This window comes from Aulonocara sp. 'chitande type north' Nkhata Bay, linkage group LG14 (genome assembly GCF_057382095.1).
Source record: "Aulonocara sp. 'chitande type north' Nkhata Bay isolate Kocher_YH1m ecotype deep benthic linkage group LG14, A_spYH_male_GT1.1, whole genome shotgun sequence".
Taxonomy (NCBI): domain Eukaryota; kingdom Metazoa; phylum Chordata; class Actinopteri; order Cichliformes; family Cichlidae; genus Aulonocara; species Aulonocara sp. 'chitande type north' Nkhata Bay.
In genome coordinates, this window is record NC_141357.1 from 36,327,927 (window position 1) to 37,347,278 (window position 1,019,352).

The 1,019,352-nt window shown below is 41.6% G+C and overlaps 29 protein-coding genes, 5 long non-coding RNA genes, 22 other non-coding genes and 5 pseudogenes across 101 annotated transcripts in view; 26 read left to right on the plus strand and 35 right to left on the minus strand.

The window, feature by feature from the left end:
• Nucleotides 1-16,965: 16,965 nt before the first annotated feature.
• LOC147315147 (glycerophosphodiester phosphodiesterase 2-like) lies at nt 16,966-62,980 on the plus strand. Of its 2 annotated transcripts, XM_086262402.1 has the most exons (18): nt 16,966-17,226; nt 40,531-40,697; nt 42,917-43,022; nt 43,436-43,539; nt 44,649-44,742; nt 45,476-45,535; nt 45,640-45,738; nt 45,915-46,008; nt 49,841-49,986; nt 51,649-51,731; nt 53,281-53,431; nt 53,700-53,918; nt 54,097-54,254; nt 55,739-55,886; nt 57,927-58,009; nt 59,090-59,169; nt 59,903-60,040; nt 61,652-62,980. In XM_086262402.1, the coding sequence occupies exons 2-17, from the start codon at nt 40,636-40,638 to the stop codon at nt 59,995-59,997; spliced, it is 1,782 nt and encodes a 593-aa protein (XP_086118528.1). In that variant the 5' UTR covers nt 16,966-17,226; nt 40,531-40,635; the 3' UTR covers nt 59,998-60,040; nt 61,652-62,980. The 2 variants fall into 2 exon arrangements, with proteins under 2 accessions (XP_086118528.1, XP_086118527.1); XM_086262401.1 differs by lacking the exon at nt 59,903-60,040 and having other exon boundaries at nt 16,969-17,226; nt 61,652-62,979.
• Nucleotides 24,246-26,829, plus strand: LOC147315148 (uncharacterized). Its single transcript, XM_086260332.1, has 7 exons — nt 24,246-24,535; nt 24,779-24,915; nt 25,037-25,130; nt 25,395-25,727; nt 25,916-26,090; nt 26,180-26,304; nt 26,503-26,829. The coding sequence occupies exons 1-7, from the start codon at nt 24,278-24,280 to the stop codon at nt 26,827-26,829; spliced, it is 1,449 nt and encodes a 482-aa protein (XP_086116458.1). The 5' UTR covers nt 24,246-24,277.
• Nucleotides 62,981-71,062: 8,082 nt separating the features above from the next.
• LOC147315149 (unconventional myosin-VIIa-like) lies at nt 71,063-129,406 on the minus strand. Of its 6 annotated transcripts, XM_086262407.1 has the most exons (53): nt 129,148-129,406; nt 128,971-129,056; nt 123,565-123,632; nt 111,076-111,189; nt 110,729-110,881; nt 109,765-109,782; nt 108,729-108,913; nt 108,298-108,419; nt 107,150-107,292; nt 106,804-106,917; nt 106,513-106,581; nt 106,289-106,373; nt 105,990-106,066; nt 105,372-105,491; nt 104,829-104,971; nt 104,124-104,334; nt 102,709-102,844; nt 101,720-101,826; nt 100,819-100,866; nt 99,738-99,875; nt 98,163-98,321; nt 96,000-96,092; nt 94,669-94,763; nt 94,244-94,328; nt 93,937-94,155; nt 93,464-93,571; nt 93,105-93,314; nt 92,392-92,598; nt 91,901-92,077; nt 91,526-91,615; nt 91,132-91,259; nt 90,177-90,303; nt 89,982-90,101; nt 89,711-89,884; nt 89,289-89,516; nt 88,866-89,033; nt 88,519-88,636; nt 86,067-86,193; nt 85,725-85,894; nt 85,446-85,636; nt 84,904-85,028; nt 84,623-84,780; nt 83,899-84,052; nt 82,063-82,218; nt 81,860-81,965; nt 81,658-81,771; nt 81,022-81,109; nt 79,968-80,074; nt 79,030-79,215; nt 78,691-78,807; nt 77,571-77,654; nt 77,342-77,461; nt 71,063-75,313 (listed from the first exon to the last, which is right to left on the minus strand). In XM_086262407.1, the coding sequence occupies exons 3-53, from the start codon at nt 123,580-123,582 to the stop codon at nt 75,221-75,223; spliced, it is 6,603 nt and encodes a 2,200-aa protein (XP_086118533.1). In that variant the 5' UTR covers nt 123,583-123,632; nt 128,971-129,056; nt 129,148-129,406; the 3' UTR covers nt 71,063-75,220. The 6 variants fall into 6 exon arrangements, with proteins under 6 accessions (XP_086118533.1, XP_086118529.1, XP_086118534.1 ...); XM_086262403.1 differs by lacking the exons at nt 123,565-123,632; nt 128,971-129,056; nt 129,148-129,406 and adding an exon at nt 122,307-122,801; XM_086262408.1 differs by lacking the exons at nt 123,565-123,632; nt 128,971-129,056; nt 129,148-129,406 and adding an exon at nt 113,498-113,923.
• Nucleotides 129,407-131,232: 1,826 nt separating this feature from the next.
• Nucleotides 131,233-144,994, plus strand: LOC147315150 (flotillin-2). Of its 2 annotated transcripts, none has more exons than XM_086262409.1 (11): nt 131,233-131,463; nt 133,120-133,201; nt 136,579-136,669; nt 137,610-137,733; nt 138,853-138,971; nt 139,741-139,854; nt 139,939-140,058; nt 140,386-140,600; nt 141,172-141,355; nt 142,964-143,113; nt 143,279-144,994. In XM_086262409.1, the coding sequence occupies exons 1-11, from the start codon at nt 131,415-131,417 to the stop codon at nt 143,312-143,314; spliced, it is 1,284 nt and encodes a 427-aa protein (XP_086118535.1). In that variant the 5' UTR covers nt 131,233-131,414; the 3' UTR covers nt 143,315-144,994. The 2 variants fall into 2 exon arrangements, with proteins under 2 accessions (XP_086118535.1, XP_086118536.1); XM_086262410.1 differs by lacking the exon at nt 131,233-131,463 and adding an exon at nt 131,620-131,747.
• A 1,065-nt stretch (nt 144,995-146,059) lies between these two features.
• Nucleotides 146,060-155,983, plus strand: LOC147315151 (protein FAM222B-like). 3 transcript variants are annotated; one of them, XM_086262412.1, is made up of 4 exons: nt 146,060-146,309; nt 146,881-146,937; nt 148,981-149,108; nt 151,142-155,983. In XM_086262412.1, the coding sequence occupies exons 3-4, from the start codon at nt 149,027-149,029 to the stop codon at nt 153,094-153,096; spliced, it is 2,037 nt and encodes a 678-aa protein (XP_086118538.1). In that variant the 5' UTR covers nt 146,060-146,309; nt 146,881-146,937; nt 148,981-149,026; the 3' UTR covers nt 153,097-155,983. The 3 variants fall into 3 exon arrangements, with proteins under 3 accessions (XP_086118538.1, XP_086118539.1, XP_086118537.1); XM_086262413.1 differs by having other exon boundaries at nt 146,884-146,937; XM_086262411.1 differs by lacking the exon at nt 146,881-146,937.
• A 7,590-nt stretch (nt 155,984-163,573) lies between these two features.
• On the minus strand, nt 163,574-224,105 carry LOC147315152 (transient receptor potential cation channel subfamily V member 1-like; annotated as a pseudogene).
• On the plus strand, nt 170,948-174,404 carry LOC147315153 (uncharacterized). The gene is made up of 3 exons (XR_015124541.1): nt 170,948-171,237; nt 171,366-171,531; nt 173,970-174,404. It is a non-coding gene; the product is annotated as an uncharacterized LOC147315153 (long non-coding RNA).
• LOC147315154 (U1 spliceosomal RNA) lies at nt 179,177-179,336 on the plus strand. Its single transcript, XR_015124883.1, has one exon. It is a non-coding gene; the product is annotated as a U1 spliceosomal RNA (small nuclear RNA).
• Nucleotides 179,440-179,623, minus strand: LOC147315155 (U2 spliceosomal RNA). Its single transcript, XR_015124916.1, has one exon. It is a non-coding gene; the product is annotated as a U2 spliceosomal RNA (small nuclear RNA).
• On the minus strand, nt 183,101-183,267 carry LOC147315156 (U2 spliceosomal RNA; annotated as a pseudogene).
• LOC147315157 (U2 spliceosomal RNA) lies at nt 210,525-210,639 on the minus strand (annotated as a pseudogene).
• Nucleotides 210,819-215,855, plus strand: LOC147315158 (uncharacterized). The gene is made up of 6 exons (XM_086262420.1): nt 210,819-210,949; nt 211,655-212,564; nt 212,833-212,929; nt 213,302-213,412; nt 213,859-214,025; nt 214,358-215,855. Exons 2-6 carry the CDS (start codon nt 211,657-211,659, stop codon nt 214,818-214,820), a joined length of 1,746 nt encoding a protein of 581 aa, XP_086118546.1. The 5' UTR covers nt 210,819-210,949; nt 211,655-211,656; the 3' UTR covers nt 214,821-215,855.
• On the minus strand, nt 216,808-221,644 carry LOC147315159 (uncharacterized). 6 transcript variants are annotated; one of them, XM_086262425.1, is made up of 12 exons: nt 221,335-221,624; nt 220,496-220,521; nt 220,101-220,186; nt 219,916-219,948; nt 219,730-219,819; nt 219,247-219,318; nt 218,930-219,032; nt 218,798-218,850; nt 218,613-218,691; nt 217,895-218,391; nt 217,502-217,695; nt 216,808-217,393 (listed from the first exon to the last, which is right to left on the minus strand). In XM_086262425.1, exons 2-12 carry the CDS (start codon nt 220,500-220,502, stop codon nt 217,249-217,251), a joined length of 1,359 nt encoding a protein of 452 aa, XP_086118551.1. In that variant the 5' UTR covers nt 220,503-220,521; nt 221,335-221,624; the 3' UTR covers nt 216,808-217,248. The 6 variants fall into 6 exon arrangements, with proteins under 6 accessions (XP_086118551.1, XP_086118547.1, XP_086118553.1 ...); XM_086262421.1 differs by having other exon boundaries at nt 220,101-220,521; nt 221,335-221,644; XM_086262427.1 differs by lacking the exon at nt 220,101-220,186 and having other exon boundaries at nt 221,335-221,570.
• On the plus strand, nt 220,797-222,579 carry LOC147315160 (uncharacterized). 2 transcript variants are annotated; one of them, XR_015124761.1, is made up of 2 exons: nt 220,797-222,135; nt 222,413-222,579. It is a non-coding gene; the product is annotated as an uncharacterized LOC147315160 (long non-coding RNA). The 2 variants fall into 2 exon arrangements; XR_015124762.1 differs by having other exon boundaries at nt 222,416-222,579.
• Nucleotides 224,106-224,194: 89 nt separating the features above from the next.
• On the plus strand, nt 224,195-225,635 carry LOC147315161 (uncharacterized). The gene is made up of 2 exons (XR_015124760.1): nt 224,195-225,199; nt 225,354-225,635. It is a non-coding gene; the product is annotated as an uncharacterized LOC147315161 (long non-coding RNA).
• A 600-nt stretch (nt 225,636-226,235) lies between these two features.
• Nucleotides 226,236-236,701, minus strand: LOC147315162 (delta(3,5)-Delta(2,4)-dienoyl-CoA isomerase, mitochondrial-like). The gene is made up of 10 exons (XM_086262428.1): nt 236,543-236,701; nt 229,958-230,126; nt 229,248-229,336; nt 229,036-229,160; nt 228,373-228,421; nt 227,620-227,684; nt 227,316-227,386; nt 227,128-227,199; nt 226,891-227,041; nt 226,236-226,630 (listed from the first exon to the last, which is right to left on the minus strand). The coding sequence occupies exons 1-10, from the start codon at nt 236,679-236,681 to the stop codon at nt 226,526-226,528; spliced, it is 1,035 nt and encodes a 344-aa protein (XP_086118554.1). The 5' UTR covers nt 236,682-236,701; the 3' UTR covers nt 226,236-226,525.
• A 39-nt stretch (nt 236,702-236,740) lies between these two features.
• ech1 (enoyl CoA hydratase 1, peroxisomal) lies at nt 236,741-243,659 on the plus strand. Of its 2 annotated transcripts, XM_086262430.1 has the most exons (11): nt 236,741-236,881; nt 236,971-237,047; nt 239,775-239,943; nt 240,565-240,653; nt 240,741-240,865; nt 241,480-241,528; nt 242,217-242,281; nt 242,515-242,585; nt 242,702-242,773; nt 242,860-243,010; nt 243,271-243,659. In XM_086262430.1, the coding sequence occupies exons 2-11, from the start codon at nt 237,011-237,013 to the stop codon at nt 243,373-243,375; spliced, it is 933 nt and encodes a 310-aa protein (XP_086118556.1). In that variant the 5' UTR covers nt 236,741-236,881; nt 236,971-237,010; the 3' UTR covers nt 243,376-243,659. The 2 variants fall into 2 exon arrangements, with proteins under 2 accessions (XP_086118556.1, XP_086118555.1); XM_086262429.1 differs by having other exon boundaries at nt 236,754-237,047.
• Nucleotides 243,660-243,742: 83 nt separating this feature from the next.
• On the minus strand, nt 243,743-264,588 carry cep295 (centrosomal protein 295). Of its 5 annotated transcripts, XM_086262414.1 has the most exons (29): nt 264,040-264,587; nt 263,215-263,415; nt 261,992-262,116; nt 261,805-261,898; nt 261,577-261,693; nt 261,360-261,500; nt 260,952-261,135; nt 260,629-260,808; nt 260,194-260,430; nt 259,952-260,052; nt 259,125-259,341; nt 258,213-258,285; nt 257,164-258,109; nt 256,798-256,981; nt 253,491-253,679; nt 253,169-253,408; nt 252,980-253,077; nt 251,847-251,958; nt 250,751-250,972; nt 250,453-250,601; nt 248,750-249,212; nt 247,781-247,960; nt 246,904-247,427; nt 246,618-246,782; nt 246,479-246,539; nt 245,659-245,991; nt 244,136-244,232; nt 243,955-244,054; nt 243,743-243,862 (listed from the first exon to the last, which is right to left on the minus strand). In XM_086262414.1, the coding sequence occupies exons 1-29, from the start codon at nt 264,136-264,138 to the stop codon at nt 243,821-243,823; spliced, it is 5,874 nt and encodes a 1,957-aa protein (XP_086118540.1). In that variant the 5' UTR covers nt 264,139-264,587; the 3' UTR covers nt 243,743-243,820. The 5 variants fall into 5 exon arrangements, with proteins under 5 accessions (XP_086118540.1, XP_086118543.1, XP_086118542.1 ...); XM_086262417.1 differs by lacking the exons at nt 243,743-243,862; nt 243,955-244,054; nt 244,136-244,232 and adding exons at nt 244,544-244,689; nt 244,854-244,894; XM_086262416.1 differs by lacking the exons at nt 243,743-243,862; nt 243,955-244,054; nt 244,136-244,232 and adding exons at nt 244,545-244,752; nt 244,854-244,894 and having other exon boundaries at nt 264,040-264,588.
• On the plus strand, nt 264,071-273,583 carry med17 (mediator complex subunit 17). Its single transcript, XM_086262419.1, has 13 exons — nt 264,071-264,740; nt 265,083-265,328; nt 266,001-266,164; nt 266,304-266,523; nt 266,630-266,766; nt 266,892-266,973; nt 267,205-267,357; nt 268,704-268,834; nt 269,423-269,607; nt 269,940-270,077; nt 272,178-272,295; nt 272,416-272,575; nt 273,115-273,583. The coding sequence occupies exons 2-13, from the start codon at nt 265,097-265,099 to the stop codon at nt 273,321-273,323; spliced, it is 1,929 nt and encodes a 642-aa protein (XP_086118545.1). The 5' UTR covers nt 264,071-264,740; nt 265,083-265,096; the 3' UTR covers nt 273,324-273,583.
• Nucleotides 273,584-274,384: 801 nt separating this feature from the next.
• vstm5 (V-set and transmembrane domain containing 5) lies at nt 274,385-280,157 on the minus strand. 2 transcript variants are annotated; one of them, XM_086262432.1, is made up of 4 exons: nt 279,627-280,154; nt 276,888-277,214; nt 276,154-276,297; nt 274,385-274,687 (listed from the first exon to the last, which is right to left on the minus strand). In XM_086262432.1, the coding sequence occupies exons 1-4, from the start codon at nt 279,700-279,702 to the stop codon at nt 274,650-274,652; spliced, it is 585 nt and encodes a 194-aa protein (XP_086118558.1). In that variant the 5' UTR covers nt 279,703-280,154; the 3' UTR covers nt 274,385-274,649. The 2 variants fall into 2 exon arrangements, with proteins under 2 accessions (XP_086118558.1, XP_086118557.1); XM_086262431.1 differs by lacking the exon at nt 274,385-274,687 and adding an exon at nt 274,700-276,080 and having other exon boundaries at nt 279,627-280,157.
• Nucleotides 280,158-281,608: 1,451 nt separating this feature from the next.
• Nucleotides 281,609-294,405, plus strand: LOC147315167 (uncharacterized). Its single transcript, XR_015124764.1, has 3 exons — nt 281,609-281,821; nt 293,271-293,530; nt 293,867-294,405. It is a non-coding gene; the product is annotated as an uncharacterized LOC147315167 (long non-coding RNA).
• Nucleotides 282,952-283,142, plus strand: LOC147315168 (U2 spliceosomal RNA). Its single transcript, XR_015124898.1, has one exon. It is a non-coding gene; the product is annotated as a U2 spliceosomal RNA (small nuclear RNA).
• Nucleotides 286,260-286,423, plus strand: LOC147315169 (U1 spliceosomal RNA). Its single transcript, XR_015124863.1, has one exon. It is a non-coding gene; the product is annotated as a U1 spliceosomal RNA (small nuclear RNA).
• LOC147315170 (U1 spliceosomal RNA) lies at nt 287,686-287,849 on the plus strand. The gene has a single exon (XR_015124888.1). It is a non-coding gene; the product is annotated as a U1 spliceosomal RNA (small nuclear RNA).
• LOC147315171 (U1 spliceosomal RNA) lies at nt 289,962-290,125 on the plus strand. Its single transcript, XR_015124899.1, has one exon. It is a non-coding gene; the product is annotated as a U1 spliceosomal RNA (small nuclear RNA).
• Nucleotides 294,406-294,587: 182 nt separating the features above from the next.
• Nucleotides 294,588-308,490, minus strand: LOC147315172 (heterogeneous nuclear ribonucleoprotein L-like). Of its 3 annotated transcripts, XM_086262433.1 has the most exons (14): nt 308,313-308,487; nt 306,942-307,057; nt 306,336-306,573; nt 304,668-304,753; nt 304,313-304,409; nt 303,995-304,067; nt 299,493-299,525; nt 298,734-298,805; nt 298,079-298,326; nt 296,574-296,695; nt 295,925-296,126; nt 295,768-295,825; nt 295,501-295,611; nt 294,588-295,280 (listed from the first exon to the last, which is right to left on the minus strand). In XM_086262433.1, exons 1-14 carry the CDS (start codon nt 308,388-308,390, stop codon nt 295,222-295,224), a joined length of 1,593 nt encoding a protein of 530 aa, XP_086118559.1. In that variant the 5' UTR covers nt 308,391-308,487; the 3' UTR covers nt 294,588-295,221. The 3 variants fall into 3 exon arrangements, with proteins under 3 accessions (XP_086118559.1, XP_086118561.1, XP_086118562.1); XM_086262435.1 differs by lacking the exon at nt 299,493-299,525 and having other exon boundaries at nt 308,313-308,485; XM_086262436.1 differs by lacking the exons at nt 298,734-298,805; nt 299,493-299,525 and having other exon boundaries at nt 308,313-308,490.
• A 698-nt stretch (nt 308,491-309,188) lies between these two features.
• On the minus strand, nt 309,189-318,846 carry srsf7a (serine and arginine rich splicing factor 7a). Of its 3 annotated transcripts, XR_015124763.1 has the most exons (9): nt 318,616-318,846; nt 315,101-315,335; nt 314,804-314,977; nt 314,591-314,677; nt 314,346-314,387; nt 313,050-313,094; nt 312,009-312,107; nt 310,656-311,189; nt 309,189-310,054 (listed from the first exon to the last, which is right to left on the minus strand). XR_015124763.1 is itself a non-coding variant. In XM_086262438.1 (8 exons), the coding sequence occupies exons 2-8, from the start codon at nt 315,322-315,324 to the stop codon at nt 310,003-310,005; spliced, it is 723 nt and encodes a 240-aa protein (XP_086118564.1). In that variant the 5' UTR covers nt 315,325-315,335; nt 318,616-318,846; the 3' UTR covers nt 309,189-310,002. The 3 variants fall into 3 exon arrangements, 2 of the variants coding, with proteins under 2 accessions (XP_086118564.1, XP_086118563.1); XM_086262438.1 differs by lacking the exon at nt 310,656-311,189; XM_086262437.1 differs by having other exon boundaries at nt 309,189-311,189.
• A 5,876-nt stretch (nt 318,847-324,722) lies between these two features.
• Nucleotides 324,723-324,863, minus strand: LOC147315174 (U1 spliceosomal RNA; annotated as a pseudogene).
• A 5,533-nt stretch (nt 324,864-330,396) lies between these two features.
• On the minus strand, nt 330,397-330,560 carry LOC147315175 (U1 spliceosomal RNA). The gene has a single exon (XR_015124869.1). It is a non-coding gene; the product is annotated as a U1 spliceosomal RNA (small nuclear RNA).
• Nucleotides 330,561-331,822: 1,262 nt separating this feature from the next.
• Nucleotides 331,823-331,986, minus strand: LOC147315176 (U1 spliceosomal RNA). Its single transcript, XR_015124872.1, has one exon. It is a non-coding gene; the product is annotated as a U1 spliceosomal RNA (small nuclear RNA).
• A 3,112-nt stretch (nt 331,987-335,098) lies between these two features.
• LOC147315177 (U2 spliceosomal RNA) lies at nt 335,099-335,289 on the minus strand. The gene has a single exon (XR_015124900.1). It is a non-coding gene; the product is annotated as a U2 spliceosomal RNA (small nuclear RNA).
• A 3,543-nt stretch (nt 335,290-338,832) lies between these two features.
• slc8a2b (solute carrier family 8 member 2b) lies at nt 338,833-551,101 on the minus strand. 3 transcript variants are annotated; one of them, XM_086262441.1, is made up of 19 exons: nt 550,619-551,101; nt 504,025-504,115; nt 489,120-489,159; nt 439,843-439,868; nt 402,568-403,078; nt 385,515-385,652; nt 385,193-385,420; nt 384,286-384,681; nt 380,454-380,579; nt 380,063-380,258; nt 377,908-378,038; nt 366,602-366,975; nt 361,326-361,429; nt 359,347-359,364; nt 357,368-357,448; nt 351,766-351,890; nt 348,128-348,227; nt 344,262-344,540; nt 338,833-343,310 (listed from the first exon to the last, which is right to left on the minus strand). In XM_086262441.1, the coding sequence occupies exons 5-19, from the start codon at nt 402,952-402,954 to the stop codon at nt 342,934-342,936; spliced, it is 3,060 nt and encodes a 1,019-aa protein (XP_086118567.1). In that variant the 5' UTR covers nt 402,955-403,078; nt 439,843-439,868; nt 489,120-489,159; nt 504,025-504,115; nt 550,619-551,101; the 3' UTR covers nt 338,833-342,933. The 3 variants fall into 3 exon arrangements, with proteins under 3 accessions (XP_086118567.1, XP_086118565.1, XP_086118568.1); XM_086262439.1 differs by lacking the exon at nt 504,025-504,115; XM_086262442.1 differs by lacking the exons at nt 357,368-357,448; nt 504,025-504,115 and having other exon boundaries at nt 550,619-551,095.
• Nucleotides 551,102-563,848: 12,747 nt separating this feature from the next.
• LOC147315179 (syncytin-A-like) lies at nt 563,849-565,661 on the plus strand. The gene has a single exon (XM_086260333.1). The coding sequence runs from the start codon at nt 563,902-563,904 to the stop codon at nt 565,354-565,356; it is 1,455 nt and encodes a 484-aa protein (XP_086116459.1). The 5' UTR covers nt 563,849-563,901; the 3' UTR covers nt 565,357-565,661.
• A 16,510-nt stretch (nt 565,662-582,171) lies between these two features.
• On the minus strand, nt 582,172-613,639 carry LOC147315180 (SPARC-related modular calcium-binding protein 1-like). Of its 3 annotated transcripts, XR_015124765.1 has the most exons (12): nt 613,280-613,639; nt 594,458-594,632; nt 593,773-593,997; nt 593,031-593,084; nt 592,073-592,120; nt 589,372-589,452; nt 588,969-589,161; nt 587,933-587,991; nt 587,604-587,697; nt 586,075-586,421; nt 582,977-583,316; nt 582,172-582,872 (listed from the first exon to the last, which is right to left on the minus strand). XR_015124765.1 is itself a non-coding variant. In XM_086262443.1 (11 exons), exons 1-10 carry the CDS (start codon nt 613,358-613,360, stop codon nt 586,091-586,093), a joined length of 1,341 nt encoding a protein of 446 aa, XP_086118569.1. In that variant the 5' UTR covers nt 613,361-613,635; the 3' UTR covers nt 582,172-582,872; nt 586,075-586,090. The 3 variants fall into 3 exon arrangements, 2 of the variants coding, with proteins under 2 accessions (XP_086118569.1, XP_086118570.1); XM_086262443.1 differs by lacking the exon at nt 582,977-583,316 and having other exon boundaries at nt 613,280-613,635; XM_086262444.1 differs by lacking the exons at nt 582,977-583,316; nt 613,280-613,639 and adding an exon at nt 594,776-599,869.
• A 3,506-nt stretch (nt 613,640-617,145) lies between these two features.
• LOC147315181 (alpha-actinin-4-like) lies at nt 617,146-671,786 on the minus strand. 8 transcript variants are annotated; one of them, XM_086262454.1, is made up of 23 exons: nt 671,386-671,786; nt 637,533-637,647; nt 636,950-637,069; nt 634,501-634,587; nt 632,932-633,019; nt 632,068-632,146; nt 631,832-631,913; nt 628,362-628,447; nt 626,949-627,041; nt 626,718-626,843; nt 625,787-625,891; nt 625,301-625,448; nt 625,064-625,214; nt 624,108-624,216; nt 623,820-623,960; nt 623,457-623,639; nt 623,019-623,153; nt 622,408-622,587; nt 622,032-622,178; nt 620,344-620,424; nt 619,474-619,539; nt 618,401-618,559; nt 617,146-617,663 (listed from the first exon to the last, which is right to left on the minus strand). In XM_086262454.1, the coding sequence occupies exons 1-23, from the start codon at nt 671,509-671,511 to the stop codon at nt 617,505-617,507; spliced, it is 2,766 nt and encodes a 921-aa protein (XP_086118580.1). In that variant the 5' UTR covers nt 671,512-671,786; the 3' UTR covers nt 617,146-617,504. The 8 variants fall into 8 exon arrangements, with proteins under 8 accessions (XP_086118580.1, XP_086118572.1, XP_086118579.1 ...); XM_086262446.1 differs by lacking the exon at nt 619,474-619,539 and adding an exon at nt 621,622-621,654; XM_086262453.1 differs by lacking the exon at nt 628,362-628,447 and adding an exon at nt 631,019-631,104.
• A 6,773-nt stretch (nt 671,787-678,559) lies between these two features.
• On the minus strand, nt 678,560-712,179 carry LOC147315182 (calpain-9). Of its 2 annotated transcripts, none has more exons than XM_086262456.1 (20): nt 711,892-712,179; nt 704,985-705,054; nt 703,631-703,749; nt 703,402-703,535; nt 700,872-701,043; nt 700,661-700,732; nt 700,389-700,480; nt 699,803-699,877; nt 699,351-699,505; nt 697,212-697,369; nt 696,106-696,314; nt 695,707-695,752; nt 693,632-693,706; nt 693,457-693,514; nt 692,257-692,321; nt 691,158-691,226; nt 682,388-682,466; nt 681,762-681,878; nt 681,074-681,132; nt 678,560-680,124 (listed from the first exon to the last, which is right to left on the minus strand). In XM_086262456.1, the coding sequence occupies exons 1-20, from the start codon at nt 712,141-712,143 to the stop codon at nt 680,098-680,100; spliced, it is 2,103 nt and encodes a 700-aa protein (XP_086118582.1). In that variant the 5' UTR covers nt 712,144-712,179; the 3' UTR covers nt 678,560-680,097. The 2 variants fall into 2 exon arrangements, with proteins under 2 accessions (XP_086118582.1, XP_086118581.1); XM_086262455.1 differs by having other exon boundaries at nt 678,564-680,124; nt 693,457-693,517.
• trnak-uuu (transfer RNA lysine (anticodon UUU)) lies at nt 691,698-691,770 on the plus strand. Its single transcript has one exon. It is a non-coding gene; the product is annotated as a tRNA-Lys (tRNA).
• On the plus strand, nt 693,864-693,936 carry trnak-uuu (transfer RNA lysine (anticodon UUU)). Its single transcript has one exon. It is a non-coding gene; the product is annotated as a tRNA-Lys (tRNA).
• On the plus strand, nt 695,141-695,213 carry trnak-uuu (transfer RNA lysine (anticodon UUU)). Its single transcript has one exon. It is a non-coding gene; the product is annotated as a tRNA-Lys (tRNA).
• trnak-uuu (transfer RNA lysine (anticodon UUU)) lies at nt 696,718-696,790 on the minus strand. The gene has a single exon. It is a non-coding gene; the product is annotated as a tRNA-Lys (tRNA).
• On the plus strand, nt 699,020-699,092 carry trnak-uuu (transfer RNA lysine (anticodon UUU)). The gene has a single exon. It is a non-coding gene; the product is annotated as a tRNA-Lys (tRNA).
• On the minus strand, nt 707,839-707,911 carry trnak-uuu (transfer RNA lysine (anticodon UUU)). The gene has a single exon. It is a non-coding gene; the product is annotated as a tRNA-Lys (tRNA).
• Nucleotides 712,180-713,296: 1,117 nt separating the features above from the next.
• Nucleotides 713,297-718,583, minus strand: eif3k (eukaryotic translation initiation factor 3, subunit K). 2 transcript variants are annotated; one of them, XM_086262458.1, is made up of 8 exons: nt 718,390-718,583; nt 716,712-716,810; nt 716,177-716,297; nt 715,288-715,362; nt 714,475-714,541; nt 714,216-714,293; nt 713,843-713,968; nt 713,297-713,448 (listed from the first exon to the last, which is right to left on the minus strand). In XM_086262458.1, the coding sequence occupies exons 1-8, from the start codon at nt 718,449-718,451 to the stop codon at nt 713,417-713,419; spliced, it is 660 nt and encodes a 219-aa protein (XP_086118584.1). In that variant the 5' UTR covers nt 718,452-718,583; the 3' UTR covers nt 713,297-713,416. The 2 variants fall into 2 exon arrangements, with proteins under 2 accessions (XP_086118584.1, XP_086118583.1); XM_086262457.1 differs by having other exon boundaries at nt 715,288-715,365; nt 718,390-718,582.
• Nucleotides 718,584-721,442: 2,859 nt separating this feature from the next.
• aamdc (adipogenesis associated, Mth938 domain containing) lies at nt 721,443-741,922 on the plus strand. 5 transcript variants are annotated; one of them, XM_086262464.1, is made up of 4 exons: nt 738,151-738,264; nt 740,242-740,392; nt 740,480-740,575; nt 740,954-741,922. In XM_086262464.1, exons 2-4 carry the CDS (start codon nt 740,261-740,263, stop codon nt 741,092-741,094), a joined length of 369 nt encoding a protein of 122 aa, XP_086118590.1. In that variant the 5' UTR covers nt 738,151-738,264; nt 740,242-740,260; the 3' UTR covers nt 741,095-741,922. The 5 variants fall into 5 exon arrangements, with proteins under 5 accessions (XP_086118588.1, XP_086118586.1, XP_086118590.1 ...); XM_086262462.1 differs by lacking the exon at nt 738,151-738,264 and adding an exon at nt 721,443-721,524 and having other exon boundaries at nt 740,242-740,575; XM_086262460.1 differs by having other exon boundaries at nt 738,146-738,264; nt 740,242-740,575.
• On the plus strand, nt 724,271-724,461 carry LOC147315191 (U2 spliceosomal RNA). The gene has a single exon (XR_015124901.1). It is a non-coding gene; the product is annotated as a U2 spliceosomal RNA (small nuclear RNA).
• Nucleotides 728,006-728,169, plus strand: LOC147315192 (U1 spliceosomal RNA). The gene has a single exon (XR_015124911.1). It is a non-coding gene; the product is annotated as a U1 spliceosomal RNA (small nuclear RNA).
• On the plus strand, nt 729,432-729,595 carry LOC147315193 (U1 spliceosomal RNA). The gene has a single exon (XR_015124917.1). It is a non-coding gene; the product is annotated as a U1 spliceosomal RNA (small nuclear RNA).
• LOC147315194 (E3 SUMO-protein ligase ZBED1-like) lies at nt 729,655-732,101 on the minus strand. The gene is made up of 4 exons (XM_086260439.1): nt 732,062-732,101; nt 731,274-731,591; nt 730,657-731,006; nt 729,655-730,471 (listed from the first exon to the last, which is right to left on the minus strand). The coding sequence occupies exons 1-4, from the start codon at nt 732,099-732,101 to the stop codon at nt 730,061-730,063; spliced, it is 1,119 nt and encodes a 372-aa protein (XP_086116565.1). The 3' UTR covers nt 729,655-730,060.
• On the plus strand, nt 738,599-738,789 carry LOC147315195 (U2 spliceosomal RNA). The gene has a single exon (XR_015124902.1). It is a non-coding gene; the product is annotated as a U2 spliceosomal RNA (small nuclear RNA).
• ints4 (integrator complex subunit 4) lies at nt 740,571-753,061 on the minus strand. Its single transcript, XM_086262459.1, has 24 exons — nt 752,935-753,061; nt 751,493-751,687; nt 751,259-751,376; nt 751,069-751,175; nt 750,842-750,956; nt 750,558-750,643; nt 750,355-750,405; nt 750,172-750,260; nt 749,516-749,636; nt 749,117-749,188; nt 748,850-749,024; nt 748,192-748,397; nt 747,970-748,112; nt 747,758-747,873; nt 747,445-747,578; nt 747,056-747,222; nt 746,749-746,842; nt 746,583-746,663; nt 746,363-746,493; nt 746,216-746,275; nt 745,891-746,050; nt 743,332-743,475; nt 742,393-742,513; nt 740,571-742,277 (listed from the first exon to the last, which is right to left on the minus strand). Exons 1-24 carry the CDS (start codon nt 752,986-752,988, stop codon nt 742,087-742,089), a joined length of 2,931 nt encoding a protein of 976 aa, XP_086118585.1. The 5' UTR covers nt 752,989-753,061; the 3' UTR covers nt 740,571-742,086.
• A 981-nt stretch (nt 753,062-754,042) lies between these two features.
• On the minus strand, nt 754,043-757,262 carry LOC147315197 (uncharacterized). Its single transcript, XM_086260336.1, has 3 exons — nt 757,164-757,262; nt 755,617-756,088; nt 754,043-755,093 (listed from the first exon to the last, which is right to left on the minus strand). Exons 1-3 carry the CDS (start codon nt 757,201-757,203, stop codon nt 754,754-754,756), a joined length of 852 nt encoding a protein of 283 aa, XP_086116462.1. The 5' UTR covers nt 757,204-757,262; the 3' UTR covers nt 754,043-754,753.
• A 3,575-nt stretch (nt 757,263-760,837) lies between these two features.
• kctd14 (potassium channel tetramerization domain containing 14) lies at nt 760,838-764,880 on the minus strand. The gene is made up of 4 exons (XM_086260337.1): nt 764,683-764,880; nt 762,529-762,753; nt 761,994-762,128; nt 760,838-761,877 (listed from the first exon to the last, which is right to left on the minus strand). Exons 1-4 carry the CDS (start codon nt 764,734-764,736, stop codon nt 761,566-761,568), a joined length of 726 nt encoding a protein of 241 aa, XP_086116463.1. The 5' UTR covers nt 764,737-764,880; the 3' UTR covers nt 760,838-761,565.
• Nucleotides 764,881-765,814: 934 nt separating this feature from the next.
• Nucleotides 765,815-772,947, minus strand: rps3 (ribosomal protein S3). Its single transcript, XM_086262465.1, has 7 exons — nt 772,788-772,947; nt 771,630-771,760; nt 770,437-770,530; nt 767,973-768,067; nt 766,829-767,016; nt 766,539-766,742; nt 765,815-765,901 (listed from the first exon to the last, which is right to left on the minus strand). Exons 1-6 carry the CDS (start codon nt 772,911-772,913, stop codon nt 766,543-766,545), a joined length of 834 nt encoding a protein of 277 aa, XP_086118591.1. The 5' UTR covers nt 772,914-772,947; the 3' UTR covers nt 765,815-765,901; nt 766,539-766,542.
• Nucleotides 766,057-766,206, minus strand: LOC147315200 (small nucleolar RNA SNORD15). Its single transcript, XR_015124873.1, has one exon. It is a non-coding gene; the product is annotated as a small nucleolar RNA SNORD15 (small nucleolar RNA).
• On the minus strand, nt 767,261-767,410 carry LOC147315201 (small nucleolar RNA SNORD15). Its single transcript, XR_015124874.1, has one exon. It is a non-coding gene; the product is annotated as a small nucleolar RNA SNORD15 (small nucleolar RNA).
• On the minus strand, nt 768,187-768,336 carry LOC147315202 (small nucleolar RNA SNORD15). The gene has a single exon (XR_015124875.1). It is a non-coding gene; the product is annotated as a small nucleolar RNA SNORD15 (small nucleolar RNA).
• Nucleotides 772,948-773,034: 87 nt separating the features above from the next.
• Nucleotides 773,035-775,574, minus strand: LOC147315203 (small ribosomal subunit protein uS3-like). Its single transcript, XM_086262466.1, has 3 exons — nt 775,537-775,574; nt 773,670-773,800; nt 773,035-773,203 (listed from the first exon to the last, which is right to left on the minus strand). Exons 1-3 carry the CDS (start codon nt 775,564-775,566, stop codon nt 773,035-773,037), a joined length of 330 nt encoding a protein of 109 aa, XP_086118592.1. The 5' UTR covers nt 775,567-775,574.
• Nucleotides 775,575-782,923: 7,349 nt separating this feature from the next.
• On the minus strand, nt 782,924-785,545 carry LOC147315204 (uncharacterized). The gene is made up of 4 exons (XR_015124542.1): nt 785,442-785,545; nt 784,899-784,978; nt 784,425-784,520; nt 782,924-783,658 (listed from the first exon to the last, which is right to left on the minus strand). It is a non-coding gene; the product is annotated as an uncharacterized LOC147315204 (long non-coding RNA).
• Nucleotides 785,546-795,830: 10,285 nt separating this feature from the next.
• On the minus strand, nt 795,831-932,934 carry LOC147315205 (uncharacterized). Of its 4 annotated transcripts, XM_086262467.1 has the most exons (12): nt 932,799-932,934; nt 930,458-930,600; nt 927,915-928,018; nt 926,202-926,293; nt 899,427-899,649; nt 898,772-898,887; nt 804,338-804,560; nt 803,690-803,805; nt 803,363-803,474; nt 800,955-801,156; nt 799,022-799,348; nt 795,831-798,387 (listed from the first exon to the last, which is right to left on the minus strand). In XM_086262467.1, exons 2-12 carry the CDS (start codon nt 930,538-930,540, stop codon nt 798,249-798,251), a joined length of 1,737 nt encoding a protein of 578 aa, XP_086118593.1. In that variant the 5' UTR covers nt 930,541-930,600; nt 932,799-932,934; the 3' UTR covers nt 795,831-798,248. The 4 variants fall into 4 exon arrangements, with proteins under 4 accessions (XP_086118593.1, XP_086118596.1, XP_086118594.1 ...); XM_086262470.1 differs by lacking the exons at nt 898,772-898,887; nt 899,427-899,649; nt 926,202-926,293; ... (1 more) ...; nt 930,458-930,600; nt 932,799-932,934 and adding exons at nt 831,057-831,148; nt 832,771-832,874; nt 835,314-835,456; nt 837,643-837,760 and having other exon boundaries at nt 804,344-804,560; XM_086262468.1 differs by lacking the exons at nt 898,772-898,887; nt 899,427-899,649; nt 926,202-926,293; ... (1 more) ...; nt 930,458-930,600; nt 932,799-932,934 and adding exons at nt 831,057-831,148; nt 832,771-832,874; nt 835,314-835,456; nt 837,643-837,760.
• LOC147315206 (uncharacterized) lies at nt 850,488-853,675 on the minus strand (annotated as a pseudogene).
• A 47,591-nt stretch (nt 932,935-980,525) lies between the features above and the next one.
• LOC147315207 (uncharacterized) overlaps nt 980,526-1,019,352 on the minus strand; it is a 61,101-nt gene continuing 22,274 nt past the window's right edge. The window contains exons 4-11 of the mRNA XM_086262471.1: nt 1,011,468-1,011,574; nt 1,007,786-1,007,898; nt 992,708-992,924; nt 992,047-992,162; nt 991,720-991,831; nt 989,311-989,512; nt 984,807-985,133; nt 980,526-984,172 (exon numbers count right to left, since the gene is read on the minus strand). Of these exons, the coding sequence (XP_086118597.1) occupies nt 984,034-984,172; nt 984,807-985,133; nt 989,311-989,512; nt 991,720-991,831; nt 992,047-992,162; nt 992,708-992,924; nt 1,007,786-1,007,898; nt 1,011,468-1,011,574 (1,333 nt within the window). The 3' untranslated portion in view covers nt 980,526-984,033. The remainder of the gene's footprint in view (nt 984,173-984,806; nt 985,134-989,310; nt 989,513-991,719; nt 991,832-992,046; nt 992,163-992,707; nt 992,925-1,007,785; nt 1,007,899-1,011,467; nt 1,011,575-1,019,352) is intronic.

Consider the following 1,019,352-nt stretch of genomic DNA (forward strand, 5'->3'; position numbering starts at 1 on the left):
GATTATCAGGAAAACAGATTCCATGCTAAAACAAAACTCAGCCCTCGTCGGAGATGTGATGCTGGTGACCTGGTGGATGTAGAGAGGTTAAACCAGTATTTCCCAACCACCGTGCCGTGGTACATAGGTGTGTCATGAGAAATGGTCAGGTGTTCCTTGGGAGATTATCTGGTTCCACCTGATTGGTACTCTGAGCGATTGGCAGAGTAACGGGCAGAACAATTATATCCTTTTACAACTACCTGCTCTAATTAAAGGGGTTGCCAACTGCCAGTAAAACAGAAGAAGACGAAGAAGAAATTACATTAATTAATGGTTAATTAATAGTCATGGTGTGAGACAACGCATTGCATAATAGCAATAGATAAATATTTGAAAAGAAAGTAGTCAATCCGACCTGGGGCCTGGAGAAAGTTCCGACCCAGATGAAGGCCCTGGCATGAGTAGTGGTCTGTCACGACTGGGGCAAAAGAGGACTCAAAGGCAGCACTTACTAAGATGTGGTTTATTGTAAATGCAGAACACAAAGTGGGGATAGAAAAACAGAACTAAGGATAAACTAAAGTGGGAAAACTAAACTATAGAACGACAAACCTGAACACGGGGGGAGGACGACAGGGAGAGCACACAGTAGATTCACAAAGAGTTTCCAGGAGATCACAGAGGATGAATACAGACGACACGACGAGGAACAGTGGCAGACACACACTAATATACACAGTGGGACACTGGGAAATCACACACAGGTGGGAGACACAGCTGGACCTGATTAACCTGATGAGACAGGGGAACACTAACACCAGGGACCAACAGAGGGAGCAGAAACCCAGCATCCAAAACCCCAAAACACAAACCATCCCAAAACAGCCCACAAATAATAATAATAACAACAACAACAATAAATACACCAAACACAAAATCACTGAGTCACGGACTCAGGACCATGACATGGTCAGAAGAAAGCAAATAAGGTATACAGGGGACAAACTGAGCCATTTCTGCTATACCTGGTGTACAGGGAAAACTTATCAATATGATTTTTGTGACATTTTTGTTGGTGTGCCGTGTGATTTTTCTAATGTGAAATGTGTGCCGTGGCTCCAAAAGGTTGGGAAACACAGGGTTAAACTATACTTCTGATATCCAGTGAGTCTGTCCTAAATGTTTCACTGGCAGATTGGTGGTGCTTTAACTGGAAAAACTGGCTTTACTGTAAGGAAAAACCACAGCACGAGTGTTTGATTTCACATCACCAGTGCTGTATAGAAAACTCAAATGTGGGAATTATTTGTAAAAGGTAATTTTAACATTTAATGCTGACCTCGTATTATGTCCTGTAGATGATGATGTTCACAGATACATTCTGAAACTGGTCCACAATTTTTAAATCCAGTTTTATGCAGATTGGTGAAGCTGTACTCATCTAGAGAGCGCAGGCGGGGTGGAGTGGGTGGAGATGAGCATCAGGGGTGTTTTGGGATAAAGGACAGGAGCAAGCGTGAAAGAGAAGGCTTGCATGATAGTAGTGAGACCTGCTGTGGTTCAGGTGGTGGCACTGTCAAAAACAGAGGAAGTGAAGCAGATTAGAAATGAGTCCATCAGAGGGACAGCTCAGCAGTTTGGAGACCAAGTTAGAGGCGAGGCTGAGAGAGTTTGAACATGTGCAGAGGAGGGATAGAGCATATACTGGGCAAAGGATGTTGAATATGGAGCTGCCAGGCAGGAGGAGAAGATTTAGTGATGTAGGGACAGAGTAATAACCTCTGCCTGCCTATACTTCTGAAAAACTGCCTCTCTAAGATGCTCTTGGGTTTTGGAGATCAGCAAATCCTTCCTTTTATTTTCATTTTCTATAGTTTCTGTCTGTCCGCCCCGAGAGTCGACATTTTTCATCTCTGACTAAACTTTAATTAAATCTATTTTAATTGCATCAACTTTTCTTTATTATTAAAACAATTTAGTGGCAGTTATAACTGGTGCACTGCAGGCAGGAGCTGCTGATCGCTCTGCACACTTTCATGAGTGCCAGTTTGCACCACCTTGCTGAAGCCATATCATGTAACATCATAATTCCTGTTTACAAGACCATGCAGCAGCGCACAGTGTGAGGCTTGAGTCTCACTGTTAAATAATAAGGATTTTTTATTTATAACATTATTTCCTAATACCTCCAATACCTCTAAAGCCGCTCCGTGTCTCAATTATGCAAAATGCGGTTCTTTGGCGGAGCCTGGAGCAGAAATGAGCTTAAATCTGTCTCGCTGTGACGGCCGCCTGCAGCTTTCCTCCCCCGCTGTTCCCGATTGTGAAATTAGATCCCACCTATTTTTCTTTCTCCTTTAATTAAAAGTGGTAATTAGTGTTTGCCAGCTTCCCAAGCCCCCCTTTCATCTTCATGTTAATAGAGGAGAGTTTTCAGTGCGAAACAGCCCGTGTAGCTGCGTGAGAATCAGTTTGAAGCTCCCAGTGGCCCCACTTTGGATTCAGTCCTGGCTGTTGCATAATTGTAAACTTTCATTAATGTTTCAGCTGAGTGAACTCGGGCCTGCTGGCTGTGCTCAGATGTAAAGACTGGCAAACATGCAGAAAACCAACAAACAGCATCTGAACAGACACGCTCCGTGAGCTGACACGTGCAGGCCGATCTGCTGTTGGTCTTAAAACGATCACAAAAGAGAATTAGATTTGTTTGGGATCATGAAGTGTCACGTGTTTTTCATGTTAGCATGATTTTGTAAGTAATATATTTTAATAAGACAGTTCACAGGACTCTGCATTCATATTTAAAGTGAAGAACACCCCATGATTCATCTGTTTCTGTGCGACTTTATCAGTCTCTCGTGTGATTGTGGCCCGCTCTTCTTGACAGCGTTGCTTCAGTTCATTGACATTTGCAGGCATTTGTTTATGCACAGCTGATTTCAGCTCCCACCTCAGCATTTCAATCAGGCTGAGATCTGGACTTTGACTGGACAACCTTGCTGCTGTCTTGGAGCGCTGTCATGTTACGTGGCCCAGTGCTGGCTAAGCTTCAGGTGTTGGACAGATGGCCTCACGTTTGATTCTGGAATACTTTGATATACAGAGGAGTTCAGGGTCAACTCAACGACCAGAAGCTTTCCAGGTCGTGTAGCTTCAAAACACGTCTAAATCCTCACGCCTCCACCGCCGTGCTGACAGCTGGTATGAGGTGTTTGTGTTTGGTTTTCTCCAAACGTGGTGCTGTGCATCATGGCCAAACATCTCCACTTTGGTCTCATTGCTTCAGAAGGCTTGTGATTTGTTCAGATGCAGCTTTGCAAACCTGACCCATGTTGCTGTTTTTCTTTTTAAGGGTGAAGAGGCTTTCTCCTGTCAGCCTTTATAAAACAAGCTACACATGTTCAGTCTTTTTCTAATTGAACTGTCATTAACTTTAACATTTAACATGCCGACTGAGGCCTGTAGAGTCTGGGATGGAGCTCTTGGGTTTTTGCAGATTCTCTGAGCATTGCACGGTCTAACCCTAGGGTGAATTTGCTGGGGCGTCCGCTCCTGGGAAGCTTGTAGCCCCGCGTAAACACACCTGAATCCTCCAGACCAACAAACTGCTCACACTTCCTGATGATCTGTTAATCAAGTGCACTGGATTTGCAGCATTTGGCTGGTATTTAGTGAGGCTGTACTTTTTTACAGCACTGCATAAAGTCCTGTAAAAACTCGCTTTTTCACATCATGTGGGTCCTCAGGGATTGAGTGAGATGGAGGCAGATGATCCACTTTGGTGAGTCATACAGGGAGAAACCTAAACAAGTTCTTTTTCAATGCTTAAACCTACCCAAGCTATTTTTTGCCTATCCCTAAGCAAGTTTTAAAAAAATAAAGGTAAGAGTGATTTTTAAACCCTAAACCTAAAGCACTGAATACATAATAAATACATAATAAAATAGCCAATATACGTTTAATGGTATGTAATTTTTGTAATATGTAACCAGCTCTAAATACCTTTTTCCCTACAGTAAAAAACCCCAAAACACTTCTCTTTCACACTCCAGTCATATATCCTCCTGTGCTGGTGCAGCGTGGAGAGTAATGAGGCTCAGTTCTGCTGAGGTGGTGGAAAAAGGACGACTGACAGAGTGTGACGCATCGACGACAAGGACACAGAGGAGGAGACGGAAAAACTGAAATGACAACAAGACGGAGAAGAGAAAGGAGTGTGAAAGTGAAACAAAATGATATCGGATTGGAGCAACACAGGAGAATTTAGAAAAGGCTGTAAGTGATGAATGATGCGTTTTAAAAAGTTGTTAAGTGACATGTGCAGGATAACAAAGGAAAAACTGAAAAATATAAATGTAACTTTAGTGAATTATCAAATGAAAACACCTAAAAGCATTGCAGGAGAAACTAGACAAGACCATAAAACCTAAACTCAACAAACAAAAAGACACAAAGTGTTTGGAAAACAAGTGGAACAATTTGAGCAGAACAAAAGTTAAAAAGGTCGTACACAAGTGAAAGAATCTTAAAAACACCGACTTAAACGATGGATGTCATCCAACATTTTATTTTTGAGAGCCATAAGTGACCAAATTTGGACAAGAGGGTTATCAATTAATAATCTAAGATAGTAATTAGGCAATTGTCACGTAACAAGTTATTAAAGAATCAATCAGCAGTCCAACTGCTTTAAATACTCAGTACTGTCACTTTCAACGTTTCATTATCATTACTTCAGCTTCAGTTCACATGAGATTTTCATTACAGTTTTTTACAGACGCTAGGGCACATTTCTCAATACTTAGGTCACTTTTGCAAAACTCTTCACACAATCCTCCTAACTGACCGTCAGCTTGGCAAAGCAGTTCATTTCACATTCAAAATGCACTACAACTACCAAAACACTTCATTCAGGTCTCAAATAACCTCATTCTTCCAGAACACTAGCAAAGGTTGACAGCCGACAAACACACTTTGTCACCCACAAAACAATGACCTAAAAACACTAACAACATGTAGCATGACACAGTGTTTTCTTGTGTAAAACAAGGACACATCTCTGTTTATAATTTCAATATATGTTACTGGAATGAATCAGACATCATGCAGAATTCGTTAATATTTGTTTATGTATTTTTATTTTTTTGCACTAAGTAATCCCAAAATACAAGAATTTGTGTACACGCCATCCACTGATACACATACAATAGTAATGCTAATCTACTCGGTCTTCTCCATTTGGCCACAGGTTCTCATCCACATCACATCTTATGTCATCTTGGGCAACACACCTAGGAAAGAATCTTCTGGCTGCCAGAATTGAAGGAGTTGAAAAATTGAAGGAGTAACACCTGTGTAGATGTTCATCTACAATGAGAATCAGCTGTGGCTGGTTAAACTGCATTTTTAGATTTAAAATATGTTTCAATAAAATATTGCTGTTGGATTTTGCTGTCTTTTCAAGTTTTGCATTGTGTTATTGTTTTGACCATAAGTTTAACAGTTTTGAAAACAGTATGTAAGCACATGCAAAATGTCCTGTACGTACAAAGGTTTTTGGCAGTTGTTGTGTCTGAGTGAGAAGATAATTCATGAAATTTGAGAGATGTAGTCATTGAATGCATTTTGTGCCAAAACAATGATAACTGGTCCTCAGTTTAGCCCACATAGACTTCTGTTGTGCTCACTGTGTGAGGAGTTTTGCAAACGTGACCTAAGTATTGAGAAATGTGTCCTAGCGTCTGTAAAAAACTGTAAAATCAAAACAGACATCTACCAGTAATTTCAGTGAGTAGACTTTAATTTTATCATGTCCAATTTGGCACACTTTGGAAATAGATTCAACAGGTAGTGCCTTACCTTTGTATAAGCCGGCTTATGCCCACTCACGTCAGACCACTGGCTTGTGCCTGTCCGTTCGACAACCTCGGACCGTCCAAACCTCCAACTTCCACCCCAATACCACAGGACGAGCCCCCAAACTCATAAAAACTAAAGCTAATAGAAGCTAATAAAATGTTTAAATAAACTTTTTAAAGCTGTGAAGTTTTGTGATGATGTCATTATTGATACTGTGACGGCCCAGGTGCAAGAAACCAGGAAAAACTGTTGCCAGAAAATCGGAATAGTACTGTTGTTCAACTAATGGCTCCAAAGCTGGAGGTCAAGATACTGCAGATCTCTGCCTTTGCTTACCACCCAGCCTACACAGCAAATTACCCCAATGCTTCTCTGTAGAGTCACAGAGCAGCAGATCAACACAGCTCCAGGATCACAGGGATTGTCAAGGTAAGGAACTGGAAAATGTTACTGGAATAGCCTCCTTGGCCTGCTATCACTATATGTGGAAGAAAATTGATGGATGAGTAGATGGATATTGTCCAGAAATTATGTAGCGCTCTGTACTGTTGCCCTATGATTTAACACTGAAGAAAGAAACATTGTCTTACAGTCGAATAATTAAACTCCACATGACGTTTTCTGTCACTGTGTGAAACACAAACTGGATCCTGGCTTCACAGAGGAAAGTGACAGACAGCAGAGGTTAACCACAACACTAGGTGGTGATTGATTACTGTGTTCTCCACACTCTGTGTGTGTGCATGTATATGTTTACATGTCTTTGTGAGGACAAAAAAACATTTGGTATGCTACTATACTTGTGGGGACCAACAGTCACTTATGGGGACAAAGTTCCCGTCCCCGCAAGTTTGAAGGTATCCTTGAGACTCAAAATGTGGTTTTGTCAGGGTTACAGTTAGGTTGTGGTCAGGTTCAGGCTGAGGGTTAGGATTAGGCATTCATTTTTGATGGTAGGGGTTGGGGTAAGTTGCTAGGGAGAGCAATGAGATGTCCTCACTAAGATATGAAAACGTGTGTGTGTGGATGGGGTTGAGTGGGTGTGTGTGCATGACGTAAAGAAGCACCGAGGCGTTCAGAAAGATGCCTGACTGAGCGAGTGTGTATGTGATGATGGGTTTAATCTGTGTGTGTGTGTGTGTGCGTGTGTGTGTGCGTGTGTGTGTGCGTGTGTGTGTGCGTGTGTGTGTGTGTGTGTGTGTGTGTGTGTGTGTGTGTGTGTGTGTGTGTGTGTGTGTGTGCTCACTGAGTTCCTCGGTATTGCAGTGGAGACCTCCCTCCCTCCCTTTTCTTTGTTACATAACAGCCTCCACTGCAGAGGAAGATCACTGCAGAGGAGTGCTGGTTCACACACACACACACACACACACACACACACACACACACACACACACACACTCACGCATGCTTCCATCCCTCCAGAGGATTTTCTGTTTTGCACGCAGTTTCTGAAGACTTACTTGAGTTCAACTCATTATGTTATTCTGACGTCTCCTGAACCCGTCACCCGATGCGTCTCAAAGTTGCTGTTTCTGAGGACAGCTGTACGTGTGTGTGTGTGTGTGTGTGTGTGTGTGTGTGTGTGTGTGTGTGTGTGTGTGTGTGTGTGTGTGTGTGTGTGTGTGACTTATCCTGTGGTTTGGAGCTTTCTTGAAAATCTCCCATTCAAACTCACTGAGTGTGAATTTGTAAAGACAAAAAAGTATGCAAACTTGTGCGTATGTCAGACCTTACCTGTGTCACCGTCGTTCTTCTACATCTACATAAATGTTCTGAGGTCACTCAGTTTAAAATATGCAGTTTTGTAACTGTACAATCATCTTTATGTGTGAATTAGTTTCTGATCTTCTCCATCTTCTTTGTTTTCCTGGATGATTCCTTCTCATGGCAAAATAATTCGAACTGAAGCTTAAATAATCTCACAGCCTGTTACATGATTTAATTTTCTGAGGACAGCAGAGCGCAGAGTGCTGTTGGGCCAGAATATATACGTCTCTGTTTAATGCTCCACATGTGGCCTGCAGGGATCCTAATGGGCTTCTCAAGCACTCTGCATGATACTGAGGGAGGAAAAGGAAACTTACCAGAAAAGAAGACATGGAGTGTGCAGGGAATAATAAACACTGAGATAAAAAGAGATTTTATTTTTCATTTTCACCTGAGGATTAAAGAAGACAGAGCAGTGAGGAGGTGTGAGAGCTGAATAGTTTTCAGCCCACCTCGTCTTTCTTCTTCTGTGTGCACAGTGAAGTTTAGTTTTATCTGAATGGCAGGTCGAGAGGGAGTGGATTATGATTTGAATCGCACTGTAATCCACTATGAACAGGAGCATCAGCTGAATGTCTAACGTGAGTCTGGCAGCATCTGCAGGTGGAGTCCATTGTTTTATAAAATGATCTCAAAGGAATCTTTTGTTGTTTTAAAAACAAAATTTCTCTAGCAATGCTACAGAAACCCATTTATAACACCTTAAAAATACTTTTAATGTATGCCCTACCAAAATTTGGCTTGAGCATCAGTAGAAACCAAGCACATATACACTATATCACCAAAAATGTTCACTCACGTGTCCACATCATTGGATTCAGGTGTTCGGGTCACTTCCGTGGCCACAGGTGTATCAAATCAAGCACCTAGTCATGCAGGAGCTCAGTGAATTCCAGCATGGTACCGTGACAGGAAGTCACCTGTGCATCAGGTCCGTTAGTGAAATTTCCTCGCTACAAACATTGCACAGTCAGCTGTTAGTGGTTTTATGACAAAATGAAAGCAATTGACAGCAACTCAGCCACGAAGTGTAGGCCACACAAAATCACTCAGTGGATGCTGAGGATAGTGCAGAGGTCACCAGCTTTCAATCACTAAGGAAATCCAAACCTTCAAAATCTTTATGTGGTGGGTTTTCATGGCTGAGCAGCTGCATCCAAGCCTGCCAAGCGTCGGCTGCAGTGGTCTATGGCACACTGCCACTGGACTCTAAACCAGTGGAGACGTGTTCTCTGGATGATGAATTGCACTTCTCTGTCTGGGAATCTGATGGACGAGCCTGGGCTTGGCGTTGTCAGGAGAACAGTAATTGTCTGACTGCACTATGCCAAGTGGGGGAGAGACATTTTGGACAACTACAGTCTCCAAACTTTATGGGATCAGTTTGTGGATGGACCCTGTTCCAACATGACTGTGCACCAGTGAACAAATCAAGGTTCATAAAGACATGGATGAGCAAGACTTGACTGGCCTGCACAGAATCCTCACTTCAACCTGATAAAACCCCTTTGGGATGAATTAGAGTGGACACTATGAGCAAGGCTTTCTCATCCCACATCAGAGTCTGACCTCACAAATATGCTTCTGGAAAAACAGTCAAAAATTCCCATAAACACTTCTTAACCCAGAAGAGTTGATGCTTTTAAGAGTCCTATTAAACCCTATGGACTAACAATGGGTTGTCACTTAAGTTCATATGAGTGTGAAGGCAGATAAGCAAATATTTTTGGCAACATAGTGTAGGAGACCTCAGCAGCCTTGTGTTTTTGAGACAGAAGTGACCGTATCTGGACAAAAGGGTAGAGTGTTGCATTGAAAGTGGAGCTAGCAAGCTTAGTTAACAAACTGCATTTATAAACTGTCCAGGAGCATCACACAGATACAGATACCTGCTAGGTGCTGCAGAGTAATAAAATACATGAACTTCAGTCATCAAAAATTAAGGACAAACTCCTTGGAGAGGCTACCACACAGAAAAACATATTACTGGTCAGATTAAATACAAAATCCTACAAAAGGCACCAACAGCGTTGTTCACTGACTCAGATTAGCTGAGATGAAGTCTAGCAGGGAGCTAATGGCAACACACCAGTCAATCATTGCAGGTGCAGCCTGAACTTTAAGCCTCAATAAATTCAAATAGGTGAGGTAAAAAAAAGGAGACCCCCTGTAGAGTTGTTATAAATGTATAAATTATCCACAATTATGTAATTTCAGTCAGTCAAATAGTCAGTAACATTAAAAGTGGAATAGGATCTTGCATAAGTATAATTAAACACCTGTCATGTGCTGACTGCTGTGCTTAGAAAAAAGTTGCTCCAGTTGCACAACCTTGAAGAATGTGCAGACAATAAAATGCTTTTATTTGACATCAGTGTGGTGAGATGAAAGAAGTGAAATGTGTGCTTGTAACCAAAACAACTGATTAAAAGTGAAGCTGACAGGTATTCAGGGCATTGTAGTAGCACTTTAATTACTTTGAAACTAAAAAACTTGGAAAAGAAAAACAAGTATGCATACAAAAGGTGGCACACGATGATGGCAGGAAAAACATCTGAAAAGGGCAAATAAGAGAAATCAAGAAGCACAAAGAGCCACGAGAAAACATCGAGCATGCAACGTGACAGAGACTCAGGGAAGGACAATAAAGAGCAGGTGTACTTAATCAGACACAAGGATAAGAAAACATCCACCCACTTATCCAAGCTAGGGTTACACAGGTGGTGGAGCTTACTCCAGACTGTGATATGGTTTTGGGGCAGTTTTTCATTGTTGGATTTAACAAAAAGATTATCTAAAACATTGTGATTGAACAGCTAACCTTTCTTTGTGGAAACTTCTTAATGATATCTGACAATAGTCTGCTCGGGGTTGTTGAGTCCTCGATCTCTTGAGCAGCGACTGAACTCTTTGAACGTCACAGGCTGGGATGCAGCAATGCGGAAGGTCACTGGTGGATGCGAACTTTTACTTTTAAGCTTTTTACTCAGCATTATCACACATGCTCTCTAATGAAACTGTTTCCCCTGTGTGTGTGTGTTTGTGTGTGTGTGTGTGAGAGTGTGTGTGTGTGTTTGTGTGTGTGTGTGGGCGGGCGGGCGGTTGGTGTCTCCTTTGTGCATGCCAGTTTTGTAATGACTCTGTTACCGTGGCGACCCATGCCTTGTTGACCAGATTCAATGCATTATGATTAAAGGTACATCAAGTCGCCATGGCAACACTCTGCATAGGTGTTACATAATCAGAGCGAAGGGACCCCAGTGGCTCTTTGTGCTGATACCTGTTTGTGTGTGTGTGTGTGTGTGTGTGTGTGTGTGTGTGTGTGTGTGTGTGTGTGTGTGTGTGTGTGTGTGTGAGAGAGAGAGAGAGAGAGAGTTCCTCCTTTACATTCATACATCCACTACTCACATTCACACCTGGGAGCTGCCCAGTTTACCACAGCCTGCTGCTGTCGGGCTTTCAGCTCCTCACTTGCAGCACAAAGGAGTAAACACACTCAGGAATAAAATTATAAAACAGGTACAGCCTGCAAAGATTTACCCCATAGAGCTAAATGTTGGACCTCTAGCAGAGTTTTTCCCATAGACAATATAAAATAGGTGAGAGCTAAATCATTTTCCCAGAAGGCAACGTGAGAAACTGATAGGTTTGAACAGGTGCATTAAAGTCAGGTTCAGTGTCTGAGGTAGAAGAACTGAATGTTGCTGTTGATGTGAAGAACTGTCACATCGACAGCAAATTCAAGATCAGCTTTTTGTTCTGCATCTGTGAGGTTTGGAATGTTTTTGCCTTTCTTCTGACAAAACTCTCAAATCTCTGCTCTCAGGTCCCAAAGACTTTTTAGCACTTTGCCCAGGCTGAAGTATCTGATGGCTGTGTGGTAGCCTATGTCACCATGTTCAGTCTCCTGCTCCTGCAAAAATGCAACAAACTGTCAGTGACTGTCAGTGAGAAAAAGCCAAAAATGTTGACTTCATTTTTCAACTTAAGTTCCAGATTTCCTTTCCAGACATCCTTGATGCTTGACTCTCGGGGCATATTTGTGATGCAGAGTTCACCAAACACTCTTTGATATACTCTTCATCAAAGACTGGCCCACAGTTTTTGTTTTTTCGAGATTTTGTGGGACATCACAAAGCTGTCATCACTCCTCGATCCCTGAATGTGTAAAACTTGGTAAAAAAAAAAAAGTTCTTGTTGCTTTCGCAGCTTTGCTAGCAAAGGTTCAGGTGTCTGTTTCCAGTCTGCATCAGTCAAGTTCTTGTATTCCCCTGTGTGTTTAGTCCTGCAAGGTGATTCTATCCAATCTGCTCTCCACAGATTAGGCTGTGTTCACAATTCTACATTCTGCATCAAGCTTTCTTTTTTAAACGAGAGCTGATATCTTTTGGGGCTAGTAAACCCCTATCCCTTATAACTGTCTTTTCCAACATATTTACAGTGATGTTTATTTAGCTTCCACACAAGTAAATAAAGAAATTTTTAAAACTGGCAATCGCTTTCAAAATAAAGGTTTGTGATGATTGACATCTGAAACAAACATGTGAATGTTTGCTAGCAAATCTGCAAAAGCAGCAAGGACCTTTTACCGGGCTTTACACATCAAGCGATTCCCCACAAAAGTGCACAAAACATTGTGTGATGGGAAGTTTATCAAAGACTGTTTGGTGGCTGAAATGATGTATACTTCCTTACGTTTACGCCAGGGACAACCAAAAGGCCGGACGTGGCCCACAAACTCTACAGTGCCTATTTGATATAAAAAATGGACTTAGCTTCTGGGTCTCAAGCATCTCTTAAACCTGCATTATTTTAATGACCACCATGGCACAACTTCTCTGACTGCCAAAAAGCATTCCAGTTATATAGGTCTGTGGGAAGATAGCCATTGAATCACTTGTTTTGTTACCTCAGTAAACACATTATGATTTGAAGGGCTAGTCATTTTAAAATACAGTGGAACCCCGACTTATGAATACCCCATTCAACGAAAAATTCAAGTTACGAAGGCACTTAATGGCAATATTTCTGCCCGTATTACGGCAAAATGCCCGGTATATTGTAGGCCTTCTGGGCTCAGCCAATCAGATACTGGCTGAGCCCAGAAGGCCTACAATGCCCACAATGCCTTCCGAATCATATGACAACCCCCTTGGCTTTCGTACTTGCGCTTCGCTGTTCCACTTGAACGACGTATTGTTGTTGCAGTTAGCAATTAGCCTGTCGTTCACTCAAAAGGCGCGATGGGTGCTTCGACTTCTGAAAATTTTCGACTTACGAAAGACCCTCAGGAACGAATTAATTTCGTACGTCAGGGTTCCACTGTATGTCAGTTTTGTAAATTATGGTCAGTATTAGTTTCAGGCAGAATCAGCCAGAAGTCAGTGTGAAGAACAGCCAGTTGTGCAGCAAAAACACAGAATAACTCCAGCTTTGTGTCTTTTTTTCATTCTAGCTGAAGTATGGAAGGTTCCCTTTCCCCTCAATACGGATGTATTATAATTGGTCCAGCCTAGAGTTGATCATGACCAATTGGCTAATCCACCACCTTTCATTGTTTATACCGTTACAAAAACAAACAAACAAACATAAAAATGAAAAATCACCATCAGCCCCCCGGGCAAATGCCCGGTATGCCTGATGGCCAGTCCAGCTATGCGGTCAGCTGGTGGGTAACAGGCATCTCCGAAAACATTAGAGCACTTTTGCAAATATATAATAAATCGAGCAGGTATTTGAAGTTTACACAGCACCATTCTCGCATGAAATCGTATCGTAGGGTAAAAGTTTATTTTGTGACCCAGAAAGAGTAATATTTCAAACTCCGCCACTCTGTGTTCCTCCGCCACTACCTTGTTTGAGTTTAGGACAAAATGGATTCTGGGATATTGCATTTCGTCATTTCGAGCTGACTGGAGACCAAAACAGCCAATCAGATTTTTTTGCATCCAAGTCTGTGATTGGCTGGTTTTGTGGCACAAATATAACGGTGTAGAGAAAGAGTTGAACGTGCACGGGAAGAAATGTTGAGAGCGCAAGCAACACATTGCGAGCGAACGCAAATGCAAAAACTGAGCGAGAGGGGCTGCTATTGTGCGTGTGTGTGTGTGTGTGTGTGTGTGTGTGTGTGTGTGTGGATAATAGCAAACACTGAAATACAGTTTTTGCATGCAGCAATTAATTTTGTTCACTCAAATTTAGCTTTTCTTCGCTCAAAACTTTTTTTTTTTTTTTTTTTTTTTTTTTTTTTACATGCGCTCAGAATAGTGGCACAAAAATAACGCCATAGTCCATGACCCTCCTGTGGACACTCTAATAGGACTGAAAAATCTGGGACTCTCCACCAATTGACCTTAGAACTGAAGAAGCTTCACGGATGAGAGGTGAAACATCTTCAAGAAACTTAAAGATTTCCAGACGCTTTTCTTTCCAAGCTCCTTAGACTACAATGACCTGGATGACTGAGAACCTTCACAAACAATGCAGTTTTAAGATATTCTGCACCAACTTCACTGTTCAGACCTGGCAGTCTGTGTTATTAAAAAAACCCAAAATATGTTTCAAACAATATCCTGCATTAAACTGAAAATTGTCTCAAGGGGTCCAACTTCCCTTTTCCCAAAGATATTCTGTTTTATGTGCAGGCTTCTAAAGATCATTAAGGATGAAAAGACTCAATACTCAGGTTTCTTCTTTAACGGACTTTTAAACTAGCTCTCAACTGGAAAATCTGTGCTCTGTTTGAATGTTTTCCTCCCTCAAATTAAACTTTGGAAACTGGAATTCGGATCAGGCCAGGCTGTGGTTATGTAATAACAACTGTAGTCTGACATTTCCTCGTGTTTGGCAATGTCTTCTGCCAAACGTCTTCTTTACCACCACAGCATCTCCTCTAATGTAAAACAGAGACACACAAAATCACCACAGACATTCAAGTCTTGTTGCTACACACAACTGTCATTAAACTGTGTCTAAGGTGTTTACCATTACACAAGAGAACTGAAGTGGTTGAGGCAGGCACAAAAAAACAGCAAATAGACATTTTTATACTTTTACATAGTAGCTTCAGCGTTTGACCTACTTCATTCCTTCAAATTGTGATGCACTGCAGTGTGAGGAAATATTTCTACAAGCAACAGACGTGCAAATCAGCATGAGCTTACAGTTAGGCCCATATGTATTTGGACACTGACAAAAGTTTTGTTCTTTTACGTTTATGTTTACGTAAACAAATTCCAATTATAGTTATATATTGGACATGGACATAATGTGTAGACTCTCAGCTTTCTTTTGAGGGTATCCACATTCGAATTTATGGTGGCCTCTAGAGACAAAGTACGTACCAACTGCAAAACACGTACAAAACTCAAAAACACTTACAAACTCAAAAACACTTACAAACTCTGAAGCGCATACAAACTGCAAAGCACGACGTACAAATTCCAAAGCACGTACAAGCTCCGAAGCACGCGCAAACTCCAAAACACAACGGAAGTGCTCCAGGACGCAGAATCATTTTCATGGTGATGAGAATCCCTTTCACAACAGTCAACCAAGTGAACAGCACTCTTCAGGAGGTGAAGAAAGAGACTGCATGAAAGTAAATACAGAGATTTCACTGCAAGGTGCAAACCACTGATAAGCCTCAAGAATAGAAAGGCTAAAAAACATCTAAAAAAAAGCCAGCACAGTTCTGGAAAAACATATTTTGGACAGATGAAACCAAGATCAACCTCTACTAGAATGATGGCAAGAAAAGTGCATGGAGAAGGTGTGGAACAGCTTATGATGCAAAGCATACAACAGGCAGTGTGATGGTTTGGGCGTGCATGGCTGCCAGTGGCACTGGGACACTAGTATTTATTGATGATGTGACACAGGACAGAAACAGCCGGATGAACTCAGAGACTTACTGTCTGCTCAAATCTGGCTAAATCCAGTCAAATTGATTGGGCGGAGTTTCATAATACAGATGGACAATGACCCAAACCATACAGCCAAAGAGTTTATTAAAGCAAAGAAGTGAGATATACTTGAATGGTCAAATCAGTCCCTGATCTTAACCCAACTTCAAACAGAAAGGCCCACAAACAAACAGCAACTGAAAGCCGCTGCAGTAAAGGCCTGCAGAGCATCAAAAAGGAGGAAACCCAGCATGTGGTGATGTTCATGAGTTCAAGACTTCAGGCTGTCATTGCCAGCAAAGGGTTTTCAACCAAGTATTAGAAATGAACATTTTATTTTCAGTTATGTAATTTGTCCAATTACTTTGAGCCCCTGAAATGAAGGAATAGTGTTAAATTTTTTTAGTTCATCACATTTTTATGCAATCTTTTTGTTAAACCAACTGAATTAAAACTGAAAGTCTGCACTTCAAATGCATCTGATTTGTTTCATTTAAAATTTATTGTAGTAATGTACAGAACCATAATAAGAAAGAAAGAGTTGTCTCTGTCCAAATATTTATGGACCTACATGTACATCGGTTTAAGAAACATATCCATCACAGTGTTAGTCTAAAGATGTTTTCATACGGAATGTATATTCATTTTGTAGTATTTGAGTTCATTTTCAACCTTTTGACACTAATGCAGCCTCTGACTTAACAGTAATAGAGACAAGAACATTTTGTCCACTTATTTTAGAATATACTACCAGACTTTTTAGCAGAGGAGCATGGTACTCAGGGAATCCTGAATTTAAATGTAGTGGAGAACTGTAACTTCCACTGGGTTTTAAGAAGCATTTAAAATCACAGTTTGGGGCAAAATCAGCAAACTTTTTAAGGTCCTTTTTTTCTTATTAGATTGGAATGACGATTGTTACGTCAGAAGATTAGGGCCAATGGAAAAAGAAAAAAAAGTGGGGACATCTTTTTTTCAGAGTTTTGTCTTTAATCCCAGAATTCTGAGGAAAAAGTTGGGAAATCCATCTTACAGCAACCAAAACAGTAACATCAACCCATAAGATCATATTTTATTGCAGAGTAGTTAAATGAAATGCAATATCACAAAATAAAAGCTCAACAATGTAAATATTACACAAAACTCACGTGCTCAATTGAATTTAATAAACAGGTAAATAAAGCAGCCCAATAAGTGAACATCTAAATAAATTAGAATAAACAATTAAGTAAAACCCTGATATAATACAATAAAGCGGCTGTATAAAGACAAAAGCTCTATGTCCAAACAGGCCGATATTTATACTTGAACGAGCCTTAAAAATGCATTTATCAGGTATTTAAATGGTTGCGATTGATTTTCACTCAGGCGATTAGCTCCAAAGTGAGCAAAAAGCTCAGCACCTGTGTGGCGTTTACTGGAACAATGTGAACGTATCCATGGAGAGCGCTGTCGTGACGTAAGCAACAGGTTGAACGGAGCCCCTCGCGGACGCCCAGTGCCCGCACTTCTGTTGTTTCCCTGTCCGGAGCTCGCGCGGCATCATCATCATCAGCGGCACACGCGGAGCCGACTGCGTGCATGTGTGTGAGGCTGCGCTGCTGCACGAGACCACTGCAGCATTCGGCTGGTGCCTCAGAACCCATTTTAAAAACTAAAGGCTCAAAACGAGACGGAGAAAACGGACAGCGGCGGGAAAACTGACGTCCTTCAGGTAGGAAAACCTTAATTTATTTGGGTTTGTTTTTTTTACACCGTCATTGGGATTTTACTGCGTTCTGTCATGTCATGTCAGTACTGGTCACACACAGTGAATAACGGTTTTTATGTCACGAGCCGCGTCCGTGTAACAGCGACTTTATGTTCTGGCCAGCTGAACGATGTCGCGGTGATTGAGCACCGCACTAAATAGGCTGCGTGGTTCTTCTGTCTGCATAATCCTTACATTGAAAGAGCGAAGAAGACCAGTCATAATATTTATAATTTAAGGTATCTATGACTGTGTACATCTAAGCTATGTTTTAATGGGTTTTAATTTCCCACCATGGACTGGGTGTTTCTTGTTGGGTAAGTTCTAGTTTTATTAATTAGAGTAAAACTGGGAACAATGTGGGCAAGAGTAGACCTTCATTTGACTTTAAGTTGTACAGATTATGCAGCACACTTTGTATTTCACGAGTTACAGTCACAAAAATGCATTTCTTTAGTGTGTTTTAGTCAATTTATTCACACATGTCCAGCAGAGACTGCAGGCGAGTCTGAACAGTGCTGTCACATGTTAGTGGTTACCGTCAGTGTTGATCTTCAGCTGCTTTTCTTCAGTTTGATGGTTGATTTAGTGGCACATGTCGTGATTGATGGCTGTCAGGCTCTCTCATTGCTATCCCATAGTTCAATACAACTCAGTGCAGTGGCAGGTTCCATTTTTTCTTTGAGGACTAATATTTAAAGTTGAAATTAAAGCCTAACAGGTAGAAAAGAAGCTGACTGGTCAAAATAAGTTGTAAAAATCTTTTTTTTAGGACATGATTTATGCATCGATGATTTGCTATTAGAACACTCTCTGGTTAAAGATTTTCACTTATGACTGCAAATCTTTTAACTGTGACTGCAGATGTGTCATGAGGACATTTTGAAATGTCACAGGATTATTGAAGATTTGTTTCGTCCTGTACCAGCAGCCTGCACTACAAAGCACCTTCAGCATACCCAGGATGTGTTTCAGATATCTCACTCTGACATCAGCAGTCAGGCTAAACAGTCACACGAAGGTAGGTATCAACTCAGGGTTTATCAATCTAGCTGCGAGCGTGTTCACATCAAAGCGGCGGCGTTGGCAGCATCTGACCAATTACAAACATCAGTGAGTACACAGGAAGCGATGCGGCTGATTCATAAAGGTAAACTGGAATATTAGACACATATGAAGAGGTTAAACTCACAATACAGATGAAAGCAACACAGCTGCTGCAGAATAAGCAACAGTGTGAGAGAGGAAATGTTTATTATCAGAGCTGCATGAATGTGTGTGCTTTCAGGGCTTTGGCCAGTATGACTGGAAAGGACTTACCATATTAATAAAGTCTAGCCAATTTGAAGCCGGTAAGGAAATGCAGCAGAACTGCTGATTGTGTAAATTGATACTCATCAGCGTTACGGCTCTGTCATTAACACACAAACAAAACTGAGAGATTACATTAAAATGATGTTTAGATGCGTGTAGGGCAGCTTTATTGTTTCAGCTGCTGCACCAGTGGTGTTAATGGTCTGAGAGCGGGCATATAAATGTTAAATAAAGTGGTTTCTAATAATCAGTTTCTTGTTGATGCTTTTCTCATTGAAGACTTTAGATGATATTGAAAAACTGATGTTGAAAGACTTCAGACCCGCATCCAGCTTCTTCTGGGAATATTGGTGCTATTTTCCAGCGGATTGATCGGTCTGTAGGAGGCGGTTTCGTACCTTCTGGTCTCTTACCCAGAGCGTTATCTGTGGCAGAGTGGGTTAGGTCTGCAGCATAAGTTGCCGTGTTTAACTAGGATCTTAAACCTGAAAAGCCAGGGTTAAACCTGTACTTGCTTCAATAAGCACCTTATCGTACTCCGTGGTCAGGCCTCAGGTGTGTGCACTCTGTGGTTGTTTGTGTATTATATAAAGATTTGTTCTATCATCTCTTATTGCTTTGTGAAAATATAAGAAGCAAAGGGTCGCGTCCTCTTAACACTACTGAAGAGAGAAGTATTAGCCTCTGTTTCTCTCTCAGGCGTCTGCAGGTTGATGTGAGGATCCTGCCTGAAGCCATCTCATACTCGGAGTGTCTGGGGAGTAAAATTGGCCTCCATCAATGCTCATCCCACTCTGACCTTTCAGCTTCATATTTCTGTACGGGTTTGTGCTGTTTTATCGCAGATTTTTCTTTTAAGCAGCATACCAAGCTTTAATACTGAAATTTTAAGCAGTTTTCCAGTTATACAGTTGGAATTAGAAGTTCCCCCTGTGCATTGTGTTTTATGAGGTAATGTGGTGCTTGCTGCAGTGTTATTACTGTAATTTTCAGTACACTTTAATCAGATGGGTTTTATTACAGCTGATGAATATTCCCACAGCATAGCAGTAAAAACAATTAAAACATTGTGATATCTTTTTCTCACTGAAGGTGTTCAGTGGACGTGGTGATCATTCTCTCAGCAAAATGTGTAACAGATACGATGGTCCGTGTTTTTTAATATGACACTAACACTGCTGGAGCTGTGGACCAGCACAGCTCTTAACCTTTTTAAAATAAATCTACTTTTTTTCCATCTTATATTTGTGTTTTATCAAAGTTCAACACACATTTACCGTTGCCCATCCAAACATTCATCAGGAATTGTTGAATTTCTGTCTTTGACAGATGCACCAATGAGTGCTCTACATGCGCTTTCATACACGCATTAAACAAACTGGGCTTCCTGTACAGATCGGTGAGTGGATTGGATCTTTCTATAACAGGAAGATGTAAATGTGAGGTGGAAGATGGAGGGTGCTGTAGTAGGGCTGGGCCATATCATACCGTTCACAGTAATACCGCTATAATGTTGGGCAACGATAAGAAAATTAAATATCGTGATAGAATATGGGTAAAACACGCATGCGCAGTGCCTTTGTTTTCATACGCACATGGCGGCAAAAGCATGGCGGCGATGGAGAATGAGAAGGGAGAAAGCGGATCGTTGAATGAAACGGATGAACCAGAACTGGTTTGTAAAAATGCTGCAGCTTCAATGGTGTGGTCCGTCAGATACACAACAAAGCACTATTTTTGGTAGCGCATGCTAGCGGGCCGTCGTTATTACCGTGTTTTTTTTGGAAAATACGGCACACTTAAAATCAATCCTTTGATTTTTCTGAAAATCGACAGAGCCCCTTATAATCCCGTGTGCCTTATGTATGAATTCTGGTTGTGTTTACTGACCTCAAAACGATTTTATGTGGTACAAATCTGTCAAATGTTTCAGTACGACTTTGCAAAGCTACGAAGCCGCACCGCTCAATGAATTGTCGGAGCATTACGGCTATCGTAGGCAGGAGCCTCGCGGAGTGATACGTACTGTGCTTCAACATAATGTTACCGTATTGTGTGTGTATAACCTCTCTTTAAGTTTTGTGGATATTATACATGGTTATGCTGAGGATATGTCGGCCAGTTTCCGCTGGAAATGCCTTTTGGTTAAACTGTCAGCGAGGAATTTGCATTTTCACTGTTAAATGTTTATATAACTTTAATGCACATAAAAAACAGCTGCTTGTTAAGTGGAAATACATTGATGTTTTGGGGTTTTTTTGCACTAATAAAGTTGTGGAGTTGTAAAGTGTTTTGTCTAGTGTCAATTATATCATCAGTTATATTGTTATCGCAAATTTTCAAATGTATATCGTGATAAATATTTTTGGTCATATCGCCCTGCTCTATCCTGCAGTATTTTGATGTAGAAGATGATAATCTGCAGGCACTCAACCCAGAGTGTGTGTTTAACCACACTCTGGCAAGCATGCAGGTACTAACATCCAAAAAAGAAAGCTTAATGATGACATTAATGTTATTCAAAATATTTGCTCTAGAATAATTTCTGCAATTTTAACCACAAATTTTTGACTGTTAAGCTTTGACAGCAGAAGCCTGATGGTTGTAGCTGTTGCTGTTGAGCTGTGCTGTGATGGTGTTTGGACAATGAGTGAACAGCTGATTGTGCTGGATACAGAGGGCTGCTTTGTCTTAGCTGTACAGTCTCTCCTGCTCACTCATCTGCTGAGCTACAGTGTCTTCTTTTTCTGTGTGGCACACACAGAGGCTTTAAAGATTGATATACTGTATTTGTGCAGCTTTACTGTTGACATTTTGGTTTTTTGGTGCTTATTTTAGTATGTTTAGTATGTTTTTGTTTGAATTTGCTATGTACTAGTTAAAAACAAAACTGGCAAAAGTATACAAAAGAAATGGAAACATTTATATGAAATCTGGCAGATTAACAAGAAAAACACATTTATGAAAATGGAAAATTACACAAAAAAACCTGACATTTACAAGCCAACTTGCAAATTTACAAGGAAATTTACAGAGTTGAGAAAACATGACGAATATATGAGAGGGAAAAAAAATGTTGTCTTGTAAAATTGCCAGTTTTTCTCCTAAATTTCCATCTGAGGGCTTTACTCTTTTTTTTTTTTTTTTTTTTTTTTTTCTCCATTTTTAGCCCCTTGAATTCTTTTCCTTAAATTTCCCTAATATAACATTGTAAAATTTTTAACTTTACATAAAATAAATATTACATTAAAAAATCACCTGAGTTATAGGGGTGAGCCTCAAAACCATGTCATGGTATTTCAAAAGAGTTTATGATAATGATATTTCTGATGGTATATAAAAAAAATTTAATGATGTTTTATGGATGCTCGCGGGCAGTAGCATGTGTAAGTGTACGAAAAGCATTTTCCTTCTTTTCCGATGAGCTACACAGCAAAATCCGAAGTGTTGATGTGAGTTAAAATTACTGGTGTTAAAAATTTCGAGTTGAAAAGTGTTGGTTTGAGAGTTACAGTAACACTAACGGTGCTGAAAAAGCTCTGTAGCCGGAGTTATTTCAAAGAGTCAATACTATAACACTCATTTGGAGTTGATTTCCACATCCGGGTTTTTCGCGCTCATGGGCATGAGGAGTCCGCCAGAAGTTTGCTGTCAAGATCGAGGAGGTAAGAACTATACAACAAGACCTATGTTATTTTATCATTATTAAATATTGTAACTAACTAGCCTATAACATTATTTATCAGAAGCATGCAATATTTTCCTAATGTGGAGTGTATTCATCTGCGGTAAGAGATGGGATTCGTTAGCTTAGGTAGCTAAACTATCCTCTATAACAAGTTAATATTGCAGCGAAAATAAATGCGTGCTTAATATAATTCTCAATTCTAGTTAGTTCTAATGTCATAAGAGAAATGCTTTCCAGTGTTCAATGCTTATTAAATGAAACGAGGGAGGAGTTAGCTATCCTCTGGATATGTTAAATGTAATGTTAAAATTTGAATTTGTGGTAGCCTAGCTGGCAGCTAAGACAAATGCGTTTAGCCCACTGCTTTTAAGGGAAGCGAACATTCACCTCAGAAATATCCTATTTAAAAGTGAACTAAACAATCACATGGAGACGTTCAAGTCAAGTTTTGGAAAGCGTCAAGATAGGCTAATTACACGTGCTACCAGCGAGTTTAGCAGTAGCCTAGCCTACAAATCTTTGAAGTGGCAGGGGGTTATGGAATTCTGTTAGATGTTAGTGACCAAGCAAGGCGCGCTGCGTTTGTGCATGGATTGCTTGCTAACGGTTAGGATATATCATACATGTTGTAGTAGGCCTAATCTAAGGGAACATTTTCCCCTTTTCTACAGTTTTAGTGAAATAGGCTACCATCCAGTGTTTAAGACAAAGCGGTATAACGACTGAGGGTCGTTGACGTCGCCTCCACTGATAATCCTAGCATGTCGTGTCACAAAACAACCACCACAACGTAGCAACTAGCCAGACGGCTGTGCATGTGTCAGAAACTCCCGATATAAATGTAAGACTTGCACTCATTAATTTACAGTATAAGGGATATTTGTTGTCATAAGTGAAAGCGTGATGAAGGCAGGTGTGCGTTCAACAGGAAATTTTATGTGGATTATCATCCTGACATGGTTTAAACAGAGATGCTTTTCCCCAAGTAGGCTACAGCGATTTACTCGCAACATAGCAGAACTAAGTATCTAGCCTGCGTGCAGACGAGAAGATCGCCGTTGTCGTCTTATAAACATGTGGATGGGTGGATAATTCATTGGATGCTATTTCTGTGTACCCAAGTTCAGCTATTTTAGTGCGCAGGGGGAAGCCAAATTATGTTCCTGAGGTTGAAGTGGTCTGTCACCCCTTCACAGATCATCACACAATGTATAGCCTAATATTTTCTTAAAGTTGTCCGGATTTGTTGCCACTTAAGCTATGGTTTAAATATATGGTAAAAAATATTCTGTGCCCCCTTCTCTCCACCAGGTGCTGTTGTAAGACATGTTGCTGAAAGTGAAATACCTCAATGTAAAGAAGTACATTAAATTGCACGCAGGATTCACTTATCTAGAATTCATCAGTGAAGGTAAGATAACCTGGCAGAACAAAATTTGTTGCACATGTATCAGTTCATCATGTTTGCATCTCATCTATTTAAAAAACAAATTAAATGTTAACACATTTTATTTTAATGTGTGACATTAAAAACAGTACAGAGCAGTAGGCCTAGGCCTATATTGTTGCTGCAGACTTGTCTAATTTAACCATTTTAAAGACAGGTAAAACAGCTGTTAATAAATATTAGCTAAATAAAAAAGTCAAAATTAGTTTTTAAAAAAGTTTTTCAGGCGTTTTAGGTGACATTATGCTTATCTTTTTGTAAAGCCAAAACCAAGTTTGGACTTCCGGATGCTGCTGACCTTGATATTTTCGATGAAACTGACACAGCTGTCGAAGAAGACATTTTTCTGGAGTTACTGGAGGCCCAACCAGACCTATGCCTGACAATACGTGAAAAGATTTCAGATGAAGGTAAATGTTATCATAACTTAAATTTTCAGAGTATAGCCCACTCAATGTAGAGCCAAGTTCTTTTGCTCTTGATGCAGATGACATTGACCTGTCTTCATGCAATATACATGACAGTGGACAGGGCTGGGTCATATTTGTATAGAATGTTGTCTGAACATGAACATTGAAATTGTGTTATTAATGGCATTGTGGAGTAGCCTAAAGAAAGTTAACCAAATCATCTCTCCCAAAGATTTTTGTCCTTTAGCTCATTCCACACCATCCTCCTCGGATACATTATCTTCCCTCACGGACACTATATCACTTTCATCAAGTGACAGTGACCTCAGGGAAAAGGGCATTCCTGCAGGCCGCAGTAGATCCAGCAAAGACAGTTCTGCACCAAATGTTTCTGTGTCAGAGGCTGCAAAAGAGGTAATTGAGAACAGAAAATGTCTTTTGTATTTTTGAGTTGACACCATTTATACTGTAGATTGTTATACAAATTGAAATTCAAAACATGGTGGTTCCCAACTTGCCCTGTATGAAAAAATGTTAGTAGAAGTTAGTGCTTCTTGCTAGATATGTCTTTCACAGGTTTGTTGACATTCCTCTAAACTTTCACCTTTACTGACAAACAAGTTTTTATTGTTATTATTTTCCCTTTTATATGAGCAGATGGTTAAAAATGCCTTGACTAGGAAACCTGGTGGAGAGGAAATTCTTGAAGAATACAATGCCGAAAATTCACTGAGCCACCGCACCCGGCGGCAGCTTGTTAACATATTGGCAAGTGATATGACTGAGAGACATGGGTAAGAGTAATAGTACCTAATAAAAAAGTAAAGATGGGCCATATGGAATATTCTTGTAATGTATACTGCAGTAAAGACACATACTTCTGATTTAACATTGTCAATTGTATTTCCTCTATAGCAGAATTCCCTCCCGTAAGCAAAAGGAGAAATATGCCCTTGGAATAATTACACTCTTTCCCTCATTGAAGGATCCATTTTCTCCAAACGGCTATGTAAGTCATGCAGTGATTGTAAAACAGCACATTATTTAGTTTTCATCATGGAATAATTACATCAGCTAAATGATTTAAAAGAAAAATCTTAATTCCTCTTTCGTAATAACTATTGTCATAAAACTGTATTGAAATTGTGGATGTTGTTTAACATGTATTGCACCTGTTACATGATAATAGTCCTTGGGTTTCTTTTTGCTGAATCTGCAAAGTCTGTAAGATCGCATTTGATGTTTATTTTTCATCTATGTTTAAATGTGACAGGAGCATTTCTACGACGGAGTGAAAGGCACTGGATATATAGCGTGGCGCCTCAAAACCATGTCCAGGTCTACAACCAAACGGCCAGTGAAGGAAGTCCCAGTGCATCAAGAACAAGGGCCTAAGCGCAGAAGATTAGCAACCACATTGCCTCAGCAACTTGATGGAGATGCCTGCAAGGAGGCCATCTCATTTCTTGTTCACTCTCCTGATGAAGCAAGTGTATTTCAGAAGATGAAAATGACGTTCCAACATCGCCAGGATCTGGTGCATGATCCACAAAGAACTGCAGATGTCTTCAAAACATTTCCACGCTTTTTGGATGTCAAAGGACTAGTAAGTCAAATCACTTGATATTTTCAACTGTTAATCCTTTTTTTTTTGTTTTGCTGATGTGGATGGCAACAGTAAAAGATGTGATCATTGGTCATCCCAGTCAGGCTATATCCCATATTGGTCAAAATCACATTGCAATGTAAACAATGTTGAGCACTGTCTTTATGTCCTGTGTGTATGATGAACAGGTCAATCAAGACTCCCTGCTGCTGTTTGGTGCTGAAACAGCCACCAAGTTGCTTGAGAAGTGGGACATGTCATTCAAGCCAAAGGTTATTAAAGAAGCCAAACAGCTGACTCAGTCAACTGACCTGTGTCGTTTGATAAAAGCTGCTGAGAAACCAACAGAGAGTGATGTAAATGGTAGGCGTCGCACCATGCTTGTTTGATTTTAATAATATTTATTTTTACCTGTCATTTTGAAATTGTTTTATAAATTCAACCATACACAGACTGGGACAGTGACATGGCCTCTCTGCTGCTACTCCTTCAACTTTTGCCACCCACAGCTGGACGAAAGAGGAGAACCAAAATAAGTCCAACTGATGCAGCACACAAAATGGTGCACTTTCACAAGGTAAATATGTTGTCTCACTTTTTAAAATCCTACAAAACACTTTTTCAGTTTTTGCACTTTTTAGTTTTCCTCTCCATGAAGTATGTGTCTTAGTATTTTGTAATAAGTTAGCAAGGCACATAATGTCAAACTGAATGAATGGTTCATACTCAGCAAGTATAAGCTAGGCCTATATGTCAATATCTCATTTGTTTTTAGTCATGCTGCAGCATTGATGAACACTTGCAAGCAAGAGATGGTAAACAACCATACATCCTCGCTGTTGGTCGAACCCAGAACAGCATTGACACCTTCTACATCGCAGTGGACAAACAGCTCATCCCCTGCCAAGCCACCAGCTCACTCAGTGCTTTTGATGAACTTTTCAAATCCCACTACGTGTTCAACTTATCTTACGACGAGTCACTGGTTCATCTCTACAGTTTTGTGCAGACCACCATATTCAACATTGATGCCACCTCAACAGATGAGTCACCACGTGTTCGTGAGTTGCGTGCCAAAATGTTGAATGAGAACCATGTTTAAATGTTTTATCTGTCAAACTCTGTATAGCACCAGTCAGGCTTTGATAAGTCATTTGCGACTAGGTCACAGTTTTTATCCAAGCACCAAATTTAAGTTGGCTTGTTCACAAGATGGTTGCAGCCGTCAGTTCACTACATATTCTGGTTTAAAAAAACATTTAAATAGTGTTCATGATGAAGATTGTTGTCAAAGTGGTGATGCAGAACCCTCAGAGTCATTTCAAGCTGATTTTGACAGATTACAAGATACAGACATAGCAGTTGCAGGAACAAGTGTTACTCAGAGCCTAGAGGTTGGGTGTTCTGAAAACAATGGGTCAGGTCAAAGAATTAAAAAAAATTCTGAAGCAATTTGCACTAAAATTATTGGTAAACTCAATGGTAGTGGTTTGGCAAATAGTTTTGTGTCATCACTTGTTTGTGATTTGGAAGATTTTGCTGATGGACTGCACTGTGAGTTTAAACATAAAGTACTGAACGTTGTGCCAACAGAAAATCCTGTTAGATCTCCAGTGGAAAAATGTCTTGAGACTTTTGACAATCCAGTTGAGAAGTTCGACACTGAAGCTAAAAGAAAGTCATATTTCCGTGAAAAATGGGGAATTGTGGATCCAGTGGAAAAGACTTTAGGAATACGCTATGATACAAGGTTAAATAAAAAATCAGGCACTTATGACCAGGTACCAGTAAAAGACACTTTTGTGTACATTCCAATTTTGGAAACAATCAAATTTATATGTCGCAATTCTTATATTTGCGAGCTGCTTGCTAAACCATGTGTATCAAAAGAAGACAGATATGAAGACTTTTGTGATGGGAGTTACTATAAGTCTCATCCATTGTTTTCAAAACCACAGACTTCTTTGCAAATTCAGCTTTATTATGATGACTTTGAGACTGCTAATCCACTTGGTTCCAAACGTGGTGTTCACAAAGTTGGTGCAATCTATTTTGTCCTCAGAAATCTGCCTCCAAAGTTAAATTCTGCATTGATGAACATTCATTTGGTTGCATTGTTTCATGCAGAAGATGTGAAAAAATACGGCTTTGATCCTATTTTACAGCCTCTGATTGATGACATAAAGTTTTTGGAGAGCCATGGCATTGATTTACCCTTCTCATCTGAAAAGGTCCATGGCACTATATGTCAGATAACTGGGGACAACTTGGGGATGCACTCAATTTTGGGTTTTGTTGAGTCTTTCAGTGGACGTTACTTTTGTCGTTTGTGTTTAATTGCAAAACAGGATGCACAGAGTGTGTATACTGAGGATGATCCAAAGATCATCTTACGAGGGAAAGAACTTTTTGAAATGCACTGCAGTGAGTTGCAATCTGATCCTCAAAAGCTACATGTGTTTGGCTTAAGAAAGAATTCTACACTGAACACTCTTCAATTCTTTCATGTTTGCCAGAACTTTTCCTTGGACATTATGCATGATATTCTCGAAGGGGTAGCACAATATGAGATAAAGTTACTGTTGGAATATCTGTCAGACAATTTTCTGCCGAAACCTGCTCTTTTGTCACGGATCTATGCTTTTGACTATGGCTACTTGGAGAGCAAAAATCGTCCAACAAGGGTGAACTTAGACAGTAGTGGTAATAGTATAGGTCTTAACTCCATTCAGACTCTTTGTCTGATAAGAAACATTCCTTTAATTTTTGGTGATATTGTGCCAGAAGGAAATCAGAACTGGACTATGCTATTGCTATTGTTGCAAATAATTAACATCATATTCTCTCCATCTGTTACACATGGCATGACTGTGCTTCTAAAACATTTAACAATGGAACATCATGACTTGTTCAAATTGTTGTATCCAGGTAGGAACATGATTCCCAAACACCACTTTATGTTGCACTACCCAACTTGCATCAGAAAAATTGGGCCATTATTGCATGTATGGAGCATGAGAGGTGAGGCTAAACATAGGGTGTTCAAAGACACCCTTAAGAACTTTAAGAACATCACAGTGTCACTTGCCAAAAAACATCAAACATCCATAGCATACAAGTGGGAGACATGTCCTTTAAGCCATGTTGAGTATGGGCCCTTGAAATCATTTGATGTTGATAGTGAGGAAAATAGTGAAATGATCTCCCTAGGCTTGCCTGCTGTTGCAGAAGAGGCTTTCTCTGCTAATTGGGTTAACATTAATGGGACTGAGTACAGAACAGGATTGGTCATTTGTTGTGGTTCTGAACATGAGATGCCGGTGTTTTGCAGAATAAAAACAATAGTTTTGGTCAATAGTCACACCTACTTCATAGTTCAGAAGCTTGTGGTTGAAAATTTCAGTGAACATTGCCATGCTTATAAAGTGTTTGAAACGGATGAAAAAGATGTTGTTAAAGCAGACTGTATTGAAATATACAAGCCCTTTGATTTGCAAAGTGCTTATGGTGATGATGATGGTCTGTACATTGTGCCATTATTTTTGTTGTGAACGTATGCTGTATGGTGCTTGGAATTTAATATTTATTAAAATTCTTATGTGACCAATTTTATGTTTTCTCCTTTTATCCTGTAAAGGGACTTAACAAGGACTTTCACTGAATGTAACACAGTAGTCATACAGTAATTGCACTTTAATGCATTTTTGTATTCAGACAATTAATACAGACTAGTATTTAAAAGCTCATATATGTCACTTTAAAGTGCCAAAATAACACTGTAAAAGTTACAGAATAACACTCTAAGTGAAAACAGTCAACACAATCCAGTGTGAAAATAAACACTTAAAAGTGTCATAAATAACACCATAGTTGTTGTGTAGTAACACCCTCAGTGAAAAGAGTTAACCCAAGCCAGTGTAAAAGTGAACACTTATCAGTGTCCTAAAACAACACTATAAATGTTAGGTAGTTACACTCTGAGTGAAGACACTTCACACCATACAGAGTGAAATTTTAACACTATGGGTGTTATATTTTTAACACTACAATGGAGTTAAAATAATAACACTTTGCAAAGTGTTACTTTAACTCTAAACCAGTGAGAATTATATAAACACTGGAAAAGTGTTAACTTTAACACTATAGGAGTTGAATTAACACTGGAGATTTTGCTGTGTACTGTCACTGATGACACACTTCCTAATTTGAGGTGTGAATCGAGGTGCCAGCAGCAGCGCTGTAGTGCAGTAGTATTGACACAGCATTATATCCAGTAACACAGCATAAGTCAAATGTAAGCACAAAAGCAGCCTAGTTGGTGTTTTCCCAGGAACATTTCTGTATAAAAGAACTCCTTTAAACGCTTCAGTTCAACAATAACAAAACTATGTTCACTTTGTAACACTTCAGGAGTTGCACAACACTGTCACATAATAAAATCTGGGATGTTGTGTCTTGGGTTGAGCTTTTTAATCAGCTGCTTAGAGCCCTGCTTTTCCACCACGTGACCACATTGGTAATTTGCACAGTTTGGTCCTCCTGTTATATGAAGTGCACTTAGCAAAGCTCAGTGGACTTATGTGTTACCCTTCGGGTCACACATCGCCAGCTGCTTGTATCTCCTCCATCGTCGTCTGGCTTTAGTCTGTGTTGTGCTTTTTCATCCCCAAGTGGTGAAACAGCAGAAACTGTTTTCTTACATTTTTTTTTTTTTTTTTTTTTTTTATATAATCAATTTGTAGGTGCTGAATTGTCATTAGAGGCTTATGCGGCCCTTGCTGTCAGACATACTTGGGCTTGTCTTGTTGTGCGCACTTTGGAACATGAATACATGCCATTGCTATAGCAACAATATTTTATTAAGTCAGTGTTATCGCAGAAGATATCATGGAAGGGCACAGCCCTACTAAAGCACCAACTGCTGTACAGAGACATAAAACAGCCTTTTTCTTTCACATATTTGAAGTGTCAGTCACAGGCTGCGTGAGAGAAATCAGGAAGGAAGGAAATGAAAATCTAGAAAGAACAAGATGTGCAGATGTCTCTATCAGGAACATGTTGACATTCGCCTCCACACTGTCTGCACATTTAGTCGCAATGTTTTTCCTCCACCTTTTCCTCCTCCTCCTCCAGTCTTGTGTGTTTTGCTGCATCATGTTTTACAGATGAAGTCACTCTGTACAGGCAGCCTTCAGCTCTGTGATTGCATTTTTCATCCCCAGCAGGCCTCTCTTCGACTTTACCCCCAGTCTTGGACCACTTGCAGTCAGCTCTACTGCTGGGTGTCTCCAGCAAAAAGAGCTGTGCATTGGGACTGCTGTAACGCATTTGTTTTCTCTTAGCCTGTGTCATTAAACAGGAACAACAAAAAGAAGACACGATTTCCTTGTTTGTCTTTTGTGAAACACTTTTTTTTAAATCTATTAAATATTCTTTTATTGCCAATATTTGAACTAATGGCAGTAGTTTAAACATTTAGTCTCTTGGGTGTCTCTAGCAGCTGTCAACTGATTTATATGTCAGAAACTTAAATTGTATTTCCTTATGCCTGCATGTGAATGCTTTAGCTCAGTGAGTAAAGTTGTTAGCGTAGAAATGAAGTCTACAAATCACTACGTTAACAAATGACTAGCCCCCAGCACAGCTGTTTGGACAGCCAGATGCTACATATGGTACCAAGATATTTGTCAGTGTTTGTGGGTAATCTGACATTAGCCAGGAGAAAGCGAGGTTTGTCTAATGAAACCTGCCTGAGAAAACAGGAGTTTGACCTGGCTAATAATTAGTTTCATGTTACATTACTCACACGAATACAGCTGCACTGAAAACCCACAAATATGTGCCCCTATCTGCAAACAAGACGAGGACGACAAACAGAAATGTTACAATAACATTTTCAGAAGCTATTATGACGTTTTGCAATTTTTCCCACTGCCTTTGAAGAGAATCACTAAGCTTGTCTTCCATTTCCGATGGTCAGCAGCATCACAAAAATCCCAGCTTTTGTAACTAAAGTAACAAATAAAAAATCCAAATATAGTCTGACAAAACTTCAACTCGTGCAAAAACACATTTCGTGTTGTCACTTCGGTATCTGAGTTTGCATGACCGGAATGGAAACGCAGGTCATCCAGCCATCCATTCGCTTCCGCTTGTCCTTTTCAGGGTCGCGGGGGGCGCTGGAGCCTATCCCAGCTGTCATAGGGCGAGAGGCGGGGTACACCCTGGACAGGTCGCCAGTCTGTCGCAGGGCCAACACACAGGGACAGACAACCATTCACGCTCACATTCATTCGCACCTAGTGACAATTTGGATTATCCAATTAACCTATCCCCACAAGCTGCATGTCTTTGGACGGTGGGAGGAAGCCGGAGTACCCGGAGAGAACCCACGCAAGCACGGGGAGAACATGCAAACTCCACACAGAAAGACCCCGGCCTGATGTTGGAATTGAACTCAGGACCTTCTTGCTGTGCGGCAACAGTGCTAACCACCGTGCCACCGTGCTGCCCGGAAACGCAGGTTCCAAAAGTAAATACACAGCCTTTACTTGCAAGAATACAAAAGTTCATAGAAGAAGGCAGCTAAATACATTTCAGGCAGAGAGCACACAAGAAGACAAACAAACTTTGACAAAGACTAAAGGGAAGAACATGGCTGTAAATACACAAACACAAGGTAATCAAAAGGTCGCACACAGGAGAACACAGCTCAAACTAATAATACATTAACTTCTGGGAACTAAAATTAATAGAAAAGCACAAGAGACCAAATAAAACAGGAACTAAAGTAACAGGGGTGCAGGAAATTGTCACGGTCCTGGGCCGGTGACCCAGTGTTTTGAGTTTCTTGTGTCTGAGTTTTTGTATTATGCTCTTAGTTCTTTGTTGCCCCAGTTTATTCTATAGTCTAGCGTCTTGGTTTGGCTTTCTTGTATTCTGTTTAGTTTTCTGAGTATTTAGTAGCTGCCCTCTGTGTCTCTTTGTTGTTGTTCTGTTTCTTAGTTGCTCTGTCTCCCCTAGTCAAGTCTGCGTCTGTGCTACTTCCTGTTTTACTTTGAAGGTCTGTGTCTCATGTGAGTGTATCCTACTTTGCTTCCTTGTCTCGTCAGTTCTGATTTCCCCCAGCTGTGCTCTCCTTCTGTGTCTCATTCCCCTTGTTATTTCCCAGTGTATTTAAGCCCTGTGTTTCTGTGTCAGTGTCATGATCTCCCTCATGCTGTGTGTTTCTCCCTGTGGCGCCCTGTTTTGTTAAGGATACTCAACCAAATACAAAGAAAATTCAGAGAATCAAATATAAATAAAATCCATAAACACTAACCAAAAACTAGAATTCTAGAAAAATAAAACATCAGAATACAGAAATAATAATGTAAAATGGTAAATGGCCTGTATTTGTATAGCTTTACTTGGTCCCTAAGGACCCCAAAGCGCTTTACATATCCAGTCATCCACCCATTCACACACTGGTGATGGCAGCTACATTGTAGCCACAGCCACCCTGGGGCGCACTGACAGAGGCGAGGCTGCCGGACACTGGTGCCACCGGGCCCTCTGACCACCACCAGTAGGCAACGGGTGAAGTGTCTTGCCCGAGGACACAACGACCGAGACTGTGGGAGCCGGTGCTCGAACCGGCAACCTTCCGATTACAAGACGAACTCTCAACTCTTGAGCCCCGATCGCCCATTTACATTCATTTAATGTAAATGAAAAGAAATCCAAATCAATCTAACACTCTTCAGTAAACAGTAAATAAAACCAAAGTCTCTAAAAACATAAAAATACATAAAACTCATTAGAACATATGATTCTCAACAATAATACCAAAATACACAAAAGCTCTGAATGACATAACGTAAGGCATCAAAACAACAAAGTCACAGAGCGTGACAGCCACCTCGTTGCATAGACTTTGTATGCAATCGCCTCTTCCTGAAAACTAAACTTCAAATCAACCTACAGGAGGTTCATGCACTCCAAAGCACGATTGGTTGGTTTGCATTTAGTTAACACAATGATCCCGGGCAATCACACTTAACAGAGGTGTTTATATCTTCCTGGTATTTCTGGCTATATAGTAAACAAAACTGGGTTTACAGAAAATGAACCACATTGGTGATTTTCACGTCAAAATATTTTCTATGCAGGAAAAATCCCAACAATATTGACTTCAGTAAAGCAGCTGTTTTATTAATAAAAGTGGTTCTGTGGTTTTCTGATAATCTCAGCTGACCTGCTTTACATTTCCACTTCTAATATTCCCTAAAGGGACCACTGAAGTTTAGCCTGATGCATATTAACGCCCTGAAATCACAGTTGTTTGTTTACAGGAGCAACAAGCATTAACTGGTTTAGAGGACACTTCAGATTAAACAGAAGATCCATGTTGTGTTTTTATCTAATAACTCTTTGTTCTCAGTAATGCAATGCATGCTTTTTAAATAATATATCAGGTTAGTTTATAATCGTTTCATTTTTGATTCAGCTCACACAATATATTCCTCAGTGTTTTGGTGCCCCAGGCAGGTTATGATTTGTCCTCATTAACCATTTGCCCCACCTGTGGCAGCCAAAAATCTGGTCAGATGTATTGACGGCAAGCAGCAAAGTGAAATACAACAGATTACTAACCTCTTCTTTTTCCAGCAACCTCAGTTCCCCACATGATCTTGAGATTAACCGATATATGCACTCCACTCTAGCAAACCTGCTTTGGTGTCAAAGATGCTACTTAAATGCTAAATTATTCTTGGGTACCCAAATTTTTCTCACATAGCTGTTATAGAGATGCTCAGGGAACCGTCTGAGCAGGAGAGTTGCTTTAACATTAAAATGTATCTTTAAATTTTGAAGAAACTAAAAAGAGACACAAGGACGCAAACCTGCCAGGACTAAGGTTTGCAGGATTGCTGAGAAAATTATACAGACCCACATGTATTAGCACTGGAGCACATTTGACACAATTGATATGTGGAAAAAAGTTGGCACTTAATGACTGTTTGCAAGTTATGATGCCTACATTTGCATGTGGCAAAAATGGTCAGAAACATGTGGCAAGCTTGATATTCATAGATATTCATGTTATCATCATTTTATGGGGTAAACTCCTACAATCACTGATTATTTTTCTATGGTCAGTATCAGTTTTTTTGGAACACCTCAGAGGTAAATACTCTGCACTCAGCAGCTGGAAACAACAAAACAATCAGTACGACACAATGACTGTGTGTCAGCATAATGCCAATACTAATGAAGCTGTAAGTAAAGAGATCTCTAATGGAAAACAAAGCTGTGACTCTCATAAATGTCCTGGTGTCATAGTAAATCTACACACAGCTGCAAAACATTTAAATACGCATGTTAAATTATTTTAGCAGCATACTATCCACAGAGTAAATTTCTTATTGATCACACTTTAGGTAAATTTAGACTCTTGTGTACAACATGAGAGCAATTGTTAGAAGTCTAAGTACAAGTAAGAAGGTCCTTGAGTGATAACTTTGTCCTTTGTGTTTGCCCTAAATATCAGGCCTTTTGTCTCAGCAGAGGAGAAGGCCGACCTTGTTTGCTAAACTCTTTCAATGATTTGTCCTTTTGGGAAACTGGAGCAAAGTTTTTTATTTTTATGTTTTGAAAACTGGAACACTCGTGTAAATCATAAGAATGCTTCCTGATGTTTTTCTGGGTCAGTAGGATCTGCTGTAACTGCAAGGTTTATATATAATTAATAAGTCCTTATTTAATGATGTGCAATGTTGACGATGACGTATAGTTTCTACTGGTGGTGCTTTGCAAAGGTTCTCTGTAGTAACAAAATGTGTCGATTGAATGTGATTTGTATACGTTATGGTCACTTTAAAAATGCTTTTTATTATGCGTTTAAAATATCACGAGGAAATCATGGTTAGATATGCTAAGATGATGTGTTCTAGGTTTTCCAGCTAATTGGAAAACCATTAGGTGTAAAAATTTAGGCTATAGTGAAAAATGCGCACCAGAATTTCTTCTCCATTCACTGGTTTTCTGCAGTTCATTGCTGCTGATTTGGTCTAAGGCCTGCTGTTAAACACCTGCTGCTTAAACTGTATTATTATAACATCCACATCAGATCCTAAGCCATCTTCATCCTTAACGTTAAAGCATTTCTCCATCATTAACCTGGGCACACACTATGCATTTTTTGGGGGGGGGCGGGTTCAGTCGCGTTATTCAGCTCCAGCTCAAACTGTACGACTGAATGGCAGGGGTTAGAAGTTTGTAGGTCACGATGCATGTTCTCACACTATACGGCCCGATGCTCTGATGTGACTTGAGTGCTCACATTGTGCATTTATACACAACTGCACACACGCTGAAATGGCGTGCTGCTCCGTCTTTTTCACTTCCATTTCTGTGTTTGCGTATGCGCAGTGTGAAAGGTTGCGTTAAATCGGCCCGTGGCACTGCTTCCACAGTGCGATACCTTCACGAGGGGCGACCAGGATTTCAAACAGGTTTGATTTTCTTGTCACCATACGATTGCTGATTGGGAGCTGGTCGTGAGGTGTTAATCGCTTCTCATTACCCCATGTATACTACACGATGCACAACACACGATTAAGGCGAAACTCGGGCCGATCCCCAAAATGGTCACATGACTGGAAAATCGTCTCAAAATGGGCCCAAACTCTCACAGTGTATGCCCAGCTTTATTTATTTCCGGGTCTGAATGCGGTTTCATTTTCTAAAGCCAAGCAAACATGAGGCACCGCTGAGAGGTAAAAATGGTCCATGCTTTTTCAGCTCCAATAAAATGTAGTGTAGCTGTTCTAACAGGTGTTACAGTAAAATTTAACGTCCAGGCATCCATAAAGATTAATACCCACACTGAAATTTCAATCAGCCTGAGAGGGATTGAATTCTTAGGCTTACGAATATTTGATATCTGGGATCCAGTGAGCCTTCTGGCTGTAGTGTACACCTCGTGTTTTAAAAACTTACAGATCTGCGACTGAGAATGGCCACTAACTCGTTTTGGTAGGAGCTCATGACAAGATAAAAAAACAAGAGCCTCATCCAACCTGAAGCAGGATTAATACATCATCACTTAATATGTATTAAGTGTGTGTAGGGTAGAGTATTAACCCCTTTGTTCACGCTTTAATGCCTGAACATTAGATCTAAAATGAAGCCTGACAAGGCATTCGAAAGGCATCACAACATCAACCATATCAACAAAATAGAAACCACATTTCTTTGCTGTACAGAACTGTGCTGACGGGTTTTAGGTGTGTAACTTGTGTCGGAGCGTCTTAGTTAAAAACTGTTGTTTAGAGACGCTCAGTCCCCTTCAGACAGCAGCACATATGGTGAGGTTCCCACCTTTCCTGCTGTCACTGGGATCAGAGCAGTGCTGCATGTCTGAAGCTGTGTCAAACACAGACTCTTTACCTGCGTTGTGTTGTTCCTGTGGCGCTGCAGCAGTTCAGTGATTACAGCTGTTTCAGGGTTCGACGTGACCGTGACCAGGTTCATTAGGCTGACATTTAAAATGAAAATGGCAGACAGAAACACCCTCCTTCTGTTTTCTCTCATTTTGACCAAAAAAGGCAGTGTTGGTTGTCTGCAAGGATGATAAATGTGAAACTATAGAAGGTTATAGTCAAATGTTATGGAAACTATGCTAAACTTCTAAATCTTCCATGTTAAATAAGATTTAAAATAAGTTAACAAGGAAATAATTCAGACATACCATAGTGTGACAGAGTGATCTGGGATGTTTAAGGAGCGAGAAAAGTAAAGAGCTGCAGGACTAAATAACGAAACGAGAGCGTCGTTGTGAAACAAAACGCACAGCTCTAAGAACTTTATCTGACTTACCTGTCTTTACACATCAAACTACAGCCTTACTGACAAACACAGTTTTTTACAACACCTGAAAGTAAAAAGTTGGTGCTGTAGTGTCGTTGTTGATATAGTGTGCATAAATATAAATAGAAAAGTGTGTGGGCAGGTGAGGTGACCTCAGCTGAAGTTTTTTTTGCCTGTGGCCAAATAAAGTGCTGTCCATGCGTGCAGTTGGATGTCCTGCAGCTAAGGCACTGGCCACAATCCAAAATCTGCACTGAGACAAAGAGGAACTGACAGATGGATAGGTGATGGGGGAGAATGTGGAAGGAAAACTGTGTCAAGACAAAGAAAGAGAGCCAAGGAAGGAGAGGTTGACATAAAGATTGAAAAACCTCAGCAGCACATTTTCCCGTGATCCACTTTTGTGCGTCCTCACTCGTTGGGCAGCGAATTTATCCTCCTAAATTTAACAAGTGCACCCTACTTTTTACCTCAGGAGCTCAGGTAGTGCTCTCTTCACGTCACAACCTGCCTCACATCTGACGCACTTTAGGTCCTAAACCCAGCAACAGACAGAAGAAAAAAACACTTTTATCGGGTGTTAAAACTTTCTGACAGGCTGTGGGTTGAGAGTAACTTTAGACAACAATGGTTTAGTTATGTAAGCCTATAGAAACAGAGCTGTCTGCAGAGTGAAGGGAGACAGTCTGTGGACTAAAATACCAATTAATCCTTCTGCAATTTAACTGTTAGCAGTAAGCCGGTCCAGATAAACAGCTGCTGGTGTGAATCCATTGCGGTGCCTGTAGACGATTAGTTGTTTATTTATTTATACTTTTTATTATTACTCCCATTGGCTGTGACACAAAGCTCACAAGTCATTGGTTACTCAGAAGGTTGGAGGTCTGATCCCTGGCTGCTTCAGTCTGCATGTCAAATATTCTTGAGCAAGTTACAAACCCCAAGTTGTCCTCCGATACGTCCGTCAGAGTATGAATGTGTGTCAATGTTAGATAGAAAGCACTTAAGTAAAAAAAGCAAAGAAAAAAAGTGCTTGTATGAATGGGTGTGAAATGATATAAAGCACTGTGAGTGCTCAAGTAGAGTAGGAAAGCGCTATATAAGAACCAGCCCATTTACCACACTTTAAAACAACTAAACTAAAAATAATAAAAGATGGTACAAAAAGGGTCATTTGAAAGTGATGTCTAAATTTCTGCAGTTCCACACATACATGTTTGATCCATGTACACGTGTTGCATGGATTTCCTGTGTTGGCACAAACCTCCCAGTTAAGGCAACCACACTTATAAATGAATGAGTCATAAAACATGTGCTCCCCGGACAGTTGATGAATAATGGCCAAAACCATTTAGTTGTTCTAGGCCAGGGGTGGGCAATTCCAGCACAACACATTCAGTATCTCAGGTTTTGCTTGAATGACAGCATGTGGGTGCTGACTCCCTCGCCAGATATTTACATTTCCTGTTTTTATATTCCGCGTCTCTCTGAATGTACTATGTGCTCACTGTGAACTGCACAATTCACTGAGTGTGGGACAGAGGACTCTGTGTGCTTTTATGTTCTGTACATAACAGCTTTGATGACGCCTAATCGTGGTTTCCCTCTCACACTTTCACCCTGTCATTTCCTCACTCTTCCCTTTATCACTCCATCTGGTCCTTTCTTGTTTGCCCCACCTTCCATCATCCTCTTCACTGCAGTAATAATATCTGATGTCACAGTTGCCATGGGAGCTGTGCGATAAGTCTGCTGGTCGTCTAGTAACAGACTTCAGTCACAAAAATTTAAATGGAAATGACAAACAACACACTGAACTGTGCACATTTTAAGATGGGGATGTATGTAGTATAAAATATATTGCTTATGTTAGCACGTTTTAATAAAGTACTGTCATCTTATTTCACCTATTTCCATTTTGCAAGCAAAATGTAAAGAAATGAAGGGTGCTCAGTGCTTACTGCACATTACTGTGTGGTATAGAGCAGAATAGTTTTGGCTGAAATGAATTGCACATCAGGAATTTCAAACCTGGTTGTAAATTTCTTGAGCTACTGTTTTCATTCTTGTGGAAGAAGCTGTCTTATCAGATCCAGGAACACATCTAATTTTTAAATAAATCCATCAATTATGTCCACATTAGGGCTGCAGTATCACCAGGTGAAATGGGATTTTCTAGATGTCCTTCACCACAAAACATTTTCTTCTGGGAAATCCCAGCTGCACTTCAATGCCATATTTAATCTATTGAACGAGGTTTACATCGGGTTTCCTGCAACTTTTTGGGTGCCCAGAAAACCTCCAAAGGCAGGTGTCAAGAATCACCCTTATAAGACATATGAACCACCTCACCTGGCTCTATTTGAGATGAAGGAGCAATGTCTCATCTCCAAACTCCTCAGCTATCTGTGGAGGGCTGTCCACACAGAAGTGATGCAGGAAGCGACTTCCAGAAACTTGAAGTAATGTCATGTGAAATAACAGCTTGCAGTGTGAAGTGAGTCCATTCTTGTGTTTATATGTTAAGGCTGAGGAAACTCTGTCACTTCATTCTTTTCAGTTGCTACTCACAGCTCGTGACTGTGAACGAGGTGCAGCTTTACAGCGATGCTACTCCAACCCCCCTGAAAAATTGCTGCCATTACTCTGTCTTTAGGGGTAGATGGAGCGAGAGAGACTTGTTCTTCTTCTGTGGGTGTAGTTCAGTCGTTCTGCTCCAGATGTGGCGTGATAGATTAGCTGAGCATGTAGGACATTTGATTATCATAAATCACATGTTTGAGCTGTAGATCAAATACAGGTCAGTGTGTATTTCTGTGAGCTGATCTGCATCTTCTGGGTTACTTTAAGCAGGCCACAGTAATGAAACCAGGACACTCACATGCTGTCTTGCTGAGTCTACTCTTCCTGTGAATACATTTTAAATTGAGATTTCTTTTCTCCCCCTTAGGTAAAGAGTTTGGTGGCCAAAAATCCAGCTTTTCCCCTCTCGCTGTCCTACATGTCTTCTCTCCTTTTCTGTCTCTCCCTGTGATGCTGGGCTGGGGCTGACTGTATGCCCGTGACCAGACTGAAGCTGGGGAAGCTAAAGGTGGTGCGGCGGCAGCTGCTGCAAAGGTACAAAACACCATCACCATTACACTCACTGTGGTACATACAGACTGTAGTTGAATAGTCCAAAAAATGGCCTCTAACCTCTTTTTTTTCTTAGTCATCTTTCCTTGATCTTGAAGGAAACATTGTAAGTTAATATAGCTTCTAATCATTATTTACCAAGGTCCGGTGGATTTAGAGAAAGCATATAAAGGAAGCCAAGAGGTGAACTGTGGTACTTCATGAGGAAGTCATGGAAAAAGTTAGGGCAGAGAAGTGTGTGATGGTGATGCAGGACATGTATGAGGACAGTGGTGACAGGACAGGCTGACTGATGAGGTCAGGTCTCTGAAATATGATGTTTGCAGAGATCAGGTGGAAGAGAGCCTGGAGAGGTGGAGGTGTGCACAGGAGAGACGCTGGGCAGAAGATGTTTAAATGAGAAGGAGACAGATGGAAAAGTGAAGATGCGAGGAGCAGAGATGGTGAAGGAAGATGAGTTTAAATAGCTTGGGTCAACCATGCAGAGCAACTGACAGTAAACAAGTAAGGCGAACAGGCAGGGTGGAGACATGGTGGGGACACATGTTAGAGGCAATTTTTGACACAGGAATATCAGCAAGTGTGAATGGGAAGGTTTACAAGATGGTAGTGAGACTTGCTATGATGTTTGGGACTGACAAAAAGACAGGAAGTGGAGAGCAGGGCTCGCAAAATCACCAGCCCGACGTCCCGGGGCTAGCGATTTTGCAAGCCCTGGAGAGGCTGAATATGTTAAGATTTTCATTGGGAGTGACCAGGATAACATTAGAGTACATCAGAGAGACAGCTAAAGCTGAGCAGTTTAGAGATGAAGAAAGAGAGGCAAGGCAACCTCAGCAGCAGATTTTGTTACAGCTGCACTTTTTATGAGGGTTTAACAGAGCCTGCAAAGTTAAAAATAAAACACATCCAGAAAATGTAAACAGCAGACAGGGTTAGCCTAAAGTAGCTTGAATGGAGTGTCCTGAATTATTTTTACACACTGGTACAAAGAGGCATTCACTAAAACAAAATACACCCTGATTTCAAATCTAGAATTTAGACCATTTTAATTGTCATTGGTTCCTCGGGGCTGAACTTAATTTGTTTTAAAGTATCAGAAAATAACTTTTCAAACATCCTGTCTGTACACGATGAGCTTTACACTGTTTTCATGGAGGACTGTTCGATCTAAAGTATGACCATCTGTACAGGATGAGTCACACAGCTTATTTATGTACCAAGATAACCTGAATGCATCATCTAAACTGTGCTATTTTCCTGTGTGTTTACTGTAGGAAATGTTTGTTGCTGGCAGTTCGTTGATTTCAGTAAAATCTCGAGCAACCAGCACATTGTCATGCAAAGATTTATTAATTTTAGATGTTAGTGAATCTGGGTTTTCACTCAACATTATTTTGATTAGATTATTTCACACCCTGCACTATTCTTTGCTCATTTCCAGCTCAGTATTTTCATGTTGGAGTACCTTTGTATGAATCCTAGATTAAAATAATGCTTTTTCATCATATCAGTTGGACACAGTATAACACAGTGGTCACAGGATCATTAAACATGCTGTCACGATTTGAAATACTGTGTACATCCTCACGTTTATGTGCTTTTCTTTTCTGGTTTTTCTTTTTTGAGTCGATGCTCTTGTGTTTTTAGTTTTCTTTTACTCTTTATGCTGTAAGGGCCATCGACTTGTCAGGGGCTGCAGATGTAAAGCTAAATCTGGCACATTTATACATTGACCCTTACTGTGCATGATCCCTTTTTTTTTTTTTTAAACATTTGAAAACAAACCTTCTGGGCCTCGATGCTTCAAAGACTAGCCCTTTTAGCTCCTGTCTTGTCCTTCCTGACTCTCTTCTGTCCCTTCTGGCAAACACAGGTTTGAACAGTAGGTGGGTGGAAGGCCAAGATTTGGGGTGGGGGGCCAAAGAGACCAGTCTGAAGCCTGTTCCTTTGGATAGCAGAGGTTACCTGCCCATAGGCTTTGTCCATGTTCTATATGAAGATTCACCCCTGTAATAGTACATGACAGAAAAAACATAAATGTCCAGTTTAACACTTCTCAGAAATGACAGTAAAGTGTGTTGCTCAAAGCCTATTTGTAATAAAATTGTAGGACTACAGTTCATTCATAACATGTATTTAATATGTTGAATGCTGTATTTAGGAAAGTGTCATCCTGAGTGTTTTTGTATCTGTATCAGGTATGAACACCAGCCATTTGTCTCCTGCCTGGCTGGCCTCTATGGCTGCCAATGGAGACGATACCAAAGAGCCCGGGCACAGCCGGGAGAGTGCTGCTGCAGCAAGGTGCACACACACACACACACACACACACACACACCGTCTGCAACAAGCAGATTGTTGGTTAGTTTGCTGATTGTGCAAAGAGTATTGATTACCCAGCCGGTTCTCCTCAGTCTGGCCTGCTGACTCTGACTGCTTTTTCTATGAAAGAATATCAGTATGTGCATACGCTCTGTCAGCTGGTTTTAATATTTAGTGGTTCTATTTGCACCTGGTAATAAAATACGTCCTCAGCATCAGGGAGTTTGTGCTCCAAATATGAATGTAAACCTTTTTTACCCCGAGAAAACGAGTTCGCCTTTAAACTGTTTAACATCTTCACCAGGAGCTAGCGGAGTATGATACAAATATATTTGATTTTTTTCTTTTGTGGAGTAGAAATGGGATGTTTGATTGAACTTCTGTGTGTTTTACAGGTGGAGTGTGGCAGCTTTGGCCTCCTGATCCTCACCTTTTTCCTGAGTTTTGTGTTCCTCTATTTCTGGAGTGAAGCCCAGAACGACTACAATGACTTTGACTGGTTCGTACTGAGCACACTGACAAACACTGACAAGTGCTCACACATTAATGTTTTGCCTCAGGCACATATGTCTGGAGAGGAAACCTTTACTCTCTATTTTCCAACTGATTGGCAAATGGTTGCTGAAGGTTGCTGGCTGTTGCTGGGTGAAATCAGTCCCAAACAAGGTTCTGGACCAAAAACCTTTGCAATGGCTTTGGTCGCTAGAAGATTGTCACTTTTGCCCATAGTTTGCATTAAAAACACAGATGACATGTCTGCAAACACTCAAGCAGTAGAGAAAATGCAAACTAGTAACTGAGAATGTTTGCCTTCAAAGTAAAAGTTGTCCCTTATTGCTGAAAGAAAAATGTCACAAAAGATGCAACTTTTACTTTGAAGACGTCTCCATTTCTGGGTTGCATTGTACGCTTCAGTTTCACAACCGCTCATTAAGTGTTTGTTGTAATTTTTAGTGCATCCATTGTTTTATGTGATGGAGTTGGGATGTAGCCATAAGAGTAGAGCTGTTTGGAGGAAATAAAGTTGAAAATCAATCGTCAGTGAAACGTTTTTCAGAGTCAGAAAAAGACAACTTGAGCAGCTGTAACTGTCATAAAGCATTTGAATCTCCCACAACATTTGTTCATAAGTCTAAGTACACTCATATGCACTGATTCATGAGCAAGACACACATCTTGGGAGTTCATTCAATCGTCACTGATTTTCACACTTTGAACTTGTATTGAAAAATGCAACACAATACTACATTAACTGGTTATTTTTTTTGTAACAAAACCTAGCTGGTTAGGACTCAAAGAAAACATTGTTTAAGTAAAAAATACAACTGTTGCTGCTTTTAAAGAGCTTTTCTGTTCCAGCTTTATCTGGTTAAACATGTGCTCCACACACAAAATATGCATAAAACACATCACTTACAGATTCATGACAACTGTCTCCAGGAAATGTTGCAGTTTTTGTCCACAGGTATAAATGTCCACAGTTGATGACTGTTTGATGTTTTGTTCAGAGTTGGTGTGGATTAAACTGACCAAACACACCATGAAGCACACTTTAAACAGACATGAAGCTGCTGCTACAGTTTTGTTTCTGTCCTTTTGTATCTTCAGGTTTAACTTTGGGAATCTTGGGTTCTGGTTCCCCTGGTCTCTGGTCCTGCTGATTGTTGCTGCGGCTCTCTTCACATACATCGCTCTGCTATTGGTATGAACACCGATTTCAGATTTCAACCCGTCTGGAACCTGGAAATGTAATAGAAAACCAATTAAAAAAAGAAAGAAAGAAAATAGTGGTTGCCACTTTAATTCCCTGGAGCTGCCAAGAAAGCCTTTGTATTACAGCTACAACAATGTTCTTATTAAAGTTCAGCAAGTTTTCAGCAACACCTTATTGGGACCTACTTGACTGTTTGTTTGCTCTCCTGTTACCAACCTGTGCCCTCCTGCAGTTATGCAATAACAGCAAAGCATTGAAGCATCACAGATTACTTGTTTGTTTTTTTTTCACTTTAACTGGAGTTCTTCAAAGCGTTTTATTAGACACAAGTGTGCACTGTGCCTCGGGCTCCATCAGCAGGTCGTTTGACATTTAGGAGCTTGTCTTCTTCTCTAGAGTGACAAACTTATGTAAGACTTTTATATAAAACATGTGAAAGAAAAATCTGTATTAACAGTTGACTTTCTGCTTTGAAGATTGGCTTTGATCAAATTCGTAGAGATTTGACTGTTTTTATTGGACACATGAAAGAAATGTAATAATAAGAAAAAAATCAGGACAAAATAAATTTTTATTTTTATTTTTTTTTAAAGTTCTTGAAGTTAAAGGTTTAACAGATGGTTGCTTTAATCAGCTTTATAAAACGCTAATATTAATAGATATTGGATATTAAGAATATTAATGTCTGACACTCTAAGCCTGTTCTGCACCTGTTGTTTAGGTGCTGGCGGTGTGTTTGCTTTCTGAGGGCCAGAGGTTGTACCTTCACTGGAGCCACAAGGTATAAATACAGAAATGTAAAAGAGCATGAAGTGTTGGTTTTTCAGGTCTCCGTTGGTGTGCACTCACATACGTTGTATTTTCTCGTCTTCCTCTCTTTGTCAGTCTGGTATTGTGGTGACGCTGGCGTTCTCCGTCACAGCCACCGCCATCCTCTCTGACCTCTGGAGCAAAGAATGGAAGACTCTCCTCCTCTCTCTGCAGGTGAGCCACACCAGCCAATCACAGCAAGGAGTGATTCGTTGTTTGGTTTTGTTTTTTTCAAATAATTAACCACAGTTTATTAAACATTGTACAGTTATTATTGTAGTCATAAATATTAGCAGAGAGATTTGTACAGTTATGTTTATTACGTGCTGTCGCTTTCTTTTTATATTTAGGTCACAGCACCTTACCTACATGTGGCTGCAGTGTCATTGATGGCGATTCTTTCCTGGCCAATAGCATTACATTTCTTTCGCATGAACAAGAAAGGTAAGGCATGTTTTGCACTTTAAAAATAACACTGAAAGTTGGGTGGGGCATAGACGGTGTAAAACATGGGTTCAACCGTCTTAGGGTGAAGACAAAATGGAAATGTCTCAAATCTGCCATCTTTTTAATGGCCAGCAGGGGGCGACTCCTCTGGTTGTGAAAAGACTTCGGGTGTTCGTTACTTTACAAAGTTTCAGGTCAAACTGAATAAAGCATGAAGTTAATTTAGTAATTTATTCATTCATCACTTGAGTTACTGACTAATGACTCATTCCTGGAGCTTGCAGTGTCTTCAGTTTCTCAGTCTGATCTGCTGAAGTTTATCATATTTGATTTTTTTTTGTTATTATTTTATTTCACATTTTCAAAATATAAACCAACACAAATCCCAAAACAAACAAAAACAGACCGTCTCAGATGTGTTCCAGAAAAAACAATTAATTCAAGCAAACATGCACTTCACAGAACACCACAGGATAGAGCACCAAAAGCTGGAGTTGATGAGAGTTTACAAATCTGGGTCCAGTTTAGTCCAATCTGGCCCTCGCAAAGTGTTCCAAGAAGGGTTTCCAGACACTCAGAAGAGAATCTTTTGAGTCTTTGCTGAACTTTTCCATTTGTATTATGGACAGCATGTCTGTTACCCACAACTGAAAGACACAACATTCCCTCGTCATATCTGATTTTTAAACACCAACATGAGGACAGTGCAAACACTCAGGTCGATGCTTTAAAACAGAACCTGGGTGATGTCTTTGTCCACGTCTTTCATACTGTGGGTGATTGTGCATTTGCAACACTGAACCTTTCTTAAGCATCTGATTCAGCTTTTATATGCTTGATTTTATAGGTTTTTAATCATATCTTGTATGTAGATCTACATGGAAGAACTCGTGAATGAAAATCACATGAAAAGTAGTTAAATATTTGATAATGCTACACCAGAACTACACCCTTTAAAAAAAACTATGTTTTTATGTTTTATTATAATAAAGGGAACAAAAAGCACGTTTTTGTCTCAGTTTAGAACCTGTTCTCTTTTAAAAGCCAGAGTATCAGATAGTTGGGAAAGAGAGAAGAATAGAAATAGGTATATGCAGCCTGTCAGTACAGTAACTGAAAGAGAAAATAGGCTGAAGGATCTTAGGGAATTTCTTTATTGGCTTTTTGGCTGCAAAAGTTGTACTCCTGAGCAAATCCTTCCTTTTCTGTCAAAGCTTATCAACCTGTAGATCTCCCTCCAGCCACCGTTAGGCACAAAAGGGTTTTCATTTGAGTAATTTTCCTGCAAACTGAGTCTGTTTTTATTGGTCTCGAGGTCATTCTGATCTCATGCCCTGCCAGCTCTGCCCCTTTAGCTGCCATCTGTTTCTTTTAACCTGTCTTCAGGTTGCTTTCTGTCTTGTGTCATGTCCTTTCCTCTCTGCTGAATGGCTTTGACCTCCGTGTCTCTTCTCTCTCTCTTCTCTCTGTTGGTACTTTCTCTTGTTGCTATGGTGATTTAGCGGGCAGAAGGATGCAGACTCGTGTCAGGGGTCTGTGCTAGCAGAAGCAGATTGTGTAATATGGCTTAGTCCTCTTTAATGTTTTGAGATAAACATCTGGACAAAGTTAAACTGGATACTGGGAGAACTATTAAAGCTATTAAAACCTGTAAAATGAGCCATGTGCCATACGTAATAATTTCCAACTAGCGATTAAGCCCAACAACTTATCAGGAAACTGGATGTCCCATAGTCATTGCCTCCTGTTGGTCATTAGAAAATAATCCAGACTTTGAAGCTATGTGCGTTTATTATACTCGGTTAAATCTATGACTTTATTTAATTTAGGATTGGTTTAAACATTGGTAAGGATTCCTGTGAAAGAAAAGCAAAATGTCTGTCCTCTATTTTGATGATGTTTGTAACAGTAGCTGATGGTTTCTGATGGTTTTGGGCAGGTTGTTCAAAGAGGAGACAGACGGGGCAGCAGTAGGAGTGTCTGTGCTTAGTCATGCTGAGACTCTTTAGTGGGAGGCTGACAAAGGAGCACCTGTTGACATTTCCCAAAAGGGCAGAATTTCTCTCTCTATTAATGCCACAATGACCACAAAAAGTCCCACTTAAATCTGGCTTTTATCTGTAGCAGGGAAGTGTAAAATTGGCCTTCCTTCCTTGGTCAAATGACTCAGCAGTAGTCATAGCTCTCGTGCATAGATATATATACACATAGAGGCCACAGCAGGGCTTGCCAACGCTGTCTTGCTCGGGGCATTAATCCTGTTCCTGTGCAAAATGCCAAACCTTTGTTCTGCTTTTTGATGCTCTAATGAAAGACATGGAGTAGCAGCACTGGTGTGAGGATTTTGTGCAACATTTTAATTATATATTTTACTAATTTGATGCAATACTTACACTGTGACCCAGTGTGGTATCAACACATAACTGACAACTTAGAAAGATCACATTTTAAATTGAATTTTTAGGCACTTTCTTATTAGCGGTGGGTCACAAAAAACACAACATGTTCCCTTTTTTTTAGTTTAATGTACAAAAAACATGCACACGGCAACACGGTGTGGCAAAGAGGCATTAGCTGAAAATGTAGCATAGCTCGGTATGGTTGAGGACACTTGACAAATGGAGGGCAAAAGAGGTGGTAGGTCTTTAAAGCTTAAAAACTATCAACAGCAGATGAAGAAATGGGGAAAAAAACCCATCAGAGACTTGACACAGAGAGATGCATTTGTTCTTCAGTTGAGCCAAGTCTCCTGAAGTCTCTGAAAACTACTTAAACAAACTAGAAGAAAGCTACCAGAGTGGGCTCGGGCTTTATAAAGGCAGCCATACCAAATATTGAAGCTTCTTAGAATCGTGCAAACTCTGCTGTGTACATGTATGGCTGCACTCATTTCCATCTTCCTAGCAAATTATAAAGAAATGTGGGGTCACTCAAGATTTGTGCACAGTAATGTATAACCAAAGATTTTTTTTAAATATTTTCTTTCCCTTGTTAACCTGACTCAATAATAAGTGATATTCTTGATACTAATAAATTGATATATTAAATACAGGCAGTCCTCACACAGTTACAGATTTATTGTTTTTGCTGCAACCGTCTAAATAGTCCTTATTCTGGTCTCACCTTTTAATTTGACCTGCACAGAATAAACCGGTGCTGCCTGCAGAGTTTCTCTAAATGAAACAAACTCAGAGCCTCGTTTATTAGTGAAGACGTGATTTGTTTCAGCCTAGTTGGAGGCAACTTACCCCTCATTAAAATCTTAGTCCTGCTGACCTCTGGTGCTTTATTTGTCAGCTTTCTGTGTCGAACAGACGAATTCTGGGGTAACATGGTGTTCGGGGTGGATTCAGAGGGTGGGGTGATGAGTGGGGTAAGATATCTTTTATTCATCAGGGAAGACAATTAAAAAAGGCTATTCTGCCTGTTGTAAAGTTTAAACTATACACAGTCTTGCATGAAGTTACTATAAAAACTCATAGAATAGTCTTATTATTATTATCTGTATTTAAGAGGCTACAATTCAGGTCTTTGTATTTGCTCTCTGTCCAGACTTCCCTGTGTTGCCCATATGGCTGCTGTTGTTAAGCACTATGTTGATCCTATCAAGAAAGATTTACTCCATATTATCCTGATTAAGTTCCAGTTTCTACTGCATAGCACTCCTGTAACTGTGAAGTTTTATGCTTGTTAGTATTAGGATTTGTTTACATGTGAATTGCACAAATTACAGCAGAATGCGTGTATTTTATGTGCAGAATATTTGGACAGTAGTATGCAGTAGTACGCTCCTGTTTCATGACCGTTTATTTATTTTTGTGGCATTTAGTCCGTCAGGTGGCCGTCCTGGGACTCTTTCTGTCCGTGCTGTTCTCGCTCTACTTGGTTCCTCTGGGAATGTACTCGCCCTGCATCAAAGAGGCGGGAACTCTGGGACCTGCCCCTACTCTCATTGGGCACAGAGGAGCTCCAATGGTGAGGCTGAATTAAACCATTATCATCTGATCTGATTTTGTTTATTCCTAAAGTAAGTTTGCAAAATATTTTAACTTGTGTGATTGTGGATTAGCCTCCCTTTGGGTAATGTACGCATCATAACGCTGACATCATCACATCAAGAATCGCAGTGCAGTTATGTAAAAATAGAAAACAATGATCCACGCTGCAGTTTCACACCTTGCATTTCCATCCACTGGGACAAATTGGACCCTTTGCCATCCTACTTATGGGGCATTTAAAAAATAAACTGCCAAACAGTTTTTTGACTTTGCCCTAAAATAAAGTCATTAAAAAAATTTCCACTTGGAGTTAAAGTGGACATTAAACACCACGTGTACAAAGATTCATTTGCACCATGAAGCCCTGCTCTCACAAACTTGCATAGATGTAACATAGTGGCTCATAGACTTACATTATATTAGAAAACCAGTGAACCTCAGTGGAAAACAAGATTAAAACTAACAAGTCTAAGAGGGTCACTTTGGTGCTCCCCCTGGCTACAGCAAAGAGTTTCATGTTAAGAAAACAAAGATGTACTGTCCACTTTCACTCTGTGTCTCCTAAACAGTCAGTGTTTCCTCGTTGTTTGGCTAGCTGTGAAACGGGAAAATCCACCTGTTGGCTGTAATGTTCATGCAGGTGGCAGCAGGGAAAGTGGATATTTGTTATTCAACATGCGTCTGAGCTTATTAACATCATAGGAGGTCAATTCTGTCGTGGAAGTAGGTTTCCATCTAAGTTAATGTCAGCTGTGACAGTTCTAACAGTTGTGCTGCTTGTTGTAGATCAGAAATAAATATAAACAGCTTATATTAAGTTGTGCCCAGTAGCTCAGCAGATACTCTAAAGCTCACGATGTAATGAGGAAAAGAAAACAGGCTGATATCCAGATTGACGTTTTGGAAACTGATTTTGCTTCTGCAGCATCCTGTGTGCAATCCTGTTAGAATATGTCTGATCAGGGCGATGGTTGGATCCTGTTAAATACCCCAATTCTTTGATCTTTGGGCTGAAAGAAGAACAACACTTGGTGTTTAATGCTCAATCAACAATCTCTTTATACCATACAACCCTTTAGGCATAAACGTCCGGATGGGAGATTTGCACAGGAGGGTGTCCGGCAAAATCTCGAAGTGTCTGACTGTTTCTCACATTCTTATAGCTTCGGCCCCCTTCCAGACTAAGCCTAAGTTATGACCTTGGCTTCCTGTGCAGTATGTTTTGTTCTTTCTAATCAGACAAATAAGGCCATGATTCTCTGCAAACAGTATTTCTTATAAATCAGTAGTATCATGCATCATAAAACAGTGCAATATCCCCTTTGAGTTTTTCATCTCGGAATAAACAATCAGTTACAATCAAACAATCAATCTGCTGGTCCCTCTCTAGTCTAAACAAGTGTTTCAGTAACTTTCCACTAGAAGATGGTCCCCTCTTATCTACTTTCTCCCAGGCAAGCGTGAGCAAGAGTCTACAGCTTTCTACCCCCAAGGACACGTAGTCTAATGCCTTTATTTTCAGGGCCGTGTCGACTTAATACGGCACTTTATGGTTATATGGCATTTTAGTTAATATAAAGCATAGCATGGAATTCCATTCCAACAATCCCTTCTGAAATTGTTGCTTGTTTTTCTGTAGCTCGCTCCGGAGAACACTGTGATGTCTTTTGAGAAGGCAGTGGAAGCTGGAGGAGAAGGACTGGAGACTGATGTCACCATCAGGTGTGTCATCCTGCTGATTTTTTTTATCTCACTCTTTTATTTATGGAGCATGTGAATTGCACACAGTAATGTCACTGCTGTAAAAACAGATAGATCTTGAATTTAATCTACAAAATTCATTATAAACTTGACTTCCTGGTTACAAGGACCAGTCTCAGAGTTACTTAAAGTAAAATGTCCCAGCAGGTCTGATGGTGCTCAGGATAACTGCTGGTTCAAGCTAGTTCAGATGCACCACTTGAGCTGCGTCGTATTGTATGCCCATAACAAGCGTAGCAGTCTTTCTTTCTTAACCCTCCTGTTATGTTGGTTTCCAGGAACACCGATTATGCTCCTGGGTTAATTTGACCCGGGGCAAATTTACTCATCCAAAAGTGTCAGAAACACTGGCATTGATTATTTTACAATTTTCTTTTATAATTTTGATTTTTTTCGTTTTCTGTAATGATGCAGATGACATGTGACATCTCTTCTGTTCTGGGTCAATCTGACCCGCAACATAACAGGAGGGTTAAGCTGAAAATTTCCCATCTTTCACTCTAATATGTCAGTACTACTGCTACCTCAGCATCCACCTATAACCTCTGACAGGATGTGTTCTCACCAGTCATATATGCTGGCATATGCTTTATTTATCTCAGAGGCTTATTTGGTGGGTTATTTGTTTGCTGACAATAGGAAGAATCAGTGAATAAGTGTGTCTCACACCAAAAGTGTGAAAGTTTGGAACCTGGCATGTAACTTAAAATCCAGACTGCAGATGGCACGAAAAGATTGCTCATCTAAAGCCAGCCTCACATTACAGGATTACAAAAACTCATGACTGCAATCGGTGCATCCTTTGACACTGACTGTTACCTCTGGGCGTTTCTTTAATGGTAAAATGATCAGATCAATCAGATCAGGTGATCAGTGAACTACAGCCGAGTCTCTTGAATTACACAGATCAGATGCTAGCACGCTTCTCTCATTGCTGAGGTGATTACTGCCATGCTAATCCAATTAGCGGTGAGCACTCCCGTGAGCCTACAACCAAACGTTTAGCGCCATTTTACAACCTGAAAACAGGAGGATCAGCTGCATGGCTCAACATCAGCGGGTTAGCTTAATCCAGTGCTGTTGAGTCTGGTGGTGCTTTCATAAGAATGAGTTGTATTTCTATGTTGTGCATGATACTGGGCTCCTGTTGTGTAACTACACTATATAATGTCTTTCATAAGGTGAGCTTTCTGGTAGGAGTGCAGCGATTTCTTTTTTTTTTTTTTTTTATTCCTTCAGCCACATCAACAGATTTGTGAAAGAGGATTGAAGCTCAATAAGTGCAACTTACTGAGAGTCTGCAGGGCAGATTCTGGGGTTCAGTTTGTATCATAAATCTACATATTGTTGTTATGAAGTCATATTATCAGTGCTGACCAGTGAATCTGGTCATCCTTACTGCCTCTTCACTTCCTCTTCCCTTGTATCACTTACCCTTCATCTTGGAGTCCTACTTTTCCTTCTTGAATCCTCGTGTTGTGACTCACTGAATATTTCTTTCTGTCTGTAGTTTTGATGGTGTTCCCTTCCTGATGCACGACTCCACCCTGAAGAGGACCACTAACATCGCGGAGGTTTTCCCAAACAGGACACACCTCGACGCCTCCATGTTCACTTGGACCGAGCTGCAGCAGTTGAACGCTGGTGATTGGTTCTTATCGGTATGACCAGCACGCACGCAGCTCAACACAGAGCAACAGCAGCATGTTGTTGGCTTAGAAATGCATCATCTGTACAGAAACTACTGAAGAAACACATTCCTACAGATATTTAGAATTCACAAATGTTGTTTGAGTTCCTGCTGGCAGTGACCGACAGATAAACAACTAAGCCAAAGAAAAAGACAGAAAATGTCCCTCTAAGTTAAGAGCAGGTGAAATTCAACCTGATTTTTTTTCCTCTCACCATCACTCTGCTTCTCACTTGCAGAGGGATCCGTTTGGCACCGTGTCATCCCTCTCTGCGGCAGACCGCTCCCAGGCCCAGAACCAGTCTATTCCCTCACTGGTCCAGTTCCTGGAGGTAGCAGCCCGAAGTGGTAGACTCGTACTGTTCGACCTGCGCAGGCCACCGCTTGGACACCCATACAGTCTGTCATACATCAACACCACTCTACAGGTGGTACAGGCCCACATCAACTCCTCGCAGGTAACTGATCAGGATTAATGTATCTGCACTTTGATTTAAAGATAACGTTAAATTGGTTTAATGGGGATATTTTTGGTTTCAGTCTAGTGTTGTTCTGCAAACACAATCAGTGCATTTATTTTTCCTATTGTTAATTTTTCCTGGTGTTGTTTGCTCACTGTGTTATGTGTGGCTGTAGGTCCTGTGGCTGCCATCTGAAGACAGGGACCAGGTCCAGGCTGTGGACCCACACCTGCAGCAGACCTCTGGAGAAAAGGCTTCTATCCAGGAGTTGACAGACGGACACATCACCAGACTGAACCTGCACTACAGCACCATGTCTCAGCAACAGATCCGGTACAGAGCTGATAAACGGCATACATTAAACGTCTGTCTTAGGCAGTTTTAATTAAAGATTGTTAATCACTGCAGCGGTAATTATTTCAGAGTTTCTTCAGATTTAGGTTGTATTCGTGTCAGGAGAGGCCACATGCTCACACTCATGAATTATTAACCAATACCAGGGCTGTTAATGATTTGAATTGTCATTTTAACTTGCATAAATTACTCAAACAACACATTAAAGATAAAACAAATATTAACCAACACAATTTTAATTGTGAGTTTAATTATAATCAAGCAGATATAAATAATAGCATTCATTTGAATGTATTGGCTGTCATCTTTGTGACAAACAAACAGCAACACAATCAGCTGCTTCTTCAGGTTTTGCCTGACCCGATGTCCTGGTGATGGAAGTTCTGCTCTGTGTTTCTTCTTTTTATGCACTGCAGAAAAACTATTCATGCAAAATCGGATTTCTAAAATACAAATTAAACATAGTTATTTGTACAAGTCTGTAAGTTCAGACTAGAAAAACAACAACAGATATAATGGCCTGCACATAGTTCAAACATTCAATTATGCAATCACATCCATCTAGTGGCAAAACAACCCTATTTATACCAACTGAGAGAAACTTGACATTTTGAATTGGTCTCTTGTGTTTGTGCATGTGTGCAGTTATGTAACCCAGATACAGATGGACGCAGCTTCCTCAGTGACTCCATCTCGGTGCTTGTAGAACAACCTCAGGGAAGTGAGAGGGAGATAAAGGGCAGGTGTGAGAGATGCTCATCGCCGAAGTGAGGAGAGGAAAGTGTGGATAAAGAGGAATTTGTTCAGTAGAGGCGTGAAGGAAGCAGTGGAGGAGGTACAGACGGGTCCAGCTGAGAGGAGAATAAGAGAGGGAGGTAGTTGTACATTAACAGTAGCTGTGGGAGAACAATCTGGAAAGAAAGATGGTGGAGTGACTCACATACAGTTTTCAACACAACTTACACAGGCGACTGAAATAATCTTCCACTGTTACAACTGATTCATCTTCATGAAAACGTTTCAACTGTTATTTGTCACCAACGGTGACGGGTGGAATGAGTCATACTGTTATTGCCTGATAGGTTTTAATCAGAGCATAAAGCATGCGGTCAAACTTTTACAAGTCTTTTACAGGCCACTGACTCACTGGAAAAACTGCAGTAGAATGTATGAATACCAGAGTTAAACTTAACAGCTTTCTTTTTCATCAGTAACAGTCTTTCATTAAATTTAAGGCTGCAAATGTGTGGAAAAGTTAATCCCTCAGAAGCCCACGTCTTTGTTGGTATGAGCGTGCATTAGTGCAGATGGAATTGGCAGCTTGCACATTTGGAAAAGCCCGATCAATGCTAACAGGTTTCAGAGCAGCATGCGCTCCCATCCAGGTGATGTCTCTTTGTCAGAGAAGGCTTGGCATGCTAAACTGCATCTCTCTCTCTCTCTCTCTCTCTCCCCCCCCCCAGAAAGTACCAGTCAGTGAACATCAGCACTAACCTGTATGTGATCAGCCAGCCTTGGCTCTACACACTGGCCTGGTGTGCCGGAGCGCAGTCCGTGACCACCAACTCCATCCACATCCTGTCCAACATCAACAAGCCGCTGTTCCTGATGGTGAGCAGATTCAAACCTCCAATTCTTTTATGAGACAGTCATATTAGACTTTATTAACCTCCTAGGACCTGGCGTCCACATATGTGGACATCAAATGTTGGTTGTCTAGGCCAAAATACTACATTTTGCTCTACAAGGGCCTGATATCTAGGGATGGGTATCGTTTAGGTTTTATCTGATACCGGTGCCAAACCGGTAGTTTTGAAACGGTGCCGGTGCTTAAAGAATGGAGAACACAAACTTTGTCCAAAAACCTCTCATGTTCAGCTGTTTGTTTTTTTTTTTTGTTTTTTTTTTTTTGTAAAAAGATAGCAATGTTAGCCTTTTCTGCAGCTATGGGGCATATATAGTATCACTCTTGGCTGGAAGCAGTGCTTAAACAATGGAAAAAACACAAAACTTGTCCTAAACCTCTCATGTTCAGCTGTTTTCCACTTTTTCTTTGGTCATTTTAGTCTTTTTGGCCAGGGTGAAGGGAGTATCTGCCATCAAACAAGAAGACGGCCGCATGTAACTACGACGGTGTTTGCTAGTTCACCTTACATGCATTAATTTAATAAATAAAATAAATTACACACGAACAACATTAAGCTACTCACCCAGAGAAGAACGGCTGCTGCTGCATCATCATCCGTCATCATTTCTGCTACACTGGCAGGGCTAGGGGCCAGGACTCTCCTCTTCAGGTTCTTGGGGGATGTTGCTAACTCTGGGTCCGATAACAGGCAACCCACCCGCAGTAGATGTGCTCGCTGTGAGGTCTGGCAGCAAGCTATCAAATACGGGTGCATTTCTCGGCTTTTAAAAAAACGCTATGCGTCGCCAGGTATTTCATCGGATTTGAGGTGTTGCCTCCTTTGACAGTATCACAGTATCAGCTTAAAGCACTTGTTGCAGGCTGCTGAGTTTGCATCTTTTGCTGTGAAGTACAGCCAGACTTTTGACCGCTTGGCCTTGGGCATTTTTAATCTGTAGCTCTGCCCTAAAAGAACGTATGTACCTAGGCCCGCCTACTATCCTTGGAAAGGTAAAAATGATTGGCTAGAATCCAAAGTGTATGACATCTCAAGAAAAAAAGCACCGAAATGTGCGCTGCTTTTTGGTCTGGTTACTACCGTTCATGTCAGAACCAGTGCCATCATGGCACCGGATACGGTACCCATCCCTACTGATATCCACTTACGAGGACATTATACTACCACTGTTCTATCAAAATTTAAAATGAATGTACTCATATGTGGATGTCAGACCCTTGTAGAGCAAAATAAGGTAAAAAGATAATTCTTTGTTTTTCCATTCATCGGGTCCCAATCAGCCCAAATAGAAAAGATAAATTAAAAATGCATGCCGTGAAAGAGTTCGGGTCTTAGGAGGTTAAAGAAACCAGAAGGCTCTTAGAACTTAGAAACTGTTAAAAGTAATAGGATTGGTTACAAGCATTTACATGTAATATATTTCATGCTTCATTAAAGAGTTATTCACAAGCTGGCACCACATACTCTGTTAGATATGAAAGCATTTGTAGAAGATAATGGCAGATTGTGTAAGGATGAACTGAGGCTGCGGTTTGGTGAAGGCCTGTGAGGGGACTGGCAGCAGCTCCCGAGGAGACAGATCCCCATGTGCTAATGACAGAGAAGCAGAAGGGAAGTGTCTGAGCTGTGGTCCCTCTCCTTAGTTTCAGATAATTACCTTCCATTATGCCTGATGAAAACAGTTTTTAGGCTTGTGTCAGCAAGCTTCAGGTAAGGCTCTGAGTAATTCACTGAAAAACGTCTAAAATTTGTTGTTATCCACTGAAGCTTGTGCAGCAGGTGTCGTGTGTGTTTGGAGATTGTACCTGTGAGCATTTGATTACATAAACCTTCTCTCCTGCTCCAGCTCCAGTGTAATTATTATTTTAATAAGAGTGTTCAGTCCGTTTACCATCACTGTGTTGAATAATCGTATTAATGCTCAGTCTCCTCCATCTGTGACCCAACAAATCTCAGAACTCTTTGTTTAATAAATGTAATGAATCCTTTTATTGTGTCTCTCTAGACCCCAGAGGAATATAGTCTGATGTGGATTCTTACTGATGTGGTGTCAGCCTTCCTCATCACTGCAATTTTCATATTCCACTGGTAGGAACACACACACACACACACACACACACACACACACACACACACACACACACACACACACACACACACACACACGAGCCCGTTCAGCTATCTTAGTGAGGACCTTCATTGACATATTAATGGTTTCCCTAACCCTAACCATTAAAAATGAATGCCTAACCCTAACCCTAAACCTAACCATAACCTGTGCATAAGCTGTGCTGGGCTGAGTCGGTGTGGCTCACTTTTGTGGAAGCAAACATTTTGTTTCTTCACACAAAAATAATATCGGAATATTTTTTCGTTCAGCTTCAAGAGATCCTAAAATTATGTTTTAATATTCTGCGTCTAATTATTTACTTTAATCTCTTCTTCAAATAATAATTATCTTCAAGTATAATATTTTTAAAATATTATAAAAATGACAATAAAGCCACATTGATTATATTTATTGATATTTGCACACATTTCACAGTATGTGACGCTCGGCGGGTTTTCTCTTGATGTAAGATGTCAGTTTCATTTAAAGATTTATTAACTTTGATTATCTGTCTAGTCATACATTACGAAGTAATGAGCTACTAAGAACAGCATTAATAATGATAAATGCTCCTTTTTATCTAAAGAAGCTGCCTTTTTTGTGCTTTCAAATATTCAGCCACGATTTGTTTTATCAACTCAAACTGAATTTGTCATGAGATTGTGTTCACAGCGAGATCACGAGGGGTTAATTTAGATCTGAACTCAAGCACAGCTTTTTCAGGTTAGCTATTTGTGACTATAACTAGCAGCCCTTAGACTGAGGATATGAAGAGAGTTGGAGTCTTTCCTGTCACACAGACGATGCTCTTCACCACAAAGAAAATCCTCTGTGGTTTTATTTGTACTTTTTTTTTCTGCGTTGCCCCTTTCATCATCTGCTCCTTCCTTCACTCTTTGTATAGGCGGGCTTCAGTTGAGGCTCGCCCAGACCTCCTCTCACATGTGTACACATCAAAGCTGCTACACGCAGCAGCCTCAAAGCACAGTGGTAAACACAGCAGCACACCAGGTTACGCTCTGCTGCTCTGATCTCTGTTTGCGGTGTGTGTGTGACAGGTGGAGAGAGCGAGGCCTGCCCTTCTGGTCCGGCAGCCGGCAGACTCACGAGAATGGACCATACAGCAAGTTCAGGACAGGTATAACAACGTTTTTCTTGTACACAGTGCTGGATAAATGTGAAACATCAACTTTCAGCAGATTACACACGTGTTCCAGTAACTTTGTCATGCTTTGTCCCCGTCATGGCTGATATTACCTGTTTTCTGTGATACGTTGAAGTGTCCTTGGGCAAATACTGAACGCTTTATTTCCCCTGATGCTTCCATTATTGTGTGACTCTGTGAGTGAACGTTAAGGTTCAAAGGTCAAAGTTCTGCATGATTGGTGAATCTGCAACTAGACAAGACAAACTGATGAAAACAGATGTAAACATCTGTGTCACTTTCATCCCGGCTGAGGTTTAGCTTAGACTTTAAAGGTGCTGCTAGTCTGCATTCATTGAAGACTGTGTTACATATTCAGGGGTTTTTACTACATGGAAATTAAATGTTTGGTGATGTTGTCATAAAATTAGGTTGTCCTTTTTAAAAAAAATTAAATTTGGTATTTCATTGATTTACACGTCATACTCATATTTGGTTGGTGAACGGTCAGAAATGTGAGGAAAACACTCAGATTTCTGCCAGTAGTGATAGTCTCACAGCCTTCACTTTGTTCAGTGATCGTGCTTAACGGCTGAAATAGTCACCCACACAGTGCTGTTGTAGCTTCTTATGTAGCAGGCTAGCCACCAAGACTGTAGCTATTTCATGAAAACATCTGTGCATGCAGTGATCTCCTGCTGTGTGTCGTATGTGTCATGTGTGTCAGACTCCGCCGAGATCATCTGTGTTCGCTGGAGCGCTCTTCACTCTGACCCTCCTCCTGGAGCCCTTGTCTCCCTCCCCCTGGTCTTCAACCCATGACCCCCCGCATGTCAGCCCTGCATGTCGTCCCTCCAAGAACCTTGTATGAGTCATGAACCCTGTTTTTAATGTGCATCTTTCTGTGTTTCCTGCTGAAAAACTGCTTTCCATCATCCATGGAAATCATATGAAACTCTGTGAAACTACAAAGATCATTAGCTGTTATGAAAGTTTTTAAAAAGTTCAAGAACATAGCCCCTTAAAATTAAAAAGACAGTTCAAGATCATCTTGTCGTGGCGATCGTGGCTCAAGAGTTGGGAGTTCGCCTTGTAATCGGAAGGTTGCCGGTTCGAGCCCCGGCTTGGACAGTCTCGGTCGTTGTATCCTTGGGCAAGACACTTCACCCGTTGCCTACTGGTGGTGGTCAGAGGGCCCGGTGGCGCTAGTGTCCGGCAGCCTCGCCTCTGTCAGTGCGCCCCAGGGTGGCTGTGGCTACAATGTAGCTGCCATCACCAGTGTGTGAATGTGTGTGTGAATGGGTGGATGACTGGATATGTAAAGCGCTTTGGGGTCCTTAGGGACTAGTAAAGCGCTATATAAATACAGGCCATTTACATTTACCTCCGAACTGTTTCAGTGCAGCTGCTGTTTTTAGATCACTCTGCAGATTCAGTCCTTCTCTGTGAGCGCTGCCACGTTAAAACAGCACTCCTTCAATTTTGGTTTTTATTCTAAGGAAGTGCCTGAAGTTTCACTGAGGCAGAGCTGGTGAAAAGGGTGGAAGAGGAGGAATAAACATCGCCTCTGTTCTGTTCTCCCTCAAACACCTCAGGATGTTAGACTACAGTCTTTTTTGGAGGGGCGGTGCCTCTGATCTCTGTTTACACCTGATCTAGTGCCTTTACGTTTGCACACTGTGGACTTGTCAGTTTAAAAAAATGTTGACAATGGCTCGGTCATATCTGGACACCCAGCTCTTATGATAACGATCTTTCACTGGCAGTGTCAGTCTGAAACAGAAGTTGTCTGCTCTCTCCGTCCTCGCTGACATTGCAGACTGCCGAGGTGGTCACAATAAGGATAATTTGAAGCATTAGCGTTTTTTAGGTGGTAGTTATATCTGAAAAAGATCCTCACTACCATTTGTCACATCAGCAGTTCTTTTGACTTCACTGTCAGATGAAGACTCTTCATGATGTGACACAAAATTTCTTTTCTTCGCAAAAAGTTCCACGAGCACATCTCCTCCATCCCCTCATCACACTCTGGAGTTTTTAATGTGTGACACTGAAACGGCCCAAACAGGATGTGGTTCCCTTTGAAAGAATTTTGTTTTGTGACTTTGTTCTGCAGTAAATGACTTCCTACTGAAAGGACTGGAAATAAGAAAAAAGTAATTTATTACTCATTGTGCAGCTGCATATGGCAGTAATATGTGATTTGCCAGAGTTTGTGTCACAGCACGCTGTTTGAGACCCGCTGCTGTACAATAATTACAAATTGGAAAATAATGATCTGCAGGATTTGTGCTTGTGTATCATGCACTTACCTCAATAGTGTACCCCGTCATTTATGCTGTCCTTCCTTCTTTCCTTAAGTCCTCTGACCTCCAGTTTCACCTTTGTATTAATTCCCACCATGCTGACACCATGTGACAGTATAAACTGTTGTCGTGAACTCACTGAACACTGTTTGGGTTTTTCTGTTTTGCAGAGCTCAGCGATGTTTGGTCCATCTCCAGCGTCACTGTCCGGCCTGATTTACGGAGCATGCCTACTTCACCCAGCACCCCTCACCTGCCCACCATCACAGAGGAGTGAGAGGGAGGGAGATTAAAAAAGGAAGGTGCAAGTCAGGAAAGGACAGATAAGAGATGGAAAAAGTCCTTGTTGAGAGTGTGATGAAGGCCTGTCAAACTCTCTGATCTTAAGCTTTTGTTATTTAATTATTGTTGCTTAGAATAGTCAGTCTATTACTTAGCATCAGTTTAACACCCACAAAATCGATGTGGATTGATGGGACTTGACAGTGTGAGCAGCCAACACAGCATTTGTCTTCACATTTTGATGGAAAACTCCGAGCAGTGCACAGAAATTTGTGACACCACCTTTTAACAAACAAATGAAAACTAAAAATGTTTGGAAGTCATGACAGAGAGAGCAGAAAGTAGACGGCACACTCTATTCTCCATCTGTCATCCTCTCGGTCTGTGGGTGGGCCGCCTGTGGAAGACGAACAGCTGGAAATAAAAAGCCTTCATTCATTTCCCATCAGAGATGAAGCAAATGGACTGTGGACACGCGCCCTGGGGTGTCCGTTTCCATACTGTAATCTCATGATGCCATTAAATTCCTCAAAGTGAGGACAGTTAAAGACGAGACCAGAGGATGAGGACGTTTTCATTTCTGGTCATTCGGCACGGTGAACGAACAAAATAATGAACGTCTGCAGCTGCAGTGATCCATCAGTCACCTTTGTGCGTCTGCTCGCTGATGAAGGACCGAATGTTGATCAGAGACGCTCTGTGATAAACTGTAAACACAGAAGAAATGAAATGGACTCTTACATATGAGCTGTGCTTTTTCATTTTCAGCTGTACAGACATCAGGTGCATCAGACAAAAACCTTAAACCATGTCTTAAATGATCATTTGTGTGTCTGAATTGCTAGATTCAGTGTGTGAACTCGACACTGTTGGACTGACAGAAAGAATGTAAACCAAAGGCTCGGGAAGGGTACAGTTCATCTGTGTACTAAAGTGAATGTAATATTAAGTTTCCAAAAAGTATGCAGATTTTTGGCTGTATGTCCAACATGACATTTTTCCCAGGGTCAGATCTGTTTTACCACCGTGGGGAAAAAGTCATTTAAATTAGTTTATATATACATATATCTCTATATATTGCTGGTTAGCTTAATCTATAAGTACTATAGCATAATTAATCAGTAGGTTTATTTTTTTATAGTAATAGTCTAAACCTGCAATTAATAACTAGAGCTTTAAGATAAATGTAGTGGTTTAACCCCTGGGTAAACCTGGGACCATTTCGTGGCCTTTGCGTTTTACGTTTCCACGCCATTTCCACTGTGTTTAATGGAGTATAGCCAGAACTTTCTAACATGAATTTTTTTCCCATTTTATTTTGAAATTCAGTCGGAGTTTTTAAAATGAGCTTAAATGGCTGAATAAAAGGCATACATCCACTATCGAACCTCGTGGCCGATTTCTGTCCCATTGAAACCCTTTATAAACGCTATTTTTCACTGCAGAATTATGACCGTTAATATCTGGGTTACGGCCTAAGGTTTCGCTTTTGCTTTGGACAAGAGGCCTTGGAATTGTAATTTTTTCATTTGTCCACTGGATGGCGCCATTCACCCACAATTAACGCTTGCAGGAAAATCTCACATTTACAGCAGTGTCCTCCTCTTCAAATGATAAGCGTGGGTTACTGTTTCTTTTAAAAAAAAAAAAGATGTGTGTGTCTAACCTCAGAAAAGAGTGTGAGTCTAACTTCAAAAGATTTTTTTCTCCACTGTAATGTAAACAAATCAAATATAAAACCAAGGATCAAAACCAAGTTTCACTTTGTTTTGTCTGCAAGCTGGGTTGTTTACGCAGCTGCACTAAAGCCGTGGTTATAAGTACATGTAGCGCGGAACTCGATCATTTTCCACAATGGCACGGCACTACACCACTAACGAGGTTTTGGAAATGTTACTTGACCCTGATCGCGATGATGGCTCCGCGGCTTCATCGGGGGATGGCTCCGCGGCTTCATCGAGGATGGCTTCGGGGCTTCATCGGAGGATGGCTCCGCGGCTTCATCGGGGGATGGCTCCGCGGCTTCATCGGAGGATGGCTCCGCGGCTTCATCGGAGGATGGCTCCGCGGCTTCATCGGAGGATTCTGGAGATGAAGCAGAAAATGTATCGGAGGTGGAAACGGAGGAGCTGGATTCCAGTTCATCTGGGAGGAGTTTTCATCCGAAAATGAGAGTGGAGAGAGAGACGAAGAGCCAGCAGAGTGGACGTCTAAAAACGGAAGTATTGTGTGGGCTCCCACAAATTCCCAGACGTTCCGTTATGTCCCAGCAGCCACGGGACTAATCCCAGGGCCCACACATTACGCTGCTATGCGAATTACCGACCCAAAGTCCACCTTTGCGCTGTTTCTCACAGACGAAATGGTGATGATCATAGCGTCGATGACAAATCTTCAAGGACGACGCACGATCGAAGATTGGAGAGACTTGGACGCAGATGAAGTAAGAGCGTATGTGGGATTGCTGATTTTGTCCGGTGTGTATCGTTCACGACATGAGTCATTGCACAGCCTCTTCAGTGAGAAAACCGGACGGCCGATTTCTTTTCGGGCCACCATGTCTGTAAAGAGATTTCAGCACATCACCAGGGCGTTCCGCTTTGATGACAACTTTCCCGACCTCGACGCCGGGGTGACAAACTCGCTCCAATTCGCAGAGTTTGGGACATATGGGTGCACCGGCTCCAGATGCTATTCTGCCCGGATACAGAAGTGTGTGTGGACGAGCAGCTTGTGCCATTCAAAGGCAGATGTGGATTTAGGCAGTACATGCCAAAGAAGCCTGCAAAGTACGGCCTGAAAGTTTGGGCACTATGCGATGTAAAGACGTCATACGCCTGGAAAGTGCAAGTATACACAGGCAAAGAAGCTGGCGAACAGGCGGAGCGCAGCCAGGGAATGAGAGTAGTGCTGGAGTTAACAGATGGGCTCAAGGGACACACCGTCACTTGCGACAATTTCTTCACCTCATTTCCTCTGGCAGATGCGCTACTAAAGAGAAAGATGGCCCTGGTTGGCACAATTAGAAAAAATAAGCCAGAGCTTCCGCCAGTTTTGCTCCAGACAAAAGGGAGAGAGGTGCACTCCTCAATCTTCGCCTTCAAGAAGAACCACACCCTGGTATCCTACGTCCCCCGATGCGAAAAAACGTCCTCCTCCTGAGCACAAAGCACCGCTCACCATCCATAACCGATGACAAGAGAAAGCCAAAAATAATAACGGACTACAAATAAATGTAAAGGAGGTGTCGACAACCTTGATGAGGTAGTGTCATTACCCATCAGTTACACACACATTTATTCATTCTTGCGCATATATTCTTGTGTAAAATATACATAGGTTTAATGTATTTGGGGTTTTTTGTTTATGTTTTTTTGTTAGGCTGCTGGCTCCTACACATGCAGGAGGCGCACGGCACGGTGGCCAGTAGCCCTATTCCACCACCTGCTTGATGTTTCCCTCTATAATGCTACATCTTGTGGAAGGAAACCGACCCATCATGGCATCGGGCCAAATCCTACAGGAGGAGGCTATACATCGAGGAGGTGGGCGAGATGTTAGTCCAGCCATGGATCGTGAAGAGAGGGTACCTTCCCCGCTCATCGCTCGCAGCAGATGTGGTGAGAAGTGCGCAGGCTGCTGCTGCAGGCCCCTCTTCAGGCACTCAAATGAAAAGCAGGAGACAATGCCAGTTTGCTCAGACAAAAGAAGGCGAGTTGTGACCACCTGCTGCCACTGTGGAAAAGTCGCATGCAGAGACCACAGTCTTTCCATTTGCAAAATCTGCTCCACCTGTGCAGGACTGTCACACCCCGAGCTCCGCCCCCTGTCCGCCCCTTCCCTGCGCCTCCCCCTCCCTCTCTCTCTCACTCTTTTTTACTCATTCTCTTTCTCTCATACCTTTCCCCATTCCCAGCAGTATATATGTTAATGTTCATCGTTCCAAAATAAATGTTTTTCTGTTTCAAAGTGAACTTGTATTTTTATTTTCATACACAACAAGGTAATAAGCATAGCAATAAGTAAGTAATTTACTGTGCTCCTGCAAAAAATAGTAATTGATCAAAACAAATGTTGGTGCCAATCTTTGTCTCATCTAAAGGCCTAATTGTAATAACAATCAAATATTACTTTAAATGTATTTTATGGAAAATATTTAAGTTTTTATGTTTTTTCTGTTAAAAAACAGGGCGCTCATGTACCCAAACTGGTATTTAAAAGGTTAAAACAATGAAAATATAATTAAAACTTGATATGGATATTTTAAGCAGAAGTAGTTTTAAAAGATTGACTAATTTAAAGTGGAAAAAAATATTGATATATAACCTTTTAGAGCACTTTTTGGGGCGGGACCATTTTTGGTCCCGAGGACAACGAAAGGATGGATTTTATAAAATGTGCTCCTGCACAAAAAATAGTAATTGATCAAAACAAATGTTGGTGCCAATCTTTGTCTCATCTAAAGGCCTAATTGTAATAACAATCAAATATTACTTTAAATGTATTTTATGGAAATATTTAAGTTTTTATGTTTTTTCTGTTAAAAACAGGGCGCTCATGTACCCAAACTGGTATTTAAAAGGTTAAAACAATGAAAATATAATTAAAACTTGATATGGATATTTTAAGCAGAAGTAGTTTAAAAGATTGACTAATTTAAAGTGGAAAAAAATATTGATATATAACCTTTTAGAGCACTTTTTGGGGCGGGACCATTTTTGGTCCCGAGGACAACGAAAGGATGGATTTTATAAAATGTGCTCCTGCACAAAAAATAGTAATTGATCAAAACAAATGTTGGTGCCAATCTTTGTCTCATCTAAAGGCCTAATTGTAATAACAATCAAATATTACTTTAAATGTATTTTATGGAAAATATTTAAGTTTTTATGTTTTTTCTGTTAAAAAACAGGGCGCTCATGTACCCAAACTGGTATTTAAAAGGTTAAAACAATGAAAATATAATTAAAACTTGATATGGATATTTTAAGCAGAAGTAGTTTTAAAAGATTGACTAATTTAAAGTGGAAAAAAATATTGATATATAACCTTTTAGAGCACTTTTTGGGGCGGGACCATTTTTGGTCCCGAGGACAACGAAAGGATGGATTTTATAAAATGTGCTCCTGCACAAAAAATAGTAATTGATCAAAACAAATGTTGGTGCCAATCTTTGTCTCATCTAAAGGCCTAATTATTATAACAATCAAATATTACTTTAAATGTATTTTATGGAAAATATTTAAGTTTTTATGTTTTTTTCTGTTAAAAAAACAGGGCGCTCATGTACCCAAACTGGTATTTAAAGGGTTAAAACAATGAAAATATAATTAAACACTTGACATGGATATTTTAAGCAGAAGTAGTTTTAAAAGACTGACTAATTTAAAGTAGAAAAAAAGATTGATATATAACATTTTTAGAGCACTTTTGGGGCGGGACCATTTTTGGTCCCGAGGTTCACGAAAGGGTGGGATTTTGAGGTTGCCCCAGGGGTTAAATGTCCTACTGTAGGCTCCCCCTGCATGCTGCAGGCATCACTGCTCGAGAGAGACGGCGGCTGCTGTCAGCCTGCAGAGGTTTACAAGGAATCTGCAAAATGTAATGATGGTGACAAACTAAACATTCAGTTTGTCTGCATCCAATCAGCTTTTGTTTTATCTTATTTCAGTCGCTCTGTCACCGTGTCAAACACACCTGGCGGTGGATGGTACCAGGTGTGAAGTTAGTTTTGTAGATCAAGGACTCTCATTGGCTTTTTACCTGTACTGGTTTTGAATGTGATTGGGTCAACGTGCCACTCACAGCCCTTCATCTTTGCTGTGTGTGTGTGTGTGTGTGTGTGTGTGTGTGTGTGTGTGTGTTTGTTTTAAGTCTTTTACAGTTTATGGATCCATCAGTTTGCTGGGGTCCACTTTGGTCCAGGTGATGTAAATTTTCTTATCTGATATAAAGCAGGAGTCTCCGTGTGGAGGCCTGCGGGGGCGGTTGGGCAGACTTTGAGCAGACTTCAGAGACATTATGAATGAACACCGCTCTGTGATGTCTGCAGCTGACTGTGTATATTCCCCACCACTGCTCTTCACTCAGATTCAAACCCAAGTCTGCTTCAGTTTGTCAAAACAATCACTCTCACAAGCTTTTGAAAACCCCTCTTGCAATGCAGAGAGGTTTATAAGTTTAGTGGCTTGACTGAAGCAATTCAAATGAACAGAGTCGCACCTCTTCCAGGTTAGGTGATCACATGGTTAAACAGACCTGATGTTGGGGGTTATTGTGGAGCAGGCGCTGCAGAGCCACCAAGAACAAACTTGTTTATGGTGTTGTGTTGAGTAAAGTGGGGGCTGAATCTAAATCTAAGCTCCTAAATCCTTTTAACCGTCCGCATGGCTCTATTTTAGTCACACTGCCTCCCTCATTGCCTCTCCTTTCAGCAGCCTTGTGGACTTTCTTTGATGTGAGAATACTGACTGCAAGAAAAGTCTGTTTGTTAGTAAAACGTGCCAGCGGCACAAACTGCCCGACACGCGGGGTTTTTTTTTTTTTAAACTTGCTGCTGGTAATTTTATTTTGGTGTCTCATCAGTGCCAAGTGTGGTATCAGTGTCAGAGAAACCAGACTACTTTAATGAGGTGATAAGTGCAGTATCAGCGTTGTCTTCAAATATATACCCAGTATTTCCTGGCTACACACTGAATCTGTACTGTGTTGTCTTAACTTAAACTGATTTCAGCGATGAAATGCAGAGCGTCTTGTCAGCTTTGCAGGTGTGAAATCCGTAGGGTGATGCGGCCTTGGCTTTTCTGCTGTAAGCGGATTTGTTTTTCATCACTTTGATCGCACATCATACGTAAATGTGCCGGATTCTTATTTAGAAAATACAAAATAGTTTCTAAAAATTCTCCAATGGTGACTCATTATGCTAAAAGTGCAGTCTTTGCTACAAGCACATGTTTAATGGACCAATTTCTGTGTGGAAATGTGAGTAAAAACAAAACACTGGAAACCTGTCGACTTGGCGTAAAAAGTAATTTGCTGCTGTTTTTTTTCTTTTTTTGTACCTCCAGTGCTTTTATCCATCCTTTATTTGCCAACTCCCGTCTGCAGTGCTTTATGTCAGTGTCTGCAGGCTCAGCTCTAAACATTCAGGGTGAAGAGCAACAGGACAGAGACAGTTTTGTTAGCTTTGACCAATCTTGTATGTTACTCCCCTCCTGTCCCCTAATCAGGGTCGTAACACTGATAATGAGAAGTAAATTAAGTGTCTCGTGTCTTAATTAAGGCACAAAATAAGACTTTGTACCCCTCAGCAGTAAAAGCCTGATGGGACGTTATCGTCACCCTGCCGGGCAGGCCGGTGGCATGGACACAGTTTGTGAATGGAGGAGAACGAAGCAACATTGTTACCACGGGTGCATCTTCTGAGAGGTTGAGGGTAACGCTGGCAGCTGTCATTATTTTCCTATAGTGTTAAAATCTGCACAGTTTTCAGTAAATTCCCAGCTGCAGACTTCAGTAAATGATAATTCATTTAAGTACTCTCCTCCAAAAATCTTCAAAAAAGTCAGAATTAAACAGGACAGCTGAAATCTACCACTTATATATGCAACGAGGCAGTTGAAGTCTGACACCAGGTGTCCTTAGCAAATTCAAACGGTAGTTTTCAAAAGAGGGTTTTGTGCCAAATTTCTCCAATTTTAATCAATTCATAGATTTGAATAAATGATTTTGTTGGAAACTTGGAGCTGCTCTCGAGCAGACTTGCAGCTTTCCCTGTTCTGCACCACACTGGACTCCCATGTTGGGCCCACAGAGGGCTGGGTTTGGTCCAGCAGAGGGCAGGGAGACACAAGACCTCCGAATGATTAGAGCTCAAACAGTCACGATGCACTGTAATCTGAATGTGTAGTTGGTGTTTGACAGTGGCTGATCTGCTGTGTAAGCTTGATGTTTTAACTAGTTTCTGTAAACAGCCGTTTTTAGTTGAGAGTAATACTCGAGCATCCAGAGGAACTGCTGGAATTTCACAGGACAGGCAGCAAACAAACAGCATCAAAGAAATCTGTGTAATACGTTTATCAACATGCTAATTGCAAATAAAATCTACTCAATCATAAAAACGTAGTTGATATTTTGTGACTTTTGACCAAAGAAAGCTACGAGAGTAGCTTTGTGCGATTGATGCCTGAAAATCCAGTCCATCCTATTCGTCTTACGGTGCTTTGCTGGTTATAGCATTTATGACGAGACCCGGATTCTTCATACAGAAATAATTATCCACTAATCATTAATGGGTTTTTTAAAAAATCGATTGTTACCACCAATAATGGGCGGACAGACGTGTTTAAGTCGGCATGTGTTTGAGAAACCCCCTTTTATGCCAGTTTTTCAGTTAAGAAAAAAGTCAACAAGCAGCTGGGCACACAGCGCCATCAGCAGGCAGTCGGGTCGTCGCACTTTGGCCCAGCAGTGGGCCCGTTTTACAAGCAACTCTTACAGTTTATGCTAGAGACAAAATCCAAATGGTTCCTGAAAGATGAGAACTGTCCAGCCAAAACTACAAAATGAATTCAGGCATCCTGTTTGATACTTTAGGTGATAAAGTTTAAGACTCACTGAGACTTCAGGCCTCTCCGGGTTGAGGGGTTAAACCGTCCAAAACAGGCCACCTTTAATAAAGACTGATGATCTGGATTATCTGGTGCTTGGAAAGATTTCGTTTCGTAGTCAGTGCAGCGTCTCTGCTTTGCTGTCTTCATTCCTGCAGGAGTGCAAACATTAAGCGGGTACAACTCAGGCTGTCTGTTAGTAGTTTGGTTCGTCGATCCTGGAGGGGTCCTGTCTGCACACCGAGGTTCTGTTCATTGGCTGCTCTTTAAATGTGACTCATCTTTTAATGTTACGGATGTAAGAGACATTTACAGGCAAAGTGGGACCTCTGAGGTGTTAAATGATAAGTCACTGAAAAGAGCGAGAGCATCAAATCTTATGTATCGCTTAGTGTTGTTTTTGAATAATGAGCTTCACACTTGGTGCTGAGAAGTGATCTGTGATATAATGTAATATTATAAAACTAGTATCATAGTTCAGATGCTAATCTTTCAAAATGTTAAATATGTTCTGGTTTTTTTACATTGTGCTGTTCTGACCTGCAATATTTTATTTTAAAGGAAATTATTTTGCTTTACTGTAACTTATCTGATGAAATGCTGCCGTCACCTGGTATTAAACATTACAAACAGAAGGTTTGATTCTTGAATTTTACAGACACGCAGTACAAAGTAGCAGTAGACCAGAAATCCAACTTTAGTAAGACATTTTAATCTTTTAGTATTTCAGACGTTTGACTGATCATACTTGTTTTGAATATTACAGTAGTGAAATTAATTAAGTTGAATCCAAATTTACTGAGTGCTTTGTACAAAAGTGAGAGCACACGTTACAGAAACACTACAGGAAGTCAGGATGATGAGTTACACAATCAGAGTCAAAACACAGACTAATACTCTGAAAACAGAAACACAAAAGGCAAAAACTTCAAACGCGAATGTATCAAATGGGCTGATTGGCACAGTTACAAGCACCAGTTTATTATACAGACAAAAGCCCAGAGCTGGTTACCAGAAGAATGAAGGGTTCAACAGGTCGACGTAATGAGGTTAAAAAAAGAACCAGGCTGGAATTTCAAACACAACAAAAACACAATTATCATGTAAACCTTAATAAATTGTAAATTCAGAGCAAATAACTATAAAAAGGTTAATTAACTATCAACAGTGTTTACTGATTGTGGATAGGTTTGTTGCAACTTTATGATAAACATGCAGATCATTTTTATTACCTTTACCTTCTGTTCAGTTAGATTTAGTGGATCATAGTTTAGGTTAAAATATCAAACTTAGCGACTCACACCGAGCCCCTGCACCACCAGACCGACGCCACCGGACACTCAAGTCTGAGACACCAGCAGCTTCGACATAAATTTATTACACAAACGAAAGTCAAAAACTGAACCATGAGACCTTTATTGTAGTATTTTTAATTGATATCTGACTTAGCATCTGTACCTGCAAGAACAGTGAAACTGAGTCGCTGTACATTTCCAGGAGCTCAGCCTTGATATGGAGCTACGCGTTTGCTTCTGTTAAATTCATTAGTTGTTCTCATTAATAGGACTTTCATGAGCTAATCTATAGTTACTCAGTAATGATTTGCTAATACTTAGGTATTCAAGTACAATTTAACCAGAGTACAGGTCTAAATGGATTTTGCATCTAAAACCTTTAATATGTATTAAAAGGGAACTCGAACTTAATATCCATAGTTTGCAACTTCCAAATGTACTCTTATTTTACTTTAACTGGGAGTTCCAACAGAAATCAGCAAGTGTGGTTTTTCTTTGTACCTCGTAAACATCAAAAATGATGATGATTGCCGTGGCGTATAACCAGAGTAATGGCGACCTTTACAGGTCAAAGTGTGTATTTAAGATTTATGTAACAGTGAAAATATCAGCGTTTTTAACAGCATGTTTTAGCAGGAGAGGACATTTACTTTGTGTCTTCCTTCTATATTTTTATATCCCCCTTGCTATAAGGGCTGTGTAACATCCAAATTTCTCATTCGCTGGATAATAAAGATTTAAAGACTTACACAAGTAGGTAGGCAAAGTTTACTTTAAACCAGGGGCGGGGGAACTCTAGGTCTCAAGGGCCAGTGGCCTGCAGGTTTTAGATGTGTCCTTGATTCAATACACCCGATTTAAATAGTTAAATTACCTTCTCGACATACCTTGCAGTTCTCCAGAGGCCTGGTAATGAATTAATCATTTGATTCAGGTGTGTAGACCCAGAGTGAGATCTAAAACCTGCAGGACACCCGCCCTCGAGGACTGGAGTTGACCAAGCCTGTTTTAAAGGCAGGAAAAAGTGACGTGACTGATGGTAGTTTGTTTTAACTCAGGGTCCACATTACTCATCAGGACAGTATTGGCTTTGATCCTGATTAGGTCAATTCCAGTTCAAAAGATAGAACTCATCCATATTAGGAAAACTGAGATTCAGCTGGAAACCCCATAACCAGCTAACAAGTGACCTTTGAGAACATTTTTACAAACTAGAATGTAAAAGCCTCATACAGGAAGAAGCAGCAGCTCTCACAGAAATGACGCAATACAGGCAAAAATGTAAAACTGAACAGTTGTAAAGAAATAAAAAGTGTAAACATAAACCATGAGTATTAAAATAATCCCCTGTATTAAACTGTGACACACTGAAGTCATTAACCTAAAGATTAAAAACATGTTACAGGTCAATTTAGTGTCACAAAAACAACAGAAAAGTTTTAAATAAGCTCAGAGGTGTGCTACGAAGGACGTTCACCACAGCCAGGTTTTCTTTGTGTCAACTGGACAAAGAAAAACCTGAAACCAAAGTCACGTCATGTGACTTTATCCACAGAAAATGATCCCCGTGAGTGACACCTACTTTAAAGTCACAGATGATAAAAATAGTGGTACAAATTTGAATATTTTAATTCAAGCCAAGCGCACTCTGCGCTGCTGATTATTTCTAACCTGACGGCTGCACATCAGAGCTCTGAAACCTTAAACTGGACACATTTAAACAGTGAAATACTTGAATAATCTTAGTGTGTGTTCTGGGTTCTAGATGCTGCAATTGCAGCAGTGTAAAGCAGACTAAACTGTAAATGAGGAGCACTTATAAAAACATTTCCTGTATTACCAGCTGAGTACATGCAGATTCACATGTCAATGCCATGCAGAGTTTATGCTGCTGTAAGTTTGTCATGGTAGTAAAGTGCAGCTTAACAAGTTGCATATCAAACGTATTCCCACAGCAGAGGATTCATATTGCACTTAAAGCATGATGTAAATATGAGTCAGTGACTTAACTCTGAGCACAAAACCTGCTCCTGACCAGGTTATTGTGCCAGTTAAACAGAGCCACTTTCATGACAGAGGAAACTCTGACTTTAAGCTCGACATGGCCCACTAAGCCATCGTAGTACACCCCTCTGGCCTCCTCTCAGTTTGGACCTAAGGTCAGGGAAAGAACTACTAAAAACAAATGATGAACTGGAACCCAATAAGAGCAGACGATACACATGAACATAAAATCTCAAATGTGTCTGACCTTGACTTCCAGGAAGTGTTGTATCAAAGAAAAGCCATAAACTTTTTGACTTTGAGTATTTCAAGATGCTCAAAAAACAAATCGCTAAATCTGCTGTAAGGCTCTAATTTACACACATGAAACTAACGAATGACAAATGTGTGTTTCAGGGTATTTACAGAGTTACCAGCTAAATTTAAGACCTTTTTAGCCCTTTTATTAAAAATTAATATACAGTCTAATATCAGTTTGAAAATCATTGATGTTAAATTTACTGAAATGTAAGTTCCTGTTAATGCTGCATATGAAACTACAGCTATTTAATCATCTGGATAAGATGGACGGATCGAGTAATTCAAAGAACAAACATTTACTCAGTGAGAGATGAGAAAATATACGTCTTTAAAAGACTACGCTGTTTTTACGCTCTCAGGCTGGATGGTTTTTGTGATCTCAGATAATCTTTTTCTACACTCTGAGCTACTTTTTAAAATCAGCCTCAGTTTGATGAGTTCTGACTCTTCAGCCTCATGTCTCAGCTGAATGTTTCTGTGCATTTTAACTCCTTCTGGGGTAATTTAGATGTCTGCAGAGTTCATCAAATTATTTGTGAAAGTGCTGAAGAAACAAAAGGAACCAGCAAGAAATGGCCTAAAATAATTTATTATCTGTGTATGTATTAAAACATGTAAAGGAGTAGTCAGTCCATTAGTTTGACCTAAACATGTACAAGTGAACTTTAATGGATGGATTTGATGAGCTTATGAGGCAGGGGGTCCCCACAGGTGTGACATCTGAAACACGTGATATCGTAAACATTGGGCAAAAGTAAGAGGCTTTAATGCTCTCTAAAATCTGCACAAACCCTGTTAACAGTCAAATATCCCCTTACAGCAGTCTGGTGCATTAGCGTGTTGCTATGCTAATATGTAAAAATGCTCAATTAGAAGTCAGGTTAGCATAAAGTGCTAATACAGGGTCATGTTCAGGGTCACTGCAGTGTGTACTTAAGGCTCAGACCTGACGATGACAGCGTCTTCTTAAGGTGACGCAGTCAGAAAGGACAGTTCAGAGGTAGTCATCCTCACTGGACGGCTCGTCTTCATCATAGCTGTAGTGGTAATTGTTGCTGGGGCCTTCGCCGGGGTCGCTGCTGCCGCTAGCATTCGAACTCTCCCAGGTGAACTTTGACCCTTCTGTGCTAGCAGAAGGACTGCGGCTCATCCTCCAAAGGTGGCTGGTAAAGGTCCGCCCCCAGCTGCAGTGCTGGCCAATAGGACGTAAGAGGCGGATGAGCTCAGTGGCCTCCTGCCAGTAAGAAGTTCACTTGCTGTGGCCCCGCCCTGACCGGTGCTTGTTCATGGTGGTCAACATTTGGCTGATGTAGGAGGTCAGCAGGTCATCCATCTTGTAGCCCTGAAGGTTTAATCACACAGTCAGCTGACCTCTCCACTCCAATCACATTTTTTATTATAGTTTTACATAATTCCCTTTTTTTGGTTTCATTTAAGTGGAAAGAATAAATAAACTGATACAATCAAGTTTAACTATACTATAAAACAAAGCTACAATGTCTGTGAAGGTTCTCAGTCATCCAGGTCATCGTAGTCAAAGGAGCTTGCAAAGAAAAGCGTCTGGACTTCTTTAAGTTGCTTGAAGACGTTTCACCTCTCATCCGAGAAGCTTCTTCAGTTCTAAGGTCAAATGGTGGAGAGTCCCACATTTAAACCCAGTGGGAGTTTCCCCCCACAGAGGGACAAAAGGACCCCCTGATGATCCTCTAATCGCCTGAGCCAAGGTGTGAAACTGGGTGTGGGTCCCAATCAGCCAGAGTTTTGGGTGAGCTCATTGTGAAACCTGGCCCCACCTTATCATGCGAATTCCTGAGGTCAGATGGCCCAGGATGTGAGTGGGCGTTAAGGCGTCTGGGGAGGGATCTCAAAACTGGATTATAGATGGCAGAGAGTTGGTGTCGTAAACCACCGCCTCTGTTCAAAGACGGTCGCTCACAGTGGACATAGATGGCTTCTTTCACTTCTCTTTCAGCAGCTGTACAGTGCAGCGAGGAATGCTCAGACCTCTACATTGGAGAGACCAAACAGCCACTTCACAAGCGCATGGCACAACACAGAAGAGCCACCTCCACAGGACAAGACTCAGCAGTCCATCTGCATCTTAAGGATAAAGGACACTCTTTCGAGGATGCCAATGTTCACATTTTGGACAGAGAGGACAGATGGTTTGAAAGAGGAGTGAAAGAAGCCATCTATGTCCACTGTGAGCGACCATCTTTGAACAGAGGCGGTGGTTTACGACACCAACTCTCTGCCATCTATAATCCAGTTTTGAGATCCCTTCCCAGACGCCTTAACGCCCACTCACATCCTGGGCCAGCTGACCTCAGGAATTCGCATAATAAGGTGGGGCCAGGTTTCACAATGAGTTCACCTGAAACTCTGGCTGATTGGGACCCACACCCAGTTTCACACCTTGGCTCAGGCGATTAGAGGATCATCAGGGGGTCCTTTTGTCCCTCTGTGGGGGGGAAACTCCCACTAGGTTTATATCTGGGACTCTCCACCATTTGACCTTAGAACTGAAGGAGCTTCTCGGATGAGAGGTGAAACGTCTTCAAGTAACTTAAAGAAGTCCAGACGCTTTTCTTTACAAGCTCCTTTGACCATAAAGCTACAATAAACAAACACACACTTTCTACTGGAAACAAATATCAAACAATAAAAAAAATAAGATAAACTAATGTTTCAATAATCATGATAGACTTAGAAATAAGCGATAAACACAAACCTAAGTCTTTTTTTAGAATTCGTGAGACTTTCCTAATTTAAAAATTTTTTTTAAGTTTATTCAAAAAGAAAAGATTTTGGGACTGTAAAATGCTCCACTCACCACCGACACTTTTAGAGCTGCGACAACAATCGAATCCTGCTTAAGCCTTTCATGCAGCGGTCCCCAATCCCCGGGCCTCGGGCCGGTACCGGTCCGTGAGTCGTTTTAGTACTGGGCCGCGAGAGTTTAGGCTCAGGTGTGAAAATGTATGGCACACACACTGGTCATTTAATGTTACTACAGATGTGTGACGCGTTTCATTGTAATTGTTATTTAACCCTGTCATGCATGAATGATGGCAACCTCAATCAGGACTTTTTTCTTAAGTAGTTTTATTTATCTTTTTATGCCTAAAGATGAATAAAAATAACTAAGAAAAAAATCCTGATTGAGGTTGCCATCATTCATGCATGACAGGGTTAAAAAGTGTTGTATGAATAAAATACCCACAGGACTTTCACTGTGAATACTCGTAACGCAGCAATGCTCCACCTTCTAAACCTCTGACTCCCAGCTCAAGCACCTGAACTCTTAGTAAATCAAACATAGAACAAAAGTAAGTGTGTGTGTGTTTAAGTGTTCATTGCTGGCACCCACCAGTGAGGTCTCACACAGCAGTTTGCTTCCTCTGACCAGGTTGCCGATGGTGATGTGGAAATAGGTGTTCCCGCTGCTCCAGTTGGAGATCTTGGTGAAGGGGTGAGTGGTCAGGATGTCCTGCAGACACAGAGGTCATCAAAGCTACTGCACCGGCTTAACAGGTTAACGAGCGCAGCGGCTAAAACATAACCGATACGTATGCCGGGAGTTATGATTATTAACGAACCTTTGACTTGGGGTCAATGAGACTGACTCCATGCTTGTTGATGGCGATCAGCAGGATCTCCGGGTAGTTGGGCTCTGTGGTTTGCTAAAAGACAGAAGCCACATGTTAGGATGGGTAAATATTCACTAATCATCTCTAACCTTACATGTAAAACTGTCGCGTTTCTCTGTAGTTTGTAGCATAAATGTGGACTCTGTTTGTGTAATCAGGTGTTTCAGATGGCGGGCGCAGACTACACAGCACTGATTCTTCCATCCATCATCATCCCGCTTTTGCTCCTTCATGTTCACAGCTGTAAACAGCTGGCAGAGTGCTCGGCGCTCACACTGGACGTGTTGGTTTTCTGTCTGTTATGGCGCCCTGCACAATCAAACTGACCTCTCATTAACGTGAAAGTTATTATTGATAACTAAAATAAACACACACCTCAGTTTGTAGCCAGCATTAGGAGGCGTTGGAACATTTGTCTGCATAACTACAGCCTGTGTCATACCTGCTCTGAACTTTGCCCTTAACAAACAGTACCCATTACTTTAACTGAGAGAAAACTAAGACTGAAAACTAATAAAAACTAACTGAAACAAGTAAATCTAACTGAGCCACTAACACAATCTGTAGTCAATTTGATGTAGATCATCCACAACTACTGAAGCAGCCTGAAGGAAAATGGCAGAATGATTATTTATTGCCTTATTTTTCTGTGAATCAGCCTACAGTAAAGTCTGCATGCTTCACCTGTCTGCGTTTATTCCAATTTCGTTATTTTTTACTTTGAGGTGGGAGTTCGAGAAGTCCAGAGACGTTTGACAAAGACTTTGTCGGTGTTTTCCTCTGATCATTTTTTTAGACTGTGGCTGTGAAAAATACTGGAGATCTTGCAGGATAAAGTCGGTTTCTATTGAAATGAGAACATTCGGAGATTTCAGCCACAGTTGCCCCGGAAACAGCACGAGGTCGCTGATTGCTTGAACAAACTTTGTTTTTTTACACATTTGCATCAAAACAAAAACACATTTAATTTAATGTGAACACTTTTTGGTGATGTTAGACATTCGTCCTTCCTGGCATCAGCCAAACACTCAGGTTACACTGTGGAGGTGACAAGCTCAGGCGCGTTTACCTTAACCTCAAAGAAGGCGGAGCCAAAGGTCGGCCATTTGTAGATGACCTTCAGAAACATCAGTTTGGCCTCTTCCCTTGATTTCCCGGCCTGCTTGTTGAAGTATGCAACAACAGACTGCGTGCGTGTACACACACACACACACACACACTCTTACTAAACAGCAGCAGCACAGACTTCAGCACAGAAACAACAGCTGTTCTTTTCTCAAAGCAGCTGATTTGTCAAACTTTAGATGATCTCAGCAGAAACACTGATCAGTCTGTACAAACATCTGACTTCAGTAACTTTAAGTAATTTTTAAAAAGCTTGTTTTTTGTTTTGTTGGGGGAGTTTTACCCTCTTCCAGTCATCTGGTGACATCTGGCGGATGAGGTCCTGGGGAACCAGCTCCCGAAGCATCTTGGGAATTGTGGGAAAATGGGATTTGTCATCTTCGAACTTGACGCGATAGATAAGCGCTGCGAGCTGGAAAACCTCCTCTCGTGAACATTTGTGGTAGCCACGCAAGTATTTAGGCAGCTCCTAAATCAGTGCAGAGATGGTGAGAGAACAAAGAGACGCTTCGTTAAACTGTTGGTGACAAAATGAAACCGCACACAAAGACCATCTTTAAAATGAACGTTTCCAACACTGGACGAGACGCTGTCATTTTGAACAATCATGGAGGTGTACAGATGTGCCCATGCTTTTTCAAAATAAATTGACTAATATATACTGATATGTACTGTGTGGCACATGTAACAGGAATAATCAGCTTCCTCTCCAGTGAGTTCTTCTGTGAACAGGGGGCTGCTCATTTATGGCAAATATAATCTTTGTGGGTAATTATTTAACACGACTCCTCAGTCTTGCTGTGCTGTTAGTACTTTTAGCTCCTCTAACCAGCATTGGTGAGCTCTGCATAGCAGCTCTAGTTCTCCACCTGCTGCAGGTTCTGGGGTTCTGCAGCTAAGAGACACGAGCCCGACCTGACGGCCTGCAGCTGAACTTTCAGAATAAGATCCAAGGGATTGTCCAGTAGTAAGTAGACGCTGTTGTCTCAGACAGATAGGAAATAATGTGATTACATGATATGTGCCCCACTAAAACAGAATCTTAACGTGGAAAGCACGTGCATAGCTATCGTCTTACACAGGAAACTGTGTTTAACTGATCTGCGTTTCCAGTCGGACTGACAGTAATGACTGGCACGTGGATCAGGAAGTCTGGGGTCAGATATAAGTCCTGAAACATGCAGGCCGAGTCGTTCTCAGTGCGTCTCTGGTAAAACTGACCTGGTAGTAGTGGAAGATGGAGTCAGCGAAGGAGTCCTTCCCTGGAACCGTGTTAGTCCACAGCTTCTTCATGAAGAACACCTGATAGGTCAGAGAGGGAACGATTCCTGTACGACGAGATGGAAGGTCGAAGGTCAGCATGAACTGTGATTCCATGTAACTTTGCAGTTAAGCAAACCCCAACAAACTAACGGTGTATTCAGCACAAACACACAGGAGTTCAGCTGGAGTGTTTTTACTGTTTCTCAGCCAACAAATATTCACCGAACAGCCAATGACGAAGAAACATTTTCAGAACTCACCCGAGTCCAAGAAATTAAGTTTAAACTTCTCTATCTTGTCATTTTTTCTTCCATCTCTGTTTAAGTTTTGAAAACACTGCACGACGTGAACTTGTCCACCATTCTGGGCGTGTGGTGATCAGGATGATAATGATGCTCGATAAGAAGGCCCCCGGTCAGCTTGGCCACCGGCAGCCGCTGGTCGTTAACACAAGCCAGAAACAGACTGTTGGCCTTCAAAGTAAAAGCTGCACCTTTTGAAACGTGTTGGCTGATCTTACTCGCTGCTGTATTCTTAATGAATACCACGTGATGTTCAGTTTATAAATCACTCCCATTAGAGTGGAGAGGATAACAAACCAGTACCTTCAAAGAGCCATGATGGCAACAAACGCTCAGCTTCACTGACCAACAACTGACCCCACGGTGGCTACATGCATACATCTGTATATTACACAGCAGGAATGCCTACTCCTCTCCATCTGTTTTTGCTTTGAATGTAATCAACTTGTCTTATTTCCTCTGAACACAAGTCTGTAACACACACACACACACACACACAGCCGGTGTATGTGGTGAAAAACACTGTTTATCATGTGCGCTCTAATCAGAGATCTGTCATGAAGGTTACACCGAGAAGTTTTGTGAAACTGTTTGATCAGCATGAAATCTGCAGTTTGTTTTATTAAATATTAACTTCTCATTAATATTTCACAGTTTTGCTTTTAAAAGTCCTGAACTCAACCCAAAGATATTTTAAACACGGTACCGACCGTCTTTAGCCGGCCGAGATTTCTTGATCCAGTCCGTTAAATGTCTGACGAAGTCAAAGAAGAAATCTCCCTCAGGTACACTGATCACCTGCAGAGGGCACACACAGAAACATCAGCGTGAAGTTAATCAAGAAATTAAACTTTGTGAATGAAAGATTTGTGTTGTTATAGAGAGCAGCTGTAATCATTGAAGTGTTAAATGCAAGACTCAAAAGCAATAATTCATCAATTTTAAGAGGCAATGTTTAAACTGTTAACAATCAAAAGAATTAAAAAAAATTAATTCAATTGCAATATAAAAGTGACATCTACTCGACCATATAGCGGTAATTTTAGAAACTTACAGAAATGGTTTGTAAGCTGCACACAGAATCATAACTGTGTCCTTAAGACATTTAAATGTATTTGTATTTAAAAACTTTACATTTTCGTGTAAAAACTGCAAGTTCCTTCTGTTGAGGACGTGTTTTGTGGTTAAGGTGGAACAAACTGTAAAGGAACAATAGTGATGACTAGTACAGACATCTAATAATCCCAGTATTTCTTTAGAGTTGTGTACTGGTTTGAGGAAAACCTCCTGAAACCAGTAAAGCTGTAATACTCTGAGGTTCTGAGAAACCATCGTTGACCTCTGACCTTGTCCGAGATCTTGACGAAGAGGCTGAAGCCTTCGGGAGATTTGAGCAGCAGTCTGGTGGAAATGTTCTGACAGAAATCCTTCGCCTTGGTGCTCGACTCCACCTCGAAGGCCTGCAGGTGTGAGACCAACACGAAGACTCATTTTTCAAACACGTTTATTTACAGAGAAAGTTTACACCTGCAGGCTTGTGTGTCCGACCTCGTCTGTGTCGTCGGGGAAGTAGACTTTATGGAAGATTTGGGTCGTTTTATGTTGGATGGCCTCCACTTCCACCAAATGAGGAGGGTACTTCCTGGATCCATTTCTGTTAATGATGACAAAAAGCAGCAAAACTGGTTGGAAAAAAAATATGTCAACACCAAATACGATGATTGTTTCAGGCTGAAAGTCTGAGGTGTTACCGTAGCGCTTTGTGCACCCTCTGCATGCAGTCTCCAGACAGCGGGTGGTGCTTCTTGGACTGGAGGTAGCGCTGGATGTGCGGCAACAGCACGTTACTGGGAGGAAACAACCCAGTGCACAACCACAGCAGCTCCCAGCCTTTCTCCTCACTGTACCTGCAGCAACACAACACTCACCTTCAGCTTCTGCACAGAAAAATTTAATCTGCCTGCAGCCACAGACTGAATGATGACTGTCCACTGAATGCAACAAGTAATGTGAACATTTAGTTTTAACTTCTTCTACTCAATTTGTTTTGCATAAAAGCACTTTTGCTTCATTTCATGGACAAAGCAGCATCTCTGGGGTTTTTATAGGGGTGGGTTTTGATTATCGATTTAGCGATTAAAATCGATTCTAGCTTGGATAACGTGATATCGATTCATTCAAATCCTGAATCAATTTTTAAATATAAATTAATTTTGCCCTCAGGTTAAACCTCAAAATTTCAACAACCACCGAACAGCTAAAACAGTAAACGAGAGCAGGAACACGGATTCTGCACAAAGACGTAAACACAAAGCGCGGACCCGCCGACGGATCAGAATCAGTGAGCTGTCGGCTTTCTCACCCGACGGCACGGACACGGTCGGGGCTAAAAGCTGACAGCTCACTGATTCTGATCCATTGGTGGGTCCGCGCTTTGTGTTTACGTCCTTTTTGCACTCGATTCTGAAGCTGCAGGTTTTATGGTAAATGGCCTGTATTTGTATAGCGCTTTACTAGTCCCTAAAGACCCCAAAGCGCTTTACACATCCAGTCATCCACACATTCACACACTGGTGATGGCAGCTACATTGTAGCCACAGCCACCCTGGGGCGCACTGACTTTATCTCTCTCCAAACAATATTGACCGAACCAGCAGCAAAAGAAGATCCAAACTTCGCTTCACATAAACATCGTCATGAATTCACTCTGACTTTTGCTGTTTTGCTTCCACCACGATAAAAATCACACTTCATGCAGAGCTCTCTCTCCCTCTCTGTACTTCAAGAACAGTTTCCCGTCTAAAAATCTGTTTTCTGCATTATTCGCTTGCTTATTACGCACACGTCTACCGTTGTTTACAGCGCTGTCGGCCGCTGCATTTTTCCCTTTTACTTCCGAAAAGAAAGCCTCATTTCTGCCGTTCAATTCTGAACAAATTTAAACTTTTTAAAATTATGCAAAATTGCAAAACGCTCAGCTGTGTCTCTAATCAAACCTCTGTAACTTTGCTCTGCTTCACTTCAGCAGCATCAGCCAATGTTCATGTGTTGATTAATGGTTTTCTTTCGTTTTTGATCTACTGCAGAATATTTTTATAAATCCCAGGCCAGGAAAATCACCTTCATGTTTTTCTATGTTTTATCCTCAGCTATTTTGACACAAAGGCATCTGCTGTGATGCTCACACCTTTGATAAAGTCTCGCAAGTTTCAGCTTTCTTTTTAATAGACAAAAAAAATATGGACATGTACTGATGCGTGATCAGAATTATAATATTTCTGACTGTCTGAGGATAAATTTCTCTGAATCGAATAGAATCGAATGGTGGAACGCATTGATTCTAGAAATCAGTGATGATACCCAGCCCTAGTTTTTTTAATTAAATCAGTGGGGGGAAATACAGTTTCTCTAATGGCCACTAGAGGCCGACTCCACCACAGGTTGACAGGCCGGCACAAAACAGCATCATTGTCTATTTCACATCCCCCCAAAAAACCAACAAAAATCTGAGTTTCATCCACGTGCACCTCATCGTTTTATCCTTAAAAATCTGTAAATGAAAGTGTGACTGAGGTGAATTTACACACTTGACGTGATTGTCTGTGAGCTGTTTGATGATCTGACAGTAGATCTCATCCTTCAGTGGTTCGGCCTTCAGCGCCCCTTCAAAGATCTGGTCCGTCAGCTCGTTCACCGAGCGAGTTCGTTTGGACGGGTAGTCGCCCATGTACTTCATGATAGGTAGGCTCTAGGTCAAGGAATAACCCTGACACATGTACAATATAAAAGCAGATTATAAAAGCAGAGAGATTACAAGAGCTGAGACTGTGGCAGACGTTTAACTACCAGGGAGCAAAAAAGGCTTTTTAAGTTTTTACCATTTACCAGATTTGACTGGTGATTCTTTACATGCAGTTTTTATGGACAGGTGGCCGCTGAAATGAAAGTTATTTTTGATCAAACTTCAAAGTAAACCCCCAGGTAAATGTGTAAAGGTATCAGAAGTGGCAGTAGGTTCTAGCAGAGTACCCTGACCTGCTTCTAAGAGGTGTTTCTAACCTGCATCTGATAGTCTTTCCCTTACAGTGTAAAATACAAACGATGTAATAACAGAGACAAAACTCAAACCATGATAGAAACGCAGAAGATCATCTAATTAGAATGGCCCTAAACTCTGAGAGAGATGAACGCCGTTACTGTTAACGATGAATGCTTGTGAATGTTGTGAAAACATGTCTGTGGGCTTAGTCTGAACACAACATAAGCTCAGAGTCTGCTTGGTGATCCACCAGTCGGCAGTTTAAAGGATATCTATAAAAGACATGCAGGCGTCCTGAGCCAGCTCCTCGTGGCTGACGACCTTCTTCAGCAGCGGCTGTTTCAGCGGCTCTCGGGTGCAGCTCCACAGCTTGTCTTTCCCGCGATTCTTCGTGACCATCACCCGGCTCAGGGTGTGTTTGGGAGGAGGCCTGACAGGAGCAGGTTACACAGAGATCGCAGGACTCAGGAATGAAGGCAGAGGATCATCAGAACAATAGATATTTGTTTTTGAAGCAAGAATATCTATCTATCATGTTTTTTGGTCTGTGTACCTGAAGTAGTCGTAGGAGAACTCCTCCAGCGTGTAGGGTTTCGTTCTGTCATCAGTTTCCACCATGACGACCTGCGAAACACGAACCGACTCCTGACGCTGCTCGGGCGTCATGGTGACCAGCGCCTGATAGTTCGGATCACATCAGACTGCATCATGTTTTGTGTAAGCACAAAAGACAACCTAACACAGCAGCATCTGTGACATCACAGTGGGCCATCTTTCATATACAGTGTATGATCTCTAAACTGTTAAACAGGAAATGGGAACATTTTGTAATCTTAAGATGTAATAAAAACATAATTTTGTGGTTATTGTGCTTTTTGCTGTTGTGCGTACAATCTCAGCAGTCCTCTTTTTGTTTTTTGCTTATCCTGATGTTTGGCTATAGTCTCCTTTAAATGCTGAAAGCCCATTTTTGAGGCAGTTTGATGCTCATTAGGTGGTTGGAGGAGTCACTAAGGTGGCTCTGAAATGACTGAAAGTGCCCAGTAATCACATTTTTTGTATTCTCAGACGTTTTAGGTATGTTTTCCTCCTCACCACTATGTCCTGCTGAGGTCGGGTCATGGTGGGCAGGACGTAGACGCAGTCCACCGGGAAGTCTCCCTTCTGATTGGTTCGTTCGTTAACACCGTGTGCCCAGCCAGAGTTGAGGACCTGCTCGCCGGTCTCCTGGTCCAACAGGATCAGGTCTCCTTTCCGGAAGCTCAAGAACGTCGACTCCTCTCCAGCTGAGGAAGAAAACGGCACTTTGTAAATCTTTTCCACACTGGATTTATTTCATTCCAAGCTGAGCGTGCCTCTCTGCTCAGGACTCACTGGGGTTGGGGTTGTCCTGCAGAGCGACCACAAACTTTGACCTCTTCCTCAGACCCTCCAGGAAGGTCACCACCAGGTCCCGTATGTCCTCTGCGTTGTTGGAGGTGAAGGTGTACTCGTCTCCTTTGATGGTCGCTAAAGTGAAACTCTGACCCTGCAGCTTTCCTCCCCTGAAAGAACAAAATATGCACTGACCAGCTTCGCTGTCCAGGATGACGATGAAATTTACATTTAAGTTTAGGCTCCACTTTATACGCTGAAACTCTTAACCCCTCATTCCTCACTCACGGCCCTCCGATCAGAGAATCATGTCATTGGTCAGGTGACTACAGGTAGACTCACCTGCTGCTGGAAACTGCAGTGATTTCTGGGAAGGAGAGCTCTAAGAGGACCTGTTCCTGCTCATCTACAAAATAAACTCCCGTCCAGTTGACGGCGACGATGAGGTCGTTTTTAGGCAGACTGGGACCTGAGAAGTAAAGATCAAAATAAATTTAAAAAAGAAAAGAACTTACAGAACCAAGAGGTTAAAATATAAATAACAATTCTGAATAATTTTGCTTTAAACAATATCCGTCTTTATTTTCGTGTCACATTGTATCAAAGTTAGTGGAATGAAAATCACTGATGGCAGACTGGAGGTGCTACAGCAATGCCGCTGGTACTTTGCATAACATTAAAGGGTCATATCATGATATCAGTGCTACAGCAACCCTATGCAGGCACGTTTCCTAGTGCCCAAAAACAACACAAGCCCAGGAATGTCAGCTTATCTAAAAAGGGAGCTACTTCAACGACAAGAAGCACAGTACTGAAGGTGGAAAAACTGATGTGTTGCAGCACTCGAGGCAAGAAATGCACTCCTCATTTGCATTTTTTGAGATGCAAATGAGGAGACTTCACTCAGGCAAGTCTGCTGGACCAGACGGAGTGAGTCCCCGCGTCCTCGTGTCTGTGTCCCCCAGCTGTGTGGAGTCTTTCATAAACTGTTTATGCTGAGTCTGAGTCTGCAGAGGGTCCCAGTGCTGTGGAAGACATCATGCCTCATCCCTATTCCAAAGACGCCACGTCCCAGTGGCCCCCAGGATTACAGGCCCGTGGCACTGACCTCCCACATCACGAAGAGCCTGGAAAGGCTCATCCTGGACCAGCTGCGACCCATAGTAAGACCACATCTGGATCCCCTTCAGTTCGCTTATCAGCCTCGTCTCGGAACAGAGGACGCCATCATCTACCTGCTCAATCGTGTACACCCATCTGGACCAGCCGGCGAGCACTGTGAGGGTCATGTTTTTTGACTTTTCCAGTGCTTTCAATACCATCAGGCCGACCCTCCTGGGTGATAAGTTAGCAGCGATGCAGGTGGATGCTTCTCTGGTGTCCTGGATTGTTGATTACCTGACAGGAAGACCACAATATGTACGTCTCCCACAGTGTGTGTCTGACAAGGTGATCAGCAACACAGGGGCACCACAGGGGACTGTCCTCTCCCCCTTCCTCTTCACCCTCTACACCACAGACTTCAGCCACTGCACAGAGACCTGCCATCTTCAGAAGTTTTCTGATGACTCTGCGGTGGTTGGATGCATCAGCAGGGATGATGAGACAGAGTACCGGGCTGTGGTCGACTCCTTTGTCACGTGGTGTGAGCAGAATCATCTGCAGCTCAACGTGGCAAAGACCAAGGAACTGATCGTGGACTTCAGGAAGACCAGGAAACACTTGACCCCTGTTTCAATCCAGGGGGTCAGTGTTGACATTGTGGAGGACTATAAATACCTTGGAGTACACATTGACAATAAACTGGACTGGGCTAAAAACACCACAGCACTTTACAGGAAGGGCCAGAGTCGTCTCTATTTTTTGAGGCGACTGAGGTCCTTCAACATCTGCCAGAAAATGCTGAGGATTTTCTACGAGACTGTTGTGGCCAGTGCGATCCTCTATGCTGTTGCATGCTGGGGGAGCAGGCTGAGGGTCGCAGATGCCAACAGACTCGATAAACTGATCCGTAAGGCCAGCAATGTTGTGGGGATGGAGCTGGACTCCCTTAAGGTGGTGTTGGAGAGGTGGATGTTGTCCCACCCACTCCATGACATGCTGGTCAGTCACAGGAGCGCGCTCAGTGAGAGACTGAGATTACCGAAAAGCACCACTGAACGACACAGGAAATCATTCCTGCCTGTGGCTCCCTGTACAACTCATCCACTTAACACACTGTTTACTGCAACAGCTACACCCTTCTTGCACATGTTCTTTTTCATTTATTTATTAATAAGTGACTTTTATGTATATATATGCCTGCATATATTGTGCTATTCTTAGTTAGTGTATTGTCTGTCTCCGTTAATGTTTGTTTATAATGGAGCACTGTAACGAAAAATAAGGATTCTGATTCTGATAAAAACAAACTGCTGAGCATCACTGTAGCGCTCGCCAGCTGCACTGCTTTATGACAGGAGGAGCAAGCAGTGGATGGAAATGACTGATGATGGAAAAGCAGCTCCTTAAGAGTTTACAAAGGAGTTTTTCCTTCCCACTGTCTCCAAGTGCTTGCTCATAGGGGGGCGTCTGACTGTTGGGGTTCTCTCTGTATTATTGTAGCATCTCTACCTACAATATAAAGCACCTTGGTGCTATATAAATACAATTTTATTGAACTGAGTAACTTCAGTCATAGTTGAAATAAACCTTAATCAATCATTTTACCAATAATCAATAAAACTGTTCAGTATTTTCACACTTTAACTAAGTGTCACCAAAGTTGTTCAAAGTAATTTAAAAAAAGTTTCACCTGAAAACTTGAAGGCTTCGTAGAAACGAGAGAACAGCAGAGGCCACTTGTGGCGAGCAAAGTCGACCACTTCCTCCTTCACCTTCTGAGGGTCAAATCTCTTCTGGGTGTAGATGCTCTGAGCACAGAGATGTTCATTACATTTACATGTGAAAATAAAAAAGTATATAAAATAAATGTATTTATCATACTGCTACAGATAATGTCCAAGCTGAACATCTTAGCTTGGATATGAAATTTCAGCGTTTCAACAATTTAAGCTGCGGTTGGCCCTAAAAGACAAACAGAATCACGTTCATCTACAAGCCGGGCTAAAAAGACCTCTCCTTCTTACTGGTGATAATCACCTTTTTATGAGCAGCCATGATGAAGTGAGCCCACTTCTCCACCGATCTGGAGGTGGTGATCTCTCTGTCCGGGATGTAAGACGGGATGAGGCTCAGCAGGCGCTCCAGGAGGATCTCTGAACCGTAGTCAATGTAATACTGCTGAGAGGCCAGCTCTGCGAGGTCATCCTGGAGACACAGAGACAGAATAAATAAAAAAAAGTTTGTCCTGCCTCCTGTTCAGCCAGCCTGACAGTAATCAGTGCTCCTAACACGTGAGCGTTACCGACTTCTTACCCTTATTAATAATGCAGAATATTTGCAGTTCCTCTAAGGCCCACAGAAGGCTGACTACAAAATGTTATAATGTCCACTGTTGGAGCAGAAATGTTTCCCATGCACTTGCTAAACACTATTCTTTGAAAATAAAGGACGTGTAGTCACCCTGTCACAGCGGTATTCTCCAAACTTGACGCCCCTGACGGTTTGCTGGTAGATCAGGTTGGTGGCGACCTGGTCTTCTGTTGGCTCGTGCCACGGCGTAAAGATTTCTTTCCTGAAGAACAGCCGCCAGGGGGCGTTCCTCTCCTGAGCTCCCTGCTCTTTGGCGTACTGCTCGCACTGCGACACGGCATCCATCACATGGTCGCTCCCGCTGCCTAAAGAGGAGACCTGCAGGACGAGATCAGAGGTGCAAACTGGTGACTGTTTTTTCTCCAACAAACAGAGAGGTTCACATCCCTGCAGTGGCCACAAGATCTGAGAAAGATCCAGATGATCCAAACTGTTCCAGAGCGTGAGGCCTAACAGGTGCTAGAAAGGAGTGCCATGCCTTGGAGCTCATATGATGCCGTGTGCGTGCCCACCTTGTCAAACAACGCGATGTACAGCGAGAAGCCAAAGCGGTCTCGCAGGTTGATCTTGTCGGACAGGGCGCTGCAGAGCTCCTTTGCTGTGGTGGCCGAGTCTGTCAGCAGCGTTTTGGTCGTGCCATCCATGAACGTCACCGGCAACATGATGGGCTTCTTTGATTTGGTGGCCTGGACGTTGATTTCACAAAAAGAAACAGTTCCAGTAAACGGTGGGTGAAGTCACAATGGCCACGTCTGTCTTTTATATACAGTCTATGGTTTATACCTGCAGCTCCAGCCAGGACGGAGGCTGCGCTCGCGTCCCATTCACAAAAGTTCGTCTTAGACGTTCTTCACAGTATGGAGCGTAGCCTGGAGGCCCGCAGCTGATGAAGTTCCTCAGATACTGCAATCAAAACAAACACAGATGTAACGTCATGGCTAATGTGTAAATGCCAACACAAACGTTGGACGTACTGACCTTCACAAATTTGTCTGATGGAGCGAAGCAGCCGACACACAAAGAGATGAGGATCCAGCCGCGAGCGTGAGAACTCTTAGACGGGTTCTGACTCAGCTGCTTACAGATCTGACAGTAGATCTCATCCCTAACACACACACACACACACACACCTACACCTCAGAAATATCAAAGACATTAACAGAGACCCAGCAGAACTTTATGAGACACATTTTATGCAGATTAACTGAAACTGGATGTCGAGACTTTGTCCTGATGGTGAACGCTGCTTCATATTCACAGCCAGACACACACGTGTTCACCAGCCTCTGCACTATTATTTACTCTTTAAAAGAAATCATGCCGTTTCATTAAATTACCATTTAAAATGTATTTTTATCTGCATGGCTTTATTAACTCATTCAACGGCATCTTCATGTATAAATTCAATTCACATCAGGTTCATTTGTGAAGCACCAAATCACAACCACGTCACTTTATACATTGACATGAATATTAATGCACAACAATGATAATAAACATACGGCAAATATGACAGAATGATGACTAAAAGAAAAATCAACGGGATGACAGCTTAGATGTCCAAAGAGATTCATCTTGAATTTAAGAGCAGCTTTGAGTCCGTAGACCGTCGTATTGTGTTAATCTCCCATATGTGACGTAAACGTTTTTATGAGGCAACAGCTCGATAAAGGAAAATTTGAAAGTATCTGCTTTTTAAAAAACAAACAAACTTCAAATTAAAGTTTCACTGAAAACTGGAAAATTTTAAACTTTCACTTTTAAATTTCAAAGTGGGCCACAGCGCTGTGACATCTGGGAAGGTCTATTTTATCAAATACACAAAGGGCGGCTTAGATACAAGTTTTTTCCTCCACATGTCCAGTTTTTATATCCAAGGTAATTTTGTGTAAGTTTGGGAAACTACATGATGACCCTTTGTTTGTTTGTTTACCTGAGTCCTGGCCTCAGGATCCCGTTGCCGATGATAAAGTGAAGTTTCTCCAGGTTGGATGTGGGACGATCTTCCAGCATGCTGTTGCCATGAAGACCGTACTCACCATCGTTAAGGCGCTTGGTGACCTGAAAAGCATCAGATTACATGATTATCTTAATTTGTCTGTCTGTCAGCAGAATTATTCACAAATATATGGATTTGACCCAAAATGGACTTGAAATTGATAAAATATCTTCATCTGCGCTTGAGATAAAATCTGACTTCATGTTTTTAACATGAAGTTCAAACCCAGATTTCCTTCTGCACCAGAAGCACAATTTTCAGTCTCAGACTGCTCATGTTTAATTAACAGAAACAAGACCAGCATCATATCACCCTCCCTCTCTCTTACCTCCTCGGTGATCTTGGATTTCTTCTTCAGGGTGAGGGACACAAGTTTGTGTCGGACGCTGTTCTTCTTGTGGCTGTCAGAGTGAGGCGTCTGGAGGTGAGAGAAGGAAATCAGCTCACAGAGATCCCTTACACAGTCACTGTGACCTGCACCCTGTTATTCCTGATCTTTGGAAACTATATGAAGTAACAAATGTTAAAAACAGATAAGTTACATGAACACACTGAATAATAGCTCATACTTTATAGTCAGTATCACAGAACCACCAGTTAATCTAAGCTAGATTTTGAAACTTCTTTAAAGGAAATGTCACTTTTAGCTCATGTTAGCGTTTACTCGCTCAAACCTTTAAACTCCGTCACTCTTCCTCCTCACCTCTCCCTCCCCTTGCAGCGCCTGCAGCTCTCGCTTGTACGTCTTTTTCCCCAGCGTCTCGTAGATTTTGGTCATGACTGGGATCTTCTCGCTGCCGTCGCTGATGGCCGTGTGGTACTTTGGCTCCGGGAGATCGCCCATGAACCTCAGCACCGTGATCCACACCGCCAGAGCAGCCTGAGCAGACACGCAGGGCACAAGGAAACAAAAGGTTCATCAGGTGAAATAATTGTTCCTTTGTTGGTTCGTTCTTGGCTGGTGACAGGTCTTAGTAGTCGCACCAGTCATCAGCATCATGGAGCACAGACTGTAACAGCTGCACACAGTCAGAACCTTTCTGCACTCATTACGTCTAAATTAAGTTAAGGCTTAAACCTGAGAGACGAGCAAAGCTCGCTGTAGAGCGACAGCCTCGTGTGGCCTTTTTCAAAACTTCTTCAGTCGCTTGCAAAATACATTTTTACTTTTGCGGGGTCAGAGGTCAGACCTACCAGCTGGTCCCCCTCATCGTCGTGGAAGAGCAGCGGCTGTTTGAGAGGTCGTCGGGCGTAGGTGTGCGTGGTGGTGCCCTGGAAGTAGGTGGCAGCAAACTTGGCGAACTTGTACTCTGATAAATCCTCTTCATCATCGTCCTCAGGCAGAGGAAGAGCCTCATCCAGGTCCTCCTCCTCCAGCTCGTGATGGGTCCGCTCCAGATCCTGTAAAGAAGACAGTAAATTCTTGTCTGCTGAAGTTTCCAGAAGTTTTTCAAATTCTCCAAATTTTCCAACTTCAAAAATCCCTCAAATCTATCACTGCGTCTCAGAAACATGCTCTCCTGCAGCACTGTTACTGGAAACAGGTCATTCTTTTTAGAGAAAAAATTTACCTCACACATTCTTATTTATCTAAAGCTGCGATTTCACTGGACTTGGTTATCTCTAATAATTTGAAATAACTGCCAACATGATATCTGATTTTAATGCCCTGTAAATCTGCCATGCTGCGTATTTGAGTAAGCAGTCTTCATGTGTCCTGTGAACATGCCACACACACAGACGATGGCATTATTAACGATCGAGGCTTAAGGAGTCATTTTCCGTCCTCCTGATCAGACACCTTTGCCAACAGGACACAGTTTTACTGATTACACACGTTGGGTAACTATCTTTGGCCTTTATGAGAAAACGGTTCATTAATAAGAGGAAAACTTTGGTCGTGTCACCTCAAAGCCAGCTGGGGCTTGCCCTTCCTGACCCGGGAAAGAACTGGTGGTCCCCAGGAAGCCGAACATCTTGTCCACCATGTCGGAGTCATTGACAGGCTCCGTGCGGGCCTTCTCCATCTGCTCGACCATCTCCTTCTTCCTCCGAGCCTCCTCCTTCTCCTTCTTCTCCCGCTCAGCGTCCTCTTTGGCCAGCTGAGCCAGACGCTCCTGAAGAAAGAAACATTGCACTAGATCTCAAAAATACAGAACAATCCAGTATGTTTCTCAGCACAAGTGTGATGATGAATTATTATTATCCACTTCCCTGCTCTGCTTCACTGATGTTTTAAATGTTGTCACATGTTACATTTGTTCACCTGGTGTTTGCGTTCAGCCTCAGCTTTCGCTCTCTTTGCAGACATCTGGTTCCTCAGTTTGGCTTCTTCAGCCAGACGCATCTTCTCGGCCTCCAGCCTCCTCCGGTACTGAGAGGAGAAATGAAGGAGTCCACCATTAACGACTAAATCAAAACTGCAGCAGCCAGCTGCCAAAACATCCTCGGCACAGCAGCAGAGGGCAGTGCAACTTCTGAATGACTCTTTTTTACACAACAGTGAACAATGTAATGACACTTTGAGGCCGAGCATTAATTTAACAAAGAAATCAAGAGAAGCACAGAAATCACAATGTATGAAAAGATATCAAATCTATCAAGCTCTAGATTTTGTAAACTGATGACATGAACGTGATCTCATCATCTCTAAAACTGAAAACTTGTGTGTAAAATGAGTTTTATGTATATGTGCAATGTTCTGTGTGTGTGTGTGTGTGTGTGTGTGTGTGTGTGTACCTCTGCCTTCAGCCTCTTGTACAGTCGTCGAGCGATCATTCCTCTCGTGTAAGCCTGGATGGTGATGACGGCCCACAGCCGGTGCCTGAATGCTCGACGCACCAAGAAGCCGCGACAGCGACCCTGGAAGGCTGTGATTCGCTGACGGGCCACGTGATACGATGCGCACAACTTCCTGGAACGAACCAGAGCTTGGAGGCGAGAAAAGCCAGCTCGCATCTGAAAGTAAAGAGGAGGAAAGTTCAGCGAGTCTTTGCTTTGATTTTATTTTGTTTCCACTTTGTTCAAACTGCTGCTCGATGCTCACAGCTCCATAGTTCTTCCTGCACTGATATCCTCTCCACGTCTTCTGGATCAGCACTGCCGACTTCTTCAACTTTAGGAAGTTGGATCTGAAATTGAAAATAATCAGAAACGATTATTTATATGACCTCTTGTTTTACTGTTCATACAAAGAGAAAAAACCTCTGAGAAATAGTTATAAAGAGTCACAGAGAGACTTGTTCGTCTTATTTTCTGCTTTCAAAGAAAACAGAACAGTAAGCGATGCAGCTAGCGATGACAGTCATACTCAGGAGATATGTGCAAGTGTCAGTTTTAAGCAGGTGCAGAACAACACCGCAAGCTACGGTCCGAGAGCGTGATGTTTGAATTCTACTCCGGGATAAGAATCACTGGCAGCTGCATAAAATAAAATAAAATCTCAGTCTGTGAGAAACGCTGACGACCCACCTGTCCTTGAAACCCCGAACCACCTTCTGGATGAGGATGACCTTGTCTGTGATGGCCTTGTCTCTCTCGATCTCCAGCAGCATGTCGTGATGATCCTGGACAGAATAATAAACACACTCCGTACGCTTCTGTTTCTCTGCTCTGACTCAGTTTGAGAACGTTTTAGTGATGATTTGAGACATTTTACTCAAAACCACAAAAGTCACCTACTGGTCCTGGAGGAAAAGCCAGGAGGAAGTCAGTAACTTAAATGAAACAGAGCAGCTGTCACTTCCAGCTAACGTGGCAAAATATAAATATCTGCTTTCTAAAAATATAAAATGTAAGACACAGGCAGGATACACAAGCTTTAACCTGACAGTTTTCAACTAACATGACACACAACTAAATGTAAACACCTAAAGCTCCTTCCCGTCATCTGTCCACCCGCATGCAGGCTGATCTGACCACGTCCTGTTGGGGAAGTGTGGGCACTGCTCTGCTTTCACCCACTGAACTTTCTCCTTCCTGCTGTACTTCCTGTCTGGCCGAGCATCGAGGCCTGAGGGAGATGAGCCTCGACTCCACCACAGTCAACACATCTCAGTGCTCCACCCCCCAACTTATCAATCTAAAACACTTTAAAGGTGAAAGTGTCACATTATATCCACTATGATTTAAGGGCTGAAGGTCCACCCCCTTCACCGAAATTACATTTTATTCCCAGGAGCGATCTTTGATGAGCGCTTTGAATGCAGGAAGTAAAGAAAATAAAAGGCAGAAACATAAAAATGAAGATAACGGCTGTGCTGCAGAGCGACGATAAACAACAACAACAAAAATGCTTTGACAGGCTGTGCTCGCCACGTCAAACTACACTGTGGAGCCAGATGATATGTTCTTTTAACCTCTGTGTGGGGACGGCCAGCTAACAGACGTGACCTCTGACCTGATCTGCAATACATGTTTGTATAAAGTAGGCAGATAGACAGCTGGAAACTAAAACACGCAGTGTTTCCCATCAGCAGACGTGTGGACTGGAAACAACCAGAGCAGATTCACGGCTGGGATGAACCACAGCCGAGCGAGTCAGAGACGAGAATGTAAAGAAGTTCTGGATAATGTGGAAACATTTCAGTGGAAAGATAAGAGAACAGTAGTTCACGCGATGTGCTGTGCCAGCCGCTTAGCCCGGGCATCAGTGTTTTTTGGAAATACAGCGAGCCCTGTGAAAAGTTTCACACTGGTGCTGTTAGCAGCTGTGTGAAGTGGCACCTAAAAATCTGAGACTTTGAACAACACCCTGCAGGCTTTTCTGCCCTGTGTGGACACACGCCTGCATGCAGGAGTACCTTGAGGAAGATCTTGGTTTTTCCCATCTGCCAGTCGTCGTCTCTGCCGAGCACGGCCTCAGCGATCCTCTCACAGGTTCCTCTCAGGTCCTCCTGATGGAAACAGAGACGGTATCAACCAATATATTTTATTCCTGGACTCTACCAGAGTAGCTTTGCATGATTCACAGTTTCCAAAATAATCCTCATTTATCTCATTCTGAGCCTCAGTGTGAAACAAGCTCTTTAAACCCTTCAAACAAACTTTCTCCAGACAGGCTGGTCCTCAGAAAAAGACGAGGGCGGGGCTTCTGTGCTCACAGAGCTGTGTGTCCAAGATGATCATATAACGCATATCCTCTCTCGCTGACATCACATGGAGCAAAGAATAGAAAAAACTGTCTGAAACTGAGTGTTCAAAGAATTCTATAGCCTGTTTCTAAATCACAGGGATTACATTTGCAGGTAATCCCTGTGATCCCAAATGTGTCCAAAGCTTGAGAAATAAAATTTCTTTTTCTAACAAAACCCAAAATTACTTTCACTGAATTTGCCAAGTTTGAGCAAAATAATCATCAACTTAATCACAACGAACGCAGGTCAAACCACTGCGTTAACTGCAATAACAAGTCAGGTATTAAAAATACAAATGTTTTCAAAGTGACACACACACACACACACAAAATATGACCTGTGAAGCGTCACAGGGCGGGGTGGAGGAAACAGAACACGCATGTTCCAAGAAAAACAGGCAGCTGGTGGGAGTGTGGGAAAAACTGCACAGTGAAAACATGTGTGGCACCAGAAAATACCCTCATGACAAACTCTCGCACACACAAACCCACAACAAAGAGAGACACTCGCTCACTTCCCATAACAACGCCGCTGGGCCCGTGTCACACAGAGGCTACACAGCAGGCCACCTTCCCTAAGAAGAAGCTACAGCTGCTACAAAATTACTTATCCAAGCTCGGATAAGTCCAACACTTTATTCCAATTCAACAAATTGTTATTATTATTTTTTTAACTGAAGTAAATGCTGAGGTGATCCGCAGCTTTCTCAGACCACAGTTTTACACCGATGAATACTGTGATAAGATTATTCTCTGCACAAAGATTTTCACTGAATCTCAAAAATGCTTTTGGTCCAATTGGAGAGATTTTAACAGTTAGACAACAACTGTTTATTTAAACCACAAAAAGTTCAGAGTTGAGTTAAAAGGGGCTGAATGCAGCCACGTGATCCCCGGTTACATAAATGCTTCTAGCATAAAACTGTTGATCTCCTCCTACAGCCTTTTTGTGTTTTTTGAAACTGCCTGATTGGTGTGGCCACAAAAATGGAAAGATGCGCATTATTCTTTTTAACTTTTACTTTCTTTCTTTTTTTAAACTTCCTTTAACTTTCAGGCAGTTACTCCATCGTCAGGTTTTTATTGTGACAACTGCAATTTTCAGATAGTGAGTATTTAAATCGTTTTAGTGTTTCTGCGCCTACAAACCAGATTAGGTTCATGTTTAAACTGAAGCATAGAAAGAATAAAAGACTTTAAAAACTGATTTAAAAACTGCCCGACTATGATGACGTGATTCTATTTTTTAGCTGATTAAAGTATTGAGTTACTAGTTCTTTATTATTTTGAGTTTAAGTGATTTTATTTATTTCAGTGAATATGTAACCGACTCGACTGTAAATTAGTTAAGTCATTAAGTCACATCATTAAGACAAAGAAAGAAGCGACAGGTGAGGACCGCCTAAAAACAGCTCTGGTATAAAATCGAATGCACTCATGATTCCAATCTTCTTTTGAACTTCCATGACACCATCTGTAAAAACCATCCTGATCACGAGACGTTCCTGATCCGTCCCGTGTCCAACAACAACAACATGAGCTGCGCTGTGTGAAAAGAGGACAGTTTCCAGGCATCAAATGCAAGAATCACACAGTGAAACTTTTCTTTTTCTTGAAACTGGACGTCAACGGTGATGAGAAACTTTGCTTCATTTATATTTGATGAATATTTTTTGATCTTTACTTTTTTGCCACGTTTTCCAATAAAAAAAAAGAGAAGCTGGAGTACCTGGAGTTGGGAATACATAAATTATTCTGGGTGTGTTGATTTAAAACACCCAATAATACGGTGCGTCTACCAGACCCATCAACACACCTGTAGTCACTCTACCTGTTTGTACGCCGGTTTGACTCCAGGCATGAGCACCCGGTAGCGGTCGACGAACTCCACGAAGGTGTAGCGGATGGGATATCCAGCACGGCGGATTCGGATGGTCTCCATCATACCCGAGTACCTCAGCTGACGCACACACAGCTCCCTGTCAAACAGCTGCAGACAAACATGAACAGTTTTTTGACAAAGTCCCAGCTTTGGCTGAAGAAGCTGAGAAAGGTTAAAGGTCATAGCTGCAAAGATTTGGTACTTTGAGGCAGTTGAGAGAAGACATGACGGGCGAACTGGGATATTTTATTTAATCTATCAACATGAAACTCCTTTAGATCACTACGTACTTTTATTTTTCTACAGTTAAGTAACCCATTAATCATTTCCCCATTTTTACTCCTCATTGTGCAGCTTAACAGCCACTCCACTTTCTCTCAAACAGTCCTGTTTGTCAGATGAGGTTGTGGCTTTTTCTTCATCACTCATTTTCAGCTTCTTAATTACAGTTTGAACTCTGCTGACCGGCATTCTCATTTCCCTGATTATATTTTCATATCCGTTTCCTGTTTTATAAAGTTCAACTATGTTCTCCAGCAGATCCTTTGAGAAGTCCAACATCAGTGCAGCACTGGAAACGTGCAGGAGCCCAGAAACTCACCGACCTCATTACAAGCAAACAGATCACAGGTGAGAACGATCATCTTTAGTAGTCATTTAAACCTGTGTGTGTCAGCATATGTGGATGGTATCATGCCAACACTTAAAAATAATAAATGATTTTACTGAAACCACCAACCATGAATGAAAAACATTTTTGTAGCATCATTCATATTTTCTGAAAAAATTCTGCCAGGATACATAAACATATGAACTGAACTCAGGATACAGGTCAGGTCCAAACGTTTGTGCTGCACTGTAACATAAACTCCCCTCAAACTTTCAGCTACAGCACAGCCTGAATTTAAAGACATAATCTTTATTTGTCACAGCGGCTGTGGTAACGGTCAGACATGGAGAGAGTGGAGAGCCATGGGAAAATACGGAGGGAAATTAAGTTATGGGAATGAGATTTACAGAGAGAAAAACAAGCAGAAGCAGATTTGATCCATTTCTATCGATTAAGTTTTTAATCTAATTGATTAAAAACTTTTTCATGCAATTTTGCTCGTGAGGATGACTCCAATATGTTTTAATGACAGGAAGGAAAACAAAGAAAACCTTGCACACTATGAAAGGTACAAAGCATAAAAACAGGTTTGTAGTTTATCAGGTATCTGCAGGGTTGGACCGAAAAAATTTTTAAATAAGTTTTCTAATGCAAAACGAAGTAAAAATACTATTTACTATTTCACTATATCATGTTAACCTCTACAACTTCTTCATAACTAAAGTGTGCCTCCTCTGCAGCAGAGTTTCTAATGTCCATTAACTTCTGAATCAACCTTTTTTACCTTTTACCTTCGTAATTCATCTCAACACTGAACTAAGCAAAGCCATGTTTTGCCTCCCTGTGACTGCAGTCTTCCAGTAACTGCATGTTTTAACCTCGACTTCTATCTGCGGACAGCGTGTCAGACTCACCATCGGCTTCTTGTATTCATTGGGTTTGATGCAGCGGACGAAGAACGGCTGACAGACGCTCAGAGTTCTCATCAGCAGCTCCAGAGATCTTTTAAACTGGCTGCTCAGGGTGGGCGAACGCTTCCTGGTTTCTGCTCCCTAAAAACACACACACACACACACACACACACACAGCAACAACCCTGTTAGAAACAATGAGGACTCCTCCTGCTCTTCCTGAGCTCGGACACCAACCTCTTTCCTCTCTGAACAGCAAAGTTTGACGCTTCAGCTTCACTCAGTCAAACCTGCTGACTGAGCAGCGACTGCTTCACAAGGAAGGAGCTGCAATCAATTAACTGAAGCATCAATCAGCTCAGCCAGAGAAAACTGTTTTAGGCCTGTTTTTAAAATTATTATAAAACTTATTTAAATTAATCACATCATTTAAATTAAAGTAAAATGGCATCACACAACAATTTGATTTTAAAAACAACAATAACATTCTGGTTATTTGTATATTTAAAGAAATTTCTTGAGTTTTGAGACCTAATTTTAAAAAAAAATTGCGATATTTTCCTCCAGACTATGAATAAGCTGATGAAAATAAAATAAATAAAGATTTTAAAATAATTTTAATATTATTCAGCAACATTATATTATTTAAAATTAAAAGTCTAAAAAATAATCACGTTACTGTCCATTAATAGTTACAGCTTATTGCAGCCATAGTTTGACTATTTCAACACACACGACAACTTGTAAGGCTACCGGAGAATCAATAATAATAATAATAATAATAATAATAATAATAATAAATGATGATGATGATGATGATGATAAAGAGCGAAATTTGAGAAACAAAAGTTCTTACCAGAGTTTCGTGAGCACAGAGCAAACTGAGCTTTGTATAAAGAGAAAAACTTTCTAATATTTCTCCACTGCCTTTTGGTTGAATCTCATTCAGCTATGACAAACGTATGTGAGCTATGGGATGTTCAGACCATGTTTGAAGTCAGAGAGGAATCAATGAAATGGAAGAAGATGGTAAAATGAAGAGGATGAAAATGCAGCGCTGGGATGTTTGATTTCTCATTTTTACCTTGGAGGGAGCTGTGGCTGAACTAACAGGAGCGTAACCACACAGAAACTGGCAGAAGCAGCACACAGACATGCAAATGCAAACAAAGAGACACACAGGGAGGGAAGACAAAGAAGTCATACATGTTATTTTGGGCTGGACTTCAAAGAGAAACATGCAAGTAAACAACAGCATGCAGGAGAAGAACAACTCAGAAAAACTTTCTGCAGTTCTCAAATTAACGTGTCACTCAGTCAGGAGGTTCCTAGATGGGGTACCACTGCATTCAGGGACCCAGAGAGCACACTCGCTGTTATCAGAGTTGCCAGGTTTGTGGTTTTCCCACAGCATCTAAATACTGTCTACATCTGATCTGAAAAGTAAATGTAAATTTAGTAACACAAATCCTAAAGTGGACGTCTTCGGTTTATTTCCATCCTTGGGTTCTCATAGCTCAAACAAATCCTTATTTTTGATATAGTGGGTCTTGATTATGGCTGCCTTCTTCTCATTGGTTGACCCTTACAAAAAGCAGGTGGGTGGGGCCCATGTGCCTAGTATAAGACACCAGGGCCTGTTTATTTGAAACTCTAGTCATGTTTTATGCTTTTCACCAGAGTAACAGTATGACAGAAATAAGGGAAAGCAGGATCTGCTTTGAACAAGTTAGTAAGTTATTAATTCTGCAAATTGTTACACTAACAAACACAGAGAAACACAACCTGCTGTAATGCTTCCTCACTCAGCATCCACCAATCAAGTGTTTAGTTTAAGTTCCAGTTCAGGGCCTGGTTGGTGATAGTTCTGGTGTGGTCACACAGGCCTGACAATGGTCTTCTAGTTAATTTCCTTAATACATGTTTGTGTGTGTGTGTGTGTGTGTGTGTGTGTGTGTGTGTGTGTGTGTGTGTGTGTGTGTTACCATAGCTACGTCAGCCTGGAAGATTTGTTTGATGAACTTGTTTTTGGAGGAGTGAACCAGCTGAATGATGTCGCCATACAAAGTGTCCCTGTTCTTCTCCAGGAAACCTGCAGGACACACAAGTCAACATCTTGGAAACATCAAAGGTTTAAACATTGCTAATTTGACTTTACGACATTTATTTGTCAGTGGTGATTACGATGTATTTGTAGAAGTTTAAAGGAGTTTAAAAAAAATTATAATAATTGTACAAGATCTGACATAAAAACATTCATGAAAAAGACATAAAAGATTAAATTTATGATTTCCTGAGAACTGACATGTGGATCTATAGAAATGTGTAATTTGGGCCCAAATCCAGTGAAGAAACTTCCAGTTATAAGTTTCAGTAATAGGTTTGAAGAAATGTTTTCAGCTCTGACTTAGTAAAACATTTTTAAGTGGAAGTGGTGCTTCCATGCTGTTATTTCTATTTCAGCATGTTTTAAATACACACTCCGGCTAATGGGATAAAGATCAAGACACACGGCTACAGGCAGCAAACATACAAAGCCCACCACTGCACACGATTTCGAGCAAACATCCATCCCGCATCAGTTTCAGGTTTAAACCAGTGACTCTTGTGACTCTGCATGAATTTGACCTTTGAATATGAACCACTAAAGTCATAAACAGAAGGGTTAAAGTGCAGGTTGGTGGAGCTTTGATGCCCACAGCCAGAGCTGTGCGCTCTCACTTTGACATAGACTAGAAAAACATGGTCAGGTGCGATACTTGTACATACAATGAGCTCATTAGGTGAAACTTTGGTCAAAGAATTTAAATGCAGGATTTTAGGCTGTATGTCGTTTTGGTAGTTTTATTTAGCCAGAGATCAGAAAACCATCCTGACTGGCTTCATAAAATCTCTTTTACTGTACATTCAAACAACGGGAAACTTGTAGTAACTGCATCTTTTAGTGATGTGGTGTGTGTGAAGTGACTCTGACCTCTTGTTTCATAGTAAACCACTCCAGCAAAGTGTTGGATGCCAAACTGAGTCTCATAGTTGTTCTTTGGAGGGATGTAGTTTGTGTTGAGTTTATGCTGAAAGTTCAGCTTGTTGAGCATGGTGGTGTCTGTGCCCTGCAGGAGACAGGCAGGAAAATGTGAGAGTTTAGTTTAAAAAACAAGGCTTCGAGTCTTTAGGCCACATGGCGGCAGCAGAAACAAGCTGTGAACAAGCTGCTGACACCTTATTGACTAAAATCTCCCGCACACTGTTTGTTGGAGTTGTAGTGAAAACAGTGTCCAGCATGCTGTGATTCAGTGCTGCTTAGGCTGCTATGCCTCAGGACGCTTTACATTTAAAAACAAGTTTAAAACCTGGTAAAAAACAAAAGGTTTTTAGTTTCTATGGATAGTTTCCCCGTTTATATGAGCTGTAAAGTGGATGATTCTTGTTAAAAAAACATACAGATCTATTGTTATTTTAACTGCCAAGTGTGCAGTTTGCTGTGTTTAATGGAAATATCTGACAGATAACCATTCAACAGACTCAATTTTCATTATTCTGTTACATCAAGAAGGCAAAATACAGTGTTGCTCCATCTGTGAATGTAAAGCCAGTGTTTTGTGCGCCATTTTTTCACTGATCTCCTCCAAGTCTTAGCCAAGTTAAACAAATGTGTCCTAATATGTGGTGGTAAAGTTCCCCAGCATCCATGTCGTCATCATTTTCATACAATATAAATAACTCATTTGGGCCAACATTAAAATCTATTCCTCTATTAATCTATATTAATTTTACTGACAGTAGTTGTAGGCTCCATGTCACCACTATGTTACAGATCCAGGAAGTCAAACAGGAAACGGGAGATTTCCAAATCTTTTGATATTAGGTGGATTTTGAAATTTGACAAGTTGATGGAAATTAGGTCTATTGGAAGGTCGGTCTGGTTGACAACAATTAGGACATCATGAACTTTTGTGTTTGTGTTTTATGTGTGGGAACTCTTCTATAGAAAATGTCACCTGTGTGAGTGAACTGAGAACCGCATACATGGTTGGTTCCTGTGGGAGGAGCTTAAGGTGTCCAGTCCGCTTCATGCCACACTTGATTGCCAGGTTTCCTTACATTCTTCAAAACGCAGACTCCATGAACCAATAGAAGCTGTCACAGTAGCCATGTTTCTGCTCAGTTTGTAAGGAGCACAGTGTTTCTGCTTCTCTTGTCCCGAGAGCTGTACAACAGTTGTGTAGCAACTCTTTTTTTAAATGCTTCTGGTGTCCTTCAGCTCCTGCAGAGAATTTCTGGTTCTTTGGTTGCTAAATGCTCCACTGCTGGTGCACGTATACCGTCATCATTACAGAGCTGAACTTTGGGGAATCAAAGACCAGGTGAGACAAATATGGGAGCGCATACCTTCGGAAATTTGCTCTCCTCGTCGATGAGTGAGATGATGTTCATGGGTTTGATGGCGATCATGTCCAGAGCGTCCTGGTTGTCTGTGAACTCAATGTGCTGCCAGTTGATGTTCTCCAGGTTGTACTCCTCCTGCTCTAGCTTGAACACATGACGCACGAAGAACTGCTGCAGGTTCTCGTTGGCAAAGTTTATGCACAGCTGCTCGAAGCTGCAGGAACGAGGACGAGAAGTGACGGAAAAGCTGACAATGCTGACAGAATAGTTCAGTTAAACTCAATATGTAGTGATGCCAGTGGGTTTCACAAAATAAATACATAAACAATGCCACAGGCATAAGAACAAACTTTTTAAATTAGGTATTTAATAAAAACCACACAGGGTATAAAATATGTGCCAGTTTCAACAGAAAGTACTTGTTAGCATCTCTCATTAGCTATAACACAATACATGTGTTGTGTTATTTTTCATGCATTCATGGTGATCATTTAGAGGCAGGTCACATGGGTGTGGGCGGTGATATTTAAAGCTATTAGTGAGCACCTCACCTGAAGACCAGGAGGGCAAAGGGTACATATGAATGCCTCTGTGGACGTTACACTTCACTCACAAGGGATTTGTAGCTGGCTTTGGAAACCCCTCAGAACAAAGATTTAGTGGGTAGGGTGGACAGCATCACTATGTGAGAGTTAGTGTGTAATGTACCTGTTTACTGTGAAGTTTTCAAAGCCAAAGATGTCCAGGAGTCCGATGGAGCGTCTGAGCGCTTTGGGCTGAGATGACGGAGGCTTATAAATGGCTGCATTGATCTTTTCCACGATCCACACAAACAAGCGACCGTAAATACCCTGCGCGCACACACAGACAAAGTCACAGTCCAACACATTAAAGGTCCCCAATGAGGGATTGGATCTCTAGTAGAGATATTATGTGCGTGTTGATCACTGTCTCAGTCTCATTCCACTTCTTGGTGGAAATGCAAAAATGTGTTGGAAGAGGCAGTGAAGAAAACCATTATTCTGCAAACCTGCAGGTCGAAATGAAACATGGCAGGATGTAAGATACTTAAAGTATTTGAATGGCTCTGAAAATGTGTTAAAGGAAAGGAAATACAATGAAAAGGTTCACACCAGAGTCTGTGTTGGACAATCTCAACTTATTCTCTTTTATCATCTCTGCTACGTGGGGCTTTTAACCCCTTTAGTTCATTAACTTAAATGAATAAAGTGTGATAATTATGAGCTGTACCTTAACAAAAGCGTCCCGTACATCCAGAGCTTGTTCCATGCTGAGAGGGGTGGAGACCGTCTCTCCTCTGGTGATGAGTGTTCGGCTGGTCAGACAGTTCATCAGATCCTTAACGTCCACCTTAACACACAGAGACACATAAACACAGGAGCTCCTCAATGAATCTCCAAAACATCCAATCAAATTTACGGTTTTGAAGTACTGTGAAATAATAGCGTAAAACTGCTTTTATTAACACCTGAATGGAGGTTTGATTTGAGTGTCACTGAACAGTGACACTGCTAGATTAGACTAAAAGAAAGAAGGGTGGGTGGATAATGTGTCTGAGCACAATGGGATCTTTAAATTAGGGTGAAACTGCTGGCCAGTTCTACTATTATTTATTTTCTATCATATATATACTGTCACAGTGGTGGATGATCATATTAAACTTCACCAGAGTTTTTAAATAATGAAGGCAGTGGACGTAGGTACAAAACTATGGGTGTGAATATAGAAGTCCCGCCCACTTGTTGCCCATCCATCTGTGTATGAGGGGCATCTAATCAAAAGAAGGAGGGGCAAGAAAAGCAAAACAGGATGAAAGAGGATGAAAAGGTGTGTGTGTGTGTGTGTCACCTCTAGTAGTGTGGCAGAAGTAGTGAGATGAGGGCTCCGCACCACCTCACAGGCATCAAGGTTGTCATAGGTGCGTGCTGAAAGGTCAAAGATCAACAGAGTGTCTAAAGAAGTTTTCTTTATAAATAAAATTAAAATCACAGATATTTTTTACGAGGTGTTAATTATGTCTGTACTTGTGTGGACTGCAAGGACTGGACACTAAGAACAATACTCATAAGGAAACATGGCTACAGGAAGCTAAACACAGCGGACGAGTAAACAGTAAATTCCTTTTCTGGTAATATTTTTCACGTTACCCTCGTATCTCAGGTTTCCCATGTGCAGTATAGCAGCCAGCAGCTTAGAAATCTCCCAGTTCTCCTTGTCAGTGAACATCAGCACCTGAGCAAACAGACCCAAGCAACAATCATTACCTTTCAGTGTCTTTCAAATATAAGATGATAAAAACAGTATGTTGGTGATATTTAAATAGTTGAATACACAATATTAACTTTAGGTAAAGCAGCACACACGTTAGTACCTTCATTGCAGAGCGGATGTTGGAGTACTCCTTCATATCGTTTCGGCCATCACAAACGGTACAGTTACCCTGCAAAGAGACGGAGGGATGGATGGGGATCAGAACAAAGTCTTTGTCTTTTCATATTTTATTTACTTTTTTTTAATCCTATTTTTATTTGATATAATCTCTGTTTTCCTGATTGGCACGATCCCCTAATAAGAGACTATTCAACAGCTGTAAAGATCAAAGCTCCTCTTGACCGATAAGGCGACTGATCAGCCAATTACGCAGCGTGAGACAGTAACTCACGATGGTCAGGTAGGTGTAGTCTGTGGCTTTGCTCAGCCCCAGTTTCTTCTTCTCATCGACAGTCATTCCCTTCAGCATACAGTAGAAGATGTGGTAGTTTCTCTCATCGTAGGCCTGTAGAGAGAGGAGAAAAGTCAAATCAGTGTTACACCACTACATATTATAAAAGATAAGGTAAGGCTTCGCAGACTGCAGGGATTAATTCATCATAAGATAGAACTGACTTTTGGGTATTTTGTTTTACTTTAAGTCAAGATGATAAACAGAATGACGTTTTTTATGTCACAGTTAGTTACTGAGAAAATGCTCAGGAGTTTAACTTTGAGCTGATCAGCTTCGGACTTACCTGTCGACAGACTCGGGATTTCTCCAGCAGGTACTGCTCTATCTTGGCTCCTTCTATGGCTCCTCGCTTGTTGAAATGGATGTCAATGTATTTCCCAAAACGAGATGAGTTGTCATTGCGGATCGTTTTTGCGTTTCCAAAGGCTGGAAGAAAAACAGAAAACACCAACAATGCAAAAGACATTTCTGTCAAGGTCTGATTGCCCACTGGGAATCTTAATGGAGACTCTTTAGGAATTATCTTCTTTCTTGGCTGTAAATGTTTTCACTGTGTGTTTTCAGTAGATTCACTGAAATATGAGAGGAGACTCAGACATGTGAGCATGTAGCGTGGTGTGTTGTTTCACGATCGTCTTTCTCTCAGGTGAGACATTCACGCAATGCTGGATTGAAGTGTAAATGACGCCTGCTTTGCACTCACAGTGCACTGCACATACGTAATAGGTTGCCTGCTTTTATCATGACGGCTATAAAGTAGATTGGCTTATGCACAAAGAATCACGGGGTCACATTTTATCATTTTGCCCAACATTTAAGCCAAATAGAGTTGATTTTTGATCACAATGAATGGCTAACTGGCAAAGAATTGACCAAAGATGTTGAACGACGTATTAATCTTGCTAATTTGGTTTCATCTTATAAGTAATTCCTGCTGATTTAATTAACAATTAAATGGAGGTAGATGTTTCATGTGACCTGTCCTGTCACTGCACTACTGCAGACCTCTATCTTACAGTGTTTTGCTCTTCTGATCATTTTGAATTTTGTTATAATACATCCAGTAAATCTTATCTGAAGCTTTAACTTTCAGGTAAAGCTTAAAATTGTATTAATGAAGAATATTTTTTAATGAAGTAATGTACATGTTTAAAAATAACTTTGGTAGTCAGCACAGTCTCAGTCTGTGCTGCCGGGTGTTGATGTTGTAAAACCTTCAGCTGCAAGATTACTGAACTAACATGTCTCTGTTACAACTGTGAGAGATTAAACGTAAATGCTAAAGTGAATCCACAACATCATCTGTGAGTTTGTCTACTTCATAGAGATTTTCTTCCAGATAATGAGTTAAAGATCACTTTTCTCTCTCTCTCTCTCTCTGTGTGTGTGTGTGTGTGTGTGTGTGTGTGTGTGTGTGTGTGTGTGTGTTACCTTCTAGTATAGGGTTTGCCTCCAGGACCTGCTGCTCTATCCAGGAGTGTTGACCACTGATGGCCGCCAGAAACTGAAGGATCAGTTTGGTGCTTTCTGTTTTTCCTGCTCCAGATTCACCACTATCAAACCAAAACAACAGCGAGAAAATGTGATCATGTTTAAGAAAGACCAAGAGGTTGTTTATCATTTTAAAGTTTCTGATGATTCTACGAGATCTTCAGCACCTACATTTTTATCAGTTTCTTATTTTTCTTGTTTTTTCTTCTTTTAATCACAAATTTTAATAATTTGATAGAAAATAAAAAAGATTAGATATTAGATATCTGACTGACTGACAAACCTTTTGGTCTGCATGGTTAAAACTCACATCCTTGCTGTATGATTGCTGGTTTGTATTTGAGCCACCTGCAGTCTGAACTTTTCCTAACCTGATGATACAGCACTGGTCGCGGTTGTTCCTCTGCATGTTGAAGTAACAGTTGTCAGCAATGGCAAATATATGAGGTGGCATTTCACCGATCTTCTTGTTGGTGTAGAGGCGGATCTGGTCAGCCGTGTAGATGGGCAGCGGCTGGTAAGGATTGACAGCCACAAGGATGGAGCCTGTGTACGTCTGTACAGAAAAAACGAGGATGAACCAAATTATGTTTTTTTTAGGTCACCCAGGTGTTGATGTTTTGGACTCACACTGCTGGTAGCTGATGTGTAAAAGAAGATAAGTACTGAGTAACTACAAATCCTACAGACATCATCTTCTCCTCAACATGCTATACTTGGAAAATTCCTCCAAGGACTGTCAAAAGACAGTTCCTGGGTCCAAACCAGAGCAAGGCAAAGTGTAATAAGAAGCTAACAAATAGTTCAAAAACACATCTTAAAACTGAACAGCCATGAACAGGTCAGCATTTTATGTTTCATGTTTAAGGATTAAAGCACCTGTCAATATCAGATTAAAGTCTTTCAGTTAAATTTGAGAAATTATCAAAGAAGCCAGCCGAAGATCCTTTAGTAAAATGTCCACAATACAACGTCAGAAATATTACAAAAAAATGTCATGCGGCTGTCTGTTGCCGAAAGGATCGAGCAACAAGCCGGTGCCGGTTAGTGGGTACATGAGCTGACACAGGTCGAGTAGCTCAGATGTTGAAGGATGACAATGAGAACGTATCATTGTTCGCCATAAGAGAACAGAAAGCCATGTTGGAAACATGGTGCAGCTCTCAGTTTGGTTACTGTTAAGCCAAAGTGAGTTACTATAGTCCCTGCGCCAACATGACACATCCATCCATAGTGCATATAAGAAAAGAAGTCCCATCAAATACATGATGTCTACTGAAACGTGCAGCAAACACGCTGTATACTGTGATCGAGGCCATGCAGCGTGCATTAAATCCATGCAGTGGGTGCATATCCTTGTATATTTTTTAGCCTTTGTCTATGCTTGGGTTTCAGGGGCTGACTTACCCTGCCACCACAGTTTGTCTTCAGTAGAAACAGGAACAAATAAAGGAGGGTAACAAACAGAGGTAATGAGAAAATAAAGCAAGGAAGGTATTATGATGACAGGAGAGGAGTGAGAAAAAAGTGACAGAGAGTTAAAAGAGTAAGGTGACGAATAAAGTGTTAAAAAGCTGCTTAAACAGACAGAACATATAGCAGTAGGGTCAAAATAAATGAGATATAGCAAATTCTATATAAAAATGAGGTTTGTATTAAACTTTAAAGCCTTTTAAAGCCTTAAACTTTAAATCACAACGACAGTTGCCTTAAGACACTTTATGTTGTAAAGTCAAAACGCTGCAATAATACAGAGTAACCCCAGTCAGATAAACCTCTATGAGCGAGCGCTTGACGACAGTGGGAAGAAAAAACTCTCTTTTAACAGGAAATAACTTCCAGCAGAACCAGGCTCAGCGAGGGGCATCTGCTGCAACCCATTGGGGATGAGGGGATAAATAATCAAATAAAAAATTAAGAAAAGACTTTATATAAAATTTTGTTTTAGTGCAGAAGAGCAAATATTTGTTACTCTGTGTAGAAAAATCTTTTTAAACAGTACTAAAGGGATTAAATAATGAAGGTATTTCTATTGTTGGAGTTCCATCCATCCAGCAGGATGAGGGTTACAAGTGTGAATGATTTAGTTTGTACTCTACATAGTTGTTGGTAGAGTTTCTTTAATGAGCAGAATTAGGCTTTTCATATTTAAGCATTGCTTCTGCCTGAGCCTGTTCAGTCACTCCTTGGTTCCAAGTACTGATGACAATTTCTAATATATCAAACACTACTTCCTGCCACAGTTTGAGTCAAGTTGTAAGTGTAGTGTAATTGTGAAGAGTAGCCATAATGGTGAGGAACTGGGAGCCTGTCCAGGGTAAACTAGATTCAGTAGGCTCAGCCCTGCAGTAATCGCTGCAGTAATACTCACATATATGAGTTTTTCTCTGTATCTGATGAGCAGGTTACGGAGGATACCAGCTTCATTGAGGTCTCCCAAGCGAATCATGTCTTCCACCCCGTGGATGGAGGTGGGATGCATTGGCTTGATGTTGGTGGCATTTTGGGGGGAGATCCAGTGCTCCTGAAGGAGGATGGGAAGTTAAGTTGAGAAAGCACATTGGAAATTCAGGACATTTTTGATCCTAAACAAAAAAAACAAAAACGTTTTTAATGATCTCAACGGTCACATGGTGTCTGTGATTAGTGTTAGACACTGACATGCTTCCCAAGACATGTTCTTTAAAAAACAAGTTTTATTTGTATGTAAGTGCTTACATTTCCTTCATCGTCCACCACTTGGATCTGTCCGGAGTCACAGAGTTTGACCACTGCGCCGATCGGCACCTCAAACTCCCGACCAGTCTTCAGGTCCAACCAGACATAGTCGCCCTGAAAGGAAGTCAGACAGTCAAACCGAAATCAGGATGTTAGGATTTTGGGAGTTAAATCATTCAGCGTCAGAGTAACAGAGTAAGTATCAAGGTCAGAGTAACAGCAATGTCAGATCACATGAGAAATCAGCCAGAAGCAGAAAGAAACCGTGAAGCAGCATTGACAGAAAAGTGCGTTAATATGTGAACTCATCATGAAAAACAATATTTTTCATCAAAACTTAGAACCAGCTCGTGGTCTGAAGAAATCAGACTGTAGGTTAAATAATTCCTCAAAGCCTTTCGAAACAAATCTTGCCACACAGCAGCAATCCTTAAATGTCTTTGAAACTTTTATTTTAAAGGCTATGAAGACAGAAAACCTGCATTTATAAAATGAAAAGTAAAATCGAATAATACAGTTTAAAAAAATCTGCTGACTTCGGCCCAAAATAAAGCCATAAAAAGCTTTTCCCCCTAGAAGTTAGAACTTCTACCTTCATCTCTGTGTTACAGGCTTCTGTACGTGAAATTAAATTATGGTTTCTTTGAGAACTGTTTCTCTTTAATAATGTGTCTTATATACCTTTACTCTACACTCGACTGGCTTTTAATACAGTACCTGCAGCAGACTGACAATCCTTGCTTTGCTTTGAGGGTTTCTGTCTGACCTTTAATCAGTTCCAGACGTTTCTAGTAGGTTACCACTAGACCCAGTTTTTAGGTTTAATCCAATTTACATAAAGATTTTATGTTAAGCCAGTAATCTAAAATTTCACAAAAATTCATTGCAGCCATTTAAAATGGTACTCAGTAGTTTGTACGGCCTACAGAAGCTTGCATGCCTGATAACATCGGGGCCTGTTCCTAATGAGACAATAGATGGTGTCCTGGGATCTCCTCCCAGATCTTGACCTCAGATCAGGGCATCGCTGAGCTGCTGGACAGTCTGAGGTGCAACCTGGCAGAGTTGGATGGACCAAAACATAACGTCTCACTCAGCTGGATATAAGTCAGCTGAGCGTGGCTCCTCCTCAGTGGTATCAGATCCTCCATCCTCCATGTGCTGCCGGCATACTCTCACCACATGAGGCGTATCGTGCACCAGGAGGAACCTGGGACCCACTACAGCAGCGTAGGGTCTGACAGTAAGTCCAGGGACTTCATCCTGATACCTGATGGCAGTCACGGTGATATTGCCTAGCGTGTAGTGTCTGTGTGTCCGTCCATGGATATGCCTCCCCAGACCATCACTGACCCAATACCAAACCAGTCGTGCTGAATGATTTTACAGCTATCTTAATGTTTTCCACAGCTTCTCCAGACCCTTTCATGTCTGTCACACGTGCTCAGGATGACCCTGCTGTCATCTGTGAAAAGCACAGGACTCCAGTGGTTGACCTACCAATACTGGTATTCTATGGAAAATGCCAGGCGGGCTTCACGGTGTTGAGCAGTGAGCACAGAGCCCACTACAGGACGATGGGCCCTCAGGTCTCATGACTTTTGTTTCTGATTGCGTGGTCAGAGACATTCACACAAATGGCCTGTAGCTCTGCCAGTGCTCATCCTTTTCTTCCTGTCACAAAGGACCTTATACTGGTCCCGCTGATGGCTTGAGGACCTTCTGCGGTCCCTGTCTCCTGGAATCTCCTCCATGCACTTGAGACTGTGCTGAGTGACGCAGCTAACCTACTGGGAGCGGCAATAATGATGTGCCATCCAGGAGGAGCTGGAATACCTGTGCTACCTCTGTAGGGTTCGGGGGGGTGTCCACCTGTAAAGTTGTTCCTGTTTTGGGGGGTGTGTCATTGTTGTCTTTCAGCATTAACAGTCCCCTTAACTGACCAGCTCAATGCTCACGAAGTTTAACTGAAGCGTACTCTGACTGACAATTATTCCCTTAGTGTGTTGAGCAGTGTACAACACTATGAGGTCTTTAAGATACTATTGATGGGGGCTTAAAATGCAGCTCTTTGTACATGAGCAGGGGATTCTAAATTAAATTCTGGATTGAACAGGGAGAGAATGAAGAGAAGCTAAAATGGGAAGCATGAGTAAAAGAAGTATACACACATAAACAGCCATGTTAAAAACGTAAACACACATGATCTCTTCAGATGACCCATGAGTCAAAAGTGACCCAGAACAGAAAACCATGCATAATTATTTTAACACACAGTTCTGCAGTATTACATCAGCATTCTTCTCGTGTATAAGAAAAAAGGCACACGTAAATAACAAAGCAGGGAGCAACACAAATGCTACAGATAAAAGCCATGTAATTATGACTCATGAGACTTAAGACACAAGCAGTGTCAGCATACCGGCAGCAGAGTGCTGTGTTTCATCGCAGTGTTGACGTTGCGTATCAGCGCCCATTTGGCCTGATCCTTCTCATAAAGCTCCACATAATCCCGACGCTTGAACATCTTCACGTGCACAGTGAAAACTTACTTACAAGCACGCTCACAGTTATATCCAGAGGTAACGGTCTAGAGGCGATACCCACACGTATGAGAGGAAATGTTTCGAAATTGTTCAGATGTTCATTGAATTTTAGTTTCTTGCAAAATTCTCCAAAATCTTCAATGTTTAACAAACGAAATTCCTCCCAGATCACAGGCACACATCACCTCTGTTTGTCTTCACCGGGTTTATCTAAAAAAAAAAAAAGTTGGGGTCGTGGGGAAAAATAATTCCAAGAAAAACAGGTCGAGTATCAGTCCTCTTACAGTCAAACAGCTCTGCCCAGACCAGGGTCCTGTTTTCTGACCTTGCTGGATGTAAAAACTTCAATAAAGAAATCAATTTGAAAATGTGCAGTAAGTTTCCACTGTAATATTTTGGGACCAACAATCCTCCTGCTCTCTCGCTCTCTCCCAGACTCTCTACATCACATTTTGTTAACCCATCCCCTGCTGCCCATGGCAACCAGGTGTCACTTCCTCCTCAGGTGTGTCCTATGGTGTTGGATTTCTGCCTAGATAAGCCCACTGCAGGCTCCTACTGTCATAAATACGCTGTAGTCACCACAGGATGCATCACATAAGTAAAATAATGGCCTTTCACTTTCAGCTTAAATTTGAGAGGAGGGTAGAATTTGGTCATTTCAGATGCTGTCATGGTCCTGAGTCGGTGACCCAGTGTTTTTGAATTATTAATAGTCTTTGCTTTCATTATTATTTAGAATTTCTAGTCTCTTGGTTTCTGTGCCTCCTGTGTTTCATGTTTAGTTACTCTTGTTTCCGTGTTTGTTCCGTCTGTTCTCCTAACCAGTCATACTCCATGTCTGTGTGTCTAGCCTTGGCTGTGTCCCAATTCAGGGGCTGCATCCTTCGGAGGACCCAGCCTTCGGCGTCTATGTGGGGCTTGTCCTTCGAAGACCGAGAAGGCTGGAAGTGTGAGGCTGAGATTTGTATCACCAGCTGTCTCGGTGGAGTTAAACTCAGCTGTCTGCTCCTTGCTCACTAAAATATATCAGGACGTGAGTAAATTCTCGACCATCTCACACTTCTGTTTAATCAGTTTTCTGTTTGACGTTTATTCAGATGTGTGAAAACTATAACTTTAATCTCAGCCAAACCGATTTACTCAGGAACAAATGAAACACTGAAAAAAGCCAAACTAGCATTTTTAAGTTATCTAAGTGATTTATATATCATGTTTAACCTGAGTAGCGAAGGACTGCGCAGGTCTGAAAACAATGTGCTGGGAGTCCAGTGTTCTCGCCGGCTCGAGTGAGCCTTGACCACCCAGTCAGCTATCGAGCTGGTGGGTAACATGTAATATGTGATGTCTTGATAAATCAAGCAGATATTTGAAGTTTACAAACCTACTTTCTTGAAAATATCTTAAAAGTTTATTTTGTGACCCAGAAAGAGTAATATTTCAAACTCTTTAGTCGTGCTCCTCCGCCATTGCTGCATTTTAAAAGTATTTTTATATTATTATAAAAATATTATAAATAATGATTTAAATAAAAAAGTATTGAAAATAGTAATAAGAGTAATATTAAAACTAAGTATTTGCCGCCATTGTTGGAAACTGGAATTTGCTGGACCACGCTATGAATTCTGGGATAGGTTGGGCCACGGAGGATACACCCAACCCCCCCTGAAATTCGGCGAAATGAAGAATGGGTCGGCCGCATTTGGAGCAGCCTCCTAATTGGGACAGCCTTTGTCGCCCGGCTGTGACATAATAGGCCAAACCAAAACGGATTAAAAGTTTGCACATAAATAAATGACGAGTGAAACTTGCCCAACCACAAAGAAACTCGTTGAAAAGAGATCTGATGAGATCTCTTTGAGATTTGTCTATAATGTTAAAGGTAAAAAGTAGCTTTTGAGTTGTAGGAAAAAATGTCTCTTTGCATCTAAATTTGGTGAAAATGAAATGACTTACTGTTCCAGACTTACTCCAGAGAACAACGTCTTTGCAAATAAATAAATGTCAGATTAGAGCCAGACCTTTCTCAATGTGAGGCAACGCTGCTGACTGCTTCATCACTGCACTGCATCAGTATGTGGGATCAAAATGTTTTTACTGTCCAGAGGCTTGTACAAATAAAATATCTGAACGGACTGGCATAAACTTTGATATGAATAATAATCTGTCTTAAATGACCCACTGACCCAGACTTTTTTAGTTTTGAGTGGATGGGTGGAAAATTTAATTAGCTTCAACTCTAAAACATCCTGTCGGCCATTATTATTGTTTTTGACGGTTTTCATATTGGTTTGTTTATCTTCTTCCTCTCCAACTACAGAAGAATGCCAGCCGTGTTCAGCATGAGACGTGAGCTCTGACTCAGGGGTGAGTGTGTCACCATGAATAGCTGTTTGAGTGTGCGTTACATATAAGTCACTTTAATTAAGTAACTACTCCATCTAGCCAACTGAGCCACCTGAACATTACACCACCAAGCATCTGTCACACACACACACACACACACACACACACACACACACACACACACACACACACACACACACAGAGAGACCACATGCTGAATTATTTAACACAGAGGATCTGTTTGGTGTCTGTCTGTCTCTTAGTTTATATTTCTTGTTGTGTGCCGCTCTCTTTCTCTTTCTCTCTCTTTCCCTTCATTTTCTTTTCCATGTTTCCTTTACTGCTGTTATTTCTGACAAACAGCTGTATGTTACAGTGCTGAACACTTGCTGTAGGTTTGGATGGTAACTGATGAGCTTATGGAAACAGCACTGAGATCAGAGAGATGAGTTTGTTACTTGAACAGAAATCTAATTACACGACTACAAACAAAGTTTAGTAAATATTATTTCTCATATGCATAGACTAACATAAACATTTTTTCTTTAAGCAAATTTTTTTTTTTTGAAAATTCCTAAATAGAGCGATTTTAAAGACATTTTGCAGCCAATTTCAGCATTTGCATTGCATTTCTATTTCTCCATGAATCTGAATATTTCCTGCATCTCTGTAACACAGTATAATGAAGTTATCTGATGCATCTATTCCAATGTCTCATCATGGTGATTCTGAAAGTGTTGGGAGACTCATTTTCTTTGTGACTGTTAAATGACTGTTAATGTTAATGTTAATGTGAAGCTATGAAAATGTTTTTAAAGAACTATAAGATGAGACAGATTTCTTCCTTGAGTTTGTCCTTTTAGCTCCGCTTCTTCAGTTCACCTAACAAGCATTTATTTGGGCTAATGGAAGAAACTGGAGTACCCACAGGAAACCTATGCAGGCACATGGACATGTACAGAACTCCACAGAGAAAGACCCCACCCAGGCAGTGACTCCTTACTGCAGTGGGTTATACATCTGCCTAACAAGTGAAACACAAATAACTTGGCAGCTGCTCAAAAAACTCCCAAAATCAAATATGTGGATCTACCTGCTGATAATCTGAGCTTCCCATTTAAATACCAAAACCAACAATTCCTCAAACCAGGCTCACACTGGCCTGTTGCCCAGTGTGAGCTGGGACAGGCTCAAATAGGCCCTGTAACCATGTTTCAGGGCAGTATTCCCCCCACGGCAACCCCCAGTCTCACATTAACAGCTTTATATAGAAGTCATTCAGAGATCAATGAAGCCCCCAGGTCAACTAACCAGACAGCAAATGGGGACATGACCCACTGAACAGCACCGGGAAGCTCGTGTGACCAACCAGGATATAAAACTCTTTGAGCCACACACTTCATTCTGCACAGTGTTAATACTATAGTAATCTCAGACATACAGTTTTCAAGTTTTCACACTGACACCCCACTCAAAGCTTCTGTTTACAAGAAGCAACCAGTCAGAACAAAACTGTCTTAAAGGGAGAAGGAGGGAAGCTTGTTTCAGACAGAATAAACTGAGAGCCTTAAAAATGCATAGAAATTATTATTTTGAACTGTGAATCATGCAAAGCTACTTTAGAAGAGTCAAAAAATAAAAACTCAGAGCAGAAAATTAGCAAAATAACTTGATTTAAGGTGCTTTAAGGAGGTCTGCAGGTTTAGAAGAAACCATTATATTTATAGAGAGCATCTTTTCTGTGCTTTTTCAGTTGAGGGGAAGTTAGAATCAGGCAGTCTCATATGGAAAAGTTATATATAAATCTTATAAAGTTTGTATCTGTCTTGTGTGAAACTTGTATGAAAGCATACAAGAGTGAAAACAGATATAACATTCTTTGAAAAATTATTGAAATGAAACTTGTATGTTTTGAATACTTACTAAAGAAATATATGAAAGTGGCCACTTTCATGAGTAAATCATATAAGCCTTATATGATTCACTATATGAAGTAGGCCACATCTGATGCAAGTCTTTATAAGTTTTTTCTATTTCTTTTCCATATGTGGTTGTCTGGCCATCATAAGAAATAACATTAATTCAAGCAAAACATGTAAATTATTAGTACTTGTCTTCAAAGATGATTTAAAGACTCAAACTGTTGTCAAACTTGAGCTTCTACACAAATATGAAAAATATCTTTTGCCAAATGGGCCTCGTCTGCAGACACAGCAGCGCATTATGTCCTGCCAGTTCTGTACTTTTTCCAGTTTACATGAGACTGTAGAGTAAACTACAACTTCACTGATACAGAACACAGACTCATGAAAAGCACATACGCCCTGCCGTCTCATTCTTTGGACAAACGTGACTGAGACGAGCCACACTGATGTAATGTCCATGCTGCCTGCAGTGGATGGGTGTGTGTCATCACCTCTTTCATCCGGTAAATAATTCAGGCCTGACATGAGCCAGGTACTCACTTGCAGCTGCTATGGTGTCTCCTGTGTGGAAAGGTAACAAAATGCAGATAGAGGCCTCTGGATGTCAACTATGAACCACGGTGTCCCCACGTACTACCCGTATGAAAACAGTTATTCCTGTTCCAAATGATAAACTATGAATGTACGTCATTCTGCTCCCCGTTCTTTTAATGGGGTTTAAATTTTGTAAGTGACTTTGTAACAATGCTTTTGGTAAGTAACCCACATTTAGTCTTTTCCTTGAATAAAAATGCAAACAATAAAGAAAACCCTGCCCGAGGATGCTGACTCCTGTCACACTTTATCCTCTAAACCACAAGATGTCATTTTATCCCGTCATTTATTGACTGACATGATGCATAACATGGGGTTCCTCTCACAATAGAATTTTCCTTGACTTTTAGGGCAGCAAGCATTAAGTAGCTTTGATATCTGTTATTTGAAAATGTGTCTGATCAACAAATTAATGTCACAAAATCTCTTGTCAATGAGATTCTTAGTCTAAAGGCTCCGGCCAAGTCACAGCTGTAACTTTTATGCGTCTTGTTACTTTCGAAGGTTCACTTCAAGTTACACAAACTGTTTCCAGAGTGTGTGAGTATCATCTCACCACTGCAGACTGCACAGCGTCCGTCTGAACCTCTTCTTCAGGTGAGTCTGCCCTCTGCTGGAGTTTTTGAACATTTTAGTACCAGTTAGTCTGAAACTGTAGCTGCAGGTTACGTTACTCAAATTGTCAACGCTGTCACCAGATCTCAGTCCAGTAGAGCACCTTTTGGGATGTGGTGGAATGGGAGACTCACATCGTGGACGTGCAGCTGACAAACATACAGCAACTGTGCGATGCTGTCATGTCAAAATAAACCAAAATCTCTGAAGAAGGTTTCCAGCTACTGGTCTATGTCATTAAAACAGTTCTAAAGGTAGGATGGAGTCAAATCAATGCTGGCAAAATGTAACTAAAGCAGCCACTGACTGTGTTTCTTTAAAACCTTATTTAACCATTAGGGGAACTTTTAGGAATTAGAATATATTTTGTGAGAATTTCCTGGTCGATATTTGCAGCATTAACCTGGCATGATGTCAACAGAAGGAGAAACCAGAGCTCCTATAAACGATAACCTACATAGTGACATGCAAACTCAAGACTGAAGGGCCCCAAACCTAGGACACTCTTAAGAGAACTTACACACGAAAACCACACACTGCCGATACAGCTAAACAAGCCTCCTCACATTTTGATTATATGGGAATAAACCAACCTAAAGAGACATTCGGATCATTGCAGAAATCCTGAATAATCCAATAATTTAAGACAAAGGCGGACGAGACAGTTATTAAGTGAATATACGAGCAACAAATGCATTTACAGCTAATTTGCATTTAGATTGGAGTGACAAATCAAAGGTCACAGGATGAGATATGATGATATGCTAATTGTGCCATAAAATCATAAACAGGCTCTTCTTTTTGCATCAATGAACAAATAAAAGCCCTCTGCAGCGAGCACACAGAGAAAATAATCTTTGAACAATAAATTCACAAGAAACATTCATGTTGAAAGAGCAATAACACAGCAAGTTTTTACACAGTGCAACTACAAAGACTGAAACTGTGTGGCAAAAGCTTATAGACTCATATTCTCCCACAGACTGTGGATTCTCCAGGTGCCACAGACAATCAGAAATGGAGGACAAGCTTGTTGTTGCCACCTGTGGGCAGCTGAATGATTAAACTTTGATTTCCTGCAGAGACAGGACAAAAAAGGGGAGCTTAGATTCTGAATTCCAGGTTTTTTATTTGTACTTGTGAAGGAAGTGCTTAATATTAATATGTGATTGGAAACTTAACAAAAAATAATTTTACAAAATTTAAATTGTTTAATGTCTTGCACCTTTGCACCTCCTACTGGCCTTGCAGTGACAGTGTAAGAGACTGTGAGTTGCCTGGGATCAACTGTTCATTGTCTACAGCTGAGAAGCTGTGGATATGGTACGTCTCAGGTTGTTTTCAGAGGGACACCACTTCTTTTGAAGAGTGCCATAAAAGCTAATATTTCTTTGGCAAATTTAAGTAATTTATCATTCGTCTTTTAACTCCATTTTTGATCTTGTCTAGATGGTTAATGCATCGTGCTCATCAGGTGGGCTCTGGCTATGCCTCTAAGCTGAACTGTTTAATGTTTCACGTACCACATATTAGCATTTTATCACATCAAGTGAGTGTTTTTACACAGCCACTCTGATCAAACTGGCGTTCTTAAGACCCAGTCTTAGAGGCCTGCTTGGAGATATACCTGCAGCTTTAGGTGTCTTGTTACCCTTTCTGTGAAAATGGTTCCCTAGAAGTTATGCAAGCTCTCTCCAGAGTCTGTAAGTATCATTTCACCACAACAGTGTCTGTCTGCAGGTTGTGGTCTGCCCTCTGCTGCTCTGCATGAAAGTTTTACTACACCTCTGTCTCACAACTCAAGCAGGCGTGTTTGGTAAAGAGCAGATATCTCTGAATTATAGTCTATCATAACTACTGGCGTCTGTTTGATGCTCCCATAAACATTTAGGAGGTTGATGGATGTTACTACTTTCACCAGAAACAGAGAACTATAACATAATTACATAACATTATTAAAACACAACATAATTATAATATAGTCTCGTATCTAATAGTTTATAATCTTTTTGGATGGATAGTATTATATGGACATAAATGGGTTTTAAAAAAATAATTCTTCAGCCCATGGCCACGCCCACTGTGTGCAGCCAACCACACACAAATAATGGATATGTGCCTGCTGATCTGACATCACAAGACAGCCATCTTCACAGACCCCAGAGTTTCCCACAGTCTATGAACTGAAGAGCATCGTTGAGAGCAATTCAAAGAGGCTCTTTGTGGCTTCACAAATCAATAGCCTGGTCTTAGGCCCCGGAGGAAGTAGTTTTCGTCTGAGGATTGATTCGTTTAAACATCTGAGAACTGAGCACCTCACTCCCCAACACCTCCCTTAAACTGTGAAGCTTCAGGATGGAGGACGTGCAGTGAGGTATGGGGAAACAAGGGGACAAAGGAGGTCATAGACAAAGAAGGTGGGATGGTGATTCCTCAGCAGGTGATGACTGATTGAACACAGAACACAGATTCTCCTTGGTGTTAATGTGATGGTGCTTCAAAGTGAAAATTTATCCTGAAATCAGCAAACATATGCTAGATAAATGGATCGTTTCACATAAGACTCTTAAGAGATACCTGAAGGTCTTGAAACACTGTCATCGAAGGTTTGGGCGTGGACGGAACAATTTATTAAGGAAATAAAAATGATTAATCGCAGATCACCATAACAGTTCAGTGGACAAATAATGTTAAATGTATTTATTTAATGAAATCACGCTTCAGTTGGTGTAACATGTGCTCCAGCTGATATTTAGAAGTAGACCATTAATTAATTAGAGCTATTTAACGTAAATAAACACAGGTTGGGGTGAAAGAAGCCAAACAAAAAAGCCAAAATCCTACAAGAGCATTTTGTACTATGTAGAAAGGATAAAATAAACTATGAGAAATGTCAGAGAGATTTATTTGATATGTACATAAAGTGTAGTAGGAGTGATCTTCTATGTGTATGTTTTTAAGCAATGATGCCGTTGTCTCAGGTCATGTGCACCGACTCTCACTTGGACTACTGACCCAACTCAGGGCTTTATAGGTCACCATGTGACCTGATCACAACGTTCCCTCTTAAACTTTTAAAGAAAAGACTCAAAACCTCTTATTTTTCTAGCAGCAGGTGATAACTCAGCATAAACTAAAACACACAGCAATTTGTGTTTATAAATGACAATCATTCAAACATCCCCTAATTGGACCTGAAGTTTACCTTGATGAGGGTGGTGCATTTGTAGCTGAGGCGGCGTATGTTTGGATCCCAGCCCTCCAGCGCCCAATCAGATCCCTTCCTGTTTATTTTCATTGCCATGGTTACCACATTAACACCTGCATACTGCTCATCTACAGAAAATCCTTCATGTTTAAAAAAAAAAAAAAATCTTTTTCAAGCCAGATTTGACAAACGACTGCTGATCGGGACTTTTCCAAAGTAGAGTAATAAAAAAAATATGTACATAAAAATTCCTTTTTCCATGTCGTCTTCCAGATTCAACAGTTGCTTTATTCCACGGTCGAAGTAAAAATGTCCTGCTCCTGAATTATTTCCCCCAACTGTCTGTTTTTCCTCCTCACATAAGAACCTAAAAAATGTATTCCACTGACTGAGTAAATCATGCCTCCTCTCCTGTTTAGTTTGGTTACACCTTTGCAGACTGGATAAAAGTCAGAGTGTGTCTGACGAGACAAACATTCACAGAAGAGATGGGTGGCGTATTATTCAATGTATTTGCTTGTTCTGTTGGCTCGCCCCATTTGTGCCTCTGCAGCAGGGGAACGCTGTCAGGGCTCATTAGCTGATCAGAAAAGAAGACAAGTTCAGTAGCGCATTAACTAAGTATCAAAGAGGTTGATACAAAAGTAGTACACACACACACACACACACACACACACACACACACACACACACACACATACAGCATCTTGTTTGATTTGACTGGTCTCCCTGTTTACAGTGTGTGCATGCTTTTTAAAGAAAGAGTAAATAAAGTGGGAACACTGTAGCTTCAGATGTTCTTTCTTCTTTCATTATTTTGTGTCATACAGTATATGTTGTTACAGTGGTGAATGTTTGTGTTAAACATGACAAAAGCTTCACATGAGGTCAGCTTGCATGCCAGTCCCTCTGTGCCAAAAGCTCCAGCTTAAGAGTACTCCAAATGCTCTGTTTCATATGTTTTACTCTCATTTCTGTCTGATGTCACTGATTGCACGTATCCATAGTATGTTCATCGAAAGTGCACAGTTTAGCCCTACTAACCCAACCGGCTGTTCAAATCATGCAAACCTTTTGTAGTAGAGTGTAACAGTGAACGATTTGGAGCTGGAAAGGAGTATGTATGTGTGTGTGTGTGTGCGCGCGTGTGTGTGTGTGTGTGTGCGCGCGTGTGTGTGTGTGTGTGTGTGCGTGTGTGCATGCGTGCGTGCGTGTGTGTGTGTGTGAGAGTGTCTGTGTGTGTGTGTGTTTTCACCTGCTGTAAAATGACCATGGCCCTGGTTTTTATCCTTATGGTTGGACATCAGCAGTCACCTGTAGACTCTAATGAAGAGAGTGAGAAATAGATTCGTTTATTCAGAGTTTGCTATAAATACATGAAAAATGATAATGATTCAGATCATCTCACAGTGAACTCATCATTATGTATATCATTATGAATTATAAGGTTTTGGGTCTGATGTATAATTAGAAACAAACAGAATAGACAAACTGTATTGAAATAAATAGAGACTAATACAACCTCAACTAATTTGTCAACATGGCGGCAGGTTGTAAAGTAGTGCCCGAACATCTGAGAAACTACAATGTTATAAGCTGCCATACTGATTAATTATAGAAAGTGCAGAGGCCTTGAAAATTACTTGTTCCCATTTTCAAATACTCACTCAACAAAGTGATTAATAAAACACTTTTATTAATCATGTATCAGTAAAACAGACGTTCACTGATAGAAACCTTTATAAAGGGCTCCAAGGGGAAAATAACTACTTACAAATGGCACAAAAATGCCACATGAAACTTTGCCAAAGTTCATTAAGAGAGCCTAATGAAAACTGGCAGTGCATTCTACGGTCAGATGAACCCAGAATAAATGAATCTGGGTCAAATGAGGTCCAGAATGTCTGGCACAGATGAGCTTGGGACCATCACTGTGCAAAAACATGGGAGAGTGAGTGCTGGTATGAGTGCAAAAAAACAACAACACACAGCAGAGGCACCTGAACAGTATTCTGTTACAGTAAACAGGATAACTGGGTTTGTTCTTTTCAGGTCACTCGCATGCAAACAGTGTTTATGCATGTGTATCTGTGTGCATGGGAATTAGTGTTAATAAATTATTCAGGCTCCTCTTGATGAAGCTTCAGGCTGATCCTTTGACTTTTTGACGTATGACAGCTGCAACACCTCAACCTCATTAGACGCTTTGTTTGGGTTTCTCTTTGAACCGCAGCACAGCTTGAGTTACACCAGAGCTCTGAACAGAGCCTGGTTCAACCTTTAAGACCGCCATTATATCAAATCTAAATGTTCTCCGGTGAGTCAGGTGTGCAGTGCACTTCAGACAGGATGTTGTTTGATTTGCCTTCTTTTCATTCACTTCAAAAGTTTCCTTAATTTACATCACAAACATTTAACATCTTTTACCAAACTACCTCTAATTGTCTAATTTTAACTTTGTAGTAATCAGTGGTTTTTCTATTATGGTGTTATTATGGTATAGAAAATGTCTTCAGTTTTATTCTTTATTTTGTTTATTTTTATAGAGCTGGGAGGAGGTTTTTGGATTGGTACGTCTACATAAGTGACTAAAATATTGTCACCTTAAACTGAAGCAACAAATTCCTGTCTGAAAACTGAACTTAAACAAACAAATTAAAAACTAATGAAAGGTACAAAACTTTAATACCTATGACCTCAAGAAAATTAAACAAATAAATAATATTGTAATATTTTCAAAAATAAGCAGGTAAAGCCATGAAATCTTTAGCACTTTTGAAAGAAAACATTACTGTAATAATTGTCCAAGTATAAAATAAATGCTTTTTGAATAAAAACTGTTATCAGATAAGTCTAGAGGAATAAACAGAAAGCAGGAATAATACAGCCAGTGTCAGCCAGACTACAGGGTGTAAATTGAAAAAGAATTTAATTCCAGCTCGATGTCTATTGTTGCATTTAACTTCTTTTGTCCTTTGTTTCTCGAGTCTCTCTCCCTCACTGACCTTTGCTAATTCTTCCGGGACTTTAAAGGTCACAAAAATGGTCTAATAATAACAACAGAGAGAATTACCATCACATACATGTCATACAAACACATGAAATGTCTCTCTCTCACACACACACACACACACACACACACACACACACACACACACACACACACACACACACACACACACACTATCAATATTTCAGCATCTAATTACCCCAGCAGGGGGCTGGGACAAAGGTTGTGTGCAGTCATGCCGTGTATGTCTGCACGTATCAGATTTTATACCTGTACATTAATACACAGTAGCCAAAAAAACCTCACAGTGTAAGTGAAACATCCTCCAACGGTGAGGCAATGTTTAGACGGACAGAAACAAAATGATAAGGGAAGAAAGAAAAGCAGTGATAGGAGTGACTGTAAAAAAGAAGAAAAGGATGTAAATGGAGAAAAAACTTGGAGTAAATAAAGGGAAATGTGAAAGAAGAACGAAGGATGAAAAGCAGGAAAAAGAGTCAAACAGAGAGAGAGCAAATATTCACAGATAATTAAAAATAGGAGGACAGGTTAGGCTGTAGGAGAGGGTGAATAAAGAAACACCTCTCTCTAAACTAGCTGCAAAAGTATGCAAGCTACACAAGAGAGGCTACCTCCATGTTTAAATGATTTATCACAGCTTGTGTCCTTCTAGCAGGGCCTTCGAGAGAGGACATTTGAAACAACTACAAACGTGTTTTGAGCTGCAAACACGATGTGAGCATATCAGTATTTTATATCATATCAGTTCTGAAAGTAAATTCTGGTTTACAGCCTTTTTAGCAATACTTCCTGCCAGTGCAGGGGTTAGTTTCCACCTCACTTCCAGTAGTTACTTTATCTAGTGAATGTTTAGTGTCTGTTTTTGCTGTTAAAGAATGAGGAATGTTACAGGATAAAGCACATGCCCGCCCCTCCCTGACCCTGATTCTGCTGAAGGTTTCTTCCTGTTAAAAGGGAGTTTTTCCTTCCCACTGTCACCGAGTGCTTGCTTGCACCGAGTGACTGTTTTTCTCTCTGTTACTGTAGGTTCTTTACCTGACAATATAAAATGCTTTGAGGTGACTGCTGTTGTGTTTTGGTGCTATATAAATAACTCTGAATTGAACTGAATTTGACTTCATGCAGCTTTAATTCTTTTAAATACCAAAGAATTGCACTAAGAACTGAAACCACTAAACCCTGACTCGTCTCTCTCCTCATGACAGTGTGGAAGCTGGATTTTTGGTTTTAGAAGACTTTGACACGGCTGTGCTTTAGAGAGCGGTGCTATTGTCACCTAAACCTTATCAGCCTGAATAACCAGAGCGTGCTAACAGTCTGTGGACCTAAATCTAATTCCTGCTTGCCCTTCATGACCTACTGATAGGCCTGAGGGAGGTACTGCATACCCCCCACTGAGTCAGGCACACTGGCTAAATTAAAACCCTTTAATTGGACAGCTGTGAACTAATATGGTCCAAAAGGCAATCGGTTTTGGGTAGCTTTCCAGGACAGACCCACTTGAGAGAGACTGGACATTTTAGTTACTGTGACAAAAAACAAACAAACAAACAAACAAAAAGCTTCCATTTACATAATTTAAATGAAAGATAATAATTTAAATGAAAAACTGTAGACCACATGATCAATGTGAAGTCTCCATCCTGCATAGTTTCTGTGTTTATTAAATTAGATATATGAAAATTTAAGCATTTGTAATGCATCCCACGCAAACATGCCTTTTGCATCACATTTGGTTTAACACATTTAGCTGCTGTGTATGCATAAAAAAACAACAAAATTCATGTGACTCATGTAATTTAGGACAACCTCGATGGGTGTTTGCCGGAGCTCTGCAGGCCTCATTTCTCCTCAAGAATAGCGTTTACAAAAGTGGGTACCAGCATGACGCAGCCAGAACCACAGAAACTCTCAAGATGCATTTTGTGTAATGCAGAAAAAAACTAATCAAGTCGAGAGCATTTATAGAGCACCTTTTAAAGCAACAAATGCTGAGCGATGCCGACGGTCTAAACACATAAATGCATCTATAACACATAATAAATCAACCACTGCCAGCTAATCAAGATCAAATTTAAAACAAAGTCAAACTTGCATTTTTAAAGTATTAAAAGTAGTGGCCTGTTCCTAAGCTTAAGGGTGGCAACTGAAAAACCAAAATCCTCCTTTATTTTAAATCTGGATGCAGGAACCAGGAGCATCTGGTCAGATCTAAGCAAACTGGTTGGGACACGAAAGTAAACAAGTCCCACCAAGTTATGAAGGAGCCAATTATTAAGAATATATTCCCTATATTTTTGACAGTGTCCTGCCATTTAGTAAACCAGAGGAGCGAGCTTCAGCTCAACTTTATGTACTCATTAAGCAACTTTCTTTATTCCCCCTGATGAGATAGTGTCACCAAAGAGCCCATTTTACTAAGACAACCCCCCCCCCCCCCCCCCCCCCACTAATTTATTTATGGATTAATAAAGTATTCTGATTCTGATGATTCTGATGAAACCAGAATAAATACCAAATATACACTGAACTCTACTTTAAATATTTCAATTGTTTCTGCATGCCTGCAGACTGTACTATATGAAAAACACATCTCTTACAGTGACAGTATCACATGTCATGTCTTCAGCTTGATTCTTTGCCTCCAGAAAGACAAAAAGAAGTCAAATAATTCAGCTGATGCTGTTGTTGCTCATATTAGCTGGTTGTGCTGAAACATTAGTGTCAACATGACCTTTAGGCAATGCCCAGTTCAGGAAATATGCATTGTAATGTGCAAATTAAAGATAAAAGTATAAAAGCTTGTGAGTACCCAGGGAGGGAGCAGGAGTAGCAAACCTGCAGCACTTTATGCTCAACATTTAAAGATACTGCAGGTTTGATACATGCAAACAGTGTGATCAGTAAGAATTGAAGGAGGAGTGTTAAAAAGGAACCAGAGATTAATCATGTGCAGCTGAACAAAGTATCAAACAAAAAAACAAGGGCCAAAAGAGAGAGACCTTTTTACTGACACCGATCCCACAAAATAACGTGTTTACATTTGAAATACGATGTCCCGAAACAAGTCACACTTCAGCCAAATATCATTCATATGCTGAATTTTCCAGTGTTTAAATTTGAGGGAAAATTGTTCTGAGAGGCAGATGTTCAAACATGTTCTATTTTTTTGGTCTATTTTCTGTATAATAAAAGTGGTTTCTGTCATGCATTTAATATTATTATTATTAAACAGCCTGATATGATACCAGTGCAAAAAGCAAATAGCATTAAAGACGCAGACTAACATCCCTGCTTATGTTTACATGATTTCTGAACAACTGCTGTTTGATGAATACTGCAATGCTGAATTTGCACGGGTATTTTGTCTGTGTGATTACTGCATCGATATAATTCAACATGTTGTAAACTTGTTAAATAGTTCTCTTAATATTTTAAGAAATAAATAAAGACATGCCACCTGGAACACCATGTGGGAACACATGGTGATCCCTTAAATCACACACACACACACACACACACACACACACACACACACACACACACACACACACACACACACACACACACACACACACACACAGATTTAGGAGATTATGAATAAAGCCAGTATGCCTCTGTAAGCCTCACCAGTTTGCGTGATCTGAACACTTCTTGCCTCTTCTGTTTCACTCTCCGTCTCCTGTTGATCCACTGCTGGTCTCGTTTCAGACGTCCTGTGTGGTGGATGGAAGGATGAAGAAAAGGAAAAAAGACTGAAACTGTTGTTAATTCCACAGTGTGACACTTTTTTTGTCCTTTCCACACCTTTTCTCGTATATATGCTTATTTCCAGTCTCTAACTTTCTCAGTTTCTTTCTCTCTTTCTTCTTCTGTTTGCTTCCAGTGTTAAACTCTCATACATGACTAATTCTCTTCTTCCTACATCTGTTTTTGCACATTCTCTCACTCTTCCTCTGTGAAGTCATACAGAGGTATAAGAATGGCTCCCTTCTCCTCCCTTCCTCCCTCCCTTTCTTGCCGGTATTAAGAGTGACACGGCAAGCTGCTCATTCACTGCCACTGATCCCTGTTTCCCTGTGTGAGAGAGACAGAGTTAGTGGGGGGTGATGTGGTTCAACATAGAGGAGGTTGTAATTAGACACAACATACACACACACACACACACACACACACGTCGGGCAGAGAGAGAGAAAATGTTGCAACAGTTGCATCAATGCAGACAAAAGAAAATCGTTGCATGCACTACTTTCATAAATAGGCTGCAGTAAAAGTCTATTTCTGTCCTTACGGGCACAGTCTATACTGATGTGATCTCCTAAGGGCTGATTATTGGACCCCAACATTATGCCCATTTAAAGGACCAAAAAGCAGTAAGAGTACACATTTTTACCACTCGTAGATTTTATTGTGCAGTATCAGGAGAAAGTCTATGTTCTCCTAACATAAACTGGGCTTTCTCCAGATGCACTTGTTTCCTCGTACAGTCCAGAGACATGCATGTTCGGTTAATTAGCAGTTTTCTTTGGGCTGTAGTTCCACATGTGATATTTGAGTGGCCAGCAAGACAAGAAAAGTTCTATCCATTTCCAATTTTCTGCAACAATAACAATACTTAACAGAATTAATGAGACTCATGTAACGAACTCTAAAATATCCACTTTCAGTACTACTCTCCAAAAGGCACAAAGCACAAGGGTCCAACTAAGTGCCTCACACACAGGATTCACTTTGAGCACCTTAACGATCCAGTGATAAGCTGTTAAAAGTACAATAAGAGAGAGCAGCAAAATGGTTTGATCAGTCAGAAGATCAGCCAAAAACATGTACTGAGTTTATATCAAGCTAATCTTTAAGTTTAAAAGTTTCAGGAGCAGTACAGATTACTTCTGAATAAAACGTGAGAAAGCAACTAAGATGCATGCATCTCCCCATATTTTTAGGAAATGTCATCTTGTTAATCGGTATGATGATTAAGTACATGATTAAATCTCTTCAAGCACATTTCATTTGATATTACTAGTGAAGAGAATCCTTCTTCAGGGAAAGGAAATATGTGATCTTCTCTCTTTGAGTTACAAGTTGAACAGCTGTGAGTGAGCACCTGAGAATAAGAGCACTATTAGTTACATTTAATTAAACACATACTGCTATAGCTCAACATTTTATTTGCCAGTATGTACCATTGTTTTCCAGCTCTGTTATATATTAGAATATTAGAGCTTATGAATATTTATGATTCACAACAATTTGAAAATGTAATCCAAAAATCTAATCTAATTATTATGTGTGATCTGAGTTTATTTTTGCATTGTTAGTGTGTTAGTGGTGTTATTTTCTTTGTCTAAGTGCATAGACTGCAGTATACTTATATGCAGTATTTAAAAAATAACTATACTACACTTCTTTAAACATACCATTTAGATGATCAACTTTGTGACAAAAACTATACTTTCACTATTTTAAACAATTTGCTTGACTATTTATATGAAATTAATATTTTTTTGAAAAACTGACCTGGACAGGCTTTCCACATTGCTGTTTACGGTCCTCTAGTGGCCACAGTTAGAAACTGCAACATACTAAATAAAGATATGATAGCAAATTAAAGCATCGGAGAAGGTCTTTCACACTCATTGTGCATATAATAGGGAGAAAAACAATTTTTTAAATAATTTTTAATATTTTTTTTACTAGGACTGAGGGTCATGCCACTGATGTAGTCAAACTCAAATATACGCAACAGGCATATTCCTACATCCTGTAAGATGTTTTTGGAAATTGTGCAAGATTTAAATTTTTGAAGGACAAAGCAAGAGGTGGGTACTAAAAGATGTTTTGGTAAAAATTTTGAGTTATTCTTGACACGAGCCGTCGAGAGCATGACGTCAGTACGTCGTCGCTGGGCGGGGCGGGGTCGTGTTGTTGTTGCTGTTGTGCTGAACGTGAAGCCTCTTTAAACACACGATTCGCGCTTATTTAAAACCTCAGATAATACCATCATCATCTTCATCTCCGTAACGGGCTCCTGAGTCTAACTGTTTTTTCCCCTCGCCTTTTTATCCTGAGTCAGGATGGGAAGCTGTTTAACTGTGGGGCCGAACGAAGCGTTGGTGGTCTCCGGTAGGTGTTTCCCGTCGTGTTGATGGAGCGAGCTAGCGGGGATGGGGAGAAAGTAGCTAATAGTATTAGCTGGCAAACTAAACCAGGTTTGGCATTCGGTTTTTAAAATAAGTGCAGAGCGAGCCAGTGCTTTTAGAGCACACAGTTACTGTGTAAAGTGAATAAATTAGCGGTCGTGTGGTTTCAGAGCTTAAAAGCTGCGACGCTGATCAGGCGGTGCGTTAGCAGTGATTTGGATCATGTGATTGAAAGGCATCGGCGTCTCAACGCAGATATGTGAATAGGTCAGGTTTTTATGTTTTATTGATAACAAGTGTGATTTATTAATAAGCGGATTTGAAAATCAACAAAGTGCATTCACTCAAGTATTGTACTTGAGCAGAAATTTTCCCTACTTGAGTATTTCCATTTGGTGCTTCTTATTTCACAGCTAATGGAGAACGGTATGTCTACATTTATGTCACAATAACGGGTTAATTTTAATATTTTACAAGCTCTAAACACATCGTTAAAGATGAAATCATTGGCTTCCAACCAATCTAATGAAGTAGCCGAGAACTTTTACTTTTACTGCATTTTAAGGCTATTTTTATGTACTTCTTCTCAAGTAGATTTTTCCATGGAGGATTTTTACTTAAGTAAATGATGTGAATACATCTTCTACCACCGTTAATGAGCATGGTGTAGCTAAAAGTAACAGGTTTAGTCATCCTGAACCAATTCTAGCCCTTTTAATGACTATAATTAATTGGTAGAGATATCAGAAAAAAAGACCCCCCCATGTACATCAGAGTATACCAGTGTAAAATAACTCAACGGTATAATCTGAAGAACATACAACCTTTCTAAATTCACACAATTAGATTAGAGTACTAAAAAGTCATATTGATAGAAATCTTCTCTTAGAGGAAAAGACACATTGAAGGGCATTAGATAAATATTCATTTTCTTAACTGCACATCTGGTTGGAGTCATGGCTGAGTGGAGCCGACATTGGGTGAGAGGTGGGGTAGGCAATTTACCAGGCCATCACAGGGCTTAACGCACAGAGACAGAAATCATTCACCCTTAGATCTACACCTACAGCCAGTTTGGTGTCGCAATTTACACCCACTTACATTAATTAATAAATATATGAAATAAACATTATATAAGAGGCTGGGTGGGGTGGACCCTGTCCCAGCAGCTCATAGGGCGAGAGGCGGGGTACACGCTGGATAGGTCGCAAATCTGTCGCAGGCAGATTGGAAAGCCACGGTTGCCAAAATTGGTTCCTGGGAAATAGAAAATAAATAAATAATTCGGTAACTCTCTGAAATCTCAACTTTAATTATTCAAGAACCCGATGTATTTATTATGGCCTTTGTTTGAGAACAACAGCTGGATAACGTTTCCCCATAGTGTTTCTCCCCTTTGGCTTTTACACATGCTGTGTTTATTATCAAAACCTGTTTTTACTGGCAGGTTTTGAACAAGCCCTCTACTTAAAGTAATGTGAACAATAATGATTATAGTGGTAAAACACTTTTCTAAAACAATGCTAAAAAGGCTTAACAGGGACCTAATAAGCTCAGCGCATATCTTTGGACTGCATCATTTAATGTTATAGTCAAAGAATTTCTGAAGAGTCCTGATGGCGCTGTCCTCTTTCCGCAGGTGGTTGCTGCGGCTCTGATATCAAAACCTACGTCGTAGGAGGATGGTCCTGGGCTTGGTGGCTCATCTCAGACGCCCAAAGGTGACAGTGTGCTAGAAGCAATGATGTAAATGTTATCTTGAAATATAATATGGACCAAGCTTTCTAATTAGACCACAGCGAAAAAGATTAACCACAAGAAAGTCAATTGCATTATCTGAAGGCCATCAAAAGGCAAAGTGAGGAATGGAAGCTGTTCTCCCACACTTTGTCTCATATTACACACAGTGTGTTTCCAGTCACATTATATACAAACATTTCCTCTTACATGACTGGGGTAGTGTTACTGAGAACTAAATGTATTCTGCTCTCTTAATGTGCAGTGTGCTAAGTGCATATCTCACATAAATGTTTTGTGAGTTGTCATAGATAAAATGTTTTATTGCAGGATTTATATTTTACACAGAACTGAATGGTCAGCAAACCCTTTGTGAAATGCTTAATCCCATCATTTTAACTTTAGCTTTGGCTAAAGTTGTTATACTCATAATTCAAGTCATAATTGAATAACTGAATCCTAATAGTTCACTTTTGTTAACAAACAAAAGTGATCTGTGAGTAGGGAATTGCCTTAAAGTGCAAAGAAGCTGGTTTTTGTTCTCTGGTAAGAGACATCGGTTTCTAGTCACAAGTAGATGCAGTGCTTCAGCTCTGTGTTGAGCAGTGTCTGAATAAACTATGAATGGAAGTTAACAAAACACAGCTGCATGTGGACAGTGTAAACAAACTCTTTGGCAAACAAGTGCTTCACACAACCATCGGACAGGTGTGTTGAAATGTGAAACTAAGCAGGGTGGATCCATCCCCAACGTACTGATTCTTCAATACAATTCAATTCAGTTTTATTTACAGCCACGTGAAAAAGAAAGTAGAGCCTTAATGCCTACATAGGAATTAACAGGGTAAGTAGCAGCCAGGTGCTGCAAATTCAGTGCGCTTGATTAATTGATCATCAGCAAGTGTGAGCACATCTGTAAAAGCGGGAGTTTTGGCATTGTAGTGGTCAGGATCATTCAGGTGTGTGTATCGACAAATCATTAACACAGTGTTAATACAATCTCCCCAGGAGTGGGTATCCCACCTGATTCACCGCACCTTGCAATGCTCTGAAAGACTGCAACACCCCCCCACCCCACACCAAGTGTTGTTCTCTCTAAAAAGAGCATGGCAGCACAGCCTAGGTTTGTAAAGCTGCATCTAAACAAACTAAAAGACTTCTGGAGCATTATCCTCTGAACAGATGAGACCAAATAGAGATGTTTTGCCATAATGCACGGCACCACGCTTGAAGAAAACCAAACGGAATATCAATACAATGCTTTACCCCAGCTGTTAAGCATGGTGGTGGGGGTGTGGCAGTTTAGCCACCGTGCAGTCATTGAGTCAACCATTAACTCCTCTGTTTACCAAAGTGTATGTGAGTCAAATATGAGGCCATCTGTCTGACAGCTAAAGCTTTGAGTCGTGGTACAAGACAATGATTGATATGCATGTCAGCAAATCTACAACAGAATGGCTGAAAAAGAAAACAAAGTGTTGCAGTGACCCAAAGTTCAGACCTCCACCTGACTCAAGTGCTGTGGTAAGGACTTATGTATTTAAACACATATCTGCAAATGTCAATGAAGTGAGGCAAACTTGTATAGACGAGTAGACTAAAATTCGTCCTCTATGATGAAAGAGACGGATAATCATACAGAAAGTGATTACTTCAAGTTATTGCTGCTAACGGTGGTTATACGAAATACTGACCTGGGGTGTACTTACCGCAATCAGAATCAGAATACTTTAATGATACCTAAAGAAATTATATGGTTACAGTTGCTCCAAGACAAAAACAGTAACACACTGAACTAAATTATAATACAATATATTCCAAAGTTTACAAAATATAAGAAATGGCTCTAATATATACACAAAGCTCAATTATAAATATCCAGAATATCACAGAGGTGACATTTTGTTGTTATTTGTTATTTTCACTGTAGAGGATGTGCAATTATCAAGGGTGTAACTATTGCGCTGTGTACTGTGCATTAGATGGATGAGTTGTACAGCCAGAGGCAGGAATGATTTCCTGTGTTGTTCAGTGGTGCATTATGGGTAATCTCAGTCTCTCATTGAGCGTGCTCCTGTGACTGGCCAGCATGTTATGGAGTGGGTGGGAGGTATTGTCCAGCTTTGTCCTTATCTTGGACAACATCCGCCTCTCAGACACCGCCTTAAGGGAGTCCAGCTCCATCCCCACAACATTACTGGCCTTGCAGATCAGTTTATTGAATCTGTTGGCATCTCAACCTGATACCCCAGCATGCAATAGCAGGGAGGATGGCGCTGGCCACAACAGACACAAAAAAAACCCTGAGCATTATTCAACAGATGTTAAAAACCTCAGCCGCCTCAGAAAATAGAGACGACTTTGGCCTTTCCTGTAGAGTGCAGTTTATTATCTATGTGTACTCCAAGGTATTTGTAGCCCTTACAATGTGCACATCGACCCCCAGGACTGAAACAGGGGTCACAGGTTTCCTGTTGAATGAACTGGAAAAGTCGAAAAACATGACGCTCACAGTGCTTGCCGGTTGGTCTAGTTTGGTGTAGACATGATTAAGCAGGGAGATGATGGCGTCCTCAGCTCTGAGGCGGGGCTGGTAAGCGAACTGAAGGGGATCCTGATGTGGTCTGACTGCAACAGGCTGCACACAGAAACTTGCACTGCACTGCAGAGAATCATGTAAAAAGTGTCTTTTCATAAGACTTTGACGAAAGGTCTCCTCAATGCCAGATAGAGACACTCAGCAGTCAGATGATCCCCTATAAATAAAGACTTGAAGATGGCGTAGAGGAAGAGCTCCGAACCGGAAGAGACTTTCACAACCATCTGCTGTGACTGGCTGGGTCAAAAAAATTTTGCTATAGTTTTGTTTTTGTTTTTTAAATAAATTTTCATGTACCACGATTATACTGTCCAGGACATTTTAAATCTCTTTTGCAAGAGTGTCTTACACAAATTGTTATATGCACAGTAGACACACACATAACTATAAAGAATGAGGTATAGACTCAGGGTTTTCCTTCTGCATTTTGGGATCTTTCAAGGAAAAGATGCAGGAATTTATCAGTTTTCAGTAGTTTTGCTAATTTTGGTTTCTTTTACTCCACTAAGGGATTTTGTGTTTGTCAAATGTTCAGTAATAACAGGTAAATCTATGGATTTCTGTTAAATAACACAACACATACTGCCTTTTACTGAGTGAGGAATGATTGTGCTCAAGCCCAAACTTACTGCCCAGAGGCCCATTTGAAGGCAGGAATACTCTTAGTGTTAAATATTTAAAGGTTCCACCTGTTGCTCTATTGTTTCAGAGTCTTGAGGCGGGACTGGGCTGCCTAATAACTGCCTGTGTTTGTTGCTGTAGGCTAAGCCTGGAGATAATGACTCTGCAGCCAAGATGTGAGGATGTGGAGACAGCAGAAGGAGTAGCTATCACTGTCACAGGGGTGGCTCAGGTAAGACCAGATCCCAGCGTCTTCTCTGTGAACGCTGACACAAACACTTACACTTACACTTACTCACTCAAGCCGAGCCTATTTGTCAAACATCATCTGTTATCAAAAGTGTCGTGTTCTGCTGCAGTGCTTTCTGATGTTTTCTGAAATGTGGCCCTATAATCTAATGGTGTAATTCCAAAGAAAAATCAATCAGTGCTTCCCAACAGACTGCCTCATAATCAGCAGTCTTATTTATTTATTTAGTAAAATGACTTTAACATACTTGATGAACCCCTTTAGCCACAAAAACGATTGTTTTGTTCAGGAATGCAAGGGAATAACTGTAATTTGGCATCTCCATTAAAAAATAAAGTGTGCCTTATTATTTTTGTCCAGCGTTTTTGGAAATAATTCAATTATAATTTAGCATGAAAAATATAATGATCAAAGAGCTTGCATATATTGGTTAGTTAGCCATTAGAGAAAAAAATATTTTGGTAATTATCAATACTGTTAATTTAGGACTGCTGTGGCATGAACCTTGGACTGGGTGATGGTCTAGCAAATGTGTTAAGTACTGTACATAAAGGTGGGCACACTCAGAGCATCACAGTCTGTCTATAACAAAACTGCACTTCTGATCATTCACAGAAGAAAACATCAAAAAAGGCATTTTGGATCAAATTTACAGTCGTATCATAGGTTCCTGGTCAAAACAGCATATAAAAGCATGAAAAGGCGTTGTTGTATTTTTATCTACATTTTCTTAACAGGCTCATCTTCTAGCCAAACAACGTTGGTGTTAGCACATTCATTTTCAAAATTCTTGACTTAAATTAAATGAACTTTGCTTGATTGTTTAAAATTGCACTGATGGCACTCTGAGCCCATGTGCCATGATTGCTTCTCAGTGTAGAAAGCTTGCTGTGTAAACACACTGTAAGTGTGTCTCCTTCAGGTGAAAGTCATGACGGAGCAGGACCTGCTGGCAGTGGCTTGTGAGCAGTTTCTGGGTAAATCAGTAATGGAAATCAAAGGTGTGCTGCTGCAGACTCTGGAGGGACATCTGCGCTCCATTCTAGGTGTGAACAGTTAACACTAATCACAACAGTAACACTACACATATATAGATTTTATTTCAAACAATATCATAGTTATTTTATTAATTTATAGTTTTAGCGTTCTTGGTTTACAAGTCCAGAATAGCTCCTCGTGCATGTATACAACAGAGGAAAAGAAGCAAAGTATTAAATTGATTATTGATTAGTTCCTGACTTTACTATACAAGTTAGCCTTAGTTTGCCTTTTATGTGTTATACATATTGTGTTAGCTTTTCTGTTTGAGGTCTGAATTAGAGAAGAAAAGTAATATATAAGTTCTGTATAAGTACTCGAGATGCACCAGCTTATTCAATGTGAAATATTATTTCCACAAGGAAAGACATTATTAAACTTTACAGTTTCCCTCAGTCTGCAGAAAGTTAAAGAATCTTCTGCTACTGGAAACCTTTACCACCTTTACCTGACATACCAAACAAAGCAGGTGGTGCAGATTTATGTACTTTACATTTTCCAGTTTATAACTTCTCTGGAGACTTGAACTCTTTTCTATTTTCCTCATAATGGATTTGATCCTTTGGCTGCACATACTGAGGCTGCTAGCTTGTGGCTGTTTCTGAGCTCTGGATAGCTTTAGCTTTAGCACTTTTCCTTCTTTCAAATGTTAAGCTGGGCGAGAGTGATTTTAAATGTGTGATTGGAGTTGTTGTTTACCAGGGTTTCTGGGGTGGGCCTCCAGACTTTTTTTTGTCTTGACTCACAAATGAGTAGCTTCCACACTAATAACATTAAAATTACTGTGTGAATTTGATTGTGATTTTGAGCATTTGCCTCCGTTCGTTTCAGCATGTGCACAGACTTGGATTCAGACATATGTGAGGCTGACTGAGAACACTGGCAGTCGTCAGACTGTGGTCTACTGACCGGTCGATCTCTGATTAGTACCAGCAGCTCTGTGCTGACCATTTATGCTACTTGAGTTCAAGGGGTGATGCATTTCTCTGACAAATTTCTGATGCGGTGACGTGAAATAAAAAAATTAATTTGGATCAAAAATAAAGCTGCCCCGCATCGAGCTGCTGGTAGTTTGTTAAAAGTGAATTGCAGGCTAAATGATGTTGAACGATGTGTCTCTTTTGCAGGTACTCTGACAGTGGAGCAGATCTATCAGGACAGGGATCAGTTTGCTAAACTGGTGAGGGACGTAGCAGCTCCTGACGTCGGCAGGATGGGCATCGAGATTCTGAGCTTTACCATTAAGGTGAGTTAAAGGAAAATGAAACGAGTAATATAACAGAAGAAGTCAAATAAAAACAAGAATATTAAGTATTCATGTAAGTATATAACTACTTAAACCATGTAAGCGCCGTTGGTGCTCTCCATTTTGCCTCAGTGTGGATGTGCAAGAGAGATGATGCAGAGTATCAAAACTTTAGCTTTAAGCCACATTTCTTCAGTCAGAAGAAATGCGACACTGAGACGGCGACACGTGGGACAGACAGTCGTTCAAACATTAATCAGCAGCCTTCCCATCTTTCTTTTTAGACTGTAGTTTTGTAATATTACTGAAACTGAAAAAGGTCTTTCTCTGAGCTGTTGATGCTGCTGGTTATTAGAGTAGTCAATCCTAATGAGTTTAACTGGTTTTTATAATTGACTGGACTCACCCTGTGGAGTTCACTGTTGCTCATTAGAACTAATTGAAGTGTGTGGTGTGGACAGAGCGGCTGAGGTTAGTGCTCTGCTGAAACCCAAAGTCCATTTCTGTAACATCTTTTAGTCCATGTCAGGATTTCTGTAACACGTCAGATTCTGGACTTTAAAATATGATTGAATGTTACATGTAGAAATGAGGCTGTTTGAGTGCCACCCTATCATCTGCTTTCTTTGCACCCACAAAGGCCCAGCATTTTTTAATCTGTATGTTCTGTTTTATTTTGGCTTCGTAACCTTGTTAATCACATGAAAGATGTTGATATACGCCACACCCAGTTTAATGTTACGTGTCCTGTGGTTCTGTGTTTTCAAAGGATGTGTATGATAAACTGGACTACCTGAGCTCCCTTGGAAAGACCCAGATTGCAGCTGTCCAGAGGGATGCAGACATCGGTGTGGCCGAGGCAGAGAGGGATGCTGGGATACGGGTAAGAAAATCTAGCAAGCTTGAAATTGATTCTTCCGTGCACAGAGACCAGCTGTTCACAGCTGTTTCTTTATTATCACCTTAGGAAGCCGAATGCAAGAAGGAGATGATGGATGTTAAATTCAAGGCTGACACCAAGATGGCTGACTCCAAACGAGAACTGGAGCTGCAGAAAGCTTCATTCAACCAAGAAGTCAATGCTAGGGTCGGTACTGAATGTTTCGTTTGCACTTACAGGTTGTCTGTGTACAGTTCAAATAAAAATACTTGTTATTATACTGTATTATACACTGCTTTAACCAAACTTATGGCTGTTCCCAAAAAGTGCCAGTCTGTATTAAATCACATGGTGTGTAAACAATTTACCTGAAATCTGCAGTTAGAGTGATTAAAATCAGAAAAACAACATGTGCTCTTTTGATCTGAAGTAATGTATTAAATTAAAACTTCAAAATGTGCACGTGTCAACACAAACAGAAACTGTTGCCTCAGATGTAAATGCCTTAGACCACCTCTGTGTTGATGTTTTCAGAAAGCAGAGGCCCAGCTGGCATACGAGCTGCAGGCTGCCAAAGAGCAGCAAAAGATCCGGCTGGAGGAGATTGAGATCCAAGTGGTGCAGCGGAAGAAGGAGATTACAATTGAGGAGAAGGAGATTGACCGGACAGACAAGGAGCTCATTGCCACTGTAAAGAGGCCTGCTGAGGCCGAGGCCTATAAAATGCAGCAGCTGGCTGAGGGCGAGAAGTGAGTGAAAAGACATTCAGTCAGATTTAGGAATGCGTAGAAATGGCAAGATCCCCAAGAATGTACCACAGCTCTCGTCAGACATGATTAGCAGCACATTACCTCCCTGATGTAAAATATATATTTATTTTGTTGGTTTAATCCCTGCAGAATCCTACAAAACAAACACCTGGAAAGTTTGGACTAAGGAAGCATGACTGTGTTTTTAACGATATATTTCCATATATGTTTTTCCTTATTGAAGTGAAATGTATCGTGTAATTTCCAGGTGCTCTGTATGAAAAGGTCTGTGCATGTCTAATTGTACTGATTTGCAAAAAGCTGATATTCCTGTGCATCCACCCGTAGAAGCAGAGCAAAAGAGATTTGAAATTTATCGTGTGCTGCTGTGGGCTTTATTTGAGAAAGGAAAGCTGTAAAAACTATCCCACCATCCAAAACTTGTGCATGAAGACAGATTAACATATGACACATCACTAAGAAGCAAATTGTCTCAAAAAAGTTGCATCCTACCCACTCAGGAAGTGATTTTGATAACAGCAAATATAACTTTAATGTTTCCCTGCTTCAGGCTGAAGAAAGTGCTGATTGCCCAGGCTGAGGCCGAGAAGATCAAAAAGGTCGGTGAGGCGGAGGCTAGCTCGATTGAAGCGGTGGGAAAGGCCGAGGCTGAGAAGATGAGACTGAAGGCTGAGGCCTACGAGCAGTACGGAGATGCAGCTAAGACAGCTCTGGTCCTCGAGGCCCTGCCTAAGGTAACACACAGATATGTGCTCATACAGCTCAGGCAAAGGAAGAGAAGAACTTGGATGTCATTTTACAAGCATCACCCGGCCCGAGGTTGATGAATTGGAAGCATTTTTCTTTTTATGTCCACGTGAATTTAAGCACAAGTTTTTCATCACTTCAGTTTCATCACGTTTTGGTTGCTTTTAACGATTTGGCACAAATGTTATTACTAAGAATTCAACAATGGGTGATCGCAAAGAACCATAACCCCAGTCTATTAAAAAAATCCATCTGTACTGCTTCCAGCACTGCTGTCAACCTCAGCCATCTGCAGAAAGCAAACATCGACTTCTGTTGGATTTCCCCTCCTGCGCCAAACTCACTTAACTTTCATTTGGAGGATCGTTTTGTGCTAGCATGCTAGCTGATATTTCTGTTTGCTTTTGTAAATTCACAGAGTTATGCATTTTGAATCGATCCCCCAGAGTGAGACTGTCGGTGCTCAGATCTGCTGTAAGGTCTTGAAGCGTCTGAGGGGAAGACATTCAGGAGAAACAACCTGAACTGTGGCAGGTGCCATGCAGTGCTTTGGCCACACAAACACACTTTAAGCTCACCTCCCATCAGATTTCTCTCCCTTTGACTTTGAGTACTCATTTCCCCCAAAATTCAATTCAATTCAATTTTATTTATATAGCGCCAAATCACAACATAAGTCGCCTCAAGGCGCTTCATAGATACAGAGAAAAACCCAACAATCATATGACCTCCTATGAGCAAGCACTTTGGCAACAGTGGGAAGGAAAAACTCCCTTTTAACAGGAAGAAACCTCCGGCAGAACCAGGCTCAGGGAGGGGCGGGGCCATCTGCTGCGACCGGTTGGGGTGAGAGAAGGAAGACAGGATAAAAGACATGCTGTGGAAGAGAGACAGAGGTTAATAACAGATATGATTCAATGCAGAGAGGTCTGTTAATACATAGTGAGTGACAAAGGTGACTGGAAAGGAAAAACTCAATGCATCATGGGAATCCCCGGCAGCCTACGTCTATTGCAGCATAACTAAGGGAGGATCCAGGGTCACCTGGTCCAGCCCTAACTATATGCTTTAGCAAAAAGGAAAGTTTGAAGCCTAATCTTGAAAGTAGAGATAGTGTCTGTCTCCTGAATCCAAACTGGAAGCTGGTTCCACAGAAGAGGGGCCTGAAAACTGAAGGCTCTCCCTCCCATTCTACTTTTAAATACTCTAGGAACAACAAGTATGAAATGCAAGCCATTTTTGGCACACTTGGAGAGATTTGTCAGAGGCAGAAGTGCAGATTCCCCAAATCTTATGATCTCACATTCTCTGGCAACAAGCCTGCTGTCCCATGGCAGTTAGCAAAAAGTCCAGAAATGGTGGACCAAATTCAAAACAATCGGCCTTCCAGCTGATTTAAGTTTAATGGACCTGGAAAAGTGTTGATATTTGATTAGGTATGGGTTATTTAATGTATAATGAAGCTTTGGCCATGTCGAAACCTTCAACAGAACAAAAAGTTGGTATTTTTCTTTAGGCTAGTCTAACATGTCACATAAAACACCAGAGCTGGATTATTTCCATCTTACTGTAAATGCTTAACAATGTCTTTGCAGATTGCTTCCAAAGTGGCGGCGCCCTTAGCCAGGACGAATGAAATTGTCATTCTGAGTGGCGAGGGCAGCCGCGTGACAGGCGAGTTGAACCGCCTTTTGGCCGAACTTCCTGTGTCGGTCAACGCTCTCACTGGAGTGGATTTGTCGAAGGTAACATCTTTATATCATTTTATATATGATGCGTTCCTGTTAACCTTTGTGATTCAGCGTGTTGGATTTAAGTTTTTGTTTCCAGTGTGAACCTAAAGGACGCTGAAACCAGCGAGGTTGTACTTCAGTTAAGCCTTACAAATAATCTGTTCGATTTTTTTGCAGATCCCTCTGCTGCAGAAGGTGACCGGCTCAGCTTAAGCCTGAAAACCGAAGACTCCACATGACTCCAGTCTCTGTTGTATGCACTCTCATAGACTGCCTTTAATACACTTGAAGATTTTTGTTGTTTTATACGTATACTCTGTATACCAAGTGAATTTTGGAAACCTCTGGTGCCTTACTTTATACAGGACCAGAAAATCTGCATGCACTGCTGCTCATTCAAAGATTTTGATTTTAGTTTAAAACTTGAATATTTTGTGATGGATTTTTATTTGTTGTGTTTGAATTGTATTTATTGGCCGGCTTGTATAAAACACAATTGAACAAGAGAGCTGATATTAGACTGAAAGATGAGGCAGATTATATTTGTTATTTATTATATCATAACACCTACTCTTTGGTAATTATACACTGAGGCCAGTTTGTACATTCTTTATGTTTCAGCCCTTTTGTTAATTTATATACCTCTGTTATGCGACACATCTGTATTCCACAGATAATTTCAATCTTTTGTTTCTCCAGTGTGTTTCATGTTGTCATTTTTACCAGTGAAACACTGTTTATGTCTCAGAAGTTGAGACAAAGGTGCTCTCAGTCTCAAAAGAAGCCCTGTTGATTTTTTTCAAATCTCCACCTTCAGTCCTTTGCAGACTTTTTGTCTGCTCCCCTCTGAATGAAGTTTTTCTCTCCGCGTCTGTTGATATCAAGCATGACACATTTTAACATAATTTATATGCTGACAGGGAAACGGGTAGCAAATTCTTGTGTTAATGTGGTTAGTGTGTAATGTGTATGACTTTTTTTGATTTTTAATATATATATATATATACATACATACATATATATACACTTATAAATATATATACAGTGGGTTTTTATGTAAAATGTAGCTGCTGGCTTGGCCTTGATGAAAAGTAGAAAAATGTGGCTGGTGAAATTACAGAGAAATTGTGAAAGTAACCGGTTTAGAGAACCCAACATGTTTATATTGCGTAAAATGTGAGGCAATCGAATAGATTTAGAACATGAAAGGCCAAACAGTGATGCCAAATAGAACAGACTGACTTGATTTTTAGTGTATCAGAAGGAGGGATTGTGCATCTGAGGACCAATGTTTAATTTGACACTACAGTTACCTATAGATGCTAAGCCATGTTTAACAGAGTGTCAACAAACCAAACGTTCACATTTCAGAGAGACACTCTTCTCTGTTCAGCGTTTCTACATATCTGCAATTTCTGAACTGTGGCATCAGATATGAAGTGATATTCTAGCGGGGTACACTGGATAATCAAACTTATCATAAACAATGTTATATCTGTTAAAATTTGTAATTGTCACAGAGCTTTCTAGTTTGGAAGTGTAATCCACTGCCGCTGCTCACAGAATCCGTCCATTTAGCAAAACGTGCAAATGGTTTCTGCATTTCTATCCACTCTCGTGTTTCCAGACGACCTGACTGCAACCTGGCAGGGATGTTTAGTTTGTGTAGTTATTAGGGAAGAAGCGGTCAGTCTGGGAGAATTTATAGAAGACTGTTATTCTTGTTGTTGATGCTTTTATGTGTGTGTGAGTCTCTCATCTTCACTTTCTTCATGCCCTGTTTGTCTCAAATGTTCATATGTTCGTGTATGCTCCTGCTGCATGTCATCCATCTGTATACAATAGAATCTGCTCACTCTCAAACTGTCATTCTAATAAATCAAACTGCCATGATTTATTTCTTTATTTTCTCTCCTTTAAATTAAAGCAGAAGTGTTAAAAGGCAGGAATGTACAAGTTGAGTATACAATATACTCTTTTGTTACAGCAGTGAACATAATTTTAGTAGTAGTTAATAGTAAATATAAAGGAAAACATTTAAAAGTCAACTAAACAAACAATTGTAAAAAAACAAACAAACAACAACAACAACCAAAAAACAGATGTTTCCCTGGCAAGATGGTGCAGTGGTTAGCACCATCACCTCACAACAAGAAGGTCCATGGATCAAATAGCCTTCTCTCTTCCTGTAGTCCAACGATGAGGTTAGGCTAATTTCTGATTCTAAACTGGCCACCAATTTAGAATCATAAAGTAACTTAAAATAACCTTATCTGAGTTTGTTTGAAGCTTTAAACTCAAATCTTTCTCAGTTGTTTCCTGTTTTACTTCTCACCAGAGTAATTGTGCAGTAGTATTCTGTTTTTCATCAGTTTTATTTTCTATGTGATTTTTAATTGTATATTAGTAAATTCAGTTAAGTTTCTGTTATTTCCCCGGAGGGATCAGTTGGTTTGAGTTTTGATTAGTTTTAGTGTGAATTTAATTTTTTTTCTTCAAAATATTAGTGGTGCCAGATACTATTATTTTAATAATGTGCTTATCTAAACCTCCTAAATCTTACAAATTCTTGTCACACAGTCATCCCAGTCAGGTTAACCGTCTGCATTAATGTCTCTTCGGTCTGCTTGTGCTGGAAAATTTGACAAACCACAAAACCATTTTTTTATCTGTTTTTCATTTATTTATTTATTTTTTCGTTTGATTGAATTTTTAGTTCCGTTGGCCAAAATGTTTTTTACACTAAGTGTTACTTTTTAGTTTAATTCACTATATTAAAAAAACTTGCTTTTTGTGGAAGTTTTTTTTCATGCCACCACTTCAGAAAATCCAAATCATGCCAGGTGATAAGTACGTGACCAACTGTTAACATTTGTCCCAAACTGCTGCTGCGTCCGCCTAAATATAAGGCTGACAGGAACACCCAAGCAGAATAACCAGATCTCTTAAAGTTTATATAATCTGTGATAAATTTATGATAAAATGACGCTTTTGGGCTTTAATAGCGTCTCATCTGTGGTGGATTAATGGACAGGCGTTCACCGTCGATGCCTTAAATGCAGAAAAGGGGTCCTGTCTGTTTGCGCATGTCCGACAGATGATGCTGCTTTAGCAGACAGCAGCACGAAGAGCTGACACGCTGATTACAATCCTTATCAACGTTATGTCGCCACAAAATGAAGTTTCCTTACTCAAAGATTCCTGAGGAGTAAGTATCGCTCTTTTTAACACAGGTCACGTCGGTGCTTTCCGTCAACGAGAAGCTAAAGTTTGCTAACCAGCTGGCCTGTTCACAATAAGCACAAAGAGGCTCCTTATTTACTGTGGTGCTTGACTTGTGGTAACCTTTTGAACGATTTAACATCAGTTTTCTGAAGGTGTCCGGTTCTGCTTGGGGTTCACATGGTGTTTGGCCACTGGAATCGTCCGGGGTGATTTATTGAAGGCTACAGGCGTTAGCTAGCTGTTTAAAACTGCAGCAGGTTGAGACTGGATTGTTAGACAGATGGCTAACGTTACCTAGCTGCAGACTGGCTGTCAGAAAGTTCACCTCTCCCGCTGTAAGACCACTCCAAGAAAGCGGTTCAGCCTTAGGAAGACAGCTTTAGCTGGTGTATGTTTGAAAGGTTGGGTACAGAGGGTAAAATAAGTGTGTGTGTGTTTTATATATATATATATACAGCTAGGACTGAAGCGTCGATGTGTAGCCCAATGCATTTTAATTAAGATTAAGTAGAAAAGCCTGGTGTCTGGCATCTGACACAAACACCATTTCTCAGCAGGAGACTTCATCTGAAACCTCGGGGAAATTGTGCCAAAATAAACGCACCTTTGTGGTAAGGAAGGATGAGTGCTGATAATGTTTTATTGATTCCTGATTGTTTAAAAATTAGGGTTACACTGGCTTAGTAACTAACTGCTTTATATTTTGGGTCTGAACACTGTAGACAGACTTGTTTGTGTGTATAATCATAAATATGTCACTGAATAAAGTCAGTGAGCACACTAAAAGGCCTACAGTTTCTATGGATTGTATAGTTTATAACTGGTTTGTCTTTCCTATCCTGAATAACAAGTCAATCTTAACTTCCACTGTTCAGACGGTTAACTCGTGATGAATCATAAACTGCAAAATGGAGGATGATTCGGCATTTGTGCTTCTTAACAGATCCCTTCCTCTTCCCTCTCAGTGGAGGAGCTGAGAAAGGAATTCTGCTGCAGTTCTCAAAATCTTTATATTCTCAATTAATCTTAATTCCATTAAGATTCCATTAATCTATTTTCTTAATTGTTGTCTTATTTCAAATCTTAAAAAAACTCCTTTAAAATATATTTATTTGAGTTAACATGAAGTCAGAGGTTTCAGTGACACTTTAAACCACAGCATATATAACTATGCAATATTACAGAAAAGTCTGAAGACTGCCTTCCAATTCCTTTTTATGGAGTGAGGAAAATGGAACTAGGTGCAGCAATTAATATCCAGAAATAAAAAGAAATGCAATATGTAAGGCAAAATCACAGTTTGTATTTTATAACAAGCTTTAAAGTAAATATTTGGTTATGACCACCAGCCTGACTTCTTAGGTAGCTGTCTTGTAACTTGCCAGTCTTCAAGAATGGTTCTCCAGGCTTCTTGAAGAACATTCAAAGCCCTTCTTTGGATGTTTGCTGTCTGCTGTTTGGTTTTGAGATGATTCCACGCTGCTTCAGTGTTGATGTCCAGACTCTGACGAGGCCAGTCCATGACTGATGGTGTTCCACTGTCTGTGGTTTTGTTTTTTTTAAATCAGGGTATGCGTTTACTACACAAAGCTGTGGACAGTCAGATGTTTGTGCCGCATGGTGTATCAAAATCTGATGGTACATTTCTATATTCATGAATCTATCAATTTTGAAAAGATCTCCACCAGCGTGACTGAATGCAGCTCCAAACCATGACAGAACCTCAATTATGATTTGTTGCCACTGATTTTCAGTGTGGTTTCTATGTAATTTGGCATCCCTCAGCCTTTTCTCCCCCTCTAAACATAAAAAACATTCTTATGAAAATGGTAAGGTACAAGAACTGAACAGAAAATGAGTGAAAAAGCCACCAATGTCCAAATAGAACCTTGAAAGACATTAAGAAAACTTGGAAAATTATTGCTCTGTGCCACACAAAAAACAAAGCCTAGATCTGTTGAAGAAAATTGTAAAGAAATGAGAGTTACTTCAAGGCTTTTGCACAGTTCTGAATATGAGGTGTGTCTGTGTGGACTCACAGCTTCCAGTTCTGAAAAGTGAAGCTAGCGTATTGCTGATATAATTGACAGTCAAGAAGGGGATATAACAGTGAGATGTTAAAGAATGGCTTGTATGAAATATGTTTGTATTACTGGAGAAGATGAAAGTAAGTAATTCTAAAAGGACAAAAGGAAGAAAAAATGGCATTGTGTTTGTTTTCCTTATTTAAAACAATTCTTTATGTCACTGGTTCTGTACCTCTGCATTATGATGAAATATTTAAAATAAAAGTTTTAGATTGTGTTGTAAGCATGGCTCTTTGCTTTTCCCCAATTTTTTTTTTTTTTTTAAATTTTCTGATTTGCTGCTAAAACATTTTGGCACATTCTTAGCTTGACACAGAAAGCTGGCTGGCTTACAGTCTGCCATCACTCTACAACTGTGCTGCTTTGTTCATCTCCATCTCAGCTCCTTGCTGCCTGCAGTGTGTACACAGTGAGCTTATACAGAGCCATGGTTTCTCTTTATTACAAGATGCCATTTGCAAAAGGTCAAACTGAACTGTGAAAATCAGTGATGCCAAAGTATTTTCACACCAATCTAAGTATGTGTGTGTCAACGGCTGACTTTGACCTGCTCTGTTTGTCCCCCAGTATGGTGAGGAAAAGGTGTCCCGTGCTGCATTAGTTGAAGAGTGACATGCTGGCCCGCCTGCCAGCATCAGTTAAGCCTACCATCAGACTACTTTCCCGCACGCAGATGAACACTGGACCTCCAAAATGTAAGTGCCGTCTTTTATCATGTTGTGGTGTTTCTTTTGACTTGTCATACTAGTCAAGCTGTTTTGTAAACACGACATCCACAATTTCCAAAGATTTAAATGACACTAAAGTTTAGTTGTATAAAATATCTAATCACTGAGGATCTGAAACTCGTAGTGGGATGACCTTCTAGAGCAATGCAGAAAATATGTAAAGGATAAAAATTACCAGTAAGTTTTAGACAACTGATTTTAAAAAGCAGTTGACTTGTGTCCATGCTTCCGGCTTTTAAAATGCAGTTAAATATTCAACATCTGTTCAGAACATTACCGTAAGTGAAGTGGATTTTGTTTGAGGCTAGTTTGGGTGCACAAATGATGGCAAATTATTGAAAACCTCTGAATTTATGTGGCATTTCCCACAGAATAAGATGGTGTTTGTGGCTATATTGCAGCAGGATGAGTATGGACAAAAACCAAAAACCTACTTTACTAAATAACCCAGTGAATGTTAGCATATTTACTTTGTGGCAGTTAATCTTAGTTAGTCTTTGTTTGTCACCTGGCTCTCTGGTTTACAAAAGATTCCAGAGCAGAACGTGCATAATCATAGCCAGCTACAGTCTGCTACTGTGTGCAAGGTGAAGTACTGTCTGATCAGTTTCGCAGCATTTGGCTTCATCTGAGCAAAGGGACCTGCCCTGTCTGACAAATGGTGAATAACTGACCGGACAGAACCTCAGAGCAAATGGATAATAAATGCAGAAAAACCAGAACAAGAAGCAACTGAAAGGTGGCTGCAACAACTTGAATGGGGATGTCCATGGGTTCTGGGGTCTGACTATTTTGGGTTTCTGATAATGGGGAGACTTGTATAGGGTGGTTGTTTTGTTTTTTGTTTTTTTGTTGTTTTTTTTAAGCCCAGTATTATTGAAATCTGGTCCACTTGGCAGCTTTAGAAAATATGAGTGCATAGATAACTGTGTAACTTCTGTGTATTTTTGTAAATGTTACAGTTTTGGCTATTAACAAAGACCCCCACCAAACACATTTTCAAAACTCTATACTATAGACCAGGGGTGGGTGAACTCCAGGCCTCAAGAGCTGGTGTCCTGCAGGTTTTAGATCTCACCCTGGGTCAACACACCTCAATCAAGTGATTAGCTCATTACCAGCCTCTGGAGAACTTCAAGACATGTTGAGGAGGTCATTTAGGCTACGTTCACACTGCAGGCGAAAGCGCATCAAATCTGATTTTTGTTTTTTGTTTTTTTTTTGACCCTATGCGACCCATATCCGATCATGGTATGACAGTGTGAACGGCACAAATCCGATCTGGGTCACTTTCGTATGTGGTACTGAATCCGATACATATCCGATGTTTTAGAAAGCAACTGCTGTTTGAACGGTCATGTCGCATTAAATCCGTCTTTTATGTCACCGACACAAGACAGACGGCAATTATCAGCTCCAGAGAAGCGCCCGAGAAGACATCGCGAACGAGCGCTTCCTGGCCATCCAGTGTAGATGTCAGTGAAACTGTTGGGAAGACATTGTTGGAGAAACGTGAACATATTATTTGTACTGTATAATCTGCAGATTCTGACAAATCTGCAACTATCCTTTGAAGCACCGCTCCTCTCTTAAACAGCAATAAGGATCATTATTAGGCTATTTACATTATTATGTAAATAACAAAATAACTTAAAGCAAAAATTGGGAAACGTAAAGTCCGAAGTCTTTATATTAACGGCCATCTGTCAAACAATACTGTTTGGTCTAGGTCTAAACAGAGCACATCTAAAACCTGCAGGACACCAGCCCTTGAGGCCTGGAGTTCTCCACCCCTGCTGTAGACAGAAGATGTTTTAAAGTTTCCCCTAAGAGCCGGTCACCTTGTTTTTTACCGCCAGTTTGCATTGAAGAACTTGTATAACTGCAGGCTGACAGCATGTTTCTCTATAAAGTTTTGTGCTATGTGAAATCCCAGTTGGTGTTATTTTCTAAGAATGTGCTTTTTTTTTTTTTTTTTTCTGATTTTGCACATCTTGCAGGGGAAACTACACAGAAAATGAGATCTGCCAGCTATCCAACCCCAGCAGAGTTGGATGCCTATGCTAAGAAAGTTGCCAACAACCCTTTGACCATCCAGATCTTCCCGAGCAGCGTCAAAGTACCTCAAAAGAAGCACATTCGTCGCACAGTCAACGGGCTTGACACATCCTTGTCCAACCAACGCCAGAGTCCCTACTCCTCTCAGGTCGGCACCAGTGGGGGCCTGCTGGCTGTCCTCTGTGCACCTGTCAAAAACTCAGACACTAGCCACACCCGACAACTACATAATTCAGTCATGAACCCTCACAGTGGGCCCTACACCACTGAAAGCACTTTAAACCATCCTCAGCCTGCTCCTCACCTACAGGGTCCGTCTCAGTCTGCACTCCAGAAGCAAAACTTGGTTCACCCTCAAGCACTACAGCAACAGCACCGTTTGACTCATCCAATGGCTTTGCAGCAGCCTCACCCACAAGCTTTACAGCAAAGGAATATGGCTCGTTCACAAGCTCTCCAGCAGCAACAGAGCTTGTCCCAGATTCAGGCGCCACAGCAGCAGAGATTGGCTCACCCACAGGGTATGCAGAGACAGCAGAGCCTCCCTCACACACAGACTGTGCAGCAGCAGCCACAGCAGGGCCAGTCATGTTCGTCAGTTGTACCACAGCAGCATCTTTCTCATCTGCAGTCACTAAAGCATCAGGTGGCTCCTCCACAAGCTTTACATTCACAGCAAGGAGTGACTCAGGATCTGCGCCACATATCTGATGGATCTCAGCTCCCGAGCATGCAGCACACCCAGGGGCTAGTTGGGTCGCAGGCCCTTCCCCAGGCTGTTGCTGCAGGCCCTCCTACCATGCCTAATTGCCCCCAGCAAGCCCGACTGGGACCTTATGGGCCGCAGAAGCTCCCTGACCCAGATGCCCCACCAAATATAACTGTATCTACCTCCACCATCCCACTGTCCATGGCAGCCAGCCTGCATCAGAACAGACCCGGTGACCTGAGCATCATTGTGCACCAAATCAACCAACTGTGTCAGGCTCGGGCCGGTATGGGCACCACCTCAGTCTGTGAGGGACAGATTGCAAACCCCAGCCCCATTAGCCGCAACCTGCTCATCAATGCCAGCTCAAGGGTGTCCTCTCACCACCCAGCTCTGGGCAATGTACCCAGCAGCCTCATGGTGGGACCACCAGACAAAGCTGCAGCCCAAGCTCCCAGCGTTTCTCTCAATTCACAGCAGAGTATAGCTGCTGCTAATAGTGTACCTGCTTTTCACACCAACCCTGAGAAGGTGGCGCAGCAGCAGCTTCAGCACCATTTACATCAGCAGAAACAACAGCAGCAGCAGCAACATTTTCAGCAGCTTCAGCAGCTGCAGCAGCAGCGCTCCTGGGCTCAGCATCAGTTAGCCCACATGCAGCAGCCTCCTGAGGGGGCCAATCCTTGCAAGAATCCAAGGATGGAACCTCCAGCTGAGTGTGCTTTCCCCTCCAGAAACCTCTCCTACAGCCACAAGCTACCAAACAGTGCACAGAGCTTTCCCCTAAATCATCCTGCAGAAAAACCGCAACCCTCATCCCCTGTTAAATGCCCAGCAAGTTCTATGCCTTACATTAATGGCCACTACATGAAGCCACCGTGGAGCAGCGTTCAAGCAACAGCAGGAAACAATGGCCCTCAAGACCTCTCAGTGGCTTTCCAGGGAGGGCAGGCTGCTGCTTCCAGAGACAGAATCCCAGGGGCAAAGTATAGGCCAGGGAAGGAGGGTCCTAATGACCAGTCAGAGCTGATGCAGAATGTGGATTTCTTAGGTGGGGATTTTCAGATGCCCAGCTTTCAGGAGCAGAATGTGGATGCAATGGGGAATATACACAGGTCCGCCAGGAGCCAAGTTCAGGAACCTGGCAGCAGCGGAGCAGTCCATGCTCATCGCCCAGGCTACTGTTAAATGTGCGTTGATGCCCATGTGGCGTGTACTGAATTTTGTTTTTGTTCTGGTCTACAGCTGCTTTCAGCTTCTGTATTTTACTCTTTAAAACCTTCAAAGTGAGCAGTTAAATTGCATTGCTTCAGAGCTTGATTTGGAGACCCACCAGGTGTGATGTTTCAAAGTATTCCTCAGGTCTTAAGCCATGTCGTACTTGTTGCAGATGAAGGGTTTTTGAGATCGTTGTCGACTGTTTTATCTCTGGCACAGATGTGCTGCTGTTTGTTCATATATCTATGGTGTTCAGAAATGTTAATTTGCAGCTGAGACTATGCTTGCCTTATGATTGTCACAGTGCTTTTCATAGGTTGACATGGAACAACTCAACTTTTATTAGCATGTGTGGCCTTAGAACTGCCCAGAGGCAAGATAGAATAGGATGTCTTTTGTGTAATGTTTTTATTTGCAATTATTTATCTTCCTAACAGCTTTGATCCATTTGAATGGGGGTTACTTGTATATGCAATTATTAGGACTGTTGACAGTGCTCAATCCCATAGCTGCAGTGTACATTTGTAAAGGGGTCTGGGTGTTAGCCAGAGCTTCCCTATCAGGAATACTAACATGGCTTCTGAACGATATTGTTGGTGGTCCAGGTGATTTTTGATATTGCTCTTGGTGGGATGTTTTTTTTTGTTTGTTTGTTTTTAAGGAAGAAAAAAAAAAACCCTGCCAGAACTAGCAAAATCGGTAACCTTCTCCATTTCTGAGATTCTTGTTGTGTGGGAGTTCTTTTTAAATGTTTCTTTTTTGTTGTTGTTTTTGCATTTCTGTACATTGTCTTACTTGAATCATAGAATTTGCTTTTAAATGTCATGCTTAACATTTGGAACAGGGGCAGAAAGTCTCATTAGCTCCCCACATGTTAATCTTTAGGCAATGTGAAACAGAATGGGTCCCATTACTTTAAACTGAGCGTGTCTGTATGTGAAAGGTAAACTGATCATGTGCATGCATGCAAGTACGTCAGCTCATGCTACCGGGGAAAATGTCATTTCCCTTGAGCACAGGTTGTCACCATTTTACTACTGTAATGCAAGTGAATTGATGTGGCGTGGATGTTTCCTTTTCTGTGGGGCTTGTGGTCAGTTGTTCATCTACTTGTCACCGGCCTTACCACGTGTCGTATTTCTGTGACCTACAGAGAAAGAACTAAGAACATGTAATGCAGGTCATGTTGTACTAGATGTACCATAGTTGATGTTGTCTGGGCTTGTGTTGCTGTATTAACCTCAAGCCTTCTGGAAAAAGCCTTAAATGACACACTAGTTATAGTCTACTTTAACAGTTTCTTTGCCAGGATCACAACTTGTATGGCTGTGAGGAAGGTTGTTTGTTTGTTTTTTTTTTCCTTGTTGTTGTTGTTGTTGTTGTTTTTTGCCCCTGAACTTTGGTTTCCCTGTTTAAAGCTAATGTTGGATTATTTGGGAGGTGTTAACATGGACAGGCAGTAGGAATGGATGATATTGCCTTAAGGTAATAATGCTACTCATCCCAGATTATAAAGCCCTCATCCTTCTGTCTGAAATGTTGCCTATCTAAGGATTTAGGATAGTGGAGAAAAAAATGACTTGATAGCAGATTTAATAGGTATTTAGCCCAGGGATGTAGCAGTTATTTTAAGGTATTTGAACTGTTTTTAGTTGTTACATGTAATATCCTCATAGTTTAATTTATTTTTTGGACCACTGCATCCTGAAGCCATAGGTATTTTCACATTAGGTGCCATAGGTGACATATTGATGCAGGCAATAGGTTTGCATCATTGCTTTAATGTCTTTCACAACAGCAGTTCTTTTTTTCCTAACTGGATTGTTCTCAGAACATCGTACAGATTAAAAGGGAGAAAGAATTGCAAGATAAATCTTCAAAGAGACAATTCTCTTACAAGCTGTAGCTTTTCTGGAGTTCAGTCTTTGTACTTAATGGCAGTTTTTTTTTTTTTTTTTTTTTTTTAAATTACTTTTTAGTTTAGGTTTTTAGTTTTTTTTTTTTTGTTTTGTTTTTTTCTGGCTCTCAGTTTTGATGTGCCTGCCCCCTGAAGCTGCTATTAAATTAAATCTTGACACACACGTATGATCTGTGTGTGTGTGTGTGTGTGTGTGTGTCTGTGTGTGTGTCTGTGTGTCTGTGGTGATGATATGGGCTGTATCAGTGAAACAAGTTCCTATTTATTTGATGGGTGAAAGTTGTCACCAGTCAAATGCAGGTATGTTTGGCTGTTTGTATGTCTTACGAGCCAAATTTTAAAGAAGATTATGTATTAATGAATTAAAACTGACCAGTATTCAAGGTGGCAGAGTGAAGTCTGACCCACTGTGGCCTAAAGACCTTCCAAGCCTGTTTGAGTTTCTTTAACATTAAGTTGACTGGGTGAAAACACTAAAGGATTAGACAGACCCGCCCTGTTAATGTTGAACTGCCTCGTTACAGCCCACCACAGTCAGGTTCTGCAGTTTCATATGAAGTGCCTCCACTGGGTGTAGTATGGAGAAGTGTGTGTGTGTGTGTGTGAGTGAGACTGAGTGCTTGCGTGTATGTTAAGCTTGGGTACTTGCACACAGGTGTGCATGCTGACAGAGGTGCACAAAGTTGATCTCTGATGGGGGGGACCAAGCTGCTTAGTATAACTACTGATACTGTGTCATGGACTGAAGTCCTGGAGTGTGCCACGATTCCCAAACACTGTCAGGATGTGTGAACTGTTTGCTGCTGACTCACTGACCAAAGTGACCAGAAGTCCCTCTCTAACCACTCTGGCTGAAAGCCTGTAAAAGCTTGTTAATGAGCAGCAACCTGGTGACCTAACAAAAAGCTGCTGGGGTTCAATAAAGTCGTGTGAAGTAAACGTACCGATGTGAAATGCGCATTTATTTAAAAAAAGGAAAAAGACAGAGGAAAAAACAAACAAAACAAAAACTAAATGACTTTAAAAAAAAGAAAAGAAAAAAATCTAGAGTGAGTCGTTCCTTTCTGCAGAGTGCACCTCAAATGTTCTGGTTTTACCCAGAAATCTGGAAATGCATTAAAATACAGAAATATTGTACAAGAACCGCATCAAGAATCACATCTACTTAAGGATGTTGTAGCTCAGCTTTTAAGTTGATTCAGATGGCAATATTTACTGGGGCGCAGACATAACAACTCTCTCTAGATTTTGACTGATTTATATAATTGTCTTTGGTTATCAAAGACATGTTGTGAACAGTGGTGGAGGGGGGGCTTACTTTCTCTACTTTGAAAATGTGATATTCCACTTTTGCCTAACCTTCAGGAAAAAATGTCTTGCACAAACATTCCCCTAACCAAAATAAAGTTTTCAAACACAGCTATTGACTGACTTTTTTTTGTGAGCAACATGTTTCAAGGGTTTAAAGCTAATAAAACTGCATATATGGAATTTCACTTGAATCTGAATTCAGTTTAAGTAGAAAGATATTTGTATGAATATTGAATGGACAACATTCTCCTTTAGGTTTTTCAGGTAGAGCAGAATTTATGGTTCCATCTATTACAGCAAGTCGTCCAGCTTCCAAAGCAGCCAGACCATCACACTACCACCAGGTCTGATTGTTTGTTTCACCTTGGAACTTTCCCATAGGCGCTGTTTTTACTTGGTTTCTTTATTGTTGTTGAATCATGAACACTGATCTTAACTGACAAGTGAAGCCAGCAGTTCTTTAGATCATTGGTGGGGAACTCCAGGTCTCAAGGGCCGGTGTCCTAGAGGTTTTAGATGCATCCTTGATCCAACACAGCTGATTTAAAAGGTTAAATGACCTCCTCAACATGTCTTCCGAGGCCTGGTAATGAACGAGTCATTTGATTCAGTTGTGTTGACCCAGGGTGATATCTAAAACCTGCAGGACAGACATAACTGTCTCTAGTAGTGATGTGCGATACCACTGATTTCCTTTCCGATCCGATACCAAGTAAAATTCAGGGTGGTATCGACGATACTGATCCGATACCAACACTTTGTACAAAAACATATTTTATTTATTGTATCTCAAATTATAGCATAATGATTACAGGTCATCAGATTACTTGTTCTTATCACCTAATAATGCAGAATTCATCATATAGAAATAAAAAACCTGAAGTTGTGTGCTACTTGAACACCTTGCCTGCCTGCAGCACTAAAGGACTCCGTGAGAGATGTCTGTCTCGCCCTAGCAGCACCTGTCCCTGTCCACTCCTCCTCTTCCAACCCCTCTTCAGTTCGCCTCAACATACGCTCGTCGTATTCTGTGATGGTTTACTCTGAGGTGTTTGACAAATTTGTGGTGTTGCCACAACACCTCACTTTCTTGCCACATGTATCACAAACCACGTTTGTGGATGTAAAATACGTCCACACATGACTCCAGCCATTATTGTGAGTGCGCACACCAAGGGGCCGTGACACATTTATACAGCCGTATTTCGCTCATGACTATGAAAGGCGGAAGAGGAAGTAGTTCCTTCCAGTCTAGACAATCCGAATGAAATAGGTTCTTCCCACTGTGTTCCTGTTAATGATAAACTACAAATTTACCCTAAATTACTAAACTATCGATATTTTAATGTGAGAATCGATTCTAGAACATAAATGATTGGTATCGAAGGAATCGATATATCCACACATCACTACTCTCTAGATTTTGACTGATTTATATAATTGTCTTTGGTTATCAAAGACATGTTGTGAACAGTGGTGGAGGGGGGCTTACTTTCTCTACTTTGAAAATGTGATATTCCACTTTTGCCTACTTGAGGCCTGAATTCCCCCACCCCTACTTTAGATGTTCTTCAGTCGGGGGTAAAAATAAAAAAGAGAAGTTAGGAAAAGGCACATTCTTTCTCTCGGCACTGTAAAAGATGTCATCAGTTTTACCAATTTGACTGTTGCTAAACTGGCAACATACTTAGATAAGAGGGCTAAGTTATAAGCTAATGCTAGCCAGTTTGTTTAGATAACTGCATGCATAAACTATCGATGCAACGCACAGATACCCGCTGACTAGTGCTGAGTAACATAATAAAATTCCCGAATTTCATTCACCAAACCTGAAGCACAGACTTCTTGGACAATCAGTTTCATGCCAGATAATTATTTTGAAATATTCTATAAGACACAGACCAACAAAAAAAACAAACAAAGAATACGAGTTCAATAACTCCAGTCAGCAAAGTTATTGCCTAGCCTGCAGCTTTGGACTAAAGCTAACTGTGTCAGCACACTCGTCAATCAAAGCAGCCGCACCATAACTTGAGCATCCGGATTGATGGGTTATTAGAAAAAAAACTTCCTCTGCCTGTTGTTAAGTAGGAAACAGTGCATAAAGACGAACACTTTCTGTGCCATCTTTAAACCTGCTTTTCATTGCTGTTAAGTTGAACATTTTAACCTCAGTTTGTGGGTGGATTGCCCAACTTGTGGAAATAGCTTTGAGTTGACATTGGAGGAATTGCAGTTTTAGGCACTTCATGATGACTTCTTCCTTCAGTTAGAACAGTTGGAAGAAAATAGTTCAATTTAGTTTTATTTTATTTATATCACGCTGAATTGCAAAAGCATTCACCTGAAGATGTTTTACATTGTATGAAGGAGACACTGCAATAATACAGAGAAAACCACCAATCAAACAAGGAAGCACTTGGCAACAGTGGGAAAGAAAAACTCCCCTTTAACAGGTAGAAAACTCCAACAGAACCAGGCCTGGAAGGGGCAGCCATCTGCTATCTGAACTACAGAAACGGGCACAAATTGAAACTTCAGTCCAGGAATCTCCTGTCCTCAGCTTAACCATAATATAAACTTGAAGACCAAGATACACGACCAACAAAGGATCACACAGCGGTCTTTTCCTGTTTCACATGTTAGGCTATGCAATCTTTTGGTAATTCCACGTCAGTGGAAACCCAAAAAAAAAAACACGTACTAAGAGGCTCTAATGGCTGTGTCTCAATGTCACGGCCCATGTCACCTCTACTTGCGGCCACATAACGACATGAAGAAATATTATTTTTAAATTATTGTTCAAAAAATTATTTAATATAAAGGCAATAGGCAGAGTGTTCCAGGCATAGCCCGAAAGAATGCAGCCTCGTGGGCAGTGTAGCCCAGTTGTAAGTAAGCTATTAAGACTCGACTGTACACTGTGTTCGTGTTTTCCTCCAAAGACAATAAGTTCCGTTGGAGCAGCCTTTCAACGCCTCTCTCTGTCTCTCGCTAGCAAAGTTGACCCACACAACAAAGTAAAGCTAGTTTTCGGCTACAAGCCCGACATGGAACCAACATATTAACCCAGGGGTGGCCAACTCCAGGCCTCGAGAGCCGGTGTCCTTTAGGTTTTAGATGTGTCCTTGATCCAACACAGCTGATTCAAATGGCTAAATGATCCCCTCAGCATGTCTTGAAGTTCTCCAGAAGCCTGGTAATGAACTAATCATTTGATTCAGGTGTGTTGACCCAGGGTGAGATCAAAAACCTGCAGGATGCCGGCTCTCGAGGCCTGGAGTTGGCCACCCCTGTATTAGTCCCTTTACTACGGTTTGGAGCCTCAGACTTGTTTTATATACGCGCAGAATCGTTTTAATACGAGATCGCTGCTAAAAGTGCAGCCTTACCTAATGTTCACTTACTCATTTATATTAAGATTTAAAAATCTAGTTGGTATTGGTATGGCGAGTAACCTTCAGTAATACGAATAAATCACACAACAATTGCACATTCAAGTAGTTGTAAAAAGCTTGATAATATATTAAGTAATCCAAAGTAGTCAGAATACGTTACTCTCATTGAGTAATGTAACGGAATATGTTACAAAATACATTTTGGGGCATGTATTCTGTAATCTGTAGTGAAATACATTTTAAAAGTAACCTTCCCAACACTGCATGTGGATCATCCAATGGGCTTAACGTTGTTTTTTTTAGATAAGATTTTTAGCAAAATACATCACTTTCTTCTGTACTTTGATTTTCTAGTTTTTAGTGGACCTCAGCGTTTTTGACTTTGGGAATTGCTGAGTTAGTGTAACTATTCTCACTTTCTCGAATTTCTGCTGTATCTGTCCCAGTGATAGATTGAAATTGAAAATAGCCATTGTTTCGAAAACAGCATCAGTGTATTTACAGGTAATCTCCCCCTTATTAAGAGTTACACCTGCATTTGTTGTTTCTATTTAAGTATTGCTGTGTTAGGAATTCATTGCTGTTGAGTCAATGATTGTTGCATCTGTCCACCAAAGGCTGGGTCTGGACTATGTTTTAATAGGGGTAACACCCACATATACAATAGAGAGGCTGTGGAAAATCACAGGCTGAAATGCACCTGTTTCTTTCTGCAACCATATAAAACTATTTTACATATAACTGTGAGTGCAATCCTATTTTATAGCGCATATTAGCAGTGAAAATGTGCTTTCTAAACACAGTGCAATGCACAAAGACAGTGGGGCGAGCTGTTTTTAGTCTCATCTTGCCCTTGGATATAATAAGCAGGGTTTACTGAAAATACAAATATATAAATGTAATATTTTGTATATTAACACTGGTGATGTTTTGCTTTTTGTTACTAAAGCTGTCACTTTAGTCTGAGAAAAATTGCACCTACTAATTTAAGCTAACCATTCTTCCCTCTCCGTGTCAGTGGGCAAGAGTATTATCATACTCCTTTCTCTCATTTTATACACTGTTTTGTTTGTTTGTTTGTTTGTTTGTTAATTAGTTTGTTTGCTTGTTTTAATCAATTTTAAATCATGCTTTTTATTTGTTTTTGTTTCTAATGTCTCTGTAAAGCACTTTGAATCACCTTGTTGTTGAATTGTGCTATACAAATAAACTTGCCTTGCCTTGCCTTGCCTCTGAGTGACTGGTGCATCTCCATGCTTTCCACAGAAGAAGGACACAATACAGGAAAGCACACCGTTTAGGAAAGATATTTTTAATGAATTAATTGTAGTAACTTAGTGTGTAACATTTAAATATTTGTTTTCATTCAATCTGTCCAGTCTGATGTACTAATTTACCCTAAATAAACAGACATTTTCTCCACGAGTAAACCAAAGAGAACTTTATTCCATTTTCACATGTTTGAAAGTGTGACTTATGTGATAATAAGTACAGGAGCTATAATATAATTATATGAAGATAAAAAAAATAACAAAGATATTTTTAATTCTACCCATTTAAATGGAAACAGAATCAGTTGGCTAGTTGCCCTCCTCAATACATCATTTAAGTAATATAATATCCAGCAGAATTTCTTGTGCACACTAAAGATGCAAGATAAAACATTTTCTGAAAAGTCGACTCCTCCCTCATATGCATCACATTCGTTTGAGGTGATCTTGAAACAAATGATGCGTGAGATATTGTTCTTTGTTTCTACTCAGAAGAATGAAACTTATTTACACTTGTGACCAGACTGCATTTTGTTACTACTTTTCAATCTTGTTCCTCGGTGGAAACTGAAACACCCATGTCTTAATATATCAATACTAGGATGTGAACACTCAGCTATCATAAGACTGTGAACACGTAATAAAGAATGCAAAACAACTGACAACAGCAAACTCCTCTTCGGCATATACTTCAGTTGTGTGTAGGTAGGTAACACTTTTTATCCTAAGGCTCAAAAGTTTGACTTTAAATAGAGTCATGCAGATTCACACACATGCATCTGTGCTATCTAAATATTTAATTTAATACAAAAATTGCAGCTCTTTCATTGCAATCACAAATTTAAATTTGCCTGCTCAAGAATGTGACAATCAAAAATTCTGAACCCAAGCTGAAGCTCTGTTTATAGAAGACAGGTAATGGGAAACCAGTCAGGACATAGTGGGCTTTCAGGGAGAAAGCTTGAAAGGGACATGAGATAGAACTGCTTGTTTCAGACTGGAGCTGCTTAAAGTGCAATAAAACATCATTATTAGCAGTGACTAATATAAAGCTACTTCAGTCTAATCTGGTTATGGCTCTAGCAAAAATAATTGGGGGATTTTTATATTCTGCTTAATCTAGGGAATGTGGGACTGCTGCTGATGTTGACCACGGTTGTGTATCCTCTTCAAGAGCAGATTTACAGGCCCTCGAATCCCTGAAGATTTAAATGGTGCCTCTTTAGTAGCATTTTTGCAGAAAGAAATCGTAAAAATGTGCGTGTGGTCTTTTGTCCTACCAGTAAGGCTGCTGTGAAGCTTGCTTCCAGTTTGGATTTGGGAGACAGACACTTTTAAGATTAGGCTTAAAACTTTCCTTTTTGCTAAAGCATATAGTTAGGGCTGGACCAGGTGACCCTGAATCCTCCCTTAGTTATGCTGCAGTAGGCACATGCTGCTGGGGGACTCCCATGATGCACTGAGTTTTTCCTTTTCAATTCAATTCAATTCAATTTTATTTATATAGCGTCAAATTACAACAACAGTTGCCTCAAGGCGCTTTATATTACACAGTAGAATAACAGGTATGATTCAATGCAGAGAGGTCTATTAGTCAGTCACCTTTTTCACTCACTATGTATTAACAGACCTCTCTGCATTGAATCGTACCTGTTATTAATCTCTGTCTCTCTTCCACAGCATGTCTTTATCCTGTCTTCCTTCTCTCACCCCAACCGGTCGCAGCAGATGGCCCCGCCCCTTCCTGAGCCTGGTTCTGCTGGAGGTTTCTTCCTGTTAAAAGGGAGTTTTTTTTCCCACTGTCACCAAAGTACTTGCTCATTGGGGGTCATTTTCTCTGTATGTATTATTGTAGGGTCTACAATATAAAGCGCCTTGAGGCTACTGTTGTTATGATTTGGCGCTATATAAATAAAACTGAATTCAAATTGAATTGAATTAAAGATTAGAGTCAACTGAATTTTGTTTTTTTACCCATGCCAATTCAAGTGCATAACTCTAGCTCCTAGCAAGTGGCTGGGTAGAGAACAAAGACTCTATAGTACTCATCTGTAGTCAGTGTAGGCTGTCAGTCCACTGTTTACCTAAGTGTCAGTGTGTGTCTGTTTACTCTGTAGGAGGTCATAAAATTTGGAGTCTGATGAGTCAGTGAAGCTCACTTCTGTCCAATGACAGTGATACTGTGGCAGATACTGGGGCGATCGTGGCCTTGGTCGTTGTGTCCTTGGGCAAGACACTTCACCCGTTGTCTACTGGTGGTGGTTAGAGGGCTCGGTGGCACCAGTGTCCGGCAGCCTCGCCTCTGTCAGTGCGCTCCAGGGCAGCTGTGGCTACAGTGTAGTTTGCCATCACCAGTGTGTGAATGTGTGTGTGGATGACTGAATGTAGTGTAAAGCACTTTGGGGTCCATAGGGACTAAGTAAAGCGCTATACAAATACAGGCCATTTACCATTTACTGAGGTGACTTGTAAATAAAATATAATATCCAGTATCTTAACTAATATAATGAAGAATTGCCTGGAATTTTTTGAGGTCATGGTTGCAGACTTTAACAGCATCCCACCTGCAGGTTCCAGATGTTTTTGCTTTGGTTTGAGAGTCTTTCAACTGTGTTGCTCATCAGGGCTATCAGCATGTTCAGCAGGAGGATGTATGTGAGAACTATGTAAGAGATGAGCAGGATGTGGTAAACTTCTTTGTACTGAACGTCGTCCGTGAACTGCAGATCTCCCATTCCAATAGTGAACTTGAACATTTCCAGTATAGTAAAACGAACGTCTCTATAACCTAGCTTATTTACAGAAGCAGTCAAGCTCCTTCCTTGTAGCTGTATGTCAGCTGTCAGGTTTTGGGCAGCTGACACTACTGTAGGCGGGTCACGTATAAGAGCAACAAAAGCTATAAAAAAAAAAAAGAGAGAAAATCCAAGTCAAAACTGCAAATCTTGGTAAGCATCTATTTTGCACATTCGTATGTTCTTAGATTTGGAGTCTATTAAAATCTTACCAGCAGAAAATCCAAAAAGCAAGACACAGTAAACGGATAAAAAGTGCAACAGGTCACGTAAGATCATGTAAAGAGAGACACATATTTTAAACTGAGCCACTCATATCTGCCCAGGCAGCCTATTTTCATAGTTTTGGTAACAAAACCCTTACCCTTTGCATCATGACACCATACATCCCTAATTGCTTGGAACCTCTTAGGTAGTAAAGAAAGTTCACCCAGGCAAGAAGCAAGGAGAGCACAAGAAGTCCAACGTATTCCTCCTGCCCACAGCCATACATAATCACACAGATCAGGAGTGCTGCCTGCAGGAAACTGCAAAGACAAGAGATTTCTAAGACAGCAGTAATAGTAAGGTCAGGGTATATATAAATATTTCATGGTGATACTTACAACACAATATCATTGAATCCATCAATAGATAGGACCCTGAAATTCGGAGGGTTCCTACAGAAATGATTTATCTAGGGATTTCAAGGTTATTACATTAGTAAGTTTAACTCTTTCTGTGTGAATGATGTGACCAGGTTCCACTTTCTTAGCGTCTTATAGAGAAAGATTAGTGCTCCAAAGACACTGAGGATCTCACCAACACAACGGAGATAGTCAAGTGGAAAATTTTCAATGGGAAATGGCGGCTGAGGGTTTAAGAGTCTTTGCTTAGGCAAAGGTGAATGTCTTAAAACATAAACATTTGTCATTTAAGTTAGAGGATGTTTAACCCTTTTTACCTTTCCATCCTTTCTGTGCAAGGCCACAGCAGTGAAGATGGTCAGGTAAACCACATAAAGCAAGAAATTCATCAAGAATAATTTGGAAGCGAACCTTTCCCACTTATTCTGAAGAAGACTGCGAAGTGGTTCAATCTGAAGCATCTCGGGACGATTCTGAAATTTACAAGATAGGTTTTATATTAACCTCCTTTATATTAACCCAAACTCTTTCATGGCATGCATTTTTAATTTCTCTTTGCTATTTGGGCTGATTGGGACCAGATGAATGTAAAAACAAAGAATTACCTGATTTTTTTCCTGATTTTTGTTTCTGAGAAAAATGAGATGCACATAAGAGGACATTTGTTTTAAATTTCGATAGAACAGTATATATCATATATTTAATATTTGCTAAATTTATCCCATGCAATACTATCTAAGCACAGTGAGGCAAGAGGATTTTGCTACTGTTAATTTCTCTCTACACTGCCTATGCATAGAGTACTTCTAGTTTCATCTGAGCACATTCAACACTGTTTCCATCATTGTTTAAAAGGCTCTACTGCCTCTACAAACATACCCCACAGCATACCCCATTTCCTACTTTATCTAAAACATTGGAGGGAATAAAGCATAGAAATATAATAAAATAAATTAAAATGAGGTCAAAATTGGAATTTCTCACCGGAATCTCACTCCCAAAAATTATTATCTCTAACACAGAGTTTTCTTCATTGGTGTCAATGGAGGTCATGTCATAAAGTGAAGAATGAACAGGTCCGTAGACCCATTCTGTAAACCTCCTGGATAGTGGCCTTGTCTCCTCATCCATGAATTCTCGATGCAGCATGTGCCTAAACAGCTGGCAAATGAGAGAGCAGAAAGGAAAAGATCTATCTCAGAGACATTATCATTTTTATTTTCAGTGCTTGCTGTAAGTAGGTCAGGTCATAATAAACCTTTGTTAAATGCCCATTAATGCCACCTGGGACGCCAACTTCTGTGGAGGCAGAGGTCTATATTATATACATGTGACCTCTAACCACGTGACCTTAACTTGTCTGCTGTTTTGCTTGTGTGACAATCATGGTGACTGTATAGAATCAAGTGGATAAGGCCCCATTCACACAGGCCTCCATGACTATCTGGTAACCACCAGCCATGAGGAGAATGTGAGTATTATTATTTATTATAATAAATAAATAAATAAATCTTTGTTATTCTACAAAATGTGCAGCCATTTAATTTTTTTTATTTTTTATTTTAGGTGATGGTCTGTGGGATCTGTGAGAAGCCATGTGGTGGAGAGGCAGCCAAGGAATGCTACCATAGATACCACAGTGGACGTACAGAGGTACATGGCAGATCCTTTGATTCCCCGGACAGAGGATCCACTCTACTTCTGGGCAACCAGGAAGACTGTATACCCCCATCTTTACAAACTTGCGTTGCAGTTTCTGTGCACTCCAGCATCATCTGTTCCATGTGAGAGGATTTTCTCTAAGGCAGGAGAAATTACATCCAAGAAACAGACTCAGTCCTCACACAGTGGAAAAAATTCTTTTCTTAAATAAAAACCAAACAGGATAACCTTAAATGCATCGTGTTTACTTTAAAAGTTTATAGAAGTTTATAGTTTTAAGCATTTTCCCCTCCCAGTTCACAATCAATTCTTTCCCCAGGTCCAAATATGTAAGAGATTTGCCCAATATAATAATATGATTTATAAACATACCTGTCCAGCTCTCTAGTGGTTAATTGCTAAGTACATGATGTATCGGAGGGGCTGGCCCAGCACTTCCTGTTTATATAAATTCATGATGTCATTGATAGCATCACTGGGTGCAACCAAATGAAGGGTTTTTCCTTTTTGCATAGTATTGTTTATTTTCTTTAAAGCAACCTTTTGAGTTTTACTGTATAAAGTGTTTTACTTTTCAAACCATTTAGTTGTGTAAATGGGTGTGTAAATTAAATGAATATTCTTATTCTTGTTTCTTTTTTTAGATTGTGTTGTTTGATCTAACCTATTTCTTAATGGTAGTGACTAATGAGGTTCAGGTGTGTGTAAAAAAAAAAAAAAAAGTATACAAAATGAGATGCCAGAAAATAAAATACACTAAGAAGAAATTTGACCAGTCTGCTGATAACATCACCTTTATTAGTCCCACACATGGGAAATTTGTTTTGTTACAGCAGAAAGTGAACAGTGCACAGTTATATAGCAAAAATTAGAGAACACTGGAATACAATAAGAATAAGATACTGTACACAACTGTACAGAATAGAAAAGAATAAAATAAAATACTATATACAATAGAATAAAATTAAATATACAATAGGATAAAAATAGAATACAAATGCTATATACAACTGAGTTAAAATACAATTTTGTCAGAAAAAGAATATTGCACTTAGTCTTATTGCACATGTGTGGGTTTGTGTGTTCGATTAGCTGCAAAGTCTTTGTTGTGGAGTCTGACAGCAGTGGGGAGGAAAGACCTGTGAAATCGATGCTGAAGTTGAGAAGTAGATGCCATCTACTAGTGATGGCCCGCTTGAAGCTGACGCTCCGGAGCGTGTGTCGAAAAAAACAACACACTGGTTCAGAAGCACTGTGTCGAGGCTTGCTTCGTTTGGCAAAAGTCACGTGACCAGTGACGTCCGAAGCTTCATTACGCACGTAACTGCTTCGGTACCTGATTCAAACGGATATAAGGAAGTGAATCATCCACGGGATTCGTGGAGTGTGTTGATGGTGACAGAGAGCGAAGAGGTGATCATTCCACTGACAGATATGGAGCCAGCGAGGAAGAGAGGACGTTCTGGCGTGTGGGAATATTTTGAGTTGATTTTGCTCAATTCATTTTATCTGCCGAAGTGAAAAACTTGAAATGTCCAAAATCATGTTTTCATAATGGAAATATCATTACAGCATATGACTTTAGGAACACTTCCATGTGAATTAAAGCTGATGAAGACTACAAAAATGTATTTGACACTATACGTACATTACATTGCTACAGTTTAGAAAATCATTTTGTTTATTGTTTTTAGGTGATAGTCTGCAGGACCCAGGAATACCTGCATATCTACCAGCTTGCAGTGTAGTTCCTGCACTCCACAGCCTCTTCTGTTCCATGCAAGTGGATTTTCTCCAGGGCAGGAGAAACTATTTCTAAGAAAAGAAACAGACTCAGCCAGCGCACAGTAACACTAATCCTCTTTTTAAATGTAAATAACAAAAGGGCTACCTGACATAGATCATGTTTTTACTTTGCAAGTTCTTGATTAGGGGTGGGTTTTGATTATCGCTTTTCTGATTACAATCCATGCTAAATTGAATAAAGTGATATTGATTCATTACAATCCCGTGTCGATTTGTAAATTAACGTTATTATGCCTGAAACGCCAGCATCTCAGGTTAAACCTCACAACATGTCGTCAAACACCATGCAGCTAAAACAGTAACTGGGAGCAGGTTTACGGATTCTGCATACAAACGTGAACACAGAGCGCGGACCCGACGCGTCAGAGTCAGATTTTGGTGCGTCGTCGGGTCCGCGCTGTGTTTGCCTCTTTTTTCTCCGCTGGCTTCTGCAGCTGCAGGTTTCATAACTCTCTGTTTACATCTCTAATTAAGTCTCACATGTGTCAGCTTTCTTTTAATAGATACGAAATTATGGATATATACTGTTAAATGATCAGAATTGTAATATTTCTGACTGAGGCAAAACTTTCCAGATTCCAATCAAATTGAATCGGATCCTGTATCGAATCACAATGATTCTACAAATCAGTGACGATGCAGCCGTACTCAGCTTCCTAAGCATTTTCCCTTTCCAGTTCACAATCAATCCCACCCCTAGGTCAAAAATATGTATAGGACAATTGGCCTCATCTAATATTTTGTATGAACCTGTCCAGCTGTCCAGTGATTAAACGACAAGTAGATGGAGGCAGGACTCCACAGCAGGGGCATACTCCATAATGTGCTGTGCATTATCATATGTATATTATATATATTGCTCACTTATTGTATTTACCAACATCAAGGAGTTATGAGCAGAGAAAGGCCACACCATAGTGCATGTTTAAATAGGGAAAGTTTATTGATCAAAATGTATTACGCAAATACGCATTACATTTTTTCAGCCCCCCAATCGAGAAAACAAAACCAATTACATGTTCAAAGCAACGGAACGGTGGCCCAATATCGGAGAGAACGCCACTCTTGAGTGAGCAGTGATGATTGAGCAGTCCGTTTTATTTTGCAGATTCAAGCTGCTCTTCAAAATATTCGCCACCAGATGTCACCGGAGAGGACTGTGTTGAAAAGCTTCGAGTAATGAACCATTTTTCAATACAAGCTTCAGTGCTTTGGAAAGCTTCATTTGGCCATCACTAGATGCATGCATGGGTGGAAGAATGGCGTACGCAATATTGCTTAGTAGAGAACCAAACCAAAGGCAAAGGTGTCTCAAAGTAAAGCAGCACCCAGCAACTGACTGCTTATGGCTGTTAGAGAGCACAGGGCCCAGGTGTTGCCATTGTCACTGATTGGGAATGAGCCCTTCCACCCCTCCAATGCCTGCAAATTAGACACACAAACAGCCTAAAAAATTTTTTTAAAAAGGCAATATGGAGTGGGTCGTCACACCACTGGTCTCTCTCTGACTCCTTGTCCTCGCATACACTCAACCTTGCCTCCTCTTTACATACATATTGCGTGGCCACTCTGACTACATGCCACTACTTTTCCACAACCATCTTTTTTCTTTTCCTAATTGCTAATTGACACACTCATTTTCCCCACCTGTGCCACTTTCAAGAGATGTTTTTCAGTTTCACTTGTTTCACTGCCATCTGCCAAAATCCCTTCCCTCAAAAAAAGTTGCATAAAGTCAGGGTTCCAGGCAGTTCTTGGCCAAATGAGATTCAGCATAAAGTACATTTCCTTAACTCTTTAGAGCATAACACAAAGCCTGTAGAGAGTGTTGCAGTTTTGGCAACAAACCTGTGTGTAATTATCAACTTAGTGTCTGCACTGCAATGTACCCACCCCACATGCCATTTGGACTCTCCCTTGACCCATTCCTTGATAAACATGAGTTTGTCAAAATTACAAGTTGTTAAGTAAGTAAAGACTGCTCCTCCTCTTAACAGGTCATAATTTTAAAATCCATCATGTTATTATGAATGTAGTTTAGAAAATGCTTCTTACAAAAATATCAAAAGACAATAAAAAAAACTAAAAAGGATGCCAATGTTCATCTTGCTCCTTCATCAATTAGTAAGCTTGGGGGGTTGCTAAGGCATTCCAGTGAGAAAAAAGTGAGAAATACTGACTGCAGCATCATTGGTGTCTTTTATTTCTTTGTTTCTTGGCTGCTGGCGAAAGTATTGTCCCTAAGAACAACTGCATAGGATTGAGGTTTGGGACAGTTTTTAGCCAAGTGAGATTCTGCATTACATAAATGATATTTCCTTAATTCATTGTAGTCTCTTACGTTGTGTCCCAGTGCATTACAACTTCAGCAACACACCTGGCTACATGCATCTTCTGTATGTCCATATGTACTGCATTTCTAAAAAATTATTAATTGACATAATGAATCCCCCAATCTGCACGAATAGTGAAACATGCAGGTGGGTGACAATGTCTTTCATAACCAGTTGGGTCTTCCTTTAATTTAATTCTAAATTGTCTTTTCCCTGTCCATATTCCCAATGCAACTTTGATCTCCTTGACTCTGGGTAGCACAGTTACAAATGTCCCTAAAAAATATTGTATTGTCTTTTCGGACATCCACGGATTGTCCGTGTGGACTGTCACAGTCTGGTAGTCATTATGGTACAAGGGAGTTACAAGAAAGTCTTGAAGAACGATGTTAGCAAGCTCAAGTACTAACCTGGTTGGTTAGTATTTTCTAATCCATACTAAGCAAACTAATGGGTCTAAAATTAGACGGGTCTGTTGTGTCTCCATTTTTCTTCCTTTTTGTCCCTCTCCAACCAATTTCAGGACCTGGTACAGATGTTAAAGCTGGTGAGGCGTGATTGCAGATGCCATGCAGGTGTGTCCATCTCCCCTGCAGCAGCACCGCAGACCACGCCCCGCCACAAGACCATGTGCTATTCTTTCATACGTTAAATCACATTTATGACCATCTCATCCTCTCCACACTTTCCTGTGGGGCATTGAAAACTTCTTGTGGACTCCCTCCTTTTTAGGAATGTTCTTGTGGGTAAACATTCCAGAACAATTTGCCATGCCAAATCTTTTTAACATTATTCCAAGTCAACTTGCAAGACTTTTTATTCTGTTTAAAGGGAGTAAAATTGATTTCCGGCTAATGGCAGTTTGGTGTGAGTAGTAGTAGTGAGCTACTGCAGAGTTGGCTGTTTTTTCAATTAAAGGAGGCCTTTGACCTCGCCGAGGAGCCGCTGCTAGATCCTGTTCACTGTACTCTGCCTCCCAAGCCTAAGACAGGTGAGCAGCCCCATGCCATAGTAGTGAAACCACATTACTATACTGACTGTGTTAAAATCCTGTCGAGGGCAAGGGAGCTTCAGTGGATTAAGGTGAACAATTTGACCGACTCTGTTTTCCCCAATTAGGCCGCCAAGACGGCGCAAGCATGTGCAGCCTTCACAGACTGCTGCCGCCAGCTCAAGGGGTCCGGTTCCCACTGCTTCACCCAGCCTGGCTGCGGATTACTCGTGATGGGGTCACACTGGATTTTACCTCTACAGAGGAGGCCAAAACTTACAAGATGATAACCAAGTAAGAAAAATATACCTAGGGGAACTGTCGAGGTTTCCGGTTTATACTTTTGAGGAGTTTATTTTTCTTTCTCTTGGGTAAGCTATTCTTTGATGTTCAAAAAAATGTATGGGTCAGTTTTTAAATGTTTGTTCCTTATGGGTTTAACTTAAACAGTACTTTCACGGCAGGCATTCTTGGTTCTTGAGAATACTGCCTATCGTATATTTTCCTTTTATACTACTTGTCTAGTTCTGCAGAATTCACCCAGCACTTAGAAGTGTTTTTTTTTTTTTTTTCCTATTGCGCTATTTAACTGTAAGCACAAGTTTGTCATTGACTCTGTACCGTTCCTTCATTTGGGGAAGGACAGAGTGCAAGTATTAAGGTTCAAAATATTGGGGATGGAGACAAGAGAAAAAACCACAATAACAACACTGGTCCGGCCGGGTTGAGTCAAACGATGATTTAATGATCACACACGTGGGAGATGGACACTGATGCAGACAGCCTCAAAATCTCAAAATGGTGGAGCATTGCTCAAACTTTTATAACCTCTGGTGCCTCCACCTTATCATAAAAAGCCTAAACATTCACATGCTCTCTCTCACACAGCGCCTAAGCTACGACCTTGGCTCCCTGTTTATCTGCTCCTGCTGAAATGGGGCAGAAAACTCCAGCACACTCTGTTCTCTTCTACTCAGACAAATTAGACAATAACCTTCTGCGAACAGTATTTCTTATAACTCAGCAATATAATGCATCATAAAACAATATCATTCATTCACAACAAGTCAGCAGTTTAATGTAATGCAAATCAGTTTAACTAATGCAATAGTTATCAGCTTCTTCTAATTCAGGAGAATAATGCAAACTAAAACTACATAATAATTCACAATCTTTAATTAGGGGTATAACATGGCATAAAATAATATCATAATTTTACACAAGCAAGGGGAGGGATGGATGGGTGGTCTGAAGCGTGAAAAATGTGAAAAACCCAGATATAATATTTTTACAAGAAACACACCTGCAGGATACACATCATTTCAAGCTTTAGTATTCGTGGGTTGGGGAGATCTTTCATTCAGCCTTTAACTCTAAAGCCAGAGAAGTAGCCATTTTAATTAGTAAGAAGCTTCATTTTACAGTTTCCAAAACAATAAAGGATTAAAAAAAAAGGAAGATTCCTTATAATCACTAGTACTCTATTTCACACTCCTGTTTTAGTAGTTAAACTTTTTGTTCCAAATTTTGATAACCCAGATTTTACAAATAACCTAATTAGCACTCTTCTACCAATTGTCTAATTCTCGCTGGGGAGTTAAATTGTGTAATGAGCCCGACATTAGCCGGCTCCTCACTTCGTGTCTTTCCTTAGTCCTCTATGTCAAAATCAGTCTTGGACTTCATGTCTCAGAATGGGTTTGTAGATCCTTGGAGGACACATAATCCACAAACAAAGTATTTTTATTCCTCTGAGGTACACCAGTTCTATTCCCATATAGATAATTTTTTTTGTTGATAGTTCTCTAATGCATTAAGTCAAGTCTTCTGAATACTACCCAATCGATATTTCAGAACATGCTCTGCTAAGCCTTGATAAAAACTTCATTGGTAGACCTCGCTCTTGCCCCCCTTGGAGATTTAATACTCTTTTACTATCTGACGATTTATTTAACCTTTTCATTCTATTAGCAATCAATGACTTTCTGGTCAACTATATCAAACTAATACATATAGCTGCCAAGTGCCTATCTTCTATATCTTCTACCCCAGCACTTTCCTGTCCTTCGTTTTTAACATCATATAGTTCTTCAAAAGTTATCTCTTCCTCTAAAGCAGACCTTCCCAAAGTGTGGGGCCCAGAGCCATAGCGGGGGGGGGACAAAACTCTTGGACACTGCTAGCAGCCAGAGCAGGCAACATTGAGTGAAATTTAAAACTGCTGGCTAAGGGTAAACATAAATTTAGTAAAATTATAATTCACGACAGCAGTAATGACACCCGGTTATGTCAGTCGGAGGTCACTAAAATCAATTTTGGTGTTTAACTTTGCCAAAACAATGTCGGACTCGGTAGTTTTCTCTGGTCCCCTCCTCAATCGGACCAGGAGTGACATGTTTAGCCACATGTTCTCCTTCAATTGCTGGCTGTGTGAGTGGTCTCCGACATGTAGGCTTTATAGATAATTGGGAAACTTTCTTGAGGAAACCTGGTCTTCTTAGGAGAGATGGCATCCATCCTACTTTGGACGGAGTAGCTCTCATTTCTGAAAATCTGGCCAAATTTATTAAAGCCCCCAAAATGTGACTATCCTGAGTTGCAGCTTCTCTCCTCTCAGCATATGTTGGCATACATCTTATTCTATTCATGCTTGATTGTCTGGCTGTTATGAACCTACCCATAATTTGAATCCCAGTGGCTGGATTTTGTTCTGTGTGTTCTGTATTTTTAAGAACCTGCAGGTCCTTGCTGATTGGAGAGCTGGCAGCTGCTGATTGATTTCCTGATCAAGTGGCTGATTTGAAAAACCCTCTACAGCAGCAGCAGACCTGTCCTTGGCCTCCGAAGCCCTTGATGACTTTTTGTGTGTGTGTTCCCTGAGGATCGCTGAGCTGTGTAAATAGATTGTAGTTACTTTTCACGTGTAAAAAGGTACTGAAGCAGAAGGGGTGAACTGCCTTATTATTATCTATACTGTTTTTTCAGTTAGGGAGTTAGGGTTAGCACTTGTCTTTTGTTTGGTTTTTGTTTCACCCAGGGTTTAGATAGTGTTTTGCTTTGACAGTCTGCATCCTATGTTAATGTTTTCAGTTTTGCGTCTGCTTTGTCTCGTCATGTTTGATTACTCCCAGCTGTGCTCTCCTTCTGTGTCTCCTTCCCTCGTTATCCCTCTTGTTTGTTTTTTTTTTTTGTGTCCCGTTTGGATCTATAGCCATCAGAATTGTTGTCTTAAGGCCAAGAAAGATGCCAAGCGGATTTATTTTACCAAGTGGATCATCATGGCCTTGCCATATTGGTCCATTCGATTGACCTTTATTATAATTATGAATTTATTTTATTTTCAGTTGCTACAAACGGGACAGACATGACTGGGGGATAGGACAGGGAGAAAGAATGAAAGAAAGAGAGGGAGAGAAAGAAAACCAAAGGGGAGAAGAGACGGTGAGAAGGGGGGAAGAAAGAACAAACAAAACACCTGGGTCACCTGTATGGAGAAAAAAAACAGAAGAGAAAGCAAACAACAAAGAGCAACATAATAAAAAACATAATAAAAAAAACGGCACCATCACAATAAACTAGCTAGCAGTAGATATCAGTAGATACTAAATAATAAACGATATTGTGCAGCACGCAAGATAGACAGCGCACAATGTGCTTTGAGGCAGCAGCCAAGAAAGCTGTAGTCCGCGTCTGTGAATACCCATGTGTACACCTGTGTGCACACCTGTGTGGATCAGCATGCTTGCATTCCAAAGGTTTCTCCATGTAACGATCTGCTAGGGAGTGTGGGGGGGCCACAGCCCCGTCCTCCAGGGCACGAAGCAGGTATGGAGGAGATCAAAACTCCAGACATCCAGAGGCCCCCAGAACACAAGAGACCATGGAAGACCAACAGAGGGGCAGCCGCGCCACTGTCTCAGTTAGAGCTGAGGAGAGTCCCAGATGAGGGTTCACTCAGCAGCCGCGGAGCAGAAGCCAGGGGGAGTTGCAGTGACGCGCCCGTGAGCTCCACCGGCAGCCAGCTGTGCCTGAGTGACCGAGCCCCAGGCCGAGAGGCCGGGGGCACCCCACCTCCGAAGTGGCCCGAGCGAGCCCCAGGCTCCAGGCCCCGATAAGCGGCCGCCAAGGAGTGAGCCGGTGTGTACCTGGACGCCCACCCCCAGACACAAAGAACCACCAACGCACCGACACCTGAGGGAGTCCGCCACTGGCAGGGGAAGTGGTGGTGGGTGGAGATAGGCCTCCAAACCTTGGAGGGCCTGAGATGTCCCCAGAGAGGTGGCGTCTGATACCCAACCTGACATATAGACACAGACATACAGGCACACACAGACACAAACATCCATTCCCCCCCTCATTCTCTCATATGCACTTACTCCACACTCAACCAACGTGGAGACAGACATAAAGAGACGCTGTACACACGATCACACTCCCCAAGCGTACTCTACGAACCGGGTCTAGGTACCCTTGCCCCTGGAGGAGGGGAACTGCACCCAGACTCAGGTGGTGTTACCCTTTTCCCTGCAGTGGGGAGAGGCAGACCGCCCCGTTGTTTCTTTTCTAACTGCTTCATGCATGGGGAATATGTAAGCCAGGTATAGCAGGGTAAGAAGTATATCTATTTTCATCACCAGTACTTTGCCAGTAAATGAAAGGTTGCAGGCTTTCCATATTATAATAATAATAATAATAATAATAATAATAATAATAATAATAATAATAATAATAATTTATTTGCCATAGCTAATCTTTTGGACCAGTTGTGTAGGGCCCGCTAACCACCACTGTAGCGCTTACTGCACTGTGGTCCGAAAAGATTACCAGCGTCAACTTTTCATGGCCTCACATATATATTAGGGGTGCAATGATACACAAAATTCACGGTTCGGTTCAATACTTTGGTGTCACGGTTCGATATTTTTTTGATACAAAACAGTGTTCATGCCATAATTTTTTAATTTGTCACTTATTAAAATTATAAATATATATTTTAACTCAAAAGTACAGTTAAGGAGTTACCGCGGATCGTCCCATGCGTGGGGCTGGACGGCGTCAACACGTTAACGAGCTAACTGCGCTAACGCACTAGTTCCCACCAGTGTAATTGAGCATTGCGTGGCACATACTGTTTTACTTTTGTCCATGATGCGCTTACCATCAGGGTCATAATTCACATGACAACCAAAATAGTTCCAAACGCCAGATCTGAATGAGAGTGGGGGAGGTTCTATTTTGGGTAGTGTTGAGGCAGTTGCCATGTTGCAACGAGCTTAACTTCTGTCTCGCTAGCTTGCTCTGCGCTCAGTGGATCTGCGCTCGACAGTGGAGCCTAGGCAGAGTAGTGGAACGCAGATCCACTGAGCTCTCAACACAGACAGCATCGTCAGAAGAAAAGTTGATAAAATAAATTAAAAATTTTGTATTGTTCAATATATACAGTGGGGCAAAAAAGTATTTAGTCAGCCACCGATTGTGCAAGTTCCCCCACTTAAAATGATGACAGAGGTCAGTAATTTGCACCAGAGGTACACTTCAACTGTGAGAGACAGAATGTGAAAAAAAAATCCATGAATCCACATGGTAGGATTTGTAAAGAATTTATTCATAAATCAGGGTGGAAAATAAGTATTTGGTCACCTCAAACAAGGAAAATCTCTGGCTCTCACAGACCTGTAACGTCTTCTGTAAGAAGCTTTTCTGTCCCCCACTCGTTACCTGTATGAACGGCACCTGTTTGAACTAGAGATGGACCGATCGTATCGGTATCGGTCCGATACTGACCTAAATTACTGGATCGGATATCGGAGAAAAATAAAAAATGTAATCCGATCCATTAAATATCACGAAAGCACCTCACAAAACTTGCCACACGCCGTAACTCAACTCAGAACGTTAGCACGTCGGAGCAGTATGCATCACGTGATAGAGCGGCTGTGGCATGCCGGACGGTGGTCTGGATAGCATTTGGAGCTTCGCTAGCAACCCGGCATTTCATCTCCGACAAAGTTATCCCGAGAGAAGTAAAGCAAGTGTGTAAGTCCATCTCTGAATGTTTGTAAAGCATTCCTGCGTTAAGCTTAACAAGCGATATATGGAGCGACTGCCTCTTCTGGCTGCTACTTCAATCATGAAACTGCTTAATGATCAGCTGATCGGCTTTTCTGTCGGGAGTCCGTGTCTCTAGTTTGCTTTTGGCCCACTTTGCACCAGAAAGAGGAAACCAGCGGCTGAACAACAGCAGCACGTTTAAGCTTAATCAGCTGTTGTTAGAATTTATTTAATATTACTTTCTACTCGAGGATCTTTTTCTACGTAGCTGACGGCTGTAACTGTGCAGGGGCGGATCTAGCAAAGTTTAGCCAGGGGGGCCGATAGGGCATTAACAGGGAAAAGGGGGCACAAAGACATACTTTTCTTTCTTATTCTCATTTAAAATGTCTAGCTTTTAATAAATAATTATCTGACACCCAAAGTTTTAATTTGATGCAAAATGAATAGAAGTCCATTACTGTATATAGTAACTATTAAGTATAATATATATACCCTAGTAAGCTATAGTACTTTTTCCTTTGGGAAGGTACCATCTGTGCAGTCTGCAATTTTTTTTAAACCTTTTATTTTCATTTTTTAAATTGAAAATGAACAACAAACAAACAGAAACAAACAATAAAAGACATTTACAGTTATGGGACAAAGTATCATCAACTAGCCAAAGCTTGACTGGTCATTATGACCAAAAAAAAAAAAAAAAAAAATTCTCAGGAACACACTCTAGTATCTTTATCTTTCTAACATTGCCTCAACCATCTGAGGACCGAACACAGAAAATACGGGCGTATTAATAATAATAATAATAATAATAAATAAATAATAATAATAAATAATAAATAATAATTATAATAGTATTTAATATTTCTTGAAAAATAATTTATTTCTGTGCATTTTTTTTCACACTGCATCAAATTAAGGTTGATTACGTCGATTAAGCATCATGAGGTGGAGTGTGAGGGGTGGTTCCCTATTTTTTATTTATTTATTTTTGTTGCTGGGAGTTGGAACCCTATTAGTTAGGTTGCTTAATATATATGCTAAGTACTCTTTAAAATACCAGAATAGGGAGGATGGTGTAGGTTTAAGTTTATTAGATTGATCAGTATTGCTGAACTATGAAATATTTTTTTTTGCATACAGGTATAACAGAATAGCTTTAGTGTAGTTGTTGTTTTAAACTTGAGTATGAACTTATACAAAATGCAGCAAGATATTTAAAAAACAGTTTTGTTGATTAAAAAACACTATATCGGATTCATATCGGTATCGGCAGATATCCAAATTTATGATATCGGTATCGGACATAAAAAAGTGGTATCGTGCCATCTCTAGTTTGAACTCATCATCTGTATAAAAGACACCTGTCCACAGCCTCAAACAGTCAGACTCCAAACTCCGCCATGGCCAAGACCAAAGAGCTTTCGAAGGACACCAGGAAAAGTATTGTAGACCTGCACCAGACTGGGAAGAGTGAATCTACAATAGGCAAGCAGCTTGGTGTGAAAAAATCAACTGTGGGAGCAATCATCAGAAACTGGAAGACATACAAGACCACTGATAATCTCCCTCGATCTGGGGCTCCACGCAAGATCTCATCCCGTGGGGTCAAAATGATCATGAGAACGGTGAGCAAAGATCCCAGAACCACACGGGGGGACCTGGTGAATGACCTGCAGAGAGCTGGGACCAAAGTAACAAAGGTCACCATCAGTAACACACTACAACGGCAGGGAATCAAATCCCGCAGTGCCAGACGTGTTCCGCTGCTGAAGCCAGTGCATGTCCAGGCCCGTCTGAAGTTTGCCAGAGAGCACATGGATGATACAGCAGAGGATTGGGAGAATGTCATGTGGTCAGATGAAACCAAAGTAGAACTTTTTGGTATAAACTATAGATATAACATACCATGATCACGAAGGTGGTTCACCCAGGGCGAGGCTCAACCATTGCACTCCGGTTGTGCTGACCCTTGTGAATTCCCCAAATGTGGGAATCTCAACTGCATAATTTGTGGTAGTGGGGGACTGCGTTCGCGCTCTCCCCTCACTCTTGTGTCCAAAGCAAAGATCCATGTGTCTGCTCTTCTCTCGGTGTGCCCTTTGAACTGGGACAAAATGCGATGGCTTGCTCACGTCAATGGTTTCAGGCATTGGAATCTCTTATCGAGATGGTAAGAGCGGCGAACGTCTTGATAAGAGCGTGGAGCGAACGGAGCGAGCCCCTAATTCGGCTCCCTGTTCTAAAAATGTGTTTAATACGTTGCCCCCAAATCGGGGGCGTATCAGATATTAAACTGATAAGAACAGATTTTTTTTTTTTACCGCGTATCTTTTTAGGTCTTCGATTACTGCTGTGTTGGCTTTCCATCTCGCGTCCTCCGCTCTCTCTGTGGTAGTTAGCGTCACATCGTAATATTTCTTAGCTGTGCTCTGTTGTAGGCAATAGATCTCTTCTGGCTGTATGTTGAGAGCGTCAAAGAGGATTCTTCTCCCAAAAGTTATCCGGTCTTGGAAAGCAGAGTCTTTGTCGATCAAATCAAAACGTAAAGTATTCTTCATTCCACTCCTTCTGTCCATCTCTTCCCCATAACTGGCCGACGCAGTTGCCATATTGCTTCTCGATAAGAACAGATTTTTTTTTCCTTTTTTTATTTTCAAAAAACAAAACATCACATACATGTAGATTATTAAACATCACAAAGGGTAAGCCTATTCTATACAAAGCGAGACATTTTCTCTCTCCATTGATCGAAAGGTTCAAAGGTCCTTTCTACAAGTACTGTGGCATCTAAATAGCAAAATAATAAGTCGTAAAGAGGAGAAACACACGTTCAATTGTACAGTCATACCAAAGTTACATCACATCTTCTAAATTGGCATAAAAATCCCCGTTACGTTATTTTCCAATCCTTTTATCAACTCAATACTGATCTTACCATGTGTTGCTCTCAAAGAAACGAACAAAACAACCAAAAAACTTTTCTTCTTAGCAGATTAAGTGACATATGTAATTTATTGAACAGGTCCAATGTACATAAATTACATATTAAGTGACTTCTAAGGAATGTCTTTCCATCCATCTTTGATTGTATCCCACCCCCATTTCAATTTCTCCAGCAGCCGCACTTTTTCTATTTCCTTCTCTACCAATCTACATATACTCTTGGCTGTCCATTTGTATGACCCCAAAATATACCCTTGCCGGGCCTTCTACAAATATAGTTTTACCAAGGACACTAATAACAAAGACTTTCCTTTTCGGTTACTTCCCTTCTCCCATCCCGTAAGGAACATTACTTCATCGTACGAAATCCCTTTTAAACAAACATACTGCTTCTGCATTTCACCCCACACTTCCCTCGCAAAGGGGCATCCCCACATTACATGTTCTATTGTTTCTTCTCTTTGACATGTGCTTCTTGGACAGTTCTTATTATCACATAATCTATGTGCATGCATTATTGATCTTACCGGTATTTTTTTATGCAGCAGCAGCCAGTTAAAATCCCTGCAGCCGTTGCTCAGTCCCTTCTCCTGAGCTCGTATCCATACCTCCTCCTGCACCCATGAATTTTGGGTGTGCATTTTCTGCACCATGGCTCTATACAATTTTTTTGTGATTCAACATGAGGTCTTTGTCCTTATATTCCTGATGCTTCTCCCGCCATTTAATCATCCTTGAAAAATAGTCTGGTCTGCTTTCCGCCCTTGGCACCCTATTATCCCACTCGATCAATTGTCTCATGGGGCCAGATAACCAAAAGCGGATCAAGACTTGGCATTTATGTACATTGGACCTGTTCAATAAATTACATATGTTACTGTAATACATCACATCCATTTTCAAAGGGATGTATGGGACATCCCTCCCTCCCAGAAGCCAGAGTGTGTGTTTCTTTGGCCTCGCAGGAAGCCACAGTGACTCCTCGTCCCGGCTTCCGGCGTCACGGTAGGCCCTGTTTGCTTGGCTGAAGGGGCAGATCTCAGGCCCCGCCTGCTCTGCTCCAGAGTTCCACTTTGACAGGAAAGGGGTGGCTGGAGAGGAGCACATATGTTACTGTAATACATCACATCCAATTTCAAAGGGATGTATGGGACATCCCTCCCACCTTTTGATATTGTCTGATACATAATTGTTCTTTTACATATTCATACCCCCCCCCCCCCCCCCCCATATTAATTTAAAAATTCCCCGTGTTAGCACCTTCCTATGAGTCTGTAGCATTGGAAAGACATATGCCAAATGGAGTAGGGCAGGTAAGATGTCAGCTTTTACGGCCAAAACTTTGCCAGTTATAGTGACCTTTCTTTTTGACCACATCCCCAATTTCTTTAAGATCTTCGCTATCTTCAAATCCCAGTTGTAATTTGCATCCCCCCCTGGATTTCCAAAATCTATGCCCAGGACCCGCATGGGCCCTTCACACAAAGAAAGCCCGCAAAGCGTCTCTCTCCTACCTGCCCATCATCCCAAAAATTTATATTTTGATTTCTCCTTATTGACCTTTGACCCCGCAGCGCTCTCAAAGGTCTGTATTGTTCTCATCGTCTCCCTCACACTTCCATCATCTTCAAAGTAAAGAACTGTGTCGTCAGCGTACTGGGAGATCTTCAACACCTCCCCCCCTGGCAAGGGCACTCCTCTAATTTTCTCGTTTCCTCTTATTGCACATGCTAAAGGTTCTACATATATAACATAGAGTAGGGCGGACAGGGGGCAACCCTGCTGTAGCCCTCTCGTTTGTTGTACTTCCTCTGTTAAGTGTCCATTTATCTTTATCTTGCAAATTATGTCAGTATACATCATACTTATCCAATTCAAAAATTTTCCTCCTATATCAAAATTTCTCATCACCCTCCATAAGAAATCATAATTGACCCTATCAAAAGCTTTTTCCTGATCAAGTGTTACGCATATTGTTGTCAAGTTCCTCTCTCCGATGTATGTAAGCACATCTCTATGTAGTTGTAAGTTCCAACCAATCTGCCTGCCCTTTACCCCGCATGTCTGGTCTGCATTAATAATAGCAGGCAAGACTCGGGCCAGGCGTCTTGCTAGAGTTCGACTCAAAATTTTGTAGTCCACGCAGACCATTGAAAGAGGCCTATAATTTGAAAGCACAGCAGGTGAGCCTTTCTTATGTAGTAAACTTATCACACCCGTCCTCATACTCTTTGGCATTCTACCCGTTTCACACATTTCTTCAAATACCTCCAACAAGTGGTCTCCGATGAGATCCCAAAAGGTGATGTAAAACTCCTTTGTGAGTCCATCTATCCCAGGTACCTTGTTATTCTTCATTGTCTTTATCGCCTCGTATAGTTCGTGGTTTGTTATGCTCCTTTCCAAAAGCTTCCTTGCGTCCTCTGGTAACCTCTCTTTCAGAAAACCTAAAACCATTTCTTGAGCCCCTCTATCTACTTCTTCCACACCAAACAATGAACTGTAGTACTCCTCTACCATCTTCAAAATATTATCCCGTCCAGTAACCGATTTCCCTTCCCTTTCCAGTTCCATAATTGCCCCTTTTTCCTCTTTCTTTTTCATTTGAGCAAAAAAATAGGCCGAGCACTTCTCCTGTTGCATATACTCCTCCTGCATAAATTTAAACATTCTTGTTTTCGCCCTCTCCTGAAACAAAACCTCCTGTTCCTTTAATAATATATTCAGTTCCTCGCTCTCTTCCCAGTTTTTTTCCTTATTTCTCTGAGCTTCTATCCCTGCACGTTCGCCGCTTCCGGCTGCTTTCTGGCTCTTGGCTTGGCAGACCTTACTTTGTTTGGCTTTCTTGCTTTTGCACAAAGTCAGCAAAGGGGGCACCGTTCCCGGAGGCGATGCGTGGAGCGAACGGAGCGAACGGAGCCCCTTATTCGGCTCCCTGTTCTGAAAATACGTTTAATACATTGCCCCCGAATCGGGGGCATATCAGATATTAAACTGATAAGAACAGATTTTTTTTTTCTTTCGAAAAATTTTATTGACACTCAAACATAGAAACCAAACACAGTCATCTCATAAGATTCAAATTCCCACCCAATTTAAAAGATTACTTTTTATTTCTTCCCACCCTTTCCTTAAAAGAAAATGCACAGGAGCGATAAAAAACAGTTTATAAAAGCCGTCCCGTCCTTTCACAAGCTCCTGGTGTTCAGGGGGGATCCTCACCACCTTGCTCCTTCCCACCTGCCTCTCCCGGAGAGCCAGGCCGTTGCTGCTTTGACCTCCCTGTGTGTGGCACCGGCTCCTCCGTCCGAATGGGCACAGAGGCGATTCTTCTTTGTGGCTGCTCCCACGGCTTGCTGCTTGCAGCACAGATCTCTTTTATTGTTGCTGCCGCCATTCGGAGAGCAGTCACGGGGGGGATCTGCATGTGCTTGCTTACCAGCAAGTTTCTGGAGGTCCAAATGGCGTCTTTGATGGCAGCGAGAGTAAGCCACTGCTTTTCAAAGTCTTTCCTTTGTGCCTTTACACCCTGGCTCACCCCATAGAGCACTAACTGTGCTGTTAGGACCTCCCTTGCTGGTAAGTACGGGAATTGCGAGGAGCCGGCCATTGCCCACAGGTCTACGGCAGCGCTGCACTCCCAGAGCAGGTGCCTCACCGACTCTGGCGTGCCACAACCAGGCCGGGGACACATGGCTGTTGCAGACATGCCCCAAGAGTGCATAACGGACCTGACTGGGAGGATCCCATGAGCCACCATCCAGGACACATCCCGGAGCTTATGCGAAAGAATGGGACGGCTCACCAAACGCCACACATCTGTGGCTTCACCAATCGAGAGGCCACGCACTGGAGTCACAGCTTCTCGCTCCTGCACAACAGAGATGAGAGACCGGTGTTTAGTTAAAATGTTTAAGTCTTCATTTTCCAAGTTAAAGGAGACTAAAAAGGACTTTAGCTCAGCATAGGCTGGGGGGAGACTAAAAGAGACAGGCACTTTTAGATCCACCGGTATCAATTTTCTCTGTCTTAAGTAGCTCCCCGCCCAAAATCTAACCCACGCCTGCGTTTTGAGGTTACTCGATCGGGCCGTGGCCTGCCTCAGGTGGCTGCTCGTATAGAGACTTCCTACAAACAGATACAGGTCTGGAACCCCCTTTCCTCCATTCTCCTTCATTTTCTTCATTGTCTCCCTTCTAAGTGTCTCCCATTTAGAACCCCATAAGAAGTAGAAAATGGCTCGTTCCAGTTCTAAGAGCACTTTTCGGGGAGGGATAAAGACTGAGCTGACTAAGAGAAGTCGGGGTAAAATCACTGCCTTGATGATTAACACCTTGCCCTCCAAAGTCAGCGTTCTCAGTCCCCAGTAACCCAGCTGTTGCTTCACTTTCCCTATAATTACAGGCCAATTTGTCTTGCCTCCTCCTTCCTTGTCAAACCTGATCCCTAAAATCCTCTGGTCGTTTTGTGTCAGATTCACCTCAAGCCCAGTCAACTCTGTAGCCTCCCATGGTCCATAAAATTGTACCTGAGTCGATCGCAAAGGTAGTATTGGTAGATCGCATGGCATTAAAAAAATAGATGCCAGCCTATCATCCATCCCGTCACTTGATTGATACAGGGAAGCCAGTCAGATGACAGCAGATTTTTTCTGACGCTTAGGTCGCTGCGCATGCGCAAACAGCGGCGCGAAGTGTAGTAAAACTGACAAGCTAGTCAGCGAGTTAACTCCAATTTTTAGCTCTCGGTTTTTTCTCTTAAACCTGGCCGTCAGCAGCTACTGTCCGGACTATGCATCCCTGGCTGATTCAATTCAGTGCAAGTCATCAGAGTAAACTCAGGTAATGACAAAAAATTTACATAGTTAATTGTGTTGTGAAATATTGGATATTGCGGTTATGCATGTATATACATTGTAGATATAAAGAATCCTCAATATATTTATAAATAAGTATATGTTTTGGATTTTTGTAGTGGGTAGATCATTTTGACTTGGTCATTTTATAAGTAGCTCACATGCGGAAAAAGTGTGAGCACCCCTGCTCTAGGAGATCATATCTCTCGTGTTTATCATTAGACCCATAAACGTTCAAGAGGTTAAAATCCTTTTCCATATATTTCAAATTGACTAAAAGCGCTCTTCCTTCTCTCACCACAGTGCTCCCCTTTACCAGCACGAGGGTTTTTTTAACCAAGACGGCCACTCCATCATTTTTATTCCCGTTTGATCCACTCCATATTGACGATTGCGGCCACATATCCTGCCACTGATTGTATGCTTTTAAGAAAGGTATTGCACATTCCTGAATTAAAATCACATCTGACGTTACACTATTCAGAAAGGATAACACACTTTGGGCTCTCACTTTGGTCCTAACACTTCTAACATTTATAGATGAGAAGGTCAGAGCCATAAGGAGTAAAACAAGAGGCAAGCTAGTCATTATAAAACTAAAGGGAGTTTGTTCTCCTCAAAAGGCTCAACCCAAGCTTCGGGAGTCGTAACATCAATTTATTTCCCGTGAGCAGAGCTCTTCCTTCACCTCACATGGTTCACGAGGGAGGACTGTCGCTCTATTCCCTTTACAGACTCTAGGTGACGGCCTTTGTCGCAAAGCTGCATTCGCCATACGATCCTTGGGAGTTGACTGTAAAACTATATTAAGGAAGGAAACCTCGTTTGGCGAGTCAGAGGGGAAGACCCTGGAGTCCTCGCCAGAGGAACTCTCTGACGGTGTTTCAAGCCTACCCCTCTTCCCTGAAACAATTGTCCCGGAAGACAATTCTGCTGCAGTCCTCTTTGCCAACTGGGTGTCGGGGGAGGGGTGATCTTGGGCATTGTCACTTGCACCGCTTTCCCCTTCTTGAGCTCCATTCTCCACCTGCCCGCCCATCCCCTCCTCTGAGGTTTCTGGTTGGGCCGGCCTTCCATGCTCCTCCCCATTTCCCGCCTCTCCCTGTTCCTCACCTCCATTCACGGGTTCTGGCGGCAAGTTCAAATTATCGGGCCCAGCTGCATCAATCAAGACAACCTCATTGCCTATTGCACTCAGGTTTTGCTCGTTAATCAGGTTTTTCCCCTTAAGTTTATTTGCAAATGACCTCGGGCAGTCCCTGAAGAGATGACCTTCTCCTCCACACAGATTGCACTTATGGTCATTTTTGCATTCAGCATACGTATGCCCTCTTTCCTTACATTTCCCACAAATGATTTCCTCGCACGCCTCTACCAGATGCCCATGCTCCCCACACCTCCGGCAGAGCTTTGGTTGCCCCTGGTAATGAATGTAGCCTCTATTGTCCCCCAAGACTATCATGGATGGGAGGTGTTTCAGGCCCCGGAACCCATGGGAGTCTTCCCATTGCTGTATGGGGACCTTCCATGCACAGTTCCATATTCCATCCACATCCCTCACCTTCCTCGCCTGGCCCTTCACCGTGCAGTATCTCCCCAGCCACACACAAATATCTTGAGCATTAACCGTTTCATTAAACATTCTGACAATCACCGTTTTCAAGGTATTGTCCGTCAGTTTCTCAACATTGAAAATTTCAAATTGTGGTCTCACATTCTCGTACCTCATCCAAAACTCCTCCAACAATGCACTTGAGCAAAAACTTACGTCAAAACCCCTGTTGAAAGGGAGAGTCAGGATACAGTTCAGGTCATTTGGTGAAAACCCCAACACCTGTTGAATCATCTTCCTGGAAAAATCCAATCTGGACATCTTTGGCAATTCTCCAACATTTTCAGTTAAGCTAAAACGCACACTGTGGTGCCTCCGCAAGCTGGCATAAGCCGCCATGACGGAGGCACCACAAAACCAACCAATGCCCCTGGTACAATCAAGCACAAAAAGCCAACAATGGAATGCTTCCGAACAAAGCAATTAATATTAGCACCTACCTTCAAAATGGAGGGAATACCCAGGTTTTCGCTGACCAGACACCCAATGGAGAGGATCGCAGTCCTAGCCTAAGACCGAGAATCAAGTGTGAACTGATAAGAACAGATTTTTTTTCTTTCGAAAAATTTTATTGGCACTCAGACATAAATCAAAACATCGTCATCTCATTTGGTTCACAATCCCACCCCCATTTAAAAGGATTACTTCTTTTTATTGCCTCCCTTCACCCCCTTAAAATACAGACTAATAAAATTCAAAAGGTTAAAATAAACCATCCCATCCTTTTACAAACTCCTGGTGCTCAGAGGGGATCCTCCCCACCTTGCTCCTTCCCACCAACCTCTCCCGGAGAGTCAGGCCGCTGCTGCTTTGACCTTTCTATGTGCGGTACCGACTCCTCCATCCGAATGGGCACAGAGGCGATTCTTCTTTGTGGCTGCTCTCTCAGCTTGATGTTTGTAGCACATATCTCTTTTATTGTTGCTGTTGCCATTCGGAGAGCAGCCACGGGGGGGATCTGCATGTGCTTGCTTACCAGCAAGTTTCTGGAGGTCCAGATGGCGTCTTTGATGGCAGCGAGGGCAAGCCACTGCTTTTCAAGGCCTTTTCTTTGTGCCTTCCCTTCTTGGCTCACCCCATAGAGAACTAGATTGGCTGACAGGACCTCCCTTGCTGGTAAGTACGGGAATTGTGAGGAGCCGGCCAAGTCCCACAGGTCTACAGCAGCACTGCACTCCCAGAGTAAGTGCCTCACCGTCTCAGGTGCGCCACAACCCGGTCGGGGACACATTTCCGTTGCAGACATTCCTCTGGAGTGCATGACGGCCCTGACTGGGAGAATCTCATGAGCCACCATCCAGGATATATCCTGGAGCCTGTTTGAAAGGATGGGATGATTCACCAGATGCCACATTTCTGTGGCCTCTCCGATAGAGAGGCCTCTGACTGGTATCACATCTCCCCGCTCCTGCACAACAGAAATGAGAGAGCGATGTTTCGTTAAAATGTCCAGGCCCTGGTTTTCCAATTTAAAAGAGGCTAAAAAGGATTTCAGCTCCCCATAGGCCACAGGGGTATAAAAGGAGACGGGGACTCTAAGATCTACTGGTATGAGTTTCTTTTGTCTTAGGTAGCTACCTAACCAAAATCTGACCCATCCCCCTGTGTTTGGGGGATTACTATTAGACCCGGTAGCCTGTCTCATGTGGCTACTTGTATAGAGGCTACCCATGAATAAATACAGATCTGGGACTCCCTTGCCTCCATCCTCCTTTAACTTCTTCATTACCTTTCTTTTAAGCCTCTCCCATTTGGAGCCCCATAAAAAATAAAAGATGGCTCGTTCTAGTTCTAGCAATACATTTTTAGGTGGTAAAAAGACTGCGCTAACTAAAAGAAGCAAGGGTAAAATCACTGCCTTAATGACCAAAACCTTCCCCCCAAGAGTCAGCGTTCTCAGTCCCCAAAAAACCAGTCGTTGCTTCACTTTTCCTGTAATTCCCGGCCAATTAGCCTCTCCTCCACCATTCTTATCAAATCTAACCCCTAAAATTTTTTGGTCAGTCTGTATCACGTCTATCTCAAGTCCAGTCAGTTCTGTAGTCCCCCATGGCCCGTAAAATTGTGCCTGAGTCTTGCCCCTATTAAGTTGGGAGGCAGAAGCCCTTCCAAACCAGTCCGAGACTTCAAAGGTCCTCCTCACCGAAGGTAGGTCTGTACATAGGATGTTAATATCGTCCATGTACAGGACGCATTTTGCCGCCTGCCCCCCACTCCCAGGTATTTCCATCCCTTTTATATTCTTATCCTTCCTCAAAATCTGTGCCAAGGGTTCTATACAAATAACATATAAGAGAGCAGACAAAGGGCATCCCTGCCGTACACCACAGTTTACCATAACTGCACTCGTCAGGGACCCATTCATAACAAATCTACTCTCTATTTCTTTGTATAATAGCTTAACCCAGGAGATAAGGCGTTCTGGAAAGCCCATCTTCTGTAACACCTTAAAAAGGTACCGATGTGATATTCTATCAAATGCTTTTTCGAAGTCCAGATTCAAAACAATCAATCGCTTGTTTCTGTCTCTCTCAAAGCAAATCTTATCTCTAATCAACAAAAGGCTATCCGCGATCTTCCTGCCCTTTACAGCACATGCTTGGTCCTGGTGGATTATCTGACTAAGAACCGGTCTTATCCTTACTGCTAAAAGCTTACTAAATAACTTACAATCACAATTTAAAAGCGTGATCGGTCTCCAGTTTTCCAAAACAGTCTCATCTTTTCCTTTATGAATGAGTGTGACTAGACCCATTCTAAAACTCTCAGGCATCTTATCTAATTCACTAAATTCTGTAAAAACTGAGAGTAGATCCGCGGCTAAAATGTCCCAAAATGTCAAATAGAACTCAATCGGCAGTCCATCCAACCCGGGGGACTTTCCAGTCTTAAAACTCTTAAGACACTGCCTTAAATCAGCTGCAGTAAAAGCTTGTCCTAGCGTATCACTGGACTCGACAGTCTTATCAATATACTCCAGGATTTGTGCAATGACTCGTTCATCCACACTTTTCTCCCCATACAGGTCTTCGTAGTATTCTTCAATCACTTTAATTATTCCTTCGGTATTCCCCACTTTTCCTCCAGCTCTGTTTCTTAACTGAGAGACAGAGCCAGGTTTGCTCATAATTTTTTTTAAAAAGTATCTCGTACATTTTTCTCCATCCTCTCTCACTTTCTCTCTACTTCTTAATATAACTCCCTTACTTTTGTCGTTTGCTATTCCCTGCATTTCTTTTTTTACCTCTCTGATTTCTTCATAAAAGTCCAACCCCCACCGATTTAAGAGATGATACCTCTGTAGTCGTTTCTGTAATCCTCTCATACACCTGTCTTTCGCAGCCTTCTTCTTTTCCCCTGCTTGTTTGAAAAAGGACTGAGTCCTGTCCTTCACCATTTCCCACCACGAGGCACGTGTTACATACAAGTCCTGGAGAGTCTGTCATTCAGTATACCTCTCCTTATACTGTCTAACCAGGTCCTGGTCCTCCAGCAGGGAGCAGTTAAGTCTCCACACTCCTCTCCCCATTGTTATACCTAGTCCAAGGGAAATTTTAACGGTTAGCATCAGGTGGTCAGAGAAAAAGACGGGCATCAAAGTGGCCTCAGTTGGTAAAGCATCTCTAACAAAAAAATAATCGATCCTGGAGGCCCTATCGCCAGCTCCACTAAACCAGGTAAAACCCTCTTCCTTGGGATGAACCGCTGAAAAACAATCTGCTAACCAAACCCTGTAGTAGGAGTGACGTCTTGTCAATCTTAAAATCTCGTCTAGCTTTTCTCCTATCTTTCCTGTTTAAAACACAATTAAAATCCCCCCCACACACTAAAGGCGCCCTCCCCAGCAAGTGGGGCTGCAATGCCTCTAATAAATCATATCTCTCATGTTTATCATTTGGGCCATAAATATTCAAGAGATTTAATTCCTTTTCCATATAAGTAAGATTGACTAGGAGTGCTCTTCCTTCACTCACTACGGTACTTCCTTTCACCAAGACAAGTGGGTTTTTTATCAGTATGGCTACACCATCGTTTTTATTCCCGTTTGATCCACTCCATATTGACATTTGCGGCCACATGTCCTGCCACTGATTGTATACATTTAAGAAGGGTATGGCACATTCCTGAAGTAAGATAACGTCTGTCGTTACACTATTCAGAAAGGACAAGATACTTTGGGCTCTTACTTTGGACCTAACACTCCTAACATTTATAGATGAGAAGTAAAAACAGTAGCGAACCAGTCATTTTAAAGCTAAAAGAAGTTTATTCTCTCCACGGCTCAACCCAAGAAGTCGAGGGGTCATACCATCAATTAATTTAATTAATTGATTTAATTCAATTAAACTGATAAGAACAGTTTTTTTTCCTTTTTTTATTTGCTTTCCAAAACATTTCCATACTTTACATTCACATTTCACATTTCTCATACATCTTAACATACTACTTTCCAAATCCTTGTCATACCTTCATTTCTTTACACCTAAATAAACATTCTACAGAAAGAAAAGAGAAGTTGATCAACAAGAAAATCCCACAAAATGAAAGACCAGAAACCGAAGAAACAATCGCGTTTCTATTATCTCGCTCCTTATCACTTACCACCTTTTTCTTGGTGGTTTTAAAAAGGTGATTTTCCATCTATCCTTAATTGTATCACTTCCCCACTTTTCTAATTCGTGCCAGTATATACTTTCAAATTCTTTCTCTATTGCCTTAACTGTTCCTATCTCTCCCCATTTATACACTCCAGTTATATGTCCCTGCCTTGCTTTCCATAATTTAAGTTTTACAATTGATATCAGCATACAAATTATTTTGTTTTGTTCTTTCCCCACTCCTTTAACCCCAAACGAAGTGATTTCATCATATGTCACATTCTCCAAGCACTTATAACTCTTTTTCACCCCATCCCACACCTTTTTTGCATATTCACATCCCCATAATACATGTTCAATTGTTTCATCTTCCGTACAGTTTTTCCTTGGACAAACTTTTTGCTTCCCCAAATTATGGGCATACATCGTGACCCTGACTGGTAGCCTTCTATGCAAGTGCAACCAATTAAAATCTTTAAGCCCGTTCTTAAAACTCTTGTCCTGGGCCCGTACCCACACTTCAGAGCTCACCATTACTGGATTGACATTGAGTTTCTGTACCAGTTTCCTATATAGTAACTTGTGATTTATCACTGTATCCTCATCTTTACATTCCGTATGTCTCCTCCCCCACTTTACCATTCGCTGGAAGTACTCCGGCCTAGTCTCCGCTTTAGGGCCTTTATTATCCCACCCTATTAGAAACCGGTATGGTATGGACAGCCAAAACCATATCAGGATTTGGCATTTGTGTATATATGTCTTTTTCAGGAGTATACATACATTGCTATAGAATATTGCATCCAGCTTCAGAGGAACGTTTGGCACATCCCTCCCTCCATCTGCTATTTCCTGATGCATTAGCGCCCTTTTCACATATTCATAGCCCCCCCATATGAAATTAAATATTCCCCCCATTAGTTGAGCTCTATACTTCTGTGGCATCGGAAAGACGTAGGCCAAATGTAGCAGCTTTGGCAATACATCGGCCTTTACAACCAACACTTTCCCTGAAACGGAGAGTTTTCTTGTCTTCCATAATCCCAGATTTTTTTTCGACTGCAGTCATCTTCTTTTTCCAATTACACAATGCATCCCCCTCCCCGTTCCCAAAAGAAATCCCTAATACATCCATAGGGCCTTCACACAACATAAAATCACAGATCTTGTCCTTCCTCCCCTCCCACTTCCCAAGGTATTTGTACCTAGTCTTCTCCTTGTTTATTCTCGATCCAGTTGCTTTTTCATAATCATATAGGATGTCTATCACTCCCCTTAAGCTTTCATCATCTGCCAAGTATAATATTGTATCATCCGCGTATTGTGATATTTTTAAGCTCTCGCCCCGGGGCAGCGTTATCCCTTTAACAACGTGGCTCCCCTCCTCCTCCTAGACCCAGCCCCTCCATAACCTTCCACAAAAAAGCGTGGTCTACTCTATCGAAAGCTTTCTGCTGATCCAGGCTAACACATATTGCAGCAATGTTTCTCTCCTTTACATATGTGAGTACATCCCTGTGTAGATGTAAGTTCCATGTGATTTGCCTCCCCTGTACCCCACAAGTTTGGTCCATTTCCACTATGTGTGACATGACTCCTGCTAGCCTATTCGCCAGAACCTTACTCAGTACTTTAAAGTCCACGCACAGCATAGTTAGTGGCCTGTAATTATCTAGTTGGTTCGGGTTTCCTTTCTTAAACAGAATAGTCACCACTCCCGTTTTCATGCTTTCCGGCATCTCTCCTCCCTCCATGATTTCCTTAAAAACCTCCAAAAGTTGGATCGCCACCATATCCCAGAACGCCACGTAAAATTCTTTTGTTAGGCCGTCTGTTACGTTTCGGTGTTGTCAGTGTGTTGTTTTTGGCGTGACTGTTATGTGTTTCCTGTTTTACTTTGAAAGTCTGTGTTATCTTAGTGTTTTCAGTTTACGTTTCCCTGTCTCGTCAGTTCTGAGTTGCCCCAGCTGTGTTTCCCTCTTGTTGTCCATTTTCCTGATTGCTCCCTCTAGGTATTTTAACCCTGTGTTTCAGTGTGTCATGGTCGCGATCTCCCCCGTGTTGTAAATAGTTTGGTGTTTTGTTGTAAATAAATAGTTTGTTGTAAATAGCTGTAAATAGATTTGTCGATACTTTCGTTTTGGGATTTTGGTGGTGAGCTTTAGTGGGGGGTTTTTTGTGTGTTTTTCTTTCTTTATTTTTACTTTTTTCGTGTTGCACTCTGGTTGCCTAGGCCGGGGTGTAACACCGTCTATACCGGGCACCTTATTGGCCTTCATTGCCGTTACCACATTATACACCTCCCCTACTGTCAATTCCCCCCCCAGCTTGCCATTTTCTTCTTCAGGTAGCCTTCTCCTTAGCGATCTTATAAAAACCTCCCCCTTCCCCTCATCCAAGCTCTCCTTTGTAAACAATTTTCCATAATATTCTTCCACCGTTTTTAACAAATCATCTTTCCCCCTTATCACCTTTCCATCCCTCTCCAGTTCCGTTATAACCCCCCTCTTATCCCTAGTCTTCATTTTGCTAAAAAAATATGAGGAGCATTTCTCATTCTCCTCATACTCTTCCTGTTTTAATTTATATATTACGGCCCTCGCTTTCCTCTCAAGTAATTCCTCCTGTCTCATTTTTAAATTTTCCAAGTACCCTTCCTTTTTAATTTCCCTTCCCCTATTTTCCATAACATAGATTATTTCTATTTCTTTTTGTATTGTGTCGAACTCTTTCTTTCGGACTTTTGCCCTCTCTGTACAATATTCGACCGTAAACTTTTTGATTTTTTTCTTCATGTCCTCCCACCAAACCACGTTGTTACTGTATAAGCTTTTCATCTCGGCCCATATCGGGAAGATTTTCATGAAGCCTTCCCTATAGGCTTTCTCTGCGAGGACGTCGTTGTTAAACTTCCAATACCCTTTTCCAAAGTCTGGCCCTACTATCTCTAGCTCCACATCAACTGCTTGATGATCTGTGAAGAGGGCCGGCATTGTTTTTCCCTCTATTATTTTGCACTTTTTTCCTACTAAAATGTAATCTAACCTACTCTTCACCCCCCTTGTGTTCTTCCAAGTATACCCCACTTGCTTTCCCAGTAACTTCCCCATTACGTCAATTAATCCATATTTCTTAATGAAGGTCCTAAAGGGGAGGGAAAACTTTTCCCTTTCCAAAGAGCAATTAAAATCCCCTCCCACAATAATATCTTTCCTAGTCAAAAAACAAGTATCCATTTTTTGGAAAAGGTCCTTACGTAGCCCATGCTCCACCTGTGCATATACATTTATTATCCGGCATTGAGTCCCATTTTTATCGATATCCACCACCATTACCCTTCCTTGTATTACAGTAAAGCTCTCAATTATCCGAATATCCTTATCCCCACATAACACCCCAACTCCAGTCCCATGTACCCCCCCAATGCTCCAAGAAGCTTCCCCTCCCCTCCATTCCTCAGTAAACAAAGCAACATCCCTCTCATCTCTCAGATGAGCTTCCTGGACCAAACAAACATCGAAATTGTAGCTCAATAAAAATTCATAAACAATTTTTCTCTTTTGGGCACTTTTTAGCCCCCTAACATTCAGGGTAATTATCCGTATTTCCCCCATACCATAAACAAAAGGCAAGTGGAGCACTAAGGGCAAATAAATAAATAAAGAGAAAAAAAATTACAATGAGTCTCTTGGTATATTTTACCTCCTCTCTTGGATTCTCTAACTATCCATATTGACGTGTAACAAAAGGTCTTTTATGAAAGAGTCCTCTGACTTTTCTTCGCTCTCGCCTTCCTCTTCCATATCTCCATCGCTTGTCACATCACTTAGAGGGGTATGCATGCACTCAGTCTGTGTTCCCCTCAACACATACCCCTCCACATTCCCACCTTCCTCCAAAACCTCCTCCCTAACATCCTGATCTCTTAGCTTACCATCTTCAGAGGAAGCGGCTGGACTCACCTTTCTCCTCCTTTTAGCAGACTTTCTCCGTGGTTTTCCGACCACTTCCCAACATTTTTGGGGATCCTCCCCCTGCTGTACTTTCTCGCCATCTTGCTCAAGACTCCTCTCTCCCTTCTCCTCACGTCGCACCATCCCCTCCTCCACACTTTCCACTTTGTCCTCGTTAGCCTGATTTCCAGCAGCTGGTAGCGGCTCCTGTGGCCTTGCTCCTACACCAGAGTCTATTTCCTCTTCGCTACGTTCTTCCCCAATAAGTCCAGTCTTTACCACGGCTGAATAAGGCCGTGGCTTAGTACAATCTCTCGCCATGTGTGCATCCGAGTCACATAAGTGACATCTTCTGGGCTCCTTGCAGTCCCTCGTAAAAATGTCCAAGCTTGCCGCAACTCCTACACCTCACCTGGTCGCATTGTTCCGCATTATGTCCAACACTCCCGCATTTCCTACATGCTTGAGGCTGCCCTGCGTAAACAAGGAAGCCTCTGTCCACTCCAATAGAAAAGACTGCAGGTGGGTGGCAATATCAATCTTCACTGTTCATATCCGCACTCAATTTGATGCGAAATTGTCTCTTTCCGGTCCATATGCCCAGACCGTCCTTTATCTTTCGTACTCCTGGGAGAACAGTAACGTATCTCCCTAAAAAGTACCTGATAGTCTCCTCCGTGACCCATGGGTTATACATATGTATCGTTAAAATTCTGTAATCATTGCGATACAAAGGGGTCACCATATATCTCCGCAGTTCTTTATCTTCTTCCACAATGCTCTTCCTTCTCACTTCTTCCGCGTATTCTCCTGTACAGAATGTCACATCATAGTGCTTACTTGCAGTGCTCTGTTGTAGGCAGAATATCTTCTCCGGCTGTATCTTCAAGGCTTCAAAGAGGATTCTCCTTCCAAAAGTTATTCTGTCGTGAAGTTGTGTGTCTTTCTCCATGAGTTCAAATCTCAGCAAATTTCTTGTTCCAAAAGTCCACGCGTCCCTCTCAGAAAAACTGGCCGACGACGTCGCCATCTTTTTTTGCTTCCCACCTCCTCTGATAAGAACAGATTTTTTTTTTCCTTTTTTTTATTTTCAAAAAACAAAACATCGCATACGTGTACATTATTAAACATCACAAAGGGTAAGCCTATTCTATACAAAGCGAGACATTTTCTCTCTCCATTGATCGAAAGGTTCAAAAGTCCTTTCTACAAGTACTGTGGCATCTAAATAGCAAAATAATAAGTCGTAAAGAGGAGAAACACACGTTCAATTGTACAGTCATACCAAAGTTACATCACATCTTCTAAATTGGCATAAAAATCCCCGTTACCTTATTTTCCAATCCTTTTATCAACTCAATACTGATCTTACCATGTGTTGCTCTTAAAGAAACGAACAGAACAACCAAAAAACTTTTCTTCTTAGGCCTCTATATTAAGTGACTTCTAAGGAATGTCTTTCCATCTATCTTTAATTGTATCCCACCCCCATTTCAATTTCTCCAGCAGCCGCACTTTTTCTATTTCCTTCTCTACCAATCTACATATGCTCTTGGCTGTCCATTTGTATGACCCCAAAATATACCCTTGCCGGGCCTTCCACAAATATAGTTTTACCAAGGACACTAATAACAAAGACTTTCCTTTACGGTTACTTCCCTTCTCCCATCCCGTAAGGAACATTACTTCATCGTACAAAATCCCTTTTAAACAAACATACTGCTTCTGCATTTCACCCCACACTTCCCTCGCAAAGGGGCATCCCCACATTACATGTTCTATTGTTTCTTCTGTTTGACATGTGCTTCTCGGACAGTTCTTATTATCACATAATCTATGTTTATGATTCAAGCAGAGGTCTTTATCCTTAAATTCCTCATGCTTCTCCCGCCATTTAATAATCCTTGAAAAATAATCTGGTCTGCTCTCCGCCCTTGGCACCCTATTATCCCACTCGATCAGTTGTCTCATGGGACCGGATAACCAAAAGCGGATCAAGACTTGGCATTTATGTACATTGGACCCATTCAATAAGTTGCATATGTTGCTGTAATATATCACATCCAACTTCAAAGGGATGTGTGGAACATCCCTCCCACCTTTTGGTATTGTCTGATACATAATTGTTCTTTTTACATATTCATACCCCCCCCCCCCCCCCCCCCCCAAAAAAAAATTAATTTAAAAATTCCCCGTGTTAATTTCTTCCTATAGGTCTGTGGCATTGGAAAAACATATGCCAAATGCAATAGGGCAGGTAAAATGTCAGCTTTTACGGCCAGTACTTTGCCAGTTATAGTAAGCTTTCTTTTGGCCCACATCCCCTAATTCCTTAAGATCTTTGCTATCTTCAAATCCCAGTTGTAATTTGCATCCCCCCCTGGATTTCCAAAATCAATGCCCAGGACCCGCATGGGCCCTTCACACAAAGCGTCTCTCTCCTACCTGCCCATCGTCCCAAAAATTTATATTGTGATTTCTCCTTATTGACCTTTGACCCTGCCGCACTCTCAAAGGTCTGTATTGTTCTCATCGTCTCCCTCACACTTTCATCATCTTCCAAGTAAAGGACTGTGTCGTCAGCGTACTGGGAGATCTTCAACACCTCCCCCCCTGGCAAGGGCACTCCTTTAATTTTCTCGTTTCCTCTTATTGCACATGCTAAGGGTTCTACGTATATAACATAGAGTAGGGCGGACAGGGGGCAACCCTGCTGTAGCCCTCTCGTTTGTTGTATTTCCTCTGTTAAGTGTCCATTTATCTTTATCTTGCAGATTATGTCAGTATACATCATACTTATCCAATTCAAAAATTTTCCTCCTATATCAAAATTTCTCATCACCCTCCATAAGAAATCATGATTAACCCTGTCAAAAGCTTTTTCCTGATCAAGTGTTACGCATATTGTTGTCAAGTTCCTCTCTTCGATGTATGTAAGCACATCTCTATGTAGTTGTAAGTTCCAACTAATCTGCCTGCCCTTTACCCCGCATGTCTGGTCTGCATTAATAATAGCAGGCAAGACTCGGGCCAGGCGTCTTGCTAGAGTTTGACTGAAAATTTTATAGTCCACTGAAGTTGTGTGTCTTTCTCCATGAGTTCAAATCTCAGCGTATTTCTTGTTCCAAAAGTCCATGTGTCCCTCTCAGAAAAACTGGCCGACGACGTCGCCATCTTTTTTTGCTTCCCACCTCCTCTGATAAGAACAGATTTTTTTTCCTTTTTTTATTTTCTTTTCAAAGTATCTCCACACTTTACATTCATATTCCAAATAGCTCAAACATCTTATCTTTTTTTTTTTTTTTTTTTTTTCACAACATTTACCTTTCTTCATTTCTTTCCATCCCAAAGAGCATTCTCCCGAGCTAAATCCGATTTCCAACACACGAAGCAAAGAACATTTTGATAAACAATAACAACCAACACATACCTACTATCTCGCTCCCTGTCACTTACCACCTTCTTTTGGGTGGGTTTAAGAAAAAAGCTTTCCACCTATCCGTAATTGTGTCACTTCCCCACTTTTCTAGTTCGTGCCAATATATACCTTCAAATTCTTTCTCTATTGCCTTAACTGTTCCAATTTCTCCCCATTTATACGCCCCCGTTATGAAACCCTGTCTTGCTTTCCATAATTTAAGCTTTACAATTGATAACAGCATACAAAGTACTTTATATTGCTCTTTTCCCACTCCCTTAACCCCGAACGAAGTGATTTCATCATATGTCACGTTTTCCAAGCACTTATAACTCCCTTTTACTCCGTCCCACACCTTTTTTGCATATTCACATCCCCATAATACATGTTCAATCGTTTCATCTTCCTTACAATTTTCCCTTGGACAAACTTTTTGTTTCCCCAAATCGTGGGCATACATTGTGACTCTTACTGGTAATCTTCTATGCAGGTGCAACCAATTAAAATCCTTTAATCCGTTCTTAAAACTCTTATCCTGAGCCCGTTCCCACACTTCTGAGCTCACCATTACTAAGTTGACATTAGATTTCTGTACCAATTTTTTGTATAGTAGCTTGTGATTTACAATTGTGTCCACCTCATTACATTCCGTATGTCTCCTCCCCCACTTTACCATTCACTGGAAATACTCCGGCCTAGTCTCCGCTTTAGGGCCTTTGTTGTCCCACCCTATTAAGAACCGATATGGTATCGACAACCAGAACCATAACAGGATTTGACATTTGTGCATATATGTCTTTTTCAATAGTGTACAAACACTTGCATAGAATATTGCATCCAACTTCAATGGGACGTTTGTCACCCCCTTCCCACCATCTGCTATTTCTTGGTACATTTGCACCCTTTTTACGTATTCATAACCCCCCCATATGAATTTAAATATCCCCCTCATTAATTGAGCTCTATACTTCTGCGGCATCGGGAAAACATAGGCCAAGTGTAGCAACTTTGGCAACACCTCAGCCTTTATGACCAACGCTTTCCCTGAAATTGAGAGTTTTCTTGTTTTCCATAATCCCAAATTTCTATCTACTGCAGTCATCTTCTTTTTCCAGTTGCATAAGGCGTCCCCCTCCTTGTTCCCAAAAGAAATTCCTAATATGTCCATAGCACCTTCACACAACATAAAATCACAAATGTTATCCTTTCTCCCTTCCCACTTCCCAAGATATTTATACATCGTCTTCTCTTTGTTTATTTTCGATCCTGTTGCTTTTTCGTAATCATTTAAGATTTCTATCACTCCCCTTAAACTTTCGTCGTCTGCCAGGTATAATATCGTATCGTCCACGTATTGAGATATTTTTAAGCTCTCGCCCCGTGGCAGCGTTATCCCCTTTACGACTAGACTCTCCCTTATTGCACAAGCCAGGGGTTCAGCGTAAAGCACGAAGAGCACCACCGATAGTGGACACCCTTGCCTCAATCCTCTTGTTTGTTGTACTTTGTCCGTGAGGTAACCATTAATTTTTATTTTTGAATTTATGCCCTTATATAGGACTTTTACCCATTTTGTAAAAACCCCTCCTAGGCCCAATCCGTCCATTACCTTCCACAAAAAAGCGTGGTCTACTCTATCAAACGCTTTTTGCTGGTCCAAACTAACACATATTGCCGCTATGTTTCTCTCCTTTACATATGTGAGTATATCCCTATGTAGATGTAAGTTCCATGTGATCTGCCTCCCCTGTACCCCGCAAGTTTGATCCATCTCTACTATGTGCGACATGACTCCTGCTAGCCTGTTTGCCAAAATCTTACTCAAGATTTTATAGTCCACGCACAACATAGTTAATGGTCTATAATTGTCTAGATGGTTTGGATTTCCTTTCTTAAACAGTATGGACACCACTCCCGTTTTCATACTATCTGACATCTCTTCTCCCTCCACGATTTCCTTAAAAACCCCTATAAGGTGTATCCCCACCATATCCCAGAAAGCCACATAAAATTCTTTTGTTAGGCCGTCTATACCAGGCACCTTATTAGCCTTCATTGCCTTTATCACATTGTGTGCCTCTTCTACTGTCAATTCCCCCCCCAACTTGCCTCTTTCATCTTCCAGTAACCTTCTCTTTAGGGATCTTATAAAAAACTCCCCCTTTCCCTCATCCAAGTTCTCCTTCTTGAACAATTCTCCATAATATTCTTTCACCATTTTTAACATGTTTTCCTTCCCCCTAATCACATTTCCATCCTTCTCCAATTTCCTTATAACCCCCCTCTTATCTCTTATCTTCATCTTTCTGAAAAAATATGAGGAGCATTTCTCATTTTCCTCATACTCTTCCTGCTTTAGTTTATATATTACAGCCCTTGCTTTCCTCTCGAGCAATTCTTCCTGTCTTATTTTTAAATTTTCCAAATACCCTTCCTTTATTTTTTCCTTTCCCTTATTTTGCGTAACATAAATATGTTCTATCTCTTTTTGTAGTATGTCAAACTCCTTCTTTCTAAACTTTGCTCTCTCTGAGCAATAATCGACCGTGAACTTTTTTATTTTTTTCTTTATGTCCTCCCACCAAAACACAACATTGCTGTATAAGCTTTTCATCTCTACCCATAAAGGGAAGATTTTTATAAAACCTTCCCTGTAGGATTTTTCAGCAAGCACATCGTTGTTAAACTTCCAGTACCCTTTTCCAAAGTCAGGCCCTTCTATCTCAAGCTCCACATCCACAGCTTGGTGGTCTGTAAAAAGAGCCGGTATAGTTTTTCCGTTTATTATTTTACACTTTTTTCCTACAAGAATATAATCTAGCCTACTTTTCGCCCCCCTTGAGTTCTTCCATGTGTACCCCACCTGCTTTCCCTGTAGTTTCCCCATTACATCTATTAATTCATATTTTTTAATAAAGGTCTTAAAGGGGAGGGAGCACTTTTCCTTTTCCAGAGAGCAGTTAAAGTCCCCTCCCACAATAATGTCCTTTTTAGTCAAGAAACAGGTGTCCAATTTTTGGAAGAGGTCCCTACGTAGCCCGTGCTCCACCTGTGCGTACACATTTATTATCCGGCATTGGGTCCCATTTTTTTCAACATCCACCACCATTACCCTTCCTTGTATTACCGTATAGCTCTCCATTATCCGGATACCTTTATTCCCACATAACACCCCGACTCCAGTCCCATGTACCCCCCCGATGCTCCAAGAGGCTTCCCCTCCCCTCCATTCCTCAGTAAACACAACAACATCCCCCTCATCCTTTAGATGGGCTTCTTGTACCAAACAAATATCAAAATTATAACATAGTAAAAATTCGTAGACCATTTTCCTCTTTCGGGCGTTTTTTAGCCCCCTAACATTCAAAGTAATTATTCGTATTTTCCCCATACCATAAACAGAAGGGCAAGTAGAGCACTAAGGGCAGGATTAAACAAAAAAAGAGTGAGAAAAAAAAGAAAAAAACAAAGAAAAAGGGTTGCGATAAGACACTTGATAAATTTTTGCTCTTCTCCCATAGTCTTTATCTATCCATGTTAACATGTAACAATAAGTTTTTTATAAAGGAGTCCTCTGACTTTTCTTCACTCTCACCTTCCTCTTCCATGTCCCCGTCACTTGTCACGTCACTTAACGGGGTATGCATACACTCAGTCTGTGTTCCTCTCCATACATACCCCTCCACGTTCCCACCTTCCTCCAAAACCTCCTCCCTAACTTCCTGGTCTCTTATCTTAACCTCTTCCGAGGAGGCGGCCGGGCTCACCTTTCTCCTCCTCTTTGCAGATTTTCTCCGTGGCTTTGCGGCCACTTCCCACAAATGGGGATCCTCCCCCGCTTCTCTTTCTCACCGTCTTGCTCGGGACTCCTCTCTCCCTTCTCCTCTCGCCGCTCCGTCCCCTCCTCCGCGCTCCCTGCTTTATCCTCGTTAGCCTGATTTCCAGCAGCTGGTGGCGGCTCCTGTGGCCTTTCTCCGGCGTCAGAGTCTATTTCCACTTCGCTGCGATCTTCCTCAACGAGTCCAGTCTTCACCACGGCCGAATATGGCCGGGGCTTAGTGCAGTCTCTCGCCATATGTGCATCTGAGTCACATAGGTGGCATCTTCTGGGCTCCTTACAGTCCTTTGTTATATGACCAAGCTTGCCACAACTCCTACACCTCACCTGGTCACATTTGTCCGCGTTATGTCCAGTACTTCCGCATTTCCTACATGCTTGAGGCTGCCCTGCGTAAACTAGGAAGCCTCTATCCGCTCCAATGGAAAATACTGCAGGCGGATGGCAATATCCATCCTCGCTGTCCATATCCGCATTCAATTTGATGCGAAATTGTCTCTTTCCAGTCCATAGGCCGAGGCCGTCCTTTATTTTCCGTACTCCTGGGAGGACAGTAACGTATCTCCCCAGGAAGTACTTGATAGTCTCTTCCGTGACCCAAGGATTATACATATGTATCGTTAAAATTCTATAATCGTTCCGATACAAAGGGGTCACCGTATATTTCCGCAGTTCCTCATCTTCTTCCACGATACTCTTCTTTCTCACTTCTTCCGCATACTCTCCAGTACAAAAGGTCACATCATAGTGCTTGCTTGCAGCACTCTGTTGAAGGCAGAAGATCTCCTCCGGCTGTATCTTTAGGGCTTCAAAAAGGATTCTTCGTCCGAAGGTTATTCTGTCATGAAATTGCGTATCTTTCTCCATAAGTTCGAATCTCAGCGTATTTCTTGTTCCATACGTCCATGCGTTCCTCTCAGAAAAATTGGCCGACGATGCCGCCATCCTTCATTGCTTCTCGCCCAAACTGATAAGAACAGATTTTTTTCCTTCTTTTTATTTTCTTTCCACAACAATTCCAACATTTTACCTTTTCCTTTAAAATGATAAGGTTACATTCACTTTTCTCCCAGCATTCGTTCATAACAAAAAAAAAAAAAAAAAAAAAAAAAAATCCTATTTTCATCTTTCCCCATACAAAGTAACATTTTCAAGTAACTTATCATATTGCTCCTTATCTCCCCCTCCCCACTTTACCCCTTACCCTTTATCTACCACCTCCTTTTGGGTACTTTCAAAAAATAATCTTTCCATCTATCCTTAATCGTATCGATTCCCCATTTTTGTAGTTCGTACCAATATATCCCTTCAAATTCCTTCTCTATAGCCTTAATCGTCCCAATTTCCCCCCATTTAAATCCCCCCGTTATGCAGCCCTGTCTTGCCTTCCATAATTTAAGCTTAATAATTGACAACAACATACAACGTATTTTATGTCTCTCATTTGTTTTGCCCTTAGCCCTAAAAAAAGTGATTTCTTCATACGTCACCATCCCCAACCCTTTGTACTTCCCCTTTACCCCTTCCCATACCTTTTTAGCGTATTCACATCCCCATAGTACATGTTCAATTGTTTCTTCTTCTACACAATTTTCCCTTGGACACTTTTTTTGTTTCCCCAAATTATGTGCATGCATTGTGACCCTCACTGGTAGCCTTTTATGTAAGTGCATCCAGTTAAAGTCCTTTAAAACATTTTTGAAACTCTTGTCCTGTGCAAGTTCCCACACTTCCGGGCTCACCGTTACCTGATTGTGATTAGCTTTCCATACCAGTTTTTTGTATAAAAGTTTATGATTTAATACTGTATCCACCTCTTTACATTCCGAATGTTTCTTCCCCCATCTAACCATCCTCTGCAAATATTCTGGTCTAGACTCTGCTTTGGGACCTTTATTTTCCCACCCAATCAAAAACCGGTATGGTATCGCTAACCAAAACCATAACAATATTTGGCATTTATGCATATAAGTCTTTTTCAATAATGTACAAACATTTGCATAAAATATTGTATCCAACTTTAAAGGAACGTTCGGTACCCCTTTCCCACCATCTGCAATTTCTTGGTACATGTGTACTCTTTTTACATACTCGTAACCCCCCCATATGAATTTGAATATCCCCCTCGTTATTTGTACTCTATAAATCTGAGGCATCGGAAACACATAGGCCAAATGTAATAGGCACTACCTCGCTCTTTATGACCAAAACTTTCCCCGATATTGTAAGTTTTCTTGCTTTCCATAGGCCTAATTTTTTATCCACCGCATTCATCTTCTCTTTCCAATTACAGAAAGCATCACCTTCCTTATTTCCAAATGAAATTCCTAAAATGTCCATAGGACCTTCACACAAAGTGAATTCACAAATGTTGTCTTTTCTACCCTCCCATATCCCCAAATATTTGTACTTTGTTTTCTCTTTATTTATTTTCGATCCCGTCGCTTTTTCGTAAGCTTTTAAAATTTCTATCACTTCCCTTAAGCTGTCATCATCTGCCAGATATAATATCGTATCGTCTGCATATTGCGATATTTTTAAGCTTTCCCCCCGTGGCATCATTATCCCTTTCACTATTTGGCTCTCCCTTATTGCACAGGCCAAAGGTTCGACATAAAGCACGTAAAGTACGACAGATAATGGACACCCTTGTCTCAAACCTCTTGTTTGGTACACTTTTTCTGTAAGAAAACCATTTAATTTAATTTTTGAGTTTATGCCCTTGTATAAAATTTTTACCCTTTTTATAAAAGCCTCTCCTAACCCCATTTCCTCCATTACCCTCCACAAAAAATCATGATCTACCCTATCGAACGCCTTTTGCTGATCCAAACTAACACAAATTGCTGCTATATTTCTATCTCTTACATATGTAAGTATATCCCTATGTAATTGTACGTTCCAAGTAATTTGCCTCCCCTGGACCCCACACGTTTGATCCTTCTCCACTATGTGTGACATTACTCCTACGAGTCTATTTGCGAGTATCTTGCTCAAAATCTTGTAGTCCACACATAACATGGTTAGAGGTCTATAATTATCGAGTTGATGTGGATTACCTTTCTTAAATAATATAGAAACCACGCCCATCTTCATACTCTCTGTCATCACCTCTCCCTCCATGATTTCCTTAAAAACCCCCAACAAATGTATCCCCACCACTCCCCAAAACGTCTCATAAAATTCCTTTGTTAGACCATCTATTCCCGGCACTTTATTTGCCTTCATTCCCTTTATCACGTTATATGCCTCATCTATTGTCACTTCTCCTTCTAGCCTATCCCTTTCTTCTCCCGTTAATCTCTTCTTTATTTTCTTTAAGAAGAAATCCCCCTTCTCTCCCTCTAGTTTTTCTTTCCTGAACAAATCCTCATAATATTCTTTCACCACTTTTAACATATTTTCCCTCCCCTCGATCATTTTCCCATCCTTCTCTAATTTCGTTATAACCCCTCTTTTATCCCTACTTTTCATTTTTTTAAAAAAGAAAGCTGAACATTTCTCATTTTCCTCGTACTCCTCCTGCTTTATTTTATATATTTCAGCCCTTGCCTTCCTCTCAAGTAATTCTTCTTGCTTCAATTTTAAATTTTCTATTTTCTCGTCCATATTTTTATTTTTTCCCTCGTTTTGTTTTACATAAGTATGTTCTATCTCTTTCTGTAGCGTACAAAATTCTTCTTTTCTTGATTTTGACCTCTCCGTACAGTAATCCACTGTGAATTTTTTAATTTTATTTTTTACATCCTCCCACCAATCTAATTTCTTCATATATAGATTTTTCATCTCTGCCCATAACGGGAAGAGCTCTAGGAATTTTTCCCTATAATCTTTTTCCGTAAGTACTTCATTATTTAATTTCCAATATCCCTTTCCAAATTCCGTTCCTTCTATCTCCAATTCCGCCTCTACAGCTTGATGATCCGTGAACAGTGCCGGTATTATTTTCCCTCGCTTTATTTTACACTTTTTGTCTACCAATATATAATCCAATCTACTTTTCACCCCTCTTGTATTCTTCCATGTATACTCTACTCGTTTCCCCTGTAATTTGGCCATTACATCTATCAAACCATATTTTTTTATGAATGTCTTAAAGGGGAGGGAAGATTTTTCCTTCTCCAAAGAACAATTAAAATCCCCTCCCACTATAATATTCTTTCTTGTCATGAAACAGGTATCCATTTTTAAAAAAAGTTCTCTTCTCAACTTTGGATCCACCTGTGCATACACATTTATTATCCGACTTTGCATCCCGCTTTTTTCCACATCTACGACCATCACCCTTCCCTGTATTATCGTATAACTTTCCTTTATCTGTATACTTTTATTTCCACATAACACTCCAACCCCTGTCCCATGTACCCCCCCTATACTCCACGCAGATTCTCCTCCTCTCCATTCCTCCGTAAAAACAGCAACATCCCCTTCATCCTTTAAATGTACTTCTTGCAATAAACAAACATCAAAATTATAAAATAATAAAAATTCATAAACCATTTGTCTCTTTCGGGCATTTTTAAGCCCCCTTACGTTTAACGTAATTATTCGAATTTTCCCCATATCCCAACAACAAAAAGGAAATACAAAAACAAAACCATGGGGACATATTTAAACTTAAGATCCGGAGACAACAACAAAGAAAAATAAAAATAAAAATACCAACTTTAACTGTCCATATTAACATGTGCCAATAAGTTTTTTATAAAGGAATCTTCTGACTTTTCTTCACTTTCGGCATCCTCTTCTATGTCCCCATCGCTTGTTAAGTCACTTATAGGAGTATGCATACATTCAGTCTGTGTTCCTCTCAGGACGTACCCCTCCTCATTCCCCACCTCCTCAGTCCGCTCCTCTCTGCCCTCCTTACCTTTCATCTTAGTCTCTTCTGAAGAAGCGCCCGAACTCACCTTCCTCCGTCTCTTGGCAGTTTTTCTCCGTGGCTTAGCTACCACTTCCCATATCTGACCGTCCTCACCTTGCTTCTCGGCATCCTGTTCACAAATCGTTTCTCCTTTCTCCTTTCTCTGTTCCACTCCATCTTCCATACTCCCAGCTTTCTCCTCATTAGTCTGATTTTCGGCAGCTGGTGGCACCTCCTGTGCTTTTTCTCCAGTATCAGTTTCTATGTCCGCTTCTCTGTGATGTTCAACCTCGATTCCAACCTTTGCCGCCTCCGAATATGACCTGGGCTTAGTACAGTCTCTTGCCATATGCGCATCCGAGTCACATAAATGACACCTTCTAGGCTCCTTGCAGTCTCTTGTTATGTGGCCAATTTTTCCACAACTCCTGCACCTCATTTGTTCACACTTGTCTGCATTATGCCCAGTGCTACCACATTTCCTGCATGCTTGAGGCTGCCCTGCATAAACCAGGAAGCCTCTATCCGCTCCAATAGAGAACACCGCGGGCGGGTGACAATACCCGTCCTCGGTGGCCGCATCCACTTTAAGTTTGACACGAAATTGTCTTTTTCCGGTCCATAGGCCCAAACCGTCCTTTATTTTCCGTACTCCTGGGAGTACAGTAACGTATCTTCCCAGGAAATACTTAATAGTCTCTTCAGTAACCCAAGGATTGTACATGTGTACAGTTAAGATCCTATAATCATTCCTATACAATGGAGTTACCGTATATTTCCTCAATTCTTCATCTTCTTCTCCGATGCACCTCCTTCTTACTTCCTCCGCATACTGTCCCGTGCAAAAGGTCACGTCGTAGTGTTTACTCGCCGTGCTCTGCTGAAGACAGTAGATCTCCTCCGGCTGTATCTTTAAAGCTTCATAGAGGATCCTTCGTCCAAAGTTGATTCTGTCGTGGAAATCTTCTTCTTTCTCCATAAGTTCAAATCTCAAAGTATTTCTTGTACCATGCGTCCATGCATTCCTCTCATGAAAATTGGCCGACGCCGCCGCCATCCTTCATTGCTTCTCGCCTACTGATAAGAACAGATTTTTTTTTTTTTTTTTTTTTTTTAAATTTTCTTTCCACAATCATTCAAAAACATTTTACCATTTCCTTTACAATGACAAGTTTACATTTCCATTTTTCCCCACATTCGTTCATGACAAACTGATTAACATTTTCATATGACATTTTCATTTGACGTGTAGCTTATCATTACTCCTTTTCCCTTCCTCCTTTCCTTACACTTTACCTACCACCACCTTTTGGGTACCTTCAGAGCAAAAAAAGGAGAGAAATCTTTCCATCTGTCCTTAATTGTGTCTATTCCCCATTTTTGTAGTTCATGCCAATATATCTTTTCAAATTCCCTTTCTATAGCCTTGATCGTCCCAATTTCCCCCTCTTTGTATCCCCCCATTATACAACTCTGTCTTGCCCTCCACAACTTAAGTTTAACAATTGATAACAACATGCAACGTATTTTATATCTCTCTTTTTCTGTACCTTTAGTCCCAAAGAAGGTGATCTCTTCATAAGTCACCGTCCCCAAACCTTTATACTTCCCCTTTACCCCTTCCCATACCTTTTTTGCGTATTCGCATCCCCATAGTACATGTTCAATTGTTTCTTCTTTTACACAATTGTCCCTCGGACACTTTTTCTGTTTTCCCAAATTATGTGCGTACATAGTAACCCTCACGGGTAGCCTTTTATGTAAATGCATCCAATTAAAATCCTTTATGACATTTTTAAAACTCTTATCCTGTGTGAGTTTCCACACTTCTGGACTCACCGGTACCTGATTTTGGTTGGCTTTCCGTACCATTTTCTTGTATAGAAGTTTATGGTTTAATACTGTATCCACCTCTTTGCATTCCGGATGTTTCTTTCCCCATCCCACCATCCTCTGAAAATATTTTGGTCTAAACTCCGCCTTAGGTCCCTTATTTTCCCACCCTATCAAAAAACGGTATGGTATCGCCAACCAAAACCATAGCAATATTTGACATTTATGCACGTAAGTCTGTTTCAATAATGTACACACATTTGTATAAAACATTGTATCTAACTTCAACGGGACATTTGGTACCCCCTTCCCACCATCTTCTATTTCTTGATACATTTGTAGTCTTTTTACATACTCGTAACCCCCCCATATGAATTTAAATATCCCCCTCATTATTTGTGCTCTATATATCTGTGGCATCGGGAACACGTAGGCCAAATGTAGTAATTTCGGCACTACCTCACTCTTTATAACCAAAACTTTCCCCGAGATTGATAATTTTCTTACTTTCCAAAGACCCAACTTCTTTTCCACCGCGTTCATCTTTTCTCTCCAATTACAAAGCTCATCGCCTTCCTTGTTTCCAAAAGAGATTCCTAAAATATCCATTGGACCTTCACACAAAGTAAAATCACAGATGTTATCTCTTCTACCCTCCCATATCCCCAAATATTTATACTTTGTCTTCTCTTTATTTATCCTAGATCCCGTCGCTTTTTCATAAGCATTTAAAATTTCTATCACATCCCTTAGACTATCATCATCTGCCAAATATAATATCGTGTCGTCCGCGTATTGTGATATTTTTAAACATTCCCCCCGTGGCATCATTATCCCTTTCACTCTTTGGCTTTCCCTTATTGCACAGGCCAAAGGTTCAACATAAAGTACATAAAGCACAACAGATAATGGACATCCTTGTCTCAAACCCCTTGTTTGATACACCTTTTCTGTAAGAAATCCATTTAATTTTATTTTCGAGTTTATGCCCTTATATAAATTCTTTACCCATTTTATAAAGGTCCCTCCCAGCCCCATATACTCCATTGCCCTCCACAAAAATTCGTGATCTACCCTATCAAAGGCCTTTTGCTGATCCAAGCTCACACATATTGCTGCCAAGTTTCTATCCCTCACATATGTAAGTATATCTCTGTGTAATTGCACATTCCAGGTAATTTGCCTCCCCCGTACCCCACACGTTTGATCCTTCTCCACTATGTGCGACATTACTCCTGCAAGTCTATTTGCAAATATCCTACTCAAGATCTTATAATCCACACATAACATGGTTAACGGTCTATAGTTATCAAGTTGATGTGGGTTGCCTTTCTTAAATAATACGGAAACCACACCCATCTTCATACTCTCTGTCATCGCTGATGATAAGAACAGATACTACACTTGATCTTAGCCAAAAGGCCGAGAAGCGATGGCCTCCCGCAGGTTCCTGGCTGAGCCGCCTTCTCGGGACACTTCTCGCTTGTGACGGTGGACGATCTGATTTCCTCGTGTCAGCATTGTTCCCACATCATCATAATTAATGTTGTTCCAGGTTCAACATTGCAAGTGACCAATCACCTTCTTGTGACGTCATTCCTTTGCGACTTCGAAATACCCGCCTTCGAGTATTTCGAAATACAAGTGAAGAAGCGAAAAACCGCCGCCTGTCCGCCGAATTTGAAGTCAATTCGCCTGTCCGCCGAATTTGAAGTCAATTTAGGATACTTTCCTTTAATAAACGGTAAGCATTATACATATGTTCCTCACTTGGCTTGCTGTTTGTTTGCTAGCGATAGGCTACTTGACGACAGCATTAGCTAACCAGTGTTCTCTAGACCAGCGTTCCCCAACTTTTTGGGTGTTTCGTGGCCCGGGGGTTGGGTCAGGCAAAATTGCAGTAGCTTCCCTGATCATTTTACAAACATAAGTGAAGAGAATCTGGACTAAAAGGCCTAGACTTATGGTTGTGTGCTGAATCTATGGATCAAACTATCACCTGGAAACATAATTAACTGGTCCATAGCTGTGAAACTGGACATGAGTTCTTGATTCTATGGAGATTAACAGTAATCCAGAAATTTACAAATTTGTCCCAGGGACATCGCGTAGATGTTGTCCCTGGGACATCGCGTAAATGTTGTCCCTGGGACATCGCGTAAATGTTGTCCCTGGGACATCGCGTAAATGTTGTCCCTGGGACATCATGTAGAAGTTGCCCTGGGACATCGTGTAGATGTTGTCCCTGGGACATCATGTTAAAGTTGCCAGAGACATACCATATGAAAGTTTAGCTTCTTTTAGCCCCTGTTTGTTTTATATTATTTTATATATATATTTTTTTTTAATATTATATTTAATATTTACATTGTATTGCAAAAAACCCCAAAACAAGTTAAAATGAATTAATGAATATTGACTAATTAAATCTTCGTTATTTTTCCACCAGAAATGGACGACATAATTAGAAGAAGTGTTCTGAATGACGAAAAAAAAAGAACTGGAAAAGACACACAACTTTGTGTGCATGTGTCACAATGCCAGGAGGACCCATTCAGTGTTGTGTTAGAAAAATTGAACTCATTAACCCTTCATGGACATTATAAATGTTTAAATGTTGCCTCAGGTAAAGACAGGAAAAGAGACTATTACAAATTCAACTGCATCAGAGCTGGGGAAAAAAGTCGAAACAGCTACAGAGCAGTGGGCTGTAAGGCCTATGTTTCATTTAAAGTACTCAAATGTTGGAAAGACCACACAGTCATCGTGCAGCGTACATATGATAAGCATGATGGGCATGATCCTTCGGACCCAAAAGACGCACATTTCAACAATATTTCCAGTGATTTGAGGAGGAAGATTGAGGAACTGCTTTCCCTTGGAACTAAACCAGCCATCATACTAACCGAATGTCATAAATGGGCCAAAGAACATGGACACAGAGATCTTCACAACAGAGAGCATTTTGTCACACCACGTGACATTGACAGTGTTAGAACCTGCATGATGAGGAAGAAGCACTTTAACTGTGGAGACAGTCAAAGTGTACATACCTTACTTAATGGAAAACATCAAGAACATGTTCTCTTCTATCAACCATACACATCTGACCAAGAACTAATGATTGTTTTGCAGACACCTGTAATGAAATCAAACATGGAGAACTATGCAAAACAGTTAGTATTTGTTGACACCACGCACTGCGTTAACCAGTATTCATTTCCCTTATTCACACTTGTTGTAAGAGATGATCATGGGCATGGAGTCCCTGTGGCCTATGCTATTGTCAGCAACGAAAGTCAGAAAACCCTGGAAACTGTTCTTGGAATAGTTTGTGAGCATTTCCCAACTTCCCCGAGGTAAATAATACATTGACAGCTATTAATTTTGAAATAATTCCTTTTCAAAAAAGTTATAACATGCCAGAATCTAATGCTATAGCTGCAGCATGGGCTGCAAAAAACTTTCCTTTCCAGTTGTTAAAGTTATTCCTATAGGCTGTATGCAGTATTTTATATATCTACTTGTGAGTTGAAATGTTTAATTTGGCATTGAAGTGGTGCTTTGAGATAGCAAAAACATTTTCATACTGTTTAATCTCATTTAGTGTTTTCTTTTTTTCTGTAGAGCATTTATGGTTGACAAAGACTTTGCGGAAATAAATGCTTTGCAGAAGGTTTTTCCAGAGTCAGCTATCCTTCTATGCTGGTACCATGTCTTGCAGGTAAACCACATTGTTTTCTTTTCACGTTGTCTAAGATGCACCTGAAACACATTTTTACAACAGGGTCCTGTTGTTATGATTTGCCTCATTGTGATATTCACCTACTCAGGTTAATGAATATAAAGGGATAAAATGTTGAGTGACTATGTCCATCCATTTAAGACCACAGTGCACTCATCTTCTGGTGGCTGCTTCCCAAAGCTCTTTTTGACATTTAAAAATATGTTTGCCTGGTTGATTTCTGTAATGCACAGGTCCTCTTGTCCAGTGAGTGACAAAGTTATTTTTGGACGTCAGCTTTCTTTTATGCTTTTTGTACAGCTGCTCCTCTGTCTCTCTCTCCAGATTAACTTTTTTCTCTTACATTCACAGGCTGTTAATCGATGGCTTTCAAAATCAGAGTCCGGGGTCCATGGGCTTTCTAACACCCAAAAGAGAAATGAAATCATTTCTTTCTTTTGTAAGCTGAAAGCTTGCACATCTGTAAGTGTAATTTGTCTATTTCACATTTTGATTTCTTGATTACACTAAGAGCATAATAACTTTCAGTTGCTAAAAAAAGTTACAGAGATACAAAATAGATTTTTGAAACAATTTCTAAAACTGGCTTCTTATCTTGCTTATCAAAACAAGTACTTAAGCTGTGCAGAACATTATTGTGTCACCCACTGTGCAGGAGAACTTGTGAGTGGGATTCTTTCACAGACAGATGCTGAAACCAAATATGCTTATAGGTTTAGTGTTCCTTCTTAGCCATTGTAAGGGAAGAAATAATTGCTTCTTAATACAAAAACACGACATATTATTAATAACTTAAAATTCTTAATGTTATTCAATAAAAGGAAAAGGGCTTCAATACATAATATTAAAGATTTCAATAGGTCTGTTAAATGGATTGAAATATATTCTGTTGCATCCAATTCTCTTAGGAGGACGACTTTAAAGCCACATCAGCAGAGTTCTGCCAGACATTTAAGCAATACCCTTTGGTGTGCCAGTATTTTCAGAAGCACTGGGAAGGCATTGGCCACATGTGGTGTGACTACGGCCGTCGCTTCAGTCACGCTCGTTCTGAAACAAACAATGTGATTGAAAGGTATGATTTATTATTTTGACCTCATTCAATTGTATTGCTGAAAAAAAGATATTATGCTTTAATCCAAGAGGCTAAACTGAGTAGGTTCGTCATGTCATTGCCAGAACAGGTTTTAGGCAAATCCTTTAAATTCTAGCAGCGTTTTTTATGTTATCACAACAAAAAACAGAGTAGGTGGATTTGCCTAAATCAGCTAAACCGGCACAGAGCATTCCTTTATAAAAGACGTGTGCAATAGGTATTCCAATTTTTTAAAAAATAATACAGTCTTGATTAAAACTTTAAATTCCTTCAATTACAGTTACTAATCATTTCAAATAACTGTTTTTCAGATTTTTCCACCGCCTGAAATACCAGTTTTTATCTGGCTACAAGAATAGGCGTTTGGATGATCTGATTGAAGTGCTCCTAGGGAAGGCCGACGACTACTTGTCAGTCATAAAAACCCTGCAAGATGTGGGCCGCATGAAAAACAGGTTTGCTGGCACCTTGTCTCAAGTTTCAGACTCTGCTTCAAGACTGATGGAAAGTGGTTGGGCTCTTAAAATTACAGTCAAGAACAGCCATGGAGTTAATGCATATCAAGTCCCATCTGAGTCAAGAGAAGACATGGTGTATGATGTCTGCCCTGTTGAGTCCTACTGCAACTGTACATATGGCTTACGAGGACTTCTTTGCAAGCATCTAGTGTTACTTGCAAAATTAGCAGAGGCTGACAATGACATCTATCCAAACATGGAAACAGACCTTGGCAAGAATTGCAGTGAAAGAAAGGCATTACTTTGTACACTGTGAGGACTTGAAAGTGATAAAAATGCCAAGTTTGTTTGGGAAATCTGTGTTTTTTTGCATCGGCTGAAACACTTCAGTGCACTTGTTGTACGTTCTCTCACTATAACACATGTGCTTGCCTGAAGGTGGCTTGTAGCCATTTTAAACAAATGAAAAACTCTCTGAAAAGTCCTCTATCAACTTTGAATGACACTCCTGTAGTTGAAAGCACAGACAAAAAATGCACAGAAGATGCAGTTGGAAAACTAAATGCTGTTTTAGACACAGTTAAACAGTGGGCATTCATTCCAGAGGGTATTACTGCAATGATAGATGAACTGCATACAAATGTCTTAAAAACAAAACAAGTAGGCAAAAGTATATGCCAGTACGAAATAAAGACGACAGATAATGCACGCAAAATTAGGCCATTGTATTCTAGCAAGAAACGTTCGGCCAGCATCGACATTCCAACAGTCTGAAAATGAATGTGAACAGTCGATAACCACTGAAAGAGAGACATACTCTGGAGAAAATGAAAACCTTTTGGAATACAAAACAAAAAAGAGAAGAGTTAAAGCTAAGTATATGCACAAGTAGACTTTTGTGTGACATTTCAAAGGGACTGCATCCATTACTTCTGTTTATTGAAACCTAAAGCTGAATAGCTGTCTTAACTTTCTGCCAAGGAACAGATGAAAAGAAATTGTTTGCTCTCTCAAGCAGTTGTTATTTATGTGTGTTATTCATTACTTTGGCTTGGTTGCTGTTTTTGATACAAATTCATCTGTGCCCATTGTAATATTTTCATATGTTACTATTTTTATATTGCTATGCATTATAAATAAAGGATTACTTATTACTATTAAAGGTCTGCATTTGTAATTGTTGGTATTATTTATAAAATATGCGCTCTTAAGTTTTTTGCTCCATAAAACGATACCTGTCACTTTTTGGACATAGAGTATCAGCTGTTGAGAATCCTGGCTCATACAAAATAGAAGTAAAAGGTTTCAACATCCAGCCTTTTTATGATTAAATACAAAGTGTAATAACAGAGTTATTGGGGTGTGATTTTGTTAATAGTTAGTCTTAAGTATAAGTTTAATAGTAATGAGTAAGAAAATATAGCCAGAATAATGGAATGAGACTAACACCTGACCTCACACTGAGATTTGGTATGAAGTGGCATGTTTGTGCTAATGCTGACATTGGGGCTCAGAGTTCCTCTGTGTGTATATATTTGTGAACGTTAACTTGGCTAATGTCCAAGGGTTTGACTGCTTTCCTGTTGGATTGTATCACAAAGAACAGGGATAAGAGCACCAGTGGCCGTGCACACCCTCATCTCTCTCCTTCACCCGATCATTAGTGTTGGAAACCGGCATTAGCTCAGAGTAGATTAGACTTCAGTATAGTGCAAGTGATTTGATTTTATGATTATTTGATTCAGTTTTTTCTGTGTTCAAGCTCAATTACTTTAATAAAATATGTTGAATTCAAACAAATAAATAAACAAATAAACTGTGGACATTACCCTTTTAAACCTTTCTGAAACAAGACAGGTAAAAACCAGTGTATAAAAGTTTACATAGGTATAAATAGCTCTAACACTTTACTCCAGCCTGGCGTCCACACATGTGGACATCACATTTTGGGTTATTTAGACCAAAATACTAAATCTTGATCAACAAGTGCCTGATATACAGTTATGAGGACATTATACGGCAACTGTTCTATCGAAATTTCAAATTAATGTCCTCATATGTGGCTCTCATTTTTCTCAGAAACAAAAATTAGGTAAAAAAAACAAAACCTGGTAATTCTTTCTTTTTACATTCATCGGGTTCCAATCGGCCCAAATATCAAAGAGAAATTAAAAATGCATGCCATGGAAGATTTCGGGTCTTAGGGGGTTAAAATGACCAGACCCCTCCGGCCTGTTTTCCAGGCCACTAAATTAAACCCAGTCAATTACCAATTGAACAGAATAAAAACCTACGAGGTCCACTAATAGTCCAAAAGTCCAAATCTTTAATAGAAAAGACAGGCAGAACTCAAACAAACAATAATCCAAACGAGGAGCATATATACACACTGGAAAGTAAATAATTATAAGTTATTAAATCAGACTAATTAAATACAGTAAAACTAATAAGGGAAGACGAACACACGGGAAATAAAAATAACAGTGTAAACATACCAAAACTCAAAATAAAACAGGAAAGCTACTACAAACCGAGTGTGACACAATTACATTCATATTGAAACATATGTGATAATTTTCTTTCTTTGTAGCATTTTTAAGATATGTGTTAGAACAGTCATTATGCTGTTTGGATTAGGAACCAATCATTTTTGCCAAATAGTTAACACAAACTTAGAACAACAATGAACAATTTTCAAGATTCTGATTTACAGAACAAACAAAAGTCACAAAAGGTTTCATTATTTAAGAAACAAGATCAAGTTTTTCACACAGGAATGAAATGACAGAATCCAGTGCAGCGGGGCCAAAGGTGTGTGTCAGCAAACTGAAGGTTGAGGAATCAGTCAGCTCATGTTTAAGATTGTGTTGGATTTTGAGAAGAGTCTGTCTGTTATTAGAAAGTAAGATTAACAATGTTACACCAATAACCCAAATACGGGGAAATGACAAATAATACCAAAAAAGATACAACTTTCATATTGTTTTACTAACTTACTTTGTCATATCAGCACTTGAATGGTCGATGCCTTTACAGACCATGTCTGTTGTGACATCGCAGGCCAATCTTCCGGCAAACCCGAGGGCTAGCTCCCCAGCCTCCTCTTCACTCAGAACACTAAACACTGTTACTTTAGTTTTGGCCTTCTTAGGCCTGTCAAGAATCATTGCGGGCAGTTTGGCTTTACGGCCCTAAAAAAGAAAAAGTGCAAACACCAAAAGAGCAGAGAGAGACACACACACGCGCACAAAGTTAAATGCTTTTGTTTACATGGTGTAATTGTGTATATGTTGCAGCAAATGCACAATTTCCAGCCACATTGTCACTTCATTGATACGAGTAACCCGGATTTATTTCAGGTGACATCAAAATCACGAAATGTATACCTACCCCAATCAAACCTCTGAAAACATGAACTGACATGTTCTCTGCGTTGATTCTGCGCTTGATCTCGTCTTCTGTTATTGTGTAGGTTTTCTTTTTTGAGCTTGGTACAGATAAGCGACCATGCACTCTGTAAACTGTACTAGTTCCTTCTGAATCAGTTTGGAATTCTGTATCTGCATCGATCCTGTCAACATCATCAGCAGCAGCATTATCTGTACTCAGACTTGTGCCGTATACTTCTGCTTCTTTTTCGTTGTCTTCAGTCTGTGTACCTTCATCTCTTTCAGTCTGTGTACCTTCATCTCTGACTGTCAGTCTTCCTATCTCACTGTTACTTGTCGATTTGCTGCAGATGTTCTCTCCCTTAGGAACTTTTCCTTTGTCATTCGCTGCCTGATGCTTTCCCTGATGACATTCTTCACTGGCTACTTCTATTGCTCCTCCTGTATAGCCACCCACTATGCTGCACAACTCCTTTCCCTCTGCTGTGCTGCACTGTGCTGTTACATAAAGAAGAATGATATAAACAGCACTATATCAATTTAATTGTGAAGAGAAATCCCCACAATACGACACAGTTATGTCTAAAATAGTTTTGTGTAAAAACTGGATCTTGAAACGTCCACTTTAATTACACAGTCCTGGTGTGCAAAGGCAAAATTACGAAAAAAAATTTCACTTTAAACATTTTTGGACATTGTTTAGTTATATTGTGACTTACTCTCACAGAAGATACAGATGCCACAAACAGACTTTGAACAACGCATGTGCTTGTATGCACCACATTTCTGGCACTGCACCTGTGAATTAAAAAAAAAAAAGAAGAAGAAATAAACAAACAAAAAACAAATGAACAAAGTCCATTAAATAAACAATCTATATGGCTAAGGACATGTCATAGTGTACCCGATCTTTGGCTGCAATCACACACCAGCACTGACTGCACTTCCTAGTTCGATCTGCAAAATATAATTTGTTTAAGTACAAGTTACATTTTCCAATGTTAGAGAAAAAGAAGGCAGCTAATTTTATCTTTACCTATTGAGGAAAATAAGTAGTGGCAAAGTCGGGACCTGAGCTTTGTGATTTCAGTGTTGTACTCCTCCACTTGTGTTTTACCGTCAATGAGAGATTGGGCAAACTAATAATTGACGAAGAAGAAGAAAAAAAAAAAAAAAAAGAACAAAAAGAATTAGATTAACAAAGAAATGTTTGTTTGTTTTGGTCCTCTTGGGTATGTCACAAAACTGTTTTGTAAAAAGATGGATATGGTAGGCTTGGGCCTTGAGCTTTCCTAATGAGGGACACTGAAAAGTATCATGCACTAGAGAGAGTGCAAAATCTGTGCAACTTACAAACAAGGTCCAGTGGCTGCCGTTTTCCAGACAGGCTCCAATCAATTTCTCATACATCTGAAAGATGTTTTTCTGGAAATAAAAATAATGTGACAAGTATGTTTTTCTGTCAAGAATGACACTGCAAAACTGCAAAAGCTTGTCAGGTGAGACTTGTAATTAATTCTGCAGATACACAAACATATAGAAAGTGTCATTTTTGGTTTACATTAATTAATTTCTATAGTGTGTACAAAACAAATCAAGACCACAGACTCAACACGCACCACTCAATTTTTGGTGTTCTTTATCAGTTGGCCAAGACAGAAATGTTTTAATCTGTGTGCATTGCTTTTGAGCAAGTCTTTACACAGAAAAGGTTTCAGAAAGGTATTTTTCAGGTTCTTCTGACAAGGCTTCAATTTTGGAAAATGCTGTTTGTTTATAGTGGCAACTTATAAACCCTTTGTGATAAGAACATAGTTACCACAGTCCAAGTCATACCTTCAAAAAGTATGCACTTTGTGCTCTTGTGGACCCATCCAAAATTTTTCCAGTGATTTGGCTTGGTATTGGATAAATGTGAGGGAAATTCTATAAAAATAACATAAATACACCTATGTTTTCAAATACATTACAAAAAACGTAAACATGCTATGTCATTATGATCAAACAAGCTTTTCAACATACCTCACACTGCAAATAGATTAGGCCATCTATTACCTTATAAAACAAATAAATAAATAAATACATATAAATAAAAACAGAACTAAGGAATACGATTCATTAAGTAAATTGTACAATAAAGTGTATTTAAAGCAGAATTTAACATTAGTTTTATGACAACATAAAAGGATTTTTATGTCAAGAGGTACCTCATCTGAAATGTTAGTCTGGTCAAACAGGGATTTCAAACTTGAAATACCAATAGAGTTTGGTCCAGCTACTCCCACAAGGTAATCTGTGAGAAAGCATATGCTGTAGTCAACAGATATCATTTTCTTTTTGCATGCTGCAACCATCATCCATTTCAGTCTTCTAGGAGCTTTGTCTGGTTGTAGTTCTTTTTTCTCCTCCTCTCCCCTCATCTATTAATTAAATTGTTTTCTGACCTTCCTAACTGTTTCCGACCTGTCTTCCCAATGTGATGTTTAAGCAATATATGTATGGTCAGAAGGGGGTGAAATTTTCATTGCAGTTGTACGTGTAACATTGCATGTGATAATAAAAGGCTTGATTGGTTGATTATTCAACATGAGTTGACATTTACCTGACATTGTGAAGGAGTCACAGTTTCTGTAAGGGTGTAAGAACATAACATGTGGATTTGTTACACTTCTTTTTCACAAGTTAATAACAATCAATAATTTTCATTCCATTATTTACAAGCTATCACACGATGTCCCAGGGACAACATCTACACGATGTCCCAGGGACAACATTTACACGATGTCCCAGGGACAACATTTACACGATGTCCCAGGGACAACATTTACACGATGTCCCAGGGACAACATTTACGCGATGTCCCAGGGACAACATTTACACGATGTCCCAGGGACAACATTTACGCGATGTCCCAGGGACAACATTTACACGATGTCCCAGGGACAACATTTACACGATGTCCCAGGGACAACATTTACGCGATGTCCCAGGGACAACATTTACACGATGTCCCAGGGACAACATCTACACGATGTCCCAGGGACAACATTTACGCGATGTCCCAGGGACAACATTTACGCGATGTACCAGGACAAATTTGTAAATTTCTGGATTACTGTTAATCTCCATAGAATCAAGAACTCATGTCCAGTTTCACAGCTATGGACCAGTTAATTATGTTTCCAGGTGATAGTTTGATTCATAGATTCAGCACACAACCATAAGTCTAGGCCTTTTAGTCCAGATTCTCTTCACTTATGTTTGTAAAATGATCAGGGAAGCTACTGCAATTTTGCCTGACCCAACCCCCGGGCCACGAAACACCCAAAAAGTTGGGGAACGCTGGTCTAGAGAACACTGGTTAGCTAATGCTGTCGTCAAGTAGCCTATCGCTAGCAAACAAACAGCAAGCCAAGTGAGGAACATATGTATAATGCTTACCGTTTATTAAAGGAAAGTATCCTAAATTGACTTCAAATTCGGCGGACAGGCGGCGGTTTTTCGCTTCTTCACTTGTATTTCGAAATAATCGAAGGCGGGTATTTCGAAGTCGCAAAGGAATGACGTCACAAGAAGGTGATTGGTCACTTGCAATGTTGAACCTGGAACAACATTAATTATGATGATGTGGGAACAATGCTGACACGAGGAAATCAGATCGTCCTGTGACGGTGCGCTCTTTCACTTGGCTCACAGGGAGGGAGCTGCTTCAAATCTCCGCCCACCTACAGTACCTCAGAGGCCTGCGGAGCTCCCTGGAACTGCGCGTGTAGCTGAGATATAATATACTGAGTGTGAACATTCTCAAAACTGTATTGTATATACTGTAGTTTATTTTTTATTGTGTAAATTTAATTTATGTAAAACTAAGGTTCCACATGTCACTGTTGAAGTGGGGCATTAATCAGTGTGACGCCACTTGTAAACATGTTGCGTGTGTGGGGTTTCCCAGCCAGAGCTGTATGGACTCCACACTGGTGAGGCACACTTTCTGTAGCTCCTCTCCCTGTACTAAATTATACATTTAAATTTGGTGTATTTTTCTTTGCTAAGTATTAGTTCTTCTGGCTAAAAGCTCCCAAAGTGTTTTTGATTGCTTTGAACGAGAAAAATAGTAATTGGAACTGCGTTTTATCTGTTAAACCATCCGTTTATGTGGTCCTTACTTGTGCTAAACAGGGATGAGGAGAGGCCTGCTGTTGCTGTGTGACACTGATTTTGCTGCTGCACTTTGTCTTTTAGGTATGTGTAAATGTATAGGTTATGTTTTATGTGTATAATGAGTTCATCACCTGAGGCTGCACACTGCATAGTATTTCCAGCCATGTTGAGAAAAGTTAAAGTTGTTTGAATATGTATTGTGTAATTGATCCATCTTAGTGGGGATTTAAATATTACAAGTTATTATTAGTGGCTTCATATTTGTCTCTGTTTTACCCCACTATAACATTTGACTTTAAAGTGGCTGTTGGGAGAATCGTTGTTTTGATAGATTGTATTTTCTTTTATATATTGTAAGCAGAGCTGCATGGACTCCACACTGGGATGAGGAGAGGCCTGCTGTTGCTGTGTGACACTGATTTTGCTGCTGCACTTTGTCTTTTAGAAATAAATCAAATCCTTGTTTGAGGTGACCAAATACTTATTTTCCACCCTAATTTACGAATAAATTCTTTACAAATCCTACCATGTGGATTCATGGATTTTTTTTTTTTCACATTCTGTCTCTCACAGTTGAAGTGTACCTCTGGTGCAAATTACTGACCTCTGTCATCATTTTAGGTGGGGGAACTTGCACAATCGGTGGCTGACTAAATACTTTTTTGCCCCACTGTACCTCTATCTTACCGAGCTTTGCTGCCAGTTTTAGAGGAGTCATGCCATCATTATTTTCAATCTCTACAAACTGGACTTTTTTGTCAAGCTTGTTCTGTTGAACAAGTATTTCATCATACATCTTTGCAATCATATCTGTGTTTTCTTTCGTGTTTTCTGCTATGACCACCAAGGTGTGCAAAACAGTGTTTCCTTGTGAGTCTCTGTCAGTCACGTCAGCTCTTCTGTAAGGGTTTTCCATGAGAAAGGACACAATATCAGGCTGGTTGGTGCAGGCAGCCAATGACAGAGGGAGCTCCCCTAATGGAAACACAAACAGATGAGCTTAGAGATAACACTCAGCCATAAACAACTGAGACAGAAAGTGTAGCTTGTTAACACCAATATGACATTACCCACCAGAATAAAAGCCCATTTCAGCATGACGCTGGAAAAACTTTCCATTTGCTTTGGCTTGCACATCAGCTCCTTTCTGGACTAGCAGCTTCACATGCTCAAAGCTCCGCCTCTCAATGGCAACATGCAAGGCTGTCTGACCTGTTACACGTAGGACTTTTGTTATAAGAAACAAGCTGAGGTTAGTCATCACAATTTTGTATGATCCATAATTTATCTTGAAAGGCTTGCCAGTACAACACAGAAACATCGATAGGTCTATTTTAAGATTGGCAGTTTTCCTTCACCCTACCTTTGTAGTAAGGATCTGTATACGATGCATTGATCAAATTTTCTAAATCTCCAGTTTTCTCTGCTATGTCAAGGATAACTTCAATTGTGTTGTTATTTCCACCTTTCAGGTTCAGCAAAGCCTTCAGTAGTGCCGTTTTCCCATTAGTTTCATCTGAGAGCGAAAATGATCACACACACACACAACCAAATCACCTCATTATATGTTCTCAGTTTGTTTTGCTTTTTACTTCAGCAACTAACAGGGTCTTTCACTGCACACCAGGTATTTCTGAGGACTCCCTGCAGACAAGTATGTTCACAGAGAACATTAGGACATAGTCAGTCATAAATAAGACAACAGCTTCCATGCTACTTGCCTGTGAATTCTGGGCTTGTAAGTCTTTTATCATGACATCGCAGGTAGTCAAGCAGGCCGTGAAGTTCTGTCGCGTCTCCCTTTAAATACTTTGTCCCTTTTGAATGTTTCACTGCAAGCGTGGTCAACACTGACACTAAACTGCCTGGAGAGCAGAAAAAAAACAAAGTCCCAAAATACATTCTGTAGTATCAAATACAGTCATTTTTAAAAATCTCTGCATCATAGTCATTGTCAATTGTTGATTTGTTTCTGTTCTCATTGTATGACGTATTATGATGGCTGTTTGGTAGCCATTCGCATACTGTGCATACTCTCTCTCTCTCTTCATATATGTGTGTGTGTACAACAGCTTTATGTTAATGTACAATCCTTAATATGTTTTGTCTGTGTGTGTCTGTGTGTGTGTGTGAGGGGGGGGCGCCAGAGGGAGTGCTCGCCCAGGGCGCCAAACAGGCTAGGACCGCCACTGCCTGGGACACACCAGCCCCTTCATCTCGATAAGGTAGCGATGCATGGAGGGGGAACAATATGGGGCGCCGTTTGTAAAGTGAACCATACTGAAATTAACGTCAAGTTTTTTCCTCAAAACCTTACAAAAACATGTTTTTTCGAGTCATTTTTTCACAACATTTAGTAAAATATTTGTAACTTTACATATTTAAAACACAATTTTAAATGTTAAATCTAAATATTAAACATTAAATCTAAATGGTAAACGAGCATGTCCAGCTATTTAGCTGGACATGTGCTGCAGCGATTGTGAAGTGGAGACTGCAGCTGCTGAGAGTCCACTACTCCTGAACCTTTGGATGGCCTACAAAACGGATCTTCCGATGTTTTCAGCTAAATCGCTGGACGTGCTGTTAGGCAAGAAGTGAAGCCGCTTATGGCGTTGAGAAGTGACCATCAGGGTAGAGCAGACACAATCTGACCACTACTGGCACACTTTTGCAACGGAGGTTTTCGTGAAGCTTTTATTTTGGTATTTCCGTTGATCCGTACAATAAATTTGTCCTGTAACATTTAGATTTAACATTTAGATTTAAATATAATATTTAAATTTAACATTTAACATTTCGATTTAATATTTAAAATTGCGTAAAAATATTTTACTAAATGCTGTAAAAAATGACTCCAAAAAACATGTTTTTGTAAGGTTCTGAGCTAAATGTGGAAAAATGTTGCCGTTAATTTCAGCATGTTTTCACTTTACAAACGGCGCCCCTCTTGAGAGAGGGAAGCCAACGGGTAAAAATATCGATTTTTATCGGATTACGTCGTGGAAGAGAAATTGTTCAAGCCATGTTTTCGAAGTAACAAAGAGCCGGCGAATGGCCTGGATTGCAGCCATTCGAAGACCAAATATAAAGTCCCAGAACACTCCAGCTCACATGTTAGTCTGCTCCAAGCATTTCCACAAAGGTAAGTCTTCTGTTGTAGTTATTACATAATTTATCATAACATAATTGTTGATGTAGGTTACAAATAAGTGTTATATTGATTTGAATTGAATTCGTTGCGCTATGCTGCTTTGTTCACTGTGGCTTTGCAGGCTAATATTTGTTGTGTTTTGTAGGAAAACCAGCCTATAAAATGCTGGAATGCGATCCAGACTGGGCACCCTCTATCAACCTGGGTCATACCGAGTTTAAAGCTTCTACCACAGCGAAATTTGATTGGTTAAAAGAGAGAGAGCGATATCAAAACAGCCCCGAAAAGTCCCGCATATGTGCCCAAGTGTTGTATTGAAGCAGCCAAGTGATGAATACCTGTTTTCCAGTATGTTGTTTTGTTTTTGTTTTTTGTTGCATTGTTAACTTGTTTTTCACCGGAGCTAATAAAGCACAATGGAATACAATTTTTGATTCTTTCTTGTAAGATTCTATTGTGACACCATCACTGATGATGTTTTGTGCTTGCTTGAGTATCCTCCAGTTTTCGTTTTGCCAGGTTTTTCTTTTCTGCTGTTCTCACCACTCCTCGCAGTGCCTGTTTGTCTGTTACAGCAGCGGTCCCCAACCCCCGGGCCTCGGACCGGTACCGGTCCGTGAGTCGTTTGGTACTGGGCCAGGAGAGTTGAGCCTCAGGTGTGAAATGTATGGTTTTCAGGGTTTTTAATCGGTTTTCAGCGTTATTTTGTTATCGTTTTGATCGTTAACTCTGTTTTCCTGGGTCTTTTCACGTGTGTTATGAATAAATCGTATTTTTTTCGGTACCGGTACTAGTTTTATTTTATTGTATTTATCTGCGACACTTTAAAGGCCGGTCCGTGAAAATATTGTCCGTGGCACAAAAAAGGTTGGAGACCGCTGTGCTACAGAACAGCCTTGATACCACACTGGTAAGCAGTGCATTACAACAGACTCAACTGCAGCACGTTAGAAAGAGCTGAGCAGTTGTTGTTCCTAAATCTCCTCTGATGTGCCCTCTTTATTCTACCAAGACTGGAAATTTAAAATCACTTTCACACAAGTGTCTTTAATGAGGAAACATTCAGGAGATCGTTTACAGATGAACAAAATGTTTCTCAGCTCAGTCAGTTAAGATTTGCCTTAGTTAAATATTAGAGCAGGAGAAATATGAACCTGAATGAATTATTAAACACATAATGACATTAACATACTGTCTAGTGTGGATACAGATATCAAGCTAGTAAATGTAATTTTGATTTATAAAATTGCTGTAAGAAAGGCCAGAGTGGAGGAGGAAAGAGGCACTTTCTGTATCTGAGCTTTGCCTCACTGGTGTTCAGAGTTTAGAGTATGTCTTAGTTTTGGGACTCTTCTTCTCGAGGGCTGCCTGAGCTGATTTCATCAGATCTTCAGTCTGAAGCATGCTCATGTTCCACGTGGCCTGGAGAAGGAGAAATTATGAATTTAAGTCAGTACTTTAAAAAGGGAACTTTATAAGTTCATATGCATTTAAGTGAGCATGCCACATCCCCTTTATGCTATCAAGTGTCATATAAAAGACACCAGGAAACTGAAATGGAGGGAATGAGGTAGCAATGCCAGATTCCTTCCGTAGAACTCTGAACACAAACCTTAAGAGTGACGTTGTGAAGCTGACAAAAATATGCACAGAAAACTTTGTCATATTATATTCATCCTTACAATGTAATCCAGTCCATCTGCTACGCTGTGGTTTCTGGCATAGATGAGGTTTATTTTGGTGCCCTGCACAGCAACTGGGCTGCGACCAGCAATCTCTCCAGCAATCTCCAGAGCTCCAGCCATCATCGCCTCCTTATCTGCAAACACTCGGCTGAAGAAGAAGGGAAGGGTTTCAAACTGTTAGAATGAATAAGTGCTTTTAATTTGGAAAAAGAGTGATGAGGGAACATTGTTTACCTGACCAGTCCGCTGCTCTTAGCTTCATCAGCATACATCTTTCTCGCTGTCAGAGCCAGTTCATTAACAAGACTGTTGAAAATAGAAATAGATTTTTTTTTAACCTACAAGCATTCAGTCACTTAACAGTGTCATGTCATAAATTTCTTTGAAACTTGTCCCAATTGTAAATCATGCTGCTGGCTCACCTTTGGCTGCCGATGACCTTCGGGAGTCTCTGGAGTGTTCCAACATCTGCTGCAAGTCCAATATCAACCTCCTATGGAGCCAAAGCAGAGGGCATCATCAATGCTACATTTAGCAAACAGAATCTCAAGATCTAGTGTGTAATCTCTGCTCAAAACCTTGCTGTAGGATATGACAGATCAAAGAGATCAAGATCTGTGAAATTGTTTAACACAAATCTTCATAAGTTGGTCTTAATTGAATCAGCTATCTATTCCATGCTTTCCCAATTGTCCTCACCACAGTGATAAAATCAGATGATTATACCTTAACTTGGAACCAGGCGTCCTGGGTGCACAGGCGAATGTCACAGGCTGTAATCATGTCAACACCTGCCAGAGAAAACACCACCTACGGTTAACTCACCGAAGCTCCTTTCTCCACCAAACTCAATGCGTCAAACACCTCCACAACCAAGAAGCCTGTATCACAGCCTGTGGGTTTCCCTGGCTCCTGCTAGCATCATGTCCATGCAGTAAACTAACCAGTTATATATCAAAGCTTGAAAACATAGTATTTTCAAATGTCTTGTTGTCTTCTAGGGTCAAGTCGAAAGCAGCCATGGGGAAGAGGGGCATATGTATAGTTTCAGCCACCGCCTTCAGAACACAGCAAATCTCCTTGGGGAGATATTTCAATTCAAATTCATCCATACCACAAACACGTTGGACTGGTCCAGCTGAATGACTCAATTAGGAATTTTAGGGGATTTGAAGCTTTTCACACAGTGGCTACAGCTTCTTATATCTGCACACTTCTCAAAGCATCATCCTCCTAACTTCAAGTGTTAAAATGCATAAAACAAAGGCTTAAAAAACAAACGAACATTCATTTATTTCTTCTTGGCTGTAAATGCGTTTATTTCTGCTGTAAAGTTGGACATTTTAACACGAGACTCTTTGGGAATTCACTCCCTTTTGCAGCCAGACTCAAGCAGACATTCGAGGAACTTTAGTGTTTTTCTAACTCCTGTACCTTAAGATGATTCACTACAGCACTGTAATCTTTACAATGTCCTACCTGCTCCTACACAGGCTCCATGGATGGCCACCACAACAGGCTTCGGGCACTGCGAGAACACAATTCAAGAGGAAACGTACTTTAATGATAGTGAGGGAGAATTTGTAAGGAAGGGAAGCTTGGTGCACGCTGGGTCCTACTGCTCTTACACTACAGACATTAACAGTGTGACAGTGTATCTTGTATTGAGTTCTTACTGTTGTTTCATGCAGGTCACACAGATGAGCAATGCCAATGGAAAAAAATATAATTTCATTACAAAAACTGGAATTTTAAAGACAAAATAACCATAAAATAAATCCTATGTTTGTAACTTCTAATCTGTCCTAAGGCTTTCTTTGGCTGAAGTAAGATTTCCACCATTCATCATTTATCCAATTCATAGCCAGGGTTGGTGGGGGGATTAAGTCTATCCCAGCTAACCCATGGTAAAAACTGATGACTGAATTTTAAAAGATAGCAATACAACAGTGGACATGAATGCAAAATGAGCTTTCATGAACCCTAATATTGTTAATATAACTTATCTTGATTTAGAGAGGCAACATCTGAGCAAGAAGCACAGTTCAGGAACCTTCCTGATAAAATCTGATAATTCAGTCACACCTCATGTTTGTGACTGGTTCAGTCTTCTCACTCTTTACATTAATAATGCGCTCTGACCTTCTCTATGACGGAGAAGGTCTCTTGGAATTTCCTAATCTTTTTTTTTAACCCCCAGGAGATTCTGGCTGTGTCGTCTCCTTCTGGTTGAAGTACATTGTTCATCATGTCCATGAGATCGATACCTGCGCATTAACACAGATGAGATTTTACACACTGATTATACTCCACTGAGAGAAGAGAACAGAGGTTTTAATATTCTGTATACCCACCAGCTGTGAAGAGCTTCCCTGCTCCAGAAACTACCACTGCTCTGCACTCGGGGTCCTCAGAGAGCTCATTAAAGCAGGTCACCATCTCACTGGCAGAGAAACACAAGTTCAGATCAGTGTTCACCCAAATAATAATTTAGCTTTTAATTCCAGTGATTAGTTTGACTTTTTGAGCTCTTTTATGTCTGATAATTTAACACTTTTAGAGTTCCATGTATTAGCATTATATTTTTTATTCACACTAAATGATGCAATATTGATTCTCAACGATTCACGAAATAGTAATAGTCTGAATATTGTGTTCACTTGTTTGTAGGGAATGACTGTATTTATTTAAACTCTTGTATGTGCTTCTCTCCTGATCAGAGGACTGAATACGTTTGGGAGCTAGCCTACTTGCTGGTCTGTGCTGTTACACAACGAGGGTTGCAGGATGAATGAAAACAAAAACAAACTTATACAAGTGCTTTTCCCCCCCTCACACACTATACTCCCAGCATAAGTAAGAGAAGCCAGCTGAGGTAAATACATGCTGGGTATGATGAACCTTCTCTTTATTTTCACCAAGATAAATAAGGAATATGGACAATATGGACTTTCTAACTGAATATAAACTGTGAGACAGGTTCCAGCATCCAGGTATAATATATAGCATTTGTCATGCCTCTGACACTGTGTAAAATATGTATATATGTAATTCTGATTCCTGCCTCCAGAAAGCACTGTTCATGGCATTGCGTTTCTCAGGCCGGTGAAGTTCAACATGCGTGATGGACTCTGTAGGACGACTGATGGCCAGGGTTGTGTACGGAGGGGTGGCACCACCTGAAGATGACATGGCTCTGGCCACAGTTTGACTAGGAAACCACAACCCCTTATCTAAGAAGAAAAAACAGAACAACATTAGACTGTGGCCGAGAAGCAAGAGTCGTGAAAGCTACAAGGCTACAATGGACTATTCATAGGCCTTTTCTCATCTTTACCATTTTGTATCTTACTTACATTCAAGGCCTCAACTCACCTGTACACCTCAGTATTGGTTCAGTCTACAGTGTTCTCAAGCCAGTATTTTAGAGCACAGACACACACACCGAATAAACAACAAATAAACAAAACAAGGGTATGCACAACATTGTCATCAGTGCCACAATTCCACAACTGACTGAAGTTGGCATGGATGTCCAGCCTTGGATGTCAATGAGATGACCACTGGTGATCTGAGTCGACATAGTGACACCCTGTGACTGTTTCAGCACAACAATGTCTGCACAGTCCAGCCAAGCATTTAGTCCCAGTACACCTCGCTGTGAAAATGTCTGGGACATGCTAAGTCGATGTGTTCAACACAAGCAGCCACAGTGACCATTTCACAGCTGCAGGCTGCACTTGTCCAGGAATGGAGAGCAATCAGGGCACTTGATTAGTCCGTGTACAGACTTCAGAGGAGACCACAACTCATTATTTGTAGATATGGTAAATGGACTGGTTTTATATAGCACTTTTCTACTCTGAGCACTGATTTGAACATTCTTCTTCTTCTTCTATGTAAGTGCTTTCTTTGCACACATTCATACCTTGACAGACACATCAAAGATCAACCTGGGCTTAGTATCTTGCCCAAGAATATTTGGTATATATTCTGAGTGTGTCCATCCCTGTATGACCACAGTGTACCCATCCATGTTGCATGTTTCCAGCGCCTTGCTGAATCTGTGACATGAAGAATTAAGGTAGTTCTGAAGGCAAAAGGGGTCCAACCTGCACAAGGAACCTAATAAAGTGGCTGGTGAGTGTAAATAAAGGAAAAAGTAAATATATGATAAACAAAATTAAAACAAATATCTAATGGAGTCATAAATCACCACAACTCTAATTTAATCACTAAAATAGTAATTTTGTTTAAGAAAGTGAGCAGTCCACCACTATTGATCCATGTTTTTCCACAGTTAGTCTTTTCCCCTCACTTCTAACTCCTCAAATGCAGCTTTTGTTTGAAGAAAAAAAAAGAAAAAGCATATTTATACGCAATTAAACTATATGCAGCTAAATGGACTACTCTCCACCGCTCATTCTTGCTGCTTGTCAGGTTGTGTTGAGTGGAAACACCCCTGTACTTTAATTGCAGGGTGGTGTCTGTCGGTATAAGGCCACACAGGCTTCATTTCCCCATTCATACAAAATACAGATGAAGTTACTGGAAACAGAGGAATAAGTAGCCGGGAGGAGACAATTATAAATAAAATAAGAACAGGTCATTGCTTTTTGAATGGCACACTTTTTAAGATAGTTAAACATCTAACTGTAGTTGGTGTAATGCTATGGAAATGACAGAACAAAGAAGTATATCAATCAAAGAAGACTCTGCGTCGGTCTTCTAAACAGCCGTTCACTGACAAATAAGGGGCCTCTCATCCAAGAGCTCCTATCTGACTGTAAGTTTGACTTTTTCTGTTTAACTGAAACCTGGCAACAACCTGATGACTTTTCTCAACTGAATGAATCCACTCCTCCGGGGTTTGTTTACTTTTCGAAACCTTGCTGCTCAGATCGTGGGGTTGGTCCCGCGATCATTTTTCGCCAGCACTTGAAAGTCCTGCCAGTTAATTTTGATCGATTTAGTTCTCTAGAGTGACTTTTAAGTGAGCTGACTGGACCTATTCCCACCATCATAGCTACTGTATACCGCCCCCCCAAACCTAACCTCAGTGACTTTGCGAACCTACTAACCCACCTTTCATCTCTCTCCCCAAATGTTACTTTGATAGGAGATGTCAACATTCATATCGAAAATAATAACCTTCTGCTCACCAGAGACATTTCCTCCTGTCTCAAGGGCTTTGAATTCAAACAGTTTGTCAACTTTCCCACTCACTCCAAAGGACACACCTTGGACTTGGTCTGCTGTTCTGGTCTTACTCCCTCGAATCTTTCTGCTGCTGAAATCCCCATAACTGACCACTTCCTCCTTTCATTTAACCTCACTCTCTGTTGCGCTTCTACCAAGCCAACCCGCCTAATTTCGTTCTGCAACATCAAGAACATTGATATGGACATTCTCGTTACCAGATTGGACAATATTCCCAATCCTGTCTTCTATTCTACCCCCGATGATCTGTTGTTATATAATAATAATTGTTTACTCATTGTCCTTGATTCTCTGGCTCCTGTAAAAACTCACTGTTTCCTTCGCTCGCTCTGCTGCCTAGTTTACCTCTGACCTCCGAGTTTTGAAGGCCAAAGCTCGGCAGCTAGAGCGTAGTTATAAGAAATCTGCTTTAACTGTTGACGCAGAAATCTATAAATATCATGTACTCCAATATAAAGACTCCATCAATCAGGCCAAACAAAGCTTCTACTCTGGTATTATCACTTCTTGTGAGAGTAGCTCCAGGACTATGTTTTCACTTCTCAAAAAACTTCTTCAGCCCCCCAACGCTTTACCACCACACTTCTATTCTTCTGAAATCTGTAACTCCTTGATGCTGTTCTTCACTACAAAAATGAATAACATTCATCCGGCAACTCAGTTCAAATGCTGTGTCTACCCCCTCTCCAGAACCTTTTCTCCATTTTCAGCCCCTTTCCACCTTTGATCTTCCTGATTTATCTGATATTTCTGAGTTTATATGTAAATCAAAGCCCGCCACATGTCATCTCTAGGAGAGGGCGATGGTTTTACAAAATCCAAAGGAAAAATAGGAGAAATGAGAAGCACAGGAAGGAACAGGGGAGAGGAGACAGTTATATCTCGACTTAGATTTGGACACACAGGTTTGAATAGCGCATTGTTTTTAATAGGAAAACACAGTACAGGGGAGTGTGACTGCAACAGAGAACAGGAAACAACAGAACAAGTTTTATTGCATTGTTAGAAATATGATGCAGAGAGAAGACAATTAATCAAAAAGCTTGGCTACATGAAAGTGGACTTGGTTGATTTATTTCGTAAGAACTTGAGAAGTGAATGTTATCAGGCCATATTTTGGTTTTTTAAGGCAGACTAGTTTGCTTGGGAAGCTTTGAATGGATTTTTATTTTTGGCATTTCGGTCCACACTCCACACCAGTAGGTGGCGGTAATGCAACATTTTGTTGTTTGTCAACCACCAATAAATAATCTGAAGAAGAAAAAGAATCAGAATAAGAGAAGCTTTCCCAATTTATTGCTCAATTTGTGAGTGAGGTATTAGACACTAATGTACTGTAACTATACTTTTCAGGCTGTACAGTTACAGAGTGGCCGTGTATTTATTTTCTGCCGTTTTGGAGAGGGCGGCTGCCCTTCTACCGGCAGGGATTTAATTGCTGCCCACTGTAGCCTGTTCGGCGGGCAGTGTTGGTCGTTTCGGCCCAGTCAAGCTGAGGGAAACGTCTGCAGCAGCCGCCGTTTGGCCCCGTCCTTTAAGGAACTGCTGTCTTGTACCGTCTACAGTTTTGTGACACTGTTTATATTTGGTTTGACCACGTAGCCAGACTCTGGGGATCCTTTACGTTTCTGGTGTTTGTTTACAGTGACATTTGTACCTGCACATTTGATTTGTACCATTCGTCAGAGAGAGCGTCATTCCTTTTTGGAGTGCGCTGGGATCAAATATCGTCTGTGTTTTTATTATGTTGGGAGTACATTTTGTAGTTTCACTGTGAGCAATGCGTCTGATGTAGGGTTGCCAACCGTCCCTTAAAATACGGAATCGTCCCGTATTTCGAAACAAAAGTACACGTCCCGTATTGAGCTAATAAGGGACGCACTTTGTCCCGTAATACAGTGAGAATCAAAAGTAGTCTATAACTTTTAATGGAATTAACGCTTTGTTTGAAAACATAATTCCCAGCCCCTCTCCTGCTTTGTGACCAATGAGCTGACAGCACACTTATGACAATTCGAGTATGACAATTCAGATTACCGCTCATCTCATTGGTCGAGGAAAGGTCGCTTGCGGAGAAAATACCGGAAGACAACAGATGACCACAACAAGAAGCATGGCCAACAGGGAAACAAACGCCGACACTGCGGTGCAAGTCTCGGACGACAGTACACCTAAAGCTGGGCAGACACTGTGCGATTTTTTCAGTCGCGATATTCAGCTCCTGCTCAAACTGCACGATTGACTCGCAGGGGTTAGAAGTTGGTAGGTCACGATGCAGGTCTCACACTATACCGCCCGATGCTCTGATGCGACCTGAGAGCTCACACTGTGCCTCCATAACATGAAGGTTATAACAGAAAATCTGTCGCGCTCTCTCTCTGTCTCTCACTCACACAGACACACCACCATCAACTTTGCTAAATTGCTAATGAAAAACATGATCAGGCAGCTGTGATTGAGCAGCAGTGTAAATCCAACTGTTTTCACGGTTGTTGTGGTCGTGATAATTTTGTGATGCCACATCGAAAAGGCTCGGATGAGCTTTCCAAAGTTCTACAGTTGTGCCTCCATCGCTTGTGTCCAGATCACACGCTGCACAGCTGCGCTGCGCCGTCTTTTTCACCGATGTTTACGTGTTTGCGCGTGAGCAGTGTGAGCGGCTGTGGTGACACCCTCACGAGCGATTGATGATCGGGAGCTGGTCGTGAGGTGTTAATCACTTCTCGTTACCCCACGTATACTACACGACGCACGATGAAGGCCAAAATCGGTCCGATCACTCAAAAATCGTCTCAAAATGGGCCAAAAACCGCACAGTGTGAGCCCAGCATTAGAGCAGCAATGTTTGTTCTCCTCAGAGAAAGGGAAGAATGGGAAAAGGAAAACACCTGGCTGGAAAAAGTTAATATGGGCATGTGCAGTGAATATCAGCGCTATGTGGCCAGAAGTATGATAATATAATTTATTTTGTGTAATAAACAACTGCAAGGATAGATGATTACAACAAATAGATGACTAATACATAAAAGTAATACATAGATGAATAATGATGATGAGTTATGATGCGTAATCATGGGAACAAGCGGGTTTACAAACAGGAGCAGCTGATTAGCTTTAGAAAAGCTGAAATAATACCTCAACTGAAGCCAATTGTACTAAATGCACTAAATGTGCACTGTTACAAGAATATTTTTCTTTCTATTATTTTCTATTATTTTAAGTTAAGCAGGACAAAGTTCTTTTAAAGAAAGATTTACTTATATTCTCAAAAGTTAAACATGACAGGCTTCTGTTTAAGAAAGAGACCTGTTTTATTGTGTTAATGTTGTCATTTTGAGCTAAAAATAAATGGCTAAATGATCACTTGTTTCACATGTGTTCATATCACAAAGAATAGAATATGCATCTACTTAAATCAACTTCAAGTCAAATGGTTAAAAAAAATAATTTCACACACAAAAAAAGAGCTAGAAAATTCACCACACTGGGAAGGGTGAAGACAACTGGGTCGCCCGGCCCTGGCCACGAGGTGTCCCTTATTTATTTTTCAGGGAGTTGGCAACCCTAGTCTGATGTTAAGTGCCCTATTGCCTATGACTTTTTTTTTTTTTTAATGCAGTGAATTGAGGATACTCAGTATCTGTGGGACCTTCGGTTGTGGGTCGTTTTCCACACTACTTTTGTTGTACGGCACCTGGGGTGTAGAGTTGGTTTGCACGTGTGATTTTCTTCTCTCATGGTCCTTAGCTACTGGCAAGTCCAGTTCAATGTATGGTGGTTTTATTTAATTTAGGATAGTATTACAGGATAGGACATGCCACAGTCAACTTTTATTGTGCTCTGTTCTTTTTTTTTTAAGTTTTTTTATTTTAACAAATGCAGTTAAAGGTATTTATTTAAATGTTTACTTTTTAATTATTTTACTTGCATTTTTAATCACTTTTATATTTAAATATATTTAAATGTTCATTTGCTATTTATCTAGGGATTGAGAGTAACGCAATTTCTATTCTCTGTATGTCCTGTACATGTGGCAGAATCGACAAATAAAGTTGACTTTGACTTTGACTTGACTTAATATTAGGACCAGCCTGCCTCAGTCGTGTATTCTCGAAGCTGTGTAATGTTTTCTGGTTGGTTTTTGAAAAGACTCTTTATATTTCATAGGGGTGAAATTAAAGAACACAAAGTGAGCCCTGCACCTTACGAAACACTGAAGCTGCAGTGACGACCTTTCACCCACTTATCTTTATAAAAGGTTTTGTTTCCAATTTTTGACTCCAGAACTTCAACACACGGCTCCGCGCTAAAACAGCGACAAACATTCAAAACATGCAGTGTATTTTCACACGATTTGATACGTTTTACTACTACTTAACACAACATCTAAAGTAAAATAATAAAATATAAACAAATTATAGACACTTACATCTAGTGACAGCTGACCTGAAAACCATCGCTAACATCGCCTTTTGAATCCTGCAGAGTCCAGACTGTTTAGTGAACACGGTCAAGTGAACCGTCATTTGTGATCTGCAGTGAAGCCAGCCGCCTCTTATCTGACGCATAAGTTTTCTTTCGCTTCTACACTAGGCTTTACGGCAGCGCCAGTGCTAACTTAGCTAGGGAATGTTCGAATTGTTTATAGTTCACATAGTGACGTCATGGGTTCATTTAATGAGCTGTGCGTTAACATTTGTTAAGTAAAGCCACGCTGTATGTCTGCTGTTTGTGCGAAGGATAACCGGTGAACTACCGATTAACTCACGTAAGATCCCTGCTGATAACTACTTAGCTTTAGCAAAGCTAACTGGCTAATGTCCAGAGGGCCAGGTGAATGATTGTTTCTGTATGCAGCCTCGCTAAACGGTCTGGACTCTGCACCGTTCAAAGGGCGATGTTGGCAGTGGTTTTCAGGTCAGCTGTCACCAAATGTAAGTGTCGGTGATTTGTTTGTATTTTTTTATTATTATTTTAACTTTGTTGTTAATTAGTAGGGAAACCCATCAAAGCGTGTGAAAATACACCGGATGTTCTGAATGTTTGTCGCTGTTTTAGCTCGGAGCCGTGTGTCGATGCACAAAACCTTTTATAGGGATAAGTGGGTGAAAGCTCGTCAGTGCAGCTTCAGTGGTTTGTAAGATCGCGGTCAAGTGACGGTCAAGCCGTCATTTGTGAGCCGCGGTGAAGCAGCCACCTCTTTTCCGCCGCCTAAATTTTCTTGCACTTTTGCACTAGGCTTTACTGCAGTAGTGATGGGTCGGTCGCGAACGAAATGGCTCTTAGAGCCGATTCTTTGACGTGAACGACGCGAGCCGGTGCCTTATCGCAAGCCATGGGGTTTTTTTTTTCTTTCTCTCACCCTCTCTCTCTCTCTCGCACTTTTTTTTCCGCTTCACTCAGCATGCGAGCCTTGTGCTTTACGCTGGGCAGAGGAGGGAGGGGCGGTAGTTACATTCAGTAGCACAGGAACAGAGCGGGAGGGAGAGACAGAGAAAGAGCCAGGGACAACAACCTCACATTAGAAAGGAATAGTAATCATCCACAACTATTTTCAGTTGCAGATGATAAAGGATTCAGAAAGTTAGTCATGCAGGCCCATATGACAGAGAATATGAATGTTCTTTTTGTTTTCATATTATAATTTATATTTAATTGTGTTGTGGTTTGCAGTGTTTTGTGTTGTTTCACTTTAAATTTGTAAAAGGAAAAAGCTGAAAATTTAAATAGTTAAAAGTTGAAATGTGAATAGTTGATTTTTGTATTATATGATTTATTTATTACATTTTATGTGGAGTGAATAAATAAAAGTATATTTACGGTGGCCCCTACAGACAAAGCACATACAAACTTCAAATCATGTACGAACTCCGAAGCACGTAAAAACTCCAAAACACGTAAAAACTCAGAAGCACATAAAAACTCAAAACACGTATAAAATACAACCGAAGTGCTCCAGGATGCTAGGGGCAGTGTTGAGCTTTTGTTACCTAGTGGCTACACAAGCCAGCAAGTACCAATGACCGGATTTGGTGTGGTAGTAACAGGTAAATGAACTTTTTTTTTTTTTTAATTATTTGACTATATATGAATGCTTGTGTATAAATACACAAACAATACACATATGCTTTCATGCTTTCAATTGTGTAATTTAAGTGATCTGGGTAGCTCTGTTTTGGAAGTTCAGTTCATGCTAGAAATGTGTTTTGGAGTTTGTACGTGTTTTGTCTCTAGAGGCCACCGCATATATTTCTATATAAATAAAACCACTTTTTTTTTACATTGGTAATTCCTTTTGTGCATAATTTTATATTATTGTTAATAATAAATTAATTGAAGCAACAAAACAACCTGAAGAGCCGGTTTGGAACCGAAAGAGCCGGTTCTCTAAAAAGAGCCGGAAATCCCATCACTATACTGCAGCGCCCTTTCACCTTCATTGCTAATCGCAAACTCGCGCACACATACGAACAGATTTCATTTAGACAGTCTGATTGCATCATATTCAAAAATTCATTAAAAATCATCCTTGAAAGTTCACGTGAAACTTTCGACGCATTCTTTCTCTCGTCCAACGACTCAAACTACGTCTGGAAGTTTCATCTCTATCGTCTGCATATTCCACAAAAATGAAGGGAGGGAATTATGCTCTAGTTCAACACAATTACTCAAATATTGCATCATCTTTCCATCTGAGCATAACTGTTCTTTGCGATCAGCAATGAAGGAGAATAAGCGCTGCCGTAAAGTCCAGAGTAGAAGCGCAAGAAAATGTGTACTTTATACAGGTTATAGTAGTGATTTTAATTTGTCATAAATGTTGATTTTCTGCTCCATGTATTTTATATAGTTTAATAGTGTATAAATATGTTTTTTCTTTTTTCTTCAAACAATATCTGCATTTGAGTAGCTAGAAGTGAGAAAAGGGAGTTGACTGTGGAAAAACATGAATAAATAGTGGTGGACTGATCACTTGCTTAAACGAAATTACTATTTTAGCGGTTAAATTGACAGAGTTGCGGTGATTAATGACCCCATTATATATTTGTTTTAATTTTGTTAATCATATCTTGACTTTTTTCTTTATTTATACTCACCAGCTACTTTATTAGGTTCCTAGTGTAGGTTGGACTCCTTTTTACCTTCAGAACTACCTTAATTCTTCATGTCACAGATTCACCAAGGTACTGGAAACATGTGACATGGCTTGTTATCCTGCTGTACACAGCCATCACAGGATGGGTACACTGTGGTGATAAAGGGATGGACATGGTCAGCAACAACACTCAGATAGACGTAGTATTCAGAAGATGCTTAGTGAAACCACTGCTGCGAGGCAACATGTTCTTTGCACCAAGATCAGAATCGAGACTCAGGCCAGACAATATTTATTTTTTCTTCTATTGTCCAGTTGTTATAGGTCTGTGCTAGTTGTATCCTCTTCCTTTCAATAACTATTGCAATTACTGTAAAACTGTACCACTTTATTGTAAAACTGAACCAATACTGAGGTGTACAGGTGAGTTGAGGCCTTGAATGTAAGTAAGATACAAAATGGTAAAGATGAGAAAAGGCCTATGAATAGTCCATTGTAGCCTTGTAGCTTTCACGACTCTTGCTTCTCGGCCACAGTCTAATGTTGTTCTGTTTTTTCTTCTTAGATAAGGGGTTGCGGTTTCCTAGTCAAACTGTGGCCAGAGCCATGTCATCTTCAGGTGGTGCCACCCCTCCGTACACAACCCTGGCCATCAGTCGTCCTACAGAGTCCATCACGCATGTTGAACTTCACCGGCCTGAGAAACGCAATGCCATGAACAGTGCTTTCTGGAGGCAGGAATCAGAATTACATATATACATATTTTACACAGTGTCAGAGGCATGACAAATGCTATATATTATACCTGGATGCTGGAACCTGTCTCACAGTTTATATTCAGTTAGAAAGTCCATATTGTCCATATTCCTTATTTATCTTGGTGAAAATAAAGAGAAGGTTCATCATACCCAGCATGTATTTACCTCAGCTGGCTTCTCTTACTTATGCTGGGATTATAGTGTGTGAGGGGGGGAAAAGCACTTGTATAAGTTTGTTTTTGTTTTCATTCATCCTGCAACCCTCGTTGTGTAACAGCACAGACCAGCAAGTAGGCTAGCTCCCAAACGTATTCAGTCCTCTGATCAGGAGAGAAGCACATACAAGAGTTTAAATAAATACAGTCATTCCCTACAAACAAGTGAACACAATATTCAGACTATTACTATTTCGTGAATCGTTGAGAATCAATATTGCATCATTTAGTGTGAATAAAAAATATAATGCTAATACATGGAACTCTAAAAGTGTTAAATTATCAGACATAAAAGAGCTCAAAAAGTCAAACTAATCACTGGAATTAAAAGCTAAATTATTATTTGGGTGAACACTGATCTGAACTTGTGTTTCTCTGCCAGTGAGATGGTGACCTGCTTTAATGAGCTCTCTGAGGACCCCGAGTGCAGAGCAGTGGTAGTTTCTGGAGCAGGGAAGCTCTTCACAGCTGGTGGGTATACAGAATATTAAAACCTCTGTTCTCTTCTCTCAGTGGAGTATAATCAGTGTGTAAAATCTCATCTGTGTTAATGCGCAGGTATCGATCTCATGGACATGATGAACAATGTACTTCAACCAGAAGGAGACGACACAGCCAGAATCTCCTGGGGGTTAAAAAAAAAGATTAGGAAATTCCAAGAGACCTTCTCCGTCATAGAGAAGGTCAGAGCGCATTATTAATGTAAAGAGTGAGAAGACTGAACCAGTCACAAACATGAGGTGTGACTGAATTATCAGATTTTATCAGGAAGGTTCCTGAACTGTGCTTCTTGCTCAGATGTTGCCTCTCTAAATCAAGATAAGTTATATTAACAATATTAGGGTTCATGAAAGCTCATTTTGCATTCATGTCCACTGTTGTATTGCTATCTTTTAAAATTCAGTCATCAGTTTTTACCATGGGTCAGCTGGGATAGACTTAATCCCCCCACCAACCCTGGCTATGAATTGGATAAATGATGAATGGTGGAAATCTTACTTCAGCCAAAGAAAGCCTTAGGACAGATTAGAAGTTACAAACATAGGATTTATTTTATGGTTATTTTGTCTTTAAAATTCCAGTTTTTGTAATGAAATTATATTTTTTTCCATTGGCATTGCTCATCTGTGTGACCTGCATGAAACAACAGTAAGAACTCAATACAAGATACACTGTCACACTGTTAATGTCTGTAGTGTAAGAGCAGTAGGACCCAGCGTGCACCAAGCTTCCCTTCCTTACAAATTCTCCCTCACTATCATTAAAGTACGTTTCCTCTTGAATTGTGTTCTCGCAGTGCCCGAAGCCTGTTGTGGTGGCCATCCATGGAGCCTGTGTAGGAGCAGGTAGGACATTGTAAAGATTACAGTGCTGTAGTGAATCATCTTAAGGTACAGGAGTTAGAAAAACACTAAAGTTCCTCGAATGTCTGCTTGAGTCTGGCTGCAAAAGGGAGTGAATTCCCAAAGAGTCTCGTGTTAAAATGTCCAACTTTACAGCAGAAATAAACGCATTTACAGCCAAGAAGAAATAAATGAATGTTCGTTTGTTTTTTAAGCCTTTGTTTTATGCATTTTAACACTTGAAGTTAGGAGGATGATGCTTTGAGAAGTGTGCAGATATAAGAAGCTGTAGCCACTGTGTGAAAAGCTTCAAATCCCCTAAAATTCCTAATTGAGTCATTCAGCTGGACCAGTCCAACGTGTTTGTGGTATGGATGAATTTGAATTGAAATATCTCCCCAAGGAGATTTGCTGTGTTCTGAAGGCGGTGGCTGAAACTATACATATGCCCCTCTTCCCCATGGCTGCTTTCGACTTGACCCTAGAAGACAACAAGACATTTGAAAATACTATGTTTTCAAGCTTTGATATATAACTGGTTAGTTTACTGCATGGACATGATGCTAGCAGGAGCCAGGGAAACCCACAGGCTGTGATACAGGCTTCTTGGTTGTGGAGGTGTTTGACGCATTGAGTTTGGTGGAGAAAGGAGCTTCGGTGAGTTAACCGTAGGTGGTGTTTTCTCTGGCAGGTGTTGACATGATTACAGCCTGTGACATTCGCCTGTGCACCCAGGACGCCTGGTTCCAAGTTAAGGTATAATCATCTGATTTTATCACTGTGGTGAGGACAATTGGGAAAGCATGGAATAGATAGCTGATTCAATTAAGACCAACTTATGAAGATTTGTGTTAAACAATTTCACAGATCTTGATCTCTTTGATCTGTCATATCCTACAGCAAGGTTTTGAGCAGAGATTACACACTAGATCTTGAGATTCTGTTTGCTAAATGTAGCATTGATGATGCCCTCTGCTTTGGCTCCATAGGAGGTTGATATTGGACTTGCAGCAGATGTTGGAACACTCCAGAGACTCCCGAAGGTCATCGGCAGCCAAAGGTGAGCCAGCAGCATGATTTACAATTGGGACAAGTTTCAAAGAAATTTATGACATGACACTGTTAAGTGACTGAATGCTTGTAGGTTAAAAAAAAATCTATTTCTATTTTCAACAGTCTTGTTAATGAACTGGCTCTGACAGCGAGAAAGATGTATGCTGATGAAGCTAAGAGCAGCGGACTGGTCAGGTAAACAATGTTCCCTCATCACTCTTTTTCCAAATTAAAAGCACTTATTCATTCTAACAGTTTGAAACCCTTCCCTTCTTCTTCAGCCGAGTGTTTGCAGATAAGGAGGCGATGATGGCTGGAGCTCTGGAGATTGCTGGAGAGATTGCTGGTCGCAGCCCAGTTGCTGTGCAGGGCACCAAAATAAACCTCATCTATGCCAGAAACCACAGCGTAGCAGATGGACTGGATTACATTGTAAGGATGAATATAATATGACAAAGTTTTCTGTGCATATTTTTGTCAGCTTCACAACGTCACTCTTAAGGTTTGTGTTCAGAGTTCTACGGAAGGAATCTGGCATTGCTACCTCATTCCCTCCATTTCAGTTTCCTGGTGTCTTTTATATGACACTTGATAGCATAAAGGGGATGTGGCATGCTCACTTAAATGCATATGAACTTATAAAGTTCCCTTTTTAAAGTACTGACTTAAATTCATAATTTCTCCTTCTCCAGGCCACGTGGAACATGAGCATGCTTCAGACTGAAGATCTGATGAAATCAGCTCAGGCAGCCCTCGAGAAGAAGAGTCCCAAAACTAAGACATACTCTAAACTCTGAACACCAGTGAGGCAAAGCTCAGATACAGAAAGTGCCTCTTTCCTCCTCCACCTTTCTTACAGCAATTTTATAAATCAAAATTACATTTACTAGCTTGATATCTGTATCCACACTAGACAGTATTTTAATGTCATTATGTGTTTAATAATTCATTCAGGTTCATATTTCTCCTGCTCTAATATTTAACTAAGGCAAATCTTAACTGACTGAGCGGAGAAACATTTTGTTCATCTGTAAACGATCTCCTGAATGTTTCCTCATTAAAGAGACTCGTGTGAAAGTGATTTTAAATATTCAGTACTGTTATTTGCCAAAATATTTTTACTTTGCATAATTTTATCTGATAAATTTTCTGATTCAGTTTGAGTGCAAATAACTTAAAATGCTTTATTGATAAAACTATAAATAAAATTTTCAAAGTAAACTATGACACAATCAAAGTCGATCACTGTTGGGTCTGCTTGGCACGAAGCTTCTGTAAGGTTTTCTGTGAAGAGATGGGAGAAAAACATTCTTTTAACTTAAATTCAGGAAGTTCCTGCAGCTCCAAGAAGCCTATGTATGATTAAAGCGCTTCACCTTGTGGAACTCCTTAGCTTTCAGTCTGTTTTTTGCATAATCTTCCTGTCGACTCTTCGAGGCTTTCCGATGCTTCACCTCCTCCAGCTGCTCATACAGCCTGCGGAACAAAATTATTTTGATCTGGTAAATTACACTTCTGTTTAAACTACCTGAATAACTCCAAATATTATTTGACTACCTTTGAGTTCTCTGGTGCATCTTGGAAAGATTACGTCTCCTTTGCTCCAGCGTGCAGATCTTCATGTCATCCAGCTTCTTCTGTTCGGAATCACTCACTGAGAGAAAATAGCAAAATGTCATCGTTACACACCATCACAACATAATCAGACTCGATACAAGCAGTGAAGTGAGTAAAAAATAAATTAAAAAAATTATTTAGGGGACATTAGCCAATTCTAGCTAGTGACTGTTTCCATCAATTACCATCATCCCAGTCATTTAGTCAGCAAACTCATCCACTGGGCTTTCTCTGCACCAGATAAAGGACTCAGACCTTGAAACTTGGCCCACACACATTCTCATCCATTTCACTGAACACTGGAGCTCCTCAGGGTTATCTGCAGAGTCCCTTCCTTACCTACTGTACACCTCTGATTGCAGACCTGTTCATTTATCCAACATCATTATGTTGATGACACAGATGTTTCTGGGCTAATCTCAAGTGAAGAGGAGTCCGTATATGGAGACAGGTAGAGCGACAATCAGCACAGTGTTCAGTTTGCACCACTAAGACTATGGGGGGAAAGCAAAACAGACTCAGACCCACTGATGGAGAGTAAAGTCCTTCCAGAGAACCTGCCATAATAAAGTGGGCACATCAGAGGACATTTGGGAGGAACAACTGCTCATTTCTTTCTACAGTGCGACAGTTGAGTCTGTTGTAATGCACCGCTTACCAGTGTGGTATGCAGGCTGTTCTGTAGCAGACAAACAGGCACTGTGAGGAGTGGTGAGAACAGCAGAAAACAAAAAATATAAATGGCCCTACCTGGCGGATACTCAAACAAGCACAAAACATCATCAGGGAGTGCTCTCACCATCTGAACTGTTGCACTCTAGCAGAGGATAGAGATCAACCAAAACCCACACCTCAAGGCTCAGAGACCGGTCCTTTCCAAACACCATCTGTGTCACTTACATGCACCAATAAATGTCTGCACTGATAATTGACTCATGCTGCTATTTATAGCTTACTTGTTGTATTTTTTATTTATTAATGCTCTATTTGCAATGACAAAGCTATTTGGTTCTAAAGAATGCAGGTTTAACACATTTCCACATTAAATTTTTCAAACATAGAGGCTTCTTTAATATGCACTACATAAGCTGGTATAAACCTGCGTGCTGCCTCAAACCAGGCGCCTCATCTATAATAAAAAGACATACCATTGAAGATTAAGCTATCCAGCAGTGTATGAAATGATTAAAATGAGCCAGTAAAAACATCTGGAACTATTATCATTTGTGGATGATCCAGACCTCCTGCATGGCTTCCTGGACAGGCAGTGGAGCACCTTCTCTAACAGACTGATTCAGCTCCACTGTCATAAGGACAGGAAATATCTCACATGACATACCCTCACTCTCTATAATATAATTATCTCTCAGGCAGAAGCATCTGGCAGATTTCATGCAACCACTGTAATAAAATAATTTCCCTAATGCAGGATGAAGTAATTCTCATTTTTATTCTGGTGGTACCTGGTGGAAGAAGCTGGGGGGGTTTCTGCTGCTTGATGAAACCAGATTCCTCCATCTGTTGTGGGGCCTGTTCTCCCTTTGACTTTGTACTGGCCTTGTGTAGAGGTTCTGGTTTAGTTTTTGTGTTACAGGTCACTGGTTGACATGTGTTCGCTTTAGCTTGCTCACTTCCTTCTGGTAGCACTTGGAGCTCACGTTGAGTTTTAGCAAGAGCAGCTTTGGCCTTGATTTCCTTCACCCTGTGGTTGGATCTCTGGAGCAGAGCTGCAAGTTTCTGCTGGTTGACATCTGGCTGGTCTCTGCACGGACCCCACTGAAACTCTAGGACTGTCACTGGAAAGAGGGAAGGAAGTAACGGTCAGGTTTATAAAGTTTTGGCTTAAAAATGATGTAATGTTAGGAGAGAAAATATGTATATCAGTCCCTTGACGTCTGTACTACAAAGCGATTCAAAGTACTACGGTATATTGCTTTTTGATGATTAACAAAAACTGTAGACCATCTTAGAGCCCCTTAATACCAGCACAATGAGGTCTGAGGGATCCTCCAGAAGGAATCATCCTGTGACATATTTGATCAGTAGTCCGTGATCTGTAATATCAATTATAACCTGATCTGGAGCACTTATCCTGCAGCATAAGTTACCATGGCGATGTACCCTAGTAAGACATGAACGACTTTACATTTAAAACTCAGAGTTTAACCTGAAGTTACCTCCCTGAGCTCAGAGTCCTGCTTCGTTGTTCAGGCCTATGGTTTTCCCACAATTCACCAGTTTGACTCTGTTATATTTCAGGCAGATATATTCCACTTGCTTTACCTGGATGTGTTTGGCTGTCGTACTCTGGAGTCTCCTCAGGTATCAACGTAGATTCTGCACCCTACAAGTAAATGTTAATGTTTAGAGATGAGAAAGTAACCTGAATGAAAACTCAGTCACGTCACTTCTGAACAGTCACCTCCATCTCTTGGCCTTTCTGCCCTTCCTCACCCCTTCCATCTGGATTCTTGATTACTCCCTCTTCCTCTGAGCTGGTGGACTCCTGGTCCTGCAGTGTAGAGTCTGTCAGGCTCACCAGTGTGATCTCAGACTGCTCCAGGATCCCCTTCTCTTTGGCTGCTTCCTAATAAACAACGAGTTATAAAAATAGGTAAAGCTAACTTAAAACACCAGAAATAACAGTTTTTACTAAAATAACTGTGCTTTTTCAAAGTTGACCAAAGTAACAAATCACAGATTCATACCAGTATCTTATCAGAGACAGGAGAAACATTCCTCAGATTTGGACCGTGACCACACTTGATCTCTTCGGCACTGATTGAATCCGCGCCTCCAAGCCTTTCCTCTACCCGTGACACACCCAAAGCAGGCGTCTCATCACACATGGATAAATTTGACAGAATCTCAGCTGTTTGCTCAACATCTGCCCTCACGGTGGGAGATACTATCAGAACAGACTCCTGGGGATGGCATTGGGTGGTAATGAGCTGGGAGAAGGATTCATGTAAGGTGGAGGAAACTGCGGGGCTGCGGTTTGGCTCCTCCGTTCGAAGACGCTCTGGTGATGGCTCGGACTCCACAGAAGAAAGATCAGAGTGCGAAATGACCTCTACAGGTGTGGTAACACTGCATTCCCTGGTGGCTGGATGCACGTCAGGAAAATTGTGCACGCTGTGCTCAGGCTGGTGAAAGGTGATGGAGAGGTCTGCTGTTTCGTTTTGGGTGACCTCTGCCAAAAGGGGGTGGAATGAATCTGAACCTGCAAACTCTAAAAATGGTGAAAAACAATCTTTCATTAGGAGTAGCACCTTATCTCATGGAGTCTCACTTTAACTCCTCACATACTAACACCTGTTCATTGGAGTGATGATTTATTTCGCTGGGCACCCTTAAGCAAACCCAGACCAGGCCTTTTTCCTAAACCTGACTTCGGCCAGGTTTAGGAAAAAGCACAAGCATAAGAAGGGAGCTGCCACCTCACCTCCTTGCTTATGCACTTTTAACATAATTTTCAACTTTCTAATAACCAGTTAATAAATGGATTATCTTGATTGCTACTGTAAAGTGTCACCACAGATGACTGACCCCAGTAAAGTCTTACGTGAATATTTTGCACCACACCTTCAGCTCTGCCTGAGTCCATGTCTGTTGAACTGGTTTGATTCTGCGTTGTCGGATCCTGTGGATGTGGGCTCATAGCTGGGACAGAGGCACTGTGTGATGAGGCCTCGGGAGGCAGCGCTGGATATGGTGGGACCCGGATGTCAGCTGAGACACCAAGAGTCACACGATTTCTTTTACCTGCAAACAAATGAATGACACGTCAAACTTCATGGTGGACATGCTTATGAAGACAGCTGGTTTGTATGAGACTGTTTATAGAAGATGAATTAAGTCCCATAATTTAATGGTCCTGTTTTTTAAGCCTCAAGTTGGCTGTTTTTCTACAAATCACCATCTCTGTGTTCTGAAACTGGGTGAGGGGTGGAGCTCACAGATACCAAGATGTGGCAGTGATCATCCAAAAGCATACTCTGCATTACTGTTGTTTCTGACTTTAATGGGGGCCATTATTTACAAAATGCTCGTGTTTAACTTCAACTGAAGTGGAAACTTGTAAATGAGACAAAAACTCACAATTGGAAGAATTCAAGCTAAAGTTGTTCAGCAAACTAATATTTGGTCATTTTCCCTGAAAAAGATTATTAAAAAATCACATTTCTACGTAGTGTTTTTTTAAAAACTTACTTTCATGCCATAATTTTCAGGTTCTGAAAATAAATCATTGTAACCTGATGCCAGGTATTGATTGTACTAGTTCTCGTCCAGTTGGCTATTAGGGGCAATGACTGCAGTCACACAAGGGGAAAACCTTGATTTATGTTTTGCAAAAATCCACCATTAGATCTAGAAACTAGGTCCATCTTTTATATACAGCATATTATATGAGCTCTACATATCCTGCTATAAAATTACTGATATATTTAGTTATTTTCACTGCACTGTAGCTAAGAATGTGATATTAGGTTTCACTCACTTTCCCTGATATTCAGCCATTAATTGATAAATTCAGTCAAATGATCATTTTACCTGAGCTTCCACTGTGCTGTTCTGCAGACTCGTCCAGCTCTCCTACCAGGGGTCTCATCTGGCTCTCATCGGGAGCTTCATCTAACCATGAGGTCGACTGCTGCGTCTCCATCCGACCCATCATATGACCTGCATAAAGGTCTCGCCCGCCGCTCAACCAGTGAGAGCTGGACTGATGGGAGAGCCGACCAATCATCCGACTCAGTGTGGAATCCCATCCATCTTGACCCACACTTGGGGAGAACAGCTGGCCCGGAGAGTGACCAAGCATTGATGAGTGAGCTGACGGATGACCAACAAGCTGCTCCAGGGCCGAATCCCTCTGCTCGGTAACGAGGCAGGATGACCGGTCTGCCAGCTGACCAATCAGAGGCCGGAAAGAATCCTGCTCATGATCGTCAACCAGTAATGAGGCTCCAGCAGAGAACTCGCCCACTTTGGGATCCACTTGATTGTGCACTTCCTGCAACGATAACAGGGGAAAAAAAAGAAAAAAAAAGAAGAAGTCAAATTCTTCTAAATCTACTTTCCACTTTTTTTTGCAATTTAGAGACTGGCTAGAACATAATAGAACAGAATAGCCCTATATTGTCATTGTAGATGTACAACTCCAATTCCAATCAAGTTGGGATGTTGTGTACTTTTTCAACCTATATTTAGTTGAATACACTACGAAGACAAGACATCTGATGTTCAAACTGATAAACGTTATTGTTGTTTTGCAAATCTTCACTCATTTTGAATTTGATGCCTGCAACACGTTCAAAGAAGCTAGGACCGGGGCAGCAAAAGACTGGGAAAGTTGAGGAATGTTCAAAAAACACTTGTTTTGAAGAGGTTAATTGGAAACGGGTGTTTGTCATGATTGGGTACAAAAAAGAGCATACCCAAAAGGTTCTGTCGCTCACAAGCAAGGATGGGGCGAGGTTCACCGCTTTGTGAACAAATGCATGGGCAAATAGTCCAGCAGTTTAAGAACAATGTTTCTCAATGTACAATTGCAAGGAATCTGGGGGTTTCATCATCTACTGTCTACAATATCATCAAAGATACAGAAAACCTGGAGAAAACTCTGCACATAAGGCCAAATACCAACACTGAATGCCCGTGACCTTTGATCCCTCGGGCAGCACTGCATTAAAAACCAACATCATTCTGTAAAGGATATTACCACATGGCCTCAGGAATACTTCAGAAAACCATTGTCAGTTAACACAGTTTGTAGCTTCATCTACAAGTACAAGTTAAAACTCTACTAATTCAACTCTAAAATCTGATTGATATAGTCTGCTGCTACAAGTAACACTGAAGCTCCAAACTACAAAGCTAGTGGGTGATGTTACTGGATATGTCCGTCCTTTGTCCAGTCTGTTTACTACCAGAGGAGTCTGAGCCCAACGGGCCATTACAAGCAAGACATTTAGCTGGTTTTGAGGTACTTCCCGTTTCAAGTGCAGAGTCTATGTTTATCTTTTATATACAGCTTAATACTCATAATTTGTGTTTGGGTTGCAACATGTGCATGCCCACAGACTCACTGAGCTCACTTCAAGTGTAGAAACCATCATGAAATGTACTTTAACTTAGTTCACTTCAGGTTCGTTATGTTTACATCATCACTCAGGGTATTCAAATATTGATAACAGTTGTTACAAAGAGCTTCAAAGGACTCTAGTATAACAGCTTAAAACTGAATCACTGACCAGGCCTCTCGTCTCCGTTCCTGCTGCGTCTGAGAGAAGAGACTGGCGTCGTGCAGAGCTTTCATCCTCCCCTCTTCTCTCCAAGACTCGAAACAAAGACTGCTGAGAGACCGAAGCGCTGTGTTCTTCCATATGTGAGCCTTCACTGTCTAAAGATCAACAAAGGAATAAAACACTGTGCTATCAGACAGCCTTTGTCACATCTCAGCATCTTATCACACCATGTCTTAACACTCCTACCTAAACTATCAAGGTGAAGACAGAGCATCGCCTTCAAATAAACATGTCCATTTTGTACCTGTTTTCCCAGCAGAGCTGAGGGAGAGGTCAAGTTCCCGTGTATATTTGTCTATAATTTGTTGGATACTGCTGTCACTGAACATCGAGTCCACAGACAGACCAGGAGGGCCAGTCGCTGAGTTTTCCTTAACACAGAAGCTCTCACCAGACAGACAGGAGACGTGTTGTAAATCTGCTCCACCTTCTTGTTGATCAGTGCGTTTATGGAGGACAGATTTATCTAAAGAAGAAGAAGAAGAACCAGGTCAGCACATTAGAAGTATAGCAAAGTCAGAAACACAATGCAAAATAAGAAATAAAAATACAGTGAAATGAATCTAAACCAAGTACTTTTGAAATTCCTAAACCTACCCAAGTAAGTTTTCTGCCAAAACCTTTTATTAATCTCATGATTAATAATAAAAATTAAAATGAACATTTCTTGTGTGTCAATAACCTTACTCTGTCCCTGCTTCCCCGTTTCCCCCTGCTTTTCTTTCACTAAAGCACCAAAATGCCCCAGTTTAGATGTGTAAACCTGCCCCATCAGAGACTCATGCTGTGGCTTCTGATGTGAGCAGTCAAAAAAATGAAATGATTCAGACCATGGCAAAGTCCTCCACACTACAATCACAGACTTCTCCAGCCCTTAAAAATATTATTAATATTTTAATAATAATAAAATGTGAAAAATAATCATTTGGGTACGTGGACATGAATCAAAGCTGCAGCTATAACAAGAACTGCTGTGAGACTGTGATGGTCAGTTGTAACAAAGTCGTCTTATTAGGCCATTTTAAAGAAGGAGAAGTTTAAACGGCTTCTTTCAGACAGAAAATGAAATTATGAGCTGCACAAAGACCCAGAATCATGCAAAGTTACTTTAAAATCCAAGAATAGTAATCTGGAAGTGGGAATGAGCAGAACAGGTTCACTTTAAAGTTTAAGGCATAAGTCCATGCAAATGCACAGCAGCACACAGCTGTAACATATAAACAACATGCTCCCTTATAATCCTTACAGTTTAACCATATTATCCGTTTAATCATGAAGAACTACCCCAGTATCTGCTGGATCATCTGATTTAAAGCTGCACAGACATGTCACCTACACACCTGGCTGTTCCTCACCGGTGTTTACATTCTGCTCTGGGTCAGTAGTTATGTAGCTTCCGGTGGAGATGGTAGTAGAAGAGAAGCTGTCAGACCCAGGAGGCCTGTTTGGAGACTGACACAAAATAAACTGTCATGGCATCTTATCTTGTTATAGAGATAAACACACTCTGGACACACATTCATACAGTTGAACATATTGAGGCATTTTGAAATGAAAGCACACACAAACTTATGTTTTGAATATTTAATGCATTTGTATATATGAGCATCCTGACCAGCAGTGATGTACTCAACAAAAGACCAAACCCCTGAAGAATCACTTACTTTAACAGGAAACCCCACCTAAACACTAACACTGAAGCTCCAAAATACAAAGTTAGGGGGAAATGTTACTGTGGGGATGTCCGTCTTTTGTCCATCTGTTTACTACCAGAGGAGTCTCCCCCTACTGGCCATTACAGAAAGACACTGAGGTACTTCATGTTTCAAGTTCAGAATCTTTTTATCTTTTATATACAGGATAACACTCATACAAATGGACAGTGAAGACCTCTTTCCATTTGTAGAGAGACAACTTAAATTTGTGTTTGGGTTATAACATGTACCGACTCATACATAGACCTGGTGTTACGCAGACTCACTGAGCTCAGTTCAAGTGTAGAAACCATCATGAAATGTATTTTAATTTAATACAATTCAGGTTTATTATGTTTACATCATCGCTCAGTGGAAGGAAGGAAAGAAGAAAGACAAACACAAACCATTCACTCATCACAGGCAGACGAACACACACACACACACACACGCACGCACGCACGCACACACACACACACACACACACACGCACACGCACGCAGCTTCTCAAACATAATCACAGGCTGAGGCAGATGCTGCCCAAGCACTCAGATTTGGCTATTTTTCATCATTGATCCACATCATCATGTGAACCTCAGAGGGTATTAAAATATACATAACAGTATTAATATGCACTGACATTTACTTCCTGCATATTAAAACTGCTCCTTCCCTTGTAGCTTTCTAACCCACTATTGGCTACATGAGCTTTCCAGGGGAGGAAAGAGCAGTGATAAACACTATATGAACACTGGGAAAATTGTCACTGGACTGGTTACCTCTGTGGGGGATCTGTAGCTCGTCACTGCAGGACCAGAGAAATCTGCTCCTCTCCCAGAGTCTGAGGAAAGGGGGGACTTTTTTCTTGGGACTGAATCTAGAAAACAGTGTTTCCACGTCAAGAAATCTTTAATTTCCCTGAATTCAGTGGTACCATTTTTTCCCTATGTTAAATCTTCTCTACCCACCAGAGATGGAGGATTCTGGAGATGCTCCTGCCTCTGTCAGTAGCAGTCTCTCTCTCCAGAGGCTGGATCTCCCTGAACTTGTCCCTGAGCTGGATAATCTTTCAGAGATCTTCTGTCCACTGCTGAACTCCGAGGTTGTCTGCAGAGTCCTGTCAGAAGCCATAGAGGAGTCGTACTCCTCCTGCTGATCCCAGCGTTCAATGTGTGAAGGAACTGTCACACCATTGTCTGGGCCTACAGCTAAAACAAATAAATAAGTCGGTGTTATACATGCAGGAGATGAAACTGCCCGATATTCACGTCTTACTGCAGCTGAGCAGACCTGCGAGTTGGCTGGCATCGACCGGAGTCTCCACCTCTTGAATAGCACTGAGCTCGTGCTGTTCAGTCATCATCTCCAAGAAGCCCAGCCTGAGGCGTGTCACAGGGGGCTTTGCTGCTCGTGGAGGGTGGAGGTGTCCTGAGTGGAGGACTGATGTCAGGCCAGGTCCGGCAGCAGCATCACTCTGAACTTTAAAGCACAAGAGAAACAACCAGTCAGAAATATGGACAAAAAAAAATAATGTGTACTGTTTCATTTTTAAAAACAATGCATTACTCTACATTTTATTTGTGACATCGCTCTGCAACTTTACATGCTCACACTTGAGTTCATGTTATCCCTAAACACTACCACTTTGCAATAAAAGCACTTACAATTGATTGTGGAATATCTAGGAGAGGAATTTTCACAAACTGACTTGCTGTAATCCCATTACAGTAGACTGCATGGCTAGGTACTTGTTTTTATTGAAGCCCAGGTTTATTAGGACAGTTTTAAAGTTGAGAAACAACAATGACAACATTCAAAAAACACAAAGCCTGAATTTAAAGATGAAGATATAGTGTCCCGTCCTGGACTCTAACGAAGATAGACAAGACAAGATTCCACTTTTACTTTTGCAGAAAAGCTGGAAAACGCTTTTGGGAAAACGTTCTCGTGCCCAAAATGTTCTTTGAGCACCAGACACAAATTTAAGGATCCATCCATCCATCCATTCACTTCCGCTTGTCCTTTTCAGGGTTGCGGGGGGCGCTGGAGCCTATCCCAGCTGTCATAGGGCGAGAGGCGGGGTACACCCTGGACAGGTCGCCAGTCTGTCGCAGGGCCAACACACAGGGACAGACAACCATTCATACTCACATTCACACCTAGTGACAATTTAGGTTATCCAATTAACCTATCCCCACAAGCTGCATGTCTTTGGACGGTGGGAGGAAGCCGGAGTACCTGGAGGGAACCCACGCAAACACGGGGAGAACATGCAAACTCCACACAGAAAGACCCCGGCCTGATGTTGGAATTGAACTCAGGACCTTCTTGCTGTGCGGCAACAGTGCTAACCACCGTGCCACCGTGCTGCCCCCAAATTTAAGGATTTGTAATTAATTGTTCATCTCTGTTTTTAAAGAAGACAAAATTAAACTGTTAAGAAAAAAGAAAGAGAACCTGACTGTGAAACACTGACGGGGGCTTTATAATATCTGACATTCTGCCTTGAATCTGCACAGGAGAAAAATCAGAAGGTTTTGAAACATAAGGCAAACAAAAGCAACATTTCCGTTGCATTAATTAAGGACAGGGTTCATACGCCTTTTCAGGGTCAAATTCAAGCACTTTTTAAGCACTTTCAAGGTCCCTTTTCAAGCCTTTAAGAATGCACAAGCATCTACTTAAAATCTATTGAATTTATCATCCGTGATATTATTATGTACAATCCCAATGTATTTTGTTCATCTGCATTAAATAAACAGGCAGCCTTAAAGTATGAAATAATCATATATAAATACACATAAATGTGTGTACTGTCTGAGTGGCTGATTGTGCCCCACAGGCCTCAGTGTGAGCTTGAAGACATTTATAATGTTTAAGTAGTTTAATGTGTAGGAGCTGACGATAAACACATTTTGAATGAAAGCCGGGGAACTTTGGTAGCACAGAAACAAGTGGCTATTCTTTGTGACTATATGGATCACTCGTATTACCATTATTTCACCCAAAGGCACCAAGTTAATACTTTAAAAAAACTGCAGTAATACAAACAAATATAAACAGTACTTGGTGACAACTTTGCTTTTAGCCTTTAACCCTCTGGTGTCCAGGGTATAATTGGCTGTTTTTGACTACTTTTGATTTGGCCTCTATATTTCACCTTTACCTTTCCACCTATATTTCAGCACAATTGATCTAAATTCAGACATAATTTAAAATATGAGTAGAAAGTGATATTTTTGACTGTAAAAACCACAAGCATGTTTAAGGAATAATTTTCATAACTTGAAATGAAAATAGAAACTGTACATTCTTAAAAAATATGCACAAGTTTTGCAAACAAAGTTATATGGTACTATTTACCTAAAAATGCAGCCAAGGCTCAGGCGTTTTTCATATAACCATTTCAAACTATTTACAGAACAATCAGGTGCTCTGCGTCAAATAAGGCGGCACACAAATTATTTATGCAACTCCAAAAAATAGTTTGTGTCCACTATAACACAGATGAGAACAGCACAGGGATAAACCTGCAGGTCTGACAGCAGGTGTGTCACTCAGCGTTTACACTGCAATCTGCCTTTAGTGTTTTTTTTGCAGCAACTGTGACATTAACTAGTAGAACTAACACACAAAACAACAACCACACACTAACTACACAAGACAACACACTAACTTGAGACTCCAAACACGGTAAACGTCACAAATCTCTCACGTATCAAAACTCTCTCTCTCTCGCCGGTCACTCCTAAAACTTCCCCCTCTTCCCAAACGATCAAATGCCACATGTTGCCATATCATTTTTTGATTGGTCGACATGGTACATTTTTCCACCAATAGGGAAGGAGTGTTTTTTTCTTTTTTCACTCACAAGCTTTCACTTGAGTAAATTAACTCACATTACTGCCAAGTAATGTTAGCCAAGTTCACAGCATATACCATAATAGCGCTGCCACACTGCATCACTCTCAGTGCATTTCAATCATTTCTCCAGCGAGTTTGATAGCTAGCAAAATAATAATAATAATTTTAAAAAATTGCATGTGTAACGTACACGTACTGGAAAATTATTTACTAGGATTCACCTATCACGCGACTGGAGAGTGCCAACTCCGCCATTGTCGTTTTCCATCAAACACTCATTACAACAGCAACCTACAGGTATGTTAGCGCACTCATCCCCGACTGTTAGAGGGAGGGGCGGGGTCACACGTCGAAACAGACGCAAGGCAGCCAGGCGGGGAAATTTTGCTTTTACATTTTGCGACTCATTTTATTTCTCTATCTGATAAGAAAACTATTCAATCAGATAGTTATTTGTTGTGAATGAAATACAGTTACACTTTCAAGCACTTTTAAGCACCACATCTGAAATTCAAGCACTTTTCAAACCTTGAAAAAGACAACATTAAAATTCAAGTATTTTCAAGGAGTTCAAGCACCCGTACGAACCCTTTAAGGAATAAAGATCAGTGGTTTGTAATAGTGCTTGTTAACTTAAGAACGATCGTTATTATTGTTTACTTCATTCAGTCATGTGCATTTGTCCCAGAAATCATTTTGACAAAAATATCTCCATTCTCAACATGTCAGCTACCTGTTTGACTGCTGCTGGATGGATGTTGTTCAGAGGAGCTGTCGCGATCTTGAGGGTCCTCTAGGTGTGATAAAGTTCCTCCATTAGACTCCTCTATGGCCTTGAGCAGGGATGCAAGTAACTGGAGGCGATTCTGATTAATGTTCTCCGAAACCGCAGTTTCACCATCAGGCCGAGAAACTGGCTGTAGGTGAGAAAAAGTCATCAGGATGGTTCATTTCTCACATGTTCTTTCACTCTTAAACATTTAAGCTGATGGTGTTTTTTGGCACTCTGCTTTTCAGTCTTTGTTTCTACGCAATCCTTTCTTAAAACTATGATTTTTTTTTACTGCAAAATAACTGCTTTAACAGTCCTCTCACTTACTTGTGCATCGGTATTAATCAGAGCCTGCAATGTCTCCTTTTGTCTCCTCATCTGCACCATCTCCAAGTCCTGTCTCCGCCTCTCCTCTTCCTGTTGCCTTTGCTGCAGCATCAGTGCCTCCCTCTGCTCTAGTACTCGCCTCTGGGCCTCCTGCAACTCTTGTCTTTGTCTCTCCATGTTGTCCTCTCCAACGCTCAGGGATCCAGTGCTCCGAGAGGCCTCTGCCTCAGCCAGAGCATAACCTGAAAGTGGAGCTGTAACCTCTGCGATGGTCGATTTCATGACTTTGAAGGGTTCAGAGGATGGCTGCACTGGGATGCTGCTAGAGTGATGTTCTGTGAATCGTTTACAAGGCAGCTTCTCTTTGGTGACTGACAGCGGTCTCATTCTCTCTGGAAGGTGCTCTGTTACTTTCTCCATTATGCTGTCAGTCAGCCAAGACGTGTCATTTAGTCTCTGGTATCTCAGACTGTCTGAGTCAGATTCAACATCATCTGGCAGCGGTTTGGAAGCCAGACTAAAACCAGATAGGCTCGGAGGGGACGTTAATGTGTCAGATTCTTCTGTGGAAACATCCTCAGAGGTTTGTGGCAATTCATTATTATACACAGGCACTGCATGAGCCTGGAGAGGAGCCTGGGGAGGAGCCTGGAGAGGAGCCTGGAGAGGAGCCTGGGGAGGAGCCTGGGGAGGAGCCTGGAGAGGAGCCTGCAAAGGGCCCCAGGGAGCGTGGAGAGGAGCATGGAGAGGAGCATGGAGAGGAGCCGGCGCAGCTTGCAGACGACCTGGATGACGAACACACTGTGTACTGTTTGGAGGTGGATGAGCAAGGCCTGGAGGCACAACAGGAGGTAGTAATGAAGTGGCAGTCATGTTGTAACGAATCTGTAGAGCTTGTTGGTATTCCTCCAGGCGCTGGCGAGCCACTTTCACTCTTTGGTGGATTCTAAAATTTAAAAAAAACAACAACAACAACAACAACATCAAAGGCATTAAAGTTATGTAAACTCAGAATCACAAACTGGCCCAAACAGATTTATTCATCACACCTGTTTTGCTCTAACAACCGCTGCTGGTATTCTCTGATCCTTTTGCTATGGTCGTCCTTATCTGCAGGAGGAACTACCTGTGAAGATCAAACACAAAGGAAGGGATTACTCATACAGCCTGGAAAACCCCTCACAGAAGACAATGGAGGAGGACAAAACCTTGAATTTCCACAGTTCACATTACTAGTTTTTGACCAGTCCCTCCCAAGTGTGTGTGAATCTGTTAGATTTATTTTCTCAACTTAATTTTTCTCTTCTTATCTGGAAAATATCCCATCTAAGCTGTATTTGATTCTCTGTCCTGGATTGTCATAAATCATCACTAATATAATCTTCTCAGGCTCTGGCTATGACGGGGTGGGCAACTGGTAATGAACTAATCATTTGATTCAGGTGTGTTGACCCAGGGTGATATCTAAAACCTGCAGGACACTGGCCCTTGAGGCCTGGAGTTCCCCCGCCCCTGGGCTATGAGCACAGAAGCTCCACCTACATGTTAATCAAACCTTCTGTTTGTGAGAGGCAGCCAATCAGAAGAATTGCTCAAATGAGGAGGAGCTAAAGTAGCTTGCTTCAAAGTCAGGATGTCATGAGGGAAAACACATACAACAATGTGAAGATTATTTTGAACTGTAAATCAGGCAAGAGCAAATTATACATAATACGTTGGTCAACTTTAAGCAAAAAACAACAAATAACAACTGAACATGTTTCTCAGACTAAAGTAATATTAGACCCAAGGAGGTTAAGCATCAGAAGATGTTAACCGCATGTATAACATCCATGACATATTTTGCATCTTCGCTATTATGAGCATGTCAAGATTAATCCAATAAATAGAATTTTCAATAGCCATTAAAAAAACCTGATAACAGGAAAATTGAATGGAGGTTTGACAGTTGGATTAGAGACCTACCTCATTGGCTAAATTAGGGGTAACAGAGATGACATCGTGGTCATGGACTGGCACTTCTGGTTGGTTAATGGTTTCTTCCTGGGTCACGGCAGCCTTCAGTCGTTCTTTCTCCTGCTGAGCTTCAAGCAGCATCTGCTCCAACTTGGCCTTCTGGTCTTCCAGCTCCTGCAGCAAAAACATCTGCTGCTGCTTCTCCCTTTCAAGCTCCGCTTCCTGGGCAGGAAAAAAAAAAAGAGGCTTAAAAAGTGATGCTACTAGATGCAAACTCAGATTTGAGCTACGTTTTAGTTTAGAAGATAAAATTTTAGCTGCATCAGGTGTGTTACTGTTAATTCAAAGCTAGTCCCTGGTAAAATCTTTATCACCTCCTCTCCAAAAATCACCAGCAGGAATTCACAACAAGCCCACAATGAGTTTCTCAGCAAAACCTGGTTCTAACCAGTCAGTGAACTGGTGATGAAGTACTGGGACAACAATGAAACAAGTGCTTACAATATAGAGAAGATCTGTTCGATCAACAATGGTCTGCTGCAGTGTCAAAATTCTGGGACAGAATAGAGAAGGGGGGCACAGAAAATCAAACAAGAGGGGGGCACAGAGCAGTAGTCTCGCATACTTTGTACACCGCCTCCATCTGACTACAGAGCTCCCTGCAGGCATGCTCGGATTTTAGCGGACAGTGAACGTGCCATCTCTGCAGGACTAGAAAACCAGCTCCCAACCATCGCGGGACACAGAGTACAGACATTTAAGTTTTTTACTCTCAATATTAACTCCTCCCATCTAAGTGAAAAGTCTCACAGAAATTAAAATGAACACGTACCCGTTTCTTTCGCTCTTCTTCAAACTCTTGGATTCTATTGGCCAGAGCAGCAGGAAACTGAGTATCTGAAGCTGATGATGGCAGCGGCGTTTTCTCTGATGCTGGTTGAGTTCAGAAAAAAATCCACAAGATTATAACCTTGTAATAAACATTTGTACTTTTTTAAACTGTTAAAATAATATTAATAGTTTTATTAATATTTATGTAGATTGTTCTTACAGCTGATCACAGTCACTGATTACCTGGTGGAGACCGGTCAGCCTCCTGGGGCTCGGTGGGGGTCCATTCGTCTTTTCCTCCGCTGATCAGAGAGCCTGTTTCGATCGTCATGTCACGCTCTGGGATCTGATCTCGGATGATCGTTGGGGAATCAGCAGCAGAGCTGCGACTGCTGTGGTCAATCCACTGGTTCCTTTGGCTCCTGATACGATCCAGGAGCCTCTTCAATGCCCGTTGAGGAGCAGGTTTCTGGGAAACCACTGCAAACAAAGAAAAACTCAAGGAAATTACATCAAGGTTTCAACATTCATGCTACATTCTGGGCCAGAAGGTTTTTTATTTCTCAGAATTTGACATAATTCATACAATACACTTCAGTAAGCTATTATCTGACAACTGATCTTATTATAAACTGCACAAGAATGACTTGAGTTTTTAAATCTGGTGCTTCTGGTCACCTTCAGCTGATGTTTCCTGCTCAGTGCTTCCAGGTTCCTGCTCTGTGTCATGTTGTGCATTTTCTGTTTCAGGTGTTGTGATTTCATCCACTGTGACATCCAGCTCTTGATCTTGGCTGGTTGTGGAGTGGGCTGGAAGAGGCTCAGGTGCCAGCTGGACCACCAGGTCACCTTTAACCCCTGTAACAATTAACAAAGTTTAAAGAGGCTTCAGAGCAACTTCAGTGCCCATTTCTGGCCAACGTTGTTTCTCTGGTTTTAAGAACATGTATGAATACTGAAAACCCGGATTTGCTACAAAATACACGATGAAGAGTCCTTACTCCTCTCTCCAGTGTACATGTCCTCAAAGGCGAACTCCATCTCCCTCTGGAAGTCTTCTCTCATTTCCTGTCTCTTATAGAGAGGCTGGAAGATCTGAGGAGGCATCTGCGACACCTGCTGCCTCCTCCTGAGCAGATCTGTCTGCTGCATGTGTTCCAGTTCAACCAACAAACGCTCATGATCCTAAAGGAGGCCATTAAACACCGATCAGGCACTTCATATGACCAAAAAGTAAACAGTTCTCATCTCTTCTTACAGCTAAACAAGTTAAATGCAAGCCTATCAAACATGTTAAAGTACTACATTTTTTAAACATGTAATGAAAGTGCAACCTCCACAAGAATTTCTTTATTCTGGCATGTAAGTGACTAGGTTAATTAGTCGCCAGGTTAACAGGCAAGTTGTACCTGCATGAGCTGTTCCTTCCTCAGAGCCTGCCTCCCTCTGAGACGAGCCTTCTCCAGCTGCTCTTCTCTCCTCCTCATTTCCTCTGTCTCCAAGTCCTGCTGTCTTTTCGCATGTAGCTCAGCTTCCTCGTGGGCATTTGGCTGATTAGGCAGATCGATTAGATAACTCTGACAAATCGCGCTGGTAAATACAAACAAAAATCAGAGGGTGTTTTACCTGGTTTATGTCCACCTCTCTGTCCACTGTACTCTTGGCCATGTGGTAATGTGTGGTAGCGAAAGCACTCACATCCGATCTCCTTACGAAACGTGGCTTTTTGGGACTGATGTTCTGCTTCAAGGAGAGAAGACAAGGTTACCTTGACTTTCATTTAGCTTTACTTTCATTTGATATTCAGGATTTGGAAACGTTCAGGAAATTATTATCACTGTTTGGGAAAATCACCTGAACAGGGTTTGGGAGAGGCAGTGGAAGGCTAGCCACCTTTGCTGATCTTTCCTTTTCTGCCAGTAATGCCTTCTTCCTGGCATTGACAACTCTACAGAACAGTGAAGCCACAGGTTTAATGATCAGTTCATTCTGATTAAATTTAAACACATAAACATCTGAAAATTCTTGTGATGACGCTCACTGGTTTTGCTTCTCATGGTCTTTAAGCCTCTGTGATTTGAGCTCCTTCAGCGCTTCTCGATAACGCTCCTCTGCTTTGACGTGATTCTCCTCCTCCCTCTGAGCTATGGCTGCCAAGTCGGGTTCCTTGAACAACAAGTTTAGCCACGAAAAATAAATATCATATGGACAAGGGTTAACAAGAATCAAATATCAACATGGTGCAGTGTATTCTGCCATTTCTAAACAATTCAAATACTACTAAAGTGTCCTAGTGCAAAAGACTGAAGCACGCTAGACTACTATTACTCTGCTTCTTCCTTAAGCAGATTGAACATTAATATTTTGTTTTCTCACAGAGTGAAAAAACCCAACCTAAGTTGGAGCTCTAGCTCGGGGACATAATTTATTTGACAAAAGTCATTCAAAGTTTAAACTTTTAGTAACATAATCAGTCTTTCAATAGCTTCTATGTTTTTTTCCCAAAGTTTAAATTGAGCTTTTATTAAAAGTTGACATTTCTCCTTCATTCTGCAGACACGATAGGATGACATCACTAACTGCTGATTTCCGTTCTAGTCTTTTAAAAAAAAAATAGTTTCATGCACAGGTCTTATCCTTTCAGCGTACAAATGATAAAACATACCAAACTTTTTGTCCACTTTCAACTGAGAAGACACATTGTAAAATTTCAGTTGAGAATTGGAAATGCAGGATGTCTCTCTCTCTCTCTCTCCTGCAATTACTTCCATATAATAAAGACTAAGGTTGTGAAAAATTAGTATGTGGTCAAGCAGCTGGTGCAATGATACACTCAAAATGTCTTAGTTGGATACACAACAACTAGAACGTAGCAAAGAGTATTCGGTGGAGGTTTTTTCCCCAAAGGATGACAAAATATTTTTCTTTGGATTTTGGACTGTCACTGTTACTTTGATCTGTGGATTTCAGTATTCATGACAACTTAAAAATATTTTTATAAATTAAATAATTAAAATAATAGCAAATATATATAATTATATATTTATATGAAGCTTGCTTTACATGATTTATCTAACTGTCTTAAACAGATGAATCTTCTCGGGAAGTTTAAGACATTTTCTAACTAATTTCAGACATTTTAATGACCCACAGAAACCCTGTGGACACTGCACTGATGTGGCTCAAAATTTGGTTTCATACATTCTTTTTATTCTTTCATAATCCCCGTTTTAGTGTCTCTAATTTTAACTATTTTAGCCTTACGTTTTCTTTTGCATTCCTGTGCCCCTGGCCGAGCAGCTGGAGACTCTCCTGGTATAACCTCTGCAGCCTCTGGAGCTTTTCCCTCTGCTGTTGCTCCCACTCCTTCCTCAGCTCCCGCTCAAGTTGTTGCAGCTCATACTGTCGCCTCTGCTCAACATCTTGGCGGATCTGCTGTGCAATGTACCGGTGCTGCTCCCGCACCTGTGTGTCAACACAAAACACACACTCAGTGTGCATATATCACGCAGAACTATGCACATGGCATAGTGACAGTAGGTTACAGTGATGACCAACTTAATTATCTTCATCACGTCATCTGTCAACAGAAAAAAATGGATGCAATACAAAAGATAAATCTTGGCCACTAATACCAGCAAATCTAATCTTATTTGAAAAACTAAATAAATAAATAAATAAAAATGTGTCAGCAAACTTCATAGCAGAATACTTTGTGAACTTTAGGTCCTTCACTGGTTAGTTACATACGAGACTTTACAGCTTCATCATGCTAAAAGAAATACTACGCGAATACCCTGAAACTGTCTGCCTTTGTTTATTCATGTGTCAAAGCAACTTTCGGAGACAGAACAGACCGATCAGACTTCAAAAAAATGACTGTACGCACATAAAAAGACAGATCTTTTACACATGCAAGTAAAATTTAATGTAGGCTGAAGTTATGAACTCATGTGAGCCTTAATATAGTGTTTATCAGACAGAAACAGGGGTTCAAGTAAGCACTGGCGCTTCATCGGAAAACATCCCACAGGTGCTGGAAATCAGGGACCTAAAGTGAAGCAGAAAGCCATAACACCGCCTTATTACCTGCTGTATCCGCAGTTTTCTCCTCCTTTCCTGCTCCTCTCGTATCATCCGAGCCTCTTCGTTGGGACTCGGTCTTAATCTGGACACTTTTCTCTTCATTTTGGAGCACTTCACTGGCGGACATTTCCCCCCAAAAAGCAAACAGCAGGTTGCGGTTCAGCTAGCGGCGACGGCTAATGTTTGCACGCTTCACTTTGTTCGCCGGCATAAAGGTTCCGTAGGACAACTTAAACTTGAAACAAGTGTTTACTATACAAGCAATTACCAGGCAGGACGCTTAAAGTGCTGTTTATTATCCGAAATCCATGCCAACCCAAAAAACGGACGTTTTTGTTTTTTTCTGTCCTAAACGTCACATCCGGTAGTTTAAACTGCCCGCCGTGTCTTTGCCGTCCACATGAAATATTAGTTCCTAGTCATTATATCTGCATAAAAAACATTTTATGCATTTAAACATAAAATACATAAAAAAAATACATCAATAATATATATATACAAGCATTAAATACGTAAATAGTGCTAAAGTGACACAAAGCGTTTGAAACAGCTTCCAGCCTCAGCGTTCATCACAATCGCGGTGGGAGGGGGACCGTGCAGGAGTTACACTCGTTCCTGTATTGATGAGCCTTTCACCGCTACTGGAACATTTAATGCAATACCCGAGTATTCCTCGATACCTCCAACACTAGTGAACGCCAGAGGTAAGATTTACAGGAGTAAAATAGTATTTGGTGTTTTAAGCTGTTCTCTTGAGCTTTCGAGTCTCCTTTTATGCTGTGAGCTAAGCAAAGAGCTAACACTAGCTAGTGTTGCTAACTAGTAAAACGTTACAAAGTGACTAAAAGAGCTGAATTATTATCATCCAAAGTTGTTGAGGAGCAGTTTCTAATTCTCGTTTTTCACTTTAACATTTGGAAGTGAAGTATTTTAGTGTTCTGGTTATTAAACAACCTATATTAAATGTTTGATTCAGAGGTTCTCTGGTCTCCCCTGTGTCTGTGTTTGATGACTAACCCTTTCTGCCTGTCCACTCCACTTCTCAGCCAAGTCTGTCATCATGTCTGGTGGTCCAGCGGTGAGGATCAGCATCGAGTCTTCCTGTGAGAAGCAGGTGCAGGAAGTGGCACTGGATGGGACCGAGACCTATGTCCCTCCTCTATCCATGTCCCAGAACTTGGCAAAGTTGGCACAAAGAATTGACTTCAGCCAGGGATCCGACTCAGAGGAGGATGTTGAGGGAGAACCCAAGGACCGAGAATGGGGCAAGCAGGATGGAGAGGAGGAAGAAGGTAAAATGCTTAAATAAAGCAAGGAGCTAGAGCTACACGAGCCATCACACATTCCTTGGTATAATCAGCTGCTGTGTGCCTTAGGCCAACATAAAATATCAAGCTGAACTTCATTCATCATAGGTTAAACATTTCAGTTCAGAACTTCACTTAGATGGTGAATAATTACCAATAAATATATAATTTTCATGCCAAATATCCTTGGACAAGATACTAGAAGTTGATCAGAGTATGAAAGCATGTGAATGTTACATATAAAGAGAATAGGAAAAAAGTGCTTGTGGGAATGGGTGAATGAGGCAAGTTGCGTAAAGTGCTTTGAGGGCTCAGAGTAGAAAAGTGCTGTATAAGAAACAATCTATTTACCATTTAAATCACAATGGAGCCAGTCATGTTTTGAGGCTGCAAGGTGTTGGAGGCCTTGTGAAAACTGATGGAATTATGAATTCTGTCAATCCTAAGAGTACACCCGCTGCTCCAATAAATAAATAAAATGGATTTCAGGAGTAATGAGATCCAGCTAAATAAAGTTAAACTTTATTTACAATTTACTCCTGACTCTGATGAAGAAAGGAGGACCACCAAGTAGACTCCACAAATGAATTGAAAACAGAACATAAGGTTTTTTATCACTTGTTGGAATCGAGCCCAATTTTCTGTTTTCTTGCATAGGCACAGTAAAATTTCAGCCGTCTCTTTGGCCCTGGGATTCGGTGCGTAACAACCTCCGCAGCGCCCTCACAGAGATGTGTGTACTCTATGATGTGCTCAGTGTGGTGAAGGAGAAGAAGTACATGGCTTTAGACCCCGTGTCTCAGGATCCAGCAGCTGGAAAGGTAAATTAAACATGTCACTTAAACTGATTTTTTTTTTAAGGGTTTTTTAAGGGTTCTACAAAAATATCTCTAAATGTCAGCAAAGCACTCTTAGGTTTGTCCACAAAGAGATCTTTTGCTCCTTCTCCAACTCCTGCAGACACCACAAGTTTTCCAGCTGATCAGTAAAAAGAAATCATTGGCCACAGCAGCTATGATCCTTCAAAAGGGAGCAGAGAAGCTCAGTAAGTCAGTCACAGAGAACCAGGAGAACAGGAGGCAAAGGGATTTCAACTCTGAGCTGCTGCGGCTGCGCTCACAGTGGAAACTACGCAAAGTTGGAGACAAGATCCTGGGAGACCTCAGCTACCGCAGTGCAGGTGATAAGAGAGGAAAACACCTCACTCAGTCAGTGCTGCTGCATCCTACAGATTAACATTAAGACACTTTAAACCTGTTTTCTAACTTCCGTGTTTGCCCGTGCAGGCTCCCTTTTCCCCCATCATGGCACATTTGAAGTGATCAAAAATACTGACATTGATCTGGACAAAAAAATCCCAGAGGATTACTGCCCACTGGACGTCCAGATCCCCAGTGACCTGGAGGGGTCTGCTTACATCAAGGTCAGAGGGAAATGACATGTATAATATGTTTTTATTCATCTTTTCTCATTCCTTGTTCATTCTTTGATTTTAGATAATTACCAGATATATTAGGTGTAATAGAAAGATACTGTTTGTATCTTCAGGTGTCCATTCAGAAACAAGCTCCTGACATTGGTGATCTGGGAACCGTCAGCCTTTTCAGACAACAGCAAAAGAACAAAGCTGGTATGGTTCAGCACATATACACATTAAAAGTTGTTCAGTAACACAGAGGCTCTTTTCTTCCACGTTTTTTTTTTTTTTTTTAGAAGGGCATTTTATGAAAATACTAAATTATTACATTCTGTGTGAGAAAGCGCTCTTTAGGCTTTGGCAAAGGATGACTGAGCCCACTCTAAATTGTAAGAGTAAATCCCACAAACAAAACTCTTGGTCTTTTCTTTTGTCTCTGCTCAGGTACGCAGCAATGGCACGTGAAACTGGAGGCGGCTCAGAATGTTTTGCTCTGTAAGGAGATCTTCGCCCAGCTGTCCAGGGAGGCAGTTCAGATCAAATCCCAGATCCCTCACATTGTTGTGAAAAACCAGATCATCTCACAGCCATTCCCAGGTGAGAATATGACACAAATGGGGTCCTGGTTCAGTGTTTCTCACACTTATGTATGTGCTTATGTGTGTCATACGGAAGCATATGCCTTGCCTTGAGAGAATAACTGACCCAGTGCTTGAGCACAAGGACCAGTTCTCCACTTGCTGCAGGTTAGGGGGACCCTCCAGCTCACAGCAGGTCTTCAGAGCAGAACTAGGACTGCAGTCCAAAAATGGTGGAAATGTAGTTTGTCTCACCGTGGGTTGAGACTGCCGCAACAGAGTAAACTTTCAAAATAAGAGCACGGGAGGTTGTCCACTTGTCAAGTGATTGTGGATGGCATTAAAGAGATGAAAACATTTTTTAAAAATGCTACAATATCGATGCATTAGTCTATGTCTACCATGACAACACAGTGGTTTTGTTCGATATTATCATGGGAATATCTTGTTGTAATTTAATAGAACTTAGAACCAAAATGTAGACTCACAGCCATCGTACAAAAAATACCTGTGTGGTATTTTTCTCTAAAACTTGAAATATACATTATGGGGATTCGTTGAGACTCGAGTTAACGCGTCTTAATGTGAAATAATATGGGACCTATAGGTATTAACAAATGGTGAAAGATCCAAATAAGAACAGGTGGGGATGGAGGAAGACAGACAATCTGATAAAGAAAGGCAAGAAGTGATATTATATATATATACACACACACACACACACAAAGAGTTGTTTACAAAACAAGACACATGTGGGAACAGTGAGGGGAAAGGAAAACAAAAGACCAAAAAATAGGAGGTAAAACCAAAATAAGACACGATAAAAACAACCTTTGAAGTAAAACAGGAAGTGACCAAAAGACAAAGCAGAGAGGCATGAATACGAACATGAAGCGCTCTGACAGCTAGAATAACATTTAACATAATGACTGACTAATGTGGGCTTTTTTTCTTCTTTCTTTCTTTTTTAGTGCTCTTTTACTGGAGGTTAAGTAACAGGTGCTACCTGCTGCATTCCTCTTTTTATCTATAAAACAAACACCATATTAATGTTCTGAGTAATATTCTTAATGTTACGTACGAGCAGCCGTCATCAAGTCGAGGTATTCAGCTTTCACATTTGTCAAGAGTGTAAAGAATGTTCTTTCACTTTTAGTGAACACTCAAATCAAATCACTTTTATTGTCACGTACTGCAGTATCCGGTCCAGGTTCGGGACCTTGTTCAGTACTTACTGTTCAAATTGTAAAGTAGTTTGAACAGTTTATGGCTGGGGTAACTGGAGTCTTTGATGATCCTCCTGCCCTAATTCATCCAAAGTGTCATTCTCCCCTCCAAACACACCTGTGATTTTTCTCTCCCTAGGTCTGCAGCTGTCAATCTCACTGTGCCACTCTACGGGAGAGAAGAAAAACAACCGGGCATCTCCAGAGAAACCCAAACCGGACGACCACCTTTACGTACTAGAACACAATCTGCATCAGATGATGAGAGAGGTGAGAAGTGAGATTCCTGTAGAGCGCAATCTATTAACCACCTCTGGAGGAAACCTACCAGATATGATCTGAAATGCGTTAAATATTTTTAAGCTTTGCCTTTTTTTCTCTTTTTCCTTTAACTTTTAACTATATATCCTCAAAAAATCCATCTCAGTTAGGGAATACTGGTCAGGTCTCAGTGTGCTTAGAATGCAAGATAAAGACCGTAGAGAATTAAAGAGAAAACTGCAATAGTCCCCTGCAGTATTACTTGGTGATGGTGGGGAGGAAGAACTCCCTTTTAACAGGGAGAGAGCACCGGCTGAATTGCACTCAGGAAGAGACAGTCATTTCTGAGCAGAGGGTGCTTACAAGAAAAATACAGCTACAAAGTGAAGGAATCTATGAGGGTTTTTTTTCTTGTAAATTTAAAGTTTTAATGTTGGATTTTTTTTTTAGATATTAAGATATATTTGTGTTCTTCTACCTACAACAACCCTGGAAACCTGTCATCTTCTACTCTGCCAGGAGACACTTCTGTTGTTATTAATTTAAATTTCATTGTCTCAGTGCACATTTCATTGGCAACATTTGTTTCTTTTATAGTTTCACAAGCAGCAGCTGAGCTCTGTGGTGATACCGCACCCTTCTAGCGCTCCCTTTGCGCACAAACGTCTGCGTTTGGCAGGGCCACTGGCCTATGACAAGGCAGAAATCTCCAGTTGGCAGCAGACTGAGGGGCTGCTGGAGAAGATGATCAAACAGGCCAAACACATCTTCCTACGTCGCAGGTAAAATATCCTGATGTAATTTTACAAATACAGAAACAGTTACCAGCAGCAATATTGAATTTTACTGCAAATTTAGGAGCTCCAGAAACTTTAGCAGCCCAAAAAAGCAGCGTTTGCCTACATTTGGCTAGCAGATGGCTCACATTGTCTTTGTTGTTTCATCAGAATCAGAATACTTTATTAATCCCAAACTGATTATGGAAATTAAATTATGTCCTTTTATCTTAAAATATTTAATCTTTTAACAGAAGAATTGTTGTTAGCTACTTTTTGTTGGCTGTATAATGCTTAGCAATACTCTTCACGGGTACCACGGTGTTTGTGGTCAACAGGACGGCACGTACCATCGATAGTCTGGCCAGTCGGATTGAAGACCCGCAGATCCAGGCTCACTGGTCCAACATTAATGACGTATACGAGTCCAGTGTCAAGGTGCTCATCACTTCACAAGGCTACGAGCAGATCTGCAAGTAAGTGGAGTGCAGAGGAGTTTATTTTACTCATTATTTTAAATATCAATATTTATTTTTTTATTTGTACATTTTATTTTTACTATATTTTTTATTATCACAGATTTACAGATTTTAAATATTTACTAAATATTCACTATTCATTTTGTACTATTGTTATTTTAATTTAAAATACTTTTTTTTTTTTAAATTATTAGAATTAATAAATTTTGTATTTTGTAATCGAAAAACTCAACAATTGAAAAAATCCTTGACACAAAGTTTTTGCTTTGCTGATTTGTTTAATGCTCGGCTCTGCAGCGCTCAGTGGCCGCCATGTAAATGCAAATGTTTTACCTACATTTGCAACTAAAAACAAACCTGCAATAGAAATGTATCTAGGAGCAGCATGTGAATAAAAAGTATGACAACATTAAACCCACATGGTCCCCAGTTTTTAAACAAAATTACTGATAACACAGCAGCAACAGTGACTGTCTAACTGAGACGGTGAGCTCATTTTTCTAGTGTCCAAATCAGAGCACTGTTATCACCATCACAACCTTTACTGGGAAACAGCTGGCAGGATCCTTCAAAAAACAACCTGCTTAATGAACTTTGATGTGAAGAAAAGAGGACTTTAAAGTAGGGCTTTTGACCCACTGCATGCAATTCATTTGCATGAATGTTTTTTGTTGTTGTTTTTTATGGGCATTGTATGTAGTTATATTACAACATTGGTTCACACTGTAGAAATAACAATTTTCTATTTCCTGTTTTTTTGGGGGGGGGGTTTTGATAACCTGTGGGGGTTTTTTTGTTTGTTTGTTTTGTTTTGGGTTTTTTTCTCTTTTAAGTATTTATTATAAGGCAGATGTATTTCTTATCCAGTTACTTGAATAATCAATAGGATACTTGATTACTAAAATATTCAATAGCTGCAGCTTTTATTATTTAATAGTCTCAGGGCTCGCAAAATCGCTATCCCGACGTCCCGGGGCTAGCAGTTTTTTCCGGTCGGGCTACCAAAATCCATCCCAGCCCTGCCCATCAGGCTATCATAGGAAGAAAAAATATATGTCAATACTTTTGCATCCTTTCGCAAACGTAGCTGGGTAATGTTGTCATTGGCATCGAAGAGCCACTGTCAGTATGTAACATAATGAAATCGCGTTTAAATTTGCGCTTTTTTTTTTGTTTTTGTTTTTTTGCTTCACGTTCACTTTGCCATTGCCCAAACTGTGAATAGAGAGCGGCAGTACTGATTGGTGAGTGACAGATTAATTCCTCTCCAATTCCTTATCACTCGTTAGCTTACTATGCAAATATGACAAGTGAAATCTTCCGCAGCAAGCTTAAACATGTCATAGAGGTTGATTGTGCAGAGAATTGCTGATCATTATGCAAGTGCCTGTGTAAAAGCAGATGGATTTACGCAGGTATTTTAGTTCTGCAGAGCCAAATAAGACAGGTCAGGGTGAAGAGGGGACAGCCAAAGAAAAGCCGACCACAAAATGGAAAAGTTATGACAAATCAGACTATGAGGCAAAAAGAAAGTGCAGCTTTTTTGGTTTCATGGACAAAAGAATTTCTGTGGCTGCAATATGACGAGCTAAATAACATAAAGTTCTGCCGGGTGTGTCATTAGTTTCACTCGATTTCTGAGTCGACAAGTGCCTTTGTTACTGGGACCAGTAATTTTAAGAAAGACCCCATCAGAACCCTTGAGAAATGCAAGAAATGCATTATTGCTCAGTCTACAGTATCTTTCCCTGAACAAACGCCAATTGCAAAAAACATATGAAAAATAAACTAAGCACAACAAGAAGTCCTGAAAAATCTGTTTAGAACAGCGTTCTGTTTTGCAAAGAGTGAACTACCTTTGGCAAAATTTAGCAGTCTTTGCAAACAAAGCAAACAAAGCAAATGGCCTAGATCTTGGTTCCACTTACCTCTTACCATTATATTTTTCTATTTTCGTTCACTGCTGTTGTGAACTATATAAATAAATGGATGTGAAAAAAGCTTTTCTCTCCTCATATATGGATGTTTACATGACTCTGGACCAGCGTGTTTGATCCTCTGAAATGAGGCTCACTGTGTTTTATTTGGTGTGTTTAGGTCCATCCAGCTGCAGCTGAACATCGGTGTGGAGCAGATCAGGGTGGTGCACAGAGATGGACGTGTGGTCACGCTGTCACACCAGGAACAGGAGCTGCAAGACTTTCTCCTCTCACAGGTAACACCAGTAACTTCCACAGTTATTGGAGGAGGCTGAATTTACTAGAAGCATGGCTGCACACTGTTGACTGTAATGCTTCAGTATTTAGTTCTGCGTATGCCTGCCTTCTTTTCACAGATGTCGCAGCATCAGGTACATGCAGTTCAGCAGCTGGCTAAGGTGATGGGCTGGCACGTCCTGAGCTTCAGTAACCATGTAGGTCTGGGCCCAGTGGAGAGCATCGGAAATGCCTCTGCGGTCACTGTTGCCTCTCCCAACGGAGAGTACGCCATCTCAGGTGAGACTGATGGCTCTCGGATCCTCAGGTTTCTCTGTAGTAGGAAGACCATATTAGCAGCAGCAACTCAGTACTACTCATGCCTCTATGCATGAGACATTCAGGCTCTCCCTTAGCTAACCTCCCCCCAATAAAGGCTAAAATGTTAAAAAAAAAAAAAAAAAAATTATAATTTTATTTTATTTTATTATTTTTTTTTAAAAGAAAAGGCAGAAACTAATGTAATAAATCAAGACGACGCCCAGTCTGTCAGTTCATGGAAAATTACTCAGGATTAAGCAGACAGGTTGATACAAGTTGGGGAATCTTTGGGAAACTTCCTCTCTTCAAACATCATTGAAATGCATCATGAACCGGTTTCCATGCAACACTCATACTGAATATCTGTAAACACTGAAGAATAATGTGTGGCGAGACAAGAGAGAAACTTTATTGTCATTGTTTAAAAACAACAAAAGTCTGCTCAGCAGCTCTTTATCATTATGCAGCAAAGTAAATAACTGTCAGTGGTTTTTCATCAAAGTTTCTTTTCTCTTCAGTACGTAACGGCCCAGAGAGCGGCTGCAAAGTTTTGGTGCAGTTCCCTCGCAGCCAGATCAAAGAGCTGCCAAAGAGCGACGTCATCCAGGACGCCAAGTGGAGCCACCTCAGAGGGCCGTACAAAGAGGTCCATTGGAGCAAGATGGAGGGCCGAAACTTTGTCTACAAGATGGAGCTCCTCATGGCGGCGCTGACTCCCTGTCCTTAGGTGCTGATTCTGTCTGCTGACTCCTCCCACACACAAAATAACAGTTTATTTAAAGAGGACAATCTTCCTTCATAGACTCTCTTCCTCACATTTGAAAGAATCGACAGCACTTTCATTTATTTTATTTTTTAACCAACTTGTGGACCGCCGTAAAGTCTGTCCACACAAGTGTCCTCTGCCTGTTGCTTATAGTGTAAGGTGTGGACTGTGTGTATATACCTCAAACAGTTTGATACAAAATAAAAAGCAGTCTGTCTATATATATTTGTCCTTTTTCTTAAGAATACAGCTGTGGATCAAAGAGACACTGTTTATAAAACTGAACTTAGGGATTTGCCGGTTCAAACTTTAAATTTGACCACATTAAGTTCAATGTTGTCTTAGGACTGTGTGTGTGTGTGTGTGTGTGTGTGTGTGTGTGTGTGTGTGTGTGTGTGTGTGTGTGTGTGTGTGTGTGTGTGTGTGTGTGTGTGTGTGTGTGTGTGTGTGTCAGAGTAGATGGGTGCAGTTTTAATACCACTCCATTTGTCTGATGTGACAACATTTTAGATAAACTAACTTTGAGTCTGGACTCTGCACTTTCAGGTGGGGAACCTGAAGTTCCTGTGTAGGCACGAGGGAGGAGAGAGTTCGTTAAGAAAGAAATCACAAAATCATTTGCACTGTGAACCGGATATTTTTTCTTTAGGTAATAAAAGAAAAACAATTATTTTCTTTTGTTTCTACATTCATTCATTCTTTATTCCTGCATTCCTTCCTTTCTTCCTTTTCCGGGCCGTGATCAGCTGACCTGTGTTACTGCAGCTTCATGGCTCCGTGTGGATTTAGCAAACTGCAATTACTACTTGACTGCTTTGGACACAACTTTATTTACATTACTTTCTGATTTGCTGAGCCAGTATCATCAAGGCCTCAGCTGAAACTATCACCAGCCTGCAGCACACAAAAGCGAAACTCGTTTTTTGTTATCATGAAATAATCTGATTTAATTGCTTATTAATGAAACCAGCCCAGTTTAACCCTTGGTCATGAGTAAAATAAAGTCACACAGTTTCTTTGCTTAGAGAATAAATACAAGATTTATTGTGTTCCTGTATCATCGGTGGTATATTCACTCATTCAGTGACAGTCATCTGTAAATATCAATATCAGTACAAAATATCAACACAGTGCAGGTGTTCATAACTGACTGGTCATGCTTTGAGCTGTAAGTAACTAGAGTATATAAAGAGGACAGTTTGATGTACAAAACATTCCACCTTCAAAAGTATGTCCTCATGTTGTATCACTGACAGCTTTGATTGGCCATTTCAGGTGAGTCATCACTCAGACGTTCATTATCTGCAGCTCAGTCACATCGTTTTCTGCAAAAAAAAAAAGGGATTAAAGTGTCAATACATGATTAAGACAACAAACAAAGCTATAATAGGTCTTCACAGACCTTTGCACTCAAACACGCCCTTACTGTGATACAATGATAGAGTCAAACCATAGTCAACCATCACACCCTTCAACATATATTTATTCTCCACACAATCATGCAGTGGTAAGAAGAACACATTTTAACTTTAGATAAAACAACACGCTCACAAACGTTTTTATGCGGAAAATTGTCTTCTTTATTATTTCACCCATTACCTAAAAAAGCAGCCACACTTCAGACACTGTATCAGGTTTTATTTGCCTCCTATATGAAACCAGTTTGTAACTTCTTTAGTAGTAGCCTTCAGGAATAGTTCTCCTATGGCTATTCTTTGGATTTGGCTGCTTCGTGTTCTGTTCTCTCTGAAGATGATCCCACACTGCTTCAATAATATTGTGTCAGGACTCTGAGGAGGCCAGTCCATGACTGATGGTGTTCCACTGTGTGTTTTTCTATCCAGGTGTGCATTTACTGTGCTAGCAGTGTGTTTGGGATCATTGTCATGCTGAAAAATTAAGCTGCTGTAAGTTTCCAGATGGTATAGCACAGGGGTAGGCAACTCCAGGCCTCGAGTGCTGGTGTCCTGCAGGTTTTAGATCGCACCCTGGGTTAACACACCTGAATCAAATGATTAGTTCATTACCAGGCCTCTGGAGAACTTCAAGAAATGCTGAGGAGTCATTTAGCCCATTAAATCAGCTGTGATGGAGCATGGACACATCTAAAACCTCCAGGACACCGGCACTCGAGGCCTGGAGTTGCCTACCCCTGGTATAGCATGATGGATCAGAATCTGATGGCACTCTTTCTGTGTTCAAAATTTCTGCCCCAAACTTCTGCATGACAGAACTTTATGACTAAACCTGCACCAAGAGTTCATCCTCAGCACCAGGGAGAGTTTTGGGGAAACTGGCCTGCAAATGTGCCCTGAAATCCCTGAAAGCAGCAGGTCTGCCATGGACTACCTGTTAAACTGCATGTAGTTCAGACTATGCCTGTTTAGTGCAGACAATAAAGTATTGCATGAATGTGTATAAAGGTGTCCTGTAGTGTTTCCATTATCATTGCCACAAAAATGTAATAAATTCTGTAAAACACTGGATATTTGCAGGAGAAACAGACACACAAATCTTTTTATCTTTTTGTTTTTATTTGTTTTGGTTACATAGTTGTCCTCCATGTAGAGTGACCTATTTTGGTTATGAACGTTTTCAGCACGTATCCATACAAGAAATCAGGGAAGAATATGTTTGAGCAATGCCAGCAATCCAAAATCTTCTGAATGGGTATTCACAAGACATTTCCAAGTTGCAAACCTGTTTTTCTGGCATCACCTGAATGCACAATCATTGACACCATTAGAGGATATTCACTGAGATGGATTCTGCTGTTTACACATGGCTTTACCTGGCATCTCTCTCCTGCGCTTGCATGCCATTATCTTCTTGTAGGCCTTGTCCAGGAGCCACATGGTGAGCATAAGAAGGCTGGCCAAGCAGGCCAGGGCCAAAAAAGAGACAGTAAGGTACTGAAGGTCCTCATACAGAACCTCTGTAGGACAGAAACACAGGAGCCACATCTTATTTACTGCAAACTGAACTGCAAATAGGGCTGATCTGTTTATTAAAGATACTTTTTCATCATGTTCACTTGTTAAAAAAAAGACTTCCCCTCTTTGGTCAATCCATATGTTCTTCCTTCCTGCATTCATTCCTCCCTAAAATTATCACAGCACATGTGCCATTCTTCATTCTTCATTTTCATAGTTTATTTGCTTTAGAGTTACTCTGTCTGGTGTGGGAAACAGTTCTGAGCCTGCCTCTAATAACCACAGACGCCATGTTTGGGAAATCTGGGCAGGGCGTTTGTCGTCTTTAAATCCAAACAACTGTTACCACAATGCCAGTCAGACTACGTCAAACTGAAGCCGAGGGCTTTTGTTGATGCTCTAATCACGATTAGTGCTGCTTTTTTAAATCCTGTGAAGAAATTCTTTGTACAGGTATGACAGAAGTGCTACCTTAAGTACCTTAAGCTTTAAAAACTGAGCTGTTCTGCCAGGACTGTTTCTTTCTTTTATGCTCTTTTCCCCTCGTTGTGTGTTAGTTTTCTGTTTTGTTTTTTAATGTAAAGACTCTCACCATTTACTTTTAGGACGAAACCAAAATCCTTGCTGCTCCCAGTTGATTCTGTGATGGTGACCACGTAAAATCCACCATCCTGCAGCCGCAGGTCTGACAGGCCCATCGAACCGTTGTCATAGGCCTGCACTCGGCTGCTGTAGTCCTCCGTTATGTTGGTGTACCCCCCCGGCTGCCAGGCCCCTATCGTCCGGCTCACCAATCCTGACATAAAAGTCCATTGTATGTTTGGGATCCCGCTACAGGTGAAATTCACTGAGAAGATCACATCGTCCTGCACTGAGCGGATCAGGCTCCTCTGAGGAGAGTATATGGAGATGGCTCCAGCTAAACAAACACATGAACATACATGCATACATTAGTCTGTATTCTCTGGGTTATTCTAGAATCAGCTGAATGTAAGTAAGTCAAAGGGAAATTCTGCTTTGCATCAGAAGAAAATTAACACAGCAGCAAATTGCAAAAAGAGCCTCAGTGATCCAGACTCTCCTAAAGTCCTAAAGTTGTTTGAGTAAAGTGGTACTTCCAAACTATTATACAGGACGTGAACACCAGTGTTGTTTCTTCCTTCAACAGCCATAAGCTGCGTTCACAGGTGGTTAAATTACAACATGTCGAACTGATTCTGGTATCAAAATACATGTAAAGGGAGACCTTTCCTGTGCTATAACTTGTTTTATCCAGCCACCTATCCTGCAAGGTGATATGACCTTTAAAGGTTTACCCAAAATGCATTTTTTAAACTTTTCTCGAATTAATGATCAGAAAACAGATCAAACATCCAGGACACCAATACATGTGTCATAACATGGCAGAGAGAGGACCCAAGCATCGGGCACGTAGGCAGATTCAAATGATAATGAGCCTTTACTTGGCTGAGACAGGACTACATACTGGGCAATATCTGGGGATTCGAAAGTCAATACATACAGGAAGTAAGAAGTGGAAACAAGACACATGAGAAAAGTGTCTATCAAAGTAAAACAAGAAATAAACACACAAACAACAGTACTCAGAATAAACAGGATCATAGAAACAGACGACTCAGCTGGAGGAACAAACACTAACATGACAACTGAACCAGAGCCCAGTGATATCACTTCACAAAATCTAAAGTCAGAGTTACTAGAAGCAGAATTCATAGAAAACACTAGAGTACAGATGAAAACAGCTCAAAACTGCAAGAGCATGACAAATATTTCTGTTACTCTTTAGCTTTAGAATTAAATTAATGTGGCTCATACCGTGTACATTATAACATACCATAATAGACCCATTTCTGTAATATACTCACATATCTATATTATTGCTAATATATATTGTAATATATCTATATCACTAAAGCACTTCTGGATGGATGCAAACTGCATTTCGTTGCCCTGTACCTGTGCATGTGCAATGACAATAAAGTTGAATTCTATTCTATTCTATTCTCTGCTGTTGAAAGTAAGACATATGTCACGATATCTTATGTTAAGGTGGTTATGAAAAAGAAACAAAAGCAAGATCTTGGCTTTAGATTACAATGTTCCAACCTTTGTATTTCAACGGACTGTAACTCAAAAATATTCAAACTATGAGGATAACATTTTTATCATTAGATATACGGATGTTATTTTAAAGAAAAATCTGTTGATTCTCAGTGGTGGGGGGAGAGACTTGAGTCACAGTGATAGCAATTAGAGTAGAAACATGCTGGTGTGTGACACAATCGAGCGCCATAAAAAGGACTCATTCCACCATGACACGGTTAGCTGCTGTTCCTGACAAACACTGTGGCATGTCTCCTGCTCTGCCTCTGCTCTGTCTGATCCCCCACCCCCATCCTCTTTTCCCCAGAGGATTAAAACTAGTCAAACTAGCTGGGAGGTATCAGAATGAATATAAGAGGCAGTGTGTTTAGGCCAAGCTTTAATGCATATTTTCACGTGCGTGTCAGGGAGAGATCTGGTTCTGCTGGTGGTGTGTTTGTTTAATGAAGCAAGAATTTAAAATGAAAAATACTAGCGCTGACTGAGAAGCAAGTCAGTATGGGAGAGATCTTTTTGTCTGGGCTTCCCCCCCCCAAAAAAACCTTTTACCAACAAACCCCGACTGACTCTTTCCTTATTTTTCTGTTAAGAAATCACATAAATACTTTTTAAAGCAGCCCTGATGTCTTCTTTTGACTGTTTCCTGCACCCTGGTTCGCTTTTAATTTTGCTACTTTTGTTTTGTGTTTCCTGAGATTTGGTTTAGATTCAGATTTTTTTGGAAACAACACTTCTGGGCATTCGGATGTTATTTCTAGGATCGTTATGTCGGTAGGACACAGCTTTATAGGTTCTGAAGCCTTGAGTGGTTGCAGTTTTATAGTTCAGATAAGGTACTTTGCAATCTTCAGCTTTCTGACTGTCACATGGTTGCAGACACGATACAGCCAGAGAAAGAGAGAGTGGGCTCATCGTGTTATAGAGCGGGGGCTTGACTCCTCGGGACCTCAACAATAGAAACAGATCAGACGCTACGTAATAAAATCCCTATCATGCTTCAGCACGGTTTCATGGCTACATGCCTGAGCTCTGCTTAGATAATATTAGGGAATATTGACCTTTTTACTTCCCACTTCTGCCATGATCGCCTATATTTACTTTCTACTGACAGGACCGAAACTTCATCCAACATTTCAAGTGTTAAACAAACATAGGTAGGTCGTACCACAAAGATAAAGCAGCAGAATTAGGAATGTGTTGAGCTTACCTAGGTGGCACATATATAACATGATGCTGAGAAAAACAGCAACATCTTGTATTTCCCAGAGCCTGAAATGCCACATTAGGATTCCAGACCCATCTGTCGAACTGCTGCAGAAGAAGCTTCCCGGGTTTATTTTACATTTTGTAGCATTCTCCTCGCCTTTCACCTTTTCCCATGGTTTCTTCTTCTTCTGTTTGTCTTCCTGGAGTTTCTGAGAGTTGTTCTTCTATTGCTTTCCTTCTGCTTTTCAGAATGCAAAAGCTTCCCTTCTCTCTCTCAAGACTGTGTTGGATTTGACTTCATATCTGCGCAAGTCACTGCCAGCCAGCCCACACCTATCAGACAGGTTGAGCCAGAGATTACTGAGCAAACATGTAGTCCTTGTGTGGCAGTGCTCTCTCGCACACTCACACACAACTGAAGGCTGAAAGCCGTTGAGCAGTATATTCTAATTTACCTATTGCAACCACTTACTTGTCTATCTACAGACACACTGTCACAAAATGAAAGTGGGACAGGTGGAATCAAGTAGCGACACACCTGGCAAAACATGTCAAACAGGAAGTACTGTATTCACATGTATGCACCTAAAAAACACACACAGTGACAGTCAAATGAAACTTCCCTTTAGGAGGCATATTAAAGCTGACTGTCTGTAGGTAACCCAGGTCTTATTTCTCGCTGTTACTTAGTTTATAATCATTTTAGACTCTAAGGGTGTTTTTTTAATGAATTTATGCGCTTACCAAGACCAGTGTTAGACAAGGCAATAAAAATCCAACATATATAAATGAAAGGAATATTAAAAACAAAACAAAAGAACAAGTTGGATACCAATTTAAACCCATACAAGACTGAGTTACAACATCAAAATTAAATAAAATAAAACAAACATTTGGCTCCAAGGTCGAGAATAAATTACATTAACCCAAGAATAAAATTTCAAAAGTAGGAAATAAAATACAATGTGGCCACGTAGACATGTATCAGTTTAGTGATAATATAATTATATTGCTGATATTTATATATAAATTATAATGATTTATAAAAACTACTTGCAAACCAATTTACAAGTAGAGCCCATGTGATACTCAATTGCAACACTGCAATAAAATAAAAGACTCCTCCATTCCCTAGTTAAGAATGAATAAAAATGAATAAAAATAAAATGTACAGTATGATTAAAGATAAACTAAATACCCATTGTTACAAAATGTGACGTAACACATAAGTAACAAAGAAAGCACTGGCATCAAACATGTTACATCATAGAATAACAAACAAAAAACACTCAGAGTATTTGTACATGGATGAACAGAGAGTTGGTTGTAGCTCAGTTAAATGGATGGCATCTGTTAAAGCATGAGGTGCTCTGTGAAGAATTCCATTACCATAAAAGCCAGAACACTTGGTAGATTTATGGTTAGAGATGAATGAAGTTAAAGAAATAAGCTTCAAAATCCTAAATGAGATATAATAAGGTCTTACTTGGATGTGAGTGACTGTGTATTGTGTGGGAATAATGTATTTGTTTTTGTGAATTACTGCAGTCTGCCTCGAACAATATTTGCAGCTCACTACAAGACAAGAAATCTGAATTAAAATAAAAAGATCAGATCAGATATACTTTGTTAATATTAATACTAATACTAGAACAACTAATGTTACTGATAATTATAATAACAGTACCTCCAGCAACAACAGTAATCACTATAATAAATAAAAATAATACTGATTGTAAAATAAGAGCCGTGCATAACATACAAAAAATAAATGTTAAACTTAAAGAGCACGTGACTAATCAAATTTAGAGCATGACTTTGTTTTAATGTGAAATAAATTTAAGACACATAAATTCGTACGTGTTAAAATGAAACCATTCGTAAACTGATGGTTGAAGGAGTGTAACCGCCAGCTGTAGGAGTCTTTCTTTACTCAATTTTTGTAAGTGTGACCCTTTTTATTTCCGTGGCAAAGACTATCATTAATTATTTTTTCATTTTATTTATTTATTTTTATTATTTTCTGTGTCTACAATTTATTTTTGTATTTTCGCATGTCCGTTAATTGATTTATTAATTAAAAACAAAAAGTTCCGGTTACTAGAGTCCAAGCTCACGACCTCTGCGCATGTTCGAACTTCACGCGCTCGCGCTTTTGCACATGAGAAACCCTTGAAGCTCTGAAGGTGACTTCTGGTAAGTTCATTTTTACTAAGTGGCATTTTGTTTATCTAATCCGACGTTGCTGTTATGTTCTGATAAAAGTTACCAAGCGGTAAATTATGCTCGTGCATTTCTTGTCTTCGACCAAATTTCTTTGTGACGCAGCACGAATGTGGAGATTAGCTAAAATAGCGAGCTAGCGTGCCTAAATTAAGCCGTTCTGAGTTTGTAATAAAACTTCAAATTTTTGTGTTTTTGGTGAATTAATACGTGTCCCCACATGAAATTGCTCCAAGTGCGCTAAAGGCATATTTACTTATTATTACTTTGTTTTTTTTTCGTCCCCTAATCACCTTTCTCAGCGATTTCGCCATGTCGCTTCCACGTGTACTACAGTGCCCGTGCTCACGTGCATTGTAGCAGTCACAAACTGAGTGGACGCTTTTATAAGTTGTCAGTTTGATTTGACACAGCTGTGTGAGAGTGGAGGAGTTGAGATAAAGTTAATTTAACCCTAACATGTGTTTTTGTTAAATCTGTGGACACTTTTATGGAGGGTCTGTGCTCGTGTTATTTGTTAATTCACTCTGCCTTATTTTACAAACTGTACACGTAAAAAAAAGTGACCGGAGTTTACCCTTTATCTGTAGTCAGACCTATTCGCCGTCACCTGCTGCTTTAACCTGCAAATTTCTTTGCTGGGTTTTGATTTGGGGCATGAAGAGTGCAATTAACCCTCCGCGCCACCAGAGGCCGCTAGTGAAGCGCCGTAATATATGTATTCTAACTTGAATCATTAAAACAATAATTTACATAAGCAGATGGGCTTGTTCCGTTTTGTTAAGTTAAAATAACACTCACTTGGCGTATTGGGTCTAGGTTGCGGCGTTAATGTGCTTAAAAATGCAGTTTATTTCTTGTTTTGCGCTTTCGTTTCCCATTGGAGTGACGCGTACCACGTGTACCGGAAGGCAAGATATTATTTATTTGCGAACGTCAGTAGACATAAATAAAACCGGATTCAACATAACACTGGTTATACCTAATCTGATGACCTTATGGCTACCGTTTTATGTCTTGAAATATGTCTTGAAATTTTTCCGAACCGTCAGTGAGGGAGACTGTGCGGGGAGTGACTCCGTCTGCTCCGACGTATTCACGGTATCGCTTCTCGGCCTTTTGGCTAAGATCAAGTGTAGTATCTGTTCTTATCAGTTTAATATCTGATACGTCCCCTACCCGGGGACCATATATTAAATTGATTTTTGGAACAGGGAGATGGAATAGGGGCTTGCTCCGTCCACTCCACGCATCGACCTGGTATTGCAGTATCTCCAGGAACGGTGCACCCCCCTAAACATGTGGAAAAATATTGAAAGTTTGGCCAGGTGGTCACAGCACCAGAATAACTGAGACCCCTTATGGTTTCTTGTTGCTGATTACCAATTTGGAATGTTAGATTCCAAATTATATTAAGTTGCAACACAACAATGATGCAAACACATAGTTGCTGCAGACAAAGCAGCACACAAAAAAATTGTATCTTGGTAGATTTTAAAAAAATGTATTTAATGAGATTTTCCAATGCCTGACTAAAGCTGGCAAGGAAACAAATTGTCTGCAGTTCGTGGAAAATTGTTTATTTATCCATCTACAGTGGGAAACAAAACCACATCTACATTTATTGTCTTTAAGTCTTCTATTGATCATTTTCCAATATCCGTTTCTATATATTGGCACATTTATTTCAGTAGAAACAGAAAGCAGCTTGTGATTTAGAGCTATTTCTCATATTTTGTAGGCTTTGTAATATATTATATTATTTAATTAGTTCAGTCTGTTACTGTTATCCTCCTGGAGCAACTGTAACCCACACAATTTCCTTAAGGATTATTAAAGTATTCTGATTAGAGAAGAAAAAGGTGCAGTGCTGGTGGATACTATTTTTATTTTGCTTGCAGTAAATATTTTTAATTTATTTAACCTTCATTTATACAGCTAGTTCCAGTGAGACTAAATGTCTTATTTACAGTAGTCCAGTCTGCTTCTTAACCATCTATTATTTTCTCAAGTAGAACCTGGGTCGTCTTTATGTGTTTCACTGAATGTGCCTGAGAGAGAAAATGTTAAACCCTAGTACGTGTCTGCCTGTGTCCAGTGACGTATAACAATCTCTTGCTATGAAAACTGTTCTGTTGTTCATGAAATAAGTGGCTGTGTCACCCAGCAGCTCTCTGTGGGCTGTGGGTTTGGTCTTTATGTATATGTTTATTATCCAAAGCGCTTTTCTCTTAAAGTTGGCTCATTCCTTGGTAATCTGACTATGACTATATCAGCTGCATCTATTGGGTTATTTTGGTAATAGATTGATCTATTGATGTTTTTTTTTTACCCATCATCTGTTTCATTTTTCTAAAAAGACCCCCAAACCTTTTGTATTTACGTGACATCTGAAATTGTAATTTTTTAAAGAAAAAATTTTCTTAGCTGCCAAAATATATAAATGCGCTCAAGTAAAGTCAAAGCCAAATAAAGTAAGATAAATATGCAATCTAAAATAAGATATAAAAAATGAATCTTTACTGTCTTCGTGGAAGGCTTTGTGATTTTTGTTCATGCGTCTGCTTGTTTAAGTGTGCAGTGAATTTCTGTCTGTAAGCCTTTAAAGGAGAATGTGGTGCCTGCAATGCAGCGATGCGAGTATATCAGCAGTCTGAAGTTTGCCTTTGATGCAAAGTTTTTATGCTGCTGCAAACAAGATGTTATGATGGTGTAGACATTAATTAATATTAATAATAATTTAGTGTCCAACGTAACGTCACTGTTGCTGTGGTGATGTCAGTGCTTCTTTTCAAAACTGGGCCCTGTGTTTGCTTAATATTGTCAGACTTTTTATTCACACGCTGCTCCTAAATCCCTTTGTATCGCAGGTCTGCTTTTAGTCGCAAATGCATGTGAAATGCACGCGTTTACATCCTTGAACACATCGGCAGGCTACAGAGCTGGGCATTAAATGAAGCAGCGAAGCAAAGACTGTGTTGAGGATTGTTTATAATCCAATTTTTCAAAATACTTGATGAATCGCTGCAGCCCTATTTCGCTGTAAGAAGTGTAATTCTTGCAAAATGCATGCATTGAAGTAACATTTAAAGTAAGAAAAGGCTTCGGCTCTTCTGTAATAGGTTTTGTATTTGATTTTGGATCTGGACAGTTACTGAGGGTCGCCTGTGAGACGAGGGAGAATAGTAGGAAATATTGATCCAGCTATCACCCCCTCATCGTCTTGTTTCCTGTCACTGCAAAAGTGGACAGGAATGCTGCTCTGCAGAATGTCCGATGTAGTTCCAGATATCTGGCTGATAGCAGCATCTCATCTTGACCATTTGGTGCCATTTGTTTTTCTCTGCAGCTGTCGTGTATTTCACCAAGCATGACATTTATATTTGTTAGTTCAGGTGTACCACATACTTCTCTTCCACTGGCTGGGATGTCCTCTCTAAGAAGGAGAAGCATACTTCTGCAGTCATGGCAGTCCAGGCTTTGTTATGTGCAGAAGGGCCTAAACTCAACTCCAGCTGCAGCATTTGTTCTTGGTCCCTGTGAGCTGCAGGGAGCTCATGCGGTGGACTCGTCCTTAATCTGTGTTTTCTGATAGGTCAGTCGATCTTGTCTTTCTCACTGTTATCACTGGTCAAGGTGAACATTCAGGGTACGGCAAACTTACAACCAGAGAGGAAATGCCCAAAGTATGTGACTGGCTGCAGACTTTTAAAAATGGAATCGCATTGAGTAATCAGATGGCAAGAGCGAGCGTCAGCCAAGAGCAATTAGAAATTGAATGCAGACAGATGTGAATGAATCTCCAATAAAAGCAGTGACAGGTTCAAATACTTTTGTTTGACCTATTGAGTCAAACAATGAGAGTCAAATATTGAGAGGAGTCTGAAGCTGCAGAATGTAGTTTGAAATCATTAAAGTGAGTGTTCCTACTCCGGGACAGTAGGGGGCAGCAGCAGGAGGAGAGTGAACTGTTCAGCAGCAGAGAGCAAAGGAACAGGAAGTGGTTGTGCTGTTAGCAGAAAACGTGTGCGCTTTATGCGTTTTTTCCTTTTTTCTAAACATCAGACGTGAATCAAACAGTTTTCAGCTGCAGTTTGATTTAACTTGGAGTTACTTGAACTTCCTGTTGGTTTGTTGGTGGATTTAAGGAGGTTAAATGGATGGAAAAAAGGTGATCTTTCAGTTAGCTTTTGTTGTGCAGATGCAGCAATGCATGATGGGAAAGACTCCCCGTATATTTTAAACTAAATAACCTGATGTGGCTCTGTTGGAAGCTCCTTCCTGTGTATATAAATAGTGTGTAGTCCCAGCCTCCTGCAGGCTATGTTTGTGTTGATTGTGAGATTGTGAGCACCGTGAGTGTGCAGGGTTTGTGTGTGAAAGAGTCCCCCATGTGTGAGGTGAACAACTCATACTTACCTGGCAGGGGAGATACCATGATCAAGAAGGTGGTTCACCCAGGGCGAGGCTCAGCCATTGCACTCCGGTTGTGCTGACCCCTGCGAATTCCCCAAATGTGGGAATCTCGACTGCATAATTTCTGGTAGTGGGGGACTGCGTTCGCGCTCTCCCCTGATCACATGTTCAAAGAAAACAGAGGAAGCAGATACTGCGGCAGTGTCCTGCGTTTATTAAGGCTTAGAAGTCTCCGTTGTTGTGTTATTTGAGGAAGATGTTAGTGAAAGCTTTGTGCTGCACAGTCTTTTCACTGAAGTCCTTTGTGCACTGTGGAGCACACTGTCACCTCCCGAGTGTTCATCCACTTAACAAACAGCAGCTTCTTTTCTAATCCAGGGCAGCTCGTCCCTCTCAGTCGTGTTAGGAAAGTCATTTTTGTCCATGTGCAGAAAGACAGCCTGTTTTTTCCCTTTTCTTTCCTCTAATGGTTCCACAGCAGCCAGCATGTGTGTTATGCAGATTGTGGAAGAGGGCAGGGCTGGTAGAACAGTTAGCCAAAGTGTAGCCACCACCGAGCAAAGAAAATGGTTTAAAGATCTATGACAGACGAGCAGCTCAGACCATAACTTATGTTGACCTCACTCTTTCCTGTGTACACAAAAAACTGTCACGTGTGACCCGGTGCCCAATCAGCTCGAACAAACCGTTTGTATTCACACTTTGTGGGCTTGTCCCTCATATACGACTTCATGCCACTGGTAGCCTTACATGCCACCATCCTTTAATCTGTGCAGATGTTTCTACAAGGCTGAAATGAGCTTTGCAGGTAGTGTAATGTGATCATAGAGTGGATGTTCAGTCTGATCATGACAGAAACTCATCTTATTCCTTCTTTGCTGTTGTTTACACACAAGGAAGCTCTTAGAATATGTGTGTGCAATAAACAGTGTTGTTCCTGCTCCGGGACAGTAGGGGGCAGCAGCAGGAGGAGAGTGAACTGTTCAGCAGCACATAACAAAGGAACAGGAAGTGGTTGTGCTGTTAGCAGAAAACGTGTGCGCTTTATGCGTTTTTTCCTTTTTTCTAAACATCAGACGTGAATCAAACAGTTTTCAGCTGCAGTTTGATTTAACTTGGAGTTACTTGAACTTCCTGTTGGTTTGTTGGTGGATTTAAGGAGGTTAAATGGATGAAAAATGTTGATCTTTCAGTTAGCTTTTGTTGTGCAGATGCAGCAATGCATGATGGGGAAGACTCCCCGTATAGTTTAAACTCAATAACCTGATGTGGCTCTGTTGGAAGCTCCTTCCTGTGTATATAAATAGTGTGTAGTCCCAGCCTCCTGCAGGCTGTGTTTGTGTTGATTGTGAGATTGTGAGCACCGTGAGTGTGCAGGGTTTGTGTGTGAAAGAGTCCCCCATGTGTGAGGTGAACAACTCATACTTACCTGGCAGGGGAGATACCATGATCAAGAAGGTGGTTCACCCAGGGCGAGGCTCAGCCATTGCACTCCGGTTGTGCTGACCCCTGCGAATTCCCCAAATGTGGGAATCTCGACTGCATAATTTCTGGTAGTGGGGGACTGCGTTCGCGCTCTCCCCTGATCACATGTTCAAAGGAAATAGAAGAAACAGAAACAGATGGTGTTTATCAAGTCTCTGAAAGCTCTGTTATTAGAGAAAAGGTTACTGAATGAATGAAGACTTTGTAGTAAAGTACTACAGTAAACAGGACTTTCTGTTGTTCAGTATAATCTTCCCACAGTATAAAGTTCCCACTAATCTCCACTAGAGGCTGATAGAGTTCTGTTAAGTGGTGTGTGGTTTGTCTCTGGACTGGAGGGAAGTGTTCACACTTTGTGCTTGTCACTACCCGATCCGTACAACGCATGTGCGAAAGGCCACTACTTCCGCTCAAAGCATTTTACGATAGTTACGGTCAGAGTATCTGTTAAGATGTTAGCAATGATAAGTATCTCTTAAAATGTTTGCAGTAATGAAACATTTCAATATAATGTAGACAAAAAAAACGAAAAAGAACAACAGTCACAGTTCAGGGGATCAGATCTACCCGATCCCCCTACCTCTGTACCGTGCATGTGCAGATGGTCTCTGCTTCTGTTTCGTTTAATTCCAGTTTACTCCCCAGCAGTGTTGCCAATAGGGCTGCCACGATTAGTCCACTAGTCACGATTACGTCGACTATCAAAATCGTTTGAAGCTTTCTAAGATCATAAAAGACGCAGGAATAATAGCAGGATTTAAGAGTGTAATAACGGACTGAAACAGACGATGGCAGCACTGCATGTACAAGGATGCCAGATGTCGTTAAACCCCGAAGAAGAAGAAGCAGCTGTGTCCCAGAATTCATAGCGCAGCCCAGCTCAGTTTCCAACAATGGCGGCAGCTAGTTAGTTTTAATATTACTCTTATTATTTTTTCTGGGTCACAAAATAAACGTTTAACATATTTTCAGGTGAGAATGTAGCTGTGTAAACCTCAAATATCTGCTCAGTTTATCAGGACACCACATGTTTTGAAAAGCGCTCCGACGTTTTCGGAGACGTCTGTTACCCACTAGCTCGATAGCTAGCCGGGGGCTAGGCTCACTAGAGCCGTGAGAACACCGGACTCCCGGCAAATCGTTTTCAAACCCACCGCCGTCTTTCGCTACTCAGGTTAAACATATATATAAGTCACTTAGATAACTTAAAAATGTTATTGTTTGGCTTTTTTTTTAGTATTTTATTTGTTCCTGAGTAAATCGGTTTGGCTGAGATCAAAGTTATAGTTTTTGCACAGCTAAAACTGTCAAGCAGACAGCTGATTATCAGAAGTGTGAGATGCTTGAGAATTTACTCCGGTGTCCTGTTATATTTTAGAAAGCAAGGAGTTTATTAAACTTCACCGAAACAATCTGCAAATTTAATAAACTATCATCTTGTCTTTATTTTTAGTTAGCACCTTAAACACTTAAAGCTGTAAGCTAATGATAATCATATAAGAGCAGATGCTGCTGGTGCAATAAGCTGTACGTTTTACGTCCAATGGATGATGATCTGATTAGTCAACTAATCGCAAAAATAATCGGTGACCAGTCGACTATCAAAATAATTGTTTGTGGCAGCCCTAAGTCTGATTATGACAGAAACTCATCTTATTCCTTCTTTTCTGTTGTTTACACACAAGGAAGCTCTTAGAATATGTGTGTGCAATAAACAGTGTTGTTCCTGCTCCGGGACAGTAGGGGGCAGCAGCAGGAGGAGAGTGAACTGTTCAGCAGCACATAACAAAGGAACAGGAAGTGGTTGTGCTGTTAGCAGAAAACGTGTGCGCTTTATGCGTTTTTTCCTTTTTTCTAAACATCAGACGTGAATCAAACAGTTTTCAGCTGCAGTTTGATTCAACTTGGAGTTACTTGAACTTCCTGTTGGTTTGTTGGTGGATTTAAGGAGGTTAAATTGATTAACTATTGTGATCTTTCAATTAGCTTTTGTTGTGCAGATGCAGCAATGCATGATGGGAAAGACTCCCCGTATTTTATTAAAACGAAATAACCTGATGTGGCTCTGTTGGAAGCTCCTTCCTGTGTATATAAATAGTGTGTAGTCCCAGCCCCCTGCAGGCTGTGTTTGTGTTGATTGTGAGATTGTGAGCACCGTGAGTGTGCAGGGTTTGTGTGTGAAAGAGTCCCCCATGTGTGAGGTGAACAACTCATACTTACCTGGCAGGGGAGATACCATGATCAAGAAGGTGGTTCACCCAGGGCGAGGCTCAGCCATTGCACTCCGGTTGTGCTGACCCCTGCGAATTCCCCAAATGTGGGAATCTCGACTGCATAATTTCTGGTAGTGGGGGACTGCGTTCGCGCTCTCCCCTGATCACATGTTCAAAGGAAACAGACCCCTAAACTCAGTTACTCAGTCAGATTCAGAGATTTGCTTCTTATTGAGTATCTCAGGGAGATGTGAGTGATGTCAGGACTGGCTGCTGTGGCTCATTTGTTGAGTGCAATTTGTAGTTCTCCCTGTTCTCCACTAAAGGAAGACAGAGCTTTGCAAGTTGGTCTGCTCTTTGTCTCGGAACTTTTATTACTGAAGGAATTTGCTCATTCTGTGTCCTGTATTGATTAAAAATCAACACATGGATAAAAACAAATATCCTCTCATCTTTGATTTTGCAGATTAAAATGTGCATTTTTATTATTTTATTTATTGTGACTTGAACACTATTTTTGCTTACATAGCTGAAAGTGCACTAATCTAACACTCATAAGGTTTTACTATATCAGATTGACAAACGTTTACCAACGCCCTGTAGGTACTGTTCTTTACAGCCTCTCCAACCCCGGTATTTTTACCATAAAAACGGTAACCTGACCAAAAAAACAGCCACAAAACAATTACAATTGTTAAAAAAACAGTGTTCAGTATTTTGCAATAATTTTTTGTGGACTGATTTAATAACTTCAGTAAAGGCATCTCCACCAATAAACCCATATTCAAAACCACCTACCTACAACTAAGGAAGGAGCCAAAGTGTAAGAAGTTCCAGTCTGAGGGGTGTACAAGTTCAGCTTAGCCAGCTCTTTGTGTTAGCAGATTTGATCAACACTAAAACTAAGAAATGACCATGGTGCTTACAGAGGCTTTCATTGTTGGACTGTGTGTGTGTGTGCGCAGCTAAAGAGAGTGTTTGATAAATCATCAGCCAACACTGATGCTGCAGGCGAGTCGGTAGAGTAATGTTGCAGTTGGTAATCATGTGAATTTAAAAAATTTGTATTTTTTTAGTGCTATCAGCGTTAATCTTGTTAAAATGACGAGCTGACCGCGTCGACGCCGTGCAGCCCCACGCACGGGGCGATCCGCGCTAACTCGCTAACAGAGATTTGTCACATTAATGCGGTTATGGCGTTAACGTCATTTTAACAAGATTAAGGCTGACGGTATTTTTCCAGTTGGTGCTGCAGTGTTGTGGCAATTACACATTAAGGAGTGTCTGAACAAAAAGCAATTCGCTTCTGGCGCATTTCTTTATAATGATGACATTTGCAGGCGGGCATTCAGGCTGTGGTTGCCTAGGAAACTATCCCGGGTTATTAATACCTCTGTCATTTGTGGGCCAGTGACAACCTTTGCTCGTGTTGTTTGTGTGTAGCTTTGTTTTGGAGTTAGATTAAGAGAAAACAGAGAGGACTAACCAAACTTGGTATCATACCAAAAAACAGGATTGTGAGTTGGGGATTATTAAATTTTGCATATTCCTCCACTTTACATTGTCAGGTTCTCTTGGCATACATTCTTTATGTAGTCCAGTCTTTGGTGTTCGCACTCAAAAGCAAGATAGTGTAGTTCATTTCTTAAGCCACCAGTTTGCTAATACTCTTCAATAGCACTATAAATATCTTGGCCGTGTTTCTCACATTTATCCCTGTTGTATTTAAAAATTTCACAAGCTTGCTCAGGGCACCGTGAACCTGGCAGTGTGACAGCGGTGTAGTCATGGGCAGACTCGTATGTAGGGAAGTTTTTCAGCTGGCTTTTTGAGTTTAAGATTAAGTAACATTCAGCACTGGTGCACCTAACTTTTTTTTTTTTTTAAGGCGCACCAGCACAAAAGTTAGGCGACCCAAATTTTTCAACCACATCGCTTAACACCGCAGTTTTACGTGTGCACTTTTTGGGGGGGAAATTGCTGTCCGTTAGGGCTGCTTTGGCACTCTTTGGTACGTTTCTGAAACATCCACGTTGTCGTAAAACGATTGCTTCGCAGTATTTCACACTTGGAGGATAAATCAGGCTCATTAAAACTGACCTGCTCATGTTGTTGAGGCTTACTTGCTGTAATGACCTCTTTCCAGTGGATTTCTGCTTCACAGAGGAAAAAAAGCACAAGCTTGTGCTTTTTTTCTCAATAAGCAGCAGTATCTCTGAATCAATCGGCATCTTTGTTATGCACTCGTCTTTATTTCATGTTTGTCTTGTAAAGGTCCTTTACAAGACAAACAGTGGCATGTACTGCGCTGACTGCTAGCTGAAGTGAGTAGTCTAAAATTTGTGTTGCGTTTGCCTCTGTGTGCTGCCTGTATGTCTTTTTTTGTTCTTGCTCTACGTGGACTACATACACCTGCTCCCTGTCACTTCAAAACATGCATCTCTAATCAGTGAGAGCGCCTTGGCACTATCCCTACTAGTGAAGACTATGTTGTTTCAACAGTGCTTTCCTCTCGGGTTCGTTGAACTCGGACATGCATAGAATCAACTTTTCCATGTTTTTGTTCATAGTGTGTTTGATCTTGGCGTGACTGTAGGCGCAAGAAGTAGAAAAGGATGGGTTTCAGAGCGAAGTGCTACTTTCTATGTAAAAGGGCCTTAACAGTGTGCTGTTTATCTTACATCCTTCTCTGGTAAAAGGTTTACCTTTACACAACTGCATTCTTATGCTTAAAGTAGCCAGATATATTTCTTGTACAAACTGTGGAAAGAACAAATAGTTTGTGTCCCTAGCAAAACCGTTATCAGCACAGGAAAGCCTGGTTTTGAAATATCTACAAGGCTCATTGAATGAATGAATGAATGTATGAATGAATGCAGAATTGTCTACAGTGACCGTAGACTCCGGACCAATCACAACGCAGAACTGTCTGCTTTAAGGATGCACTAATTTGACTTGTCTCAGATATGATACTGATGTCTTGGCTTCAAGATGTCATGTTGTTATTCATATAATTTATTTATTCATATAATTTATTTAGAGTAGCTTCATTTAAAGGCTGCTCAATGAGTTGTTGCACTGAACTAACGTCCTTCTAGCTTTCTGGCTTGTGAGACTTTCCTCTGACTGGACATAATGAAAGAAACCAAAGCTTCGTCTGACTTAGGCTGGATATTTAAGGCAACACACTATCCACCGACAGCGCTAAAGTGGAAACACGAAAGAGATTAAAGTGAACAGAAGAGAGATTCTGCTGCTGTTTGATTCTTGTGTGTCATTGATTCTGTGTCTTGTCTGCCTTTCTGCAGGTTTTTCTGGCTCCTCAGTTTCCTGAGGGTTTGTTATATTATTTGTCCTCTCCCAAAACCCGAGTCCAAACCAGCCGGCTTACCACACGAAAAACAAAGCACATCTGCGTGCAGTGTCTTCTTTCTGTTTGGCCTGGATGCTTTGCCAATTTCCAGATAAGGTGGATGGGAAGTGGAGATGAGGCAGATGAGATGGTGTGAGAAGACAATAGCAAATCGGAGGGGAGAAAGAGAACATTTATAAACCCAGACAACAGATGGTGAGTGAAAAAGAAACACTTGGTCCATCATGGGAAGCCCCCAGCAGCCTTGGCCTATTGCAGCATAACTAAGGGAGGATTCAGGGTCACCTGATCCAACCCTATAAGCTTTCAAAGCATAGAAAGTGCAAAGCCTAATCTTAAAAGTACAGTGTGCTTCTGATAAAACACATGAGGAATACACTATGAAATAAGTTGTTACCTTAAGGTTTTTAATTAAATAGGCTACACAGAACAGCTGTTTTTGTGTGAAGGTCCTTCGTTTCATTATTTTGGCTGCTGTAGAGCTGGAATGTACCAGCTTGTGGGATAAAGTGTGTTTTCTCTTCCCCACAGCCTGCGATGTTGCCGCGGCAGCATCAGACAGTTGGAAAGAAACAGACTCCATGTGGACGGAGGGCAGATGTCCTTCTGCCCAGCTAGAGAACACCAGGATGAATTCCTCAGACTCGGTATCTGACCTTGTGCTAGCGTGGCGGGCCCCGAGTTCCTTCTGATGCTGAACAGTGTCCGGCCTTATATGACCACAACGTGTAGGTGACAGACTCCCTCAGATCTGGATCACTGGCATCTTTTTTTTTTTTTTTTTAAGCATATCTTAGTGCTGTTTAAGTTTTGTTCATGCACATTTCAAGGTATTTTACTTACCTCTTGGTATTTTAATGTTATTCTAGGAATACTGCCTCGGTATCTTACTAAATATAATAATGCGACTTTTTCTTCATAATTGAGCGGTGCCTACTTCAATAAAGTGCGTTGTCAAGAATAGGTTATCTATATAAAAACCAGTGCTACAAATAAGATCTGGGTCTGACTCGCTCCCTGATGGAGACAACTTAGAATTATGTTGCCAAATAAAACTGATTTTGATTGAATATTCTCATTCTTGTTGATTCTGTTGGCTTTTATATGACCTACTTTATCCTGGTTTAACCTTAAAGCTCATCCATTTCTGCAGTACACCGCTCCACTCTGAGCTGCATTAAAAATGAGGGTCACGTTTACACTCAAGACACCGAAGAGTGAACGGTGAAGTCAGAATGATGGAACAATAAAGTTCGAATTCAAGTTTGTTTTTTATTTTGTAAGAACAAAATTCTCTGCGCACCAGACACGAAGACGCAGACCTAAACAGACAAATTAAAATAACAAAACAAAAAAAAAAAATTTTGATAAAAGTTGCAAAAGACAGCTTTTACAAAACCATGTTGTCCACTGCCACTGAACAACCCGAGCTTAGAACAATCTTTTAAATGTTCTATGTCAGGTTCCTGTATGATACAAAAAAGTAAAAAGGACAACTTAATATTGAAGACACACAAAAACTGATACTCTAATGCCAACTTGTTCTCACTCTCAGGGTTACAAATACAGCTGTTATGTCAGAAGATAAGCGTCCAATGACATCTTGAGGCTTCTAACAAAAACGGCAGTAATTGAGGGGCTGGGGTGAAAACATGTTGATGCCACACATCTGGGGGATAAATATCAAAAGTTTAAATGCTTGTTAGCATTAGTTAAGCTTAATATATCAAATACACAGAATCACAACTGCATTGTGAGAGGTTACAATACATGACTGTTGAAAATCTGTTTCTCCCCCGTGGTGTGTCGCAAGCAGTTATGGTCTAAGTACACGTGAACATGGGAATGCAGGACCAATCTTCAGCTTCCTCGATACAAAAGAGCGCTCAGTTGGCGTGCTGAACAGTGGAGAAGCACAGTTTGAGGGTGTACGGGTAGGGACCGGCTACAGAGAGAGAAGAGAGTCAGCGTTAGCTCAACCCAAAGAAACAAAAACAAACCATATACAAAATTCCTGCAATGAGCCAAATGAACTGAATGTGTGCTTTAACAAGTGTGTAGGTGAAGCACGGTCAGCTCCTTAGAGTTAACTAACTCTTAACCTGACAACTGCTTACTGTGTATAATTTAAAAAAGGATACTTGAGAGCATCATTGAAAACTTACTTGGATTTTTCATTTGGTAGTGGTTTATCATGGCCAGAGCTTCCATAGCATCGTTGATCGACTCCCACTCTAACAGACCTGAAGCACTGCGATCACTGGGAGCTGCTCCGCCTGGTGGGCACAGATGCAGAAATGTGATGAGACGTTAGATTTTATTCAGATTCAGTCATCGTTTTAAATATTTATCGGTGCATCTGCCAGTCTTCTTAAAGCTCACTGGCATAACTCAAATACACGTCAAGAGGAGGCGGGTGTAAAGCAGCGTACTTTTTCCTGTGAACATTTTGACATTAACAGGAGCCTTGACACCGATCTCGTCACAAATCTGTAAGAAGACAAACATCGTTAGGGTCTGCAGGTGCAACACTTGTGATAGTCACAGTTTGTAGGAGGAACTGTGCACATGCAGCCCAAGGATTCAGACCTGAGAGAAGATCTCCGGCGTGGCTTCTGGCTGAGCGTTGAAGAAGTGCAGCACGTTGCTCGGGTGCTGGATGCGGTTTTTAGCTGCTTGTTCTGGGGAGGTGAACCGGTTGTTCCTGGAGCCATGGAATTCCTTGAAGCTGCTTGTGCCATCTTCCAGCTCGTAGCATTGACCAGGAACGATGGCTTGCTGCTTGGATACGCTGCAGGGAATAGGAGGGGGGAGGGGGATCAGCCTTTTAAAATCATTTATGGCTCTTACTATTTAAGTCTCCAAAACTCAGCAGCTTCAGAAGCTCAGGCATAAACCAGTGGGTGATGTGTCCATGTTTTGTGATGACATTTCCACAGCCTTTACTTTGGACTAAAACAGTGTGTCAGCCTTTGTGTGATTCAAGTCTTTAAAGTGAAACTAACATCAGCCACTCTGCTGCCCGTAGACTTCTTGTTTGTGATTGGTCAGATGTTTTCAACTCCAACTGCTATCCAGATGATCGATTAGAGAATCCGGGGCAAACGGCTATCAGTTAACACTGGGGCGAGTGAAACTGTTGTGCGTGACTAGAAGCTGCTTTGTTCGGGCTCAGATGGTCCTGGAGCGATTTCGTCAGTCTGACACTTGTAGATTAAACTGTTCAAGTTTAACTCACCACACATTCAGTTTCTGTCCAAACAGGAAGTTGTTGTTGAGGTGAGTGATTGCACGGTCCACAGCGTAGCAGTCTCCCATCTCCACCATGGCTGCTCCGGGCTTACTCTTCATGAACTTCACCTGGAAGGGTTCAAAGACAGGATTGACTGGTGCTCTGCTATTTGCCTTTCGTTTTGACCTAAACACAGAATCAATTTGCTCTCTTGACTTGTGTGCGTGCTGATGAACTGGAACACAAGTGTGGCATTGTTGAGGTGGAAAATATTGACTCCGTTTCAGCCATGATAACACTTCCTGCTTACATTCCTTTGTTTCACTCTCAGTGTGAAATTTTGCTTGCTGGTAACTTCATCCTGCTCGCTGAGCTTTTATATCCAAACAGGAGTTAGAAAAACAAATGTGAGACACCTCCTGGGTCATTGTTAAATGTTCATGTCAGTGCATTTACTTCTGAAGGAATATACATTAACTGCATAAAAAGATTGAGACCGTTATGCAAGTTTAAGTAGCAAATCTGGACACAGCACCTGTACCAGTTACCATTTAAAATCATGAGCCTGTGCTGGTCCGACGCAGGATTTACATTTTCCTGTGTTCATTATTTTAAATGTTTGCATTAACTTAATGTTCACCTAAGTAATCTCACTTCAGGTTTTACTGTTCAAAGGTGCCATATTAGGTTTAAGTCATAATATAGAGTTACAGGGTTTTGTAAGTTCATATTAATTACTACAGCACACATGAAGACCCACAGGCACGACATCCCAGGGACTTAGACACGCACCAAAATCATCTTTTATTAGACCTGTGTTCTTTCTAATGGTCAGCAGAGGTCTGACTGCTGAAGACTTCTGGTCCTAAACCATAAGTGTCAAACTCTGGCCCGCGGGCCAAATTTGGCCCGCAGCGTAATTACATTTGGCCCGCGAAGCCATACCAAATTACTATCAGAGCTGGCCTACTGGTATTATACAGCTAATATATATATTGTTTAGTATTAAGCTTTGCTTGTTCCATATTCAGTTTTTCAGCAAAACGTGTTTGAGTCCATAAGAAAAGATTCATTCAATAAATATTAACGTTAGCCCGCGACTTTGTTCCAGTTTTGAAATTTGGCCAACTGTGTATTTGAGTTTGACACCCCTGTCCTAAACAATAAGAAAACATCCATCAGCTCCGAACTCTGACATCATCCACCGATGTCGTTAAAATAAAGACCATAGCCTGATATAAAAGACTGATGTCTTTTATAAAAGACCCACCTTCATCTTAGCTCTTTCAAACCAGGACAGTTCTGACCAACTGTGGGAGCGTGAACATACCCATGATTATCAATACAGTACTTAGAACTCATGATTTAACCCCCAGTATAAACAGGAAAGTGTTTACTGAGCTCAAGGGAGATGAAGGATGTTTTCACATACACCAAACACAATCAATGATTGATGATTTACAATGCAGCAGCTCAACCATCAGCTTCGCAGCTAAAAAACAGGCACTGACCCGCTCTACGTTCCCATAGAGACAGAAGATGTTGAAGACGCGGTCGGCATTCATCTTGACAGGGTCCAACCCGTACACCATGACAACCGGCGAATCAGCATGTGCGCCGTACTCGCCAGGAGGAGGGGGAGGAGGTCCGTAGCCTGGACCGTAGCTTCTCCCTCCACGCCCTCTCATTGGTGGACCCATACGACGACCTTCGTAGGGCGGGGATCCGTAGCTTTCATCGTAACCATGGTAACCGCCTCCTGAAGAACGAGGCAGAAATCAGGAAAGTGAGAAAACGTGAAAATAACCCCAGTAATCAAGCAGGGTGAGGTAAATACTGAAATCTGTAGAGCCAATTACATAGGACACAGCACCACCTCACTGCCACTGTGTGGAGGACCCAATTTACACAATCGTCTTAACTTGAACGTACCAAGTTTAAAATGACTGCTGACTCATATTGGATGTAGATAGTTTGGATTATTAAAGTTTAAACCTCAGTTTCCCCAGTTTAGGGCTAATAAACCTAGTCTTAAACTAGATCTCGACTGAATCCTTCTTTCAGTCTGGGACTAGGATTAATCCACATACAGAGGAGATTAGCTCAGCATTTTGCATGTTGTGTTTCAGTGGGTTCTCTTGTTCCCCAGGGGCGTGAGAGCCTTACCGTACTCTGGAGGGTGGTCGCCCAGCAGAGCAGGCTGTCTCTGGCGCTTGTTAGGGTTGGCATTCACATCGTCTATAAGAACAGGAAGACAAAAGGAAAGAAGAAAAGGATAGAGAAAGAAAAAAAAAAAAAAAAAAAAGGTGATAAATATAACAAGAAAAGTCTGGAAACAGAACTGTAATCTCTACATGACAATGGGATGCTTGAGCACAAAATATGTATTATGGTAAACTGACATTTTGATGCCAAAGGTGCATCAGAGTGCACACCAAAGCGTCTAAATAATCTGTCAGAGGAACAATTACAAAAACAAAAAAAGAAACTAATCAGAGTACTTAAGAGAAACGCATGCATTTAAAGATTGATGCATCTGGCTCTCACAGGCCAGATGCATCGGGCCTGCGAGAGCCGCTCAGATTACAGATTACACTCCAAACATCTCAACCATCTCAGCAACTGCCCCTTTTGGTCTTGAGTGATTGTAAAGGAATGGTGGGGGAGGGCAAGGACGTGTAATGAATGACAAAGACAGCATTAGGGTCTAAGGAAATAACCCCAAAACCCCTTTAACTCAAAAACATCCACAATGCTAAACCCCTTAGCATGTAAAGTGGAACAGGAGTAAATGGCAAGGGTGAGGTGGATGCTGATGATCTCAGAGGTGAAGAGGGTAAGGGTATCAAACAAAGTCAGTCTGGATAAGTATGACAAATGGCTAAATTAAAAAAAAAAAAAAAAAATTTGTACGCTCACACACACCTGCATTGCTCCCATTGCCATCTGCATCACCATCTGTACAGGTACACAATAATCATACACAATCAGAAGGGAAGCCAGGTTAATCATGGTTACATCTTAACTCAAGTGAAGTTACCCGAGGTAAGTGTGGAGAGTGCATTAAGACCACTCGTAAATGATAAGGCTTTCTGTCCTCAGTGGGGAAGAGTTTTATAAGAAATGCAAGCTTGGTACCTTTGCAGGTGACAAATTTAGACTCTCCTAACTTTACCAGGTGTGTGCCGCTTTGTAATTAGCAGGGTTGGTCACAGACACAGACTAAATAAAAGAAGGACGTAACCACCATTGGTTTGCGAAGCCTTGTTAGGAAGTTTCAGGATGAGTTCTGAAACCACACGAAACGAGAGAACCCGAAGGGCACCGCTCACTCTTTGGCTAACAACTTGTGACTCACAAGCAAATAGCCAATAGGACACCCTGGAAAACCTTATTGTGTCCATAGTTTATTTGGTAAACTTAATGCGTTACTCGGTGAGAACATAAACCAATCAGGAAAGTGTTAAATGAGGTCACAGAATGGAGCTAAGGACCAGTTTTCCATAGACGTCTACACAGCTGCAAGTCTTTTTGCCCCCTACCGCCCATTTAGAAGAAACTTTTCAGCGTTGGTAGCTACGCCCATCTTTTATGCCATCTGTTGTCAAGCACATCCGACACGAGCCCATTAAGTTCACACCCAAACTCCAGATTAAAACATGATTTATTTCCCAAAGAAACTAGCACAGCTCCAGGGAAGATGGATGAGATTACTGATGGCTGTAAACTGCCAACAGAGGGAGCAACAACACAGCTTACAGACATACAGAGAGCAGGTTTGACATTAGAAAACAGAACCACAGCCTCCTCCAGAAAGAGAGATTAAGCCTGTGTGAGGGGAAGGAAAAAAATAATTTAAAAAGAATGGAGTCATGTCTGTCTTGTGTGGCGATGTTGGTAGCTGGGCTTTGGGGTCATGTGGTGCTGTGCAGTTATGTTCCTTGAGAACAGGTCTCGATTTACTTACTGCAAGTTTACAAACAGTGGGAGGAAGACATTTGCTGCGGCAGTTCCACCACTCTCCACTCAACTCATTTCATCCCAAACTCTTATCCATTTCCTCTTTTTGGGGAGGGGGGGGCAAGTCTCCACCTCAGGATCGATTTCCTGGTTTAGCAAGCTGAAACGCCCACTGGTAGGTGGGGAGCTTGGTTGGCGTTTCCATCCTTTTTGTTGCGTTTTGGAAAGGTAGGACTTGAAGCTGCCATAGAGCACATTTCAGTGGGGGGGAAGCTGGCTCCTCTTAGCCGCAAATTGCCAAACCTGCATCACATGGAAGGTGTTACACAGGTTCTAGAGACTTAAATATATTTAAAGAAAAAAAAGGAGAAAGAAGCTAAACAGGGATGCAAGTAGTAAGAAAATCAGAGGGAGAAAGAGGAGAAAGAGCGAGAGAGAAAAGCTGAACTCCATGTGAGGGAGGGACACAGTGGATGGTCTGACTGGACTCTGAGTGTGCTGATGGTGTTGTCAGCAGTGTCTTGTCTTCATCAGTTGTCTTGTGTTGACTCCAATGTGAGTGGAAATGTCTTGATTCGAGGGTGTGAGGTGGATCAGTCGGTACGGCATCAGTGTGCTGCGTTCGTGTCGCAAAGCGTGACGAGCAGTTTAGCTCGAGGCTTTAAAAAAAATGTGATCTTGACTGATTGTTATCAGTATGCATCGTCTGCTGTGGTGAAAGATGCCTGTCACTAGCTTCTGACTGGGTGGGTGGTGCTGTGTCTTCTCTGGTGTCAGTCTTCGTTTGGTGTAGACAATGGGAGCACTGTAGCTGCTTGTGTCTCAAAGTGACGAAGAAGGGGGAAAACGGAGGGGAGGGACCGAGTGTAGCTCAGTACCAAAACTCCCCACACTCTACAAATGTCTCCATGGATCTTGTGCAAGAATGCAGAGATGACGATTGAGTGGTGTATCAGTCCTACATCGGCGTGTTGGATGGATGGTATCTCAGAGGACATTTGGCCCTCTGTGTGATAGTGGTAGTGTCCTCCCTGAAGAAGTGGATGCTTGAGATGGTGGTCGCTGAGTGTTGATGTCAGCGTGTATCTGCACAAAGCTTCTGTGCATAGTTGGTTTTTTTTGAAAGTCACCCATTACAGAGAGCCAGTCAACTGATGCTGGTCCAACACCTCTGTTCTCAGCCAAAATTAAATGTAATAAAATACAGAAGCAAACTTCAACTGAAGCACATTTGGCTTTTTACACCCGACTACCGACCCCCCCCCCCCCCAAAAAAAACATGTTTTGTCAACCGAAATGTAAATTTTAAGGTGTAATTAAAAACAGTGGGAAAGACCAGCATTAGTCTTGGTGGCAAACACATGTTTTTCAGTTAAGTGACTTTAAAGGTACCTTTTGTAATTGCCCTCTGCAGGCAGGAGGGCAACACTTAAAAACTTCAGATGCTTAACCTTAATTAGAAAAAAAAACAAAAAAAAAAAAACAAGCTTTTTTTAAAAAGTACAATTGTAAATAACTGTTCGCCTGGTTTAACAATGGTTAGGTTAAGTCACTGTACCTCAGGGTAGAAAGTGGCATTACACAAGAGTACAGCCCAACCATAGACCAACTTCAGTTGTACAAAAAAGTACCTTTAAAGTCAAAGTTTAACCACACTTTGAGAAAAAAAAAAAAAAAGTAATAGTACTAACAGATGTCCAAAAACAATCCTGCAAAAATGTGCCATGAGAAGGGCAGGAACAGCAAATGCCAGCAGAAAGAAAATGTGCACATAGCAGGTTAGCTTCTCTGTGACTGAACTGATTCAAGAGGACATTTAATGAGAAATAATAGAGCAGCCAATGCTCAGTCAGTGTGACCATACAGACATCTGTCTCAAAACTGGGACTGGGAAAAATAAACCTTAATCTTCTCTACTTTAAGTTACATGAAGAATATCAAAATGTCTTATTTAAATTTTAAAAAAATAAATACAAATAACAGTATAAAGGAGTAAATACTGTTGCTTCCAGTCAGTCACACTGCTGTAATGTGAAGAAAAGGCTGTAAGACATTTCGACCTTTTCTGCAGCAGAAAACAAAAACGCACTTTAACTGTCCAAGTTTGATTTAGACTTCTGCGGGAAATAGACGTCCTAACCTGTCACCTCTACCTTCCACGCCATTCAAGTCATTACATTTATCAGGACGCACACATCAGGTTACGAAGTAAGGTTAAAAGGATTTTCCATTTCCTGTTAAGCTTTGAGGCAGATTTGCTGCTGAAGCCTATTTCAGGCATTAGACTGGTCCCTGCAAACCAAGTAATTTTAACATCTTTACACAAGAAGCTAGCATAATCTTTAAGACTGAATACTAGATTTGTTTATATTATTGGTCTGAAACTGCAAAATGATTACCAACTTGAGCTTTAAAAATAATAGTAGTGGAGCAAATATTGCGCATTAGCTCTAATTTAGATTAGATTTAGTTTTAATCAAGCAAGAGAAACGCCTCCACCTCCCTGCTTTTTCCCCAGCCTTATTGTTTCTGTAATGTTATAGACTTCCTTTAATGTAAAACAGCTACAAGGAAAAGAAAGAAAGAAAAACAATGTTTAACGGTGGGTTCGCTTTGCAGGTGAACTGACTGGTATATATACACCATCACTGGCCTGGCTGTTTTTAACCCTTTATGCATTTTGTTGTTTTGCAGTATTATTTATTATAAGACACCCAACTTTAGAAAAATCAACCCATTTATTTAAATCACTCTTTGTGGAGGAGGACATATTGTTAATGTGCTGTCCCAGCATTAGGCAAACAGTCTCTCTACTGCTTTGGGGAAAAGAAAGCTGCTCTATTCTTGAAACAGTGAAAACTACTTCCTGACAGTAACTTCCGCCCGAGGTGAACTGACTTAATGAGCTGCTGGGAAACACAAACTAGGTTAGACAGGTGCCGAAGCAGGATCTACAGTCACAAGCACCACAATTTACTCATCTTAAGAGTCTGAAGGGAGGGTCACGTAACAAGTACACAAGTAAACCAGAACAACAAGATGCCACAGAAAATATTAGCCTCGCTATGTTATCTTTCTCTCTGTCTGTTCCTGCCAGTCTCTCCACTTAGCGATATGCTGGTTTGTAAAAAATAAAAAATTACAAGTTCTGCTTTTTTTTGTTTTTACTTAATGAACCTGAAAACCCAGAGAAATGTAAAGACCCAAAGTAACGCTTCAGTCATAATGCCACATTGGTTTGTTTCAAAATATGCCACATACACTTAAAAAAAAAAAAAAAAAAAAAATGGATCCATGTTGTAGCATTATCAGTGAAGAGTGCTGCCTCCATCTGCCCAGTAGCATGCTTGCTGCAAGTCCCCACAGTGGCAGTAAGGGTGCTGAACAGTATCAGGCTTCTCAGCTACAGAGCATATGTAGCACTAAGCAAATGTCTGGGGGTGTGTGTCTGCTGCTTGAGGTTTTACCTGGGCCTCCCAGATTGGGGTTTGTGTAGTCCCAAGTGTCCTGGTCATTCTTGAACACATTCAAACGAGTTGGCTGGAATAAAATGAAGAAAAAAAAAATTATATGAATAAACAAATCCGACTTTTAACCTGTCAAATGAAAATAAATTTTAACTGACTGGACCGGGGTTCTAAACCGGTGGCTCTTTCCCTCCAATCTACTGTGGCTTTGGCTAAAAAACTATCTAGAATCAGTTTTACTTATAACTAGCTTTCATTACATGTCATTAACTCAGAAACATTCACTTTCTAACAAAGAATTTTATTTGCAGGTGTTACCTTTGCATACTCGATCTTCAGGGTGCAGCAGCCAGAGTAGATATCTGCTCCATTGAGTGACGCCTTGGCCCTCTGGGCACTTTGAACGGAGTCAAACGTGATGGCATGGTTAAGGGCACAAGGTGTGTATTTGGACTTTTTAAATGCCACTAAAGAATGAAAAAGAAGACAGCAGACAAAAAACAAAACAAAAAAACCCCCACATGCTGTTAGGCACTGTGGGTAAATTTTAAGCAACTGTAAAAACTTTTCTGATCTCCACCCTGTTTCTTATATGTTTATAAAGATACCAGCTTTCCTTTGTTTCTCACAGTTAACAAATAAGATAGCAGCCAATGAGGACTTGAAAGGATATTCAACCATTGCCTGGACGCCGTTTTTCCTGAAGATAACGATTCTCTGGACCGGCCCACAGTTGTTGCAGATAGTGTAGAGGACGTCCTGAGAACATGAAACAAAACACATTTTATGATTAGATTTGTTATTCAAAACAATCTTAATGCAAGTTTTGACCCCCCCTTAAAAGTTTCATACTATTTAGTTTTTGTTTTTTTTAAATAATCAGTTTTCTTGAAACTCCCAGATTTCCCCCCAATCTGAGCACCACCTTCTGTACAGTCTGAGAATCTGAGTTACAAAATTCTAACTGTGCAATTACCCAAAGCAGCATTAAAGTGCAACCAGCAGGTGTGAAGTCAATTCCTGAGTGTACTCCCATTCAAAAGGTTTACAACTGTAATCATAAGCTAGGTGGAGTGCAGCGATTCCCAAATGGTGGCGTTCAGAACTTACTGATGCTGTTGGTGTGTCATTAACTATATAAAAGATCCATGTTAAATTTTAAAAATTGATTAAATATGTCAATCTGAGGATGTGAACTTCTTCAGTAGGGTGCACCATATAAAGTGGATTAACATAACGCTACTCATTGTGTATTAGGGCTGGGGGTTATGGCCTAAAATCCATATCACGGTATAATTTGAAGCATGTGCGGTGACGATATATATATCGCAATATTTTCTTTTCTTCTGTATAACGTATTTTACACACTATAAGGCACACTTAAAATCCTTTAATTTTCTCAAAAATCGAGAGTGTGCCTTATGTATGTATGTATGTATAACATTAGCACAGTGAAGCTGAAGGATGAACGCTAACTTTTTCCACTCGATAAAAGTTAACGTGAGGGTTTCTGGTGGTTGGGGACAAATGCAATTGCATGGCAGGATGCTATAAATGGACCAAACTTCAGTGAGGAGAACAACTGAGATAATCCATCCACAATACGAGGTTAGTCATTAATATACTGCAACTACATGGGAATAGAGCAGCTGTGAGAGAATTTGGCATTAAAGAATCAAAGGTAGGGAAGTGGAGGAAGCGCAGTTTTTGGCTTTCCTCATATTCCAAAAGTGCTTCGTCTCTTTGCTATTACTGTCGCCCGGCATAATTTGCAGAGGTTGTTTGCAGCCGCTGCAATGCTTTCGACCAAAACGGGCGCAGCTTCATGTCACCATCAACATGCGCTATCGCGGTAGAGTGGTATAGTCAAAATCTCTGGCCAAATTTATATGGTTTCTACCGTATACCGTTTATACCGCCCACCCCTATTGTGTATGTGTATACACTTTCACTGACAGGACGTCTACAGGCTGGTACAAGCCTGGGGCTGTATGGTGTCCATGAATGATCTAAGCAGGGATGTCTTTCTACCGTTACATCGCCAGTACCGCCACTCAATTTTCAGAGAAAAGCAGCACATTCCAACAAATGGCAAAGACACTCTGTATTTGTATGGGTTGTAGCATTTGTGGTCTCTGCTTCCCTTTTATTTCAGCCACCGACACATAACTGACATTGTTCCAAACTACCAGAGCGGCAGCCAACTTTAAAACTTTTCCTGCAGTGCATAACTACTAACAACCGTTTGTGGTAAAACAACAGCACTGACATTTAAGGACACCCGTCAGCTGGTACACAAAACAGTCCCAGGCAAAGTAATGACACAAATCGTTGCACTCACCGTTGTAATAGGGTAGATGGGGTTCATGATAGTGAACAGAAGAACATTGTTAACGGTTCTCGAGTCATCAGAGTCTCCGGGCCTGGATATCTTCTGGCTGGTGGAGTAGTTGATGAACGCTGGGTGGCCGGCGATGTATACCTGGTTGTCTGCAGCATAAGTCACAGCTGTGGATGATCCGTTCATGTCCTCGTACTCTACCAGCGCCTGACGCTTATTGGGCATCACCACCACATAGCTAAGACAAACAGAACACATTAGCTGGGAGTTGATAACTTTATTTATATCGCACCTTAAAAAAAAAAAATCTTCAAAGCATGCCAAACTAAGACAATACACAAACTAAAAGCTGATAAATGAATGACATGTAAAAACCATCCTGTTGGATCTGACGAAGTAATCTGAAGGAAGTCATGAAGCGTCGAGCCTTGGTGAGGTTGTTCCAAAGTCTTCAGATATAAGCACTGACTTAAGGACCCTACCTGAGGGTCTAAAGGGATCAGCATTTCTCTATGTAGTTGAAGGCCAGAGTTGGGTTTGGTTTATAAGCAATCATTAAAAGTCACTCAGCTGCTGCTTGCGGAAAACTTTATTCCAAGTTTTTACCTGATTGCTCCAAATTCTTGCAAGGCTTCCACGAGGTCAGCTTCTGTAACACCATCCACCAGCCCCCGGACATGGACCACCACGGATGGAAGGGTCTTGTGCGGATCTTCGTATCCCTATTAAAATCACAATTTAAAAATCAAAACAAAAAAACAACTAACTGTAGACTTCTTCTTTATGAAGGTTTTTTTCCTGGCTCATAACGAGCATCCGTACAGTGAGAGACTTTGTAATTATGCAACTGTATAAGGACCACAAAACAATCGAGATGCGATTCTATTCAGACTTTTAGCTTTAATTCAGGATTTCAAGAAATTGAACTATATTTATACAGCGCCAAATCACAACAGCAGTTACCTTGAAGAAGAAAGACAAGAAATTAACTGGATTATTCTGCATTTAAAAAAAAATGAAATACAATACTTGGAATTTTCCTTTTATTGGGCACCAAAATATTTGACAATCAATGAAGGAAAGTCGAAACATGTCCAGTTACTTGTGCAACCTGCGGACATCGGGTCATCTATTTAAGGATTCTGACACGCTTAACGAATTTATCCTGCAGAAATAATTGCGAGTGGAAGGTAAATTCCCATATGTGCATTTTTGCGGGTTTTTTTTTTTTTTTGTGTTAAACCGTCCCACAAAAGATAAAATATATTTTAATACTGTAACACGCTCTCTTCCACATGGTCTAATAAAATTACACCTAGCTACACCAACAAGCTACTCAGTGAGACACTCAGGATTTCCAGTTTGTTGCACTTCTGTGCGTCCTTCTCGGACTGAATACTGGTCACTATCCCGTTTGAGTTTTGAGCAGTTGGGGGGGGAAGGGGTGCTAATCAGGCCCACGGTTCTAATAACGTGCTTTCAATTGCATAGTTATACAGTTCTGTATAAACGTAAATAATAATAATAATTGGCTTGCTCAAAGTATGGACTAATGGTCAATGATCTCTACAATAAAAAGCGGGTTATTTCGTGGGGGACTAATAGCTAGCACGATGCTAACGTTACCGGCACTAGAACAAAGCCGAGCTACGGCAAGGCCGAGGCGGAGAAACCGCCCTCCGACAGCTCCATTCAGAGGGCAAGGCACGGGCACAATACTATTTACGCCCAGAGACACATCCCGAGCAGCTGCAATCGAAACTACACAGCGTTTAAATGGAAAAACATTGTAAAACGCCCAGTTTTGTTGGACAACTATCTTCCCGGGCATGGATTTAATAACCTGCGGCGCGTCGTGACACATTTTTTCCAGCTCACATCTGAATGAATCAAACTGCACCGAGAAATGAGTTACCGAGCTGCGTATATTCACACTGTACGCTAAATTAATTCCCATTCTTCCTGAGACCAACGTACCGTGGCCATTCCGTCGGTTTTCTGTCTTTTCGTTGCCCTGCCGTCTTCGCTGTAGTAACGGTTAGCTGCAGTAGCCATGTTGTCCCGGTTAAAAAGGATGGTGGTAGTGACGACGAAGTGAAATGGACGGAAAAGTCAAGAAAAACGAGGCTTGCGTATCCACGCCCACTTTCAATACATAACGCGATATGATAGGCCCAGGCAGCTGTCAATCAGCTTGTAACTTGAGTAAGAACCAATCGGAAAAAAGAAGCGTTTAAGTCATTATTTTGAAGTTAAACGCAGCATATACCAATACAAGGCTGGTTATTTTCAAGTGACCTCAGATTATGTACTTTTACCGAACAGGCGCAATATTATTCAGGTTTAGCGTTTACAATAAAACCGTATTACTAATGATCAGATCTGATCTGAGGAGCCTCAGGTGCTACCATCTTTATGCGGTCTGAAATCGTCGTTGGCTGAGTGTTACTGGTCAAAATAATGACAACTCAAAGTTTCAGAACAGAGCAACATTTTAAAGAAGCCATCCCTGTGAGGTTAGTGTTGCAGGTAATTGGTGCATACCAGGGAGTAGTTTTTTGTAGCCTTTGACCCGGTTCTTGTTTTCATAAACAGGAAACATGTTTTATATAACATGTGTCAATACATTTGCACTTTGGGTCTCTGCCGGACAGCCGACAAACAAAACTAGTCTGGTTTTAATATCGTACACATGGAAGGATTACTGAGATAACAGGAGCCAAATACTTAGCATCGACCCATACTAATGCTGGCACAGAGGTGGTGTAAACCTTTGCTGAAACATCTTTACTTTAGACACATTTCACTCTTTATTAGTATTAGTCAAATGTACGAAAATAAACTGGACACTGATGTTTGTCGAAGAGATTTATTGAAAAATAAAACTGCCACTGTCACCATATAAGCCAGGAAGAGCAGAAACTGTTGAAGGAGCCCTGTCAGAAATCCACCTGAACAACTGCATTTGTTTTAAAATCAAGTGATGGGGACAAAGCAGAGGAGGAAACTCCCGCTGCACAGTGATGCTGATCTGATTTTATCACAAAGGATGTGCAAAAAAAAAAAAAAAAAAACAACAACTAAAAAATAAAAAGCAAAAACAACAGGAATGTTGCATCATATTTAAAGGCATGCAAGCTGGCAATTATCTCCCTCTGCCATCATAATCAGGAACTAAACAGATCAACCCAGGCATCGAACAACAACATTTACAAATTTTCAATGGGGAACCTTTTTTTTTTTTCCCCTTTCCCAAGAAGAAATGGCTTCTTGGTTCTCAGAAATTCATCCATTTACTCCACGGAGATCCTCAAATTACTGCTAAAAGTAATCTTCAACATTACCTTCTTACAAATCAGTGTTGGGGAAAAAAAGGAAAAGAAATATGGCCTACACAGCAACAGCAACATTTAAAACAATCTGTATCTAGTGGAAAATTTGTTTTTATCTGCTGTACTGATTACATCTCAAACAAGGATGCACATAGACTACAGCCCTGGGGAGAAAAACCGCACGAAACCGGGACAAGACAGACAAATTCAAAAACAACAAGAAAAAAAAGAAGTTGCTGCCAGGGTGTAAAAGCAGAGAGGGTGCAGGGGTTAAGGGTTTGTCTTAGGGACAGTGGTGGAGGGAAAGAGGGGGGGGGGCAAATAGTCGCCTTCGCTCAGTCGTCTGCTGGAGTAGGGCTTCGGTTTGGAGTTGCCGAACGGGAACGACTGAAACAGAAAGGAAGAGGAATTAGCCCGCCGCAGGGGAGGGGTGGAAGAAAGTTCGGACAGGTGTTAACATTCTTAACAACAACCCTTGACCTCTCAGGTACACTTCATGTCATCTGCCTCTAATCTTTTCAGAAATAGCTATCTATGTTCAAAAGCTAAATTCATAATTGAACCCCCAGAGCAAACGCTCATTGAAATAAATGGCAGGTCTTTGATTGACACTGTCTCATGTTTTGCTTCTAGAGCTGCTGGTTAGCAGCATTTGTGCTCTAAGAAATGCAGAACTCAATCCTCCCCTTACCTACAAACACAGACAAGTTGCTTCAAATGGTAACGATGAGGCAACAAGTGAGACACAGTGAGAAAAACGTATCAGACACATCATCCCACTAATATTCATGGTGCCTGTTTGTCTTTCACTCACTCGCCCAAGCGCTCTCACATGCAGACACACACTTACGTACTATGAGCATGCTTGTTAAAAAGGATCAACTTTAACTTCTACAAAACACCTTTTTTTTTTCAGACTACATCAAGCCTGCAAATGTTTCTTTTCACCATCAACATGAGCTTGTCAGGGGGTTTGATTTTTGGTTACCTTTGGAGACAGTGGCAGAAACAACAAGTACAGAGAAGCGAAGGATGAAAGGACTGAAGGACGGATGACTACAACTTGGAGATACACTGCGCTGGGAGGCTCTTGAAGACTGATCTCTCGTCAGCTCTCTCACTTTCAGAAGCTAAGACAGAGGCGAAGAACTCTGGTAGGTAGGTAGGGGGTCTGGTAGGTAGGTAATGGATTTAAAAATGCCGAACTGTGATCTGTGTGGGTCAGCCCTCTGGTACATCTGAAGGCTGGCTGGCTGGGTGACTCTAGTTGAGCAACTGTATGTGTGCACGGGCTGATCTCGTCTGAGCGTGTGCGTCGGTTGGAACAGACACCCATTCACTGTGGGGAGGGTTCGGTCGGTAGGTCGACCTCTTTCTCGCTGTCTAACACCAGATGCAGGCGAAGGCTGATCTCAGGTCAGCGCTTAGTCAACCTCCCGCAGGACGTACACACCGCCAGCTGGCAGACCCTGGGCCTGGGATCAGCTGCGGTGTCAGTGCAGTGCTCAGCTCCCACCACACGCTTTAAAGAAAATATGAAAAATAAACAAACTGTGCTGCAAAGATGCTTACCGCAAGTCACACCTACGGCGTCGCTTTGTCTGATCTCTGCTAGTAGCTGTTTTTACTTTTTTCCTCTTTTGATAGAGCCAGATTCAGTAAATTTTAAGAAAGAATAAAAACATTAAATTCTTTGTTTAACACTTGTCAATCCAGTAAATTTTTAAAAAGTAATAATTCTGTCAGCTTAAGATAAATTTAGACCAAGGTACATCAGTGAGGAAAATATCAAAGGAAGGCAAGAGCAGAGGTAGTCTTTCATGTGCTTTCTTTTCAGGGTAAAGGCCTGATTAAGAGCCAAGCTGCAAAGCGCTGACAATACAGAGCCATCAAGAGCTGAAAAAGAGAGCACAGGAAAGAGATCCAGTCATTCCTCTAGGTATACCTCCCTAGACCAGACAGAGGGCCGGGATCCCTGTCCTAAACCCCACCCACTCCACTGCTGGCAGCGGAGGCAGAAGATCTCTCTGTGCTGAAGAGGCTGACGGATCTCGGAGGTCGTCCATCTCGTCATCCCGCCATCCCGTGGTGGTCGGCTGACAGCAGCATGCCGCTTCCAGTTGGAAGGAGGGTCTATTTAATTCCCTGCCTTACTCTGGCTAAGGTGGAAAAACTTAACTGACCCTCAGCAGGAACGCAAGATATCTAAAATCTGTTATTCTTGATCTAAAACTTAGATTATGTTTTGGTTTAAAGAAGAAAAAAAAAAGACTAAGCATCAGAAACTCAAACTGTCTACACCCTGTCCAAGTGAGAGAGAACATCTAGACCGAGGGCTTACCTGTTCCTCTTGTGGTTAGCAGACTGAGAACGTGACCGGGATCTGGACACAGAGCGCCCTCTGGGAGCAGAACCGGACCGAGAACGAGACCTGGAACGACTGATTAAAGACAGAAAATATTTTAGACACCTTCAGATGATAAAGACGATCTTATATCTGCAGACACATGTAAATGTGTCTGCAGAGCTGCATTTCCCTGCTCAGCTGAATTCTGTTAAACACTTCAAGAAGTTCAACTCATCTTGCAAGCCTGTTATAATTAAGGATAGGCATCTGTCAAACCAGAACACTATTCGATCCTCACTCTAAACCATTCCTCTAGTCTTTGAAGATCGCTCCCACCTAACGGCCATTAAATTTCTGCCCAGTCGTGGCACACCCGAGACATGCTCCCTTTACCTGGCAGAGTCTTTACTGAGCCTCACCTTCGTTTCTCACTCACACACATACCTTTGAAGGTTTTTCCTGCTGCATGCCATTCTTAATTGCTCCTTGGGTCTTTCTGATTCTGATCTAAACTCACCACCTGTTACACACCTGGGCTGCAGTCAATTAGTTCTTAGGAAAGTTGGTAATTGAGAGAAGTGACCCTGAAGTATGTGCAGCCAAAACACCAGAGTGTCAAGTTCTCTAAATACTAAGGAAGGATGGAGGATGCTTGAAGACTTGTCCAATGTCATTTATTTATTTAGATATTACAGCCGCATTACTGCCACCTTTTGGCAGTAGTAGTGTGTTCCACTGTAACAGTAGCCAGTAAGCATCGACCAAGTCAACCATTTTTTAAATAATGTATTACTGAAGTGGCCATCACCATTAATAATGCTTGTTCATCATCACTACACCATCCATACATTAACATGAAAAGCACAGCGAGTCCATGTTACCACTGAAAAAAGTGATTTACAGGGAAGAACCGAGTGATATACAAATGTAATTTCTCATGTAGCAGCGGTCAGAGCACAGCATCAGAGCAACAAACAAATTCACTGCGTCTCTCTAACAGTGAGTTTGGGATAAGAATAGCTGTGGACAACTCACCTTCTGGCTGGAGTCCTGGACTTTGAGCGGGCAGGGGATCCAGACCTGATGTCACAAAACAAAAAGCAGCGATTTCAATAAAACTTTGGAGAACAGCAGGAACACCCAGTAATTACTCTCCAACTTGTTTCTTAAAGAGGTTTCAGTATCACAGACAAATGTCCATATGCTACAATAACCACACTTTGTAACCAGTTTTAACGACACACCCGTCATCAGTGTTTGATGTAAGATGGTCATAAAACTTTGTGTTTAACACTTTTAGAAGTGTTTTTAAACTTCCTCAGGTTTAAAATGTTTGAGAAACAAACAGCCAAAACATAACAGGATGTTAAGCACGATTACAGAAGACGTTTGGCTCAACTCTCTGTGGACTACCTGTGTTTTGTGCATGGTGACCAAGGAAACCCTGTAATGTGATCTGCTTTCAGTGATGCACACCACTCGCCCTACAACTGCGCAGGTCTCCTGAGGCTGCTGCCTGCGGCTCTCCTCACTGCGGCACTTTTTTCCTGCAGCAGAGGCAGACCCAGGCTACTCGGGTCTAACACCTAGTTCATGCTGGCTGCTGCCGTTTTGTCTCTTGCAAAGGGTGTTGTGTTTTGGTGTCGTTTTGCTTGCTTATGCACCTCATGATCTTTGTAACCTGGTGCATGAGGTGTGGCCAGGTTGATGACATGAATGTCACCTCCATTTCAATATCAGTCCAAGGGCTCAGATCAGCAAATTATACAAAGTGTGAGCTGGAAAAGTTGAGACTTTCTAGAGAAAACTGATGCTCAATCAGAGAGTGAAGAAAACTTTGTCATTTCAAATTATTTACTCCTTTACCAGCTCTGATTCTGAGTTGTTTAGGATGTTTTCCTTATTGGAGTACCAACAGCTACAAGAGACCTCAAGTGCCAGTATCTACAGCGACACGGCTACAGTCCTGTTACAGTTGGTGCATGCCCGTAAAACCAGCTTGTCCTGTCTCACACGTCTTTTTAATTGTTTTTATTGAGTCTTTACCTTTACATTTAAAGATTAAGTAAATGCCATGCTAAAAGACTTGTTTAGAAATGTAAGAAATACATGTTTAAGTTTTTTAAGGTAAGTTGGGCTAGAATATTAAGATTTCAATAATGACCAAAAGAGTTTTATTTTAAATAATTGAAGGCTTAACAGTTGACACAACTTTAGTTGCATAGTAGGCATCTGTTGTTATAGACCAACTTTAAGTCAGTTTCAGCCTCTGAGAAACTGAATTAGCAGCAGCTACTCATCTTCACTCATCATAGGAAACTGTATTCTTACCTGCTCCTGCGTCTGGAATAGGATGGCGATCTGCGTCGGCTCCTAAAAAACATAAATAAATAAAAGTTTGCACAACAGAGTTGGCAGAATAAACACCAGAAAAATTACACAGCTTAAGAGATTGCAATAACCACACGCCGACACAGTGATGAGCACATTTAGTCGTTGGCCTTTCCAAATCTACCACAACCAGATTTTCTTGTTGACATATCACAAGGTGTGTCTGTGCGTCAGTGTCGGCATACCTGCTGCGGCTGCGGGAGCGGGAGCGAGAGCGGTAGCGGCGCCCGCGGGACCTTGATCTGGAGCGGGATCGCGATCGAGAGCGAGACCTGCAATGAAAAATAAGAAACGAGTCCATCCGCATTAGTCATCCATAACATGGCACTGGTTTTATAATGGTACAAAATGGCAAATGAGCTACATGAGCCTTCAAATGAAACATGCTTTCACTTCACCTGCTGCGACGGCCTCGCTTGCTAAAGCGGTAGCAGTCATAGGCGTAGTGACCCCTGTCCCCGCACTGGTAACACCGATCGTTGGGGTCGAACTGGCGACGGCTTGGCCGCCCACGGCCCTTTCTGGAGAGGCCTGTTGACATCTCCACACGAACACGGGAACCACAGAGGATCCTGAGCAGAACAATTCAGTTTTTCACTGTTAAGCACAGAATAATTAAAGAAAAAAAAAGAAAGAAAAGAAACACCCTGTACGTGAGACACACGAGGACCAGTCCAAGGAAAACATTTACTCACTTTCCGTCCATGCCTTTGACAGCATCTTCTGCATCTCTGGGATCCTCAAACTCCACAAAGGCAAACCCAGGAGGGTTCCTGGCCACCCACACACTTCTCAGTGGGCCGTAATAACTGAAGGCTCGCTCCAGCTCCCCCTTTGCAGCGCCATTGCCCAGGTCACCGACGTACACTTTACAGTCAGTGGCCCGAGACGAGCTACGGGAGGATGAGTAGTAGGACATTTTTTCCTCACCTGCAGGGAGATGGTAAATATATTTAAGACGGGGATCATAGTGAGAAGAATACAAAAACGTCCCTCTACATTTGGGAAATAAGATTAAATGGAGTAAACTGTTGTGTCCCATCAAATTTACTCAGATTTAACTTTTTAAAAATTTTATATAGGAAAGGTTGAAATTTCTAGAATATGCTTGTTTTCTGCCAGATGTTACAGTTAGTGCATGACTGCTGCGTGGAAGTGTGTCAGAATCTTTCTTTCTTTTAAACGTCAGGTTACTCAGAGCAGCCGGAGCACAATAGCTCAACTTTTCATTGACAAATTGTATGTAATTTGTATAGTATTTTTTCTCTCTCTTATTTTCTTTTCTAAATGTACTTGTATATTGTTCACATGTTGAAATAAATTACCAATCAATCAATCGAAGTCAATGAAATTGAAGGACTTAATGGCAGATTTTCAACAACCGTATTCATGTGAGTGACACATGGTGAAATATCCCTTTGTGTTTCATGTGAATGCATCATTAAATCCTCAGGTGTGGTCCTCCTGCCCTTTCCAAAAATTTACACTTAAATCTAAAGGTGAGCTTTTACCACTGGCTTTATAAGTACCTACATGTAGAGATCAGGTTTCCTGAATTAGCGACCGTGTTTTGTGTCTCCTACTATCTGGGTTGTACCTAATGCTTATCTAGTTTGGTTAATATTGCATACATTAAGACAGTTGGAAAAGTGATTATAAACCCATGACCCTTACAGCGAGGGGGACCTGGTAGCTCTGGTATATTTTGCTGGCATGGTTTGGAACTATAGAAAGACTCCCTGCAGATACTTGAATCAACCAGCTGTATATAAACTGGGGGGGGGGGGGGGACGACGACTATATTGCAGAACACCAAGGCTGTTTGAAGGAACAGTGAGATGTTAAAGTGCCATAATTGATCTGCAATCTTACAGCGTGCCAGAAACATCCTACACCTTTAAACAAAGATCTAGGGCTGTGCGATATGACCAAAATCTCATATCCCGATACAAGACATCTATCGTCCGATAACGATATAATATTAAAAAAAAAAAAAAAAAAAAAAAATTATATATATATAAATCACAAAAATTTTACATTTTCTGTACATTCTGAGAATCGCGGGCAGCTCGACTTGCGTAAAGTGTTTCCAGCTGGGCGTCGTGCACCTGGAGTCGACCGAAGCATGAAACGACACATTTTTAGACATAAGTTGTAACAGCCGCCGTTTTCTTTGTGAGTATTTATTACACGGCGTGCTGCGGGGCAAGGCCTGTTCTAACGTTTGAGTCTAAGGTCTATTTTTTAGCACCTGGCGGCTCTTTTTTGCTTCTCATTCGTAAACACTCTGCATACTCTTTTATGTGATTAGGTGTATTTTGAAAGGTCTCAACAGGATCTTGAGCTTTATTGTGAAAGGTTTATGTAGAAGATAAACAAGCGGAGGTTTTACCGTTGCTGTTGCTAACGACAACGCATAAAAACAGTCACTTGTCTGTCTGTAGTGTGGTTGTATTAAATATAAGAGAAAGAGAGAACTTTAAGAAATGAATATAGCCACTACAGTGACCATCAAAACCATGAAAAAATATTGCTGTAAACAGTTTATTTTGCGACACCACGAAACAAACGATAGCGTAAAATGAAACAATAGATGTTTTTATATCGTTATCCGATATATATCGTTATATCGAACAGCCCTACAAAGATCAATCACCTCCTTTTAATTTTAAAGTCAAATTCAGCCATTTCTGATTCAAACATATTCCTGGTGTATCCTGTAACCCTGGCAACTGACCACATGTGTGAAATTAAACTTGTCATCAAGCTCTGCAGAAGTACTTCCCACATCACCATTTTTAAAAATGTTTAATGCAGTAGGACCTCATGTGGTTGGCCTGACACTGTTCCACCTATTTTAAACATGCCATTGTTCCACCCTGGCTGAAAACAAATGTAGCCAGGACCAATCTTTACTGCCTTATTTCCCACAGATTTTAGAAAAGGTTAGAGCTGAGCAGGATTTTCCTTTTCTGGAAAGGCAGAAAAAGTCAGTGACACTTTGATGGGCTCAGGAGCAAATTATACAAGTTTTGATACTGTACAAGTAGGTAATATCAAGTGGTCGGTGTGTTCAATTGGTGTCCTGCAGACAGTTATCTTGTCATCATTTCTTGGAGAAAAGGCTGCCTTATCCTGTGGCGATCCAGAAGGATCTACACCTCTTGGACAGATAATTGCTCATTTTAAAAACATTTGCCATCTATATCCAGTGACATGCATCTGTCCTGTTCTTGCTGACCTAAGGAGCTCTCCACACTTGGTTAAACGCCAATTTCCTAAAGTTAAATTCTAACAAAACAGAAACTCTTATCACTGCTCCAGATATTTCCACCCCAAGAATCGTAGCCTTGGTTTCCAGGTGCTTGTGTTCTAATCTACAACTACTACTCGTTAAGATGTGTTATTTTTAAGATGGAAATGATGCAAACTGTTAATGCTTTTACATTTTTTGTAAATTTTAAAGCTTTGAAAAGCAAAGCACCCAGTATATTAATGCCTCTTACTCGTTTAAAAACGCAGAGATAAGAAATTTGGCATACTGGCTACATAAAGGCTTTCTTTTATTGATTCCGAGGTGGGTTAAAAACCGCTTAAAAAAATCCTATTGACACAGCCATTGGGGTGATTGTGTGTCCGACTTGGGTTGATCATGTCCGTTTCATTGTTTCGTTTCGTCTTCTTTTGTATCAGGTACTTAAAAGATAACCTTTATCCATCAATGCTTTTACAAAGGTCATCTTTCACACGCAGGTACGACGCTCGTCATTTATTAACCGGACCAGTAGCTTTTTGAAGTTCACTACATCTATATATCTGATAACGGCCAGGCCCCGAGGCCCTCCGATCTGGTTGGATTAAACTATATTCGCTGATCGATCTGTGTAATTTACCGGCGTCTTATACAATACGATCGTTTGTCTCCCGCGTATTTTTAAGCGAACACCGCTGGGTATCCGTTCAGGAAACCGGCGCTAACCTCCGTGTGCGTCTCACAGACGGAAGGCCACGCCACTTCCAGTTCAACACCACACTTTTAAACACCAACTTTATGCACGCAAATAAGCTAATCGGCTACAAGTAAAACAGAAACAGCAGCTCTTGTTGAGTTTGCTGCATACGCGCGAGCAGTTATTTTCGGAATTACTCGAGGCCTTGGTCCGCGCTTGCCTATAAACAATGGCGGTAGCACGCGTTAGCCCGATCTTACCTTCGTCCGATGATTTCTGATTCCGCTCCTAAGACGAACTTCAGCCGCGTCAAACTGAAGCCAGACGTCGTATCGTCACAGTCCAATTTGATTTCTGCGATTTAAACTGTTTACAAAGCCGAACAGACGATCATCAGGGACGCTTCCACATGGCTCTGCCGCAAGATGAGCGGCTACAAAAGCAAAAGAAACCAACCACCACTGCAAAGCGACTACCGCAGCTGCGCACTGTGACTTCAACAGCGAAGCCGGAAACGTCCGGTGAATATTTTCAAAATAAAACGACCAAAATGAAGAATTACCACAGCAAGAACTTCCCACTTTAAGTCCCAAAGCAGAAAAGCTGATGTACTTATAACTGCTACATTTCTTAATGACTACAACAATTGGCTCCACATTAGCTAAGCACGTGTATGGTTTCACAAGTAGTCAGTATATCTCTAATATGATCTTGTAGTTTTGCTTGCACTTCCTTGATTTAGTTTAATTTTAACCCTGAATTTTCCAAAAAGCCCGCTGATGCAAACCTCTGGACTCACAGATCGTTTGTCTACTTTAAACAAACACACAAACAAAAATTTTAAAATGTACTGCTGATATAATATGAGGATATGCCATATCCTTATTTATACCTACTGTCAAATTTTTGGAAACAAATTGTTTTAAAGATTATGAATAATAACATTGACAGTAACTAAATCTCTCCATATTAAATTTAACTCACAGTTAATCTTAATGGTAGAGCACGACACTAAAAACAGTAGGCTCATCAAAAGCATGATAAAGCTTTCTTTTTGAAATTTAAACATAAAACCTCCTGTTGAGACAAGCAAAAACAATGTTGTAAATTGATGTTTGTTTTTTAATGTCCCCTTGTGCTGATGTAACAGATCAACCTTAATAGACAAGCTGTGCAGATACTGTCTTTATTGTATCAGTAAATGCATCCCTGATATAAATGACATGTTCATTTCCTAACCATGTGGTGGAAACTCAAGAGATTTCAAACTTATTTTACATTGTGGGCCATTTACAGCCAATGTTGGTCTTAAGTAAGCTGGACCATTGAAACTAGCCTGTGACTCAGAAGCTTAACTGCACATTCAATCTTCAGGATATCTTCATGTAAGAAAAAAAAAAGTGCAATTTCCACACTGTGCTCATTTTTTCTGCATTATGAAGAAATGCTGGTGCAGTTATTGAAAATCATTCAGCAACTCTTTGGTCTTAAATTGTCAGAAATAAATGTATGAATTATATTATTCTGGTAGCTCACTGACCAAACTCACTGAATTAAATTAAGCTCCTAGGACCTGGCATCCACATTTGGGCACATCACATTTTAGGTTGTCTAGACAACAATACAAAATTTTGCTCTTTCAAATGGCTTTCAAATAAGCCATATTGCTCAAAGGGGCACAATTGTTTTTATACTCAGGAAAAAATGTTGCTGTGTTCGAGTTTTGCACATCATTACTCAATTGTGGCTTTATAGGGTTCTATCGAACCCTATAAAGCCAAACAGCAAAGAGAAATTAAAATTGCATGTCATGAAACAGTTTAGGCCATAGGATTTTAAATAAGCGTTACTTTTTCCTACTCCGTTTTTCAACACGTTATTTATTAATAATAATGGATTGCATTTATATAGCGCTTTTTGGGGCCCTCAAAGCACTTTACAATTCCACTATTCATTCACTCTCACATTCACACACTGGTGGAGGCAGCTACAGTTGTAGCCACAGCTGCCCTGGGGCAGACTGACAGAAGCAAGGCTGCCATATCGCGCCATCGGCCCCTCTGGCCAACACCAGTAGGCGGCAGGTGAAGTGTCTTGCCCAAGGACACAACGACAGACTGTCTGAGCTGGGGCTCGAACCGGCAACGTTCCGGTTACAAGACGAACTGCCAACTCTTTGAGCCACGATCGCCCCTGTGACTATGATTATGATTATTCTGTTTATAATGTGAGTCATCACAAGAGCCAAGGTGTTAAAGGTGCGAGTCATTTTTAATCCTGGGGTCAACAGGTGAAACACAGCCTCAGATAGCTTCAATAGCTATCTGAGGTAAGGTGTGAATGGGGGTTGAAGTGCCTGGGAAGGATTGAGAGGACTGCCTTGTAGGTGGCTGATAGCTGGTGTTGTAAACCACCCGCCCTCAGTTCAATAATGGTCGTTCACTTTTCTCTCGAATGGCCTGTCTTCTTTGTATAGCTGAGTATTGTCCTATCGAAGTGGCTCTTCTATGTTGTGTCTTACATTTATGAAGTGACTGCTTTGTTTCTCCAATTTAGAACTCAGGACTCCTCGCTGCACTGCACAGCAGTTTTGTTGGGAGTTTTGTCCATGGCATGAATCAGTTTTTGTGCAAGTGTGTGGCTAGGGTCTGTGGTGCACTGGGATGTCATGCTTGGTGAAAAAGTTCCTGAATTTCTCTGAAAAACCTGCTACATAAGGGATGAGAAAATTGTTCCACCTGTTACTGTGTTTCTACCTAGATGGTGTCTGACCTTTTTTCCTGTGCAGCTTCCCAAATTTGATGAAGGCCCAGTTGGGATAACCACATTTTAAGAGCTTTCTTTCTGTGTGTGTTCCTTTCCTTTACCTTTTGCTTTTTGTAACGTTTCCTGCCGGTTGATAATATCAAACAGTTCGTCCAGTGCCCATGTGGTTTCAGCGTGGGGGGGGGGATAATATATCTGCAATCATGCCTCGCTGGCTTAAAAGCCTGGATTTTGAGTTAACGTTGTTGTTGTTATGTTGAGCTGGCAGCGGGACAGCTGCAGCTGTGTGTGTCCAGCAACCGTCATTAAAGAAGTAAAAATTATCACAACGCCACTGGGTCTGTCGTGCATGTTTACAACGTCTAACAGGATACTGATTGGAGGTAAAGCTAGTCCTGTCGTGTGAGGAGTTGACTCCCTTTAATCGTTTTCGGACTGCATCTGCACTGGCTCAATTGTAGGCTTACAACTGTGAGATGACATCAAAGGATGCTATGGTTTCATGTAGAGTAAGCTTACACACCTTATTGGTGAAGTCTGAGTCTTTGATGTGGGGCATGTGTAGTCAAGATGGTGACGAGGTGTTTGGTGGTTTTTATTATTAAAAGTAGGACTCCTCCTTTGTGGATCAGTGCACTCAGATATATGGACTTTGAGTATCTCCAGAATAAAGGCGGTGGTATGTTGGGTGGTAAAGGGCTTATTCGCTTAGAGGTTGTTAATGACTTTTGCAATTAATTACTTTGTAGCTGCTTGTGAGGTCTCCCTTAAGACCTCATAAATGTTGCTGGGACTGAGGAATTATGCACCTTTCCAGTCAGCTGGTAGTACGTCGATGTTTTGGCCTTTACTCAGGGATGTGATGGGCTTTTCTTTAATGTTGAGGTTGGACAAAGGAATTCTTGCACTGTAGAGGGCCTCTTTAACAGTTTTCCCAATTTGCTTTGCTTCAGATAGTGTTCATTTATTAATCTTTATTACTGTTTCTGTAGCGGTGTTGAGATAAACTATGGAAGGCTGCTGTGGAGATATGAGAAACATGAGTCTTCTGAGTAGCACATCCTTTTCCGGTTTTCTGTTTGAGGTCCCCATCTAATAAGTTCATCGCCTACTTATTCTGGCTGGCTTTAGTTAGCCATCCTCCTGTTCTTTTCCAGATGGTCTGGATATTGACTTGAAGTGATACGTTTGTGTTTTTGGTTTACAAAGTTGTCTTTCTTTGTTTTTCATGAGTTGTGCCAACTGTGTCTTGTCCACAAACTTTTAAGATGGAGAAATGTAAGAGTGCTGCGAGTTCCTGCAGGGTCTGGTTTACTCTCGCTTTATAGCAAGAGTAAACCACCTATATTGAAATTAACCCATCTTATCCCTTCACTCATGAACTGTTTCTGTGCTTCCCATAAGATGTCTCTTGACTGTAAACCCAAGTCTGGATTGTCTGCATCTCAGACCATGTCCACACTAATACGTTTTTGTTTGTAAACGCATCTTTTTCTCTCCATTTTGGCCTTCCGTCCACACTGAGACGGCATTTTTGGTCAAGGAAAACTGAGTTTTTTGAAAACGCTCTCGAAAGTGGATAAATTTGAAATCACTGTTTTTGTGTCACAGTGTGGACTGTGAAAACGGAGGCTTTCGAAAACGATGTCATACGATGCAGTCATGTGACCAAGTCAACTAAGATGGTGGACTGAATTCTACAGCAGTTGTTTTGTTTGCTCTCAATTTTGACAGCCCTATTAAAGATTCATATCAGTTTGTACATGCTCCAGATAAAACTTGGCACTTTTCCTCAACATTTTGCAGCAACTTTTCAAAGAGCCGGAAAGTAAATAAACGGCAGATGGAAATGACACAGCTCAATCATATTACTTTTCACGCATGCACAGTACAGGAATGTAGCGTTTTCAGTGTGGATGTGGAGCGTTTGTAGACGAAAACACAGTTTTCCAATTTATCTGGGTTAGTGTAGACGTAGTCTCAGGTTAAAGCAGAGGTGGTTCTGATACATTTCCTAGAGGATAACAGAGTTCACAATGTCGAATAAACTTTTTCCTACTCCACTACTAACCGCCTGCTAACAACTAGAAATCTCACTCAATCCTAGTCTATGTGCATTGTTCTGCACAAAAATAAACTAAAACAAACCATTTTATACCAACCTTTTTAACCATCTACAAACACTGTTTCATCAACAAATGTTCAGCAAACACAAACCAGTCCGCAGAGTATGGCTACTTACTCACATTACCAATAAATGGCTAACAGAGGATTTAAGCTTTTCCAAAACAAATGATAGAACTTTGACAATGACAATGACAGCAACCTAGTGTTTGTAACCAGCAACAACAACAGGGACAAAACCCCATTTCGTTAAATGTGGCTCCAGCTTACAGCAAAGAGTCCAATTGAGCATTAATTTGTTTATAAAATAAAAAATAAAAAGTTTCTCAGTTTATAGTGTGTGCTTGGACTTTATATATCGAATCCAAGCACACATTAAAGCTTTCTTTTTACATTAAAAGTTTAACTGCAGACAACACCTGTCAAAAAACAAATAACTAAACCTTTTATGTGCTTAGCTATCAGCAAGGTGTTTAATTTAACCGGTCAGGTAAAGTTAGGACCAAGTTCTCTGTTCAGATGCATATTTTGATGTTGCCTTACTTCTGTAGCTTTACTGCAGATTTTCTTCTGTGTAACACAATTGGCGCTGGATGAAGCAGCTAAAAGAGTTCACTTTTCTTAATGTTGGATTTTGTTGATCAGGTGCTTTGATGAAAGACGCCTGCTAGTTTCTTCCCAGTAATGGTTTTACTGGTGATTATTGGAACAGCGCTGCTGTTTTGGACGCCAGAAAAGTGGTCTTTTACTCAACTGACTTCACCGTCCCAGTAACAGCTCCATCTCTTTGCAGCGACTCCAGCTCCAAGTTAAAGTGGGCCACTAACACAACAGTCACTGCTGCTGTTGTGTTATCAGTGTTTTGGTTTAAAACTGGGCCCTGTGTTTGCTTAATGTTGTCAAACTTTTTATTCACATGCTGCTCCTTAATATGTTTGTATTGCAGGTCAGTTTCTAGTCGCAAATGTGTGTGAAATGCTTGCATTTACATCATTTAACACATTGGCAGGCTACAGAGCCGGGCACTGAAAGAAGCATCGAAGCAAATACTGTTATAATCGAATCATCAACGTACTCGATGAATTGCTGCAGTCCTAATTTAAAACTACAATAAGATTTTTTTTCCATATCAGCAAGTCCTCTGTGAAATACAGTGATTCCTCACAACACTGAATTTTTGTGGTTTCATTCCCATTGAAAACAGTCACAGATGTACCAGGTCACACAGTTCTCACAGTTCTATGTTAGCCCAAGCATTTTTCTGTTGTGTGTCTAGTAAAGCTGCACACTTAAGTTGGCAAACTTAAAGCTTCTTCTTATGGTAATTTTCATTCAACACGTTGGCGTGATAACATCCGCTCATGTGGTTCGGCACATGAGTCACATGAAGCTCAAGTTGAAATCCTGAGACTTAATGAATACCATAAACCTGACTGCCTGGGTATGTATTTTTCTCTGTTTTCTTTGAACATGTGATCAGGGGAGAGCGCGAACGCAGTCCCCCACTACCAGAAATTATGCAGTCGAGATTCCCACATTTGGGGAATTCGCAGGGGTCAGCACAACCGGAGTGCAATGGCTGAGCCTCGCCCTGGGTGAACCAATTCAATTCAATTTTCAAAGGATTTTATTGTTCAGAAAAAAAATTACATCAATTCACTTTATAAATAAACCATCAAGATACAAAGGGGCCCAAATGGGGAAACCCACAAAGTGAAAAACAGAACAAAGGGGGAAAAAAATACTTTCACATTAGTTCTACATACAGATACTCAAATATTTTCTTGGCACTTTCCATATCTTTCTCTTGTTCTCTTCATTTTCTCCAAATAGATTTCTTATAATATAATCTTTTAACAGACAAGCCATAAAATTGATCACAACTCTTTCGGGTATTTCATATCTTTTAAACACACAAATATTTCTCGCCCTCCATAATGCATCTTTGACACAGTTCACTATTATCCACCAACACTTTCCCCCCTCCCCCAACTCACTTTCAGAAACCCATACATTATGCTTTTGTATGTCAACTCTTCTTTACACAAATCATTCAACCAATGACCTAATAAACTCCATACATTTTTAGTGAAGGGGCATTCCCAAAACAAATGTCTAACCGTCTCATCTTCCCCACACCACCTTCTTGGACACTGCGCACTCCTCGTGCACTCCCCTTTTTCCAAAAACGCTCTTGTAGGTAAACATTCCTGAACAGCTTGCCATGCTAAATCCTTATGGGAATTTAACAGTAACTTGTTATTAACATTGCCCCAAGCTATTTTGCTATGGATTTCACGGAGTTTCCCTATCAGAGACATACTGACTGTCGGGAATAATATCTCCTCTAAGTTGGCACGAGTTATCTCCCAAGGTGTAATCTGAGTCGAGAACTGTTTCAACGATTGAATCACCACATCATAAACTGCGGGGTATTGTTCAGAGAAGGGCACACTAAGGGGGAGGCGCACACCCCATGCCTGCAACACTCTCCAACCCACCCAAAACCTTGTAAAATATGGCCAAATCTTATCTTTAGGGTCACTGAAGCATGCCTTAAGCACTGGAGCGATAAACATCGCATTAAGCTTAGACGCAATTTCTGGGACTGCTCTCCCCCCTTTTTCTACCGGTCTGTACATAGTTTCTCTCTTCAGTCTCTCATGTTGGCCTCCCCAAAGGAAATGAAACATAGCCTTCCTCAGTGAGGTTAATATTTTGTACGGGATTGGTAGTGTAGTTGCCAGGAACGCTATAGACGCAATTACTTCAGCCTTTAACACCAAAACCATACCTATAAAGGACAGCTCCCTGTCTTTCCAATTCAACAGCTTCCCTTGTATTTTCTGTAGTTTTGAATTCCAATTCTTAGTTTGCATATTTTCTCCTATTTCCACCCCTAAAATTTTCAGCGTTTCAAATTTTTCTTTCAATCCCCAATTCTCCTTAATCTCCCGCCACTTAAAATGAATCACCTCACTCTTACCCTTATTGATTCTCATCCCTGAAGCTGCCGTAAAGGCTTCACAAACTGCCAGGTTTACATCTATTGACTTGTTATCCGTAAGCAATAAAGTCATGTCATCCATGTACATAGAAAATTTAACTTCCAACCCCCCACTACCTGGTGGGGTCAGCCCTTTAATTGACTCATTTAATCTTAATGCGCATGCCAGTGGCTCCATCACCAATATAAACAAAATAGGGGACAAGGGACATCCCTGCCTTACTCCAGATTTCACTGGGACCGTAGCGGTCTGTGCCCCATTCACAACCACAACACTACTACAACCAGTATATAACACCCGGATCCATCTCCTAAAACCTTCCCCAAATCCTAAACTATCAAGAACTTTCATCAGAAAGACGTGACTGACGTTGTCAAAGGCCTTTTCTAAATCCAGGCCTAACACACAAAGGGGGATATTCCACTCTAGGCTATAAAGGTAACTGTCCCTTATAACCGCTAAACTATCTGTCATCCTACGCCCTTGTATGTTTGTTCCACTCCAATTAACTTAGGCACTACTGCCTGCAACCGGAAAAAAAAAAAGGGCTTTAGCTAAAATCTTGATGTCTACACCTAACAATGTCAGGGGTCTCCAATTTCTTAAATCTTTTTTAGAGCCCTTTTTCCACAACAAGGAAATCACCCCTGTATTCATGGACACCGACCATACGCCTTTATCCCACACTTCTTTATAGACAGAGCACAACGAAGGACTGAGTTGTTCCCAAAAGGCCTGATAATATTCCTTAGGCAAGCCATCCAAACCTGGCGTCTTGTTATCTTGCATACTTATCATAGCTCTTGTGATTTCATCTAGCATTATATCTTCATCTAACACTGTTCTGTCATCTGAATCTAATCTTTGTGTTAACTTGGAGATAAAGGATTCCACAATCACTTCATCAATACTTTGCTCTTTGTACAAATTGGCGTAAAAGGAGTGTGTTGCCTCTAGAATTTCTTGGGTGCTTTCCACTTCTTTCCCTCCCCCATTAATCAGGCAGTCCATAACGGGTTTAGATTTGTACAATTTCCTAAAAAAATATCTTGTGCAATTTTCATTTTCTTCCATATGTTTAACCCTACTCCTTATTAATACTCCTTTGCTTTTCTCATTTAACACTACCATCATTTCCTTTTTCAGGTTCATAATCTCCTCACTTACATCAAAACCTAGATTAAGGAGGTTGTAATACCTTTGTAATTTTCCCTGCTTTCTTAATAGCCATTGTCTACTCGTCTTTGCCCGCTTTGTTCCTTCTAAACTGAAAAATACTGGAGTCCTAGTCTTTATACTCTCCCACCACTCACCTACCGAATCGTATAGCGGTTGTAAAGAGGCCCATTGTTGCAATTTGAGTTTATATCTTCCCACCACTTTCCCTTCCATTAATAAATTCAGGTTTAATTTCCATGGCCCCGGACACGGTTGAAAGGGAGTTTGAATGCTAAATCTACACGTTACCTTATGGTGATCGGAAAAGGGTACTGGTTCCACCTTACATGACAGAGGCGTTACGCCTTTGCTGGCAAACAAAAAATCCGTGAAGCGGTCTTCTTATTGGACCAGGTGTGTCCTGGGTCTGTAGGGTTAAGAGATCTAAACACATCTTTCAGATTACCATCATTGATCAAATTTTCTAATGCACAAGTACTTGAGTCTTTCTTAACTGTTGAACTCGCCCCCTGGCTTGCACTCGTTTCTGGTGTACAGTTAAAATCCCCGCCCATTACTATCTGTCGTCTATTACAAAGAAAGGGTTGTAATGTTTGAAATAATGCAGTCCGTTCTTTCATATCTGTATGTCCATAAACATTAATAATCCTAAATTTACTCCCGTTTTTCTCTACGTCAATAAGTAAAGCTCTCCCATCCACCACAACTTCCACATTTTCTATGTTGATGGTTTTATTATTAAACAAAAACCCCACACCAGACATTCGATTTTGGTTATCCCCTGACCAAAAGGATTGTCCATATGTCCATCGTTTTGCGAACTTCGCGTAATTGTCCATAAAGGGTAGGGCACATTCTTGTCCCCACCCGTTTCATGTAATACACTAAAAACAGATTGGCATTTCACTGCATCATTCAACCCTCTTGTATTAATCGTAGATCCGTGAAATGTATTTATGTTGGTTCTAAAGGGGGGTGGTCATTGTACTCTGAAAAACTTTATTATTGAGAGTTCTACTATAGCTTTACCTTCTTTTTCTTCTTCCGTGGAAACCACACCGAAGTCGGTGCTCTCTCATCGTTGCTTTCCTCCTGTTTTCCTGAGCAGCTCCCTGGGTAGGTGTCGGGACTTGTTCTTCAAGCGGGGGTATTGGCGAGGGGTCTGTATAGCCCTGAATTTCCAAATCAAGGTTTCCAGTAGAAGACTCTGTTGAGGTATTTATCTGTCGTTTATGTGAGGTCGGCGCTGCACAAAGGCCTACTTGTAGCGACAATTCAGAGGGGGTAGTTGTGTTATCTTCGATGTCACAAGGAGGTAACGAAAAACCTCCCTCTTCTAGGGTGATAATGTGTTTGGACTGAACCGTTGAAAGATCAGGGAACATGAGATCAAGCAGGTCTCTGCACTCTTTGGATGTTGACGGCCGCGTAAGAATTTGGGTGCCTTAGAGAGATGCCATTCCCTCCTGAATCTTGGTTTCCATTTCTAATTGAGATACATGCACGTCAGGATTAGTCGTAGGCACTCTTTGCGTCTTTAATAGTTGTTCATTCCCGTCAGTTAACCCTGTGGTCTTCCCTGTCACCACTGTCGTTGAATCCTCGTGTGTAGTTATTTGAGAGGGCTGGTCATCTACTCATTCCCCACCCCAGCTGTAGGTCGTTTGGCCCTCAACCACTTCCTGCTGGAGCTCGTTGGCTTGGTCGTTACTTACATCTTCATCAACTTGCGGACCTCCTCCAGTTAGCATTGGTATCTCCTCTAATTGCTGCAGCTGTGGTCTTTTCACCCTGTTTGCATAGGATTGGGGACATGCCCTAAAGGTATGTCCTTCTCCCCTGCAAAGGTTACATTTCCTTGGGAAGGGGCATTCCCTTGCAATGTGCTCGTCACTGTTACAGTTTTTACAAACCACACTGTCGCACTCTGCGGCTAGATGGTCGTTGCTGCCACATTTACCACATGTCTTGGGTTGCCTGGGGTAGAAAACATATCCTCTGATTGCCCCTAATTGGGGGAGGTGAGTTCTCATCTCTATGCAGGTGAACATAGAAACGATATGCTCCGGTTCGGATACCATCTTCGTCTTTTAAGTCCAAACCTCTCGTCACCGCACATTTAAAGGACAACCAGGTCTTAATATCTTCCACTCTCACATATTCCGAATGCATGATCACTGTCACAGCTTTGGGTTCTCTGCCTGATAACGGTGTCATCTTAATATTCTCCAGCTGAGGTCTTGATTGTTTAAGTCTATTAAACTTGTCAATACATGATTCAAAGAACGTATTGGTGGCAAACATCACCTCATAACTTTTCTTTCAAGGCAAGCCGAAAATGTAGTTGATCTCCGTTGGAGAAAATCCCAATTCCTTCTGGATGACAATCCTGCTGAACTGCATCTATTATTTAGATGCTGCATTTATTATTACTCCATAATAAAGACTTTAACTGATCAAGCACACACATCCATACATATGCAATAATACTAAGTGCAATAATCCTTTCTGTCATCGTTGTATTTTTACTCAGTTGTATATAGTATTTGTATTCTATTTTTATCTTATTGTATATTTATTTTATTTTATTCTACTGTATATAGTATTTTATTTTATTCTATTCTGTACAGTTGTGTACTGTATTTATTCTTATTGTATTCTAATTTTTGCCTCATAACTTTTGCACTGTCCACTTCCTGCTGTGACAAAACAAATTTCCCACGTGTGGGACTAATAAAGGTTATCTTATCTTATCTTATCTTATCTTATCTCAAAACGCACAGCATTCCTCCTGGAACCTGTCATATTAGCAGTCGATGTCGCCATGGTGGGTCTCGGTGAACCACCGTCGTGATCATGGTATCTCCCCTGCCAGGTAAGTATACTGTAAGTAAGCTTTCAGAGACTTGATAAACACCAGGACACTATTATATCTGTTTCTTCTATTTCCTTTGAACATGTGATCAGGGGAGAGCGCGAACGCAGTCCCCCACTACCAGAAATTATGCAGTCGAGATTCCCACATTTGGGGAATTCGCAGGGGTCAGCACAACCGGAGTGCAATGGCCGAGCCTCGCCCTGGGTGAACCACCTTCTTGATCATGGTATCTCCCCTGCCAGGTAAGTATGAGTTGTTCACCTCACACATGGGGGACTCTTTCACACACAAACCCTGCACACTCACGGTGCTCACAATCTCACAATCAACACAAACACAGCCTGCAGGAGGCTGGGACTACACACTATTTATATACACAGGAAGGAGCTTCCAACAGAGCCACATCAGGTTATTTCGTTTAAAATATACAGGGAGTCTTTCCCATCATGCATTGCTGCATCTGCACAACAAAAGCTAACTGAAAGATCAACATTTTTCATCCATTTAACCTCCTTAAATCCACCAACAAACCAACAGGAAGTTCAAGTAACTCCAAGTTAAATCAAACTGCAGCTGAAAACTGTTTGATTCACGTCTGATGTTTAGAAAAAAGGAAAAAACGCATAAAGCGCACACGTTTTCTGCTAACAGCACAACCACTTCCTGTTCCTTTGTTATGTGCTGCTGAACAGTTCACTCTCCTCCTGCTGCTGCCCCCTACTGTCCCGGAGCAGGAACAACACTGTTTATTGCACACACATATTCTAAGAGCTTCCTTGTGTGTAAACGACAGCAAAGAAGGAATAAGATGAGTTTCTGTCATAATCAGACTGAACATCCACTCTGTGATCACATTACACTACCTGCAAAGCTCATTTCAGCCTTGTAGAAACATCTGCACAGATTAGAGGATGGTGGCATGTAAGGCTACCAGTGGCATGAAGTCGTATATGAGGGACAAGCCCACAAAGTGTGAATACAAACGGTTTGTTCGAGCTGATTGGGCACCGGCTCACATGTGACAGTTTTTTGTGTACACAGGAAAGAGTGAGGTCAACATAAGTTATGGTCTGAGCTGCTCGTCTGTCATAGATCTTTAAACCATTTTCTTTGCTCGGTGGTGGCTACACTTTGGCTAACTGTTCTACCAGCCCTGCCCTCTTCCACAATCTGCATAACACACATGCTGGCTGCTGTGGAACCATTAGAGGAAAGAAAAGGGAAAAAACAGGCTGTCTTTCTGCACATGGACAAAAATGACTTTCCTAACACGACTGAGAGGGACGAGCTGCCCTGGATTAGAAAAGAAGCTGCTGTTTGTTAAGTGGATGAACACTCGGGAGGTGACAGTGTGCTCCACAGTGCACAAAGGACTTCAGTGAAAAGACTGTGCAGCACAAAGCTTTCACTAACATCTTCCTCAAATAACACAACAATGGAGATTTCTGAGCCTTAATAAACGCAGGACACTGCCTCAGTATCTGCTTCCTCTGTTTTCTTTGAACATGTGATCAGGGGAGAGCGCGAACGCAGTCCCCCACTACCAGAAATTATGCAGTCGAGATTCCCACATTTGGGGAATTCGCAGGGGTCAGCACAACCGGAGTGCAATGACTGAGCCTCGCCCTGGGTGAACCACCTTCTTGATCATGGTATCTCCCCTGCCAGGTAAGTATGAGTTGTTCACCTCACACATGGGGGACTCTTTCACACACAAACCCTGCACACTCACGGTGCTCACAATCTCACAATCAACACAAACACAGCCTGCAGGAGGCTGGGACTACACACTATTTATATACACAGGAAGGAGCTTCCAACAGAGCCACATCAGGTTGAGTTTAAAATATACGGGGAGTCTTTCCCATCATGCATTGCTGCATCTGCACAACAAAAGCTAACTGAAAGATCACCTTTTTTCATCCATTTAACCTCCTTAAATCCACCAACAAACCAACAGGAAGTTCAAGTAACTCCAAGTTAAATCAAACCGCAGCTGAAAACTGTTTGATTCACGTCTGATGTTTAGAAAAAAGGAAAAAACGCATAAAGCGCACACGTTTTCTGCTAACAGCACAACCACTTCCTGTTCCTTTGCTCTCTGCTGCTGAACAGTTCACTCTGCTCCTGCTGCTGCCCCCTACTGTCCCGGAGTAGGAACACTCACTTTAATGATTTCAAACTACATTCTGCAGCTTCAGACTCCTCTCAATATTTGACTCTCATTGTTTGACTCAATAGGTCAAACAAAAGTATTTGAACCTGTCACTGCTTTTATTGGAGATTCATTCACATCTGTCTGCATTCAATTTCTAATTGCTCTTGGCTGACGCTCGCTCTTGCCATCTGATTACTCAATGCGATTCCATTTTTAAAAGTCTGCAGCCAGTCACATACTTTGGGCATTTCCTCTCTGGGTTGTAAGTTTGCCGTACCCTGAATGTTCACCTTGACCAGTGATAACAGTGAGAAAGACAAGATCGACTGACCTATCAGAAAACACAGATTAAGGACGAGTCCACCGCATGAGCTCCCTGCAGCTCACAGGGACCAAGAACAAATGCTGCAGCTGGAGTTGAGTTTAGGCCCTTCTGCACATAACAAAGCCTGGACTGCCATGACTGCAGAAGTATGCTTCTCCTTCTTAGAGAGGACATCCCAGCCAGTGGAAGAGAAGTATGTGGTACACCTGAACTAACAAATATAAATGTCATGCTTGGTGAAATACACGACAGCTGCAGAGAAAAACAAATGGCACCAAATGGTCAAGATGAGATGCTGCTATCAGCCAGATATCTGGAACTACATCGGACATTCTGCAGAGCAGCATTCCTGTCCACTTTTGCAGTGACAGGAAACAAGACGATGAGGGGGTGATAGCTGGATCAATATTTCCTACTATTCTCCCTCGTCTCACAGGCGACCCTCAGTAACTGTCCAGATCCAAAATCAAATACAAAACCTATTACAGAAGAGCCGAAGCCTTTTCTTACTTTAAATGTTACTTCAATGCATGCATTTTGCAAGAATTACACTTCTTACAGCGAAATAGGGCTGCAGCGATTCATCAAGTATTTTGAAAAATTGGATTATAAACAATCCTCAACACAGTCTTTGCTTCGCTGCTTCATTTAATGCCCAGCTCTGTAGCCTGCCGATGTGTTCAAGGATGTAAACGCGTGCATTTCACATGCATTTGCGACTAAAAGCAGACCTGCGATACAAAGGGATTTAGGAGCAGCGTGTGAATAAAAAGTCTGACAATATTAAGCAAACACAGGGCCCAGTTTTGAAAAGAAGCACTGACATCACCACAGCAACAGTGACGTTACGTTGGACACTAAATTATTATTAATATTAATTAATGTCTACACCATCATAACATCTTGTTTGCAGCAGCATAAAAACTTTGCATCAAAGGCAAACTTCAGACTGCTGATATACTCGCATCGCTGCATTGCAGGCACCACATTCTCCTTTAAAGGCTTACAGACAGAAATTCACTGCACACTTAAACAAGCAGACGCATGAACAAAATCTCAAAGCCTTCCACGAAGACAGTAAAGATTCATTTTTTATATCTTATTTTAGATTGCATATTTATCTTACTTTATTTGGCTTTGACTTTACTTGAGCGCATTTATATATTTTGGCAGCTAAGAAAATATTTTCTTTAAAAAATTACAATTTCAGATGTCACGTAAATACAAAAGGTTTGGGGGTCTTTTTAGAAAAATGAAACAGATGATGGGTAAAAAAAACCCATCAATAGATCAATCTATTACCAAAATAACCCAATAGATGCAGCTGATATAGTCATAGTCAGATTACCAAGGAATGAGCCAACTTTAAGAGAAAAGCGCTTTGGATAATAAACATATACATAAAGACCAAACCCACAGCCCACAGAGAGCTGCTGGGTGACACAGCCACTTATTTCATGAACAACAGAACAGTTTTCATAGCAAGAGATTGTTATACGTCACTGGACACAGGCAGACACGTACTAGGGTCTAACATTTTCTCTCTCAGGCACATTCAGTGAAACACATAAAGACGACCCAGGTTCTACTTGAGAAAATAATAGATGGTTAAGAAGCAGACTGGACTACTGTAAATAAGACATTTAGTCTCACTGGAACTAGCTGTATAAATGAAGGTTAAATAAATTAAAAATATTTACTGCAAGCAAAATAAAAATATTATCCACCAGCACTGCACCTTTTTCTTCTCTAATCAGAATACTTTAATAATCCTTAAGGAAATTGTGTGGGTTACAGTTGCTCCAGGAGGATAACAGTAACAGACTGAACTAATTAAATAATATATTACAAAGCCTACAAAATATGAGAAATAGCTCTAAATCACAAGCTGCTTTCTGTTTCTACTGAAATAAATGTGCCAATATATAGAAACGGATATTGGAAAATGATCAATAGAAGACTTAAAGACAATAAATGTAGATGTGGTTTTGTTTCCCACTGTAGATGGATAAATAAACAATTTTCCACGAACTGCAGACAATTTGTTTCCTTGCCAGCTTTAGTCAGGCATTGGAAAATCTCATTAAATACATTTTTTTTTAAATCTACCAAGATACAATTTTTTTGTGTGCTGCTTTGTCTGCAGCAACTATGTGTTTGCATCATTGTTGTGTTGCAACTTAATATAATAATTTGGAATCTAACATTCCAAATTGGTAATCAGCAACAAGAAACCATAAGGGGTCTCAGTTATTCTGGTGCTGTGACCACCTGGACAAACTTTCAATATTTTTCCACATGTTTAGGGGGGTGCACCGTTCCTGGAGATACTGCAATACCAGGTCGATGCGTGGAGTGGACGGAGCAAGCCCCTATTCCATCTCCCTGTTCCAAAAATCAATTTAATATATGGTCCCCGGGTAGGGGACGTATCAGATATTAAACTGATAAGAACAGATACTACACTTGATCTTAGCCAAAAGGCCGAGAAGCGATACTGGGAATACGTCGGAGCAGACGGAGTCACTCCCCGCCCCGTCTACCTCACTCACGGTTCGGAAACGTGGTACTCTTCCGTCCAATAGGAAGCAGAAAAGCAAAAAACAAGTAGTACACTTAATTTAACAATATTAATGTTATAAAACTCACGCCCATTACGTTAAATACAAGTGCTATTTTCACTAACGAAACAGAGATTTAATTTAGCAGAAAGAGTTAATGTTTTTACGTTTCTAGTTAAGAAAAAACGAACTTCACTAGCGGTCTCTGGTGGCGCGGAGGGCTAACTGCACTCTTTAAGTTACACTCTAGGGTATTTACAACAGTCAACTCCATGAACAAATTGTAAATATTAACGAAAATCCTTTTTGTTCTGGCTCGAGAATGTAATATGTTTCACAATAATGAGCATTGTTTTCAAAATGTGTTCCATTATTTCACAATATCATTCTCACATTACATATCTGTGTCTTATTTATTCACATAGTTATTTATTTCATCTTGACCTATTTATTTATTTAATTTTGAACACTTTGGAGTTCCATAGAAACTGACTTACTAAAAGTCTCCGTCAACCTGCTAATTGATGCTCAGGTGGCGTCGAACTAGATCTGAGCATGCGCAGTGGTGGTGAGTTTGACCCACTAACTTGAACCCTCTATTAAGTACCAACAGTTTTATTGTTACTTCGTGAAATAGTTTGCCATCATATAAATGTTGTTTTTTTTTTTTATCGGAAGCTTAATGTAGCCTTTTCACAAATAATTATGTTGGAGTTTTTATACAAATATAGCATTTATTCTGTATTTAGTTATTTTTATTTAACTTTTATTTTCATTTTTAAGACTTTCACTAAGGACTCACTACTGATGGACTGTGCCACTTAACAAAATTTAATAAAAACAAATCTCCTTTTTTGTATTTTATTTATTGATTTATTTTTACAAATATCCTCCCCCTGCTTGAATTAGCCTATGATCTTTGGTTTAGGTTTGAAACACCAGGATGAACAAGGTAGAGGCAACTGCTACAGACCCTGGATAGCTTAGATGGTAGAGTATCAAACCGTTAACCCAAGGGTACAGTGTTGAAGTCCCTATTCAAGTGAAATGAAAGTCTCTTAAGTGCTTGTATTAAAGTTTAAAGTGGTGGATTTTGGGCTTAACGTTTCTGTAGCGAGCCTGGAGAGGTGAAGTTATGCTCAAGAGAGAAGTCAGTAGAAGCAAAGACAGAATACATGTGTGTGAAGGAGAGGGCAACAGGTAGAAAAGTAAAGATGCAAGGAGTAGAGAGGGTGAAGGTTTATGATTTTAAATACCTGTGGTCAGCCATCCAAAACAACACGCAGTGAAGAAGAGTACAGGTGGGGTTGAGTGGGAGGAGATGATTGTCGGTGGTGATTTGTGATAGAAGGATAACAACAAGAGCGAAAGAGGAGCTTTACAAGCTGGTAATGACGCCTGCTGTCATGTATGTTTGGAGACGGTAGCACTGACAGAAAGGCAGGTGGCAGAGTTGAAGATGCTAAGATTTTCGTTGGGAGTGAGCAGGATGGAAAAGGTTAGAAATGAGTACATCAGAAAGACAGCTCAGTTTGAGCTAGTGTCAGCGTATGGATGGGCATCGGGGGTCCGGCCCACCAAGTAAAGTCACTTTGCCCTCTCAGCTGATACAGTTCCACAATAACTTATACTAATCCAAACCAGATTCAGGAGACAAATTTGGGAGCTACTTTAAGATTAGGCTTCAAATTTTCCTTTTTGATAGAGCATATAGGGTTGGATCAGTTGACCCTGCATCTTCCCTTAATTTTGCTGCTTAGATTTGGTGCTATATTAAATACAACTGAATTGAAATAAAATTCAACTGCTGCATGGCTGCAGTGTGAGTTCAGTGTAACTATTTAGTTCACAGCAGTTTAGTGCTTCAGCAGCAATCCTGCTAACCAGCGTGACAGAGGACACTGAGCAGATAAGACTGCACACACCAGACACTGAAGTACCTTTCATGTGTCTTTGAAACTTAAAAAGAGGTCATTCATGTGTGCTTGTGCAGCTAGTTTGAAAGCATGACATGCCCATCAAGTTCAAATAGTCTGTAGGCGGTGTTGAGTTGAGCAGTTTGGAGAAAAAGTGGGAGAGGGTTGAGATGTGCAGAGGAGGGTGATTCTTAGTTGAGGTAAAAAGAAAGAAAAAGTTAAACTAACCAAGTAGTCAAAAACTAAGAAACACTCAGATTAAGCTGAGAACCATTAGATAGATAGACCCTTTTAAAACCAAAAATTAACACTTAAAGAAGCTATGGTTGCTATATTTTAGTGCCAATTGTGATAGCTGTCTCACTGAACTGTGATGACTGACAATGATGCCATTATTTATCCTTGTTCTAGTGTAATATGTGTTAATTACCGCGTGGTTGTGTTCACTGATAGAATTTGTGGTATGTTTTTTTTTGTTCCAGGGACAAACATATTGATCCCTCCAGTTTTTCCACTTCTTTGTGCATTCCCACATGTCCATTCCTTTAGTTTCAGCGATCTTCCTCCAATAATTTGCTGATATTTCTAAGTCCTTGTATTATTATTATTATTATTATTATTATTCCTTGTATTTAGATGAAGATTGTTATTTTGTTATTGATAAATTCAAAAACTGGGGCAAAAAGGAAATAACCTGGAAATGCACAGGAGGACTAGAACAGAAGCAGAGCAGGTCAATCAGGAGTTGTGGGCAGCACCGACGTGACAAGTACTTACGTTATAGGGAGCTGTGTGTCTCCACAACTGTTCTCAAACTAACGAAGGCGCTTGGACAGGAGACGAAACCTGATGTCCTCCTTCACTTTCAACATTTCTTTCAACTTTTGACTAAGCGTGTCAGTGAAAAGCTATGAAACGGAAGTTCAGCCCTCAAATCAATCCCAGTTGTTTATCCGCTTTTATTGTGATAATGAGGGAACGGGCCTCACATGGCCAAGAAAGTGCATATGGTACTTTTGAGTCTTTTAAAATATATTAAAATAATAAATCCTCAGCTAATGCAACCCCCTTGAATTAAAGCTTTAAGTTTAAAGAAATTCAATCATGTCTTCAGCGTTTGAGTTAAAATCCACTGTGACACTGTACAGAGATACAAAAACTGTATTACTAACCAAACAAACCTTTGCCTTTATAGCTAAGAATTAAATTAATTACATTTGTTTTTACCTGGTGACCGGTCTGTCGAAACAGAGACACAGGCATCCATTCATTAAGCTAATTTAGCGTCACCAGTTAACCTAACATGCATAAAGGATACTCATGTGGGTACACATGGGAAAGCCCCCAGCCCACCGATTCAAATCCAGGACCCTCTTACTGTGAGGTGACCACCACTACTTATTAATCTGCAAAACATTTCACTGTATTTATGAGTCGAGACATGAAAAATGTCCTTTACGTTTCAGATTACAGCAAGTGTTTGATAGCTGGATGACTCTACGAATCACTGACTTTGATTGTTATATTGGTTCAGTTATAAAAAAAGACTCAGACACGTTGAACCTTGAAAATAAATAAACTATATTTAAATAAGGTCAACTTCACTTGATTAAAGACCTTCGTTTTCTTTCAGGAACACGTTACACCTCATGCCATGATTCAAAACCGAGTTTTTTTCTACGATTTTTTTTGTTGCATTTCATAAAAAAACTTAAATATCATCTTTAGTTAATTTATTACAGTATCGAATAAATGTTTATGTCTATCACATGACATCGTAATAATTTCAGTCATTATTTCCCTACAAAGATTCAGGCAGAGAGAAATTTTCATCATCACAGGAAACGACTTCACAGAGAGACACACTGAAGAGAGCAAGACCCGGGAGGGGAGGAGAGGAGGCTGAACACGAACACAGACACTGAAATATCATACAGCAACAAACAAAAAGATGACCTGGGATGTAGCCTGGACCCAGCACAGCAGGATCTCTTTTCACAGCTTCTACAGAAACAGGTGAGGAGGAGACTCTGACTCCAGGAATGGTGCTTGTTTGTGTTTCTGTTCAGTCTGTCTGAACCGAGCAGTGGTTGTGCGTGTCACACTTGCTCACTTTATTTCACAAGGGGAATCGATCTGACAGAATGACCGACAGGCATCCATCACAGTAGACCATGCTGCTATAACGCACGTACACCGGGCTTCTTCGTCATGCATGTGCAGGGGAACACAGGAGGGGATGTAAACATGGATGCACACTGGGGAGGGGCAGGTAAGGAGGGGAGGCTGATAAGAGCCGGGGGTGGGGGCATTACATCTAGCTACAGAACAGCGAAGACCAAAGGCCGACAGTTAGTACAGAAGTTTGTGGAAACATGGAACATTGTCCGGACATTGTAGACAGTTCTGTTTTTGGCTCCTGGGCCACACCGAGGTCACAAATGCACACATTGTGGAGGTGATTCGCTCTGTTCCTGCTGGTGCTGGTCATTACACAAGAGTTCAGCAGACCTCTGCATGTGTGCGTGTGTGTGTTTCATATCTAATGTTGGTCCCACCTGGTGGTTTGAGTGAGTACTGTTCAGGGGATTGTTTGAACCTCACACACAACAAACCTGCCTCACAGCCACAGCTAATATCTACAAAACTTTAGCTCACAACAGCCTGAGACTGACAATTATACTGGCAATGTTCCACACTGTTTCTTTATGTAAACATGCTACTTACACTCAAAGTTCCTCCGTCACAAGGACAACACTGGCGGAGGGTTACAACAAACACTGCGGCAGGAAAAAAAGACACGGACCGAGCTCGAACAAAGTAAGCTGCAGCTGAACCTTTTCTCGTATTGCACATTGAAACTTAATTCCATGAATAAACTCCAAACTGTTCTCCTCAAGGACCTGCAGCACATCTTATGCTTAGAGAAATAATCTTCTATAAATAAATAAATAAATATATAAATGATCTACTATACATGAAAAACAAAGACACAAATGAGTTAGCGGACCGTGTATTTCAGTAAATTAGATGCTTTAAAGTTTGGTTATGATGCACTACTACACCGTTAAAGGGGAGATTCCTCTCTGTGGAAAATATATCAAAGTCTAATCCACTAAATTCAGACACCATGTAGTCTACATACCAGCTTTATACACTGAAACTATCCTAAATGTCGTTTAGAAATACAAAAAAATCTACCTTGGCTACATCTGCAAGGAAAAAGATACAAAACTGGATTTTAGAAAGTTTACAAAGTTAGTCAGGGTTAACCAATCGAATCCTTTTCAAATTGTCATGTTTAACAACAATAATGAAGAGTTCCACTTGTATAGCACTTATCATCTGTGGGTGAGAGGTTTAAAATGCAATGTCCTCAAAGAAATATATTTAATAGGACTGAAATTAGGCAGTTACAATACTAATAATAATAATAATAATTGAAGCTTTTAGTCATTATTATTATTATAAGACAATCTTACTGCTGTTTGTTGTGACATTTTTCACATGCTGGCTTTCCTGCTTCATGCATCTCAGTGCTGAACATAGTAGCTCTGAAATGCCAGCGTGGAAATGTCGAAACAAATCAGAGCGTGTTCGCACACCGTCCAGTGTTTTATGGTGTATTTAGCAGCCAATTTCTTCAGTAGCTTGTGAACATTTGTTCCAAGTCTGCCATGCAATACTGAGCAACACATGCATGCCTTGCAGAGCCGTGTTTCCTAATGCATTTCCCATAGAAACCAGTCTCTGCTGTGGCACTATGCCACTCCCGTGTAGACATCCTCATTTGAAGTAGACCCTCTGGTGAAGGAGAGGCGATGAATTACATTGCACGGGACAACATGATGGGTCCACCTGGATCTGGTGTTAGCCGAACCAGTGGAAACTCGAGACAGTTCTCCCTTCGTATATTGCACAGTAACCACTTATAGAATGATGGAGGAAAAGATAAGCACAACACAGTGTTTTAGTTATGTTAAATAAAGTGCAGCCTGGGCAGTTTGTACAGCAGAAATCTTGAATACTAGATTTTTTTACTTGAGCTTCCCTTAAGGCATTTTTTGTTTGCTATCTTAAAGCATCAGTGTGCTGTAGACTACAGTCCTGCAGCCTAATTAATGTGTAGATTATTAGCTTTTTCCTAACAAATGCTGCAGACCGGATGTTGATGATCGCAGTCAGCAACTTTAGAGACTTTATTTTTGAGAGTAAACTAACACTGTTGAGTCCTGTTGTCTGCCCATGCTGCTGTTGCTTACGATAAAGGAATGGACGAGTCTGCCACTAACAGTAACACAGTGATGGCTGACTGCAGCTCATCAGCCCATCTGACTGCCTCAGACAAAGTTTTTAAATGACACTGCACACATCGGGAGTGTGAGAGCGCATATTTGGTCCTTCAGGAGATGAAAATGTCCTTTTTGTTCCTCCTGGACCAAACGGCTTCTTCTGTTTTATACAGGAAGATTTAACATCAAGGACTAGCTGACAGTTTCTGTTCACCGAGTCAACACAAAAACACAGGGATGTAATTTACAGGTGGATAATCAGGCTGGTTATTCCCTTTTTCATAGCATGTAACATGACATATAATGTGAAGATGCTCTGTACATGGCTATACATGCAAAAAATAATCCTTCAGCTTTATATGCAAGCCCCTGTCAGAGGGGCTGTGGTCTGGTAAAGCGAGTGGTACACGGATGTTCTTTTAGTCAGTGTTACACTTATGCAGCTTCCTATTTGCTTGTTTTGGTTGCTAAAACTTTTATTTTCCACTTAGCATGTCGCTAAAACTAAAACCGCTGACATTTGTAATCTTTGCAACTACCAGTGTTCCAGTCTGTGCATGAATTCGAAAATCATCTAAGCTTTGCTGACAACGACAGTAGAAACCTGCGTTTCTGCCTCTGCATCCTTTTGTGTGGCAGCCTGCCCTGTGAAATTACTGCACTCTATATTTGTACTATTTACAGCGCGTGTGGAGAGCCACCTTCAGCTATACTGTGTATTAGACAAGCATCACCACTATATAAGAATCTCTTGTAGTAAACAAATGTAATGTTGTTGTAAACATTTGACTCCTTATTTGATGCAGTGCTCCTCCACTTCCTCAGTGAAGAAACATGAAGCTGCAGAGTTGGTGGACTGAATGAGAGACTAAAGGAAAACAAAAGTATTTTTCCTTCTATGCTCACAGGATTGTGATCCATCTCAGTGGTCTGATCCTGCAAGTGAGCTCCTCAACTCAACTCAACTCAAAAATAAATAAATACACACCTGGCTTTAACGTGAATAAAGCATCCTCTGACTGACCTGACCTTCTTTTTACCTCTGAATCTCCCGTCACAGTCATTCTCTGTCACTCTCCGTCTGCTCCCCGTTAACTATCTGCAGTAACCTTTCGTTTTCACGCTCTCACCCTCCAAAAATACTTCCTCTTAACCCTAATCTTTCAAGTAACAATGAGTGTGTTTGAAATGCGCTGTTTACACATGCTTAAATGTAGTGTTTGTGTGTTTGTGAACATGTATCTGAAGCCCTATTAACCAGATGAATCTTACACTTGTTTCGTGTTAAACCGTGGACCGAATGGACTGACAGTCAAAGATTTTGTGTGTGCTGCTGTGCAAAATTCTTCTGGAACATTCTTCATCTCCTCTTTAAAAGCCGTTGATGTGACAGTAGGCCTCCAGGCTGGAGAAGAGGATGTAGAGGAACCACAGACCCAGGAACAGGAGGGTGGTCAGGAGGCGGGACCCCTTCGGGCCGCCGAGCTCTCCGCCGATGGAGGGCCGGCGTCTGAACAATAGCACGGACATGCAGATGAACGCGAAGATGGTGAAGAGCGTGACGGAGAACGCCAGTGATCCAGGATCCACCTGGAACTCCTTTCCTTTGATTCTCCAGTACACGGCAGCCACTGACCACGCCACTCCGATCCCCAGGAACACGTTAACTGCGTTGCTGCCAGTGACATTTCCAACCGATGCGTCCGCATGCTGGTCCTGTATGGCAGCCACTTTGCTAGCAAAGGTGTCTGGGGGAGGAAAAAGTGGAAAATGTGGGTCATACACCTTCAAGCACACACAAACAAATACACAGACAGAAAGACAATCGCCCTCCCAGAAAATGTTTCTTATCCATCCATCCATCTATTCGCTTCCACTTCTCATTTTCAGGGTCACGGGGGGCGCTGGAGCCTATCCCAGCTGTCATAGGGCGAGAGGCAGGGTACACCCTGGACAGGTCACACAGAGACAGACAACCATTCGCACTCAGCTTCACTCCCGCATTCACACCTGTGGACAATTTAGATTAAACAATTAACCTATCCCCACAAACTGCATGTCTTTGGACTGTGGGAGGAAGCCGGAGTAATGTTTTTAATAGAAAGCAATTAGATGATTCCAAAGAGACAAACAATGACCAAAAAGATACAAAAAAAAAGAAAAAAAAACAACTGCAAAGGTACAAAATGATTGACAGAAACTCAAAGCAACTACAGAGAGATCCAAAATTACTTTAATGAGGCTCAAAGCTTGTGTCCAATAAGATATAAAATAATTTAGAGACACAAAAATGACAAAAAAGTGACTAAAAACAACTAAAAAGATGCAAACTGACAAATAGACACAAAATGGCCAGAAAGACAAACAAATCACCACTATTCTTATTGTATATATTGTATATCATATTCCTCTGTTCCCTGTCTCTCTTGCTGCATTGAGCATGTGTATGACAAAAGAATTTACCTCGGGATAAATAAAGTTCTTCTTATCTTATCTTACAAAACAAAAGATACAAATAAATGATTATAAACAGATGCAAAAAAGCAAAATGGCTGAAAGACACAAAACAACTACAAAGAGTTACAAGTTACAAAGTGACACTACATGCACTCATAAATCTGGGTATTCTCCCATAATCCATCAAAAACTCCTTTCTGCCTTTTCTTTCTCTCACACAGTGAAACGGGACATTTACTCACCTGGAATGGAAGTTCCCAGCGCCACAAACACCACGGCGGTCACGGTGTCCCGCAGCCCCACAGTGCAGCCGAAATGTGATGCCAAATCCCCGATGATGGCGGTGAGGAGGCCGATGACGCTGATGGACACGAAGAAGCAGGCCCAGCCGTTCCAGTACTCTGTTGGCGGGACGCAGGCGAACAGAACCTTCCAGAAGACAGTGAGGAAATGCATGACGTAGTCATAACAAGATGGAAGGCGCTCCTCACGACCTTCCTCCTCGTCATCATCGCCATCACCTGGAAGAGCCAAACACACAGTGATATTTTTTACAGGTTACGAACAGCATGGAGATCATACTACTCAGAGTACTCAGGGGGTTTGGACCCAGTACGTGACCTGGGTTTACGCTGTCACGAGGAAGGTCTTTTTGATTCTGTAGGTGATGTGTGGGATTCATGTCCTGCCAGTTTCATGGCGTGGCAGGATATTAATCCCATAAATGTGCTGTTGCAGTCGTAGCTCTCTAACCCTGAAGTGACCAAACTATCTTAGCACCTTAAAGGACAGAGCGGCCTTTGACTTTTGTACAGGAACACTTTAAAAAATCTTTATCATACTTTTACTGGGTCCTTTATCTATTATATATTTCTTAAATGTTGAAATGTTAAAGAAATAAGCTTATTTGAACAGTCATCATCTCTTACTTCATACAAACCAGATTAAAAAAAAACCAAAACTTATATTTAACATAACAAAATACAATGAAAACAAAACCCATCACGGTAAAAACACATTTTTCATTATCCACTCCATAACAGGGGCTAATTCCTGTAAAAAGCTATGAAAAGTTGTAGAATTAGACAAATTAATGATATAGGAAACATTTTTATAATAGAAATTTCACAGCTACACATAGAAATATGCTTCAAGGAATACAGTTAGCTGACTGTCTGCAGAGATCTGTTACTTCCACTAGATGGTGGCCTTCACTTACAAATCTGACCTCCACCGACCCTTCGTGCCTGAAAAAGGCAGCTATTTAAAATATTAGACTTATTATTTTTCTTACACTACAGACTAGAAGCATGCTAATATATTTTACTGATTAGAGGAGCAGTTTACAGCAACATTTGGTGCTTTGTTTTTAGGGATTGAATTATGTCTAATTCAAGCATCTTTTTCTCATTTAGCATAATTTACCTGCGATGTTGTTACGGTTTTACATTTCAGTTAAATCACACTGTCACACAGAATTCAATGACAGACAGAGAGATTGGTGTTTCCATAAGAACAGATGACTCTATTTTCTTCAATGTGTTTTTTCTATACAACATTTACAGATCAATGCCTTTGGAAGTGACACAATAAAACAACAACATTACAAGCTAGCATGTTTTTGTACATGTGACATGCTGGAGATGCTGTCTGAATCCAAGAAGAGGAAACGGCACACACTGGGCTACAGGGACCGGTAGAGGTGGGTGTAGGACTAGACAATAACGATGATTAAACACCTCAGCGACCCTGGGTAAGGTGTTCCCACAGCTCTGCTGCTACCCTGCTCTCTCTCGCTAAGGGCAACGTCTCTGTGATGAATCAGCTGTTTATGTGCTTGAGAAGAGGAATGAATCTTTTCTTTTTTATCTGACTAATTTTTGGGGCGAAGATACAATGTAACAAATGCACGCTGAGTACATATTGTGTGTAAAAATAGATGTAGCAACCAGGTCTGGAAAATAAAGCCTTTCTTTTAAATGAAATTATTTTAAATCACCAGAAAGCTGGGAACTCTTGAGGTTGAAGAAAGGAGACTTGTACATGAGCTCCCTCACCTTCCTGATGCGTTTATGCTCTTAATTGGTAATTTTAGATGACAACACAAAGAACATGAAGGTCATTTTGTAGCATTTGAGGATAGAGGATAAAGCAAGGTATGCTTCATCAAGGGATTTACAAGTCACCCACATATGAAGACACAGTGTCACTTTGATTCTAACTCCGATCCACCCCTCCCTTAGCTGATGATGCCACAACGGTGACGTCACAGTATATCTTTTATATACAATCTGTGATCCTGGTATAAGGCCCCGCCTTGGTAAAATCCCCCTTTTACCCACAACATTTGATCAGTCTTCTCCTTCAGTGAAATTCATCTGGCAGCTTTTAAACAGCCAATGTCAGTATCTTCTAAAGCAAAGCTGGGAAAACTCTGCATCTCATTATTAAAACAAAACACAAAGAGGGCAGACTTCATGTTGCCTGAGTGATTTTGAGTTCACTGTTTTGAGCACATTAAAAGGTGATTGGACATTTTTTAACATGAGTTCTGGCTTAATGTGGAGATAGTTAACTTGCCAGTGAACACAGACAGGAAGCTGTATTACAGCTGATGGTGCTCAAGTCTGAACAGCTGTTGAACTATAGCTGTGTTAAACATCCCTGTAAGCGGGAGCCCAGGGAGGGAACTTCCCCTCCTATCTATCTATATTAAATCTTACTATTACTGACCAGACTGGTAACCACTGAGCATCTTAACTGGGAGGAGTGATTTTCTGTGTATCCTACCAAGAGACTGTAACTTGGCTAAATTCTAGTCATCAAATGAAAACTTGTGCATACAAATCTGAGTTACCAAAACTGTCTTCCTGAAGAATCTTTAATAAAAAAAAAAAGACGATGCAAACAATCAGGTGTCGGTAGCTAACAAGGCTTTGTTCAGGCTGGCGTAACATTAATACCAGTCTGCTGGCTGGGTGAAAGCTCACTCATTCAGCAGCCTCCTTCTATCCTAATCCTGTGCTGTCTTATAGCTATACACACATTAGGCCAGACAGTCTACATGAATTACACCAGCATGAAGCAACATTACAGTAGCACTCCTATCTCTTACTTGAACCTAGTAGTAGTGGACTAATTGGGTAATGACACGGTTTTGTAATTGTGTCCCTGTACACCTAATGGTGGATTTTAAAACATAATCAAGATGTGACTGAAGTGCAAATGTTGGGGCTTTAGTGTAAAAAAAGGGATCAACAGCTTTTCTTTTAGTTTCATTCGTTTACAAAATGCTAAAACGTCAATTTAATTCATTATGAATCAAGTCGATGTGTCACAGCAGTCTGCGTGAGGGTGTGGATCAATTTTTAAAGCACAGTAGACTCTTTAATGGCACTTTTACAGATGGCCAAAATCAAAATCATTGTTACGTGTCTGCAGGCTGCATGTTTTCTTTCCCTCTCCTTTTGTTTGCCATTTTCTCAGGTACACAGACTGCAGGCTGGTGTCAATTTGGGGATTTCCAGCTAATTAGAGGAAGGAGGCTTTGATTGGACAAACCAGGAGTGCACACCTTGATAAGGAGACTCACCTGTGGCTGGGGGCAGATCTATCTTCCTTGCTTAGAATTGTTTGGCACATGTGTAGAGTGCTGCTGGTGTATTTCATTTGTTTGAAGGTTGTGGTTTGAGTAAAGAGGAGTAGCTAAGTCTGGGGACCCCATACACCTACTCACATGGAGTCCTTTCTGTTAGAAACACTAGATAAGTAGGTTGGTGTCATCCATGTTTTTTTTTGGCCCAACCTAACTGTCCCTTTCTCCCCCATATTTGTTGTATGAATTTTGGTTATTGTTTTTGTGAGAAAGCTGCCATTAAACTTGTTTCTGTTTATAAAACTTGTACCGAGTATCTGGAGTTGTTGTGTTACCCCCTCCTGCCCTCGAGGAGGCGTAACAATCCTAAACTTCAGATGATCCTCGGTCACACTCACAGCTTCTGCTTAGACTGGCTGACTGTGTCGTTAAAGGGGGGAGAGCGTCCATGTGACAGCTGTTTGTTCACTCTAGTAATGCGTCCACTGACAGACTCTCACAAACAGAGCTCACCTGCACTGACAGTGACCGCCTCCACAAACTGTTCCCTCCAGGAGTGTGTGCCGATAACCAGCGCCAAGTTGGTCTTCTTAATGAGCTTGTCAACAGTGCTCTGCCAATCACAAGCACAACACACTTCATTAGCAAGCAATTAAATCCAAGGATAGGTGACAAGAGTCACTCAGGTGAGATAGAGCTTGTTAGTCATGCTTTGTGCAGCTGAAGGGAAGAGGAGAAAAGTTTAGGGGGCCTTCAAAAACTCACACATATGAGTTTACCTGTCAGGAGGACGGTTTTGGCTTAAAAGTGCAGCCGGCAGGTGGGATGGCTCTAATAAAAGATGCTCCTGCGCTGCGTTATAGGAAGTGTTAGGAGGAAGACTATTTCTGGGCATTTGATTCAGTTTTGACAGTTACAGTGTATGAAAAAAGGATTTGCCCGCTCGTTTGTATTTCAGATCATCAAACACAATGTAACATAAAGCTAGGCAAAGGAAACCTGAGTAAATGCAAAATGCAGTTTCATTTCATTTATTAAGGGGAAAAGCTCTGCACTCTGATTTTCATACTAACAGTGCTGACCATAAGGACAACCAACCAGATCCAGCTGACGGTTTACCTGCAAACTCTCACAGAAGCTGAACAGATGCATCATAAAGACGAGCTTTGTTTGTCTTTGTGATTTCTTACTTGCAAAGAATCTCGGGACCTTTTGCATATTAGGTGATCGTGTTAACCACGACCACCTAAATTAAATGACACTGTATTTAGTTACGAGTTGCGTAAGCTTTCATGACATCTGTCATATATGAAGTGAGGCCGACAAAGACACCACATCAGATATTTCACTCACTGCTGCATGTGTTACACATTTTTTTCTTTTTCTTTTCAGATTATTTAATTTTCCATATAATGACACACCCATCATCAGTTCGATTCAGTTAGAGGAGCTGTGTGTAGACCTCGAAGCCAAAACGTCAACATCTGGGCATCGATGATAAAATCGTCTCTGTATGATTGAAGTACGTGCAGTTTGTCTGCAGCTGCACAAACACATGAGGTAAAAGCTCAGTGTGCTCGGTCGAGTTTGGAGCTGTGAAACTCACTTCAGCAATTTAACCAGCAAACACAAGAAGGAGCAAATGATACAGTGCAAACATGCACACCTCTCCCACTGTTTTACATACTTCACAGTGACTGCGTTATTCCTCAAGGTCACTCACACTATCCACTAATGATGAGCGACAAGTACAATTTTATTTGATCACAAGGGGTTGGTTTAATCAAGCGGAGGATGACGATCTGGTGTCTCAGTGGACGGTGTTTGATGTGATGATGGAATGATGGCTCTCCTCCGTCGGCGTTGTTGATGTTTGTTCAGCGCTCGTTCCTCGTGTAATTAATCCTCAAACAAATCCAAGCTTCTGCTCGCGTTTAATTGGCTTAGAGTGAGACTGGTGTTTGAGTTGTTCGTGTCCTTCGTTGAGCTGACCTTATCTGCTTTGACACATTTTGTGTTAATTAGATTTCAGATCATTCAGAGGAAAGCATAAAAGCAAACAAGGTGTATTTCAGCGACTGCTTATTGTGACAGCACTTGTGTTATTCACTGCATTTAAGAAGGATTTTCATGATTTAAAACCTGTGAAACACCCACTGCTTACATAAGAGCTGATGTTAAACAGGAATTAAGAGAACTTGTTGATGGTTAAATTATTTAATTTTGTGTATTTCACACAGACTCAGACCTGTAATACAATAAAAACCTCCTAGCAAAACAGAAAATGGTCCTTTCACATGAGTGACCTGATACGATTCCTTAATTAAACGTTCGTGAAGTGTAATTAAAAATGACGGATTATCATCCATCCAAATGGTCCTTCTGCATGTTTGTCACCAGTAAACTAATCTAATGTTATTGCTTGGAGCATGCAGGAGGCAGAGGGCTTATGTGGAGGTGGTGGCTGCTTTTATTTGCTTAAAATACAACCTGAGCTCCGCCCAAAGCACCATGCAAATATCTGGACAGCTTGCAGAAGAAAGAAGCACACGGAGGATGCTTTGCAAACTCTGAGAGAGTCTGCATCCTCCGTGCGCCTCGACAGAGCTGCTATATTGAGGGCAACTCATGCATTTTCAATAATTTAAACCCACTTTAGACCGGCACACTGAGAGAGGGTTAAGACCGAGGTTTAACAATGTGAGAAAGAGCGTAAAGGTGGATTGCATAACTCTGCCAGGAGAGCACAGTTCCTTCTATTTAGCATTTGTTTTTGCCCTCAGAAATCAGTCAATTAACCTCTGTCTGCAGTGCAATGGAAATATCATGAGGTCAAAGAAAGATGTGAGGGAAAAGAGAGTCTCAGTGCACAGAAAATGCAACCTCTCTACTCTAAAGGCTTCTTCGTGATGTGACTGTAGATGCCTGCTGGGTTGATAACACCCTGAAGATTGTGACTCATGCGTGCATGCTCTCCCTGTGTCTGCATGTCCTCCAGCTTCCTTCCACAGATGAATAACGTGAATATTGGGTGATTGTAAATTGGTCGTAGGCATGAATGGTTGTGTCTCTCTCTGTCTGTGTTAGTGCAGCAGTAGACTGATAACTTCCATAGTGTACCCTGCTACTGGGCCTACAACAGCTCCAGCACCCGAGAGACTCTGAACTGGTAAGAACTGGTTAAGAAAATTATCTCAGTTTCTTTCATAAATAAAAGGTCCAGCAGATGCTAAAGGTGGTAATAGAAAAGCACTGAGCCACCTGTCCTTATAAATAAACAGTTGCCATGCTTATATGGAATATGTGCATGGCATGAGGTGTGTGTATAAAAAAGTGAAATTCATCAAAGTAATAAAATACAGACATTATTAGTTCACTTGAAATTAAAATAGCACAAAATAAAATGTTATTTACTCGCTGGCTCTGGACCTGTGGTGGCTCTGACTCACTCCTCCCGCCTAAACCAATTCTTAGTCCTAAGCCACTAAACACAACCCAGTCAGAGGAGCTGTAGGGCGAGCTGCAAGTTTGAAAAGCCTCAAAGGGAACGCTACAAAGTTAAAACCATGCAAAGGGTCATACATACACTCACTACATACGCTGGCACGGCTGGCAGCCTTAACCCAATTTCCCTCGGGATGAATAAAGTATGATCAAACGATCACTGCCCTCATTTAGGAACTACAACCCAACTGCTATGAAAGACTGTTGGAGTTTGTATTGAGGCCACAGGAGGAAAAGCCCTTTCTTGGAAACACTGAGGTGTGCATTTAAACTTGTTGCAAGTCAGCTTAGGTTTGTTGCGTTTCTTCTAATAACACTACAAATCTAGTGTTACAAAACAAGCCCACATCCTATCACACTCTGTCCTCTGCAGCTCCCTCAAACAACATGCTGAGCTCTGCTTTATCCCAAATGGAGTTTCTATGCTGCTTCTTCTCCTTTCCTTTTTTTTAACTGCAATAAATAAATCAAGTGGAGTGATAAACATTAAAGCTGCTGTGGGGCAATAATCAATAAGTCATCAATGTGTTAAATTTTTAACACATTCAATAACTTCAATAAAAAAAAGACATGCAGCAATAAATTTATTTTTACTACACAGAGAGGACAACGGTGTGACAGAGGAAGAAGAGAAGATGAATCATCACCTTGAACTCATACGACTCTTCAATGACCACCTCCAGACGGCTGTGCTCTCCCAGGATGGGCTTCCCCATCTCTGCTATCCTCCGAGCCTCCTCCTCCTCAGCAGTCATCTGCCCCTCTGTCCCCTCTGTGGAAGATGGATGTGAAGGAAAGAGAAGGGACAGCACAGTGAGACTGGCCTGAAACTAAGAAACTTGTAATGGTACTTCCACAATGAAGTGTTTTATTTTTTTATTTTTTATTTTTTATTTTTTTTTTTCTAAATGACATCAGAAACAGCAGTATGCGACATTACGTGATGGCAGAGCTTCATTTCATCCTTTGTCATTTTTTTTTTTTTTTTTTTTTTTAATAAATAGGACAGGGGGAATGAATGAGAGAGAGAGGGGGAGAGAAAGAAAGAAAACCAAAGGGGAGAAGAGACGGTGAGAAGGGGGGGGAAGAGAGACAAAAAAAAAAAAACTCCTGGGTCACCTGTATGGAGAAAAAAAACAAACAAACAAACAAACAAAAACAAACAGAGGAGACAGCAAACAACAAAGAGCAACATAATAATAGAGAAAACAAAGTACCATCACAATAAACTAGCTAGTCATAGATATCAGTATTTACTAAGTAATAAACGATATTGTGCAGCACGCAAGATAGACAGCGCACAGTGTGCTTTGAGGCAGCAGCCAAGAAAGCTTTAGTCCGCGTCTGTGAATACCCATGTGTGCATACCTGTGTGGATCAGCATGCTTGCATTCCAAAGGTTTCTCCATGTAATGATCTGCTAGGGAGTGTGGGGGGGCCACAGCCCCGTCCTCCAGGGTGTGAAGCGGGTATGGAGGAGATCAAAACTCCAGACATCCAGAGGCCCCCAGAACACAAGAGACCATGGAAGACCAACAGAGGGGCAGCCGCGCCACTGTTCCAGTAAGAGCTGAGGAGAGTCCCAGATGAGGGCTCGCCCAGCAGCCGCGGAGCAGAAGTCAGGGGGAGTTGCAGTGACGCGCCCGTGAGCTCCGCCGGCCCCCAGCTGCGCCTGAGTGACCGAGCCCTAGGCCGAGAGGCCGGGGGCACCCCACCTCCAAAGGGGCCCGAGCGAGCCCCAGGCCCCAGGCCCCGACAAGCGGCCGCCAAGGAGTGAGCCGGTGTGTACCCGGACGCCCACCCCCAGACACAAAGAACCACCAACACACCGACACCTGAGGGAGTCCGCCACCGGCAGGGGAAGTGGTGGTGGGTGGAGATAGGCCTCCAAACCTTGGAGGGCCTGAGGTGTCCCCAGAGAGGTGGCGTCTGATACCCAACCTGACATATAGACACAGACATACGGGCACACACAGACACAAACATCCATTCCCACCCTCATGCTCTCATATGCACTCACTCCACACTCAACCAACGTGGAGACAGACATAAAGAGACGCTGTACACACAATCACACTCCCCAAGCGTACTCTACAAACCGGGTCTAGGTACCCTTGCCCCTGGAGGGGGGAATTGCACCCAGACCCAGGTGGTGTTACCCTTTTCCCTGCGGTGGGGAGAGGCAGACCACCCCGACTCCGCAGCAGCAGGGAGGCCCCACACCCCAGACCGCAGTCGGACGGCCAACTCCTCCTACTAGCCCTCCCGCTCCAGCAGGCCGCAGAGAATGGGGGTGGGAGAAGACTCCAAACCTCCCTCCACCCGCTCATTGTAGTGTTGATGCATATGTGTTCTAAGGTGCAATTAAAACCCAGGAGGGCATGGAGCTACCTGCCAAGGAGCAGCAGGTAAGCGCATGGTCCCTCCTGCTAACCCTCAATGACTAAGTGTATTTAAAATTGAGAATGAAGTGTTTTATTTTAAGGAGCACTTGTGCGCATCACCATGAGCCTGAAATACGAGTTTTTATGTGTCCGTGACAGATACCTGCGTGTGTGTGTGTGTGTGTGTGTGTGTGTGTGTGTGTGTGTGTGTCGCTCCATGGAGACAAAGGGTGGGTGGCAGAATATTTGTACCATATGTTCAGAGAAATACTAAAATAAAAAAATAATTTAAGGCATAAGCATGTCACATTATGTGAGTCAGTCTAAGGGATTTACATAAGAGTCATTCAATTCATATTTGATCAGAGTGGATTTTTTTAAAAACTGAAAACCCCAAAAGATTTCACTTTTGTCAGTTTTAGTTTCATTATTATCATAATCAAAATGATCATCTTCACCATCATAGATGTGGTGATTTAAGCTGCAGTGTTTCCAATTTTACTTACAATAAATAAACAACCTGGTTAACTCAAATTTTCTACCAGCATTAAAACCAGACCAACTGGGGCATAAATGTTTTTCAAACAGGTTAGGGTATGTTTCGGGTGGGGCTTGTACGGCTTAAAGTCAGTAATTCAAGTCAGTTTTAAAATGTTGATACCACAAACAGGTTGACTTGGTTTAAGTGGCAGGCAATAAACAGAATGGAACACACTGAAATGTGTTGAAATCACTGATTTGTTAGTGAATCCATTTCCGTCCTGGAGGAGTTTACTGTACATTTTTTCTTATGAAATTTAAGTTAATGACACTCTTTGTGGAAAACAGTGTTGCTTATGTAAACTATATTTCTGAAAAAATAAAATTGACCCATGAAACCCACATATTGAAACTTAAACCAACAGTTTTGGACTCAAAGATTTATTTTCCTGTGACCCAGAGCAAAAAAAATAAAAATTAATTTTGCATAATAAATGACTTAAACAAATAACAAATAAAATTTATAACTGCACAAATCGACTCACTGTGCCTTTGTTATTAAAAAAAATAAATCAGTGTTAACAAATGGAAAATTAGTTATGTGAGGCCTTCCTCTTAACCAAGCAACATTGTTGCTTATGACTTATGAGGGGAGGAGCTAAAGCAGCTTGTTTGAGACTGTGGATAAGCCGAGGCTGCAGTATAGCCCTTCAGTTTAAGGATCATCATGAATGTTGACTCATGAAAAGCTTCTCCAGTGGAGTCTGATAATAAAACTAAGCAGCTGAAAATGAGCATAAACGGTCAACTTTAAGCCAAAACAACTCTAACATTTTTCTATGGCATAAATTCAGCTGGCTGAAACAATGCAAAATGCTAATAAGCTAAACCGTGTGCTTTATATACACACCTGCTTCAGTCTGAGAGAGAAAACACTAAAGAGCTTGCAGAAAGAGTTCATTTACGCTGACATATGGCTCAGTTTGGTTTACTGATCAACAGAGTGGCAACGGCAGCTACACCAACCAGAGTTCATCTTGGAGAAATAACCGAGAGCCAATCAGGGTTTGTATTACAGCCAACAATATTTTCCTTACACTAGAGACAGGTAGTAGCTGTCTGGGGGTTCACAGAGAGCTTGAGTTTAAGGCTCATTGTGTTTCGAGCGGGATTTACTCGCGTGGCCTTTCTGCTCAGAGAAAAGAAGAAAGGAAAGAGACGAGGATTAGACCTCCCCTCTCCACTTTATGGTGTATACATCTAATTCCAAAAAGGCTGAGAGCGCAAAGCAGCATATGGCAGTATTCACTGGCACTATTTCAAGCTGTCATAAACACCGACGCACACACACACACACACACTCGGCTTGTGTGACTTCTCTTAGCTTTAAGGTACTTCTCTGAGCACAAACATATTTACCTCAGGGAAGGAGCTCTGCCTCCCCCAGTGTGACAGTCGATGGAGTTGAATGAGAAATTACCTTCAGGTCAACAAGTGTCATTGTAAACCACTTCTACTGGAGAGCTTCCTGCACTCAGCGCACTTTTCCTCAGTCTATGAGCATCTCATTCATGCTTTTTCTGCCTCTAATGGTCGGTCATTTGAGGTTAAAGCTGCTCAGTTGCTTTGATAGCAAGTTTGACAGGAAGTATACTCTAAACTCTGGAAGGTTTAGTTAATGGAAAAATGTTATGGCTGCCTGTTTGTTTACTGCTGGCAGAGCTGAGCATTGATTTTTGATTTTTAACTGTGTTGATCATAAACTTAAAAGAGCTCCTGAAATGAAAATGTGGGAGGACTGCGATTTTGATTTGACATATATTTAATTAAATGTGATCTGACATTTATTGGTAACTGGGTAAGCTCTTTTTGTGGAGCTATTTCTTTTAATAAAACGCTTATATAGATTTTTACTTACTGAGCTACGTGATTTTATGTTGCTTTATTTTTTTGTACTTGTTAGACTGTTTTCTTTTTACGTTATTGAGCTTTTTGAGCTGTTCTATGTTATTATACTTCCCAAGATGGGATTTAACAAAAGTATATCTCACCTCATCTTCTTTCCTTTCCTTTAGCATTATGGATATCATGTAAGACAGCATTTTATTTTAATATAAACAGTTTTGCTTTTTTAAGCTTTCCACACGTGAAACTCCAGAACAATAAGCTGTGTATATAATATAGTATTAATATTCATAATATTCTTGACTTAGAAAGGCCACAAACACTCTGACAAATCTGTACAAACCACCAAGTGTTGATTTTTTTGTGAGTCTTTATTCACAAGCTGCTCACAGCTCTGCTGTGGTCCAGATGCAAACAGGTGGCTATAACAACTTTGCTGTATCTAGAATATAAAAATCATCTGGAATAATTATTGCATCTATGAGTGATTAAAATTGTTAAATTAAAAATTGGAAACTCTTTAAATTAAAATTTCAGATGGGATCATGGGTTTGAAGCTGGAAATCAAAGGGGTGATGTTGGGTGGATATGCTAAACTGTGGAGTGGAAGTGAGTGTCCTCAGGGCGAGGAGCAGAATGGACATGTAGGTGAATTGAACTGAAGTGATGAAGAGGTGTTGGGTAGATTTGTTGTAAGGAGAAATGTGGAAGAACAGATATATGGTTGCTACCAGGACGAAAGGACTGTGGTGAACACCGACTTCAAGAAGAGGCAGGAGCGCAGGGTGGCATAATGGCGGAGAAGGTGCACATAGGTGAATGCAAGCTGGTGTCAGAGGAGAATGCAGCTTGGCAGTCTGTAGGATGACTTTGGAAATTAAGGAGATGATGAATGGTGGAAGCTGAAGAAGGAAGAATGTTGCACAGAGTTCAGGGAGAGTTGAGGCAGACTGAGTGGTAGGAAGAGTCAGTAGATAACTGAGAAAGCACAGCTGTAGGAAAAGTCCCAAGATTTGGTATTTGGTTTATCCTTTGGATAAAGGAAAGAGGGTAGGAAGACTTGGTGGCGAAACAAGGAAGTATAGGACAACATTCAAAGGAAGAAGTTGGATAGTCAGGATGGAGAAAATAGACAGGAGTACCGAGGGCCTAGCTGGCAAAGAAAAAGACTTACAGTGAGTTATATGTAAGGCTAAGGAAGGAGAAAGGGACTTGTATTGATTAGCCAGGCAGAGAGATTAAGCTGGAAAGGATGTGCAGCTGGTTGGGGAGATTAAGGAAAGAGATGGAAATGTAGTAATGAGTGACGAGTGTGGAAGGAGTACTCTGAGTAGCTGATAAGTAAAGAAAATGAGAGAGAGAAGGACGGATGAAGGACAGTTAGTGGATCAGGAAGTGTAGAGGATTAGCACGCAGGAAGTGAGAGCAGCTATGGAGAGGATGTGGAAGTGTGCAATGAGCACTGGTTAAGGTGACATACCTTTAGAGGTATGGAGATGTCTAGGTGAGAGAGCAGTGGACTTAACCAGATTGTTTAACACAATCTTGGAGAGTGACATGCCTGCAGAATGGAGAACAAGTGTTGGAGAAGAGGTGGAGTAACTACAGAGGGATAATGGTGATAAGCATGAAGCTATGGCAAAGAGCCGTTGAAGCTAGGTTAAGAAGAAAGGTGGAGATCAGTGAGCAGAATGGCTTGATACTGAGAAAGAGATCTACAGAGGCAATATTTGGTTGGAGAGAGCGGATGGAGAAGTATAGAGAAGGTCAGAAGGAGCTTCACTGTGTCTTTGTGGATCTACAGAATGCCTATGATAGGGTGCTGAGAGAGAAACTGTGGTACTATGGCTCCGAGCTCCTTCTTGTCTGCAGTGTTAAAGAACATGGTATACTGACGAGAGTCTCTGTGGATTATGATGGTTGGAAACGACATTGTGATCTGTAGGGAGAGCAAGAAGCATGTGGAAGCGAGCCTGGAGATGTGGAGGTATGCTCTGGAGAGAAGGGGAATAAAAATCAGCAGAAGCAAAACAAGATATATGTGTTCGAATAAGAGGGAGGCAGATGGAAAATTAAACATGCAAGGAGCAGTGCCAGTGAAGGGAGATGGGCTTAAATACCTGGAGTCAACCATACAAAGCAAGAGATGTGAAGAAGAGAATGGAGACAGGATGAAGAGTGTGGAGACGAGTGTCCAGGGGGCAAGGATAGTAGTAAGTGTGTAAGGAAATGATGGTTTGGAGATGGTGGCGGTAACAAAAAGACAGGAGGTGGAGGTGGAGGTGGCACAGACGAAGACCATAAGGTTTTGATTGGCAGTGAGCAGAATGGACAAGATCAGAAAAGTTAGCAAAGTTGGAGAGGAAGGGCTGAGATGATTTGGACATGTGCAGAGGAGTAACGAAACATTTCTCCCACTGAAAACGCTACGACCAGATGAACAGAATCAACTTTTGGGGACAGTGGATATATTGGGCAAAGGATTTTAAAGATGGAGCTGCCGAGCAGGAGGAAAAGAAGAAGACGACAAAGAAGATTCATGCAGAGGCTTGGTGTGACAGAGGAGCATGCTAGGGATAGAGTGAGATGATCCTCGTGGCGACCCTAAAAGGGGGTAACTGAAAGAAGAAGACAGCAAATGCAGCCTTTATCCCTTTATCTCCTGCTTGAGTGCTGCTTAACCTTCCTCTGTTGGTTTCGAGGACATGTCTACAATCATCAGTTAAGTTGTGTTTCCTCCAAGGTAGAAGTCAAAAATCCATGTTAGTGATTTCAGTTAGCAGAAGTGAGACTTAGCAGACAGCAAAGTGATGCTTGTCAGGGTGGCCAGCCCCATAACTCCAGTGTCCAGACTACTCTACAAATCCTCTGGCTCTGCTCTGTGGATATATAGAAATTCAGTGATGTTTTCAAACTTTACTGATTAAAAACTTCAGAAACAGTGTCACAAACAGTCTATGTGTCAACATGGATGAGTTTTATATGTGCATGTTAAGCTGCTGACAGCAGTGCAGAAGTGAGGCATTTGATATTAGGTTATTTTTCTCCTTCCTCCTTGAGGCAGAATCAGCAGGAAGCCAGAAGAGCAAACAGAATGATGGAGCGCTGAATCAGACCGAATTTATTATCATCTCGCTCCAAATATGTTCATGCCTCAGTGTGGGTTAAAATACCATTTTTAAATGTCAACCTTTGCTGGAGAGCTGACGTAAAAGTGAATCATCAGTGACTCTGATAATTGAATACCTTTACCAGTTGTTATTAAAAGATCAATGTTCTTTCTCTTTTTCCCCATTAAAAAACCTTTAAAAGGCTTTAGAAAAATTATATATATCTATAATTGCTTCACTTCATTTCATTCATTATTCCACAAAATAATCAACATATTGACTGAAAAACTGTGGCTCGACTCAGACGTCCTGACAGTTTGAAGCAGAGGAACTAATCAGATGGTCTTACCTTGGTTGAGCAGCAGAGCTGTGAAGAAAACAGAGAGGAGGGCATGTGGACAAGAAAAGAAGAGCAGTAAGTACCAGCGAACATTCAGGAGGGAAAGCACAATCAAAACAAAACTCCACAATGAAAGCGCAAACCTGATCTCACAAGTGAGTCAATATTAACAGTTCAGTAAAACCTTTTTGTCTTTACAATAAAACTCGAGTGCCTTCAGCAACGATCTCTTTTCTTACTCGTCTGTCTTTCAGCTGTTAGTGTTTTGTCCAAGTTAATAACACAAAGGACAGTCTAAAAAATCATCTGAAGTTTAAAGGAAATGTCCCGTCTCCACGTTACACAGAGAAAAGCAGGGTTTGTGTGTCGATGGATGAAAGATGAATGGCTGTCTCCCTGAAGACGTGTGTCTCTGTGTTCCTAAGATAAGATGAAATTTTATCGATCCTTGTGAGGAGAGTGGGTCAAACAAAACAAACAAACAAGTAAAAGACAAGAAAAAAAGGAAAAGAAAAGGCAACAAAATATACACAAATAATGTGCCGCTGTCCACCTGTTCATCTGGGACAAATAAAGCCCAGCTGCAGTCTGAGCTGCTGTAAAGCCTCTTCTGTGAATTTACTGAAGAGGTGTAACTTAGTTTTGTGACTGAAAGGCTGAAAGCTTTGAAATGCAAGAAACATAACAGCTGTTTTAAAGTCATGGTCATCTTTGAGATTGTATTCAGACTCCTTCATTCATTCAGCTCAGTAGCTGCTATTTACCACGCTCCCTTCAGACCATGCACACTGTGCGCTCTGTCATTTCATCACACACCTCAACCTTAGACAGAAAGCAAACATTCAATTCTGTTTTTGTGCCTCCGCATTAGAGCACTTTTCTGCAGATTTCACAAGAAGAGTCCAGTTTGTGATCCTGGTGACAGGAAGACCAGGAGCCTGCTCGTCATTTTTGACAATCAGAGCGTTGTGAACCATGAATTCATCCCCCAGGGTGAGACTGTCAACATGAACATCCTGTGGCATTTGTGTGACAGCGTTCAGCAGAACACCTGAGTGGCTCAGAGCGCGCTAAAATAAATAAATAAATAAATAATATATATATACACATTTTGCAATACCAACATGCAACACCTCCCAAAAATGGAACAAAATAGAAAAGGTTGATGGATGATCTCTTTGACACTCATAGAAGACTCTGCCTAAAAGAATATGTACAAGTGGACCTGGTGAGACTTCTAAGGAGAGATCTAAAAATAGCAGCTATGCTGAAAACTGTAAGAAGGTATGGATAGGAGTATGAAGACTCATCGCTGCGGAACAGACCCAACAATACAATCCTCTGTTTCAGGGTGCTGCATATTTTTTTTAAAATCTGAATGTAAAAATGTATACATTTCATTTTTATACAAGCTTGTTTAAGGCAAACTCTTAAACAAGCTTCATGAATGCAAAGCTGTGAAACTGCTTTAAATGTTTAAAGTCAGAAGAGAAATTCAGCGCCAGCTTTGTGAAAGCAAACATTTGCAGTACTTTGATACCTCTGCAGCTGCGTTTTAACGAGTATCAAACACGCCAAGGTTCAGTACTCAGCCCCGTCTATGATGTCTTGTAAATACAAAGCAAACATTTCTACACTGAATAACCGTCAACTAGCGCTTCTTTCAAATGTCACGGTTAAAAAAACAATTCTAGAAAGAAAGTTGAGTCTCAAAACACATGACTCACTCTCAAACTTGTGCATCACGGAGCAACTAATGAGACAAAATTTAGACGTAAATATTATTTGCATATAAAAAGACCCTCTGATAATACGAGTCTGTGTATGTGGAGCATATTCTCTTTGAATTTCATTTATACTTCTCACTTTGTAACCGACAGTCGAGCAGGGAGATGACGTCAGGGTTTGATGCATGTTTGCTGGTGACGGTCGATCAAAAGGTTAAAGTAAATCCATCAAACAAAGGGAAACATGTTACAGTCACGTACCTGAGATTCCTCTCTTCAGCCAGCGCGGCTCCTCCAGCACGATGAAGAAGTTTTCATGTTTTTCATATTCTTCATCATCAATTATCCTCACCTGGAGAGTCTGACTGCACACACGCACACACACACACGCACACACACACACACACACACACACACACACACACACACACACACACACACACACACACACACAGAAAACTGTCAGTTGCAAACACATAATGAAGTTAAGCACTTCATCAATAGGTGATTTTAGCACTCGGGGCGCCTTCACCACAGGTCGTCCTTGTTAACGACGTGTTGCCATTGCAAATCTCAAGGCCTGTGAACTAACACACACACACACACACACACACACACACACACACACACACACACACACACACACACACTGCAGAGGTCTGCCCTGCTGTGTCTGTTCAGGACCTGCTGCTGTGTAAATCAGAGCAGGAGGAAACCAAATGCATAGAAAGGACACAAGTTCAATAAGTGAGTTAAAGGTGGGAGCTAGGGGAGAAAACTGCAAGACAGATTAAAAAGACTCACAGAGGGAAACTATTAGTAGTCAGAGAAATATAATGAATAAGGATTGATGTCATGGATGATTATGCAATTATCTATTTCTAAAATACCACATTTTAAATATCAAAGACTGCATTAATGTTAAATAATGGGACTCTCACTTGGAGTGTATCTGCTCACATAGCATATGGAGATTTCAGCTGAATATTTATGACTTCTCCAACATGGCTGACTGGTTTTCAGAATCCATACCAAGAGAAATTAACTTTGCACTGAGGAGAAAAGAAGCCAGACACTAAGAATAGGAAAGAATCAAGCAATAGTGAGGCAGAGCAGCTTTAACACCATAATGACAATGAGCATTTGAGCGGTATTAGAAATGATGGGTTTATTTTAGAAGAGAAGAAGTGAAGGTGAAGTGATGATGACAAGCCCCGTTAAGGTCTCTGAGGACTGCCGGACTGAAATGTCACCACAGAGAGCGACCTACTGAAGGTAGAAGAAAATCTACTGTGACAACACAGAGGAAGAGATGGAGGAGAGAATGAAACTGAAGGAAGACAGGACAGGTGTGGAAAAAAGAGCGAAAAGGAGAGGGAAGAAAGATGAACAATAAAAGTGTTTAGTGTAAGGAGATCGAGATATGAGCACGAATGGATGGAATACAAAAGTATGTATTCATTAAAGAAGGAGCCATGAAAAGACAACAAAGCACTCCCTCATTCACAAGGGGTCACCGCCACGTGTAGCGCCACATGTTTGATTTTGCAGCTTTTTACACCGGCTTCAAAAACCCCAAAGGGCTTTGTGAGAGTCAACGAGGGAGAAAAAAAGGAAAGGAACTGGGCCGATGCAATCAATAGTCAAGTCATCCTGACAGGTAAGCAATGTGGCGTGAAAATGACAGAATGAAGGAGCGAGGCGATTAGATGAGGTGATGATGAGCAGAAAGAACGATCATAAAACAGTCCAGCAGGAGAGCTACGGCGCCGCTGATGCCGCCGACAGCTCGAAACTTCCTTCCTATCTCACTCATAAATCAACGTGACTTATTAACTTCTTCTAAATATCCAACTGCTAACAGTTGTTAGTAGTTATTTACTCTTAGTTTTGATTTAGTAGTCATTAAATAGTCATATAATAATTACAGGTTAACAAATGTAGATTTACTAGCAAAATGCAGCTTTGACACTCATTCCCTCCAAGAATAACTAATAAAACCAGACCAGCTACTTCACCTGTAGGGGGCGACACTGACGTGTCTTCACCCCGATGTTGCTGTTACTTTATTTTACTGCAGATTGTCAACTTTGGCATTTTAACCTGATAGCTGCGAGTCTGCAGAAAGTCTTCTCACTTCCTAAAAATCATTTTACATAAAAAAATAGAGGGCACAAAAAACAAAACAAAAGCTAAAATAATTACTTTAATCTGCTTCCATTCAAAATGTCAAGCAGCTGATTGTTGAATGTGATGCTGTTATCATTCTCTGCCACCATTTATATGATGTGAAATTCAAATAGTAAATACCTTTAAGAAGTATTTTACTACCCAGTAAAACCTTTAAATATTGAAGTATACCTATTCACTCAACCCCTCCTCTTGACAACTTTGTCATCTTTGCTATTTATTTTATTTATTTTGGATTTCACACTCATAATGAGCAAATTTCTGTAAACAACAAAATAGGTATGGCCACTCTAATTTGCACGCAAGTCAAACAATGTTCAGACATTTCTTTATTAATTAAACAGACCCACTAAAGGTTCCTTTTCAGTAATTTTAAGCATGCAAGGATTTGTTCAAATTCTGTTTTCAGATGTGCAAACAGTGCCAGCTGTGGTCAAGCAGTAGCGGTCAGCACACGCTAGAGCCAGAGCAGTGTGGAGCTGCAAAAAAGCCTAAAAAGATGTGAAACACCAAGTCCTGATTTTAGCAGAAAGCTGGTGACATGTTATGTCCAAGAACAAAACTACACCCTTGAGAGCTGGAGTCCTCTCACAGAAATGAAACGACTGCAGAGGCATGAATAACTCTGGAGCTGCACTCAGAGAATTGTTGCCCACTCTAGGAACTCTATCTCTAGGAACTGCATCGTCGGTCATCATGCAACTAAATGTAGCCACACAGAAACTTAATAAGGTCACAAGGGGCACAAAAGGCACAAGGTGGGAGCTTTGAGTGAAAGCTGACGTGTTCAGACACGCTGACTGGGCCATGATTAACCAGTGGAACAGCAAACAGGAATAAATCCCTCCTCAGGAGCAGAGCCAAAGTGCTGCTTCACCAGACCTGTCTCACTAAATTCACTGTCCTGCCAGTCAGTGAACCTGTTTACATCAATGTGGAGCTCCTGGAATCAATATCACACAAGCACGAGTCGTTCAAACTTGTCATAAGTGCTACACAGTTCTGAAAAGGAGAAAGGCTCCGGTGTCAAAAACGTTGCCTGTGAGGTTTGTTACTGTAGACAGTTAGAGCTGGATGTGAAGACGCATCCTATCGGAAGCTCAAAGCACCCCCGCCGGCTCTAAGGAGACCCCGACACGCTGCACAGTGCCATCTGGTGGTGCGACCCGGCTACACAAAAAAGAGCTGCTACACTTATAAATACAACCAAATATGACCTGACGTTACTCGTTAGGTTCTGGTCGATTCACTCCAACACTACCGTGCAGTATAATGTGACACAAACTCAGAAAAGATCCAGCATGAGCATGCTGAGCCTGCCGTCAGGTCAGCTGTGATGAATAATGGATAGGACTGTCGTCTGGCAGGCACAAAGGTGAACCAAAGACAGTGTGGGGAGCGCTGAAAGAGGTGAAGAGAGAATAATGGTAAGAGAAGACATGCGAATAAACAAGAGGAAAGAGGAGGAAGTGAAACAAGCAGAGGATGGAGACGAGCAAACATCACCACGAAGCACGCAGCAGCTGAAACCTCCCTCTGCCCATTCCTCTTACTGTTATAGAAAAGTTCAATAAAATATACATTTAGCTGGAGTGAAGAGGTGAAAGCATAAATTTCTAATCAATAACAACTTATTTTGAAAATCATACACTCTCTTTACTCCATCCCCTGAATTATTCACCATTCAAAGATCCTTATCCTCTTTTGTGGGCATAAACACGCAGAGCAGCAAAGTCTGAAAGTGAAAGATTATTTGTTTTAATGCATTTTCACTAATTAACTGCAGCAGGAGGCCAGAGGGCTCTGAAATACTCAGCATTTCAAATGAACAGGACATACATCACCCGACCCAATACCATCCTAAATTAATGTAATTGGTCAGATTTTAAATCTTCTTTCTTTCTTTGCTTGCTGACATTAACGCAAAAAAGATCTTCGATTGGAACAAAAGCTTCAGGTCCCAGAATGAGCAGATTTATTTGATAAAATCTGCAGTAGCACATTTTATCAGCCCAGATACGATCTTGTTATTGTTGGTATGTTAGCACAGTTTCATACAGGTCTGTGTTCTTGTTGACATGCAATCCTACTGGACATACTTACAACTTTGTTTACAGATGTTTCTGTTCTTATTAACTACAGGAGGAAGAAAAAGAAGCAAAAAACAGAAAGAACTAGAAAGAAGCGATGTGCATCTATCCACATCAACTGTCACAGATTTGGCATGAAGTGTAATTGTTGTAATGCTTTCTTGTTAATGACACTGGTCTTTGAGTACCCAGTTTCACAGGTACTCATCAGTCACTGCTCTGAAATATTGCTAATCATTAACAGCATCAATACCGTCATCAGTGAGCGCTACTTGGTGTGTCTTCCTGTTTGTTCTGAAATCAATTTCCTTTGTTTTTGTGGGTCTCTAACTGAAGAAACCTACCCTGACACTAAATCATTGTAGTTTTAAAAAAATATGTTTCATCTTCAGCAAATTCCATTTTAAAACATTAGCTGAGGTTTACTCAGCCCTTTAGTTTGGAGATGAATTATCTGACTTTCAGGAGTAGGACCATCTGCCACCACCAGTCCCCATCGAGGCCTTCCCAAACCACAGCTCAATTCTTGATTAAGCCATTCGCCTTTATCGCCTAACAAATGCTGTCAAACCTAAAATGGGGACGTGGGCCCAGCTAGTGAAATAAAATGTAAATGAACCAGGACAGAGGTAACACAATATTCTGTGTCATGTTCTATAGAAACTTAGTTTCCCCCACATATTCTAATTCTGATTGGGATGTTAGTGGTACTGGGGATGGATGAGTGCATGCAGTCACATGGATAAAGGGACAAACAATGAACAATACAGCGTTTAAGATTTTCATCTGCATCTTCATTGACGAGGAGGTTGTGGAAAGTTAATGACAGCAGCCTAATCAGCTGCTGGTTTAGTATGTTTCTTGTAGCCTGGATGAACTTCTGGAGCTGGTAGTCCTTGTTCTGCTCTGCGTAGCGCCACATGAAGCGGTTCCTCACCTGCTTCTTGTGTGGTCAGAGCTGCCCAGCAGCAGGACAAGGACTATCATTACCAGCTGGAGTCCAAGATGATGACATTAGAGTCTAAAAGATGATGGTCGAAAGCTGCTGAGCGATACTGAAGATCAGCACAACAGTGTCCTGGTCAGAGTCTTGGTCACAAGATGGTTGATTTTCAAAATAAAAGCATAAGAGTTTCATTGGTCGTGTTAGATGTGTCCACTCAAATGTTCCTATACAAATTGTGAAAAGCTTTCTCCTCCCTATTACTTACATGTCAAGAACCAGAAGAAGAGCAGCATGATGTCATCCTGACTCACCTGGTCTGGTCGTTGGTGAACTCCAGCTCTCCTCGGGCTTCCTCGAAGTCTTCTCCAGCCTTGGCGGTGCCTGACTCGGTGTGGTACGGCAGGATGACTGTGCCACGGGCGCCTGAGTTGCGCACCACCGTCAACTCCATTGTGCCCACACTCTCACTCACCCGTACCATTCGTTCGCTAAACGTGAAGATGCCAGCATGGTCGTCATCCAGGATAGTCACCGTGGCCACCAGGGGCTCAACTAAGCGAGCTTTGGGTGCGGCACCCACTTCGTCGCTTTCAAACATCCCCTCTGCATCACCAACACGCAAATTCAACAGGCGGACAAAGAAGTGCTCGTCCTCTTCAAATATGTCATCATCGATTATGCCAATCTAGAAACAGAAGATACCAGAGAACAGCGTGAAACTTTAGCTCCAAACAGGTGAGTGTGAGTGAGATTCCTGTAGTGATTAATAATTCCTGGTCAGTTTTTGTGTTTTGGATTTTAGAGCAAAGCTCAGTGAGACCAGAAGACAGAATAAAAGAAACGTCTCTGTTCAGTGTCCTTCATGTGTAATTATTAATTATTCAAATTTGGACATAACATGTGATTCCTGAGCAGAATCCTATTAGTGAATAATAAGAAGCTTCGGAGAGCTCTGAGGTGGAATTATATGGTCAAAGAGTGAAAATGTCTCTATCCTAGAAGGCCACTTCAACAACAATCCCAGTATTATGTGGAATGCAGTCATGCTACATGCGCTGAATTTAAACTGAACCCTGCTCAGGATGCTTAAGCGCAGTGTTGTTGTATCTGGATGGCTGAGGTGAATATCAAGAGCCAGTCTTTTCCCTCAGTTGCTGGTTCTGTAGTCAACTCTATCCAATCATGTCACTGCACATTAGCAGGTGGCAGGTGGGGATTCCCAAATCAGATCAGGTCTGCGTGTCCAGCCAAGCCTGCCACAGATGGAAGTGTATAAATGTGACTTTTTCTTGCAAGAGAAATAAACACTTAAAAAATACGAAATATCCGGGAGACGTGGAGCTTCACTATAACCCATAAAGAGTTCTGTTTATATTATTATATCCCCTCTCTGTCAGCACTGCTTTTGCAAAAATGTAGATAAAAAAAATCCCTATTAAATTTGATTCATGCCACTGTTTAGACAAAATACAAAAAACTAGTGCTGTCAGCGTTAATTTCGCTAAAATCACGTTAACGCCATGACCACATTAACGCGGCAAATCTCCGTTGGTGAGTTAACGCAGATCGCCCCTGTGCGTGGTGCTGTACGACGCTAACGTGTTAACGAGCTAACCGCACTAACGCGTTGGCGTCGTGCAGCCCCACGACGCCAACGTCAAACAGACTCAAACAGACTCAAGGACAGTTTTACAACAGGGCAATAGCCCTGATCAATGCAAATAGCTGACCTGACTGACTACCTCCCTGGACTTTTTTTGGGGGGGTTAACAATGGTAAAAACAGTACTAATAATAATATTTATATTTATAACAAGGTGCAACAATAATTAATGTGCAATAATAACAGTGTGCAATACAAATACACTTGTTCTTCTTTTTTATTACTAAGTTATTATACTGTGTTGTGTTGTTTGTGTTGCGTTGCGATGTGTCGTATCGTGTCGTGTTGTGTTATATGTAGTGCCGACGTAGGACAGTTTTCCAATTTCATTGTACTACTGTACTATGTATGACTGTGCAATGACAATAAAGAGTTATCTTATCTTTTATTGCACTCTGTCATACGGCATCACTCATGATTTGTTGTTTTTACATCCCATAGTGCACACAATAAGGAGACAAGGGAGAGAGAGAGAGAGTCACGTCTGATGACAATTTAGTGCCTGAAGAAAGAGTTACTTCAACAAGCTCCAACAAAGCCCAGTACTTTTCAAATTATGCATTTCTTCCTGCACTCTAAAAAAAGATCTGCTGGCTTAACGTAAAAAAATTAAGGTAACAATTTGCATGGATCTTTTTAAGTTACTTCAGCTTAGCCACTATAGCGTAAATGCCACAAGAGTTCTCTAGTTAGGCAAACTCTATTCCTTACGTACAAACAACATGATTTGCTTTGTCCTCTACAAGCTTAATTAAGTTGAACCAACTTAATTTTAATTGTTTAAAAAATTACTCCATTTAGTTATTAAAACTTATTTTTTTACTTTTATTCTACTCAGAAATATCCATGCAAATTGTTACCTTAATTTTTTTGAGTACTAGTAACTTACAATAACTTATAACTTACAATTATACAATAAATTACACATTGAAATTCCAGTTTTATGATCAAACTGTTTATTAGAACACCAGTCCACCATTCCAGACTCATTGACATTTCAATAGCAGACAAAATTGTTGCCTCCATAAAATAAATGACATAAAACACCCCTGTAAATCTGTCTCAAAAAGACTGAACATTTTGACAGTCATGCTCTGATTCAAGTTTGTTTGTGTTAAAGTGATAGTTTAGGTTTTTTTAAGTATGAAGTACATTGTGAGTGTATTACACACAGTAGACAGCAGTCAGCACATTCCTGCCACCAACACGCACGATAGGCTCAGTTTGTTTGTGTGACTTTGGTAAATCTGAACTAACCCGAACTAACACCAAAGTCACCAAATAACACAATTACACTTACTGATCAAGGCAGCAGGAGACCAGCAACTCCTGTGTGCTGTCAGGTAAAATTGCTGTTTTTGTCCATGGACGCTGGTGGGCCAGAGCGATTGAAACAACAAGCAGTAGAACTTCTCTTTCCTCACAGAAAAGGCTGTCTGATAGCAAAATAAAGCAGTAAACATATTCTTGATATAATGTACATTTAAACTGACATCAGTTTTATTAGGATGGAGGCTCATCTTGCGTGCCGGTGGCCCCGTCTGCTTCTCCGTAGGTGGAGCTTACTGACTGCCATCTACTGTGTGTAATACACTCACAATACATATGTACCTCATATACAGCCTCACTTCAAAAGACCCGAGCTATCCTTTTAAAGTGCATTATTTTTAACTAGGTGTACTTAATGCTCAACGCTCAACTTTACACCTACTGCCTACTGTAAAGTATGTAACACAACACATTGCAAACAACAGTGGAACATTTCCCGTTTAATTTGAGGATAGCCTCACTCTTCACATTTTTTAGTACAACAGTTTACTTTTTAGTGACATTACCTTAGGACTGGCTTTCAGATCATCCAGCTCGAGGAATATCTTTTGAAACACTTCAAAAGTGTTTTTCAGTTCTTTTGGGTAGCTGAGGTTGAGTGCATATATCAGCCCCATTAGCAAGGCACAGGCTCTGGGTACATCCAGGTCTGCTAGGACTTCTGTTCCTTCAAGTATGATCCTTGCGCTGGCTGGATCAGACGTTGTGGCACCTCTGGTTACAATCTTCATCACTTCATTGGTAATATCCCCGCCACCATCCTGGTAGATCAGAATCAATATAAATGTTTTAAGTAATCATACTTATACATGAGAGTAACACAAAATAGGGCTGCAACTAACAATTTTCTCGATTATCTGATTATGTCTGTGAAGGTTCTCTTTGCAAGCTCCTTTGACGATTATCTGATTAGTTGTTTGGTCCAGAAAATGTCAGAAAATGGTGAAAAATGTCAATGTTTCTCAGAGCCCAATATGATGACCTCAAATGTCAAACATATTCAGTTTGCTGTCATAGAGGAGTAAAGAAACCAGAAACGATTCACATTTATGAAGCTGAAACCAGAGAATTTGGACTTCTTTTTCTAAAATAATTACTTAAACCGATCAATCAATTATCAAAATAGTTGCCGATTAATTTAGAAATCAATTAATAATAGATTAGATCGTACCTCTAATACAAAGTATAGTCATGTCTGATTTACCTGCTCTTTGAAGAGATCCTCCTCCTTTTCCCTGAGATACACCACTAAGCCACGGATAGCGACCTCTCGCCTTCTCTCCACAGAATCGTCCTGTGAATAAGAAAAAGAATGTCGAACTGCTCTTCGAGGAGGATGGGTTTTTGATAATTACATCCAAAAAAAAAAAAAAAAAGATTGACTTTATATGGCCTGAACTGTACCAATTATAGATTTCCAGTGATAATCAAAATAATGAATTGATCATTTCAAAGAGCCATTTCTCTGAAATGATCAATTCATGAACTTGAAAAATCCAGGTAACAAATAGAAAAACTGCAAAATCTTGCAAATTACTCTGCCAATCATGATCCACATCACCTATAATTTGTTTTATTATTAAGTATTTATAGTTTTAATTGATATTTGTGCCTCAAGCTCTAAACAATAATTTGACATAGTTGAGTTGTAAACAGCTACCTTTTAAGACTCAATATCACCTATTGGAAAAAAAAGTGGATTATCCTATTTGAAATAAACTACATTTCATTCATTCATACCTCTAGCAGCATGTTCTGGATGCGCCGAATGCGCATTTTTGCAGCCCCTCCTCTTGAGGAAAGCAAGGACATTATTTTCTGAGAGTACTGGTCCAGCTTTGCCATGAATGTTGTCTCCAGGTTAACAGTGGTGATCCTTCTGAATTCTTGGTTTATCTGTATAAAAAAAAGGCACAAATAGGCACAACATGTTAATGTATACAATTTACTTTAAAAGAATACATACTGCAAATTATCTTATGGAAAAATATTTACCTGAACTGCATCAAAAAGAGCAGGCCATCTTTCTTTCAGGTCATTGATTTTTGGTGCTTGATTGACAACTTCCTGCCTGCGAATGGAGAATGTTATGTTATGTTTCCAAATCAAAGATATTTTTTCTTAAGTGATACAACTGCGCTTATGTATCTGCAGTTAACACCCAAAAGAGCAAAATTATATTTTATGTGCTAATGCACACTCAATGTAATGTCATTAAAACAACTAGTTTATGAATGTTACTTAAGATCTTTCCTGTGGCGTTTCTACAACATGGCGTTCGCTTCCTCGCCCGCGTTTTTTGACTGAACTTTGACACAGGCTGTTCTTCAGCTAGGGCTCAATTAACAAACTTCAATCTCACATAAAAATAACTCTAGGACTTAAACATCAAAATGCATCGATGTTAAACCGAATGTATACTCAGTAACCTACATTTGTTTAGTCATGAATGTAAAATGGCCCAGCCTTTTGCTGGTCAAACCTTCATCAACGCTGCAACGATTTCAAAGTAGAAAGAAGAAAAACGTGTATTACCCTGTCTTTGCAGAGTTAAAACTACTGCTACAGAAGCTCAGTGTCAATTAACACCATTTGGCTGCCACCGTAAAACAAAACTTAACAAAGACTAATGTTACAGTCGAATTACTTCACAAGTTAGCCAGAAGTGTAACGTTACTAGCTTATCACCACCACTCGCCGAGGAAGAGTTTAGTGTTGTGTAAAAAGGATTTCTTGCAGTGCGTGTTGATAGAGTTAAACTTAGAGTTATTAGCTGCTGTGAATAAAACAAGGCAAAAAATTGTACTCACCACAAAGCTTTAACGTTTGATAATGTTCCGTACAAAATGCCGCTTCTCTGCTTTCTCTCTTTGCCTCCGTTTCTTTCGATCAGTGGTCTGAGAGCACAACATGTCCGGGCAAGTCAGCCTTGTACTCAGCTTTTAAAGGACGCTTACGAGATTTTTAAGTTGTATTAACTGAATACACTTTCATGTTAAGTTAACACAGAAATGTCTGTTCAAAATCGATATATTACTGAGCTAAGACTGTTTTCTTTATTTTCATTTCGACCAACTCATTAAATTAAGTTATCAACTGATTACAATGTGTACATGCAACAAACTTAATTTTTTATGCAGAAAAAGCTATTAATTTTAAGCTTTACTTACTAACCCCATGAATCATTTTTTAGAGTGTGCTAAAGCTGGAAACTACAAAGGTGTTTCACCACTTGAAGCAAAAACACACCACTGAGTAGAACGAGGAGGAGATACAAGCAGCAAAAGTAAAAAGCAGTTTAAGTAACTTAAACTCCTGCATAGGTAGAAAGTATCTTTCAATTGTATTATGTGACAGTACTGTGCAGTGTTGTATAGTTCATTAGAAAATAAGGATGTATAATTCATTTACTGATGCCTGGAAGCGTCAATAAAATATCAGCAATGTTGACACCGTCAATTTTTTTGAAATATTGTATAAATTTTAGGATCTATTGCCCAACCAGCAAAGTCCGTTTGTTTCTATAACCCATTAAAACACAATAAATGTTGGCCAACGTACTGTACAACCAGTAAAACCATCAAGCAGTGGGGGAAAATGACACTGTGAATTAAAGCTAGTCTGAAAGTGAAGAGGTCTGTGAGAAGAGGTGAAGTTAGTGAGTTAATTGACCTAATCTGACGTGGGAGGCTATTGCAGAGTTCTGGAACATTAACTGAGAACAACCATTCGGCTGTAAGAGCCAACTGGGAATTAAGAATAGCTGAAAACTGCTGATCAATGGACCCGAGAGAGAAGCATGGATCTGATCGGTAACGTGGATTAAACCCCTGCAAGTACTTGTATGAGAAATAATGTTTTTATAATTGATCCTATACATCACCGTCATACATCAGCAAATTCAACTATTTAAGAATAGTTGAAATATGATCATGCTATTAGTTTTGCTCAGTCCAAAATATAACAAACTGCAGAATTATGTTTTTAAGCTCATTAATAGAAAGAAATGGTTGAAATTTACTTAAAAGTCTAAATTTAAGACAAGAATCAAAAACATACAAATCAAATTCTTTACCTGAGGTTTGAAACATGATGTCAGAGACCCAAGAACCATGTTGGGGTCTTCTCTGTTTTCTTTATATTATTGTAGGGTCTTTACTTCACAATATAAAGCACCATCAGGCAACTATTGTGGTTTTTTTGATGCTATATAAATAAAACTGAATTGCATTAAAGTAATAAGAATTCAATTAGTCTGATTTTAAATGGATTTCTCTTTGTTGTGACAGTTGTTTTTATACTGTTCCCTCATAGCGCCAAGAGTACAACCAGTACACTTTTTATGTGCTGACAAATTACATAATAAACTGTAAATCTGTAGAGCGTGGACTTACAAAAACATTGTTTTTAAGGCATTTGTTAAACTAGTCTTCAACTTAAATAATCCTTTCATGTTGTTTTTAGACAGTTTGGACAAAATTAAATATCTGAAGACATCAGCTTCAGGGAGTTTTACACACTGATTCATTAAATGAATGTCAGAATCAGAATACCTTATTAATCCCAAAGGAAATTATGGGTTACAGCAGGCTGCATGCTGGTTGGCGCATGCGCACAAAGAAAGGACCCCTTCCGACCATATTTAGGCCCATCGGCTGAACAAGACAACAAAATATGAGAAATCATATCAATGTGTATTTGTATTGTTACAGTCAAATTTTTTTTTATTTTTTAAATCTTGGTTTTGTATTTTCAATCTATTTCAGTTTCAGTGAGTTTCCTTTGTGAGTTCATGTTAAGTTTTTTGGTTGTTTAACTCTAAAATGATAAAAGTAGCAAAACCTCATCAGGCTGGCTCTGATAACAATGTAATCAGTCTGTCAAAGACTAAAACTAACACATTTTTATCTGATTTTAGTTAGTTTAGAGAACAAACAATATATTTTTTTAAAGATTTATTTGGGCTTTTATTATTTTCATTACAGAACAGCAGAGCAGACAGGAAACGAGGATGGAGAGCGGGTGAATGGTCTGGGGTGGAGTTAAACTCTGCTCTATAGCTCTCAGCACTCTTACAATATTATTTGATGTTTTAGTTTTGGTTTAGATTTAGTTTCCTAGAATAACCATCGCTTATAGCACAGGCATTGCTGTCTCTTGTCTTGAGTGTTTCCTGTGCTAACTGCTAAACACCAGAAAACCAAAGTTCTTGAAAATCGTATTTATTACCAACAAAAGTGCAAAGAAATGATGACGATCATTATCATTAAACTACAACTCAGTCACCAATGAAAGACTACCCAGAGTGTTTATTGGATTCAGACAACAGTAACTCTCCTGTGTCGTTTCTAATACAAAGCTGTGTTTTATAATTGAATGTCTCATCTCTGTTACTAATGGGGCTGATTTGCCTACTTCAGATACAGCACAGACCTTCATTCAATCAGCAAACATGAAGTGACAGTTAATTTAATCTTCATTATGCTGAAGAAGGAAACTTTGTGCGTGGCTCTGTGTGAGGCCACAAGCATAGCGCCTGGTCTGCAAATAATGCAGATTAAAAATTGATCAAATGAAATTTTGTGCCTTAAGTAATCAGACAAAGTAATGATCAGCTGCATTTATTTGACTGGAATAAACTGTGCTGAGAAGAGGAGACACGTTTTCAGAACTGCTAATTGTCTCCTTTTTTTTTGACACAACAATTATGACTCTTCATTACAACAAAGAGTGCTGACAATGAGACCTGTTATTGGCTCTGTCAGATTGATCTCTCTCGTATAGCCTGTGAAGGCTGCGGTGACCGTCACACAGTGGAACTAATGCGACAGAGAAAGTGGAGCTCTGGCAGAGAGCTGAAGTATTCAAGTTTAATTGGTTTCCCTGCTGCTCGTTTCTAACTGGAACGGCGTTCGATGAAATCGGTGCTGGTGAAAAGGATGACACCGACCTTTGTAATATAGTTACTCCACATCTGGCCATCCGCTCACTCGTGGTGGAGGGGCCAATTTATGCTGCCAGTTTTTCAGATGTCCACACTTCTTCTTATTTAATGTGGCTCTTTAGGCTATTGTACCACACCTCCACTCATCCCCACTTCCTTCTGATCTCCCATCACATTTTGAATCCAAGCACGGATTAGCCGGCTTACCATGTCTCCTTTTAATGCAGACAGCATGCAGCACTTTAGAGATAATATTCTTGGTTTCACATTAAGAAAAACATCTTTATTGTGTTATTTGATCCCAAATTCAAAGGTTTTGATATTTGTAGTAAAAGATGGGGAACTCTGAAGCACTTCACTTCACTGATCATCGAAAACTAAACTAAAAACAGTTTTTTACAGTAATAGTGCTGAATTATTGGAAGCAGCAGGCAGTTTTTGAAGGTTGAGAAGGAGGCAGTACAAACACGTTCACTTAATCACAAAGGTACTGGAATCTTAAAATAAAACGCAGATCTTTAATGAAAAAGTAATGAGTTAGAAAAACACAAAAACCAAGCTTGAAAAAGGGTTTCATCTCTAAATGTGAGTAAAAGCAAGAAGCAGCAAGCTCTGTAAGTTATTTTGAGCCCTTGATTAAATGAACAGGAAGAGACTGACTGACATTTTAATTTCAGTGGTTACCAAGATACAGAAACTGTGTCTGACATCTGCTTGTCGACTTTTCTTCAGAAGTTTTAAAGGTTGGGCTGAAAATGGTGATCCAGCGTAGAAGCACCAAAATCCCACAGTTCCTCCTCACTTAAGTGTGACGTTTTTTTACACATAACTCAAACATCTGGATTTTTTAAAGCTTTAGGTTAGGGGAACATGAGTGCTCAGACCGACACAGGCAGTATCAGCTCATTACTGCCTGCTTGGCTTCACTTCCACTAATTTGAGGGGCTGAATTGGACGTCTCCATCGTGTTTGTGCTCTTTGTGCATCGGTGAAATGTGCTAACAAATAATATGCCGTGCAGTGAGAAAGAGTCAATCAGAGAAGTCTCTGTATCGGGTTCTGAGAGTCAAAGTATTTTATTTAGATTAGCACTAATTAAAAGGCATCTGTGTCGTTGTGACGGAGCTTTAAAATGTCCAGAAGCAGCTTGTTAAACAAACTTGCTAGTCTTAGTTAATAGATAACTTAGCAGTGAACCAACACGACTGGTTTACGTGAGAGGTGAGTGATAACTGCCATCTTTGGGATTACAGAATTGCCACAGGTTTCAATATCATCTCTCTTTTTTCTAATACTTTAATTTTATGTTTATAATTTCAGCTGCTCATAGATTCTCAGCAAACCCGTGACTTTCTGCTTTACATTCATGTTAGTGGGAACAAACATAACCCACATGTAGAAGCAGCAGAATGAGCAGTAGTAGTCTGACTGGAAGCAACAGTATTTTTCCCTCCCAGCCGCGAACCCGGGCTTCTGTTTTTCCAGAGCCTTTGTCTGTCTCTCCTCCCGGGACTCTCATTATGTATCTCCTCATCCCTCTCCCACCTCTTTCTCCTCACTTTGATCTCCTTGGAAATCTTCCCAGATTTCACAGTCACTGTGGAGGAAGCCCGCAGAGTGTTTGTGCATTTTTATAAAGTAAAACTCTCAGTCCAGAGCTCCTCCTGCACCAAAGCTGGTGACTTACCGTGTGTAGGTCCTAATTAGAAAATCAGCTGAATTAGAAATCTCTTCACCAACTTGGAGCTCAAAGCTTTTGGGATGAACTGACAGGTATATTTCATAATTCATATAATCAGCTATACAGTTTCCCACAGGGATCATTAAAGATTCAACTTGTCTCCAAAAAAACCTTCAATAAATCTTTAACACTGAAGTTCCCTTATTGTCAAACTCATCTTCCATCTGCCACGATGAAGGAAGAGAGTACTCTTAAACTGTGTCTGTGTCGTGGTCACTGCTGTGTCCTCACTTCTCTTTTTGTTCCTCCTTTGTGCTTCTAACACTTTTCACTGTTTCTTCTGTGCATCAGTGTCTGAGCCTCCCTCTGTCTGTGTTCACTCGCTCTTTTTACTTCCTGTTTTATTATGAAGTTTTTGCTTTGTCCCTTTCAGAGTTTAAGATTTATAAGACTGCTTCCACGTTCAAGCTTCAGCCGTGTCTTGTTTCCCTGTACTTGTATTTCTGCCTCTAAGAAAGCAAAACTCTTGAGCGTCTTGGATCCAAATGGCCAACATTAACATACCAAAACCTGTACAGGGAGAACATGCAAACTCCACATGGAAATGCTCAGCCTGACTTCAAACCCAGCGACACTAATGCTGCGAGCAACACTGATAACCGCTGAAAGGCCTGCTACAGTTTCTGCATCCATAAGATCCATGCCAGGGTCAGCTGGGGTCTGAGTGATGTAACTTTTAACATCAGATGGTGAGGACAAGACTCCCTGTAGTATTTTGTGATTGTGTAAACTGGCCTGAGCTTATATAAAAGGAACAGCTACTCATCCGTACTGTCAGCAGCTGTCCATGTCCCCAACAAAGTATAAGCCCCACCTGAGTCACTGTTGTTGTGTTCCTGTGATTTTTTGTATACGGTTAACCTTGTGTTTCTTTGTTTTTAATAAAAGGATGTTTTTTAAATGGCAGGTTATCTTCTCTTCGCAGTCTTCCCTGAACTCACCTTGATCTCTTTGCAAGTCTCTCCAGGCTTGAACACCAGCGTTCCTTCGGTGTATTCGTAATCTGATCCAGCGTTGGCTGAACCATCTTCTGTTCTGTAGTCCACATAGAAAGTATTCTCTCCCAGACCACCTAAACAACAGAAATAAAACACAGTTACACTGGATATATTACACAATATTATTTCTGTGAGCTGTATCTATCTGTACTGTGATGTTCACACTCTTACAAAACCTATATAGGAAGATAAGCTGACTCTCAGTTACTTTTGCATTTATGTTGCTCGTGTTTTTCACCAGCAGATTTTGTTTTCCTTATGATTTCAGAACTGAAGCCAAAGCGCTTTGAGCCAACTGTTGTTGAGATTTGGAGCGATATAAATAAATAAATACATATGAATAAAACTGAACTGAATTTAACTGAAATACATTTATTCAACATATCTAAAGAGGGACTCTATTTTAAATTTGGATGAATTTAGACTTCCTTTTACATGCTAGTGATTGTCTTGGAGTGTCTAAATCTATTCATGACTAAAACTGGAGGTGGAAACCAGACCTTTGTACATAAGGTGCACAAAGGTCTAATGAGTGAGATTTTTAAAAAGGAAACATGAACAAGCTCGCAACAAGAAAAGAAACGATAAAGATAGAAGGAACATTTTGTTCTTTTTAATATTAGCAGATCTGGGAATTGAAATGCAGATAAATTAAAAGTGCAACAAGCTCCAGCTCGCACTGGAACGGTTCGCAGCCGAGTGTGAAGCAGCGGGAATGAGGATCAGCACCTCCAAATCTGAGGCCATGGTTCTCAGCCGGAAAAGGGTGGAGTGCCCACTCCGGGTCGGGGATGAGTTCCTGCCCCAAGTGGAGGAGTTCAAGTATCTCGGGGTCTTGTTCGCGAGTGATGGGAGAAGGGAGCCGGAGATCAACAGACGGATTGGGGCTGCAGCTGCAGTAATGCGGACGCTGCACCGGTCCGTCGTAGTGAAGAGGGAGCTGAGTGTAAAAGCGAAGCTCTCAATTTACCGGTCGATCTACGTCCCTACCCTCACCTATGGCCACGAGCTGTGGGTAGTGACCGAAAGAACGAGATCGCGGATACAAGCGGCAGAAATGAGCTCCCTCCGAAGGGTGGCTGGCCTCTCCCTTAGAGATAGGGTGAGAAGTTCGGCCATCCGGGAGGGGCTCAGAGTAGAGCAGCTGCTGCTCCACATCGAAAGGAGCCAGCTGAGGTGGTTCGGGCATCTGACAAGGATGCCTCCTGGGTGCCTCCTGGGTGAGGTGTTCCAGGCATGTCCCACCGGGAGGAGGCCCCGGGGCAGACCCAGGACACGCTGGAGAGATTATATCTCTCGGCTGGCCTGGGAACGCCTTGGTGTTCCCCCGGATAAGCTGGAGGAGGTGGCTGGGGAGAGGGAGGTCTGGGCCTCTTTGCTTAGGCTGCTGCCCCCACGACCCGGCCCCGGATAAAGCGGATGAAAATGGATGGATGGATGGAAACATGAACAAACGAATTTAAGAATTTGAAGGAAATAGTCATGAATCTACAGGCTGAAATGTATGCATCTGGATTTTTGACACCAGAATATGTGTGTGTGTGTGTGTGTGTGTGTGTGGGAGGGGGGAATCCTATTCAGCTGTATTATGTATAGCTGTCCATCAATCAGTGCCTCCCATCTAGGTGCCTTAGAATCAGGCATATATATCAGAAACTCTGACATACTTAATAAAGCTGTGTGAAAAAATTGCTTTCGTACTGTGACCACATGGATGGGTCAAAATGTGGTAGCTGGTCATTGACAATTACTCCAAAAACCCCCAAAAACCTTTTCTTGGGATTCCTCAAAACAAGCTACGTGAATTTTTTTCAAACTGCTGTGTTAAAAAAAGAAATTCTGTTTAAGCACGGGTTACTGCAGGCTCTCTTTAAAGTGCTTCTTCCATAAGTACTTTTACAAGTAATTAAATGTCTTCCTTTAGGTTCAGTGGAGGAAACTGACCACAGGTCGGATCAAAGACAGAAAAAGTTTAGATCAAAAGTTGCACTGATTTGTAGAACAGAAAGATTTTATGCTTTATTACCACAGCAGCTCTCAGCCTCTTGTCTTATTTATGTGGACTCATTATAAGCTTATGCGTAATTCATTTCGCTACCTTGACACGCCACAGCCAGCATCAGGACGCCGCAGTTCTCCATGCACTGACTGTGAGGACTCTCAAATGAGATGCGGCTGCACACAGCCATGTCGTCGTCTTCTGGGGCCTCCTCGTCAGCTACGGCTGTGCGCCGCGCGTGGTCCGCTGCATGCTTCTTCAGGACGTTTCCAGCTCCGATCATCATACGAGTCGCCTTCAGGGAGAGGAAGAGGAGGATGAGGGGTTAAAGGAAACAAAGAGTACAGAATCATTTTTAGAAGCCCTTGAACTACTTTATGCGTTCCCACAGTTCTGGACAACCTTGTGTGTTTACCTCAGGGCCTAAGAGAGAGAGACAGTGTGTGTGTGTGTGTGTGTGTGTGTGTGTGTGTGTGTGTGTGTGTGTTACCTGAATGCGGTAAAAAGCTCGGCTCTTCTGCTGGTGCAGCAAGGCGTAGTAGTTGGCCAGCTCCACCAGCTGGTCCAGCTCTTTATCAGGATATTTCTGCTTCAACTCCTTCAAGATACGAATCACCTGGAGGAAAGATGAGAGGACACAAATATGCTTAAGATGGAATCGACACGACAGAAGAGCGAGACATTCTCATCACGTACAGTTTCTGCAGACACGTTTCCACTCACGTAAAAGAAAAGAATTTCTCACTGCCTCCAAGACTAAATATTTTATATGTTTTCAGGCTTTTTTTTAAATTACACGTCTCAGATATATGCACAGCTTTTTTAGGACTTTGATTGGATCAATGCAACACTTTGATACTTTTCTTTTTCAGCCATTCTGTTGCAGGTTTGCTGCTGTGACAGATGGTTGTGACTCCAGAGTACTTTGCTATGCAGAGGAGTTTCTGGTCGACTCCGGGTCCTGTGGCTGCCCAAATCATCACTCCTCCACCCCGTGTAATAGTTGGTATGCAACTGGTATGAACTGCTGTGCATCGTGACCAAACATTGGTCTCGTCTGTTTGAAGGACATCGTTCCAGAAATTTTGGGCTTTGCTCAGACATAATTTTGCAAACTTAAGCTGTTCTGTCTTTTTTAGAATTCCTGGGAAGACTGAGGAATTGTGTTAACACACAACTAATGCTCCAGACCAGCAAACTGTCAAAACTTCTGCTTTCACAGAGCTCATCACACTTGTTGAAGATCAACTAATCAAGTGCAGTTTGTTAGCAGTGTCTGGCTGCTCTTTACTCTCTCTCTCCTCCCCCCTTTGGATACAGTACAGGTACATTTAGTTTTTTACAAGATTGCATCAAGTCTTAGAGATATAAAATACAAAAAAGGCTAACACAGAAATATCTTATATACTTTTTCAGTTTCATAATAACAGAATCACTGCATCTTTTCTCTAAAAGCTCGAGCTATCAAAAGGATGACATTTTGAAATAATAACCTCCAACAACTTTCAAGCATTAAAAGAGAAAATGTCATCAGTTAAAGGAATAAATTACCCCTTTGCTGTCCAAAGACAGTCACACAAAGAGGCCTGATGTCTAATTACATTTGATCACATGAGTTGGTGCAGAAAACATCCCACATTTGTGCTACTTGAAATGGTCAGCAAAAAAAATCAAAACTAAACAAAACTAACATAACGCCTTTTCTCCATAACGATATCCAGTCAGGTGATGTTTCACTTCCACCAGATACAATATGATTTACAGTTTTAATCAGCAGTTATTATCCTGCTTCCTACTAATCGCCTTCACAATATAACCACATACTGTATTAGAATAGGTGAAGCTGATCTGGTGTTAGGATATATTTTTGCATGTCACTTTGAAAAAGATATAACATAACCCACTCTCAGTCTGTACCAGGTACTCTGCAGATTTACAAATAGACCATTAAGCAAACACAAATATGGTAATACTTAAACCATTTCTTTCATTTTCTCTACACAACATGAAACACAGGTTGTTTCTGGCATTTTAACAGGAGCTGTGAACCTGCTCTTAAAATATGTAAAAATGTGCAGGTCTGACTCCCCTGATGGGCTGTTCTTTGTCTTGTCTTGTTTACAAGGACTGAAAGAGACAAAAACATTGATGCTGAGTATGGGAAATAAGTCTGTCTGTCCAACAGCAGTTTATTAGACAAACAAGACTAAGTCAGTCTTGCAGATTTTGATAAGCACCTTTGGCCTGTGCTACCGGGTGTAGACAGAGGATCAAAATGCCTATCAGGAATCTCAAAGAGATGCAAAGAGGAACTTTATTTGTTTTATAAATAAAAAAGAGAACAAAATGCTGTGCACAACACCAGCGAGAGAACCTGGAAGGAAGTAATGAAACTGAGTCACAAAAAACAGATAACAAAAAACCTTGTAGACAAACAAGAGTGAACAGCGTGTTTCCTTGTTAATGTGTTATTTTTTCAGTTATGGATGTATTTGCAAGACTCGGTGTGGCGTGATTAACTTTTAGAATTTCTTTGGATCTGAATCCAGAACTTTTGTGAAGGATTCTTTGTAATGTGGATTAAAATAGTCCTGCTGGATCCAGGGACTCGGGCCATATGTGGTCTGCTTTGGTCTATCTTCCCTCTAAGAGCGACTGTTAGCAAAGAAAAAAATAACCCTTTTCAGTGTAACCTGTATATGCTGCATATGCATGGAGCCAGGTTTCACAGTAAGTGATAGCTCAGTATCAATAAAGGAGTGAGTGGTCCTGAAGGGGTCACCTCAGTGAGAAGAAGTGAAGCCCACAGCCTGAGGCTGCGTTCTGCCTCTGCACACATTTACATCAAGTTTCTGCCCACACAGCGAACTCAAATAGCAAAACTGCAGGGGTGGAGTGCACTCGACACTTTCAGCTGGCTTTCAGGGTGCGAACCTACCTAAAAGGCCATTTAGCACAATATTATCAGCAGAATAACGTTTAACCCTCAACTTTAAGGCTACTTTTTCTCTGGTACTAAATACAGTACTGTACATTTCAGTACAGCTTGTGATATCTGAGCATGAACCGCACATACAGCAAAATTAGGAGTAAAAAAGCAAAATGTAATTACATTTCTAAAACTCCAATTATGTAAGTATGGGCAGCGTCTTCAAACTTGTCACCCAAGTCCAAGGTAAACTGTGAAAATACCTGTGAAAGGCAACTTTAAAAAAGTCCACTTTGGAGCATATTTTAGCTTAAAATATCAGAATGATATTTTAAAGCCTGGTTTAATTGGGCCAGAAAAATGATGTGGATGAGGACCTGTTTGTCTCTCAGTTCTTACTGTCTGTCTAGCTTTTATTTTAATAAAGTTTCTTCCCAAGAGTCTCATTTCTCTGCTTTTCTCATTTTCCATCCTCAGTTCTAAATCAAGTAAATTATATTTATAGAGCCAAGTATTACTAGGTCTCCTCGGGGGGTTTTATGATTTGTACTGTTGATAGATTTTCAGTTCAGATAAGAAAAAAGTTCGTTCTACTCCTCAAAAGTAAGAGCCGTTAATCTTTTCACAGCAGATGTAAATGGGCTTATTGTCATCTGCATTCCAGACAGGTGCAAAGCAGCGATTGTTAACAAAATGAGATTATAAAGTGCAGAACAAAGCATGCATGCTTCACTCGAGGAAATTTAAACTGGAGACACATTTATCTGCATTTGAGGCGCTTAACAAATTTATCAGACGAGATTTCATAAAAACAAGAAAACACAAGTACTTTAGAAATCTGTTAAAAACTTGTTCAAAAAACTAAAAGTTATGTTTTTATTTATGAGGCAAAATAACAAACTTTTTACATGTGTTCTGAGCCAGAAGCCAGAAAATAATGAAGCACATATTCAAATACTTAAATTAAATCTTCTGTTCTGCTTTTTTGTAACACAGTACATTTGTAAATTTAATAATTATATTTTAGTATGAAAAATATAATTTAGACTAAGGAGCGTGGGCCTGTGGCAGAAACCTTACACTGGGTGGTGTTTGAAATGTACTGAGCACTCTATCTTTCTGTCTCCTGCTGAGAAATAATCCATTATTTTCCTGCAATTCTGTCGTCTTGATGGACGCTCCCAGCTTTGTTTTGACTCTCTGGTTTGCTGATCTGATGGTTGAAGTTCACCTGTTTTATAGGAAGACCTTTCACACAGTTTTATGTAACACATCATCTGGCGTGTAACTGAATCTCTCAAACTAACAGTCTAATGTTTGATTCTGATGTTGTGCTTGTGATCAGATGCTCTCCTATGCTGCTCTCTGAAGATTCTTCCCGTCTCTGTCTCACCTCCTTGCGGCTCTCATCCAGCTCCTTGCTGCTTTCCACATTGACTGTAGCGCTGGTGGAGTGGGGCAGATTGGCTCCCCCTCCTGTTCCCACGGCTCCTGCTGCCGCTCCAATGTTGTTGGCTGTGGCGCCTGTGGTCCCGTCCTGAGTGCCGCCCCCACAGTTTTCAGCAGGAACCACAGCGCCCCCTCGCGCTGGGAACTTGCCATCTATGATCATCTCCATGCCGCCTTTGTTGGGTGTCAAATCCCCTTCAGTCTCGACAACGATGCCATGGCGCTTGTCGGCTCGGTAACGCTTGCCCATGTATTTGTAGAAGAGCAGGCGCCGATCAGCGATCCAAGCCAGGATGACGCAGACAGGGAAGAAGAGCAGGGTGACCAGGGCCTCCCACACCTGAAACACACATGGAGATTATAAAGTTAGAACTATTATAGTCGTTAAAGATCAGTCATCCATCCATCCATTCATCTATCCATCTTCTTAACAGCTGAAGTAACTCTGAAGGAGGAGCTCTGAACCCGGGATCTGCTTGCTGTGAGGCGACCTGGCCCATAAGGAAACAACAGTATGTGGTCACATTTGGATTCACAAGTTAACATCACTACTTGTGTGGTAAAAAAGAATAAGAGATATCTTTGCTTAGAAGTTTGTCCATCAGCAAGCAGGAAGAAGACGATATTGACATGTCTCCCTCCACATATTCCCCAACCTCTAAAACAAATAAAAGACAAAAACTGCTCCGTGTCAAAACTATTTCCTGATCACTTCGCTTCACGTCTTCATGCTAGAGGGTTCATTTGAGAACTTACCAATTTACCAAAAAGATGAATAAATATCTGGTATGTTGCCACTGCACCTCTGAGCTCACTGATTCTTTCATCCTCTCACACTGAGTCTGCCTCACCTCCACGACACCCGGTGATATGATAGACAGGATAAGGTAGAGCCAGATGTAGGCGAAGATGCTCCAGAACGCGGTGATGAAGAACACCCGCAGATGTTTGATCTTCCGGCTCTGGCCGTTGGGGATCACCCACACGCAGATCCCGATGATCACAAACATGTTGAAGGCAGCACTGCCGACGATGGTTCCTGGACCCAACTGGCCAGCCTTGAATTCGTGACCACACACCTGCAAAAAGTTTGTAACAGGGAGAGGAAAGACAAGTCTACTTACCATCTGCATCTCAATAAACGATACACAGAGTTACTGTGTGTGTGTGTACCTCTATAACAGAGAGCAGTATCTCTGGAGCGCTGGAGCCCAGAGCCATGAGCGTCAGATTGGACACTGTTTCATTCCAGATTCGAACCGTCATCACTGACGTTTCCCCGTTAGGCATAGTGATGGTCACCTCCTTCTCCTGTTGGCCCAAACACACAATTTGTGTTAGCGTGCTTGATGTAAAAAGTCTGGACTACGTAGAAGGATGAAGATGTAACCTGCCCCACCCTAGGCTGAACAGAGAGTTAGGAAGATGCCAGTCCACGGTCTGTGTAAACCTCCACATCCTTATCAGATTATTTCTTCTTCTTCATCCACCAAGTAGTCATAGATACGCTGTTCATACCTCAAAAGAAGCGGCTCGTTCATGCACTGTTCGCTTCTATTCAGATTTTTTAAATTAGACACTGAATGGAGAGACTCGTTCTCTTCTCTGCTGTCACTCCTCTTCCTTTAGGCACATTTTCACGGTACCTCTTACAGTTTTTCAGTTTTGGTCAAAACTGTCCAGAGAAATCTCTCAAATCTCTCCCCGTTCATGTACACTGGGAAGCTAAAGTGAGGTTAGAGTGAGACATGCAGAAAATCTCGTCTGAAATTTTGGTATTTAATCTGCCGCTGTGACCACAATTTTTAACCTACAGCCATCATTTTACCTGCAAAACGTAGCTACGCTTGTTTGCTTTTCAAAAAGCCATGCCTCAAAGCCCACACATGCATACTTTTTGAACTACAGCCATTTGTTTCAGAGGAATGCCATCATGTGCTTTCATTCATGAGTTTCCAACAGTCATGGAGAGAAAGAAAAAATCTTTTTAAACTTGCTCTCCTTGTCACAGTCTGCTCAGGCAAACTGCATGGAGTGCAAAGAGTGGACCCAGGTCTGGACATACTAAAACTCAAACATAACTGATGATGAGCGGTTTATTTAGGCAGACAAAACAGTACAAAATAAAAGGACGAAAACAACATAAAACTAAACAATGACCTACACTGGGTAAACTAGAAAAGAAACAAGAACCAAGAAAAATCTTGGGGAACAGAAAACAAACAAGAAAAACTCTAAACATAGCAAAGTGATATGGAAATCTGAAAGCACGACATGGCATGGGAAAAACGCAGCCGATCCGGCAAGGAGTGACTGAAAACACTTGGACTAAATACACACAGGAGGATAATGAGGGAAGTGGGAACACATGGGGAAATGGCTGACACACATGAACATAACGACATAATGTCTACTAATTCAGTTTGCATGTTGAAGTATTTCTGGTCAAGATATATAAGATTGTTAGTATGTTAGGCAAGGTCCTTAAAGGAACATAATAGTTGTTTAAATGTGTTATTGGTTGACAGAGCACTCGGCATAGAAAAATAGGAATCTAAGTAGCAGCCAGTCCACACCTCCCTGTTGTTTCAAGAATGAAAAACCAAGAAGGATTTTCTTTTTTGCTAATACGTTTTCCATGGTGATCTGTATGAGCCTCTGGACAGTAAAAAGTCACTGTTCTCACATGCTGGGGCTGCAGATAATGCAGTGGGGCTGTATCCCAATTCAGGCTCTGCAGCCTTAAAGGCCGCATTTTAAGGCCGATTACGTCACAGCGACGCGACGAAGGCTGTCCCAATTCGCAGGCTGCTCGAAATGCGGCCCTCAAATGCGTCCTTCATTTCCCTGAATTTTAAGGATGTGGCGGCGTAGACTTCGTGGCCCAACATATCCCAGAATGCATAGCGCGGCGGTGGGTGTGGATAATTTTGCCGAAAAAAAACGGCGGAAGAGTAAACTTTTAAAAGTAAGTACTTAATATTATGTCACTTCTTTATGTGCAAATGTTTAATAACGAAGAACATTAAAATATTACTGTCGGCAAAGTTATGTGACATTAGTGACGTTTGTACTAACTTGGTTTTAAAGCCTTTACTTTAAAATATACGCCGTTCAATAGCTGAGCTTAATCTTACAGAGAATGATCAAAGCTCATGTAGAAACAAACAAACAAATGAACAAAAGATTTTCTCCTTCATTTCTGTCAAACAAAGCTGAAAAGTTTCCAGCTGTTAGTATCATGGTTGCTAGGCAACCTGGGCAGCACGAAGGAGGCTAAACCGTCCCATTTCACAAGCCTCGCACTTCCGGCCTTAGCGGTTTTTGAGTACGTGGCCCTTGTGGACCGTTAAGGCTGCGTACTTTAAGGCTGCAGACCCTGAATTGGGATACAGCCTGGGTAGTACCGTTGCCTCACAACGACAGTGGTCCTTTCAGTTTGCATCCCAACTTAGATGAAGGGGGACAATTTTTCTTCTTGTTAACAAGAAGTTGTTCAATATCTCTACCTGCTGAGAATTTGCAGTGAGAACAAATCTTCCATGTTCTCATCCAGTCCTGTGTTTTAAAAACGACCTTCCCATTCCACTAAACAGCATTTTTAATTACATCTCAGGAAAGCAGTTTTGCAGTTTTAATACCTTACATTTAACAAGATAGGCAGTGTCATCCAGCCAAGTAGAGTTTGACTTCCAGCTACTCACTCACTTATTTTCAGATTAGATTTTCTTTCAAATGTAATTTTCATACTCCGTGTTGTTGTGTTGTAGGCACCAAAACTATCAAGTTTTCATTGAGGGAAAGGTTTGGATTCAAATACAAATGTTCATAATGTTAACCACATTAGAGGCTTGAGCTCCATTTTCTGCAGCATAAGCCTGAAAACATTAACAGAACTAAAAAAAATAAAATAAAAAACTAAAAGTCAAATATTTTCACAGTTTAAACATTTGGATCCGTGAACATGACTTACACTATTTTTCATTAACTTCTCCCAAAACGGTTAAGTTAACAAAAAAAAAGTTTAAAACTCAGTTAAAAACCTGAAGGTTGAAAATGTGCTTCCTATCTAAAGTCAACATTTATTACTGGCTTTGAAAGGGAATTTTTATATATGCAGCCAGCAAGTTTGCTTTTACTCCCGTTCCTCATTTCTTTCTTGATCACGCGTACAGTCTATGACCACAAAGAAAGAAAATAAACAGAAAAGCCACGTTGATAATAAAGGTGTCTGTTGAAAAAAGAATCCACGAAAAAAACAAAACACATTTCCCTCTAAATCAGAATTCAGTTTATGTGAGTGGGAATGTAATTTTTCTGAGTCGTGGCTCTCTTGTCGTATTTATCTACATAGAGACAAAGAGACAGATTTATCTCTCTGCTTCTGCTGTATTCATCACCATTAGCAGTTTATTCGCTGACATAGTCGTTACTACATTTACTCTGTTTCCTTTGCATTCATAAATCCTCATAACAGGAGCTCACACAGGAAGTGAAGTGTAGAACAGCGGTCCCCAACCTTTTTTGCGCCACGGACCGGTTTATGCCCGACAATATTTTCACAGACCGGCCTTTAAGGTGTCGCGGATAAATACAACTAAATAAAACTAGTACCGGTACTGAAAAGTTATTCATAACACACGTGAAAAGACCCAGGAAAACCGAGTTAACGATAAAAACGATAACAAAATAACGCTGAAAACCGATAAAAACCCTGAAAACCATACATTTCACAGCTGAGCCTCAACTCTCGCGGCCCAGTACCAAACGACTCACGGACCGGTACCGGTCCGAGGTCCGGGGGTTGGGGACCGCTGGTGTAGAACATGTAGGGTCAGCACTCCCACATACTCCTGCAGTGTACAGACACACCAGCACACAGACTGACCGGAGCCCTGACCGGTAGATGGTGCAGAGGTGGTGCTGTGCCTGCCACGATGATGGATTGTGGGGTACACACTCAGATATCCGTGTACACTGACCATGAAGGGGATGGATGAGCTAATGTTTCCTGTGGCTTCTACCACCATGCCTATTACTTTGTTGTCTTTCCCGTTATAGAGCCCCTTATCTGACAGATTTCTCATTACATTCAATCTCAGTGTAATTCCTCTGGATCCCTGTATATGTATCTGTTAGGCTCAGGGAATGACCTGAATGGAGTTGGACAGCTCCTGTGGAAAGATGAGTTGCGGTCAAGAGGCTCCACTAAAAATGATTTACTAAGCTGTCACCGGAACCAAATTAACCTGGACTGCATTTGACCGTGTGACTGGTACTTTAAACTAGATGGTGGTTGTTTGCCTCCACAGCTGTTTTCAGGCTGGATGCCTGCTTAAATTTTCCAGAGTAAATAAATGCACTTGCTTATTTTCAAAAGTAATTAGTTACTTAGTTACTTTTTAAAAACACGATTTACAACATGAATAGGTAATAAAGCGATAGATCTTTTAGCCCAATTCTACTTTTTTTGCATAATCCATCATATAAAATGTAATCAAATGGAAAAGTCTCTTTCTAAAACTTGTTTTGTTAGTTTTAATCTTTTAACTTTATGCATCAAGCAAACATTAAATGATATGCAACATTCTCTGACTGGAAGAAATTTGTTGAACATTTAAACCTATTTTCTGCACATTCCAGCACATAAAATAAAATAGTTGTTTGTGTTTACACTCACTCTTTCTAATAGATGTGAGTAAACCACAGCAGAAAATAAATAAAATCAAAGACTCAGCGGTCCTGTTGCTCTATTTTCACCTGTTTAGAAGGAGTGGGGCAGGCGGAGGTTTACCCTGGTGCAGGTGTGTTGTAGCGGTCAGTGGAAGGATCTGGGAGTTTCACATTCCCGTGGCAGCGTACTGTCGGTGCTTGCTCAGAAGTTTAGGGGGTTTTTCGCTGTAAAAAGAAGTTTTCTTCCCACGCAGTGAACAGCGGACTAAATGTTTTTGTCACTTTTTATGGAATCAAACTCAAAGTAAGGTCAGTACTTCCACGCTTTAAACGCTGCACGCTCATACTCTCTCCCGCACTCGATATATTATTCATTGTTGATCTGCACACAGCTGTTGCCACGAACATCGCACTCGCTTACGTCACTGTCATGAGACACTCGTCAAAAAATCACGGTTTTAGTAACGCAGTAACACAGCGTGCTTACGGGGAAGTAACAGTAATCTAATTACCTTTTTTGCAGTAGTAATCCCTTACTTTACTGGTTACTTGAAAAAAGTAATCGGATTACAGTAATGCGTTACTTGTAACGCGTTATTGCCCATCTCTGCTGAGGAGCATAGCTATCCATGGTTGTTTCAATGAATAACTTTTAATAAATGTTTCCAAGTGTTTAACACTTCTGCAGTGGCAAGCACAAAGACTGTTAATATATGCTTTCAACATCTTAATGCGATATGCTGTGGTGGTTACTTGTGGATATGGTTTCTAGTGCTTGTGTGGCAGAGAAAAGTGTAAAGGTGTAGAAGGAGTCAGACTCCTGCATTAAAATGCAAAAACAGGTCTCAACTAAAGTCCAAAATAAACAACCTCTACAAAGTAAAGACATGCAAAAAAAAAATTGAAACAAACATAAATCCAGAGACACAAGAGGCCTAGCAGAACACAGGAGGTCACTGGGAAATAACTCTGAGCTTGCCACGCAGAAAATGCACAAAAGGCAAAGAGAAGGTAAGACTATAAATACACCGGGAACGGATCGGGGAATGAGAAACAGGATGGGGACCAGACGCAGGTGAAACTGTGTACAAATCTGGAGGCTGCATGTTTCGAAGGACGTGGCCTACATAGTGTGACCAGGAGATATTTTATTTTGTATTCTTATGATCACAGTTATAATTAGAAGTATCAATCATTAATCATTTACCATTGTGGAATCTGATGACAGTATAATCTTTGTTTTATATCTATGGTAATCTGAGTAAAGATTAATGTATGCAGGTTATCATCATTGTAATCAAGTCTCAAATGGTATCCACAGCATTGTATTCACCGTCCATAACTGGAGGGTCTAGCAGGACCTTGTTCTAATTCATTTGCAGGCCTACATCAGAACATGCACATAGAGAGTTATGTAAACACGCACGTTCACCCTTATTTACACAGGGAGGTCATGTCAGGACATTCTCTAGTTGGACACACAGGCTCACCGAACTGCACAACATGACATGTCACACACTTGGTTTTCTCTAAAGTATCATCTGATGTTTGTATAAGGAGAACTTTGGACTATGGGGAGACTGTTATCATTTCCAGTAAGGTCTAACTGTGTGATGTCATCATGGGTTACATAAGGACGGGGAGCTGTCCACTCTTTGGAGATCTGTGGCTGTACGCTTGTCTTCCCATGCTTCTGTCTTAGAAGCATGTAATAAAATCACTATGTTTGTCACCTACACGGACTCGGCTGTTTTTCCTTCTTACCCAAACTGAACCAGACGTAACAACTTGGTGCCGAAACTCCGGTTGGGGGGGAAGGGAGCTTGCAGCTATCGTGTGGGTGACAAACAGGGGCGGAGGCCAGCAGCCTATCTGAGTGACGCCAGGCGACATAAGAAAAGGTGAGTGCCACCTGTTGATTTTTATCCAAAGGCGCTATATTGGAAGTTAAAACTAAATTTAATTAAATAATATTCACTCAGTATGGGCTTCTGGCGTTGGTCCATGGTGATCTTGGGGTAATTAGTGTTAAAGGTAGGGAATAGTGAACTGAGTAAATGTATTGCTGTTTATTTTGAGAGTGAACTGTTGAGTTAAGAGGTTATGTGTTTAAGTTAATACGGTTTAAGGTGTGTGGAAACAAATAAATACGGTTTAAGAGGTTTAAATGTGGGTTGACTGGGAATGCCAGCCAGTCAATCGGTAGTGTAGGGCATTTGGTTTTAATTGGGTAGCAAAAACGCGGTTTTGGGCTTCAGATAATTAAACGGGGGGGGGCTGAGAGCTCACCGTGAGGCTTTTAAAACAAGTATATTTATTTAGGACTGGAGACGCGGTCTCCTAGGAATGCAGTTCGTCCAGCAGGTGGCACTGACCCCTAATCGCGGACGCGTGGTTAGGTTTTAGCCCGGAGTTGGCCTTCCGCGGGGATTCGGACTCCCGTCAAAAAAGGCTAGACAATCAATGGGTGATTGTCTTTTACTGCATTTTTTGATCGACAGGGTCGCGGACCCGGCCGTGACCTTTTAACGTGGCTGCCTTGTGAGTTTTAAGTATAGCTGAAGGCGTGGGTTTGATACTAGCGCCAGAGGTGGAGCTCCTTTCCAGCTGCGGGAAACGGTTATAAATTAAGTAGAATTCAGTAATGTGACCGTTTTCAAGGCGGCGTACTTGAAACGTTAATTGACCAGCAAGGGCGCGGCCCTGGGCTATAGATGCTTATAAATCAGTCTAAAGTATAGGAACACCGCTAGAGAAATAAACGAGATAAGTGGTTCTGGCATGCGGTGTGTTTATACGGGCCCGTGTGTATATTGTATATAAATTACCCGTGTGTGTGTGTGCATTTAAAAGTGTAAATTGTATAAACTGTCTTGTGTTGTTGAATTTCTTCTGTGTGGATCCAGAGTGTGAAAAAACGATTTGATTTGAGAACTTTGTGTGATTGCTGGGAGATTTTTTAGTTGGGTCGTATTTCTTCTCTACCTGGAAAAGGCAGAGATCTGTGCTTCATTTGATGTTGTGTAAATAAAGCTTTTAAAAGTTGGTTGAGTCTCTCGTATAAGGAGGGAAAACGGTGCATGGTAGATTGTCTGGATTATTTTTCTATGTGAAAACTTTGTAGTTGTTAGGGAAGTGAATGTGAGAGTGAATTTTCGCTGGCTTTGCGTGCTTAAAACTGTTGCAGTGGACGTTTGTGAAGTTTTGTTGTGAAAGGACGATTAGAGTGTGTGTGTGTGTGTAGGTGTGTCTGTGAGAGAAAGACAAGGTGGGGGCCGAGTGCTGTGTGTGTGTGACTTTCTGCATGACAGAAGAGGAAGGAGAAGTAGGTCAGTTGATTTTCTGTGAAATAATAATAGTCAAGAAAAAGGGAAAACAATAAAGTGTGGAAGTGTGAGTGAGATATTGTCTCTGACTGGGGAAGCAGTGAGAGTAGAGGTCACCTTATTCCCCTGCTGGACACAAGAGAGAACATGATTTGGAGTGTTGTGGAGGAAAATGATTAGTAATAACATCAAGCAGTTTTTGTGTTTGCAGTCAAGAACATATGAAATTTTTACTTGTGGGGTTTAAAGTTAGTAAAGAGTTAAATCAACCCTCCTCAAGAGTTCAATAATTTAGGCAGTTATGTTTATACGAATACTAAATGTATGTTTAGTGTCCTCATACAGGTGTTTTTTCTTAACCTGGAAACCTGAGTACGGAAGCAGAAGACAGGCCAAGCTTTGGCTAAAAATTCACGGCTGGACACCAGAGTTGTCCCCACCCCTCCCGGAAAAAAAGAGAGAATGTAGTTTTAGGCAGGTTTTTCTCGCTGAACTGCTCTGGGTGCTGTGTCCCTGAATCTCACCAGTGTTAACCTCTGGCGGAAGACATGGAGAAAAGGAAAAGATGTTCCTGGTAAATGACTGAAACAAATAAAACCACACACAACCAGAGAAAGGTATGAGAAGTGCGAGGAACAGACACATGTGCGTGTTAGAGAAATGCCTCATTTGAGAAAAAGTTAAATTAACCCATACACTGCATTTCGTTGCCTTGTACCTGTGCATGTGCAATGACAATAAAGTTGAATTCTATTCTATTTTATTCTATATACAGACGCACCCATACATGCAATGACGAAACAGCTTACATACATGTGCACGTACATGCAAGATTAAAGTAGCGACACTTAACATACACCTGTTTTTAAATGATATAGTTTATACACTACTGACAAAAGACTCTCTGGGTTGCAGGACGACAACTTAACGTTAAAAGACAAAGACACTGGTCTGATGATTAAGTGAGGATACGACAAATTTAGTGGTTAAAGTGGGATATGTTTTTGTTGAGTGTTTAAGACAAAGGACTACTGAATGGTAGAAAATTCCTTTTTAGGTTTCTAAACAGGATCTTAAGAATTTTAACACGTACCTGTGTTGTCCTGTCAACTTGGGGGGTTATGAGTTGATTATATGGTGAGAAAAAAACAAAAAAAGGGGGGAAGGGAGATCTCGTTGTTTCTCCCCTCTCGGGATAACACAGCCAACACAGCACAGCCAACACAACATCATTTTCCTGTTCGCCTGTTTTGTTTTGTTTTTGTTTTTTCTGAAAGCCGAAGCTGACCTGGACTCCTACCCTCCCCTCTACCATCGTTGCCCTCTCCGCGACCATCTTTGACCCTTTGACCCCTGAAGGCCACACCAGCTGGACTCATAACAACAACTTGAGGATGTCAACAGTGCTGCAGAAAACAATCTCATGCAGCGGAGATGGAGAACGCTAAACCTTCAGCTGACAAAGCTGTGACGAGACGCGCATTAAGCCCGGAGGAAAAGGGAGGGTGAGCAAAAGAATGCTGACCTCTGAGAAGAGCCGAACAGCAGAGCTGCAGAAAGCCGTGGAGCAAAGTAAGGACAACATAAACAGACTCCAATCTGACGTGGAAGGAAAAGACTCTGAGGTTTTTGCCTTCAGTAAGAGCTCAAGGCATCGGAGCAGAAATTGAGCATGGCTCCGGAGGAGCTGGCTGCTAATTGAACTCATCAGTCAGACTTGGAGTTTCACGTACAGGACTTGTAATCAGGCGGAAGCTTGCTGGAGCAGGAGGTCGTCAGACTTGACGCAAAGTTCCAACAGCAGGAGTAAACCCTGAAAGAGCTACAGAAGCAAAAGGGTCAAGTTACAAGGAGAAGATGCAGGCAGCTGCAACAACGGATGAAAACAGACCCAAAGAGGAGGGGAGGACCCCAGGGCATGCGTCAGGCCGCTGGTTTACCCAAACAACAGAGCAGGAAGGTGATGAATACAAACACACAAACACACACTTCTGCATCCGCCGACTTAGAATGAAGAGAAACACACACATGAACACTTATGCACTCGTTGAGTGAGTGAAAACTGATACACACCCATGCACCAAAATCAAAATGTTGATTCAATTCACTAAGAAGTGACACACAATGCTCCAGCTGCTGCAATGAAGAATGCTTTACTGACAAAGGCTCAATGCTGCACACAACAAATTCAAATATAGAATCTGTTACAATAATAAGTCCAGAGGGCATTTGTGTGGTCTGGGGAGCAGAGTCCGGAGAGGTTTGGTTATGAAAACGATGCCTGTGTGAGATATCTGGGGCTTAAGGCCTCGACTCAATTGTTTACTGTACACTAAAAAGAAAAGAAAACAGCCTGAGCAGTGGTGCAGAGTGAAAACGATGAATTAACAGTGTGAGTCTTATTTCAGAGCGCCACATCATTGTGATGGAGACTTAATAAAAGGAGGAACACACGGACAAAGAAGAAGAGAAAGGGGGGGCAGCCCTTGAACACGATTGCCTGAGGTATTAAAGTTCTGTACTAAATTCTGGTTTCCAGTGTGAGAAAAGTCACGCAGTGCCAGTAGAAGAGCTAGGTTGAGTGATGATTCTAAATTACTGTAAGTAAATCATCGTACACCCGTTCAAGTTTCATGATAACGGGGATCTAGACTTTGTTGAACCCTAGGCAATTTGAACAGGTAAGATTTGAGTGAATAAAAGTTATTGAATAAGTGTTGAGGTAAACTGGCAGAATTAAGAGAACTAAAACATTTCAAGAGCTCAAATTACTTAATAGGGAAACGGTTCAATTTTGTTTCACGAACACAAAAATATATAGGTGTATGAATATGAAAAGGTTGAGGTGGTGTTGATTTGACTCTGTTTAGGTTTAGGTTTGGCATTTTTACTGATAGGAGGAATATTCAGTGACAAGTCCTAAGACCCGGGCGTCTGCATTTTTGTTTTTGTTATCTTTCATTTTATTTTGTTTTATATTTTGAACAGTGCACTGATTTTTGTTTGTGAATCTTTTCTTTAAGCAGATCTGCACATCGGAAATTACAAGCGTTACACGTCGGCGAGAAAATTGTTGTAAGTGAGTTTCTCCGCATTGAAATTGGCTCTGGAGGAAACCACTTATGGGGACAATTAGAAAATGAGAGTCCCTGCCCAAAAAAGGATTCAGCGAGGTAATCCGATCTCAAGTTCTTCTTTTTCTTTTTGAAATGAGCTCATTTTGCTGAGGGCGGAAATCTAAATGCGGCGATGGTTTCCGCTATCAGCAAAGAAAGAAAAATGGATGAATGAATGAATGAATGGATGAAAGACTGGAAATAAAACAAACGGACTGACTGGTAAAAGCTGACAAGACTTGACTACGACTTAAGGTTAACCTCCACCGAGACAGAACAAGAGGGTGGATGAATTTATGTGTGATTCTTTTACAGGAAATGTTTTTATAGCATCTATGGGATGTGGATGGCTGACTACGGTCAATATGCTGCTAATGTTTGCTTTGCTTTGGTGAGAAGGGTGCAGTAGAAAACAGACAAGTGACATGAAAACAAGTAATAATAACAAATAACTAATTTGGGGACAGTTTAACCTAGAGCCCACTAACTGGCCATTAGGGGCTCTCTCTCTCTCTCTCTCTCTCTCTCTTGGAGTAATATTGCCAAAGGGTGAATAAAGCAAATTGCGGCAATAATAGTGATTTAATGATTGGAGAAACCTGAACATGATACTTGTCTGTTGTGCTGAATCGTTTATTACTCTTATGATTTGCAGGTGGTTGTAAATAAGCTGTTTACTTTAACAGGTTTGCTTTTTAGCTGAATTGCAAAATACAACTAGAACGATTAATTGAGACTAATCACAACTAACCTGAAACTGAGGAGGTTCTATATAAGGAAGAATTAAAACAGGTATAAAATGCATCTGATCTTTAATTGCAGGTGTGACCATGAAGATTTTTTGGTACAGATTGCAGGTTGTTGCTCATTATTGAAGTGTGCTCATAAAGGCAAAAGCTATATAGGGGGTCTGTGATTTGGTCTGTGTTTTAATAATTTAGGTATGGCAAATTAAAGGTTTTTAGACAATTTAGGGGACCAGTGAGAAGCATAATTAGATGATCAGAAACTGAGTACTACACTTAAGTTGGAATTAAGAATGCCCAATTTGTTTGAGGTCTGTTGTTCACTTTTATACACACATTGCAAATGTGCTTATAAGGAGCTGGCACTTAGTCTGTGAAGGTCAAAAGCTTCATCCGACAACGGATCGGATTGATATATTGGAGCTATTGACTTCACGTGCAGAGGGTTAAGTGCATGCACGCTTACACACATAAGCATGGCATAGGATTGGAATAAACAAAGTCAACAACATTAGGTTAGGAGAGCCAGCGCAGGAGAGGTGTTGGCTTTCTGTCTCTTGCAGAGAAGGGAACAGACACCAGACGGGGACACGGAGATATGGGGACCCTTCACAGCAACTGGGGTCAAGTGTCATGGCCTTGGGGCTCCTTGAGAAGATGGATCCCATAACCACAGCGATAACCAGGAAGGGGTTGGCAAAAGCTAGGAACACCAGAGACCAACGAGGTTCGAGAGGCTTTTGGCAAAAAGGGGGACACGGCGGTGACAACGGACAACAAACACACAGATCTTTGTTTGAATAATCCCCAGATCTGTGTAACGACTGAAGGGTGGTCTAACCCCGGAAGTCGAAGAAAGAAGAATCTGAGGGCGTTTCTTCACTCCAAGAGGAGGTGGTAAAGGGGCCTGAAGCGTGACAGGCTGACACTCGAGTCTGAAGCTAAAAGAACAGCTGGGTTGTGGGAAAATTGGAAAACAACGGAGGTGTTGGGGTTGATAAGTGTCATAACGTGTTTGTTTGGTTTGGAGACAAATCCTGGTGTGAGTTGGGCTGGCAAGCCAGCCCAAAGAGGAGGAATGTGACCAGGAGATATTTTATTTTGTATTCTTATGATCACAGTTATAATTAGAAGTATCAATCATTAATCATTTACCATTGTGGAATCTGATGACAGTATAATCTTTGTTTTATATCTATGGTAATCTGAGTAAAGATTAATGTATGCAGGTTATCATCATTGTAATCAAGTCTCAAATGGTATCCACAGCATTGTATTCACCGTCCATAACTGGAGGGTCTAGCAGGACCTTGTTCTAATTCATTTGCAGGCCTACATCAGAACATGCACATAGAGAGTTATGTAAACACGCACGTTCACCCTTATTTACACAGGGAGGTCATGTCAGGACATTCTCTAGTTGGACACACAGGCTCACCGAACTGCACAACATGACATGTCACACACTTGGTTTTCTCTAAAGTATCATCTGATGTTTGTATAAGGAGAACTTTGGACTATGGGGAGACTGTTATCATTTCCAGTAAGGTCTAACTGTGTGATGTCATCATGGGTTACATAAGGACGGGGAGCTGTCCACTCTTTGGAGATCTGTGGCTGTACGCTTGTCTTCCCATGCTTCTGTCTTAGAAGCATGTAATAAAATCACTATGTTTGTCACCTACACGGACTCGGCTGTTTTTCCTTCTTACCCAAACTGAACCAGACGTAACAATAGGGCACACCTTCACAGGCCACAAAAACTTCAGAAACCGGAAGTGTAGCCTATCAGCGCTGCCTCTGTTGCCTAGCAACCATGAAACTGGCAGCTAGAGAGGTGTTGGAGAGAGATGGAGGACAAAATCCCTAATGCCATGTAACTTGTATGAAGCCAAATTCAATGTTATAGAGCGATATACATTTAAATGCAGTGACTGCTTCCCTCAGACTGTCAGTCTGACCTCCAAATGCAACCTTCAAAGGATGCAGCCCCTGAATTTGGAAACACTTAATCAGCCAGTCAAGGGAAGACAAGAAAATAAAATTATCACATGACATGAAAGAAAATTAAGCTTCAAAGCAAAACATGGTGGAACCAGAAGAACCAGAAAGAACATCCGAGAACAAAGTTATAAACACACAGATGAAGGAAGAGAAACACTGACATCAATAACAAACCCAAAATATAAGAAATAATAATAATAAACAAGGAACTGATAACTGAACATGTGAAATCGAACTTAAATGATAAAACTAAAGTATAGTATTAGCAGAATGGTAAAGTCATCACAGCCAAAACCCCCCAAAAAACAAAACAAAAGTTCAAAACTTTAACTTCAAAATGACACGTGGTCACTATTCATGTTCAGGGATGTTTGGAAAATATAAATAAAATAATAATAAAGCCTGTAAGAGTGCGGTGTATGGGGCACAGAAATGTGACAAAATCTTTTAACTAACATTAAGTCTTAACTTTCTGAATGAAGTAAGCAATCTATAATAACAAAATCTGGGTTGATTCATTATAAAATGTAAATTAATCAAAATCATGTAACATACCCTCTTTAAGTGCTGCACACTCAAAATAAAGAAGCTAACTCCTGTTTCTTATTGACCTCTAAGCCTCTGGTAATAAAGGTATTCTTGCCCTACTTGCCTCTCTCTGCAGAATACAAGCAGTCATTGGCCATCTGTCTATATGCAGCTTACATGATAGAAGTGAGGAGACCGACTCTTTCCTGCTGCTGCAACCGGAGAAATGAAATGTGTGGGTGGAGTGTAATTGCATCTCCAAGGAGTTGAGCTAACACTGATGTTATAAGTCCTGTCAGACAACTCCAGCACTGAGCAACATTTTACTCTGAATGTGTAAAATTACTCCTTGGGAGCTGAAATAAACTCAGAAATGTTCTGTACTCAAACTTTAATACTTTGTTTTTTTGCTGTTCTACCCACAACAGAAAAGGAATCATATGGAGAGTATCGTGTAAGACAAAATCTTATACTCTGTAGATGTTAGCATCTTTTTTTTAAAACCAGAAAACAGCTTTGATACTGGGAACAGCGTCTCAATGTCCTCGTTTCTCACTCCAGCTGACCTTCATGTCTCCTCATCCTCCTTTCAAACTGGACCTCAGGGTCCACTGAAGCCTCAAAACTCAGGCGCAATCGTCTTTTGTTAAAAAACACTGCATACACTGCATAACCTCAAGACCCGATCCATTAAAAGCCACCTGGGACACAAACACACACACCCTGTGAGCTGTACTCCTGCAAAAACATCACGACAACTTTGACAAATAACAACTCTGTCTGCTGACTCTGAAAACAGCTGAGGGTCATTTGCACTGTTACAGTTTGCAGTGGAAATGGAGAGAGGAGGGGAATCTATGAAATTGCCATTAAAGGAACTGCTTTACAGGAAGGAGACGACTGAATGATGAAGCGCACAAATTCACTTCACAGGTTCCAGCAAATCATTTATGGCTTCATTGAAGACGGGAACACAACTTTATTAATGCATTAACATGAAGTAGGTCTATTTTGAAGTGTTTGGTGCACGGTCAGCAAACAGTCTGCACTATAGCTGAGTGAAAACACTCGACAGGTGGAAGCTTTATCTTTCCTTTCCTTTTGGATAAAGCTTGTAGTAAGAGCTGGATCAGGTGACGCTGAACCATCCTTATAGACTCAGGCTGCTGGGGGACTTCCCATCATGCACAGAGCACTCCTCCTTCACTCCCCTCTTTTCACTTTTCCACCACCACATGTCATTACATTTAACTTTCCTCTCTCCTGTAGTTTGCATTTTTCCTGTTTGTTGCTCATGTTCTCTCTTTCTTTCCTTTTTTATTCTCCTTTTTTTCCTCAGGGAGGGGCAGCCATCTGCAGATACTGGCCCCTGTGAGCAGCACTCGGAAACAGTGCTGCTCACAGGGGATAGTCTGTTGGTTTTCTCTAATAATGGCGTTTTTAACCTTACAAAGCACATTGGAACACCTATTGTAAATACATTCTGTGAAAATGAAGGTTAATCAAAAAAACTTTTCCATCAAAGATGTATGAACAGCAATTTTCACTGCAGTTTCATGAAATGGTCCCAAATTATTCCGGCACACAGTCTGATGGTAGAGCATCGTGGTCGGTGTAATAGTTCATGTTCATGGACATAAGTCATGTACCTCCAGGCTAAAAGAGCAACAAAGGCCAAATTAGGAAGTGGAAGATCATAACTTTCTGATACACTACCGTTTGAATCCCACACCTTGCTTCAGATTACTTGCAGCTCCATAGTGTAGTGGTTCACACATTTGCCTAACAACCAGAGGTTCCCCAGGAGAAGACACAAATCCTTTGGGGGTTGCATCAGGAAGGACATCCGGTGTAAAATCGTCCAAATCAAATACACAAAGCTATCCGCTGTGGGGACAGCCTCGTTAATTTCTTTGTTATTACGACTCAAAATAAATAAAGGGAAGGCCGCTTGTAACTTGGATTGATCGATATCTTTGTGCACTTTTTTTAAAACTACAAATTGTAGGTTCAGCTGTTGTTGATGTTCAGCTTCACTTGCTGCTGAAGCATTCTTACTACATTAATGAATATTTCATGGTTCTGTTTAAAGTATGTTCACCTGGTAACTGAAAACTGATTTATTAGGTTGCCTGTCGTGTAAAGACACACGACGCCAGCATTACTTTTAAACCTGCGCTGAGCGACACAAAGAAAATGAGGGCAATCCTGTGTTTGTAAAGAAACAGATCATATTCATCACTATTTCCTGATTGACCATGAGACTGCACTGATGTGAAAGGTGTGCTTGAGTTTTGATTCCATGTTTCTGGGTAGTACATCCTTTTTCCAGATCTCTGTGGTGGTCACCTGACAAAAGTTTAAATAACTCGTAGAGTAATTTGGCCTGGAAGATGGTCGACACCCTGCTAGATTTGTACAATCTATGAGTTTGTAATTCCTACATCATTGGTTCCAAAATGGTGTGCTGAGGCAAATCCAGGTATGCTGACATTTATGACCACCGTGTGTTTTGTTTTTGGAACATACCACAACTTATCCTCACTGCAGTCTATCTGTAACCTGAAGAAATAAAAGATGAAAAACTAGCAGCTCTCAAAGTTGAGAAGTTTGCAAAAACGACCCGTCTGAAAGCTTCAGCGGTGAGGTCAACAGGCCTTGGAAGCTAAACATCCCCCCTCATGCAAACTGAGATCCAAACAAAAACCATTTATATCAACTATACCACCCGTGGATTGAGTGCATTTGCCTGACTCAAGGTATATGTCATGTTCAAGCTTGTAAGATGTAATTTTTGCTTTTATAAATAATTAAATGACTTTTGTCATCCTACCTGAGATGTGATGACCTCTATGGATGCCATGAAGCGGTCAGCAATGATGGACACTCCCAGGAACATGTACATGAGTGACAGGAAGTAGACCACAGCTCTGGTCACCTGGTAACCGACTCCAGGGTTTTCGGGGTACCAGACAGGTAACAGGATGCCCGGCTTGCACACGGTCACCTCATCACACTTATCCCCAATGCTGGGTGATGTACTATTATCATTAGATAAGGAAGGTAGGACGGAGGAGGAGGGAAATATGGAGGGCAAGGCTGTTCTTGGGTCAGGGTTCATGCTGGGGTCACTGCGCTGGGACTCTGGCTGGCAGGGTGGCAGTGGAAGGAGGAAGAGGAAGAAGAGGAGGAAGGGGGCAGGAGAGGCGGAGAGAGACATCACGACGTTTGATTCCCACGAGAAGCAGGAAAGACGAGGCAGAAGATGATGGGAATAGGCAGAGGAAGAAGAAGACGGGAACGGGAGATGCTGGGTACAGCCGAGGGTGCTGCGACTAGCTCACCTGCAGAGGGGGGAGAGAGAACGAGAAGGAAAATCAGGATTAGTTCATGAATAAAGAGAAGAAAAGGCTTTAAAAGCTGTACCGAAGACCAAACAAAGAGTGCATTTGAAGCTTATGCAACATTAAGCAAACACTAAAAGAAGTGTCTTCTATGCTGTCAGACACTTTTTAATGAAAACACTGAGGGAAGAATAGAAAGGAGAGAAGAGTTCTGGCTACGCTAGGTTTTAAAAATCACACAAACTTTTTACAGTTGCATCTGTGGTTTTACCAAAGTTACACAAATTTACACCCTTCCCAGCAAAATGTGTCAGTGTTGGTGTGAAGCCAGTTCTGTGGTGGAGCCTTGAGAGCCAGCCAACATTTCGACAGGTTTCAGAAACGATTCTTACACAGCTTTTGTAGGAAAAGGTGTGAAACCCTTCAGAGGATAATAACACAGAGGTCGTCATCTGTATGATCTCTACACCTTCAATGCAATAGTGAAATTCTCACTGCAGCCCCTCCCATAGTCACCACCCGTCTTTGATATTATAAAGGTATGGAACCACTAAGCACTGATCTATACATGCATCCACCCACCCAAAGGAATTAATGAGCATAGATACAATATTCATTAACTGGCACTCCATTGGTGGAAACTGGGTACCACTCAATATCCACACTGCTGTCTAGTTCCAGCAAGAAAATGCAGCTCAGAGAATAATGATGATGCAGTTATATCTGGCTCTGTAATCTTACTGTTTCAGCCCAGCAGCGCTGTGATAGACTTACAACCTTTCCAGGGTGTACCTCAACTCTCCACATCACAGCTGACGTAGGCTCTATTTCCCCGCGACCTTAAACTGGATTATCAGTTAAGAAAATGAATGGATGGATGTTTTAACTAAGAAGTTTACAACATGTTCCTCATTACACACTCAGTGGCAGCAATAGCAGTTGCTTTCCAAAATTTATTTCATCAAATTAAAATTCCAGCCCTGCACTTGGCTTGCTCTGCACCCAAGAAATACTTTTTTGAATATTTGTAGATAGATATACGTCAGTATATCGATTTCTTTCTCTTTTTAAAGAGTTTCACCAGAAACAGTTTTGCCTTATTTATACGATGATGAAGTCATCACCCTTTAGATGATGACTTCACTGACCCTTATCTTTTGAGGAAAATGTCAAATTTGTCACAAAATCACACCTCTTGACTTTAGCTTTCATTTTTCATTTTCACCGTGCTGCATCTCTCACCCATGCGTTCGTTGCCTTCTCCCTGTAATGGCATTTAATCTAGAATGCCTAGCAAAGTCCTGGATAGGCGACAGGATTTCCAAAACTCGACTGCCAGGCTTTGCTGGCAGGACATAATGCCTACTCTCAGCCACCTACACTAGTGTATTAAATAAGATTCTCCTCCTAAAAAGTCCCTTCACAGTGTTCATTGCAGTATTCATTCCCCCTCTGATACAGGAGAGCTGTTCATCCCCTCTCTACATTGCTGATCCTGTGGCACAGAGCTGTTTGTGATGGGGCTTCGGTGCTTTGGAGTTCTCTCCCGCTCCTCATTCAAGGAATAGAAACTCCAGAGCAATTTAGGAAAATCAACCTTTTCACACTGGCTTTTGTTCCCACTCAAAGTAACCTTACTTTGTTGTCCCCTTGATATTATTTTGCAGTGCGTTTTATGTATGATGTTTTTGACCTTGCATTCATACTGTAGCTCTTGTTTTTCATATGAAAGCAGAAAATAACTGGATTGTGAATTATGTAAAGATTTCCCCGTAAATATAGACAAAGGACGTTGTAAGTGAACGCTGGCAGGTATAAAAGGGTGGATGATGTAATTCACTCTTGAATGAAACATTGAGGTGAGTCACCAGAACACAGAAAAATAATTATTTTATCTCTATATTATCAAGGCTCAATAGAAAAAGCTGGAGCAGAAGGCTAAGTGGAAGAAAGGATGACAAATGCAGACAGAAAAGAATGAATAATGGATGAATATAGTAGTGTGTGACTTTTAGTTCGGTTTAGTGTTACCTCGTGTCGCATAAACGTCTTAAAAGCAGCATTTTCTCTATTGTTTACCTTGAACTTCAGATGGAAAGAAAAACAAGTGAGGCAGAAACCCGGAGCAGGGGTGAGAACAAACGGAAAAAGGACAAACAAATGCAAAAAACTCTGAGTGAAAACATGAGAGACAGAAGAAGAGAGGGATGGGAGGAAGAGAGTCAAAAGATAGAAAGACGGTACAAAGAAGCCGAGACAGCAGGGAGGACGAGTCGCCATGATGGCCTCCAGAAAAAGAGGCTTGTTTTTGTTTGAGTCATGCAAACCCAGAACTGCTCACCAAATGTCTTTCTGCTCTTTCCCTTTTAATTTGAGACACCAACACACTAACAATGCTAACGCTTGTCTGAGGTAAGTTTGTGTGTGCGTGAGCATGCAACGTCACTTCTGCCAACTGGTGAAATTTAGACCTCAGCGTGAAACCAAAGGATGGACAGATGGACCGAATAGTGTTTCCTGCAGTTTGTGCAGCAGTGCCTAATCTTCCACCTCGCTCTCCCTCTCACGCTTCATCTCCATCCGTCCATTAGTGAGGAGGGAAGCACCTGCTAACACCTTCTGTTTTACAACATTACACACCTAACCTGCTCTCATATTAATTTGGTTGATGAAAATATGAAAATTATGCTCATATAAAAAAAAAAGATAACTTCTATAATCCTGCTGTTTATCTTTCTTTTGTTTTTTTTTGGAGAACACAGGTTTAGTTATTCCATCAGAAGCAGGACTTCTGAAGCCATCAGATCACTGAAAAAGACGACCAGAGCTCTTTTTAGGCCAGGATCCAGTTTTACATTTACACAACAGCAAAGAAAGAATCACACTTCCCAGCAGTCACACACACAAAGGTCAGCCAATTCAAATATTAGATGCCACCTTTACAAACATCATGCACGATTAGTTAGACGATTAGATTCTGTGTGGTTTCAGCTTGTGTTTGTATAAGAAGACATGTTTAGTCTCCATATTTGCTCCTGTGTATCTACTGCAGCCTGAGCCCAACAGGACAAAAGCAAAAGTGTGTCAAAAACTGCTGTTCTGTCTGCAGTCGCTCGCGTAGCTGGTACACACAAGTTGTCCTTTGGCGGCATCATGCTGCACCAAAGTTTTTAAGCCATGAATCATCAGTCTGATTGCTGTAAACATATAAATACTTTGGTAGCACAGCTCCATAATGCTGCATGATGGATGCACTGGCACGGCTGTGTGAAAGAAGCAGCCGTTGATTAGTAGGTTCGTTTCTATGCACCAGCACTCATGAGGTGCTTTGTATTTACGAGCCATTCAGAGGGCAGAATCTGAAGCTGATTCATGTGTGCACACTTCCACAAGGACTGCGGTTCATAAAGGAAACACCGGCTGCGAGTAAGGTTTTATAAACCAGATTACAGTATGGATCCTACATATTGTTTTATAAACGAGGCTGAAGGACTGCAGAACACAAAATCAGGCTGTCAGGATAAAATGTGCTTTCCATTGTCTGCCTAGGAAAGTGTGCTTGTTCTCAAAAGAAAACAAAATAAATTTATATGAGTAGCTCCAGGCTGTCCTGTTGGACTGTTTCATATTAGACTTCAGTTATCAGCTGAGAAGCTTAACAGAGGCTGCAGCGAACCGGCTCTTAAGAAATATAACCGAAACTAAAAAGTGATTTTAGTGAAGATTTTTAGAAAAGAATACGGCACTTTTGATGTAAAGTCTGTAAAGACTAATATTTAATGATCATGGTAATAACAAAGTTTGTATGAATAATATTTACAGTCATTAATGGGTTAATTTTCTGGATTCCAGATGCATCTGGACGGTCTCATTTTGCCTGACTTTAAAACATGAGAAATCAACAGTCAGCTGATATTATACCTTATGTTAATAATGTTATACTTTATGTTAATAGAAGATCTGACTAGAAGACATGTGTACGTGTATGTGGAAAACATCAGGCTGAACACTTCCAAACCTCGGTGCAGTTTTTGCTGTCGGACAGAAATCACTGCTGACTAGAGACTTTCAAAAGTGATAAAAATGACTGACTTACTTTGATTATGGTGTTGACTAAACTGCTCATAAGACACAAACATTTCCAGGATGTCTGACCAGAAATAAATGTAGAAAATTAGACGTTGAGGCTCATGAGAATCATTTTGTTGTTGGGTTGAAACATTTAGATTCAGAAAGAGCCATAACCCAGCCCCTGTAACCCGGTGACTAAAACACAGGTAAGAGAGAGGAAGGAGAGACTGAGGATTAAAATGTGCTCTGATGTATGCATGCCTTTCAGTATAATGAACACTTTAACATAAATATTACTGCTGAGGTTATTTTTTTACTGAGCCTTTCACAAATATGAGCAGAAATTAGTTTTTTATTGTGCATATCAACCATAAAACCACTCAGTGCATTTCTAAAGACAATTCTGTGTTTTTAAATGTGCTTATGTGGGTAAACTAATGATAATAATTACACTGAGGTATTTCATTAATCAGCTTATGCGAGCACCTCCAGATTGAAATGCTTAACAGACTCCAGTGTGATTCAGCAGAATTAGATTAGCTTCAGTATCTTTTGACTGACTCACCTAGACTGCTGCAGCATTTACTCCCTGCTTAAAAATGCAATTTGAAGGAGTTTAAAGAAGAAAATGATCTACAGAAGATTTTATGGTTTATTGTAAAAACACAAATGAGCAACGTCTACAGAATAAGCCAAAACACCAAAGAGCATGCTTTATGAGTCAGTATTTATGCACAGACAGATGGGTTGTTTAGTGAAAAGTTGATAATATAAAGATGGATGAAGGTCATTTATTGAGAACTGGAAAAAGTGAGAGATGGGTGGGAAAAGAGAAGGATGTACCCATGAATAAAAGAAAGACGAGAAGAGTTGTGTGAAACCCAAATGGGAAATTAGAGATAAAAAAAATGGGGCCAGCAGGGAAGGAGGAGTTAAAGACAGGAGATGAAGAGAGATCAAAGAGGGAGGGAAAGAGTGAGGAGGATGGATTTAAAGGAGGAATGAAGAAGCAAAAATTAACAGACTGATGCGAAGTACAGATGAGGAGTGACAGAGGGGCGAATCAGAGATAAAAAGCCAATAAGTTGAGGAAGGAAGAGTACAACATGAGTGATGGGAGGTGCATAAGGACAGCGGGTAGTGAATAAACAGAGGAAGGAATCAGTAGTAGTGGTATCACAGTAATACCCAGGACTCTTTGGTAAACAATCAAACACATCATGCATCTCTTTGTATATCTAAAACGGTACTCCATTTGTGTCCATTTGAGCAATTATTTGGTGACACAAAGGATTTTGGGTATGCAGCCAATGCAGACATGTTGCTAACAGCAACACAACAATACTATGTAGCTTGGTGTTGATGATGCTGTGAAGAGGTAGAGTTTTAAAAAAGCAGCATGAAAAGCACAGAACCTGGCTGTAGCAGACACATTTAACTTCAAGAAGTCTACTCTGACGATTGTCTTCTCTGCAGGAGTTAAACTAAAAAGCTGAACACAGCACAGACATGAACAGAGTAGCTCACAAACTGGTTCTCTATGACGCTCCCCTCTGCTGAGAGTAAACAGCTACATAGGAACCTGTAGGGACCTCAGGAACAACCTCATGAATGACACGTTTCCTCTCAGGATTACTTATTTTGCATGTGGTCACCACCATGGTCTCTGTTAGGCTCTTCCTGCGTGGACAGCCCTCTACAAAGGGAATGCTGGGGAATGATCAAAGATGAGGAAACCACAGGTGGAGGGTAGGAAAAAGAGGAATAAAGATATGAGAGGTAATAAAACACCAAATAAAAATAATGCTCAGGAGGAAGGGAGGCAGAGGGAGGAGAGGATGAAAAATAAAGATGCAAGACTGATGTGAGTTCAGGTCCTCAACATGTATATGGTTTGTAATCAGAGTACAGTTGAATGTGTGTTACCATAGCAACTGGGGGGAGAGTTTTAATGGGGCAATCGATCTCTGAGGGGTGGGGTTGGTTAAGGTGAGAGAGACTGAGCGAGAGGCTAGAAAGTGAGAGAGCATTCATCCATCAGGAGATGAGACTGAGCTGGCTCAGCAGAGAGGCCGAGGCAACATCAAACAAAGAAGCGCGCACACACACACACACACACACACACACAGTTTGAAACATTCTGATACTTAAACACGAGTAAACCCTGTAAAGATTCCGTTCAAGAGACAGCCTTTGCTGTAAGTCACTGTAAATAGTTTATACTCAAGTAACTGACAGCAAATCGAAATTCCATGATTATTTATTTTTGTGATAACCATACGTCATGTTTGCTGTTTTTATGTGTAGCCAGGATATAGTCTGACTGTCGTCCAGTGACATGCAACTGGGGGGCTCCATTCCCCCTGAAATCTTGAATCGGATAAGTGCTGATGAAAACCAATGGATCATCAATTATATGATGACTGTGGAAGAATTTCTCATTCAGTCAAAACAAATCAGGCAGTAAAATCTGGGAACCCATCAATTAATCTGCTGCCCTAATCTCTGGGTACAATGGCCAATTTTTGAGGCTACTAGCAACTTGTATTGTTTATGAATGCTGACTGTTTATGCAATGAAACCCAGACTGCAAAGAAAAGCCAGAAACACACCTGCGCTAAAAGTCTTTCCAACTATTTACATGCAGGCCTTTGTTTCTAAGGATCAGGTCAGTAACAGCTACACAAATGAGAGGCCAAAGTGAACAAACATCCATTCTACGACAAATAAAGTTCCGCTGTCCTCAACACCAGGAGTGCACTGGTGACAGTTTTCCTTTTGCTAAATCAAAACAGCAAGTGACAGGAGACATAAAAGCCTTGCAGCAATGAGTCAGTAGACTCTAAATAGACACAAGAATATTTATGCAGAGATTTTCTAGACAACCGTGAAAGTCATCTTCAGCTGTTCATACACACCTTCATGCAGGATTTTATCCGTCACACACACTGACTGATGCACTTTTTTGCTAATTTGACTTCCCCAAGGAGCCAGAGTCAAAACCACTCCCAATCCTCAACCTCCTGCTCCAAAACTTTTGACTACAACGTCACCAAATCTGATGAAACAGAAATAAACAGTGCTCCATCGACTGGGTGGAAGTGTGCCACCTGTCACTGCCGCTGTTTTCTGCTGATTTCTGTTGGTTTTATTTAGCCCGTGCTGTTTGCCATGTCTTCTACATTTCCCTGTCTGCTCTTTCTATTTCTATTTAACTCTCTTATTTTTCTATTTCCAGTTTTACTTTTAAGGTTAGTCTTCTTATCCGTCTCACTGGCTGCATTTCCGTTCTTTCCCCATTGTCTACCTTGCATTAACTGTTCATCCCTGTCTTGTTTTCCAATCTCTCAAAGGGCTGCGGAGGCAGATCTGATGTTATTTAAACTGACCCAGAAGCAGACAACACGAGGAGAAACGAACTTGGTTAAACAAAAGACGAGCCGTTTATTCATGCTGAAACATGAAGATACAAAAACAGGGAAACAAAACCAAGGGCTAAACCTAAACAGGGAAAGAACTAAACAAAAGAATGACACACAAGGAGGAGGACTCACACAAACACACATCAACACAGACACACTGAGAGGGACACAAAGGACAAAAACACAAGGGGAACCTAAAAGGGAAAGAAACCAAACTGGGAATATAAAGAACTTAAAACAGACTAACTTAAGACTGCTATGATACATAAAACATAAACCACCATAGGAATTAACACCAAAACACAGGAACTCAAAAGCACTGGGTCAAAATGACCCAGAACCATGTCTGTGTCCCCTATTCCTGTCTCCTTGGCTTGTTTTTAGTTTGAACTTTCTTGACATTTTCTAAAGACTGTATCAGCTTTGTCTTTTTAAAAATAAACCTCATGTGTTATTCCTCTCACTGAGTTCTTTGTTCACATTGCAGGTCCACAGTGATGGGAAACATGTAACAGCTGCTTCCAGAAAAATTCTTCATAACATTTAGAAATTATTAAGAAATATAATCTTGCATAATGGCTCACAAACCCTGTGAGTATTATGATTATCCAAAGAGATGCTGCAGTTCAGAGCAGAGTCATCCTACACTAGATTAGCAATCTGCATCTGCAATATTACACTACATTACACTGTCTTTAGTCATGCTTGCACACACACACAATTATGACATCTGATGATGCACACACGCCTCTGCTTCCACTGTTTCAGTCCAGCGTTCTCATTTCTCCTTTTGCTCACTCTGCGTACCTAAACAGCCGTCTCCCATCATGCATGTTATGGTAAGTACTGTCATTAGCCTCCGACTGTAATCTTCTACTCATGAAATAGCCATTTACAACAAATGATGATTAACCATGATTGCTGGGGTGCACAGCAGTCCACATGTTTGACCCCAATGTGTGCAACATGAAAAACAATGTGGAAACCGCAGAAACAACCAGAATCTGATCTCACAGACATGAATGACAGGCTGCTTATTATTATTATTAAATATGTTACTTTAGATTAAATGATCAGAAAAAGAGCTCAGCGCTCGGTCTGACCATTAATTAGCTTTCTGTTGTGTTGCCTCTAAATGATTTCTTTGAATATGTTCATTAGAGTGACATCAGTCATGTGACCAAAATGTGACCAATCATTAAATGAAACCACTGGTCATAGAAGTGAGAAATATACAATGAAGACTGGATGTAGGTGAATCTGAATCTGGTTGGCGCAAACAATAAAAAACAGAGAAAACTGTCAAAGACAGGAAGTGAAACTGACAGGAGTGCAAAGACACCAGGAAATACAAATTAAAATTGGACATTTAAGTGGGCTAAACAATAACATGTTCAAATTGAAAAGTTTTAGAGCACTTTATGATGCAAATAATTTTAGTAACACCAGTTGGATCTAGTAAGATAAGCATCTTCTCATCATTGTATCACTTCTTTGAACAGCTTGATGCAACTGTCATCTACTGATGAGCTGCTTGACTTACATCTGCAGTTCTGGTCAATGAAACATCAAACAGGAGCAAGATTGATGTGTTTTCTGTCTGCACTGATTAGACACATGCAGCTTCCTCTTTAAACTAATCACAGCTACACTGATAGTCTGATACTGCGCTATTAATTACCCACTAAGAATCAACACAGGAGTGAAGTGGCTGCTCCTGCGGTTTCTGTGGTTGCACATTAAGCATCCGGAGACAGAGTAATCTACACTGAATCGTTCTGCAGCAGCTGTTCGCTGCCTGTCTTCACCACAAATTACCTTTCCATCGAAGAATCACAGAACCATGGGTACGTGGCTCAAAATGAAACACCAAATTTCAAGTTGATATGAAAGTATAAAGGACTGAATAAGTTAGAGTTTTTGTGAAGATTCTGATAAACTTTAAATTTCATATATCTCAGTTTTTAAAAGTTGCTAATAACTTAGACATCAGTATATTTATCACATTTAGACCCTGCTATTAAAGACTAACATTGGATATTACAACAGACAAGAAAACCATACTTGATCTTCCCAAAACCATGGATTATTTCCACACGTTATATTCATTGTGTATCATTTTATCATTCATTCATATTTTATTTCAGGACTATTGACTCACTCAAGTGGCCATTACAGAAACTGCAGTTTTTACCGTTTCCACACTGGTTTTTCAGCTTGACAGGCTGCTGCTTGATGGAAATCAAGAATATGTCCCTTCCTTCCCTTGGTGGTTCTTGGTGTCTGGGGGTGGGCGTCCAGGTACACACCAGCTCACTCCTGGTGGCTGCTTGTCGGGGCCTGGAGCCTGGGGCTCGGTCACTCAGGCACAGCTGGCTGCCGGCGGAGCTCACAGGCACGTCACTGCAACTCCCCCTGGCTGCTGCTGAGTGAGCCCTCATCTGGGACTCTCCTCAGCTCTTTCTGGGACAGTGGCGCGGCTGCCCCTCTGTTGGTCTTCCTTGGTCTCTTGTGTTCTGAGGGCCTCTGGATGTCTGGAGTCTTGATCTCCTCCATACCTGCTTCATGCCCTGGAGGACGGGCTGTGGCTCCCCCACACCCTCTAGCAGATCATTACATGAAGGAACCTTTTAAAAACAAGCGCGTCCATGCTCACAGGTGTACACACGGGTGCTCACACACACAAACTACACCCTTTTTGGCTCCTACCTCAAAGCACACTGTGTGCTGTCGATCTCACGTGCTGCACAATAATGTTTAACATTTAGTATTTACTGTCATATTCACCTAGATCATCGTGATGACGTTGTTTATTATATTGCTCTCTTGTTTTGCTTGTTTTCTCTTTTTTCTTTCTCAACAGGTGATCCAGGTGATTGATGTATTTTTTGTCTGTTTGTTTTGTTGGTTTTTGTTTTTGACCGTCCCTCTTCCCTGCTGTTTTCTTTCCCCCAGTCATGTCTGTCCCGTGTGTAGCAAGTGAAAATAAAATAAAATAAACAATAAAAACAAAGGTGAATCAAATAGACCAATACGGCAAGGCTGGGATGGTCCATTTGGTAAAGTAAATCCGTTGGGCATCTTTCTTCGCCTTTAGACAACAATTCTGATGAAAAAGAACCAAACGGGACAGGCGGGAAAAAAAAAAAGAAGAATATGTCAGCAACTCAAAAACTGCATGCTGCATAAAGAAATGTCAGCACAGGCCAAAACATTGTGTGCATTTCGGTTCATTAACCCTCTCAAGGCAGGCGTTGCAGATTTGCAACAGTTAAAAGCTAACAACCTGATTACCCCACATACATCTTCTATGAGGTTTTTTTTACTCAGAAGTACCACTGCAGGTATTCTTTTGTGCATTAGCAACAAAAACTTAATTTGAGCCTGAGAGGGCTAATAAATATCAGGAATCTAGCTCATGTGTTTCTAGACATGTAACACGAGTAAAACACAAACTGTTGTAGAGTTTAGACGGCTGGATTAATTACAGCCTGAACGTCTGCTCCAGCAGACGAATGTGAGACTGACGAATGAAAACCTTCATCTCCTGGATGATGTATGAAACCCTGCTGGCAAGCTTTTTCTATCTTTTAAAGGCGACTCAGTCCTCTCTCCCTCTCTTGCTCTATTCTCCCCTGAGCAAATAACAGCAGTAAATGACAAATCAATGTTTCATATCAATAAGTAATTTGTGCTGAAAATGACAGGGCAGGATGAGGATTTTATTTCAGCCATACAGGTTTCACAGCAACAAATACTATGTGACTTTTCAGGAGAAAGCACACACGAGGACATTAAACAAAACAAACAAACAAACAAACAAAAAAGCTGATTTATCGTATTTTGTATTTTGTACACCATTTTTCCCGTTTAGTTTTGGAGCAGCTGCCAGATTTTCCAAGTAAATCAACCTTGAAACTACTTAAACTGACAAAAGCTGCACAGATTTTACTCTGGCAGCAGCCAGTGAACTACCAGTGTGGTGAAGGAACATGACTATGACTCTAACTTCATATGGCTTCTGAAAAGCAAACAGTTCATGTAAAAAGGGTCCTTTGACTTTTTTTTCGGGTCATGCAGGTGAAACAGGGTGAGAGGCAGCCTGTCACACCACATGCTGCTGCTCAAAGAACAAAACCTGGGCATTTTTTAACTACAGTCGAAATAACACCAGTGCATTCAACCATGCCTCCATCCTTCCACTACTTCAAAGTTTTGCGCTCCCAAATTGTCACTTTGGGGCTTTTGTGTTTGTTAGTTGAGCCTCAGGAACAAAATAAATGTAGACAGGATCATCCTGAATTGCTCTTTTTAGAGACGCTTCAAAGCCAGGTCTCTTTTTGAACTGTTTCATCGTGTAGTTCTATAGAGATAATAATTCAACAATTTATCACAATATTCTCAGTTTAATTATAATTGTTTTTAATGTGAAGCACAGAAACAAGAATAACAGTCCTTATTATGGTCACCAAACTGAGAGGCCTCACATAGAGTGTGTGCAAACGCACACAGACAAAAACTGCACAATCTGACAAAATATAATAAGGCACAGATGAACTAAATAATAGAGTCTGTCTCTCTAGATTCTCTATCATACAGATCAATGCAAGCTTGAGTGCTTCAAGCACTCGATTCCTCTCCTTGAAGCCTCTCTGTGCTTCTCAGTTCCTGTCACCAAATGTGACAGGAGGAGGTGAGGAAGCGGCACAAGCCGAGAGGCATTTAACAAAAAAGTGAGACATCCTCCAAGAAGCCTCATTTTAAAGCAATTTCAATTAAATATAAGGTGTGGCAGAAGTGCATCATAAAGCTTGTATTACGACTGCTGTTGTGTTTTATGATGACAGATTTTATGATCACAGATTTATATTTAAGGCTACTTTACTTACATTTACAAGCTAATGTATCATCAACAGAACATAAACAGTAAAGTGTAGAAGTGACGAGTTTCTTCACAAAGTCAATCATCTTAAATAGCTCAAACATTTCATGAAAACAAAGAAATTGTTGTTTAAGGACTCGTCCTTCTGCCATCCACCCACCTATCCATTCATCCATCAACCCTCGTTTGTACACCTCCTTTTTACACCGAAGGTAAAAACACTTCTGCAGGGGTACACCTGTGCATCCACAATTAAAAGTGAATCCTTCAGCACAGCGTACTGAGATTAATTTCCTGTTTACAGACAGGAGGAAGGGGGACAGAGCAGACGATGAAGCACACATTAGAGAAAAGAAAAGCCTTCTAACAAAGGTCTGAGGAGCTTGGAAAGAAAATCTCCAAAAGTTGATTCTGTTCATCTGGACGTAGCGTTTTGTGGGAGAAACGTTTCGTCACTCATCCAGGTGACTTCTTCAGTCTCAGCTGACTGCAAGTTTCAATCTTATAAACAGTACATTTGCATAATGACTGAAACCAGCCCACTGAAGGAACAATGGGCTGGGAGGTCAGTTCCTTAATCTTAATTATGTAAATTCTCATGACATTGATCAACAACCACTGATCAATGGCCATGAGTACCATTCACAGAGAGTTGGGGAATGGCTGCAATCACAGCATTGTAAGATGGTGACAGATGAACCCTTAGGCCCCCTCCTCGATTCAGAGATGGTCTTTCCCTTTTCACGTAAATGTCCTCCTTGACTCTGCCCTCAAACCAGCGTTCCTCCCTGTCCAGGATGTGTACATCCTCATCATTGAAAGAGTGTCCACTGGCCTGTAGGTGTAAATAGACTGCAGAGTGCTGGCCTGACGAGGTGGCTCTTCTGCGTTGTGCCATCCGCTTCGCCAGAGGTTGTTTGGTTTCCCCAATGTATAAATCCTGGCAATCCTCCTGCACTTAACAGCGTACACTGTGTTACTCTGTTTGTGTCGGGGGACCCGATCCTTGGGGTTTAAAAGCCGCAGAGACCCGGTGTTTAGAAAAAATGCGTCTCAACTGCTCCGATGCTCCTGACATGTACGGGATCACTGCAGGTTTTCGCTTGGGCAGCGGTTGTCCTTCTCTCCTGGATCGGCTGCAGCTTTCTTTTGGCGCCTTCCCAGCTTTGACAAAAGATGTTTTATCTTCATGCTGCTGGATAAAATCGACTGGTGGTTGCTTTCCTTACACTAGCGAGCATAGACAGTGAAGCTGAGTTTGAAGCGTGTTTGAAGCATGTTACCGTGCACACCACGTGGGTATTCATAATGCACATGAAGAAATGTAGATATGTGTGGAAGTATGCGATCTGACATGGAACAATGTAACCCTCACATAGACAGAGGAAGACAAAGACACAGAAACTGCTGTCTGCTAAGAAAAACGGATTGCTAATAAACCCACGTATAGGAATTCAACCATATATTTGGATGGCTGGCAGGAAATAAGCAGGACTCAAAGTTATTTTATTTTGAGCTATTTTTCAACAAAATGTGAGTCTTCAAACGGTGCATTTTCTCTTAACACAATGTAAGCTTGCAACAATGTGTTTAACACCAAAAACCAGATGATGTGGAACACCTGCAGGTCTGCTGGGTTAAAGCCATGCTAAAAGCTAAAATTTGTGAGACATTTGGTAAAGGCTTAGAGAGCGCTAACTCAAGGACAGATGCCACTCCTGGGTACTTTGAAAATAGCCAGCAGTCTAACAGACTTGTCTCTGGTCTTTTAAAGCAGACTGTATTAGCTGTCGCAGCAATACACTTCCAGAGGGGAGAGGCTTTATGGTCCCTGGTGCTTTTCTCCATCTATTTCTACCCTCTCTCTGCCTCTCAGCCCATCGCTTTCTCTCTCAGTTCTGTCTTTCTCTCTCAATGTTCATTTTCTGGTACACAAACACAATCATTTTTCAGAGTAACTGTCCTTTAAATGGCTGGCTGTTATTTTACTGTCACCACAGAAATCCTCATCCAAACTTTGAATGGTGAGTGGATGACGAAAAGACGGAGATGGCGAGACGCAGCAGGATACAATCCGTGAATTAGAAAAGTGTCTTTCAGTCAGCAAATAAACAAACCACCTGATGCTCTCCCAAACACTCGCCTCACAACAAAGCCCCTTTTTCCTAATAAGACTCCTCTTTATTTGAAGGACTATTTCGATCTCTTCGCCAGCGCCAGATCTAGTGATCTGATCTAGATTAGTTTAGAAGTGTTTGAAGCTTTAATCTGAAACTCAGAGGAAGAAACCACTTTGTCTAATGAGGTCAAGAGTTTACAAAAAGGACTTATATGTTAGGTCCTTCATCAGCAGCCCCAAAATGTTGCTCTGTATCACACACGCACACTGGTGTCTGGTATGTCATGATCAAATATTTTCTGATTTGGTTTCTAGTTCTTAGTAACTGTAGGAAGAAAGCTTTTTAATTTTGACAAGCATAGTTAAACAGTAACCAATCACATGTCATAGCTTACACAAAATAACTATTTGTATTTTCAGCTTTTAATCTTGAGATGAATCTTCTGCCAAGTGTTTGACTTTGATGTTTTTTTATTGCATGTTGTTGGCATAATTTATTCTTCATTCAGTTCATTGTGGCGGAGGTGTGGTCCCTGGCTCAGCTGCAGGGGAGGGGTGGTGCAGTGAGATCAAAGGGGCGGTGCCGGGGAGTCAGTCTGTATGCTGTATTCAATGTTGCTTCCCTTGACTTGTTTTTCCTGATTAGTTTCAGCTGTGTATCCCGGCGTTTCCCATTTTCCTAATTACCTTTTGTGTATTTAAAGCTTTTGTATTCCCTCAGTTTTCACTTTTGTTGTTCTGTCATTTGTGGAGTGTGTCGATTTCTGCACACATATGCTGACTTGTAAGTTAATTAATAAAAACAAGGCATTATTTCTTTTGTAGCTGAAGTCCATCAGGTGACAGAAACCCTGATGGTTTCCTTACATATATGGGATCTTTTGGTGATGGTGCTGTGGCAGTATTAGTTAGCAGGAAATAAGAAAACTAAAGGGTAAGGAGTTTGGAGTTTATATGCCAGGTGACAATTTTTCTCTACAGACTTGGACCGTTGTGTTTAAGTTTTTATCTTTTCCACTCACCCATTAGTTAAAATTTTTGGTCTCTTTTGAGTTTGTTAACTTGTTGATCAAATGTTAGGTTTAATCCAGAGGCTTGTCATTTTGACACAAAGACATTAAACACAATCTTGAGGCTGTTCAACAGTGACATGCTACAAAGACTGGAGCAAGTCAGTATAAATATATGATATCTGTACTGATGTCAGCACAGCTGTTCCACATTGTGCTTTCAAAAGCATGATTAAATGATAAAATGATACTTAATTTACACCTTTTGGCTTGGGAAGGACAATTAAGTAATCTTCATAGTAATTAACTAATGATTAGCTTTCATTAAATGTATCTGTTTTGTATTTGGGTCAGCCCTCATGTGCTCGGTCACCTCACTTGGCTCTAAATTCTAAAGCTGGATAAATGGCCTGGTAATATCTAACATATCATGATGACTTGCACTAATGGACGTGTGAAACACTAACATTTGTGTGTGAATCCACACAAACTCTAAAATGCCCAACTTTATAGCACAAATAAACAAACAACTGGGTACAAATACAGTTTTAGGCTCTGTGACTTCCCTTCATAACTCTAAGTGGGTAATTTATTTAAAACTCCAATCTCATTGACAGATGCTGTGAAACAGCTGTCTGCTAGCCCTCGTAGACACGGATCAGAGCCACTGAACTGAACCTGAATTAGATCTTCCTTTGGTTCAATTTCCATTTGAATTATGAGATTGATGGCCTGCATGATATGTGTGTTGTTGGATTGGACCTGTACAGTTATAATAACCTTTGTACTTTATAACATAAAATTAGACCCACGTAAACAATTTAAACCAACTGAAAATATTTTGTAAACTTGAAAAATTAACTAAAATAAATAAAATACAGAGAAAATATTATCTAATTTTTAATGTTTATTAATTCTTTTTAAATCAAAATTTATCTTAAGAGGCATTGATAGATGTGCATATTGAGATGTTGGATGTCTACAAGACTGTGAGTCAACCGCTGTGAAAAAGTGCATTTCTATGGTAATACCTGTACTGATTTCCCCAAATCTTGCCTCTGAGATATTCCATTCATACATAAATAATTGATTAATTATTACACTCACATTCACAGCTATGTGCAATTTAGAGTTTCCAGTGAACCCATCACCACTAACTGCATGTCTTCGGACTGTGGGAGGACGCCAGAGTACCCAAAGAGAACCCACGCAAACATGGGGAGAACACGCAAACTCCACACAGAAAGACCCCGGCCTGATGGTGGAATTGAACTCAGGACCTTGCTGTGAGCCAACAGTGCTAACCACCACCACCCCTCCAAAAAACCCCAAACCTTTGTTGCATGATGTGGGCTTTGCTTACTAAACATCAATAGGTTTTGAACACTATTACTATAAAATGTTAGTATGACACCATCAGGACAGAAATCAAATTCCTCTTAATTTCTTCCCAGCTACTAGCTGGAGCCTTTCCCAGCATGCACCAGAGGGCTAATTAATCAAAGCACAGCTCACAGGGAGACAACCAGCTTCGTGCACACAGTGCTGTCACACCTTCAGAACAAACAACACGGCGTCTGTGGGTCGCCTGGTCCCCACGCAGTCATGCATAGTGATTATCCTCAAACTGTCACTGAAATCTGAAGAGATTCGGTTTTGTTTCAGTTTCAGGTTGAAGATTTTTTTACCTTTCTTTGTGTCACTGAAACTGAGTGATGAAAAAACTGCCCAGGGCACAAGTAGATCAATTTACTCTATTTTCTTTCACATGCCACGTCCTCCTTCTGTGCCACTTTTTCATCCCATTTACCAAGTCAAAGGAAATTTGATGAGTGATTTCCCTTTGTCAGGTTACTCCGAAATATCAGCCGGAGCCAGCTGGCTGAGGCTCACAGAAAACATTTTGCTGCTGTAAATTTTGGTGACACTAATTTTTAGGAAGGAATGATTATAAAGTGTTCCTCTGAAGAAAATCAGCAGCAAAACCTGCAGCCAGGCATGTTTACTAATGGTTCAGCCTGAATGTGCAAACGGAGAAAAACATTATTTTGTGTGTCTGCGTGTGTGATGTTAGCACTATCACTACCTCATCAAAGGAGGAACATCAGAAAGATATGAAGCACAGTGAATGTCTTCTATCAACTGTGAAAGCCGAAGACTTAGCTGTCAGTTTTTTTTAAATGTTAACATCATGTACGCATATTTCTTATTTTTGGATTAAATGAAGAGTAGATTTGCTTCATTCACAGTTAATAAGTATTCGTTATGTTACAGAGGAGTTTGTCCACGTTCTGTTTGACAAGACATATTTTAGCTTCTCTGCTTTTAAGACAACTTTATTCTGATTGGTTGCCCGTCACAAACAGAAGGTCTGAACAGCTGATAGCGTCTGGTAGTGCATTTAAGCTCAGTAAGACATCCACTCACTCAAAGAAATATGAGTTTATGACATAAGAAAAAGAATACTAGATCTTCATTACAATGCATTATACTGGGCTGACTGAATGATGCAGACACTTTTTAATTTGTATGTGAAGCCCCATATATAAAGGAACTGCACACATATTGAACACTTCTGCAGTTCATGGTTTGCATGCTGTGCCATTTTTATTGCTGCCACTGCAGAATAAAAGGTGTCCTCTAAGAAATGAAGTGGAAAGTAAATGTGTGAAGGCTGGAAATCTGGAGGGACGCTAGCTGTAAAAGTCTTTCCATAACCTTAACCATGCTGTATGTACTGACAAGAAGGATAATGGGAATTTTAAAACACTGACATTCAGAATTGATCTTTCTACCACAAATTTGCCTATTGTTGGCAGTGTTATCTTTCCTGTGTGTGGGTGTGGCTCCTTTTCGGGAGGTGATGTCATCAGTGACTGGCAAAAGCACAAATTGAGACATCTGTGAACCAGCAGGACCTGAGCACACACAAGTGTACCCACACATTTCTACTTTTCATCAGGTTCTCACCCTCCCTCTCCTTCTCTTGTCTGAGAAAAGGAACAGAGCATTTCTAATGTGTTAAGCAGCAAAAGTAATAAACCACTAAAAGCAGGGAAACTGTGAGCTCTTTTGATATTCATCCACCAAACATGCGCATGTTTCATGAGTGGGCAATCCGTACACAGCTACACACAGATATTGTGCCCGATTTGTCACACGTGATCTATAAATCCATTTTTTCATTACACATATGCACACACAACACTGTGAATCCATTTTATGTCCCAGTCTTCAATCACCAATAAATAGTGTTTTTAGCCTGTATCTGAACAATGACCGGAATGAGACAATCAGCACTGTGATTAATGACCTGACTGGAGAAGAAGGGGATGAACGCATTACTCGTGCATGTACATCAAACTTTTCTCTCTCTTCTTGTCTCATTCCTCTTATCTCATCGCTCTCTCAGTTTTATCAGTTACAACAATGTACTGCATTTCCCTCTAGACACTATCCCTCAGAGGATCATGGGATTGCTGGGAAACCTCAGCTGATGAATGTGTGCGTGTGTTTCAGTGTTTCACCTGCAGATTTTCAGAATCATTTTTCTGTCTAATCATTTAAAAATTTCCAAAATTTGGGGGTTTATATGATTGCTTGATATACATGTTTCTCATAGAGCTGGAGTTAGTGAAGGGCACAGAAAAGGAGATGCACCCACACTTTAAAAAAAAGAAGACAGAAACACAAAACATATCTGCCTCCCCAGTAAGTTCCCCATCCTGTGGATGAACTCCAGCTGGTCTTGGACTGATCCTTGTTTTGCTCTGCAGCCTTCGTGAGCTCAGCATAAAGCTGCCAGCTCTCCACCAGCTGTGGAACAAACAAGAACGCTGTTGCCAGATGCAGAACAAGACGTTTGACTTGGAGTTTGACCAAGTGGGGAATGAAAGGGCAGAATTAATCGAGTGACACGCAGAACGGAAGAGTGGGGAGACTGCAAGTAAAAAATATAAATAAATTGCAAAATATACTCAGGCAGCCAAGTGTTGTAGGGAACAATGAAGGGAACCACCAGTGTAATGCTGCGTGTTTCCACAGAGGACCTCTGAGGGGATGCTTGGTTTGCAACAATATCGAGGTGGGTGATATGTTGCGAAAAAACATCTACATGACCTTCGTGAAGATTTAACACAGCACCATATTGCTGAATATTTTAACACTGAAGAGAAAACTACAGTAATAAGCAATATTAACAGGCTCCAGAAAATTGTAAACCCTAATGGAGCCTTGTGTGAACCCCCCCATCACAGCAAAAGTAAGGAAGTAAGAAGCAGAAGGGCTTTAGGAATGCACTGCAAGGTCTTCTGGAAAAATAAAAAATGTTATACACAGATTTCTCAGCTTCCCAAAGAAACATCATCCTGCTGAAATGTTGCTGTTCACACTGCGTTCACCCTCAGTTTTCCATCTCACGTCTGGGCACCTGATATGCCTTTAAACACATTAATCTGCTACTCCGACTGGATTCTTGGATGGTGTTTCCTTGCCTCCCTGGTTCCTAAAAGCACTTCCCCACCAATGTGGCCTCATGCTTTATTTCAATGCTGGGCTGCTTTCGGTGAGAAAACTCTGCAATCAATCAGCGGTAGAGTGGCTTTGTGCCGGCATGAGTCATTGCTGTAGTAGAAGAGAGAATAGATGCAGCAGTGCACCCGTGGGCGCCTTCTGCCAAACAGATTTTAGACCTCATAGGTGTTTGGAAAAGTTACTAAACTAAATTTGGAGTTGCTCATTTTTGGCATTTCAGTCCAGTCAATTAGATGTGAGTTGATATCTCCCCAAATACACCAGATATCTATGTTCTAACCTAAAAGGCTTATTTTTGTAGACCTGGTGTTGCATTCCTGTTAGTAAAGTGACCTACGTGAACATTTTACTGCACTCTTTGCTTTGTACTGTGCCCCACTTTATACTGCAGAGTTCTCATTTATTACTTCAATGCAGTTTTTCACCTCACATGTGTAAAATGTTCTTGGACCTTTTCAAACTCAGAAATCTGCTACTTCAATGTCAAACTTCCTCTGTGGCCTGCAGTCTTACTGTAATCACATTACCTTTCTGCATACATTAATAATGTAACACATAACTATTCCAAGACTGTTACAAGTCACACAATTAAGTTCTTATCTGTTTTACTTCTATAAATTATTTGTTTGATGAAAAATAATCACCATATAATAAATAATTAATCTTATGTTTCCATGTAACTTATGTACATTACATGAAAGTTATTGTTATTGCAGCAAACACAGCCTCAAAGACAGACAAAGCTTTATTTATAATAAAGAATGAAACAGATATGCACAGTCAAGCATATAACCTGATATATCTCCATCTGTTTCTACAGTGGAATGACGGTCCCCAAACTCGCCGTCTCTTGTGGGAATTTTTAGTGAGTAGACGACAAACAGCACTTTGAAAAGCAAGACTTAGCAACACTCAGTAGCTGTGTGCACAGACACACACACACTGAATGGAGCATGAATAGCGCAACCAACCAGCCATTAGGCTGGGAAGAGCACTGGGAACTAAATAAAAATCTAAGAGAAATGCTTTTTCACAGCGTTTCAGTCTTTTACAAGTTCAAACTAAATACAAGGCCTACATTAAACTTTATTTGTTTCAGTCATTCATGAAAAGGTTTTCACAGAATTTCAGCTAAGTGCACCAATCAACTACAGTCAGCGAAAAATTGCAGATGACCTCCATTACAGTCAGTCAATAAACTGGAGGAGGATTAAACAACAGGTACAAGGCTGTTCCTGAACTTGGACAAAGCTTTTCAATGTCTGTGAATTATTTAGTGTAAAGAGAGAGTGTGTAGTCGGTGGATTTAAGAGTCAAGTACTTTCTTTGTAAAAGCTGACAGAATTCAATCTTTCTAGTTTTTATTTTTCTGTTGAATCTGCTAAGCGCGTCTTTTTTCTTAAATATTTCCTGTTTTGTGTTTTCATTCGCTGCTTCCATTTAACAAAATGAGAAGAATCCTATTGCAATCCCGTGACTTGAGAACAGCTTGAAGTTTTCAAAGTAATATGAGTCAACAGAGCTAACATATTCAGCATTTCTGTGGGAAATCTAATTCTCCACAGCTCAGAATATTCCCATGTCAACTAAATAAAGCTGGTACAGAGGGAGCTGCCCCAAAATAAATAAAGCTAAAGGAAGCTATTCTTCTCATTTTCAGCTCCATGTTTTCTTTTTCTTGGACTTCACTAAAGAAGTATATTCATAATTTATCTGGTACTGGGCGTCGGTGAAGCCCCTTATTTCACCTGCAGTCTCAGACAAACAGTTTTAGCTCTGTTCCCCTTGAAGGCAGCTCTCTCTCCTTTCTTGTCTGTGTAAAACTGAACACTTACACTAGTCTAAGGCAGTCCCATGGCAGGGATTACTTGCAGAGATACACTGTTCTCATTACTTAAAACCTCAGCCACTTTGTCATTATAGTTCCCCTTCAGCTTAAATTATGTGCAACATTCAATAAGCTATAGAAAACATGTCTGTCTGTGCAGTAAAGCTTTAAATGAAATTTCCCCTTGTGGGACTAATAAAGGTATATCAAATCAAATCAAATGATAAAGTTTGGCTTCAAAATTCCTTCAAAAATCCTGCTAATAATCCTCAGTTTTACTACAACAGCTCTCAGATTAGTAACTTTCTCAGCTTCTGCTGTTTGTGTCTGGATGTGTGACTGCGGTTGGCAGCTCATATTAGCGGTTCTGTCTCATCCCGCTCCTCTAAAGATGTCTGGAAGATTCTAAAATTACTGTTATTTTGTTTGGTAAACACATAGTTAGGGATCGAAAGCACACCGAAAGTCCTTCCTCTGCTGCAAATGCATTTCATTTTCTGTGGCGTCTCCTCAATAAAAGCCATCCTGCTGCCAGTGTGAGGCTTTCAGTGCAAAGCAGAAGACAGAAATGCATTAGCAGAGGGAGAGAGACAGAAACAGAGAGTAAGAGAGAGAGGTACCTGTGAACGTCTTTTCTGTGTGAAGGGACTTTAAATGTTGTAACAAATAATAAAAATAATATAATGGTTTAGGCCAGCGGTCCCCAACCTTTTTTGCGCCACGGACCGGTTTATGCCCGACAATATTTTCACAGACCGGCCTTTAAATAAATACAACAAAATAAAACTAGTACCGGTACAGAAAAAAATAAGATTTATTCATAACACACGTGAAAAGACCCAGGAAAACCGAGTTAACGATAAAAACGATAACAAACTAACGCTGAAAACCGATAAAAACCCTGAAAAACATACATTTCACACCTGAGCCTCAACTCTCGCGGCCCGGTACCAAACGACTCACAGACCGGTACCGGTCCGAGGCCCGGGGGTTGGGGACCGCTGGTTTAGGTGCAAAGCCATCACCACTATATCTATGAGGTGACCCCTGGCTGGGGGACTTTTGCTGATATCACAGCCCTCTCTAGAGTGCGAATGTGGTGACGAACAACCATGAAGCAGCTTCAAATAATCCCTCAGGCCACTGATCCATGTTAAAGTAAAAGTGCAGACTTGAGCTATTATGTCACAGAAGCACAGAAATACGCTACACAGCACAGATTCACCGATGAGGATCTACTTTTTCACTTTAAAGTACAGGTTCTGAAATGTACTCAAAGTAAAAAGAAGCTCTTTGGTGGATGTTTCCACCCACAGGCCATTTCTTCCAAAGCTAACTGAATATCGTTATTAAAACAATAATAGATTAATTTAAAATGGCAGAGAAACTACTGAAGTGACTGAAGTGAACATAACTAGTGTAGTTCTAGATAATAGGAATGAGGACATTCCATGTGAGCTTTAAATTTGCAGATTTTAGGTTTTATTGATGAAGCCCTACCTTTAAAACAACCCTTTCTTTCTTACATCTTTCTCTGTCTCTGAGTGAAGTTATCTGTTAGTCTTTTCAGTGCCTTTAGCTGACAGACACACTGTGTGACTAACAGAAATGAAACAGTATGTGTTTGATTATATTTGTTGATCTGTTAGATCATTCTGTTGCATTTGAAATTACCTGTCACTTAGAAAAATGTTACTCCCCTTATACTTCAGCTCGATGGACAATTTATGGACATCTGGACCAAATATGCAGTTCCAGGTTGAGTCTAATGCTCTAACTGATGCATAAACGTTTTCATCTCTCAGTGATGGATATGCCAGCAGGACAGTTTTTTAAGTATTATTGTTTTCTCCATTTAGTCTCAAATTGGTTTGGCATCTGGAAGACAAGAATAACAGGAAATATTAACTCCCGTCAATCATTAAACCCAAAGTGATGTAGGAGTAGAAAGTGGGAATATCTGTAAAACTGTAGGGAGTAAATGTAGAAAAATATATGTATGGTAGGTACTGGATACTTCAAAATTCAGCTACAAAATATGTATACTTCATTACTGGGACAGGGAATACTGGAGTTACTGGTGGGAAGTAATAAAGTATGTATTTGTTAAGATTCCTACCATCAGGTTTTACTGATCACACAGGACAAGATTAACTAAATAAAAGGGAGAAAATGATTTGAGTGCAAATAGTGCTGAAGGTTGTGGTTCGTTTCACGGGTGATTTACAAAAGTTCATTTTAATTTTGCCAACAGCTGCACAACTTAGAGCAGGGTCACAAAAGAGAAGTCATTCAGCTGCAGGAAATTTACTGAGTGGGCAGGCACAGCCCGTCAACTGTGATCAGAAAAGGATACAAGTACACTTATACATTTATACAATTTTATTTATCTACATTTTACCCACATTTACACAACTAAATGTAGACGTATGGTGGCAGCCTGACAGAGTCGGAGTATGTTGGAAACAGGCTTCAGAAATACTTTGACACTAAGTCAGCTTATATCACTTTAGGGATAAACCAGAAATGCATGAATGACAAAAGTTTGTTTCTGTTAACAGTCTCACTACAGTTTTTTTGTTCTGGATTTGTTTAGTTAGAACAACACGGCTGAGATCGCCGTGGCAACCTTGTGCACTGTCCATGGTCCTGAAATAACATCCGTTTAATGAATTTAATATTTTCCAGTTTGCTTCACCACAAAGAAACTTTATAAAGTGAAAAAATGTTTTAACATTTATTAGCATAAATCCATTGATCAGACTGAAATCCATCCAAGGTCAGATTAGTTTCACTGGTTTTGGTTCCAGGTCATCTGTGAGATCAGATTTTGAATTAGGCGGCTTGGTAATCTGCGAGCATTTGTCACGTCGTTGTCCATTATGCCAAATATAGACATGGCACACCACATGCCACTGCCATTCTTGTTCATAGCCTAGTTACTTCTCAGATTGACTACTGCAATTCACGCTTCTTTGGTCTTACTCAGAAATCGATCCATAAGCTTCAACGTGTCCAGAACTCTGCTGCACGTATTATCACCAGGACCCCTGTCCTGCAGCAGCTTCACTGGCTCCCGGTCAAATATCACATCAATTTTAAAATACTTTTGTATACATTTAAGGCAGTTCATCTCCTCTCCCCTCCATATCTCTCTGAATTGGTTCAGATCACCGCAAAAATCTTTGAGTTCACTACAAGAATCTGGTCAGTACTTTTATGCCAAAACCCAGTTTGCACAATCCGACCCGTAGAGAGCTGAGTAGAGAAGTTAAAAACAATCTGCAGGACTGCAGTGCCCATCAAACTGGAAATTCAATATTTGGACCAAAACTTTTTCTTTTTAGTCTGCAATCAGTGCAGAAACACCAGCTGTCTCTTCATCTCTGCCTCCATCCTTTGTGACTCATCCTCTATTATTTGGATTGGTTTTTGGAAAGTGCCCAAGTTCAAATAAATATACCCGACCATCAAACTGAAATGCCTTTTTTCCCTCCATATTAGTCCTTTGGGTGATTCACCACTGCATGCAACTGCAAAGTTTCCTGAAAGTCAGCGTCTATAAAATAAGCAGCATGAGCAGTGATTAGTTTAGCTACCAACAAGTGTCCTCAGTGGAGAATCATGATGTGTGCCGGGCAGATCGTTTGTTTCTACGCTCAGTCACACAACAATCTGAGCAAGAACTGTGACACAGGCCACTGCTCAGTCCACTGCAGCCATTTCACAGTTTGTAGCAATCATTCTTAAAAATGGATATTTCTGTTTGCATTTATAATTTAAACCCCCAAAGAGGGGAAATATGGCTCAGGTGAAAAGTACCACTGTGCATTGAGCTGTTAAAAATGCGAATGTTGAAACCAAAATAATGATCGAATCCAGTATCCACACTCTTCCTCTCATTCTTTACCTGCTGCTGGCCCAGACAGTATGCATGCGAGATATTCGTTTTGATGGGGTTAAGTGTTCATTAATCTAGTGCTCCAGAAAAAAGAGCCAGTGACACTTCTGGGTAATAACGCTGAGGGTTGCATCGATTTAAACAAATGAGGCCGTTTGTTTAAAACTGAACCGCAATCTGATCTTTCTCAGGTAATTTGCTTGTAATTCAACACACATATTCAGTCTAGGTGTTTGGTAAAAGTCACAGAAGCATGAAGCTTTTGAGTTTGTTTAAATCTCGGCACATGTCTACTTGTAATTAAATTCAGTCTAAACACACAGAGGTATTGACCTGCAGCACTTCATGACCTTATCTTCACATCGTTTCTTGCCACCTTATTACTGCGCAGCTCCGTCCTACTCTGTTCATCGCGAGCAGCTCGTTTACAGATGATAAATGTGACGTGCATGTGGATGATAGTCATTGCGTTTGCATTTGATATGACTGGATTTTAGCCTCATTAGGATCAGACACGACCAACTGCTTGGTGGTGTTTCTACTTTTAATAATTAGATTTCTTTATAGAAAATTTGATAGTATAACTATGACTACTTTGATGGCAGTGTTGTGGTGCCCAGAGACGGCATCTGTGACCAGAATGGAAAAATATATTTTATAAACTCTGGACATTTTTTAGCTTTTATGAAGGACCTGTGCCCAGTACTGAAGAAGAAAGCAATATTCACCATTGTTAGATGTTAGTTATTGTTCATTGTCTCACTCAGTTACATTTTGAAGCACGCTGACATAATGAAGACATTAATCATTAAAATATCTCACTATAATAAATAAATTTTCCTTATCTTTAGTTATTAAAATAATGGGACACTGCAGTCAAACGTTCCTCGAGGATTCAGAAGAGTTCATTGCATTTGCGATCTGTCTCTGCACACCAGCAGGGTCTAGTCAACCCTATAAAACTTCCATAAAGACAAAATAGATGTTTTCTTGGTCTCCTTGTTTTTTGTTTAAACGATATTTGTGATGTTACTGAACACAAAAACTCAGCAGAAAAGTGTAAACACTGCAATGTCCCCAGGTGTAATGCAGGAAAAGTCGTTTTCATATTTTTCCTCCCTCATGTGCAGCACATGGCAGGATATCCTCTACTTCAAATGCATCTGTGCAACTGGAACTATTCTGTGACCTTGAGCTGAATGGGCTGCCTGGATGGGGCATGCACCAAACACCACGCCCACTCGCTAGCTGTGAATCCAAAGGACACATGCTAACATCACACAGACTTCATAATAATGGCAGGTTGGAAATGCAGGTTCACACACATTTCAGGTGTGAAATTGGCTTCCGAGATGCAAATCTGATTCTGACCCTGATTCTGCTTCAGTTTTGTAGCTGCTAATTCAGTCAAACTTACACTGAAGGAAAAAACATTGTCTCACCTTAGATTCAGATTGTTGTACAGCCGTTTGCATGAATCGGGAGTGATTCTACAGCACGAGCACCTCGCTGTCGCTATAAAATCTGACCCATTGTCCTCTGGGACAGAGCAACACACAGTGAGGGACAAATAACAAAGAGAGCCTCACAAACGTGCTCTCTTTTCCAATCTCTCCCTCTTCTTCACACACAGAAACTCTTATTAGCTGCGACTGAGGCTGAATAACACAGCAAATTGGTCTCTCAACAATCATTTTCTCTATGTCTGCTGAGGCTTGTTGGCTAGAAGGAGACAATCAGTGTCATCTCACATTAGAGAGATACACAAAAGGTGAATGTCATCAAATCCAAAGCCCCCCCTTAAAAAAAACACAGACTTTAAAATGCAAAAAAAAAGTGTTTGTGGCTCTAAAACAGCTTCAAGACTTTGGCGAGAGCGTGACTGAAAATCCCAATAAAGAAATGTTTGATAGGCCAAAGCTTCAGAATCCACTGACAGCACACAGAGGAAAAAACAGCTCTATAAAGACGGGAGCCCGAAATTTGTCATGTTTACTTCGACTACTTTAAAGTCTTTCTGTTGCTCACGTGTCGCGTCAGTGCTCTTATAATAAAAATAGATACATCCCAATCCTATATCGCTCTTTATCTTTGCTATTTTTAGTGCTTCAGTGTTCAGTTTTTTATCTCCTGTTTCTTTTTATATTAATGTCTTGTTACTGTGTAAAACACTCTGTTGTGCATTTACACTGTATTTAGTTCTAAGATGTAAAAAAAAAAAAGTGTGGAAAACCACAGTTTCCCCGAGCAGTTCAAAAGCCACAGATGAGGACAATGTGGAGATACATTAGTGAGTATGGAATGGGTAACTAACTCTGAAGGCTCTATTAATACTGAATATTTAAAGGTTCTGGAGTAACATACACTGCTAACAAGGCATTTATTATTTTGGCAAGATAATGCCAAACCACATTTTGTACATAACCCACGAGCTTGTCTCCACAGTGAGAATCCAAGTGCTGCACTTCAGTCATCAGTTTGACATTAAATACGCTAAAAAACAAAAATATGGTCGAGGAAAGCCAGAATTATTCATCAGCAAAAATCTGGTATTAAGCAGGAACACCGCAGAAAACATGTCCTTTTGACTTCTACAGCAAACACAGTGCCCAAACACTGTTAATAAAAGCAGAGGTAAGACACCACAGTTGGAGACAAATGTAAGTTTACGTAAGAAAAAACAGTAACACTCTTGGACACCATAATTTGTTTCAAATCATTGCACTTTCCCTTTTGTTTACATTGTGATCTCATCGTGAAAGTGTCGTACGAAGTGAAGGTTTCCCATGCAGAATGCAGTAAAACACAACAGACTGATTTTCACCTCCAGCAGCATCTGAGGTCCATCTGTCTGTCAAACCTGAAGTACTGAATTTTTTAAAAGGGGGATATGCACGTCCGGCTCTTCATTATGTCCTTTGTGAGATAATTATTTGCTGTTTTAACTGTTTACTTTGTTTCCAGCATCACAGAAATTAAGCTCACCGTTTGTAACACTGATAAAATCGATCATTTAGTTCTTCAGCCCATGATTTGTTCAGTTCTCCTCAAAAGCTTCGAACTAAGACAGCAAGCCATCTGCTTGAGATGTATAAACTCATTTTCAGTGCACAGCAGGTCATTCAAAACAAGAGCAGCAGCTGCATGAATACAGTGTAAAAGCAGATCAATGGATAAACTGAGGCCTGAAAATAAAATAAGAATTAAAAACAGTGAAAGAAGAGCAGAAAAAATGCTGCTTGGTGTGCATGTCTGCTCACAGGATTATACTTTATTGTATTTAAAAGACAGTTTTAGTCCTGAGGGTGTGGACAAGCAGCTCCACAGTCGGAGGATTACAACTGTGAGTGTGTGTGTGTGTTGGTTGTGAGTACATTTGTTTCTCTGTGTGCATCTGCAGGGTTATACTGTAGTTGGCGGCTACAGGGCATAAAGCTTTCCCTTCCTCTTTCTCTGCTCCTTTTATGTCTCACATTTCCCAAGTTTCCAGCTCAACTCCTTATTTGCTTTCCAGGTAGTTGTGCACATGTGCCAGTTCAGAATATATGCCACGTTAGAAACTATAGAGAATAAAAGATTTATGACCATTTAAATGTCAAAGCTGTTCTTTTTAAAAATGTACTGCAGGCAGCCATTTGCAGTGAAACGTGCTCCAGCTCCACTGAGCTGCTGCAGCTGACAGTTTCTGAGAGCAGTTTCTGTTATAATCCTGCCTTAAATGGTCACTGAGCACAAAGCCTGCAGCAACTCGGTATGAATGGAGTTCAGTCCACAGAGAAAAATCTTCCCCCAAAAAACGCCCCAATAAAACAACAACAATGACAAAAAGACAGTAAATATGGATTTGAGGCTACATCTGTTCTACTGCCCCAGATTAAAGTATCCTGCCTGACAGGACGCTCAGAGGCTCTTCAGTTTTCTGCACAGGCAGAAAGATTTCAGTTCATGTGAAGGAGGAGGAAAATGGTGGAGCAGTAGGGCGATACAGATTTTGAGGAGCGGCGATATAAACATTACTTTTATTTTTATTGCTGAAAAAAACAAGAGCGTGATGATAAAGTGCAACTGCATGCAGCACAGAAACACTGCTAACACAACTCCAGCTCTTTGTGAGCATCTGCACGGACAGCATGCTAACACAAAACTAGCCAACAACCCAGAGTGATGATGAAGCGCGATGAGTCAGTGCTGACCACAGCTCAGCAGAGCCTGAACTTCAACAGGTAACAAACTGATGAGCAGTCAGGCAGAAGTCTCTACATCTACCTGCTCATGTTTCAGAGGTGATCACTTTGAAGTGTCTTTGAACTGGTTTCCAACTTTATTTTGTTCATTAATAGCCAAAAACAGAAGATCGTATGTGTGTCCCCATTAGGACAGAGATCTGCGTTGGTGTGTGGGACTGTAGCTTAAGGTTCATATTGTTAACTACTAATTATGAGACAATGTGTATTAGTCAAGTTGTTGCTTCATCATGTCTAAGTCAGCTTTGTTGTAACTCAGGCCCACAGTAAATATGTTGGTCTCTCAGTTATTGAGCAGGACATATGAAACACGGGGCTTCTTTACATATATATGCAACATTTTAACCATAGTGATTTCGATAAAATGTGACAATCATTCTGCAAGACTAAAAGACAATTTACGTGACAGCAGTTGGTGAGCTGATGATTTCTCTCCAGATGACTTATTTTTTATTCTGGTGTGCTGCCCAAATCACTGTTTTCCTCTGGCAAAAAAGCAAAAATGTAATTTAACACAATGCTGATTAAAGAAGGGACAGAAGAGGCAGCTCTCCTGTGATGGAAAAAAAGGGTATCCCTCTAGATTTAAATTACAATAGGGCCACGAGGTTCACAGAGAAATGGAGGCTAATTGTGAGTGTAATTAGTCTTGTGATGAGGGTGAATAATGACCCACATGCACTCACTAGATTGCATTTAAATCACTGACCAGCACAGGTAATGTTAATCCTCTGATTTCCTTTCAGAAATAAATCCACAGTCTAAAAGGGTTTAAGAAATCTCTGCTGCTCCTCAATAAAGCTGATTCAAAATGAACAGCTGAACTCTTCAAGAATTAAATGCATAGCGATTACAGCAGGTAGCAGAGGCAAACAGCAGGTTAACAGTCTGGTTTGGTGTCACAATATGAGCAGCTGATCTGATCTGATGCATTTTTAAAAAAACGCAAAGCACAGTTAAAAAGTTTGTGACCTTCCTGAAGAGCTGGAGGTGTTCAGCCTGCAGCTCTTTATCTAAAAGTTCGTAGGAACTGCAAAAGATGAAAAAATGTTAGAGTGCTGAAAAATCCTCGGCATTAGTTGCTTTTCTAATAACAGACTGCAGCTGGCTCCACGCACTGTTACAAACTCTTGCTTTACATTAAAAGCCACCTTACTTTTTCTAGCTGAGCACTTGAATGTGAAGAAGCAGTCTGATAAACTGTTTGCTTCAACGGCCACTTAACCTCCCGAGACCCTCCGATGCTGTGTGAACATAGTCCACAGTGATAAAAGACTAACTGGCATCAATGAGATAAAAATTTCAGCACATAATTTCCCTGTGATTCATCCACTCTTAGACAGGCTATCCGGTTCCACTGCAGGGATAATAGTAAGACCAGTACACTGAAAACTGTTTAGTGACACAAAATGTCAAAATTGGGGTTTATTGGACGAAAACTAAAAGTTTTGAAAAAGCCCTAAAAGTAATATAACATTCTGGGGTTGCGACTGATTTGCTGCCCAGCCTGCCGATCACAAACCAAAGAGCTATAATTATACCTGTGAACATGACTGATGGAGACTTACCAGCAGAGCGGCAGAGGCCAAACAGCTGCAGCTCCTCAGCTCTAAAAGATGCCTGCTGGTCACAATAATAGAGACGTGAGAAGCATCTAAATATCGATCCTCTCTTCTTTTAAACTCGTCTCTTACTTGTCTCTAGAGGCATCCTGTCCATATAACGTGTGTCTGTTCGTGCTGACTAAAGCCCACAGGTCAAATTAATCACAGACCTCAATTTACACCCGGATTCACCTCAGCAGCTGTTTATTGTGCCTGCGAACCTCTATGTGAGTCAATTCCACCTTGGCTTTCATCAGAACCATTTCATTTGTCTCAGCAGTCTCGACCTAGACCCAGAAGCTCAAAGTCCAAGCTTTGGATTTACCTCCATCAGATATTTTCAGACATCTAAAGCTTATAGCACTATCCATTTTTCACTGAACATGTCCAGAGAACTGTGTGAATGCGCAGTAAAAGTATCGTTCTGAAATAAAGTTTGTTAACAGATAAGCACTCAGGGATAAGGGCAGGGATAGCTCAGTAGGTAGAGTGGTGGCCCCATGATCGGAAGGTCGGGGGTTCGATTCCCCTGAACAGCTACCCTGAGGTACCCCTGAGCAAGGTACCGTTCCTACACACTGCTCCCCGGGTGCCCAGTGGCTGCCCACTGCTTCACTGAGTGAATGGGTTAAATGCAGAGAGGGATTTTCCCCACGGGGACCAATAAAGTACATTCTCTTCATATCAGTCTCACTCTGGGTTCTGACAGTTGTGTGTTAGCATCTTGTCTGCTGTTGTTGCTGTTCTTGTTTTTTGGAACCAGAGGTGTATTTAGACCAGAGGGTTGAATGCTAAATCATCAGTTAGAAAACTGGCTGCAAAGCTGGACTCTAACAGTGCAGTACCTACAGTATATCATTATCTGCTAATTATTGCTAATTAGCAGAAAAAAACCCACCCAAAAACGACTCCACCCAGCTCACAGGAGACACGCACGCACTTCCAAATTCAAGTGTTATAAAATTATTTCACACCCTGCACAGTTTTATGAACAATGAATTGAAATTTAAAACTTATTTTCTTTGATCATAGGTGGTGTGTATCATTAAAATCTGCCAGAGGAATTTAGTTCTTACTGTCGATTTCTTTCAGCGATGTTGAATCTGTCCACTTTGCTCACTTTTTACTAACAGAATCACACGAGATCAGAAAGGGATTAATTATACCAACTGAAAGACACAACCCCACACACACCCTCCCCATGGTGCCCTGCATTGTTCAGACTGTATGAAGAAGCTTCACCTCATAAATAATTTTACAACCAAAATGGTAGAAGGAGGGAATCCCAATACAATATAACAGCTTTGCAGTCTGAAAAATTATTCTGCATCGTATCCAGAGAGACGTTTTGTTTTGAGTCTTAACACCTGTACAAGCAAAGCCGCATGAATAATTTAGATACACAACTCTACTGGATAGACTCCACAGTTAATACCAGCTAAAGGGAATAATGACGTTTCCAGAATTTTAATGTGCAGTTGTTCCTGACGACTAACAAGAGATGACAGGAGAAGGAAGGAAATCGTTTTTATTTTATTTCACTGTACATTCTTTTGTTGAGGTCCTTGATTAGCGGTTAGCTTTGGAAAAAACAAAAGAAAAGGAAAAAAAAAACTGGCTTACAAAGACATTACATGCTTTCAGCTCCTCTCTTCTTCCTTCTCTGCACCATTGCTTCCTCTCCTGTCCTGAAGTTCACAAAGGGCAGAGGTTATGTTTCAGGACAGGCTCGTCTGTTTCACCTAACGCCTTCTTTTCTACCATCCATCACATTTCTGAGTTCTTGAACTCTATGAATTCTTTTGTTTCCATTTGTTATGGTAACATTATCAAAGATGATTAACTTTCAAAAGAGACAAAATTTTAACCAATTCTTTAGACTCTGGTGTTTCTGTGTCCTTAAGCAGTAAGAGCTCAGGTTGGAATAAGACATAATTCTCGTGAGAGAAAGGGAAGTAATGTCTTCTCTTCTATAGGAATATGGAATATGTTTCACTGCTTTGGCTTTTGTTTCATTTTCCATGCACATGGCTGACTTTATTAGGGTTTCTGATGAGAACTGTTAAGCTGACACAGATGATCATAAAAATTATTATTAAAACACATATTGGAGCCATATTTCAGATTGTAGTTGCTCAGCCTAAAGTATAAATGTGCTAGGGATAACCAGTAGCTGTGCATACAGATGTAAAGTGTAGAAGCAAGTTATGTACCCATTCGGTGGTTAACCGTTTTGATATTTATATGTATCTGAATGTCTGAATGTTTACACATGCACTTTCAAAGCAGTAATAAGTATGTGTTGAATCTACCTAGTTGGTTTTCCTGCATTTATCTGAGTGTAGGATTTCCTGGCTTCTGAGCGGCCAGTGAAGTATCACGAGGGCTGTACACAAGAAGGTGTGCAGAGAGTAAGTTATCCATCTCCATCTTGCTGTTTCTAATAGTTCTGTGAGATTCAGAACCACACAACGAACCCTCACGTTACACTCATACAATCTCTGTTGTTTTTGTTTACATTTATTTCATTTCATTTATATTTAATCGCTCATTTTGGATACAATTGTTCAGTCTTATTGTTCAGTCTGAACAATAAGCACTGCACTTTAAACTCACCTGCAGGAAAAGTGCTGCACGATAAATGTGGACTGATTAAATTACCACTGCTTTAAAAAAACAGTTACTCATTTTTAATGTCGCAATAAAGTATGTTGTAGGTGATAAGCTGCTATGGCAACGCTGCTGTTTATGGCCACAAATATGATGCAGATGTTCCAGCATCTGTTTATGCAGCATGTTATCTGGTGTAATTATGTAACAATACATTTTAGTGGATAATCTGTGCACAGCTCCAGTGTTTGTAACTTCTGCTGTCCAAGCATGTCTGAAAGTGAAAGTCTTTGAATTTGAGCATTGCATAACCTGAATTCAACATCGGAATGAAGATATTCAATCGAGCAACTCATATACACACGCACACAAATAAATAATGTATAAGGATACTCTTTAACTTGACAGGGGTAAATAAAGAGACATGACGAGTCTGGGTGGCAGAAAAGATGAAGAAATGAGAGGGGGAAGTAGAGAAACAAAAGATGAGAGCAGAAGGATGAACAGAGACATTAAAGAGTGAGACAGGGAGAGGAGTGCACTATCTAATATGGCAATAATGGAAAAAAATGATACGTATATTGGCAGAGTCAGGGTTACCATGGTGTGTGGGTGTGTGTCTGTGGGTGTGTGCGCACGCGCTCAGGGTGGTGGTTCATTTGAACACCTTAATTGAGTGTTCTGCAGTTTCCCTCTGGGTTCCTGTCACCTTGACCTGAGCTCAGAGCTCCATCAGCAAATTCTGAACGAGATGATCTCCATTAATACAGACATGCAGTAAATGTGTGTGGCAGATATTTCAATTACACCCAACACCCACGCACATACAAAGAGCAGAGTAAAAGATTGTCTTACACACACACACACACACACACACACACACACACACACACACACACACACACACACAACAAGAGCAACGTGATCCAAAGACACACACATGCATACAAGCACAGTAATGACCCCCACACAGCACCCATTCATCACTTGGTTGCGTCGCTGCGGGATACAACTAATGAGGCATCATAGTGGCTGTTACCCAGAATGCATTGCATTAGCCCTTCAAGGCTTCACGCTATTTGGCCATTCATTGACACGCGTGGAACTGAGTGCTTTTGTGCAAAAAGTGCAGCAAGTCACTCACTGCTGTTTGTGTATGGTGTGTGTGCGTTTTCTATACAATGAATGGTAAAATTTAAACAGAGTATAAATCAATAAAAAAAATGTAAGTGTGGAGTCACTGAATATCTCACAGAGCTGCAGATTTTTATGCGTCTTTTGTGTCTCATGGCTGATTTCTGCTTGAGCCTAAGTGGTCGAAGCCGTTGCCAGCGTTCATCTCTGTGCTTTACATTATGGTTGTGTCCTGGTGTTTTACATGCAGATTACTTCTGTCCCTCAAGCTTGCTCTTTCTTTCGCACCCATTCCAATAGGTTTTTCAATTTTCCTGTAGGGATTTGTTGACATCTGCGAGTCCTCATTTTGAGGCTTTGATAATTATTTTTTTACACTGAGGCGATATTTATTATTTGCTTATCGATCCATTCAAAAACTGAGGGGAAAACGTAAACACATATTTTCAGCCTTCAATTTTCACTTCTAAAGTCTGTGAGTGGAAATATCTGGAGTTTGCTACACCGAGTTGAAACGGTGACAAACACAACCAGTTAGTATGAAAACCGGTTAAACTGGAACATGCAAATGCAAAGGCAGAATCAATGGTACTGAACAGGACATTCACAACAGATGTGCAGTTAACAGAGAGGTGTCTGTTAGGCTACATCATACAGTTTGTGATAAACTATTAAAATGATGAGAATAAGATCCAGTCTCACAGCAAAATATATAAGAGCTAAATTAGTTCTAAGTTAGGCACAAGCAAACTGATCTGGAAAAGCTGCCGTTAGAAGCTGAAAGCTCCACTGCTGCTCCCATCCCTTTGTAGCTGACAGTGGATCGCTATAGTGGTCAATCCAGGTTTGTTTTGCTTGTAATCACTGCAAGTCTATGAGATTTCATTGAGATGGTCAGTTATCAGCACAATCCTGCTAAAGCCTTCCTGTGTATACTCCGTTTAAGCCTCTGGGGGTAAAAGCCACTGTTCTGGAGCCTTTAGTGCATATAGATAACTGATAATTGTCCTCTTATAATCTAACTATGAATGCAGATTAAAAAAAAACAATAACAAGGACTTGTAGTTACTCAGACTACAAACAACAACTGGTGAAAAAACTCTTGACCTTTGCCTACAGATTACTGTACACACCACCGACTTGCAAGAAAAAAGAATGAATTAAGACCAACATCGTTATTGTAGATCTGGTCTAACCTTATGTGTGGTGCATCAGACTATTATTCACAAGGCAATAAAGCAAACGGTCTCAACAATGTCTTGAAAACAGCGAGTATTTCTCAACCATAAAACTCTGTAACTCTGCGACATGGTATAGATGAGGTGGACCAGCATCAAATGTCTGTCCCCATCACTGCAATTCCCAGGAGAAAGGGGAAGAAAAGGTGGGAAGGAGAGCAAACTCACCACTAGTCTCAGGTGGTCCTGGCAGGCTGCAGAGAACGAGAGAGAAAGAAAAGCAGATGAGTTTGCGTTCACTTTTGATGTTTTCGTGAACATTTTGCAGCAAAGACCTAAACATCGATGGCTAAAAGTATCTTAACAACTCTGCACACTCCCACAGGCGCGCACCAAAAACACAAAAGCATGAATACGGAGTGCAGCATCCCACATCAGCTCAAGGACAGGAGGAGGGAGAGGGATTTACCACGAGAGACAGATGGAGGGAAAAATAAAGGGGGCATAGAGAGTGTTTAAGAAATAGGCAAGTAGTAATATAGGTCAGTCATGACATCTCATGTGTATAGGTGTCAGTTAATTAGGTGCATTATCATCTTCATGGATTATGAGCATAAACTTTAATACGCACACACTTCTGTGTGTGGTATGTGTGTGCAGTGTTTTTCTGCCACAGCAGCAGATGTTACAGGAGCAGAGGGACCAATGAAGAGACGCAGGGTGAGACAGATGTATCCCTGAACTGATACATTAGGTTGATTTTTCATATATTTTCAGTTTTGGTAAATCTGAGTCCTCCACTGCAGATTAAAAAAGAGATTGCTTGCTGACTGGGGTGAAGAAATCATTTTTAACTTGTGATAACATTCTGGTTTTAAGAGAGTTTTACTGTCCCACAGTGGCAAGCAAACAGGTGTCTCCACCCTTAAGTTATGGTTGGATTTTCCTCATGCTGGTAAGATAGGATAGGACTCATGCTCAACAGTGTGAGTTTTACCAGGAAAAACATAGTCTAACCTTTTAAATCACCAAGTCACTCATAAAAGTGTTGCCATGGTTACAACAAAAAGTCCTTAAAATGTCATGCAGATAATCTCTCCTTATCTATCCATCCATCTTCTGTCACTTCCTGTTTGCAGAGGCAGCCTTCTAAGCAGAGAAGCTCAAATCTCCTTCACCCCAGCCACCTCCTCGACAGGAACACTGAGTGATTCTTAGTCCAGCTGAGAGACAGATCCTTACAGCGAGTCCTGGGTCTGCCTCCCTGTAGGACACATACCTCATCCAGGAGACATTCAGGAGGAATCCTAGTCAGATGCCCGAACCTCCTCAACTGACTCCCTTTGATGTGGAGGAGTCACGGCTCTACTGTGATTTCCTCCTTTATGGCTGAATCACTACAGGAGAGCCCAGACACCTTTTAGAGGAAACTAATTTCTGTCACACTAATTCTAATTCCCACATTTCACACTGAGCTGTGAACCACTTCAGTGGGAGCTGAAGGTTACCAGCTGATAAAGTCAGCAGAAGCACATCATCTACTGAAAGCAGAGGGGTGACCTTGCATACTTGGCTATGCATAGAAATTCTATCCACAAAAATCTGGAATGTGTCCGACGTGTTGATGGGATGAAGGACCAGGTCTCACTATAACTGTGCAGGGACCGAATGGCTCATGACAACAGACCAGATACCCTGCACCCCTGTAGCACTCCCGGTGGATCCCCAGAGGGTCCAAAACCATAAACCCTGGTTTGGCTGACACATTTTCCAATAGATAAATTCTAGAATCGCATTTCATAATAACAGATTTAATACATGGCTAAATGTATAAAATATATAAATGGATAAATAAATGGATATATGGATTAAGTAGCCTGACCACAGTTCCATTAAAATTCTGCTGGTGAAAATTCTGATGCTATAGATTATATTCACATAATTATTTTGCCTTTCTGAATAAAATTAAACACAGCTTCAAACCACAATGAATTATACCATGTAAACCCTTTAAAACTGGATTGACAGTGTTTACTCAGAAACACTAGTTTCTTTTGTCTTTCAGACATCTGTTAAGTCTGTTTTTATCTTCTTCTAATCTACTGTCATGTCTCTTCGTGGCAGTCACCCCCACCTGTACCTCCTTTGCACCTGCTGCATCACCCTTTGCTCACCTGATTCCACTGAAACCTCTCACCACTCCCTCTTTGCCAGGCTGACTTTGTGCTTTTAGTTCTCTCAGACTCTTTCTGCCTGCTCTGTTTGTTTGCCTCTATGGTTCTGGTAACTTTATACTCTAAGTAAAGCTTGTTTTTGTATCAAGATTGTGGGCTTTCTGAATTAAATTTGATTTCTTTTGTAGACGTGCATATTTAAAACAAAATGTGCTGCATCCTTTTTCCACTGAGAGGGAATAAAAAATCTTTAATATTTGCTTCTCATAGTGTTTTTTTAAACCTAAATTCAAATTCTCTGTACTTATGTGATGTATCAACTTAACACTGCATAACTGACTGATGATGAGAGGATAAAATATAACATACCGAGGGTCTTATTGATCAAATATCTTAATATTTGAGAAAAGAGATCTTTTTAGGCTTTTTTTTGTTGTAGCCGGTCTAAAAATCTGAGGATCTGTCTGATTTGGGACACAATTAAAGACAGAGAGATTAAGCCCCACATCCTTCCTCCCACAGTCTTATCCTGTATTAAGAGGCAGATGGAGCTTTTTCTTTACTCTATCAATAGCTGTCTATCTGCTGAGAGGGGCGGCCGGTCTGAGATGGAAAGAAGGAGACGACTAACTGCTCTGCAAGTCAACACATGTGATGTAACTCAGCAGACCGAGAGGACAGACTACACGCTGAAAATCACACCTCTTTCCTGAGTTTGACCAGGTTTGAATGTACAATCAAAACACTTGATTGTGCTTGAAAACTAATTTAAACTTCATATTACATGACACAAACAAGACATCACGCAAACCAACCACCAAAGCAAAACCGGAAGGGAACAAACAACCAATAACTAACAGGGAACAGGAAAGAAGAAAAGCCAGAGAGATGATTCATGGAGGGAGTTAGTGTGACAGATGACGATGATTCAAACAATAGGGTGAGATAGTGGCAGATGATCTGTGGTGGCGATATCTAAAGGGAGCAGACAAAAGGAGAAAAAGATCTGAATCCAAAACTTAAAAACAACCCTTGGACCATGACATGTTTACATGGTGCATATAAAATGGTTTGTACAACCTGTAAAGGTGTTGAAGTTGTTGCTTTGATAAAGCTAAGCTCTCCACAGTCCTCAGGTGTGTTTTGTAGGTGTAATAAAGGAGCGGTAACCTTGCATGTGACACTCATAAAAATTAGATTTTCTCCTCGCTCTCTGCTCAGAGAACAGCTGATGTAAAGGTCTCGGCTAAAGGTTGACTGCCAACACTTTCGTTACTGATGCATTTCATCAGGAGAAAAGATGCCATAGTTCACCACTCCAAAAGATCTTCGGAGCTGTCTCTCTAATCACAGTGCTCTTTAAACCAGCATGGCTCTCTTTTTTCCCCTGTTACATGAGGTAAAGTGCAGTTATGCAGCACATCACCGCTCTTAGCTGCTGACCCATCTGACAGCATTTCTAAAGGTTGAGTCAAACATGTTGAAAATGAAAAAGCCTTTAAAGTGTACAGAACAATTCATTTTCTCCAGTCAGGTTTTTCCACAATGGGGATAATAAGGCCAGTCCGTACCTATTTGACTGTCATGGCAATGAGAACCCTTTGTTTCAGGGTGTCCCTTAATAAAGTGACGATAGGCTGAAGCAGCTTCAAACAGACTCAAGTGTTTTGTTTTTGTGTTACTGCAGAGAGCATGACACAGGGGATGAGGAGTATCAGAAAAAATAAAGTAATTTTCTCAAGTATTTTGTGCCACAATTCAACTGTGAGCAATCTCCTCACAAAAAAGTTTTAAAAATGGACAGATGTCTTGGTCAGACCCTTAATTTTGGTGAAAGTCCAACCAGTAAAACTGCGGTTTACTCACTGCTCACACTGTCTCAGAGATAAAAGGTGCAGGCATTTCCTTAATTGTGGCTGCTTTAAATACTGGAGCTTCAGACTTTCCAAACCAGCAGAGAGACTGTTCTCTATAAAATGGGATATAACATCCCCGGACCAACACTTTGAGTTTGATGGCCATGTATATAAACATATCCACTTAGCCTTGACCTGCCTAAGTGGATACACTCTTTATCCCTCTGACGTAAAAGGCCGTGAGGCGGGCAGGCAGCTTGGAAATCCAAGTTTGTGAATATGATTACTCAAGAACCAGGCGACGCAGGAGGTTCAAATTGATACCAAAGGTGTACGAAAGATTTTGGACGAATTTGAATCCAAGACATTGACCTTTAAGATCAGAGGTCAAGTTTTCTGACAATCTTGTGAATACTAGAACGTGAGAATAATGTGATGTAGGTCCCAAATGGTTGATTCTGTTCATCTGGTTGTAGCGTTTTCAGTGGGAGAACACTACATCCAGATAAACAGAATCAACCTTTTGGGGTTTATTTACCTGGATGATTGAGCATGCATCAAGCCAAGGTGATGCAGGATTTCTAAATTGATACCATAGGTTTATCTACTAGAAGGCTGAGGAGTAGCACTGGTAACCAGTAGTATTTTTTAGTGTCTCACAGTCTCCAGTCTTTGCATCTGTAATATCAGCTTAACAAACAGACTTTACACGAAGCAGAGATATCATGAATGTGCTGTGCAAACATGAGGAACATGTATGACATGTATGCATTATGAATGCAGATTTAATGAAGGGAAAGAAAGTACGTTTCATATTTCATGTATTTAAAGGTAAAGATCAACATTTCTGAACTGTTTTGACTTACTTTGTTTCAAATGCAGTTTGATATTTAACATATTTATTGCCATCAGCGTGCCAAAGTTGATGCCATTGGGCACAAACTCTATTATGCATCAGTAAAGAACATTGCAAGATGAGAATTAACTTTGTTAAGTCTTTATTATATAGTACACCATCTAAGAAAGGCTGTGAGTGGACAGTATGAATGCAAACTTAGTCCTCTGAAGTAGTCGTCAACATTTGGATTAATTGCTCAACCAGGTCGGTTATATTGAGACCTAGCTTGGTATATTTTTTAACCAAATTTTAAACTCTGGAGTCTCTCAGTGAGGGTTAGCAACAATGCTAACTGGGAAAACCACTTAGCATATTTCAGTCTAGCAGCTCTGAAGCTCAGCAATCCTTATATCTTTTTTTTTTCATAAATGGAAATGTAAAAAATAAATGCTGACGTTTTACAAGAGGCAGTGTGGACCTGTGTTTGATATAGCTGTCAGGCACTAATAGAGTCATAATTTACACTCACGACTGTACTTTTGAAAAGCGCCAGGCTAGCTGCTTCCTCGTTTCATTCCCAATGCCAAGCTTGGTTAGCCAACTGCTGGCAGCAGCAGCATCAATCTTCTAATCCAACTCTCCACAAGAGAGTCAAAAAGTGCATCAATCCCAAAAAACTTTTCTTAGCGGAAACATTCAGCTTTATAACCGAAACACAATTATTACATGAACTGTTTTAAAAAATTAAATCATGCTGCTCTTGCATGCAGTCATAATTGTTAACCTTCATCTATATTAGCAAGCAAGAAACCATCAAACCTTAATGAGAATTCACTTTATTCTCTAAATATGCAATTTATCTTTCTATATAAATGTCCGCCTTTCACCTAAACATTTTATTGCCACAATCTAAGAAGTTGGAAAAAACAGTCTCCTGGAGATTTTATTCAGGAGACTGTTTTTTCCTCGGGGGAGGAAGCCAAAGCTCTCATCAGCACATTTACAGGGAGCCAGGTCACTGATTTACTGATTAGAAACAGCTGCAATCTCTGTTGTTTTGAGGAGAGATGATCCGCTTTCACATTTATGAAACGTTGGCAGCTGAATAAAGAACATTAAGTCTTCCAGTGAGGGGTAATCCATCAATATACTAGTACTGTGACATGGCTGAAGCCTCCGAAACTATAATGACAGTGCAAAACTGAAAGCGTACAGAGACCTGCTGAGTCTTCAAAGATATTTTTGGTTCTAAGTAATTTGAATGAAATTTAAATAAGTGAATTAAAAAAAAAACCCAGAGAATAAATACAGTTGTTTACTTGGGGGAGATATAAAAAATTAATGAGAAATAAAACTTGAAGAGAGGAAAAATATCCAATACAAATGTAAAATCTGCAAAAGCTTTGTTTTATTTGTTCTTTCCTGTATTCAAGAGGATAGAGAACAGCTTTAGAAGCACAGATATCTGCTTTCAGTTCTAAAATGGTATGTCCAGGTGACGCATCAATGAGAACGAATCAAACATTTCCTGCATCCTAATCCAACTTTTAAATTGGTGCCTTCATTTCAATGCAAATAGTTGCAGCAAAGACGTAGATGGATGTATAAAAGCGTTATGCACACCTGTTAAAGAGCTTAAAGAATTTCAGCTCATGGCAGGATATGTATGCATACATACTGTAAATTGTCATAATGCAACCGTTAAATGGATAAAGTATCTCCGTGAAAGCACCAAAGAGCTCTTGACACAATTTATTTGAAAACCTTCAGGCTGCAGGGTAAAGCACGGAGCGCTGCAGAGAAATGAAGGCTGCTCTCGCTGTTATGGTCCTGCACAGACGACGCAGCGCTGCAGCTCTGAGGCTTCTCATTTCTTCTATTCTGACAAGTCCATTGGCTGAGTCTCTTTATGAATTTGCTCGCCCTGCATCAGTCACAATGACCCCGGTTTGGCCCGTGGGTGCTAAATGTCAACAGCAATGACTCTGGTTGACACGAAGTGCTGAGAGTGAGTTCAAAGTGAGTGGAAGCCTTCAGAGATGAGTTCAGACACACTTTTGGTCCATCAATCACCAGCAGAGCAAAACATATCAGAAAAATGCCAAAACAAAACTCCAGGGACAGTGAGCAGCCACGAATAAAGACAAACTTACCAAAGCTCAAAAGGCAAACCCACAGAGGAACAAACTGCACATCTGAGTGAGAGTTACACATTCACAGCGTGGATATTCTCCACCAGTTTGGTGAATCAAGCTGGCAGCTTTCTGCTCTATACTGAAAGACTTACCACAGTTAAGCAGTCCAGATGGTCATGCATAAACAACAGATCCTGATTTTAACAAAATCAGGATCTGTTGTGATTATGGACAGAATTACAAGTGTTGTCTTGCTGATGAGGTGGGACGACAGTGAGGGAGAAAAATTCTCTCATTGTGTGCAGAAAAAACCTGCAGGAAACTAAACATCCAGATCCACCAGGATTTATCCTGTCAAAACCAGTCCATTCAACACAAGGAATCGCCACGGTCAGTGAACACATCTAAAGAGTGCAGATTTTCCTGTAATGATGGAAACGCTACTGAGAGCCTGAGAACTGCATTCAGTAAAAACAAAAAATGATTTAAATCACCAACTTTATTAGAATTCCTCCCAAGACGGCCACAAATGTCTCTTAAAATAAAATAAAAAAAACACTCTTTCTTCCTGGTAAAAGGTTTTTTTTTCCTTCCCACTGTCAGCAAACTGCTTGGTCACTGAGGGTCATCTGATTGTTTGGGTTTCCTCTGTATTATTGTAGGGTTTTTACCTTACAGTATTAAGCTGATTTGGCACTATATAAATAAAATCAAACTGAATTGAGTTAAATTAATTTGGACCACGTTCATCCATGTAGATTTTGAGATACTTCCTGGAAAAAAAAAGAAAACTTGTCCTTGTAGTTGTGAAAAGTTAGGAGATCACTAAGGATATAAGGTAATACCCCAAAGTATGAGACCATGAAGCTTGAATTTCGAGTTCCAATTTGTACCAGGGTTCCTGTAATAGCTGCTGAGATATTTAAGTCTGGACCAAAGTGTTAGAAAGACAGAGTGACCTGACATTGCTATCCTCAGAGAAATGCTGCCACTGGTGCTGAAAATAAGCTGCACCCATTTAAAGACCCATTTAAAATCCTTGACACCAGATTCTGCCAACACGAGTGAAACACCAGGAGAAGAAAAGAGCGTCTTAAATATTTGATTTTCCCCCAAATTCAACAATGAAAGAAATTACTGAAAAAGACTGGAGCTTTGTTGTTACCCTGCCCTCTCTGCTCTTGCTCTTGACGAAGGCGGTCGCACTTTTCTCCTCCTCCTCTCCCTTAGCTTCCCTGCTTAGCCTCTTATGTCCTTGTCTAGTCTCATGTTTTTTGTATTACTTTTCCCTGGAACACTCTCTCACAGTCTGTTCTCTAAAACCTAAAAGAGGAATTATGGATTGGATCAACTGGTCTCTAAATGCAATTGACACCCCTTTTTCAACGAGAAGTTTGGGCTCGGGTGAGCCTGAGTGCTGAAGATATCTACCTATTCAGAACCATGGTAACAGGGTTCTGGCTGATCGGAGCTGGCTTGGCCCTGAATTATCGAAGAATTAAGGAAGCGGAACCGGCTGTTCAAACCCCCACAAGGCTGCCCGCTGGGATTGAAACGATGGGAAGAGGCGTGAGTTTCTCAAAACGGGCTAATTGAGTGCAGCACGGATAAGATCCTGGAGAGGCTACGGCTGCGGTGAATATTCAGAATAAGACCTCTGAGTGCAGACTGGATTACATCTTGGAAGGGCTCGCTCGGAATAACATCTCTGAGCGCAAATTGGATGACATCTCGGGGAGGCACACTATCGTGAGTTCTCAGAATCGGCTCTTTGAGCACAAGAATGACAACATCACAGAACGCAAGTATGGCAAAGCTCACAGCTCGCCAACGGGAGATTGAGAGACCAGTGTTGGACTGTAGAACTGCTTTGAAATTCATATGAGCTGTTCGCACTAAAGTAAAAAGCACCATCACTTCATGCGGATACCCTTTGGGCGCCAGCTGTGGTCGCAATGCTGGAGCCGAACAACAACACCCTGATAACGACTGTGTTTAGACTGTTCTTCCCACTCCATGCAAGGCCACCTGGGTTGGCTGGAAGACTGTTTGCTGTCCTCCCAGGAGCCCAGCATGAGTAGAGGTCTCTTTTTTTTCCTCTTGTACTTTCCCATTGTAGTGTATATTTCAGTGGTTTTTTTTTCTGTAACGCTACCGATCTCCGACCTGTATCCCCATGTGATGTCTGTGTTGTGTGTGTAAGGTCGGGGGGGGGGTCCTATTTCACTGCAGGGCAACCTGCACGTGGCGAATAAAGCCTTGATTGTTTGATTGTTTGATTTGAATGTTTTAAGTCGGAAAATTTTACTTCTCTGACTTTACCACAGCTTAAGTGCAACAGAGCTCTTTTTAAAACCACACTGCTCATCATTCATTCAGAGAATACTTGAACTTCATTAAACTAAAAAAGAGGAAACTTGGGATGTTTTTAATGGGTGTGCTTACTGCTGCACTTGTGGACTATAGGGAATCCAACAGCTGTAGAACATGCCCAACGTTGTGGTATTTAATATAGTGATATGCAACAGGTGTTTGGTACAGCTGCTATGAAACACATCTGGAGAGGATTTAAACTTTTCATTTTACTAATTTGGCTTCAGCAAAAACCTCTTTGCAGTAAAAAAAAAAACAACGATCTGAACCACATCGAGACTGATAGCTGTCATCTGATAGTGATACTGATAGTGGAGATGACAAATCTTCAGCGGTGACATCATCATCAATCAGGTCAACAGGAGCAAAATCTCACAGGAATGTTTCCAAGATTTTGTTAATGACACCGAGACCTGAGGCTGCGTATTTAGCATTGCTGTTCCTAATAATCAAGTTTGGAAGTTTCAGAGTGCAACAGCCTGGTGTGTAAGCCTCAGACCTAATTTACAACTTTCTACAATTTAAGAAGCTCTCTGGTCTCTCATAATGGGATAATAATACGTTATTTGTTCTTCCTTGAGCTGAATATGTTGCCCAGCACTTCAGGAGTCTCTCATGCGTCCCTCCTCTCAGCCTCCACCAGATTTTCCAGTAAGTCTCAAAAATGTCCATCAGCCACCTGCCTCCTCTGTTGCACCAACGCCAGCATCTGCACTCCTTGCATTTGCTTACTATCTCCTACCTTCATCTGAGACTCAGCTCTCGATGTTGCCACTTTCTGTATCCAACCATCAGTAAAAACTAATTTCGCATTTTCACATTAAAAACAACAACAACTCTCTTCTGCCAAATTCTCTCTCCTCATTTCACAAACTGGCTCAAAGCCCCATGTCTGCTAACGTTCCCCAGTGAAGAATGACTGATAAGTGCTTCTGTCAAATGCAATCCAACATTATTATTGGATGTGAAACAGAAAAGCCCTTCAATGTCCAAAAACCTCTGTAACCTCTGCAGTTGTACTGCACTACACTTTAGGACGGCCGTCTGTAAGAAGCCGATTAGAAATGACACAAACTTCAACTCCCATTAGTCTTATCTACGCACCACACAAACACTTACATCAACATACAACATGCACAGTGCAAACCGGAAGCATTCCAACAATGCATGGAAAATGGAGCTTTAAAAAAGGGAAAGAGTTCTTCCTTTCAAAATAAAATCAGGTAGGCAATAGTTTTTGGATTAAAAAAAAATAATACTCCAACTAAACTCCAGAAGCATCCACTCTCCGTGTACTCCTAATGCTCTCAATTTCTAATAATATATTGTAGTAAAGTTTATTTAGCCTCCTATTTATAGTCTTTTCTAAACTCCTCAAGCACAGTCACCACATGATTGACTTGTGACTAAACCGTTACTTGTTAGTTTATTAAATGATTTTTTTAAAACCTTCAATCTTAAGATTTAAATTTGTATGTTTACATTTTTGGTTTCAAAAAACTTGGTTCCTGTCTGCATCCTTCTTGGGACTACAAAAAAGCCTCTCTTTCATCTCTAAGAGCTCTAATTTCCTGTTAAGCAGGAAGCCAATTTTCCAAATCAGTGCCTCTGTAGACACTAAACGAACAAACTTGTAACAAAAACTGTTCGTTGGAGTGAAAGAGGTGAGGGCACAGACTATATCAGCACAGCTTTTCTGTGCTTTAAAAATCAGTAAGTGGAGAGGTACAAATAATACAGAACCTCTATGTGGACTTTAAAGCAGTTTCAGTCTATTTGTGTGCGAGCAGATTGACATATAGATCTTGCCTGATTGAAGGAGCTTAAGCAGCCAACACACTGAAGAGGTGATGGCAGCTCTCTGCAGACTCCACAACACGCTCAAGGTGCTGGCTTGGCTCAACTATGGTGCAGCTGAGAATGGTGTAAATCATACCCTGTGAAATTTAACACCTATGGGAGATTTTATAGTAATGTGACAGACTTGGAGAATGCATAGAAACGAGCACTGAAGCTGTTCTGAAAGCTCGAGGTGGAAAAACAAAGAGCTCAGCAATTAATCAACAGTACGACCTTTTAATCCTGATCCTTATGAAAGGAGACACTGATTTGTACTTAAAAGTCACTCGGCTTTTATGGCACACATGTGAGTTTCTGTAGCATTTCAGGAGTGAGGATCCAAATGTAGGACACAGGTAGTGTTATAGTATGAACACACGGGAACAAAGCCCGGTGAACATAAGCTGCACAACAGGCAACCTGACAAAGACAAGGGGGACAGTATATACACAGGGGACACAGAAATGGATAAGGGCAGAAGTGAAGAGAAATAACACAAGGACGAGTTTTGATGCATCGTAAACACTTCTTTCACACGCTGAAGTAAAATAAGAAGTAAAATTCAAATTCAAATTCAAATTTTATTTGTCACGTACACAGTCATACACAGTACGATATGTAGTGAAATGCTTGGACAACTGCTCGTGACCTAAAGAAAAAAAAAGGAAAAGGCTATGAATAAGATAGGAAATAAATATGAAAAATTAAAAAGGGTAAATTTAACTAGGGAGGAATAAAATATAAATTAAGGTTAAAAATGAAATAACTGTACAACACAAATTAGAATGAAGGGTAAATTTAACTGGGAAGAATAAGAAAATATATAAATTAAAGTTGAAAATAAAATAACTGTACAACAAAATACACAATATAGAACTACACAAAAAACCATGGAAACTAATAGAGACAGGGGTAGAGAGTAGGCACGGGAAATTAAGGAAACTGCAAAGACAAAAATACCACGACTATGAGAACGACTAAGAGAGTGGAAAGAAATTACACAACATGGTTTTTGTTTGTGTACATTTTATGTATATTCTATCTGTAGACATGCACTTGACATTAAAGCTTAGAGTTTATTTTATGTTATTTTGCAGATCACTTAAGCTACAGCTTTTGGACCCCAGGAGGTCCCAAAACCACCCTTTGAGAACCACTTTTCTAAACATCCCAGTGTTAGTCGAGTCAGCGTGCTCACTTCACTGACTTTAAGTTACTATGTGCTCTCACTCTTCATGTTCTCACACTCACATCTTCTCCATCTTTAACTGATGTAACTGAAACATGAGGAGTAGGAAAAACAAGCCCTGATGTAAACTTTGACTTTAGCAAACACAAAACATAAAGAATGGAAGAGCTTTCAGCCCCTTAATGTGACTAATGTCACATAATCTGCAGAGTAAATGCCAACAGCATTATTAGAGTTAGAGGAAAACACACTTTTTAAGCCTTTAAGAGGTCGTCTGAAACTACTGCAAACATTTGAATATCATTGTAGCTGTTTGCTTTTTGTTATGCAACATCATCATATAACAATGCAAAGCTGCTCACTCCTCAGCTGTCTACAATAATTCCTCCCAATCTTAAATTATACAATTTAATCTTCACGTCCTTCTCCTTCACTACGCAGGAATTACTGCGTGCTAAATCACTCGTTAGTCGTGACGTTGAGGAGTGAAGAGCTGGAGGCAAACGTCGCGCTACGATGAATTCACTCAGGGCGGGATGAGAGCGTAAACCCACATTTTTGATTCCAAGCAACGAGCAAGAACCTTTCTGCTCTGGAGACTAATTTCTTCCTTTTCACATTATTGCATCCAAACACTCCCACACTCTTCCTCTCCCTCATTTCCTCCTTATTGTGCTCAGCTTTAATCAGCCTCTTTCATGCTCTCGTCTAATTATTTGGTGTTTATGTATTCATACGATGTGTTTGCTTTTTACGCTCTCTGTTTTGACATCATAGTTGGAGACACAATGACCTCCTGTCCCTCTGTCCTGATTATGGTCCAGTTATTTATTATTTTTGCTTGACCTCTCTGTTGCCCATAATTACACGCTGCGGGTGTGACTTTGTACTGATGCCTTCTTCTTCTTTCACTGTTCAGCTCGAAACTACTCAAACTCTTGTCCCTTGATCTTCTTAGTTTGTTCTCTTCCTCTAATTTGTGTTGTTTCTAAAAGTTTGCATCCCTTCATTAAGCACGATAAATTTACTGTAGTAAAAAGATCAGTGGATTATGAAAGGTTCAGCTGGGAAGCATCAAATTCTTCATTTCTGCTACTTTAATCAAAACTTTAATAAACCCTCGAAATGAACTGGGAAAAATATTCGATCAGTCCTGTCGTGGAAGACTTTTACATTCAGATTTCTTCAGGGATTCCTTTTGATGTCATTTCCACAGGTTTATTGGCCTCCCTCTGAAACATTTTACTTTACTTCTGGCAGTAAATTGTAACATTAGGAGGTGTGTTAGACATTAGGAGGAAGAAACAGAGAAAAATATGATAAAAAAACAATAAAATTACTTATTTTTTCTTTACAAACTAATCAAGTTGGTGAAATACGAAGTTGTATAGACTCTAATTGGACTGTTTGGTATATCACTGTGCATCTTCAGGACCTTCTTGGTTAAATCTAATTCAGATGACTCACAGCAGGTGAAACTAAACGAAACATTAAACACTTGATGACTTAACTGATAACGAGCCATAGTTGAACAGTCTAATCCCTGCAGATTGAAAAGTGACTGCACGATATGATAAACAAGTAGAGATGGGATGAAATGGGAGATTAACAAACAACGAGATGATGTTTAAATAGAAAGTGATCAAGTTGTGAATCAGAGTCAGTTAGTCAAATCAAATCAAAATTTATTTATATAGCACATATTAAAAACAACAAAGTTGATCATAGTGCTTCACAGTCAGTAAAAGCATGAGACAATTAAAAGAAAACAATAAGAAAACAGGGCAGGAAACAATACGTGACAACACAACAAGCCAGATAACAGCCAACTAGTTAGAATTAAAAGCCAAAGTAAAAAGATTTTAAGACGTGATTTAAAAGACTGGATAGACTCGGCGGTACGAATATGAACAGGGAGGTTATTCCAGAGTCTGGGTGCTACGGTTGCAAAGGCCCAGTCACCTCCAAGGTTGTGCTAGGAGCATCTGATTGGACGATCTAAGTGCTCTATTGAGATTGTACAGATGGAGGAGTTCGGAAAGATAGCTGGGCGCTAAATTATTCAGAATTTTAAAAGTGAACAAAAGAATTTTAAAATCTATATGATATTTAACAAGGAGCCAATGTAAGTTGGCTAAAATTGGAGTGAGATTCTAGTACCTGTTCAGAGAGGCGCAGCTGCATTCTGAACTAACTGAAGCTGGTAAAGAGAAGAGTGTTGGAGGCCCAAGTAGACGGAGTTGCAGTAGTTCAGTCTGGGTGTGATGAATGCCACACATTAGTCACATTAGTGACACATTAGCATTAAATCTGATGAATCGCTATTGTTATTGAAAAACTGAAAGAAGCATAAGTTAGGTGATAATGGTTATGGACAGAGGTTTGCTGATCTGATGCAGTCTCATTGATGGAATAATGAATGAACACATAAAATGATGCACCAATAGGTAGGTGGACACAAATGGCAAATCGTGTATAAAAAGCTATTATTGCTGAAAAGTTCATGCAATAGTTTTGTTCAACCCCACCGACACTCTGGGGTTTTGTCAGCTGTTTTAGATTTAATAATTTGTGGTGGCACACAGAGCCAATATTAAGAAAATGCATCAACAGCCAAACATTTCTGGATCAAAACAAATTAGAGGTGTGCGGAACAAAGTATGAACCGACACAGGTAATGAACAAATAAATTATTTGAAATGTTGAGATCCTGCACCTCGAGCTGCCCTTGTTATTCCTCTTATGTTTCCAAAGGAAACGCAGAAGTAGTGTAGCTGGTGTATCTGCCTTCAGTCTGTCTTTCCTTTCTCCATCTAAACACACAAACACTCTCCTGAATAATTCACACCCACTACCTCCTCTCCCACACTAATCTGTCGCCTCCTCTGCGTCTCTGTGGCCCGTGTCTACATGATTTGTGGATGTATGTGTTTGTGAGTTACACTGCATCAGTGTGAGCGTGGTGTGTAGGTCTGTGTGGTCTGTGTGGTCTGTGGTTTTGTTTACGGGTTTGTGCAGCAGCAGGCTCTCCGAGCAGGCGCACACAAACACAGACACACACAGACACACACAGACAACAGCGTTTTAACTTACAAGTAGCTCAGCTCTGTAGAAAGCCACCCACTTCTGCTCAGGACTCAAACCACAGCAGCGTGATGAACAACACCGAGTTGTTGGAGTGAAGGAAAGTGAAGGAAAACTCTCCCCGAGTCCTGCTGGGCACAGCGGCTTTTCTTACAGTGGCGACTGCAGCATGAGCTGCTGTAATATTTTCACATAAATGAGTGCCCAATCTGAGCCACAGAAAATTCATCTCCACTTTGATTAATCACTAAAGTTCAGTTGCAAAACTGGAAAACATTTGCCAGCTCCATTTGTTTAAAGATTCAAGTCATAATAACTAATAAACCAAAAAATGTCTGTTTATCCACCCTTTGTGTATGTGTTGTAAACCTAGAAGTCATGAATGATAACTGAGGTGGCCAAAGTTTGGGTTCCTGCCTGCTTCACCTCAGCTTATCTGTGCCGTTTGACAGTGTTTGTGCAGTTGGTACCTTCTGTAACATTTTAATGCAATTATCTAACAACTAATATGGCCGACTGTGCAGTTAACTGTCGAAAAAGTCTGTGGCAGCTTTTACTTGCATTTATTAGCAGGTATCTGCGCCTGTACCAATAACATATATGGACTGTCTATGTATGTATCTTGCTAACAAGCTTGCTAGTCTTAGCTAAAATGGTAACCCTTGACTATAAAGGGCCCAGAACCGATCACAGCGGGCTGATATCTGTATCTCTTATGCATGATCTAGGACTCTGCCTCCTGAGCGTCTGGATCCTTTGACCTGCAATCGATGAACCAACTCTGTGTGACTCTGCAATGTTGACAAGCACCACAAACAAAAGTTGTAAAACAATCATGGCTTTAAGTTTTACAGCCTACACGTAACAGGAAGGCATTGCAGAACTCTTGCATTTGACTGCTTTAGCCTTGGTAGGTATGCATTAACAGTCAGGCATTACTGTAACAGTAAGGTCTTCAACTCCACTAAAAAGTGAAGCACAAACTATTCAAAGAAGTATTTTTTAATATCTGAAAGATAATTTAGAAAACTATAATTTGGGTGCAGGGCGTGGGGCTTTTTAGGGCTTCAGTCAGGGCCCGTGGTCATGACTGAGAGGAGAAAATGTCTCATTTAAAAGGGATTAGACACAAACGAGATGGAGGATGAGTTTTTATTGACTGTCTGAGCGTCTTAATGGTGGGTACAATGATGACCCACGGCGACACAGCCCAGAGGCAGATGGAAGAAAAATGTACTGAGTTGTGCAAATAACTTTGTGGGTTTTTTAAATGCTGCAAAAGTCTTTGTTTGAATCAAAGAAGTGGGATTGGTTGACAGGATGACAGAAAACTCAGCAGAGCTGCATAATGTGCCACACTGATGTGAAAGTAGCTGGCTAAAGTGAGAAGCTGTTAAGACTCACTGCTCCTCCTCCTGCTTTATGTTAATGATTTAATATACTGGAAGTAGTGCGGTGTGCTCGGAAAAGTGACAGGCGTGACAGTTTAGGCAGATTAATAGATGTAATTCCTCCTGTGACAGCAGAACGTGAGATTCGAGTCACACCTCATAAAAAAAACAGTCAAAAATGTTAACTTCAACACTTCCAGCTGACAATTCTGACACTGACGTCATTAGGTGCACAAATCAAACACACCCCAGAATAAGCAACAGCAACAAATTCTCTAGTTGTACATACTAAAATGATGGAGGTCGCTTTTGAGTTTGAAACGTGAAGCCAGTGCAAAAGTGGGTTTATTTTAAATGGCCAAGTGGACGACAATCAAGTGGACCAGTATGTTAGTAACGAAAATAAATCTTTTTGGCATTTTTTTGGCCTTCAGACAATATTTTTTGGCAAATATTGAATCTGCAAATCTCTGTCAGACTGTTTATTCCTCCAAAAGAGTGTTTCAGGCCCGTGTACCAGCGTGTTTGGTTCACCTCTAAGATACGACAGCACTATGACACTATTTCAGTTGTTTTCTGTGTATTATACATTGTATCTCATTGCTGTATTGTGGAAGGAAAAACTTCTGGCAGAAGGAAAAATGATCAGCTGATTAGAGCATCTGTGTGTGATTAAATGGAATTAAAAAGCTTTAAGTTAACAAGCAATCATTACACAAATTTAGAAAAAAAACTGTTTTAAAGGAAGTTGTTGCAGTACAAAGAAAAAAGAAACATGGTGGGTAACCTACAATTTGATTTAAAAGACGAATTAGTAAATGAACTTTGTGTTCATTAATGATCTCCGATGAGACTACGGGATTATTCCAGACAGTGACAGTGACAGCTTGGGAAATCTGAAGGAAAGCTGCTGAGGATGTGGAAAGATCAGGATTGATATATGGCGAGAGCAAAATCCAACCAAGTTGCAATATTCTTGCTGGTCAGGTACACATAAAGCGTACTCTAGAATAGATTACTTCTTGGTATCAACTGAGTTGGTTCATTTTATAAAAGATTGCCAGTATAAGGAAATAGTAATTTCGGACCATGCAGCCGTTACTTTGACTTTCATAGAACCAAAACTGATCAAGACTCGATTTGAATGGAGGTTTCAACTGAAGTGGATGCAGGATAAACAGTTTCTTGATTATTTAGGTAAGCAAATTAATGAATACTTTGAATATAACTCAGATCAAACATCGGCAAGTGTAAGATGGGAAGCCTTTAAAGCATACTTAAGAGGGCAAATTATAAGCTATACTAGTAATAAAACAAGAGAAAGAAATCAAAGGATAAAATATCTGGAAGTAAGAATAAAAAAGTTAGAAGAGATTAGCTTTCAATCAGGTCAAAACAATGAGTATATTGTAAAAGAACTATTACTGTTGAGAACGCAATATAATGAAATGACAAGTGAAAAAGCAGCTGTTAATTTATTGAGATTAAAGCAACAATTCTATGACCAAGGTGAAAAACCCAGCAAACTCCTGGCATGGCGTATAAAAAAGATGGAATCTGAAAGGGCAATTACAAAATTAGAAAATTCAAATGGTAATACTATAGTAGACCCATTAGAGATAAATAATGCATTTAAAGGATTTTATGAAACACTATATAACTCTGAACTCAATAATGTAACTAGAATGCAATCTTTATTTCTAGATAAACTTGAAATACCAAAAATTTTAGAAAAAGACAAAGTAAATGTTGATAGGCAAATTAGTATACATGAAATTATAGATGCAATAAACTCCTTAAATGCTGGCAAAACAGCTGGTCCAGATGGATTGCCAATTGACCTTTACAAATATTTTAAAGATAAATTAGCACAGCCCCTCTTAGATATGTATATAGAATGTTTTAATAATGGCAATCTTACTGACTCATTAAGGAAGTCCCTGATAATACTGCTTCCTAAACCTGGAAAACTAAATAATAAGTGTGAAAATATGCGTCCTATAAGCTTAATCAATACAGACACTAAAATTATTTGTAAAATTTTTGCTAAAAGATTAGAAAGTATTCTTCCAGTTATTATAGGGGATGATCAAAATGGATTTGTTAAACATAGACAGGGTTTTCATAATGTAAGACGAGTTTTAAACATTCTTCATAATCAAAGTGAGCAGGACGATACAGCCATTCTCTCGCTTGACGCGGAGAAGGCTTTTGACAGAATTGAACGGTCATATCTTTTTGATGTCATTGTTAGATTTGGGTTTGGAAACGTATTTCTGCATTGGATCAAGCTATTACATTGTCATTCTGTGGCTCAGGTTAAGACAAATGAGATAATCTCTGAACAATTTGATATTAAAAGAGGGTGCCCGCAGGGTTCACCCTTATCTCCACTTTTATTCCTTTTAGCTATTGAACCTCTGGCAATAGCTGTTAGAAACAGCGGACAGATACAAGGTGTTAGGATTGGTAGAAAGGAACATAGAATTGCTTTATTTGCTGATGATATCATAATATTTTTAAAGCAATTAAAAAATTCTGTGCCCGCTGTAAAGGATTTATTAGATCAGTTTGGGGTTTTCTCAGGGTATAAAGTTAATGTAACAAAATCGTCATTAATGTTACTTAATCAAGGGTACATTCAAAATGTAAGTCAGAATATATCTGGCTTTACTGTTAACTCTGAATTCATCTATCTAGGTATTAAAATAGTTCCTTCATTAAAAGATGTGGTGGTACTTAACTATAATATAATACTACAGAAAATTTCCAAAGATTTGGAGCGATGGATAAGTCTACCACTATCTATTATTGGAAGGATAAGCGTTATTAAAATGAATGTATTACCTAGACTGTTGTATATGTTTCAAAATGTCCCACTGGCTCCTCCTGCTGGATTATTTACTAAATTAACATCACTAATCAGAGAGTTTATCTGGAACAAGAAGCAGCCACGTATTCGTTTGTCTTTGTTGTACCTTCCCTTTGATACAGGGGGGTTGAAATGCCCCAACTTTTACTGGTACTATTTGGCTATTCAATTAAGGACAATAAGATTTTATTTTTCATCCCAAAATACCCCGTCATGGGTGGGGATGGAAGCAAATGCTCTTAAAATGCCATTAAATTTGTACTTATATTCTGCGAATTCCAAACAGTTAAAGAAAGAAACAAATAATCCTATAGTTCAAAACATGATTGAAGTCTGGTTTACAATAAAAGAAATGATGAATATTAAGAACAATCTCTCTCAGTTTAGCCCCATCTGGGGAAATGCCTTATTTGTACCAGGAAAGTTGGATGCAGGGTTTCAGGATTGGGCAGTAAAAGGTGTTAAGAAAGTGGGTGATCTGTTTTGTGATGGAGTAATGGTCTCATTTGAGGATTTAGTCTCAAAATTTCAAATCCCCCAAAAACACTTTTTTAAGTATTTACAAATTAGAAGTTTTATTTCATCTATGCAAAATAAATCCCTTAATTTTCCCCAATCAAGTAAGCTAGAGGAGTTTATGGTGAAAAAAGGTGGTAATAAAGGCTTAATTTCAACATTTTATAATTGGATTGTTTCTGCCTCTTCAGAAACATCAGTTTCTAAGTTGGAAGCTTGGAGAAAGGACCTAAATATCAATATTTCTGAGGAGACATGGAAGTTAATTTGCTTAAAAGCACAAAAACAATCGATTAATAGTAATTTAAAATTATTACAATACAATTGGATTATGCAAACATATGTAACACCGGTGAAACTGAATAAATATAATAATAGAATACCAGATACATGTTTTAAATGTGGAGAAGCCCGTGGAACATTTTTTCATTGTATATGGGAATGTAGAATTGTTTGTGCCTTTTGGCAGGAGGTGATGAACAAAATAAACCAAATTTTAAACAAAAAGATCACTTTAGACGTAGAAATGATGCTACTACAAGTGTATCCTAAAAATATTAAATTAACAACCTATCAAATTAAGTTTATGGATTACTGTACATTACAGGCAAAACGTATGATTGCAATAAATTGGAAAACATCAGTTCCTCCTGCTATTGGCGCTTGGATAAACTCCTTGACACAGTGTATGGAAATGGAAAGGATTACGTACTTTCTGAAAAATAAGTTAATATATTTTGATGAAATTTGGAAGCCATTTAAACATTTTTTAAAAGTAGTAAATATAGAACAACTTATGTAGGAGAGTGGAGTAGGAGGAAATTGTTAGCATTGTGCATGCTATTTTTGTTTGTTCCTATTGAATATATTTTCTTCTTTCCCTTTTTTTTTCTTTTTCTCTTGAATTATGTATAAATGCCACATATGGTACAATTGTATATATATTTCATTTGAGCTTGGTTTTTTTTGTTTTTTTTCTTTGGTCGGAAGAGAGCAGAGCGGGAGGTGAGGGTGGGGGAAAAGGGTTTCTATTACAACAGCATATTATGGGAAACTACCTTTGAATGTTGTTGAAAAAGTAATAAAGAAAAAAAAAAAATTTAGAAATGAAAAAAAAAAAGGATTGTTATGGAAGAGAGAAAAGGGATTTAGCAGGAGCTGGTTTGCTGGGCAGATTTGTTACATCAGCACTTTCATTCTCACCAGGAAAAGCAGAGGAAAACATCGTAAAACTGGGAGTGCTGAAACAAGAGTGGAAGATGAAAAGGGCTGATGATTCGCTGCAGTTTATATTCTCAGATTAAAATCCCTAAAATACCGCTGTTGTGTAGTACAATCATTATAAATGCTACTAGCAGCAGAAACAGAGATGGAAAAAAGACAAACTGAATAAAACCACACACCTGTCCCTTATCACGTTATAATTCCAGCAGTTTGCAAAAGACAAATGTGATTTCGATTTTTTTGCCTTTTGCAAAATGCTCATGGAATTCAATAAAGTTCAAGATGAAGTGACTTTATGGCTACTGAAATAATACTGAATGATGGAATTAGGATATTTATGCGAGGTAGCTTGTTTCGCTTGTTTAATATATTCCTGTTGACAGCAATTTTCCAGAGGAAACCAAACGGTGGCTCTCACATTAGGCAATTAGAACGCAGGGATTATGTAAAACAAAAAGGTTAAATGTTAAAAAGGCGAGGAAAGGCTCAGAATAAGTACAGCTTTGAGCCAGATCAGCACAGTATGACAACAGTTTGGATTATGAAAGAACAAAAAGCTCCTTGAGCTCTGATCCTGTAATCCATCGCTTCTCTCGCTCGCTCAACAAAATATCACATCTCGCCCTTCTTCTCAACAGAAACATGTTAAGTCTCCTGATTTATGCTAATGTGAATGTGCTGTTTTTGGATAGACCTCAAGGAGAATGTTAGACTGGCTCTAACAGGTGACTGCATGGATTCATTGTTGGTAAAGTGTACATTAATAAAATGTGATTTTCTTGTGTTTACAAAGTGGTATACAGATGCAGCAACAGCATCTCAGGCTGACCTAATAACAGACTTCCTGCAGTCCCTCTGAGGTGAGATGGAAGCTACTGGAATCAGTAGAAATGCATCACTGTTTTGTATCTTTAGTTTCTACATCACCATATAAAGTTTTCCCTGATTTAATCAGAGGGATTTATTGTTCCCTAAATGTTTTTGTGCACAACAAATACTCTCCATTACTCTTATAATTAAAGTCCCATTTCTGTTCTCAGTTAGCAGCAGTGGGTCGTAGTTTAAAGCTCACAGTCTGCACTGGGAGGAGGCTGGTGTGGTGGTGGTGTAAATCAAATCTTGCACTTTTATCCAGGAGACTGAGGTGATTTTAAAACCACTTGATGAATCACCCAAACTGATTCAAGACGAAAATACATTCGCCTTAAAGTGTTTTTGGAATGGAGTTTGGATATATGGGGGTAGCCTGATATTTATGTCACATGTCACAAATACAATAAACCACGGTCATGACTTCTGGCATAAATAAAAGAACATGCACGGTAATGTTATTTTAATAAAAGAGGTCTGATATTGTGCTGTGCATAAATGTCCTTGTTAAATTTTGTCACTGCTTGTACAACTGAACGAGTCTGTATTGCAGGGCTCTCGAACTCCAGTCCTCGAGGGTCGGTGTCCTGAAACTTTTCCATGTGTCCCTGTTGCAACACACCTGAATAAAATTAGTAGGTCATTAGCAAGGCTCTGCAGAACTTGACTGCATGCTGAGATGACAACACCTAACCCTACTCAAGTAACTTTAGGTAAATCTAAGTGTTTGGAAAAATACTTCTAAAAGTACTTTTATTGCACCATGTTCATTCACTCATGAGCTGCTGTAACATGAATCAAATGGCTGAATTGCCACCTCAGCATGCAGTCAAATCTATAGAACCTTGCTAATGACCTACTAATTGTATTAAGGTGTGTTGCAACAGGGGCGCATGAAAAAGGACTGGAGTTCGATACCCTTGCTGTATTGTATTACCGGATCTATTTTAAACTCACATACGAATAGTTACAGTTGTACTGGTGGTGGTCAGAGGGCCCGGTGGCGCCAGTGTCCGGCAGCCTCGCCTCTGTCAGTGCGCCCCAGGGCAGCTGTGGCTACAATGTAGCTGCCATCGCCAGTGTGTGAATGTGTGTGTGAATGGGTGAATGACTGAATGTAGTGTGAAGCGCTTTGGGGTCCTTAGGGACTAGAAAAGCGCTATACAAATGCAGGCCATTTACCATTTACTGTACACTCAACTCATCTACATCAGACATTTTTCTTCTGTCATCTTTACATGTATCCCCTCTGATTAACAATCACTTCAATCACACCAGGTGGTATTTTTAGAATGAAAAGAATTATTTCTAGATGTATTTTCAGAACAGAGTCTCACACGTACAAACAGGACTCTGGGCTCAGTCCTGTGAAAAACTAAGTAAACCTCATGATTCAGTAGCTTGTAGACCCAACTTTAGCTCCAATAACCTGAAAGTTATACCAAATCCTAACCTTTCCACTCCCATGTTGGACAGTTAGTGTAAAGTGTTTGTGTATGCTGTTTTTGATTTTCACCAAATGCGGTGTTGTGCACTGCCCAACATCCCCGCCCGGGTCTTGTCCGTCCAGAAGCCTTGTTGTTTGTTTAAATGCAGCTTTGCAAACCTGCTGCCATGTTCTTTGTAGACAGAAGAGACTTTCTCCTGGAAATCCTTTCGAATGAGACACATTTTTTCTAATTGTACTGTTATGAAGTTTAACATTAAAAAAAAACTGGGGCCTGTAGAGTCTTAGATGCAGCTCTTGGGGTTTCTTGCATTTTCTCTGAGCACTGCACAGTTTGACACTGGGGTAAATGTGCTGGGACTGTAACTGCACTTGCTCATGTGTTTCTGACATGAACAATACCAGCTGAACTGAGGCGTAAAGCCACAGCAGTGACTTACCTGATGTACCAAAGAAATTGCAAAACCATTTAGAAAGCATACTGAACCATATCAGAATGAGTCTCATCTCATCCTGCAGATTTCATGCCAATATCTTATTCAGACAAGATTTACTCGTCACACAGCGAAGCAGGTTTCTCAAATTACCGTCCCACATTTCTCTAATCACGGCACTTTCACTATAAAACAGGAACAAGAAGCGGCCAAGCAAGAGAAAAGAAAATTGCAATAATTAACATTATTCATCTGCATGACTTAAACTGTGTTCTCATTATTGATCTGTGCGGTCTTTGGGTAATTTCCTCTGCTGTTCATTCTTAATCTGAAAGGCATACATGTACATTACTTGTGGAATGTTTTGACCTCATGATAGTGCACACTGATGCAATAATAAAACAACATTAGCACTTAAAGCATGCCATGACATAGATCATTTGTCATTCTACTACTGTTACACGCCTGAATATATGTGCAACAACTGACATTTACAAGACATATGAGCTGATTCTGTCCCTGTTATGCAAGGCATGTTCATACAACAAGGACCATCAGTCTGTGTCAACAGATCTGGGAGGAGCCAACCTTCATGCCGAGAATGACTGCTGGTGAGAGAGTTGGCCAAAAAGCATTGTTCAGCAGTCAGAACCATGGCTGGGACCATGCTGGTCTTTTTCTTTGTCCTTCAAGAGGCTGAGAGTCTTTCCCAGAGTCTCCCTGTCAATGTAAATTTCACCATAACATCCTCAAAGCATTTAAGGAAGAAAAGAGCAATCCAGTGGCACAATGGGTGCTCCATCACAACGTGTCTGCTTGTTGAAAACCATTGGTACCCTTTATCTGTCCTATTTGCCAGATATGTCTGTGTTTGACTTCATTTTCTTTCCGAAAACTCAATTCAAGATGACGAAAAGATGATGAAAAGATGCCTTTTTGGCACAGTGGAGGAGTTCGAATGATTTTAAAATGGTCAATGGTCCTTGATGTTCTTAAAGAACAGGACGCCTAAGGTGTGGGAGTGGGAGTGGGAGAGGTCGATTTCTGCACAGGGAGTCTACTTTGAGGAGATACTAATCAAATTTAATTCAAGTACATTTTCAAAGGTAGAGTCCTTTTCATCACACCTCAAACAGATAATGTATAATAAATGACAGAAAGCTGCTGAATAGAAGATAATATAACCCTGAGGCCAAACATTCATAAGGAGCAATAAATGCTTTTTGTTGGAGAAGTCGTGACCTGTGGGAGTTTGGGCTTCTGTCACTTAGTGCCTAATTTGGTAATTCTTGGTGTTCTTGCATCCTGGTTGATTTTACGTCCGCCCTCCCCTTTGTTCCATTTTCTCTCATCACTTCCTGGAAAAGATTTCCAGTACTATGAACATGGATTAGGATGACAACGCTGAGTGGGAACCTTATACTGCATATTCTGTTGGGAATATGATGTACAGTAAGACCAACTTTACTGGAAATCCCTTTGAAAACAGGCTGGTGGGGAAGAAAATGTGTTCCCAGCAACATATAGGTTTGTGACCATGTCAGTTCATTTCACATGAACTCCATATGAACACACACTGCATTAGGTGAAAAACACATAGGCTGCTGTGGTGCAGGAGAACGGGAGGTGTAATAATGCCCGGCTGGTCCCTCGACTACTGAGCTACATCCCACCAAAGGATTTCATTTCATATCTCGCTAACAGCTATAATCAGAAAAAATGAAGTGTTTCCTATTGAATGTTCAAGTATCATCGTGTAAGCCCCATCCTGTTACAGGGAACAAGACTTGAATTTCCAGTAGGTGTAAAAATAAAAGGCAATTCAGGAAATGATTCAGGCCATTGATCAGGGTATAGGTGGGTGAGCATTTAATACTAAATTTCTCTATTTCCAAAAGAAAAAAAATATTTGCTGCATTTTTTGTGAAAGGATCATTTTTCTGCTGTGGCTCTTCAATGTTTTTACATGCAACATGCATCTCTAAGAAGGCTCCTTCACATTTAAGGTCACAAAATTAAACAAAACTACAGAATGTAAAGTCAGAAATGTTATGTTGTTTACTGTGGCAGACAGCCAGTATTAAGTATTTGGCCATAATGTTAAATGTACCAATGTAAAATAAAATACAAGTGAAGCACTGAACCTTTTGTCTGTGAAGGCTCTCAGTCATCCAGGTCATCGTATTCTAAGGAGCTTGGAAAGAAAAGCGTCTGGACTTCTTTAACTGGGAGCAATCAGGACCCTACAACACCGGGCAGAAAATGTTCCCTCTAAGCCAGAAGGGAAAAAGAGGGAACACACATGTAAAGAAAGCCCTTAAAACATGCAGTTATTCTAATTGGGCTTTCATCAAGTCAGCAAAGATGCACAGAAAAGAAGATCCGACACCAACTAGGGAGGATCAGAAAGACAAACACAACAACATTGTCATCCCCTATGTAGCCTGTGTATCAGAGAAACTCAGGAGAGTCTTCTCCAAGTACGACATCCCAGTGTACTTCAGACCCAACCACACACTCAGACAAAAAGTGGTTCATCCGAAGGACAAAACTCCAAAACACAAACTGAACAACGTAGTGTTTGCTGTACAGTGTAGCGAGGAATGCTCAGGCCTCTGCATTGGAGAGACCAAACAGCCACTTCACAAACGCATGGCACAACACAGAAGAGCCACCTCCACAGGACAAGACTCGGCTGTTCGTCTGCAACTAAAGGACAAAGGTCAGTCTTTTGAGGAAGCCAATGTTCACATGTTGGACAGGGAAGAGCTCACCCGAAACCTTGCCTAATTTGACCTACACCTACACACCTTGGCTTGTGTGATTAGGTAGAGGATCAATAAGGGGTCCATTGTCCCTCTTGGGGAGAACGTTTTATTTCACCCTGAAGTCAAGTAAGAAACTGGAGATTTGAGAAGAAAGGTTTTTTCTGATCAGTTGCAATCTTTTTTTAAGGGTTCGATATTGATTTTTCTTGTTTTGTGGGATTGATCTTTGCACTTATACTTCTGTAGATGTATTTTGAGAAATCAAGTGATTACAAGGAGACAGAGCAGGAGGCTTGTGGTAAGCAGGCTTCATTAGCAAAAAGGATACACTCCCTTACCTTATAGGATTTATTAACTAAATATGTTGCACTCAGTCTAGAGACTGCAGTGAGCAGCTGCTTGCAAATACTGGGTGGATCTCTTGTCAACACAAACTGGGTAAATTATTACGAGACACTTACTTTTTACACCATACGTGCCCAAAGTGATCTTTAACTCACTGACTTGATTTATGGTACTGAGAGTCCATGTGCAGGTATACGGGGTAGCATTTATGCTCTAAAAGTATCCATACTGAAGTTGCACTTACAAGTAGTATAGGTCATTCATTACTCTATGCAATACTATTATAGGCCTGCAAATAAAGGTCACGTTTTGCGCAAACAGCCATTAACCTTTAATTTCCTCAAGAGATTTATAACTACGAAAGCGAGAAAGCAAAATGTTATAACACATGACTTTGGCTTCACTTAAAAACCTTAGGTTTTATGTTGTGTTGCATTACAGGTCATGGATGTGCCTTACTAACGAAGCTAAAGGGCATTAGCTGATTAGTCAACACTCCACCCTCTTGTCTAATTATGCTCATGTCTGGCTTTAAAACACAAACATGGCAGCAGCCAAGGCACTAACATCTCAAAAGAATTCTGGATCCAAATTCTAAAACCAGTGAATGAAGTCACAATTTCATATCCAAGCTGTTGTGCAAGCATGCAGCACATATGCAAACCATGATAGACAGGACTACAAAAATATTTACAGACATACAGACCAACAAACCTCTGCATGCTCATTATTGCACAGCTCACAAGTCCCCTGGAGCTAATTAAGCTTTAATTAGCAGCTTACACGGCTGCAAACACAAAGCCTATCTGAGCAACCTGTAACGTTAAGGTAGAGTTGCTAAAGAACTGCATGGATGCAGAAGCAGTGTGAGATTGCTCTTAGCTGCAGGGAGAAACATGGAGTCGACTGGCTCGGCGAGCAGCAGCAGCTGACCGGCACAGCTGCTGGGCATTTCCTAATCAAATTTCCCTTTCTTATGCGTTCGTCTGCTGAGAGCCTACAAACACTGACATAGCGCACTGGCATCTGAGATTAAAAAAAGGGAGATAAAACAGGCACATCTTTAAAACACTGAATCTTTGACTCCCTGATTTAAAATGCCATTTATGTAATGAGTTCTTATGGACTGGTTCTTATATGGCGCTTTTATACTCTAATTGAGTAGAAGAAGAGAACAACTTGGGGTTGAGTTTCTAGCCCAAGGTTATCTCGTGGCATGGAGTAGCCAGGGATCGAACCACAACTACAGCCACTCCACAATGTGCGGATGAAAAGCCAAAATGTTGGGGGAAATGACAATTACCAAACTACCTGCGTGCATGTGGACAGAATTTTAATGTCAACCTAACAGAGTCGAGCAAAGTTGATTCATTTAACCAAAATAAAATTAGCTTCATTTAATATTTTCCTACCTGCTCTTTCGTGTCACATTTGCTGTGACTTCCTGCAGTTTGACAATCATGCTGTTAATGTGTGTCTGTGTGGTGTTGACAGCAAGCTGTTCAGCTGTATTCACGGGAACATGAGTTTCCTGCTTCACATAGCTGGAATATGTGAATATGTAACACTTGAACATCAGGTTGTATTAAAAATGTTATAAAAGACAAATTTAAAGTGACAATCATCCTTCTCAGTTGCTTCAGAGCACACTGAGATTATCCAAAGGTATAGAGGGCCCTGCAACAGACCTGAGACCTGCCCAGGGTTCAAAGTGATCTACCTGAATCACTGTTACTAGTCAATGAATCAGTGGCTTTTTTCAGTAAGGCTCGTTTATACCTGGAATGTTATCCAATTAATTTAAAATCTCTTTTGCTTTGCTTTTCTTTCCCTTCAGCTCCTCCTCTTGTATCTTGTGTTCAGTAAAATTTTCTTACAACTGTAAACATGAAATCAACTCCAGAGAAAAATATAGGACAAAACTAAAAATAACACTTTTACTTACACGCCCAGAGCGTCCCCTCCCTCTGTGTGCTCATATCTTTCCATCTCTTCTGCAGCTTTGATAACACAACCAAGAAACATTTTGCCCCACAGCTTCTATCAACACCTTCATTTTCTGGCACCACTTTCTGTTATAGCTCAGAAATAATGTGGTAATGAAGGTAACAATGAAGAAACAGCATGTAATTACCACTTGATTACCACAGTAAAATGTAAGTAATATTTTTTAATGATTTTGTATCAACAATAATTAATAATTAGGAACAGTACAGCAATATTTGGGTTGAAAATGATAACCTGTTAACAATAAAATGATAATATCTGTGCATCAAAGTTATAATACACTGAATTATTGTAGGAACTTCATAATAATAGGAAAATATCAGTTGAGTGTAATTGGTGTATTATAATGGTGTAATTAATGTTATAATGTAATAACCAGGACGAGGGCTGCAAAATGCAAATTACACATCTTATATTACTATTTGCTAAAAATTAAAATCTGGGACCAGAAAACTATTTAAATATTAAATAATATAGGTCGACTGCTGTGCTACTTGCATGTACAAGATCTCGTAGATAGGTAAACAAACTCTGATGCACACAAGACCTATGAAGGGAAATAAAAATTTGGATTTTGCAGGAGTGATTACATTCTTGTTTCCATATTATCTGTTACCACATTTGTTTTAACAGTGGAAGCCATGACGTGCCACATGTACTTTAATTTTCTAAGGGAGGCCATTTGTATTGTATACAATGGAAAGCTTAACAATGTGAAAGGAATTTATTAACATTTACACTGAAAAATACTCAAAGGAAAAAAACAAAATCACAAAAAGCTCTGTGATTAAATAATAATCGAGTTTGTTTACTGCTGTTTGTTAAGCTACAGTGTCAGAATAAGTACACATTTGCTTTTCTCAGTGACTGTAAACAGATAAATGTTTGCTTCAAACATAAGCCAGCGGGAAAACACGAGGAAGCGTTCATGCTGAAACAGAAGGTGACCGTGCTGAGGTTTATAACTAAAATCAGGGCAGCAGTTAAGCTCAGCCAGTTTTATAGGCGCTAATATGATGAATTAAATGTTCCTTGAGGGGTTTTACAATGTATAAACATTACAGTTGAATAAAATTGAAAAAAATTTTTAATTGGAAAACAAATGAAAGGAACCTGGAGGGATCCGTCCTCAAGTTCATGTTTATGTGCATCTCGGTAATTTGCTGCAGTTATCACTGTTTGACTTTTAATGACCTGCCATTGTTTAACACGTATTATTAACTTTATTAAGAGAACACACTTTGAGTGTGGCAGATAGACTGAAACACAGTGACTGGGCCATCAAACCTCAGTACACGACGGATTAGCTGCCGGATGATTTGATGTAGAGCTGGGCGATATGAGATTTTTTCATATCACGATATGTTTTTTTCATTTCAGGTGATAACGATATCTATCACGATATAAGCCAAATAACTATATTTGTAAGATTTAAATGTGCCGTTGCTCACAAGTAAAATGTGAAATAATCAGCAGCTTGTTTTTATTTAAATATTTATTTCCCATAATAAGTTCAACAGGGTAGATGTACTTAAGGAACATGAGACTTTTTCAGATAAATAAAGGCAAATATTGCAAACTACACAAAAGGCAGCCGCTAAAGCGTTTAAGTTTCAAAATAGAACAAACGAAACAGACTAAATTGTCAATTCCACTTAGAAACAAAATATTAATTCTAAAAAGAAATCTTAGTTTGTTTTACAGAAGAACAGACAAAACCGACTAACTTTTGTCAATATCAAATAAACTGAGAACTAAAAGGAAATTCTCGATCTCTCCTTGTTGTATAGCTGAGCTTTTCAAACAGTTTTAACAGTTACTTTAGTCTGACAAAAGCCGAATGACGAATTAGCGCTTCCAGTCAGAGACTGAGGCTACGTCCACACGTACACGGGTATTTTTGAAAACGGAGATTTTCCGTTTTCGTTTTAAAAAATAATCCCGTCCACACATAAAGGCAGAAATGAAGGAAAACGCTGCTATGAACATGCCAAAGCAGCAGGTGGCGCTAGATTCCTAACCGTGCAGAAATGTAGGCCAATCAGAAGTCTAGAAGCCTCGGTGGGAAAAAGTAAACAAAGCTGGGGCATAGAAGCAGAACCGAGTCGTATGTGTGGAGGGACAGTAACTGTGTGTATATGTAAGCATTTAAACACTGCAGAGAGTAGAATTAACAGTAACAGTATTGTAGAAATTCATTTCACTGAAACAATAACGTGGCGCAGTGTGACGCATGCACCAGTTTATTGTATTTCCAGACTTGCTTTCGGCACAATTTACAGTGCACGCTACTCTGTTTTTTGTCAGACTTGAAATAGCCGAAATACCTTCAAACTACGGAGCTTCTATGGCTCTTCCGTTTGACAATCTCTCCGGCATTGGAACCATCATCTGTTTTCTCTTCGGTCACGCTCGGTTGATTTTTCTGGTCGGCACACTCATTTCCTCCATTACCCGCTGGCTCCATTACCCGCTGGCTGTTTCCCAAACAAACACACGTGCGGCTTGGCACTTGTGCTGTACGTAACAAGTCACGCGACGTGACGCTGCGGCTGTGATTGGTTCGGCTCTGCGCTACTTAATTTGGATTGGCTGACCTTTTTTTTTTTTTTTTTTTTTTTTTGAGGACAAGAGCTGCGAGGTCTATCGCGATAGCTTAATTTCTCTATCGAGTAAAAGTTATATCGCGATACATATCGTTATCGTTCTATCGCCCAGCTCTAATTTGATGGCAATGAGATTCAAGGACAAACATCTGACTTCAACTTCAGTGTGTTCACAGCGACTGCACAGAGCAAACACATGGAAGCGGTTTAAAAATAGACTTTTTGAGCATATTAAAAACCGTCATCGACACGCTCCAGCTGTGCAGCCCAAACAGATGCTTCACTTTCACTGATTTCCCCTTAGATTTCACAAGGACACAGTTGGGTTAAGTAAGAATTGTTGTCAGAGATGAAATCATGTGTCATTATTTTGTTGTTGTCATTTAGTCAACCTTGAGTTTCATCCAAAGGTATGACAGTACTGTTTGGAAAGCCTGATTTTCAGAGACATTAATCGTCCTTTTAACTGCTACTCAGCAGAACAACCCAGCTGACACTGAATAAAAGGCAGGACCCTGGACAGGAAGCTGTTCTAATCACACTGCGATGTTTCCAGAATGAGTTGGGAACATAATTATATGTATAAAATGCTAGTGTTCATTCCCTGTAGAGACACTTAGTACAGGAACCTGGATTGAACAGTTTCTGCATCATTGCCTTCCCTCAACAACAACACAACACATATACCAGTGGAGATGCTGTGGTTATCATGGTCTCCTCACAGTTACAAGATTCCTGGTTGGACTCTTCCAGTTGAAACCTTTGTGTGTGAAGTTTGCATGTTGTTCCTGCAGCTCCGGTACCCCCCAAAGACATGATTGTTAGGTTGGTTAGCAACCTTACTTTTAAATGGGAATATAACCACAATGCAACCAGCTGAGTTGAGTCCCCGGCTGCAGAATAACTCGTGTTAATTGCTAAGTGTTTGTGTCTGTCTTTAAAAATAATTTTAGAGATGGATTGGACAATGCCCAGAGGGTGCCCACAACTACTTACCATTGTCAAAAAAAATTAAGTGCAGTCATATCCTTCTGAGTGGCAAGGAGCCTGCTATCCCATTTTCACGCCAGTGTGACTGAGCCACAGGGAAATGGATGGATGATATAGTGTAACATTTGTAGCTAAAAGCTGGTTTGCACATGTAGTTCCTGGGCAGACGGCCCTTAGAGAAACAATGATGGAGAAACTGTAACAAAAGATAACAATCAACTGTAAAAATTTAGCATCGCATATAAAAAAAACCCACCTTACAAATAATAATAATAACAAAAAAGAAAATTTCATTAACAAACCTAAAATCATACAGAAAAATATTCTTGGGAGCAAAGAATTTGGAACCATGTGAACCAAAGCTACACCGTCGTCTTCATACTCCTCACATTTACTGTGACTCTTTAAATTTTCAAACTAATGTCTCAGAGTACTCTGATGTTTTCTGGTATAAAATTATAATTCCTGCTGCCCAACCAAAGTGTTCTGAAATTTAACAAACATATCTCCTCTATTTGAAGCTCTTGTGAACCTCAAGTCAACAAAAACTATTAATGATGGCCATAAAGAGCACTTTCAGATCTCCCTTATTAATCAATTCATCTTCAGCAGGTTGATGAGCTTTCTGTCTCTTTAGATCATTCTGTGAATACTGAAAGCAAAGAGAAGGAAAAGCAGAATTTACCCAATGACTCTGACCCCATACATTTGAATCCCTGCAGGGCCGAATGGTTTTACTGTTGACATGCCACTTGTTGTTTTTACCATAACTGTGTCGTCCAAAACCGATAATAAAATCTTTGCTGCTGTCTGCCTCCGGTGGGCTGACCAAACTGCATCATGCATGAAAACACACGGGACCCTCATAAGGTGAAATGGTTTCTAATATGAATCCAAGAAGCTTGACTGTGATCAACCATCTGTATCCCCTGGGGAGATAATGCATCCTTTTAAAATAGCTTGACTTCTTCTTTTTTAGGTTCCACGTGTCTCTACCCCTGATGGTGGGGTGATGAGCTGTAAAATCAGTTTATTTTATAACTTCCATGTCCATGGTGAAGCAGCAGCTGGAGTAGATGTTTTATGTGTTTATGTTGCACTTTAAAGACGTCACGCAAAAAATCCTGCACCCTGTCAATCAGTTGGGCTCACTTTTTGTTTGTGTTCTTCATGCAAACATAAGGAATGCACCTGGGTTATTTTAAGAAAAATGGCCTCTTTTTACCTTCTTTTTGATACCAGTGTTATCATCAAGCTTCTGTGTCTTTCTAATCATATTAGCGGTCATTTATTTTATATTTATTTTAATTCATTCAATCATTCTGCATTTCAACTATTGAGTGTTTGAGGTTGATCTTTTTATTCTTTCACTCATGACTCATAGTTTATACTTTTATTGCTCTTAATTTGATTGGTAAAATAATATTTTGATATACATTGCATTTCAGTTTAATTAAAGTTTCAAGTCAAGTTTTTCAAGTTTTTATTGTTATGTGTTCTCTGTGGGAATATAATTTATGTTGATTTGAATTGAATTGATTCAGTGTCTGCTGATAAACCAGTGGCGGTGTTCTTATGTCTCTTTTTAAGGAAAGGGAACTCCTTGTACAGTACAGCAGATGGCTAGGATGAGCAATACAAGGCTTTTGATTGGGAAGTGCTGTTCTTGTGTTGCAAAGCGCACAAAAACCACAATATTGTCTTCAGGTTAGGTGATAAAACCCTCGACAGCAGACCGAGAGCTGACCCAAAGAGAGGCATAAAGGAGGCAAAGAGGGCCTAGAAAAGCAGGATTGAAGACCACCTCACACATGAGGGTTAGGCAGGGGCACAGGATATAACCACCTATAAAGGGTGGAGTATAAAGTGTGGTATACAGGGCAGAGCCAAATAACTTCTCTGCTTGATTTGAGGCTAATAGATGCTCCAATTTCATGACTTGGCTGCCTTCAAGACATTAACACACACAAACAGACAGACACACTGCAGGAACAGGATATGATGTGTATGCTAAGGTCAGTCAAATCCTAGCAAAGGCCCCTGACATGCGCTAACCAGCCATCGTAATCCCTGTTCACCAAAAGCCACAATCTGTGGACTTAATTGATTATAGACCCATTGTACTTGTGCCAATGATCATGAAGTACTCTGAGGAAATAGTCCTGCATCACATTAAAACCAACCACTGTCCCACATTTGACCCACATAGTGGGCTTACAGAGCTAACCGACCCACAGAAGATGCTGCTGCTATAGTAATCCATGGCAACTAAACCACCTAGAACACAAAGCTATGTGAGTATAGGACTGGAATTAGTATCATAATCATAATCTGTATCATGATCAGTGACATCTTAGACCACTCCATGTGCCCCTGGATCAAAGACTTCTTCACTAACCGCCCATTGAGAGTCATAAAAAGACCCCACCTCTCCTCCTCCATCATACTAAGCACTAGTGGACACCAAGGCTGTGTGCTGAGTCCAGCCCTCTATTTCTTGTACATTCATGACTGCATACCGGTCCACTTGTCCAACATCATAATTAAATTGGCTGACAATACAACTGTCATTGGGTTGATCACAGGAGGAGATGAGTCAGCCCAGAGGGATGGGATTAAAAAGACTGTCAGTGTCAGTACTGGATTATAGGAGGAAATAAGTCACTGTTCTGGCCCTTTTCTCCACGGGGAGATGTGTGGAGAGGGTGCAGGCATCCAAGGTCTCGGGGGTTGTCGTGTCTGAGGACCTCTCGTGGTCAGCCAGCACTACTCGAATTATCAATAGCACGCTCAGTTCCTGAGTATGCCCAGGAGACGCAACACAGAGAGGGAAAGCTTCTGGTGGTCTTCTACTGGGTGGCCATTAGCTAACATGCTAACAGGGCTACTAGCATGTCTGTGTGGTATGCAGGCTGCTCGGCTGCGGATAAGGAAGACTGCAGAAAATCACTGACTGCCCACAACATCCTCGGGAGTTGACTGTCATCTCATGCTGCCAACATCATTAAGGACTTCACCCACCCTAGCCATCATCTCTTTGAACTGTTAAACCTCTGGCAGATGTTGCAGTTCAACCAGAGTACACACATCCAGATTAAGTAACAGTTGCTTCCCCCATGCAATAAACATGCTAAATAAGAAAAAACACTAAATTGCCACCCATCTTCCTGCCATGCTCCTGTACTTTGTTAACATACATACAGGGTTTTCACATCTTTATCTATCATAGATTCTATTGTATGCTTTAGTTATCCATGTTCCAATCAACATCATGTGTCTTCAGTTGCACTGTAGAGAAGCATTTTGATTTCATTTTATGTATTAACAATGACAATGAAGGCAATTCAGGTCATTTTAGAATGGACGCCTGTATATTAAAAATGTTTTTTTAAATTTTTTATTTATAGGGCCCTTCTCTGCGACTCTGTTACGAATGTGACGTCTGTGTAGCTGTGCATACCCAACCTCATTAAACTGACTCTCAGCTTGAGGTGTGACCATTTTTAAGGGTATTAACATATCAGCTATTATTTTGTAGAGCTGAGAAGGAATATTCTCATTTTTTAATATGTGAACCAATAAACACTACACACAGCCTAGCTCTGAGGCATATTTATACATATAGCAGTAATATAACACATCAGACACATTATGTGAATTGAAATAGTAGAAATCAGAAAATGGAGAAAAATATTCAGACAGAAGAAACACGGTTAATTTAAAGATGGGCTTTGGGAACAAAATAATGCCAAATAAATTAATAACAAGGGACAAGAAAAGCTCTCCCAAAACACACTCCTAGCTGTTCATGGTTAAAATGGAGAATTTACTGTTAATAATATATAACTTGAGATTTTTTATTTTGTAGGCCTAGAACTTAAAATAGTATCAATGCAGCGAGTTCCAACTTGAAGCAAACAGCTTTAATATATTAAAAAAATGTGCTTCTAAAATTATTTCACAAAGATATTGTAATTCATGTTTATCACACTGTGTTCTATTATATTATTATTAGCTTTCTATAGAGCAACAATATCTACCAGTGACAGGATGGGTGCAGAGGACATGCTGTAATTTGATACTTGGTTTGTCATAAGATCTACAGAAATACAAAACATTCTGTGATGCTCCAATTGTAATGCTGTATTAAAGATGAGTGGCCATTTCTGCACGTCTTTGCCGAAGACAACCAAGTAAGTAAGTTGTATCTCACAAATATGAGAGTAATATGAGAGTAGCAGAGTTAACGTCTACTGCAGACATGCTTCAGAAATGATTAAGACCATTTTTTGCCTTTACCTACACTAGGATAAAAAAGATCAGATATTTGCTTCTCCAGATATTTTTTGATGTACCACTTTTTTCACACCTTTGTCTGCAGCTGAAAATGCAAAGGGATGTTCTTCCTCTCCGCCAGCTCTGCTGCCAGGTCACTCCCTCCGCCATGCGGTGGATGACTTATGAGTCAAAGTTTAAAGACTTTTAACGTTGGTGCACCAGGCTGAGACCATTCCATCATCTTCCTGCTGTCGACATTCAGCAACTTTCTGTTCTGACACACATAACAAATGCCTTCTTACATCTGGCGTGTTACATATTTTGTAGTGTCTGAACTATGTGTGCACATTTATTGACTCACTGAACTTAACAAATGAGGCTGGATTTTTGTGTACCAACCACGTATAAGAGACAGTAAGTATTCAGCAGATCTAACAAATATGTTTTGGTCTGTTTGCCATCTCAGTGAGGCGCGAGCACTTTGTGTGTTTATGCAGTTACTGTAACTATAAAGGTTCCTAATAGAAATACTGATAAAGGGTATGCCACTATCATAAGTGGTAACGTATCTAAAACAGCATTAATAAAATGTAAATTTCTAATATTGGATAAATGCACTAAAGTAATCTTTAAGAGGAAGGGAAAGATTTTTGGTAACAAAGGCTTCTGGTTTCTGTTTGACAGACTTGTCATCTTTGAACAGGGTTTTGGGTAAATACAGGTAAAAGTTTGTGGAATGACCACAAGAGAGGCTGCATTTATCCACTGCATTTACTTATCAATATTTGCCCATTTCATGATGACATTTTAAAGTTATTGGTGTATTTTCCTTATTTTTAGTTCTATTCTTTTCCAGTGGCAAATGTTCATATTAAAGCAGGACACAATTTCAGAGAATCGGCCCAATGTAATGAGCCAAAGGCTCAGCCTTCAGACTGTTTCAAACACTCGGTTTCACGTGGTATTTTCTACTCTTGGCTCTCACTAATTTCAGCAGGAGAGGATGTTCCTAATATAGTCATCTTTGGCTGTGAGCACAGAAGTGCTATCAACCTGCTCAAACTTTCTGTTGATGAGAGACAGATAATCAAAGGAAAGCTGGATTAAAACTGCATCTTGAAGATTTCACAGTATTAGATTGTCATTTTTTTTAACTGTAAAATATACAAAGCTGTCCTACTCCAAGACTACAGTCCAAGAATAATATAAAGCTAGAAATGAGCTTCACAGATCCCCTGTAACAGCACAGAGCTGTTAAAACCATAAAAGCACTATATTTCAGTCGTCTTAGTCTTTTCTAAAGATTCTTGCTGTTCTATGAGAAAAAGAAACATTTTCTGTTTCTCTTTTGTTCAGACAGATGAGCTTATTCGGGCACCATGTGATCACTGGGCAATTTGTAAAGACTGAATTTTATATCAGTTCGCTTAACTCACATTAACAGCTTAACTATAAAGTGGGATCAAATCCCAAAAGAATCGTTGACAATCATATTTGTTGTAATTTATTTAATTCGCTCAGCCTCAAAACAGCAGCTGGCACATCAGACCTTAGTGACAGAAAGGAAATGAGCTGCGTGACTGCACAGTGTGCCTAACCAGAAACATAAAGCATGCTCTTTACTCTGTCATTGTACTGATACGCTGAAAAAAGATAAGAAAATCTCACTCATGCATACAATAAAGGAATATGGTGGATACTCAGGGAAAAAAGAGCAAAGTTCTCCTCTCTCCCCTCTCCTCATCCTTTTTATTCTCGCGACGCTGCCTCTCTCGCGCTTTTTCTCTTAACAAAGTTCATTGTGTGTTTGTGTGTCTCACTGAGAGCCATCCATCTCCCGTCCCTGGCCGCTCTATAATTACAGTGGCTCTGCCTTCCCTCCATGCCAGCTAATGCTCTCCTCATTACATTGTGTATGTGTTTGTGTGTGTGCGCTTATCAAATACCAAAATACCACCACCTCCGCTCCTTGGTAATCGCAGTCTACATCAGCTGTCACCTTTTCAGATCTGAAACAAGAAGCTCGGGATGTGCACACACAAACAGAGACACACATGAATCAGGCTAAACGGGTTTTTTGCTTCACTGAATGAATTGTACTGGGGTGCCTGGCTTGAGCACCAAAGTCAGCCTTCATTTGGTGATTACCAAGGTAATCTGACATAAGAGCTAAGAATTAACATCCTAATTCTTGAAATACACTTGGTGTGTGCCTGTGACGTCTGTTTGTTCCGTACTTCACATGGCTTCAAATCACACTGGGAGCACTTCAGAAGCAGAGCCTTCAGCCTGCACAGGGTCTTTTATTTTGAGAATTGACAGCATTCCCTATGCTGTTCCTGTCTGCCTTCCTGCCTTCCTCACACACTCTGTGCAGCTGTGATGGACACGCAGCAGAGAGACACTTCTAGGACACTTGTGAAATGTGCTGCGGCTCATTGGTTGGCAGCACTGCAACGACAAAAGCCACATATGTGGTAAAATTATTTTCCCCATTGAATGAGCAGCCTGTTTTTTCCTTAAATGAGTTCATGAAATCAGCAATTACACAAAGTGAAGAAAACATGAAGAATCAGTCACATTTTCCTACAGCCTGAGGAAGAGCAACACAGATTGTTTCAGTTTCTCAGCAGCTCAAACTTCAAATGCATACAATTTATGAGCATCCATCTATGTTTTTAAATGCAAATCCAAGAGTCCCCAGCCTGCCACAGGGCTAACAGAAGCTAACATTTATGCTCACTTTCACATCCGCAGCCAATTTAGAAACAACAAGTAACCTAATGAGCCCGTGTTTGTACTGCAGGAGGAAGCTGAAATAGCCAGAGAACCCATGAAAGCACCAGGTAAGCACAGGTAAACCTTTATGTGAACAGAAGAATAGACGGATACCTAAATTTACATGACTATATATTTAATAGGACTATGACTGCCCCATATCATATTGTTCATAATAACACCGGACAGTATAATAAAATTGTTATAACAAAATTATTAAAATGTCAAATCACGATATCATTTCCATAGCAACGCCGTGTGTATGTTTTCTAGTGCGTGCAGAAGCCCTGGGCATGTCTGAGAGAAAGAGCTGTGTATCAGCCTCCAGTGATGAGTCTGTTAAATGTGGAAACAAGAAACGTGTTTCACCTCTCGAGGCAAAAATAAACCAATATGCAAACAAAGGACTTGTTTGCACTGAGCACTCACTGGCTTTACTTCATGACAGGAAGAGCAAAAGGTGAATGAAGGTGTCGAGTCTTCAATGTTGTACTTTTACAGGGAAAAATACTACCTGGGCTACTTCTGTGCTTACATTTGATTTATGCTTTGACACTACTATTGGACCATAAAGCTATAATTCATAGTAAGAAGTAGGGATGGGTACCGGTGTCCGGTGCCATGATGGCACCGGTTCTGACATAAACGGTAGTAACCAGACCGAAAAGCAGCGCACATTTCGGTGCTTTATTTCGGTGCTTTTTTTTCCCTGAGCTGTGATACACTTCTAGCCAATCATTTTACGTTTCCCAGGATAGTAGGCGGGGCCAGGTACGTACGTTCAGTTAGAGCAGAGCTACAGATTAAAAATGTCCAAGGCGAAGCGGTCAAAAGTCTGGCTGTACTTCACAGCAAAATATGCAAACTCAGCAGCAACAAGTGCTTTAAGCTGATACTGTGATACTGTCAAAGGAGGTAACACCAAGAATCCGATGAAACACCTGGCGACGCATAGCGTTTTTTTAAAAGCCGAGAAATGTGCCGTATTTGATAGCTTGCTGCGAGACCTCACACTGTGCACGTTGGGTGGGTTGCCTGTTATCGGACCCGGAGCAACATCCCCCAAAAACCCGAAGAATAGAGTCCTGGCCCCTAGCCCTGCCAGTGTAGCAGAAATGATGAGGATATTGATGCAGCAGCAGCTGTTCTTCTCTGCGTGAGTAGCTTAATGTTGTTCGAGTGTAATTTACATTGAGTAGGCTAACCACGTTATTACATTAATGCATGTAAGGTGAACTAGCAAACATCATCATAGCTACATGCGGCTGTCTTCTTGTTTGATGGCAGATACTCCCTTCACCCTGGCCAAAAAGGCTAAAATGACCAAAGAAAAAGTGGGAAACAGCTGAACATGAGAGGTTTTTGGACAAAGTTTGTGTTTTTTTTCCATTGTTTAAGCACTGCTTCCAGCCAAGAGTGATACCATATATGCCCCATAACTGCAGAAAAGGCTAACATTGTTATCTTTTTACAAAAAAAAAACCAAAAAAACAGCTGAACATGAGAGGTTTTTGGACAAAGTTTGTGTTCTCCATTCTTTAAGCACCGGTTCGAGCACCGTTTAAGCACCGGCACCGTTTCAAAAGTACCGATTTGGCACCGGTATCGGATAAAACCTAAACGATACCCATCCCTAGTAAGAAGTGTGTCATCAGTGACAGTAGCTCAGAAAACAAGGATGGAAAAATGTCCTTCGTTTATTTACAGTTATAAACGCTGCTGCGTCATAATTTTTCTTGACAAATCACGATACAGTTTTGAGAATATTTTTCAGTTTACTTACACACGTAAATATATGTGTGTTAGTGTCCAGCACATAGGGCTCACATGAGGTTTTGACACAGGGGGAATGTTGCTGTTGGCAAATATCACATTTGTCTTATTGACATGTTGTCGAAGCTTCATGGGAGCAGTTTTTTATGCTAAACATTAATCATGCTCATTTCCTGTGTTTTTCATTTATAACAAAGTAGGTTCATTCTCAGAAAGGCATATCAGTCTGGAGCTCAACCTGATTTTTTTATTGACACTGGTTTACATCATCTTTACAATGACTGATTAATACCCACCAGCATCATTAGGACTGTGCAGCTGGAGTGATGAAGGGATGGAAGAGGATGAGGAAAAGATTTTGGGTGTGGGCTGATAAAGCTGCTCTGCAGAGGAGGCTGTAGTTTGGAGAGAAGAGTGAAATTATAAGCTGCAAGAACAAGAAAAAAAACAGAAGGAGGAGGAAGTGATGGTCACCAAACAGAGTGAAGGAAGGAGGAATAGAAGAATATGTGAAATGAGGGGGGAGAGGAGAAAAGTTTGATATCAGGCTTGTGGCAGAAAAACTGAGAAAATAAAAGGGACAACAAGGAGGAATTATCAGCCATCCTGATGATGCACTAAGACCTCTGAATAAATGTGCCCTTATCATCTATGAAATGATGCTATAATCTGGTGACTGCTGTAAAAGAAGGCACTGAGTCCCAAACACTGTTTTTTCTTGAGCCCTAAACATGTTCATTTTTGTCTAAGCAAAGATTTCCAAGGCTTCCTCAATGACAGCTGTCACTGTGAATCTGTTAAGTAAATAATAAATCTGTCAATCAAGCCGTGTGAAAGGATGGTGTGAAGACTCCAATTAGGCTGCAGAACACATGAAATCATGAACCCCACTGTGCTCCACAGAGTGCTTTTTAAAAATCGTGTGTGATCACGAGTAAACAAGAAAGAAAGAGAGAGCCTGAGATGTTCAGGAAAAGTAAAAATAAGAGCATTGGAGTCAAACATGGGGAAACAGTTACAAACAGAAGGCTTCTGGTGGCTGGAAAGTTAAACGCAGCATGAATGCAGACCAGCAGGTGACTGAGGTGTGGGTGTGATTGTGTATCAACTGATAAGAGCTATTCAGTGGGCTGAAAAGTCTGGAACAGTTGGAAATATGATGGTGAGGAAAGAAAGCAATTTATCATGAAGTGAAAGATAGAAGGGAAATATAACAGAATGAAAAACAAACAGAATGTATTATTTTACCTTGAAGATCATAATTTCATCCAATTACCACCTTCAACTGTAAGCTTACAAGCAACACACCACTCAGTGTGTGTTGGTGCCTCAGACCAAGTAAACCAAATGAACCAAAGGAGTTCATTCAGGTAAACTTAGAACATAATGGGTGAGACGGGACACAGGACTGGAGGGTGACATGGACATTACTAAACAAACACGTGCAGACGAAGTCCTTTTAAAGTCATCAGCATTTATATACTTGTAATGCATCACCGTCTCTCCAACACGCACACGCCGGGATCTTCAACTCCCCTTTGGTCCACTTATATAAAGCCAATTATTATTCACCACCTTCCACCCACCCACACACTCCTCCCCTCTGCCTTAGCATCCACCCACCGCTGTATCCAGGCAGAAGCCATTAGAGACCACACACAGCAGGAACACTGAACCATTTATGGACACAGGACTATTCATGTCACACACACTGTGTGTTGGCTCGGCATGGTGGGAAACACATGCTGGTATCTGCTGCTCGACTGTTATATTCGCTTGGAATGTGACAGGAAGTTGGTCAAACTGAGCGCTAATAAAGTTTAAATAATCTGGAACGATGCACAAAAAAGTCACTCTGCAGTCGACTGAGTGACAGAATGAAAGTGTCAGCTGAAACGATTTAAAAATCACACAAAGAATCGGCCCTGGCTTTAAAAATGACTAATCAAACAGAACTGACCTACACATTAATCAAAAAGCAATGTTTACAGAAGAAAGGCAAGATACAGTCACTACTACAGAAATATCGCTTTACCAGTGCCCACAGCTCTGACATATGCGTCACTTTCAGTCAGAGTGAGACTGCAAATACATTTATAGTTGAATTTCCTTAAAGGCATTTAAAACGATCGACTACTGTAGCTACAGACATACTTTTCATTTATCATCTAATCACATCGTGAAGCCTCTAAACTCGCTTTTCTGTAGTCTGCTCACATGTGCAGAATGCAGAGGTATGCAGTATGAGCGACATCTTCTCTCAACACATACATGCACTAAATTGCATAAGAGAATTCTTGTGCATACATGACTGGAGTGCTATGTACAGTATATAGAGCTTTTTTACTCTGAGCACATTTAATACAATATCCGTTCCCTGTTCTCTTTCATAATATAAAATAGCGAGATTAAAGGTGGGGAAGGATTTCCTCTCACTGTGGGATCAGTAAGCTCCACATTCAGATTGTTTTGGTCTCTTCTTATCACTTCCCTGGGAGACATATTCCCCAAACTATTAAAGTATGGCCAAATTGATGCTGGTAGGAGGAGAGGTTTTGGCATTAGAGTAAAATAAAATTGTCTGTCCTGGTAAAAGACATAAAATGGAAAATATGTCTCGCCTGCAGTAACTTCCAGAGAGCCAACCAACTGTGCTCATGTGAGGCTCCAGTTCAAGTCTATTCGTAACATTTGTGCTTGTTTGGGAACGACCAAAGAGATGTTTTTGTGCCTCTGCTACAGAAAAATACTCACTTCTTTGCTTCGAGCAATGTTTACACGGAGCAGGAGAAAAATTGCTGTCCGTTTATCTTTTCATTCCATGCACGCTCTTTCTAATGCATGCAACACCATTAAATATACCTCATTATTATAAAATAATGAGGCACAAATATTAAAATAACCCTGTGCCTCAAAACAAATCGCTGCTGTATACATAACATGGTTCACTAGAAAACCAAATTATTCTTCAACAAATCATCAAAATGGTCTTTAAAATATTACAACTATTGCATTAAATTTTTTATATGACTTGGCAAATGACTCTTTTGTCACACTGCTGTACTGTTAATAAATACTAAAATAGTAAATAGTTGGTTTCACAGGTTACATTATTTTATTTTTCACATTTTTAATGGGACGAATTGGAGGATTTTGCCAAGACTGAATCCAAACAAAGACCTGTGACCAACATGCCACAAATCTAGCCTTATTGATTTTGTGTCTTTTTCACACATAGAGGGGGTGTCAGCCTTTCTAATAAAATATTGATTATGCTTCAATCATCTTCACCCAGCATCCCGAAGCTACTGGTGTGCAACAGTCTGTGTTGTTCAGTGAAAGTAATGGATTGGATTGTCGGGTAATAACATTCAGGCTCAGAGGCAGGATTTAGTCCCTGGAGGTAACAAGGTTACAGGTTCAAATCCCGCGGGTGCTGCCATCTACATTCTACAAACAGGCAGACAGGAAGCCAATAGAAATATGAAACCTCTGGCAAACAATGTGTACGTGATTAAAGGAAGCTGCACGTAGGGGGTGGCTGATGCAGGGACACCGAAGGACAATCTTAGAATGTATCTTAATCATTTTGTAGAGGAAAGCAGTCAGTGGAGATTCAAGGCTCACAATATAATGGCAGCCTTTGAGGTACGGGTTTACAAGGAGGCCCCAAAAAAAGCAGAAGTCATGATGGATCAGGTTTCATGTTGCATAGTTAATAAAAACCTTGTTAATGTGGGCGTGTGTTTGATTAAAACAAACATTTTGTGATAGTCTCAGCCATTCCCAGGATTTTGTCAGTGAGCGGCACATTCAAACTTAAAGTAGGGGGCACTCGGCAAAACAGAACAACTGCTTAGATAGAAATCCAGTGTAGGAACGAAAAGTACGATTTTCAGGCGAAGCCTCGATACAGATGTATTACTGTAACCTGCATAAACAAGAGTCTAGCATGGTTTCGTGTTCAACAAATGTTTTACAAAGAAATGCAAGCAGTATTCAGTGTCTTTACCCCTATAGTACTTCAGTATTATGCAGGAACACGTAAATTAATATTATACAACCGGGTCATAATTATTTATTTATGTGTATCTCTCTTTAATGTTGCAGCTGGAGATGATTTTAAGTACTTGTATAGTGCAGCTTGCATGAGTAAATCCAAATGTTAAAATCTGCAACAGAAGAAGAAACCAAGCTTTAAACTATGTGGCCTTACATGCAGGAAGGTGGTAGAGTAGAAGAAATAAAAATACCTGGAGTATAATAACATTAAAGCGAGCTTCAGTTGAGTAAATGCATGAAGTTACATATCCACATGCTCATGCAGTGGTGCTTTGTGCTGTGAAATGAATATTGTTGTAGTCCAAAGATATTGGTGTAGGTGGGACACATATTAGTGTGCTGATGCTGTTGCTCTAGAGCCAGTCTCAAAGTCACGCTCCGCGCTCACTGGGATGTATTGAATCAGTAATCAGATCATATTTTTTTAAAAACACTTTAAATTTTTAAAAAGTAAAAATTGTCTGTGTTAAACCTTTTGCTGATGTTGCTTTATAATATACAGATTTCTTAATGTCATTTGCACTACTACTTGTTAGAATTCCATATTACACAGTTGGACCTTATTATTTTTTGTTATTTAATTTGGTCTTGTTCTTATTCTTTCCATCTCACCCAATCACTGGCATCACACCAACCATCTGCATGTCCTCCTTCACTACATCCATGAATCTTCTCGGAGGTCTTTTCCTTCTGCCAGCACCGTCTTTGACATCCATGGTTCAATATATCCATTATCCCTCATCAGCACATGCTCACTCTCATATATAAAAATTATTAGGCCTTCACTTAGGCCATATAGTACTTCTACTTATAAAAAATTTATTTTTGTTGTAAATTATACCGTTTGTATTGTTCTGCTACTGCTGCAAGAGTAATTTCCCCTATGGTATCAAGTACAAAGTGGTATAAAGTATCCAAACATTCTACAACCTACTGCAAAACAGGGAGAAGGACAGAAACCACACTTTTAACTCAAAGAGACTTCATCTATTTTACCTTTATGGGGTTAATGAAGTGATAGTCACAGATAAATTTAATTTATATTTCAAACAGACCTCTCACACAGGGCACAAGCTTGGACGCAAACACCCAGAACAGACATATCGACTGAAGGAAGAAATGTTGCTCAGAGGTGTAATAAAATGTGATCAAATGAAAGTAATAAAGTATTAATGAGGATGAGATAATTCAACGGGGCATAAAAATAATCAATGTGTGCGACAATGGAGAGGAAATGGCCACTTTCACTGGCATCTCATCCTACTGGACCGCTGCCCACATCGTTAGAGGTGATTCCCCAGTCAAAAATATATCTCATACTTTGAGCTGTCCCTAATCACTGTCTCCATTACATTTCAGGGATGGCGGAAAAGAAGGAGGAAGGACAGAGAAGTATAATCACGGATGTAAAGTGCACGAGGTTGACTACTTTTTTGAAATAACAGCAAGTGTTCTGGAACCAGAAAGAGAAACGGTGAAAAACAGAGGCGGTATAGGCCAGAGAGACCAAGAAGACAAGGATGATGAAAAAAATGAACGAAAGGATGATGTAAAATGATAAAGAAAGAAAACACGAATTCTGTGAGAAAAGGCTTCCTTGATGTTGCTTTTTTAATAAGAGGTTAGAGATTGATTAAATTTAGAGATGCACTGATGCGCTGTCAGCTGATTCACTCGCTGGGTAAACACCTTGATTAATGTAAACCCAGTGTATCTTCTTTTCTCTGAAACAAAATGGAACATGCGCTGGGCTGTGACGGTTTCTGTTTTAATTATAATTCTGATTGCACTGCAGCCATCTGCCGTTTCATCGATCCAATAGCTTTGCATTAGGAAGTCTTTTTTTGTGCTGCAGTGATTCCCATAAAAGTAATTATTGTTCAGCATTAAATGGATTCATCTTCAACACAATCAGCTCAGCTCTGCTGTTGCAGCTGGTTTAGATGAAATACTAAAAGAAGCTAAACACAGCTTAGTATGATAGTATGATGCAAACATTTACAAAATAATTTGGGGGAATACTGTATACATTTTAACTGAATGGCCAATGTCTCGTAGATTTAAAGAAGATGAATCATGTATATCATGAAATCTCATTTTTTAGGAAGATAATCAGAAATGGGAGAAAAAATGAAAATGGACAAGCATTTATATCACTTCTCTGTTACTGACAGCTCAAACATTTTACAATTATTATTTAGATTAATACGGTACGCTTAACACATTCTATGAACTTTAAACACTTTACCTAACTGTCTCCACATTTAATCTAACAGGCTTGTTTTTGGACTGTTGGAGGAAGCAGAGTATCCAGAAGAAATCCACACAAGCGCAGGAAGAACCTGCAGACTCCACCCAGAAAGGCCTGAACCAATCAGGATGCTGAAACGAGAAACCTTCTGGCTGCAGGGCAACAGTGCCAGCCACTGCACCACAGTACCGTCTGATAGCTCTAATCAGCGCATCTCTAACTCAAACACCAGTTTGCTGTGTTTGAAAGTTGGTGTGGTGACTGTTTAGGGATCAATGCAGATTACAGCTATTACAGCACAGCAGTGCCGTGGTTAGCACTGCCACCTCACAGCAAGAGTGTCCTGGGTTTGTGATGACACTTCACTACTTGTAGTTGACAGTCGTGGCTGGAAATGGTTGATTTGTGACCATTCATAACTGTTGCCACATTAAAGGAATCTTATTCAGAACTCAAATTTGATCACTACAGTGATCGAAAGCAAATTGAAAAAACTTCTTCAATTCAACAACACTGCAGATACAACACAACTAGATGCAGAAACCAGTAACAACAAATCCCTCCTTTTTGCTGTTTCGTATTTTCACTGTGTTTTCTAGATTTGCTTTGATCTTTTTGTTTTTACGTTGCAATCTAGCATCATCCAACATCTGCCTGCATTAAAAGGGACTGAATTAGAGAAGAGCATCATGGTGTCACCTTCTTTGTTCAGGTGACATTTGGCTGTTGGCAGTTTTATAAGGAAAACTTAAAGGCAAAAGAACATACAGCTGTCACTTTCTCCAAACACTTTTACTTATTTCCACTGGGTCAGTACTGCAAACATGAAGTCATGTGGTAAGGTTTACTGAATGAAGCATTTAAAAAAGAGAAAAATGGCACAAACATGGAGGAAACAGCCTGTTGATTGTTGGCAACAAGTCCCTGTTCTCCTGATGCATGCTGCTACATCACACACAGCCTGGAGGGATGACTCGCACACATTTTCTATTTGTTCAAAAAAACCAACTGTCACACACACACACACACACACACACACAGCAGTCCTGGGTTTCCTGGCTTGGATGACGGCAGTGAGATGTTCAGTATTCAGAGTGAAGGAATAAAACCAGTGAACAGGGCGAGCTGGCTTCAGTAACAAAGCAGCCTCTTTGTGACTCGCTCACTGGGACTCGTGTGTGTGTGTGTGTGTGTGTGTGTGTGTGTGTGTGTGTGTGTGTGTGTGTGTGTGTGTGTGTGTGTGTGTGTGTGTGTGTGTGTGGCAGGATCTCTCCTCATAAAGCATTTGTTCATGCATAAAGCGACTGCACATTAAAACTTTGCGTACTGTAGACGGCGCTTCTACGAGCATATGCGTGACAACACAGCTTACTCACGCACAAACGCACAAAGCCATTTTACTTACCCAAACCAAACTCATGGGGTCGTGGAGGAGTTCAGCTGCCCTGCAACAATCAAGAAAATGTGATGAGGAGACGGCCTGAACAGAAAATTACACACATTAAAACAATATTAGCATCTTGAACACATCCTTGGGACAGACTCTCTAAAATGCACCTTTCAATCATAAGCTCAGAAAGTGGTTTCTCACAGTGCGGCATCCTCCTTTACTGAGCCAGCTTCTCTTCTACCTTAATGTCCTGAGACACTTAACCAAAGTAAACAGATCAATGAAAAGAAATTGCTTTGTTTCACTGTTTGGCTGTAAAGGATTTGTCTCCACTGCACCTATAGAAAACCACTGAGAGAATCAGCGGCTAATATTTCTATTGAGAACCTGGCACACTCTACAGGTTTCTACTGATGTGCCTTTAGTGCTTGTTCCTTCAGCACACAAGCACAGAATATCATTTTGTGCTCTGATAGGTTTTATCACTGGCTACTTTAATCCTTTCAGATTTTAGTACCTCATATGTGGTATTCCAGCCCCTGTAATTGTGCGTTCTTTACTCTTCCAAGTGTCTTGGTAAATAACAAAGAGTTTAAAGGAGCTGCCAGGGTAAATTAAATGTTAAGACGGAGAACATACAGCTTTTAAAAGTATGGGAATTTAAACGTCTCAGTGGCTGCGTGGGCTGATGAAGCGACGGCTTGCCAAGACTTCAGCAGCCTGCGTGTCTTTCCTGAGGTAGTGATGAGGATTCCTCTCTCCAAGGTAAAGGGTGTATAGATTGGATTATTGATCGGTGTGCACAAAAGGAAGAGAAAAGGAAGTGTATGTGAGAGAGAGGGAGAGAGAGAGAAACAGGAAGGAGGGAAGAGAGAACGGTTCAGAAAGCCAAAGCAGCCAGCTGGTAGATGAAAGCAAGCTCCATAATGACGGAGAGAGGTGAGTGTTATGCCACACAGTGTTTTTTTTAAAGATGCATCAGGCTGTTCTCGTTCTGTCAAAGCTGCTGGCATTTGCACACAAGGTGCCCTTCAGTGTCTGCGCCCTGATGCTCCTGGTTACGGCAGGTTAGGCAGACGTGTTTGTCACTCCCAACTCAGTGTCGTCTCTCTCTGCAGTTTGCCTTTTGCCCTCAATCCCCCCAAGCAGTCGTGTTAGATGGCTGTCCCATCCCTGAGTCTAGGGTCTCTTCCTTTACAAAGGAGAGTTCTTCCTCCTCACTGTCACCAACTATTGCTCATAAAGGATTATCGGATGATTAGGATGTTTTTTGTTTTTTTTTACTGTTTCAATGTTTTTTACCTTACAGTACTTTACTGTTATGTAGGAGTATAGCGTAACTGAGAACATAGGTTTTATTCGATGGGAACAATCTTTGCTCACAGATTTGATCAGAAGTCAGTTACAGGCAAGGAGTAAGGATGTCTGGTTAAAGATGACTAAGATGCTCATTTCCAGCTTCATCCCTTGTCATAAACAAGCTGATTCAGTAATCACAAATAATGTGCTTTTCATTGACATCATTATAATAATAAGTCAGAAAAAAAAAACTATCTGAACTTTCAAAGAGATTACACTGACGTCACTGTTTGATACATACATGTATCTATGCCATTGTGCCCTGTGGACGACAACAGACTAGTGTCATTTTGGCCTGACATTCTTAATTTAATTTCATTATTTAATGACATAATTTTCTGTCCATTGCGTCTCGATTCATCACTCAGCAATTCCAAAATAACTTTTTGCATTTTCACATCACTCATTTCTCCCTCGTGATGTGAGTTTGTGAGATTCCAATACTATTCTTTCAAAGAGCAGTGCTGCATTAATGACAGATTACATACTAGCAAATTGGATTTCCACTTTCATTTAGCTTTTCTTTTTTTTTTTTAACTTTTCTGTTGCAGTTTTGTTAATTTTAGGCAATTATGTGATTAAACCCTAGAAAAGAGTTTTGTATTGATACATTTCATCACACCTACAAGCCAAATGTCTTCCACCCTAACTGAAAACACCTGCAGAGTTCATTTTTGCTCCAATGGTGATTATGTCAGCAGAGAGCGAGCTCTTTTGCAGTCCATTTGTGCACCAAGGGAAAAAAGGGAAAATGCTGCTAAGTGCTTACTCAGTGTGTTATTATGTGACACTTAAGGGCCAAGCATCAGAGTGTGATGAGCTGGTAGTCAATGAAAGTTGGTAGGAGTGATCAGTGCCGACAGACTTGCTGCAACATCAAGGTGTAACAAACTGAAAAATGTGCGAGTCCCTGAGTGGAGCCAACAGGACCAGAAATAAACTACCTAAAGGCTGCTGATGATGATCCGAAGGTGACAGATGAAATGAAAGCAAAGTTGTCCATCTCCTGTGAGCCGGTTCAACAGTCAAAGACAAATCTGCTGCTTGTTTTTGCCAACAAATTTGCTGTCCTGTCTGTTTGACTGTAACAATTTTGTGTGTACCCATCTTTAAAAAAAATCAAATCTCCTTTAAATATTTGAGGATATAATTGTGTTCTCTGGTTGGATAGTATATTTTGCAAATTGAAAACAGCTACTGTATCTGGCTGCTTGCCACGCCAGGGAAACCTTCCCTGCTTCGATGTCCGACCGTGGATGGCTGCCAGACTTTCAACACTCAATTGGTGTTTCCCCAAAGGAAGATTGCTGGCATGCAAAGGATCCCAAAGCTAGACAAAAGCACCTGCTGCTTAAAATTGCTCAATTACTTAATACTCAATACAGCAGCTCACCTGTTGCCTGGAGCCAAAAATGCACCAAAACAATTAAAAAGTGACATGATTGTTAAAAACTCTAAGGAGCTTGGAAAGAGAAGCGACTGGACTTCTTTAAGTTTTTTCACCTCTCATCAGCGAGGTTCTAAGACCAAATGATGGAGAGTCCCAGGTACTCTCTAGTGGGGGTGTCCCTTAAGAGAATCATTGACCCACTACTGGTGATGTGCCTCATCACACGAGTCGGGGTGTGAAAAAGGCTGTGGGTGATTATCAATAGAGGTTTCGAGTGAAGCCACTGTGAGAGCTTGCCCCCACCCTATCATGAGATCAACTGACGCAAAGTGTGAGTGGGCATTAAGGAGGCTGGGAAGGATCTCAAAACTGGATTATAGATGGCAGACAGTTGGTGTCGTAAATCAACGCCTCTGTTCAAAGATAGACGTTCACAGTAGACATAGATGCTTCTTTCACTCCTCTTTCAAACCATCTGTCTTCTCTTATCTGGATCCAGCGTAAGTTTCTGGACCTCTTAGATTTCTTAGATGACCATGACCCGGATGACTGAAAACCTACACAGATGATTGTTACCGATTTTTTAAAGTTATTTTAATAATGATTCATTCAGTGGGTCAACTGCTAAAGATCTTTACAACATTTCAGTGTTTTTTAGGCTTCTTACCACCTGATGCCCAAATGCAGAAGCAGTAATTATTGATTTTGATGTGACGCTCTGGTTTAAAAGCCACTGTAATGAAGCTTTTACTTAAATATGAAATATGAACAGTGTGAGTCCACTCCTGCTTTTAGAAAACAAAATATGCTCCTCTTAAACTCACTAAATGCTTCTGTTTCATTGCCAATGTTCCAGCAACTTCTGCTATTCACTAACAGCAGTAAACTTATCACAGCGCTACCATGTAGCACAATGCCACCCAGCTGACAAACAGAGAATGCACTATTATATTTTTAAGTGATTCAGGTCAAATTATACTAAAAGATTTTTAGGATTCCTAATTTTTCAATGTTACAACACTCCTGAGTTTATTCTTTGTTGGAATTCATCACTTTTGGTTCAAGTCAAATTAACCAAAACAAAAAAACTTCTTAATGGCCCTCACTGTTCGAAGTAATCTACTCTGATTGTGTGCTGATTTAGAAAGGCAGCTCTACAAAGGTTTAAGAGAGAGAGAGAGAGTGAGCGTGTGTGTGTGTGTGTGTGTGTGTGTGTGTGTGTGTGTGTGTGTGTGTGTGTGTGTGTGTGTGGTAAGTCAGGCAAATGAAAAAGAAAAGTCAACTAGCAGGAAGGTGATGCAGTTAGTGCATCTGATGTGTTGTGGTCTTGTTTCTTTCTTTATCTGTCAGCCACATTTTGTCTTCGCTGTCTTGTTATTATGCTGCCAGCATAAGTGTGCCAAACACACATACACAAACACACCCACACACACACACACACACACACACACACACACTTCTAGGACAAATAATAATGCCATGGAGTGCAAAAGTAAACAAAAGAGGCAGGTATAAACCTATATAAGGACACAAACTACACACACAAAACACACACTTCCTGTCACAGGGCAGATAAAATAGCTGGAGCGCCGCAGTAAACAAACATTGTAGCATCCCGGGCAATAACAGAGCCGCGTTTCAGCAATCGATAAAGAGAAGCATGGCTGACACCTTCACGAATATGAGATGCTGGTTCACAGGCCACTTCAAGCAGCTAACACAGATTCTTTCTGCTGCTCTCTAAAGAAACCACCATCATGTTTGTGCAACAATCCCAATGTAACACACTAAGAACCAAAAATGCAGGAATTTAGCTGCAGAAGCAATGGCTCCAGGATTTACAGCCCTATTCCAGAGAAGGTAAACTGATTGGTGCTGAAAACTAGATGTATGTTAGATTTTCTACACATTCCATAACTTTCACTTTGCCATATTTGTTCTGGTTTGCCCATGAGCCATGTTAATCTTTTTTGGAAACACATTTTTTATCCACTTCCTGTGTCCTGGAACTTTGTTTGATCTTTGCAGCACCGATGTTTTACAAAAAGACTTCCAAAAAGTTAAGCCTTTCAATTCAGTTTTATTTCATTAGCTGGGCCCACGTCCTCATTTTAGATTTGCTAATATTTTTAGGAGATAAAGGCGAATCGCTTAAAACAACACATCTCCCCTCTCATGTTCTGAATTCCCCTTTCTTAAAAACCCAGAGAGATTATAGTTGCCCTACATTGAAGAACACCAAACCCTCTTCCTATTTTATTGCTTATTTTCATCAACAATTCTGCTAATCTTGTGTGTGTGTGTCCACCCTAGGGGAGCTGGTGTACCACCTTCTCCCGCTAGTTGGAAGCAACTTTTACACACATTTCTACACTCCTCTCTTTTTTTTTCTTTTCTTGTTTTTGTTCCCAATTTTCAACATTTTTAACCCCATTTTTCACTGTTTTTACACACACATCAACTTTTTCCACACAACCATTCTCTTTCATCTCATAACATACTTGTACTCGCATTTCTTACCATACAGTCAAATATTGAGTTTTATCTCTGGCCACTGGGTGAAACGTCCGCTGCTACTGGATCTAGATCCCATATTTACATTCAGAGCGTCCCCTGCAATGGCCTTCTTCCCTTCTCGGCAAAAAAGTGCTAATATACCGTCACTCCGCACACTGTATTGTGCAGACGTGATTATCAACAGTGGACTTGAACCACCGTTCCCTGTGATGGACCGGTGTTTTTGCAATTACTTTCTAGCAGACGATTGCTTTTCTTTGCACAACACCAGAACCGAACACAAGCCTGGGGACTCGAACCCCAGGATTCTCCTCCCAGAGACTCGAACTCAGCAAGCACTTCACGACTCGGCAAGACAAAAAACTCCTCATGACTGTATACAAAGTTAGCTACAACTCACCCATCTGCAGGAGTTCCCTCAAAGTTGATGGTCTCGGTGGTGACTGAAACACACGGTTCTGTGACTCCTCCAATTCCTTCGCTTCAAAAGCTGGTAGGACCATCCCATCCTCATCGCCATTTTGTTGTGGAAGTTTTCCATTTAAATAAAGCCTGCAGACGAGCGGTAGCTAACATTCTTTAATCAAAACACACAAAGAACAGACAACCAAGCTTGATGAAGTCCCTGCATGACCACGGGACAGACAGTCAGTAGAGTCTCCCTGAGCCTAGTATGGCTCTCAGTTAATCAAGACATGAGCTGCGGTTTGGGGAAGGCCTCAATGGGGACTGGTGGCAGCTCCCGGGCCTGGCAGATCCTCATGTACTAATAAAAAGTGAAGAAGTTTGCAGGGGGGGCTATACATAATACCCAGAAGGTGCGTGTTTGGAAGTGTGGTCACACTCCTGAAATCCAGATAATTTATCTCCAGTTTTTTACTGCCAACAGTCACCTCAAGGTGCTGTATACTGTATGGAAAAGACAGCAATTAAATTATTTTTTGGTAGAATTAATTCAACAGTCATGGATGGATTTGGTTGAAAAAAAAAAAATGGGACCAGAGGTCAGTCCACCAAGAAAGGGAATTTAATCAGATCTGGATTCATGAATGTTGGATGGATTCTTTACTGTAGTGAGATCAGAGAAAACTGGACCTTATGCTTCAGATTTTTACATCTTCACAAATTCATCTCAAACTCATCACAAAAATGACACAAACTAATCCAGTCAGGGACTAAATTCACCCTGCTGCTGAAATTATTACTATGAAACGTCTCTGGAGTCACTCGCAGGCAGATCGGCCTTGTTGTTTACAACCTAAACGAGCTAATTTGTAATTACAGTTTGTGCCTTCCTTTCTTTTCTAAAGTGAAAAATGTTGTTTTTCTACCAGCAGGAAACTTCAGTTCAACAATTCAACAGCGTCTCATTCTACAAACATTTTTCTCTCTACTGAACCAGTCACAGCACACATGTCACATTACAGCAGACCGGATATTAAAATGTCAGACGAATTATTTCAGCATGATGCCCACATTTGTGTCTGCTTCACCTTCTGTCACTGGGTTATTCTTTGCAGAAGACAAAAGAAGAAGAGGTAAAGAGCAGATAACAGGTTCAACTCGGAACTCTAATGGTTGGTGAATATTATCACTCTGGGATTTTGGCTCATTAGAACATATTGCTACTCTTGTCATTCAGAAACCTATTAGCACCAAACCTACAGGTCCAGACTCACACTGCTGTTAAACAAACAGTAATGAGTACACTGAAGTAGAGCTGGTTGGATGGCTGTATACCTGATGTGATGGAGAGAGACAGCAGATTTTAGTCTAAGGGAGACTGATGTTTTCTCCATCACTGTCTTCTTAGAAGTTCCTAATTAAAGGGGTTGTTGGACTACTTTTAAGGGATATACCAAATTAAGAATAATTACCGAGACATTTCTGATTCAATAACAATCTTAAGGCAAAAAGAAAAGACCAGAATTCAAGATGACAAGTAATCCCTTTAACAGCATGTGTTGATCAGTGGGTGGTGGGGAGGTCTGGAAAGTCGCAGCAGGCACCAGACAAGAAATACTGTGATGAAAGAGGCTGAAGGACAGAGAATCATTCCCAGTTTGTAAGGATGTGAGAACATCTGTGGACAGTCAGAGCCCAGATTGCAATTTAAATGTTAACGGATTCAAAGTAAAGCAGGCAAAGTGATAATTACAAGTGAAAGGGGAAGCTACTTTCAGCAGCTCCCTTATTTACAAAGGTCATCACAGCAGATAGCGCCACATGTTTTTTAACACCAGAGATTGAACCAGAGTTGTTTAGGTAAGCCACTACACTATGGAAGTGCTAATTCTGATTACTTTTAATAGGTTATTTTGCTTTGTTTAATTGGAGTCTTCTCACATGTGCACACACTTCCTGCTTTTTTTTTTTTTAAATTTTACACTCCTTTCATGTTGCAAAGTACATATGGCAGATATATGATCTTGCAAATAGAAAAGCTGCTATTATGTGAAAACAAAGCTTCTCCAGACATCACCTGATAGGTGCAAGTGAGAACACAAGTGTTCAGCATTAGCTTGTTTGTAACCTCCCAGCTCACGAGCACCAAGCCAGTCAGATTACAGCAATGTGTACAAAGCACTGTTGGCTGCTTGATGCACTCACCGCTCGCAAAATATATCCTTAATGTCGAGGGTTTCACTTCCTGGTTAAATGAATGTTGGAATAACTTTGCATCACTGCGGACATAAAGTTATGTTACACTAGGGCTGGTGCTTTGATCTTTACTGATTGGTTTAGGCAAATCAAATCCTCGCTGTCAGAAATTGGTAAGAATCTCACATTAGATCGAAATGGAGTGCCGTGCGTTATTAATTGTGATTTTGGGCTAATCACCACAAATATAATTAAATGAAAAAGCTACTTAAGGGGTGACAATGGAGAGATAATCCACAGTATGTAGATAAAAAGTAATTTAAAAAAAAATCACTTTGAACGGTCAGTGAACCCAGAAAACGCAATGTATAAAAATTAGTCTATAAACTAGTTACTACATCCTCACACATGGTAAACAGGAGGATATTAGCTTGCGATGACAGCTTCATAGCTAATGGGCTCCCATGTCTTCACATAAACATCATTATTCTTATAAATCTGGCTTGTTGTCAGGGTTAGGTCACTGGCAGCCAGACGATACTCTGGGTACTTGATCTATTTGTGTGCATGTTCGCCTCATTACTCAGAGTGTGAAGAGCAAATCTTTGGTTTTCGCAAATGATCTGTTACCTGTGCTGCTGCAGTTCCCTAACGAAGAGCTTTCCAGATTAAGGGCCAGACCTGAAATCTCAACAGGCTGAAACGGTGCACAGAGCTGCTCACAGCAGAGCTCGCTCAACAAGGAAGGTCAGGAGTGATGGAAGGATGAAAAAGATCAAATTGTTAATATAAATTGAGACTTTCATTTCATTTACATTAGTGGAAATAATGTTTTATTTTCATTGCTGATGCTGCCCATTCAATGCTGAGGTTAATAATTACAGAAACACAAGTTTAATGTGAGTCTTAATGAGAAGCAGGGTCGTATCGTATCACATTGTTTTGCCTTTATGCCGGTTCCAAACAGCTGACAGCGTCCCGCTGATGTCAATTATACAACCAAACCAGAGCAGTCAAATACCAGCTCGCTGCAGCATGCAACAACATTTTCCCATTTGAAGAGAACATATTCATTTAGTGGTTATGAGGCCATTTTCACAACCAACTACACTCAACAAAAATATAAACGCAACACCTTTGTTACTGCTCCCATTCCCCATGGGATGGACGTAGAGACCTAAAATTCATTCCAGATACACAATATAACCATCCCTCCCAAACAGTGGTCACAAATCAGTCCAAATGTGTGGTAGTGGGCACATCTGCCATATTGAGATAATCCATCCCACCTCACAGGTGTGCTACATCAGGATGCTGATCTGACATCATGAGTAGTGCACAGGTGTACCTCAGACTGCCCACAACAAAAGGCCACCCTGGAATGTGCAGTTTTGTCTCACAGCAAAATGCCACAAGCAATGAGGGAGCGTGCAATTGGCATGCTGACAGCAGGAATGTCAACCAGATCTGTCGCCCGTGCATTGAATGTTCATTTCTCAACCATAAGCCGTCTCCACAGGCGTTTCAGAGAATATGGCAGCACATCCAACCGGCCTCACAACCGCAGACCTCGTGTAACCACACCAGCCCAGGACCTCCACATCCAGCAGGTTCACCTCCAAGATCGTCTGAGACCAGCCACCCAGACAGCTGCTGGAACAATTGGTTTGCACAACCAAACAGTTTCTGCACAAACTGTCAGAAACCGTCTCAGGGACGCTCAACTGCATGCCCGTCGTCCTCATCGGGGTCTTGACCTGACTCCAGCTCGTCGCCGTAACAGACTTGTGTGGGCAAATGCTCACATTCGATGGCGTCTGGCACGTTGGAGAGGTGTGCGCTTCACGGATGAATCATGGTTCACATTGTTCAGGGCAGATGGCAGCTGAGAATGTCCCAGTTCTTGCATGGCCAGCATACTCACCGGACATGTCACCCATTGAGCATGTTCGGGATGTGCTTGACCGGCGTATACGACAGCGTGTACCAGTTCCCACGAATATCCAACAACCTCGCACAGCCATTGAACTGGAGTGGACCAACATTCCACAGGCCACAATTGACAATCTGATAGACTCCATGCGACGATGTGTTGCACTGCATGAGGCAAATGGTGGTCACACCAGATACTGACCGGTTCTGGGTCCCCAGACCCCCAATAGCGCAAAAAACTGCACATTCCAGGGTGGCCTTTTGTTGTGGGCAGTCTGAGGTACACCTGTGCACTACTCATGATGTCAGATCAGCATCCTGATGTGGGACACCTGTGAGGTGGGATGGATTATCTCAATATAGCAGATGTGCCCACTACCACACATTTGGACTGATTTGTGACCACTGTTTGGGAGGGATGGTTATATTGTGTATCTGGAATGAATTTTAGGTCTCTACGTCCATCCCATGGGGAAAGGGAGCAGTAACAAAGGTGTTGCGTTTATATTTTTGTTGAGTGTACCTCACATTACCGTCTTATGGCACCAGAAATTTTTATTCCCTGCATACAGAGTGAAATCTCTGAAAAAGATTCAAACTGAAGAATGACGACTGACTCTGTGAAGGTTAGTTATGCTGATTCTAACAGCAGAGGACCCTCCCGACCTCCTCACTGTGTTTTCTTTCACCTTTACACTGCAGAGCGGTCATGCTTTTTCTTTATTCCTGTCAAGTTTAGCCCCTTACATAGGTGGATGGTCATATTACACATGGCCAAACAATGAGATCAGCAGATGTGAAAGTAATTTCTGACATAAGAGTTTTGACTTCCAAAGGCTCTAAATTCTCTGGTTCTGATATTTTCTTCTACTCTTTGTCATCTCAAATGTTGGTCAGGATTTCACTGAAATATTGTATGTAAAACATGGACCCACTGTGATGTCATCCATTGGTTACCTACTTAAAAAACTGCCCCCTGCTGTCTATTAGAAAGAAAGCAAATTTGAGGCTCTGAGAATGAAGCCACACCCACCACCAGCTTATCCCTTTGCGAGTGGTCGCTAATTAGAAAAAGTATGTTTTAAAGGGAGAAGCGCTATAGTACAAGGTTCAGAATGAGGTGAATAAGGGATATTTTTGAACTGTGACGTATGCAAAGCTATTGGAGTGTAAGACTAAAGAAAATGGAGCTGGAAATGAGCTTATCAGGGCCACTAAAAGGTCTAATGAATGAGATAATATTGACAGGCCTTCATTAATTTTGTCATAGTTACAGGTCCGTCAGACGCTGCTCTGACGTCAGAAACAGGCTGCTTTACCAGACTGACTTCTTCCCAACTTCTTAGTTGTATATCTGATATACAGAAAAGGTTTAACAGAATCTAAAAAATACAAAAGGACCTTTTCTGCTCCCCGTATTTGTAATCAAAAGATTAGAGGTAAAATCTAATTTTAAAACACAAAGAAAAAAACAAAGAAGTTTAGAGGCAAGTGAAATATGACCATCTGCTTCATCCCATCATCGGCTGAAAGCCTATAGACACATTTTGGCACGATGACTGAATTACATTTGGATAAATCCAATTAGCTCCAACAGTGCTGTCATGGATTCTCTCTGATGTTTGGTGTCCCAAAAAACTCTGGAGACAAGGGGTACTTAGAGATGAATAAAATGCAAGTGAGCACAGAAACGGAAATATTCCCGATTTGTCTTCATACAGTCACACGGCAGATTTGAGTAGCATTTAAGGGGATGAAAGGGGGCAGATTCACACTGATAGTTCAACATCGTCATATTTGTTCATACATTTATAAAAAGGCAACTTAAAGCAGACGGTGCAGGGCGAAGTCACACACATATTTCACTTCAATGTCTATAGAGTAATGAGTCCACATCTACAGAGGTCAGTAATAGCTATTTCATGATCATTTTCCAACTTGGTTATAACATTAGATGAGTCTCAAAGTCATTTTGTTTTAATTTACATGCTTAATACTCTCTGATGGACCACTCAGGGCACGTAGATTTAATTTCAATATCAAATGTGCACAGAAATATCCCCAGGTTGTGTGTGAGTGAGTCACTGGAACATTGCAGGTAAATGTCCTGGGAGAAGGAACAGATAGCTCTATCATGTCAGAAGCACATTTATCATGCTGATAGCAGGCACTTCACCACTCAGCTAGGTACATTTAACACCTCACTGAGGAACATCTTGACTCTAATGTGCTTACACAAGCAGAAACTTGAGGTCCGTTCACAATAAGACACTTCTTAACTCATTATTTTCTCATTTGTCTCTTCCTTCTCTTTGATCCTGATTCCATGTTCTTCTTACTTGACATTCTTTGTCTCTTTCTAGAGGGAACCAATTAATCAACCCTGAAATTACTTCATCAAATCAAAGATGACAGAACAACAATTCTTTATTCTTTAGATTATAAGACTGTGTTGTGACTCTCTCCCTCATCAGTCAAGGTCGCGTCGACCGAAGATTGTTGACTTTTGCCTAACTGGGCGAAGGGACACTTTCTCTCGGCTGAACACGGAACACACACACACACACACACACACACACACCCTCCAAATGCCTTCGAAGCTTATGTCTTCTATGTAGTGAGATGTGCTGATTCATGTGCTGAGGTGTTTTTTTGTCTGTTCTCAAACTGATCTCCCTGTTGGAGCTCAGTCTGGGGGGGAGTTCTTTTTTCTCCTCGTCTTTCCTCAATTTGTGCATTTTCCATTGTTATACCTCTCTGACCTGTCTTCCCCATGTGATGCTGTAATGTGTGTATGGTCGGAAGGGTAAGATGGCGCAGGCAAAGGTCGGCAGCCTTAACCCAACAAATTTCCCTTTATTAGTCCCAAATTTGGGACTAATAAAGGTTATCTTATCTTATGAGGTGTGATTATTTAAAAGAAACTGTTGAACTTTAGCAGATCGCCCCCTCAAGATAATTTTCTTGTGCACCTCTGGTCAGTTTACAGAACACCATTTTGAGAATGCATCATTGAAATGCGTGTCTGTTCTTATGTACTCTCCCACCTGTGAAGCACACTGGATGGCTTGACAAAGTCCCTGGAAGGAAAATCTCTCTCACTTTCTCTTTTGGCAAATTGGCACAAATTAATGTTGGTTTCTCAAAATTTTCTCCCTCAGACACATCACAGTGGAACTCCATACTGCCAGTTTAACCTCTACAGGAATGTTGTGCATGCTCCTAGTTATACTCCTGACCTGACAGTCCACTTTTAGAGCTTCATCCCAAATGTAGGGCTGTAGCCGTGGAGCCAGCTGTTGTGTTCACGACGAGTTGGGAGAAGATCATCTTCAAGAGGAAATCAGCCACTTTTACAGAGTCTCTGAATTTTTTAATTGTTCTTGCAGTCACAATGCATTGTGTCTCAGTTATGCATTACATGTCCTTTTGTGCGTCGCTTCCACGTTTTGCAGAGGCAAAGCATCAAATGTGTTTAATACATGTTTTGCTGTGATACTGGGTTGATTAGGGAATTGGGTGAGATCCATAAAGGGGCAAATAAACTCTGATCTTTTCCTAACCAGGTGCTTAATTCTAAAGCAAGTGAAAGCCGAAATAGAAGAAAGGGGAAAAATATTGAAGCTGTTTGAAAAACACAATACCACAGTCTCCTGGATGATACACTGGGTCCATTATTGCTCAGAGATCAATAGAGCCTGCCATGCCTGGTTTTGGCCAAAGGACATCTAGTGTGTAACTATGAAAACCTAATGCGACAAAGTCCTGTTTGTAGAGGACACTTTCCAAAATGAGAAACACAAGGTGTTGATGCTGGTAGTGTAAGACCTGGATAAGCCTTTTATCTGAAAACTTACACACTGGCAAAGGTTCATTGTTATCTTCCCTGCTGTTGTTGCCTCATGGCACAACAAGAAAATGAGTTTAATAGGTTTTTTACGGACCTTCGCAAGGATGTGTGTTTAATGACTGAATATCTCCACAATGAGTGCTGACACATGCAGCTCATGGACTGACTTTAGCTGAGAATTAACATTGATTTTACAATATTCTGGCTCCAAGCAAGGTGTGTGTGTGCCTGCTGGTGCCATTATGGCTATGTTCACACTGCAGGTCTTAATGCTCAATTCTGATTTTTTGATCAAATCCGATTTTTTGTCTGCTTGTTCACACTACAAATAAAATGCGACAGCAAAAGCGTTCAGTGTGAACGCTCAAAGCAGCCCGCATGCGCAAAAGAAGACGCCACACACAACGGGCTCTGTTTAGACCTAGACCAAACAGTATTGTTTGACAGATGGCCGTTAATATAAAGACTTTGGACTTTACGTTTCCCAAATTTTGCTTTAAGTTATTTTGTTATTGACATAATAATGTAAATAACCTAATAATGATCCTTATTGCTGTTTTAGAGGAGCGGTGCTTCAAAGGATAGTTGCAGATTTCTGTCAGAATCTGCAGATTATACAGTACAAATAAAATGTTCACGTTGTCTTCCCAACAGCTTCATTAACATCTACACTGGATGGCCAGGAAGCGTTCACGATGTCTTCTTGGGCGCTGATAATTAGCGTCTGTCTTGTGTCAGTGACGTAAAAGACGGATTTAATGCGACACGACCGTTCAAATAGCAGTCGCTTTCTAAAACATCAGATATGTATCGGATTCAGGACCACATACAAAAGTGACCCAGATCGGGTTTGAAAATATCGGATTTGTGCCGTTCACACTGTCATAGCATGATTGGATATGGGTCGCATAGGGTAAAAAAATTTTTTTAAAAAAAAATCGGATTTGATGCGCTTTCGCCTGCAGTGTGAACGTAGCCTAAGTGATTTAATGAGTCATGGGTGATTTAGCATTTACCAAGTAATGTGTCTGCTTTCTAACCACCATGTTTAAATTCAATTTCAATTGAAAGGGCAAAGAAAAAGCTTGTTTATTTAAAGGTAATATTACCGTTCAGAGTGGTATACTGTCTGTTAAAAAGTGCTCACACACACACACACACACACACACACACACACACACACACACACACACACACACAGCAGAGTCTGACAGTGAGGTAATAGGTTAAGGTGAAGGTTATAAAGCGTGAAGCAGTGACTGAAAAAATACCTCTGGCGTGGTTTTTCAGTGTGTTCTCTTTTATCGCCCTCCCAGGATTGTCATGGAAAACTGCACCACACTGCAGGCAAGATGGAGGTAGCTCCAGAGTGAAGGAATTGATTTCAGTTGAAAGTGATTGTTGCAGCATGTTGGAAAAAGATGGAAAAAAAAGCTCAGAAAATCTGCCTCAAGTGGAGCCCACAAATTCAGTTTCATATATGCAATCACTACCCAAGGCAAAGCAGCCATTTATGACAATGATAGGTGTTCTCATTTTGAATTGCAGCTGTTAACCTGAATGACAATGCTGCGTCATCTCTGGGCCCCTCCAGGCTTGATTGATTGGTTCGCTTTATTGTTATTGTAAAGCAGGGAAGCAAAACAATGGAATTACCTATTTAATCTGGCTATTACTGCTTTCCCAGTAGAGGCTGAAAATTGCAGGAAAACCACCAATAATAAGAGAATTGATGGACCTGTTCTTGTTACATCCTCTCAGCTCTGACCACCTCCACTGACCAATGGCAGCAGCCTTTTCCTTTTTTTAATGAATGCATTATTTAGGCCTTCATGCTTAAACAGATGGTAGGCAAGAGATCAAAAGGTTCAAGACTCAAAGTGAGAAATGGGAAAGTATGCTGTCAACTATCATGATGCATACCAAAATAATAATGCAGGAACAACTATATGCATGTGTCAAAGAAAAACCGACGGGTATATATCAGGATAAATGATTTTAAAGGCCTGTGCGAGACACTGATGAGGAGTGGTAAAACAGAAGAACAAGTGAAATGCATTTTCCAAGTGCAGGCAGAAAAATAAAAAAGGTGCTCTAGGGAAATGGCATGTAATATTAGAGGAAGAGGATGAGAAAACACCACGGCTGTGGAAATAAATTAAATGAAATTTGTTGAGCACTGGTGTGAAAAAGAGAAAACAACACAATAAACTGTGAGAGGAAGAGATTCATTCTGAGGAGCGGGGAGAAAACACTGCAGAGTTGGCCTTTCACAATGCAGTACAGATGTGCTGTCTGCTCATGCTCCAGCACCATGCATGTCATTTCTTATTCCGCTAACAAGGATACAATTTCTTGCATTACAAGAAATTGTAGAGGCTAGAAAACTAGCCTCTAACAATTACCAGTTAACTACATCTTAAAAATTAAATAAATCAGTAAAGTAAAAACAAACAAACAAAACACTGCAAATAACTTTAATCATCAAATACAAAACCAGGCTACCCTGATTTCCTCACAACCAATCTGAGTCTGTAAAGCTTTATGTAAATTAGGTAAAAAGAAGATGAATCCTACACTGTTTTCTATAACTTGCATAGTCGACAGAAACAAACAGTTTAGCATTTAAGGTAAAGTGGATCTCTGTTAACTAGTCATTAAAGCTGTTTTCTTACTATAATGTTTGGTGATAAGAGATTAAAACACAAAGTATCAAATTGTGCGCAAATAACTATGACTGTGCTGCGGTGTGCACAGGGTATATGGATTGTGTTCAGCTATTTGTAAATGGGTCTTTATGTATACATATACCCATGTACAGGTGTGTGCAGTATATATGTAGGTGTTTTTGTTGTTTTTAGTCTCTGTGGTTCCAAGTTTTGGTTTTCAGTAGTTTATAGAGTTTAGTTTCCCTTTTTGAACCTTATGTTTTGTCTTTTTTGGATCATTCGCCATCAGTCAATACATGGCTTGCTCTCAGTCCACCTTTAACAGCACGCAGTCTGCAACATCCACAGACCCATGAATAATAAAATAAAAATAAACACACTGACTCTGTCTAGTCATGTAGGCTTCTGTTCTCATGTAGTTTGGAAACCCTAATCCTAATGTGGAAGTTTAAGTTCTCATTAATTTGTTTTTCAATTAGTGAAAAATGCCGCCATCACTTTCCAAAAGTCACATTGAGAAGCTGTGTCAACTGGCTCATTTCTACAAAAAACAAACAAAAAAAAAAAAAACGACAATTTGCAATGACATAAAACAGCCTCTCAGTCATCTTAGACAATCTGACCATCAGTTTGGTGTCAGCTACAATTCATATTACCAGAACTTCTAATAACAGGTAATGAAAAATGCTTTAAAACTACACTGATAAAAATAAAACTGAAAGTTCTGAAGGATATAAGAGATCATTCTGAAACATTAAGAGCTGAATGTGAGCACAAATTCAGAAAGTTTTCTTATTATCCTTTTTCCTCTCAAACCAACACCCTTCACCACCTGTCCAGGACCTGTTTTTTAATCCTTCCTTACTTCCTCCATTCACCTGAGAGAAACACTCTGTGTGTGTGTGTGTGTGTGTGTGTGTGTGTGTGTGTGTGTGTGTGTGTGTGTGCACGCAAGGGGTCAGGTAGGTTTGTATAATCCAGGTGGTCTCTCAGCTGGTGCTGTGTTCATCAGGATGTTGTAGCTCCATGCACCGCCCACCCTCACACTTACGGGTCACCACACACACACACACATCCAGACAGAAAAACACACCCACACAACTCTGGCAGGAAGAACACCCCGCCACCACCACACACACAAACACACACGAAACATCCTTCCTCAGCTGATTTTTCATGTATTCAAACTTCCCTCACATAATCAGCATTTTAATTTTTGCCTCAAAGCCTTTAATATTATGCGAGAGGCTTCTGTATATAATTAGTGTAGCGGCTGAATTAAAATTTTTTAGTATGTTTAATGAAGAAAAAAAACAGTAAAATATAACAACCAATAGGAACAAAACATTCTTCCTCCTCAGAGCTGGAGCATCCCTGTTTATTATTTTCATTTCTCACTGGTTACTAAATGACTCTGCATTATTTTGAAGATAAAGTAATTGCAGTATGAATAATACATCTATTTACTCTCCTTTTCTCCTTGTTTGTGATTTCTCTGTATATGTGCATGCACTAGAGGTTTTTAGGTTGTATGACGATCACACTGGCCCTGGGCTGCTCACATGGATGTGTCTCTGTCGCCGCTGTTTGTGCAACAGTAGCAGCAATAGGTGGTTATCATTCTTGCATTCAATGTTATGCTTCAGTTGCAGTAGCGTAATCATGAACACTGCTGGAGTGCCCCTGAGCTAAAACATGCTATTGTAGAAGAAGCTACAGCACTACAATAGCCAATGAAGATGAGGAAGGAGAAAAAGATAAAGCTAATAATGGGAATGGAAAATGGAAATGCGTGCATGCATGAAGACCTGCATCTGCTCAGGTGCAGGAGCAGCACTGAACATATGAGGTTGTTGCAAGTCAGAATGAACAGATATGCTAATGCAGGTTTTAATATGAGTACAATGAGAGCAGATGTTTAATATTTTACATAGATTTTAAAAGTGTAATGACTAACTTTTAAAAACAATAAAGGTCCAAACACTTTTGTCTGTGAGATGTGAGAGTACAAATAGCGACAGCCTAGCTCAGGCACCTGACTGCAGCGATCCCAGATGATGCCTCAGTCATTACAATGAAATTTGGTCACCAGCTGCATCCACAGAAGGTTGACATTTTTTGCCTAAAGACCATTTTTATTAGTATGTGGGCGGCTGTTTGATGTCCCACTGGTGGCACAGAAACAGCAAACAGATATTGTTTTATTGATTTTATCCAACTTCACATGAAGCCAAAGCATTAAGCCACGAGACTCAACGCAAAGCACTGCTGATAGCTGTTCATGGGGGACACGCTCAGGTGGCTTGAACAATGGTAGCCACGTCAGAGAGCCGAAATACTGACGCAACAATCTGGCAACATTGTTGCAAAGCTGCTAAGTTGTTGCTAGTTTGTTGCTGACAAGGAGCTGTACTGAAAGATGACAATATGAGGTTTCAGTGAGCTCGACGGTAGAGTGAGATAGGTCTGCAACCATTCGTAAAGCTGCCTCACCATATCGAGTTAGAAAAGCAGATTTTATTAAAGTATAAACTCACACAAGCATTAAGGCCTTTATCCACCAGACACGTAAAAATTGTATAATTATTTCGTGCATTAAAAATATTTTTTGGACTCATCTGTTCTCAGTATAGCTGTTGTCAGCATTTTGTTTTCAAACCAACGTCAGTTTTTTAGATGAATAAACAGATCTGACCAATGGGATTACTGCATTTGGCAACAAGTGCATTCGAAGCTCAAAATGCGCACTAGTAATGAATAATTATAAGGAAACAGTCAAATATTGTTATTTTACCTCAGACACACAGCTGCACTGCTCTGTGACCATCGGCTCTCTGAAATGATTTTTCTGCCTCCTCAGATGTGGTCCCAGTGAGAGCTGCCACACATTTCCAGAAATATGTACGAAAGTGTTCATGATGCAACTTCAGCTCCAGGTTCAAACCATGAAATTTTCCCTGCTGCTGCCTTGTCTTGAGAACTGGACCGATCCAGAATTCAGTTTCTTCCTTTCCTTGTTTAGACACATTGGGGGCAGCTCATCAGGGCTTTATGTCAAGTTGGGGGGGGGGGGTACGAAAAATTCAGAACTTCTTGTTGATTTCTCGCAGTGCATTCGCTGTATAATGGCACTTACAGTCAGCTCTAGTTTCCTCCAACTGGTAATCAAATCAAACACTGAGGTAGCAGCCCTGCATGCAACTTTAAACTTAAGAAAGTCATTTTAAATCTTAACCAGCAGTTCAAAGATTTTGTTGCTTGTCAGGACTGCTCATAAGACCAGCAGAGTGAGCAACCCGGGGGTTCTGCGAATCACTGCCACAAATAAATCAGTTGGAAATCAAACGTCCATCCTTTTACCTCAGGCTACGCTGACTCAGCTGGGATTAACTGTCACACTGACTGGCCTGATTAGAGCTCAGTGATTCATATCAGTGATTCATGCTCCCTAATGTGGTGCCAATGAAGGGAGACAAAGCATCAGCAGGCTGTGTTGTAGCAGTGAACAACAGAGACTGCATCTGTTTGTTGTCTCTGCTATTAACATGCAGAGTTCTCTCAGTGTCCTCAGCCTGAGTGGCATTAGTGAGACACTTCTCAGTGTCGTCTCAGCAACAACACCGGCAAGGATGTTGCATGATGCAACTCATGTCTCCAGTGTTACACAGCCTGAGCCAGCACACACAGCATGGTGATCTTACGATATTATCCAGATGCAGCCCAAACACTTTTTTGAAAGAGTGAAAGATCCTCTACAGCAGAGCCGTAAAAGAAAAACATGTTGACTGTTTAAGGCACAGCTGAACCGATTGCACTGATTCTGATAAGCATGCCTGCTACGTTGTTACAGAAAGAGGTTCAAGTCTACCCAGTTTGTGGTATTTCATTTAAAAACATGCATGGGTGGCAATTCTGCGAGCACTTCAGAAGAGCTTGAATAGATAAAAGAGATGCTGCTGTGCACTGAGATACTAAAAACAAACAGCATTCAGAAAGGAGAGCAGCCTCCACTTTAAAATGCTCTCATGCTTTCCTACAGAAAACCTTTAAAAAAAAAATCATAAGTATTTGAAAAGTGTGTTACCAAGGCTCTTAAACCTGTGATTGAAACATAATTAGGGCAAGCAACCTACGCACTGCAGCCCACACCGGACTTCATCAAAGACCAGAGAGCAGTGACTCAGTAACAACCCTGAGAAGAGCTTCTTTGAAAGTGTCTCTGCAAACTTAAAAAAAGTGTTTCCTTACTGCCTCCTGCAGCGAGCACAGGCAGAGACGGTGCAGAAGGAGAGCCGCCTGGAAGGACGTGTGGAGTTCATACAGAAGCTGTGGACAGTGAAGAAGCTCCGCCTGGCACTTGTTGATCCGTTGTGAGGACGTTCACAGTAACTCTGTGTTCCAGTTTCATGCTGAACCGGTTTCAGTCTGAATATTTACAAAATTAACAAATGTTTCACACCACAAAAACTGGACAAAATTGAAAACTGGAACAGAGCTTAATTTAATACTGTGAGCAGCTGATGAGGAGCAGAGCTTTAGAGTCGTGAGTACTCTGCACTTTGGTGTGGGTGGTGGAGCTGCCCAGCCACATTTGAGTTTAACATTTGAAAATTAATTTCGACAGCTTCTCATTGACAGGTGGCCGCTGTACCTCTACTGTTATTCATTCAGGACCACCGTGGTGAAAAGAGCTGTGCAATAATCGTCTGCAGTAACTTATATTTGGCTGATGGAGAGCAGCACAGAACAGACAGACGCAGCATGAAAAGGACGGTCTGAGGTGGAGGTGGTTTGTAAAGCAACGTGCAGATGTGCAACTGTAGGCGGACTAAAGTGGCTTTAAAAGCATGCCATACTTTAGACTGGCCATAGAAGGGTGTCTGTGCTTTGAGGGATCAGCTGATGTGAGTTGGGATTAAGATCAGCTGATCTGCTGGGATGGTGACTGAATGTGACTAACACTCTGCTCCATCTTTGAGAAACGAGTATAAGGAAGCAGGCTAACACATTTCCAAACATTCACATAATGTGGACCTGAAAACATCTGGGAGTGCCTCTTTAACAGCTTCCAAATTAAAACAATAAAACTCTAATAAACTCCATTTAAAAACAAACAGTCCCTGCCAGACAGATGGTCGCCGCTTTGATGTATGAGTCGAATTCAATTTCCCAATTACACACACACACACACACACACACACACACACACACACACACACACACGGATGTCAGCTACTGTCTTTGCCATCAGGCAGCGGGATTAAAGAGTGAATTTAAAAGCTCAATAAGTGATCCATGTTAATTATTTGGACTTGCCCAGTGAACGTCTTTGTTGCAGATGTTTTCCATATTTGTATCTCCGTGCATGTTCATGGGTTGTAATAATTATATTGCGGGACCACAAAACTGTTTAGCCAGCATCATCTTTAAAGACAATCTTTAAATGTTTAAGGTTAGTCTATGGTTAATGGTGACGATGTGGCTGTGTCTTTAGAAATTACATTCAAGTCACTTAAATGTCATGTGAAATAATGGGAAAATGTCTGTCTGTGTTCCTGTTGTTCTCTAACAAGCAGCCAGCTGCTTGTCCCGGTCTTTCACAACAGTCTCCCAGCAGCTAATGAGACACTCCCAGCAACACCTGCAGGCGCTCGCAGCATGAGATCGATATCACACACACACCCATGCATGCAATCAGACATATGCACATGTACCTGAACACTGACACCCACACTACATATAAACGTGTTCTTTTTAAAGAAAAGAACATTTCAAATGTTTCACAGCTCCTCACACTTTATTTTGGCCATTCTTTGCTTAGATGACTCAACGGCTTTCTGCTCCTCTCATTTGTTTTGAATGGATACAATGAACTCATTCTGCATCATCTAAATATAAAACAGAAAAGTTTGCAATGACTCATATTCAGAACACTGGTGTTGGTGAATTTCACATAATTAAACATTACAAAATCCTTTATGGTGAGAAGCAATTAAAACAGCACAGGGTTTAGCATAAATGCTATATTTGCCAGGTACTAATACAAAGGTTTAACGGTGGGGTGATAAAAAATAAAGCATGTTCCACAGTTGACGAGCCCGTAATCACAAAGGCGACTGCAGGTGCCAGATCAGCAGAAATAAACATGACATTTGAAGCAAAGAAGAATTACCGCTGCTGCATAAAGCACTTCAATACTCTCTGCTACATGAAACGCAGCTGAGAACAAGACTTGATTTTCGAGAGCATCCTCGAGCTGAAGAATATGTATCAGACAAATGAAATTATTTACTTTTCAAAGCTGGACTGAAATTTAAAAAAAAAAAGCTGTAATCAGACTTGAAATGACATCACTCGTATCTGTTTCAGAGAAAAGATGCAGAATTCTTTCTCCAGAGCAAAGGTGTTACAGATGGTCTGCTGCTGATGAAGCACAGCTGTGCAAGCCAACCAACTTGGCTGCAGTCAGTGAGTAGAGAATCAGAATAAATGGGGTGATAAAATGGATGGATGTGTGGATGGACAGTCACTGCAGAATAAGCGAAGAAGAAGAAGAAAAAGAATCTGTAACCATCAGACCATACAGGTCTGAGTCAGCAGGTAGTCTTATCTCACGTCGCCACACCTCTGGTTCTAAAATAACCTACCATCTCTGCACCTCTGCTCCTGTTGACAGCTGCAGTTAAATCCTTAAGTTTAAGCGATCTCATTTTCATTGTATTCCCCTTCACTAAATAAACCTCCCTTATCTCAGAGACAGCAAAATTAAGCCATGAACCCTCCTCGTGCTCCACAGCAGCCTGCTGGCTCTGATGCAGAGCAAATATAGTTGACAGTACAGTTTCTTTTCAGCCGGGCCCCGAGAACATGATCCAAATCTGCACTTAGAGCTGAATAAGAGAGTGCAGTGCAGACCGGCAAGTAAGTGATGAATGGATGAAGACAGAGTGACAGCTAGGTTGGGAAGAATCAATTAACCTGGATTGGAAGATCCTGGTGGTAAGTAGACAAGTCAATGAAAAAAGGGTTTGTGATGGTCTTTGAATTTCATTAAGAACACTTTCAATCAGAGGGAGAATTAACCGTTTCAGCAATCAGTCCAGAACAGCTGCAGGCTACAAATGGTTTTATCTAACATTTGAAAAACTCTGTGATTCCTGTGAAATGAATACATAAACAGCACAAATATTCAACTTAATCTGGCGTTTGTGAAGGACAGCAAAGATGTTTAAAGGTCTCTGCCAACTAATTTAGAGCAACTACAAAATCATGACTGAGTCTGTTTTCTGCTTCGCTTAATCACTGCAACTGCGTCTACTCAAGCACAACATTTTAAAATGTAAAAAGCTTTATTTAAATATCAATTCTACTCAAAATCCCGTCACATCTATAAATACTAAGCCTTCAAATATCACACCTGTATGGGCTGAGGCGACGTGGTGATAGAAAGACCAGCACTTGGATTGAGACTACCGGTAAATAAAAGCCCCGTGAGTCTGCAAGATATCTGAGGCCATGCTTTCACTATCACTATGAAAAAAGGTGTCTTAGTAGGTTAGATTATAACCATGTGTATGAAACAAACTACAAGAACTATTTTACCCATTTTTAAATGCAAATAGATGTAATTTCATAATAGCAAGTTAGAATTACAATACGTAGCAGGATAACACAGAAGTCAGTAGGGCTGTGCGATATGACGCAATATATTGGATAACAGAATGAAAACATCTATTGTTTCAAATTATACGCTTTTGTTTGTTTCGTGGTGTCGCAAAACTGTTATTTCATCGGGACACAGAGATTACCAGCATGGCCAGTCAAGATGAGGCAGAACCAGGTAGCTCCAAACAGAAGGACCAGTCAAAACAAATCGAGAACCTTATCCCTAAATAAGGGGCTACCTCTACAGCATGGAAATGGTTTGGTTATGGAAAATGCAAATTATGGTGCAAACTGGTCCCCATCTCAGAATCAAACACCGCAAACATCTTCTACCACCTACGCAAGAATCACGTGAAAGAGTATGGAGAGAGTTCAAGGATGAGAAGCAACAAAGAGCCATCAGGTGCTCAAAATAAACCTTAGACTCAAACGTTAGAACAGGCTTTTCCCCGCAGCACGCCGTGTAATAAACACTCACAAAGAAAATAGCGGCCATTACAAACTTATATCTAAAAATATATAGTTTCATGCATCGGCTCCACACGACGCCCAGCTGAAAACACTTCACACAAGTCGAGCTGCCCAAGATTCACAGAATTCCCTGAAAATGCACCGTTTTGTGATATACATCGTTATCAGGATGAGAAATGCCTGATATCGGGCGAGATTTTGGTCATATCACCCTAGAAATCAGGCAGAGACACTGATGTACACTGATGTGTACAGTAGATAATCACTGAATAAGTTGCACATATGACAGCAACACTGACACAGACTGACTATCATAGTAGCGAAAAGTTGATTCCCTATGTTGGCCCTGTGATGCACTGGGTATCAAGGTTTTACCCACCTCTCACCCTGGGACAGCTGTGATAGGCGAAACCTTCCCTCTGCACTTCTAACAGAGTGTGAGTAGCTCCCCTGTGTTCAGTTATATAAACAGTTTCATTAACTGGTAAATATGAAAATCAACATTTTCACACAAAGATTGCCACATATTTAAAGTGGATTAGGGATTCATTAAAAATAGATTTATTTACAATTTCTGTGCAGAAGCTATGCTTTAAAATGGGTGTTTGCTTTTCTACATTGTAGGGTCTGACATGCAAATGAGAGTTATTATTAATGTAATTCCAGCTGTTACATAATGCAAAAACACCCACTGAGCAAATGCATAGAGAGAGGCAGAAGAAGGCCTACAGGCGCTACGTAGTGAAAACAGCCAAAATTGATGGGCAAAAATCGCACGCGCACACACACACACACACACACACACACACACACACACACACACACACACACACACACACACACACACACACACACACACACCGATGAGACCTTTTAGAACAGCACAATGATTCGCTCGAGCTCAGCACAGTCTCACAGGGAGAATCTAGCTCACACAGACACAAACACAGCCGTTATTAATTTAATGAGACGCTATAACACGAGCCAGAGGTTTCCTCCATTCTAGGAAAGAAGGAACAAGTGATGAACCGTTAGTAAATCAGGCTAATGACGGGATTAACACCAACAGATTTAACAATAAGCTCTTGGCTGTACGAGGCGTCTGCTTTTTGGCTTTTAGACCAAAACTTCAGGATTGCAAATGCAGAAAATATTTAAAGCGCTGCTAGGAACAAGTGACAGAAGAGCCAATAACACTGCATAGGAGACGAGGAGAGTCTCTTTTGATCTCCTGCTTAGAAAACTCCTTTAGCACAATGCCAACAAGGACTTTGGGTGTCTGAATTGAACAAGCGGAGCTCTTTTGAGGCCACTGATGAGGTGGCTGAATGAAATTTAATTGCTAAATACAACAAGGTCATTACCAAAATAACGCACATTTTTCTTTGAAACAGATTTTAAAAAAGCTGGAGTAACTGCACATCAATATGGCATTGAATAAACCAACACTGTGATACGATTTCTTCCATTTGTATTTGTCACAAAAGAAAAACATTCAGCAGCAGTCTACACAGAAATGCCCAGAGCTCTCTCTCCCCAGCCACGGATATTCAACTGTTCCTAGGGGAAGAGTTACTGAAAGACATAATCTCTCCAGTGTCCCGGGTTTGCCCTGCCGTCTCCTCCTGATTAGACATGCCTGAAACATCTCACCCGGGAGGAAAGCTGGAGGCAACGCAGAAAGATGCTCAGACGGACTCACATCACTGCAGGGTAGCAGCAGCTCTGCTTCTCCCGAATGACTGAGTGATTCACCCTCTAAGGCTGAGCCCAAACACCCTTTAGAGGAAACTCATCCTGCCGCTCGTATCCATTATCACGTCTTGATGGATGCTCAATCATCCAGCTAAGTAAATCTCCAAAAGTTGATTCCGTTCATCTGGACGTAGCGTTTTCAGTAGGACAAACGTTTGGTCACTCGTCCAGGTGACTTCTTCAGTCTCAGCTGACTGCAGGTTTCCCCAATCCTATAAACAGTACATTTGCATAATGACTGAAACCAGCCCACTGAAGGAACAATGGGCTGGGAGGTCAGTTCCTTAATCTGTTATCACACTAGTTTGTGGCCAAAGATGAAGGTAGAAATCTAAATCCATATTTTCCAACAGGCTCAGCACTCGCGTCACTAAAATAGACTGGTACAAAGTCTGTATCACTTCAGATTCTGCACAACTCTGCTTGTCAATTTTAAACAAGCACCCGAAGTATTGCACTCACAAGCTCACTCGACAGTTCACTATAAAGCCTTTTTTGGCAGCCGCTGATTGGACAGCTACTGTAAGGTCTTCACCTGTGATCCACATCGTGCTGATGGGCCTCTCTGACAGTTGGTGGGTGGTCATGTCGTTTTTCATTTTATGGATCAATCCTCTGTCCAAGGTTTGGCTCCAAAACAGGACCACACCGACCTGAGTCCCAGTCCTGTGTGAAGTAACTGGAGGAGAGTGTTCCCAGTTTTCCTGCTCGTAGTTTTAAATGGGTGACTTTCCCCTGGGAGACAATAACCCCGCCAACATAAGGAAGCAGTTTTGGTTTATACATGTAGATAGACTTAGTTATATTATGGTAGCAAATCATCACAAACATTTTTTTTTCTCAACGTAAGAAAAATTTATTGTAAAATAAAAAATATATGCTTTCAGAGGTATAGTGCTTTATGCCTCTAAACCCACGTATGCAGAATCTGTGAGGTCACGCAAATCAGAAGCATTCTAGTGCCACATAAAAAAACAAAGCTTCTCTCACACACACACACACACACACACACGCTTGTTTGAACCCTCTGTCTATAAATTATGGATGTCTCAGTAGAAACCTGCACGGGCTGGCAGTTTCGAGTTAAGAGGGACCCTGATGAGCACAGAAGCAGAAACGACATCGGCAGGGTGAGCAGACAGGCTTTGAATATGGTTTTACTGATTTCAAACAATTCCAAGCTCCTGGATAAAATGCCCCTTACTTTTTTTCATTACAATTTGTTTTATTTATGACAAAACGTATTACACAAACGTATTTCTCAGAATTTGCTCAGGCAAAAGCTCAGACTGGAGACTTGAGGATGCTCTGAATGCTCCGTATCTCAGGTACACGGCACCGTGACACAGTTGGTCAAACCTTCAGTGTAAGAGGGGCAGGAGGAGTTGGATTAAAGGGGGACTGAACACTAAACTGGCTTGTTCCATACAGAAGATGAACTGATGAGCTGCACAGTGGTGTCATACTCAAACTATTACTTTAAACTGTTTGGTGTCCATCAGGTAGTTTACTTGTTCTCCATTACATCTCAGCTTCTGCTTCAGCATTAAACGATGCATTAAACGGGGAGATCGTGGCTCAAGAGTTGGGCGTTCGTCTTATAATCGGAAGGTTTGGAGTCCTTAGGACCAAGTAAAGCGCTATACAAATACAGACCAAACCTTCCGGCGCCTGCACCCTTTAATCCCTGTGCTCACTTAATTTTAATAAAGGGTAGCTGCATTACTAGAGCTACTCCCAAAGAGAAGTGGGTTTCACTGTTGGCCCACTGCAGTGGTTATTGAGCATATTAATGAGAACATTGTCTGTGTGTCAAAGAAACACACTTAATCTGAAAAGAACTTAATTAATTCCTGTCTTATGTAAAAACACAAGCCTCGGCATTCACTGCATGCGTGATGCTGTTTCATCATGTTTGACCTAATTTACAAACTGTCACTGCTTTAAATGCCAGAGCTATTTAAGGCTGGCATTATTTTTAATCATATTTTAGTTGTTACAAGTCACTGCCCCAGAGTGGCTTGAATCACATCATTAAAATCAGCATCCTAACTGCTATCACAAGGCAGTACTGCAGATCTAACTGAACACGAGCCTGACAGAGGGATGATACCAGAGCAATGTGGATGCATCACAGTGATGTGGAAATTCTTGTTAACACCAAGAAGGAAAATTAAGAATTTTGGTTTATTTTTTCTGTTTCTTGGGGTTCTTCCTAAAAAACCCATTCTCATCCCAGATCTTCAAATCTTGCTGGTCTATTAGATTGAACAGAGATACCCAGTGGATGTACTCTGGTGTCACACCCTGAGACAGATCTGGACTGGGACAAAAAGAATAAATGACATTAAATTAAAAAAATTTAAATCGCCCCTGGCATTTTTTTAGCCAGACAGTCAACCCTGATTGGTCAAAACACTTTCTCTAGACTGAGTGTTTCCTGACTATTTTCATACACAGACCTGCAGACTGGAGGAGCCAGGGATCGAACCACGAACCTTCCGATCAGTTGGTAACCTGCTCTACCTCCTGAGCTACAACCACTACTGGCAAAGATGAGTAAACCGTCACTAGGTTTTTGCATTTGAAACGTTGGCTGTAGTATTGCAGTATTGCAACATGGCATTTGGGTCTTCTGACTGAAACAGGAAAATAGGAAGATAAATAGTGCCATCATTACCAGACCTGGCCTACATCTAGTTGGCATACAGCCTGCCAATGACACCAGTCAGTCAGAATTGCCAGTTTGATGCCGGATCCAGGGAAGACCTGTTTTCTATGGGCCTGGGCCACATACACCAAACCACAATCGGGCCAGATGCAGCATACCATGGCATAAACAGTGGCGTCATTACCAGACCTGGCCGATATCTGGATGACATATTTCTTATCATGCCAGAAGTGAACCAGCAGTGCCGGCTTGGTACCAGATCCGGGCCAGACCTGTTTGCTATGTAGGAAATAACAAGCAAAATTCAGTTAGATGCAGGTCACACCAGCAGTTGAACCCTTACGTCTTTGCACATGTTGAAAAATGAGTGTTTCAGTGGGATACCAAGAGCTCCCAGACAAGCATCTATTTGTCTCACTGTTGCCACAACCTGGAATAGAAGTGGCACTAAAGTGTGTTTGTGAGCTTGAAAACAGCAAGAAACACAACTACAAGCAGGCTGGTCCTGGTCCGCTGGATGATGTGCCAAAAATTCACAACGGTTTCATTAAATTCTGCAACCAAAGGTTTTAACTGGCAACTAGACCCACTGTGGCACTGTGTGACTAAATAAGTAGGTACTTGCTGTCAGAAGGGGCATCTGGTGTATAACATCTACCAAACCCAACATGTGGAGCTTGTACATAAACAAACTTACTGCAGGAAAGAAAATCGATTATTAATTTAAACAGACAAAAGAAAAAGTAATGATCTTAGGAAGGTTTAAAATATTAAAAATTCTCACTTGAGGATTTTTCTTAACCGAGTAGCTTAAATTGTGCAGTTCTACAGGACAGCTTCCAACTGAGAATTCAGAGTGACAGCACTAAGAAAAGAACAGAGCATTGTGCCCACCATGCTGCTTCCTGGGTGAATAAAAAAAGTAAATAAAGTTAAAAATAACGGCTTCAATGAGCTCTGCTTCAGTCCCTGCTCCCCCGGCTGTCAATCACAGAGGTGAAGCTGAAACTGCGGTGAGAGGAGCTGAAGCACTCTGGCGAGTTCCTCCATCACACTTCGTCTCACCTCATCCACATCTTGTTAAAGTTCCTCTCTCACTTTGCCTAACTTTTTACACTTTGCTTCACTTGATATTCCTTGTACAACGAGCACACAAATCTCACTTCATACACTTACAGTTTTTGCAGAGGGCACAGCTGGGATTTAGAAGAACTGAAAGCTCTGAAACAAAAGGACAAGAAGTCACTTTACTCCTTTGCTCTCTGCGTGTCACTTTATCAAACTGACTTTTTGTCCTTTTCTTTTAAAGCTTACAGTTATATCAAACCCCAGCTCGGTTTTTGGCAAAGTGTCTGCAAAATCTGTGTGCAAGTTTGTGTGTGCTGCTTTCACTGGTGAATGTGGAGCTTCAGCTCTGTCCCAGAATAACTTAATGCAGCTTTAAACCTTCCAAGGTCAAAAGAGATATCGCTTAATTATAACTGTTTATACCAACAAGACAACTACTTTTCAAATGATAGAAGAGCTTTTTTCTAACATCATGCTTAATATTTATTGTATCAATTTTGAAAAAGTAAAACTGAAATCTGTTGTCTTGCAACTTTGAAGAACAACTTTCTCCATCACAAATATTATTTTTTCTTGTGAGCTTGCAGACAAGTTTATTTTAGGCATACACTGCTGTCTCACTGAGTCAGGTTTAATAAAGGTTAACTGGCCAACAGTGTTAATTACAGACTAAAACAAGATTATAACGAAATGAAAACTAATGCACAAGGTCAAAAACTGTGATGAAATGTATCAATACTTTTGTTAACGAATAAAAAATAAGATGAATATATTCTGAAGAGACTACTATACTACAGCTAGTTATGGTCTACATAATGTTATGATATTTAGTCAACTAAAACTATAACCACAAACATGGATTTGTAAATCATGACTAAAAATAAATTCAAACTTGCTGTCACACTGAGCACTGCTGGCCAACTTCATCAAAACTACAACTACCAACTGATTACTCTGCAGTCCTAAATCATGTGGAACTCGATCTCCCAATGTGTCATTTAATCCTATCCTGTTATGCACATGTACCTGCAGGCAGCGATCTTCAGTGCACCAGCTTCAGCTGCATTTGTTATCAACAGAAATGGAAAATAGTCTCATTTCAGAGAACTTTGTGTTTTGAACTTTACTTGACTTTTTTCACCTGCCAGCACCTTTTATGTGCTTCTTACTTTCACTCGCCGTAGTCTAACTTCTGCAGCACCAAAGGACACCTTGTGCATAAATGTGGCCAGCTTTAATCCTGGAGCATTAATTAACACCTCATGAATGATAACTGTCTGTAATATGATAATTACTGACAGTCATAAAGCCACAGAGGGACCAGAAAATTGAGCCGAATAGTTTTTGTTTTTGCGCACTATTAAAGTGAAAAAAATGTAATTTCCTTCGGCATATTTCTGTCTACTTGATGGAGGTAGCTGCTGCTACAGGCTCTTAAATGAAGTTTCCCAGGTTCCCTTTGACAGCCTTGGAGTTTCTTTCTTATCTCAATTTTTCTTTTACACACAATGTCAATTTTTTGGAAATGTCTTTGTGTTAAATGGAAGATGTCAGAGTGAGCCATAGTGTCAAATACACACACAATAAAACCTTCTTTTGAGGTTCTTATTTTTTGGATCAATTCTGAGATATCATGGAGTCATGTTTTCCTGTTTCTTGCTCCTGAAAATAAAAATAAAGTCTGGGGACTGTCATGAGGCTCAAAGCTTGAGAGTGAGAACATTTTTTTACTTTCCGACTCTCATTTTCAGGCAGGAACTGGGTCTAGGCTGAGGTGAAGGTTGGGGTGAGGTCATGACCTTTTACAGAGGCACTCGTTTGTTGGGTATTTTTAACATTTAAACAGCTGGGGATATTATCTAATCAAAATACATTTTTTAAATGTACCAGTGTGGGAGTTTTCGTGGCTCTGTGGAAGCAAGCTTCCAAGATGAAACGCACATGCTGAGAGAGGGAGATAGAGAGAGAGTGCCATTCAGTGTCAGGCTGCGGCGCTCTAAAACAAAGCCTTTAGAGCTGTGTGTGATGGGCTGAAAGGAAGCGAGGGATGATGGGATGACCAAGTGACAGAGAAAACAAGTGAGAGACTGAGAGGGCCGGAGGGGGCAGACAGGGATGTGAAAGAGAGCTGCTGCGTAACGAGAGGGGAACACACACACACAGGCAGCGCTATCGCACATATACACAAGAACTGCTGGTCTGTGTGGCATTTGTGAACAACTGCGTAAGAAACTAAACAAAAGAAAAACAATGACGAGTCTTTTTTTCCCCCTAACAAACTTTTTTTTTTGCTGGTTTTTCTCTATTTTTCTTTGTTTCTGTCAGTACACAGTCAAAAAGTAGCCTCCTCAGAGTAGAGTGCTGGCACTTTCCAGAGTACTGAAGCAGAAGACATACTGCTTCAGGCACTTTAACCTAAATTACATCAATATTTATTGGATGTGTACACCTTTTTCCTTTAAACAGCACCAAGTCTTTTGGAGCTTTTCCAGGGAGGACTTTTCCGAGATCTTAGCATATTCAGAGCAGTTTCAGATCCTGTTAATTCATTTTTTTTTTTTTTTTCATTTTTGCTCAGTTTTATTGTGAATTTTAGCTATTTTACTTAATAAATCCACTTTCTCCTTCTTTTGGTTGATCCCTTTGGGGGTCATCACAGATCATCTGCCTCCATTTTACCCTGTTTTTTTTTTTTGTTTTGTTTTTTTGTTTTTTTTTTGTTTTTTTTTTTGTTTTGTTTTTTTGTTTGTTTGTTAATTCAACTGTGCAGAATTTGTTTGCAATTCAGCTCGGGGTGCAGCATGAAACACTCACAGGATAGTCCTCGGTGTGTGAATGGAGCTAAAATAATTCTAGCAGCTTCTCAACAAGACAAACCCTCACATTTACTAAGGCGCTGTGCATATGCAAGCTGAATTTTGGCGTAAAAACAAGTACAGGCAGTGTTTAGAAAAGGAGCACAGTAACAAGACTGGGAGCTCTGGATTTTTGCACCTTACCCTATAGCATGTCTATTTCTGGGAGCTTCTTTCTCAGGGTATAAAATGTAGGATGGAGAAAATTACAATCAAGCACACAAACTGATTTACTGGCATTTGCAAGGCCGATATTTAACACACACACAAAATGGGAATAAATTATACTTTTGGCTTGATATTGAAATGAACTGGCTGTGTTTAGAAAACAGCTCAACTTTTGGAATTCGCCCATAAAACTAGGCGTTATTTGGGATTTCCCCTCACTGGCACCAGTTTACAAACAATAACTAGACATCAGAAGCAAAGTTGAACCACAACAACAAGCAGCTATAAAGCTATAAAAGTGTTTTCTGGCATTTTCAACTCCTCACTGCAGGCATGCCATGTGCCTGCCTGCTTCAAGTCCTCTACCATAATCCCTGTCCCCAAGAAACCTAGGATCACTGGACTAAATGACTACAGACCCGTGGCTCTGACATCTGTGGTCATGAAGTCCTTTGAGCGCCTAGTTCTCTCCCATCTCAGGACCCTCACGGCCCCCCTCCTGGACCCCCTGCAGTTTGCATATAGAGCCAACAGGTCTGTAGACGACGCCATCAACATGGCCCTACACTTCATCCTGCAGCATCTGGACTCCCCAGGAACCTACGCCAGGATCCTGTTTGTGGACTTCAGCTCTGCCTTCAACACCATCCTTCCAGACCATCTCCGAGACAAGCTTTCCCAGATGAATGTGCCTGATCCCATCTGCCGGTGGATCACTGACTTCCTGACGGACAGGAAGCAGCATGTGAGGCTGGGAAAGAATGTCTCGGACTCCCGGACCATCAGCACCGGCTCCCCTCAGGGCTGTGTTCTTTCTCCTCTGCTCTTCTCCCTGTACACCAACTGCTGCACCTCCACCCACCAGTCTGTCAAGCTAATCAAGTTTGCAGATGACACCACCGTTATTGGGCTCATCTCGGACGGGGACGAGTCTGCCTACAGGAGGGAGGTTGAACGTCTGGTGTCCTGGTGCAGCCACAACAACCTGGTGCTGAATGGCCAGAAGACAGTGGAGATTATTGTGGACTTCAGGAAGCACACAGCCCCACTCCCCCCAATCATCCTGACTGACACCCCCATCACCTCTGTGGACTCATTCCGCTTCCTGGGTACCACCATCACCCAGGACCTGAAGTGGGAGCCCACCATCACCTCCGTCATTAAGAAAGCCCAGCAGAGGATGTACTTCCTGAGGCAGCTGAAGAAATTCAACCTGCCAACACGGACGATGATGCAGTTCTACACTGCAATCATCGAGTCCATCCTCACCTCCTCCATCACCGTGTGGTACGCTGGAGCCACTATCAGGGACAAACAGAGACTGCAGCGTGTTGTGCGCTCTGCTGAGAAGGTGATTGGCTGCAGACTCCCATCTTTGCAGGACCTGTACACCTCCAGGACATTGCGGCGTGCAGCTCGGATCACAGCTGACCCTTCTCACCCTGGACACAGTCTGTTTGACCTGCTCCCCTCAGGCAGGAGGCTCCGGTCCATTCGCACCAGAACCTCTCGCCATAAGAACAGTTTCTTCCCCTCTGCTGTTGGACACATGAACAATAACCATATGACTGTTCCCGCCACTAACACATGACCCTACGCTGTGTTCACTGCATCATTCCATGTTTGGCACTGATCACCACCTGCACTCATGTATATATCTTTCAACGTAGCACTCTTAATTCTTATTCTCATGTATATATCTCATGTATATCTCATGCACATATCTTTCTACGTAGCACTTTTAATTCTTATCCCTACTTTTATTTTTTTTCATGTCTATTTAAGTGCTATTTATGACACTATGTTTGCACTGAAGCACCGCAGCAATTTCCTAATGTTGTAAACCTGCTCAACATTTGGCAATAAACCCCTTTCTGATTCTGATTCTCTAAACTCTCTGCTTCATGCTTGAAATCAATATGGTGGATTCTGCAAAGTGTCTTATTGTGCTGCGATGTCCCACTTACACAAAAGGATTTTACTACAATCAGAATTGTGCTAAAACCTGACCCCCCCTCTATAAAAAACATGAACATTTCCAAATAAAAAGAGTTCATCACAGTAAAGTAGGTCCATTCATTCGGGACCATCTCACAGTTGTTTTGTGGATTAATTAAGTCTCGCTGCCTCCCGGCTCCTCATGTAATTGCTGACTGATTTCACAAAGTTGAGATCAGGGATCTTTGAGGATCATACCATCTGTTTCACAAGTCATTCTTGTCACTGATTATGTGCTTGGGTTTTGAAATCTTAAAATATAAAATGCCCCGAGTGTTCCCACAGTACTCAAACCAGCTTTCTTAAGAAGGACGCGACCTCAGCTCACCGCTTTTCCATTAGGGCACTAGCGCTAATTTCAGACTAAATATCCTCTATGACTGAATTTAATCACCCCGTCTTTTATCGGAGATCGTGCCCTTCAGTATTCCCGACTCCCTTAATCTCACAATCACATAAATTAATCAACAAGAAGCATTTAATAAGCTTAAAAGGAGCGTTTTACCAAACCATCTTGAAATAAAAAAAAAACACCTGCTCATAGTCGGGGGATTAAATACTGCCGTAGTCCGTTTGTCAGAAGCTGCTGTTCCCTCTGAGCCTAAGGTGTCCTTTGGCATCGGTGCTGTGATGCAGGGATATTGGATGTCAAGTGAAATCACTCCTGCTTGAAAGAGCGATGCTGACAATGTGCATAAAGAAGCAACATTTTTCACTCAGTGGTTTTGATGAAAGAGATGGAGAGCTGTTACTGCTGGTTTGTCAAGCAGCGCTTCACCTTTTCTGTCCATTTTTTGCATCTCTGTATCAACAAAAACGAATGACTTATGACCCGATCTTGTAAGAGCGATACCCAAATCTACAGAGGTTATCTGAGATTCAAAAAGGAATTTCTTCTCCTTCTTTGCATGCACCGCTTGACTTCCTTCTCATCCCTCTCCGTCAGTCTTGTCAGTCTCCTCACACATCGCTCGCCTTTTTTCTCTCCAGCTCTGACTGATGAGGTCTAGCTGAAGGCCATTGGACCATGTTCTGTCTGTCAGGCTCTGCACACCTGTCCATCACATCTGTTCCCGCTGAACAAAAAAATGGATTTTAATCACTGCACATCCGGCTACGAGACATCCTGTACTGCTTAGCATTTCACTTAAACCCAAAAATACTAAACTTAAAGATTTTATTAATCAAAGATTTCAACACAGAATCAAAAGAGAAACATCTGGTTATTCCACTTTCGTCACAGTATCTATCAGATTACCTGCTACTAAAAAAAAAACCCAGCAGTTTTGACCTACATGTGCTCTGTGTCCCCGGTACTGACCTTTGAAAGGTGGGTGATGATCTGATTCATTTACTGCTGCTGCTGCTTGGTTTTGCTTTAGGTGCTTTGGAAATTTGCTGCTGCCCTTTTACTTTCTGAACAGTTGTGATTTTTGGTTATTAGATTTCTGCAGATTGATAATGTGATGTTAAAACTGTCGTCTGAATGATATTTCAGTGTGTAGCTTCATCATAAATCATATTCATGGCATTTCAAAGGAAGCTCGCGTTTAAACCATGTTAGTTTTAAGTAGGATGGATGGTGTGATCTGCAACACCTCTTTGCACAGCAGGCTGCTGTAATATTATCATGCAGCTTGTGTGTTAAAAATTCATTCAGTACAATAAATCTTTTAGTAAAACGTAGCTGTTTAAAACATCCCAGTAAGCATGACACCATTTCCACAGCTACAGTTCCACAGTTGGTTGCGCTATATTAAAATGTGATTTTTGTAATGTGAAAGTGTTTCCTACCATCGATTTGGCTGCGTTCACAGGAATTGGCTTTTTTTAATGATAAGAGTGATGGGAAATTTTTGGGAGCTCTTCTATAAAATTTATGTTTTTTAATAAAACATCATAGTCATCGTTTTTATTGTAACGTTCCACTTTTAATCACTAATCATGTTCTGCAGTGAACCATGGCTAACAGCTAGATTGACATTCACCAGAGAACTCCAGCACTGGTGCTCCTTTCTCATTAAAGATGTGCTCAGTGTCAACCTGCTCACATGACAGAGTTTATGCGTTATGCTGCCTGACACACCATCCAGAGTGACTGGTGTGGCAGTGGGTATGGGGAATGTCAAATAAGCTGCACTCTGCTGTCAGCACAGGTCTCACTAAAGGGAGTCAGAAACACTTACATGAGGAGTCTGCTGCAGCGTGCGCTTTCATTTCTTCCTCACATAAAGGAGAAGCTCTGGTTTTGTGGCTGGGTTGATGATCTTCTACAGCCCTGTCCGGCTCTCCTTGTGTGGCATCTCCTCCACACTTTTGAGACTGCTGGGAAGCACAGCAAGCCTTGCACCAGCACATATGGATATGAACATGAACCTGCTAGAAGAGCTGGATTACCTGTGAACCTTGAACAAGCCTCATGCCACAAGGGACATGAAGCAAACCAGAGAAACATCAGTCAGGAGGGGACGTGGAGAGAGCAATAATCTGTGGCCTTCATTATAATGAAGAAGAATGCACTGGACATTTGGATCACATACTCCGACTCAAAAAAAGCTGGATCTTTGGAAATTTAGCAGATCTGTAACCCGAGTTCCCTGCTACGCCATCGCAGCAGCTAGTGAGGGCGCTAACATACCACAGAGGAAGCTAACACAGAAAGTTGATCAGATTTCACACAAAAACACAGTTTTTATATCCGTTTGACAGTTTTTGACTTAACTGCTAAACTGTGGTCAATAAGGTGACACGCCTCGAGCTCGACAACGCTCCGGTCCCTGCTGGCTTCACTCACTCTCTCTCACTCTCATTATGTTCAGTGTAACAGCTGTTGGGAAGCTTTTATTGTGTTATTACAGAGACATAAAGTGCTGTCATCAACATGATTAATATTATTTCGCTTAAATTGTCCCGTGTCAGCTCCACTCCACAGGAGTGTATTACTGAAAGTATTATAAACGACTACAGCTGTGGTTCAGAGAGAGCAGGCTGTCTATTAATTGGACAGTTTGACTCATGAACTGAAAGGTGATGGGCATCAAACTACAAGTATGCTTGAACCACAGACTGCCCCCAGTGTGAATGGATGCCTGTTAAAAAGCACTTAGGGTGCAAAGACTGGTGCAGAACTGGAGAAAAAGAACTTAAGACTGTCAGAAAGACTCTGTTGGTTCTGTTTTGCTGAAAACAAAGACAGTAGATGCATAAGAACCCCACCCATACCTATCATGAGATGTCATATCTCAGATCTCATATTTCATACGAACAGATTTTTGTAAAAATGAACTGAAACTGAGAAGATGTATATGAATGAGCCACAGTGTGCTTGGGAACTCCTCTAGTGGAAGACATGGACATGTTCCAGTACGGCTTTTAATGCTTCCTTGTGGAAGTTCCTCCGTTGTTAAGTGATAATGTCTCTCCCTGTGTCCTCACACACCAGCTGACCCTGTGAAACAGAGCTGTCAGTCTCCAGCTCCTCACCGTGGCTTCAGGACTGCAAGGACACAACAGCACTTTGAGTCTCCTGTAATCAGTGGTCCTATGCTGCTCGCCTTCTCATGCACTCATTTTACTCTCCCATGTTTTTTCATTTTCTCCCTTTCCTCCCACCACCGAACCACCCAGACCATTTTCATTTCAGGGACTGACGTAAAGCTGCTCTCACCTGCCTGCATCTTCATTTATTGTCCTTGAACGGTCCACCTACTCTTTATATGTTGTGGCAACCATGAAGCCCATTTAAACTTGGCAAAACATCCTTGAAGGCCAGCTTCAAAAAAGAGATTCTCTTTATAATCCAAGAACAGCTAATGTTTTGGAGATAAATGCTTTCAGCCAGAGGCAAAAGATCAAACTTGTAGCAACTGTAAGACTAGATATAAACACAATAACAATCTGGTGATGTTTAGTATAATCCTGCTGTGGAGGTGTAATTAAAACTTTCACTACTATGACTATAGTGAATAAAACCAGCCATCCATTTTCAGTCAAACAGTCTAAGCAGGCAAAGGCAAAGGCAAAGTTACTTAAATTCCAGGATCTGGTTAATTACAATACATCCATAATTTTGTATAAAGCTTTTACTAAACTTTTACCGGCAAATTTACAAACTAGATTTGAAATTCGAGAAAAGGTTTATAATGTGAGAGGCTTTGGAGAATTCAAATTACCCAGAACTCGAACAACCCGTAAAGGCTTTTGCGTGTCTGTATGTGGTGTGAAAATCTGGAACAGTCTGAGTTTACAATTGAAACAATGCAAAAATATTCATAGATTTAAATTTCTCTACAAACAGTTGGTCTGGTCACAGTATACTCAATGATGGGTTTTAGTGTGCTCTGTAATGTCTGTCCTCTTACCATTGCTGGTATGGATTCCAAAATAAAAAATAAAAAATAAAGTGTGCGTATGTATGTACATATATGTACTTGTGTGTGTAGATATATATGTATGTATATGTATGTGTGTCTGTTACTTGTAGTTATTACTGCCTGTTACCTGTGGTAATGCAATTTATAATTTATATATTCTGTATTCAGTTATGAAGGCTCTAATTGTTGGTTGCGAGCTGCCGCTTAGATGCTTGTATCTGCCCGGGGCTGTTGATGGGTCTGTATGCAATGATGGGCGTAGCTGCGGGAAGTTTATTGTTTTTTTTTTGTTGATGAGTGAGTATAGGGGTGGGATTTAATAAGTTTTCTTCGTCCCACTCCTTTTTCAGGCAAGTTTTGTTTTTTGTTTTGTGTATTTTATGTTCAATATAGGTATTTGTTGTGCCTGAAAATGAATGAATAAATGAATGAATGAATGAATGAATGAATGAATGAATGATGTGACGACTTCATCCAGCTCCTCAAGGAGAAAACCAAGATGTTCAAAAGACATCATATTATTTAAGACAACATCTCTCAATTTAATAGAAATTGTAATTACTTATCAAAGTAATGACTCTTCCATGACCTCTACACACTCTACCTTGGAGCCATGCTCGTTTCCAGCTCTGTGATTTCATGCTTTGTTTCTACTAGAGTAGCTTTGCCTGAAAGTTCAAAGTAATCCTTGTGAATCTTATACTGGGCTTTGGTACAGCCCTCAGCTCTTCCTCTGTTTGAAACAACTCATTTTACTTCAATTCTAAGGGTCCTGGCATATCCGCTGACTCAGGGGGGTAGGTTGTACATGTGTCAATATGTGCTTACTCCAATGTAAATTATATTAAAGCATAAAAGCATGCCTTTAAATAATAATGTCAATCACGCTGGACTTACACAGAGAAAATACTCCTGAGACGCTGTAACCAGCAAATGTTCAGCATTCCTGATCATCTTCCCACCTTCTGTTCAGAACTGATCTACAAAGAAACAGACTCGCAGCAGTGTTCGCTGAAAGTTGACTCTGCTGTAGATGTGACTGTGATGCTAAAAGAGCAGAACAAAAAAAGAGTTATCAGGCCGAGCAGCCAGACACTGGTGCATGCAGGCAGCCAGACAAGAGGGGCAAACCCTGAACACAATGCTACCAGCAGAACAAAAACAATCGCTCCTGCTGACACACAGGGGGAGAAACCCACAGAGCCAGCGTGCGCCGGCGTAAGAGAAGCATCTGATGAACTTATGTGGGTGCCATGTTTACGTTATTAACCACATCACCCTGCCGGGATGATGGAGAAAGAGAGTCACGAAGAACAGTTTCATACCAACTCAGAAATGTGTGTAATTTGTGCGAGTGTGTTTGGATGCTGCGAGTTGAGCTGTGTGCTAAAACAGCAGTATCCAAAGCCACGTTCCAGTTATCCTGCTGTAACAATAGCAGCGGCCCTGACGGCCACCACGACTCACCCCGGCTCTGACTCAGTGTAAAATAAAAAGGGCGAAACACGGAAGAGGAAAAACGTCCAAGAGCTAATAAAATCAGTCTGTCACGTCATTCTCGCTCTCTCTCTCAACCAGCTTATTTAGGATTTGGATAATTCTTGATTAATTTCTAACGACACAGAACGCAAAAGCACAACTTCTCCAGAGAAATAATTTTCTAAAGCTTTTCAGATAAACAGAAATGAAGCAGCAGAAAATGAGTTAAACACACCCCGTGGAAATATTCACTGCAAACAAACACAGATCAACTTTTCACACCAAGACACTTGGACTCCCTCAGGATAGGTTTTCAATTTCATTTTCTTGCTTTCAGAACTTGGACAAAACCTATGAGTGTCTTCAGTTTCTCTTACTGGAGCATTTCCATCTGTTTCAACACATTAGTAGGAGATTTGGCCTGAATGACTGACTTTATTTAATCATCAGTTTACAAAGAAAAAGAATCCATGCAAGCATTTAAAAATTTACATGTGTTTGTGTCTGCAAACAGATACTTATAACATGTTTGGACATACATCTACAGCTCCACTTCCCTAATATTTTATCATTGATATGAACATCTGTACGAACAGAACGCAAGTCTGTCTTCTTCAAGATCCGAGTGTTGTTAAAGGAGCTGGGTTTTTTCCTAACAAGCCAAACTAACTGTACCACATTTTAACAGGATCAACAGTGAGCTCGGAGTTGCATAATTCGAGCCAGAGGCCTCTGAAGGATGCATCCACAGCCAGTTTGTGGTGTTCCATAACAAAATGTTTGCTGGAGCAGGAAACTCTGGGATGCTGCTTTGCACTTGATATTAATCTGACATACGACAAGCAGAGTGACTCACAGATATTATTGTTGCCGAGGCTTGCAGATTTGTGCAGTCGTCATCAGATCAGAAATGATGTCATTCACTCACATCTACTATTACTGCAGAATGAGAAATTACTCTAACAGGAAGAAAGTGCTGCGCAAAGCCTTCCTTGGATAAAAAGTGCTAAAACAAGCATGAATGCATCATCACCATCACAGCTGGCAAATTAAAGAGCCTGATGTGTCACATGACTGTACTCTGCATGACAGTGTGAATGTTTATATCTTATGTAACACACTTATAGTCATGATTACAAAAGGACTGTACTTATGGCCATATGGCTACAAACTGAAGCAAGCACACACGCATCAGATGATGGAGGATTACATGGGATTACCGAATGCACACAGCTGACATGAAACAGCAGCACAAAACACACAGAAACACAATCAGCACACATGAAAGCTTTACAGCGTTCAATAGAAGCTGCTCACAGAGGTAAGCTTGTTTCTCATAACACAGTTAGACCCGGGGGGTCGCATTTGACCTCAGTTCTGCCAAACCAGTACAAGCATTAGACGATAACCACGGTTTTTCCCAACATTTAGTCTTTTCCTGGGCGGGTACTGGTATCAGTGCGGGAGGACGTTGCCATCCCGAATCAGTTAACTACCAGACATTCCCTCACTCATACTCTGAAAGTTCAGTTGCGCTGCCTTTTACTGGCAGGCTGACCAGTCACTGCTGTGGCTCTGCAGAGACTTGCTTGTCCTGTGGCTGATTCACCCTCCACCATCTTGGACCGTAGCTGGAGCTCTGCACTGAGCTGGAGGGCCGCATGCAACAGAACCAGGAGAAGGTGGAGACTTGGTTCATGTACCATTACAATGAGATTACCGAGCACTAGCTGCAGTCCAAGATGGTGGAATAGGCAGAAAGGCTCTCTGGAAAGGCAGCCGATTATCACTCTGTGTTATATTCTTCACAAAGTCTGATTATCTGTAATTGCAGAGATGCATCGTTTTATTTTAAGAAAGTATAATTATCTACTGTAAGCAGGGTTTTAATTAGAGTCTGGAAAAATGTGCAGCGTGTCCTCTCTACAGCGAGAGAGGACACGCTGCTGTTGTTGTGTAACAGAAAAGTGATGCTAAAACAAAGTCTGGTGGAAAAAATTGTTTTAGCCAGATTCTGATTTCGAAAACTCAATTTGCAGCATCTGCCGGAGCCAATATGTGATTTTTCAGTTAATTAAAAATATAACTGCTGGAGCCAGAGAGGGCAGAATGAAGAAAGCTTCCGACTGTGGAGTATGGATATACTGACAACGCAAATGACGCACATATAAACACACACACATACACTCAGCTGGTTTACGGGTTTAAAGAGGTCATTGACAGGATTTGATGTGGTCACAGTGTATCCACGATGAGTCACAGTGTGTGGATGTGCGGAGGAGGACGGACTTTAAAAAGCAATAACCAGCTGCAGCGTGCGTGTGTTTGTGTGAAGATTCGATGAGATTGTGGTTGAAAAGGACTTCAATCTAATTATAATGATCAGTGCAGAGTAGGAGGAAGATGAGGAAACAGAATATTCCAGCACTAAGGAGCCGATTGTTGGGTTTAATGCAACTACGTGAGCTAATTCTTTTTTGTTTTTAATGGCAGACATCGTTGATCATACTTGATGAATAAAGATTTCTGCTCAAGAAAAGCTATATTTGCAAGTCGTTTAAACAAATCAGATACAAGCCACCAATCAATCTGTGAAAAGGTCCTTTCAATTATGAATACTTTCCATTACTCTTGGTCTCCCATTCAAGCCTGAACGTGCACTCTCGTTATTCTTGCATAAAAATCATGAGCCAGTGCTCAAATGTTGCTTTCTATTGAGTTGCAGTTCTACAAAGTATGATCAAACATTCTCTATTTGTTCTCGTCTTCCCAACATGTCCAGGCAGCTTCCACTGTTACTTCCCAGTCTACTCCATCCACCTGCTCTGTGCCATGTCACCTCAAACTGTCACAGAACAAACATCACTTTCCTTTTTGAACTGGTCCATATTTTACACAAAGGATCTGGCTCGCAAATAATGCTGTCTGATTCATGAATGTCGGAGTCTTTGTCAATGAGCACAACTCGAGGAGACTCGACCTGACTGGTTGTTTGTATTTTGGTTATATCGCTATCGAGCAGGAAGGTTACTGAGTGCAAACGTAACAGTTAATTTGTTACGTTGTGAATTTGCAGGCAGAAACAGATATATGATTTTCAACAATTTATCACAGTTAATTGTTACATTATGAGAAACAGATTGCATCTAATTGGCAGTTTGACCCCTTTCAATCACACACTGATATCAGACTGATAGCAGTCTGACTCCATCTGGCCACTTTATGGTAGGTTGTGTGTGCGAGCGTTGGTGTCCTTGACGATTACATTTTATAGCTAAAAGAAAAAAACTGAAGCAAGCTAATTTTTCCTTAGTGTGAAAATGTGACTTTGAAAAAAGGTGATCAAACAGTATGAAGTATTGTGATAATATCATGGCATGACTGGTGACTCCCGCCCCTAGATATAACACAGAGTTACTGGAAGAAGACATCTAAAAGGGAAATGTAAGGGGAAAAGCAGGAGAACAAATTCATGAAATATGTTTTGACCCAGATGAGATTAGCCGTTATTGCCGCCCTTGGGAAAATGTAGCTTCATGCATGTACAGTTCCATTACAGCCATAGTACCACAAGCAGCTCTCTGAACACTTGATACAAATATGTACTTCAGACACCACACAGAACATAATGCATGAATTCCATAAATAAAAGGGCCTATTGCATCCCGATACTGCATCCCCCCATCGCCTCTCCCACCAGCACACTTACAAACGTCTCCACCACCACAGCAGCATCGTCAAACTCCAGTGAGACAGCAGCATAAGCATGTTTCCCCCACCTATTGCCCAGTCTTGCACATATGCCAAGAATTGCATATTTGCATATTTTATCTTAAAAAAAACATTAACATCAAAGCTTAATTCACAAGAAAGATAAAAAAAAGCTGCTTGTACTTCAGACAGCGTAACAGCTCAATACTGAGACCCTGAGAGATTCATGAAAGAAGCAACAAAAAGCTTTTGGATGACCAGTTTCAGTTCAATTTCTCACAAGAAAAACTGTATATATGTACAACTACACGTTACATAGCCAGGAGGGACTACGTGATGAATAATTAATGAAATACAACTTAATGAAAGACAAAGAAGATGGACATCGTTTTTTAACAGAAATTGAGTGAATTTTCTTGAAAAGTGTTCTGATTTTCTATGCTGTTTGTTTTGTTCCTTCTTCTTGAAAGCCTTTGTGTGTCTACGTCATCAAAGGCTCAGTTCTCAGAGTCTCAACTCAAGTCAGGATGTGGATTTGTGAGGGTGGGAATGGATGTTTGTGTCTGTGTGTGCCTGTATGTCTGTGTCTATATGTCAGGTTGGGTATCAGACGCCACCTCTCTGGGGACACCTCAGGCCCTCCAAGGTTTGGAGGCCTATCTCCACCCACCACCACTTCCCCTGCCGGTGGCGGACTCCCTCAGGTGTCGGTGTGTTGGTGGTTCTTTGTGTCTGGGGGTGGGCGTCCGGGTACACACCGGCTCACTCCTTGGCGGCCGCTTGTCGGGGCCTGGGGCTCGCTCGGGCCCCCTTTGGAGGTGGGGTGCCCCCGGCCTCTCGGCCTGGGGCTCGGTCACTCAGGCACAGCTGGGGGCCGGCGGAGCTCACGGGCGCGTCACTGCAACTCCCCCTGACTTCTGCTCCGCGGCTGCTGGGCGAGCCCTCATCTGGGACTCTCCTCGGCTCTTACTGGAACAGTGGCGCGGCTGCCCCTCTGTGGGTCTTCCATGGTCTCTTGTGTTCTGGGGGCCTCTGGATGTCTGGAGTTTTGATCTCCTCCATACCCGCTTCACACCCTGGAGGACGGGGCTGTGGCCCCCCCACACTCCCTAGCAGATCATTACATGGAGAAACCTTTGGAATGCAAGCATGCTGATCCACACAGGTATGCACACATGGGTATTCACAGACGTGGACTAAAGCTTTCTTGGCTGCTGCCTCAAAGCACACTGTGCGCTGTCTATCTTGCGTGCTGCACAATATCGTTTATTATTTAGTAAATATTGATATCTATGACTAGCTAGTTTATTGTGATGGTGCTTTGTTTTCTCTATTATTATGTTGCTCTTTGTTGTTTGCTGTCTCCTCTGTTTGTTTTTTTTGTTGTTTGTTTTTTTTTTTTTTCTCCATACAGGTGACCCAGGAGTTCTTTTTTTTTTCTCTCTCTTCCCCCCCCTTCTCACCGTCTCTTCTCCCCTTTGGTTTTCTTTCTTTCTCTCCCCCTCTTTCTCTCATTCATTCCCCCTGTCCTATTTATTAAAAAAAAAAAAAAAAAAAAAATGACAAAGGATGAACTGAAGCTCTGCCATCACGTAATGTCGCATACTGCTGTTTCTGATGTCATTTAGAAAAAGAAAAAAAAAAAAAAAAAAAAAAAGGATGTGGATTTGTGACGAAACGGAAAACAATCGAAAAAGATTACGTGAGCACACCCCTGTTACATAAGGACAGCAGCCAACATGACGCCAGCTGGTGCAACAGTTCCTGGGCTTGGACCAATGAGTTTAGGTGGGTGGACCAGTAAGGTAGAGAGGTGTGTGTGCATGTGCGTGTGTGCATGTGCATGTGCATGTGCGTGCTTGGCGCTGTTGCAGGGTACACTGCTCATCTCAGCAGGCTCAGTTTCTCCCATATGTTAAAAGCGAACACGGCAATCTGTTGAATAGGAACGATGTGTCTGTATGTTTTATCAAATATATTCATTTTGCACATCTATTAATAAAAACAATGACAGGTCAGATCAAATGAATCAGTTGAGCTTCATTCATAACAAATGAAACAAAGTTGCAGAAAAACTCTTTGAATCATCAAACATTCATAACTTGTAGCTTCAAATAGCAACAGCTCGCTCACTGTGAGGTTAATTCAGTTCCTTTTTATTTATAAAGCACCGGTTTGTATCAACAGTTATCCCACAGGTAAAGATCTCACAGCATTGAAGTGAAAACTCCAAAGATCAGACAGACAATCTCCTACCTGGCAACAACTGGGAGGAAGAATTCACTTTTAACAGGAAGAAAATCCCAAAAGAACGAGGCTTGGTTGTAACGAGTGATTATTTGTAACCAGTTCAAGGCCCCCTCGCCATTCTCCTGTGACATCAGGAAGGCATTTTCCCCCTGCTCACTGATATTTTCAATTCAGCAGGTCATCTTCACCATGTCTCCATACCCAAATGCACTGAGCTGCCGACTGGCCGATAGATGTTTCCTATAACAAGCAGCTCGACAGGTGTACCTAATGAAGTGGCTGGTGAGTGTATATTTATAGAAAGAGAGCCGTGAAAATGTTGCCAGTAGAGGTAAAAACAAAAACCTTATTTTGCAGAACTGTCTCATAAGTATTCAACTCTAGCAGCAGAGTTAATGCATGTTCACTCTCATGCTGGCAGAGCGCAAACAAAAAGAACAAAGTCGGAGTCTTCTCCAAAAGAACACCCACAGAGATCCTTTAGAAAAGATCAAATAATATCTGCGGGCTTTAAAGTTTTAAAAAGTTTGTTGTTTGTATCCCACAGTTACAGCAAAGAGTGTAAAAATGCATCAGTACATCCAGGGACACGCTGCGAATCACCCGTAATCTTTATGGCACTTCACTGTTGAGCTATATGTTTAATACTTTTAAAACAGTCACTGACACTTCATCATTTAATTAAATCATCTACTTGTTGAAGAGCTTTGAAGTATCAGAATACGACAGCATGAGATATACTCCAGTTTATTAAAACAGGGAAAATAAACCAAGTATCATAAAACATTAGCATCTTAAATCCTGCTTAAACAAACCATATAATTCCTGTTCTAGTTTAAACACTCGTCAAGATTCTTTAGAGTTTGAAGAGATCTCAGATATTCAGTCAGGATGGTAAAAATAAAAATCATTCAATATGAATGACATCTCATATTACTATATCTATTTGTCGGATGATTCTGTTCTCACAGAATCATTCTGAACCAAAAGATGTGTAATCTGCACACAACTTGCATACTAGCGCACACTGGCATTTCTCTATGTAAGGAAACATGTGAGAAGCCTGCACTGCTAAAGCAGGAGAGGAAAGTCTAACCCTAAGATCGTGTTTGTCACTCAGGCAGAAAAACTACAGGAAAAAGCAGAAAGCAGATGGAGGACACGGAGCACATGATCAGTCAGTCCAGCACAAGCTAGAAGCAATACAACAACAACATCCAGATTCTCCAAGGTCTGTGAAATAGGCCAAGAAATGAGACTGTAAGTCATGGTGTCCAGTGTCAATGCAATGGTAGAAGTGATAGAAGGATAAAGCCGACACCTTTCATCTTTAGTTTTCATTTGAATCCTGAGCGTTTTGGGATTTGTGGTGTTTTGGAAGTCTGTACGTAATATTAAAAAGGCAATAATAGTTGTAGCAGTGTTCATTTTGAAGACCATTGTGTGTTTCCTCATATTCCAATCACTGCGATTTGTTAGGTTGTTTACAGGAAGTCGTGTTTTTCCTTTACTGCCTAAGCTGCAGCATCCTTGGCTGTCTTGGTGTGTTACTACCATGTGATGTGATACCACTGACAGGACCGTGTATCGCACCAGATGTTCGTGCAAAGTTAGTGTTTGTGTATCGAGTCATTCGGCGCACACAAATGGCATACGGGCTAAAATCTACTTGACTGAAATGGTGGAAACAGAAACCCTTTAACATCCACATTAAATGATACTCAGATGTCTGCAGCTGCAGAGCGAACATCAGCCTGCTGAAAGCAGGGATGAGGGCTGCATGCTAACGTGTGACATCACTAACCACTAATGACTCTCTTTCTTGTTCTGCCGATCCCTCGGGAGAAAGAAATGCACAAGCGGACACTTTTATTCCCTGTCGATCGCATAAAGAGGCAAAGTGAGGGTGTGAGGGAGTTCAGACCAGAGTAACTTGAGGGTGGATGATGTGAGAAGGAAGGGGCGAGGGAAAAGAAGGGCAGTGGAGGAAGAGGAGGCCCAAAAAATAACTGCACAGAATCTATCAATCACAAAGAGGAGAGAGCAAAAGAGTGGGAGGGTCTTTCATCAGAGCATGATAAGTAATGGTTTTTATCCCAAGATGACATTTACATTTTGGATGACTGCCTTCAGCAGAGGCTGAAAATAGTCTGATGAATATTTAAAAAGGAGGATGAAACACACCAAGTCTTAAAAAAAAAAAAGGATCAGGATTTTTGTTGATAAGTCTTTTCCTATTCAGAGATTTAAAGAAAATATTTTAATACATCTATAAGATCCTGTCTGGTGTGCTGTAATCTGCACATTAGAAATGTTTGTTTGTGCAACAGAGTTATCAGAGTGGAGTTTGTTTTCACCTGTTTGGTTTATGCAAAAATAATCCTTCATTCAGGTTTATTAAAATAGAGAAACAGTGACACCGACGATCAAGCAGTTTCATGTAACGAGCACTCAGCAGTCTCATTTATTAAAGTCCAGTCTGATAAAAGGACATTTAGAGATTATTTTTCCTTCTTATTTTGGTTTGATTGTGTTGTATTCATCCCTAATTTAAGTCACACGTTGGATATAGGTTAGCACTTTTCCTTTGTTCTCCTTCCTTTCACTTCATGATTACAGTTTTTGCTCGTTGCTTGAACACTATAAACCCATGCTTATACTAAAGTAACACAACTTGAAGCTTTTGTTACCATACCTCAAACACATGTACCCATACCTTAAACAAAAGTGCTGCTTTGCACTCTGGTTGCAATTATGCAACACACTTACTCCTTTATGCAACACACATGGTCCTGCATGCTACACTCTATTTCATACATAAGACACTTCGTTCAAAAATGAAATTTCAGGGTGCCATTTGGAAAACACATGTATCCAAAATACAAAACACATCGGGTAATTGCAACCACTCAAATATACACCTGAAGGCACTTACTTGCAAAACTGAACACCAATTAGCCAACCACAAAAAGCCCTCAGTTTAGCCATTTCAAGAACTTTGCAAGCATGGATGGAGGGAGAGCAAGAGGAAGAGGAGGAGGAGGTCAAAGAGGCCATGCACGGACCCATATTTCTGATGATATACAGTTTTTTCTGAATGCTTAAACCCTAACTGTGATTCCTGTAGCACTATCTCTAAAACTATTCAGAATTAAAGCAAAACCACTCACTGAGTTTGCAAAACTAAAAGCACAAAAACTGCTTTGCACTCAGTTTGCAATTTTGTAACACACACTTTGCAAAACTGTAGGCACAATTCACTGCACAACACTCAATTACCAAATTCCCAACACACTCCTAGCAAAAGTATACACATGTATGGCTATCATTAACACTAATTTGCCAACTGTCTGGCACACTTTCACATGTGAAAACTTTCTTAGATAATTAGTTCACTTTGCAATCAGCCTAAGCACTATAATACAGGTAAGCTGTGTGTGCGGAGTACAATGGAGGGAGCAGAAAGAGTGAGAAGTAGAGGAGGCCGAGGAAGAGGACGTGGAGGTGAAGAAGTAGGATGAAGAGGACGACAAGGACAAGAAGGAGCAAGAGGAAGACGAGGAGGAGGGAGAGGAAGATGAGGAGGGGGGAGAGGAAGGGTAGGAAGAGTAAGAAATAGAATTGCTGATGACATCAGAGCTACAATAGTGGACCATGTCATCAACCGTGGAATGACCCTGAGGGTAGCTGGCCAACGGGTCCAGCCTAACTCGAGCCGCTACACTGTAGCAAGCATCATAAGGACATCTTGAAATGAGAATCGGTTAGTACAGTCACTTTGCACAAAGATTTGTAGCACTGCCATATGCCAATGAGAAACACACCAATACCATTGATGTAAAAATACTGAAATTGTTACTTTACAGAATTGCTAGATGACCAGATGCTGGGGCAGAGGAAGCATGTTCACTGCAGACCAAGTAACCCATATAGTCATTATGGCGATTGCAAATAATCCTATACTTGGAAATAAACACTTGTGTTTGTTTTGATGTGTTTGAATAAACAGCAGTACTTGAAGTTTGGATCCCTCTATGCTTATGGATCTATGACAGAAGTATGAGCTCAAACTGACATAGCCTACCTTGTGCACAGAGAAAGAAAAAGCCAGAAGTGTTTTGTATTCATACCATCAGTGTGCAGTTGGCGCATTGTGTGCTTAGTAGATGATGGCTTGTGTGTACTGTTTGATACGGAAACACCATTTTTACAAAGGTGTGAAGAGTTAATCTAGCTGTGTTTGCTTTTGCAAGAGAACTACAATGTTTTGATGATTGGGTGACAGGTTTTCTTATTTGTGTGAAGAGTTTTGCAAAATTAGCCAATAGTTACAAAAAATGTGCTTAAGAAATCAGAAAAAACTGTAAGAGCAACTTTGGTGGACCATGTCATCAACCACGGCCTGACTATGAGGGAAGCTGGGCAGAGAGTCCACCCACATCTAAGCCGTTTCACAGTGGCATCTGTAATAAGAAAATTCCGACTAGAAAACAGGTCTGTCTTCATCTCACTGCCTTCTACTCTACTCAGATGGTTTTTATAGTACTGTTCTACAGTTACCATATCAAGTGTACAGGGTATTGCAGGGTGCTAATGCTCCTTTTGCAGCCAAAGTGGTAGTTTCTGTGAAACATACCATGATTACTTATATTGAAGTACAGTGGATGATACAGTATATACAGTATATATTGCATCATCATGCAAAACTAGGTCCATACAATAGCCAACACATACTCACATTTCTAGATGCTCTCCATGATATAGTTGTACAGAATAGACCAGATCAGCCCAGGTTTGTGGTGATATGGGATAATGTCAGTTTCCATCGGGCTGCTCTGGTCCAGGCCTGGTTCTCCAACCACAGTCAACTTGAAGTGGTATGCTTGCCCCCTTACTCACCATTTTTAAACCCTATAGAGGAATTTTTTTCGGCTTGGAGATGGCGTGTATATGACCGCCAACTACATGCCTGCATGCCTCTTCTGCAGGCAATGGAACAGGCCTGCGGTGACATTCAGGTGACAGCAATCCATGGATGGTTTTGACATGGAAGAGGATATTTTCCCCGGTGCCTAGCGGGAGAAGACACTGCTTGCGATGTTGATGAGGTCCTGTGGCCAGACCCCAACAGACGGCGGGATCCATGAGCCCACGTATGCACAATTGTCATGATTTTTTGTTTACAGTATAGTGTTTTTTCTATTACTGTATTATGGGTTGTTTTTTGTTTTTTGTTTTTTTGCTTTATCTGAATTCATGGTACTGCAATGTACAATATTGAGTAGGTCTATTTGCTTTTTTGGTTGTTTGCAAATGTGTCTCCTGAAAATATGCCTTCTGAATGAACAATGGAAATCAAAGACTGCAGTGCTTTATATAAAGTAGACTAGTGTGTTCCCCCTGCTCTGTAGGTGTTTGCATATGATGCAAGTATGTGTCATTTTGTCAACAGAGTTACATTTTGACAAAGGAATGTTAGGTTTTGACAGCAGAGTTTAGGTTTTGAGAGTAGAGTTTCAATTTGGTGCAGATGTGAATGGTATATTTCCCAGTGTTGTGTAATGTTTACTTGTGTTTAGGGTTTTGGCACAATGAGCGACGTTTTGCCAAATGTGTTCAGGCAACGGGCAAAAACTGTAATAAATCAGCTTGGTGAGAACTGTTGCTGGACATCATGCCTTCATCTCTGGAGAGGGTGTATTTATTTGTTTACCTAGCTAAATTCTATTTCACTAGTTGGGGAGGCAGAATAGGACTGGGGTATAATAGGTTTTCTACTTCACACCACCAGATTATTTCAGCCCTTTCTCATTACCTACCATCCATCCAGCTCTCCATCCACAAGGCGAGAAGCAGTGTGCACACAGGTTACCAGTCTTTGGCAGGGCCGTTTCAGCCCTTTCTCATTACCAAGGAAATCAAATAATCCAGTTTTTTCAAAGGTAATGGTGCAGCTTATTTACCTACACGCTGATCTTTGGCAGCAGAGCTCTTCAAAACTTAAGTAGTTTTTACTGCCTGAGTCGACCCAGTGAGTGAAAGCAAAAAGGAAAAAGAACAAACAAACAGGAAGTCTGAAAAAAAAAAAAAAGAGCAAAGTGACCACACATAGCTAACCTGAGGCTACGTCCACACTAATGCGTTTTCGTTTGAAAAAGCATCGTTTTCTCTCCGTTTTGGCCTCCTGTTCACACTGAGACGCTGTTTTCCCCGAAGGAAAACGCAGCGTTTTGAAAACGCTCTCGAAAACATTTGGAAACTGTGCTTTCGACATCTAGATCAGATGCAGGTGACATGCGACAAAAAGGCATTTTATTTATCCCCAGGATGAGAACACGTGGGAAATTCCATCCCTTTTTTTGGACAGTTTCATGTTACGTGATTTTTCATTGGAACATTTGTTCATTTCCTGTCGAAGAGCAGTCGTATCTCAACAAAGAAATGTTCCTGTTGCTGTTTTTTACGAGGCTAACTCTCATTGTTTCTGATCAGCCACCCCTACCTGCCAGTCCATCTTGCTAGTCCACTTCATTTATCATTTCCCTCAGTATACAACAGTCTATAAGCGATCCTTCATTCTTTGCTAATGTGTCTTTGTGTTCTGTGCTTGAGCTTTTCTTCCTCTTACCTTCTTGTTTTGTTCTTACCTGCTAACCTGGAGCTTAATTTCATCTTGATCTCTTCAGACTTGTTCACCTGCCTTGTAACTAGGGCTGTGCGATATGACCAAAATCTCATATCCCGATATAAAACATCTATCGTCCGATAACGATATAAATCACAAAAAATTTAATATTTTCTGTAAATTCTGTGAATCTGGAGTAGGTGGTAAGCTTTATTGTGAAAGGTTTAAGCGGACATGTGATGGTTTTACCGTCGTTGTTGCTAATGACAACCCATAAAAACAGGCACTTGTCCGTCTGTAGTGTGGTTATATTAAATATAAGAGAAAGAGAGAACTTTAAGAAATTAATATAGCCACTACAGTGACCACCAAAACCATGAAAAAAATATTGCCGTAAACAGTTTATTTTGCGACACCACGAAACAAACAGCATAAAATGAAACAGACGTTTTTATATCGTTATATCGAACAGCCCTACTTGTAACTGCACTTGATTCAAGCACATTACAAATGGACTTTTTTACCTTTTCATGTCCGTGCTGTGGATTCAGGTCTACTTTCTGAGCTGTGACATTTTGGCTTCAGCTTTCTTGTTTGTCTCAATTACCTCTAAAGTTATTCTTAACATGAGCATGTTAGAAGGTGCACCAGCTCACTCCACTATTAGTTTATTGCACTGATGGGATTTCAGACTTTGGAAGTTTGTTAAACCTCTGGCTCAGAAGTTGGAGAAAGAAGACCAGAGGGAGTAAGAAAGGATAGAGTCACTGAGCGGGCAGCTTTTATCTCTGGTGTGCCATTAAATTAACACCATAAAACTACTAAGAGGCACAGAGTCCCAAAAATTGCTGATGTTCAAATCTACAACAGGCTCAGGGATGATCCAACTTACACCTGCCCACACGAGAGCCCTGCACAGCATCCTCTACACTGCACCAACACCTGATTACAGATGACTGAAAGCAGCAATAGGCACATGAGCCAAGAACAGCGTTTAAGGGGCAAAGAGATTAAACAAATTAAAGAAATGAAAGTAATAAAATAAATCACAGCATATTGGGAAAAAATAAGTATAAAAGGCGGCAGGGCAAAAGAGACAGAGGTGAAGAATGCAGCATGAAGAAGAGAGGAAATCTCTGAAAGCTGAAGGAAAAGGTAAAAAAATTACCACACAGCCATACAAAACAGTAAAAGAACAAAATAATATGAGAAATGAATGAAAGTCAAGAAATCAGTCAAGAGAAAAAGAAGAGGAATGACAAAAATGAGAACACACAGGAGAGTGGGCCGGATAAAAGATGAACGTGGGTGAGAATGCAAGATTAAAAGACAACGATGAGGAGAAAAATTTGGCAAACGGGACAAAAGTGAAACTTCACGAGAGCCAACAGAGAATGAAAAAAAAAAAAAAAAGATAAATGCATAAGGTGTCATTGAAGGAGATGAGAGGGAAAGAAATGGATGACATAAAGAAGATTTAGCAACCTTTTTAACCCTCAAAGACCCTTAAAAAAAGGTAAATGCAAGACCTTTGAGCAGGAACGACTGTTTAGACGAAGCAGATGCTGTCAGTGCCACTGCACGATTTCTTTGTTATTTACATGTTGTTTGAAGTGCAATAAAACTGGGCCTAAAGAGCTTGATTTGAACACAGAGATCATGCTGCAGCGCTAATAATTTTATTACATCCATACGATAGCCCAACAGTACAGGTGAACACTTTATGATTAAAAAAAAAAAATCAGAAGAGAGAAAAAGATTTAAATCATCAAAGCTTAAAAATATTTCATATCATCATAAACTGTTTAATTAAAGCCATCAGGACAAATATACAGCAGAGTGGTGTCGTGGAACTTTAATGCAGGCAAGCTCAGCTCCAAAGTTCCACATCAGCTCTGCAGATAAGGACAGACGACACGTCTACATGCGGCTGGGCCGTCCTTGTGATCCACCATAGAGCCAAAACACACAGCACCATCACAAAGATCATTGTAATCCTCTGAAGGCTCCACATATGGTGATCCATAATTAAATACGGGGTTAAGCCAAAGAAAAGATCCATGGCACATTGCTCTGTATTCAGCTCTCCTCATACATTAACAATATGTCGATTTATGAAACAAATTACACATTTTAATTGAAATGTGTGAAAACACAGGCATTGATGCTAATGGTGGTTAGCATCAGAGAACTTGGAACATTCTGTGTCAAACAGGTTGCGGCTACATCTATGACAGAATGAAACAGCTGCATCCATGCAGCTGACACCATAATCCTCATTCATATTAATGCAACTCGGGCTTTAAAAGCCGATAGGAGGAACAGAGTGGAAGAGTGAGGGTGCATATATATGTGATAAAGTGGAGGAAAGGGTAAACGAGAGGGTGATGGAATTAATTCAAATCAGATTAAAGACAGACAGACAGAGGAATCGAATATCAGCGAAGACGTGCCAAAGTTACGGTGGTGGTTATGTAACCGAGCAGCACTAAAAGCGAAATTCTCCAAGACACCCAACACGCAGGCTCACAGTGCAGCTCAGCTCAGGCCCGTAATGCATCAGTGATGTAAAAACTGACAAGAATACAACACACAAAGAGTGTGTATGTTCACTGCCTCCACACACACACACATTTGATAATAAGAGAGTGCAGAGGAACTGAGGAGCTGCCTCTCAGCAGGCAGTCTCTGCAGCAGCACTCACGTCCCAAGACACACACACACACACACACACACACACTAAAGTGCATCTGCAAAACAACAGTCTTTTCTGTGAGCTGATAAGTTTAGACTTTTGCATTTTTTAAACATTTGAGTTAATTTCACGTTGCACGGCTGCATACAGACAGTATCAGGATATGTTGTTCATCCCAGAGGAAATGCGTATTATGTTGGTGCTATGACACACTGCTAAATTGAGGCACTGCTCAGCAATGAATGAAGAACAAAGATTATACTTGAGCCTCTATGACTGCAGCTGAATCTGCTGTGGCTGCGTGTGCATGTGGTATAGATTGGTTGTTTCTGCTCAGTGGATAAAACAGGGTCTGCTTTTTCCTCCCCTCTTATAATAAGAAAATAAGTTCATACACTACAAAGTAATATTCAGTCAACACATCCATGCCAAACACCTTCTTGTAATTAACTTTTAACCAATGAAAAGCTAAAGCTTCATTATGGCATTCATAAAAATCATAGACATGAAGAAAAGATCCAAAAATGAGATATTGCCTCATATTTCACAGCATACTGTGAAAGGACAACACAAGCAAACAATGGTTACATTCTGGTCATAAAGGGATGCACAAGATCTACAACAATACTCAATACAATGTGGTGTTTAAATGATGTTTAGTTGGGAATCGAAGTGTGAAAGAAAACATCCCGCACACCATCACCAATCTGAAGGGCTGAAACAGGGCATCCTCAAAGCATGCTGTTAGTCAGATTCTGACCCCACCATCCCTTCATCACATCATCCAAGACTGAAGCCCAGGCACTCTGGTCCCCTCTCTCTCACATCAACAAGGCATTTTCTCCTTGAGAACTGACGCTCACTGGATATTTTCTGTTTTTGGATACTCTTCTGTAAAAGCTGGAGATGATTATGTTTCTTAAATAATCAGACCACCCACACCAACAACCACGCCATGTTCAAAGACACTAATTTCTTTCCCCATTCTGATGCTCAGTTTGAACTGCAGCAGGTCGTCTTGATCATCTCTGACAAAAAATAAAAAAATACACCAAACTTCAGTCAGTGCCCAATTAGATATTTGTATTAGCAGGTGTACCTAATGAACTGGCCAGTGTGCATGTCTGCCATTCTCTACGGGTCAGACTTGATATAAGAAAATTAAAAATGTATTCCAAAGTATGAGGAACTGCTAATTAAGAGCTTATTTCAGAAGGCGCTCTTATTTTGATAAACAAGTCCTCAAGATTGCATTTGCATGATGGAATTGATGAATCCTTTGGTTTATTAAAACATCAGGAGTTGATGAATTCTCTCAAGCTGCACTTTAATTAACTGCACCACAAATGGACCCCGTCATCTCTGGGAGCCGTAGGAGAGAAATATATTTGAGGAACCAGCAACCAGCATGTTACCAAATCAACCAGAACCTCTTCTGGACTCTTGGGGTTTGAAGGAACAGGCATGAACATATTGTTAATAACCGTTGATGGTATTCATAACTTTCAGGTTTTCTGTCCTACCCCTTTTAATGGTAACTTTAAGCAATCGACTAAAATCATTTGTGTGATTACAAGCTGTGGAAAGAGCGAGCGGGGAAAGCACAAAAACAGCCCTGTACATTTCCCATGAGAGCAATCAGACTGAGGAGGAGGAGGATCCGAGAGTCAGGAGGAAGATGGATAATTAGGCGATAGAAAGATAGCGTCGATATAGGAGATAAATGTTCCTGGACTGGTTGGTTCATGGCTCTGTGTGATTTATTCTGTTTAGTGTGTTGATTACAAATCCCTCGAGGGCAATGTTCCGCTTGGAGGAATAAGCAGATTCTGTTTGCAGCCACCACAGAGGCGGTGGTTTTTTCCCGCTCGCTTTAGGAGTTTTCTGGTGCAGAATCAGGTTTTATCTTTGTAATGTTGATATTTGTGTCCGTTACAAAGGTCATTGTATAAGATTGGGAGATTATTGAGTCATAAAAGAGCATTTTCCACACCCGAGACAGAACGAACCAATCAGAGATGCCTGTTGTCTTTAGGTTCATGATGCCCTCGAAAATGAGGTGCTAAGCAGTGATTTCCAGGAAAGAAATTCAAATGAGTCTATAACACTGACATTTGTCAACCCTTGCAGAGATAAGGGAATCATTATGGAAGAATAAAACAAAAACAATCTGACCTGCTAGTGTTTCTGTCGGAGCGTCATAAGATGTCCCAGATGTGCCATTGTTCTTATTTTGTCTGTTAATAGCTATCATTCACAACCTCCGTCATTCCAGACCTCAGCCAGTCTCTTCCATTCTCCACATTTGGCCCATATCAGACTGAACCTCACATTAAGCTCTTGAAATTAAAGCCAAATAATGTTTCAAAAGGAAGATCCTTTCTCTAAATTAAGTGAACAAAAAACCTTTTCAGATACTCAAGTTCAGTTTCTTATAAAATAAGACCAAGACTCGTAGCAAATTCTCACATTAAAGAACAAAGTTCTCGAATGTTGGTATTTGCGTCTGAAAATACAATTAGTTAATCCATGGTGGAATCGATAAATTGATTATTCATTGCAGCTCTGAAGTGTTTAACATCATATTTCTGACTTTTTATAAGTCATCAACCAAACAGCCAGTCAGGTTCTTGTTAGACTTTAAAGTTTTTCAGTTTATTTTCATGCCAACTTTACAAAGTGTTACTCATAAACATTTTAATAAAGCTCTTGTTTGTTTGTTTTATCTTTCCTGTCTGTGCTGTTCATGACTGTGTCCATGGAAACCTTACATTTCTGGTTGTGTGTATAAAACAAAAGCAAAAAACAAATACATCAGTTTATCATGTCAGGTGGGGGCATCAACTGGGAAAGCTTCCCTGATGCGGCTGTCTGCTAAAAACAAATATTTTATTCAACCCTATGTTTCAGATTATCACTTTAACAGGCGAGCTGGAAAGCACAAAGTTGTGTAACAGCCCCGTGCTCAGCAGACAGCAGTATAGGGCTGTGGTTATGCCTGAGCTTTTCCCAAGTGTGATTTGTAAATGAACAAGAGTGAAGTGGGGCGGTGATGAAAGAAGCACAACACCCCCAGGGTAAATAAAGGTTAAAAGATGCAGAAAACAGGGGAACAAAAGTCTCTTTGTGTGTAAGCGCCTCTGGATAAGAGAAACTGCCAAACGCCCGATAGTTGTGAGATGTAATTCAAAGAAAAGATGCAAACGATGAGAGAACGGGAGGAAGCACGCTGGAGAGGAGGAAGGGAAGATGGGAAGAAGTGAAAGTAAAGAACAGAGGGGGGAGATAATGGATGGGAGGGAGAAAGATGAAGACAGAGGGGAAGAAGGGGTGATTAATAATCCATTAGCTATTATAAAAACTAAAACAGCACTTGGATATGTTTTTTTAGAAGCAGCTAAATATGTTGGTGGAGTCGCGCAGCGGGCTGTGCAAGCAAATATCCGACTACAGAGGGCAGAAAGGCGAGAAGATCGCAGAAAATCTTCACCCTGGGTTAGGTAAATCATGAAATATGACTTTAATTATAATTAAAAACATCCAATCACGTTTAAATAGCTCATGTATCTGATATGGTCGTATTGCACTTCCATTACGTCCGTTTAGTGTTTCTTATCATGTAGGATCTACAGCACGTTGCTTGCTGCAGCCTTTTTTCCTCCAGGGAAGGCAGAGGGAGGGAGAAGCGGGGAAATTATACAGCCCCACAGACAGAGAGATGGATTTGAGGGAGGGATCAGCTGAAGCCTGGTGCAGTGGAAAAAAGGGAAGCCCCAGGAAAACTGCAGAGACAGAGAGAGAGGAAAAGCCCAGGGAAGCCCCCCTGCAGCTGAACAGGAGGAGGATCCCCGTCTCCACAGCCTGCATGCTGCAGTCCGGCTGCTACAAAGGAGTCCCTCATTAAAACTACAGCCGGGCTTCAAAGTGAATGCAAAACTATCCTACATTCATCATCACTGCTCTCTGTGCCTCCACCTTCCAGAGCAGAAACCACTTGAGCAGAAAACGAAATGGTGATGAAGACACACACAAAGCCCAGTGTGTGGAAACAAACACCAGTTTGTTCCAGTGCGATTGTAACCTGTAATTTTAGAAACAACTCCTGGATGAGATTTTCATTAATTTAAAAATATTTCATACGTATACACATCCAATATTAACACATTGAACTGTATAGGAAAATCTAATTTCTCCTTTTATATTTCCGCATGTTATACATGTTTCCAAAATAAGATTGACGGTTTTAACTCATCTGGGCGCCCGTTACGCAACATCAGTGAACGGCACCTGCATTCCAAGACGCTAAAAAAAAAAAAAAAAGCAGCATTTCAGACCTGATCGTTCAAAACGCTGAAATATTACAGCGTCTGGAGCACAATGGGGAATGCTTTTGATGAATTACTATCAGGCTACAACCACCCCAACCGCTGCTCGGACAGGGTGGATGGACAGAGAGAGAGCGGAATAAACCGGAACACCGATGCTTCAGTTCCCAAGATAAACTGGACTCGTCGTTCATTAGAGCTCGTAAATTCTGGTTATCTGGTGGAGATGTTCACACATGACAACAAGCTTATCGCGCAACCCTGAAGAGTTTATCTGGAGTCGGGCTGTAGGGATGCAATTCCCCCACAGTCTGCTCTGCAGCGTCTTTTATTTTGAAACCTCAACCAGAAGTTGCATTTTTCTTTGAGCTTGTTTGACACCAGTCTCTGCAGCCGAGAGGCGCAATGTCAGAATTACTACACCGGCTTCATGCGGCGTGTGCAATCACACAGCAGCGCCAAACTGCGCACATTCGTGTCGCACATTATTTAATCACGGGAGCGTTTGCTACTCGTTTTCTCTGTAATGAAAGCAGTTTCAGCCAAAATGTCAGTGTCTCATGTGAGTCTTGCGCCCGAGCACAACACGCGCTCCCAGGTTCCCTCCGGGGCCACACTGGGCAGCAGCGCTCGTTAAACTAGGAGACACTTCAGAGGAGCGAGTCAGCATGCTGGTGTTCGTCTCACACACTGAAATCCCTGCGAAGTGCTCAGCATTTCACTCACGTTCCTAAAAACTTAAAGTCAATGCTGAGATGCTTCAGCAGCGAGGAAAGCTTGCAATGATTATTTTATTTTAAATATCTTCACAACGAGAATCAGCTCTCTCAAATCAGGATTATTGACTTATAACAAAAGACGGAGGTTCCTAACCAATTTACAGGCTTTGACGCACTAACAGCACTTCCACGTAGACGTCCTCTGTCACTGCGAGACTAGTTTTTGGCACCGCCAGGCAGCTCCACATGGTCGGAATCGGCAGCCAGTGATGCCCACATGGGGCACATGAGCAAGTGCACACGGCAAACGACCGCAGCAAACACACACTGCGCGCAGACAGAGCACAAGTGTGAAGCATTTCTCTTACCTTCTGGTCTAGTGCCGGTCCGCACTCGAATCTTTACGCATACTATGTGAGGTTTGTGCGAAAGCCTGGGAGAGAAAACTGCGCTCGCTTCTGCGCTCCGTCCCTACTGTCGGCTCTCTGCCTTCCTCTCTCACCCCGGCACACTCAAACTGCACAAACAAGCTGGCACTCCCCCTCCCCGCGGTCCCTCACTCTCACTCACGCACACAGAAGGCGCGCGGCGGGGCGGGGTGCCGAGGTGCGCGTTTTCTCCTCGGGGGCGCGGATAGCTGTGGAGAGAGTGCCTGACAGGAGAGAGGGGGATTAAAAGAGATGAAGGACGCGAAGATGAAAAAACAAACAAAAAATTAGAAACAGAAAAAGAAAAGAAGAAAGAAAGAATTAACAAAAATGATGGAGGAGAAAGGAGGGATTGATTAAGGGAGACACTTGTGAGTTTTGATATTGAGAGTTGGAGGATAAAAGAAAAAGAGTGAAAAGGAAATAAAGGAGATGGAGACTAAATTAACAGGTTCATTTTGGAAATTAAAGAAACGGATTACGCGGGGGAGGGCAAAGTAAGTAATGGAAATGATGAGGGAGGGGTAAGAGTGATTGAACTAAAGGAGGAGAAGAAAGGAATGCAAGGAAACAAATCGGAGGATTTCAGTGAAAGGAAAAGAAGAAATACAGAGGAGAAAGAACAGAGAGCAGAAGAGACAAAACAGAGCAAATTGAAAATTGATTAAACAGGAATATAACAGGATGTTCTGCAGCCCACTTGGCTCATATCCTTCACACTGGTTTCTAATATAAATATACAAATTTTATACATTGTCAGGAATCAGAATGTATTTGCTAAATCTGGATACTATCAGGCGCCCACAGCTTGACGTTTCCTCAGTCGACCTAGAGGGGGGTGACGTGGGGTGTTTTTGGGGAGCCTGCAGGGGAGAGATGAGCTGCAGGGGCATTTCTCGAGGTATCGAGCAGGGACAATTACTTAGCCAGTGTGTGATGTTTCAGGCTCCGCTCTGACGGCACAGGCCTGCTGACCAAGCAGGCAGGAAACGCAGTCAATCAGTGAGTCTGTATAACAACATGCTGTACTAAATCCTGCCAGACTGAGTCGATGACAGAGACGCACTGTACAAGCCTGCTTTTCTTCTTGCTTTTCTTTCTTTTAATTGTATAATTTATTATTATCTTCATAGTCATTTCTAATATTACCAATATCTACGTCTTGGTTTACCATTTAAGTTCCCTTTCACACACCTGCAGGCATTCACAAACCTGTGCAGAAGTCTTAATAAACAGAGTGAAATGGCCAGTGCTCAGTTTTCATTATATACGTTGCCCCTGGAACATCTACTTGTCAGCTTGTGTTGATGATACACAGATGTACTTTTCTGTTGAGCCAAACAACCTCAGCCTCCGTGAATGCTTCACTGCTTTTAAGGATTTGATGTCCTTCACCTCTAGCTTGGCCAAACCGACGTTGTGTTTGGCCTCGACAGATTCTCTAAGGAGGTCAGTCATTGCCTCGGCCTGCTCAGCATTAATATCAAATCTGTTAAGAAACTTGGTGTTATTCTGACCTGAATTTGAAGTTTGAATCTCACACATTCAAAGCTTGTCCAGTCGTGTTTCTTCATCTAAGAAAACCCTAAAAAAAAAGCCCAGTGATTTAGAGCTTTAATTTCCTCCCACCTAGATTATTGTAAGTCTTCCCCCCCCCCACACACACACATCCCTCAGTCGTCCTCAACCTGTCGTTAATTCAGCCCACCAGGCTGCTTACACACATCACCCGTATGCTTGCTGTCCTTTATCAGCTTCCAGTGAAATTCAAAATCAATTTTAAAAACATATGAAAACCTACATTGCCAGGTTCCTGTGTATATAGCAGGAACAGTCGGCCTCTCCAATCATCTTAACTGTCCTTCTTATTTTAAATGCACAGGCAACCACACTTTGAGGTTGTACCATCCAAACTAACAGCCCCCGTCAGCTGGCCCAGTGGTTTTTTTAATGACTGCTCACTCATTTTCAGGGTCAGCAACAGTCAACAACCTTTACAGAGACAAGCAGACACTAAAACATGAATGGATCAACTCATGGGAGAACACAGAAAGATGAGACAAGAGGAAGAAACAATTAGAAAAACACTGTGGGAACTAAACCACCTGAGAAATAACAAAACTAAAAACTGGAGCTTAATATACACCGAGAGTCCACAGCTTCTCATAAAGAGCTCCATGAAAACTAAACAGGATCAGAGCTAAGACTAGAAGTCAACATACTATGATAATAAAATGATGACCCAAAACACAGGATCATCAAACAAAAGCTTCTTATTAAGAAAATCATGTGGGAAAACAAAAATCAGAGAATATCATAACAAGCTTAATTTTAGAAGAATAAAGAGCTCAAGAATCGGGAGTTTCACACAATAAAAACAGAAACACAAACTCCAGTATACAAACAAAAAGTGGTGTAAAATTAGGATGAAGAAAAATATAAGAGGAAACAAAACTCGCCATCATTACGAGAACGTTGCCGTGACATCGTCCCATCTCTGTGCGTGGTTACAAGGTCACCACCATTTCCAGCATCATATTTTATCTATTCGAGTGTCATTGCATGAATAAATCAAAATGACCCGTTTATCTCATACTGGGCCTCGGTGCATCCACTGTCTGAAACAGCTCCGTTAGCTCCTCACCTCTTTAAGCGTCTCGGTCGTTGTGTCCTTGGGCAAGACACTTCACCTGCCACCTGCTGGTGTTGGCCAGAGGGGCCGATGGCGCGATATGGCAGCCTTGCTTCTGTCAGTCTGCCCCAGGGCAGCTGTGGCTACAACTGTAGCTGCCTCCACCAGTGTGTGAATGTGAATGAATAGTGGAATTGTAAAGCGCTCTGAGGGCCCCGAAAAGCGCTATATAAATGCAATCCATCATTATTATTATTATTTAACTTTCTTCTGATTAGCTGCCCCTCCCACGCTCACTGACATCATACAGTGTTCAGTGCCGTCTTAAGCCTTTGTCCACATTACACAGATTTGTCTACAAGCAGCCACCACAGTATCTGTATCTCTCTCTCAGAGATTAATGAAAGGCATAATCAGTCCGCTGTAAGCAAATTTAAATCTCTTTTCCACAGCAGGAACTTAACAACCTTTATTTAACTCAGGACTTCTCATTAACTGAATATGCATCTCCATCTTTAAAGCATCCCCAAATTCAGTAACAGCTCTACGGATTAAAAGGAACATCCTTGAGTTAATTGGGAGAATTTTTAAAATACTTTGTATCCTACCCTTCACCGTTCAGCCAGAGTCAAAAATCTATAACAAAAAGTCAGTGACTTGCTACTAAACTTATGACTCTCAGGTTTTATGTGACAGAAATTAGGCACAACAGTAGTTAACTAATTTTCTGTCCTGGTTCAGGGACCACTGGAGGGAGAAGGGTTAAAAACATTTTGTTACGGTCTCTGTATTTTTACGGCTACATCCATTGTACCTGTTGAGCCACTCAACAGTGTAAGAGATGACAAAGTTATTGATTTATTTTCATGCTTACATCAACAAGAGATCAAAGTAGAGCTCACACAAGAGAGCTGTGAGCCAGTCAGAGGCTCATCATAGCATCTTGTACTGCATATGTGACCTGTTCATTGCTGCTTTAGCTTGTTTCACTGTGGCTGTGAGTTCTGGTTAATGTGTGTGTGTTTCAATCTGACCTGCTCTCTCCCGTCATCATTGTGCATCTTATTTTCATAGCTTCCCCCAGAGTGTTGCCACTAGTTTGATAACAGTAATTTCAGTCATGGCCCGATGGTGCAGTGGTCAGCACTGCTGAACTCGCTGGTTCTGACCTGCTGCTGTCACATTTTGGCACAAATTGGACTCTAAATTCAGATTCAGCACACCAGGAGCAAGTTTAAAGGATTTACGAACTAAGATTATTTTACAGAGAACAAACAGCAGATTAGTGTGGCAACATTGTCTCTGAGAACTGAACCAGGAAGTCTGCGAGTTATCTGTGTTGTGAGGATAGATCTTGATACCTTACCAGAGAGATTCCAGAACAAAAGCTTTGGACGAATCCGAGGAGAACAGGCAGGTTTTCCGCGTGATGGCTGTTGGTGAGCATAAGTCATGCCAGAGGAGGCCATACAGCGGCAAACAGGCTTCTTCGGCAAGAGAACTCTGAACTAGTGGACAGGAAACATTCACACAGGGAGAAAACCTAATGATCACCATGGTAGCTAATGATCTAGCAAGGATCTGCTGCACCATCCAGCCCTCGTTAAGTCATCTTACAGGTAGATGAGTTTACGAGTAGCAGGTGTGAGAAGGACGACCCAAGAGCAGCACTCCAGCTGCAGCACTCCACCTGTGGCTCAACAAAAGAGAGAAAAAAAACACCACCCAAACCTGCCCTGACCGCGACGCTGGTTGGGGGGAATCTGCAGCTCTCTCTGTTGTCTGTCTCTCTCTACATGATGCTCCATTCAGCTTGACTCTCCTGTGCAGCGTCACAACTGTGCAGTCTTTGTTTGTGCACCATACATAATACTCTGTCAGTAAAAACACTCTCCTTAGATGCACATAATATGCTTAGAGTCATTAAATGTCACTTCCTGATCAGTCTTTCTGATCTATAATGTCTTTACAGCATGAGGGGTGTAAACGTGATACTCGCTCCACTGAAGATAAATTATTATCGTGGATTCAAGATGTCCCACATCTTATTTTCAGCTACAGTCCTGAGACGCTGACCCAGTGTTTGGTGTTTTTCGGTCTCTTCGGTTCCCTAATAATCCTCAGGGTGTTTTTTTTATTACTTCATTTTTCAGCTTTGTGTTTTCAGCCTTTGTGTTTTTAGTTCAGTTTCTAATGTGTTCCACGGTGTTCCTCAGGTCAGGTTATCAAGTCTCCGTCTATGTTTGGTATCATGCTATGTCACTTCCTATTTTATTTTGGTAGTGCCTTGTCTTGTGTGCCTGGTGTTAGGTGTTACTTCCCTGTGTCTTATTTACTTCAGCTTTCTCTCCCAGGTGTCTTCATTCTGCCAAAATCAACTTTCTATACACATATTATCTCAGGCTCTCCTTGTCCTTTGTTGAGTTGTTCTTCATGGCTGTGTGTAACCTTGTTCTGTGGCTCTGAGGTTATTCTAGTGATTTCTTGCAACTTATTCCTTGGCTCCACATGACATATGTTTTAGATTCTTTGGTATTTTATTATGTCTTATACCGAAGGCATTAAAACCTTATAGAGAACTGCCAGAGACTTCGATATTTTGCCTTTGATATGAGTAATGTGGGGAATCCAGGATAGTTTGTGATGTATTATCACACCAAGGAATTTTATTTCAGATACTCTAATTCAGTGTTATTAATGTCAGTTTACTGTTAGTAGAATATGTGCGATTCCCAAATATTATGAATTTTGTTTTGCTCAGGTTCAATGTTAATTTATTGTGGTCAAACCAGGTCTTCAGATTATTTCATTCATTTTCTAGCTAATCAGAAGTTGTTCCAAGTTACTTCCACAGCACAGTAAGTTTGTATCATCCGCAAATAATATTATTTTCGAAGACTTTGAAATCTCATTAATATACAATATGAAAAGCAGCGGCCCCAAAACTGATCCTTGGGGAACCCCACACACAACAGGTTTCAGTTCTGACTTCATGGCATTTATTTGGGTAAATTGTTTATGGTTTTTAAGGTAACTGTTAACCCACGATAAGGCCACCCCTCTGACCCCATATGTACATGGTTTGTCTGTATCGAATGCTTTCTTTAAATCTAAAAAAACTCTGACAGCATATTTTTTGTTTTCAATAGCAGTTGTTACTGTATCTATAAACTCCATTAAGGCATGTGTTGTGGTCCTTTTGGGTCTAAATCCATACTGCTGTTCATATAGTACATTGTTTTTTATGATAAAGTCATTTAGTCTATTGTAAAATATTTTTTCCAGTATCTTAGAACTGCAGTAGTAGAGAGATGGGCCAATAGTTTGTGAGAAGATGTTTCTCTCCAGCTTTATATATTGGAACTACCTTTGCAATTTTCATTTCATACCTCCCCTCTAATGTGGACACCGGATCAGCTGGAGGCGCAATCGAAGATTGCAGCGGTCCCAGATCAGATGTACACACTGGAACTCTTTCCCATGTCGCTGTCTGTGTTTATTGTGCTATGGTGTGTTGATATCTGTGCATTCCTGTATTGTCTTTTTTGCGTTACACATTTCGATGTTTTTTTTTCCTCGCTACCTGGCCTGACCTGTCTCCCCAATGTGATGTTTGTGTATTGTATGTACGGTCGGCAAGGTCTGTCATCTCGGTTGTGGGCAAAAGACCTGCAACTGACAAATAAAGGTTATCTCATCTCATCTCATTGTGCTAATTGTGTTTTATGTCTAATTAATTTCTTATTAGGTTCACGTCTGTTAATCCTGGCGTAGCTCTGTACTGTTGCAAAACCTGGTAGATGGTCACTTAAGTCATTTATTATTAATCCACTTTCAACATTCCTGTCAACAACATTAGTGAAAATATTATCGATAAGTAGGGATGGGTATTGATAAGATTTTCACGATTCCGATTCCATTTTCGATTCTGTTTAACTATTCGATTCTTTATCGATTCTCTTATCGATTCTTTTTAAAAGAGGAGAACACTAAGGTCGATTAGCTTAGAACTTTGTTTTATATCTTCTCTTTGAACAAGATAGAAATTTAAGAGTAACATGGCCTTACAAACCCAGCAGTGAGATCTTAAGAGATCCAGCCTACGGCTCTTCAATGGGTGTCACAGGATCCCCAGGAAAAAAATTGTAAATGTAAAATAATAAAATAAATATTCTTCTGTAGCAATAACAAAGTATAACATAAATAATTCAGTAGCAATTACACAAGAATATCCAGTAATGTCCCTGCCTACAATTAAACACATTCACTTACCGAAAATCGGGGGCATCTGCTGTGGCAAATGGGTGCAAGCCTTTGACCACAAACTGAGTCACTGCTCGGTGACATTCGTCTATCATGGCCTGAAAGGAGACGCTACCGGTAGACTGCAGCGAGAACTGCCAGCATCTGAGCCAGACTCTGTCTCTCATCATGGTCACTAAATGCACAGTAATGGCAGGTTTGTAATAAGGCAGATCGCGCTAACATAATATGCACTGTTAGTTGATTATTTACCTGCCGCATTAACGGGAGAGGACGTGCAAACGTTACCGCTGCTGCTGGGTTGAGAGTCACGAGTCGAGCGGAATTAAAAACACGACATTCATTTAAGGTTATCACGTGTTTTGTGAGCAAATGCTTTTGCATATTCGTAGTGTTTCCTCCCTTAAATGAAATATCCACTTTGCAAGTATTGCAAGTTGCCCTGTTGTCATCCGTTCTCGTAAAGTATAACCAAACTTTTGAGCGTTTGAGCCGCTTAGGCGCCGTGTTTCCTGCCAGGTAAATGACGCTCCGCAACGCGGTGACATCATTCGGGGCGACTGGAATCGATAAGGGAATCGTTTGCAAAAATGGCAAACACTTCCAAGGAATTGAAACAGTGGGAACCGGTTCTCAACAAGAACCGGTTTTCAATACCCATCCCTATCGATAAGTGTAGCACTATGTGAGGTTATTCTAGTTGGACGGCAGATTAAGGGATAAAGACTAATGCTGTTTTTTTTTATGTATGGACAAAATCAGTGATGGCACTGTTCACAGTTGGATTCAACAAATCTATATTGAAATCACCACATATAAATGTCATTTTCTAGTTGTTAATCGGATTGTACATCTTCAACATTTCCTCTGTGAACATTTTTATACATGATCCAGGCGTCCTGTGGATACAGCTGATTTGCAGATTCTTTGACTTTTCACCTTCTATTTCAATAATTATGGACTCCATTATGTTATCCAGTGCTAGAGACAGTTCACTGAGGATTCTACATTTGTAATTATTATCAGTATACAAGGCAACAGCCTCTCCCCTTTTTTATTTCTATTAATGTAATACATGTCATAGCCATCAATCTTCACTAAGTTTTGATCCCCATCTAACCAAGTCTCTGAAACTGCAATGACAGTGAATTTCTTAGAAAACTGTGCCAGACAGTCCAGGATTTTTGAATGGTTTGAATTGAGCCTTCTACTATTAACATGCATGACTGATATTACATTATCCATTATTATATTTTGATTGAACTGCTCATTTGTATAATACTCACATTTTTGATCATGCTTATGGGTATAGAAATTGTTTTCAGGGTCTATATCATTTTCCAAGTCCCATAGTCTGTTATCAGTATACTCAAAGGGTTTTAGTCCCAAGTCCTTATATACAATGTTCATATATGGGTAAGGTTCATTTTCACCTTACTAAGAAAAGTGATTATTTAGCACAGTTTTGTCATGATATATGATTTATTTCTATAGTTAGTGTCTCGGTTTTTAACATTTCTAGTATTTATCCAGTTCTGAAAGTTCTTTAATGACCACAATTTTTGGTTCTTCTGGTGTTCCTTTGAGTTCAAATTCAAATTCAAATTCAAATTCAAATTTTATTTGTCACGTACACAGTCATACACAGTACGATATGTAGTGAAATGCTTGGACAACTGCTCGTGACCTAAAGAAAACAAAAAAGGAAAAGGCTATGAATAAGATAGGAAATAAATATGAAAAATTAAAAAGGGTAAATTTAACTAGGAAGGAATAAAATATAAATTAAGGTTAAAAATGAAATAACTGTACAACACAAATTAGAATGAAGGGTAAATTTAACTGGGAAGAATAAGATAAAGATAAATATATAAATTAAAGTTGAAAATAAAATAACTGTACAACAAAATACACAATATAGAACTATATAAGAATGTATGAAGAAATCTAAATATAAATAAATATATACACAATAACAGCTGCTGTACAAGTATTAACTGGAAATGAAGAATATAGTGACCAGTGTTGTGCAAAACCAAAGTCCAGAAAGTCCAGTGTGTGTGTAAGAACTGTATGTGTGGGTCAGTACTGTGTGGTGGTGTGATTGAGAGTTTGATGTAGACCTTGCAGTTTGCAGTCCATGTTGAATGAATCTTGTTTTGTCTTCTTAGTATTCGTGCTTGTCGTGCTATGTCAGCATTTTTCTTTGTCAGATGCTCATTTATGTAGACATTGGTTCCTCTCAGCTTCTTAGCTTGTCTTAGTAGCTCCTTTTTTGATTTTCTGTTCACAAATCGTATTATTATAGATGGTTTTCCACTATTATTTTTTCGAGGCAGAGGATGGCAAGCTTCAATATCTTTACTATTAATGGTAATTCCCTTGCCACTAAAGAAATTGAGAATTTGTTGCTCCAAAGAGTCGATGTCAGCTTCAGTGGGCTCCCTGCCTTCCTCTGCCACTACATACATTCTGTGTTTGGTCTCCAATCCACTTACAATAAGTCATTCATGCGGGTGAACTCTAGATCTGCCACTTGGGACTCAAGTAGGGCTATTTTTTGTCCTTTTCTTCATTTAGTTTTTGCAGTTCTTTAATCTGTCCCATCATATCCAAAATCAATTTCTGTTGTTTGGAGATAGTAGAAAGCTCTGGTGGATCCTGGGCCTGGTGCCTGATGGTGGATCCTGGGCCTAGAGGCTGCTGGAGGATCCTGGGCCTGGTGGATGCTGGAGGATCCTGGGCCTGGTGGCTCCCCAAAGTAATCGTGTGAGATGAGATCCTTTTTTTCCCTGTTAGTTTTCTTGCCACATGTTACCCTGCTGTACTCTTGGGTGCGAGGAGGTGGAGTCTTACTGTAGCAGGTCAAGGCTCCTCTGTTGGAAAGCTAACGCTAGCCTGTTAGCCTGTTTCCAGGTTTGGCTGTAACTGAAACCTTGAAACATGAAACAGAGATGCAGGAAGAGACAACAGAAAATGATGCAGGATGCCGCAGGGACACAACACAGATGACGGAGGGAGATAACGCAAACAAACCAGCCTGCGTTTGCAGCATGCTTTTCTATCTATTAAGTGGGGGGAGCCACAGGTGAGAAAATTTCCCCCTACTTTACATATAGTTTCCAAATACAGGAAATAAGGAAAATGCCCTGCAGAAATACACAACAGAAACACGTGTTTGTCTGCAGTTACCAGTATTTATGAATGGATGTGACAAGGAAGTTCACTTTAACCTTGTGAGGGTTAGCACGCTGTCATAGTGAGCTGCTCTGTGTTTGTTCCATTAAATTTGCATTTCAGTTTCACAGGTCATGTTTTACAATGTGCCTTCATTTCCTGTTAGTAAGGCTGGGCAACAGGGCAGATCAGCAGACGAGGACGTCTGTGTCATCAAAGCATTATTACATACATTATTTTTTTTAAAAAGCTGTCTTACAAATCTTACTTTTATATTGAATGATAAAATCTAAATCTGTAAAGTCATTTTACTTTAGCACTTCAAACTTCTTTACGTTAGCAGCTCATACGTCTGCATAACAATCCTTGGCTAAAATAAAGAGCATGTCTACTGAGCTACTCCAGCATCATTTCTCCTTTGCTTTGATATGCTTACAGCTGTTCACGGTGAGTGAACCCCAATGTTGTTAAACTCTGAATGTGAGGAACAATTATGGAAGACCCCATAAAAATTCTGCCACACTAATCTCTCTGTCAGGAAGTGACCACATTGGTTTTCATCTCTGTTTCCTTTCCTGACACCAACTGAGGTCCTATCATCCACATCTATTCATAACCGGGCTGATAGCATGTAGAGTCAGCTTAAAGCATAAGAGGACAAATGCAGCATGTTTCACATTAATTATGTCAATGAAGGCTGACCCGGAGCTGTTAGAAACGACCATAAAACACGTAGAAGAAGAGAGAAGGTATTGGTTAGATGACCCCAGATTGACATCTGTGCTACATTATTAATCTTACTACAAGAACTGGCTCTTAATACACACACACGCACACACACACGCACACACACACACACACGCACAACAAGGTGAGCTAAATTATACATACATAAATGGTCAGGACAGGGTTTGCCCGCAGCAGCAGTTACTCTGCCTCCATGCTGATAAATGAGTTCTAGCATGTGCGTGCTGGGAAATCAAGCTATTGTGGTGAATATGTAAATGAGCGCACGCTGAAGATTTCTCTATAAATAACACGTTTATCATTAAATGATATCAAGGCGGTGGATGAGCGACTACGAGCACAGACACAGAGAAGAAGTCACGTCTACTCAGTGCTCGTTTACTTAAAGCATCAGATGCAAATGATGACTGGATTTGATGTGAACTGACTTTAGCTGATGTTTAAGGTAATAACACTGTTGGATGCTATGCTGGAAGTTTTTATAGAGTAGAACAACATGCACGTATATGACTCAACATACAGACGTGCTTTCACATTATGTCTCTAACACAAATTTACTGTACAGTTGCTGTACAGTATAGTTCCTCCATTTCCAGAGAAATATGAGGACTGTGTACTTGTTCTACATCCCCTTTCCACAGCAAACATTTAGATTTTTGTGGCAGGAAGGAGCAAAACGCCACAAAAAAAGAGACAGTGGCTCATTTCTATTCAAATGTGTCAGCGAGCTGTCACCGGGGGCCTGCGTGCACACTCTCAGCAAACCAAATCTAAATGATTAATCTCACTGTTTGCTCCTGTGCTTCCCAACTGGGACGTGTCAAATTGTCCTCTGTGAAAAAAGCATTTCTTGTTTCTGTTCTTTGGAGCAGAAATACCACTTTTTGTTGTTTCAGCATAAATGGTTGAGATTAATAGGTGTTTTTATTCTCCTTGCATATGGTAATGATGGGAGGAACCCATCTGTATGAAATCGTCATTCAGGTGAAGATCTGTCATCTCTGCCTGCTGCCTGTAGAGTAGTCGTACACCTGGTAATATGGTCCTCACCTTATGTTACCTCATTTGACACCTCCATATGTTCAGGATGAGAATACAACAAGTGTGGTTTATCCAGCACACAGCTTCAAAATACAGCCAGAGCTTTATAGAAGCAGTACATTTGTTATTATACACAGTATTTTATTTTGAAAATTAATCAGTTGCTCTGTGCCATTCCTGTGTCTTCCTTGCTTCCCCATCTCCTCTTGTTAAGAGATTTTCTACATTATACACTATAACCAAATCTCTATAATACAATATAATCAAGTAGGCCTTATATTCTAACCAAGTGTGCCTTATATTTAGTGTGTTCATATATTTTCACATAACCAAGCCTATTGTTGAAGAATCAGCTAACCAAGTTTATTGTTAAAGGAAAACTGATACATTCCTTACTTAAGTGTTTGAGATGTTTCGACAGCATGATATAATGACCACTTTCATTCCAACATATGGCATTCCGTCTCTGATAAGATCAGACAATGGCACACATTTTGTAAATGAAGTGATAAGTAAAGTTTCTGAAGCTCTAGGCTTCAGCATAAAACATCATTGTTCTTATCATCCACAAAGTGCAGGATTAGTCGAGAGAACTAACGGCACAATTAAACAAAGATTGAAAAAATGTATGGAAGAAACTAAAAAACCATGGCCTGAATGTCTAAGCTTAGTTAAGTTATGGATGAGAATAACTCAAGGAGCAGGTGGTCTAACGCCATTTGAAGTTGTACATGGCAGACACTTCCCTCTTCCCATAACGAGCGAGCCAATTAATAAATCTATTGCAGAAACAACAATGGCAGAATGGATGACAAAACTGTTTGAAAATAAAGAAGTGATTTTAAACAATCAACTGCCGAGTGATCTATCTCCAGTCTCTTGCAGGTTGAACCCCGGTGATTGGATTCTGATTAAAGTCCTCCAGCGGAAAAACTGGAGTGCTCCGAGGTGGGAGGGTCCCCATCAGGTGCTGCTTACTACACCAACAGCTTGTAAAATCGCTGAAAGACCTTCTTGGATCCATCAAAGTCACGTGAAGAAAGTGTTTGCACCACAATAAGACGCCGGTTCCCCCGACTCTCAAGTGATCCCCTGGTGAAGGAAAGGGCTGATTGGGTATACCCCGCCCTTTACCTTCTCGCCAGTGGTCTCCTCACTTGGAGTTCAGGTGTGCCTGGTCGCCCTGAAGAACAAACACATAATAAAGAGTGACCCATCCCACCAAAGAGAGGAACCAATGACAACACCGGGGACGCCTAGAATGCAGAGAGCCAGCATGATGAATCTAGAAGAAGAAGAGCCACCAGCCCCAGCCCCAAAGCTGCTATGCTTAAGTGCTTGTCACTTTCAACGGAAACGGTTCATGTGCCGCCTGATCTGTCTGGTGGCCGGTGTCATCTTAGGGGTGATGCTCCTCTGGCTGATACCTGGAGGAGCCCGCAGAATAACACCAACTATTCCCCGTCTCAAGAGGTGGACCCATGACAACTCCCATCTAACTGAGATGACCCAAGATCACATTCACCCTTGGATGAACAATGCCTGGTACCGATACCTACACAACACCATAGATGAAAAAGAATGTTATGTCTGTTCTCACATGCCTTCAACTTCAGTCTACCCCACCATATATGGTCGCAAAATGGACAGTCACTTGCAAAGTGAATGTGCAGCAAGTTTCGCCAGCATTGGAAGACAATACTTTACAATCGGCATGAAAGCTTCACTCCCAGGTGCAAAAGGCCTGAAGAAGGATGGAATCTGTGACGACAAATTCTGGGTAGATATGACAGTAAAAAACAGAAATGCTTCTGTCCCTTTCCCTGTTTTTATGACCCATACAGAGACATGGCATCCTCTGTGCTTCTACCAAGCGTCAGTGCAAGGACGCCACCCTCTGGGCCATACCGACAACTGCAACACAACCTATGGAGGAGTAGGGTATGGGACAGTCAACCTAAATCAACAGGTAAATGGCACCTATTGGGTACAAGGTATGGCATGGCTGTGCGGACAGCGTGCGTACTTTATGTTGCCACCCAACTGGTCAGGATGCTGTGCACCTATCTTCATTTCAGATCACACTTTTAAGATCTCTGTGTACAACAAGACCAGAGTTAGGCGTCATATAGAAATCAAGCCTCATGATTCAATCCTTGGAACAGATGTGCCAGAGGAATTCAAACTCTGGAGTACCGCCGACAAGGTAATGCACTCTCTGTTTCCCTGGACCGGAGTAGGAAAACACGCACTACGAATTGAGACTTTAGACTATCGCTTTGGACTGTTTTTGAACGCTTCCACCCGCATTGACAAATCACAGAATGAAGAAATTGATGCAATCCGCATCACTGTCATGCAACACCGAGTAGCTTTGGACCTTATTCTTGCAGAGAAAGGGGGTCTTTGTGTACTGTTCAACAAGACATGTTGTACTTACATACCTGACAACATACACTCATTAAACATGACAAATGCTTTGAATGTTCTGAGACAACTAAGAGACGCTCAGCAACAGGACTACGTAACCGATGAGCATGGCTGGTGGGACTGGTTGCTGAGCGGCTCCTGGAAATCTTTGCTGATTAAAGGCCTGTTGGCCCTATGTACTGTGATGTTCCTATTTTGCATTTTTGCTGCTTGTATTATCCCTTGTCTGAGACGCATGGTGATGAGTATGTTTAATCGTACTTTAGGAAATTTTGTTTTGATCCAGAGAGATATGGAGGATCCCTTTCGCCAGTATGATATGCTAACTAGAGAGACCAGAGAAGAGAATGTCTATGATAATCTTAATCCTAACAGAGCTGATGTTTAGATACTTCACTGAATGATATGCAAGTTGAAAATGTGATTTAACAAGTGACTATGCATTGATATTAAACATGTGAAATATATTAACAACAGGAGGGAAATGTTAAGAGATTTTCTACATTATACACTATAACCAAATCTCTATAATACAATATAATCAAGTAGGCCTTATATTCTAACCAAGTGTGCCTTATATTTAGTGTGTTCATATATTTTCACATAACCAAGCCTATTGTTGAAGAATCAGCTAACCAAGTTTATTGTTAAAGGAAAACTGATACATTCCTTACTTAAGTGTTTGAGATGTTTTGACAGCATGATATAATGATGCATTCTTTCCTATAATGTCTGTGATGTCAGATAAAGCATGATATACTACTGTATTTTTAATCCCAGTGTGTGAAAGATCAGATAAGCTGATTTCATGTTTAACCTCTTCCCTGACTGTTAAAAAGAGGAAGTACTATGTAACCCATTTTTGCCTTATAAATAAAGCAGCGAGCCTGTGCTCGGTGTGGTGTCTTCTCAGAGAGACATTCACCCGTGCGCACGTTTTCTAATTACTCTCTGAGTTGGTCTGCAGTTGTCTCATTTCTCTTACTTGTGTTTTGAACAAATGTCTAAACCCCTGACACCTCTGTGCATTCATCCACACATTGCTCCCTGCAAGTGAAAGTCCAGAGCAGAGCAGTGTTCAGTTACCTGAAAGCAGCATTATGATGGTATCCACATATCATGTAGCAATACGAATCAAAACGTTGGGACCAGCATTAATGCACTGAACCTCATTAACAGAGACTAATGAGGATCGGTCAAATGCCAACAACAAAAACAATACAATAAATGATTGCGGGGCAATTGTGTTGATTTATACAATAGAGGATTGTTCAAACACAGGAAGACGGTTCATGTAGCAAACTAATGAGAACAGGGGCCAGGCAAGAGAGTCCAAAGACAACCAAAACTTGCAGGAATTAGACAAGAACAGGACCCTTATGTTTACTTATTACCAGCACTCAGGCCTGAGTCCCTCTTTAAGGCTTGTGGTTATGATCTGTGTCTGCTGCGATATTTCTCAGGTTGCTAGTACTGACTGTAATCACATATACTGTAACCTTGTTAGGACTGTTGGATAACCATATGCTGCTAAAACTTTTTGTCCTCTTGTACACAACACCAGAAATGTCGATGGTTTGATTCCAGCCAGAAACAGAAATTACTTCAGGAAAAGCATCCAGTATAAAAACTGGAGATGCTTTGTGGCAGGGGAGCAACAGGTAGCTTTACCCTGAGGCTGCTGTATGCAGGTTTCTGTGCTAACTATGGGGAGCTTAATAATCCTTCAGCGGTTGAAGATTCCATCAACGAATGATCGTTTATGTTGCACAATTTCTGTGTCACTTAAAAATATAAAATCAACTCAAGAAATATACTGTAGCTCTGTAATATGAACACACATTACCAAAAGTCAGATGAACCGCATTAACCGTTCCCTAAAAGTCACAGAGACAAACGGATTCAACTCTTGCTTTGTGCTGGATAATAAACTTGTTTTGTTATTCTGCCAGCATGATTTATATCAAATGGTTTGCATGAATCATTCAAATTGTCTTTTAACATTTTCTTTCCTCCTTTCTTCACTTGTTTGTCTTTCAGCTGACTGAACAGGGAGGAGGTCTGAGTGGGGAAAGCACTAAAACTGAGTGCAAACACTCACACAAACACAAAAATATGCACATATCAGCAGCACACCTGACACATCCAAACTTCTGGGAACATAAACACACAATTAAATACAGCAGAGTGACTGAAATGTCAGCACACACATGCTCAGACCTCCCCCCCCACCACCACCACCACACACACACACACACGCTAGCACAGTGACACACAATAAGAAAGACACTGATGTGAGATAGCGTGCGCCCTCACATGCACCTGCAAAGATTCACAAATTCAGCACCTTATGAGTAGACCTGACGTGCATTCACACATATGTATTGTTGCAGAGACAGGTCTGCAGAGACTGCCGTTCACAGGTGGATGAGCAGAGATGTGTTTGAAGTGGAGCACAGCATTAAGTCATGTTCCTGACTTGCTTCAAGATGAAATTATAAGAATAATGAGAATAAAAGGTGTCGTGCAGCGTTGTAGTGCCGTCAGTCTTAATGAGGTTGCCACGTGTCCCGCTCGTTTTCAGTCATAGAGACCCAAATACGCACAAACCTCCCACCAATACACACATTTATTGGCAAATAAAAATAAACAATAACAAAAAAACAGCATGACAAACACTAAAGGTGTCATGATCCGCTCAGCTATGTTCACTGCCTGTGTGCCATTTCCTCGTTATCCCGTGTATATATAGTGTGTGCATCCCTCTGTTCCTTGTTGGATCCCTCTGTTCGTCATTCCCAGCGTTTCCTCTGCTGGTGTACCCCACGTTTCTCCAGGTCTCAGGTTTTCTAGTATGTTTCAGGTTTCATGTTTAGCCTCCCAGTATAGGCTTTTGATTTTCTTTCTAGTTGTCTCCCCTCAGGTTAATAGTCTGGGTAACGTCTTCACCAGCACTTTACCATTTCAGTCTCATATTATCACTTCATCCCGTCCGCTTACTTCCACTTACGCAACATCAACCATCTTTTCCCTTTTCCCACCCTCCATGGTGCTGTGATCCATAGCCTTGTCACTTCTCTGACTGATTATTGTAATTCTCTTCTGTCTCACTAATAAGTCTCTTCATAAACTCCAAGTCCTCCAGAATCCTGCAGCCTGGATCATAACTCGCACATCACCAATGTTCTCCAGCAGCTTCACTGGCTGCCCGTAGACTCACTAGAATCATTGTTTCTCACCTTTATAATAACCTGGCCCCTGCCTACATGTCTGATTTACTCCACACTGCTGCTCCCTTAGGTCTTCATTCGGCAGTCACCTCTTGTTCCCTCTGCCCGTCTCACCACTATGGGAACAGAGCTTTTAGCTGCTCTGCTCACCGGAATTCACTTCCTCCTGATATCAGGGATGCTGGCTCCCTTCCCCTATTCAAGTCAAACCCCCAAATCCATCTGTTCAAACTGACTCACTCTTTAAACAAATGCTGCTTTTATCCTTGTACTGTACTGTTTATTGTCTCTTATGCTTTGTACAGTGACCTTGGGCTTTAGAAAATCACATTTTCCGTTCTTTCTGTGTCACGCACAAAAACATACACTTCTTTGGGAAAAATAATAAAGTAAAAATGGCCTTGACAGCCGGCGCCTGTGAATACGGGGAAGATGAAACTGGCTGGAGTTCTGTCTACAAATCAGAAAATTGAGTGGAGGACAAGTAGGACAAGAGAGGAAGAGATGAAATAAAGGCGAACAGAGAAAAACAAAGGGCTTTGTTTAAAATGCTAATTGTAAAATGTGGTAAAAACTAAGTGGAAGTTAATGGCAGAGAAATTATTACTAAGTCTTAAAGGAAATCAGCTGATTGATCCTCCTGCTGTGGCTGGGTGGAGGTGGTTCGTCCTTCTGGGCTTTATCAGCAGGAAATCTCAGCCTTATATTTAGCTACAGGGCTGCTGGACCTCAGATCTGCAGTAAAGGCCTATAAATGGTAAAGACTAGTCTGAAGACTCATGCTCTGATATTTAAGAAAGAAAAAAGAAAAAGGAGCTAAATACTGCATTATTACAATCCTGTTATTATTTTACTGCTATTATAGTTTGACAACTCAAAAATGAAATGATATAGTCAGGTCCAAGTGGATGTGGAATTCCTCCTGGAGGAAATCCACATTCATGCCCCTTTTTCAACAACCTGAGGGGAGCTAACAGATTCAATCCCATGCAAGACCTTTTACAGTTTGGCAGCTGTGCAGACAAATATATAAATCATTCACTGGAAGAGTCGAACTGTTATGGTGCCTCCTTGTTAATTCTGTCTACTAGCATAACAGTTGAATGCGCTCAGCTTATTTCTGACTTCAATCATTTGTTTAAAGTCAAAATTCTATTTTGAAAAAATAATTAAAATGTGGAGATTACAGCTGTTTCAAGACAAACCGCCCTCTGTATAGCACCAACTCATCTGCTTTGTGTAGATGAGTTGGTGAGTCGTGTGTAGCCTTGTGGTAAAACAGGTTTTCACTTTCTTGCATGAGGTTGACCAGATGCAGCTTCTTACACCATCTTTTCAACGTTCTTGTACTCATCACCGCGCTGTGTTTATGAGCTAAAAGAGAAATCATTTCCTTGATTGCGACTAAAACTGATTCTGAATTATGATTTCACCAAGTCATCTCCGTAAGGGGCTTTGTAGAGAGTATCATGACAGTTTGTCTTGAAGCAACAATTTTCCAACAATTTGTTTTTATTCTCGAAGTGATTGATATGTTTTGAACACTGTGACCCTAATACTCCAACGTATGAATGACTGGCTGATAGAGCAGACGCGGAGACAGGACTGAGCTCAGAACAGCTTTATTACTCAAGTTCAGGGGACAAAACAAACAGGAGTCGCAGACTTAGTGGTTGCAAAACGAACAGAGAGCATACATGAAGAGAGAATGACAACAACGTGACAAAGACCAGACAAACACGCAGAGTAAATAAGAACAGAAGGGAATCAGGGCAGAGAGGACACACCTGGGGAACACAGCTGAAGGAATCTAACTGATGAGAGAAAGGAAGCAAAGCAGAGCATATACACAAGACGCAGGACTGTGAAAATAAAACAGGACTAGCTCACAGACAATAGGCCCAGACGAAGACATACCATCTTAAACCAGGGAAGAGGAAAACGAACACTGAGACCGGACAGACTGAACACAGAGACTGGACCACACGGGAACAGAAAAATAAAGAAGCATGGAGACAAGACTGATTCTTACAGAGGACACAAAGGTGAGACTAGGACAGAAGACATGAGGGAACGACCGGAGGGACAGGCAGGGATACAACATGAGCAAAACTCAGACCAAAGCTAGGTGAGAATCTAAAGTTTAATAAAATAAAATTCAAAACACTGGGGCAAAAGCTATTCTAACACCTCATCAGTACTGTGACCAGCACCATTCCTTCTGACGGGTGAAATATACAGAAAACTGTTGTAGATGCAGTAGACCCATTATAATAATTTGCAAACAGAGAAAACTTTCAAAATGCTAGCTAAAAACAAACCCCTAAAAATCCTTTTATAGAATAAAATCTGACATTTTTATCCAGATAAAATCATTTAGACTCAGCTGTCAGTTGTATATGTGGGTAAACTTGATAAAACAGGTTAAGCTGTCTCTGTTAGGTGATTGTCGTGGTGTCATTCTGAAAATAAACAGGCAAAAATAATATAATAAAAACCTTTTGCATACTTGCTTTTAATTCCTTCCAATAAAATGAAAGGCAAAAATATTCTAGCTGAGCTGCTGTTAACTCAGATATATGCACGTTATGATAAGTCTTCACTTTAGTGCTAAAACATCCTGAAATCAGTGATGAAGGTGACACAAATTCCCCATTAACCCAGAGCAGCTTATAAATAGGCTCAGGGAGGTATGCTCTGCTTATCTCTCTGCTTTTAAGGGTGTGCTTATTGATTTGTCCACCTAGTTTGCTGCTTTTATTGAATTGAAACCTTACAGCTTTAAGACAATGGTGTCTGTTATATTTAGGGATGAGTGTGGAAGTGTGTGTGTGTGATGAATACTGGTACTGCCAATTTACAACAGGAGAGTGGTTTATTGATTGCTTCAGTCTTCTTTGGACTTAAAAGTTGCCGTGACTCCAGTCGGTTCAGTTAAGGCAGATACAGCAAGTTCCAGTTTGGGTGGATTAATCGAAATTTCTGAGGATCAGCAGAGAAAGTGAGCAGTCATGACAGGTGTGAAGCATTATGAAAATGAGATGGACAGGGCAAAAGCTTGAGATGATGGAATCTGAGGAAGACCTCAGAAAAAGGCAAAAATGTGAGTAAGTGTGAAAATTGAAAAGGTAGTGAGAGTGAAGAAAATGGGTTTGGAGAAACTGCAGAGAGAGATCATTACAATAACACAGCTGTAATAGGAAGAATGTGTTACAGGAAGTCCAGAGCAAAGGGAAATGGATCTGAAATTGGGTGGTGATGCTGGAAATACAGGGGAGCAATGACTGCATCAGTGCGACAATGAAGGCTTTGCATCTTCAAAGCCGTACGGCACATCATCACCCTCTGCACTGACACAGCACAGACTGAAAGTTTTCTACTGTAACGAGAAAAGAGTGAATGTGAGTGTGTGTGTGTGAGAGAGAGAGATTTCACAGCGCCGTATTGTCACACCAACACGTAAAGTTTGCAGCTGAGCTCCAGCAGGCTAAAAATGGAAATAAGGAAGGACGAGAACAAAGAAGAGAGCAACACAGATGGAAATGAGGGCCGGAGGAGGAAGAGGAGAAATGCCAGCAGGCGAATGAGAAGTGCCGAGAGGCGACCTGAAATAAACATCAGGGCTGTTTGCGAGTAAGGAGAAGATGAAGGATGAGGGAGAGGATACGAGTATAATTCACACTGCAGCTCCAGCAGCAGCAGGTTTCAAATAGAAATGAAGAAGAGCTGATAGGTGAGGTCAAGGCATTGATTAGCCACACTAAATATAACCAAAGACAGCACAACGACATCGTGAATGTGTCACAAATATGCACAAACTTTTAGTTGCTTACATGATGCCAAGCTAAAGGCACAGTGTGAGTGCGAAGTGATCTGGACTCCTGCTACATTTGTATCAGTTAGGGAGTCTCCTTAGCTACACAGCAATGAAGCAGCATGTAGCTGTGCAGACAATCAGCTGATGCATGCGTTTCATAGACAAACGCATCTACCTTTAAGAACAAACCAAGCACACAGGTGTTACTTTATTTTATATCGACATACTGATTTTGTTCTTGTCTCATTTTGTCTAGAAGCAGGTGTGTACAGTAAAATAGGCTAATTTACTGCCGTTTATGGAGGAGCAGCTTACTAGCATGTGCGTGGAAACCTTGTTAGTTTGCTCCAAAAAAAAAAAAAAAAAAAAAAAAAAAAATCTAAGTTACTGTTGGATTTATGAAACATGAAGCTCACAAGGCTGTGTTGATCTAACCAATGTGTATATGTTAATAACTCTGTATCATTTGGCACAAACAGGCTTGTGCAATCTGCATCCTGCCACGCCCCCATTTCTCTGTATAAGGAAACACGTTTTCCTCCAGGTGGGGACGATGTTGCAGGAGAGAAGCCTGCACCGCTGAAGCAGGACAGCAGGAGAAAGTCTGACTGAAACAAAGGAAGCACAGCTTTCTACAGGAATGACTCTTAAAATAAAAGTTTAAACACCAAAGCTCATATGAACAAGAGTAACAGGCAACAAGAAAAAGAACAAACAGGGAGAGGAAAATTTGATCTGTCAGCTCAGCAGGAGACAAAAGATTTTTGCAGCATCTGTGTGGTAGTGCAAAAAAAAAAACCTCCAAGTGATGATATAAAGCAATGACAATTCCTTTTTAATGAAAGATAAGATCATATGGTAATAATATCATCATGAATACTATTCATTTAAAATTTTGTAAAACAATTAGGCCTTTGTTTGTAAAGAACAAACACATTCAGGTAGAAAACTATTGTGCGAGTAATATCAGCAGGTTTTGTGTTCCTAACCTGCTGATATCACTCACCACATGTGCAAGTTACTCAGCCCACGTTCTCTAATCCACCCACTGTATACTGATAACAGATCCTCCCTCTTGACCTTTACCTGCTCACCTGGAGATTTCCAAAAAGAGCTGATCAGACGGCAGAACAGTTTAATGCCTCACCACGCTCCATCATAAATGAACTAAAGTGATGGGGTTTGTGGCGCTCACTCTCATGAAGCTTTGCTGTTTCTCTTTTAGTTACACTGCAGGTAACACAGAAAAACAAAGTGTAAACATGAACAAGATTGCACATATTGGTCATCTTAGTTCTTGTCACTGGCTTTGTTTTGAGTCTCCAGGTATAACATGTCAATCTCAGCACACTTTGGATTAAAAGGAGGATGTTCTTCTATTCTCGTGTTCGACGGACTCTCAGGTTCATCAGCTGTCATTGACCCTGCTCCAGCGTCCTTTTGCAACACTTTCACAGCCCAGATTTGCCTTCTTGACCTGCACATTAGAGACACTCACCTCAATGAAGAGACCACTTTAAGAACGTGAGCTGGCATTTAGATTTAGTAGAATGAGTTCTGCTCACTGAGAGAGCGCTTAAAGAATGGAAGAAGTGATGAGGATTCTGCTAAAATCAGCTTTAACAACACCACACATGCTTTTGTGTAACAAATATGAACAGATGGCCTGTAGTTAGCGACTCGCAGGAGCTCAGATATCGATTCAATTACAATGTGAACAATAGACCAAGTTTGAGTAAAATACACTGTTTTTAGACAACCAAAGACTTTTGTGGTAGTGATAAAGCAAAGCCACCTCATGGATGCATACACACACACACACACACACACACACACACACTACAAATAAAGTTTTTCATGAATGCAAAGAGAATTGCCAGCAGACATCAAAAACGAGCAGCCAGAAGCAGGGACAACATCATCATCTTAAAGTGTGCAGTGCCAACAAGTCTACTCGCAGAATCACAGCAGTGAAGATCAACATCCAGTAACAGCACAGCCTCGTTAACACAACCTGTACCCACCCAAAACAAGCACACATCCAGCAGCGTCCGACAGCAAACCTCACACATCATCATTCTGAATTTAATGAATAGACCTCTGCTCTCCTTGCTTTTGAACCTCTGCCTGTTTGACATCCAGCTGACAGACTGTGTGCACATTATTTACTCCTCAATCAAATCAGCACAAAAGACAAGCTCAGTGAGACAGAGTCAGGTCAGACGCACCAATAAACTGTCAGCATGAGTGTAAAGAGGGAAGTAACCATGGCAGGTTATAATATCTGCACACCTGCTCGAAGTGTCAGGATGTCATCTGTCACAGCTGTGGATGCACCTGTCACTGTCAAGTGTTTCACAAACAGCTGAAGCCAATCAGCCAGTGCAATGTCATTTTGTGGATACTTTAAGTATATCTCATACAAATGATGTTCTGTTCCAACATCTGATCCAGATGTGCAAGATTAAATACCAACGAAAGAGTGTTAAGTGAACTTAATTAGGCAACCTTTTCTTTAATATGTGTATCGCAGCTTAGACACAGGTTGTCTAAACCATGGATACTCGTTTTCCCGCATAAACTGATTTTTATAAAAGAAAAATCTGCATTTTCTAGATCAAGTGAAACTTAAAACAGTGAGGTGGGACACTCTGTCATCCTATAAAGGGACTGTATGGCATTTCTATCGCTGTTAAGAAAGCTTGTGCTGCTTCTCTCTCATGTCATTTTCCAGGTAATGCCTTTTCCCACCTGAAGCAGGTAATTGAGTCCAGGTGTTTTTGCTTTGCTCAGATGACAGTGCAATGGTTGGGACTGCCAATTAGCCTTACATGTGAGTTTCCTAAGTTGTATGCATCCCTCCTGAAACCCAAATATGACCGGGAGACCGAACAGCAGGGGAAAGTTTCAGCAGTTATTGTGGTATGAAAACAGAATACATACATGTACAAATATAAAGATCTCATATGAAACCATTAAAATAGACTCTAGCTTCCATTAAGCTGAAGCAGGAAAATTCAGGATTCTTCTTTTTCTTTATGTCGTTCTTCTACCACCCTTTTCCTTTGCATCCTCTTCTCTCACACCAACCCTCTGACTGCCTTCTTTCCCCACACCACATCTCCGTCCTCTTTTTCTCCTGCCTGCCAGCTCCACCTTCAACATCCTTTGTCCTACTATCTCTCCTCTGCACATGTCTAAACCATCTCAGCCTCACATTTCTAACTCTGTCTCCAAACTGCCGTCTCTCTGATGTTCTCATTTCTAATCCTGTCCATTCGGCTCACTCCAAATGACAGTCTTCAGCTCTGCTACCTTAAACTTGACCTGTCTTTTTGCACGTGCCACCATCTCCAAATCATCCATCATAAGGAGGTCTCACTACCATCTCGCCCGCTCGTTCCTTCTCTTCCACTCTTGCTGCCATCCCAGATACACCAAACACTCCTGCCTTTGCTTCTTTCTCCTTCTCCTCTTCCTGTCTTCAGCCAGCAGTAGCAGATTCCACCTGCACCGTGTTGGCCAATAATACTGGAGGTGGTCCGTGTTAACACCGGCCTGAACCTATGCATAAATCTTATTTTTGGTGAACCACGTTTGACTTGGCACAGACTTAACACCAGATCCCCTTCCTGATGCAGGTTTGCCCATTTATCCAGGATCAGGGCTTTTGGCCTCCCCATGGCAGGGTTAGTGAGCTGATAAATAACATGGGGGTGAAACATTAGCATGCACAGTTAGCTTGTGTTTACCTCTGTTATCCTCATTAAAGCAGTTTGAAAGTTTTGCATCCGTTTATTTGGATCAGCAGTTTTAATAAATGATTCGATTGAGCTGCAATGCATCGTGTGTGTGAATACAATATTAAAGCTTTCTTTCCCCGTGCTTTCCTTCAGTCTCTCCCATTTTCACTAACCTCGGTGAATTGGAGCAATACAGCATCAGGATTTTCCCAGATTTTTATTTTTAACTCATTTCTTATTTTCTCTGCCTGGAGGTAATTCTCACCTTTTATTGACTTTATATTCACTTATGCTGTCACTAAACTGGAGCTCTGTTTTTTTTAATTGCCGGAGGAAACCTGAATCCGGCAGATATTTCTGTGCTGGTGTGTAAAAAATGCTGACTCAGCATTTCCATGCCTGTCAAAAACGTTTTGGTAACAGTGATGTCACTGGTGAAATCAAATGTAGTCAGTCAGGATTCGTTAGTTCCTTCTGTACATTACAAAGCTTATTTCATGCTCTCATCGCCGTTTCCTTCTTTGTTTCCTGTTCTTTGATTTGAATGTAAGACAACACTGATCTCCTTATGAATCAGTTTTACTGAGACAATATTAAAGACTCCACTCCTCCGTGACTCCAAAGATTACATTGACTTTGTTTGCTAGACTGCTTAATTGGCATCAAAGTTTGGTTACATCATTATACTGTTGGATTAAATAATCAAAGCTCTCCAGTGATAGATGAAGGTACTGGCTCCACATGAGGACTCTGTATTACTGCTGTCTGTACAGAGGCTTCATCCCACACCTGGTACATTTGGTCACGTCCAGCTATTTGTTTCAGTCCAGAGCTCAAAGGAAACAGGAAGACTTCCTGTCATCATAAAGAACTAAAACATTCTGAGAATAATATGCCAATAAAGTTACCCTCAGATCTTTGTATTGTACCTGAAGGTAACTACATAAACTGCTTTACCGAGCAGTAAGAAGTTGGCATTTGTATAAATTCTCCAGATTTTAATGTAATAAAAGCTTTTTTGGTCTCATTGCTTTTCCCAGGTCCTCTGGTTTGTTCGAAGGTGTCACAGTCCCTGAGTTTGTGAAGCGATTTATGTTCAAATTTAGTGTTTTATTTTTCTTGGTGTCATTTATTAGATCTTTTCATTGGCCAGTGTTTGTATTTTCAATCCTAAAGTCCTTAAAGTCCAACCCTGGATTGGGTTTCTGTGTATCTTGCTTAGTCAGTATTTAATATTCTATTTACTAAGTTGTTGTTATTCCCTTTTGTTTACAAGGTTTGTTTATCTTTAATATTTTGTATAGGTTATTCATGGTTTATTTTCTACTCGTGTTATGTTGCGGCTGTGCGAGCAAATAGCAAAGGTGGACCCAAGTCTTTATTTGCATCCAAATGGTGGAAGTGAGTGCAGAGAGGTTGTGAGAGTTGTTGTAATAAGCTTAGAAAAAAACAAGATCCCATGTGAATGAGGTAGTGTAGATGAAGACTGAGGCTTGGATGGTGTCTGAGGTGGAGATGGGATTAGTCTGAAAGGAGAATGATGGAGAGCACAGATTTAAACCGTGCAAAGTGGAGGCTGAGTGGCTTAAAGAAAAAGCAGGCGAGGAGATGTTTGGACTAAAGTAATGATGTCAGTATTGAGATTGACAGCGTGGGAAGGTGGTAGTGATGTAAATAACAGAAAAGCAGCAAAACACCCAGGTGAAGGTGATGAAGGTGACGAACTATTGCAGTGAGTAGCTGTGCTTTAGATCAAGGCAAGATTGAGTTTCTGTGTAATTCAATGGTGCATTTGAGTAATCTCAGTCATCACTGAGCGTGCTCCTGTGACTGGCCAGCACGTTAGTGATGACTGGGAGGTATTGTCCTTATCTTAGACAATATCTGCCTCTCCGACACCAACTTCAGAGAGTCCGGCTCCAGAGTTGAGTCTGTTGGCATCCTGAACCATCAGCCTGCTGCCCCAGCATGCAACAGCATGGAGGATGGCACTGGCCACAACAGACTCGTCAAAAAACCTGAGCTTTGTCCGACAGATGGTAAAAGAATCTCAGCCGCTTCAGAAAATAGAGACGACTCTGGCACTTCCTGAGCAGTGCAGCTGTGCTTTTAACCCAGTCCGGTTTATTGTCAATAACATGACATGCCTAAATGAAATGTTATTGCAGTGTTGTGTTCTTAGTTTTAGTTACTTTTAGTTACTGAAAGGTGACTTTCATGTAGTATTTAAGTAGTTCTCTTTTGTGTTCCTTTCGGTTCTTGTCTCGTCTTTTGTGTCGATCTGATCCAGCTGTGCGTCCCAGCTGTTGTCGCGCTGCTCTTGTCTTATGTTCGCTGTGAGTTTCTCCTCCTAGTGGCCTGTGCCGTTTCTGTGAATCTGTTCCTTAGTTGAGCCTGAAAGTTTGGATTCTCTATACAAAACAGCAGTTTGGATCCACAATCTACTGTTTACACAGCTGAACATGACAGTAGGTATCAAAATGAGATGTCACACCTGTGTGATCAACATAGCTAGATTAATAACATACGAATACCCAAGTGCAGTACCTTACAGAGAATCACCCCACCAGCACCAAATCTACATGAAGGCAGTTGTTTTCAAAAAAATTGGCTCAAAAGCAGAATGAAGAGCTACGGACAGCTTGTCTATAGCTTCTGTTTCTCTGCCCAGTTGTAACATCTGGAACTAGCATAAAAATCCCCACATTTTTACAGCAGTGTAGAGAATCATCTCCGACACCTTATCAGACATTTAAGCGCATTTAACATTTAACAGTTAAATGTTTAACATTTAACACATTTAAAACATTTGACATTTAACACACAGCGCTCTGGCTTCCTGTGGTTCTGATCCAGTGTTTATTTTAAGCACGCCTCATTTTTCTCAGAAGACATGTTTGGTCTCAAAGTACCTCTGGGTTAGCTTGTCTGGATCTGTGCTAGCCAACTTCTTATGAAGATGACACTCGGGCAGACTAACCTTGTCACCATCAGGCACAGCCTCTGATGTCAACAAATGCACATATGATGAAGTTTTATTATGAGGAATAAATACAACTTCAGATAAAGTAAACACTCATGCACTTATGCAACGCAGTTATCATTATTACTGCAATAATACTGTATGGTTGTCACAAAATTCCACAGCACACCTGGATTTGCCTGACATCACTGGAGTTGGGCACCAGTGCAGTAATGCATATGCGTATGAGGATGGAAAGGAGGCAGCATTTCAGATCCATAAAAACGTGATCTAGCTCTAATTAGGGATGACGGCTTCTTCCTGTCTGTTAGTTTCGTCTACTGACCTCCGTACAATGATGTCAACCTCATCTCCTCATCAAATCACTATCAATCACAGGCATGTCACAACATGATTCAGTCAATTCATAATAAGACTGTGCTTCATACTGAAGCCACAGCAATTCCCACAGGAACTTTCCGAGGTCAGAGAAAACAGCAGCGCACTGAAGTAGCCAATTATTCCCACAATATTTTCTCAGGATGCTCTTGTACTTTGTGACTCTCCTGCTATTGATTTTCTCATAAATGCTGAATACCAATACTTGCTGATTAGTTTACTACCATTACTTTTGGTCAGCATTAAAAGATTGTAAATATATTACTGCAGCTACAAACTGAGGCAAGCCGTCTGACCACAGAGGCGGGGCGGCGTGCTGCACTGCAGTTTTGCTGATAATCATTTACACCAGTCCAAGGAGAGCAAGAACGCTTTCATCAGGGATGAGTCAGAGACACAGCACTCCAACAAATGGTTAATGAACATCCAGAGGGAGCTTACATTCTCCTGCTTGTCTCGAAATGTTTACAAGTGCACCCAGTACAAAGACATAATGAGATCAACTCTGGTTCCTGTGTCTCCCTGCTTGTTTTTGCCTGGTGGATCCCTGTTTGTGGATTATGTAAATTTTTTATTAGAGAACCAGATAAAGACTAAGGACAATACGCACGACGCAGAGGGCTAACAAAAGACAGGTGAACTCAATTTAGACGAGAACAGAGGGAACAAAGGACGAAAGTAAAAACTCCACATGAGGAACTAAACTGGAAAATTAAATGGGAAACAAACAAAGAACAAACTCTCCATACAGCGAACACGATGCAGACGGGGGTCCACAAAAGACCAGGCGCCAGGGTTACAACAGAAAAGGATGATTTGAATATTTGCTGGGATGTTGCTGGACTTCTGTAGTTCCTCATTTTGAATCATTTTAAGATGAGCAGTCGTAATGAGACATTTCCAAACATATGCTTTCTTGCAATCATCACTTATTGTGCAATATTGTATCAGATTTAATTAAAATTGTAGTCACAGTTAACATTATATATAACCAATCACCACACGGTGCATATTAGAGTTGTCTACATTTTGTTGTCATTGGCAGCATCAGGACCACACACTCTTTGCATCCTAACTGCTGTGCAAATGTCTGCGTTCTGCAAATTTGTGTGTGGATTTTTTTGTCAGAGTTGCAATCATGAGTCGACTGAGCTTCCATAAAAATCAGAGCCATGCAAGTTGATTCCCTCGGCTAATAATATATATGTGCAGTTGATTGCATGAGTGTGTTTGTCTTAACAGTTAGTGCTCGAGTCAGCATGTCTTTTATTATTAGGAACTGAATTTTGATGAGGTGGTAGATATGGATTTTAGTCGGATGAATTATAGATTGATCTCAGCATGTAAACATGTAGGGCACTGCTGTGTGTGTGTGTGTTGTGTGTGCTGAATTTCTTGGCAGATTGATGCCTGTGTGTGACCTGCAGGCTCTCGTTGTTAGTCATGGGCTCGGTGGAGCACTCCGCTCTCAGTGTGTAACCTTGGGAGGAGCATACACACCCTTTGCAAGCTCCCACTCTACCAAATAAAGCCCTATACATTTAAATGCAGCAGCTCATCTATAATTCATATCAATACCATGTCATGTAAACAATCTATATCAAGGTCCTGCCTCTGATGCCCGGGGCACTGCTCGTTTCCATCTCGTGAGCAGTTTGTATTATGATAAAATCTATGCCTGTGTCTTTATGGAATCGTGCAGTGTTTCCCTGTCTGCTCTGCTGAGGCTGGGATTATCAGGGTGTGTCTTTGGAGCAAGACTGCAGGAGGTTTCCTCTCCTGCCGGAGGTGCTGCTCGTAAAGCTGCCCTAGAGCCAGAGCGCCATCTGCTGGTCAAATAAACAAAGCGAAAGAGGCCGAGGTGTGGTCTGCAGAAGCTGGATTCGAAATGTGAAGTGAAAGATTAATAAGAGCTTTTGAGAGTTGTCCAGGTGTCCCCAGGCTGTGGTTCCCATTACGGAAGTCAGATCACCTCCAAGAGATCATAAGATTAATCTGATGGGCCAGAGGACCATCAGATTAATCTTATGAAGGATGAGAGAGAAAATCGAGGCTGTAATCCGCACTACAAAATGACATTATCCTGACTTTTATTCAATTCAATTTTATTTATATAGCCACTTTTATCACATAATTCCTTTTGTGAAACACATTATAGTTCACATCCTCAGGCTTTGTCAGTGTTATGAAAGGATTCAAATCTGTTACTTTAAGGATTGTACTTCATATTATAGGATGTCTAATTTGAATCAGTGAAACCTTCACTTTATCTGTACCTTTAGTTCCTCAGAGGAAAAGTTACAATGTACCAAGCAATTTCTCAAGCAGAAAGCATCACTCCGTCGTTCTTCTAGATTACTCTGAATAAGATTTTGTGTATTTAAAAAAAGGTTTCTCTGCACTGAAAACTTGCAGTGAATAGTTTCTCTACTGAAGTGAGCTTTATTATTAAAAAGTCACACAAACTCTGATATTACTATTTGTCAGGTCAGGTCACCTTTGAATGTGGCTCAGATACATAAATTCAGATTGACATCTCGATGCCTTGACCTCGAGCAGAACAATCGCACAGAGCTTTCATGCTGTGTCGTCTTGATGTGGCACGGCTCAGCACTTCTTTCAGGATAAGATCCTTAAACAAAAATGGTGGACGGTGTCCTCACTGCTGCATATTTCCAGCATTTCCAGTCTAAGGTATGTTTGTGAAACTGGCACAAAGTCGCACAGGAAAGCACATCATCTCCTCCGGCTGCTAGGAAGCCGCGGGACCTTGTTAATCTCCCGTCGAAATACATTTAGCCTCAGTGATGACCTGAGACGGGCACTAATGCAGGATGGGAAATAAGTTTTACTTGACTGTTATGAAAGATGCTATTCCTCTGTTGTTTCCTGTTTATCTGTTGATTAGTTTATTAGGGGACAACAACTCGGGCAGCTGTTGCTGTGGAAACCAACGGGCCTCCTGTTAGACCTAATGAAGGACACGGCGGCTCCATTGATAACCACCGAGTCTGAGATGCCGAGACAGCGTTCACACGTATGACTGCTGAGATGAATAAAAATGAGATGACAAATTTATTGAAATTTACAAACAGCAAAAACATGAAGGTTGAAGTTACATCCATCCATCACACCTGTTTTTCCCTTTTTAAACTCACAATTACTTAGTAGAAAATGCTGTGAGTCGATGATGTGGTCTGAAAATACAACTTAACGAACAAATTACAAAAGTACATATACTTATGTATACATGTGTTAATATATACTGTCAGTATGTGTTGTAACAAAGTATGTACAAAGAAGAAGAGATGCAGGCTCGGGAAGTAAAAGACACATAAGATTAATGAAAAGAGAAAAAGGAAAGCAGTAACTGAATAAATTAAGGTTTCTTGGTGTTATTGGTCTGGAATCACGAGCAAAAGTCAGCCAAAAAGAATCAAAGCTGAACCCCTGGATGGCTCTGCAGGGTGTGAAACAGCAGAGGACACTGAGCTGCAAGTGGCTGAGAATGGATCAGATTACTGTAGTGGTTGTCTGGAGTGCCAATTGTATCTGAGCTGGAGGTTGCACATTAAAACCTCCCCCTGCTCCACCCCACAGCGATAGTGTCAGGAATTTGCGACCATGTAGGAACAAGTGGGCGACAGAACAGATCTTCCAACCCCAACGATGGCGCTTCTATGACTTAATCACTAAAACGAGCTGCCTTTTGATGTCAGCTGATTTGTCTCGTTGCTCTCGGTCGCTTTGACTCTGAAAGAGAACCAAAAAAATGGGAAAGAGAAATGAAGGGTAGGAAAATAAAGACAATAGAATCACATCAATGGAAACTATTTTTCAACTCTAGCCTGTTTTACCGAGCTCAGCAGAGTGACGGGTCCACTGGCAGCGTGTCTGGGGAGTCGGCTCCTCCATCACTACTGGAGGTCACTGCTATCTCTCCCAGACACATGTTAGTTCAATGCCCCATGTGCCTCTCTTTATCCTGTCTTTCTCTTCATCTCTGAATTAGCAGCTGCTCCTCAGTCCACTTGCCTCTGTCTGCCACCTGCCAGTTCTTATCTTTGCACTTCACCTTGCTGCTCTGCTTGTCCTCTTGCTGACTTCCACTTTTCATAGTTTCTGCAGTGATTCTTACTGCCCTTCCCGTCCCTGTTGTTGCCTTTGTGCAGAACCTAATTTCACCAGTGTGTCCTCCTGTTCATAAAGCAAGACTTTTAGGTCATCCAGACTCGAGGCCTGTTTCCTCGTATCCACTCTATATTCCTGCTCTTGCATCTCTTCAGCCACTGCTGCTTTCTAATGCTATACAATCTCTACAGTCACACTTCATTGACGCCGAGGCTGCCCACAGGTCTTTCTCACTGCTGTTCCTCAAATGAGATTACACTTGTGTCATTCAGTCTAACTATTATGGCTGAGTCATGCTCGAGTAAATATACAACAACAACCTCAACTAAGAATTATCAATTTTTGATTGATAATCAGTTGTTACCGACCTCCGCCTCTGGGGAACTACTTTCAATTCCAAGGAGACTGCACAGATCAGCTGGTGTGAGGCAACGTTTCTCCAAACAAGCCCAATCTGACTGACTGACTGCCGTCACTTTCATACAGATCGGTGAAGGTTTGCAAATGATAACAATGGATTGCATTTATATAGCGCTTTACAATTCCACTATTCATTCACACGCTGGTGGAGGCAGCTACAGTTGTAGCCACAGCTGCAGACTGACAGAAGCGAGGCTGCCATATCGCGCCATCGGCCCCTCACCAGTGGGCGGTAGGTGAAGTGTCTTGCCCAAGGACACAACGACCAAGACTGTCCGAGCCGGGGCTCGAACCGGCAACCTTGCGATCACAAGACGAACTGCCAACTCTCAGGTCAGGTCAGCTGACGTGTCACTGACGATGTCAGTCTAGACTTTAAATGGGATCCTTGTAGCTGCTCTAATCTTGTATTTTCAACATTATTTCTAAATAATATGGTACTTTGATAACTCTGCCAGTGAAATCTTGGAAAAATAAACTGAAGTTTTCAGTTTACACAAAATATATAAAATGATCTACAGGATGTTTGCAGATACAGTGAGAAAATGCTGCTGTTCTCTGTCATCCGTCCTTCACTGTATAATCGTGTTTTTCATGCTTGTCGGTGGAATCAGCAACATGATTTAAGATCTCCATATGAACCAGATGTTTTGTTTACATCAACAGAAATGACAGAAAAATCCAGGCAGAGAAAGACGGAATATCGAGCTTATGACCCTTACAAACTTATAATAAATCCCAGACTCGTGTTGCTATAACTAAGAAAAACACACACACTGGTCGAGCTGTCACTGCCGTCTGCGGTGGGCTGATTAGTGAATCGCTGTCACCACCGAGCTGTGACTGATAGCCCCCTGACAAATGGGCCTTTTCACCTCGACCACCGTTTGTTTTCGTTTTACGAAGGTACATAAACACTCAGACATCGTGGGTGTAATTTGTCTCGCTGCCAGCCCAAACTGCTCGGCTCCCCTTAGATCAACAGCCTGAAAAGGAGAGAAAAGACGCTTTTACCTCAGCCAGCAGACCAATGAGGAGGCTGGTTAACAGCCGTGTGAGAGAGAGAGACAGCTGTGAAAACTGAGACGAGAACAACTCTGCGTTATCCCACTGCTGCTGAAATATCACCAGGTATATTAGGTAGGTATATTCTGCTGCTTCTACTTTTACTTATCTAAATCCTGCTACCACTAACTGCTCAGTACCACTGAAACTGGAGTTATACTACTGTGATTATGCCACAGCAGAGGCGTAGGCTGTTTCATGGATGGATTTGCTTTCCCAAAATAACTACAAGTTGCAGCTTCTTAGCAGTAATAAGAAGCTGCAAGAGGAAACAATCAGCAGAGGAAACAATGAAACTGAATTTAATAAGATGTAATTGTATCCTGTTTGTTCCTTTTCTAATGCGCAGCTCATATTCTGCCCACGCAGACATGTTTTCTTATTTTCATAGCTCTGATAATCTGTGTATTAGCTCGACATTCATCAACTCTCAGACCAACACGAGCTGCTTAGTTTCAGTTGGGGTGACTGAAGTAGACAAAAGAGACTGGAAATAAGAAAAAAGAGGAAATATTAAATTATAAAGCAACGATCAGAGCTGTAAACTAGCTGCCATCCAAACCATACAACTTAAAAAACACTTCCAAAACATTGTGCTAACCTGAAGACAAAAGGAAACATGGAGACATTCCCACTCTGTGACTGTGTTTCTAAACTATGGCACATGACGAGCATGAGCCGAAAACGATCACTTCATCAACCTGGCTGGAGAAACGTATCAAATGAGCTTCATGCAGCATGAGCGGGTTCGCACTGAGCAGCAGCTGGAGTGAGAACAGAGACTCTGCTCCCTGTCGTTGCACCTGTCCTTAATCAGGCCGATCGGTTCAACGGCTCCGAAGAATTGGTGCATTCACAGCGTGTGCTCTACTCTCTGCTAGACTGCACCGGCGAGCTCAACGTGTTATTTTGAAACAAGCTGAGCTGCTGTTTTATTGAACTGTGTCATGGTCTAAGTGAACTTTGATTATATTCTGTTTTTACGGGCAGCAGTGTGAAGGTTAGCGTCAGCTCGATGGAGGTTAAGCATGTGCAGTACGTCGTTAGGGCGCGTAGAGCTGCCGTTCCTATAGTCTACCAGCCTTTCCCTGAATTTCTTCTCTTCCCACTGTCATTATCTTAAAGGGAAAATCTGTTCAAGTTCAAATCTGTGGCAAACAAGAAACATGTAATGAGTAAAAAGGCCAGCTGTATTAGATATATTCAGATTTATCTTATTTTTTCACAGAGCACAGAAAGTTAAGCAAGGGTGATGCAAATCATTCCCAACAAGAGGTACAAGTTAGAAAAAATTAGAAATGATTAGCTTAACCACTGGGTTTATACTGCAGTCGCATACCTGACGGTAAGCCTCCTCAGAGAGCCAGACACACCCTCAGCTCCTCTAACGTTAGGCTTCGGTCTCGATCGCTGTCGCAGTACTGGGCGAACTTCTTAGCACAGCGTCGTGGCTTCAGTCTGCGCCGCAGGAACTGACGGAGGGGTCGAGCCTCACGCTCACTGAGCCACCCGTCGGAGTCCACGTCCAGCTGACTAAAGTGCCACTGCAGCACCACCTCTGGCCTAGAAGACTCTGCAGCATCAGCGGAGGCATTATCCAGAGAGGAGGAAGATGATGAAGGAGCCACAGAGGGTGGAGGGTTTGAAGTGGGCGAAGGAGCACTGGAAGGATCTGTGTTTGAGTCTCTGATGGAAAGAAGCGGCACAAAAACCCAAGAGATGAGACACTTTGCTGGTGTAAAGGACGCCACCTCATTCAGGTTCTTTTTTCAAATCACTTTTCACAGAAAACACATTTAAAGAAACAGTTCTGTGTGACAAAATAGTGAAAAACTTAAATTTGAAAGTCACTCAAACCTTAAAATCACTGTTAGCATCACAGAGAGCAAGTCTGGAATGAATAAAACGGCAAAGCCAAAGTTATCGTGAAGAAATATGCTGGAGCTGAAAATCTGTGCATGTTTGGTGGAGAATAATAAAGTGGGTGAAGGATGGGACACAGATGCATGAAAAGCATGAACCTGAAGAAGTGAGCCAACAACATGTTTGTAAACTGAGACTGAGGAGCAGATGGAAAGAATGAGGTAAGTGCTGATTGGCAAACGCAGGAAAACAGATGGGAATATTCCGTTCTGTTCTTCCTGCAGGTTATCAGGTGCTTGATCAAATCTGCACTGTTCACCGATGTGTGAAACTGGTTTTCATTTTCAATTCTGCGTACCATCTCAGCACTGCAACACACCGGAGGAATCGCTATCAGCTCCTGCTGTGCAACAGGTGGCACATTACACACCTGAGACGGAAGAATTTCTCTTGATTTAAAGCAGATCTACAGGTTTCACGTTGTACGAGCACGCAGGCACAGAGCGGACATAATGCAAATTTATGGTGCGAGTCTGAAGCCTGTTCCATTTCACAAAATCAAAACATATTTAAATAATACAAACACAGCCTGCTTAGTTCGTAGGGGTCTTCTAAACGGATGTCTGCTTATTGAGAAATGATTTTTATCTGAGATAACTGTGCCATCTACTGTTTCCACCGTATATTTCCTAAATCAGTGCCTGCTTACTCCAATATACTTGCACATTAGTCAGTTTTCTCTCTACAGAGAGGTATATTGAAATTTCAGGCACTAAGACAAACTTCCACATGTAGACACTTTGGGACTCTCAGAAACTCGACCTGCTACAGACATGTTGTTCATTTCTATTTAGAGATTCTGACATGAGAGTACGTGCAGATGATGAAAAAGTGAGTAAATAACAATTTCAGACACAGCCTGAGATGTTACTGTGAGTTTCACAGAAGATCATTAATCACTGCTGCACTCGTCACCCCCCTGCTGTCTACAGTATCCAGACTTACTGGTAGGGACTCTGACTCCCAGCATGCTGTGCTTCCACCTGCAGCGCTCTGACCAGACTCTGAAGGAACTTCTTCTTACGAGCTCCAGGACACCCTGTGAGATCAGAGTAAAGACTGTAACCTGAATGATATGAACATCATCGGCCTCCACATGACATCAGACACGTAACAAATGGCCTATATATAGTAAACAGGATGAGAAATTCACATCTGGGCAAACTGCTTTTCAGTTATTTTGGCTGAAAATGGAAAATGTGTGAGATGTTTACAGGATGCTTTAAATCTGTATATTTTTTGTTTTTCCACCAATCAGAAACTTTCATATTTACCAGGCAGAGGTTTCTCCAGTGAGGCAGCCTCTGCCCTAGTGCAGTCCGGGATTTGATTCCTGTGAACACACACACACACACACACACACACACACACACACACACACACACACACACACGATCATCACATATAAAGTCAACCAAATTGGAAAATGTGAAAAAAATAACATCAAAAAGGACTTAATGTAAAAAACAGGGTTTGGGTGGAATCACTGATCACATTTTCATGGAACTACACATTAAAATAAAAACTCTATATGGCTCATCTCACTTCATGATTTATTTTTAGCTTTTTATTGTTTATTAATGCGACGAAGCCCCAGCTGAGTATTGTGAGCGCTGTCATCTCGGTCCTTTGAAACCAGACTGAAACCAGCAGCTGAGACTCTAAACTCCTGGTTTACTGAGGTCACAGAGGGACTGAGCAGTAGAATTTGAATTAATAAATGCAAAATATGACTGGCACTTCTTTTCATGTACACAAATCTGATGCTTTGATTTGTTTTGTGTGCTAAAGGGGGAAACAGCTGTTTGATTTAATTGGCTGACAGTGATTTCTATTTACAGAATTACAAGTCCAACCACATAAAGTGCTTAGACATTAGATAGAAAAATTTTAAAAAACGCATTAGGCCTAAGGGAGTTTATTCTCACATCAGTGAACCAAAACCATCACAAGAAAACATCCACCAGTTCACTCCCAGGAGTTTGAAAGCAGCTGTGCAGCAACAACGCTGATAAAGCCCCTCGAGAACAGGAAAGTCTGACCATAATTTATTCTGATTTGCTCTGTGTCTTTCCTTTAAGGCAAATCCACCTAGGGAGCAGTGACAGTAATTGGTGTAAAATTATATGATTAACATGAAATGCTTCTGTGACTGCAAAACCAGTCAAATCTGACGACTGGAAGGGAGGACAGGGGATAAGAGGAGCGAAAAAAAAAGAAAAGACAGTAAAAGAGAAAGTTTTTAAAAGGAATAACAGTCAAGTTTCCAACACACTAATGAGCTAAATAACGAACAAACAGATTTCTTACCGTGCTGAGGTGCCTGGTCGTGGCCTCCCAGTGTCCACTCTGACACACCAGCAGTAACCTGTAGCAGTGTGGCACTGCACGGGGCTGTAACGCCCATCTGCAGTGCATTCTGGGATGAAACGCTCATCCTCCCGGGCTTGACGAGTCTGAGAGAGCAGAGACGCTCGCTCACGCTGACAAGTCTGAGGATTGTCTGCGCACACACACACACACACACACACACACACACACACACACACACACACACACACACACACACTTATTCTATATCAAAACAATTCTGTAAAGTTACATAAAATACACACAAAGGCTGTTTAAAATATGTGGAATGAAACTTTAAGCGTTAAAAGAAGAGTACATATATGAGAATACATATACATATATAAACATATACGACTCTTACCAGGAGGTCGTCTGAGTGAGCGGTTTCCTCGTGACTCAGAGTTCATCAGGATGGTCACCCAGAAAGGAGGCGCCGTCAACTCTGAATGAGAATAAAACAGCTTTCAAATAAGATTTCAGAGTATTTCCCTTTTTCTTAGAGGTCGTTCAGCTGAATATCTGCTACAATAACACAACGTGACATGAAAAAAAACTGCATCCAGTATACGTATGTGTTATATTTATATTATATTATATTTCAAGTACACTAGGAGGAACACAGAGCTTTTCCCTTTATCAAAACATCCCCACTGTTTAACACCCAGGACTGACCCAAATATATCTTAACGTAAACCGAAAGCGAATTTTTGGGCCACAAAAGGGAACAAGCTGCAAACAGCCACTGACAGGTCATCGGTGTACAAGTCGACATTTGCTTTCTGTATCCCACAAACACACACATCCACTGTGTTACTCTAAACTCATGAGGACTTATCTCTGTAGCTGCTCAGTGCTTTTTATCTTCACCATGTTGTTTGCTTCTGAGTAATATTATGTGGGGTTTGTTTAATTCTTTAAGACCTACCATAGAACCAAGTCCGCCAGAGGTTATATTATATTTTAACATGCTGTGGAGCCATTTTTGGGAGCATTTCAAGTTGATATACATCAATACAACCATTATAGCCCAAATTTAAATAATATGTATGCATTAAGTGCATAGTAATTACATAAATTGCAAAAAAGTGCAATAAACTACAAAAAAATTTAAAATCATTTTTGCTTTTTTAACATATATTTCTAGTTAGAGAAATTTAAGAGGCTTATCCCTCAAAACTGTAAATACAAAAAAGTTGCACAAAATAGTTTCCCACCACAGGAAATTTATTTTGAGTGTCTTCATAGTTTTATTTTTGAAATACACCAATTTTTATATACTGCAGGAAAAACGAAAATAAATATTATAGTGCAAATTTGCAAAAAAAAAAAAGCAGCATATGCATCAAAATAAACTATTTCCAGCAGTGCAATATGAGTCCTAAGCATCCCAGAAACGACACAGAAAGTCATAAAGTCAAACATAACTTTTAAAAACACAAGTACAGGCTCATGAGGCCCTGATGGTAAAAAAAACTACCGTAATTGTCGGGCTATAAGCCGCTACTTTTTGCACAAGCTTTGAACCCTGCGGCTTTTAGTCAGGTGCGGCTTTTCTATGGATTGTCCATGATTTTTGTGATATCGTAAGACGATTTGTTTTGTTTGTTCCGCTGTTGTACGGCACTACGTTGCCTGGCGGAAGGATCGGGGTTCAAGAGTGGTATGTTAGTCACATGTCCGTCCGCCAGGCAACGTAGTGCCGTACGAAGTAGCGCGAAAAACAAACTTCAAAGTAGCGCTACGCATTCAGCGGGAGGCGTGGATGATGAGCGGCGATAAACTTGCGAAAAGCAAGTTATGCCCAACTCCACCGGTGGATTCTGACAGCGTGGAAAAGTGCGAAAACATCCACGATCACCAACGGATTTTGAAGGGCTGGACTGCTGCATGATGGAGAGGACACCGCCACGGCCCTTCAGAGGGTGTTCGACTCTGACACTGACAACGAGGATTTCTTTGGTTTTGAAAGTGACAACGAAGGAGAGAAGCGGAGAGTGGATGACGAAGCCATCCTGAGCCTGTTCGTTTCCGACATTGGAGAAGAGGACTTTGGTGGTATTAGAGCGCAGGAAGAAGAGAAAGATGGTGAATGACTGACTTTTCTTCTTGTTAAAGCCGTGTCGCTGCACCTGAGCCTAAAAGGTAGTCCGAATCTATTTTTCTGGTGTGCTGTAGGTTACTGTTATGTACTACATGTGCAAATATGTACCCATAACTTGTTTTTCAAAATATTAATAAAAGGGGTGTGTCTCCAAACAGCCATCTCTTTCCTGACAATTCCCTTTGTGCATATTCGCTTACATATGATAAGTCAACATTGAAACACCTGCGGCTTTTAGTCAGGTGCGGCTAATGTATGTACAAAACAGGATTTTCCCCTGATTTTAGCTTGTGCGGCTAATATTCAGGTGCGCTTTGTAGTCCGGGAAATACGGTACATTTCCGCAAAATGACGTCCCTTCCGGTTTCGGGCAGGACATGGTGGACATACGATAGTTCGCGCTGATGGCTTTAAAGGGTTAAAGACCTTTTTCTCAAGAACCAGTGCCATGTTACATATTATATATTATATTATGTTAAATCTGATGCTGTCAAAAAGCAATGAGCAGCACTGTCACATTGTAGTTGTTATTAAAAAAGGGAAAGTTTGGAAAGTTAAAAATGTTAAGGAGGGTTGAAACAGAAAAGACTTGACCCGGGATCCTCTGCTGTATCGTCAGTGTGTTATATGGTTTTGTTTGAAACAAATTAAAACCCATACATGTAAAATGATAATCAATTTATTTTTTACATTTGTTAGAAGATTCAATATATACCCCAGTTCCTAAAAAAAAAAAGTAATTTTCTGAGTCCTGTATGTGATGTATGTTTCAAGTTTTTCCACTTTACAAAACATGAAAATTAGCTTTCTGTTCCTCACTTACAGCTAATCTTTAATTGAAACTGACGTGCTGGTATATAAATGACATGTAGTGAGCTTCACAGTGGTTAATCATAGCAGCTATGTTCTGCCCACGTATGCATTAAAATTTCTTTAGTAGAAGAGGTTTTTATTTTCTCACCTGCAGGTTTTCTAGGGTCCAGCGTAGGTCCAGGTCCAACGTCTCCATCTGAAATAAAAGAAAACAGAGTGAATGGAAGAAGAAGAAGATGGGGGGATAGTTTGGACAGATGGAGGAAAGCATGTGAAAAAGCAGAGAAAGGAAATTATGAAATCGGGTATGTTCCACCTTGAGATTTATACAGCGAAGAGGTCCATAAATATTAGTTACAATCTAAAAACTTAAAACACAAACACAATACAATAAATACTTTAAATTTAACAAGAAACTTAGAGGAAGTGCTACATTTCTACATGACACTGCAGAGCAGCTCAACAAACCTTTACCAAAAATCCTCAGTTGCATCTGTAAGGGGACAAAACTTTTATAAACCCATAAAGGCTCACGAAAACTACACTTATGCTGCCAGTATAAGATTTTGCAGCAGCACGTAGTAGAGTTATGTATGCCAGACTGGACAAGAGCATAAACCTGATGGGGACTGCTGCTTTAGAAAATCTGAATGTCAGAGTAAATGACCTTTAAATTAGAGCAGACCAAACCTGGCAACCTTTTCTGACTTGGAGTGGAATATCTCGGAGACGTTATGGAGCATTAGGTTTGTTTTCCTCTTGGGTGAGTTTTTTGGTACTATTTTTATGTTTTATAATGTAAAGAAGTAAAAAAGGACCCAAAAAAGAATGAGAGTAGAGGGAAAAATCAGACAAAGAGGCATTTTTAGAGTCTTGGCATGTGAAGTGCTCTGTGAATTATTAAGTCCCTGCAGATGTGTCTGGCAGAGAAACAAGCAGCGTGTGATGCCAGGAAAAGGCAGAACGAAGGACAAATGAGAAACATACAGACACACATCTAACCTGTAGTGAATGAAACATATGAGTGTGTGCACACTGTGCTCCACAGTTATTTTAAAGCAAGGACAAAACTGCCTTTGTGCAATTTAAATAAAGCGTCTTCTTACCTTTGACTGGAGTTGCATCTGTATCGGTGATCTGAACGAGCTTGGTGAGGTGATCTGTTCAGAATAACAGGCACAGCTCAGAGTGGGCAACAGACTAAAGTTCAACATTCGTTCTGAAGAATTAGAGGACTTCCACCTTTTCAGGCCTACACACAGCCTTGGCTGTTGTTTGCATGTATCCTCGAGTGCTGGTGTATCTGTATTTCTCTGACATCAACAGTGAAACTGAGCCATTGTTGTTACACTTGGAGCTGATAAATACCGAACAATCGCTACTTTTACTGAAATGCATGAAACCAGAAGACTTCACAACCAAGTCCACGCACAGACTGTTAGTGCTCTATTAGTGTAGACTATTTCCTGCTGTCTGATACATGTGAGAAACTGTCACTTATGTATGAAAAGAGCTTAAGAAAATTACTCCTTCATTCTCTGCTGCAGGTAGCAACATGTATGCTGGTAAAGTAGTCCATGCAAACAAAAATACTCGAGTTTCATTACAAAGTAAAGCAGTTTTAATAAAAGACATCAAAGAAAACCCTGAATACAGTAAATAAGGCAAATTAAATCAGTGCTTCCATACGTGACATGTGAGCTCACCAAAATACATCAAATACATGCATTAGAATAGCATTTTTTTAACATACATAAAAATGCTATTTTAAAGTCCTTCACAGTTAAGTTGTTTTGTTTTGGGGTTTTTGCCAACAATCTGTAATACTTTGAATAAAACATAACTGACCGGTGCAGTTGGGGATCACATGGAGGGCCGTGGTACCACTGACAGGTTTGCCATCAGGCGTGGAGCACCAGCAATATCCGGTCTGGTTGTGGCACTGTATGGGCATGAAGTGACCTTCGGGACCGCACGCAGGCACAAAAACTGCAGCTGCAGGACTACCACGGCTGCGGGCTCTGGCCTCAAGGCCCTGAGCTCGGGCCAGCTGGCATTTAGTCTGCAACGGATCTAAAACAGAGGAAATTAGTATCCATGTGTGCTGCTATAGATGGGAAGAGTGGAAATCATGAATCCTGATGACACAGATGTGCATACCGTTGCTCTGCCGACCAATAAAAAGTAGTCATTGTTAATTTAAGAAGAATGTTTCTATTGACTGAGTTGATTCACTTGGGAAGAACATTTTAAGCTGATTGAATGAAGGACAGGAGCACAGTGGTGTCCGTTTATTTATGCTCCCGGTTTAAGATTAAAACAGTCATTAAGAGCAGGCAGAGGTGGCAGGAAACTACAGCTGATTAATAACAGGCGTCTTTTTGTACTCGTGATATAAAGCAGCTCAAATTCAGATAGAAACATGAGAAAAGTTTATTTCAGTTCAGATTTTTTAAGCCAGTAAACTCACCACCAGAGCATCATGGGAAACATTAAGAACAGCTTGTGATGATGTCGCTGTAAAGCCCTGTACCTGCACAGTGTCCCCGTGGGACGTGGCGGAGCTGTGTGTTGATGCACTGTGCCCTCTGAAAGGCACACAGCGATTTATACAGCCTGCCATTGCTGCCACACACAGGTCTGTGGCGCCCCCTCTGGCAGTCCAGCACACAACCACGAGGCCACATGTTCTCTGTGATCAGGAAGGGCTGCAAACAGGAAACATTTAGAGTGTACGTTGATTGTCATGTCAGTTATAAACACACTATGAAGGGAAAAGACAGTAAAAAGAGGTTTTAAAGCTTCAACATGTCAGCCGTCTGTGAAGAGGTGGTGGTGGAATCCTGCTCACGGTTATAGTTTGTTCATATCCGTCTATGAGTTTTCAGTTTCTCTCTCCCGTGTCCTTGTATCTCATTTAAAAGTCTCTGTGCTTGGTGTTTTTCTGTCTTGTTACATCCTACTTTCTATTGATAGACTGTGTCTGGTGCATGTTTTAGCTTTACTTCTCTGTGTCATCTTATCCTGATTTAGTTCAGCTGTGTCCTCCAAGTGTGTCACCTCTCTCTGTGTATTTATAGTCGCTGTCTCCTTTTGGCAGATCGTCACGCTACAGCTGTGAAGGATAAAATGACCAGAACTTTGTCTGACTTGAAAGAGTGCTTAAAAGAAAACGAGTGAGAGAAAAGAGAATAAACGGCCTCACAAATGTGTCGGGAAAGGCCGTTACGGAGCGTGTCTTTCTCACACCTGCAGTTTTACCTGTAAACTGGCTCCAGCTTTGCAAACTGAGTGGATAAACTTTATTAATTGAGGGAGAATGGCAACTTTTATAGTTATTTATTCACCTTTCAGTCACTTTCATTTTAAACTGTGTAATTTTAAAACTGTATATTCTGTGTATTTATTATCTCAGTCTTATTGCCTGTTCTTATTGTTCTTATCTTTAACTGCTCTGTTGTATGTTAATTGCGCCTTGGGGATAAATAAAGTCTTTCTGATTCTTCCTGCACAGTCTCCATTTCTTCTAGGAGCTGTGATTGGCTCTGTGCCTCACGGGGAGACTTTAAGGTGCATTAGGTGATTTTTTATTTTTTATTTTTTAAATTTTCAAGGTAAATATAATGAATGAAAAATGAGTCTGTGACAAGCAGCATAATATTTTGGAAGAACTCTCATTAAAAGCTCTAAGAAGGCAGTGGAAACATGGCCAAAAGCTATTTAGACTGCACACCACAGTTTCCTCTTTTCTGAGCCGTACAATTTATGCTAATCTTTCACAATTCACCAAACTGCTTCCAAAATAATTCTGACGTTTTTACACTGCCATGAAAATACAATTTACAGGACTAATACTGCTACTGCATTTTACTGGGCACCACTCAAACATACCAGAAGAGGTACATTCGAGACACTGGGGATCAGAAAGGCCCCAGAAGAAAAATTCTTGTGAATTTTGTTGTGCATGATCAGATATAACAGACAAACCTTCAGAGCAAATTCTTCCAAAGATACTGAGAATTCACAACATGTAAACTTGTGACAAAGAGAGAGGAAAAGGGAGGAGAAGAGGCATTGATTCATGGAGAATCTGGTGAGTGCGATGACCTAAATTACTCCCACATGAGCCTGAAAGCCCACTCTCAAGTCACAATCACACACATCTCTATTTAAATACACACAGATTCCTCACACCGCCTCGCAGACTCACCGAAAACTCCCCAAACATACAAGGTGGTGCACACTCAGCTCACGCCTATACAATACATACAGAGTTGGCTGCTAACTCCACCCTCTCGCTCTTCATCAGAGCCTCTTTGTCAGCTGGCCTCCCCTCTCTCCTCACACACACTCTGAGACACACGGGTAAATTTGCTATGGTGTGTCAAACATTGCTGACATAATTTAGTGGTGAATGAGGCCTCTGTGCCTTAATGCCAGGACATTAATTAATGTATTGACTGTAGAGATTAATGTGAACAAATCAAGATACACAAACAGAGCGAACAAATAAAGCTTTGCTGCTGCTCTCTCCTCAGACACAAGAGCAAACACGACCAATTAAGTTATTTTAGTGAGCAAACATGTCAATCATTTGCTGGTTTTATGCAGACTGTTATGACGTGGCTTTGCAAATGTAATAATTTAGGTATTAGGGGTCCACACTTCGTTGGTGTTGCTTCAGTTCATTGAGATTTGTGGGGTATTTGTTCACGCACGTTATGCTGTGACGTGTTTAGGCCAGCCACCAATTCCACATGTTGATATGATCCTTGGACATTTACCCACAATGTACTTTGTGATGTTTGCATTGTCCCTGAGTAATTCAATAGCCGGTGACTCAGAAATGAAAGTAAAAAATTGAAAAATTGAACGCTACGAACTCAATCAGCTGATTCAGAAGAGGTCAGAGTGAGTCGTGGATTTTACACGGAGGACAAAAGGAAGAATGAGAGGAATGCATCCTGGAAGAGAAAGAGGCAATTAAGAAAAAATAATAAATGAATAAAACACTGCCAAGGGAATAAATGATGAATAAAAAATATGTTTTTAGTTATGAAAGGAATAAAAAAATTAATTTGAGGACAGAGAAAAAATAAAAACTTATTAGTGAAAAAGCAGCCTAGAGGAGGTGCAAGAGGATTGAAGGGTGGAGCAGGAGTCTAGCTGGTAGACTGGCTTTCCTGTCTGTCAGGCACAACTACACCAACGACTCCTCAGTGTTAAAATGATTCGCATCAATGTATCTGGCCTTGTAAACTCGAGCCTGAGTGTGTGCGAGCAGCAGAGAAAGTGAGAACAAGCTGCCACTGTCTCCTCCTGCCTCGCACCTTCCAGATTCCTCAGAGTGGCGGCTGTAGGAAAACAGAAAAACTCATCTCCTGAGCTTTGCCGTGTGATGTTTGGCGTGAGAGAGCAGCTGATGCTGACGAAAGGCCTGTTAACACCCCGAGCTGGGATTTAGCGTCAGAACAAACTGCCTGTGTCGTGGGGAATCACTCGCTTAGCATTTTTTTTTAAAAGTCTGAATTTCATTTATGCAGCAGGTCATTAAAGGGCAAACACACACAGATGAATGATGATGACATGTTTACATCTCAGGTGCAGATGTGTATGCACAAACATCACCTTGTTTTCTTCATGCATTCCCTGAGAAGAAGCATACCATCACACTGCTACACATACATATGGTGCAACTGGAGGAGACCAGCTCTTTTGTATATTTCAAACCATACATCCAGTTTCTGCTGTTTATCAGGTGAGACACCTTCTCCCCTGTCACCTCCTCTAGCTCTTCTCGCTGGACACTGAGCCAGTTTAGAGATGTAATCCCTCCAGCGTGTCGTGGGTCCATCCTGGGATTTCCTCCCAACTAGAGTTGCCTGAAAAATCTCCCCAGGCATCCAGGAGGCACGCCCAAACCACCTCAACTGGCTGCTTTCAGTGAGGAGGAATAGTTGCCTAAAGCAACTACCAGTGAGAGCAGAGGACATGAATGACTGACTCTGGTGGGGGAATTAAAGCAATCAGACACCGGAATATCCACACGCCTCTGAATTTGTAGCACCAGCCAAATTCTCATTCGCTATTTTACAGTTTCCAGACTCACAGCTGCACGGGGAGATGAGACTAACATCACCGTCCAGCTTCGTATCATTTATTGGCTTTAAATGCCCTACACAGCTTTCTCATACAATCTGGTCCACGAAAAGTTAACATAAACTGGTTTAGCTTTTATTATGTTTAGTCAAGCAACATACTACATTTTCATTACAGTTCTGCAAGTAGGACGCCCTGCAGACTTTAATAAAACTGATTCCAAAATGGAGAATTTTCTTCTTGCACATACTCTCGTTCAGTGATCGTGTAGGACATCTCGTTAAGAAGTAAAAGACCTTTGACCGTTTAGTTTATGTACGAATTTCCTTTGATGTCTTTGTGAATTTTTGGATCTGGTTATGGCCCTAATACTGTAAAATCCAAACACATTATCTCAACATAGAGATCTTATTTATAAAGATATTATGTCCCTCATAAAAAGCACTAATACAAAAAAAACAAAAAAAAAACAGAAGGAGGTACGGGACAGCTGGACTCCCACAGGAGATGTTGTGGGTCAAGTTCAGCATCTTCCAGCCTGAGCTGCAGGGACATCACTTCTTGTCATCATTCATCATTCACCAACTACAACTACAGCCTCTGTCAGGATTTTACAGCATGCCAGGGGCTCACTCAGAGGCCAGGCTGCTGTCAAACACTGTCAGGGTTTTTATGGTACAGTCTTCTATCCAGTCCAGCAGGAAACAGCGAGCAGAAAGAAGACAGAAGCTTTACAAATGCAGAGATATTTTTTAAAACTCTATTATGACGATGCATTCAGGCAACAGTGGGAAACCTAAAACAATATACAATGTTAAAAGTTATTTTATTGATGCTATTATTAACACTGTAGTTTTAATTCTTTATAACTGGAAGAGACATTTTTGATTTCTTGAGACATCACAACCCCAATTCCTTTTTTTTTTTCTTCTTTTGCCTGTCCCGTTTGGCTCTTTTGCATCAGAATTATTGTCTAAAGGCGAAGAAAGATGCCCAACGGATTTACTTTACCACATGGACCATCCCAGCCTTGCCATAATGGTCTATTTGATTCACCTTTTATTGTTTATTTTATTTTCACTTGCTAAATACGGAACAGACTTGACTGGGGAAAAGAAAGAGGGAAAGAAAAACAGCAGAGAAGAGGAACGGGGATAAAGGGCAAAAAACAAAACAACAAAATAAGCAGACAAAAAATAAATATATCAATCACCTGGATCACCTGTTGAGAAAGAAAAAAGAGAAAACAAGCAGAAGAGAAAAAAAAGAGCAACATAATAAACAACATCACGATGATCTAAATATTAAACATTATTGTGCAGCACATAAGATCAACAGAACACAGTGTGCTTTGAGGTAGGAGCCAAAAAGGGTGTAGTTTGTGGGTGTGATCACCCGTGTGTACACCTGTGAGCATGGACGCGCTTGTTTTTAAAAGGTTCCTTCATGTAATGATCTGCTAGAGGGTGTGGGGGGGCCACAGCCCCGTCCTCCAGGACATGAAGCAGGTATGGAGGAGATCAAAACTCCAGACATCCAGAGGCCCCCAGAACACAAGAGACCAAGGAAGACCAACAGAGGGGCAGCTGCGCCACTGTCCCAGAAAGAGCTGAGGAGAGTCCCAGATGAGGGCTCACTCAGCAGCCGGGGAGCAGAAGCCAGGGGGGGGGGGTTGCAGTGACGTGCTCGTGAGCCCCAGGCCGAGACGTCGAGGGCACCCCACCCCCGAAGGGGCCCAAGCGAGCCCCAGGCTCCAGGCCCCGACAAGCAGCCACCAGGAGTGAGCCGGTGTGCACCTGGACGCCCACCCCTGGACACAAAGAACCACCAACGCACCGATGTCTGAGGGCGTCTGCCACTGGAAGGGGGAGTGGTGGGGGGAGATAGGACTCCAAACCTTGGAGGGCCTGAGGTGTCCCCAGAGAGGTGGCGTCTGATACCCAACCTGACATATAGACACAGACATACAGACACACACAGATACAAACATCCATTCCCACCCTCATGCTCTCATATACACTTACTCCACACTCAACCAACGTGGAGACAGACACAAAGAGACGCTGTACACACAATCACACTCCCCAAGCGTACTCTAAGCCCCGGGTAGGTACCCTTGCCCCTGAAGGGGCAAACTGCACCCAGACCCAGGTGGTGTTACCCTTTTCCCTGGTGTGGAGAGAAGCAGACCGCCCCGACTCCGCAGCAGCAGGGAGGCCCCACATTCCAGACCCCAATCGGACGGCCAACTCCTCCTCCTAGCCCCCCCGCTCCAACAGGCTGCAGAGAACGGGGGTGTGTGAAGACTCCAAACCTCCCTCCGCCTGCTCATATGTAGTGTTGATGCATGTGTGTTCTAAGGTGCATTTAAACCCCAGGAGGGCATGGAGCTACCTGCCAGAGAGCAGCACGTAAGCACATGGTCCCTCCTGCTAGCCCTCAATGTCTATGTGTATTTAAAATTGAGAGGTGGGCAACCACGCCAGGGGTGAGGTGTACACCCTGATGGTCTTTTGGATTCCGTGTAGCGTGCCCACCCCCAAGATCCTATATGTATGTGTAATGAGAGTGTGAGTAATGTGAATGTCTAAGTTGTGGGATAAAATTGAGGCACAAGAAGCCAGAAGGGGACAGAGGGGGGGATGCCTCCCCTGCACCCTGGTGACACACCTTTACCCCAAGGCCCTGCATGTGTGGGTGATTGTGGTGCAGCAGGAAGAGGGAGGCAGCTGGAGATGGGGAGGGAGGGAAGGAAGGGAGGGGCAAGTGACACCCCCATACTCCGCAACCCACCAGGGAAAGGGGGCCCAGGCCCATCCGGACCGGGGCCCAGTTCAGCAGCGCTGCCCGGCCCCAGAGCCCGGGACAGCCCACCCGACCCCACCACATAGAAAACTGCACCCACCCCGTCATTCACTCATCTTCCAGACTACACAAGACAATAGACGCCCAGGCTGAGATCTTCCTCCACCTCTCCTGTATCTCCCCCCTCCTGCAGAGAGAGTTCCTGAAGAGAGGAAAGCTTCTGCAAGATGTAACAGCCTCCCCCACCAGTTGAAGAGCCCCCCATGTGGCTCGATGCACTGGCAGCACCCTGTGCCAGGGCTGGGGCCCCATACACCCACCCGCCCACAACCCCGGCAACACACCAACCAGGACCCAAGCCCCCCAATTCCAAAAAAAGTTTGGACGCTTTGTAAAATGTAAATGTAATGATCTGCAAATCTCATAAACATGACTAAAAATAAAAAGCATATCAAATGTTTAAACTGAGACATTTTATAACTAATTAGGTTAATTATGACCCCATCAGTAAAATTAGTGGTTATAAAAAGAGCATCACAGAGAGGCAGGGTTTCTCAGACGTAAACATGGACAGAGATTGACCAGTCGACAAAAAACACATCTAAAAATTGAGGAACAATTTCAAAACATTGCTTCCCAATGTAAAACTATGAAGGCTTGAATGTTTATCATCTGCAGTGCACCTCTCCATCCACACATGCAGGGTAGCGCTCTGCCGTGCAAAGAAGCCGTACGTGCACATGATCCAGAAACACTGCTGGACCAAAGCTCATTTCAAATGGACTCAGGCAAAGTGGAAAACTGTTCAGAATAATCAAACAGGTTTTTGTTTTCTTTTGAAACATGTGTAGCTGAGATATAATGTACGAATTGTGAACATTCTCAAAACTGTATTGTACATAGGTTATACTTTTTTATTGTGTGAACTTTATTTTTTGTGGAACTGAGGTCCCGTGTGTCATTGTTGAAGTGGGACATTAATCAGTGTAACGCCACCTGCGGCCACATTGCGGGTGTGGGGTTTCCTAGCCAGAGCTGTACGGACTCCACACTGGTGAGGCACGCTTTCTGTAGCTCTTCTCCCTGTACTAAATTATCCATATAAATTCGGTGTATTTGTCTTTGTTAAGTATTGGCTCCTAGGGTTAAAAGCTCTCAAAGTGTTTTCAATCGCTTTGAGTGAGAAAAATGATATTTGGAACTGCGCTTTATCTGTTGTATCATCCGTTTGTGTGGAACTGACTTGTGTTAAACAGGGTGAGGAGAAGCCTGCTGCCGCTGTGTGACACTGATTTTGCTGCTGCACTCTGTTTTATAGGTATGTGTAAATGTGTAGTTTTTGTTTTATGTGTATAATGAGCTCATGTCCCGAGGCTGTGCTCTGAGCAGTATCTTCAGCCATGTTGGGAAGAGTTAAAAAGTTGTTTGAATATGTATTATGCAATTGACCTATTTTAATGGGAATTTGAATGTTATACGTTATTGTTAGTGATTCCATAATTGTCTCTGTTTTACCCCACTGTAATATTTGATTTTGAAGTGGCGGTTGTGAAAATTATTATTTTGATAAGTTGTATTTTCTTTTATATGATGCAAGCAGAGCTGTACGGACTCCACACTGGGTGAGGAGAAGCCTGCTGCCGCTGTGTGACACTGATTTTGCTGCTGCACTCTGTTTTATAGGAATAAACCCTGTTTCCAGCCAGTCCGTGTCTGTTGTCACAACGCAGTCGACCATTTCACATCTGCTACATAAAAGTGGTGCCGTGACCCGGATGCATCTGATCAGCCGCTGCCGATCGCTGAGGTTGAGCTGAACACTTCCGACACCTGTAATATAAGTAAAATTATTCTGTGGGTCAGCAAAAAATTTCCAGTGTTCTGTTAGTAGGCATTTCTCCCAGTTACACCTGTTAGAGTCTAACTGAGCCGTGTTTACTTGTGTTGTATTTTTCTGAGTGATAGGTATTTTTGTATTCCTTTTGTTTCTGATCCCCTTTGTAGTTATTGCTAACCTCCTGTAAGCAACATGGCTGGTAGGGGCCAAGACTCCTTTAACCTTTTCACGCCAGTCGCTGGGAGAGGTTGGAGACTGTCTGGGGCAGATGAAGTGAGAGACAGGTCTATAATGTCGCGTGATGAGCCAGCAGAGTCAGATGACATTATTCGAAATAAAGCTCATGAGCGCCAGTCCTCAACCCCTGCTTTGAGCGACGACAGCACACACAAAGAGCTACGTGAGCTCATTGGTGAATTGGGAACCCAGATAGGTGAATCAATCGCTAGCCGGCTACTATCCAGTCAAGTCCCACTTGGTCCAAACCAGACAGCTCCAGCCGAGTCCCCCAAAGTTAAGAGCCCTGACACCACTCTCGACCTCTCCAAAGTGAACTTAGTGGTCCGACAAGATATCAAAGACCCACCTATGTACAGAGGTGATGATGCGGATAAGTATTCTGTTCATGAGTGGATAGACATGATGGAAGTGTACTTAGAGAAGAGAGGGTTGTCTAGAGCCGTGCAGGTGGATGAAGTCTTAAACCACCTCCTCGGCAGAGCTAAAAACATTGTTAAGGTGGGTTTGAAAAGTAACTCATGTTCTGGTGTAGTGACCAACCCTGAGACCATCTATGCCATACTCAGGCGTTATTTTAGTGATAGTCCTGGCTCCTGTCAACCACTGGCTGACTTCTATGCCACCCAAGCAGTTGCAAAAGAGACCCCAGTAGACTATTGGGTGAGGCTTAATATCGCTGCTGAGGCAGCTGACAAGCATTTACAGCGTCAGGGAGGCAAAATGGAGAACATGGAGGCAGAGATAGCCATGATGTTTATCAGAAATTGTCCTGATCCCAGCCTCGCCTGTGTTTTCAAATGTAAGCCCATCAGTAAATGGACAGTAATGGAGGTTCAGGAAGCCATTGATGAACACCAAAGAGAGTGTCATGCAAAAAAGAAGAGCCTGGGCTCTGCCAGACCCCATCCCCTCCTCGTGGCCACTGCGACAACCACAAGCGAGTCGCCTGAGTTTGAACTGAACCATGCCCAAGTAGGTACAGTAAAATGTTCCCAGGACAGCCCGGGTAAGGCTGCTGGAGCTGCCGCTTCAGACCCAAGTGCTCTAGACCGCGTGCTCAGTATGCTGGAGAGGGTGTTAGAGCGCTCCAACCAGCCTGTCCACCCCGTAATTAGACCACAGCCTCTAGCCTCAGCCAGGTTCCCTTCGTGCCAGGTTTGTGGCAATAGCTCACATTCCACGCGCACTCACTGCATGAGAGAGAGGAGATGTCTAGGTTGCCTGGAGGTTGGGCATCAGAGGAAAGACTGCCCCAGAGCAGCTGAGCCCATTACCCAGCAAAATAATCCCCAGAGAAACTAGGGTGCTTGCACTTGAGAGGGGACAGTGTGAGCGAAGAGTGTGAAACCCTCAATCCCAGTGATGACATACAGACTGTATACAAAGAAAGCCTGAAGTGTGCCCCACCTGGTACTGTTGTACTTTCCCAGAATATAGTAAGACTTGATGAGGCAGACAGCCTATTTTACACGAATGCATTGGTGAATGACAAAGTCTCTTTGCAGGCCCTTCTTGATACAGGTTCCATGGCGTGTACCTTGAGCGAAGAGGCGGAGCGAGAGTTAAAGAGCGCTGGGGTCGCATTGGAATTAAGCGACACTCGTACCGACATTGTGCTAGTGGGCTGTGGTGGAGTTCAGGTTAAACCCCAGAGTATATGCGAGTTGAAAATGGAAGTGTATGATTGTACGTTCAGAGTGCCTGCCCTAGTGGTCCCCGGTCAGAAAGATCAGTTGATTTTAGGGACAAATGTTATCAAACACCTCCTCAGACACTTCAGGCTGTCCCCCCATTTCTGGCAAGTCCTGAGCAAACCCGAATCAGCAGAAGCGCCTGAAATAGTGCAGTTTCTGAATATGCTGTCTGGCATTAACCGGTGGAGGGGTGACAAAATGCCAGATGTCATTGGCACTGTCAAACTAGCTCAGGCAGTGACTCTACTCCCCAAGCAAGAGCACCTTGTATGGGGCAGACTGCCAGCGTCATCACCCCTTTCCGAGGGCAGCGCCATTCTGGTTGAACCACCAAAATCGCAAACTCATAAAAAAGGTGTCATTGTCTGTAGAACTGGTTTCTATGAGTGGCGATAGGTGGGTCCCTGTTCGAATCCTGAACACATGTGATAAGCCTATCACATTGAGACGAAACGCTAAGGTAGCAGATGCTTCCGCTTGTGTAGCTGTTGAAGATCTCGAAGTGGCTTCTGACCAAAACCCAAGTGAGACCCTTAGGGTCCAGAGCCAGACAGTGTGTAGCGACGCACAGAGTAGCCCTCCCTCCTGCCCTAGCCTGCGTGACAGCTTGCAGAAGATGGGGTTGGAGGACCTAGACCTCGACTCTTGTGAAGTCTCAGACCACTGGAAGGCTCAGGTACTGCAACTGATCCACAGGTATGAGGATGTCTTTTCCAAGGGTAAGCTGGACTGTGGACTGGCAAAGGATTTTGTCCATCGCATCCATCTGTCTGACGACAGGCCGTTCAGACTTCCCTATCGGCGCGTCCCTCCAGGGCAGTACCACAAGTTGCGACAGGTGCTCACAGAGATGGAGGAGCGAGAGCTGATCCGCAAATCCAACAGTGAGTGGGCGTCCCCACTGGTACTGGTGTGGAAGAAGAATGGAGATCTCAGAATATGCGTGGACTACCGCTGGTTGAACGCACGCACAGTCAAGGATGCCCATCCCTTGCCCCACCAGTCAGACTGTCTGGCAGCCCTGGGAGGTAACGCAATTTTCAGTGCCATGGATCTCACCTCTGGCTTCTACAATATTGAGATGGCAGAGGAGGACAAAAAGCTAACGGCCTTCACAACACCAATGGGGCTCTACGAGTTTAACAGACTCCCCCAAGGCCTGTGCAACAGCCCGGCGAGCTTCATGCGTCTCATGATGGGCATATTTGGCGACCAGAATTTCCTAACCCTGCTGTGCTACCTGGACGACCTGCTTGTTTATGCACCCAATGAAGCAGAGGCTCTCAGGAGGTTGGAGATTGTGTTTAGCAGACTACGTGCCCATGGACTGAAGCTGGCCCCCAAAAAATGTCATCTGCTCCGAAGGAGTGTGAGATTTCTGGGCCATGTTGTGACTGAAGGCGGGGTTTCGACCGATCCTGACAAGGTTAAGGCGATCACCGCTATCTCAGAGGCTGATCTCATGATGGAGGACGGGGTTACGCCATCCCAGAAGAAGATAAAGTCGTTTCTGGGTATGGTAATGTATTACCAACACTTCATACAGGACTGTTCTAAGATTGCCAGACCCCTTTTTACCCTGACTGCCGCTCCTAAAGGAAAGAAAGTAAATGCCCGAGGTGCTGCTTCTTTCCGGAGGCTCAGCCCAAGTGATTGGAAGAAGGAGCATGTTGACTCGTTTGAACGCTTGAAGGCTGCACTCCTTGACTCCGTTGTGCTTGCTTACCCTGATTTCAACAAACCATTTATCTTGTCGACAGACGCTTCACAGGACGGCTTGGGTGCTGTGCTGTCACAAGTCCAAGAGGGCGAGAGTAAAGCACGTCCCGTTGCATTTGCCAGCAAGGCCCTCGCCCGTGCACAGAGAAACTATCCCGCCCATCGCCTTGAGTTTCTGGCGCTAAAGTGGTCTGTCTGTGACAAATTCAGCCACTGGTTGAAGGGGCATAGCTTTACCGTCTGGACAGACAATAACCCCCTAACATATATTCTCACGAAGCCCAAGCTTGATGCATGTGAACAGAGGTGGGTGTCAAAGCTGTCCCCCTACGACTTCAGCATCAAGTACATTCCTGGCAGTAAAAATGTCGTTGCAGATGCACTGAGCAGGCAGCCATTCGTTCACAACCGTGTTAGTCAGAGACTCATGACTGAACCCTATGCAACCCTGTTAGAGGAGTCGCAACAGGTCAAAGAAATCTCGGTTCAGGATGCATTCAGGCTCAGTGCCAACCACCAAAGTGTTGAGTGTTTGGCCCCTGCAGAGAGCCTAGGGTGTTGTTCCCTGACTAATGATGAAGTTTCCGCAGTCTTCGCAGGCCACGCTGAGTGGGACCAAGGCTCAAAACAGAGAGCAATCTCCTGGTTGACTCAAGAGCTAGATCGGTTTCCCTCACTAGGCCAGAACACCTTGTCTGCCTTCTCGCTCCAGGAGCTACAGGAGGAGCAGAGAGCAGATGTGACACTGTCTCAAGTCATTCCGTTCGTCGTACGTGGTCGGCGTCCATCACGTAGAGAAAGAGCTCACCTGTCGCACAGAGCGCAAAAGACGATGAAACAGTGGGAAAAGTTGAAAGTGTTGGATGGTATCCTGTACAGAGTGAGCAAAGACCTGCTCACTGGCAAAAAGCGCCATCAGTACGTGACCCCATCCACATTAATCAGTCAAGTCCTGTCAGGTGTCCATGATGATGCTGGCCATCAGGGCCAAAGCAGAACTCTGTACCTAGCCAGGCAGAGATTTTTCTGGATCAACATGGAGCATGACATTCGCGAGCATGTCAAGTGCTGTAAACGTTGTGTTGTCAGCAAAACACTCGAGCCTGAGGGGAGGGCTCCTCTTGAAAGCATTAAAACTACCGGTCCTCTTGAGCTCGTCTGCATAGACTTCTGGTCCGCAGAGGATCACAGGGGCAAGAGTGTGGATGTTCTAGTAGTGACTGACCATTTCACCAAGATGGCCCATGCTTTCCAGTGCTCAGATCAGACGGCAAAACAAGTTGCGCGCCAGTTGTGGGACAGATATTTCTGTGTCTATGGCTTCCCTCAAAGGATCCATTCAGACCAGGGCGCCAATTTTGAGAGTGAGTTGATCCAAGAGCTGCTGCAAGTGGCCGGGGTGCAGAAGTCAAGAACGACACCTTACCACCCTATGGGTAACGGTCACACCGAAAGGTTTAACAGGACCTTGGGAAATATGATCAGAGCCCTACCTCCGAGGGAGAAGCACAAGTGGCCTCAGATGTTGCAGACATTGACCTTTGTCTACAACTGCACCGCTCATGAGTCCACTGGTTACGCACCGTTCTTCCTAATGTACGGGCGTATCCCCAGGTTACCAGTGGATGTCATGTTTCACAATGTTGCAAGGGACAATGATGTAACAGACTATGACAGTTATGTAAAAAGGATGAGAAATGACCTCAGAGAAGCACTCGCATTGGCCCAGACTAACACCGGAGCTAGTCAGCAGCGTCAAGCAGACCTGTACAACAAAAAGCAGAAAGGTGTTGACATTGAGGAAGGAGATCGTGTCCTTTTGGCAAACAAGGGCGAACGGGGTCGTAGGAAGTTAGCTGATAGGTGGGAGTCGACCATCTACACTGTGATCTCCAAGAACCCCACATGCCACACGTATCGCATCAGGAACGTCAAGAGTGGACAGGAGAAAGTTGTCCATAGGAACTTGCTTTTGCAGGCTAATTTCCTGCCCATAGAGTCCGAGGGCGAACCAGAGATGTCTTTTGCCAGTGAATCAGAACTCGGCCAGGAGCAGAGTCAATCTGATGGAGAATCCCCTGTCGCTGATCCTGAGGACGATTGTACTGAACGCACAGCCCGTTGGGTGGCTCAGATGACGGATGACTGTGTCCCGGCTCCTAGAGGACCCCAAGAGTGTGACAGTATTGGAGACAGTGTCTGTGCGGAGTTGGATGATGAGGAGCATCAGGACAGTGACAGTGCCAGTAGTGAAGTAGCTGCTTACCCTGAAGTAGATGATGACAACAACAGCAGGGCTTGCACTACCCCAGTTGAGGAGGGAACACTACCAAGTATCAGTTACCCTGAAAGTCAGCCAGTCAGCGAGGTTGGGAGCCTCGTGAAGCATGGTGGTGTACCCCCAAGTAATGCAGCAGGCCAGATCAGGACGAGAGTGGGTCGAATAGTGAAGCCTGTGAATAGGTTAATGAAGCAAAGAAACCTACAAACAGGCAATGTAGTGAGCAGCTTTGCCAAGAACTTGTTTCTGTGAGGGCTACTCGTTTTATATGTTGGGTGATTTTCATGTCAGATGTTAACACCTATTTTGAGATTGTCTTCAGCTCAGAGTACTATTCATCATATAGTAGCTGTTACCGTGTTGTTTGTTCAGGATAGTGTATAAGGCACTTTCTCTTGCGAGTAAACATTAGGGGGTCTGGCCAACTTTCTTCTGTTTACTCTCCCCATGAGTTGGGAAACATATTTGTTGCACGTATCACCGGGTAGTGAATTTCCAGATCATTGACAGTTACGAAATGTTATATGTGACGCTCAGTTGCTCACCCTTACCTAACGGGTTTTGAGAAGTTCAGGGGGGAGTATGTAGCTGAGATATAATGTACGAATTGTGAACATTCTCAAAACTGTATTGTACATAGGTTATACTTTTTTATTGTGTGAACTTTATTTTTTGTGGAACTGAGGTCCCGTGTGTCATTGTTGAAGTGGGACATTAATCAGTGTAACGCCACCTGCGGCCACATTGCGGGTGTGGGGTTTCCTAGCCAGAGCTGTACGGACTCCACACTGGTGAGGCACGCTTTCTGTAGCTCTTCTCCCTGTACTAAATTATCCATATAAATTCGGTGTATTTGTCTTTGTTAAGTATTGGCTCCTAGGGTTAAAAGCTCTCAAAGTGTTTTCAATCGCTTTGAGTGAGAAAAATGATATTTGGAACTGCGCTTTATCTGTTGTATCATCCGTTTGTGTGGAACTGACTTGTGTTAAACAGGGTGAGGAGAAGCCTGCTGCCGCTGTGTGACACTGATTTTGCTGCTGCACTCTGTTTTATAGGAATAAACCCTGTTTCCAGCCAGTCCGTGTCTGTTGTCACAACGCAGTCGACCATTTCACATCTGCTACACATGGACACCGTGTCCTCTGGCCCAAAGAGAAGAGGGATCATGTGGCTCGTTATCAGTGCTCGGTTTAAAAGGCGTGCATGGAATTGGCAGTTTGCACATCTGGAAAGAGGCCATCAGTGCCAATCTGTTTTTTATTTCACTCCTGAAAACGAAGCCGTTTGTTGTTTTTAATCTCTCTCTGCACTTCTTCTCTATCTCCACTTTCAACCAGTTGAAATAGAAAAGTGCTTCTCACTGGAGATCTCCTGAGGTTCTCTCTCCAATACTGGTGTATTAAATGACTGGTGTGTGAGTCTATATAAGTAAAACTGAATTGTACTGAGCTGAAAAGGAATACCAGTAGTCAGAAACATTGAAATGGTATTTTCAGGTAAACTTCCAGCTGGCCTCTTGCATTATTTCTTTATTCCAAATAGTAGTTTTTAAGAACGTAACACTGTTGCTCTGTTTTTTACCCCCCCCCCCCCATGTTAGCACTGAAGTATTTCTATTCAGAGTGCCTCTGGCAGCGTGCAGTGACTTTAGTCAGCGTGCCATATTTCATGTTCTATAATATTTATACACGCACTCACAGTGTATAGCTGATATTTGTCTAGCACACTGTAAAATATATGGCAGGATTACTGGGGCTGTCTTTCATTCTCTCTCTCTCACACACACACCTGTCTATCTCCCATGAGTAGCAGCTTAAATATTTGCCTGGCAGCGCAGCGCAGTGTGTGTGTGTGTGTGTGTGTGTGTGTGTGTGTGTGTGTGTGTTGTGGTCCTGCTGGCTGGTCCTACCCTCCTGCTCTCCAGGGAGCTCTCACAAATCCTGGACAACTACTAAATCAACCCGATTAATGAATGTCTTTGTGCTGAATATAAACATCGTGTGGGCCAGAATAAAGAGAATAATACAAACGCTCCTCTGAGGCCGTGTCACGACTGCTCGCTTTGACTAAAGTGATTATGAAGATGATAAAACCAGACAGTTTAGACCCACTGTGGCATTGCTGTTAGTGGCCAGTCCCTGAACAGTAATACTCAATTACACAGATAAAACACTTTTTAACATTTAGCAGCTGCAAGATTTTTTTTCTTACCCACACTAAAAGCGCTGTTGCCGCTGCAGCTCCGTTTGTGTTTTTTTAACTTGGTCCTCCTGGAAGATTTAAGCTTGGGTAGAATTTTGGTGTAAAGGGGTCGACTTTGGTTTACTTTTCTTTGAGAAAACTAACCTTTACACTTTAGAGGAATGATACTCTTTCACAAAAGCAGCTAATTTGTGAGTATACATGCAGATATTTTCTGTTAAAGTCCAACAAATCAAACTAAATCTTACAGTTGTTGGTATCTGCATGAAACATACAAATGTGAATAAAACTCAAGGCTAGTAGTTCAAAAGCAATAAAACTAAAGTCTTTAATACTATTGTTCCACCCAAGACCTGCAATTTTCCAAGAAGCTCGCCAACAACTTTTATGGAATATAGTCAATCCTCTTTCATATCAAATGTAATGGCCTATTAAATGCCTCATAAATGCACGTTTTTAAAAATGGCTTGTACCTATTACCTTGATAAACTTTTAACTTTAAAGGTTTTTAGGCCAGAGTCCAGGTTAGATACTGAGTAACTACCGGTACCTTACAAACATATCTGAAATAATGACTGTTTTTCCACCTGATGATGAATTAATTTCACAGACCTTTCACAAAAGGAACAAACATGAACAAGAATCATCCAAAAAAGAGAAAACATCCAGTGATGCACTTTTTTGAAGACAGACGTTTGAGGAGAATGATCAGAGCGATCTGAGCTGATAGGAAGCTCAGATCAACAGTAACTCAAAGTCACCCAGTCGTTACAATCAAGGTGTGCAGAAGAGCAGCTCTGAAGACTCAGTACATCGGACCTTAAAGCAGCAGACGTCACTCCTGCCAGCTAAGAACAGAAAACTCTCCAGAAGAACAGAAGACTGGAAAATGTCATCTGATCTGTTGGGTCTCAATTTCTACTGCAACATTCAGATGGTAGGGTCAACAATAAACAAAAGGAAAGCTGCTTCATATCAATAGTTCAGGCTGGTGGCAAAGGTGTAATGGTGTGGGGGATGTTTTCACGGCACACTTCAGGGTCCTTAGTGCTACCTGAGTGTTGCTGCTGACCATTTCCATCCATTTACGACCAGATAAAATCTTCTGACAGCTACTTAAGGATAACACACCATGCCATAAAACACAGGTTTCTTGAACATGACAACAAGCTCACTGTGCCATGTCAATATGGACCAAACCCAGTACTAGCCTGGTGTAGCTAATAAAGTGTGCATCATGGACATGATCTGCTGTCCTGCCCTCCTTCAAGGTTACTTTATTTATACCCGTAGGCAAATTTTCTTGATATATGATAGCATTTGGCAGCCCTTCACTAACACACACACCTATTTAAACCTGATAGACACATATTTGGTAAGTATAAAAGATAAAAGAAACTTTTTCTTTAATTTAAAAAGAAAAATTCACCCCGTAGAAGATGGGAACCATTATTCAGAATTGATAAAGCCATCTGTCGTACCCGTTTAGAGTACAGGGAGGCTAAACAGGGCTGTGACTCGCCTATCAGACGACTGGAGCATCTCACTATCCGATTCAGGTCTGACCGAACCATGCCACCAAGCAAAAAGATAAAGCAGACTGAATATAAGAACGATAAAAGAAAATTCAAATTGTTCAGTCAGTGTGAAAATGATCGAGTTTCCTGAGGCTGTAAAGGCGCGGCGACCTTTTTGCAGACCGATTTGCAATTCTCATGAAAATTGAGTATGTCATTGATTATGATTGAAAGATATTTATATGACTGCACTTGATCTGTTTTCTGTCCTTTGCATTCACCTGTGAAGAGCAGATAATTCTGTCTAATATAAGGTTACTTTGTGAGTCTTGTAAGGTGGAAGTGATCTGCTTAAATGTGCATCAATTATAAATTTATACATTTTCCTCTTTAGATCCTATTTAAAATCTGCGGGATCTGACTGTATCATAACATCACATGAAATCCTGCTGTGCGGCTAGTTTTGTTCACTTTTCATCTTTAACGTGTGTTGTTTATGTGATACAACTCACTTTGGTAGCTCTTAGACAGACATAACGTTACTGCAGTTTTGGTTAATTTTTCTCAAAAATACTCAAAATAAAAAATACTCTCAAAAAATACACCTTTAGATTTTGTTTCTGTTTACGGGAAACTGTTTTTGTCCAAATGTGTAAAAGTTTAACAAAGTTAAGTAAACTAACCCACTTATTCTAAACTAGGTTACAGTTACTAGTTTGAGGATCGAAGACAAGACAGACACGAATGTACAGGAAAGTCTAAGCAGAACAGAACAACACATTATTATAACTGTGGTCAGGTCCATTAGTCCAGTAACGCATTAACCGCTGTGTCCAATCAGGAACGTTAGAGTGACCCGTGAACGCGCTTCGATAAAGCGAAACCTTATTTTTCCAGACATGTTTGCGCCTGCACCGCTGCTGTTACAGAACTGCCAGAGAAATGAGAGTTCGGGTCTTACCGCCGTCTTGTCGGTCTGAACCGACTCCGAGAGCAAGAAGAGGAGCAGCGCGCGGCAGGTGAAGGTGAGCGCGAGCATCATTGCTGCCACGGAGGAGCACACGCGGAGCGGCCGCGCGCCGCTGGCTCTCTGGTGTGCAGAGGTTTCAGAGCTGAGGCCGGCCACAGTTTGAGCGCGCTGGCGTGATCGAGGAGGAAGAGAAGAGGCACGTCGGGACTCAGGAGCCGCTCCTTCCGACCTGCTCACGTCCTCATGCTGCTGCGAAGTGGTCGCGAGCTCCTCCGAGGAGTGTGGCTCAGCACGCGCACATGAGACCCTCTGCTTCCCAAAGTGTACTGCCCATTTCCGCTCTCCTCGTGCCAAAAACGCTAACGCAATCCAAAGGGTGAAGCACAAAGCTCTCAAACTTACACGCTTGTAAATCCAGTCCAGTCTCTCTCACAACACCTGGAGCCACTTCTGAAAGCTCAAGAAAGCAATTTAGACTCAAATAAACAAAAGAAAAATGTGTTTATTTTTACAACTGCATGAACATCTGTGTGCACGAAGGAGAGACGAAGTAAAGGAAAAACCCAAAGCCCCCTCTAAAGTTAAGGGGTCTGGGGTATTTTCAGCATTTAAAATGAATAAATTAAAATTAAATTAGATTAAAAGATTTTATTAGAAACTTTTGTGATATGTATGATTCTCAAGCTCCCGTGTAGCCCTGTGCCCTCATACAGATGTATTATTGAAATGGTAGAGTGGTCTACAAAGCGGTGAAAGAAAGATTTCTTCCCAAGTTAACTTACAATCCTGTATATCCTCCTGGTACAAAAGATTTAGCATCAATATATATGCTTAAAGTGTTGAAAGGTGTCGCCCCGTTTCCCCTCCGCACACGCCCGTGTTTCAGTGCACTGATTGGGACAAATATGGAGATGCTGCGTGAATGCGTTTATTTAAAATAAACAAGTAGCTTGTGATCGGTACTACTTTAAATTAAGTGATTTTATTACTTTTTTTACTTGATCAGATTTTCATCTTTTGGAGGCAGTAAAAAAATTTGCACTTCTAACATAAAGTATAAAGATAGTTATGAATTTGAAATTGGAGGAATTCACTAAATGGAAAAACATCACAAGCAGGGGAAAAAAAAAAACTTCCTAAGTGAAAATGTTAAAAATAGTAACACAATCATGGATCATTGAACTTTAAGAAGAACAAAGATTGTTTCATGAAACAACTATATAAAATCAGTTTCTGCGTGATCTCCTTTATCCCATGATCTGTTCTCTTACCTGTCTGAACACCTACGATAGATTGCGCACAGACATGTTAAATTGTGCTCTCAGCACCCAAAACACCAAGTTACTGGTGTTTTGGAAGAATGCAGCTCCATGCCTGTGTGCTGTGGGTTTCTTTTTCTTTTCATTTGTCTCCCTTCAGTGAGTGCTACTGGCACAGAGGATGAAGTGTACCAATATTTCCTTTAGCCCACAAAAATCTCTGTGCAGGCCGAGCATGACTCAAATGGTATCAACTCCGTATTTATATTAGAAAGCCTCACTGGCTGCTTGGCTGAACTTGGCTGGGAATCATGTAATAGCACTTCACCTGTCCTAAACTGCACGCATGACTATAATTTGTATTTCATTGTAATTCTCACCACCTAGCAGTGTGGCTCTCTGGCGTTCTGTTACTTTCATATCTCTCGTTAAATATTCTCTCTGCAGAGTCAGCACATGCAGAGTAATGCATTTATGAGAGCTTTATGACGTGTATACTATCATGAATGTTTTAGTCTTCAACTTTCAGAGCTTTGTATTTTTATTGGCCTCTTGGTGAGGATAATGGGAAGTTAATGTACATGTGAAATTCGGGGTTTATTTTGTAATTACAAGCTTTAATGTGATTTAAATGTTCCACCTCTGCAGTCTTTTGCATTGACTCCAGGTTCTCAGTAATTCATGAACGCTCAAACAATCCCACTGGCTAACTTATCACGGTCATTTTGAGGGTTAAGTGGACATTTCCTGTGGACTTAAAGAAAGTCACCTGGATAAGCCCAATTGTGCTGGATGATGATGTTTCCTTCAGATTGGTCAGCAAACAAAAACTGCTGCAGTAACCACAGCATGCCTTAATCACTCTGAGTGTAAAAGATGTTACTGAAGACCCATTTTAGTTTGTTTACATTTGCCTAAATGACTTTGGTAACGCTACAACAAACCAAAGATTATCACAAAGTACAAAGCTGGAGATTTGTTTCCTTTTTACAGTTAAAGAGAAAATCTGCTCTTTTGTAGCTCAAGTTTAAAAACACAGACACGCACAAGAACGAGGCATGAAGACAGTCGCAGGTATTTTTGTAAGGAAACTTTTTATGTGTGCTTTGTGAAACTCACTTATCATTAGAGACAGAAGGCGTTGCAGTTTCCAGTACAGCAGATAAGGTTTGATATTAAAGAGTACAAAAAAGGAAAAAAAAAAAAAAAAAAGAAACAAAATCACAATTCCAGAGTTCATTTCTTTACAACCTCGCAGGGAAAAAAAGAATGAAAAAGAGAAACAAGCTTTTGGTCCGAGTCTTCTCTTCCCGCTTCCTTCCCGTCATCTCCCCCTCCTCTCCCACGAAGACGGGAGAAATCACTTGTCCTCCGTTTAATTTTGACAGGAAACTCAGGCGGGACCTGGTTTGATGACCACAGCTTTCCCCAGATATTGAGCGCACAATATGATTGCATAGTTCTTTTACATAACAATTTTCCTTTTTTTAAAAAGTTTTTCTTCGTTTTGCGTACAGTGGAATGTTTACACAGAGACTCCCCAAACGTTCCCCTCCCTCCTTCCTTAGCAGTGATTTTTTGTACTTCTCTTCAGAAACAAGTGAGGGGAAGGAGGGGGGAGAAAGTGAGGGGGAGAGAGATAGAGGAGGGAACAGGGCTGTAGCCACCAACAGGCACGCTTATCTATTAAATACTTTCACCTTCCCCCTCACGAACCTTCATTCGGCCAATCAAACGGATCAGTGACATCCCGCGTATGTATGCCAGGTAGATGAAACTCGACTAACTTTGAGTAATACAGTATAAACTTTTATATAAATGTGAGGTTTTCGTACTTAAACAAGCACCCGATGCCTAACAGAGGAATAATTTCACAGAAGCAGATATTTGTAATTATTATGCTGTTGCTCATCATGGATTTTATACAGGAGAAGGCCTTTAGGTCAACTTTTCCATGGTTAGTTTGGCCAAAATTAAAAAGTAAAACCTGAAGAAAAGACTTCTGGAAGCTCAAACCTATCCACTGGTGAAACTGCTTTTAAATTTCTCTGTTTTCTTGTTTCATTTTCTTTATTATCTTTTTAATAATAAATGTCTACTTTGCCCTACTGAAAGGCCTGCGGTTGATTACTCTCAACGGCTGGGACTCTGTGTGTGTCATTCTTCAGACTGAAAAAATAAGTATGTACAGCGCTAAGCCCCGCCCACCCCCACCTCCCACCACCCACCTGGTCCAGAAAACGAATGAGAAAGGAAAAAAAAAAAAAAAAGAGGGGAAAAAAAGAAACGCAGACAGGAAGAGGAAAAGAGCTGAGGTTAGACAGGTCACCTTATCCAGCAACGTGGGAATTATGGGTGAATAGGTCATTTTATCTGTGGTTGGTCAACTCCCCCGCCCCTCCATCCCACCCTTCTGACCCTTGACCCCGCAGCATAAATCTCTCCAGGATCTAATACATAAACTTGCCAGTCGCCACATCAAACCCCCCCCCCCCCCCCAAACACACACGGCCTGGACCCCCGCCCGGCAAGAAGAAGAAAAATTATAATAAAATAAACAAAAATTAGCATAAGTATCAGATTAGCTTGTGCCCCCCCATAATCCTAACCCCCGTCCCTCCCCGTTTAAACCACATGAAGGCAGAGAGGGTGAAGCTAAGGACCCGCACTACAGAGCAACTCTGCCCCCCGTCCCACAGACGCCCCCAGATGTGCCCGTTCAAATAAACCTTTATGACAAACTGATGCTGAACATCCTTTTGTGACAGTGGGGCTGGAGGCCAAACCACGAGAACTACAGCTCAATCAGCAAGCTCTTAACGATTTCTAAACCGGCACTCGCAGGGGCACATCGTGACCACCACTCAAAATTCTTCCCAGCGCTCGACTCACGGCGTCTCCTCTACCTCCCTCTCCCTCCCCTCATCTGTCCAGCCCTCCTCCTCGTCTCGCCTCCTCTACAGGTCACTCTCTCCATACAGGGCGGTGGAGAAGGACATGTAGTCGAGGGCTCCGGGGACAGCGTCGGGCCCCGTGTAGGGTGCCATGCGGGCGATGCAGTACTCCGCCTGGTCTGGAGGGAGCTCCCGCCTCAGCTCATCAGCTGTGATGTAGTTCTGGTGGAAACAGGAGGCAAAGAGTTCACTGCTAAAGCACTAAATGACAGACGGCTTAATAGAGATGAAAAACTTATGTTATTGATCTTCTAAGACAACAGAGGATCGTATTATTGGCTGAATATCATTATTTTGTTCCAAACTCATGTTTGATGGATCATTTCAGATCACAAGTTCAAGTCTGGAGATTGAATATCTTGGGATCTTTAAACCGAGTTAGTTTGGACCTGTGCGTCCCAGTTACTCGTCCATTTTTCCTGAGGACACACACTCTCACAGCAGACTGTTAAGAGCCCACTTTGAGGACCACTGCTCTAAAGCACCGTGCAGGTCCAAGATACAACTGAAGTCCTATAAAACTTCTCCAAATGTCAGGCTGTGTGCGCCTGAGGAGCTGATGTCATAGAAGTCACTAAGATTTTCCAAAGCTTTAATCACTCAGTGTTTTAGGGGCCAGTGCTTAAATGAACCATAACACAGACAATCTGGGCTGCTGATGCAGCTTAAAGCCAAAGTGCTCATGCTTGTTATTATTATTATAAATCCTAATATCAACCTGTGAGGCGTCTCTAACAAAAAGGAATATTCTGCACAGATTCAACCTCAAGCTTGTGTTGACTTGTAGTTGTGAACACAAATACTCCCTCTGCTGGTGGTCAGCGTCCTGCTGCACATTTCTTTCTCCAGTATTTTTCTTGTCCAATCAAAAATGAGCACTGATGTCGTTCTGCACTCACCTTATCAGCAGCCAGGATCTTGAAGGAGGCGATGACCTGGTCCGCGGTGTCCCTGTCGGTCGTTTCCGTGGACATGAAGTCGATAAAGGCCTGGAAGGTGACGGCGCCGCTGCCGTTGGGGTCCACTATACCCATGATGCGATTAAATTCGGCTTCGCCCTGGCATCAACAAATTACAGGTTAACCCAGAAGAGACTGCGCTTTGAACTCAGGGAACAGACGCACAGTTACAGGAGCAAACTGAAGAGGCATTAGCCACAGCCAGAGGTTAGTCTGTGGTCATTTTATTTCATATTTAAGTCAGTTTTTATTCAAATGGCCAAAAAGGGACAGAAAAGTGAATAGATTTCTGTAAAATGAGGGGACAGCCTCACCGTTTGGAATTGTCTGGGAATCAGAAAGAGTACTAAAACCCCTGCAGTTTGTAAGCATGTAAAATATAGGGACTACCATTAAGTCCTAATGGGAGTCCCAATATGTGGTTGGGATGGAGGGAAAAAAAACAGACAAATGATGACATGAAGAGAAAACAGTGAAGAGTAATTTGGATGTCTACATGAAAAACATCAGCTTCCTTCAGTTAGTACTGATCATCAAGGATGTTAAAGTGACACATGTGACAAAAAAGGACAGGAAGTGAGAGCATCAGAGGGAGAGCACAGGGTGTCTGCAGGTATCAGGTCACATGCAAATCCACAAAATATCCAAACAGAAAATATTAGTAATAGTTAGAAATACTGAGCAATAATTTGCCTGCCTGGGTCCATTTGTTTGAATTAAGAGTTTCACTTCCTGGTTTAAATGTTATAAAAATATGAACAGGACTGATTTTGTCAGAGGCTAAACCTCCCGCAGGGGACAAAGCCCGACTTGGACGAGAATATAATGGAATAAATCAAAAAGTTCTAGCTTCCATATCCATATCCTGTCCCTCTGATTCAGGTAAAAGCAAAAACACAGAGCATCCTTAATTGCTTCTTTTGGGTGCTTCAAAGCTTGTGACTAATTAAACTGCATTAGGATATTTCTGGACCTGCAGACACCCTGAAAGAGCTTCATGCCAGCAGCAGTACCAGGCTGTTTCCTGTAGAAATGAGTAGAGCCCGGAAATCATCTGACATCATCTGTCCTGATCGCTTCTGCAGGCCGCCACAGCACAGGATAGGTCGGAGGGAGGAGGTGGTGAGTAGACAAAGACGGAGTCAGAGAGATACGAGGGACAGAGAGAAAGCAGCAGAGTGAAGGATGGACAGAAATATTGAGATCAAACAGTGAGTGAGTGAGAAAAAAGCCATAAAAAGCACAAACAGTTAACAGAAAGTCTCGCAGCAAAGTAAAAACCTGACGGGCAGACAGACAGCTGAGGGGTGGGGTCCGTTCAGAGAGTGAGCTGAAGCAGCACAAAGCAACAGAGACCCCCGGTGGACAAACAGGGACGCAACACCTCCATGAACCTCCATGCCGATGGACTGAACCCTGCCTGAACACAGAGCACGGCAGCAGGCTCTGAGCAGGAGCACCGACTGATCACTGACCAGTTTCACTTCATCACGCCACAGAGTATCAAAAATAGAAACCTCATTTAGTTGACCTAATTATTAATACTGTAATTGTTCAACCTGCTTATCCAATTTTATTTTATGTCGAAATAGTTTCTTTTCATTTTTGTCTATTTCAGGCTGTTTCTGGTTACTTTTTTTTATTTGCAATGCAAATTTTTATGGCTTCAAAACATCAACCATTTGTAGCCGGTGTGGAAAAAATAAAATCAATTAAGCTACAAATGTTGCTAGATGCTGAATTGTCTGACTTCTATATGTCAGTGTATAAAATCAGTAAAAGAAACATCGATTGTGATTGGCTGAATGTGGCTGTGATCTCTGCGCTCCTGCTCAGAGGCCGATGACGCCGGCTCTCCCTCCGTCCAATCCTTGAGCTCCTACCTGCTTGTCCTTCTCCACATCGTAGCCCAGACTGATCAAACAGGCCTTGAACTCCTCGGCCATCAGGGCCCCGCTGTGGTCCTGAGATCAGCCAAACACCCAATGACAGAGCACCGCATCGTGAGGATGAACCAATCGTAACACAGGGATGGTGGCGGTGGAGGACAGTGACCATGAGATCCACAGCATGCAGGGAGACGATGAAGACATGGAGGACGAAGGGACACACATTTATGGATGTTTAGACAATGTCGCCACACACACACAAACCCCCACACCCACTCAAGAGCTGTGATGTTCACAAACTGTCACTTTTTAATCTCCACCAATCACGAGCGTGAGTGAATAACAAAGACAGATGATCCCGGTCCTCTTCAGTCCAGAGCAGCTTGCATTCATGGACACAGCAATGAACTGTTGTGGTTTCACAAAAGACTTTCACTCAGAGATCCACTGTTTTAATGCAGTTGTTACCTTTTTATGCTTATTTTTTATGCATTAAATTATGATACATGTTAAGGCCTCAAAAATTTAAAAATTAATCTATATTTAAGGGAGAACAAACCTCAGTTTCAAAAACTGTGGTTTCGTCTCTGCAGCATTTTTAAATGTATATAGTTCAGAATTTAAATAATTAGCAAATCACTGCATTCAGTTTTTATTGAAAACTGACACAATGTTCCCAAATTTAGAGAAAAGTATCCATGCAAAGACTGAAATGGGGTCAGCGGGTTGCTACAAGTGCTTTCTTTGTACTGAGTGCGAAGAATAGTTCCAGTGTTGTGTCGTCAAGAAATAAACACACTGATGTGACGAACAAAAAGACTGACGGGTGAGTGACCACCGTGTCAGATAGTGGCATGAATGAGTGACACACACAGAGCGGCATGAGATGGTGAACGATGGCGGTGTCGTCCTCCTCTCTGACAGCTGAGAGCTTTCAATCATCACGTTTAACCACCGCAAAACACAAAAAATGACATCTGGTAGGTTTAGTTTAGTTTTTTTAAATGCAGAAAACAGCGTTCCAAAGGGATGACAGACATCTGCAGGTTTGCATGTCCAGTGAGGGGAAAAAGACCAAGTGCAACCCAAAAATAACACATTTCAAACCAAATGTAGCATTTCTTAGCCGATTTAAAACAAGTAGCCTTTTGCTAACTGGATGTTTCCTCACTCTTCACCCTCCTGGTAAAAGCCAGTCACCATCCGTGCCTTTTTTTAAATTTCACCAACACCGCCTGTGCTCGCGAGTGAAACATCAGGATGAGTACTTACATGTCTGGCTCCTCTCTCACCCCCATTTAAGGTCTAAACATCCAGTCAGTCACATTATAAATAAACAGGAAAAACAGAGGCCAAATCCTCACACTGAAAACTGTTCAGGAAGTCCAATTAACCACAACTAACCCACTGCTAACGACTATACTCTACACAGACAAATACATAAGATGCTTGGTGCATCATAGCTGGTCTACACCATCATGTATTGTATATGTAATGGTAAAAATCATTAAACGCTTCATATTTATAATTTTTAGATCAACACATGAAACAAAAACAGGGTTTCTCCTCAGGTTTCACTGCCAACCTAAACGCCCAATACTCTGTAATACTGTGAGGTTTGATAACAGGGTAACAGAACAGGTGTAATAAATAACCCGTGAGCGCAGAGCTCGGGCCCTGACCTTGTCAAAGTGGTTGAAGGAGGCGCGGTACTCGTACAGCTGCTCCTGGCTGATGCCCTTGGCGTCACGCGTCAGGATCTGGTTCTCGACCTCGTTGATGGTTCTGGCGATGGTGGTGAGCAGCTGCTCCCAGCCCACCCGGAGGTGCTGCAGTGATGGGGCGGGGTTGACAGGAGAGGTTAAGAACTGAGATGCGAGAGAGGACTCGGGTTTGACAGTGTCCTCAAAGGTTAACACAAAGCATGAGCTCGTTTTGTTACAGAGCTCATGCACACATTATGTCAACACAGCTGTCCTACTTTCAAACATTTTCATTTGGGAAGTGAAAAAGACTTCATTCATTCATTGCTGAAGGTTTTGTGCGCGTTTGCGTTACCTCCATCGTGTAGGAAGTGTACTGGTTGTCGAAGATGAGCGCCTCCTGGATGTGTTGGTGGTATCCCTCCAGCTTGTTAATTTCGGGTGTGTATGATATGATGCTCTTCTGGTATTCCTTCAGGTTGGTCAGCTGGTCCTCCAGGGTGCCGTTCATTTCAATGGATATCCTGCCAATTTCCTGCCAACACAAACACACAAACACCTGAAACGCTGACACTCGAACATATTTATAAAAACAAAAAACACTTTTCTAAATAAACTTTTCCAAATGACTGTAAGATTTTTTTTTTCTGTAAGGATGCTGAAGAGTTATCATTTACGGTTCCTGAACTATGAATAGACGAAGTACATTTCATTCCTCCTGCTCTCAGTAACGCAGTGTGCATGCACAGTGACGATCTAATCTAAACACAAAGCTCATGGATACAACATCTACAAACTGAAGAGCTCTTCAGGCTGTGGGTAAATCCTGCACCCTGTCTTACATTTGCTCTGTGAGTCCGTGTTTCACAAAGTGTCTGCAAAGTGACAAACTGCACACAGCTGAGCAAACGTGAAAATCTCGACATAATGCTGAGCACGTTGTGACTGTGGGGGCTGATCAGTTACCTCCATTTTGGCCTGGATGTAAGCGCCAACCGTGTTGGCCTGAGTGGCGAACGTGGCTCTCAGAGTGTCGTTGGAGTTCTGCTTGTTCAGCTCTTCCTGCAGGGCGTTGTCACGCAGTGGCACCATAGCCATCGCCTGCAAATGCACACAAAGAAGAATTAGAAACAACTGCACCCACACAAACGCACAAACATGAAGCACCAGCTGCAGAAAAACATTCAGTCACTCAGCCTGTAGAGGGCAGCGTTTTTAACACACTGGACAAAAGGTTCTTCTTCTATGTAGGGTTCACCGGGGAAAAAGCTTTTAAGAGGAAAAATCTGCGCTGCGTCATTAAAGCAGCAGACAGCATTAATAGTTTACTGCTCTGGCATGAATGAGCTACACGTTTATTGCCTTAAAACGATTAACGTCAGCCTTCGTTAAACAGCAGCTCACCTGTTCCCACTTGCTGTTGATGCTCTCAGGTGTGATGGAGGTGTACGGGTTTCCGCTGCTCAGCTTGATGCCGTTGCTCTGGGCGATCTTCTGCACCTCGGACTGGATGGACTGGATAGCCTCGCGCTCCTTGTTGGCCTCGGGCAGGGTGGACTTGAACTGCTCGTGGGCTGTGATCAGACCCTGAGAGAAGGAGGAAAGAAACACGTTTGCTGGGTTTTCCGTTTTTGTGGGATAAACGCAGCTCTGTGGCTTTAAATAGTAAACACTGGAACGTTTCTTTGGCTCAGTGCTGGACCTCCGCTGTATGTTTCATATGCTGCACTTGTTTATTCACCACTTGACTTCCCAGTTCCCAGATACCTGGATCTCCTCAATGTTGTGGACGATGAACATGTCCTGCAGGTCCTCCATAGCTCCCTCCATCCAGTTGTTGAAAGGTGCCGCTCTCTTGGCGTACTCCAGGTACAGCTCATCTATCGACTCCAGCTGCTTCTCTGTCCTCTGTCGGCAGGAAAACAGAAGACGGCCTTATTAAAATACATTTCAATACATTTTAAAATACATTTGATATTTCATTGTGTCAAATGATGATCCTGTCAAAATCCTTTTAAAGCTCAAAAGGTACTGCACAAACAGGCCGAATCGTACCTCCAGTGACTCTTTGCGTTTGTGGGTGAGGGCTCCCAGGACGTCCCACTGATCGCAGATCTTCTGACAGCGAGCGTTGACACTGGCGGCATCGTAGTAGTCCAGTTCACTGGAAAAGGAAGAAAAGAAAAAGGGGTTTTCCTTTGTCGAGCACTTCTCATGATCAGATTCACTTTCAGACGCACTTCTTTCTGTTAATCGACACCATCTGACTGTGAGGTCAGATTTTGGACGTCAAGCCTGGTTTAAAATTTTAGAGAGGGGAAAGGCATCAGGCGACTGCTCTGAGTCTGTGTCGATCAAACCAAAGTGACCTGACAGAAGCCTCAAAGCTGCTTCTTTATTCTGAAAAAATGCACAGGCGTCTCCAAAGAACACCGGAGCTGCTTCTTCACCACTTTGCTCTGTAGTTTTGTCCATTTCTGACTGAAATGTGAATTTAATGCAACTCGAGACGATGTTAAAGGAAGTTGTGAAAATAATGTGAGTGTTGGAAGAAAAAGAAGAAAGAACTGAAGTTAAAGTTGTTTGCCCCACGGGCGGTACATCTAAGAATTCAAATGAGAACAAAACGAATAATACTCCAACTGTGAAAAATGATCTGCTGGAACAGCTTATTACACACCAGCAGCTTCGGGCAGCAGCACAAACCATCAGTAAGTTTCAAAATTTAAACTTGTGCATATTTAGCAGCTTCATTACTCAGAATAAATGAACCCTGACGTGGAGACGAGAGCCATCGGGAGCTAGCAGCAAATGATGCTGCGTGTTTCACCTCACAGCGAGGCGCAGGTACTATGCTGACCACAAACCCACGTGAAAGGAAAGAATTATCACAAACTGTGAAGAATAGAGCTGCCCGACCTGCTTTGTGCGTTTATGCATGAAAGAAGCCACGAGGAACATTCAGGAACCGATGCTAATGAAGTCAGAGATGTTAGCGGCTCCACTCTTACTTGAGCTCCTGCGCGATGGCGGCGATCTGCTCCACTCTGTCCTGGTGGGCGGCCAGGTCGCTCTCAAAGGCCTCGTGTTTCCGGAGCAGCGCCTTGACTTCTGACAGGGTGCACGTCTCATAGTCTTTCTGGGTAAGCATGGCCTCCTTACCTGCATGCATAAAAGCCTCACTTATTCAGAGACGAGCATTCTGGCGTCGTGAAGACGTTTGCTTCACCGCGATGGAATTTACATACCGTCGGTCCAGGATTCATGGATGGCACACTTCTGGTGGAACTTGACGGCCAGATGCTCCAGTCTCTCCAGACGCCTGATCTCGCTGAGGATCCACTCCTCGTAGCCTTTCTCTGCTCCTTCCAGATTGTGCCACGCTTTGTTGATGTCCTGAGAGCAAACAGCAAGAGTTACTGTAGAGCAGAAACTCCAAACACAGTAAAACATCTCATACGTGCAGAAAAGTGTGAAAGAGGTGGTGTGAAACTGCTGTAATATTTACAAGGGAACTTAAAGCTGGATTGTTTGTTAAAAAAAACACAGAAAAGTAACTTAACACTGACTGTGTTAAACTCACTAAGCTATAACTGAATCAGTTTTTACACCAATCTTTAGAAATCCTCTGTTAGCGTGCGACAGGCTGCTTTGCGACTGATGATAATGAAGTTGTGTCGCGCAGCTTCAAGTGTGGTGTAACTTTTCCCATCGACTGTGTGCGAGTTTCATACCGACACCATGCGTCCTTCTGACGGCATGAAGGCAGGTCTGTTGCTGAGTCTCAGTTTAGTCTGCAGAGTGTTGAAGCTGATCTCCAGCTGGCATTTCTCTTGGACCTGCAGACAGGAACATCTCAGTGTCACTGGACACATTCAGCAGAGGAAAACCAACATTCATATGTGAGAGGGCACAGCGCTCTTATATGGCGATGCCACCAGGACAGATACAAAGGTTCCAGCGATTAAGAGCATAAACTCTTCAAAATGTTATCTGAAGTCAGAGCAAAGAAGCCGAAGAGCTGTTCATCTGTACGGGTTAAATGGACAAGACAACCCCTGCTGGTCACTGGAAAGAATGCAGGTTTAGAGAACCTGTGCATTTTCAGACATAAAATCAGAGCATTATAAGCTAAATGCATAGAATAAGGTCTTGGGAAAAGGGCTCGTGCTGCCACGCAGTGTGGGATTAACACACTATAATAACTGGTTCATGTGAATACACAGTATACAACTCTGCCTCAATTTAAATGCTTATAATAAAAGGCTGAAGAAGCTCTGTGCAGAGAGAGGTCAGAGTAACATGTGAGAAAATATTTGCAGAAACATTTTCCAGCAGACTCTGAGCCATTTCTCCTTGTTTCCTCTCCAGAGGGACACAATTATAACAAAAATGAACAAACACTGATGAACCTCAGTGGACCTCAGGGACACAAGCAACCACTCTGCAGACGCTACACCATGAATGAGTTTAAAAACCCCAGATTTTAAATGTCAAGAAGAATAATATTATTTTGGAAGAAAACAAATATTGAACACTGAGTAAGATTAATGAGATTAAACTTTCCACTACAAAGATTTGGGTCTGGCAGGCGATCCAGGAGTTTGTGAGCCTTTTTTCTTTGTTTAGAAATGCTGAGAACAGTTCACGCGAGGTTTTCTATACCTTGGGTGGTTTGTGCACACAGCGGTAGTCTCTGAAGTCCTCCTGTTTCACCTGCATGTCATTTACAGTCTTCTCTTGGGTTCGGTTCTCCAGCCAGGGGATGGTCCGACGGATCCACTCCAGGAGCTGGAGGCAGAGAGGACAGTGGTGAAAACAGGACAGACGAACGGGTCGTCCTCCTTTCTCCAAAGTCTGCCGTGCAAGTAAAAGATGGCATGTTTCGATACTCACATCACTGGCCAGTTTCTCGTAGTCCTCCATCATTTGCTCGTTCTCCTGGTTGACAGCCAGCACTTTGCAGATTCGATTTGCGGCTGTCTCAGCCTATTAGGAGGGAGAGTGATGAGTGGAGCTGGACATGACTGGATAAAACTCCATCAGAGTCTACTCTCTGAGCTCAAAGCTTCATAATAAAGTCACTAAACTGAGCTTCAAAATAAGTGTCTACCGCTGCTTATTAGTACCTCAGCCTGGCCTTTCATTGCAGCTGTGACAAACGCATTTTTGCTTTTCAAATCTGTGCGCACACTCCACACGCAGGCAGTGAGGGAGGAATGTCGAGCCAAGTTTAGGCACGTGTTATTTAAAATAAGGCAAAAACGCCAATGTAGGTCAAACCAGGGCTTAATATGACTGCTACAAACATGCTCCAGCTCTCGATGGTTAGTTCAATGTGCCAAAGTCATTCTGTGTGTATTTAAAACTTCATGCATCTCCCTTCAAAACCTGGGAATCAGTGCTTCTAGTTACAGTTCATGTAGCGCTGCAGTCCACGTCAGTGCGTCTGCCTAGGATATTACACTACTGTACCACTGAAATATAAAACACAGAATTTGATAAGCTGATTCAAGGTAATACCTACTGTACAACAAAACATCTGCATTTATGCTGCTCGTCCAATAAGCTTACAGGCTATGCTTTCACCAGAATATAAGACACAAGTCATATCATGTAAAACATTTAGAATAGTTTGAAAAGTGTTAATAGCTGAAAAGAAACTTGAGACATCAGCTAATGTTTCCCACAGTAATGAATCCAGACCGGTCTGGTTTCTCTAAACCACATCAGCAGCATGACCACCGGCGGTTTGCCGCTTTCCCGGAGGAAGAATCCTCGTCAATATAAAGTGTTTCATGTTCCAGCTGAGATATCCATAAATCGAAATCTGTGCATGATCTCAGTGGAAAAGAAGAAATTTAAACGTCAAAATCACCCACAGAAGCATGCATGGAAAGCAATCAGTGCAGGTGACCGCCGAGTTTAAGTCCAGCCCATAAAGTCTGGAGCATTTTGAGGGAAACAGCTGATGTCCAAAGAGCCGAGACAGAAGCACCAAAAGTTCCCATCATGCTCCTGCTCCGTTTCCTGTTCTGCAGATAATATTTGACTGAATTTGTATAAAACCATAAGTGCAGCTGAACTGTTGGAACGAGCGAGGAGAAACGCAAAGCAGCTCAAACTTCCATCTAATAAACGCTGGGCTGGAATTCCAGCATGTTGCTGTGATTTCACCTCTGATCTTTTCACACTCTAAAAACTTTAAATAACAAATGTGTTTTACCAACGATGGAAACTTTGGTGCATTTCAGGGTTTTTCTTCGCAGCGCTGAGTGTTAATGTGAGTCTGACGGGTGAGGAGCTCACCTTCTGTGCGCCAGAGAAGGCGTGATAGAAGCAGGAAACATAGGTCATTATGGCCTTCTCATCCGGCCTCAGCGTACCCACGATGTCTACGCATCACCCAGCAGAACAGAGGGAGAGAGAGAGACAGAGTGAAGCCAAAGCTACCCAAAGCTACACTTTGATTGCCCCCTGCAGGATGTGAGAGAAAGCTGAGTCAGGTGGGGGCGACGTTGAGCGCCCCCTCGTTAGTGCCACAGCTTGGAGTGCCTCCTGTCACCAGGAAGTGAGGGCCACCAGAGGAGTCCTCTGGAAGGGAATCGTGGGACGCTGGAGCCACAAGTTCAAGTGTGGGACACAAACAGGCATGAACTGCTTAATCCAGTCACTCAAAGCGGTTCATTCACTGGGTTCACTCAGCAGGGCAATGATGTCAGCACACTGACTGACTAATTCTTCTTCATCTTCAGAGTTCTATTCTCGTACTCAACTACAGCGTCTTCATCAACTGCAGGTGGAAAAATATTCTCAAATAACCAAGTGAACAAAATGAGAACGCAGCACAGCGACTGGTGAATGAAAACGCTTCCTGTGAACTGGAGCGGGCGCGATTTGTGTGACGTTGTTGAATAAATTACGATGCTGGCAAGAGCAGTAAATGTGGACGTTTCAGAGTTTGTGTTTGGTACAAACGCAGCGGTCAGAGAGCTAACGCACATAACTCACCAGCTAAAAACAAAACCTGAACTCGTGCCCATTTCTGACACACACACACACACACACACACACACACACACACACACACACACACACACACACACACACACCCCTCGTGAGACTGCAGAGGAACAAACAAGTTCTGAATGAGCCAGAAAATTAATTAGAGGAAGACGAGCAAACAAGAGACGCATCGATTGGCTTCCTGTCATGGGCCCAGAGGGAGGGGGGGGAGGAGGAAGGAGGAGGAAAAACAAGAGGGTAACGAGAGGACAGGGACGAAGATGATTTAATAAAATTTATGACAGACCCACTATGAATCTTTAACATCATATTTACTTGACTTTATCAGAGACATGCATGATTTGAAACCAAACTTTCTCCACAATAAGAGTTTTTACTTATAGATTTGTCTCGTGCACATTATGTTAAAAGTCTAAATTTCACTTTGAGCTGCAGGAATTTGATTCTGGAATTTTGAATTTAGCAGTTTATGAAAGTGTACAGAGTAAAGTGGTTTCTGGTCTTTGTGTTTGTAAAGACTGAGCTCGTGAGCCTTCCTGTAACATCTAAAGTTTATCGACTGATATCATCCGACTAGCTCCTTTGATTTTTTGCACGTATATTTTTATCTCGGTACATATCGTTCATTTCATTCTGCACATAATGCAGATTTTATTCTGTCTGTGTTATTCATCGTTATTAGTTCCTGCCTTTGTTTCAGCCCCGACTCTGCAGGATGGTACTCCAGTTTTGCCGTACTATTGTACAGACGTGCTAAAGGTAAAGCAGAAAGCGATACGCATCTAAAGCTTTTCAAATAACAGTTCGATAAGGTCACAACCTGCAGTGCCAGATGGGCCAAAAAGCCCGAGAGCTGCTCTAAAAAGGAGGAACTCCATCATTTAACGGGGCGGGTTCACTTCTTTGCATGCCATGTTCTCTGAATATTAGGAAGTGACAGTTTTTCCAAGCCAAATCTTAACAATAGCAGCCAACATGAACTGGAACTACCTTTTCTTCCTACATGTACATGAAAAAAAAAAAAATCTGCAAACAGTTATAATGAACAACAAATAGGAATGAAGTTGTGCTTCTGCATTTAGACGCTTTGTGGATGTAAAGGTTCGGTCTAACTTCCTCCCAACAGTGAAAAACTGCCAAAAGCAGTCTGATGCTAAATGTGTTTAAATTTGGTATAAGAGAAGATGTTGCATAGATCCTAATATGCTTCAACTCAGTGAATACACAGCTCAGATTAAAGCAACGTAGCTGGTGCATAACTGAATATTCTCATTTTGAGTTTGGGTTTCATTTGGCTGAGGGAACTGTTCCCTCTGGATCTGTGGAGAAAGTTTTTGGATCATGGTCAGAGTGGCAGAAGAAAATGAACCCTGATGAACCTCAGTGTGATACATGCTAAAAAGCTAACAGGGTCTCCTTTAAGAGGAAGTGAAAGCAGTGAGATTATCCTGAGGAGAGCGCCTCAGACCTGGATGCTTTTAGTGGTGGGAGAAAACAGAAACGTCGATCGTATATTTCAGCATTTTGTTTGCTGGCCTTGTCCTTTTGTTTCCTGGAAGGACTTTATTTTAAAGGATGGGGACTTCCACATGTTGAATCAGAGGTTTCTGTTCATTTTGTTTTGATTTTTAGTTTTTTTTTCAACCACAACTGTTCAAAAATGTAAAAATATCCATGGGAAAAGTTCCATCTGACAGATTTTAGCTAAAAATAAAACTAAATGCAGCTTTAGTCCACAAACTCATTTCTGTACGGCAAACATTTACCGCTTTCACCAGCATGCTAATGTTGAAATCGTTTGCGTGTTTGTGTCCCCACAAACCCAGCGTCCCAACAAACCCAGCGTCCTGGCTGTCGAGACAGAGCGTGGCCATGCTGGACAGGAAGCAGCACCTTGTTAGTAAAAGGAGGTTAAAGGTTGACGTTGGCTCAGAGGGTACCTTCTGTGCTCCAGAGAAGGCATGGTAGAAACTGGACACATAAGTCATTATGGCTTTCTCATCTGGGCGAGCAGTGTTCACAATGTCTACAAGTCGGGGGGAGACCATGGTTATGAAGACGCACACATACAGGCAAGACACAGGACAAGTGATTACACAATTACAACAAGACGCACACAAACTCATTTAACGAGCTGCTGTAGCTGCCAACAGCCTGACATGCAAACAACAAATACAACGACACACACACACACACACACGTAGACACACACAGCTCAGGTACAGTTAATACACAACTTGGATTTCTTTCTGTAGAGTTTGAAGCAAAAAGAAAAAGTGGCTTGTTATGACAAGAATGGATCCTGTGAAGGAAACGTGGATGTTCAACATGGTCACACATACAGATGAACACAGGAGGAGGAGCAACGTCGATCCTGAAGATGCCTCGCGTGTCCTGTCACCGAGAACCCGAACACGCTTTGGAGATCGGGCACATTTACATGCACACAACGCGGCGACAAACCCCGTGCAGGTCAGCGTGGAGCTACAGTCACATGTACGTGCTGCAAAGACGGACTCCCAGGAAAAGTCACGTAAACTCCTATTTGATGTTACAGACTGGTCAGAAATGACAAACTGTGTCACTGTTTTAAAAAAGAACACCTGGATAATAGTTCACTTTTGTCACACCACTTCCACATCTTACGTTATGAACAGTCACTTTGTTCTGTGCACGTAAACAAGCCCGTGATGTTTTAACACACGCAGTGACAGATCCGGCAGAGACGCACAGATCAACAGCCGACTTATTACCTTCTGCGTCCAACATCTTGGGGATGTCCAGGTGCTTCTCAGCCACCTCAAAGGCGTTGTTCAGGTTGGTTACAGGATCATCCTAAACAGCAAATCACAGACGGCAAACAAGCCAGTGAGTCGCTTCAGGCATTTGTAACACAACTTAACAACAGATATGAAAGCATTTCGATTCACCATGTTTGACCCAAAAACTGAAATATTTGAAGAGAGTGGAGGAGTGTGAAGCTGTTCACCTTTCTGAGGCTGTCGTAGTCGATGAGATCAGGTCTGTGTCTGTGGATCAGAGCGTTGAAGGCAAGACCGTCCTTCCAGCTGTTGGAGAGAAAAGACGAGTTCGGGGTGAGGGTGGAGGTGACGCTCACACATTTGCTGCATTACAAGTCGACATTATCGGCGCTGTGAACAAAAACTGTCCCGATCTGCCGCCGGGACCAAGATCCACATCTCCACTGTGACACTGAACTTAATTTATGAACTGATCTGAAACTAAATGAACTTCATTAACATTCTTTTCGAGCTGAATTTGGGTGAAAGATGGTTTGATTGATTATATCTGGACGTGTTGCATGTGATACATCATCATCAGCTGCTTCTGAATTCCTTCTCACAGTTTTTCATATTGAAACAGAGAGAAAATAATCACATTTGTCTATTTACAGCACAGTTGTGCCATGTTGCACTCTCTCCATCAGGGGGCGCCCTTTCTACACAACAGCAGCAGATTTGAGGTTTCATGTAAGCGTTGAACACCTGAGCTGAATCCAGAAAGGTTCAGGGAAGTATCTGCGTGCGCCTGTGTGTGCGCCAACTCAACTTTTATGCTGAGTTTAAGAAACTCTCAGATCAGTATTTTTCATATAAAGGGAAAAAAAAAAAAAAAAAGAACACTGGACAGCTGCTCACATACCACACTTAACCACAAACACATTTCATCAATGCCACTGGAGAGTTTCACTGTATCCGCAGGATTCCTCAACTGGATTCTCTCAAGGTTTTGTTGGTCTTTACAACACAATATTACTGTGTGTGAACTGCTTTCATCTGACAATAGAAGCCTTTAAAAACGAGTCCAACGTAAAGCCCTGTGTGTACGTTACCTAATGTGGAAGTTCTGCACATTGACATTCTTGTATGGAGCCGTCTTCCTCTGGCACCACAAGAGTAGACCCTCTTTGGCAGAGGTCTCTGCAGAGAGAGGAGAGGAGGAGACAAGAGACGTGATCAGTCGGAGCACACGGGGGGAAATGTCTCTGCATCACATTCATTCAGCTGCTTTGACCGTTTGAGTCGATTAGCCTTGTGCAAGCAGACCAAGAAATACCCGAGGCCGTTTTCAGCGTGCTAAATATAAACGGCCACGGTGCTCATGAGCAGAATTGAAAATATGAGGATGTTTGTGTTTGCTTTAGGTTCCTCCACACACACTGACAAAATATCCGCCGCTAATATGGAGAATTACTCCAATGACTTCTAGCAGCCCACACCCACCGCAGCTAATTCAACTCAGACTCTTTTAATTAGCCTGCAGAGTCAGTTGTGCTCAGAGAGGAGAAATGAACCTCACCTCCACATTTATCAACACAAAGCTAACGCACACGTTAATGCACAAATGAGTCATCGGCTGGTTTTACTGTCAGAAAGTTCATCAGGACAGATTTGGGCTGTTGGGTTGACTCTGTGGGACTAAACTCGAATAATTAACTCATCAGTATTTAAACTATTTACTTCTAAACCTGCTCTGATAACATGTAAACAGCACATAACCAGGCAGAGTTAGAACTGTGCTGCTAGCAATATGTAGTTTAACGTGATCGGTCTTGTTTCAGGCACACCTGTTTCATCTTGGCTTTATTTCATCGTGTGTGTGTGTGTGTGTGTGTGTGTGTGTGTGTGTGTTTCCACTTCCTACATGCATATCAAGCCCGTACATCTGTAACTGCAGCAACCTTCAGGGCTTAAAAATGAAGCCAGTGCAGAAGTGCCAGAATCTGCAGTTCCTCTAACTTTAGGTCGGCTCTGAAAGAGAGTCGATCCCCACAGACTCCCATGATGCTCGAGTCCAGCCATGAAAATAACATTTTTACAGCCTGCTACAAAAACACTTCTGTGCTCTTTAGCTCAATCTCCCCCTAAAAACAGATGCACAGCGGGTGAATTTTTAAACTGCTCGTTCTTAAAGTGTTTCTAGTGTAATAAAGCTCTGAGTCACAGGTGAATGCCAACAAAGGAGCCACTACCTTAGGCTAGGCCTCAGCCTTGCCAATGAAGTCCCTAAATTAGAGCTCTGGAACCTGATTTTGGATGTTGGTGCCTTTCTGAGAATTAAAACGATGAAATTATCTGGTAAATATAAACTGCTGCAGGTTTACTGCACTCAGGCTGCCCAAGATGTCGGTGCTCTACTTATTTGTAGGTAACTTGTAGCCTCAGTTGTCAGTTATCTGCATTTCTGGCTGCAGCCACAAGAAAGTGCAACTTTTCCAAGTGGTCTATAAAAGCCTGCTGCAGGTCTTTGTCAGTCAGCTGGCCTGAAAAACCTGGCTGGGAGCTGAACTTTAGAGAGTTTGATTTTTTTGGTTTTTATTTAAGTGATGGATAAAAAAAACGAAGAAAGAAGAGAGCGAGGTGCGACAGTTTTCATGGATATGAATAACAGGAAGCTGCACCTTCTACAGAGATGTCCTGGATGGCGAAGCGGAGGATGATGGTCCAGATCATTCCCAGGGTCATCTTGGCGTTTCCATCCACGATTTCTATGACACACAGACACACACACACAACTTAATCAATCACTGTGTTTCTCTGTTACACCCCAAGAACCGTAGTTCTTGTCCATCACTGCTGTTTTTACAATCCTACATCTGCTGTTCCATTTAATAATGCCAGCACACCCACTCACAACTACGCTTAATGTGTAACGGCTGCTGAGTCTCTGCTAATTCCAGGGAAAGTGTGATGCTCAAACAAAGATTTCTTTCATAAAAATCAGTGAAATCTGGGGAAAGATGACTTTTTACTGGCAAAGGCACATAATGACTGTTTAACGTGTCGTGTCGGTTAAACAGGGAGGATTAAATTGATGAGGAGGGCAGATTATGTGAGTATTGTGTGGATAATTTAACATCAGAACTTCATCTAACAAATAAATTCATTGTTAATGTGAATAAATGTAAATCCTGGCAGCATCGAAACTGGAACATTCTCCAATACGGTTTTCAGAGTTTGGCCGGTGAACGATGACGGTTACGTTAATGAGCAGATTCCACTCTTTGTTCTCAGACATTCTTAGAGGTTTTATCAGTCCTGTCATGCTTTCTCACAGACACACACTCAACTTGGAATTTGTGCTTTTATTGTAGGTTCACATTCTTTGTGGTTAATTTCGTATCCACCTTCAGCTGTCAGCAGATTTAAATAGTAAATTACAATTAAAGCGATGAGGCTCCGCCTTTTCCCTTCTTACAATAAAGGTGTATTCACACCTGCACTTCAGGTTCAGGTAAATCACACTTGGCTGGTTGTGATTCATTTGGCTGCTCAGGTGCAAAACAAACAGCAGCGGTGAAACCGTTCAGAGGAGGATCAGTCCGATCCTGGTGTGAACAGGGACGCGAGGCGCACTCAGAGTTTCAGCTAATCTTGTAGCAGCAGCAGCTAGCTAGAAAATGACGTGCTTCAAGTTTAAAACCCTGGGAAACAACTTTTCAATTTGAAGAATCTGACCAGGGAAAGTGTGCACTGAGCATCCTGACAGAGGGTTTTTCCCTCTTCCATCTGCTACGTTTGCATTTTCCTCTCAGTTTCCAGCCGACGACCTTTAACGGGCTGCTGCTTTCACAGAAGGCCGGAGTGTGTTTACAGCGCGCAGTGTGCGCGCCATACTTTGTGTTCAGTGGTCACCAGCGTCATGCTACAGGAATGTCATGGTTGCTCTGATAGTAGGAGAAAGGTCAGCGTCCTGCAGCCGACCGACACACACACACACACACACACACACACACACACACACACACACACACGCGCGCCGCCCTCAGTCAGCAGGATGAAGATCGGTTTGACAGACATGTATCTTACCAGAGTTTCTTAGCAGAGGTTCTATCAGCAGAAGCTTAACGATGAAACGTCTCATTAGAAAAGCGTGTAAAGGAATCAGGGTGACATGTAGGAAATGAGAAGGAGTTGACACAATGCAGTGTGTGTGAAGTGACCCTGTAGTGTTATTGTGCCGACACTCACAACTTCAGCTGTGAACTGAAGCATGTTTTCAGCACTTTGTGGAATTAGCATTTGGGGGGAAAGACATGACCACTGAAGCCAGCCTTCAAGCCCCTCCCCCAGTTTAGCAGACAAAACAACTGCCAGGTGGTGTCACCAAGATGGCTGCTGAGTGGAAAGACCTGCTTCTGCGAGGACTTGGTAAAAGTGTCACTGCGCATCAAATCAATCGCATGTGAAAGTTCACAGCTGACCACGTCACCTGTTACGGAACGACTTAAATGTCTTATCAGGGAAATTATGGAGAGCCAGGAGTGACAAAATGAATTAACTAAATACACTTAAATACACCATTAAATAATTAATTAAATGCTCGTTCATTACATTTAAAACATTTAATAAATTATTTAACGGCATATTTAATTCATTTTGGCCCTCCTGGCCCTCCTTAGAAAATACAGTGTCTTTAAATAAATACAACTCAACTCTTTGGATTGAGGGAAATTTTGGAGCGCGAGTACCAACAAACCGTACCTACACCTCATAGTCTGAGCCCTGTTTGTCCGGAGCTCCCTGACACTGTTGCATACCACAGCACAGTGAGCACAGCTTTGATAGAAAATAAGGAAAAAAGGAAAATCTGCGTCTACATTAAAAGGCCTTATTAGTTTTAACGTCTTCCTGCTTTGAATCGCTTTCACTCACATTACAGCTGCAATTAGTGGCTTCCATTTAAGGACCATTAATGAGCCGAAGCTCACCACTAAGTATAAAATCACCACGAATGTTCACTTTCAGCCACGCTTTCAAACATTTAAGCGAACCGCTCCGATTAGATCTGCAGTTAGTGAGAGTTTTAACTTCACACTCGTGCCGGCAGTGACGTGAATGAAGGCTCACCCTCTGCTCCAATAGACACCAGCTTGACTCCCTTGCTGGCGATGAAGTCCAGGGCTTTGTTTACATTGTTGATCTTGTGGACCCTCATCTTGCCTCTTTCAGGTTTGGGTAACCGTTCGCCTGCAAACACACAGGAACAGAGAAAAGAGCCACTTAGCTGAGGTTGAGCATGTTTCCACGGGCAACATTCAGGGAGGTTTAAGTTACAGCAGCGACGCCGGCTTCACTTGAAACTGGAGTGAGTTTGAAAAGGAAGCCACATCTGAGCCCAAACGTCATTAGTGAATGACAGCAGCGCTAACACAAACAGCTCCACTGCTACAAACCCAAACCCACTGCTGTGTCTTTAAATGCCTGCGATTAATACTGATGTCGGAAACTGGGCGACGACACCCCGGAGATGCTGTGCATCGTCAACATCTGAAAATATTTTTCCCTCTCATTGAGACCCACAAGTTTTTCTGCGGCTTCTGTGTGACTCACTCCAGAAACACTTCATTATTGCAGACGTTTAATTAAAAACTTGTACACCCGCCCTAATTTTCTGACGACTCCGGCTCTCTGAGGTCGGACGGTGACTCACCGGAGATGACCTCGAGCAGCAGCATGAGTTTGAGCCCATCCCTGAAGTCCTCCTCGATGTTTTCGATCTGCGTGCCGGCCTTCCGCAGGTGGGAGTTGCACCACGCCGTGAACGTCTGCGCGAGAGCAAAGGAGGGAGAAAAAAAAAAGACAATTGGGGTTATTTGCAGCCCGGGTCAAAATATTTGTGTAGCTTTTATAATAATAAACCACTTTGAATAGTGAATGAAAGAAAATGAAATTCAATGGGCAGGAAGGGAGGTCAGGGAGACACTTTGATAAGACAGGAAGTGCAGGGAGAAACACGACGTGAAAGTTTAACTACATGTCACACACGAAGATGTGGAGTTGGCATTTCAGTAGCAAAACACTTCATGCATAGTTACCCTACAAAGTCGTTTAAGCTAAAAAGACAGAAAACTAACCAACCCAGCCCCATCTTGGCTCTCAGTGTCTGACGCTGCTGTCATTAAAAGGTCAGCACACAATGCCAACGATCTACTTTATTATTTTTACTTGTAATCAGACGGACATCTGAGTAAATCAGCAAATCATGTACATCCACCGCTGCTTGGAAACCGTGTATTGGTTTTTCTGGTTAGCCGTCATTCTTTAAAAACACAGAGGTAGGCGCGCGACTGCAGATCCTGCAGCACTTTTTTTAAACAAAATTTTGTCACATCACTCTCCAAACATCTCAATTGCAGCACAACATCAGACTGTCTAACACACTTGGACGCATTCATCTGTTACATGACTCATTATGCAAGTTGGGGAAAGTGCGTAAAAATGCCAAGAGACTAAAATACATGGAGGTCGAGCATGCACACTTTCACCAATGGTGCAAGCAGAGATTGAGGTCAGTATTTTTTGTTATTGTTCAAAACAGAAAAACTGTAATTTATGTACTTGGGAGATTAAAGAGGCAGTTTTAAGCAACACGAAAGCTCTGGAGATGAAATGTAGGTGTAGCTTTACGAGGAACTGTCCAGTAGGAGAAGTGATGGTGACAGGGAAGACCTTCCAGCAGGAAGGGTTTGACAATAAAGACATAAGGTAAAACAAAAGGAAGCACAGCAACAACCTGTATGTTAGTGTTGAATAAAGTTTAACAATAAAAATAACTGAATCTAGCTTAAAGTGGACCCATCTCCAGAACAGGCCTCACTTAACTCATACTGACTCATACCTTCTTCTGATTGGCTGACACATGCAAACAGCAGGTTTTTTAAAGTGGGTGGAGCTTCTATGCTCACAGTCAGAGTTGTGTGCCCACATGACCTACATGTTATCCCCCTTTACCAAGCAAGAGCCAAGACAGGCCATGTTTAGTGTGAGCACCCATCAGTCTAGCAGTGTTTGTATCTATGTGCAAGATCATTAAAATGGCAAGTGCTCGTTAAATGAGAAAAATTGGGAAGTTTATTTTTGTAATATGCTGAAAATGTCCCAAAGCTCAGAGAAATAACTGGTGCACATGTTTGTTTAAAAACTAAATAACCTAAACATCTAAGCATGAAGCAGTCTAATCCAAGTATGTGCATCAGCACACTTGGAAGGCAGCACAAAATCCAGAATGTAAACTGAGACTCAGACGGGACACACAACAGACACACAACAGACAACTTTGATAACTTCCCAGCTTTAAAAAGGGACTTGTGCTCATTTCCAGTATGTCTGTTTTCAGCCTTGTGTCTACAGTAGCTTTGCATGATTCACAGCACAAACTCATTCTGATTTGTCTCAGACCATCTTGCACTCTTCCTGAAATGAGCTGTTAAGCTCCTCCCCTCTGACGAGCCAGCTTTCTTCTGATTGGCTGCCCCTCGTACAAAGAGGGTTTAAACATCAGCTCACAAGGATTACGTCAACAAATGGTGATATCAATTTTCAATCTGTGGTCATATTTAATGAGCCTCCACCAGAGTTAACAGTTTGTATTTAAAGTCTATCAGCCCACTTCACCCACCCACACTTCCTTTACTCCACGTCTCCTGAGCTGTGTGTTCATAAACATTATGACAGGGTGCTGCTCGCCGCCCTGCCCCTTTACCCGCTATCCCACTGTGGATACTGGCACAAAGCACCCATTGAGCCTCTTGGATAATGGCACCCTTCAGCCCCCCGTACACTCCCTCAGCCCGCTCCCTCTGCCTCTCCCTGACCCTCCCCCAGACCGCCCGATACCAACCCCCTCCACCCGACACACACAATTACACAGAATGAGGCCGAGGACAGAGAGGAAGGAGGAGGAGGAGGAGATACATTTCACATAAACAAACGGACATACAAACAAGGTTGGTGGGCAGGAGGGGGAAGAGTGACAAAAGACAATGCCCTCGCTAACACAATGCAGGAGGAAGTGGCACTGCAACGACAGGAAGTTACAGCTCGGTTTAACACAGAGCAGACAATCAGAGCGAAGATGCATTCATCACTGGACGCGGCTGTCAGCTGTCACCAAGACGCCGCACCGGAGCCACGAAGCCGGCAAACTGTCGTCATCCAAACATATCAACAGTTTACTCATTTTCTAATCTTTCTCTGCAACACAGTCCAGCTTTTGAGAGCGTATTTCACCTCGCGCTCACTCAACGTTTCACAGTTTGAAAATACTTTACACAATGCGCCTTGCAAAGCCCATTTCCCATCATTCATACAGGGCTGATGTCTGGCATTCCTTACAGAGTCCAAGTGGTGCACACAACATCTACAAGCGCACACCTGTGCTTTGCAAAGTAAAAGAAAAAAAATGGAGAGTCTCCATTTTCAACCATTTCTACAAACGTATTATTCAGTCCACCTTAAACTTAACAAATGTACTTCTGGGCACCCGAGTAAGTGCAGTGCCGTGTTAGAGGCCACATTCAGGCTACGAGCTGTTCTCTCTGCTCCACTCTGTAAAGTTACTGTATAGTTGACTGAAACTAAACCAAATCCAAGTGTAGAGAAAAAAATACACTTTTAAACCAAAACTAAAAGACTTTAGAAATAACAGAAATCGAGCTGCTGTGCATGTGTCGTGTGATGGTCTGAGACGCGTTTGTACTGAAATAACTGCTCTATGTTCTCACTGCGGACAAACAGCACCTATAACAGCAGTGAAAAGGAACAAGAATGCAATACCGAACTGAGCTTGTACTAAAAAGAAACCAGGAAGCCCATAAAAGACACTATATGATCTTTCTCAGTTCTAAATTTAAAATAAGAACTAATTAAAAACACCACACACACACACACACACACACACACACACACACACACACACACACACACACACACACGTCTGAATGGCTGATTCTGTGAGGACGTTTTACGTGAATGTGTTCTCTATTCTCAGTGCCTTAACGAAACCCGAATCTGAGCCTAAACTGAGTTCAAAACCTGAAACAGTTTTCTGAAAGAAGTTGAAAATAATAAAAAAATAAGAGCTGTACAAACAGTTCAGACGTTTCTAAAGTTCATGACTGTCTAATGAGTTTCTCAAACACATCTGGGCACGCTGATGTTTCATTTGTTTTAATCGGCTTTGGTTTCCTGTTACAAATGACTTCCATCTCTAGTGAGTTGAGAAACGGTAACCCGGGACGTTTGATTCTCGTTTTTCATTGGTTAGCATGTGTGAGATGCACCTGGGCAGGTGGAGAAAAATGGCGTCTGTGTTGAAGCAAACTGAAAGGCAGTGATGGTCTTCTCCTCTATATGCACACTAAAAAAAATAAAAGAGCTCCATTGACAGTAAAGTCTATTTTGCTGATGTCATCATTCTTGTGACAGCAATCACTCTACTGGCAAAGTAGCATTCGTGGCCTTCCTCCAGGGTCAAAGGTCAGACCTCAACAAAGCATTGAAGGACTCTTCAGCCTGCTTTATCTGAATTTAAAACAGCCCTCCAGGCTGGTCCATCAGGCTGTTGCGTGTCTGTCATAGTTCAGGTCTTGTTTTGTTTTTTTATAGTGGACACACAAAGCCTGCCTCTGGCTGAGCGAGGCCATTCACTGACAGCAAGGAGTGGAGCTGCTGAGAGGATCTTACAGGCCGATGTGAACCACGCTGAGAGGACACTATGCAAGAAAAAGCAGCTACAAGAGCTTTGCCGTCCATTCACCAGCAGGCTGATGAAAGTCCACTGAACCTAACCAGACATGTATCGTCTAACTCTTGGATGACATTTAAATGAGCGTTTAAAATGCAAAATGTCAAAAGCGGCTTGCACATTTGCGTCTTTTATCCCCACAGTTGGGCGTCTTTCATGCCAGCGGAGCTGGGTGTAGTGTACTTGAAGGACTGGCTAAATTTAAAGGTAACAGAGTGCCAGCGAAGCCTGTTAAACCTGTCTGTGTTGCCACACACAGCAGATCAGATCAGAGGATTTCTGACCTGAGCCGAGGACACGGATAACCAGCTGACCGCCATGCAGGTCTGAGATGAGTAATGCTGGATCTCCGTGGTAAGACGGTTTACTTTTAAAGGCATGAGGGCTCTTATCCTCTACCATCTATTACATAACTTTAGCAGTATGTGTTGGCTTACTGCCACTCTCACCTTTACATGTTACCAGAGTAACAGAACTATGAAACTATGTAACAATATAGATTTTTCTTCGTCCCATTTATTCCGCATTTTAGCCCAGAAACAAAAATATCCGTTAGTGAGTGTTACCATCAGTCGTTTATCCTTCTACCACACCATCTTTAATGAACGGTAACTTCTTTATTCATTTAACTAAAACTGATGGGACATTGCAGACAAATACTGTCATCAGCTGTAGGGATTCATCGACCCCACTGAGTCGCCACTCTATTTTTCCTGAACCAACAACTCCAGTGTCTGATTTTGGTGTGTGTGTGCGTGCAGCCGAGTCATCAGTGTAACCCTCAACAGTCTCTCATGTGCGAGGCTACAGGGTCAGAGGACAAAGCAGAAATTCATGCATGTGAGACAAGTGAAAGCATGCAAGCTGTGCACAGCGATGCTGTCCATCACCCTCGTTTACATGCACCACTCCTTGGACAGGAATGTTTTTAAGAGACCAGAATTCAATATCCATCTGCATCACCTACACACACAAAAATTCCAGTTTTGCTGCCGACTTCAACTCAACTTCAAGCGTGCACACACACACACAGCAATTATCTCCACACCCTTCTTCTAATGAACGTGCAACTTTCTGACTACATACCACACACACAGCAGTGTGTGTGTGTGTGTGTGTGTGTGTGTGTGTGTGTGTGTGTGTGTGTGTGTGTGTGTGTGTGTGTGTGTGTGTTCTCTATATCACACACCCTTTTTCTTCCCAAAACTGATGAGCTCACTATTAAAGCAACCACACACACACACACACACACACACACACACACACACACACTCTCCATCAGTCTCGTACCTGCTGGGGTCTCATGATTCATGTATTTCACATCTCACACTCTCATGATTAAGACCCCTCCTCTCGAAACACACACACAGTTTATAAATATACACGGAGAGCCTATGCAGAGGTGGTGAAACCACACACACTCCATGTCAGTTAGATTTTCTCACACCCTCCTCCTGTACCGGCAGCAGTCAGCGAGTAAAACAGGCTTCCAGCCGGGCAGGCTCGGACATGCAGTGAGGTGAGCTCAGAGGAGGAAACAGAGCTGTTTGGTGGCAGAAACGCTGAGCTGATGTGCAGTTAACCATCCGATAACACGACTGTTACGTCTAGAGCCAAGCATGCGTTGAAGTGTGAGGCTCAAACATCAACAGATGGTTCTTTGCTTTCCGTGACTTCACAGATAGTTTTACACCTTTTGTAGCAGCGGCGTTCACCTGCTGCACCGTTTCTCCTGCACAAATCTATGCCCAAAATCAAAAATCACTATTATTTAACTCACTGATTTAATACAATACAAATCAACTTTTTAAATTAAAAAGGGGCTGAATTTAAAACCTGCTAAAGCCCGGGGAGGGTTTGGACTTCTAAGCCTGCGTTTGCAACCTAAAAGTCAAATAAATAATAATAATAATTATTTTTATTATTAGAATAATTCTCGTTTTAGTATGGATGGAGGCCAAAATGGTAACTAAATGTAACTGCTCATTGCTCATTTTTGCATCAACAGCTCTGTTCATTAAAACCCTGAAAAGAGGAAATGAAAAAAAGCCAGCACGACTTGGAGAGATGAGAAAGTGACTCAGCAGTACAGCGATCAGCTGTGTCAGCGTGAGAATTGCTAAAATATTGCATGCTGTTGCATCCGGTTTGCAATGATAGTTAAGGTAAAGATGCTCTTCCTTATTTTCTGAGTCATGTATAAACTGCAGCAACTGCAGATCTGAAATATGGAGCAAAGATTTAAGTAATGGGGGTGGGGGTATGTACGAGTATCCTCCTGAGCCACAAGCGCCGGCTTCAGGCTGCTCTAGATGTTTTTCTTCCAAACCGTTCAGCTCATCTCAGGCGGCGGCTGAACCGAGGGGCTGCACAAAGGCCCAGTGTGAGACAAACGGCGCTTATTTTTTAACTGCGAATCATGCAAAGTACTCCAGCAGAGTCCAAGAATAAAAATAAAGAGAAACGAGCAGAATAGGTCCACTTTAAAGGGGTTATACGTGGACCTGCTGGCAGGAGGTACGACCTCAAGGAACTTGGACGGCCCCATAGAAGTCTGGACCGGCTGTACCAGACTCTGCTGGGCCAAAACCATGCTGGCCTGGCCCTGTGAATAAAGCTCAGTAACTAGTCTGGCCTGGCCTGACACAAGGCCTCCTATTCTTAGATGCACACCAATTAAAAAAGGGCTGTGGCGTGTGACACAGCAGTGCTGCTACTGCTGCACACACTTCCTCCACTTTGTCCGTGTGACAGTTTGCTTTGTGTGTGAACTCAATGAGTAAACAATCTGAATGTACATGTTTATTCTGTCAACACATACGGACCAAAAACAACAAAGCCTTCATTTAAGAACATCAGGACAGCCGTGCTACAGTCAGAGTGGGAAACTGTGCCGTCCCACAGGAGCCACGGTCGGAGGAACCTGGGAGTGTTCCTAGTTTGAGGACTAAGACAAGTGAGAAGGAGGAACCAGCCTGAAGCTAAACGAGTGAACAGCTGTTTGCAGATCAACACTTTCCTGAGGCTGATAGAAACATTCAGACAACTGGCAGCATCTCCGACTGTGAAACAACAAACGATAAAGATCAAGTGGGATGCAGTGCCAAAGCCAGGTGTAACGCTTCTACAGGCAGAAGGAAAGCCGGCCGAGATGCTCGTAAATACGCGCGGTCATCGGACTTCTGCTAATCGTGACAACGAAGCAGAGCAAGAACAGAAGGACGACGGAGCGGAGCCCTGCTGCAGAGGTTCCTCCGGTCTCATTATCCTCTCAAATCTGGACAGGTGATCATTAACATGTGTGCACACACACAAACACACACAGACTGAGGCAGCCTCCCTCGTGTGCTGACAGGTAGTCAGTAATGTAAGGACAATCTTTCACCACGGCGCACACACACCTCCCAGAGGGAGACGACAAACATGTAATTGCCGTGCGCTTCTTGGCCGGCCTAATGCCCCCTCAGATATGCCATTATGTGAGTCAACAGCTCAACGCCAACTGTTTTCAACAAGCACCATCGCTTGCGTTCAGTCAGACACACAGACTCTCTGGAGGGGCCTTAATATAGCAGCTAACAGAAACAAAGGAAAGGGAGGATTAAGGAGAGGAGGTTAGGAGGGGAGGGCAGAGGAAATGGAGAGGAGGGGGGTGCAGGCAAAGATCAAGAATGGGAGGAGGAATAAAGAGGCAATAAAAATGTGGGAAAAGATGGAAAAATGTTGCTAAAAAACAGAAGACAGACAATCTTTTATCTGATTTTGCCCACAAGAGGCTGAAACAAAACCAACTCAGAGCTTCAGATGGTGCCACTTTATCCATCTATCCCCGGATTTAAAAAAAGCAAACAAAAAATAAATAAAAAAAAAAACACCCTTAATTAAAAAGTAAAGTAACTTTACCATTACAGTGAGAAGCTAAATGAGGGTCACAGATGGGTGAATGTGGGATAAGAGGTTTAAAAAAAAAAAAAAAAAAAATAGCAATCTGGTGGGATGAAAGCTGAAGAGGACGATCAACAGATATTTATGAGAAACAAATGAATAGAAAATTAAAGGATGCAAGAAAAGCAAATAAATGAATAAAACGTTTTATTTGAAGTTTCCCCCTCCTCTTCAGGAAGCACAAAAGTCCCGCCCGGGCCTTCGTGGACCTGAGATCTCTGCCGCCGCAGGACAGAGGCTGAGATCATCGTCATTAACCAACCGGAGCAGACTGAGGAGACTCTCCCTCCACAGGGAAATGCACACTTACAGTTTTAATCTCTTACATGGAACGAGCATGTTTCCCTGAAACAATCAGATGTGCCACGCACGCCAACAAACAATCTACTTCAAACGAATTTTGTTTTACACCAGATGACGTCTTCGATTTACAGGCCAGATTCCCCTCAGTCCTCCAGCAAGCTGTGCAGGAATCTGTCCACTTAAAAAACACGCTGCATTATTAATGACCACTTAGTCTGATTGGCTGGAAGTCTGGATGCGGGTTAATCTCATGGAAGAAAACCCAATAATAAGAAAAAGTAATGAGGAATTATTATTGGATCCTTTTTGGAAAGGATTTTCAAAAGCTGAATTTGTTTCTGCAAAGGTGCCACACAACTCCCTTCATAACGACTCTGCAGGGTCTTTGTGTGTGACTGGCTAATGTTAGCCGTCTGGCTCAGCTCGCTTTCACTAATTCAAGTCACAGGAGCAGGTCGTCTCCTCTTGTGCTTGTGCAGTTGGTGCAATTTGGAACATTTCTGGAGTCATTTGACAATAATATGACCTGCTGTAACAGCTGTGCTACAGTTTTTTGGAACGAAATTCTATTATTTTATTAGTATTTATCAGCCAAATCGGCATTAATTTGCAGGTGTTTCACGTCTAGCTAATAAGATAACTTTCTGGCCCAAATGCAGTCAGTGGTCCAAAGAACCAACATCTGGGCGACTGAAATGCTAAGCAGAGTCCTGAGATCCACAGATTGAGTCATGCATGCTCCATCAAAAGTGTGAGTGAAAAGAGTAAGATGCTGCTCGTCTCCCTGCAAATAACATTTTACCCCCCAACAAAAGCAAACCACATGTAAATGTCACTTCTTTGCAGCTATGTAAACAATGATGAGTAACACAGCTTGTGCTTGGCTGCAATGCAAACTCAAACTACACAAGTTGCATACAGCATAACGTATAGCAGGGTGCAGTCAAGCTTCTGAGTATGCATCATCTGACATTCTGTTATGCAACAGTTTCTTTTACAGTAAAGGGACTTAACGTCACTCTGATCCAAACTACAATTCCAGTTTAAATTCCAAGATAAATGACGACATGTTCATTTATCTGCAGCAGGAAGTTTTCCAGCAGCTGCGTGGAGGCTTTCAGTGTTCTGCTGCGGTTTTATGAGAGGAAACTTTCAAGGTAAAGAGAAAGGAAAGGAGACAGGAAATAAGGAAGAAAAGGGAGGGAAGGGGACAAAGTGTCAAACGATGTGGCTATTTATTCATTTATTACGTCTCTTCCTGTCTTTGTTACTCAGAGTCCTTCCACGGGTCAGGTTGCACTCACACACAGCCTCCCCGACCTATTTTAGGATCAGTTGGGTCCCCTTACGATAACAGGGCCGCATTTTTATACACAACAGGAACAACATTAAAATATTCATGCAGTAAATAACTGTAGCTCAGGATTTTCCAGCTGGTCTCTGACTCCATGTTGTGAAAGATGTTGGTTTTATTTCTCGCTGACAGAAGGGAAAAAAAAGGAGAAGTTGATCAATCCAGAATTTTTATTTGCAGTCATTCCAACTTGAACCATCGTATCACTCGGCACACACATGGCATAATACCACACTCCCATTTTAATGGTCTCTTGCCCACTGCGTCTGCATATTTACACATTATATGAGGCAATACTGTCCAGCTGTGTGTCAATAAAGACTGCTGGTGACTTGGGCAACGAATCACACAGGCCATCGTTGCACAAAGACATGGTGACACAGCAGCGGCCTGCAAAGAGAATATGGGGCTGATGTGGTTGGCATTTACGTTTCAGGGCTTTGGCTGACGCATTAGGTCGCCATATAAAAGTTTGGGGTCTTAAAATGCTTTTGAGCCATGGAGACTTTTTCCAAACCTCCTGCGATTCTTTGAGCAACTCCTTCATTTTGTTCCGCCCACACTGCAGGAACTACAAACTACTCTGGAACCTGGTTTTTGGGGACTATTTCAGGTCCTACTTTAGGACCGTTACACTCTGGCACATTGGTCGAAATCGGATACTGCCAAAGACTTGATGGCCGAGTGCCAGTTTATTAACCTGACGTAACATTTAGGACCACAAATCCAGATATTAAAAACACACTCCGTTAGCATTCATCAACATCAGCTGTGTAAGTAACAAGTAGATCTACTGAAGTCCATTAGGCCCATAAGCATCAGAGGAAACGCATCCCTTTGACTCCACATCAGTTTTTACATCATAGGAAAGTTAAGCTAAAGTCCACACCAACCTGTAGCTGCTTCACCTGGGCCACACAATTATCGCAATACTGTTACAGCGGGTGGAGCGAACATTCAATGTGAACCCGTCACAGCGTTGGGTTTAACCAGTCTTCTGGTTCAAACTCTGCTGTCAACATGAAACCCACAAGAAGCACCAAACCCTCAACGGTTAGCAGGCTGTCACATTAGTGATCGTACTGACAGTGTAAACGCACAATAGCAGAAGTTTAAAGCAAAAAAATTAAATATAAACGGCTTCTTAAAAAGACAGCAATTCGTTTTTTAGAGAACTTTTCTTCTTGTCTTCTAAATTTAAAACTAATAACAATCCAAAGTCTGTGCCATCACTGTGGCGCTTAAAAGGCTACGATAAAACAACTACTGGTACTTAGACGGAAACGGCTGAGTAACTTGCAGTGAAGCAATAAGCTGGTGGAGTAGTCGAGGGTAAACACCACCCAGTTTGTTAACAATAGGCATCAATGATTAACGGAAAAATGGAAAACCATTCGATTAATATCCAACTTCCATCCGGTCCAGAAAGTTACACATTATTAAGTTCCACCACGTAAGCAAGATTTTTCCAAGTTCATCCCACAAGGAGTGTCAACGGAGACGAGCTGAAGACGAGCGAGCAGAGAATCATGTTCTGTTTGTTCAAATAAACCAGTTTGTGTCACAGACTTTAATTCTTTGGTGACAGCTCATAGCAGGAGGCGGCCGCGCGGGGCGACATCTAATGAGGCTCTTCCTGGGTTTAAATGAAGGGACGAGCGGCGATGAGAGACAAAAGGCTCCCAGAGTGGGCTTTGATCTGCTCTCCAGAACAGGAGACCAACCAAACTGGATGAACCAAGCACACAAAGCACGAGTGTTTTATAGCAACTGAGCACACAAAGAAAACGAACAGATTTATTTGCACCAAATGTTGTGCGTTATTGCTTTCCAGATGTGTCTGACTTTTTCCCCCCGTTTGCAGCAGGAGATAAAATTATCCAGATAGGAGAGGGAGGAGGAAAAAAATACATTTTTGTTGTCTCAACTTTGCAGCACTCGCTCCAGCGACTCCACCCTCTTCAGCTGGCAAAACAAACCACAAGCATCTCTGCAAATTTGCTTTTTTTCATGCCTGAGACTGCAGAGTGGTGACAGGATGACGGGTAAAGGTAAGGAGCGGGCTGAGAGAGGCACGCTGAATCAAAGGCGACTGTCAGCTCTGCTGCACACGACAGATGTCAGGAATGCCTGCTATGTTCTTCCTCCCTCAAACTCCCTTTCTAACAAATCTTCACTCTCTCCCCGTCTCCTTCCTCCTTTCACCATCATTCTGGTTCATGTCAGCTTGTTCCTGTACACACAAATCACTTGACAGTGAGAAAAGCTCTTGTAATGCATCCTTAAGAAATCTCGGTTGTGCAAGTAGCTGTTTGGCAACACAGCATCGCTCAGATTTAAATGGAGGACATAAAAGTGGGCTACTAAACATGATCACATAAACAGTTCAGTCCAAACAGAGAGTCAGTGGCCGAGATGATCACAAGGTGGAGCTGGGGCTGCGGTTTCTTTACGTTCCTGTAATTATCAAAGTGAAGGACCTCTCCAGCAAGCAAACGAATGCAAACACTCCTTCACAAATACGTTAACAGAAGCTCATGAATGGAAAACAAGATCAAGGCAGACCTTACAACCTAGGCAAAAAGTAACAATTTTTTTTTTAATGTAACATTTTGGTTTTTTTATTAATGTTTTAATGATAAAAGATTCAGGCCAGTAATCGAAACATTTTTTGGTATTCATCCATTCTTACAGAAAATTAAGACGTGAAACTAAACCATGGATTTCTTACAGATCTTCATAAAAAGGATAAACGTGGAATAAACCCAAATGTGCAAAAGATGATCATCATCTTGAAACATTGTGCTTGTTTACACCGATTTAAGAGGACCTTCAGAGCTGCCACAACAAAATAAGAGCATCTGTGCTGAATCTGGCACAGAGCAATGACCACAGTGACACACACACACACACACACACACACAATGAGTCAGAGGATCTCTGCAGCTGAAAGGAACAACATGGACGTGTGTGATCAGCTCACAGAAGCGCTGAGAGGAGATAAATGGCATGAGACAACAATCAGATTCACAGAGAGCGACTCAGCCTTACTTGGCATCAGTATTTCCCCCTAATTGTGTGTCTGTTTTTCTCATATCACACCATCACTTCTTTTTCTCCTCAGCCAATCAGCAGCCAGCTAATCCACTTCCTGTCTTTAGAGGCGCAGCACAGGAAACGGGGGGTGGAGGATGTCCATGCTAATTCTCCAGGAATGCAGCAGAAGAATCCAAGCGTGCAAATGTAAAACATTAACCGGAGAGCTCATCAAATCGAGCATCTGAAGTCGCGTCCTTCTGCCCACTGACGCGTCCTTCTGCCCACTGACGCATCTGAAGGAGGGTGAGCTCGATGAGAAGGATGCTCGGGAAGTTGTAAAGGCCGCGATGAGTCAAAAGGAGCGGCCCGGCTCACGTAGAGAGTGAACTCACTGAGAAAGAGGCGACTGGGCTGCATTCAACAGATCTCTGGGACGCTGAATCCCAGAATCCCTTAAAGAAAGTTGACAGTGCGTGAAACCTTACAGGCTGAAAACTACAATCTCGCGTGTCCAAACAAATCAACGCAATGATTTCCAAAAAGCAGGAGACACTCTCTGCCTCTCACTGAACACCATTCTTCACTTTTGGGAGGCCACACCTCAGGTGCACTACAATGCTGTGCAATAACGGCAGGTGTTGCAACGACTGACATCATTTTACAATCAGGGGCGTTAAAAGACGCCCAAGAGCTGCCACCGAATGACTCAGCCAACCTCTTTATCCTGCAGTGCATGACCTGAGGAAGTTTGACTTTATGATGTCAGGAAACATTTCAGAAGCGTGACACATCCAGCAAACACCTTGGCCAAAGTTTCTATAGTTTCCGTATCTTCAAGACTAAATACGCAGAGCTGAAAACGAGCACAATAGACTCAACGAGAGCTGCTTTCTTATCCTGTAGCAGATACGGATCCCGTTCAGGCGCCTGCTCAGACCAAGGCGGGGTTTGTGGATACACCTGAAATCTATCGTACCTCCACACGTTCAACTGGAACCTCGTGGAAAGGCGACCGAGAGGAGTTTAAACACTTTTATGCTCAAGGGAAGTGACCTTTACCCTTTCTTTCCACTAAATCTGACACCTTATGTTCCTCCTTCAAGTTTCAAGACAAATAATGACCCTTGCACAGCAACACGCTGCTCAACCTGGCTGCAGATCAACTAAAATTATCACAAGTCAATAGAAGGGAAGGGAAAGAAGAAAGCACTCAGGCCTGTAACTGTTTAACAAAAGTTTCCTTTGACCTTGGAGTTGATTTTTTTTGTCTTGTAGCGTAAACCTGTGGGTAGCGTAAACCTGTGGGTGCTCCCCCCCCGCTATTTTCCACACGTCCAGCTGTTCTGCAGGAGCTGGTTTGAGCTGCCAGAGGCGCAGCCGGTAGCCAAAGTGGTGTTCCCCTTCGTTCACCATTATAAAACCCGAGTGCTCCAATCACTGAATGAGCTGAGGTCATTATTATTACACACCCACTTTTCTCTTTGTGTGTCTGTGTGTTTTTACACAGTCCAAAATCAGGGGTTTGGCAGGCCTGACAGCAGTTGGCAGGGCGAAGCGTCAGCTGTTTGTGTCGGCCTTTTATTAAAACCGCTGGCTGAATCTTTCCAGAGCCCCTCTGACAGTTCTGCGGTTCTGTTGTTGATCAGTTCAGGCAGGAGGAAACTGAATCGGTCCACCAAACATGGCTTTGTTAGAAAGCATGCTGCACAGCCAAACTTACTCAGGTGTCAGTTTCTCCACATTTACAGTTTTGGAACATGTAAATGAGAAAATTAATCAGGCTAATACTTAAAAAATGCCTTCAAAGCAAAGAAAAAGCATTTTCTGAAAATCTATCTGCAGTTGTTACTCAGGAGGCAGAGCAGGTCATCCATTAGGCAGGCACTGAACACCACACTCCTGCTGGGGGACAATCTGAAGGCTCTTTGTTAAAGAAAGAAATATCACATTTATGTGACAGAGGCGTCTGCTGATAATGGTGGTGTGAGGTGCAGGAGAGCACACGTCTCACTCACATCGAGTCAGTGTTGATCAAATCATCAGCAAATACCAAATAATTTAACTCATTGGGGTTTTTACTAACGTGATGAGATGTTTATCGCCTCCTGGCTCTTACTGCCTGAAAGCTGAATTTCTAGGAACACATGGAAGTTATTTATTGTTTATATCTACAAGGGAAGGTGACTAATAGCCCATAATACTAGGTGTGTACCTATAAATCTGTGAGTAACTATAATGTGCCGCTCTTACAGCCGTGATAGGGAATGATGATCTGCCGGTTCATATAGCAGCGTTTACATTTGTACAACCACTCAGAGCAGCTTGGACGAGCACATAAGGAGTGTTCCCACATGCACGTGCAGCCAGGCACTGTTCTGCATGCAGTGCTCTTTATTGAAAGGTGTGCATTCACTGGTCAAAGTTTGCAACATTTGTCTGTCTGTCACACTAGCAACTATATTTTTTTGGAACTTGTCACACCTCTGACCACACATAACACCAAATTCTTCCTCATGCATCAACACTCTTCCTCCTATTAGCCGAACAAGCCCCGCCATGTAGCCAAAGACAGCAACCACAATGACTACGACCATCGTGAGTGCAAACACCTTCATTACCTGAAGGCACGAAAAGCACTCAGAAGCAAAAGTTAGGGAGTGCATGATTCGAAGCCCAGTGTTTGAATTATTGATAATATTTATTTATCCATCTTTTATCCAATTTAGGGTTGCTGGGTGGGGGCGGCTGCATGTCTGCATGTCTCAGGACTGTGAGAGGAAGTGACAGGACACAGGAAGCGCATGCAGGGAGAACAGTCCCAGGTGGATTCAAACCCAGGACCTTCTTGCTGTGCAGCAACAGTGCATATATACATGATATATACATGGAGCAATCATCAGCTGCCTTTCCAGGCAGTTCCTCGTGTCGTAGACTGACTCCAGCTCCACCGATGAATTGTAGGTCGCGACATAAACCAGCTTGTCAGTTGGAGAAACAGTCTGCAGAGCTGCTGAATGACATTCAACAATCATTGATGAGTTTAAAATCATCTTAAGAGTCTTAAAATATATATATTTAATTAGCTGTTAATGTACCTCAGCAGCTCATCTGAGTAAGTACGGGGCTGTGTGGGGAAACACTGAGTAACCAACAGCTTATTTCTCACTTGAAAAATGTTGACCAACATTGGTTGCATTAACGAGCGTGCAATCAGTTTTGTTTTTCTCTTCACACCACAGAACCTGCAGAGTGTAATTGTAACAATGACTGAAAAAAGACAACCTGAAACCAGCTGAAGCCTGTTAGAGGAAGTTATTGGTCAGAGAAGAGAAATAATATGTGTGAGAACCAAACTTCACCTTCCTGCTTTTAGAGCTCTTGGTAATGAACTTCAAACACAATTATGCCATCACAGTTATCTCACACTTCAGTTTTATTTCTTTTTTTGACACATGTGAAATGAGTAAGCTCTAAACTCTGTGACAAGACAGTTACTCAGTGCTGGGTTATTTTAATCATTAAGGCAGAAAAAAAACTACAAAGCAGTCAGCTCCCTCCATCAGCTACAATCAGACAATCGAGCAATAAAGCAGAGGTCGTGGCAGGATAACCGCCCGGGACGTTGAGCAAACGGGGAGCAGAGCGATGAGCAAAGAAGGGAAATGATGGTGTGTGTGAGGAAAGTCTGCAGACGCTTGATGTCAGAGTGTAATCTGTGCATGTGTGGTATGAGAAGCATGGCATTTCCACACCTATAAATCTTCATAGTTAGCATTTTTATGTTGCTCGTGTGCTGCTGATCTCATCCAAAGACAACTCAGTGACGGCAGCCTTCACCTAAACACACACAAACACACCTCAGACGGGCAACGAACAGAAACGCAAATATTTCTTCTAGCAACAGAAGAAAATATTAAAAGGTGAATCATGTAGCTCGACAGAGATGAAGGACGAATAAAGGAACTCGTGTGTGTGTGTGTGTGTATGTGTGTGTGTGAGTGAGAGAGAGAGAGAGTGAGAATGTGGCCAAACAGGAGTTTGAGGCCAGCCCAGTTGCCCAGCAGCAGACAGCATTGTCACACTAAAATGCTCTTCCTGCCCCTCCTCCTCCTGCTCACTACATGCTGTGCGCTTTTACCTTATAAGGAAACGCATTTAACTGCCTGTCACCACGACAATGGTGATGTAAGAGGGCAGCAAGGTGCACCCCCCGCCGACACTCACAGGCAAAGAATGGACCTGCATGAAGAGATTTAAAATAAATGATATCACACACAGGCGTGCACTTTCCATTTGCAGCTACCTGTGTGTGTGTGTGTGTGTGTGTGTGTGTGTGTGTACGACTGCAGGAATGTGAAACATGGAGCCACAGTCCACCTTCTTGTCTCCTCCCTTTGCTTCCTAAGAAGCAACAGAAACAAACAGAAGATAACGAGCAGAAAGACGGGCGCTTAAAGCCGCGGGACGAGAACGAGTTTGGTTGGAGACGTTAAAAAGTTTGCTCCCAACATCCTACCAGTGACAGCAGGCCTGGGTCAACGAGCATGGGTGGCTAAGGGAGTGCACACATGTCCTTAAATAGCCTCGACTCCCACGAACGTTCCTGAGTTTAATATTTAACTTCTTGTTCACTTTTTTTGCTCCTCTGTTAGTTTCAATAAACCTCATCATGAAGAAACACTGAGCTTAGAAAGGAGATATCTGACTAATATGGCAGCCAACGGAACAAAAGAAAAAGCTGGTTACTCGTTAACAAAACAAGGAACACACTCACACTGTCAAACCTGAGCACAATCTAAAGGAAGCGATTAAACACTGTCCTCACAAACATCTGTTAATCAAAGCTAACGTGACAGTGTGTGTGTCATTAGCACCGCTAGAAGCAGTGGCCCTTGTTTCTTGGGAGGCTGATGTTCACACAGCTGTGGGAAATGTGATGATGTGTGGCGGCTGAATGCAAACTTTAAATGTGTCGTGGGCTGTGTTAATCTATGGCATCCAGTCAATCAGTGGCCGACATCACTCTAATCAATGACAGTTCTTTGTCTTCTTTCTACAGCGGCGCAGAGTCGACGCTCTGGTGTGGTTAAATCACTAACGCCATCTCACTGACGCTGATAGAGTTCAGCTGTGTTACTGCAGCAGGCAGGAAAAAGGATGTGACAGCTACTGATAACTTAATAACTTTAGCACTAACAAAGGAAGTGACGGTACCAAAGATGCAGGAAATACTGGAGCTGAAACCAACACATGGATCATTTGCTGTAAGAGCCATTTAGTGTTTATGTGAGGTGATATATAGTAAACTGAACTCTGACCAAACTGAAACCAAACAGAACAGCTCAAAGTTATAAAAGTCAGCGTGTTATAAAAGAGACGAAGAATGGAAACGTAGATTTGGGAGGCTGTTCTATAAGAAAAACCAAAATAAAACAGGAAATTCATTTTAATAAATTCAGAAAGAGTTAAATAAAAATCAGATCTCAAAATGTTCAACATGAAATGAGTTATTTTTATGCACCGTCCCCACAGACTGTAGGAACTTCCTGATGCTGAGCTCAGAGGGTCCAAACCTGCACCCAGAGCAGCACATTGTTTGTTCCTCCGAGTTTCCGCTTGTTGATGACCCTACAAGCCACCCACACACACACACACACACGGTCCCGCTCAGTCACACATTCCTGAGCTCACCCTGCCCTTTATAGCTTTGTGAATCACCAGCACTGTGACTCTGACACACACACACACACACACACACACACACACTAAGCTGATCCTGAAGCAAATCAGCATGTAAATGGACATTACTGTAAGGAGCCTTTGATCAGAAACACGTGCTTTAACTCGCACATTAAACAAATATGTCCGTCTGCCTTCTTTCATCTGCCTCCGAGTGATGCTGAAAACGAGTCTGTGCATCTGTTGCTTCTGGGCTCGGCTGCTGTATTATCAGGCCGCTCTAACAGCTCCCAGAAAAGCCTTCAGCTGAGCGTCAAAGGTGCTAACAGGGACTAGAAGGAGCGGCCATATTGCTTCCACAGCAATACAAAAACCCGAACGATCAGGCTCCTTCATGGGGTGACCTGAAACATCCCACAGTTCTGCTCCAAGGGTTTGATTTTGCTATAAAAATAAAACTATACACACAATTTAATTCGATCAGTCTCCACGTCAGACACAGAGGCAGCTTAAGAGACAACTGTGTGTGCAACCAGCAGTTAACTTGATAATTACCTATATTAACAGATTCATTTAAATCTAGAAACTATTGTGAGAGAAAGTTCGGCTCCTCCTTCTCTGGATTTATGTCTTTGCCCAGTTCAACATCTTGTAAACCCAAAATGGTTGCACAGTGGTGATCATGAATCCACACACACTCCTCCCACACTAACCTAAAACCTTAAGTTGATTTAATGCAGTGATCCTCATGCCCCAGATACACTCGTGAGGCTGAGCTCTTAAAAAACACACCAGCACACAGTAGACGCAGCACCCCCCTCTGAGCCCCTCAGGGTGCAGGGCTCAGTCAAGGCAGCTACCACTGTGCACAGGTCGGGTCTGTTGGGAGGGGGCTCCGAAAACTCAATGTAATCCTTTTAAAATGACTTTCATATTACAGCATCCCCCACTTGTCCTGCAGCTATGGAGCAGCCAGGATGTGCAGACAGTGAATCAGTGACAGTCTGATCCTCTCGACCACTTTCTCTGTCTGCAGACAAAAGCTGCTTGATTAGAACTGTGTACAAAATCAACACTCACTCATTCAAATTAGGATTATGTTGTATGCAAAAATCAGACGCCTCTTTTAAAACAAACTCAGTTTTTACAAAACGCATTTGAGTCAAATCTGTTAACAGTGGATTATTCTGTGGAGCCGGACACGAGCGACAACCTTCTGAGAAATGAATGATGTGCCAGAAACTGCAGTTCCTCTACTGTCCACTTGAGTCAGTCCCCACAGACTCCCGTATTAAAACTTTACAGTGAAAATAAACACATTTACAGCCTGCTACAACAACCCGGTTTGGTTTCTATGGAGACCATCTTCCTAACAACAGTCAGCTGTTTAACTAGAATTAAAACTAAAAGATTATTATGGGTGTAGTTGCTTTGACTGAGAGGTGGTGCTGATAAGGCTGCTGGACATCTGCTAGGCTTCATCTTGGCAACTTCAAAGCACTGAACTGGAGCTCCGGGCTGTGTTTGTGGTGCTGGAGCCTTTGGAAACATGCAATGAAACAAACGATACGAAACGATTTGGTGACTGAAGTTCTATGATTTAAATTTTATGCAGCACAAATGTCTGTGGATGCAGCTTTCCAGCATTAGCTGATAATCTAAATGTGATCACGTCTGGCTTTATCAACACATACGCTGCTGAAAATCACAGCACCAAAAGATAAATAATAAAAAAAACAAAATCACAGTTCAAACCGACGACTACGCCCATCTTTCATATAGCCTCCATGGCCAGATCCTTCAGTTACACAGACATTCAAACTGTAACATCTCTTTAGCCTGTGGGGAAAATAGTATTTAACACAGCGTTCATATCAAAGCTCCGAGCAGGATGCTCCGATGGTGCTGCACGTCCAAGCTGCCTGGGATGAAAACGCTAGAAGAGCCAGATGCTGAACTTCCTCTTGAACGTTTGCACCTCAGCTGTGTTAGCGTTTATCTGGTTTCCTCCGCTTCACTTGTAAGAACTAAGCCTTGCGTCTCTCTGTGGCTTCTCAGATTTGAACGACCTTTGACACAGATCAAAAATAATCACATCTAAATTTTTGTACTTATGGGCGGCTGCAGCTGAAATCACAATTTACTCTTAATGTTGCCATATTTCATGGATTTTTTAGGTCTGCAACACATTTATTTGTACAGTAATGAAGTCTGAGTGTGTGGGAGGCTGAAGGTGAGAAAGCTGTTTGTAAGATGATGTAAGATTTTTATACTCGAGGTTTTTTTAGCCTTCGTGCCCCCTTTGGGAGTGAGATGCTGCTGGTGCAGACTAAGTGGCATCACAGCTGCTGATAAGCTAGTTTCTTTAAAATCTGTTATAAAATTCAATAAAGAAATCCTGATACATACTTTGGTCATGCAGCTTACCACGGTTGCCATATTAGCACCACAGCTCTGCTTAAGGGCTGTTGCTAAGCAACACAAGAGTACAGCATCTTATTTTTAGAAGGTTTAAAACGCATCTCAGGACCTGATGTCCAAAGAAAAACTATTCTGCTCTTTAAATATCTGCACTTCTGTCCTCCTGTCGTTTTACAAAGCAGAACATCTGGAAATTTGCACCGCTCCATGTTTGCATGGCTGCCAGACTGAAAGTAAAAATAACGCTTCAGCTTCAGAAAGGCGCTAAAATGTCAGCAGAGAAGCTGTGATACTGCGGTCGTGAGTTCAGCAGGAAATGCTGCGGCTTAAGAATCGAGCCCTCGTGTCTCCACAGCTCTCTCACACACACACACACCAGATATAAAGCTATGCCACTATGAAGCTACTCCAGAGTATCCTGATGTGTGTTAACTGCACGTGCATGCTGCTGTGTGCTCCCACAGCACTGTGACTCAGAGGAGAGCCAACAGAGGGATCTTTGTTAACTGGGGGGGAACGGTAGCTAAAATAATCCCCTGCAGGCCAGCTTTGATTGGATCAGACAGGATAGTAAGCTCGTGGCCGATGGCGCAGAGGACTTCCCTGACCCACATTGAGACCAGCGGCGAGTGGCGAGTGGTGTGACTGTGCACTGCAGCAGCTGGATTCATATGTTAACTGACAGCTGAAAATACTTTAAGAACAAAGTGATGAGAAAAAGACGGCCCCCTGCTGATTTAGCGTCGCTCTAACTACTTAATTGCTTCTGTTTTCTGTATGTAATAATTGTAAGCGTGCATGAAGACAAGTGTGCGTTATTCACAAACGTTTAACGCTGCTAATGTGACAGCTCAGATAAAAACTGGAGGCCAATTATTCCCTGTTGTGTGCTTCCATTCAGCGTACAGTCGGCCTGATCTGCAGGCATTCCCTCCGCTCTTTGCCCGCCATCTGGTCCATTAACGCAGGGGTGACACACAGACACAGTATCTGTCTGTCTCTCTGGCCTGACTCAGAGGACTCGTCTGACTGTTTGCGTGTGCAGTGACTTTATATTTAAAAACCACACAAACCTCAGAGCCTTCCTTCCCCTTTATTCACTACTACGACTCCCGAGAAGTGAACTCGGAGCTGCAGTTCCATCGTCTTTGCTCTTTACAGCTGAGGCCTTTACATCGATAACTGCATTTTTAAGTTCAATGAACAGATTATTTCTCCATGCTTATGCTATTAAAAGGAGACTTGGACTCTAGAGTAGCTTTGCATGATTCACAGATCAAAATAATCCTCATTTAGAACTCCAGTCTGAAACGAGGCATCTTAACTCCTTGTCTTTCAAGCAGGCTTCTTTCTGATTGGCTGTCCATCATAAAAAGGTTTAAACAGCAGGTGGGTGGGGTTTTAAGACTGCCTGAGATGACCATATAAGGATTTTCTGCAGTCTGTGACATCAGATGAAACTGACTGAAGTCTCACTATTTAATACGAGCATCGTCACCACAGAAACTGAGGAAAAAGACCATTTCTGAGCACATGTTGGGTCATATCTGACTGAAAAAAAATAATATTTCTTTCCAAAAATCGTCTTTATTAAGTTGCAGCAGAAAAAGTAAAGAAGATTAACCGTTTCCCACTTTTCAGTTCAGGCCCTGAGGCCCAAAGCAGCAGCATGTTTGGAGCCTCGACTTCTCAGCTGCATAAACTGACAATGAACCTGCAGTAGATGTTTATCAGCCATCTGTCTTTAGCTCTCTGCATTGCGCTGCCTGCGAGTCTAAATCCAGTCTTACACTAACAGGCTGACATAATCCTTTAAAATACATGATTTCCTGCTTCCATCTTCACTTCTGCTCCTGTTCTCTGCAGAACAATCAGGAACCAATTTAAAGTCTTCATTTCAGTTAAACCCCACTGCACAGACCACTTTTGTTCATTCCATTCATCCAAAGCTTTAGCGGGATTCTCGGCGGGACCCTCCTCATGAACAGGCTGAAGCTACGATCAGGCCCCGGGCTGGTCTTGAAGATGCCTGAGCAAAAGCATACCCCCACACTGCCCACTGCTACAATCACATCGATGCAAAATAACACATTTAGAAGAGCCATTGGCCAAAAGGCCTAAAAATAGCAGCAATGTCTCTCCTTTTGTCTGATTCAGTTGCCTTAACGACACTGGCTAAGACAGAAGGGGAAAAAAGAGAAATAAATTCAGAGAATCACAGTGCAGAGGAAAAGTGCTGCGCGGGATTATCAGGGGAACCGAGCACCCGCGCTTTAAATGAGCACACCACAACCTGAAGGCCAGGCACAATCAGTAAATATTTAATGCGCCTTTTATGTGCCCTGAAACCAACACAGGCTCCACTGATACCCCGCTGAAAGGTTTCTGCTTCAGGTGTACAAGCAGTCGCAAATTTACCTTAAAATTCTGCGCCAAGCATAACAATGGCCTGACAGTCATTTCCATGTGCCTGTCTAATCGCTATGCATTCGCTACAATGAGAAATTAAAAACGCTATATGGATGCTTTACGTGAGTCTGGGTGGACTGGCATGGCGGTTTGTCAGAATTAGCAGCAGAAAAATGATACTGATCCCAGCAGAGTCAACTCTTTGTACATTTCTTGGAAAGCAAGACACTTCTGTGTGTGTGTGTGTGTGTGTGTGTGTGTGTGTGTGTGTGTGTGTGTGTGTGTGTGTCCCCGTCCCTGCAGGGTTCTCCTCTTCACCTCTTCGCCCAGTGTCCCAGTTTGAAAGCTGTTAAATAAAACAACAGGAGCTCTCGGAGGAAATCGGAGACAAGCGCGCAGGAAACAAACACGCGCATGCACAATTAGATTGAATCATGCTCTGTTTGCCTCATCGTCACTCCTCTTACTGAGTTTTTAAAGTCATAGATCGAGGCACTGGTCTCGACACCACAACAAAGACTAACTGATGTCTGCAGAGCTTCATCAGGTGATTCCCCATCAGGGTCGAGTTCGGTTCAGAGTTTCCACAAAATAAAAGGCAACAAATACAAGAAAACATCCATGATTCAGTTCACTCATCACTGATTAGGATGCCTCAGGTGTATTAATGACTCTGCAAAAATATGTAACTTTTTTACCATTTCATTTTTTCATGTTTGACAATCTACTCTCTACAACTAACCAGGCTAGTGCCGAGCCTTCCTTGTGCTTCTATAATGGGACTCTAACAGAGCGTGGTGCAGGTGTGCCATGTCACTAAGATCAACGTCTAGCCCACAATCTCTCAGGTAGCCGAGCAGCACTCACCGATGTTGGCGAGGACAACAAAGGTTTAAATCAAAGTAAACAAAATTTCCCAGCTGCCCATCTCATCCAGCTTAACCGTGCTTAGTTTCTTAGTTTAAATCTCTGGATGCTTTATTGTCATTCATGTCCAGGTGACAGCAGCGGTTTCTTTAAAGCCGGTCTAATTGTGTCAGAGCTCTGCAGCCGTCAGACTGTGAGGCAGTGGAAACTCCAAATCCAGCTAAACATGCTATCCAGATGTGTGTCTAAGACCCAGATGTAGCGCGAGGCTTTACCATCCCAGCTCGCGTTCTGTTACTACACTAGTACTGTGTGTGTTTGTGTGCGTTTTCTTATCTCGCTCACACACCCAGACCGGAGGGAGAATAACCTGTTTAGGTGTGGCTAAACATTCAGCTCTCCATCAGGTATTATTCTACAGAACAAAAATATTATTGGAAGACCCGTTTTCTCTTTAAGGTTATGACCTGAAAGCAGCAAAGATGATCAGCTGTGCACAGCTGCTCTAGTTCAAGTCCCCATGAAATCCATCCGAGCGTAAACAAAGGTGATTGGAGCAGTTTAAAACGTATTTGTTAGCATTCTGTCTCATTTAAAACACCCTCGTTCATATTCGTTCAACCTAAATCACAGCCAATCTGGACTATCATGTGCCTATTAATCCCTCTCCCCACCTATCTGTCAGATTTGGGTATAAGCTTGTCATCGGAGCCTGGATGTAATCTCTGAGCGGGCAACAGCAGCTGCAAACAGATGTTGCCATACGACCACACGGGCCTCCAGGAGACGACCTGAAAAATACAAATTTAACCCATTTCCATACAAACATTTCGGACAATTTCAGGAGAATCTGGCTCGCATACTCTGCATAGTTTTCCCTTCTCACATGCAGTGAACAGCAGGAAATAATCTGCTTTAAACAGTCACATTACTGTCTGTGAAGGTTCTGTGTTCTGTGAAGTCACATTACTGGAAACTCTCCACCCAGCTCAGGTGAGTGAACACGAAGGAAGGCACCCAGTCGTTGACTTTCTGTACTGGGACCTAACCTCTGCTCTGACATTTGCACTTCCACGGGCACCTCAGTCAAGAAATGTGTAGAAAAGTTCAGAGCTGCAGTGCAAGTGCGAAAACTGCTTCAGCCAACACTTATGTCTGCAAGTGCTGACACGCTGAGGTCTGATCTGCACCGAAATATCACCCATTTCACAAGAATCACACCTACTCTTTAAAAACAACCTGCTAATTTGAGTCACGGGCAGGTGAGCGACACAGATCTCACCAATAAACAGACAAATAAAAAGAAGGCTGTTTTTTAGCTGATGACGCATCTGTAGAGTCCCTGCAATGTCAGGTTTGCTGAAATAAACTAATAGGAAGAAAAAGGAGGAAGCTTTTAAAGCATATTTGTTTAGTTCTGCAATTCTTTGCACTGACAAAGCAACACCAACCATATACACATGCATTGTTTCACACTGAAAATGGCACCTTAAAAGTGCCTCTTAAGACACATCCAACTATAGCCTCCAACGTAAGAAACAAAACCACGCGACGGCCGCTCCGTGGCTGCAGACGGCAGTCTGAAATAGCAACAGTGAGAACAAGGTTTTGCTTCATGCTCCTCAATTTCTTTTATCAAATTTTCATCAAATTCCGACTCTCTCGCTCCCTCACCGGTGCAGGATGATGGCAGAGCTCTGAAGTGCTGTTTCCAAAAATAAAGAGGCTGCAGAGCGCTGTGCAGCCTCGCAGATACGGCAGCGTATGACTGCTTCCTGCACTCTGCAGCCATGGAGACAGGCGAGAGATGCTGGAGCAAGGGCAGGTATTGGAAGATACGTTTTCAGGGTCACCCAGCACCAACTAACTTGATCCTGCTGCTGTTTTGGTGATGCATGTTTGGTTTTTTATTATTAACTGCTGGCTTGACTGCAGATTTTGTCTGATGCCGAATCTCAATCAGGCACATTCAGAGGTGATGCGAGCTAAGATTACTGTGGTCTTGAACACAGATGCAGTGTTTGAGGAACTTTTTCCAACACCACACTGTTCTCGGTTTGTTCCTCAGTTCATGCCCCCGGTTCCTGAACGCACCATGCAGAGCCGCTGTGCAGTGGGGGCGAGCACATCAGGAACTAGTGTTTAACTGTGCAGTGTTTACCAGCAGCCTCAAACAGACGAGCCCACAGCTATGGGGCTCTGCTGGTAATGGGGGGGGGGAGAACCTCACTTTTTAACTGCTCCCAACCCCCTGCACCAAGACCCACAATATAATGACGCCCCCACCCTTCACACACACACACACACACACCTAAACACACATTCCTTTCTTCTGCTGCTTTCCTCCAAACAACCCCCCCCCCCGCCAACCGGGTCTGCATTAGAACACACACATTGAAACAGAGGAAAGGCACATCCAGTGTTACTCTGTGCAAAACTTATGACATGAGGAGTGACGACCCTAAACCAAGGATCCGCTCAACATGAACCCCATTCATCAAAAATCATCAATTAATTGTTGCAGAATTGTTATTTGTACAAAAAGAACACGACTCATTTTGGTCGTGTCCCACCGTCACACAAATCACCGTCATCGACTGCAGATGATGAAATTAAGTGGGTTATGTGCATCTACATCAAGTTCATCAGACTGCAGAGAAAAAGGAGGACCACCACCAGCTGTAGTCCAAGATGGTGGAGTCTGAGTTCATCCACAGGACTGGAGACTTGAGATCGATTATCTTCAACAGTTTGGTTCACTAACAAAATGCAAGTTAAAAATCTAATTAAATCCACAGCCCTAATCAAAGTACTTCCCCAAAACAAATGTTCCAACTGGGTAGTATTTAATAATTCCACCGTTTACACGCCCACAAGCTCAGTGATCTCCACCACTGAGGCTTTTCAGCTCCACTCTTTACTCAAATGAACTTTAGTCTTGCGAAATGAAACATTTAAGAGTGTTTTAACTAGACACCAACTGTCAGAAGCTAAATGAGCACAGGTCACATCGCAAGACAGTTGACATTTCTAGCACACATTTGGTTTGGGTTTCAGAAAGTCACACCCCGATCACAGCCTGAAGTTTCCATTAACTGATTCATTTAAAAAGGAAGAAAACGATAGTAGCACCCAAAGCTGAGGGGGGCTCGTCAAATACAGAACTGAAACAGCAAGGCTGAAATCTGCAGAGGTTTTGCATGTGCTCTTGATAAGTGGCTAAACAGCACCTCACAGCTATCAGATTGTAGTGTAGAGAAAACTTTACCATGATGCAAAGCATTAGATTCGATTAGATGTCAATAGAAATATTGGACCTTGAACTGCTAACAGCTTAACACAACGGAAAGTGGATAAAAGAACTTGCAGAGAACCAGTGCGTTCCCCTCAAATCCCATTGTAAAGGATGCACTTAAGGGGGTCCTAAGCTCCGAGTTAAAGACCATCAACATGCAAACTGGCAGGAAACCAAACGGAAATTCTTAGTCTCCATTGTTGCCAATTTCAATTCATCACTGGGAAATGCTATTTACTAATCCTCATAACTATGCGCAATAGCCAAGAAGCAAGCTTGTGAACAGCCACAATTAGTAAGAGATCCGAGGTTATGTCAGCCAGAAACTGAACCCCGGGATTTGTGGTCTCCACGACATTCAGACAAACTCGAGTCCCGAAACACAAAGACTGTGGGAGGCAAACGGACCGTAAAGACAGACACATTAGGCTCCACCGCCTCTACACACAGGCCTACAGCTGACCAACATCAATAGCAGCCCTGGGCTTCACGGGTGCTATGATCTCACAGCTGATTGGATGATGTGACGGCCAATGACTGATCTGCACTTTGAACTTGACTGCTGCTCTAGAAAGAAACTAAATGGTTCCAAAGTGCAGCCAATGAAGTTAAAACAGTTTCTACAAAAAATATTTTTTGGCGCCATGACTTCCGCCACATCGTAACTGCCTTCAACCCCACCCCACCGAACCCCCACCCCCTCGAGCAAGTACCCTTTGCCCCCAAGGAAAGTTCTCTTTTCCACCACACCGACCACATCTGCAATCCCCCCCCCCCCCAATCCCAGGCAAAAACAGGCCACCCCGCCCTCCTTTAGTCCAAAACCCCCTCCCACTGGCCTAACAGGCTATAACAGGCCACCAAAGGAATGTTTCCCCCTGCGTGCTCTCTCACCGCCGCCAATGGCAGAACAGAGAGGAAGACAAAGGGGGAAACGGAGAGGGGTACATTCCTCGCTGCTCGCTCTGACTGTCTGCGTGACTGACTGGTTTGTTGTTCAGGTTCACAAGCTGATTCTGGGTCACGGTCAGCTGTGGCACAGGCCTTTCCCACAGCTGACCTGGAAGCAGCTGGTAGCAAGAGAATAACTGAAAACTGCATTTCCATCACCTCCCATCGAAAAGGTCAACTGGATGTACGATTAAAACAAGAGGGCACAAATTTACAGCCTCAACTAATCCATCTGCTTCAAGCACACGGAGCACTGAAACTACACCAGGACCATCACGACGAGGCCTCACTAATCATTATTTTATTGCTACCCACCTTAAGTGCTGCTTACTTTTACAGGCCAATGACTGTTTACGCTTTAAATAAGAAATAAATAAATTTAAAAAAAGATAAAGATGCCCTTTACAAGTCCGCAGAGCTCATAATCTCTTTAAATATTATAACGCGAATGGCAGCAAACTCCAGCCTGCTCTCATTCACAGGGCGTCGAATCCTGACATTTTGTAAAACCTGCTGCTGTTTCACTGATAAGCACAGAGTGGCCTTTGGTGCCACAATGCAAACTGTCATAAAAGGAGGGCGCAAAGGTTACCCTCTCATATAGTTAGTAAGTGCAGTTTTTAACATTCAAGGTTAATGATGATGATGATAATAATAAAAGTTAACCAGGAAACTTTTAATCCCTAAACTTTCCAGGTGACGGGAAGCAAATGTGAAAGCAAACAAACATAAAAAAAGTTGTAAACAACAACTTTCCAACGGGGACATGAACATGGACTCTTCTGATGCACCTACAGCGTGCCGTCTTTAAAAAGACCGCCAACATCTCTCTGGTCCAAAAGCAACGTAGTCATTTGTGAAGACACTGACGCCAAAAGACAGTTTCTATGCGTCTCTCTGCAAAGGGAACGTGTTGCCTAGTTTAAAGATTTTGTCCATTGAATGTGTGTTAACAATGAAATTCCAACAAAAACTGAAGTTTGGGGGGGGTGGAACAGCGCCGTTTTAACTAGAGACCAAAACAAGGAAGAGGTTTTGTGCCACCAGAGACAAGCAACCTCACTAACTCGGACTGGCCAATAAAATCCCTTCTTCCCTGATACCACACGTACAGCTACAGTGCATCTGTGTCAGATAAGATATTCCGCTCCTGATTGGTTCACTGTGGTTTTATAGTTGGACAGCGTAACCAGCTGCCCACCTCCAACATAGTAACAGAGACAACAACACAGTACAGTCTAATTGTTTTGGTTTCGTTTTTACTGCATAAGATCATGGTTTGATTTCAGATCAGAACACTTTCTGATCCCTGACCTACTTGATGGCACAGGGATAGCTCAGTAGGTAAGAGTGGTGACCCCATGATCGGAAGGTCGGGGGTTCGAATCCACTGAACGGCTACCCTGAGGTACCGTCCCTACACACTGATCCCCGGGGGCCCAATGGCTGCCCACTGCTTCACTGAGTGAATGGGTTAAATACAGAGAGGAATTTCCCAACAGTATACATAATTATACTTTATAATAAATTGGATCTTATATACACTTGGTTTATTCTGAACTCTGAAAACCCTAAACATGAAAAACACATTTTTGGTGGTGACATCTTATAAAGCAGCTTTAATTGATCTCTACTTGAACACACGAGCTTCCTCCGATATCCGCCACACCCCAGGCCGATGGTTCCTTTTATTGTCTCCATACTGAGACAATGGTCACCATACTAGTGACCACGGCTGTTTAACAAACAGGCTTTTTAGCCAGACTCCTTCAGACATTTTCAGCTCCCTTCATTCCTTTAAATGTTGTTTTGAAGCAGGAAGGCAGGCTGGGAGAGGGGGGGGGGGGGGGGGGGGGGGGGGGAAAGCAGCCTGGCAGCCTTTGCATGCAGTGTGGTGCAGGATGCATTGTTCGGTCCATTTGTCCTGACAAAAATGCCACTCACAGTTTGTCCTGAGCCAAAACCGGGCCATCTGAACTTTCTTCTCCTTCTTCCAGCCACACAGTCTCCACAGAAAGCATGCGAAAGTGGGCGGCAAAAGAACAAACTATCATTGTGCCCAGCTGCCCACCTTGCCAGCAATGGAAGAAAACTCAGTGTGCGTTTTGTGTTGTTAATGTGAGCACTTGTGTGTGTGTGTGGCGGGGGGGGATGGCTCACTGTAAACAAATTGCACTGCAGAACACATCTGCACCGAAACACATCAACTCTGATTGTAAAGGACTGTTTGTCTAAGAAATAAAAAGCATAATTAACACAGGTATAAAATCACCCCAATGAGCCACCTGACAGGTACTGTAAAATGGAAATGATTCCCCATCTACTGCCCACAACCCTTCAGTCAGTTACAAAGTCTGCATCCATATCACAATCAGTTCAGTACAAATTGGCTGTGAGATTGAAACGGCTGTCAGTGTAGGAAAATAAGCTCCGATAACCATCAGAGTCGGTGACCACAGCTGATTTACGAGAGGAAACATTTCCCAATCACTGCTCCGAGCTCCTGACAGGAGATGAGGGAAGAAAGGAAACTCTGGCATGTAGGTTTCTTTATTTTTGTCTCTTTGCAAAGAAGAAATCTTCACCTCGGCTCTTTCACTTGAAAAACATTTATCAGCTGCTGTTGTCCTTTTTGTGTGAACTATCCCAAAGCTAGTGGTGGGGCAAGTTTCCATTAACCTCAAAGTAGTATCACTTCGATAAATAAGAACAGCCCCTCTCTGGTGATGCCAAGTACTTTACTACTTTCCTCGTTAGCTCATCCACCCACCTGGCCCTGCCTCCTCCCTGCCACGTGACACAAAAAAGTATGCGCAGCCTAACTGTCGCTGAGGAGCTGGATTTGCATGAGCAGTCTGCCACAGCGGCAATAAAAAAAGCCTTCGGTGGCGTCACTGCGTACTTTGGCGTGTTTGGACGTGCGACCGAGCAGCGAGAAAGACTTAATTGCACGTTTGTCAGGCGAGGAGCTTCGTCTGTAACAAACTGCAATTTACTGGACTTGCGTGGGCTCGGTCCAGCTACTCTGGGGTGTTGAGAAATGTACGAAACGGACAACTACAAGGACAAACGCTGCTTCTGCCAAAGAGCTGAAATGACTCTCACAGGAGTCCTGAAACAAGTTATTCTGGTGCAGCATAAAGCCAAATGTCTTCTTTTCAAGCACCTCCTGCATTCGTTTCTCTTTTCTGGATTACTGAAAAGTTTCAGTGTTTGAGTGTCCTCGTGACTCGATGAGGTAGAGCTGCTCTGTGTCCCCAAAATAAAATTAAAAAAGGCCAAACTAATAAAAACCCAGCTGATTTTCCATTCTTATATCACTCAACACTGTCAATGGGCTGCAGGCAGCAGGATGGAAAATGTTGCTTGTGACACACTGCTCCTGTTTTTGACCTTTCAGACTCACCCCTCACACACACAGGGAGGACAAGCCATTCCCACACTCATTATAGCCATTTGTCTCGATATGCTTGCGGGAGGCATATCTACATTTTTGAGTAGTAACTGGCACAGTGAGTTTGAATGAATACACCACAGGAATTTGCCCTTGTACCCCTCCCTACCTCCATCACTCTGGCTAAATGTTTGGCAAGGGGACGCGTCCCCAATCAACCAAATACCCATCAGCCTCCACTGCAGGACCCAACCTCAGCACAGGTCTGTACTGCAGGCCTCCGCTCTGTTAATGATTGTAGGAGAGGTTTTCCTTTACAAGAAACTTTGACCCGTGCGATGTGTGGGCAAACACGCAGAGCGCGCACAGAGTCGCCTAACCTCAGGTGGAGGGAGCGTGATGTCGGCGATGACTAAAATGCTGAGCGGCCTAACAGCAATGCAGGAGTCGAGGCTCGGCATGCCGTCACACCAACAAAAAGTATGTCAGTCATCCAGCCAGTCAATGAAAGAGATACTCTTAATCATTCCTCACTTCAAATTATCTTCCATTAGACCGCCTCGCCGCTCCCTTCTGAAGATTTAGAAGGTAAAGCATTTGATGTGGGAGCGGTTTAGTGGTGTGGTAAGAGCACGGGTGCATCACAGGGCGGGGTAATTAATCGGAAAGTATAAAGTGATTAGTTTGTCTGCATTCTTCTTCCCTACAAAGACCTAATTTGGGTTATTTTACACATCAAGTGCATCCGCTGAACTTCTTCACATCTGCTAGTCTGGACGCAGCAGCAGCTGTCACCCTCAACACCTTCTCATCTGAATTATATCCAAGTTTGGGAGGGCAATCGTACATCATTATAAGACTAAGTTTAGGATTAATCATGTTACATAACCAAAATAATTGTATTTTTTCCATACTCAAGCAGCTCTAGTGTAACATCATTTATAACCACTTTGCAGAATATCAAGCAGTTCAAGAATAAAAAAGCTAGCTCAGCCATTGCTGAGGAGGAAGAAGAGAAAGATGAGTGGACAGGAAGGGGACCACGTTTCAGATTATTGAAAAGACTCAAAATGTTCTTATTGGGGTCAGAGTGTTGGTGATCTGTGAAGCTGAATAGCCAGATGCACTCACGGTGCCAACTGAGTGGTTTCATGTTATTTGGCTTCTCCACATTTTTGCTGAATAATCCTAAAGCTGGTTTAAATCTGCAGCTCAGGAAGTGGGCGTCCAGAGCTGAGAGAACCACTGTCACACCAGAGAGAAGTGCTCTGCTCGTACAGCATTACTGCTCACAGCTCAGCTTTATTTCATTTTAACACCTTAGCACTGTGGCTTGGGATTAAATAACCTCGATCATCACGGGATCTACAAATCACTATGTAATCATTTGTAACCGATCTCAGAATAGCTGCAATGACCAAAGCACTCTGAAGGATAGAAGAAAAAAGTTAACTGCGAAAGAATTTCAGTTGCCCGCATATCACCCGAAGCATCTCTCGAAATGCTTGAGAATCCTCAACTTGAAATTCTCTGAATATCGGCCTTTAACGCCACAGTATCGGTCGGATCTTCCAACAATTTTATCGGCCTCCAACCAACCACACAAGCAGGCGTGCCAGGGAGGCGAGCCGCCTGCACGAAGCCTTCGTAAAGTCCGCTGTGCGGTTATCGTGAGGCTGAGCTGTCTGCACAATCACAGCGTGGATTTTTCTGCAACAATGTGGCGCCTTGTTTCCACTCAGAGGAGGGGGGGAAAAATCACATCTGAAGGAGTGAAAGCTGCAGCTAATATCACACACACACACACACACACACACACACACTCAGGACTTTTCATTCAGTGATTTAGAGAGGAGGAAACCAGCTTATGTGGGGGGGCTTTGCACCGAGGAGTAGAGCTCGGAGGACCCCCGGGCTGAGGAGAGAGAAGGCGAATAGCACTGGGAGTAAATGCGGGGTTTGTGAAGCTACACCGAGGCCCACACTCGGTCTCTGACCTCCCCATCGCATCCTTCCTCCACTGCCATTTTTCTTTCTGCCCGCCTCCTCCGAGCCCGGCTCCACTCGGCCCAGCTGGGCCCCGAGACTTCGGCTGCCTTACCTTCCTCTGCTGCTTCTCCCAGGCCGGGTCCAGCAGCAGATCTCGGTCCCAGTCGTTCTCCTGCTCCATGTACGTTTGCGCCCCGCCGACGGTCGACTGGTTATTGGCAGCGTGATAATCTACCATGTCAGCAAAAGAAACCTGAGTGCGCCACGGAGAAACTGTCACAGGCAAAAATGTACAAAAATAAAAAATAAAAATGGGGGGGGGGAGAGCAAAGACGACCCAAATCAGAGAGGCGGGACGGGGAGGGATAACCGAGCCAGGAAAGAGTCCTTCTTCTCTCGCCGCTTCCAGCCGTGAGTGTTTTTAATGAGATGAATATCCGGTGTGTGCCGCTGCTGCTGTGTGAAGAAAAGCTCTGCTTCTAAACGGTGTGGCTGCTGGGAGGAACCGGCCGCTCCTACACACCGACACCGGCAAGCACGACCCACCGAGAAGACGCACTTCCGGTGAAGCCTTTCAAAATAAATCAGATGCGCGTCACCGTTCCTCTGATTACTTTCTTTAAAATTAATTATACGTTATTACTATTTCCTGTTGCACTGATTGCAAATCAGGGGCGCCACCAATGGGGAAATAGTGGGGGCACTGGCCTCCCCACAAAATTTGTTGGCAAGACCACTCTATGTTGGTAATAATTTCAATACATTTAATAAAGAGGAAGACACCCTACAATGAGTTGAAACGTTACCTTGTTATTAATCCTGCAATTTCATTCATTTGTATTGTGTCACTTTGTATGTCCCCTCACTATTTCCTGTCCTGGGCCACCTTGATATTTTTAGTGGTGCCACCCAAAATTCTGGAGGCGTTCATGTTGCAAATCCCTGTGTTTAAAAGTACTTCATATGCTTTTTGACTGAATTAAAGAGTAATCGTTTTTCTCCGGGGGGTTGTTGTTGTTGTTTAAGTGCACTAGGTAGATTTCCTCTTTCCCTAAAAGTCTAGTTATTCTTTTTAAATTAGTCTGTTAAGTCTGTGAAGGTTCTCACTCATCCAGGTCTTGGTAATCTGTGAAGCTTAGAAGGAAGAGCGACCGGACATCTTTAAGATTCTTTTCATTTCACCTCTCATTCCAGAAGCTTCATCAGTTCTAAGACCAAATGGTGAAGAGTCCCAGCTATATAAGCCCTAGTGGGAGTTGTCTCTTAAAAGAGTCGTCGACTCACTATTGAAGTCCAGTCGCTTTTCTTTCCAAGCTCCTTAGATTATTCCAGTTAACCAAAACAGCTTTTTTCTCCTATTTTTTGTAAGAATTCACTTTTAGTGTGCACCTTGCTCTAAACTTTTTCATTTGTAAATATAAAACACAGTTAAGTTATTTTTAAAGTTTTGAGTCAATTGAAAGTAATGAATGTGTTACTTGAAGATTCTGCGATCTTGTCTGTGAAGGTTCTCAGTCATCCAGGTCATCGTAGTCAAAGGAGCTTGCAAAGAAAAACGTCTGGACTTCTTTAAGTTACTTGAAGACGTTGCACCTCTCATCCGAGAAGCTTCTTCAGTTCTAAGGGCCAAATGGTGGAGAGTCCCAGATTTAAACCCAGTGGGAGTATCCCCCCCACAGAGGGACAAAAGGACCCCCGATGATCCTCTAATCGCCTGAGCCAAGGTGTGAAACTGGGTGTGGGTCCCAATCAGCCAGAGTTTCGGGTGAGTTCATTGTGAAACCTGGCCCCACCTTATCATGCGAATTCCTGAGATCAGATGGCCCAGGATGTGATCTTGTAAATTTTGGAGATTTTCTTTGCTGAAAACTGTCAGGCCACTTTGGGACTTAAGGGTGCTAAAATGTATTTGCTGTGTTTAAAATGACTTAAAAACCTTCCAAGATTAGCTCAAGCTATTAAGATAATGTGAAGAAACAACTGCTATGACTTTATTTCATAAACATCTTTGTTTTGTGTTTTTGATATTAAAGGAAGTTGGTATAAGCTAGGCTACACATTAGTGTAATACAAATTGATACCACTAGGGGTGCAGAAAGTCAGCGTGACCTTTATTTAAGCAGGTAAGTCAAGTTTTGTTGTTAACAGACACTAAATCAGCACAGAAGCCAGAAATGTTTATATTTCAAATTAAGTTTCATTTGGCTTCACATTTATGCTGTAAAAAGCTCTCGATTTTGTTTTCCAAACAGGTTTAACTTCAATTTTTGAAGTGGTATATGTCAATAAAACCCCAAACCCTGTGAACTGTGTGTAACTGAGAAAACACATATAAATAGGGAATCTTACCAAAAACAGGAAAAAAAGTCTCACCTACTTTCCACTGGTAGTGAAGTATTACAGTAGTACAATCCCGTTAATGCAGGTAGAAAAACCCTCCAGTGTTCATTCAAACTTTTACAGCTAGAGATTAATTTAAATGGAATCTAAATAAAGTCCAAAAGCCAGCGTGATCTTTCTTTCTATAGCTATTTTATTTTATTTTGAAAGTACCATCGCCGGTTTCCCGCTATGAATCTGCAGAGACCTGACACACTTGTCCTCCAATAGGCCAAGACAACTTTCATGAATATTCAATACAGCATTTGAACGTGAGCTGCTGAAACAATGAAGCTTTATAAATTTGAAATATCCGAAGTATTTACAAGCGAAAGCAAAAAAAAAAAACAGATCCTCGCCATGATGGGATCTGTGACTGATGGTCCTTTATCACGACTGCTTCGCCCACATTTCGGATTCACAATATAAATTTAGACACTTTAAATTATTGGGTTTTGGGTGGGTTTTTTTGTTTTGTTTGTTTGTTTGTTTGTTTGTTTTTTAAGAGCAGGAATAAGTGTGTGATTGTATTTGGATCACACAATCAAAATCAACAGGGTCACCACAGTCAGGACATTGCATTTTATTTGATTTTATTTAGAAGCCAAACTCATGCTCATGATACAGAATCCATCATTTCACAATCATACTGGGGGCTATGGGCACCCCTGGGGGTCCAGGGCTGTCACAGGTTCCCCTCAGGTGACTCCTACTGACTTTTACAACTGTAATTCAAATAAGTAATATTGTCCTGGCAATATATCACTGGGATCACAACCAAGCTCGGTGTAATGATACTGTTAGCAGTAACTTTGGGTATTCTTAGTATCAGAAGTAATTAGCATGACTGATGAGAACTCTGATGATACTGACGACTGCAACTGTCCCACATATGAGAAAGTATGTTACACTATTATATTATTGTTATTCCAAAAGTCTTTGATCCATAAAAAAGTAAATATTTCATTTTAGTCCTAAACTTCTGATCCACATATTTGGTCAGAAAGAATCAGAACACAAGGAAAAATAGAGATCTGCCTGTACAGGCCTCTCTGCAGGCTTGATGTCATCAGTGTGCCTGCTCAGCGGACAGATATTAAAGGTCTCGGATGACAGTGGCGATGCTGAAAACAGTGTTTGTGTTCTGAAGTCGCTGCTGTGATTGCAGCTGATGCAGAACTGCATCAGATTTAGGAGCTGGAATGAACAAAGTTTTAAAGAGCAGCGTAGAAGAAATCCTGTGACTCTGAGGTGGGCAAAGATCCACAAAAAAGCCTCACTCAAGATATGAACCTGATTAGTTTCAACATGGCATAGGGGTCTGTTGTGTCTCTGTGCTATCTTTGCACTCTTCACCTTCATTGTTCAGATTTAAGGAAATGTGGAGTCACAGACAAAACACTGGCTATCAGGTCAGCTGGTGTGAGCTTCCTGCAGCTTCCAAAAAGCTAATTTTCAGTCTGGCTGAAAGCAAAAAAACAGGAACGAGCTGTCTGGGATGGACACGTTGGAACGGTTGTTAGAGATCACTGCTGGGGAATGGTGGCCAGCTGGCCTAATCACCGGAATATTCATCAGCGCCTGATGGTTCATTCATTTATAGGTGGCCCTTGTATTTTGGAGAGCTCACACTTGTTGTGCAGCAGGAAGACACAGTAGACTGAAACAAGCTGTAATAATCCGTTAAATTAATAACATGGACAGACAACATAATGCTGCCTGGCCAGAGGATTCTTACTTGGAGACCAAGAAGGAATACTGCTATACAAGCCTATTGCTTATAAATGTAGTAAATTATGAAGCAATGACAGACGTCACAGCTTCCTCTGATAAAGAAACAGCTCAGAAAATGAAAGCAAATCTTTTGCTGCTGATTCTTGTGCAGCTTGTGATCATAAAGTGGTCATGATCCAACCCATCTGAGAAGCACTGACCCAGAGGACTGGCATCATAAAACAGGAAAGCCTGAGCTGCGGTATCATCGCCTCCATCTGGCAGGAGGCGGTTCAGGCTGTTTTCAGGGTGACTGTCCTGCCTGCAGGAGCCACCTACAGAAGTAGGTCACGCTCAGGCTGTCCTTCTTGATTAGTGTCACAGCGGTCCAGAGCAGCACGTACAGCAGAGACTGCAGCGGGACAATGCTCCACCTCTGATGTTTTCATGTGGGGCATTATGGTGCTGCTCACAGCTCAGTGCTGCAAGTACAGTCTGCGTCTTCAGTCATCATCAGCAGGCCACTTGTGAAGTCCCGGATAGCCGGTGAGGCTAACGCATGAGTTGATGATGTAATGCTCTGCACATTCCCTGCTTGTGTATCTTCCAATAATATTTCTTTTGTCGTGTAAATATACAAATACTGACAACATTTTGCATTCAAATCTCAGTGAAACAGTTCAGATGCCAACTATCAAACATGAGCTATAGAAAAATAAAATTCATTTGTTTCCCCTCCATCTTTTCCAGAGAGATGTGCTGCATCTTGGGAAGCTGAGCCAAGACAGAGAATGCACTGCTTATTTAAATACACTTAAGGCGCCTGAGAACTTCGGTGATTCATGAAGATATAAACTTGTACCTGTCACTTTCTACATCTATTATATTGCACTTCACTGCATTTCTCTGACAGATTTAATTGCTGCTTACATTTAACAGTCATATTCCATAATAGCACTCCTGTCTAGGGAATAAAATCACACATTTTGAATATGAATGTTTCTGAAGGATAAATGAAAGTATTAAATGTTTCCTTTATGGGTAGAGAAAATTTGCCAGCTTGTTCTCTTAGATCATGTGGGAAATGCCACAATATCAAGAGGGAAAGCTGAAAAGGACAGGAAGTGAAACCGAGAGAGGAATAAAGAGAACAGAAAGTAGAAAATAAAATGGGAAATAACTTGAAAAAAAAGCCCCGAAAACCACAACTGTGGTCAATTAATAATAATAATAAAAAACTCTTTTGTCTTTTCTTGACCTAAGTAGAAAAAAAATCATGAGGTCAACAAAAAGCATGAAGGGCAGTTTAATGAAGACTATTTAATAATGTTGGTAACTGCAAGGACCTGAGGATGGACTACAACAAAAAGGTTTTACCATGTTGATTCATGCAGGTCATACGAAGAAAACAGCAGATGGGAAATGCCCGTTCATTAGGTTGGAAATGTACAGATAAAGTAAGACAAGATAGCCTTTATCAGTCCCATAGTTGGGAAATTCAAAGCATTACAGCAGCAAAAAGAGCAGGAATAAAAAATAACACACGACACACAAACAGAAGAAAAATGTACACTCTCTCTCTCTTCCTCCTGAAAGGTGGTTCAGTCTACATCCTGCCTTTATTTAGGATTTGTGTGACTTGATGCTATGTTCAGCTTTTTAATCTTTATTCACGGCGCATCAACATCATAACAATATGGTTTTTATACATTTTAATGCAGCAGTGTAATGTTGCAGAACAGAGCATCTGCTTGGAAAACTGTTATAACTATAGGATCACACTTCAATGGTTCATTGTCTTCATTGCTGAATGAGGTAATAAAGGGAATGCTGAATTCCACCAACTCTTATTTTGGATGCAGATACGTCAGGGTCACTTCTCTCAGTTGGGAAAGCTTCAACGCACATATTAAACAAATATGTAAGACTACGTTCTTCCATTTGTGCAACATCTCTAAAATTAGAAATATCCTGTCTCAGAGTGACGCTGAAAAACTAGTTCATGCATTTATTACTTCCAGGCTGGACTACTGTAATTCATTATTATCAGGATGTCCAAAAAACTCACTGAAAAGCCTTCAGCTAATCCAAAATGCTGCAGCAAGAGTCCTGACAGGGACTAGAAAGAGAGAGCATATTTCTCCTGTTTTGGCCTCCCTTCATTGGCTTCCTGTTAAATCCAGAATTGAATTCAAAATCCTGCTCCTCACATACAAGGTCTTAAATAATCAGGCCCCATCTTATCTTAATGACCTTGTAGTACCATATCACCCTATTAGAGCACTTCGCTCTCGCTCTGCAGGCCTACTTGTTGTTCCTAGAGTATTTAAAAGCAGAATGGGAGGCAGAGCCTTCAGTTTTCAGGCCCCTCTTCTGTGGAACCAGCTTCCAGTTTGGATTCAGGAGACAGACACTATCTCTACTTTCAAGATTAGGCTTCAAACTTTCCTTTTTGCTAAAGCATATAGTTAGGGCTGGACCAGGTGACCCTGAATCCTCCCTTGGTTATGCTGCAATAGACGTAGGCTGCCGGGGATTCCCATGATGCATTGAGTTTTTCCTTTCCAGTCACCTTTCTCACTCACTATGTATTAACAGACCTCTCTGCATTGAATCATATCTGTTATTAACCTCTGTCTCTCTTCCACAGCATGTCTTTATCCTGTCTTCCTTCTCTCACCCCAACCGGTCGCAGCAGATGGCCCCGCCCCTCCCTGAGCCTGGTTCTGCCGGAGGTTTCTTCCTGTTAAAAGGGAGTTTTTCCTTCCCACTGTTGCCAAAGTGCTTGCTCATAGGGGGTCATATGATTGTTGGGTTTTTCTCTGTATCTATGAAGCGCCTTGAGGCGACTTTTGTTGTGATTTGGCGCTATATAAATAAAATTGAATTGAATTCAAGCATTCAGACATTTCTCATGCAGGAAGCCACACTTTATCTCAGTGGAAAAAAACAACCAGAGTAGGACAGACTGGTTGGTCAAGGGTTCATCCAAAAAACATCAGGAGGAAAGAGCCAGAAACTGGAAACCACATCGAGCTAAAACAGAAAGCTGAACTAATGAGTCTCTTTAAAAAAACCTTTATTACTTCTACTGTCGGATTTCAGAGTGTAATAACAACTGAAAACTGAACCTTTTAAGCATATAGTGTTCTTGTTTCTTCAGGACATGTGTGGTGTTTTATGGAAAAACAAACACGGGGGAACACACGCACCTTTATTATGTTGAACTGATGATTGTTTTTATTTCCGTATAAATATGTTGCTGTGAAACCAGGCACAAAAGAAAAAAATCATTTGAGCAGCTTCCACTGAAGAGCGTGGATCTATGAGCGTGACATGCAGTTCTAAAAATGCAGGAAGCACACAAACACACACGCACAGACCCGCTGGTATGTGCATCTCTGACTGCTCTCACTTTGACGAATGATGCTGGAAGACGGATATTTACACATTCCAGTCATGAGCAGAGGACAGAGGGTCATTTCTCAGAAGATCTCCCATGGCTACGGTCACCGTACGGCACATTCACATAACCAGGCAACAAGGAGATAAGTCTGGTCTGGCTGAGGGAAAGACTTGCATAAAATTAAAAGACACCAGTAGAGTAGCTTTGCATGCCTTTATTCTTTTAAGATAGCTTTGCTCTGATTGACTGTCCATTGTGAACAGCAGATTTGAATGGCTGTGTACCTGAGATGACCATATTCTCTCTAGCTATCTTAAAGCTTGTAGTTACAGCTGGATCAGGTGACCCTGAACCCTCCATAGTTATGCTGCCGTAGGCTGCCGACGCACAGTGATGCACTGAGCTTCTTAACTCATCATGTACTTACATGTCACAACTGCATGTTATAAACATTGCCTTTTTCTTTCTTTTTTGGCTACAAAGTCATCTATCATGGGCTAAAAATGCAGCTCAGAGGAGGTGCAGGAGACCGGTTTCCTTGGAAACCACTTGAATTAGCACCTTGAGTCAACTGGTGTAAATAAAACTGATCTGAACGTAATTACAACACACTGAAATGTTTTAACAGATTTTTTTTGTCTAATCTCAAACCAAAACTTTTGTTTACTCCACATAAATTATGACAATTTTCTTAATATAGCACACATCAGTATACTCAAACTCACAAGATAAAAACCTAAAATTTTACAATGAAACACAAAAGACAAGTTAACAAACATACACACATACATGAATGCACGCACACACACTTAGATTTTGAGTGTAAATTAAATGAGTCTGAACAAAAATGCATGTTGATCAGGAGGACAGCATATTTTATTGATTATTCGAAGTATGATGATCGGTGTTTGGACACAGGCAAACAGTCTTCTGTGGTTTTGAACAAAGTAAAAGAGGCTCTGTGTTTATTGTCTCTCATTTAGAGGCATGTTGAGAAATGATGTCAGACTGAGAGGACAATGAAGGTGAAGTCACTGAAGTTTCATCATAAACTTCCTCACAGCAGCACATCCTGCCTTGACCTTTGACTTTGGCTGTTTGCACGACTCAGGAGAGTTCTTAAGGTCGTTTCCATTGCTATTGTTTGAGTGTGTGAGGAAAGAAAAACAGCTTCAGAAATATTCACTTTTCTGTTTGCCATATGTTTCTGTTTCTGCAATAAACATTTTTGGCACAGAACTACACAAACGTACAAAAATGAAAAAAGAGCAGGAAAAACGAAACTGAGGTGATCCAGGTGAGGGTGTCTGGGTAGAGCAGTTCAGTTCAGTTGTACATGGTCATGTGGAGCCACTGGAACCAATCAGAGGGCAGAAGAAGTGATATATCATTATTGACATTAAAGCTGCCATCATACTAACTGTGCGCTCTCTACTGTGTCCATTGCAAGAAGCACAAACCCAAACCTGTGCGTGACTCCACAGCAGCTCTGTGTGCACTGTTTATGAGACCTTTCTGAGATACTTCAGTCTGCCTTCTACAAGCAGCCCATTTAAGTTCAGCAAGCATCCTTTCACTTTATTCACAGTTTGTTTTGTTTTTTTGGTCAGGTTTGCATTTCTGATTTGGACGGACATGCTTGCTGACTCTCACACATTCACAGAGCTGAACATTTACGGCTGTAGGTTTAAGACTTGATGAAGTGTTCTTTATGTGTTCTCTGGATCAAATGCTGCACATTTCTGTAGACGTGCAACAGGGTTTCCTTCTGATCACCCCTGCTTACAGAAACTGGCTCACAATTACTCGGGATGTCACTGCTCGACTGCTAGCTAAAGCTCCCTGCAGGTTCTCTGCAGTTATGTGGGTGTTTATCTTTGCCTTCCTGCCCAGGAGACGTTCACTTTCATCTTGAAGTTTTCTTGCACTTCCAGATCTTCCACAATTCCCTTTAACTGTTACTTTTCATGGCATTTCATACAGTGAAAACTGCAAAGCTGAAAGCAGTTTCACACGTACTCGTAGCCTTAATATGCATTGGTTACCTAAAGAAGCCTGAGGTTATGTTGTAATGATATTTGAAGAGTCAGACTTTACCAGATGACATTTCATGAGAACAACCTCTCACCCACTGTACAGGTCCAAACAAGTGAGTTTCAGCCTCACAAACCGCTGCGCGCCCCGTGATTCCTGTTTCATTTTGTTCTGTTTTTACAACCGTGAGACATGAAGTGACAGGACTCTCACATTTAAAGGATCGCTAAGTTCACTCTTCAGCTCTAACGTTACACTATATTCATACCTGTCTGTAGCTGATGGTTACTGCTCCCGTTCCCATCACGTCGTATGCCTGAAATTTGTCTGCAAGAGGACGAAAAGACGATATTGAGACACAGCTAATGTTTGTCGTCTGCATCAAAACAGTTCAGAGAATCACGAATGAGCTGCTGAGTTGGCTTATAGAGGCTTTCCAAACATTCCTGTCATGTGATGTTTTAACTTTGACTTTTAGTTCAAATTAAAACATCACATGACTGATTCTGGGCAAAACGAGCTTGTGTATAATGACACAACAAACAGGGTTATTATGGGCAGTTTAAGCTAAACGTGAAAAGTAGACGTGAATTTTATTTTTTGGGGGAGTAAGTAACTGTTAATACGACAGGCTTGAACTGTTTTCCTGCTCAGTAATAAAAAGAATCAGTCTTTTCTGTTCCAGCTTATGAAAACATCTCTCTCCTCGTCGTCTCTCTTCCTCTTGTTTCTCCTCCCTTTTTTCCCACGCCTCCTCTGTCACCTCATCCGTTCTCTCTCTCGCTCCTCTGTCATCCTCTGCTTCTTTCTCTCGTGGCCTTGTGGTGTCATTTACCAGCAAATATGGTGATTAAAACCACTTGCTGTTTCTAATTTATACCATTCATCTCCTCTGAAAGACAGAAAGCTGTAACAATGCTTGCACCCCCACCCCGCCCCGCATCACCCCCTCTTACGGATCATGCTCTCCAGTTTCATCAGCAGGTACAGGAAGCCGGGGTAACTGATGGTCATGTCCGGCTCCGTGTATCTCAGTCCAACCAGCTGCATCACCAACTCGTCCACCCGGATGCCTGCAGCAGGGACAGATGGAGCAGAGGTGGGGGTAAAACGCAGGTGCAGAAGCACTAGGTGGGATACCTGTTTTTATTGCAATAAACTCCACATGTGCACAGGTGACATATATGACCACACACTCGTTTCCCTGATCCCAGCCAGTCCATTAGGCAGCTCCCGTCTGAGTGACGTATGAGTGATGAACCAAAACGTTTGTGTTTTGTGATTTTAATGACTTCAGAAAAAAAAGTTCTCCACACAAACTGCACATCTTTTTCATTTCATGTAATCAAAACGGTCTGCTTATTAATTAATTTAACTTCAATGGTGCAAAAATGTTTGACTAATGTGACGACTTGGGAAACACAGGACTTTAGTTACACATGTGACCAAACATGTGACCCTTTTAGGATCACACGTTGAGCGAAAAAGGTGTTTGGCTCCCTCTGCTGGTCGGATTTTTACCGACCGATGGAGACCCTCAGCGGTTAAATGACACAGGATGAAAAAGTGTTGTGAATGCTACCTGCTGCTTTCAGCGAGGGCATGACCTCCTGATATTCGAGGCGCTGAGTTTTGTCCTTGTCATGCATGAGGAAGATATCCTGAGGAGAGATTAAACACAGTAAAAATAAATGCCTGAAAAGCTGCATATACACAAACATTCTGTTATAATCTGATAAAACTGCGACAGCAGGTCCGGTAATGGCGGCTGGCTGAAAGGACGTGCCCACTTCTGCTCCGCTATCTTTCTGTAAAATCCTGAATAATACTCGTTTGTTAGACATTGAACGACACCTAGGACAGCTGTGATGCCTCTCTCGCAAAGGAAACCCGGGAAAAACATTGGTAGACCGACTCAATCGAAATTATCTGACTTCACTTCTAAGTTGAACTCTGAGGCTAGCTGTGAAGCTAGCGTTAGCCGTGAAGATAGCGAGACTAATATTAACGCTAGCCAGGCGGTGGAGGAGGGAAATGATGAGCCGACTGAGAGAGAAAAGACGGCCGAAGGCTCAGACGTAATACTGGCGGCTATTGCAAGCTTGAAATCCGATTTTTCCTCCAAACTTGATGGTATTTTGTCAGCAATAGAGACCGTGAGGAAGGATGTTAATGAGTGTGCCAAGCGTAGGGTTGCCAACTCCCTGAAAAATAAATAAGGGACACCTCGTGGCCAGGGCCGGGCGACCCAGTTGTCTTCACCCTTCCCAGTGTGGTGAATTTTCTAGCTCTTTTTTTGTGTGTGAAATTATTTTTTTAACCATTTGACTTGAAGTTGATTTAAGTAGATGCATATTCTATTCTTTGTGATATGAACACATGTGAAACAAATTATAATTTAGCCATTTATTTTTAGCTCAAAATGACAACATTAACACAGTAAAACAGGTCTCTTTCTTAAACAGAAGCCTGTCATGCTTAACTTTTGAGAATATAAGTAAATCTTTCTTTAAAAGAACTCTGTCCTGCTTAACTTAAAATAATAGAAAACAATAGAAAGAAAAATATTCTTGTAACTGTGCACATTTAGTGCATTTAGTACAATTGGCTTCAGCTGAGGTATTATTTCAGCTTTTCTAATGCTAATCAGCTGCTCCTGTTTGTAAACCCACTTGTTCCCATGATTACGCATCATAACTCATCATCATTATTCATCTATGTATTACTTTTATGTATTAGTCATCAATTTGTTGTAATCATCTATCCTTACAGTTGTTTATTACACAAAATAAATTATATTATCACACTTCTGGCCACATAGCGCTGATATTCACTGCACATGCCCATATTAACTTTTTCCAGCCAGGTGTTTTCCTTTTCCCATTCTTCCCTTTCTCTGAGGGGAACAAACATTGCTGCTCTAATGCTGGGCTCACACTGTGCGATTTTTGGCCCATTTTGAGCCGATTTTTGAGTGATCGGACCGATTTTGGCCTTCATCGTGCGTCGTGTAGTATACGTGGGGTAACGAGAAGTGATTAACACCTCACGACCAGCTCCCGATCATCAATCGCTCGTGAGGGTGTCACCACAGGCGCTCACACTGCTCACGCGCAAACGTAAACGTCGGTGAAAAAGACGGCGCAGCGTGTGATCTGGACACAAGCGATGGAGGCACAACTTGTAGAACTTTGGAAAGCTCATCCGAGCCTTTTCGATGTGGCATCACAAAATTATCATGACCACAACAACCGTTAAAATAGTTGGATTTACACTGCTGCTCAATCACAGCTGCCTGATCAATGTTTTTCATTAGCAATTTAGCAAAGTTGATGGTAGTGGTGTGTCTGTGTGAGTGAAAGACAGAGAGAGCGAGCGACAGATTTTCTGTTATAACCTTCATGTTATGGAGGCACAGTGTGAGCACTCAGGTCGCATCAGAGCATCGGGCGGTATAGTGTGAGAGTACATCGTGACATACGAACTTCTAACCCCTGCGAGTCAATCGTGCAGTTTGAGCAGGAGCTGAATAACGTGACTGAAAAAAATCGCACAGTGTCTGCCCAGCTTTAGGTGTACTGTCATCCGAGACTTGCACCGCAGAGTCGGCGTTTGTTCCCCTGTTGGCCATGCTTCTTGTTGTGGTCATCTGTTGTCTTCCGGTATTTTCTCCGCAAGCGACCTTTCCTCGACCAATGAGATGAGCGGTAATCTGAATTGTCATACTCGAATTGTCATAAGTGTGCTGTCAGCTCATTGGTCACAAAGCAGGAGAGGGGCTGGGAATTATGTTTTCAAACAAAGTGTTAATTCCATTAACATTTATAGACTACTTTTGATTCTCACTGTATTACGGGACAAAGTGCGTCCCTTATTAGCTCAATACAGGACGTGTACTTTTGTTTCGAAATACGGGACGATTCCGTATTTTAAGGGACGGTTGGCAACCCTAGCCAAGCGGGTCAACGAGGCGGAGGCCCGGATATCTGCAGCAGAAGATAGCATTACCACCTTGGAAGCAAAGGTACGGACTCTTGAAAATAACAACAAAAACCTCGAGGACAAAGTGCTGGATCTGGAGACCAGATCGCGACAATCTAACTTGAGACTTGTTAACCTGCCCGAGGACGCAGAAGGAGAAGACGCGTGCGCTTTCTTGGAAAACTGGCTACCGGAGGCTCTGAACTTGGCGCCGCTACGAACCACTCTGACGCTGGAGAGAGCGCATCGGGTCGGCCAGAAGAATATGTCAAATACCGCTGCACCAAGGACTATGATCATGAAGTTTCTAAATTACAAGGATAAAATGACCGTGATAAGAGCTGCCAGGGCAAAGGGACAGATTCTTTTCAAGAATCGCCCGGTGAGATTTTATGAGGACCTAGCGACCGGAGTGCACAAAAAACAGAAAGAGTTTGACGCCGTGAGACAACAGCTTCGCTCCATGGGTATCCGGTACGGCATGATTCCTCCTGCGCGACTGATAGTGACACACAACGGACAGTCCCGCATCTTTCACCTGCCAGGTGAAGCGGAGAACTTTGTGAAGGCTCTGAGGTCAGAAAGTGGACCGGGGTGAGATGATGTAATCATGGTCATACTACAGTGTGTTGGCATGGAGGGGTGATTACTGAGCTTTAAGTTTAAAAAGAAGTGAGAGAGAGAAAGGCCGGTTTGTTATATTTATTTGTTTATTGGTCCAGAGGCTCACAGCCACTATTAGTACCCTGATTTTCTTATCGTATTCAATAACGAGTTTTTTGTTTGCATAGCGGGGTGGGGTAAGGGAAAAGTGTTCAGGCACAGTCGGTTGATCCTCACTTTTGGGTGGAACAACCTTTAGCTGTTAGACAGATGCCAATATGTATAGGGGGAGGGAAATGGGTGCCCAAGTTCAAGTTAAAGGGGCATATTCAGTATTCATTGTTATGGATGTAGTTTTTGACATTCAGGTATTATTTGTTTCTCTGTCCTTTAATATTTCAAATGTGTTGGGAAGCTCATTCAGTGTTATATGTTATGTCTGGTGGGATAAGAATTAAAATTTCTTCTTGGAACTGCAGAGGACTACAAAAACTGGAGAAGGTAAAACAAGTAATGTCTAGGCTGAACTCTATGCACTCTGATATCATGCTGCTACAGGAAACGCACCTGTTGTCTAGTCAAGAGGCGAAGATTAGGAGGAGGTGGCAAGGCAGTATATATTCTGCGCCCTTCACTTCTCAGGCAAGAGGTGTTATGATCTTGATCCACAAATCTATACCATTTCAGGTGACAAGGGTTATTAAAGACAAGGCTGGGAGATATGTTATTTTACAGGGCACACTTATTACGGAAAAAATAATCCTGATAAATATCTATGCTCCAAACACTGACGACCCAAAGTTTTTTCATAATCTTTTTCTTACAGTATCATGTCTGTCTGGTAGCCTTATTATAGCAGGGGATTTTAATTGTACGTTGAACCCAGAATTGGATAGGAGCTCAGGTATTGATCTCTCTCATCCTAAAAGTAGGCAAACTATTCAACATTTTATGAAAGAACTTGATCTGAGGGATATTTGGAGGGATATGAACCCTAAGGTCTTAAAATACTCCTGCTATTCACATACACATAAATCACACTCGCGTATTGATTACTTTTTAGTTTCTGCCAATTTGAGTTATAAAATAAAGGACTGTCACTATGATAATATTTTAATATCTGACCATTCGCCAAACTCGTTAATATATGAAGATTTGCGACTGAAGAGAGATCCCCCTAGGTGGAGATTTAAACAAAAGTGGCTCCTAGACTCAGAATTTATATCTTTCATAGATAACCAAATAAACATTTTTTTTGATACTAATAGGGATGAAACATCACCCTGCTCAAGATGGGAAGCTTTTAAGGCCTACATAAGGGGTCAGATTATTAGCTTCACAAGTTATAGAGCAAAGCAAACTTATCAGAAAACAAAAAAGTTGGAGGCAGAGATTGAGATGCTTGAGGGAGAATATTTTCAAAGTTTTTGTCCAAGAGTCCATCAAAAGCTTCTGTTACTAAGAACACAGTATAATGAACTTTCTGCTTCTAAGGCAGCCTCACATCTTTTGCGTCTTAAACAGACATTCTATGATCAAGGGGAAAAGCCCGGGAAATTATTAGCCTGGCGCCTCCGTCAATTACAGAATGAGAAAAACATTGCCTCAGTTGAAAACAGTGATGGACAGGTTATTGTTGACCCTCTAGGAATTAATGAAACTTTTAAGGTTTTTTTTTGAAAAATTATATAACTCAGACATAGCACACATGGGACAAGAGCAAGATCTCTTCTTAGATACCCTTCAGTTGCCCAGCATTTCAGGACTAATGAGCGCAGATCTTGATACACCTATAACAAAGGAGGAGATATCTATAGCAATAGACCATTTGAAAACAGGTAAAGCCCCAGGCCCAGATGGGCTGCCGACAGAAATTTATAGGGTATTTAAAACTAAACTGCTGTCCCCTCTTTTTGACATGTTTTCGGATTCATTTGAAAAGGGAATCCTTCCGGTCTCATTAAGAGGAGCCCTGATAACTTTATTGCCCAAACCTGGTAAACCGTGCAATAAATGTGGTAACCTAAGACCAATAAGTCTTCTTAATGTGGATCTAAAGATACTTTGCAAAATTTTGGCTCGAAGACTGGAGAGATTTTTACCTGATCTAATTACCTGTGATCAGAATGGGTTTATTGCGGGTAGACAGGGATTTCATAATGTGAGAAGAGTGTTGGATATTCTTCATAGTCAGGAGGGAAAACCGGACACTGCTCTACTATCATTAGATGCCGAAAAGGCCTTTGATAGAGTTGAGTGGCCCTATTTATTTGAAATATTAAAAAGATTTGGCTGTGGGGATAATTTCTGTCGGTGGATTAGACTTTTATATAATGAGCCATATGCTGAAATACTGACAAATGGAATTATATCTAAACCGTTTGAAATTAAACGGGGCTGTAGGCAAGGGTGCCCTTTGTCCCCTTTATTGTTTATTTTAGCAATCGAACCGTTTGCCATTGCGGTGCGGTCCCATAAGAGCATAACTGGTCTATCAGTAAACCAACAGGAACACAGAATTGCTTTATTTGCAGATGATGTTATTCTTTTCTTGGAAAAGCTGAAGGAGTCTATCCCAGCCTTGTTGGATCTACTACACATATTTGGACGGATATCAGGATATAAAGTGAACAAAGAAAAATCTTCATTAATGATACTTAACTCAGAAGAGAGAGAGGGTGCTGGAAATTCTTTCCAATTCAAAATGGTAGACTGTTTTACCTATCTGGGGATTAAGATAGTGCCATGTTTGAGAGACATTGTTGGAGCTAACTACACCCCTATGGTAGACTCAATCACCTCATCCCTAGATAGATGGAAGCCCTTGCCCTTGTCACTTATAGCGAGAATTAATGTTCTTAAATTAAACATAATGCCCAAACATTTGTACCTGTTCCAGAACATCCCATTGTCACCCCCTGCTAACTTATTTTCACACCTGAAGACAATTTTTGTACGTTTTTTGTGGAATGATAGACGACCAAGGCTCCGTTTATCACTCTTGTACTTACCGTATGAAAGAGGAGGCCTCAAATGTCCCAATCCACTTTGGTACTATTGGGCAGCCCAATTGAGGACTATGATGTATTATTTTACAGATAAATCCCCCCCGCCTTGGACAAATATGGAAAACAGTTCAGTACCTCTTCCCCTTCCCCAGTACCTATACTCAGCAAAAGTCAAAATGTTGAAAAAAAAAAAGACAAAAAATCCTATAGTCAGAAATATGATTATGATCTGGTATCAGGTTAAAAAATACCTGGGTGAACCCACCTCTTTCGCACGCTTTAGCCCAATATGGGGTAATCAATTTTTCCCTCCAGGCAGAGCAGACCCTGGTTTTAGGAAGTGGGCTGACAAAGGCTTAAAGACAATAGGGGATCTCGTGGGATCAGAGGGTGAGATTTTGATGTCATTTGAGGAGTTGATTTCCAAGTATGATATCCCATGCAAACATCGATTTAAATATCTACAAGTGAGAAACTTTATTAGATCATCTCAAAATCAGTGTTTGTCAATCCCTCCGTTTTCCACTTTGGAAACAGAAATGAAAAGAGATTGCTTTGGAAAGGGAATAATCTCCAAATTATATAATATGTTAGTAGAGGGTTCCCCTGAATCTTCTTTAGGAAAACTTAATGCCTGGAGGGAAGATTTACAGGAGGACTTATCCTCCGAAGACTGGGAGGAGGCATGTGCTGAAGCACAAACACAAACTACCAATACTCGTCTCAAAGTATTGCAATATAATTGGCTAATGAGGACGTATGTGACTCCAGAAAAGCTTAATAAGTATAATGGTGATATCCCAGACTTGTGTTTCAGGTGTGGAGAGGAGAAAGGGACGTTTTTCCGCTGTGTCTGGGAATGCAATAAAGTACAACGGTTTTGGAAAGAGATTAAACAAGCTCTGGATATTATATTGGGTACACAACTAGCTCTTGACCCTAAACTTTTTATTTTAGGGTTATATCCTGATGGACATCTTATGTCTAGAAAGGTAATTACCGCCCTGGACTTATGTCTACTGTTGGCAAAAAGAGTCATAGCACTCTCATGGAGGAAGACCAGTAAACCAAAATACATTAACTGGATTAAGGAATTGTCCACAACTTTACCTATGGAAAAAATTACTTACATTATCAAGGGGAAACTACCACTTTTTCAAAACATCTGGGGTCCCTTTATGCAATATATGGGAAATATGGATCTTGGCAGTATGGTGGATGGGGCAGATGGGGTGTAAATGTTGGTGGTCCTCTGCAGTTTCCTAAATTAATCTCTTTTATACTTGATCTTTAATGCTGTGTGAATTGTACATTTGAGTTTGTAACTTTGAACCATGCACAATAGTGTAACCGAGTTGATGTTGAGCAACCCTTGGAAATAGAGAAGCTTATATATATATATATATATATATATATATATATATATATATATATATATATATATATATATATATATATATATATATTTTTTTTTTTTTTTTTTTTTTTTTTTGGGGGGGGTTGTGTTTTCCTTTTCCTTTGTTTGACTAAGTTATTATTTACAGGTGATATAGTTTGTACTTCCACTTAACTGTTGCTCTCTAACATCTTATAAGTGTCTGATTTGCAAGGGAGGGCGATTGACTGTTATACAATAATTTAGCTGCCCTGGATGTTTCCTTTGCTGTGGAAGTACTCCAATTTCTGTATGTAATTTTGAAACGCAATAAAGATATTGTTGGAAAAAAAACAACTGCGACAGCAGCGAGCATCCATGGTCTACTCTGCATTCGCACAAACATACACTTTCCCTTTTAGTAATCCCACCCTGGAAGGCGTGGGGCACATTTTGTGTCACATAACTTGATGCTGCTGGTTGGACTTGTCCACCTTTTTGCTTGAATCATTTTATGTTTCTGTGGCAGTTTTCTGAGAGTAAAATATGTCCAGTGTTATCCGGTGCAACAAATATAGGCTTCAGATTGCATCACAGTGCTTCCTGATGTCATCACAACAGAATCAGAGCTGGAAAAGTTTTACAGATGTTATTTTATTTTCAGCATTGGTTTCTTTCAAATTAGTTGGTTTCCAGACTGAGTTTGTCTGTTATAATCGTTTTTATGTTTTAAATGTTTATTTTTAGTGTATTCTAGACTATATCTGGACATATGGTGTCGCAGAAATGTGCCTGATTATGCCTCAACGGTGACCTCCACAACCGTCTCTTTGGTAGTAATACAGTATATGGAGTAAATGCAGTATATTGTCTGGCACATGGATAATACTGCAATTATTTGTACATTTACAGATACACAGTGCGCGGACGTCAGCTACTACAGCACGGGCTCTGCAGTGATTTGTATTATTTTAATATGGATATGTATTTTGAAGTTTGCATAACAAACACTAGAAGCTAGAAAAAAGTGTAGATTTGTTGGTTTTAATGTGAACAGCTGTGATGGTTTTACTTAATGATGAGTTATTTTCTCCCCAAAGTTCCTTTTGGACCATTTTCAAAAACTCATTAAATACATTTTGCAGCATTTTTCTATGCACTTATATATTTTTTAAAGTGTAATTCACACAGAACCAATGAAAACGTGTTCTGTGGCTCTAGTTCAGACACGTTCTTGCATTTATTTTGGTCTCTCCTGAAAAGAGGAGTTTAACAAGACTTAAAAATTGAGAGTTCGTGTAAGGAGTGAGATCGCCAGTTGCATTCAGCTTCTGCTACCACCACAATGTTAGCAGTGTTGTTGATGTTGCTGGTGATGATCTTACCGTCCACCTCCTGATCTTGTCCCAAAGACTCTGGAACTCGGGCCAGTTTAGCTGAGCGATGCCTTGGCTCTGGAGAAAATTCTCAGGTCAAAGAAATGAACCCAGAAATATCCCGACAGGCCTCGGAGGACACCGAGCTGACAGGCTGCTGAGAGTCTGCCGGTAACAGATGTGTGAAGGGTACGAATTTATCAGCAAACGACTTTGGATTCATCACAGATTAGACTTCTGCGCACAAAAACAATTTTTTTGGGGGGAAATTGTGACGATCTTGGTCTTATATTAATGCTCGACATTACCTGCAGCTCTCACAGTCATTCATTCATCTGTAGTTTTCTTATAGAAAATTTTGATTACATGATAAACTTTAAACAAATTTTCTTTTGAAATCCTTTTCTACAGGTTTGGCTGTGAGTGTGACTAAAAGCTGTGGCTCTCTACACATTATCTAAAGCTCTTACTTTCAGTTATGGACACCAGACGTTTTACTGGGGTCTCACGGCTCCTTGCCTATAACACACATGTGAAAGGATCATTAGAGCCTGGATAGCTCAGTTGGTAGAGCATCAGACTTTTAATCTGAGGGTCCAGGGTTCAAGTCCCTGTTCAGGTGTGGCTCTCTTAAATCAAGGTGCTCAATCACTACCAGCTGTAGTTAATGTCAATTAACTTCACTATATAAAAACTAGCTGGTGTCCTGCCATAAATAATTGCATATTATTAGAGCTGAAGTGTAAAACCAGCTCATGATACTCCAACAGGAGGAAGGCTTTTTGTGATAAAACAGCTTTTTTTTAGAATCAAAAACATTTTCATTTGATCAAAAGTCTCTTGTTGCAGTGCTCAGACAGCTGAGTTATTTTAATGGGGCAGGGAAAAAAACACATCTCCACCTCTCCCCCTCTTTCTTTTGCTTTTACCTGCCAATTGTAAATGGTTTATGCTCTTTTTAACTATGAACACTAATTTGGAATTGTTTGGAAATGTTCACAAAGAGAAAAACTGCATGCTGTGGTTATGACATATTACCGAGTACTCCAAACACTCTCATCACGCAGGTCGTCTGCCTGTGTCACACTCGTGTGTTTTTTAAGGATACATCCATGAGGACCACCAGGCTCTTGCACTGCTCCAAAGCCAAGTACTTCTCGCTTCCTGCCAGCACTGAACACAGCAGAGGGAACATTTTAACACAGACATACAGACCTGATGTAAAAAGGCCAAAGCAGTGTGTGAGGCTGGGTGTTTTTCTTCACCGTAAATACCAACAGATGTTTAAAGCCATGTCCACACTAATACGTCTTCGTTTGAAAACGCAAACTGAGAAAATTGAAAACTGAGACGGCGTTTTTGGTCAAGGAAAACTTGAGCTTTTTGAAAACGCTGACAGCTCTCTTAAAGATTAATATCAGTCTGTACATGCTCCAGATTTCTTCACATTCTTGATTCTCACTCGCTTTTGCAACTTTGCTACTTTTGTGTTACTCGCAGCAACGACCACCTCATTGTTAGTCCATTTAAAAAACTCGGTGCTTCTCCTCAACATTTTGCCGCGACGGAAAAGTAAATAAACAGCAGATGGAAATCACGCAGGTCAAACCATCTTACGTTTCACGCATGCGCAGTACAGGAACGTAAGCGTTTTCAGTCGTTTCAGTGTGGATGAACAGCTGTTCAGAAACCATTGAAAACGATAGTGTGGAGCATTTTTAGACGAAAACACCATTTTCAAATTTATCCGGATTAGTGTAGACGCAGCCAAGTCTCGCTCCAATCATTGGTGTGAATGCTGATGTTGTTATGTTAATGAACCCTAAACAGGCAGTTCAGTAGTGGTGGGTGTGGGGCTCTGTAGGTGAGAAAACTCTAAAGTAGACATGCAGCAGTTCTGCAAAATGCAAAAATCACCCAAAACTTTGTTTTTGGCAGAAGCTCTGCGTGTTGTGGGGCGTACACAGACCAACTCTGACTTCCTCAGCTCCTGAGCCACCATCATTTCTAAATAGCCACGGGCTTTATATCAGGGTGTAATGCTCAATGTTACACCCTCAACCAGGTCACCCCACTAAAAATAAAATAGTCTATGTCCATCTTTTACATCCAGTCTATGCTTTTACCAGCACCTGTTGGAGTTCAGTAGCAGCATCACCTAACCTGGAGGCTAGTTAGCATAATGCTAGCTTTTTGAGGTTATTTACTTTTCTTTTTTGGACGGAGTTCAGATGACTGAAGTTTTGAAACAATCGTCTGCTGAAAGAGATATGACTGAACAAGCAGGATGAACAGCAGGATTACTGACCTCCACCCTGAATGGCCTCAGTCAGAAGTTTGTAGAGGTGCAGTGGTTTGCAAAATCCCTTCTTATGACACAAAAAAGACATAAAGGGGTCAGTGTTTCACTACTTCTGTTAAAACCTCTTATATCAACCAGTAATGGCAGGGCAAGAACAGGCAGCTGTGTGCTTCAATCTCACCTTGTTGCAGTGTTTCTGAAATAACTGTCTGATGGCCTGAGGTGAAGGGAGGGCAGCTTGGTGAGGAAATGAAAGCTGGCGGGAGAAACACAGAGTAAATGAACACGCTGCATATCTCATTATTTATTTCCATCCTCGTAAGTTGTCAATACTTTTATTAGATCAAAAATCTTCACCTGGCCACTACAAGACCACAGAAACGTCAAACAGCTGTCGGGCAGCTGGAAGGAGAGCCTGGATAGCTCAGTCGGTAGAGCATCAGACTTTTAATCTGAGGGTCCAGGGTTCAAGTCCCTGTTCAGGCGATGTGTGTTTTAAAACTCTAATCTCTAGCTCAGGTTTGGCCAACTCCGTCTGTCAATCTCTTGCTCCCCACTCCCCTCTCTCGTAAACAAGATCCGGAGATACTCCATTTCCTCCGCTTTCCCTTTTCCAGCTGAAATCTGAGGCCTCAGATTTTGAGGCGCTTATTCTCATTCCTACCGCTTCAAGCTCAGCTGTTCCAGTGCCAGCTGAAGGCCGCTACCTGAGCAAGCCAACAGAACCACCTTGTCTGCAAAAAGCATATGATGTGGTTCAAAGTGGAAGCTAATGCCATCTGGCTCGACACTCACTGGGAACGGGTCTCGTCAATGATTTCTATAATCAATTCGATTCCGATTCACAAGGTCCCGATTCGATTCAATTTTGACTCAGACAGTCAGAAATATTATAATTCTGATAATTTATCAGTACTGACACTTGTTAGACTTCATCAGATGTGTGAGCATCACAGCAGATGCTTTTATGTCAAAATAACTGAGAATAAAACTGGAAAACATGAAGGAGATTTTCCTGGCCTGGTTTTTTATAGCAGCTAACCTTAAAAATATTCTGCAGTAGATCAAAAACTGAAGAAAACCATGAATCAACATCTGAACATTACCTGATGCTGCAAAGTTACAGAGGTTTGATTACAGATGCAGCTACAAGTTTTGCAAATTGGCATCATTTTAAAAAGTTTACATTTCTTTGGTATTAAACAGCAGAAATGAGGCTTTCTTGTCAGAAGTCATTTTTGGAAAAACAAACAAACAAACAAAACAAAAAGAACAAAAAAAAAAACAATGACCAACTGCGGTGTACACGACGATAAGCTGGTGCGTAATAAGCAAGCAAATAATGCAGAATAATGTGCATGAAGTGTTATTTTATCACGGTGGAAGCAAAACCGCAAAACTAAGGGAATTCATGACGATGTTTTTCAAACATGAAGGATAGTCTGGATCTTCATTTGCTGCTGGTTCTGTGAATTTTGGTTGGAGAGAGACAAAACCTGCAGCTTCCAAATCTGTGAGCTGTCGGCTTTCAGCCCCGACGGCGTGTCTGTGTACGTGCCGTCGGTGAGAAAGTTGACAAAACCCTAGATTAGACAGTCTTTTAGAAACCGTCAGCATTTCGTTACATTTCATTATCAGTCCAGCGTATTCACCACTTGTGAATATTCACATAGTTCTGAGTTCAGGCAGGGCCTGGATAGCTCAGTCGGTAGAGCATCAGACTTTTAATCTGAGGGTCCAGGGTTCAAGTCCCTGTTCAGGCGGACTAGCTTTAAGACAAATGTGCAGGTTTTCTGCACTTAACGCAGTCATTTTCAGTCCACTATAACAAAAAGCAGCGCCTGAAGTTGAAGCCTAACTGACAGAGGACCTATGTAATGCACTGTAGGAGCATTTGTTGTCCTAATGAGCACCAAAAAAAGCTTCTGCACTCTCCACATTTGGGTAGGCTTCAAAATGCACAACCAGACAGCTGCTAAGTTACTTCTAGATGGATTTATTCAAACATTTTTAAGACATTTAATACAAATATTTTCTTTTCTTTATTTTTATTTTTTGCTTATTCCAAGTAATGCAATTATGTGCTCCTCTGTTTCATAATCTTTAATCTAATAATCTGGATAAAAGTTTTTCTAAAGAGAAACCTTAAATTTAGCTTCCAAAATATTAAAGGCTCTACAGACACACTCCCATCAGAGTTCACATCTGCAGCTCGCACTGGTTTGAGTCTATTAAATTAACTGCTGATTGGTTTACCTCTGTTACTGATGTGATGTCTTCTGTTGATGGTTTTCGAGCTGGTCTGTAACAAAAACCAAAACAATCAAAGAAATATAGAGAAGTCAGCTTCCATTTAAACCTGCTTTTTATTCTGGTGACTTTCATTCAAAAGGACTAACGATGGGAAAACACCTCCCAGCTCCCTTCCTGTGTGACCACAGTAAAAATACATTTAAAGAAATTTCATATAAAATGAAGTTAAATTTGTAAATTCATTCTGTGTTTCAGAAAAGAGCATTATTCAGGGTGTGCTCATTTGCTAACGACTTGTCGATCACAGGCCGTTCATGAATGCTTTCACAGTCTGGTCCGCCCCTCGCTCTCCACATCCGGTTTTACACAACAACAAGACGGCAACAGAACTCCATGACTCACGTGGCATTGTTGCCCTGCTCCGCCAGCACCCGCAGGAGGAAGGCTCCCTGCTGATTAGGCTCGGCGGTGGAGGGGATGATGATGTAGCAACCCGGTGGGAGCGAGCCACGAAGAACAACCTCCCGCCGTGCGACATACTGGGGGCTGTGGAGGACTGGGCGGAGCACGCTCAGGTCCTCACGGGACAGGTACGTATTCTTAGGATGGGCCTGGAGAGACAGCACACACTCATTTACACCAGCCCTTCCTCATCCACAGTTACTGCTTCAAGTACAGTTTAGAAAGACTTTAACAGCTTTTCAGACGCTTTCTGATCTAAACAGTTTAACCAAATATGTTCAGCTTTTATTGACGTCCTTTTAGGGGCAAGTCTCAACACCTAGCAGTCACCTTGGTAACACGTTTTGATATAAACTACTGATCACTGGGTCCCTTAACTTCTTCAGGTGAACGTTTCCAACTTTTGTTTTTAGCTACATATGACCCAGGAGTTAAGTGTTTGCTTAGTTAGCTGTTTGATATCTTTTCTGTTCAACCATCTTCAGATAAACTCAGTAAATCCATTGGTACAACAGGCCCTTTGACAGTGTTATAACAGATTAAAAGTAACATCGCCTGAACAGGGACTTGAACCCTGGACCCTCAGATTAAAAGTCTGATGCTCTACCGACTGAGCTATCCAGGCTCCTGACAAAAAAAGACCTGCTTTCCAACATATGGCCATAAACTAAGCAAGAGACATTTCCTCAAAATATCTGCTTGCACCTTCATACCGATGACATTTCAAATATAGTCAGTCTGACAGCCTCGCAGTCTGTAATCATTCTCCAAAGAAGCACCTTAATATGAATAAACAGCACATCGATTGAAATTTCAGAGGAATAAAACTATCTAATAAAACCGTCCATGTTCACTTTCTGCTCTGTGAAATAGCAGCTTCCAAGCTGAACTAAATATCGCAATAATACCTTCATATAGGAATAAAAATAATAGCAACTACTGCGCTATTCAGGAAGTCAGTCCAAAGAGAGAAGAGCCATTGGGCAGGACTTTTATCACGTTTATGCCTTTCATTTAAACACCAGACCCCGTGTGCGTGACTATACCGGGTATACGTGAAGGCCGATGGCTAGACTAATGCCTCTTCGTCTCTGGTGTTTCTGCATCAGAGCCAAAACGAAGGAGCAGGTCTTCTGAGCGCTGTCGGGGTTTTGGTCCGCCTTTGACAGAACAAAGTAGAACTGGGGGTTCTGATAGAACCAACCTGCACACACACAAACACACTGTTAGTTTTCCTATCGTGTGTAACTTTTAACATTTCTTTTCATAATTCATTTTTTTCATGTTCCAAGCTGGACCTGATTTAACTGCCTCCAAATGTGCAATTTATTGGTCCTCTGTCCAAAGATCTTTAAACAGAAGCTAACAGACCTAGAACAGGATCACGGGAAGCCCAGTTACCCAAAACCAGACTCCATGCGTGTGATCTGTGTGGCTATATTCCTAACTGTTTACCTGGCAGTGTCTGATATCAAAACTTGGTCTACCTGTAAAACTGCAGCTCTGTTATTAAAGACTGTACAAATAAGCTCGTCTCAGCTTGTTGAGTTACAGAATCCTTCATAAACATTATACAGTCAGAGATCTCAAACAAAAGCACAAGGATTATTTCTGAGTGCTGCACGTCAAATGTAATATATTACATAATGTACAAGTGAAACAAAGACTGTCACATAAAATTAAAGAAAAAAAACTGCATCTGGGAACAGACAGACAGGCGTGTCAGAGACCTGTGCTGCACAGAGGGATTAGAGGGGAAACTTCAGGTTTAACTCTCATTGTTCACAGTTACAAAGGTGCTTCACTTCTTACATCTTGATAATTTATGCTCGAGACTGGAACGAAATACACTGCCGGTCAAAAGTTTGAGAACACCCCGATTTTTCCAGCAATTATGCCGTTTAATGTCTGATTGCACTCTGAAATGAAAGCATAGTACAAATAAGCAATTTGAGTTCAAAAAGAAATCATGGAATCAATTCATAGACCAAAATGTATTCTAACCTTTAAGTAGCCACCAGATATAACAGCTGAACACACCCGTAGCTTTCTTTCTACAATAGAAATCAATCTGTTTGTTGCAGAAGTTCCCATAAATGTGGACCTTGTAGGTTGCTTTGCTTTCACTCTTCTGTCCAGTTCATCCCAAACCAGCTCGATGAGGTTTAAGTATGGAGGACTGTGCTGGACACTCCGTGTTTTCAAGTAGTTCTGGCATAGCTTGGATTATGTTTTGGGTCATTATCCTGCTGTAGGATGAACCCCTGACCAACTAGGTGCATACCAGAGGGTACTGCATGGCGCTGCAGAATGCTGTGGTAGCCGTTTTGGTTCAGGGTGCCTCTCACAGCGGTGTTTCATGGCCCAGGCAAGTCTCTTTGTCTTATTCTGTAAAAAGCCCTTTTTGTATAATTCTGAAATTCCTTTTTTTAGTTTTGGGTAACCTTACCTTTTTTAAATCTCTGGCAGTTCACCACTTACCTTTGTGCCATTTCAAGCTATTCGTTGGGCTTGAACAACTTGAATTACATTAGATAACTGGAAAAATTGGGGTGTTCTAAAACTTTGGACTAGTATTGTATTTTCTAGACAACAAGAAAAAAAACTGCACCTACTGAAAAATTGTGCAGAAAAGAGTGTGACCATTTCTGGAAGATGCCTGAGGAATCTGTCCACAGGCAGCAGGAGGCGCTAAAGTTTTGGTCTTTCCCTGGTGAGCATCAGTTAAAATTGACTCTCAGGAGAGACTGTATTCCTACTCCTTTGTGTCGGCTGCAAGAAATATTAAAACATTGTTCTTGTATTTTTCGTCATATTTGATGCTAAAATCAGAGTGCACTACACAACATTCAGAGCCTGGATAGCTCAGTCGGTAGAGCATCAGACTTTTAATCTGAGGGTCCAGGGTTCAAGTCCCTGTTCAGGCGTGGCTCTTTTAAAGACTCTCTGTTCACTGCCAGCAAGCGCAAAGATTAAGGCTAATAGTGACTAATTAACACATGAAACTAACTGTTCGCCTGATTGGCCCCTACTCTTAAATTCAGTTGTGATAGTTGAGGTGAACTTCTGTCTAGTTTTAAATATCCCAGCTTTATCTCCAGTTTTAAAACCAGCTGCTGGGCTTGTGCGGTTCAGAGTTAAGAGTGAGGCACAAAACATTTGACACACGTCATCACCCGTCTTACCTCCTTGAGGAGAGCCTCCTGCTGTGATATTCGGCGCCCAGTTGCCATGATGCATAATGCAGCTCAAAGGCAACATGCCTGATTCACTGAGAGCCTCCGTCAGGTGACAGACCTCCATCACCTCGAAGTTCTGTCGGAAGTCCGACACCGACATCCTGCCAGAGAGAGAGAGGAACAGGGCGACTGGTCAAACAGATTTCCTTCGTCTGTAAATACTTAATGTGTTTGAATAGCATTGGCACATCCAAGTTCAAAAACAAAGACACATTTGGTTTCTTCACTGCAATCATCTCATCTGCTCTGTTTGGAAATATTGGTGTCGTTTTAATCATCGTTGTCACCGTTTCATTCATCCCTGCTGAGTATCTACCCTGTAATGAGCAGGAACAGCCACAGGGGGGCCCCATAAAAGTTGTGTGACAGTCGCTGGTATGACATTACGATAAACTCACCAGAACTCTCCGTCCTCCTGTCTGACTCTGCCGAGTCGTTTCTGCTCCTCGATGCTCACCGTTTTCCACTCTTGACTGCAAACACAGGTTTGTAAACGTGCTGTAAATGTGTGAAGTATGTACTCAAGAAGGGGAGTTAGTAAGGTGACATTTTGGTTTGTATGTGACCTCATGGATTCAGATTAAAGAGGCAGTAAATTGAGCTATGAGATCAGTGCAAACGCATCAATTATTTTAAGATTATTTAACTATTTTTTCCAATTTTCTCACAGCCTTAAGATGTTGTTATGTTATTTTCTGTGTTTTTGTACTTCCCTTTGTTCAGTGTCTTTTTTTTCACAAGACACTCAATTTTAATCTCACATTTGACTTTAGACAACAGTAATAAAAACCACGAACCACAAGAAACTGTGATCTGTGCTCTGCACGATGGCCCACGATTACTGCGATTAGCCCATTCACTCCCCTCACTTCCTCCTATGCATTACCAGCTACTTCTTCTTCTGATGCCATTTTTGAGTTGACTGAAAGGATTTAAATTTAGAGTAAGTTTTATTCAGCACTGCTCATTGGATGATCTTCATACCCTTTGAAGTCACTCCAGGGCCCCTCCCACTCTGTGTTGCCCCAAGGGTTGAGGATTCGCACCAGATATTCAGTGCCGAGTGTCGTCCTCACCTGGCAGGAGAGGAGGCAAATCAGGTGAGAGTGCAGTGAAGAGCAGCTGTGAGTCATTTAGATTTCTACTTAAGATACAGAAACACTGCATTTAATTTGTCCTGCTTTTGAGATTCACATCTGTATTTATGTGTAATTAGGACTTATGAACATTTCTTGGCCGTGTTCAGTGACAGTTACCTTATCCACTGCAGTCAGAGCGTAGGCATGTCTAAACATGATTCCCAGTTCATTCCTGTGCTCCAGAGGACCCTGGAGGGGGGAAAAGCCAACCAACCACAGTGAGGACAGAAGGAAAACAAACAATATGACTCATAAATGAGTGCAGGAACGCCTCCGTGTTTCCCAACAGGTTCAGATCTAAATCATCCCTCACAGGTTCTTACGGTACCTGGCAGTTGGCACAGTTGATGAGTGCTCCTCTGACCAGCAGGTGTCTGAGGAAGGTCGGCAAGTCTCTGGGAAGTGAGGCCACCTGTAAAACCTCTGTCACCCCGCCCGTCATATCCACCATGGCCTCATGAGGGAAGCCCATGTCCAGAGCTCGGTAGCCACCCTTCAACCTGAGACAGAAAGGGAAATATCAGAGGTTTTCTGAACGGTTTTCTAAAGATCTCCTGAATTTGTCTTTCTAACTGAACTCTGACTAACAAATCTGCCCAGGAAAGGTTTGAACAATGGGACATTTAATGTTTGAGATATTATTATTATCCTTATCATTGTTATGCCCACTTTTTCACTCACTTATCAACTACTTGTTCTTAAAGTGTGAAGAACAGATGCTCAAATTATCCACAATACTCTGAGTAGGAACAGACGCTGAAATTTAGAATCTTTTAAAACACAGAAACTGGCTGTTAGTTACTATTTAGCCATTTCAGCATGTTTACATGGTTATTTGTTCTATCATTTCTCTTGCTGCTATATAGTCATATTTATTTTTTTCCATATAAATGCAACAAAATCTGGAAAATGTTCACTCCGCATGGCACTATGTAAAAAAAACAACATATTTTTTATTTCCTCTAAATTCAGTTTTCAGCATCAGCAGCATGGGATATAACATCACACACAGGAACAGAAATAAGCACCCGTACCCTTCATGTTTTGTCTTGTATCTGATAATTCACTGGAGAAAACTTCAAAAAGTATATCTCCAAAAGTTGATTCTGTTCATCTGGACGTAGCGTACCTGTGATTGCAGCCATTCCCCAACTCTCTGTGAATGGGACTCATGGCTATTGATCAGTGGTTGTTGATCAATGGTCATGAGAATTTGCATAATTAAGATTAAGAAACTGACCTCCCAGCCCATTGTTCCTTCAGTGTGCTGGTTTCAGTCATTATGCAAATGCACTGTTTATAAGATTTGGGGAAACTTGCAGTCAGCTGAGACTGAAGAAGTCACCTGGATGAGTGACGAAACGTTTCTCCCATAAAACGCTACGTCCACAGAATCAGCTTTTGGAGATTTACTTTCCTGGATGATTGAGAATGCATCAAGACGTTCAAAAAGTATAGTTTGGGTGATTCTTCAAGCGTCATATCTAGGGATGGGTATCGAAAACCGGTTCTTGTTGAGAACCGGTTCCCACTGTTTCAATTCCTTGGAAGTGTTTGCCATTTTTGCAAAAGATTCCCTTATCAATTCCAGTTGCCCCGAATGACGTCACCATGTTGCGGAGCGTCATTTACCTGGCAGGAAACACGGTGGCTCAAACGCTCAAAAGTTTGGTTATACTTTACGAGAACGGATGACAACAGGGCAACTTGCAATACTTGCAAAGTAGATACTTCATTTAAGGGAGGAAACACTGCGAATATGCAAAAGCATTTGCTCACAAAACACACGATAACCTTAAATGAATGTCGTGTTTTTAATTCTGGACTCGTGACTCTCAACCCAGCAGCAGCGGTAACGTTTGCACGTCCTCTCCCGTTAATGCGGCAGGTAAATAATCAACTAACAGTGCATATTATGTTAGCGCGATCTGCCTTATTACAAAACCTGCCATTACTGTGCATTTAGGTGACCATGATGAGACAGACAGAGTCTGGCTCAGATGCTGCCAGTTCTCGCTGCAGTCGACTGGTAGCGTCTCCTTTCAGGCCAGGATAGACTAATGTCACCGAGCAGTGACTCAGTTTGTGGTCAAAGGCTTGAACCCATTTGCCACAGCAGATGATTTTTGGTAAGTGAATGTGTTTAATTGTAGGCAGGGACATTACTGGATATTCATGTGTTATTGCTACAGAAGAATATTTATTTTATTATTTTACATTTACAATTATTTTTCCTGGGGACCCCGTGATCCATTGAAGAGCCGTAGGCTGGATCTCTTAAGATCTCACTGTTGGGTTTGTAAGGCCATGTTACTCCTAAATTTCTTTCTTGTTCAAAGAGAAGATATAAAACAAAGTTCTAAGCTAATCGACCTTAGTGTTCTCCTTTTTTAAAAAGAATCGATAAAGAATCGAATCGTTAAACAGAATCGAAAATGGAATCGGAATCGTGAAAATCTTATCAATACCCATCCCTAATCATATCACCGTGTGGGATAGGTGGCAGCTTACAGCATATGAACGCTCTCCCTTTTTATTAACATTACGACACCAGGCTGATCTTCTAGCAGTGATTCGTTCTGAGCAGAAAAACACATGCTGTCATGTCATTATCTCCTATACTTATGAAGGGCTCAGAAATGGTGGGAAAACTCGAACTTGAAAGACCTGGAATTCAGGAAAGATTCATAGTATGATGCTAAAATTTTGGATAAAATTAAGGGGTTTAGGTGAAACGTATGGATATGGAATATGGATTTGGGGTTATGTAACAGGCAAAAGAAGACCAAATGTCTATCAGAGAGGCTGAAATGTGCAGTGAGACATGAACACCTAGACAGCGGCTGACTGGGACTCACTTGGCGTAGGCTTTCTCCAGCAGGGCGCTCCAGAACTCTTGTCTTTCTGGGGAGCTGAGGAAGATCAGATTGTTGTCCACAGTGGGCAGCAGGTCATCGATCCGTACCTCCTCCCACTGACCATACTGCCAGAACTACACAGCGAGAGAAAGAGAGAGAGAATATCATCTGATTTAGGCTGAGAATTCACTTGAAGAAGATAACTGCATATTAAACAGAGCTTTTGTACCCTGAAAGTGAAGCAACCACTGTATCCATCTTGGAAGCTCTGGCCCAGAGGCACAACCTTCTTGAGCAGCGATTGATTCATGGAGAGAGACGCTATAGCCGAAAGTAACCAGCAGTCACCTGGAAAAGAATGAAGTAGGTCATGACATCATTTAAAGCTTCAGTGCACAATGCTGGATGGTCCTCTTTCCATTTTAAATCACTTCAAGCTGTGCACCATCTTTCACCTACAGTCTCCATTAAACCTTTATGTGCTGGGTGTAACAGCTATTCAACGCTGACATACAGCATCTACAGAGAGCTGTTTGCACTGTTGTATTTGAGGAAGGAGGAACATGTTTAACCTGGTCTTCAGGGTGTGACACAGACCCACCTGTGTGGAAGGAACAGAAAAGACCTGAGGTTCTCAATCTGATGTAGCTACTGTATACGATTTGTTTTGTCCTTGATGCCACTCAGCTCAGTTAATTTTACCCAGTCACCAGTGCAAGTACTGCAACAGAGATATACACAGTTTCAATGGCCCTGAACTCTTTCCAGGGTGCACCCCTCCCACCCTCCAAAGTGACCCAGTGTCAGCTGGGAGAGGTTCCAGCATCTCTTTGATCTTCTCTACGTTTAAGACTAGTCTTAAAACTTGGTTTGAGGGTGTAGGCTGCTGGAGGATTCCTTTTTTTAGTCACATTTTCCACTTATTATGTGTTTATACACATAATCTTCCAGCAGAACAGCCTGGTTTTGCTGGAGGATTCTTCCTGCTAAAAGGGAGTTTTTCCTTCCCACTGTCGCCAAAGCTCTTGCTCATAGGGGGTCGAGTGTTTGTTGGAGTTCTCTGCTGTGTTATTGTAGTGAGTTTTTACCTTACAATATAAAGTGCCTTGAGGCAACTGTTATTGTGATTTGGTACTATATAAATAAAATTAAACTGAACTGAATTGAATCAGGACAATAGTATCAACATCAGCACGAGGTTGTTTATCCAGACTGGATCTGTGCTGTGTCTTTATCCGACTCCTGCCCTCCCTCCTGTCAAAAACAGACTTAGCATTTCTAGGAGGCCTGTAAAACACGCTGCAGGGCATTTCCTGGAATCAGTAGTGCTATGTTGAATGGGTGGGGCCAGCTCTGGTGACCACATCAGTGCACTCCTGGGGTTCAAGGGCTGTCAGAAATAAGCTGCTATAGCTTATTTCTGACAGTGGGCAAAGCGAAGGATTAGACTGAACAGCAAATCATGCAAAGCTGCTCTGGTGGAGTCCAAGAATGAAAAGGTGGTGGAAATGAGCAGAATAGGTCCACTTGAACTGAAAATACTTAGCTTATACCACCGAGTAGTACAGGAGATCTCTACTTACTGAGTTTCCCCTGGCGAACATCCAGCCTCGTTGCGCCATCTACTATGAACTGAGGTGATGAACAGAGTTCCTGGAAACAGAGCAATGATTGGTTGAAACAAAGACAAGAAAGAGCAGGAAGATGAACGCAAATAAACTTGATCTGACTTGTCTGCAGAGCCAAAGGGAGAGGCAGATAAAAGTTCATCCATCAGAACATTGTGGCACAAACTTGGAACACTGCTGGATGTGTGACTCCGAGTCAGACAGGAAGACTGACATTAGTTTCACCAATGTTCAGTGTTTATCATGATAGAATTTTTGAAGGTGCATAAATAAAATGTATCAAATTTTTATAAATAATGATCATTCGTGTGACAATTACAAAGTAACTGAGATAAGATAAGAAGCAACTTGTATTATAACCTGAGATCTATGACGTCCCCACAACTTCCTCTAGTGGCGACTCGAGTCATTCCGCATACTTGGACTTGCTCAGATTGCAAAGAGTTATGACTTATTATCAGTACAAACACTTTGAAAAACTGTCTGTGTATTCACCAGCATATGCAGTCTTCAAAAATGTGTGTGGCACCAACGTTTGCTACGTTTACACTTATCTAGGTTGCACATAGTTAACAGATATGAGAGAATCCCCCCTGATTATGACATTAATGGTGAAATCAGTGAAAAAAAAACTATGGGCACCTTTTTATGAGTGAAAGCTATAGAGCACCGTGTTCTTGAAGTAACCTGTGTGGTACAACACAGCAAAGACAGCATACTTTACATTTTTAAACCCCAAAGCATGAACAGGAACTTGAACCCAGGATCAAAAGGCTGATGCTTTTCTACAGAGCTGCTCAGGCTCTAATGGTTAGTGGAACAGTTCAAATTCTTACCTAAAAATGTGGATATTAGCAGTTGAAATGATTAGCTGTTAATGTAACTACGTGTTGGCTTTGATATCAAGAGCTAACGATATGAGATAAATGTGTGGATAATATACTCATTTCTAATCCTGTCCATCCTGCTCACTCCCAGTCAAAATCTTAAAAGCTTCAGCTCAGCTTCTCGTTTCATGACTGTCACCTTCTTCAAACCATTCCTCACAGCAGGTCTCACTGGCATCTTTGAAACCTTCCCTTTGACTCTTGCTGCTATCATACTGTTACGAATCACCCCCACTCATCTTCTCCCACTCCACCCTGTCTGCACTCTCTTCTTGTGCTGTATGCATTGCTTTGGATGGCTGACTCATCTTCACTACCTCTGATCTTTGCAGCTTCACTCTTACATCTCATTCATACACAGGAATTCTGTTGTTTCTACTGAGCTAACCTCCATCTCCCATACACCTGCCCTCTACTCTTACTACATAGAATTTTTTTAAACACTTATAGCATTCATTTTTTTAATGTGCAAAACCTTCTAATCTTACATGCACTTGTATGTTGTATTTGTTTGTTTGTTTGTTTTTTACTTTTTGCATGATGGGAATAAAATTAAAAGTGCTTTAAAAGTAAACTTGACTTAATTGAGTAACATTATGTGTCTAATCCATATGTCTGTGGTAAAGAGTCCACAGTTACAGGATTTCTTTGGATTTCCTGGACAGTGAGGTGTCAAACTACGATGGTGAACACACGAGTGACAAGCGTCTCTGAGGTAAGTACTCAGAGGTTAGATTTAGGAGGGAGCGATGCAGGATTTATGGCCTCATTCTGTCAACACTGGCTTAATGCAGCGTAAGAGGAAGGACAACTCTCTTTGTGATGGTGTTCCTGTGACATGTGTCCTTCTCCCTAAATCAGTGTGTGTTGTACTAATTCACAGCCTGCCCATTCAGAAATGTCTGCCTTTAACTGTCTTCTTTAGTTTGCATCAGTCTATACAGGTTATAGGATTTTGTAAACAGACACATCGAACTTCACACTGCTGAACAGTTTTCTTGGTATTTAGATGCAAACAGCGATAAATGAAAGAGACATGTTGCAGCTGTGGATGACGCACTCCAGGAAGTTTGCTAACGTACCGTTTGCTGTTATATTAGCCTACACTTCAGGTTACACTGAATACATAGAATATGAAGATGAGTAATACCTGAAGGAAAAGTTCACTTTATATCCTATTTCAAATATTTAACATTTATGGATTCAGCTTTGTTTTATTCTTGCAAACACTGGATCAGACTTTAAACCTCTGTCCTTTTACCTCTGTGGTGCTTCCAGCTCTTCCTGTTTGGACCAAAGACAAAGAACTTCTGACATTTTTCTTTTCACTGCCATCTGAAGTCTTTTGAGTCACAGAAAGCAAGTTTGTGCCCACTGCATCCTGCGTGCTCCATTCAGGCAGTAAGCCTTGTGTAGATACAGTTTGTACAATAACAGTCAGTACAGACTCCGTGATCTATCTATAGGAACTCAGTGACTCAATCTTAATGAATACTACACTGCTTTAAACATGAAAACCTAAATAAAATCTATTTCTAGACATGGAACACACCCAGAAACTGGCCAAAGGGAATGTTTTTAGGTGAACAAGTTTTAATGTGTCAAGAGCGTTTCCATGATACTCTGAAAGAAGTGCCTCCAGTTAAGGCAAAGCTTGGTGTGATGCTATACACCTGAATTATACCTCTGTGTCAGATCTACTTTGTAACTTATGCCACAACCGGAACTCAATTTTAATGCAATGCTGCAAAAATGTAACTACGGGTCGATGTTTGTCCTAAAGACTTGAATGACACAGGAGTTAAGTGTTTGCTTAGTTAGCTGTTTGATATCTTTTCTGTTCAACCATCTTCAGATAAACTCAGTAAATCCATTGGTACAACAGGCCCTTTGACAGTGTTATAACAGATTAAAAGCAACATCGCCTGAACAGGGACTTGAACCCTGGACCCTCAGATTAAAAGTCTGATGCTCTACCGACTGAGCTATCCAGGCTCCCGCAAGGAGGGGAAATCTCTCTATCGTCAAACTGAACTTCAGCCAGCGTGGTACATGCAAAACCTCTCAATCAGTCACTGAGATGATGTGATTATCTCATCAGTGTCAATCATTAGAACCATGAAGCTCTACGATCTGAGTTATAAAACCATGAAACAAGAAGTTACATGCTCAAAATTAGTACTCTGCATGTGAAGACAGAAATGTGAGCCATCAGCCGAACTTTAACGAGCGCCTTAACCGGTGTAACGTGCACATGCGTGTTATTTTGTTTTATCTTACATATATTAGCAAATATAAAACAAACCTGTCAAACTATAGTATATACCGTACATTATATTCTATTAAAGCAAGTGAACAGAAAGGCTGCATTCTTTGTTTCCTGTTCAGATACCTAAGTTGCATATTTTACATATTTAGCCAACACAGAGTTTAGCAGCAGATTTAATCTCACCCACCCTGCATCCTGCCCAGCCCTCAAGTCAGAAAGAAGAGAAGCAAAGCGAGCGGATGCAGGATAATACAGAACTAAAGGACAACACTGAGCCTTGTCTTTGTTTCCCTCCTGTTGCCCTGCAGGGTTTGGGTTGCCTTCATTTTATCTCTGTGGAGCCTTTCTGAAACACACCCTTGCAAATATGACTCTGTCACGCACTGATTGTAACTCTCCAGTTGACCAACTCGGACACTACAGGGCAAAAAAACCACTGGTTCACATCTGGCACAAGGCTGTAACTGGTAACAGTGATTCACAGAGATCCACCAGAATTTAGATTTTTACCAGGTGAGTTTTTAATGTTAAAGGTAAAAGAAAGCCACAGAGACTCAGAGAAACAAAATAACGACTTAAATAAGTGTGAAATTAAGTGTAATTTGAAACTGCAATTCGACCCGCTGAGTGGAATCGTCCTGTTATAACATGTGGTGTTAGTTATTGTCCATCTGCCTTTACCTGGTATTTAAAAAACCATCCAGGTGTTCTCAAAGTGACCTCAGCTGCTCTTAAAAGTATTTTAATCAGTATAAATACAGCCTTTATTGTGTAAATGTGACTGTTACTCTGTAATGATAATTACAGCATCACACACAGTACTGGTCACAGGGGGAAATGAGGTCCTGAAGCTGGGTGCATTAAACAACCTGGCACTTAACATCACCAAGACCAAGGAACTCATCCTGGACTTCAGGCGGAAGAGAGCTGCCCCTGCCCCTCTGCACATCAACGGTGAATTTGTAGAGCGAGTGGAATCCTTCAAACTCCTTGGTGTCCACATCTCTGCAGACCTCTCCTGGTCAGTCAACGCCACGGTGCTAGTCAAGAAGGCCCAAGCAGTGGCTACACTTCTAAGGGTGCTCAGGAAGGAGCAACTAAACACCCCACTGCTGGTGACCTTCTATAGATCCACCATCGAGAGCCTGCTGACCTATGCAGTGACAGTGTGGCACGCCAGCTGCACAGAGGCAGGCAGGAAGAGATTACAGAGGGTGGTAAACGTAGCAAAAAAAATCAGTGGCTGTCCCCTGCCCTCTTTGTCTGCCATCTATAACTCCCATTGTCTCAGCAGGGCCAGAAACATCTTGAAGGACATCAGCCACCCCGGTTACCATCTTTTTAACCTACTCCCCTCTGGCAGGTGCTTCAGATCCATACGGGCCAGAACAAACAGACTCGGGGATAGCTTCTTCCCCAAAGCCATCACCATACTCAACTCAAAACATGCACAAAACTAATTTGCACTGACTGTATCATCATTCTCTGGCTGTCTGTCTGTGTCACCCAGTGCAGTGTATTTATATTAAGTGTATAGTTATATTATTGTATTTTTTTTTATAATGTGTTAAGCACATGTGCACCTTTATGGAGCCGTTTTAAATCTCATTATACCAGTATAATGACAATAAAGGCTTTCACTTCACTTCCTAACTTAACCCATGGAGCTCTGTGGGAGTTTATTTTGAAGCTTTGTAATATTGTGTGTTTTACTGTATTTCAACTCTTTTATTCACAATATCGCATCAAAAACATGAAACTTTTTAACAGTCTAACAGATGTCTAGAAAAAAAGGAATAAATCATTACGTTCAGCTTTTTCATCCTCGCCAAAGGAGGAACGCTTTCTCAATATACCATTTTTTTTTACTGTATGTATATATTTACATATTTAAAAGTTAATAAGTAAAACATTTGTGGTGCAGCACAACAGATAAAAATTCACATGCAAAACACGCGAAGATCCCAGATATGAAACTCTAAAGTCAAAATGTGCACAATGATGTAAAATGTTAAAAGATTATCCTTCTGTTTCTCTGTGGTGGCAGGAGCAAAGGAGTTTTACTAGGGCTGGGTATCGTCACTGATTTCTAGAATCGATTCAATTCCGATTCACAAGGTCCCGAATCGATTCGATCCACGATTCGATTTAATTCGATTCGATTCAATTTAAATCTGGGAAATTTTGACAGTCAGAAATATAATTCAGATCAGTACATTTACATATTTTTGTATCTATAAAAAGGAAGCTGACACTCGCAAGACTTTATCCAAGCTGTGAGCATCACAGCAGATGCCTTTGTGTCAAAGTAGCTGAAGATAAAACACAGAAAAACATGTAGGTGATTTTCCTGGCCTGGGATTTTATAAAAATATTCTGCAGTACATCAAAAACGAAAGAAAACCATTAATTAATGAACATTACCTCTGACGTTACAGCGGTTTTATTAGAGACACGGCTAAGCATTTTGCATTTTGAATAATTTTAAAAAGTTTAAATTTGTTCAGTATTGAACAGCAGAAACGAGGTTTTCTTTTCGGAAGAATGTAAAAGGGAAAAAAAACAGCGGCCGACAGCGCTGTAAGCAACAGTAGACTTGTGCGTAACAAGCAAGCGAATAATGAAGAAAGCGAAACTGTTCGAGAGAGAGGGGGAGAGAGAGAGAGAGGGAGAGAGGGAGAGCTGCGCATCGCAATGGAAGCAAAACAGTAAAAGAGTGAATTCATGTTTATGTGAAGCGTTTGGATCTTCTTTTGCTGCTGGTTCGGTCAATATTGTTTGGAGAGAGATCAAACTAACAGCTTTAGAATCAGCGCATAAAGGGCGTGAACACAAAGCGCGGACCCGGATCAGCGAGCTGTCGGCTTTCAGCCCCGACTGTGAGAAAGGCGACATCTAACTGATTCTGATCCGCGGGTCACGCCCTGTGTTTAAGTCTATGTGAAGAATCCCTGTACCTGCTCTCATTTACTGTTTGGTGGTTCTTGAAATTTTGTGAGATGTCACCAGAGATTCTGGCATTTCGGACAAAATAAATTTATATTAAAAAATCGATTCAGGATTTTAATGAATCGATTTTACGTTATCCAAGCCAGAATCGATTTTAATCGATGAATCGATTATAAAAACCCACCCCTAAGTTTTACTACCAGACAACTTCAAGCACATAATGTAGACATACACAGAGATTACAACATTATTACCGAAGGAAGAAGAGAGCTGCTGGTTTTAAAGAACTCTGAACAACCAGCTACACGCATCACGCTGTACTAATACTTAATTGTAGGCAGCATGAAATTGAAATACAAGTAAAGCACTTCAAAACTGCATCGTGTACTGTTGTTGTGTCTGCGTGACACCTGAAAACACTCGGGCAGTGCAAACTAGCCTGTGTTTATCTATTATTTGAAATCCGTTACTATTTTATTAGAGCAGCTTACGCTACTTGTATTGGTCTTTTACTGCCCTGCAGGATGGTGTCACTGTGCGTATGTGCAACATCTGTAATCTGCAAAGTGACTATTAGCTGTGGAGCAGAAAGCACACTTACCTTTTGAAATGTGCTGAAGAAGAATGCGCATACATATGTGTGTGTGTGTGATATGTAAATGAAGAGAGCTCGATACTGCAGTATTTACTCTGTGGGAGTTTTTTATGCATTTACGTTACGCAGCTGTTACGGGTTTGTTCTCCGTTTCGTAGTTACCTTTGGTCGCTTCCACTTGACCCCGGGCTGCATCTCCAGCTCTCCCATGGGGAAGTTAAAGTCCACGAACAGCCCGCTCGCCGGGCTCACTTCGCCGCTCTCCGGCGGTATGCCCCCGCTCAGAATTTCCGCCAGCCAGCGGCGGGACTGCGAGCCCATTAGCTCGTCGGAGCACACCGAGTCCACATCGTCCTCCGGCGGCGGCAGGGAGCTGTCAGACGATACACTCAAAGACTTTCTCATGGCGAACATTAACCGTGCTCTACCTGACTTTCAGCGCTCTTTCCTGTTTATAAGGTGCACAGACAAGCCACGCCCCCTGATAAATCCGCCCAGGTAGATGCTCACCTGGGCGGGAAAAACAGTCCCGGAGGGTTTTTATTGCGTTGCGTGAGACAGTCCCAGATGTGTTCAGTCAGTAAAGGCGGAAAACCCGCTGAAGGTTTCCAGGATTTCCTCAGTGGAGAGGCCACAGGAGCATTACCAATACACACGCGTGTGAAAACTAGTGTCCAATTCCAGTAACTGTTACAAATCTTACAAATTTTGCCACAGACTGTGAAGTTAAAACTCAAGTGCCTTACACCTTATCTACCAGCAGGGGGCGCCTCCTGAAAGTGGGAAAAGAAGCCTAGACTGTTTAGATATCTGCAGAAAATGTGAAATTGTGCTCACTTAACCTTTGACCTTAGTTAACACTTTCCAGATATCTTTATGGGCCATTTACTCCTTGCAAATATTATTAACTGACACTGACTCTTATTTTGTAAATGACTTCTCACACCATGTTAAAGACTATTATTAAAGTTACTCACAATACTTGAAATGTGCAATTCCCTTGTATTCTTATTCCTATTTATCCCTTTTGTATACGCAGTATTTATATACGTCTCTGTAGTTACATATGTGTAACTTCTGTCGGTGCTGTGCTATTGGAAACCGAATTTCTTGGAGGAACCCACCCGAGGGATTAAAGTTTCATCTAATCTAAGATGGTGACATCAATAAAACCCCACTTGAGGCTTTATAACGGGAACTTTACAAACCAAAAGGTGACTGACATATTTTACAGACTGTAATGTTATCAGTGGTCCTTGATGCACTCTAACTTTAGACTAACAAATCGCATTTCTCACCCATGAATTTGAGATTTTAGTAGTGATGAGGAAACCTGTGTAGAACACAAAGCTGCTGAGCGGGTGAACAATAAGTCACCCAACTTCCTCTTACACCATCACACACTCAACACACAGCAAACCTAAAATTACAACACCTTCACCACAGGATGACTAAGTAGCAGCTTTAAGACTCCTTAAGGCTTCCCAACAGCTCTCAGCCAACGCCCTGATACTGTTTAGGAGAACAGATCAAAAATCAATCAATCAAGAAGCAAACGCAGACAGGCTGGAAATGATAAATTACTTTTATTGAGAAAACTTGTGATTATGAAAACTAATGACCTGTCTGACTCCATCCTAACTGCTGCGTGTGGTTGTTTGTGTGTGAGTGTATTTATGCGTTTCCATCACTGAGATGTGGCCATGATGCTGGATACACCTGCAAAAGGAAAACAAAGGGAGAGCAGGGAAAAGAGAAGGAAATGAGGCATGAATATGAAATCTCTGACTTCACTTCCAGTCACAGTGAAACAAATAAAACACAAAAGACCTGCAAGGACCCGGGTTTGCCAGGCCTACGAGGGGGTGGTGGCGTGCATTGTCTTACAGTAATGAGTCTTACTTAACAGAATAAACAAATGGATTTTATGCTGATACAAATGAGATCCCTCTCTAAAAAAAACATTTTTTTTAATTACAACCCCGGCGATTTTGCTTTTGTAAAACAACACAAGTAGTTAGAACAATGCGGCGTTCGAGTGGTTTGACTCTCGGTGGGTTTTTTTGATTAGCTGTGACTTCTCAGCACTAATACGCGCAGCAGCAACACTCACTCTCAAAGTCGATCTTCTCCACGATGTTCTTGGGCTTGACGCTCTCCTCCTGGTTGAAGATGAAGATCTGTCCATCCTCGTTCTCCGTCCAGCCGTACTTGTTCATCCACACCTTCACCTGCGTGTCTGCACACACAGAAAACAGAGGTTCACACAGATTTACCACCAACATGGAGTCCAATCGTCCGCTTTACTTTAAAGACGGCCGATTTATGTTGAGCTGTGCCCATTAGAAGCTTCTGTAGCTGCTGATTTAACAGATGCGCGTTGTTACGTGTCACACAGTCAAAACAACTTATAGTCTTTAAATATCAAAGGTTGATTGCACTGAGCCGTCTGCCAGGTTTTTACACGTGTGTGTCAAAGGTCTTACCCAGCGGGTCTCCGAGCATCTCGGCCAGTAAGCGGCGATCGATGGTCTGGTAGGTGATGCCCACAACATGGCAGATAACTAAACAGAAAACATTCGAGTTTTTATCATGTTCAAACAGTTTCATGTGGTTTATTCTCAGAATTTGCATCACTGCACTGTGTGGGCGTGTCTGTGTCTGAGGTTGTTCAATTAAACCAGCTGTTTGTGTTCAGTGTAGTGGCGTGCTGCCCAACGTGCTGAGTCAGAGGACGATACTCACACTTGCGCACAGAGTCCTCAAAACCAGTAATGCCATCGATGAGCTCTCTGTTCTCCTCTAGACTCGTCTGTCCAGGACGGGACGGGACAGAGAGGAGAGGAAACAAACATCAGCACGAGAAAACCAGAAAAAAATCGCAACACAGAAATCAGGAATGTCCTGAAAGGCAATTAGGATTAAAATGATAATAAAAATTGTTTTTAAATGTGCTTCAAAAGCATTTCGACAAATAGAAGCAGAATACTTCATTCAAAGAGCAAGTTGGGCCGAAAACAAACTACTTAAGAAAGATTAGGACACAATTCATTCATTCAGTTCACACTAAAACGAAGGGAACAGCAGCAGGCGAGGTTTGAGGGAAAGATGAGCACCGATGACTCCGGCAGGTCGGAGATCCGTTTTGGTGATTAATGTCAATTTTAAGTAGAAGCAGGAGGACGGGACACAACTTTTAATGTGTGTCACATTTTTCATTCCATTTTTTTTTAAATGCTAACATTGAGAGCTTGTTTCTATGGTCAACCAATCAACGCACGCTAGCGTCTGGACCAACCACTTTGACTTGCCCTTTGAACTCTGCTGCTCCTGCTGGGAAAGGAGACGCTAAAAAAAAAAAAGAAAAGCAGAAAACAGCCTAAAAGCTGAATTCTACGAGCTACTTTGTTGCTTGAGAAAAAAGGCCATACTAATAGTTTCTGGAAACCATGTGTCCTCAGCACAGCCCTTCAGCTGATGGCCCTGTTGAGGTTTTATTGTGTTTCTCTTACATGGATGCAGAGATTATGTGCATGTGGTTTAGTGTGAGTTTCGTACCCAGAAGCTCTGGAAGTGGCACGTCTCCAGCAGGTTCCCCAGATAGAGGATCTGTCTGATGGGCCGCTCCTCCTGCTGCGACACAGTAGTCAAGGAAATGCCCCCCTGACCCCAACACAGAGCCAAGCTCCGCCACCAGCACCACCCTGATCTGTTTATACACAGCCCTGCACAAAGATTCTCTAACACCACCAATACAGCCTTAATCAGAGAATTTCTGATATAAGCAAGAACTGCCACTCGATAGACTTCCTGTTCCAAAGGGAGCGCTCTCGAGGTACTCCACCATGAACAGGGCCCCATGGAGCTGAATACTGTGTGTGTGTGTGTGTGTGTGTGTGTGTGTGTGTGTGTGTGTGTGTGGGTGGGGGGGGGGGGGGGGTTGCATCTAAAATAAATAATAACTCATAGTGCTTTTAATCTTTTTGGCACAGATATTTTTTTTCTTCCAGTAATTTATAACAACAAACATTTAACACCTACAGAAAATTCTGATTTCACATTGTTAATGACCTGCATGGACGTGGAATTCAGACAACATATCAATACTATTTCAACTTTGTCTAGAATGGGAGGAAATAATTATTTTAGCTGGTTAGCTCAATTCACTGAGGATTACATTGGGTATAACAGGAGGTGGACCTCCATCAGGCACAATGGAGATATTTCTACTGCAGCAGTGTAAAAGGATTAATATTCATACTCAGCAAAAAAAAAAAAAAAAAAAAAAAAAGATGTCTGTCCAAAGTGGGACAGAAGTATGAACTTCTAATCATCTTCTTAAAGTTTCCATAACTCCAATCTGCACACACACACACACATTCAGAGAACCTGTCACATATAAATCTCCCAGAATGCAACGCTCAGAGAAAAAGCACCAAAAGGATACATGTGTCTGGTCGATCATGCACTTGCAGAGTGTGAAGTCGGTGTGTGGCAGGTTGGTCAGCGCCTTCAGCAGAATCTGTGAGGTCACTTGAGTCTGGAAGTATGCTGGATTAAACTGGTACCTGCACAGATGTCAAGATTAGAGTCATCACCACTCAAACATCAAGGTATCCAACAGGTAAATCAAATAAAGACCATTCTGGTATATTCCTAAGAGCTGCCTCTGTCCCCAAATTATTTAGAGTCGGTAATATTTTTAGCAGTGTGTAAAAGTCGCTTTCTTTCCTACCGAAGGAAAATCTGCTGCTTCCTGGAGCCGACATCCAGCAGCAGAGGCAGGCTGGCAGAGACTGAGCTGCCTTTGTTTTATGATCAGAATCAGGCCATAGTCAGGGCTTGACTCCCCTATTGGATAAAACTTCCTCCACCTATTTTTTTCCCCCCTATCATTACATTTTTCCCTTTATTTATATTTTAAAAAAAATCCAGTGTCTTAAAGTTGAATAGCTGCTGTTTGGTTAACTTATGTAACTTACAGCTTGAGCACAGCAAGGTTTGCTTCCAGGTCGTAGGCATTTTCTCTCGCTTGCGTCTCCACGTAGCGCTCCAGCGTTGCAAGGTTTTCTGGGTTGTACCTGTGAGGGGAGATGAGATTATTATCCATAAATAAAAGCAAATGTTTCAGTGCTTTTTTTTTCATTTATGTGCTTATAAGCTTAAAATATGTTTGTCGAGAGTTGCACTACATCTTCAGGATAACCCTGATTCTACATTGGGTTCCCATGCTGTGGAAGAGGTCATGCCATCCCAGTGGCCCTGATATTGTCTATTATGAATACTCTGGAGATATTCATCCTAGACCAGCCCCGGCACGTGATCAGCCCACGGATGGATCCCTCTGCAGTTTATCTACCAGCCCAGACGAGGACGCCAGTCTCTACCTGCTCAAACAGGTCTACAAAGCTAGCGAGCATTGTGAGAGTTTTTGTGTATTGTTTTTTTTTTTACTTTTTCAGTGCCTTCAAAACCATCAAACCAACCGTACTTGATATCAAACTAACTGGGCTCAGCTGCATGCTTCCCTGGATAGTTGAAACCACAGAGTGTGTGTCTGCAGCACTGTATGCCAGACAGCGTGGCTAGCGAAATTCAGACACTACTGGACAAATATTCGCAGGTCCTCCGTTCAAACTGGAAAGCAACAGGAGCACATTTAGCAAAAGATAATCCAGCACAGAACACCATGAGAAATCCTTCCCACCTGTGGCCAACAAACTTTACGTCTCCTCATGACATCTGGGCTTTCTTAAATCGCCATATCTTATTTGCACCTTACTTTTTCCCTTGTTTTTTTTTTAAATATAGCGTTTACAATTTCCTGTCTTTCACGTTTATATCTTAACTGGGCCTCTATAACAGGGGTCCCCAATCCCAGTCCACGAGGGCCGGTGTCCCTGCAGGTTTTACATGTGTCCTTGATCCATCACAGCTGATTTAAATGGATAAATGACCTCCTCAACATGTCTTGAAGTTCTCCAGAGGCCTGGTAATGAACTAATCATGTGATTCAGGTGTGTTGACCCAGGGTGAGATCTAAAACCTGCAGGGACACCGACCCCTGCTCTATAACAAAGCAATTGTCTTGGGTTAGTAAGGTATTATGATTACAAATTAGTGATCATTTCAAATCATAGACGGTGGAAAGGTCCACCAGTTGAGCCTCAGGTGACAACAGCTGCGTAAATGGTTAATTTTCTGTGTGAAAGCAGAAAATGAACCCTGGGCTGATGAAAACAATCCTATTCATGCAGTAAATGACTTCCTTTGTGTGAAATATCTTTGATCACCGCTTTTAACCTGAATGAACCGTTAATGTCCATCTAATGAAAATGAGTAAACAACAATATACCGCAGAAGCCAGGGTTTCTCACCAATACAAATTGTCTACAGTTCAATGGCGCAAACCCGGCTAATGCTAGCAGCTGTATAAATCCAACACGAACATTAAACATATTTTATCCAATATTTGTTAACTCTGACTTATTATTTCTTTAATATAATGTTGGTGTAATTAACCAACAATAAAACTCGTTTAATGAGGCATCAAGCTGCCCTGTATGGGCTAGCCACCACTGACTCACTGCACCAAACGTTAGCTTGCGATATTAGCAACCAGGCTAAGCTGTTAGCTCGGTCTGCTGTTGTTCTTTGTACCTGTCGATTCCTCTGAGAAGCTTCCCCACGTTCGCCCTCATCTGCTCGAAAGACGACGCCATTTGGTCCAAACTTTTACTTGGTTTTTTTAAGCTAAAAACCCGAATTAACGCCGCACGTGGGCCGCAAAGTGAAACGGCACCGGGGCGGAGGGAGAAAAAGGTCGGACCGGAAGTGTTGATGGACCGGTACGCTAACCGTAATGCCGGAGCAAAGCCCTGTGGAAAGTCGTTCCGTGAACTTTGTCCGTCATAATTTTCATAAACGTTTCAAAAACACATGTTTAGTCCGATCGGTATTTTAGCAAAAGTAAAGCTAGTATCGGCACTCAGCAGGCGCCTCATCCAGGCGTTTTAAACATTGTCTAAATAAACAAATAAATAAATAACACATTAAAAAAAATAATTACATCACTAAAAAACTTCATTGATCGCCAAACAACAGAAAAAGACCTTTCCTGTTTGAAACTGAAACTACTACATGAACTGCGTGGTTCTTCTACTTTTGACTTTAATTTTCCGCATATACTTTTACATAACAAGTACAGTTAGGAAAACTTACTGCTCTCTACAGGGGCCGCTGCAGCAGATCTGCTGCCTTTTTAGGATCCTTCCTCTTTTCCTCTTGCCTGGCAGCTCCATCTTCAACATCTTTTGTCCAGTATATCCATTGTTCCTTCCCTACACAAGTCTAAATCTTCTCAGCCTTGCCTCTCTCAGAATCAGAAAACTTTATTAATCCCTAAAGAAATTATGTGGTTACATAATTTCCTTTTCAGATGTCCCTCTGATTTAATTATCTTTCTGTCTATCTTCAGCGCAACCTCCTGTTTCTTTTTCATTTCCACTGTCTCCAAACTATACATACTTTGGTGTCTGAGGAGGATGTGCAGAAGTGCTTCAGACAGGGGAACGCACTGGTCCTGACGGGATTGTCGGTCGTGTCCTCAAGTTATCCGTGGCTCAGCTGGCTGGAGTGTTCACAAATATCTACTGCTCCCTCTCTCTGTCTGTGATCCCAGCCTGCTTCAAAATGGCCACCATCTTCCCTGTACCCATGCTTTGAGAGGCTGGTCAGGAACGTCATCTGCTCTGCACTACCCAAATCAATGGACCAATTTGCATACCACCACAACAGGTCCACTGATGACGCCGTAGCCCTGACACTAAGTACTGCCCTCTTGCACCTGGAGAGAAGAGACACATTTGTGAGAATGCTGTTTGTAGATTACAGCTCAGCATTCAATACCATTCTTTCCTCAATGGAAACTGCAGGATCTAGGACTGAGCAGCTCTCTCTGCAGCTGGATCCTTAACTTCCTGTCTGACAGACACCAAGTAGTCAGACGTGGCAGCATTACCTCATCACCTGCCATAATGAACACTGGTGCTCCACTGGGGTGTGTACTGAGCCCTCTCCTGTACTCACTCTACACCTACAACTGCACGGCCACTAGCAACTCCAACATCATTGCAAAGTAATTGAAAAGTGAGCCCCAGCATCCTCAAAACCTTCTACTGTTGTACCATTGAGAGCATCCTCACTAGATGCATCACTTCTTGATATGGCAACAGCACTACCTACAACCTCAAAGCTCTCCACAGAGTGGTGCGCTGTCCTGAAAGGATAATTGGAGGTGAGCTTCCCTCCCTCTAGGACATCTACAAGAAGCAGTGCCTGACCACAGCAGGGAGGATCATCAAGGACTCCAGTCACTCCAGCCATAAACTGTTCAAACTACTTCCATCAGGCAGGAGGTTCTGGTCATGAACTGGCAGACTGAGAGACAGCTTTTTCCATCAGGCCACCAGACTGCTAAACACTGACCACTAACACTTCATAGACACTTCACTTTCACTTATCGAAACTTAAACTCCATAAACTCCATAAACATAAACTCCATATTGAAAAATATTCATCTGCTGACTTCTGCACATGTTATACATATGTATATACACGTGTATATATATGTATGTATATATATTTGGTATGAATATTTAGTAATGTGCACACATTCTCATATTTGTACATATATTTATGCTTATGTTTCTCATATTTATTATTCGTAGATTTTGTTTTTTATATTTCCTGGATTGTGCACACCACTGTTGCTTGTGAAGCTGCACACAAGAATTTAACTCACATGTGCTGAACCAGTGTACCAGCACACATGATGTGACAATAAAATTGATTTGATCCACCCACCCACTCCACCCTGTCTGCACTCTCTTTACTGTCTGTTGCCCAGGTATTTAGACCGTCCCTGCTCCTTGCATCTTCACCTTCCCACCTGCCTCCCTCACATTCAAACACATGTAATCTGTCTTTCTTCTACTGATTTCCATTCCTCTTTATGTCCAGAGCATACTTCCACATCTTCAGACTGTCTTTCACTTGCTCCCTACTCTCACTACAGACTTTAGCCAGAATTCCGCCACTTTAAAATTCAGCACGTGTTGCTTGCTAGAACACCTTTAGTGATTTTTAACATCTAATTTAACTAATTTCACCTAAACAGTCTGATGTTACCATCAGAACTATTCATGCTCTGTGTCAGCTGAATACACGACTTTATCTGAGTGTTTTGGACCTGAATAAAATACCTTAATTCAAGGCAGGGGACCAGGAGTGTTATGGCTAATGAAACAAAGCTTTTAGGTCAATTGAGGCTCTTTTGGATAAAAATCATGCAGGTTTCTTTAAATAAATTTTCTCTTAATCCATCAAAAATAATGGCAAAGTCTCTCAGTAGTGACTAAACCTCTTTAGTCGTAGATATGAAAACCTAAGATTTAAAATTATTTAGAATTTCCGACATAATGATCGAACAAATTGAGAACAGCAGAGCATTATTTGAGAAGAGGCTGCATTAAGCATCTATATGCAGTCTTTTCGTTTGCTTTGTATTTTAGATAAACTGTTTACATGACAGACATACTAACAGCTATTATTGCTTATATGTCAGAACTGAGTATATTTTATATAACATATATTGATTAACCGTAACGGCTGATGTGTAGTTTGTAAAGTCAAAATCAGGACTAGTGCGCATGCTCAAACCCAGGTGCCGTTAGTTTGACTCGCTACAGTTTGACGCCACCTGAGCATCAATTAGCAGGTTGGAGGAGACTTTTAGTAAGTCAATTTCTACCTAATAACTTTATAATTTATAATTATTAGTTCACATTGAGACCACTGTATCAATTAAAAAAACACCCTTTCTGTTTTTCGGGTAGTATTTAAAAGGTTTGTTTGGGTTTACCAACTCACGGCTCTTCATGGATTTGTGGGGTGAGGATAGGGTTGCCAACCGTCCCTTAAAATACGGAATCGTCCCGTATTTCGAAACAAAAGTACACGTCCTGTATTGAGCTAATAAGGGACGCACTTTATCCCGTAATAGAGTGAGAATCAAAAGTAGTCTATAACTTTTAATGGAATTAACGCTTTGTTTGAAAACATAATTCCCAGCCCCTCTCCTGCTTTGTGACCAATGAGCTGACAGCACACTTATGACAATTCGAGTATGACAATTCAGATTACTGCTCATCTCATTGGTCGAGGAAAGGTCGCTTGCGGAGAAAATACCGGAAGACAACAGATGACCACAACAACAAGCATGGCCAACAGGGAAACAAACGCAGACACTGCGGTGCAAGTCTCGGACGACAGTACACCTAAAGCTGGGCAGACACTGTGCGATTTTTTCAGTCACGTTATTCAGCTCCTGCTCAAACTGCACGATTGACTCGCAGGGGTTAGAAGTTGGTAGGTCACGATGCAGGTCTCACACTATACCGCCCGATGCTCTGATGCGACCTGAGAGCTCACACTGTGCCTCCATAACATGAAGGTTATAACAGAAAATCTGTCGCTCGCTCTCTCTCTCTGTCTTTCACTCACACAGACACACCACCACCATCAACTTTGCTAAATTGCTAATGAAAAACATGATCAGGCAGCTGTGAATGAGCAGCAGTGTAAATCCAACTATTTTCACGGTTGTTGTGGTCGTGATAATTTTGTGGGGCCACATCGAAAAGGCTCTGATGAGCTTTCCAAAGTTCTACAAGTTGTGCCTCCATCGCTTGTGTCCAGATCACACGCTGCACAGCCGCGCTGCTCCGTCTTTTTCACCGACGTTTACGTGTTTGCGCATGAGCAGTGTGAGCGGCTGTGGTGACACCCTCACGAGCGATTGATGATCGGGAGCTGGTCGTGAGGTGTTAATCACTTCTCGTTACCCCACGTATACTACACGACGCACGATGAAGGCCAAAATCGGGCCGATCGCCAAAACCGTCGCACGACTCAAAAATCGTCTCAAAATGGGCCAAAAATCGCACAGTGTGAGCCCAGCGTTAGAGCAGCAATGTTTGTTCCCCTCAGAGAAAGGGAAGAATGGGAAAAGGAAAACACCTGGCTGGAAAAAGTTAATATGGGCATGTGCAGTGAATATCAGCGCTATGTGGCCAGAAGTGTGATAATATAATTTATTTTGTGTAATAAACAACTGCAAGGATAGATGATTACAACAAATAGATGACTAATACATAAAAGTAATACATAGATGAATAATGATGATGAGTTATGATGCGTAATCATGGGAACAAGCGGGTTTACAAACAGGAGCAGCTGATTAGCATTAGAAAAGCTGAAATAATACCTCAGCTGAAGCCAATTGTACTAAATGCACTAAATGTGCACTGTTACAAGAATATTTTTCTTTCTATTGTTTTCTATTATTTTAAGTTAAGCAGGACAGAGTGCTTTTAAAGAAAGATTTACTTATATTCTCAAAAGTTAAGCATGACAGGCTTCTGTTTAAGAAAGAGACCTGTTTTACTGTGTTAATGTTGTCATTTTGAGCTAAAGATAAATGGCTAAATGATCATTTGTTTCCCATGTGTTCATATCACAAAGAATAGAATATGCATGTACTTAAATCAACTTCAAGTCAAATGGTTAAAAAAAATAATTTCACACACAAAAAAGAGCTAGAAAATTCACCACACTGGGAAGGGTGAAGACAACTGGGTCGCCCGGCCCTGGCCACGAGGTGTCCCTTATTTATTTTTCAGGGAGTTGGCAACCCTAGGTGAGGAGGTCTCAACCACAGTCGCCATTTTCGTGATAATGACTTCTTCCTCACACCAGGCGCGCCTGCAGAATATTTATAGCGTGTTTAGTTCTCAGACAGATGGATTTACGGGAGACTTTTATGAAGTTTGTTGACTCAAAGTATGTGCTAACTTTACTTTGTCGCATGTTAGCGGTAGGATGTTGTCAGACTTTGACTGGTATCTGCTGCTGTCATGTAGAGGGTGTTCTGCAAGGAAAACTCGAGCCAGAACAAAAAGAGAAAGATTTGCGTTAATATTTGCGGTTTGTCACCGAGTGGTTAATTTTTTTCATAATAGCGGAGCATGTAACATAAAGAGTGTAGTTCGCCCTCCGCGCCACCAGAGACCGCTAGTAAAGTTTGTTTTTTCTTAACGAGAAACGTAAAAACATTAATTTACTTTACCAGAAATATATTACGTTTAATTAAGTTAAAATAACACTCATATTTAGCGTGATAAGCGTGAGTGTTGTCATGAATGTAAACTAAATTTATTATGTTTATTTCTTGTTTTTTGCTTTTCTGCTTCCTATTGGACTAAAGCGTACCACGTGTCTAAGAAGACAGAAGAAGGTATATTTGCTAAAGCTAGCAGATTCAAATAACATACATCGACATTACACTGGTTATACGTTATCTAATGATCTCATGGTTGCTGTTTTATACGATGGCCTGAAATGGCGAGCGGTTTAGTTTCCGAACCGTGAGTGAGGGAGACTGTGCGGGGAGTGACTCCGTCTGCTCCGACGTATTCCCGGTATCGCTTCTCGGCCTTTTGGCTAAGATCAAGTGTAGTATCTGTTCTTATCAGTTTAATATCTGATACGTCCCCTACCCGGGGACCATATATTAAATTGATTTTTGGAACAGGGAGATGGAATAGGGGCTTGCTCCGTCCACTCCACGCATCGACCTGGTATTGCAGTATTTCCAGGAACGGTGCACCCCCCTAAACATGTGGAAAAACAACGAACGTTTTACTAGCTGGATTTATTAGCAGTGTAACTGCAACCAGTCACAATTTTTTGTAGCAAAATACTGGCGACGAGAATGGATATACTTCCTATCCTGCTACACCAGCTTGCATATTCGCCATGCATGAATTAGTTAGAAAAGAAATGACAAGGTCAATGTTTAGTTTGTTTTAGAGTGGTAATGAATATATTAAACAGGAAACTCTTTATCAATCTATAGAGAATGGCGGTAAAAGTATTCCACATATCCCTTTAAAGTTGGACGTGCTTTATTACAGCAACTTGTACACCTTAGTGTCTCAAAGATATATTCATAAATGTCAAGTGTTTCTCAGATTTTGACTTCCTATTCCTCTGAATTTTTTTAATTACTCACCTTTGGCTGAAGATAAGATCGTGGGATTGCCTGTTCGTTAGATCCCTTTGAAACCTATTGAAAAGACTATTTGCTTGCCTTACCTTATTTACTTATGAAGATATTGTATTTTTTGACATGAATACATGTAAAGAAAGAATATCTGTTGCTAGTAGTGAATTTGATATCTTTGATTAAAGTTAAATTATGGTATACAAGACGGGCTACAACAAAGGATTTTCATAAGTGGGCCGAGAATGGACTCTTTAAGTGGGTTGAGATGGAAATTGCAGAAATATGGGGCTGGGATGCAATTAAGGACAGATGGCAATAGGGCTGGGCCATATTATACCGTTCATGGTAATACCGGTACAATGTTAGGCAACGATAAGAAAATGTAATATCACGATAGAATATGGATAAAACACGCATGCACAGTGCCTTTGTTTTCATACGCACATGGCCGAAAAAGCATGGCGGCAACAGAGAATGAGAAGGGAGAAAGCGGATCATTGAGTGAAACGGATGAACCAGAATTAGTTTGTAAAAATGGTGCCACTTCAGTGATGTGGAACTGGAATTTGTCTGTCAGACACATTTTTTTGTAGAACATGCAAGCAGCCCGTCATTATTGCCGTATTTGTTGGACTAACGCGCTCCTAAATCTGGGAGTAATCTGGGTCATAAATTCTATCCTCTTCATGTCCCAAAGTCAAACGAACAACATCACTGAGAGTTAAAAACTGTCTAAATTCTTTCATCTTTAATAAAACGATCAGCATTGCTGCTTTACCAGGTGTAACTATGAAGTTTAACATCCAGGCATCCATGAAAACAGAATTTATTACACTTAACGAAGTTAGAAGCTAGCAGGAAGTTAGCGGAAGTTAGCTCGCTAGTTTCGCTAGTTACCTAAGCATGATATAGCATGTTCTGACTGAGAGAGTTCTGAAAAAATTCAAACGTACAGCTCTGCTATCACTTCCAACATAAATGAAGACAGGAAACTAAACAGCAGTGACGTTTGTAGGGTTACTGAAGTTGGGCTAGCTGGTTTATAATGATGTGCTATGTGATCGCTAGCGACACAGCTATGTTAGCATAACACACACAGTGAAGCTGGACGAATCAACGCTAACACTTTTCCACTCGATAAAAGTTAACGTGAAGGTTCCTGATGGTTAGAGACAAATGCAATCGCATGGCAGGATGCTGTAAACCAGGGGTGCCCAATCCCAGTCCTCGAGAGCTACCGTCCTGCAGCTTTTAGATGCATCCTTGTTCCCACACACCCGAATCAAATGAATGGCTTGTTATCAGGCCTTTGCCAAACATGATGGCATGCTGAAGAGGTAATCAAACCATTTGATTCAGCTGTGTTGGAGTAGGGATGCATCTAAAAGCTGCAGGATAGTAGCTCTTGAGGACTGGGATTGGGCAGCCCTGCTGTAAACGGACCAAGCTTCAGTCAGGAGAACAACTGAGATAATCCATCCACAATACAAGGTTAGTAAATAATATACTGCAACAACACAGGAATAGAGCAGCTGGGATAGAATACAGCATTAATGAATCAATGGTACAGAAGTAGAGGAAGCAAGATAAATAAAGTTGAATAAAGTTTGATTTATCTGAATGCTTTGTTTCGCTTAATGTGCCTTATAATCCCGTGCACCTTATGGTCCGAAAATTACATATTTAACTTTTTTATTTGGCACATCACAGTATAATGTAGCAAAGCACCTCTTTTTAACTTCAGTGGATATTATACATGGTTATGCTCAGGATATGTCAGCCCATTTCTACTGGAAATGCCTTTTGGTTAAACTGTCAGCAAGGAATTTGCATTTGCACTGTTACATTTTTATATAGCTTTAATGCACATTAAAAAAAAAAACAGCTGCTTGTTTGAGTGAAAATAAATGGATGGGGTTTTTTGCGCTAGTAAACTTGTGGAGTTGTATTTTGTCTCATGTCAATTACATCGTCAGTTATATCGTTATCGCAAATTTTCAAATATATATCGTGATAAATATTTTTGGCCATATCGCCCTGCTCTAGATGGAAAGTTATATTCCCAGATGCTCAAAAGAAATAAGATGTAAAATGAGATCCTTTAAGTGACTCGTTGACAATGTAAGGGATAACGGACAGAGACCTGTCAATATCAAAATATAATTAAAATCAGGGAAATACGTCAGCAGTGACCGTGGTCCACTTGATCCAGTGACTACAGTTCCAAGCAGATTACAGATACTGGGGTTTGTTACTCATCTTAAGACAAAATTCCGATAAGCATGCCAACTTTTGTAGGCCTTCATCTCGCTTCCAATATAATTTGAGGGGTTGTTGATATTATAACGATATGAATTGTGTGGCATATGTCAGGAAGAATGCCGGCGTTACACTTCGCACTCGGAAGGTGTAAGTAAACATCCATCTTCTCTTTAATAGATTTTAAAGAAACCAACAGGTCATCTAAAGTATTATTAGTTTCTAAGTCTTGTTTTGTTTTGTTTTTTTCAAATATCTGGTGGAACTTTTATGTCTAAAAAATCAGTCCAAAGGTCCTCTGACTATCAAAATCTACATCCTCCTCTTGAAGGAGTTGAGCACAGTGTGAAGGTGTCTCAAAATCTCAGATCTAACCCCATCACATCATAAAAGTGAGCGTTCCCACTCCAGGACAATAGGGGGCAGCAGGAGTAGGACAGTCAGCTGTCCAGCAGGAGAAGACAAAAGAACAGGAAGTGGTTGTGCTGTTAGCAGAAAACGTGTGTGTTTTGTGTGTTGTTGTTGATTTTTTTCTTCCTGAGCATCAAATGTGAATCACAAGGTTTTCAGCTGCAGTTTGATTTAACTTGGAGTTACTTGAACTTCCTGTTTGTTGGTGGATTTAAGGAGGTTAAATGGATGAAAAATGTTGATCTTTCAGTTAGCTTTTGTTGTGCAGATGCAGCAATGCATGATGGGAAAGACTCCCCGTATTTTATTAAAACGAAATAACCTGATGTGGCTCTGTTGGAAGCTCCTTCCTGTGTATATAAATAGTGTGTAGTCCCAGCCTCCTGCAGGCTGTGTTTGTGTTGATTGTGAGATTGTGAGCACCGTGAGTGTGCAGGGTTTGTGTGTGAAAGAGTCCCCCATGTGTGAGGTGAACAACTCATACTTACCTGGCAGGGGAGATACCATGATCAAGAAGGTGGTTCACCCAGGGCGAGGCTCAGCCATTGCACTCCGGTTGTGCTGACCCCTGCGAATTCCCCAAATGTGGGAATCTCGACTGCATAATTTCTGGTAGTGGGGGACTGCGTTCGCGCTCTCCCCTGATCACATGTTCAAAGAAAACAGAGGAAGCAGATACTGCGGCAGTGTCCTGCGTTTATTAAGGCTCAGAAGTCTCCGTTGTTGTGTTATTTGAGGAAGATGTTAGTGAAAGCTTTGTGCTGCACAGTCTTTTCACTGAAGTCCTTTGTGCACTGTGGAGCACACTGTCACCTCCCGAGTGTTCATCCACTTAACAAACAGCAGCTTCTTTTCTAATCCAGGGCAGCTCGTCCCTCTCAGTCGTGTTAGGAAAGTCATTTTTGTCCATGTGCAGAAAGACAGCCTGTTTTTTCCCTTTTCTTTCCTCTAATGGTTCCACAGCAGCCAGCATGTGTGTTATGCAGATTGTGGAAGAGGGCAGGGCTGGTAGAACAGTTAGCCAAAGTGTAGCCACCACCGAGCAAAGAAAATGGTTTAAAGATCTATGACAGACGAGCAGCTCAGACCATAACTTATGTTGACCTCACTCTTTCCTGTGTACACAAAAAACTGTCACATGTGACCCGGTGCCCAATCAGCTCGAACAAACCGTTTGTATTCACACTTTGTGGGCTTGTCCCTCATATACGACTTCATGCCACTGGTAGCCTTACATGCCACCATCCTCTAATCTGTGCAGATGTTTCTACAAGGCTGAAATGAGCTTTGCAGGTAGTGTAATGTGATCATAGAGTGGATGTTCAGTCTGATCATGACAGAAACTCATCTTATTCCTTCTTTGCTGTTGTTTACACACAAGGAAGCTCTTAGAATATGTGTGTGCAATAAACAGTGTTGTTCCTACGCCGGGACAGTAGGGGGCAGCAGCAGGAGGAGAGTGAACTGTTCAGCAGCACATAACAAAGGAACAGGAAGTGGTTGTGCTGTTAGCAGAAAACGTGTGCGCTTTATGCGTTTTTTCCTTTTTTCTAAACATCAGACGTGAATCAAACAGTTTTCAGCTGCAGTTTGATTTAACTTGGAGTTACTTGAACTTCCTGTTGGTTTGTTGGTGGATTTAAGGAGGTTAAATGGATGAAAAATGTTGATCTTTCAGTTAGCTTTTGTTGTGCAGATGCAGCAATGCATGATGGGGAAGACTCCCCGTATAGTTTAAACGAAATAACCTGATGTGGCTCTGTTGGAAGCTCCTTCCTGTGTATATAAATAGTGTGTAGTCCCAGCCTCCTGCAGGCTGTGTTTGTGTTGATTGTGAGATTGTGAGCACCGTGAGTGTGCAGGGTTTGTGTGTGAAAGAGTCCCCCATGTGTGAGGTGAACAACTCATACTTACCTGGCAGGGGAGATACCATGATCAAGAAGGTGGTTCACCCAGGGCGAGGCTCAGCCATTGCACTCCGGTTGTGCTGACCCCTGCGAATTCCCCAAATGTGGGAATCTCGACTGCATAATTTCTGGTAGTGGGGGACTGCGTTCGCGCTCTCCCCTGATCACATGTTCAAAGGAAATAGAAGAAACCAATATAATTAGGGCTGCTCGATTATGGCAAAAATGATAATCACGATTATTTCACGATATTTATTTAACAATAACAATGCATTGAATAATTGCTTTAAAGATTGTCAAAAAATAATATAAAATAATGTGCAAATTCTGATAACCGTGCAAATGTTTGCAATATAAAAAAAATGTAAACATTAATGTTTAGTGAACTTCAAACTACTGCATAATATTTATGCATATATATAACCAAACATCAAGGCAAGCTGTGTAGCCACACAATGCACAATTGCATCAAACTGACATTGAGGTATGTCAACTAAAGTTGCTGCCTGAACAAAAATAAAATTAAACACTGAAAGTAGTACCTTTTATAAGAAATAAATAAAAACTAGTAGGCCCGAGTCCCATACAATCTCAAAATGGCTCAACAAAACATGGTTCCTGCAACCTTTCAAAGGTTTTTAGCCAAAAACACCAGCCTATTGACATGATCAGGCTTCAGGGATGCACGCAGGCAGTTGACAACATTTCCACCAGTACTAAAGACCCTTTCTGATGAGGCACTTGTGGCTGGGATGCAAAGATATTTCTTTGCCAGGATGGAGAGTCGTGGGAAGAGGTTCTGTGATAGCTTCCACCACCCCAGTGGGTCTTCCTCTGTGTCCAGGGTCCCTGCCTGGAGGTAGGCCTGAAGCTCAAAAGCTATGGCCTGGTCCAGTTGAAGAGCATGTTCTGCACCTGGAGCTGTGCTGTGAGGGGCCTTAAAGAAGCTGCTTAGGCCCTTTTTTCTCTTCTTTTGGTTTGATGCACCATCATCAGCAACCTCCGTGTTACCAACGGGTGTCCCCATCACTGCAGCCTCCTTTAATGGGACAAATATAAAATGACAGCAACACAGAATGAGGAACCAGTTTTATCTGTCTCGGGTTTGGCATTCTAAAATACAATCCTTAAATAATTACTATAAATTCATAAAGTCATCATCTTGCTCAGCCAAGATTGAGTTGTTAATAGGTGGAGTGTTGGTTTTATTAAAGACACACTCACATATTTCTCTCCAGAAAGTGCATCAGTGAATTCAACCAGAGGTCCCAAGGTCTTGTTGATGGCCTCAAGGACATCAATGTCCTGCCATGAGGGGATGAGGTGCCTGGTTCCTTTGTCTTGGGAGAGGACATGGGCAATGGCCTTCTGCTGCTCAAGGACTCTGGAAACCATGGCCTGCCTAGATCCCCATCTGGTTGGACATTCAGTCTTTAAGGAGTGGTCTGGCAGTTTGAGGTCTATCTGTGCCCTTTTCAGCTCTCTCTTTTTTTTCCAACTGAATGAAAAGGTGCTGACCACTTTTTTGCAGACCCCCACTGCACGCTCAATCCTGTGATCTTTCATGGCTCTTTCTATAAAAACATAAAAAATATAAACAAGCATTATCAGGATGATGATTGTCATTTCCTTGAGTGTGAATGAATAAGAAAAAGTGATGGTAGCTTATTTATGTGTTTGTATAATTCATAGAAAATGTGTATGACTGTGAGAATGAATAAAAGTATCTCTGAATTTAAATTGTTTTTTATTTATTATATTCATTCGAAGCATTATGTTGTATACTTGTTGAAAGAAAATCACATTATGCATCATATTCAGTAGGAATTGGGCCTACTCACCTATGGCCAAATGTAATCTGTGCCCAAAGCACTGGAGCCTCATCCAGCCATTCAGTTCTGCAGCCAGTATGACATTTGCAGCGTTGTCTGTGGTTATACAGACGAGTTTACGCTCCTCCAGATCCCACGTAGCCAGTGCTTGTTTCAGACCTGCAGCTATGTTCTGCCCCGTGTGGTCTTCTGGGAAAAATGATGTCTGGAGACATTTCGTTTTCATGTTGAAATCCATGTCAATGAAATGTACCGTGAGGCTCAAATACGGGTGCGGCTTGACCACAAGTCCATTGTGGTGGCAAAATATTGGGCTGTAGCCACTTCCTTTGCGACACCATCATGACACTCGTCATATAAAGCGGGAATCGCCACTCGACTAAAATAGTGACGAGATGGCAAGTTATACCGTTTGTCCAAAGTGTGGATTAGTTTCTTAAAGCCGGGGGTGTCCACTGTGTTAATTGAGCATTGGTCTTTGGCGAGGAAAAACGTTACCGCTTTTGTTATCTCCTTGTGTCTCTGGGAGCTGGTGGGATATTTAGTCGCGTTGTACATGGTAGCGTGAATGGAGGTCTGTGAGGATGAAGCATGTGTTGTTGAGGGTTTTTCTCTATGCTCCTTCATTGTTTGATCGTATGTCACTTTGTGAGCTGTCTTCAAATGATTGAATAAATTTGTAGTGTTGCCCTGTGGTGCAGCTACAACACCGTAGCAAAGTTTACACACTATATCGACTTGATCCACGTCGGACTCCGCGAACCCATAATGTTTCCACACCACTGAAGTAGTTTTACCTCGCTTTTCAACCAACGGCATTCTTTCTTTAGCAGCCATTATCCTCTCCTCTCCAAATAACGTCTGCTTAGCTCTCCTCCTGCAGGGCAGGGATAGCTCAGTAGGTAGAGTGGTGGCCCCATGATCGGAAGGTCGGGGGTTCGACTCCACTGAACGGCTACCCTGAGGTACCCCTGAGCAAGGTACTGTCCCTACACACTGCTGCACTGGCGGCTGCCCACTGCTTCACTGGGTGAATGGGTTAAATGCAGAGGAACTATTACCCTATGGGGACTAACACGCACACTTTACTTTTACTTTTACTTTCAGGTACTCTTAATTGATGTGACGTGTGTTCGAAACGCAGAGAGGTGCGCTCGATTTGCCACCTCGCGAGAGTAAAGCACGAGGGAGGTGCTAATAATCGGCTCAGTCATTTTTAATGATCGTTGAAAGCTCAGATCGTAATCGTGATTAAAATTCGATTAATTGAGCAGCCCTAGATATAATAGTGTCCTGCTGTTTATCAAGTCTCTGAAAGCTCTGTTATTAGAGAAAAGGTTACTGAATGAATGAAGACTTTGTAGTAAAGTACTACAGTAAACAGGACTTTCTGTTGTTCAGAATAATCTTCCCACAGTATAAAGTTCCCACTAATCTCCACTAGAGGCTGATAGAGTTCTGTTAGGTGGTGTGTGGTTTGTCTCTGGACTGGAGGGAAGTGTTCACACTTTGTGCTTGTCACTACCCGATCCGTATAACGCATATGCGAAAGGCCACTACTTCCGCTCAAAGCATTTTACGATAGTTACGGTCAGAGTATCTGTTAAGATGTTAGCAATGATAAGTATCTCTTAAAATGTTTGCAGTAATGAAACATTTCAATATAATGTAGACAAAAAAAACGAAAAAGAACAATAGTCACAGTTCAGGGGATCAGATCTACCCGATCCCCCTACCTCTGTACCGTGCATGTGCAGATGGTCTCTGCTTCTGTTTCGTTTAATTCCAGTTTACTCCCCAGCAGTGTTGCCAATAGGGCTGCCACGATTAGTCCACTAGTCACGATTACGTCCACTATCAAAATCGTTTGAAGCTTTCTAAGATCATAAAAGACGCAGGAGTAAGTAGTAGGATTTAAGAGTGTAATAACGGACTGAAACAGAAGATGGCAGCACTGCATGTACAAGGATGCCAGCTGTCGTTAAACCCCGAAGAAGAAGAAGCTGTGTCCCAGAATTCATAGCGCAGCCCTGCTCAGTTTCCAACAATGGCGGCAGCTAGTTAGTGTTAATATTACTCTTATTATTCTTTCTGGGTCACAAAATAAACGTTTAACATATTTTCAGGCGAGAATGTAGCTGTGTAAACCTCAAATATCTGCTCAGTTTATCAAGACACCACATATTTTCAAAAGCGCTCCGACGTTTTCGGAGACGTCTGTTACCCACTAGCTCGATAGCTAGCCGGGGGCTAGGCTCACTAGAGCCGTGAGAACACCGGACTCCCGGCAAATCGTTTTCAAACCCACCGCCATCTTTCGCTACTCAGGTTAAACGTATATAAGTCACTTAGATAACTTAAAACTGTTATTTTATTTGTTCCGGAGTAAATCGATTTGGCTGAGATCAAAGTTATAGTTTTTACACAGCTGAATAAACGTCAAGCAGACAGCTGATTATCAGAAGTGTGAGATGCTCGAGAATTTACTCCGGTGTCCTGTTATATTTTAGATAGCAAGGAGTTTATTAAACTTCACCGAAACAATCTGCAAATTTAATAAACTATCATCTTGTCTTTCTTTTTAGTTAGCACCTTAAACACTTAAAGCTGTAAGCTAATGATAGTCATATAAGAGCAGATGCTGCTGGTGCAATAAGCTGTACGTTTTACGTCCAATGGATGCATGATCTGATTAGTCGACTAATCGCAAAAAAAAAAATCTGTGACTAGTCGACTATCAAAATAATCGTTGGCGGTGGTTTACGACACCAACTGTCTGCCACAGACGTCTTAATGCCCACTCACATCCTGGGCCATCTGACCTCAGGAAATCACATGATAGGGTGGGGCCAGGTTTCACAATGAGCTCACCCGAAACCCTGGCTGATTGTGACCCACACCCGCTTTCACACCTTGGCTCATGTGATTAGGTAGAGGATCATCAGGGGGTCCTTTGTCCGTCTTTGGGGGGAAACTCCCACTGGGTTTAAATCTGGGACTCTCCACCATTTGACCCTTAGAACTGAAGAAACTTCTCGGATGAGAGGTGAAACGTCTTCAAGTAACTTAAACAAGTCCAGACGCTTTTCTTTCCAAGCTCCTTAGACTACGATGACCTGGATGACTGAGAACCTTCACAGACCCTTCTATAAAACCATGATTAACTCTATTAAAAGCCCCCTCTTGATCTAGTGTGATACAGATGGCAAATGTCTATCTTCTAAAAAGCCCAAACATGTATATGAAGTTGGATGTTCCATGAAATATTCTTTCCTTTAACCCCACTTGTTTGATCTTTATCAAATATATATGGCAGGGCTGCAGCTAATCGGTTTACAATTGTCTTACACAGTATCTTGTATTTCACACATAATATTTTTATACAATAGAGAGATCACACGTGTGCATGCTCTTACTCGTTTCCTAACTGCTATAAATTTCATTTCAATTTCATTTCATTGATAATCTCTCCCAAATGGCTTCTCAGTAAATCCCAAAATGTCATGTAAATTTCTCGTCTCAGTCTATCTATTCCAGGCACCTTCCTGTTTTTCATTGAATTCAAAGCAATGTATAGTTCTTCTTTAGTAATATCTGTTTCTAATTTTCCTTTTTTATCCAAGGGTAAAAAAAAAAACCCCAAAACAAACAAAAAACAAAAAACAAATGTAAATATGTACTCCCCCTTTCAAAAGTGACTTGAAAAAGTTGGGTGCAATGTGATGCAGTCTCCTCCAATAGTTCCTCCTGTTTTAGCCATGACCCCATCATTCCTTTGCAGTTCCTTTATTGATCTTCTTTTACAATGTATTTTGACTTTTCTGAAAAAATAGGCAGAGCATCTTTCATTTGCATATATTCCTGCTTCTGCACTTTAAATGTACAAGCTTTTTTCTAAAAAGTGTCCTGCAGTAATCTCTATCCATACTTACACCATTAGAATTGTCAGTAGAATATATATTGCCAATTTCTTTTTGTGTGGAATTTAACATCAATTTTGATTGATTTATTTTTTATCTTTCTTTGCAATATTTTATTATATAGCATTTTATTCTTTGTTTTGCATGTTTCCACCAATTCACAAGGTTGGAGTATAGATTCCTGGTCCTTTAAAAGGGGCTGAAAGCTGGACCTAAAATTGTTATCGCTAAGAATGAACAAAAAACGAAGAAATATTAGCAGACCGTATTTGCTTGTAGTAAAAATGTAATCTAACTGGGGTTTTATTCCTCTAATGTTTTCCCAAGTATCTCCAGGATCATCCTTACATATCTCCCTAAAATCGTCTAGTAAAGCAAATTCTTTATAAATAATTTTAGCAGCAAAAGATGTTTACCTCTGTCTACTGAGCCATTTAAATCACCCTCCACAACAAATCAAATCAAATCAAATCACTTTTATTGTCACATCACATGTGCAGGTACATTGGTACAGCACATGTGAGTGAAATTCTTGTGTGCGAGCTTCACAAGCAACAGAGTTGTGCAAAATACAATAATGTAAACAAGCAAAATACAAGAATGGCTACATCTGAAACTAATAAATATATGTACAATATATAATAGTATATGCATTTCTGGATGTGTATACTAAATATTTTTCTGTGTGTGTGTGTGTGTGTGTGTGTGTGTGTGTGTGTGTGTGTGTACACATATTTTACAAATTAAATAGAGTAAACAATAAATAAAATATATAAAATAAAATATACAGAGTTGAGACATGTGCAAAACAGTGGCATTACTGTACAGTATGGAGTGCATAATGTTAAAGTTCCCGTAGTGAAGCTGAGGTGTCTATGACGTGTTCAGCAGTCTGATGGCCTGATGGAAGAAGCTGTCTCTCAGTCTGCTGGTACGGGACCGGATGCTGCAGAACCTCCTTCCTGATGGAAGCAGTCTGAACAGTTTATGGCTGGGGTGACTGGAGTCCTTGATGATCCTCCCCGCTTTCCTCAGGCACCGCTTCCTGTAGATGTCTTGGAGGGAGGGAAGCTCACCTCCAATTATCCGTTCAGAGCACCGCACGACTCGCTGGAGAGCTTTGCAGTTGTAGGCGGTGCTGTTGCCATACCAGGTGGTGATGCATCCAGTGAGGATGCTCTCAATGGCACAGTGATAGAAGGTCCTGAGGATGCGGGGGCTCATGCCGAACAGCTTCATTTGTCATGAAACGTATGTCTAGATTGGCTAGTAACTCCTTAGGAACTGGAGGTTCTGCATCTGCGTGTATGTTAATTATTCTATGTTCTTTACTGTCAATATCGACACACACTCTCACTCCAATCTGGATTCTCCCTTAACCCATTCTCTGGAAAACAGCAGTATATCACTATCATCTTTTAAATGTCCTTCTTGTAACAAACATATGTCAAAAACAAATGTTGCCAGGTAAGAAGAAACTACTGCTGTCTTTGTTGGGTTTTGTAATCTCCTGACATTCATGGTCATGATTTTAAAATCTGCCATGTATCTGAAGGATTGTGGGGGTTTTGGGGTTTTTTTGTTTTCTTTTACCAGCTTCTTCTTTATCAATGAGTAACATAAACAGTTGGTGCTTCGTGCTGAGGAACGCCTGTGACAAAAGAGTGAGACATATTGATCCCTCTAGCACCTCCTCATTATTTTGTATTTGTCATTTCCTGTGGAGATGGAAATATTACATGCGGGAGGATTTGTTGTATTTCCAGATGACCGGCCAATAGTTACATTACTAGCAACGTCTTCATCCAAGGGAGGAAACCCACTGACAGTTTGTTTTGTCTGACGCAGCTCTTCTGAAGAATTGAGAGGTCTAGAAAACGGCCTCTGCTAGCATTACCGTTAACAGCTGGATTTTCCTGTTTGAGTGCAGCTAGCTAAACCGCTAAACATGTTTTTAAAACTTGAACTTTAAGCGCTTATTTCTTAAATCCAGCTTCAGACCGTGTTCCATCTGTCTCGCTTCCTGAGGGCAGGGCTGAGTGGTGTAAATTAACCTGTATATGTGTAGCATTTCAAGTCCCTTTTAAGGTCAGTCTTTTTTTTTTTCATATTTGGTTTAATGGGTTTTCTGTTAATGTTTGCTCAAGATTCCTGGAAACCAGTTCAAAGCCCTCCCCACACCCTCAACCAGTCTCTGGTTCTGGCTGAGGTTTCTTCCCGTTAAAAGGGAGTTTTTCCTTCTTACTGTAGCCAAATTCTTGTCGGGCTTTTCTCTGTATTATTGAGTACCTTACAATATAAAGTGCAATTGTTGTTGTGATTTGGTGCAATATAAATGAAAATGAATGTAATTGAAACGGGGTTTTAGGTCTTCGTTTGTTTGTTTAGTTGATTTATTTTGAAATATTTCAGTGCAAATTAGTCTTGTGCGTGTTTGTGTTTTGTACAGCTAAACGTACATAACATGAAACGAGTTCTGCTACCAGCAGTTGTCTGTCCTTGCTATTGTTGATGGTTTGTGTCTAGCAGAGGTTGCTGGTACTTGATTTGTTCTTCAGAGCCGACTGGCCGCGGTTATATTTGCAGGTTTGTGACCTGATTGTTCTTCCACAGACACCGCTACGCGTTTAAAGAGTAAATCTTTGGCCTGTAGATGCAGTAGAAGTTCACAGATGAAGATTTATCGTACCCAAAACGTATAAAACTTGATTTTATTATCAGTGTTCCCTCTGTTCAATCATTACCGGATGCAACTATTGCTGCTGTACTCTGCTTAGTTAACTCAGGCGAAGGAAAATCGCGCTACAAATGTTTAATTTCTTTGCTGACTTTTCAAATTTAAACGTGTAATTTTTGTTTTCTTTAAATTTTAATAATTTAAATGAACTACAAGTTAAATGTTGCATAATATATTTGTCTACACAAGCTCCTTTATTTTACTACGATATTTTGTTTTCTATGAAATGAATCGAGTTGAGGAGGCGCGGCTTCTCTGGACCAAAATGGCAGCAGCACTGGCTCCTCGCAGCCCGTAACAGAAACACGGACTACCCACGTGAATTTCACCTTCGGAGGACTCGGTAATAGTTATTTGACAGGTTTCAGGGATAACATCAGTAAATTCGGAGTTTAATGTTAAATTTCGTAGCCTTTTTGCTCTGTTGCTGCTTCGGTTTGTGATTGGACAATTGCAGACTACGTAACCAGGAAGCCACCAGGAAGACGTATTGTTTCTTAAATAACTTTGTTTGTAGCGATTCTTCGACTCGTTCTTCTACTTCAGTTGAATGTTTTTGTGTTTATTTCATAAACTGTACGGTAAACGTTACTGTTGAATTTTAACTTCGGATTTCGGACCGCGAGTCAGGGAGAGGGTGCGGGGAGTGACTCCGTCTGCTCCGACGTATTCCCGGTATCGCTTCTCGGCCTTTTGGCTAAGATCAAGTGTAGTATCTGTTCTTATCAGTTTAATATCTGATACGTCCCCTACCCGGGGACCATATATTAAATTGATTTTTGGAACAGGGAGATGGAATAGGGGCTTGCTCCGTCCACTCCACGCATCGACCTGGTATTGCAGTATTTCCAGGAACGGTGCACCCCCCTAAACATGTGGAAAAACAATGCAAGCTTAACTAGCTACGTTCATTAGCAGTATTCGAGTGGATCTGTTAGTATGGTGTACCGTACCGTAAACATCCCCTAAATGTGAGTTCACTGGATTTTGCGTATGGTAGGGTGTTTTTATGCACAGCATAGTATATCAGTGTAGTATTTGTAGTTTTTATTTCAGTCCCCTTAAAGAGTCCATGCTTAGTCCACTAGTTTAATTCATGAATAATAGTTTCTGGTATCATAATTTTTTGGGCATATAAGATTAAAGTCACAGTTGCTGCTTTTCTTTCTTTCTTTCTTTCTTTCTTTTTACATTTTTCATGTTAACGTTCACAATACTTCTAACTTTGTGAATTAAGAAACTAGTTTTCAAAAGGGTGCAGACAGGTCACACAGGAGGACAGTTCCACATAAGGTGACATATTGTTGACGGTTTGTGTATTTAAAATGTTTCAGGTAATATTCCACTTTATTTGAGAGACTGAAACTGAACTGAAACCTACGAAACACACAAGCCTAAGGTCCACAGGTAAACTCAGGGTTGTGTGAGCTGTGCGGAAAACTTTATTACTAAGGCTGATGTTTCAGCTCCAGCACCCTTGATAATTAACAACCAATCATAGACTGACTGTTACAGCTCGCAGGTTAGTCCGTGTCCCTTTAATTACGGGAGGAAGAATGACTTGAGGGGTGTGTTCAGTGAGTTGACATCGAGACGGGTAAGCAGCAGCACAGACTTTAGCTTCATGTTTTCCTGTTACAGCCTAACAAACTGTTTTAAAAGGATTTCAGCTAGTTTGTGTAAATATTTTGTCTGGTACGGTTTGAATAGATGCAGTAAGTGAGTTTGACAGCAGGTTTATATTGGTTTGGAGTTAAAAGTGAGAAGTATAAAAATAGACCCAGTCAGCTCACGACTTACAGAAATGGCAGGACAAGGATTTTAGTTGCTGGCGATACTGAGTGTGTGTGTGTGTGTGTGTTAGTTAAACCCTGTGCAATCTATGTGTGCTAAAGTAAGCATCTAATTTGCCTGTGCTAAGTACACAGTTTGTACAGGGCAGCTTACATGTAATAATTTGATCTGATTGATCGAATTCTTGTATTTACACAAGTTATTGCTGTTAGGTGTTGTTATACACCTGTTCAGTATAAACCTCCTAATGAGTCAAACTTGATTGAATGCAAGTAAAAGAACTTTGGACCTGAAGTAGTAACTGAATTATCAGCAGCACGTTTCACGTAGGCCCTCTTGTTCTTGTAGTAGTTAGTTGTAGTTTTGTTATTGACCTGCAGGGGAACATTTTACAAGGGCACATAAATCACTCCTGCTGGTTGTGGCAAACTTGCATTAATGAGACCTTTCAGAGTATTTCGATGGCTTGTAGAAATCTTGTCACACTATTTCAGAAGCTGTGCTAACTGCTTATTTTGTCTTACAGCAGGTAGCCTCAAAGAAACATGTCATCTCCAGAGATCGCCTCGCTCTCCTGGGGCCACATGAAGGTGAAGGGATGCTCCTCCACCTACAAGGACTGTAAGGTCTGGCCTGGAGGGAGCCGAGCCTGGGACTGGAGAGAGACTGGGACTGACGTAAGTAAAACCAGAATCCAAATGAGGACGGACTGCTGTAAATTAGCTCTGAAGCAAATTTGTGATGTTGAGCTTTATGCTCCTCAGCATTACCCTGGAGTGCAACCTGCTGACCTAGATGAGGTGCTGAAGAAGGGAATCGACCTGCTGGTAATTGGCAGAGGCATGAGCGAGGCTCTGCAGGTAAAACAGACCAATTTATTCCTTTAAACATAATAAAGCCAAAATATAAACTATAGTTTGGTTGGAGTCTTAGCACCTTTGTTCTGTTTGTTTTAAAGAGTTTTTGCTTTCTGTTACTTTGATGTAATAACACAGATCCCACGCTCAGCTGCTGTATGACCGAGTCATGTTGCACAAGCTGCTCCTATTAGATAAAGTATCACAAAAGAATGAGACTGCAGACTTGGTGGTTCATCCATTCAAATAATCTGGCTAATACGGTCGTTCTTTGGAGGCTGAAAGGCGATTTCCTGTGTGTGGATGTGGTTGGAGCGCTGATGGATCGATTAAGGAGCTGTGCTTGTCAGACTGTATTCACACCATTGTCTCCTCTAACAGGTTCCCTCCTCCACCCTGGACTTTGTGAAGCAGAAAGGCGTTGATGTAAAAGTCTTCCAGACGGAGAAGGCTGTCGCTGAATACAACAAACTGGCCGGCCAGGGTGCAAAGGTGGGCGGGGTTTTCCACTCCACCTGCTGATGTCACCCTTACCTTGCTGACATGGCCACCTGAGGAGGACTCTACAAGCTTTTTCACTGTAGAGAGAATATCCCACTGTGGTGCTGAAGCTTTGAGTTCACTGTGAAGATGCAAACAAGGTGCCGACTAAATTTTAGTCTCATTTGCATTTGTGACTTCCTGATTATGAAAACACAATAATGGGCATAGACTGATAGACTCTCCTGCTTTCTGTTGTGCTACAGGGCTCATTAGTTTTCCATGCTTTGCACATTAGAGAGCACTCTTTCCTTTACAGCCGTGTGCTTCCTGCCTGCCTTAAAAGCCCAAACTCATCTGCTGATGAATTCAGCACAAAAGAAGCCTTCAAACAACAAGAGCCACCGATAACAGTTGAAACAGAGTTTCTGTAGGTAAACGTGTGGAACGATTGTTGATCTTTGCCTGCAGCTGTTTCATGGCTTAGTCTCTGTCCACAGGCTCAGCAGGAGCCAATCACAGCACAGAAACTAGGTCCATTCACACCTGTGGCCATTTTAAAATCAGGTGGAGAGACCCGCACAGAGAGAACATCCAAACTGTGGTTAACACAGAGTCAAATCTTTAAGTAAATAAACATCTTAAACAAGAGAATTCACAAATCGAGTCACCTTCTCTCTGAGAAAAGTTATTTTAAAGGTGGTGGCAGAAAAGAATGTAGAGCATCTTAGAAAGCTCTTCTAGAGTTGACTTTAGATGCAGTCACATGTTATAAAAGCTGAAATGTATGGATGTTACCTGCTGTCTAAACAGGGAGGAGTTCAGTTTGATTCATCATGTGACAAAATAAAAGTGGAGAATGAAACTTGACCACCTGACTTCTTCTTTATAATTGAATACAAAAAGCTTTTTCCATAAAACCCCGTCTTGTGCTTCCTACAGCTTGACCGTTAATGAGAGTGGTTTCCTGTACAGTTATAATTAGAGATGAACAGAAGAAGAAAAGTCCTGCACGTTAAAGCTGAGGCGCTTTGTTAGCGTCGTGCGGGCTTGGGCATGATGAAGACTTTAACGGCTTTGCTAAACGGAATCGTTCCCTCGACGGCGGCCTCTGCTGGCGGGAGGCTCTCCAAGCTCTCGCTCCACCCCAGCTTGGAAGGGGAGGTCAGGGAGGTTGAGGAGGAGCTGTAGGCCAGCAGGAGACGCACCTCGATCTGAGACGGCTCTGAGGCAGAGACACGAGGGGAGGAAACAAAGTGACGATGGAGCGAGAGTTTTTACTAGTTTGGATGCTTTATAACTTTATATTCAAAGGACAAAAAAACATGTTATTAACTGACCTGTCCACGCTGTGTGTGAGAGGTAAACCTGCGTGATGAGTCTGTGTCTGTGGGGTCCGGGCTTTCTGAAGTCTCCAGGTTTAGGATGGATCACGTGACTCTGGCCGTCTGGATACAGAACCTGCAGAGGCAGCGAGTAGTAAACATTCATGTTGGGTGTAAAATACAAACCAATCAGTGCTTATAAGACTGGATGATAACCGGCACAGCCTGATTTAAGCTGCACTCGCTGGCAGGTTTGTAAGTAAGCCGAGCTTGATGTCAGTGGCTCTGCACTGTCGAGGCCTCGTTTACATCAGTGGGGAAACAAAAGCATGTCTAGCCACAACTGCTGGAAGCACTAGAATATACCCGCAGTGTGAGAGCAATTAATTTGTGGATGAATGGAAGACTGTGGCCATTGTTTTAAACAGGTAATGCAATATTTTTGTTAAATACCTTAAAGCTTAAAACCTACACGCTCAAAACTTTGTGTGTTTTGGTCTTTTATCCACACATGCACAGTGTTTTAGGACAGACTGACACTTTAGAGAAAGATTTTTGTCTTGCAGTGTCAAAGGTGTGCGCCTTGATCTCTTTCAGATTCGGATTAATTTATTAATCCAACATGTTTACAGCTGACCCACACAATCTATAGTCTTTAAACACTAATCACAAACACTTACATGTCGAGACAGAGATCGACAACGAGGTTGAGAAAAAAAAATATTAAAAATAATTTGAATAACAAGGACAAATGCCTCAAAATCAACAATCAGAAAAACTCATCTGAATGACCCCCGTCACTGTTAAATAATCTTATTGCTGACAGACTGTTCGCTGTTTGCAGGCCAACACTTCTATAGTCAGATCACCACCTGTTGGTTTGGCACTTCACAGCAGTTTTGGGGGGATTCAAGTAGATGAAGTGATTTCTTTCTGGCGTCACATCAAACTGACCTGAACTTTCACCGTGTTCTGGGGGTCCTGGACGTGCTCCAGCGTTGCATCAATGTCTAACGCCACCACCAGGCCAGACGTGAACCTCAGAGGGTTGTCAGACTCCCCCGTTGGTTCAATGATGGTCGCCGTTGCCCGATGGATCTGATGACCAGCAATAAATTAAACAAAACTCAAACCACACCACCGCTGCAGTCTCTGAGGCTCAAAGTTCAGGAACTCCGCCCATAAAAATGCAGAAATCTTTTATTTATAAATGGAAATATCAGGTGGAAAAGAACATTTAAATTAAAACAATGCATTCATGCAAATGAGATTTCAAGAACTAGTTTCAAATATAGAGTGGCTCCAGCTTTGATCGACCTTTATTCTGAAAGTTCACCTCTGTAATCTTATCGTGCCATCTGGAGTCTGCTGCTGTTTTTAGATCGCTCCATGTCTCAGTCTGACCTGTTACACATTTATAATTTATAGAGATGGCACCATACCACTTTTTAATGTCCGATACCGATTCCGATATCATAAATTTGGATATCTGCCGATACCGATATGAATCCGATATAGTGTTTTTTGTAATCAATAAAACAGTTTATTATAAATATCTTGCTGCATTTTGTATAAGTTCATACTCAAGTTTTAAAAAACAAGAAAACGAAGCTACTCTGTTATACCTGTATGCAAAAAATACTGTTCAGCAACACTGATCAATCTAATAAACGTAAACCTGCACCATCCCCCATTCTGGTATTTTAAAGAGTACTTACCTACCTCACTAATAGGGTTGCCAACTCCCAGCAAAAATATTAGGGAACCACCCCCCGCCCTTTATCGATGTAATCAACTTTAATTTAATGCAAGTGTAAAACAAATGCACAGAAATCGATTATTTTTCTACAATAATTAAATAGATTCATCATCTTTCTTCAACAGAATTGCAGACTGCACAGATGGTACTATGGCTTACTAGGGTGTATATTAGACTTATTAGTTACTATTTACAATAATGGATTTCTATACATTTAATCAGATGACCACATTTGTTGTAAGATTCAGATAATTATTTATTCAAAGTTTTTAAATGACATAACAAAGAAAAGTATTTCTTTGTGCCCCCCTCTCCCTGTTAATGCCCTACCTGCCCCCCTGACAAAACTTTGCTAGACCCGCCCCTGCACAGTTACCAGCTGTCAGCTATGTAGAAAAGGATCCTGGTGTTATTTGTCTCTCAGAAACAGTTCATAACTTCAACTCATCCATGTCACCTAAAAGGTAAACCTGTTTCTCCATCACCTGTTCAGCTCTGATGATTCAGTAAGGACAGCTCCTGGTTTCATCCTCATGTTTCCCTCTCACCACATATCCAAACCATATCATGACCAGCAGCTTTACAGCTGTGGCTCCAGCCAACATCAGCTGATACTAGAAATGAATATTAAATAAATTCTAACAACAGCTGATCACGCTTAAACGTGCTGCTGTTGTTTATCCGCTGGTCTCCTCTTTCTAGTGCAAAGTGGGCGATAAACAAACAAGAAAGACGGACTTGCGGCAGAAAAGCCGATCAGCTGATCATTGATCAGTTTCATGTTTGAAGTAATAACAGGAGAGGGAGGGGGAGTGAATGAGAGAAGTAGATGCAACTGCGCAGCAAAGACACAATAACTCCAGCTTCGTGTCTATATTTTAATTCTAGCTGAATTACGGGACAAATCGCTTCCTTTTCACCTCAGTATGGAGCTCCGATGGCCAGTCCAGCTGTGGCTCAATATATCAGTTGTTAAGCTTAACGTGGAAATACTCTGCAAACATTCAGGGATGAACTTACACACTTGCTTTACTTCTCTGGGATAGTTTTCGCCGAGATGAAACGCCGCGGTTAGGAAGCATGTAGCGAGGCTCCAAATGCTCCAACAGACCGCCGACAGGTCTCGACAACAGCCGCTCTGTCACGTGACACATACTGCTCCGATGCGCCGAGCTGGGTTACGCCAAGTAGCGCGTTTTGTGTGTATCACACCGATATGTAATATCGGATCGCTCCATCTCTAATAATTTCATCACTTAAACTTAAAGATAAACTTTGAATGTGAGAGATTATAACTGGAGGTAACAGCTGGGTCTCCGGGTCAGGCGTGAAACCACGAGCATGCTGATGTGAATTAGACAAATTCATAATTTGAGTTGTGCTTTGATGTTTGAGATTTCTGAGTGAGAGTTTGGTCAAGATGAATAAAATCACCCCAAATTAAGCTCAAGTTGAAGGGCCACTCTTATTTTGAAAGTTTAGTTGCTACCACAGCCCCAGGGTGGGCGGGTCACTGTTGTTCTTGGTTATAATCTGCTACTTCAGAGTCAACTCTATCATGTATGTAAGCACTTGGTTATGTGCATGCTTGAGAGCGCCTTATAAAGAGCGATGTGTAATAACTGGTTTAAGAAAGCCTTCCAAAGAGTCACTTAAACAGAAACACTGGGAGACGAGCTTGAAGGAGAGATGAGTGCTGTATGGATTTCAGTCATGAAAACTCGTGCTGTGATGCTTCAGTGTTTTCACCGCACCTGTTCGGGCAGTCTGAGCTGCAGCAGGCCGCTCTGTCTCAGGGTCGTTTGCAGGATTTTCACCAGCTCCACTGGCTTACAGGACGACAGGCGCGGCATCAGCTCCAAGAGCTTATCCACAAAACTGTCCTGGAGGTGTGGCAGCTCGGTCAGAAACAGCCTGAGGGAGGCACGAAACACCGACAGCGAGTCAGGACAGTCCGACGCTGTCCTTTGCATCGATAACACACAGACCATCAACAGATTACATGAATCTCCAGCTGATATGGACTGAGCCGAGTTCAACTCTCACTGTCTGAAAAAGACAAAGAATGAAAAAACATACCTCTGAAAAGACTCGACATCCTGCAAAAACTTCTCGCAGCTGCCGATGAGGAGATCCAACCTGAGGAGAGACACAGGCTGGGAAGTATGTACAGAATGTGTGTGTGTGTGTGTGCGTGCGCGCACACGTGTGTGTGTGTGTGTTTACCCCTGTCTGGTGCGAGCAGTCAGGACGAGCTGCAGAGCTTTGGCCTGGAGTCGAACATGATGTATGGTGGCCACCTGTCTGCTCTCCAAGCCGCTGTACAGAAACTCCAGCTTGTAGGTTTCCTCCAAGATCTACAAACACAGTCGCACACATCACATGATCTCACTGTTGCTGTTACAGTGTGTGTGTGTGTGTGTGTGTGTGTGTGTGTGTGAGAGACCTGCTGAGCCGCTGCTGTGGCCGTGACGTTTTGTTTGAGGCACAGAGGGACGGCCATGTTCCACAACTTCTCCTGCAGAGCCTGAAGAAACGAGGGACAGAGCTCTGAATCTGAAGAACAGGTCTGTTTGCAGACACTCAGAACCGCAGCAGAAACACACTCCTACCTTCATTAGCAGCAGCTGGCAGCGCAGGTATGTAGCACAGAAATCAGCAGCTCCAGCAAGCTCCGTCTGCAGCTCCCCGAGCCGCAGCAGGTCTCTGCAGACACCAGTTAACGACTCATTTACTCACAAATAACAATCACATCCCTACAGTTACTCATTCAGGATATCAGGAAGTCTCATGATCTGATGTTTGCAAGTAAAAAATATCGGAGGGATTTCTGGCATTCATTCATAAAACATGTTCAAAATGTGACAGCACAAATCCTTCCTGCGTGCTTCGTGTGCACACTTCACTGTGTGCGTTTACCTTGTGGTCAAGTCCAGCAGGTCCTGGGCTCCAGGTGCCTCCAGGTTCTGGATGGTGCTGACCCTATTGAGACTTTGTTGAAGGAAGAGCTGAGCAGATTCCACAGAACCAGAACCCGGACCCGAGTCCACAGAGTCGAGACCGTACACCTGCTTCCTGCCGGGCAACTAAAACACAGAAAGTGACAGGAAGGACCGTGAGCGTCACCAGCATCAGTCTGATGACACAGAAGTGCAGGTGCTCTTTGCTGTCGGGTTGACCGTGTTTTCCAGGTCTGACGGACATTTTTCTCAGAAACATGATTGAGAAAAAAAAAATCAAGCATCCCGACTGTGAAGCGGCTGTTAATGCTGCTAGTTTGTAATGTGATGCAGTATTTCAGTTCTCACTCTTAGCGGCGGCACGAGGTGGGAGAGGCTGTCCCTCAGGTAGGCGTAGTGTCTGAAGGTGTGGTCGGAGAACAGCGCCGGCATGGTGGGGCACGACTTGGCAGCATTGAACACCAACACCAGGACGGCGATATCTGAGATCAACGGAGTCAAGGACGAGGAAACGCAGCGCACAGCAGTAGAGGAGAGACAAAGCAGCCAAACTGCACCAACAGGTCATAATGGAAGACCTGCGAAGCCCCTCGGTGGGTGGTGTTACTCAGGTTCCTGCTCCTCTGTGTGTGTTTGAGATCTTTAGGTGTGTGAAGGATACAGGCCGGGTCGTCCATGTCTGGCTCTGGCGTGTCGAAATATGGATGTGTGCTGAGCAGTTCAGGAACGAGCGGTAACACCAGCGTAGGATGGCGGGATCCCAGGAACTTCAAACACCTGAAGGTAGAAAATTAAAAAAGAAATAAATAAACCATCAGCTTAACTCATGGCAGCTCTGCAGAGTTATTTATACACTGGGCTGTAGACTCTTACTTCCAGACAGAGTTGCGGTCGGTGGGATACTTGTTCAGGTTCTTGAGCAGCTCCAGCAGAGCCAGCTGGATGCACTCTTTAGTGGAGACGTTGGTGTAACACAGTAATTCATGGAGAGCTTCTCTGATGTCTCGAGACGAGTCCTGTGCACAGACGGTGAAAAGTCAGACACAAAAACATCACTCGGGTTTGTGATTCCAGATCGTTTCCCCGCTCTTATACCTCCAACACGGCCAGCACCGTGTCCAGCTGGTCCTCTCTGAGCGTGATGTGGGTGGAGATTTCTCTCAGCACGTGGATGGACTGCAGCCTCACTTCCTCGATCTCATCGTTGAACATGTCGACCAGGAAGTCGAGACATTTCTCGGCGAAGCTCGGAGATGACCGAGCGAGTTGGCACAACGCCTCCACCGCTGCAATACGAACCTCTGAAACAAAGTTTAAAACACCAGAAAATATTCAGCAAAAAGAGAAAAATGAATCCTCAACAGAAGCTGGAGACAGAAAACAGCATTTACTTCAGTCATTCAACTCTTTATATCTGCAGACACTCAGCTTCATTTTGTCCACTGCCACACCACACCATTTCTTTGGAGCCAGACGTGACCACATTTAGACGTGCGGGTGGAGTTACTAGTTAACGGTAGTAAGTGTAGTTAGCAAGCTACAAGTATGGAATCTATGGATGCAATGCACAGGCAGAGTTACCTGCTATATAGCAGTCTGTGCATCACAGCAGGTCTTATCATTTGGCAGATAATTATTTAAAACAACATTTTAAAGTTCTCTGTAACCTCCTGAGACATTTATGAGAACATTTAGCTGTAGCAGCCTGAACTCAGTGAACGTATCATCCAAAACTCTGCTGGGTTTCCTTTACCAAACATCTCATCCTCCAGGCCGTGGACAAAGGCTCCGCAAGCCCCCGAGGCAATGAGGTTGACTGTGTTTGTGTCCAGTTTCTCCTTCGGGGCGTCATCGGCCCACTTCCTGCCAGAGGAGAACTCTCCGGAAGCAAAGAGCTCCTTGGCTCGTTCATGGGCTGTGCGCTTCCTCTGGATGGAAAAGAGGAATAAAGGAGAGTGAGCGGAGCTGTGCCGATAAACATCACTTTGCTACAGACTGTCAGATAAAAAAATTAACTCACCCTGAGGTCTGACATCAGCTTCTTATCCAAAGTTTGCTCCAGGAAGTGAGGACTGACCTGCAGCATCGAACCCTGACACACGAGAACATAAAAGCTTCACTTTAACACCATTTGCCTCACACACAGATTCTTTCCCATCATTAATCTGCAGGCATTTTCCCACTTAATGAGAGCAAACTCAGTAAAGATTGTAAATATGTGGATTAGGTAAGATTCCTGAGTGGTGGGTGAGCCATCCTCAGTGATGCATTACATCGTTTCTACAGTGATATGAGGACACATGGGTCCACCTGTGGATTCTTCATGTGAGGACTTCTTCTAGGTTTGTGTCCCGTATATCAAACTCTGACTTAATTGCTGATGATGATGTTGTTGTCATGGAAGACTTTGTTTACTCACCAATGTTTTCGCGGCCTGCACCCGAACCATCCAGGAACCATCGCTGACCATGTGACTGATCTTACCGAATGCGTCATCAACCAGCCGGATCTCCTCATTGGATGATGGGATGGGTACAATGCTGATTGGACAGAAACATCAACAAGCTACAAATCAGAAAAACTGGAGAAATGTTGCTTACAAGCAAAGTTTGTATCCAGAAGGAACATGAAAATATAAAAAAACAAACATTTATGAACGGCAGTTTTTCCAACAATACTGTTTTGTGAAAAAGTCAGAGTAAATGTTCTGGATAAACCATAACCAAACCTACCACTGGAAAGAATAACACATATACTGAAGGTTAAGGGACTTTTACTTTATTATTCATCTTTTACCTGTAAATGATGTTTTTAAAGGGTTTGGACCTAACAACACTTTCTGTTTTGTTTTATTTTACTTCTTCTTTCGAGAACATAAGTAGCCTTGGGCTAAATATAAAGTCGTCGCACATGGAAGTTTCATGAAGGTTTCTGCACTTCAGCAGAGACAGTGCTTACAGACAGCAGTTAGGATTTATCTTTTCAGACATCAGTCGTGGTTTCTGATCCAGAGAGCGGAACAAACTCAACAGCTACACTGACTGAAACTGAGTATGAGAATCCGGGTCTCCTCACCTCTCTGGGTACAGCTGACTGAGCACCCAAACCATCTGCACTGCTGCAGAACGGACCTGCTCATAGTCATCTGTGAGCAGCCTGCAGGCCTGCAAACACACAAGAATACATACAGAAGGTTGGATTAAACATCTAAACTACAGTGGGAGTGCAGTAAGCTGTGAGGACGTATTCTGCTCGTACCTGATCATAAATAATCTGATGAATCTTCATCCCTCTCTCATGCAGCTGCAGCTGGAAAACAAACAACAGCACAGAGAGCAAGCAGAGTTATTGAAACCTGAAAATAGAGTGGGTTGTTTTCCTTAAAGCTCACTGTGCTTGGTTCCTAAACACATGAGTCTAGTGCTGGTTGCAGTGCAGGGGGGGTTACACGGTTTTCCTACCATGGCTTTGAGGGCTGCAGTGCGGACTCTGGGGTCTTGGTCTCCAAAGTAGTCGCTGATAATGCTCTGGACATCCCTCAATCCTCCTAGAGGCAAAATAGCAGGCCGCCATAAAAACCATCACACAGCAACTCAAAGCACAATAAATAATGACACATAAATACGTTTTGAGGATTAAACTAAATCAGACATCAAATTTAGATACAGAAGGATGTATTGATCTCTCTGTATTTTTAACATTTTAAGCTTTAGGTAAAATAAATACAATAAGTATGTATACAAACCTAAGGATGTGCCCGCGCCCTCGTTTTCTTTTCCTAGGGGAGCGTCCACCATGCCGAGACATCCCAGGAGCTGCAGGCACTTATTCCTCACCCCAAAATACGTATCAGAGAGATGCTAAGAGGAGAGAAGAGAAACGAGGAGGACATTTACTGGTTTGTGCAGAAAGTCCTGTTGAATTTGTAATGACGACTTCTGTGTATGGACTCTGAATAAGTGTTTGTGTCACCTTGTAGGCCACCTCTACGAGCCTCAGTCTCAGTGCAGGACTCTCGGGCAGCTGTGTACCAATGACCAGCAGGGTCTCCAGCAGCTGGGCGAGAACTTGATGGGACTCTGAACACACAAAGAAACAAAACAGTTTGCTATGAAAGTTTCTCTGAGTTTTGGAGATGGATAAATGTTCAGATGTGTCGTACTCTCATTGCTGAGCGTGTTAATGGCATCGTCAACGATGCAGTCGGGGCTGAAGCCCTGCGTTTTAGAGAGCAGGCCGAGCAGAGAGGCAATCTTCAGCCTCACAGAGTTATCCGTCTCCTGGAAGAAAGAATCGTCATCTTTAGAAGTTTGACTTTTTTTTAGGACACTAGAAATTCTGGTCTTATCAACTCTATTTAAAAAGAAGGAGAAAAAAAATACCCACAACTCTTTACCTTGTAGTAGTGCTCCAGCAGGATCCTGACCACACCCTCCACGCTCTCTGCCTCCACAGGCTTGCGTGCAAACTGCAGCAGGTACTGCAGGGCATCGGTGGAGTTGGTGGCTTTACAGAGGTCAATGTGGAGAGCGGCAGATTTACTGGGTTTGGACAGACGCAGCTTTTTGGCTGGAGTTTCTTCATGTGGAATCTGTAAGTGTAAAAACACAGTTGCAACTACAAAAAGCATCTAATCTCCTGACATATAATCTTTTTTTCTCTAACTGGGCCATCTATTCTTTTTGACCATATATACTAAGAGCTACTGTCCATTTATCCATGTTCTCCTGTGTTGTTTTTGTTTTTTTAATCCAGGTCACAGGGGCAGCAGTCTAAGCTGGGATAGCCAGACCTCTTTCTAATTTCACCTCCTTCAAGTCTTCTGGGGGGTACTGAGGTGTTTCCAAGCCTGGGTGTTCGCAGGGGTCTCCCCCCAGTGATACCTGCCTGAAACATCTCACCCAGAAGGCGTACTAAAGCTTTCCCAGTAAGAAGCTCAAACCATCAATTGTCTCATTTTTCTCTCAGTTCCTCGCTCCATCTCTAGAAACAGCTCATTTAGGCCACGTATATCTGCAATCCTACTGTTTTGGTCACCACCCAGGTGAGAGGTCATGCTGACAGGTGAGAGTAGGAACATAGTTCATCCAGTAAATCAGCTGCTCCTCTTTGATCACTACAGACCTTTGCGTTGTGACCATTACTGCAGACGCTGTTTAAATCTCCTGCTCTGCTCTCCTCTCACTCATCTCCAAGAAGCTGCGACGCTTAAACTTGTAGTTTACACTGGTAACCTCAAAGGCAAGTTAACCCTTTTCTGTCTGAGAACCGTAGCCTCGGACCGTGAGGTGCCAACTCTCGTCACACTAACAACAAACTGCCCCACTGCGAGCTGGATGTTGTTGCTTAATGAAGCCACAAGATCCACAAAAACGAATGACATGACGCATAAACGGCTAATAACAGCACTGCTTCGAACAGCTATTACAGTTTCCTCTTACTTTGGCTAAAAATCCTCTGTGAGAGGAGCCAAAAGTTCCTCTGTGCAGGAAAAACTCAGAACATGCGAATGAGCTCAGTTAGCGGATTAATGATTGACGTGAATGCTAAATCGGATGTAAACAACTCGGTTTCTTTTTGAGCTTCCAAAGCGTAAAATGCCACTGTCAGTGGATACTGTGCTATACTGTGTGTAAGAATAAAAGCACTAAACAGAATAAGTTGTGCTTTTCCTCTGCACTAAACTCTCAGAGGATCCATGTTGTGTTGTGACTGTGAGCGGCTATCTTTTAGCATTAGCTAACACGGTACTTGGCGCAGAATTGTAACATTTAGCGATTTCTTTAACGTTTAAACTCTAAGTTTACAACAGCTGACGAGACGTTATAATGTGCTCACCTGTACAACTTTGGAAAATTCCTCATAAACTCGCTTTTTCAGATGTGCTGCCATGTTTATGAACACAGTTAGCTAAGCGTTTCCATTCAGCAGCAGGATAAATTGTCCCTTTACAGTTTCCGTAACTTCCTGATATTGTCCATGTCCGCGACATCGATCTTTTAATTATTATTTTGGATATTAATATTTATATATACTTTCATTTTGTTTATTTTTATAGCTTTATGTCAGATTTAATATGCAAAAAATATTTTCTTTCTTTTTCACTAAACACCTTTTCAAGCATAAGACAGCCTCTAAGTCAAGGGAGAAACCAGTATTATGTCTACACGTAACAGGCAACTTATCAAAAGAAGCTATTTTAAGTTGATTCTTTAGGCACTTAGCTACAATTAGGAACATTTCAACATAATGTGCAGTGTGTCTCTAACATTTGGAGGAAATTTGACAGATGGAGGTCAAGAGAGAGGTACAGCAGAGGGTCTCTACAAGAGGCTCTGTTGTGGTTTGGATCCTGTGATGTTGGAATCCAATACCATCTGGAAAGACTCAGCATCACTGTAGCAGTGTGAGATCATCTTGATAGAGACCAGAAGAAACGGCAGCTGACATCCAAAGAAGAGCTTTAAAGAAGTCTGGAGGATTATTCCTGAAGACCACTTATAGAAATTACAAGACAGCAGTGAAAGAGAGTTCAAGCTGTGCTGATGAATAAAGGTGATCATGCCAAATATGGACTTTCCAGACTTGTTAGAATTGTACTCTTGTTGTTCCTATTTGTTTTGTATATATGCATATTTCAGTGAATCACTGCACGTATTTACTATTTTTCTATTTAAGCAAATGTGAGTAATGATATTTGGATGATCTACTATTTGTTTTAGCTTTGTAATACTTTGTAGCTGTGTAATGCAGTGAAGCTATGACCTTGCATCTTCGCACACTTTTAGCGATTTCAGACAATTACAACCCCAATGTCAACAAAGTTTGTAAATAAAACACAATGCAATTATTTTCAGATCTCATAAACCAACATTTTATTCAACATACAACACCAAAACATTAAAAATGTTTAAAGTGAAATATTTTACTATAAAACATTAGCTCATTTTGAATTTGACGGCAGCAACACATCTGAGAAAAGTTGGGACAACAAAGGCTGGAAAAGTAAGTGGTACTAAAAAGCATCAACTGGAGGATATTTCACAGCTGTGTTAATTAACAACAGGTCAGTAACAGACCAGGTATAAAAAGAGAGGATGGACAGAGGTTCACCGAGCTCCAAAAACTGTCTACAAATTGTGGAAACTTTTCAGAATAATGTTTACCAATGGGGGTCAAGATCTCTGCCTAAATAAATAAATAAATAAATTTGGGTAAATTCCCAGATGATTAAACATGCAACTATTTTGCTGGTAATATCTGAAATCAGTAAAGAAAATCAACAGCCTATTTATGCAAGATAATTCATAATTTTATTGGGGGGTTATATTGGTTGGGTCTGATTATGCCCTGGTACCATCAATGCTGAAAGATCTATACAGGCTTTAAAACAACGCAACATAGCAACAGATCGCATCCAGGCGACGTCTTTTTCCCATTTCAGCAGTGCAATAAAAACAAATCTAAAAACCCAAACAAACAAAGAACTAAAAAACAACAAGAACCTTTTTTTTGCATACATGCAAAATATGTCATTAATAATACAATACTGCAACATAACTGTAGTAGTATTCTCTTACAGGATCCATGAGGATGTGATGATTGAAAAGGGGCCAGAGAAGTGAAAATAGTACAAAAATCCTGCAGTGATGGACGGTCAGTTGATCTCGTGGAGCATGAAGGATTCTGCTGATGCTTTGGCCCTCTCGCGGTCCGACTTCCACGTGAAGAATGCCACTATGGTCACCATGATCGGGAGGGCCACACAGAGCACGATGCGGCTGATGGGCAGCTTCACCTGACACATCGCCGTGACCGAAGGATTCAGGCTGTCATCATCATTATTTTGGAACAAAAAGGCAGACCTGAAGTCCAGAAACACGGCTCTGCTGTTCTCTGTGGTGTTCACCAGACACCTCCACCTCCTGTTGTTGTCGTCCTTCTGGAGTTTTGTCACCAGAGTGATGTTGCAGCGAGTGTGGCTGGTCAGGTTGTACCTGCACAGAGGTGAAACGGACAGAGAAACATCACACAGCTGTCGTTCATCACCAGGCAGTGTTCACCTGAACATTTCTGCTTTTAGTTTTGGTCTGAGACAATAATTTCATTTGACTTACATTTTCTTTTATAATGTAAAATATAAGTTTATAATTCTGGTTGTTTTTTTTATTCAGTCTTTATCTCATATACTCATTTTGTGTATTTTGCTGTGTGTATGTGTCTGTATTAGAACCTCATCGATCTAAATTCAGCTCAGATACTCTCGCAATTTAGATTTTTTTAATAACAGGAAATATTTTCCTCCTTAGATAAAGAATAAATAAATCTTTTACTTTTTCTCATATTTTATATGTAATGGTACTAGCTGTTTTTAAACGATTAAAATAAAAAAAATGGTTATCTATTAAGATGATTGCAATAAAGAAAACATTTATTGCAATACAGCACAACATGTGTTATGGGTTATTTATGGTAATAGTCTTTATGATTAACAGAAATAAAATGACCTAAAAAACCAACCTGCTGTTGTTGGGCAGCTTTCTCCCATCCTCATCCACCCAGCTCAGGCCGAACACGCTCTTTGAGTATGACTTGCAGCTCCCTGCGTCATAATAAGTGAAGAAGGTGCAGGTCAAGGAGAGGATTCCTCCAGGCTGGAGGTCGGTGAAGGTGGAGAAAGACGAGATTGTGAGGAGGGAGAGGTAAACGTCAGTGACAGGCTGGTCGTTCCTCAGGCAGACGTAGGATCCAGCGTCCCGCACCCTGAGGTTGCGGAGGCTGATGGAGCAGTTGGATGTGAAGGTCATACGGCTGGATTTGTCTGAATCGGCCATCACCTTCCCATTGACGACCTCATGGACGAACCGCACGTCCGTGCCTTTGTTAAAGAAGGTCCAGGAGATGGCGGAGCAGTCTGAGGACACCATGCATGGAAGAAGAACGTCTCCTCCAACTGTGCTGTACACAAACACGTCCTTTTTGCACCTCGCACCTGTCAACAAGAGATTTTTTATTTAAACAAATCTGATAAAACCTTCATGAAAGACATGAAAGATCTAAAAGGAGCAATTTAGTATGCAGTAATAGTCAAACATCTGTGCTCTTTAATATTTTCTTACAGTACAGTCCAACTTTGTAGTCTGTAATTTTCATTTTAAGGAAAAAAAAAAGCAGTTTAAAGAAAGACTTTCCCTGCTTGTGCTGTTTGCACATTTTTAAGACTTAAAGACTAAAAGGTCAGAGAGCTCCCTGCATGAGGCCAACATGACAAAAGGTCGAGGACCAAATTGCATACCAACGATTTTCCCCTGTGTCTATAATCACCTTTATACAGTCAGCCGCCCTGTTGAATGTATTTGAAATGAGAGATAAAAAAAAATTATATGACAAAAAAACAAAGAAGGAAAACACAACCCCCCCAAAAAAGCCAATAAATTGTTCGGCTACAGTTCAGAACTACAGATCTGCATCAAACATTAGGAACAGACATGGAAACCTAAAAGTCAGAGTTGTATATAGGATAACAAATAACAATGAATAAAATGACGTTTTTAATCTTTTAAATGTAAATTTTAATTAAGTTACAGACTAAAAGTTCCCTCCACGTGTGAGTCTCTCGAAATGTTTGAAGTTTTTAATTTGAATTTTATTTTCATGAGAAAATTAAGACAATTTCTCACTTTCTCACAAGTTGGGAGACTTTTTCACCTCCTGTAGATTTTTTATGCAAATCTATTTTTGAGTAAACCTGCAAACAATCAAACACATCCAAAAAGTCACACAAAACCCTGTGTGGAGATAAAAGCTTTGCCTTCGTGAGGTCTGTGTTTCAGATTTCATTTTTAATCACAATCGGTTCTGAATATTAAAACGATTGGATAAATGGATCCTAAAAAAAAGATTAGATAAAAAAGTAAAAGTAATTCAAGTGAAGCAAAACTTCTTTCTGTGTGTCTTCATCAGACACGTGTTCATTTACATTTAAAAGAGCTTTTAAAGAATACAAATCTCAAAAAAAGGAGAAACCTCTGTAGCTAAGAATCAAACCAACAACAAACAATCTGTACCTGTCAGGAGAAGACTGGTGAGCAGCAGGACTCTCATCATGTTTGTGATTTCAACACCGCAGCGCGTTTTGTTCTCGTCGCTGCTGCCTCAGCTCTTTCTAGACTGCCGCCTTCATTTCCTGTGTTACCCCAAACAAAACAGGACGCTCACATCAGCCTTCAGCCTCACTGATACGAGCCTCACAGGTATTTAGCACGACGTGTTAAATGTTTTTCATCACAAACACATTCAGTAAAATGTGTTTATGTGTGAAAGCTCATTTCTGTGCTTATAACAAGCAGCTTTTTCCATTTCTTTAAACCACATCAAAGCTCCTGCTGTCCCTGCCCATCAGACCTGTGCTGCTTCTGCATTTTACTCCAAACTGCAAACATACATATTTGGATACCATGTGAAAGGATTTTCACAGTACCTTGTATGTTTGTAAGAGAATAAAATCTAAAATACTGTTACATACACTGGATACAGCTGTAGTGACACAGGCCTAGACTGGACAGCAACTCCCTGGTAATCTCCAGTAACCAGGGAAAAATGATGAGTGGTTGCAGGAGGTTGGTGGCTGTCTCAGTTACAAACAGGGTGCCACACCCAAAACTTCCTAGTGATCGTTTCAGTTAGTGGCAGATTGCTGCGGCTATGCATTTGCAGTGAAGACGCAGATTTGTCCACGAACAACTTCAAAGTACAAGTTGTGCCTCACTGCCAAATCAACATGATTCAAGCGTCTCTGTTTCCAGTTTGTGCTGCAGTCACAGACTCGCTGCAGAGTGGCCTGTAGTCGGTGACTGTTTGCAGACAAGTCAGCGTCTTCCATACAAACTATGGGTGACTGTAGAAACCTGCAGTGCAAAGCTGTTCCAAAAAGGCTTTCGGTGCAGCAGCGTGCAGTAAAGCGTTTTACAAGGAGTTTTACTCAATGACAACAACCACCTGGTGCTTACTGGTGGGTCACTGACTGGTCTGCAGACCTGCATGAATTAAGCTTTAGCATTTGACGTCACAGCAGTCTCCAGCAACCAGTCACATCCAGTTAGGATACTCATTTTCCCCTGATGACCGGTGGTTGTTAGGTGGTCACTAATCAATTTTTAGGAGCCAGACTGGCGTCACTAAACTGGACCTCTCCACCATGTTTATGGTGCTGGTTCATTCTGGAGCATTTTAATAGAATTATCTGACACATCATTTGGTTTCCTGTGAGACACAAATCATCCCAGACGTTTGTGTTTGCTTGAATCTTTTTTATGGTTTTATTTATATCTTATTATGTCGTATTTTTATTATTTTGTTTAGTTTCAATGCACAGCACTTTGTGTCAGCTGTAGTTGTTTTAAAGTGCTTTATAATCAAAGGTGGACGGACGGTGGACTGTAGCTTAAATTCTCTGCAGGGTCTGTGTGGTCACAAAAAACAGGAACGCAAAAGAGCACAAGGATCCTTATACTGAAAACCCAGCTGGGTCTTTGCACTCAAAGCTTCCATCTCAACATTGAAAAACGAATATGTCAGAAGGCAAAATGCAAACACTGAAGCTTCAGATGCACAGGCCAGACCAGTGGGTGATACAGCAGCTGTGTTCATCTCTTTTACAGTGTGTGGTTTCAATCAGTGGTTTTCAAACTTCTTCTGATATTTTCCACTTTAGACATCCAAAGTTTTAGTGAAATAAACGCCAACACAATAACATAATTCTAAATAATCGATCTTTATATTGATATCTATTTTTAATTTAGATTTGCTCAGTTCATTCCTGCTACTGGTGCCTGCCTGAAGGTGCCTGACCTGTGGCTTTAAAGCAAGATTAGAGGACTTGTTAACTGCACTCTTATGCTTTGCTCAAATGATCCAGTCAAACAGTGCTGCTGGGCTGATCACAGGTGGCACAGTTTTGTGAAACAGCAAAGAATAAAAAGATGTCTGCTCACGCTCAGAGCTGAGTAACGGCGTTTGTGTTAAACACAAACAAAAACGTTGTTTTTTGAGTTTTTTGAATTGTCACTTAGCAGCATCACTTTTCTTATAATGAGATCCAGGGTGTGAAATCTTGTGCAATATTTCATCCTCAGGGGCTTTTGTGAGGAAGTGCAATTGTGTCATTGTGGTGAAAATACTGTATGCTACGTGTCCACCCCTCCTCTTTCTTTGAACAAGGGAAGAAATCGTGCTTTGACCTAATACCTCAGCAAACCTTTTTTCTCTTTGCGCGTCATCCTGCACTTGAGCTAAAATTCGAAGAAATTCTTCAAGAACAGCTTGTCAGCTGCTAACATTCTGATGTTTAGAAGATATCCTGCCATCTGACTTTTCAGCAACCAAACATTCACTCATGAATTCACCAAATATTTGTGGACCAACTTAGGTATTTATAGCTGTTGGGACTTTATTAAATGCTCCCTGTCAAGCTCACTGTGTGCAGCAGTGCTACTTGTTAGTTTTGTTTTTTCTTTTGAACGTCCTTTAGATGAAAACTGAAGATTGTCTGTAATTTTATCATGTTAACAAATCTAGGTTAATGTTGTGGAAGACACACCAGCAGGACACTCATGGGCTGCTTGTGGAAACGACCCCAGATTTTTTCTTATCTGTGGCCTCCGAGCTGCACAATCGGCCCCTGTAACCGCTGTTTGTTGCCGTTTAGTCACACTCTGATCACAAAGGATGTGGTCTGACATGAGACAGCTGATGGATGCTATGCCCTGCTCTGTGGCAAACACTGCTCTGCTTTCTGTCAGGACGCTTGTTCTTTTTTTTAATGACCTTTTTAGTTCTCTTAAACTGGGTTGTGAAATGCTTGGTTGTCGTGTGTGTGACGCTCTTTTTTTCGTCACTGACTTAACTTCCCCAGCTACAGTGTATGAAGTTTTATACTAAAGGACCAACCTTTGGTTAGAAAGTCTAACACAGCAACACGCTAAGGACTGAATGACCAGACAGTTAACGCCAAGGATCACTGGACATGTTGCTTTTTATGAAAGAAACCATCACTCTGGATTTGTATGAAATCATGTGGCCAAGTGACCAAATCCAAGATCTGTCTTAATTAGGCCCCTTGATCAATTTAGGTAAATAAAACCAAACACTGATTTCTCAATTAAATTGGAGAAACAAGAAACCCTTTGGTACACTTGGTCAACAAAAAAGAAAAACTGATTTTGTTTCTTTTGATCCAGTTCTACTACGGGGCTGATTTTCTGCAGGGCACGGACAAACCTGACCCGTCATAGACACTTCACAGCTGTTTGCCTTTCTAAACGTCTTTGTGTTCACTCGAAGATCATTTGTGCTGTAAATGTAGGAGACGTACGTGGCTGCTGTCCTGTGGATTGTTTGCGATCACACTACTTTTCTCTCTGTGATATTTAGGTTAGGTATTTAGGTTTGATTGAAAAAAAAAGAAAGAAATCTGACCAACAGAAACTGAGTTTTATTTAAATTCTTTGAATTTAAATGTCACATAACTGTTGAGTTATCATTTTCACATATTTCCAAATATTTAGGAAATATGTGAAAAACTAAATTCAGACATTTTGTTTGACTAAATGTTGTAATTGCTTTTTATTATTTGCATCAAATCGTATGCAAGAAGCTGTGTGGCTCGTGTTACAGTAACGACAGTAGGATGAGTTTCACGTGTGGACGATGCCATCTAATTAAACAAGTTACTACTGAGACCTGCGGGTGGACAAGAAGATTTAATAATAGAGTAGTTAGTGTTTGTTCAACACAGCACTGAATATGAACCAACATTTATATTTATAAGCATCTGAAATGAATTAAAAGATAGAAATCTTTGCTTGGCAGCAGGCGCTTAAACCCACAGACTGTACATAAAACATTAACATAGCCATAATGCAACATCACCCACTGATTATTCAGGTCCTGCTGTGAAGCCTTGAGCTGAACATTTATTGTTTAAATAAAAATATCAAGTTTGAAAAGGAAAAAACGGTGAGGCGTAGCTCTGACTGACAAACACAGACAGGCAGATGAAAATCACAAGGCTGCCCCGGCCTGAAGTCCTTCTGGACACTAACAGAGACAATGATTAAAACATATCATCATGTCCTAGTAAATAAGACTGAAAGCTAGAGAGTAAGACCCCAAACTCATCACTAAAGTGTCCCCTGAGGTCAGCTGGACTTCTGAAACCTGAGAAGTCGCCCCCTGCTGGCTACTAGGAAAGATGCACTTCACTCATCACAAGCAGAAGCTACAAGCCCTCTTTTTTTTTTTTTTTTTTCCATCTTTCAGGAAGTCAGTACCTTTGAAATTAATGATAGACCGATGCTTTACTGAGCCTTTGTTTTAGTGTGGCTCTATAACAAAAACATAACAAAGTGCAGTCTGTAATTTTTTTAAAGAAAGAGTATGCACGGTTTCAAGTTTTGTTCAGCCGTCTCATCACCACCAGGTGAATGTGAGTTGATAAAAGTAGTCATAGCTCCTGGACAGGAAGCTCTTCTCCACGGCGTGAGGCTGGATGCTCACCCTGTAGCCCTGGTTCTCGATGTCCATCTTTACACAGTCCAGCAGATCTTTGACCAACGGGGCGGCCTTCCACGGCCCGAACGTCACCACCGACTCCTTAGCCGCCTCCAAGCTGTTAATGGCATTATCATAGAAGCCCAAATCCTCCTCCGTCCTCAGCACGCAGATTATGATGGTGGAGTGGCGTGCGGCGATGGCCTCGGCCCTGGCGATACGAATCAGAACCTGGAGGAAAAATTCTAAATGATCATTCAAAAAGTGGAAATGTGAAGTTGCATGAATTCCAAAGTAGGAGTGTAAACTACAAACAGTCGTGGATTATTGGTGTGAGTGCAGCTCACCTCGATGTTTTCCTTGTAGTGTGGGACTCTGGAGAGGAACTGCTGCCTTCCCACCAGCTCTCCAAACAGCCGAGGAGTCTCCTCCAAGAGTTTGATCAGCGGTTTGATGTTGTAGTGGATCGCCTCCTTATGAACCTGCAGAAACACGAGTTGCAAACTTAAAATTCATTTTGGCAGCAGGGCACACCCCCTGTTTTTTAAACTGGTTTTATATTCATATCTTAAATACTTTAAAACGATTAAGAACTTCTTCGATGTAAACTTATGGCGGATGTTCATATTAAACATGGCCAAACAGTGTGAGGACAGTCCTAATAATCTTCCCTGTCTAACAGGTTTGCAGGCGCAACCAATCAGAAGAAAGCTTAATTAAAAGGAGGAGGAGTTAAAACAGTTTGTGCCAGTGGCGCCAAAGCCCAGTAAATACAAAAAAGGATTATTTTGAATTGTGAATCATCCAAAGCCAGTCTAGTAGAATCAGAAAGTAAAAATATGGAGCTTTATACGAGCAGAGCTACATCGTGATAAGTCGGACCTCCTGGATGTTCTCCTTGGGCAGCTGTTCTGATCTCAGGAACTCCAGGATGGCTCCAAAGTGTGACCCATCGCGGTCAATGAAGTAGCGTCCCTGTGTGTCAGTACGCAGTTTGGGCGGTCCGCTGAAGATCTCCGCCAGCTTGGAGTCGGAGTGCTTCCTGAGCGTGCTCAGAGTGGTGGTGTACAGGTGACCCCCGACATTTAACTGCACAACATGAAAGTTCTGAGGAAAAAGACGATATTTAGGTTTCTGCAGAGTGCACCAAATGACTGCAGGAACAGTTACAGTATTTAAACACTGGGCTTATGTGCAGCCTCATGCTCAAATACAGACGATTATAAATCAAAAGTTTAAGCAGCTTTTATCTTATTATTGTGAGTCAAAGTCACACATAACCAATAATAGATCAATTTAGTTTGCAAAATCTGCAACACAACTAATTAGTCTTAAAATTAATCATATTTATTAGAAGTGTTTGCATTTGAAGGAGGGTTCTAAGACATCTCCTGTGGATGATCCATATTCATCTTGTAGTTTTCCCTCCCCTTGTCTCGATGGAGCGTGCTCATTTTACTTTACATACAGTTTGAATGTTGATCATTCCTGACAACAAGGATTTTCACTTGAGTTTAAAGAGTATTTTCTGCACATAGAGAAAGCTAAATAAATACCTGAATGCACAGACTGTGTGTAGCTCTGCAAGGCTGTCAGGCAGCATGAATCACCCACTTAATGATTTGCACAGGTAGATAAGACTGCATTCCTTCATGGTCTGTCAACACTGAAGCAGCCTGTCAGGGCGGCCTCACAGGACTAACATTAAAATTATGGATAACGCCTTTCACATGTTTATTTGTTTATTATATATTCATTTAAAAAATATAAAATTAATGAAAACAGTGTAGATTTGAAATATATTGTAGTTTTTACCTGATGCCACTAAATTCAGAGGAAGGATTCACATATAAAAATTTCAGATTTCAACAGATTTTACAAAGATTATACAAAAAAAAAAACAAATAACAAAAAAAAAAAACAATCACCATGTACAAAAACATTGTCTCTTAACATTTTGCTGTTGTTTGTTTTCTTTAAATTATTTTAATTGTGCCACATAATATGCTTAAAAGTCCCATGTTACTATGGTTCATGAGCGCGGACATTTAGCCTGCATGTAAGCTCTTTGAGTACAAATAAACACCTATTTTATTATCACATGATCATAAAAGACAGGAAAATGCAGAAAATAGATGCATGGACATGCAGACATGTTAGATCAGCCCTACAGGCTCACCGCTGTGAGCCGGGACATACCCACAGTGTAAACAGCTTCAGCTGTAAAATGCTGCTTACCCAGCGATGCGTCACTTTTTACTCTCTTACCTGTGATACTTACACTACATTTCTCTGATACTGTACTCTAATTTGAGAAAAACTGGAAGGAAACATGCGCACCACACTTTAAATATTATAAAGAAGCGTTAAAACCAAACCAATGCACAGAGACAACATTTCATGGTCTTAAGCATCTAAATTAAAAATATTCTCTGGAAATATTCTCATTCCTGACTGCAGTATTCACAAACATTGCCTCTATAATTGGATGATTAGTGGCTGTTTTATGACCGAGCTGTGGCTGTAACAGTGCACTGCTTTGTATCAGCGCCTCATTTGCCCGTAAAGGAACCGACCGTAGCTGCCAATGAATGACAGCGTTTTCCTTGTTCCTCAAGTAAAGTACTACATATACTGCTAAACTGAAAGTACAGCAATACTTCAGTAAGTCGGTGAAATCCCACCGCTCACTGCGTCGGCTCCACCTTTACATGCACAGAGAAGTTAAACGGTGTTCCCATTAATCCTAAAACGGCAGGAAAGGTTTTGGGAACATTTCAGACGAAACTTCCTCGAAGTTGGAAGTTTGATTCCTGTGAACCAGAGCGCCCTTTAACGCGTCTCTGGAAAACTGTTAGAGATTAAAATGCCGTGAAACAGCAGCACAGCAAACATCTGCCCTGTTTCACTTTGGAAAAAGTTATAATTTGTTGTCTGGCTACACCTGCATCCACCTGTTCAGCCCCCGAGCAGGTGGAGGATTTCCTTCAGCTCCACCAAACTTCCAAACGATCGCACCGAGGGCTGCAGTCTTACCGGAGCCGCGGACGAAGGCGGTTTTTCTGTTGATTTGTAGTCCGGCAGACTCATCGTGTCTTCAGCGGTGGTCCGGGTGGGAGCTGGGAGTTCACCTGTTACATTTTTCTACAGGTAGCAACCAAGGGGCGTGGCCTAACCCGGACCTTCTTTAGTGCCGAGAAGATGGATCACTCGGCTGCAACACGATTCCCTTTCTTATCAAACTTTTTAATTTACCCTGAAACGGGGAAAGCGCGCATGCGCAGACTGATAACCGTTTATTTATACTCGTATATTTCTAAAATATATTTATTCAGTGTAAAGTTGTATGGATGGTGTGATATATTCACATTTACTGTAGGCTGCCACACTTACGTCACACGTGACGTTTGTTGCACCCGAAAATGGAGCAGTGACACATCTTTCCTTCTGACGTCACCCTAAAGGGGCATTTCACTCAGCTTACTCACTTTTCTCGTTAAACACTCCGTGAAGCTGTGAACATCAGTCTTGTACTCATTGGTTTCCACACTGACGCAGTTCTCTTTTCAATCAGTCATTGACACACAAAACAAAAGTCCTGATTTATTTACTTTCAAGGTGAGTATCAATTTCACCTTAATTCATATTTCTTACCTGGTGGTTCGTGTCCCACCAGCGGGGCCAGCACCACAGTTTGACAACCAGCTGTGCATTAAATGCAAAACTTAAAGCTGAAACGCATTTTAAAACCAACAATCTGCATGTACAATGTCCAAATTTTGAAGCTTACTTTACGTGTAAATTCCAGCTTCCACCCACCAGGGGGCGCCATAGCAACTTTTAGATTTTCACTATTTTGAATAGAATATTAGATTTCACATCCTGTGTCCTCCACGGGGACATTACTTTGACTTTTCTCTACCATATACTTTCTTTATGCCCAACACTGGTTTCATACTTCAGCAGTGACTCTGCATTCTGCTGTGAAATAAACCTGCTGCTCCCACACACCAGGAAAAAACCATTACATTGTGTTTAAGAGGTCGGCTCATAATCTTCTGAGCACTTTGACATGTTTTGAAGATGAGCTGGTTGGGAAAATTGTAAACTTTTCCCTCAGTTTTCCCACTCCACATGAAACCTACAGGCAGTTAAATAAATCCACTCATTGTTTTAAGTGTATTTTCCAAATTTTATTGTTTTTGTACACAAAAATCAAAGGGCCTTGCTTCCATCTGGTGCGACGACTGAAAACCTGCAAAGAGAAAAAAAAAGAGAATTAAACCCAGTTTCAGAAATCAGTAAACTGAATCCTGAGCTCAAATTGTTGACCTCAGTTTCTGTGAGTTCCTAAAAGACTGTTTTTGGTGTCCTGTAAAAGTGTCACGGTTCGTGTTTGTGAGCTGAAACCCTTCTCAGACAAATGCCTCGATGTCTTCAACTGAAAAGAACCCCCTGCTCTGAGGAACCGGAGCAGAACCACAGAACGTGATTCTGAACCAGCGACCAGCAGAACCAGAATGAGTCCTGTTCCGACTCGTCATCGTATCATCACCGAAGGGAGCCGTGTGAGACCGTCCAACACCACAGTCTGTGTTAAATCACTGGATCCAGATTATTTTGCGATATATTATCAGGACAGCAACAGTGTCACCCGAACGTACCCGAATGGCTAAAATGTCACAATTTAAACCTGTTGAAGCTCCACTGTAGCAAACAGAACATATCTACTTATCAGAATTCACAGGAACCTCCAATTTTACTGCAGAAGAACTAAAAAACTAATTTATTTTTTGTGTTTTCTCTCTTAGGTTAGCAGCAGGACAGGATCTATCATTAGTATACAGCCTTGTGAAGGCCCTGCAGCAGTCAAATAAAACCCTGTCTCTTACCCTCTTATGCAGTGGGTACAGGTGCTCCCTGGGGCATGACGGGCACCTCTGGCTTGGCCCCCTTCTGCTCAGACATTGGTGTGGTGGGCAGGGTCTCCTCCTTGGGCTCCACAATGCTGACGTGGTCGGGCAGGGGCTTCTTGGGGCCGATCTTACCGCTGGGGTCCCAGGGCAGCATGATCTTCACCTTGATGCCCAGCACACCTGAGAGTATTAAATAAACACATCAGTGCCACCAAAACAACGCGATGGCAGTTTGATTTGGCTGCATGTGGCCGAGCTGCACTCACCCTGCCTCAGCAGGACGTGGCGGACGGCTGTGTCGACGTAGTAGTTGACGGGGTCTCCGCTGTGGATCATCAGACCGTCCACAAACTTCATGGACTTGGCCCTCTGACCCCTCAGCTTGCCGGACACGACGACTTCGCAGCCCTTGGCGCCACTCTCCATGATGAACCTCAGAACGCCATAGCAAGCCCTGAAAAAGCAGAGTGATAAAACAGTGTTAGCGGCTAATCGATCAGTGGATCCAAAGTACTGCAAGATTCTCTCAGGAAACTTTCACTGTGACTGAAATGATTCTGGTTGGTCGACTTCATAAAAAACATCAATTTTCTACATGGTGGGTTCAGCTGGAGGTCTTCAGGTTTTAAATCGGTAAAACATGCCATGAGGAGGAGACGCCTCCTTCATCAGTGAGCTTCATTAAAGCGTGCTTTGACCCTTCTCAGACAAATGCCTCAATGTCTTCACCTGGAAAGGACCCCCTGCTCTGAGGAACCGGAGCAGAACCACAGAACGTGATTCTGAACCGGCGACCAGCAGAACCAGGATGAGTCCTGTTCCGACTCGTCATCGTATCATCACCGAAGGGACAGAAGCTGACACACAGAACACAGGCTTCACCCTCAAAGTACACATGAGGTTTTTTATGACAGGGTGTTTCCTACTGACCATAATTTAACCTCTGTCAGCATTTTTACTGTTTACTCTTATAGATTACGATCAAATTTCCTACTTTGGGTCGGGTCCAACATACTAAGAGATGTGCCATGAGCAGAATACACTCATAAATAATTGACTTGAGAAAAACATCCAAACATTAAACTGTGTGCAGAGATGTATTTAGAGCTTAAGATGTCATGTTAGGACGCATAACGTTAAGAAACGTTTAATAAATTATCTTTGTGTTAAAGGACAAAACACAATACACAGACGATTATAATAGTGAAACTAAAGTTAATATTCATTCATTCACAAGATTGTGTTGATGTAAAGAGCTTATGTGTAAACGTACATTACTTATTACTCAATGGCAGAAAACATTTCTAAGGTGGAAGTTAACCCTGTGGAGTCATTAACTGTTTAAATCACACCAGTCTGATGAAATTTGTAACAAAAATTATTTAGTTAAATTAAAGAAATCCAGCTCACCTGCGCACAGCCAGGCCTCCCAGCAGTTTGTAGCGCAGAGACTCAGCCTGAGCGATGGCACACAGACCACGAGTGGCAACTTTCTCAGCATACAGCTAAAAGAAAGAGGAAGGACATTTCAGTATTACAGACAAACACCGGGATCAAACCAGCACGTGTAACGATGGACTGCAGGTTTCCTGCACCGTCTGCAGCAGAGTCCTGATGCCTCGACCCTTCTCAGACAAATGCCTCTGTGTCTTCACATGGAAAGGACTTCCTGCTCTGAGGTGCTGGAGCAGAACCACAGAACGTGGATCTGAACCAGCGACCAGCAGAGCGAGACCGAGTCCTGCTCCGTCTCGTCATCGTATCATCACTGAAGGGAAATCTGACTGTCTAACATCAGAAGCCTTTGCACTTTACTCACTGGGTTTCCTACCAGGATGAGATTACTGTAAACTGCTGTTGGCAAAGTGTTAATATTGTAAACAAACGACCTCTAAACAGTTTAAAATTCCATATTTTTACATTTTTGCAGCCAAATGCATTTATTTTTCAAACTCTGAAACCTTCAAACATTTGTTCAGATACACCTCACCACTGACGAATTACTTTCCGTACTAAAAACCATCCAACAGTGAGCTTAAAACACCGATTAGTCTTACGCATTTATAGCGAAAGGCTGGCTTCCGGTGACGGACCGTCCCTGGCATGCTCATGGAAATGTAGTTCTTTGAGCAGATATTCATTTTCAAAAAACGAGCACAAGACTGCAAAATAAATACAATTCAGGGGGTCAACCCGGAGGTCGATGTAACTGGCAAAACAATCTGGGGGCCGACCACAAGGTCAGCGATGGTGGCGAGGCTTGGCAGGGCCAGATGTCGCAAAGTCCTCTGGCTGAGACGTGGCTGGACCTAGTGGCATGGACGTCGCAGGGAGCTGGGAGGGCTCGGCTGGGTCCCCAGCTGGCGGGGAAGTGGAGATCATGGCCATGACAAAGTACTCTGTCTCCTTCGGTCAATAGTCCAAGAATCCTTGGTCGAATGCCAAATTCAAAAATATTGTCAAAGAAATGCTGCTGGGTCATCATGGACCTGACCATGATGACCCAGCAGCATTTCTGTCACAGCTGGGAAGGCTGGTGCTTGGTGTGGGTCCAAATGCAGACACTTGAAGGCGTGGTGTGTTAGACAAAAGACGCGTCGCTTATTGTGACTGAATAAAAAAAACGTACCAAGCACTCAAAACAAAAGGAAGAAGGAAACTAGAACAATACTGATGATAACTAAACTGGCAGGAACTAAATTACTACACGCGGAAGACAAAGAACATGGAAACCTAGACGTGACAATCAACAACCTGGAAATATGGAAAACATGGAAAGAGGCACCAGCCTTGCTGCTCAGAGCCATGTTAGCCAGCCAAATGAAGCAGTCGCAGCACAGACAGGATCCGGACTCATCCGCTCAGTATTGAACCCAGACAGGCACAAATTACACCCCATCCAGTGTGAGCCCATTTTTAAAGGCTTCCACATGTTTGTGAGTAAAACGGGGATAAAACAGTGCTGACCTTCTTTCAGATTTGCACCGCCATCTTCCAACGGGCCTTAGACAGGAAAGGACCAGCAGAGGATGTGGAAATGGATTTATAGATATAGCTGGTTGCCGGTGACGGTCTGTCCCTGGCATGGTCACGGAAACGTAGTTCTCTGAGCAGATGCGACGAGCATGATTTTGCGGGTTCATTACCAAAGCAATTTTCCAAAAACCACCAGATTTATTTATGTGTTCATCTTCAATCATGGAAATATAAATCAGAACAAAACACACCAAACTTCAGGAGGTAGACAGGTCCACTCCCTCACATTATAAAGGCAGAGCAGGTGAAATCTGCAGCAGTGACACTAATTATATTTTTTATTAATTTATTTATATTTTTATTCCTCCAGCATCCACAATTTCACTGTACATGACCAATGACAATAAAAGGCTGTTCTGTTCCATTTTATTCTATAATTAATATAAATAATAACAATAATAAGAAACTTTAAGTTACTTTATGAGTTACAAATATGTTTTTGTAGTCTGTTGCTTTTTATTACTTGAAAGTTTTAGGAATAAAGATTTGAACTAAAGTAGTAAATGTTAGGACGAGTCCTGCTCCGTCTCATCACCTGACCGTTTAAAATCAGAAGCCTTTGCACTTTACTCACTGGGTTCCTACTAGGATGATATTATTGTCAAGTGCTGTTGGCAAAGTATTAATATTTTAAACCAAAAAAAAAAAAAGGACTTAAAAAAATAATTTCAAATTCCATATGTTTACATTTTTGTGGCAAACCAGCAATTTCACCCCCCTCCCCCCCAAACCTTTAGATATTTGTTCCGATATGTCTCCACTGAGGGATTATTTAATACTAAAATACATCCGACAGTGAGCTTAAAACACTTCTTAGTCTTATTTCTTGGTTTCCTACCTCCACGCTGCCCTCGGGGAAGCCAAACCTCTTCTGGACCACAGCGGTCAGCTCTCTGATCCGACGACCCTTCTCTCCAAGAACATTCTGGGTCCTAAAGATGGTGAGATGATTAGAGTTAAACCACATGGGTAAAAATAACAAAACAAAACCCAGATCTTTACAAACACCGGCACAAAGCTGAGACAACATAGAGCTACACAGCTGAAGTAGTTATCTCTTTAGATAAGCACACCGAGTTTACATGGAAGGAAGATGAGCTATATAAACAAAACTGACACTGGATGTAATTTTACCAGTGATCTTAATGCCTATTTAAAAACCAACATTTGCATTATTAAAAGGAAATGATCAGGACTGACTTCTAGGATGTCTTTTAATGTAAGCTTTTATTTTCTCGAGCTTAAAATATGTTTGTCTTTAAAAATGGCCAAAAATAGCAAATGCTCAGACCACTGTTAACACACTGTGTCTTACAAATGGACCAACAGTGTTTACATGCATATGCGCACTGCCAAAGTAATGGCATATCCACTTTACAGTAGAGACTCATTTTAAGCTTCTATACTTGTTTAGTTTCTAAACTCAAAATCTTCTGGAGCGGTAACAACTTCTTGGATTGGGACTCATCACCCCTTTCCCATTAGCAGTTTGCAGGGTTTTCCATTAGGTTCATAGTACCTGTTACTTTTTTAGTACCTACTCGGCTGGGGTTCCAAACAGGTACTAAAATGTGACGTCCTCTGACTGCGTGCCACCAATTGGCTAATCAATAGCGTCAACTGAAGCATCAGAGCGTCTTGTTTTTTAAACTTGGGAACGAAAGAAATGGCTACAAAAACAACTGTGTTCCCACGAGTGCAACGAGATGCAACAGACCGAGCAGCAGGTATAGATTCGCTTCAACATCCACCTTTGCTGTAGCGTTCATGTGACATTAATTGCGTTGTGCTACATTGAGAGGCATTGCTATGACAGCAAGCAAGCATACAAGTCGATCGGTGGCGAGTCGACCCGAGTAGCTACTAATGAAAAAGGGGCGATGGGCAAGCAACCTAGCCGTGGATCAGAACCAGCGACCAGCAGAGCCAGACTGAGTCCTGCTCCGTCTCATCACTGGAGGAACACCTGACCATTTAAAATCAGAAGCCTTTGCACTTTACTCACTGGGTTCCTACTAGCCGACTGCTCACCTTGTGGCCAGGATGATGATCTCAGTCCTGGTTGGAGTCACGCGCACCTCCACACCGGAGTAACCATCCTCGGCAAGCTCACGAGTCAGGAACTCATTCAGCTCGGCCTTGAAGATACCGTCTGCGACGAACTGTGGACAGAGAACAGTTAAGCTTTATGTTTATGAAACACTCAAACATCCAGCACCAAGCAGACTTTCTGCCAGCATCTACAGGCTGCACACTCACACACCAACTGCCAATGCATCCTTCAAGTGCTGCAACAGGTACAACACTGATGCATCTGCTGTGGCCCCGAAACCACACAGATAATAAAATACAGCTACAGAAAATGAATGAATGGGTTTGACCCTTTAAAAGCGGGCTAACTTGAAGCTAACACACTGCTCACACTTATTTAAAACATGTAAAGGATAATTTGAAGTTCCTAACTACCCATGATGGCATTCAAACCACAGCAGGATTCACTTCTACAGAGAGCACAGTCACATTCAGAGTGAGTGCTGAAGACAAAACGAGCAGAATCTCATCGCGCTGCAGTTTTTAAACAGGCTGTATTTGTATCATCCGCTTACTTCAGCTTGCCTGGCTTCAGTGCTTAAACGCAGGCTGCCACATGTCGCATGCTTTACTGTGAAATTCCTCCCAATTCAAAATTAATGTCCTTGAACGATTCACTAAAATGAACCCCGTGCTGACTCCACATTTAACCCGAACAGTTCTAACTGCACATACGTCTCATTAACCACATTTCTCAGTGAATTAGTAGCATTAAGGAGGCAGTTTGTGTCTCTGGCTCTATATTAATACGGCTGCGAAGCTAACACCTCCGAAAACCTGGACTCAGACACAAACAACCTTTAAATGAGAGTTCAGCGAAGTCTTTTCGCATATTAGGATTTAAAGCGGGCATTAAAGTCGTGTTTAAGTCAGACACTTCAACCAGTGTGTAACTGTGCCCGGCCTCGGTGCTCAGAGCCATGTTAGTTAGCCAAATGAGGAGGTCACAGCGCAGACAGCATCTGGATTCATCCGCTCAGGATTCAACCCAAGCGGGCACATCTGATACCAGGACGGCCACCAAACGACCATATCAAATCCAGCGTGAGTCCATTTTTAAAGAAATGCAACGTGTTTGTGAGTAAAACGGGGGCTAACCTTCCTCTTCTTGGAGATTTGCACCGCCATCTTCCAATGGGCCGTAGACAGGAAAGGACCCGCACAGGATGCGGAAATGGATTTATAGCTAAAAGCTGACTTCCGGTGACGGTCCGTCCCTGGCATGCTCAGGGAAATGTAGTTCTTTGAGCAGATGTGATGAGCCTGAGTTTGTGTGTTTCCTATTTTTATTACCAAAGGAATTTACACGGCGATATAAATCGGGTCGACGGCACTGATGGAACACTTATAAAGGCCGACAGCGAGGCCAGCGAGGGCGGCCACGTGAGCTTAAAATACCAATTATTTGTATCGTTTTGTTTCCTACCACCACGCTGTCTTCGGGGAACCTCCTCTTGACCTCAGCGATCAGCTGTCTGATCCGACTACCCTTGTCTCCAAGAACAGTCTTCATCCTAAAGATGGTGAGACGGTTAGGCTTAAACTACATGGTTATAAAAAAAAAAGACAAAATATTTTTAATCTTTCCACACACAGACACAAAGCTGAGACAACATAGAGCTACGCTCTTAAACTAACATTGGCATCTACCAAAGGGAAATGATCAGGACTGATTTCTATGATGCCCTTTAATGTATGCTCTCTTTTGTCAAGCTTAAAATATGTTTGTCTTTAAAAATGGCCAAAAATAACAAATGCACAGACCACTGTTAACACACACTCTGTGTCTTACAAATGGACCAACAGTGTTTACATGCGTACTCGCCCTGCCAAAGTAATGGCATATCCACTTTACAGCAGAGACTCATTGTAAGCTTCCATACTTGTTTAGTTTCTAAACACTCAATCCGATCTTCTGGAGATGTAACAACTTCTTTAATTCTGAGTTGTTACTTTTTGGCAACCTAGCCGACTGCTCACCTTGTGGCCAGGATGATGATCTCAGTCCCGATTAAAGTCACACGCACCTCCACACCGGCATGACCATCCTTAGAAAGCTCATGAGTCAGGAACTCTTTTAGCTCAGCCCCTTTAATACCGTCTGCGACGAACTGCAGAGAGAGAGAGCAGGTCAGCTTTATGTTTATGTCACACGCTCAAACATCCAGCACCAAGCAGACTTTCTGCAAGCATCTACAGGCTGCACTGACTCAGACACCAACTGAGGTGTAAGCATCACAGCAGATGTCTTTGTGTCAAATTAACTGAGGATAAAACAGAAAAACAGAAAAACATGAAGGAGATGTTCCTGGCCTGATTTTTCATAGCAGATGACTCCCTTTAAAATATTCTGCAGTAGATTTAAAAACTAAAGAAAACCATCAATCAACATCTGAACATTACCTGATGTTGCTGAAGTTAAGCAAAGTTACACAGGTTTTATTACAGACACAGCTAGGAGTTTTGTAATTTGGCATAATTTAAAAAGTTTACATTTCTTTGTTTTTTAACAGCAAAAATTAGTCTTTCTTGTCAGAGGTCATTTTTGGGAAAAAAAAAAAAGAAACAAGAAAAAAACTGGGTGACAACACTGTACACAATGGTAGACTGGTGCGTAATAAGCAAGCGAATAATGCAGAAAACTAAGATTTGTGATGGGAAACTGGTCTTTAACCACACTGAGAGAGAGAGCTGTGCAGGAAGTGTGATTTTTATTGTAGAGGAAGCAAGAATGCAAAAGTAAGAGAGAATCCATGATGATGCTTTTTAAATGTGCAGCTTCAGAATCTGTGAAACGTCGGCTACCAGCACCCAACGGCATGTATACGAGAGAGATTCTGGTGTTTCTGGCAAAATACATTTATACTTAAAAATCGATTCAGGATTGAATGAATCAATATCGCATTATTCAAACCAAAATTTATTGAATCGGAAAATACATTTTTTTAAACCCACCCCTAACACTGAACTTCATGAGGCAGATGGACCATAAGAAAACAAAAATTGGACCACAAAGTCACAAGGGTCTAAAACAAATACAGTTCAGGGGGTCAACCGGGAGGTTGAAGGCACTGGCAAAACAGTTCTGGGGGCCGACTGTGAGGTCAGTGTCGGTGGCGAGGCTTGGCAGGTGTGGGCTTGGCCAGTGGCAGCCCTTGGCGTGGCTTGGTAGGTGCGGGCTTCGCTGGTGGCAGCCATCAGCATGGCTTGGCAGCTGCGGGCCTAGCCAGTGGCAGCCGGTGGCATGGCTTGGCAGTTGGCGGACATGCAGGCCGTGGGCTTGGCTGGTCCCGAAGGCATGAAGTCCTCTGCCTGAGACGTGGCTGGATGAGACGATATCCTTTGGCCCTCCCAGCCGCAGGGGGCTGGTCAGGCTCGGCTGAGTCCCCAGCTGACAAAGGAGGAGGCTGGTCAGGCTCACCTGAGCGTTAAACAAAAGGCAAGCCGTTTATTGTGGCTGAATAAAAAAACATACCAAACATGCAAAACAAAGGGCAGAAGGAAACTAAGACAACACTAGTGATAACTAAATTTGGAGAAACTAAATTACTAAACACGGTAGAGAAAGAACATGGAAACTTAAACATGACAAACCCTGAACCTGGAATCTAAAAATATGGAAAACATGGAAACAGGCACTAGCCTCGGTGCTCAGAGCCGTGTTAGCTAGCCAAACGAGGAGGTCGCAGCGCAGACGGCATCTGGAATAATCCGCTCAGGATTCAACCCGGGCAGCACATCTGATACCGGGACAACCACAAAATGTTCATACCTCATCCACCGTGCAGAATTTTAAAAGAAATTACGACATGTTTGTGAGTACAACAAAGATAAAACGGGGGCTAACCTTCGTCTTCTTGGAGATTTGCACCGCCATCTTCCAATGGGCCGTAGACAGGAAAGGACCCCGGGAATACGCGGAAATTCATTTATAGCGAAAGGCTGGCTTCGGTGACATCAGATCCCTGGCATGCTTACGGAAATGTAGTTCTTTGAGCAGATGCGATGGGCATGAATTTGCACATTTATTACCAAAGCAATTTCCCACAAACAAGAAGGGTTTGTTGATTTAATTTTAAGCACAGATATATAAAGGAACTAAACTAAGAACTAAACACACTGAATATGGCTAAGGATTCAGAAGAATCAAGGTCATTGATTTCTGTAACCGATTTGATTCCTATTCACATGGTCCTAATGTGATTCAATCCCTGATTAGATTAAATTCAATTGTGACTCAGTCAGAAATATTATAATTCAGACCATTTATCATTACATGTACTTAAATCTCTGTACAATAACAAAGCTGTCACTTGTGAGACTTCATCAGAGGTGTAAGCATCACAGCAGATGTCTTTGTGTCAAATTAACTGAGGATAAAACAGAAAAACAGAAAAACATGAAGGAGATGTTCCTGGCCTGATTTTTCATAGCAGATGACTCCCTTTAAAATATTCTGCAGTAGATTTAAAAACTAAAGAAAACCATCAATCAACATCTGAACATTACCTGATGTTGCTGAAGTTAAGCAAAGTTACACAGGTTTTATTACAGACACAGCTAGGAGTTTTGTAATTTGGCATAATTTAAAAAGTTTACATTTCTTTGTTTTTTAACAGCAAAAATTAGTCTTTCTTGTCGGAGGTCATTTTTGGGAAAAAAAAAAGAAATAAGAAAAAAAACTGGGTGACAACACTGTACACAATGGTAGACTGGTGCGTAATAAGCAAGCGAATAATGCAGAAAACTAAGATTTGTGATGGGAAACTGGTCTTTAACCACACTGAGAGAGAGAGCTGTGCAGGAAGTGTGATTTTTATTGTAGAGGAAGCAAGAATGCAAAAGTAAGAGAGAATCCATGATGATGCTTTTTAAATGTGCAGCTTCAGAATCTGTGAAACGTCGGCTACCAGCACCCAACGGCATGTATACGAGAGAGATTCTGGTGTTTCTGGCAAAATACATTTATACTTAAAAATCGATTCAGGATTGAATGAATCAATATCGCATTATTCAAACCAAAATTTATTGAATCGGAAAATACATTTTTTTAACCCACCCCTAACACTGAACTTCATGAGGCAGATGGACCATAAGAAAACAAAAATTGGACCACAAAGTCACAACAAATACAGTTCAGGGGGTCAACCAGGAGGTTGAAGGCACTGGCAAAACAGTTCTGGGGGCCGACTGTGAGGTCAGTGTCGGTGGCGAGGCTTGGCAGGTGTGGGCTTGGCCAGTGGCAGCCCTTGGCGTGGCTTGGTAGGTGCGGGCTTCGCTGGTGGCAGCCATCAGCATGGCTTGGCAGGTGCGGGCCTAGCCAGTGGCAGCCGGCGGCATGGCTTGGCAGTTGGCGGACATGCAGACCGTGGGCTTGGCTGGTCCCGAAGGCATGAAGTCCTCTGCCTGAGACGTGGCTGGATGAGACGATATCCTTTGGCCCTCCCAGCCGCAGGGGGCTGGTCAGGCTCGGCTGAGTCCCCAGCTGACAAAGGAGGAGGCTGGTCAGGCTCACCTGAGCGTTAAACAAAAGGCAAGCCGTTTATTGTGGCTGAATAAAAAAACATACCAAACATGCAAAACAAAGGGCAGAAGGAAACTAAGACAACACTAGTGATAACTAAATTTGGAGAAACTAAATTACTAAACACAGTAGAGAAAGAACACGGAAACTTAAACATGACAAACCCTGAACCTGGAATCTCAAAATATGGAAAACATGGAAACAGGCACTAGCCTCGGTGCTCAGAGCCGTGTTAGCTAGCCAAATGAGGAGGTCGCAGCGCAGACAGCATCTGGATGAATTCTCTCAGGATTTGTTTTGTCTCCTACCACCACACTGCCTTCAGGGAAGCCAAACCTCTTCTGAACCTCAGCAATCAGCTGTCTGATCTGATGACCCTTCTCTCCAAGAACAGTCTTGATCCTAAACATGGTGAGATGTTTAGGGTTAAACTACATGGTTAAAAAAGCTCCGAAACAAACAAACAGAAAAAAGATCTTTCCACACAACGACACAAAGCTGAGACATCATAGAGCTACACAGTTGAAGGTTTTATGTCTTTTGATAAGCACACCGAATTTACATGAAGGAAGATGTGCTATATAAACAAAACTAACACAGGATATAATAATGTTACAAATGTAATGGCAGGGATCCTAACGTTTGATTTTAAGAAGGAAGGAGATGATAGCAGCTTGGGTCACCACAAAAGATATATGACAAAAATGCTATAATTATATAATTTAAATAATGCATATTACAAGATGCATTCTTGGATAATATTTGGATTAATCCTGATGTAATCATGCTACACTTTTTTCTGTATTTCATGTTGTAGCTTTATGTGTACAATATAGGTGATGCTCATCAGCCTTTTGAACTGTACAACGTTATCTCAGAATCAAAGTGACAAATGTCACTTCCAGAGAACAACCAGTGTTACATCAGCATCCACCTTCTCCTTCAGATTTACAGGCACATTTTTTTCACCACTCATAGATCAGACAACCAGACTGGCTCAAGCTGTGCTTTAGGTGTGACCAGTGATTAATTTTTATTTATTTATTTTTTACCAGTGCACTATAAATAACCCACATTGCAAAAGGTAAGTTATGCCTTTATTCTCACATTGTGGCTCATTGTTTTAACTGATGTTTGCACAAATTGCTACTTTGGAAACCAACCAAGGTGTTTTCTTCTGTGGTTAAACAGTTTAAAGCCTGGAATTTATTATTTATTTATTTATTAATATCTTATCTTATCTTATCTTATCTTATCTTATCTTATCTTATCTTATATTATATTTGTGAAAGTACACTCTGAAATAAAGAGAAAATAACGTTCTCTTTATCTCTTTACCTTTTGTAAAGTTGGACCAGCCACAGGGAGTGTGAGGGTGATTTTGGCCTCCTGTTGAGCGGTGATATTAGTAAAGACAAAATTAACAGATTGACCCCAAGAAGCTTTCACTACAGCATTTCCGAAAAGCTTCATCTATTTTCTCACTCAAACATCGTGTGAAGTGAACCTGAAATAATCCATTCCTCTGCAGATGATTGGTTAGCTCTTTGACAACTACTCTTTCAAGAGTTTATGAGATGAGAGGAAGGTTGGAGACTGGCCTGTAATTAGCTAGTGATCTGTGCTAAGGCATTTTTAATGTTTGTTATTTTTTAGGCCTCAGTTATTTAGCAAGACAGGGGCTTGTTTAACATGTGTCTTTGGCCATTTCACTGGGGCCACATGGTTTTGTGAATAAATCTGCTGAGATCTAGATCCATTGCATGTGGGGAAACTGATTGTCATGGCAAGTATAGTAAGTGGTTTAGATTCACAACCATTTTAAATTGTTTATCAGAAGTGATGCTTCTTTTTGCAGAGATAATTAAAAAATTGTCAGTCTTCTGCTAGTCCTTCTCTGATGTTAAACAATGTAATGTCAAAAAGAGAAAGTCCACAATTAAGGCTTTAATTGCAGCAAGTTTTATTAAAGCAATTGAGCAGGAGAAAAGCAAAAGCAGAATTAAACAAGCCACTCAATAATAATAAAATCACATCAATTATACTTATCTACTTAACCTTTTTACTGTGATATATAATATACAATATAATATAGAAAATCTTTTTTTTTTTTTTAACTTTTTCCACATTTTTACATAACACATCATCATTTTCTCAATACAACTTTTTCATTAAATCATAGATTTTTAAAGTCAGAGTGCACACACGCCGTTTCTACACTTCACTGGAAGGGCTGTTGTTAGAATCCCTATTATATTTTCAAACTCCCATCCTTTTTAATTAAGCTTACACATAATTACATTTTCCAGATTATATTCTGATCAATATTAAGCATAATTATCTGTCAGTTCAATCTCAAAAGAACTACAATTCTGTGTTTATTCGTGGCAACACAATGATGATGATGATAATGGGTCAGTGAAACAGCTCTTATCTTTTCAGTCACACCCAGGCATGAATATGAAAGATTGAAGCTGGATTGTGTCTCGGGACGCAGAATCTAGACATTAGAACAGATTTTCTCTCTACTCAACATATTCATCAGACTTTGATTCTATCTTTGATCCTATAAATCAAATGTAAGACTGGATGTTGAGCCCTTTTCTTCACTTCTGGTTGGAACTGAGCAAAGGCAATTCTCTACGGCAGATTAAATAAAGAATCGTCAAACTTCAACCTTAAAGTAAAGGACCTTTTAACATCAAACAAAAAGTAAAGGTAAAGTAAAGTATTTCTAAAAAATGTACAAGTTTGTAGAAAACATTTACTCTCATTTTCCAGCTACAATCACAGTAACAATCAGATGTTTCAGTCTTGTTCTTTCAGCATCATTTTATGGAAGGTGGTCCTCATTACCTTTCTGCTCAGGGAAAGTTAAACCTGCAGCAGCTTCAAGGTAAAAGTTAAAGAAATAGTATAGGGGCTGCAGCTGATAGATTGTGTGATTTGGCTTTTATAATGCCTCAAGATAGATTTTAGGATTGTTCAAGTGAGGGTTCTTCCAAGTAAAGTAAAGTCACCTGGGAAAATAAAAAATAATTAAATCTTTAGACAACATTTTATTATCATGTAGCACTTAGTTTGGAGAAAGTTATGCAATTTGTTTGAAGACATGTTAGTTTTTGTTAAGCTGTTCTTACAGCCGTAGAACAGATTTCATAATCAGCCGACCTCTTTGTTATCTCTGAAACTTAAACTTGATATCATCTGCCCACCTATGAAGTTTCATGAACTTATCTTGCAAAGTGATAATATCTGTCTGATATTAGGACCAACTAATCAGATTTCTGGGACCTACTGCTCAGAAAGGTGTTTTGGTGCTACAGGACTGGATCACGTACAAAAGACCAGCCCTGAGTCCACAAACCATCCCCAAGCCCCAAGTACGGAGTGCTAGAAGGCAGAAGAATAAACCAGCTCTACTCCACGTGTAAGCGTGTTGCAAACAACCCTCTGCACTCTACATCATTCCTACTATATATCAGTCCAGACAGTCACGCCGAACAAAGCTTTTGACCATCAAAAGACGGAGTGCCAACTCATATGAGCACATTTGCAGCGTGCATATAAAATAATTAAAACATCTTTATTTAGTAGAAAAATCAAAAATTTTCAACACATTACAGAGATCACACAAATCCACTATTCTTAAAATCAAAAGCACTAAAATTGACAGATCTGGTTCATTTTCTCACTGCACAAATTATATATAAAGCAATAAACAACCTACTTCCTGACAATATCATAAAGTTGTTTTCTAAAAGGGAACGGGATACAATTTGAGGGGGGAATTCAATTTAAAACATCCTTGTATCTGTACAACATTAAAAAGTTTTTGCATCTCTGTGTGTGGAGTGAAGCTGTGGAACAGACTAAGTAAAGATATGAAGCAAAGTCCGAGCATGGCACAGTTTAAAAAGCAGTTCAAGGGAATGATTTTTGCAGGGTACAGGGAGGAGGTAGAGATTTGATAGGGAGTTCTTGTCCAATATTTTCACAAGGCTGATGTGTGTGTGTGTGTGTGCAGGTGCACGGGTATGTTGGTATGGGTATATATATCTGTAGGTTGTGTATCCTTTGAGGTGTTACTGGGGTTATTGAATATTTGTATATGTATGTATATGTGTATGTACATATGTATATGTATATAGATAGATATACATATAATTAATGCATTAAAAAACATTGATTACTAGATAGTGGAAAGGGGGTGGGATTGAATAAGCGCATGCTTCCTCCTGCTCCTTTTTGAACATGGAAGTTATTCGTAGTTGTGGGTTCTCGTTTTCCTTCTGTTTTGCTTTGTTCGTTTGTCTCTTTTTATTTTCATGTTGTTTAACTTCTTCAACATATTCAAAATAAAGATTCAATCAATCAATCCTAACAATGCTCAGGTAAATCTTTATTCAATTAAATTCATTTCAATTTAATTCAGTTCAATTCATCTATATAGCACTCTTCACAGGATAAAAACCACAAAGTGGTTCACAGTAATATAAAAAAAGACAGGAAGAGACAGGAAGAGAGAAGATTCAGAGAGGCGTGTAAGACTGCAACTCTGCTTCCTGGTCCCAACTCTGGATAGTCATATTTTGGGAGATTTAATAAATTTGTCCATATTTCTAGAAATGAGAGCTGCTCCATCCAAAGTGGGATGGATGCCGTCTCTCTTAACAAGATCAGGTTTCCTCCAGAAGGTTTGCTAATTTTCTATGAAGCCCACATCGTTTTTTGGACACCACTCAGACAGCCAGCAATTTAAGGAGAACATACGGCTAAACATGTCACTTCTGGTCTGATTGGGGAGGGGACCAGAGAAAACTACAGAGTCAAAGTTACACACGATTCAGTATTGATTTTAGTGACCTCTGATTGGCGTAATCGGGTGTTATTACTGCGAATGTGGAGGAGCACAGGACAGACTCAATGACTGCAGTGTAGAACTGGGTCAGCAGCTCCTGTGGAAGACTGTACTTCCCCAGTTGTCTCAGGAAGTACATCCTCTGCTAGGTCTTTTTGAGGATGGAGATGATGTTGGTCTCCCACTTCAGGTCCTGGGAGATGGTGGTCCCCAGGAACTTGAAGATCTCCACAGTCGACACAGGACTGTCTGATATGGTGAGGGGAAGCAGTGTTGAGGGATGTCTCCTGAAGTCCATTGTCATCTCTACAGTCTTAAGCATGTTCAGCTCCAGTGCTGACTGCACCAGAGTACCAGTCGCTCAACTTCCTGCCGGTATGCAGACTCATCACCATCCTGAATGAGTCCGGTTGTGTCATCTGCAAACTTAAGGAGTTTAACAGCCGAGTTCTTGGAGATGCAATCATTCGTGTAGAGGGAGAACAACAGCACTGTAAACCCGAACAAGTTGACTGAACTTAAAACTTTTGTGGAAACTGATTACCTCAAAAGATTTAAGTACAAAAACTCATATCTTCTAAGTATGGGGTACTCAAAATTTGTATTTATTGTTAACCTAAAAATTTTAAATTATATTTTATATTTTATTAATTGAGCTTTACTCAAAGACTGTATACTTTAATTTCAATATTTTTGTGTTTCTTGTAGTTTATTATTTTGATGCAACACAATGCAATTATATTACAACCTAAACTCAAATTATCTGATTATTAATTAAAAGATATTTATGTTGTGAGTGTAGACTACTAAAAAAAAGTACAGAAATTCAGTTACTTTACATTTTGTTTATTTAACATTTTTTCATGAAAATTTAAAAACATCACAAATGTTTTTATAAAACAACTAACATGGACATCGGCACCAAAAAGTGAGCATTATAAATTCTGTGTAGAACATTTATCTTTTATCTTTTTATAAACTCACAAAGGACGACATCAGTCCTAATTGCATCTTTCTCAAAATACACAAAAATGCAAAACAAAAAGTCAAATACTAATCACTTTTTTTTTTAAATAGAAATGAAAAACAATTTTTTAAAATGGGTACAAAGACGATCAGCTTCCAAATAACCAGATAAGGCAGTCAAGTATAGGAAAATTAGGTAAACTGATGGAGTTAAATCCACCCAAAGCCTGTAGTAAACTTAAAGTGCTTAAAGTGCTTCAAACAAAGTGCTCAGTAACAGAGTGCGTGTCCTAACAAACATTGCCTTATATTCCTTAAGAGCATGTAGGCAGGGGTTTCAGGGGTTTGCCGTCATCAAGCCCCATGAAGATATTTTGGACTAAGGCAAATGTGTGAACCAGCTTCCTGGGGTAGTCTAAATGCAGAGCATAGATCAAGCCAAACAATAAAGCAAATGCATTTGCAAATCTGGGAATATCACGCATCACCTAGTCGCCTTTCACCAAAACAGCCATGCTTGAGGAAGTAAAATGGACTGGACTGGGAAGCGCCGTCGGTAACCACTGTGAGAAGGGCAACTGGAGTGTCAATGAGGGTCGACTCATCCAATGCGTCCGCCTGGAATAGACACAGTATCAATGGTAAATGGCCTGTATTTGTATAGTGCTTTACACATTCAGTCATCCAGACATTCACACCCATTCACACACTGGTGATGGCAGCTACATTGTAGCCACAGCCACCCTGGGGCGCACTGACAGAGGCGAGGCTGCCGGACACTGGCGCCACCGGGCCCTCTGACCACCACCAGTAGGCAACGGGTGAAGTGTCTTGCCCAAGGACACAACGACCGAGACTGTCGGAGCCAGGGCTCGAACCGGCAACCTTCTGATTACAAGGCGAACTCCCAACTCTTGAGCCACGATCGCCCCAATTAAATAAGTAAGGTTGGTTTGAGAGAATGTGACAAGCATGACCTGTAATCTAGCAAAACATTCAGCAGTGTAGTGGGTTACTTTGTAACGAGTTAGGGTACTCTACTTTTTTTGAAAAATGTACATTAACGTGTTAGCTTCTTGCATTACATAATTTGTATTTTTATTATTTTTCTAAAAAAAAAAAAAAGTAATTTTTTATTTCATGACTTTATCTCAAAAAGAAACTAAATCTTGACTTCAGCCTGGTTTTTGGGCCACCTGCAGCATAGCCATAGTGCTGTGATACGCCTGTGCCCTGCTCCTGACCTGTGTGTGTGTGGGTTTTCTACAGAGAGGGTATTTTGTTTGTACAATTTGGTAGCTGCTAGGGTATTAAATTGTATTTAAAAAAATCCATAGCATTTTATCTTACTGGCAGAATTTAAGTAATGCAAAAATACACTTACATTACATGTCTAAAAGAATTCTGGGTCCTCCTCCCGCAGGTATACAGGAAGGGCACGAAGTACTGCAGTGCGTTTCACGTTGATATCAGGCGCCTCCTAAAAAGGGAAAAGAAAAGTTCATTTAACGCAAAGTTTTCAGGTGTCATTCTTTGGGGAGAATACATGTTTATGAAACTGCATGACATCAGACTCTACTAAATTTTGGAGACTTTTCTTTTAAGACACAACCTTTCTGTCTCTTGTGACAGAGAGTATGTTTCTTAATCATTTGACAAAAACCCTACACAGTATTTTAAAATAGTGTTCTCCAGATCAGAGCTGTGATCTATATAGAACATGGGATTCAAAGCAAGGAAAAATTGTGTGTTTATCAGTGAAACTTTTAATTTGTGTTAATTTTATCATTATCAATATATGAAATCTTCACCTTAAGGGACTTAATGAATGGTTTCTTCAATAGATCTTTCAACTCACCTGTGTTTACTGTCTCCACCTGAAATTAATTGCAGTCTGAATTTTTTTTTTCTTCTGTCTTTTTGTCTTTGGCCTTCAGCCTTGGAAGAAAAAATAAAAATATTGAAAACCTTATCAGCACACTAAATATACAACACCTTGCTATATTTCAATTGTTTTAGATAGAAGTTGCCACTGCTAGCTAAGTCACTTTTGAATGATGCTAATGAGAAGAAAAAAAAAAAAACCTGCCGAACAATGAGGCTGCTGTTGTAAAAACGCCAACTTTCTTGCGTTGGCAAGGGGTCGTTAAAATATCACTAAGACCCTTTCTTTATGTGTGATTCTTCGTAAAACTGTGTTTTAATCGGTTAAAACTGTAAAACTGACGACATAATCTATGTTTGAAAAAGAGCGCGAACAACCGCGAACAACTATTCACCACCTGGGTCTGTGCTTTTTAACACAACAGCGCATTCGAAAACAAGTTATTGGCTGCAACATATTAATATACTTGCTTTTTTACGGAAAAAATAAACATAACGAAGGTTCCGTTTTACTTACAAGTTTCTCCAAATGTGTTCTCCAGTCGCTCGAGAAGGGCAGCCATATTGAACAGAATTTTCTGTCAACGTCGTTCAGGTTAGAGAGAAGAGAGAAGACGTCATGACGTCATGACGTCCACATGCGGAGCTCGGAAAAAAACATTTACTCAAAAATCATAATTAAGAAAGCAGTATTTACTCTTAACTTCTAAGCCATGTACAATTATAACTGTTTGAATCGTTAACCGAACAGAAAAGTTTTAAGTTGTTTCAACTTTGTGAGGAATTTTAATTGTTATATCCACAAACTTTATAAGTCAGGTAGACTGTTGGGGTTTACAGTGAGTGCTGAGAGGACACATCATTGAGGGGCACCAGTACTGAGGGACCGAGTTTCAGAGGCAATGTCCCCCAGCCTCACTTGCTGCTGTCAGGAAGCTGGTGATCCACTGACAGGTAGCTGGTGACACGCTGAGCTGGGAGAGTTTGGAGGAAAGAAGTTCAGGCACGATGGTGCTAAAAGCCAAACTAAAGTCCACAAACAGGACCCTGGGATAAGTTCCCGAGCGGTCGAGGTGTTGCAGGATGTAATGCAGCCCCGTGTTCACTGCATCATCCACCTACCTGTTTGCCTGGTAGGCAAACTGCAGGGGGTCCAACTGGTGGCCTGTAATGTCCTTCAGATGGGCTAACACCAGTCTTTCAAAGGATTTCATGACCACAGATGTCAAGGCGACAGGTCTGTTATCGTTCAATCCTGTAATGGTGGGTTTCTTGGGGACCAGGGTGACGGTGGAGCGTTTGAAGCAGGAGGGAACTTCGAACAGCTCCAGGGATCTGTTGAAGATGCGGGTAAAAATGGGGGCCAGCTGTACAGCACAGGTATTAAGGCAGGAGGGTGAAACACCGTCTGGTCCGGGGCCTTTCCTGGGCTTCTGTTTCTGAAACAGTCGGCTCACATCCTGAGTGTGTATTCTGAGTTTCAGGGAGGAGGAAAGGGGGGTGAGAGGTGTGATGGAGGTCGTTGAGTCTGGACTGGGGAGGGTGGTGGTGGTCTGCAAGTCTGCAATCCAGACTCAACGAATCTACCAGAGTGTTCTGGCATACCAAACATGTCCTAAGGTTATGAGAGAGGTCGTACCTTCTCTTTCTGATATATAGTATGGGAGGACACCTACTCTTTATCTGTTTGATATAAGAGCCCTTTGTTTAGGTGGACCGCTGGACTCCTGGCGCCAGCTTTTAAGGAGGCGTTCACAGGGTCACTGGTGCTACAATGTTTTCTGACGTGTGCTATACAGGCCTATAGAAAAAAGCACATATACTCATGACTCTTTCTCTCTTTGCTTTTACAGTGTGGTGTAGACGTGTTGGACCAAATGGCACGGATGTATTCCGTAAGAGCAGCAACACACAGGTGGCCAGTAGCGGTTTTCTACAATATGCTGGACCTGGCGGCGGTGAATGCCGACATTTTGTACAAGGCATGTACAGGGTGGACAGGCAAAAGAAGATTGTTTCTGAGTCTTCTAGCCAAGGAACTTCGTTGCCGGCTCATGCAGCACAAGGAAATATTAGCACAGAGGCAGGCTGCTGAAGCTGCTGCAACTGCTGTGCCAGGGACTGTAAAGACAACGCAGTGCCAGGTGCAAGAGAGCTGCAACAGGAATTGCAGCAGATTTACCTGTGCAACATGTCAGAAATTCACCTGTGCTAAATGCAGGGACGATGGACACTGGATCTGCAAACGCTGTAAAGTTTGAAAAACTTTAAAATAAAATAGACTTGTGAATCCATATATTGTGAATGTGTGTCTTTTGTATAGATACGGCAGGAATTTCTGAAGGTTGTAACACATAGCTTTGGCCTGCCTTGGATCTGAGCTACTCAAAGTAAACAAATGTAAATGTTGCGCACACACACACACACACACACACACACACACACACACACACACACACACACACACACACACACACACACACACACAAGCACAACAAATCTGTCTTTATTAGTCCCACAAGTGGAAAATCTGCACTGTCATTGCAGAAAAGTGGACAGTGCAAGACAAAAGCAACAAAAATAAAAGCCGCACAAAGAGTACAATATAAAAAGTGCACTATACAAGCAATCTGGAGACATAAATATGGACACGCGTATTGAAAAATATTGGTGTATACACAGACATATATATATAAAAAAAAAAAACACCCAGCACGCCCCTGCGGGCGGTTTATCCTTCAAGCTCGGGTCCTCTACCAGAGGCCTGGGAGCTTGAGGGTCCTGCGCAGTATCTTAGCTGTTCCCAGGACTGCGCTCTTCTGGACAGAGATCTCCGATGTTATTCCCGGGATCTGCTGGAGCCACTCGCCTAGCTTGGGAGTCACCGCACCTAGTGCTCCGATTACCACGGGGACCACCGTTACCTTCACCCTCCACATCCTCTCGAGCTCTTCTCTGAGCCCTTGGTATTTCTCCAGCTTCTCGTGTTCCTTCTTCCTAATATTGCTGTCATTGGGAACCACTACATCTATCCCTACGGCTGTCTTCTTCTGTTTGTCTATCACCACTATGTCCGGTTGGTTAGCCATCACTATTTTGTCCATCTGTATCTGGAAGTCCCACAGGATCTTAGCTCGGTCATTCTCCACCACCCTTGGGGGCATCTCCCATTTTGACCTTGAGACTTCCAGGCCATATTCGGCACAGATGTTTCTGTATACTATGCTGGCCACTTGGTTATGGCGTTCCATGTATCCCTGCCTCCTTGCATCTTACACCCTGCTGTTATGTGCTAGATTGTCTCAGGGGCATCTTTACACAGCCTGCACCTGGGGTCTTGCTTGGTGTGATAGACCCCAGCCTCTATGGATCTATCTGCTGGTGGTACATACCGTGCAGAGGCCTGTCCTTCCATGATGGTGCCTCCTCTTCCTCCTCATTCTTGGGTTTCTGCTTCCTGCGGTATTATCTGAGCACACGGTCAGTTGGGGCCATCTTCCTCATGTATTCATGCATGTCTGTTGTCTCATCCTGAACCGTAGTGCTGACACTCACCAGTCCCCGGCCTCCTTCCTTCTGCTTAGCGATCAGCCTCAGGGTGCTGGACTTGGGGTGAAACCCTCCATGCATGGTCAGGAGTCTTGATGTCAGTGGCTTCTATCTCCTCCTTTGACCAGCTTATTACCCCAGCTGGGTACCTGATCACGGGCAGGGCGTAGGCGTTGATGGCCCGGATCTTGTTCTTACCGTTCAGCTGACTTCTCAGGACTTGCCTGACCCTCTGCAGGTACTTGGTGGTTGCAGCTTTTCTAGTGACCTCTTCATGGTTCCCATTTGCCTGTGGGATCCCCAGGAGTAGTAATATAATGGCACTTTTTTTGAGGGCCTGCTGAATTGTTTTTAATGACACTTTTTGATGAACAGCAGATGATTAATTCCTCTTTATTGGAGAAAGTGTCCCTAAGCTATTGCTGCTCATACTTACTGAGTTCCCTAGCTACTTCTTTACTATGTCAGTAAACTTTTTGAAAAGGAAGCTGTTGTAGATTTAAAGAAACATCTTAATTGAAGCAAAGGCAAAAAATTGGAATGAATTTTATGTGACTGTTCATATTAAAGCCAACAACAAGTGAAAATCCAAAAAACCGGCTCCAATCCTTTGTATTAATGATCTCCCCCCTCTGTGTGTGTGTGAGTGTGTGTGTGTGTGCCCTCACAGAAGGAAGGTCACAGCAGGAGCTTTTCTCAAACGCATCAGTTTATTTTTTACAAGAAGTGTAGCTCATACAACGGTATAAATGTATTCTTTGCGGTACTTTAAAATTATGAAACTAAAGAATTTGAGTTCGTGCACATTGTGAAACAAGAATCTAAATATTTGTGTCACAATGATTTCTATAAAAGCATTTTGTTTATGGGGATAATGTGACAAATCTTTTGTGCGTCCTATTAATGATCAATGGTAATTGAAGAGGAAGCTTGAACCCTGGCTCAGGACATTTTCATGACAAGTGACAGCGCAGACATCTGCTAATGAGAGAACATGTTTTATCATCATAAAGACTGTGATATGAAGCATCGTTAAAGTGTCACTTCAGTAATGTTGACTCATGTTTTTAATAGGTGACTATAAAACACCAAACTCTAATTTCTGTGGTTTATTTTAAGTTTACAGAATATAACATGTGGTAAGACGACGAGTTTTACTTCTCACCGTCCGTGTTATGTGTATCTATTTATCATGTATGCTACTTTGCTCTGTGGACTGTAAAATGTTTCACTGTGTTCATGAAATAAACCAGACTTTCACTGTCTGCATCTTTTACTGTTTTTCTGCTTTTGTTCACTCCAAGTTTGACAAACCTACAGATATCCAGAGTTAACTCACTAACAATGTGGAGCAGTCTCAGTGTATTTAGCTGCTTTTTCCCTGAACACAACCAACTGAGAGAAACGCCTGTAGTCCTCACTTTGGTCATTTTGAATGCTGAAGGAGATTTGTTCCATAGACACCTTATACTAGTGTTTCCTGCACTACTATGTTCTATTTAAATCCAGATTCCTTCTATAGTTTGCAGTGAAATTTGTTAAACCGTTGCTTAATGGGACAGAAGTACAAGGCACTCTTTACTAACACATTTGTAGATGAGTTTATTGCTGAACAACACAGCTAGTCTCACACACTCTTTAGGTTTTTCAAGTTATGTGTATAATGGTTTAGTCTATCAAACCTTACCCTTTTCTCCCCAGTATCACAACAGCATGACTCCCAAAGTACAGATCAGTAAACAACCTATGATTCTAAAGCCAGAACAGAAAGATACAGTTGGAAGATGAATGATTGCGTTTTTATGACGCACACACAGAGGATCCCCAACTCCCTCATATAATTTTGTACCTCACTAAAGCGTACACTAGATGGCACTGCCTCCCTACATCTCATCCAGTAAGTCTCTCCATTTCACTTTTGCAGACTTGAATGTGGAAATTAAGTATCTGCTGACAGCTGCCCTTTCTTCATTTTAAAACGCTACCAACAAAGATAACCATGGAAACCTTGAGATATATGATTTGTAATTCAGGACATTTTTTTGTCTCGTGAATGCTGTTGTAGCTTTGAGTTTAAGAATAGTAAATGAATCCTAATTCCCAATTTCAAGCTCAGTATGTTTACCACAGTATAGGTACAGGTTTGATATTTGTTGGCTAAAATGATTTGTATTAAAATGCATTCACCAAAATATCTGTACTGGTTAGTAATGCCTACAGATACTGGCAGCTCCTAACATCTTGAAAAATGCAAGAGGACCTGTAGAGGGAGCTGCCAAAACACTCTTCTAGCTTAATGTTGTGTGTTGAGTTTATGTCTACGGGTAGAAATGAGTACTTGCTTCGAACATGTTCACTTAGTCGTCATTTATTAGGCACATACAGCTAAAATTAATAGAATCCGACTAAAGATGTTGTTTGTGATGCATTTAAACTATTGACTACTTGAGGAGGCTGTTCCAAAGTTTCCAATGTGCAACTTAGTAAAAACTGGACAGTCCTGTAACTCTGAATCTTGGGGCCACTTAAAGCTGTTGGCCCACTGACCAGAGTGTGCCAGGTCTAACGGATAACCCGGGGCCAGCATTCAAGCATTTCTAAGTAAGCAGTAAAACTTTGCTTCTTCTCTGTGGAGGTCATGTGTGAGGAGGTATAACACAAACAAACAGAAACACTAGAGGATCGATTTCTCCGTTTGAGCTCCAGAGTCTGATGGCTCTGAGAACAAATGACTATGAACTTTGACATGCTTGGGGTTATGAAGGAACGTGGACACTAAAGCAGTGACCTTTTATTTGTCCCTTCTTATTTTCAGTGCCGTGGACTTCAGCATGTTTTGGTCGAACTTTTAGGGAAACTTTTGTTTAATATACTGAAAAGTCACAAATGCTATAAAACACTTTTTGTTGTGTTTATTAAAGCTAATAGCTAGAAATGTTCCTCAGAGGTTTTGCATCTTAAATACTATTACTTAAGGATTTTTTGTTACAGAGGTACGAATCAGATGGAATCAAGGCAGGGCAACTGAAACAGGCTGCATGCCGGTTGTCATCATTTCTTTAGGGATTAATAAAGTATTTTGATTCTGATTCTGCAGAGGCTTCGAAATATAGGGACTCTGGGGGTGAAAAATTGGAACTGGAATTGATGTGTGTTAAGTTTGTAGTCTGCAATCTTTTGAGTCTGAGAGTGAGAGAGTGAGAGAGAGTGAGAGAAAGAGAGAGAGGGGTAGTGATGGGTCACAAGGGCTAATTTTTTTTGTCCAGCCCTGACTGCATTTTGTGATGAAAAAATGATCATAACACAAATGGATGAAATAGTTGATTATTCTAAATATCTAACAGCCTACAACTTATGAATGGAAAAGAATACTCATTAAAGACACCAGGAAGTCTTCCAGTGTCCAGTTTAGCAACAGCTTTTTACAGACTTGTTTTATGCCACATGAAATACAGTGTTAATTGTATCTTTTTACTATATCACTTTTGTTCTTATCATATAGAAGTTATATTAAATCCAGTTTTTATGAGTTCAAGGAAACTTTCCCGTTTTAGAAGATAAATAGTGGACAGACAAACATCTTTAATGACAATGTGCCACTAGCTTCTAGAGACAGTGAAAATGTAAGGAAAGCCTGCAGAATTGCATTTGTCACAGCTTTACAGGGTTACTACTACTACTACACGTGCAGTCTAAGTAAATACCGAGAACCATCGTCAACATACATTTCTCAGTGTTATGAAAGCACTTTAGTAACTGGTGTTTAAATGTCAGGTCTCAAGCAACTGAAGCAACATGACTTGAGCAAATCTACCTCCCACATGGATTTTTGACTTGAGCCATTTGTTTGCTTAATGAGACCCTCAGTTCCTCTGAAATCACAGTCCAGTTCCAGCAGCCAAATAACATTCTTAACTTAAAAATACACAGTTGTGCCTCAGCATCACAGGTGAAACGTATTTATGCTTCTAAGTTATCTAAGTTTACTGTTTAATTTTTGTGAGCATTTCAGGGTATTTGATGAGAGCCATCTGCTTATTAGGACACCTCCTTGAAACAGCCCAAGCCCATCCATTCCCTCCTAAGCTCCCCCGTTAACCAATAATTCTTCTTTTTCTCTCTAAGCTCAGCACAAACCCTTCCCTGCTGCTGAATTCTCCCAAATCACTTTATCCACCCATATCTGTCCACACACAGGGAAGCCACCCCTCACCCTCGCTCCCAGGCTGATTCCAGTTTATTCCCATTCAGCTGCATTAGCATACAGATGTTAGACTGAAAACGGAAAGCAGGGACACACAAAGGGGCTTCGTGACCAGGAGGGGCGGGAAGGATTGAGGGGCTGCACAGGGATGGCCCTTGGCCTTTTTAAGGTCTTGCAGATACAGTGGGGCAAAAAAGTATTTAGTCAGCCACCGATTGTGCAAGTTCCCCCACCTAAAATGATGACAGAGGTCAGTAATTTGCACCAGAGGTACACGTCAACTGTGAGAGACAGAATGTGAAAAAAAAAAAAATCCATGAATCCACATGGTAGGATTTGTAAAGAATTTATTCGTAAATCAGGGTGGAAAATAAGTATTTGGTCAATAACAAAAATACAACTCAATACTTTGTAACATAACCTTTGTTGGCAATAACAGAGGTCAAACGTTTACTATAGGTCTTTACCAGGTTTGCACACACAGTAGCTGGTATTTTGGCCCATTCCTCCATGCAGATCTTCTCGAGAGCAGTGATGTTTTGGGGCTGTCGCCGAGCAACACGGACTTTCAACTCCCGCCACAGATTTTCTATGGGGTTGAGGTCTGGAGACTGGCTAGGCCACTCCAGGACTTTCAAATGCTTCTTACGGAGCCACTCCTTTGTTGCCCGGGCGGTGTGTTTTGGATCATTGTCATGTTGGAAGACCCAGCCTCGTTTCATCTTCAAAGTTCTCACTGATGGAAGGAGGTTTTGGCTCAAAATCTCACGATACATGGCCCCATTCATTCTGTCCTTAACACGGATCAGTCGTCCTGTCCCCTTGGCAGAAAAACAGCCCCATAGCATGATGTTTCCACCCCCATGCTTCACAGTAGGTATGGTGTTCTTGGGATGCAACTCAGTATTCTTCTTCCTCCAAACACGACGAGTTGAGTTTATACCAAAAAGTTCTACTTTGGTTTCATCTGACCACATGACATTCTCCCAATCCTCTGCTGTATCATCCATGTGCTCTCTGGCAAACTTCAGACGGGCCTGGACATGCACTGGCTTCAGCAGCGGAACACGTCTGGCACTGCGGGATTTGATTCCCTGCCGTTGTAGTGTGTTACTGATGGTGACCTTTGTTACTTTGGTCCCAGCTCTCTGCAGGTCATTCACCAGGTCCCCCCGTGTGGTTCTGGGATCTTTGCTCACCGTTCTCATGATCATTTTGACCCCACGGGATGAGATCTTGCGTGGAGCCCCAGATCGTGGGAGATTATCAGTGGTCTTGTATGTCTTCCATTTTCTGATGATTGCTCCCACAGTTGATTTTTTCACACCAAGCTGCTTGCCTATTGTAGATTCACTCTTCCCAGTCTGGTGCAGGTCTACAATACTTTTCCTGGTGTCCTTCGAGAGCTCTTTGGTCTTGGCCATGGCGGAGTTTGGAGTCTGACTGTTTGAGGCTGTGGACAGGTGTCTTTTATACAGATGATGAGTTCAAACAGGTGCCATTCATACAGGTAACGAGTGGGGGACAGAAAAGCGTCTTACAGAAGACGTTACAGGTCTGTGAGAGCCAGAGATTTTCCATGTTTGAGGTGACCAAATACTTATTTGCCACCCTGATTTACGAATAAATTCTTTACAAATCCTACCATGTGGATTCATGGATTTTTTTTTCACATTCTGTCTCTCACAGTTGACGTGTACCTCTGGTGCAAATTACTGACCTCTGTCATCATTGTAAGTGGGGGAACTTGCGCAATCGGTGGCTGACTAAATACTTTTTTGCCCCACTGTATATGTATGTATATGTGTATGTACATATGTATATGTATATAGATAGATACACATATAATTAATACATTAAAAAACATATTGATTACTAGATAGTGGAAAGGGGGTGGGATTGAATAAGCGCATGCTTCCTCCTGCTCCTTTTTGAACATGAAAGTTATTCGTAGTTGTGGGTGCTCGTTTTCCTTCTGTTTTGCTTTGTTCGTTTGTCTCTTTTTATTTTCATGTTGTTTAACTTCTTCAACATATTCAAAATAAAGATTCAATCAATCAATCAATCAATCAATCAATCAATCAATCAATCAATCTTAGCAATGCTAGGTAAATCTTTATTCAATTCAATTCAATTCAATTCATCTATATAGCACTCTTCTCAGGATAAAAGCCACAAAGTGGTTCACAGTAATATAAAAAAAGAAATACATAAAAAACAAACAAACAAACAATCAACCCCCCCAAGCACAATCAAACATACAGCACAAATCTAATTAAAAGCCAATCTAAATAAATGAGTGTTAAGCTGCTTTTTAAAAGAATAAATACAATCAAGGCAACGTAATGATGGAGGGAGAGCATTCCACAACCTGGGGTCCACCGCTCTAAAAGATCTATCTCCTCTGGTTTTAAAACGTATTTGGGGGATTACCAAGAGCCTTTGATTAGATGATCTCAGGCTGCGAGAGGGAGCGTGGGGTTCTAAATGTAGGCAGGGGCATCACAATTCAAAGCTTTAAAAGTCAGTACCAAGATTTTAAAATGAATTCTAAAATGTACTGGAAGCCAGTGTAATGAATGTAAAACTGGTGTAATGTGCTCTCTTTTTCGTGTCTAAGTTAAAAGCCTTGCAGCAGCATTCTGGACTGACTGGAGACGGTCCAGATTCCTTTTGCTTAAACAAAGAAAAGGCTGTTACAATAATCTAAGCGAGATGATATAAAAGCATGAATAACCATTTCTAACGCAGATTTAGACAGCAAAGTTTGAAGTTTGGAGATGTTTCTTAGCTGAAAAAGGCAGTTCCTAATTAACTGTCGAGAGTATTGTTCTCGGGACATGGCAGAATCAAAGATCACACCAAGGTACCTGATGCTCAGGTGAACAGATGAGCCAAGAGAACCAAGATGCTGTTTGATTAGAGATATCAATGGTGTCAAAGGCAGATGTCAAGTCCAACAAAACCATGACTGAGGATGCTCCGGAGTCAGCTAACATGATAATGTCACTAGAGACTTTAAGTAATGTGGTTTCTGTTGAGTGACTTTTACAGAAACCTGACTGAAATTTGTCATAGATTTCATGTTTTTCTAAAATAGAAGTAAGTTGATCTGCAAATACTTTTTCCAGAATTTTCGACAGTAACGGGAGCTTAGAGATAGGCCTATAATTCTTAAGCTGAGTTGGATCCAAACTGCTCTTTTTTAATATCAGCTCAACAACAGCATGCTTACAGAACCTATGGACCACACCTGTTGAAAGAGAGGCATTGCATATCTCTACAATGACAGAGAGAGCATTTTTAAACAGCCCAGCAGGTAGAATGTCATTTGCACAAGTGGTAATTTTCATTTTATCCAGCAGGAGTGAAAGGTCATGTATGGTTATTGGGTTAAACACTGACAGTAAATGAGGGGGAGGTGGCCCAGAGACACAAACAGACAGTATTGAAGAACCAATGCTCATACGGACATTATCAACTTTATCCACAAAGAAATTCAGAAAGTCATCACTCTCAGATATGGAGGTCACGGGTACTGGGTGGACCACGGGGGAAACAATAGAGTTTATGGAGTTAAACAGTACCTTGAAATTTCTCTTGCTTGATGAGATTAACTGAGAAAACTATCCTGATCTGGCTGTTTTTATGGTTTCATGTAGGGAAACCCAAAGTTCCCTAGGGTGGAGCCTGTGAACTTCGAGTTTAGTTGATTTCCAAAGGCGTTCTACTTTCCTACAGATTATTTTGACCTTCCTTATGTCATCATTTATCCATGGATGAGCTCTTTTTGGGGCAGCAATGACAGATTTCATAGGTGCCACTGAATTTAAAATCTCCAAGCAGTGATTGTTAAAACACTGAGTAGCAACATCAGCATCAGTGCAGCCACTGATCACATAACGGTCCAACAAATTAGAAAACTTCAAAGCAACATCCTGATTCATGAACCGCTTATGGAACATGAGATTAGAAGGTGGTGTGTACAGAGGGAAGCTAAGATTAAAAATAACACAGGAATGGTCACTCACCTGTGTCCTTAACACAGACATTAGTTTTGTCTAAGCCAAGAGAAAACACAAGGTCCAAGGTGTGGCCTTTAACATGGGTGGGTCCAGAGACATGCTGAATAAAATTAAAAGAGTCTGTAATGGATAGAAAGTCAGAGGCCATGCTACAGCTAAGATCATCCACGTGCAGGTTGAAATCCCCAATCATTAAGACCTTCTCTAGTTTAATAATGCAAGCTCAGTAGGTAGTGTGGTCGCCCCATGATTGGAAGGTCAGGGGTTCGAATCCACTACCCTGAGGTATCCCTGAGCAAGGTACCGTCCCTACACACTGCTCCCTGGGTGCCTGATTTGTGGCTGCCCACTGCTTCACTAAGTAAATGGGAAAAGACTAATGCAGAAAGAGTAATTTCCCCACGGGGATCGATAAAGTACACATTATAATTATTATTCTAAAAAGTCTGTAAAATCTTGAATAAAAACACCAGCGGGGCCGGGAGGGCAGTAAATTAAAACACAATAAAACATATCTGATGAACCAACTTTAAGAAGCCGTGACTCAAAGGAAGGAGGAGGAGTCCATAGCTCTGCAAGCAAAACTGTCCCGGTGAACAGCAGTGTTCAAAGCAAGTTACTTTGAAAAAGTAATTAATTATAGTTACTAGTTACTTTTTCAAAAAAGTAACTGAGTTAGTAACTGAGTTACAAGATTCTAAAAGTAATTAATTACTTGAAGTAACTATTGCGTTACTTTAAAAAAAAAACCATTTAACCCTCTGGGGTCCAGGGTATAATCGGCCATTTTTAACTACTTTTGATGTTTCCTCCACATTTCACCTTTAAAAACTATTTATTTGCCTCGTTTGGTATCATCCTTTTCAGCACAACCTCACGTGTCTGAATTTACAGTTTTGTTTTCATTTTTACGGACTGTATTAACACAATTGATCTAAAATCAGACAAAAAACATAAAAATCAGAGTAGAAAAAGTTTTTTTTACTGTAACAACCACAAACATGTTTAATGAATCATATTTCATAACTTTAAATGTAAATATAAATTGTCAATTTTAAAATCATATGCACAAGTTTTGCAAACAACAAAGTTATTTGCAGCCATTTACCTTTTACCTTGATTTTTTAAATAACCATTTCAAACTATTTACAGAACAATCAGCTGTTCTGCATTCAATAAGATGCCACACACATTATTTGTGCCACTCCAAAAGAAATAATTTCTGTCCACTATAAAGAAGAACATCACAGCCTGATACCTGCAGGTCTGACAGCAGCAGGTGTATCACTCCTGTTTCTACCTGGAGACAGCAGTCGCCTCAGTGTTCTCACACACAACACAAAACTATCCACAACACTACACACTAACTACACAAGACACAACATTAACTACACACTCCAAACACGCTAAACGTCACGAATCTCTCACATCTCAAAACTCGCTCTCTCTCTCTCTCTCTCTCTCGCCGTCACTCCTAAAACTTCCCCTGTTTTTTTTTTGTTTGTTTATTTTCTGTTTCTCAAAGGGAGTTAGCTATGCACCAAGCCTATTGTGTGCTGTGCTCTGGTAGGAATCCAGTCTCTCTGAGCACTTTGTTCACAGCTGGTGTGAAGTGGGCGCTGTAGCTCAGCAGTCTGCCATCATAAATCAGCTTGTCTTCTGCCAGGTTGGGTTGTCTCGGAAATCTGCAAAAAAAATTGTATGAAACAGGTTTGTATGTGCTTAATACATTATAAGAGAGACAAAAGATTCAGAATAAAAATATCTAAAAATTACGTGCTAGCAAAGATGCTGTTGGAAGTATATCTTACAGGTAAAAACACAGTGATAAATAAGTAATCTTTATTTAGACAATTGTTTTGTATAAAGAAAAATTTCCAAGTTGTTTGTAATCAGATTTGACTGTAAATACATTCTTTACAATTTTCATCAAATCCTCCTGGAACTCGGTGAGTGTCCTTGTTTGGCTACCATTATAAATTCTTTCTGACCCCAGAAAGTCTAAAGAAACAATAGATCTTAATGCACAAGGGTGAAATCTGTAAAATGTATAAATAATATCCACAATATTCAGAACAAAAGGAACTAAGCGTTTAATAAATTAAAAGTCACTGCTCAGGAACAAAAACATGAATCTGTTGATAAAGAGAGGAAGGTGAAAGAAATATTAGTGTGGTAAACAAACAGATTTAATAATGGGTTTATCCAGTGAAGCACAGCAGAATAGCATTAAAAGGGAAACAGACTATCATGGGATTGAGCACAATTTTTGCTGGTTTTTGTAGCAACTAATGATGAGGAATTGTTTAACTAATTTACCTTGTGTGGTACATCCGTGCTATGTTCCTGTCAATCCAGGAGCAGCCATGCTGTGACTTCAGAACCCCATGAACAGTTGTGGAAAACACTGCTCGAGGGTTGACAATGATCTTGAAGTTACTGTAATGAGTCTCCTCAATGATTGGTTCTTGGTACAGGTGAGCCAAAATGTTCACACCAGTGACATTCTTCCAGTCAGTCTGTGGTGGCAGACTTTGGGATGCTGGAGGAGCCAGCATGATATTGATGGGGAACACGTTATTTTCAAACATGTAGCACTTGTTGGCACCATATTTGTTCTCCAGCAGCGGCAACAACTCTACCCAGCTGGCAACAGAATAACAAGATAGTTATAACATGTAAAACCACTTGAACAGCACACAAGCAATTAAAAGATGACTAACCACAGCAGGAAAGTTGAAAACAATTTCAATAATGTGTTTTAAGTGATCTCTAAGTGATCTTAAGTGATCTCTCAAAGTTTTTCTTTGGATTTTCCCATATTTCAGGACCAAACCTTGGACTTGACCTTCTACTTTTAATGTTTGTTTGTTTGTTATTTCACTAACCTGGGAATCGTTTAGGCAAGTCTACTAACTTACTATTGGTGTCATGAATCCAAATTTTGGCTGACATTGTCATCAATACACACCAACAGGACACACCTTCTTATTTAATGGTTTTTCTTTGTTTTTACTCCTTTCTACATCGTATATACATACTGCAGACTTCAAATTTATAAAGCAAGATATTTGTCATTCCTATCAAAGAAAAAAAAGATAAATAGCTGATCAAAGTGTTGTATAAAAGAAATATAAGAGAACAAATTTTATTTATTTATTGTACTCTCAAAATAAAAATCACTTATTCCTAACTTTAATAAGCTGAAGTTCAAATGAAGAAAAATGTTCAACATTGACTGAACAACAAGAGAACTGGTTTTGAGATGACTGGATGTCTGATGCTGACTGATAAAGAATTGACGATTAAGGCAAAGCTTGATGAGGCATAAAAAGTCAAAGCCAGATCGTCAGGTTTCCGAATTTTTTTTTCAATACATAAAATCGTTCAATAAGAATGTTTTATTAGTTAATGATCAGTTAATGATGGGAGCAGGTACAAAATAATAATATAAAGCAGGGGTAGGCAACTCCAGGCCTCGAGTGCCGGTATCCTGCAGGTTTTAGATCGCACCCTGGGTTAACACACCTGAATCCAATGATTAGTTCATTACCAGGCCTCTGGAGAACTTCAAGAAATGCTGAGGAGTCATTTAGCCCTTTAAATCAGCTGTGATGGATCATGGACACATCTAAAACCTCCAGGACACCGGCACTCGAGGCCTGTAGTTGCCTACCCCTGATATAAAGGAACAAAAAGCCTGTGACTAGAAACCTGGAACATGAAACATAAAAACCTGAGACAGGGAAATACGGAAGCACCGCCGCAGTTGTGGATATCAGGGGGACCACCTCTGTTCACCGGGTGGTCCCATCAACCATGGTCAAAAGGTATGTGAAACCCTGTGACTGCGGTAGAGGAACCACCAGATCAACATGCACATGATCAAAAACATTTGCCAGGGATGAGAAATGGTTCAAAGGGTGCCTTGGTGTGCCTATGGACCTTTGCATGCTGGCATGGAACGCACGCTGCAGTCCATTCACTAACAGACCTGCGAAGGACTGGACATTCAAAGCTCTTCCAAAGAAGAGCTTTGAATGTCCTTCAAGAAGCCTGGAGAACTATTACTAAAGACTACTAAAACATTATAAATATTGACTTTCAACCTCATTGACCTCTCTAATCATACAAACTGTTCTTGTTTTGTCTTATATTTTGTATTTCCATGTATGTTTGCAGCACATGTTTTAGTATATCACTGCACATATTTTCCATCTTCATAATAAACCATGAAAATACACACACATACCTGACGACTTTCTGGGGCAGTATGAGCTCATCTATATCATGTAGAGCCACATATCTGGACTGGTACATGTATCTGTAAAGGCAGTCATTGAGAGCAGGAATCTGACCAAAGTAGTGAAGTTCACCGGGACCATGTTCAGGCAGCCAGCCACGAGACACGTTCACATATCTGGACAGAGACCAAGGAATCACCTCCAGTAAACCTGAGAAAAAAACATTGGAAGCAGTTCAATGTCAGTAATTAAAACTAGACATTACAATTACTGCAACTCCAACCTCAAACTGAAATCATTGAACTGGTGAAATGCATTCTGGATCTTTATGGTGAAGCAGACACATGAAAACAAAACATTACCTGTTTTTTTTTTTGTCTCAGTGAATAAGACTAGAGTAATAAACAACCTGGAGCAGCAGCAGTGACATGGCTAAGAAACAACCCAACACAAAAACTTAATGATCTCATTAAAACAACCTAAGGTTTTGGCTGCACTAAAAACAGACAAAACAGACTCTCATCTGTTGCTCTCAAACATGATCCAAGAATGAATGCTAGTTTTCATAAAGGTTTCCAATATTAGAACTGGTCTGTGTGACTAAGTGAAAGGCTCTGTTGTTAATTGAAAGGAAGGTTGTGTATAGGAAATGAATTACTGCTGTACCATGTGTGAAACAAAAAAATAAAAAATACATAAATCCACAGAGAACTATCAGTTCTTTTAGGTACTTAGTTTTAGTCATTTTTAATGTCATTAAACATTAGAGAAACCAATATTAAGTATAAATCCAGTTTGTGAGCATGGCCACGGAAGGATCCTGTGAGAGCTCATGCAGTCTTAATACTGAGACCACCAAACAGTTCCAGGTCTCTGTAATACACAGCAAGTCAAGATGACTCACTTGCATAAACAGTGGAAACATGAACATAAAGACACGGGAGAATCTGACAAAATGTGTAAGACAGTTTTAACTTTCACTCATTTCAGCTGCAGCCCTGATGGTGTTTGATGGTCTGAGAGCACATAAACAAGACAAACTTGCAAATTTGATAGATCTATAAGTACAAATTTGTATCCTGTTTTAGAATTATATATCAAGTTTTATAAAACAATACAATTGTTATGAAAATGTTTATAGCCAGCATTAGATAAATAAATAAATAAATACATAAATAAAATAAAATAAACATCAGGTGATACAGCTGCTTCTATTGATGTGTGTCAGACAAAGACCAAAACTTTAGATGGGGGGAATTTGTATATCTGTGTCTGAGTGCATGTGCATGTGTGTGTGTCCAACTCGAGAGAGTGCCCTTTCACCAGTTTTAAACAAAAGTCGACAATCCCCAAGCCGACGCAGGTGATCTTGAAGAAGTAGGAGGAAAGGGCAGAGAGTCATACACCGTCTTGTTATCTGGGAGAATTTGTTGTTCCAGCTTTGGCCCTGGAGCTTCCAGCTGGTTAGGGGAGGCCACATAAAGATAGTGGTTGTTCAGGTTTGGTTTCTGCATTCCAGTTCCATCATTGGTTCACAGATCTATCAATTTCCCGTTGCAGAGTCGCAAGCTTCTCTATGATTTTATCCATATTGCGTTCAATAAACACTGTCTGAGTACTTGTGGCTCTACCCACGGCATCAATCCAGCCGGCCTTATGGGATTTCGAGCAGCTGTAACCGTTTCCATTAGTCGTCAGTAAACCAGGGCTGTGCCAGCTCCAATCAGCAAGAACCCCGTTATCATGGTTCCGAATAGGTAGATGTCTTCAACGCCCTCCATTCAGCCTGCCCAGGGTTCTCATTGAGAAGAGGATGTCAATTGCATCAAGAGACCAATTGATCAAATCCGTAATTTCTTGGTTAGAGAACAAGACAGAGAGAGTCTCTTTGAGTTAGACAAGACTAGACAAGGACAAGAGAAGCCAAGCAGGAAAGATGAGGGAGAAAGACGCGACCACCTCTGCCAAGAGCCAAACGACCCAGGTTAACATGTTTAATATGATGTCATTTTCAAAAGAATTGATTGGTCAGTAATGATTTCACACTTAACCTCTTGTTGATCTCTTATCCTAAAAATGATCTGCCCCTGAGAAGGTTAGGTTTTCTGTCTATGATGCCATATTGATATTCCTTGTTTAAACACGAACCATTATCATAGTACTGAAAACTCCAGGCTAATCCTGAAGTTGCCTGGAGAAGTCCAAATCCAGTACAAACTGGAGTGATTTATAGAGGAAACTGTAGTAAACTAGTGTATGTTTTGATCACAAAACATTAGTTGTGATTAGCTGAAGGAAGGAAGTTCAGGGTGTTTGGCAACTTCACTCAGTGTTCACTGTGGGAAAATGCCTTTAGCTGGTGATGTGAGGTCATAAGGAAAGACACACTCAGACAGAAAATTATACCATACCCCACCTTTTTGTGTGTAGTAGTCCAATATTCGTTGCGTTTCAGGACTGCAGCTGGTTTTATAGACAACCACTCTGTTCACTCCCAGTAACTGCAGCATCTCAAGACTCTGTACCAGCTACAATCCAACACATTTGAACAACAAGTGTTAATATGCAAGGATGGCAGAAATGTCTTGTTTCTTTATTATTATTATAACTGTAAGGAATACTGGGAAAAATATACCTTTTCTGGTTTTATTTCTTCCTGTCTTAGTCTGCATACTTTAGAGAATGAGTTTCAAAAATCTATTTTTTCTGTCTTCTGAAAGCAAGAAAGCAAATGTCACTGTACCTGCAGCACGTTGGTAAAATCAAACATGGTGGAGATGCAGACGGTGAAGTTGTAAGGAAAAGATTCTGTCTTCTCCTGCTGGTTCTTCACCTCTAAAAACTCTTGGTTGGGATCATCTTAAGAGACCACACAAACATACACTTTTACCATCTTATTTTTGTAACCAATTAGTAATACTTTTTGTGTTAAACAATCTTAAAGTCAAACTGACATATAAAAATGTTTCAGGTATCAGTTACTCCCTGAAGCTTTGTTTTACTGACAGGCTATAGAGTAGATATTGATATTTCACAAAATGAGTGGGAGTCTAAACCTGGTGGTGACATAGGACGCAAAATGAGAAAATCACTAATGTCAACATAATGTAAACCTGAATGGTCATCAAATAGTTCACTTAGAATGTAAAGTTTAGAAAAATTATTGTAGAACCTTTAAAAAATTAAGTAATTATTTACCTTATTATTTATTTACTTTGTACGTCGATATTTTGGTATTTAATTGATCTCATGCACACCATGAACTGGGACTAGATGTATTTTTGAAATCCATTCATTAATTGCTGAGATATTTCAACTTAAAGCAAGCACCAAATTGACAAACAGACTGGCATTTACATTAACATGCCCCACAGCAAGGTTAACATTGTACTTGTACTTGTAGAGTTGGCATCAGCGGAGGTCACGGCAATAGAAGATGGTGTCTCACAGCCTGAGGGGAGGGGGCACATGATGTTTGCTGTCCCATAGGCAAAACCAAAGTGATCAGTGTGGATGTCGGCCACACCATTAGAGAGAAGCTGCTTTTCCTGGCAACGAAAGACACAGCGATAGGCCACCTTCTCACTCCGCAGCACCACTGCAATGGCACAAACCTGGAACAAGAAAAAGGCAGGAAGGAGGGTTTAATATAAGAGAAATTACAGGACAAGCATTATGTTTAACCACTGCCACCAAAGTGCTAATCAACAGCCTTATTGGACTCATACAAGCCAATCATGTTGTGTTACTCATCTGCATAGTAGATGTGCATGACAGAAAATATCCTTGTTCCTGTAAGTGAATATGTTGGTAAGTGCTTTTTTTTCTTGGTTTAATCTAAAATAAGGCAAATGTGATGGAAGGACAGGTAAGTGACGGAAGTGACGGACAAGGTAAGCGACTCATGTTGTAACTGACATCAGACACCGGAGATTTTGGCGGAAAATTAAAGCAAATGATAGTTTAGATTTGAACAAATTCATTTAAGCTTCAGTATTACCAAATACACTTATCAATTGTCTTATAACTAACAATATTTGTCTAAATAATCTCCAACACCCTGGAGAACAACGGGGAGAGTTTAGAGACTCTCCAAGATTACATCGATCAGTGCTTTCAGGATCTCGTGATGAAGAAGGCCCAGTGTGCAGCTTCCCCGGCCAAATCTGAGACGCCGTCGTCGAAAAGACAACGCCCGGCAGATTCCCCCGGCTCAACATCGCCAGCCGGCAAAGATATTGCTGACATACTGGAGTCAATCGACAAGTGATTGTCCAGTTTCGACACAAGGCTGTCCTTGGTGGAGATTCTTCACCGAGAATTTAAATTCTTGCGAGAATCCCTGGAGTTCAGCCAGCAGCAGGTGGAAACGCTTGCTGCTGAAAATGCCACGCTAAGGGAGTCGGTGAAATGTCTCACAGAAAATGTTACCCAGCTCAATAGAGAAAATAAAAAAATAAAGAAACAGTTATTGATCTACAAGCTCGTAGCCAGTGTTGGTCAAGTTACTTGAAAAAAGTAATCAGTAACTAATTACTGATTACTCCCACAAAAGAGTAATCCCGTTACTTTACTGATTACTTATTTTCAAAAGTAATTAATTACTTAGCTACTTAGTTACTTAGTTACTTTTAAAAAACACGATTTACAACCTGAAGAGGTGATAAAGCGATAGATCTTTCAGCCCAATTCTACTTTTTCTACATAATCCATCATACAAAATGTAATCAAATGGAAAAGTCTCTTTTTTTAACTTGTTTTATCAGTTTTAATCTTTTAACTTTATGCATCAAGCAAAAATATAATTATATGCAACATTCTCTGACTTGAATAAATTAGTTTAACATTTAAAGCTATTTTCTGCACATTCCAGCACATAAAATAAAATATTTTTTGTGTTTACACTCACTCTTTCAAATAGATGCAAGTAAAACACAGCAGAAAATAAATAAAGTCAAAGACTCAGCGGTCCTTTTGCTCTATTTTCACCTGTAAAGCAGGACTGACGTAGGCGGAGGTTTACCCTGGTGCAGGTGTGCTGCGGTCAGTTGAAGAATCCGCGAGTTTCTCTGTGAGTTTCCCATTACGTCGTTGCACACTCGGTGCTTGCTTGGAAGTTTAGGGGTTTTTTTTGCTGTAAAAAGTTTTCTTCCCACGCACAACGGACGCTAATGTTTTTGTCACTTTTTATGGAATCAAACTCAAAGTAAGGTCAGTACTTCCACGCTTTAAACGCTGCACGCTCATACTCTCTCCCACAATCGATATATGATCCATTGTTGATCTGCACACAGCTGTTGTCACCAACGACGCACTTGCTTACGTCACTGTCATGAGACATTCTCGCAAAAAAATCACGGTTTTAGTAACGCAGTAACGCAGCGTTCCTACGGGAAAGTAACGGTAATCTAATTACCGATTTTGCAATAGTAATCCCTTACTTTACTCGTTACTTGAAAAAAGTAATCAGATTACAGTAACGCGTTACAAGTAACGCGTGACTGCCCATCTCTGCTCGTAGCATGCATGATAATCTGGTATTTTCTGGTATTCCAGAAGCCGCTGGAGAGGACGCTGAGACCACGGTAAAAAGCTTCATCAAAACCCACCTGAAGCTGCCGGAGGACACGGTGAAGAACATCGTGGGAGACCACGTCCTATCGTGGACAAATTCGGCCACTTGAAACAAAAGCAACATGTGAAAAGCCGCGGCAGGGAATTAAAAGGAACGGACTTCAGCATGAACGACCAGTTCCCCAAAGAGATCTTGGAACGACGCAGGGTCCTCTTCCCAATCCGACGCGGCTTCATCCAGAAGGGCTCCCGCGCTGTCATCGCTGTGGACCGGCTGTACGTGGACGGACAGCTCCACCGCGACCCCAACATTACTCCGTGGCTGTATTAACCTCACACCAGATAAGAATCAGCTACACCCTTTCCCTATCCACTCACACTAACTTGCATTAACATCTGTTTAACTTACCGGTATCAAATCGCATCTTAAAGTGTGATTTCATAGCAGAATTAACACCGTCACTCTCCGTCAGTGATTTAATTGGAATGTTTACGTTTTTTCTTCTTCTCGTTTTTTTCTCTCTCTTTTCCCCCTCTTGTTTTTATGCTGCCCACCTTTCTTTCACTGCCTCGATCACCTGCTTCGACACGCATCCACAAACATCCTTTATTTCGACACATACGCACTGTTATATTTCCACTGTAGTGTCAATACACTATTAGAGCTTATGCCGAGTCAGACTGCACACACAATAGTTTGTTTACAAGTTGACTTCTTCTTTATTGGGATAACACAGAAGTAACACACACACATAACTGGGCATGGTGCCCCCTACTGGCGAAGGCTTGTATAGCACAGAATAATTCTTGGTTCATACATAACATCTCCTCCCCACTAAGCTATGCGACCGTGGCACCACCCGCAGAAACATTTCCCATAACCAAAGTAGTACCCTTTTTTTTTATTACAACATTCATGAAAACTGGAACTAATGTTGCTTTCTGTATGAATTTCTTTTTAGTTGAGAATAATGTCTCTGAACGCCAACATTCTCACTGAACTACTTAATACGCTCATCCATCACGATAACGAGCGGGTGGCTTGGTGACTCTCACTGGGTAACGTCTTACAGACTCTGTAACCTGTGTACAGTCAGTCGGTGATGATTTAAGAGACTGGGGTGTTTCTGGAGGTACGGTGGTCCCCATAACTTGTTCAACAGTCTCTTCCTGCAGAGTTGTACAAGGGTGAAGCATGGTGTCACTACCACTCTGGGCTGGTGACAACTGAGAGCTTGTCGGAGGATCCACTGTGACCTGCTGAGATACTGACTCAGGTTGTGTCAGCATCTGATCCACATGACGTTTCCACACTCCTTGGGCTCCCACATTCACCTTGTATGACACTGGCCCAGTCTTCTCCAGTACGACACCGTGCGTCCACTTGTCCTCTCCCTTCCTATAATCGCGCACCAGGACAGGCTCGCCAACAGTGAACCGTCTGTCCCTGGAGTGTTGCTGTCGGCGTTGTTGTTGCGCATCTTGTGACCGACGCACTGCTCCGGCCACACTGGGCTTCAAAAAATCCAGTCGAGAGCGCAGCTTGTGTCCAATGAACAATATAGCTGGCGTTTCTCTAGTTGTTGCATGGGGAGTGTTGCGATATGTCAAGAGGAACGTGTCAAGGCGTTGTTGCACAGGTGCTGTACCCCTGGAAGCTTTCAGTGCCTGCTTGAATGTCTGCACAAAACGCTCAGCCAAACCATTAGTAGCAGGATGGTACGGCGCGGAGCGGATGTGTTTGACTCCATTAGCTTTCAGGAACACCCTGAATTCCTCAGAACAGAACTGCGGTCCGTTATCACTCACCAGGACGTGGGGAATGCCATGGCGACTAAAGAGACCCCGTAGCACTTGTATGGTTTTACCAGCTGTGGTGCTATCCATAATATGCACTTCAGGCCACTTGGAATGTGCATCTACCACCACCAGGTACATGTGACTTTCAAATGGACCCGCAAAATCCACATGGATCCGTTCCCACGGACAGGAAGGCCACAGCCAAGGGTGTAAAGGTGCTAACCCAGGCTCTTTTTGCATACGCTGACAAGAGTGGCAGGCTTTAGCTTGAAGCTCAATTTGAGAATCAATGCCAGGCCACCAAACATAGCTGCGAGCTAAGCTCTTCATCCTCACCATCCCTGGATGTGCAGTGTGGAGCTCTTTCGGGACATGAGAGCGCAGCTTAGGTGGCACAACCACCCTCACGCCCCACATAAGGCATCCCTGCTGTATTGTGAGTTCATGTCTGCGCATCAGATAGGGTGACAGCTCTTGATCTGTGTCCTTTGTTGCTGGAAAACGTCCAGTTGTTACCATTTCCAGCACACGAGACAAAGTGACATCAGACAAAGTGTCACGTCTGATCTCGGCGACACTGACTGGTAATGTGTCCAGCTGAGATGCGTAGAATACCTCAACCGCTCCCTGTTTCTCTTTCTGTGCAAGGGGCAGAGGTAAACGTGACAGACCGTCAGCATTGGCGTGATGTGCCCCCTTCCGATACTGTAAGGTGTAATTATGTGCTGACAGAAGGAGCGCCCAACGCTGCATTCGCGCAGCTGCCATTGATGGTGTACCTTTTACTGGACTCAGAATTGAGGTCAGTGGGCGATGATCAGTGAGCAAGGTGAACTTGTTACCATGGAGATACTGGTGAAACTTGCGCACTCCAAAAACAATTGCCAACGCCTCCCTCTCGATCTGAGCATAGTTTCGTTCTGCTTTGCTGAGGGTTCGTGAAGCATAAGCAATTGGCCGTTCTTGGCCATCAGGCATGACATGTGAGAGCACGGCTCCAACGCCATATGGTGAAGCGTCACATGCCAAATGGAGAGGCAGTTCAGGATTGTAGTGGGTGAGTATTTTTGGTGAGGCCAGACGTTCTTTAGCTTTCTGAAAAGCTGACTCGCAGGCTGATGTCCACTGCCATTTCTTCTCCTTACTGAGTAGCTCATTCAGCGGCTTCAGGACCGTAGCTAAATCAGGTATGAAACGTCCATAATAGTTGAGCATTCCCAGAAAAGAACGTAACTGGCTGACATCAGCTGGTGCTGGAGCTTCCATAACGGCACGCACCTTTTCTGGTGATTTGTGTAACCCTGCCGCATCAATTATGTGGCCCAGGTATGCCACCGATTCTTGGAAAAACAGGCACTTCTCCTGTTTGAGACGCAGGCCATAGTCCTCCAGCCTGCCCAAAACTGCCTTAAGGGTTCTCAGGTGTGTCTGTTTATCTGGACCACTGACGAGGATGTCATCCAGATAACAATGGGTGTATGGTAGGCCAAGAAGCACTTGATCCATAGCCTTCTGAAACAATGCAGGTGAAGACGCCACTCCAAAAGGCAAGCGATTGAAACGGAACAGCCCTTTTTGTGTCGAAATAGTCAGCAGCTTCTTAGACTCCTCTTCTACCTCCATCTGTAGGTAGGCATTTGCTAAGTCTAGCTTACTGAAATGCTGACCTCCTGCTAGAGAAGCAAACAGGTCCTCAATGCGTGGAAGTGGGTACTTATCCACACAGAGCTGTGAATTAAGAGTGACCTTGAAATCACCACAGAGTCTCACTGAGCCATCTTTCTTGTTGACAGGGACCACGGGCGTAGCCCAATCACTATGCTCCACTGGTGTGATCACCCCAAGCTCAGTCAGGCGTTTCAGTTCTGCCTCCACTCGAGGGCGGAGAGCATAAGGCACATTATGTGGTGGACAGAATTTGGGGACACTATCAGGCCTAAGAGTCAATCTGGCTTTAATTCCTTTCATTGTGCCCAGCTCCTTAGAGAAAACGGCTGAGTGTTTCTTTAGCACAGCCTCCAGATTGTCATTTCCGCTTTGCTCTCTGGCATGGACCATCTTTAAGTCTTTCCAGTTCAGCTTAATCACTCTCAGCCACTCTCTACCAAACACTGGTGGAGCATCCACCTTTACCACGTACAAGGGTAGAGTTGCACGCTGCTTATTCAGTTCAACTTGAACCTTGATGACCCCTTCTGGTGCCAGCGGCTCCCCAGTGTACGTTTTCAGCATGATGTCAGTGGGTTGCAGCCGCAACTGACTCAGCATACTTTTCAGAAATCAGAAATCAGAAATCAGAAAGGGTTTTATTGCCAAATGTTGAGCAGGTTTACAACATTAGGAAATTGCTGCGGTGCTTCAGTGCAAACATACTGTCATAAATTACGCTTAAATAGACATGAAATAAAAATAAGAATAAGAATTAAAAGTGCTAAGTAGATAGATAGATATATACATGATATATACATGAGTGCAGGTGGTGATCAGTGCCAAACATGGAATGATGCAGTGAACACAGCGTAGGGTCATGTGTTAGTGGTGGGAACAGTCATACGGTTATTGTTCATGTGTCCGACAGCAGAGGGGAAGAAACTGTTCTTATGGCGAGAGGTTCTGGTGCGAATGGACTGGAGCCTCCTGCCTGAGGGGAGCAGGTCAAACAGACTGTGTCCAGGGTGAGAAGGGTCAGCTGAGATCCGAGCTGCACGCCCCAGTGTCCTGGAGGTGTACAGGTCCTGCAGAGATGGGAGTCTGCAGCCAATCACCTTCTCAGCAGAGCGCACAACACGCTGCAGTCTCTGTTTGTCCCTGACAGTGGCTCCAGCGTACCACACAGTGATGGAGGAGGTGAGGATGGACTCGATGATTGCAGTGTAGAACTGCATCATCGTCCGTGTTGGCAGGTTGAATTTCTTCAGCTGCCTCAGGAAGTACATCCTCTGCTGGGCTTTCTTTATGACGGAGGTGATGGTGGGCTCCCACTTCAGGTCCTGGGTGATGGTGGTACCCAGGAAGCAGAATGAGTCCACAGAGGTGATGGGGGTGTCAGACAGGATGATGGGGGGGGAGTGGAGCTGTGTGCTTCCTGAAGTCCACAATAATCTCCACTGTCTTCTGGGCATTCAGCACCAGGTTGTTGTGGCTGCACCAGGACACCAGACGTTCAACCTCCCTCCTGTAGGCAGACTCATCCCCGTCCGAGATGAGTCCAATAACGGTGGTGTCATCTGCAAACTTGATTAGCTTGACAGACTGGTGGGTGGAGGTGCAGCAGTTGGTGTATAGGGAGAAGAGCAGAGGAGAAAGAACACAGCCCTGAGGGGAGCCGGTGCTGATGGTCCGGGAGTCCGAGACATTCTTTCCCAGCCTCACATGCTGCTTCCTGTCCGTCAGGAAGTCAGTGATCCACCGGCAGATGGGATCAGGCACATTCATCTGGGAAAGCTTGTCTCGGAGATGGTCTGGAAGGATGGTGTTGAAGGCAGAGCTGAAGTCCACAAACAGGATCCTGGCGTAGGTTCCTGGGGAGTCCAGATGCTGCAGGATGAAGTGTAGGGCCATGTTGATTGCGTCATCTACAGACCTGTTGGCTCTGTATGCAAACCGCAGGGGATCCAGGAGGGGGGCCGTGAGGGTCTTGAGATAGGAGAGAACCAGGCGCTCATTTATATTGTTCCCATGGAATCAAAGACACAGCAGCCCCTGTATCCAGCTCCATCTCCATTTTCTTCCCGTTAACTACAGGCATTAGGGAGATACTTGAATATTTCTCTTTTCGTGACAAAGAATACAGCTCCAACTCACTATCAGTGTCGGGTCTGGTTCCTTCACTTTCACTCTCCTCTGCAGCAACATGATGAATTCTCCTCTTTTTGTCCTTTGCTCTGTTTTTAACTGCATTGCCTTTCAGCTCAGGTTTCCCCTCTTTCTTGTTCCAATCTTGGCTGCTTCTGGCTCTACCTTTGCACATGCGTTTCGTGTGGCCCTTCCTTCCACACTGGTGACAGTCACGGTCTTTGTACCAGCAGTCATCATCAGTATGATTCATTTTCCCGCAGCGGCGGCATTTATCACCTCTTTGTGACAGCACCGCATTCACTTTAAGGGAACCACTCAACTGCTGCACTTCACGTGTTGCCGTCTCTGCCGACACAGCATAATCAACTGCTTTGCGAAACGTGAGATCCTTTTCAGTCAAAAGACGCTTCTGCACAGTTTCACACTTTAATCCACACACAAATCTGTCTCGTAGAGCATCTTCCAGATACGCACCAAACTCGCAATGTTCTGACAGTCTTTTCAGCACCGCCACATACTGTGCGACCGTTTCTTCTTCCCCCTGATTCCTCTTGTGGAACCGGAACCTTTCAGCTATTACCAGCGGTTTGGGAGCAAAATGAGCTTGCAAAACACCCACAATATTGTCATACTGCATTGTCCCAGGCTTGCTTGGCGCCACTAGATTACGCAGCAGACTGTACGTCTTGGGACCCATCACACTCAGCAGCACCGGGACCCGTTTCTCAGGCTGAATGTCATTAGCAAGGATGTAATGCTCAAAACGTTCAATATACGTCGCCCATTGCTCACCAGCATCATCAAAGGGGTCCATCTGCCCAATCATTCCAGCCATGATGTATCCACTGTCCAAAGCCAACACTGTCGTTTCTGACTCGTCGGCGAAAAAGCAGCTAGCAGCTAGCTCCGATGCTAATTCACCACGCGATCGTCCGTTTTCCGTCCAAACTCGGCCACGCAGTCAGTTCATGCTCAGTAGACGGCCAAGTCTTCCAGACGTCACAACTGGTCGCCAATTTATGTTATATTTCCACTGTAGTGTCAATACGCTATTAGAGCTTATGCCGAGTCAGACTGCACACACAATAGTTTGTTTAAAAGTTGACTTCTTCTTTATTGGGATAACACAGAAGTAACACACACACATAACTGGGCGTGGTGCCCCCTACTGGCGAAGGCTTGTATAGCACAGAATAATTCTTGGTTCATACATAACACGCACCATGCGCTCAACGGCAGCACATTTACTTCAGTCAGACAGCGCACACAGTCGTATAGGATACACACACTTAAGCCAAGCCTACTCATATTAGTAAATATGCACACATATAGTCAGACTCAGGGAGCATCTCGCCACACATTTTTTCTCTCTCTCCTTCTCTTTATTTATGAAAAAGTGACGTATTCTCTCCACCTGTCTAAGCGACGCACACAGCATACATCTCTAGTTATACACAAACATCTATGGGTGCACTGAGGTTCGTTACATGGAATATAAATGGAGCTGGCTCCAGAGAAAAGAGGTTAAAAGTATTTAACCAACTCAAAAAACTACAGGCAGATGTTGTCCTTTTTCAAGAGACCCACAGACCTCTTAGAGGTTCGAATGAACTTAAAACACCTGAGTTTCCTAATGTGTTCTCAGCTTGTTATAATTCTAGACAAAGGGGAGTAGCAATTTTAATACATAAAAATATTAATTTCACAGTACTCAATACAGTTATAGATCCAGAGGGCAGATTCTTAATCATTAAACTATCTATACTTGATAAAAAGCTATGTATTGCAAGTGTATATGGTCCAAATGTTGATGATCCCTCATTCTTTCACGTTTTTTTCAGTGCACTCTCTGAACACTTAGATGGCACACTTGTTCTTGGAGGCGACCTCAACCTTGGACTAAATGAAGACATGGATAGGCTCAATACAGCGGGAACTCAGTGTAATTGGCAGTCCACAAATATAATCAGACAGTATATGAGCGACTTTGGTCTTTGCGATGCATGGCGCTCCCTTCACCCCACCAGTAAGGAATATACTTTTTTCTCACATGTCCATCACTCTTACTCTCGTCTGGATTATTTTTTGGTCTGCAGCTCACTGCTGAACGACATTTCAGACACTGAGATTCATCCTATAGCTGTCAGCGATCATGGTCCTGTATCTTTAACACCAATGCACAAGAATAATACTACGCCAAGTAAAAACTGGAGATTTAATATATCACTACTTAAAGATGAAGACTTTATTAAATATTTTAAAAAAGAGTGGACTTCATATTTGGACTATAATGACACTCCCGAAACATCAGCTTCTGTTCTATGGGAAGCAGGGAAAGCTGTGATGAGAGGTAAAATAATTTCTTTCTCATCACATAAAAAGAAAAAAGAAAACAAAAATATTCACGAATTAGAAAAAAACATCAAATCACTAGAAGAAGCCTACGTGTACCACCAAGATCAGGAAACATTGAACAAAATACGCAAAACAAAACTAGAATTAAATGAGATAATTGATAAAAAAAACAAAATTCTTAGTACAAAGACTATGCTTACAAAATTATGAACATGGTAATAAATCCGGTCAATTTCTAGTAAACCAGCTAAAAATAAATAAAGAAAAAACAACTATGTGCTGTTCAAGATTCATCTGGGAACACAATATATGGACCGATACAAATAAACAACATTTTCAGGGATTTCTATAAAACGTTGTATTCACCACAAATAAACCCATCTAAAAAAGAAATTGATCAGTTTTTGGACAACATAACTCTTCCAAAATTATTAGACACTCAAGCAATGGCACTGGATTCACCACTGACACCAGGTGAACTCCAGGAAGCCCTGATAAGTATGCACAATAATAAGGCTCCAGGTCCAGACGGCTTTCCTGCAGAATTCTACAAAGAATTCTGGACGATTCTAGCACCAGTTTTCTACAGAACGTTGTTGGAAATCAAAGAAAAGGGCAGACTTCCATCAAATATGAATTCTGCAAACATTAATCTCCTGCTAAAACCAGGCAAAGACCCTGTATATCCCTCAAGCTATCGTCCAATATCCCTTATAAATGTAGACCTTAAAATAATCTGCAAAGCTCTCTCAAAGAGACTGGAGAAAATAACCCCCCTCTTAATTCATCCTGACCAAACTGGTTTCATAAAAGGTAGGCACTCATCAACAAATACAAGTAGATTACTTAAATTGATAGACTACTGATACAGTAAAAACCTAGAAACTACAATATTCTCTTTAGATGCAGAAAAAGCATTTGACAGAGTTAACTGGAAATTTCTATTTGCAACTTTACACAAATTTGGTTTTGGATCCTCTTTCATTACTGGTTAAAAATATTATATAATTCCCCAACAGCTTGTGTCAGAACAAATGACCAAACATCCTCCAGCTTCTGTCTCTTGAGGGGCACCAGGCAGGGATGCCCACTCTCCCCTTCACTGTTTGCAATTTTTATTGAACCACTAGCAGCAGCAATTAGACAGAATTCAGTAATTAAGGGCATAAAATGCAAGAACGTGGAACATAAAATCAGCCTTTATGCGGATGATGTGTTACTCTTTCTCCAAAATTCACAAACCAATATCTCTGGGGTGATTGAATTGATAAACTCTTTTGCAAGAATATCAGATTACTCAATTAACTGGTCAAAATCTACAGTCCTACTGATTAATTGCTCCCTCCATAATTCCTCTTCTACACCACTGCAATCGGGAAATATAAAATATTGAGGTATTAATGTTTCTCCCAAGCTTGCAGATCTAACTAAATTAAACCATATCCCACTTTTAAAGAAGGTAGAAGATGATCTGGCTAGGTGGAAATGTCTACCCATATCACTCATGGGAAGGGTTGCCGCTATAAAAATGATGGTCTTACCAAAAATAAATTATTTATTCTCAATGATCCCAACTAAACCGCCACAAGATTGGTTCAGATCTCTAGATTCATGTATGTCCAAGCTCCTTTGCAAAAATAAACCCCCACGTATAAGCTTAAAAACACTACAAAAGACCAAGGATAGAGGAGGATTAGAACTACCTAACTTTCAGCACTACTTCTTAGCCAACAGGCTTCAGTTTATCTCAGGATGGCTAAAACATACCCTCTTAGATGAACCTTCGCTAGATCTAGAACAAGCACTTTGCAATAATCTAGAGATTTCAGATCTATCAGCTCAAACATCCAACGACATGAATGCTTCAAAAGCATCAGCATCAGCTCTTCTCTGACAGCATGGTGGGAGTTTCTAAAATTGACGGAGTCTTCATTAATCCCATGCAAACGTACACCTATCTGGAACAACCCTGACATATTACAAAACAATAATATCATAAACTTTTCAGATTGGAGTGGTAAAGGAATCAAATATTTAGAACAAATACTAGAAGGAACAGAATTTATTTCATTTGACAGACTAGTTGCACAATATGGGATCAACAAGAAAAGATTTTTAGAATATCAACAAATTAAATCCATAGTAAAAAAGAAATTTAAACCGGGTCAAGTTGAACTACAAACACCACCAAGTGTGGTTCAATTTCTTACTCTTAAAACCCCCAAATTACTATCCAAAATATACAGAATGCTTTCTAAAACAGATGAATCAATATCACTTCCTATTGCAAAATGGGAAGCGGATTTATCAGTTAACTTAGACCTAAACTTCTGGTCTCAGATTTGCTTAAAAACATTTCATCTAATTAGAAATCCCAGTCTTCAATTAATTCAATACAAAATACTACATAGAGTGCACTATACAGGTCATCGGATGTTCAAGATGGGCTTCACGTCTACCAACAACTGCTCACACTGCCAAACCAATTCATCAGACAATTATATCCACGCTCTTTGGTTCTGTCCACAAGTTCAGAAGTTTTGGCACGAGATATGTGAAGACTTATCAAAGTGTCTGAACTGTAACGTTCCAACTTCCCCTTTAGTGTGTTTGTTGGGCAGCTTAGATAATGTCACTACAGAAAAGAATATAGCCCATATGGTTTTTACTGCCCTATGCATAGCCAAGAAAACAGTCCTCATGAACTGGAAAAATAAAAATAATCTTAATTCTAACCAATATAGAAATTATCTATTAGATTACATTAGTCTTGATACAGCCTCTGCCACCACATCAGATCAATTGCTCTGGGCTCCTTTGATTAGCTCCATCACCTAGTGGGGGTGAGGGTGGGGGGGTCATAGTTTGGTCCCACCTTCGCTGTTGTGATTGGTGTGGGGGTAGGGACAGGCTTAGAGCGTCGGGGGGTTCCCCAGGAGCATCTTTCTTGGGGGGGCTCAACCCGGGGTAGCGGTCATGGCCTATTAGGGGCTCTGTTGGCTCTTAGGTGACAGTTTCCTCGTGGCTGCGTGCAGCGGGGCTAGGGGAGGGTCTGTGCTGACGGACGTGGGTTACTGACCTGGTAACCTGGCTGCCCCTGGGTGGGTCCGGGACGGGCGTGAGGTTCTGGGGGCGCTCTGTCTCTGGGCTGGGGCCCTGGCTGGGCCTCGGGGGCTTGGGTCCTGGTTGGTGTGTTGCTGGGGTTGTGGGCGGGTGGGTGTATGGGGGCCCGGCCCTGGCGCAGGGTGCCGCCAGTGCTTCAACTGGTGGGGGAGGTTGTTACACCTTGCAGGAGCTCTCCTCTGTACAGGAACTCAATCTGCAGTAGGGGGAGATGCAGAAGAGGTGGAGGAAGATCTCAGCCTGGGCGTCTATTGTCTTGTGTAGTCTGGAAGATGAGTGGATGACGGGGTGGGTGTAGTTTTCTCTGTGGTGGGGTCAGGTGGGCTGTCCCGGGCTCTGTGGGGCCGGGAGGCGCTGCTGCACTTGGCCCCGGTCTGGATGGGCCTGGGCCCCCTTTCCCTGGCGGGTTGCGGCGTATGGGGGTGCCTACTGGGGTCAGCGGGGGAGCTGGCCCCAGGGAGGGGTCACTTGCCCCTCCCTCCTTTCCTCCCCATCTCCAGCTGCCTCCCTCTTCCCGCTCCACCACAATCACCCACACATGCAGGGCCTTGGGGTAAAGGTGTGTCACCAGGGTGCAGAGGAGGCTACCCCCCCTCTGTCCCCTTCTGGCTTCTTGTGCCTCAATTTTATCTCACAACTTAGACATTCACATTACTCACACTCTCATAACACATACATATAGGATCTTGGGGGTGGGCACGCTACATGGACTCCAAAAAGACCATCAGGGTGTACACCTCACCCCTGGCGTCGTTGCCCACCTCTCAATTTTAAATACACGTAGACATTGAGGGCTATCAGGAGGGACTATGTGCTTACCTGCTGCTCTCTGGCAGGTAGCTCCATGCCCTCCTGGGTTTTAAATGCACCTTAGAACACACATGCATCAACATTACAATGAGCGGGTGGAGGGAGGTTCGGAGTCTTCTCTCACCCCCGTTCTCTGCGGCCTGCTGGAGCAGGGGGGCTAGGAGGAGGAGTTGGCCGTCCGACTGCGGTCTGGAGTGTGGGGCCTCCCTGCTGCTGCGGAGTTGGGGCGGTCTGCCTCTCCCCACCGCAGGGAAAAGGGTAACACCACCTGGGTCTGGGTGCAGTTTCCCCCTCCAGGGGCAAGGGTACCTAGACCCGGTTCTTAGAGTACGCTTGGGGAGTGTGATTGTGTGTACAGTGTCTCTTTATGTCTGTCTCCACGTTGGTTGAGTGTTGAATAATTGCATATGAGAGCATGAGGGTGGGAATGGATGTTTGTATCTGTGTGTGCCTGTATGTCTGTGTCTATATGTCAGGTTGCCACCTCTCTGGGGACATCTCAGGCCCTCTAAGGTATGGAGGCCTATCTCCCCCCACCACTTCCCCTGCCGGAGGCAGACGCCCTCAGATATCGGTGCGTTGGTGGTTCTTTGTGTCCGGGGATGGGTGCCCAGGTACACACCGGCTCACTCCTTGGTAGCTGCTTGTTGGGGCCTGGAGCCTGGGGCTCGCTCGGGCCACAAGGGGGTGGGGTGCCCTTGACCTCTCGGGCTGGGGCTTGGTCACTCTGGCGCAGCTGGCTGCCGGCGGAGCTCACGGGCACGTCACTGCAACCCCCACTGGCTTCTGCTCCGCGGCTGCTGAGTGACCCCTCATCTGGGACTCTCCTCAGCTCTTTCTGGGACAGTGGCGCAGCTGCCCATCTGTTGGTCTTCCTTGGTCTCTTGTGTTCTGGGGGCCTCTGGATGTCTGGAGTCTTGATCTCCTCCATACCTGCTTCATGCCCTGGAGGACGGGGCTGTCCCCCCACACCCTCTAGCAGATCATTACATGAAGGAACCTTTTAAAAACAAGCGCGTCCATGCTCACAGGTGTACACACGGGTGATCACACACACAAACTACACCCTTTTTGGCTCCTACCTCAAAACACACTGTGCGCTGTCGATCCTACGTGCTGCACAATAATGTTTAATATTTAGTATTTACAGTTTCATTCCCATAGATCATCGTGATGATGTTTATTATGTTTCTCTTTTTTTTCTTCTGCTTGTTTTCTCTTTTTTCTTTCTCAACAGGTGATCCAGGTGATTGATATATTTATTTTTTGTCTGCTTATTTTGTTGGTTTTTGTTTTTTGCCCTTTATCCCCGTCCCTCTTCTCCGCTGTTTCCCCCCTCTTCCTTTCTCCCTTTTCTTTTCCTCATTCAAGTCTGTCCCGTATCTAGCAAGTGAAAATAAAAAAATAAATAAAATAAACAATAAAAGGTGAATCAAATGGACCATTACGGCAAGGCTGGGATGGTCAATTTGGTAAAGTAAATCTGTTGGGCATCTTTCCTCGCCTTCAGACAATAATTCTGATGGCAAAAGAACCAAACAGGACAGGCAAAAAAAAAAAAAAAGTATCTGTTCTCTGAGCACAAGAATGATAACATCATGGAGTGTAAGGTTGTTAACATCATGGAGAAGCTCACGGCTGTCCAACGGGAGATTGAGAGACCAGTGTCGGACTGTTAGAACAGCTTTGAAATTCTCATGAGTTGTTCGCACTAAAGTAAAAACCACCATCACTTCATGCGGCTATCCCTTCGACGCCAGCTGCGGTCTCAACAAAGGCTGAACAACAACTCCCTGATAAAGACTGTGTTTAGACTGTTCTTCCCATTCTATGCAAGGCCACCTGGGTTGGCTGGAAGACTGTTTACTTAGCCTGGCAGGGCGAAGGACACTGTCTCAGCTGAACTGGACACACACACACACACACACACACACACACACACACACACACACGCAGACATATATATACACATGCAGATGTACACTCATCCCCCCTTCCCCTCCAAACGTCTTCGACGCTTATTCCCTTCCGATGCTGACGGTGGATCAAGGAGACCAGCGCATAGGCCGCAGGCCCGGATGCACTGTCTACATTGGCTGCCTCTCACCCTTTACCCATCCCTGTTACTTGTCATGTGTTTCTTTGGTGTATTAAGGGTTTTTTCATGTGCTATGTGCAGAGGTGGGTTTTTTTTCTGTTCTCAAACTGATCTCCCTATTGGAGCTCAGTCTGGGGGGAGTTATTTTTTTCCCCCTTAAATTTCCCACTTGTGGGACTAATAAAGGTATCTTATATCTTACATGATCCCAAACATTGTTTACAAATAAATAACTGCAAAGTGTGGTGTGCATAATTATTCAGCCCCCTGAGTCAATACTTTGTAGAACCACCTTGTGCTGCAATTACAGCTGCCAGTCTTTTAGGGTCTGTCTCTACCAGCTTTGCACATCTAGCGACTGAAATTCTTGCTCATTCTTTGCAGCTCCACAACTGCTCTGTGACGGCCTCAGAGGTTGTCTAAGAGAATATTGGGAGCAATAACACAGTGAAGACCAAAGAACACACCAGACAGGTCAGGGATAAAGTTATTGAGAAATTTAAAGGAGGCTTAGGCTACAAAAAGATTTCCCAAGCCTTGAACATCCCACGGAGCACTGTTCAAGCGATCATTCAGAAATGGAAGGAGTATGGCACAACTGTAAATCTACAGAGACAAGGCCGTCCACCCACACTCACAGGTCAAACAAGGAGAGCGCTGATCAGAAATGCAGAGGCCCGTGGTGACTCTGGACGAGCTGCAGAGATCTACAGCTCAGGTGGGGGAATCTGTTCATAGGACAACTATTAGTCGTGCACTGCACAAAGTTGGCCTTTATGGAAGAGTGGCAAGAAGAAAGCCATTGTTAACAGAAAACCATAAGAAGTCCCGTTTGCAGTTTGCCACAAGCCATGTGGGGGACACAGCAAACATGTGGAAGAAGCTGCTCTGGTCAGATGAGACCAAAATGGAACTTTTTGGCCAAAATGCAAAACGCTATGTGTGGCAGAAAACTAACACTGCACATCACTCTGAACACACCATCCCCACTGTCAAATATGGTGGTGGCAGCATCATGCTTTGGGGGTGCTTCTCTTCAGCAGGGACAGGGAAGCTGGTCAGAGTTGATGGGAAGATGGATGGAGCCAAATACAGGGCAATCTTGGAAGAAAACCTCTTGGAGTCTGCAAAAGACTTGAGACTGGGGCGGAGGTTCACCTTCCAGCAGGACAACGACCCTAAACATAAAGCCAGGGCAACAATGGAGTGGTTTAAAACAAAACATATCCATGTGTTAGAACGGCCCAGTCAAAGTCTAGATCTAAATCCAATCCAGAATCTGTGGCAAGATCTGAAAACTGCTGTTCACAAACGCTGTCCATCTAATCTGACTGAGCTGGAGCTGCTTTGTAAAGAAGAATTGGCAAGAATTTCAGTCTCCAGATGTGCAAGGCTGATAGAGACATACCCTAAAAGACTGGCAGCTGTAATTGCAGCAAAAGGTGGTTCTACAAAGTATTGACTCAGGGGGCTGAATAATTACGCACATCCCACTTTTCAGTTATTTATTTTTAAAAAAATGTTTGGAATCATGTATGATTTTCGTTCCACTTCTCACGTGTACACCAGTTGTACGCTGTAATGTGACAAAATGTGGAAAAGTTCAAGGGGGCTGAATACTTTTGCGAGCCACTGTATAAAAGATTGAACCCAAGATCTGAACCCAAGCGGTGTTTTGTTATTGGATTTCTTCGCAAACCACATAAGAGTGTCGATAAGTGCATGTGGCACCAGGACGCTCTAGGCCGCAGGTCAATGGCCAATTTTGTAATCGTATCATCAGACCTAAGGCCGTATGTTCTGGAGATTCGGGTAAAGAGAGGGACTGAGCTGTCAACTGATCACCACCTGGTGGTGAATTGGATCAGGTGACGGGAGAGGACACTGGACAGACCTGGCGCGCCTAAACGTACAGTAAAAGTGCGCTGGGAACGCTTAGCAGGTCCATGAGATCTTCAACAAAAAAAACGGCGGAGCTTCAATAGTATCCTGAGGGAGACTGGGGACATGTTCACCATTGCCAAAGCCGCTGCACTGAGCTGCAGCCGCAAGGTGGTGGGTACCTGTTTTGGCGGTAACCCCCGAACCAAATGGTGGACACCAGAGGTGAGGGGAGTCACCAAGCTGAAGAAGTTCTATTGGGCTTGTTTAGCCCGTGGGACTTCGAAGGCAGCTGATAAATACAGACAGGCCAAGCGGAATGCTGCTGGGTGATTACCATGATATATTGAGTTTTTCCTTTCCAGTCACCTTTCTCACTCACTATGTGTTAATAGACCTCTCTGCATTGAATCATATTTGTTATTAATCTCTGTCTCTCTTCCACAGCATGTCTTTCATCCTGTCTTCCTTCTCTCTCCTTAACAGGTTGCAGCAGATGGCCCCGCCCCTCGCTGAGCCTGGTTCTGCCGGAGGTTTCTTCCTGTTAAAAGGGTGTTTTTCCTTCCCACTGTCGACAAAGTGCTTGCTCATAGGGGGTCATATGATTGTTGGGTTTTTCTCTGTATCTACTGTACAATATAAAGTGCCTTGAGGCGACTTTTGCTGACTTTTGATTTGGCGCTATATAAATAAAATTGAATTGAATGTGACGCGGGGTGTGGCAGACACAAAAAACTTGGGTGTGGGAGGAGTTTGGAGAGGCCATGGAAAAAGACTTTCGGTGGTTCAAAGACATAGTAGCAAACTGTCCGGCGACTCAGGAGGGGAAAGCGGTGCTCTGCCTGCACTGTGTATAATGCAGGTGGAACACTGCTGGCTTCGACTGAGAAAATTGTCGGGCGGTGGAAGGAATACTTCGAGGACCTCCTTAATTCCACTGGCAAGTCTTACGCAGAGGAAGCAGAGTCTGGGGTAGAAAGGGATGAGAGGCGAGGTCACTGAGGCAGTTAAACAACTCCTTGGTGGCAGAGCCCCTGGGGTGGATGAGGTCCACCCTGAGTTCCTGAAGGCTCTGGATGTTGTAGGACTGTCTTGGTTGACACGTCTCTGCAATGTTGCATGGAGATCAGGGGTAATACCCCTGGATTGGCAGACCGGGGTGGTGGTTCCCATTTTTAAGAAAGGGGACCAGAGGGTGTGTTGCATCTATAGGGGAATCACACTCCTCAACCTCCCTTGAAAGGTCTATGTCAGGGTGCTGGAAAGGAGACACCATCCATTAGTCGAACTTTGGATACAGGAGGAACAATGTGGTTTTCTTCTGGTGTGTGTGTGGCCAGCCCTTTGCACTGATACAACACCGTTGTTTTCATTCAGGAAATAAAGTGGTATTGATCAACCAGAGAGTCCTTGTCTTCTTAAAAACACAATACAACACAGAGTCGAGGAGTCGGCTTTGGCCGACCTATTGCAGCGTGATGAATTCAATTCAATACAATTCAATTTTATTTATATAGCGCCAAATCACAACAAAAGTCACCTCAAGGCGCTTCATAGGTACAGAGAAAAACCCAACAATCATATGACCCCCTATGAGCAAGCACTTTGGCGACAGTGGGAAGGAAATACTCCCTTTTAACAGGAAGAAACCTCTGGCAGAACCAGGCTCAGTGAGGGGCGGGGCCATCTGCTGCGACCGGTTGGAGTAAGAGAAGGACAACCGCATGAAAGACATGCTCTGGAAGAGAGACAGAGGTTAATAACAGATATGATTCAATGCAGAGAGGTCTATTAATACATAGTGAGTGAGAAAGGTGACTGGAAAGGAAAAACTCAATGCATCATGGGAGTCTCCCAGCAGCCTATGCCTACTGCAGCATAACTAAGGGAGGATTCAGGGTCACCTGGTCAAGCCCTAACTATATGCTTTAGCAAAAAGGAAAGTTCGAAGCCTAATCTTGAAAGTAGAGATAGTGTCTGTCTCCTGAATCCAAACTGGAAGCTGGTTCCACAGAAGAGGGGCCTGAAAACTGAAGGCTCTGCCTCCCATTCTACTTTTAAATACTCTAGGAACATATTAAAATAAACATTAAAATAAACAATAAACATATTAAAATAAACAATACAATCAATAGACATTATACACAATGTAAAAGATCAAATGTAAATAATGTAAAGAATATAAAATACGTAGATCAACAAAAGGCTTGTTTGAAAAGAAAAGTTTTTAACTGCTTTTTAAAAGAATCCACAGAGCATCTAAGGTGTGTTGCTTATGAAATCCATGAAGTGCTACAGAGAAAATTTTATTTATGTAATTAACACATTTTGAACTCTTAAAGAAATATAACAAAAGGAAAGACACCCAGCTGAACTAAAATGATCCATGTAGCAAACAAAAACTGTTGTGAGCTGCCACCCTCATATCGCCTTTGGGCTTTTGGAGCCTTGACCTGACTTTTAAAAAGTCATTGGAAAAAAAGCACTATGCTGCTAACAAAAAAAAAAAAAAAAGATATTTGCAAAATTCTGCCTAAATATGTATTTTACCTGGTTTATGTGTGTGGCGCGGTGTGGTCTGCAGTGCCGCTGCATGGGAGTTGGACGCACCTGAGCGCCACCCGCAATCACGCCTCGCCACCTTAACGTCTGTGCTCTCTATGATGTTGTGTTGGTATGTGTCAGGCTGTATGCGTACAGCAACCGTGTGTGAAAAGTGGTCAATAAAGAGATGCTGAAAAGCGTGTTCATGCAAACATCGTCGGGTCTGTCGTGATATGTATACAATAAGACTTATGGTCCCGAACCTCTGCGCACAGCGTCTGCAAATCGGTTTCATCTTTACGCAGGACTGTAAGCTGTCATCTGTGGGGCTTGAGCTGTGTTTGTTTGTAACATAGTTCACGGTGGAGAATGGCTGCCGACATAATGTGGATCCGAAGATCCATAATTGGCCTACCTGGGGTCGAAAGTCTCAATAAATGCACAGCGTTTCGGCGGGTATACCGGCTTCCGCGAGTGTGACGCTTATTTTGAGCGATGAAAAAATAATAAGATATAATTTTATTATTATATTTCAAAATTACAATAATCTTCCAATTTAGAACTACAAGTTAAAAAGAGAACTAAACACAAATAAAATAAATACTTCTAATTTATTTTCCCAAACCACCCGGAGCCGCAAAATAAAGACTAAAGAGCCGCATGCGGCTCCGGAGCCGCGGGTTGCCGACCCCTGCTGTAGATGATATTACATCTGTGGCAAGGCAAGGCAAAGCAAGTTTATTTGTATAGCACAATTCAACAACAAGGTGATTCAAAGTGCTTTACAGAGACATTAGAAACAAAAACAAATAAAAAGCATGATTTAAAATTGATTAAAACACGCAAACAAACAAACTAACTAATTAACAAACAAACAAACAAACAAACAAAACAGTATATAAAATCAAAACAGATAAAATCAGAACAGTAGATAAAATCAGTAGTTAAATGTAAGTTTTGAAATTGAAGCTTAAAACTGTGGATTTGGTGCTTTATTCAAATGCAGCTGAGAACAGGTGAGTCTTCAACCTGGATTTAAATAAACTGAGTGTTTCAGCTGATCTGAGGCTTTCTGGGAGTTTGTTCCAGATATAAGGAGCATAAAAGCTGAATGCAGCTTCTTCGTGTCTGGTTCTGACTCTGGGAACTGATAAAAGACCGGATCCAGATGACCTGAGGGATCTGGAAGGTTCATATTGGGTCAGGAGGTCACTGATGTATTTTGGTCCTAAACCATTCAGAGCTTTATAGACCAGCATCAGAACTTTAAAGTCTATCCTCTGACGGACAGGCAGCCAGTGTAAAGACCTCAGAGCTGGACTGATGTGGTCCACTTTTTTGGTCTTAGTGAGGACTCGAGCAGCAGAGTTCTGAATGAGCTGTAGTTGTCTGACTGATTTTTAGGTAGACCTGTAAAGATGCTGTTACAGTAATCAAGCCTACTAAAGATGAATGCATGGACTTTTTCCAGGTCCTGTTGAGACATCAGATCTTTTATCCTTGAAATATTCTTGAGGTGATAGTAAGCTGACTTTGTTATTGTCTTAATGTGTTTTTCTAAGTTTAGGTCTGCATCCATCACTACACCCAAATTTCTCGCCTGGTTTGTGGTTTTTAGGTGTATAGATTGAAGTTCTCTGGTGACCTGTAATCGTTTTTCTTTGGCGCCAAAGACTATTACCTCAGTTTTGTTTTTGTTTAGCTGGAGAAAATTGTGGCACAACCAGTCATTAATTTTCTCAATGCATTTACCAAGAGCCTGTATAGGGCCTTGGTCTCCTGGTGACATTGTGATATATATTTGTGTGTCATCTGCATAGCTATGATAGTTTATTTTGTTGTTCTTTATAATCTGTGCCAGTGGGAGCATGTAAATGTTAAACAGAAGGGGTCCCAAGATGGAACCTTGGGGAACTCCACATGTGATACTTGTCTGCTCAGATGTGAAGTTACCTATTGATACAAAGTATTTCCTGTTTTCTACGTATGTTTTGAACCAGTTTAGTACAGTTCCTGAAAGACCTGTCCAGTTCTCCAGTCGTTTGAGTAATATGTTGTGGTCAACTGTATCAAATGCTGCACTGAGATCCAGTAAAACTAAGACTGACATTTTTCCACTGTCTGTATTCAGACATATGTCATTAAACACTTTGGTCAGAGCGGTTTCAGTGCTGTGGTTCTGTCTAAAACCTGACTGGAAGGCATCATAGCAGTTATTCTGTGTTAAGAAGTAATTGAGCTGTTGAGAAACTGCTTTTTCAATGATCTTACTTAAAAATGGGAGATTTGAGATCGGCCTGTAGTTGTTCATTTGTGTCTTGTCAAGATTGTCCTTTTTCAGTATAGGTTTTATTACAGCAGTTTTTAGTGATTCTGGAAACACACCTGATAATAAAGAAAAGTTGACGATCTGTAACAGGTCTGACTCTAAAGTCTTTGAGACCTTTTTGAAAAAACTTGTTGGCAGGACATCTAAACAGCAGGAGGAGGAGTTCAGTTGACCTAAGATGTCCTCCAGGTCTTTGCTGTTAATCGGGTGAAACTGTTTCATGGTGTTTAAACAGTTTTTTGGTGGACACAGTACATGTTCTGGATCTGCTGTTGATGTACCAATTGCTTGTCTAATCTTTTGGATTTTTTCAGTGAAGAATTTGGCAAAGTCATTGCAGGCCATGGTCGAATGAAGTTCAGCTGCCACTGGCACAGGAGGGTTTGTTAGCCTGTCAACTGTAGAAAATAAGACCCGAGCATTATGACTGTTTTTAGTGATGATGTCAGAGAAGTAGGACCTTCTTGCATTCCTCAGTTGTAAATTATAATTGTGAAGTTTCTCTTTATAGATGTCATAATGAACCTGGAGGTTTGTTTTTCTCCATCTGCGCTCAGCTTTCCTACACTCTCTTTTTTCATTTTTCACCAGTGTGGAGTTTCTCCATGGAGACTTTTTCCTTCCAGAGATAACCTTCACCTTAATGGGAGCAATAGTATCCATTACATTTAATATGTTTGCATTGAAGCTATTGACGAGCTCATTGACTGACCCTCTGGACAGGTCAGGTGTTAATGGGAAGACCTGGTTAAAAATCGCACTACTGTGTTCAGTTATACACCGTTTTGTGATCACTGCTGTTGACATATTTCTGTGGGCTGAGATTTTACTTTCAAAGAAAACACAGTAATGATCAGACACGCCCACATCAGACACAGTAACCTCTGAAATGCTCAGGCCCTTGGAGATCAGTAGGTCAAGAGTGTGTCCTCTATTATGTGTGGCCTCTGTTACATGCTGAGTCAGCCCAAAGTTGCCCAGAGTGTTACTCAGGTCTTTAGTCCCTTTGTCCTGAGGGTTGTCCACATGAATGTTAAAATCCCCAGCAATAATTACACAGTCGAAATCAACACAGATCACAGACAGCAGTTCACCGAGGTCATTAAAAAAGTCTGTGCAGTATTTGGGAGGCCTGTTAACATTAAGAAACACAACTTTGGATGGGGCCTTCAGCTGTAAAGCCACATATTCAAAAGACTGAAAACTTCCAGGAGATAGCTGCTTACATTGAAATGATTCATTAAATAAGACAGCAACCCCTCCTCCTCTCCTGCTCGCCCTGACCTCACTGATAAAACTGTAGTTAGGGGGGGTCGTCTCGATGAGAACAGCTCCACTGTTACTTTGGTCCAACCAAGTTTCAGTTAAAAACATAAAATCAAGGCTGTGCTCAGTGATTAAATCATTAATTAAAAATGTTTTCCCAGCTAAAGATCTAACGTTTAATAAAGCCAACTTAAGTGTTTTAGAGGCATTACTTGTCCCCTCGTGTTTGGGAGCAGTCTGTGGCACACAAGGTATGTGTTAGATTTGTGATTATAGTTCATGTGTTATTCCTATTTAGCTTTTAGGTGAGGTTAAAGTAAGCCATTATTATTGTTTTCTTGGTTTCTGTGTTTGGGTTCTTGTCTAATTTATTATGTGTTTTAGGTCTGTTAAGCTTGTGTTGTCATGTCTAGTTTCCATGTTTCCTGTGGCATTTTGAAGAAAGTCTTGTGTTCTATGTTCATGTGTTTAGTTTTACTCTCCCCTGTGTTGTCATTATGTTTCATTCTAGTCAGCTGTGTCCTCATGTGTCTCCACTTCCCCTGATCACCTCATTTGCGTATATAAGTCCCCAGTCTTTCTGTGTTTAGGGTTGCATTGTTTGTTATCCATGTCATAGTTAATCATAGTCAGTCCTAGTTTATTAATTAATCCTAGTTTGTATATACTAGAGATGGACCGATCCGTTATTACGTATCGGTATCTGTCCGATACTGACCTAAATTACTGGATCGGATATCGGAGAAAAATAAAAAATGTAATCCGATCCATTAAATATCACGAAAGCACCTCGCAAAACTTGCAACACGCCGTAACTCACCTCAGAACGTTAGCACGTCGGAGCAGTATGCATCACGTGATAGAGCGGCTGTGGCATGCGGGACCTGTCGGTGGTCTGGATAGCATTTGGAGCTTCGCTAGCAACCCGGCATTTCATCTCCGACAAAGTTATCCCCGAGAGAAGTAAAGCAAGTGTGTAAGTTCATCTCTGACTGTTTGTAAAGCATTTCTGCTTAAGCTTAACAAGCGACTGCCTCTTCTTGCTGCTATCATGAAATCATCATGAAACTGCTTAATGATCAGCTGATCGGCTTTTCTGTCGCCAGTCCGTCTCTCTTGTTTGTTTTTGGCCCACTTTGCACCAGAAAGAGGAAACCAGCGGCTGAACAACAGCAGCACGTTTAAGCTTGATAAGCTGTTGTTAGAATTCATTTAATATTACTTTCTACACCAGGATCTTTTTCTACGTAGCTGACGCTGGTAACTGTGCAGGGGCGCATCTAGCAAAGTTTAGCCAGGGGGGCCGATAGGGCATGAACAGGGAAAAGGGGGCACAAAGAAATACTTTTCTTTCTTATTCTCATTTAAAATGTCTAGCTTTTAATAAATAATTATCTGACACCCAAAGTTTTAATTTGATGTAAAAGGAATAGAAGTCAATTACTGTATATAGTGACTATTAAGTCTAATATATATATATATATATACCCTAGTAAGCTATAGTACTTTTTCCTTTGGGAAGGTACCATCTGTGCAGTCTGCAATTTTGTTGAAGAAAGATGTTTTATCTATTTAATATTTCTTGAAAAATAATTGATTTCTGTGCATTTTTTTCACACTGCATCAAATTAAGGTTGATTACGGCGATTAAGCATCATGAGGTGGCGCGTGAGGGGTGGTTCCCTATTTTTTTATTTTTTTATTTTTGTTGTTGCTGGGAGTTGGAACCCTATTAGTTAGGTTGCTTAATATTTACGCTAAGTACTCTTTAAAATACCAGAATAGGGAGGATGGTGTAGGTTTAAGTTTATTAGATTGATCAGTATTGCTGAACTATGAAATATTTTTTTTTGCATACAGGTATAACAGAATAGCTTTAGTGTAGTTGTTGTTTTAAACTTGAGTATGAACTTATACAAAATGCAGCAAGATATTTAAAAAAACAGTTTTGTTGATTAAAAAACACTATCGGATTCATATCGGTATCGGCAGATATCCAAATTTATGATATCGGTATCGGTATCGGACATAAAACAGTGGTATCGTGCCATCTCTAGTATATACTGAAGATATATACACTAATGAAATCATAAAAAAGTGCTTTATTGGTAAATGGCCTGTATTTGTATAGCGCTTTACTAGTCCCTAAGGACCCCAAAGCGCTTTACACATCCAGTCATCCACCCATTCACACACACATTCACACACTGGTGATGGCAAGCTACATTGTAACCACAGCCACCCTGGGGCGCATTGACAGAGGCGAGGCTGCCGGACACTGGCGCCACCGGGCCCTCTGACCACCACCAGTAGGCAAGTGACACAACGACTGAGACTGTCGGAGCCGGGGCCCGAACCGGCAACCTTCTGATTACAAGACAAACTGCCAACTCTTGAGCCATGATCGCTCAATTATTGTCAATTTGCTGTTAAATCCTAGCATTTTCTGAATTTTATTGACTCTCAGATTTACATTTAGTATTGTAACCAACAGAGCGGTTTAAATAATGCAACATTTATCTTTTCACTGACCTCCTTTTTGTCTGTGCGATGTTCCAGATAAGCTGATATCAGAAAGGTCTTTGTCCCTTTAACTGCTGCAAGAGTGTATGGTCCCTGGGAACCTCATTGGTGGAAAAAAAAGGTTATTACAAATTTTTTAATAATAATATCATAACTTTGGCACATAGGGATGTTTGGTCTAGATGCTGCACATCCAAAGTCATCATATTAACAGCTTTATTAGGAGCATTGTCAATGGCAGCTGCAAAGCTGTAGACTTAAAATTGAACATAGGCTTTTCTCCATAGAGATCTCTGGTTGTCACGGCCAGGCGGATCAGCTGCACGCTGATCAGCTCTCTCACTCTCTCTCGCCAGGGCAGAACTCATTGTGGGTTCACGCCCTCGACAGATGAGACACCTGGGTCTCATTAAGACGATCAGCATTTAAACCAGGAGGCGACTGCTGTTCATCGCTGGATCGTTGTCCACCACGCGTTAGTGAAGTCAAGCTACAGCAAGTCTAGTTAATAGTATTTTCCTTTGTGCGTTGTACTTAACCCTGTCTCCCTGTCTACAGAGCTTCCTGGATTTTCCCCTGTGTGATTCCCGTGTGGCAGTGTCGGAGTGTGAGCCTGTGATCGTGTGTGTGGATGATCTGAAGAACGCGTGCTTTCCCCCTGGACTTCCCTGGAGACCCCTTCTTAACTCACTCAGCTGTATATAGCACCCCCCGCACCTTCTTGTATATACACCTGGTGAATTGTAAATAAATCCTTCTTGTGAGCATCAGAACCGGAGTCCTGCGCTTGAGTCCTCCTCCAAACCGTAACACTGGTAGACCCCCACCAACTCCAACTTAAATTACAAATTTTAGGTTACGGTAAAGGTCAAAACTAACTAAAATAACTTCCAGTATCTTTTACTATAACTATAACTTTTGGCAGTCATATTTTAATGCATGTATAGTCATATATATTTCATAGCAGTTCTGTATTTTCACTGAGGTAATCTTTATTTATTTTAGTTTTGCATCACCATGCATTGCATTGTATTTTTATGCAAATGAATAGATTTCAAATAGATTTATTGAAATTGAGTTAATAATTATGACACAATTTTTTAAAGTGTCATAATTAGTCTTTTGATGCTTCTTCTTTTATGTGCAGAAAACTTTCAGTTTGTATCTCCTGAGCAACGGCCACCACAGTTGAGGTTTCCTCACTGACGTAACTCTTTTAATAGTTTGTGGTGATTGGCCTGATCAGGCCAATCTACTAAAACACACCAATGATTGGACTGAACTACATCCAAAACACTGATAATAGGAATCTAAAGAATGATCAGTAATACGAGTGGGACCAATTACATTTTGTACCAAAAATCAAATATATCAAACAAAACATGAATTATAGTGAGATTTGAAACAAGAACAAATAAGTAAAAACATCATAATAATTGATAGCAATATCTAACAAGTAAAAAAAAACAACATTGTTTTATATTTTAAAAAAGAAAACCATTCTAAAAAGACACTTAAAATTTAAAATGTCACAATAGAGGGTTAAATAAAAATCAAAACAACAGAATTGCTGTAGAAAGATGAAATGATGATTTAGTGAGTGAGCAGGAAGAGGAAAGATTTCTTAAGAACATATAGAACAAATATCTTAAAATAATGTAAAAATATAAAATGCAATGTAAAATCTTTTACATTGAGAAGTATTCAATAACAGTAAGCTTACCAGCATGTTCTGGACTACTGTTGTGAGTCATATTTAGCTCATCTAGAATTGTTGGGACTGTTCCATTGTACTTCCAAAGCATCCGATGGTAGAATAGTCCTGTGCTACAGAGGTAAAAAATGACAGGGTAATGAAGACATCCAGAATAGCAGCAGCTACCACAGTGTTGTTTTAAGTACTTTAATGTTATATAGTACTTTATACTGTCTGTCTGCAGGGTCTGCTTTTGAAACCTGTTTTTCTACAAAAACATTTTTCCCCATTGTTAAAGTGCATTAAAAAGTTCAAGGCTAAATAACTATAACTGCTAAGGTAGGATCGTTTTGTTAATGGAGATCTATTTATACAACTTTTTGTCCCACGTCCAAAATGATTGAACACTCAAAAAATGAAATCGGAAGTTCAACTTGTACTTTTTACAAAATATTTTCATGTTTCTATGGTGAACGTAAGTAAATCATGTAGTATCTGTATGAAATTCAACAACTTAATTTGTTCTTGTTGAGATGACATGATACAATCTAGTAAGAGTGGTTAGTTGCCTGCACTCATGAAATTCACCAGACCACACAAGATTTTAAACCACAGGAAAATCACCAGAGTTATAAGAGGCACACATCTATACACACACCGTGTGTATGCTATTGCTATTTATTGTGGTTTAACTGTCAAGGACAAAAACATACAGAAAATTCTGCAAGCTTTCCTACTTTTGTGAAGTCTGCATCAACAGCTTGGTGGTGCAGTAATTAGTACTGTTACCTCACAGCAAGAAGATCAAATCCACAGTCTGGCTAGCTTGCTGTAGGCCTTCTGGTTTCCCACAGTTAAAAATTATGCAGTTGTTAGAGCTAGGTTAATTGCTCATTGCTAAGAAGTAGGAGGCACATATACAAACTGTCGTAATTCCTGATTTGGATTTAAATACCCTCAAATAAAAGCTGACAGTCTGCAGTTAAAGCATATCTTGTTCGTTTCATTTGGAATCCATTGTGGTTGTGTATGGAGCCAAAAATGTTAGAATTGTGTCAATGTCCCAATATTTATGTCTCTGTGTTAGCCCTGTGATAGACTGGCGACCCCTTACCATGGTATAGGCCACAACAACCCTGATAAAGATAAGAGGATGGATGGAGTGGAAGTTGTTGTAACTCCATTGAAATTTTATGTTAACCAGAATCTAGACTTTGTTGAACATTATGTAATATGAAGACAACATGTGGTATTTAAGTGTTGGGGTGAAGGTTATTGAATAATATTGGAATACAGTGAATTAAAGAAAATTGTGAAGGACTGAAATATTTCAAGAGCTCAACTTACTCCATCTAAAAATGTTTCAATCATGTTTTATCAACACAAAATGCACAGATTTATTGAATATGAATAAATTGTGTTGATTTAACTCAGTTATTTAAGATGCTGCCAAAGCAAAACATTTATGTGCAACTAATGTCCACTATTGAATTAAGCAAATCCAACATGTTCTTTTGTTTAGTGAAGGATGTCCACAACTTGTGTGTGTTTATATAGACAAGCCAAGCTCTAGCCTCTCTGAGAATCTGAAGTGTATAAATTCAAATGTGTCTCTCCATCGTAATGGAAGCATTAGCATTTGTAAACCTAAAACTGTAAGAGTGGCTCCAGTAGATTCTAGGGTTTCTGCACAGAGGTGTCTGTCTGTGCAGTATTAGGAACAACTACAGATACTGCACAGGACCTTCAAACTCTCAGGCCTCTGGTAGATAACATGAGTGGTGGTGAGAAGGAGATTTTTTGTCATAACACTTGTCATGGTCCTGGGTCGGTGACCCAGCGCTTTAAGTTTATTATTATCATCATTTTCTAGTTTATTATGATGATTATTATTGTTTGAGTTCTCTTCTGTCTGCCTCTGAGTCTGCGTCTGTATCTCTGTCTGTCTATGGTGTCACCCCGTCTGTTTGTGAATCTGTCCTTTCAGTTCAGCGTCTTGTCTGGTTCCCTGTGTCTGAGTTTCCTGTTTTATTGTGAAGGTCTGTGTCTTATGTGAGTGTGCTCAGTTTACTACTCCCTTGTCTTGTCAGTTCTGATTTCTCCCAGCTGTGCTCTCCTTCTGTGTCTCTTTCCCCTCGTTACTTTCCATTGTATTTAAACCCTGTGTTTCTCTGAGTCAGTGTTGTGTCGTCCCTCATGCTGTGTGGACCTCCCTGTGAGTTTTAGTGTGTTGTTTCCCAGTTTAGATTAGTTTGTATGTTTTTTCTCTGCCAGCAAATAAAGCTGTGATTTTGAGTTCACCCCCTGAGTCTGTGAGTCCTGCATTTTGGGTCCAACTCCTGCCTGCCGCGCAGCGATTCATGACAACACTTTTACGCAAGGAAACCAGTCAAATCACAAACAGATAAAAGTACTTTAAACTTCACAGGGTTTTAATGTGTTTTGTGTGCTACTACACATTAAGGTGGCTCTGCTTTTTCAATTGTTATCAGTTTTTAAATGGATGAATATAGATCTGATTACAACCAAACACTGCTGCAACTCCTGCTGACTCCTGTAATTTCACTCACTTGTAGGTGTAATATATTAGATAGATGACGGTGATGACATAAATGATCCACATGAACTGTTTGATCTTTGGATTGTGGCCCATCGCAGAGATATTATTTGCTTTAGCTTAGATGCTTCTTTTCAGTCTGGAGTCTGGTGAAACCTGAACAAGCAAAAGACAATGAATGATTTTTTTTATCTTTTATCAACTTCTGCTTTAACTCATCTAACTCATACAGGAAGGTGCTACACACAGAGCAAACGAAGACAAATAACAGCATTTCTAGAAAAAATGTTGAAGGAATAAGCATTTAAGACATTTAACACACACATTGACTATACAAATAAATCCAAAATAAATGAGAAACACACACTGAGATGCAGACTGATTAAACACAGGGAACACAGAGAGACAACAGAGAGCAGACTAAAATAAACAGGCCATGAAAGGGAACAAAACTCAATGAAGGGCCATGGCTATCAATATAATATAAAAATAACTCCATAAAGAAAGAACAAGACCAAAAAATTCAAATCACATACAAATGTCACATGAACATTTTGTACCTTATAAAGATGAAAGCACAATGCATGACAGGAAAAGCAAGAATGACAAGTAAAACCTGATGTAACTCATTGATGGAATTTCTTGCCTTCTTAATGGGGTTCGGACCATCACAGTTGTGTTGTGCAGAAGTTAGGTTGGTACACAGCTGAAAGCCCTATTTTATGATGTTAGCATTAATATTATGGTTAGAACCAATCAGCTAAAAAGTGCACGCAAACCAGTAAACGAATTAAAACGAATAATTACTGTTGAGAAACTATGATTCAAAAATTACAATTAAAATCCTCAACAACAAAAACAACTGGTGAAAAATATAAACAATATGTAAACAACTTAACAACCTATCTCTCCAGGCTAGTATCAATCCGATACCGATGCTGACTTGTTATCGATACAATCGATATTTGGATTGATCCTTCCACCACTAAACGGCAGTCCATCATTACTAGGGCTGGGTATCGTCACTGATTTCTAGAATCGATTCAATTCCGATTCACAAGGTCCCAAATCGATTCGATCCACGATTCGATTTAAATCTGGGAAATTTTGACAGTCAGAAATATAATTCAGATCAGTACATTTACATATTTTTGTATCAATAAAAAGGAAGCTGACACACGCAAGACTTTATCAAAGGTGTGAGCATCACAGCAGATGCCTTTGTGTCAAAGTAGCTGAGGATAAAACACAGAAAAACATGAAGGTGATTTTCCTGGCCTGGGATTTTATAAAAATATTCTGCAGTACATCAAAAACGAAAGAAAACCATTAATCAACATATGAACATTACCTCTGACGTTACAGCGGTTTTATTAGAGTTTTGCATTTTGAATAATTTTAAAAAGTTTAAATTTGTTCAGTATTGAACAGCAGAAATGAGGTTTTCTTTTCGGAAGAATGTAAAAGGGAAAAAAACAGCGGCCGACAGCCTGTAAACAACGGTAGACTTGTGCGTAACAAGCAAGCGAATAATGAAGAAAGCGAAACTGTTCGAGAGAGAGAGAAAGAGAGAGCTGTGCATCGTGGTGGAAGCAAAACAGTAAAAGTCAGATAGAATTCATGACGATGTTTATGTGAAGCGTAGTTTGGATCTTCTTTTGTTGCTGGTTCGGTCAACATTGTTTGGAGAGACATCAAACTAACAGCTTTAGAATCAGCGCATAAAGGGCGTGAACACAAAGCGCCGACCCGCCGACAGATCAGAATCAGCGAGCTGTCGGCTTTCAGCCCCGACTGTGAGAAAGGCGACATCTAACTGATTCTGATCCGCGGGTCGCGCTGTGTGTTTAAGTCTATGTGCAGAATCCCTGTACCTGCTCTCATTTACTGTCTTAACTGTTTGGTGGTTCTTGAAATTTTGTGAGATGTCACCAGAGATTCTGGCATTTCGGGCAAAATAAATTTATATTAAAAAATCGATTCAGGATTTTAATGAATCGATTTTACGTTATCCAAGCCAGAATCGATTTTAATCGATTATAAAAACCCACCCCTAATCATTACTTTAAGAACTGAAGGTCAGGCAGTCAAGAAAAATTGCTAAAACTTTGAATGTGTCCACAAGTGAAGTCTCAAAAACCATCAAGCTCAACAGTGAAACTGGCTCACATGAGGACTGCGCCAGGAGAGGAATATGTCATGACAAGCATCACTGTGAAGTTGCAATTTTAATCAGATGGTTATTACCTCAATTATTCTAAAGAGTATACTGAAAGCTACATGAAAATATGAGCACTAATAATAATGATATCCATTAATCAAAGAATGAACATGTTACTTACATTTGTAATGCAATTATTTTTTGTACTTATTTAGAACTAGAAGAAAAAAATCTTCTTGTTCTGCTGGTGAAGCATAGATATGTCAAAAGTAAAACTGCAAAAGCATCTGACATTCAGAGCCGCATAAGATTTCCAAAGAGCAGTGGAGAAGCAAAGTGGCAGTATGTCGCTCTGACAAACATTTATAACGTATGTCAGAGGCACTGGGCTACGCCCACTTTCACAGCAACCCGGACTCTCAGAGGCAGTTACTCGGTAAACAGTTTCAGCTTTATTGTTAGGACACACATTTTTCATTAGAAGGATGAATGTGATTTATAGATTAGCAGAACTCAATAAATTTGGCCTCAAGAGACATTTTGTCTGATCTGCGCAGAAATGTCACTGAAACCTTGAAATGAACAGAACTGGCATTTCCTCAATAATCAACTGAAGATTATTCAGTTGTTCTGATAAACTTTGAAAAAACCCTTTGTCAAGACACACCCAATTACACGAAGGAAAAGAATCTTCCTGGAAAAAGATTCTTTTTTTTCTTTCTAGGGATGATATTCATCAAAGAAAGAATGAAGACGTTACTTAAAAAAACATGATAAAATTTTCCAGTTCTGCTGGTGAAGCATGAATAACCAGTCAAAAGTCTCAAACAATGGTACATTCAGATTATAGTCTGCGTCAAAGCTGCTGCTGCTGATTTATAACTTACAATTTTTTGAGATGTTAGAGCTGGACATGCTGTGGTGGGCGAAAACACCAATTCTTGCTTCTGGACAGCAACCCATGCTCACGGTATAAGCTAATTTAGAAATTATTTACCCTAAATTTAGAACAATACAAAGTTAACTTTATTGTTATTTCATCATGTTGTCTGACTCTAAATTATTGCTATTAGTTTATAAAAAGAAATAAAAGTTCATCTGTGGTGCAGTGCTCTAAAAGACAAGAAAAATATGCGAAACATTTGTTTACTGATCTGTGAAGATATGTAACTGAAGGTTTAAAACTCACTGAACCAGTTGTGCCAACCAGTATTGCCACAACATGCCACTCCCATGTCCCACTGTGCAATAGGTCGGCAGCCTTAACATGAAATTTCCCACTCGTGGGACTAACAAAGGTATCTTATCTTATATTATATTGATATAACAACAAATTATCATAGTAGAATAGAAGTCTGGAATGTGAACATAATCCAATCTGTTAGTGAGGATGTCTACATCAGTGTTCTTGATGTTGTGGAACGAGATGAGATGGGTTGGCTTGGTAAAAAAGCAGCAGAGAGTGAGGTTAAATGAAAGGAGTAAATGGTCAGTTATGGGGATTTCAGCAACGGAAAGATTTGAATATGAATGTTGAAATCTCTCAACATTTGGGGAGAGAGATGAAAGGTGGGTTAGTAAGTTAGCAAAATCCCTGAAGAAGACTGAGTTAAGCTGGGGGGGGGGGGGTTACAGTAGCTATGATGGTGTCAGTCAGCTCACATGCAAGGCACTCTAGGGAACTAAAGGTATCAATATTGAGTGGCAGGACTCTCAAGTGCTGTTGAAAAATGTTTGTGAGACTATCCCTTCGATCTGAGCAGCGAAGTTCCAAAAAGTAAATAAACCTAAAAGAAGTAGATTTATCCAGTTAATATAAGTCATCAGGTTGTTGCCAAGTTTCAGTTAAACAGAAAAAGTCAATGTAACAGTCAGATAGGAGGCTTTGGATGAGAGGTCCCTTATTTGTCAGTGAACAGATGTTTAAAAGGCCAAAGTTGAGTGGAGTATTTTCTTTTTTGCCAATTGCGGTGGGCGGCCTGGTCCGGTGGACTAGAGACCGGTGGTTGACAACATGATAAGGGTTCCTGCGAGGGAGGAGAGTAGCAGACCAAAACGATTTCATTCCACTGGAGTTGTGGAAAATCCTGCGGGACCCACGATAGATGTATCTCCGGCGAGGCTGGAAAGTGATGTCTGGGGTGGATGGGAGCGACAGCTAGCTGCGAAGGGGCAGGAGCTCAGCGCTTGTATAGCGGAGAAATCCAGGCGTGAGCTTTAGGAGAATCCAAAATAGTGCAGACCAGCTCAAGAACATATTGGCCCACATCTTAGAAGATGTGGAAGAAAAAGAGCCGAGGTGGCCGGAGCAACAAACAGTAGACTAAAGTTAGCTCAAACAGTTAAGCTAGTACAGCTCACTGGGAAGTAGATGTCAGAGCATTTAGCTGAATTAGCAGATGTTGAAGGCAAACGTTATAAATGAATCCCTGGAAGAGATTGACCTGGTGTTGTCCTGAAGTGTCAAATCTGGAATCCAAGTAACACCACTAGACCAAAACATGTCTATAAACAGGTATACACATATTGCGTGTATTCTCGGAATTTCCGGGAATACACGCTTCTTTTGCGGTGGCGGAACACCAAAGTAATTGCATACGGAGCTTGCTTCTTCGACATATTTAAAAGTTCTGAACAAATGTCAGTTCTTCTACAGAAAATCTTATGTACACAAATGCGCGTTCCAACTTCTTATCTGGTGCACATCTTTTATTTTGACAGCGAATGCGCACCTGCGGACCACTTATGTGCAGCCCTGTCTATAAATCATGGACAAGGCTGCTCTCTTACTGAGCCTTTTTTTCCCTGGTGCAATTCACCATGGTAGTTTCTATGTGCAATATTTTTCATATGCAATATTAGTTCTTGTCAATCCTTGTCGATAGATATATACCGTAATTGTCGGGCTATAAGCCGCTACTTTTTGCACAAGCTTTGAACCCTGCGGCTTTTAGTCAGGTGCGGCTTTTCTATGGATTGTCCATGAGCGGATTTGTTTTGTTTGTTCCGCTGTTGTACGGCACTACGTTGCCTGGCGGAAGGATCAGGGTTCAAGAGTGGTATGTTGGTCACATGTCCATCCGCCAGGCAACGTAGTGCCGTACGAAGTAGCGCGAAAAACAAACTTCAAAGTAGCACTACGCGTTCAGCGGGAGGCGTGGATGATGAGCGGCGATAAACTTGCAAAAAGCAAGTTATGCCCAACTCCACCATTGGATTCTGACAGCGTGGAAAAGTGTGAAAACATCCAGGATCACCAACGGATTTCGAAGGGCTGGACTGCTGCATGATGGAGAGGAGGCTCTTCAGAGGGTGTTCGACTCTGACACTGACAACGAGGATTTCTTTGGTTTTGAAAGTGACAACGAAGGAGAGAAGCTGAGAGTGGATGATGAAGCCACCCTGAGCCTGTTCGTTTCCGACACTGGAGAAGAGGACTTTGGTGGTATTATTGCGCAGGAAGAAGAGAAAGATGGTGGTGAATGACTGACTTTTCTTCTTGTTAAAGCCGCGTGACTGCACCTGAGCCTAAAAGGTAGGCCGAATCAATTGTTCTGGTGTGCTGTAGGTTATTGTTATGTACCGTATTTTCACAACCATAAGGCGCACTTAAAAGTCTTAGATTTTCTTCAAAAAGTACGGCGCGCCCTATAGCGCAGTGCGCCCTTTGTGTTGTAAGGAGGACGTAGTAGAGAACACCATGAGAACGCTAAAGGGTGAAGTGTGTGCGTTGACTTTATTGCACATACCTGTATAAAAGAACAGGTATGTGCGTTATGCAGGACACCGTTGTTTTAACAACCCTGAAAATGGCAAAGAGACACGCTTACGAAGCACAGAGGAACATGGAAATCGAGCAGCGGCGAGAGAATTTAAGATTAATGAATCGATGGTTCGCAAATGGAGGAAGCTGGAAAACAAGCTCCGACAGGTCAAGAATACGCAGCTGAGTTTCCGCGGACATAAGGCGATCATCGAGCAAAGAACGAGCGGGAGAAGCGTTTCGACGGTCACCATTCAGCTAAAAGCAGTTTCACTTTCACTTTTTATGAAACTGTGCCATTTTTCCATCCGGACCAGGACTACGGTAGCGCAGCAACTTCCAGCGGATTATAAGGAAAAGCTGGCCATCTTCCGCTCCTACTGCAGCAAACACATCGGCGACAAACACATCCAGCGATGGATGACCGATGGAGACCACAGTTTCACCAAGAGTGGAAGGCAGCGCCGGGCGAGTTACGCCACAATTTGCCAATGGATTGTAGATGCTTGGGCTAACATGTCTGCTGGCACTGTTGTTCGAGCTTTCGGAAAAACGGCATCATTTCCGAGGAGCCGCACGGCATGGAAAGTGACTCTGACAGTGAAGAAAGTGAACCTGGCATGTTTGATGGAGATTTAGCGCAGCTGTTCAATTCAGACACAGAGGATGAGGACTTCGATGGGTTTGATTGATGATAAAAATGTGAGTACCAAACTTTGTTTTGCTCCTGCTTTATTTTTAAATACGCACACTTGTATGCTTGTGTGTTGTTGATGATGACGATTACTGGTAATAAAAATGTGAGTAAGGTACCGAACTCAGGTTTGCTCCCGCTTTATTTTTAAATACGCATACGGTACTTGTATGCGCCCTATGATCCAGTGCGCCTTATGTGTGTGTTAAATACAGTAATGGCACACATAACTGAGACTGCGCCTTTTAGCACAGTGCGTCTTATGGTCGTGAAAATACGGTACTACATTTGTTACTCATTTATGAAGCACAGTACATGTTTTGTACTTGTAATTACCGCTACTTGTACATATACCCTAAAAGGTTATGCAAATATGTACCCATAACTTTTTTTTCAAAATATTAATAAAAGAGGTGTGTCTCCAAACAGCCATCTCTTTCCTGACAATTCGCTTTGTGCATATTCTCTTACATATGATAAGTCAACATTGAAACACCTGCGGCTTTTAGTCAGGTGTGGCTAATGTATGTACAAAACCGGATTTTCCCCTGATTTTAGCTTGTGCGGCTAATATTCAGGTGCGCTCTGTAGTCCGGGAAATACGGTACATGATATATACATGAGTGCAGGTGGTGATCAGTGCCAAACATGGAATGATGCAGTGAACACAGCGTAGGGTCATGTGTTAGTGGTGGGAACAGTCATACGGTTATTGTTCATGTGTCCGACAGCAGAGGGGAAGAAACTGTTCTTATGGCGAGAGGTTCTGGTGCGAATGGACCGGAGCCTCCTGCCTGAGGGGAGCAGGTCAAACAGACTGTGTCCAGGGTGAGAAGGGTCAGCTGAGATCCGAGCTGCACGCCGCAATGTCCTGGAGGTGTACAGGTCCTGCAGAGATGGGAGTCTGCAGCCAATCACCTTCTCAGCAGAGCGCACAACACGCTGCAGTCTCTGTTTGTCCCTGATAGTGGCTCCAGCGTACCACACGGTGAAGGAGGAGGTGAGGATGGACTCGATGATTGCAGTGTAGAACTGCATCATTGTCCGTGTTGGCAGGTTGAATTTCTTCAGCTGCCTCAGGAAGTACATCCTCTGCTGGGCTTTCTTAATGATGGAAGTGATGGTGGGCTCCCACTTCAGGTCCTGGGTGATGGTGGTACCCAGGAAGCGGAATGAGTCCACAGAGGTGATGGGGGTGTCAGACAGGATGATGGGGGGGGGAGTGGAGCTGTGTGCTTCCTGAAGTCCACAATAATCTCCACTGTCTTTTGGGCATTCAGCACCAGGTTGTTGTGGCTGCACCAGGACACCAGACGTTCAACCTCCCTTTTGTAGGCAGACTCATCCCCGTCCGAGATGAGTCCAATAACGCAAACTTGATTAGCTTGACAGACTGGTGGGTGGAGGTGCAGCAGTTGGTGTACAGGGAGAAGATTGTCCGGGAGTCCGAGACATTCTTTCCCAGCCTCACATGCTGCTTCCTGTCCGTCAGGAAGTCAGTGATCCACCGGCAGATGGGATCAGGCACATCTGGGAAAGCTTGCCTTGGAGATGGTCTGGAAGGATGGTGTTGAAGGCAGAGCTGAAGTCCACAAACAGGATCCTGGCGTAGGTTCCTGGGGAGTCCAGATGCTGCAGGATGAAGTGTAGGGCCATGTTGATTGCGTCATCTACAGACCTGTTGGCTCTGTATGCAAACTGCAGGGGATCCAGGAGGGGGGCTGTGAGGGTCTTGAGATAGGAGAGAACCAGGCGCTCAAATGACTTCATGACCACAGATGTCAGAGCCACGGGTCTGTAGTCATTTAGTCCAGTGATCCTAGGTTTCTTGGGGACAGGGATTATGGTAGAGGACTTGAAGCAGGCAGGCACTCCTGCAGTGAGGAGTTGAAAATGCCAGAAAACACTGGGGCCAGCTCGTTTGCACAGTGTCTGAGGGTGGCAGGGTGGCCTCACGCCTCGTCAGCTGGAGGGCCCGAGGAGCCCGTTCAGCCTCACGCTTCGTCAGCTGGAGGGCCCGAGGAGCCCGTCCAGCCGCCATTAGCTTCTGCCTCGGCTTCTGCTACGCCTGGTCCAGCTTCGGCTTCTGCTTCGCCTGGTCCGGCTTCAGCCTCGGCCTCTGTTTCTGCTTCGCCTCCGCCTGGTCCAGCTTCGGCCTCAGCCTGTGCTTCGCCTGGTCCGGCTTCGGCCTCCGAGTCTGCAGCTCCGCCTGGTCCGGCCTCCGAGTCTGCAGCTCCGCCTGGTCCGGCCTCCGAGTCTGCAGCTCCGCCTGGTCCTGCCTCCGAGTCTGCAGCTCCGCCTGGTCTGGCCTCCGAGTCTGCAGTTCCGTCTGTTCCGGCCTCCGTTCCTGCACATCCTGCCCGGCCTGTCCGGCCTGCTCGTCCTGTCCGGCCTGCTCGTCCTGCACGTCCTGTCCGGCCTGCTCATCCTGCACGTCCTGTCTGGCCTGCTCATCCTGCTTGGCCTGCACGTCCTGTCCGGCCTGCTCGTCCTGCACGTCCAGTTCGGCCTGCACGTCCTGTCCGGCCTGCACATCCTGTCCGGCCTGCTCGTCCTGCACGTTCTGTCCAGCCGATGACTGGACGTCGTTGCCGTCATGGACAGCCCTCGGAACTACGCCGCCGTCATGGACGGCCCCCTGAACTACTCCGCCACCAGTGCCTCCCACCCGGCCGGCCTCCTGACCTGCTCGGTCGCCGTCGCTGCCTCCCGCCCGGCCGGCTTCCTAATCTGCTCCGTCGCCACCGGTGCCTTCTGCCTGGCTGGCCTCCTGAACTGTTTTCTGGGCTCTTGGACCATCAGCCTCCGGGCCGCTCCCCTGAACTGCCCGGGATTGGACTATCGTGCTGTCAGCCTCCGGGCCAGCCCCACTGAACTTTTTTGAGACTATTGCCTGAGCCTCTGCGCCTTTCGTGAGCTCTTTTGTTTGTTTGCTTTTGGACTTTGCCTGGGCCTTGGTGCTGTTGTTTTGGACTTTGTTTCTGTGTTTTGTTCTGTTGCTTTCCGGGCTCCAGTGTTTGCACTTTTTTTGTTTTGTTGTTTCTGGCTCCTTGTTTGGTTTGTTTCGAGCCCTCCATCCTGTTTCCCCCGCCGCCCACCCTGGTTGGGTTGTTTTTGTTTTTTTTGTTTTGGGCTGTCTGGAAGCCAGCCCTTAAGGGGGGGGGGGGGGTACTGTTAGGATGCCTGGGTTGTCGACCCAGGGTTTTTGGAGTTTATGATATTATTTATACTTTCTAGTTTTTGGTTTCTTTGAGTTCTGTCTTATGGCTTATGTCTCTGTCTTCTTTAGTTGCTCTGTCTCCCCTATCACCTGCATCCCCTTGTCTAGTTCGCGTCTATGTGTATCCTAAGTTCCTATTTCCCCGTGTTCAGTCAGTGTTTGTGTCTGCCCTGTTCCCACGTCTCTGTTCCCTTTGTAGTGCCTGCTTATGAGCCTATGTCTTTGTTCAGTCTGTGTTATGCATTTCCTGTTTTACTTTGAAGGTCTGTGTCTTATCTCAGTGTGTTCAGTTTACGCTTCTTTGGTCTCGTCAGTTCTGATTTGTCCCAGCTGTGTTTCCCTCCTGTTACCCATTCCCTGATTGCTCCCTCTGTGTATTTAAGCCCAGTTTTTCTCTGTGTCTGTGTCGCGATCTACTGTTTACTTTGCTGTGTGTTTTGTCAATCCGCTGGTGTTAGTTTGTTTTTTGACCTTTTTCCAGTTATGTTATGTTTGAGTTCAGCATTAAAGCTGTTTTTGGTTTAAGTTCTGTCTCCGGAGTCTGCACATTGGGTCCTATTCCTGCCTGCACACAGCCCCACCTAACAGAAGATCGCGACCAGAACATGGACCCTGCAGACTCTTTTTCTTTTGAGTTCGACGGCGAGATGGAGCGGCTGGTGCGCCTGCTCGACCGCATCGCCCAGTCCCCGGATTTAAGGACCATGGCAGTGGGGCTGAGCGCGGTGGAAGCCATCATTCGGCATAATCCCCAGCTTAGCCAGTTTGCTTCTTTGGTCTCGTCAGTTCTGATTTGTCCCAGCTGTGTTTCCCTAATACAATCAACTTTTGGAGGCAAATATAAATGGTCAATTTTAAAATCCTATGCGCAAGTTTTGCAAACAACAGTTATTTGCAGCCATTTACCTTTTACCTTGATTTTTTAAATAACCATTTCAAACTATTTACAGAACAATCAGCTGTTCTGCATTCAACAAGATGCCACACAAATTATTTGTGCCTCTCCAAAAAAATAATTTCTGTCCACTGATACCTGCAGGTCTGACAGCAGCAGGTGTATCACTCCTGTTTCTACCTGGAGACAGCAGTCGCCTCATTGTTCTGACACACAACACAAAACTATCCACAACACTACAACACATTGACTACACACGCCAAACACGCTAAATGTCAGGGACGTGCAGAGAGGTTTAAAGGGGCGGGTGCTCAAAGTTAAAAAGGGGCACATTGAACCAGGCTAAATAACAACAACACACATTCATCAAGAATCTAATATGGGAAGGGCGGGGCTGTGTTGATCTGAGACTGTAGACATTAAAAAGTCCACAGGCGAGATGGTAGCTGATTAAACAAGTGTCATGAGATAATAACAAAATGCAAAGATTGGTGACAGCGTTTGGAACCATAAGGCAACAAAAAACTGTGACATAAACTCGGCTCTGCCTGTGAATCACTCTTTACTTCTCTTCTTCCTTCCTTCCCATCATTTCATATATCACTCTGCACTTGCTGTCTATCTGAGAACAAGGCACAACTTGCTATTGCAATAAACTATAATCTAATTATCCACACCTAACAACTCTTGCACTTAATCTATAATAAAATGATGACAGAAAAATGTTATAGCACTGCCTTTAGTAGCCTCATACAGTGTGTTAAGATTCAATATTGAGGAAGGGTACAAGAGGTGATCGAAGAATAACCACACCGATCCGGCCGGGTGAAGTCAAACGAAGATTTTAATGAATACACGCGTGGGAAGACAACTCTGTACGCAGACAGGAAGTAGTCTTCGACTTAATCAAAGCATGAACAGATATTTTATAGCATCAGGGTTTATTTACTGACGCCCCTTCATACGTCACAGATATATTTTATACATAGATCAGATCAACATCATCATTGACTTTTCACCTAGAAAATCATCTTCTATTTTCATGGCTAGCCCTTCCTGTCTACCTTTCAGTTCTTGTCTTGTTCCTCTTTCTTGCCGAGACACCAAAAAACGGTTCCTCTTTTACCAAGACAATTTTGCAGTTACAGCCAAACATAACTAACCTCTCCTCTAAATAAATCTAATTTAAAGTGTGTGTGTGTGTGTGTGTTGACCTCACATGCTCTTTGTGTCATCTCTTCACCTACTGTCTGTGTCTCGTCCTCAAATGCTCTTTCTCAATTCACCTGTTGCACTTCTGACCTTTTACCAGACCAGAAGCTCACTGAGACTATGTGTATGTCTTCTACTAAATAAATGTTTTAATCAAGAACCTCTACTAAAACCTTAATATAAAATGATCTGATATATAAGTGTTTTGTAAGCATGTATTGCAATTCCTTCTCTGGCTCCAAGTCACTTGCACAATAGATTGTCCGAACATCGCGCCGAACAAAGCTTCCGACCCCCAATTAATTGACCGAGCTCCAACTCTTTAATAAGCACAGATATGCATTGTGTATAAAATAGTCATAACTGCTTAAGGCCTTCTTAAAGCTATCTGTTACATTGTTAAAGCCTCGTCTTAGCCTGCGGCTCAAGATAACTTCCTGCTTCTTTCTGCATACAACTTCCTGTCAGCCTGCAACTCAGTCTTTCTGAAAGAGACACTGTTTAAACCTTGGAATGCAATATCCATGCTGCAGATTATATTATGCTGGTAAAATACTTTTCGTTTATCCCCACAATCCCCCTTTCGACCTCTGACACCCCAGAGGTCGATACATAGGTTGTTGTTCACTCCTCAGTCCACTCGGCTACCTCCAGATCCATCATCGGCATCATGGACATAGGGGCCACCGCCCCAGGGTCCACTGCCTTTACAATCACTTTCTCTACCAACCTTCGGGCACAAGGAATGAGACAACAACCACAGGTCACCAAAATACCCACCAATACAGATAGAGACGACATAACTGACAGAGCAAGCCCCTTCCACTTTCCCTTTTTTTTTTTTTTTTTTTTTACTCTTTTTATTTAAACCACCCCTTTTCAAACTCTCAATTTGTTACCACTCCTTTCTGTAGGCGCGGCGATCTCCTCCTAGGCTGCTCTTCTTTCTTCGGCCTTCCAGGTAGACTACTGGTCGGCCCGTTGCACAGGTGAAGAGGTTTATTCTGCCTCTGTTTCTTGACACCTGCGTTCTTTGAAGACGAATTTTCCTCCACCAAGCTCTCGTGTGCGGGTGCACACTGCGACCAATGGTACCAGGTGTCGCCTTTCCCTTTCAGCTGGACTGCTGTAGCCGTCCGGGCGGTCACCTCATACGGACCAGTCCAGCGGGGCTCCTTTGTTTTCCCACACCCCCTTTTCCTCTGGGGATGTCTCCTCCTGAGCCTTTCTAACTTCTTCCATGCTGTTAGTGCTAACCTCCTCTTCTGGGGTTACCTGCACCCGTTGTCTCTGTCCTTTGTAGCCCGCTGCTTCCTTTGCGGCTTCATCAGCTTTCTGATTTCCTCTTGCCACCATACTGTCTGCTTGTGAGTGGCCTTTGCATTTTATAATACTTACCTCGTCTGGGTCCTCCAGGGCCTTTTTGTGACAGATGGGTGCCTTAGTGGCCGTTCTGAACCCGGCTCTCTTCCACTGAGCCAGTTCCACATGAGCTGCTCCAAACGCATATGCTGAGTCAGTGTAGATGTTCACTCTCATGTTTTTAGCCAACCTCAGGGCTCGAGTTAGGGCTATCACTTCAGCTCTCTGGGCCGACTGTTGTCCCTCGATTTTTCCTTCAACCTGGGCTTTCTTAATACAGTCATGTGGTTCTCCTGACCCCATTAGGTCTGCCATATTTATTCCTTCATGTGTGAATATCAGATTTGGCGCCTCTAAAATTTTGCTGAACCTTTGTTGCGTCAGTGGAGTCATTGTGAATGCCTGTGAGTTCACATAGGCCACTACACTGTGTGTAGTAAGCACTTTCAGTGGGTGTTCCCTCACTATATGTGCTGTTTTCTGAATTATCTTTGCTACTCCTGCTGCGTGTTGTGTGCATGTGGGATGCCTTGCTTCTGTTGAATTTAATCTTATGCTAACATACATAAGTACATCCCTACCTCCCCCTTTTTTCTGAAACAACACACCATTCACAACTCCCTTTGTTTCTGAAACATCAAGATAAAATGCCTCATCATAGTTAGGTGTGGCCAGATCTGTGGCTCTTGACAAATCCTGTTTTAGTGAAATGAACGCTGTCTCTGTGTCCGGCGTCCAAGGCAATTCAGCCTTCAGATTTCAAACACCAACTTTCTTGATCAGGTCCCTTAAAGGGGCCGTTTTACCCGCATAGTTCGGAATGAACTGCCTGCTGTAACCTGTCAAGCCAAGAAAGGAAAGCAACTCCTTCACAGTTCTTGGTTTTGGATGTGTCAGAATTTGGTCTCTGTGTGTGTTCATTAACCCCACTGATCTATGTGCGATCACCCGGCCCAGGAATGTTTACCTCTGGCCGGACCAACTGCAGTTTTTCTTTGCTCACTTTGAAGCCACACTCCGCCAATCTGTTCAACACCACGAGCGATGCTGCCGTACAGGCCGCTGCTGACGGGGCTGCAATAAGAAGATCATCAACATACTCTATTAATGTACAGCCCCCTGGCAGTTGACATGGGGACAATGTCTCTTTCAACACCTGATTAAAAATTCCTGGTGAGAGTGCAAAGCCTTGTGGTAGGCGTGTGTACCTAAATTTGCGGCCTCTGTATGTGAATGAGAAAATGTCTCTGAGTGACTCGTGCAGTGGGAGACAAAAAATGCATTCGCTAGGTCAATACATGTGAACCACTTTTGGTCTTCAGTTTTGTGCTTCTATTATGGTCTGTTAAATGGTATGTCAGACTTCAGCTGGAACAGGACAGGCGAACAGTTAGCTAGACCTACATCTGTGGGCCCTGCGGACCACAAAGTACCAGGCAATTTTGAGAGCTCAGCTACTGCATCAGGATGATCCATTCTTTCCCTGCCATGTATTCTGGAGATTTCTTTATGTTCTAAGATCACTGCATCGTTGGACAAACAAGTTATGCGATATATTTTACATTTTGGTGCATACCAGACATTTGGAATTTGGGTGCTTTGCCAGCATGCGTTGTCCAGCGCCCGCTTGACCATTGGTCCCAGATCTCTTGGCCCATGACCCTCGTGGACCGCCAATGTAATGTGAGGGGCTGAATCCTCTCCCACATTGTACCAAGGCAGTTGTTCATCAGTAAATTTCACAGCCGCGGCCACACCTTCTGGTCCAACATAAATGTTATGTGTTTGCACATTCCACGTCTGTCCCTCAAGATCAGACTGGAACTGTTCCCAATAGATATCGTTATCTTCCCTATCATAAAAGAGTGTAACGTGGAAAGGATCTCGCGGGGGGAATAGACGGCCAGGCTCATTACCCAGGGTTTCCACAGCTGATAATGTCTCAAAATGCCTTCTTCCACTAGCCTCCCCCAGTAGATTTCGACAGTGGGTTGTTCAGAGTTCTGGACTAGATATTGAGTCTTTGAAGGTAATCCCAGTTTCACAAGCAGGTCCCTGCCCATGAGATTTTCCAGGCACCTGTCAGGACACCACATATTGGTGCTTCAAAGTCTGTTTTCCCAGCTGTGTCAATGCTGGATCATCATCATTGACAGCATAGGTTCTGCCGTCCCCACGCTGTTCAGTTTCTCCGGGCTCCATCAGTATTGCTCCCCCTCCCAGCCCCAGTCGGCTACTGGGTACTGGGGGCTGGTACTGCATTCGGGTTTGGAGCTTGATGTGCTCCCCTGTAAGCAACTCTTTGTCTTGGGCCTCCTCGTGCCTGGGGTTGATAGCCTCGCCTCTGATAATTTCGCTGCGATTCAGGGCATTCTCGGGACCAGTGTCCTTCTGCTCCACAGCTGTAACAGCCAGTCCAAGACACACTGCCAGGATTCCCCGGATTCCGAGCCCTTTGTCCTCCCCTCACGGATCCACCACGCCCTCTCTGCGGTCCACCGGTCCCCCAATTCCCTACGGGTTGACGCTGCCTTGGTGCATTGGCGGGCCAACGGTCATCAGGGTAGAGACCCGGATCCTGATCTGGCCAGTCAGGCACAGGATCGGGCTGAGACCTTGCCACCATTATAGTCTTATTTAGTTCTTTCAGTTCTTTTTTCTTCGCATTATATTTTTCGCGAGCCTCACCCAGCTGCAGCCTAAGCAGCTGCGCCTGTACTTCATCTAACTCTTTCTTTTGTTTGTTCGTCAAATCCTGTTCCTGCTGAAGTCTGTGGGTCACATGTCTCTCCCACTGCACCGAGTCTGCAACGGCAAAATCTGGGCTCTTTTCCAAGTCAACTGCAACCTGGTTGGGCAGCCCTGCCAGCACTGCCGAACGAAACCACGCTCTACTTTCACCCTCCTTCCCCGGATGTATTCCTGTTCCTAACAACCATTGTTCCTTTGCTTTAGCTAAACACTCTCTGGGTGTGTTTTTGGGATCCCAAATAATTTTTGGAATGGCTCCAGAGTTAGGAGTTGGGTCCTTCTCCCGAACTGCATCTGCTAAGTCACTCTGCACCTCATGATATTTCAGGTCATTTGCATATCTGGTTGTTTGAGCTATCTGCTCTACATCTGCTAACCCACCACCCAGCATACAACGTCCGGCCAAAGCGCGAAAATCGCCCAGCGCTAATTCTTCTCCTTCCCAATGTTCTCCCTTGGTTATTGGTGGAAGTTGTTTAACCAATGCTTCCAAATCTCTCACCTTATAGGCGCGATAAACTGGTTCGTTCTTTGGACCTGCTATCAGAGGCAGACTTAAACCAGGGTCAGGAGCTCCTTGTCCAAAACTCACTTTTCTACTCTTCCTCGACTTTCCTTTTCCCTTTGAGCTCCTAAATATGGGCTGTCTCTGTGCTTGGTCTCTCTTCACACTTCTTTTCCTCAAAATTAGGCTTGTACTTAGTTGGGGCTCAGGTCCTCCATCTTCGTCCTCCTCCTCGTCCTCTTCTTCTGATGACGTCGCACGGTCTTCATTCTCCTCTTCTGGCCCTCCCTGCATTACTCTCTGCTTTATAACCTCCAATGCCATTAATGCCTCTATGGACGCACGTAGGGCCTCATGCATTTGTCCATACACTTCTCCTTCAGTTTTTAACACCAAGCTCAGAGGTATTTTATCACCCAGCCCTTTCTGTTGGGATATAATAGGTTTACTTACCTCAACCTCCATCGCTTGGCACTCTTTCTCTGCTGATTTTAATACTCCAGGGGAAGCCAAGCGAACAACTTTCTTACGCTGTTCGAGCTGATCCTTCAGAGGTTTGCATCCCCTTTTCCTACTAGGTGTCGCACCCGAGCTGTCAGCCATTCTCTGAAACACAGACTTACCTCTTCCAATGGCGTTGGTCGACTCCACCTTCTTGGTCTAGGTCACCCAGACACGCTTAACTTTCGGTTTCAATCTTCGTCTCGCTGTTCTCGCAACCACTGGCTCCTCTTCCCCTGCTCGGTGATACACAAAGTTTAACCCAGCACTTTAGACGCTGCCCTCGCGTTCTCAAGCGTTGACACTCAATCAAAATTATTCGCCCTCAAAGTGTTACTATATGACACCAGCAACCCTTATGCGCAACGCGCTCATCTCCGTATACTTACCTCTCCAATAGTTCCTCGGATTAGTGTTTTTTCATTTATTTTAAACCCATTAACGGCGCTGCGCGTCCCTTATATACTTTACAGCAACACACCCTCAAGCATCCCGTACTAATAAATCTAAAACCAAGAAATCACCTTTATGACATTATGTCAAAGCTTTCTCCATGTTGCACAGCCTGCCACAGGTTTAACAAAAAATCGCTGCCCGAGAAGGCTCCCACATATCAAACGCACACGCACACATACAATTTCAACCACGCACTCTCAAGCACATTTGTCTCCTTTAAATCTACTAATCGCTTGGAGACATCTCCACAGATAATTACATTATTTCCCAAGCAAGCATATCAGAATCAAAACCGTCTAGTACCGACTCTACCATAACCTGAGCAAAGTGGGCGGCCTCTGTGGGCTCCCAATTTGGATCATTTTCATGCTCAGTCATCTCCTTTAAGCCTTGAAATAGAAATAGACAACGTTGTATATAGGCATTTAGCTCATGCAGCTCAATCTCGGACCACACTGTCATCTCATAAGGTGAACCACCTTCCTCAGTCACTATGTGACATTCACAGGTCACCTCTAGTCGACCCTCTTCCTCTGCAATTTGTATGTTACAGGTTGCAAAATAAATCACAGGCATGTTTGCTTATTCTATTTAAACAACGATTTTACAGTATTAAATGGGACTGTTTAGTGCATGGGACACAACACAATCATTTACTGTTATAGCGACAAATGTCAAACAGGTTCTAACAGGTCCACTTTATTGCGTGCTCATTGAGTTACTCCTATCAAAGCTATTTAACAAGTTCAATTTACACATACTCATTAATCTGTCACGCTTATTAGTGGCTCATGGTTGCTTAAAGCCTATGTCTGACTTGACCACAGAGTTAGAGCATCATTCAATCCTCTCAGGATGACCACTCCACTTACTCTGCATCCAGTCAGCTCATGAATTAACAACACTTGCAGACTGTAACCCTTTTATTTTTTTTTGTTTATGCCTTCAAATCCACCTTAAATCTTCTTTACCTAAACGTTGGTTTTAAACACAAACAATTCTTATATTCTATTTTGAAACGCTGTCACCATTCATATATTTACAATGTTATTATTTACTAAGCCAGCATTTTAATTGCAGACATTTATCCACATTTGCAAACAATAGTTATAGAGCTGAATGACACACAAAACCGAAAGCATAGTCCTCTCATGCGCTCTGCATCAGCTGCCTCATTTGCATGCACACACACTCTTCATCTAAGAATAGCAGCAGCATTGCCTCAGACTCCTTTCACACAGAGATCTACTATTTTATATTCACAAAGACGTCTTATATTTACAACTGCACAGATTTTCTGCCTTTTAACACCTACCGAATTTCGAAAAATTTAAGTTAACGGTCTAACCGATAAAAGTCCAACTTTTTTGTAATCAATTAACCAGTATCTGTCCAACAGTTTCTGGCCTCATCTCTAAACTCCCTAACTTAATTTAAAAGTGTCCAACACCCAAGGTCCAACCTTTGCTGCCCAAAAAAGCGCAGATACCGTTCCAAACGGTAAGGAGATTCTAACTCCTAGTTATTCTGGAGTGCCCCAAGCTCCACAGTGACCAACTGACTATCCCTCTTCGAGGACAATGCATAAGCGTCCTTTGCATTGGCAAGCGTTACCTCTGAGCACTGCGCTTCCTACCAGTCCAACTGGCGTTCTTGAGTAATTTATAATACTTTGGAACAACAGTAAAACACCCAACCAAGTGTAAGACTGAAGCAGGTCCAACCTTATAACCAAAAAATAACCAAATTCCCTAAGATACTAAAAACATTGAGCAGTCCAACTGCTTTTCCTTTTAGCGGTCCAACCGCATTCAACCATTACCAGCAGTCCAACTGCTTTAAATCCTCAGTACTGTCATGACATTCTCATCAAAATCAAAACAGACATCCACCAGTAACTTCAGTGAGTAGACTTAAATTTTATCATATCCAATTTGGCACACTTTGGAAATAATTCAACAGGTAGTGCCTTACCTTTTGGATAAGCCGGCTTATGCCCACTCACTTAGACCACTGGAATTCATGTCTGCCCGTCAGACCACCCAAGACCCCGGATTTCTCCGTCCAAACCTCCAACTCTCCTTCCTCAATAACCGGACGAAGCCCCCAAATGTTAAGATTCAATATTGAGGAAGGGTACAAGAGGTGATCGAAGAATAACCACACCGATCCGGCCGGGTGAAGTCAAACGAAGATTTTAATGAATACACGCGTGGGAAGACAACTCTGTACGCAGACAGGAAGTAGTCTTCGACTTAATCAAAGCATGAACAGATATTTTATAGCATCAGGGTTTATTTACTGACGCCCCTTCATACGTCACAGATATATTTTATACATAGATCAGATCAACATCATCATTGACTTTTCACCTAGAAAATCATCTTCTATTTTCATGGCTAGCCCTTCCTGTCTACCTTTCAGTTCTTGTCTTGTTCCTCTTTCTTGCCGAGACACCAAAAAACGGTTCCTCTTTTACCAAGACAATTTTGCAGTTACAGCCAAACATAACTAACCTCTCCTCTAAATAAATCTAATTTAAAGTGTGTGTGTGTGTGTGTGTTGACCTCACATGCTCTTTGTGTCATCTCTTCACCTACTGTCTGTGTCTCGTCCTCAAATGCTCTTTCTCAATTCACCTGTTGCACTTCTGACCTTTTACCAGACCAGAAGCTCACTGAGACTATGTGTATGTCTTCTACTAAATAAATGTTTTAATCAAGAACCTCTACTAAAACCTTAATATAAAATGATCTGATATATAAGTGTTTTGTAAGCATGTATTGCAATTCCTTCTCTGGCTCCAAGTCACTTGCACAATAGATTGTCCGAACATCGCGCCGAACAAAGCTTCCGACCCCCAATTAATTGACCGAGCTCCAACTCTTTAATAAGCACAGATATGCATTGTGTATAAAATAGTCATAACTGCTTAAGGCCTTCTTAAAGCTATCTGTTACATTGTTAAAGCCTCGTCTTAGCCTGCGGCTCAAGATAACTTCCTGCTTCTTTCTGCATACAACTTCCTGTCAGCCTGCAACTCAGTCTTTCTGAAAGAGACACTGTTTAAACCTTGGAATGCAATATCCATGCTGCAGATTATATTATGCTGGTAAAATACTTTTCGTTTATCCCCACAAGTGCCTACTGTTTCCTCCTCATGTCCTTACCAGCCATGTCTGCACAATGTTATATCATGAGTAATATTTTTTTAAATCCAGCTAAATAAAACACACACATGCACACACAGTGACATTTTAGACCTTCTTCAGAATACTGTATATACTATGGGCATCATGGTGCTGATCCAGAATCCTTACATTATTATTCATTACTATTCTGCTGCCCTCAGGTGAATGTATGGCTATTCACCCTATGCAGCGAGCTTAACATAAGAGGAGATGGTTCCAGGAACGACAGGACACATCGCTTTGTCTTTGTGTCTTTAACTGAAGACCGTTTTTTCCTCTTTTAATTTGTAAGACTGTGAACATACAGTAAAATAATACGTAGCATCAGTATCAACATATTTTGTAAACAAAACAGAAGTTAGCAACATAGCTTTCCTTATGCTTTACATTCACCATTAACATCTTTCCTTATACGTTCAAATAACCTTTTAAGTAACATGAAAGTAACAATCTTACAGAAAATGAAGTTAGACATTGCTTACTTACAGATTATGGCTCAACAAACTCCCCAACGATGTAAACTGGGCTTAAAGCTGTAGCGCCCAGATTACTTATGTAGTCAGCTACTTCCGTGCAACTGATATAAGATGCGGTAAGCTGAACACAGCTTCAACCGTCTGTTTGTTGAAAAATAGTAACTGTAACGGCGTTGTAACGTTAGGAATAGTAATTAGTTAGAATACTTGCTACTGAAAAAAGTAACGCCGTTATTCCCATCACTGTTAATAACAAGTGTGTTTCAACAGAGAGGTTGTTAGGTTTTGTATTGTTGATTGTCATTTATGCTTAGAAATATTTAACCATATATGCTTAGAGGTGTATAATCAATTGTGTAGTGATAGTCTGCAAACTTTGTGTGTATTAGAGAGCACTCTGGGAGCACGAGAGAGGTCGTACCTTGTTTTATTGTTTTATGGTAGGATTAACGTGACTGTGTTTGTTTTAGGCTAAGTGCCTTTTGTTCAGATGAACCGCTGGACTTCCGGACCAGCAGGTTTAGGGAAGTCATTTATGGGGTCACACTCTGACCACACACACACACACACACACACACACACACACACACACACACACACACACACACACACACACACACACACACAGGCAAGGTACTCTTTGTTTGTATGTAGACGTCGTATGGTAATGACCCTATGCATATTCATGTAACCTCAATAAAAGAGCAGTGTTACGGGGGAGCGGTCGAAAGCAACTGGGGTCAAACGAAGGAACGGCGTCTGTCCGGTTCTCGCCCATGCACGAGAAACATGAAGAACTTTGCCTACTTCGTGTCTTGCTTGCGGTGTAATTATATTGTCTTCAACGTTCCAGCGATTAGGTTCAAGCTACAAACCTATCAGAGGTCTATTAATACATGTTGAGTGAGAAAGGTGACTGAAAAGGAAAAACTCAATGCATCATCCCCCAGCAGCCTACACCTACTGCAGCATAACTAAGGGAGGATTCAGGGTCACCTGATCCAGCCCTAACTATATGCTTTAGCACAAAGGAAAGTCTCCTGAATCCAAACTGGAAGCTTGTTCCACAGAAGAGGGGCCTGAAAACCCAAAGTAAAATCTGTTTTTACTAGATTTTAGTAATTTTATACATTTTTCCTGCCATTACCTATCACTAATAGGTGCTTTGTTACATGATCCTTATCACATCGCTACCCTCAGCCAGCAAGATTGCATGCATTAGTTTCGCCAGCAGTAAAAGTTCTTGTTCCAAGAAATGCAACTTATCTTGATCTTTATCAGCCTTTTGCTCTACTGCATGTTTGAAGGCTCTTTCGAAAGCCTTAGACTGTAGTGCCTCACCTTTAAAAACAGGAATGTCCTTTGCTGGCAACTGAGCCAGCTGCTGCTGTTTCACAAGTAACTCAGTGATTACAATCTGTTTGTGCATGATTAATAATATATCATCACTTCTGTTAACTTGAGCATTAAATCCACACTGTAAAAAAATCTGTAAAAATACAGTACAATGTACTGTATTACTTCTGTATTAGTCATTTACAGGTATTTTCCTGTATTTCTCAACTACTGCAATGCATTGTGGGAAAAAGAACCCCAAAAGGGGGGAAAGGTAAGAGCAAAGCAGCCATTACACTTGTTTCAGCTTTCATCAGGATTTTGCACTCTGGAGTTGGGGAAACTGCCTTCAAAACACGCCTCGTCAGCTGGAGGGCCCGAGGAGCCCGTTCAGCCTCACGCCTCGTCAGCTGGAGGGCCCGAGGAGCCCGTCCAGCCGCCATTAGCTTCTGCCTCGGCTTCTGCTACGCCTGGTCCAGCTTCGGCTTCTGCTTCGCCTGGTCCGGCTTCAGCCTCGGCCTCTGTTTCTGCTTCGCCTCCGCCTGGTCCAGCTTCGGCCTCAGCCTGTGCTTCGCCTGGTCCGGCTTCGGCCTCCGAGTCTGCAGCTCCGCCTGGTCCGGCCTCCGAGTCTGCAGCTCCGCCTGGTCCGGCCTCCGAGTCTGCAGCTCCGCCTGGTCCTGCCTCCGAGTCTGCAGCTCCGCCTGGTCTGGCCTCCGAGTCTGCAGTTCCGTCTGTTCCGGCCTCCGTTCCTGCACATCCTGCCCGGCCTGTCCGGCCTGCTCGTCCTGTCCGGCCTGCTCGTCCTGCACGTCCTGTCCGGCCTGCTCATCCTGCACGTCCTGTCTGGCCTGCTCATCCTGCTTGGCCTGCACGTCCTGTCCGGCCTGCTCGTCCTGCACGTCCAGTTCGGCCTGCACGTCCTGTCCGGCCTGCACATCCTGTCCGGCCTGCTCGTCCTGCACGTTCTGTCCAGCCGATGACTGGACGTCGTTGCCGTCATGGACAGCCCTCGGAACTACGCCGCCGTCATGGACGGCCCCCTGAACTACTCCGCCACCAGTGCCTCCCACCCGGCCGGCCTCCTGACCTGCTCGGTCGCCGTCGCTGCCTCCCGCCCGGCCGGCTTCCTAATCTGCTCCGTCGCCACCGGTGCCTTCTGCCTGGCTGGCCTCCTGAACTGTTTTCTGGGCTCTTGGACCATCAGCCTCCGGGCCGCTCCCCTGAACTGCCCGGGATTGGACTATCGTGCTGTCAGCCTCCGGGCCAGCCCCACTGAACTTTTTTGAGACTATTGCCTGAGCCTCTGCGCCTTTCGTGAGCTCTTTTGTTTGTTTGCTTTTGGACTTTGCCTGGGCCTTGGTGCTGTTGTTTTGGACTTTGTTTCTGTGTTTTGTTCTGTTGCTTTCCGGGCTCCAGTGTTTGCACTTTTTTTGTTTTGTTGTTTCTGGCTCCTTGTTTGGTTTGTTTCGAGCCCTCCATCCTGTTTCCCCCGCCGCCCACCCTGGTTGGGTTGTTTTTGTTTTTTTTGTTTTGGGCTGTCTGGAAGCCAGCCCTTAAGGGGGGGGGGGGTACTGTTAGGATGCCTGGGTTGTCGACCCAGGGTTTTTGGAGTTTATGATATTATTTATACTTTCTAGTTTTTGGTTTCTTTGAGTTCTGTCTTATGGCTTATGTCTCTGTCTTCTTTAGTTGCTCTGTCTCCCCTATCACCTGCATCCCCTTGTCTAGTTCGCGTCTATGTGTATCCTAAGTTCCTATTTCCCCGTGTTCAGTCAGTGTTTGTGTCTGCCCTGTTCCCACGTCTCTGTTCCCTTTGTAGTGCCTGCTTATGAGCCTATGTCTTTGTTCAGTCTGTGTTATGCATTTCCTGTTTTACTTTGAAGGTCTGTGTCTTATCTCAGTGTGTTCAGTTTACGCTTCTTTGGTCTCGTCAGTTCTGATTTGTCCCAGCTGTGTTTCCCTCCTGTTACCCATTCCCTGATTGCTCCCTCTGTGTATTTAAGCCCAGTTTTTCTCTGTGTCTGTGTCGCGATCTACTGTTTACTTTGCTGTGTGTTTTGTCAATCCGCTGGTGTTAGTTTGTTTTTTGACCTTTTTCCAGTTATGTTATGTTTGAGTTCAGCATTAAAGCTGTTTTTGGTTTAAGTTCTGTCTCCGGAGTCTGCACATTGGGTCCTATTCCTGCCTGCACACAGCCCCACCTAACAGAAGATCGCGACCAGAACATGGACCCTGCAGACTCTTTTTCTTTTGAGTTCGACGGCGAGATGGAGCGGCTGGTGCGCCTGCTCGACCGCATCGCCCAGTCCCCGGATTTAAGGACCATGGCAGTGGGGCTGAGCGCGGTGGAAGCCATCATTCGGCATAATCCCCAGCTTAGCCAGTTTGCTTCTTTGGTCTCGTCAGTTCTGATTTGTCCCAGCTGTGTTTCCCTAATACAATCAACTTTTGGAGGCAAATATAAATGGTCAATTTTAAAATCCTATGCGCAAGTTTTGCAAACAACAGTTATTTGCAGCCATTTACCTTTTACCTTGATTTTTTAAATAACCATTTCAAACTATTTACAGAACAATCAGCTGTTCTGCATTCAACAAGATGCCACACAAATTATTTGTGCCTCTCCAAAAAAATAATTTCTGTCCACTGATACCTGCAGGTCTGACAGCAGCAGGTGTATCACTCCTGTTTCTACCTGGAGACAGCAGTCGCCTCATTGTTCTGACACACAACACAAAACTATCCACAACACTACAACACATTGACTACACACGCCAAACACGCTAAATGTCAGGGACGTGCAGAGAGGTTTAAAGGGGCGGGTGCTCAAAGTTAAAAAGGGGCACATTGAACCAGGCTAAATAACAACAACACACATTCATCAAGAATCTAATATGGGAAGGGCGGGGCTGTGTTGATCTGAGACTGTAGACATTAAAAAGTCCACAGGCGAGATGGTAGCTGATTAAACAAGTGTCATGAGATAATAACAAAATGCAAAGATTGGTGACAGCGCTTGGAACCATAAGGCAACAAAAAACTGTGACATAAACTCGGCTCTGCCTGTGAATCACTCTTTGCTTCTCTTCTTCCTTCCTTCCCATCATTTCATATATCACTCTGCACTTGCTGTCTATCTGAGAACAAGGCACAACTTGCTATTGCAATAAACTATAATCTAATTATCCACACCTAACAACTCTTGCACTTAATCTATAATAAAATGATGACAGAAAAATGTTATAGCACTGCCTTTAGTAGCCTCATACAGTGCCTACTGTTTCCTCCTCATGTCCTTACCAGCCATGTCTGCACAATGTTATATCATGAGTAATATTTTTTTAAATCCAGCTAAATAAAACACACACATGCACACACAGTGACATTTTAGACCTTCTTCAGAATACTGTATATACTATGGGCATCATGGTGCTGATCCAGAATCCTTACATTATTATTCATTACTATTCTGCTGCCCTCAGGTGAATGTATGGCTATTCACCCTATGCAGCGAGCTTAACATAAGAGGAGATGGTTCCAGGAACGACAGGACACATCGCTTTGTCTTTGTGTCTTTAACTGAAGACCGTTTTTTCCTCTTTTAATTTGTAAGACTGTGAACATACAGTAAAATAATACGTAGCATCAGTATCAACATATTTTGTAAACAAAACAGAAGTTAGCAACATAGCTTTCCTTATGCTTTACATTCACCATTAACATCTTTCCTTATACGTTCAAATAACCTTTTAAGTAACATGAAAGTAACAATCTTACAGAAAATGAAGTTAGACATTGCTTACTTACAGATTATGGCTCAACAAACTCCCCAACGATGTAAACTGGGCTTAAAGCTGTAGCGCCCAGATTACTTATGTAGTCAGCTACTTCCGTGCAACTGATATAAGATGCGGTAAGCTGAACACAGCTTCAACCGTCTGTTTGTTGAAAAATAGTAACTGTAACGGCGTTGTAACGTTAGGAATAGTAATTAGTTAGAATACTTGCTACTGAAAAAAGTAACGCCGTTATTCCCATCACTGTTAATAACAAGTGTGTTTCAACAGAGAGGTTGTTAGGTTTTGTATTGTTGATTGTCATTTATGCTTAGAAATATTTAACCATATATGCTTAGAGGTGTATAATCAATTGTGTAGTGATAGTCTGCAAACTTTGTGTGTATTAGAGAGCACTCTGGGAGCACGAGAGAGGTCGTACCTTGTTTTATTGTTTTATGGTAGGATTAACGTGACTGTGTTTGTTTTAGGCTAAGTGCCTTTTGTTCAGATGAACCGCTGGACTTCCAGACCAGCAGGTTTAGGGAAGTCATTTATGGGGTCACACTCTGACCACACACACACACACACACACACACACACACACACACACACACACACACACACACACACAGGCAAGGTACTCTTTGTTTGTATGTAGACGTCGTATGGTAATGACCCTATGCATATTCATGTAACCTCAATAAAAGAGCAGTGTTACGGGGGAGCGGTCGAAAGCAACTGGGGTCAAACGAAGGAACGGCGTCTGTCCGGTTCTCGCCCATGCACGAGAAACATGAAGAACTTTGCCTACTTCGTGTCTTGCTTGCGGTGTAATTATATTGTCTTCAACGTTCCAGCGATTAGGTTCAAGCTACAAACCTATCAGAGGTCTATTAATACATGTTGAGTGAGAAAGGTGACTGAAAAGGAAAAACTCAATGCATCATCCCCCAGCAGCCTACACCTACTGCAGCATAACTAAGGGAGGATTCAGGGTCACCTGATCCAGCCCTAACTATATGCTTTAGCACAAAGGAAAGTCTCCTGAATCCAAACTGGAAGCTTGTTCCACAGAAGAGGGGCCTGAAAACCCAAAGTAAAATCTGTTTTTACTAGATTTTAGTAATTTTATACATTTTTCCTGCCATTACCTATCACTAATAGGTGCTTTGTTACATGATCCTTATCACATCGCTACCCTCAGCCAGCAAGATTGCATGCATTAGTTTCGCCAGCAGTAAAAGTTCTTGTTCCAAGAAATGCAACTTATCTTGATCTTTATCAGCCTTTTGCTCTACTGCATGTTTGAAGGCTCTTTCGAAAGCCTTAGACTGTAGTGCCTCACCTTTAAAAACAGGAATGTCCTTTGCTGGCAACTGAGCCAGCTGCTGCTGTTTCACAAGTAACTCAGTGATTACAATCTGTTTGTGCATGATTAATAATATATCATCACTTCTGTTAACTTGAGCATTAAATCCACACTGTAAAAAAATCTGTAAAAATACAGTACAATGTACTGTATTACTTCTGTATTAGTCATTTACAGGTATTTTCCTGTATTTCTCAACTACTGCAATGCATTGTGGGAAAAAGAACCCCAAAAGGGGGGAAAGGTAAGAGCAAAGCAGCCATTACACTTGTTTCAGCTTTCATCAGGATTTTGCACTCTGGAGTTGGGGAAACTGCCTTCAAATTTCTGTGGTAAATATTAAAGCTCATGTTTTCTTTTATTAAAATAATTGTTTTTTAGGTTTAACATGACTTAAGCTTTCCACTTTTGTTAATATTAAAATAATTTTTGCTATGATACCACATGGCTGGAACAGTTTTCATAAATACTATCCAGTCTTTAAGTCCGACATCATTAGCCATGTCTGGGCCCAAACTCGATGCAGGGTCTCACACTATACGGCCGATGCTCTGATAAGACCTGAGTGCTCACACTGTGCGTCCATAACATGAAGTTTTATAAAAGCTCTCCCTCTTTCTCTGTCTTTCACTCACACAGACACGCACGCACGCACGCACGCACACACACACACACACACCACCACCACCACCACCACCACCACCACCAACAACAACAACAACTTTGCTAAATTGCTAATAAAAAACATTAACCAGGCAGCTGCAATCAAGCAGCAAATATGTGGCGAGCAATGTTCCCTCTAATTTTTCATGAGTCTGAGTGAACACACAAACTCCCTGAGTGGCCCCTTGGACCACTATGAGCAACAGCAGACGTGTGCACTGTGGTCATGCCAGCATCCAATCCATCACATGTCACATGGTTTATTAAAATAATCAAATTACAGCATTTGCATTTAAAGTAGACTAATTTTAATTACGTGCTTTATCCCACTTACAGTGAAAATTTAAAAAAATCTTGTTCATGACCTGTGTAGTATGTTAAATGGTAAATGGCCTGTATTTGTGTGTACATACACTATTGGAAGTAAAAATAACTTGGACTCCAATTTTGAAAACACGTGTTTAAAAACAAACAAACAAACAGAGTTGTACAACTTTGTTTTGTTTTGTTTTTATAAAGCTCTGACTTGTATTATGAGTCTGAGTCTGTGGTCTGGGAGAGAGTCTGTAACTCTCTGTCTGCAAAATACAGTATATAATGACCAATGTTGGGTAATCGATTATATAGTTACTTCTTCAAAAAAGTAACTGAGTTTTGCAAAAAACAAAGTTTTTTGCTGCTGTGTACCTAAAAAGGCGGCCAAGGCAGTTTTTAAATAAACATTTTAAACTATTTACAGAATAATCAGCTGTTCTGCATCAAATTTGATGTCACACAAACTCTCATATCCCGATGTAAGACATTTCTCATCCCGATAATGATATATATCACAAAATAGTGCATTTTCTGTAAATTCTGTGAATCTTGGGCAGCTCGACTTGTGTGAAGTGTTTTCAGCAGGGCATTGTGTGGCTGTCGAATGTCTTAAATGTTTTGGGGAACGGTTTACAGCATAATTTGCATTGTTCAGTTTCCTGGTCTGTGTAAGGCTTTTCATAACCAAATCATGTCCATGCTACAGAGTTTAGGAATTTAGTCCATGCTGCTCTTCGATAAGATCCTCAATTTGTTTGTCCTTCTGTTTGGAGCTAACTGGTTCTGCCTCATCCTCACTGGCCATACTGGTATTTTCTGTGCCTGCATCTACGTGGTGACTGTAAGCGCCATTTATAGTTCATGTTTTTATTTGAGGTAATTTGTTTGATCCATATTCTGAAATTTGATGTTTGAGAGTAATGTGTATCATTTCAGTTTATTCTGAAAAGTCTCAACAAGATCTTGAGCTTCATTGTGAAAGGTTTGTGTGGAAAATAAGCAAAGGGATGGTGGAGCCACATGATGGTTTTACTGTTGTTGTTGCTAACGGCAACTGGTAAAAACAGTCCGTCCATAGTGTGGTTATTTTAAACATAAGAGAAAGTGAGAACTTTAATAAATTACTGAAGGAAACGGTTTCCAGGGCCTAATCCGTGGATCGACTTCCTCCGAGGCGTGGACGTCTATCAGCAGAGAATGTACCTTCACCTATCAGCAGAGAATGTCCCTTAGTCTGTAACACAGTCAAATATATTCTCAAGCAGCATTCAAGCATGCCATTCAGCGTGTTAGTATGAGCTCGGGAGCAGCTTGGGAGAACAAGAAAACAGAGACTGCTTCAGGTTGTCTTCCCAAATTGACTCAACTTTATTCACAAGTACAACAGTTTATATAGAGGGTAAAATTCATGAGACAGCAGATTATCAGTTTAAACCAGTACAGACCAAGATAAGGGAGCGTCTTCCTGCCCTTGGGTGAAGAAGCATCCTTTGTATAGTTTATCAGTTCAGCTACAATTGTGATTATCTCAGCGACATATTTTCAAGGCACAAAACGAAGAGTTCTTACATTAGTGAAATCTGAAACAAACCATCTGGCCTTCAACAGGCGTCTCCTAAGAGATTAAGAAACTAATGTAGCTGAGGGAGTGATCTCTGTGGTATTTCAACCTTGTACCAGCCTGTGATTCTCACACATCAATTCTTGGGTCAAAGAGAAAAACACTGAAACAAAGGGGCCTTATTGAATGACAGAGTTTTCCTGCATAATGTCACTATAAAACAATATCCAGTAAATGCTCCCATGGTACTAAAATACCTAACAGTTCCCCTCTTTTATTATTTTTAAAAATAATAACTCAATAGAAAGGAAAAATCACAAATGTAATAACATAATATAAAAAGCAAATCATAAAATGTAACTGGTCTGTCGAGCAGGCTTAATATCAAATAAAAATCCTAAGGTTAATGCAGTAGATATGATTAATAACCTAAATATATAAAAAAGACAGTTCTTTAGTCGTCTCCTGGCCTGGTCCCAGGTTCGAGAGACACCGTATAAGCGTCGTGTGATGACAATGGGCATTTCATTTTCTCCATTATCAGGATGAAACGAGTCTATCTTTATCAGGTTAGACATTGTGTGGTACTCTAGGCTTTCTGTTCCTGCTGGATGTTCGAGTACCTTGTTGTTGTTCTTTCAGGCGTTGTGTGTTAATCAGTGATTGTGTGTGTGTAGGTGTATTGGATCCGGGAGCTGGCTCGCCTGAGTCGTCATCTACTTGATCCGACGCCTTAGGTGGTTTGGTGGGGCTGGTCTTAACCCTGCTGGCATGAATCCACTGAGGTTGTCCGTCTGTGAGGATGCTGGTTCTCGTCACTGCAAGTACAGTCTGGGGGCTGGAACACGCGGCCTCCCCGAGTGCCCTTGGTTTTAGCGACTTTACCAACACCGCATCTCCTGGTTTCCACGGATGGGTTGGATCTATGGAAGGGAGAGTCTGAGAGAGACAAACTTTCTGATAGTTATTATTCAGTGTTTCTACCAGGTTATGAACATAGTCAGACAATGCAGTGTCTATGTCCCCTTCCAATAGCGGTGCCCCTCTGGAGGCTGACCATGGTGTTGGAAACGGTCTTCCCATGATTATTTCAAATGGAGATAATTTGGTTGCTGCGGATGGAGTCATTCTAATCTCGCAAAGGATTTGAGGAAGTAGTTTGATCCAGGTCATTCCTGTTTCTATCATTGCTTTAGTCAGGCGATTTTTTATGGTCCTATTCATTCTTTCTACAACTCCTGAACTCTGAGGATGGTATGGCACATGATATTTCCAGTCTATTGCTAGAGTTTTAGCACACTTTTGAATTACTTCTGATGTGAATGAAGGTCCTCTATCACTGTTAATTTGGTGAGGTATTCCAAATCTGGGTATTATTTCATTGCACAACTTTTGACAGACTACTTCTGCAGTTTCTTTTGATGTTGGGTAAGCTTCTACCCATTTACTAAATTGGTCCACTATTACCAGTAAGTACTTGATGCTTCCTTGTGCTGGCATATGTGTAAAATCGATTTGTAATGTATGAAATGGGAAATCTGATTGTGGTAAATGCTGATGTTTTGCTTTTGGTTTTCCTACATTAGTTCGTGCACATGTTAGACAGGTTGCTAATATGCGTTTTACTGCGTGTGATGTTTTCTCGATTACAAATCTTGATTTTATTGCTCCTATTACCCCTCTTTGTCCGACATGACTCACACCGTGAAAATGGCAGACAAGGATTGGCAGTAGTGAAGATGGGAGGGCAATCAAACCCTCAAGGTTTTTGTATAAGCCGTCTCTGTTATCTAAGGTGCAATCATTATTTTCCCAGTAAGTGTAATCTAAGGCAGAGGCTTGCTCTTGTATGAATTTTAGGTCAACATTTGTTTCTAAATAGTCTGGGAGTGTGACAAGTGGCAGCTGTAAAGGCAAAGATAATACTTCCTTTCTGGGTGGTTGCTGTGAGGCAGCAGCTGCTTTCGCGGTTACGTCTGCAAGAGCATTTCCCACTGCTTCGTCTGTGTCAGCCGTGCTGTGCCCCTTCGTTTTAACAACTGCAATTGCCGATGGCAGCTGTATAGCCTGCAAAAGTCTTTGAACAAGGTCAGAATTAGCGATCGATTTTCCATCAGCAGATCTAAATCCTCTTTGTCTCCACAATGTGCCAAAGTCATGCACCACACCGAATGCATAACGGCTATCAGTGTAAATTGTTACCCGCTTATCCACATGTAACTCACAGGCGCATATTAAAGCCATGAGCTCTGCTTTTTGTGCTGAGTGAAATGGTAATGAGTGAGCCTCTAGTATGATGTCAGGCAATGTCACCACCGAATAGCCACAAAGAAATGAGTTGTCATTTGGTTTTGAACAGGACCCGTCCACATAAACAATGACTGAGTCTGGGATTGGTGTCTGCTCTAAGTCTGGGCGTGGTGCTGTGGATTCCTGTATACGTGTCATACAATCATGATCGTCAGGGTCGTCTGAACCATCCTGTCGGTCAGAGGAACACAGCGAATTGGGTGTGCTGCTTGCTTTTATAGTGAGATTTGCTGTTGAAGTCAGTGTAGCTTCATAACCTGAGCGACGTTGTGCGGTCATGTGTTGTGTAGTTATGTTTGTTAGAATGGTCGTGACCTGGTGATTGGTGTGTAGAATAGTGTCATGTGAGAGTGTGAGCTTCTCGCAGTCCCTTATCATGATAGAGCAAGCTGCTACTGCTCTCAGGCAGGCCGGCATCCCCTGAACTACTGCTGGCAGCACCTTTGAGTAGAAGGCTACTGGACGGTAGCCACAGCCATGCTCTTGGGCCAATACACCTGCACAGGTTGTGCCGTTCTCTGTGACGTACAGGTGGAACGGTAAGTGGTAGTCAGGCAGACCCAAACAAGGGGCGGAGGTCAGCGCTCCCTGTAATGCATTGAAAGAGGCAGTCATTTCTGTGGACCACAGTATTCGAGGAGGCTTGTCTTTTTTGCAGCATTCACGCAGAATGTGGTCATGAAAAGAACAGTCTGGTATCCACTGTCTGCAATAGTTCACCATGCCTAGGAAAGACAGCATTTCCTTCTGTGTAGTGGGCTTAGGGACAGAGGTCACAGCTTTGACCCTGTCTGTAGTCATGGAACGTTGTCCGTGAGACAGTGTGAATCCCAAATATTCAACAGAAGTCTGACAGTACTGCATTTTCTTTGCTGATGCTTTGTGGCCAGTCTGTTGGAGGTGCTGGAGTAGCATGTGTGTGGCAGTTTGACATAGTTTTTCACTTTCAGCACAGAGGAGGAGATCATCTACATACTGGATCAGAGTACAGCCCTCTGGAGGAGTGAAGCCGTCCAGGGTAGCACGTACCACCATTGAGAAAGCCGCAGGGCTGTCTACCATGCCTTGGGGTAAGCGAGTCCATGTGTACTGCTTATCTCTATGTGTAAAAGCAAATATCGGCTGTGTGTCCTCATGCACAGGTACTGAGAAAAAGGCGGAGCACAAATCCACCACAGTAAAATGTGTAGCTGTTGCTGGAATACCTGTCAGTATGCTGGGAACATCTGGGACAAGAGGAGGTAGAGGCATAATGACTGCATTAATTTGCCTTAAGTCTTGTGTGAAACGCCATACGCCAGGTTTGTTAGGCTTTGGCACAGGATTGACAGGAGTGTTATATGGAGATACTGTGGGCTTTATTACTCCAACTGTCAATAAATCTCCTATGATGATGTCTAAGGCTGCGGCTTTTTCAGCGGAAATGGGATATTGCTTGACATATACCGGCTTGTTGTTTTTCAGCTGAGCATGATAAGGTGTACAGTCAATAAATCCTACATCATTCTCACCTCTTGACCATAATGTCATGTTTTGATATTCAGCTGGCAACGTGACAGCAGAGATAGTACAGTGTATGGGGTAGGTTAGATCTGTGTGTCGACATGGTGCAGTAATGTCATAGCCTATGTCTGAGTTATGTGACAAAACCACTGTTCAGCCTTCACTGGTGTGAGCAGTTATCATGTTGTTGAACAGTGTGAGAGAAACAAATATGTGGCTTCCAGGCATGGGGCTACCTGGTAACGGTGTTTGCACATGTTTTTGACACAGAGTGTGACGTGGGATACCAGTCAGATGGATATTAAGTTCATTCTCCGCTGAGGCGTCCAGCTGACACAGAGGCTGTTCCTTCTCCATGGTGTCGGTGCATAGGGCAGAGAAAACATAGCTGTTATCAGTATCTGCAAACATTTCACCCTTTGTGTTAAATGAAATACACAAGTTCATTTTTGCCATTAAATCTCTGCCTAATAGATTCACAGGCGAGTTTGGAATAATTATGAATGGATGATATGTAATTTCATCTGGTTTTGGGCCCCAGCGTGTCTTTAGAGAATGAGTTTTGGGGCATTGCACTAGGCTTCCGTTTATTCCCATGGTGTTGATGCACACAGAGGAAACAGGCCCACTATAGAATTTTCCAGACAGTGAACTTTTAGTGGCTCCACTGTCAACTAAAAAAGAATAAGTCTTTTCACCTATCTCTATATCTAACATGGGCAAGCTTTCTGTGTTACGGGACAATTGCAAATGCAGCATCGTGTGTAGTGCTTCACACTGTCCCTCATCATCACCTGGGCCTCCCTATGGTTGGTCCAGTCTTTCGTTATCATATGGGTGGGGATTAAAATGTGGATTATAAGGTTGCTCCCTAAGTGCAAAGGGGCCGTTTCTTTGATGTGATTCCTGTCTGCGTTGCCAGTTACCTTGTCTGTAAGAGCTCTGCTGACGCCTAGTGGCAGGAGCTGGTCCTGTGTTTTGTGGTTGAGACCTATGTGCTGCTGATTTGCATTCCCTCCTCCAGTGTCCTATTTTTCCACAATAAAAACATGCGTCTCCACTCCTATCTCTCCTTCTGAAATCTCCCTGCTGCGCTTGTTGAGGGGGCGGGGCCCCTGCATACATCATTTTTTCACTTTCCTCTGAGCCTTCAACATCAAAATTCAACATCATCTTAACACTTTTAGCCTTCGTGCTGTTGGGGAAAAGATCTGCACCAGCTTTTGTTTTGACAAGTGTGATAAAGTTCTTTATTTTCATGTCATAGAGATTATCAGTGGCAGTCAGCTTCAATAGTTGTGAACATTCTGGATGAATATTGTTTAAGAATGTTGTTATGAAAATCTGATCATTTCCTCCTTCAGGCATGCATGCCTCATTAGTCCAGCAGTGTGTGAAACGTTTCATAAACACTAGAATGGATTCATCTGGCTTTTGCTTACACATGGTTACTGCATTTAAATCAATTTTATCTCTAGACATTGTGAGCAGAAATTTCTTTAGATTTTGAAAAAAGGCTGTGATTTTGTCATCGTTTATCCACAAAAACGAGGTGGTGTTGGCTGCTTGGTCATTTTTAGGGTCTAGTTCCTCTACTTCTTCAATAAGCTGAGATTCAGTCACACCTGGAATTCGTTGACATAATATATATCTATAGTCAGGCCCACCCAAGTGGTGGTATCTGGTACTTCTCTGTAATGCAGAAACAAAGGCTGTAGGATTTTGTAGAGGATCGGGAAGTTCTTTAATGGTTGCTGCTAACTCTGAAATTTTAGGGGGTTGAATGCAACACATGTCCCCTATTATCATGAACGGAAGGGAGGGGCTGACGTCATTAAATTGTGATCCCTGCTTTTCTTTATAACGGGTGTTTTTGTGGGGGCCCTCTTGAGTTTTTTCCTCTTTTTTCTGCTTTAAGTAGTTCCTTATTAAATTTCTGGTGTTAGTTATTGCTTTTGGCACAGTTAAACCATTCGCTACTCTAGTGTGGCGCTGAACATGATTATCTATGACGGAAACGGCTTCCTGCAGTTCAGCTTCCGTACGTTCAGTTAAAGGATCTTTCATGATTTCCTCACACTCTGCCATTAACTGTTTTGTTTGCTTTTTATGTTCCTGTAACTCTCTTTCTCGTTCAGTGTATTCTCGTTCCTGTCTTTGATCTAGGTTAAACCAGTCATCTTCTTCTGATTTAGGTGTCATTTCAGTGCCTTCCTCACTCTTTTGGGATTCTGCTGTTATATCAGGATATACGCGCTGATGACGTGCAGCCGCCGCAGCAGCTATTAATTCTGTCTTTTCATCATAAGGCGGCGGAGCCGTAGGTTGAACGGATGGGCATATAAGGCTAGTTTTTTCTGCAGTGGATTTACTAGAGCCTACACTGGCTTGATTTAAAGCATTTACGTCTGGCTCGGGTCCCTTTTTTCCATAGCGGTAGCATGCGATTGGTCACATCACGACATTCTATCATATATTTTTTACAGGACTTTTTAATCAGCCTACTTTCCTTATCACAAATAGTATTTAACATTTCTACTGACCTGTTTTCTGGCGATAATCGTTCGGGATAGGGCTCCGGAAATACACTAGGATGCATTAAAGTTATAGTTCTTAAGTTCGAGACGAAATCAGTCACGTAAGCACTTCCGCATGTTCTGGATACGTAATCATGGAAGTCTTCATTGATTCGCGAGCGTGGGTTAAACGTAACCGGAAGTGGGAGTCGTACTGAGCCGCTATTTTTATATTTTATTTTTTTCGGTTTTACAGTTAATTTTGATTTTTTATCGGACCCGTCTAAGGTCTTTGAATTATTCTGACCCATGGTCAGTGATTTCCAGAGGGGTTTAGACGCTTTGAAGGATTTAAGTTAGTTTTTATTTTTGCTGTGGCACACCTGAGGTTACTTGATTTTTTGCTAGCAATTTTATCTTTTTAGTGAGCAACTTCTCACTTTTTAATGAGCAACTTCTCGTTTTATGACCACAGGCAACTTCCTGTGTCCTTTCTGCTGGTGAGCAACTTCTTAGTTTATGACAGCAGGCAACTTCCTGTGTCCTTTCTGCTTTAATTTACAAAACAACAGGCAACTTCCTGTGTTTCTATGTGGGCCACTAAAGAAGGCTCCTCAGTGTATCCCACTTGTTACTATGTGGGCCACTGAAGAAGGCCTCGTCAGCGTATCCCGTTTCTATGTGGATCACTGAGAAAGGCATAACACAGTCTTATAAAATAAAAGACACGTGCCTACCTTCGTCAGGATCCCACTTCTGACACCAAAATTGAAGGAAACGGTTTCCAGGGCCTAATCCGTGGATCGACTTCCTCCGAGGCGTGGACGTCTATCAGCAGAGAATGTACCTTCACCTATCAGCAGAGAATGTCCCTTAGTCTGTAACACAGTCAAATATATTCTCAAGCAACATTCAAGCATGCCATTCAGCGTGTTAGTACGAGCTCGGGAGCAGCTTGGGAGAACAAGAAAACAGAGACTGCTTCAGGTTGTCTTCCCAAATTGACTCAACTTTATTCACAAGTACAACAGTTTATATAGAGGGTAAAATTCATGAGACAGCAGATTATCAGTTTAAACCAGTACAGACCAAGATAAGGGAGCGTCTTCCTGCCCTTGGGTGAAGAAGCATCCTTTGTGTAGTTTATCAGTTCAGCTACAATTGTGATTATCTCAGCGACATATTTTCAAGGCACAAAACAAAGAGTTCTTACATTAGTGAAATCTGAAACAAACCATCTGGCCTTCAATCCTAAGAGATTAAGAAACTAATGTAGCTGAGGGAGTGATCTCTGTGGTATTTCAACCTTGTACCAGCCTGTGATTCTCACACATCAATTCTTGGGTCAAAGAGAAAAACACTGAAACAAAGGGGCCTTATTGAATGACAGAGTTTTCCTGTATAATGTCACTATAAAACAATATCCAGTAAATGCTCCCATGGTACTAAAATACCTAACAATTACTATAGGCACTACAGTGACCATCAAAACGATTAAGAAATATTTCTGCAAACAGTGTATTTTGCGACACCACAAAACAAACAATAGTGTATAATATGAAATGATAGATGTTTTCATATCATCATCCGATATATATATCGTCATATTACACAGCCCTAATTCTTTTTGTTTTTATTCATTTTTCTACCTTAAACATAAACAACAGCAACAAAAAACCAACTTTTTAAAATGTCTTTTTGTTCCTCTTTTTTTCCTCAGAATAAATTCTGACTAAGTTCAATGGTTGAGATGGAGGAGCAAAACACCGACATGTTAACCTCGACTGCTGAAGTTCCTGTATGAACTGAACAACTCAGAGGAAAAGCTGAGTGTATTTTATTCAAAGCTCAGATGGGACTTGATGGACTAACATGCAGGCTGCATTCAGGACTTTATCAAACTGGTATATGAAGAGTGGTAATGAGAAAGTGTGCACACACAACGTGTCACTTTGTGCTTGCTCTTCCTCTAGCCTCTGTGTCGCTTTGTAGTCATTTGTCTTATTATTGTCTTACGTGTTGTGATTTAGGGTCTGTGCGAACAGGCAGATTTCTTTTTGCTTGGGAAGTGATCTTGTTTTCAGAGGCTTCTCTAATATTTAATGGCTGTGATATTGTCATGGCGAGTGAGATGAGCCGTGTGGAAGTCATAAAGGAGGATCCAAACGCAGGCACTCGTAAAGGTGGTTTATTAAACACAAAATATAAATAGACCGGAAAACGGAGAATGAACTAAACTACACTGGGAACAACTAACTACTGAACACGAACCTGAACATGAAGGAAGATAGACGATGGCATATGATGGTGACAGCAGGGAGAACACACGAATGGAACATGGTAGAAACACAGACGGACCAGCAACTACTACAGCTGAAGACACTCAGAGAAACACAGGGAGATTACACACAGGTGGGGGACACAGCTGGGAGTAATTAACGAGACGAGACAAGGGAGGTAAACTGAACACACCCACATGAGACGCAGACCTTCACAATAAAACAGGAACAAGACATCACTACACAAAGACGCAGACCAGACACAGAACTAAACCCACACAAAACATGAGAACACAAACCCTGTGAACAAAACCCTAAACCAGAACCACAGTAATATAATCTATTGTAGCTGAGGCAGCTGAAGAAATTCAACCTGCCAACACGGACGATGATGCAGTTCTACACTGCAATCATCGAGTCCATCCTCACCTCCTCCATCACCGTGTGGTACGCTGGAGCCACTATCAGGGACAAACAGAGACTGCAGCGTGTTGTGCGCTCTGCTGAGAAGGTGATTGGCTGCAGACTCCCATCTCTGCAGGACCTGTACACCTCCAGGACATTGCGGCGTGCAGCTCAGATCTCAGCTGACCCTTCTCACCCTGGACACAGTCTGTTTGACCTGCTCCCCTCAGGCAGGAGGCTCCGGTCCATTCGCACCAGAACCTCTCGCCATAAGAACAGTTTCTTCCCCTCTGCTGTTGGACACATGAACAATAACCATATGACTGTACCCGCCACTAACACATGACCCTACGCTGTGTCACTGCATCATTACATGTTTGGCACTGATCACCACCTGCACTCATGTATATATCTTTCTATGCAGCACTTTTAATTCTTATTCTCATGTATATATCTCATGCACATATCTTTCTACATAGCACTTTTAATTCTTATTCCTACTTTTATTTTTTTCATGTCTATTTAATCGCAATTTATGACACTATGTTTGCACTGAAGCACCGCAGCAATTTCCTAATGTTGTAAACCTGCTCAACATTTGGCAATAAACTGATTCTGATTCTGATTCTGTAAATAATCAAAACACCAGAGAACCCCAAAACACTCTATAATGCAAAAATAAACCGCCCCCCCCAAAAAAACCTTAAAATGCTGGGTCGAACCGACCCAGAACCGTGACAGATATATGTCAAACTTTTTCCTCTATTTTAACAGCTAAGAGCATTTAGACACAGCAGGAAAAAAAGGTGTGCACTGAGGATTTTGAACTATGATAAACCTGAATTTCAGGAACACCTTCTTTAGGTCTGTTCAGTTTCATTCATGTAGCACCACTTAAACAGTCAACAAATCCTGACTCAATGTCTGTGATATTGTAAGGACAAATGTTCGCACAAATGTGAATTGCATTCACTTCATTGATGAAGTAAATGCAATTCAGTAATCAAAGGTGAGTGGCTTTAACGGACTACATGTGTATACTGTATCATAAGTGGACAGACATGGATGTAAACCACACCTTAACTGTTTGGCTGAGGTAAAACAACCACAAGGCAGTGATTCGAACTTGAAGGTACTCTGGATATTATTAACTGTGAACATATCGTTAACATTTTTCATTTATATTGTGGGGCGATCGTGGCTCAAGAGTTGGGAGTTCACCTTGTAATCGGAAGGTTGCCGGTTGCCGAGCCCCGGCTCGGACAGTCTCGGTCGTTGTGTCCTTGGGCAAGACACTTCACCCGTTGCCTACTGGTGATGTCAGAGGGCCCGGTGGCGCCAGTGTCTGGCAGCCTCGCCTCTGTCAGTGCGCCCCAGGGTGGCTGTGGCTACAATGTAGCTGCCATCACCAGTGTGTGAATGTGTGTGTGAATGGGTGGATGACTGGATATGTCAAGCGCTTTGGGGTCCTTAGGGACTAGTAAAGCGCTATACAAATACAGGCCATTTACCATTTATCAGGTGTCCTGTTTGAAGAAAACACTTTGGAGCCACTTGAGTGAATGTATATAAACATCAGGGTAACCTGATTTCAAGGAAATAAAAATGCTGAAAATTTGAATGTTTGTGAGTTATTTTGTTCATGTATTAGATGTTTAGTTTTATGACGATGTCATTTATTTTTTTTATTTTAGTACAGTTTTTGAGTTGACAAGAATGAAAGAATATTTAACATTATTTGTACTAATGCTGTTGTGTACTAAGCACAGATTAATTTACGAATTACGAATTTTTGAGCAAATGATGTATTAGGTTGTAATCGTATAGAAATATACGTTTAAGGATATGAAGAAGTACATTTAATCAGTTACAGTGAAAATAAGTGCCTGTAACCGTTGCAAGTAAAAGCTAACAACCTGATTAGCCCACATACATATTTTATGAGACTGGATAAGACAGTTGTGGTATCTATGAGTTTTCCATTTGTGAATGAACGTAAATACCCACATCAGCTTGTTGTGGGAGCATCATGCCAACTCCTTCCTTCTTAACTCCTTGTGACCTTTGTATTGTGACAGGGGATTTCTAAGAATCACCCCACAGTTCTTCAGCTTGAGACACCTGAGTTAGAAAACACAAACACTGCAGTTGTATTTCACTCGCGAGGGCAGTCATGGACGCACGACCTGCATCTCATCACTGTCTGCGTGCTTTATTTATACTTTTCTGTGTGTGTGTGTGTGTGTGTGTGTGTGTGTGTGTGTGTGTGTGTGTACAAATAAAACAGAGTTATAAGAACTTTGAGTTGAGGTTCCCCTTTTTCTAATTCTGTATATTCTTACAGAAAGAGGAAGCTGTTAGTTGTTTATCACACAATTGTCATGGCGAGTGAGATGAGCCGTGTGGAAGTAATACAGGAGGATCCAAACGCAGGCACTCGTAAAGGTGGTTTATTAAACACAAAGTAAACTGAACACACCCACATGAGACGCAGACCTTCACAATAAAACAGGAACAAGACATCACTACACAAAGACGCAGACCAGGGCCCTGTTTCAGGAAGCCGGTGTAGAAAACTCAGAGTGAAAAATGATACTCAGGGTTGAGTAACCCCGAACTGTCCAACTCGGAATATTCGGTTTCAGAAAGGCTGATAACAAGTAGTTCAATCAACGCGGAGTTGCTTTAACCCCAAGTGAAGCGCGCGGACGAGGATACATAAAGCCCTGATAAGCGGAGCACAGATTAAGCGAGTCACCATGGAGACGGAGGGAAAGAAGGCGTGGTCAATGTATTTTACAGCGCTTGAGGCCGAAATTCTGATGGCAGCATATGCCGATAACATGCAAATTCCGCGGAAAAAAGTAACACAGCGACAGCTGCAAAAGAAAGTGAGCATGCATGGCAAAACATAGCCGACAGAGTCAATGCGTGAGTGTTAATATAAACATTGATCTAGGGATTTCCACCCAATTAACACGTTATTTTATCATATGTTATTTTATTTGTTATTTTATACATTTTATTTTGTGACGTGATGTGAGCGCAGGTGCAACCCAACAGGCCCCAAACGTGCCTGGCAGCAAGTAAAAATGAAATATAAAAATATAGTCCAAACAGGTAAGGTGTAATTGTATTATGAGCCATAGTGCTTGGTCTGTTTGTCCGATGTAAATCAATTGCAGTTAGAGGCTACATTAATTTTCCTTCTGTAAGCACTTATTGAAATTATCTGAGCACATTACAAGTACATATTTGCTTACTCTGTATGCTCAAATGTGGCCCGTTATAGCCAACAGAAAAAAAGCAGAGGCCCGAAAAACAGGTGGGGGTCCTCCACCACCACCACTCACAGAGGCTGAGCAGTTGGCCCTCAGCCAAAACAGTGGGCGCCCTGTGGCCGAAGGCATCTCTGCGGGGACAACCTCTGAGTCAATAACCCCGCAAGACACAAGTGCCTACATAAGGGGTAAATTCTAAATAATACATGATGTGCATACATCCTTTCTTCACAGTCACCTTTGCAGTGCTGCTCATTCATTTGATAAACTCTTTACCATAATGGATTATTTTGTAGTGAAGTTATTTTCCTACTGATCTTGCCTTCCCTCAGTCTTGGTTGTCTTTGAGAGCATAATGACAATGAAGTGTAAGGTGATTGGTATGTTTGTTAATTGCCATTTGGTCCCTTGTAAGTTATAAGTGACCTGTATAAACCTCATATTCTATCAGTTGATGGTGGTGGTGTACTGCATCTGGTGCAGCCTCCTGTTGAGCCAGACCAACATGCAGTTGTGAGTAATACTCCACAGATTATATGAGTGTACAGTAGAACAGCAATGTTGTCTATTTCTTTACTACAGGAAAATAATGAAGAAACATTGACAGCTGTTACAGAGGAGGAAGCAACAGAGACACTTTATGAGGTTTACATCTTTTAATACTTTGTGTACAGGAAATACAGGCGACCAATAAAGCCAGTTGAACAAAAAATCTGTTTATTCTTCTTTCAACATGTTGAGGTGATGGGTCAAAAGAAATGATTGTGACATATGGTGTCTCTGACTGCGCTTCCATCTTGTATGTCCGTGGGAGGGTCAGGATGTTCATGGTTTGGATCACTGCTGATGTTTGGTTCAGAAGGACAGTGTTCTCCTCTAATTGTGGCAATGTTGTGAAGAATCACACATGCCACAATAATGTCACATGCCCTTTCTGGGGTGACCCTGAGTCTTTGCAGGCACTGGAACCGGGCCTTAAGCATTCCGATAGTCATTTCAATTCTGGCTCTTGTCCTGCAATTAGCCAGATTATATCGCTGCTGTGGGCCCGGTTCAGGGTCAGGGTAAGGGGTAAGCAAATAGGGTAAACATGGATACCCCCTATCACCAAGCAAGTAGCCAGTGAACTCTCCTAAGACAGAAGGATACACTTCAGTTCAAATGTCCCTGAAGCAATTGGTCTTTATATATTTTACAGTATTCTCAACTCACCATGTCCAAATTTTGTGCTCAGTGTACATTCACGGAATATTTGTGAGTCATGAACAGAGCCTGGCCACTTGGCTTCCACATTTGTGATAATGTTGGCAGCATCACATATGATCTTCACAGTGCAGAGAACACAAATTAGCATCCATTACTATAATGAAATAATTTGTTAGTTTGAAATGCTACAGGGAACTATGTACCTGTACATTAATGCTGTGGAAAGACTTCCTGTTCACATAGTCTCCTTCATTTACTGGAGGAGCAATGACTGGAATGTGAGTGCCATCTGTACAGCCAATCACGCCTGGGAACCGTGAAAATAAATGTGAAATTTAAGTAGTAGTCCAAGTATCACCACACCATAAATTAAGTTTTGGTCATCCTGATACCTGCAATTTTGTGGCATCCCTCTTTGATAAATCTTGTGGGTCTGTGACCGGGGAACACCACAGACGAGTGCAGGAGACGTTTCAGTGCAACTGTAACATTCCTGACTGCCCGACAGACGGTAGCCTTGGAAACGTGCTCAGCATCACCAATATTATACAGAAAGCTCCCGTTTGCAAAAAACCGAAGTGCAATACAAATAATATGTACAGAACTGAGAGCATGTCCGCGATGTGTCACATGCGTAATATATGGCCTGAGGATGTTATTCAAATAAATTATAGATTGTGCTGAGAAACGGTAACGTTCACACAGAAAATCATCAGGAAATGATAAAATGTCCAAACGCGCTCTAATCACTCTCTCCCGGCGGAGAGCTCTGCAGAGAATTTGGGCTTCACGATCTACTGGCTCTTCAAGGAAGGGACACGCCATGTCCGACACTTCCTACTGTCAGGTTTCCGACAAAGGGGCGGAGACAGTCAGGGTTAGTTGTAGTAAACCTGCTAGGGGGCAGGTTAGCTTCACGGAGTGTGTCGTCATGGTGACTCACTGAGGCTTCATCTGAACTCGCTTTGTGAAACCGAAAACCCAGAGTTTTCGTTAACTCAGGGTATACTTACTCAGTTTTTCCACTAAACCGGCTTCCTGAAACAGGGCCCAGACACAGAACTAAACCCTCACAAAACATGAGAACACAAACCCTGTGAACAAAACCCTAAACCAGAACCACAGTAATATAATCTATTGTAGCTGAGGCAGCTGAAGAAATTCAACCTGCCAACACGGACGATGATGCAGTTCTACACTGCAATCATCGAGTCCATCCTCACCTCCTCCATCACCGTGTGGTACGCTGGAGCCACCATCAGGGACAAACAGAGACTGCAGCGTGTTGTGCGCTCTGCTGAGAAGGTGATTGGCTGCAGACTCCCATCTCTGCAGGACCTGTACACCTCCAGGACATTGCGGCGTGCAGCTCGGATCTCAGCTGACCCTTCTCACCCTGGACACAGTCTGTTTGACCTGCTCCCCTCAGGCAGGAGGCTCCGGTCCATTCGCACCAGAACCTCTCGCCATAAGAACAGTTTCTTCCCCTCTGCTGTTGGACACATGAACAATAACCATATGACTGTCCCCGCCACTAACACATGACCCTACGCTGTGTCACTGCATCATTACATGTTTGGCACTGATCACCACCTGCACTCATGTATATATCTTTCTATGCAGCACTTTTAATTCTTATTCTCATGTATATATCTCATGCACATATCTTTCTACATAGCACTTTTAATTCTTATTCCTACTTTTATTTTTTTCATGTCTATTTAATCGCAATTTATGACACTATGTTTGCACTGAAGCACCGCAGCAATTTCCTAATGTTGTAAACCTGCTCAACATTTGGCAATAAACTGATTCTGATTCTGATTCTGTAAATAATCAAAACACCAGAGAACCCCAAAACACTCTATAATGCAAAAATAAACTGCCCCCCCCAAAAAAACCTTAAAATGCTGGGTCGAACCGACCCAGAACCGTGACAGATATATGTCAAACTTTTTCCTCTATTTTAACAGCTAAGAGCATTTAGACACAGCAGGAAAAAAAGGTGTGCACTGAGGATTTTGAACTATGATAAACCTGAATTTCAGGAACACCTTCTTTAGGTCTGTTCAGTTTCATTCATGTAGCACCACTTAAACAGTCAACAAATCCTGACTCAATGTCTGTTATATTGTAAGGACAAATGTTCGCACAAATGTGAATTGCATTCACTTCATTGATGAAGTAAATGCAATTCAGTAATCAAAGGTGAGTGGCTTTAACGGACTACATGTGTATACTGTATCATAAGTGGACAGACATGGATGTAAACCACACCTTAACTGTTTGGCTGAAGTAAAACAACCACAAGGCAGTGATTCGAACTTGAAGGTACTCTGGATATTATTAACTGTGAACATATCGTTAACATTTTTCATTTATATTGTGGGGCGATCGTGGCTCAAGAGTTGGGAGTTCACCTTGTAATCGGAAGGTTGCCGGTTCGAGCCCCGGACAGTCTCGGTCGTTGTGTCCTTGGGCAAGACACTTCACCCGTTGCCTACTGGTGGTGGTCAGAGGGACTGGTGGCGCCAGTGTCCGGCAGCCTCGCCTCTGTCAGTGCGCCCCAGGGTGGCTGTGGCTACAATGTAGCTGCCATCACCTGTGTGTGAATGTGTGTGTGAATGTGTGGATGACTGGATGTGTAAAGCACTTTGGGGTCCTTAGGGACTAGTAAAGCGCTATATAAATACAGACCATTTATCAGGTGTCCTGTTTGAAGAAAACACTTTGGAGCCACTTGAGTGAATTTATCAGGGTAACCTGATTTCAAGGAAATAAAAATGTTCAACGTTTGTGAGTTCTTTTGTTCATGTATTAGATGTTTAGTTTTATGACGAGATGCATGCTGTCATTATTTATTTTTTTATTTTAGTACAGTTTTTGAGTTGACAAGAATGAAAGAATATTTAACATTATTTGTACTAATGCTGTTGTGTACTAAGCACAGATTAATTTACGAATTACGAATTTTTGAGCAAATGGTGTATTAGGTTGTAATCGTATAGAAATATACATTTAAGGATATGAAGAAGTACATTTAATGAGTTACAGTGAAAATAAGTGCCTGTAACCGTTGCAAGTAAAAGCTAACAACCTGATTAGCCCACATACATATTTTATGAGACTGGATAAGACAGTTGTGGTATCTATGAGTTTTCCATTTGTGAATGAACGTAAATACCCACATCAGCTTGTTGTGGGAGCATCATGCCAACTCCTTCCTTCTTAACTCCTCATCTGACAAGGATGCCTCCTGGGCACATCCTGGGTGAGGTGTTCCGGGCATGTCCCACTGGGAGGAGGCCCAAGGGCAGACCCAGGACATGCTGGAGGAGATATCTCTCAGCTGGCCTTGGAACACCTTGGTGTTCCCCCAGAAAAGCTGGAGGAGGTGGCCGGGGAGAGGGGAGTCTGAGCTTCTCTGCTTGGGCTACTTCCCCTGCGATCCAGCCCTTGATCTTAGCTTTTTCTAGGACTGCGCTCTTCTGAACAGAGATCTCCGATGTTGTTCCTGAGTCACTGCACCTAGTGCTCCGATTACCACTCTTACCGTCACCCTCCACATTTTCTCGAGCTCTTCTCTGAGCCCTTGGTATTTCTTGAGCTACTCATGTTCCTTCTTCCTGATATTGCTGTCATTCAGAACCACTACATCTATCCCTACGGCCGTCTTCTTCTGTTTGTCTATCACCACTATGTCCGGTTGGTTAGCCATCACCATTTTGTCCTTCTTTATCTGGATGTCCCACAGGATCTTAGCTCGGTCATTCTCCACCACCCTAGGGGGCCTTCCATGATGGTGCATCCTCTTCCTCCTCATTCTTGGGTCTCTGCTTCCTGCGGTATTATCTGAGCACACGGTTGGTTGGGGCCATCTTCCTCATGTATTCATGCATGTCTGTTGTCTCATCCTGAACCGTGGTGCTGACACTCACCAGTCCCCGGCCTCCTTCCTTCCGCTTAGCGATCAGCCTCAGGGTGCTGGACTTGGGGTGAAACCCTCCATGCATGGCCAGGAGTCTTTATGTCAGTGGCTTCTATCTCCTCCTTTGACCAGCTTATTACCCCAGCTGGGTACCTGATCACGGGCAGGGCGTAGGCGTTGATGGCCCGGATCTTGTTCTTACCGTTCAGCTGACTTCTCAGGACTTGCCTGACCCTCTGCAGGTACTTGGCAGTTGCAGCTTTTCTAGTGACCTCTTCATGGTTCCCATTTGCCTGCGGGATCCCCAGGAGTAGTAATATAATGGCACTTTTTTTGAGGGTCTGCTGAATTGTTTTTAAATGGCACTTTTTGATGAACAGCAGATGATTAATTCCTCTTTATTGGAGAAAGTGTCCCTAAGCTATTGCTGCTCATACTTACTGAGTTCCCTAGCTACTTCTTTACTATGTCAGTAAACTTTTTGAAAAGGAAGCTGTTGTAGATTTAAAGAAACATCTTAATTGAAGCAAAGGCAAAAAATTGGAATGAATTTTATGTGACTGTTCATATTAAAGCCAACAACAAGTGAAAATCCAAAAAACCGGCTCCAATCCTTTGTATTAATGATCTCCCCCCTCTGTGTGTGCGCGCGCGTGTGTGTGTGTGTGTGTGTGTGTGTGAGTGTGAGTATGTGTGAGTGTGAGTATGTGTGCCACACAGAAGGAAGGTCACAGCAGGAGCTTTTCTCAAACGCATCAGTTTATTTTTTACAAGAAGTGTAGCTCATACAATGGTATAAATGTATTCTTTGCGGTACTTTAAAATTATGAAACTCTAAAGATTTTGAGTTCAGGCACATTGTGAATCAAGAATCGAAATATTTGTGTCACAATGAATTCTATAAAAGCATTTTATTTATGGGGATAATGCGACAAATCTTTTGTGCGTCCTATTAATGATCAATGGTAATTGAAGAGGAAGCTTGAACCCTGGCTCAGGACATTTTCATGACAAGTGACAGCGCAGACATCTGCTAATGAGAAAACAAGTTTTATCATCATAAAGACTGTGATATGAAGCATCGTTAAAGTGTCACTTCAGTAATGTTGACTCATGTTTTTAATAGGTGACTATAAAACACCAAACTCTAATTTCTGTGGTTATTTTAGGTTTACAGAATATAACATGTGGTAAGACGATGAGTTTTACTTCTCACTGTCCGTGTCATGTGTATCTATTTATCATGTATGCTACTTTGCTCTGTGGACTGTAAAATGTTTCACTGTGTTCATGAAATAAACCAGACTTTCACTGTCTGCATCTTTTACTGTTTTTTCTGCTTTTGTTCACTCCAAGTTTGACAAAACCTACAGATATCCAGAGTTAACTCACTAACAATGTGGAGCAGTCTCAGTGTATTTAGCTATTTTTTCCCTGAACACAACCAACTGAGAGAAACGCTTGTAGTCCTCACTTTGGTCATTTTGAACGTTGAAGGAGATTTGTTCCATAGACACCTTATACTAGTGTTTCCTGCACTTAATCCATCACTGCTATGTTCTATTTAAATCCAGATTCCTTTTATAGTTTGCAGTGAAATTTGTTAAACCGTTGCTTAATGGGACAGAAGTACAAGTCACTCTTTACTAACACATTTGTAGATGAGTTTATTGCTGAACAACACAGCTAGTCTCACACACTCTTTAGGTTTTTCAAGTTTTGTGTATAATGGTTTAGTCTATCAAACCTTACCCTTTTCTCCCCAGTATCACAACAGCATGACTCCCAAAGTACAGATCAGTAAACAACCTATGATTCTAAAGCCAGAACAGAAAGATACAGTTGGAAGATGAATGATTGCGTTTTTTTGCTATTTGCTGTTTGCTATTACTGCTGCATTTATTTATGACGCACACACAGAGGATCCCCAACTCCCTCATATAATTTTGTACCTCACTAAAGCGTACACTAGATGGCACTGCCTCCCTACATCTCATCCAGTAAGTCTCTCCATTTCACTTTTGCAGACTTGAATGTGGAAATTAAGTATCTGCTGACAGCTGCCCTTTCTTCATTTTAAAACGCTACCAACAAAGATAACCATGGAAACCTTGAGATATATGATTAGTAATTCAGGACATTTTTTTTGTCTCGTGAATGCTGTTGTAGCTTTGAGTTTAAGAATAGTAAATGAATCCTAATTCCCAATTTCAAGCTCAGTATGTTTACCACAGTATAGGTACAGGTTTGATATTTGTTGGCTAAAACGATTTGTATTAAAATGCATTCACCAAAATATCTGTACTGGTTAGTAATGCCTACAGATACTGGCAGCAGGGATTAGAAAAAAAATCGAAATAAAAATTTAGATAATGCAATGAAAAGTGCAGTAGTAAAAACTGAAGGCATTTCTTAACCTCCTAACATCTTGAAAAAAGCAAGAGGACCTGTAGAGGGAGCTGCCAAAACACTCTTCTAGCTTAATGTTGTGTGTTGAGTTTATGTCTACGGGTAGAAATGAGTACTTGCTTCGAACATGTTCACTTAGTCGTCATTTATTAGGCACATACAGCTAAAATGAATAGAATCCGACTAAAGATGTTGTTTGTGATGCATTTAAACTATTGAGTACTTGAGGAGGCTGTTCCAAAGTTTCCAATGTGCAACTTAGTAAAAACTGGACAGTCCTGTAACTCTGAATCTTGGGGCCACTTAAAGCTGTTGGCCCACTGACCAGAGTGTGCCAGGTCTAACGGATAACCCGGGGCCAGCATTCAAGCATTTCTAAGTAAGCAGTAAAACTTTGCTTCTTCTCTGTGGAGGTCATGTGTGAGGAGGTATAACACAAACAGAAACAGGAACACTAGAGGATCGATTTCTCCGTTTGAGCTCCAGAGTCTGATGGCTCTGAGAACAAATGACTATGAACTTTGACATGCTTGGGGTTATAAAGGAACGTGGACACTAAAGCAGTGACCTTTTATTTGGCCTTCTTATTTTCAGTGCCGTGGACTTCAGCATGTTTTGGTCGAACTTTTAGGGAAACTTTTGTTTAATATACTGAAAAGTAACAAATGCTATAAAAACACTTTTTGTTGTGTTTATTAAATACCAACAAAGGGAGTCAAAAGCTAATAGCTAGAAATGTTCCTCAGAGGTTTTGCATCTTAAATACTATTACTTAAGGATTTTTTGTTACAGAGGTACGAATCAGATGGAATCAAGGCAGGGCAACTGAAACAGGCTGCATGCCGGTTGTCATCATTTCTTTAGGGATTAATAAAGTATTTTGATTCTGATTCTGAAGAGGCTTTGAAATATAGGGACTCTGGGGGTGAAAAATTGGAACTGGAATTGATGTGTGTTAAGTTTGTAGTCTGCAATCTTTTGTAACAGAAAAGAAGAGTCTGGTGAGAGCTGGTTCAAAAGACAGAGTATATTGCATAAGCTGAGATGATGGGAGGCAGGTGAGTGGGCTTGGAGCCAGGAGGAGAGACCATGTGTGCTCTTCTTATTTCTCAGATTGTACATCCTCAGTTCCTTTCCTCATCTCCTCTCCACATGTATTTGCCACTCCCCCATTGGATACAAATGGATGAGATAGGAAGGAGAGGAGTCAAGATAATGGGCGTGGACGCCAAAAGACATTCTCGCTTTGATGTCATGGACATTGTTTTATTCCAGTCCACTGCTACAGGGCTGGACTGGTAATCAAGAGAGAGAGAGACAGAGAGGGGTAGTGATGGGTCACAAGGATAAAAAATAGATGATTTTTTGTCCAGTCCAGCCCTGACTGCATTTTGTGATGAAAAAATTATCATAACACAAATGGATGAAATAGTTGATTATTCTAAATATCTAACAGCCTACAACTTATGAATGGAAAAAGAATACTCATTAAAGACACCAGGAAGTCTTCCAGTGGCCAGTTTAGCAACAGCTTTTTATAGACTTGTTTTATGCCACATGAAATACAGTGTTAATTGTATCTTTTTACTGTATCACTTTGGATTTTATCATATAGAAGTTATATTAAATCCAGTTTTTATGAGTTCAAGGAAACTTTCCCGTTTTAGAAGATAAATAGTGGACAGACAAACATCTTTAATGACAATGAATCTAATGTATCTAAAGAGAGTGAAAATGTAAGGAAAGTCTGCAGAATTGCATTTGTCACAGCTTAACAGGGTTACTACTACTACTACATGTGCAGTCTAAGTAAATACCGAGAACCATCGTCAACATACATTTCTCAGTGTTATGAAAGCACTTTAGTAACTGGTGTTTAAATGTCAGGTCTCAAGCAACTGAAGCAACATGACTTGAGCAAATCTACCTCCCACATGGATTTTTGACTTGAGCCATTTTTTTGCTTAATGAGAGCCTCAGTTCCTCTGAAATCACAGTCCAGTTCCAGCAGCCAAATAACATTCTTAACTTAAAAATACACAGTTGTGCCTCAGCATCACAGGTGAAACGTATTTATGCTTCTAAGTTATCTAAGTTTGCTGTTTAATTTTTGTGAGCATTTCAGGATATTTGATGAGAGCCATCTGCTTATTAGGACACCTCCTTGAAACAGCCCAAGCCCATCCATTCCCTCCTAAGCTCCCCCGTTAACCAATAATTCTTCTTTTTCTCTCTAAGCTCAGCACAAACCCTTCCCTGCTGCTGAATTCTCCCAAATCACTTTATCCACCCATATCTGTCCACACACAGGGAAGCCACCCCTCACCCTCGCTCCCAGGCTGATTCCAGTTTATTCCCATTCAGCTGCATTAGCATACAGATGTTAGACTGAAAACGGAAAGCAGGGACACACAAAGGGGCTTCGTGACCAGGAGGGGCGGGAAGGATTGAGGGGCTGCACAGGGATGGCCCTTGGCCTTTTTAAGGTCTTGCAGATACAGTGGGGCAAAAAAGTATTTAGTCAGCCACCGATTGTGCAAGTTCCCCCACCTAAAATGATGACAGAGGTCAGTAATTTGCACCAGAGGTACACTTCAACTGTGAGAGACAGAATGTGAAAAAAAAATCCATGAATTCACATGGTAGGATTTGTAAAGAATTTATTCGTAAATCAGGGTGGCAAATAAGTATTTGGTCAATAACAAAAATACAACTCAATACTTTGTAACATAACCTTTGTTGGCAATAACAGAGGTCAAACATTTACTATAGGTCTTTACCAGGTTTGCACACACAGTAGCTGGTATTTTGGCCCATTCCTCCATGCAGATCTTCTCGAGAGCAGTGATGTTTTGGGGCTGTCGCCGAGCAACACGGACTTTCAACTCCCGCCACAGATTTTCTATGGGGTTGAGGTCTGGAGACTAGCTAGGCCACTCCAGGACTTTCAAATGCTTCTTACGGAGCCACTCCTTTGTTGCCCGGGCGGTGTGTTTTGGATCATTATCATGTTGGAAGACCCAGCCTCATTTCATCTTCAAAGTTCTCACTGATGGAAGGAGGTTTTGGCTCAAAATCTCACGATACATGGCCCCATTCATTCTGTCCTTAACACGGATCAGTCGTCCTGTCCCCTTGGCAGAAAAACAGCCCCATAGCATGATGTTTCCACCCCCATGCTTCACAGTAGGTATGGTGTTCTTGGGATGCAACTCAGTATTCTTCGTCCTCCAAACACGACGAGTTGAGTTTATACCAAAAAGTTCTACTTTGGTTTCATCTGACCACATGACATTCTCCCAATCCTCTGCTGTATCATCCATGTGCTCTCTGGCAAACTTCAGACGGGCCTGGACATGCACTGGCTTCAGCAGCGGAACACATCTGGCACTGCGGGATTTGATTCCCTGCCGTTGTAGTGTGTTACTGATGGTGACCTTTGTTACTTTGGTCCCAGCTCTCTGCAGATCATTCACCAGGTCCCCCCGTGTGGTTCTGGGATCTTTGCTCACCGTTCTCATGATCATTTTGACCCCACGGGATGAGATCTTGCGTGGAGCCCCAGATCGAGGGAGATTATCAGTGGTCTTGTATGTCTTCCATTTTCTGATGATTGCTCCCACAGTTGATTTCTTCACACCAAGCTGCTTGCCTATTGTAGATTCACTCTTCCCAATCTGGTGCAGGTCTACAATACTTTTCCTGGTGTCCTTCGAGAGCTCTTTGGTCTTGGCCATGGCGGAGTTTGGAGTCTGACTGTTTGAGGCTGTGGACAGGTGTCTTTTATACAGATGATGAGTTCAAACAGGTGCCATTCATACAGGTAACGAGTGGGGGACAGAAAAGCTTCTTACAGAAGACGTTACAGGTCTGTGAGAGCCAGAGATTTTCCTTGTTTGAGGTGACCAAATACTTATTTGACACCCTGATTTACGAATAAATTCTTTACAAATCCTACCATGTGAATTCATGGATTTTTTTTTCACATTCTGTCTCTCACAGTTGACGTGTACCTCTGGTGCAAATTACTGACCTCTGTCATCATTGTAAGTGGGGGAACTTGCGCAATCGGTGGCTGACTAAATACTTTTTTGCCCCACTGTATATGTATGTATATGTGTATGTACATATGTATATGTATATAGATAGATACACATATAATTAATACATTAAAAAACATATTGATTACTAGATAGTGGAAAGGGGGTGGGATTGAATAAGCGCATGCTTCCTCCTGCTCCTTTTTGAACATGGAAGTTATTCGTAGTTGTGGGTGCTCGTTTTCCTTCTGTTTTGCTTTGTTCGTTTGTCTCTTTTTATTTTCATGTTGTTTAACTTCTTCAACATATTCAAAATAAAGATTCAATCAATCAATCAATCAATCAATCAATCTTAGCAATGCTAGGTAAATCTTTATTCAATTCAATTCAATTCAATTCATCTATATAGCACTCTTCACAGGATAAAAGCCACAAAGTGGTTCACAGTAATATAAAAAAAGAAATACATAAAAAACAAACAAACAAACAATCAACCCCCCCAAGCACAATCAAACATACAGCACAAATCTAATTAAAAGCCAATCTAAATAAATGAGTCTTAAGCTGCTTTTTAAAAGAATAAATACAATCAAGGCAACGTAATGATGGAGGGAGAGCATTCCACAACCTGGGGTCCACCGCTCTAAAAGATCTATCTCCTCTGGTTTTAAAACGTATTTGGGGGATTACCAAGAGCCTTTGATTAGATGATCTCAGGCTGCGAGAGGGAGCGTGGGGTTCTAAATGTAGGCAGGGGCATCACAATTCAAAGCTTTAAAAGTCAGTACCAAGATTTTAAAATGAATTCTAAAATGTACTGGAAGCCAGTGTAATGAATGTAAAACTGGTGTAATGTGCTCTCTTTTTCGTGTCTAAGTTAAAAGCCTTGCAGCAGCATTCTGGACTGACTGGAGACGGTCCAGATTCCTTTTGCTTAAACAAAGAAAAGGCTGTTACAATAATCTAAGCGAGATGATATAAAAGCATGAATAACCATTTCTAACGCAGATTTAGACAGCAAAGTTCGAAGTTTGGAGATGTTTCTTAGCTGAAAAAGGCAGTTCCTAATTAACTGTCGAGAGTATTGTTCTCGGGACATGGCAGAATCAAAGATCACACCAAGGTACCTGATGCTCAGGTGAACAGATGAGCCAAGAGAACCAAGATGCTGTTTGATTAGAGATATCAATGGTGTCAAAGGCAGATGTCAAGTCCAACAAAACCATGACTGAGGATGCTCCGGAGTCAGCTAACATGATAATGTCACTAGAGACTTTAAGTAATGTGGTTTCTGTTGAGTGACTTTTACAGAAACCTGACTGAAATTTGTCATAGATTTCATGTTTTTCTAAAATAGAAGTAAGTTGATCTGCAAATACTTTTTCCAGAATTTTCGACAGTAATGGGAGCTTAGAGATAGGCCTATAATTCTTAAGCTGAGTTGGATCCAAACTGCTCTTTTTTAATATCAGCTCAACAACAGCATGCTTACAGAACCTATGGACCACACCTGTTGAAAGAGAGGCATTGCATATCTCTACAATGACAGAGAGAGCATTTTTAAACAGCCCAGCAGGTAGAATGTCATTTGCACAAGTGGTAATTTTCATTTTATCCAGCAGGAGTGAAAGGTCATGTATGGTCATTGGGTTAAACACTGACATTAAATGAGGGGGAGGTGGCCCAGAGACACAAACAGACAGTATTGAAGAACCAATGCTCATACGGACATTATCAACTTTATCCACAAAGAAATTCAGAAAGTCATCACTCTCAGATATGGAGGTCACGGGTACTGGGTGGACCACGGGGGAAACAATAGAGTTTATGGAGTTAAACAGTACCTTGAAATTTCTCTTGCTTGATGAGATTAACTGAGAAAACTATCCTGATCTGGCTGTTTTTATGGTTTCATGTAGGGAAACCCAAAGTTCCCTAGGGTGGAGCCTGTGAACTTCGAGTTTAGTTGATTTCCAAAGGCGTTCTACTTTCCTACAGATTATTTTGACCTTCCTTATGTCATCATTTATCCATGGATGAGCTCTTTTTGGGGCAGCAATGACAGATTTCATAGGTGCCACTGAATTTAAAATCTCCAAGCAGTGATTGTTAAAACACTGAGTAGCAACATCAGCATCAGTGCAGCCACTGATCACATAACGGTCCAACAAATTAGAAAACTTCAAAGCAACATCCTGATTCATGAACCGCTTATGGAACATGAGATTAGAAGGTGGTGTGTACAGAGGGAAGCTAAGATTAAAAATAACACAGGAATGGTCACTCACCTGTGTCCTTAACACAGACATTAGTTTTGTCTAAGCCAAGAGAAAACACAAGGTCCAAGGTGTGGCCTTTAACATGGGTGGGTCCAGAGACATGCTGAATAAAATTAAAAGAGTCTGTAATGGATAGAAAGTCAGAGGCCATGCTACAGCTAAGATCATCCACGTGCAGGTTGAAATCCCCAATCATTAAGACCTTCTCTAGTTTAATAATGCAAGCTCAGTAGGTAGTGTGGTCGCCCCATGATTGGAAGGTCAGGGGTTCGAATCCACTACCCTGAGGTATCCCTGAGCAAGGTACCGTCCCTACACACTGCTCCCTGGGTGTCTGATTTGTGGCTGCCCACTGCTTCACTAAGTAAATGGGAAAAGACTAATGCAGAAAGAGTAATTTCCCCACGGGGATCGATAAAGTACACATTATAATTATTATTCTAAAAAGTCTGTAAAATCTTGAATAAAAACACCAGCGGGGCCGGGAGGGCAGTAAATTAAAACACAATAAAACATATCTGATGAACCAACTTTAAGAAGCCGTGACTCAAAGGAAGGAGGAGTCCATAGCTCTGCAAGCAAAACTGTCCCGGTGAACAGCAGTGTTCAAAGCAAGTTACTTTGAAAAAGTAATTAATTATAGTTACTAGTTACTTTTTCAAAAAAGTAACTGAGTTAGTAACTGAGTTACAAGATTCTAAAAGTAATTAATTACTTGAAGTAACTATTGCGTTACTTTAAAAAAAAAAAAAACATTTAACCCTCTGGGGTCCAGGGTATAATCGGCCATTTTTAACTACTTTTGATGTTTCCTCCACATTTCACCTTTAAAAACTATTTATTTGCCTCGTTTGGTATCATCCTTTTCAGCACAACCTCACGTGTCTGAATTTACAGTTTTGTTTTCATTTTTACGGACTGTATTAACACAATTGATCTAAAATCAAACAAAAAACATAAAAATCAGAGTAGAAAAAGTTTTTTTTACTGTAACAACCACAAACATGTTTAATGAATCATATTTCATAACTTTAAATGTAAATATAAATTGTCAATTTTAAAATCATATGCACAAGTTTTGCAAACAACAAAGTTATTTGCAGCCATTTACCTTTTACCTTGATTTTTTAAATAACCATTTCAAACTATTTACAGAACAATCAGCTGTTCTGCATTCAATAAGATGCCACACACATTATTTGTGCCACTCCAAAAGAAATAATTTCTGTCCACTATAAAGAAGAACATCACAGCCTGATACCTGCAGGTCTGACAGCAGCAGGTGTATCACTCCTGTTTCTACCTGGAGACAGCCGTCGCCTCATTGTTCTCACACACAACACAAAACTATCCACAACACTACACACTAACTACACAAGACACAACATTAACTACACACTCCAAACACGCTAAACGTCACGAATCTCTCACATCTCAAAACTCGCTCTCTCTCGCCGTCACTCCTAAAACTTCCCCTGTTTTTTTTTTGTTTGTTTATTTTCTGTTTCTCAAAGGGAGTTAGCTATGCACCAAGCCTATTGTGTGCTGTGCTCTGGTAGGAATCCAGTCTCTCTGAGCACTTTGTTCACAGCTGGTGTGAAGTGGGCGCTGTAGCTCAGCAGTCTGCCATCATAAATCAGCTTGTCTTCTGCCAGGTTGGGTTGTCTCGGAAATCTGCAAAAAAAATTGTATGAAACAGGTTTGTATGTGCTTAATACATTATAAGAGAGACAAAAGATTCAGAATAAAAATATCTAAAAATTACGTGCTAGCAAAGATGCTGTTGGAAGTATATCTTACAGGTAAAAACACAGTGATAAATAAGTAATCTTTATTTAGACAATTGTTTTGTATAAAGAAAAATTTCCAAGTTGTTTGTAATCAGATTTGACTGTAAATACATTCTTTACAATTTTCATCAAATCCTCCTGGAACTCGGTGAGTGTCCTTGTTTGGCTACCATTATAAATTCTTTCTGACCCCAGAAAGTCTAAAGAAACAATAGATCTTAATGCACAAGGGTGAAATCTGTAAAATGTATAAATAATATCCACAATATTCAGAACAAAAGGAACTAAGCGTTTAATAAATTAAAAGTCACTGCTCAGGAACAAAAACATGAATCTGTTGATAAAGAGAGGAAGGTGAAAGAAATATTAGTGTGGTAAACAAACAGATTTAATAATGGGTTTATCCAGTGAAGCACAGCAGAATAGCATTAAAAGGGAAACAGACTATCATGGGATTGAGCACAATTTTTGCTGGTTTTTGTAGCAACTAATGATGAGGAATTGTTTAACTAATTTACCTTGTGTGGTACATCCGTGCTATGTTCCTGTCAATCCAGGAGCAGCCATGCTGTGACTTCAGAACCCCATGAACAGTTGTGGAAAACACTGCTCGAGGGTTGACAATGATCTTGAAGTTACTGTAATGAGTCTCCTCAATGATTGGTTCTTGGTACAGGTGAGCCAAAATGTTCACACCAGTGACATTCTTCCAGTCAGTCTGTGGTGGCAGACTTTGGGATGCTGGAGGAGCCAACATGATATTGATGGGGAACACGTTATTTTCAAACATGTAGCACTTGTTGGCACCATATTTGTTCTCCAGCAGCGGCAACAACTCTACCCAGCTGGCAACAGAATAACAAGATAGTTATAACATGTAAAACCACTTGAACAGCACACAAGCAATTAAAAGATGACTAACCACAGCAGGAAAGTTGAAAACAATTTCAATAATGTGTTTTAAGTGATCTCTAAGTGATCTTAAGTGATCTCTCAAAGTTTTTCTTTGGATTTTCCCATATTTCAGGACCAAACCTTGGACTTGACCTTCTACTTTTAATGTTTGTTTGTTTGTTATTTCACTAACCTGGGAATCGTTTAGGCAAGTCTACTAACTTACTATTGGTGTCATGAATCCAAATTTTGGCTGACATTGTCATCAATACACACCAACAGGACACACCTTCTTATTTAATGGTTTTTCTTTGTTTTTACTCCTTTCTACATCGTATATACATACTGCAGACTTCAAATTTATAAAGCAAGATATTTGTCATTCCTATCAAAGAAAAAAAAGATAAATAGCTGATCAAAGTGTTGTATAAAAGAAATATAAGAGAACAAATTTTATTTATTTATTGTACTCTCAAAATAAAAATCACTTATTCCTAACTTTAATAAGCTGAAGTTCAAATGAAGAAAAATGTTCAACATTGACTGAACAACAAGAGAACTGGTTTTGAGATGACTGGATGTCTGATGCTGACTGATAAAGAATTGACGATTAAGGCAAAGCTTGATGAGGCATAAAAAGTCAAAGCCAGATCGTCAGGTTTCCGAATTTTTTTTTCAATACATAAAATCGTTCAATAAGAATGTTTTATTAGTTAATGATCAGTTAATGATGGGAGCAGGTACAAAATAATAATATAAAGCAGGGGTAGGCAACTCCAGGCCTCGAGTGCCGGTATCCTGCAGGTTTTAGATCGCACCCTGGGTTAACACACCTGAATCCAATGATTAGTTCATTACCAGGCCTCTGGAGAACTTCAAGAAATGCTGAGGAGTCATTTAGCCCTTTAAATCAGCTGTGATGGATCATGGACACATCTAAAACCTCCAGGACACCGGCACTCGAGGCCTGTAGTTGCCTACCCCTGATATAAAGGAACAAAAAGCCTGTGACTAGAAACCTGGAACATGAAACATAAAAACCTGAGACAGGGAAATACGGAAGCACCGCCGCAGTTGTGGATATCAGGGGGACCACCTCTGTTCACCGGGTGGTCCCATCAACCATGGACAAAAGGTATGTGAAACCCTGTGACTGCGGTAGAGGAACCACCAGATCAACATGCACATGATCAAAAACATTTGCCAGGGATGAGAAATGGTTCAAAGGGTGCCTTGGTGTGCCTATGGACCTTTGCATGCTGGCATGGAACGCACGCTGCAGTCCATTCACTAACAGACCTGCGAAGGCCTGGCCAAACAAACTTGAAGCTGACCAATTTAACAAAGGCCCGGAACCCCAGATGTAATAGAACGTGCACTGAGTCAAAAACGTGACGACGCTATGAAACGGGGACCACCAGGGTTAGGGGATTATCTTGACAGAGGACAAAACGAAAGGCAGCAAACATCCAAAGAAGAGCTTTGAATGTCCTTCAAGAAGCCTGGAGAACTATTACTAAAGACTACTAAAACATTATAAATATTGACTTTCAACCTCATTGACCTCTCTAATCATACAAACTGTTCTTGTTTTGTCTTATATTTTGTATTTCCATGTATGTTTGCAGCACATGTTTTAGTATATCACTGCACATATTTTCCATCTTCATAATAAACCATGAAAATACACACACATACCTGACGACTTTCTGGGGCAGTATGAGCTCATCTATATCATGTAGAGCCACATATCTGGACTGGTACATGTATCTGTAAAGGCAGTCATTGAGAGCAGGAATCTGACCAAAGTAGTGAAGTTCACCGGGACCATGTTCAGGCAGCCAGCCACGAGACACGTTCACATATCTGGACAGAGACCAAGGAATCACCTCCAGTAAACCTGAGAAAAAAACATTGGAAGCAGTTCAATGTCAGTAATTAAAACTAGACATTACAATTACTGCAACTCCAACCTCAAACTGAAATCATTGAACTGGTGAAATGCATTCTGGATCTTTATGGTGAAGCAGACACATGAAAACAAAACATTACCTGTTTTTTTTTGTCTCAGTGAATAAGACTAGAGTAATAAACAACCTGGAGCAGCAGCAGTGACATGGCTAAGAAACAACCCAACACAAAAACTTAATGATCTCATTAAAACAACCTAAGGTTTTGGCTGCACTAAAAACAGACAAAACAGACTCTCATCTGTTGCTCTCAAACATGATCCAAGAATGAATGCTAGTTTTCATAAAGGTTTCCAATATTAGAACTGGTCTGTGTGAATAAGTGAAAGGCTCTGTTGTTAATTGAAAGGAAGGTTGTGTATAGGAAATGAATTACTGCTGTACCATGTGTGAAACAAAAAAATAAAAAATACATAAATCCACAGAGAACTATCAGTTCTTTTAGGTACTTAGTTTTAGTCATTTTTAATGTCATTAAACATTAGAGAAACCAATATTAAGTATAAATCCAGTTTGTGAGCATGGCCACGGAAGGATCCTGTGAGAGCTCATGCAGTCTCAATACTCAGACCACCAAACAGTTCCAGGTCTCTGTAATACACAGCAAGTCAAGATGACTCACTTGCATAAACAGTGGAAACATGAACATAAAGACACGGGAGAATCTGACAAAATGTGTAAGACAGTTTTAACTTTCACTCATTTCAGCTGCAGCCCTGATGGTGTTTGATGGTCTGAGAGCACATAAACAATACAAACTTGCAAATTTGATAGATCTATAAGTACAAATTTGTATCCTGTTTTAGAATTATATATCAAGTTTTATAAAACAATACAATTGTTATGAAAATGTTTATAGCCAGCATTAGATAAATAAATACATAAATAAAATAAAATAAACATCAGGTGATACAGCTGCTTCTATTGATGTGTGTCAGACAAAGACCAAAACTTTAGATGGGGGGAATTTGTATATCTGTGTCTGAGTGCATGTGCATGTGTGTGTGTCCAACTCGAGAGAGTGCCCTTTCACCAGTTTTAAACAAAAGTCGACAATCCCCAAGCCGACGCAGATGATCTTGAAGAAGTAGGAGGAAAGGGCAGAGAGTCATACACCGTCTTGTTATCTGGGAGAATTTGTTGTTCCAGCTTTGGCCCTGGAGCTTCCAGCTGGTTAGGGGAGGCCACATAAAGATAGTGGTTGTTCGGGTTTGGTTTCTGCATTCCAGTTCCATCACAGATCTATCAATTTCCTGTTGCGGAGTCGCAAGCTTCTCTATGATTTTATCCATATTGCGTTCAATAAACACTGTCTGAGTACTTGTGGCTCTACCCACGGCATCAATCCAGCCGGCCTTATGGGATTTTGAGCAGCTGTAACCGTTTCCATTAGTCGTCAGTAAACCAGGGCCGTGCCAGCTCCAATCAGCAAGAACCCCGTTATCATGGTTCCGAATAGGTAGATGTCTTCAACGTCCTCCATTCAGCCTGCCCCAAGCCCAGGCTTCTCATTGAGAAGAGGATGTCAATTGCATCAAGAGACCAATTGATCAAATCCGTAATTTCTTGGTTAGAGAACAAGACAGAGAGAGTCTCTTTGAGTTAGACAAGACTAGACAAGGACAAGAGAAGCCAAGCAGGAAAGATGAGGGAGAAAGACGCGACCACCTCTGCCAAGAGCCAAACGACCCAGGTTAACATGTTTAATATGATGTCATTTTCAAAAGAATTGATTGGTCAGTAATGATTTCACACTTAACCTCTTGTTGATCTCTTATCCTACAAATGATCTGCCCCTGAGAAGGTTAGGTTTTCTGTCTATGATGCCATATTGATATTCCTTGTTTAAACACGAACCATTATCATAGTACTGAAAACTCCAGGCTAATCCTGAAGTTGCCTGGAGAAGTCCAAATCCAGTACAAACTGGAGTGATTTATAGAGGAAACTGTAGTAAACTAGTGTATGTTTTGATCACAAAACATTAGTTGTGATTAGCTGAAGGAAGGAAGTTCAGGGTGTTTGGCAACTTCACTCAGTGTTCACTGTGGGAAAATGCCTTTAGCTGGTGATGTGAGGTCATAAGGAAAGACACACTCAGACAGAAAATTATACCATACCCCACCTTTTTGTGTGTAGTAGTCCAGTATTCGTTGCGTTTCAGGACTGCAGCTGGTTTTATAGACAACCACTCTGTTCACTCCCAGTAACTGCAGCATCTCAAGACTCTGTACCAGCTACAATCCAACACATTTGAACAACAAGTGTTAATATGCAAGGATGGCAGAAATGTCTTTTTTCTTTATTATTATTATAACTGTAAGGAATACTGGGAAAAATATACCTTTTCTGGTTTTATTTCTTCCTGTCTTAGTCTGCATACTTTAGAGAATGAGTTTCAAAAATCTATTTTTTCTGTCTTCTGAAAGCAAGAAAGCAAATGTCACTGTACCTGCAGCACGTTGGTAAAATCAAACATGGTGGAGATGCAGACGGTGAAGTTGTAAGGAAAAGATTCTGTCTTCTCCTGCTGGTTCTTCACCTCTAAAAACTCTTGGTTGGGATCATCTTAAGAGACCACACAAACATACACTTTTACCATCTTATTTTTGTAACTGAACTCCAATTAGTAATACTTTTTGTGTTAAACAATCTTAAAGTCAAACTGACATATAAAAATGTTTCAGGTATCAGTTACTCCCTGAAGCTTTGTTTTACTGACAGGCTATAGAGTAGATATTGATATTTCACAAAATGAGTGGGAGTCTAAACCTGGTGGTGACATAGGAGGCAAAATGAGAAAATCACTAATGTCAACATAATGTAAACCTGAATGGTCATCAAATAGTTCACTTAGAATGTAAAGTTTAGAAAAATTATTGTAGAACCTTTAAAAAATTAAGTAATTATTTACCTTATTATTTATTTACTTTGTACGTCGATATTTTGGTATTTAATTGATCTCATGCACACCATGAACTGGGACTAGATGTATTTTTGAAATCCATTCATTAATTGCTGAGATATTTCAACTTAAAGCAAGCACCAAATTGACAAACAGACTGGCATTTCCATTAACATGCCCCACAGCAAGGTTAACATTGTACTTGTACTTGTAGAGTTGGCATCAGCGGAGGTCACGGCAATAGAAGATGGTGTCTCACAGCCTGAGGGGAGGGGGCACATGATGTTTGCTGTCCCATAGGCAAAACCAAAGTGATCAGTGTGGATGTCGGCCACACCATTAGAGAGAAGCTGCTTTTCCTGGCAACGAAAGACACAGCGATAGGCCACCTTCTCACTCCGCAGCACCACTGCAATGGCACAAACCTGGAACAAGAAAAAGGCAGGAAGGAGGGTTTAATATAAGAGAAATTACAGGACAAGCATTATGTTTAACCACTGCCACCAAAGTGCTAATCAACAGCCTTATTGGACTCATACAAGCCAATCATGTTGTGTTACTCATCTGCATAGTAGATGTGCATGACAGAAAATATCCTTGTTCCTGTAAGTGAATATGTTGGTAAGTGCTTTTTTTTCTTGGTTTAATCTAAAATAAGGCAAATGTGATGGAAGGACAGGTAAGTGACGGAAGGACAGGTAAGTGACGGAAGTGACGGACAAGGTAAGCGACTCATGTTGTAACTGACATCAGACGCCGGAGATTTTGGCGGAAAATTAAAGCAAATGATAGTTTAGATTTGAACAAATTCATTTAAGCTTCAGTATTACCAAATACACTTATCAATTGTCTTATAACTAACAATATTTGTCTAAATAATCTCCAACACCCTGGAGAACAACGGGGAGAGTTTAGAGACTCTCCAAGATTACATCGATCAGTGCTTTCAGGATCTCGTGATGAAGAAGGCCCAGTGTGCAGCTTCCCCGGCCAAATCTGAGACGCCGTCGTCGAAAAGACAACGCCCGGCAGATTCCCCCGGCTCAACATCGCCAGCCGGCAAAGATATTGCTGACATACTGGAGTCAATCGACAAGTGATTGTCCAGTTTCGACACAAGGCTGTCCTTGGTGGAGATTCTTCACCGGGAATTTAAATTCTTGCGAGAATCCCTGGAGTTCAGCCAGCAGCAGGTGGAAACGCTTGCTGCTGAAAATGCCACGCTAAGGGAGTCGGTGAAATGTCTCACAGAAAATGTTACCCAGCTCAATAGAGAAAATAAAAAAAATAAAGAAACAGTTATTGATCTACAAGCTCGTAGCCAGTGTTGGTCAAGTTACTTGAAAAAAGTAATCAGTAACTAATTACTGATTACTCCCCCAAAAAAGTAATCCCGTTACTTTACTGATTACTTATTTTCAAAAGTAATTAATTACTTAGCTACTTAGTTACTTAGTTACTTTTAAAAAACACGATTTACAACCTGAAGAGGTGATAAAGCGATAGATCTTTCAGCCCAATTCTACTTTTTCTACATAATCCATCATACAAAATGTAATCAAATGGAAAAGTCTCTTTTTTTAACTTGTTTTATCAGTTTTAATCTTTTAACTTTATGCATCAAGCAAAAATATAATTATATGCAACATTCTCTGACTTGAATAAATTAGTTTAACATTTAAAGCTATTTTCTGCACATTCCAGCACATAAAATAAAATATTTTTTGTGTTTACACTCACTCTTTCAAATAGATGCAAGTAAAACACAGCAGAAAATAAATAAAGTCAAAGACTCAGCGGTCCTTTTGCTCTATTTTCACCTGTAAAGCAGGAGCAGGGTAGGCGGAGGGTTACCCTGGTGCAGGTGTGCTGCAGTCAGTTGAAGAATCCGCGAGTTTCTCTGTGAGTTTCCCATTACGTCGTTGCACACTCGGTGCTTGCTTGGAAGTTTAGGGGTTTTTTTGCTGTAAAAAGTTTTCTTCCCACGCACAACGGACGCTAATGTTTTTGTCACTTTTTATGGAATCAAACTCAAAGTAAGGTCAGTACTTCCACACTTTAAACGCTGCACGCTCATACTCTCTCCCACAATCGATATATGATCCATTGTTGATCTGCACACAGCTGTTGTCACCAACGGCGCACTTGCTTACGTCACTGTCATGAGACATTCTCGCAAAAAAATCACGGTTTTAGTAACGCAGTAACGCAGCATTCCTACGGGAAAGTAACGGTAATCTAATTACCGATTTTGCAATAGTAATCCCTTACTTTACTCGTTACTTGAAAAAAGTAATCAGATTACAGTAACGCGTTACAAGTAACGCGTGACTGCCCATCTCTGCTCGTAGCATGCATGATAATCTGGTATTTTCTGGTATTCCAGAAGCCGCTGGAGAGGACGCTGAGACCACGGTAAAAAGCTTCATCAAAACCCACCTGAAGCTGCCGGAGGACACGGTGAAGAACATCGTCTTCGATCGGGTGCATCGCCTCGGCCCCATTCGGACTACGGCTGGGAGACCACGTCCTATCGTGGACAAATTCGGCCACTTGAAACAAAAGCAACATGTGAAAAGCCGCGGCAGGGAATTAAAAGGAATGGACTTCAGCGTGAACGACCAGTTCCCCAAAGAGATCTTGGAACGACGCAGGGTCCTCTTCCCAATCCGACGCGGCTTCATCCAGAAGGGCTCCCGCGCTGTCATCGCTGTGGACCGGCTGTACGTGGACGGACAGCTCCACCGCGACCCCAACATTACTCCGTGGCTGTATTAACCTCACACCAGATAAGAATCAGCTACACCCTTTCCCTGTCCACTCACACTAACTTGCATTAACATCTGTTTAACTTACCGGTATCAAATCGCATCTTAAAGTGTGATTTCATAGCAGAATTAACACCGTCACTCTCCGTCAGTGATTTAATTGGAATGTTTACGTTTTTTCTTCTTCTCGTTTTTTTCTCTCTCTTTTCCCCCTCTTGTTTTTATGCTGCCCACCTTTCTTTCACTGCCTCGATCACCTGCTTCGACACGCATCCACAAACATCCTTTATTTCGACACATACGCACTGTTATATTTCCACTGTAGTGTCAATACACTATTAGAGCTTATGCCGAGTCAGACTGCACACACAATAGTTTGTTTACAAGTTGACTTCTTCTTTATTGGGATAACACAGAAGTAACACACACACATAACTGGGCGTGGTGCCCCCTACTGGCGAAGGCTTGTATAGCACAGAATAATTCTTGGTTCATACATAACATCTCCTCCCCACTAAGCTATGCGACCGTGGCACCACCCGCAGAAACATTTCCCATAACCAAAGTAGTACCCTTTTTTTTTTATTACAACATTCATGAAAACTGGAACTAATGTTGCTTTCTGTATGAATTTCTTTTTAGTTGAGAATAATGTCTCTGAACGCCAACATTCTCACTGAACTACTTAATACGCTCATCCATCACGATAACGAGCGGGTGGCTTGGTGACTCTCACTGGGTAACGTCTTACAGACTCTGTAACCTGTGTACAGTCAGTCGGTGATGATTTAAGAGACTGGGGTGTTTCTGGAGGTACGGTGGTCCCCATAACTTGTTCAACAGTCTCTTCCTGCAGAGTTGTACAAGGGTGAAGCATGGTGTCACTACCACTCTGGGCTGGTGACAACTGAGAGCTTGTCGGAGGATCCACTGTGACCTGCTGAGATACTGACTCAGGTCGTGTCAGCATCTGATCCACATGACGTTTCCACACTCCTTGGGCTCCCACATTCACCTTGTATGACACTGGCCCAGTCTTCTCCAGTACGACACCGTGCGTCCACTTGTCCTCTCCCTTCCTATAATCGCGCACCAGGACAGGCTCGCCAACAGTGAACCGTCTGTCCCTGGAGTGTTGCTGTCGGCGTTGTTGTTGCGCATCTTGTGACCGACGCACTGCTCCGGCCACACTGGGCTTCAAAAAATCCAGTCGAGAGCGCAGCTTGTGTCCAATGAACAATATAGCTGGCGTTTCTCTAGTTGTTGCATGGGGAGTGTTGCGATATGTCAAGAGGAACGTGTCAAGGCGTTGTTGCACAGGTGCTGTACCCCTGGAAGCTTTCAGTGCCTGCTTGAATGTCTGCACAAAACGCTCAGCCAAACCATTAGTAGCAGGATGGTACGGCGCGGAGCGGATGTGTTTGACTCCATTAGCTTTCAGGAACACCCTGAATTCCTCAGAACAGAACTGCGGTCCGTTATCACTCACCAGGACGTGGGGAATGCCATGGCGACTAAAGAGACCCCGTAGCACTTGTATGGTTTTACCAGCTGTGGTGCTATCCATAATATGCACTTCAGGCCACTTGGAATGTGCATCTACCACCACCAGGTACATGTGACTTTCAAATGGACCCGCAAAATCCACATGGATCCGTTCCCACGGACAGGAAGGCCACAGCCAAGGGTGTAAAGGTGCTAACCCAGGCTCTTTTTACATACGCTGACAAGAGTGGCAGGCTTTAGCTTGAAGCTCAATTTGAGAATCAATGCCAGGCCACCAAACATAGCTGCGAGCTAAGCTCTTCATCCTCACCATCCCTGGATGTGCAGTGTGGAGCTCTTTCAGGACATGAGAGCGCAGCTTAGGTGGCACAACCACCCTCACGCCCCACATAAGGCATCCCTGCTGTATTGTGAGTTCATGTCTGCGCATCAGATAGGGTGACAGCTCTTGATCTGTGTCCTTTGTTGCTGGAAAACGTCCAGTTGTTACCATTTCCAGCACACGAGACAAAGTGACATCAGAGAAAGTGTCACGTCTGATCTCGGCGACACTGACTGGTAATGTGTCCAGCTGAGATGCGTAGAATACCTCAACCGCTCCCTGTTTCTCTTTCTGTGCAAGGGGCAGAGGTAAACGTGACAGACCGTCAGCATTGGCGTGATGTGCCCCCTTCCGATACTGTAAGGTGTAATTATGTGCTGACAGAAGGAGCGCCCAACGCTGCATTCGCGCAGCTGCCATTGATGGTGTACCTTTTACTGGACTCAGAATTGAGGTCAGTGGGCGATGATCAGTGAGCAAGGTGAACTTGTTACCATGGAGATACTGGTGAAACTTGCGCACTCCAAAAACAATTGCCAACGCCTCCCTCTCGATCTGAGCATAGTTTCGTTCTGCTTTGCTGAGGGTTCGTGAAGCATAAGCAATTGGCCGTTCTTGGCCATCAGGCATGACATGTGAGAGCACGGCTCCAACGCCATATGGTGAAGCGTCACATGCCAAATGGAGAGGCAGTTCAGGATTGTAGTGGGTGAGTATTTTTGGTGAGGCCAGACGTTCTTTAGCTTTCTGAAAAGCTGACTCGCAGGCTGATGTCCACTGCCATTTCTTCTCCTTACTGAGTAGCTCATTCAGCGGCTTCAGGACCGTAGCTAAATCAGGTATGAAACGTCCATAATAGTTGAGCATTCCCAGAAAAGAACGTAACTGGCTGACATCAGCTGGTGCTGGAGCTTCCATAACGGCACGCACCTTTTCTGGTGATTTGTGTAACCCTGCCGCATCAATTATGTGGTCCAGGTATGCCACCGATTCTTGGAAAAACAGGCACTTCTCCTGTTTGAGACGCAGGCCATAGTCCTCCAGCCTGCCCAAAACTGCCTTAAGGGTTCTCAGGTGTGTCTGTTTATCTGGACCACTGACGAGGATGTCATCCAGATAACAATGGGTGTATGGTAGGCCGAGAAGCACTTGATCCATAGCCTTCTGAAACAATGCAGGTGAAGACGCCACTCCAAAAGGCAAGCGATTGAAACGGAACAGCCCTTTTTGTGTCGAAATAGTCAGCAGCTTCTTAGACTCCTCTTCTACCTCCATCTGTAGGTAGGCATTTGCTAAGTCTAGCTTACTGAAATGCTGACCTCCTGCTAGAGAAGCAAACAGGTCCTCAATGCGTGGAAGTGGGTACTTATCCACACAGAGCTGCGAATTAAGAGTGACCTTGAAATCACCACAGAGTCTCACTGAGCCATCTTTCTTGTTGACAGGGACCACGGGCGTAGCCCAATCACTATGCTCCACTGGTGTGATCACCCCAAGCTCAGTCAGGCGTTTCAGTTCTGCCTCCACTCGAGGGCGGAGAGCATAAGGCACATTATGTGGTGGACAGAATTTGGGGACACTATCAGGCCTAAGAGTCAATCTGGCTTTAATTCCTTTCATTGTGCCCAGCTCCTTAGAGAAAACGGCTGAGTGTTTCTTTAGCACAGCCTCCAGATTGTCATTTCCGCTTTGCTCTCTGGCATGGACCATCTTTAAGTCTTTCCAGTTCAGCTTAATCACTCTCAGCCACTCTCTACCAAACACTGGTGGAGCATCCACCTTTACCACGTACAAGGGTAGAGTTGCACGCTGCTTATTCAGTTCAACTTGAACCTTGATGACCCCTTCTGGTGCCAGCGGCTCCCCAGTGTACGTTTTCAGCATGATGTCAGTGGGTTGCAGCCGCAACTGACTCAGCATACTTTTCAGAAATCAGAAATCAGAAATCAGAAAGGGTTTTATTGCCAAATGTTGAGCAGGTTTACAACATTAGGAAATTGCTGCGGTGCTTCAGTGCAAACATACTGTCATAAATTACGCTTAAATAGACATGAAATAAAAATAAGAATAAGAATTAAAAGTGCTAAGTAGATAGATAGATATATACATGATATATACATGAGTGCAGGTGGTGATCAGTGCCAAACATGGAATGATGCAGTGAACACAGCGTAGGGTCATGTGTTAGTGGTGGGAACAGTCATACGGTTATTGTTCATGTGTCCAACAGCAGAGGGGAAGAAACTGTTCTTATGGCGAGAGGTTCTGGTGCGAATGGACCGGAGCCTCCTGCCTGAGGGGAGCAGGTCAAACAGACTGTGTCCAGGGTGAGAAGGGTCAGCTGAGATCCGAGCTGCACGCCCCAGTGTCCTGGAGGTGTACAGGTCCTGCAGAGATGGGAGTCTGCAGCCAATCACCTTCTCAGCAGAGCGCACAACACGCTGCAGTCTCTGTTTGTCCCTGATAGTGGCTCCAGCGTACCACACGGTGATGGAGGAGGTGAGGATGGACTCGATGATTGCAGTGTAGAACTGCATCATCGTCCGTGTTGGCAGGTTGAATTTCTTCAGCTGCCTCAGGAAGTACATCCTCTGCTGGGCTTTCTTTATGACGGAGGTGATGGTGGGCTCCCACTTCAGGTCCTGGGTGATGGTGGTACCCAGGAAGCAGAATGAGTCCACAGAGGTGATGGGGGTGTCAGACAGGATGATGGGGGGGAGTGGAGCTGTGTGCTTCCTGAAGTCCACAATAATCTCCACTGTCTTCTGGGCATTCAGCACCAGGTTGTTGTGGCTGCACCAGGACACCAGACGTTCAACCTCCCTCCTGTAGGCAGACTCGTCCCCGTCCGAGATGAGTCCAATAACGGTGGTGTCATCTGCAAACTTGATTAGCTTGACAGACTGGTGGGTGGAGGTGCAGCAGTTGGTGTATAGGGAGAAGAGCAGAGGAGAAAGAACACAGCCCTGAGGGGAGCCAGTGCTGATGGTCCGGGAGTCCGAGACATTCTTTCCCAGCCTCACATGCTGCTTCCTGTCCGTCAGGAAGTCAGTGATCCACCGGCAGATGGGATCAGGCACATTCATCTGGGAAAGCTTGCCTCGGAGATGGTCTGGAAGGATGGTGTTGAAGGCAGAGCTGAAGTCCACAAACAGGATCCTGGCGTAGGTTCCTGGGGAGTCCAGATGCTGCAGGATGAAGTGTAGGGCCATGTTGATTGCGTCATCTACAGACCTGTTGGCTCTGTATGCAAACCGCAGGGGATCCAGGAGGGGGGCCGTGAGGGTCTTGAGATAGGAGAGAACCAGGCGCTCATTTATATTGTTCCCATGGAATCAAAGACACAGCAGCCCCTGTATCCAGCTCCATCTCCATTTTCTTCCCGTTAACTACAGGCATTAGGGAGATACGTGAATATTTCTCTTTTCGTGACAAAGAATACAGCTCCAACTCACTATCAGTGTCGGGTCTGGTTCCTTCACTTTCACTCTCCTCTGCAGCAACATGATGAATTCTCCTCTTTTTGTCCTTTGCTCTGTTTTTAACTGCATTGCCTTTCAGCTCAGGTTTCCCCTCTTTCTTGTTCCAATCTTGGCTGCTTCTGGCTCTACCTTTGCACATGCGTTTCGTGTGGCCCTTCCTTCCACACTGGTGACAGTCACGGTCTTTGTACCAGCAGTCATCATCAGTATGATTCATTTTCCCGCAGCGGCGGCATTTATCACCTCTTTGTGACAGCACCGCATTCACTTTAAGGGAACCACTCAACTGCTGCACTTCACGTGTTGCCGTCTCTGCCGACACAGCATAATCAACTGCTTTGCGAAACGTGAGATCCTTTTCAGTCAAAAGACGCTTCTGCACAGTTTCACACTTTAATCCACACACAAATCTGTCTCGTAGAGCATCTTCCAGATACGCACCAAACTCGCAATGTTCTGACAGTCTTTTCAGCACCGCCACATACTGTGCGACCGTTTCTTCTTCCCCCTGATTCCTCTTGTGGAACCGGAACCTTTCAGCTATTACCAGCGGTTTGGGAGCAAAATGAGCTTGCAAAACACCCACAATATTGTCATACTGCATTGTCCCAGGCTTGCTTGGTGCCACTAGATTACGCAGCAGACTGTACGTCTTGGGACCCATCACACTCAGCAGCACCGGGACCCGTTTCTCAGGCTGAATGTCATTAGCAAGGATGTAATGCTCAAAACGTTCAATATACGTCGCCCATTGCTCACCAGCATCATCAAAGGGGTCCATCTGCCCAATCATTCCAGCCATGATGTATCCGCTGTCCAAAGCCAACACTGTCGTTTCTGACTCGTCGGCGAAAAAGCAGCTAGCAGCTAGCTCCGATGCTAATTCACCACGCGATCGTCCGTTTTCCGTCCAAACTCGGCCACGCAGTCAGTTCATGCTCAGTAGACGGCCAAGTCTTCCAGACGTCACAACTGGTCGCCAATTTATGTTATATTTCCACTGTAGTGTCAATACACTATTAGAGCTTATGCCGAGTCAGACTGCACACACAATAGTTTGTTTAAAAGTTGACTTCTTCTTTATTGGGATAACACAGAAGTAACACACACACATAACTGGGCGTGGTGCCCCCTACTGGCGAAGGCTTGTATAGCACAGAATAATTCTTGGTTCATACATAACACGCACCATGCGCTCAACGGCAGCACATTTACTTCAGTCAGACAGCGCACACAGTCGTATAGAATACACACACTTAAGCCAAGCCTACTCATATTAGTAAATATGCACACATATAGTCAGACTCAGGGAGCATCTCGCCACACATTTTTTCTCTCTCTCCTTCTCTTTATTTATGAAAAAGTGACGTATTCTCTCCACCTGTCTAAGCGACGCACACAGCATACATCTCTAGTTATACACAAACATCTATGGGTGCACTGAGGTTCGTTACATGGAATATAAATGGAGCTGGCTCCAGAGAAAAGAGGTTAAAAGTATTTAACCAACTCAAAAAACTACAGGCAGATGTTGTCCTTTTTCAAGAGACCCACAGACCTCTTAGAGGTTCGAATGAACTTAAAACACCTGAGTTTCCTAATGTGTTCTCAGCTTGTTATAATTCTAGACAAAGGGGAGTAGCAATTTTAATACATAAAAATATTAATTTCACAGTACTCGATACAGTTATAGATCCAGAGGGCAGATTCTTAATCATTAAACTATCTATACTTGATAAAAAGCTATGTATTGCAAGTGTATATGGTCCAAATGTTGATGATCCCTCATTCTTTCACGTTTTTTTCAGTGCACTCTCTGAACACTTAGATGGCACACTTGTTCTTGGAGGCGACCTCAACCTTGGACTAAATGAAGACATGGATAGGCTCAATACAACAGGAACTCAGTGTAATTGGCAGTCCACAAATATAATCAGACAGTATATGAGCGACTTTGGTCTTTGCGATGCATGGCGCTCCCTTCACCCCACCAGTAAGGAATATACTTTTTTCTCACATGTCCATCACTCTTACTCTCGTCTGGATTATTTTTTGGTCTGCAGCTCACTGCTGAACGACATTTCAGACACTGAGATTCACCCTATAGCTGTCAGCGATCATGGTCCTGTATCTTTAACACCAATGCACAAGAATAATACTACGCCAAGTAAAAACTGGAGATTTAATATATCACTACTTAAAGATGAAGACTTTATTAAATATTTTAAAAAAGAGTGGACTTCATATTTGGACTATAATGACACTCCCGAAACATCAGCTTCTGTTCTATGGGAAGCAGGGAAAGCTGTGATGAGAGGTAAAATAATTTCTTTCTCATCACATAAAAAGAAAAAAGAAAACAAAAATATTCACGAATTAGAAAAAAACATCAAATCACTAGAAGAAGCCTACGTGTACCACCAAGATCAGGAAACATTGAACAAAATACGCAAAACAAAACTAGAATTAAATGAGATAATTGATAAAAAAAACAAAATTCTTAGTACAAAGACTATGCTTACAAAATTATGAACATGGTAATAAATCCGGTCAATTTCTAGTAAACCAGCTAAAAATAAATAAAGAAAAAACAACTATATGTGCTGTTCAAGATTCATCTGGGAACACAATATATGGACCGATACAAATAAACAACATTTTCAGGGATTTCTATAAAACGTTGTATTCACCACAAATAAACCCATCTAAAAAAGAAATTGATCAGTTTTTGGACAACATAACTCTTCCAAAATTATTAGACACTCAAGCAATGGCACTGGATTCACCACTGACACCAGGTGAACTCCAGGAAGCCCTGATAAGTATGCCCAATAATAAGGCTCCAGGTCCAGACGGCTTTCCTGCAGAATTCTACAAAGAATTCTGGACGATTCTAGCACCAGTTTTCTACAGAACGTTGTTGGAAATCAAAGAAAAGGGCAGACTTCCATCAAATATGAATTCTGCAAACATTAATCTCCTGCTAAAACCAGGCAAAGACCCTGTATATCCCTCAAGCTATCGTCCAATATCCCTTATAAATGTAGACCTTAAAATAATCTGCAAAGCTCTCTCAAAGAGACTGGAGAAAATAACCCCCCTCTTAATTCATCCTGACCAAACTGGTTTCATAAAAGGTAGGCACTCATCAACAAATACAAGTAGATTACTTAAATTGATAGACTACTGATACAGTAAAAACCTAGAAACTACAATATTCTCTTTAGACGCAGAAAAAGCATTTGACAGAGTTAACTGGAAATTTCTATTTGCAACTTTACACAAATTTGGTTTTGGATCCTCTTTCATTACTGGTTAAAAATATTATATAATTCCCCAACAGCTTGTGTCAGAACAAATGACCAAACATCCTCCAGCTTCTGTCTCTTGAGGGGCACCAGGCAGGGATGCCCACTCTCCCCTTCACTGTTTGCAATTTTTATTGAACCACTAGCAGCAGCAATTAGACAGAATTCAGTAATTAAGGGCATAAAATGCAAGAACGTGGAACATAAAATCAGCCTTTATGCGGATGATGTGTTACTCTTTCTCCAAAATTCACAAACCAATATCTCTGTGGTGATTGAATTGATAAACTCTTTTGCAAGAATATCAGATTACTCAATTAACTGGTCAAAATCTACAGTCCTACTGATTAATTGCTCCCTCCATAATTCCTCTTCTACACCACTGCAATCGGGAAATATAAAATATTTAGGTATTAATGTTTCTCCCAAGCTTGCAGATCTAACTAAATTAAACCATATCCCACTTTTAAAGAAGGTAGAAGATGATCTGGCTAGATGGAAATGTTTACCCATATCACTCATGGGAAGGGTTGCCGCTATAAAAATGATGGTCTTACCAAAAATAAATTATTTATTCTCAATGATCCCAACTAAACCGCCACAAGATTGGTTCAGATCTCTAGATTCATGTATGTCCAAGCTCCTTTGCAAAAATAAACCCCCACGTATAAGCTTAAAAACACTACAAAAGACCAAGGATAGAGGAGGATTAGAACTACCTAACTTTCAGCACTACTTCTTAGCCAACAGGCTTCAGTTTATCTCAGGATGGCTAAAACATACCCTCTTAGATGAACCTTCGCTAGATCTAGAACAAGCACTTTGCAATAATCTAGAGATTTCAGATCTATCAGCTCAAACATCCAACGACATGAATGCTTCAAAAGCGTCAACATCAGCTCTTCTCTGACAGCATGGTGGGAGTTTCTAAAATTGACGGCGTCTTCATTAATCCCATGCAAACGTACACCTATCTGGAACAACCCTGACATATTACAAAACAATAATATCATAAACTTTTCAGATTGGAGTGGTAAAGGAATCAAATATTTAGAACATATACTAGAAGGAACAGAATTTATTTCATTTGACAGACTAGTTGCACAATATGGGATCAACAAGAAAAGATTTTTAGAATATCAACAAATTAAATCCATAGTAAAAAAGAAATTTAAACCGGGTCAAGTTGAACTACAAACACCACCAAGTGTGGTTCAATTTCTTACTCTTAAAACCCCCAAATTACTATCCAAAATATACAGAATGCTTTCTAAAATAGATGAATCAATATCACTTCCTATTGCAAAATGGGAAGCGGATTTATCAGTTAACTTAGACCAAAACTTCTGGTCTCAGATTTGCTTAAAAACATTTCATCTAATTAGAAATCCCAGTCTTCAATTAATTCAATACAAAATACTACATAGAGTGCACTATACAGGTCATCGGATGTTCAAGATGGGCTTCACGTCTACCAACAACTGCTCACACTGCCAAACCAATTCATCGGACAATTATATCCACGCTCTTTGGTTCTGTCCACCAGTTCAGAAGTTTTGGCACGAGATATGTGAAGACTTATCAAAGTGTCTGAACTGTAACGTTCCAACTTCCCCTTTAGTGTGTTTGTTGGGCAGCTTAGATAATGTCACTACAGAAAAGAATATCGCCCATATGGTTTTCACTGCCCTATGCATAGCCAAGAAAACAGTCCTCATGAACTGGAAAAATAAAAATAATCTTAATTCTAACCAATATAGAAATTATCTATTAGATTACATTAGTCTTGATACAGCCTCTGCCACCACATCAGATCAATTGCTCTGGGCTCCTTTGATTAGCTCCATCACCTAGTGGGGGTGGGGGGGTCATAGTTTGGTCCCACCTTCGCTGTTGTGATTGGTGTGGGGGTAGGGACAGGCTTAGAGCGTCGGGGGGTTCCCCAGGAGCATCTTTCTTGGGGGGGCTCAACCCGGGGTAGCGGTCATGGCCTATTAGGGGCTCTGTTGGCTCTTAGGTGACAGTTTCCTCGTGGCTGCGTGCAGTGGGGCTAGGGGAGGGTCTGTGCTGACGGACGTGGGTTACTGACCTGGTAACCTGGCTGCCCCTGGGTGGGTCCGGGACGGGCGTGAGGTTCTGGGGGCGCTCTGTCTCTGGGCTGGGGCCCTGGCTGGGCCTCGGGGGCTTGGGTCCTGGTTGGTGTGTTGCTGGGGTTGTGGGCGGGTGGGTGTATGGGGGCCCGGCCCTGGCGCAGGGTGCCGCCAGTGCTTCAACTGGTGGGGGAGGTTGTTACACCTTGCAGGAGCTCTCCTCTGTACAGGAACTCAATCTGCAGTAGGGGGAGATGCAGAAGAGGTGGAGGAAGATCTCAGCCTGGGCGTCTATTGTCTTGTGTAGTCTGGAAGATGAGTGGATGACGGGGTGGGTGTAGTTTTCTCTGTGGTGGGGTCAGGTGGGCTGTCCCAGGCTCTGTGGGGCCGGGAGGCGCTGCTGCACTTGGCCCCGGTCTGGATGGGCCTGGGCCCCCTTTCCCTGGCGGGTTGCGGCGTATGGGGGTGCCTACTGGGGTCAGCGGGGGAGCTGGCCCCAGGGAGGGGTCACTTGCCCCTCCCTCCTTTCCTCCCCATCTCCAGCTGCCTCCCTCTTCCCGCTCCACCACAATCACCCACACATGCAGGGCCTTGGGGTAAAGGTGTGTCACCAGGGTGCAGAGGAGGCTACCCCCCCCCCTCTGTCCCCTTCTGGCTTCTTGTGCCTCAATTTTATCTCACAACTTAGACATTCACATTACTCACACTCTCATAACACATACATATAGGATCTTGGGGGTGGGCACGCTACATGGACTCCAAAAAGACCATCAAGGTGTACACCTCACCCCTGGCGTCGTTGCCCACCTCTCAATTTTAAATACACGTAGACATTGAGGGCTATCAGGAGGGACTATGCGCTTACCTGCTGCTCTCTGGCAGGTAGCTCCATGCCCTCCTGGGGTTTAAATGCACCTTAGAACACACATGCATCAACACTACAATGAGCAGGTGGAGGGAGGTTTGGAGTCTTCTCTCACCCCCGTTCTCTGCGGCCTGCTGGAGCAGGGGGGCTAGGAGGAGGAGTTGGCCGTCCGACTGCGGTCTGCAGTGTGGGGCCTCCCTGCTGCTGCGGAGTTGGGGCGGTCTGCCTCTCCCCACCGCAGGGAAAAGGGTAACACCACCTGGGTCTGGGTGCAGTTTCCCCCTCCAGGGGCAAGGGTACCTAGACCCGGTTTGTAGAGTACGCTTGGGGAGTGTGATTGTGTGTACAGCGTCTCTTTATGTCTGTCTCCACGTTGGTTGAGTGTTGAATAATTGCATATGAGAGCATGAGGGTGGGAATGGATGTTTGTATCTGTGTGTGCCTGTATGTCTGTGTCTATATGTCAGGTTGGGTATCAAACGCCACCTCTCTGGGGACATCTCAGGCCCTCTAAGGTATGGAGGCCTATCTCCCCCCACCACTTCCCCTGCCGGAGGCAGACGCCCTCAGATATCGGTGCGTTGGTGGTTCTTTGTGTCCGGGGATGGGTGCCCAGGTACACACCGGCTCACTCCTTGGTGGCTGCTTGTTGGGGCCTGGAGCCTGGGGCTCGCTCGGGCCACAAGGGGGTGGGGTGCCCTTGACCTCTCGGGCTGGGGCTTGGTCACTCTGGCGCAGCTGGCTGCCGGCGGAGCTCACGGGCACGTCACTGCAACCCCCACTGGCTTCTGCTCCGCGGCTGCTGAGTGACCCCTCATCTGGGACTCTCCTCAGCTCTTTCTGGGACAGTGGCGCAGCTGCCCCTCTGTTGGTCTTCCTTGGTCTCTTGTGTTCTGGGGGCCTCTGGATGTCTGGAGTCTTGATCTCCTCCATACCTGCTTCATGCCCTGGAGGACGGGGCTGTGGCCCCCCCACACCCTCTAGCAGATCATTACATGAAGGAACCTTTTAAAAACAAGCGCGTCCATGCTCACAGGTGTACACACGGGTGATCACACACACAAACTACACCCTTTTTGGCTCCTACCTCAAAGCACACTGTGCGCTGTCGATCCTACGTGCTGCACAATAATGTTTAATATTTAGTATTTACAGTTTCATTCCCATAGATCATCGTGATGATGTTTATTATGTTTCTCTTTTTTTTCTTCTGCTTGTTTTCTCTTTTTTCTTTCTCAACAGGTGATCCAGGTGATTGATATATTTATTTTTTGTCTGCTTATTTTGTTGGTTTTTGTTTTTTGCCCTTTATCCCTGTCCCTCTTCTCCGCTGTTTCCCCCCTCTTCCTTTCTCCCTTTTCTTTTCCTCATTCAAGTCTGTCCCGTATCTAGCAAGTGAAAATAAAAAAATAAATAAAATAAACAATAAAAGGTGAATCAAATGGACCATTACGGCAAGGCTGGGATGGTCAATTTGGTAAAGTAAATCTGTTGGGCATCTTTCCTCGCCTTTAGACAATAATTCTGATGGCAAAAGAACCAAACAGGACAGGCAAAAAAAAAAAAAAGAAAAGTATCTGTTCTCTGAGCACAAGAATGATAACATCATGGAGTGTAAGGTTGTTAACATCATGGAGAAGCTCACGGCTCTCCAACGGGAGATTGAGAGACCAGTGTCGGACAGCTTTGAAATTCTCATGAGTTGTTCGCACTAAAGTAAAAACCACCATCACTTCATGCGGCTATCCCTTCGACGCCAGCTGCGGTCTCAACAAAGGCTGAACAACAACTCCCTGATAAAGACTGTGTTTAGACTGTTCTTCCCATTCTATGCAAGGCCACCTGGGTTGGCTGGAAGACTGTTTACTTAGCCTGTCAGGGCGAAGGACACTGTCTCAGCTGAACTGGACACACACACACACACACACACACACACACACACACACACACACACACACACACGCAGACATATATATACACATGCAGATGTACACTCATCCCCCCTTCCCCTCCAAACGTCTTCGACGCTTATTCCCTTCCGATGCTGACGGTGGATCAAGGAGACCAGCGCATAGGCCGCAGGCCCGGATGCACTGTCTACATTGGCTGCCTCTCACCCTTTACCCATCCCTGTTACTTGTCATGTGTTTCTTTGGTGTATTAAGGGTTTTTTCATGTGCTATGTGCAGAGGTGGGTTTTTTTTCTGTTCTCAAACTGATCTCCCTATTGGAGCTCAGTCTGGGGGGAGTTGTTTTTTTCCCCCTTAAATTTCCCACTTGTGGGACTAATAAAGGTATCTTATATCTTACATGATCCCAAACATTGTTTACAAATAAATAACTGCAAAGTGTGGTGTGCATAATTATTCAGCCCCCTCAGTTAATACTTTGTAGAACCACCTTTTAGGGTCTGTCTCTACCAGCTTTGCACATCTAGCGACTGAAATTCTTGCTCATTCTTTGCAGCTCCACAACTGCTCTGTGACGGCCTCAGAGGTTGTCTAAGAGAATATTGGGAGCAATAACACAGTGAAGACCAAAGAACACACCAGACAGGTCAGGGATAAAGTTATTGAGAAATTTAAAGGAGGCTTAGGCTACAAAAAGATTTCCCAAGCCTTGAACATCCCACGGAGCACTGTTCAAGCGATCATTCAGAAATGGAAGGAGTATGGCACAACTGTAAATCTACAGAGACAAGGCCGTCCACCCACACTCACAGGTCAAACAAGGAGAGCGCTGATCAGAAATGCAGAGGCCCGTGGTGACTCTGGACGAGCTGCAGAGATCTACAGCTCAGGTGGGGGAATCTGTTCATAGGACAACTATTAGTCGTGCACTGCACAAAGTTGGCCTTTATGGAAGAGTGGCAAGAAGAAAGCCATTGTTAACAGAAAACCATAAGAAGTCCCGTTTGCAGTTTGCCACAAGCCATGTGGGGGACACAGCAAACATGTGGAAGAAGGTGCTCTGGTCAGATGAGACCAAAATGGAACTTTTTGGCCAAAATGCAAAACGCTATGTGTGGTGGAAAACTCACACTGCACATCACTCTGAACACACCATCCCCACTGTCAAATATGGTGGTGGCAGCATCATGCTTTGGGGGTGCTTCTCTTCAGCAGGGACAGGGAAGCTGGTCAGAGTTGATGGGAAGATGGATGGAGCCAAATACAGGGCAATCTTGGAAGAAAACCTCTTGGAGTCTGCAAAAGACTTGAGACTGGGGCGGAGGTTCACCTTCCAGCAGGACAACGACCCTAAACATAAAGCCAGGGCAACAATGGAGTGGTTTAAAACAAAACATATCCATGTGTTAGAACGGCCCAGTCAAAGTCTAGATCTAAATCCAATCGAGAATCTGTGGCAAGATCTGAAAACTGCTGTTCACAAACGCTGTCCATCTAATCTGACTGAGCTGGAGCTGTTTTGTAAAGAAGAATTGGCAAGAATTTCAGTCTCCAGATGTGCAAGGCTGATAGAGACATACCCTAAAAGACTGGCAGCTGTAATTGCAGCAAAAGGTGGTTCTACAAAGTATTGACTCAGGGGGCTGAATAATTACGCACATCCCACTTTTCAGTTATTTATTTTTAAAAAAATGTTTGGAATCATGTATGATTTTCGTTCCACTTCTCACGTGTACACCAGTTGTACGCTGTAATGTGACAAAATGTGGAAAAGTTCAAGGGGGCTGAATACTTTTGCGAGCCACTGTATAAAAGATTGAACCCAAGATCTGAACCCAAGCGGTGTTTTGTTATTGGATTTCTTCGCAAACCACATAAGAGTGTCGATAAGTGCATGTGGCACCAGGACGCTCTAGGCCGCAGGTCAATGGCCAATTTTGTAATCGTATCATCAGACCTAAGGCCGTATGTTCTGGAGATTCGGGTAAAGAGAGGGACTGAGCTGTCAACTGATCACCACCTGGTGGTGAATTGGATCAGGTGACGGGAGAGGACACTGGACAGACCTGGCGCGCCTAAACGTACAGTAAAAGTGCGCTGGGAACGCTTAGCAGGTCCATGAGATCTTCAACAAAAAAAACGGCGGAGCTTCAATAGTATCCTGAGGGAGACTGGGGACAGGTTCACCATTGCCAAAGCCGCTGCACTGAGCTGCAGCCGCAAGGTGGTGGGTACCTGTTTTGGCGGTAACCCCCGAACCAAATGGTGGACACCAGAGGTGAGGGGAGTCACCAAGCTGAAGAAGTTCTATTGGGCTTGTTTAGCCCGTGGGACTTCGAAGGCAGCTGATAAATACAGACAGGCCAAGCGGAATGCTGCTGGGTGATTACCATGATATATTGAGTTTTTCCTTTCCAGTCACCTTTCTCACTCACTATGTGTTAATAGACCTCTCTGCATTGAATCATATTTGTTATTAATCTCTGTCTCTCTTCCACAGCATGTCTTTCATCCTGTCTTCCTTCTCTCTCCTTAACAGGTTGCAGCAGATGGCCCCGCCCCTCGCTGAGCCTGGTTCTGCCGGAGGTTTCTTCCTGTTAAAAGGGTGTTTTTCCTTCCCACTGTCGACAAAGTGCTTGCTCATAGGGGGTCATATGATTGTTGGGTTTTTCTCTGTATCTACTGTACAATATAAAGTGCCTTGAGGCGACTTTTGCTGACTTTTGATTTGGCGCTATATAAATAAAATTGAATTGAATGTGACGCGGGGTGTGGCAGACACAAAAAACTTGGGTGTGGGAGGAGTTTGGAGAGGCCATGGAAAAAGACTTTCGGTGGTTCAAAGACATAGTAGCAAACTGTCCGGCGACTCAGGAGGGGAAAGCGGTGCTCTGCCTGCACTGTGTATAATGCAGGTGGAACACTGCTGGCTTCGACTGAGAAAATTGTCGGGCGGTGGAAGGAATACTTCGAGGACCTCCTTAATTCCACTGGCAAGTCTTACGCAGAGGAAGCAGAGTCTGGGGTAGAAAGGGATGAGAGGCGAGGTCACTGAGGCAGTTAAACAACTCCTTGGTGGCAGAGCCCCTGGGGTGGATGAGGTCCACCCTGAGTTCCTGAAGGCTCTGGATGTTGTAGGACTGTCTTGGTTGACACGTCTCTGCAATGTTGCATGGAGATCAGGGGTAATACCCCTGGATTGGCAGACCGGGGTGGTGGTTCCCATTTTTAAGAAAGGGGACCAGAGGGTGTGTTGCATCTATAGGGGAATCACACTCCTCAACCTCCCTTGAAAGGTCTATGTCAGGGTGCTGGAAAGGAGACACCATCCATTAGTCGAACTTTGGATACAGGAGGAACAATGTGGTTTTCTTCTGGTGTGTGTGTGGCCAGCCCTTTGCACTGATACAACACCGTTGTTTTCATTCAGGAAATAAAGTGGTATTGATCAACCAGAGAGTCCTTGTCTTCTTAAAAACACAATACAACACAGAGTCGAGGAGTCGGCTTTGGCCGACCTATTGCAGCGTGATGAATTCAATTCAATACAATTCAATTTTATTTATATAGCGCCAAATCACAACAAAAGTCACCTCAAGGCGCTTCATAGGTACAGAGAAAAACCCAACAATCATATGACCCCCTATGAGCAAGCACTTTGGCGACAGTGGGAAGGAAATACTCCCTTTTAACAGGAAGAAACCTCTGGCAGAACCAGGCTCAGTGAGGGGCGGGGCCATCTGCTGCGACCGGTTGGAGTAAGAGAAGGACAACCGCATGAAAGACATGCTCTGGAAGAGAGACAGAGGTTAATAACAGATATGATTCAATGCAGAGAGGTCTATTAATACATAGTGAGTGAGAAAGGTGACTGGAAAGGAAAAACTCAATGCATCATGGGAGTCTCCCAGCAGCCTATGCCTACTGCAGCATAACTAAGGGAGGATTCAGGGTCACCTGGTCAAGCCCTAACTATATGCTTTAGCAAAAAGGAAAGTTCGAAGCCTAATCTTGAAAGTAGAGATAGTGTCTGTCTCCTGAATCCAAACTGGAAGCTGGTTCCACAGAAGAGGGGCCTGAAAACTGAAGGCTCTGCCTCCCATTCTACTTTTAAATACTCTAGGAACATATTAAAATAAACATTAAAATAAACAATAAACATATTAAAATAAACAATACAATCAATAGACATTATACACAATGTAAAAGATCAAATGTAAATAATGTAAAGAATATAAAATACGTAGATCAACAAAAGGCTTGTTTGAAAAGAAAAGTTTTTAACTGCTTTTTAAAAGAATCCACAGAGCATCTAAGGTGTGTTGCTTATGAAATCCATGAAGTGCTACAGAGAAAATTTTATTTATGTAATTAACACATTTTGAACTCTTAAAGAAATATAACAAAAGGAAAGACACCCAGCTGAACTAAAATGATCCATGTAGCAAACAAAAACTGTTGTGAGCTGCCACCCTCATATCGCCTTTGGGCTTTTGGAGCCTTGACCTGACTTTTAAAAAGTCATTGGAAAAAAAGCACTATGCTGCTAACAAAAAAAAAAAAAAAAGATATTTGCAAAATTCTGCCTAAATATGTATTTTACCTGGTTTATGTGTGTGGCGCGGTGTGGTCTGCAGTGCCGCTGCATGGGAGTTGGACGCACCTGAGCGCCACCCGCAATCACGCCTCGCCACCTTAACGTCTGTGCTCTCTATGATGTTGTGTTGGTATGTGTCAGGCTGTATGCGTACAGCAACCGTGTGTGAAAAGTGGTCAATAAAGAGATGCTGAAAAGCGTGTTCATGCAAACATCGTCGGGTCTGTCGTGATATGTATACAATAAGACTTATGGTCCCGAACCTCTGCGCACAGCGTCTGCAAATCGGTTTCATCTTTACGCAGGACTGTAAGCTGTCATCTGTGGGGCTTGAGCTGTGTTTGTTTGTAACATAGTTCACGGTGGAGAATGGCTGCCGACATAATGTGGATCCGAAGATCCATAATTGGCCTACCTGGGGTCGAAAGTCTCAATAAATGCACAGCGTTTCGGCGGGTATACCGGCTTCCGCGAGTGTGACGCTTATTTTGAGCGATGAAAAAATAATAAGATATAATTTTATTATTATATTTCAAAATTACAATAATCTTCCAATTTAGAACTACAAGTTAAAAAGAGAACTAAACACAAATAAAATAAATACTTCTAATTTATTTTCCCAAACCACCCGGAGCCGCAAAATAAAGACTAAAGAGCCGCATGCGGCTCCGGAGCCGCGGGTTGCCGACCCCTGCTGTAGATGATATTACATCTGTGGCAAGGCAAGGCAAAGCAAGTTTATTTGTATAGCACAATTCAGCAACAAGGTGATTCAAAGTGCTTTACAGAGACATTAGAAACAAAAACAAATAAAAAGCATGATTTAAAATTGATTAAAACACGCAAACAAACAAACTAACTAATTAACAAACAAACAAACAAACAAACAAAACAGTATATAAAATCAAAACAGATAAAATCAGAACAGTAGATAAAATCAGTAGTTAAATGTAAGTTTTGAAATTGAAGCTTAAAACTGTGGATTTGGTGCTTTATTCAAATGCAGCTGAGAACAGGTGAGTCTTCAACCTGGATTTAAATAAACTGAGTGTTTCAGCTGATCTGAGGCTTTCTGGGAGTTTGTTCCAGATATAAGGAGCATAAAAGCTGAATGCAGCTTCTTCGTGTCTGGTTCTGACTCTGGGAACTGATAAAAGACCGGATCCAGATGACCTGAGGGATCTGGAAGGTTCATATTGGGTCAGGAGGTCACTGATGTATTTTGGTCCTAAACCATTCAGAGCTTTATAGACCAGCATCAGAACTTTAAAGTCTATCCTCTGACGGACAGGCAGCCAGTGTAAAGACCTCAGAGCTGGACTGATGTGGTCCACTTTTTTGGTCTTAGTGAGGACTCGAGCAGCAGAGTTCTGAATGAGCTGTAGTTGTCTGACTGATTTTTAGGTAGACCTGTAAAGATGCTGTTACAGTAATCAAGCCTACTAAAGATGAATGCATGGACTTTTTCCAGGTCCTGTTGAGACATCAGATCTTTTATCCTTGAAATATTCTTGAGGTGATAGTAAGCTGACTTTGTTATTGTCTTAATGTGTTTTTCTAAGTTTAGGTCTGCATCCATCACTACACCCAAATTTCTCGCCTGGTTTGTGGTTTTTAGGTGTATAGATTGAAGTTCTCTGGTGACCTGTAATCGTTTTTCTTTGGCGCCAAAGACTATTACCTCAGTTTTGTTTTTGTTTAGCTGGAGAAAATTGTGGCACAACCAGTCATTAATTTTCTCAATGCATTTACCAAGAGCCTGTATAGGGCCTTGGTCTCCTGGTGACATTGTGATATATATTTGTGTGTCATCTGCATAGCTATGATAGTTTATTTTGTTGTTCTTTATAATCTGTGCCAGTGGGAGCATGTAAATGTTAAACAGAAGGGGTCCCAAGATGGAACCTTGGGGAACTCCACATGTGATACTTGTCTGCTCAGATGTGAAGTTACCTATTGATACAAAGTATTTCCTGTTTTCTACGTATGTTTTGAACCAGTTTAGTACAGTTCCTGAAAGACCTGTCCAGTTCTCCAGTCGTTTGAGTAATATGTTGTGGTCAACTGTATCAAATGCTGCACTGAGATCCAGTAAAACTAAGACTGACATTTTTCCACTGTCTGTATTCAGACATATGTCATTAAACACTTTGGTCAGAGCGGTTTCAGTGCTGTGGTTCTGTCTAAAACCTGACTGGAAGGCATCATAGCAGTTATTCTGTGTTAAGAAGTAATTGAGCTGTTGAGAAACTGCTTTTTCAATGATCTTACTTAAAAATGGGAGATTTGAGATCGGCCTGTAGTTGTTCATTTGTGTCTTGTCAAGATTGTCCTTTTTCAGTATAGGTTTTATTACAGCAGTTTTTAGTGATTCTGGAAACACACCTGATAATAAAGAAAAGTTGACGATCTGTAACAGGTCTGACTCTAAAGTCTTTGAGACCTTTTTGAAAAAACTTGTTGGCAGGACATCTAAACAGCAGGAGGAGGAGTTCAGTTGACCTAAGATGTCCTCCAGGTCTTTGCTGTTAATCGGGTGAAACTGTTTCATGGTGTTTAAACAGTTTTTTGGTGGACACAGTACATGTTCTGGATCTGCTGTTGATGTACCAATTGCTTGTCTAATCTTTTGGATTTTTTCAGTGAAGAATTTGGCAAAGTCATTGCAGGCCATGGTCGAATGAAGTTCAGCTGCCACTGGCACAGGAGGGTTTGTTAGCCTGTCAACTGTAGAAAATAAGACCCGAGCATTATGACTGTTTTTAGTGATGATGTCAGAGAAGTAGGACCTTCTTGCATTCCTCAGTTGTAAATTATAATTGTGAAGTTTCTCTTTATAGATGTCATAATGAACCTGGAGGTTTGTTTTTCTCCATCTGCGCTCAGCTTTCCTACACTCTCTTTTTTCATTTTTCACCAGTGTGGAGTTTCTCCATGGAGACTTTTTCCTTCCAGAGATAACCTTCACCTTAATGGGAGCAATAGTATCCATTACATTTAATATGTTTGCATTGAAGCTATTGACGAGCTCATTGACTGACCCTCTGGACAGGTCAGGTGTTAATGGGAAGACCTGGTTAAAAATCGCACTACTGTGTTCAGTTATACACCGTTTTGTGATCACTGCTGTTGACATATTTCTGTGGGCTGAGATTTTACTTTCAAAGAAAACACAGTAATGATCAGACACGCCCACATCAGACACAGTAACCTCTGAAATGCTCAGGCCCTTGGAGATCAGTAGGTCAAGAGTGTGTCCTCTATTATGTGTGGCCTCTGTTACATGCTGAGTCAGCCCAAAGTTGCCCAGAGTGTTACTCAGGTCTTTAGTCCCTTTGTCCTGAGGGTTGTCCACATGAATGTTAAAATCCCCAGCAATAATTACACAGTCGAAATCAACACAGATCACAGACAGCAGTTCACCGAGGTCATTAAAAAAGTCTGTGCAGTATTTGGGAGGCCTGTTAACATTAAGAAACACAACTTTGGATGGGGCCTTCAGCTGTAAAGCCACATATTCAAAAGACTGAAAACTTCCAGGAGATAGCTGCTTACATTGAAATGATTCATTAAATAAGACAGCAACCCCTCCTCCTCTCCTGCTCGCCCTGACCTCACTGATAAAACTGTAGTTAGGGGGGGTCGTCTCGATGAGAACAGCTCCACTGTTACTTTGGTCCAACCAAGTTTCAGTTAAAAACATAAAATCAAGGCTGTGCTCAGTGATTAAATCATTAATTAAAAATGTTTTCCCAGCTAAAGATCTAACGTTTAATAAAGCCAACTTAAGTGTTTTAGAGGCATTACTTGTCCCCTCGTGTTTGGGAGCAGTCTGTGGCACACAAGGTATGTGTTAGATTTGTGATTATAGTTCATGTGTTATTCCTATTTAGCTTTTAGGTGAGGTTAAAGTAAGCCATTATTATTGTTTTCTTGGTTTCTGTGTTTGGGTTCTTGTCTAATTTATTATGTGTTTTAGGTCTGTTAAGCTTGTGTTGTCATGTCTAGTTTCCATGTTTCCTGTGGCATTTTGAAGAAAGTCTTGTGTTCTATGTTCATGTGTTTAGTTTTACTCTCCCCTGTGTTGTCATTATGTTTCATTCTAGTCAGCTGTGTCCTCATGTGTCTCCACTTCCCCTGATCACCTCATTTGCGTATATAAGTCCCCAGTCTTTCTGTGTTTAGGGTTGCATTGTTTGTTATCCATGTCATAGTTAATCATAGTCAGTCCTAGTTTATTAATTAATCCTAGTTTGTATATACTAGAGATGGACCGATCCGTTATTACGTATCGGTATCTGTCCGATACTGACCTAAATTACTGGATCGGATATCGGAGAAAAATAAAAAATGTAATCCGATCCATTAAATATCACGAAAGCACCTCGCAAAACTTGCAACACGCCGTAACTCACCTCAGAACGTTAGCACGTCGGAGCAGTATGCATCACGTGATAGAGCGGCTGTGGCATGCGGGACCTGTCGGTGGTCTGGATAGCATTTGGAGCTTCGCTAGCAACCCGGCATTTCATCTCCGACAAAGTTATCCCCGAGAGAAGTAAAGCAAGTGTGTAAGTTCATCTCTGACTGTTTGTAAAGCATTTCTGCTTAAGCTTAACAAGCGACTGCCTCTTCTTGCTGCTATCATGAAATCATCATGAAACTGCTTAATGATCAGCTGATCGGCTTTTCTGTCGCCAGTCCGTCTCTCTTGTTTGTTTTTGGCCCACTTTGCACCAGAAAGAGGAAACCAGCGGCTGAACAACAGCAGCACGTTTAAGCTTGATAAGCTGTTGTTAGAATTCATTTAATATTACTTTCTACACCAGGATCTTTTTCTACGTAGCTGACGCTGGTAACTGTGCAGGGGCGCATCTAGCAAAGTTTAGCCAGGGGGGCCGATAGGGCATGAACAGGGAAAAGGGGGCACAAAGAAATACTTTTCTTTCTTATTCTCATTTAAAATGTCTAGCTTTTAATAAATAATTATCTGACACCCAAAGTTTTAATTTGATGTAAAAGGAATAGAAGTCAATTACTGTATATAGTGACTATTAAGTCTAATATATATATATATATATATACCCTAGTAAGCTATAGTACTTTTTCCTTTGGGAAGGTACCATCTGTGCAGTCTGCAATTTTGTTGAAGAAAGATGTTTTATCTATTTAATATTTCTTGAAAAATAATTGATTTCTGTGCATTTTTTTCACACTGCATCAAATTAAGGTTGATTACGGCGATTAAGCATCATGAGGTGGCGCGTGAGGGGTGGTTCCCTATTTTTTTATTTTTTTATTTTTGTTGTTGCTGGGAGTTGGAACCCTATTAGTTAGGTTGCTTAATATTTACGCTAAGTACTCTTTAAAATACCAGAATAGGGAGGATGGTGTAGGTTTAAGTTTATTAGATTGATCAGTATTGCTGAACTATGAAATATTTTTTTTTGCATACAGGTATAACAGAATAGCTTTAGTGTAGTTGTTGTTTTAAACTTGAGTATGAACTTATACAAAATGCAGCAAGATATTTAAAAAAACAGTTTTGTTGATTAAAAAACACTATCGGATTCATATCGGTATCGGCAGATATCCAAATTTATGATATCGGTATCGGTATCGGACATAAAACAGTGGTATCGTGCCATCTCTAGTATATACTGAAGATATATACACTAATGAAATCATAAAAAAGTGCTTTATTGGTAAATGGCCTGTATTTGTATAGCGCTTTACTAGTCCCTAAGGACCCCAAAGCGCTTTACACATCCAGTCATCCACCCATTCACACACACATTCACACACTGGTGATGGCAAGCTACATTGTAACCACAGCCACCCTGGGGCGCATTGACAGAGGCGAGGCTGCCGGACACTGGCGCCACCGGGCCCTCTGACCACCACCAGTAGGCAAGTGACACAACGACTGAGACTGTCGGAGCCGGGGCCCGAACCGGCAACCTTCTGATTACAAGACAAACTGCCAACTCTTGAGCCATGATCGCTCAATTATTGTCAATTTGCTGTTAAATCCTAGCATTTTCTGAATTTTATTGACTCTCAGATTTACATTTAGTATTGTAACCAACAGAGCGGTTTAAATAATGCAACATTTATCTTTTCACTGACCTCCTTTTTGTCTGTGCGATGTTCCAGATAAGCTGATATCAGAAAGGTCTTTGTCCCTTTAACTGCTGCAAGAGTGTATGGTCCCTGGGAACCTCATTGGTGGAAAAAAAAGGTTATTACAAATTTTTTAATAATAATATCATAACTTTGGCACATAGGGATGTTTGGTCTAGATGCTGCACATCCAAAGTCATCATATTAACAGCTTTATTAGGAGCATTGTCAATGGCAGCTGCAAAGCTGTAGACTTAAAATTGAACATAGGCTTTTCTCCATAGAGATCTCTGGTTGTCACGGCCAGGCGGATCAGCTGCACGCTGATCAGCTCTCTCACTCTCTCTCGCCAGGGCAGAACTCATTGTGGGTTCACGCCCTCGACAGATGAGACACCTGGGTCTCATTAAGACGATCAGCATTTAAACCAGGAGGCGACTGCTGTTCATCGCTGGATCGTTGTCCACCACGCGTTAGTGAAGTCAAGCTACAGCAAGTCTAGTTAATAGTATTTTCCTTTGTGCGTTGTACTTAACCCTGTCTCCCTGTCTACAGAGCTTCCTGGATTTTCCCCTGTGTGATTCCCGTGTGGCAGTGTCGGAGTGTGAGCCTGTGATCGTGTGTGTGGATGATCTGAAGAACGCGTGCTTTCCCCCTGGACTTCCCTGGAGACCCCTTCTTAACTCACTCAGCTGTATATAGCACCCCCCGCACCTTCTTGTATATACACCTGGTGAATTGTAAATAAATCCTTCTTGTGAGCATCAGAACCGGAGTCCTGCGCTTGAGTCCTCCTCCAAACCGTAACACTGGTAGACCCCCACCAACTCCAACTTAAATTACAAATTTTAGGTTACGGTAAAGGTCAAAACTAACTAAAATAACTTCCAGTATCTTTTACTATAACTATAACTTTTGGCAGTCATATTTTAATGCATGTATAGTCATATATATTTCATAGCAGTTCTGTATTTTCACTGAGGTAATCTTTATTTATTTTAGTTTTGCATCACCATGCATTGCATTGTATTTTTATGCAAATGAATAGATTTCAAATAGATTTATTGAAATTGAGTTAATAATTATGACACAATTTTTTAAAGTGTCATAATTAGTCTTTTGATGCTTCTTCTTTTATGTGCAGAAAACTTTCAGTTTGTATCTCCTGAGCAACGGCCACCACAGTTGAGGTTTCCTCACTGACGTAACTCTTTTAATAGTTTGTGGTGATTGGCCTGATCAGGCCAATCTACTAAAACACACCAATGATTGGACTGAACTACATCCAAAACACTGATAATAGGAATCTAAAGAATGATCAGTAATACGAGTGGGACCAATTACATTTTGTACCAAAAATCAAATATATCAAACAAAACATGAATTATAGTGAGATTTGAAACAAGAACAAATAAGTAAAAACATCATAATAATTGATAGCAATATCTAACAAGTAAAAAAAAAAACATTGTTTTATATTTTAAAAAAGAAAACCATTCTAAAAAGACACTTAAAATTTAAAATGTCACAATAGAGGGTTAAATAAAAATCAAAACAACAGAATTGCTGTAGAAAGATGAAATGATGATTTAGTGAGTGAGCAGGAAGAGGAAAGATTTCTTAAGAACATATAGAACAAATATCTTAAAATAATGTAAAAATATAAAATGCAATGTAAAATCTTTTACATTGAGAAGTATTCAATAACAGTAAGCTTACCAGCATGTTCTGGACTACTGTTGTGAGTCATATTTAGCTCATCTAGAATTGTTGGGACTGTTCCATTGTACTTCCAAAGCATCCGATGGTAGAATAGTCCTGTGCTACAGAGGTAAAAAATGACAGGGTAATGAAGACATCCAGAATAGCAGCAGCTACCACAGTGTTGTTTTAAGTACTTTAATGTTATATAGTACTTTATACTGTCTGTCTGCAGGGTCTGCTTTTGAAACCTGTTTTTCTACAAAAACATTTTTCCCCATTGTTAAAGTGCATTAAAAAGTTCAAGGCTAAATAACTATAACTGCTAAGGTAGGATCGTTTTGTTAATGGAGATCTATTTATACAACTTTTTGTCCCACGTCCAAAATGATTGAACACTCAAAAAATGAAATCGGAAGTTCAACTTGTACTTTTTACAAAATATTTTCATGTTTCTATGGTGAACGTAAGTAAATCATGTAGTATCTGTATGAAATTCAACAACTTAATTTGTTCTTGTTGAGATGACATGATACAATCTAGTAAGAGTGGTTAGTTGCCTGCACTCATGAAATTCACCAGACCACACAAGATTTTAAACCACAGGAAAATCACCAGAGTTATAAGAGGCACACATCTATACACACACCGTGTGTATGCTATTGCTATTTATTGTGGTTTAACTGTCAAGGACAAAAACATACAGAAAATTCTGCAAGCTTTCCTACTTTTGTGAAGTCTGCATCAACAGCTTGGTGGTGCAGTAATTAGTACTGTTACCTCACAGCAAGAAGATCAAATCCACAGTCTGGCTAGCTTGCTGTAGGCCTTCTGGTTTCCCACAGTTAAAAATTATGCAGTTGTTAGAGCTAGGTTAATTGCTCATTGCTAAGAAGTAGGAGGCACATATACAAACTGTCGTAATTCCTGATTTGGATTTAAATACCCTCAAATAAAAGCTGACAGTCTGCAGTTAAAGCATATCTTGTTCGTTTCATTTGGAATCCATTGTGGTTGTGTATGGAGCCAAAAATGTTAGAATTGTGTCAATGTCCCAATATTTATGTCTCTGTGTTAGCCCTGTGATAGACTGGTGACCCCTTACCATGGTATAGGCCACAACAACCCTGATAAAGATAAGAGGATGGATGGAGTGGAAGTTGTTGTAACTCCATTGAAATTTTATGTTAACCAGAATCTAGACTTTGTTGAACATTATGTAATATGAAGACAACATGTGGTATTTAAGTGTTGGGGTGAAGGTTATTGAATAATATTGGAATACAGTGAATTAAAGAAAATTGTGAAGGACTGAAATATTTCAAGAGCTCAACTTACTCCATCTAAAAATGTTTCAATCATGTTTTATCAACACAAAATGCACAGATTTATTGAATATGAATAAATTGTGTTGATTTAACTCAGTTATTTAAGATGCTGCCAAAGCAAAACATTTATGTGCAACTAATGTCCACTATTGAATTAAGCAAATCCAACATGTTCTTTTGTTTAGTGAAGGATGTCCACAACTTGTGTGTGTTTATATAGACAAGCCAAGCTCTAGCCTCTCTGAGAATCTGAAGTGTATAAATTCAAATGTGTCTCTCCATCGTAATGGAAGCATTAGCATTTGTAAACCTAAAACTGTAAGAGTGGCTCCAGTAGATTCTAGGGTTTCTGCACAGAGGTGTCTGTCTGTGCAGTATTAGGAACAACTACAGATACTGCACAGGACCTTCAAACTCTCAGGCCTCTGGTAGATAACATGAGTGGTGGTGAGAAGGAGATTTTTTGTCATAACACTTGTCATGGTCCTGGGTCGGTGACCCAGCGCTTTAAGTTTATTATTATCATCATTTTCTAGTTTATTATGATGATTATTATTGTTTGAGTTCTCTTCTGTCTGCCTCTGAGTCTGCGTCTGTATCTCTGTCTGTCTATGGTGTCACCCCGTCTGTTTGTGAATCTGTCCTTTCAGTTCAGCGTCTTGTCTGGTTCCCTGTGTCTGAGTTTCCTGTTTTATTGTGAAGGTCTGTGTCTTATGTGAGTGTGCTCAGTTTACTACTCCCTTGTCTTGTCAGTTCTGATTTCTCCCAGCTGTGCTCTCCTTCTGTGTCTCTTTCCCCTCGTTACTTTCCATTGTATTTAAACCCTGTGTTTCTCTGAGTCAGTGTTGTGTCGTCCCTCATGCTGTGTGGACCTCCCTGTGAGTTTTAGTGTGTTGTTTCCCAGTTTAGATTAGTTTGTATGTTTTTTCTCTGCCAGCAAATAAAGCTGTGATTTTGAGTTCACCCCCTGAGTCTGTGAGTCCTGCATTTTGGGTCCAACTCCTGCCTGCCGCGCAGCGATTCATGACAACACTTTTACGCAAGGAAACCAGTCAAATCACAAACAGATAAAAGTACTTTAAACTTCACAGGGTTTTAATGTGTTTTGTGTGCTACTACACATTAAGGTGGCTCTGCTTTTTCAATTGTTATCAGTTTTTAAATGGATGAATATAGATCTGATTACAACCAAACACTGCTGCAACTCCTGCTGACTCCTGTAATTTCACTCACTTGTAGGTGTAATATATTAGATAGATGACGGTGATGACATAAATGATCCACATGAACTGTTTGATCTTTGGATTGTGGCCCATCGCAGAGATATTATTTGCTTTAGCTTAGATGCTTCTTTTCAGTCTGGAGTCTGGTGAAACCTGAACAAGCAAAAGACAATGAATGATTTTTTTTATCTTTTATCAACTTCTGCTTTAACTCATCTAACTCATACAGGAAGGTGCTACACACAGAGCAAACGAAGACAAATAACAGCATTTCTAGAAAAAATGTTGAAGGAATAAGCATTTAAGACATTTAACACACACATTGACTATACAAATAAATCCAAAATAAATGAGAAACACACACTGAGATGCAGACTGATTAAACACAGGGAACACAGAGAGACAACAGAGAGCAGACTAAAATAAACAGGCCATGAAAGGGAACAAAACTCAATGAAGGGCCATGGCTATCAATATAATATAAAAATAACTCCATAAAGAAAGAACAAGACCAAAAAATTCAAATCACATACAAATGTCACATGAACATTTTGTACCTTATAAAGATGAAAGCACAATGCATGACAGGAAAAGCAAGAATGACAAGTAAAACCTGATGTAACTCATTGATGGAATTTCTTGCCTTCTTAATGGGGTTCGGACCATCACAGTTGTGTTGTGCAGAAGTTAGGTTGGTACACAGCTGAAAGCCCTATTTTATGATGTTAGCATTAATATTATGGTTAGAACCAATCAGCTAAAAAGTGCACGCAAACCAGTAAACGAATTAAAACGAATAATTACTGTTGAGAAACTATGATTCAAAAATTACAATTAAAATCCTCAACAACAAAAACAACAACTGGTGAAAAATATAAACAATATGTAAACAACTTAACAACCTATCTCTCCAGGCTAGTATCAATCCGATACCGATGCTGACTTGTTATCGATACAATCGATATTTGGATTGATCCTTCCACCACTAAACGGCAGTCCATCATTACTAGGGCTGGGTATCGTCACTGATTTCTAGAATCGATTCAATTCCGATTCACAAGGTCCCAAATCGATTCGATCCACGATTCGATTTAAATCTGGGAAATTTTGACAGTCAGAAATATAATTCAGATCAGTACATTTACATATTTTTTGTATCAATAAAAAGGAAGCTGACACACGCAAGACTTTATCAAAGGTGTGAGCGTCACAGCAGATGCCTTTGTGTCAAAGTAGCTGAGGATAAAACACAGAAAAACATGAAGGTGATTTTCCTGGCCTGGGATTTTATAAAAATATTCTGCAGTACATCAAAAACGAAAGAAAACCATTAATCAACATATGAACATTACCTCTGACGTTACAGCGGTTTTATTAGAGTTTTGCATTTTGAATAATTTTAAAAAGTTTAAATTTGTTCAGTATTGAACAGCAGAAATGAGGTTTTCTTTTCGGAAGAATGTAAAAGGGAAAAAAACAGCGGCCGACAGCCTGTAAACAACGGTAGACTTGTGCGTAACAAGCAAGCGAATAATGAAGAAAGGGAAACTGTTCGAGAGAGAGAGAGAGAGAGAAAGAGAGAGCTGTGCATCGTGGTGGAAGCAAAACAGTAAAAGTCAGAGTGAATTCATGACGATGTTTATGTGAAGCGTAGTTTGGATCTTCTTTTGTTGCTGGTTCGGTCAACATTGTTTGGAGAGAGATCAAACTAACAGCTTTAGAATCAGCGCATAAAGGGCGTGAACACAAAGCGCCGACCCGCCGACAGATCAGAATCAGCGAGCTGTCGGCTTTCAGCCCCGACTGTGAGAAAGGCGACATCTAACTGATTCTGATCCGCGGGTCGCGCTGTGTGTTTAAGTCTATGTGCAGAATCCCTGTACCTGCTCTCATTTACTGTCTTAACTGTTTGGTGGTTCTTGAAATTTTGTGAGATGTCACCAGAGATTCTGGCATTTCGGGCAAAATAAATTTATATTAAAAAATCGATTCAGGATTTTAATGAATCGATTTTACGTTATCCAAGCCAGAATCGATTTTAATCGATTATAAAAACCCACCCCTAATCATTACTTTAAGAACTGAAGGTCAGGCAGTCAAGAAAAATTGCTAAAACTTTGAATGTGTCCACAAGTGAAGTCTCAAAAACCATCAAGCTCAACAGTGAAACTGGCTCACATGAGGACTGCGCCAGGAGAGGAATATGTCATGACAAGCATCACTGTGAAGTTGCAATTTTAATCAGATGGTTATTACCTCAATTATTCTAAAGAGTATACTGAAAGCTACATGAAAATATGAGCACTAATAATAATGATATCCATTAATCAAAGAATGAACATGTTACTTACATTTGTAATGCAATTATTTTTTGTACTTATTTAGAACCAGAAGAAAAAAATCTTCTTGTTCTGCTGGTGAAGCATAGATATGTCAAAAGTAAAACTGCAAAAGCATCTGACATTCAGAGCCGCATAAGATTTCCAAAGAGCAGTGGAGAAGCAAAATGGCAGTATGTCGCTCTGACAAACATTTATAACGTATGTCAGAGGCACTGGGCTACGCCCACTTTCACAGCAACCCGGACTCTCAGAGGCAGTTACTCGGTAAACAGTTTCAGCTTTATTGTTAGGACACACATTTTTCATTAGAAGGATGAATGTGATTTATAGATTAGCAGAACTCAATAAATTTGGCCTCAAGAGACATTTTGTCTGATCTGCGCAGAAATGTCACTGAAACCTTGAAATGAACAGAACTGGCATTTCCTCAATAATCAACTGAAGATTATTCAGTTGTTCTGATAAACTTTGAAAAAACCCTTTGTCAAGACACACCCAATTACACGAAGGAAAAGAATCTTCCTGGAAAAAGATTCTTTTTTTTCTTTCTAGGGATGATATTCATCAAAGAAAGAATGAAGACGTTACTTAAAAAAACATGATAAAATTTTCCAGTTCTGCTGGTGAAGCATGAATAACCAGTCAAAAGTCTCAAACAATGGTACATTCAGATTATAGTCTGCGTCAAAGCTGCTGCTGCTGATTTATAACTTACAATTTTTTGAGATGTTAGAGCTGGACATGCTGTGGTGGGCGAAAACACCAATTCTTGCTTCTGGACAGCAACCCACGCTCACGGTATAAGCTAATTTAGAAATTATTTACCCTAAATTTAGAACAATACAAAGTTAACTTTATTGTTATTTCATCATGTTGTCTGACTCTAAATTATTGCTATTAGTTTATAAAAAGAAATAAAAGTTCATCTGTGGTGCAGTGCTCTAAAAGACAAGAAAAATATGCGAAACATTTGTTTACTGATCTGTGAAGATATGTAACTGAAGGTTTAAAACTCACTGAACCAGTTGTGCCAACCAGTATTGCCACAACATGCCGCTCCCATGTCCCACTGTGCAATAGGTCGGCAGCCTTAACATGAAATTTCCCACTCGTGGGACTAACAAAGGTATCTTATCTTATATTATATTGATATAACAACAAATTATCATAGTAGAATAGAAGTCTGGAATGTGAACATAATCCAATCTGTTAGTGAGGATGTCTACATCAGTGTTCTTGATGTTGTGGAACGAGATGAGATGGGTTGGCTTGGTAAAAAAGCAGCAGAGAGTGAGGTTAAATGAAAGGAGTAAATGGTCAGTTATGGGGATTTCAGCAACGGAAAGATTTGAATATGAATGTTGAAATCTCTCAACATTTGGGGAGAGAGATGAAAGGTGGGTTAGTAAGTTAGCAAAATCCCTGAAGAAGACTGAGTTAAGCTGGGGGGGTTACAGTAGCTATGATGGTGTCAGTCAGCTCACATGCAAGGCACTCTAGGGAACTAAAGGTATCAATATTGAGTGGCAGGACTCTCAAGTGCTGTTGAAAAATGTTTGTGAGACCATCCCTTCGATCTGAGCAGCGAAGTTCCAAAAAGGAAATAAACCTAAAAGTAGATTTATCCAGTTAATATAAGTCATCAGGTTGTTGCCAAGTTTCAGTTAAACAGAAAAAGTCAATGTAACAGTCAGATAGGAGGCTTTGGATGAGAGGTCCCTTATTTGTCAGTGAACAGATGTTTAAAAGGCCAAAGTTGAGTGGAGTATTTTCTTTTTTGCCAATTGCGGTGGGCGGCCTGGTCCGGTGGACTAGAGACCGGTGGTTGACAACATGATAAGGGTTCCTGCGAGGGAGGAGAGTAGCAGACCAAAACGATTTCATTCCACTGGAGTTGTGGAAAATCCTGCGGGACCCACGATAGATGTATCTCCGGCGAGGCTGGAAAGTGATGTCTGGGGTGGATGGGAGCGACAGCTAGCTGCGAAGGGGCAGGAGCTCAGCGCTTGTATAGCGGAGAAATCCAGGCGTGAGCTTTAGGAGAATCCAAAATAGTGCAGACCAGCTCAAGAACATATTGGCCCACATCTTAGAAGATGTGGAAGAAAAAGAGCCGAGGTGGCCGGAGCAACAAACAGTAGACTAAAGTTAGCTCAAACAGTTAAGCTAGTACAGCTCACTGGGAAGTAGATGTCAGAGCATTTAGCTGAATTAGCAGATGTTGAAGGCAAACGTTATAAATGAATCCCTGGAAGAGATTGACCTGGTGTTGTCCTGAAGTGTAAAATCTGGAATCCAAGTAACACCACTAGACCAAAACATGTCTATAAACAGGTATACACATATTGCGTGTATTCTCGGAATTTCCGGGAATACACGCTTCTTTTGCGGTGGCGGAACACCAAAGTAATTGCATACGGAGCTTGCTTCTTCGACATATTTAAAAGTTCTGAACAAATGTCAGTTCTTCTACAGAAAATCTTATGTACACAAATGCGCGTTCCAACTTCTTATCTGGTGCACATCTTTTATTTTGACAGCGAATGCGCACCTGCGGACCACTTATGTGCAGCCCTGTCTATAAATCATGGACAAGGCTGCTCTCTTACTGAGCCTTTTTTTCCCTGGTGCAATTCACCATGGTAGTTTCTATGTGCAATATTTTTCATATGCAATATTAGTTCTTGTCAATCCTTGTCGATAGATATATACCGTAATTGTCGGGCTATAAGCCGCTACTTTTTGCACAAGCTTTGAACCCTGCGGCTTTTAGTCAGGTGCGGCTTTTCTATGGATTGTCCATGAGCGGATTTGTTTTGTTTGTTCCGCTGTTGTACGGCACTACGTTGCCTGGCGGAAGGATCAGGGTTCAAGAGTGGTATGTTGGTCACATGTCCATCCGCCAGGCAACGTAGTGCCGTACGAAGTAGCGCGAAAAACAAACTTCAAAGTAGCACTACGCGTTCAGCGGGAGGCGTGGATGATGAGCGGCGATAAACTTGCAAAAAGCAAGTTATGCCCAACTCCACCATTGGATTCTGACAGCGTGGAAAAGTGTGAAAACATCCAGGATCACCAACGGATTTCGAAGGGCTGGACTGCTGCATGATGGAGAGGAGGCTCTTCAGAGGGTGTTCGACTCTGACACTGACAACGAGGATTTCTTTGGTTTTGAAAGTGACAACGAAGGAGAGAAGCTGAGAGTGGATGATGAAGCCACCCTGAGCCTGTTCGTTTCCGACACTGGAGAAGAGGACTTTGGTGGTATTATTGCGCAGGAAGAAGAGAAAGATGGTGGTGAATGACTGACTTTTCTTCTTGTTAAAGCCGCGTGACTGCACCTGAGCCTAAAAGGTAGGCCGAATCAATTGTTCTGGTGTGCTGTAGGTTATTGTTATGTACCGTATTTTCACAACCATAAGGCGCACTTAAAAGTCTTAGATTTTCTTCAAAAAGTACGGCGCGCCCTATAGCGCAGTGCGCCCTTTGTGTTGTAAGGAGGACGTAGTAGAGAACACCATGAGAACGCTAAAGGGTGAAGTGTGTGCGTTGACTTTATTGCACATACCTGTATAAAAGAACAGGTATGTGCGTTATGCAGGACACCGTTGTTTTAACAACCCTGAAAATGGCAAAGAGACACGCTTACGAAGCACAGAGGAACATGGAAATCGAGCAGCGGCGAGAGAATTTAAGATTAATGAATCGATGGTTCGCAAATGGAGGAAGCTGGAAAACAAGCTCCGACAGGTCAAGAATACGCAGCTGAGTTTCCGCGGACATAAGGCGATCATCGAGCAAAGAACGAGCGGGAGAAGCGTTTCGACGGTCACCATTCAGCTAAAAGCAGTTTCACTTTCACTTTTTATGAAACTGTGCCATTTTTCCATCCGGACCAGGACTACGGTAGCGCAGCAACTTCCAGCGGATTATAAGGAAAAGCTGGCCATCTTCCGCTCCTACTGCAGCAAACACATCGGCGACAAACACATCCAGCGATGGATGACCGATGGAGACCACAGTTTCACCAAGAGTGGAAGGCAGCGCCGGGCGAGTTACGCCACAATTTGCCAATGGATTGTAGATGCTTGGGCTAACATGTCTGCTGGCACTGTTGTTCGAGCTTTCGGAAAAACGGCATCATTTCCGAGGAGCCGCACGGCACGGAAAGTGACTCTGACAGTGAAGAAAGTGAACCTGGCATGTTTGATGGAGATTTAGCGCAGCTGTTCAATTCAGACACAGAGGATGAGGACTTCGATGGGTTTGATTGATGATAAAAATGTGAGTACCAAACTTTGTTTTGCTCCTGCTTTATTTTTAAATACGCACACTTGTATGCTTGTGTGTTGTTGATGATGACGATTACTGGTAATAAAAATGTGAGTAAGGTACCGAACTCAGGTTTGCTCCCGCTTTATTTTTAAATACGCATACGGTACTTGTATGCGCCCTATGATCCAGTGCGCCTTATGTGTGTGTTAAATACAGTAATGGCACACATAACTGAGACTGCGCCTTTTAGCACAGTGCGTCTTATGGTCGTGAAAATACGGTACTACATTTGTTACTCATTTATGAAGCACAGTACATGTTTTGTACTTGTAATTACCGCTACTTGTACATATACCCTAAAAGGTTATGCAAATATGTACCCATAACTTTTTTTTCAAAATATTAATAAAAGAGGTGTGTCTCCAAACAGCCATCTCTTTCCTGACAATTCGCTTTGTGCATATTCTCTTACATATGATAAGTCAACATTGAAACACCTGCGGCTTTTAGTCAGGTGTGGCTAATGTATGTACAAAACCGGATTTTCCCCTGATTTTAGCTTGTGCGGCTAATATTCAGGTGCGCTCTGTAGTCCGGGAAATACGGTACATGATATATACATGAGTGCAGGTGGTGATCAGTGCCAAACATGGAATGATGCAGTGACCACAGCGTAGGGTCATGTGTTAGTGGTGGGAACAGTCATACGGTTATTGTTCATGTGTCCGACAGCAGAGGGGAAGAAACTGTTCTTATGGCGAGAGGTTCTGGTGCGAATGGACCGGAGCCTCCTGCCTGAGGGGAGCAGGTCAAACAGACTGTGTCCAGGGTGAGAAGGGTCAGTTGAGATCCGAGCTGCACGCCCCAGTGTCCTGGAGGTGTACAGGTCCTGCAGAGATGGGAGTCTGCAGCCAATCACCTTCTCAGCAGAGCGCACAACACGCTGCAGTCTCTGTTTGTCCCTGATAGTGGCTCCAACGTACCACACGGTGAAGGAGGAGGTGAGGATGGACTCGATGATTGCAGTGTAGAACTGCATCATTGTCCGTGTTGGCAGGTTGAATTTCTTCAGCTGCCTCAGGAAGTACATCCTCTGCTGGGCTTTCTTAATGATGGAAGTGATGGTGGGCTCCCACTTCAGGTCCTGGGTGATGGTGGTACCCAGGAAGCGGAATGAGTCCACAGAGGTGATGGGGGTGTCAGACAGGATGATGGGGGGGGAGTGGAGCTGTGTGCTTCCTGAAGTCCACAATAATCTCCACTGTCTTTTGGGCATTCAGCACCAGGTTGTTGTGGCTGCACCAGGACACCAGACGTTCAACCTCCCTTTTGTAGGCAGACTCATCCCCGTCCGAGATGAGTCCAATAACGCAAACTTGATTAGCTTGACAGACTGGTGGGTGGAGGTGCAGCAGTTGGTGTACAGGGAGAAGAGCAGAGGAGAAAGAACACAGCCCTGAGGGGAGCCGGTGCTGATTGTCCGGGAGTCCGAGACATTCTTTCCCAGCCTCACATGCTGCTTCCTGTCCGTCAGGAAGTCAGTGATCCACCGGCAGATGGGATCAGGCACATCTGGGAAAGCTTGCCTTGGAGATGGTCTGGAAGGATGGTGTTGAAGGCAGAGCTGAAGTCCACAAACAGGATCCTGGCGTAGGTTCCTGGGGAGTCCAGATGCTGCAGGATGAAGTGTAGGGCCATGTTGATTGCGTCATCTACAGACCTGTTGGCTCTGTATGCAAACTGCAGGGGATCCAGGAGGGGGGCTGTGAGGGTCTTGAGATAGGAGAGAACCAGGCGCTCAAATGACTTCATGACCACAGATGTCAGAGCCACGGGTCTGTAGTCATTTAGTCCAGTGATCCTAGGTTTCTTGGGGACAGGGATTATGGTAGAGGACTTGAAGCAGGCAGGCACTCCTGCAGTGAGGAGTTGAAAATGCCAGAAAACACTGGGGCCAGCTCGTTTGCACAGTGTCTGAGGGTGGCAGGGTGGCCTCACGCCTCGTCAGCTGGAGGGCCCGAGGAGCCCGTTCAGCCTCACGCCTCGTCAGCTGGAGGGCCCGAGGAGCCCGTCCAGCCGCCATTAGCTTCTGCCTCGGCTTCTGCTACGCCTGGTCCAGCTTCGGCTTCTGCTTCGCCTGGTCCGGCTTCAGCCTCGGCCTCTGTTTCTGCTTCGCCTCCGCCTGGTCCAGCTTCGGCCTCAGCCTGTGCTTCGCCTGGTCCGGCTTCGGCCTCCGAGTCTGCAGCTCCGCCTGGTCCGGCCTCCGAGTCTGCAGCTCCGCCTGGTCCGGCCTCCGAGTCTGCAGCTCCGCCTGGTCCTGCCTCCGAGTCTGCAGCTCCGCCTGGTCTGGCCTCCGAGTCTGCAGTTCCGTCTGTTCCGGCCTCCGTTCCTGCACATCCTGCCCGGCCTGTCCGGCCTGCTCGTCCTGTCCGGCCTGCTCGTCCTGCACGTCCTGTCTGGCCTGCTCATCCTGCTTGGCCTGCACGTCCTGTCCGGCCTGCTCGTCCTGCACGTCCAGTTCGGCCTGCATGTCCTGTCCGGCCTGCACATCCTGTCCGGCCTGCTCGTCCTGCACGTTCTGTCCAGCCGATTTGTATTGTTGATTGTCATTTATGCTTAGAAATATTTAACCATATATGCTTAGAGGTGTATAATCAATTGTGTAGTGATAGTCTGCAAACTTTGTGTGTATTAGAGAGCACTCTGGGAGCACGAGAGAGGTCGTACCTTGTTTTATTGTTTTATGGTAGGATTAACGTGGCTGTGTTTGTTTTAGGCTAAGTGCCTTTTGTTCAGATGAACCGCTGGACTTCCAGACCAGCAGGTTTAGGGAAGTCATTTATGGGGTCACACTCTGACCACACACACACACACACACACACACACACACACACACACACACACACACACACACACACACACACACACACAGGCAAGGTACTCTTTGTTTGTATGTAGACGTCGTATGGTAATGACCCTATGCATATTCATGTAACCTCAATAAAAGAGCAGTGTTACGGGGGAGCGGTCGAAAGCAACTGGGGTCAAACGAAGGAACGGCGTCTGTCCGGTTCTCTCCCATGCACGAGAAACATGAAGAACTTTGCCTACTTCGTGTCTTGCTTGCGGTGTAATTATATTGTCTTCAACGTTCCAGCGATTAGGTTCAAGCTACAAACCTATCAGAGGTCTATTAATACATGTTGAGTGAGAAAGGTGACTGAAAAGGAAAAACTCAATGCATCATCCCCCAGCAGCCTACACCTACTGCAGCATAACTAAGGGAGGATTCAGGGTCACCTGATCCAGCCCTAACTATATGCTTTCTCCTGAATCCAAACTGGAAGCTTGTTCCACAGAAGAGGGGCCTGAAAACCCAAAGTAAAATCTGTTTTTACTAGATTTTAGTAATTTTATACATTTTTCCTGCCATTACCTATCACTAATAGGTGCTTTGTTACATGATCCTTATCACATCGCTACCCTCAGCCAGCAAGATTGCATGCATTAGTTTCGCCAGCAGTAAAAGTTCTTGTTCCAAGAAATGCAACTTATCTTGATCTTTATCAGCCTTTTGCTCTACTGCATGTTTGAAGGCTCTTTCGAAAGCCTTAGACTGTAGTGCCTCACCTTTAAAAACAGGAATGTCCTTTGCTGGCAACTGAGCCAGCTGCTGCTGTTTCACAAGTAACTCAGTGATTACAATCTGTTTGTGCATGATTAATAATATATCATCACTTCTGTTAACTTGAGCATTAAATCCACACTGTAAAAAAATCTGTAAAAATACAGTACAATGTACTGTATTACTTCTGTATTAGTCATTTACAGGTATTTTCCTGTATTTCTCAACTACTGCAATGCATTGTGGGAAAAAGAACCCCAAAAGGGGGGAAAGGTAAGAGCAAAGCAGCCATTACACTTGTTTCAGCTTTCATCAGGATTTTGCACTCTGGAGTTGGGGAAACTGCCTTCAAATTTCTGTGGTAAATATTAAAGCTCATGTTTTCTTTTATTAAAATAATTGTTTTTTAGGTTTAACATGACTTAAGCTTTCCACTTTTGTTAATATTAAAATAATTTTTGCTATGATACCACATGGCTGGAACAGTTTTCATAAATACTATCCAGTCTTTAAGTCCGACATCATTAGCCATGTCTGGGCCCAAACTCGATGCAGGGTCTCACACTATACGGCCGATGCTCTGATAAGACCTGAGTGCTCACACTGTGCGTCCATAACATGAAGTTTTATAAAAGCTCTCCCTCTTTCTCTGTCTTTCACTCACACAGACACGCACGCACGCACGCACGCACGCACACACACACACACACCACCACCACCACCACCACCACCACCACCACCAACAACAACAAAAACTTTGCTAAATTGCTAATAAAAAACATTAACCAGGCAGCTGCAATCAAGCAGCAAATATGTGGCGAGCAATGTTCCCTCTAATTTTTCATGAGTCTGAGTGAACACACAAACTCCCTGAGTGGCCCCTTGGACCACTATGAGCAACAGCAGACGTGTGCACTGTGGTCATGCCAGCATCCAATCCATCACATGTCACATGGTTTATTAAAATAATCAAATTACAGCATTTGCATTTAAAGTAGACTAATTTTAATTACGTGCTTTATCCCACTTACAGTGAAAATTTAAAAAAATCTTGTTCATGACCTGTGTAGTATGTTAAATGGTAAATGGCCTGTATTTGTGTGTACATACACTATTGGAAGTAAAAATAACTTGGACTCCAATTTTGAAAACACGTGTTTAAAAACAAACAAACAAACAGAGTTGTACAACTTTGTTTTGTTTTGTTTTTATAAAGCTCTGACTTGTATTATGAGTCTGAGTCTGTGGTCTGGGAGAGAGTCTGTAACTCTCTGTCTGCAAAATACAGTATATAATGACCAATGTTGGGTAATCGATTATATAGTTACTTCTTCAAAAAAGTAACTGAGTTTTGCAAAAAACAAAGTTTTTTGCTGCTGTGTACCTAAAAAGGCGGCCAAGGCAGTTTTTAAATAAACATTTTAAACAATTTACAGAATAATCAGCTGTTCTGCATCAAATTTGATGTCACACAAACTCTCATATCCCGATGTAAGACATTTCTCATCCCGATAATGATATATATCACAAAATAGTGCATTTTCTGTAAATTCTGTGAATCTTGGGCAGCTCGACTTGTGTGAAGTGTTTTCAGCAGGGCATTGTGTGGCTGTCGAATGTCTTAAATGTTTTGGGGAACAGTTTACAGCATAATTTGCATTGTTCAGTTTCCTGGTCTGTGTAAGGCTTTTCATAACCAAATCATGTCCATGCTACAGAGTTTAGGAATTTAGTCCATGCTGCTCTTCGATAAGATCCTCAATTTATTTGTCCTTCTGTTTGGAGCTAACTGGTTCTGCCTCATCCTCACTGGCCATACTGGTATTTTCTGTGCCTGCATCTACGTGGTGACTGTAAGCGCCATTTATAGTTCATGTTTTTATTTGAGGTAATTTGTTTGATCCATATTCTGAAATTTGATGTTTGAGAGTAATGTGTATCATTTCAGTTTATTCTGAAAAGTCTCAACAAGATCTTGAGCTTCATTGTGAAAGGTTTGTGTGGAAAATAAGCAAAGGGATGGTGGAGCCACATGATGGTTTTACTGTTGTTGTTGCTAACGGCAACTGGTAAAAACAGTCCGTCCATAGTGTGGTTATTTTAAACATAAGAGAAAGTGAGAACTTTAATAAATTACTGAAGGAAACGGTTTCCAAGGCCTAATCCGTGGATCGACTTCCTCCGAGGCGTGGACGTCTATCAGCAGAGAATGTACCTTCACCTATCAGCAGAGAATGTCCCTTAGTCTGTAACACAGTCAAATATATTCTCAAGCAACATTCAAGCATGCCATTCAGCGTGTTAGTACGAGCTCGGGAGCAGCTTGGGAGAACAAGAAAACAGAGACTGCTTCAGGTTGTCTTCCCAAATTGACTCAACTTTATTCACAAGTACAACAGTTTATATAGAGGGTAAAATTCATGAGACAGCAGATTATCAGTTTAAACCAGTACAGACCAAGATAAGGGAGCGTCTTCCTGCCCTTGGGTGAAGAAGCATCCTTTGTATAGTTTATCAGTTCAGCTACAATTGTGATTATCTCAGCGACATATTTTCAAGGCACAAAACGAAGAGTTCTTACATTAGTGAAATCTGAAACAAACCATCTGGCCTTCAACAGGCGTCTCCTAAGAGATTAAGAAACTAATGTAGCTGAGGGAGTGATCTCTGTGGTATTTCAACCTTGTACCAGCCTGTGATTCTCACACATCAATTCTTGGGTCAAAGAGAAAAACACTGAAACAAAGGGGCCTTATTGAATGACAGAGTTTTCCTGCATAATGTCACTATAAAACAATATCCAGTAAATGCTCCCATGGTACTAAAATACCTAACAGTTCCCCTCTTTTATTATTTTTAAAAATAATAACTCAATAGAAAGGAAAAATCACAAATGTAATAACATAATATAAAAAGCAAATCATAAAATGTAACTGGTCTGTCGAGCAGGCTTAATATCAAATAAAAATCCTAAGGTTAATGCAGTAGATATGATTAATAACCTAAATATATAAAAAAAGACAGTTCTTTAGTCGTCTCCTGGCCTGGTCCCAGGTTCGAGAGACACCGTATAAGCGTCGTGTGATGACAATGGGCATTTCATTTTCTCCATTATCAGGATGAAACGAGTCTATCTTTATCAGGTTAGACATTGTGTGGTACTCTAGGCTTTCTGTTCCTGCTGGATGTTCGAGTACCTTGTTGTTGTTCTTTCAGGCGTTGTGTGTTAATCAGTGATTGTGTGTGTGTAGGTGTATTGGATCCGGGCGCTGGCTCGCCTGAGTCGTCATCTACTTGATCCGACGCCTTAGGTGGTTTGGTGGGGCTGGTCTTAACCCTGCTGGCATGAATCCACTGAGGTTGTCCGTCTGTGAGGATGCTGGTTCTCGTCACTGCAAGTACAGTCTGGGGGCTGGAACACGCGGCCTCCCCGAGTGCCCTTGGTTTTAGCGACTTTACCAACACCGCATCTCCTGGTTTCCACGGATGGGTTGGATCTATGGAAGGGAGAGGCTGAGAGAGACAAACTTTCTGATAGTTATTATTCAGTGTTTCTACCAGGTTATGAACATAGTCAGACAATGCAGTGTCTATGTCCCCTTCCAATAGCGGTGCCCCTCTGGAGGCTGACCATGGTGTTGGAAACGGTCTTCCCATGATTATTTCAAATGGAGATAATTTGGTTGCTGCGGATGGAGTCATTCTAATCTCGCAAAGGATTTGAGGAAGTAGTTTGATCCAGGTCATTCCTGTTTCTATCATTGCTTTAGTCAGGCGATTTTTTATGGTCCTATTCATTCTTTCTACAACTCCTGAACTCTGAGGATGGTATGGCACATGATATTTCCAGTCTATTGCTAGAGTTTTAGCACACTTTTGAATTACTTCTGATGTGAATGAAGGTCCTCTATCACTGTTAATTTGGTGAGGTATTCCAAATCTGGGTATTATTTCATTGCACAACTTTTGACAGACTACTTCTGCAGTTTCTTTTGATGTTGGGTAAGCTTCTACCCATTTACTAAATTGGTCCACTATTACCAGTAAGTACTTGATGCTTCCTTGTGCTGGCATATGTGTAAAATCGATTTGTAATGTATGAAATGGGAAATCTGGTTGTGGTAAATGCTGATGTTTTGCTTTTGGTTTTCCTACATTAGTTTGTGCACATGTTAGACAGGTTGCTAATATGCGTTTTACTGCGTGTGATGTTTTCTCGATTACAAATCTTGATTTTATTGCTCCTATTACCCCTCTTTGTCCGACATGACTCACACCGTGAAAATGGCAGACAAGGATTGGCAGTAGTGAAGATGGGAGGGCAATCAAACCCTCAAGGTTTTTGTATAAGCCGTCTCTGTTATCTAAGGTACAATCATTACTTTCCCAGTAAGTGTAATCTAAGGCAGAGGCTTGCTCTTGTATGAATTTTAGGTCAACATTTGTTTCTAAATAGTCTGGGAGTGTGACAAGTGGCAGCTGTAAAGGCAAAGATAATACTTCCTTTCTGGGTGGTTGCTGTGAGGCAGCAGCTGCTTTCGCGGTTACGTCTGCAAGAGCATTTCCCACTGCTTCGTCTGTGTCAGCCGTGCTGTGCCCCTTCGTTTTAACAACTGCAATTGCCGATGGCAGCTGTATAGCCTGCAAAAGTCTTTGAACAAGGTCAGAATTAGCGATCGATTTTCCATCAGCAGATCTAAATCCTCTTTTTCTCCACAATGTGCCAAAGTCATGCACCACACCGAATGCATAACGGCTATCAGTGTAAATTGTTACCCGCTTATCCACATGTAACTCACAGGCGCATATTAAAGCCATGAGCTCTGCTTTTTGTGCTGAGTGAAATGGTAATGAGTGAGCCTCTAGTATGATGTCAGGCAATGTCACCACCGAATAGCCACAAAGAAATGAGTTGTCATTTGGTTTTGAACAGGACCCGTCCACATAAACAATGACTGAGTCTGGGATTGGTGTCTGCTCTAAGTCTGGGCGTGGTGCTGTGGATTCCTGTATACGTGTCATACAATCATGATCGTCAGGGTCGTCTGAACCATCCTGTCGGTCAGAGGAACACAGCGAATTGGGTGTGCTGCTTGCTTTTATAGTGAGATTTGCTGTTGAAGTCAGTGTAGCTTCATAACCTGAGCGACGTTGTGCGGTCATGTGTTGTGTAGTTATGTTTGTTAGAATGGTCGTGACCTGGTGATTGGTGTGTAGAATAGTGTCATGTGAGAGTGTGAGCTTCTCGCAGTCCCTTATCATGATATAGCAAGCTGCTACTGCTCTCAGGCAGGCCGGCATCCCCTGAACTACTGCTGGCAGCACCTTTGAGTAGAAGGCTACTGGACGGTAGCCACAGCCATGCTCTTGGGCCAATACACCTGCACAGGTTGTGCCGTTCTCTGTGACGTACAGGTGGAACGGTAAGTGGTAGTCAGGCAGACCCAAACAAGGGGCGGAGGTCAGCGCTCCCTGTAATGCATTGAAAGAGGCAGTCATTTCTGTGGACCACAGTATTCGAGGAGGCTTGTCTTTTTTGCAGCATTCACGCAGAATGTGGTCATGAAAAGAACAGTCTGGTATCCACTGTCTGCAATAGTTCACCATGCCTAGTGTTAAGATTCAATATTGAGGAAGGGTACAAGAGGTGATCGAAGAATAACCACACCAATCCGGCCGGGTGAAGTCAAACGATGATTTTAATGAATACACGCGTGGGAAGACAACTCTGTACGCAGACAGGAAGTAGTCTTCGACTTAATCAAAGCATGAACAGATATTTTATAGCATCAGGGTTTGTTTACTGACGCCCCTTCATGCGTCACCGGTACATTTTATACATAGATCAGATCAACATCATCATGACTTTTCACCCAGAAAATCATCTTCTATTTTCATGGCTAGCCCTTCCTGTCTACCTTTCAGTTCTTGTCTTGTTCCTCTTTCTTGCCGAGACAACAAGGAACGGTTCCTCTTTTACCGAGACACTTTTGCAGTTACAACCAGACATGAGTAATCTCTCCTCTAAATAAATCTACCTCTATGTGTGTGTGTCACGACCTCACATGCTCTTTGTGTCACCTCTTCACCTACTGTCTGTGTCTCGTCCTCAAATGCTCTTTCTCAATTCACCTGTTGCACTTCTGACCTTTTACCAGACCAGAAGCTCACTGAAACTATGTGTATGTCTTCTACTAAATAAATGTTTTAACCAAGAACCTCTACTAAAACCTTAATATAAAATGACCTGATATAAGTGTTTTGTAAGCATGTATTGCGATTCCTTCTATGGCTCCAAGTCACTTGCACAATAGATTGTCCGAACATCGCGCCGAACAAAGCTTCCGACCCCCAATTAATTGACCGAGCTCCAACTCTTTAATAAGCACAGATATGCATTGTGTATAAAATAGTCATAACTGCTTAAGGCCTTCTTAAAGCTATCTGTTACATTGTTAAAGCCTCGTCTTAGCCTGCGGCTCAAAATAACTTCCTGCTTTCACTTCTGCATACAACTTCCTGTCAGCCTGCAACTCAGTCTTTCTGAAAGAGACACACACTGTTCTACCCCTGAATCAAGAACCTCCAGATTTTATTATTAATGCAATGGTAATGATGACAATTATTTAACTATAGCAGTAAAATAATTTCCTTTCTCGACACTCCCTCTTTTGACCTCTGGAACACCAGAGGTCACAATACATTGTGTCCTCACGCAGACCCTTCTCTGGTGGTCTCGAACCTCGAGATCTCCAGGATCCTCGCCCCTCCTGTGGTCGCCGAGATCTTCTGCAAAGGAAACAAAACACCTTTTCTTGCATCTCCCTAACTTATCCTATCTGGGACTCTTTAATCAAAAGCCTGATCCTAATTATCTTCTTAACTTATTGACTTGTATTTATGTATACTCTTCAACGTTACTCATCCCTTTAGAACTCTTTAAGCCCTGCTTTCACGTCCAGTTGCTCGCTCTATTTTCCCTTATCTGATCATCAACATCCTGTGCACAAGTTGTCGCTGCTGCAAGTTAATCTACTCCAAAAGAAAACAACCACTTTAATCAATTAAGTTTAAGCATATAAGCAATTACTCCTGTATACATTTCCTCATAGCTAAATGCTGCCTTGAAACAACTCCTATGTGTTAACTTCATTTTAACCTCACATTTCCTATGTTATAACCCATTTTGGTATAGCCTTTTTATTTCATTTTGCTCCTTTTAATGTAACCATACCTCCTAATTCTGGTTTATCAGACCTAACCAAAATATCTGCTTTCCTTCCTCTTTGGTCCTTCTTTAAGTTCAGTTAAAAGCTAAATGAATTTAAGGCCTTTTGCCTGGAATCAATACTGTCATGTGTGTTTCTTAACTCTGTGTCTGTAAGCGTGTGCAATCCTTCATGAACTCATATTATCCTCACAGTAGATTGGCTAATCATAGCGCTAGCCAAAGGCTCGTGACCCTCCAGAGACAAATTTGAGCCACAACTCCTTTAAAAGCACAAAATGCAATATGTATAAAAATCATTTCTATTTATAAGCTCCCCCTTTATCCTAAAAATACCTCCTATGTAATATCTGTATGTGTAAGCCTACATTATAACCACTTCTTCTAAAGATCAAAAATCAAAGCTGTTCTACCCCTTCAACCCTCACTAATTTTCCCTCTAAGATTTATTCACAGCTTTGAAAAACCGGCATTGTATCTTCTAAACAGGATTCATGGTCCTGGGCCATGTTGGCCCAGCATTCTTGGTTCCTTGTATTTTCGCTCCTTATTTAGGCCAGGTTTTCTGAGGTGTCCTGTTGTGGTGTTCCCTAAGTGTTTTTTCCCTTTGTGACTCTTACCCCCTTGTGCCCCTCTGTGTATTTATGAGCTCTCGTCTCTCTTTGTGTTTATTCCATGTTTCCCCCAGCCTGTTATGTCTGTGTTCTCCCCGTGCTCTGGGTGTATTTAAGTTGTGTCTTCTGTTATGGTAGTTGCTGGTTTGTCTGTGTTGTTTCCCCTCGGTCTCCCTGCATCCTCGTTTCTGGTTTGTGTTATTAGCTTACCCAGTTTAGGTTGTTTTTTCCACCAGTGCTGTTTTGTGCCCACCGTTGTAAATAAATATTCACCTGCACCAGAGCTGCCGCCTTTTGGGTCCTTTTCTACAACTCCACACGGCTTGCCTCGCAAACCGTGACAAGTTCACTTTTAATCCTTTAACCTTAACTTAAAAATACCAGTTTCAGTTTTACCATATCCAAATGATCAAAAACCCAAAAGGTCCTAAAATGATCCTAAATTATTAAACAATTAAATTATTAAACCCTAAACCCCCCTTTATCTTGATACATTTCATGTGTCAAGATACTATACAAAACTTAAAACTGCTCAGTTTTCCCCACTCATGATCCAATCTATGTCATAAAAATAAACTTAAAACAGAACAGTTATCAGTCATGTGTTTCTACAATTAATGGTAACTGAGTTACATCAAAAATATTTCCCCTTTAGCATTTGGCCTTCTCCCAACAATATACTATAATCCCATAATCTAACCCCACCTAATAAAACAAAACAGAAATTTTCTCTGGTAAAAACAAATTGTTTGTCCACATTAATTCATCCTCACTCACATACAGTCTCACATTCACTCACATGCAGTCACACCATGTATTTGCTGATAGTGGAGCCTCCCGCACGATCAGATACTCCACCCTCAGCAAAATGAGCTCCGTCATTTTTTATTTTCCATAGGAAAATATTTCTTTATGCTTTTGGACTGGATTGACTCGCATAAAATCCTTTTTACAGGGACTTACGACCTTGATCAGTCCCCACAGGTAGCTTTCTCCTCAGCCAATTGTAATCTGGGAAGCCCCCTTATATTTGCTCTTCCCGAGAATTTTCAGCGCCGTTATTCACTGTTGCAGGCCTGCTTAAAACAGAAATGAAAAATAGAGCTGATTGTTAGCTCATAAAAACAAAACAAAATCACCTGACAGGTTTTCTTTAAGTGCACTGTTACAAAATAATGGGCCCAATTTTAGACATGTCCATGTTTCCTAAAACTCCCTCTATTAAAAACAAAAATAACAACAACAACCTACCTGACAGAATCAACCCATCACCACAACAACCTTAAACACACAAATCTTGCCACCACATAATTTCACCTCCTCAATACACCAAAAGTCTCATTAAAACCACACAATTTGCAAACAAAAATCACCCCCTTATACTCTTAAATTCAGCATAAGACCCCTTACGACATCATATAATCACTAAACTATAAATTCCCTACCCCAATCTGCACTTCTCGTCTCTGCTATGCTTCCTCTTCCTGAAAGTCACAGTCACACACACACTCCAGCTAATTTGCATACTGAGTCATCTCTCAAGAAGCTGTAACAACAGAAACATTTGTTTAAACATTCCCAACTCATTAAATCATTTTATTTCCTCCAACAGTGATCACTAGTGTTGATCACTCAGTACGAGAGCACTCCTAAGTCACTCTTTTTTAAAACTACTTTAATCCCTTTTTCGTTTTCATAACTCCCTTTGTCATATGGCTTATTCTATTCCTCAATTACAAACTCAAATGTATTTTATTAAACATTCACACCCTTGTATCATTCATACAAAATAGCAAGCTGTTCTTCATTGCCTATGTTTGTGTTCTTAGCTAGGTTTAATCAGTGTCTATGCATTAAACTCCATGAGCTTGTCTTGTCTTTATAAGTTTAATGCATTTTCTGTTTGTGTGTGTGAATTTGCATATGGTGCTTTTACAGTGTGTCAGACTCCTTCATAATTTTGCCTTTAAACAGTCAATTTTCTCCTCCCCAAATTTACTAACCCAAATTCTGATTTCCTACCTTAAATAGCAGCATTCCTTGTCCTCAGCCAGAAGGTAGGGCTCCACTTGCCACTTTCCACCTCCACCCTAGCCCAGCGGCCTTACCCGTCAGGACCCGTCTTCTTACTGAAGCCGAGAGTAATCGTGACTGTGCCTGCCTTAGGTTGTCCCAGGGTTTCGAGGTGGGATCTTACCCGTCATGGGCTATCCAGCCTTCCATACTCGCCTGATACGGGGCCCAAGTGGGCAGGGGAGGGAACACACTGGCTCTGGGAATTAAAGGAATGTAAGCTGCTTCCTTCATTGCATCTTATGTTAAACTATCTCTATAATAAGCTATCTCAATTCTGACTCCTTCCTAGAATAATTTCACATATGGCACTTTGTGTATGTGTGTTTTCTATTCATTAATGTAATTGTCAGTTATTTTCTCTCCCGGTCAGGGAACCACATTATTTTCTCTCTTCATTTTACCTTCTTTTGTTTGTTTGTGACGTTCTACTTTAGCTCTACTAAACCTTGATGTAAAAACAATACTCCCTTATTTCACGCACACACTCTACCTTTTGCCTACACACACACTTCTCTCTCAGACTTCCTCTGTTCACACATCACCTTATATGGGCATGCAAACTTCCTGTCACCCACACCATTTCCTGTTACACACACACCGCACGCAGCTGCTCAGAGCAGCTCAAACTGCTTTGCTGTTTCTCCAGGCTAATCAAACTTATTTTGTATTTACAATCTACAAACCCTCTGTAATTCTACTAACTTTTGACCTAAAATGTAGCATCATTCACACAATGATTTCATAATCCTCTCACACACACCTTTTAAATAAACTAAACTCTTATAACATCACTCATGCCTCTCTCAAATTAAAACACTTTCAAAGTTTAAAACGTCCTACTTTACATCACCCAAGAAATACCTCTCACACCTTTATTCATCATGTCAAAGCTTCTAGTCACCGCATTCACACTTAAACTGTGACTAGAGTTAAGGAATATAACTCAACACACTTTCCTAAGAGTATTTTAGACATGCTTGTCATAATCAAAAAGAGCAAGTAAAAAACAAACAAACAAAAAATTGAAACCTCCATTAATTCTCACCGCACACACAAGAAATTGAAAAAATAAAACCCACCAGCAACTAATGCTGGAGAAAAGTTACTACTGAAAGTGATGTGTTAGTCTTAAGTATATACAGTGCACTCAATATATTTATATATCTACATCCAAACTCAGTCAATTACTATACATCCACTACGGCAACTCAAAACTTTATTTATAGTCCTCTAATAAACATAAATGGCATTTGAAACACACACTCAACAATGTTTGCAGCAGTATTTGTAAAACCAACTGTGGCTTAAACAGTTCACTGCTTACTCATTTGCATTTTCACTCACACACACACCGTCTAAAAATAGCTCCAGCATTGCCTCAGACTCCTTTCACACAGAGATCTCTTATTACAAAGACGTCTTATATTTACAACTACTGTCAGATCTGTCAGCTTTAGCGCCTAACCAATTTTGACAAATTTCAGTTAACGGTCTAACCGATAAAGTCCAACTTTTTTGTAATCAATTAACCAGTATCTGTCCAACAGTTTCTGGCCTCATCTCTAAAGTCCCTAACTCAATTTAAAAGTGTCCAACACCCAAGGTCCAACCTTTGCTGCCCAAAAAAGCGCAGATACCGTTCCAAACGGTAAGGAGATTCTAACTCCTAGTTATTCTGGAGTGCCCCAAGCTCCACAGTGACCAACTGACTATCCCTCTTCGAGGACAATGCATAAGCGTCCTTTGCATTGGCAAGCGTTACCTCTGAGCACTGCGCTTCCTACCAGTCCAACTGGCGTTCTTGAGTAATTTATAATACTTTGGAACAACAGTAAAACACCCAACCAAGTGTAAGACTGAAGCAGGTCCAACCTTATAACCAAAAAATAACCAAATTCCCTAACCTACTAAACGGTCCAACCGCATTCAATCATTACCAGCAGTCCAACTGCTTTAAATCCTCAGTACTGTCATGACATTCTCATCAAAATCAAAACAGACATCCACCAGTAACTTCAGTGAGTAGACTTAAATTTTATCATATCCAATTTGGCACACTTTGGAAATAATTCAACAGGTAGTGCCTTACCTTTTGGATAAGCCGGCTTATGTCCACTCACTTAGACCACTGGAATTCATGTCTGCCCGTCAGACCACCTAAGACCCCGGATTTCTCCGTCTAAACCTCCAACTCTCCCTCCTCAATAACCGGACGAAGCCCCCAAATGTTAAGATTCAATATTGAGGAAGGGTACAAGAGGTGATCGAAGAATAACCACACCAATCCGGCCGGGTGAAGTCAAACGATAATTTTAATGAATACACGCGTGGGAAGACAACTCTGTACGCAGACAGGAAGTAGTCTTCGACTTAATCAAAGCATGAACAGATATTTTATAGCATCAGGGTTTGTTTACTGACGCCCCTTCATGCGTCACCGGTACATTTTATACATAGATCAGATCAACATCATCATGACTTTTCACCCAGAAAATCATCTTCTATTTTCATGGCTAGCCCTTCCTGTCTACCTTTCAGTTCTTGTCTTGTTCCTCTTTCTTGCCGAGACAACAAGGAACGGTTCCTCTTTTACCGAGACACTTTTGCAGTTACAACCAGACATGAGTAATCTCTCCTCTAAATAAATCTACCTCTATGTGTGTGTGTCACGACCTCACATGCTCTTTGTGTCACCTCTTCACCTACTGTCTGTGTCTCGTCCTCAAATGCTCTTTCTCAATTCACCTGTTGCACTTCTGACCTTTTACCAGACCAGAAGCTCACTGAAACTATGTGTATGTCTTCTACTAAATAAATGTTTTAACCAAGAACCTCTACTAAAACCTTAATATAAAATGACCTGATATAAGTGTTTTGTAAGCATGTATTGCGATTCCTTCTATGGCTCCAAGTCACTTGCACAATAGATTGTCCGAACATCGCGCCGAACAAAGCTTCCGACCCCCAATTAATTGACCGAGCTCCAACTCTTTAATAAGCACAGATATGCATTGTGTATAAAATAGTCATAACTGCTTAAGGCCTTCTTAAAGCTATCTGTTACATTGTTAAAGCCTCGTCTTAGCCTGCGGCTCAAAATAACTTCCTGCTTTCACTTCTGCATACAACTTCCTGTCAGCCTGCAACTCAGTCTTTCTGAAAGAGACACACACTGTTCTACCCCTGAATCAAGAACCTCCAGATTTTATTATTAATGCAATGGTAATGATGACAATTATTTAACTATAGCAGTAAAATAATTTCCTTTCTCGACACTAGGAAAGACAGCATTTCCTTCTGTGTAGTGGGCTTAGGGACAGAGGTCACAGCTTTGACCCTGTCTGTAGTCATGGAACGTTGTCCGTGAGACAGTGTAAATCCCAAATATTCAACAGAAGTCTGACAGTACTGCATTTTCTTTGCTGATGCTTTGTGGCCAGTCTGTTGGAGGTGCTGGAGTAGCATGTGTGTGGCAGTTTGACATAGTTTTTCACTTTCAGCACAGAGGAGGAGATCATCTACATACTGGATCAGAGTACAGCCCTCTGGAGGAATGAAGCCATCCAGGGTAGCACGTACCACCATTGAGAAAGCCGCAGGGCTGTCTACCATGCCTTGGGGTAAGCGAGTCCATGTGTACTGCTTATCTCTATGTGTAAAAGCAAATATCGGCTGTGTGTCCTCATGCACAGGTACTGAGAAAAAGGCGGAGCACAAATCCACCACAGTAAAATGTGTAGCTGTTGCTGGAATACCTGTCAGTATGCTGGGAACATCTGGGACAAGAGGAGGTAGAGGCATAATGACTGCATTAATTTGCCTTAAGTCTTGTGTGAAACGCCATACGCCACAGGATTGACAGGAGTGTTATATGGAGATACTGTGGGCTTTATTACTCCAACTGTCAATAAATCTCCTATGATGATGTCTAAGGCTGCGGCTTTTTCAGCGGAAATGGGATATTGCTTGACATATACCGGCTTGTTGTTTTTCAGCTGAGCATGATAAGGTGTACAGTCAATAAATCCTACATCATTCTCACCTCTTGACCATAATGTCATGTTTTGATATTCAGCTGGCAATGTGACAGCAGAGATAGTACAGTGTATGGGGTAGGTTAGATCTGTGTGTCGACATGGTGCAGTAATGTCATAGCCTATGTCTGAGTTATGTGACAAAACCACTGTTCAGCCTTCACTGGTGTGAGCAGTTATCATGTTGTTGAACAGTGTGAGAGAAACAAATATGTGGCTTCCAGGCATGGGGCTACCTGGTAACGGTGTTTGCACATGTTTTTGACACAGAGTGTGACGTGGGATACCAGTCAGATGGATATTGAGTTCATTCTCCGCTGAGGTGTCCAGCTGACACAGAGGCTGTTCCTTCTCCATGGTGTCGGTGCATAGGGCAGAGAAAACATAGCTGTTATCAGTATCTGCAAACATTTCACCCTTTGTGTTAAATGAAATACACAAGTTCATTTTTGCCATTAAATCTCTGCCTAATAGATTCACAGGCGAGTTTGGAATAATTATGAATGGATGATATGTAATTTCATCTGGTTTTGGGCCCCAGCGTGTCTTTAGAGAATGAGTTTTGGGGCATTGCACTAGGGTTCCGTTTATTCCCATGGTGTTGATGCACACAGAGGAAACAGGCCCACTATAGAATTTTCCAGACAGTGAACTTTTAGTGGCTCCACTGTCAACTAAAAAAGAATAAGTCTTTTCACCTATCTCTATATCTAACATGGGCAAGCTTTCTGTGTTACGGGACAATTGCAAATGCAGCATCGTGTGTAGTGCTTCACACTGTCCCTCATCATCACCTGGGCCTCCCTATGGTTGGTCCAGTCTTTCGTTATCATATGGGTGGGGATTAAAATGTGGATTATAAGGTTGCTCCCTAAGTGCAAAGGGGCCGTTTCTTTGATGTGATTCCTGTCTGCGTTGCCAGTTACCTTGTCTGTAAGAGCTCTGCTGACGCCTAGTGGCAGGAGCTGGTCCTGTGTTTTGTGGTTGAGACCTACGTGCTGCTGATTTGCATTCCCTCCTCCAGTGTCCTATTTTTCCACAATAAAAACATGCGTCTCCACTCCTATCTCTCCTTCTGAAATCTCCCTGCTGCGCTTGTTGAGGGGGCGGGGCCCCTGCATACATCATTTTTTCACTTTCCTCTGAGCCTTCAACATCAAAATTCAACATCATCTTAACACTTTTAGCCTTCGTGCTGTTGGGGAAAAGATCTGCACCAGCTTTTGTTTTGACAAGTGTGATAAAGTTCTTTATTTTCATGTCATAGAGATTATCAGTGGCAGTCAGCTTCAATAGTTGTGAACATTCTGGATGAATGTTGTTTAAGAATGTTGTTATGAAAATCTGATCATTTCCTCCTTCAGGCATGCATGCCTCATTAGTCCAGCAGTGTGTGAAACGTTTCATAAAAACTAGAATGGATTCATCTGGCTTTTGCTTACACATGGTTACTGCATTTAAATCAATTTTATCTCTAGACATTGTGAGCAGAAATTTCTTTAGATTTTGAAAAAAGGCTGTGATTTTGTCATTGTTTATCCACAAAAACGAGGTGGTGTTGGCTGCTTGGTCATTTTTAGGGTCTAGTTCCTCTACTTCTTCAATAAGCTGAGATTCAGTCACACCTGGAATTCGTTGACATAATATATATCTATAGTCAGGCCCACCCAAGTGGTGGTATCTGGTACTTCTCTGTAATGCAGAAACAAAGGCTGTAGGATTTTGTAGAGGATCGGGAAGTTCTTTAATGGTTGCTGCTAACTCTGAAATTTTAGGGGGTTGAATGCAACACATGTCCCCTATTATCATGAACGGAAGGGAGGGGCTGACGTCATTAAATTGTGATCCCTGCTTTTCTTTATAACGGGTGTTTTTGTGGGGGCCCTCTTGAGTTTTTTCCTCTTTTTTCTGCTTTAAGTAGTTCCTTATTAAATTTCTGGTGTTAGTTATTGCTTTTGGCACAGTTAAACCATTCGCTACTCTAGTGTGGCACTGAACATGATTATCTATGACGGAAACGGCTTCCTGCAGTTCAGCTTCCGTACGTTCAGTTAAAGGATCTTTCATGATTTCCTCACACTCTGTCATTAACTGTTTTGTTTGCTTTTTATGTTCCTGTAACTCTCTTTCTCGTTCAGTGTATTCTTGTTCCTGTCTTTGATCTAGGTTAAACCAGTCATCTTCTTCTGATTTAGGTGTCATTTCAGTGCCTTCCTCACTCTTTTGGGATTCTGCTGTTATATCAGGATATACGCGCTGATGACGTGCAGCCGCCGCAGCAGCTATTAATTCTGTCTTTTCATCATAAGGCGGCGGAGCCGTAGGTTGAACGGATGGGCATATAAGGCTAGTTTTTTCTGCAGTGGATTTACTAGAGCCTACACTGGCTTGATTTAAAGCATTTACGTCTGGCTCGGGTCCCTTTTTTCCATAGCGGTAGCATGCGATTGGTCACATCACGACATTCTATCATATATTTTTTACAGGACTTTTTAATCAGCCTACTTTCCTTATCACAAATAGTATTTAACATTTCTACTGACCTGTTTTCTGGCGATAATCGTTCGGGATAGGGCTCCGGAAATACACTAGGATGCATTAAAGTTATAGTTCTTAAGTTCGAGACGAAATCAGTCACGTAAGCACTTCCGCATGTTCTGGATACGTAATCATGGAAGTCTTCATTGATTCGCGAGCGTGGGTTAAACGTAACCGGAAGTGGGAGTCGTACTGAGCCGCTATTTGTGATTTTATATTTTATTTTTTTCGGTTTTACAGTTAATTTTGATTTTTTATCGGACCCGTCTAAGGTCTTTGAATTATTCTGACCCATGGTCAGTGATTTCCAGAGGGGTTTAGACGCTTTGAAGGATTTAAGTTAGTTTTTATTTTTGCTGTGGCACACCTGAGGTTACTTGATTTTTTGCTAGCAATTTTATCTTTTTAGTGAGCAACTTCTCACTTTTTAACGAGCAACTTCTCGTTTTATGACCACAGGCAACTTCCTGTGTCCTTTCTGCTGGTGAGCAACTTCTTAGTTTATGACAGCAGGCAACTTCCTGTGTCCTTTCTGCTTTAATTTACAAAACAACAGGCAACTTCCTGTGTTTCTATGTGGGCCACTAAAGAAGGCTCCTCAGTGTATCCCACTTGTTACTATGTGGGCCACTGAAGAAGGCCTCGTCAGCGTATCCCGTTTCTATGTGGATCACTGAGAAAGGCATAACACAGTCTTATAAAATAAAAGACGAGTGCCTACCTTCGTCAGGATCCCACTTCTGACACCAAAATTGAAGGAAACGGTTTCCAAGGCCTACTCCGTGGATCGGCTTCCTCCGAGGCGTGGACGTCTATCAGCAGAGAATGTACCTTCACCTATCAGCAGAGAATGTCCCTTAGTCTGTAACACAGTCAAATATATTCTCAAGCAACATTCAAGCATGCCATTCAGCGTGTTAGTACGAGCTCGGGAGCAGCTTGGGAGAACAAGAAAACAGGGACTGCTTCAGGTTGTCTTCCCAAATTGACTCAACTTTATTCACAAGTACAACAGTTTATATAGAGGGTAAAATTCATGAGACAGCAGATTATCAGTTTAAACCAGTACAGACCAAGATAAGGGAGCGTCTTCCTGCCCTTGGGTGAAGAAGCATCCTTTGTGTAGTTTATCAGTTCAGCTACAATTGTGATTATCTCAGCGACATATTTTCAAGGCACAAAACAAAGAGTTCTTACATTAGTGAAATCTGAAACAAACCATCTGGCCTTCAACAGGCGTCTCCTAAGAGATTAAGAAACTAATGTAGCTGAGGGAGTGATCTCTGTGGTATTTCAACCTTGTACCAGCCTGTGATTCTCACACATCAATTCTTGGGTCAAAGAGAAAAACACTGAAACAAAGGGGCCTTATTGAATGACAGAGTTTTCCTGCATAATGTCACTATAAAACAATATCCAGTAAATGCTCCCATGGTACTAAAATACCTAACAATTACTATAGGCACTACAGTGACCATCAAAACGATTAAGAAATATTTCTGCAAACAGTGTATTTTGCGACACCACGAAACAAACAATAGTGTATAATATGAAATGATAGATGTTTTCATATCATCATCCGATATATATATCGTCATATTACACATCCCTAATTCTTTTTGTTTTTATTCATTTTTCTACCTTAAACATAAACAACAGCAACAAAAAACCAACTTTTTAAAATGTCTTTTTGTTCCTCTTTTTTTCCTCAGAATAAATTCTGACTAAGTTCAATGATTGAGATGGAGGAGCAAAACACCGACATGTTAACCTCGACTGCTGAAGTTCCTGTATGAACTGAACAACTCAGAGGAAAAGCTGAGTGTATTTTATTCAAAGCTCAGATGGGACTTGATGGACTAACATGCAGGCTGCATTCAGGACTTTATCAAACTGGTATATGAAGAGTGGTAATGAGAAAGTGTGCACACACAACGTGTCACTTTGTGCTTGCTCTTCCTCTAGCCTCTGTGTCGCTTTGTAGTCATTTGTCTTATTATTGTCTTATGTGTTGTGATTTAGGGTCTGTGCGAACAGGCAGATTTCTTTTTGCTTGGGAAGTGATCTTGTTTTCAGAGGCTTCTCTAATATTTAATGGCTGTGATATTGTCACGGCGAGTGAGATGAGCCGTGTGGAAGTCATAAAGGAGGATCCAAACGCAGGCACTCGTAAAGGTGGTTTATTAAACACAAAATATAAATAGACCGGAAAACGGAGAATGAACTAAACTACACTGGGAACAACTAACTACTGAACACGAACCTGAACATGAAGGAAGATAGACGATGGCATATGATGGTGACAGCAGGGAGAACACACGAATGGAACATGGTAGAAACACAGACGGACCAGCAACTACTACAGCTGAAGACACTCAGAGAAACACAGGGAGATTACACACAGGTGGGGGACACAGCTGGGAGTAATTAACGAGACGAGACAAGGGAGGTAAACTGAACACACCCACATGAGACGCAGACCTTCACAATAAAACAGGAACAAGACATCACTACACAAAGACGCAGACCAGACACAGAACTAAACCCACACAAAACATGAGAACACAAACCCTGTGAACAAAACCCTAAACCAGAACCACAGTAATATAATCTATTGTAGCTGAGGCAGCTGAAGAAATTCAACCTGCCAACACGGACGATGATGCAGTTCTACACTGCAATCATCGAGTCCATCCTCACCTCCTCCATCACCGTGTGGTACGCTGGAGCCACTATCAGGGACAAACAGAGACTGCAGCGTGTTGTGCGCTCTGCTGAGAAGGTGATTGGCTGCAGACTCCCATCTCTGCAGGACCTGTACACCTCCAGGACATTGCGGCGTGCAGCTCGGATCTCAGCTGACCCTTCTCACCCTGGACACAGTCTGTTTGACCTGCTCCCCTCAGGCAGGAGGCTCCGGTCCATTCGCACCAACAATAACCATATGACTGTACCCGCCACTAACACATGACCCTACGCTGTGTCACTGCATCATTACATGTTTGGCACTGATCACCACCTGCACTCATGTATATATCTTTCTATGCAGCACTTTTAATTCTTATTCTCATGTATATATCTCATGCACATATCTTTCTACATAGCACTTTTAATTCTTATTCCTACTTTTATTTTTTTCATGTCTATTTAATCGCAATTTATGACACTATGTTTGCACTGAAGCACCGCAGCAATTTCCTAATGTTGTAAACCTGCTCAACATTTGGCAATAAACTGATTCTGATTCTGATTCTGTAAATAATCAAAACACCAGAGAACCTGTTAAGGTTCAAAATATTGGGGATGGAGACAAGAGCAAAAACCACAATAACAACACTGGTCCGGCCGGGTTGAGTCAAACGATGATTTAATGATCACACACGTGGGAGATGGACACTGATGCAGACAGCCTCAAAATCTCAAAATGGTGGAGCATTGCTCAAACTTTTATAACCTCTGGTGCCTCCACCTTATCATAAAAAGCCTAAACATTCACATGCTCTCTCTCACACAGCGCCTGAGCTACGACCTTGGCTCCCTGTTTATCTGCTCCTGCTGAAATGGGGCAGAAAACTCCAGCACACTCTGTTCTCTTCTACTCAGACAAATTAGACAATAACCTTCTGCGAACAGTATTTCTTATAACTCAACAATATAATGCATCATAAAACAATATCATTCATTCACAACAAGTCAGCAATTTAATGTAATGCAAATCAGTTTAACTAATGCAATAGTTATCAGCTTCTTCTAATTCAGGAGAATAATGCAAACTAAAACTACATAATAATTCACAATCTTTAATTAGGGGTATAACATGGCATAAAATAATATCATAATTTTACAATTCCCCCTGATGAGGTCATTAGAATAATGACCTCACAAACACCCTGTAGCCCAGTGTGGCCGGGTTCATCTCTTCTCACTCCTGAGGTCCTTTGTCCCCCTGAGGGGCAAACCATATGTAAGATGACCTCTGTGTTTACGCAAGTCAGGTGCAAGAAAAACTAGGATTCCAACAGTAGCAGGTCCAGATGACAATGTCCTTGTCTCCCACTGCTTTATTTGGTGTTCCCTTATACCATTCAGACGTAGACTAGAACCTCTGTCCGAAGAGCTCTTAACCTTTATTTTATTGCTGCAGCTACCAGTGTCGTCCAGTTGCGTGATCCTCTGCTCTTAATTCTCCAACCTTAGGGGTTAGACAACCCTTCAGTCGTAACACAGATCAGGGGATTATTCTGCTCCGATTTCAAACAACGATCTGTGTATTCTCCAGAAAAAGGAACAGAAAGGTGTCCCCTTTTTGCCCAAAAGCCTCTCGAACTTCGTTGGTCTGGTGTTCCCGGATTTCCGCCAACCCCTTCATGGTTATTGCTGTGTTTATGGGATCCATCCTTTTGTGGTGACTAGCTGGAGCCCAAACGCCATGACCATTGGACCCAGTTGATGTCTCGACAGTCACTGTGTCTGACTCTGCTACGGAGGGTCCTCGCATCTCTGTGACCTCGTCTGGTGTCTGTTCCTTTCTCTGTAAGAGACAGAAAACCAAAACACCTCTCTTCCTAACCCTAATAATCTAATGTTATTATCTACTGACCTTCTAGTGATTCAGAATTGGTCTAAAACATTCAGAATGTCCCAGGGACTTATTCTAATCATATCTTATGTGTGTGTAAGCATGTTTGCATTTAGCCCTCCGCACTCAAGGCATTTCTTACACTTTATCAGTCCGGACAGTCACGCCGAACGAAGCTTCTGACCTTCAAAAGGCCGAGTGCCAACTCGTTATAAGCACATTTGCAAGGTGTGTCTGAAAATTATTGAAACCCCTCTTTTTAACAAAAGACAAAAAATTAACAAATCTTCTAAACGCTATTCAGTTCATTTCAATGAGTAATGATTAAACATGAAAGTGATAGTTTATGCTTTTTCACTGATTCTCTAAAAGGTCCGTCTTCTCGGACCGCTATTAGCTTAAGCTTTACCATTCCTAAATTATTAAAGACACAAATGAAGTTATAAAATGTTCAAATAATCCTTGTTTGATGTTAAAGCTCAACCTTCCCCCCCTTTTTTGACACATTCCAATGTGTCAAATCAACGGAGCTAGAACATTCAAAAAAAAAATTAGGCAGCTACAAAGTTTCCCAGACTCTTAAGGTGATCCGCGTGTAACGTTCTGACTCAGGTATTTAATATTTTAATGAATCTCGTTTAATTAACCGCCACTATTTAAACTAACCTTAAAGACATAATTTAAGAAAAGATCACAAAGAATAACATGATATCAGTGTTTTGTAAGCGCGTGCGGCCCTCCATGCTCGAAGCCTTTCCCCTCAATAGATCAGTCAGACATTCGCGCTGACTGTAGCTTTTAACCCTTATTAACTTGAGCACAACTCTACAATGAGCAACAAGTTGCAATATGTATAAAAAATGATCATGGTTACACTTGCAATGAAAAATTATATCATTATCCTAACACCTGTAAATAGAAGATTCATCAGAGGTTATAACAATCACAGGAACACAGATGTTAGTATAAGGTCAAAAACTTCAATAAATGATCATCGATGCAATGCTTGTTGCATGATTCTCATACAATAATAATGCTGACATTGAAAATAACAGTATAACACCCCCTTTTGTCCCGTTTCACTTGACACCTAAACGTTTATAAATGCCTCTCTAATTCTTGATTTTATTTCCCCCTTTTCTCCCCTTACTGACCACAGCAGGGGGATCTTAGTTTTGAATCAGCCATGAATCCAGCTCACCTGATTCATCAGTGAGCTCCACCATCACTGGCGTCTGACAGGGTGGCGCTGCATACTCTTCCTTTAATATCACTATTTTCAACCTGTTAATGAGAGTGTTTAAACCTGAAGTCGACTACGTCCACAACAAGTCAATACAGCTGTAGATGTGGCCAATTATCAATCTATTACCAATCAATAACAACAGATAACTTCTATTTTATGCATGCTTTTAATCAACCACTCACCCAGAGGATCTCCAATCCCAGGAAATGCCTTCTCCTCCTTTAATGAGTCTGTCCTCCTTCCATGCCCTGGTAACTGGTCCATCCAGAGCCATATGATCTCAAATATACATACAACAAGCCAAACCACACCTTGGTCACACCAACCCCTTTCCACCCCCAAGATGTCCAATGCCATCCTAGTATGGACTGTCAAAAGTGGCTTTAACGCTGACTGTTCTGACAATCAATTTTATAACGTTCCTGGTCAGATTTGCCAATCTCTGCACCAGGGTTTTAAACGTTTCGCCATTTTCATTAGGTTTTATCTTTTATTTAGTTTCGACTCCAGATTTTCAATTTTTTGCCAGTTGTAATTAGTTTTTACCAATTCTTTGCTAGTTTAGTCTAGTTTTTATTTTCTGAAAATCCTTAGTTTCAATTTAGTTTTATTTGTGTTTTGCAAAAGTTAAGTGTAACAAAATCTCAGTTGCATCATATCAGTCATGCTCTTCTAATTATCCTTGGGTGTTGAGACTAATAACTATTAACTCTTGCCGCACCGAGTGGTCCTAATTTTGGTTAAAGTTAATTGATAACCTTTTGAAGGCGATTGTTTCACACCTTTATTTAGATGTCCCAGTCCTGTTATCTCGGGATACATCACGCTGCCTTATCTGGGGTTAGCTATTTTCTTGGGATGCGAGTTAAGTGGGTGAACTCTTCAACGAGGGGGAGCGTGCTCCCCCTGATGAGGTCTTCTAGGTAAGCTAGGTTAACCTTCTTGTGTGAGCTTTTCAAGTGCACTTTTAAAGTTTGTGGGATTTTTTGTTTTATAAATGTCCCTCAAGACCCCCTGATGACCCAGTAATTCATTTTTGCGCACTGTAGTACACATTTAGTTTTTTGCTTGTAGCTCTCATACTCTACTTGCCACTCCTCTAAGTCCTGATGTTTCTTAGAGAGGACAACAGAACCTTTAAAATTATATCCCATATGTGGGGGTGTGGCCTTGCCAATTGTTTTTCCCACCTTTTCAAAATGGCTGGCGTGCCCACAAGCACATTTTATGGAAGAAAGAAAGGTAAGCTTGATATTTACAATTAAAATGTTTTGTTAAACTCAGATTTTTATTTTATTCAAAAAATAAACATCTGGTAAATAATTTCAGGGGTCTTTAAGAATTAGGCTCATTTACTTTCACAGGGAACATGACTAATTTATTAATGTGTGCTCTACACATTGGGACTTTATATTTATATTTATTTCACTTTTTCCTAATACCCAACTTTTGACAAAGGCGGAGAGAATTCTTAACACAATTATTAAGGGAGATTCAAACATAGATTTTTCAAAATATGAGAGGGTCAGGACCCACTAAAAGCCACACAAAGATTATCGAGATGCAGTGGCAGATGTAATAGAGAAAGACACAGGGCCACCTGAAATCTGTCGTCCTATCTGGTGCAAAACCAACATGTAGTAGAATCTGGAATTTTGATTTTGAGTTAAAAATAAAATATGGGTAAAATGCAGAAATGTTTTCCAGTAAAGTAAAAAATAAGAGTCGCAATTATAGTTGAATCCATAACACCTAATTGTTCCTACGAGATCACGTCGTTGCTGAGAGTTATCAGTGATCTCAACGTGTGAAAAGAACTCACAGTATCTGGGGTTTAAGCTCCTCTTGGCTGAGAAACCTGGGACAAACATGTGAACAAGACCTGAATAATACCAGTAATGAAGACTTCTCTCCAAAGATCAATAAAAGGAAGCCCCCATCTGATGAGAGTCTAGCAAAATATGGTTCACTCCACTTGCCTGAAATGGTTAGCAGTCCAAGGCATTTCAGTTGTAGAATGATTGGGTACAACAATGAAACAGATGTGAGATGAGGGAAGTGCCAAATGTTCCTTTGTGTCTCCAAATAAAATCAGTACTTACTCAGATATCCTAAATAAATTGACTTTTGTGAAATAGAAAGTTCAGTGCCATCACTTATTCCTAAACCAATAGTTTACAGCTAGTGAAGTGTCAGTGACTTCTGGGTTGGTCCCTGATCTTCATCTTATGAGATTGTTATTTTAATAACACTTGATTCATTTAAAAGAAAAAAGAAAAAAAGAAAAAAGAAAAAAACGAAAATAATTTCTCCCTGTTTTTTTCTTATTCTCTGGGTCTCAGGAGGACATTACGTCCCTCTCCACTACAAGACTCTTGTTATGCCTACAAAACAATCATATTAAAATCATCCTCAATTCTATTCTGGCGCTGTCTCCCGACTTTTCCTGACCAGATTCTGCGGGTGAACGGAGCAGCAACCCAGACGACTCGACTAACGTACTCCCTTAATTTCGCTATAGCAGGGCACGCACACATCAATGCAACCAAACACATTTTGCTATAAATCTAGTTAATTTTAGTTAATTTTGTGAACATTCAGTACAGTTTTAGTTAGTATTTCTTTTTTTTTATTTTATTGCCGTTAACGCAAATTTTTCCACTTCTACTTTTCGTTATTTCATTTGTTGTCTTTAATAATAATAATCTCCTCTGCACCCTTGAATAAACACCATTAACATGATCAACCTTTTGCTGCTTGTTACTTCACCATCTTATTGAATCAAATACTTCATGCTTATGTGGTTTACGACATTATATTTATCTAAATCTCCACTTTGTGTCTAAATGTTTGAAGAATTTTTGAGGGTCAAATTTTGAGAATTTGACCATAGTGAAAGTTATGGCATTATCACCCCCTTTGGGGATTACCTGTTTCCAGTTTTGATGATATTCCTCCCCGTTCTTTATTTTTTTCAAGTACCCCTCTTCGGTGGCGAGAAACTGTTGGTGTGATCAAGCGGGTGCTGTAAAAACAAAAGCTCAGGACAGAACAGTCACCAGTCATGTACTTCATTCAAAATTAACAAATATCAAGCTTCATATTGATCCTCTGAGTGTAATGGTACATTTTAATTTGCACTTCTAAAAACAATATTTTCTTTATTTTACTCTTGTTCTTGTGCAGCACCACCCCTCAGCACATGCCCCTGTTATTTTATCTTACTTTTAAATTGTTGACTACTTCAAGAGAGCGCCCAAAAGACGGGGACCAGTGTTTATCATTACATATCTCCATTTTGAGTGTGGCTGTCTATCATTCCCCTCTTATTCATAGACCTCGGTGGAGGGTTTTTTGTTTGTTTGTTTTTTTCTAAAATTAATTGACTCTCTATAGTGACCCACTATGGTTAATAATAACATGCTCAGTCATGAGTGGGATCAAACCTTTTCTTCACTTTAGCATTTAATATTCCCAACAATATAATGTAATACCTTAATTAAAACACAGCTACTAAAACACAATTTCCTTAATGCAAACATCAGTAGCTCAAAATTAGCAACCAAAGGGTTCAGTCTGCAGTTCACACTGCTGTGAAGCTACAGCTCTTTAGTCTCTGTCATTCTTCTGTTCTTGCAGACAAAACAAAGCAAAACAAAACATCCACCCATCTTTTACAGGCTGGGTGAATCGTCTGTGGACATTCAATAATCCTAAAGTCAGCACCGTTTTTGTCTCAGTATCAAGTCCGTTAAACTTTTAGTCGTCAGTCCATGACTTTTAGTCGTCAGTCATATGCATACATCCACACACATTCATACCAAAAGTTGCTGATAATGGAGTCTCACGCGCAGCCTATTCGAGGCTCCATCACCAGCAAGATGACGTCATCATTTTAAAGGAAACAACTCCTTGTTTGTTTTTCCTTCTTTGGACTGGATTGACTCGCTGCAATCCTTTTAGGCTTCAGGATCAGTGTCCCATATAAGTCAATTTTCTCCCAAGCCCATTATAATCATGGAGAAAAAATACTTTGCGACTGTTTTTAATAAGAATATTTTATAGCGCTTTAAAGTTCAATCTCTCAGGCCTGGATTAAAGAGCTGATTTATTAAATCAGGAACTCACAAAATACCAAAATATCACCACCGGTGGATCACACCTCTCAGATGTTCTTATCTCAGTGCACTGTAACAAAAGCAAAAACAAACGTACACAATAAAACACTCATATAATAACAGATACTGGGGCCCATTGCAAACATGTCCAAAGTTCAAACCATCTTTCTCTCTCTTAGAGAAAGAGAACAATCCAAACCTCACTGATAGAATCAACCTAGTATCAAACAAAACCCAAAGATCAACCAAAACTCCTTTTTGCACCAACAAAACATGTTGGATTTACTTGACTCAATAGTGGACACTAGTTACACACCAACTCTTTACCTTGGCAAAAACGTAAACAACTAAGTTGAATCAACACAACCTTTTCATAATCTCTTCGAAATAAAACTCATACCATTCATTCATCATTTTTCGCTCTGTACCACTGCTCCTTGTTAGACTGTGTGAAGCACAGTAAACAATTCAGTGGAGGCTTTGAGCCATAAACAGACATCACGCACAGACATTGTTTTCATTATCAAAGTGCTTCAGACCATGTCCTCTAGATCTACACAAATGCCCTCTGCGTGGCATGAAATACATTTAAGCAATAAATAATCAATCAGTTCTTGGTGTTGTAACCAACTCCGTATTTGGATGTTTGTGTGCAGCATTTGTTAGTAAAGCATTCTTCATTGCATCAGCGTGTGTGTGTGTGGATCACTTCTCAGTTCATTGAATCAACATTTTAATTTGTGTGTGTGTGTGTGTCATTCCTCCCTCAATCAACGAGTGCATATGTTCATATGTATGTTTCATTTCACTCTGAGTCGGTGCATGTAGATGTGTGTGTTTGTGTGGGTGTTTGTGTTCATCACTTTCCTGTTGTAGTGTTCTGGGTAAACCACGGCCTGAAGCGTGCCCTGGGTCCTGCCCTCCTCCTTTTCAGTCTGTTTGCATCCATTGGTGCTGCTGCTCAGAGTTCTGTCCATACTGGTTCTGGCCCCAATTGAGGCAGTCCTTTTCTCCAGTGTCCAGCATCTTCTCCTTATTTCGCTCCTCCTTAACTTGACCCTTTTGCTTCGGTCTTCCTTCAGGGTTTTGATACGCAGCTCAATTGTCTGGATGTCCATTTGTTGCTTGCAGAAGTGCGACTGCTGTCCGTTTGTTTGCAGGTGGAACGGCTGACATCCAGAAGGTGTATAGGAGAGTCTGCAGCTTCCACCTCCCCAGTGGAAGACCTCAATCTTTGTTCTGTTAGTTTTACACAGGCCTCAAGGCTCTCTGGGATCCCTTCTTGCACTCTCAAGCCCACGGCTGAGGTCGTAGTCGTGGTCCCATTCCACGGGAATGGAGTCCATGGTTGTTTGGGTGTCTCGGCCCGAGCGTTCAGTCCAGAGCTGGGCAGCCCAGGACGCTGAGCGATCGGAGGACGGCAGAGGCGACAGGAAGCCATCCCCCTAACGTTCGCTCCATAGCAGACCGGACAAATCACACTGCTCATCTAGCTCCAGGATGCTCCGGCCTGATTTCAAGTCCGGTGTCTAGGACTCCAAGCCTGATGGGTTCGATTTTCAGCTAGCTCCTCCTGGGCCATGCTCAGTTTCTGCTCTGATGCCTCGAGGTCTTATTGAGGGCAGAAACCTCAGAGTCTTTTCCGTAGAAATCAGATTTAAGTCCATTGATGTTTTCCTTGCTTTGCTCCACGGCCTTTTGCGGCTCTGCTGTTCGGCTCTTCTCAGAGGTCAGCTCCTGGCCGAGCCCCGACACCTGTGCCTTCAGCTTATTTTCTCCTGGTGTTTTGTCCATTCTGAGGTGACCTCAGTTACTCCTCCTGTCCCTGGCACGCCCTTTTTGCTGCCCGATGGTCATTGTTGGTCCGTCACTGTCCTGCACAGTTTTAATGCAGAGTGGTTAAGGTCAGCATGGTTTTGCTCGGCCTCACTTTTCATCTGGGCTTAATGGGCGTCTCGTCACAGCTCTGTCAGCTGAAGCTGTCTTTTTCCATATGGCAAGAATGTAAAGAGTGTGTGAGAGGGGTGTGTCCAATCAGGCACAATGCTGGTGGCTTTGCGAGTGCCTCGTTTTCCAAATCCAGATGTTTATTTGTCACGTACACAGCAACAGAGAGAACAGTCTGTTGTTGGGATGGCTGAGGTCCTTCACCATCTTCCTGGCCTTGGTCCAGCACCGCCTGCTGTAGATTGAGTGCAGGTCAGGGTGCTCGGAGCGGATGGTGCGCTCAGCTGATTGCGCAACCCTCTGTAGTGCTTGTCTGTCCGGCATGGTGCTGTTCCCGAACCAGACAGTGATATAGCTGCTCAGGATGCTCTCAATAGTTCCTTTATATAAGGTGGTCAGAATCGGTGGTGGGAGCCGGGCCTTTCTCAATCTTCTCAGAAAGAAAAGACGCTGACAGAAATCTCCCCGTGTAGTGAAACGGGCCTTGGATTACCGCTCTCCGTCTCTGCTGCATGAGATCATTTTCCTGCAGCACTGTTGACATTTTCAAGTTGTTGTTGCGGGTTCAGCTGCTTTAGCATTTGGTCAGGGTCACTTCAAAGATGGTAGAGGAGAGAGCAAAGATGGTAGAGGGGAGAGCAGGAGTCCAGGGTCAGCCTCGGCTTTTCCGGGCCGACAAAGCAGCCTGTAATCAAGCATAAAGAGAAAAAAAACAAAACAAAACAAAAACAAACGAACAGGAAAATCATGTTGTATTGGCTGTGTTACTCAGAGAGGGGAAAAACAACGGGACCAGGCCCTGTGTCAGCCTTCTCTCCCCCTTTTTTTTTTTTTTTTTTTTTTTTTTTTTCACCATATAATCCTCTCATAACCCACCAAGCTGACAGGACAACACAGGTACATGTTAAAATTCTTAAGATCATGTTTAAAGCACAAAAATGGAATTTTCTTTCATTCAGTAATCACTTGTATTAATCAATCAGAAGAAAACATGTCACAATTTGACTTTTATTAACCACTAAATTTGTCGTGTAATCACTGGTTGTGATTTTTTTTTTTTTGAAGTTAAGTTGTTGTCCTGCAACCCAGAGGGTTTATTTGTTAGTAGTGGATAAACTTTATTGTGTAACGGCGGGTGTATGTTAAGTTTCACTGCTTTAAACTTGCTGGAAAATCTTCACATGTTCATGGGTGTAAGCTGTTTCTTCATTGCGTGTATGTGCGTTTGTACATGGGCTAATTTAACGTTTTTTCTCAAACGAGGCATTTCTCTAGCACGTGCCTCTCTCTCACATTTCTCTGCTTGTGTGTGTTTTTGTTTCACCTTCTTGTTGTGATGCTCCAGGCGCCTTCCCAACCTCCACAAGTCTGTTGGCCGCAATTTTATGTGTAAAACTTCTCTTAATTTCTCCTTTAATTCTCTGCTAGCTGCTGTCTTTTCCACAGCTGCTGATTCTTGCTGATTTTGTGTCCATTACTATAATTTTGCTTCGGCCGCCGTGCTTGTGGGGGCAGTTGGTCCAGCCCCATAGCCACCTGTATCAACACACTGAGAGATTTATTTAATATCATTTTCATTACTGTTAAATAGACTAGCAGGCAAGACGCCCACCTTTGCACTGCAGACTACATGCCAGTCTCCCAACACACTCCTCTCTGAGTTTCAGCTTTAAACTCCAACATCATTCACACCCCAGTCATTCAACACCTTATTTGTAGTATCATAATCAGCAAAATCAGCGTTTTACTTACAGGCATGTATCATTGTTTGCAAATCAAAATTATAAAACTCAAAAACACGCTAAACAGGAAGCAAAGTCCTCTGTGCGCGTCACAGCTCATTTGCATGTTCACACACCGTCTAAAAATAGCTCGCAGCGCTGCAGTGCGCTGTCGTCACACACAGGGTCACACAAAGCTCAGACAAAACTCTTCTATTTTATATTACAAAGACGTCTTATATTTACAATCACTGACAGGCCTAACAGATTGAGCACCTAACAAATTTCGACAAATTTAAGTTAACGGGTCCAACCGAAGAAAGCTTCACTTTTTTGTAATCAATTAAACAGTATCTGTTACTTCTGGGAACAGTTTCTGACCTAACTTCTAAATCCCTAACTCAATTTAACTTTGTCCAAACAAGCACATGACACCGTTTTAAACGATGAGGAGTCTCGGTAACTCCTAGCTTATTTCGGGATGCCCTGTACCCCACAGTTAAACCAAAACTGAACTACCCCTGTTCGCCGACAGGTCAAGACCGCGCGTCCACGGCCAGGAGGGAGCGTAACCTCCGGGCTATGTGCTTCTTAGCATCTTCCAGTGCCGTCCTATAATAATTTTAACCTAACCGATTTTGAAAAATTTTACCATAACGGGTCTCACCGAAGAAAGATAACTTTTTTACGACCAATTAAACAGTCTCTGTTACTTCTGGGAACAGTTTCTGTCCTAATTTGTAAAACTATTAAACAGTATCTGTTACTTCTGGAACAGTTTCTGTCCTAATTTCCCTACCAAACTACCTGAGCCTTCAGCTCAATATCCAGGGACTCAAACCCAACATTATTACTTTCATATTTCTTCAACTTCATTAAACATTCTTAAGCAACTTTAACTGCATAACACACGGTGATTCTCATCAAAATCAAAACAGACACTCTACCAGTAATTTCAGTGAGTAGACTTTAATTTAGTCATATCCAACTTGGCACATTTTGGAAATAATTCAACAGGTAGTGCCTTACCTTTAGATAAGCCGGCTTTTGTCCACTCAAATCAGACCACTGGCTCGTGCCTGTCCGTTCGACAACCTCGGACCGTCCAAACTTTTAAATTCCACCCCAATACCACAGGACGAGCCCCCAAGCTGTTAAGGTTCAAAATATTGGGGATGGAGACAAGAGCAAAAACCACAATAACAACACTGGTCCGGCCGGGTTGAGTCAAACGATGATTTAATGATCACACACGTGGGAGATGGACACTGATGCAGACAGCCTCAAAATCTCAAAATGGTGGAGCATTGCTCAAACTTTTATAACCTCTGGTGCCTCCACCTTATCATAAAAAGCCTAAACATTCACATGCTCTCTCTCACACAGCGCCTGAGCTACGACCTTGGCTCCCTGTTTATCTGCTCCTGCTGAAATGGGGCAGAAAACTCCAGCACACTCTGTTCTCTTCTACTCAGACAAATTAGACAATAACCTTCTGCGAACAGTATTTCTTATAACTCAACAATATAATGCATCATAAAACAATATCATTCATTCACAACAAGTCAGCAATTTAATGTAATGCAAATCAGTTTAACTAATGCAATAGTTATCAGCTTCTTCTAATTCAGGAGAATAATGCAAACTAAAACTACATAATAATTCACAATCTTTAATTAGGGGTATAACATGGCATAAAATAATATCATAATTTTACAAACCCCAAAACACTCTATAATGCAAAAATAAACCGCCCCCCCCCCCCAAAAAAACCTTAAAATGCTGGGTCGAACCGACCCAGAACCGTGACAGATATATGTCAAACTTTTTCCTCTATTTTAACAGCTAAGAGCATTTAGACACAGCAGGAAAAAAAGGTGTGCACTGAGGATTTTGAACTATGATAAACCTGAATTTCAGGAACACCTTCTTTAGGTCTGTTCAGTTTCATTCATGTAGCACCACTTAAACAGTCAACAAATCCTGACTCAATGTCTGTGATATTGTAAGGACAAATGTTCGCACAAATGTGAATTGCATTCACTTCATTGATGAAGTAAATGCAATTCAGTAATCAAAGGTGAGTGGCTTTAACGGACTACATGTGTATACTGTATCATAAGTGGGCAGACATGGATGTAAACCACACCTTAACTGTTTGGCTGAGGTAAAACAACCACAAGGCAGTGATTCGAACTTGAAGGTACTCTGGATATTATTAACTGTGAACATATCATTAACATTTTTCATTTATATTGTGGGGCGATCGTGGCTCAAGAGTTGGGAGTTCGCCTTGTAATCGGAAGGTTGCCGGTTCGAGCCCCGGACAGTCTCGGTCGTTGTGTCCTTGGGCGAGACACTTCACCCGTTGCCTACTGGTGGTGGTCAGAGGGACTGGTGGCGCCAGTGTCCGGCAGCCTCGCCTCTGTCAGTGCGCCCCAGGGTGGCTGTGGCTACAATGTAGCTGCCATCACCTGTGTGTGAATGTGTGGATGACTGGATGTGTAAAGCACTTTGGGGTCCTTAGGGACTAGTAAAGCGCTATATAAATACAGGCCATTTACCATTTATCAGGTGTCCTGTTTGAAGAAAACACTTTGGAGCCACTTGAGTGAATTTATCAGGGTAACCTGATTTCAAGGAAATAAAAATGTTGAACGTTTGTGAGTTATTTTGTTCATGTATTAGATGTTTAGTTTTGTGACGAGATGCATGCTGTCATTATTTATTTTTTTATTTTAGTACAGTTTTTGAGTTGACAAGAATGAAAGAATATTTAACATTATTTGTACTAATGCTGTTGTGTACTAAGCACAGATTAATTTACGAATTACGAATTTTTGAGCAAATGGTGTATTAGGTTGTAATCGTATAGAAATATACATTTAAGGATATGAAGAAGTACATTTAATGAGTTACAGTGAAAATAAGTGCCTGTAACCGTTGCAGATTTGCAACAAGGTAAAACTAACAACCTGATTAGCCCACATACATATTTTATGAGACTGGATAAGACAGTTGTGGTATCTATGAGTTTTCTATTTGTGAATGAACGTAAATACCCACATCAGCTTGTTGTGGGAGCATCATGCCAACTCCTTCCTTCTTAACTCCTCATCTGACAAGGATCCCTCCTGGGCGCATCCTGGGTGAGGTGTTCCGGGCATGTCCCACTGGGAGGAGGCCCAAGGGCAGACCCAGGACATGCTGGAGGAGATATCTCTCAGCTGGCCTTGGAACACCTTGGTGTTCCCCCGGAAAAGCTGGAGGAGGTGGCCGGGGAGAGGGGAGTCTGAGCTTCTCTGCTTGGGCTGCTGCCCCTGCGATCCAGCCCTTGATCTTAGCTTTTTCTAGGACTGCGCTCTTCTGAACAGAGATCTCCGATGTTGTTCCTGAGTCACTGCACCTAGTGCTCCGATTACCACTCTTACCGTCACCCTCCACATTTTCTCGAGCTCTTCTCTGAGCCCTTGGTATTTCTTGAGCTACTCATGTTCCTTCTTCCTGATATTGCTGTCATTCAGAACCACTACATCTATCCCTACGGCCGTCTGCTTCTGTTTGTCTATCACCACTATGTCCGGTTGGTTAGCCATCACCATTTTGTCCTTCTTTATCTGGATGTCCCACAGGATCTTAGCTCGGTCATTCTCCACCACCCTAGGGGGCCTTCCATGATGGTGCCTCCTCTTCCTCCTCATTCTTGGGTTTCTGCTTCCTGCGGTATTATCTGAGCACACGGTTGGTTGGGGCCATCTTCCTCATGTATTCATGCATGTCTGTTGTCTCATCCTGAACCGTGGTGCTGACACTCACCAGTCCCCGGCCTCCTTCCTTCCGCTTAGCGATCAGCCTCAGGGTGCTGGACTTGGTGTGAAACCCTCCATGCATGGCCAGGAGTCTTTATGTCAGTGGCTTCTATCTCCTCCTTTGACCAGCTTATTACCCCAGCTGGGTACCTGATCACGGGCAGGGCGTAGGTGTTGATGGCCCGGATCTTGTTCTTACCGTTCAGCTGACTTCTCAGGACTTGCCTGACCCTCTGCAGGTACTTGGCGGTTGCAGCTTTTCTAGTGACCTCTTCATGGTTCCCATTTGCCTGCGGGATCCCCAGGAGTAGTAATATAATGGCACTTTTTTTGAGGGTCTGCTGAATTGTTTTTAAATGGCACTTTTTGATGAACAGCAGATGATTAATTCCTCTTTATTGGAGAAAGTGTCCCTAAGCTATTGCTGCTCATACTTACTGAGTTCCCTAGCTACTTCTTTACTATGTCAGTAAACCTTTTGAAAAGGAAGCTGTTGTAGATTTAAAGAAACATCTTAATTGAAGCAAAGGCAAAAAATTGGAATGAATTTTATGTGACTGTTCATATTAAAGCCAACAACAAGTGAAAATCCAAAAAAAACGCCTCCAATCCTTTGTATTAATGATCTCCCCCCTCTGTGTGTGTGTGTGTGTGTGTGTGTGTGTGTGTGTGTGTGTGTGTGAGTATGTGTGCCACACAGAAGGAAGGTCACAGCAGGAGCTTTTCTCAAACGCATCAGTTTATTTTTTACAAGAAGTGTAGCTCATACAATGGTATAAATGTATTCTTTGCGGTACTTTAAAATTATGAAACTCTAAAGATTTTGAGTTCAGGCACATTGTGAATCAAGAATCGAAATATTTGTGTCACAATGATTTCTATAAAAGCATTTTATTTATGGGGATAATGCGACAAATCTTTTGTGCGTCCTATTAATGATCAATGGTAATTGAAGAGGAAGCTTGAACCCTGGCTCAGGACATTTCATGACAAGTGACAGCGCAGACATCTGCTAATGAGAGAACATGTTTTATCATCATAAAGACGGTGATATGAAGCATCGTTAAAGTGTCACTTCAGTAATGTTGACTCATGTTTTTAATAGGTGACTTTTGAAACACTAAACTCTAATTTCTGTGGTTTATTTTAAGTTTACAGAATATAACATGTGGTAAGACGATGAGTTTTACTTCTCACCGTCCGTGTTATGTGTATCTATTTATCATGTATGCTACTTTGCTCTGTGGACTGTAAAATGTTTCGCTGTGTTCATGAAATAAACCAGACTTTCACTGTCTGCATCTTTTACTGTTTTTTCTGCATTTGTTCACTCCAAGTTTGACAAAACCTACAGACATCCAGAGTTAACTCACTAACAATGTGGAGCAGTCTCAGTGTATTTAGCTGCTTTTTCCCTGAACACAACCAACTGAGAGAAACGCCTGTAGTCCTCACTTTGGTCATTTTGAATGCTGAAGGAGATTTGTTCCATAGACACCTTATACTAGTGTTTCCTGCACTTAATCCATCACTACTATGTTCTATTTAAATCCAGATTCCTTTTATAGTTTGCAGTGAAATTTGTTAAACCGTTGCTTAATGGGACAGAAGTACAAGTCACTCTTTACTAACACATTTGTAGATGAGTTTATTGCTGAACAACACAGCTAGTCTCACACACTCTTTAGGTTTTTCAAGTTTTGTGTGTAATGGTTTAGTCTATCAAACCTTACCCTTTTCTCCCCAGTATCACAACAGTATGACTCACAAAGTACAGATCAGTAAACAACCTATGATTCTAAAGCCAGAACAGAAAGATACAGTTGGAAGATGAATGATTGCGTTTTTTTGCTATTTGCTGTTTGCTATTACTGCTGCATTTATTTATGACGCACACACAGAGGATCCCCAACTCCCTCATATAATTTTGTACCTCACTAAAGCGTACACTAGATGGCACTGCCTCCCTACATCTCATCCAGTAAGTCTCTCCATTTCACTTTTGCAGACTTGAATGTGGAAATTAAGTATCTGCTGACAGCTGCCCTTTCTTCATTTTAAAACGCTACCAACAAAGATAACCATGGAAACCTTGAGATATATGATTTGTAATTCAGGACATTTTTTTGTCTCGTGAATGCTGTTGTAGCTGTAGAGTTTAAGAATAGTAAATGAATCCTAATTCCCGATTTCAAGCTCAGTATGTTTACCACACTATAGGTACAGGTTTGATATTTGTTGGCTAAAATGATTTGTATTAAAATGCATTCACCAAAATATCTGTACTGGTTAGTAATGCCTACAGATACTGGCAGCAGGGATTAGAAAAAAAATCGAAATAAAAATTTAGATAATGCAATGAAAAGTGCAGTAGTAAAAACTGAAGGCATTTCTTAACCTCCTAACATCTTGAAAAATGCAAGAGGACCTGTAGAGGGAGCTGCCAAAACACTCTTCTAGCTTAATGTTGTGTGTTGAGTTTATGTCTACGGGTAGAAATGAGTACTTGCTTCGAACATGTTCACTTAGTCGTCATTTATTAGGCACATACAGCTAAAATTAATAGAATCCGACTAAAGATGTTGTTTGTGATGCATTTAAACTATTGAGTACTTGAGGAGGCTGTTCCAAAGTTTCCAATGTGCAACTTAATAAAAACTGGACAGTCCTGCAACTCTGAATCTTGGGGCCACTTAAAGCTGTTGGCCCACTGACCAGAGTGTGCCAGGTCTAACGGATAACCCGGGGCCAGCATTCAAGCATTTCTAAGTAAGCAGTAAAACTTTGCTTCTTCTCTGTGGAGGTCATGTGTGAGGAGGTATAACACAAACAAACAGAAACAGGAACACTAGAGGATCGATTTCTCCGTTTGAGCTCCAGAGTCTGATGGCTCTGAGAACAAATGACTATGAACTTTGACATGCTTGGGGTTATAAAGGAACGTGGACACTAAAGCAGTGACCTTTTATTTGGCCTTCTTATTTTCAGTGCCGTGGACTTCAGCATGTTTTGGTCGAACTTTTAGGGAAACTTTTGTTTAATATACTGAAAAGTAACAAATGCTATAAAAACACTTTTTGTTGTGTTTATTAAATACCAACAAAGGGAGTCAAAAGCTAATAGCTAGAAATGTTCCTCAGAGGTTTTGCATCTTAAATACTATTACTTAAGGATTTTTTGTTACAGAGGTACGAATCAGATGGAATCAAGGCAGGGCAACTGAAACAGGCTGCATGCCGGTTGTCATCATTTCTTTAGGGATTAATAAAGTATTTTGATTCTGATTCTGAAGAGGCTTTGAAATATAGGGACTCTGGGGATGAAAAATTGGAACTGGAATTGATGTGTGTTAAGTTTGTAGTCTGCAATCTTTTGTAACAGAAAAGAAGAGTCTGGTGAGAGCTGGTTCAAAAGACAGAGTATATTGCATAAGCTGAGATGATGGGAGGCAGGTGAGTGGGCTTGGAGCCAGGAGGAGAGACCATGTGTGCTCTTCTTATTTCTCAGATTGTACATCCTCAGTTCCTTTCCTCATCTCCTCTCCACATGTATTTGCCACTCCCCCATTGGATACAAATGGATGAGATAGGAAGGAGAGGAGTCAAGATAATGGGCGTGGACGCCAAAAGACATTCTCGCTTTGATGTCATGGACATTGTTTTATTCCAGTCCACTGCTACAGGGCTGGACTGGTAATCAAGAGAGAGAGAGACAGAGAGGGGTAATGATGGGTCACAAGGATAAAAAATAGATGATTTTTTGTCCAGTCCAGCCCTGACTGCATTTTGTGATGAAAAAATTATCATAACACAAATGGATGAAATAGTTGATTATTCTAAATATCTAACAGCCTACAACTTATGAATGGAAAAAGAATGCTCATTAAAGACACCAGGAAGTCTTCCAGTGGCCAGTTTAGCAACAGCTTTTTATAGACTTGTTTTATGCCACATGAAATACAGTGTTAATTGTATCTTTTTACTATATCACTTTGGATTTTATCATATAGAAGTTATATTAAATCCAGTTTTTATGAGTTCAAGGAAACTTTCCCGTTTTAGAAGATAAATAGTGGACAGACAAACATCTTTAATGACAATGAATCTAATGTATCTAAAGAGAGTGAAAATGTAAGGAAAGTCTGCAGAATTGCATTTGTCACAGCTTAACAGGGTTACTACTACTACTACATGTGCAGTCTAAGTAAATACCGAGAACCATCGTCAACATACATTTCTCAGTGTTATGAAAGCACTTTAGTAACTGGTGTTTAAATGTCAGGTCTCAAGCAACTGAAGCAACATGACTTGAGCAAATCTACCTCCCACATGGATTTTTGACTTGAGCCATTTTTTTGCTTAATGAGAGCCTCAGTTCCTCTGAACTCACAGTCCAGTTCCAGCAGCCAAATAACATTCTTAACTTAAAAAGAAGCAACACGGACTTTCAACTCCCGCCACAGATTTTCTATGGGGTTGAGGTCTGGAGACTGGCTAGGCCACTCCAGGACTTTCAAATGCTTCTTACGGAGCCACTCCTTTGTTGCCCGGGCGGTGTGTTTTGGATCATTGTCATGTTGGAAGACCCAGCCTCGTTTCATCTTCAAAGTTCTCACTGATGGAAGGAGGTTTTGGCTCAAAATCTCACGATACATGGCCCCATTCATTCTGTCCTTAACACGGATCAGTCGTCCTGTCCCCTTGGCAGAAAAACAGCCCCATAGCATGATGTTTCCACCCCCATGCTTCACAGTAGGTATGGTGTTCTTGGGATGCAACTCAGTATTCTTCGTCCTCCAAACACGACGAGTTGAGTTTATACCAAAAAGTTCTACTTTGGTTTCATCTGACCACATGACATTCTCCCAATCCTCTGCTGTATCATCCATGTGCTCTCTGGCAAACTTCAGACGGGCCTGGACATGCACTGGCTTCAGCAGCGGAACACGTCTGGCACTGCGGGATTTGATTCCCTGCCGTTGTAGTGTGTTACTGATGGTGACCTTTGTTACTTTGGTCCCAGCTCTCTGCAGGTCATTCACCAGGTCCCCCCGTGTGGTTCTGGGATCTTTGCTCACCGTTCTCATGATCATTTTGACCCCACGGGATGAGATCTTGCGTGGAGCCCCAGATCGAGGGAGATTATCAGTGGTCTTGTATGTCTTCCATTTTCTGATGATTGCTCCCACAGTTGATTTTTTCACACCAAGCTGCTTGCCTATTGTAGATTCACTCTTCCCAGTCTGGTGCAGGTCTACAATACTTTTCCTGGTGTCCTTCGAGAGCTCTTTGGTCTTGGCCATGGCGGAGTTTGGAGTCTGACTGTTTGAGGCTGTGGACAGGTGTCTTTTATACAGATGATGAGTTCAAACAGGTGCCATTCATACAGGTAACGAGTGGGGGACAGAAAAGCTTCTTACAGAAGACGTTACAGGTCTGTGAGAGCCAGAGATTTTCCTTGTTTGAGGTGACCAAATACTTATTTGCCACCCTGATTTACGAATAAATTCTTTACAAATCCTACCATGTGGATTCATGGATTTTTTTTCACATTCTGTCTCTCACAGTTGACGTGTACCTCTGGTGCAAATTACTGACCTTTGTAAGTGGGGGAACTTGCGCAATCGGTGGCTGACTAAATACTTTTTTGCCCCACTGTATATGTATGTATATGTGTATGTACATATGTATATGTATATAGATAGATACACATATAATTAATACATTAAAAAACATATTGATTACTAGATAGTGGAAAGGGGGTGGGATTGAATAAGCGCATGCTTCCTCCTGCTCCTTTTTGAACATGAAAGTTATTCGTAGTTGTGGGTGCTCGTTTTCCTTCTGTTTTGCTTTGTTCGTTTGTCTCTTTTTATTTTCATGTTGTTTAACTTCTTCAACATATTCAAAATAAAGATTCAATCAATCAATCAATCAATCAATCAATCAATCAATCAATCAATCTTAGCAATGCTAGGTAAATCTTTATTCAATTCAATTCAATTCAATTCATCTATATAGCACTCTTCACAGGATAAAAGCCACAAAGTAGTTCACAGTAATATAAAAAAAGAAATACATAAAAAACAAACAAACAAACAATCAACCCCCCCCCCAAGCACAATCAAACATACAGCACAAATCTAATTAAAAGCCAATCTAAATAAATGAGTCTTAAGCTGCTTTTTAAAAGAATAAATACAATCAAGGCAACGTAATGATGGAGGGAGAGCATTCCACAACCTGGGGTCCACCGCTCTAAAAGATCTTTCTCCTCTGGTTTTAAAACGTATTTGGGGGATTACCAAGAGCCTTTGATTAGATGATCTCAGGCTGCGAGAGGGAGCGTGGGGTTCTAAATGTAGGCAGGGGCATCACAATTCAAAGCTTTAAAAGTCAGTACCAAGATTTTAAAATGAATTCTAAAATGTACTGGAAGCCAGTGTAATGAATGTAAAACTGGTGTAATGTGCTCTCTTTTTCGTGTCTAAGTTAAAAGCCTTGCAGCAGCATTCTGGACTGACTGGAGACGGTCCAGATTCCTTTTGCTTAAACAAAGAAAAGGCTGTTACAATAATCTAAGCGAGATGATATAAAAGCATGAATAACCATTTCTAACGCAGATTTAGACAGCAAAGTTCGAAGTTTGGAGATGTTTCTTAGCTGAAAAAGGCAGTTCCTAATTAACTGTCGAGAGTATTGTTCTCGGGACATGGCAGAATCAAAGATCACACCAAGGTACCTGATGCTCAGGTGAACAGATGAGCCAAGAGAACCAAGATGCTGTTTGATTAGAGATATCAATGGTGTCAAAGGCAGATGTCAAGTCCAACAAAACCATGACTGAGGATGCTCCGGAGTAACATGATAATGTCACTAGAGACTTTAAGTAATGTGGTTTCTGTTGAGTGACTTTTACAGAAACCTGACTGAAATTTGTCATAGATTTCATGTTTTTCTAAAATAGAAGTAAGTTGATCTGCAAATACTTTTTCCAGAATTTTCGACAGTAATGGGAGCTTAGAGATAGGCCTATAATTCTTAAGCTGAGTTGGATCCAAACTGCTCTTTTTTAATATCAGCTCAACAACAGCATGCTTACAGAACCTATGGACCACACCTGTTGAAAGAGAGGCATTGCATATCTCTACAATGACAGAGAGAGCATTTTTAAACAGCCCAGCAGGTAGAATGTCATTTGCACAAGTGGTAATTTTCATTTTATCCAGCAGGAGTGAAAGGTCATGTATGGTCATTGGGTTAAACACTGACATTAAATGAGGGGGAGGTGGCCCAGAGACACAAACAGACAGTATTGAAGAACCAATGCTCATACGGACATTATCAACTTTATCCACAAAGAAATTCAGAAAGTCATCACTCTCAGATATGGAGGTCACGGGTACTGGGTGGACCACGGGGGAAACAATAGAGTTTATGGAGTTAAACAGTACCTTGAAATTTCTCTTGCTTGATGAGATTAACTGAGAAAACTATCCTGATCTGGCTGTTTTTATGGTTTCATGTAGGGAAACCCAAAGTTCCCTAGGGTGGAGCCTGTGAACTTCGAGTTTAGTTGATTTCCAAAGGCGTTCTACTTTCCTACAGATTATTTTGACCTTCCTTATGTCATCATTTATCCATGGATGAGCTCTTTTTGGGGCAGCAATGACAGATTTCATAGGTGCCACTGAATTTAAAATCTCCAAGCAGTGATTGTTAAAACACTGAGTAGCAACATCAGCATCAGTGCAGCCACTGATCACATAACGGTCCAACAAATTAGAAAACTTCAAAGCAGCATCCTGATTCATGAACCGCTTATGGAACATGAGATTAGAAGGTGGTGTGTACAGAGGGAAGCTAAGATTAAAAATAACACAGGAATGGTCACTCACCTGTGTCCTTAACACAGACATTAGTTTTGTCTAAGCCAAGAGAAAACACAAGGTCCAAGGTGTGGCCTTTAACATGGGTGGGTCCAGAGACATGCTGAATAAAATTAAAAGAGTCTGTAATGGATAGAAAGTCAGAGGCCATGCTACAGCTAAGATCATCCACGTGCAGGTTGAAATCCCCAATCATTAAGACCTTCTCTAGTTTAATAATGCAAGCTCAGTAGGTAGTGTGGTCGCCCCATGATTGGAAGGTCAGGGGTTCGAATCCACTACCCTGAGGTATCCCTGAGCAAGGTACCGTCCCTACACACTGCTCCCTGGGTGCCTGATTTGTGGCTGCCCACTGCTTCACTAAGTAAATGGGAAAAGACTAATGCAGAAAGAGTAATTTCCCCACGGGGATCGATAAAGTACACATTATAATTATTATTCTAAAAAGTCTGTAAAATCTTGAATAAAAACACCAGCGGGGCCGGGAGGGCAGTAAATTAAAACACAATAAAACATATCTGATGAACCAACTTTAAGAAGCCGTGACTCAAAGGAAGGAGGAGGAGTCCATAGCTCTGCAAGCAAAACTGTCCCGGTGAACAGCAGTGTTCAAAGCAAGTTACTTTGAAAAAGTAATTAATTATAGTTACTAGTTACTTTTTCAAAAAAGTAACTGAGTTAGTAACTGAGTTACAAGATTCTAAAAGTAATTAATTACTTGAAGTAACTATTGCGTTACTTTAAAAAAAAAAAACATTTAACCCTCTGGGGTCCAGGGTATAATCGGCCATTTTTAACTACTTTTGATGTTTCCTCCACATTTCACCTTTAAAAACTATTTATTTGCCTCGTTTGGTATCATCCTTTTCAGCACAACCTCACGTGTCTGAATTTACAGTTTTGTTTTCATTTTTACGGACTGTATTAACACAATTGATCTAAAATCAGACAAAAAACATAAAAATCAGAGTAGAAAAAGTTTTTTTTACTGTAACAACCACAAACATGTTTAATGAATCATATTTCATAACTTTAAATGTAAATATAAATTGTCAATTTTAAAATCATATGCACAAGTTTTGCAAACAACAAAGTTATTTGCATCCATTTACCTTTTACCTTGATTTTTTAAATAACCATTTCAAACTATTTACAGAACAATCAGCTGTTCTGCATTCAATAAGATGCCACACACATTATTTGTGCCACTCCAAAAGAAATAATTTCTGTCCACTATAAAGAAGAACATCACAGCCTGATACCTGCAGGTCTGACAGCAGCAGGTGTATCACTCCTGTTTCTACCTGGAGACAGCCGTCGCCTCATTGTTCTCACACACAACACAAAACTATCCACAACACTACACACTAACTACACAAGACACAACATTAACTACACACTCCAAACACGCTAAACGTCACGAATCTCTCACATCTCAAAACTCGCTCTCTCTCTCTCTCTCTCGCCGTCACTCCTAAAACTTCCCCTGTTTTTTTTTTGTTTGTTTATTTTCTGTTTCTCAAAGGGAGTTAGCTATGCACCAAGCCTATTGTGTGCTGTGCTCTGGTAGGAATCCAGTCTCTCTGAGCACTTTGTTCACAGCTGGTGTGAAGTGGGCGCTGTAGCTCAGCAGTCTGCCATCATAAATCAGCTTGTCTTCTGCCAGGTTGGGTTGTCTTGGAAATCTGCAAAAAAAATTGTATGAAACAGGTTTGTATGTGCTTAATACATTATAAGAGAGACAAAAGATTCAGAATAAAAATATCTAAAAATTACGTGCTAGCAAAGATGCTGTTGGAAGTATATCTTACAGGTAAAAACACAGTGATAAATAAGTAATCTTTATTTAGACAATTGTTTTGTATAAAGAAAAATTTCCAAGTTGTTTGTAATCAGATTTGACTGTAAATACATTCTTTACAATTTTCATCAAATCCTCCTGGAACTCGGTGAGTGTCCTTGTTTGGCTACCATTATAAATTCTTTCTGACCCCAGAAAGTCTAAAGAAACAATAGATCTTAATGCACAAGGGTGAAATCTGTAAAATGTATAAATAATATCCACAATATTCAGAACAAAAGGAACTAAGCGTTTAATAAATTAAAAGTCACTGCTCAGGAACAAAAACATGAATCTGTTGATAAAGAGAGGAAGGTGAAAGAAATATTAGTGTGGTAAACAAACAGATTTAATAATGGGTTTATTCAGTGAAGCACAGCAGAATAGCATTAAAAGGGAAACAGACTATCATGGGATTGAGCACAATTTTTGCTGGTTTTTGTAGCAACTAATGATGAGGAATTGTTTAACTAATTTACCTTGTGTGGTACATCCGTGCTATGTTCCTGTCAATCCAGGAGCAGCCATGCTGTGACTTCAGAACCCCATGAACAGTTGTGGAAAACACTGCTCGAGGGTTGACAATGATCTTGAAGTTACTGTAATGAGTCTCCTTAATGATTGGTTCTTGGTACAGGTGAGCCAAAATGTTCACACCAGTGACATTCTTCCAGTCAGTCTGTGGTGGCAGACTTTGGGATGCTGGAGGAGCCAACATGATATTGATGGGGAACACGTTATTTTCAAACATGTAGCACTTGTTGGCACCATATTTGTTCTCCAGCAGCGGCAACAACTCTACCCAGCTGGCAACAGAATAACAAGATAGTTATAACATGTAAAACCACTTGAACAGCACACAAGCAATTAAAGGATGACTAACCACAGCAGGAAAGTTGAAAACAATTTCAATAATGTGTTTTAAGTGATCTCTAAGTGATCTTAAGTGATCTCTCAAAGTTTTTCTTTGGATTTTCCCATATTTCAGGACCAAACCTTGGACTTGACCTTCTACTTTTAATGTTTGTTTGTTTGTTATTTCACTAACCTGGGAATCGTTTAGGCAAGTCTACTAACTTACTATTGGTGTCATGAATCCAAATTTTGGCTGACATTGTCATCAATACACACCAACAGGACACACCTTCTTATTTAATGGTTTTTCTTTGTTTTTACTCCTTTCTACATCGTATATACATACTGCAGACTTCAAATTTATAAAGCAAGATATTTGTCATTCCTATCAAAGAAAAAAAAGATAAATAGCTGATCAAAGTGTTGTATAAAAGAAATATAAGAGAACACATTTTATTTATTTATTGTACTTTCAAAATAAAAATCACTTATTCCTAACTTTAATAAGCTGAAGTTCAAATGAAGAAAAATGTTCAACATTGACTGAACAACAAGAGAACTGGTTTTGAGATGACTGGATGTCTGATGCTGACTGATAAAGAATTGACGATTAAGGCAAAGCTTGATGAGGCATAAAAAGTCAAAGCCAGATCGTCAGGTTTCCGAATTTTTTTTCAATACATAAAATCGTTCAATAAGAATGTTTTATTAGTTAATGATCAGTTAATGATGGGAGCAGGTACAAAATAATAATATAAAGCAGGGGTAGGCAACTCCAGGCCTCGAGTGCCGGTATCCTGCAGGTTTTAGATCGCACCCTGGGTTAACACACCTGAATCCAATGATTAGTTCATTACCAGGCCTCTGGAGAACTTCAAGAAATGCTGAGGAGTCATTTAGCCCTTTAAATCAGCTGTGATGGATCATAGACACATCTTTTTTTTTTTTTTTTTTTTTTTTTTTTGTCCCGTTTGGATCTATAGCCATCAGAATTGTTGTCTTAAGGCCAAGAAAGATGCCAAGCGGATTTATTTTACCAAGTGGATCATCATGGCCTTGCCATATTGGTCCATTTGATTGACCTTTATTATATATAAACCATTAAATAAGAAGGTGTGTCCTGTTGGTGTGTATTGATGACAATGTCAGCCAAAATTTGGATTCATATATAATTATGAATTTATTTTATTTTCGGTTGCTACAAACGGGACAGACATGACTGGGGGATAGGACAGGGGGAAAGAATGAAAGAAAGAGAGGGAGAGAAAGAAAACCAAAGGGGAGAAGAGACGGTGAGAAGGGGGGGAAGAGAGAAAAAAAACAAACAAACAAACAAAAAAAACAAAACACCTGGGTCACCTGTATGGAGAAAAAAAAAACAGAAGAGAAAGCAAACAACAAAGAGCAACATAATAAGAAAAACAAAGCACCATCACAATAAACTAGCTAGCAGTAGATATCAATAGTTACTAAATAATAAACGATATTGTGCAGCACGCAAGATATACAGCGCACAATGTGCTTTGAGGCAGCAGCCAAGAAAGCTGTAGTCTGCGTCTGTGAACACCCATGTGTACACCTGTGTGCATACCTGTGTGGATCAGCATGCTTGTATTCCAAAGGTTTCTCCATGTAATGATCTGCTAGGGAGTGTGGGGAGCCACAGCCCTGTCCTCTATGGTATGAAGCAGGTATGGAGGAGATCAAAACTCCAGACATCCAGAGGCCCCCAGAACACAAGAGACCAAGGAAGACACACAGAGGGGCAGCCGCGCCACTGTCCCAGTAAGAGCTGAGGAGAGTCCCAGATGAGGGCTCATTCAGCAGCCGCGGAGCAGAAGCCAGGGGAGTTGCAGTGACACGCCCGTGAGCTCCGCCGGCAGCCAGCTGTGCCTGAGTGACCGAGCCCCAGGCCGAGAGGCCGGGGGCACCCCACCTCCGAAATGGCCCGAGCGAGCCCCAATAAGCGACCGCCAAGGAGTGAGCCGGTGTGTACCCGGACGCCCACCCCCAGACACAAAGAACCACCAACGCACCGACACCTGAGGGAGTCCGCCACCGGCAGGGGAAGTGGTGGTGGGTGGAGATAGGCCCTCCAAGGTTTGGAGGCCTGAGGTGTCCCCAGAGAGGTGGCGTCTGATACCCAACCTGACATATAGACACAGACATACGGGCACACACAGACACAAACATCCATTCCCACCCTCATGCTCTCATATGCACTTACTCCACACTCAACCAACGTGGAGACAGACATAAAGAGACGCTGTACACACAATCACACTCCCCAAGCGTACTCTACCAACCGGGTCTAGGTACCCTTGCCCCTGGAGGGGGGAACTGCACCCAGACCCAGGTGGTGTTACCCTTTTCCCTGCGGTGGGGAGAGGCAGACCGCCCCGACTCCGCAGCAGCAGGGAGGCCCCACACCCCAGACCGCAGTCGGACGGCCAACTCCTCCTAGCCCCCCCGCTCCAGCAGGCCGCAGAGAATGGGGGTGAGAGAAGACTCCAAACCTCCCTCCACCCGCTCATTGTAGTGTTGATGCATGTGTGTTCTAAGGTGCAATTAAAACCCAGGAGGGCTTGGAGCTACCTGCCAGAGAGCAGCAGGTAAGCGCATAGTCCCTCCTGCTAGCCCTCAATGTCTACGTGTATTTAAAATTGAGAGGTGGGCAACGATGCCAGGGGTGAGGTGTACACCCTGATGGTAACTTGGACTCCGTGTATCGTGCCCACCCCCAAGATCCTATATGTATGTGTAATGAGGGTGTGAGTAATGTGAATGTCTAAGTTGTGGGATAAAATTGAGGCAGAGGCAGCCAGAAGGGGACAGAGGGGGGGGGTAGCCTCCTCTGCACCCTGGTGACATACCCCTACTCCAAGGCCCTGCATGTGTGGGTGGTTGTGGTGGAGCGGGAAGAGGGAGGCAGCTGGAGATGGGGAGGGAAGGAAGGGAGGGGCAGGTGACCCCTCCCTGGGGCCAGCTCCCCCGCTGACCCCAGTAGGCACTCCCATACTCCGCGACCCGCCAGGGAAAGGGGGCCCAGGCCCATCCAGACCGGGGCCCAGCGCAGCAGCGCCCCCCGGCCCCACAGAGCCCGGGACAGTCCAGCCAACCCCACCACAGAGAAAACTGCACCCACCCCCCCATCCACTCATCTTCCAGATTACATGAGACGATAGACGCCCAGGCTGAGATCTTCCTCCACCTCTCCTGTATCTCCCCCTCCTGCAGAGAGTTCCTGAGGAGAGGAAAGCTCCTGCAAGGTGTGACAATCTCCCCCACCAGTTGAAGAGCCCCCCAGGTGGCTCGACACACCGGCGGCACCATGCGCCAGGGATGGGCCCCCAATCATGGACACATCTAAAACCTCCAGGACACCGGCACTCGAGGCCTGTAGTTGCCTACCCCTGATATAAAGGAACAAAAAGCCTGTGACTAGAAACCTGGAACATGAAACATAAAAACCTGAGACAGGGAAATACGGAAGCACCGCCGCAGTTGTGGATATCAGGGGGACCACCTCTGTTCACCGGGTGGTCCCATCAACCATGGACAAAAGGTATGTGAAACCCTGTGACTGCGGTAGAGGAACCACCAGATCAACATGCACATGATCAAAAACATTTGCCAGGGATGAGAAATGGTTCAAAGGGTGCCTTGGTGTGCCTATGGACCTTTGCATGCTGGCATGGAACGCACGCTGCAGTCCATTCACTAACAGACCTGCGAAGGCCTGGCCAAACAAACTTGAAGCTGACCAATTTAACAAAGGCCCGGAACCCCAGATGTAATAGAACGTGCACTGAGTCAAAAACGTGACGACGCTATGAAACGGGGACCACCAGGGTTAGGGGATTATCTTGACAGAGGACAAAACGAAAGGCAGCAAACATCCAAAGAAGAGCTTTGAATGTCCTTCAAGAAGCCTGGAGAACTATTACTAAAGACTACTAAAACATTATAAATATTGACTTTCAACCTCATTGACCTCTCTAATCATACAAACTGTTCTTGTTTTGTCTTATATTTTGTATTTCCATGTATGTTTGCAGCACATGTTTTAGTATATCACTGCACATATTTTCCATCTTCATAATAAACCATGAAAATACACACACATACCTGACGACTTTCTGGGGCAGTATGAGCTCATCTATATCATGTAGAGCCACATATCTGGACTGGTACATGTATCTGTAAAGGCAGTCATTGAGAGCAGGAATCTGACCAAAGTAGTGAAGTTCACCGGGACCATGTTCAGGCAGCCAGCCACGAGACACGTTCACATATCTGGACAGAGACCAAGGAATCACCTCCAGTAAACCTGAGAAAAAAACATTGGAAGCAGTTCAATGTCAGTAATTAAAACTAGACATTACAATTACTGCAACTCCAACCTCAAACTGAAATCATTGAACTGGTGAAATGCATTCTGGATCTTTATGGTGAAGCAGACACATGAAAACAAAACATTACCTGTTTTTTTTTGTCTCAGTGAATAAGACTAGAGTAATAAACAACCTGGAGCAGCAGCAGTGACATGGCTAAGAAACAACCCAACGCAAAAACTTAATGATCTCATTAAAACAACCTAAGGTTTTGGCTGCACTAAAAACAGACAAAACAGACTCTCATCTGTTGCTCTCAAACATGATCCAAGAATGAATGCTAGTTTTCATAAAGGTTTCCAATATTAGAACTGGACTGTGTGACTAAGTGAAAGGCTCTGTAGTTAATTGAAAGGAAGGTTGTGTATAGGAAATGAATTACTGCTGTACCATGTGTGAAACAAAAAAATAAAAAATACATAAATCCACAGAGAACTATCAGTTCTTTTAGGTACTTAGTTTTAGTCATTTTTAATGTTTCCATTAAACATTAGAGAAACCAATATTAAGTATAAATCCAGTTTGTGAGCATGGCCACGGAAGGATCCTGTGAGAGCTCATGCAGTCTTAATACTGAGACCACCAAACAGTTCCAGGTCTCTGTAATACACAGCAAGTCAAGATGACTCACTTGCATAAACAGTGGAAACATGAACATAAAGACACGGGAGAATCTGACAAAATGTGTAAGACAGTTTTAACTTTCACTCATTTCAGCTGCAGCCCTGATGGTGTTTGATGGTCTGAGAGCACATAAACAAGACAAACTTGCAAATTTGATAGATCTATAAGTACAAATTTGTATCCTGTTTTAGAATTATATATCAAGTTTTATAAAACAATACAATTGTTATGAAAATGTTTATAGCCAGCATTAGATAAATAAATAAATAAATACATAAATAAAATAAAATAAACATCAGGTGATACAGCTGCTTCTATTGATGTGTGTCAGACAAAGACCAAAACTTTAGATGGGGGGAATTTGTATATCTGTGTCTGAGTGCATGTGCATGTGTGTGTGTCCAACTCGAGAGAGTGCCCTTTCACCAGTTTTAAACAAAAGTCGACAATCCCCAAGCCGACGCAGGTGATCTTGAAGAAGTAGGAGGAAAGGGCAGAGAGTCATACACCGTCTTGTTATCTGGGAGAATTTGTTGTTCCAGCTTTGGCCCTGGAGCTTCCAGCTGGTTAGGGGAGGCCACATAAAGATAGTGGTTGTTCAGGTTTGGTTTCTGCATTCCAGTTCCATCATTGGTTCACAGATCTATCAATTTCCTGTTGCGGAGTCGCAAGCTTCTCTATGATTTTATCCATATTGCGTTCAATAAACACTGTCTGAGTACTTGTGGCTCTACCCACGGCATCAATCCAGCCGGCCTTATGGGATTTTGAGCAGCTGTAACCGTTTCCATTAGTCGTCAGTAAACCAGGGCCGTGCCAGCTCCAATCAGCAAGAACCCCGTTATCATGGTTCCGAATAGGTAGATGTCTTCAACGCCCTCCATTCAGCCTGCCCAGGGTTCTCATTGAGAAGAGGATGTCAATTGCATCAAGAGACCAATTGATCAAATCCGTAATTTCTTGGTTAGAGAACAAGACAGAGAGAGTCTCTTTGAGTTAGACAAGACTAGACAAGGACAAGAGAAGCCAAGCAGGAAAGATGAGGGAGAAAGACGCGACCACCTCTGCCAAGAGCCAAACGACCCAGGTTAACATGTTTAATATGATGTCATTTTCAAAAGAATTGATTGGTCAGTAATGATTTCACACTTAACCTCTTGTTGATCTCTTATCCTAAAAATGATCTGCCCCTGAGAAGGTTAGGTTTTCTGTCTATGATGCCATATTGATATTCCTTGTTTAAACACGAACCATTATCATAGTACTGAAAACTCCAGGCTAATCCTGAAGTTGCCTGGAGAAGTCCAAATCCAGTACAAACTGGAGTGATTTATAGAGGAAACTGTAGTAAACTAGTGTATGTTTTGATCACAAAACATTAGTTGTGATTAGCTGAAGGAAGGAAGTTCAGGGTGTTTGGCAACTTCACTCAGTGTTCACTGTGGGAAAATGCCTTTAGCTGGTGATGTGAGGTCATAAGGAAAGACACACTCAGACAGAAAACTATACCATACTCCACCTTTTTGTGTGTAGTAGTCCAGTATTCGTTGCGTTTCAGGACTGCAGCTGGTTTTATAGACAACCACTCTGTTCACTCCCAGTAACTGCAGCATCTCAAGACTCTGTACCAGCTACAATCCAACACATTTGAACAACAAGTGTTAATATGCAAGGATGGCAGAAATGTCTTGTTTCTTTATTATTATTATAACTGTAAGGAATACTGGGAAAAATATACCTTTTCTGGTTTTATTTCTTCCTGTCTTAGTCTGCATACTTTAGAGAATGAGTTTCAAAAATCTATTTTTTCTGTCTTCTGAAAGCAAGAAAGCAAATGTCACTGTACCTGCAGCACGTTGGTAAAATCAAACATGGTGGAGATGCAGACGGTGAAGTTGTAAGGAAAAGATTCTGTCTTCTCCTGCTGGTTCTTCACCTCTAAAAACTCTTGGTTGGGATCATCTTAAGAGACCACACAAACATACACTTTTACCATCTTATTTTTGTAACTGAACTCCAATTAGTAATACTTTTTGTGTTAAACAATCTTAAAGTCAAACTGACATATAAAAATGTTTCAGGTATCAGTTACTCCCTGAAGCTTTGTTTTACTGACAGGCTATAGAGTAGATATTGATATTTCACAAAATGAGTGGGAGTCTAAACCTGGTGGTGACATAGGAGGCAAAATGAGAAAATCACTAATGTCAACATAATGTAAACCTGAATGGTCATCAAATAGTTCACTTAGAATGTAAAGTTTAGAAAAATTATTGTAGAACCTTTAAAAAATTAAGTAATTATTTACCTTATTATTTATTTACTTTGTACGTCGATATTTTGGTATTTAATTGATCTCATGCACACCATGAACTGGGACTAGATGTATTTTTGAAATCCATTCATTAATTGCTGAGATATTTCAACTTAAAGCAAACACCAAATTGACAAACAGACTGGCATTTACATTAACATGCCCCACAGCAAGGTTAACATTGTACTTGTACTTGTAGAGTTGGCATCAGCGGAGGTCACGGCAATAGAAGATGGTGTCTCACAGCCTGAGGGGAGGGGGCACATGATGTTTGCTGTCCCATAGGCAAAACCAAAGTGATCAGTGTGGATGTCGGCCACACCATTAGAGAGAAGCTGCTTTTCCTGGCAATGAAAGACACAGCGATAGGCCACCTTCTCACTCCGCAGCACCACTGCAATGGCACAAACCTGGAACAAGAAAAAGGCAGGAAGGAGGGTTTAATATAAGAGAAATTACAGGACAAGCATTATGTTTAACCACTGCCACCAAAGTGCTAATCAACAGCCTTATTGGACTCATACAAGCCAATCATGTTGTGTTACTCATCTGCATAGTAGATGTGCATGACAGAAAATATCCTTGTTCCTGTAAGTGAATATGTTGGTAAGTGCTTTTTTTTCTTGGTTTAATCTAAAATAAGGCAAATGTTTTCAATAACCTGCTGAATTCTGAAGTTTGAGCACTTACAGAAATATTATGATATCTAATATATGAAATCTAATTTTTGTGACAGTTGTATTTTAATGGAGAGAGACAGATGTACCAGCTACAATCCAACACAGTTTGATGTCATCCATGTGGATGAGGAGGTGGCTGATAATTGCTCCATTCTGTAGTCAATGTTGTCAATGATCTCACTGAGAGGGTTCAGGTTTATGCAGAACAGCAGTGGGAACAGAGCATCTCCTTGATAGCTCCCCAACTTGATGGTGACTTGTGCTTGTAAACATACATGGCAGTCCCAGTGGCATTTTGATCATCTTTATTGTTGTCCTGGTGCAGCCACAACAACCTGGTGCTGAATGCCCAGAAGACAGTGGAGATTATTGTGGACTTCAGGAAGCACACAGCCCCACTCCCCCCCATCATCCTGACTGACACCCCCATCACCTCTGTGGACTCATTCCGCTTCCTGGGTACCACCATCACCCAGGACCTGAAGTGGGAGCCCACCATCACCTCCGTCATTAAGAAAGCCCAGCAGAGGATGTACTTCCTGAGGCAGCTGAAGAAATTCAACCTGCCAACACGGACGATGATGCAGTTCTACACTGCAATCATCGAGTCCATCCTCACCTCCTCCATCACCGTGTGGTACGCTGGAGCCACTATCAGGGACAAACAGAGACTGCAGCGTGTTGTGCGCTCTGCTGAGAAGGTGATTGGCTGCAGACTCCCATCTTTGCAGGACCTGTACACCTCCAGGACATTGCGGCGTGCAGCTCGGATCTCAGCTGACCCTTCTCACCCTGGACACAGTCTGTTTGACCTGCTCCCCTCAGGCAGGAGGCTCCGGTCCATTCGCACCAGAACCTCTCGCCATAAGAACAGTTTCTTCCCCTCTGCTGTTGGACACATGAACAATAACCATATGACTGTTCCCGCTACTAACACATGACCCTACGCTGTGTTCACTGCATCATTCCATGATTGGCACTGATCACCACCTGCACTCATGTATATATCTTTCAACGTAGCACTCTTAATTCTTATTCTCATGTATATATCCCATGTATAGCTCATGCACATATCTTTCTACGTAGCACTTTTAATTCTTATCCCTACTTTTATTTTTTCATGTCTATTTAAGTGCTATTTATGACACTATGTTTGCACTGAAGCACCGCAGCAATTTCCTAATGTTGTAAACCTGCTCAACATTTGGCAATAAACCCCTTTCTGATTCTGATTCTGATTCTGATTTTACCAGTTGCTGTACACACACAGAGCTGCAGGTCTCCCGCTGCCAGCTCAACGTAACAACAAACATATTCACCAAAACTCCAAACTTTTAAGCCGGTGAGGCGTGATTGCGGATGCCGCTCAGGTGGGTCAATCGCACCTGCAGCAGCACCGCAAACCACGCCCCACCATAGTGCTATTGGCTTGAAGTTGGCCTCCAGCGGTTGCCACCTTCCTATTGAGTTCCTGACGAAGGCTCCTAGGGTCCTCTTGATCTTGTATAGTTCTAGGCATTCAAGGAGCCACATGTGGAGCATCGAGTCATAGGCTTTCTTGTAGTCAATTCAAGTGGTGCTACAGATTTCTAAGCCTGGTCTTGCAGTTTTGGGCAACTGCTCTGTCCACCACTAGCTGGTGGTTTGCTCCTCTGTTATTCTTGCCAATTCCTTTCTGTGCTTCAGAAAGGAAGCTGCAGCTTCAGCCTCACCTTCTCAGACGGCACTTTATGAGTGATGGGGCAGAGGTCTTGTAGGTCTCCTGGACGTTAAATGGTAAATGGTCTGTATTTGTATAGCGCTTTACTAGTCCCTAAGGACCCCAAAGCGCTTTACACATCCAGTCATCCACCCATTCACCCATTCACACACACATTCACACACTGGAGATGGCAAGCTACATTGTAGCCACAGCCGCCCTGGGGCGCACTGACAGAGGCGAGGCTGCCGGACACTGGCGCCACCGGGCCCTCTGACCACCACCAGTAGGCAACGGGTCAAGTGTCTTGCCCAAGGACACAACGACCGAGACTGTCGGAGCCGGGGCTCGAACCGGCAACCTTCCGATTACAAGGCAAACTCCCCACTCTTGAGCCCCGATCGGTTAGCGTTAGCAGAAATGAACTGGAGAGATTTTGAAATCTGGTTCAAAGGACCAAACTGTTAGTAGAATTCCCTTATGCAGTGAGACACCCAGAGTACTGAGTTCCATCATGTGCATCATGCTAGGTTTTGCTTCACCCCTCTTGTCAGTTAGATTAGACAGGAGCTGTCGAACCTCAGCCTCTGCTGCTCATGTCCGTTTTGGCAATGACCAGCATGCCTGCCTCAGTGATGCCTGATTGCTCATTGTCAGTGTCTGCTGCCCTGCCTTCGTGAGCTCCCTCTTTCAGGAGGAAACAGAGCTCTCACAAACGTTTCTCCACCCAAAAACGGTCTCTGACATTGAATTTTCTGAGTCTGCTACTGAGTAAAATTGGCATTTTCCCTAATGCTCCATCTGAGCCTGGGGTTTCAGGAACAGCAACCTTTTTTGCAGATTCTGTAAGGTCAAACACTATGTTTTGTGGCAATAAGCTCATTCCTGATACCTTTCCTGGGTCTGAAACAACTTTTTCTGAGACTGCTAGTGTGGAATACCAGTTGGACAAAGAGCAGTTCAGAAGACCCTTATGAATACTGTAATGAATAATGAAGTTTTATATTTACTTCATTGGCTGCCCGTGCATTTTAGGATCCATTTTAAGCTGCTTTTATTTGTTTTTAAATATTTGTCCAATGCTGCCCCTCTGTACCTCTCTGAGCTTCTTCATCCATACATACCTTCCCGGTCCCTCAGGTCGGCAGACCAGCTCCTCCTGAGCGTGCCCAGGACTAATCGTAAGCTCAGAGGGGATCGGGCATTTGCTGTGGCAGCACCAAAATTGTGGAATGAGTTGCCTTTACATGTTAGACAGGCACCTTCCTTATCTGTTTTTAAATCACGTCTTAAAACATATTTATTTACCTTGGCTTTTAGCACAGCAGGACTTGTTGATGTCTCTTAATTTGTTTCTTATTAATTATATTATTTTTAATTTTAAGATATTTTATATGTAATTTAAACTGTTTCTTCTCTGTTTTATATTTGTAGCACTTTGGTCAACTTTGTTGGATGTAAAGTGAGTTATAAATAAAGCTGCTATGCTATGGCGCCTGTGTTTGGCTTTGCCGCTGCTGCTACAGCTCGTTGGAGACGACAGTGTAGTTTTTCACTGCCGTCACTTGTCGTTTGCAATATACTTTTTGCTCTTTTGTATTCTGACGTTTCTTCTGCTGCTTTAATTTATGATCGGGATACACTGTTAAACATCAAAGACTCAATGGAGATCTACTGTGACAGCTGGGACAGCTACAGAAAAACTTTTTCTCCTCCTCTGGAGTGTTCCGCACCTGACTGCGTGCTACTGTGCACAACCCGCGGCATTTCCACCCTCAAGAGACGAAAAAGGGGAACGAGGGCCGGCGTCCAGGTGAAACGGAGAAGGTACCGGAGGCTAGCTGCTTTGCTGTGGGGTGACTCTCGGTGTCTGCGACCAGTTCCTCTCCTGTCGTTTGCTGGGGATGTTACGCTGCCGCCTGGGACCCGAGCCCCATGGCTCGAAAGCAGTTTGCTCACTCTGTGTCCGTCATCCATTTCCCGTTTTGTTGGTGACAGCTACGTCTGCTCATCGATCAAGGTTTTTTCCAACTCTGCAGTCGCTGCCCTGTCCGGCAGGTCCACAGGTTTGCACAGGTGTTTAATTCAAGTACCGCTGCAGTCAGCTGTAGATTCCGCAGATAAACCGTCATCAATTCGGTTCGCCCTGCTTAACGTTCGCTCTATAACGAACAAATCATTTATTTTAAATGATCTTTTTATCAAAGAGTCTCTAGGTTTTATGTGTCTGACTGAGACGTGGCAGCAAAATAAGGATTATGTCCACCTGAATGAAATCTGCCCGTCTGGCTGTTCTGTCATTGGAACTCCGCGTCTTTTAGGACGTGGTGGAGGACTTGCTGCTGTTTACCAGGACAGACTCATATGCAAACTGGTGACTTCGGACTTCTTCTCTTCATTTGAGTCACAGATGATGAAGGTCGGTTCTCTGAAAACCTTTTATTGTATTTTAATCTATCGACCTCCTGGACCTGCTGGGGTCTTTCTAACTGAATTTAACGACCTTCTGACATCGATCATTAAACTGGAGAAGGTTGTAATATTGGGAGACTTAAACCTTCATATTGATGACGCTTCCTGTAACACTGCTGCTGAGCTCATCACTATCACTGAGTCTTTTAACTTTAAGCAGCATGTTTCTGGCCCCACACATACGAAGGGCCACACTCTTGATCTTGTTTTCTCCCTGGGTTTAAATATATATGATGTATGTGTGGAAGATGTCCATGTGAGTGACCATAGTTGTATATTCTTTAATTTGTCATTTTATGTGGATCCTTCACCTCCTAAATTGATGATCCAAAGGCGGATTATAAACCAGGATGCTGCTAGAAGGTTTTCTGCCATGTTTGTCCCTCGCATGGCTCAAAATGATATGGATTCACTTATTTTGTCTTTTAACAATCAATGTAAATTTATTTTAGATACGGTGGCACCTCTGAAACTAAATGTTGTCCATTCTTCAAATTTCTGTCCTTGGATAAATGAAAGTATTCGAAATTTTAGGAGATATTGTCGCAAATTAGAACGTTTATGGAAGGCTTCCAAGCTTGAGGTCCATAGGGTACATCTCAAGGAATCAATTTTCTCACTTAACAACATGATAAAAAATGCCAGAACGGAATATTTTGCTAATTTAATAGCTTCAAAAAAGAAAAATCCCAGAGTATTGTTTGATACAATTAAAAACATTGTCTCTCCTGATATTCCTCATGTACCAGTCTATACTAAATCTGACTGTAATGACTTTTTAAACTATTTTGTTAATAAGGTCGCTGCTATCAGGTCTAATATTTCTCCATCATCCTCTCAGTATCACATTGACACGTTGCTTACCTCTGATACTTGGTCCTCTTTTACTCCTGTTACCTTACAGGACATCAGTGCTCTGCTTGGTCGAATGAAACTGACTTCAAGCCACCTTGATGTACTTCCTCCATCATTTTTCATTAGTGTGTTTGATTCTATTGGCCCCTGTATTCTGGAAATAATTAATACTTCTCTTTATACTGGCTCAGTTCCCAGCTATTTTAAACAAGCTATTGTTGAACCAATATTAAAGAAACCAAATTTGGACCCATCTCTTCCAAGCAGTTACAGGCCAATATCAAAACTTCCATTGGTGTCAAAGATTTTGGAAAAAATAGCTGCAGAACAACTTATAAACTTTTTGGAAAAGAACAATGTTCTGGACATTTTCCAGTCTGGTTTCCGCAAATTGCACTCCACTGAAACCGCTTTGCTTAAAGTGTCTAGTGACATTCTGATGGCAGCAGACTCTGGAGAGTACACTGTTCTGGTTATGTTGGATCTCAGCTCTGCTTTTGATACTGTTGATCACAGCATCATGATAAATAGGCTGAAGGACTTGTTTGGGATTACTGGCGTTGTTTTAAAATGGTTTATGTCATATCTATCTGAGAGATCCTTTACTGTCTGTATAAATCATGTGCTGTCGGAAACATCAGTTCTGTCTTCTGGGGTACCTCAAGGATCTGTTTTAGGTCCTATTCTCTTTTTGCTGTATATCCTCCCTCTAGGCCACATTATCAGACGTTACAATAATATTTCTTATCATCTCTATGCTGATGACATTCAGTTGTACTGTTCTTTCAAAGCTTCTGAGTTGTATAAATTGTCTTGTTTAAATAATTGTCTGTCAGAAATCAAACAATGGTTAAATGACAATTTCCTTCAGTTAAATGCAGATAAAACAGAAACTTTGATTATTGCACCTGATCACATGCTCTCAGAAATTAGGCAGCATATCAGTTTTTTAGACCCTTCATTTCAGTCGAGTCTCAGAAACTTAGGTGTTATATTTGACAGTTCGATGTGTCTTGAGAAACACTCTAAACAACTTGTCCGGAACTGTTTTTATCATCTAAGAAACATTTCTAAACTCAGGCTACTGGTGTCAAAGGCAGAACTTGAGATGATGATTCATGCTTTTATCTCTTCTCGTTTGGATTATTGTAACGGTCTTTTTACGTGTCTTAACAAATCAGCTCTGGATCGCCTTCAGTCTGTTCAGAATGCAGCGGCAAGACTTTTAACTGGTACAAACAAGAGGTCACACATTACTCCAGTTTTGGCTTCTCTTCATTGGTTGCCTGTAAATTTTAGGGTTCATTTTAAAATTTTAGTTGTAACTTTTAGAGCTCTGCATGGTGAAGCTCCCCAGTATATCTCTGACCTGTTGAAACCTCATGCTTCATCCCGAGCACTTAGGTCTTCAGGTCAGAGGCTACTGGTGGTCCCACGTACTAGATTTAAAACACGTGGGGATCGGGCTTTTCAGGCACTGGCACCTAGGCTGTGGAACTCTCTGCCGTTGTCTTTACGCTGTCTAGACTCTACTGACTCCTTTAAAAAGCAGCTGAAGACATTTTTATACAAACGGGCTTTTAACTAATTTAATTAATTTTAACTTGTATGTCTGATCTTACTGTAAAGCACTTTGTGATTTTTATCTGTGAAATGTGCTATATAAATAAATTTTACTTACTTACTTACTTACTATGCTATGCTACTGTAAATTTATGTAATTTCTTATTTGCTGCATTAAAATCTGAGGTCATACAAGTCCATTCTCAACATTAGCACCCTCACCTTCTGTGTTTCTACATAACTCCTCTCTTCCTGCACTAAAATGGAAAGTTTAACACGTATAAAGGAATTTTTACTATCTGATTTAGAAGTACATTTTTACTTTACTCCTAGATCAGTTTACCTTTATAGCCTTTGTGATGGTCCTCAAAGTTCTACATATTACAAAGGTTGTTGGATTTTAAACTCTTTGGAGTGTCCGAAACCTTCACTCTGCTACCAACATTGAACTTCAACACTGGATAAAAATATTGAGGATTATTGTAATGTACTTGCCGGAAAAACTGCTCAAAACTTTTGTTATGCTCTTATTAACATACTGATGTTTAGCTGATTTATTTGTAATAAATATTGTGTTTAGTCATAAACACAAATATCAGATTATAAATTCTGACTAATGCTCCAGCAGTTTTACAGACATCGGTTGATGATGTACCAATCCCACCACTTGCATGGAAATCCAGGGTTTCCATCACTTAAAACCTTTGCCCATTTCTAACAGGCCCTTTTCTCACTGTAGGAGCCATATGAGTGGTTCCCGTCTGAAGTGGGTTGGTTTAAATGGACTCACTATATTGGTGTATGGGTGTTGGGCGTGTCTCATGGGTGTGGTAGATAATAAATGTGGTTGCACTCACCTGTTCACAGCACCTGATGTGATGAGCAGAAGGTAGGGTGAGCACGAGGCAAAACTTTCTGTTGACCGCAACTTGAGCACAATTTGAATGATTTGATATATTTGACTGTAACTTGATAGTGTTTGTATATCGGAGTACTAATTAATGCCATAGACCAGGTTGTAATTGGACATAATAGTTAGTACAGTTATTGACGAGTTGCAGTTATTTTGCTTGTGCAGTCTGTGCGTTTGTTTGATAGTTAATCCCATGTGCTGATTTGTGGTTTGGACGGTTGCATGTGGAAATAAAGAAGCAAATGATACAGAAGTGTTCTGTGCGTTTATTGTTGCGCGTCATCAGGGTCCTCATGTTTAGCCTGCCGCGGCCATTGGTTGGAGTAGCCGCAACAAACTGTCAACAGAAACCGTTTGTAGGTTTTATTGGATTATTTATAAATAGATGAGTTTTATTGATGATAGTTTTGTAGTTTGCTGTTGCCTTTTACCACCCGCTTTTAGATTAAGCCTTTGGCTACATAAGCACATTTTGTTCAGGAGTCTTGTTCCCCTGTTAGGTTTTAGCAGTACAGCTGCACAAGGCGTTGTACTGATTTGCTTTCTAGTATTTGTGCATCAGGCGGCTGAAGCCATTGGCTTGGGAGTACCGCCGCAGTTTGTGTTTAAGACAGTTTGTCTTCCTCACAGCTGATGGTATGGAGGTACATAAATACCCACCGCTAGTATGTACGGAAGACTAGGTGGAGTTAGTTAGGTTTAATAGGCAGTTAGTGGGGGATATTGCTCCTGTCAATTGTGTATGGCCAGGGTTTATGAAGTGAATGTCATCAAGTGGAGGCGTTGGAATGAAGCTGTGTGGCATAGGTGCAGTTCAGCGTTTGGATTTCGTAATGTTTTGAAGAAAAATGGAGACACACCAATTAATACAATGTGGTGATGTGGATGGAAAGAAAAGAAAGCCAAAACCGACTGCTAAGGCTTTGGAGAATCAGATTGAAAGACTGCAAACAGAACGTCACACTAAGATTAATAAAATTAAAAAGGTCATAAAAATTATTAAAGAGTTAAAGCAATATGAGGATAATGTTTCAACTGTTCAGGCTCAGTTAGAGAATTTGTCTGTGTTGCTTAAAGAGGCGACTCATCTGCATGAAACCTTGCTTCCTTTGCTTCCTCAAGAAGAGCAAGAGAAACAAACTGCTTGGTTTATAAGTGTGCGAGCACATAATACTGAGTTTATGGAGGAGATAAAGAAATGGCTTCATGATGCAAAAGGAAACCCTCAGAGCAAAAATCAGGTGTCTGAGCTTGATTTGCCAGATTTAAATCCACCTGGTGTTGATTCCTCTGATCCATTACCTGCTGGAAATGGTTCTGGTGCTGCTAGGCACACCGGGAATGTTGGTAAAGGTGCTGCGATAGATGATGTTAAACCAAGTGATAGCATCTCTAATGTTGGAAATAAAAGTTGTAAGAAAAGCAAATCATCACTCAGTGGCTCAATGGTTTCATCTGCCTTGTCAGCACGCATAATGGCAGAAGCTGACATGGCTGCCCTTCTTGTTCGACAGAGGTTGTTGAAAGAAAAGCATGCTTTGGAAGAACAAGAAATACAGCTTAAGAAAAGAAAGGAGCTGCTTGACTTGGAAACTGAAATAGCAGCCTCAGCAGCAAAGGTGAATGTTTTAAAAACTTCTGAAATGTCCCGAGTCTCAAGTGCTGCTAATGTTAAATCTGATGGAATGAATTCGTATTTAGAACGAGAGCAGGGGCGTTTAGCCGTTTTAAATCCTAATGCTCCGACGTTCAAACCTGTGTTACCAGAACAACCATATCAGGGTGTGGATGCTAGTGATCATCAAGCACAGGTATTGGATGTAAGGCCCAAGGTTAAAAATACTTTTCAACCCAAGGTCGTTTCATTGGAAAGGGCAGAGACTAAGTTACATCAAGTATTTCCAGGTGCAGTTTCAACTACTCAGATGATTTCGCAGTCTCACGCACAATCAAAACCTCTCACACATACAGTGCAAGGTGGTGAGGGTTATGATCATCTAGTCACAGTTTTGAAGAAACAAAATGAAATTACAACTTTATTGGCTGAGCAGCAGTCTCTGTTTTTGTTACCAAGACGTGACATTCAGTTATTTGATGGCGATCCTTTGCAATATCAAACATTTATGAGAGCTTTTGGGCACATGGTGGAGAGTCAAACTCACAGTGCTAAGGATTGTTTATATTTTCTCGAGCAATACACTAGAGGCCATCCCAGAGAAATGGTCCGAAGCTGTCAGTATATGCCTGTTGAGTATGGATATGCTAAAGCTAAATCTTTGCTCCAAGAGAACTTTGGCAATTCGCTGAAAATTGCTGCTGCCTACATTGAAAGGGTCAGTAAATGGCCATCTATAAAATCTGATGATGTGAAGGCTTTGCAGGAATATGGATTTTTACTAAGGCAATGTTGTAATGCAATGGGAGACGTTGAGTCCTTGCATGAGTTGGATGTCTCTGCTAATATGCAAGCAGTTATAAAAAAGTTGCCTTACAAGCTCAGGGATAAGTGGAGAAATGTTGTCTGCGATTTGCAGGAGAGATTTCAACGTAAAGTGTCTTTTTGCGATGTTGAGTTTGTTGAAAGGCAAGTTAAGATTGCAAGTGATCCATTGTTTGGGGATATACAGGATCCTCCGACAGCCACCAGAAAAGATGCGAGGAATAGTAAATCTCAGTTTTACCCTAAGGCTAAGCGGAGTAGTTTTGCTACTACAGTAGCCAAGGTAGAAGGGAAGATTGAGCCAGCATTGAGGCGAGAAAATGGTTCAGTTATGACCAAGGCCTGCTTGTTTTGTGGAGCAGGGCATATGTTGGAGTTGTGTCCTTCATTTGAAAGAAAGTTACACTGTGAAAGATTATCTTTTTTGAAAGAGAATGGTGTGTGTTATGGTTGTCTGTGCATTGGACACAGAAGCAGGGACTGTAGGAAACGTCTCTTGTGTAAAGTTTGTAATCAGAAACACCCCACACTCTTACATATTCACTCCAAGCAGAGGGAAAGTGTTGCAGTGCAAACTATAGGAGGGAGAGAACCACCAGATGAAGGTCCTTCATGTGCTGTGCAAAGCAGTGGTGTTACTGGGGCCGGTGAGCAAAATAGTGCTCTGTCCATAATACCAGTTAGAGTGAAGTCTAAGAAAGGTACTCAGTCATTAGTAACCTATGTTTTTCTAGATCCTGGGAGCTCAGCTTCATTTTGTACGGAAGCGCTCATGAATAGACTGAATCTTTCAGGAAGGAAAACTGGCATTCTTTTGCGGACAATGGGTCAGGAGAAAATGGTCAGTAGCTACGTGGTTTCAGATTTGGAAGTAGCTGGTTTGGGTTTAGATCATTACTGTGACTTGCCTGACTTATTTACTCAGAAAAGCATGCCTGTTCATCAACGTAATATTCCCCGACAGGAAGATCTCGACAGATGGCCACATTTGCGCCATATTAACGTACTGGAGATAAATTCCGGGGTAGACCTGTTGATCGGGACCAATGTGCCCAAGGCTTTAGAGCCATGGGAGGTTGTCAGAAGTCAAAATGGAGGTCCCTATGCAGTAAAAACTATGCTGGGTTGGACGGTGAATGGTCCTCTCAGAGAGGATCGTAAGACTGACATTTTTGATGTGAGTGTCAATAGGATTTCCGTAGCAAGATTGGATGAACTGTGGGAACGTCAAATGAAGACTGACTTTCCAGAATGTATTCAAGATGAGCAGTTGGCTTTATCTAGAGAAGACCAGCAGTTTATGAAGTCAGTGATGGACTCTGTCAAGTTGGTTGATGGTCATTACACCATTGGTTTACCTTTTAGGTGCAATCAGGTAAACATGCCAAATAATAGGAAGGCTGTAGAACAGCGAGCTATGAGCCTTAAACAGATGTTTGTCAAGGATGATTCCTGGTTGTCAGGGCCAAAGTTTCTTGCTGAACCAGAAATTAATTGGCCAGTGAATCTTGATCTTGGAAAGATCTCCATAAATGATCCAGAAATTAAAATGGACATTTTAGTTCATGCTGTTGATGCAAATGAACACAAGAGTGCATCAATCAGGAACATCCAGAAGGCCTACAGAAAGCTGGCTTTGCAGTTACACCCCGACAGAAACAAAGACGACCCGCAAGCCCTGGACAAGTTCGCAGACTTGGGGGCAGCCTACGAGGTTCTCTCAGATAAGGAGAAAAGGAAACAATATGACGTGTATGGAGAATACAGGCTCAAAGAGGGTCACCACAGCTTTCACAGCAATGTCTTCTCCAGTTTCTTTGGTGACTTTGTTTTCATGTTTGGTGGCAACCGACAGCAACAGGACAGGAATATTCCCAGAAGAAATGACATAATACTGGGCCAGGAGATTACACTGGAAGAAGTGTACTCTGTGAACTTTGTGGGTGGTGAACGCGAGTTGAAAGAGGCAGTGGAAGGATGGAATCAGGCACAGATTCATGAGATGCTGCTGCAAAAGGGCATAAAATGGATTTTTAATCCTCCTGCTGGTTCCCATCATGGCAGTTTTTGGGAACGTCTCATAAGGTCTGTTAGGAAGGTGTTAAATTCCATTTTGAAAGTGCAGAATTTGGACGAAGAAGGCCTTTGTACAGTTCTTTGTGAGGCAGAGGCTATTGTGAACAGTAGACCAATAACTAAAGCCTCTACTGATCCTAATGATTTGGAGGCCTTGACTCCTAACCATCTGTTGTTGCTTAAGACCAAGCCATTGATACCACCAGGAGTGTTTCAGAAGGGGGACGTGTATGGACGACGTCGATGGAGGCAAGTTCAGTACATGTCTGACCTGTTCTGGAAGCGCTGGGTCAAGGAGTACCTGCCCCAGCTTCAAGAGCGTCAGAAGTGGCAGAAAATCGGACGGAACTTCATTCCTGGGGATGTGGTTATCGTTGTCGATGATTCTGCGCCTCGTAACTCTTGGGTGACTGGAAGGATTGTGGAAGCAATTTCTGACAGTAAAGGACTTGTACGTCGGGTTCGTGTTAAGACAAAGACTGGTTGTTTGGACAGGCCGATCACTAAAGTGTGTCTTCTACAGGAAGCAGAAGAGTCATGAAGATTGACTTTTTCTAAGTGTCTATATGTATTACTGTGTATTTTATTATGTTGAATTAAAATTGTATCTTTGAATGTTTGATAAAGGATTGATCATGTTTATTAGTATGACTCCTACATGGTAAGTGTGAGGTAATTATTGCTCTAAAATAATTAGGGGCCGGTATGTAGGAGCCATATGAGTGGTTCCCGTCTGAAGTGGGTTAGTTTAAATGGACTCACTATATTGGTGTATGGGTGTTGGGCGTGTCTCATGGGTGTGGTAGATAATAAATGTGGTTGCACTCACCTGTTCACAGCACCAGTTGTGATGAGCAGAAGGTAGGGTGAGCACGAGGCAAAACTTTCTGTTGACCGCAACTTGAGCGCAACTTGAGCACAATTTGAATGATTTGATATATTTGACTGTAACTTGATGGTGTTTGTATATCGGAGTACTAATTAATGCCATAGACCAGGTTGTAATTGGACATAATAGTTAGTACAGTTATTGACGAGTTGCAGTTATTTTGCTTGTGCAGTCTGTGCGTTTGTTTGATAGTTAATCCCATGTGCTGATTTGTGGTTTGGACGGTTGCATGTGGAAATAAAGAAGCAAATGATACAGAAGTGTTCTGTGCGTTTATTGTTGCGCGTCATCAGGGTCCTCATGTTTAGCCTGCCGCGGCCATTGGTTGGAGTAGCCGCAACACTCACGTTTCACTAGATTTCATCAGTGGCTTACCCTCTCTGAAGTTAATGCCTACCTATGATTAATCCTACCTTTTCAAAGCTGCTCACTTCATTGTCCTGTTGCATTATAGCATAACATGATGGTTTTTCCTTCTATTGTGCTTCCTATGTTCCCCTCTGTCTGTGTCCTCTGTCTCTTCTCCTTAATATGTATTTCTATAATTTCTACAAGAAAATTCCATTTATTTTTGCCACCCAAAACCGATTCATATAAAAAATATTACTGAGACCTTAACAATGTCTTTATGTCAATTTCTTGTCAAATCCTTGTCTGGCATTTTCTGAATGTTCAGTGACCCCCAAACATACAGTACTGGGGGCGACCGTGGCTCAGGTCGCCCCCAGGTCGCGTATCTGTAACCGGAAGGTTGCCGGTTCGATCCCCGGGCTCTCTGTCCTGGTCGTTGTGTCTTTGGGCAAGACACTTTACCCTAACGCCTACTGGTGTTGGCCAGAGGGGCCGATGGCGCGATATGGCAGCCTCGCTTCTGTCAGTCTGCCCCAGGGCAGCTGTGGCTACAACCGTAGCTTGCCTCCACCAGTGTGTGAATGCGAGAGTGAATGAATAGTGGCATTGTAAAGCGCTTTGGGTGCCTTGAAAAGCGCTATATAAATCCAATCCATTATTATTATTATTATTATTATTATTATTATTATTATTATTATTATTATTATTATTATTATTATTATTACTGTGCAAAACGTTTAGGCAGTTATGAAAAAATGCTGTAAACAAAGAATGCTTTCAGAAATATAAATGATTGTTTATTGACCCCAAATGTATTCTGCAGCAGGAGAACAACCCTAAACATACAGCCAAAGTTATTAAGAGCTATCTTTAGGGTAAAGAAGAACAAGAAGTACTGGAAGTGATGGTACGGTTCCCACAGAGCACTGATCGCAACATCATTGAGTGTGTCTGGGATTTTATGAAGACAGAAGGATGTGAGGAAGCCTGCATCCACATAAGATATGTGGTTAGTTCTCCAAGATGTTTGGAACAACCTACCAGCTGAGTTCCTTCAAAAACTGTGTGCAAGTGCACCTAGAAGAACTAATGCTGCTTTAAAGGCAAAAGGTGGCCACACAAAATATTGATTTGATTTCTCTTTTGTTCATTCACTGCATTTTGTTGATTGATGAAAACAAATGATTAACACTTCCATTTTTGAAAGCATTCCTTGTTTACAGCATTTTTTCCTCACCTGCCTAAAACCTTTGCACAGTACTGTTCATGCATTATTGGAACCAATATAGAGATTTAAATAATGGAACACTACAACCTTTATCTCTTTACTGACCTTTTTTTTGTCTGTGCGGTGTTCCAGATAAGCCGATACCAGTAGTGTCTTTGTGCCTTTAACCATTGCAAGAGTGTATGTGTACGGTCTCTGGGCGGATGGTCTCTGAGGAACTGCATAGGTGAAAAAAAGATGACACCGCTTTGTCCATAATGACGTCAGAATTTTTTCTTGTTCCCAACTTTATCACATTCTCTGCATCCAAAGTCTAGACAAGCTCCCAGTAATAAAGTTACTAGGAGAATTGTTCTTCGCAGTTCCAAAGCTGTAGATATTCAATTCAGTTTTATTTATCTAGTGTTAAATCACTACAATAGTCTCCTCAAGGTACTTTATATTGCAAGATGTAACAATGTAACAATGCAGATGTAACAACAAAATTTGGAGTAAGCATGTAGCGACTGTGGGAAGGAAAAACTCCCCTTTTAACAGGAAGAAACCTCAGACAGAACCAAGCTCAGGGAGGGGCTGCCATCTGCTGCTACCAGTTGGGGGTGATGGGAGGTAGACAGGACAAAAGAAACATTGAGGAAGAGAACCAGAGATTAATAATAGGAAATGAAAATGCAGAATGGTATATAAACATAGTGACTAAAAAGGTGGGTGAAGAAGAAACACCCAATGCATCATGGGAGTGTGAATGTTAAACTGAACATTTAGCATTGTCACTACCCGATCCGTACTGGAAACCCGATCGGTACCCCGCATGCGTGAAAGGTGTCTACTTCTGGTCAAAGCATTTTACGATAGTTACAGGTCAGAGTATCTGTTAAGATGTTAAGAATAACAAGTATCTCTTAAAATGTTTCCGATAATGAAACATTTAATATAATGTAGACAAAAACAAAAGACAGTGACAGATCAGGACTCCCGATCCTTACTGTGCATGTGCAAAGTCGGACCGTACAAATCGGGTCTACCCAATCCGTACCGTGCATGTGCAGGGGTTTTCTTCTTCTTCTGTTCGTTTAATGGTAGTTTACTCCCCAGTGTACGAGGATACCGCCACCTGCTGACTGAGCGAATGAACCCTATTGTAAACTGAATTAGCGTCATTACAAACGTGTGTTAAATTTGATTTAGTGATAATCGAGTGTGTTTATGCTTGTCTGTGTGGAGAGGATTGTTGGAATAGTGATGATGATGTCCGCTATCACTGTCAATTGCCAGTAAACACTTCATCTGGCTGGTGGATCCTCACATGACATATTACCAAGTCTGTATTATTAACTCTGTAATTAGGCACCATTCTTCTTATTTTACGGCGCTGTTGTTCAATCAGGCATTCTCCATAAAGATCTATGGAACAACCTAACAACTTAAATTACAGATATTAAATATTTCACAATAAAGCTGAGCACCTTTAATTACTTATACTATAAATTTATAACTTTTGGTAATCATGGTAATCATTTTGATAATTTATGCAGTCTTATTTGTATTTCATTTAAGTTCTGTATTCCACTCCAGCTAATCTGTATTCATTGTACCCCCTTTCACTGTGGTTTTATGCAGCTAAATACAATATCCCAAAAGGTTGATTCATCTGGATGTAGTGTTTTCAGTGGAAGAAACATTTCGTCACTAGTCCAAGTGACTTCTTCAGTCTCAGCTGACTGCAGATTTCCCCAATCTTATAAACAGTACATTTGCACAATGACTGTATTGGCGACTGTCAAGCCTTTGAGTCGCCGAGCAGCTGAATAGGGGAATAATGTTGACGCGCCCGCTGTTTAAAGCGTTAGTCAAAGTTCCAAGTTAAAACTCCTTTATTTGTTATCAAAATCCGTAGAAAAACAGTGAACAAAAACATTCTAAGCTTGAGCGGTCAGCAAAAGTCGACTTCCCCCATCACCCACTCATTCACAAATTCCCTCAGGACGTGAACAGGTGATATAGCAATCACTATTACCGACACCACGTGACCCAAAGCTACGCCTATCCACAACAGACTGAAACCAGCCCACTGAATGAACAATGAGCTTTGAGGTCAGTAACTTGATCATTAATATGCAAATTGTCATGACCATTGATCAAAAACCACGGATCAAAGTCCATTGATCATTAATCAAAGACCATTGAGCAATGGCCATAAGTACCATTCACAGAGAGTTGGGGAATTGCTGCAATCACAGCATTGTAAGATGGTCAAAGATCTACCCTTGACCCCCTCCTTGAGCGTTTCTCCCTGTCCTTTCATTATTGAAAGAGTGTCCACTGGGCTGTAGGTGTAAACAGACTGTGGAGTCCTGGCCTGACGAGGTGGCTCATCTGTATTGGGCCATCTGCTTCGCCACAGGTTGTTTGGTTTCCCCAATGCATAAATCATGGCAATCCTCCTGGCACAGCATATTACTCTGTTTGTGTCGGGGGACCCGATCCTTGGGGTGGACAAATGTGCTCATATTTGTGAGCCCCCATCCCCCACTGCAGAAACCCTCTGAATTCTGGAACATTCTGAATTCTGGAATTGGAGGAAGAGTGTCAGCCCTTATACTGGGAGCTTGTTATATTGTTCTGTGGGACCAGTTCCCAGTTTTGATTGAAGCTTTTTATGCTTAAAATGTTCCCTTTTGAGAAAGCTCATAGTCAGGGCTACATCAAATGACCCTGCATCTTCCCTTGATTATGCTTTAGTAGGACTAGGCCATTAGGGTTTCCCATGATGCACTAGGGGCTTCTTCTTCAGTCACCTGTTTTCATGATCTGTGTGTTTATTCGCCACTTTGCAGTACACCAATAGTTATTATTTTCCACAGTGTATCTTATGTCTTTTTTCCCTCCCCTTACACTCAGCCTATCATTGATGCAAAAAATCTTGGCTTCGTTTCAAAATAAAAATAAAAAAAGTAAATCTAGGCCCTCTTGCTTCTTATATTAAACCCTCCATTAGAAACCTAGGTGTTACATTTGACCCAGCTCTGACGCTGGACACACATTAAATCTTTGGTTCGCTCTTGTTTTTACCAATTAAGAAATATTGCTAAGCTGAGTGACATTGTGTCATGCTCCAAATTGGAAATGATTATTCATGCTTTTGATTCATCTCGCTTAGATTATTGTAATTCCTTGTTTACTTGCTTAAGTAATGCCTCCCTGGAACGACTGCAGGGTGTTCAAAATTCTGCTGCTAGGCTTCTGACAAAGTATCCCAAATACTCCCATTCCACTCCCCTGCTGACTCAACTGCATTGGCTCCCTGTCAATTTCAGGGTCTATTTTAGGATTATAATCATGACCTATAGGGCCCTGCACGGTGTAGCTCCAACTTACAGTACATCAGTGATCTTCTTCTTTCTTATCGCCCTAGCAGGTCCCTGAGGTCTTGTGACCAGGGCTTGCTGGTTGTTCAGCATACAAGGTTAAAAACAAAAGGTGACAGAGCATTTGTATCAGTGGCTCCCAGACTCTGGAACTTGCTCTCTTTGAGTTTGAGATCTGTGGAGTCAGTCATTTCTTTTAAAAAGCAGTTAAAAACGTATCTGTTTAAACTTGCTTTTGGTTGATTTTGTTTATTTGAGGTTGTATGTCCGTTTCTGCTTCTGTGAAGCACTTTGTGATTTTTTTTTTATCTTAAAAGGTGCTACATCAATAAAATTTTACTGACTTTACTTTTACTTTGAAATAGCAATAAAAAATAACAAGTTTAACATTGAGCACCATCCAGTAAAAGTTAGCTTACCAACATCTCCTTGACTGCTGTTCTGAGTCACATTTAGTTGATCTAAGACTTCTGAACTTGCGACTGCTCTGTAGTACATGATCCGGTGGTGGAAGATTTTGTCAGTCCTACAGAGATAACAAGTAACAGCATTGCTGGAGAAACCCAAAGTTGCAGCAACTACCACAATGTGGCGGTATTGAACAAAAATAAAATCCTGTGAGTTATATGAGTTATATATGTGTATATACTAAACAAAAATAGGAATGCAACACTTTTGTTTTTGCTCCCATTTTTCATGAATGGAACTCAAACATTTTCTACATACACAAAAGACCCATTGCTCAAATATTGTTCACAAATCTGTCTAAATCTGTGCTAGTGAGCACTTCTCCTTTGCTAAGATAATTAGTGGTGTGCGATACTGCATATTTTGGTATCAATCCAATACCAAGTAAATATGGGCCAGTATCGTCGACACCAATACTTTTCAATAAATAAAGTGGAAGCGTCATTGAATTGCTAAATCTCAATTAATATTTTTGTGATTTTTCCTTTTTTATTATTAAATAGTTAAAACCCAGGACATAATTAGAACAAAGTTTATAATGAAATAGAAAATGCTTTATTATTGTGGCGCGGTGTGGTCTGCGAAGCCGCTGCATGTGAGATGGACTCACCTGCATGGCTTGTGCTCTGCTTGTGTTGTTGTTGTTTTGGTGGTGATGTGTATGGCCCGCAGTGGGAGAGCTGCAGCCGTTGAATGTACTGTTAAAGCAACCGTGTGGTTATTGTAAGGGTGACAGCGTGCGGCTCAGGGTGAGCCGGAGGCTGGCGTGCCAGCGTGACCTGCCAAGCTGGAGACGGAGGTTGAGGTGCGCGGGGGTCCTGCCACTCACGGTCCGGCCTCTCTTTCAACATAGGCTGGCACACTGTGTGGTCCTGTGTCACGGCCGCCTACCCAGCTGCCTGTGAGCCCCGGCTCACTCTCACGCCTGCTGCTTAGCCACTGCTTGCCACATGGGTGGTCACCGGACCAGCTCCCAGGCTGCCGCTGGAGAGTGGGCGGCCCACAGAACCATCTTGTCACCGGTGCCGCTGGATGCGCGGTCGACCGCCAGAGCGGACACTTCCCCATCGCTGGGCAGGGACCTGGGGCGCCGATGGTCCGGGTTTATTCCATCGCCTGCTCTCACAGGGGGGGAGTAGGTTCGGTTGGATGGCTCCCGGACCTCAGGCGGGTGATGGGGATATGTGGCGGAGTGTGGTCTGCGATGCCGGAAGGCATCTACAATCACGCCTCGCCGACTTAAACGCTCTACTTGTGTTGTTGTTGTGGTTGGTGGTGGTGATGTGTACGGCCGTCAGCAGGAGAGCTGCAGCCGTTTAATGTACTGTTACAGCAACCGTGTGATTATTAAGAATAAATGAAGCATTAAAATGCCATCGGGTCTGCCGTGGTGGTTTACAATTATCACTTTTTTTTTCTTTTTCTTTTTTTAGAAAAATCTTAAATAAAAAGTGCACGCAAACCAGTAAACAAATGAAAACAAACAAGTACTGTTGATAAACTATATTACAAAAATTACAATTAAAATTCTCAACAACAAAAACAACTGGTGAAAATATAAATAATAACATCAACACTTCAACAACTTAACAACCCCCAAAGCGTCTAAGTCATGTCTTGTGACAGTGCAACATCTAAACACAAGAGGGGGGAGGGGGAGCAAAGTGTGCCTGCTCTGCGCTGACACAGGAGAGGCGAATCCAGCGACCTGGTTGTTTCGTCTTTGCCGAAAGCACAGTATTGCAAACAAGAGCGGAACTTTAGGTAAAGAACTGATCTCACTAGGCTAGTATCGATCCGATACCGATGCCCATTTGGTGTCGATACAATTTGGGTCGATCCATCCACAGCTAAAGATAATCCGACCCACCTAACAGGTATGACATATCAAGGTGCTGATTAGACAGCATGAACACAAAGCAGGCTTACAGTGCATCACCCCTCCCCCCGCTTGGCCACTCAGACCACAACCTGGTCCTTCTCCACCCCACCTACACTCCTATGGTGAAGAGGAACCCCCCCCCACGAAGAAGGTGATAAGGGTGTGGTCTGAGGAATGCACTGAGGCCCTAAGAGAGTGTTTTGAATGCACAGACTGGCAGGAACTCTGCAAGCCTCACGTTGAGAACATCGACGCCCTCACGCTCTGCATCACGGACTACATTAATTTCTGTGTTGAGAACACTGTGCCTACCAAGAAGATACAGTGTTTCTCAAACAATAAACCGTGGGTCACCCCAGAACTGAAGGCCCTGCTGAACAAGAAGAGTGCTTTCTGGTCGGGAGACAAGGAGGAACTTAAGAAAGTCCAAAAAGATCTTAAATACAAGATCCGAGAAGGCAAGGAGTGCTTCAGGAGGAAGATGGAAAACCAACTCCAACAGAAAAACGTCAGAGAAGTCTGGAGGAACATGAAAAAAATCTCTGGACACTTCCAGGACAATGGAGGAGCCACAGTGTCTGCTGGCCGGGGGTGGGCTAACGACTTGAATCTGTTTTTTAACAGATTTGACAATGGCCCACTTATCACCTCTCCCACCCCCCCAGGTTCCATTGTCACCTGAGCTCTCCTCTCACCACAACACTGCTTCACCCCTATCCACACATCTACCCACAACAAAGCTAGCCCCACCCCCCACTCCAGCCCAGCCTCACATCTACTTCACAGCTGATCAGGTGAGAAATCAGCTCAAGAGGACGAAGGCAAGGAAGGCAGCAGGTCCGGATGGAATCTGCTCCAGACTGCTCAGGGACTGTGCAGACCAGCTCTGTCAGGTGGCCCTGTACATCTTCAACCTGAGCCTGAGCCTGGAGAGGGTTCCTGAACTGTGGAAGACTTCCTGTGTGGTTCCGGTGCCAAAAATCGCACACCCCAGGGAGCCCAACCACTTCAGGCCTGTTGCCTTGACTTCTCATCTGATGAAGACCATAGAAAGGCTCATCCTGCTCCACCTTCTGCCTCTGGTGGGCTCAGTGTTGGACCCCTGCAGTTTGCCTACCGTTCTGGAATTGGGGTGGATGACGCTGTCATCTACCTGGTACACCGATCCCTCTCTCACTTAGAGCAGGCGGGGAGCACTGTGAGGATCATGTTTTTTGACTTCTCCAGTGCTTTCAACACCATCCAACCTGCACTACTGAGAGGGAAGCTGGAGGGAGCCGGAGTAGGCAAACAGCTGACTGCATGGACCATCGACTACCTTACCAACAGACCACAGTATGTGAGGCTCCATGACTGTGTGTCCGAGGTGGTAATCTGCAGCACGGGGGCACCACAGGGCACGGTTCTCTCACCTTTCCTGTTCAGCCTTTACACTTCAGACTTCTGTTATAATTCGGACGATTGCCATATACAGAAGTTCTCAGATGATACAGCCATCATTGGATGCGTATCAGACGGGAATGATCAGGAATACAGGGGGTCATCAGTGACTTTGTTGGCTGGTGTGAGACCAATGTACTCCAAATCAACGCCGGCAAGACAAAGGAGATGATCATAGACTTCAGGAGGAAGTCACCCCATGAAACACCGGTGAACATCTAAGGGAAAGACATTGAGATAGTGGACTCTTATAAGTACCTGGGTGTTCACCTCAACAATAAACTGGACTGGATTACAAATACAGACGTCCTGTATAAGAAGGGCCAGAGTCGACTCCACCTGCTGAGGAGACTGAGGTCCTTCGGAGTCTGCAGGACTCTGTTAAGGACATTCTATGACACTGTGGTAGCATCTGCCCTTTTCTATGCAGTGGCCTGCTGGGGGAGTGGATGCACGGACAGGGACAGGAGCAGGATTGACAAACTGGTGCGGAGGTCTAGCTCCGTGCTGGGATGTCCCCTGGAGTCTGTGGAGGTGGTTGGTGAGGGGAGGATGTTAGTAAAGCTGACATCCATCATGAACAACCCACATCACCCACTGCATGAGTATGTGAGTGGGCTGAGCAGCTCCTTTAGTCAGAGACTGAAACACCCTCGCTGCAGGAAGGAGAGCTTTCGCAGATCATTCATCCCAACAGCAGTTAGACTCTATAACTCCTCAATCACGATGTCATAAGTCACTGGACACTGTGAACATCCACGGTCACCACTTCATGCATAATGGACCTTCCATGCGTATGGACATGTGCAGGTATATATGTATGTATATCTATACATATGTATATTTAGTGTGTACATGTGTGTGTGTGTGTGTACATGTCTATAAACAGGAATAGTAGTGGTACAATAGCTATGTCAAGCTATATAGTTTATGTCTTCCATATTTCCAACCATATCCATAATCACATACTGTGTATGCTACCATTGTACAGTGGGGCAAAAAAGTATTTAGTCAGCCACCGATTGTGCAAGTTCCCCCACCTAAAATGATGACAGAGGTCAGTAATTTGCACCAGAGGTACACTTCAACTGTGAGAGACAGAATGTGAAAAAAAAATCCATGAATCCACATGGTAGGATTTGTAAAGAATTTATTCGTAAATCAGGGTGGAAAATAAGTATTTGGTCAATAACAAAAATACAACTCAATACTTTGTAACATAACCTTTGTTGGCAATAACAGAGGTCAAACGTTTACTATAGGTCTTTACCAGGTTTGCACACACAGTAGCTGGTATTTTGGCCCATTCCTCCATGCAGATCTTCTCGAGAGCAGTGATGTTTTGGGGCTGTCGCCGAGCAACACGGACTTTCAACTCCCGCCACAGATTTTCTATGGGGTTGAGGTCTGGAGACTGGCTAGGCCACTCCAGGACTTTCAAATGCTTCTTACGGAGCCACTCCTTTGTTGCCCGGGCGGTGTGTTTTGGATCATTGTCATGTTGGAAGACCCAGCCTCGTTTCATCTTCAAAGTTCTCACTGATGGAAGGAGGTTTTGGCTCAAAATCTCACGATACATGGCCCCATTCATTCTGTCCTTAACACGGATCAGTCGTCCTGTCCCCTTGGCAGAAAAACAGCCCCATAGCATGATGTTTCCACCCCCATGCTTCACAGTAGGTATGGTGTTCTTGGGATGCAACTCAGTATTCGTCTTCCTCCAAACACGACGAGTTGAGTTTATACCAAAAAGTTCTACTTTGGTTTCATCTGACCACATGACATTCTCCCAATCCTCTGCTGTATCATCCATGTGCTCTCTGGCAAACTTCAGACGGGCCTGGACATGCACTGGCTTCAACAGCGGAACACGTCTGGCACTGCGGGATTTGATTCCCTGCCGTTGTAGTGTGTTACTGATGGTGACCTTTGTTACTTTGGTCCCAGCTCTCTGCAGGTCATTCACCAGGTCCCCCCGTGTGGTTCTGGGATCTTTGCTCACCGTTCTCATGATCATTTTGACCCCACGGGATGAGATCTTGCGTGGAGCCCCAGATCGAGGGAGATTATCAGTGGTCTTGTATGTCTTCCATTTTCTGATGATTGCTCCCACAGTTGATTTTTTCACACCAAGCTGCTTGCGTATTGTAGATTCACTCTTCCCAGTCTGGTGCAGGTCTACAATACTTTTCCTGGTGTCCTTCGAAAGCTCTTTGGTCTTGGCCATGGCGGAGTTTGGAGTCTGACTGTTTAAGGCTGTGGACAGGTGTCTTTTATACAGATGATGAGTTCAAACAGGTGCCATTCATACAGGTAACGAGTGGGGGACAGAAAAGCTTCTTACAGAAGACGTTACAGGTCTGTGAGAGCCAGAGATTTTCCATGTTTGAGGTGACCAAATACTTATTTTCCACCCTGATTTACGAATAAATTCTTTACAAATCCTACCATGTGAATTCATGGATTTTTTTTCACATTCTGTCTCTCACAGTTGACATGTACCTCTGGTGCAAATTACTGACCTCTGTCATCATTTTAGGTGGGGGAACTTGAACAATCGGTGGCTGACTAAATACTTTTTTGCCCCACTGTATATAGTGTATTATCTTACTTTTTTTCATCGATTGTTCTTATTATATTTTTGTATTTCCTTCTGATATCTGTACCTGAGCTGAGGTGACGCAATAATTTCCCCGTTGTGGGATCAATAAAGTCTTATCTTGAATATTGCACAGGTGTGCCTTAGACTGGCTACAATAAAAGGCCACTCTGAAATGTGCATAGTTTTGCTTTACTGGGGCGTGGGGGTGTTGGGATGTTTTCAGCTTCCAGGAATTGCGTACAGATCCTTGCAGTATGGGGCCACGCATTATCATGCTGCAACATGAGGTGATTGTCATGGATGATTGGCTCAACAATGGGCCTCAGGATCTCGTCACGGTATCTCTGTGCATTCAAAATGCCAGCATTAAAATGCACCTGTGTTCGTTGTCCAGAACATACACCTGCCCATACCATAACCCCACCGCCACCACGAGCCACTCGATCCACAATGCTCATCAACACGATGCCACATACGTCGTCTGCTATCTGCCCTGAACAGTGAAAACCGGGACTCATCCGTGAAAGAAATGCCTCTCCAACAGAACGCCTCTCGAGACGCCATTGAATGTGACGACAAACTGCAGGTCCATACCCCGATGAGTACAACTGTTTCTGACAGTTTGTGCAGAAATTCTTTGGTTATGCAAACCGATTGTTACTGCAGCTGTCCAGGTGGCTGGTCTCAGATGATCTGGGAGGTGAACATGCTGGATGTGGAGGTCCTGGGCTGGTGTGGTTACAGTCTAAATCTCACGGTTGTGAGGCTGGTTGGATGTAGGGATGGACCAATCCGATATACAGTATCGGTATTGGTCCAATCCTGAACTAAATTACTGGATCAGATATCGGGGAGGGAAGAAAATGTAATCTGATCCATTAAATATCACAAAAGCACCTCACAAAACAACATGGCAACCCAGGTAGTGACCTTAGCACGTCAGAGCAGTATGCATCATGTGATAAAGTGGCTGTTGTATGTGAGACCTGTCAGTGATCTGGAGTTCCTTCACACTGAAAACCTTTGGAGCCTCGCTACATGCTGCCAGACTAGGTGTTTTGCCAAGGTAGGCATCCCCGACAAAACCCATTCCGCCCGCACCGCGAGCACCCGCTAGGCACAGAGTGCGGATCCAGTTTACTCCACCTCCATTATAGACAATTAGACATGAAAGTAGAGATGTTTTAGTTTTGTGAAAAAGTGACAAGTGAGTGTCGTTACATTACTATTCAGTTTGAGGTTTACAACAGAAAATTATATATTCATTGTTCTCACGTAATATCGGATGAGATTATTTTGCCTGATAGTTATTTTTATCCTCCTGTAACTTTACTGTATAAAGAGCTAAAACCTCCAAAGTTTCAGGAGTAATTAGTCATTATAAGAAGTGTTTGTGAACTAAAAATCAAGACTGTGGCATACTGTTTGTCCGTGATTTAGACAGGGAGAACAAATTGTGGCAGGCTCAGCCTCATATTATATGTATCCCATTATAACTTTAATGTATAAAGGGCTAACATCTCCAAAATTTCAGTAGTTGGTCGTTATAAGAAGAGTTTGTGAACTAAAAATAAAGAAGTGGGACGTTGTTTCTCCATGATTTGGAGAGCCCAGCTTCTGCTCCCGACAAAGGGGAATCTTTTTAAGTTGTTGAATTATTATTCATTATTTTGTACTGATATTGAACTTCTTTTTTTCAGAACCAAAGAGTTTTTGAAATCTGCATAAAATTGCATTTTAAATTACTTTTGAATATTACTTTAAATACTTAGATTTAAAGTTCTGCAACAAGTTTAAATAAAACGATTAGTATTGCTGAACTGCAAAATATTTTGGGTGTAGTGTGTTTTTTGTATACAAGTATAGTAGAATAGCTTTAGTGTTTTTTATGTGTGTTTTATTTTATTATGAA

Excerpts from the sequence above, each read along its gene's own strand:
- LOC147315148 (XM_086260332.1), top strand. The coding sequence starts at position 24,278 with ATGAACATTGAAATTGTGTTATTAATGGCATTGTGGAGTAGCCTAAAG. Across the intron at positions 26,091-26,179 it reads AACAGAGAGTGATGTAAATG|ACTGGGACAGTGACATGGCC; the intron begins GTAGGCGTCGCA and ends AACCATACACAG. Across the intron at positions 26,305-26,502 it reads AAATGGTGCACTTTCACAAG|TCATGCTGCAGCATTGATGA; the intron begins GTAAATATGTTG and ends ATTTGTTTTTAG.
- LOC147315147 (XM_086262401.1), top strand. The coding sequence starts at position 40,636 with ATGCCCGTGACCAGACTGAAGCTGGGGAAGCTAAAGGTGGTGCGGCGG. Across the intron at positions 43,023-43,435 it reads GAGAGTGCTGCTGCAGCAAG|GTGGAGTGTGGCAGCTTTGG; the intron begins GTGCACACACAC and ends TGTGTTTTACAG. Across the intron at positions 49,987-51,648 it reads GGCACAGAGGAGCTCCAATG|CTCGCTCCGGAGAACACTGT; the intron begins GTGAGGCTGAAT and ends GTTTTTCTGTAG.
- LOC147315149 (XM_086262408.1), bottom strand. The coding sequence starts at position 113,602 with ATGTTCAAGCGTCGGGATTATGTGGAGCTTTATGAGAAGGATCAGGCC. Across the intron at positions 104,335-104,828 it reads GAAAACTTCACAGTAAACAG|CTTCGAGCAGCTGTGCATAA; the intron begins GTACATTACACA and ends TCGTTCCTGCAG. Across the intron at positions 84,781-84,903 it reads TTCTCCTACGACTACTTCAG|GCCTCCTCCCAAACACACCC; the intron begins GTACACAGACCA and ends TGCTCCTGTCAG.
- LOC147315150 (XM_086262409.1), top strand. The coding sequence starts at position 131,415 with ATGGGAAGCTGTTTAACTGTGGGGCCGAACGAAGCGTTGGTGGTCTCC. Across the intron at positions 133,202-136,578 it reads CTCATCTCAGACGCCCAAAG|GCTAAGCCTGGAGATAATGA; the intron begins GTGACAGTGTGC and ends TTGTTGCTGTAG. Across the intron at positions 140,059-140,385 it reads ACCAAGAAGTCAATGCTAGG|AAAGCAGAGGCCCAGCTGGC; the intron begins GTCGGTACTGAA and ends TGATGTTTTCAG.
- LOC147315151 (XM_086262412.1), top strand. The coding sequence starts at position 149,027 with ATGCTGGCCCGCCTGCCAGCATCAGTTAAGCCTACCATCAGACTACTT. Across the intron at positions 149,109-151,141 it reads GAACACTGGACCTCCAAAAT|GGGAAACTACACAGAAAATG; the intron begins GTAAGTGCCGTC and ends CACATCTTGCAG.
- LOC147315158 (XM_086262420.1), top strand. The coding sequence starts at position 211,657 with ATGGACGACATAATTAGAAGAAGTGTTCTGAATGACGAAAAAAAAAGA. Across the intron at positions 212,565-212,832 it reads CATTTCCCAACTTCCCCGAG|AGCATTTATGGTTGACAAAG; the intron begins GTAAATAATACA and ends TTTTTTCTGTAG. Across the intron at positions 213,413-213,858 it reads AGCTGAAAGCTTGCACATCT|GAGGACGACTTTAAAGCCAC; the intron begins GTAAGTGTAATT and ends CAATTCTCTTAG.
- LOC147315159 (XM_086262421.1), bottom strand. The coding sequence starts at position 220,313 with ATGAGGGGAGAGGAGGAGAAAAAAGAACTACAACCAGACAAAGCTCCT. Across the intron at positions 218,851-218,929 it reads CTACTTATTTTCCTCAATAG|ATCGAACTAGGAAGTGCAGT; the intron begins GTAAAGATAAAA and ends TATATTTTGCAG. Across the intron at positions 217,696-217,894 it reads TTTTCAGAGGTTTGATTGGG|GGCCGTAAAGCCAAACTGCC; the intron begins GTAGGTATACAT and ends TTTCTTTTTTAG.
- LOC147315162 (XM_086262428.1), bottom strand. The coding sequence starts at position 236,681 with ATGCGTCAGATAAGAGGCGGCTGGCTTCACTGCAGATCACAAATGACG. Across the intron at positions 227,387-227,619 it reads ACGCCTGGTTCCAAGTTAAG|GAGGTTGATATTGGACTTGC; the intron begins GTATAATCATCT and ends TTGGCTCCATAG. Across the intron at positions 227,200-227,315 it reads AAGGTCATCGGCAGCCAAAG|TCTTGTTAATGAACTGGCTC; the intron begins GTGAGCCAGCAG and ends TATTTTCAACAG.
- ech1 (XM_086262429.1), top strand. The coding sequence starts at position 236,951 with ATGATTGTTTCTGTATGCAGCCTCGCTAAACGGTCTGGACTCTGCACC. Across the intron at positions 241,529-242,216 it reads TGGAGCCTGTGTAGGAGCAG|GTGTTGACATGATTACAGCC; the intron begins GTAGGACATTGT and ends TTTCTCTGGCAG. Across the intron at positions 242,774-242,859 it reads AAGAGCAGCGGACTGGTCAG|CCGAGTGTTTGCAGATAAGG; the intron begins GTAAACAATGTT and ends CTTCTTCTTCAG.
- cep295 (XM_086262414.1), bottom strand. The coding sequence starts at position 264,138 with ATGAAGAGAAAAGTGTCCAGATTAAGACCGAGTCCCAACGAAGAGGCT. Across the intron at positions 258,110-258,212 it reads CGGTTGTTAGAGCAAAACAG|AATCCACCAAAGAGTGAAAG; the intron begins GTGTGATGAATA and ends TTTAAATTTTAG. Across the intron at positions 253,078-253,168 it reads TCCAGAATCCTCCATCTCTG|ATTCAGTCCCAAGAAAAAAG; the intron begins GTGGGTAGAGAA and ends ACTGTTTTCTAG.
- med17 (XM_086262419.1), top strand. The coding sequence starts at position 265,097 with ATGTCTGGTGGTCCAGCGGTGAGGATCAGCATCGAGTCTTCCTGTGAG. Across the intron at positions 266,165-266,303 it reads AGGATCCAGCAGCTGGAAAG|ACACCACAAGTTTTCCAGCT; the intron begins GTAAATTAAACA and ends CAACTCCTGCAG. Across the intron at positions 269,608-269,939 it reads CACATCTTCCTACGTCGCAG|GACGGCACGTACCATCGATA; the intron begins GTAAAATATCCT and ends TGTGGTCAACAG.
- vstm5 (XM_086262431.1), bottom strand. The coding sequence starts at position 279,702 with ATGTGGCATTTCAGGCTCTGGGAAATACAAGATGTTGCTGTTTTTCTC. Across the intron at positions 277,215-279,626 it reads GTTATATATGTGCCACCTAG|CTGGAGCCATCTCCATATAC; the intron begins GTAAGCTCAACA and ends GTGTTTGTTTAG. Across the intron at positions 276,081-276,153 it reads GCGCAGGAGAGAGATGCCAG|GTGATGCCAGAAAAACAGGT; the intron begins GTAAAGCCATGT and ends TTGTGCATTCAG.
- LOC147315172 (XM_086262433.1), bottom strand. The coding sequence starts at position 308,390 with ATGGCTACTGCAGCTAACCGTTACTACAGCGAAGACGGCAGGGCAACG. Across the intron at positions 304,754-306,335 it reads CCATCTACCCTATTACAACG|GACGTCCTCTACACTATCTG; the intron begins GTGAGTGCAACG and ends TCATGTTCTCAG. Across the intron at positions 298,806-299,492 it reads TGGCAATGGGAGCAATGCAG|ACGATGTGAATGCCAACCCT; the intron begins GTGTGTGTGAGC and ends CTGTTCTTATAG.
- srsf7a (XM_086262437.1), bottom strand. The coding sequence starts at position 315,324 with ATGTCCTACTACTCATCCTCCCGTAGCTCGTCTCGGGCCACTGACTGT. Across the intron at positions 314,388-314,590 it reads CGCTCCCGCAGCCGCAGCAG|GAGCCGACGCAGATCGCCAT; the intron begins GTATGCCGACAC and ends TATGTTTTTTAG. Across the intron at positions 311,190-312,008 it reads GCTAACCACAAGAGGAACAG|CGTGTGGTGGGAGCTGAGCA; the intron begins GTAAGCCCTCGG and ends TTTTCTTTAAAG.
- slc8a2b (XM_086262439.1), bottom strand. The coding sequence starts at position 402,954 with ATGTCTCTCTCCGCCTCTCCTGCCCCCTTCCTCCTCTTCTTCCTCTTC. Across the intron at positions 380,580-384,285 it reads TGGATGAGAGCCGCAAGGAG|GTGATTCGTATCTTGAAGGA; the intron begins GTGAGACAGAGA and ends TCTTTCCTCCAG. Across the intron at positions 344,541-348,127 it reads GGCGGTCACTGTCAGTGCAG|GTGATGGCGATGATGACGAG; the intron begins GTGAGCTCTGTT and ends TGGCTCTTCCAG.
- LOC147315179 (XM_086260333.1), top strand. The coding sequence starts at position 563,902 with ATGTGCCGCCTGATCTGTCTGGTGGCCGGTGTCATCTTAGGGGTGATG.
- LOC147315180 (XM_086262443.1), bottom strand. The coding sequence starts at position 613,360 with ATGATGCTCGCGCTCACCTTCACCTGCCGCGCGCTGCTCCTCTTCTTG. Across the intron at positions 594,633-613,279 it reads TTCAGACCGACAAGACGGCG|CCCTTCCTGATCACAGAGAA; the intron begins GTAAGACCCGAA and ends TCCTGTTTGCAG. Across the intron at positions 589,162-589,371 it reads CTCACTCAGACGACCTCCTG|ACAATCCTCAGACTTGTCAG; the intron begins GTAAGAGTCGTA and ends GTGTGTGCGCAG.
- LOC147315181 (XM_086262454.1), bottom strand. The coding sequence starts at position 671,511 with ATGGTAGATTATCACGCTGCCAATAACCAGTCGACCGTCGGCGGGGCG. Across the intron at positions 625,892-626,717 it reads GTGTGCACAAACCACCCAAG|GTCCAAGAGAAATGCCAGCT; the intron begins GTATAGAAAACC and ends TCCTGTCTGCAG. Across the intron at positions 623,154-623,456 it reads TCAACAGCAAGTGGGAACAG|GCGATGGCTATGGTGCCACT; the intron begins GTGAGCTGCTGT and ends GTGCATTTGCAG.
- LOC147315182 (XM_086262455.1), bottom strand. The coding sequence starts at position 712,143 with ATGTTCGCCATGAGAAAGTCTTTGAGTGTATCGTCTGACAGCTCCCTG. Across the intron at positions 693,707-695,706 it reads ACATCACATCAGTAACAGAG|CTTTCATTTCCTCACCAAGC; the intron begins GTAAACCAATCA and ends TTCTCCCGCCAG. Across the intron at positions 682,467-691,157 it reads ACAAGATCAGGAGGTGGACG|GATATCTTCCTCATGCATGA; the intron begins GTAAGATCATCA and ends ATCTCTCCTCAG.
- eif3k (XM_086262457.1), bottom strand. The coding sequence starts at position 718,451 with ATGGCGTCGTCTTTCGAGCAGATGAGGGCGAACGTGGGGAAGCTTCTC. Across the intron at positions 714,294-714,474 it reads TGAGGACTCTGTGCGCAAGT|TTATCTGCCATGTTGTGGGC; the intron begins GTGAGTATCGTC and ends TTTTCTGTTTAG. Across the intron at positions 713,969-714,215 it reads GATGCTCGGAGACCCGCTGG|ACACGCAGGTGAAGGTGTGG; the intron begins GTAAGACCTTTG and ends CTGTGTGTGCAG.
- LOC147315194 (XM_086260439.1), bottom strand. The coding sequence starts at position 732,101 with ATGGCTGCTAAAGAAAGAATGCCGTTGGTTGAAAAGCGAG. Across the intron at positions 731,592-732,061 it reads GCCGTTGGTTGAAAAGCGAG|GAAGTGGCTACAGCCCAATA; the intron begins GTAAAACTACTT and ends GGTGTCGCAAAG. Across the intron at positions 730,472-730,656 it reads CACTTTCTGGAGAGAAATAT|GAGGCTGCAGTGATGGGGAC; the intron begins GTGAGTGTGTCT and ends GTCCCATTAAAG.
- aamdc (XM_086262462.1), top strand. The coding sequence starts at position 740,261 with ATGTCATCTCCAGAGATCGCCTCGCTCTCCTGGGGCCACATGAAGGTG. Across the intron at positions 740,576-740,953 it reads GCATGAGCGAGGCTCTGCAG|GTTCCCTCCTCCACCCTGGA; the intron begins GTAAAACAGACC and ends CTCCTCTAACAG.
- ints4 (XM_086262459.1), bottom strand. The coding sequence starts at position 752,988 with ATGGCAGCACATCTGAAAAAGCGAGTTTATGAGGAATTTTCCAAAGTT. Across the intron at positions 750,261-750,354 it reads ATCAGATTATTTATGATCAG|GCCTGCAGGCTGCTCACAGA; the intron begins GTACGAGCAGAA and ends GTGTGTTTGCAG. Across the intron at positions 748,113-748,191 it reads CGGTGCTGGCCGTGTTGGAG|GACTCGTCTCGAGACATCAG; the intron begins GTATAAGAGCGG and ends GTCTGTGCACAG.
- LOC147315197 (XM_086260336.1), bottom strand. The coding sequence starts at position 757,203 with ATGATGAGAGTCCTGCTGCTCACCAGTCTTCTCCTGACAG. Across the intron at positions 756,089-757,163 it reads CACCAGTCTTCTCCTGACAG|GTGCGAGGTGCAAAAAGGAC; the intron begins GTACAGATTGTT and ends TCTTGTTGACAG. Across the intron at positions 755,094-755,616 it reads AAGCTGCCCAACAACAGCAG|GTACAACCTGACCAGCCACA; the intron begins GTTGGTTTTTTA and ends ACCTCTGTGCAG.
- kctd14 (XM_086260337.1), bottom strand. The coding sequence starts at position 764,736 with ATGAGTCTGCCGGACTACAAATCAACAGAAAAACCGCCTTCGTCCGCG. Across the intron at positions 762,754-764,682 it reads CGCCTTCGTCCGCGGCTCCG|AACTTTCATGTTGTGCAGTT; the intron begins GTAAGACTGCAG and ends CTTTTTCCTCAG. Across the intron at positions 762,129-762,528 it reads CCAAGGAGAACATCCAGGAG|GTTCATAAGGAGGCGATCCA; the intron begins GTCCGACTTATC and ends GTGTTTCTGCAG.
- rps3 (XM_086262465.1), bottom strand. The coding sequence starts at position 772,913 with ATGCCAGGGACGGACCGTCACCGGAAGTCAGCTTTTAGCTATAAATCC. Across the intron at positions 767,017-767,972 it reads GGAGGCCTGGCTGTGCGCAG|GGCTTGCTATGGCGTTCTGA; the intron begins GTGAGCTGGATT and ends CTGCTTTTTCAG. Across the intron at positions 766,743-766,828 it reads CCACGTCCTGCTGAGGCAGG|GTGTGCTGGGCATCAAGGTG; the intron begins GTGAGTGCAGCT and ends TAATACTCTCAG.
- LOC147315203 (XM_086262466.1), bottom strand. The coding sequence starts at position 775,566 with ATGGCGGTGCAAATCTCCAAGAAGACGAAG. Across the intron at positions 773,801-775,536 it reads AAATCTCCAAGAAGACGAAG|TTCGTCGCAGACGGTATTAA; the intron begins GTTAGCCCCCGT and ends CTCTCTCTGCAG. Across the intron at positions 773,204-773,669 it reads ATCATCATCCTGGCCACAAG|GATGAAGACTGTTCTTGGAG; the intron begins GTGAGCAGTCGG and ends CACCATCTTTAG.
- LOC147315205 (XM_086262467.1), bottom strand. The coding sequence starts at position 930,540 with ATGGGCCACAATCCAAAGATCAAACAGTTCATGTGGATCATTTATGTC. Across the intron at positions 899,650-926,201 it reads ATCGCACAGACAAAAAGGAG|GTTTGTGCCATTGCAGTGGT; the intron begins GTCAGTGAAAAG and ends TTCTTGTTCCAG. Across the intron at positions 803,806-804,337 it reads TGCCAACTCTACAAGTACAA|ATGATCCCAACCAAGAGTTT; the intron begins GTACAATGTTAA and ends TGGTCTCTTAAG.